Raw genomic sequence first — 924,840 nt, forward strand, 5'->3', positions numbered from 1 at the left:
GTTAAACTTTTACACAATCTTGATCAAAAACAAAATTCGTATTTTTTTTTCAATAATTTGTGCAAAGGATCTAATAACATAGACATATTTGGCACAAAGGATCGGTAAATAAATACCATTCCTAAAAAACTGCGTAGCTCTGATAAATCTTTTGGTGGCGCGACTTTACTAATTGCGTTCGTTTTATCTTCCATAGGTTTAATCCCTTCCTCCGAGATTTCAAACCCTAACAAACATACCGATGGTGCGTTAAAAATGCACTTTTGAATATTTACACAAATCCGCAATCTTTTAACCTATTAAGAACTGCATTTAAATTAGCATTATGTTCTTCTATCGTTTCTCCCGTTACCATAATATCATCCAAGAAAACCGCTGTTCAAACCTTGTAGACATGAAGCTATATGTACGGGACGTGTTTGCCTGTACAAGAAAAGACTGTAAATAATAAGCACCGGCACACATCAGTCCTCAACTTGGGTAATGATTTGAATAAAACACCGTGAGGTGTTCATAAAAGAAAGACGATTCAAATCAAAATTCACATTTCAATTATAAGTATTGTACTGGTATACAGAACGTACAAAGGGGTGTAGCTTATAGGTACTTCCCATTTCTTACAGCCAACCCAATTCACAAGAAATAGTCATATGTATTTCAATACAACTGGGTTTTAATACACAGATAGAAACTGAGACAATCTTTTTAGCGATAATTTCAGATTGGAGCACATTGTGCATCATCGCGCCATAATATAATGATACAGCAAATGGCGTAGGCGACTGCTGCAGCAGTGGCCAGTTTAATTGGTAGCCAGCAGAAATTGGCCAGCCTTTAGGTGATCAGCATCATTGGCTAATTCAGTCGGTAGCCAGCAGGAATTGGCCAGCCTCTATGTTGTCAGCATCCGTGGTTAATTCAGTCGGTAGCCAGGAAAAATTGGCCAGCCTCTAGGTTGTCAGCATCAATGGCTAATTCAGTCGGTAGCCAGGAGGAATTGGCCAGTTTCTAGGTTTTCAGCATCAATGCAGCAGGGATTGGGCAGCCTTTAGGTTGTCAGCATCAGTGCTGATTCAGTCAGTAGCCTGGAGGAATTGAAGAGGCCTATAGGTTGTCGGCATCAATGGCTTATTCAGTCGGTAGCTAGGAAGAATTGGCCAGCCTCTAGGTTGTCAGCATCAGTGCTGGTTCAGTCGGTAGCCAGGAGGAATTGGCCAGCCTCTAGGTTGTCAGCATCAATGGCTAATTCAGTCGGTAGCCAGGAAGAAATGGCCAGTCTCTAGGTTGTCAGCATCAGTGCTGGTTCAGTTGGTAGCTAGGAGGAATTGGCCAGCCTCTAGGTTTTCAGCATCAGTGGCTAATTCAGTAGGTAGCCAGGAGGAATTGGCCAGCCTCTAGGCGATCAACAGCGGTGGCCAGTTCAGTAGGTAGCCTGCAGGAATTCAGCGGCGGCATGGTCATTTGATTATAAGGGCAGGCTCACGGAGACGCCCCATTATTGTAATGATGACAGATGCATCTGGCTCAGCAGATAGAGTGCTGGCAGTAAACAGCTCGTTGCACATAGTTATAATCTTTATGGATTGATGGAGGAACAAAAGCAAATATAGCTTTCAGTTGACACTCAGAAATTGTAAGAACAGATCGCGTTGTTACCGGCGTAGTTTTAAAACTTGAATCCACCAATATTTTGTTTTATTGAGCTATATATAATATCTTCTACAAGCGTTTGTGTGACGTCAGCTTGCAAAAACATGTTTACGTTTTTCAAATGCAGGAATTGTGGTGCGAATAATATTTCGCCCAGTAACAGCTTTTTGGCTTTGTCAATATTTTAATTTCGTTTTAGAAAATAGGGTTATCGAACTGTTTCATGTTCGATCCAGTCGTTTTGCCGCCTGGTAACAGATTGATGCATTTTTCAACTGGTAAATATTATGATTTGGAACAAGGGGTCATCAAACTTGCAGGTGTGCAACTTTAGCCGCAATTGATATTAAATGCAAAAAAAATCGTTTTTCATGTTCGATACACTATAGTTCTACAGAATATTGCCGCTGCACTGTTTATCTAGCCTAGTGAATTTAAATAACCCCAAATGCGTAGAAATCGTAGTAGGTATATTCCATACTTTCTTCGTCTAGTTCCAACTGTAAATAGGCTTGTCGTAAATCAATTTTCGAAAATATTATTCCGCCCGAAATTTGTGATAGTAAAACTTCTATCTTCGGCATAGAATATTTGTCAACTAAGATAGAAGATAGAGAATTAGCTGTGGATTCACAATACATTTAAAATCCCCGCTAATTCTAATGCTTCAAAACGAAAGGAATACTTCTCGGATTGCAGAATTTTGGTTGTGCATTTTTTTCAATTTTAAATGAACTTTTTATTTATTAAATCTACCTAATTAACTCGAAAATATCTCCGGATATTTACGCACTAACGTATCGACACTATTATTGTTTACGTCGTGAATATTATGCGTGAGTATTTCACTTCCCAACTGTGAAGAAACCGTATCGAAACCCGTAAAACCAATGTTAAATTCTTTTACGAAATCTCTACCCAGAACAGTGGGTGAACCATCTTTTACAACACAAAATTACATTACTTTAATGATACCATTGAAATAAATTGACAAAAATAAACATCCAAGTAACTGCAAATTAAAATTATTGTAACCCTTCAGGGTTAAATCCTTCGGCTTCTTTAAAGTGTTCCCAATAATCTTTATCCGATAGGATCGATATTCTTGCACATTATATATATTTCACTTGAATTCACAAACACAGATGAAACTTCCCCCCATTTTTTTCCACGACAATTAAATAATAAAACACGTCACGTTTTTTAATCTACAATTACTGGAATCATGATTATTTAAATTACAATATCTGCATTTCAACTGTTGTATAGGTTCTACAGATTTCCTTCTCGGAATTGTAACATTTTTGTCTTTCATCCGCGCCGGATTTCTCGGATTTAATACGCGTAATATTTTTATCAAATGAATCCATTCCTGATGCACATTCTAACGTACTTTTTAAATTTAGCTTCTCTGCATCTAAAAAGATTTTTCTTTAATACGACCTTCTAATAAACCAGTCACAAAAATATCTTTTAAGTTTTCTTCCAGTCTACTTTCAAATTTGCGGAATCTAGTTAGACAACGTAACTTAGCTATATAATCAATTATGGTTTCCCCAACTCTTTTTTTTTGCCGCAGAAAAGTTCCACGTTCCTTAAAAACATTCATTAAAACACCATCATGGTTTTCTAATAAAAAAAAATATTTTCTACCGATAAATATGTTATTTTATTTGAAAAAACATAAATCAATCAGTAGATTAATCGTGTCTGTGTCTAGGTGAGATATTAGAACCGCTCTCTTTTTTTCCTCTGATTTAAATTTCTCATCATTGACGAGGATCAACTGTTCGAACTGTAGCAAGAACGTCTCCAGCCCGTCCCTAAGGTGACAAAACCTGGGTAAACCCACTCCTTCCATTTCCACACAGATGAAACCAATAATCAGAAAAAAACAACAACAGCACTCAACTCACGAATCTGACGGCTGATGCTGCCTGCCGATCGCCGCCCTTCTGCGTCCGACCGTCTTCTGGCTCCGTCCGGATTCCTGGTCGTCCTTCTTGCCCGGTCACCACCGCCACGCCTTTCTGTGTCGGCTCCCGGTACAAGCTGCCTGGATCCGTTTTTCTCCCGTTTTCTCGGCTGCTGATTCCTTGAGCTCAGCGCCTTGAATCTCCTTGCCAGTTTCTTGCCTTGATGCTCCTTCAATGCCCGCTACTGTCCGTGAAGCTGCCCCAAATTTCTGCGACAATAATCCCTTCCGCGGTTCTCGGCGGGATTATAACCAAACTATGGTTTTTTCAGCTGCGCCTACTATGGTTCTTCCTCCAGGAAGAATTAAAGGCTATTCAGCTTCCTTTTTATTCTGCACCAACTGTGGTGATCTTTCGTGCTGATCATCCAGATTTCTTAGTAATTAAAGGATGTATGTACTCCGTCGCCATTTGGTTTTATTCAGGGTAGCTACAAGTATTGATACAATAGACAATATAAGAGTTTGCTAATGAAGAGAGGACGAGTTACAACAGACATGCCTTTTTATAAGTCTCTGTCATGCTGTCCCACTCAGATATGCCTGTCTCTTTTATACCGACAGATATACGTTCACCACAATAAGTATAATGTACTTCGAGGATAAGCTGCAATACAGGCGTGAATACATTATGGTTCAGTCAACATTTTATAAGTCAGTGCGTGTTTTAACCCTTTCACACCCGCATTATTGTTTCCACATATATAAAATATGTAATGCTTGATAATATACCTCAGAAAATTATTTGAAAATTTTTTGTATTTAATTTTTTTTTTGTTCTAATTTGGATTAACGTTGGACGTCAGAGGGTATTTTTTAAATAGTAAGGTAAAATAAACATAACCCAAAAGTAATACAAATAACTGTTTCATGTCAAAAGTGCACATTTTCAATGAAGTGATAATCTCTAAGGAACAAACAAATAACATTCTAACTCAAATTCATTCAGAAATAAAGAAATAATCAAGGATAATAAATTAAAAATTCGCCGTACTAGTCGAAAACATGTTCGTCACTAGCATGATTTATTTGAATGAACATTGAAATTCATTTACAATACTCTGGCAAATTACTGTGAACAGTGAATTGAACTGATGTTATTATTATAGAACACATCTTAACGCGTTAAAATATTTGTAATTCGAGTAGAAAATATTTATATCTCACCTTAAATTAAGTAATCAATGACGGCAGAAATTCTATGAAACTCACAATCAGCAGATGTCAAAATATTTATAGAAACGCCACAGAAAAGATTACAAGCTATAAGAAAATAAAAACATAGCTTTTCTAATTCGCTACCGTTACAGTAAAACATTCACAAAGTTCATAAAAAGTTATTTGAATTAACACTGGGGCTGAAAGGGTTAATAAACTAATCATGACTTTATTTTTTGTTCTTTGGTACGTAATATAATTTTTTTTTAATTACTTATAATATTTTAATTTATTTGTATATATATTATAACTAAAGGCGAATAGAAGTAAACACATTAAATGGTTGATTCATTACAAATTACAATATGACTAATATTGTTCCATTCGTAAAGTGGGGACAACACTCTGATTAAAAAAATAAAATAAAACTATTTAGCTGTTGAGAGCCGCTGGACAGAAATGGGCCGATATTTATTTATTGTTTTCTTCTCCCATTTTTAGGCTTATAATTTCTTTTTGTTGGGTGATTTGAAAAAATCACTTTAAAAACTTAATTGAAAAAACCACAGTTGATATAAGTATTATGGGTGAACTGAATTACTTACACTTTTTTCTTTTGCTCTTTTCTACTCTTCGAGGTTGGCTCGTTAGTAAGAGTTAGTTCAAGTCAGGTTATTTAGTCAATATTTTTCCTTAAGGCTTTAATTAAGCACAAATTTATTTTTTTGAACTGTTACTATTGTACTTCTTTATTATCAATTTAGATTAGTGTTTTAGAAAATGAGGGCTACTGTAAAATTTTTAATAGCGTGTCATGTAGCCGTTATTTTTGTTGTACGGTGTATCAGTTTTTCAAAAAAGGGCTGATGTTAATATTGCATTAATATTCCGAATCAGAATCAGAATGTTTTTTCAGGGTTCAGCTAGTGAAAGCACACTGATTTGATTACTCGCCGCCAAGGAGAGAATTGTCACTCGACTGACACGAATGATATAAGAACAAAACTCGTCGCCTACACATCTGAGAACTCGAATGTCTCGGTTGAAAAGGCTGGACTCTTGGGAACAGTTCCAATGCGCCTAACGAAGACTGCAGGCTGTGGGGTGAAGCCCTCGAGAAAGCAATTTCCGAAGACAAGAAGAAAGGACTTATTCCTTGCTACTTGGTTCCCACTCTAGGAACCACTGGAACCTGCGCATTCGACCGTCTTGACGAACTCGGAGCCATTTGCCAGAGGGAAGGAATGTGGATGCACCTCGATGCTGCCTATGCGGGTGCTGCCTTTATTTGTCCTGAATACAGATATCTTATGGAAGGAGTTCACTACGCAGATTCATTCAACTTTAACCCCCACAAGTGGATGCTGGTGAACGCAGATTGCTCGGCCTTTTAGGTCAAAGATTCACACGACCTGATTAACACTTTCGACGTCCAACGAGCTTATTTTGAAGACATCGAATCGGAGAAGACCCCCGACTACAGACACTGGCAATTTTCTCTAGGCCGTCGGTTCCCGGCTTTAAAGCTCTGGGCGGTTCTCTGACTCTATGGAGCCTCCGGTATCAGGAAGCACATTCGGAAGCACTGTTCCCTGGCTGATCATTTCAAGTCCTTGGTTAAAGCTGATAACAGATTTGAAATAGTCTCTAACCCTATTTTAGGAGTGGTGTGCTTCAGAATTAAAGGCAAAAATACATTGACCAAGACACTTCTTTGCCGGCTCATGGAACGGAAAAATATTTTCTTAGTATCGTGTTCCTATAAGAATAACTTCATTCTCAGATTTGTTGTGTGCGGCCGATTGTCAGAGATACATGACATAGATTTTTCTTGGAAGGAAATACAAAGTCAAGCTACAACAATTTTAGATATCGCCAATGACATGGAGGTGCTCGGTACAAATTTGGAGAAAATTATACTTTGTGACAAAGCAAGCCCCATCAACGAATTTGTCATAGCATCGGCTCTAGAAGAGAGGTCTAAGTAACATCCAAAGCAAATAAACAAATCAAAACTGTACATATTGCGACATCCAATAGATAGTGAAATATTTATAATAAGTATTAGCGTTTATGATCAAATAAGTAAAATGTATATAGAATGTATGTGTACCTACATAAATGAGTTGAATGAATGGTGATGTGGGTAAGTATGTACGCAACAATTTCTGATAATTATTAGCACACTTAAAGCGGTAACTAGTAAATATCCTGATATAAATTGAAAAATATTGTTTTCATACGTTAATTTTTTTATTGTTTTTGCACAATTTAAGCAGAAGGATCTTCATAAATCCCATACCATGTGAGAAAAATCATAATGGTATCATAACGAGTATCTGTAACTAATATATTATGTAATATTAACTTAATGGTTTCAATATTCGAAAAATATTGGGTCATGAAATATTTTCGTTATTATATTTTATTTAAAAAAATATATATTATTGAAATATGCAGTAAGGTTCTTATGCGAAAGGAACGAAGCGAGACTTATAGAGTCGTGGTTTAGCCCGGCAGTTTGGCTCGCGTGTTTATACGCCCACTTATACTAAGGTTTATTGCAAATTCTTCGAAGGGCGTTGACCACTGATTGTCAAATGAGTCATCATATTCACTGCATTATGCACACACTATATACAAAGTATATCGAATGATGTATTTATGGCCAAATAATAAAAAAAATTCAGTGTTTATGTTATTTTACCACAATTACCACATCCATATTATTTTTTGTCAACGTAACTTGCCACAAAAACCTATGTCGTGTGCTAAGAAGAAATTAATTTTATGTTTAAACTAGCGGTAACCATATTTTTGCTTTTAAATACAGATCCACAATTGAATAACAATAAAGATGGTTCGGTTTAGAAACTTTATGACCTTTACCACACATAAAAAAGTCACTATTCCTTTTATCACTTATTTTAAATAATAGTTACTGCCCACGGCTCATGACAAGACATGTGGAAAAGCAATTTTCTGCTAGGTTATGTATGATAAAAAAAACCTTACTGTGCGCAGACCACTATACCAAGTAAAGTGTTTAGGAATTTTCTTATAGAAGACACTTTTTTAAGAATAATCTTATTAATGACATAGGAAAAATTCTTTATAACCTCATTTCGAGTGAAGTTTAAAATGTAACATTTTTTTAACATTTAAGTGCATATCATTGACAGTACGCCAGTTATTTAGTGTATCGAGATCCTTTTGAAGCAGTAGATGATCGGTAACAGACTTAATTTAACGAAAAAATTTAAGATCATCGGCGAAAAAGGCATCAAGGTTTAATTTCGAGCCAAGGTCGTTTATGAATATAGAAAAAGCAGGGGGTTAAGATTTGACCCCTGTGCTACTCCAGAAGTTATAACTATAGGGAATGATTTGTATCCGTTAATAAGTACTAGTTGTGTTCTATTATATAAATATGATTTCATTCAGCGCATTAAGTCTCCATGTATTCCTATTTTTTTTAGTTTCTTTAGTAGGATGGAATGGTGAACTTTTTCAAAAGCTTTTGGAAATCAGTATAAATTACTTTTACATGTAATCTTTCATTAAAATAAGTACACACATAATTACAAAATTCCAAAAGATTTGAGTAGATCTACGAAGAACAAACCCATGTTGCCTAGTGCAGAGAATATAGGCTTAAAATGTGAAAAAATATTTTTGTAAATCAACGTTTCAAAAACCTTGGCAAATCATGACAGTATACTAATTGGTCTGTAGTTTTTTTATCAAAGATTGGTCACCTGATTTGAAAATTGGTAACACATGTGCTTCTTTCTTCAAGCCAGGAAAAATTCCCGTAGTTAAAGATGCATTAAATGAACAGCGGTAAACATAAAGAATCTGCACAGAAACTGACAAAGAATGAAGGAATTTTATCAGGTCCAGGACCTTTACTCAAGTCTATTTTACTCAAAAAACATTTTATTTCATCTGCACTAATATGCATTATACCTAGGTTGCTTTGGTTGTGCTCAGTAATGTTTGGCATTGAATCAGTAGATGATTTTGAGTGTAAATAGATAAAAAAATATTTATAGAATATGTTTGTTATGTGGTCTCCATCATTTGCACAAATATCATCAAGATGCATTACTTTAGTAATGCAATTGGTTTTATGCTATCTTGCAGACCACTTTCAACAGAGTTAATGTATGATTTATAACATTCACTTTACATATATTTTTTGCCATTTTTCTTAAATTAGAGAATTTTCTATAATCTAATGCATTATTATGTTTTTACCTTAAGTCTAACCTTGTTTTTTTTCTTAGTAGAGCAATGAATTGCTAATTAAACCACACATTATATTGATTTTTTTGATTTGATAACATTTTTTATAAAAATTTCGTCAATTATTTCCCACAACTTTTGATGAAACAAGAGAACCATGTTATTCACATTTTTATTTTTAGTGTTATCCAATTAAACGATAATGTATCTTGTTGACATTTATTATAGTTTCCTTTCCTGAATTTAAACTTAGAATCATTTTTGTTATTTTCTAAGAAATGATTTTTTATTTTGTTTTACCTTAATTTCAAATGAAGGGTGAAAGTGATCTAATTTGGTTAAGCCTGGTGCTATATGTATATCTATGTTAACTTTATCAGACAAAATAAGGTCTAATAAATTTTCATTTCTACTGAATACATCGATACAAATTGATAAAAGGTTGACAAGACTGTGTGCTTTCTGGCTTTTATAATTAGAAGGAGAAAGTACATTATTTTTAAATGAAGTATCAGGTAACCATTTAATTTCTGGCAAATTGAAATCACCAATAATAATAAACTGTGAATTGGAATTTGAATGCTTTAAATATAGATCCTGTAATTTTACGATCTGACTGCAATAATTATCAACAGTTACATTAGGAGGAATGTAGACGACACAAATAAAAATTAACGAGTTTGAATGAGTATTGGACTTGATCAGGAGCCACAAATCTTCATTGTCACTTTCCCATTCAGTTTTTCTTGAAACAAGAAGTTTTTTAGAAACGGCGGCTAGAACTCCACCACCTTCTCTAGACACAGATTTGGTGGACTCGCGATCTCTTCTTAATACTATATATCTTTCATCAAACAATTCTTCACTGAATACTGTTGAGTTCAACCATGTTTCGGTAAAACAAATGATATCGTAGTTATTAATTAAAATTTCATTACGTACAGTCTTTGTTCGAACACCCCTCTTATTTTGATAAAATATATTGAATGCACCAACAGTATCTTTTTCTGTATGATTAGACGCCATGGTGGAGAGGTCCTTTAATAGCGCAGCCTTGTAGGCCGGGCAATCCTTAGGTATCTGGTGGGATGGGCACGGGAAGCTGCGGGCTTTCCGAAACGGGCGCACGTGGCACAACTGGGTGTTGCTGCAGCAGCGGGACAGGCCTCGCGTACGTGTCCTTCTACACCGCAGTGGGAACATCTCTTTGTATCTTTGCAGAACTTGTGCGAGTGTCCAATCATTTGGCAATTCAGACACGCGGTAAGTCCCACAAAGTCACGCACACCGCAAACGATCCAATCCACGAATACCCGTCCTTGTTGCACCAGCTCATGACGAATGTTAGCGGGCACCGAGTACACTCTGTGGCAAGACGGTCCGGTTAGATCTTCAGCCATTTGACTTAATTTGCCCTTGGATGCACACTCATTAAGGTCATCACCTACAGAAATTCCGGAGAGGGCCTTCTTCAGGAAGTTATCATCTGATAGCTCACGCGGCAAGTTAAAAAATTTTATCCTACGGAGTCTCTTAACTGGAAGTCGAGCACTCAATATTGCGGAGCTGGTCAGAATAGGGGCATTTAGGAGCATCTCCTGCTCTTGACTGCTGGCAGTATAGATGATGACTCCCTTGTTTTTTTTATATTTTTTAGTCCCGTTATTCTAACTCCTAACTACGATAATTATTATTTATTTTGCGTAAATACTGTTTCCTGATACTAGCTTTTTTCAAAATTATATTATATTTCTTAATTAACCTCATTACGATAAAGTTTGGGAACACTATAGCTTTCCACAAATTTATGAATTGATGGTTTAGAATTAAAACAAATAATGCGAAAATTGAAAAATATGTGTTTATTTTACTTACAATAAAACTGATTAAAACTGACAGTCTGACATTTAATAGTAGACAAAAATAGATGGCGCTGCGGTCGCTTAGATAGATGTAAATGATATGTATATTATATATGATATGTATATTTATGTATATCACCACGACGAAATTATTTTTTTTTGCCCAAAAATTGTTCCGAAATTATTTGTACTTTCCGAAAGAAGGTTATTCATCATTGCAGTGTCCATCATCAGGGCAGATGTGTCCAGACACATCTGCATATAATACCTGCATAATACCCAAAAAAACAAATCACTATAATCATATTATAAGATAATTTTACATATTATGTATTATTTAACTCTTCTCAATGAAGACCTGCACGAAAATCGATTTTTGTAATATCTAAAGTGTTTGTATCAAAATAACAAAACAAAAAACTAATTCACCGATTCAAAATTATAAATTAATAAAAAGTTTAAAAAATCGAGTTATGTTGTTTCCCCTTGTTTGCTTCCGTTTTTTTAATAGGAGTAGCTAGGTGTTGCCATAGTAATAAAAAAATTGTACCAATTGAATAAAATTTAAAAATTTATTTTTTTTATTTTAATAATATAATAAAATAATACATAACAATCTTTATTAACTAATTACAATTCCCGGTTAGTGGAGAATTAATTATGCCAAGCTGTACAATAGAAAAATTGGAATGTAATATTTTTTAAATGATTAAGTACGGCTTAAACGTTTGTTTTTATACTTAACACCTTAGAAATTTTAGCCATATTCAAACCGACAAAAAACCTTGAATGTGGCAAGAAAAATCTAAATAAGTATAATTACCTCAGAAACTTCAATTTCACATTGTAAATAACTAAACGTATTAACAAAATATTTTTTGTAAACTTTTAACGTCAATTAATTCAAATTCTCCAGTCCTAAAGAGTACTAAATTCTCCATCCTTTTAATTAGAAATATCAACTCTTGCCACTAATCTTCTAATAAATGTAATATCAATAGTAATTTAGGGTAAAATAGCAAATGCTAAATCAATGTCCAGTGTTTTTACTAGTGTCCTCTGCGAGCAGAATGTTTTTCTGTATCTGCTAGTAATTATTAAGTAACTAACATAAAGACATTCCGTCAAATTTAAACATTACAGTATTGGGGAAACTTTACTGGGGTAATAACCATTAATAATTTCTAACATTTTACTCAGAAATCAATTAAGAAATCAGTAATTGAAATTAAAATACCTACCTAGAAATAATATAAATGTATCGTCTGTAAGTGGGCTACCCACAGTTTGATAATGCCTTCAGAGGGCGAAACAGCTGTCACGCGTAATAATAATTACACAGCAGAACTTGTTTAAAAATAAACTGTTTTTATAAACCCAATAACAATATTATTGATATAAAAAAAAATTAAATTAAAATGGAGTTCTACAAATTAAACTTAATAACAATAAATAATATTAAGTATTTTTCTCTGAATCTGTTTGCAAATAATAAAATTAGATATTTACTAGGAATTCGTAATAAGGTCTTGAGTGATTTTTCACCAAAACGGCTTCCAATCAAAGATTATAATATTCCAAAAAATAAAAATATTATAAGAATATAATCAAGCCATTACCGCTCTGAACATCTAAAAGACATAATAAATTATCAGCATTTTAACAATTTACTAGCTTTTTAACTAATGGGTAAAAAATATTTGATTAAATGGATGTAAAAAAAATATAAATATATATATATATTTGTGTTGAATGTGAATGAAGTAAAGATTGTGTTTCAACCATTGATGTATCAGTCTATGGTTTCAACACTATGCTATGCCCGAAACTAATGGGTAAAAATGTGGTGTGTGATGAAATATTTGAATGTGGATGAAGCAAGATGTCTGTGCAGGCAAAGAAAAAAGAAGGTAAAGAAAATTTTTTATGCAATGTATGAATGTGGATGAAGCAAGATGTGTGTGTGCCAAATTTCATATTTATGATTTGGTGTTTGAATGTAGATGAAGCATGAAGTTCATACTTGTAAATAATCTGTTTTGCCCGTTGCAGACAACTAATTGGTAAAAGTGCTAAGCGATTTGATGTTTGAATGTGAATGAAGCAAGGAGTGTGGGACTACAAAATTTAAAAAAATAAATTAATATTTGGTGAAAAAAGGGTGCCAAGGAGCTTACTGATCATTTTTTCACCGAGCCATTCGCGTTGTGTTCGTTGAGACGCGTAGTTTGATACCCATATCGTATGTACGGTTTTTGTCACCGACATTCTTGATAAGTCCCAGGGAGCTTACCGCTTTATTCAGCACACTTTCTGCTGATCAAAGCTTTCAGTTTTATTTTGGAAAAACGTTACTTTATAAACACGCAAAATGTAATCACTTTTAATAAAAAAATGTATATTTAAAAAAAATCCAATTAAATAATTCGTTTTTAATGATAAAATTACTTTCTCAAACCTCTGTGCTCCTGATAGATTACAGCGTCCTCGAGTTAATTTTTCGCAGAAATGGATTTACAAAAATTATCATTATGGAGGAAAAAAATGTTATTTCAAACTTAATTTATTTTCATAAAAAAAATTACCGAAAAAATATATACAAAATGCAATTAGTTTAAACTACTCGTTAAAAAATAAAGGTATTATAGTAAATATGAATGGCTCCCGGGGCGACAGTACCCATGCCCGCCTCCCAAATTTAATGATTATTATAATCACAAAAATTTTATTGTTCAAAAGCATTATCGATATTAAATAGATGAAGTTCCTAAGTAAGTACCCACACAGATTTTATCGTCTCTTTAATTTTACATTCCTATGTTATTTCACATAACCACGGCCAGCCTGTGATTACAAAAAGCCCTCCAAGTGGTTCAGATTAGCACTAAACTTTTTAAACCAATTAAAAATATAAACCATTTTTTTAAATCGTCTTTTTTTAAATTATTTTTCTGAAAATGACATCAATCAAGCGACCATCTTTTGAATTCACGAACGACGCTACTATTTTTGTAATAAATCTTTATTCATAACGATAAATGTATCGAAAAACCCAATATTTCTACGCTTCGCAATTTGAGAAATATTTCATACAAATTTCAAACGTTTGCCGAAACTGACAGACGTGATTTTCGGAAAAAAAAAATTAAATGTCGTTAATAATAGCAATAAATTAATTCATATTTTTTTAACGGTGTCTTTTCAACCACCCCTCACCCGCATACGAATTATTAATTTTGAAGGTAAAGAAGAACAAGGTTTGACGGCCGGCATAGTCCAGTGGTAACGCATTGGACTGCCATTCCGAAGGTCGCGGGTTCGAACCCGGCGTGCGCAAATAAATTTTATTTGATTAATTTGTGTTATTTCACAATTAATTAATTAAAATAATATATAGTATATTTGCGGCACGTTCCAGAGTGGAAGATACTACCAGTATCGCCCTGGTGTAAGATCACCATTCAGAATTGAAACGTTGCTCCAAATGGCTTTAGCCGTGTTTAGTGACTAGATCTGAATAGCCAGGTACTTCCCCACCTTCCTCTTTCCCTTCCCCACTTACCTTCAGCCTAACAACATCCCCCAATTGGGGATGCCATAGTCTCACTGGCTCCAGACGGGAGCAGTTGGGACTCTTGTGAGGTATTCACTATAAAAAAAAAGTAAGAAGGTTTTTTTGCATTTGGTAGGTACCCACAAAGTTTTGTTTCACTATGGTACAAAATGTAGGACGCGGTCAATATGTTTTTACGTATCAAAAAGAGTATTTAAACCAGTTCCGATCACAGACGAGACTTACATAAATGTTTGAAGATCATCTACAAAGCTTTCGACATCATTTTATAAAGTGAATAATCTAAGACAAGGGTAGCCAACCCGCGGCCCGCTGGGTGTCTACTTGTGGCCCGTGTAGCATATCAAGTTCATATTTTATGCACTAGCATTGGATGAAAGCACAGACCTAACAGATTTTTATCAGAGGTGTTGATGTCCATTTGAACAAAATGGAAGAATTAGCGACACTTTATCCACTTAAGGACACTACTTGCTTACGAGATTTGTTAGGAGCTGTTACAACGACATTGAATAGCTTTTCGTTACAACTCAACAACCGCTCCAGGAATGGTTGGGAAACACGAAGGTTAAGTAAAATTGATTGAAAATGAGGCCTGCAAAGTTGGTAATACATTTTCATTGCATTATTCATCAGGATAATTTATATTCCAAGTCCCTTAAAATGGATCATGATATGAAGGTGGTCATCAAAACAGTGAACTTTATTAAATCGAAGGGTCAACCCCTTCACCGTCAGTTCCAAGAGTTTCTCAAGTCTTTGGATTAACAGTATAATGATATGTTACATTTTATGCAGAAATAAGATGGCTAACCCGTGCCAAAGTTTGAAAAGAGTGTTTGATTTGAAGCAAAAAATACAATCATTTTTCGCAAGAAAGCCAAAACGTATCCCAGAATTGAAGACAAAGAGTGGGTTAGCGACTTTGCATTTCTGGTCGTTATAGTTAGCCATCTAAATGTTGTTAATACCCGTCTACAGGGAAAGATCAATTTATTTATGTATGATCTTATTTCCGCATTTCAAATGAAACTCGGGCTTTGGGAAAAACAGTTAAGGACAAAAATCTTCACTCACTTTCCTACATTGTTATTACAGCCAGACGTCATGCGATAAATGCACTTCGATGAAATCCGACTTGAACCTTGAATTTGAAAACCGATTTCAAGATTTTAAAAAGCATCGTGTGCTTTTTGCTGCATTTGCAACGCCATTCTCCGTAGACGTGAATTTATTGCCAGGAATTTTACAAAATTCGCTGTCCTAGTTCTTGTATGTTCAATAGACCTTTTTTTGCAAAACTGAGTTATGAATGCCAATATGTTCATTAGCCTATTGCGCATTAATGAAGCTCAAAAAAAACAAATTTTTTGGTTTTTATGTGACATTTTAAGCATTTTTCGAGTGCCAATATCCACTCACGGAATAATGTTTCAGTTCTTATTTGTTCAATCTCCTGGATATTGAACATTCAAACACTCAAAGTTATAATTATAATATTTTTTAAAAGTTCATAGATATTTGTTCAACATCCCGCCGAACGTCGAGGTCTTGAATGTTCAATCTCCACTGTCAACCAATCAGGAGCCGGCTAGTTAAAATGTACGGCCATGTTGATTTTTAATTGTTTTCTAACAACGAAATTGTTCCACTAAAAATACGTTTAATTGCGAATATATACTGTTATTGAACTAAAAAATGACTTCACCGACTCCAGAATCAATAAACCTAAGAACAGTAGCTCAAATAGAAAGGTAAGTCTTAAAATTATGTCATTTATAGGCTTTTTCACCATATTTTACATGTACTTCTTGAATTTGCTAGGCAAATATACAGGATGCTTCATTTATTATTTATTTATTCAATTATTTATTTACAAACTTAGGACTTTTACCTAAAATGAGTATTAATAAATTACATTAGTGCATTAAAACTTATTTTTATTCAAGAAATACAACAAAATAGCCAGGACATGGAAATGTGCAAAAAGTCGACTGTCCTCATAGTCTGATTGAAAGACATCTACGACACATATTTAGTCCGTTATCACTGCTGAGATCACTGATGAAAACGAAGTCCAAATATTACAATTTTGAATTCATTCAATTAAAAGTTTCTGATTTTGTTTTTTTTAGTCACATAAAAAACAATAAACATATTCTTATGTATGAACTACAATAAAAGCAACTAGGTCCGCTACTAACAACAATAAATTTAATAACCTAAATCGCGGGATATTATAATTTTAGGATTTTAAGAGCTGAAAGTATTTAAAAAAATAATATTTTAGACACGATAATCAACATAGATAAAAAGCTCACGGCAAATAAGACCTTCCGAAAGAAAAAAAATATCTTTCTAAAGTAAGTAAACTTTAAAAATTACATTTATCAAATGTAGATATCGAAACAATAAAAATAACAAATTTTCAAGTGAAAATTGAACTTCAATAATTTTACGCATCACTCGGAATTTTTTTTATGGAACACCGCACCCAGTCTCAACTGCTCCCAACCATCTGGAGCCAGTGAGACTATGGAATCCCCAATTGGGATATATTAGTATATTGTGAGGCTGAAGGTAGTGTGGAGGGGAAGGAGATGGAGAGGAGAAAGAGAGGAAGAAGGATGAAGGAGAAGAGAGATGGTATGTGATTCAGATCTGATCACCAAACACGGCTAAAGCCATTTCAATTCTTATGGTGTTCTTTACACCATATCTTCCTCTCTGGAACATGCCGCAAATAGACTATATGTTTTTTAAATGAATAATTTGTGAAAATAACATAAATGAGTAAAATAAAATTTACTTGCGCACGCCGGGATTTGAATCCGCGACCTCCGGATTTCTAGTCAAGAGTACCCCTAGACCACGGAGGCCGTAATACGTATGATGTGAGAATATTTCACATCACGCATGCACCGACAACCGATAGTGGTATATTAGCGGTAGGTACCTTTGTACTCGTGCATTGTTTTCAAATTTCCAAAATATTGGATGATTTATATAGAGAAGTTGTTGTGAAAAATCAACTCAAGGACTCTGTTTGTATATTTTAAAGTAATACTTTAAGTCAACTACTAACTAAGATAAAAGTAAAGTATTCGAAATCTGAAGATCACCCTGTATATGCAATTTACCACTAATTGGCTGATTGAACAAAAAATACCTCAAACTTATGGGAGCCGAATTGTTCAATCTCCAGACAATATGTTCAATATCCAAAATAATCATTTATCATTTTCAAGCAATGTTCAACGTCCACCTTTAAAGTCATAATATGGGCATATTATAGCTTCAATCTTCGAAAAATAATCTTTAATAATTTCCTGTTACACATATGTATTAAACAAAATGTAAAAACCAAAATCGAGAATTTTTTAGAATTTGCCTGTAAAAACAAAAAAAAAAGTCTCCTGTAAAATTTGCTAAATGGTCTATTGAACATACAAGAACTAAAGCAGCGAAATGGAACATTGTGATATGTGTTGTGATGCACAGTTAAAGGAGAAGTTCACTCAGGTTGGTTTGGAAGAGTTTTACAAATTATATTTGGACAAGGAGAATATAACCTGCATTTTACAAACATGCTCTACCGATTATTTCGCTATTTGGAAACACTTATGAAGCATATTAAATTTCAAATGAGAACACGAATATTTATATATTATTTTTTGTATTGCCTAGCTCTAATCTAATAAAGATGTTTGATTCTAATTTTTATTATATCTTCTAATCATAAAAACTCATGCATATTACCGTTATGATAAATATTATTATGTAATAGCTACGTACCGTATAATGAGAATGTACAGAAATAATAAATTAATAATAATATAAAAGAGCCTTATGACCTCCGGAGCAACAAGTTGCATATTTTTTTGTTGGTTAATAAATTATTAATAAGGAATCGACTTCAATAATATGAAACATTGTACTATGAAATTTATATCGGTAACAATCGCTACATAATACAGTATTTATTTATCTACGGCAAATATATGGTTTTCAATTACGTAGACGAGTATCTACATAGAAGGCAGAAATGAAGTAAGAATGCCAAAAATTAAACAAAAAACATTATATATATATATATATGTGTGTGTCGTATATATTTCTTCCAAAGCATAAGTTAAGTTGAACGTTAGAAGTAATTAGCATAATTAGTAATTACAAGGAGGCATCGAGAAAGTATTATTATGTATCGATGCAAGGGGGTGTATCCTTCAAGACTATCACAATTATCGTCAAAAGTCTTTTTAGCAAGATTGTGAGCAAACAAATTATCCATTTCTGAGATAAGTAATAGCATAAACATACTTATACATATCAAATTCTTTTTTTTTTCAAATCATTTTATTTCAGTTCAAGGAACTAGTTTTCCTCCATATAATATTAGTATTATCTAGGACGCAAACCGCTCGTACCACAACGCAGTATGCATTTGATTTGGATTAGGTTTCATAGGTGGCAGTATATAATTACATAAATCTGTTGAAATCAACAACAACAAAAAATCACAACATCGATTCATCTGAAATTTATGAAACACCTAATATTATACCTAACTAACCCACAAACTATAAAAAAGCCTATATGTATTATATATATAAATCGTACCGACGCAAGAGGAATCAGATACCAGTGACATCTTTGTTTTGATGCTTACACTGCTAGTATAAAGTTATTCGTTAGCGAGATGAAGTTTTGAAATAATACTAATGTGTGGCGCAGGAGAACATTTGAATGGATTTTTTTTAAAGTTTTGTTTGACCTATCTATATAATTAAATTATTTAAAACAAAAAATAATTTTAAAAAAACATGTGTATTCCGAAACGGAAGACCTTCTAACCTTTTGAATAAATCTTAATACAAATAATAAATATTGCAAAAAAAAATGCCGTACTTTTTTTCAAAATGTCTTAAATGCAATAATTCAATTTATGTGTAATACAAAATAATAGGATGTGCGTATATCGCTTTTTTTATGGCATGAGTACCTACATACTTCCAGATGACACAAAATGAGCAACTTTATTTATTGTTTAGGCTTTTAAAACAACAACAAGTTTTTGAAAATATTTTGTTTTGAACAGCTGCTTTAATAATCAAGCATCTTTATTCAGCAAATCTTCGAAAACTAATCGCACATAAACATTTCCCTATATCATTAACATATATTATTAAGTACTTATATATTTTTTGCAAAAAAGTACAAATCATCCAAATGTTATTAATTTAAGTAATCACTATCTAGGCGTCGGTTAACCACTATGTCTCAAGGTGCCTATTATTTTTATTTATTGATATTAATTTTATTTTGCAATAATAAATATTATTATAAAAAATACAGTTTCGTTAGATTAAGCACGAATTAAAACTTAGTGCACGATACCTCACTCGACCTTCTATGTAAACGTGTATTTTTCTAATATTCTCCCCCTCTCCCTCCCCCTCCCCCTAGAGGGTTGTTTCGTCAATTTTTTGGGCGGATGATGTACGTGTAAAGTTTACTGAATTCACGAAATTTGTTATTTTTATCTAACCCTGTTTCACCTGCACTAGTTGCAGAGATTTTAAATGCCATGAGCTCAAAAATAAACGATTCCATGACTGTTGATCCTCCGATAGTAAGCCTCCCAATAGTTGGCCCGCCGCGCCGACAGTTGATCCCCCGAACAGTTTACCTCCCGGATAGTTGATTCCCGGACAGTAGATCCCTCTGCCAGTTGATTACTCGGACCAAGGATTATATTTTCTGCATTTCCTTACCGGTGAAGTAAGTATGCAGAGAGGATATACGGCCATAAGGCGTATTGAGTGGAAATCCGCTGTACAAATAGTTTTACTAACTGTGTACCCGAAGGAGTATGCAGGGAGGATTTACGGCTGTATAACAAAATACGATCTCTTTATATATGCAGTCTTTTTATGGAAATATACTGCCGTCTAAGAAATTTGTATTTTTACTTTACCAATGAAGAAGTACAGAAGAAATAATCCTTCAGGGGATCAACTGTCCGAGGGATCAACTGGCAGAGGGATCAACTGGCAGAGGGATCAACTTTCTGGGGGTCAACAGTCGGGGGAGCCAACTGTCGAGGAATCAACTGTAAGGCCACCGAATAAACATTTTCAATCATCTATAAATCGTGGAGTACTCTACAATCACTATAAGGACATAAATGTACGGATCTGTCAGTGCGGATTTAGTTAATTTCTAAGAGGAAACCTGATAAAAACGGGTGGTTAGCAATGATGAAATTTTTTTATATTATTAGCTACATGCGATTTCATAAAGGGTACACAAATGAAGGGATTATCATTCAGTTTAAAAACGTCACCACTGGTAAAAACTAGGGTCCATGTGGTAAGCTAAAGAATGTATTATTACAATAATTACACAATAAACTATTTTGAAAGAACATTGGATTGAAAAATTAATCCCATATTTGATAAGTTGTTATTTTTTTAAAGAAAAAAATATTTTTTTAAACGTTTGGTGAAAAGTAACTATGACAAGGGGAGCCAAAATCTTGCCTGCACCAGGCGCCGTTTGGCTCAGATCAAGGAGTCGAAGAAAATAATCAAAAATAAACAATTCATGAAAGTAGCTCATTTAAATAATAACCTTAACTAGTGTTAATTAGCAACCTTATAAGTAGGTACCTACTTCTTATATTATATGATTCCAGTTTTTTTACACAGTTGCGTAGAGTGAAGTGTGCAAAACATAACCCACCAAAATACCATAATTACTGTGATGGTTTCAATGTTTTTTAGATAAAAATAAATTTACTTTTAACTGAGAAATGAAATGATTTAAAGGATGTGTGGGGTAGGTAGGTAAAGCGGGTGACAACTAAAAGTGTGTGTTTGACATTAATTTTACCTTGAAAGAAACTCGCTCTAATGGTATGATGTTTGCACTACTGAGGGATGTATCCCTGATTCAGTATGTTGAGAAAGCAAGAATCCCATATGCTCTATACTCTTTATCATAAGTTCCCTCAAATGGGGCCGCGAAGGGCCTTTGTTTGGTCGCTGACCGAAACAGAAGAGTATGATAATTTTTAATCTAATATTCGGTTAGAGCCTGCTATTTACGAAAAATTTTACTCTCCCTCCTCCCCTCCCCCACCCTATAACTTCAATGATGACAGATCCAATGATCGGATATGGAGAATACTCTGAGCATCACCCTGTCGAAATACCACTATTTGAAATCGAAACGTTTCTGGAAATGGCTTTAGCCGTGTTTTGTGACGACATCTGAATATCCCCTTCTCACTACTTTCAGCAATACCCCATACCGCGATTATTGGGTATGATGTAGGCTGTAGGGTGCAGTTGGGACTATTCATATTTTTGTTGGAGTACGAGGCACTTGCCTATTTTAGATCAAATAAAATAATGTTAACTTTGAAGATTGTTGGTATCTTATTTTGAAGTCGCTGTAGTAGTAAATACATTTTATAACAAATGGAAAAAATCACGGATTTGAGATCAATCACTAACATAATCAAATATTCTGAAGCCGGTTTAATCATAAACTTGCCTGGAGAACACAACATACCCTGTAATGTACCTGTATTTGTGTCGTAGTGTTTTTTATTATTTTCCTTTGTGGTGTGCAAGTATCATTACGCTATGACAGTGGTATAACAAGTAAGTGCTACAACACCGAAATATCCCATGCGGCCGGAACGATTACGTGAAAGTTACATGAAAGCGACCTGATATAACGTGGTCGGAACCAAATAAACCTTCATTCGCTTTTACGGGCGCGCTGTGACATCTCATATCCCGCTTGGTAGCTCCTTCCTCTGTAGTCTTGTGACCATCCATATCGATATGGATAGCGAACAGTTCCGGGAATTCGGGAAGGCCGCCGTGGATTTTATTATCGATTACATGGACAATATTCGTGAACAGTGAGTACAGTGATCGATTCAGTCATTTTATTATTTAAACGGAATCAGAAATTAATTTTGAATGATTTCGAACGTTAGCTATACGATGGAGATTTTTAATTCACACAAATACCATATATATATATAATAGGTCTAAAACTTAGCTCCTGAGTGTAATAATTGATAGGTTCAGGCAAATATTTTTGCACACCGATAATACCGAATATATCAAAGAAATTCAATCCACTTTGGAAAACTCTCCCACAAGCCCATGAAGATGCGTAGCGACTTTATTCGATTCAATTCGACAATTTAACTTTTATGTTTTTTCAATTCTTCAGCATCCTAACAAAACATAAACAAAAAATTAAAATAAAATCTGGTACACCAGAGTACAAAAGCAGGAGTATTTTATAATGATGTACCTGAAAAAAATAGTAACGCTTGTAGAATAGATGATGAAACTCTTCGTCCTGAAACACAACCGTTATAATAAACATTAATTATATCCTTCTGTTAGGACTTTAGATATGACCTTACTAAAGCATATTATTTATTATATTTTTCTGAGGACATCCACGGTCTGCTGTTCATATTTAAAAATATGAATTCATTCGTAAGTAAATAAGAGTTTAACGAACTAAGTTGCAATATAAAAAGACATCAAAAAGAAAAAAGGTGACCAGTAAAATTCAATATTAAAGAAATTTTTTATCAATATTATTTTACTATTATTTAGAATATCACGAGCAATATACAATAGGTTTCTTACGTTACTTTTCAATACAATAAATTTACTCCAAAAAATTCCATGAATAAACTTACATAATATTACAAAACAATTTTTTAGTAAATGTTTTTTGTATGCCTAATGAAAGTGTTCTTAAAAAATGTTGTACTAATCGTACCGCAATACAAGAGAATCTAAAGCAATTTTTATTTATTTTAACTGCAATTAATTATCATACACACGTGTATACAACAAGCTACAATAAATTATTATAATAAATGAACATAATTATTTTTCGTACTCGCACGAATAACACTAAATAGAAAGGAAAGCGGTAATCGAAATTTTTAAAAGCAAATATTTATTTTATCACTGTCTACGCTTACTTGATCATACCAGCATTGAGTTTCATGGGCAATTTTGTTGCTAACGCTTCCACATGGATGTTTTTTACCATTAGATAAATGTGAAAATGTTGTTGTGTTTAAAAAGTGGTGAATTAATCAAGGAAAATAAACTTGCAGGCCTGTGCTACCATCAGTTCAGCCAGGATACATGAGAGAGCTAATTCCCGGAGAGGCTCCTGAGGAACCCGAGACCTGGCAGGAGTTCATGAAGGACATGGAAACCATCATCATGCCTGGGGTAAGTTCATCAACATCTTTTTAAACCAATCTTACTTCTTATAAAAATAGGTAACCCAGATAGAGAGGTGAAACATACCTGCCTTTATTAACATAATATAGATTTGAAATTGGCATACTTACTCGTATATGTAAATATTTGATTGCCATATTCAATCATTTACTAGGCAGGAAGGCAAGTACCTGATCTTCCACCGACACAGACCGGTTTTTCCTGCCGGCATGATGTTATACAATAACTCTTAATACGGGATTAAGTAATGCCTTCAATGGTGCAACTCTCAGTTACGGATTGAGAATGTTAATTGATGTATTGTTTATTTCAGATGACCCACTGGCATTCACCTCAATTCCATGCTTTCTACCCTACGGCCAACAGTTACCCCGCAGTTATTGGGGAACTGCTCAGCGCTGGCCTGGGCTGTGTTGGCTTTAGCTGGGTTCGTTGACCTTACTTTATTTATTTCCTATTAATATTTCGACCGTCTATCTTTTGCGCATATACTCTAAAAATCTTTCCATCAACTCCGGTACAAAATCTTCTCTAAAGCTCTTCAATTTTACTTTCACTGTATTGTGTACTAAAGTTTTTTAAACACGGTGTGCGTGTACGAGTCCACGTAAAATTCATTCAACTGCTTTGGAAGTATTAAAATTAACTATAAATGAAATAATCACGATTCTTTTGCTTGAAGATATTATAGAATAATGTAAAAAATAAAGATGGTAAACTCTTCGAATTCCGTGGCATGCGAGGGTTCTTTAAAAAAACATCACTTGATTTCAACTTATATTGAATGGAGACAACTATTTAAGTCGGGGGATTAAGTAAACATTCACAAAATATGTTTTTAGGGTCTATTTTGACAGTACAATTCTATTTCTGACCATACTTATTATACTAAAAAATTTAAAAAAGTAAAAATTGGATAAATATATATTAAAATCCGTCAAAACAAAGAAGAACAAATTTTATTTTCTTTTATTTCAACCAAAAAATATATTATCTGTGCTGTTCGAAGTGTGTCAATGTTATGTTTTCGACCGGCGAAGTGATTTAAGGTTTCTTAATGATGGTATATTTTCTCTTCGGTCTAACACATTATTATTTGATTGACTTTCTTAAGTGATGCAATTTACGGTTGTATTTCATTCACCTGTTGCGCAGTCGGTAAAGGCGCTCATCTCGAGTTCAGCATAAATAACCGATTAACAAACACTCTTATTCAGCCCGCTTCTTTCCTCTTTCACTTCCTTCGGACGAAGCAACACGTAATACAGTGATAACCTTACATCAATAATTGAATCATTAACGTGACACAGTTTAAAGCCCAGATTGATTACATAATATCCGCCCCATTGCAAGTTACTGCTCTTTAAGCACGTACCCAAAACCAATAAATATAACGGATTTAGTTTGTTTTTTTCTAATTCACACATTCGGAATAGATTTTATACTGTACATAACTTTTATGACGCAATAAACAATGGCATCAGTTGAGTAATAATTGAGATAAATTGAACGTATTACACTCGTAATAATCAATATCTCCCCAAGGCCGGCCCTATGCGGGCGCAATTGGAGCAGTCCGCTCCGGGACCCTAATATCGCCCTTTATATTATTTTTTATGAAAATGGCGCTACACAAAAATCGTCCGAATATTGTTGATTACGGTGATCACCCCCTAGGCATCTACTAGTTTTGAAAAAGGGCGTCAAAATTTTACTCCCGTCAGGTGCCGTTTAGCTCAAGGACGACCCTGTATCTATCCATCTATTTATATAAAGAAGAGTGTACCTACCTATGTATCAGCGGGCTTGATATCTATACAAATCTACAGTTTTATTCCGAGACTGATGAAATTTTGTACATACGACCTTCAAAACAGGAAGAAGATCAATGTTTACACAACATTTCGAAAAACCACCCCCACCCGTTGTCCCACCCCCTTGAGGCCCAATTTACCTCATGATGAAATTTTGCACATTCGACGTTTAAAATAAAAATTCCTGCCTAAATCTTATTTCGAAAAACTAATAGGTCATAAAAGTAAGGTTTTTTTTTAAATTATCATTTATTTATGAAACATTAAGCCGTTTGCATATAAATTAAACAACTAGAGAATAGCAACTAGAGTGAACACTTGAAAATTGTTTATAAAAGTATATGGATAAAATAATATTAAGAAAAATAATTGCATTTTTAAATAAAGATTAAGAATGTAAAAAAATGTTGGATTTACCACTATCCAGTATTTTATGCAGAAACATTACAGCGGTTAGTTACATGTAAGCAGAGATGTGCAAAATGGGTACCCAAAACCATTTGAAATGCAAAATGGAAATGGGTCAAAACTTTTTCATTTGAAAATGCAAAATGCAAAATGGTTTTTAGAAAAGCATTTCAAATGCAAAATGCAAAATACCTATTTTCAAAATGCATTGAAAATGCAAAATGGTTTCTCAGTTCAAACAATTAAAATAATTATAGAATTTTTAAATAATTTTGTCATTTAATAATGGACATCAATGTAGAACAAACATATTACATGATGGTAAATCCAAAAACACCACGACTACAGATTATGAAACCACAAAAAATTTGCGCGGGACTAATGTTGCCAACGTAAAAACATAGAAACTGCTATCTAACATTTAATATTACAGCGTCATGGCCCCGTGTTCAGTATTTCTTGTAATGGTATCACTCAATTGCCAGGGCTCCTACCAGGGAGCAACTTGACAAATGTAAATTATCTCTCATAGCGAGGTCGAGGACCGACTGATATTTGGGACTTATGAAAAAAAGATGAGTGGAGATAGTAGGAAGAATGTTGCAAAAAAGCATTTAAAATGGAAAATGCATTGAGAAAAGCATTTAAAATGCAAAATGCAAAATGGTTTTTAGAAAAGCATTTAAAATGCAAAATGGAAAATACCCATTTTGCATTTTGCATTTCCATTTGAAATGGATTTATTTGAAATAAAGCACATCTCTGCATGTAAGTAACACTTCATAATTTATAGATGAAATTATCGCGATTGCAATAAAATAAATTCGAATATTTCAACCGTTTTGTATTTCGTCTGTATTAATTTTTTAGTACGTTCAGTGAAGATTATTTTGTCAAATGTGAAATTGTTGTGTTTATTTAGACTTACTTATTCGCATTTTTTTTAAATAGTATGGTACCTACCAGCCTGAAGAAATTATGAAAAAAGGATTGTCATTGAGATAGTGACGTTTTTTTGTCAAAGTAAATAATTCCTTATTTGAAATTAAAAAAAAATCTTTTGCGAAATAAATGTTATATAGAAGCAAGTGTGTATTTCAGAAAGTACTTACAAATCTTATGATTTCGGAGCAAATTTTGGTTCTGATTTATTAAATAAGAGAAAATTAGAAACATTATTTTTTGGACTTCACGGAACGACTGGTTTATCTAAATAGATGGCAAAATATTACATACTGTTATATTGCATTGAATCCAGATACTTTTCTTGTGTTAGCCACTATTTATTACCTGTAATTTTTTACACAAAACACATATCTACAGAAAATGCTTAATAAAATGTAAAATTCGTCGTAAAACCTTCGTCATAAAATATAGCTTCGCCTTTATAAAAAAAAAAAGATTACAAATAAATTATATTTAATTGTAATTTATTTTTAACTACATTCAATAATAATATCTAATATTGCACATCGATTCTTATAACAGTGCATGAATTGACGGGTATAACCATTATCTCATTATTACAGGGTAATAAGTCCTCCGCGATCGAGGGTTAAGGCTCTTGACTACAGATCAGAAGGTCGCAGGTTCAAATCCTAGCGTGCGCAAGAAAATTTTATTCAATTTATTCGTGTTGTTTTACAATAAAATAATTACATGCTAATATACAGTGGAATATACTCTCAGTATCGCCCTGGTGAAAGACCATCATTTAGAATTGAAACGTTACTTTCCAGATACTTTTCCACCTTCTTATTCCCCATCTCCTACCCTTCCCCACAACATACCCTTATGCGGGATGCCATAGTCTCATTATCTGCAAATGTTTGAGAGCGCTCAGGTCTCTTTTGTGGAATTCACAAAAAATATAATAAAGTAGGATGTAATGTTTCAAAATGAGTACTTTATCTTGTAGAGGGAAAGTTTAGTACAATCCTAATTGAAATTCCATAACCAAAATCAATCACCGGGGAGATGGGATGTGAAATGAGATTGTATCGGCCGGTAACATAATGAGCCAATTCAGTTATCCCTAAACTTTGTACGAATAATAAAAATATGTCATATTCATTAAGTATTTGTTAGGTTTCCATACCTCGTGTGTAAGCGTTCAAAGATGGTATGAAAGGGAGATAGTAAATACGAATGTTAGAGGGAGCGCGCTAATATTAAAAAACGAAAATGATGAAAATATTAAATAAAACACGACTCGTTTGAAATATAGCTAAAAATTTACATATTAAATATTAGGCCAAATAATGCATACATGGATATTGGATATATTATGCACAACGATATGTAATAAGTACAGTGTACTTCGAGGATAAGCTGCCATACAGGCGTGAATACATTATGGTTCAGTTAACATTTTCTAAGGCAGTGCGTGTTTTAAGAAACTAATCATGACTTTAATTTTTGTTGTTTGGTACTTAATATAAAATTGTAATATTTTTATTATCTTATATTAATTTATTTGCATAGATATTATAACTAAATGCGAATAGAAGTAAATATATTAAATAGTTGATTCATTAAAAATTACAATATTACTAATACTGTTCCATTCATAAAGTGGGTACAACATTATGATTAAAAAATAAAATAAAACTATTTAGCTGTTGAGAGCCGCTGGACAGAAATGGGCCGATAAAGACAGGCTTTATGATATGCCTTGTCAGTCCAACACCGGAACTTTCCTTCGCTCGATGCAATCGTGCCCCCCGGCGAGCACGTCGCATCGCCCCAAAACTCTCATTCAAATGTGATTCTCGGCAATATTATATAACCACTCTTATTATATAAAATAAGCATAGCTCAAGGCGTAGTGCGATTAAGAACAAAAAATTTGTTTTTTGATTCGTTTAATGTTTAAATATTGTGGGTACACAAATAATTAATTAATGTAAGAATAATTATTGTGGAATGTTGACAAATCTTTTTTTGTTTCCAGCTTTCAAGCCCCGCTTGTACGGAGCTTGAGGTTGAAATGATGAACTGGTTGGGCAAATTGCTGCATTTACCAGAAGAGTTCCTGAACTCTTCGACAGGCCGTGGCGGAGGAATTATACAGGTACACACATCTAATCCCACTGCTCCCATTTTTAGGCTAATAATTATTTTTGTTGGTTGTTTTTCAAAAATAATGTTGAAAACTTAATTGAAAAACCACAGTTTATATTAGTATTGTGGGTGAACTGAGTTACTTCCACTTTTTTCTTTTGCTCTTTTCTACTCTTCGGGGTTGGCTCGCTGGTAAGAGTTAGTTCAAGTCAAGGTGTTATTTTTTTGAACTATCACTATTGTACTTCTTTACTATCAATTGATAGGGTTTTAGAACTGTCAAAATAACGGCCACGTTACAATAATTTTTAGCAACGTGTCATGTATCTTTTATTTTTGTTGTAGGTACGGTATGTCAGTTTTTTTTAAAAGGCTCATGTTAATATTCCGTTTATTAGAAGTTTCTCTCTATTTAATCAGAAAATCATCTTTACCGTAGAAAAATCCATGGCACACATTCGAGTTACATAATTCGCTCCTCATCTATTTGAAAACATTAACATACCTTTAATCAGAATATTCTTTCAGGGCTCAGCTAGTGAGAGCACACTGATTGGATTACTCGCCGCCAAGGAAAGAATTGTCACTCGACTGACGACCGCCAATCCAGAAATGGACGTGAATGATATAAGAACAAAACTCGTCGCCTACACATCTGAGGACTCGAATTCCTCTGTTGAAAAGGCTGGACTCTTAGGAACAGTTCCAATGCGCCTCCTTCCTTCTGACGAAGACTGTAGGCTGCGGGGCGAAACCCTCGAGAAAGCAATTTCTGAAGACAAGAAGAAAGGACTTATTCCTTGCTACTTGGTTGCCACTCTAGGAACCACTGGAACCTGCGCATTCGACCGTCTTGACGAACTCGGAGCCATTTGCCAGAGGGAAGGAATGTGGATGCACATCGATGCTGCCTATGCAGGTGCTGCCTTTATTTGTCCTGAATACAGATATCTTATGGAAGGAGTTCACTACGCAGATTCATTCAACTTTAACCCCCACAAGTGGATGCTGGTGAACGCAGATTGCTCGGCCTTTTGGGTCAAAGATTCACACGACCTGATTAACACTTTCGACGTCCAACGAGCTTATTTGAAAGACAACGAATCGGAGAAGACCCCCGACTACAGACACTGGCAAATTTCTTTAGGCCGTCGGTTCCGGGCTTTAAAGCTCTGGGCGGTTCTCCGACTCTATGGAGCCTCCGGTATCAGGAAGCACATTAGGAAGCACTGTTCCCTGGCTGATCATTTCAAGTCCTTGGTTAAAGCTGATAACAGATTTGAAATAGTCTCTAACCCTATTTTAGGAGTGGTGTGCTTCAGAATTAAAGGCAAAAATACATTGACCAAGACACTTCTTAGCCGGCTCATGGAACGGAAAAATATTTTCTTAGTATCGTGCTCCTATAAGAATAACTTCATTCTCAGATTCGTTGTGTGCAGCCGATTGTCAGAGATACATGACATAGATTTTGCTTGGAAGGAAATACAAAGTCAAGCTACAACAATTTTAGATATCGCCAATGACATGGAGGTGCTCGGTACAAATTTGGAGAAAATTATACTTTGTGACAAAGCAAGCCCCATCAACGAATTTGTTATAGCATCAGCTCTAGAAGAGAGGTCTAAGTAACATCCAAAGCAAATAAACAAATCAAAACTGTACATATTGCGACATCCAATAGATAGTGAAATATTTATAATAAGTATTAGCGTTTATGATCAAATAAGTAAAATGTATATAGAATGTATGTGTTCCTACATAAATGAGTTGAATGAATGGTGATGTGGGTAAGTATGTACGCAACAATTTCTGATAATTATTAGCACACTTAAAGCGGTAACTAGTAAATATCCTGATATAAATTGAAAAATATTGTTTTCATACGATAATTTTGTTATTGTTTTGCACAATTTAAGCAGAAGGATCTTCATAAATCCCATACCATGTGAGAAAAATCATAATGGTATCATAACGACTATCTGTAACTTATATATTATGTAATATTAACTTAATGGTTTCAATATTCGAAAAATATTGGGTCATGAAATATTTTCGTTATTTTCAAAAATAAATATCAAAATATGCAGAAGGTAATATGTATTAAATTAAAAGAAATAAAGAATAATATCTACTTATTTTCTTATAATATAAAGAATATCACTCTATGGCAGACACTATTTTTTTGAATTGTAATTGTGAAAAGCGGCATTTCGCGCCTTTTGCGGTTGCTTCTTCCTTGCCCGGCAGTTTGGCTCGCGTGTTTATGCGCACACTTATATTAAAGTTTATTGCAATTTCTTCGAAGGGCGTTGACCACTGCTTGTCAAAGGAGTCATCATATTCACTTCGGTGTAATAAAATTGATGTGAATTATGCACACTACATATATCGAATGATGTATCTAATGATGTATTTATGACCAAATAATAAAATGTTTTCAATATTTATGTTATTTTACCACAATTACCACATTCCACATAATATTAATTTTTGACAACGTAACTTGACACAACAAACCTATGTCGTGTGGTAAGAAGTAACTAGTTTTATGTTTAAACTAGCGGTAACCACATTTTTGCTTTTAAATGCAGAGCGACAATTAACTACGCACTTTCTCATTTAATTTAACGGCATGAATAACGCGTCCCGTAACGATGATTTTGCATAAAGATGGTTCGGTTAATAAACTTTATGTTCTCAACCACACATAAAAAAACTCACTTTTTCTTTTGACACTTATTATAAATAATGTCATGTCATGACAAGACATGCGGAAAAACAATTTTCTGCTTAGATAAAAAAATTGTATGATAAAAAAAACTTATTTTGCGCAGACCATTATCTGAAGTGTTAAGGAAAGGTGGCTAAGAAGTCACAAAGAGGTCACAAATGAGACACGAAGGGAAATCCGCAAGGACAGTGCGATCTTGAAAAATGTACAGAAAAGAAAAACTCGATCTGGAACACATGCTACGGAGCAACAAGTGGTCGATACCACAATTGGCCATTAGAGAGTTTTTATTTTATTTTTTTTTTTTAATTATTTTTTTTTTTAAAGAAATACAATCATTTCCGGGTTCTGGAGGAGGCCCACCACTTCCCCGCCCTGTTTTAGGTACTGATGGTACCCCTTCAGAGCTCTCGCAAGGACGCTAATTTTTTTTGATATAGCGAGTCTACATTTAAAATTTCAAAACAAGACCTCCAAAATGTCCATGCATACAATGTTATTCGCAGTATGCAAGTGCTGCGTATTAGTAACTTGTTAGTAAGATCTATTCTATTTTGTTAGTTTAAACAAATCATATGTACAAAGTATCAACAAATGAAATAATAATTCACAGCCACCTGCAACATTGGTAAAGTGTGCGCCTATTTGTGTGGTGGGGGGTGTCGTCGCCCGCTCACAGGCAGACCTAGGGAGAGAAAACAGGGCATTGGATAGGTTTCACGGGGACCAGGTTCCGCGCCCTTGAGCCAGGAAACCGGTTGTGCCTCGACGAAAAGTGTGAGTTGAGGTTAGGAAAAATCCCGAAGACCATGAGGAGAAAGCGTCGGAATACCTGGAAGCAGGGCGGAAGGTCACCAATCGACGTTCAGCCCATCCTCAGTCCAGTTCCTGTCCCCAGGGGAGGCGCAGCGAGCAGACGACGACACTAGTCCCTCATCGTGATTTGGTCATCCAAGATGTGTATACACGGACGAGGTCTTATGCCACCCCAGAGTTGGGGTAAACCGGGACAGAACAAAAAGAAAACAGTTCAGTACTGCTACCAGCAAGCACGTCACTCTGTGAAACATAGAAACAGAAAAAGAAAAGAAAGAAAATTGCAAAGAAATTTATAATAATCCGGTTTGTACATGTCGACCTAGAAGAGAGATGGATCAATAAAGCATAGGATCAATAACTATATACATGAGAAAATTTACAACATCCAATAAAATACTACGCAAATATATACAGGAAGATTAAAACAATAACTATATACATGAAAAAGAAAGAAAAAAAAATTACAGCCAGCGACATATAAAATGAGGTAATCTCGTCGTCCGTTAAGACCAGGAGCAACACCTGGCATTATAAAGCTATTGAGTTTAATCTAATTCTCGACTCTAAGATCAGACCATCTCTCAACCCAGATCTTTGTGTACTTCCTCAGACACTCGAAATTCACCTTATTCGAAACGAGATCCGAATTACAAACCGGTCTCGTTGGTACATTTAAACCAGCCAATAATTCATCTCTTGCATCCGTCATTATCTCACAGTGCCACAGAATGTGCTCGGCTGTTTGGTCAGAATTGCCACAAGCGCAGTTTGGATGTGGTGACAAGGAGAGTCTATGTAATCTCCCTCTGAACTCTCCGTGTCCTGAGAGTAGTTGTGTCATATGGTGATCCAAATTGATGTGAGCCCCTTCCATTCTGATCTTAACTGATGGGAAGAAGGAGAAAGTCCATCTTCCCATATTCGATCTATCCCACCGAGTTTGCCACTCCTTGAGTGATAACTCACGCATTTGTTTAAGTAGACCAGGTAGAGTCCCGGCTCCACCCGGCGTAAGAGTTACACCAAGATGGGTGGCAAGAAGTCCCCTGGTCATCTTCTTTTTAGTTAAAACCTCCCTGATCTCTAGATCGATTGGCAATATGCCGGCCAAAACAGGCAAAGCGTCCGAAGCTACGGTTCTATAAGCGCCGGAGAGCGCCAACAAGGGGGTTCGCTGACCCCTCTTGAGTGCCGAGAGTATGAGTGAATTCCCCAGACGGTGCTCCCACACAGAGGCAGCATATGAGACTTGAGCCACGTATACTCCCTTGTAAAGTAGTCGCAGCGCAGGGGAACGCAAACCCCACTCGACTGTTGAGATTCTTCTCAACTTCAAGAAAAGGGCCTGGGCCTTGTTGGAGACCTCTTTAACATGTGTTAAAAAACTGGACGATCGATCTAGTGTTACACCAAGATATTTAACGGATTCAGCAAATCGAATGGTGGAAACTCCCATTTTGATGGATGGGTTTCTTGCTCTACTGAGGTAACCCTTCATTAAGAGTCCCACGGTCTTTTGGGGGGCGAAGTTCATCTTATTTCTCTCTCCCCAGCTGAGTATTACTCGTAAACCTTCTTCAGCCTTCCTTTCCACTTCCCTTCTGCTGTCCCCCGAGACCAAATACAATTTGTCATCAGCGTAGTCCACCGATGTGCATCCTTCAGGCAAGGGCAACCTGGAGGAATCATCAAAGTTAATGTTCCAATATTTAGGTGCCAAAATGGAGCCTTGTGGGCATCCCTTGTCCACCTTACGGACTATTTTTTGATCTCCAAAAGAGATTTCAATTGTCCTTTCATTTAGATAGTCACAGTTGATTTTGAAAAGATTAGCTGGACATCCTCTATTTTTAACTTTGGTGAGCAACATCGGCCACCACGCATGATCGAAGGCACCAGTGATATCTAAAAAGATTCCGATGACATACCTCTTGGGACAGACCTTCACCCACTCAAGCGCATACATGATGGCGTGCTCCGTAGATTTCCCAGGGACGAAGCCAAATTGCCGCTCAGACGCCGGAGATAGAGTTTGCTGCAGTCTATTACTAATCAAAGCCTCTAAAATTTTGCTGAAAACAGGTAACAATGTTATTGGACGAAAAGCCTTTACATCCGTCTTTGGTTTGTCGTTTCCCTTTGGGATTATCTTGAGCACGCCTCTCTTCCATTCTGTGGGGAAAATTCCTCTACGCAAGCATGTCTCCATAACCTGGAACAACTCTTCCTTGGCATGGATCCAGACATTCTTCGCTATTATTCCATTAAGCCGATCGTGCCCTGGTGCCTTCTTTGGACCTAAACCCTTAATTATAACATCAATTTCAGCTTTGGTTACAGTTAATATGCTATCCTCCTGGTCAAGGATTCTAGGTGGGAGCCGTGACAGAGCTGGTTTGATGGCTTCTTGAAGCGGCTGCATGTAGCACAGACAGGTGCCTTAGCCTTGTTAGGGCAGGCGTCATACTCGTGTCCGGTAGCGGCACAGTGTCTGCAAATAATTATTTCTTGGGTGCATACCTTGGAAATATGTCCATATAAGTGGCATTTAAAACATCTGGTAGCACCTATGAAGTCTCTTACTCTACAGGCATTCCAGCCCAGGAAGCAGTGACCGTTGTCGATCAAGATTTTCCTAGCTTGCGGATGGCACGTGATTATCATGTTCATCGAGGAGCCTTCCCTCTTTCCGAAGAGCGATACCCTTCTCATGGTGCGCAGATGATCTTCTTTAGTAAGGATTTCCTTGTCTGCTAAGTTGTTCGTGTAAATCTCTTCAAATAGGGCTGCGTCCGAATTTGCATCTCCTCTAGGGACATCGTACAGAACTATTTTAGGTAATCTGCCTAATGGGGCAATCATTTTTATCCCCTGTGCTGTTAGTTTTTCCTCCGCCTTTTTAATGTTGTCTAGGCCTCCAGATGTTGTTGTCTGTAGAGCAAGGCCTGCTCCTTTAATTTTTCTGGTGCGGACCACCTGAAAACCATCCTTTTTTGGGTCAAGAATTTCAACCAGGGTCTTTTGTATCTGTTCAGATGTCTTTCCTTCGGCATTGGTTGGATAAAATAACACAGTTGGTTGTTTGAGGGGCGTGGGCCGTTCAAAACCGTTGAGTATGATATTATTGGACGCAGGAGCTCCCGCGGCTATTTATAATCATTTCCGGGTATTATTATCCATTATTTATAATCATTTCCGGGTTAGAAATAACCTGACAATATTTGAAAATCTCCTACTACCACCACAGTAAACGGAAAATGTTGCTTGTGTTGTGATGGAGGACTTAGCCGGCCGAGGAATTGAACATACTACTACTATGGGTGAGACCCAAGCGCGATGTCAACTCGGCCAACACCATTGTTTGTCAATTAAGTTTAAGTAAGTTTATTTACTTATTCTTCTATAAAGAAACCAAAGCTTAACTTATCTAAATTAATAATTATTATCAGAGGATTGTCTGAAAAAAATGAAAAATTTTCATTCTGCCCTACCCCCAGGGGTTCAATTGGAAATGAACTTGGGGCACAATGGGATACTAAATATTGGTACAGGTCACGTAAGAGAATACTAACTGTCATCCTCATCACATTCTGGACCAGCACATCCATGTGGTGTGGTACTTCCCTGGCGTTGTATCACAAGCAGCTTCTGGATTTTCTCGTTTAATATACCTCTCAAAAATTGTTTATTCGTACCGATTAGATACCGCCACGTAACCCATATCTCCACATACGACTACTTCAATAGCTTGTTTCGAAGCATCCGTAGTAGGGTGGATCGATTTTTTGTTTTTATGTTCTTCTTAGCAGCGGGGTGTGGAATGGATGCTCTATGGGGATACTTTTAAAAATCAATATGACAGCATTAAGATATTTTGTGTGCAAGTACTGCCCCAAGTCAATTCAAATTTAAAAAAACAGCGTGAAACTAGAAAAAGAAGGGTTTAATCTTTGCTCAATAAAAGTAGTTAAAATATTTAAAAAAAAACTTTTCATTTACTTATAATATTATCTACTAATCAAAAAACAATAAAAGTACCATTGCTTTACAAAAAATCACAAACACTGTTAAAAAATATAGTCAAAAATCATAAAAGTTATTGTATTTTATAGTCCTTCTTCGAAGTCGATACTGGCATTATACGACAAGATTCTAGCTTGTTTTGTATCCACCCTTCACGTCTTTCAGGGCCGCAAACAGCAGAGCATGATGCCGTTACCACTTTGATGCGTCTTTCCGTGGCTTATGTGTGACAGGGCATCAATCGGATTTTACACAAAATGTTGGATTCGATAATTTCGTGGTCTGCAATGGCATCAATTATTGTCTCGCTAGATATCAGTTTTGTAAGAGGTGCTTCTGATGGTTTTTTTCCAATAGATCAAGTCAATATAGTCTTCCGCGTTGAAATTAAAAGTAGGTAGCTTAAATACTTTTATTGGAGAGAACCCCAACGTAAGTTCTCGGATACTTAGAATCTGTCTGAGAGCCAACTCTCTAATCTGTCTTCGTTCGTCGTTTAACATAGTAATAAGTATATTTTCGCTTGGCCAAAATACCCGTTGCGTTGAATTACGGGATCTACCACCTTTTTTAAATGCTCTGGAAGGTAACGAGACAATTTTATTGTTTTGTGGAGGTGTCTCGCCGGTTGAAGTCTGCTCTTGGTTGTCTCGAAGATTGTGTTTTTATTTTAAACCACATCGGAGCATACACTCTTAGCACAAATTCAGTCAATATCACCTGATTTCTGTCGGATTCTTGGTTGATGTGTAAAGTCGGAGAAGAGTAATGGCTGTCGTTAACCAACGCGAATGACATATTTTACCCGGGTTTCTTTTCGCTAAGTTTTCATTACATTATCTTTTGGCGATTGCTCGGCACATTTCCAATAAATAAAGCTGGTTTGTGCTAAGTTCGTCACGGGATTTTGTAATTTCATAAGTAAGGTTCATAGGTAAGTTGCATTCTGTTGCTTGAAATTCTATCACAGGAAGATGTTCACAGTTCTTGAGTAACTTTCCGAGTTGGCCGCTAAAGCTTCTAGGACCTGTTGTCAATCCATCAAGGTATTCGAAAAGGTGTCTCAAACTTAACTCTTTAGCATAACTGACAAACCAACCACTGAAGTGGATGATGGAGCTTTCCTTCAAGAAGTCGAATAATGCCAGACTTAGTTCCAGTATTGACTGCTGTTCCGTCACATCCGATAGCCACGAAGCAAGCATAATCAATGGATTTTGCCACAAAATATGCAAACAATTTGTGAGCTATTGTTTTAGCATCGCCGAACTTAACGCCCATGTGGCAAATGTATTGTGAGTCATCAAAAGACTGAAATGTTCTTCTATCACAACTTTTCTGCGTCCATCCTCCATGATTAATGTTTTATCCTTTGACCGTCGAACGATATGCAAATGCACAAATCCAAATGGGGCTGGTTGATGGCAGTCAGTGTGGTTCTAGTTTTGGCACGAGCACGTCGAGTCTTATTACGATCGATCACGTTTGTTAGATTGTCTGTTGTCACTAATCCAATATCTTGCAATGTAGCGCAGACGATGGCAGCACCTACCTGATCAGAAATACTGTATCGATCCAATGTTCTGGATACAACAGATAGTCCACTGTCTGTTGGATTTATTACATAAGAAGAAGGAGTAGATGAAGCAAAGTAATGTTGATCAGTTGGAAGATCAACGTTAGTAAAACTTGAAACTGTACTGCGAGATGTGGACGGTTGATCTAAAGATGCGCGATGCGCGAGCGAGGCGCGAGGAATTGAACTCGGCAATTTGTCAAATTTTCGCGGGAAAATAAATATTATCACATTTTTTTATTATTATTATTTAAGGCGTGACAATTTTTATTCATTATGAAATGTTAAAGTTAAAATTAAAGTATTAATATTGACACAAAACTGTTTTATAAAGGGACAATTTTTTACCAGATTTTTGATAATTCAACTGCTTTGGCGCAGTACTTGCTATCAAAATTTTAAATTGATATTTTGTATGCTTAATTGTATGTACCTAGAGCATCTATTCCGAACCCCGCGAAAACTAATTTATAAAAAAAAAATTCCATACAATTGCGATCCACCCTAATCCGTAGACCATATTTACGCACTATCTGCAGATGTAATAAAAGTGCATATGAACGAGGTATATCCCACTGTGCTCCACTCATTGTGCCCTGATTTAACTTTACTTAAAACACCAGTATTATGACCGTTATATTTCCTGGCCTAGAGATATCACCAGATTTTTCTCAAGTCAAAAGTAAAATAACCTGTAATGTTAATTTCCAAATGAATAAAAGTGTATAGTGTAATAACCTTTATGTAGCGAAACAAAAATTAGTATTTGCGAGCTTTTTCTCCAACCTTCGGTAAAATACAAACTAAGCGCACTCTTATAATAACAGCAGCACTCCATACTAAACGTTGTGGTCGAAGGTCACTAGTCTGTCGCGTCGCCATAGTGCCCATTTCCCATCCCACCCCGGTACCCCGTTCCGCCTCAGGTTCCCCTACTTCATTGTTTTTTTACGTATATCTTGTTCCAATTTTCTTTTTCTGAGCTTTTTCGCTCTTCCTTTGCAATAGCTTAAAATAAATAATAACCGTCTTATTAAGACTTAAGAGTCTCAACTGCTCCTAACCGTCTGTAGCCAGTCAGATTATGGCATACCCAACTGGGGTATGTTTTGAGGCTGAAGGTAGTGGGGTGGGGAAGGAGATGGAGAAATGAAGGTGGGGAAGGAGATGGGGTAGAGAAAGCTGGGGAAGTACCTGGCTATTCAGATCTGGTCACCAAACACGTCCAAAGTTATTTCAAGCATCGTTTCAAGGTTCTGAATTGTGGTCTTGGGCGACACTGAGAGTATCTCCCACTCTGAAACGTGCCGCAAATATACTATATATTATTTTTAATTAGTAATTTTTGAAATATAGAAATAAAAAATCAAGTAAAATTTACTTGCGCACGTTTGGATTTTTACCCGCAACCTCCGCGGCCTGCTAGTCGAGTACCTCACGGGGGCCCTCATAATAATAATTCTCAAGACTAAAAAGTTCCAAAGGAGTAAAAAGGCACAAAATATCCACCAGAGTCACATCGGGAAAATTTAGTACCATCCTTTGGAAAACGAAAATTTAAGGCCTTTCCGGGAAGGAATACTTTGCAATTGTTGACAATGACAAAGTTATATTTAGTACCGAGATATACTATCGTTATTTGTCTATCTGAATTTCAATAATTATTTATTTTGCGTAAATACTGTGTCGTGATACTACCTTTTTCTAAATTTTTTTTTCTTGCTAGAGCAATCCCGGTGAATTACAAAACTCATTGAAGGACGAGAGGAACTTACAATACATGGGTGAGAGTTAATAGGTACAATTTAAAATTGGTATTTTGATATCAAAATTATAAGTTTCACTTACAAAACAGTACACAAATAGAAATAGGGAGGTTAAGAAGAACAAACAAGAAGAAACAAAAGAGGAAACAGACAGGGATATACACATAAGCACACAATTACAACTCGACAATAATTACGTATTTTCGTTTTTATATGTCGTATTTCTCAATTAATCTCATTGTTTTGCGAACACTATAGTGAGTATAGCTTTCCATAAAATTATCAGAGATGTACTTTATTTCAAATAAATCCATTTCAAATGGAAATGCAAAATGCAAAATGGGTATTTTCCATTTTGCATTTTAAATGCTTTTCTAAAAACCATTTTGCATTTTGCATTTTAAATGCTTTTCTCAATGCATTTTCCATTTTAAATGCTTTTTTGCAACATTCTTCCTACTATCTCCACTCATCTTTTTTTCATAAACCCCAAATATCAGTCGGTCCTCAACCACGCTATGAGAGATAATTTACATTTGTCAAGTTGCTCCCTGGTAGAAGCCCTGGCAATTGGGTGATACCATTACAAAAAATACTGATTCAAATACTGAACATGGGGCCATGACGCTGTAATATTAAATGTTAGATAGCAGTTTCTATGTTTTTACGTTGGCAACATTTGTCCCGCGCAATTTTTTTTTGGTTCATAATCCGTAGTCGTGGCATTTTTTGATTTACCATCATGTAATATGTTTGTTCTAAATTGATGTCCATTATTAAATGACAAAACTGTTTAAAATTCTATATTTATTTTAATTGTTTGACCTGAGAAACCATTTTGCATTTTCAATGCATTTTGAAAATGGGTATTTTGCATTTTGCATTTGAAATGCTTTTCTAAAAACCATTTTGCATTTTGCATTTTCAAATGGAAAAGTTTTGACCCATTTCCATTTTGCATTTCAAATGGTTTTGGGTACCCATTTTGCACATCTCTGAAAATTATATATATCGACGATTTAGAATTAAAACAAATAATGTGAAAATTAAAAAATGTGTATTTATTTTAGTTAAAATAAAACTGATTTTTCAAAATTTTGGGTATGATTAATTTGCAAAATTATATACCCGTGAAAAAAATACCGTCAATGACATCTATCAACCGAAACATCGAAGTCTCGAACGTAAAGAAATGGTTTGGTTCCCAACTTAGTACGTGAAGAAATTGCCTTTATGTTATTCTAATTTAATAAAATAGTTTTCGTACACATACGAGATAGCTGGTATTAGTTGATAGTTCACTGAAAACAATTTTATTTATTACTGGCGCAACAGACCCGTTAAAAATTATGGGATATTATAAATCCAATTGTGAAAAAGACAAATAAAACATTAAATTATAGGTAGGTAATTTATTGCTTTATTTAATTTGTTCAAACGAAAAGTTTCAAGACTCTTTTTTGTAAATAAATCAAAGCTACATTTATATCTTATGAACGACTCTAGACCCTCCAGTGTCCCTGTATGTTAGTTGGTTTTTTGTCCTTGCGACAATTAAAATCTCTATTTTATTTTGATTGTGAAAAATCCAAATTTGAATTTCACAGGTACAGTCTGACATTATTTAATAGTACACAAAAATAGATGGCGCTGCGATCGTTTAAATAGTCGTATATCACTGAGATGAAAAAAGTTTTTTGCTTAAACGTTGTTCCGAAATTAGTGATCCTTTCCGAATGAAGGTTATTCTACATACGTCATATTCTACATGCATCATATTCTAAGATGATTTTACATATTTATTATTTAACTCTTCACAAGGAAGATAATTAATTACCTGCACGAAAATACTATTTTTATAATGTCTAAAATGTTTGTATCAAAAACACAAAACAAAAAAATCATTCACTTATTCAAAATTATAAATTAATTAAACGTTGTTTACCTTTGTTTGCTCCTGTTTTTTGAAAAGGAGTAGCTAAGTGTTGCCATAGTAATGGTGAAAATTGTACCAATTGAATACATTTTTAAAATATTATGCCAAGCTGTACAATACAAAAATTTGGAATGTAATATTTTTTTAATTTTTGTGTTTTAATACCGCTCAAAGGTTTTTTTTAATACTGCAAACCTTAGAAATTATAGCCATTTTCAAACCGACAACAAACCTTGAAATTGACCTTGTAAAATCTAAACAAGTATTGCCTCAGAAAATTTTCACCTTCACAGTCCACGACATTGTAAATAACTAAACGTGAAAAAAAAAATTTTTTGTAAACTTTTTAACGTCATTTAATTAAAATTCTCCTGTCCTAAGGAGTATTCTCCAGTCTTTTAAAAAGAAATATCAACTCTACTTTTGCCACTAATCTTCTAATAAATGTAATATCAAAAGTAATGCAGGGTAAAATAGCAAATGCAAAATTAATGATCAGTATTTCTACCAGTGTCCTCTGCATGCAAAGTCGTAAACTTTTTAATACAAGTGTTTTCCTCTTACTGAAGTGACCAGCCAGGTAAGTATGTTTTTTTGTATCTGTTTGTAAATAATACTTGTTTCTCTGAATCTGTTTGCAAATAGATGAGATGAGATATGATGAGATATTTACTACGAATTCATAATAAATTGTACAGCGCCCTTTTTCACAAAAACGGATTCCAATCAAATATTTATCAGAAATATAATCAAGCTAGTACCGCTCTGAACATCTAAAAGACATTATTAATTATAAGTATTTTAACAATTTATAGGGTGATCTTTTCGTGCCTTAAACTTATTTAATTAATAATTTGGTGTGTACATCGAATTCATATTTTTATTCGACAAATTAGTCAAACAGATAATTATTTTATTTGATGTATTATGATACAAACCTACACGATACTTGCAACTACCTCCAGATATACCTACGCACATAACATATATGTTTTTTTTGTAAAGTGTAAGAAGGACTGGTAAGGTTTATTGTTTGGCACCGGCAACGGCTGCCAACACTTCGTCCGCGCTGGCGGCGACCTCCTTCCAGGAAATAGTCAAGTCTTCAGCTTCACTAAACCTAGAGCACACGGCCATGCGGAGGAAGTATGTGTCGTTGATTTTGGAAGGCACTAGATGAATAAAACCGCGCGCATTTATTTTTTTATACAAGGCTTCATTATTTTCATTAGATCCCTTCAGTCTAAAGCAAACCAGTCCCATTAAAACCTCATCAAAAATTTCAAAACGTTCGTCAGCTTTGCAGTCTGCTTCAAACTGGTGGGCGAGAGCGATCTGCTTGCGAATATGGTTCTGGAGGTTGGTGACCCCATACAGCCTGAGGACGAACCACAACTTCAGGGCACGGAATCGTCTACCGAAAGGAATCTGCAAGTGGCGTAAGACGGGAATAGATGCTTGCAAGTCTTGCTTCAGGTACAACGGGTCCACATTATACGCGTCGACTAACCAGCTAGGGTCTTTAAGCCACATAGCTGAGCAGTCGAAGTTGACCAGCATCCACTTGTGAGGGTTGAAGTTAAAGGAGTCAACGGTCTCTATTCCCTTCATCAGGTAGCGGTACTCGGGGCAGATAAAGGCAGAGCCGGCGTAGGCGGCGTCCACGTGGAGCCACAGACCCTCGCGGTTGCATATGGATCCCAACTCATCCAGGAGATCGAAGGCGCAAGAACTTGTAGTCCCTAGGGTTGCGACCACCTGATAAAAAAGAAGGTGGACTTAAAAATACTAAATTTATAAACTCTCCGTTCACAATTCGAATTTAAAGAAAATCGATGAAGGCTGAAGGCAATATGTAATGACGTTTTTAAAATATGGACTAAGTACACCCTTAATGACATGTTTTTCATTCACATAATAGATTAAACGTATCATATCTAATCTGATATTCAACTTACGTAGCATGGGATTAGGCCGGCCTCTTTATCTTTACGGATGGCTTGGTCGAGCACTGCACCTCCCATCCTATTCTTGTCATCCGTGTCCAAAAGACGAAGCTTGACTCCTCCCAGAAGTCCAGCACGTTCTACGGATGAATGGGCTTGCTCTGTGAACAGAATGTTAAGAGTGATGTCTTTGTGCGGTACAAAAGTTCTTAAAAACAATTCAACGTTATCGAAGACGCAAAATTTTTTATTGTTTATTTTTTATATCATTTTCCATGAAAATAAACATTACATGAAGGTAGTCTTACACATATCTACTCTTAATTTTAACAAAAAAGTGGCTCTTTATTTTGGTTGACTCAAAATACTACCTAAACACAAGAATTTTTATCATGTAGCACCAAGATTTTTTTTATTGAACTGACGGAAGATTGAGAAAAATCATATCCCGAAATAAATTAACGTTGCTGCACCCTCCAGCTCTCGACTCCAAATCGTTTGAATCCTGATCTACCATACAATAAAAGCAAGACTACCATACCTAAACACAGTAAATTCAGAAAGTAGCTGTGGTAGAGAATCTCTTACTCACTAGAGCAGTACCCAACCAGTTTAGGGGTGATGTCTCCGTCCACCAAGGTGGGTGTTTGTTCCTTGAGCTGCTTAAGCATCTTGGCTTTGGCTCCCAGCAGCGCAACCAGCGTGGCCTCGCTGGCCGTGCCCTGGATAACACCGCCGCCCTTGCCGCCCGAGCACGCCAAGAATTCTGCGGGTAGGTCCAGCATCTTTCCGAGCCAATCCATCATGACGACTTCCAGCTCCGTGCAGGCGGGGCCGGCACTCTAAGACATAAATATTGTTTTGTGTGATAACTGCTTCTAATTGTGGTTAACTTTGATTTGAATGTGTGCAAGTCTATTTCTTCGCTAGTTAGCGAAGATCCTTACCATCCATCACTGGACGTTGAATTTCTATATTTGAAAAAAAAATTAACCAGTTAATGATAATAATAAATTTGTGAGTAATATGCACGGGTGAAAATTCGAAAATGTCAATTTTAAACAGATTTATAATAAAATTACTTAAGGTGCCTGTAAACGATCAAATTTGTTTGTCAAATTTACGTGTTTGTCAAATTATTTGAACGTCTGCGGCCTTGTTTGATGTGCTTGTCAAACAAACTACGTGTTTGACGTGTTTGTCAGAAATTCTGATTGACGGAAAGTTTGAACGATATTTGACAACATGTTTGAACGTTTGCGGGGGTGTTTATCAAACAAACGTCAGTTTCGTGTTGCCATCACTATGGAGAGTGCTGCGTCATCGAATGTTATAAGTGAAAGATACTTTTTATTACATTTTATATCCATATATCGCGATCTACCGCAACTGTGGAAAGTAAAATGCAGGGACTATATGGACAAGAATAAAAGAAACATAGGAATAAAAACAATAACGGATTTATTAAAAGTATTTCGCGCCAATATTACGGAAGAAGACGTGAAAAAAATATATATTGGTATATTTAGCTCTTAATTTTAGCCATTCTCTAGACCAACACCTTCTTTTTTTTCTTTTTAAGACACAGAGCTGATGTCAACGCAAGAAATGCTTTGGCCGCATCCGTCATTTTTAACAACACAAAATATTTCGCTATTCACCCCACTTCAGACCGGATACAATAAACGTCAAAAGACAATTCCCGGCGAAAGCTGTAAATAAATGAACTAATATTTGACAAACTTCATTTGAACGTTTGCGGCCTTCCCAGGCCTTGCTCATCAAACACGTGACGAGCAAACGTTAAATTTGACAAACAAATTTGATCGTTTACAGGCACCTTTACAATCGCGCGATTGGCAACTTTTGATGAATTTTTCATAACGTTAATTTAGCCATTGACTATTTCTATTCTACTATTTATAATAACTTCGATATGTGCTTCAAAAGGAAACCCATTCCGAAGAATGAAAAAAATATTCTCAATGGTTTTCCAATGAAATTATTGGCAATATAAAGCTAAAGTTCAGACATTTTAGTAAATGGAAGAAAACTGGACTAGTAAGAGAACGTGAAATGTTTTGTTGTCTTAGAGCTAAAGTTAAACGCAGTATGCAATTGGCCCATACAAATTGGCCCATACAATCCATTCACAGACGTAATCAAATACATAAAAATGCTAAAAGACAACCAGATAATATTCTAGTTCAAGAACAATATAAGAAATATAGAAACTTATATAAAAAACTAATTATTTCCACCAAAGAAAATTTCTATAAAAAACATATATACGAAAACACCATAACTCCAAAACGTTTCTGGGAAATATTTCGTAATATTACCAAAACAAAACACAACAAATCGTCTTTCATACAATCATTGGATATTAAAAACACAAGTACTACTAACCCCAAATTGATGGCTAATTTTGCTAATCACTATTTCACTTCAGTAGGAGCCTCTCTCGCAAATAAAATCCTTGAAAAATGTAAGAAAACTGAATCTGAACTAGCCAACATACCTACAACTGATCTTAATCTTAAAACAGAAGAGATTCAAACAACGATTAATGAAGTCATGAAAATGATAGATGCGCTGAATTCATCGAATGCCTGTGGGCCAGACAAAATTTCCTCAAATCTGCTGAAAGTATTTAAACCACTTATAGCGAGTCCCATTGCATACATTTGTAATCTTAGTTTCAAGACAGGCACATTCCCAAACCACTTAAAACAATCAGTTGTTATATTGATTCATAAAAATGGAAACAAATCGGATATACCTAATTATCGGCCAATATCTCTACTCAACTCATTCTCAAAAATTATCGAGAAAATCGTCTCACCCTCTATCTTGAAAGAAATAAAATCTTATCTAATAACCAGTTCGGCTTTCGACCAGGTCTAGGAACAGAAAATGCTATTGCTAAGCTGGCGGATATTATTTCCAATAATATTGACTGGTAATAAATCCATCGCTTTCTTTTTAGATCTTGCCAAAGCTTTTAGATACCATCTCGCATAAAATACTTCTAAAAAAACTTAAGGCTAAAGGTATTCAGGGACTGCTATACAAATGGATGGATAATTACTTAACTAACAGATACCAAAAAGTTAAAATTAATGATACTGTTAGCGATCCGGCCCTTGTAGAATTTGGTGTACCCCAAGGGAGTACCTTAGGACCTATTTTGTTCAGTATTTATATCAATGATCAGTGTAACAGCAATTTTTCCAATCATATTATAACATTTGCAGATGATACTGTCTTAATATTTGAAGGGAAAACATGGAACGATGTACACTGCAAAGCAGAATGTGGAATAAAACAACTAAAACTTTGGTTAGACTATAATCTGTTGACACTCAATTCGGAAAAAACTAAATTTATACGATTTAGTGCGACAGAAGCGGGCCAACCCGAGGAAGCGTATAATATTTTTATACATAAATGCATTGACTCCACTACCTGTAATTGCTATAAATTGGAATGCGTAGACAGTATAAAATACCTTGGTGTTATATTAGACAAATATCTTAGATGGGACGGACACATAGATCTAGTTGCCACAAAGGTTAGAAAGCTTACGTACATGTTAATGACAATCAGAAATATCTTACGTAAAAAAGAATTGAAACTTATCTATGATGCTATGTGTGGGTCACTTCTAGACTATGCATCCTTAGGTTGGGGTGGGTGTGCAAAAACTGTTTTGGACAAATTAGCAAAAGCTCAAAAATCACTACTAAGGTTAATCCTCAAAAAACAATTAAGATATCATAGCGATGCACTATTTGAAGAGTTCCGAGTTATGGATGTTAGACAACTATACATGAGAAAAAATAATTTTAAACACCCATCAACAACGCCACCTCTACCCATCTATTAACCAATGAAATCCAATTGTACCACTCACAACTAAAACATCTCTCGCTCAAAGACACTTCTCATTCTTAGGTCCAAAACTATACAACTTCATGCCTGATGCTTGGAAAAAGGAAAACACAGCTATTCTTCATAAATTGATCACTAATTGGTTTCATCAATTAGGTAGAAAGGAGAGTGAATTTTTACTACACAAAAAATTAAATCAAACACAAACCAAAAACAACAACAAAAACTCCAACAAAAAAACCATGTAAAAGATACCTTTATGTTCTAATCGATCTTTATGTTCTAATCGACCGGTCAGTGGTTGAGTGGGCATAGCGCTTGGGTCTCACCCGAGCGTCGCGTGTTCGATTCCTCGGCTGGCTAAGTCCTCCATCACAACACAAGCAACATTTTCGGCTTTCTGTGGTGGTAGTAGGAGATTTTCAAACATTGTTGGGTTATTCGTAACCTGGGAATGTTTGTCTTTCTTTTTAAAAAAATAAAAATAAAAAAATTTAATCTTTATCATTATGTGTATATATGTACCTACCTAGTACTTTTAAATTAGAATGCTACCCAAGCAGCAGTTAATCTTATGTTTAATTGGATATTTTATTTTATTCTTTTTCTTCTCTTTGTTATTCATATTTATAAAAAATATGTTAGAAGGCTAAAGCACCAGTTAAAAGTACATATACCTATTATTTCATTATTATTTTAATACTATACTTATCAAACAACTTATCAAAATGTTAATAATACTCATCCTAATTTGACTGTCTTAAAACGGGAATCCTCCTAGTTGGGCAGTCAAAACATTTCTTAAATAATGTATATAAATGTATAATCTTTTACTAAATAAAAAAATCTTTAAAAAATTAAAAAAATATAAAAATTACATTAACATCATTGAAAAAAACATCAAATCTGATCCCAGGTCGTTCTGGAAATATGTCTCATCCAAAAGAAGTGATGGTGGGTTTGTCGACCATGTCACTTGGAATGGACAATCACACTCGGGAATTGATATTCCCAAAGCATTCGCGGACTATTTTAAGTCGGTTTACAGTCAGCAAGTTACGGATTTGAATTCATTTATACCGAGGAATTATACATCATCAGCAGCGCAGAATGTTGATATTCCTAACATCACAAAATCTGATATGTTAGCTACAGTTAAAAAACTCAAAGCGAAAACATCATCTGAACCTGATTTTATTCCGTCATTTTTATTAAAGGGTTGTATAGAGCCTTTATTAATACCCTTACTTTACATTTTAATTTTTCTCTTAGCACGGGAACATTTCCTAATTTGTGGAAGATCTCTAAAGTTACACCACTGTACAAGGATGGGGATAAATATTTGGTCTCTAACTACAGACCAGTAGCGATCCTCTGCTCTCCGGCTAAATTGTTCGAACTAATAATTCATAAATATATCTACGCCCAAGTAGAACCTTATTTAATAGACGAACAACATGGTTTTAGATCTTCAGATCGACTGTGTCAAATCAGATGTATCTCAAGCTCTTGACGGTAACAACCATGTAGACGTATCATACAACGACTTCGCAAATGTTTTTGATAGACATGAAATAGACAGCAATACGTAACGTATGGTTTTTCTAACTCGACGTACTTTCCCACAAACTTTGGGGTTCATCAAGTGTCTAATCTCGGTCCTTTACTTTTTTCCTTTTTATTAATGACATTCATCATGACATAAAATATGCGAAATTTTTGTTATTTGCAGATGACTTGAAGCTATTTTTAAGAATCCGGACCTTAGAAAACTGCGCACAGCTCCAGAGAGACATAAATACTATCGTGGTATGGAGTCAAATGAACAAATTAGGTTTTAACTTTAAGAAATGCGCCATAATGTGCTATACTAGAGCAAACATTGTGATTTATTTCAACTATAGGATGCCCCAATGTTCTCTTAAACATATTTCTGAATCGAAAGATCTGGGAATAACCTTTGACCCACACTTAACATTTCACGTTCATATTGAAACGATATGCAGCAGAGATTTGAGAATGCTTGGATTTGTGCTATGTAACTCCAGGCATTTCTGCAGCTCTGCCGTGGTTTGCTTGCTATATTTTAGCTTAGTACGTAGTATTTTGGAAAGTGGCTCAATAATATGGGGACCCGGGGATGCTACGTACACTACAATGGTGGAGAAAGTACAAAAGAAGTTTCTACTTTATCTTTATCTTAGAGACTTCGGGTACTATCCCTGGTTGTACCCATCAGCCATCCTTTCCGGAATGCTGGGTATCGATAGTCTTGTCAACAGGTGGAAAGCTGCGTTGCTGATGATGGCCTATAACTTGTTGAACGGTCACATCAACTATCCAGAAATTTTGAATAAAATTTTATTTTACGTTCCTGATAACTTCGCAAGAGCGCGTAGGCACAAACCATTAATTATTCCGAGATGTAGGACTAACTTACCATTAGCAATGCCTCTCGGAAGAATGATAGTCCTTCTAAACACACTAGCCTCTGACATCGACATTTTCCACCTGAGCATTAATAAATTTAAATCGCTAATTAGGCAATTATGATTGTGTATTTGTATAATGTTTCTTTGTTATTGGAATTTTTTATTCTGTAAATATGCATTTAAATTATTCATATAAATAAAATAAATAAATATCCGTGATCCCTGGGATTTCTGCCAACCACTGATATTAACTATTTTACTCTGTATTATTTAGCCATTAATGATTTAAAAAAAAAAAATAATATTAGATTGTCTGCGAATTATAATATTCTATACGTCTCCGAACACAAGTATTAAATCATCCATAAAAATAGAAAACTAAATTATAATGGTCCTAATTGAGAGCCCTGAGGAACTCGTGATTATTATGTTCGATGGGGTCATGTTTATTTTAACTCAGTTTTGGCTTGATACCGTAATAAAGTTACTTAAAAACTACCGTTCAATTTCCCAACTTCCTATTTTAAGCAAAGTTCCAGAAAAAATTGTCTTTGATCAATTATACTTCCACAATCATTACACAGAATCAGCACGGATTCATGAGAGGTCTGTCTACGACTTCCAACCTGGCCATTTTCATTAACTTCTTGCATAGCAAGATGGACGACAAAGGGCTAGTTGATACTATGTATACAGACTTCTCTAAGGATTTCGATCGCGAAATACACTCAATTCTTTTGACAAAGCTCGTCCTACTTGGTATATACGGTGACCTGTTTAGATGGATTAAATCTTACATTAGTAACCGTAATCAGGTAATTTTAATCAACAGTGTCTTCTCAAAATCTATCAAGGTAAAATCTGGTGTCCTCCAAGGGTCCCACCTAGATCCGCCAATGTTCAAAATGTATATAAATGACATTGGATCATGTTTTCAAAATTCAAAATATGAACTTTATGCCGATGACATGAAAATATTCAAAGTTATTCGTTCTCTTTCTGGCTGCAAAGCGTTACAAAGTGACCTAGATAGGCTTTTCAAGAATCGCAAAGTTAACTGTCTAGATATCAACGTTTCTAAAAGTCACACACAAACACTAACACATACATTACACACACGCACACCTATATACTACACACGTCACCTGGTAATTAAGAAATCAATATACCGCTTAGCAGACATTATAAGGAAACATATCATAGGTACCCAACAAAGTATCTTATTCCTGTATATTGTTTCATCTCTGTAAATCATGTACTGTTTGTTTCTATTATATAAAATTTAAAAAAAAAAACAAAATTTCAGTATGAACATCTGGAGAAGTAATTGCACTTCCCAATACGACTACCACTGATAAAGGCTCGCGGGTTTGATATGTATAAAATGTATTTGTCGAGGGTTCTATTTCACTGGTTTTAGTCAATTGGGTCGGTGGACATTGGTGAAGCATAGTTAAAACATGAAAAACACAAGCATGTTGTAATTACCCAGGTGATTCCGGTGCAAGCGATGGCTCCACTGAGCATATCAGCGACGATGGAAGGGTAGCTACTGGCCGTGGGGAAGTAGGCATGGAATTGAGGTGATTGCCAGTGGGTGTAGCCGGGCATGATGACGCGCTCCAGGTCTGCCATGACATCCTGCCAAGTCTCGGGCTGCTCGGGAGCTGTCTCAGGCACCAGCGGCCGCAGGTAGCCGGGCTGCACTGTGGGCAGCACCCGCCTGAATAAAAATATCAAACAATTAGTAATTGGTTTTTTAAATATTTTTTACATACTAACAAATAAGAAAACTAATTTGCGTAGTAGTTAAAATAATAATATTTTCAGTCAGAATTTTTTCGAATCCATATAAACGGTTCCATGATAACTCTTCAAAATGAAATTTAAGACACCTTCAAAAAGTGCTATAAAGTTATGCGTAATGAAACAAAAACTATGTTAAATAGTTACATATATAACATATTTAACCTAGTTTTTATGTCATCAATTTTTAAAACATTATGGCACTTTTTATAGTTGTGTCGAATTATCATTTTGAGGAGTTATCCGGTCACCATTTTAAATGTACTTACCTTATTTCTTTAACAAATAATAAATTTAAAAATGCCTAACTTTGGGTTTTAAAATAAAATTATTTTTTGTCATGTACTCGTATTTAGGTTTCTGTCTCACACCATGTTGTCATTTCTTGCCACATCTGATTTTAAATGACAATTTTAATATAAGTATGTAAAAGGTACTTAGTCCTTTAAATAGGAATTCACTATCAATTTCCAATTTACATGATCTAACAAATTTCAAGATTCTTGATATGGAGTATAACTTTGTTAAAACTATTAATTCTAGACTTCTTATCCAGGGCCGGTTCTATGTGGGCACAATTGGAGCAGTCCGCTCTGCAAGGCGCTGATAATACCTAATACCTAATAATCCTAACTAGGGAATGCAATCCCGCAAGAAAATGTCAATCCAGGTATTTGCGGGGCTGATCAATCTTAGTCCCGCTGGATCCAGGTATTTGCGGGATCCAGCAGAGTGGACTTAGATATATAATCAATCGTATAATAAACCTAATACCTCGATCTACCAACCTTGTTTTTAGACTTTATTATTATATTATTATACCTCTTATTATTACTACTATTATTTAAACAAGTTCTTTGGGACATTTTAAATGATTTATTAATAGGTATACCTTTAGTTAGACATAGGTAAAGTTTAAGTCATAAATTGGCAAAGAATAAGATAAGACATAAATTTACATAACATACCCGCCTCGGAACAGACTTTGTCTAGTGAGGTGGGTAAAAGAAATCTATTTACACAGATGAAAATAAAATAAACGCCCGGATTGCCGGCACTGAAACTGAAACTTAAATTTAAATAATAATGTTCACACGATAAACAATATTCTTGAAAACACTAAACATTATTTTGGAAATAGCTTCGTAAAAAAGTTAAAGTATTAATTGTGTCATCTGATAAACAGCTTCTGATATTGGACACAAGGTAGCCAGCGGCTGATAAAGCTCGTTCAGCTTCCACGCTGGTTAGCACAATAGTCATTAGCGCATTGTAAGTGAATTGAAGGTATGTGCTTTTCAATCCACCGGACTCGAAGTAATTCAGAGTAAGTGAGGGTAAATCTGTAGTTGTTCTCTTTCAGCTTTAAAAGATCTTGAATAACCATCATTTTTAGTGACTTGCCGTAATTCAGAACCATTAATTTGATTGAATTAGACGATGTTGGTAAGTTAAAACCCCCGGCTTTAAAAAGATCTCGCAAATCCGACGAGGTACAGAAAACTCGGAATGGTAAACCATCTTTAGACACCATTCGTGATACCCTCTTTTCGACGGTATTGTTTTCGCTTGAAAAATGGACAATGATTTTATGTTTTTTTATTTTTTTTTATTTGTTTTTGGGGTATTATGCCGTGTTGCGCTAACTCCTTCTTTAGCCAACGTTTCGGACAGCATTGCAGTGTCCATCATCAGGGCAGATGTGTCAAAATAACACATCTGCCCTGATGATGGACACTGCAATGCTGTCCGAAACGTTGGCTAAAGAAGGAGTTAGCGCAACACGGCATAATACCCCAAAAACAAATAACAAAAATACTTTTGGCCGTGAAAATCTTAAATCATAATGATTTTATGCTTCTTTGACAAAGTTGATGGTTGAGGTTCACAATGAGCCGATGTGGAAGAACTGGACGTCGATGCAGTTGTAGAAGCTTCTCTGTAATCCCGCCAGTCCAGCGGGATCCCGCAAAATTTTCGACCGAGATTAGTCCCGCAAAATGTCTGCGGGATCTCGGTATACCGGGATTGCATTCCCTAATCCTAACACATCACGCTTGAGATTATTTTAAAATTCGAATCATTTAAATGACATACAAATTTCCATATATTATTACACAGCAAATTAATATATTAAGAGTAATCTTCAGCATCTGACGTCCAGTACTCATAAGCTGGAATCCATTATAAGCCAAGATAGTGGCTATATTTCTTACAAAGTCAGTGTAAAATGAAGGGGGGTGTGGCGGCTACCGATGTCACCCGAATTTTATCGGCGATTCAATCCAATATTCTATTTGTATGCCTTTCTTGAAAGAATTGAGTTTTTATACGGACAAAACTATTTATTCATATTCATATTGCATGTACGCAAACAAATAAGTCGTCTTAACATTTAAAAAGTGTACTCTCGTAAAATAATTAAATTTACACCATCTATGAACGCGTAGAGTGTAACTTACGTTACGCTAATTTAATATTAAATTCCGTGATTTTAGATTGTTTATAATATTTTATAGCCAAATTATATGCGGGGAACCGACTAACTAAATTATCGCTATCAGTTTGGTGACCAGAAATACCGTTTTCACTGAACTATCTTTGAACTGAAAACTGGAAAAACTATGGAGGATAGTACTAATGATAGGAATAAATTATAATATATTCATCGCATACGGATTTAACTTTTATCTCATTTTATCTCAACTGCGCAAACTTTAAGTGCCTACGGCTTAATTTTCTATTACTCAACGACTGACCTACATTTACAAACAATATAAGGGGGCCTTAGTAGGGGTAAAGCATCCAGTGAGGATCACATTACAAAATCATATTTTATAAAAAAAATCTTCTAATATATCAATAAAAAACAATAATATAAAAACAAATATATTTATATTATATAAATATCTACATTATCAGTCACCTTGGCAGAGTAAAATTTTTTTTATGTGTGATTAGTGTTGTTTTGTCCACTGATAGCGAAGATATAGGTATGTGTTGTATAGTATATGATATCATACATTTGTTCAGTGGTCAGGAGTTTCTAAACATGTTGAGTGTTAATTCAATAATAATAATGTAACGTACCGTTAATTCGTAAAATTAAACGACTAATAATAATAATAATAATTCATCGCTTAGCAACGCTAGTTTAGGCATATACTTTGCATTTGCTCTCTGATTATTTTTAGTAATATCAGATAGAAAAGAATTAGCTTTGATCCCAAAAAATATAAATATTTAAAGAAGAGTATATCAGATAACGCATTAAATAAACTGCCAGTAAGCCATAGGATATTTAGGTAAATAAATAGGATTTAAAAATAAAAAAATTTTGAGGACCCCAGTAACCAAGGTAAACAACAATATTTGACATTCATTTGAAAAAAATAAAAATATATTTTAATGGTATATTTTTATGTTGATAACGTTTTTCTGGAATATAATATATCATAGATTCGTAATGTTGAAAGGTAGTTGAATTGGAAATTATAGATTTGTTATGTCGAAAGGTAGTTTGATTAGAATATTTAATTTAGTCACATTGAAAATTATTTATTGATTTGGTTACTGGAATGTAGTAGTAAAGATACAATCATCTCCAAGTTGTTTTGCAAAATGACAATGTCATTTGCAACCAACGTAGATGAACAGGGGATTATAATGTCATCTGTACAGATGAACATGGATAGTCTAAGACCCCAAAAAACAAAAGCAGGTATTCCTAGACAGCGTATGAAATGGACGAACGATGTCAATATGTTCATTGTTCGTTCATATTTTTATGTAACCAAAGTAGAAACAGATATGTTGTTATACAGGAAAAAATTACATTTACTTTTCTCACAAAATTATCCGATTGCCCAAGTAAGCGAACAAAGATTAGCAGACCAAAAGCGAGCTATTTTCAAAAATAATTTAATTTCTGTAGTCACATTAGAACAGATTAAAAGAGAAGTAGCAGATAGATTGCAAAGAGGAAATAATTTAGAACAAATTAACACAAGTAATGTCATATCAGATGCATTGAATGTAGATAGTTTGGATAATATTCTAGTCGAAATGTCCAATGATATTACAGTAGATTCAAATAACTTAGACGTTATTTATAATCTTAGGGAAATCAACATTGCAAATTTAAACTTTGTTGATGAAAATTTAGTAGAATTAGCTAACTTACTTCATAATAATATAAACAGATATATAGATGTAGAGCCAACAGTTAGACCAAAATTACCGAAATTGCATACGTCAAAGAAATTATCTAAATTAATTTTTGAATTAAATAACATAATTTTACCAAAAATCATATTTGACGAAATTAGTTTTTTAGATCTTCATACAATAGTATACGCTAGTGCGATTACTGTTTGTAATAAGTTAGGAATTAAATTATCATCCTCTGACGATAGATCATATAGTTATAGTAAACCAGAATGGCAGATCAGATTAGAAAATGATGTAGTATTTTTAAGAAGTAACATAGCTAGAGTAATAGAATATAAAAATGGAAATAGAAGTAGGAAAATTTTGAAACATGTAGATGAAATTGGTAGAAAATTTGGTTATAACATTGATAGTCATAATAATGAAAATATAATCAATGATTTATTGGATTTATTAAAACAAAAATTAGGGGTAAAAGCTAGTAGATTAAAAAGATATAATTATACGTATAATAAAAAAAATAATAATAGATTATTCCAGAAAAATGAAAAAATATTTTATTCCAAACTTGACGATAAACAAAATATTATTTCGAATTAATATTCCATTGCCATCTGAATCAGATATGCGCGATTTTTGGACTAAAATTTGGAGTAAAGATATAAAACATAACGAGTCAACTCCCTGGATAGAAAATGAAGAACTCAATTTTTCAGGCATTGAACAAATGAGTTTTTCTAATATATCGGTTGAATTGTTAACCAAAATTATTAAAAATACTCATAATTGGAAAGCCACGGGTTGCGATTGGATACATAATTTTTGGTACAAACGTCTGACTACTTTACATCCTCTTTTGGCAAAAAATCTTTCAAAATTTGTCAGTCAACCACAAAATTTTCCAAATTTTCTAACTAAGGGCATTACTTATATGTTACCCAAAAGCGAAAATATTAATAATCCCTCTCAGTACAGACCCATTACATGTTTACCGACAATATACAAAATTTTGACCTCTTGTTTAACAGATTTAATATATACTCATTTAGATGAAAAAAATATTTTATCTGAACAACAAAAAGGTTGTCGCAGAAAACATATGGGATGTAAAGAACAATTAGTTATTGATTCTGTAATTCTAAAACAGATTCAAACTCGAAAACGTAATTTACATACTTGCTATATAGACTACCAAAAGGCTTTCGATAGTGTCCCGCACTCGTGGCTGATCAAAGTATTAAATATATATAAAATTAACCCCATTATTATTAGCTTTTTGGAAAATATTATGTCCTTTTGGAATACGAATTTACTTATCAATTTAAAAGGTAAGAAAATAGTAATACCGGGCATTTCAATTAAAAGAGGAATTTTTCAAGGAGACTCATTGAGTCCTCTTTAGTTTTGTTTAGCATTGAATCCTCTATCTAAAATGTTAATTAAAAGCAATTTTGGAATAAAAGTTAAGGGTAATACAAGGGAGAGTAGTACAATTTCGCATTTATTATATATGGATGACATAAAATTATTTTCGAATTCTGAACAAAATTTAGAGAAAATGATCGAGGTAGTTAAAAACTTTTCAGATGATATCAAAATGACTTTTGGTTTAGATAAATGTAGAACGATCCATATAGAGAAAGGCAAAATTGTAGATGGGGACGAGAGTATATTTAGAAATTTCAAAATTACTATTATGAAAAGGGATGAGGTTTATAAGTATTTAGGATACCCACAATCAAATAGATTAGACCATAGTAGTATTAAAAATGATATTAGGATTAAATTTCACAATAGGATCAGGAAAATTTTAAAATGCAATCTATCTGCTAAAAATTTAGTAAAAGCAATAAATACTTGGGCAATACCTCTATTAACGTACTCATTTGGCATAATTAAATGGTCTGATACAGATTTAGATAACTTAGAAAGATTAATTAGAACTACGCTAACAAAGTTTAATTGCCATCATCCAAATTCAGCTATAGAACGAGTTAATTTACCTAGAAATTTAGGAGGTAGAGGTATAGTCAAAATAACTTCTTTGAAACATAATCAGGTAGAAATGCTAAGAACTTTTTTCCATAGGAAAGCTCATAGCTCAGAAATGCACAAAATAATTTGCAAGGCAGATAGAAATATTACACCTTTAAATTTATACGATGAGAATGCCAACATTTTTATAAATCCCAACCAGGAATTATTAGATTCCTGGTCAAATAAAATTTTACACGCAAAACACTTCAATTATCTCAACCAAACGTATGTTGACAAAATTTCGTCAAACAAATGGTTGAGTATTGGAGAGTTGAGCGCAGAAATAGAAGGATTTATGCTTGCCATTCAGGATAGAGTCATTAATACTAAAAATTATAGAAAGCATATAATCAAAGATACAAATCAAATTGATGATTTGTGTAGAAAATGTTTGGCTTTTCCGGAAACTATAGAACATATTATATCTGGATGTTCTATATTAGCACCGTCCGAGTATACATTTAGGCACAGTCAAGTTTTAAAAATAAACACCAAAATTTGGTAATTAAACATAACTTGATTGACTGCCGTAATATAGTACCATACTATGAATACGAACCAAATTCATTTTTAGAAAACGAATTTTATAAAATATATTATGATAAAACTATACTAACAGACCGAGCGATTAGTCATAATAGACCCGATATAGTTTTACATGACAAAATTAAAAAAATAACTTATATCATTGATGTCGCTATTCCAAATTCCTGTAACATTCAAAAATCTGTTAATGAAAAAATTAGAAAATACACAGATTTAGGAAACGAAATAAAAAGAATTTGGCATTCTCAGACTATAAAAATATTACCATTCGTTATTTCGGCTACTGGCATTATACCTAGCTCTCTCATTAAAAATTTAGGTGTATTAGATCTATCAAAAAATTTATATATAAAGATGCAAAAGTCGGTCATTTTGAATACATGTAGGATAACGAAAGATTTTTTAAATATTTATGTTGAGGGATCAGTAGGATTTATAGGCCCTGTTAGAAGTACTACCGAGCCGAACCCTCTGATATGAAAATATCTGGAGACGGTGAATTTTTTTTTCCCATTTGATCTCTGATGAGTTGACGTGTTGTTGTTCTTGTATTGTTTTGTATTTATTTTGCTTATATAATGCACTTACATAATGTTGATTGACTAGATGATCATTTGTGGAAAAGTGAGTGGAAGGGTTAAGTTTTTCCTTTGGGGAAGATTTAACCCGGACAACTAAATCGGAAGTTTAAAAGAAAAAAAAATAAAAACGTTTATTTGACAATAATTTTTTACATGTTTGCATATAGTTTGTACACATACATTTAGATGATTATATTGCCAAAAGGGCAACTGCTCAGCTGTACATTCCGGATTTCTCCGGGAATGTAGCTGGTTTTCAGCAGTGCCTTTAATATAATGTGTTATAAATCGATAAATACAAATTTCTTTAAAATAAAATAAAATATAAATTCAGGATTAAATTTACATAAAATACATAGATAAAATAAAAATAAAATAATAATCACAAGTAGGTGTCCCTTTCATTTTAAATTCGATCAATTATGATGTTGTGCGGTTGACTGTGCTGTCAGCAACCATTCGCTGCAGAGCTTCTTAAAGCACTGCAACTATGTTGTTGTTCGAATAGGCAGTGGTATTTTATTCCAAAGTTTTGACGATGAGTAGCTAAAACTACCCTCAAAAACAGCAGTTTTATGTTTGGGGAGAACAAGTAAATGGTCTCTTTGGCGTGTACTATGTGCATGTGAGTCACGGGACCACTGCAGTCTGTCAAACAGATAGGAAGGAACCTTTGAATTCATCAAGTTGAACAGTTGACACATTTGATGTAACTTCCTTCTGTTCGACATATTCAGTATTCGATGCCGATAGAGGTAAGGCGAGATATGCTCGCGTCTCGGGACATTATAGCAATATCGGACACATGCATTTTGGACTCGTTGTACTTGTTTTTGGGTTTTTTTCAATAAAGATGGACCGTAAACTGAGTCTCCATAGTCCAATATTGAGAGAACAAGACTTTCAGTAATAATCTTGCGTAGTTTTACTGATATGTTATCTCTTATATTGTACAATAGACGAAGCCTCGAGTAGCACCACTGTGACCTGTTTTTAACATGTTCATCATACCTCAATCTACCGTCCACCATTATTCCAAGGTTGCGCGCAGCATCAACAAAGGGAACGGTGGTTTCATGTATTTTTACAACATGTCCTCCATTTTTTACGCATGATATTTTTTGCTTAGTTCCCATTAATAAAGCAACAGTTTTTTGAGGATTGAGAAGTAACGCGTGCTCCTTTGCCCAACTGCAAACTCTACGTAGGTCACCATTTACCATATCCACTGCCACATGAGTTTTACTTACGTCAAACGATAAATATAGTTGTGTGTCATCAGCATACATGTGCGAACCACAGTGTTCAATAGATTGCATCATGTCAGCGGTATATATAGCAAAAAGCAATGGCCCTAGTATCGATCCCTGGGGTACCCCTCTTGTTATTATAATGTCAGATGAATATTTTAGAGTCCCATTACTATCCTTGCAAACTGTGCGCTGAGTTCTATCTTTGAAGTAATTTTGAAACCATTTTATTGCTTCATCGTCAAAACCAAAGTAACGCAACTTTGCAATAAGTAATGGAATGCTCAGTAAGTCAAATGCCTTAGAGAAGTCCAGCAGAACTAGTATCGAGGCTTTGCCTGCATCAGTGGAGGCAAGAATATCATCTGTAATACATTGCAGAGCTGTTGTAGTGCTGTGGCCTTTACGAAACCCCGATTGATGACGAGGTATAATCCCGCATGTTTCAGCGTAGACTACTGTTTGCTCAAACACAACTTTTTCGAGTACCTTGGATAATGCTGGTAATATGCTAATCGGTCTGAGATCACTAATACTTGAAATTGGTTTCTTTTTCGGAATTGGTGTGACTAAACCATTTTTCCACAGTGCTGGAACTATACCTGTCCGTAATGATTGGTTAATAATGGTTGTTATAGTGCTGAGTGCATACGGAAGTATGAGTTTAATCATTGAGATACTTATTTTATCGCAACCGATAGCGTTTGATTTGATAGTATGAATGTGTTTTGATATTGTAGTTTCATCAACTATTTGAAGTGAAAATGATTTTGCTATAGAGTGATTTTGTGTATTATAATGGTTGACTAAAATTGGACTATGTTCTAGATTTTGACTGTGATTAATAAAATGATTATTTATGGCTTCTGGGTCATTTAAATGTGTTGGTATATCTCCGACTTTGTCTTTAACATGAAGGCAATTTTCTAAAGATTTCCAGAGTTTTTTTGAGTCAAGTACATTATTATTGATGTTATATTCAAAAAATGCTTTTTTTTCTCTTTTCATGGAAGAGGTTACTAGATTTCGTAATTGTTTATAATAAGTGTAGTGTGAGTCTAATTTTGATTTTAAATACCTGATATACGCGCGATCTCGAATTTTCATCATATATTTAATGACATCTGTTATCCAAGGTTTGTGTTTGTCTTTAATGGTTATTGTCTGTTTTGGTGCATGCGTATCGTAGATATTCAATACGTACGCATTGAAGTGTGTGACCATACTGTCAACATCATTCAAAGCGCTTATGTGTTGCCATGGCCCGTTAGCCAAATCGGCATTTAGCCTATTCATGTCTATGTCTATGTCTTTAGTGTTTCTGTAAGTTATTGTTTTTGGTATATATTTTGGTTTTGAAAATTTTAAGTCGCATATAACTAAACCATGGTCGCTTATAGTTTTATAATGGTAAATTTGTGTACGTGTAACTATTTCAGGTTTATTAGTGAATACCACATCTATAAGTGTCGAGGAGGTACCTGTTACTCTTGTTGGTTCGTTTACAGTTGGCGACATATTAAATGCTTGCAATGCATCTATTAACTTTTTTGCATCCGGTTCCTGTTTGTTTAATAAGTTTATATTTAAATCGCCAAGTAAAAAAAGTGTTTCACACTGAAACATGTGGTCAGATAAGTTATCACTGATACAATCGATTGCGTCATTGACGAGGTTTTTACTAGTTCTGTATGCTGTGCCTAAACATATATCGATATTCGGAGCCTTAATTTTAAGCCACATTTGTTCCAAGTACTTGTTTTCGTGTGGTAGTATAACTGTAACGTATTGATGTTTACAGGTTATAGAATACTGGGCCCTCAATCTCCAGTATTCTATCGAGGATAGGGATCTGGTATTATCTCTATTAAAAGTCGTAGATTCTGATATACGGAGGTTGTTTTAATCGTAATATAATATACTGACAATACAAGTAACAAGTAGCCTAACGGCCGTCTAGCGAGAGAATGACTTCGCGCCAGCCGACGATGTCATACAAGGCCTGTAGTAGCGTTCGGTTATCTTCGGTAGAACCCGAAGCTAAACGAGCGCAAACACCAAACACTACACCTTCCCTCCTTCAATTCTGAAGCTACTTACAAACCAACATAAATATTTCACATATATATAAATCACAACATAGATATTCATTTTATATTACATTTGGTTTTAACAATGATTCTTAAAGATAGACAACTTAGAAATTTAAAATATTAAGCACCAAACACGATTAAATCATCAATTGAAGTTATTACATTTGCTAACAAATAATCCTAAGACTAATAACCGCGGTGCCTGGGTCAAGTTGCCCCGTTTCCTCTGGAAGATGTAGGTGTCTCGCGTCTTGGCCGCAATCTCCCCGACCATGGTCTCTGTTGCCGGGCCTGTGTCTGCTCCGACACCACCTCCTCTGCCGCCAACCTGAAATCAGGAGGAAAACCAGTGAATCCACGCAATAAGGTTGAAGTCTCTAACTCATGAGGCTCATTCCTCGAAATTTCAGACGCGGGATGCTGTGCACTATTGCCATCTTCCTTCCGGCTCTCTGACACTTCCCTCATTTGATCAACATGTCTCTTCCATGTCACATCTGTGTTCCCTATCTTAATAATATAAACTTTTTTACCTAGCTTCCTAGAGACTACTCCCTTAGCCCAAACTACTTTATTATCCTGACGATAATCTTTTGTTAAACACTTTTGTCCAACTTTAAAAACCCTGGTTTTAACCCCTTTGTAAAACTTAACCTGATCAGATTGAGCTTTAGAAATGTTAACGTTTGCTTGCTTGACTTTTTCCAAGTCTTTGTTCAGAGCTGTCCACCAAAAATATGCTCTAGCTATTCCCTTCATTTTAACAATACCAAGATGTGACCTGTGTAATGAATCTAACACTTGCTTTTGGAGAGAAAAAGGTATAACTATTCTGTGTTGCAAAAACAAACAATCTCCTACGATAGAAAGTTCGTTCCTTTTTAGCCAATATTTCCATATACTGCTATCACGATTTACTCGTTTAGGCCAGCCCTGCCGCAAATACCTAAATACCAGCTGTAATTCGCTGTCCGCTGCGGTGGCTACCACAACTGCTTGAAAATTTACATGCTCACAATTTTTAATAAAACAAATTTTGTCCTTGATTGATGAAACCGAATTATTCATCACAGGAACTATCTTCAGATTAAAAATCTCCATAAAATCCCTACCCACTATCAATTCCGTGCCATTAACCACAACAGTAAATAATAAATTATTTTTAAGATTATTGTATTCTACGGTAAAACAGGCACTACCTACAATATTAAGTGGTTTGCCATCGTATCCTGATAAAGTACGCTTATCTGGTGACAATGTTACATTTCTAAAATAACGATTGAAAATAAAATCCGGCATGACCGACATGCTTGCCCCTGAATCAATCATAGCAGCACATTTCACTTCGTTAATTACCACATTAGCCCTAAACGGATTAATGTATGAAATACTATTATTCTGGGATTGTTCAAAAATCGGATTAACCTTGTTATTCCTACAAAATTTCTTCAAATGCCCTACCTTGTGACAATTAAAACATTTTGCGTTCTTGAATTTACAATATTTTTCTACATGATATTCACCGCAAATCGTACATTTTTTATTCCTCGGTTCGGGGCTCTTTGAACGAGATAACCTTGAAAAACCTTGAGTTTCTCCCAAACGCGACGAATGTCTCCCGGGCGAATTTGAACGATTCGAAATGGCATTCACATCCGAATTCCCTGCGGAAAATTCAGATTTAATTTCTGGAACCAGATTGTCTAAAACTGAAACCGTTATTGCTAACTCTTCCATCTTGTTAAATGTTAATTTAGTTCCCTCTAGAAAAATTTTCTCCTTAGCCCGGCCTGGTAAAATACCGATTGCAAAGGCATCCGCTAAGCTTTCTGGCAAGCGCGTTCCAAATTCGCAAAAAGAAGATAAACCCCTTAGACGGACCGCGAAATCTCTAACCGATTCCCCATGCGATTGCTTGGCTTGATAAAATTTTTCTCGTTCCTTGAATACCGATCGCGGTCTGGAACAATGTTTCTCAATTAATTCTATTAACTGATCAAATGCCACGTCTGTAACTTTAGCAGGGAAACATAAGTTGATCAAAAGAGTTAATGTCTCCGCTTCCAGAAGATTCAGCAAATAAGCGCGTTTCTGTGAAGCATCTAACTTAGTCGTTTTAATGTCATCACGAATTAGAAGGAACTGTTCTAACCTCAAGCGGAATAGACTCCAATCTCCATTAACGTGGGAGAACCTGGAAATTCCGCCCGATTCCATGATTGCAACGACAACAACACAAAAAAAAAAAACCCACCCGGCAACAATAACACCTTCCAGAAACAAACAAGAAACAAGACAACCTGACTCCAGGAACCGGCGCCGATGCAGTCCAGCGCCCAGCCGCTTCCCGGAATTCGAAATCTTCTTCTTCTGTAAAACTTGTCTGGTCTTTGTTACCCAGGGCCACCGATCTGGTCTTTGTTACCCAGGACCACCGATCTGGTCTTTGTTACCCAGGACCACGTGGTTATTTATTCTTCGCTGGATTCTTCGTCTGGTCTTTGTTACCCAGAACCACGAAATTATTGATTCTTCGCTGGATTCTTCGTCTGGTCTTTGTTACCCAGAGCCACGTTATTTACTTCCAATTGTCCTTATTATGCCCAGTTTATCTCCATTTATTGTCACCTCGACAATAAAATCCCGGAGATTTTTTTTCTGCAAGTCACTGGTGTGAAATAATCCGACTTGCCGGCAATCCGAAAAACTGTTTCCGTATACTCCTTTTTAAGCTGCGCCACTGTAACGTATTGATGTTTACAGGTTATAGAATACTGGGCCCTCAATCTCCAGTATTCTATCGAGGATAGGGATCTGGTATTATCTCTATTAAAAGTCGTAGATTCTGATATACGGAGGTTGTTTTAATCGTAATATAATATACTGACAATACAAGTAACAAGTAGCCTAACGGCCGTCTAGCGAGAGAATGACTTCGCGCCAGCCGACGATGTCATACAAGGCCTGTAGTAGCGTTCGGTTATCTTCGGTAGAACCCGAAGCTAAACGAGCGCAAACACCAAACACTACAATAACGCTTGATAATTCACGACGTACATAGAAACCAACACCTCCCCCACGTTTAGGACGAGGGGAAAGATATAAGTTATAACCCGGAATTGCTCTATCAGTTGTACCTCTGCTTGCATCAATCCAAGTTTCGTTCAAGGCTAATGCATCGATTTCGTGTTCTCTAATATAGATACATAGATCATCAAAGCCTGTACCAAGCGATTGTGCATTTAGAAAACCAATAGTCAGTCTACGTTTTTTATTATTATTTGGAGCCATTTATGTAATATGCAATCATCTTGAATGGTAAAGACAAGATATTGTAATATACAGTATTTGAACATAGAGAAGTTGAATGAAATAACAACATGGATAATTTAAGCAAACACAGCACAAGATTTAAATAATCTGGAGGTAATAAATAAAACATAAGGTTTTTAGCGCATGAGAAGTTAATGTAATGAACGTGTAGGAATTGTAAGATAAAGAGACATAAGAATAGAACAGAAAAAATAAAGTTGGAACTCAATACCACTGCCCGTCCGGTAAAATTAATAATATAATATGGTTGCCATAATGTCGCACTACGCGCATAACAACAGCAATATAATAAATCGAGATCATCAATATTGGTAATACTTCGTATATTCTGGTGTACAATTTTTAGACTGTACGATTCCCAACAGTATTTATTTATGTCTTTAGGATTATCAACTACATAATTGTTGCATGTGAGCATAGATTCATCGGGAATCCCAAAAGAATGTTGGATCATTTTTAAAGTAAGTTATTTGTAAGTAAACCCACACGGTAATATTAATTTGGGATGGTAAATTTATGTTTTTGATGTGTGAACAAAGAGTACATAAGTTTGGTTGCTCAGTTATTGACATAAAATAATATACATAAATTATTGTAATACATAAATTGTGAGAAAACATTAGCCATTTCATGTTCTTCGAATGGTACAAATAAAAATTGCAATTGGTATTAGTGGTGAATTGAGGGTTAGCTAGTAATTTCTTATAATAAGGAAGTAAAGTAGCGGGGTCAGAGAGACACAATGATATAGTTGTAAATTTGTCATATAAGAATTTCCTGATAATGTGTGGGTAATATAAATGCACCACGATGTTAATAATTAAATTATTAATTGAAATGTCTGACATCGTGCTTATTTGGGGATTGAACAATGCAATATTGTAGTATTTTTTTGAAAGGAATAGAAATATCATGAAATATAGGAACACTCTGATTAACATTTTGAAAAGGGATACAGGTAGTATGGGTATGATTGCATTTGTGAGTCATAGTGCAAGTAAGATATTCTCAGAGGTGATATGTATAGCTCTCGATTCCGTGGTTTGGCGTATATATACTCGTCCCGCTTTTACCCATACGAATGCAAATTTTTTATCAATAGCCGTCTTCTTCGCTAGGTAAAGTAGGCGTTTATTTGTTGAAGTCAGGCGTTCCGATATATATACCGGCGTGCGCGGTCCGGAGAGTCCTATTGAGGTCGTGTTGAGTTTGTCTTCCTTAGTCACAGCATTCATATTGTACCTTTTTACATCGTTTAAAAAGACATCTCTTACGTGAACGTGCTTAAACCGCACAATTATGGGTCTGGTTTTTTGGGGGATTGTCTTACCCGGAGACCTATAGCTGGTCTCAATGTCATTTTTCGTAGTGTTTGTTTTTATTTCTTGATTTATGTTAAATAAAATATTTGCCAAATTCTCACCTTCAACCTCCGGTATACCTCTTATTTCGGCGGCAAAATATTTTTGTTGCCGATCTTGATCGTCGATCTTTAATTCGAGCATAGTTAGTTTTGCCTCGAGTTCTGTGTTTTTTTTTTGAACGGAGTCTATGCTTTGTAGTTTTATCAGAGATTTTTTAAAGTCTTCTTCAAATCCCTCCATTTTGCTATTAAAGAATGTTAGCGAGGCCTTGAAGTCCTTGAATTCATCGAACATTTCGTATAATTTCGTCTGGACATTCTTGAATCCCTGTAGCTCAGTCTTGATTTGACGTAATTCATGTGTGATTAGGTCGAGCTGTGTTTCTCCTACTTTAGTGGTGCTGGCCGCTGGGGTCTCCTTCCTGGAAATGGAAGTAGAACGCGCCGTACTGCGCGTTTCCGTCTTGCAGCCAGTGCATTTGGTATTATTGCGTTTTTCTTGGGAGAGTTTTCGGTAATGACCTTCACTTACGCCACCGCAGGCGAAATGTAGACTCTCCTTGCAGGAGGAGCACCAGAACATTGATTCCCTCGTGAGTATGGGTTCCGGGCACTTGCTGCAGGTGGTGCTCTCCATATTGCAGGGAGTTATTATGTATTACACTGAACAATCGACACAGAAACTGAGTTGTAAAAAAAATTATATTTTAGTATTACAGTTTTGAAGGATTTGTATTAGACTATTATATTTAGTTTATTTTGTTGTTGGATTTAATATCACATTTATTTTTAAAATTACAGTATATATTTGATTTAGTATTGGATTTATTTTGTTTGATTTATTGGATTGCCATCTGTTGGACAAAATGTAAATCAAACTTCACAACGTAAAAAATAAAAAATAAATGTCTACTCTGGGTTTCGAACTCACGTCCCAGGATGGTAGATCGGAATGTGTCGGCGCCTCTCACCACGCTGCCAAGTACCGATACACAATTAGCGTGATTTAATCCAATATAACTGGTAGACTTGCGAAATAGTCGTACAAAAGGTCTAAATTGTGGTTTAGTTGTTTGACACTTAGGTATATAACGACTGTTTTTTTTTTAAATAAATCATGAAATTCACGTTCGCGCACAACGGGTTCACTGGTTTAGTAGTAATTATTTTTAATGTTTGTTATTTAGATTCACTTTTCACTATGTTTATTACGATTGTTTGTTACCTTCTTTTGTATGTCAGAAGGTGTTGATATAAAACACAAATTTAATGTCGGTTTGTCGTTTTTTAGAATAGCGCAGCTCACAGATAGTGCGCAAACGCAAAAATGATTATATTCACTTGAATTCTAACTTTAATTCTAACTTTAAGATTGTTTTATTTTTAAATTAGTTTATAGTAAAATGAAATGCGACTGGTCGGTAGGTAGTTTTTGTAGTATGTGTTTTTGACTAATATCAACTGTTTGTGTATTTACCTTTCGCGAATGTTCTCCAAATAGTTGGAGATATAATCCAACATCTCCTTGGCAAACAATTTGAATTCTGGTGCCTCCATGACTTCTGAAAATTGCACAAAATCTTGTTGATGTTTTCATAAATGTGTTATTTTCTATGAAAAATAGTTTAAATAGTTTCTATGAAAAACTCTCCCTACCAACATTTTCCAAATATCAGTTTTTTATGTGTATACCGCACATGAGTCCCACCTCCTCCCGATCTTCTGAAGCCAGTGAGTCTACGGCATCCCATACGGGTAGTGTGGAGGGGAAGCAGATGAGGAACAGAAATGTGGGGAAGTACCTGGCTATTCAGATCCAAACACGGCTAAAGCCATTTCATGCAATATTTCAATTCTGAATGCTGATATTTCTCCTACATGTTATTTTCATTTAATTGCTTATAAAAAATAGTTAATTAAATGGATTTTACTTTACGGGATTCGAACCCGCAACCTCCAGATTGCTTCGAAAGTCTTACTCTTCGACCACGGAGGATTTCATCAGAATTGAATGAAATGACAAAAAATTAAAACTACAAAGAGTTAGGCAGATATGTAAAACTAAAATTAACACAAGGAAAAGCTATTTGACTTCGACGGCTGTCGAACTATGTTTTCCGACTGTAGTGTTGGGTAGAACACGATATCAGAATGGGTTTGTATGAGGTACTCAAATACTGAAATGCGGTGTTGAGGTGTCAAATGAGAAGAGGTGTAGCAACATTTAATTTCCGAGAGGGTGGCTAGAGAATTTCATATACCAGTTAGGACTAGTAACGATATATTTTTACAGTCACATATATTCAAAGTAGCATGGTGATGTGGCGGCACGCCACTGGTAACACGCGGGACATGAGCAGTGTTATTTTAGTCACCCAGTCAGTTAGTCCTTAGCACTCAGTGTACACCGCGGGAGTTGCACCTAGGCTTGGAGACCACTTCGCCGGCCTGCGCCCCCTTGCATGTTGGCCCCACGACATCAACAACAGCCAAACTTCTCGGTGTCAATTTAGATTCGGACTTTTCGTTTAAAAGTCAAATATATAGGACTGTAAGCACCGTTTTTTTCACCTAAGACAACTCAAGTCTGTTCGAAGAAACCTTCCTACAGAAGCAACAAAACTACTTATCAACTCTTACGTAGTCTCACATCTCGATTACTGCAACGGCATTTATGCCAGCCTTCCAAAATATCAAATTGACAAACTTCAATCATTGTTTAATGCAGCAACACAGCTCATAACCTGGGTTTCTAAATATTCGCACATTTCAGAACACCTTCGTAACCTTCACTGGCTCAAGTGCCCTGAATGAATCCTGTACAAATTGTGCTGGATGGTGTTTAAATCCATCAAAGAAATGGCCCCACCCTACATCTCTTACCAGCAACATTATCAGCTGTAAGAGAAATACTAAGTTTGGTGATCGCGCCTTCGGAGCATCTGGGCCAAAGGCTTGGAAAAAACTGCATCCGGAACCAAGATCCATAACAAGTCCAACACATACCCTTATTAAATATAACATTCCTGAGAGAAAGTCCAATTATATCCAATTTTCCAATTATGTCCTAAATCCTGTATCTAAATTTTGCTAATAAACAATTAGTTAATGTTAATTAAGTGTTACTCTTAAATGACCTATCAGGTAAGTATGGTACTGTATATTACCTCCATATATAGATGTAATAACATAGATCATTGTAGAGATGTATTATATATTTGTACAACGCCCTTCGGGTGATTTTGCACAAAAACGACGCTATACAAATCACCCAAATATTATTATTGTTTATAATTAAATGATTAAGTAGGTACCTTCCTATAAGGTAATTTTTTTTACGGAATATTATGTTGATTTTCATTTTTAAACGTGGAACTTATTTGTTAAGAATGCAGACTATTCCGTGATTTTTTCTCCTTAGAGTTATTTGAAGAGATAAATAATAATAATAAATAGCTCTGAACTTTAATTTATAAATACAATGACAAATATAATTTATTAATTCGTAAATGTTTTCGGTTTAATAATCTATAAAATAAGTGAGGTCAATTGGGGCAAATACATTATATTTTAAGACATGTCTTTTCAGATATCCTGATGCTTTTTGTTATTTTGCGTGTAAAATTTTTATCATTAGTATAAATTCGTTGACAAATTTATTTTCGGAAACTGTTTACCTTTATAAAAAAAGCCTACCAATTTCCAAAACAATATGATGTATATACATATATTTAAAACTATGTTTGTTCAATCTAACGTTTTAAAAAGATTTGGAAATAATATTGAAATAAACAGATTTGTTAAGAAGTTCCGTCAAAATTAATATAATAAACCGAATTTATAAAACTAATTTATAACACCTACCTAGTGAATTTATAACCATTTCTTTTGCAGATCACCACTTCAATATTTTTACAGAAATAATATACCAGTTAATTTAACTAAAGCAATAATTTATTCATGTTTTCTAATCTGTGCCTCAAAATTATTTTTTATAAATACGGTATGTAAAGTATAACTATTTTTAAATAAGTAATATAAAATGAGTTACCAAAATAATATGGACATACCTACTTGAGGGTTTCACCAACAACTGTTTAAAGTGTCCAAGCTGGAGCTAGCTTCTGCGTCCACTGAGTGTAGGTAACAACTGAAAGGTTGTACGGGAAATCACAAATCAGCAGCGGACAACGCGAACTTTTATCACCATGTTCGGGACCGTATTTGGGCGCAGGCAACTTTGGCAGCTGCCTAGGGCGGCAAATTCTAGGGGTTCACTAATAATAATAATTGGATAATTTATATAGCGCCGTTTCTGTGAAAAATCAGCTCAAGGGCGCTGAACTGTTTAAAGGGTCAAATAAAGGTTGGAAGCATTGAAGAAGATTATGAGATAAAAAAAATAGTCACAAATTTGTGGAAAAAAATATTTCATAAAAAGATGAAAAATTATTTTATTTCCTTCAATGGTTCGTGTTTCTCACTGGTGATTGCTATTTTCCATGAAATTAAGTAAAAATTTAAAACAAAATATTTAAAAGAGGATTATCCAAAACTTAAATTTAATTTAACTAATTCGGTCAATTTTAACCATCTGTACAGAGAATATGTAAATCTTTAACAATTTTGGCCGCTTTTTACCATCATATTCACACATATTTTGTGTTTTTTTTTGCATTTGATAGGTACCCACAAAGTTTTGTTTCACTATAGTAAAAAATGTAGGGCGCGATGGAGATGTTTTTACCCATGAAAAAGAGTATTTAAGGCGATGCTTAATGCCAAAGTACTATTTTGATTAATCTTTATAACGAATTGGTGAACATCATGAATACCAAAAAAAATGCTTTAGATAAATTGAAGGTTTTTCAATCGCTTCGCTTGAGTAGAATACAAATAAAAAAATAAAGTACTTAATAAAAATATAAATGTAAAATACTTAAATATATATTTTTTTATATAAATGTATGAACGCGTAAAGGAACTTTTAAAAAATACAGTATTATAGCCAAGATTATCTGTGACAGTTTCACTTGATTAACTTTTTTGCTTTCTTATAAAATTATTTACAAAATAAATAAAAACCAGTTTTTTTGCTTGAAATCGAACGTTTCTAGACTCCTTTTGTCAAGCGATTTTAATGCCTATTACCTACGATATAAGGTATACCAAGAATATACACATTTTCGGCTTGTAGCTTCCTCTTAAACCAGTTCTGATCACATACGAGACTTACAAAAATGTTTGAAGAGAATCTACAAAGCTATCGACATCATTTTATGAGGTGAATAATCTAAGATGTACCTATGTATTATATCGGGAATATATAAATAGTGCTGAGCTCAAATTTAATCATCCATATTTCATATTAGTATAAGTAGTAATAAAACCAAAATTAACATGCTGACGACTTTATTATTAATAAATATCAGGAGGAGTATAAAGCTTAACAATTTTCAAAAGCCTTGCTAAAAAACTTTTATTAAATGTACAAACCTTTGACCTGTAAATGGAGACATTTAATTTTTTTATGGATTGACTAAATGGATTATGTATTTTATGGATTTAATTTTTTAAGTAACTTGGGATTTAAAGTTTTTCTTTTATATATTCAATAAGTAAGCTAATAAATAAAATTGTTTTTTTTTTATTTTAATGACATGAATTATAATATTATTAAATATATTTTTTTTTTAAACTTAAAATTAAAATGGAGTTTTTCAAATGAAACTTTATAACAATATTCTTCCATAAGCATATACATGCAATTTTCATCATTTTAACAGTTTACACGGAGATTCATTTGCATTTCAAATGCAAAAAAATATATATATTTTAATTATAATGAGTATTAATAAATAAACTAATATACCTACGCATTTTGCCTAGCAATGCATGTTATAGTATTGCATTTCATACAATTTTTATATTAATACAAGTGAGCCTAAAAGCAGATTATTATAAATCTAGATTCGTTTGCAATAAAGATTTCTTAGCGATCATTAAAATGAAAGCACCGAAAGGAAACTTTACATAAATATATTTAATAAATAATAAATGTTCATTCAACGCGCCACCGAAATTGGATCTACACAACGATAATAATAATTTACATAATATTCGCAACTGTCTTAAAATATACCTACATCTAATTTGGTCGTTATCAAGTGTAAGAAGGACTGATAAGGTTTATTGATTGGCACCGGCAACGGCTGCCAACACTTCGTCCGCGCTGGCGGCGACCTCCTTCCAAGAAATAGTCAAGTCTTCAGCTTCACTAAACCTAGAGCACACGGCCATGCGGAGGAAGTATGTGTCGTTGATTTTGGAAGGCACGAGATGAATCAAACCGCGCGCATTTATTTTTTTGTACAAGGCTTCATTATTTTCATTAGATCCCTTCAGTCTAAAGCAAACCAGTCCCATTAAAACCTCATCAAAAATTTCAAAACGTTCGTCAGCTTTGCAGTCTGCTTCGAACTGGTGGGCGAGAGCGATCTGCTTGCGAATATGGTTCTGGAGATTGGTGACCCCATACAGCCTGAGGACGAACCACAGCTTTAGGGCACGGAATCGTCTGCCGAGAGGAATCTGCCAGTGACGGTAGTCGGGAGCTGATCCTTGCATGTCGTGCTTCAGGTATAGCGGGTCCACATTGAATGCGTTAACCACCCAGCTGGGGTCTTTCAGCCACATGGCGGAGCAGTCGAAGTTCACCAGCATCCACTTGTGGGGGTTGAAATTGAAGGAGTCAGCGGTCTCTATTCCCTTCATGAGGTAGCGGTACTCGGGGCAGATAAAGGCTGAACCTGCATAGGCGGCGTCTACGTGGAGCCATAAACCCTCTCGGTTGCACACGACTCCCACCTCTTCCAAGAGATCAAAGGCGCAAGAAGCCGTAGTTCCCAAAGTTGCGACCACCTGGTTATCAAAATATTCAATTATTTAAGAAACGTGTATTCGTATGAAATTACTTCAACAACTAAATTTTAAATTTTCCTTTCTCGGATCCATGATAAAGAAAACCGAAGACGGGTAAAGTCAAATACAATATTTTTAAATTGACATAAGTACTCGTCTTTAAATATGACATTCGCAACACAGATATGTATAGGTATAACATGTTTGGCTTACATAGAATGGTATTAGGCCGGCTTCCTTATCTTTGCGAATTGCTTCTTCGAGTACTTCACCTCCCATCCTGTTCTTGTCATCTGTTGCCAGAAGACGAAGTTTTACTCCTCCAAGAAGGCCAGCACGTTCTACAGACGAATGGGCTTGTTCTGTGAACAGAAAAGTAACATAAATGTCTTGGTACTAAGAAGAGCATTGTGACAAAAATGTTTGCATTGCGATTGACATTAGCCACTAAGAAAATGAAATAGAATAAGTGTCCAATAGGATGATACCACTCACGTAAATAGTATTTTATTGTAAAACCAATAACAAAAACCGAATAACTGATTTATTTTAGAAACTGCATGAATTGGGATTTCAAGTTATCGAAAGCATATTGCTGACTGTTTGCAGACAAGGCATGCACTTTTTATTCATATCATTTTTATAATCTTACTACAACAACGACGACGTTTTAGGTGAATTGGAGTACAATAAATACTATTAAATGATACTTTTTTTCGTTTCAACAGAATGCAATTATTATGACACGAAAACGTTCTAAATTACCTTCAACGGCTTAGTCATAGCGATCTCTCGAGTTTGGAGCGCGAGCGATTCAACTTTAATCCGTAGGTACCTTGTTGAGAAACAGTAATGTGTTTAGCAGCGCGCTTTGATTCAATTAGATGTAAAGCGAGGCCCCCCGGCCGGCTGAGCAGCGTTGTAGCTAGTATATCTAACAAGTGTAGTTTATACATAGATGAGCAAGTACCAATACTACAGTGTACAGTTAAACTGCGTTTTTAACATTCCTAAATTCCTTCTTGCATATTTGTTTATCCATTTTCGCTAGAACACGATAGTTTGAAACAGGAGAAGATTATTTACACATAAGCAGATTTGCGAAAATCGTTATTCTAATTCCATAAGTTTCAAAGGTAAAATCATTGAGTACCTCCAATATACATATCCATTGGGAGTATTTCATAACCTATTTATATTTGTGCTTACTGTGTACACATATGAATACTTTGTGGTACACGTACGTACATTTGACTAAAGTTTCACCTGCTTTTTTCTTTTCATTTATCGCTATGCCTTTTTGTCAAACTGAATTTAATTACTTCAAAATTATTCTCGCTTCGTCTTAATCTTCTAAATTCGTACTTGAATTGTATATTTAAAAAAATAATATTGATTGTATTTTATCTCCCATTTTCATAATATTGTCTAACCAAAACCTAGCTAACAAACCATTGATATAACAACCACTCTGTAAACCGCCAAGATCTCAACACATAGTTTCACACCTAGTGAGATGGGCATACGTCATGACTGTGATAAAATATAAAATTATAATAATAAAAAAATAATAATAACATAGATGTATGATAAATTACTAAAGAAGTTGTTTCGAAAGTTCAAATTGAAATAATATGTAGAAAACTACAGAGTGATGGAGGATAGATTTAATGAATAGCAGTAAGTTTGAGAAAATTTAATAGCAGATTCATTTTCGTCGATAGACGATAGACGTACACTACAACAAGTTTTTTTAATTATATTTTACACACATTACAAATATAAGGCAAAAAAGTTCCGATAAACTGCTTTTTAGCAGTTTGTCTTCAAAAATAATGCTTCAACCTAATTACCCCAGCTAGCATGTTCATACGAATGTAGTAGCAAAATGTCCTAAGATCTTTTGGAACTCAGTTTATAATTGGGACGATTAGTATCAAGAATACCTTTTGAAACGCTAGCAAAAAACAGAAATGACGTCTTGAGCATGTTTTCTGTAGGATTTTTTACCAGTTTTGAAAGCAACAGACTTAATGTGGATATTTCAACAAAGGATAAATTTTTTTTAAATTTTAAAATTTTGCTTATAATCGTCAAAATTAACTAATTATTTTTAATTTGAATAGTTATTTGCAAAAACATGGATACTGCCAAGGATAGGCCAAAATACGACCCTGCCTAAACGGGTTCCAGATACCAATTAAATAAGCTTAGATTTTCTTTAAAACTTACTAGAGCAGTATCCGACCAGCTTGGGGATGATGTCGTCGTCCACCAAGGTGGGTGTTTGTTCCTTGAGCTGCTTGAGCACACGCGCCTTGGCTCCCAGCAACGCGACCAACGTGGCCTCACTGGCCGTTCCCTGGATTACTCCGCCGCCCTTACCGCCCGAGCACGCAAGGAACTCGGCGGGCAACTCCAGCATCTTGCCGAGCCAGTCCAACATGACGACCTCCAGCTCGGTGCAGGCGGGGCTGGCAATCTAAGAAAAATAAATAATGCAACAAAATTACAAAAAATACTTCAATATTATTGGTCAACAGACGACGGGAGTCTTTAGAATCTCCTGCTCGTATTGACTATGTATTTGATGTATTTATGTGATCACGCGCACGCGGTGAGATGGGCTGACGCGACGACTTGTAAATAATTTCGCGTAAATGTAAGAAATGTGTCTATATGCAAGAATAATCGTGACGAAGAAGAATATCAACTCCGAGGCAGTGGATCAATTTAGGGAATATGGAGTCAAAATAAAGAGAATAAAGTCAAAACATTAAGACTGCACTCCGAATAACCCAGATGTTAAAATAATTTTGTAAAAGTACCTACACCATTTTCACGTATTTAACTTTTGACAGTGATGAAAAAAAAAACAAATGCCTAAAATTAACAGTCCAACTGTCAACGAGCATTTTAGTAAATTTATTTTTTAAAATCCTTAATTTCTAAATAAATGAAAATTGATTTTGTCGATAACGTATAACTTTATCCCTACCGACGATACGTAACGAGAAAATTCACTATCCCAAGGGAGAAGAGATTTCCTATGTCAATCCTATTAAATTATTAATCAAGAATTCAGAGATGAGAGAAGGCAAAGAAGTTCATCAAATATATATAGCTTTATCGATTTCGTGGTATCCTTTTAAAATTGGTACTTGGGAAAAGAAAGATATAAGGAAAAGTGTAAAGAATAATACATTATGCCTTTGTTGTCCTGATTCCGAAAATGGTTATAATATCATTTTTCAAGTAACATCTCTAAATAAACAATAATAAAATGCCCAAATTTAAAAGTGGCATCATGTTAGTAATATTATAAAAATATACACCTACGCTCTACATACACATACACACGCACCCTCACCCTCACCCTCCCTCACACACACACACACACACCCTCACTTTGAAATATGTAATATCTGCATATTGTTTCATCACTGTAACCAATCTACTTTTTTTATATAAATAAAAATGTTAATTTTTGTTCGTTCAAAATCTTAAGGTAGACGACAAACTGTTTGGTATATTTCAGCATATCGCTCGTCATACACTACCAATGGGAATGTATGGTGAGCGATATGCTGAAATAGGCCAAGCCACGAAAAAATAGCGTGGTCTGTCACATGCTTAAATTTCCTAAAGTTCTTCAGCGATTGCTTTGATATTTTTTCACACCAGTAAAAACATGCATTTTTTTGACAATCAGCACCATTTGTTGGACAAAAATACTTTTTTGAAAAACAGAGCCATCTTTTGGTCGTAAAAGCAACATGCGCTATTGTTTCTCTATCTGACAGACAGACTAAGATACAGCAATACGTGGCGGGGTACAGCTAATATAAAATAAATACGTAAAACCCAGGAAAAGAAAACAATAATATTAATGCACCAAATTGTGTGTTGACTTGTGTAATTAATGTACTGTATGAGAATATATACAGAAAGAGAAAGCTAAAAGAGGGATAGAATAAGAATATTTTTGTTTCCTTAGGCATTTATTTTTACCCTGTAATTCTGTATCAGATTCACTATTCATGGCGTCCGCGTATAAATTACTTGCATTGTTTCGTATAATGTATAGTTTAGCGATACCGATAACATCAGCATTTTGATAACTTCAGCAAGTATTACATTCATACGTGTCAATTGGTTAGGTAAGCAGTTATCGATGGGTTAATTAATAATTTATTCTTATTCTAATTGGAAAAGTTCTAATCTACGAATATGAGCCGTTTGACTTAAATTCTGGATTTCTAATGTTATGTTTTATAATGGGAAACCAAAAATGTACGCATTTAATAAAGACACGAGAATAAAAACTTGCTGCTTTGACCGGGAATTTAATTCCAAATGTATTTAGAGGCTAAACCGGAATATCGAATATCGATACTAAATGCCTAGGTACCTAGATTATGGTTTTTTTTTCTGATTACATTCTTATTTTTTAAAAACAAAAAAATAAATAATTATACCACTTTTTTAATCCTAGCCTTCAAACATTAAAAAATATATCAGCCTTAAATTAGTGTGGGTAGTTCAAATTTTAAGGCTATGTAATAAGTTCTCGTATTTATTATAAAATATGTACATTTTTTTAAATACATTTATTCGTCTATTTATCCATGTTTCAAATAACCTAAACGAAAATGAACCTTGGGAGGTATTTAGAACATTTTTTACACGTCCAGGTTATAAAGTATTCGAATTTAATAAAAAGGGTTCCCACAAACGAATCAGCTTTTCAAAAGTGTAATACAGAAAAAATTAGACTGTGCTGTAGTACTGAGTCGTTCATGAACGAGCCGCACAATTGAGCTACCTCTTTTTGATGACTCGTATTCGTACGACACGTACGAATACCACGGTTCAATTGAACGATTACTCTTTTATTATCAGGAAATACTTTAGGAAAATAGCGCAATTCAAATTATCCAAGTATGAATTGTTATTAAATACTCGGAGAGGTGAACGGCTTCTGACATTCCGACATCTGGACTTCGTCGTGTGTACCAACACCTACTACCTAGCATCTTATCATCTTACCAAGAGTCGTACGATAGTTCATACGCTTACGCTGGGAACCGTATCGGGGGAGCCGTATCAGGGGAGTCGTAGCGGGGGAGCCGTAGCGGGGGAGCGCAGTATTCTCATTGCTATGAGTTCACAGCTCCCGTTCAATTGAGTCAAGTCTTTGAGTCGTACGAAAATATTGAGCTAGTAGCTAGTACCATGGCTCCCGCTCTAAGTAAAATGAGTCATACTCATAACCCATCGCTACTTTACAGGACAGGTGGTACGGCTAAAAACCATTTTGATATCTGATAATATTGAATGGCCTCTTTGGTTGTCAAAATGAAACAGAGGTCGTAGATTTTAAAGCTCGACCACAAAGTAAACGTGTGACAAAAGTATTATTTTGTTATTATAGTTACCCAGGTAAATCCGATACAGGCGATGGCTCCACTGAGCATATCAGCAACGATGGAGGGGTAGCTGTTGGCCGTGGGGAAGTAGGAATGGAAGCGGGGCGAGTGCCAGTGGGTGACGCCGGGCATGATGACGCGCTCCAGGTCTGCCATGACGTCCTGCCAGGTCTCGGGCTGCTCTGGGGCAGTCTCGGGAACCAACGGCCGCAGGTAGCCGGGCTGCACGGTGGGAAGCACTCGCCTGAACAATAAGGAACAGTCATTTTTTACAATGTTCTAAAGCTAAAATATTTTTTTTTCGTTTTCAGTTTCAAATTTATTTACACCCTTTAAAATTACTATGAATATTTTACATTCCAGAGTGTTGGATACTTTCAGTATCGCCCTGGTGTAAGACCACTATTCAGAATAATTTTTTTTATTGAAATGGATTTAGTAGTATTTGGTGACCAGATTTTAATAGCCAGGTAATTTCCCACCTTATTCCCCATCTCCTTCCGCTCTCCACTACTTTCAGCCTCATAATAAACCTCAATTATTGGGGATGCCATAGTCTCACTGGATCAGAGGGCTGGGAACAGTTGGGACTCTTGTGCGGTTGTGTGAAAAATTTAAAATGTGGGTTTTATATGAATTCCATAATGTGTAGTTTTTAAGTATATTTCACTTTATAAAAACTCATGCAAATTACCATAAATATTATTGTGTAATAACTACGTAAAATGATTACCGTATAATGAATGTACAGAAATAAAAAAATAAAAAAAATAATACAAAAGAGCCTTATGAGCATAATAATGTTTTTCTTTTATAATTTTTTTTTTGTAAAAACCATAGACATATGAATTTTAGTAGACCTGCCCTAAGTGATTAAAAGCGTATTATCCCCACTCCCCATACCGGTTCCATTGGAGCCGGCTGTGCTCGCGTATGGCCTCAAGTGAAATTTGAAAACGTGACGTCATCATTCTTGTGCGAACTATGGTCGAGGCATCATCGGTTCATTTTACGAAATAACACGGCAAAATGTTGACTTGTACTATGAAAACTTGTAAAAATAGATGTGAAAAAGAGAATAAACCCAATTGTCGTATTACATTCCATATATAAGCATTATTTTACTTTATTTTAAGCATATTCACATCGTATAATATGAATCAGTTGTTACTATCACATCGAGAAACGTCTGGACGCGAAACACAAAGCTGGTTGGTTGCTGGGAAGTAAATTATGAACATTTATAAAAGTGTCTTAACTAAATACTTAAACGAAATATTCGACTCTGAAAATAGAACCGAATTTTTTTGCCGAATTTGGACTTCGCAAATTTGTTCATAACGTGGCGAGTAATTTGCGCTCCCATGTAAAAATGTCTATTCATTCAAAAACAGATTTTACTTTTAAGAAGTAAATTGTGATACTATAATGCGAGATGCCTTTTTACTGTCAGATTGATTTATTGACGAATCACAGTCAGTTTCACTCCCTTCGTTCTTCAACAGTTGATTTTACCCCTCGCCATTATCTTCTCGTCTATTAATTCCTATGTCTGTGGTAAAAACGTATTTTGTGCGGAAACTGTACCGGTTTAGGCAACACAGTAAACATGTAATTTTATATAAAATATGTTTATAGAACTGTCCGTTTCTAAATTAAATTAAAATAAATTATGAAAAAGACTAAGAAAGAGCCACTTAGATGATTTGAAAAATTAAAGCAGAAGAGCGTCAGGATAATATAATATTATATGACGCGAAAGTGGTTGGTAGAACAAGTCGAGAAGGAGACGTCCGAACATGACAAGTGAATCGGGTCATGTCAAGAGTCAGAATAACAAAAGAATATGCATGAGTCGATGTATGAATTTCGAATGAAGCAGTGTTTTTCAAGACAGAATTGTGTATCTGTCTATTCTCTCTGTCTACCCCTCCGGAGCAACAAGTTTAGATATTTTCTTTAAAAAAGATCTCAATTCTGTTCTTACGACTGATCTGATAATATTTTAGTTGTTGCTACTTCCATCATTACAGTAAAGTTGCTTTTGCATTGGTGGGGGAATTAACTAACAGATGATTAAACCCTCAACCCATTGAACCTGAGGCATTTTTCCACTCGGCTAATAATGATGTAGATATATTAAATACCTAGCGTTTAATAAATAACGTTTGCTTTCAAATCCACCCGATTTTGAATAATGGAACGGGCGCACTATCCACATTACGAAATTTTCTCAATGTCTTATAACTTTCAAAAACGACAATGCTATCCGGTGTTCACTCTCACTTCCACACGTTCAAATGGAAGTACCCAATTTGCAGTTTTATAATTATCAAGGTCGCTATATTACATCACAATATAAGTCCACACAATTTGTAGCTAGTTCAATGTGAATTCCTTGATACACTTTTTTGTTGCTTAATAAATTATAAATAAGAAATCGACTTCAATAATATGACACATTGTACTGTGAAACGTATTTAGGTAACAATCGCTAGATAATACAGTATGTATTTATCTACAGCAAATATATGGTTTCCAATTACGTAGAATATTACGAGTATCTATGTACATAGAAGGCAGAAATGAAGTAAGAATGCCAAAAATTAAACAACAAACATTATAGGTATATATATTTCTTCCAAAGCATAAGTTAGATGTTTCTGCTAGAAACGACGGCTTTTCAAAAATATATTTTAAATTCTTTCGTCGACGTTATTTTGTATCCTGAATGTTAGAAGTAATTAGCATAATTAGTAATTACAAGGAGGCATCGACCAAGTATTATTATGTATCGATGCAAGGAGGTGTATCCTCCAAGAGTAACTAATCACAATTATTACCCAAGAACGCTTAGTAATATTCTTAAAAACCAAAAAAAAAATTAGAAATGACATATTTATGTTAATTGTCGTTGGTAAACAAATAACCAGTTTACAATTTCAAAGGAACGTGGCTTGAAACAAAGGTTGGTAATGGAACGTTTTGCAATATTACTTATAGAATTTGAATTTGTCGCACAACTTACACTATATAAAATATTTACTTACTATATGTAATAACAATTCAGAGCTACTGCTTTAATTAATCCTACAAATAACTTAACTTATAATAATAATTAATGTAAACTATGCTTATTTTCTTATACGTAAGTGTAAATAATTACCTCAGTTGGCAATATATTGATTACGTAAACATTTACTGATATGTAATTCAGAATGCATTGCCAGTACGTTTACTTCAAGTATATTTATAGGTAAGTATGTATATTCAAGCAACAAACCAAGATGCCAATTTAATAAAATTGAATCTAATCTCAAGGACACCAATTGTTTAAAACATGTATCGATATCTGAAATCTGACAGGATTCAATATTAATTATAAAATGTTACATGAATTAAATCGCGAAAGCGTTCCACCTCTTAGCTCTTGGTCATACCAGCGGAGTACCATGACCCAGTTATATATTTTGTAAATCGTTGCAGTTTGAATTTACGTGCTACAGCGAACCTGCACACGTTGATGTTGATATTAATTCTTACACCCAAATCACCTTCTAATCAAATACCTATTTTTATTACACTATGTTAATTCTGTTATGTAGAAAATATTTTTTCTTGTTTCAAAAACAACTCACTGAAATTTGATAAGCATAATTCATTCTTCAAAAAATCAAACAATCAACCGCAATATTCCATGCACCTGGTCAGTTAGCCTTGGGAGCAATGTGGAAACTGGACTTTTACCGACTGTAGAAATTCCTTCAAATGATTTGTTTACGTATTAATATTTGATAAAGACCTTATATAATAATCAATATAATCTTGTTTCGGTATAGTTTTTAACAGCAAGGTTTATTAATAATTCGTGAAATTCTGCGGCCGTGAGCTTAGTGTTTTCGAAAAGGAATGAAATCGATTAATAAAAACACATAACTAGGTAATATTCAGTATTCTGGATGCAACTTTAATCAATATCAATATGAACAATAGGAATTTAATGTTGACTCATGATTCACTGATTTCAGATACAGACCGCACCTACCTCAAAACTAAAATATAACATAACTTTTTGCACTATTTGCAAACTATAATATGTGAAAAGTTGTAAGGTTAAGATTTTTTAAAGATATTATACTATATGATAGTTTATCGCTTAGGACGGGTTGTTTCGGAGAATTTGAAAAATTCATCAAATTTCAACGTTCATTTTCGGGTTCTGTGAAAGTTCTATTGAAGTTCTGTTACTATATCATTGTAGGTTAGTTGCTTGACAAAACTGAAATAAAAACAGAACTTGAAAAAATCTTTCACAGAGCTTGAAAATGAACGTTGAAATTTGATGAATTGTTCAAATTCTCCGAAACAACCCGTCCTTAGTATTTCCAAAATCGTCGCCCTAAAAATATAGTGCCTAAGAACTATTCAAACTAAAACTGTTTCGTAATACCTAATATGGCAATATAATATAGTGTACACTTCAAATTTGACTTAACATAGATACGTTAACTTTTTGTTTTTATTCATAGAATATAAATAATGGATATATAAAAAATTATAAAATAAAAATGAAAGAATCTCAGCCTTGTAATGTCCTTAAAGAAACCATTCATCTGTTCTGAATGCAATTACTAATTTTATCCAAATTGACCCTTGTAATAAATTACATCTTTGCGATTCATTCTAGGATAAAGAAACCATCCTGTCACTTCGAATGCAATCAACAATGTTCTCAAAATTTGTTTTTACAGCATCGCCATTCCATTATACGAATATTATGTACTAAATACACAATTTGGCTGTCCTGAAACGGGAATCCTTCCAGTTGGACAGACAAAGGTTCATTTTGTTTTATATTGTTTGTAATTTATATATATTATAAAAAATAAAATAAAATAACAATGCACAAAATAAGAACCAGTTTTCTAGAACCAATTGAATAAAACCGTACCTACTACATACTATTCTGTGTTACTATCACTAAACAATTTTAAATTTAAAACCGTTCAAATAATATAAGTTTGATGATATATTTACCTTTCGCGAATGTTCTCCAAATAGTTAGAGATATAATCCACCATCTCCTTAGCAAACAGTGTAAATTCTGGAGCCTCCATAGCGTCTGAAAATTTCAGAAAACATGTATTTTTTTCCTGCACTATTAGCCATTAAAACAATAGTTTTATAATTACAAACATAAAACAAAGCTCAACACAACACAAAAAAATATAATTTTAAAATCCTGATACACTGAACATCACAAGCACATGTACGGTATAAGAAAATTAGTATATAGTTCTTTAAAATCGCGATTATTTGCAACATATAAATAATAATAAATAAAAATAATAGCAATGTATTATTAAACACATAGGGGGCATATGAAAATCACATAACATTTACACACATAAGCATAATCAGTAAAAAGAATGTAAATCAAAGTAGTAAGAATTGTCACTGATTATTTTTGAGAACTTTTGCAAACATTACTAATCAATTTAAAAATTATGGTTCTAAATTGAATGCTCGAAGATTTTGGTATCAACAGTCCATGGAAATAGTAATGTTTGCAAAAAGTTCTGAAAAATAATCAGTGACAATTTTTACTACTTTGATTTACATTACAAAAATCACATAACATTTACACACATAAGCATAATCAGTAAAAATAATGTAAATCAAAGTAGTAAAAATTTTCACAAAATAGTCAAAATAACGTAACGATCGATAATACGATAACCCAAACTCATGGAGCACGTAGGTACGTTAATAAATAAGGTAAAGTTTTTTTTCCCTTCCCGTGATTTGAAGCTCATCCTCCCTATTCAAATGGTGTGATGGAATCACTTTCATACTGTTCCCCATCATCAAACTGAAACTTACTTCTTTTGAATCAAACTTAAGGAGATAAAATAACAATAAATATTTAATTTGCATGATTTCATATAAAAATCTAAAGTGGCGCTCGGAGGGTTGTACCCGACTGTGGACGGTTGTCACGACCTTATGAGAACCTTCATACATACATCACTAATACATTTCTATGAAGGCTCTGTCATGAACACGTAGTTCCGGTCTGAGATAGAGGAGCTTTTGTCAAAGCTCTTTGACCTAAAGTTCGTGATTACATCAAGAAATATACTTCAGGAAGCAATTAAAAAGCTTTACTTTAATTTCCACACAATATTTTTCTGAATTTGTTAAATATTATTTTATTGAAACTTTATATCGCATTGCTTGCAATGCCGGATCTAACCAGGGGGGAAACGCCTCTGGCGATACATTTTAGGTGGCATAAATGAGTTTGCAATTAAAATTAATTATTTCAAACCCTTCGTTAAAATTCACAACAATATTACAGGGGTCAAAGTCAACTTCGCAGACCAAAAAAATATCTAGATCATTTACTGAAAGAAATCAACTACATTAATTGAAGTTTTCAGTGTACTAATAAATAAATAAAATCGTAATTGATTCGTAAATAAATAATTACTAATAAACAATGAGATGAGGTTAGTATCTTCTTTCTTTTTCAAGCATGCATGTCTTTAAAGCAGTTCTCATATTAATATTGGACGTTATACAAAACTATTTGCAATGAGTGATAAATAACTTTGTAGGGGGTATTTGGGTACCTTTCATTTTTATTTACTAAAAGCTTATTTATTTACTAAAAGCGCTTATTTAAAGATGGTGAAATTCCCTCTGAGTACAAGGAGTTAACTTGATAATGTGAATTGTAAACGAGTTTTTACATTATGCCCACTTAAGATTTCGTAGTAAGCATTTCAAAAGAAGAAGAAAATGGTTTGAAAGGGAGATATGTAAATACGAATGTTAGAGGGAGCGCGCTAATATTTAAACTATCATAATTAGGCGTACGAGAAAATATTTAATAAAGCATGACTTATTTAAAATAGACCAAAAAACTCTCCACAATTGTCTAAATTAGCATTTAAAGAAGCACTGTGAATTTTTCCATTCCTATAACAGGTTAAATAACAAAACCAGATGTATTTTTATAATTTTCTTAGCCCTCTTTGCAATGTTTTTTTTTTCTATCGAAGGAGTTTCGCGTTAATACTTCTTCAACTAGGCAAATATATAGAGATTATCTTAGAAAGTAACACACTTTTTGTAAGCTTAAAAACTTATGTTCAAGAGAAGTATGTTTTTTCAAAAACATTTATAAACACGTTAATCATGTTTATTCTTTTAATTCAAAACATCAAACGAACTGAATGAATGAATTACATTACACAAAACAGTTCTGAAACCAACATATACACAAAAAGTAGATCAGGGAAAACGACAAATAAATGTCATATACGATTAATTAACGCGTGCTTTAAATGACTACAGCAAAGTTACATAAATTAGGTAGGTACGACAGAATGTTCTTTAAGCTTGAGGTACTTACTTTATAATAGCGTGCCTACTTTTGGCAGCAAAACTAAATCAAGTTTATCACTTTACAGCTTTTGATTATTCAAAGTGATCAATATTTTACAATCCGCTGCGGAAAACGAATAGCACATGCTATTCAAATGCCAATAGAGCGCTACAAAAATTAACCGCTTTAAAATTAAGTTTACATAACAAAGCGCACAACGATGTAATTTAATGTTAGAATAATAAATAAATAAAACAAATGAATTAATGATATAGCCCTTTTTAGAATTCAACGATTATAATAATATAAAAAAAAGCTGAAAACACTTTCTACGGGTTGTTTGACGGAATTTAAACAATTTATCAAATTTCAACGTTGATTTTCAAGTTCTGTGAAGGTTCTATTCAAGCTCTATTATTGTAAAATTATTGGCCTGTAGCTTTAAAAAACTTAAATAATAACATAACTTGAATATAACCTTCACAGAATTTGAAAATCATCTTTGTAATTTGATGAATTGTTCAAATTCTACGAAACAACCCGTCCTTAGTAACTCAATGCGTTATGTACGAGTATTAAGGCTAAGACACATTGCATCATGGCATATATGTATTATATGTTGTGGTGACACACTACGTTATAATCTTCCTCAGGAGAGGGCGTCAGATCGATTGGGAAACTGCCGTTGAATATCATTTCTTTGCATAGGATCTGTCACTTTGACGGATGACAGCCGCTTAATTACTGCACTCCGTAAATTTTTCTGACCTAGAAATATAGCCTGGCTAGCAGATCACAGCGCATATCCTCGCCATGCCCACACTTATAGAACATCATCTTTTTAGGTGTGACAGGTCTGTATAGGATTGTATGGCTAGCAATATGGAGTTACATAAAACGCTTTGAACTTATAACGTAATCTGTCACCCCCTTTATATCACATATTATAAAAACGTACCAAAATTTAAATACACGTGTTCTGCTTTTGACATGCTGAAAATTAAACAAATACACGAATATACATATTAATATATATATACCTTTACAACATAACGAAATACAGGGTGTTAAAGGACTTGTTGACTTACTTTAACCAGTTATTCCTTTTTTGATTGGTTAAAATTTCGCTTACATTTTTTAATCACTATTTAATAAAGTAAGTCTAGTAAATTGTATATAGTATAAATACTATTATACATTCGGAGTAGATGTAATAAGATTAAATAAGTTGGTACTACCAATTATCTATTACTTATTAATAATTACAATGCCCTGTGACCCAAAATAAATTAAATATAATATAATTTGAATAACCATTAAAAACATTATCAGAACTATCTTTCATTAAATTATTATACACGGTAATAGTAAAGGTACAATTTATGTAATCACGATTACTTTCGGGCTTAGTTAAAATATTGTTTGTATGCTGATTAGAGTGATTACTGATTACTAAAGTATTAATTTTGTAATTCTACCAATGGGTATTAAATATTTCGCTTGATAAATAACATTACGGTGTAGTAAATTATTTTAAATCAATTAATAGTATATACTTCATAGTAATTTTTTAAAGAAGAATATTTTAATAATATTTTAGGTGTTAATTACGATATCCCATCCCGTGAGAGACAACATGCTGAGTTACGTACATGGAGAAAAATGAGTATTGCTAATTTATTAACAATCTCTTCAAATTATTGCTAATCAGGTTAAAAACCCTGATGAACTCGTTTTCCGATTTATTAAGAATTTACTAAACGCTAATCAGGAAACTACCTTACAAATTTAGGAGGAGAAGCAGTTATTTTTAAATATTGAAACTGGTTTTTAGGGTTCTGATATAAAAGCAGCTGCTACATAATATGCACCAGTAGTCTCACAAAAAACTACCTGCATAAAATGTTCGACCAATCTTGCCCAATGAGTTTGAAATTCAAATGTGGTTTTTACTTGCAAAGTTCCCCACTAGTAAAATTATACGCCAAACGTGTTCCGTACAGCGTCATAGCTGATATTGGTATGAGGTAAACCCGAAATTGACTAGAATCGGAATGGGAAATTCCCGTAATTTCCTTTCAGTCCGTGCCAATTCCTTGTACTTTCCTTATTAAATTCAACCGAATCATTAAAAATTCGCAGAAAATTTACATACGGAGTGTTTCCAACCAAAAGAACACGCATTAATTGTTATAAAGAATGGCCTTTGACTGACTGTTAAGATATAATATTTATCCGAGATTAGATATTATTGCTTGTTGAAAAGAAAAAATATAATATTTAACGGCGATGAAATTGTATAATAAATCGACCTTAATCAAAGATTTGTTATTAATTTTAAAGCATTATAATTAAATACATAATTGTGAATGTTTAATTTATAAAAATTTAAATGTACATACACACGTGTACCTACGTATTATAGAAGATATGTATTTTTCGTATCAATCAATCGTGGTGTGTTGTGAAAGCTATTTGGTATAAGTTTAATATTAAAAGTAATAATATTTAATGTACTATTCTACTAGTTAACAACCTACTCTACTCATAACCAATTTTAACCTATATTATATTGTATCAATGTAAAATAAAATCTTAATTGAAATATATTTTTCTGAACGGTAATTTTTGTAAAATCTGAGTATTTATTTTTGGTTTATTAGTGCTTTGTAGAAATATCTTTTAATTTGTTCAATATGTTATATAAGCACTAATAATTTAATAAAAAATATTACTTTGAAAACTAACCCATACAATTAATTAACTATTTAAATGCCTACAAAATTACGATTTTAAGTATAAGTACGTTTCAGAAAGTTTCTATGGTAAATTTTATACTGTCGATGTTATTAAATTAATAAAATAGTTTGTACATACCTGAGTGTTTCACTAACGACTTTGTGAAAGTGTCAAATAAAGGCAGATAGTTTCTGCGTCCACTGAGTTTAAGTGTCAACTGAAAGGTTGTATCGGGAGATCAGAAATCAGCGGCGGACACGAGCGCTCTCTGCCACTATCGCCGTGCAATAAACCCGCTTTGATTCGGTTCAGCTTCACTTCGGTACCTAGCAGTCATTTTCCAGAGGCGTGTGTGGGGGTGGGGGCAAGGACGAGTGAGGGGCCGGACAGAATCAATGTCCTGCCACTGACACCAGCAGGAATCGGACATGAATAGTGAAATATACACGATATTAATTGGTAGCGTATTTATCGTTTAACGTTATTGTTCTAATTCCTTAGCAAAAAAAAACATGTCAAAAGTTTTGCAATTTGTTATATTTTTAATTAAATAATAATTGCGCATATATTATTCGAGTAGCTACCCAAAAGAATTAGGCACGTATATTATAATTTTAGCCATTTTCATCTCATAAGTTCATGTCCAATATGAGCTGTGGATCGTTGATAACCGTTGATAACGCTCCGTATATTTTAACCGTTTAATACGTTAAAAAAATTCCAAAATGATTGGAAAACTACTGAAATTATAAATTCAATAGCCCAGAGCAGTCGATCGTTTGTTTTGAAAATTACTTATATATCTTGTAAAAATCGTAAAAGCTTGTGAAAACAGCACTCGTTTAGAATGTTTAAAATTATGTATAACCTACATAAAATATCGCTGCTGTAATTGTAAAATTTATAAATTTAATATTTTAAATTAATCATTAAGTAGGTCAATTATGATATCAATATTTTTGCCAGGTAATCAGCATGCTGATAACTATTCTGAACTTCAGTTTGAAGCAATGTACCAAGAGATAATCAATGAGAGATAGACAGAATCCAATCCGAATCCGAAAATATATTTTATTTAAATTTCGTGTCAATTCAAGATTCTCGGGATTCTTTCAATTTGAGGATGAACAGCATCCCAAAGAAGAAAAATATTTATCATTAATGTCGAATTTTCAATCTTACCACTCTAGTTTACCGAAAAGTCATGGTCCGCTACTGATATCTACCTTCCTCTTCCCAGTCTCATTCCCCTCCCCCCAATTAAGGATGTCATAGCCCCACTGGCTTAGGGCAGTTGTGACTCTTATGCCGTGTTTACTTTTTTTGAATTATTTAATTTCCGCCTTCCCTAGTTTATAAAGCTATTTAATGAGTTAACAGTTCAATTATTTAGTCAGTTAATAATTTGTTACGTGCGCTTTATTTTGTAATAATACAGAGTCGTAAATACTGTCAGAATCACCCCGATCATTCTAAAATAGTTTAGGCCGTGTTTGGTACCAGATCTGAATAGCCAGGTACTTCCCCACCTCACTTCCCTATCACCTCCCCATCCTCACTACTACCTTCAGCTTCTCAACATACCCCAATTGAAGACGCCATTGATAGTCTGATTGGCTCTGAAATTTTGGGAGCAGTTGGGACTCGTGTGTGGTACTCGCATAAAAAAGCAGGTCAGTCTAATAATCTAACCAGCTGATTCTTTGAACAAAATTAATAAACATGTTTCAATGTATTATAATGATATAATCATTTTCAGAATTAGGTACATTTACTTAAGCATGACAATTCAAAATAAAGTTTAAAAAAATATAGCCATGCATTCTCGTTCAGTGCACAGTGAAATTAATATATATTTTTTTAAGTGACGTTATCATTCTGGTGCCTTTGGTCTTTTTCGTTCGAACATTAGAAGGATGAGGACAAATTTCGATGACGTCCGTACGAGCTCTCGTTGGGACTAGTTTAGGTATGTACCTGTACTACCTACCTACTTTCTACCCAGTAACTGCTACGAATGACGACTTCTGCTTCATTTCGTAGCGAACCGCCTAGCATCATAGCTTGCGTAGTAGGTTCCCCGCTACGGCCAAAGATGGGATGAAAATCTGCCCTGATTTCAGCTTTCAACTGAAGCCTCAATAAATGTCTATTGAATTGCGTGCCGAGTACCCGCTCACTGTCAGTTATGATTAAGTGGCTAAAATCTAGGGTGAATTGTGGCTTCATAGAGTAGAGGATAGGTCAGAGTGATGTTTTATTAAATTAAATGATAATCTCCATAATACTCAATTTATCAATATTAAACTTATTGAAGCTTATAGACACTTAGCTCACTCAATAGTTAACGCAGAGAAATTATAAATCCAATTAAAATTATATTCTGAAAATATTACATCGTAGAAAGAATGAAGAAGAAAACTAGAGGCGCTTCCATATAAAATTTGAATGAAAATAAATGTTCCTTTTAGAACAGGCTAACAGGGCGTTTGTTGTGATCTTCTTTATTCTGTGTATTATGGTAGGTACCTAAATACTTCACATCACAATCAGTTCCAATTTTATTCCAACTTAAATTCATAGCAAATTTGAGATTTTACGGGGACGCACAGTCAACCGAATTTAGTATGTTGAGTGATTATTTGGTGTAGGTATTTTACCGTTTAGATTTCAAATGAATCTCACCTCCAATTTATTTATTTCATTGTGGTTTGTTGCAGCCTCTGTGGTCTCTTGAACTAATTGTAGTGTTTACGAAATACTTATTTACACAGTACTTATTAAGATCAACTTTACTTTCAGAATCAGTATTTTAATTTTTAAAGTGGAAGGTCGTGGACGTCGGCAGGGGGCGGTGGCAAGAGGGGCATGGGGGGGCAGCCAGGGGCGGCCCTATTCGGGCGCAATTGGAGCAGCTCCGGACGCTGAATTTCCAAGGCGCCAATAATACCTAACACCTAACAGTCCTAACACATCAGTGATATCACCTACCCACTGTTGACACCGTTACCTTTTTTTATATTTTTTCTGTGTTGTTTAGATTTATTAGTATTATCTTCTTCTTCTAAGATATATTATATTGATGGGTATAACATACAAAAGTTATCAAAGTTATTATGTTATTCTAATAAAAAACGAAGTACCTACAGTTAAAAATGATGCATGTTGGTATGGTCGAATTAGCTCATTAGGATAGAGCACTTCTCGGAAAGTAAGAGGTCTTTGGTTCATTTCCTAGATGCGACAGAATCTTTTTCTATTTTTCCTTTTCACATTTTTCATTTGAGAGTCGTAAATATTGTCTTCAATAATTAAATAAGATTAACATACACGTAAAAGATGGATTTCACAAATTAAATCAAGAAATGAGTGATAAAAGAAAATAATATTTAAAAAAAAAACAATTAATTTTTTTTCCATAAGTACTATCGTCATAAACAAAAAGGCTGTTAGGATTTTGCAACACATTCTGATATATGTCAGCTTTCATGTTTATCAACTTATTATGATAAAAAAGTACATTATAATGTGATGGAATTCAGTAGAAACTTATGAGAATTCAAATAGCGCCCTTGCTTCGAAGTGTGGAGATAATTGTATTAGAACAGTCATAATCAACCTGCGGCCCGCAAAGCTATATTGTGCGGCCCTCAATACATTTAATATCAGGAACATGATTTACAAAATCTGGCATTCTATATCACGTTAATTTGAGATTGATTTCGACTTTGAGGTACAGACATTAAAACCCGAAGAGGATAGTCGTTGTCGTGTCAACATCAGATCTGGTATAAGAGTGTTGCTACTATACACGCTAGATCTATCTCCAAAAAACAAAGATTTGTCAGACAAATATGACAATACATAAATTTTTGACAGCTCCAAAGTTAAATGCGCCACAGGCACAATGTTGGGGCTTTATTTAAAGTAAACATTACGCGGAACACGGATACGATAGCTTTTTTGATGTCTTATAAAATATTGTATTGTTATAATTTAATTACCCACCCATAATGGCGGAAGTGTCTTCGAAATGCAATCGAAAAATATCCGAAAAAAAAGAGTGTTTCAAGACAAATGGAAAGAAAAATATTTCGTTGTGTCAAATAAACGTGGTTCGACCACATGCTTGATATGTTGTGAGAGTGTTATATTGAAAAAATATAACATTCTTCGTCATTATACCACGAAGCACAAAACATTTGGTGATACCTATCCTCGTGGCTCTTTAATAAGACGTGAAAAGTTAACATTCTTCAAGAAGTCCTTTCAACATCAACAAAATATCATATCAATGGCGGTATCACAACACGCAGTAGTGACAAGAGCGTCGTATGAAATTTGTTACGTACTTGGTAAATATATGTAACCATTTACCGACGCAGAGGTTGTGAAAGAATGTTTCCTCAGTGCTTCCAACGTATTATTTGATACATTTAGTAATAAAATCAAATAATATCTCAGATCAAAAGTATGCAGCTCTCTGATTCTACCTTTGCTAGACGCATTGAAAATATTGCAAATCACATATTTAATCGCATCATAGAAGATCTGAAAAAATGCAAATATTTTAGTTTAGCTTTTGATTCTAGCACCGATATTTCAGCAACATCACAATCTTTCGTTTTTGTTAGATATTGTACAGGACACAATTCAGTTCATGAAGATTTTTTGAAACTTATTCCTATGAAAAATCAAACCAGAGGCACGGACTCTCAATACTATCAGTACATTTCTGGAATACAATGATATTGATATTAAAAAATTGGTTTGTGTATGCACGGATGGATGCCCTTCAATGATCGGATACAAAAAAAGATTTGTTGCTTTATTGAAAGAGAAATATAAATTAACAAATCTCTTATCTTTCCACTGTATCATACACCAAGAGAACTTATCAGCACGTATCTCCATTTCCGAAATAGACGCCGTGATGAAGACTGCAATAAGTATAGTTAATTATATTAGAGCCCAAGAACTGAACCACAGGAAGTTTAAAAGTCTTTTGAAAGAATTAAACAGTAACTATACTGACATTCTTTTACATACCTCGGTGAGATGGCTAAGCCGAAGTAAAGTTCTGGAACGGTTTTATTCTTAAGTGGTGTCTTTTAGCTCTTCCGTGTGATATCACAGAAAAACTTAATGAACTCAATCGCGGCCTACAGGGCGAAAATAAAATCATTTCTTAGATGGCGAATAAAGTGTTTGCTTTTGAAGAGAAATTGAACATCTACCACGAAGAAATAGAGAACCAAGTATTGCATAACTTTCCAACTGTAATAAAAGCTAAACAAGATGGTATACGTGTTTCTGAAGAAAACTATAAGATATTTTTAAATTATTTAGCTGCCTTATCTAAGGAATTTAAGAGCAGATTTCAGGACTTACGTAGTATCAAGAATTTTTTGTTACTTATAAAAAATCCCTGGCACCTAGAAACAGCAACTTTAACACACTTAGCCACATTGGGATATGATTATGCAGTGATTGTTGATGAATTTATCGAATTTAAGAACGATACTAATCTAAAAGCAATTTTTGAAGAAAAAATAGAGGGGAAGGAGTACATCCATTTTTGGGAATTAGTTCCTGAAAAATACAAGACTGTCAAAAATTGTGCCTTGTTTGCATCAACATATCTTTGTGAGTCATCATATTCCAAAATGAAATATGCAAAAAACGTATACAGGAATCGACCCTCTGATTCTCACCTTGATGACGTATTGAGGGTAGCATGCAACAATTATAAACTTGATATGTCTAAAATTGTTGAAAATTTATCCCAATGTCAAAAATAACACTAATTTCAAAATAAAAGCTCGGATACATGTTACTTTTGAGTTTTATTTTTTTCACTATTGTAATTTTTAACGATGGGTATGCTGATAAGTGATATGTACTATTATTATTCTGTTTTGGTTATATTTTTATAAATCTCAAATGGTTTTCCAAAAAAACGGGGGTGGTGGGTTTCATGATATTTTTTGTCATACCAGAATAGTGTTGCGGCCCGCGTAGCTTTACAAACATATGAATGTGGCCCGCAGAAGAAAAAGGTTGAGGATCATTGTATTAGAACATAGGCTCTGTCACACGTACACTTCGGTGCGGCGGTACCACGCGCCACTCCTGGCCGCCGCGCAGAAAAGTAATGTCCGAAAGCTAGGTAACGGTTAACAGCGCAGTCCATTGTGAGACATTCGTAGACGCCCTCAGGCCCTATGTACATGCGCAATAAAGGTGAGTGCATAATATCGATAGGTAGCATAATATAGCAGTATGACAATATATGGTTGATATCTATAGTAGGTCATAATATGATTAATAGCTTTCTACAAGAAGTAGCAATACATTTATTACGCTTATAAGAGTTTATACAGAGTGTCCGGAAACTCGTAGTACAAGCGGAAAACTGGTGAAGTAACATGACATTTGGAGTCGATTTTGTTATATAACTTTTTTTTTTTTTTTAACAGTCCAAGTTTTTTTAGTAAATCAAGTCCAAATTTGACATTTTTATGCCATTTTTGAAAAAAAAAATCCGTCACTAGGGATTTAATGTCAGCTCTCTAACACATTCACTGCCAGGAGCTTCATTAAAATTACATATGATTGGTCCGCCCATGAGAATGATTGGCACTGAACCGGATAATATATTTCAAATGCGTCGAAGCGTAGACCTGGCTCCAAAAGATCTGTTACCCCTTTTACTGCCGAAAAAAGGTGAAAAGTTTTAAAAAATAATAATAAAAAACATCGAAATGATCAGATCGATAAATAAATATATTTTTTGGTTTTTCCATGTAATGTAAATTCATCAGTTTCTCGCTTGTATTGCGAGTTTCCGTACACCGAGTATATTTCAATATTTATTTAAGAACTTATATTGAGAATGATTGAGAAATGGCTAGTTATTATGAACTCGAAAGTGGAGGAAGTAGTTCAAACAATCATAAATTAATTGCAAAACCAATTCTTAAGCCGGAAGGTTTTATTTCGCATAAAATTAAACAAACTGTTTAATGGTCTACATACTAGTACAATACCTACTTAAGGCGATGCACTACATCGTGTAAAATTTTAAATTGAGCCGCTATCAATAACAACCCTTACGTGGATGGCGATAAGGTTTAAATTCCCGCTTAACACCAGCCGCCTGTTTTGATTTATGCAAGAAAAAAACATGGCCAAAAAGTGCCTTTTATTTTATTTTGTGGATGTTCAGGCATAAATATTTAATTTTTTTTCGATCATTTTATAAATAACTTAATTTTCCACACTAAACAATAAAATTATAACCGAAAATGGGTTCGTAAGTAGGAGATTTTGAACGGTCTTGGTACACACTACTTGCTTCAGTCATATTCATGCATTGTCTCATACGCACTCTTATGTTATTCTGACTATGACCCGACACAAGTATTTGGTTCATTTGATCGGGCGTCACACACCAAACGCGCGCCCAGCATTTGTACACAGTTGACATTTGTCACATGAGGACGGGTCGTTTATTCGATTCGTTCTTGAGTTTAACATCTCAGCTGTGGAACGATTTTCCGGCATCCGTGTTTCCTCCTTAGTACAACATCTTCTAGAACCAGGTTCACTACTTCCTTTCTACAAAAGACCCTCCACATAGCATCCCCAAAGATGAAATAACCATTTTCCTTAGTGTGGAGTTCACGTAAAATATATATATATATATATGTATATATTGGATTTATGACCTGACAATATTAGATTTTCAAATATTGTCAGGTTATTCGTAACATGGGAATCTTTTGTTGGCTTTTTTATTATTTTGCTGTGTCTTGTTCTGATTCATGTTTCGTTCAGATTTATTAAAATTATCTTCGCCTTCCATGATATATTATATTGATGGGCATAACCTTCAAAAGTTATTAAAGTTAATAAGTTATTCCAATAAAAAATTATGTACAGTTAAAAATTACGCATGTTGATATGGTCGAATTAGCTCATTGAGTCAGAGCACTTCCCCGGCAAGGAAGAGGTCCTGGGTTAATTTCCTAGTTGTTGTAAAAAAATTTATATAAATATAGATATTCATCCGCTAAACGTGCCCAAACCACATAAGACTCCCTTTCTTAATCTTACTCATTACGCTTACATCAGCCTTGCATTCTTTTCGGATATACCCATTTTCCACAAGGTCATACCTACATGGTTTTACCGCACGTACACCTTAGGGATCTCATTTCTACATATTTATCCTTCCACTGCCAGTTCCACCCAAGAAATGGCAACAGTTTATTCAGAAAGGTTAAATTCTATGTTGGCAACAATATATCAATTATTGCGAGTCACTTCAGCCGAGAGAGCACAAAAGCAAGGTAGGTATGTAACTAGGTATGACCACGAAATAATAGAGTTGCGTCACCGACTCTTAAAATCACACCATAAATCATTGAAACAACGACTACGAGAGATTCGCCTTTAGAACCAGCCTGCACTGAAACGGGATCGATAGGGGGTGGCTGTATGCCGTCACCATGGAAACCACCCTCCATCTCCGGCAACAAGTAGCAGCACTCAGCACTTGAGTTAAGTGGACCCCTTCCCACCCTCTCCCAACCACCCACTTCCTTCCTCCTGTACAATCGCCTTTATCGCCCGTGAAAGCTTCTGCATTATTAGCTCTATTTGTTAAGAATGGCGTTCCATCGCATTAACAGCGGCATCACAAATAATTCTACATTTATATTACGGAAGAAATTTCGATTTTTAGAAGATTTTTCCATTTATTTATTGATCTTCAATCGCGTTCCGAGTACGGAGGGTCATTACATCAATATGAGGGACGCGTCGCGATATTTTTTATTTGTGTTCAGTTTGGTACGGTTAGTACAATGAGAAAACTTACTGATATAAAATATTGCAAAGTTATTAAAAATTTGGTCAAATTGAATCGACAGATTTCCTAAAAAAATTATCAGTAAAACGAGAATGTGTCATGAGGACGGCGGAAACATGTTATTATACTCGTATTTATCTGAAAAAGAACACCTGTTAGAATATGTGTTAAGAATACGTGTTCCGATATTTGTAGCAAAAATCAGTAGCTTTTCTTTTGTTCTAGGCACCTATGTATAAGTATACTCAATGATAAAATATGGAAAAGTTTTTTGGGGAAACTCAGTAAACGCCAAAGATGTTTTTATCATCCAAAAGTGGTGCCTACGAAAAATTACAAACTCTGATCACCTGTATTCATGTAGACCAATTTTTAAAAATCTCATACTATATACATACATAATATAACTCATACAGTGACGGACATATATATAATGGAGTTATGCCTGTTAGTTCGATCATCTCCAGAAAAGTTCTCACAAAAAAACTCAACACATAAACACGCTACAATGTACACAGAAGACTTATTAATCCCAAAAGCAAACAAAGCTATATTGCAAAAAGGACCACACTACATGGCCATTAATGAATATTCGTATAAACTTTCCACGTAGCATCAAACAAAATAACCGACATACTCAAATTTAAATCATCACTAAAAACATTTATTTTAAACAAATGTCACTACACTTTAAATGAATACCTTTCATAAATTAAATACCTCTGTTTTTCATTTTTTATTTACATACATTTGTTAACATGTAATTGCTGGGTTATGTACTATAATGTGTTTTTGTTGGGTTAGCTGGAAGAAATAGGATGTAACCTATAAGCTATAGGTACCCTTTGTACTCTGTATTTTTGTGCAATAAATGTTTTTTAATTTTGAATTTTGATGTATTCTGAATGGGCCAATATTTTACTAGGAAATGGATTGCCATCACGATTTTAACAGGAGTTCAATAAATCAGCCATACTCATTTTTCTACGTGTATACCTACTTCTACTAAAAAAAAATGGCCTTTTAGGTTCATGGCATTGAAGTGCATTTGACGGAACTTCAGTCGACCCTTCAATATTTTCACCCTAGTTACTTTGTTGACATCTGCGGAAACAGTACCTAAAGTGCGCGAATATAGTGATAATCTTTTAATTTTACTTTCCATAACTCTGGACAATCGTGATATAATCCAATTATAATTTTTTTTAAATCCAATTTCTCGGTGAAACTGAATTCCACAGAGCTCAATAGATAGAAGCAATAGAACCAACGATTGCCAATCGCATAGCGAAACGGTCACGCTTGTCTATGGAGTCTAAATTGTCAATCGCTTCAATTGCCTCAGTAAACGACCATCAATGACGTACCTAATCATTGCCAACGTCAAAATTCACTAGCTTGTCATTTTGGCGGCAAATCAAAAATGACACATTTTAATGATCAAAAAATCAAAAATGACACATTTTAAATCGTTATAGGAAATTTATTCGTCAACATAAAAATACCATCAGTACCGCAATAAATTTTTTAATCTTTTTTCGACACTAAAAAAAGTGAGAATTTTCCCTTTTCACAAAATATAACATTTTGATGTAAACTAAACTGCTAATTGCGAAGCCGGACGAATCTAATGAAAGTTAATTGAAGATTGAAGTACGTATCAATTACAAATCTAAATAACTCAATTTTTAAATGCCTATAGCTCCTACATACGAGTATATACTACCAACTACACCGATAAGGGCTAGGGCGAATAGGTGACCCTTTTAGATCGAATGAATGAAGTAATAAAGGTTGTATTCCCAAGTAAATTTCCTGAAATTGGTTTCTTGGCGATTTATTTTCTCTAAATTTATTTTATCAGGTTCCTAAAGCCTTCTCCTTCTATAATGGACATTAGGTACCCACCTACAATAAAATCATCGCAGATATTTTTTTATTAGATAACTAGCTATACCCCATCACGCGTTGCTGTGGCTCAGCCAGTCTGTGCAGACAGAGAAACAATAGCGCGAGTCACTTTTACGTCCAACAGATCGCATTGTTTTTCAAAAAGTATAATTTTCCAACAGATGTTTAAAGAAAAGCATGTTTTTACCTGTCGTGGGTGACATCTATAAAATATAGGTATATAAAAACTCACGCGTATTCGAATGCAACTTTGTGTCAAAATTTCAAAGCAATCGGTAAAAAACTTTCGGAGATTTAAGATTTTGAACAAACAAATTAACATTTTTATTTATATGGATTTACATAAGTAAGAGACACGTCATTATTGATAGCGTAGTGTCGTAGTGGAATACGGTATAGACCAAGGCTGCCCAACCTTTTTAACAGTTGGGCCAAATTGACGATTTTGAATCACTGGCGGGCCACTGAATACCTGACGGCAAAAAAATCAAAATGAGTGCTCCCCACCAAATATTTTTAATCCATGGGGGAGGGGGGGGGGGGTTGTTACGGAACTTCGCTGAGAAAAAATTCCGCGCACCCAAAAACATCATATGTGATACCCCACGACAATTTTTCGAATTCCATGGGGGGGGGGGGGTGGCTAAAAGATTCCATTTCGGACGCAACAGATACTATATTAAAACCGGTGTATTTTTGTTTAAAAAGTAAGTTCAACAGGTTAGATTTTTTCGTCGCTGATTCTCGGTCTGAGTAGACCAAATGGCGATATATCGCCTTCGTTGGCAACACTGGTGACCGCGCGCAAGCGGCATTGTTTGTTTTACAGCAGGCCCGCGACACTTTTTCAAATTGGCGGATTGGCGGGTTTTTTGAAAATGGTTCACGCGGGCCACTTATAATTCGTTCGCGGGCCACATTATGGCCCGCGGGCCTGGGGTTGGGCAGCCTTGGTATAGACTTTGTGTGAGGAGTTTAGTTAGCATTCCTTAAATATTCAATTATATTCGACCGTTATCAAATAGCTAGGTAACCAGGTACTACGAAACCTGCTTTTAAAAATATCCTAAAATTTAAAAATAGATTTAAAATGAATCATTTGTTCGGCTTCCAACAAATTTCGCTAGTCCCTAAGTAAAGATTTGTGTAAAAATTTTGGTGGATTCTGAAGAGAAACAATGAAGTTTGAATGGCTGTCTATAGTGAGCGCGGGCTTGTTGACGCATGTGTTGCAAATTTGCGTCGCAGGGTTGTGTTTAGAGACTCCTAAGCCAGATGGACCCTCGATGTTTTTCTGCTTTGCTCTTTGCATTCTCATTGCAGACTTCAACTGGTGGCCCGCATCACTCCGAAAACGCCCGAAGATGGCCACAAAAGTGTTCAGAGTAAATACTTTCAGTAGACTTGTCGAATTCCGTTGCATGCAGACTCTTTAAAAAAATACTTGATTTCAACATAAATATCTAACGAAGACAACTATTTAAGTCAATTAAATTTAATTAGTTTTAGGGTTTTAGTTTGGGTTATTTTAATAATCTATGCGTATTTCCAAACCCTCAAACTTAACTTCGATTGAGAAAAGTGAAACTTTTATGCGTCGTTTACCATCCCTTATGAATAGTTATTTGTTGTAGTAATTAAATTGAAACCAAGTGTAATTTATATATATTTGCGTATTAACCGTGCAGCGGAATTCGACAAGTTTATCATACTCCCTTATTTATACATATTTTTAATTAACTCGACGCCCTGAGAGAAATAAATTTATCAAATTTATCTTTGGGAATGTGGTGTAAAATTTTAGTCGTGCCAGACGCCGTTTGACTTGGGCCGGCCCTGACTTGCAGTAAAAGACTTGATAAACCATTAACGTGAAAAAACTATATTTTTCCGGAACTTTTGAATTTTTTGCTACGTATCTCGATAAGTATTAGGTATGTATAACGATCTTTAATTATAAATTGTAGCAAACTTAGCGCTCATCTAGTTTTTGTTTCATATCACTCTTAAGGAGTGTTGAATATTCATTTTGATAGTATTTGATTTATCCTGTCACAATAGTTTTTAACCCGTCTTGACGGGACTAAAAAAATCCCTTGATCTCCGGTGCCGTGTACTCAGTCGTTCTCAATGTTTGCACAATTGATAAACAACCATTAACCTATGTATGATACAGGGTTGTGTAAAATTTAAAACACGTTTATTAGTAAGAGAGTTAGAATTAAGTCATTTTTAGTTGGATTTTTTTTTTAAATTGTATTAGTAATAGAAAACTAGGAAAAAAGGCCACACATGAAACGCATGATTCGTCTATTATAGCTGGCAGACCGCCGCACAGTGGGCTAAAAATCGCCTTTCATAGACATAGAGACTTGAATTTTCAAGGGTATTTTTTTGACTAGAAATGGATTCTGCTGATCATTAAAATGAATCTTCAACATAAAAAAGTTTTTTTTCAACTTTGAGGATTTAAAAAAAAAACCACAAGTTTCGCTACAATATGAAGTATGTCGAAAAAAATACAAAAAAATAGTAGTATATTTGTGTGTAAGGATATAATGGTCAACCTTATGATTCCAGGGATAGCTTCATTTTTAATGTGAGTTCCATACAAATTTTTCTTAAAAAAATGATGACTCCTTCATTTGTACACGCAATTGCTTCATACAAAATTTTATAGCATATTAATGATCAACAGAATCCATTTCTAGCCAAAAAAAATACACTTGAAAATTCAAGTCTCTATGTCTATGAAAGGCGATTTTCAGCCCACTGTGCACAGTGTTTTGGCTTGCAGTGTAAATAAAATATTGTAAACTAGACAAAGCATACTCATATGTAAAGCATTTAAGCATTAAAATGAATCATCAACAAAAAAAAGATTTTTTTTTCCACTTTAGGATTTAAAAAAAAAAAATCGCACCTTGCGCCACAATATGAAGTATGTCAAAAAAATACAAATAAATAGTAGTATTATCTGTGTGTAAGGATAGAACGGCCAACCTTATGATTCCAGAGATAGCCTCATTTTTAATGTCGGCGCCATACAAATTTTTCTTAAAAAAATTATAACTCCTTCATTTGTACACGCAATTGCTTCGTACGACATTTATAGCATAGTAATGATCAGCAGAATCCATTTCTAGCCAAAAAAAATACCCTTGAAAATTCAAGTCTCTATGTCTATGAAAGGCGATTTTCAGCCCACTGTGCGCCGGCTACTACTGACAACCGCGCTCAGTGTTGCCAAGTTAGCACATTATATGCTAAATTTGGCATAATTACTCCATGTTTAGCATAACTATTATGCTTTTAGCATATAGCATATTTATTTGGCTTATTTTTACAGAAACGTGAAAATAATAAAAACCAATTTTTTAACTAACAAAAATGATATCGATTGAAAAACTGGTGTCTCAATGGAGAAAAATAGTTCACATTAAATGGGAATCCTTGACTTCCACTGTAGAGTTTTGGAATGAAGTCATGCAATATAAAGATGCAGCTAATAATAACCCCTTCGGTGATTTATGTCAGTTTGCAATGTCTATTTTAACATTGCCGCATTCAAGTGCGGACATTGAATGTGTATTTAGCCAAATGAGTCTGGTCAAAACAAAACTCCGAAATCGTTTGGCGGTGAGAACCCTGAATGCCATTTTGTACGTGAGATTTGGCCTAAAGAGAGCAGGAAAGTGCTGTTATTCTTACACTGTTCCTGACGAAGTACTACGCTGCATTGGGACCAAAGAAAGTTACGACTCCGTCTCTCAGCCTTCCACATCAGCTACTGTTAATGAAGAAGAAGAAGATGAAGATAAAGATATTTTATTTCACTCATTTTATTTCTAAGTAAAATTTATGTTAGCTTTTTTTTGGCATTTTTTAAAGGAATTTAGCATATTTCTGGCATATTTTTCCCATCATTCTAGCATATTTTGAAGTAGTTGAGTTGGCAACACTGACCGCGCTTTGTGGCATGTGATTGGTGAGTGAAACACCAAACACCGTACCCTATCGTTCACTACCGCACCATGACCGCACCACTCGGAAAGATCATTTTTCCACGATTTTTCGACAAAACACTTCTGCTTGCAATCGATATATAATTATACATTTTAATTATGTTATCCGATACATAAATGTATTGCTAAGCAAACCCTAAAATATTAACTCGGTGTTTAGTATACATATTTACAAAGATATAGAAATAATAATTATAAATGTGTCAAATCAGCACACAGCAACGGGAAGGAGTGGCAGAATGAACCGGAATATATTTCAATAATATCTACCAAATTAAATAATTTCTTTTATACCTTTTTTATAGGTAGTGGTACCAGCCATTCTCGTCGATATCATAATGCGAACTGTTTACATAGCGTTCAAAGATGGACTGAAATGGCTAATGGAGTATCCATTAACGGTAATGACAAACAATAAATGTTAACTAATGTAAGGCAAGTTTATTAGAAAACACCTTTGAATTTAAGAAGATTAACATCAATGAAATTTATCCATGTGTCGTGTGGGGGACCCATCGCTTTGGCAAGGCTTCTGCAGACTCCAGGCCAGGCCGTAATCTCATTTCCTTCTAGTACCTATAGCCTCTGCAGCTCTGCTTTCCCCAGCTTAGTCTGGGGAAACTAACTGAACGTCTTCCCTCTGAAATTTCTGCAAAAAATCCTGGGAATCAATGTCGAGTATTAAAATATTCTTAGCTTTTTTTATAGAATTTTATTTTACTAAAAGAAATGCTAATATTGGAACTTTTATTTTTCAGCTTAAAGTGGATTTTCCAGATTTAGCGGGTGTTTTTGACGCCATGGCATCACCAGATACAATTTTAGTAACTTCTACTCTAGTCTCTTTGGGCCTCATTATGTTTGTGACCTACATAACAGGGCATAGTGCAGACATAATGGCACTAAGGAAAATCAGGAGGTAAACGTATAACAAAATAAAATATTTAAAGCAGATTTTTGAATCGCACACCACCTACTTAAATACAGCAGTGAACCAAAATTTACAGGAATGCTAGAAAATAGTTTCACACTATATTAATTCGCTTTTTGTTAAAATAATTTTAGTAACAAATAGGTTTTACTGAATTAATTATATTTAATTTTAAGATTGTTTTTATTTTCAGTACATTTGTGTAATTCACAGCATGCGTGAAACACTGCAATATTCTTCTGTTAAGGTTAAACGCAACGCTCGTTGTATTCTACGTGTTCACAGATGGCGTTAATTAATTAATTTTGTTTAAATACGCTTTTGCAAGGTATTGCTTTACAGTATAACGTGCAAGCAGTGGTGGTCGCAAGTATCCGAAGTGGTTCTCGAGAGAAGTCATCTCGAATATAGAGATCAAACACGCCCATCATAAGCGCTGGAAAGCTGGACGCCTTCAGAGTGAATACGATCTGTTTAGTTTTTACCGAGCGTTAGTTAGGCGCGAGATTCGAGTGGCCTATCGAGCCTACGTGTCTGAAATTGAGGAAAACATCATGCATGATCCCAAGATGTTTTGGCACTATATAAAATCTCTTCGGAAGGATGGTGGTCTCGAAGACACCATGATGAAAGGTAATCAGGAATTTCGTGGCTTGGGTGTGGCAAACGCATTTGCTGATCATTTTCAATCGGTCTACAATAAAGACCCTCCACTTCTAGACATTAATAATACGGTCACATTTAATACCAAAGGAGCTTCAAACGTCGATTTATGTATACTTACGGAATCTGACGTTATGAGTGCCATAAGACTCATGAAGAACTCGCACTCTATCGGACCAGACTTCGTTCCCGTATTTTTTATTAAAGGGTGTGCCGAGTTCCTAAAAACACCACTATGTCTTATCTTTAACTTAGCTATAAATACTTCAACTTTTCCCGAAGTATGGAAAACTTCAAAAATATGTCCTATTTTTAAGAATGGTTCGAAAAACTTAATCGAAAACTATAGACAGTTGCTATACTATCAGCTCCTGCTAAAGTATTTGAAAAATTAATTCATAAATTCATTATGCCTCAGATAGACGCATACATTATCCCAGAACAGCATGGTTTCCGGAAAGGAAGATCCACTGAAACCAACCTGATGGTTTTCACCGACTATGTTGCTAGGTCCCTAGTCAGAGGTTACCAAGTAGACTGTTCGTACAACGACTTCTCCAAAGCTTTTGACACCGTGAATCACGATATCTTACTCATAAAACTTGCCCAGATGGGTTTTTCACTTCGGATGTTAGAGTTTTTTAAAAGTTACCTCAAGAACAGAAAACAATTTGTCACTCACGGAATCTTCCAATCTGCCGAATTTCTTGTTTTTTCTGGGGTTCCCCAAGGATCGATCCAAGGGCCTCTTCTTTTTTCCATTTTCATTAATGACATTGCTGAAGTCATTCGTTTTTCTCGCTTTCTGCTGTTCGCTGACGATCTAAAATTATTTCTTCTAATAAGAAATCTTGAGGACTGCCTGCACCTTCAAGCTGATGTTGATAACATTTCAGAATGGAGTCAACGAAACAAGCTTCATTTCAATGTCATGAAATGCGTAGTTCTGACTTTCACCAGAGCATTTAGTCTCACATACCACAGGTACACTATGCTCGGTCATAATCTCAAACGAGTTTCAAACATAAAGGATCTTGGGATTATGTATGAGAATAAGTTGACATTTCGTCCTCATATCGAAGGGGTGTGCCAGTCGGCCTTAAAAATGTTAGTGTTTGTTCTCCGAACCGTCAGAGTATTTCGGGATACCCGTGCTCTGAAGATTTTATACTTCTCCCTGGTCCGCAGTAGGCTGGAGAGTGGTTCGCTTATCTGGAATCCTCATGAGGCGGGGTGCTCCCTCATGTTGGAGAGGGTTCAAAAAAAGTTTCTAAGATTTCTTTACATGAGGGAGTACGGCCACTATCCATGGCTCTACCCGACGAACTTTCTTCTGGGCATGCTGGGACTTCACTCCCTGCAGCTCAGAAGGGAGGGGTATGCCGCTACCCACTTATTCAGACTGCTGCGAGGCTATATTGAGAACTCAGCCATTTTGGAGCGCGTGAGTCTCTATGTTCCAGATGACTATCTTAGACAACGTCATCATAGATTATTCTATCTTCCTGCCTGCAGAACTAACCTGCCAATGGTTCTCCCGGTAGGGAGGAGTATATTGCTCCTGAACCAAATCTCCTCCGAGATTGATATATTTGGCGTCAGTGAGGAGAGATTCAGAAGGGAAATTCTTCTGATTCTTGAAAGAGTCTCTCCACATTGACGAGATCTTTCACCACTGCCTGAATTTTTTTTTGGAAATTCCACATTTCTTGAAATTACTTTTTCTATGTATAAATACTTAAAACCATCTTTTGTAAAATTTATATAACCTAATTTCTTATATGTATTAAATCCTAATTTGTAATTGTGTAAGAAATTAATAAAAAAATTATTATTATTAAAGTATTAAGACAAATTATTTGTTTGCGCCCTCATATACGCAATATGAATATGAATAAATAGTTTTGTCCATATAAAAACTCAATTCTATCGAGAAAGGCATACAAATGCAATATTGGATTGAATCATCGGTAAAATATTGTATTTGTGTGCCTTTCTCGAAAGAATTAAGTCTTTAAACGAACAAAACTATTGATTCATATTCATATTGCGTATATACGGGCGCAAACAAATGATTTGTCTTAATATTGTAAAGCAATACCTTGCAAAAGCGTATTTAAACAAAATTAATTAATTAACGCCATCTGTGAACACGTAGAATACAACGAGCGTTGCGTTTAACCTTAAGAATGCGGGTTGGTTGCAGGAAGTTACCACCAGGCAATGGGCCCGACTATAATATTATGTAATTGAATGTTCATCTAGAAGTTGTTGTGTAAAGGCATTTCCGTTAACGTATCTGAATTTATATTGCAGCCTGAAACAATTGCAGGAATAATCACTAGGAGGTGGAACATACAAAAAAACATTTATGCATTATTGATACACCAGGAAAATAAGGAATTAAACTGCTGACATATCCCTTTTCAGAAGGGATAGTTTAATATCAATTGATATGTTACTATGTATTTATTTGTGACTGATTTAAACAAAATAATGCAATATTGTAAATATACATTGCATATACGTTAATTTAAAATGTGAAACCCTTCTAGACAAATTAAATTAATTGTACGAACATCACATTTAATGATTTTTCCTTTTCAATTTGGTTTATCTGCGATTGGTAAAATAGAAACAATACAACTGATACTAGCACCTGTCAAGGCCGGGTATACTTTGTTATTTTTTTATTTTTTTTTTAAGAAAGATAAATATTCCCGAGTTAAGGATAACCTACAATATTTGAAAATCTCCTACTACCGCCACAGTAAGCGGAAAATGTTACTTGTGTTGTGATGGAGGACCAACCGAGGAATTGAACACACTACGCCTGGGTGGGGTCCAAACGCAATGTCAACTCAGCCACTGATCGATTAAATTATAATTAATTTATCTGAATGACAATTATATTATTAAGTACAATATGTAGATGTGAGAAACAGTAGACAGTAGATAAGGGTAAGGTGAACAAACCATGTTGTGCGGGGGGAAGCGACGTTGGCGTCACCCTTTCAATGAATGGTCAATAAACGAATCCAACAGTTTTGAGGCAACTCACATCCTATCACTATATTAAGACTTCGAAAATAAAATCTGCTTACGAATTACTAGTCCTTTTTACAATAGCGCGCGAATTGCTAGCAGCAGTATCAAACGTTAATGCAAATTCCAAATCCCACAAAAAAATTCTACTTGTTTTCGAAATCGAATATTTTGTTATAGTATTTAGTTAAGACACTTTTACAAATTAGTTGTAATTTACTTACCGCAATACCAAACAAGTGGACACCGATTAAACGCTCATGATATCATATATTTAGGGTTGTCACACAAAAGCTCATACTATAAAAATATACAGTCATCTCATTGAATTTGAATTATTTGATGTCAATTATTTCACGCATAAATATTTTAACTAAAATAATACATAGCAGGTCCATTATTATTTGCGCCAAAGTGTAGTAGATACTCTCAGAATTACTCTGGTTGCTTGAAATGACTTTAGTCGTGTTTAGTGACCAGATCTTCTTAGCCAGGTACTTGTCATCACTACCTCCAGTCACACAACATAGCCGGGAGTGGTGAGGTTGCCGACTATAGAAACCTCTTAAATATTAACACCCAAGTGCTTACTCATAATTTTATACAAGAATAAATTGATATGTATTTTTGAATAGACTTGAAAAAAGTTATATTTCTTGAAGGGTACATTAATTTTTCCGTGAATAATTAAATAAATATGAACATAAAATATATAATACCATGGAGGAATACATAACATTAAGAAAGAAAAAGGAAGAATTATCTGTATATTTTATTAAAGATCACAAGGCACATCCCTGAATCTCTAGTAATATAGCAAGCCACCCAGTGAGCCCTACATTACTGGAAAACATAAATTGTAAAAAATAATGTACCAAATAAATACCAAAATATGTTAATCTCAATTGAGTTGGGCATTTTCGTTAATTTCGTTATATATTTTTTTTAAATTGAGGGTTTTATGCTTTTATTTGTTCTTCTTTTGTTGTGAAATTATTTCTTATACAGGTAAATAAATTAATAGCTATAATAAGTTAATAAATTCTTTATTATTTCAGACTTCTCATCAAAAAATACACACAACCACAAATTTTAACTTCCCTACATAGACGGCGGTCTGTGGCAGGACAACGTCTTATATTATAAAATGCATTCCAAATGGTTGAGTTAAATTCTAACTGGTTTCTAATCTTCTCTAAATAAAGTCGCTATCCGCATCTGTCTGATTGTGCGCTTAGTTCTTCTAAACTACACAATGGATTTTGATAGGGTCTTCACTATCATGTAGAGAATTTCTTCCGGAAGGTTTATATGTATAATACATGCATATTATATAAAGTCGATGGTTTGTAATCAAATCGTAAAAATAATATTTTCAGGCGCTTACTTTGCTAACCCTGGCTAAACCTTATGAGATACATCAAAATAATATACTACGGAATTGTATATCTTAAAAAGGTCTACAGAATAGTCTCCAATAGTACATGTCCGCTAGAAATATATAAAAATTCAGCCTCCGTATGTTTGTGCTCGCAAAACTCGAAAAGTAGTTGACTGATATCGCTAAAAATTTCAAAGCTTGTTGTTATTAGTGCCAGGAGTGTTTAGAGGTGTTTAAATAGTAGAAGAAGTTGGGGATGCCCGAGGAATACTTAGCGCAATATCTCTGCTCCGTAATGAGATACGGAGTCATATTGGAGACTTTGTAATGTAGTTTTTTAACAGTAACCTTGTGGTATACAGTAGTGAATGATGGAAGAAGTTGGAGGTGCCCGAGAAATACATTAGCAATAGCGAATCATTGCGGGTGATCCACTTGTATAGATATATTATATAAATGTGACAGGTCACCTGTATACCTGTGACAGGTCAAAACATGTTTTTTTTTTTAAACAGCGCCATTGTTTTTGTTTCTCTATCGGCACCGACAGACTGCTGCAGCGAGGTACAGATAGTTAGCAATAAATTAATATTGCATTAAAAGCTATTAATTCTTAAATAATAATAAAAACTAATAATTTGGCCACCCACTGTACATAACAAAATACAATGAATAACAAATAGAACATAATGACAGCAGCATTCAGAAGTCCCTTGCCCTTGCCTGTGCCTTGTTCTTTAGCTGTGTCATTACAGATAGATCTATAGTTAGGGCAGGCTGTAGTTTCCAAGCCTCATCTTCCCTGTTTCCTTCCCTTCCAAAACCTCCTTCAGCCTTACTACATTCTTCCCAAATAGTTCCGTCCAATAGGGGTACTTATGGCTGTGGTTCAATATCACATTTAAATAAAAATTTATCTTTAGAGCAAGGTAAATAATAATAGCATAAGTTGATAAAATAAGTAATTTAATTAAGTCTGTTCAGGTATAAAAAATAAATATACATAAACTATTGGTTAGAGTTAAAAGAACCAAGCGTTAAAAAAAAAAATTAAAAGGATTCACCAATTATCACTTTACAGAAAAATAACTAATACATAGTTGCATTTTAAAACATAAAGCTAATAAATTATTTTCATTGACATTTAGGTAACATTGATGATATTGGTGATTAATAACCGTGTCTTAAAATAGCATAATAACAGCCGCAAAATGACTACAATACACCTCTGGCATCGAATTCTCACAACATTAGTGTTCATCGTAACCAACTTTATACGTAACAAAAAAAAATCACATTATTGCATTGAGCATTATTGTCACAAAAGTGTTCATTTGGTCAGCTGCATCAAAATGTGCAATTTGGTTACATGCTTGTGAATGTTGCATTATTGTTATTATTTAACATTACATAATTTGTTCAATTTCTGTAACTGTGAATAATACAATAACTTCTATAATGTAATGTTTCTTGCTTACAAACTTTCTGTCCCCAGATGCTAAATTTTCAAATGTTTACAAATATGGTTCTATCTCAGTAATTCGCCATTCGACTCTCCGCCACATACTATATTTCATTATTTTTACTACTTGAAAGCACAAAATCAAGCTCTATAATTCACCGGTATTAGCATTTCAAATTCAGTAGTCTGCTGCAAGCGTTTTTTTCTTTGAATAATTGTACAAAATGGAGTATTCTTGCAAGTGTAAACATGACAACTTAATTTTAAAACAAAATATGGAAATTTTTGGAAAGATCGATAGCGGTGTTTATTTGTTTGCTTTACAAAATACCTGGGTTAATTTTGAGAATATTTAGATGTATGGATTATAATTGGCTGCTTTCACTAATTGGACACTTGCCCGGTTTATGGGGTGGCGGGTTAGTGACATAGTAATGTAAATACTAGCAGATAAAAACCCGCTACAGAGGTTTCAAAACATCAACGGTTCTTTTCGAAAATAACAGAGGGCGCCACTTCCATTTACAATAATCCTAAACGGTTCAGTCATTAAGTAAATAATATTATCAGATTTTGTGACGAGATAATCGAGTTGTTTAATTTTAACATATGCAAGTTTTTTAAATGTTCAAATATTTTAATAATTTTTAAATTCATGAAAGTAAAATATTATGCGGTCCTTTTGAGAAAGATTTTAGTATGGTTGCTTTTTTTAGAAGGATTTTTTTTTCCACTCACTACAACTAACAGCATAAATATTATTATTTTTGTAAATTGTATTAGTATAAAGCATTGGCAAAACAAATTATTATCATGGTTAAATATTTATTGCAAAGTCATAAAACTTAACTAAGAAAAATAATAATTATCATTGGTTTCTAAATAAATATGTACCTTAAAATACATGTATATATTACAGTAAAAAATAAATTACTTACAAAAAAGAGGCAAGGTAATATGCAGAAATAAATTACTCTTTTTAAGATTAAATTGAAGGATGTTCCAATATTTGGCTTAGTTCCTTACAACATTTATTCATGTTTTCTAAGAGAGGCAAAATTCGGCAATCAGAGTATTTTTTGTGACACAAACTTTTCAAGCCTTGTAAAGATTTATTAATTTGCTGTAAGTGTAAAACAGATTCATTTTCACCATCATTATCATCAAGAGTGTGATCTACGTTACTATTTGGGACATTTAAAATATTCTGTAAGTTTTCAAAAAAATTACTTTCAAAAACAGGAACATCTTCACATTTCATTTTCTTCAAGAACTCGTCTTTCTGAGATTCTAATTCGTTTTTCCTTTTCTCTGCAGCTTCTAAATTCATCCCTATCCTAGACAGTTCTGTTTGCAATTCCTCTTCCACGGCTTTTTGTTTAATTTCTATGTTCATTAAAACATTCTCATATTTAATTCTTTCAGCTTTGATTAGGAACTTCTTTGATTCACTGGTTTTATCATTTTTTTGGGGTTCATTCTTCTCGTGATCTTCTCGTAACGACTTGAGACGCTCCACCTGTGGGCAAATACATATCCATATAAATTAGTACTTTATTAATGTAGTAATGTATAAACAAGTCCATACTTCCATGGGCTGGGGATCTCATACATGAAACATTCAACACCGCATAATATTAAATACGACGTAGCAGACGCAGCTGCCATGGGCTGGGGACCTCATACGACTTAGCAGAGGAAGACCCGCAGTTCATGGCTTCAAAATGCACAAGTACATTTCCACAGAGTTGTATTATTAGCTACAGCCTTTTGGGTGAAGATCGTCCCGATGATAGCCAACCCCCGATAGGAGAGGACAAAAGAAGAAGAATCAAAAATAAAGTACGGGGGGATACACGAATTAAAATAAGGTTTCCCTAGGAACTTTTTAAAAACCAAAAATCCATTAATATTACCCTGATCATGACCCAAACATATTGCCGATAATAACAATGTACATACGTAGCTCATGCCGCGGCAGGACGGCGGGTTCTGGCCAGTGGGGTTATTGCTTTTTCGTAAATCTGAAATGAGTTTCTACTGACTCACTTTTACAAAAACGTTAAATTGGCATGTAGGTGATTTTAGCCACGGTCACGCAAGTTGTTTGAGTTGTATTATATTGTGAAACAGCTTCAATTTTACCACTTTGAATTTAACGAAACCTTCTAAAATGTCAGGAGATACTATGATGTAAGTCAGGGGTTCCCAACTCCCTGCCCGCCGGCGCCATGGTGCCCGCGAACGATTCGCATGTGCCCGCCACTATTCGACAGTGAAAGAATTTTTTCATAAACATTGATTAAAAATGTGAATTATTTTTATTTATTTGTTAGAGTTATAATGTTTTTGAGTGCCTAGGTTTATTAAATACGTTTGTATGTTTGCGATATTGCATGTATGAGTGGTTCTTTGGCTGACAGTACTTGTCGCAACTTGTCTAGCGGACTGGCTAGCCAGACTGCACTCTTCACGCTAGCCTGGAACGGGGAGTTCTATTTGCACATCACTCCTTGTACACGCAGAAAACCCGAAGTGATTGAACGCCACGAACTGAGCCGATGAACGCCGAAGGCGCCAAAACACATGGCACATGACTCTGACAGCTCTGTCTGTCAGTAAAAGCAATAAGCATGGCCCCGACAGCCAAACTGACAGTAGTTACGTTCTCGTACGGTCCCGATTGCTTCGGCGATTATCGGCTCACTTCGGGTTTTCGGCGTGTACAAGGAGTGATGTGCAAATAGTATTCCCCGCCTGGAACCGTGTTCTTGTCATAGTGATTGCGATTGCTGCCCCGTTCGAGTCATTATTAAGCAATAATCTATTATGATTGTACATGATTTATACATGTTTGCATATAATGTAGAACAGACGTGCACTTTAACGTTGCTATTATATTGTAGTTTAATTACTATAATATTTTTAATTTTTTTAGTCCTAAAATGAGTGGACCGAGTAAAAAAACAACGAACATATTTTAACATTGACTGTGAGGAATCATATTGTTTTGTTAATTTGAAAAATAAATGCGTTTGTATGTTGTGTGGTAGTAGTATTGCAGTGCCGAAAATACATAATGTTGAACGACACTTTCAGACAATTCATACCACTTTTAATGTGAATTATCCACTTAGAAAAAAATATGTCAACTAAAACCAAGTCTAACTGTACAACAGACTGTTTTCACTAGACATGTGGAAAATTCTAAAAAGGCCACCATTGCTTCTTTCAAAGTTTCTCGCATGCTCGCAAAAAAGAAGAAACCTTTCATTGATGGTGAGTTGTTTAAAGAACTATTTTTGACTGGTGACGATTGTTTGTTTGATGGATTTTCTAACAAATGTGAGATTGTCTCAGCAATACAAGACTTACATTTGTCAAATAACACCATCACCAGAAGAATACATGCAATAGACATACAAACTCAGTTAAAGACTGACTTGGAAATATGTGACTGGTTCTCGCTACAATTTGACGAGTCAACAGATATACGTATCAGACACCGCACAGTTAGCAGTTATGGGGAGTTAGTAACATCACAGTAAAAGGGGATATGTTGCAAATATTACCTATGAAAGGACAGACAAGGGGTGAGGATAATATTTATAATACATTCAGAACATATGCCAAGTCAATAAATATGCCTTTGCACAAGCTGTCTGCGATAACCACCGATGGGGCACCAGCAATGGTAGGTAAAAACAAAGGATTTATTGTCCTCTGCAAGAAGGATGATTCATTTTCAAACTTTATGTCCTACCACTGTATTATCCACCAGGAAGCTCTGTGTTGTAAAATATTGCCATTTGAACACGTTATGAAAATAGTTACAAAAATAATCAATTCTATTCGAGCAGCTCCTTTGCAACACCGACTTTTCAAGGCCTTGTTAGAAGATAATGAAGATAAAGAACATGATCTTATTTTGCATACTGAAGTATGTTGGCTCAGTAAAGGAAAGGTTCTTACAAGATTTGTGAGTTTAATTAAAGAAATATAAACGATAAAGAGGAAAATTATGATGAACTAGCTGACTCTCGCTGGCTGATTGATTTGGGATTTATCACAGACATCATGGAAAAATTGAATTCTTTAAATTTGGAGTTGCAGGGGAAAGACAAAAACATAGCTGAAATGATAAGCTCTGTAAAGTCATTTAAAGCTAAATTGGATTTGTTGATCACATCTGCAGATCAATTCTCTCATGCATTTCCCAAATATAAAGAAAATGCTAGGTAACAATGAATTAAACGGGTCATAATTTATTAAGCATCTTTAAGTGTTGTAAAAACAGTTTGAAAAGAGATTTTTGCAGTTTACACATATCGAGCCAATTGGTTCCTTCTGTATCAATCCTTTTACTTGCCAAATAAATGTAATGGAAATGGCCGCATGTATTGCAGATTTTGTTCAAGGTAAGATAGAAGAACTAGAGTTAGAAATTTTGGACCTTAAGAATGATATTTTGCTAAAATCCTTAATGTCAGAGGACTTTTGGAATACAGTGGACAGAGAAAATTTCCCCCTTTTGAAAAAAGTGGCAAATAAAATTGAATCATTTTTCGGCTCGACATATTTACGCGAATCATTGTTTTTAAACATGAACTTAATAAAATCAAGGTATAGATCTCGACTCACCGATGAGCATCTTTATGATTGTTTGCTAACAGGATTATCGTCATACTCTCCTAATTATGAGGCACTGCCCAATGATATGCAATGCCAAGATTATATTGACATTTTGATATTATATTTTTTTATAAAATGTTTTCTTTGTGTTTTTGTGTTATTTGTGTTATTTGTGTTATTTGTGTTATTTGTGTTTTTTGTTTACTCTTTTTACGTTTTGTAAATAGATTTCTCTGTGTGTATGCAAAATTCAAAATTCTAAAGCGGCCGCTACACTACTCGCTTCGACGCTTCGACGAAGTCCTCGACGAAGTTAGCCGAAGTTGTACGTGCCCACACACTCGTGCAACTTCGCGAGTAACTCAGTCCAACCAGTCAGTGATTGGTTTATTTATGCCGTGACGCTTCGAGTCCTTTGACTCGGGCGCATTTACCGACAACAATCGGAAGTCGGGCGAAGCGAAGCGAAGTTGCCCGAAGCGAAGCGAAGTTCGTGCCCACACTATCGTATTCGGTCAACTTCGATCAACTTCGCGAGTAGTGTAGCTGGGCTAAAAAATATTTATTGCACAAAAAGAGTACAAAGGGTATAGCTTATAGGTTACATCCTATTTCTTCCAGCTAACCCAACAAATACACATTATATTACATAACCCAACAATTACATGTTAACAAATAAATAAAAATAAATAACAGTAAATAAAAATAAAAAAAAAACAGAGGTATTTAATTCATGTAAGGTATTCATTTAAGGTGTGGTGACATTTGTTTAAAAGAAATGTTTTTAGTGTTGATTTAAATTTAAGTGTGTCGGTTATTTGTTTGAACTACGTGGAAGGTTGTTATATACTTTAATGGCCATGTAGTGTGGTCCTTTTTGAAAAATAGTTTTGTTTTCTATTGGGATTAATAGGTTTTCTGTGAACCTTGTAGCGTGTTTATGTGTTGAGTTTGTTTGTGGGAACTTTTCTGGAGATGATCGTACTAACAGGCATAACTCCATTATATATATGTCCGTCACTGTCAGAAGTTAAAGATTTTTATAAATTGGTCTACATGAATCCCGGTGATCAGAGTTTGTAATTTTTCGTAGGCACCGCTTTTGGATGATAAAAACATCTTTGGCGTTTACTGAGTTTCCCCAAAAAACTATTCCGTATTTTATCATTGAGTATACGTATCCATAGTATGCAGTGATTACTGACTCGATGTTTGAGATATTTTTAAGGGTGCCTAGAACAAAAGAAAAGCTACCAATTTTTGCTACAATTTTAGATACATGTTCTTTCCAGTTTATATTTGCATCTAGTTGTATTCCCAGCAGTGAACAAGTTTGGGAAGGTTCGATATGATTGTTATTAAAGTGAACATTTATGTTTATAGGTGAAGCTTGTACTGGACAAAATTTTAGAAGTTCAGTTGTTTGTGTTAAGCGACAGATTTTGTGATAACAGCCAGTTTGCTATCGATTGACAAGTCTCGTTAACATGTTTATTAAACTCGTCAACATCTCCAGTACATTCAAATAACAGAGCAGTGTCATCAGCAAACATTGAACATTCTGTGCCAGTAATTATTGGAAGTTCGTTTATGTACACAGGGAAGAGGAGAGGCCCAAGAATGCTTCCTTGTGGCACGCCCTTGTTTATGGTTCTCCATTGTGATTCTACCATGTGTTGCATCATTTTTTTGTCAATATTTGAAATTTGAACTTTCTGCTTACGATTGTTGAGGTACGATTCAAACCATTTTAAGGCTAAGCCCCTTATACCAATGTGTTCAAGTTTAATTAGAAGAAGCTTATGGTCAACATTATCAAATGCTTTTGAGAGGTCGAGAAAAATGCCTACGGTTTTTTGCTAACATTTATACTATCTAGAATTTTGTTTATGAAGTTTAAGACTGCCTGTGTTGTTGAACGACCTTTACGAAATCCAAATTGTTGTGGACAAATTGTCTCGAATGTTTCGAGGAAGTTATAAATGCGAGTGTACATGGCTCTTTCAAATGTTTTAGAAAAATTTTGTAATAAGGATATTGGCCTATAGTTTGAAATTTCTTGTTTAGGGCCCTTTTTATGTAGCGGCACAATAACGGATTGTTTTAAGTGTTCTGGGAAAGTTCCAGATTCAAATGATTTATTTATTAGTATTTCTAATGGGTAACTTAAAGCTTCTGCACATGTTTTTATAATTTTTATAGGGATTTTGTCAGTGCCAACACTGCTTTTATTTTTCAATTTTTCGATAATTCTGACAATTTCCTCTTTGCTTACAGGTGTTATAAAAAATTATCGAGAATGTTTATTTGTGACTTTTTTAGCAGATTTTGGACGTTGTGATGTATTTTGTGGTGGTGGCGATGGTGCAAAGAAAGTGTTAAATTCATTTGCAATGTTTTCTGGTTCTGATACCATGTTATCATTTATTTTAAGACAGATTTTTGGTTTAATTTTAGATTTTGAATTGCTTAAGTTTTGTTTTATTATGTTCCATGATACTTTGGTTTTATTCTGCGCATTCTGAATACGTTGACTATTGTAATTTCGTTTAGCTAAATGTTTTACTTTACTAAGAATTTTTTTGTATTGTTTGTAGTGGTTTATGATTGACATGTCATTTGTTTGTTTTTGTTTTGTGTGCAGTTGCCTTTTTTGTTATAATAGATATTTTAATACCTGGTATTATCCAATGCAATTTGAATAGTAATTTTATTATTTTTAACCATTTTTGTTAATTATTTATTAATAAATTATGAATATAAGAAAATAAATTATAAGAAGTTATGGAAGGAGTTTGTCGATTAAAAATAGGTGGTGCCCGCCACCCTACCGATATTTTAGAATATGCTCTAGAGTACAAAAAGGTTGGGAACCCCTGATGTAAGTTAAAACAATCGATAAAACTAAAAAGACAACCACAAATCATCTTAAAAACTCAGATCAACATACACACAATACAAAACTGTACAGCGATCTCAACCTCTTATTATCAAAGGAAGCAAGTTACAAAAAGAGATGTTTAATTATTACGTTGTACAAACTTAACATGGATTTTTGACATCAGATTACGTTTGACTAATCATGGTGTGTATACACAGTAAAGCTTTTAACCATTTTTCAAGAACAATTTATTAATTCTAAAAGAGTAAAAATATATAAGTACAGTAGAACCCCGTTAATTCGAACCCCGATAATTCGATAAATAAGCTTAATTCAAAATTTTCACCAAAAAATAATCCCAAAAAAAATTTTTTCATACAAATTGATTTATAATTCGAAATTTATTTTTGTCTGTGCACGAAAATTTGTTGACGTAATTCGAAAAAATTCGATTTTTGCGAATATAAATCATAAAATTTCGTAAATCTGAATCTAAAAGACAGCCTAGCGGTAAAACGGCGAAAAATGTATTTTTGCGTGGTTATACATCGTCCTAATTAGTATTATTAGTTTGTAAATCTGAATCGATTTACACTGGAATGTCATATTTTTCCAATTTGTTTCGAATATCCATGTTTGAAGGGCTGACAAAATTCGTTTTACGCATAAATATGTCTCATTTTTAAGAATTTTCACCAATTATCTGAATTTAAAGGGCCGGCCGCGACATTAATCGGCCGCGAATCCTATATTTACGCAGAAATATATCGTATTTTTACAAATTTACGTTGAATTTCCGAATTTAGGGCCGGCCGCGACAGAAATCCACCACGAAATTTCAATTTACGCGAAAATGTATCGTATTTTTACGAATTTATTTTGAATATCCGAATTTGTAGGGGCGGCCGAGGGACTCGATTTTCGGCAACTTATTTAATTTTTTTTTTCCTAAAATTTCGAATTACGTGGGAATTTGTTAATTCGAAATTTGATTTTTGATGTCCTGTGGATTTCGAATCAACGAGGTTCTACTGTATATTCAATAACAATGTTTTTTTATCTGCGTGAATATCTTTTTTGAAAGTCGATATATTTTTTTCTCAAATTCCTTATTCCTAATTCAAACAAATTCCCTGATAAAACTTAGCCCAACCATATTGCTGATAATTCCTGGTTCAAATACACCCCCTGATAACTCTTGGCCCAAACATATTCCCGATAATTTCCAGTTCAAAGAAATTCTCAGTTAATTCAAGGTTCCTAGTCCCTAACAAACTCCGGTTATCCAGAAGAAAACAAATAATATCTTAATTTCAAAAAACCTTTGTAAACCATAAATAATGAATAAAAATAAATTACCTCTTGACGTAATTCGCGTATTAGTTTAAGTTGAGGATCTTCATTGACCGCAACCCGGTTGAGTATATGGCGAGCTTGGCAGGCGTACCTCAGGGTTGACAGGGTCTCCTCCGTGGCCAGCCCACTGGGAGACACTGTGGCCAGCATCACCGTGCGGGAGTTGCCTCCCAAACTCTCCTGGGAAATTACATCGGAAAATATTACTTTATTGATTTTGAACTGTACATTTATAAGAAGATACGATTAAAAAAACAATATGGACATTTTAATGATGAAAGATTACATTAGGGAAGATCGTAAATTAAAATACTATAATGATTCACTTGAAAACACTGAATGAGGGATGTACTTTATTTATATTTTTATATGAGTTAATTGATTTCGAATAGTTACCTTAAGCAGCCAAGTCAACACAGCCTCTCTGTATGGAATAAAGGTTCCTCGTTTTATATCTGATAAGGCGGTGATGACTTTTCCCAAAGTGAGCAGAGACTTGTTAATACTAAGACCTTCCTTGAAGCGCTCTTCGCTGACAAAGGTACTGGCCACCCTCTCACTGCCCGCCAGGTCCACGAGGCTAACTTTGGAGAGAACTGCCACTCCGCTACGGGCAGAAGTGATGCAAACCTCTAAGATAGCGTGGGAGCGGGAAGAATGATTGTGGTGCACAGTAGCACTGGTTGCCCGTCGACTGTTTCCGTGTGATAGTAATACATTTAGTTCATTCAAAGAATCCACTCTGTGCCGGCTTAGATTTTCAACATAAGGACCACTTGCAGGATGTTCCCTGACTCTTAAGCATTCTTTGCTTTCCACTGTTCTGGAGATACTCAATAAGTCGTGGATCTTTTCATTATAAATTTCATAATAGCTCATGGATACTTGGAAGTCTTTTTTCTGTTTCTGGATCAAAAGTTCATTACAGAATCTTGGAATTATTCCAGAGCCTTCTCCACATAAAGTGTAATCGCAGCCCATCATGCTGTATGTTTTGCCGGAACCAGTTTGTCCATAAGAGAACAAACACGCATTATATCCTTCTAGCGCCGCATCTAATAGTGGCAGCGCTAACTCCTCAAAAACTTGCTTTTGAGTTGAAAATTTATGAACGCCATCTTCCGACGACCAGAACACGTGATCATAAGCATAAGTTGTAGCCAAAGCACCAGCGATATCTGTAGAGGAGCCGTTATTGACAATAATTTCATTATCTGTAACTTTTAATGGACACGCACTTCCAGATATAATTTCTTTAGAATTCATGGGACGTATCCTAACAGCAACACAAATTTTTCTAACGTCAGTAGAACTGTCGACGTTTTTTAATCGTTGGCGGGTCGGGGTACATAAGTCCTTCTTATTTATATTGTTGATATTTTCCAACTTGGCAAACGATTTATCTTTTGGGGTGTTCCGTATTACACTTGGAGTTATATTTTTTGAATTTGAAGGAGTTCCCTTTAAAGTTTTCACAGGTGTCAAGTATTCACTTCGACATTTTTCACGTAAATTGTGCATTTCAAAAACTGGTCGTTTCTTTGATAAAACATTTTCCTCGACGTTCTGATTCATCTTATGTTGTGTATAAAAATCGTACTTGATCGTACTATTGACATGTATTGACAGTTGGGATTTTTTGAATAAATTCATAGATTCAACAGTTTTCCGACCATGGATAAAATTGCAGAACACAGACGACAGTATACAGTATCGAAATATTTAAGTCGAAACTAGTGCTGGGCAGGATCGCAACATTTACATGATCGAAATATTTTAATAGAAACATAAAACATCCAAACAACAATACCGAAAATAATATATAAATTTGTACATCGGGCCATACATAACCTTAAAATACATTCTACCTTACATTCTTTATGAAGCGCCCTCGAGGTGATTCTTTTCAAAAACGGCGCCATAAAACTATGTATTTTTTTTTAATAAACTTCTAAATTTATTATAAGTCAGAATTCAATACTTACTCACACTTAATGTTCAGACGTAGCAAATCCCAACCTGTAATATTGATTAATTGTTAAAATTCTCGTAGCTTCTTGGGTTAGTAAATAAATTTCTAAATGAACAACTAATATCTAACAATCCAAAATATCACAAATTGCAAAGACTAATTGCATAATCCCAAATGCATATCAAATCAAGTTATGTAGTACGTAACACAATGTACTCACGGGCATAATATTTCGTTTGTCAAGCACTCTAAGATATTTTAGACGTGTCTCTGAGTTGGGATTCGATTTACGAATGAATGACCTGGAATGACCAATGACTTGACTGCTTTGATATTGATTAATAGTGACAGAATCGATTCCTTGTTCGGTTGCGTTTCTTAAAGCTCGGTCCAGACATGTTCTTTTGTCCGTACCGTACCTCCGTTTCGTACCAGCGTCGCGATCAAGAACGCTAGTTTGGACGCCCGTTCGGTACGGTACGGTGGTACGGCATCTCGATACGGATAAGAGGTACGCTCCGATCCATCGCGAGTCGGTTTTTCGGCCCGTTCAAAGGCGATACGGTACGGGTCTGCGCCAGTCTGGACGTGTTCGCGGCGTCTTACATCTTTCTCTGTTTTTGAACAATTCTAACTCCCACCAACGTCGCCTTTTTTGTTTTTTTTTCGTTATATTATTGTGAATAACAATGAAGGACGCGCAAGCAATCGTCAAATTCTCAAACACTTCCGCAGTCGACGACATGGTGGGAGGAAATGGACACGCGATGATCGCAGCGACGTTACGGAGATACGGGCTCTTGATCGCGACGCGGATACGAAACGGAGGTACGGTACGGACAAAAGATGATGCGTCCAGAGTTTTTGGATCGCGACGCTGGTACGAAACGGAGGTACGGTACGGACAAAAGAACATGTCTGGACCCAGCTTAACGATTGTCTCTGACTTTGGTTTTTGACAGAATTGATTTGTCCAAAACAATGAATCGAAATATTACGATGGTCAAAAATATCGAGTAAATCATTGATGATTTATTGATTTAAAGCCGCGGCGTGAGGGGGAAGATGTATGAAAAATGCCAAAACCTATTTAAATTTCTTTATGACGTATCCATTCCTTATCTTCTCAAATACCAAAAAAATCAAAAGCCGTTAAAACTGCATTAACAACGCAAAAATAAAAATAACAATAATAGTTCATCATGCACCACTTTGCACACAAATCAGTTAAAAGTTAGTCATACAACATCTCAAAAGCTGCCAGGCAATTTCCCATGGACCTAAAAAGCCCTGGACGGAACAATTCGATAATAATTTGAAGCCGCGGGGTGTGGGGAAAGGTGTATGAAAAATGCAAAACCAACAAATTTTTTTAATGACTTATCCCATTCCTTGTCTCATCAAATATGTCAAAAAATCATAAGCCTTGAGTTATAACTGCATTACAAATATGAAATAAAATAATAAGAGTTATTTATGAACCACTTTGCATTCAAATCCGTTCAAAAGTTAGTCATACAAGATGGCTGCCAGGCAATTTCCCCGCACCCTATGGCGTCAGTGCCATTCATACAAAATCTCAAAAATGCTCTGTTTAAGGCTTTTTAGGTCCATGCAATTTCCCCTCAACCTATAATTGGCTTCAATGCCATTCATACAACCGTACTAATGCTCTTTCCGTGGTTTATTGTGTCCATGTGGTAGATCCACCATCGAAGAAGAAGAGTTTTAAAAAATGATGCTATTTTTGTGATTTGTCTTCTTTTTAGATTTCTCAATCATATTTGGTTTTTTGATGTTTTCTATGGTACACATCTGTCAATGTCAGTGTGCTTTAAGTATAAATTTTTATTGAAGAAATTTCATAATCATTATTATCTAATCAAAATGTTCAGGAGAAGTTTTTTCGCTATAAAGAAGATGAAAGACTTATTCAAGTATTCATCTGCATGTGCTGCATCTCATATCAAGTACTCTGCTCATACTCTCAGTGCGAATTTTATGCGTCTAACTTACAATAAAAACTCTCCATTCATCAAGGGCGCAATAACCTGGTCATTATTCAGCTTTTATCCGTTGGAAGAAGAAACATCTATCGAAAATGAACTTATTCTGGATATAAAGCGGTCAATTCTTCTTATCCAGAGAAAAGAGTTTGCCAAGGCACGTACAAAACATGATCTACTCTTGCAATCTTAAACCAAATGATAAAATAAAACGAAGATACAGGTAGCGAATTTTCAAGAAACGAATTTATGATGCTCTCCATCGATTACACATGCTTTTTCATTTCAACTAAGGGCATTCATTCAAACATTTAAATTACTTTATTTTTGTCATGACTTTTTTCCTAATATTATTTCAGGCTGAGCAAATGTTACATCTGGCTCTTCGCACAGCTCAGCAAATTCAAAATGAGGATGGAATAGTATATATCTTCGATGTGATGGCCAATCTAGCATTTTCTTTGGGGCAGTTTGACAAAGCTGAGAAGCTATTTGTTGACGTTATGCAAAGACTTCTATCAAAAGGCGTTCCTGAGACTGACATCAAGGTTGTCAAATTTATTTATTTAAGGAAAATAATATATTATACAGTCAAAATGGCAATAGCGAGTTCACGTTGAGCAATAAATTACCTGAAGATATTTTATTTCGAGTTCAGTTAGAGCAGTAAATTACCCGAAGATATTTTATTTCTGGCTTCTTTTCGTACAGTTGTTTGTTGTTGTAACGAAAATGCTTCATTGATATTACTGACAAATAATTTTGTCTTCATAATTTTTAATTACATCAGAATCTGCATGTTTAATCTACAGTTTGTTTAAATTGTCGGTTCTAAAAAAACACAAATCTCGAAATTAGCAATAAATGAAATTCCCTCGATAGAAAAAAATCACAAAGCTCAGAAAATTATTAAAAACACGTTTTTTTCTGTCATTTAATATTTTATAGGCATGAAAAAATTCACAGTGTGTCTTTAAATGCAACTAAAGCATTTTTCGAGAGGTTTTTGCTCTATTTCAAACGAGACGTGTTTTATTGAATATTTTCACCATTTTCGCTTAATTGTTATCGTTTTTTAATATTCGTACATATATCCCTTTCAAACCATCTTTGAATGTTTACTACGGGGCCTTAATCTTAGGAACAGATTAATATTTTTACACTACCTGAGCCGTCCGCTCTGTGAAACATTCCTTTCTAATACTTTCGGGCACCATGTGAAAGTGCATTGTAAAATCATACTCAAATTGGACTTTGCAATTTTGTTCCCTTTTTACAATTTCTTTTGTATCTACTCATTGTCAATTTAATACTTATGTTTTAGAATATCCACATAAGCATCAAACTAGCTCGGATTTGTCACATGAAAGGAGATAAGGAGAAAGCTGGAATTGGTTACAGGTGGTCTATTGAGCATTTACAAAAATTTATTGACGGCGATGTAGAATCAGAATACAATGTTCTTCTCGCCATTGCCACTGACTGGTAAGCCTACATAAGTATTGTGGATAACATAATATTTTATCTTAAAATTATATTCCAAACCTATGATTTTTCTTCTCGTGTGCAAAAAGTATTATTATTTATTTCCAGGTACGCACGTATAAGTATGGAAGCCGGTAATTATGCTGAAGCACTCAGAATGATGCAGATTTCACATGAGATTTTAGAGAAATTTCCAGAAGGCAACGAGGAGCAGAGTGCCATTTTATTAAATGATATGGCAATAATGTATGAAAAGGTAATTTGATACAAATTTTGAATTAAAATTATAACTGCTATTATCTTTTTCTACTTGTCTAAACTACCTAAGGGTCCTTTCCTTAATCTTGTTCAGTATGCTTACATCTTTGGATTTCCTCATTAATAATATTTTTTGGTTATGCAGGGTTTTACCACTTTTATTGTATGCTTTCGTCCTTCCTCTGCCAATTCCTCACCCGGGGGTAGATCCGATCTCTTTTTATACTGTTAGCTTCTTCATCTCATGACAACTTATTATATTCAGTCCTCCATTAATTGAATTTTCTGTATTCACACTTCTGCCAATGTCAGCCTTCCCGTATCTCGCGAACATAATAAATATGTGCTGGATCTCCCCCATGAATCATTGTGCTGTGTATATGACAATCTCTGAGGCAGAGTGGTGAGCTCCTTTGCTCTGGACTCAAAATTGAAGAAGTAGTCAGGTACTTCCCAGCCTTCTTTTCCTTTCCCACAACCTTATTTAACGGTGTCAAAATAATATTTATATGGCTAGGTACCCTACTAATTAATTATTTATTTTATTTCACAGCTAGACGATATTGAAAATGCTGAAATATTTTTAAAAAAAGCGATTAAGTACGGAAATTTACTCAAAGACATGGAGGAACTGGGAGCTATGTACGTGAACTTGGGACGAATCTATTTAAGAAAAGAATTGCTTGACAACGCAAGAAAGTGTTGTGGTTATGGATGGAAATTATCCATAGATCGTGGGAATGATGCCTTGAAGAGTGAAGCTCAATTATGTTTAGATGACGCTGTAGCACTCCATATTAAACAAAAGAATAAAAGATGAAAAAATATTGAAGAGCATTATTTTTGTACATATTTAATATGAAAATACATTATACGTGTTGTGTAATACATAGTATTTATTGTTTGTTTTAATTATTTATAAGGCAGACCTGAATAAATAACCAAATTTTATGCAGGTGTATTTTTACCGACTTTATGTAACTAAAGTTACCCTAGCAACAAAAACATTGTGACTCTGACCCAATGTTTTGAAAACATTTTGCAGCATGAGACGCGGCTTAAAAACAACGACTGTTCTTTCATAATGTTTAGTTGGTTCCGTTCAAGTGCAAACATATTTAAGGACTTCTATACCGTAGTGGATTTTGATTCAGTGACATAAATGTTGCCCACATCGCATAAGGTTTAGCCAGCGTTAGCAATGTAAGTGCTAGAATCTTTATTTTTTACAACTTAATAACAAAATATCGAATGGAGTTTGAGGCAACGAGATCATGGCTTGAGGTGTTTCGTCGACCTGGTTTTTTGGTGAATAACTGTGTTAGATTACGTTCAATCAAGCTAAAAAAAATGTCAGAATGCACATTTCAATAAATAGATTCATTTTTCAATCTTGAAATTATTGTTTTTTTGTGTAATTAACATCTCAGAACAATGTGATCTTATAATATTTTGTTCAAATCTCCATATATAGTTAGTAATAACATAAATCATTGTAGATATGTATTATATATTTGTACAGCGCCCTTGAAGTGATTTTGCACAAAAACGGCGCTATACAAATCATCCAAATATTATTATTATTAAATATTGAAGAGTTTTAAGTGACACCAAAAGAAATGCATCTTTGGATACCTGCTCCACGCAGTGAGGGGTATACCACTTGAACGCTTGTGATTAATGGTTATTAGTGTTGAAGGATAAAACCACTTCAAACAGAGCAGATTCCCTGTTTCAGTATTTTTCACTTATTGTTATCCAAATAAACGTCTATTTCTTTCAGCTTTGGTTTAGAAAACCAACTCACAATAATATTGAGATCGGTGTTCCATAACCATTGGCAAAGGAAGAATTACTGCATTCATTGTTGCATTATTTGGTTGGTTGATTTTTAAGTATTTTAGGAAAGATTGTGGACCGATGAGCTCTGATAAATATTATGAATCTGTTGAGTGACATAGATTAGACTATTTGGACGACTAATCTCACATTTCAAGTTTACTAGGTTAGGTTTTATTTTAGTAGGTAATTCACGAAAGCGCCGTGGCGGTCGACGGAACACTGAAAGAAGAAACCTTGATATCTGGAGAGAACTCACTTTGAAATAGTTAAATAAAAATGTAATACATCTACTATAATTATTTTAAAAATAAATAATCTAAAAATACCTAGTTGCATTGTGTGTATATCTTTCTCATAACAGCGGTACAAACACACAAGTCACATTTAAACCAAAATATTTGACGTGGAAATTGTGACATTTTTATTGTAAAATTGGATGATAAAAATCACAGCTACATGAATGGGATAAAATGTAAAAAAAAATGTATTTAGTAGAAACTATATTTAATTTTAAGTAAAACTCTTCAAAATAATTAATTATACTACATTATTCAAATTTAGCTATAAACACCATCATTAAAACACCGCACAACAATGCAACGATTTCTTTTAATGACTGAAGATATTTAGTATTTGAATCCTCCAACAACTCGGGGATGACTGAAACTGTGGCGATGTAGATGAAGCCCCCGGCAGTGAAGGGCAGCACCCAGGAGGAAGTGAAGGAATCAGAGGTCCCTTGGAGAAACAGGGAAAGGGCCGTCCCTGCCACGGCTCCCAACGCCGTCAGCAACTGCAGATACATGGCCTTCTTTCTTGAACATCCAGATTGTAATAGAATGGCAAAGTCTCCAATTTCATGAGGAACTTCGTGTAAAAGAATTGTTATAGTTGTAATAATGCCAATATTTTTCCCAGCAATGTATGAAGCTCCGATGGCCAGTCCATCTGTGAAGTTGTGGGTAAAGTCAGCTGCTAAATTTAAGTAACCGGCCACCTTGATTTGATCATTTTTTGCTTCTTTCTTATTTTTCTTCCCATGACTGTGCCCGTGGCCGGCGTTGAGCAGCCGAACAATCTTTTCCACTACTAGAAAAGTGATTATGCCAGCCAAAACAGCTAATCCAACACCCATATCATGTGAATGAGGGTCGCCGGTGGCGTCATGTGAATGACTGTGTGAATGATCTCCATGGCTGTGTGGTGTAAGGGCATGAGGGATTAAGTGTAAGAATGCATCTCCGAGAAGTCCACCAGAGGCGAACGCAAGCAAAACTTTCAAGAGTGGTTGCCTTTCAGCAGATCCGTCCACTGGGACCAGGTACAAAATAAAGTAGGGCGCTGCGCTAATCAATAGTGTTGACCCCATTGCCTGAATCCACAGGTCATACACGTCTGTTTTTGGGGGGGCTTCGTGGTCGTGGTCATCATGTTCATGACTACCTTTTTCATGTTTGTGACTGCCATGTTCATGACCATGGTGGTCGTGTTTGGTGGGCTCGTTAGCCTGCTTTGAGTATTTAAAACTTGGTGCTTCATCGTGAGAGTGACCATGGGAGTCAGCATGAGAGTGACCGTGCGAATAACAAGCTAACACCGAAATCAGAATCAATGAGCAACAAATTATTTTGATATTCGCCATGATAACTGTCCGCAAATATAACCGAAATCTGATCTAATGTTTTCAGACGTTTGAAATACCTAAATTTAATTCATCACAGTAACCGGTAAACTGTGCGCATAAATAAACCACTAACACTGTCCGCTTGTCTGCTACACAGGCAGAATGCCACGTCTAGAAATATGTTTATCACTGACAACCGCTCTGACAACAGATAACCAGAAATTAGTGCATAGATATACCCATAAATAAACCATTCACTAGTAGTGATGGGCAGTATCGAAACATCAAAAGAATCGAGTGATTAATCGATTTTATCGCTCGTAGTTTAGCGGGAGCAGTAAATGCGGACGGAGCCCCATAAATAAACCACTCACTAGTAGTGATGGGCAGTATCGAAACATACGAATATAAATATAAAACGTTTTTTTGTCTGGGGGGAGGGTGTATATAAATATGGTACATTCGTATGGCAACATTTTGGTGGGTAAGTACTTCATTAATTTGCAATAAATGGGCAAAACCAATGTTTTAATGTCAATACTGGCCCATTTTTTTTAATACGAATTTGAATGTTCGTACTTAAGTGGTGTTTTTCTTCGATAGAAGAAATAATAAAATATTTCATCCGCATGAACATTAAAAAATTGTACACTAAACGAAAACCAAATATTAAATTAATAGGTCGGGCTGATTGTTTTTTTTACAAATATTACATACATAACCTTAAAAGACATGTCAACCCTAGATTCTTAAATTTTTTTAGGTTTTTCAAAAAAACGCCGCCAAAAAAATTAAGGTTTTTTTTATATAAAATTTCGATATACTGTCATGGACAAATCGATTCTGTCGAAAATCATCACACAGTCCGAGATAATCGTTTTGAAACGTCATCGAACAAGGAATCGATTCTGCCAAAAATCATTCGAAATCACGGTCATCACGTCATTGGCCAGAATTAATCGATATAAAATCAGTCACGTCATCAGAATCAAATCGATTCCCAAATCCGATATACGTCAAAAATATATCGGACTATGATCGGACTTGAATTGCTCGACAAACGAGATATTCTTCCCGCGGGTGCATTCACACAGGGCGATTTTAGTTGATGAAGTCTGTGTTGAATGACACTTCAAAGCTAAGCGACAAGTGTGAACAGCCTTTCAACAGAGTTGATCAAGTTTTTAGTTGAACGACGAAAATTGAAAGCCCGTCTACTTTTGTTGTTCAAGTATGAGTCATTGTACGATTTTCCCGCCGAATTGAAACGTGTGGACATATATTATGTTTCACGTCGCTTGCGATTTTTAGTTCCCTGCGGTCGAAAGTAGACGTTAGACATGATTGGTATATTTATGCGTTAGACGTCTCTACTGAGTGATTTATTTAAGCGTACCTACTTCCTTACCAACATAGCATCTACTTCAATGAAAAATGTATTAAGTGGACGGATGATATGATGTTTAGCTTTATGGATCTATACCAAAGCCATCCTTATCTTTGGGATCAGAATCAAGAAGTTTACAAAAATAAGAATGCCCGTGACACTGCAATTAATAATATTATTTTTTAAATTTTACTGTAACTTAGTAGTTATTATTATTAAATAATACGTCTCTGAATCTTTAAAAAAAATATATCTTCATAACAAATTTTAGGGCATCAACTATTGCAACGAACACTTTTTTTTATAAACAATGATATTGCATTTTTTTGAAACTCTGCATATAAGCCAGACTTGAAAAAGAATCACCCGTGTTTGGATTTTTTCTTAAATCTTAGACAAGAGGAGTATCTAGGTACATCAAATTGTTTTTCCGAAATTCGTAAATGATTACGATAACATTCGGTATCTTCTAACGCCATCTCTCTCAATATAGTGTTAGAAGCACCCAATTCTTCTCTACTTATAATCCATTTTCTAGCTCACGTACGAAGTTTTTTTGCGCTTTTTCATATTCTAAAGTTCGTTCCGTAAAAGGTCCAAAATCATAGGGACGCATGCAGCGATAACTTCACTTGAAGCCATTTTGATTAATAATATCGGTTGAAGTTAAATTGAAACGTCTCAAGATATCTTGTTCAATTTTTGTCGTTTAGTAAAAGTCATTCAATTAAAATCGCTCTGTCCGAATGGGGCATACAGAAAGAGATGCACCATAAACAGAGTTCCGGGTTCCAGTCGTAAATAAACCACTCACTGGCCTCACTGCGCCACTCATGGTATTACATCGTACAAACTTGAGTGGTTTATTTATGGTACAAACCGACACCGGCGTACAGTTGACGTCGGAGTTCTTTCGACCAATCATGAAGCGTTATTATTTTATAGCCTTTTAACCATAGACATATGAATATTAGTAGACCTGCCCTAAGTGATTAAAAGCGTATTATCCCCACTCCCCATACCGGTTCCATTGAGCCGGCTGGGCTCGCATATGGCCTCAAGTGAAATTTGAAAACGTGACGTCATCATTCTCGTGCGAACTATGGTCGAGGCATCATCGGTTCATTTTACGAAATAACACGGCAAAATGTTGACTTGTACTATGAAAACTTGTAAAAATAGATTTGAAAAAGAGAATAAACCCAATTGTCGTATTACATTCCATATATAAGCATTATTTTACTTTATTTTAAGCATATTCACATCGTATAATATAGATCAGTTTTAGAAACATATACTATCACATCGAGAAACGTCTGGACGCGAAACACAAAGCTGGTTGGTTGCTGGGAAGTAAATTATGAACATTTATAAAAGTTTCTTAACTAAATACTTAAACGAAATATTCGACTCTGAAAATGCAACCGAATTTTTTTGCCGAATTTGGACTTCGCAAATTCGTTCATAACGTGGCGAGTAATTTGCGCTCCCATGTAAAAATGTCTATTCATTCTAAAGCAGATTTTACTTTTAAGAAGTAAATGGTGATATTATAATGCGAGATGCCTATTTACTGACAGATTGATTTATTGACGAATCACAGTCAGCCTTACTCCCTTCGTTCTTCAACAGTTGATTTTACCCCTCGCCATTATCTTCTCGTCTATTAATTCCTATGCAGTGGCGTAGCTACCTAGGGGCTAGGCGGGGCAGTGCCCCGGGGCCCTCAAGCTCAGGGGGCCCTCGAATCTTTACCAGAAATCTCGATCGAACTGAACTTTTGGAAATTTCTCCAATTTTCAAAATAAATATGACAGGTTACAACTTGCAACTCCACTTTAATCATGACAACTCAGTTGAGAGAAATTCAAAAGTTATGCCTAGGGAATTCCCCTAAATTCTTTCTGTAGGTTGGCAGTGTTGTCAATTTGACGGAAAGTGATATGTGCCTCATTCCCCAACGACACTTATAGCGTATTAAAATATAGATAAAAAGAAGAAACCCAGTGGTGCATTTAAACGCAAACAACGCCAAGAAAGAGAAGATAGTAAACGAAAATTGCCCAAAATTGACAAGTTTTTTAGTCAGCCTTCTGCAAGTACATCTGGTCAAAATATTTCTATTGATAGTGACTCAAATAATGTGGTAACTGCAGTGTTGGTTGAGAAGCCTACTGAAGAAGATTAGACAATTATTGCAGTTGGAGATACCTCCGCCGCCGAACATGTGAACGTGGATGATGTTTGCATGACACACATAAGAGCGGAGGGTTTGGAGGAACCACATTTCATATTTTTATTTGAAAATACCTAATCAGTTTACATAGAAGTGGGGCCCCATTTTTTAATTTGCCCCAGGGCCCTTGGTTACCTAGCTACGCCACTGTTCCTATGTCTGTGCTTTTAACCAATTTTAAGATGAGTAATTAATTTTAAGAATAAAAAATATATATTTTTTATTATTATTTGCTCTTGGCCATACACAATTTACATTTTTTCTAATAAACAAATAGAGCAAAAGATAGAATGAAATATGCAGATGATTATTGTTATATCTGCCTTACTTAGCAGATTTTAGGAACTCTTTGTAAAAATTAAAAGGTTCTACTTATAATTGGGTTTATTTACGTTACAATAAATAGGTCTGGATTTAGCTACACTGTTCATTACCCGAGGGTTGGTAATTCTCTCATTCGAGAAGCTTGTTTCCTGTCAATATCATCTCACAAGTATTTGTTACACTCTAGCGACATCTGACGGACACTGGAGTAAGCTTTATGACTAGCGCCATTTATCGCTTAAATACTCAACCTTATTACCATACATGACAATTATACAACATATACATAACGTAACATAAACATAACACAACATGTTTAACATAAACGGTATAGAGTTGGTAACAGTAGGTTATTATAAAAATATGAACCAGTGTACAATAATAGTGGGGGTTTTTCGTTCTTTAACCAAACAGATTTTTACAAAATTAGTAGCATTTTTTTATTTTTTTAAACAGCTCTATGAAATAGACAAACTCATAAACAAATACATCAAATGGGGGTTTATAAATATGATTATAAAACATAAAGATAAACATAACATAAACATAACACAAACATACCATAAAAATAACATAAACATAATACACTAAATAAAAACAATACAGAGCTGGTAAAAATAGGTAAAAAATTATAAAAATAGTAACCTGTGTACAATATGTGGGCGTTTTTCAATATTTAAAAGAACATATTTTTCCAAAATTAGTAGCCTTTTTTTTTAAACAGAACTATGAAATAGATAAACTTATAAACAAATACAACAAATGAGTGAAGTAAAATATACAGATGATTATAGATAGTGATTTAATTCAAACAGTCAAAATATACAAAGATGGGATTAGTAATTAAATGAAAATAGTAACCTGAAAAACTGAACAAATGAATACAAACGAAAGTGAAGGAAATGTGATTTAATAGTCAGATATAAAGGCCATTTTCATAAGTAAAAAAAAAATGCCAACAAATGGTAAATTTCAGGAGTATTTAGACTAAGAAGGCAGTTTTACCAATTCATGCATGAAGTTTGGAAATTGGTCATTGATAGGACACTCAAAAAAAATAGGGCCCAGAGTATCCTCTGACCCACAATCACAGTACGGCGAACTGACTATGTGGAACCTGGCAAGATGGCTACGACAACAAGTGTGACCCAGCCGCATTCGGGTTATGGAAGAAATATATATTTTTAGGCATGGCAGTGTATTTATGAAACCAAGGCTTAACAGGAATAGAAGGTTGAATTAAAGAGTAGGTACTGGAGACCTTTTATTAGAGAGGATGTTTTCCAATAAGAGGACCATTGGAGTACCAACTCCAATGGTCTTAGTTAAACATAATTTTTAGAATAGGGAAATGGTCTCTAACCGGAATAGGGATATCACTTAACGGACGATGGGCAGTGGCTTCCTAAGCAATATAATCAGACATGTCGTTTCCAGTAATACTGAGGTGTCCTGGAATCCAGACCAGGACCACTGATGCATGAGCCAGCGACATGGAATGCAGTAGGTCCCCGATCAAGCAGATTAGAGAGTGGCTACTGGAATAGAGTGGGGATACGCTTATTTTTTGTAGTGAGCTAAACGAGTCTGAAAGGATGAGTGCATTTTTAATATTTAATGATTTGACGAGTTGAAGAGCTTCTATGATAGCTATGCAATCAGCATAGAAAATGGAGCTCTTTTGGGAAGTTTGTGTGGGAAACAAAAGTTTCTGTGAGGCACATAGACACTGTATAATGGGAGTCCTGACTGAGTTTGATACCATCTGTGAAAATTTTTATTTAATTTGGCCAGTTATTTTCAATAATTTTGTTAAATTCTACATTATTTTATTGAGCTGAGTTTTTAATGTTTTTTTTTACTTATGATGATGTTTATATGTATATATTATGTTTATAACTGATGTTTCAGTTTTGAGAAGCAACTGGTCAATAATGATATAATAATAGATCTTGAATAGAACCTTCACAGAACTTGAAAATCTACTTTGAAATCCAATAAATTTGTTCAAATTCCGTGAAACCACCCATCCTAAGTGATTTGCACTAAGGACGGGTTGTTTCAGAGAATTTGAACAATTCTTCAAATATCAAAGTTATTTTTTTTATGTTCTGTGAATGATTTTTTGAAGTTCTGTTATTATTTCAGTTCTGTTATTGTTTCAGTTCTGTCGAACTAGCCTATAATAATAACATGGCATTTATATAGCACAGTTTAGTGTCATTTCACTTCAAGTCCGCTTAACTACTTAAAAAATGGTAATTCAGTATTAGTGGTTCTTAAAATTATTCCTACAGTGTGCCTTACCCAATACAGATCTAATATTATAACATTGAATACACTGTTTATACAAAGTGATGACAAAACTTAGAATAACAATAGCAGCAGGACAGGATAAAACAAGAATATTAAAACTAAAACATAATATAAAACAGGAGGCAGTTTGTGCTCAGAAATGAGAATTTTCTGAGCAGACACTTTAAAAAGGTACAATAAGGAGATAACCGAAACCAAACAATTACCGGAAGTTTTAGAATATGGCTTATTATAAAATATTGAAAAGAGTGATATAATATATAATAACTATAATGATATAATAACAGAACTTGAATAGGACTTTCTCAGAACCCGTAAATGAATGGTGAAATTTAATGAATTGTTCAAATTTTGTGAAACAACCCATCCTAAATGTCATTAATATGCACATAAAATATGAATTAAGAATCGAGTGATTCCTTAATCGTTTATGGAAGACACTTTTTAAGAATAAAATTATAACTGTGTAACGGCTGTGGAACGAACTGCCGGCCTCTGTGTTTCCTCCCTCCTACAACATGGGACTCTTCAAGACCCATGTTCACTCCTTCCTCTCCACAAAAAGACCCTCCACACAGCATCCCCAAAGATGACATAGGCCCTGAGGGAAATTATTTTCTTCAGGGCCTCCTGTGTGGAGTAAATATAAAAAAATATAAAAATAAACATAGGAAAAATCAGTTTAAAGTGTAACATTTAAGTGCATATCATTGAGAGTATACTAATTATTGAGTGCTCTTAGGGTATTTTCTTTAGTTATTTATTGAGGATGACGAGGTCATTTTGAAGCAGTTGATTATCAGAAAAGACCTAATTTTACGAAAAATTTGAAGATCATCGGCAAAACAAGCATAATCACAGTTTAATTTTGAACCAAGGTCACTATAACAGATGCTATAACAGCAGGTCACAGCGTGACACTACGTACTCTTCAATGAGTCCTGCTTAGCACTGAGTTGGCACGAGAGCAAGACCCGATACTAGCGCAAATGTTTGAAATAAAGGATTTCGGGCGGCTTCCCAGGCGATCATTAGTATTCTAGGGTTAAACAGTATTAGGAACTCTTGGAATCTTAAAAAGAAGCTTGCCCCTTTTAAATATTCTATGCTGAACAAGGATAGTGTTATTTATTTATAGAGCGGAGACGGTTTACATGTAGTTTTCGTGAGCACTTAGGCCGTAGGTCCATTGTGCTATCTCCCATTTTACCTCATTCCTCTAACAGTCACTCGGTCCCTTTTATAAAGTTCACCAGGGTTGTCATTGTATTTGTGGCTATGTCTTCTGGTTCCACAATGTGTCTTAGGTACCCTGAAGGCCCCACAAGGGAAGAGAACCTCATCTCTCCTCTACATTCCCCTTTGGTTCCCTGAAGGCCCCACGATGTAAGAGAACTTCGTGTCTCCTCTCCACTGTTCCTTGGTTCCCTAAAGGCCCCACAATGGAAGAGGGTCTCGTCTCTTTTCTCCACTCCTCCTTGGTTCCCTGAAGGCCCCACAAGGGAAGAGGGAGTTTTCAAATGGTCCAATTTTCGTCGCACGAGTATCTAGGGAAATAGAAGGTCTACTCCAGCAGAGTCCCAAGTGCTGGGATAAGGTCTAAATACTTTCTGTATTTTTTTTGTAATATTATTTGTAAAATAAAAATGTAAGTAAAATAATATGAGGAAAGGGAGTACACATAGATATTAAAACCAACAATATGTTTCAAGGGGTTTAATTAAATAACGTTAAAAGTTCTATTATGTTGGCAGGCATGTCAATCAAAATAATCTTCAATATCTATATCTGGATTTAAAATATCGTCTCCATAAGGAGACAAATCCAACTGATTCAGAATCAGGTTTTCGCAGGTTTCCTCTAGACCTGTTTCGCCAATGAGAATAGCTCCTTGCAATTTGTTATCCACTAGAACAAACTTAATATATTCAACATTAGGAGTTGATCGAATTAAAATCTCATAATTAGTACCAAGACCTTGGCCATTAAAATTACCTAGCAGTACAATTTGATATCCAAATAGTTTTGTAGTGTGGGAAAAGAGTTCAAAACAAAAATCTTGCAAAATGGTCTCCCTTGTCAAGTAAGCGTGCATACTCTTGGCAGCCATAGCGCCCATGTGGTACGCTTGCGTCCACAGCCTCATCTGGAACCAGTGCGGAGCTGGATTCCATTCAGCAGATGCAACATCTCCCGCTGCAAACACGTTCCTAATGGACGTCTCCATGCGCCAGTCCACGGCTATTCCTCCATCGGTTCCTAGCTTAAGATCAACGTCGCTTTCAAATTGTGTCTGAGGTTTTACACCTGTTGCAGAAATAACCAAATCACAATTGCACATGTTTCCGTTAGAGAGCTCCACTCTCAAAGGCCACTCTCCTTCAGTATCAATTATATTTGCGATTTGTGCTTCATATATAATTTGAAGAGAGAATTTACTATCTCCAGACACATGTTTATCCTTTAGCCAATCAGGTCCAAGTGCTGCGGCCCTGCACTCCGTAGTCGAATGTGTTGGATTTATGTGGTCTTCTGTATATTTAATTCTTTTAAGACTTCCTTTGATCTTTTCATCGACATCATTTTTGGAAAAATTTGAACTCGTTCTAAAAAATTCAGCTGCTCCGGTGTCGATAAAAGTGGAGGATATATAATTATCTTTTATTACCCAAATTATCTCTACATCTTCAGTAGCGTATACCAACTCTGATGCAATGCCTCCATTCCCAACAATTAGTATTCTTTTAGATTGTTTCAGTTTCTCTCGATAATTTTCTACTGAATCAGTATCTCTTATTCCTAAAACTTTCGAATTATTAAAGGCTTGTGGTATAATATTTGGTACTCCACCGGTACAGATGCAAAGGTATTTGTATTCAATTGAGAGCCCACTTTCTGTTAATATTATGTTCTTTGTTGAAATAACTTTCTTTAATTTATCATACACTATGTTTAAATTTAAATGTTTTTTTCTAAGTGACTCAACATCACATTCAGTAACAGAAAACGAAGTAACCATTCTGCTTATTGGAACTAACTCTGTTATTGTTTTAATTAAAGGTGAGGCAGTTAACAAAATAACCTTTTCACTGGGGGCATAGTAACTTAGATTTTCAATACATGTTACTCCAGCAATTCCACCGCCCACTACTACAAAAGTAGCTGACATAGTAATCTATGTTGTGTTATCTCTCAATGAAGGCAATATTACCAAATTCTCATGTTCCACCTCTGTGTAATTAAATCCAAATCGAGCTGATATCCTGAAACAATGTAATGTATTTGTGAATGGAAATTATAAAAGGGGTAAAATTTCTATACTCCGCTTACTTCTCAATATATACACAAATTATTTAAATAACTGTTTTTATAAACATAATTACTAGAAACAACTATTTAAACCACAAGAAACAACTATTTACGTTGGGGGAGATGGTAAAAGATGCAGTAAAGATTCATTTTTTCCAAGTTCAAAATTTACAAATAAGATAAAACGATATTGGCCATGTTTGATTTTATTAGCTATGATATGGCTATGATGTGACGTTTTCTTTAAGGTTCCGCGTTCTAAATACGCACAAATTATTTAAATAACCGGAAAATATTGACCTAACCCCGCACTTTTAATAAGCTCAAATTAACCCGAACTAAGAACCTAATTATCTATTTTGTGTGGTAAATATTTACCTACGACTACCGTTTTTACTACTACAAAAAATTGCCCCTTTAATAACGCCTGCTCGCGTCCCCTTTAGAGTTATATCCCAGTTTTCAAGTAGTTTGTGGGCTACGCTAGGTTTGTATAGACTGGTTTGTGATTTAATTCTACCTAATCCAACCTAACCTAACATGTACGGAATATTTTCTCAAACGGTAGTCGTAGGTAAATAATTACCTTTTGTGTATGTAAATAGTAAAGAACTAAAAACGAAATATCCATAATCTGTTCCTAAGAGGGCAGTGTAAATAATGATTATTATTTTACTATTATTATCATAATTACGAGACTAGAATATTATTCAAATTTTAGAGAGGCGTAGGAAAGTCTTAGTAAACAATTCTCGAAATATTTACCTAAAATCGTAGATAAAAAATACTCACCATTTGTTTCGGTAAAAATTAACAAAAAATAAATATCACGGGAACCGAACTGTCAATGTGTCAAGTGTCAGTTTCAATCATAGATACGATACGTACATAAATAAACCATAAATCAAACCACTCTCGTTACGTATAGATACATATCAGTGATGGGCATGATCGATACATTTACATGATCGAAATATTTGAATCGAAACATAAAAATAATCGAAATAATCTCTCGGGAGTTCATTGGGAGCCAAATCTGAAGACAGACGCAGCGTCTTTTTATCACACGAAAAAATTTATTACGAGGATTCAAAAGATTACCTCAATGGGTTTTTAAAGTAATTTGTAAACTTTAAGGAAATTTTTTTCAGATTTCGTTTTGCGAAGCAAGTAATTTATTTTTCCATGCGTATTCACGGCGACGCATTCTCACGATGTCTGACCATTGAAGGTCATGGTGACGATAAACATTTAAATGTTTGTTTTTTTAGTGTGAAACCGTACAAGTGTCCCAATTTCTTGCAACCATTTGGGGCTAGTGAGACTATGGCATCCCTAATTGGGTATGTTGTGAGGCTGAAGGTAGTGGGGAGGGGAAGGAGATGGGAAATAGGAAGGTAGGAAAGTACCTGGCTATTCAGATCAGGTCACTAAACAAGGCCAAAGCCATTTCAAGCGAAGTTTACAATCTGAATGGTGGTCTTACCCCAGGGCGGCGATACTACCAGTATCTTTCACTCTGGAATGTGCCGTTAATAGACTACATCTTATTTTAAAGGAGTAAATTGTGAAATAACACAAATTAATCAAATAAAAATTTCTTGCGCACGCCGGGATTTGAACCCGCGACCTTCGACTTGCTAGTCGAGAACCTTCGGTCAGAGAGTCAGTGGCCGTCAGTGAAATAATACATTTGGGACATGTGATAGTTTTTTTTCATTTATTTATTACAAAATAGTAAATATTATTACTATGTACGATGATTACATAAATGTTTGTTCTAATATAAGAACCAAATCAAGAAATAATTATCAGTTATAGTTTAGAAAAAACTTGCACTTCGTATAAATATGCATTTCCTAATTTCTTCCAATTTTTTTTTTTTTTACATCGGTAAATCTTGAAAGATATTAAAGGAAATGATAGGAATGATTCCTAAGATTTTAATTTCTTTCGGGAATGGAAGTCTTATTTTCCTTAATGTGTAATATTCTGGAATTTAGCCAAAGCCTCCTTCCAGGTTGAGGCACTTGAAAAAAATGACAAATTATTTTTCGGGTTGCGTCCTCAATATGTACCATTTTGGCTCCTAAACGGAGAGCTCCATTTGGGCCCCCTCCAAAGTGGGGACCCTAAAAATAATTCCTGTCGCCCTCCCTCTGACTTGAGGGCGTAGACCCAGGTCTTTTAGGCCTATGGCGGAGGTCAGGCTCTGAATGTATTTCATCAGGCTATTGATATGTCCCTAGGTATATACATGACTTGAATTCACAGAAAGACCAAAGCGAACACGTGCTCCAGCATTTGTCTCTGTGATTTTACACGCAGATGGAGGCGGCAGTCGGATATTATTAGACCTTAAATATTTTGTCAATAGTTTCACCGGTCCCTCAATAAAAAAATAGAAAGCCAACTTGGAAATACACCCATCAAGTCGTAATCCGAAATGGGTGTATTGTTAAACCAGCGACCCGGCAATAAAAAAAACCTCCGTCCAAGGATCTGCTATATTGTAATTGTTTGAAGGTCTTTTGCACAAATTAAATATTAACATCTTTTAAAATAATAACAACTCTAGCGGTGAGAATGTCGATGCCAGCGCCACGGATTCAGACAACTTACCGAAGTGGGGTAAAGCGGAACCACTTTAGTTCCAGCACCCCACGACAGGCGCGCTACGGTCGCCAGATTGCGCGGGTGAATACAACCAGGGCCGCCGAGAGGGCACGTTAGCCAAGTCCGAAACTTGGGGCCCGGGCCTAAGGGGGGCCCGGGACGGGGCCCGGATATTTTACTAAAAAATGCCAATGACACTAGGAACGGACGTGGGCCGGGCGCCCAGGCCCGCACGCTCCGTAGGCCCAACTGTCAGAGCGTGTTCACACACAGCACACAGCTATAATATGCGAGGGATAGCGTATTTCGGCATAACGTTCGCCGTACATTCCAAATTGGAATATATGGCGAGCGATATGCTGAATTACGTCATCCCACGCATGTGTGTGAACACGCTCTCAGAGCGTGCCACTCACAGCTCAAGCTACAAGCACGCCATGCCGGCCGGCCCGCTGTGGGAGGGGCGATGCAGCCGCCCGCCGCGCCCCCGCTCATACTCACCCCCGGGCCCTACCGACCCGATCGGCAGACCGTCGGGTCGGCAATCCGTCGGCGACAGTCATAGCGGAATCGCTGCGCGCTGAGTTTGGTATGGTTTTATGGTTTAGTCAGGTTAAGTAGTGTTTCGTTTGAACTGTTTGAAGTAAAGTGATCGTTGTGGCGTTGTGTCATTGTGAAGTTTTAAGTGAAGAACGAAGCGACTCATTCATATAACACTAATAATGAGCTATCGCTATCAGCACAAGTCAGGGGCCTTGAAAAGAAAGGAGATGGAGAAACGAGAAACGTTGTCAAGAAAAGGTCAGAAAACATGTGATAATTTTTTATTAAAAGTTCTTCCTGTTCTAGTTCTAGCACAAGCCAATCGTTTACAAATTCTAACGCCCAGCTGGAGCCTGATAACATACTCAGTTGTGTTTTAGACGAAACTCTCCCATCTTCTTGCCATGAAAATTTAATTATTGATAAATCTGATGTAGATGAATTTGAACTGAATATCTCACAAAACCCTGACAACGACAAGCCTTCGCCTCTATTGTATGACATTGGCGTAAACGAAAATTTGAATTTTCAAATACAAGATGTGAATGAAGCTATTCTCAATGGCACATTTTTTAAACTCCCAATCTGTTTTCCTACTGACTTTGATGGGAACTATTTCCCTCCCTCAGCTTTATATTGCACATTAAAGAATGGGGAACAAGTAAAAAGAGATTGGTTGGCTTGGAGTGAAATTAAAAATGCTTTGTATTGCTTTCCATGCCGTTTATTTAGTAAGTTGCCATTGGCAATGAGATCTGTATTGGCATGCCCTAAGGGATATAGTGGAGATAAATACTCTTGGAAGAGGGTTCATAACAAACTGAACCCCCACGAAAAAAGTGCAAATCACAAATCATGCTACATTCAGTGGCGAAACTTAGAAAATAGCTTACTTAAGAACAAACCAGATGTAAAAACTCACCTCACAGAAGCTATTGAAAAAGAAGCTGCCCGCTGGCGGGCTATTTTAAAAAGGATTCTGCATGTAATTTTATTTCTGGGCTAAAGAGGGCTGCCTTTAAGAGGAGACTCAAATTTGGTTGGTGACCCTAGAAATGGAAACTTTCTAGGAATATTAGAGCTTATCTCCCACTACGATTCTATTTTGCACGATCATTTGACAAAAGTACAACAATCGCAGGCAGAAAAAAACGACTACAAGTTCATTACCTTTCAATGGAAATTCAAAATGAGTTTATTTTGAGCTGTGCAAACAAAGTTGTCCAGACAATTGTAAAAGAAATCAATGAGGCAAAATACTTCTCTGTCATAGTTGACTCAACTCCTGACTCGGCACATATTGAACAAACCGTGTTTATTTTCCGATATGTTACTTGTTACCTTGAAGGAGAAGAAAACGTTCACAAAATTAACGAGAGGTTTTTCAAGTTTGTCGACTGCAGTAAGAAGACAGGAGAAGCAATCGCAGATTTAATACAGTCTACACTTAAAGAGCACGATATTCTACTTAAGAACTGCAGGGGACAAGGATACGACAATGCGTCTAATATGAGTGGGATATACAAAGGTGTGCAGAGCAGAATCTTAGCTGATAACCCACTAGCATTATATTCGCCATGTGCTGCGCATAGTCTCAACTTATGCGGAGAAGAGGCGGCTCAATCTTGTGTAGAGGTTATCACGTTCTTCGGAATCGTCCAAAAGTGCTACAATGTATTCAGTTCAAGTCCACAAAGGTGGGAAATTCTCCAAGAAAACATTGGGTGTTCGCTTCATTCTCATTCTAAAACAAGATGGTCTGCAAGAGTTGATAGCGTGCGGCCTTTTGCTGCTCATATTCCTGGACTGAAAGTTGCTCTTAGTAAGATTAAAGAGCTTTATCTCACTCCTCAAACTTTGGCTGAAATTAAGGGCATTGAACAGTATATGAATACATTTGAATGTCTACGACATGGTTTAAAGTGTTGTCTGAAATAAACTCCTGGAGTGAAAATTAATAGGAACATTTTCAGTAGACGGGACATTTTCATGTAGTGACGACACGAGCCCAAATAATGGATTTATTTATTTAAAAATAAAAATTAATGTACATTTCTACAAAATTTTACTAACATTTTCGTAATCTTAGTAAAAAGATCTATCCACACGATTTTTTGCAAGTCGTTATGAAATCCATGCAAGTGGCCTATTGAATTGTAAATGGTGATGGCGATTTTTCTGGAAATTTTAGGCCGGATTCTTCCCAAAAAAGATATCTTTTTGCCAATTTTCTTTTGGGTATATTCGGCATGTCTATTGAAGTTTAGTTTGGAATCTAATATAACTCCTAAGTATTTGATTTCAGTAACATTTTCAATAATTTCACCATCAATTTTAATTTTGCTTTCACTGAATGTCTTCTTATTTCCAATCACCATACATTTTGTTTTTAATTTAAGCTTATTTATTTTTAGCCATCTTGATACATCATCTAGTTCATTATTTAAAATATTTATTAGTTCTTTATAGTTATCTCCAATTAAGTATATAAGTGTATCATCGGCAAATAGTCGTACTTTGCATTTTGAAAATATTTTCATCATGTCATTAATATAGACTTATAGAGTATGAACAATAGGGGTCCAAGGATCGATCACTGCGGTACTCCTAATTTATTTTCCATTGGTTTTGAAAATTGATTATTTATTTTTGTTACCTGTTTTCTGTCTTTCAAATATAATAATTTAATTTAGCCTCAAGATATCTTGATTAACGAAGAATATGTAAATAAACACAAACAAGAAACACAAGTATTTTATTTTGAGTATTCACCATAACTTTTTAAACATTTCCATTGAATAATTATGCTAAATTCGAATGATTGGTATAATGGTATAAGAAAAGGTAATGAAGTAGTATTCCTAGCAGTAGCAGGTAAGCATGAACTTATTAATTGTTATCTCACCCCCCCCCCCCGGTAAGTTGTGGGGAGGGGGCCCGGTATAGTCTACTAGACTTGGGGCCCAGATTAGCTGTCGGCGGCCCTGAATACAACTGATTCAGCTCTCAACAGTCACGCTCTCGCCTCTCAGGAGTCATCATCTCGCCTCCCCCTGGGGCGGCCGCCGAGGCGCCTCCGCTCAGGAGGCTGCCCTCTCGGCGGTCACGATCTCGCCTAGTTCTCGACAGTTCACATTTTCGCACTCGACAGTCATCATCTTGGGAGTCATCATCCTGCTCTCCCCCCTTGGAGCGGCGCCGAGGCAGCTGCCGACCAGGGAACTGCCCTAGCAGAAGTTACCGTCTCGCCTCCGCCGAGAAACTTCCTGCTCTCCCCCTTTGGAGCGGCACCGAGGCTCTTCCGACCAGGGAGCTGCCTTAGCAGAAGTTACCGTCTCGCCTCCGCCGAGAAACTTCCTGCTCTCCCCCTTGGAGCGGCGCTGAGGATATCCCTACGAGGAAGCTGCCCTCTCAGGAGTCGCTGCCTGCCGACTCCGCCCTTCGGAGCCTTGGCCCAGGCCGAACTAATTCCGCCCTTCGGATTTAACCCAAGTTGCCGCTTGTGTGATGTCGGTGATAAGTGCGAACGTGGAGATCCGCGGTTCAAGATAAGAACTATAATTAAGCTAGATTAAGACTAACCCTTCTTTATACATTTTTTAAAATAAATTTTAATCGTGTTCGAACTTAAGTAACTTCTTTTTTTTGTACTCGTTCCTCCTTATCTTTTACATGAATAATATTAATTATTAACTTCCCTTAAGTAGAGTTATAACACTCTAAATGATTGTAAGCCATCCGAGATATTTTTGACGTGGGTATCTAGAAATTATACCTCTCGGATTTTTCGAATGAAATTCGTTGAAAGTTTCGATGAATTTTGACGTTTCAGAACGATTATTTCGATTCCACTTTCGATGACGTGTCAAAACTATCTATAAATCTTGTACAATTTTTTTCGTTCAATAAAATTTGATTAAAAGCTAAAGCGTCAGAACGCAGCATGTTTGTCAAATGAATCGTAATGTTTCGATTGTTAAAAAGATCGATGATCGATTGTGGATAATAATGAAAACACCACAAAAATACTTTTTTGTGAAGTTTAATTTCAGTTTGGTTTGGTCAGTTATATGCCGAAATAAAGTATTTAAATGTTTTTTCTTACTTAACGTCAAATCTAAAGTAGAAAATAGAAACAATGCCTTTTAAATATAATCACTGCTTGACTATTATTATGTGCTCTTCCAGATTGGCACTCTTTGCCCTTGGTAAAATTATTATTTTTTTGTTGGAAATTTTTTATAATAATTTCATGTACATGCACATAAATTTTTGCCTTCTCATTATTCTCTCTGGTATGATCAAATATCTATGGATATTTCTGGTTCCGCAAAATTGTGCGAACTTCCGGAAACCTTACGGGGCGATAAGACGTGTTGTAAAAACGCAAGAAAACGTGAAGACCACATTTCTGCAAATTGGGACATACTGCTACATATATATTAATTATTTAGGTCTTTTCAAAGGCTATTCAAATCGTAGTCCTTATTTTATAATTTTGAGAAAAGGTATTATACTTTTGAATGGCAACAAAATAATATGAAACATATCATCGAGGCTTGTCCCGCCCTAGTTTCTTTATTGTGTTTTTTTTTTATCCAAAATTATTGACTCAGTGACACTAAGATTGTACTTTTCCTTCTCACTGAGAAGATATTAAATCGCAATATTATCAACGTGTTAGTGAACTATTACAGCGATTTTTCGTGTTCTGTTGTAAAAACTATTCGCCAAGAACCGCCATTTTGTTACGAGGCCATCGTCGTCCACTCTCCAGGCTTCGGTCATCGGTCTTATTTATGTGGAAGCTAAATACATGGAAATTGCAGCGTGAATTATGAACTTGAATTCCGCTAACTCTTCGTAATTTTTATCAGGACAGACATCTGCTCGGTAAAATGGTAAGTTCGTAGTCATACGTTAAACGATTTTCATAAACATTCTTTTATATAATATTTTGTGTGCGTCACGTGATTTAGAAAATCCGAAACAATAGATGTGTCATCTATTGTTATACTTGTGGCTGGTTGGCAACAGCCGAGAACGGACGAATCGGTGGCTAGAACGACGTTCTATTCCCTCTACCGAGTTGCTTCCCTCGCAACTTCCACATTCGTGCATTGGGTATAAAACCAATCAAATTATTCATCGTGTTTCCTGTCCCGTTGTCTACTTCTTCGCCATGATGATTTTTTTGCTCAAAACTCCGGAACCAAGAAATTAGGAAAGCAGGGATCTTTTGTAGGAAAATAATAGAGAAATCATTCTAAATAAATATTTGACTTTGACAAACCGCGCTACAAGAGCACCATATTCTCGTGGCTTGGCCTATTTCAGCATATCGCTCGCCATACATTCCCTTTGGGATTGTATGGCGAGCGATATGCTGAAGTAGGCCAAGCTACGATGCGTATAGCGTTATCTGTCAGCCCCCCTCTCCCCCATAATGGTGTGTTCAGTGGCTACGTCAAGCAAGTGGTGCAAACCGGTTTACAACATGTTCACCAATTGTCCAATGTATGCAGACTTGCTCGTTTAGGTACATATAGTTTTTAAGTGACAGAATGTGAGAACCATTATAATTATCTACTATACAGAAAATAGGGACACGCTTAATACGCAAATTTTATTTTAAAAATACTTTGTAGTAGTTTCAGTTCTGTCGAGCAACTAGCCTATAATGATATAATAACAGAACTTGAATAGGACTTTCACAGAACCCGAAAATGAACATTGAAATTTGGTCGAATTGTTCAAATTCTCCTAAACAACTTGTCCTAAGTATTTCAGTTTCCGGAAATGGAAAATGATGCATTTTAATAGATATTTCGTTCAAATTAAAACCGATTGTTATTTGGCGGTCATCGTTATCGAAGTCAAAGTCTAAAGGTTAATTTTTTTTTATTCTCTTATTACCAAAATATGAACCTACGACCCTAAAATAGGTTCTAGAGTTGTCTGTTTGTGTTTAATTAAAACATAAATAAATATGCCAAAAAAAAAAACAATTTAAAATCACATTATGTCAAAACATGACATGAAGAAAAAACGTTTCTTTTTTACGAAATAGCTACTAGAATGTTTTATTTTCCATTTTCAGAAAATGAAATATTTACTTCTCATCATTGTTGTAGTGGTTTTTCTATTAAAAGTTCTTATTAATTGTGTGTCTATTTTCTGTATATTTACAAATTTTGGTAAATATCCAGATACGTTGAACAACCAATATGAACAAATTATTTTAAAATACAATGATAAGATTTATTTATTTTTTTAATTTAAGATTAAACAATAACTTTGTAAATATCACTTATAGGTAAATACTTAATGCCGACCGGGTTTCGCTACAACCGTAGCTTCATCAGGACAGTATAATAGTACAGTATTATACTGTCCTGATGAAGCTACGGTTGTAGCGAAACCCGGTCGGCATTAAGTATTTACCTATAAGTGATGTTTACAAAGTTATTGTTTAATTTTAAATTATAATGTCACATCACAAAGTAACCGCTTCATATGAAGAATTTTTTTTATTTTTATTTATTATTGTCTAAAGGAGCAGCAAAATAAATGCATTTTAATAGCTTTTCGTTAACATTGACAAATTTGCCGAGTTGATTTAATGTTAGTTGGTTTAATGTTATAAACGAAAATAAGTTTTAGGGTTAGTTTTATATTCAGGATAACGGAAAGTATCCGGAGAATCTTAACCAGCGATTCCTGAGCATATTTGAAGTGACAAGTGAAGATGTTATCTTGCTGTCTGATGATATTTTTTCTATTACAATTGCCACAGCACGTTGCCACACTTCGCAATACATGCTCTGGCTCATCTTTTACGGTACTTCGAAGAAACGGAGCGCGTATCACACAACCCGCTAGGCTGTACCCAACTACCCAGAGGTGACATGTAGAGTAAAAATATTTTTTTTATTGAAAAAAATATCATAGGACAGCAAAATAACATGTAGTTTTTAACTCATATGTATCTCAAAACATGGTGTAAACAAAAGATGTTAAATTATCCATATATGAATGAAATAGCTATTTTAATTCATTATTTTGCTTCTCCCGAGACTAAAATAGATACACATTGTTATTAAACTAATAGTGTTTTAAAAATATTTTTTGCATATCAAGGATGTCCACGATTTCTGGATACTTACCCAGATTTTATCCAGCGATTCCTGAGCATATTTGGAGTAATTAAATTTAAATTGTGTTTTTAATTTAATTTCAATACAGTCCTATTTTATTTATGTACATAATATGTACGTAAATAAAATATATTACATGGTATCTTATAAAATTGAAAAATGGAGGCCTCAGAGTGGTAAACACTAGAGATGTGCCGATTATGACTTTCGCCGACTAGCCGACTAGCCGATTAGCCGATTAGTCGGTTGTAATAAGACCGACTAGTCGGCTAAGCCGATTACGGTTTCGGGGATAGTTCTAGGTACCCTGAAATGTCGCGCATGGCCAAAGTGTACCTCTGCTGTCCCGCAGTCCCTGCTGTTTACAGTGAGAAGCTGTTCTCAGAGGCCGGAAACATATATTAAACAAAAAGAAATCGATTGCTACCAGAAAGGGCAGAAGCTTTAGTCTTCTTACATCATAATTTACCCTTAATTAAAAAATATAAGTAAGTTATAAAAAATATAAGGAGATTATGATATTTTTGGTTGTCACAACTGTGACTTTGATTTGATTAGATTATGTAGGTATGGTTATAAGAAATATGTTTTTTTCATTTTTTTTGTTTTTATCAAACAGTTCATGTTTAGAATTTTTGGAAATATATATAATATATAAATATATTACTGTGCATCTTGTACATACAATCTTGCTTTAATACATATAACTGAGTTTGTTAATTTAAAAAATCTACTTTTTATTTTAATAATAAGAAATACTTATAAATGTTCATTGAAGATAAGAAGATATCATGTTGTTTTTTTATGTTAATTAGGATAGGTACTAATTTTGTTGAATAAATGTCATAATTATGTTTTCTTTACAAGCAAGTAATTTTAAAAACTGATTACCAAAGGAAAGATTGCTTTACATTTTTTAATGTATAAGTCTGATTATAAAAAAAAATATATATGTATAATCAAGGTTTTTATTTCATGTAGTTCCCCTGCATTCATATTATTGAGAAATACATACAATGTAAGAAGCCGAATAGTCGGCGCTCTTTGCCGATTAGTCGCCGACTAATCGACGACTACAATAGTGGCCGGATAGTCGGCTTTACCGACTAGTCGGAACATCTCTAGTAAACACCCAGTGAGGCCCACATTACCAAAGAATGTTTTTTTTGTTTTTAAATACTAATAAATGTATCAATCAAAAAATCAGGATTTAGCTGTCTGATGATATTTTATTTCAATTAGAAACAAAAGAAAAATGTAAATATTTCTCTAACTGCCTCACGTTTAATAGGCACTGTTTGAGGAAATTCACTTTGTTTCAACTTAATAACTACGAGAAACAGTGATTTACGTCGGGATAGATGGTAAAAGATGCATTATAAATCCATTTTTATTGAAACATCAAAATTTACGTATAATAATAATTTGGATGATTTGTATAGTGCCGTTTTTGTGCAAAATCACCTCAAGGGCTCTGTAATTTGCTTCCATTTTGGACTTTTTTTGTATGTAGTTTCGTTTCAATCTAAATATGCATAAATTACCTAATTAACCCAAAATAAGAACCTAATAAACTATTCTATGTATGTAAATAGTTTTTTCTTGTAGTAATTTTTGAAACAAACTGTAATTTCCATAATCAGTGCCTAAAAGTGCGGCGGTTAGGGAAAAAATTACCCAATAAAATATTTTTCTATCACGCGTCGCCATTGTATACAACCTAGCGCATCACTCCATCTCGTTCCAGCAGCACTGCACAGAGGAGACAGAGCATGTATCACATTATATGTTGCGACGTGTGGCTGTGCGATCAGTTAAATAGCATAATATTAAATTGTACCAAAATTAGTTTTACAAAACAAAATTTACCTCCATTTTTAATTGTAATGAATGACTGACTATTTTATGACGCGTAGAGCGAATGAACGAAGAAAGGTAAGGAGAATACTTGACGCGAATGTGAATGGTAGAAGTCGGGGACGTCCGAGGAAGAAAAGGCATGATCAAGTTAAGCTTCTTGATTCTGGCCATGTCAAAAGTCAGAATAACAGAAGGGTATGTATGAGACGATAAATACTTTTTAATGGAAGTGATTTTTCACTCAACATAAGATTGTGCTATTATCTAAATGTCGTTCAATCATGATTAAGTATTGTACCTAAGTGATGAAAATATTCCCAAATCAATTGGAAGTCCAATGCACAAACACAAGAGCCAGTCTCTTTTGGTGAGGTTACAGTGACAAACTACGAAATTTGTTTCATAAAGTAGTCACTAGAGAGAGATCCTACATCCGTCATCAACCATCTTCCTCGTCCTTCTCACATGTCTTGTATGAAAACGGAAAAGACAGAAGATACTAGGATGATGAACGACACCTCTCTAGGACTATTATGCCTATTCGATTCTGAAACTAATATAGTGGTTTTGTTTTATTTCTTAATTTTTATCCCTAACTGGCCACTGTCACCAATATTAATTTAGTTTTCACATATTATAAATGTGGCGCAATAATTAAATTCTTGCAAGAAATCTTTTTTTCTTCTTTTTTAATAATAATAATAATAATAATAATTGGATAATTTGTAGAGCGCCGTTTTTGTGAAAAATCACCTCAAGGGCGCTGTACAATTTATTTCCTAGGATCTACATTTGTTATTTAGAAATGATACCAAAACATACTTACCTGGCAAGTCACTTCCAACAAACACACTTATATTAAAAAGTTTATGCTTATAAAAGATAGAACTGCACGCAGAGGACACTATATCAAAAAACACTGGTCGTCGCATGATCTTAAGTCTGCTATAGTTTTTATTTTAATTTAAATGTATTTTAACTGTCTTAAAAGCCTACAAATTGTTAGTTGTTATCATTTTTATTTATTTATTTTTAATTATTATTTTTATTTATTTTATTTTATTTTTAGTATTTTTTACATTTTGTTAATTTAAATTTAAATTGCCGTCAACTGTGAAAGTGGAGGTTTCTGAAATTATGGATACGACTGTCTGAAAAGGTGCGTTTTAAGTTTAGACCTAAATTCTGTCGAGTCTGCGATCATTCTCAAATCATGTGGCAGTCCATTCCAGGCTTTAGGTCCTGACACGGCAAAAGCACGCTCACCGAACTTAGTATCTGGTGTGCGCTTTGGTTCCTTCAACCTTCCGATAGCTGATGACGTTGCTGACCTAAGGGTTGACTGTCGGGAGTTGGAATCTTCTGGAATACACAATTCTGATAAATAAGCTGGAGCCATTCCGTTAAGTGACTTAAATACCATCCAGCATACCTTGAACTGGATTCTTTCAGGACATTTGAGCCAGTGCAGATTTTTGAGATGCTCTGAAATGTGGGAGTATTTAGATACTCCGGTGATAAGCCTTGCCGCGGCGTTGAAAACGGATTACTAATTACCCATCGGCATACTAATTTTTATTTGTGACATCTGTGCATACTTGAGAAGGATTATTATTGTGCAGTATTGCACCCCATATTTACCCAAATTAAACACTGTTAATGCTTTTACATAGATTATAATTTTATTGTGAACTATCTAGGTATGTGGGAAAAGTTTTAGTCGCCCCAATGGGGCGGGCAATATGCCGATACGAAAAAAGTGCAGCCCCCTAATCTTAGCGGCAGGTATGCCGATCGGTTAAATGGCAATTTGCCTTATTTAGATAATCAAAATACAAAATAGATGTCTTTTGTCCACAAACTATATTTTTATATTCATTGGTGATAAGAATTATTTATAACACTACTTCTTGAAAAAAATGTACATGTCCTTAACTACAACAATTACGACAATACCTTTACTTTGTATATTTCTTATGTTCTACAGAATGGGTAAGTATCATTATAAAATGCATAAAAGAATGCAGTGCTTCGTTCATACTCATGTTGCATCTCAAGTGTTGCACTCGAGTTCTATTTCTTGTTGGTGAAATCCTGAAAATGTATAACCCTTTTCTTTTCTCAATCCCACCGTCAAGATGAGCAACTATCTTATCTATTTGCTTGTCTTGTTTCAGCCTCGCATAGATCCAATCCAGCTGCTCCGGTGCCTTAGTGTGTTGTTATCTCCTAATGGCGGAATTCGGAGCACAGATGAAGTAAAACGTCTAGCAACGTAAGTGACTTTATTTACATTTGTCATTAACATCATGTTTTGTTGCTATCATCACCATCAAGATGTGTTGGGTCTAGAGCTGAACAAGGGTTCTTCTTTGTGGACCAATAATTCTTGTCTGAGGCAATCTTAATTCCATGCTGTACCGGCCGCATGTCTCATATTGTTTTCTTCTATATTTGCTTATCTGTCCCATTTGTTTTCTTCGATTAGCGGATTTTATCCAACCCATGACCACTTAATTAATTTTACTTCTACCTTTATAAATTCCCTGGAATTTAGTTTTGGGGAATATTCCTGAAATAGGGAATTTTCATCTAAGTGATGAAATCCCCAGACTAATCAATGAGGTTTTCTCCTCTTAACGAAATTTCATGTTTTTTTAATTTTTTTATTATTGAATTTTTTTTATACATGCGTGGATAGTTACATAAAATATGAAAACTGTATAAAAAATATTGTAATAAATGTACGTAATTAAAAAAAAATGTGGGTATTATAAGTATTTTTATCTTATTTCTATGGTTAAGTGGAGATACAATATCAAATATAAATTTAAGTTATTTTAAAAGAGTTACTGTAGAGATGCAATACAAGAAACTAAAGCATGAAATATGTAAGAGTTTTAAAATAACACATAAAATGTTATTTACACTGCCATTCGGCGGATTATGAATTGTGTCTCGTGTGACACAATTTACTTGAGTAACAAAAACATTTTTGAAGATATCGAAGTAATAATTTTACTCTCTGCATTTTTAAACTTTTAAAATATTTTATTAAATATTCATCATCAAAAAAAGGAGACAACCTCATTTAGAATAAATTTCTTAATAAATAAACCTGACTTTAGGAAATTTATTTTAGGTCGCAGAATATTACCGGGTTTATATTACGATATTACTTCTGCCACTTCGAAATTCTGTAGCTTTTAGACATATAGACATTTCTTTATGTATTTTTGGCATTGAATTGCTACATGACATTAAGAAATCTAGTTAATAGTTTACAGGTGATTCGTTTTTTTTTATTTACAAGTTCACCCTTTTCTCATGTACTTTATATTGTACTGCCCATGTATTTGAATGTCAAATTGTGTTTATTAGGAGTTTTTTTGTAACAATTTTTTTTATTGCAGGTTAATGTTAAGATTCTCCAAGAAATTAGTATCCAAATGCATCTATATTCAAATATTAAAAAACACAGACACAGATGTGCTGGGTTCATTTATGGGGGCCGGAGGATGGTCCTTGACTCTAGGATGGATAGATGAAAGCATTGTAGCCAAAAACTGGGCTCTTGTTCAAGAAATTCTTGAGCTCTTATTTCTGTGCCCTGTCGATGTGGAGAGATTGAAAACTAATACATTTCCCAAAAGGGTAAAAGGTCTCTCCAAAGAGGGTAATCATCAAGGTATGCTAATAAATACTTATTTATATTTTAAGTCCTTAACCAGTTATGAAAAATTGTGTATTGTATTTAAAAAAAAAAAGTTTAGTGACAATATATACAAATAATGATAATTTTGCAGAAATAAATGCTAATACAAATATGTGTTTTGCAGGTGTTCAATTCTTAGCTTCTAAATTGGTAGAACGTTGGTTGAAAGTGGTTAAGGGTGAAGAGGTCCCTCCTTTAGTAGCTTCCCAAATACCTGCTCTACCCGTGTTTGCAGAGGAAGTTCTCATTTCTGATATCATATCTGATTTAGTTGAAGTCCACAGTGAAACTTCAATAACAGATGGAATAGAAAATAGTTCCAAGTATTTATCTAAACAATTAAGTGAAGAATTAATAGATGAAGTAGTGGATGAAATGCCAGAAATCGAGAGCGAAGTAAAAAATGGACTGATTCCTCCTTTAAAAATTTGTTTTAGGAATGGTAAACAAGTTGTATCGAAAATTGAAAGTAAATATGTGAATAAAGATAACAAAATTGTTGATATTGAAAAACAGTCTTCTGATTCAGACTTAGTAGAAGCCGATGAAAAATCTTCAGACTCTTCCAAACACCTTTCGAAATCGGTGAAGAAATCAGACAAGAAATCAAACTCTGACAAAAGTCACGATGGTCTGAAAGATGTAAAAGATAAAGATTCCAGCAAAAGCAGAAGCGGCAGTTCTAGCAGGTCTAGTTCAAGTAAAAGTTCTTCACACTCTAGAAGTTCTTCTAAATCCAGTGAACACCACAGGCGAGATAGTGATTCTAAAAGAGATGATAAGGATTCATCAAGAAAACACAGAGAGAAGGACAGGCACAGATCTAGTGAAAACAAGAGTAAATCTTCTAGCAGTAGGGACAAATCTAAGGATAGCCGAGATAGTGATAAAAGTAAAGATATTGCTAACAAAAGTAAAGATTCAAAAGATATTATTGTAAAAAGTAGTTCGCCATCAATTAGTAAACTTGGAAAAATTCCAAAAAAATCTTCATCAGAGCATAATGATAAAGGTGAGAAAAAAGACAAACCATCCATTTCAATTGAAGTTAGGAAACCCAACGATCCCAATAGGCCAAAGACTGTGAAGATGTTCCACTCCAAGTTTAGGTCTCACGGCTTGGAAGAAGAAGCGAGACCTCCTCCACCTCGAGGGTCTGTAAAGAAGTCAACTTCGCCAGTAATCCAACCATCTACCACTAAGAGACCTTCCCCCACACGAAGCCTTGATGCACCACCAGAGAAGAAAGCTAAAGTGCTAGAGGCTATTGAAAAACCCGGAGCTATTAAACTAATTCCCGCTAAACCAAAACGTAAGTATATTCAAATATGTTATCACACTTTGTGGACGAGACTAACTTATTATTTGGTTTCAGATGATCTTCAAAATCAGTCTGCCAAACATTATTGGAACAGTAAATCCTCAATGCTAATTGAGAGTCGGTAAGTCTAATGAAATAGTACGAAAGCAATAACATTACTCAATATAACTTTGCCCCTACTGTGTATTTTTTGTCCTAATAATCTTTTTCCACAGTATGAAGGAATGGAGATTTCTTGTAGACACACAAGATGCAGCGCTAAGTCATGTTGAACATATAAAAAGAAAACCAGTGGTAAACATTTTTTTACACTTACGATGTTAGGTGAACATATTGGAATTCAAAGTCTACAATAAGAAATACAATATTTTTAACATTCAAATGTATAATATGTATTTATAAATATTCAATTATTCAGGGAAAATAAATGTAGGCTAACTGTCATAAGATAGTATAGTTAGCCTATGCATTATTTTTATTACTTGAATGGGCGTGGGGTCAAGCATTTCACCATCTACCAAGTGAGTAAATTGTCTATGAATGAATATTAGAGTGCGTTGGAAATTTTACTGAATGAGCAAAACTTACAATATTATCTTATCATTCCCAGAATGAAAAAAAGTTATTTTTTCTAGATTAGAGTTATTCTATTTGACAGGCTCATTGCAGAACTCCATTGAGATTAATAAATAAAATAACAAAATTACAGAAAAAAACTCTGTTCATGCCAGTCTTACGAGTCAGAAGTTAAATTTTTAATGTTCTTGGTGAAATCAGCATTACATCTGCTAAGTTTACAAGAAAAACAACAATCTAAGCCATCATTATTATTTTGAACTTATATTCTTTAAAAACATCATGATAGCTACCCCAATATCAGATATAAAATTAATTAACACTGATTACTGTAATCTACCTCAAAATTGATGCAAATTAGGTAAACATTGTTTTTTTCTGTTTATTTACAAATGATAAGTTTGTTTTATTAAATTTCCTTTATTGAATGCATATGAGTACTAAATACTTTCTCACTAATCCTGCCACCCTAAAAACCGGGCAAGTGAAAGCGTTGGATTGTGGTGCGTATAAGATATGCTAAAAATTAACATAGATATTTCGTAAAAATGCAGACAGCTATTAAAATCATTCAAGTCAAAGATGTCATGTTTATGTCTTTATTTTGTAAACTTAAACAAAAAGCACATGTGGTGGTCTTCTTAATTACAGAACTTGATTCCGTGCTTCCAACTAGTAAAATAAGGGCAGATTATACTAGTTATCGGATAATTGAGCGGCGGGTTATTGAGAGAGTACTGTATACTTATTATTAATATGAATGCTAAAGATATGGGTTTCGACTGAATGATGGGAGTGATTTTGAGATTTTAATATTGATTTATTGTGCAAAGTAGGATTTACTATTTTTATTGAAATTTAAATAACTTTGGTTGGGCTTAGAATAAATTATTTGAAAGCCTAGTTGATGGTGAACAATCTCGAATGATTGAATTAGTAATATTATGAACCAACCAAAAGTTACAGTGAATAAGTTATTGATATTAAGTTAAATCTGGATGGAATAATGTGTTTTTTTGTTTTGTTTTACCAAGAGTTTTACTGGCTGCATTTGGAGTGTCGATGGAGAGTAGTATTTCACTCTACTCTATGTAAAATGTGAAGAGTTGGATATGGATAAAATATTTATTTCCTGCCACCCATATCCTCCCACAGTATCTTAAGGGCCGGGCTTTTATTTTTTTATTTTACTACATTTACCTCTATCAGTGGGTTTTCTTTTTATCAGTCATCTTTCTAATGAACTTCTTTATTCGAGGGATTTAATTTATTTCATGAAAAATAATAATGTGGGTCGGTTTTCTAGATGCTCCACCCCCCCTCCCGTCTTAACATCATTCACTTGAACACCTATCCCACCATTTCTGCAACTGAATCATCAAAGCGGAGTTAAACCTTGAACTATGATATTTGACACTTGCTGCTATGAGCCCGAGACCAATGTCCTGGCTGAAACGTATGACGATCTTATGAGACTCCGTTACAATCGAGCGTGTGTCAAAAGATTTTACTGTGATTTTTTTCTCGATGAATGCATGGCGCTCAGACTACAATCCCTAGATACACTGGGTGGTTGTGACGTATTTATGAAGAAATATTTATAAATAATGAATATTAAAACTCTTGACATATAAAAGAGTTAGTTAGTTATTTTTATATCTTGCAAACAGGGTGGTTCCGAAATGACTTACTAAAGATATAGGAGCTTTTTAAAAATCAAATTTAATTCCTATGATTGTGAACTTTTCTGAACAGTTTTGGTCAAAAAGTTAATTTGATATAAATGCATAAAAAATATGGCAGGCAACTAAATGATTAATTTCATTGTATGTTCAGATCAAGTGGTCGTTTATTATTCGATTATCAAAAGTATAAACACTTAAAAAAAAAAAATAGTTTCACCGATTAATGGAGAAAGAATTTAAAATATTGATATGTCTTATTTTGTTTCTACTACATATCCTCCTGTTCCCGGCTTTTTAGCTGGTCATTTTTAAACACCCTGTTCAAAATTATTAAAGTTTGGTAGATAATTATACCTAGGAGACAGTCAAACCCAACGTTTTCTGTTAAGAACCAACAATGGCATTCCTTTTCACGATTGCATAAGAATTAGAGAAAGTTATTTTAATCGGGCCGCAAAGAAAGTTTTGTTATTTGTACATATTGTACTCTCGTTTTGTCAATTTTGGCCCAAAATGTTATATTCGAGAATATTCAAGCTTGTAGACATGAAGGGTAGGTTTAGGAATATGATAGTAATCGTTTACTAAATTCATGTTGGAAGGCGCGGTTGTGAGCTCTATTATGGTTGGCATTCTCCTGTCAGGCTCACGTTATATCTGATCATTGCCCACCTGATTAACGTGTGTAATCTTGGTCCCATTAGAGGACGAAATGATTTATTTTTTTGTTCGTATACATCAAATAGAAACTGAACTACGGCACGTAGTACATTCCACGAATACGCCGTGATAACGGTTTACAGGGCCTGGCGCTAGTGAAAACCTCGAATGCGCTGTTTTATGGTACGTATACATTTGCGGACCGAAACGCGAGCCGAGTCACGAATTACGGGAAGGGACAAAGCAACTGCAAGCGGCGTTTCGCGCCATTCGCTCTTGCTTTGTTCCTTTCCCATAAGTTGAAGTTCGGCTCGCGTAATATATACGTAGCACTATATAATCTGTTCTGATTTTCCATATGCGGAACGGTCTGTGTATAGTGGGGATAACTGCAATTCCGATTGTGTTCGTACACATGATACGTCAGACCTTTTTTCGATCTTGCCTTCGCAAACATGCATTATTAGGCCGCACCAAGAATAAACCCACGTTGTAGGTAGAATAATAACTTGGCATCGATGTGGAATTATGATTCTAATTACGTTTTTGCTCTGCTGGCATGAATTCGAATTAGGGTAGATCAAATCATTCATATAAACTAAATTTAACTGGGAAACGTTTACGTAGCTAGCTAAAATAATTAAAAATGATTGTTCCAAGTTCGATAATATGATAATTCCGTTATCTTATTGTCATATCGTCGTTTATGAGAAAGAGGGAGTGGTTATAACAGAGCTGTCATTGGTATGCCTTTGTCATCGTTCCTACTGTGCGATAAGCCAATTCATGGAATTCTTCATTGATACAGCGTATATACGTGGCAAACAAATGCGAAGTGGTGCCAACGAAAACATTTTAAATTATTACCTGCGTTGGAGAGTACTCGTAATCTAAGGAATCCCATGCAAAAAGAGAATCGGAATATCATCGCACAGTGTAGGCCGAACGCCATAAAATTATCGATTTTGCGATGCACCACCGCCATCTTTTATTAATACAGGCCGTGATCAACCCTTCAGGTGTCATATTGACCGTTACGTTTCCTAAAGTTGCTGTCTGAAAATAGGAGAATTTGTGCGTATTTCCGATTCTCAATAAAATCCAAATAAATGTGATATTTCTGAACGCATCCGAAAACGAATAGCTGTTTTTGACAGGTGATGAAATTTGATTTCTGATTTAATTATTAGAAATAAACTCATCATTTTTTAATATTAAAATCTAACATAAAAAGTTTTAAAAATGGCTCACCTTACGTTTTTCTTCTAAAGACCAAAATAAAATTTAAAAAAAATAAATTCATTACACAAATGTATTATAAACATTACTGTCATCCACTTTTTGTCGTTTATAAAAATATGAAACGAAAGAAGGTTGGATGACAGTTTTATAATTTTTGTCTCAAATTTTGGTCGGAACATTGGGTTTCATGTAAGTGTACATTTTAATTATTCTGCGGTTAACGTCTACATTTGAATGTTAACCTTGATATTGTTTCTTTCCAACACTTTTAGTTCATATTTCTAACTATGACGGTAAGGGAGACAGCGATTTCTATGATACCATATGAGCTGTTCCGAAAAGCGAACAAATTGACTACGGATAATAGCTGTTTGTTGAGCCTGAGGAGTTAATAAAGATGGCGATGGATGCACAAATGCGCTTACGCGCATGCGCATTCGACGTCAAATAAATTGCGTGACTAGATAGTTTTTCGGATTTGGGAGATTACCCATACCCAAAATTCGAAATACATACGTATTCGTACCCACATTGCCTTAAACCATTATTGCCCAAATTATTTTTCATTGAATCTAGATATTCCTTTATTTTTTGGTTTACCAAAGTGAAAATATTAATTTTATTATTTTTTATTGATAGTTATTTTTCACTGAAATAATGGGATACCATACGGTATCTGCGGGCGATAGTGGGTTAATACATTATCGTCTGCGATGGGATAGAAAATAAATTTGGCCCCAAAGTTGAATCTGAACCCAAGTAAATGCTAGTTTTCTTTTTATTTCGTACATTCAACCTGATGTGACACTTTAATTGTGGTATTATTTCCTTCTTGATTAGTAAATAGTTATTTTTATTTGGATGTAAAATAGTTTCGTAATAACGCAGTTCAATATTACGGATATAATACTGTACACTCTTATAATACGCATGTAGCTGCCAACAAATGAACTTGGTGTGTAATTGCAGTTAATTTGCCAGCTCTTCACAAATTAACTTCGCGGTCATCATGATTCTCAAACTTTCGGTATAGTCTCATTAGGCTATTGTGATAGATATGTACTATTCACTTCGCCCACCTGTTGAACCTTTCCCTCACGGTACTAAAAATTTTATGTTAAGACTCTTAGCGATTTCGCGCTACCTTTTGAGGAGTTGAGACGAAATAGATTTGTGTAATACCGGTACTCGCTGTGAGTAACTCAATTAGTAGCTGATAAACGTAGCGGGGACTTAGTTAGAACGCATTCAATTCTGGTCGCTAGAAATGCGCGGCTTTGGCGGTACTGTCGCCTCGCTTGGCATCTCAAATAAGTAGTCACTTTAATAAGTTGTTATCAGTATTCAGTATAGACCGTAGCGTTATATACTCGCAGTTTCAGTACCTATATGTGACCTTTTACTAGCGGATACAAATCACTCGCCGCAGCAACAAAATCGCCCTGTGTTGCTGATCCTTGAAGGAGCTTTTATTGTTTCGATTAAACGTGGTTATGCAAAATGAAGGCCGACCTCTTTGATAAGTTAATTTTTGGAAACGATATCTCCAGATTGTGCCAACAGAGCTTTCTTTTTGTTTTAGACATTTGCACGATCGAAACTTAACCTACCGGAAAATCGCTTCCTGACTTCCATGATAATGCTAAGATTAATGAAAAATGCGTTCGAAATTGTGCACATAATCGCGCAGTGTACAGCTACGAAATTTGGTAACTTGTCAATCAATCGCTGAGTGAATCTTACTTACCATCTGGGCGTTGCCCTTAATTCACCCGAGAAATAAAAACAAATACATTTTAACTACTCGCGAATCCGGCCCTGACCGACTCACTCGCGCACCGCTTCTCGGGTCGTTTTGTACAAGGTTATGCCAGTTAAACTCCAAAATAGAGTGTGTGAAAAACACAACGAATTTCAAGCTTTCATAGAATTTAAGTAATTTATACTGCATAACACCGTCCAAACTTATCATCTTAAAGACAAAGATTGGCAATAGTAAAGTACATGGTGATTTATGAAGAGCATGCACGGCAGAAAATGTAGAAATTATTTCACACCAGGTGGGGATATGGGTAAATAGTCCATGTTAAGGCCATTGGCGACACCTAATGCTACGTATACATACGCGGGTCGAACTGCCGAACTGAACCTCAACTTATGGGAAAAGAACTAACAATCGCAAATGGTGCGAAACGCCGCTTGCAGTTGCTTTTGTTCCTTTCCTGTAATTCGAGGCTCGGTTCGCAAATGTATACGTACCATAATAAGTGTCATTGCACAGTATAAACTCGCTGGGAGGTTTTCACTCCCAATATGACATCCATCGTCAAACAACGTCTTCCCAAAAGCAAAAGGGTGCGATTTTGGTGGCCCTGGGCCGGTACTTCACTTAGAGATATTCGAATTCGACAATTTGTTATCGGGTATGACTCCTGATAACCCAATCCGACTCATAACATCTAAGTATATTGCAAAACCGGCCGTTAGAGTAGTAAATTACGGTTTGGTCGTGATAGTGCACTAAGAATATAAAATTGGCATTTGTTACTCAGGGCCGATCCCGAGCAAAACGGCGCTTGCTGCTAGTAAAATTTCAAGGGCGCTATATTGTATTAGGTATTGTCAACGCCTTGGCAAGTTGGCGTCCGAAGCGGACTGCTCCAATTGCGCCTGCACAGGTCCGGCCCTGTTACTCAAAAACATTTAATAACCGGATAAAGGTATCATCTGCCTTATTATTTACTTATTATGGCAGTTTGTGTAAAGCTTTCGAAAATAATATAATGTTCATCCAATTTGTTTGAATAGTTTTTTTAAAACTTATTTATCGATTTTTGCTTTTTTGCACAGACATATGAATATTAATAGACGAGAAGTTAAGGACGAGGGGTTAAAACAAGAGTTGCGGGACGCAGAGAGGAAAGCTGACTGCGATTCGTCAATAAATCAATCTGACAGTAAATAGGCATCTCGCATTATAATATCACCATTTAGTTCTTAAAAGTAAAATCTGCTTTTGAATGAATAGACATTTTTACATGGGAGCGCAAATTACTCGCCACGTTATGAACAAATTTGCGAAGTCCAAATTCGGCAAAATAAATTTCTTCTATTTTCAGAGTCGAATATTTCGTTTATGTATTTAGTTAAGACACTTTTATAAATGTTCATAATTTACTTCCCAGCAACCAACCAGCTTTGTGTTTCGCGTCCAGACGTATCTCGATGTGATAGTATATGTTTCTACAACTGATCCATATTATACGATGTGAATATGCTTAAAATAATGCTTATATATGGAATGTAATACGACAATTGGGTTTATTCTCTTTTTCACATCTATTTTTACAAGTTTTCAGAGCACAAGTCACCATTTTGCCGTGTTATTTCGTAAAATGAACCTATGATGCCTCGACCATAGTTCGTACAAGAAGGATGACGTCACGTTTTCTAAATTCACTTGAGGCCATACGCGAGCACAGCCGGCTCCAATGGAACCGGTATGGGGAGTGGGGAATAATACGCTTTTAATCACTTAGGGCAGGTCTACTAATATTCATATGTCTATGCTTTTTTGGTATAAAAAGCGCGGAGATCGTTCGCTAAATTTGATGCCGAAATTTCCAAAATAAAATATTAGGATTATTACCTGGTCACCGTGTACATTCAAACAAGTCAAGTTACTGGCTGCGTGGCCTTTTTTCGTGCAAAACTTAAATTTCGATTTGAGGCCAAACTAGCCAACCGAACTGAATAAATTTTTTTCAATCAAAGAAAGAAAATATCTACTATGTGTATATCTGCCTTTTTATTATTTATTTTGTTGTAAATTATAAAATGTGAGCCATTAAAGAATTCTATTTTTCACAAATTTAGAGGTAATTTTGGAAATTATTCGTGAGTTAATAAATGATAATTTAAAAAAAAAATTACTGCTCTACATCCACAAATCGTGAAAAATTGAATTCTTTAATGGTCTATATTTTATAATTTAAAACACAAATAAATATATCCGTCCATAAGGTATTTGCTATACCTAGTGATTAAAAAAGTATTTTTCAGTTTGGTCGAGTATTTTGGCCCCTTGTCCAAATTTAGGTTTTGTATGAAAAAAAATGCAAATCGTGTGTGTTTTTCGTTTGAAAATATATTTTAGTTGCTTTTATTAAATACGTATTAATGGCAAATTAAATTCTTTCGAAAATTACCAAAAAACATTTAAATATTTGTGCCTGAAATTCGCAAAATAAAATAAAAGCACGCTTTTTGGCGATGTTTTTTCTTTGCATAAATTAAAAGAGGCGGCTGTTGCTTTAATAATTTAAACCTTTTCGCCGTCTACATAAGGAGTTCAGGACCCGATTTCCAATGTTACACTTCGTGTGATACACGAGGTGATTTTGTACAAAAACGGCGCTATACAAGTCATCCAATTATTATTTATTATTATTCGAGGTGCATTGCTTTAATACAAAGATAAACATCGTCTGAAGATGAAGAATTTTTTCTTCGTTGATCAGTGATTTAAACTTCAATCACGATCAATGACTACCATAATATGGCCATGAGCCTACTATGGTAGTTGAAAAAAAATTGGTAATCTTTTAAAATTAAATAATATTTATGGTTTTAAATAGATAAATAGTTGCCCATGTCCTGATACAATCTGAAGTGATTTTCTCACGAAAACGGCGCTATGTAAATTATCCAATCATTATTTTATTATTATTATTAATCCTTATATAAAGTAGGTATCATTGAAATTCGAAAAAATCTGGATGATCTCGGAATAAAAAAATAGCAGGAAGTTAAGAATGGGATTCTTATTTTTTTAGAGCTTCCGGGTGACATTCGGTTACCATAAAATCGTCGTTTTAAGAATCAAATCATTTCAAACTAAACATCATGCCATTTCGCGCATGGGTGGGCAGAGAGGACGGTCCGCCAAACTCGGTCTAGGCACACTCCTTGCCTCATTCACATTCATACATACACTTCTGATTGCCCGACTCAAGTATCTGGTTCACTTGATCGAGCTATGTCTTCGTTGGGCGTCCCCGACTTCTGTCATTCACATCCGTGTCATACATTCTACCTGCACGCCTTTCTTCATACATTCGTTCTACATGTCCAAATCATCTTAGCGTCCCATTTCTTAATCTTACTCATTACGCTTACACCAGCCTTGGGGCCTTGCATTCTTTGCGAATCTCCACATTTCTCGCACGATCATACACGGTTTTACCATAAATACGCCTCAGCGATCTCATTTCTACAACATCCAGTCAAGGATAAATGTAGGAAACTCCATTAATGGTGGTCTGAATGCGGTCGGCGCTAGTGAAAATCATTTCGATTGCTAAAATAATGCGGATCTTAATTTGCATGTTGATTCAATGCCCGTTACTACAATACATTTTACTAGGTCAGTGAAATACCGCTCAATTCTGCAATAAAACAGTGGACGCGGTTAGTTTTTATTTTATTTTTATTGATATTTTTTAGTTACATACGTTCGTTTCTAAATTATAAAGCCTCAACATAATACAGAGAAAAATAAATGTATGTATAAAAACTGGTGAATCTAAATCAAAGGGGACCCCAAATAAACTTTCGATCTGAGCAATCCATTTTTTTTTTAATAAACTTGCTGGCGACTAAAGGTTTAAAAATAACTTTAGAGCCGAGTCTTGGCTTTTATTTGTTTGATGCATTTTAAAACGCAAAACAGCTGATATTAACCCCGTAGCGACCGTTTATTTTTTCAAATTCGACTTTAATAAATCCAGTTTCGGACTCAATTTACTTGAAAACAAAGCTCGAATAAATCAAAAGTAATGCCACAAAATCGACAAATGTGATGTAGATTCACCAGTTTCCCGCTTGTAGTACGAGTTTCCGGACACCGTGTATAATTTACATGTATGTAAAACCCTAAGTACATGTTGGCCCAACGACATTCACACGTTGGCGCTAACGTTTACGAGTATCAGGCCTCTGGCATATTGAATGTTACATTTCTTAACCCCTCCAGCGTTTTAGGGTCATATATGACCGTGTGTCCATATCTTATAAAAGTATTTTTTATCTTTTTTCTATCATGCGGTAATAACGTAACGTTTTTGACGTTAGAAAGAGAAATAATAATTCTTTTCAGTTTGCCTCAAATATTTATACGGGATGCCATTAATAAAATCCTAAAAATAGCCAAAATCAATTATTCATAATATTTCGTGCCGCTATCGTAACAATCGGTTTAACTTTAACATTTATTTGTATTAAATTTTCGAGAAGAAAGTGAATTTACAGGTTTCTTACAAATTCCCTAATGTTTTCGAAACATCGAGTTCTCAAAAATTTTCTACGATTGGGGTAAAAAATGAAGTAAAAATGTGGTTACCGTTTTAGACAACATTTTTCACGTTTGATATTAAAATTGTATTATTTAGAAATAGTAATGTTTATTTTAAATGCGTACACTGGAAAGATACTTTTATCTAGTTTTTGAAACAGTATTTAATTTTACGGAAAATTAAAAAATAAAATGTATATAGTGCATTTGAAATACGCAGAAAACGGTTCCATGATAACTCCTCAAAATTACAATTCAACACACCTATAAAAAGTGCTATAAAGTTCTGAAAAGTTATGAAAAAACTTGGTTAAATAGGTTACATATGTAACTATTTAACCTAGTTTTTGTTTTATCACTTTTCATAATTTTATAGTACTTTTTATAGGTGTGTTGAATTGTCATTTTGATGAGTTATCCGCTCACCACAGAAAACATTGCAAACTGAACAAAAGTCTTGAAAGTACTGATGAGTTACCCCTTCGGGGTAATTTAGAAATCGTTGTCTCCTTTTCTATTGTGGTGAGTAATATGAGCTAAGCTGTGTTAGAAAGAGAAAACACCACGCTTTATATTAAAATCTAGAAGTCAACTACAGCTGTTGAAAGTACTGATGAGTTACCCCTTCGGGATAATTTAGAAATCGTTGTCTCCTTTTCTATTGTGGTGAGAAATATGAGCTAAGCTGTGTTAGAAAGTGAAAACACCGGGCTTTATATTAAAATCTAGAAGTCAACTACAGCAGCATTAAAATGTGCTCCTTTATGAAACCCAAGATTCCGACCGTAATTTGAAAAAACTTGTGCGAGTTTATATGAAACCTCACGAGAGTGGGTGACATTAACGTTGGTTTAACATTTATCTAATAAAATAAGGGTTTTTTAAATATATTTTTTCGTTATCTACTGATAACGTTTTAGTTTCAAAGAACGTAAAGTGAGCCACTTTTTAATTTATTTATTTTTTAAATATTAATATTTCAAACAATAATATTTCAAAATATTAATATTTAGCAAAATATTAATATTTCAAACAATATATATGTATTTCTAATAACAGTTTTTAGTTTTCGGATACGTTCAGAAATATTCCATTGATTTTGATTTTAATTCAAAGCGGAAATACTCCGACGACAGAATATGGCTAAGGCCTGAGGAGTTAAAGATGCTGTCCGAAACTCGGATAATTTCTGTGTACTTCTGCTTCTCAATAAATTCTAAATAAATGGAATATTTATGAATATATCGGAAAACTGAAAAAACTTTTGAAAGGTTATGAAATACGCCTTCAAATATTATTATTAGAAATAAAAATATAATTTTTTCAAATATTGAACTTTTGAAATCAAACAAAAAAGTTTTCAAAATGGCCTACTGAAGTAAAATTACTGATAATTTAATTACGAAAAAATACACATATTTTATTAGATAAATTTACTATAAACGTTACCGCCACCTCACTTTTTGTTTTTTTTTTTTTTATATAAAAATAATTGAAAAAAGTTCCATAATTTTTTCTCAAATTGCGGTCGGAACCTTTGGTTTCATAGAGGTGTACATTTGGATTATTATGTGGTTAACTTCTATATTTGAATGTAAAACTTAGAATTGTTTCTTTACAACATTTTTAGTTCATATTTATAACTGTAAGGTAGACCCAACGATTTTTATGAGAACATATGTGCTGTTCCAAAAAGCGAACAAATTGACTACGGATAGCTGTTCAAAAAACGAACAAATTAGCCTGAGGAGTTAACAAAAATCCTACGTAGGTGCAAGGCCCAGTGCGTGGGTTAGTTCAAGGCATTATAAATTTAGAATATTTTGCGATGGATTGATTATCCATCCCTTTCACCATTTTTTTTTAAACTTTGTGCTCTATTCTTATCTAAAAGATATCAAAGTTAAACTTTGAATTGGTTGATTGGCTGAGCGAAATCTACGCTCACCCGCACTGTTGACGTCATTTATTTTACACGCTTTATTTATTGATACAGAATACAGGTTTATCTTAAATTTGCTGCATACCGTGTACCAAATTATTATGGAGCCGTTATATTATGAGCCATTTTCCTATCATATTTCGCATTGAAATGATGGAATGTTAAAGTAATGCCCGTGTCGGAATGAATACAAAATTCACCGGTTTTTGCGACGCAAATTCTCAGAGACCCGTCTCTTTGATTGGGTGTCCGCCTGCGATGGTGCTAGTCAAAGATATCAGTGCTAGTTGTAGGTACTAAAACGATATATTATAGTAAAAATAGAAAAGTTTAATTATAAGTGGACAAAATCAAATGCAAAGATACATTTTTAAGTGCGAATTTGCTTTCTCCGTACGGAACAAGAGAATGCGTCAATTTTGCGACGCACATTATTTTATCAAATCGTTGATTTCGAGGTTTTTTTAATACCCAAAAAAAACCTTGTAACATTGTTGGTCGCATCATTTTTCCTAATTTGTAAAACGATTCATAGCGGTCGCAACTGATTTTCACAAATTTACAAATGCAGTGAAAATCTTTTAAATGAAAAGTTTTAACACAAAAATATCGATAAACACGAAAAAATTCTAATTCGACAAAGTACGTCTTTGATTTTAATACTTTATTTTATTTTGACACGATACAAAAAACCCTAACGATGTAATATATTCCCTCTCTAAACATGAGCTCTCAATTAACTAACATCAAGAAAAAGTATATTATACATTTACCATTAGTTTAACTTAAAAATCGCTAACTTTTTTTAAAGTTAATATATATAAATAAAAATACATGCCTATATTTTTCTTGATAATAAAAAAATAGTAATTGGTATATTGGCTCAAAAAATAATATCACCATTCAGCGCCCTCGAGGTGATATTTCACAAAAACGGCGCTATACAAATTATTGTTATTACAAGTAAAAGTACAGGTACTATTATTCAATAAAAAAAGCAGATTGTAATTTATTTTCTTTTATGTTTCTACTAATAACCAATTGTAGTTGCCATGATTTATTGAATTATAGGTCGTATAGGTATATATTTATTATCGTATAGGTATATATTTATTTTTATCATGTAAACAATATTTAAAGTGATAGCTTTCGAGTCACTAGTAAATATGGGTGACCAACGAGCCACTAAAACCACCCCTAGCGCCCCTACGGCATAATATGCACCTGAATATTATCAGTCAAGCCCGCCCGCCTTTGGCTCATTCCAAATGTGCAACGAAACTCCCGATGAAATCAATCTTGCATCGATGCCCGCTTCCGATTTATGGGTTGATAATCCACATAACGCACTACTGCGATTTAACCAACGCCTTTATTAAATTGAATACTTAAATTATTCCCTCTTCCGCTTCGGAAACGATTCTGGAGACAATTATCTGATTTTTTTTTAAAGAAAAACATTCCTGGGTTACGAATAACCTGACAATATTTGAAAATCTACTATCACTGCAGCAAGCGAAAAATGTTGCTTGTGTTGTCATGAAGGACTTGGCCAGCCGAGGAATTGAACACACTACGCCTGGGTGGGACCCAAACGCGATACCAACTCAGTCACGGATCGGTCATTTGGTACCACCATCATTAGTCTCGCGGGATGACCGTGTCAATTTCGACATCTGTAGCATTCTGAATAATATTATTTATATTATTGCGATTGTTTGTATGTACACGGGATACCTGGAGAGATGAAATATGCTGAAGGCACAGTGACGCTTTGTTCAGACTGGGAAAAAAAACGCAGTTGGCGTCTTTTTCTCACGACACTGTGTAAATGCAGCGTTCAGAAAGGCGATAAAAGGTCCAAATGCTGAAGGTTTGTGATGCGGGATCTGCATCCAGCCGTTTGTACGAAGTGCTATTTGATACTGTAATTCTCGATGCATATTGGGAGTAATAAAGATCAGACAAAATTCCCACATGGAAAGTGATTTTGATGGAACACTTCACAGATTTAATAAAAAATCAAGTTAGCCAAAATTGCATCGCATAAATGTACCTACTTATTAATTTTTAGAATGAGACTCCGCGGTGGAAAACATGAGCACATATTCAATACAAACTTGTTAAGTGTGTTCAGGTTTATTATTACACCTTATCAGAAATACAATAATTATTATTAACTTGATTTCTATTATATACCAATATAAGCAGCGCGTGTGTTAAATTTGTTTTCAATCTCCCTTACGATAATGTGCAATCTTCAATTTGTTATGATTAGGATTTTATCTCATTTGTTGATATTAGTATCCCACACGACGCAAGGCATTTGATTTATAAATTAATCATATCACCGATCTGAAAAAAAAATACAGACACATAATATTCTAGTCGTATACAATATGAGATAACCGAGAAGATTTTTGTTGTAATCAAAATACCTTTTTATTATCACCAAAGCGTTCGATCTCTATCTAGACTTCAGGTGAACATAATTATCATAACAACATTGTAGATTGCGTATCGTTTTTTTTTATTAGAACTTAAATTTCTCTTTAGATTATTTGTTCGAATGAATACACGTAGTTTCACCCTGTCCCACCGCTTTGGAACGAACCTTTTGACATAATGGTCATTCTTCATCGTCGATGTCTCATATCTAATAGCTGACATGTACCCGGCGTCGCTTGACTTTTCTCTTCTTTCTATAAATATAATATGCACGTATTATATACATAAACCTTGCGGAAGAAATTCTCTATATGATAGTGAAAACGCTATCAAAATCCGTTGCGTAGCTAAGAAAAACTAAGCGCACAAACAGACAGACGCGGATAGCGACTTTATTTCAGTATAATAGATATAGAGAAGAAGTTATTCATGAAAATGAAACCAAATGAGAAACCAGAATATAATTGATTTTTATTTATTGTTATCGAGTTTAATTTGTAGAACTCCATTGTAGATTTTCTTAATATTATTACTCTATTTATAAAAAAAAGTTTATTTGTAAACAAATTCTGCTGTGTTTATATTACGCGTGACAGCTTTGACAATGCCTTCAGAAGGCAAAACAGTTGTCACGCGTAATAAATATGAATAAAAAATGAAGAAATTGAAACATTTAAATAAAAGGCTGTGAAATAACAGCATATTAAAAAAACACTCGGTTAGCATTTGCATTTTTTTTCGGTAATCCCTATTGTGCTTGTATTTTTTGTATATTAAATTTGTAACATGCGTAACACAGTCCCAGTATCCAACGGTCTGTTTGATTTTATTTTATCAGTAAATTTTTATAGGTACTTAAAATGATGCATCAAATAGGAACCAGGAACAGATTATTAGTAATACTATTTATTTATGTTATAACTACAAATTTTATTGCTTTCGTACTTGGTAATTAGACTTAACCTATTTTTGTAAATTGTTGTGTAACGGTAATTTCCTATGAATTAATTAGAATGTGTTCCTAATTGAATATTTTGTTGTTTGTTTCAGCAGCTGTTCTATTAGAAAGCGATATGTTTATGGATGCGTTAACAGCTTCTGCCACAAATAAAAAAGATAGTAGAAAACGTAAAAGAAGAACGAGTACGTCCAAAGATCCAACACCGAATGATGGGTCGCCACCCACTTCTCCACCGGCTAATAGAGATCAACCAACAACTCCCCCCGCCTCCGAATCAAAGCCGACTCCTCCCAGATTTTACCAAGATACTTTAGATACCGTTGAAGAGGAAGATAAAGAGAAAGATAAAGATAAACCTATTCCCCTAAAACCAATTCCGGAAAAAGTTGCTAACACAAAAGATAAGGAAGATGACTCTGACTCTTTGCACATGAAAAGTCCTCTTCTGTCTCCTCCTAGAAGGCTGTCTTTCAGTGAAGATGAACCTACAACTGCAGATACTTTACTGGATGATATAAAAATGGATGTAATACCCCCCTTTGTCGGTCTGAAGGGGGTCCTTTGCGTGCATAAGAAAAAGGGCCCCAAGAAATCATTAAGATGGCGTGAAAGCAATTTGGAAGAAATCCAGTATTTCGAATTGGATGAAACCGAACGGGTCAATGTTACCAAGACATTCCTTGATATGAAGCACATGGAACGAGTTAGCGAAAGAGAGTCCTTTCAAAAGGCTAGAAATCTGCCTAATGATGATATTATGGAAGAACGAACGTCCTGGCGTCCGTTAATACCTATCGAAAGTCCTTTTATAGAATATGGCAAAAATAGCACAGAGAAAGATATTCAATTAGCCCGCGAAAAGTCTGTTTTACAATCCCTTTATTTCAATAAATCTATGATTCCCGATACCGCCACAGAACCAGATACTGAAAATCATCCTACTACCGATCCCATCGTTATACCTTTAGAAGACGTCAATGCTGGCAGCGACAATGTTGTGGACTATCAACACACGCCTTGGCCGGAACCTAAACTCACCCCAGTGCCGATAATCAACCCTGGAATGAACGCCGTGCCGCACATGTTCAATCCCTTGCCGCCATTCGGGGCAGGCTTTGGAAATCCTCCAAAGGGGATGGCAGTATTCCCCCCTGGGCCGGGAGTGATGCCTCCAGAATGGCCTATGAATGGTCCTAATATGATGATGCCAGAAGGCATGAATATGCCTCCCGACATGTTTATGAACCCCGGGCCCGGTCCGGGTCCCATGTTCCCAGGACAAATGCCCGAATTCCAAATGTTGGATAACATGAATGGTCCTATGTTTCCGCCGGGATTTCCAGGACAAATGGGTCCAATACCCCCCAACGTACAAGGTCTAGGGGCAATGGGCCAATCTGGTCCAATGGGCCAATCTGGTCCAATGGGACAATCTGGGCCAATGGGCCCGTCAGGACCAATGGGCCCATCAGGACCGATGGGCGCTTCTGGCGGTGGTCCTCCAGGTTCTTTCAATAACTTTAATGGGAATAGAGGAGGTGTGCGACCAAGTCATAGAGGTGGATCCCACTGGCGCGGTAAAGGGCCTAATAATAATTGGAATGGTCCACCAAGAGGAGGTAGCAATCACAGAGGCAACGGCAGACTCTGCATCCATTTCCAAAAAAAGGGTTTCTGTCGTCAAGCTGAAAAATGTTTATTCATGCACCCTGGTGTAAACTGTCCCTATTAGTGATAATGTGATTTATTTTTAGTACCATAATAAAAATACCTGTGATAATGGATTTTTGTAAATTAAGTAGTTTTTAATGTTGAGATATGTAAGCTAATTGAGAACTCTGCTAATGTATGTATGTCTGTATATATAGGGTATTTTTTTTATTATAATTCTTGCGTCGATTTAACTTTTGTACATTGATTTGTAGTGTAAATATTGAAATTAAAAATATGAAGAATATAAAGATTTTTTACTTTCTAGTTAAACCTCAACTTGCCACATAGTATAAATATATTACGCGATTAAATTTATATGAAGCAAGCCATTGGATACTTAGATACTTAACTAATAATTCTGAGAAAATCTATAATTCGCAGAGATGAACCACAAAATTCATATAATCGACAAATACTTGATTATTGAAACAAACAATGTGATATGAAAACATGTGGCGCGATTTTTTAAAAATATTAAAGATGCATCGAAACTTTCTTCGATATTGTATTAATTCAAACTAACTAATATTATAATGCAAACGTGGGTTTGTTCGTTCTTCTTTACGTCGCAACGGAGCGACCGATCGACGTGATTTTTTGCATGGGGATAGTTGGACTGGGAGTGACGTGGGCTACTTTTCATCCCGGAAAAATATTCATTCCTATGGGAAAATTCTTTGTACAGTTTTTTTTCACTAATAATATTTAATAATAATAGGTAACTGAATTGAAAAAGAAAGACTATGAAAAAAAAATAACACCAACCATCATTGAATTATGTTTTCCATTGATTTTTTTAAACCTAGAATTAGTTAAATAAACTCTTCTTTTCTCTAAATAGTATAAAATAAAGTCGCTTTCCGCGTCGGTCGGTTTGTGCGTTAGTTCTTCTAAACTACGCAACGGATTTTGATAGGGTTTACACTATCATTTAGAGATTTTTTTCCGGAAGGATTTTATATATAAATGCATATTATATTTACAGAAAGTAGAGAAAAGTCTCCGAGCAACCCCGGGAATACGTCAGCTAGTTAACAAATAATGGAAACCGTAACTTTAAAAGCCACTGAAGACATAAACACACTAAAGACTTTCTTCGACATTAACTTACTATCTCTAAAATAGTGAAAAAAACATTTGTAGTTCCATTTGCAATACACACAAACGATAAACCTAAAAACTTTGACATTATCATACATAAAAATTCCAAAACTCCACAATATAAAACACAACAAACAAAATCAAATATCTAGGAGTAATTTTTAATGAAAATCTGAAATAGAAGAACCAAATAGGCCAAGTTATAAGTAATAGGCCAAAAAAAAAATAGAAAATTAATTTTCATATTTTTAAGAATCTTTTGTCGAAAAAACCTATATTTAATATACCACTCCTTAGTCCAATCAACTTATCAATACGATATCATTAGTTTGGGTTCCGAATATAAAACTAACCTTCTCCCAATAGGAGTTGTACCGAGAACAATAATTAAAATCATATTACAAAAAAAACCCAGCCACTACCCACCCAACAAAGCTTTTATTTTAAGTACCTGAAAAATTCAAATCACAAAATAAAGGATACCAATTTTGAACTGAAAACCGAACTCTACTTATATATATTTTTCCATGCCCAAAATTTTATACTTCATTTGCCCAAAACTATTATACTTACCAAGGAAAAGCTTTTTTAATTTTTTTTTTTTTTTATATTGTAATATTTATTTTATTAGGTTTACGCCCAGCCATTACGCATTGACAACAATCCAAAGGCACCCAAAGCATGCCCAAGGCGTGCGGCGGCGTGCGGCGGCGTGCGGTCATGCCATAAATAAACCACTACATGGGTCATGCACTATGGCATGTCTATTGTCCATTGGCGACATTGAAGCCAAATCTAGGGTGAGGGCAAATTACCTGGCAGATCTTGTATGACGAATTTTTGAAATGATATGTATGCAAAGTAGTATACATTACACTATTTTTATTTTATTTTTGTATTGCTAATGCATTTATGACGTCTGATTTTTGTTTGGGTATTTGATGAGACGAGGAATGGGATATGTCATTAAAAAAATTAAGCACTTTCTGATATTTTTCATACATCTTTCCCCTCTGCGGATTTATCTATTGTGAGTGGTTTACTTATTATTCATCTATTATTTGCCAAAATATTATGTGGGTATTTACCTACTTCCAACAAATAATATTTTTACTCGTGAACCTAAATTTACGTTTTACTTTCCTTTTTTTCTATGACATTAAAAGAAAACAAATGTTGGATGTTTTCGGTGCGTCTGGATATTTGTTTATATAATGTACTTGTGCAAACTGATTTGGAAAATTTTCCATTTGTAATATTTCGAGAAACAAATTGTTACGAAGGTGCTTACTGCAACAAATTTATTTTTTGGTCTTGAATGTAAATTTTAAAGGTAGATAAAATTCATTTTTAAACATTTATTTTATTTTATTGGTAATAAAGCATTTAAACTATTTATTTTGCCGTCCTTTATTTCAAGTCCACCACCCTCCCCCCGGGGAAAATAATTTTTCAGCACTATCCAACACCATCACAGAACCAAAATGACAGATGACAGCTAAACGTCACACAACGTCACAGGACCAGTCTAATTTCTAATTGCATCGTTCTCGTTTATTAAATAATACTATATTGCCATGTTTATCACAAGTTGCTAGATGTGCTAGATAAACTAACGAAAAAAGTGGAGCTTAAAAACTACTAATAGATTTGTCTGTTTTTGCGGTCGAGTGTAATTACTTTCTTTTCTGATATCAAGTGATGTCCAAGATCTGATAAGGTTTTTTGGTGTTTCGTGATTTCTTATAAAAATAACTCTCTTTACTATTACAATACAATGGAAGGACCCGATGAAAACATGAAGCATTGCTCCGATTCAACCAGAAACTTGTCCAAGCAAACTGTTCGTCAAAGAATTTGGAAGTTTATGGTTTCCGTGCCTAACTTCCATAAATTTGAATCTGTTTGCGTAACTGGTGATTGCGTTGAGCTAGGAAATTGGAACCAAGATAAGCTTATGCATTTAAAACAAGAGGAAAACACCCCTTATTGGTCAGTTACACTAAAAATACCTTTTAAATCGAATGTTCACTATCGCTACTGTATCTGTATGCGAACTGGTGATAATACTCAAGTACTCATTCGTCGGTGGGAAACACATGTTATTCCGCGCAGAATAGTGAAGGAAAACTTACAGCTTTCAGAAGAATTTGACATTTTTGGAAAATATAATGGTAAAGAAAAGATAGAAAAGGGCTGGTTGACAACAGGTTCAGTTGTACAATTCAAATTTTCTAAGAACTCTATTAGCTTTAAAGCAAGAAGACCAGATGATACATTTTCTGTTAAATTAACTCAATTGAACACTCAATGTCCAATTTTGACTGAGGAACAGAATGACTCACAGTCCCCTGATACAATTATTGAGGTGGCCGCGGTGAACAGTCTTGATTCTGAATTCAAAGCGCAAATCCAATTTGGTATTATAGCTACAACAGATGAATTCTTTATTTTCAATGTTACCTTGCCTCGCGAGAACAAAGTTTCTTACTTGGTTGACCTGTACAAACATAGTAATCCAAATGAAGCTATACACGTTGGGTATAGTTATATTTTATCAAGTTTCATACATAATTCAGAGGGATGTCTTCAGCTCCCAATAACATGTAGCTCTAGACACCAGCCCCTAGGGGTGATGGATGTAGAGTATTTGGTAGTGCGTCCCATGGCGGTCTCCTTTTGTGACATGAAGGGCTCTAATGCAAGCTACTGGAGGGAATCATGGACTGGACTGGATGTTGGTCATCGAGGTTCGGGATCCAGCTTCAAAACTAAAGAGTATGTTTTTTAATGATAATGTACTATAGTTTGTAAGTGAAAATCTAAACTACACCCCTAAATTTTAGTTTGCCAAGACATTCATCATGGATTCCCTAGTAGCTCACTGCACTTGCCTCGATTTTATGGTATTTTGAATCCTTAAAAATGCTCCTAGCATACAATTTTATTTTATTCGCTTGGAAATTAAGTATTTTGAAAAATAATATCGTATTGAAAAATTTGTGAAAAACGTTAAGATATATGCCCCGGGTGTTAATGGTAGAACTAGGGGCGCATGAGGAAGACATGGCATGATTATGTTCAAATACTTGAGTCCAATCAAGAGTTAGAATAACCAAAGACGTTTGTATGAGACTCTGTATGATGTATGTGAAGCAAGGAGTGTGTTCAAGGCAAAGTTGTGTGGCGATCTATCCTCTCTTCCTATCCCTGTGTTAAATGGCTAAAAATATTTATGTGTAAAACAATGTAAAACTCCTTTTATAAGAAACCATTTTTTTAATCTTAAATAATAGAACTACATAAATTTTCCATTAAAAATAAAAACTTTTAAAAGGAGTTTTACAAATTAAACTTAAAACCATATAAAAGGTATCCGTAGGTAAAGTGCGCTAACTTTGGTAGGTGATTCTACATGACGGTAGAAGTAAAAAAGAAAAATTAAAAACAAACAATAAATTATAATGTTTATTTTCCAACAATTCAACTTTTTTTTTTTTTTACTAAAAACAACCTTAAAAAGTTTGGATTTTCGAAAAAAGTTATAAATCTTTTTAACTTCTACTATCATGTAGAATCACCCCCCGAATAAGTAAAACTTAAAATTGTAATATTTAATTATTGAAGACAATATTAGCGACTTCCAAATGAAAATTTGAAACAGAAAAATCAGAAAAATATTTGGCAGCATCTAGTAGCGCAAAACCCCGACAAGGCTGAGGTCCTGGGTTCACAAAGTTGCGACCGAACCTATTTCGGTTTCAAAATTTCGTTGTGAATCGCAAATATTGTCTTCAATGATTAAAAACAAATTGTTTTTAAAGAACTTACTCAAATGTAACTTCATTTTAATTTAAAAATAAACGTTTAAGAACTTCAGAATAAAACATGTGTGCTCTCCAAAAAAATTAGTAACTGACCGACTGCCTGTATCGAAAGATCGGAATTCCGAGCAACAAATGCAACATAAAACTATCTCGGTCCTTTGTATCTGTGCTACCGGCTATCCCGCGTGGTAATCCGGCTATGTTAGACTGAATCAAGTAACATGACACAAGAACATAAAGTGAAGACAAGAAGAATGGGTTCGAAACCCGTTAAGCGGGTGACACGATTGTACAAATATTTATCAAATGCAACATAAAACTATCTCGGTCCTTTGTATCTGTGCTACCGGCTATCCCGCGTGGTAATCCGGCTATGTTAGACTGAAACAAGTAACATGACACAAGAACATAAAGTGAAGACAAGAAGGGTTCGAAACCCGTTAAGCGGGTAACACGATTTGTACAAATATTTATCAAAAACAATATTACATCCTTGAATATTGGAAAACAAAAACTGGCAAATTTTTCGTTAGTTTTTCTTAAGAGTAAAACTCCGCATGCGGCGCCAACAAGCTGTTTTCGATGCAAAGTTTAAACAATTTCTATTTTGTTTATCACAAAATAAAATTAGGTTTTTAAATAAATAACATGTTATAGTGATTTATTTTTGGGGTGTTATGCCATTTTGCGCTACCTCTTTCTTTAGCCAACGTTTCGGACAGCATTACAGTGTCCATCATCAGGTCAGATGTGTAAAGATTGTGGTGAAGTGTGTGCTTATGTATGTATATGTGATACCTTGTTACCAACTCCAATGCTCTAAGAGCTGGCATTATGGTAAAATTAAAAAAAAATCTTTTGTTTAAGATGGTTTTCTGCATTTAGTTTTGGTGTAGCTGTCAATTACCGGATACCAAGAACTATTGAGCTAATAATTTAATTAATAATAATGAAATTTTTATGAATTTCGATCGCCTCTCTAATTAGGCATGCTCTATGTATTTTGGGTCTTCCCAGCACTTCAGGAACAAATCGAAAGTAATGGTTGGTTTCAATTAAATGCTCGGCAATTGCCGATTTGTCCTGGTGGCCGAGTTTACATGCTCGAAAGTGTTCTGATAACCTTTCGGAGATCGTCATTTCTCTCTGGCCTACACAAACCTTCCAGGATGAACTTTTTCCAGGGTGAACTCTTTGAGCAAGTGGAAGGAACGGTGTCTCTGTTCGGTAAATATTTTGTCAACTTTACATCGATTTATCGTATTATTTATTATCTGAGTAAGTAGTTGAGTAAAGCGAAGAGTAGTTCATGAACGCGTCGCACAATTGAGCTAGCTCTTTTTGACGAACCGTATTCGTACGACTCCCGGTAAAACGTACCACGGCTCAATTGAACTGTTAATATTTTTTATCACCAGTTATTTTAGAAAAATAGCACTATTAAAATTATCAAGTACTTATTATTTTCTTAGAGACGTGAACGGTCTGTGAGAGTCCGACATCTGGACTTGGACATATTTACCTACACTTACTAATTACCTAACATCATATTTTTCTTGTACAAGGTGGCGTACCGATATATTCAATATATATACAAGAGTCGTATGATCATTTAAACACTTACGCTGGGAACCGTATTGGGGGAGCCGTAGCGGTGAAGCCGTAGCGGTGAAGCCGTACCGGGGAAGCCGTATAGAGCGAGCCATAACGAGCTAGCACAGTATTCTCATTGCTCATAGGCTCCGAACTGACGGCTCTCGTTGAACCTTCGTTTAATTGAGTCAACTTTTTGAGCCGTACAAAAAAATTGAATTGGTACAATGGCTCCCGCTCTTGCGGATAAACCTTTTTTTTTGGTGAATTAAATAAATTAAAAGAATGAATTAAATTAATACGTTCACAAGAAGAAAGGAATTTTTTAAATACAGGGAATCGTTGTCGATTTCTCCGTTGCAAACAAAAAATTTAATGGTGTATCTTTGTCTCTGCTTGGCTACATAATTTCCTTCCAAAACTCAAATCTTAAAAGTTATGGAAACCTTAATTAGTTTAATAAATAAATCAGCTTCTTGTTCTTCTTCTTGCACCACCCTCCTCAAGATCTGGAATAAACAAGAAAAAATATATTACTTGACTGCTGCAGGTACAAATTCAGTAAAAATGTCAATTGTGTAAATTAAAGGTTTATTTTTATTTTATTTTATAGAAGTGCTGCAATAAGAGAAAACACAATTGCCTCTCTCAGGCAGGCAGGAGAAAGTGGGGCAGACATGGTGGAGTTTGATGTTCAGCTCAGTAAGGATCTCATTCCCATTATTTATCATGACTTCCATGTGTGTGTTGAACCTAGAGGCAAACAGGGCGATGATTCTTCTGACATGCTACAAATACCCTTGATGGACCTCACTCTGGAACAATTACAAAAATTAAAGGTTTTCTTTGCTTTTCTTTATACCTATATTTCTGCCTTTAAAAATGTAGATTTACTCTACCAGTACATAATATATTATTATCATCCATTTGAATTGTTTTTGAATGCTAATTTAAATTAAATTCACAGCAGTTCTTCGCCATTAGTCTTAGGTATTTGAGTATTACAGTATACCCATTCCTCAATTTAAGCGAAACATAGGTTCTACAAAAGCAGTTATTTAGGATTTTATAATTTTCTTGTTGACTTGCTAAACAATTACTACTATAATAGTAATCATAGAAAAAGGTTGTATGTACATTATGGATAAAAAAATCTTCCTTCTCGCATGAATTGTATGAAAACGAAAAAGACCAAATAGTAGAATGATGACGTGACATACGACCTCCCTCTAGGACTTCTAAATGTTAGCAAAGGCACATGCTCATTAAGTTACTTAAATGCAAGACAGCAATAATAAAATTATTGCACATGTTTCTATACCCCCTCCCCTCTGTTCTGACCTTAAATTTCTTTCAATTGTATAATTTACTGGACATAAATCAGGTATTGCATTTTAAGTATTGCGCATAAAAAACAACATGGGTTAATTATATGCATGTTTTTAATACTGATGGTAAACATTTTAGGTTTATCATGTAATGGAGGGCCGTGAAAAGCAGCAGAGATTCTTCGATGAAGATTTAGCGGATCACCAGCCCTTTCCTTTGTTATCAGAAGCATTCAAAGCTATAGACCCGAGTGTAGGTTTCAATATTGAAATCAAATGGAGCCTTAAACAGGAGGATGGAACAGCAGATCTCAAGGATCCTATAGATATGAACATTTATATTGATAAGGTGAGATTTGTATTTAGTGTTTATCTAAAGCCAGTCACAGACAACGGATATAACCCCATAATATATGTGGGCTTGACCTAAATCACCATATCGCCATACATTCTCAATAGGAATGTGAGGCAGGTTAAGGCAAGGACCCTAGAAAGAGATCTATTATTTGCAGGTTTGAAGAGTCCCGAATTATAAGAAGGAAATACAAATGCCAGTAGCACTTTCCACGTACGAGCCGATTTACAAAAACGCGTTGAAGAATGACCCTTTCTCATCAAGTCAACGTCATGAACGAGTATTCCACAAATCTACTCAACTCTACACAGATTTTTTTTTGTGGTGTCAAACTGGGTCGGCCTTTAAATTTGATGTGCTGTATTTAAAACTCTCAGTTTTAGCTAGCACACACTTATCCCTAGTGGTTCATTGAAAATACTGTGTACGATCTAGATAACAAAACTCAAAGAAAGGTTTGAATGTGAGCAAGTCAATGGGCAAGGGACCAATGTTATTTTAGAATTTTCCACATAGGAAAAAAAGTAGCGTTTTGAAGATAAAATAAAATAATGGGGTACGTTTTTATTTCAGATTTTAGAAGTAGTCTTGAAATCAGATCAGCGAAGGATTGTTTTCTCATGCTTCCACCCCGATGTGTGCACAATGTTACGGTTGAAGCAGAACAAGTATCCGACCATGTTCCTGACGCAAGGAGTTACGCGGCGCTACCCAAAGCTGCTGGACCCGAGGTGTAACACCATTCAGGATGCTGCATTCCACGCTATCAACGCTGGTCTCCTGGGGGTAGTGGTGCACTCTGAAGATTTGCTGAGAGATCCCACACAGGTTGTATTATTTATACAACACATTGTATCGTCAGCCGTCCTGACCTAAAAATTAGAATGGTAGGTAGGTATCTACACCAAGTATCACCCTGGTGAGAAGCTACCGTACACTATCGAAACATGACTAGAAATGCATTTGTATTATTTAGTGATGAGATACTGTTACGAAACACTTTCTACCCTGATACGCATTACAAATTAAAGTACCTAAACAGTAGAAGCTTCCCCCTCCCCACTCTACACTGATATATGTCGACACTCGGCCAAGCGCCCGGCAGTTGAAATCAGGCCTCGGCCTTGGACACTCCGCGTCCTTCACGGAGATCGCAAAACAACGCGGTCAAGCCGCGTCGTAATTAAACTCTGTTGTTTGAAACGATATACCGCCGGTACCTTTTTAAATCATGAACCAGGACCGCTATAATCGGCTCCTTGAAGTTAATTTACCACTGAAATCGCGTGTGCACCACTTCAACGTCCGCCTTGACAACAAGTGCGACAACCTACATCATCCGTAAGCAACTTCAACCTAAACCCCTTTTATTTTGTGTTCACTTCGTAAACTCAGTAGTACCAATTCACCCTGTTGAAGAGAGAGATCGATACTGTTTTTATAGTTAGGATGTACCCCCGTGTAATACTACGGTAATAAACCTTTTGTTCACCATGTTTTGGCTTGTGATATTGAAATAACCTTTCCCCATGTACTGACCGATGAGAGTGGCGAATAGAACAAAGGAGTCCCCCACGCCCTGTAAACAAAAGAATCTCACCGCCTCTGACCACTAAGCTATTCTGTTGCCCCCTGGTTCGACTCCAGCGGGCCCTTGCCTATCTGGGCCACTTTATAACCTAACAACTGGTGCCCTATTATGATGGGGCCTACCTCTAAACCTCGTAACCATTACAATACCTATAGCCAGATACTTCCAAACCTTTCTCTTCTTCTTTACCTCTCCACTTTTTTCAGCTTCTCTATACTCCCTAAGTTGAGGATACTCTTGATGTGAGGTGCAATTTGCCTCTTGTACCCCTTAATGTAGGAAGGTAATTATTTTTTAATTGATCAATGTAAGTTGCAACACCTTTCAATGAATTTTTGTTATGGATCAAAATTAAACTTGTTAATAGATTTATTTTGTTGGAACTTTATAGAATAAGTTTTTATTTAACACGGGCTTCCCAACACGAGCGGCGGAACAAATTTCGCACCATTTTTTAATTATAAGGTTGGCAGCTCTAAAAATTTCATGAGTCGTCATCTGTGAACCTTGCGATTAGTAAATTTGGAATGCTACGTGTTAGAACAATGCGTTAATATTGATAAAACTCATTATAAAAATGGAGAAAGTTGTGCTGAAACACTTTGTAAACTTCGTGAATTTGAGTCATCAATTCGATGGTTTATTAAAAAAATTGAGGAAATTAGTTCGATTGCTGAGCTGTCATTTTTATAATAAAAAAATGGCACATATTTGAAACCGGTGCTCTTATTGGGGCACCCTATATTAAAATACATGACCATCAAGTTTTTCAGAGCCTCTTAAATTAAATTAGTTATTCAGTGTCCCAGACAGCAGCTCTTTGCGTAAGCGTTTATGGCTAATCAAACATTAACTCAAATTTCACCTCCATTTAACCAGTTTTATAATAATAATAATAAGAATTTATTCCAGAATGTGTCCAGGGGTAGTGTGATGCAATACATTCCATATTTTGACTAATATATAAAAATAGAATAAATAAAATAATAATACATAGATAGGCACAAAAACTGCGGAGTTTAAGTGAAAATGATTAAAAAAAGATAAATACAAAAATGTGAGTAAGCAGCCGTTTATGGAGGATATTTGGACATCTCCCGTCTCCAGAGAGCCATCAGGGGGGACCCCATCCAGGCAACCATGGCAGTGATGATTGTGTTATTTGATTGGTGTAGTCTGCTATAAGCTTCCCATGTGGTGGTGGAGAAGCTTATGACATGGAGCCACCAAAAGAACTGACTCCAACAGTAGCAGTGTTGCCAACTCATCTCGATTTTTGCAGATATGGAGATCTAGCTTTAGGAACTGGTTATCTCTGTGATGAAAGCTTTGTTTTTATCACAGAATTTCTCTAACCACACCACCGCCCACACATTATATGGCCTTCTGAGATCCATGTTTACTAACATAATATGTTTTTCCATTTATAGGTAAAGTGGGTAATTGATGCAGGATTAATAATCTTTTGTTGGGGCGATGATAACAATAGCAAAGACAATATTCGTCATCTGAAACAATTTGGACTGCACGGAGTCATCTTTGATAAAATGGATCAGTATTCAACCAAAGAAGTAAAGGTAATTTTTATAATATCTTTTTATCATAATACTTAACACATTCACTGTTAAAAATATATAATGTTTTATGGAAATCTCTTCTCCCTTGTGTATTGTTTTATATGTACATATATATTTTTGCTCTTTCAAAACAGGAAAGCATCTTTAAGATTGAAGCTCGAGATAACCAGAACAAATTACTAGACAATGAAGACAATATTGAATGTGGCCAGGGAGACAGACTGTGATAATTTACAAAACCGTTGCACCCTATTCTAAACAAGTAGGTAATATGTAATAGAAGATATTATAAAACTTGTTCAAATGTTTATGGCCACAAACATTAAAAGGAAGTGACACTGACAATGAAGTTAATATCCTATTTATTTTATTTTTATTAATTTATTGAATCTAGACAATAATGTACAAAAATTGTGTTTTTTATGATAGAAGGTACCTACCTGTTTTAAAGATTTTATATTTTTAATGTGCGTAAATGTATCGTTCTTTTAGATTTACGATTTTGAACTTTTGATGTGTGTAAGAGTTTATCTTGATGCTTATTTATAAATCTAATAAAGTTAGTATATTTCTTCAATCAATGTAATCAATGAAAAGAAAAATTTATTGTACCGGGTCTGTCACGGGAATTGCAAGGTTTTCAAATAAGATGTACTCGGTCAGGTTTGTTTAAAAAATATTTTTATTTATGACAAAACATAGTGTAAGTTGGGAATTTTTGTTGGCAGTTTATTTGTGTTTTGAATATCACATCGCCGTCGCTCAGATGTTGGCCATTTACATTAATTTATGTGTAGTAGCAGGCGGTCCTGAAAACTTTCAGTAGCTTTAATTAACCTTTTTAATGGCAGTATTAGTATGGCTGTGCACGGCTGGCAGTGAAATTTTTAGCAAAAATAACCTTAATAATTCATTTTTTTGTATATATTTAAAGACTTACCAAATATGTACCATACATCGTTTATTCTGCCGTTCACTTAGAAAAACACAAGTCAAATTTTATTAAAATATCAGGGTTGTCATAACTTATCACAGAAAAATATGTGAACGTGCTTTTGCTTTTGCTCTTCATCACCATCTTCAAAATCAATATCACTTGTCATCCGATTCAACAGTATGGCCAGCTTCATCCATGAAATCTTCCTCCAGTTGGCCATCATCAGATATATTTTGTTCACTACTCTCCATTGTCGGTCAAAGAAATTTTACAATAATTTTCATAAATAAAAAATCAAAAATACTCAAAAATCTTACAACAACAAACAGTAAACACACTCTGTAATCTAAAAATAACGACTTATTTGCACAAGTATCAGAATTTATAACTTATAAATCACGAAAAGTAAAAAAATGCCCATAAAATTATAATATTTCAACGATGAAATGTGACAACCCCACAGGCTAGACACATACCAGGCTCAGCCACACGTACACTTCGGAGTGGCAGTACCACGCGCCACTCCAGAACGCCGCACAGAAAATTAAAATCTGAAAGTAAGGTAACGGTTTACAGCGCAGTCCATTGTGAGATGTTTCTGCGCAGCGGCCTGGAGTGGCCCTTGGTACCTCCGCTCCGAAGTGTACATGTGGCAGAGCCTAATGACTGTCATGTGAAACTTTTGGGTAGTTAACTTGAAAGTCAGTAATATTAATAAACTGTAACATTAAAGTGTTTCTCGATCATCCAAATAGATGTCTCTATGCATGATATAACCAAGCAACGAAGGCATAAAGAAGGGCAAGTAAACGCGCTAATCTTGTATGGCCGGCCTGCCGTACATGGCAGCGGCAACATCTGACGTGGAATCTGAATGATTTCCTCCTGGATTTTCATCTTGAAATCTTCAAGGCACTCTGGCTTATCAACATATACTCAGGAGATATCCCCAAAAAATAAGTCACTAAAGTTTAGATGCGAGGAGAGGAGGCCATTGAATATTGCCATATCTGGAGATAAAAACTGATCCCGCAAGACAGCCATTGAATTACGAGCTGTGTGCAGTTACACCATCTTGTTGAAGCGAATAATGTCCTTCTCCTCAATAGCACACCATGCTGTTACTTTTGGGATGTCTAGAGGGGACTCGTGTAACTCAAGCAACATTTTTTACGCTCACTGTGGTGGTGCATAGTAGGAGATTTTCAAATATTGTCAGGTTATTCGTAACCCGAGAATGTTTGTGTTCCTTTAAAAAATTGCAGTTTCCGTCAGACCCTGTACAACAAGATAATGTTAATCTTATCATGTGTTATTTATTTAGTGGCGGACTTATTCGTTCTACTGTAAGTGAAACTGGTATGTAAGTACATAATACATACACATGTATAAATTTAATTTTTGTAAGCAGGGCCGTGTTTAGGTTTCCAGCCGGACCAGGCAGTAAAATTCTGCCGCTCCCCGCTACAGAATGAAATTTTCTTGATTCAAGGTCAAATGTTAATCGAATGTTACATGTTTCCAGAGCTTTTCAAATGTTTGTCCTCATTCATACCCTACACGCAAGATGATCTGCCTAATGGCCGACTATAGTAGCATACCTCTTTAATAAATTCCAATGTAAACATTTTCTACTACAAATATCATTCATTGGTTCTGTTCGTATGAGCCAATCCATATTTACTCCCGTTTCACTATTATAATATTTATGTTTCATCATAAAATATGAGTGCCATTAAAAAATAAATAAAAAATATATGGAGTGAACTTCTTTGCATTAATTAACTTTTTTTTATGTGACACTTCACAAGAGCATCCCTGTCTGTACAAAGGCAGGGGAGCTATGTCGCCACCCGGTTAGGCAGCGTTGTGAGGCGGTTTAAGGTAGGGCCTGTAGGAAGAAATTTATTAATACGGGCCTTGCGGATCATATGAAGGAGGAAAAACAGATGCCGGTAAGCTCGTACCACATACAAATTGTCTTACACAAAAACGAGTCTAAGATGCGGCCCGTTCTCACGAAGTCAACATCAACTGTGAATGGGTGTCCCGCTTTTGTACGTCGAGTTTCATGCAAGTGCACCGGGATCAATGCTGCTAGCCCTTCGAGCAGGCTGCGTTAAAATACCTGTAGAACAGACGTAGCATGCCCACATTGGGTCTTTGAATTGGAGATGGCAATCGGCACAAGTATTGTGAGGCTCCAGCCCAGAGGTGGCTCCCAAATTCAATTGTTGGACTTACTTGAGACATGTATAGGGTTAGCCTCTGGTTACTATTGAAGAATCTATGGTTTTTAAAAAAAAAAAATTAATGTATATTTTATTTAGCTATAAAATTTTACACCTTATAACTAATATATTATTTTCTAGGACTACTATAATATTATTTACTTACATACTAAAATTTGGACTTCACAACATAATCCACGAAAAACTGCAAGACTTTTAGCTTCCTTAACAATTACCGGGAGTTCATTGAACATTTTAAAACCATTATAATAAATATTGTTTTGTGTTCCCGATAAATTTGTTTTAGGAAGCCTAAAATCGTTGCAGTTTCTTGTAGGATATAAATGAACTGTACTATTAATTCTAACCTTCTTCGACACATAGTCAGGTAACATTTTATTTTTTAACTTATAAATAAACACAAAGGTATTATAAACCAATCGTTGCCACACACTTAAAAGATTGAGTTAACGTTGCATGGTTTTTACCCTGGTGTACCTGCTACAACACAGTATTGACCGCATGCCTCTGTTCTGGATTATTTCCATTCTCTTAATTTGGGTTTTGTTACTCAGAAAGATTACACTTGTGCAGTAATTCAGATGGGATGCTACAGTGGTATTGTAGACCAATATCCTTGTTTTAATGTCCAATTTTCCCTTTATCCTACTTAAGAAATTAACCTTTTTCGCAATTTTTTTATTTAAAATTTTAAAGTTAAATTTTAACTTGTTATCGATTATGATTCCCAAGTATTTAATTTCTTTTACTTCTTCAATATTTTGGTTGTCTATATTTAGGACAGTATGTACGTATTTATTTTATTATATTTCAATTTATTTATGTTTAAACACTTAGATCAATTTTTTTCAATCTGTGGGTCGCGACCCTTAGGGGGGTCGCGAAGCCTTCCTCGGGGGTCTCCGGCAAAAGGAAAAATAGGTTCTAACTACAATAAAAAACTATTTTAGTGAGAAGGATGGGCTTGTTTATTTTTCAAATCGTTGTGTTATTTTTCATATGTTAATAATCAAATCATTTTCTAAGTTTAGTCTGTTTCTCTTTTTAGTTATGTCCACCATTGAAGAGAAGGTCAGTTCACATAATTATGAAGTGGCAAATGGCACTAATAATTCACGTCAACACTTTGGGGCGTTCAAGTCAAAGTCGCACACAGCCTTACTTACCAACTTACCTCGTATTTAATTTCAAAGCTCTCGTGGCTTCCTTGCAGAGTGTAGGCCGTAATAATGAATATAGGTACCAAAATATAGAAAATAATGAACTTATTTAAATTACTAACTTTTTGTCTGTATCTATGGTCAAATGGGGTTGCCAGATTTTTTCAACCTGTAAAGGGGTCGCATATTCAAAAAGATTGAAAAACACTGACTTAGATAATTCATTAAGTTCATTTTGTATTTTTGACAATGCATCTTCCATATTATTTGCTATAATATATAAAAGTGTGTCATCTGCAAAACTTTGATGGAACAGTACTTTAGGCACTTCACTATATCATTAATATATAGAATAAATAGGAGCGGTCCCAAAACAGATCCTTGAGGAACTCCAAGGTTGATTTCTTGTTCTTCAGAGATAGCCTCTCCAATTTTGGTTCTTTGTTTTCTATTTTTTAAGTAATTAAAAACCACTGCAATTCATTAGCACAAATTCCTATGTCCTTCAATTTCATTATTAGTCTTTCTCTGTCTATCGTTTCAAAAGCATGTCTAAAATCCAAGAACACTGCTATTGTGATTTTCTTCTGATCCATAGCTGTTTTCCATTCATTTATCTCATAATTTATTCCTGTTTCACAGGAATATTTATTTCTAAACCCAGATTGTTCTTTTACTAGAATGTTATTTTTTTCTATAAATTTACTCATCTGTTCTTTTACAATGCATTCTAGTAATTGTTCATATTTAGGTAATCCATTTATTGGTCTGAAGTCTTCGAAATTTTTAGCATTTATTATTTTGGGCACTGGTGTTATTATGGAGGTTTTCCATGACTGCGGAAAAATTCCCTTAGTCAGAGATTCATTTATTAGTGCAACTAATCTGTCTCCCATAGCTGGCAGTGCATCTTGATTATGCCTATAGTAATTCCATCCGGTTGGAGTGGTTCATCCCTGGTTGATTTAATTATTCTCATTGAAATGCCATTTGATCCTGAAGTGAGTGTTGATTTCATTGAATCTATAATGCTTTTAAGGCAGTGCCATACGTAGTAATGCAAAATCATGTGTTTTTGGTTTGAAAATTTGGTCGCCTAGAAATGTTTCAGATGCTTTAATTAAATACTGCGAGTAGAATACATCTTGGCCTTTGAAATAATCGAGTATTTTTTAGATAAGTTTTTTTATAAGCCCAGAAAAAAATAATGTAAAGGCCTATGAAAACTGCTTTAAAGTTCAAAATCTCCTACTTACAAACCCATTTTCGGTTATGATTTTATTGTATAATGTGGAAAATTAATTTATTTATAAAATGATCGAAAAAAAAAAAATATTTATGCCTGAACATCCACAAAATAAAATAAAAGGCACTTTTTGGCCATGTTTTTTTCTTGCATAATCAAAACAGGCGGATGGTGTTAAGCGGGAATTTGAACCTTATCGCCATCTATGTAAGGGTTGTTATTGATAGCGGCTCAATTTAAAATATTACACGACGTAGTGCATCGCCTTAATGTCATCTGCCGAGATTGTATTTAATTTAAATGTGATATTATTAGGAAGTGCGTTGTTATTCTCATTATCAGTACAAAGAGTTTTCTCCCTCTTTGCCGACATCAAACACACTTGGGTTTTTGAAATGTTGAAACTGACCAGGTTGGCCCCAGTCACGAACCTTCTCGAGATGGTAGTCAACTTTTTGTCACAAAACTTCCCGAGCTGTTCGGACATCATAAGTAGAAGGGGGCTTGTTAAAAAGATAACCTGTGTAGAACGGTGCTGTCGTCAGCGTAGCAACGAATTGGTGCACATTCAACGAGATTTTTGATGTGCAACAAAAAGAGCGTCGGCGACTGCACAGATCCTTGCGGCACCCCCCCATCGATTTGGTTTGGAGAGGAAGAAGAGCCATCAACTACAGTTTGAAATGTTCTTCCTTTGAGAAAGTCCGCAATCCAACTATGCAGGGTTGGATGGATCCTATACAATGGTAACTTCCCGACGAGCACCCGGTGCCAGACCATATCAAGTCTTTGTAGATATCCAACCCGAAGGTTTGAGTTTTTCCAAAATGTTTCAAGCACAGTCGGTTTCGTCAAAATCCATATTGCCGATCGCTTAGGGTGTTGTTATCCTCGAGGTAAGTGACCAACTTATTATTATTTTCTTCTACCTATTTCTTTGGTCTATTTCATCCCTGGGGATGCCTTGTGGAGGGACTTTTTAGGGAAAGGAAGGAAAAACGTATGATCTATCCCTCCCGCTGCGGCGCAAGGTGACAGGTCAAGAGAAATCAGCTGGGTTATTAACCACCCTTTCCAATACCTTTGAGAGTAGGGAATTAATGGTTTTGGGGGCAATTGGAAGGACCAGAGCGGTCCCCCTTAGGGATTTTGTGGACGATCGCCTTTTTCCAAAGATCTGGCACCTTTCCTTACATGAGTGAGATCTTCAATAATTTTGAGAGCACCAGAGTTAATTCTGCAGAACACCTCAGAATACCAGGGCAGGTATTCCATCTGTCCACTGACTTTATTCATTTTCAATTCGTTCAAGACCCGGAGAACCTCCTTGTTCCGGATCTTTGGTTCCTTTATTTGGAAACCGCAGTGTGGAATGAAAGGGGGAGTCTCTCCGCTATCTTGAAGAATCGAGTTTTCCGCAAATGCCGATCATCGGGCTTGGTCAGAGGTGGAAAAGTGATTTTGCAGAAATTTCTCACAATTCAACCAGCGAGTGACCAGAAAAAATGGCTACCATTGAGGCAGTCTGTCACCTTTTGGCAATTTTTTACTTGTGGTCGCTCTTAGCTCTATTTAAAGTTCTCTTGCAATCCTTTGCCCATTTTCGGTAATCCGGAAGTTTGTCCAAGGAGCCAATTTTTCAGAGTGCATTATAAGCCTTGGTTTTGAGTCTGACCGCTTCAGCACAGCGATGGTCAAGCCAAGGCTTTTTGCTCGCTCCGAGATTTGATGGAGAAGGGAATGTAGCAATCCATCGCAGATGTGATTACCTCTTAAGCTAAAACAGACCGCACTCCAAGGAAAGGAGCAGAAGAAAGACCGCATGCACATTGCTAGTCAATCCAAGGGAGCCTGCTATGCCTCAATACAAAGGACTATTCCATCAAAACATTAACATAGGGATGATGTCTAAGGAACTGAAAAGAAAAATAAATTACAATAACGAGATACACGGACACGGGACGAGAAATTCTAAGCAAATTAGATTGCCAACAAGAAAAAAAACAAGCACCCAAAAATCTCTGATGTACCAGGCCGTTCAACTCTATAACAAAATCCCGAAGGAAATTGCTGTGATAGAAAATATTAATAAGTTCAAAAATGAATTAAGAAAATATGTCTATCTCAATTATTAATGTTTCTTTTTTTGTGACTTTATTGAAATATTTAAAGAATGATTATGTTTGCCAAACAATGTACATGTTTATATGTTTATAAAACTATTAGCACACACGAAGATGTGAGCTAACTTAAGATTAATAAATAAAACCGTGGTTTCAACAATTCCCCCATTTTTCCTAAAACGAAATTTCTTCACTTATTCGAATGAGGATCGGACATTGTTCTGTTCCTTCAAATAATTCCTTTCTTTAAATAATTTTGTGCAAAATATGAAAACTATTAAGTTTTTAGAATTTGGGAAAAATGCCATCCTAGGCCTAAATATTGAGCAGTTTGTTTGTTCTTATGAAATAAAATAATGCATACGTATTTAAAATATATTTATTTTATGTATATACACAACATGATTATATATTATATGAATAACAATTTAAGTACATTTCATTCATGGACGGATCATTTATATTCGGATAAGTACAAGTCAAACCGCTACTATATTCACGCTAAGGCACAAATAGCCAAAGGCGCAAATTGTGCTAAACTACTCTTGATAAATATTGGAATTTCCGATTTGGTAAGTTAACCACCGGCTCAATACATTCATTATCAAAAAAAAAAAAAACACTAAAAGCTGCGTTTACAATTATTTTTATTGTAAATTGTTTAAAACATCACAAACAATTTGAATAACATTACAGTCTATTGCAGACACTAGAAAATAAATAATAAAATATCTAAGTTAAAAATTAAAATCTGAAATCAAGGAGAGATTCAATGCTTTTAAATAATATTACCACAGTAAAGGATCCAATTCATTTAAATTAATTCAATGTTTTGTTTTGAGTTACAAGGCAATAGGAAAAAAACACAATGTCTTCATAAAAAAATACAATGGGGTCATTAAATGCTGATAAAAAAATGCACGTAGAATACAGTCTTTTATAGTTCCATCGTGCTGTTAACCAATAGGTATTAAGTCTTAGGTATTTCATTAACATACATCATAATATTCGGGTGAAAATCTCCCTGAACACAAACAAAATGAATTGAATCATGTTTTTCCAAAACTAATCCCAATTACTCAAAAGGAGTTTTTTTTAAATTGGGTTAAGTACATAAATTCTATTGATCTCATAAACATAACTAGACATGGAACTTACGATTAAAAAATATATTATTGGTGTTAAACCGGTTTTTATACTTTTCTGCTACATTTTTTTCTAGTGCTAATGTGACTATTTTACAAACTGACACCATGGGTGATCACTGATCACGTTAACCCTTGAGACGTTGTTGATTTGCACGGATCGAACCTTCTACAAGCTTCCATTTTTTCAAAGACAATAACAAGCACTATTTCGTTCTCTTTCTGACATAAAAGAAATAATTAATTTTTAGATGAGAGGAAGAGAGATATAAGCATTTTAATAATGTGCGGTCGTTCTGGGACAAATATGGTTTTAGGAGAGTATAATGCGCGCACGGCATTTGGGACTGTTTGGGTCTTAGAAGGTCCCAAGGGTTAAATAATAATGTGTGTTTTTCTTTGTACCCGTGAAAAACTTTCAAAATAATGATTACAAAATATTCCTTCCTTTTTCGTTTCAAATGTAAAGATTTTGAACACGTAGTTGATATGTTACATCACTAACACATATTTCATGAATGGATTTTGGATAGTTCAGTTTAACATTAAAAGTTGAGAGTATTAAAATTTTCTTGAGATTCTCTCATTAAAACATGGTAAAATATTTTATTTTTAGATTCAAGGTATCTTGTGTTTGAATACAATTGCGAGCCGAACCACGAATTCTGGAAAAGGAACGAACAAGCTGCTCAAATTGGTTCGTTCCTTTTCCATGATTCGGCTCGTAAGTGTATACGCATAATTACATGGCTATGTGCATGTTTATATTATGGTCCCAGTTCTGGCAGAAAACTTAAAAAACATAATTTAAAAACCACTTACCTTAAGCACTACGAACTATGATGCAGGTATATGCATTTCATAAATAAATTAATGGATATGTACAATAAATATTCGAATGTATGTTTAAATGGTAAATACATATTAGTAAATACATAAAATAATAATAAAATAGAAATATTATTTGTGGACGGAGTACACATCAAAGTGCTAAAAATGATAAAATATGGCATGGCCTAAAAATAATATTAATGTTAAGTACAGTATAATAAGTTTCATAGAATAAGGCACTATGTAAATGATTAGTATATATATCCAGGAATGTTTTGGTCAGTCGGACAGAAGTTTAAGATGCCTCCTGGAGGCTTGCAGAGGAGATGCTCCTGTATGAACTGGCAGGGACACACGAAGGGCTCGCAGTGGAGGCCGGGCCGCAGGGGGGTGACGTGCAGCTTGCCGCTTTGCACCCGGTTTCCCCAGCGAGCCGCATACCTCAGGTACAGGTGCGCCGCCCTCTCCTGTAAGCAGGTAGCAGGCGCAAGTCAGTCCACTCCGCGGCGCTTCAGCCAATTGGTGCAGTGGGGGAAGCAGGCGCGGGGGTCTCGGCGCGGCTTGTTGCGCAGCAGCTCCTCCATGTACTGGCACGGGCACAGCGCCTGCGACAGATGGCGCGGCGAGGCGGGGTTGCCGCCCTCTTCGTCCAGCGTCCAGTCCAGGCGGTGGCGCAGGAAGTCTTTGCCCCAGCGCTGCAAGTATCGTAGGAATGCCTGCTCCGCTAACCCCTGCATATGCAAACCACCCACTACATCAATTCGCTTTTCCACATACCACAACATTATTTTATTACTGACCCAATTACAATATTATTTGTTTAAAAATAGTCTAAATAAATTGGTGAAAGTTACTTTGTGCATTTTGTTATTATATTGTATCTACAATCATACATTACTCACATTAATCAAAATCAAAAGCACTAAGGTAATGAATAATAATAAAAGAAATTAGAAGCATACCTGTTTCTGTGAAAGTCTGGTTGTTTGGCTACCTTGAATGACAATATCGTTAGCTGTAACATCGAGCCTCCGCTCCCAACCAACGGGAATGGTTCCACCCTCATCTCTTTCAATGACTTGCTTTAGCTGCGTAACACACGGCGTAGAATCAAAATACATGAAGCAAAGGTTCACTTTATGACAGGACATTTTACCCCTATCATCCAGGGCCAGCAGAAGTTTGTGCTTCATTAGTTGTTTATTGACTCTTCCCAGGCATTTTTCTAAGCCCTTTGATAGTTGTAGTTTAAGCCACATGCAAATGAAGATTGCAGCAGCATTAAGGAGCAGCCAAACCACACCCAACGAGAACAGAGTCAGCCCTGTCAAGCCAGAGAATAATAATGCCATGAGAACAATAAATGCCAACAGGATCCAGCAAACGAGGACACGTTTATAACACACATTGTAAAGGGTGAATCTATAATCATTCACTAACAGCTCCATTGCTTGAACATATTCTTCCACCGTGAGCTGGAAAATAATAACATTTTTATTAATTCATTATTTAATTAACCCATATTTTGAATAAATAGCTCATAAAATGATTTTTCACAAAAACGGAGCTGTACAAATCATCCAAATACATTATTAAATTCAATTTAATTTATTGTACCTACACCATGAAGTATTAAAAATAGTTATTGAAATGATAACAAGAGTACTTATGGTGGGTTTTATTTTGACAGTGAAAGCATTGGTATGATTATTTTCAGCATAGAACATTGATAGAAAAATAATATTTATAAAATTATTACCGTCAAACCCTGGGCCATTAATTCCTCTGGCACTAATTCGGGTCGAAACTGAGCTGCAGTAATCCATGGCCAGTTGGCATTGACAGGGAGTAGTGTGACCACCACATCACCATTGGCTAAAATAAAAGTACAATTAATTACCATTGTTGTAAGGTGGGCAGAACAAAATGGGGCCAATTTCTATAGCATTTATAGAAATAGGTACCTACCTAGTAAACAAAATCGACAATTTGCTAATGAACGATAAACTTAACATATGCTTGGAATTTTCCAGCGAAACCGAAAACTGTAACAAATATGACTGTATTTATCAAGATAACTAATTAATCATTCGTTTACATTTTGACAGCTCACCGCAGATGACAGGTAAACACTAGAAATTACAGGTAAAAAATGGGTAGTGGTAGTTATTTCAATCCCAATTTTACAAGGATTAATAATTTGTAAATATGAAATGAATACATACCGAAACCTTGTCGCGTTGCCACTAGATTGACACTTCTCTGAGGAGTAGTGGTGGGTTCACTAGTTGATATTTCGACTGATCTTTCAATGTTGACATTTACCGTCTCAGTTTTTAACACGGCAGGTCGCTGAGATTCCGGTTGATCATCATCAAACTGTACCCAGGCCGGACTCTTCGTTGAAATTGATTTGGAAATATCAGGTGAGGTTGGAGTTGATGTCTGAGGTGTTCGATTTGAGGAAAGCGGATCTGGAGTTACAGCGGCCCTGAGGGGATCTGGCCCCGTACCATTTGATGTTGGCACACTCATATTTATTTCGTATATCCGATAGTTTATTTTTATGAAAAGCCGCCCTCAGAAAACATGTTAAAAACCACTTGCGTACGTGTTATAAACATAACGACGACAGGTAACTTTTTGACACGCCCACAACCTACCACACCTGACTCAGGTGAATAATCCGCAACGAGTATTTTGATTGGTCGAACGAGCAGTTATACCAGTGATTGTGGCGCCTGTTGCGGGCACTACGGCAGTGGCGGTGGTCAAATAGTAATAAAATAACAATGTAAAGAAACGAGCATACTTTACGTTAAAAATGTTATATAATGTAAATGTAATATATAATACGGACATGTGTCTAGTGTGGTAGTTGAAAAGCATGTAAAAAACCTGTATCCAAATATATTTTTATAAATAAAGAAAAAAAAAAAAACAAAAAAAACCCTTTTGATTCTCTTCGGTATGAATGATATTTTTTATGGTGGGTTTATTTCTACCACCAATCTAAGATTCAAAAGGAAGTCAGCAAACATAACTAAAAATAACAAAAAAATTATACTCAAGAGTAGGGCCGGCCGCCGACTTGCCAGGGCCCGAGCTAAGGCCAAGGCGCTGATATCAGAAGCTACAAGCAAAAATGTGTATATTCTTTGTATACCTTATATCGAAGGTAATAGGCATTAAAATCGGCTGACAAACGGAGTCTAGAAACGTTGGATTTCAAGCAAAAAACTGGTTTTTATTTATTTTGTTTATAATTTTTAAGAAAGCAAAAATGTTAATCAAGTGAAACTGTCACAGATAATCTTAGCTATAATACTGTATTTTTTAACAGTTGTTTCCTTTATGCGTTCATACATTTCTATTGAAAAATATTTTTTTTAGTAGTTTACATTTATATTTTTTACTGAGTAATTTATATATTTATTTGTATTCTACTCAAGCGAAGCGGTAGGAAAACCTTCAATTTATCTAAAGCATATTTTTTTGTATTCATAATGTACACCAATTCGTTATAAATATTAATCAAAATAGTGATTTGGCATTAAGCTTCGCCTTAAAACAGCTCAGAACCTTGGAAACAGAAGCCTCAGAAGTTTGGCTCAGAACCGTAGAAAAGTAAAAAAATTGTACTTTTGTCCATTGGTCGTTACACTGTGGGCCAGTTCGGATTACTGGAACGTTCGAATTACGGAGGTTCGGATTACGGATATTGCACTGTACATACTTCTCCATATTAAAATTAAAATTTTGTATTATGGCTAAAGTGGAACCAGTGAACTTTTACACATGACAGTCGTAGAGATAAATCGCATAAAAATGTGTTATTATTATTCGTTGTATAATATTTTATTTTTAACATTTTTTGTCATGTTACTTTCAAATTTCCTTAAAGTTCCATCATACCAAAACCTTAGGTAACATTCATAACATTCCCCTTCTCACATTAATTTATAATGGCTGTACGCCTATGCCTGCCATAAAATCTAAGACCATAAGCGGCCGCTACACTACTCGCTTCGACGCTTCGACGAAGTCCTCGACGAAGTTAGCCGAAGTTCGAAGTGCGTGCCCACACACTCGTGCAACTTCGCGAGTAACTCAGTCCAACCAGTCAGTGATTGGTTTATTTATGCCGTGACGCTTCGAGTCCTTTGACTCGGGCGCATTTACCGACAACAATCGGAAGTCGGGCGAAGCGAAGCGAAGTTGCCCGAAGCGAAGCGAAGTTCGTGCCCACACTATCGTATTCGGTCAACTTAGATCAACTTCGCGAGTAGTGTAGCTGGGCTATTACAGTTTAAATTTGACTTTGATTTTTTAATATACAGCTGCTGGACTTTATGTCTTATTTAAATAGATTAATTTTGCCCACAGATGATTGATGCCATGTTCGAATCTAAAAAGAAATGTAGACAGTACAATGTTGATTATTTGAAGCTTGGCTTTATTCCATCATTGTCGGATAAACAATTGCCTATGTGCCTTTTATGCAACAAAGTTTTGGGCAATGACGCTATGAAACCATCTAAGCTGCAGGATCATTTGAGAAGATGTCACCCTGATAAAACAGATACAGATTTGAAATACTTTCAAACACTCAAAGATAAACTTCAGAAGAGACCTACGCTGGACAGAATGTTCGCTTCGACGTCACAAAGAAACGATGATGGTTTGCTGGCGTCTTACAATATCTCGCTACTTATAGCAAAATCCGGAAAACCGCATACTATCGGAGAGAAGTTAATTTTGCCAGCCGTTGAAGAGGTTTTAAAAACTGTTTTACACAAACCTGCATCTGATATCATTAAAAGAATTCCCTTAAGCAACAATACTGTTGTAAGACGTATTGATGAAATGAGTTCTGATATTGAAAGGTTCTTGTGTAATTATTTGCAAACCACCCATTTCTCTATACAACTGGACGAGTCAACTTTACCTGGTAATGAAGCATTATTATTGGCATATGTTCGTTTTATTGTGAATCAAGAAATCTACGAAGAACTGTTCTTCGCAAGAACTTTGACAACCGACAATAAAGGTGAAACAATATTTCATGTTTTGAAGGATTATTGAAAAAGCAATCCCTTTATCAAATATAATGTCAGAAGCTACAGATGGAGCACCTGCCATGGTTGGACGTTATCGTGGATTTATATGCTATTTAAAACAAAATGTGCCAGGGGTGTTAGCAATACATTGTGTCATCCATCGACAACATTTAGTTGCTAAAAATTTGAGTGTTAGATTACATGAATCTCTTCAATTAGTCATTGATGCAAAAAACCGAATCCGAAGCAACGCGTTGAATACGCGGTTATTTGCGCAGTTGTGTGAAGAAAATGACGAACACTTTCATCAATTACTCCTTCACACTGAACTACGCTGGCTGTCGAAAGGCTTATGTTTGACAAGATTTTTTGCACTTTTTGAGACTATTTTAGAATTTCTGGATACTAAAGATAAAATTTTAAAAGACAATTTAATGAAGTGGAAAACAGACATCGCATATTTAACAGATTTGTTTACAAAATTTAATATGGTTAATTTGCAGTTTCAAGGCGACAGTCTAAATTTGATTAAAACAAAGTCCATCTTATCAGCGTTTCTTGCCAGAGTTGAACTAATGAAGCAAAATATTGGACGGGGCGAATTTTCCCAGTTCCCCAATTTGTCACAGACAAACTGCCAGGAAGACGACGTTTCAACCTACGTTCAACATTTAAATGCCCTCTATTCAGATTTTGAAACTAGGTTTGAGGATGTTTTGACTATGTTAATACCGCCGTGGATAATTAACCCATATGTTGACATAGAAGAAACGAATGTCATAAAACAAGAGGAACTGACTGAAATAAGTACAAACGAAGAACTTAAGGTTCAGTTTAAGCACGGATATTTGACGGCCGGCATAGTCCAGTGGTAACGCATTGGACTGCCATTCCGAAGGTCGCGGGTTCGAACCCGGCGTGCGCAAATAAATTTTATTTGATTAATTTGTGTTATTTCACAATTAATTAATTAAAAATTAATTAAAATAATATATAGTATATTTGCGGCACGTTCCAGAGTGGAAGATACTACCAGTATCGCCCTGGTGTAAGACCACCATTCAGAATTGAAACGTTGCTCCAAATGGCTTTAGCCGTGTTTAGTGACTAGATCTGAATAGTCAGGTACTTCCCCACCTTCCTCTTTCCCTTCCCTACTTACCTTCAGCCTCACAACATCCCCCAATTGGGGATGCCATAGTCTCACTGGCTCCAGACGGGAGCAGTTGGGACTCTTGTGAGGTATTCACTATAAAAAAAATATAAAAAAAAACTTCTGGCTGCAAAAAAACATACCCGTTACTTATCCCGTATTATGGAATATAGCGAGGAAATTTTTAATTTCCTTTCCATCGTCATACCTAGTGGAAAGGGGGTTCAGCGCTGTTACCAATCTCCTAACGAAACAAAAAAACAGACTGGACATCATTAGCCGAGGAGACTGAAGATTAAACCTTACAAAATTGACGCCAAATGTGGATAATTTATTATTAAAGCATCAGGTTCATTCTTCCCACTAAAACATGTACTAATTGCTTAATTTATTTTATGTTACGTTTATTTTATATAACAGATACAAAATTTTATTTTGAGTAGTTTTAATTTAAATTCAATTAATAAATGTATAAAACTGAACATGTGTTTTTACTTTAAGTTTTTAACACTAAACTTCACCACAGTTAGAAATTTACAAAAAATCAATATCAGGTAAGTAGGGGGTCTACCAAAAAGAAAACATGGCAAGGGGTCTACGACACAAAAAAGTTTGGGAACCTCTGGTCTAGGTCTTGGCAACGGACGATTCTGCCCACCTACTGTGTATCGGGTCGGATTTGGAGAGACTAGTTCGGGGATACCCTTTTACCTCAAACCCACCGTATTGCACCGAAGTGGGAGGGATAGATTCAAACGTCCGTCACGCCTGGACACACTGACCCCAGATCTCAAACCTCCCCCTCATACCTTTTCTCTTCCCAGATCTTCCTCTCCTTCGTTTCCTTAAAAAACCCTCCACAAATCATTCCCAAAGATGACAGAGGCCCTGAGGGAAAATACTTTTCTCTGGGCCTCCTATGTGGAGCCCAAAAAAAAAAAGTCTAAAAGAAAAAAAGTCAGGACTTTTTTTTATAACACACATAATTTATTTATATGAAAAACCCAGGGTAATTTGATAATAATAAATAATTTGTTTAATGTATTTATATCATCCGGTTCTTTTATTTACAAAAAGGAAAAGTATATAATAATGTACCAACAGTTGCCGAATTCCGCTGCACGCATAATACGCATTTATTTATAAATAAAATTATTTGAGCCAGTGATCCCGAATATTTAACCAACTTTAAACTAGATCAACTTTGTTGAAAGGTGTTCACACTTGTCGATTAGCTTTCAAGTGCTATTCAACTAGCAATGGGCACAATTGAAGAATCATCGATGATTTACTCTATCTTTTTGACTATCGAAGTATTTCGATTCATTGTCATACACAACTCGATTCTGTCACAAATCATCACACAGTCCGAGACATAAATATACCACTCTCTAGATCGATATCTTCCGGCTTTTTGTATCCAACAGAATTATACAGTACTTAACCACAGATATACAAGCAGTACCTACCGTGCGGAGCAGAGCAGTAGACAAGGTAGAGGAAACTCAAGGCCATTTAAAAAAAGATGCGACCATAGACAGCATAATTGCTCTCAGCCTACTCTATTCACTCACTAGCCCAAAAAAACTATTATAAAAATAAAAATGTCCTTGAAGCAGAAAAATTTCGAAATGTTTTCCAAGGGCAAGGTTCATCTGACTAAGAAAATAAACTTTTACAGTGCATTTCCTTAAGATGAAACTTGTTAATCTGAGAAGAAGACACCCAAAATGACAAGAAATTTGCAAAAACACTGAAGAAAATTTCCAAAACATGATTGTCCGACAGTACGACGAAAAATTCCGACATTTTTCAGCCTCATGAACTCATGGTTACATATGTTTAAAAATCTTTAATTTCACCAAAACAATAAGATAATACAGGATAACACTAATCAATAACATGAATAAGTTTATCGATATAATAAATAACATTTATACGTTGTGGAGGAAGACATATGTCAAGTATCAAGCATTGTTCAAAAAACCGAACGAATAACCTAAAACTGTTAATTCACTTTAAACATGAAGTTACGTAGGTAGGTTGAATATAATATGTTTATAACTCGCTAACACTATACTGGCTTATATTGTATTTTTATCACGAACAACTTTAACACGCAATATTTTCGACGGAAATGATAGTATTTCGGCAGCAAATGACAACCCGCGTGTATAAATAAACCACTGTCATTTTGTTTGAATGATTTGAAAACTGTCAAACGGCATAATTTCGTCATCTCTTTCTGTTACACGAGTCATTATGGTAGAGAGCGAGAGATCAAACCAATCCTTCTGTTCTCACCAATGAGATCTGAGCTTTTAGCCATATTATTCGTTTTCTATAAGAATTTTGAGGTGGGCGTGGCGGTTTCAAATGAGTTTCATGGCCAAAGCTTAGTTAAATGCCCCTGGTCCGAGACAATCGTTTTGAAACTTCATCGAACAAGGAATCGAATCTGTCAATAATCATCACACAGCCCGAGACAATGGACGAACATGGAATAATTCGAAACCACAGCCGTGAGTGGTTCATTTGGATTAAAGCAGTCACGTTATTGGTCAGAATTAACCGACGTAAAGCAGTCACGTCATTGGTCATAATTCATCGATTTCAAAATTTGAGATACGTCAAAAATTCTTTCAAAAGTTCTCGGATTGTTTGACTAACTAGATATTCACGTGGGTACATTATGTTACGTACTACCTAATGTGATTTGTTATGCATTTGGATTACGTAATTATTCTTTGGTAATTGTCAAATGTTGGAATGTTAGGTATTAGATATTTGATGTTTAATTACGATATTATCTACTAACAGAAGAAGCTACGAGTATGTGAACAATTCATTGATTTTAGGTTACTATTTGCTACGCCAGTACATTATTTATTAGTGTGTGAAAAAAATGGTATTCTGAATTATAATAAGTTGGGAAGGTTGAGAGTAAATTGATAATATTTTGGCGCTGTTTTTGAGAAAAAGCTGGCGCTGTATTAATAATCTAAGGTTGACACATAAATATACCACTCTCTAGATCGATATCTTCGGGCTTTTTGTATCCAACAGAATTATACAGTACTTAACCACAGATATACAAGCAGTACCTACCGTGCGGAGCAGAGCAGTAGACAAGGTAGAGGAAACTCAAGGCCATTTAAAAAAGATGCGACCATAGACAACATAATTGCTCTCAGCTACTCTATTCATTCACTAGCCCAAAAAAACTATTATAAAAATAAAAATGTCCTTGAAGCAGAAAAATGTCGAAATGTTTTCCGAGGGCAAGGTTCATCTGACTAAGAAAATAAACTTTTACAGTGCATTTCCTTAAGATGAAACTTGTTAATCTGAGAAGAAGAAACCCAAAATGACAAGAAATTTGCAAAAACACTGAAGAAAATTTCCAAAACATGATTATCCGACAGTACGACGAAGAATTCCGACATTTTTCAGCCTCATGAAGTCATGGTTACATATGTTTAAAAATCTTTAATTTCACCAAAACAATAAGATAATACAGGATAACACTAATCAATAACATGAATAAGTTTATCGATTTAATAAATAACATTTATACGTTGTGGAGGAAGACACTATGCAAAGTATGAAGCATTGTTCAAAAAACCGAACGAATAACCTAAAAATTGTCAATTCACTTTAAACTTGAACTTACGTAGGTAGGTTGAATATATGTTTGTAACTCGCTAACACTATACTGGCTTATATCGTATTTTTAACACGAACAACTTTAACACGCAATATTTTCGACGGAAATTATAGTATTTCGGCAGCAAATGACAACCCGCGTGTATAAATAAACCACTGTCATTTTGTTTGAATGATTTGAAAACTGTCAAACGGCAAAATTCCGTCATCTCTTTCTGTTACACGAGTCATTATGGTAGAGAGCAAGAGATCAAACCAATCCTTCTGCTCTCACCAATGAGATCTGAGCTTTTAGCCATATTATTCGTTTTCTATAAGAATTTTGAGGTGGGCGTGGCGGTTTCAAATGAGTTTCAAGGCCAAAGCTTAGTTAAATGCCCCTGGGTTGACATGTATTTTAAGGTTATGCATATATATTTGTTGGGAATCATTGCCAGTATGAAGACATTGGTTTGGCCTATTTATTGCAAATACTTACCTACCAAAATGTTGCCTTACCGAATTACCCCCTCCACCCCCCGGGACAAAAAATGCTACCTCTGTCCGCAGCTATGTTCCCGATGAACTCCGAGCGATTAAATCGATTAATTATTCAATCAATTTTGATGTTTCAATTCAAATATTTCGATGCTGCCCAACACAATATTCAACTAAAATCGCAACGTCTGAATCGCTAAAATGTTGAACGAGAAATTCTGAAGTGCGCCTATGAAATAAAATCAAGTTAAATCTTCCTCAATTTGTTACGTCTGCTTTACTATTTGTCTTTGATTCTGGTCGAGTTGTCAAATGACTATCTTCAGACTGGATTGCACGTAAAAATACATTTAGTTGCCGATTCCTGGTTCTATTATTTAATTTCTCTTTAATTAAGCAATCTTTCTTCGATTTAGACAGTATTTTACTTTCTATAACCCCCCTTATTCTACATGTTCTTGTTCCTGTAGAGTATACTTTTTGGTATAAGTGATAATTCTACTTCAGCAAGATGTGGAGTGACACTCTTTTGATCGTATTCATATCTATTTGCACTGCATTTTTAGGCGAGGGTAAGTCGAGAATCTGTTTTAATGATAAAAAAGTCAATAAATATCAAAATATCTACGGTTTGATTTGCAAAATATAAACTTCCCAATGAAATAATTCATAATTTGGTACTCGAATTATTAATACTCGAGTCTTGGTATTATCTCCTCTATGAATTTCGTAAGACTCAACTGATCAAATGAATTTAAACGTTACCAACTGAAGTTTTTACTAATGATTACCGAAATTTGAAAACCTAACGTAGAAGCACACACCAAAGCTTCCTGAACAGGGTTGTTATTGTCTGTCTCACGTATGGCTTCCAATTGAATGTATCTATATGATATAAAAGTTTTATCATTAGTCAATTACACAATTAAGTAGAGGAACTACAGTAGAAAGATATTTGGTAAAATTTCGATCGCGCTGGCCTCGCTTATTATGAATATTTTTTAGATAAAACCTTTAGATTCACCTTAATTACTGTATGACACAACTTTTTGCGTTCGGGGCGGTGGAAAATATTGCAATAAAAATTTCAATTACGTAAAATTAAAATTAGCTTTCGTTTTGTGAAACGAGACCGTCCATTTTCAAACTTTATTGTCAAATGTCATTTTGTTTTGTTGGTATTTCTGTTACTATAGGACGAAACGAACGGCTAGAAGTGGCTAGAAACATAATCGCGCGGGTGTTTTTTTAATGTTAAAATATCCGTCAAATTAGTATTTACCTAATATGCATGCATTGTGTGCGTTGTGATTGAATTTTATTCGCTGGATAATATTTTTTTACGTTCAAATTTTATTTAAGTTAACTATTTCTGCGATGTTGAGCGGCTACGCTAAGTTTGTGTAACATGGTTTATGATGAAAAAGAAAATGCCCCCTTTATACCGCCTGCTCACGTCAAGGCAAGAAAAACATCCCAGTTTTCAAACAGTTTAGCGGCTACGCTAGGTTTGTGTAACATGGTATATATATATATATATATATATCTCAAAAACCATGTTACACAAACCTAGCGTAGCCGCTAAACTATTTGAAAACTGGGATGTTTTTCTTGCCTTGACGTGAGCAGGCGGTATAAAAGGGACACTTTCTTTTGAATCACAAACCTAGCGTAGCCGCTAAACTAATTGAAAACTGGGATGTTTTTCTTGCCTTGACGCGAGCAGGCGGTATAAAGGGGGCATTTTCTTTTTCATCATAAACCATGTTACACAAACTTAGCGTAGCCGCTCAACATCGCAGAAATAGTTAACTTAAATAAAATTTGAACGTAAAAAAATATTATCCAGCGAATAAAATTCAATCACAACGCACACAATGCATGCATATTAGGTAAATACTAATTTGACGGATATTTTAACATTAAAAAAACGCCCGCGCGATTATGTTTCTAGCCACTTCTAGCCGTTCGTTTCGTCCTATAGTAACAGAAATACCAACAAAACAAAATGACATTTGACAATAAAGTTTGAAAATGGACGGTCTCGTTTCACAAAACGAAAGCTAATTTTAATTTTACGTAATTGAAATTTTTATTGCAATATTTTCCACCGCCCCGAACGCAAAAAGTTGTGTCATACAGTAATTAAGGTGAATCTAAAGGTTTTATCTAAAAAATATTCATAATAAGCGAGGCCAGCGCGATCGAAATTTTACCAGATATTTTCAGCCTTCTGTAGTGGTAGTCTGAAATCTGTCCAACTTTAAAGGTTATTCTAAAATATTTATTCTTTTATAGGTCTAACATGGATTATGGTATATAGAACAGAAAAATACCAAAAACTTAAATCAGAAGTAGAGAGACAAAGCAAAAGATGTAAGTTTACAGTACCTACCTACACTTTTCTCATGCTTCATTCCAAATTTGAATGGAATTTTTACACCATGAAAATGTCTGCTCCTGTCCATATTACAAATAGGCCATCATCAATGCATCATCCCTTTTACTACTTCACTTGGAAAATCATCTTTTAATGCTATTTGTTTCGGAATTCATTCAATTTTATTACATCTCAGCAGCAGGCGCGGTCCGTCCATACATGCTGTGGATGCTCCGCATCCCTTGCATTTTAGAGTAAAAAGATTTGGACTTCTATCCTTAAACAGCAATACTGCAATTTAAATATTTTTATATTTCTACAGCGACCTTAATGTGATTTTTTTTTTACAAAAACGGCGCTGTAACAAATCTTACAAATATTATAATTTTTTAAGACATTGTGCATATTATCGTCCCATTTCTGTGTACGCACAACGAACGATACGATACAAACAGCGCAGGCGAGTCTAAATACACATACATTCTCAAATACTGTGTAACGCATAAAACACACGTATACAAGCAATAATACTGTGGTGTGGAAGCGATCTGTAAACCGTATCCAAAATGATAGAACATATGTTCTTTCTGCGCATGCGCACTGAGACCCGCAAGCCAATATCTTCATCAACTTTATCCGATATTAATGACAGCATCCAACGTACAAAAACTGTCTTTAATGTTCATATGTATAATGGACAGAATCATATACTCTATTACTAATCCATTGGATTGTATGCGCGCGCTGCTTTGACAGTTTGCTTTGAGCTTGAATACTGAAGTCGAATTCTTATTGAATATTATTAACCTGCGATTTACTTTTTCATCATAATTTAAATAAATAAAAATGAATACCCAAAATAAGATGGATACTTCGCCAACGAGTTCTAAATGATAATAGTGAATTGTATAATTGAATCATTAATGCGAAAATGTTTTGTGTCTCGGCCATTTGCGGAAAAAACTTATTCTGAATACTGGAAATATTGAGTTATGGAGCTTATTTGTATCTTGTTCGTGGGCTAGCATCTAGATGTGCATATTTGATATCAAGTACATAGTAAGTACGAGTATAAACATTTGATGTCCACCATCCCTTCTACAAAAAGTCACCGACCTCCACTGCTCCGCAGGTCTCTCTTGGAAAGTACCAAAATATGACTTACATGTAGGCAAATTTGCCTTGATACTATGTTGTGTTATTTGTAGTCATAGAATGAAAAATATTTAAAAACACTCTTTAATTGCCCTCGTACGCTTGTATTTGAACAGCTGCATCATGGCAGAGACAGCACAGGTAATATATATCGCCAACTGGAATTCATAGACAAACTTTTGTGATAATGCATTTTAAAAGTTTAGAATGTGTAAGGGTAAAATCATATTTCCACATTATAAGATTTACTTACACTTACATAACATTTCACAAATCAAAGTTCATCTCCAAATTTGAAATTGTTACATAATAAAACTTTGTTTCAAGGTTGGAGACTTTTACCTATACTTTGAACCTCTATAAGTAAGGAATATTATTTTGACTTTTACCTCTATTATTTGTTTGCAGTGGAAAGACGTAAAGAGGCACACGGCGACTCCTTAGATAAGCAACATAAGAAAAAAATAGAAAGGGAAGAAGAAAGATTAAAAAATAATAACAGGGATCTTTCTCTAGTCAAGATGAAATCCATGTTTGCTATTGGATTTGCATTTACTGCTCTGCTGAGCATGTTCAACAATATGTAAGTAAATTAATAGATATTTTTATTTTTACATTAGTTCCACACAGTAGGCCCCGAGGAAAATAATTCCCCTCAGGGCCGATGTCATCTTTGGGGATGCTAAGTGTGGGGTCTTTTTAGGAAAGGAAGGATAGAAAGTTCTGGAAAGGAAAGAGGTACGAGGGATGGATAGGAATGCGGGGGTCAGTGTGTCCAGGAGTGACGGACGTATGAATCTATCTATCCCTCCCATTGCGGCGCGAGGATATTTTCCGAGAGAGTCCTGCTGTAGAGGTCAAAAGGTCTCCTGGAGTCAGAACCTCCCAATCCGGCCTGTCAAGCAGTAAGAGGGCAGACACAATCGCCGCCCACCAAGCCCCGAGCAAATGTCGCCCCATAAACCTGGGCACCTCTGCTAAGTCACCAAACGTAGCGAACCACTTGGGGTGACCTATGGCAGTGATGTTGGTTATCAAATAAATGGTCCCCGGGGCGGCGGTACCCATACACAAAAAAAACAGGATATTATAATTGTAGGATTAGAAGTATTTATATACTTCTAATTTATATTTTAATATGCCTATCAGAAACAAACATTGTCAATTTTATAAACAGTCAGACTTACCTTTCGAATGAACATTAGTAAACTTAAAAAATTACGACTTACGTCAAAATTTAAACAAAAGAAATACCAATATCAAGTATAGAATTATTACTTCTTCAATAATTGCAAAATCACTTTGCGGCGTCGTTTTAATTTAAATAAACTAAATTACTTTGTAAATTGTTATTTATACCATTTATCCTGACGAAGAAACCATTGGTTTTGAAACATGTCGATCCTTTTTATTTAAATAGTGGTGCTTACAAAGTAATATACTTTTATTTAAAATAGAATTATTGATTCAAATAAAATAATTTTTGATAACTACCTACTTTAATACTTGCCTGAGTTGTTTCCAGTCAGTCTCAATTTTGAAAATAAAACAAATCCAAGTTCTATAGTTCATTGAACTGGAGTTACAACGGAGTTAATAACTTTCGACTATAAGTCTAGTGGTCTATTCATTGCCTTCAAGTCGAGTGGGGGTTTGTGGGTTCCATTCCCGGGCAGCGCAAAACTATATTAACTACACATTTGAATACATAATAAGTAAGCGCTACTACTAGATCTGCATGTTCTGATGTTCAGAGTGATGAACTTATGATACAATGGTGGTGTTAAAGCTGTGGTCACAAATTGTTAAATTTTAATAATTGTCATTTCATACTTTGCAACTGAACTCACAATTTATTATGAAATAAGATTATAAGCAGAGATGTGCAAAGCGGGTATCCAAAACCATTTGAAATGCAAAATGGAAATGGGTCAAAACTTTTCCATTTGAAAATGCAAAATGGTTTTTAGAAAAGCATTTCAAATGCAAAATGCAAAATACCTGTTTTCAAAATGCATTGAAAATGCAAAATGGTTTCTCAGGTCAAACAATCAAAATAATTATAGAATTTTTCAACAATTTTGTCCTTTAATAATGGACATCAATGTAGATTACATGATGGTAAATCCAAAAACACCACTACAGATTATGAAATCACAAAACATTTGCGCGGGACTAATGTTGCCAACGTAAAAACATAGAGACTGCTATCTAACATTTAATATTACAGCGTCATGGCCCCATGTTCAGTATTTTTTGTAATGGTATCACTCAATTGTCAGGGCTCCTACCAGGGAGCAACTTGACAAATGTAAATTATCTCTCATAGCGAGGTTGAGGACCGACTGATATTTGGGGCTTATGAAAAAAAGATGAGTGGAGATAGTAGGAAGAATGTTGCAAAAAAGCATTTAATATGGAAAATGCATTGAGAAAAGCATTTAAAATGCAAAATGGTTTTTAGAAAAGCATTTAAAATGCAAAATGGAAAATACCCATTTTGCATTTCCATTTGAAATGGATTTATTTGAAATAAAGCACATCTCTGATTATAAGTATGACTTTTATTTGGCAGATTTGACGGTCGTGTAGTAGCAAAACTTCCCTTTTCCCCGATCTCCTGGATCCAGGGTCTCAGCCACCGCAACTTGCCTGGAGACGACTACACTGAGTGCTCCTTCATCTTCCTCTACATCTTGTGCACCATGTCCATTAGGTAATACCAAACATCTTCATTGCAATATTATAACATGCTTTTAACACCTCCCATGAGGCCCTAAGGTTTTCCTAATGTTGTAGGAAGGAGGAAAGAAGCCCGTACTTCATTCCATAGCTGAACTGTTAAACGTAAGAACGAATTGAAGCATTGGGTAGAAAAGAGGCATTATCAGCATAACACCCTTTTTCTATTATTAGCCCAAACGGTAGTTTGTGTCTAGTTTCTATTACTTACATTGCTTACATTGGTTGGACAAGGTTCTAACTTCACTTTACCTTATTCTGAGATGTGAGAAATTGTCTTTTTGAAACTTTGACATCTCAGAACATGGTTCGGCGAAGTTAGAACCTTAACCAACTAAAGTAACAAACTACACTGAAAGATCAACTGTCAGATATAAACAAAATAGCAATTGCAAAAGGTTCAGAGTAATTTAGAACCTTGTAAAATAAATGGAAACTTTAAAAACTTGATGTTAGAACTTTGTCTTACAAATATCTACGGAAATACAACGCAGATGGCTCTGAAAGTTATTTTGGATATAGAAATGAGCAAAAAAAAAGGGTTTGCAACTAAGGTGATGATGTGTCAAATGTCAACCGTGCACAAATGCTGTGTCCACCAGCACCGAGAGTTTCAATGATGTAATTCTTCGGATAACCTTTCATTAAAATACTGGTAGAACAGCACAGCATTCCTACTTTACGTCTGTATTACACAGGGTGTTAAGGGACGTACTTGACATACTGTAACTTGCTGATATTATTTGGAGTAAAAAAAGTAAATTAAATTTTGGTCTGAGGGGTTGGAAGGTTATTCGCCTGAGTGACCACTGATTTGTTTGGTTTGAAGAAAAAAAAACATGAAAAAAGTCACCGGAGGCCAAAATTTAATTAACATTTTTACTCCAAATGATGTCGAGAATCACTGATTACAGTAAGTCAAGTACGTCCCTTAACACCTTGTATAGACTGCAATCTATCAATCAGATTCCCTGTTTCTGCAGAGTTTTAATAGGTTCCAATTAGCAATATTGTTCTCTACCAAATTTCTGTTGCATTTCTTCAGCTTCCATTAACGCTGTCTGGCGCTTTAATGATACAAAATTATTCTGAACAATTCTCATGTGTGAAAATTTTTAAGAGAAAATAAAGATGATGAAGAATTGTCTCCATATATATATATATAATTTTTTTTTTACCATAGATGAATTGAATAAAATTACTAATACTTCTTCAAAAAAATTTATTTTCAGGCAAAATATCCAGAAGTTATTAGGATTCGCTCCGTCTCGTGCAGCGTCCAAGCAGGGAGGGGCCTTGTTCGGCACTTCACCGGGAGCATTCAAATAAACCCTAATCGATCTTTGCAAGGTTGTCTTTATTAAAACTACATTTTTAAACTATTTTAGACAATTTTGTTAAAAACTATAATTTATTATTATGTTTTAATATATATTTGTTTCATACATGGGAAGTTTCATTACAAATCTGTCGAATCCCAATCTTGTTAGGTCAGTGGTGTGGTACGCGCCCAGGATGATCAATTCCGCTATTGCCAGGCCGACGGCGGGCGCTTGTTGGATACCTGGAAACATTTATAATTATTCATTTGCTACTTAATTTGTACACCCTCCATCGAGACAAACTGAGTTTCGTCAATTTAAAACAATTAATGCCTAGTTGTTTGAACCCCTACCACATTTGACGTCATCAAAATCGGCAATCAACGTCATTTCGAATTTACCCTAAAAAAGGTCTTTGTTAATTGCCTATTCTCTGTTTAATCTACTATAATTTTGTTGTCAGTTTTCATGCTTTAACCTTTGGAACACCAGATTCTTTTTGAGGGAAATCAAAAATGGAATAAAAAATGAACTGTAAAGTGTTTCAAGCAACATAAATTTTTTTATGCACTTTCTCATGGCATACAAGTTTAAATCGCTTATCAAAAAAATTCCAGCTAGGGCGTAATTCCAATGCCAGTAGCGCATGAACGGTTTGTCGGCGGGAAAAAATTCTTGTCACTGGTGCACGAACGGTTTCCAGTGGTTAAGGCTGATCGAACAACCTGATTAAAATTTGATCAAACACTGAAGGGCCGAACCCCCCCTCCCCCCATTTACATTTCTTCGAGGGTAATCTCGGAAAACTGGCTAAGGGACGCGGGTGCTTGGGATCGTTGTGGCCAGGCCGCGTGCCACGCTCATTCTTGCCGGGACTGCCCCGTGATAGTGGGGTAAACTGCCCTCGATACGCGGCTTGTATATTTTTATGTTACTAACAATCATGCATGCAGGGACATTGGAGGGTCTAGAATCGTTTTAAAATAAATTTAGCTTCTTTTTACAAAAAAATTAGAGTCCTGACGTGTGCGGCTAAGGAGGTTAAACAATCAGTTTCCTCACACAGCCGTCGGGAAAGGGTGGGTCCCCTCCAATGAAGGGCCGAAGATCGGTAGTTAATGGGGACTAATCAAAATGTCAAATATAACAGGGCTTCCAACAACTATGCCTAAGTAAAGTCATGATAATATTTTTTATGTACTTGGGGGAAACATGAGAAGGTAAGAGGTACAAACCATGCCCACTGAAACCAGTTGCGAAGAAGATATTTCCGTGGTAGGGGTGAGCTCCAATAATTCCATTTTCATCAAATGTGTTGTAGTCGTAATATCCAGCCCACGATCCGGTTACCTTTGAAAACCAATAATGCAAGACATTATTCACAGATATGTACATTGTGCGCTAGGAAGTGATGAAATAAGATCCCTGAGACCAGAAGTGGTTCTTTGGTATGTGCATTTGTGCATTGCACTGCTCGTCTTCAGTCTTCACATAACTTACAACCACATCTGTGCCCCACTCATCAATATATGAAAGTAAGCCCCAGTCATAATTCCCGCCAGGCTATTCATCTAGCTCAAGATTCTCGCGCAAGCGCAAATCAGTCATGCATAAAATGAGTTATTAAAATGAGTCGTGCACAAAACTTTGTTTTACCATACAACGCGGGGACAAAGTCGGGCAGTATCGAGACAGCTCGGTACACTGAAACGGTGACATGAGCGAGACAAATTACGCTCATAATGGAACATGTTGAAGTAGTGCAGGTATATAACTCATCCTGTGCACTATCGACGCATGCGCCAAACATTCTAAAGGCAACTGAATTTTACGCCACTTTGGTCATGCGTAATCCAATGATTCAGGAAGAAATTCGTTTAGGAATACTAATTTACAATGTTAGCACTATTCATTCACAAATTGTTTCATATTCATTCACACTCGTGTGCAGTTTTGCGAGATTTTCAGTAATGAATTGCGTGTTCTTTACTATCGAGATGATTTTGCAAACGCTGATGGACCAGTATTATTATTTAAATATTTTACAAATAATTTAACTTATTGGAGTGAATGAATTGCATTACCTCCATTAATTAATTCGCTACGCCTATATTAAATACTAAGTACATTTTAAAAATATATTAAAACCATGTATGACCATGGTAAGAAAAAATGCAATGCTGATGTATGAATATTGGATAAAAATAATAAAGGGACGCTTAGATGGTTTTGATATGGTAGAACGGATGCAAAAAGGAAGAGTGTAAGGAGAATATATGTCGCGTAAGTGAATGGTAGAAAAAGTCGCGGGCACCCGACAAAGACATAGCACGATCAAGGAGGATGACCGATCGGTGGCCGAGTTGACATCGCGTTTGGGTCCCACCCAGGCGTAGTGTGTTCAATTCCTCGGCTGACTAAGTCCTCCATCACAACACAAGCACATTTTCAGCTTACTGTGGTGGTAGTAGGAGATTTTCAAATATTGTCAGGTTATTCGTAACCCGGGAATGTTTGTCTTTCTTTTAAAAAAAAAGAAAAAGTGAATCAAATACTTGAGTCAGGCTATGTCAAGAGTCAAAATAACAGAACAGTATGTATGAATGTGAATGAAGCAAGGAGTGTGTGCTGAGACAAAGTTGTATGGCGGTCAATACTCTCTGCCTACTCCTGCATCGAAACGGCGTGATGGTTAGTTAGTTTAAAGTGCGTTTGATTCTTCTTTCTTTTAATTAATTAACAAATGACAGTGTTATTATCTGTATCAGCTGTACCCTGCCACGCGTTGCTGTGACTCAGTCTGTCTGTGCACATAGAGAAACAATAGCGCAAGTTGCTTTTACGTCCAACAGATGGCGCTGTTTAAAAAAAAAAAAAAAATACATGTTTTAGCTGTCACAGGTGACATCTATATAATATAGGTATATAAAAACACACACATTCGAATACAACGTTGTGTCGACATTTCTAAAACAACTTTCGGTGAATTAAGATTTTGAATGAACAAACATTAAAATTATTATTTATATAGAAATAGATAGATTAAAGTTATGAACTACAATGCAAATAAACTCATACCTTAACTCCTTCAAAGGCTGGTACTCGAAACCCTAATTGAGGCCAAACATCAGTGTGGAAAAACTCATGATCCACCTCCAAGTTGTCAATGGGGGGCTCATTTTCTAGCAAAGGACATCTTCCTGCAATAAAACTAGTGCCGAGTCCCTCTCGACGGAAATATGTCCCAGACGGATCGATGACCATCGGTGTGTTCAAGCCGGGAATGTTCGGATCTTGGCTGTTGAAGCAGTACACAAATCTTTTTCTGAAATCAAATTTTATACTATGCAAAATATCTGTTCAATGGCGAGTTAATCACAAAATAATATGCAGTGCCTTTTCTGTCTGGAATTTATGACTGGCAACATTATTTCCACCACGAAATGTGGAACTTATTCATCAACCAATTAGTGACTGAGTTGATAACAGCGCCTGGTTCTCACCCAGGGGTCGTGGATTCAATTCCTCAACTGGCTAAGCCCTCCATCATTGCACAAGCAACATCTTCTGTTTATTATGGTATTACACAATTGATAAACAACCATTTACCATTTTTACAGCATTCTCCTCTTGTGATCCCGGCATAAGTATTTACATAATTTATGTTTAGAAAATTTTATGAGTTATGAATAATTTAATTTAATTTTCAGTTGTTTGATGATATAAAATGAAATAATGTGTTAAAAAAATACTTTAAATTACAAATGAAGTAGATACATATCTATTTTTATATTATAATTAAGAGTGTCTGTGGCAGGCACACGGGTGGGTGATTTTTGATTTTTATACATATCTACAATTTTATTTATTCTGAGATTGATGAAATTTTTCACAGTTCCCCTTCAAAACAAGAGGAAGGTCACTGTCTACATGAAATTTCTAAAAACTATCCCTATACCCTTTTCCCACCCCTTAAAGCAGAATTTTGATACATGATGAAATTTTGCACACTTGACTTTATGATTTCGAAAAACTCTGCGTAAAGCCCGGGCAACGCCGCTAGTTATGTATAAAGATTAGATTTAATTTTTGAGAAAGTGTATAACATTAAGCACAAACTGAATGAAGTTCCATAAGTTCCATACTAGCACTTAATATAATTGACGAAGAATAGATATATCAATTTGGTAGGCGGGAATGGGTACCGCCGCCCTGGGAACCATTTATTGGATGACCAACACCTCTGCCACAGGTCACCCCAAGTGGTTCGCTACGTTTGGTGACTTAGCAGGGGTGCCCGGGTTCATGGGTTAAGGTTTGCCCAGGTCTTGGTGGCGGGTGCGTCGGCCCACCTTCTGCGTGGCGGGCCGGTTGGGAGATGCTGGTTGAGGGAGACCCTTTACAACCGGTTACCGCTGTCCGGGCCGCTCGATAGTACAGGGGCCCGACCCTCAGGCTCACGACTAAGGGTGGGCTGCCCCATCAGCGAGTGTAAAAACCCCGCCACTGCTGTTGTGCCGGTTCGTGACCGGAGGGGACCCAGCAGCAGCGTTTGGGGCGCATTGGATGCCCTCTCCAGCCGGACTCTCCCAGCCTATCGCCTAGCACCGCAGTGGGTGGGCTGGAACCAAACGCTCATCACTCCTGGACAGCCTGAACCCCATATTCCTACCCACCCCTCACACCTTTCCATTCCAGACCTTCCTTTCACTTCATACCCTTAAAAAAAAAAAAAAAAAAAAAAAAAAAAAAAAAAAAAAAAAAAAATTAAAATCATGAATATACATAAAAACAAACATAACATCTTTACAGCGGCGAGTAGCAGGCGTCCCCGGTGCGGGCCAAAACTGTTGGTAAATTTTGCCAACATTCGCGGCCTGCACACAAATTTAAATTCCGTCCATCACCATCTTTTGTCCCAACGTCCCAACCTTCTTTTCCTATCCGAAACTCAGATAGCCGAGCCGCCAGACTCCTCCTATCTGGACTGCCCGGGCTTTACCCTCGCAAGCAGATTCCGACTGAAAGGAGGAGTCTGCCTCTATAGTCGAGCTGACGTCAACTGTGTGCGACTATTGAGTCTGGAAAACTCCAGATTCGACGTAATGTGGGTGCGCGTCAATCTTGCCAGTACGGCAAGATTCTACGCATGTCTATACCGCTCACCGAACCATAGCGAATCAGACACTTCCGAGCTCTTCAAACATTTGAGCGATACTATTGATGATCTCTTGCCCCGCTACCCTTCGGCCGAGTTTGTTGTTCTGGGGGACTTCAACGTTCATAACGAACCATGGTTGAAGTTCTCAGGCCCAACGGACTCGGCTGGCCGACAGGCGGAATCCTTTGCCATTTGCTACGGATTAGAGCAATTGGTTCAGGAGCCTACAAGGGTTCCTGATGTCCAGACTCACCGCTCCAATCTGTTAGACCTATTCTTAACTACTGTGCCACACGGTTATAAGATTGACGTCACAGCGCCTCTGGGATCATCTGACCACTGCCTAGTGACGACATCAATCCCCGTTAGCCTCAGACCAACCAATGAGAGGCTGAGGAGAAAAGTGTGGCACTATAGGTCAGCAGATTGGTTCGGTATGCGGGCCCATTTCAATGCTTTTCCGTGGTCAGCTGTTTGTTTTCGGACTTCGGACCCTTCAAGATGTGCCCAGGAGATTGGTGAAGTCATCAAATCGGCGATGGATGGCTTCATACAATCGACTACTAAAGAAACTGGTGTGGGCTCAAAGCCGTGGTTCAGTCGACAATGCTCCGAAGCAGTTCGACGAAAAAACGCGGCTTACCGAGCCTACAACACATCTCGAACGCCCGAAAGCAGATCAGCATACAACAAATCGGCAAAGGAATGCAAGAGAATCATCAATAGGTCAAAATTCGAACACGACCTGCAGATCAGCAAAAAGCTGGCTGCCTGCCCGCATGGCAGCAGAGCGTTCTGGTCGCTTGCGGGCTCAATAGGTCGAAATTTTTGCAAACCCAGTTTGCCACCTCTTACCAGACCTGACGGCTCACTAGCAAACACCGCCACCGAAAAGGCAAACCTTTTAGGGAAAATGTTTACGGAAAACTCGACCCTCGACGACGGGGGTGCTGTTCCGCCGTCGGTTCCTCACTGCGGCTTCTATATGAAAAAGCTGAGGATCCGGCATCGGGATGTACTCCACGTCATACGGGGGCTCGATGTTAACAAAGCTAGTGGACCTGATGGAATACCTGCCCTGGTATTGCAGAGTAGAGGTGGGTGAGTTCTGCATTTTTCCGGAGGCATCCGAGGACTGCTTCCTTTTAAAAGAACTCGAGTTCTTGGAGTGGGTCCCGGGTCCGAGTTCTTGGGTGCGGACTGGGTACTGGGCGACTACCGGGACGCACGGGTCCGGCCAAGGACTCGGCACTCGGACTCGGATAGAACCCGCGAAAGAACTCGGACCCGTAGCAGGACAAGGACCCGCACAAGAACTCGGACCCACACGAGAACACGGAGTCAATCCCGTCACCCATCGCACCCGAGTCGCGAGTTGTGCAGTTTACATTTTGGCGAAGTTCAACGAAATCCATTCGTGTCTTGTCGTGTTCCAGCTGATTGGGCTACGGCTAATGCGAGGCCGTAACGGATGTAGTATTAGGTTCCAAGTTCCAGATGATAATTTTAGCACACGCGTAAGCAGTAATAAATCAAATGTAGTAACATAAATTTCGGTTGTCGTTGAGAATTTGTCGTTTTCATAATCTCTGTCCATCGATATAGATAAAGGTACTTGGTCGAAGCCTCTATCAAATTAAACTCAGTAAAGGCGAGATGTTTTAAAAACAAAGTCAGGAAGTAGTTAGGTACAGCATTGAACTATTAAAATTTTAACAATTAACAACATGTTTTAATATCTATTTATTCCAGTCCATTTTTTTTTACTTTTACAATACATACACACTTTGTTCAATATATTATTGTAGGATTTGTGTATATTATATACTTGATTTGTATATTTTTCCTTTTGGTTTCACAAATATATACATATATATGTCTCAGGATCATTAAAAATAAACATTTGCCAGAAATTTGCCTTTCGAATGAACACTATTACGACATAGCTAAAAAATTTTTAGAAGATAAATAAAAACATCCACTGGAGCGCTTTTTGTCAAATTTTTGCAAGTATTGCAATATCTTAGTAGCACCTCTAGGTACATCCTAGAGTACTTAGTGAGTCTAAAAATATTGGAAAAATGGTAAAATCTAGGTGAATTCATTGGCTATAAGCCGCAATAATCATTTCTTATTGTTTCAATACTAATATTTTGAGGAATGCTGTTAATTGTATCGAATGGCAGAATTGATTGCTGAAACAGAATTGATTGATAAAACTATCGACAATACTAGGGTAAGAATCATTTTTTTTAAAGTGTAAACCCCAGTCACAGCCTAATTTTTATACACCTAATTAAATTAAATATTACTTAACTTATTTTTTTTTACATCACTCAAATAATTTATTGCTATTATTGATTTATTAGTACATGTCAGTCGATATTATTATTTAACTAATTAGCTCATCAGTTTAGAAGAGCAACTCATAACCCCAAATAACTCCAATAAGTACTAGATATTAAACAATAAACAAAACATCCACTTACTGTAAAGCAGGTAAACAGAAGATGTCTTCACCACCAGAACTTACCACTCACTGCAGGACTCGCGAGGCCGGTGGTGGAGGGAGGCATTCGGGTTCGAGACCCCGAGTCCGAGTTTTCTGGGAGTTGTTGATTAGAGGCATTCGGGTCCGAGTCCAAGTCCTTAGAGGCATTCTCGGGTCCGGGTTCTCTGGGAGTCGTTGATTGGAGGCATTCGGGTCCGAGTCCCAGACCGAGTTCTCTGGGAGTGGTTGATTACGAAAAGGAGTGGGAGTAGGACCCGCTTCCCGCAAAGGACTCGGGCTCAAGGACTCAATCCGGCTGAACCTACACATCGCTATTGCAGAGGTGTGCTGCGGAAATAGTTCCAGTTTTGACAAAGCTCTTCAAAATGTCCCTGAAGTGTGGCACTGTGCCCTCTGGTTGGAAAAAAGCGGTAATTCACCCTATTCCCAAGAAAGGTGACCGCTCCAACCCGGCCAACTACCGCCCCATAGCGATCACATCAGTTCTGTCCAAAGTGATGGAACGTGTGATCAACGACAAACTGCTCACATACCTCGAGAAGAACAAAATTATCAACGACCGTCAATACGGATTCCGGCGGAACCGCTCGTGCGGTGATCTTCTCGCGTATGTGACGCATGTTTGGGGGCGGTGCCTGGAACGTCACGGTGAGACCCAAACGGTCGCACTAGACATATCCAAGGCCTTTGACCGGGTCTGGCACCGAGGACTTGTCAACAAATTGCATTCTTACGGACTTCCCGCATCCCTGTGTACGTGGATTGCTGACTTTTTAAGGGATAGGTCGATTCAGGCGGTTGCTGACGGTTTCACCTCTTCCTCGCACTCCATAAATGCTGGCGTCCCACAGGGATCGGTTCTGTCTCCGACTTTGTTTTTGTTGCACATCAATGACCTTTTGACATGTGCACCGATTCATTGTTACGCGGATGACAGTACAGTTCATGATAGCTTTTTGTTTGACAAGCCCCCAAAGGGCACACAAACTCCAACGGCTCGGAGGGCTTTGAAGCAGAGAATGGACGGTTATCTCGAGAGTATTTCCTCCTGGGGTAAAAATAATCTCGTCGAATTTAATGTTTCAAAGACCCAATCCTGTCTGATTACGTCTAAAAGGGATCCAAATGATAATCTTGTCTCCTTCAACGGAAGCAATCTTCCGAACAGGCCTTCCATTGATATGCTTGGTGTAACTATAAGTGACCAGCTCAGGTACGGGGGCTCCATCGAAGCTAGAGTAAAGTTGGCCTCTCAGAAGCTGGGCGTACTGTACAGGGCCCGCAGATACTTTAATAGTACACAACTGCTCACCCTGTACAAATCGCAAGTGCGCCCTACTGTCGAATTTGGCAGCCATCTCTGGTCTGGAGCCCCAAAATACCTGAAAAAAACCCTTGACTCTGTGCAGAAACGGGCGGTCCGTTTGATAGATTCCCCAATCTTAACAAACGGACTGCAATCTTTAGAGCACAGGCGTCAGGTAGGTATGCTGTCCTTGTTCTATCGGTATTACAATGGAAGATGCTCTGAGGAACTAGCGTCATTGATCCCTTCGGCACCGGTGCGTAGTCGGGATACACGCCAAACGCGCGCCCAACATTTGTACACAGTTGACACTTGTCACATGAGAACGGGTCGCTTCTATGATTCGTTCTTAAGTTCAACAGCTCGGCTGTGGAACGAACTGCCGGCCTCTGTGTTTCCTCCCTCCTACAACATGGGACTCTTCAAGACCCATGTTCACTCCTTCCTCTCCACAAAAAGACCCTCCACACAGCATCCCCAAAGATGACATAGGCCCTGAGGGAAATTATTTTCTTCAGGGCCTCCTGTGTGGAGTAAATATAAAAAAAAAAAAAAAAACATAGAATAAAGAATAACACAAGAAGTTCCTTGTGGGCGTGTTTCGTGATCCAAATATCAGTCCAATTTGGGCCTTTATTTCCATACAAAATTTTATTTCACCGTGATTACGAAATTCAAATGGGATGGCGATATACAATGTCAGGCAACTGTAAGAGAGACAGACCGCATGGTAGCATGATCTAGAACCAGATCATGCTACCAGTCAGTGGCACATTAGTTTCCATTCAAACTAATACAGAAGAGATAAATTACCTTGGTTCAACTGGTAGCGCAATACTTAGGAGACCTTGACCTGTTCCGATATCAGCCATTTGTGCAACTTTACCCGACTGAGCGCCAGCCGCAATGACACAAATAGAGAAGGTTATTGGTCTGACTCTTCCGTCTTTGGTTTTAACGTACAATGTTTTGGCTCTTTTGAAAGTGCCTTCAACTCCTGGTACTAGGACGTTACGATTTTCTTCAAATTCAAAGCGATTAGCTTCAGCTTCCACATAATTAGCGCCTAGTCTGACAGCCTTTTGTTTGAAGCCAGCCAACAATGACCAGGGATCAAACCAACCTTCATTTTCTAGCCCGAGGCAACCTGAAATGAAAAGGTAATAAAATGATTTGAAAAAGTTTATCATAAAACAGAAACTTGCTAAACTTGGGACAACATTTAATTATCTATGAATATTTTATAATGCTATTAAAAAAAAAAACAAACAAGTAGACCCTGTTTATAAACACTTTGATACAGTTTCCCATAAAATTCTTATTTGGAAATTAAAAAAGCTTGGTATACGGGGCAACAAAATAGTGGGTTATGCCTAAATACTATAAAGAATAAGTTTTAGATGTACATATTATAAAGTGTCCTTAATGTCATATAAATAAGTTGTTAAAAGGTTTATACTAGATATAAAAATGTTATTTTTTTATAACTAAATAAAAACATACAAAAAAATAAGGTTTAAGAGCTATCTTACTGGTAGACAATAAATTGATAAAATAAAATGCTTCAGTCAGAGAAAAAAATGTAACAAGTGGAGTCCCACAGTGTTCATGATATTACAAAAATATTTCATGATGTCTTTTTGCTGATGACCTTAATTTTTTTAGAATAGTTCAAAATATTTATCTTTGTAATAGTCTTCAAGATAACTTCAACAAATTGTTAATTTAGTGCAATGAAAACTGACTTTACTTAAATATGTCAAATAGTCAGTTTCTTCATCAATTTTAAAATATTAATAACAATGCTCTTGAGATATCGCTTTTCAATCGAGTTTCTTTTGTTAACCACATAACGGAAATATCTAACAAGGGCATACAAAGGTTGGAATTTGTAACTAGGTTAACTAGAAATTTCAACAATATTAAGTGCATTAAACTGTTTAATATATATGTAATATTTTGCCTTTGTTAGAAGTAACTTGAGTACAATTCTCCCGTCTGGAACCCACACTACTATTATTCATGTATAAGCTATTGAAAGAATACAAAATAAATTCTTACGTTTTCTAAGTTTTAAAATGGATATTTCAGCAATTTTGTTGAATTAACAACGCTTTTTTTAAATGAAATGAATATGCTCAAATTGTCGGAAGGATTTTCACTGACTGAGTATTTCTATATAAAATTCTAAATGATGCATTTGATAGTCTAGAATTGCTTACATTGGTAAGCTTTTGGATTCCACTACGTAATACTAGAAGTTGGGATTTATTTAAGTGCAGAAATTCTGGGACTAACTATCATATGTATTCGTCATTGCCCAGAACACTTATGGAGGGAAATAATTATACAGAGTCAGTGGACATATTAAATTTAACACTTAACAAATACAAAAGATTGATACTGAGGCAGTTTAGTTATGTATAATAAATATGTACTGTATTAATATATAATTTTTACTATTCATGTATAAAAGCCCATAAAAAGGGAGTTAATAAATCAATAATTAAAAAAATAAATAAAACTGGCAATTTCTTCCAACTAACCGAGAACAAAGCCAGGTTCTCATGAGGCGTGAAAACAAGTGTATGCTATGCTTTTAGTGCATCTACTGGAGAGACCCCACTAGTCATAGGTCGTGGACAGTTCACACGGACTAAAGTGTTAATGAAAACGTGATTCAATTGATAATAGGTACAGCGCCCTCGAGGTGATTTTTCACAAAAAAGGCACTGTACAAATCATCCAATTTATTACTTAATTTAATATGTAATTATTATTATTATTTTTTTTATTACAATAAAACACCAACCGCTACTCCTAAAGCAGAGAAAATGGTAAAGATTTTGAAAAATTAGGTAAGTCTGTAACATCACTATTGGTATCGCACATCACTAGTGCTAGACGTGATTGTAACACATTGTATTGTCGTCTGTGGTCATGCTAACAAGCTCTCTGTATAACCGTCACAAGAATAAAAGTCTATCTCATAAAATACAATCAGTGTTTTAATATAAAGTCATCCACATTAAACAGAACAAAACATGGTGTCAGAAGTGGGATATCGATGATCAATAGTAATAATATAATAATACTGGAAGTTGGATGTTAATAATATAAATTGAAAAATATTAAGTATAATTCAAAATGGCGAAGGACGCGCAAAAGTCACACATACAACATGATTTTCATGCCCTGTCAAATCTGCAAGTGTTGTCAAATAATATAAATAATGATTCAAAATGGAAAAATTGGTGGCAAGACTACGAAATATACCTGGTGGCGTCAGGTTTGGAAGAAGCTACAGAACAAAGAAAAATTGCAATTCTACTTCATTCAATTGGCTCCAAAGGTATGGAAATTTTCAAATCATTTAACATGAATATGGAATCAAGCACGCTACAACAAGTCAAGAAAAAGTTTGATGAATATTTTGCACCTCACAAAAACTTAACAATGATAAGAAATTCATTTTTTACACGAAAACAAAATAATTCAGAAGACATCAATAATTTTCTATTGGACTTAGAAAATTTAAGTTTGGATTGTGAATTTGGAAATTTAAGAGAATCTCTGGTAAGAGACATATTTATTGCAAATATGTGTGCAAATTTAAATCATATCCGTCAACGCTTATTACAAGATTCTTCATTGTCATTACAAAAAACGATTGAAATTGCAAAAACCATCTTAATGTCACAAAGTAATGCAGAGAAAATTAACCAACAAACACACACAGAAAATATTCTTCAAATCAGTCATAATAAAAATACTTCAAGACAGTCGAGAGCATCATCTCAGTCAAGTCTAAGAGGGTCAACTTCAAAAAGATCAAGTCAGTTTGGATCTTCAAGTCGTCATGGTTCACCGTCATTCTCATCATCACAGTCAAGATCAAGTCAGTATGGATCTTCAAGTCGTCATGGGTCACCATCATCATCATCACAGCCAAGGTCAAGTGGTCATATCAATCCATGTGGAAGATGTGGTCAGCATCATCGCTACAAGTGCCCAGCAGTCAATGTCAAATGCAGGTCATGTAATTCTTTTGGTCATTTTGCTAAATATTGTTTTAAAAATAATTGTCACAATAAAGTCAGAAATTTAAACTTAGAGTCATCAAAACCCAATGATGACAGTGCTAATTTCACTGAGGGTCATTTTATTGCAACAATCAGAAATATTAATAATAACAATTATTCAAGTCAAGCATGGCACATAGATATAATAATTAATAATAAAACATTAGACTGTATCTTAGATACAGGAGCTGATATAAATGTAATGTCATTGACAAACTTTAAAAAGTTAAATTTATGTAATACAATTTTACAAAAAGTTTTTACAAAAGTGTCAGGATTTGGAGGTAATAAAATACCTATTATTGGTCATTGTGATATTGTATGTCAAATCAATGGAAATGTCATAAGTAATATAATATTTTTTGTCACAAATATAGAATGTCAATCAGTCTTAGGTCTTCCAACTATTCAGAAATTTGGAATTATAAAAAGAATATTTAATGTTCAATATGATCATAACACCCTATTTACTGAATATAATGACATTTTTCAGGGTCTCGGATGTTTACCACCTGTCGTTCATCTCAAACTTCGTCAAGATGCCGTTCCGTGCGTTGATCCTCCGAGGAAAGTCCCATTTGCCTTACAAAACAGACTTCGTGAGGAATTAGATCGCATGGACAAGATGAAGGTCATTGAAAAGGTCACTAAACCTACTTCTTGGGTAAATTCTGTTGTCATAACTGTCAAGGAGTCAGGTAAATTAAGAATTTGTCTTGATCCTAGAAAATTAAATAACTGCATAATGAGAGAATATTTTCCATTAAAAAATATTGATGAAATTAGATCAAAACTTATAGGTGCTGCATATTTTTCACATCTAGATGCTTATTCTGGATTTTGGTCATTGAAGTTAGATGAAGAAAGTAGTGATTTATGTACTTTTCAAACTCCATTTGGAAGGTACAGGTATTTAAGACTACCGTTTGGAATAAACGCAGCAACGGAAATTTTTTATAGGATTATGGTAGATTTGTTTGGAGATCTGGAAGGTATATTAATTTTTGTCGACGATTTTTTAATTTATGGGGAAACTGAAGAAATTCATAATTTTAGGTTAAGAAAAGTCTTGGAAAGGGCTAGAGAAGTCAACTTAAAATTAAATAAGTCGAAATGTAAATTTTTAGTCAAGGAAGTATGTTTCCTAGGTTATATTTTTAGTAAGGAAGGAGTAAAAGTTGACAAAGAGAAAGTCAAAGCTATTTTAGAGTTGCCGTCTCCTAAAAATGTCAAAGATTTACAAAGATTTTTGGGAATGGTAAATTATTTGGGTCCATTCATTGAAAACTTATCAAATAAGTCACAAATTTTGAGAAATTTATTAAAAAATAATGTTATATGGTCATGGGATGAAAATTGTGAAAAATGTTTTAAAATTTTGAAAGAGGCTATTTCAAATGCAACAGTTTTAAGTCATTATGATCCAAAAATACCACTAACTTTATCAGTCGATGCATCAAAATCAGCTATAGGTGCAGTTATTATGCAAAATAACCGTCCAATTGCATATAGTTCAAAAACAATGACACAGTCGCAGGAAAATTATGCTCAAATTGAAAAAGAATTATTTGCCATACAATTTGGTTGTAATAAGTTTCATCAGTATATTTATGGTAACAAAGTGACAGTACAAACTGATCACAAACCTTTAGTCTATTTATTTAAAAAACCTTTATATGATGTACCAGCTAGATTGCAACGTATGATGTTAGCTCTTCAATCTTATGATTTAAATGTTATACATGTCCCAGGTAAAGAAATGTATATATCAGATACTTTATCTAGAGCAGCTTTAAAAGATCATTATATACCCGATTATGAGTCTGATCTACATTGTCATGTAAATTCAATATATATGAACTTAGCTATTAGTGAAGAATATCGTAAAAAATTGAGTAATGCTACTGCTTTGGATGAAACTATGCAAATATTAAAAAAATATTATTATGAAGGTTGGCCGAATAGCAAAGATAAAGTCCATTACACTTTAAAATGTTATTATAATATTCAAGACGAAATTCATGTCATTAATGAGTTAATATTTAAGGGTAATAAATTGCTAGTACCTCAAACTATGAGAAAAGAAATGTTAAACAAAATACATGAAGGACATCAAGGAATAAACAAATGTCTAAGATTAGCTAGAGATACTTTATATTGGCCTAGTATCACTGTAGATATAAAAAATTTAATTGAGCAATGTCAAATATGTAATAAATTTAAAGTTTCTAATCAGAAGGAACCACTGATAAATTATGAAATTAATAAGTTTCCATGGCAACAAGTAGGTATTGATTTAATGTATTTTGATAATCAAACGTACCTCATTGTAACAGATTACTATTCAAAGTTTATTGAAACTGCTTTCCTAAATAATAATTCTACTGCAAAAAATGTCATAATTCACTTAAAATCTATTTTTGCACGTCATGGTATACCAATGTCTTTAGTCTCTGATGGAGGTCCGCCTTTTCAAGCTATTGAATTCAAATCATTTTTATATGATTGGGATATAGAACATGTAGTTACTAGTCCATATCATTCTCAATCTAATGGTCAGGCAGAAAGTTCTGTTAAAATTATAAAAAATATTCTAAAAAAGTCAAAAGAAACAAATACAGATCCTTATATAGCTCTATTACATTATAGAAACACACCTAAAGCCAATTTACCGTCACCTGCTCAATTATTAATGTCTAGAACTTTAAGAATGAATATTCCTTTAACTCAAATTAAATTAAAACCAAAGGTTGTAAGATTCTCAGATTACAAAAACTGCGTTGAAAAAAATAATTCGAAAAATTCTAAATATTATAATGTCAATGCAAAACCTATGTCTATATTTAAAACAGGAGATTATGTGTATTTTAAGAAAAACCCTAAAAGTAATTGGTTACCAGCTGTGGTCAAGGAAAAATTAAAATGTAACAGGTCTTATATTGTTGAAGATTATTATGGTAACACGTACAGACGAAATAGAATTCACTTAAAAATGAGATATAATACAAATGTTAATAATGACCATCTGTCCATGCGATCTGATCCGGCACTTGAAGAGGCAGAAGCTGGAGATGAGGGACAGGTGGGAGAAAATAATAATATGAACAACCCTTACATCACCAGATATGGTAGAGTGGTCAAACAACCGGATAGGTATAATGTCTAATGTCAATGTATTTAAATTGTTATTGTTTTTATAAATAAAGAAAGGGGATGTAACATCACTATTGGTATCGCACATCACTAGTGCTAGACGTGATTGTAACACATTGTATTGTCGTCTGTGGTCATGCTAACAAGCTCTCTGTATAACCGTCACAAGAATAAAAGTCTATCTCATAAAATACAATCAGTGTTTTAATATAAAGTCATCCACATTAAACAGAACAAAACAGTCCAACTACGAAAATAGGAAATATCCGGCAGAATTTTTTATTTTATTTTGAATTGCTTTTATCACCTCATCTCAGAACCACACAACTAAAACACCAACCCCCAAACCAGAGAACGGGTTTTGAAAAATGAAGAGGGTCCAACTTTGAGAATAGGGCAAACTTTTTATTATTATTAAAATTCTACTGGATATTATTTTATTCTATTATATTCTACCATATAAATATGGGAAATTAAAAAATAAAATTAATAAATACATCAATAACAGCAAAAAATTCTAGAAACCACACTTTCACTGTCTCGTTGACATCAATCTTGCAACGGTAGAGGTGAACTCATGGTAAAAATGAACATGTTTGATCTGAGGCGTGAGCCACCACGCTGATTGTAACGACAACGGAAAACCCACGACACAACACAACATGGGTAGTGTTCCATGAAGGCCTCAAGCTAGTGTTTCACGCCTCGTGGGAACCCGGCTTAGTGAAGTGTTTACTCCATGGTGCAAATGCAAATAAACATTTGAAATTAAAAACAGTAATCTTACAAAAAAAGTCTTCACATAGGAATAAAAGTTTTATATCACAACAACTGTGTTTCAATATTTGCACTTTATTTATGTATTTAGATATTTTCAAAAAATCTACATACCTCCAACAATATCGTCTAAATTCAACCAAGGAAACTTTTCTTTTATTTTTTCTTTACTTAGCATTTCATTCTTAACATTGTATTTCTTCTGGGTCTTAAAGTTTTCCTCTAAAATGGAAATACTGTTTTCATTGGCAAGCAACAAATAACCTCTTGGAGTGAATTGTATGTCGATGCCCAATCGTTTTTTTATTGTTCTAAAAAATTCTGCACCATACTGCGACATTTCAATGTTTTCCGGAAGAGAGAATTGCTGTCTTATTCCCCCAACCGACAAGACAGTAGATGATTCGCAGTACTGGAAAACAAGATGAAAATTAAAACAGAATTCAATTCTTAAGGCAATTAGTTAAAATTTTGTTTTTACACGTGGATACTTTCCATAGAAAATTGTGTTTAAAATTTTCAGTACATTAAGGAAAATGGAAGATTTCTAATAAGAATGGATATCTCCATTAGGTTTTGTTGACCATGTTATGTCAAAACTGTGTAAAAACAGAATTGGCTGTAATTAGAATAGTTCAGCCCCTGGACAGCATTCGTAAGGTTTAGGCAGAATTTCGAGGTTGTTCACATTGAGCTATATAAATTAGGAGCAACCATGAGCATTTGAAATATGGGCAACATTGTTGGAGATAATTGCCATCTTTGAGATATCACGGGCTTGAGTTGGTTTTGAGCGCTCGCCGGGTGCGAAATTCTAGCGATAACTGCTATCTTTGCTGTGCTTAATTAACCGAATGTAAAATAAGCCCGTTGTCTCATTGGGTCCATAAGGGTAAGGAATCGACATAAAACAAAGTCCCATCTTTGGACATGTTCACATTCACCGTCTGTTCTATCTCCTACCCCAATCTTCACTAATCCTTAGTCACGCCTCCACCCCTACTTCAACACTTAATAATACAGGTGTCCGGGGGTAAAGTGCGCTTTACCTTGGGAGGTGATTCTACATGATGGTAGAAGTAAAACAGATAGATAACTTTTTTGAAATTGTACTAATAACATGAAAGGGTGTAAGTAGGACAATTGGAATAACACAAGTCGTATTTTGTATACTCACGGTTGGGTCTTTTTCAATGACAGCCACATCCAGAACTCCAGAAGACATCTCTCTCAGCCAGTAGGCTATGGAGGACCCCATGACCCCCCCTCCAATAACAACCACATCCGTATGAGTTGGGAAGTTATCCAAATCTGTATTGCCGTGTTCGTAGTGTTCAAGATTGGGTTCCTTGTTTGTCAGTTTGCCTGCGGCCTTCTTTAAATCATTTCCCAATATTCTAAAGACTCTCGACACCGGATTTTCTGGAGGGTAATCTGAGAAACATCTTTGACAACTTCTGGTCTGCTTTAGTAATTTTCTTAACATTGTCCTTTAGAAATAGAAAAAAAAACATCCACATTACTTTGATCAAAAACGGAAATAAAAGGTTTAAAATCCATAATTTTCATTTCGATTATCTTATAAAAATATGTAAATCTACGAACATCACTACTAATGAGTGTTAAAAATAGTGTAATTAAGGCTTCTTAACCAGCGGCCGAGAATTCAAATTTCGTCAAAAGACAGTCTTGCAATCGGACGTTATTTTAGAACGAGATAGAAATACCAAATTTATTCCACTACGGGCCGTACACCTCGCGCAGCTGAAGAAGCCTACAGCATGGTTCCGATGAAATAACAATTGTTGTTGTTGAATTCTCGGTTGTAGCTTTCTTCCTAATAAGTGGTTACATACATATTCGTAAATTATATGTCGGAGTGCGTAAACATAAATAAATACAAATGCAGTGCGTTGACATAGTAGATATTAAAAGGGAGGTATATAAATTTACATTTATTTTTTTATTTTTCAAATATTGTTATTCATTTGTTTTTTTTTTAAATTTATTTTACATAGGTTTTACAAAAGTGAGTAAAAAAAACTCGCGTTTTACATATTTATTCATTTGTATGATAGGTATTACCAGTAAGTTTTATTTCTAATACTTATCTTTTAAGTATTACTTGGTTTGATAAGTATGATATTGAAAATAGGTTTTATTCCTTACAACTGAAGTAGCATATGTGTTAAAACTAGGTTTTATTTCCAACTATTTTCTAACATATGTAGTTAAGTGATTGCATAATATTGTATCACTTTCATGTATTTGTTTTCATGGTTAACGGAGGTAGAAAGACCTCACTATTGTTTAATTTTCGAAATGTTATTAAATTCACAAGGTAAATATCAATTGAAAAATCATAGGTAATATAATGTCAAAAATAACCTCGTTTTTTTCCCTAAAACAAGAGGCTCAATTCACAATATGACATTATGAAACTGACAAAAAGTAACACAAAAAATATTAAATTAGTTGAATTATACCAATGTAATAGTGAATTGGACAATATAATAGAAATTATGAACAAAAACATGATTTGAATCGCACATCACGAATCAAAATTCATTTGGTTCGTGGCACTTTTTGACCACCAATCACAAACAGTTTTATGTACTTTGGCATAAGTTTTAACATTTATGCATGGAACATCGATGACAGACATAAACTCATGATAGCCCATAGTTCATTCTTTTCCCTGGAAATTAAACAACACAAAATTATCGCTAAATTTTATAAAAAATATATCCATATTCTGACTGATTCGTTCGAAAAACCCTGTAGCGTATAAAGTACGTACAATGTACACGTATAATAAAATTTCACTAACCTTTGTTTTTTCTGAAAATATATCTCCCACGTACGTTTTTGATTTCGTAATTTGTGTTTTCTATTAAACCTTTTTTCGAAGGGTATTTTCCTCCCCATTTTTAAGTGAGGAATTTCTTTAAAATGTTATTAACTAGACTGGCACAGATGAAACGTCCGCTCGCCGCCCAGTCGCCGAGGGGACTTGCGCCGAGTTAATAAAAATGCACAAACGCGAATCGAAATTAATTACTGTTATATACTTTAAAAATATATTTTTTGGTCATAAATTATTTCTAATGCTTCAATAATGTCTTGAACTATACCAATTTGTAAGACCATAAATAAATAGTCAAATTAAGGGATTTTTGTCACAAAATGCGTGTTCGGTTCTTTATTAGTAATTTTATTTGAAGTAAAAACAAAATTATTATACGTACGATACGTAGATAATTTATCGATTGTTCATACTGTATCATTTTATGATTTGAAATATTTGTTGTATACAAATTCACCTTTGAAAATGTTACAAATCTGCGCATCGACCAACGGTAACCCTTTATTATGATAAGAAAATAATATTAATTTTCAAAATTTAACGTCTTGCTTTAGTCGATAAAATAACGATCTTTCGAAATCAATGTATGTTTATTTGTAGAAAAGTGTCCATACGTCTAAAATTAAGTAGCTTAAACAGACTTATTACAGTTTTAAAATTGCCAAAATAATCCCGGAAAAATCTAGATGACAAAAAAATATTGTAATTTTATAAAGAAAAGTGAATCAACTTATAAAAATAAAACAGTAAGATATAATTCAAATGGTGATATTATTTGTACACGGTTTTCTCTAAAGTGCATTTTTGTGCAGTGAACCCTCATTAAAAAGATGAGAAAATAAGACAATCTTACAAAAAATATGGTCGTAGAGCACCCCGATATTCCCGTCTTGTGCGTTATAGAATTAGCAAAATATACTTCATACAAAAAACCAAAACAACACAATCCAATAACTAATGCTAAAATAAGACTATCTTTGCGCTTCGCGATCGGTATATCAATGGCAGTGATAGTAGAATGTTTGATGCCACGTGGCTTCCAGAGATTGACGAGTGTCACCGAGACTGGCCGAGACCTACGCCCGCGCTGGCAGCTGAACCTTGCAACTCACGTTATGCAATATTGTGTTGCGCTTTCCCTAGTTTGGTTTCGGCTTTCGACTAGAAAGCAGTTGCATTTATTGATTTGTCAGTTATTCTTGTTAGGTATACCTACCTACTATTTGTAAAATGGCGAAATTAGTGTCTTGTTTACCGTGAAACTAATAAGCCCTTTTAGGTCCATGGTTGTTTACTTAAAAAAATAATGTGTGTTTGCATGAAAAGGACTTGAAAATAAAAACGAGGGAACTCATGATGGAAAATGGAAAAGAGGGAAATTTTTTATGAAATAGGTATATAAATATAATACCTTCCCTCGAATTCTGAAACCCCAGTGAAAAAGAGCATGAACGGCCATTGTTTGTACAATTTTTCACATTTAAATTTTTTTATTAATTATTTTTATTATAAAAACTTTCAAATTACTAGAATTTTATTAATAATAAGTCATGCCAAGTCACGCCATAAGAAATTTAAAAACAGAATCTAACAATTGAAAGCAATTGATAACAGTCAATTGGCGCAAAATTCAAATTCCGGTTTCGCCAAAACCTTTTTTCACACTTGTTTTGCTAATGCATTATCATAATTATTACTGTTTTAACATTAAATACCTATTCGTACAGATTGGTATGTAAGCAGTGAGAATATGTGCACTTGATATATTTCAGAAAACTATTGTTGATTTTGTAAACAGAGAACTCTTGAGAGAAGAGAGAGAGAAGTTGAATTTCGAAAATGCGTTGCTGATTTATGATTTTATCAGTAGGTAAACATTACGTAGTGCTTACGATTATATATTTATCTTTATGTTGTACATTATCACTATCAGTTCTCATCACAATGATTGCTGTACAAACAAACATGAGTAAAGATAAACAATGAACTTAATTAGGCTTATTATTGTTAATATTTCTGAGAAAGTTATAATGCTGGTACCACAATAATTACAATATGTTATAAATTGAGGTAAACGGAAAGGGCCAGGCAAGTTAACCATGTAGATCATGTTGACAGTGCAATAATTTAATAGAAGAGAATGTCGCTCTCCGAGTTTTCAATAGGTTTGATTGAGTGTCAATATTATAACTATTGCTACTCTCCGGAGACATTGGAGTATTAGCATAAATATTCAATCTCAGTTTATCCTTAGGCCTGGTTCCCACTATGCCGGACCGGCAGATCTGCCGGGCCGGTAAAACTGCCGGAAGGGCTAGTGGCTGTACAATTTATATGTAGCTATTCACATTATCCCGGGTCCGGCATTTTTGCCGAGCCCGGCATTTTTACCGAGCGTTTTGTCACTGCGAAAGTGCCGGTAGAACCACCGGACCGGAGTAATGTGAACGAGTTTGTGCCGGTATCCGGCTGTCCCAGCTCGCCGCGCCCGCGCTCCGGGCTCCCCTCTCGTCATCGGCTCGCATTTTTTGAAGAAAGTATACGTGTTCGCCCTGCTCGTTTAAATCTTTTTATCAGTATTCAAATGTGTACCTCCATACGGACGTAGGAGATTAGGTGTTAAAGCAAAGCCTTCATCGCCAACTAGTATAAACGGTAATTCCTCGTGCAAGTTTTCATGAAGCGGTCTAGGCTTTGGTACATTTAAAGTACCATCATTGATCTTTTGCCAAAATTTCCAAAATTATCCTTTAATATAGTAGAATCGCATTCCTTGCCATATGAGCCCACACTAATAAAAATAAATCGGTACTCTGAATCAACAACTTCCATTAATACAAAAGTATAATATTCCTTGTAATTGAAGAACATAGAACCACTCTCGGCTGGTTTAAAAATTCTAATATGTTTGCCATCTACTGCTCCAACACAGTGAGGAAAGTTGGCCTTTCTTTCGAATCCTGAAGCGATGTTCTCCCATTATCTCTCCGGCTCCGGTGTAATGTGAACACTCTTGTCCGGTGTCCGGTTTCTGGCAGATCTGCAGGTCCGGCGTAGTGGGAACCCGGCCTTAGACTTAGGACGGGTTGTTTCGGAGAATTTGAAAAATTCATCAAATGTCAACGTTCATTTCCAGGTTCTGTGAAAGTCTTATTCAAGTTCTGTTATGATATCATTATAGGCTAGGTGCTTGACATAACTGAAATTAAAACAGAACTTTAAAAAATCTTTCACAGAACTTGAAAATGAACGTTGAAATTTGATGAATTGTTCAAATTCTCCGAAACAACCCGTCTTTAATACTACATTTTTATTTGAATTGAATAAATACAATTTGCAGGCACACTTTCTATAAATATATATATAGTTAGAATGTGGGTTAAAACTATGAGTTTATGCGCCCCTGAGGTGATATTTCACAAAAGCGGCACTATACAAATTATCCAATAAATAATAATAATTATATATACATATAATACTCATAGTTTTAACCCATATTCTAACTTATAAGCACAGGTTAAATATTCCAGACAGAGAAAAATAAGAGGCTTAAATTATAGGCAAGAGGAAAAACAAAATTTGGCTAGATCAAGACTTTAGGATGAAACAGCTGGGCCTTAGTAGTGTTTTTAAAAGTAAAAAAACATAATTTTAAAAAGACATTCGCAGGTCCTCGAAAATTTACTAAATTTAAAAGTATCTTTGATAAAATATAAATAGCATTTGGTTTCAACTTAATTACTACAAGAAATAACTATTTATGTCATGGGAGATGGTAAAAGGTGCATTAAGTTCAATTTTTCTCAATCAAAGTTAAGTTTGAAGGTTAGGAAATACGCATAAATTATTAAAATAACCCAAACTAACACCCTAAAACCTATTTTGTGCATGTTTACTCGAACACCCGACTTAAAGAGTTGTCTCCATTAGATATTTATGTTGAAATCAAGTATAGTTTTTTAGAGAGCCTTTTCATGCAGCGGTATTCGACTAGTTTACAGTATATATTAATAAATCATTAAAGATTCTGTACAAAATTTATTTTAAGATAAAGCACTCACTTACTGAAGATGTGAACGTATCCGGTATTTAAAATACGTCCTATGTTTAGCAAGGAATAGACGAATCTGATCTGATACGGTGGTCTTATTAGTTTATTGTTTTATTAACGTGATATCAACTTCATTTTTCTTATCAGTATTTTCCGTGTTTTCTATTTGGTTCTGTACTTTGCAGAAGAACCGCCAGTTATCAGTTTATTTTGACAGCTTGCGATCTATCTCTATTATTTATATAACACGTATCTCACTTCACATTGAAGAAAGGTCTTTTATGCCAAATCGAACATCACGACAATTTAGCCCAAGTTCACAGATAAATAGTGTATCTCTGTTTGGTGTGAGATTAGTAACAATTTGCGAAGAACGAAGAGGAAGAACAAGCATGGCAAGCATGGTCGAGAAAAATTACTTGTCAAAAGCTTAACGTCAAACGTCAGATACGCGAAAAAGCCTTTCCTCACGTGCTCTGTATAAAACTTGAGCTTCTGTGTTTATTGATATTTTTCAAATTTAACGTGAGTGAACACTTGTCATCTTATAAAAGTGATTATAGAACGTTACATCCCAGCAGACAAATCTTAATGTTTTCAGATGTGTTTTGAAGATGGATTCAAAATACGCTTCCGTTGACAACAACAGCAATAAAAGAAAATTTGAACCTAAAAAAGCAGAAAAAGCACTATTTTTTCAAACTAAACGGGTGAAGTTGGATAAAACCTCTAATTCCAATACAAAACAAAAATGTTTACCCAACAATAATACCACTACCGTATCACTTCTCGACCACAGGCGAAGTCTTCCAGTTTATGCTGTACGAGGAAGGTAAGATAATATATTTTTTAACCTTTACCTGTTTGGAATTATTCAGAAGCCAACGCAAACTAAGTCTAATTAAAATATATTGACAGTCCAGATGTTCAAATTGACAGCTTTACATAAGAGGTGTTCACAGTTGTGGTCCATATTTTTGAATAAATTTTAATCAAAACAACATATTTCTTTCTCTCTAAAACACTCGAAATGAATACCTACACGAAAATTCTGCCACATAGAAACAAAGCTTTAAACAGCTCCAACACAAAGTTACCAATTTGCACATCTGATATTGTTGGTTGGAACTGTTGATATACTTGTGTGTGATGGTGATGCCATCACATGTTATGAGTATTGTTAAGGTTCTGTAGTAAGCGTCAAAGATGGTTTGAAAGGGAGATATGTAAATACAAATCTTAGAAGGAGCGCACTAATATTGAAAAACGATAACTATCATTTAGAGAATTTCTTCCGGAAAGTTTATATATACTTAAAACATGGATATTGTATTTATTGAAAGTAGAGAAGCAACGCCGGGTACAGATCAGCTAGTATTTAATAAAACATGACTCGTTCGAAATAGAGTAAAAATCTCTCGACAAATGCTTAAGTTGCTTTTAAAGATATACTGTAAATTTTTTCATACTTATAAAATATCAAATCATGGAACAAAATGTGTGAGTAATAATTTTAGTAGCTTACTTTCCAATTTTTTTCGTATAAAATAATATTATCGTAAAAAATAACGCATTTTTTTAGGAACTTAAAAACAAGTTGTAAAGAGAAATATGTTATAAATCGTTAGAAATTCGGAATGCGGGGGCTTAAATCAGGCCACCCTGATGGGGTCCTGAGCTAACAGGGCTGCACCCAGTGGCGGATTAACCCTAAGGCAAAGTAGGCACGTGCCTAGGGGCGCCAGTTACAAAGGGGCGCCGGCGGGCGCCCCTAGAATTAAAAAAAAAATATATATAAACTTAATTTTGTAAGTAAGTATGCACCTGCTTACACAATATAAAAGATTATTTACTTCTGTAGAGATGCAGAGCTTCCAAAGCATACTCGCCTTCTTGATTATTCCTCCATGCCTCCATCGCATGATTTTTTAATAGAAGACCACTCGCTCGTGGATTCGTTCGCGGGCGTTGCTAGATTGCAGGGCAAAGGGCGCAGCGGGGGCAGGGGCTAAGCGGCCGGCACCGGACTTCCGAACGGATGACGGGGTGACAGTCACACTCATCACTTTCAGCTTGGATGTCGCTGGTTACGCGCGCTTCTATTGATTACGTACTCGCAGCGGTATTTGTGTGAATTAATTAGTACATTGCGTTTTAGTTCATTACCCAAATAATGAGTGAATTGAAGAAGAAACCTAGTGGTGCAGCTTATAAAAGGAAGGCTAAGGAAAAAGAAGAAAAAAATCAAAATATTATAAAGCATACGAAACATATTGAGACATTTTTTTCTAAATTAAAAAGTGATGATTCGGAATTTTCTAACGCAATTCACAGTGCGTCTTCTACCGAGTCTATTCACTTATTCTACCTTTGTAATACTTACTTTTTATACTATGTTTTTTTAAGTCTATTTTATACTTTGGATACTTGGAAATATAATATTTTGTTTTAATATTACCCACACTCAGGCAGTGCCTTAGTGGGTTTTCATTTCTTGTTTTCTTATTATGTTATTACATACAATTTGTTATTTTATATTATGTTATTATATACTATTTTCTATTATACATTATATGTACAAAGAAATGTGAATAAGTAAGGTTAAAAAAATATATACATATATATACATATTAAAGTTCCTAATAGACATACCTAATTTAAGGAGTCAAAATATATTCCATATTGAAATAATTAATAACAATATTGCATACTTCAATCCACTGTTTCGAATGTGTCGTCTGTACAACACAGTTGAATGCGACCTTATAAATATATTCGCAAACAGTCTCGCACATTTTAAAAAACAAATTAACAATCTTCTACCATAATATGTCATGGAGAACAGTTATAATTTGTTTATAACAGTTATTAGCTTTATTATTCTCCTTTTTTTCTTCCTCATCTTTCTCTGTACACTCACTATATTTTATATTTCATGTTTTATATTCGTGTTTTATATTCATGTTTTATATTTCTTTTTGATTATTATTATTTCTGTTTTTTCTCACTACTAGCATCTTCGCCTAGTAACAACTGAACCTTGTTTACGCATGCTGTGAACATTTTTAATTGGAGTGTTAATATCTGTGCACATTCCCACGCAATAATATTAATGTAATAATTTAATAAGTTAACACTCTGTAAGTGTTTCAAACAATAAATAAATAAATCATTGAACCATTGGTTAACACTTGATGTTTTTCCTGAAAACTTTTCGAGTAAAAATCTTTCTGCTGTTTTTCCTAGATTTTTATTTTCACTACCCTTACTATTATTATTTTCAGAAAGTCTCGTATCATGTTTAATTTCGTCCAGGTATTGTTCACCAAATTGTAAATTCCCACCTTCGTCTAAGTAAATTTTCCTCAAATTTAGTTAAAATTAAAACTTAAAGTTAAAACTCAAAAGTTAAGGTAATTCCTATATTTTTTTTACATTAACCCAACACAAGAGGCTCTGAGGAAAATAATTTCCCTCAGGGCCTCTGTCATTTTTGAAGATGCTGTGTGGAGGGTCTTTTTGAGGAGAGGAAGGAGTGAACGTGGGTCTTGAAGAGACCCATGTTGTAGGAAGGAGGAAACACAGAGCCCGGCAAATCGTTCCACAGCCGAGCTGTTGAACACAATAACGAGTCGTAGAAGCATTTGTCACATGACAAATGTCAACCCTGTACATATGTTGGGCGCGCGTTTGGTGTGTTTCCCGACTATGCACCGGTGCCGAGGGGATCAATGATGCTAGTTCCTTGGAGCATCTTCCATTGAAATACCGGTTAATAAATATTTTCCGTGTTTGATGTTTTTTTCTTTAGAGAATTCTGAATTTTAGTAAAAACGTCCGTAGTTGTTATGGCGGTGTGTTTTCTTGCAAGTTTCAAATCATCAGGAATATCAAATAAATGTTCATCGGGTGACTCGATTGAAGTTATGCAGTTCACACCGGTTTTTCCACCCAATGCTGCTAACACTGTAGATAAATGTGAATCGTAACTTTTCCATTTTTCTTCACTAAAAATATCGTTTTATAAGACAAATAAAACAATGCGTTGCTCTGAAGTACAAAGAAACGACATTTAAAGTTTATTTGTCGTCCTTTTTTATATAAAAAAATTACATTATTTTTATTAGTCACTCAGTCAGCCACATAGCGAGTACACAATGCTGTTCATAAATAAATGCTGTTTAAGTGTAACCAAGACAACACATAAGTGACATTTGAAAAGTGCATAAAATAAAATTCGTAATTTAAACACAAAGGGATCCTAGGCATTTCTAGGTAGGTACTTATTAGTGAGTACTTATTCCTTTACATAAATAATTGATCATTTAAATTTTTTATGTTTTATTAATTATCCCTATTAATATTATAACTGCGAAAGTGTATATGTGTGTGTTTGTATAGGTATATGTTACTTCTTCATGCAAAAAAACTACTGAACCGATTGTGATGAAACTTGGTATGTAAAAAAAAAGATAGCTGGCAGTGTTGCCAACGAGGGCGATATATCGCCATTTAGGCTACTCAGAACGAGAATCGGCGCTGAAAAAATCTAAAAGGCGACTGGTCGGACTACTTCAGAGTAGTTATTAATAATTTTCACGTAAAAACATCAATTTTAAACAATTCTCTAGCCACCCCCCCCCCCCCATGAATTAATTTTTTTTTTCGGGACAAATTTTATTTTCCTGAAATTCTCTAGCCACCCCCCCCCCCCCTCCCACGAAATTTTTATTTTCACGTAAAACCCACCTAACTACAAATTCGGCTACTTTAGGTACTTGTTAAAATTTATAATATGTGGTCGCTAGAGGGGTGCCGATGAGGTGCTTGCCTAGGGCGCTCTCAACAGTTAATCCGCCTCTGGCTGCACCAGAAAACATGATACAAATACTTGTGTTTTGCTTACTTGCCTATACCATAATGTGCCCGTGTATTATTTCTTTTGTGCAAAAGGTCACTATTTCTGTATCTATCGTTGTTATTTCAGGTTATTAGAAGAAATAAAGAAAAATGACACGGTAATTATAATTGGGGAGACGGGTAGCGGCAAGACTACCCAGATCCCGCAGTTGATCCACGAGGCCCGCATGGAGGGCCCCGGCATGGTGGGCATCACGCAGCCCCGCCGGGTGGCCGCCATCACTGTGGCCATGAGGGTGGCCCAGGAGATGAAAACCACCCTTGGAGAATTTGTTGGGTATATAATATATTCTACACATTTTTAGAATTTAAGTTTTTCTGTGTAAGTATTTACAAACTGGGAGTGTTAGGTACATACCCTAACCACTCAGGCCTCTGGCATATTGATCGTTATATTTCTCATGGACACTTCAGAAGGTCGGATAATTTGTATATATTTCTGCTTTGCAATAAAACCCAAATAAATGGAATATTTATAAATTTATCCACAAACTAAAATCAGTTTTGGAAAGGTGATGAATTGTCAAAAATACAAAGATGCGGTATGTTCATACTAATTGAAAAAAAAAAATAGTGCGTTGCTGTTTCCAGATTGAAATCAAATAACGAAATGCATAAGAAAAGAATAGGCACAATGAAAATGTGTGAAAGAGTGAAATGGCTACAAATAACATCATTCATAGCTAAATAGAAAGGAACGTATTAGAAATAGACCGCAATTCAAAGAATATCTGCATGGGTGAAACAGCTATATTATTATGAACGCTCTTCATTTGTATATCGTGACACCAGTTGCGAACACACTGACGGGGAGCACGTCCGCTAGGGCGGAGTGAAAAAACTTTTTTTCAAATTTTGTGTTTCCTATATTACCAATGGGTGCCTTGGTAGTACCCTATAAAGTACACAAAATATCATCAAATTCCAACTTCATCTTCAGGTGGCGCACTGACCCTAAAGTTCTACAAAAAATTGTGTTTTTCAGATTTTGTTAGTAAACAAGCACATCATCTAATCCAGCTTAAACGTCACAAAATGTATTTGAGTTTAAGCCATCTAACTTACCCCTCTTCCCCCCACCCTTCGACACTATTTTGCGTAACAACAGCTGCAGTCAATCAGTAATTAACTGACATTAGCGCGGAGTGCACTTTCGTTGGAACTGCTGCGAAAACTTGATTGTGATTTCTTTGTAATATGCCTAAAACAAGAAAAAAATCAATGTGTTCTATGTTTGGTGGCCCAGAAAAATTAAAAGACAATGTGTTGCCAACTTATTCGGATGTAATAAAGTATTATTTGTTTATTAGAAATGACTTGCAGTGGTTATCAAATGGTAAAGATCCTTCTGTGGAAGATATATGTGAAATAATTGCAATTGATCTAATTACGTTGTGGAATAAAGCGTCTATTCCTATTGTAACTGAACCTCAAATTGTAACTAAACTAACCCAGTATTATCACAAGTACGAATGCTTAAAGAAATGTCGAGTACCTAAAAAGAAAACTGAATTTTATGAAGATGCAACAAAAAAACTCTTTGATATTGCTGTTCGCAAGTGCATTTGTGTCGATTTTTGTAAATGTTTAGTGAAAATACCCAAGAAGGAGCTAGAATTCCTGCAAGATCAGAGAAGTAGCCGCAAAATGTATATCGGCTCAAAAGATATAGTGGCAACCAAGGCTTTGGAGCGTAGGCAATTACGACTGATGAGGCAAAATAAATTCCTTCAAAAACAGACTGTTGAGAAACCTCTGAGCACCTCGCCAGAGACTTCAGAGACCTCAGATGATAGTGTAAGATTATCAGACAGCAATCAAGATCCAGAATTTTATACACTTTTTCCGGCATACTCCACGTCATCCACATCTAAATCACAAACAAATCAGATGAGGCATCGATTAAAAAATCTTGCCACTGCCTGTGACAGGACTGGTGTCTCCGACAGATCAGCATCAACCATCGCAGGTGCAGTTCTTCAAGATATTGGTTTTATTTCTAAACAAGATTTCTCAAAAGTAATAGATAGAAGTAAATTACGACGCGAGTGCCGAAAAGTTCGAGAAGAGTTGCAAAGAAGGCAGATTTCGAGCTTCGGGAGTTCTGACGGTAAAATAAGTGGTTATATTTTGATGGTCGGAAAGACAAGACGATGGAACGGCTGTAAACACGGGCTTCAAGAATGGAGCAATTGCATTGATTGAAAGACATTTAAATAGACCATTACACTGCTTTATATGTTTGTTGCATGCCAACGAATTACCACTGCGTCATCTTTTTAATACTTCGGATGGCAGTACTTCAGGTCCCAATACGTTCGCAGGAGTCATTGGCAAGATGTTACAGCACTGTGAAGACCTCTCTGTGGTGAAATTTGATAAAATTACGACAGTCTTACCCGATATTGACGTGAAAATTCTAAGCAATGATCAAAAATGTCTGTATGAAATTTGTCAAGCTGTAACACAAGGCAGCGTAAAAACTGATTTGGCTAATAAGCAACCAGGAAAGCTGGTAAACTCTCGTTGGCTAACCTGTGCAAATAGAATATTGATGTAGCAACAAAGTTTCCAACTCATAGTCTGGTTGAGATTGCTACGTTTGTGATAAAAGTGTATGCGCCAATATGGTTCACCATAAAAACAAAACCTTCATGTAAAGATGGTCCGAAACATGTCCTTAGTATGATAAAAAGATGCTCCTATTTAAAATATGAGCTGAAAACAATTGTTTTTCGAATAATCGAGCGGAACTCTTTCTTCGCTCATTCTGAAAATATTTTATTAGCGATGCTACAAGACGAAAGACAGCATATAAAAGAATTAGCAGTAAGAAGAATTCGTAAAGGCCGACAAAATGAAAAGGAGAAAAAAGTAAGGACATTCTTGACTCAAAAACTAAACTTCGAAGCCAACGATTATTATGATTTGATAAACTGGAAGACCGAAAAAATATTCGAGCCACCATTCACAAAAAAATACGGTGACAGTGAATTATGGGACAAAATTATGAGCGAAGATATAAATATCCGGATTGAAAATTTACCCTGTCACACACAGGCTGTGGAGAGAGGTGTGAAGCTGGTCACTGAAGCTAGCTTGGCTGTTTGCGGAAGTACAGCACGCGATAGATATATTCGAACAAGAATAAAATCGAGAAAAGAAATGCCGAAATTCTAAACAAAATTACGCTTTTCCTCTGGAATTCAGGGAGCTACCCCATACGCATATGACACGACTGAAGGCTGAAATGATTAAAAAAAATATATATTCTTAATGTTCCTTATGCAAATAATAAAGTTAAATATGATAATAATTTTGATTTAAATTTTTAAAAAATTTCTAGAATCGATCATTTTTTCAAAATTTCAGGTCCTCTGCGCCACCTGAAGATCATATGTCAAAAAAAAATAAAAAATATTTTTCAACAGCTATTTATCTACAGCAACATTACATGATATAGGGTTTTTGAAATTCGAAGAAATTTTTTTTTCGACCTCTTTCACTCCGGGCTAACGTCCGCGGCAAGCATAATGTCAGACGAGCGACGAGCATTTATGAATGTCCGCCGGATAAATCGCGTGACGTCATGCTCAGACTGCTCACTGCGGATATGTTCGCTGTCAGTGGGCCGCTTTTCCTCTACTTCACGACGAACAAACAAGCGAGCAGCGTAGTAGAATACAATGTATGTACTGCCACTAGGTTGTCCTTCATTCACTTATGTGTTTCTGCGTTCGCCGTCTCACTATATTGTTTTTAACGTTCATTTTCGGGTAGCAAAAAGCATTGTGAGTAATTGTATATATTGAAATAATAAGTGATTTTTGAGTACTTGCGAATATAAAGAAAGTACATCAGATATGGTTTTTGCTCGAGAATGATTTGTGCACATCTCAAAAGCACAGGAAGAATTTTTTTTTCACAAAAAAGAGTCTAGAGCATTCATAAAGTTTCCTAATTTTTTTCACAAATGGAACCTTTGATTTCATTAAGGTGTACATTTTAATTCTTCTGTGGTTAACTTCTAGATTTGAATATAAAGCGTGGTAATTTTTCTTTCTAACATTGTTTAGATCATATTTCTCACCATGACAGTAAGGGTGACACGATTTCTATGAGATTATATTATGAGTTGCAAACAAATTGACTAGTTAGAGTTTAGAGGTAGTTTGTTCGCAAAACCACAACAATTTGTTTGGTTAAAATGGTCTTAAACCAGGCTCAAGGCCGGCTTTACCACACCAATGTTGAACGAACATGTAAGAATCTAATTAGGAAGACGGTATGAATGTAGTTTATGCATTTGTTTATATTTCCAGATACACGGTGCGTTTTGAAGATTTGACTTCGCAGAGAACTAAAGTAAAATACATGACGGATGGTATGTTGCTAAGGGAGGCCATGCTGGATCCTCTCCTTATGAAATATTCCATTCTGATATTGGACGAGGCTCACGAGCGCACTGTTTGCACCGATGTTTTATTTGGCATTATTAAACAGGCACAGAAAGATAGAAAGATGAAGAAAACTAATACTTTAAAGGTAAATCACCTAATTTTATAAATGTTTGAGCAGTCCAAAGCGACGGGTTCCCACCTCCCAGGGGTTTCAGGTTCAATACTATAGCCAAATTTTCTGCTTATTATGATTTTTACTAGCAGGAGGAATCACAGGTTATCTTATCATAGGAATGTTTGTCTTACTATAAAATATTTATTTTTTGTAATACTTGCTGACATGTATCTGATTTTTGGTGTGTTTTTTGTGTAAGTAATTTAATTTTAGTATGTACAATGTAATGAAAAACACAATTGAAGACCACAATGGAAAAAACAAGGAATTTCAAGTCAAGACTTAGTTAGGAAGGGTGGTTTCATAGAATTTGAACAATTCATCTAATTTCAACATTCATTTTCGGGTTCTGTGAAAGTCCTATTCAAGTTCTGATATTACATCATTATAGGCCAGTTACTTGACAGAACTGAAATAATAGCAGAACTTGAAAATAACTGTCACAGAACTTGAAAATTAACTTTGAAATTTGAAGATTTGTTCATACTCTCTGAAACAACCCATCCTTAATTTATTTAAAAATGTTTTTTTTTTTTTTTTTTTTTTTTTTAAATTAAAAGAAAGACAAACATTCCCGGGTTACGAATAACCCAACAATGTTTGAAAATCTCCTACTACCACCACAGATGGTTCCTGACACCAGGCTATCATGCCACCGGACCGGAGCAGCCCTTGTACCTAAAGGTATAAGATGAATCTTCATCATTCATCATCAACATCAACATCAACAGTTACCACCAAGGACCCACATTCCACCTTCATCACCCTCCGGCAGGAGGCAAAACATGTCATTATTTCATCTGTCGCTGAGCGATATTCAATTCATTTCTGGAGGTGTTGGGATTGGACCATCAACTTGGCTGCTCTCGAGCTGGTCACGTTGATGGATGGGATTTGGACGGAGACCAATCGAAAGCAACACATGTTTTGTCTCTAGCTATTCCCGAAAATACCTACTCATAGAAATAACTCACAAAACTAACAACCCATAGTCAAATCATTAACTTAGAATTTTGTGCATCTTGAATCGAATTGTCTATAGTGAATTTCATGTACTTAATTTGTAATTAATTGTCTCATTATATTAGCACATTATCGACTGCAGCATCCTGAAACGTTTGGGCGAGCAAACAAGGTAGGAAAAGGTAGTTAAAATCAGGGTAGTCGGTCATTGTCTTATTTTCAAACCATACAGAATGTAACACGCCTCATCTAAAAAGAACCAAAGTTACCACAACCAATTAAAAGGATCCTTCAATGAATTAATCCCTGTCGAAACAAAAAATTGACACAACGTGACATATTAATTCGTTAAGATTGAAGGGTTGATAAACCGCGAGAAGTTGAAAATCAAACCTAACAAAAGATTAATCCGTTAATAAGAACTTAGGGGAGACATTAAAAACATTACAGTGATGCCGTTGGACCAGGAGGTGGGGTTTTAAAATGTTTTACATTCTGTTTGGTTCAAGACAATGGAAAAAAAAAATATATAAAAAAGCCAGGGCAAACAGTTCAGTATTTTAAATACAAAACTGCGGAAGGTAGTGAATTTCTACAATAATAGTTGAGCTATACGTGAATTTATCAGTAGGGTAAAAATCAGTTTATTTAAATTCCAAATAAAAATATACGACCGAAATTTAATGATGTTATCCAACCTCCGATAGGACATAGTGAGTAAAGGTATTACATTGTGGAGGGAGAAAATAGTTCCGTCAGTAGTAGACCTAAACCAGCGCATTAGTTTATTTGCTTTAAATGCTAAATATCCGAAATAAAAATATCCGTGAATTATAAGCCGAGAATAAATTAGGTTATTTAAACTCCAAATAAAATTGTATCCGTAATAAAAATATCCGTGAATTTATCAGTAGGGAATAAAGTAGATTATTTAAATTTTAAATAAAATTGTAAAAGAAAAAATTTTGTATTGTCATCCAACCTCCGATAAGACATAGTTATTAAAGGTATTACATTGTGGAGGGAGAAAATAGTTTCTTCAAGTAGTAGACACAAACCCAGTTCATTCTAGAGGCTGATGTCCAACCTCCGATAAGGACTGAATTAACAGATAAAACTTTTTTTATGTTTCTTTATTCATTGAAATTATTTAGTACATGCATTTAGGATTTTTTCGACCACCATGCTAGGCACATACCCGTTTTACTTTGGGGAGAGAAAAAAACAACAAAAAAAAGGGAGACGGAAGGGAGAGTGCAATTTAAACAAAACATTTTAAAGTCAATAATAGACGTACGGTGAGAAAGACCCTAGGGCCTAAGACGGTTGTAAAATCTAAACAAAGATGTATTGTACTACTAGACCGGAGCCTCTTCCCGGGGGCAGAGCAAATAATAGCTTATTACGTCACTTACTATGAACTTGACCATTTATAAGTGGGTCGACGGAACAAGTTTATATTATCTTGAAATGTTAGTAAAAATTCAGTGAACAATAAAAGTGCGCACTGGTAGAGTATTTATGTTTCGTTACCTAACGGGTATTCTTCCATGAAAAGAAGGCCGTGTCCTTGTGCAGTGAATATCTACAATAAATTGATTCAATTTTGATATAACCTAACTTGCTAATTGAATAAAGTGATGATGAGGACATTACGGCGTGAATCAGTGATTAAGTTTTGTAAATAAAACAATAATATTCCTTTCAAATTAAACAATATATATGTACTACAATAATAAACGGAGGGATCAACATAATTAATAAAAATAATAATCTAACTCATCTTAATCAGATTTCGAATGTAAAATCCAGAGTCGATCGGGGCCTTCAATTCAAAACGGTTGAATAATAATAGGATTCCTGAAACGTAATAGAAACACGAGTGTTAATATTCTAATAAAAGTTGCGTATTGAATAAAGAGTTCGTGATAAAAAAAAAAAAATATGGTTACATATAAACATATTTATACCTAGGGTTTCCCTGATGCTTTTCAGTTGTTCAACAAAACTCTTATCAAAATATTAGTAGCTACTACAATATTAGGTTCCTTGAGTTAGCTTTTCACGAAAACGGCGCTATATAAATTATTCAATAATAATAATTATTATTATCAGGCGTCCTGTAAGGAGGAATAGGAAATAAGGCACACGGTTTTACGAGAAATAATTTATCAATTAAATTGGTAAAGAGATTATCCACTCTAATTAGACGGAACTGAATTACCGCAAAACATATAGGTACACTAATAGATTGTTCATATAGAAGGAGTCCTATTCACATGAATTAAAACATCAAAACAAATTACCCAACGCTTAAAAATGCAAATAATTAGTGCGAAATAACTCTCAAGATCTTGGTTACTGTATGCTCAGTCATAAAACAATTAACAACGGCAGGAACACACAAAAAGTTAACAAAAAGGGCCCCATAACGGACCTACCAGAGGTTTAACTGATAGCGTTCGGCCAAGGAAAAAAAAGATAAGAACGTCGAGCGAGACAGGGGCGGATTGGGAAATCTTTCGTAGAAAAAAAAAATATATATAAAAAAATAAAATAAAAAGTAAAAGGGATTAGGAGTTTTAACAATTTTAAAACATTAACAACAGGGCAGTGGGGAGCAAGTGAAACCTAGGAAGGTTTGGAAAAAAAAATGTATTATCGGCGAGTTCAAACGTGTTCTGCTGCTAGGGTGATGGAACAATAATAGCTGACAATAGCTTATCTCCGTATCTACTCCCACTATTATTTTTCCAGAAGGGAGCTGTGATGGACTCGCCCTGGGATAATTTTTTTTTATTGTTGATTTATTATGGTTAGAAAGAATTTTTCAGTTGATTTCACGAAGTAGGGGTTTACCAGATGTTGGCCTTAAAGCTGCTTTAGAAACAAGTGTTTAGATTTATTAGGGTAGAGAAAAAAATAGGAACATGCACTGTATCGTCACAGACCTCCGTGATGGTCGTTTGAATTCTTAGATTTTATTCAGTGGGGTAGTAATGGATTTGCCAGAGTAGGGGGGGGATAGGAAAAAAAAACCTAACGAGATCGATAAGAAACAATTCAACTAGGTTGAGCAATGCTACTAAGTGGCTTTCTAAGTATGAAATACGCCGTTAAATATAGTTACGTAATTTTCTAAGGATTCAGACGAATTATAATTATGAATAGCGAGGTAAATAACATTTTAACAGGACGAGTTTGGAATTTGCCTAATTAAATTAAAATCTCGCAAGAAGATTTAAAAAATAAAACTATCACATCATAATTATTTACTACATTCTAGAATTAGGTTGGTAATTTGAAAAGAGGCTAAAAACTGGTGGGCCAACACGCCACTGGACTGGAAGAGTCTTGTTACATTCTTTTGAACAAAGAATTGGACATTTTACTTGAGAAGTAACAATTTATTGGTTTTGAAACGATTTAAATTAATGTGATGGGTTCTAGAGCACATAATTGATGAGGGTTTTTAGTGCGTTTCTGCCCTTGGATACACGAAATTTCGAGAATTCAGGAGACATAAATTAGAAATCGCATATGGTGATTTGGGGGGGTTGGTTTGGGGAGGGGGAGTCTGGATTTGAAAGCGCGGGGAGACGGTCGAGACAGTCAGCGTTGAAGAACGGAAGAAGAAAGTCGATAGTCGAGGGTGAAAAAAGCGGTTCAAGAGAGTCAGGTTTTGAAAACGTTGGGAGGCGGGAAATAGAGTCAAGGGGGTCAGAGTTTCAAGGTCTGGGAGACGGTCAGGAATAATCAGGATCGGTCAGCGTTTTAGGATAGTCGAGTCGGTAAAAACTAGGAAGCGCGTCAACAAGAATTAATCGTCGGGACGCGAACGCAGCTAAAGTCATTTATTGTAGAAGGTGTGGTTTTCTAACAGCATGAGTATTTTACTGCATGTGACTGTGTTTGTTCTTTATAATTATTTGGATTGTTGACACTAAGATGTATCGGTAAGTCTATTATAATCTAATTATTAACACTTATTTCCCTAATGTAAACCAAATAATTCAATTGTATTTTGAAGTAAGGGTATTTAACTTGAGCACTATAGGTACCCGTTAGCAAAGGAGGCCATAAATTACGAGACCTGGCCATTAAAAAAAAGGACGACGAACGGTTACCCTGAAACCGCTTTAGATCATCCAACAATAGACATTGTTTATGAGTTAGACTATTTTATGCAATTTAAAATGATTTAATAATTCTCCAGTAGTTATATTTAGCGCCAAAATTTATAGAACACAAACCATTGTATTTATGCAGTGTTTTTATAGTCCGGCGAACGGTTATTAGTCGAAACAATCAGATACCTATGGGCGGAATAGTAACGGATAGAACGGTTATTAGTCGAAACAATCAGATACCTATGGGCGGAATAGTAACGGATAGAACGGTTAATTAAATGCTTCAATGCCTGTTATTTGACAATGAGTTGTCGTATCCTCCTTGGGAATTCAACTTATTCTATACGGAATTCATAAAATATATTTAATTACATATAACTTATTCAAACATCACTCTTTTCATTCATTTTTGAACCGGGATAACGCAGCGGGTTGAAGCTAGCCGCCGAGAGAATTCATCTGTCTGGCATTCCTATTCTATCAAGTGAGATTTTCATTTTTCATAAGTTTGGCGGGGACGGAGTGTACGAATTTTCCGTAGGCTGTCCTATCTTACCAAAGCGACAAAAGCGAAGGGAACGAAATTTGTAATTGGCTTGCCTAATAGGGACTTTTGTGTTAGCAAAGTCGATAACCCTGGATACCGAGATAAAGTCTATTTTCAGTAGAGTAGCGCCGGTTTTTACCCTGCTCAGGTGTGGTTGAGTTATTCCCGTAAAAGGCACCGGTTTCTGTCGAAGGTGTTGGCGGACCAGCCTTAGATAGTCACCCTGAATAGACCCCTGTTTCGAGTATTTTCAGCTGGTGAGAGGACGCTTTCACTGAGTTCAAATCGAAGGGAACGAAAATTGCTAATGGGCTTTCCTACTTGAGTTAGCTGGTAGACGAAGGAACAAAGCGGATAAGGGCTATGCTATTCTTGTCTGGCGTATGGGGAGGATTTTCTCGCTGACAGAACGAAGGGATCGTGACGAATATGAAGTTGTTTCGGCGATTCCTGACGTCCTTCCTGTTAAATTCAATAAGTACTTACCCCACTATAGGAGGAGAAGTCATCCAGAATTAGGTTGGAAATTGACTCCGACTGAAACCGTTTGAGCTGACGGAGATCGGATGATTTCAGATTCACGACCTGATGATTCCAGTATCCCCGATCCTTAGCGCCGGAAGTCGAGGATATCATTTTCTACCATTCTTTGATATTTGAAGCGAGCGGAGGGTGACAAACGATAGAGCGAGTGACCATGACTTTGAAGTGGGGTAAAATCTCCCGTCTCGGAAACACTCGTTATGTCGGATGGACGCCCCATTCAAATTAAATATTGACATGACTATTTTGAGTGTGGACGAAAGACTTGAAGTATGTTCTGTATTGTACATATGATAAATATGTGTCATTACCTCTACTGGAACGAGAAGCTGTATAAACTGGAGCCAGGAGCTATTTGGAGTAGCGTGACTGCAGAGGCGAAGCCGAACAAACTGAAGCTGAATTCATCATTATTCTTACGAGCGTAAACCAGAGGGGTGTTCACGGGACTCCCGAACTCCTGACGTTGCTGATGCAAACCACTTCAGTATATGTTTATGTTTGAGGTTAGTAGAGTGGACTCCTAATTTTCGACATGCTGGCGAAGCTTAACTCATCATCGATTTGGGGGAGGTTGACGCGACCTAGACCTCGCGCTACCCACGTGACCCAAATGGTTCCTGACACCAGGCTATCATGCCACCGGACCGGAGCAGCCCTTGTACCTAACGGTATAAGATGAATCTTCATCATTCATCATCAACATCAACATCAACAGTTACCACCAAGGACCCACATTCCACCTTCATCACCCTCCGGCAGGAGGCAAAACATGTCATTATTTCATCTGTCGCTGAGCGATATTCAATTCATTTCTGGAGGTGTTGGGATTGGACCATCAACTTGGCTGCTCTCGAGCTGGTCACGTTGATGGATGGGATTTGGACGGAGACCAATCGAAAGCAACACATGTTTTGTCTCTAGCTATTCCCGAAAATACCTACTCATAGAAATAACTCACAAAACTAACAACCCATAGTCAAATCATTAACTTAGAATTTTGTGCATCTTGAATCGAATTGTCTATAGTGAATTTCATGTACTTAATTTGTAATTAATTGTCTCATTATATTAGCACATTATCGACTGCAGCATCCTGAAACGTTTGGGCGAGCAAACAAGGTAGGAAAAGGTAGTTAAAATCAGGGTAGTCGGTCATTGTCTTATTTTCAAACCATACAGAATGTAACACGCCTCATCTAAAAAGAACCAAAGTTACCACAACCAATTAAAAGGATCCTTCAATGAATTAATCCCTGTCGAAACAAAAAATTGACACAACGTGACATATTAATTCGTTAAGATTGAAGGGTTGATAAACCGCGAGAAATTCCAAATAAAAACCAAACGAGCAAAATATTAATTCGTTAAGAAGCTACGGTAGACGGTAAAAACATTACACAATGTATTGTCCAGCTCCGGCACGCTTAACCTCCCGGTTAATTTACAGTTTTTTGTGTTACAATTATTAAAGAAACGCAATATATATGCAGTTACTCTCTTTAGCTTGTTGAGAGAGGAAACTTTTGAAAAGATGTCCCACTCCGTGACATTAGTAGACACGCATACCGCCTTGGTTTTTATCTCTGGAGGATTTATACAGGAATTTTCTGGCTTCGGCCAGTGATCGGCCTCTCTTATTAGCCAATCTGGACCCTTCCACCAAATATCTGCTTGTAATAGTTTGTTTGCTGTAACTCCTCTTGATAAAATATCAGCGGCGTTTTCCTGCGATGAAACATGTCGCCAATGGGCGGGATCGCCGGCCTCTTGTATCTCGGCAACCCTGTTGGCCACAAAGGTATTCCATCTAGCTGGCTGTCCTCTTATCCAGCATAGTGCGATGGTAGAGTCACACCAGTAGTATGTATCCACCTCAACCATGTTGAGCGCTTCTTTGATGTTTTTTAATAATTTCGTTAACAGCACCGCACCACAAAGTTCCAATTTTGGCAGGGATATGTTTTTTAATGGCGCTATCCTGGACCTGGAAGATATTAACTGAGAGTGCATCTTACCCTCGGCGTCCCTGGATACTAGATACGCACAGGCTCCGTAGGCCTTTTCCGATGCGTCGCAAAAACCATGGATTTGTAGGCCGTTTTGACCCCACAAGATTCTTCTCTTTATTTTCAACAGGTTTATTTGAGATAAATTTTTCATGTAATTTTCCCAATCTTTTAATATTCCCTCGGGTATTTCTTCGTCCCAGGAAGTCTTAGATATCCATAATCTCTGCATAATTAGTTTTGCTACAACCGTTACTGGTCCTAGCAGTCCTAAAGGATCGAACGTTGAGGCGATACTTGACAATATCCGCCGTTTGCTTTGTACGGTACATACTGGTTTTTTCACTCCGTATGAAAAGTAATCAAACTCACTGTTCCAGATTAATCCTAGTATTTTTTCTTCTTGGGGTTCTTTAGATATCAATCCTTGCATATCTTGACCTGGTTCGGAAGATAATTCTGCCACGTTCGATCTCCATTTTCTTAGATTCATCCCTGCAGATTTTAGTAAACTGATTACCTGTTGTTTTAGAAGGTGGCACGATTCAACGTCATTTCCTCCCGTTAATAGGTCGTCCATGTAAAAGTCGTTTTCAATGACATTGCTTGCTATAGGAAATGAAAGTCTATTTTCAATACCTATTTGCTTCAGGCATCTTGTCGCCAGGAAAGATGACGGTCCTAATCCATAAGTCACCGTCCTTAGCTTGTAATGCTTCAAATCCTCATCCTGTGAAAAGCGCCAAACAATTTTCTGTAGATCGCGGTCGCTTTCCTGCACGTTTATCTGACGGTACATTTTCTCTATGTCCGCAGTTATGACTACAGGATGTTTTCTGAAATGTAAAATTTGCATATTTAAATCCTTTTGTATGTTAGGTCCGACCATCAGAGCATCATTAAGGGAAATACCAGAAGATGTTTTTGCCGATCCATCGAACACCACGCGAACTTTAGTAGTGGTGCTTGACTCCTTCATCACCGCATGATGTGGTAAAAAATATGATCTCGCATCGCATTCGGATTTTCGGCACTCTTCCATATGACCCAATTGTAAATATTCTCTCATAAACATGCTATATTGACATTTCAATTCTTTATTGGTGGAAAATTTTCTTTCCAATGTATGAAACCTTTTTTCAGCCATTGACAAAGAACTCCCTAGTTGGTCTATACAAGGGCGGGTTGGTAAGGCTACCGTAAATCTGCCCTCCGTGTCTCTACTATGACACTCTGTAAAGTTGACTTCGCAAGCCTTTTCTTCAAAATTCTGAGGTTTCATGGCATCCACCTCCTCTAGTTTCCAGAATCTTTCCATCTGGTTACCTATTTTATTAATGGCTAGATTACAATTAATTGATACTGGCCTTGTTTTAGTGATGATGTCGATCGCTCCGGAAACAATCCAACCGAGTTCAGTCCTTTGAATAGTTGGCCCGCCCTCCGTTAAGCGTATTCGATCATTATTCATTATTTCCCAAAAAACTTCCGCACCCAACAGGATGTCAATTGGAGACGTGACATTGAAATCCTTATCCGCTAGTTGCAAGCCAGATGGGATCTTCAACTCTTGTTTCCTGAAGGTCATTTGGGGTAGGTCGGTTGTTATAGCCTGCAATACTAAACAAGAAATTTTCTTATTATAATCACTATTCACTGCTAACATGTCAATTGTAACTCTTCGATTGATATGTGTGATGCGATTTTGTATTCCAGACACCGGCGTATTTATTTTTTCTGTTTTTAATTTTAATTTTTTTGCAAAACTCTCTCTTATGAAATTCGATTGGGCGCCTGAATCCAATAATACCCTCGCTTTGTGTAAACGGTTGTCGCTACCTACGATATTCACGATCGCTGTAGATAATAAAATTATCTTTTCATTTTTATTTAACACCGTATGATTTGCCACTGATGTCGAGCTGTGTGCCTCTTCATTTGTGTTTTCACTATTTAATTCATTAACATGTATCAAAGTATTATGTTGATCACTTGCACAGATTTTACATTTGAATTTATTTTTGCAATCTTGTGTAAAATGTCCTACCCTCAAACATTTGAAACAGGCTCGGGCCTTTCTTAAAAATTCTAATCTTCCCTGGATATTTAATTTGAGAAATTTTTTACAATAATACACTGGATGATTTTCTTTACATAGGATGCATCCGTGTTTGGTTGCTATCAATGAGACAGACAAATCTTTCTTGCGATCATCACGTGTTGTAACATTCTTGTAGGTAGGCCTTTTTTCTTGCAAATTTGTGAACTCCAGTACCTCAACACGTTTGGTTAGACATGTAATAAATTCTTTCAACGTTGGGAGTGCACCATCTATTGGCTGCTCTTCCCAAAATCTACGAGTTGATCCATCCAATTTATTAGATATTAAATATATCATAATCGCGTCCCAGGAATCAACATGTAATCCTAGATTTTTTAACGCTTCTAAATTTATATTAGCCTGATCAATAATATGCCTTAACGCGACTGGACATTCTTGTTTCATATCTTTTAACTGAAATAAAGATGCAACATGCCTATGAACTATTATTTTTTTATTCGCGTAACGTTCCTGCAGTATCTGCCACGCAGATTCGTAATTGTCGTGCGATATGGTCAAGGAGACAATCAATTTAGCTGCCTCTTTTTTAAGGCACGATTGTAAATAAAAGAATTTTTGAGAATTGTTTAATGTATTATTTTCATGAACCAATGCTTTAAAGGTCTCAGCGAATTTAGCATAGTCAGTAATTTTACCATAAAATTCAATAAGTTTCAAAGTTGGTAATTTAATTTCACATTTTTCATGATTTACTGAATTCAATAAACCTTTTGCTAATGCAAGTACAGAGAAATATTGATTTTCAAAGGATTCACGTTGACTTACGTGTTCTGCCTCGTCATCCGAAAGTTCTTCGATTTGAGATTGAATTTTTTCAAAGTCATCTAACAATTTTTCGACCTTTTGATAACGTAATTCTAGTTCCGTTTTATCGAGTGTCTTTAAAATATCATTAAACCTTGTCAATTTCGCTTTCAAAACTCCACGCTTGTTGATTAACTGCTTTAACTTTTCCATCTTTAATGGTAAATAATAAACAATTTAACTTTTAACCTCAAACAACTGACAGTTTACGAATGAAAACACGGCGGTGTTAGTAAAAATGCTTGTCAGTGCCAGGGCTGACAACCCTTTAAATCAGAACAACCACTCACCACTGACAACTTTTTAAATCAGAAATTCGCTGAAATTATTTTGTAGCGAGATTTTACCCGGTAATTTTGAATATTCGCGTGAATTATTTTTAATTAAATAAATCCAATGACAAAACTCTTACAATTGAGATGCTCATTTAACAATAATCGTATCAATTTGCAATGTAGGTAGCTATTAAAATTTTATACAACTGAAAAATCAGAAACAACAATAATTTTTTTCAATCTTTGTTGCATATTTAAATATTTCATTTGGGATAATTTGAAATAGGAAGGATTCGGGATTCGGTCACAGTTTTGATAGGATGGCATTGGGATACTTATCTGATGATGATCTGCATCTTCTTGGTTTTTTGCTGGTTCATATTTCGGCTCTTTCTGGTGCACGATGCGGCTCGATTGGACCATATGTTACAGTAATGGCCTCGTTAAATTAATGATACCAAGAAAAATAATTGATAAGTTTTATTCTTTAGAACACACATCACTGGTAACAAAAAACAACGACCCTCGAATTCCTTAATTATTTCATGGTTGTTATTGATCCGTTATTTAGAGAGAGAAGAGGAAGAAAATGGGCTTGCAAACCTATTTATAAACTAATTCATTTGAATGTATTGGTATATATAATCACAATTATTGCCCTTAGGGGAGACATCTGTCGGATATTTCAATTACTCAATACAGATACAAGTGGCATTTTCGTTGGTTTGATTCTTGGCTAAAGTCTGAACAGGTTACTTATGGAATGTGGGGATCATAGGGCTATTAGCCTCCTGAGTCCAGTTGGCAAGCTGTATGGTAGAATTTTGATTGAAATGGTAAGGGCTTTCATTAGTTGAAGGGGGTGCATGGACCAGATTTTCTAATTACATACGCTCACTTAGAAGTTTCTTGCAAAAAACCAGGAACTTTTCTGTGCCTTTGTAGATATACAATAAGCACCTACTTACCTACTGCTGATACCAACCTTGATGTGAGGTATGATTATTGGCAGAGGAAGGTTTAAAGGTGACTGAATCCTGAGGAAATGAGATCCCTGAGGCGTATGAGTGGTAAAACCATGTATGACCGTATGAGAAATACGTAGATTCGCAAAAAATGCATGGCTGATGTAAGCGTAATGAGTAAGATTAAGAAAGGGACGCTTAGATGGTTTGGGCAAATAGAGCGAAAGAACACAGAAAGGAGGAGAATATATGACGCGAATGTGAATGGTAGAAGAAGTTAGGGATGCCGGAGGAATACATGGCACAATCAAGTGAACCAAATGAAAAGGAAAGAACAGATATTCAAAATATTCTAAATAAATAACATTTCTTACAATTTATCACGAAATTATATAATATTCAAATAAAACAAATGCGAGAAACTGCAATTTTGCAATACTAATTATCATGTAACCGCTATATCTATATTCAATTGTCACAAAATTTAATTTACTTTTATCTATGTTACATAGGCAATCTTCTCATGGAATGTAACTAATAAAAAAAATAATAAAAAAGTATGTATGTAAATATTTAATATACCACCACATAATTGTATCTTTTTGTCTTTTTACATACATATATATATATTTTTTTTTAAATACATACATTTCTTTTGGAACAAATATAATATGTGATTTACCCGCCTCGGAACAGACTTTGTCTAGTGAGGCGGGTAAAAGAAAAGAAAACAATGTAAACAACCATGAAATTAAATAAACGCCCGGGTTGCCGGCACTGAAACTGAAAAAAAAAAAAATACTTGAGTAGGGCCATGTAAGAGTCAGAATAACAGAAGAGTATATATATGAATGTGAATGAGGTAAAGAGAATGTGCCAAGACCGAGTTGTTTGGCGGTCCTTCCTCCCTACCCCTGCGTTGAAACGGCGTGATGGTTAGTTAGTTAGTTTGCATGCTATTAAAGAAATTGTCATATAACAATGAGTGTTAACCTTTTCAACGCAGGAAATTTCCATGAAGGCAATGATAAATCTGCATTTTTTCAATATATAATATGAATTGAGTGTTTTGTTATTGAATAAGATAATACATTACAAATCTTTCTGCTCTTCAAATTTTTTAGATAAATTATGATATAATGAAGTACATATTAACATAATATACATACAGACATCCAGAGCAGCCTTCTGATCATGGCAATTATTGCACCATTGTAAAAAATTCACTTCATCATATTACAATAATGATAAAGTATTTTATTATTTTTTTTTTTGTAACAAATTGATATAATGATATCCTCACTGGGATCTCCCGTGTTGAGGATTTCATTTACATATGATCAAAATTTAGTACTATGGATAATAAAAAATAATAATAAATATATTGAATAGTATTTTTTCTCAAATAATTATAAATATAGGTATAACAAGATGTTTTTTTGTTCAGTTGTGTGGTTTCAGTTTCAGTCTGTATTGCAAGCACAATATTTGCAGAGTTGCTAAATTAAAACATTTTATTTATTTATTTACAGATAATAGTAATGTCAGCCACGATGGATGTGGATGTATTCAGTAAATATCTGAATGGTTGCCCTGTCATTTACCTCGAGGGTCGCACATTCCCTGTAACCATTTATCATACCAAGAATCAACCAAATGACTACCAACAAGCTGCCTTATGTACTGTTTTTCAACTTCATAAAGATTCCCCAATTAAGTAAGCATATATTCATAAATCTATTTTTTGGCCGTGTTAACAACCTCTAGTTTTTAAATATGCGTGCTGAACACTATCAGCTATAAAGTTATCGTATCAAGGATTGATACGACTGCGTACCAATGCTGATTTCTTGCTATATCATCTATTGTTTATCGCTTACAAAAGGTTAAATGTTTAAGTAATTATTGTATGTATGTATGTATGTACATACTTATTTTTTATTGTTCTTTGTTACAGTGAAGACATTTTAGTATTTTTGACTGGACAAGAGGAAATTGAAACACTCGCATACAATATAAGACAAATAGCTAAGGTAAGTTTCAACCAATAAATCTGAAATCTATATAAATAAAAATGTAAATGTTTGTTTGTTCAAAATGTTAAATCTCCGAAAGTTCTTCACCAATTGCTTTGAAATTTTGACATAATGTTGCATTAGAATATGTGTGTTTTTTTATATATGTACCTATATTATACAGATGTACCTGTGACAGGTAAAAACATGCCTTTTTTTAAAAACAGCGCTCTCTGTGGGACGTAAACGCAACAAACGCTATTGTTTCTCTATGAGCCACAGAAATGCGTGGTGGGATACAGCTAGTATCAAATAAAAATAAAAATTGTAGTGTGGAAAAGCGTGTCAAAATGTATCTTTTTTTTTATAAGAAATAGTAGCATGCATAGAGAGACTGTTTTTATACACCGTGGTTTTGACCCTCTGCTTGCAGATGAATTTAATAATGTTCATACATTCTAAACAAATTTAAATGCGTTATGTGAAGTTCACTCTCCAAATACGTTACTTTCAAGTGTAACACTTGGTATCTATTTTGCAGGAGAATATAAATCTGTATATGACTGTTTATTGATGATTATAATATAAGTTGAGTAACTAGCAGTTCTGTATACGTTTTCTGCCTCAATGGATAGGCGGAAGTAGTGTTGCCATTGCAACCGGAAACTCTTCCTCCTCTTATATTTCTGCTAAGCTGCTATTGCACCTCATTGCTTGCCATGTAAAAATAAACGGGCATTATACTCGTCAATCCTGACCAGTAGTCGTGTCCTCGCAGTTTTCCCTCTCTTTACCATCATAATTCTAGAAGCATACAAACACAACGACGGCCTCCATGTTTAGGGGAAAGGCTCTCGACCAGCAAAGGTGGTAAAGTCATATTATATTCATAAACCGTTTACATTTTTTGCCTCATAAAATTGTGGTCATTGGGACCTGAAGCTGCAATGACGTTTACCTACCATATCTTCACCATATCTTCACCATATCTTCACCATATCTTCACCATATCTTCACCATATCTTCACCATATCTTTACCATATCAAGCACAGTAGGCTTCTCTACAAACTCCTCAGGAGTGGTGAACCATTTACTCCTATTTATCGTGTTCATTATCGGTACGGTTTAAAAGTAATTTAACGTAAAAGTAAATTTGGAAATAATTCTCCCATCTTTCTATAATACCCGTCTTTCCTGCCAGCAAATTTCCATTGCCATCTCTACAAGCACTCAGTCTGGGTTGATTAGATTTTGTTAGGTTCCGCAAGTTCTTATAAAATTTACTTAATTCATTGTGGCGTCTCTTGCATATATTTTCTTCGTCTGTATGTTTTTAATTTTTCTTAGAATTTCAATTCATCTATGGCCATTAATTATTTTGCAGATTAAAATAAAGCATTCAAGTTAATAATTTGCTTAAATGACAGGATATTTAACTCCTTCAACATTTCATTCATTTTGGTTTCTATTTCTTTTCAGCATAATTATCACAGATCCATTTTGTAGTATTGTCATTTGTTTCATTAATTTATCTATCATTGGCAAAGAATATATGTAATGCTGCTACAGTAATTAAGGTGTGGTACAATGATTGCATTGTATACCTTTTTTTCTGGATACAGTGTTTAGGAATCTTCTTATTCTTCCAAACAGTGTGACTTTTTGGCAATTTAAAATTTTTCTTGTTTTTGTTTTGTGTTTTGAGATAAAGTCTGCTTGGAGTCCTCCAGTATTAGTCCAAAATATTTAAATCCAATCACTTCTTTCAAAACTTCACCGTCTATCAATATTTCTCATGGATATTTGCAATGGAAGTAGTACTGTCATTGCAGCCAAAAAACCCTTCCTCGTCTTGATTTCTGCTAGGCTTCTAATTGCGCCCCATTGCTAGCAAAGAAAAAATAAATGGGCGTTACACAAGATTTAAAAAATCTGTGGAAAAAGTGGAAACAATCGAATGACAATCCTATTTTTGAGATGTTTCAAGCAACTTCTCAACTCTTTGAAGGCTATGTTGCATATTTTATCTACACTGATATGTGTACATGGAATGATAATTTTGAATGTGGTATGATGCTATCCCTAAATCCTTCAAAAGCATGGCATTTTTAAACTAATAGCTGCTATGCGCGTAATAATTCATATCTGGACCTCTACAATAAAGAAAGTGGTTGACAGTAAAATAAAGCTGCGCATTCCCATTTTTGATTTACGCCATACAGACTTGTAGTTAGGTACAATACAAAGATTAACTAATTTTTAATTAGTGTATGTTGTAAAGTTGTCTTTTAGAATTTTTTTCTTTTACAGTTTCTTTGAATTAAATTTTAGGAAATAGGCGGAGGTGCCATTCGAGTATGCCCTCTGTTTGCAAGTCTGCCGCAGAACCAGCAGTTGGAAGTCTGGCAGCCGCTCCCCCCCACCATCCGCAAGGTTATCCTCGCTACCAACATCGCTGAAACCTCTGTCACTATTCCTAACATCAAGTTCGTCATTGACACAGGAGTTGTTAAAACACGGTAAATTACCTTTATCTTTTTGTTTATTTACATTTGAATGACTTACTGTGCACTAATAATTTCTGATATGAAATATGTAAAGCACAAAAAAGGCACCAGCTACTGTAAGAAGATGTTTGAATGTTGATGTGTACCAGGAGTCAGGACAGAGGTCTGTGATGTTCAATCAGTGTTGCCTCATTTATGGAGAAATCCCTAGAATGTGAAAATGTGCTAAATTATTATTATTTTATATAGGTAAAACATTATTTATGTTTATATTAACCCCATTATTAGAATAGTTGTCCTCATGATTTTTGTGTAATGTAATGTTCGTTTGAATTAATTTTAATTATGTCTTAGATTGGGGTCTTTCACAGAAATTCAAATTAATGTAACATTGTCATGAAATCACCAATCAGCGCCATTTTGTTTTCTTTAAACCTGGATTAAACGCCGATTCTAGGTCTGTCTCAGTTGTCTATCAAATTAGGATCAGCTTACAAGTATAGCAATACTTTTTTGCTGAGCACATTCAAAAGTTGAAATGAAGAGTCAAAAAATAAAATGGCTTTGATTGGCTATGTTACAGTTGAATTTCTGTGACACCAATCCTAAGTAATTAATTTCACATTTAAAAATGAACAGATGGTGCATCGGGTGTGCCGAAGTGCTCCGCGTGGAGAAGTGCTCGCAAGCGGCATGCTGGCAGCGCGCAGGGAGGGCGGGCCGCGTGGGCCCTGGCAGCTGCTATCGCCTGTACAGCGCGGCCAGCCTCAAGGCGCGCCCAGCTCATACCTCTCCACCCATCCTGCGCTCCCCCCTCGCCCCCACTGTACTGCACCTGCTCACCCTCGGGGCGGACCCACTCACCTTCGATCTGATTGATAGGCCGCCTGTGGAAGCGGTGCAGGAAGCACTGAGACTGCTTAAACAATTAGGTAACTATTTGAAAATGTTTAATACTAACAAGGGAGTTGGACCATGAGCCATTGTTTGTATGAAACCACATTGCAATATCGTTCACCCATACTACCTCAAATCACGTCTAAACACAGCGGTAACTCGCTTTTTTTTTTTTTTTTTTTTTTTTTTTTTTTTTTTGTTTCTACCTACATACTAATAGCATAAATTTCCTCGGATCCGCATAGATAGTCTATGTAATTTGGTTGTAACTTGGCGATAGTAGGCATCCTTTCACGAATGAAGCATGTAACCAACACAGAGAGGTCACAAGGTGCTTAAACTTGTTGTATTTGTATTTTCAATATGTAAACAATAATGTAACCTAAAATAATGGATTGCTGTATGGGAACCCATATTAAACATTTACATATAAACAAACCATCGACAAAATGGAGAAATAATTAACTAAAAATTCTGCCTCAATACAGGTTCGCCTAGTGAGGCAGGTTATGCACAACCTAAAATATAGTATATTATGCCATTTCTATATAACACTCTTACATTCATATCTACTTTTTTCTTATATTAGAAACTGCTGTATTATTGTAACATTATTCTTTAAACAATTTCATTGTTTCTAACTGACACATATAATTATACAACTTACTAATGATATATTCTGTAATTTTTTTTGATGAAATGAAATAAAAAAAATAAAAAAAAATAAAAAAAAAATATTTATATTCTTTCATACAGGTCACAGAGAGAGAGAGAGAAAACGATAGATGTAACAGAAACAAAGGTTTCAATGGACAATGTCTCCGCTCTTTATTTGTTACATGTATTTTATATGAGACATATGGGGAGTTTATAACGAAGTTATCAGCTGCTGTAATATATATGATTTATGTCATAGGTGTTCATAATACGAATTCAGTTACTGCCACTCAAACAACTAGGAATCCTCCTGGTCTGTTTCATAAGCACACTAAATCTAAAGCCGTTTCAAGCAATTCAATTCAATTATGATTGGTAGATTCTACAAGAAGGCTATACTGAGAAAGATAAAAGAGATTTGTCTAATTTTAATGTTTTTTTAAAGAAATCTAGCTGGCGTAGAAATGTTGCCAGGGTTACTGGTTACTGATGCAGCGGTGCTTTTACCACCAAAGTGGCATTATTTCGTTATTAGGTTTTGTTTCTTGACCACAAATAATGACAAATTGAGGTAAATAAAACATCTCTTTTATTAGAACAAATTAAAATATTTTCAGGAGCAATATCGACAACAGAGAATCCGTCCCTGACACCAGTTGGAAAGAAAATGGCTGCTTTTCCTATAGACCCTCGACTCTCCAAAGTCATTTTGAGTGCTAATGAATTTGGCTGTCTAGATGAGGTCAGTAAAGTTATTAGTTTTTCTCAATGAACCCATGTGCATCGTGGCGTCTATCAAAATCTAAATTATAATTCAAACTCTACTTCTTCTTTCAGGTTTTGACTATTGTTGCTTTGTTGTCTACCGATGGAATATTTCATTCTTCCCTGAGCAAACGCGAGGAAGCACTGAGAGCTAAAACCAAGTTCATTTCTCCACACGGAGATCACATAACTCTTCTTAATGTGTATAAAGAATTCATGAATTCACAATCACAAAAGGTAACATGTTTATCTTTATTGCCTGACTTATTAAAAAAAACATTTATCATTTAAAAATATATATACATATATGGTTTTTCATTGGTATGATTTGATTTTTTAATCTTATCTTTAACCTCTCGGAGAGTGAGCTTTTTTGAAGCAAACTGTATCCCAGGAGTGAGCATTTTTGAAGTATACGAATTAAAAAAAAATAAATGCAAAACCATAGTTTTCTCAATATCTAGCAATGTAAAAATATTTAAAAAAAAATTAATACTTGTACACACAAGTTAGAGACAAAACTAATTTTGCCTATTGAAGGGATCGTAAACCATTGGAGGTGAACCTACCATAACATGATTACAACGTATATATATTTATATCAACACCTACTAAAAAATATTACTCACCACAGGATGTCGGGAGAAGATTGAAGTAAATTGTATCCAAGTTTGTTGTTTTTGTTGTTGTTGTTGTTTTTTTTTTGTTTTTTTTGTTTTTTTTTTTTTTTTTTTTTTTTCAGTATTGCTTTTTAGTGTGGTAGTTTTCAAAGCATGGGTATATGCATAAAGCCACATTACATTCAATGCACATAAACCTCGTATCTTTTCTCTTTTTTGGCTGATTTTTTGTGTGGCTACACACATGACATTTCCTTTGAGTTCTATTACTCTGGGCTGTCGTTTGTGGTACAGGTCTCATAAAGTGTTTTTCTGAGAGGCGAGTGGGAATGTCAAATACTCTTTGACCTCCGGATGATACTGGTCGTGATGTGTGGTATTTTTCCACTAACTGGGTTATGAGGTTTTCTCGAAAATCGCTGAACGACAATGTTTTTTGCGATTTTAGGCGGTGCAGAAAGAATGCATTGAGTGTGCCAATATCGATCAACCGGAAAAATATTTTCTTGTACCACTTCATGGTTTTCCTTGAACTATCCACGAAACCAAGAATCCTATCCACCTTATCGACAGCTCCCATGTTTTGACTATAATCTACTACGGCCTCGGGCTTTATTTTGTTTTCTCCTGTGGTGTAATCCATTTTATTCGTTACAGTCATTTTATTACTATGTATATTTGTCAACATAGTAACATCTCTCTTGTCGTGCCACTTCAGAGCCATCAAATTATTAGAATGATAGAATTCTTCTTCCCCTTTTTTCATTTTGCCTATTCTGAATTTGGGCATTTGTTTCCGATTACTTCTCACAGTCCCACAAGCATTTGTTTTGTGTTTTTCAAGATAATCAAAGAGAGTGGGGCTTGTATACCAGTTGTCTAAAAATATTCTGTGACCTTTTCCCAAATAGTCCTTCAACATTGTAGTTACAACAGAACCAGATATACCAATATTTGGATCCAGATTTATGTCCGTTTCTGAACCAGTATACACTATTATATCTAATACATAACCGGTAAGTGTATCACAGTGAACAAATAACTTGATTCCAAAGCGATGGCGTTTGGAGGGAATGTAAATTTTGAAAGACAGTCTTCCTTTCCACAATAAAAGACTTTCATCTATGCACAAATTTTGGAAGGGATAAAATGTGCCTTTGAATATTTTTACCATCGGATCTAAGAGATTCCTTATTTTATGCAATTTTTCAGTATTCCGTATTTCGTTGTCAGAAAAATGAAGGCACCGTAGTAAAGTGAGAAATCTATCCTGAGAAAACATAACTTTGAAGAAAGGTGTTTCGATAATGGGTTTGTTGGTCCAGTACTTCTTCAAGCTATTTTTTCCGACGAGGCTCATAAGCATAATGGTAGCTAAAAAAATATAAACCTCAGCTACCGTAGTGTCTACCCATTTTCGCATTTTCGATTTTTCTGCCGTAAATCGTATTTGGCCAGCATATCTGTTCGTTTCTGAGACAATTGTCTCCACAATTTCTTGTGTAAAAAACAACTCGAAAAACTCAATTTCAGTAGAATTCTCTGTCAGGGTAACATGGGGCATTATACCCGAATTTCTGCCATCGAAATCGTGCAAAATTGGAGTAAATTCTCCCTGATCCCACACTCGGCAATCGCCTTTTTTACGTTTAGGAGCTGATGCTGATGCAGTATCTTCCTCAATTACTTGATCCTCAAAATCATCATCATCAGATTCATCCGAAGAGTTTTCACAATTTAAATCTCCCACGTCTTCCAAAATGTCCTCATCTTCACTTACATTCAAAAAGTCTGCTATGTCTTGATCATTCATGAAATTTGGTTTAGACATTTTTAGAAAAAATAACGGTATCGAACACAAATATTATAGTTGAAAATAAAACGACCAAATCAAAATATAAACAAACAAGAAAAATAACACACGTGGTATTATAAACACGTGTCACTATCACTTCACAATATTTAGTCAAACACTCTATAAATTATTGAACAGAACGATATTATTACATAACGAAACCATTAACAATACGCAAAACCTCGTAGTAATACGTAAAATTCCGATTCGTAGCGAAAATAACGAGAAAACCGCATAAAAACAATGTTAAAACTTAGCAAACTCGCACGCTCTCAAATCAAATGTTGTCAACCGAAGACAGTAGAGCAATGGCGGTTGATGACGTCACGTATTTTTTTAAATTTCAAATAATAACGTCGGTAAATGAGACAACTGTTCAAAATGTTTGACACATTATTGTAAACTGTCCATAGATGGCAGTACACTTCACATTTCGTGAATAAATCGCGTATGTGTTGAGTTATACACGCGGCCGTAATAGTACGGCCATACTCCTTAGAGGGTTTTTTGTTCTGGCCGTACTTGTACGGCCATACTCCCCGAGAGGTTAATAAGGTTCTGCTTTCATGACTTTGTATATATTATTGAAGTAATGATACAGCACAATTTGTAATAATAAGTCGTAAATTGATAAACTGATATTGTATTGTTTTAATTTTATTTATAGAAATGGTGCCGTGAACATTACTTAAAATATAACAACTTAGGATATGCTCAAAATGTGAGGCAACAACTGGTAGAACTTTGTCAAAAGTACAAAATGCAAATGCAGTCTTGCGGGCAGGCCGTTGAAAAGGTACTTATAACGTCTTCTACACCTATTTAATGTTGTTTGCTGATGACTACTGGAATTTAGGCACAATGAAACCTCAATTTATCTTTTTTTAAAGAATCCATGGAAAAAAAAAACCATGAATGGGGGAAAACAATGGATGCGGGAATATGGAAAAAATCTACATTCATAAAAATGTGATAACACTTGGGTGTCCTGAACAGTCTACAAAACAATCATTAATTAATAAGTCTAAAAAATGCCTTTTTTGTTAGTGTAATATTAGATTTCACAGGCAAAGTTTTAATATTCTTAAAACAATTCTTCAGAGATTTGCCAATGACGAGGGACTCACGTATGTCAGTTCCATCACTGTTGAAGCAAAACAACATGGAGATTCTCTCTTTTGACCCTTTACTACCATGACAGGATTTTAAAGTCAATGTGTCTTTCTAGTTATTGAAGATTTTCCGCATAATAAAAAGATCAAACGCTGTGTTTGAATGTCTAACGATAACAAATGGCTAATTGACTCATGTCAGAAATTTCGAACGTTGCGCTCATTGTTTACGAGTACCGAGTACCGTTAATCAAAACCAAGATATTATATTTTGGATGTTCATATTTTGAAGAACGATTGATCGAGTAAAACGTGTAGTTCAAAAACTCCAAATCTTTAAACGATAAATGCAGTTAAATTTTTAAGACTGGAAGAAATATATGACAAATGCTGGAAAATGACTATTTGAGGATTGTTCGATTGAGATTTCACTGTACTCTGTTTTTTTTTTTTTTTAATGTTTGTACCTTAACTTTATAATCTTTTTTGTTTATGTGAGTACCGCACAAGAGTCTCAACTGCTTTTAATTGTCTGGAGCTAGAGGGACCATGGCGTCCCCCCAATTGGGGTATGTTATTAGGCTGAATTAGTGGGGAGGGTAGGAGATTTATTGTTCTTCAAAAGTACTATCGTGTTAAACTCCAATTAGGGGCAGAGGAAGGTGGAGAAGTACCTGGCTATTCAGATCTGGTCACCAAACACGGCTAAAAACAATTCAAGCAAAGTTTCTATTCAAAATGGTTGTTTTTAGAGGGACCATGGCGTCCCCCCAATTGGGGTCTGTTATTAGGCTGAATTAGTGGGGAGGGTAGGAGATTTACTGTTCTTCAAAAGTACTATCGTGTTAAACTCCAATTAGGGGCAGAGGAAGGTGGGGAAGTACCTGGCTATTCAGATCTGGTCACCAAACACGGCTAAAAACAATTCAAGCTAAGTTTCTATTCCGAATGGTTGTTTTTTATATACTGAAAGTATCTATAGTAGAACCCTGTTACTTCGAACCCCGATCATTCGATATTCTCATGAAATTTTTTTTTCTTAAATTGTTTTTTAATTAGAATTTCGTTAATTCGTAATTCGAAATTTATTTTTGTCCACGCACGAAATTTTGTTGGTGTAATTCGAAAATATTCGGTTCTTGCGAAAATAAATCATAAAATTTCGTAATTCTGAATCTAAAATCAGCCATGGCGGTAAAACGCCGAAATATTTATCATCCTAATTAGTATTATTATTTTGTAAATCTGAATTGATTTACACTGGAAAGTCATATTTTTTCCAATTTATTTTGAATATCCGAGTTTGAAGGGCGAGTTTGAATATCCGAGTTTGAGAAAATTCGTTTCACCTGGAAATATATCATATTTTTACAAATTAACACCAAATATTTAAATTTAAAGGGTCGACCGCGACGGAAATCGACCGCGAAATTTCAATTTTTACGAATTTTTTCGAAATATTGCATTTTTACGAATTTATTTCGAATATCTGAAATTAACACCAAATATCTGAAATTAAAAGCCCGGCCGCGATGGAAATCACCCGCGAAATCTCGATTTATGCAGAAATATATAATATTTTTACGAATTTACGTCGAATATCCGAATTTAAAGCCGCGAAAAATTCGTATTATTACGAATTTACTCCAAAGATAATACCCGTATTTGAAGGGGAGGCCGAGGAACTCGATTTTCGGCATCCTTTTTTTTCATAAAATTTCGAATTACGTGGGAATTCGTGAATTCGAAATTAGATTTTTGATGTGTCGTGGATTTCGAATTAACGAGGTTCCACTGTACCACACTTTGTGAATTTATTCCAAGTTCCTTAAGTGTCTGTCCTCCTCTGATGATGCAGTTTTCCACTTTGACCTCCTTCATAAGAAGAGGAAGAAAATTGACATAAATTTATTTGCAGGTTCTAAAGTGTCTCATATCGGGTCTGTTTGTGAACACGGCGTGGGTGCGCAACGGTAGCACGTCTGGTGGTGGCGGGCGCTACATGACTGCCTCGGGCACCACGGCCGCGATACATCCCTCCTCGGTGCTCCACGGACATTCCCCGCTCCACCAGTGCTTGCTCTACACGGAACTCATCAGTACACAGAGAACATACATCAGTGTTATCTCTGTCATACAGGCCGATTGGCTGCATGAAATTGTTCCTGATTTTGCGAGGAAATGTAGAATTACGCATTGATAATAATTTATTCCAAAGAATAAATTGTTATAAATATTGATATATAGGTAGATCAGTTTACATTCAAAAGAAACTCTCTTGGATATTATGGTATTTCAACATACTTCTTAACTTTACTAAATAAAACAATCACAATGTTATTTCTAATTTTAAATATTTTTATGGTGGATAATATCTTGAAAACTTGTTTATGTAAACAAGCGGAAATGTTATAATGGTTTTTAATTTAAAAAATATATATATTAAACTCAATATTTTCATAGTAGAGCAATGCTGCTATAAACGCCTTATAAATTCTCTATCTACAATTTAAAAAAAATATTTTTCTAGCTGTTCTCAGTTTCTCCTGAGTTTCAACACTCTTACTTATTACAATTGAAAATACACAATATGACATCTTGTCTTATTAAATACATCTATTTGAATTTCACTTTTGTTTTCGTATATGAATGAATGAATGAATGCTGATCTTGGAACCGGAAATTAACCCAACATTCAATCGAGCTGAAACCCGGCAGAGGGAAATGGACAGTTTACATTTTGATCTAATAAGACTAACATACAAAAAATAAAACTCATCAAATTTATAAGAAAATTATATAAAACAAAAGAAGCTCCATGCTAGTAAGAAAAATCTGTATAGATCTTATTCTGGTGATGATTGAAATATAACCATAAAAGTTTTGTTCAGAATTAAATAAAACAACAAAAAACGACAGTAATATTCAGAAAACCCTTTTTTATAGAATATACATAGATTACAGTTGACATTTTTATTGGTAACCAAAGTAAGCGAGTTAAATCTTAGTTGGTTACCGTAATGTATATGTCATAATGTGTGATACTTTGTTTATGCGTAACGAAAGATTCATAAAATATTTATTATCAGGCGGAATACATGAGATATGTACAATGTTTTGTTTTTTTTTTTACCAGGAAGTGAAATGGTTACCTATACATCCTCCGCTTCAGAACCCCATTCTATGTTTTGTTCCAAAATTAATTTATTTTGTCAGCAATACGAACTCCACCACTGTAATTCTGATTGAGGTTAGAATAATCAATATCTCGTCTATAAATATGGTATAGTGGATCGAAAAGTTCCTCATTAACTATTGAGTTGTTGAGCTATGTTTCATTGAGACATATTTATATATGTCAGAGTAATTTAATAGAACATTTTGCAGAAAGGTATTTTAGTTCTGAGACCTCTTAAGTTCTGATAGTATAATATTAAAGATTCCATCTTAAAATATTATGTTGTTATATAAAAAGTTACTTCCTATTATGTTCTAAGCTTAGTCGATAGAAGTATTGTATTTATTTAGTTTTACAAGATCGTTATAAGAGTTTATGCAAAACTGTTTTGAGTTCTCACATAGATTTTGACACCCAGCAAAATTACTATTTAAATTCAAAATTTTATTTTTTAGATCTTCTATTTCTTATTTGTACTCGTTTCTGACGATTTCCGGAAATTGTATTTTGAATTCTTGTTGAGCAATTGGAGGAGTAGATTATCTGTATCGACTGCAGTCTTAGCAGCACGTGTAGTCATATTGGTATGGAATGAATTATAATAACACTCAACTTAATCACTTGATAAACTTATTAAATTACAGATATTTAGATTAATTTTTTATTTTATTTTATAAAATTCAAGAGTGAAATAAAAACTCCACTGCTGTCAATGCTCGTTGACATTTTATCAACTTTTGTGGCAATCGCGCACACACACGCAGACATATTCGCATTTCTCTGAAATCGGATGACATTACAGTAGTTAATATACAAAATAAATGTCGGTCCTATCCAATCAGAATTTGGCGAGGTAGAGTTGTTGACTCCATTTCCTGGGTAAAAAGGTACAATCCTCAGTTAACTGGTTTGAACCATTTTTTTAAAATTTATGCTAAAAAAACTTTGTTGATGTTTTTCCAAAGTTGAATGGATATTTCAGTGTTCCATAGCTGTAAGTTGAATGTAACGTTTGGTTGAAAATAGTTTTGTTGACCTAGAAATTTTCTCATATAAAAAGCTTTGCCCATTTCTTAACGCCACCGTTCTAGCGTTTCTGCCGCTTCAGAACGTACAAACTGGTTTAATATTATTATTTTCATTTATTTAAATAAGTTTAAGATTTTACAGATTGTTTTTATCTCTTTCATCTTAATCTTGTGATTCTATAAATATAGACTATTTAATAGTTATTTTTAATAATTTCAATTATGTATGTATATTCTTGTCTGATGTAAGTAAATAAAAAAAATATAATTAGCAAAAGTAGAATTGCTTTTCTCCAGCAAGTTGTCATCAAAAATTTCTTTGGAATTCTCTCTAAAGTGCCTTATGTACATAATATAATCTTGTTGTGTAGGTATAAGTGAAAATACATATTGTAAATTATCGAATTATTGCCTTCAGTGCTTCTTCAACTATAATATTATGTAGGTACATAAAAATATTATATTGAAATGTTTTATTTATTTTTAATGTGCACTTTGCTTTTATAAAGTAGTGTGAAAATTTCAAATTCACTGATATCTTCTAATGTCAAGTAATCTGAAACGCTCGAATCAGCCATTGGCGGTAAAAGTTTTTTTTACAAAAGTAAAAAGTAATTAAAATGTCTCAATGTTGTATTGTGCCTTTATTCTCCTTGAGAATGTCTGTACATAGGTTTCTAAGTGATGAAAAAGTGGATTGTGACTTTAAAAAAAAATAATTTATTTAATTTGAATGAAAAGCTATTTAACAGTGATATAAATCAGCACCATTTTACAACTTGACTGAGTTAACCTCACTTTTCAACATCTTAGTTTAGAAAATCGTGTGAAAATTGTTATTTCTGTCAATCTGAAAAAAACAGCAAAGCTTTTCTGTTTGTGTAGATACGTATGTTCGTGTTCAATACAATCTGAAAACAATCTGAAATAGGTTGCAGTTATAAACCAATCAAGTCTTCCTTTTTCCAATTACTTTTGCTTTTATATTTTTTAATAACTCCTTGACACTTCAACCACCGTATTTATCAATACTTGAAAACAAAATGTCTTTAAATCCAACAATAAAACAATACCTTTTACCATATATCACACAGCTGTTATCTCGCAAATGATATCCAACCACACCGGCGCTATCTGCTTCGAGCTTTCTAGATTAACCGCCATTTTAATATTCAGTTTGATATGCTTTATATACTAGAAAATACAAAGCGGAAATTTATTAGCGTTTTAAAATATTAACTGTTAACAAATTTGTTCTCAAAAACTATTTAACCTTTAACTGCTTCACTCATTAATTTTGAATCATTTCTGAGAAATTATCCCTTGTCATCATAATCCAGAGTGAGGGGGTCAGTGTTCTCCTAGTACACCTTCTGTAAAATCATTATATTGGGAGAAATCACAATTCATCCACTGTTATTGTGTAATCGATGATTGAAAAACGTATAATGATTAATAAAATAACCCTACGGAGTGCCAATGTATGCTGCTCGAGCCACTATAGTGCCATGTCTAGTTCCGGCATGTGAAGGACATTAGACTGTTGTACTTTTGCATTGACAAAGTACAAACATACTTATTTATTTGTTTTATTGGATATGTTTTGTTTGTGAAAGTATTTACTTGATTACTGCATACTTCAAAAAGATGAGAATTTATTTTATTCCACAACAGAGGGATTTATAGAAATATTAAAGTGAACAATATTGGACACTGTGAAGTAATATTGAATAAAATATTTTAATAAAACAAATATTTTTTAAATGAATCCTTTTTTTCTCCTGTTGATCGGTCCTGACATTAAACCCATTTGTATTGCAGGAATGTAGGAATCTGGTAAAAGGTAAGTAAATATAGGATAAAATAATTAAAGATTATATTAACAATAGAAATGTGAAACAGAAATTGACATTTAACCGTTTGGGTGCCAATCGTCGATTTTCGTTGATTCGTGTTGTAACGAAGATTGCCGATCGTCGATTTTCGTCGATTGCGTCAGTCGTGTTCTGATTCGCGCGTACGTCTGTACGTAAAATTCTCATTTTTTCGAAACGCCTGGACTTCGGGATCCTCCTCCGCGTGATTCTAAACCAATATTCTTTAATAAAACACCTAAAATCATCGAAATCCTTGAAAATTCAAAGAATTTATGGGGTTTTAAAAAAAAATATAGTTTCATAAAAAATAATGTTTTTTTGGTGGCATTTTACAAGCAACTGTATGAATTTTTTTGGCACTCAAACGGTTAACAGCCATAAAATAGTTTCATGGAAAGATACAAATGGTTAACCAAAAGAAACCGAATTGATGTTGTGGGGGACTTTTTATTTATTTTTTACATTAACCCCGCACACGAGGCCCCGAAGAAAATGATATCCGTCAGGGCCTCTTTGAAGGTACACCCACCCTGTCCCACCCCGGTATAGGTGACTTATGGTCACCCCTTCGGAGCTCTCGCATGAATCTAATTTTTTTGAATAAAAGGCTCTACAATTTATATAAATGAAGCTAGGCCTTCAAAGTCCCCGCATACGGTGTTATGAAGCGGTATGCAAGCGCTTACAAGTACTAAACTAAGGACAACACAGAAAAATAAACAACAAAACAATCAAGATTAAGTGTCAGGCAGATAGTTGGTGGAGGGGACCCACACTCCAGTACCTGTAAACACATAAAAGTAAAGTAAACAATAGAGTGAAGGGGGAGTTTCGCCGAACCACGACTGGCAGTCCTGTTGAGAAATTGGTGGTGGTTGGGGCGACTGGTGCAGGTCAGGACTTCCACACCCCTTAGCCGACCACCCGGTGGTGCCCTGAAGATAAGTATTGGAAAAAGAGGGATAAAACCCTAAAGAACCTAGGGGAAAGAAGCGTCAGGAGGTCGGAGGCAGGGTGGAGGTTACCCCAGCCCGCACAGTCACCCCTCTGACCACCAACGCTCATCAGGGGTGGCGCAGGTGATTGGCGGAGTACCCCGGTAAGAAAGAATAATAAGAAGCTCCAGTCGTGCATGCGGGGACGAGGCCCGTTATCCAACCCCTAATGGGGAAAATAGGTATAATATAAGGTAATAAAAATAAATTTCCGTCAGGGCCTCTGTCATCTTTGGGGTTGCTGTGATGTGGAGGGTATGCGAGGGTCAGCGCCCTTGAGGTGATCACGAAAACGGCGCTATATAAATTAGCCAAATAATATTATTATTATTTATAAGGAAAGGAAGGAGAGGAAGTTCTGGAAAGGAAAAAAATATGAGGAGTGGGTAGGAATCTAGGGATCAGTGTATCCAGGAGTAATGGACAAATGATCTATCCCTCCCACTGCGGCGCAAGGCGATGGGTCGAGAGAGACCAGTTAGAGAGGTCAAAGGGTCTCCCCAAACCAGTCTCCCCATTCGAGAGACAACGCAGCTGGTGGGCATCCTGAACACACCTCACCCGATCAACCCAGACACGCCTGCTAAATAACCAAATGTAGAGAACCATTTGGGGTGACCTATGGCAGAGGTGTTATAAATGGTTCCCGGGGCGGCGGTACCCAAACCCGCTGCACAAATTGAGTTTTTGTATTACCGGGTTCTGCCGGTAAAACCGTGTACAGCTACCTTTCCCCAATGCAAAGCACTGTGCTGGTGACTGTTGTTTGCGCTTGTCGTTTTTGAGTTAACTGATTTTCGTGAACAGAGTTCAAAATGACCCAAACATTTTATCCAAGGTCCGTCACAGATGGCGAATCATGGTGCTATGGATAAGACCCTGAAACAAAGCGACAATCCAATGGAATACTCCAAATTCACCTCCCACCAAAAAAGCTCGTCAAGTGAGATCAAACATCAAGACAATACTGATTTGTTTTTTTCTATGTGAGAGGAGTCGTCCATTCAGAGTTTGTTCTTCATTTAAGTTTTCCCCATGCATCATCACTGTAGGTCGTTTTTAACATTTCAAGAGTTTCTGTGCCAGTTTTCAAACCTTCACAATCGCCATTCACGAAAATCAGCCATTGCAAAACGACGAGCACACAAAACAACTATCACCAAAAAATTCACTCCAGCCGAAAGGACGACTTCTCCAGCGCAGTGCCTAGCGCCTAGCATACTGACTGAGGAAAGGTAGCCGTACACAGTTCAACCGGCAGAACCCGGTACTTCAAAAACCAAGACCCGCGCAACATCAATTCGGTTTCTTTTGAGTACCCCCTCGTATAAACAATGTATATTCGAGCCAAAGAGGGTTGTTTATCTGCTGAATGAACTTAAAATTTCTCATCGTATTTCGGAACATTTCCAAGGTATTTTAAATGTGTATTTCTTCTTTTTGAAGATGTCATAAAAACAATTACCATTTAAAAAAAAACAGATTACCGCTTAGCTTTTGACATTTGAAGTAACGTTTATATATTGGAATATTTTAATTTCAAACATTAAAAAAGTTGAATAATTAAACCATGTATTAATTTTTACTCCAAGCGTCGAAAAATTTGTAATATTTATTATATTTAAGGAATCTGCTAGAAAACTATCTCTTTACTTTTTATCTCGATTATACAATAAAAATATATTATAATAATTCCCAGAGAATAACCAAATAAAATTAACGTTTTGGATTCATTGTTTGCACAAATATGTACACGTTTATTTCTTGGATTTATATTTACCTACACATGCATAAGGCATTTGTTTTATTAAAAAACGTCACTATAAAATTATTATTTATAAATTCACGCAGCAACAGTCAATCAAAGAATGATATGTCTGAAAACCTCACTTTTTGAATACATCTATTTGAATTTCTGACCTGATCGAGCTGAAACTCGGCAGATAGCCCGTTGTCGATGACAATGCATTTTATCAACTTTTAGATGCAGAAATTATACTAATCATTATTGACTAGTTTCCATTGTCAATCGCGTATAAAAAAAATATCATTTTTATAATAACGTTGTGCCGGTAATATCTGAAGCAGAATGTATTAAAATGCAAACACTGTAATAAATTAGAAAACATATAAAAAATACTCGCTTATTAAATGAAAATACAACTACGCGGTTTAGATTTTTTATTGTTTTTGCTGCAACAAGAAATCACTGAACACAATATAACTTTTCACTTAAAAGAATAAAATAACGAAGACAACTTGAGAATCATGTAAAGAGGAAGGTATTGCGCTACAAAGCAGCAAAATGGGACGGCACGCAGTCATTCTTCAGCGCCTTTCCTTGGAATGCGGTCTGCTTTAGTTCAGAGGATCCATCAATCTGTGCACGCGAGGTAGGAGAGGTAATCACATCTGAGATGGATTGCTACATTCCATCCTCCATTATCCTCTGGAGCGGGCACAAGGACGTGGTTTGACCATCGCTGTGCTGAAGCGGTCAGATTCAAAAACACGGCTTATAACGCAACTTTCGGATTACCGAAAATGGGCAAAGGATTGCTAGAGAATTTCGTCTGCCAGGTACTTTAACTTGTAAAAGTTGGAAAACTTTTTGTTTTCATAACTCATTAGCCGTGAACTTTTGACGTTAGTTTTAGTAAAGTGGCGCGTCAGATATTATCTATCCAAAAGTGACACCGGAAGTCGTCCGTTTCCAGGATTCCTCGCAAGTAGAAATCTGGCAGAACGCTTTTATTTTACTAATCTTATTTTGTGTACATTCCCAGCCCTCACTTGGTGGTGTATCGGATAGAATTTTTACTGTCTAATAATCGGACTAATATTTCATAGAAAATGAAGCATATTTTTTATATCATAATTTTAGTAAGTCTATATTGTATATTATTTATTTTAACACAGATAACGTAGATAGGTAATGTAATAATTATCTTGATGAATGTATCTTTATTTGTTTTTAAATATTATTTTAACTCACCATAGTTTGAGCTAACAGCTCGTGATTATGGGAGGAGCATTTACATAAAAGCGAAAATACAATAAATAATAATATTTGGATGATTTATACAGCGCCGTTTTTGTGCAAAATCACCACAAGGGCGCTGTACAAATATATTATACACTTTTGCAATGATCTACTAAATATACATATATGGAGTTAATATACAGTCCATACTTACCTGGTAGGTCACTTGAGATTAACACTTAATTAACATTAACTAATAGTTTATTAGCGAAATTTAGATACAGGATTTAGGACATAATTGGAAAATTGGATGTAATTGGACATTCTCTCAGGAATGGTGTATTTAATTTGAGGATATGACAGCTTAAAAAGGTAAGTTTTTTTTGTTTAGACCTGAATTCTGTTGGACTTCTTATGGATCTTAGTTCCGGAGGGAGTTTATTCCAAGCCTTCGGCCCAGATGCTCCGAAAGCGCGATCACCAAACTTAGTATTTGGCTTGCGCTTAGGTTCCATCAGTCTGCCTACAGCTGATGATGTTGCTGATCTAAGAGTTGACTGCCTCAGACTAGTGTTTTCCGGGACGCACAGTTCAGAGATGTAGGGTGGGGCCATTTCATTGATGGATTTAAACACCATCCAGCACAATTTGTACTGTATTCTTTCAGGGCACTTCAGCCAGTGAAGGTTACGAAGGTGTTCTGAAATGTGCGAATATTTAGAAACCCCGGTTATGAGCCGTGCTGCTGCATTAAACTATGATTGAAATTTGTCAATTTGATATTTTGCTAGGCTGGCATAAATACCGTTGCAGTAATCGAGACGTAAGACTTGATAAGTAGTTTAGTTGCTTCTGTAGGAAGGTTTCTTCGGACAGACTTGAGTTTTCTTAGGTGAAAAAAACGAACCTATTTATTTGACTTTTAAACAAAAAATCCGAATCTAAATTGACACCGAGAAATTTGACTGTTGTTTTTGTTTGACTGTTGAAATAGAATTAGGTGAATCGTCTATGAAATGTTGACGTTTGTTTGTGGCCGCCCAGAAAAGCTCAGTCCTAGATGGATTCAGATTCAGCTGGTTTGAAGACGTCCAACGAGTTATTGCTTCTAGACATTCAGCTATACGGATCTTGAGACTGTTGATTTCGCTTGGAGCGCAGTAAAAATAAACTTGCTGATCGTCAGCGTAGCAGTGAGACAAGAGACTCGATTATTTTGGCGACATCATTTATTATAATAATGAAAATAGTAAGTTATGACTTATGAACTATAAAATAATATTATAAGAGTTATAAAAATAAAAATATTAATTTTACAAATTTTCTAACAAAGGGCATAATTATATGTTGTTAAATGTTTACCGACAATATACAAATTTTTAACCTCTTGCTTGACAGATTTAATATAACATTTAGATGAAAAGAATTATTTTATCTGAACAGCAAAAAGGTTGTCGCAGAAAACATATGGGATGTACAGAAAATTAGTTATTGATTCCGTAATTTTAAAACAGATTCAAAATCGAAAGCGTAATTTACATACTTGCTATATAGACTACCAAAAGGTTTTCGATAGTGTCCCGCACTCGTGGATGATCAAAGTATTAAATTTATATAAAATTAACCCCATTATTATTAGCTTTTTGGAAAATATTATATGCTTTTGGAAAACCAATTTACTTATCAATTTAAAAGGAAAGAAAATAGTAGTACCAGGCATTTCATTTAAAAGAGGGATTTTTCAAGGAGACTCATTGAGTCCTCTTTGGTTTTGCTTAGCATTGAATCCTCTATCTAAAATAATAATTAAAAGCAAGTTTGGAATAAAAATTATGGGTAATATAAAGGAGAGTAGTACAATTTCGCATTTATTATTTATGGATGATATAAAATTATTTTCGAATTCTGAACAAAATTTAAAGAACATGATCAAGGTAGTTAAAAACTTTTCAGATGATATTAAAATGACTTTTGGTTTAGATAAATTTAGAACGGTCCATATACAGAAAGACAAAATTGTAGATGGAGACGAGAGTATATTTAGAAATTTCCAAATTACTAGTATGAAAAGGGATAAGGTTTATATTTATTTAGCATACCCACAATCAAATAGATTAGACCATAATAGTATTCAAACTGATTAAATTTGAAACTAGGATCAGAAATTTTTTTAAATGCAATCTATCTGCTAAAAATTTTGTAAAGGCAATAAATACTTGGGCAATACCTCTACTAACGTACTTATTTGGCATAATAAAATGGTCCAATATAGATTTAGATAAATTAGAACGATTAATTAGAACTACGCTAGCAAAGTTTAATTGCCATCATACAAATTCAGCTATAGAACGAATTAATTTACTTAGAAATTTAGGAGGTAGAGGTATGGTCAAAATAACTTTTTTGAAACACGATCAGGTAGAAATGCTAAGAAATTTTTTCCATAGGAAAGCTAATAGTTCAGAAATGCACAAAAAATTTTGAATGCCAAAATTTTTATAAATCCCAACCAGAAATTATTAGATTCCTGGTCAAATAAATTTATTCACGTAAAACACTTGAGTTGAGTATTGGAGAGTTGAGCGCAGAAATAGAAGGATTTATGCTTGCCATTCAGGATAGAGTCATTAAAAATAAAACTTATAGGAAGCATATAATCAAAGATACAAATCAAATTGATGATTAGTGTAGAAAATGTTTGGCTTTTCCGGAAACTATAGAACATATTATCTCGGGATGTTCTGTATTTGCGCCGTCCGAGTATTCATTTAAGCACAATCAAGTTTTAAAAATAATTCACCAAAGTTTAGTAACTAAGCATATCTTGCCTGCCGTAATATAATACCATATTATGAATACGAACAAAATTCATTTTTAGAAAATATATTATGATAAAACTATGCTAACAGACCGAACGATTAGTCATAATAGACCAGATATAGTTTTACATCAAAAATTAAAATAAAAAACTTATTTCATTGATGTCGCTATTACAAATTCCTGTAATATTCAAAAATCTGTTTCTGAAAAAAATAGAAAATACACAGATTTAGGAAATGAGATAAAAAGAATTAAGGATTCTCAGACTTTAAAAATATTATCATTTGTTATTTTGGCTACTGGCATTATACCTAGCTCTCTCATTCAAAATTTCAGCGTATTAGATCTGTCAAAGAACTTATATATAAAAATGCAAATATCAGTCATTTTAAATACATGTAGGATTAAAAAAGATTTTTAAAATATTTATATTGAGGGATCAGTAGGACAGGTCCAGTTAGGAGTTCTACCAAGCCGAACCCTCTGATATGAAAATATCTGCAGTCGGTGAATTATTTTCCCATTTGATCTCTGGTGAGTTGACGAGTTGTTTTTGTATTGTTTTGTATTTATAATACTTATATAATTTACTTGCATAATGTGGATTGACTAGATAATCATTTGTGCAAAAGTGTATGGAAGGGTTTAGTTTTTCCTATGGGGAAGATTTAACCCGGACAAAAAGTCGGAAAAAATAATTTAAACCAATCAATGATTTTTTATTACTTTTATTTTTATTTAATATATATAATAGGGTGTCCCGAAAAAACAAGTTGTTATTTTTCAACGCATACCCTCTAAATTTGTTTCAATAATGACAAAACACTTATAAATAAAATTTAGTTTACTTGGGACCACTGCAACCAGTGGCGTAGCTAGGTAACCAAAGGCCCTGGGGCAAATTAAAAAATGAGGCCCCACTGCTATTGTAAACTGATTAGGTTTTATCAAATAAAAATATGAAATATACAAATACTTTAAAAATTCTAAGCTACTTAAGCTCTTTTTTGTGCACTGCAGACTGCAGGGCATGTAATAAAAATATTAAAGAGTAACAACATAAATTACAATTAATACTTGGTGTAGGTTTGGCTATTAAAACGAAATAGAGAAGATTCAAGGGTTTATTATATAAAGGTCGGGCCTACCAACTGACTAAATAACAATTATATTTACAATTTTTTGCTAACTTTAGTTTCCGCAAAAGCAATGACTTCGTTTAAATCCAGGCTTGATGCGGTTTTGTTTTCAATTGCTATTAGCGATAAATGTCGGAGTCGAGTTTGGCCCATCTTATTTCTTAAATATTTTTTTATTATTTTTAATTTGCTAAATGACCTTTCAGCTGCTGCAGAAGTGACAGGAATTTTAAAGAATAATAACATTGCTGTAAATACTTCCGTCAGGTCGCATTCTAGCACTCCATATTTGCTCATTATTTCCTTACATAATTGGTGAACAGTCCATGCTTGAGTTAGTTGAGGTAAAACTAGATGGTAAATATAAATTGAAGTGAAAAACTAGGGCCTATTATATCTGAATATTTTCTTTGGAATTCGTCACACTTTTGTTATAAAGTTGTTTCATCAACATGTAATAAAAATGTTGGTGTTAGAAAATCGAATATATGACAGACTGCACTCATACCAATAAAACGTGTATCTAATTGAGATATTAATGTGTCTAGTACATTGTTGAAAATCTCATTTTTAAATATTTTTTCTCGGTTTGGAAATCGGTGATCAGCAGCTAATTCATCAAAATGTTTTTAAACTTTTCTTTGCCTTTTTTCTTGAAAATGTGTATCAATACCATGTAGTTTCATTGGCTTTGCACTCGAATAATTCGAAATCATTTCTATAAATTTGAAACTTTGCTTTGGTCTCTGCTAAAACTTTACTCGCCTCGCCCAAATTGATGTCGCATTTTTGTAAAGTTTTGGATGCATAATTGATGTCGTTCAATACACTGTGCATGAATTCGCAAAGCAACACGAACTCGAAATTTAGTGTTTTTGTTTTAATACTCTCTGCTTCACTACGCTTATCTTTATTAGGAATCTCTTTTCTGATAATGCTCTGATAATATCAAAATAACGAAGTTTTATTGCAGATATCGAATTTACCCTACTGGACCATCTAGTCGGATTTAGTTTTTTTTGAGTGGTGTCCGATTCGCCAGTGAATTTTGACAGTAGATCCCAACGTTTGATGCTCTTTCCGAAAAAGTTATACAAATCTTGAAAAGTTGCGAAAAAAATCTGTATTTCCACACAACTGCTTACGGAATCATTTATCACCAAATTTAAATAATGAGTGGCACAATGTTAGTACTCTGCCTTAGGCTGGATATCCTTAATGTGTTTACATTATACACACCACTCATCACACTGGACACTTTTTTTACTTCTATATCAATTGGTTGTCCATTTTCCGATCTGGTTATTACTGCATACCTCACAACAATGCTTAGCTGATCTACTTTCGATATGTCCTGTGTCGTATCCATTATGATGGCAAAAAACGGTGACGCTCTAATTTGTTCTAGTAGATGGGTTTCGAGTTTGGTCCCCAAGCTCTCAATCATTTCATTTTGAATTGTTGCACTCAGATATCTTGTAGATCCTAAAAACATAAAAAAACACAATTTCAAAAAAGTCAAGTCAAGTTAAACAGTTAATATTTATAAACAAAATAAAACGATAAAAAAACTTAGGAATAATTATTATTACCTTTGGGCATATCCAAAACTTGCCTCAAAATGTGATCATATCGGGCGACAAGCTCTACAAAGGACAGAAAATTTCCGTGGTATCCTTCCTGACTTAAGTCTTCTTGATGTCCTCTCAAAGCCAAAGAACTATTTGCTAGGGTAAGTATGATACCGCATAACCTCAAAATATTAGCATAGTCAAAAGAGCCGCACAAGACAGGGAAGAATGGAAGAGGAGATTAGATGAAATTGCTGCAAACCAATCCCAGGATTGAAACCAGAGAGAGAGAACCTTTGAAGAACCATTTTCCAAAATGATGCTTCTTTGCGAATTTCATCTTCAAGTTCCTTATCGATAGTATTAGTATCGTTTTTTTCCAAAATTCATACACAGCACATGCTTCCGAATGGCCACTCGAACAACTGTGTTGTTTAATTCTTTCTGATAAATGCTTCCAATCTCGAATTCCCGTACACCAAACATTATTCCTTTGTGAAGCAAATAACCAGCAGGGTTGACAATAGGCAGCGTCTCCAGCGTCTAGTATTTTGGAATAACACAACCAAAAACGATTAACTGGCCCATATTTCTAAAAACACCTATTGTTCTGGTTGATGTCTGTTGGAAAAGGTCCTGAAGGCTGTAAAGGCCCCATATCAAGAATTTGACGTTTTTCGTTATCATTTAATATTTTGTTCGTGAAGTTTCCCAAGTCATAAGAAGATTTGTCATACACATTTCCGAAAAATGTAGAGGTCTGTGGTTCCTCCAAACCCTTCGCTCTTATGTGTGTCATGCAAACATCATCCACGTTCACATGTTCGGCGGCGGAGGTATCTCCAACGCTTCTCAACCAACATTGCAGTTACCACATTATTTGAGTCACTATCAATAGAAATATTTTGGCCATATGTACTTGCAGAAGGCTGACTAAAAAACTTGTCAATTTTTGTTTACTATCTTCTCTTTCTTGGCGTTGTTTGCGTTTAAATGCACCACTGGGTTTCTTTTTTTTATCCATATTTTAATACGCTACAAGTGTCGTTGGGGAATGACGCACATATCACTATCACTGCCAACCTACAGAAAAAAATTAGGGGAATTCCCTAGGCATAACTTTTGAATTTCTCTCAACTGAGTTGTCATGATTAAAGTGGGGTTGCAAGTTGCAACCTGTCATATTTATTTTGAAAATGGGAGAAATTTCCAAAAGTTCAGTTCGATCGAGATTTCTGGTAAGGATTCGTAGGGCCCCCTGAGCTTGAGGGCCCCGGGGCACTGCACCGCGTAGCCCCTAGGTAGCTACGCCGCTGACTGCAACCCGTGCCGACTTACACCGAAATATGTTAGAACTTTTACATTTAGACGCCCGCGAGGAAACGTGTTGATGAGCTTGTAGTAACTCGCTTTTTTGTTAGTAAACGAATATCACTCATTCAGGCAAGATTTCGTTAGATTTACGCAGTTCTAAAAAGAGTATATTTTTAATAGGAGTCGTAAAATACCAAATATCGGGTAGCTACCAGCTAATGGATAAGTTCTTGAAGTTTTGTTCTACAATATCCGGGAAATGAACTTAACTGTCAATCAAAGTGCTAATCTCACTATTCGCGAGTGTGTTATCTATTGGGAAAAGGCGCGTATACCAACCAAATCTTTACCTAATAGTGTGAAAAAACTTGTAAACTTAAATCAAGTTTGGAGGGACTTGCAAAAAAACGCGCAGAAAACGCAAGACATATTTGAACAACGTCGTCAAGAGTTTGATAAAAACTTAAATAATTTATTTGACATTGCACATGCCGATGCTCTTGAATTAATAAAAATAATTGAAGATAGAATCTTCTTGCAGCGGCAAAGAGAGCCTGGTCGTCCTGGCTACTTAAAGGGGGTTGACAAAAAACTGACAGATAAAGAGGAGAGAGCTCGTCTTAGAACAATCGAGGAAGAAAAGCGGCGTACTAAATTTTTATCTGCGCCAACTCCTTCAAAATCGTCTTACGAACCGTTACAAAATGACTCATCTTCTGATTCTAACGAAGACACAAATTTAGAAGATTTTCCAAAACCGCTACAGAAAACTCAACCTGAAACCAGTAAAACGTCGATGCGAAAAGGCTAAATAACTCCAAAGTTAGTCGCAGAGCTATACAGGTGCCAGTTAAGTATGAGAGATTCTGTTTTCATTCTTGAAGCTACTATTGAGGCGCTTGGATACTACTTAATAAAAATACTTGGAGATGACTATTGAGAGTTGTTAGAGGTCACTGTGATATTTTTAAGCGGAGATACAGCGAGAAAATTAAAGATTCGGTCTCCAGGTGCTCGATGAATAGCAAGGGCGATTTATTTGTTAATTACCGGTAGTATTCATAGTAACATCCTATGTCAAGCCATAGCTATAATGTATTATAGCAGTTAAAGCACTTTACCAGGACTTGTGCTTTTTTAAATCGATGAAGGCTTACGAACAAATTGATGAAAACATCTCAATCGCAGCTTTACAGAAGTTCAGTAAGCATTTATGGTATTTGACCGATGAAGTATCTATTTTATCGCTGTTTGTCGACGCTGTGCATCAAACAATTAAAATAACAATGTTCGAAAATATTTAAAAAAAATTATCAACCCATAACTGACATTACATCCTATCGAAGGAAGATCTTGATGGTTAATCGTATGGTAAGTTTAATAAGTAGTTACATTTATCTTTTGTATTGAGGTTTTTGTTCATATCATAATTTAGTGAATTTTTTTTCAGAGTAAAATATTTACGACTTCATTTCAGTCAAAAGGAAGTCTTTGTTTGATCGTCTGAAAATAAATGCCAGTTTTCTTAACGAATGCCCTACGATTTGGTCAAATAATGCTTCGTATCAAGAAGCCCGAAAGAAGGTGTCGTCGCTGAGGGTAGTGAATGATACAGCTAAAAGAGCTGTTAAGTTGATGCAAGATTTTCATAGCTTAATCACGGTCGAAAAGGAACAAAAACTCTTTATGTTACGATGCGTTCAGGAACACCGGAAAATTTATCCTGACTGTAAAAAACAAACTTTGAAGAGAAAATTTAATCAATCAACCATTTTTAAATATAAAATACTACATAATTGAACATTTGTGCATTTTTAAATTTATTTATCTATCAAAAATGAAAGTTTAAAATTCTTCCATATTAACTCTGTACAAATTTTTGTACCATATGTTTGGCATCAAGTCGGCACGGGTTGCTGGTGTCTAATCAAAATAATATTTATTATATGAGTTGTTGGGATCAAATGGAATAAAATAAGAGGGTATGCGTATTTAAATTCATGAAAAAAAATTCTTCCTTATGTCCTGGGACACCCTAATATATATAGTGTGTATAGGATGTTATATAAGTACATATGGTTACAAAATATATTTATGTTCACAATCTCACCAATGAAGAAACTGGTTTTTGTGCTTGGTGAGCGAGTTACACTAATTATCAGAAAAATAGAATATCATTATGCTATAGTTAAGTATATATATTAATATTTCAATAAAAATACACAAAATGATACTTATTTTCAATAATACTTTAATACGAAATTATAATAATAAAGCAATTTTTATCTTATTAGTACGATTAATTTTCAAGAATCATTTACTGTTCAAATAGGTGTAAAAATTTGTTAATTATTTAAAAAACTTTACCTTAAAACTTTAGAAGGTTAATATCAACCATCAACGTAATATATCATTGAAGAAGAAAATAATAATAAATCTAAACGAAACATGAAACAGAACAAGACAAATAAAAAAAAGGAATAATCTCAACTAATCGAACCCGGGATCTTTGTCTCACTAGGACATGCCTCTAACCACTCGGCCATTGGGATCTAATTGGTGTATGTCATTTTTGTCGATCTGATATTTCAAATTCAGAATTATCAATATTATCCTCAACTAATTTTTCCATTATTTGTGGCTGATTTCTTTTTGAATTATTACAAAATTCTAAAGAATTAGAAAATGTCATGGATAAACTTTTCCGATTTTTATTTATATGTTACGTTACCTTTATTTTTCTGTAAGCACAAATAGACATAGAAAAAAATAACGATTATGATTGTAAAAAAACAGGATACATGATTTTAAGCTCAACCCGTAAAATCATCCCTACTCATGTATCCCTGAAAATTAAAAAAAAACAACTTGCAAATCCTGATACAGGAAAAATATCTTGGGACTGTGCATTGATAAGCACTTAAAATTTAAACAACATATTCAAGATATTAAAGATAACATCACCCTCATCTTCATTAGGGTATTTAGCTTGTTATCTGTTATATACGTTACCAAATAAAATTAAAAAAGTCTACATTATGGCCTCGTACATTCATATTTAAATTACTTGATTGAAATCTGGGGAAACGTATATGAAACATACATACATGAACTACAGGTAACACAAAACAAAGTAACCAAAAAGCTATTTCACTTTAAACTCAGAACATTAAAAAAAATTATATTTGGAAAGAAAACTGTTAACATTAAGAAAACCATATGAATATAATACATTTCTCCTTATATACAAAATAAATAATAAACGCACACATAAAAATACAGAATTAATTAAAAAGTCCCAAGTAACATACACACACACGGCAATACGATTATACACATTTAAACGCCATACATACTCACTATGGCAAACAATCCATAAGTTACGAGGGAGGCAACATATAAAATTGCCTTCCAGACAACATTAAAAATGAAAAGTTTGGCTACATTTAAAAAAAAAAGTTTAATTTTATGCTCAGTCAGCAAAACACTAAAAGTGAATAATATTGTTATATTATGTATTTACGTATAATGTAATTAAAAAAAGGTATCCATTTTAATTATTTCTAGTTAAATAAGTGAAAATGTAATTTTCTTTTATCTGAAACAAAGACTTAAAAAAAACGTCTCAAAAACCTAAGCGTGTCTGATTTCGGCAAAAAGGGATATCAATGGTTGTCTGTTGAAATTCGTTGGAAGCACCCTCCCCAATAAAGACTCCATTGAAATGCATGGAGTAAGTACGAGACGTATATCAGACTGGCTCAAGTATCGGCGCTCTATAGAAGCCCGAGTAAATCTGGCTTCCGAGAAACTGGGCGTCTTATATAGGGCCAGCAGATTCTTCAATAGTAACCAACTGCTAACCCTGTACATGTCTAAAGTCTAAACATTGAATTTGGGAGCCACCTCTGGGCTGGAGCCCCACAATACTTGTGCCGATTGCCATCTCCAATGCAAATACGCAATGTGGGCATGCTGCGTCTGTTCTACAGGTATTTTAATGGAGCCTGCTGTAAGGAGCTAGCAGCATTGATCCCCGGTGCAACCGTGCACGTGTAAGACGGTTCGTATGTTATTATTATTATTTTCCTCCTTCATATAATCCGGGCCTCTTCAATACCCACATTAATACAGCCCCTACTTTAACCCGCCTCACAACGCTGCCCAACCGGTTGGCGACACAGCTCCTCTGCCTTTACACTGTTCATACAGAGGCGCTCTTGTGAGGTATCCCATAGAAAAAAGTAATAGCATTAAAGCTTTATTTATTTATAACTTTTTTCGACATAACATTTCACATAGATAATATACAAAACATAAAATTAACTGCATGTGAATGTCATTCTATTGTTGCCTCTATTGTTTCCTAACTATATATATTAGCCTGTTCTATGTTCGTTTTATCACTTATTTGAATTTTAGCTTACGTCTAAGTTATTCACATAATTATTTTAAATTCATAAGTTTTCCACACTTACCTTTGCTTCTCGATATAAAATAATATTTCCATGGTTTCTCAAACTACGTTTCTGGTTTCCCAATAAACTAAAAAAAAACAATTCTCATATTGTGAATCATATTATATTCAATTGAATCATTCCTAGGCGATATAAATATGTGATGATGTTTATGAAATATACACATAGAAAAAGTGAAACCAAAGAAATAGGCGTAGAATATGACAAGGTATGGGATAGAATCAAACGTCATAATACATTCCACGCTCCCCGGGGCCTCCAGGAAAACTCTCCAATATACCAAAATTCTCTTGGAGGTTGGATGGGGCATGGGAGGGTGGTTGGAGTGGCGGAGAAGGGAGAGGGGGGGGGGGGGGGGGTGAAGCGACTTGCGATGCTAAAACATTTCATTATCGGCTCTTGTGTGACACTTTTATTGGTGTAATCCATCCACGAGAGGAAACATCCCCCTCACCTCCGCTCAAATAGAACTTTAGTAAACGTGTCGAAATATCACGGAAATTTTGATCCAGAGGTGTGGGGAAATGTGGTAGCACCAAAAGTAAACTTTCCCAGTCGCAAATCGCATGTATTGACGTATTATATTTAGATGAGTGATGAAGTGAAATAAAAATAGGTTATAATTTTGTTATTAAATTAGTTCGATTTGGCCTCCAACGTTCCCAAAGCTCTAACGCAGACCGGCCGAAAAGTACAAACTACGGTCTTCGCGCAGTGCGCACCAACTATCGCACTATAGTAGAACGCATTTCGATGTGATATTAGTAAACAATGTTGCCTCAAATTGTATAGCTTCATGATCGCATGTCAGATTGATTCACGAATCCATCGAAATTAAAGTATTCACAAATCACAACCATTTAAACAAATTATATATTTTTATAATGTAAAGAAAGATTGAGTCCTACTTGAAGGAATTAGTGACAACACCTACAATACTTAATGTATTTGTTTATTATTATTATGGGAAGAAAAGGGATAGTTAGATAAAAGAGGGTTGCGACCAACGGGCCACTTAATTATTTCAGTAACTAACCGTTTTTTTTTAAATCCAAGGCCACGCCAAAATGCAAGCAATACCTCGTCCTATCTCGTTTCTCCACTCTCAGTGTCTACGCGTCTTTCACAAATTCCATCAGAGTGTGACATATATCAGTATGTCGCCAGAGCTCCGGATACAAAATTTAGGCTGTAAATTTTTACAACTAAATATTATAATATAATAATATTCTATTTTATTATTTATTACATTACCTTGCTTGCATTTTTCTTGTGGGCATTTTGTATTTATTACTGTTTTTTTATTTAATAACAAAGATTTTTTTGAAATACCACCTAGTCGCGATGAATGGACCGTCATACTGGCCCCACTATTGAACCGGTCCAGTGATGGATTTTTTGTGTTTTTAATATTTTTAGGATTGCAAAAAGAAGGTGCCCTTCTTATGAATTAAATGAAACCAGCATGCGCCTGAAATTGCAAGCTTTGCCTTATAACCAAGTTAGTCTGAAGGCATCAGAAGGATGTACAGAGTACCAACGGCGAATCAACAATGAAGACTCGACGAAGAAACAACCAAAAAGCGATAGAGGAGCGGAAACTAATTGGATCTGCAAAATTTGTTTCCATTGTTTCATTGAAGATATTTATTATTACAGTGTCTAATAAATGTGCAAATTATAGGTTCATGAAGAGTGCGCCAGTGTTAAAAATGAGTCTAAGAAAAATTGTGCCCTGCCTGCAAAAAGTGAAATATGTACGAAAATGATTTTTTTTATTTCGTTCTAGTTTTAAGATTGACGCATTAATGCACAAATCACACAAATTAAATTTTTTTAATTAGCTGTAAGACGTCAGAAACTGATAATAATTATACAAAAATAAGTTACAAATTAAAATTGTATAACTAATGTTCATTGTGTTTCTATGTTTAATGTTTATTTTGTTTCTTGTTTTGTTTCTCAAACTAGGCAACCCAAAATTTTCACTTTAGTCGTGTTAATGATTACTTCTAAAATTAGTTGTTCCCGTTATTGTATGAAAAAAAACGGTGGTTTTAATGAGTAAATTGATTTTATTTTATGTACCACGGCAAAAAGATAAACGTGTACAAAGTTAGGTAGTCTAATTATAGATCTAATATTAAATCTCTTTTTCATGTAACGTTTTAATACTGAATTGTATTTGTCATCAGGACCGTAGTAGACATATGGACATTTCACTAGGGTAGGGTAAGACGTAGGGACATTTCACTAGGGTAGGGTAAGACGTAGGGACATTTCACTAGGGTAGGGTAAGACGTAGGGACATTTCACTCTAGGTCTCAATTAAAATGATTGGATTATTTATTAATTTTAAAGATCGCATATCAATTAAAACAGATTTATGATGTCCAAAATTATGTAAACTCTGTAGCTGAGGGTGATTTTCAATATGATATTTTTATTTCCGCAACAATGATTTTATTAGAAACTTCCCAGAAACTCTCTTTAAATAAAACACGAGTAGTAATGAAATAAACGATTTGGTGTTTCTTCGTGTATTGTTTTTCAAGCTACATGACAAAATATATTTCATATAATTAATTCCCCAGAAATTCCCAAGCAGCGCTGATTAAAAAACCCACCCTCGGAGGGAGTGTGGTCCCGGTTTGGGATCTTCCCACTTTTGTCCCGATTTTAATACCACGCTCTCGCGGATTCGCATTTATTCTTGTCTCAAATGAGACTTATGCTCGGCGCTGTTCTAGATATTTCTCGTTGTCTGTTCTACAGTCTACACCCAGTGTAGAGTTAGAGTGTAGCACATGTGAATAAAAATCATCCCACATGGGTAAAGAGACATATGTACACACATATTATGTGCTTCCCCGAAAACCTTTCTCAGAAAATCCAGAAATTTATGTGCAATGCTAAAATATAACGACACACTTGGGCTGTGCGGAATACATTTCAGGTTTGCTACAAACCTTTTTTAATAAAATATTTCATTCAATATGGCATGTTCCTAAATGCTGGGCTTTGTCTTATTGAGACACTAGAATAGCTTCGACACCCATCACGGCGATGTTACAGCTTCACAGGACAACCAGGTGAAATTTCACTTCTAGTAAGGATTTCATGTGTTGTTTATTATATTACCAGAAAGGCTATGTTAACTTTAGGTCGGTTATCATATTTAAAGAATTATTTATTTATTTTACGCCTATTAAGGCTTTTAAATACATATGTAAAAATATTTACTAAATTATACTCGTAAATAGTGCAGGAAATGACTGTTTAAAACACATATATAAATAAAAATATTGTTGAATTTGATCCACACAGTATATAGGTACAAAATAAAAAAATCAAAATAATTTTTGTCTTTCAGCCGACAAAATACTGTTAACGTGCAAAATACTGTAATACTTTATATAATGATATACAGGTGCTATTATTTACTACTCGGTTTTGCACGACATTTCCGCACTCTTTTTTTCTAAGTCACGAACAATGAGAAGGAAATGAAATGTCTTTTTTATCGCTTAAAGGGTTTTTTCGAAGCTCCATAGCACTTGGTGAAAATTTCCCTGCAAGCTGGAAATAGTAACGGTTAAATAGAAATTCTTCAGAAAAACGTGAGTATTTAAGGTTCACGAATTCGAAGGATAAATATGGAGTTTGTGAGGTTCCTTCTGATTTGACCACAGATTAACCAATATGAGTGTGTCGTGGGAAAGTCTGTATGCCCTAAGTAGGGAAAATTTTATCTTACTTCGGGTGAAATTTATCCAACATTTTCTAATTCTTTCTTGAGTCGATATGAATTGGTCTGTTTGAGCATAAATGCGTCTTATGGAAGCTGGCGATATCAGTTTCCTTTCAAATAGATATTTACTTCATTAGTTTTTTGGGGAAATTTCCAACATGCATGTATTATGATAACCAAATTGTAAATTATGATAAATATAACTTAGCAAATTAAATAGGGTGAATTATAATTATTAATTTCATAAGATAGCTATTTGCTATTAATTTTAAATATTTATGTTATAAAATGTGGGGAAGGGTGAACATTTGAACAAAAGATAGGATAAAGGGATAAAAGATGGAAATAAATGAGAAGTAGATTGAGTGATTAAGACTGTGCAATGGATGTCCTGTAAAGGCGAGTTAAAAATGCCAATGAGGAATATTATGTGGATCTATAGATAAAGGAGTTTTGTATTTTTTTGTTTTGTTTTTTTTTTGTCTTTGTTTTAGTTTTGTTTTTTAATTTTTTTGAGGTCGAAGGAGAACGAAGGAGATGAAACTTAAGCGACTGTCTGTTGTTGCGATTTTGAATATGTAAACTTAGGAGTTCAAGAAGGCTATCAACCAGGTTGTGTGCAATTTTAAATAACATTACTGAATCCGCTACATTTCTTTGGAAAGTTAATATTGTTATATTGAAGCACCGCGCGGAATCTTCATTGCTAACCTATTTTACGCTTTTAATTTATTTTTATACATTTATGTTTTTGTGTACACACTGCATAGCCAAAATATGGACCACACTTCTTGGATTATAATTTTATGTTCGGTAAGTTTAACCCTTAACCGACGTCTTGGGTTCATGGGACCCACATCGATACTTTCCCCTCTGTCTCTGTCATCATAATTACTACTGAGATCCGCGCGTCTTGATACCTTCCTGACTGAATACATTCTGACTGAGATCGCGCAGGAGGATAGATAATATAGACAGCTCCCTCACGTAAGTACAAAGACTAATCATGAGAGTTATTTGACCCACGAAGTCACGTTATTGTTGTTTTGTGTACACAGTTTTAAAAATGTGTCATTTATTATGCGGAAAAATCAGTTTTTAGTAACTAAGATACCGTATTTTTGTAGATGTTGATAATTTTAAGTGGATTTGTTTTCGTGGAAGGAATTTTAGCGACTTAAATTCAACAGTGAAAAAAACCACTGTTTATTTAATTATGCACTGTCTCTGATTTGTCTTAAAGAATTGTAATTGAAATCTTAAAGTTTAAAAAAGTATATATAACAAATAACATTTATTTTAAGTAGTTTTTGAAAATTGTGGGTTCCCGGACCCAATACGTCACTTACGTAAGTTTTGTTCACCACTTCGCCTAATGGTTAGCATTATTTTAGGTGTTACCATTTGTTGAATGACGTTATATTTTATCTAACAGGTGAATTAGTAAATTTAATAGTTTATTAATAGACGGACACGTGATTTTTGTTCATTAGACAGTGGAGAAAATCATCCGTACGTTAGATTTGGTAAACGAGTACCCATACAAAAATAAAAGCTGATGTCGAGAATTTAATAACTCCTATATTTGTTTGAGGACACACAAAATTTAAAAAAAAAAATCCAGATAAATATTAATAATTTTTTTCCCATAGATTTTCTACTACGTTTAAAAATTGGGGAATCTACCCTTATCACCTTATTATGCAGGTTTCACTCGGGATCCCAATGTAAATAATACAATATATGACCACTAGATACACGATAATTATTTATCTGCAATGTTTGAAGTGTGTCATTTTAAAACTTTAAATTCAAACCAGATCATGCCGGCTTGTGCAAAGGACTGAAATATTGCTGAAATTCACAATAAGCGGTGTTCATTATTTCAAGGATTAGTCTAATTTAAATAATTAAAAGGAGAGTATTTAAGAGAGTTGAAGATATCTTTGATTAAAGATTTAAATTATATATATCTGTAAGCATCATTCATAATTACATATTATATAAACGATTTATAAGTCGGTGCACGATGTCTGTTTCGAACGCGATACGTCTGACTGCTAACCGACTGGGATATCTCCCACCTCTACCATACAGAACTAAAGCGTTAGGACTTGGCAGCTATTTTCATCTTTGGTGGATATTTTCTAAATATTCGTAGATTATTTTGAGCACAATTTCGGGGTGTTATCACCACAGGAATTATTTTGGGTGTCGGGGTTTAACGCTTTCTTCGCCAGGTGGGTGGAATCTGATGTAATTCTAATCGGATAAAACGGTCCTGATCCAACGGATAAATAAAATCTAAAGTTTGGGCCTCGGCGGAGATCCGCCCGCTGGGAAATTTCCGGTGACTCGCGGGGACAGTCCGGCCCTGAATAATGTACCCACATGCAGGGGTGGACTTAACCATTTTTAGGCCTTAACCCATCTCCAATACATCGAGTGCTTAAACAATAACGTTTTCACATATGCGAAGGTCTAGTATTTTCAACATTTAAATTGATTTACTATATTTGAGGATATTAGATTTTTCGCCTTCTCAATTTGCCATAGACGTCCCAAATTCATATTTATATGTACACAACTATTGACATGCTCTTCATTATGTTATGTCATCATTACCCAGTAATTCAGTAATAAAAGTGATTAATAGTTAAATAAAAGAAAATAGGTTGGCATGGGGCAATACGTCTTTTTAAACGGACGTAGATGAAACCTTGAGAAAAGAAAAAATAATACATCATTTGTCAATTTTATTTTGGGAGATCCACCCCTGACTTATACGACTTATTGAAATAATGAATTTGACAATGTTTACCCCCAGTGTAAACTTAATAACATTAATCGTCAAAATACTAACAACGGTTGCAAGTCTGATACAGTTGAATGAAATCTAGAACTTTTGATTCGAATTTAAGTTTCATTTTCAAAATTGGAACTGATTGTTTGGGCAAGCGATAGAGTAAAAAAAACATTTTTATGAATAAGAATAATAATAATACCATTTTAAATGCGTATTTCTTTTGTTATAATTTTGACGAAATGTTATTTTAACTAGACTTATATAGTAGAGATGTGAAGGTTTCTGTCCAATTGTCTTCTTCTTTGTAAGAAATTTTCCGTATAACTTTTGAAGAATCGACAGTAGATATTCCTAATACTCTGAATCAGGCTGACAAATTTTCGGGTGTCTTAGAGTCTATTGACGATTGCTCAAGCATCTTCGGAAATTAAATATTTGGCCGTACTTCCATATTTCTCATCTTCCATTCGATTAATTGTTTTCGGCAAGCTATTTTTAAGGATCGATCCTGCATTGTGATTTAGTTATAACATATTTTACACTTGCGCCTCTTATGGAAATTTTCTATTTTATAAGCAAATGTTTTATAAATCACATTTACAAATCCTTCAATTAGAATATCCCGTGATTTTTCACCGGTCTGCGCAAGTATAAAAATATTGTTGTTGGAAATAGTGGCATGTAGTCTTTTCCCAAATGAACCATTAACATAGTTTTTCAATTAACAGTCTACATGAATTGCTAATTATTTATCGATTACAAACATTTGACGCAATGCAATTGACTTTGTTAATTTATGCATCGTGTGTATTCGATCTGAATTGCAACAGCCTTCTCTATGCTGGGATTTCTATATGAAGTCACTTAACATGTGCAATGTAGAATCATTAAGCTCCGTTCACTCACTGCGGTAAAATTTATCGTGTATGATTAATGACAATGTTAAAAATTATATAATATTGAGGTAAGATAAATGACTGTTTTTTTTTAAAATAAAAAAATGTATCTTATTGAAATCCTGCAATATTATGGTGTTCTGATTATTTAAAAATTAGTTTCTGAAATTATAATGTAGTCCTGATGAAATCTTGATAGTTGTTGATTTTTTTACAATTTAGGTATATACATATATATCCCTAGAGCAATAAACTGAAACCGGGCTTTAATCGTTTGTCGAGCCCTGTTGGAGCATAATAGAGGTTGATGTTGACAAACTAGGAGTCATCAGAGATTCTCTTAAGGCCTTCTATAGAATTGGTATGGGGGAGGACTCTGAACCATGCAGACTTTCATTCAAACCTTTCATGTGCACCAAGTAAACACAGAACAATTAACAACATCTTTCTTTTCGTAATAGAGTCATTTATTATTGACGTGTTCTTTAGTCCGGCTGTTTTGGAAAAAAAGGAAATAAAGCTTCGGCGGTAACAGGTTTGTTTATTCGTCCGAGTGAGGCATTTCTTTCAATACCAACTTTGCAAAGAAGGGAGAATAGAAGTTCATTATCCCGGTGAAAGGGGAAGCATTTCCCGCGCTTTCTGGCGGAGCATATTCAATGACGGTGAAATGAGACAGTCGTTTGTTTCAATTCACATCGAGTGGCGGTGTACCGTAAGGCTCTGTTTACATTAATTTACGATTCATAGGCAATCGGGATAAGGTCGTCCGGGAGTCGCGATTTAAGTTTTGAAGCGCCCGTATCCGAAAGGCTTTCAATCACGGCGCCCCCGCGGATGCGCGCGTCGCCGATCGACCGGCGCGGGCGGCGCCTCGACGCTCGGCTGACGCGCGGCGGCGCCCGACGCGGCCCGAGCGCCGTCAGCCCGTCGTCCCGTCAGTCGAGTGCTCGCCCGACCGCCGCTCCGACAGCACGCCGCAAGCACACCCGCTCCACTCCTCACTCCGTCAAGTCCTCAGTCAAGCACGCCCGCTCCGACAGCAGCTCCACGCGTAGCGTGACCTGAGCGCTGAGAGCCGCGAACCCCGCACTAAACACGTCACACGATAAACGTTCTGACATGTCACGTTTTAAAAAAAAACATAATTTATTTTCATAATAATATTTACGATCCAAAACATTAAATAAATGATTTCGTACTACTGACAGTGATAATTTTATTTATATACAAACAACTGTGATGTTTCATTTTACTCCTATAAAAATAAACATTCATAAAAATATGGAATTTATACGGTGGTTCTCTATAAAATATCTTAAACGGAATTGAACTGTATCACTATATAAAATAACCCGAAAATGAATTGAACCTAATAACGGCAATTATTAGTGCGATTTTTTGCCGGTTGATGCATACAATGTTATTTGTTTTTAGGTAGGTACTTTGGAAATAAACATATACGTAGGTGTAACCAACGATCTATTTAATTTTTATATTTACACCCACTTACAATACATATTTAATATGTATTTTTAAAATAGTCTAAAGTAAATATATATTATATATCTTGTTAGAAATTTAATTAATGTATCATAAAATCATCGTTCAATAAAGTGTATAACCTAAAAAATAGTTATTGTTTTGAAGCAGAACACAAAAGTTAATGCTCCCAGTAGTGTATGTTATGCGGAGTTGTGTAAAGTTCTGTTTACTTCGGAAAAGTTCATGACGGCAGTGAAAATTTTGTGAACTGTTCAGCAGTGAACCGATCGGAACACGTCGCTAGTGAAAGTTTTACAATATTCCCATCACTGGTTATAATACGGTAAAGACCCGCAAACTTGGGCTTCGATTGCAAACCATAACAGAGGATAAACCTGCGCGACCTGAACATTTGTGCTGGTGCGGATATTAAATAAAAGGTAGGATGTTTATAATTTTGAATTGCGCATTTTTTCATTCCGATATTATTGTGTGCACTATTTTCAGATTCACAACGAACTTAATGATTTAACATTCTTCTTATTTCTTCATTAAGGGTCACTCCAAAAACATCTGTTGTAAGGCTTCATTGTTTTGAGTCATTCGGGAGTTTGAAAATCCACGCGGGGAATCCCTGAAACACAAGGTTCTACTTTTACAATAAAGTCACTATGCTCTGAAATTTCAGCTGATCTTTAAGCTCGCTGAGAGTGTTAAAGTTATCTTTTAAAATTGCTCTGTAGTAGGAGCCCTGACAAGATAAACCGACTGATACCATATTGGCCCCATCAATTGGGAATAAAATTCAGGAGAGAGTTAACAAAAACCAAGTATTATTATATTTGACAACGTTCTCTTTCAAAAATTTTTTTGAAGGAAAATTGTTTAAAATTTTTCGTTATGGTTATAAAGTCAGCTTTTTTCTAGTGTAAGGTCTTGATCGTATAATTGTAGGATCGATGCGATGCCTATCCAAATTTTAAATCATATCAATTTATCTATTAATCTAATTGTCGAATACACATATAGGGGAAAATTTTGTCCAACATATACATAATACTGTTAATATTAGTAACGATGATTATGATCGCAGTCAGTTTTAATATTTTAATTAAAAACTTTAAAAGCTTATTTCACTTATTTATTTAGACCGGACCGCTATCACCCCGACTTACCATGACTATGGACATCTTCAGACTGGTGATTATCAACTCCTTAGATAGCATAGCATATCGGCATTTCAATTGAAGGCAGTACGAGTAACTTGTCATTGATTTCCCCAGTGTAGCTGCACGGCAGGGAAATACCTATCGCCACAAGAGAACCGGTCGCTTCTGTGACTCGGTTTTGTGTTCGATAGCTCGGCTGTAGAAATATTTGACGGTATTGTGTTGCCTCCCTTATAAAACATGGTTTATTTCATTCTTTCCTCAAAATATCATCCACACAGCATTCCCAAAGATGTCAAGGTGTTTGACTCTTCTGGATAGAGTTAATACAAGGTGACTTCACTCGATTTCAGGCAGTAACTTTGTTTATAAATAAAAATGAATTATTCCACGTTCTTGAGGAGTATCTACCTATAACGATTCATGATTTGTCAATATGTATTCTGCTTCTGTTTACTTCACAAATGTCAAAGTCGGAACGAAAAGTTTATTTGCAAAAATGAGAGCATGTTCCGATAGGGTGATCACTTTTCCGCCACCTGGTATGAAAAAGGATGAAAGCTAAAAATTAAATAAATTTGAACAATGTCATCTAATCGATGGTATAAAACACACTTATTGTATGTCCGTAGTGGTTGGTTTTAAGAAAAGTGCATTTGAATGTTTGAATCAGTTTCAGTTTTGAAATATGTAATAATTATGAATATAGGGTTAGGCCATACAGGGCCGTCCGCATGTGGGCGCAATTGGAGCAGTCCGCTCCGGGCGCCGAATTCAATCAGTCAGAACAGTCCTAATACATCGCCCCTGATTTATTTTTCATAAAAACGGCGCTACACAAAAATACAAATCACATGAATATTATTGATTACAGTGATCATCTACCTATGCATCTACTGATTTTGAAAAGGGGCGCCATAATTTTGTCGCGCCAGGCGCCGTTTGGCTCAGGGCCGGCCCTGAGGACACACCATACATGAGTATCTGTGTAGTAAAAAGCACAACGAAGATGAACATTGTAAACTACGCTCACACACACAACTCAACTTTGTACAGAAGGGAACCCACTTTAGAGTTTTAGGAATTTGCTAGAACATCTCCGCTTACCTTCATCGGAGATATTCTAGTTTTCTAAATAATCAGTCACGGAACTTAGCTTATAAATCATAACGCTGATTGATTGGTAGAGTTATATTTTATTTAACACAAGAAGGTGAGATAATACAAGGATTCTATCCGCGACAATAATTTGCGTAATTACAATAAATAGCTTGCTGGCGAGAGGAGCGCTTGAGACGGAATGCTCATCGAAGTTTTTTCCACTCGCGAGCTCAGTTAGGTATGTCGTCCGCGCATCTCGCTGCGCAGGCAAGTGTTGCCAGACTCAAGTTGACACTTCGCTCAAAAAACAATAATAATCGCGGTGCCTACACCACAATACACAAGGAAATATGAATCATAATAAATTGAAATACGAGAGAGCATATTTGAATACTATTTGTGCACATCGGTTGTACCGTAACGTGATTGAAGCGAGACTGGTGTGAATCAGTTTGGAACACTCGCCTCTAAGTCCCCTTTTATCCATTAGTAACCATACTATACTGTGTGGGTAAGGACGTCTTTTTCATAATATTTGAATATCGTCGTTGTAATTTGATTATGTCTAGGTAGTTAGTATTTTCTAAATGAAATTAGGTTGTGATAAAATGGAGTAAAAAATAAAATCTGGTCATGGTAAATCATTACCCAGCCAAACAAAAGAAGTTTTATAAACCCGTCCCAGCCAGAGCTAGTAGGAATGTCATCGACGTTCGTCGTCTTCCTTCTCACCCGTCTTGTATGAAAACGAAAAAGACAAAAGATACTAGAATGACGACGATCCATGTACTACGATCTACGTACGATCTCTCGCTGGGACTCGTATAAAATCTTTATAGATGCTTTGAGTCTTAAAAAAGGGCACAATTTCTTCTCAAGCGCAGTCATATTCCAAATCAACTATCATTTTAAAGGAACTGCTCGGAGTAGTGTCAAATTTAAAAAAAATCCGGAAGGACATACAATATAAAATTAATTTAAATACGGTGGTTAGTTATTTTATACTTATAGTTAGTTAAAATAAAAATAAATTAAATTGTTATCGAAGCGCCAAGAATCAAAAAAGGAAGGAAATAATTGTTTTTGATAAATCCATTCACCACTAAGCAAGCAAGAATCTCTTTATTCTGATTTACCTACACATTGGAAAATGATCACGAAACGAAATAAAACAAATTGAACTTTTTCAACCAAACTTAAATGTGAATTTGTGGCCAAAATACGCAACCTAACTGAAATTATTAATCCAAAGGAATAGCAAATATCTTGTACGAATACGGTCTACTTAATTTATTTGTCTTTCAAATACACGCCATTGGGAAATTAATGAAAAAAAAAAAATTAGTAAATTAATAATAATTATTTATGAAATTACTTTTACGACCGATTTACGTTGCAACACAAATTTGTATAAATTAAGTATAAATATATCTGAAATACATAAATTAAAATTTCTATGAATAAAATAAATTTTTGAAAAAAACCCCTTTACGATGTTTTATTTTATTTTTTATTACATTTGAACAGTAGGTAGGTGGAGATTATTTTTTAATAATTACAATAAAAAATACCAAAGTTGGCCCAAAAATAGAGCAAAATTGAATTCTTTTATGGCCTATGTATCATAATTTAAAACACAAGTATACAAAACAGCCCATAACCGAACGAGATAATTGCTATACCCTTGAATATAGAATATATAATAAAATAAAATAAGATATTCAGTTTGGTAGGGCATTTTGGCCGCAAATCCAAATTTAAGTTTTTTACGAAAAGGCCGCGCGGCGGGAATAAATTGATGAAAACTGCAACAATATAAACCTTTTCGCTAATACAACTGGCTCAAATGTATCAAGATTTTTCAAGTGGAGTTGTTATTAATAGTTATAACGTTATTTTACTATCAAATCCACCTTTCTTGTTGCGACGGAAAAGAAAATCTTTCAATTGGAATAGAATCAAAACGATGACAAAAGCCGCATTGGAAAAGTAAAAAAGAATCCCTTCGAAAAATAATTTATTTATTTGTCGTTCTTGAGGTTCACGTAATAGAAAGGCAACTTCGAGCTTCGGATAAAAGTAAGCGCCCTCAAGGATTCCTAAAGGACCCGATTTGTGGCGGAGACGTAAAAAATATTGTGTAGTTTGAATATGTCAGAAGTCATTTCATCTCGCATTCATGTATTCATTGGAGTCCCCAAATATTATTGATACGTATTAAATTCTATAGAAAAGGCAAAAGCAAATTTTTTCCCAATATTTTTTCGTTTTTTTTTTAAGAAAACCATGAAGATATAACAAATTGTGTGATTTTTAATACAAATCGTGCCAATAGATTTATATTTTTTATGGATATTATTTAAATTTCTCTTAAACTAATAGTTTGTTACCCACTATTTTAAAATTGTTCCGGTGTAACAAAAATAAAATCAGTTAAATGAAAAATTTGTTCTTTTATTTATGTGTGTAATTATATTTTTTTTCCTTTTTTTTTATAATTAATCAATTTACAAACTATAATAATGTATGTTAGTTCAGATAATCCATAAAACTAGTTTTCACTGCTTTTGTTTTTTTTTATGTTTCTCTTCTAAAGAATCTGGCGCTTGTGTTTAAAAGAGTGTTGAGTATCAGGATGAAGAATATTTAATGTTTATAATCATGATTCAAAGAAATTTGAATATTAAATAATATATGTAAATAAAAAAAATAATAATTAAGAAGATAGTTTCATCATTGTGTTATTTTTACACTGAAATTCTCTTTAATCGCTTTTAGTAGGTGTTTATCGTATTCGATTAAACTAATGTTTCCAGGTAGGCTGTTGAAGTATTTTCCCCCTGGATAGCTTTCTTTGGGATGTGTGTAATTGCGCTTACCTGCCCACATTCCAGAATATGACGTTATTATTATCATAATAAAGGATAATTAAAAATCATCTTTTACAATTCTTTTTACGAAATGTTGGAAAACATTGAAAACAGTTCATATTAATTAAGGAATTTATGTACTGTTTTTTTGTCTGCTACTGAAATGAATGATGGCTTTAGTTTTGTTTTTAATACCCCTCCAACAGCTCCGTGCAACCCCAACTAATACATAAATAATTTTCAGTCATTCCAAAAAGGGTGCGAAAAAACTTTTCAAATTTAACGAGGCGAATTATTAAAAGTCAATTTATTTTTATTTTTAAAACCTTCGAGTACCTAATCAGGGTTCAGGTCTATATAACGACAATAATAGAGAAAGTTAATAAACTGTATGTCAGCGCTTCTCTGATTGAATATAACCAAATACAGTTTTAAAGTATTAGTTTATCCGGGATTTATTGTAAATTAATTGTTTATATATTTATATATACACATTGTTGCATTGTATTTATAATAACCATTTCTATTGTACTCTTTTATGTATTTTGTATTTATATATTTTTTTATCTATGTATATTCTGTATTTATAATAAGTAAAACAATTGTTATTCTTTTGTAAAAGCCGCTATAATCGGCGTTAATAAATAAAAAAAAAAAAAAAAATAAAGTTGCCGTAAAAAATCGCAATAAAAATAAGGTTTTTCATATGAAGCATATACTTTGTGATATGACATTATAATTTAAAACTTAACAATAATTTTGTTTAAATCACTTTATTTGGATTATTTTGAGTATTTTACTACACTTGCCCTAACATGAAATTCGGGAATCATTTCGATGAAAAAACCAACAAACCAACCACAAAAGCAGATTTTAATTTCGCACACTAAATGGTGATATTACAATGCGAGGTGCCTGTATACTATCAGATTCATTTATTGTCAAATCACTGAGAGGAACACGTCCACGCCATTCCCCTTGCTCCTTGCAAATTGGTTTGTTACCTTCGCCCCTTTGAGCAGCTCTGTTTATTCCTTACCTTGTTGCCTTGAAGGAGCTCAAGTATACAAAAATCAAAGAGAAATAAAATTTGAAAAAATGGTTTATTAATATTGGATGGTTGGCGTAAGTATTTAAAAAAAAGATAGCAATACAAATAAATAAATTCAATTATATTATAGGAAAAACGTACATAGTTAAAAAGAGTAATTAATCAATTGTGGAAATATATATATATATTGATAAAATTCATTATTATAATTATGTATATTCAGTTGAGTAATTACTCTTAAAATTATAATTGAATTATTAGAATTAATGAATTTTTGGTTGCTTATCAGCTATCGATTTTTTTTTCGTCCGCTGCGTAAGAATTTTCCTGTACCATCTGAATATTTTATTTATACGGAATGATAATAACTATTACCAAAATGAAATATTGTTGATATTAAAATCTAAATGTTCATTACAAACCACTGCATTACAAGAGCTGCTCGTAGCCGATTGATTAAAAGCGGCCGGTGTCGAGGTATTAGCCATCGTCCATCTGAAACTATATAAAAAAATGCTTTTGTTTTTTAAATTGTTATGATATTTGCATCATTCGGTATTATTGTTTACAAATTCTTTTTGAATTTTGTTGCTATAGCTTAAATGCAAAGCATAAATAGATGGTTTTCTAGCATGTAGAATTTACATAAGTTAAAATCATTCTATCTCTCCTGCAAAGTGCCAGAAGCAAAAATTTGTTCCACCTCCTTAAATAAGTTTGAACGAAATTTTCGAGAAAAAGCAGTGTTTTTGATAAAGATTATTCTTCAATATCAATATCATTCTTATACCTTGTCAGAGATAATGAAAACAACGAATGAAAATTTCAATACCGTTTTACTGAAAACCGTCTTCAATGTATTTGAAGATTTGTAAAGAACCAGTCTATGGAAAGATTCATGAAGGTTGGCTAGTAAATGAAATGATTCTCCTCTCGTTTGTAAATAGGATGTTAAATAATTCTACCCTTGTCCCCCATTCGGCGGACTCCCGAGTGGGAAAAAGATAGAAGGTTTTCTTGATTCAGCGGAGGCGGGCTGGGAGGGTGGGGGTAAGGAGGGGGTCGAGGGCCGCTTGAATTATCACCGAGGACCCCGCTTACGTAATTCTCCCTACTAATGCACTCAGCACAGGAATTCAATCAAATCGATGGGCACTGAAGACCCAAGCACTGGGAATGGGATGGCCAATACATCTTGCGGTTGTAAAGAAAATGGGTGAAATATTCATGTACTAGAACGGTGTACACGTGACTTCAAATGAATTTGCGCGTTTATGTACTGGAAAAGCGTACATAGTTGAGTTATGTTGGACAATCAGTCAAGAGAAATTGTGGGCAATTGCGAATTATTCTTAATCTTTTAGAAATATTTGGATCAGGGCACGTATTAAGGTTTATAGTCGCACGTATCAGGAAACATATTGAAAAGTTCAGTTCGGGTTCAATGACATACTAAAAAACGTCTGCCATTGAATCTAACCTATGCATTTGAACATGATTTCCGATTGTGATTATAGTCGCGTATTAGTACCAGTTAATTCAAGTTGTTTTACGACGAAACAATACCATAAAATAAAGCCAAAATCTTAATGACGTAAGTGAAGCAGCCGTGCACAAAAATATGTGACGCGCGGCCCTGATGTATTGGAAAGACCTGTGGTTGAATTTGCCCTTAAAATCTCTAAAATAAAGTGGGAATCTTGGCAATGAACCTTAATGATGAAGTCGTGTAAAAACAATTTTCGGTGCGCGGCCCGGCGTAATGGACGGACCTATGGTCGACTTTGCCTTAGCAGGACTAGAAAATCGATCGATCGATAGATCATTCTTTTCGTAGGGTTTATTTTAATTATTTCTTATGAAAATTTTACTAAAATCTCACATGTTTCTGAAGAGATCCCTCAGGAAGTTACTTATTCACCGCCCAGAAAAATAAAATCAGGTGCTTACCGCGAATTTTATGATTGAAAAACGTTTTATAAAACTTTAAAACCATTTTATATAAAATATTTTAATGGTAAGGTCCTGTTTTTATTGATTTCAAATACAAATAACTTACATCCGTAGAGATCCCTCTAGAAAAATTTGAGATTTTAGTAATACGTTCATCAGAATTTATTAAAATCTGACCGTCGAGCAAACCCCCGTTATTAGAGTCTTATGTCGCCTAAATGAAAGACGCAACTCAGAAGAATGCATTTGAAGAGTTCGTTATCCCTACGGGTAGATTCGGTAGTAATCTGTCGGATTAAATTTGGTACTTCCAGCAGTTGCCGATCCAAACATTTTTCAACACGAGTTGTGCTTAGTGAAAAGTTCTGTATTATCTTACGGCATAGCATTTCTTAAAGAAACTTTTAACTTTATTCTACTTCATAAGTAAATAACAATGTAATGTGTAGACCTAAGGTATAAATGTAACTTTGAACCTTCACGGAGAATGTTTCTCGAGACGGTAAGAAATTGTTATTCAGAGGGAAACTGGTGGTTTTAAATATAATTACATTTGCGGTATTCTTCTTTACTCTAAGTTCGCCCAATGACGAGCATGGCCATTTTCCTGTACTTCCAGTGATCCCTGTTTTTGCCTAAGTATAGGTATCATTTTAACTCGTCGTTTCTTTTAAGGTCATTGTTTCTTCCCTATTGCTGGTTTCTTGTAGTTTTTAGTCGCCCTTAAGCAAATTATTATGTTTATAATTTATTGCTTAAGAAAAATGATAATAGTCAAATTAGTAAAGAATAACAGAATAAAACTTTACTAGTTATACTCTGTTGAAGCACTTTAATTTCTTGAAAGTTCGCGTCTAACGAGATGAAGGTCAAATAAGTTTAACCTTGTATCTTATACTGAAGCTGTTTTTACTTTAAAATTTTGCTTCTTTGCAATAAATTTTAAACCATAACACGATTCCTCAACTTCGCTTCGCAAAGGAAATTCATGAATCATATAATTAAGTTTTCGAATTATACTTTACATTCTTGATGAATAAATTAGGATAAACGTAAACTATATTTTAAAATGTTGACGGTTTGTAACATATCTATGCCATATGATAAATAGCAGAAACTTTTCGTTTTTGTTACTATTTTTAAGCCGTAAGAAATAAATAAAATTATGATGGCTATAATAAAAAATATCTCATTGGATATAGCCAAATATGTTCGCAATATCCTCGAAGCTTCAAACAATCGGCGTACTGTTGGGTTTGGCAGCCACCTCTAAATACCTTAAAAAATCTTCACATGCCAAAAGATAATTGAGAATGCCATGGTACAAATAGCTTTTGTAGTTGTAACTCTTGTGCTGAAATCACATAGAAAACACGTGCGCTACATTAGTACATGGTTGAGAACTACCACACGGGTATGGATCGTACTTAGTATCACAGTTTTCAGGACTTGATCTTGTGAACTGTAGTAACGGTATAGAATAATTGAAGATCATCCAAGAAAAACCGATCAATGTAAAAGAAGAAGAAAATTAATTAAATGCCTACAGTACTTAGTTTAACTTTATTGCTATATAATATTGTGATTTTATATTAGCACACATTTAAGTAACCACTCTAACTTATGTCTAATATGTACTCCTTTATATTAAATAGTAATTATATACTAGGACATATTTATGTAACCACTGTACATGTTCAGGTTTTTTTCCTCTCTTCAACATAGAAATCTTTGTTTTTCTCTAAAATACCTTCCAGATTGTAAATATATAGTTATATCCAGATATATAGATATAGTTATATATATCCAGATAGATCAAGTATTATAAAAGAAAAAAAATGATACCAATATGTACTCTTTTTTGTTAAATAAAAATTTCATATTAGAAAATATTTATGTAACCACTGTACCTACATATTCAGGTTTCTTCCTCTCTTCAACATAGATATCTTTTTTTTTTTTTCTAAAATACCTTCCAGATAGTATATATATATAGTTATATCCAGATATATATATATAAACTTAATCCTTCTTATATATATATTCTTATTATCTTATATATAAGAAGGATTAAGTTTTATTTGAGAAATAATATCTGATATCGGAGGGCAGATTTTTACATGCGTCAATTGGAAAAGCAGATAAATGATAGTATGCCACAATTATTCAGTTTTTAAGCCGAAATAAATTATTGACGATATAATATTCGTAAATGTAGGGCTGGGGCAGCGCTCAATTATTATTAAAATTTGGGGGTAGTGAGTTATTATGTAGATAGGCGCTTTGTCGTTCTCGGGAAGCGGTCAAGCGCAGTTATTACAGGCTTTGAATAAATCAATTACTTCCTCCATGGCGGATGTAAGCGGGTTCCCCAGTTGCCCAGTATTTCACGGGAAACTGAAAGCTGAAATATGTGTTCCGTGGAGTTAAAATCTGCGAATGTATAAATACCTAACTAAGTGAAGGATTGTAGTTAAATATCTGATATAAATACATATCCACACCTTTCACTTAAAGATTAAATAATTTTCTTTTTTAATGAAAGTGACTTTTTATGAAAAACTGTCGAAGTGAAAGGAAAATGAAAATTAATTTTAAAATAATTCTCCAGACGTATTACATAATTACCAGTTAAATTATCTGAATATCTTATCAATTGAATATATTTTGACAGCAGACTAACAAAAATATATTGTCTTAAGTTTCACTTCTGGACACCTGCAAAATTAACTATGTCAAGCTGTAGCTAAAACTTTAAATATAATATGAAAAGTGTCAAAGTGAAAGGAAAACCACTTATAATTCTATTTTCGAATTTTTTATCCTTCTTTGTTCGCTGCTGAGGCTTAACTTTGAAGATCAAGAATTTAAACAAAAAATGTACCTAAAATTTGGATCGGTAAAATGTAAGTAAATTTCCCTTGACAACTACGTTTTTTGTTTTACGTCTTGTCCCTAGATTAGGTTGCCATACTTTCCAGCGATTTAGTGGTTAAACGCTCTGATCGCTAGCTAAGCTGTTTTTTATGACTAAGCATTTTCCCATACACTACGCGATCGCGAACAAACTCAACTATTAGAAATATACACAAAAGGAATTTAAAATGCCTTAGAATATGTTAATTTTTTCGCTATCGATAAAAAAGCTCTGATCACGCTTGCAAGCGTTAAACGAGAGCGTTAGCTTTTAAACGTGACTTGATGTGATGATGGCGAACTGTAATCTCGCGGTGATTAGGAAGATACGGGTAGATATATTATGTTAATTAGTTAATATATTATATTATATTATGTTAATTGTTAATTAGTTAATATTATGTTTGTATTTATTTCAAAAGTTTTTGATTATTGTTTAAAAAATCATTAGAACTAAATGTAAAGACTCCTCCCATAAACACGAGCTCCTGGAGCTCAACTTATGGAGAAATAGAATAATAATGAACAAATTATTTATAAGTCTGCATATTGTTATCATTTATAATGTTTTATATAATAAAATAAAAAAAAAAAATATATCTGCAAATATGAAAAAAAACAGGTAGAAAAATGTACCTATATTTATGTTTTTAAATTTTCTTTCTCTTATTGAATTTGGCCTGGAACTAATTGCTTCGAGCGCATCCAAGCACATCTAGGAAAACCAATTATTATCATTTATCTTATTGTGGTTTTAGTGTATAACCATAGCATTAAGACCATTTATAAATAAAGAAATGAGGAAGCAGAAGAAATGGTCTCGATATATTTTAGATCCTGTCTCTCGTATAGCTTCTGCGTTTGTTTTCCGGAGCTTTGTATTCCCTCCTGAATTGCTAAAAGAATTTTGTTTGGTCGCCATTCTGTTAACAATCTGAGCACAGGTTCAAACTGTGGTATTCCCATAGGATTTTCTATTAAAAATTGTAGGAGATCGCGTATTTCAAGTAGTAGAGCTTTAAATTCGCCAATACAACGGTTTTATCCACTCGCCTCAAGCATCACATTTTGGGCTTGGACCCTAAAACGACCTCTCTTTAATTTGTCACCAATCGAATTCAACATCAATACTTACACTGATCCTTGCTGGTTACACTGGTAGCTACTTACACTCTATTTGATCTTATTTTTAACCATTATATCCATTTTAATAGTGATTAGCCTCATTCTGCCTCTGTATACTCTTCGTTTGAGCGGTTTATCCGCTGGTTGGAGGTAGTTTTGAATATACCTTACTAAATATCAACCCGTATGCCAAAATTTGTTATTTTGGTTGATTTGCTGCAAGAGATAGGACATCCCTTGAGACCGACTTTATTCTGAAATCTTACAATCAATACATCCCCTACTACTATTTTTTCATAAAGGGATTAAAGATTTATTAACTATCTACTTTGAACTCTGTATTTTTTCAGCACACCCCACATTTAGTAGCTGGCGACGTACCAACTCGTTTGCCTTCGCTAGGTCGATAAAACCAGCAAACAGAGTCTTACGTTAGATTAACGTGTTTTATTTATAAAATATAAGCTAGAAGCTAGACGATAATACCAATATTTGTTTCAGCAAATATACAAGCCGCATGTTCTGTTTAAACTTGCCATGTACTTGTACTTGTGTGTTTATCGGAACATGAAAAGTAAATGAAAAATTAAAGGAATGTGAGAATAAGAATTTAAAGAAGTGGAAAGATACTAAAGCATATTATTATATTTGAATACCTTTAACAGTGGATACATGGGGATGGAGGTACCGGTAGTTTTTAATCGCGCTAACAGAAAAAACTTTATTGGAAGGTTTTAAGGGGTTGTTCTTGTAATTTAAGTCTGCTCGTGCGCAGGATCGAATTGCATATGCTGCCGCCACTTACGAAAACAATATGATCATTACGAAAAAAGTGATAAATTAATAATTAATGAACTTCTAACGTTTCTTCAAAACAAAATCGATGTCTAAGACGAACTAACCGCGATCCAAATATGCTCGAATAATTTCTCAGAAGACGAAGTGGAGGCTGCGAAAGAAATTCTGTGCAGTGAAATTATGCTGAATTATGAGGAAAGGCGAAGGTAGGAAGTGTAAGAATTTATATTATATCATTAAAATACTGAAGGAAACAGAGAATGAAGCTCTACCGACATTTGTGGCTCAGAATTTACACAAATTACCGCCTGTCAATTTCGATCACTCCTAAAAGATATCATGGCATTAAAGGGTGAACTAACCACAATTCAGTCACAAATGTCCAAACAAAGCGATCTGGAAGTGTTGCGCTCTGGAATGGCTCTCCTAAGGAATTAACTCAAAATAAATAAACATAACCGTATTCCAAATCAAGACGTAAACACATCGCCGTCCTTGAACACATTGAAGGTCACCATACCGGTAGCGGTAGATAAGAACCGCTCGAACTCACGGTCGCCAATTAATGAATTACATTTGGACAACAATGCGCATTGCAATAATGTGATAACCCCGCCCGCCCCCCTCGCATTAGCTGCCCCACCTGTCATGCACTCTCCTCAATCATGGAATAAAGTAGCGGCGTCTAGCTCTCTCACACAACAGCAACAAGTCATACTACAGACATCACAGGTACATCAACCGGGTATGGATGAATCAGCCAAAGTCGCACGCACACAATCTCACAAAAATACATTTAAACCAAAGACAACTTATTTTTAATACGGATGATTATAAAACCGTTACAAGAAAACTAAGGAGATCGATAAATATTATTGCAACTGGAACAGCGATCAAGAACTCCCTCAAAATAGCTGAGTTAAAAACAACTCTCTATGTGTCGAGGTTCGACAATAGTGTAACTGAGGACAAAATTCGAAACTTTATAAATTGTAAAATAAAATGAAGTACTTAATATCCAAATAGAAAAAATAATACAACGAAATCCCACGCAGTTTGGATCTTTCAAGTTGACTATACCGAATACAGATTTCAAAACCTATACGAACAAAGAATTTTGGCCGACTGGTACTGTTTTCCGAAAATTTATTGAAAAAAATATAATGGAAAAGAACAAAATTAAGATAATTTCAATAAACTGTAAAAGTTTTAAACGAAACGCCAACTTCGTTATAGATATGTGCGATATCTACGATATAATACTTTTGCAAGAAACGTGGTTATTACAAAACGAAACATCGAATCTATCAAAAATTCATCCGAACCTCCAGGGATGGGGTACCTCTGCTGTAGATTTATCAAACGGACCGCTACGAGGTCGACCCTACGGAAGAGTCGCAGTACTTTGGAGGAACGAGCTGCAAGCTTCAATAATACCGTGTGGGGATGACCGCATCGCTTGTATTCAGATAAACACCAACGGAGGAACGATAAGCATACTGACTGTCTACATGCCGGTATGTCATGCGGACAACCTTACCGACTTCACCAACTACCTTTCCAAAATACATACGATCACTCAAGATAACGAACACTCTGAAACCATTGTTATGAAAGATTTCAACGCTGACCCATCCTCCATATTCGGGAAAGAACTCTCTCATTTCTACACCAAAAATAACTACAATTGTATCGATATAGAAAGACTACCGAATGACACATATACATATATTAGCAATGCACACAATACCACTTCCTGGCTCAATCACTGTATATGCACTAATAATCTTAAGAACAAAATAGATAGTCCGAAAATACACTATGATACCAACTGGTCCGATCACCGGCTGACATCTTGCGTAATCGCTGCTGAAAAATTACCTGCAACTATTTTTAATATTCCACAACAGCCTAATAAAATAATATGGAGAAGGAATAATAATAAGAAAATCAGTGAATATACGTATGTAGTAGAAGCATTAATTGGTGTAATTTATCAAAGACACTTCGAATCCATTTGTAATTCGGATTCTATATGTGACAGATGCAACCATATACAAAGATGGACAATATATATATAGACATCGTTGAAGCCTTAAGTAAGGCTGCCAATATTATATTTCATCGGGAGAGCGATCAAAGCAAACCAAAAACACATCGTGACATTGCTGGGTGGAATCAACAAGTTAAGGAACACTACGAAAATTACAGATCGGCGTTGATGGAGTGGATTAAAATTGGGAGACAATTACATGGTCCCATTACGGATGAAAGAAAACGAAAAAGGAAGGAAGGAAGTTCAAAATAGCTCTTAAACACTGCCAAAGCTCTTTTGAACAAACAAAAATGGATGATATCGTAAAATCACTTGACACAAAGCAGTTTGCCCAGTTCTGGAAGAAAAGCAATAACCTGATCAAACCAAAAAATCGAATCGCCAGCCAAATCGATGGGTCCACAATCACGGAGAAAATTGTTAATACTTTTAAAAGAACCTTTGCAGATATTTCCGGAAATGAAGTACCGTCTGTCCCTGATATTATGGAATATGATGGACAAAACGTTTACCTCTCTGAAAGTAGTATAATGAAGGCCATAAAAGGCACTAAGGCTGGTAAGTCTCCGGGACATGATAATCTATGTATTGAACACATAAAATACGGAGGTAGATACATACCCAAACTACTAAACATACTGTTCAACGCAATACTTAAACACAACCATATACCGGGTGCAATGACGAAAACGATTATAACTCCAATCCTGAAATCGGGACAGCCTGACATGACCAAATCCAGCAATTACCGGTGAATATCTTTTGCAACTATAATTGCAAGATTATTTGAAAGGGTAATATTAAATAAGATACATGATAAACTAATGTTTAAAGATAACCAGATGGGATTTAAATATAGATTATCCACTAATATGGCAATATATACTGCAAAGCAAATAATAGAATTCTACAAGAAACAAAAAACTACCGTATACGGGTGCTTGTTATACCTAAGTAAAGCCTTCGACAGGGTCTGTCATAAAACACTATGGGATAAATTGAAAGCTAGGAATATAACTACCTTATTTATAAACACACGGTGGGCAAGTACATTCTTCCAGCCGATATATTTGCGGTCAGGAGTAAGGCAAGGAGGGTGTATGTCCCCCATTATATTTAATGTATACATGGACGAGTTGTCAAGTCGCCTGGACATCAGAGCGGGCTGCCGTGTTAATAGTATATGTATGAAACATATAAGCTACGCAGACGACACGATCCTCCTAGCTCCGTTGATCAAGGGATTAAGATCACTGCGGAAAACAGCATAATATGATGTACAACCCGAAGAAGACGGAATTGATTGCATTCCACCACGGAAAAAGTCAAGATATAAGTAAGATGCTCCCGTATACCTTAACGAGGCAAAAATAAATACATGTTCGAACGTGAAATACTTGGGGCACATTATTAATCAAGACCTATCGGACGATGTCGATATTGATCGACAAAGGAGATGCCTAAGCACAGTGTCTAATATGATTGCCCGCAGATTTTGCAAATGAAGCAATACCGTTCAAAAATACTGTTCAACGCATTCTGTACTGGCATGTATACCTACGTGTGAGACATGGTGTCACTACCGAACTTACTCTATGGAACGACTCCGAATTCAATATAATGACGCCCGTAGAATAATATTTGGTTACCGAAGATAGTGCAGCGCATCGAAAATGTTCACGGAACTAGGACTGAATGGATTTGCCGGCCTGATGAGACACCGGGTCACTTGAGCCAGGATGCGGCTAATGGCCTCCGTCAACACGTTGGTGACCGCAGCCTACCAGCACCAAGCGCCACTCCTGAGTGAGAGCTGGGCCCAAGCGCACTCAAGACCACACCCTGCATAGTTTTCATTATTTGTTAATGTATTATATCTATTATACAAAAAAGCATATCCATATGGGACGTATGAGATTGCACTAACCTCCCCACATTCTGAAATAAAATTATTATTATTATATTATTATAATTATTAACCTGTTAACCGGGGAATTCCGTTTTGAATTACGCAGCATATAACCAGCGCGAACCCCTTCACTAGGACGTATCAGTACGTCACGCCCGGAGGACGTAATTTCAAATTATTATTTTTTTTTCATTTATGCATTATAAAAATGAAAACTTCGAATTAAAAAAATAGAAACTTTACAAACAATTATAAAGATCACAAAAAATATAAAAAAGGTTATAGCTACAGAACAATAAACAAAAGCACACAGATAAAAGAGAAACATTGAGTTTAAAAAAATAAAATATGTAAAAATTACAAACTCAATTTCCGTGTGATATGATAGGAAATATACGTCCTGCTCGTTCCAGGGCGCAACATATATTTCAAGGACGTATTTATATGTCCTACCCGTACCCGATACTGTTTACCTTTGACGTATTTATACGTCCCGCCCGGTTAACAGGTTAATTAAAAAATTGTTTTGCTTGTAAATAAGAAGAGATAAAAAAAAATTCTCTAAGTTTTCTTAAAGAAACCTAAACTTCACGCTCATTGGTGATATATTGTGTACTAAGTTATTGACTGATGAGCTGGAGGATGCAATTTGTTTATCTTAAGTAATAAGCCCTTAAGGTGATTTTTCGCGCTTGAGGTGATTTTTCACAAAAACGGCGCTCTACAAATTATCCAATTATTATTATTATTATTATTATTATTAATAATAAGTTGTTAGATTATCTATAGTTTGTATTAGGATAGAGTCCAATAACTAATAATCCGAATATAATTATAATCATGGAACTTAAAATACATTTTTTTAGTTTTATTTTCACTTCTTAATAGTAAAACGTTTTACATGGGGAAAGTCAAAGTTGTTATTTTCTTTTTATATTTTTAAAAATATTTTGAGAGTAATTTTCGTACTCCGAAGATGGAAGAAATCTACCTCAAAATTTACAGGTTTAATAATTTTTTTAATTTAACAAAACATGTATATATTGACAGGGAAAAATATAAAGTACTTGCTTATTCATGTGAACTAAAAATACTTTTTAGTGAGCAATATATATTCCAAGAATTCATCTGGGCTCATTGGGCAGACAATCCCTTCGTATTGAGCGAAGCAAAAGTTAGTTTGCTAAGTAATACTTAGATACAGATTACAAAACAAAAGTCTCGAGGGTTTTGCAGCCAATATTTGAGATACCTAGAATGGTTGAAGAGGGGGGGGGGGAAGAATTGCTAATGGCTAATATTTCGGATACCCGAGCAGATATTTTAATAGGTTCCTTGGTAGAACAGAAACATTAAGCGAATCAGATCGTGTCAGAAAAATACATTTGTTACCGCATTTTCATTTTAAGAATATTATTCTTATTCAAATTATACCCGGCTTTGCCCGAGTTTTAGAACTCTTTTTTCTTGTCGGCCAATTAATGAGGCATCCAGTATTATGGTCTTAACCTTACTTTTTGACAGAAAAAAAGAAGTTGCTAAAGTTGAAATGCTCTGATGATTTAGAAGTTCCGCACAAAAATGTGCTAATTTCATGACGTCACAGCTCGCCGCTAGAGAGTTCTTCTTTCAAACAAAGTTATAGGTATTATGATATCAAAATTAGCGTAACCGGACAGATCAGAACACTTTGAAAAATGAAATAAAGTCACGAAAAGTGCCAAATGAAGTAAGGTTTTTTTTCACTTTTAATGACTTTGTATCATTTTTCAAAAGTGTTCTGATTTGTCACTGTTCCGAGTTGTCACGGAATAAAAATAAAGCTAGGAAATGAATACTTCTAAAGATAATACTTTTTTCGTGTTATGCCTACGCAAAGCTAACAATGAGTTCATATCTTACATACTCTGACCAAATGTAAAATTCTTTGTAAAAGCTCAATAGGGTGTTAACAAATAAATTAAATTTCATAAAGATATTTGTTTTTGAAATAAACAAAAACAAACATTACGTTTTACGAAATAAAATAATAAACGTGAGAAAAAATCTCTGATTAGGTTGACTCATTTGCAATTTCAAAAAATTTCCTTTGTGCAAACGTTTGACTTGTACGTCAGTCCCTATAAGTATTCTGGGATTCAAGGCGCGAGGTTGATAGAACAAGGACAAGTAGAAACGTGAAAGTAGGTAGAACAAATATAAGTACATAGGTAGAAGTACAAATATAAGTACAGAACAAGCCACGTTTTCCCCAAATATCGTGGGAGTCGTAATGAAATTATTCCTTCGCACGTTTAGGCAATATGTCATCAGTCCTATAATTCCCTCTTGTTGAGTTTCAGTCTACCTTCGTTAACTTCGCGCTAATGCGGTGAATTTGATTTATTCCGACAATTTACAATGTATATAAATTGATAACGAAATATAAATATATTGTTTCAAACTTGAGAAAATAATATTTGCATAGAATACATTTCTTAGTCTTGATTGTTTATGTGATTAGTAATTCAGATGGCATTTGTTTTACTTAGTTACGTTAAAATAATTATTATTCTGTATTAATGTTACGTACCGGAATCATCATTTTCACTATGACATTTAAATATATCTTATTTAGGATATTGAAATAAGACGAGATTGGAATGTTTAGTAGTTTTATTTAAAATTTCTACGTTTTAAAGTTTCATTTAGGTAACTTTAAAATCTACAAATTCGATTTCATCTCCAAACCTTTTAATTTATAATTGTAATATCAACCCTGGCCTTCGCTCCCCACGCGCCTTGGCCCTGCGACATCTTCGCCGTCCTGCATCTCCCGCACAGCGAGCTCATCCGCGCAGTCATCTGCCGATCAGGTCGACCTTACCTTCGGCTCTCTTATTTCACACTGGAGTATCAGGAAGACTCAACGTAATTCCTAGTGCTGAACGTCATCTACAAGTCCGGTCTCCACTAACGTAGTGTCGAGCCACCGATATCATCGCCTTGACCACTCCACTGCGTTCATCTCCGCTTACAGCTGGTGTCGATCTTTGGCCTGGGGAATTTACTGTTTCACAACATCCACCAACTGCGTGAACATCGGCCCGGAGTCATCTTTCAACTATACTGACTCAATAAACGCTGTAACTTCACAACCTCTTTCATTCGTTTCTTTACCACACACCGAAAATTAAAAAAAATTCCACAAAATGCTTGTTTTGCACGGAAATGAAAAATAAAACTGTGCAATGTGTATTAAAACTGAAGAACAACTTCACAATGTAAAGAACTTTGTAAAATAATGACATAAAATTAATCTTGAAACGTTCTTTCATCAAAAAGCTTATATTGAGTTTATACTAAGTCAGGTTCCAGGAGTTGCATAAAGTACATACCTTTGTCGCGTATCTCGGTGAGGAAATAACCAAGTAGCTACTTACTTCCTAATATAAGACCGTTTGAAAGAAAACAGCGCAGCTATCTAGTGTTGTGGCGTCGAGAGCAAAATTTATAATTTTATTTTCGTATATTCTCTACTTACGGGAACTCGTTCCTTAAAATGACTTTTGAAGAACACTTATGGGTACATAATGCAATGGCTTATCTGTGTTCATAAAACTTTTAATGAACAGTGGAGCTATTGCGGTTCGCTTAAAATACATTGTCGAAATCGAAAAATATATTCCTTTGTGTTTTCTACAGAATTTGCACAGTGTAGACATTCCTATAAGTTCCTTCATACTATTATTCTTACCATACTATTGTTTTTCAGCGACAAATGAATGTTATCATTTTGATATTATGTAAATTACTAACTAAGGAAAGAGTTTTGAAATAGTCTTAATATATATTTTGATTTTTTTTTAATATTTGCTCTGCACAGGATGCCTTAAGGAAAAAAAATCCCTCAGGGCCTATATCATCTTTGAGGATGCTGTGTGGGGTGTTTTTTTTTGGAAAGGAAGAAGAGGAAGTTCTGGAAAGGAAAAATGAGGGGTGGGTAGGAATTTGGGGTCAATGTGTCTAGGAGTGACATCCCTCCCACTGAGTGATGAGGATGAGTCCGGCTGGGAAGGTGAAAAGTTCTCCCTCAACCAGTCGCTCCTGATCTGACCCGCCACGCAGTAAGTGGGGAAACGGAAGATCTAGACAAACCTCACCCCATGCACCCGGGCACCCCTGCTAAGTCACCAAATTTAGCGAACCACTTGGGGTGACCTAAGAGAAAATTGAATAAGAGTAAATGGAATTACAGAATGAATTTATTGAAATACAGTCGGCTGTGTGACAACATTGTATTTTATTTGTAGTTGTAAAATGAAATAACAATCTAGATAATTTCTTACCACGTCCAATCGTTACTAGAACATGACAACCACATTGTGGTTGATCGAATACCGTCAATGACCTCTAACCAGAGGTCTCGGCAACAATTTATTATTGCGTCTTTGATTTTGGGAGTGGTATCGTAGGAAGGTATTTAAAATATTTATTCCTACATTAACCGTAAACTTGCTATTTAAGAACACAGGTTACGGTTAATGCAATGTTTTGATAGGTTGGGATATATTGTGATAGGTTGTTACCCGTTGGGTAGGTCTACCTAGTGAGCTGGTAGTCGGATCGATTTAGTTTTATATTCACAGTAGATACGGACTTATTTAATTTTCAGAATAAGTTATGCTTATCTTTAAATTTTTGATGGTCAAACCAAGGTTCCGTTTCATAAAAAAACAAGCAGTTTTCCCCTTTAATGAAATTTTCATAAAAATTTAGATGTAAAACCATAAGTAAATAATTCTCTAATGCAACCTCGTTTTGCAGACGGTGCCAGGAAACTTTGTATGAATCCTTCCCCTCTCCTCTGATCATTAATGCCAACCACTTCCACCACCGCCAGCCCCCACCCTGGAGTGACCCTCGCAATAGCCTGCAAACTGTAGATGCAACAGTCACTCAGCATACTCTGTCATCTCTTTAAAACATCCTTTGAAACAACTGCATGCTGAATACTATCGCTGCCTGTTAGGGCGAAACCGTATGTAGGAATTTATCAAAGAGAATAGACAACCAACTGAGAATTTCGTAAAATAGATTCAAATAATTTCAATACTATGAAGGGTGGATATGGAGTTTTGCGACTAGCCTTTGTTTGCCTATGAATAGAATATATGTTATAAATTCAGAGCAATGATATTCAAAGCTAAACCGAAAAACTCACGAGTAACTAAAAATAATTAAAACTCTTTGAGGTCTCGAAAGTGCATTTTATACACCTCGTTATAAATCTCCAAGAAAGTGCAGCTACGTTCAGAGATAAAGACACAACATTTTAAATTGTTTTCCCGGAAAATAAAAATCCAAAGCATTTTATTTCTCTTGTTCTACCTTACGAGTACACTGTAGTGAAGTTTTTAAGATTTGGCAACCATTACACTGTCACGGAGATTGAAAAATACAATTCAACGCAGCGGTAGAAAACCTCCTTATCATTAATGAAAAGATGACAACTGCGGCAGTTATGATGTGGTAATTATATAATATTCATTTGTATTAATTGCGTACTGAAACGTTGGGCTGAGGCTTAAAATGACTGAGCCTTTGTCACTTGAATAACGTACATCTGTCTTCCCATATCCGTAGGCTTATTGCGCGGCACATATCATTCCGTTGTGTCCATCGTATCACACCTAATGGGCCATAACTAATCACCACTTTTGCTAATTGCTTCCACCAACATTTAGACTAATGTATATCCTACATCAGATTCCGTTTTCCATTCCGCATCAAAGTAAATGGGCGGATCGTTACTCTACGTACTGTCTGGTACTCAGCTTCCACTCGGCGCCTAAGAACAATACGCCTCGGCCGGCCGTGGAGGTGCTGGGCTGTTGCCGAGATAGGAAATAAGAAACGATGGCAGGTGTCCGTCTAAGATCCTGGCAAACCTAAACCTGCACAAACATCCAACGGCTAGCAAACACCATGTAGCGGAAATATATATTTTTTGCCGGGCTTTTTACCGCCAAGATGCCATAAAAATGTGCCCCTTTTATATCTTCACTTTGTTTTACCGTAGCGTGTTCGTATTCAATCTACTGGGGTTGTTTCTAAGGCGAGATGCTAGCAGACAGTAGGCTGTTAAGTGGGTGGAGGGAAGGGAAGGCGCAGTACCACGGTGATGATCAAAGAAATGAAAGTAATGGAAATCAAAATATCAAACCTTCGAACTTTCCAGTTAATTAAATGCATTGTGAAAGCTTCTTGATCTGCGGAAACCCAAAACAGACTCGCTGCGGAAATACTTTACTGATATCAGATGCGGCAGTAGTTAGATCGTTTCTGTTTCAATTCCCTTTGTTATCTAATCAGTAGTCGATTTCAAATAATACTTCAGATATCAATATTCTATTTGATTTATTTGTAAATTATATTAGAATACTGTTCAATCACAACTGATGTTTAGACTAAGGACGGGTTGTTTCGGAAAACTTGAACAATTCTTCAAATTTCAAAGTTAATTTTCAAGTTCTGTGAAAGATATTTTTAAGTTCTATTTTTATTTCAGTTCTATCAAGCAACTAGCCTATAATGATATAAAAACAGAATTTGAGCAGGACTTTCACAGAACCCGTAAATGAACGTTGAAATTTGATGAATTGTTCAAATTCTCCGAAACAACCTGTCCTAAAATTTCATTGATGAAAATTTAATTTATTTTTGATTTTCGCGCCCAGCATATTTTTACATATTTTTTTACACAAAGAACATCTGAACATCACGAAAACAAAATACTCTACTACGCAAGATGGAAAATAGTAAATCGGGAACACACGTTAAAAAAAATAGATAGGTATACGTACACAATAGTATAGATAGAAATAAGTCGAAGTAGAGCAGTTAGGCAGTTTATATAATCGTAATTAGATTTTGTTCTGCTTTCCGATATAAATTCTACATATTGCGAAAAAAGTTAAGCATTTTTTTATAAAAATAATGCGATAGTCAGAGAGGCGTTATTGCATTCTAATATCTCATATCTCTATATCTCTATCACAGCATCCCCAAAGATGACATAGGCCCTGAGGGAAATTATTTTCTTCAGGGCCTCCTGTGTGGAGTAAATATAAAAAAAAAAAAAAAATCTCGTCGAAACGTGTTCCATTATTATTATTTTGTAATAAGTAAGTAATTTTGTGTTAAAATTTCATATTAAAAGAAGATAATTTATCATTTGTCTGCATTTTCTAAACAAACACTTTAAATTTTGAAAATTAAATAAAATCTAAAGCAAAGTTCTAGGTTTATTGAACCGGAGTTACAGACAGAGGCTTAACCGAAATTGGTATTTCTATAATTATTCCATATGACTTCATTCATTCAACATTCATTCCGTGATGGATAAAATTTTAAATTGAGAAGAAAACATATTATTACAAAGGCATACAAAATTGAAACATAAGGTACAGAAACAGCCTACAAAAGAAAAGGTACATTATTTTTTTGGTTTTTATTCTAGATAGAAGAAAATTGCATTTTCACTTATTTAACTAGTATATAAAAACTAATACATTACACATAGAAACATTAAATAACGATATTATTCACTTTCATTGTTTTTTTTTGATAGAGCATAAAAGTGAATTATTTTTTTTAAATGTACCTACACTTTATTAATATTTAATTTTCTCTTGGAGGCAATTATATATGTTGCTCCCCTCGTAAAAACATAAATATTCATTTACATTTAGAAAGAGACCCTTAGGCGTAGAGATAGTATGATAAAAATATACGAAATTAATTGAAATCATTAAATGTTACCTTGTCGTACATTGAAATTGTAATTGATTTCTGAAATTTTGCTAAGCAGTGAACTTTTGGTCAATGTTGTAAAGCCATGTATGAGTTGGGATTGGAAATTGTGTAATGATCAATAAACAAATAAATATCTTAGTATTTATTATTGTATAATCGTGACAATTAGAAGTAAAAAATCTTATGCGTCTGAATCGTCACAATGAACCCCGACTATATTACAGAAAAGTCAATCGTGGGCGGATTAGCTTTGTTTTTCATTCAGAAAGATTTGAATAAATAGATGCAAATGGAATTTCAACGTTTCCTCTCTGATGAAATATGCAAAGCTTAACATTGAAACTTACAAAAAGAAAACATAGATGAATAAATTATTTCCGCAACTTAAAATAAGCACAATAGTATATAGGGCAGAGAAAGCGTTCAAACATTCAGCTGTTCGAGTATCAACATTAGCATTTATAGGTTTTAAATTTGTTTGGTCTGCGATAAAGCACTTTACTATGGAATATATATCATTCGCCCCGGGTATAAAATAAGTAACAAGCTGTGTTCTCATTACTTCTCAAAGATAATGTATTTTATAACTTATTCATGAGTTTTCCTCTTCAACATTTTCCATCTAGCGACACAATCCCAACTGCCAACTTAGGTTTAGGTATTTTAATTACTTGTGTTTGTTTCGCCATTAATATGGAAAACGAAACCTGAAAGGAACCGTTAATTTTCCGCTCAACCGATTTCATTAATTTCGAGAATCTCAACAAATGTTGAAAGGTAAATACAAGACCCCATACCAACCGCAGATTTAGGCGAATATAATTTAATTCGAACATAGCATGTTAACGAACAGCATAGGTTGTTACTTTTTTGGTTGGATATCAGTTGGATTAAAGATATTTTAAACACAATTGTTGGGAAGTTAGAGTTTCATAGATGCACGCACAGATGACAGTGTATAGAGCTTGCGTGGAAGTCCGCAAGATGGAGCGAGTGGCCAGTAGTCACCAGGGCCATTGGGAAGACTCTCGGAGAAACTTACTGTTTCAGATTCCAATTAGCCAGCTTCTAGTTAGGTCGACTATCGAGTCACCTTTATAATACGCGGGCATTAATAAATCGCTGATTAATCTAAAAAAACTATTTATTTATTAACTCCTTCCAAAACGAGTTGGAGACCTGTTTGTACGAAAACAACACACAATATAACAGATCTGTTATAGTTTTCACCAGTTTCAAAGTTTAAAAAAAATAAAGCTATTTACTATTTTACGGGAATTACTCCTAGTTGGGCAGTCAAAATATTTTAGAAATGTATAAATATGTGAATTATCCTGTACTAAATGGACGTTGTAAACAACCTTCCCTAATCAACCCAATTTACTTAATTTAATAACGCGACCAATTTTGATTTCCAAGACTTCAATTGTTCCTGGTTTATCAATATAATCCAAACGTTTCACTTAACCTCGAAGAAAATAATCGAGAAATGTCAAACAGCCTTCTTGGAGGCCAATGTTGACAGACCCATTTCTCGAAATTAACTTTGATTTCAAAAAGTCGATGGTTGCGGCTGATGGTTGATGTCATGTAAAAACAATTTTGCTGAAACCAAATCCGGATGAATTCATCCATATATTCAAATAATAAAAAAAAATAATCATGATCTGGTAACGCTCTCTATTGTCCGTAACGCGATCGCCAGCCTCACTTTTGAAGAAATAACATGGCCTCCGTGGTCGAGGGGTAAGGCTCTCGACTAATAAACCGAAGGTCGCGAGTTCATGTCCCGGCGTGCGCAGGTAAATTTTAATTGACTAATTTGTGTTATTTCACAATTAAGTAATTAAAAATATATATATAGTAAACTTGCGGCACGTTCCGGAGTAAAAGATACTCTCAGTATCGCCCTGGTGTAAGACCACCATTCAGAACATTACTTGAAATGGATTTAGCCGTGTTTGGTTAGCCAGGTACTCCCCCACTTTCCTTTTCTCCATCTCCTAACCCTCTCCACTACCTTCAACCTAACACCATAACCCCAATTAGGGTGCCATAGTCTTACTGGCTCCAGCAGTTGGGACTTAAGACCAAATGGTGCCACGAGCGTGTAAAACGCACCAAACTGTGAATATTTGTGCATGGGATGGATGGTGGGCCTTTTGAGAGGTCTCACTTCATATGTAGATGGCAAATCTGTTTTTTATGTTACAAAAATGTACCTCGTTTGTGAACAAAGTTATGGGATAAAACAACATTATAATTTTCGCAAATTTTCAACCGATTTTCACAACAAATTTTGATGATTTGGTAGCAATGTGCAAAGGTGTATCTATTTATGACGATTTGATAGACAATACTGATCATAATTGTCAAAATGTGAGCGCAGTTTAACAGTAAAGTGACACATTACGCTAAACGTATTATGGCTTAGCCTATTTCAGCATATCGTTCGACATACAATCCCAATGAGAATATATAGCGAGCAATATGCTGCGATATGCAATATGCAAGCCACAAGAATATGGCGCGCTTATAGAGTGGTTTGTCACAGGCTTTAGGTTGCAATCACGTTCACACACATGAGTAGTTAATATACGAAATAAATGTCGGTTCTACCCGATCGATATTTAGTGAAGTTAGTAGAGTTGATGACTCCAGTTCCTGGGAAGGAAGGTTCAACACTTAATCAAGCCAAAATTATTGGTTATTCACCCAATATATACATGAGAACAGGTCGTTTCTAGGACTCGTTATTGAGTTCAACAGCTCAGCTGTGGAACGATTTGTCGGCCTCTATGTTTCCTCCCTCCTACAACGGGGGTCTCTTCAAGATCCATGTTCACTCCTTCCTCTCCTCAAAAACACCCTCTACACAGCATCCCCACAGATGACATAGGCCCTAAGGAAAATTGTTTTCCTCAGAACCTCCTGTGTGGAGTTAATAAAACGGATGTACTATGGTAAAAAACTATTTTTTTAATAAAAATAATCAAATGTTTAAAAACCATTTTATACTTTCCTATAATCATTATCATTGATTTGGAGGATTTTGGCAGATTCTCTATTTTTCTTCAATTATTTGTACCTATATTTTGTTAACTCGGATATTTTTTTATATAACCTATATTTATCATACCTATAAGATATAAGATCTATATAATTAAAAAAAATAAAATATATATAAATAAATAAAAATGTACATTACTATCTGTAAAAGCCCTATGGGCGTTTAAATAAATAAAACCAAAGTTTTGCATTAAGAGAGCGCGCGTAAATTTGATTGTATGTTCCTTGTCCGGTAAATACTGTAAAGATGGTAGCCGTGTTTTAAAATGCCTTTTCATTTCGCCAGAGCGCATGAGTCGGAGTAATAAATAATACGCGAAGTCTACTATTTGTTCACAGAACTAATGGTTAATTTATTAATTTATCATGTTCTCAATAAGACGATTGTTCGACAAATTTTTAAATGCATTAAAAGAGTAGAGCATAAATACAGAAAAAAAGACAAAGACATAAGTATTTGTTACCATGGTAAGATATGCATAAACAAGTAGTATAAATAAAATCTATAGCTCATGATGCCAACGGCGTTGCGAGCTGATAATAATTGCGTGGATCTATACATTCGAGAGCGGTGAGCTGTGCAAATTTTAAAATACAAAAGCCCACCGTTTAGGAAATTATGCTGCTCCGTACAAACAGATTCCTGTTGTGAAAATTATATGACTTGAATTTTTGATTTTTCTCAACGTCATTAGTGATTGAAAGCTAAAATTAATTGCCCTCTCTTATAATTTATTCGTTTTCGTCATTTTCACCACTCACCCAGTGCAGGTGGAATAAAATCTTAACTAAAAATAAATATCGAACACTCTGTACCTTGTCATTATATAACTGACCTTTTACCTTGACATGTATATTCGACCTGTATAACTCAAATAAAGTGGTGTTGAAACAAGAACTTTTTTATTTGTAAAAATAAATAAACGTGAAAGAACTGACATAGTTTTGAAAGAATAACAGGTTTTTTTCCACAAATACAAATACATGGAACGTTCCCATTTATTTTGTTAGGTGCAAAGGATATTAGAGTCGTAAATCGTAAAACACACATAACTCCAAGCAAAATCCGAATCGTATAATAGGGTAAAAATAATACTCACAATCAATACCAGTAATTAGGCTGATATAAAATTATTATCGTACAAAAAGGTTTTAGAGTTACAATATGTAAAACGAGCACCGGCAATAAAACAAAACTCATTTTCCAAATACTGTATTTTACGTATCGGAATAATGTGGTACGAAGGTATTAGAATCATATTGTGTAAACAATTTAACAGCCAGACAGTGGGATAGTTAGCAAGCTGTGCCATTGCGAAGTCAGCACCTTCTGTCCGGGCTAATATGGTTGGTTTGCTTACACTGACCAACCCCCTGAGGGATGGTACGGGGTGTATCCCTAAATACCCCGGTCCCCCGTGTTTAACAAATGAGTTTATGTTAATTTCCGTTCGAGACTCTGCATTGCTAACTTCTGCAAGGCGTGCCCCGAACAGAAACTTGGGCGAGCAGACAAGGTTGAAGATCAAGCGGTCCTATCCCTAACTTGTAGAAGTAATTATACGTTGGAATATCCTTAATTTTAGGTAGGTATTGAAATTATGTTTCAATTTTAGTTGATTGAGGTTTCAGTATAAACTAGAATAAACATACATTGTTTTCTTAACATTAAATAAATTTAATAAAACCCAAAAATCTGTGATATATATTTATATTTCCCTGATATATGTATTTATATACATTTCGTGAACGTCGTTTCTATCATAAGCTATGGAGCTTTTAAATATATTTTAAACTTTCAAATAATAGGACAAAAAATACCATTCCGTTTGTTGAATATTTATATAAAACCCGGCGTGAAAATACATTTTGTAATTGTGTTTTAGGGAACTTTTGACTATATGTTGGTATCCCTTGAGGTGATTTCTCACGAAAACGGCGCTATATAAATTAGCCAAATATTATTATTATTGTATGTATATATATATTATACCATTGAAGAAAGAATCCTGTCCATTAAAAGAATAAAGACACTTTCAGAAAATACGTGCATACATTTCGTCTTCGAAAAATGGCTGTCGCATAAAAAATATACAATTTTAGGAACTTTCAACTAGTTCAAGTTGATTGTCACGGGCGGGCGGTGTCGATTTGATATGTATAAAAATCTAAAGTTTTATTCCGAGGTTGATGAAAATTTGCACACTTGACCTTCAAAACAAGAGAAAGGTCACTGTATTAGTCTGATTATGAAAAAAATCTGTGTGAAGCCAGAGCAACGCCGGGGAGGTCTGCTTTAAGACTTTTAACAGTGAAAATAGATTCCGGGTTAAAGTAAGTCGGTGTTCCGAATTTTCTTGTTGCTACGCTAAAATTTTCTTGTAGTTTTGTCGCAATACGGAACAACGTATTGTGAGTGGATCTTACACCTGTATATAAATGTGCTCCCCCTTCAGCCATCGTATCTGCGAAGTGATTTGATTATTCTGGGCAAACTTTCTGCGTGTTGAGGATCAAAGCCGAAAGTTAATGAGCATCTCAGTTAAGCCTTCAAAATATATATCACGTAGTTTAATTAACTAAGAACAATCTTTTAATTGCTTTTATGTTTCAGGACATCCAATGATGGTGGAAACATTTCAAATAGACGTGTTAAAGTAATGAAGAACATTGAAAATGTAATGAGTTTCTGTATTTTATGGAAAATCGATCGAGTCTTACTTAAAAGGTATTAATTTTCTCGGAGTTGCTAAATTATTAAGCAATATTTGTTGAGAGTACTATTAATTTTATTTAGTTACGTTATGACCAATGAATAGGACGAACCCCTGCAAAATAGTACAAATATATCATGTTTTATGGTTTGACCAATTCATTAAGAACTCTCTCAGGTTTTGAGATGAATATTGGAACGTGAATAAAGTACAGGGTTTTCCAATAAGAGGTGTTATTTTGATATTTAATCGTAAAAGATCAATAGTTTCGTTGCTTGTGTGGCACGTAGCACCGTTTTGTTGACAGTAAACATTGTTTATATCAATACCATCCAATTCCGGCCATAAAAAATCATTAATCATCTCTCGATAGCGCAATCCATTCACCGTAACTGTTGCTCCAGCCTCATTTTCGAAAAAGTAAGGTCCAATGATTCCGCTGGACCATAAACCGCACCAAACAGTCACATGTTGAGGATAAAGATTTTTAATAATAATTCTTGGGTTTTCCGAGCCCCAGATGCGACAATTTTGCTTGTTGACGAAGCCACCTGACGTGGAAATGGGCCTCATCACTCAAGATGATTTGCATTTGATTCACTCAAGTGAATTTTAATAATGTCAATACGTTGTTGAAGCATGTATCGTTCAATTTTTATTGATGACGTAGTTTTTACTTGTCAAATGTTAAAAAATGACAGCTTCAAAAGTAACATCTACCGAAATAGCGGGCTATTCAAAATAGCACCTCTTATTGGAAAACCCTGTACTTAAAACAATGGGAAATGAAGTGGATTACAATTTTTCCTAAAAGAAAAAAAAGCTAAACGCTGCCATCAACAAAATGCGTACTTAGTCATGATCGTGTAAAAACTTAAATGGAGTATGATTCGTTTTAATTCAATATGCTACCGTAATATATTTTTATAGAATCATTAACGGAGGTGGAAAGCCAAGTCGCAGAACGAACGTTTTTTGTTGTTGTATCGCTACTTAGTGAAAGTGTACATATTAGTTGCTAAGACCTTCCGTGGAAACGACAAGGTGGTCCTCTCTTGCTACCTAAGACCTCGTACTAGAGACTTAAGGGCTTTGCATTTGATGACGCCTCGTAGAAGCTTAAAGTTTTACCTGCCCTCCTGGGAGAGGGCTTTAAGTTTTTATTGCTAACAATTCTATCTGAGGAAATCGTTTCGTCGCCTGGAACGGCTCCGTGTAGAGCGCTACACCTGATTGATAATATTAGTTTCGAGGAACGGTTCATTTTAAAGGGATAATAATAGCTTCTTCAAATTAAAACTGCCCGTTCAATGTTTAATAAGATACTAAGGGCTTACCGAAACATCTCTTAATATCCCGAATCTTCTAATAGTATACATGCATGTCTACCATAGGATAAAGAATATAAGAAAATGCGATTGGAGTGGGTGCATTTCGTGATCCAGAAGTCAGACCATTCTTTGCTTAAATTTATAAAAAAACTACGCACCATCATCATATTTTTTAAATTTTCGTTTCGATCTAATGAGATGGCGATATACGACGGTGATTAAATGTTAGTCTACGTTGTCTTCAGTGCCAGACGGTAATCTTCTTGGATCAGAGGTTCCTCTATTGAAAATGGATTAATCCCTAAATGGGTTATTAAATTTTTTATAAATATAATGATGACTCATAGAGTAGATAAGCCATAGAAATTTGCTCCTCGTTTCATAGTGGAAGATATGGGTAATGGGTACTAACTGAGTTACTTGGCCATGGTGAGAGATCGCTATTTCAAATAGGGACGTTGTTGCTTGAAATTACCATACCGGTTAGTAGCTGAGTTGACATCGCGTTTGAGTCCCACACGGAGAAAAAAAAGTAGTACTGATTTATTAAAATCCTGTTAAAAAGGTGATAGCAGGCCATTTCCTAATAAACTATTAGTACTTTCATAATATATCGGAACATGTGTTAATGCAGCTGCATTTATCCTGTTATTATATAATGACGAAATGCGAAAATATTATAATTTTTATGAACACGTATACCGACATCGCCGTCAACACATTCGTGTTTTACTGATAGTTTATTAGGAAATCACTCAATTCAATCGATAAAAGCCTGCAGTCCCGCTTTTAACAGATTTGCGATATTTAGTTTTCTCCGTGTACCCAGCCATTGGGAGTTCAATGCCTTGGCTAGCTATTTCCTACAAGGACTTTCTCCATCACAACACAAGTAAAATTTTACGCCTACTGTGGAGGTATTAGGAGATTTTAAAATATGGTCAGTTTATTCGTGACCCGGGAACGTTCTGTCTCTAAAATAAAATAAATAAATAAATGTAAATATTGCATACAGCGTTCAGCAAACATATAGCACATAACGATATAATTATATGTATATTTATATTTTTTTGGTAAATTGAACTGCTTTGTTTAAAAAATCTATATAATAATTGGTCTCATACTCTTCAGTACCTACTACTAATTAGTATAAAAACTATTTAAGTTCCTTAAATAAATGAATGTCATTATTTTTTCAAATTAATTTTTTAACATAGATTTATTTGTATTGCAGTAATGTTTTAAATATTAGACTGTTTATACCTATAATATTATTAATTTAAATCTTCCTGTAAAATTCATCGACTTACACTTGCAAAATGTTCTCTACACCATAGGTGAACAGGTAAACTTTTTCTTTTATACACTCAAATATGTTTGGTTGAAATAAAAAAAAGTCTAATTATCTGACCCGAGTCACAAGGTATCCGCACTTGATCCCTTCCTTCCTGTGATCGCTGTAGATTTATTGACTATGAGCAGATGGAACACTTAAGCAGTATCAGTTAAAATAATTCAAGAAAAGACTGAAATTTGTCAATAATTACAAAGTTTTTATTGTTCGTAATTAGAATAGTTAAGGAAGTTAAGTCACGAAGTAATAAAGCAAGGTCATTTATAATCGTGATTAGGTCTTTTAAAGGGATTGAAATATGCCCACAATAAATCTTTCCCAACGTAAGGGTCGTTAACGTTGAGAAGAAATAAAAGGCTGTTGTACCTGCCTTTTTCCGAAGACCTTTATACGATATCATTATAGTTAGACCACCTCATGGTAATCAACAAACTGGATTTATATATTTGGTACTCCAAACATTTTTTAAATCTTTGAATTTGAACGGGTTCAAATAATTTAAATAGTCAGCATAATATTGAGCTTTTGGTCAGCTCTAAAATGTTTTCTGCCGGCAAATATATTGAGTTAAGCAGCCACTCATAGTCAGCAATATGGACAAGATTGATCAGCAAATAATGTCAACCCCTAACCTAGCCTAACCACGTTTTGAACGTGATATTTTTTCACTGCTGATAAAAACGTATTACGATGTCCAAATGATTTAATTGATGTGTCTTCTTGCTAACTCAATATTAAATGGCCAACCATTTAATTATTTTTCTAGAATTTCTAGGTAAAAGCAAATATTTTCAGTTAAGAACGTCACTTTCATCAAAACAATAAGCAACTAAAAATAGTTTGTTATATCAACGTCTTGTGATCGAAGATCAATCACCTTTGATGTAATGCTACGAATGCCGGGTTTTTGGTCACACCCAATGTTTTTGTAGATATAAGATACATGTCGTAACAAGGTGAAAGAACCAACGTGTTAAAATTGAAGTGGAGGTACGAGAAACCATCGGGCAACAAATTCGGGTTGCTCACTCTGGAAGCTCATGGATGAAGCTTCAGAGAAAGGGTGGACAACGTTAAAAAGCAAATTAAAGGACAAAATGTTTCAAAATACAAAAATACACCACAAAAATTGAAAACATTAGAGAAAAAGTACATATTCTCGTGATTACGAAAACCTTGTTTACTACTCGGGAATTTTTGCTTCCCGTGAGATGGACATAGGAGAAAAAGTCGCTATCTACATGCACAATACACTCAACAATAATAAAATCGAAAAATGCTGCAATATACCTTCCTATGAGTTAAGATTACGGCAAAAAATAAACAAAATTTAGAGGTTTATTATTTTTTAATTTCTCTAACTCTTTGGAATTGATAGTAAATAAAGCAAGATAGGCTAATTTTTGGAGATTTCTACATCGATATCTCAAAAGACACTGATACAGAGGTATATTCACATCTTGAAATTGTAAAACTTTTATTATGTAACACAATGTTTTCCACAAGGGTAACTAACGGCACCAGCTTGTTGATAGATCACATTATTACAAATATACCAACTTTTTTCGGCAAATTCTCAAATATTGATGTTCCCCTTAGCGACCATAACAAACTCATATTGGATTATAAAAATTCCCAGAAAAACCTCCCCAGTAACAGATCCGCAAGGAACATCTTAAATGCTTACAAAATAAATTATAACATAATAAATACATCACTTAAAACTTGAAAATTTACCCATTAATCTGAAGATGTAAAATGAATTATAATAATTTTGCACACTAACGTTATAAATGATATAAATTCTCGAAAAACAAGTAAAAACTAATGAAGGAGACAAAATACTGATCAATACTAGTTAGACGCCTAAATTTGATGCACTCATTAAAAAAAGGAGATAGCATATTTAAACATTAGAAACAAAATTAAGGAAGTATTCCGTTGACAACAGAAAAAAGAAAGTTTGGAATACTGTAACCAATTATAGAATATATATTAAATCTAAATATTTTACCAAAGTACCTAAAAAAAACATTAATAAGCCACAACGAACCGGGAAAACAAAAAAATAATTAGTTCCTAAGTTATGCTAATGAAACAACAAAGTGGGGTATTGTAGAAACTCTATAGCTTTATGCGGACAATTCCGATTTTTTTATAACAAACTGAATCTAACGGAGCTTCAAACGGAAATGAATGTTGATGTTTTCAATCTCACAAGCTGGTTAAGAATAAAAAACTGACCCTTGATGTAAATGAATTACATACTTTACGGAAACAAGAAAAAATCCAGCCTCAAAATCGAAATTGGTAACAACTGTTTCGAGAAGAAAACGAGAACAAAATATGTGGGTTTGATTGTAGATTCCAAGCCATCGTGGGACCTCCACATAAATTGCCATGGTGCATTCACACCTATCTTATCTCCGCTGTATCTGGGGAAGTGCCTCAAAGATACTGATAGCGGACCTACGGGTGGTCCTAAACCGAGCTCTCAGAAATATTCTTGGTCTTCCATGGGACACACATGTCAATGAAATCTATTCAGGTTCCGATATCCTTTCAATTACAATCCTTCCCAAACATAAAATCATGAGCACCATCCGACAAATTATCCAACAATCAATCCACAATAACATCAAGTCACTTCACAATCAAAACATCCACAACCACAGTACTCGCAATGACAATATTTCCGCATTCCACTAATACACACTACAAAGTTTGGGAAAAATCTCTGAACTATATTGCCTACAGACTCTATTAATCTCTTCCAGATATTTAAATTTTTATTTTTTATTAATAAAACGTTTGAACATAACATAAAAATGAGGTTTTACAAGAGGTTAATTTGTATCTTAAGATTTGTACGGCTCTTCCATTAAAAGCATTTGCTTGTCGTTGGAAGAAGAGTTTACATTTGGAAAAAATATAAGTTTAATAATATATTACGATGCAAGCATAATTTTGTGACATAGTATACATTTAGTAAAAATTTCTGCTCCTATTAAATTTTTATAAAAATGTATATAGTTATAGTTACATCATAATCATTATTGTGAAATTAATAGACAAATATGTTTAGGTATTTAGAAAGTAAAAAAAATATCGTGAAGGATTAATGGACAAACAATTACAGGATTTTTTATTAATGTTTTCTCTAAAATATTTTTAGATTATTTGTATTTTATCAAATATACTGCTGATTTCATCAGGTAATATACTAAAGAACCATTTTTCTAAGTGTGTATAATGGTGTTTATTTATTTACTACACGCCATAGTGGGCATTTCTTTTAAAAAAATACAAGCATTTTGTATCAGAGTAAACACTTAAAAATTAATACAATAAAGAAGAATGTAAACATAATGGCAAAAATGAATCCCCACGCATACAATTGAATTTAAAAGATTCAACAAAACAAAATAGTAGAAGCGGAGAAGTCATATGGGTACATAGGTCTATTTGTGTCTAGAAGAATAAATGTGATAGAATATACAAAATTTATACTGATTAGTTTTCAAATGAAATATATCACCCAGATCAGAATATTTGTTTCCGAGATTGTGAAGTCTCGGAATCGGAGAATTTTGGTAAGCTAGTGTCCTGGTGTTATTGAAGTAAAAGGGTAAGAAATGTCGGCATGATTTTTTGGGAACATGGATATTGATACATTGAAGTAATTCGGGACAGTCAATTTTAAAATGTAGTATTCTTTGTAACAGTATTAAATCCGTGCTTATTCTTCTTTCTGAAAGTTTCAATAGAGGCATTTTATCCAAGAGGTAATTGTAATTTATGTTTTGTATAGGAATATGCAATTTATAATTTATAAACCTTAGAAACTTCCGTTGAATCTTTTCAATATTATCTGAATGAATATTGAAAAATGGAGACCATAACGTAGAGTTATACTCAAGTTGGCATCTGACAAGGGTTTTATATAACATAATAAATGTTCCTAAATTATTGAAATCTTTTGCAGCTCTCAAAAAAAGCCAAGTGTTGGACAAAAGAAGTGTTTAGTTTAAGGTGTTCAAATATATGTTTATAACTATAACTAGTCTATAACGATTTTCATTAATGAATGAGTTTTATCTTTTATAATTTGATTAATTAATATTTCACAAATTATTTTTTTAAATGTAAGAATTTTAAATTCTTCGAATACGCGTTCAGTGGTGAAATCTGGAGTTTTTTTTGAATAATTTTTAATACGGATTTTTGGACAATTTCCATGATGACTAGTTTTGTAAATTGCTCCCCAACTGATAATGGCACATTGTAGAATAGACTGTTAACGCGTAATATTTTTAATTTTTCGGTGATAAGAAATTTTTAATTCGTATGTATATAAACATTAATTTCCTACTTTTCTTTATTGTATGGTAGATGTGATCTTTCCATTTTAGGTTTTTATCAATGATTATTCCAAGAAATGTAATTTTATCCACTGTTTTCGGAATTGAACATTTTGATCGACAGTGATTAGGATTGTATATTGTGTGAGAGAATGATCATGTAAGATTACTTGAAGATTTTGAGGTATATTATTAGTATTAATTTAGGATGGGATTTAATATGTTTTATTATTATTTAATGACAGGAGGTTATCGTCAAACTATATTTTTAGATTATTTGTATCTTCTGTGGCTTTAAAATATTTTTTTCCAATGTTTTATCTTTTACTTTAAGAACTGTGTCATCAGCATAAGAAATAATTTGTCCATGAGACGATGAAACAAATATGTTAAATACATATAAATGAATAATATTGGTTCTAGTGCAGTGCCTTGTGGAATATCAAAATTTGATGTTTTTGGGTCGCTAGTTTCGTCATTGATTTTAACAAATTGTGGGTACTAATTCAATTAACTTTCTCTCCATTGGACGGCTTTATCGTTGATATAATTTGCTTTTAGTTATTTAATAAGCGAGAGATACTATCAAATGTCTTTCTTAGGTCTATGAATATTCCTGTGCATTTATTGCCTTCATCGAGTGCTGAGTATATAAGTGATGTTATGTTTGCCATTTTTGTTTTTATGAAGCTGAATTGATTGCAGTATAATATTTTACTGTATTCAAGAAAATCTACAACTCGTTTTTTCACAATCTTTTTTTTTGCTACATTAGAGATATTGGTCGATTATTCGATTTTTTGACTAGATATTAGAGATATTGGTCGATTATTTGAGAATTTTGTAGGCCACTGGCTTAAAGACAGGTGATATGACAGATTTTTATAATTTTTTGGAAAAATAACTTTAGTCAGACAGAAATTAATAACGTGGCTAAGTGGTGTTAGTAAATGTATTTTCACTGTTTTGAATATTTTTACAGGAATGTGGTCAACACCTGGAGAAGAACCGCTTTTCATGTTTTCTATTATATATTTAACTGTCAATAAAAAAGGAAAAAAAGTCATGATACTGGTACATTATTTTTTTAATTGGTTTAACCGGGCGGCGCCGGGTATTTGAATAGAAACTAATATATTTGTGAGACCTTTGCATCAGTGTAAATGTATCTACGGTCAATATTTGGGATTTAACTATCCAAAAATTTAGAAAAGCAGTAAAAACATTTTCTATGCGCATTGTAGCGATATGATGTGTTTTTGTAAGCTCTACAGTTTTTTTCGCTGTTATTGGCTAAAGTTAAAAATAGTGACAATATGTTGCATACGTGAATTCATTTATGGATTGTGTCACAATTGTTAAAAGCTTTGTGATTTATTGCTGTTTTGGTGGAAAACAATTTTTCAAATAATGCTTACTGTCTCAATTCAGTTACAGAGTACCAAAGTAAAGCAGATAAATAAGCAAAAGAATTATACAATTATTGAGGTTATGTTTATACTAAATAGCACTAAAAAATCCATAAAACTATTATAATAACAGCACGAACCCTTGAAACATCACGGGATGTTAGTTGTAGGATTCATAAAGCTAAAACGTTTGCCTCGGGATCATTGTCTATCAAAAACGATTATTGTCAATTTCCTGTACAAAAGGAGCATATTTTTTTGTTGACAAATAATAAGAGAGACGACCAGAATTACCTTTCAAATGAACACCGTTAGTAAATATAATATAACATTAGTGGTCCAGATTTAGATCTAAACTAAACAACACTTAAACAAAAGAAATGCACATTTTAAATAAAGAATTAAAGTTCATAAAATAATTACGGTTCCTACTTTATCGCTTGACTGATATGATTAATTATTATCAATTCTAATTTTGAAAATTAAGTCCATTAATCTTGAATAATTTTACGAATTACGCTGGAATAAGATTCTAAATCACACATCCACCCATCCATCTACGACCAAAATTAGTATATTTAATTATTTTGTTATAAAAAGATTTTCCTAAAATCAAATAAGATACAATATTTCAAGGATGCAGAAAGTACACGACTTTTAATAAATCGAAAAATATATTATCTGTATTGCTTGTGTATATCGATCAGATACACGAGCAACGCCTGCCTATTATAGCACCAGCTGGAAAATAATTGAGCCATTGTTCGTGGATATACCAATTTCTTAGATTAAAAAAACATTGTGGTGGCTTTTTTCAGGTATTTTTTCCAACATAAAAATAACAAGAAAAGTCCTGAAAATTTAAAATTTGACAAAGCCTTTCAGAAGCTGGGCTTAATCTTTATTGCATTATATACTTAACTGAAATAAGTTTGACTAGCAGAATAACAGCACAACTTAATAACAGCAGTTTTAATTGAATAGCATAACATTCGTAATAGTTAACCTAATTGCAATTATTGATACCCACTCCAAGTTTAAAAAACCTAGAAGATATTAAAAAAATATATATCTTTAAGTAGTTGTACTTTATCAGAACTGATTATCTCTAAATAGTATATAACAAAGTCCCTATCTTCGTCTGTCTGTTTATGCGCTTAGTTCTTCTAAACTATGCCATGGATATTAATAGGGTTTTCACTATCATTTAGAGAATTTTCTCTCGGAAGATTTATATACATAAAAAATTCATATTATATTTATAGAAAGTAGAGAAAACTCGATGTATTGTAATCATGTCGAAAAAAATATTTTTTCCGACGCTTCCATTGCTAACGCTGGCTAAACCGTATAAGATACATATAAATAATAAACTACGAAATTGTATATCTTAAAAAGGCGTACAGAAAAGTTCGAGATGGTATATGTCTATGTTTTAGACAGCTAGTATATTATGTTTTTTTTATATGCTCTTAAATTTATTTTATTGGTCAATGATATAAATAATATTAATAGAAAAATACTATTAAAAGACTGTTAATAAATAAATAAAAAATTGTAATTAATGTAACATTAAATTTTTTTTCTGAAAATAAACTCTGCAGTACCCGCAGATAGTATAATATATGTTTTTATTTTATTTATTATTTCTATACATACATTAAAGTGTCTACCAAATTATTTACATTTGTATATAACACATAAATTTAGAACTGTTGTTTTTTTTTTTTTTTTTTTTTTTTATTTATTATAAATTTTTAAAGATACAGGTATATGCAGTCCCACAAAGCTGTCACACATGACGGCTTGTCTGTAGGTTCTACAAATAATATATATAAAACATTTTTAATTTTTAATACATGTATGACACAAAATTATACAATAAACAATATCACAAAATAATATATATCAAAGTACCTACCTATATACAAATTATTTAGGCAGGTACGTTGAGATGTTCAGGAATACATCAATAATAATGTTCAGAGATACATTGATTCATCGCTTATTAGCCAACGCTTAGTGTTTTTGGGGCAGGGTCTCTCATTATTCTGAGGTTTAAAATAATTATTAAATTTATTGAAAATCTCTGGTATTAAATATTTAAGCGTTCGGCTTCCATACTTATTTGTTACTCTTGGAATAATGAGGCCCTTATTTTCAGTGGATCTTGTTGTGTGATTATGCACCGGTTGCTTTTTATATTTGCTATCTCCCTCATTATCCATTATAATAATGTACCAAAGAAGACCCTTTATTGGAAGTAGGCCCTCAGAACCATACAGTAGTTTTAGATTACTTCTTTGTCTGTAGATATTCGGTGGTACAATTTTTTTTATTATAGCAATTTGTAAGTTTTGTATATATTTAATATAAATATTGCTTGAGTGCCCCCAAGTTCGTATGCCATATCTGAGTATGGATTCGACCATAGAAAAATAAATTATTTTAAGAGTACAATGAGGCAAAACAAATTTCAGTTTATAAAAATTACTTGCAAAAGATCGGAGCTGGTTACAGATTTTAGCCACTTGTTTATCCCATTTAAATTTATTGTCTACTATTAGTCCCAGATAAGTATATTCGTTAGTAAAGTCAATTGTTTCACAGTGGCAAATATTTTCCATTTTTCTATGAATACATTCAGAATTATGAGCAATTATTTTGGGTATATTCCATATTCCCAGGCTTGGTGATTTTACATACATACATTTTGTTTTTTTAACATTAATAATTAAACCAACATCATGAGCCCATTTAAGTAGCTCGTTAAAGTCACTTTGCAATTGTTGAATAGCTATGATAGGATTTTCATTGGATACTACAAGTGCAGTATCGTCAGCAAAAATGAATCTAAAGGCCTTTTTAAAGAGTTTTGACATAACAATAACATATATAATGTACAATTTTGGACCTAAAATTGATCCTTGCGGTACTCCTGATTTAATATGTCTTCCTTTACTCATATCATTTAAAATCTTTACGTTCATTTTTCTATTAGTTAAGTAGTTTTTAAAGAATGAGAGGAGTTTACCCCGGATTCCAATGTTTTCAAGAACCTTAATTAATTGTATATGGCTGAGAGTGTCAAAAGCTTTTGAGTAGTCAATAAAAAGCACCAGTACATGTTTTTTAGAATTAAGTTGAGAATTTATAAAATCAGAAAATTTTTCCAGCAATTTATCACAACTTTTTTTTTCTGGAACCCGTACTGGCATTCATCTATAATATTCAAATTATTCAAATATTTATCTAAATTTATCGAAATATATTTTTCTAAAATTTTTTCTAGTGCCGGGAGAATAGAAATTGGCCTGTAATTGTTAATTTCGGAGTGATCTCCATTTTTGAAAATAGGTCTTACAATGCTATTTTTTAATTCATCGGGGATGAGGCTGGTATCGATTATTCTGTTGATAAAGTGAGCAATAACAGGGCTAAGTAATTTGACATGTTTTTTTAAATCAAACATACGAATTAGATCTATGCCCGGTGACTTTGAATTTTTCATACCTCCGATAATATATTCAATTTGCTTAGCATTAGCTCTAGGTAAGTACATTGAATGCGGTAGGGATTCTTGCAAGTGATTAGACGCTCGGAAATATGGTGTTTGTTGCTGGGTGTGAGGTAGGTTTGAGTAGGTGACAATGTGGTGGGTAATGTTATATGTTTCGTGAACACCTCACTGGGAGAACTAGTGCTGAGGTGTTTACGTGGTTATGATTAAATGGTACATGTATTTATGTGTATTGGTTTAATTTTCTTATATAAATGTAATTAGGGTTTTTAAATTTTTTTAATGGTTATTGTACATTGTTATTTAAAGATATGCCACATTATCAATGTGTAGTACACCGAAGAACGCGACTACATGTATTTGCGAGTGTTACATATGCGAGAAAGATAAGAAGTCGGGCGATCGCTTCGTACTTCAGAGAAAAGCATGTACGTATTCTACCAATAGAACGTTTTGTCCCTTGGCGACGCCTAATTAATGCAGATTAGAGAACGCTTTCGTATTATGCTTTTTATGTTTAAAATTAATGATATATACGTAGGTAGGTAGATATGTTTATTTTAAATCTAGCGAAAATATGGACTGCAATTGTTCAATGCCATGACTAAAAATATAAACCAGTTCTGACCACGTAGTGAGTCACAAAATATCGACAATCAGTGGAGCCACGCAGTACTATTTATGCAACCAATTGACACGTCCTCATAAAAGTCGTTATATTTCTTTTTCTATTATGCTAAGAAATATGATCTCTAGTTTTAGAAAGACAGAACATCAGTCTATATGTTTGCAATTCAAGTTTTACCTTAGACGCTCCTGAACAATTTGAAATAATTCTAGTAAAAAGAAAACAAAAAACCGTCAAACGCCACCCGGTCGAGGTTTGCCAATTTTTGTAAGTTATATTTATTTTAAATAAAACGACAAAACAGAGGTGACCATAAAATTTATAGTACGTTTGTCTATTAAATGTGTTTTTCAGTTTCATTTAAATTGGTAAATAAAGTTAACAAAAAAACACAGGAAAGCGATTTTAAAACTTTAGCTATGTTGAAAAAATATATTTTTAAAAATTGTGTACGAGTATGTCCGTTTGTAAATTAACTTAAAATTGAAAAGAGTCAATAATCTGATTTAAAAAAGTATTTAATACGTTCAAAAATACCAATTTTATTTTGCCCTGAGTGTCAGCGGGAAATAAATCTTCGAAATAAATCTTTAATATAATGTATATAACTGACATGATACTGACACGATGCCTGGAACCGAGTGGTTAATAATAATAATGTTTGTTTATTTCAGATTAACAGAGCGGTGAGTTCAATACTGTCTCTGCCATATAAAATTTCAGTATAACTGTTATGGTTCAGGAATTTTGAGAATTTTTTATATATAATTAATTAATTTATCCCAAGGATACATTACTAAATTTCTGCTGAAACTCATTTGAGAAGCAATAGAGTAAGAAGATCTAAACTGTAAAATAAGCTTAAATATAAGTGAGCTAGTAAAATCGCTAAATGTATTCATATCCGAAAGCACAGGTGGTGTTGATGGGTGTGGTTGGGAGGGGGTGGGGGGGGGGGTGCAACATCTCGACGAGTAGTATAACCACGCTTGGAGTGAAACGTCAACTGGAATATCTCAGTGCTCACTTAAGAATCAGTTCTTTCTGTTCAACTTTATTTTCCACCATTTTATTATGTAAATAATCGTTAAAACTAGTCTCACTTTAAGTCCAACTATGTTTAATTTTTATTACCTAGTTTCGCAAATTTTTATTTTATTTTATTTTTATTAAAACTTTAATTAATAATCATAAGAAACTTTTTAATTACTGCAATCTTTTACAAAGTCTTTCGTCTTATTTTCTTGTCTAATTTAGTGTGGTTAAACACTGACATATTCGAAAAAAACATTATTTCATACATACGAGTGAAGAAAAAGAGTTAAATGTTTATGTCGCGATCGGGTTTTTATCTTAGCATCTTCTGCTACATCCGGTCAAATAACTGAGAACGTTGGAGCGCTTTTAGTTATAAAATTTCATTTTATTACATTAAGTTTTCGATAAAAAACCAAAAAAGTGTATAAATGTATAAAAAAACAGATCTTGATTTATCTGTGGATAGCGGTTCAAAATCATTTGGTTTTATTTCGTAACATCCATATTTTGACGGTAGGAGGTTTTTTTTAATAAGGTTCACACGTTCGTTATACCTCAAACAGGGTTATTCAAAATGATGGACTGAGTAAGCCATATTGTAAAAAGAAATGTATACTTTTGCTTCAAAAGATTTCATAAAGAAATTTAGAAGAGGCTTTTATAATTTGTGGCCAAAAAATGTGGTTAAATTCTAGAAATTAGATATTTGAATAAGCCGCCTTTTAAAAAGAAATGTGTACTCAAGCTTCGAAAGATTTTATAGGGTATATGAAAATCAAAAGCATCCAAAAATTAGACTGTCCGATAAAAGGGTTTGCTTAGAATATTAATATGGTGTGATACCGACTGCTTCTTGAAGCGTAGTTGAAGAACAGCGTAGCAGGCAACAATGAAAAATCAAATAATGTTAGATTTAACGAGTTGTCGGATCCGTCGTCTGTCAGTACTGAGGTGGCCAAGCTCTCGGATATCGATCAAAAAATGGTCAGGTGTTGTCTTCAGGGTGCAGTTGTGGCAACCGAAATATCAAAAATATTACAGGCTTGACAATCTAACCAACAGACCATGGTTAATTGAGTAAATACTGGAGGTACCACACACCGAAACAATAAGAAGGAACAACACACCTTGTTACTAATCCTTTATGTAACATCGTTGCGAAAATATGGTTGAATACTAGAAAATAGATATTTGGTCGAGGAAAACCGAGATGGCCAGCACGCGGAGTAATTTGAGCAAAAAATGGTAAAGTAAAACTGGAAACATTACGTGCCTTTATTTGTTTTCATCCAGTTCTGTCGGTTCTGCAAAATGAAATAAAATGCTCCTTCTGTTTACTTAGATGAAGGAAGCCCCCACGCGAAATAATATCAGTGTTATTTCACAAGTGAATTAAATTGTTTCAAAACATTTCTTGTTGTTTTTTAATAATACCATTGGGGTCGTTTTCATCGGATGAAAATGGAGGGAGATTATGATGAAGACTGATGAAAGAATAATCTATTCTTTCGGGAGCAGCTGAAAATTTTAAGAGTCCAACAAGTCATCTAATTTCATAACTTCAAGCTTTATAATAAATACAGTATTATTAAAGGAAACTCAAACAACGCAAGTCCCACTTTATTCCAGGATTTTAATTTCGCTTGTGCATTAACTGATGGCTGTAAAACACTTAGTAGTAGAAGCACTAAGTTATAGAGATTTATGTATTGGTTTATGAATACGTTTACACTAATTTATCATTGTTAGCCATAATTTATGATCTTATCCGTCTATAAGTCTTACTAAATAGATTCTTACATGTCCGTTTAACGTTGGTGCGGTAAAGCCGGCTCTGAGCCTGGTTTAAGACCGTTTTAACCAAACAAACGCCTTGGTAATGAGTCAAACATTAAAATTGTGTGCACTGACTACAGTTTATAAATAATCGATTTATTTATTGAAGTAAATTATGTAATTTTTTAAAAATTTTATTTTACAAAAAATTGGCCTTGTTTTCATTAAACGAGATGGTGTTATTTATTGGTGAACGGATAACTAATCAAAATGACAAATCAACACACCTTTAAAAAGTGATATAAAGTCATGAAAAGTAATGAAACAGAAACCAAGTTAAATAGATCACGTGGAAAACTATTATACTACTACTTTATATTATTTTTTAAGGTGTGGAGAATTGTCATTGCGGGGTTTTAGTACATTTTTTTTCGTCAAATTTAAGATCCAAATTAAAAAGAAGTTTAGCCTAATTCTAAGTAATAACTCTATTTCGGACTCACCTTTGAACGTGGGTAATATGAAAATCATGACAAACAGATAATAGACAAAAAACTTTTTCTCAACTGAAGGTTAAAAGGTTAAAAACTTCGTACGAAAATAACGAAAGTTTTCTGAGATACTCAGTGAGCCGTTCCAATAAAAGCTTTCTCACAAATAATAAGTTGGTGTAATAAATAAAGATTGGCCCTCAAAAATGTATGGAACCTTTCCACAAGGAATAAGAGCTCGTTAAGCTGACGATTTTTTGGGGGTAATCAAGTAACCCCATTAATTGGGATGGTCAGAAATCGACAAATCTAATTAGGCAAAATTTCCTTTCGAGGCATTTACCGCAGACCCAGGACCGGTCGTAACCATAAATAAATTACTTGATTTGCGTGATATGAAAATGTTTTGAAATTTAATGAATTTGAATACTAAACCATTTCTAACTTCATTGAGATTACACATATTTTAAAAAACAAATAGTTTATGTTATAGTTTCTCCTTTGTTAGGATGTTGTACTGATGTGTGTAATAATAATAATAATACGTGTTTGATTTTCTTCTTTTTTGTAACAAATATATAATGATATCCTCACTGGGCTCTCCCGTGCCGAGGATTTAATTTATACATTATTAAAAGTTAGTATTATGGAGAATATTAAGTTAGTTATTTTAATTCTAAGATATTTATAAATATATTAAATGGTGCTTTTTTTCAATTGAGTTTTTTTTGCTTCAGTTTTTTAAATTATAAAATACATTATATGTATACTTATGTATATACTCCATGTTTCAAGAACGTATCGCGGAAAATTGAAAGGTGGGGGGGGGGAGTTGGTTATTCATGACAATCTGAAAAAAAAATTACTATTAACAAAAGCAATTCTGAAGAAAATGACTACCCTCACCCGCGCGAATAGATAATATTTAAAAAGTTTTAGATACTTTTAGTATAACCCTGGTGAAAGACAACCATTCATAATCAAAGTATGACCTGAATTGGCTCTAGCCGTGTTTTGTGACCAGATTCGATTCTGGGGAAGACCCCATTTCCCTCCTCATCCCTCTATCTTAAGTCTCACAACATATCCCAATTGGGTATGCCATATAGAGAAGTTGGGACTCTTGTGCGGTATTTACAATAAAAAACCTATTGTCAGTTCAGAACGTCATTTCCACGATGGAGTTTTTTGGTGATTTGGTTTTGAAATATACGAAATAATATATCACCCCTTTTTACTTAGATTTTTTATTTATATTCATTCAAGTTTTTTTGTACTCTTAATAATTTTTATTCAGCTTTAATGTAACAAAAAATTATAACTCGACAGCAAAATAAAAAAGGGTCCCTATAAACTACTTTCATCAAGTTGTCTACAGTAATATGATAACTCGTGCAAAGCCGGGCAGTAGAATTGATAATTTTTTGTTTTTTTATTACATTACCCACTCGGATGCAGTGCTTGAGTAGGTTCCATTACTTATCTTTGTTTATTTTATTTTTTAAATCATTATATTTCACACGCGTGTAAAAAAAAACAATGTTTATCTTTTGTTAAAATAAAGAATTAAAAAAAAGGTATTTAATAACATATGATATTTTCTCATCATAGGATATAACCCTGTTATTAATCTGGGCCAATTTTCTGCGCGTTGCGCCATATCTATCGATAAAATGTGTTTTATTTAAAGCCTTAGTAATAATTCTGGGATAATCAATGAGGCTTTATCCTACAGAAAGATTTCACATCGTTTTTTACGGTGACAGATTGATTAAAGAATTCTTAGCCCAACGTGTTACATTATGTTACGTATCTATTGTTGACATAAATAATTGGCAAGGTTAAAAATATATTGAGAAGTTTGCACTGGGTTGCTGACTGGCAAGGCCGACTAGAGTACAGTCCTGGCGCGCGACCACCAAATTACTAAGTCTATGCTGTCGCTAAGTCAATTTCACCTTTTAAAATAGTCTAATGACTCTGTATATTTAATATACTTATATTAAATCAACACTATTACCACGATTATTAACTACAATCCCCGCCATTTTTAAACCGTCGTTGCTCGAAGGCCTGCACTTTTCAGGACTTCTTGACTGGGGTATGACATCACGCTATCCATACATTATTAGGCTCACATCGTCTTGCATTGGGGTTGGTAACATAACTAAATTATAAACTGATTCGCTTTCTTCTACAATATTTACTAATAATTGATTTTCATACTTTCACCCCTCGATCAGAATTCTTAAAGCTTTCCCGTATCTTAAGAAGATAATATATGTACCTACTTAAACTAACTAACCAACCATCGCGCCGTTTCCTCGCAGGGGTAGGCAGAGAGCACGGACCGCAAACAACCCGGTCTTGGCATACACTCCTTGCCTCATTCAAATTCATACATTGTCTCGTACATACTCTTCTATTATTCTGACTCTTGAAATGGCCCGACTCAAGTATCTGATTCATATTTATACCTCACTACTTTAAATTATACAAACTTGTGTACGTACTTCAAGGATTTACTTTTAACTTTTCATTAACAATGAAAGAAAACAACAATTTGCACGGAAATTCTAGAAGCTTAGCTAATATTCCTTTCCTTTCCATTTTCCTGTTATTATTTAAAAGCTTTAGTCTGTGCGAATGAGAATCCTTTTCACATAAGGGCAAATTTGCATGCATCCCTTACTCTGTAATAATTATTATGTAAATGGTTTTGAGAAAACAAATTGACTTCGGCTAGACTGCACAACTTTCGACTTCTGCACATTTGCATATAAATCGTAATTTTTTAGTTTTGCAAGGTACCATATAAATAATATAGAAATATGCATTTCCCGCCCTGGCCGCCTTTCATGCGCGCGGGCGGAAGGCGGGAATATTTGCCGCCCTGAATGCCGCCCGCCCGTAAATGTATGCCGAGATAATCCTTTGATTGTGGAACTGCTAGATGCAGAAATATGATGTTTCAAAATTTTCATTTCAAATGCTTCAATAAAACGTATCTATTCTTTTGGTGAGAGTTGATTCTTTAATTAAAGAGAAACCTGGAATCTGATAATAATAATACCAAAAAATTTAAAAGAAGAGAAAACTGTATTCAAATTTAAGAACGAAATAACGAAATCTATGTCAAATATTCGCCTGAAATTCACTAATTGTTTTGTTTATATTAGCACATATATAACAATAAAATTGTACATACCTACTATTTTAGATTAAATAAAAAAAAAACACTTTTAAAAAAAATAAATTATTCTTTGCTCCACCCAAGAGATTCCGAGAAAATTGGCATACCATCTTATGTTACTCTGAATATATCATAGTTTTTTATATTTTTTTATTTAGGAGAAAAAACAGATACAGATATCAATTGACAAGAATATACAAAACATCAACTAGAGAATTCACCTGCATCCAAACTATTTCTCACGAATTGACTTAAACAGCAGTTAAAAACATTTACAAATATTTTGACTTCTAAATAGGGGAAAAATATATACATTAGAATATTATTTTACAAATAGAGATATGAAAGAAATGCGCAATATCCTTATTATAAATTTACAAATTATTTTTGAAAAAATTTAGAGGGTAAAACAAAAAAATATATATATAAATAGAAAAACATAAATTTAAAAAAATATATATATATTTAAACGAAGTATGTCTAAGTTGTTTACTTTGAACTTTGTAGGAAAACAGTGTTCATTTTTCTACTAAAAGTAGTGCGTGTATCAAAAAGTAAGTCAGAGTCCTTGAGGTTTTGATTCTGATTACGTGATTCGCACATTCTTCTAATTGGATCCCTGACACCAGCATTTGTACGCGTCTTGCTAATGTGGAATAAGTCGTTAAGCCTTGTTACTCTGGGTGGTACTTTGAAGTTTATTAATTTCAGTAAGTCGGGACAGTCAATAACGTTGTTACAGATTTTATACAGAGTTATGAGATCAAGGTATGTTCGCCGGTTAGATAGAGTGGAGACGTTATAACTCGAAAGCATATTTATGTACCCGCGTTTGGATGCGCTCATTCTGTAATTGAGGCATCGCAGAAATTTCTTTTGAATACTTTCAATATTTTCTTTATAGATATCGTAAAGTGGATTCTATATGGAGGTGCAGTATTCAAGTTGAGAACGGACCAGAGTGTGGTAAAGAAGAAGATATGTTTCAGGTTTTCGAAATTCACGGCTGTTTCTGATGACAAATCCTAGCTTGCTGTAAGCTTTATTCACAATATTATCAATGTGCGCATCGAAGTGGAGTTTGGAATCAAAAAGTACGCTTAGATCTCTTATACAGTAAACGCGCTCGAGTAAATAATTACCAATACAATAATTGTATTTGATAGCGTTGTGATTTTTAGTAAAACTTATTTGTTTACATTTATTGTAACTAAGGTAAATTTTGTTCTCATTGCAAAACGTTTCGAACCTTACTAAGTCGCTTTGTATGAGCAGACAATCGTTTAAATTCCGAACAATGGCAAATATTTTTATGTCATCAGCGTACAAAAGATATAAACAATGCACGAAACATTTAGCAACAGTGTTAATAAAAAGAATAAACAACAGCGGACCCAGGATTGACCCCTGAGGCACGCCAGAAGTAACTTGTTCCCATGTAGAAGTGTGTCCTCGTAATGATACGGCTTGTTGTCTTTTTATTAAATATGAGATAAACCAACGTAATAAATTTCCTTTAATTCCGTTGTACATAATTTTTTTAATAAGAATAAGGTGGTCAACCTTGTCAAAAGCTTTTTTGAAATCGCAATATATTGCATCTACCTGGTGGCCTCGATCCATACTAGTAAATAAGAAATTTGAGTAAATAAGTAAATTTCTCATGGTAGATTTGCCTTTTACAAACCCGTGTTGTTGTTCAGTAATTTTGGCAGCAAGCTGGGGATATATATTGTCATGGACAAGTCTTTACAATAGTTTAGGGATCGCCGAGAGAATGGATATTGGCCTATAGTTTTTCACTCTTTGACGCGAGTCACCCTTGTGGACCGGTATAATATAGGCCAACTTCCACCTATCAGGGAAAACCCCATCACTCAGGCATTTATTAAATATTATGGTAAGTGGCACACACAGTGACGACGCAGCAGATCTAAGAAAAAACGCCGGTATTCCATCGTGACCCGCACCTTTGTTTATGTCTATTGATTTTAAACTCGATTGCACTTCTTTTTCCGTTAGTTTAATTGTGTGAATGTGCGCAAGTCCTGAATTTCCTCAAGTTGGTCAATGTTAATAATTGGGTCATTGATAGAGGAAGGTTCAAATGTTGACTTAAAGAATTCAGAGAACAGATCACAAATTTCCTGGGCATCGTTAGATTTGCGCCCTTCGAAGGACATTGCAGCAGGGTATCCATCGGACGATTTTAATGAGGATATGTATGACCAAAAGCTTTTCATATTATTTTGCAATGAACTTTCGATGTTGTCAAAAAATAACCTTTGGGTTTCATTAGTCAATTTTTTGTATGTAGCACGTAAGAAGGAAAATTCACGATAATCAGAAAGACCTTTATATGTCTTCCATTTGAGCCTGACTTTATCTTTTTTCCTTGATAACCTAATAAGTTCTGGAGTAAACCATATGGGGAATTTGTCATTTCGTCGTGCCAATACTGGAATAAGCTTATCAATTACATTGTTTATGTTTAAATAGAATCGATCTACTTCTTTTTCGGCTGATAAATTTACGATTTCAGATAACCAATCAATACAATTAATGTCCTCATTAATCTGAGCATAATTAGCATTCCTGAAATTGCGCCTACGCTGCATTTTGTTTTTGATTTTTGGTTGAATTACGAAGGATATATCAAATTCAAGGGCTGGGTGGTGTCTATCCTCTGAGAGGAGAGGGTTGTTGCTACGTGTAACATTTGTTTCGCTACTGTAGAATACGAGGTCTAAGTATTTTTCATTATGGTTAGGTATACAGTTATATTGGAGTAAGTCCATCAATGACATTGCTTGAAGCGCAAAGTTTTTTATGCAGCCGTATTTGAGGAGGCGAGACCTTGACTACTGTCTTCGGAAAATGACCAAGTCAAAGTTGGTATATTCATATCTCCTAGTACACAAAGTATTATTTGGTTGTGATGAATATACAGATTCCAGGTTTTTGGAGAACGTATCATAGACCGTAGGTTATGAGGCAGGAGGTATGTATACTGCACATATGATGAGATTGAAAGACCTTACCGGAATAAAAATGAAGATTTGTTCGATTTGACCATTTTCCCAGTCATCGAGCCGGAAAGATGCAAGCTCCTCGCGCACTGCTACCAACACACCGCCTCCATCCATTTTACCAGTGAGGGTACGGTCTCTATCACGTCGGAATACCGTGTAACGCGAATCTATGAATTCAGCCGTATTTATACTTGCTACAATCCATGTTTCAACTAGAACTATAAATACTATGTCGTAGTTATTCGATAATACATGAATTAGTAGCTCCTGGGTTTTGGTTCTAATACCACCACAGTTCTGGTAATAAACGGATATAGATGATGATGAGATCATTTCACCAGAGTAAGGGTGCCGTTTGACATATTCCACAATCGCACGAGTGATACATTATGCAGGGCATATGAGGCTTCGAAATTACATAAAAAACATAGACTACTTATTAGATCAAGGAATGTGAAATATGATGACATTTTAGAATGTGAATGAATATGTGAGAAACATGGTATTGGTTTAAAGTTATAGAGATATTGCGCGGTAAACAAAAATATAAAGTAGCTTTGAAAGAAACAAATTACAGGAAACAGAATACTGTGAAAAAGCGGATACCGAAGACAGCAGTAACATGTTTGTAGTAAAATGTTTTGCTGATCATGTGTGATTATCTTTTGAAGGTCTCCCTCACGGCGAATGGTGAAAACCCGAGAGAGATCGTTCCTCTTCGCCAGAATACTGCCGTTCCGCACCCATATGTATTTAAAGCGGTTAGCTTTTCCGGAGTCTCGTGTTTTAGCAAATAGGATTTTATTTTTCAATGTAAGGTGCTCGTTTATATAAAAATTGGTGGTGGGAGTACCAAATCCTAATTGTTCCGTGGTAAGGCCGCGGCGAGTCCTTGCTGCAGCGATGACATCATCACGGAGTCGCTTTGTGGAGAGCTGGACGACTATATTGCGTGGACGGTTGGAGGGCGAGGAGTGGCCGCGAGCGACGCGATGCGCAGAAACCACACAGCTACTTGGAAGTCGTATCGTCCTGGTTAGATACAACCGTTGAAAATTGAAACAGTACCTCAAATAGTTCATGCTATATTAAGTGTCCAGTGAACATAGGGTTAATTCTCAACCTACCTCATTCTCTTCGCATTCCTCTCTAAAACTCTCATAGGCAATGTTCCGCAAACACGCGGATTACAAATATGGTTCACTTGCTCCGGGACTCATTTATGACAAAAGTTTCTTTAAAAATGCATATGAATGCTTTTGATGAACCAATTTTTAACACTGTTTAAGTTTTTACTAGAAATAAGTTCATAATTTTTTTATAAATTTAATTTAGATTAAATTTGATAATATTATTATTAAGTTCTGCAAGTGTTTTAGTTTTTTATTATTGTGACAGCTGTTTCGGCTTACAAGGCCAGTTTGAAAATGGCCTTGTAAGCCGAAACAGCTGTCACAATAATAAAAAACTAAAACACTTGCAGAACTTAATAATAATATTATCAAATTTAATCTAAATTAAATTTATAAAAAAATTAAATGGAGTTCTACGAATTAAACACAAAAACAATAAATAAGTTCATAATTGTTTTATCTAACCGTTACAAGATTACAAACAAATTCTTTCAAGAATTATTAGTTTCAAATAAAACTCAAAGCATATTTTGAGAAAATAAATCATTTAAATTCTGACAAACTTTTTGTTTTTTTTTTTTTTAAATTTGATTTAGTAAAATAGAATTCCGATTAATTAGAAATAGAATTAAACTTATTACTATTTAATTGTAGTTATTTGATTTGAGTTAAATTATATTAAAAAAACAACATATTAAAAATATTGAGAAGGAACACTTTATTTTCTTGACGCCATAGCGGCGGCACTCGAGTAATACGGCAAACCATGCATGCTGTTCCTATGGCGGCACTAGTCCTAAGGGTATATGCTACCACCTTCATGTTTTGTACATTTACAAAATTATTCCAAATGAAGTCCCACATACATCAATTTATTAATAGAATACTCCCACTAAAATTACGTTTCACCAATTGAGGATATATTCGACGTATCGTTTCAATTTTTACTTTCAATTAAAGAAAAACACGTACGCTTGAATTTAATTTTAAAAAAAATTTCGTTTACGTGCTAAGAAAACATCCAAATGAATTATCTGAAACAGAAATACGAGATTAACCTTTATGATATAAGGGCACCCACAAAGGTATTCAAATTTCATTTTTGCTGTCTAATTCTTTAAAAAAAATCACTTGAGTTATCTCACATAAAATAAGCATTATATAGGAAAATAGAAACGTTTTTAGGAGCAGCCTTCTTTGGTATTAATAAGATTAATAAAAATCTCGTGACTAATATTTTAATTTTTCAAAAAGCGTTTTATTTTGTAATATTTGACAAAGATTTATTAAAAAATTATGTTAAATAAATCTTAATTTTACTGTTTTTTAGGAATCAATAATCCCCTAAAGTTTCGAGGAAGGAAGGAGTAAGAATATCCGCACCTTTAAAATAAACAACGCAAGTAAAAATAAAAGTTACAACGGTTCTCCCATTGGCAAGACCTTAAAATAACCTCTACATTTCTTCCATCATTGAGATAATCCTACTGTGATGATTCGTTTCGCTCAATAATTATGGCGGCCTTAGCTCCTCGCCTAGTCAAGGGACGAGTGGAGACCCAGCCCCCATGGGCCGTAGGAGCCTCCAGCCCCGAGCCCACACTCCCGGGCTACTCAGCGCAGAATGCGATAAAAAACCTTATCGTAGGACGTTATCTCGTAACAAATTGGAATTTTACGCCGAATGGGCGAATTCACACATAAAAATTTACATCCCATCTTAAATTCAATCATTACTTCTAATTTATGAAAGGCTGAATGATTTTGTAAGGCCACCATTAGTTTCGTATCCTTGTGTTATTCCAAGGGAATAAATAAAATGTGAAATTGAAAGTGTATAGCCCAATTAATTTCCTTGTTGGTGTATCGCTAGCAAAATAGCGTGGAATAGAACGAGTATTGAATAATTTCGGAAAACATTGCTTCGATGAGAATCAATCTCCGCTAGGAGAAGGCACCACCCAAGTCGAAGCGAATGAACGTGAAAGTGTATATGCATGTATATACCACTTAATTAAGACATAATAAACACGAGATATAAAATACATATTATTCTAATTTTAAGACCGCATACGTTATCAGCCGTTTATTTTAGTACTTTCTTACATTGCCGCTTTGTACTAAAGTAGTGTTGCAGTTCGATTTGCATGCCAAGTTCCAAAGTACGGCGGTGACAACCCCTAAATAAACAAATCCGAACCCAGAAAGAGTGCTTTCCGCAAAGTATTTACTATTTATAGGGGACTTCGTGGGACATATGCAACCCTTCCCCTTATGGCGTGGTGCCAGACAAGAATGTTTATCTGCCCGTTTTGGCCAAAGTACCATAGATAAGGATTAAATAATTTTCAAAGAGTCATTTGATTTTATTTGAAAATGTGTTTTTCAATATATACGAAATAGCAGAAATCGCCATCGGAAGAATTGGAACAATTTCAGATTAAATACATTTTACCTCTTCATTCAGTTCATTGACCAAAAGCTAAAAGGGCAATCTATTTTAATTTCCTACCTGTAAGTGATTTGATTTAACTTATTGTTAGGAAATTATTCCAGTGCTGAAAATGTTCAAATTGTTAATTGAATCAACATAATTTTCAGAACATCAATAAAAATTACGACTGCCAACCCAATTTATGGAAATAATTTTCCTCGGGTGGGTATTTAATCTATCCCAATTCTAGAGAGATAGTAACTATGATTCGAATATTTTTTTATCAAAAGGAACATTAAACTCATTAAAGTTTTGTTACAAACTAATTATAGGAAGCCCCGGAATGAATTAAAACTTTTAATATGATTTAAACGGTTATTTTGAAGTACGCTTTATTTCCGCGTGTACGTTTTATAAATCTGTCCTTATACCAAAGCCTCTTATCTTCTTTTGGGGTCATTCCTTTGAGCTATATTTCAATTCTATTTTACAAAATGCCGAAAAAATCTCATTTAAATATCACGAGCTTTCAAGGGGATATGGGCGAGATCTAACGGAATAAAGACGGTCAAAAGGCATTTCTATATAGAGCTGTGCTCTGCATGGTAAGGGGTGGTTTGGTGGTGGAGGGGGAGAAGAGGGTGGGCGAGAGATCTGAATAGTCATGGGGTGGATGGGGTGCGTTTAATACACATCTTTAATTGCTACAAAGATACTTTATTTTCACTCAAATTACATCGCCAACCAACTGGTAGACATTTTTATGCAGTATATCTGGGTAATATATAAAAATTTAGCCGGTGTATGTTAGCGCTCACAAAATTCGAAAAGTAGTCGACCGATATCGCTGAAAATTTCAAAGTTTTTTCTTACCAGTACCATGAGTGTTTAGAGAGAGGTTTGAATGGTAGAAAGAGTCGGGGACGACCGAAGAATACTCAACGCAATATCTCTGCATCGGAATAAGACACGTAGTAAAATTAAAGTCGATGAAATGTAGTTTTTGAACAGTAACATTGTAGAATGCAGTAGTTAAAGGTGAAAAAAGTCGGAGACGTCCAACAAATAGATTAACAATAGCGAAGCATTACGGTGTCCACTAGTTAAATATAATATCTAACTGGATTTCTGGAAACTAGGAATGAATTCAGGCATTTATGTTTATTTTTGAGACAGACCTTATAAAGTCCCTACTATGTTAAGAAAGAGGATATATGTAGACAGGAATTTTCTAACAAGGGTCTTAATTAAACGAAGAATGTAAGATGGGTGCACATAGCTCATTCTACGTGCGTACCATTTTGCATAAGAACGGGTCTGAATAACAACCAATTTCTGAAGCCAGCGTCGACTACGAACGGGTGTTCCACTCTTGTCCGCTTGCCAACAATGGATATTTGAAATAAAAGTAATGAAATATTTGTGAGAAAATACGAATTATGCAAATCAAATAGTAACGTACGTCTTGAGTCTCAACGGGGGATCTGAATCTTGAATGTTAAATTGTTAATTAAGTAAAAATTTGCATGAGTGCTTTTTTTAAGTATCCTTAATTACTTTGCCCATTGTTGTCATTTTTTCGTTAAAAACGTTCACATTTTTAGTTTTTCTTGGTTTGTCTAGGGTCTAGGTGTATCAAAAATAGGTAAATGTATTACTGTTTTAATAATAATAATTATTATTTAAATCGCTTTAACCGTGTGTTCATTGTGCAACCCCAGCATCGTTATCAAACTTCAGTATGTAAACCAACCCCTATTAATACAATGGTTGTGTTTAGGTAATAATTTCGTAGCACCTTGGAAGAGCCTTTAAATCCCTTATTTTTTTATACATAATGTGTAGCATAACACGATATAATATAAGTTTTATAAACTGTTCCTATTACCACTATAAACACTATGAGCATCGAAACTACATAATATGGATGCTTGATAAAAAAGTGTTAAAATGGCACAAAACTGTTATTTTCTTCTAAAAAACTTTTTTGAGAAATCAGTACCATACATACCCATACAAAGTATAATGCAAAGTAACCTTTCACCTTTTTCCGAGTGAATTGTAAAATACGTAGTGACGTTTACAGATAACCTCAAAATACCCATTGTACCCACTCGTATTATTTTAATTCTTTGTTAGCTTACTGTAAAAAAATGCCATTAATATTTAGGAACATATTTTGAAAATAATAAGGCAAGCACTGATTTGAGATATGTTTGAAATTAGAGGTAAACGAAAATTTTACACATAGTTGTGATAAATTATTGTGGTACCTACTTACTAGAAATGTTTTTTATAAATTAATGTATGCAAATATTCATTTGAATAGATTATGGTTTTGGTTTTGACGGAGCTTTGCAACCTCAAAGGCATTCAAAATAAATTCGGAAAGGTAGTTTTCCCAAAAGGTACGCACGAAAATGAGCTTTAAAGGTCAAATACGGTGGACATGCAGCAATACGAGCTGCGTGCTTTTATAATACAAAAATCTGTTAATATATTTATTTTTATTGAAAAATAAATATAAATTTCTTGTGATAGTTAGATGAACCAAATGACAATTTATTTATTGTAATGGTTGAAATAATTATATTTTAAAAGAAAGAATATTATTCCTTACTCACGAGTAACCTGACAATATTTGACAATCTCCAACCATCACATTAAGATGGCTGTGTAATGTTGCCTGTATCGTGATGGAGGACGTCTACACGGAGAAAACTTACTAATATAAAATATTTCTAATTTATTTAAAAATATGTTCAATTTATTCGTATTTCTGTTAAAAATGTTATGAGGATGTCCGAACAAGTGTTCATAAAAAACAGGGAATCAGGAAAAGCGTAGCTGCATGAACGTTCCGATATATTCTGAATGGACTAATATTTTATTAAGAAATGGCTTGCCATCACGGTTTTAACAGGAATTTAATAAATCAGCCTACTCATTTTTGCCAACTCAGCCACTGATCAATAGACGGAAATCACCCCAATAATGATTATTCTCTCCTATCGGATTCCGTTCGAATTTTAAAATAAAGTGTTATTCCATACAGAAAATGGCTTATTCTAAACATCACAACATTTAGTAGTATTGATGTTATAATTATTTTTATGCGAGATCGCTTGAGGCTGAGAGGGTGAAAGAAATAATAATGCGAACTAGTAATAGAAGTCCAGTGTTTATGTGGCTGCATTTTTTTGTTTTGTTTTATTGGTGGTTCCAATGACACTTATCACAGTGATCACCCTGTAAACATTAATCGTCTTGCTATTATTTAAAAATACGCCAATTTTTCTAAAGGCGTAGGTTGAATAATAATAAAACATTCATTTTTAATAGTATTTCAGTCTAAAAAAAATGTAAATGACGAGATAAATTGAGTAAGAATATATTTTTCTACAGAAAAATAAATGCTGGCCTCGAAATATAAAGATACAGAGTATGTTTATATTTATGAGAAAACTTTTCTCACAGCTCATATCCTTAGATTCAAAGCTATCAATTTTGTGATACCTCGTTCTAGCGATACCGAAAAAATACTCTAACTCTCTCGCGAAATAAAATATCGGCTAAAAATAGTGACATTCTCAGTAGATATATTATGTAGATTGGACGAGTTATGTCCCTTCTTTATAAGTTTACAAGGAAATATGAAACTGCCAGTGGCGCTGCGATAAACTCACAGCCCCCGGTGAGCACCTAAATGGTGCCCACGTGAATCGTAATTTGCCATAAATTAGATATCCTACAAAATTCCTACCTATTATTAATATGTAATTTATTAGCGATAAATTATTTATTGAAGCTTATAAACATCGTTGTAATATTTAATCATCGAAGAAGATAATAATATAGACAACTTGAATATTAAAATAAAAAGGCAACAGTCGCAACTGAAACTCGAATCCAGAACATCCTGGATTCCTCGAGTCTGAGTATCTAGCGCGGTAGATCGATAATGTTTTTTTTCAATTAACTTGGCATTGTTCCCGGGCATTACTAAATAAATAAGTGTTCTTAATTTATTCGATTGATCTGTTGTTTTTACGTTAGCAATCTGGAGTCGTGCTCGCAAAAGATGACAAGTTATCGACATGATCGATAAATTCTTTATCGCTCGACCATGCTGGATACCCAGGCATCTCTACAATTTTTTTCTATTGAGATCTATAAAACCGTTTTTTACCTTTTTATTTTCTGTGTCTTCAATTCGATTCATATTTTCATTGGCAGTAATTGATATAATTTTTGTTCTTTAATTACTTACCGTCTTACTAATAAGGAGTCTTACACGCTCGTTCAACATAGGTGCGGTTAAGCCGGCCTCGAGCATGGTTTAAGACCGTTTTAATTAACCAAATAAACGCAATGGTAATTTTGTAATTACGCCGCGTAATATTTATACAACTTTTTTTAGCAAGGCTGTAAGTGCTTATACCAGCGAAATTACTAGAAAGAGTTCATTATCAAGAAATTGATGTTATTTATTTTAAACATTTAAAACCACGCACATATTATAATAGTACCTGAAGGTTCTCATTTATGCCCATTATTACTTAATGTGTATATACGATATTCACAAATGTTTTTTACATGCTAATTACCTAGCATATGCAGATGATAAAAATATATACTTAGTTACTAAATCAATCAACGACTGCATTAAACTTCAAGAGGACCTCAATCGTCTTTTTGTCTATTACAAATTAAACAAACTTGTTATTAACATTGCAAAATGCATTAAATTAACATTTACACGTAATAAAAATAAAATATCCTTTTATACACACTAAATGGCACACGCATCAATGAAGTAAAATATATCAGGGACCTTGGGGTAACACTGGATGTTAAATTAAACTTTATCCAACACACTGATAACATCATTAACAAAGCTAAGAAAATGATGGGATTTATAATTGGCGTAGCAAAACCCTTCCAAAACATAAACACTCTATATTCCCTTTACACCTCATATATTTGCCCGCACCTGGAACACTGTACACCGATCTGGACTACTTTATACCAAGCCCATATCGAAAGAATAGAAAGAATTAAAAAAAAATTAAACACATAAATTATAAACTAAACTTACACTTCTCAATTTATACTGAATCCATTAAATTTCATAATTTTAACTCCCTCCAAACACGACGTCTAATTTTTGATCGATTCTTTTTGTTTAAAATCTTAAATAATGGTCTGGACTCACCAGAACTTACCAATTTAATAAATCTTCATATTCCATCTAGATCAACCCGACAATCTGATTTATTTTATCCAACCTCGTGTAGAACAAACGTCGAAAAAATTCCCCAATTCCTCCTATATGTGCACAATATAATACAAAATTTTAAAGCATTGACATTTTTGGTAATAACCTAAAGAAATATTGATATAAAGTAATGCGTACGATCGATTATTAATATGAGAGTATGGAATGTATCGGGTGTATCTCCTATCCTCTTCCTCTCCCCTTCCTTTAACACCAAATTAATTTTAAGTTATCAAAACTTCATTTCCAATGACATTTAACATAAGAAACTTCTGTGGCTTGACTTCAGTTAACTTGTATATTTATATCTATCATTGTATATTATATAAAAGCTATTTGTTTCTTACAAAATAAATAAATAGTAGTAAATGAATTCAGTGTAGAAAAAAAAGATTTCTAAAAACTTAATAATTATTACAATTGCATCACATTAATATTTAAAAAACTTGAATTGTAACTATGTGCAGAAATAACTTTAAATGTAAAAATTTATTTTATTTTTATTCTTAGGTTTTTCAATAATAATTATAACGTCGAAGCAAAACTGAAAAAATCATGAAACAAAACATTTCAAGAATACGTTCGTCAGTCGTAAAATGAAGAGAGGTAGGTTATCTAGTTACTTAATAGTCAGATATTTTATGCGTAATTCGTCTACGAAATATATTCAAGCACCGGTGCATCTTATATTCCAGCTAAGCGACTGAGAAAGTTAGCCCCAAAGCTAGAAATTAAAGATTGAGGCTAGTGAATTTGAATATCCCAGGCCAGCCCTCGCGAGGTCTGAGCCCCTAGACAGCTGCCCAAACTACCCTAATGGTCGCCAAGCCACTGCATAATACATTGCACAACATAATATCTTCCCAAGAAAATCGTTAAATGGAAAAACCAAAAGAAGTTACAAAGATATTTTCTGATATACTCATCTGATTTACCGAAGTGCTGCGTAAAATATTTGACAGTTCGAGTAAATTTTCAGATTCTCATGACTCATGACTTTGAAGAATAATAACATAAAATTATAGGATAGACAATATTGAAGATTTGACATCTGTTAACGTTGTAGAAATGCTTTCATTCTTAATTTTTTTTTTCTTATTTAACATCTCATTGTTTAAATCTCAATAGAGATCTTAATCTCAAATAAAAGTTGTATTTAATTAAAGAACATAAAATTATAAAAAAACTTTGAGAATTCCTCCCTTAACTTTTGAGGGGGAAAAGCTCATTATATTTTGCTCAAACTAACGATATTTAAATTTCACTTGATAAATTCCGACTTATAAAATTGGAATTTATTAAAAATTCATAATTTTTTCAAGTTTGATGTCTAAACGTGATTGATGCTTCCACCAGATCAGTTTTAGCGCCAATTTATCATTATCAGAGTTGGACGCCGAGCAAAAATAAGGAAAACAATTACTATAAAAGTATCTACCTAAACTGGATTTTAAACAGATTTCTCGGTAAACGTAGATACTGTTTTAGAAACTATATTGTTATCTTTTTTCGCCAGCTTGTGGATAAATATAATTTTCTTGTAGATTTATTTTGATCCACATTTAGCGTACTAATTTCATTATATTACTTTATTGTGTGAAGTCACTGACAGACACAATGACTTGAAAATGCCCTTTTAAAGGCTATTAAATGACTTAGTGGTGATTTTTTGCAAGCGATTTTTTTATTTTTATTATTTATTTATTTTATTTTTTATTATCATTTGAGAAAAGGCTTTGAATGACGGGTTGTGAATTGTTCATAATCGAGGTGAATTTTGAAGTTCTGTTATTATTTCAGTTCTGTGAATCAACTGGCCCACGATGATATAATATCAGGCCTTGAATAGAACTTTCAAAAAACTTGAAAATTAACTTAATAAAAATTTGAAGAATTGTTCAAATTCTGTGAAACAACCCATCCTTATTTTGATATCCCTACTTGATCGTGCTATGTCTTTATCGGGCGTCCCCGACTTCTGCTACCATTACATTTGCGTAATATATTCTCTTCACACATTTTGTTCGCTCATTCGCTCTACATGCCAAAACCATTTAAGCGTCCCTTTCTTAATCTTATCATTACGCTTACATCAGTCTTGCATTTTTATCGGATCTCCACATTTCTGACACGATCATAAATGGTTTTACCACTCATTCGCCCAGAGATCTCATTTCTACAGCATTCAGTCTACTTTCATCCTTCCTCTGCCAGTTCCACGCCTCACTGCCACACATCAGGGTAGGTACCAGCACTTCATTGAGAACTGCTACCTTCGCTTCTTCGAACATTTTTTTGTTAGCGCCAACTGCGTTCAGTCATCCATTCATGAAGTTATCTGCATTTACCTTTCTTTCAATCTCTGTCAGCTATTCCATCTATCGTAAACATAATTCCTAAATACACAAAATCACTAGGTAGATACCTACGTAAAACAAAAATTGTTGTTTGATTCAACTGATTAACGAACTACTCTTTAAGTATACTTATTTAATTGTTTTATTATGTTTCCTCCGGCTGATAAAATGTTATTTTTCCAAGATTCATTAAAATTAACATTCATGATCCAGACCTGTTAGAACCTAAAATAGTATATTATTATTCTTTTTTTGCTGCGCCCCATTTGAAATCACAACCTCTCGACTCAAAAATTAACTGCGTTAGATAATACGCTACGGGATCATTGAATTATCAACCAACGTCAGAAGCCAGAGCTTCTTTTCATTTTAGAGAGGACTTTTTTTGTATTTTAAGTGCCAGCAAATTGTAACTAAAATACCATTAATTCTCCAGCTTCATAGCAAGATGACTATCATTATAGTCTAATCCGCTTTTATAACAGTTCATCGACCGACCCGGAGTCCGCACCCCACCGGATATACGAGTACTGTACAAAGTACAACGTGCATTGCTTCTGTCTCCGCTCGTTGGGAGCAAGCGGGCTGCCTTATTCATTGCTCTCCACGGTACTCGTACTATTCGCTTTGTTCTATAATATTATGCCCTTTTCTACTTTTTATTGGGCTACACATGAGGCAAAGACGTAAAAAAATTAAGAGACTTAAAAATAAACGAAATTTAAAAGATCCTGAATTTTTTATTTTGATTTTGGATTGAAAGGGTAATTAACAATCGTCTTGATATCTTAACCATAAGATAACATATATTTTCGATTTAATTATTTATAAAGTCCTTGTTTACTATTCTGTACTCGAACTTACGAGTAGTGGCTGTGTATTTGATAAGGATAGCCGATTTTTCTAGATATTTCCGAATAATTTAGTAGTTAATTTATTAATATTTGTTATTTGATAGTCACTTCCTCATTAGACCGATAGACTAAATTTCTACAATGTATGTTCCTTGAACAGAGAATACTTAATGTCGATCTAAATTTTCTTTTCAAAATTGTTAATGCTTTAATAAACTGCCCTTTTCTACTCCATCAAATCAGGTTCAACGTTCGTAGAATTGGTTCCTGAATTTTAAATTATATTCCGTTAAATATTAAAAAAAATATCAAACTAAGCTGGGGTATGACTCAGTTTTACCGAGAATGTACCCTAATTTTAACGAGACGTATAAAATTCATTCCATTGATTTGACAATGTCATCATTGGCCACCTTCAAATCATCTTCATCTTCAAGACTTAAAGCTCCCTATCGTGTTGTTCTAAAAACTTATTACTGTTATATAATGTATATGTAAGTGTATGTATTAATGTAATGCATATGTGAGTGTGGGTATGTATATGTATGTGTGTGTGCATGTATGTGTGTATGCATGTATGTATGTAGATGCATGCATGTACATTATTCTTTACTTACAGTGTTCTTGTTGTGATATACTGTGAATCATATTATCCATTATGTCATCAATTTTGTGTTTGTCTGTAATTAGTGATATTATCAACCATGTTAAATGTAATTGTATTTGCGATAGCTTTGATATGAATCACTGTTGACAAACATAAAAAAAGCTAAAAAAAGCTGTCAGGAGAATCTTGAAATACCCCCCGAGTGAATTAAAATATAAATATTGCATTTATCTACCTATGAATATGGTGAATATATACGCAAATAATATATGATTTTAAGTTATTGTGTACAGAGTAACGAGAACTTGAGAAAATTTGAAATAAAGCTTTTACGTCGTTTCTAGGACGTATTGCCCCATTCCATGTTTTAAATATATATATATATATATATATATATACAAAATATATATATATATATATATTTTGTGTTTAGTGGGTGTACAAGTTATTTTGAACTATTGTTGTGGTAAAATTGTATGATTTAATGGTATTGATGTAAGTTTTTGATTACATTTATGAATTATTAAAAACGGTGAACGCTCTCAAACAACAATTACTTAAAAAAGCTTATTTGAAGACTATTAAACAACTTATGTGTGATGTTTTGCATGTAATCTTTAATTTCTTATTTGAGAAAAGGATTATTGGTTGTCATGCCTGGTGAAGGACTACCAATCAAAATCGAAAAATTGCTTGAAATATGTATTTGAGCGTAAGAATCTGATATAGTTTTTCACGAGAACAACTTGTGCTTAATTATTTATTTCACCAATTATCTACCCTACCAATTAATTTGTAAAATAAAAACGCTTTTTCAAGGAACCAACTTTAGTTAAAGTAAGTTCAGAAGATTTAAAAATTTCGCCCTTAACAAGTATATCTTAAATTAATCGAAGAGTAATGTACTCCACTGTACATTTTGTAGTTGCACGACCTTGAAATAAAACGGCAGCAAAAAGTTTCTGTGAAATAAAATCTGACGGTGGCTAGGAAAAGAAGAACACCTTTCATTCCATATAATTTCAATTAAGCTTTAGAAAAATGAACGTAAAACTAAACTACCGGTAAACGTGTACCATACTTTCATGTTTTCTGTTCACTGGAAAGCGCAGAGCATTTAAGCCAAATATTTTCAATGCATCATTAAATTCCGTAAAATACCCATCTTTTAAAGATATCTCGAATACAGACGCTGTAGGCAGAACGTACAATATTTACGAGCGGTTTTTCAAGCTTCCAGCGGCAATAAGTTGTGATTCATATTTAACGATGTAAAGTTGGGACATTTACGACTAACTTTAGACGAATGAAAATTTTCGGGCGAATATTTGAGGCCTCGGGGGACGTAGGCGTTTCCCTGACGCGCGCCCGTCAAATAGAAATATGACAAATCCACCCTCTTCATCTTCCCCAGCATCTTCCACAAAACCAACTTCACAAATAGAGTACAGATAATGGCAACCTGAGCGATACACTTTTTAATTAATCTTGAATGTTTGCCGAACTTATCGAGCAGCCTAGGAGGGGATTTGGAATAATTTTGGTGTTCAAAATTCGTTACAAAAGTTGAGTTTGACACGTGATTTGAAATACGTAATTTAACTCGCCCGAATCGTAGTGTAATATAATTTAGCCATTCTCGTATGTTGGTACATATGTAAGAACATGTAGCTACCTACAATGCCGGTATATCTTCACTTCGCCACGCGGTTAAGAACTCTGAGATATACTGATTTCATGTTTAAAATAGCTGTAGTTTAAATTAATTAATAAAAAATAATACATAATTTTCTTGAACATTTCATATGTATAGTACCTAAAGCTGATGTAAAAAACATATGTTGTGTGTTAATACGAGTTCCGTAGAACGAAAATTGAAAAAAATAAAGGTTTCACATTTTATGGTAGATAAATAAAGTATATTTTTCAGCTCCTGTATAGCTCAAAGTCGAAAACACACTATATCAAATAAGCTTTGTTTTAGTAAAAATCTAATCCATTCTATTTTCAATATAATGCTATTTTAAATCTCACGGTGTCCAATAAAATCAAAGTTCTGGTATACAAAAGTATTTATGAAAATCGAAGTCACTCGCAAAATGAAGGATTTCAAAGTTAATGAAGGGTGACGTATCAATGGAAGTACTCATTTCAAAAAATCACTCCAAAGCTGTCAAAATATCAAACAAGGTGCGAAGTAATTATCACAGTGTAAAATCGTGTCGCGCTGCACAATGCGTGGCTGTCGTCATTTCTACATCGGAAAAATTATCAGAATTCAAATTAGGAACGGAGAAATTTTTTCAGCTCGATACACTTGAGAGTTGTAGTATTGTAAAAATAGATTGAACGTTACAGAAATTTCAGTCGAAAATATTTGTTACGGAGAATTTCTGAAAAAATATAATGACACGCCATTGCGTGCTACTATACACTCACACGAAAACAAGGACCGTTATCAGGAAGTATAAGTCACGTGACGACCAGTGCTAACAGGAAGAGGAAGGGAAGAGGAAGCGGCAGTGAAAGCGGGAAGATGCCCTTCTTTGAGGAAGCTGCAGCGAGAGCACTCGGCCGGCAAATGGTGGCCATTATACGCGCAAGACGCCGAACAATCGCGGGAAGCTGAAACCATATACCATATTGTTCTTCTATACTATTCTATCCATTCTACACCCTACACCCTACTCTCTACACACTGGACACGAGCGGGGATAGTGAATACACTACCCACACAACACACAACACACGTATATCCGCCACTTGTCGATGTGGACGTCACTTTCAGCCCTTGCTTGCCATCTTCCTCGAGCTGTAATTATTATGTTCTATTATGCTTCGTCTATAATAGACTTCTTTACAAAAGGAACTAATTATCGTCCAAGTGAATGATGGCAATTCAAATATTTATTTTGAATACACATTTTATCAATTCATTCCGATAGAAAACTTATAACAATATTGATTTTTATTCATCAACGGTAGGTAAGCGTGGTTGTTAAATCTTCACATAGTCCATGGCTCGCCCAGGAACAGGACTGGGAACCTACTCACTAAGGTTATATAATATTTACGGCCTGATGAAAAGATAAAGGCAAGGGACATAAAATATTAATTTTCCGAATAAACCCTTCATAGAGATACTTACAGCCTTCGGCAAATGGTCGACCCGGCATTATACAATATATACGTACTTCGGAGGTAAACCGAACACCCTTTTTTATACCTTATTTATTATTTGGGGCTTCAATGAATTGGCTTTGTTTTCCTTGATGAATAAAATCCGCCTGTGAATTGCTAAACAAAGGTACGAGGATCTGCGCAACTTGCCAGTCAAGTTGCTAGTTGGTCACTAAACTTCCTGAAGAAACAACACAATCGCCGGCGGTTGAAACATCTTGGAAATATTATTCCTCGCTGCTAACAAAGGCAGACGCTTCAGGGAAGAGTGTTTTTATAAACTGAAAGTAAACTGTAAGACAAGTTTCGTTTAGCTGTTACATGGACAAATAACATTCTTACTTCGGATTTTTTAAAAGCTCTTACTCGTATTTTTGAATTGATTTAGTTCATACTTTTGAATGATACAGTCGTATTATTAAAGTTTCGAGCATCTTCGCGTGAAACAAGTAACCGGCGTGTCTCGGTACCGGTCCCGTACTGACAGAGAAGGTGTTAACAACTAGACTTGCAGCTGATAAACACACCGCAGTCTGTTTACGACTCGTATAGAATTTATGGTTCGCAACCCGACTAGAGGGGAGTGGCCACTATTTCATCTATCGCATATCGGATCAATCTCCCGGGCGAGTTCTAGTGATTTGTCGTGAATAAGTAATACGCCAGATCAGTTCTAGTATACTTCGCTTGTAACGCTCGCGCTATTGGAATGGACGAAATTGTTTCTTGGCAATAAACTTCCTTTGAATCATGAACATTTTATTACTCTGAGGATATGCAGCAAGAGGTTGGGCTTTTTCGTGAAAAAAAAGAAAATACACCATCTTTTTGTTGGGTGTGAAAATGCAATTTATTTTAGAAAACGAGTAAACTGCGACTTGGCACGTCTTGAAGTAACAAAATGATATATTTTCTGTTCCGTTTTATGTGTGCACGGAACATTTTCCAATGTAAAAATGTCATAGCACTTACGACGTACAAACATCTTCCTTCTTCGAAGATGTGCCTTTTCTCTTTTTCCCATACTCGGGTGAATAAATCTAGTTCGCTTTTGAATACCCCGTCTGACAAAGCATCCGGCTTTTATATTTGCATAGAAGACACATTCTGCCTCTCTTCCTTTAAATTTAAGTGGAGACGTCTCAGAAAAAACATTTCGTATGCGAAAATATAAATCCATCACTGAGTGTTTTCATGATCAGGAAATTAAAAATATGAATCCATTACTGAGTGTTTTCATGATCAGGAAATTAAAAATATGAAGATAGTCCTCGGGTGAAGAAGCAACTTTTCCAAACATATTGTATGAGCTTCTACACTAGCGAGCTATGGACGACATACACACAAGGCGTCATGAACACACTCCGAGTACAGTACAACCACGCATACAGAGCCCTATTTGGCCTCCCCTGGCGATGCAGCGCCTCACAGATGTTCACCGAAGGAAGGGTGCATGGGTTCGCTGCTTTAATGCGCCACAGAATAGCCGGGACGAGTCCGCGCTACCAGAAATTGGACAACACTCTTGTCCAGGCCGTTGCCCAGTGGCAGGGAGCGCCTCTACACCAAAGATGGAGAATTTCACTCAAGCCACCATAAAGTCTTAATGTGCTCATCAATGTATTCATTTTATATTATTTTTATTTTTATTTATTTCTTTATTGATTTTCTTTTTATGTATTAACTTAAATGTAAAATTTTATGGCAGGCAGAGCATGGCACACACCGCTCTGTCCAGCTGAAATAAACATTATTATTATTAATGAGTGTTTTCATGATCAGGACCTAGAAAAATATCCACAACGTTATATCAAATATTCATTGAAATGTAAAATGGTGGCTGGGAAAATATTTCCACAACCTCGTATTTTTGTAAGGAATCCTCGAAGAATTTTATTCATGGGTGGTAAGAATGTTTTTTTCTTGAATTGATTCACTGGGTGCATTTTTGTAATTAATTCATTTCTAATTTAGATTCACGCTGTGCATTGTTTATATTTCTCAATTATCTCTGCCATAGGTCACCCCAAGTGGTTTGCTGGCTTATCAGGGGTGCCCGGGTTCACGGGGTGAAGATTGATCAGGTCTTGGTGGCACATGCGTCTGGACACCAACTGCGTGGGGGTTGGATTGGGAGAGACCGATTGAGGGACACCCTTTGACTTCTCCAGCCGGACTCAATCGAGTCAACGCCGCGCACCGTAGTAGATAGATTCATACGTCTCTCACTCCTGGACCCATCGAACACTTTTTCATACCTCCTTTCTTCCCAGAACTTCCTCTCTTCCTTTAACTAAAAAGACCCTCCATACACTATCCCCAAAGATGACATAGACCCCGAGCGAAATTATTTTACTCAGTACTTCCTGTGTGGTCTTACTGTAAAAAACAATCAATTAACTGTGACGCAAAAAGCCATAAAAACGCTGGTTCTAACTATAATGTATCGAATACACGTAGTAAGAGATCAAGCATAAAGCTTACAGGTAGATAAGATATTTTTAAGGTTGGTTTTTTTGCAATTTTTTTTGAGAAGTTGAGTAAAGTCATACATATTTTTGGTTTTAGACAGAGTCAGAAGTAACGAGTCCCAAGCTGAATTATTTGGAGCTGATAACTCTGGTGGGCGGTGCGGCATCCTCTAGAATTAAAATTCAAGCAAGAACACATGTTTTTGAAATATTCACCGATGTTTCCTCTGAAGTGAGCCGCAGTAACGTACACAGTGCGGTCGGGCACATATTTGTTTGGAACTTTCGTGGTGAGAACGGACCTTTCCTGGTGCAAACCGCCCCCCGCCCGTGTAAAGCCCGATGGAAGCCGGCGGAGTGTGATTTACATTTCTCTCACTTCTCTCGTCAAATGAAATGTTTGTCATGGATTTTCACTTCTCTGTTCATCAAGAATTGAACAAGTTTTTAAATATGCACTCTGCTTGCTTCCGCTTCCTTCCAAGATACAATCAACAGATATTGCATATTTTAAGCACTCAAAAGAACAATTTCACAAGGAAAATAAACAGTACATTTGTAAATCTACTTGTCAAAGTGCTAAAGTTTTATTATTTTAAGTATGAATACAATTTGGCTTATCCGCGAATCTGGCTAACTGACAAAATCTGTTTTGGTAGAGTTCAAGCGAAACATGAAATCCTTTTTTAGCATTGAGGCAATGAAAAATGCACAATATCAATCTCACCAAATACTTCCACGTCAAACAATATGATATACACTTTGTATCTACTTACACGCTCGAGCATTACACTGAAGCAAACGTTACAAGAATTCGTGCAGCATCCGAAAGCATCGCTTAACCAAATCGCGTGCTCGCAATTCACTGCGGAACTAGTTGCGAAAAGTGTTTTCACTATCAAATGTATTACACAAACAAATGCAACGCTCGCTCGGGCAAGCTTTGTTGTTCTTCGAAATTGGACGCAAATTGTTTCAGCCTCTAATAGTCGGCGTGGAATTGATGTTCCACTTTAGATTGAAATAAAATATTTTTCAATTCAATTCAAGGAAAAATACACCATTGATGATCTTTGCCCACTGAAAGCCGCTTGCATTAGCTTTAGCGTTCAGAAATAAGAATTAAATTACTGAAGATAGTTTGAAAGTGAGATGTAAATACGAATGTTAGAGGGAGCGCGCTAATATAAAAAATAACAATTATAATTAATGGACGCAAGCGAAAATATGTGATAAAGCATGACTTATTAAAAATAGAGCAAAAATTTGTAAACAAACTAGCATTTAAAAAAACATCGTGAATTTTTTCATATCTATAAAATGTTAAAATACAAACTCAAATGGGAGCTTTTAAAATTCTCACAGCGACGGCACGGCGATGGCACGGCGATGGCACGGCGATGGCACGGCGATGGCACGGCTACGTCACGGCAATGCCGTGGACGGCATGCAGTTTGGTCGCTTTTATAATTCCTTCGACGAAGACAGCGGGAAAGGCGTTTCATTTATTTTCACCGTTCCAAAATCATGTTTAAATGTAACAATACCAGGTCTGAGCATTTAAAACTTGTACCGAGATTAGCTCGGTTGTACCCAGATCACATGAAGTTACTAATAGATACGGAGATGTAGCGGATCTATTTAACATCTTGGAATGTAAGTACAAGAAGGCATACTATCATATCTTTTCATTCAATATTAATTTATTTACTAATGAGTTTTGCACGTACTGGTATCTCTTACTTTTATATACGACTTTCTACGAGTTCCTGTTCATTTTATACTTTTTGATATCATTGTTCAGGATTTTCCAATAAGAGGTGTTATTTTGATATTCAATCGTAAAAGATCAATAGTTTCGTTGTTTGTGTGGCATATAACGCCGTTTTGTTGAAAGAAAACGTTGTCCAGATCAATACCATTCAATTTCGACATTAAAAAAATCATTAATCATCTCTCGATAGCGCAATCCATTCACCTTAACTGTTGCTCCAGCCTCATTTTAGAAAAAGTAAAGTCCAATGACTCCGCCGGACCATAAACCGCACCAAACAGTTACACGTTGAGAATAGAGAGGCTTTTCAACAATAACTCTTGGGTTTTCTGAGCCCCAGATGTGACAGTTTTGCTTGTTGATGAAGCCACCGAGGTAGAAATGGGCCTCATCACTCAAGATGATTTGCATTTGATTCACTCAAGTGAATTTTAATGCGTTGATGAAGCATGTGTCGTTCCATTTTTATCAATGGCGTAGTTTCTACTTGTCAAATGTCAAAAAATGACAGCTTCAAACGTAAAATCTACCGAAATAGCGAGCTATTCAAAATAACACCTTTTATTGGAAAACCCTGTATATGATTTATGGTATATTTATACCGTTGTTATTAAATAAATGATAACATATTTACTTTGGGGGGAGCAGACGATGCTACGTACATTATTTGGTTGATTTTCAACTACTGTCATTTAGTAGGTATGTAAGAAAGAGTTGCAGCATTAACGGTCTGACTAGTAAAAAAATCAATTCACAACCGTTAAACGGTGTTTTTGCTATACATTGTACAAAGATCGTACACTGTTTGTACAGAATTATTACCTACTAGTAAAAATGTTACTTTAACGCACACGCCATGCACGTCAGTTTTCCCGCGTGTTTGTCATGTGTGACGAAAATCATGTTTATAATGATAATTTCTATTCTAATAAACAACTCACTATTATATTAGTATAATTCAATATATTTACCATCATTTGGGTTACTTTTGTCAGGTTTAATCCATTAATAGTGTCATATTGGGAATAATATAATTTCATCTTATAGGAAAAAGTCAGGTTATTTCCTACTTGTTATTTCTTAAGTGATATTATTAAACTTTGCATAAAAGTGATCCTTTTTAATAAGATGAAAGCCTTATGCATGTTTAGGTTGATACAAAGTAAAAAAAACTTTTAAATGGATGAATAAAATGATTTAATTGACAAAATGGATCCAAAATGAAAGATTTTTTGGTACTTCGATTACTTAGGGAATTATAATAATAATTTTATTATATCATTTTAAATTGTATGAACCAGATACGATAAAAAGACTGTATTCTTTGAATTTCTTATTCCCTGAAATTTACGATATTTTGATTAAAAATGTTTGTGTTTTTTTTTCAAGCTGGAATTTTTTTTATCTAGTTTCTAAAAGAGTATTTTTACGACATTTTTAAAACAAAGAAAAATAAAGATATTAAATAAATTGATAATATAATATATTGAAATTGATATTGGAAAAATTCCGAAATTTATTGAGAAATTATATTTTTTTTTTTTTTTTTTACAGTATTACCGCACAAGAGTCCCAACTGCTCCCGTCTGGAGCCAGTGAGACTATGGCATCCCCAATTGGGGTATGTTGTGAGGCTGAGGGTATTGGGGAGGGGAGGGAGATGGGGAAGAGGAAGGTGGGGAAGTACCTGGCTATTCAGATCTGGTCACCAAACACGGCTAAAGCCATTTCAAGCAACGTTTCAATTCTGAATGGTGGTCTTACACCAGGGCGATACTGAGAGTATCTTCCACTCTGGAACGTGCCGCAAATATACTATATATTATTTTTAATTAATTAAATGTGAAATAACACAAATTAATCAAATAAAATTTATTTGCGCACGCCGGGTTCGAACCCGCGACCTTCGGATCTGTAGTCAAAAGCGTATACCACTAGACCACGCCGGCCGTCAAATGATATAAATTTAAATTTTCAAGTTTATTTAACATATAAACAACCTACTTTGACTGGATAAGCAAGTAAATATTTTAATAATATTTGCATGAACTATTTTATGTCAGTTTCTATTTCACGTTTCAATTAGATTTTCATATACACGGTCGTATATCAATTGAATAAAATTTTCAGGACGTTTTTTAGTAAGACCGTATATACTTAAGAATTTACGTTTAACGTAAATATGTTGACCTTAAAGCGTTACATCTGAGATTTGTTGTATATGTTGCAGTCAAATCGGTTTTTAGTTAGAACGCGTTTTCTCCAGTTAAAACTAGTTTATACTGAATGCCTTTGTTACAACTAGAATTCCCTAGCTATAACTAAAATTTTCTGCCAAGCACGTTTCAATTTTAGATAAAAAAAGTTTAAACTTTTAGAGAAAACTAGTCAGCGTTTTGTCTAGTTATAACCAGTTTTAACTGACATTCATTTTTGACCAGCAGTGAATTCTAGTTGTAATAGGTTCAGAATAATAATAATAATCTCGTTATTACTAGTAACAACGCGTTCTAACTAAATCGGGTGTTTAACTGTAACATATATGATACGCAAAAAAAGACAAATGTTAAGAAGATATTGGCAACATCCGCTCCTAAAAGATAATTTCACAAAATGATCAGTTTATATATTATTATTTGATTAGCCACTCGCATGTCTTTATATTCGTTAGTAGAATTTTATATTACGTAAAATACTCAAAATAAGCATCAAAACACACCATTAGTGCGCCAGAAGTTTGGCGTTTCGCGAGAGAGGTGGAGGAAGCAGACATTTTTATTTATTTTTTTAATAAAAGAAAGACAAACATTCCCGGGTTACGAATAACCTAAAAATATTTGAAAATCTCCTACTACCACCACAGTAAGCTGAAAATGTTGCTTGTATTGTGATGGAAAACTTAGCCAGCCGAGGAATTGAACACACTACGCCTGGTTGGGACCCAAACGCGATGTAAACTCGCCACCGACCAGTGTATATGCGTACATTGTTTGTCTCACTATTATTTAGTGTATAAAAAAGAACTGCAGTATTTTTTGTGAAAAAAAACGTATATTTTGCCGTCGCATTGGGAATATTAAAAGCGCCCAAAGTATTTTTAATAATCTTTGGAACATGTTTTGCGATTTTTTTCATTTAATTACTATTTCAACATGGTTAGTGAATAGAGATTATCTTTAAAATGAATATATATTTTATTTTTTAAGAGTTTGAAAACTAAGGATGGGTTGTTTAACTAAATATAAACAATTTATCAAATTTCAAAGTTAAGGCCAAATTTTATGAAGGTGCTATTCGAGTTCTGCTTTTGTTTCAGTTCTGCCAAACAATTGACCCATGATGATATAATAATAGATTCACAGAGCTTAAAAATTAACTCAACTAAACTAATTTGTTTAAATTTTGTAAAACAACCCGTCCTAAGTGTTCAAGGGAAGTCTTGACTCCTTCGCATTTCTGTAGTCCTCAATACTGCGTAGATACGATTAGGTTTCACATAATTAGCTTCAACCGTAATGGAGATGTCAGCTGTTATGAGATCACGGATAACCCTTCACCTCTGTAGGGAAATGAGCGTGATGGCAAACAAACTGACCATATTAATTCGTGATAATGAAATAATCCAGTACCGCTCATATTCAGGAAACGGTAAGCTTGCACGAAAATGAGAATATGAATAATAATATGTAAGTGGAACACGGATTGCTCACCTTCCAGGAAAAAAATAAGAGTAATATAGATGGTAAAAAAACCCTACCGGTAACCTGGCATGACGGATGGCGTAACTCCTTCAAAGCTCGAAGAAGGATGTGTAAAGAAAGAGATGGATAGGCAGAATCAGATCGTAGGTACATTTAATAAATGCTCGCACCCTAAACCCAATAGCTAATAATAGAAAGTTAGGATGTACCTACAGAAACATTATCGCCTATAAAATAATATGGCAAATTATTTATGATGACCGGTCCCCACGCACACGTACTATGTACATAAAGGAGAAAGGGGCAAGTACCAAGTACCCTTGACGCGGAGGGTGAACACAAGATATCATATAGTTGTAGGTACGAGTACTAGATATCCCATCTCACCGCGGGGCCATATTGGATGGAAGCTCTCACCGTATATCATATTTTTGCGACGCTCGTTGATAACGCTCTCATGCATTCGATTTTTCATGATTTGTAATCGGCAGAGCATCGTACGCCATTGCGGCTGGACGATTTATTTTTTAAGCTTTTTTAAGCAAATGGCAATTTATGACGCCATTACGTGTTTATACTTCTACACGCGAACCGAGCAATTACATTCTTTGTCAACGATATATTTTTATTTGGACCGTTATTACAGCAATGTAGATCACAATTAATATTTTTTAATCGGTATTTTTAGAGAAGATTTATTTTTATAAATAAATGTTTTTTAATGTAATACAATATTTTTATAAAACACATTAAAATAAAGTCTCATGTTTCGCAGAAATTTCTACCCAATAAAGCTTGAAATAACACAATAATTATATAAACGACTTAATTTTTCTCAAGGAAAGTACCTACTTATTTCATGTTGCCAAGGTAACCCAAATCAATGTTGTTGAAAGTTGACATAATGTATATTATCTTTATAATTTAAATAAGCTTGTTGGAATTTAATTTGTATAATTTATAACATAGTAGCAAAGCTAACTGGAAAATAATATTGAAACTTCTATAAACATTATTAATTTATGGGATGATTACATAAAGTTTCAGGGTTGTGTGGTAAAGGTATTTTATTGAAATTACACCAAATGTAATATCAAGGCCGTTAGATTCTCTTGAGTTATTATCACCGATTATGATTTGTGTCACTTTTATCGTAACGGCTATTGTTTATGATTTATAACCTTGGGAGATAAGACTCTTTAAGTAAAGTGAAAAGGCGTTAACTAAATCCTCGGGTATAAACAGTGTAGTATCACGTCAGTTATAAACATATGTCAGGTTATAGATTTAGCTGGACATGAAATTTAAAATAGAATTTTAGTTTTGAAAGTAACCCAATATGAAATCGCCGGACATGAAATTTCAAAGAGAATTGCAGTTTTGAACGTATCCCAACATGAAATATTTCCGCTGGACATGAAATTTCAAATAGAATTGTAGTTTTGAACGTATCCCAACATGAAATTTCATCACAACCTTTCTGTCACCTCCCTTTTTTGTTGTTTCATATAATTTTTTTTTTTTTAATGAAGTGTCATTTTTTTAAAATTGCGTTTGGAATTTTTGGTTCAAAGCTGACACTCTTAATTAGACGAACGTATTATGAAAGATTAACGTCACGTAACTTTTTAAATTTTTTTTATATCCAAATAATTTAAAAAATGGCAAACCTTGACCTTGGGAGAACTGTTCGGCGGTTTTTGGTTTTATAAAATTATTTCAAATAATTAGAGATCGTTCAAGATAAAACTTCGTACGCAAACAGAAAGCTCGGTGTTCTCTCTTTCTAAAACTATTTAAATTATATTTCTGAGCCCGATAGAAATTGAAATAGAATGTCATTTGGTGACAGAAATAGCACTATGTTAGTTTGCTGATTTTTTTTTCGTGACGAATAAAGCACTTCGTGGCTCAAGTGGTTATACAGATTTCCCAGCGGAACGGTATTATCGTAAAGATGGAAGGTTAGGTATTCGATTCTTATAGCAGTAAAAAAAAATTGTATTGTGACGGTGATTATAGTTTATATATTGCTTAAACCTTCTTTAATCTATTTTATACATTTTTAAATCCCATATAATGTTCAGTGTAATTCTTTAAATCCAAATAAACACTACAACTTCCAAAGTAAAGCCACGCTCTTAATTTCGCAGAAGTTTATACACGAGTTTATACAACCGATAACAAGTGTACGTAGGTTTTAAGTAACATCGGATGTTGACTAAACCAGGCATGTAAAGCATGTCATAAAAACACATGGAGCCGTAAAAGAAGCGCTTGAAAAGTAGTACCCGAATACAAAAAAATAAAGGGATACAATAAAACGCTTGAAATATTGTCAGTATCTCCGACATTGAGAGAGGCGAGAGAGGGTTCAGTGTACAGTCGGGTCCGCGCAATCAAATCTAGACTGGCCTCGATTCTATAGATTTTCCCGATTCTAGTACAGGCTGTATTGAGAATGTATTGTGTAGATTTCCCGATACAGGCCGTACTGAGCGTATATGTATTGTATTGTGATCTGTAGACCCTTTTCCTTAAGTCGGGCTCGCCATTGGCTACCCGAGGTATCAGTTGGGATTAGTGAAGATTTTAAAGGTCCCGGGAGACGTGGGCGGTCTACAGACCAGATTGCCACTGTATCGGGGATATTCAAGTTTCCGCTGTTAACTTTTGCCTCAGTTTTTAATCAAGTGCTCGAATCCAATGCATGCTAAACTATTTTATCTTAAATGTATTATTTTATTATCTGAGTTATACAACACATTTTAGATGGTTGTCGTAGGTGGATAAAATAAATTATATATGTGTTATTATAAATAGTACTTTGGTACATATTTTTATTAGCTGTTTTTGATTTTACGCACAGTTAGGCTTTTACATAGATTATAATGAGCTGTCGAAAATTATACAGACACGTTTTTAAAGCATACGGTAATTGATAACATACATTACATAATTCAATTACAATATTACGGTTCTATTTTCAGGAAAGCATGTATAAACGTTTATTAAATAAAACAACAGCGAGTAATTTATTACTAGCGTCTGCCTGTAGACAATGTTAAATAATACATCATCCGTCTACAGTTCTTCTTCCCATTGTCATATTCGGGTAGGAAACCAATCGCATTGACAAGACGCATCCAGGCGCCCTTGTCCTGCGCTACTTCAGTTGCCTGAATTCAAAGTAGGTCCGGCCTCTCCTTGCGCAGTCTCTGGAGATATTTCTCCCAACTGTGTCTGGGGCGACAAACTGAACGTCATCCTTTTGGAATAGCACTCAAAATTTTCAGCGGAGTTCGTTCTTTGGGCATTCTCAATACACGATCAAGCCAGCTACCTCAATTGCGAATTTTCTATCAAGATTAGGTATATATCAGGGGTTGTTATGATTAGGATGTAAATTGATTGTTATAATGATTAATTCATTAAACTCCATTTTGCTCCAGCTGAATGTAAATCAAATTTAATGACACTTAGATTAAGTAACTCTTATCATTCCACTTAGATTTTTTACAAAATTGTTTATTTTTAAATAAATAGAAATGTTTACCTCCAAATAATATTTCGATCTCAACTTTCAGAGAATATAAGTAGTTTTCCCGGGTTTTGTTCACGGGTTCAAACACATAAATATTATATTTTCGAGTCTAGCATGTTCCAGGAAAGCCCATTAGTCCTGTTGTCTAAAACATTTCCTCTGAAAACACTGGTTTACAGTAGCCTCCCCGTGTCGGGCGACTATCTCTTAACGCCAAGGTCGTTTTTTACTCTGAGTATTTTTCAGGGAGTACGTGCTCCGAACCCTTTGTCCGGTCGTGAGACCGAGGACCGTTGTCTGTAAGTGATGTTTAGCGGGCCTACCCAACTACCCACTGCCCAGCCTACACTCGGTACCTACCTAGTATCTATCCAGTACCTATCTACCCAGTACAGAATGCCAACAAAATGTAGAAATGTAATAAATTGTAACCAATTTTTTCAACATTCAGGGTTGCCATAGTAATAAAAAACATATCTACTGGATGAAAAAAATGGCATAACTCAATTTCGATTGAAGTTTTTATTTAAAATATATATATTTTTTTCATTTTGAGTTAATATTTAATAAATGTCTTATTTGATAATTTCATAATATCAGAATAATGAAGAAAACTAGAAGTGCCTTTCATTCAGTATTGAATGGAAACAAATGTTCCATTTAGCTCAATAACCCAGCTCTCACTTAAACTCATCTATCATTGTAGATCTCCATCTGATTTTAATTTCGTAAACAAAGTTTTGTTTTGAAAATTTAAGCCTCGATTGGGAAAATATTTGGATCATGAAACACGCCTAAAATGCATTTTGTGTGTTGTACTTTAATTTGTGAATAATATGTACATTTCAAAAATACAAAGATCCACACAATTGTCGGTAAGTGTTAAAAATACAAAGATCCACACAATTCTCGGTAAGTGTTAAAAATACAAAGATCCACACAATTTTCGGTAAGTGTTAAAATTACAAAGATCCACACAATTCTCGGTAAGTGTTAAAAATACAAAGATCCACACAATTCTCGGTAAGTGTTAAAAATAAAAAGTTTGAATATAATATTTTTTAAGAATTTTCCTTTCAAGAAGGATCACTAATTTTTGAACCACGTGACCGTTTGATATTGATGGGCAAAACATTTACTGGTACCACAGTGCTTTTTAAAGTTACATTATTTTTCTTTTCAACCATCTTGGTGTTCACCATTTTCCATCTCAGTGCCTTCCATTTTCGTCTACTATTATTTGACGCACTGTACCTAGTTTGCTCAGCACCCATCACCTACCTCCCAGCGAATTCCCAGGGCCTTCTGCGTGTATTTGTCTACCACTGCCCTGCATACCTTGTACAGAGCTGAGATAGTCTATAATAAAGTTTCTCAAACTTATTTGTCAAATTTTTAAATACATTTTTTTGCCCTTGAAATTACGACCTCTTTCCAGAAACCTCGTGAATTTGGGCTAGTTAAAAGCATTGACTGTGTTATCTATATTAAAAATGTAAATGTTCGTTTATTTAAAATCTTAAATCTCCGAACGTTCTTCAACGATTGTTTTGAAATTTTGACACAACGTTACATTCGAATATGCTTGTGACAGGAACACGCTTTTTTGAAAATCTGTTGGACAGACACGCCTTTTCTGAAAAACAGTACCATCTGTTGGACGTAAAAACAACACGCTCTTTTTTTTATTTATCTGCACAGACTGAGCCATAGCAACTCGTGTGGGGGGGGGGGGGTACAGCTTTTTATCAATAAACTGTAATGGAGATGATATTTTAAATAAATAAATCTAACATTGCATAAACTGGCACATAATCGAACGAGTTTTCAAGACTTACTTTCATGTGTATCTAAGCTAATATGAACTTTCAACACAAATCTTTATATGAAGAAAATCTTTCGCTAATAGAAAATACTGACAGTGTTATTATTAGTTAGACTTAGATATTAGAGATTTTAAACAATCAATCCTTACATCAATTGGCGAACGTAGATTTATGAAGACTTACCATCTCGAAAATCAATCGGTTGTAATGGGCATATGTTAATTCCTTTGGAAGATAAATAATCATGTTGAGGCATATAAGGTTTATGACCAGTTAATTGACCTGAAGATGTACGATTTATGTATAGTGAATATTGAAATATTTTACCTTTACAACTTTTTTACCTCCACTTAATGCATTTAATAATAGCGTTACATTGGTTTTGCGTCATTAGTAATATAACACCTCAAGTGCACTTTAAACGCCCGCTTGTTATCCCTGAGGCTACCACCGCCCCACTGGATCTTTGGTGACCTCAGGGGGCGATAACGACAACTTTTAGAATCTTTGGTCTCCCAGGTCCATAAGACGACAAATAAAAAGTGGCTAAGCATAGTGTACAAATTTCCCTTTTGTATCGCAATCCCTTTCTTCTTTAATACAATTCCGGTATGCCAAAGTGTCATTATATATTCGACCTTTTCGAAAATTCATATTGGCAAACTAGTAATTTACTAACAACTCCCGAGTCTAAAACAAGGTTTGTTATTTTTCCGTTCGTTAGAAATTTTGCCGAGAAAATAGGATTTTTGCGTATTTCAGCCATTTGAGTCATTTTGTAAAACAGTATTTAGTTATTTAGGATGTGTCCTAATTTACCGTAATTCTGAATTAATTTTAGTACGTATTTGTACAAATAGCTCTAGGTAAGATTCAGGCTGAATCAAAACCGGTTGGTATTTTATCTACCGAAATTATATAAAAATTGTATTTTATACAACAATTATTTTTAGAATGTTTTGATAATTATTCGAAAAACAGTTTAAAACAAACACAATTGTTGATCAAGCACTTAACATTTATTATAATAATATTTTCACAAGAACAAGTAAAATAAACTATTATAATATATAAATAAAACCAAACGAAAATATAAGCATTCGAATTTCTACACGCATGGACTTATGTACGTTTCCAACACGGTAACTCATTATTTACGGATAAGAGCATTATGTCTTATGAATCTTCACGAACGAAATACTTTCATGAATGCGTAATAAAATGTATTCATGAGATGATTTTAAAGTGAACGTTTGTGACGCAAATGTTTAAATTTGAAATAATAGGAAAAAGAGGGGATTAGGGAGGCTTTTGGACCACCTGACCCTAAATACATTTTTAGTCGGACAAATTTTGCAAGTCACATTTCACCGTGTAAGAAAATATTACTCGCTAATCCAGGAACTATAGAAAAAATTATGTGATTTTTCTCAGTAAATTATTGATTTATATCTTATCTCTGGACAAAGACACTACCAATACCATGCTATAAAAGCTTTCAACAGTGTAAAACTTGATATTAAAATTGAGGAAAATAAAAATAAATTCACACACAAAATTACAAAATGGATTAAAGAACAAAAAAGACAATATTACCAAAATGTCATAGCATAAAATAAAAATAAAACCTACTCGTAACACACAAAACCAATATAAACACACATCACTCACAAACACACAAGATTATTTTCATTGTATTATTTTTTAATTTTAAATGTATTATTATGTATTTCGTATTTTTAATTTTAAATTTATTATTTTCTTTTCAAATTTATTATTTTCTCTTTAAATGTAATATGTAGATTAGATTTTCATATTATAAAATGAAGGTCTCAGCACGGGCAAGCCACCCAGTGAGGCCTACTATACTGGAAAACATAAATTGTAACAAAATAATGTACCAAATAAAATAAAATAAATAAATATCACATTATTTTTATTTTTGCTTAGTATTTATAAAAAAATAATTGCCTCATGATCGCCAATCAGAAAAATAATAGGAGACGATCAGAAATTTACCAATCGAATGAATACCGTTCGTGAACTTTAAAAATCATTATTCAGATTTACATGGGTCAAAGATTTACATCCGTCAAAGATTTAGATCCGTCAAAGATTTCGATCCGTCAAAGATTTCGATCCGTCAAAGATATCGATCCGTCGAAGATTTCGATCCGTCAAAAATTTCGATCCTTCAAAGATTTAGATCCGTCAAAGATTTAGTTCTATCAAAATATTGACAGAAGAAATACTCATTTGAAATAATGAACTATTTTTATAATTTATCATAAAAAATGGTGCATACTTTTTCGCTTATCTGATATGATTTTACTGCACGCATTAATTCCAATTTTGAAAATTAAAAAGCTCATTGAATTTGAATAATTCACAACACGCATGCATGCGCCGACAACCTAAATTAGAAGTTTAATTATTTTACGAATTGAATTTGAAAATCCAACGCAATTTTGAAAATAATTTACGCAAGGTCATTGGCAATTAAGATAGATATAGAATGAACAAAACAATACGATCTAATTTGAGCCATCTGCTCCCATTTTTCCACAATTTCGAGTTGAGATTTGCATGAAGCGTATAACCAAATCCACTCTTTCCCAGGTACATATTGCCTATTGGCCTGTCATCCTGACTGATCTGGCGAAGGAGAGGTTGTTTGGGGGAAGTGGGGAGGGGATTCGGAATGGGCGGTTAATAAATTGAGGCGATTTCCTCCGCCCGTCGCGCCTTGCGTCGGTTGCTTCAGTAGTTTACATCAGGTGGGACAGCAAAGCTTTAGTTTATATGTTTGTAACATTCCTGAAACGTTATTTAACTTGACATGAGGTAATAGATCACCCGATTAGCAATGTGCGGAAGCATTGTACAAATTAATCGTCGCTAATGGTTTTATCCGTAATGATTTCAGCTTTACATTCTATAAAATATACATTAAATGTACCGTTAAACTTACCAATGTGAGAGTATATCATTTCAATTGAAACTCATTTCTCGAAATAGCTTTCGTAATTTAAATAAATTAATGTTTAAGTAAGCCGATGAACAATTTGAAAAGGTTATAAATAATGTTTTAGAAAAAGCATAGTTTTTGCCATCCTCTAATTATCTGTGTAAGATTTTAAAAGCAAATATCTATTTGGTTAATAAATTAAATAATGTAAGTTTGTTTGAACTACCACATGACGGTTTCGGAACAACTGTTCCCTCCTCAAGGCAAAAAGTATATTATTAATGCCAAAGTATATTTTGCCCTTAGGAAGAAAAGGTTGTTCAAACCAGACAAAACCACATACTAAACATACCTCATTGTAATACTAATTCAAAACAAAATACATTCATTCACCGGGCTTCCCGTACTTTCAACAATTCGTACAACACATTTGACTTACTTATCACAACACCTCGCATTTTTAAATCTAAAATCATAAAATAACATTTACATTAGTATGTTACTCATCACATCGACTAGATCCATCCCATACCCCTTTCCCCCTCCCTTCCTCCATCCCATCCCATCCCCATAGGCCAATGTAACTTTTTTCTCTTATATTCACTAAATAATTAAGATCCATCAATGGAAACCCATTATTGATTGTATTTTATATTACTTATACTGCTACACTTTATGAATATTATAACTGTTGGTTTTCCAAATAAAACAAAAAAAAATAAATATTAGTATATATGTGTAGCGGCATGCTACTATATAGTTCGAAAATATCAGTATGGGCAGCGCGCAATTACACCTGGAAGTTTTTGGAAGAGCGAAGAAGGCGCGCCAGTCCATCTACGACCACTGGAACATTCCCGGCTCTAGTAGACCCGTATATTTCTATATAAACGCTGCGCTATAGTCTCTGCGGTTAGTCTTAGAACTCAGTCTAACAACTCACCGACTTCACGCAGGGCCACGGGCACACCGCGCACGCCGCGCTCGCCATGTCCGCCGTCGAGGTCCATAGCATCTCCAGCTCTTTCATCACACTGGAGCATCACGGAGACCCGTGGTTTTGTCCACCGGTGATTGTACATCTCCACTCAGTCTGGTCTCCGCCTGCAGCGCTTCAAGCCACCGCCGCGCCGTGACCACAATCTTATGATTATCTCCACTACCGCGGTGTCGAGCAGTCAGCCTGGAGGGTTCGCCACCAATCATTTCCACTAAACCGTAGAGCGTCGGTCTGGAGGAATGCATAATCAGCAACAAACAACAACAACACTGACTACTCAATAAAGTCATACCACTCATATCTTTCATTCGTATCTGCCTACCTTCACCCACATATTAAAAAAAATATAGTGGTTCAACAAAGTATATCATTTTAAATATTTAAAAAGGATAACCACACAGTTATAGCTACAGTCAAAAGTATCCTATTTTATTGTCCACTATTGTCCACATTGCAAAAATAAATCAAACCATGCTTACATCTTGACTGAAATACAGGTAATTGGAAACAATTTTCTTGGTACATATTCAAAATGAATGTTTTTTTCATGCACAATATTAATATTTAATTTTCTTAAGGGATCACATAACCCTGCGCGATCTGAAAACTGGATAAAATTGTTGATTTCACTTTTTTTTATTAACTTTTTGACTATAAGAAATGTTTTCCTTTTAATATTAATATTATTTTTACGGGTATAAATAGAATACTGATAAAAATCATGGCACCTCCTTGTAGGCATTATAAATACCACAAATATCAAAAGATTCTTGGAAAATAATGTGGTAGTTTTAGTATACACAGTTTTACATCTTTTACGTACCGGAAACCACTAGAACAATAATTTATATTCGGAACCGTGAAAAATAACCTTGTGCACGGTTACATAAAACATTTGTAACACAGACATTCAAACATGGCTTGACGGTGCACGCTTAAGCTGTTGCTATTTTCCAAACAGCCAAATGTAAGAATGTGGCCGGTAATGCGCCTATTTGTCCTGGAAAAACACACAAAATGATCTAGGGTGAACCATATTAATACGTGTGCTTTACGTATGATCCTGTTGTACCCGCAGGTCTTGGTGGAGGTGGCCAGGCTAGGCTGTCTGGTGGTAGGCGGCTGGTGGAAAGCGGATGGTATGTTGCGGATAACTAGGGGCGCGTGACAGCCGCCCTGGCTACCTTCTATCTCTGGTGGCACGTGATCCGCCTTACGCCGCATATCCGCTTTTCGTATTTAAATTATTCTATGGTAAATTTCGCGTTGGAATTGTAAATTATGCGGCTCAAGGTCAGCGATGGTCCGCGAAAATAATTATCTCGGTGGATTGGTGTTTTATAATTTTGTTTAGGATAAAAAAGAGAATTTATATCGTAGGTAATCGATGTTTCAGAGTAATTTATTGAAAATCTCAAAATCAGTTCATGGAGCGTAAGGTCAAACATCAGGCAGTGTTTTTAACACCACTGCCTGTGGGGGTGGTACTATATCACATTAAAAAAAGCGAGACACAAAACCAAGATGGTACAAATTTCTTTCATGTTGATTTATTTTATATTTAATATCACTGTTACTATTACATAGGCATGAATATTTAAAAAAGCTAGTTAGTTAGTTAGCTGACCTTTTTCAATGGCTTCATTTGTTGTACCTCGAGAGTGGCGACCGCTTTGAGGCAGCAAGTACATTAGGGAGGGGAAGGAGCTAAGGGCTGATATTAGTTTGGAAAAGTTCCCCAGATCTACTTACTAAACAAACCTAAATTTATTTCTTGGAACATTTTCATAAAGGTAAAAATATATTGATTTATCTACCTGAAATTTGCTCATTTAAAAAAATTGAATAAAAAATTCAATACCTGCCCACTGTATTTGAAAAGTATTCATTAGTAAGCTTCTTATGAACGTACGGCGGTGGGGAAGTCTAGAAACTTTTTGCGTCTGTACGTACACACATACAATAAGTTTAAATGTTATCTGCCAAATAATCACTTTATTTGCTGAAAAGAACACGTATTGCTATATTTATCCGTTCTTAAATTCTTTCGGTTGCTTAATGGTATAACTGCTTGATTGCCTAGTCGCTTGAGAAGCCTTACTCAATGGTGTTAAATTTAATGCTGGGCTGATTCGAGCGAGTTACTCAATAAAATGTACAACTTTGTAATCATTTATAAAGTAAAAGCTTTTAAGCTGAGGTAGCTTATATAACCTTTTCAAAGCCCTAAGTTCATTGTCGAAATAACTAACAAAGAAACAGTAGAAATCGTAATGATATAATTGTACATGTAAACTAAAGGTATATTAAGAAAGAATAAGTCGCAAACAGTTACAGGACCATATTTTAGTTTAAAATAGTAAGGGTTTAAACAGGGGTTAAACGGCTAATCGCTAACCTATGCAATTTTTATTCGATTTGCCTCAAATTTGTAAATTCCCATAGACCGTGTTCTAATATAAATTGATTAGATTCGCCTCGTGTTCCGAAAGTGGTCTCTTAGGACGACCTTATAATACAGTAGCCGATGTTCCACCATCGACCGCTTCCCGGAATAACTATTCGGAAGATAATACTATCATTCTCAGAATAATATTCCGTTCCAAATTAATTTAAAAATGGAGAATCAAAATGAGCATAAAACAAGTTTAAGTGGCTTGTTCATTTAACCTCCTTTAATCACGATTTATCTAAACATTTTCACTAAAAAGTCACATTCATGCAATAGCCCAGCTGGGCGTAGAACAAAATAAAATAAAATAAGTGAATTGAGGTTTTGGAGGTATTGTCCACAAACATTTCTTTCCCCATGTTTTCAGTTTATTATTATTCCATAAATTTTGTCTACATTTATGGTTCTTAATTTATAATTCAGCATATTTGTCTCCTTGAAAAAAAAAAGTTTCCAAAAGCAAGAGAGATAGACTCAAAAGACGGAAAACAGATGAAAAATGCCGTGATTCATTTTTCATTCACTTGCGTCACCCAAAAGGGCTAGTAGGGTCCAAGGACGTCCTAAAATTCTACGAATCGACGTGATAATCATGTTAGGAGGGACACGTGGCAGAGCTAAGCATGGATCCAAGGAGAGTGACCTTTACACAGCAGTGGATAGACAATAGCTTATCATCTAATTAACTAATCATCAAGCCGTTTCCCCGCAGAGAAAAGCAGAGAAGGTAGACCGCCACACAAGACTACTTGCTTTCCCAGTTCTATACATATTTATAGTTCTGTTATTCTGACCCTTGACACGGTCCGACTAGTATTTGACTGACTCGATCATGCCTTATCTTTACTGCATGTATTTTCATAACAACTCTTTCATCGTTTATCCGCTCCACAATCTCCACGTGCTCAAACCATCTGATCGTCCTTTTCATTATTATCGATAAGCTTACATGAGGTTTGCATCCTTTTTCTTTTCATGCAAACGCCTCAGGGATCTCATTTCTAGAGTATGCAGTTTATTTTCATTCTTCCTTTACCAGTTCCAAAAAAATATAGAATCACTGCCATGCATTATACTTCTTATAGTATAACTAATTAATAACATTATTACGTGATAAAAGGGAAATTAATATTTTTTCTGTTATTTTAGTTTATTTATCACTGTAAGCTCTAGGCCAGTGTTTCGGTTCGGTCGACGTGTCTACATACAAGTAATCACTACGCAAGGTTTGTACCTGTTTTAAAGGATTACGTCTACTTGTAAATACGGTACTGCGGTCGAAGGATCGCACAGGAATCTCGGTTTTCAAGCCACACGAAAGAGTGCTATAGCATTAAGGTAAGACCCTTTTTACACAGATTTAGGTTACAGCATTTCTAGACATGCTTTGAGTGTTATTATCAAAGTGTATATGTTAGGTCGCGAAACAAACGTACCTGCTCAAATACTATACATTTTCCTACTCGCAATACATTATGTTTGTGTGTTGTTTTAATATACTTCCATATTTTTGCTGTGCATGTGCCCTTCACCTCTTAAAACACTTCAATCTCTTGGTTAGAAAAAATAATCAACTCTTAAACTGAATAAAGCGCTACCGTATTTTCTGAGACAAATCTCCGAACAATAAATGTAATTTTCGTTAAAGTCAGAATATACGTGGTGTCTGATCAATATACTTTAGCATACCTCAATTTAAGAGAATACGTTCATAGTTAATTGTATATGACAAGGAACTATACACATTGATTCCTTCGGCAACGGTGCATCTTTGGGAAACACGCCAAACACGCGCCCAACATTTGTACTGTTGAAATTTATGACATGAGAACGGTTTGTTCGTTTACCTGCCGCTGTTTTTCCTCCTTCCTACAACGGTCTCTTCAAGACCCATGTTCACTCCTTTCTCTCCTTGCAAAGACCTTCGACACAGGATCCCCAAAGATGATATATGTCAAATTGAAAAAAAAAGTAAAAATGTGTAGTTGAAGTAAAGAATAGAATAAGAGAGAATATCAAAGATATTTCGATATAGTTACAAGTTACAGAGGTAGGTGGGACAGTTCCTGATTATTCTTTTTATACCATTCCAAAAGCGTAGTATAACGCAGGTTGGATGTATATCAGAACGATGTTTTGCGTCGATTCAGATTATTACCCATCACTTAACAGCAGTGGTGTTTATCCGAATATTTCGTGTTTCCATAACATAGTGATTTTGATTAGTGTGTTTTACAGGCAATAAAGCAGTTTTTCAAAATCCAAATTATTGAATAAACTGCAAACGCTGACAAGTAATTTTTGAAAAAAAATCAACCATCAACATGAAGCCTTCAAATATTCGTCTTGAAAATTGATGTCATAAAAATAAATAGTGTCATCGCCCGTTTTTGCTGAATAGTATGTTTTGGCAGTCCGAAATGTAATCGGTTTCATCCGTCATTTTGTTCAACGTATTGACAACGGTAAGTAAATTCAGGTACGATCGAAACAGTGATCACCAAATTACCAGGTCGGCGAATTTTGAAATTGTTTCTTCACGTTTAATATGTTTTTGAAAGTTCTGGAATTGTTTTTAATCCGTCAATTATTATTAAATTTATTGCTGGTGAAACTATTTAACGTCTGAAAAGCCATTCGACATTCGAAAATTAATTCGACGTTAGAAGGTGAAATATTCGACAATCTGTTCCCATAAATTTAATCTTGGAAATCTAGGAATTGTTTCATTTAACAATCTGACGTAATAAGGCATCCGTCTATTGTCCATTTGCAAAGGCACCTACATAAAACAGACGATTTTTTAAATAGAACAATCATCCAAGTACGTAGGTACTTAATACGAACCACCTTATAATTATTATAGGTACGATCAACCTTTTTGTTAGGTACAATTTGAGATTTTCACGGCATATTTTGGGTTATTATACCGTGTTGCATGCATATATGCCTGTACGCATCTGCCCTGTTGGGCTCTGTTCGAAACGTAGGCTTATGCAGGTCCAATACTGTCATGTACCCGCTCCGTACCCATTGTCCTAGGATGAACAGTAGTTTGGAGTATAGGACAATGGACAAGGACATTGTTCCAGAGATAGACGGAAGAGCTATCTTCGCAAGATAGGGTCTTACCACATCACCACGTCCGGCCGTGTTGTCCAAGTGTAAACGCGTTTTGACGAGACAGTAGGACAATAGCTAGTTGCTTCACGCGTACGTATCTCGGCTCTCCGCGCTCGGATCTCGTATTTCGCCTTAAAAATATCGCGTAAATAGAACACCACAGCACATCTTGCTATAAAAGACCTAATATTTTTCGTTTGTAACGCGCGTCGTCATGAATCCATTTCGCAGGGTTCCGCGTTTGAACTGGGGCACAATTGTTGTATTGTCCCATTTTTCTACCCTACGCGGTCAAGGCTGTTAACGGAGCTGGGACAGGACAATATTGTATTGTATCATGTATTGTTCTCGTGTGATACCGGCACAAAGAAGGAGTAAGCGCAAAACACCATAATTAATTATGATTATCCTTTTTGTTATCGTTCCAAAAGAATACGGATGACCTTTTAAAATAGGCTTTCTTTCATAATTTTTTCTTATCCGTAAAGGACAATTTTTGAAAAAAATCCCCAAAATCGCCTGGAAAACAACTTTTAATCAAAGTTACAAATAATCAAACCAAACCAAATAACTGGTATACCAAAATATGTATCAAATAACCACTAGCTAAAAACGAACAACGAAAACCAATTACTTATTATATTAACATAATTTCTTATAACGATAATGTTGCTATAACTTTTATGAACACCTCAATTAAATCAACTCAGAAACAGTGATCGTGCGGTTCATGTTCATAAGCTTATTAAGTAGGTATAATTTATTATTAAATTTAAGAAATTTACAGCTTGTAGAAAATGTAGATTGAACAATATTAATTCAATGTTCTGTACAGGTTGTCTAGCACGGTCGATCGATAAGGGTTTTATCGACAGTGTCGGTAACATGTAATCGTTTATGAACGTAACTGCAGATAGCCAAAGAACGAAAAATGGTTCACAACGACTAAGGGTTCTTAATTTATTCGACATAAACAATTGTTTGTACGTTAGCAATTTGGAGTAGTGCTCGTGAACGATGAAAAGTTATCGACATTAACGATACATCCATTATCGATCAACCGTGCTAGATATTGAAAGAGGGGTAAATGCGAGTAACTCCTTTAATGGAGGACTTAACGAAGCAAGAAGTCCACAATGGAGTGCTGGTACCTACCCTGATGTATGTCAGTGAGGCATGGTACTGGCAGAGGAAGGATGAAAGTAGACTAAATGCTGTAGAAATGAGATTTCTGAGGCGTAAGTATGGTAAAGCCATGTATTATCGCGTGAGAATGTGGAGATCCGCAAATAACTCAGGGAGGCTGTGGAAGACATGGACGATCAAGTGGATCAGATGCTAGCGTTGGGCCACGTCAGGAGCATGCATGAATGAGGCAAGGAGTGTGTGCCAAGACAGAGTTGTTTGGCGGTCTTCTTGAAGTCTTCTCTGCCTACCTCTGCGAGGAAACGGCGTGATGGTTGGTTAGTTAGTTACAAACATCAATAACAGTTACACATTACCATAGTACATACAACAGGGAGAATAAAATACGAAAGGAAATTATAGATACCTATTGCAAATTCGTCGTTTCTGTTACCCGCTATAGGAGCAGCGAGTACGTACATACGAATAGTTGACTACGGTGCACACGGTGAAAACTTGCTGATATAAAATAATGCTAATTTATTAAAAATGTGGTCAAATTATTAGTATTTTTATAACACGTGTTTATAAAAATACTAATATTGTGGCTTTTCATCATTATATTTATCAGGAAAAGATTACATGTATGAACACGTGTTCCGATATTTTTTAATGGACCAATTTTCTTAACTTAAAATGGATTGCCATCACGTTTTTAACAGGATTTCAATAAATCACCCATACTAATTATTTTCTGTGCTATTTAAGATACGAGTATATCCAAGACATTGATATACTCGTATCTATATAGAAGAAATGGAGTTCAGTTGAAGTATGAGTATCTGAGAAAACATAATTGCTAATGTATTTTGTATTATGCAGTAAAGACCGACTATCTATATGAAATCAGAAGTTATAGCCACTGAAGAAATTGTAAAAACCTATGTTTATGTAAATGACAACTTAGTTAAAACATAGTAAGAGTTTTCGACATAGAAACTCGAGATCTATTTTTCTTGCTCATTACAAGAAATTTTCTGTTTTCAATGCATTAAATTACAGAATTCTGTCTATAACAGCAGGAATGCATATTTCAAGATTCTCAGATGAAGAAATAATACAACCGACATCAAGAAATTCATTCTAATACCTCAAAAATCTACAGTTTCTTCCAAGGTATACATTCCAGGGATAAATAATAGTTAAATATAATTGCAGAAATATATACTTAAAATATAAAGTTACATAGATTCATAGAATATTATGTATTGTAAAAACTCACGTGTTTGGAACTATAAGTTTAATCCGAAAGGTTTCTTCGATAAAGGGAATAAAACGAAATGATGTCTTCAAAAGTGAATACAGAATGCTTAGCATAGTAACTCAACAGTGATTTGCTGGGTACAAATTTAATCCATGAACAACCGAAAACAATTCTAGGAATACGGTAGACGCATAAAGTTTTCGGAACACATTGAATTGTAGTCAGATTTCTCTTGTACTCTGTACTCTTCCCGAATTCAGGACTTCTTGTTTCTCAATTTACGTACTTGAACATTTTCATTTCATCAGCATTGCCGTGATTCGACTCAATTTAAATGTATATACCTACATATACATAACAGTGGCAGTTCGTGAGCTAGAGCGTAAAATACAAAAAAAATACTGCATTAACAATGTTGTTGTAGCTGAAATTTTTTTTTTCAAAATTTCAGATATTTGTATGAAGATTTTTCCATTTTCCGGATGCTGCGCTTCAGGAATCTTGAACATTTTAATAGAAAAAATATAATTTTAATACAAATACTAAAATTTTAATACAAAAAATTGTATTTTCAGTTGCGAAATGATAAATCTCATTTTTTTCAATCTTACCATTATAGCTCACTGAAAAATCACAGATCGAAAATTTATATCTACTTTGAAAAGTTTGTACATGTCTATAAAATATTGTTATTGCTTATTATTTATTGATTGCTACTTTAATGACATTTAAAAAAATTCTTAAATTATATTAAAATTATTAATTAAAGTAAAATATTTAGAACAGCCAGATGTGACAGATGTTTCCTGCAATTTATATCAAACAGATAAAATAGGAGTATGAAATGGAATGAGCCATCTTTATAAGTTCCACAAACTCTCTGTACTTCAAATTTCAGGGTATAATTTCAACACCCCTCGGGTATAATTTCGGTAAATGAATTCATTCAGGAATAAAAATAATTACTCTAAGATATGTCTTTATTATTCTTAATTGGCGTTAAAACAGAATTTAGCGGATCAAAATAGGGATGGAATATTACAAAAAAAAACATTAATTATAAAAGTTCGTTAACTTTGATAAAAAAAATAACTTTGAGATGCTGGTACATTTTGTCTTGTGATTTTTTTCAGCTTTTACTGTGCTGAGAAGAAGCGAAGCTTAAAAAAAACCAACCAAAGTATCTCTATTTTCTTTACCTTTTTTAGCAAGGGTTTTGTTGGCAATCCATTAATATGTAAATGGAAATTAATTTAATATAATTAAAGCAAAGGCCGGATTCTTCCTAGGGAGTTGGAGTTATTTGAGTTTGCTGCAAGAAGTTTAGACGGAATTCGCTGACAGTAGTCAAGTAAAGTCTAGCTTTGGGAGTAAGAAAACACGATTCTCTAAGACTAATTCATTTCATTTCTTTGCGTATAAATTAGAAGTATTTCCATCTCTGAAACGTTTATATGACTATATTCCCGCACGCTAAACGAGAAATTCCACGAGTTTCTGTCGTAGTAACAAGGTAATAATTATATTAGCCCGAAACAAAAGATTCATTGAATTTCATCCCCAAAACAGTATCAATTTACGAATTTCTTCCTGGCATGACTTTGATTTTGGACAGGCTTATTATACGCCACATTGTCAGCGCCCTAAATAAGTCGCTATTCGCTGATCGATCTTTAATGTGCATCAAATATGCGTTCAATATTACACGCGGATGTTTTGTTCCCGATCTATTGTACTTATTAACTAACTAAAGGACAATGGAAACATTTCAAAACTGTTTGAAGTGGGACGTGAAGATGGTGTTCGGTTATCGCAGAATTTCGGAGTGTGGAATGCGGGGAAGAGGGGAGACGGGAGAGGGGAGAGAGGAGAGGTGGGATCCATCACGCCGGCGGTTGGTTGGGGGAGAGTGACGGTACGAAGGGCGAAGAGGAGACTGGGGTGAGATGGTCCGGGAAGCGCTGGGAGCAATCTTGATAGGGCAGAAAAAGTTGTCGCCAGCTTCGTGTGCCAGAGGCAAATTTATCGAGAGCATGCGATCGTTCCGCTTTTCCTAACTGCTTCTTAAAACTTTTAGGCAGGTTTTCAGTTTTATGTGATTTTTTGCGCCAGTTGTTGTTATTGGGCGGTTTGCTCGACATTTGCGCCTGAACGCTTTTTCTCGAGTGTTTGAATTGGGGGCTTTGCGGGATTTTATAGCGGGCATAAACGTTTTTCGGCTTTTGTATTTTACGGCCATCAAATTGGTAAGGAATCGGCAAAGTTTAATGGGATTTTTGATCATGTTTAAGGCTAACATATATCTGGCATTACATTATGGAATAGTCCCGAAGACAGGTACATTTACTTGTGACGTGCGGGATTACATACATTTTTATTGTTTTAATTAAGATTTTTCATCACATTTTAACGAATACATAAATAAAAATACTCGGTAAAAAGAAAAAAATACCAAATAAATTTCTTTCAAGAAATTTTGCATTCCACCGATACAACTGTTGGCTAAAGAGTCTTAGTGCAGGTTTCAGTTTGATTTTATTTGAAGAATAAAATAGAAACGTATTCTTGAAAAAGCCACACTTGATGGAAAATACCACACCGAGAGGTTTATAACTTCTCTATTCAACATTGACGTAAAAATCATTTTTTTCGTAAAATCCAGCGTAAACAAAAACGGTGCGAGTTGGAACGCGCTTATATGACGCTACGTGAAAATTAAATAAATAACAAATCTGCGGGGAAAAAAAAGTCATATCATGCCCCCATGCACTTCACGCCGTGTGGTGATGTCATGACACATCGATACAGCAATTTCACAAAAAAATGGTGGAAATATATTTTATTATTATTGATGCGAATGCGATGGAAAAGAGCAGAAACTAAAATAACAAAAAAAAGTTAAATTAATCCAGTGACACTTTATCGGGAATTTCCAAAATATATTTATGTGAAGTGTTCCGTGAGAGAAGACATCGTCATGATTGTAAACTTTTTGTGAAAATCTTTCAGTACATACTTGTGGTAGAGTTAATAAAAGCGAAGCGACATTCACAGGGAGGAAAGAGGGGAGAGGACGCTCCACGCGGACTGACCCACGTCACGTTGATGAGGGTTTTGCAAGAGACTTTGGACGGAGGGGTGAGGGGGTCCACCTAGCCGCGGCCCCTAGCCTCTAGCACTGGCTCTAGCACCTGGGGTGTGGGGCAACTTTGTCCATCCGTGGATATCAACGTCCAGCGGACGGTCTGCCAAAACTTCCCCCGCGCGCCTGTTTTGACACTGATATGCCCCATTCTCCTCACGATACAATCATCACTCTTCGAGACCACCATTGGACTCAACTTTTCCAATCTTCTCATACAATGAAAGTGCGCTGCTCTTAATGCTGTTGGAAATCTAATACAAACATGAGAAGACGGAAAGCCCAAATGCGTACACCGTTGACAGTAACAAATAAAATAAGTACTACTTTTTCAGGTACATTCAACGCTTTAAAAAAAATAATATTATAAAATATATTATAAACGCATAAAAGTGATATTAGCCGTGAAATCTACAGTATTATAACTTGCTATGAAAATGAAATATGCGGCTACCCACTCCCAGTATCAAAATCAATTTGTCCGACTCCTAGTCTAGCTTCATATCCACAGGACCATCGAAGACCTTCTGATTATGCTTACTTGTACTATATCATGGATTAAAAATTCTTAAATGAGTTGTAAATTAAATATCGTATGATGTTATTTTGGTTAGTCATAAATAGAATGAGCAAATATCTGAGAGAGAAAGAGAGGGCGGTGAGTCGGTCTTAGATCTACTATCGAATAATATCCGCCTTAAATTTATAGTATCGAATCCTTATTGATAGGTACCATTTAATAAAACTTAAAAAGTTTCTTTAAAAAAAATAATAATTATCAATTAGATTCGAACCCATTCGTGATCATCTTGGTTCCACAACTATGCATACTAAACTTCTGTACAGATTCTTAATTTATAGATTTAAAACACGTTTCGTTAATTTTTTAAACTTTTTAATTTTTGTTTTAACTAAATCGATTCACGAAAAGTCTTGTTCTATTATGTTTACTTTACTTTTACAATTAATGAAAAATGACAGACAAATACAAAATTATGATCTAAAATTGAAATTGAAAATTATGAACTTTGAATTCGATTGAAATTAGAACTCATAAAGTTTTGACTTCATTCTCACAAAAAGTCGACAAAAACTACTATTCCACTCAACCCAAAGACAACTAAATAATATTTTACCCCACACTATTAAATGTATCGATTGGAGAATAAATATATTTCAGATGAATTTATAATAATTTGGCACGTTTTTTTGGCGTCATTCATATAGTGTATCTATAAAATATTGAGTAATTCGTTAAATGGAAAAGAAAAAAAATCTGTGTTGTAGTAGTAGTCTATATTTATTTGTTTAACTTCGATGTTTTCTGTAAACGACCTTTCAGGCGTTAAAATATGAAGCTAAACTTAATAAAATGAATTAATTAGTATACAAGATCGGCATCCAGCGGGCTTGACGAACTACGAACTAGAATAATGGAAGCTCTCGCTCTCTGTGGCATTATAATAATATAATCTCAGGTTATGGCGGATTCAGCGGATATGCGATATACAGCCTCTAAGTGTTTCACTACCACCACTTTACGAGTGGCACGTACGAGATGAAGAAATATATTTGAATAATCCTTATATACTGCGTGTCACACGCCGGGTAGGTGTCTACCAGATTCATATGAATCAACTCTCAAGCCCTAGTACTGTTTTATTTCGCATATAAAATATTTCGGAATATAAAGATGAGCCATGCGACAGTTTAAGCATAAAGTAAAGCAGATGTATCATAATATATTATACAACAGGGCGTTCTCCGTCTTGGCGAGTTGGTGTATTTATTCAGAGTACAGAAAATCTTGCATTTTCCGCTACACTTTCTTTTCGGAGATTACTCGAGGTTATATGTTTTTGAGGATTTGTTTTCTTTTTCTTTTTTGTTTTGATTGTGTCGTTATTTCATTTGGTTTTACCCTCAGCCGGGTTTTACATTATTTTTTTCATTTCTAATATCTAAATTGAGTTTTTCATACATGTTAAATGCAGAAGTTAGGATACCATATTTATTGCGGCCTGTAGAGCGCTTGGATGGTGTGGAAATGAGTACATGGAAATAGTGTTCAGTAAATTGAATGGAAGAAGAAATGGAGAAATACTTAAGTAAGATAAGTTACTTGAAGAGTCAGTGTGAAGGGTGAATGAGAATGAAACAGAGAGTGTGTACTAATATGGTGTTCTATGAGGAATCCCATCGTATCTGCCTATTGACGTGGAGAAATAATGGCGTAATGCCTAGTTAGCCTTTTTAGATATAAGATTAATGCTAATCTAAGGATTTTGTGGCATTTTTAGAATGAAATAAAAAAATACCTACCCTCGAATAATTCCTCCGCATTTCATATAAACATTTCGCAAGTTGGCAAATTTCCACAAACAAATTGAATAACAGGAAAAAGGTTCTTCAGTAAAGTGCTTAACATAAAGAAGCTGGAGCGAATATAATAAATTTGGAACATTGAGCGAGAGTAAAGTATGTGGTTCTGTTGCCGTAAATATATTCCACGCACATCGGTGACATATTTTTCAGGAGAAAATAGCTAATATAAGAAGCATGGAGAGTCGACCTTGAAACTGAGCTTAACGACTTTTAAATATCCATCCGGCAGTAAAATCCCTCGTCTCGAACCGGCGTTACTTTCGTATCGGGAGAGAACGGCAGCGGGGCCCGGGGCGGCGCGTAGACAGGAGGGCGCAGGGGTGGACACGCGCTCGAGGCCGGGGCGTGGGATGGATCCTAACTTCACCGTAGGGATTGTATTTTAACTTAGCCCAATTCCTATGACACATTTTACGGGCCGATTTTTTTTCTTTTATTGCCCCTTCCAATCGCTCCACGCCCCGCTCTTATAAATATAAAACACATAAACGCCGTAACGATTTCCCCCGTATAATGTGTATTTGACCTGATGAGATGCATTTAGGGAAAATCTTCAGGGTACGCGGTGTGTTCGGACTTTTACTGTAAGTATTACATATTATGTAGGCCGACCTACTCAGGACAGATGGATGAGATGTTTTACGCGAAAAGAGGGTGTGTTATAGGTTTTATCTTTAGGCTCCTCCTTTGGAAGTGTCGAGGTTTTATAAAAAGAAAACATTTCATATTTTACAAGTAGGGTAAGAATTGAAGTGGTTTACTAATCGTTTTAATCGCTAATCGTCGAAATCATTGATTCATTATGACAACCTTCATTATTGGTACAATAAAGAGAAGCCCGTTATAGAGTGAAACCGGTTGGAACGTAAATAAATAAGTGGAACTATATTATAAAGTTTTTTTCATCGTTTTATACTCATTGTAATCAAAATGTTGATGATGAAATAATTTTATTGTATAATTTTGTATTAAGAAATAGTGTTTCAACCTAATTTAATATCATTCAATATAGGTATAATGTATTCAATAAGTTTATCACTACTTTAATTAATAACTGTCCTTAGATGAGAATTGAGTGCCAGAATTGGAACAGTACACGTGTCAATATGATCTGCAAGATTTCATATTGTATTAATATATTGATTTATACAAATTAAGTAGTCACGAGTTTTAAGACGTTCAGAAACAGTTTTTCATTCAACTAGTATTTTCCTAAAAGTCACGTTTATTAGGAATGAATAGTCATTCCGAAAAACACGGGTACTAAAGTTTTCGTCACGTAACATAACAATGTAACGTCACAATCAGGTGTCGCCGGCGTTTAAAGGCGAGGAGGGTGGAGGCGGTGGGTGGCGGTGCGATTTCCACCAATTGCGAATCTTGAACAGAGCAAGACTTCAAATGGATTTTATAAAATTGAGTACCCGTATTTAGTAAAATCATGTCAGCATAAATATAATAAGATTCAATTTATGATAAATTCTGCTTTGCAAAATCTTATTTGTGATGGTATAATTTTCTACGTATAATCACAACGATTATTATATGTGTAATGTTTGTATAACAAATATGTTTTAGTGTTTGTGTAACAAATATGTTCAACAGTGAATTTATATCGACCTCTTTTTTTTACGATGAATCGAATAAGAGTTGAACGAAAATGAAATATTTGACGAAAAAATGCTTGATGATCCAATTTGGAGTGTATTTTTAATTAAAAAACCGCAAATAAATAATGCAGAAAATACTTGTGTCTCACATCTTTGGAAAACGAGCAAGGTTTTTTCCTCAAAGAAAGGACAGAAAACTTCAAGCTGTAGCGCAATTTGCTAATTAATGATGTCTAGAGAACACTCGTAGCCAATGTGCATTCATTGAATAATCATTTTTTAGAAAATATCACTTATTTACTATTTTATAATCACTTTTTATACAATTTTTATTATATATATTAGTATTCAAAGTGAAATGAAACAAAGTTTATTCAAAATTTTTCTTAATTTCATTACATAAAAGTCTATTTTTACAAATAAAGCCAATTTTTAAACTAAAAATATTTAACTTTTAATTTTATCTTCCTATTTTTTGTATTAAAATTGAAATAAACGCGTTATTAAAAAAAAGAGTATCTCATATGTATATTATGTAAGAAGATATATATTATTTTGTTAACACAAAAATTCATTCGTTTTGTTTAATGAAAAATATCCATTTAGCCTATTTGCTTCCTGCAAAATTTCGCTCCACGTCTGGAATAAAAGTATACAGGGTGTATCGGCACGTACCCGACAAACTTTAACCAGCTATTCCTTATCATATTTGGAGTAAAAAATCTTATGTGCACTTTGCTGTCCGGTAACGTTTTTTTTTAATAAAAAATTTATTATTCATATTTTCACCACATGTCACCACTGTTTTATCCTTTGATAAAGTTTGAAAACCCATCTGGCAAATATTTTATTCGAATTCCGTTGAATAATGCACGTGTGTACCTATATTGGCGCACGTTTACAGTCACAACGAAATAGCACGGCACCATTCGTCTCATTTTTAACTATTATTATTTAGTGTGTGCGAAAGAGCGAAGACGCTTTTTGACACACTTGCTTATAACAGCTGTTTAACACGAAACGCAATGCCAATGACAGTGATGTAGTGCGGAAATTAAAAAAAAAATTGTTTTTAATTGAAAAAAAAATGCTACCGGACAGCAAAGTGCCCATAACATTTTTTACTCCAAATGTGCTAAGGAATAGCTGGTTAAAGTTTGTCGGGTTAGTGCCGATACACCCTGTATATATTAGATACACGGATAACGTGTAACTTACTTATATCATAAGGACTCTATATGTTTAATATCCTTTTTTTATCTCAATAATACAAATTCATGCTATGGAAATAATTTGCGTTAAGCCTCTTTCATAATTGAACATTCGTATTCGGACGCAAAGGGGAAATGTAAAAGCGGATAATCGTAAAGAGAATATTCGGCCTTTTTTTGGTTCGGCAGCCGACAGATATTCTTTTGATTCACCCGCAGAAGTAGTCTAAGAAGAATAATAGTATGACGCGGTCGCAAAATGGAATGTAAATTATCTCGTGGCACCATCTGCCCGCCGATTACCGAAGCAGCCGCCCAAGAGGCGCTGCGGAAGAGAGCAGTGGGGGCGGGGGCGGGGGCTGGTTTGCTTAGGACCGGGGCTCCGCACTGACACAAAGGCATAAAATGCTCTTTGTTGACTTTTGCAAAGTGAACACTGTCGTACACACACTAGAATCTTTGCATTTCTTGTTCTCTAGCTCCGGGCTTCAGCTCGCTGCTTCTCGCCGTCGTGAAATGCTTCTCGATGGTTTGGTAATACTTCTTCTTGTTCTTTCAAACAAACTTCCCTACGAAGCGGTCAATAAATTATGATTTGAATAATTTCCCTGAATGCTTGGGCTGAGGGTCGTCTATTATATTATTAGTTGTCGAAATACCTTTAACTTTTCTTAACATCAAATAAAACCTTTTAGAAAGTTCTATTCTCTTTTGTATCTACCTATTTACGTTATCTATATTGGATTACGTAAAATATTTTATATATTATTGCGAAGCAACCCTATCCGTTTTTATCGAGATCTCAAAGAACTCGGTTGAAAAACGCGGAGAAAATAATATTTCATTTTGATGAATAGCCGTACTTAATCTTTTATTTAATATATATGATAACAAGGAGATATCGATTTTTTAAAACGGTTACAGTAGCTACCCAACTAAAGTGGTAGGATTTCAGAGTAAAGTGGCGAATTTTTCAAATAAAGATAAATATACATGCTAACGGAAAAAATTCTAAGGGCGTTACTGACAAACGTGTTTTAAAATTTACACAATTTGGTAAACAGTACATGGTAAATGATTCTTTATCAGTTGCCTAAAATTGACAACAAGTTTATTGTACGGGGTAAGAATTTGTAAAATTTTCGCAGTAAGTTAAGTTTGAAAAAGTTTGGCGTTCGAATTTCTGAGACTTCATAATAATTGAATAAAGTAAATCCTTGGCAGTAAGTACGGCAAAAGGGTAGAAATTAGTTAAGGTCACGTTATATTATGAGGCCGGCCGTCTCTCAGGTTAATTACCGCCGTTAATAACGGAAAGGCCCCGGCGCCGGCGTGTGAACCTTCCGGCCGGGAAGTCGGGATGGGAGACGGGACGCCCGTGCGGGGCGCCGCGCCGGCCGCTGGGACGTCGTACAGGGACGCCAGGGATCAACTCACGTCACGGAACCCGCGAGGGACAACGATATCTATCTGGGTGCACTTCATCACGGATCTTCTGTCCCAAACAATCCGTAATTCAAGATAAATCACCGGTGATAAGCCCGCCCGCCGTTCTTCCGTAGGAGGCCCTAACTAGCCAATGTGATATGTGCCCAGATCCCATTTCTCCTTCTCAGTTCCCGGTGGAGAAGGACAAGAAACGGCGGAACATAAAATAATTGAAACGACATGTTTTTATTGTTTCATTCCATTGTGTCAGGGTGGAGGACGTAAAAGAATAAGACTTTTATTGTAGGCACTCGCTAATGTTCTCAAACATTCGTTTTGTTTCACGAAAAAATATCCACTTAACACGTATCAAGCCTGCCATGCTTTCTGCAATATCTCGCTCCATGTCTGGAATAAAAGAATCCAATCTGCACACTAATCGCTTATTCATCATTTTAACACCATTACACCAGCCGTTATTGTTGACGTTATCTCTCTTCAAATGATGAATTGATCAATCCAAAACATCAAGTGGAGGTGGAGGGGTAATTGGTAACCCAATAATAGCTACCTATACACCCACCGTATCGCGTATAAAAGTGGTATTATTGTACTTAATTCCTCTGAGCTTTAAACCTCATGCATAAATCACTTCTGAAGTTATGTGGATAAGAGGAATTGTAATGTGTCACTGATTCCTAATACTGATACCGTAACACGCATTATTTTGGTTAATATAACTCAACTGATTTTAGTGTAAACACACAATGCTTAATTGTAACTTATTACGAGAGCTGTGCAAAAACACATCCATTTCATAACGCTCTGATAGTTGATTGTAGTGCATCGTGTTTCGCCAAGGCGCGCGCGGCAAGGCTAGTCTCCCAACGAACAACTTTCCACGAAATCCTTATTTAGCCAACAGAAAGCTCAGTTTACGTACGATTTCAGTAACGAGTATAAAATTAAAATTTTACTCTGGTTTTGTAGTAAATTTGAAACGAAGTACTTGACAAGCACATTTGATTAACTGCATTCAACTGTTAGCTCATGTAAACTGCTTATTTTGAATATGCAGTCCAACTCGCGTTATTCGATAAGCTTTTTGTATGTTTTTTTACAATTATTGAATAGAATGTGACCTTACTGGGGTATCATGTTCTAAGGTCAAATTGTACATGGTAATTTGGGTGAATTATAAATTGTTAATTTGGTCAAGTTTTTTATAGCACCTTAATTTTTAAGTGAGTAATTTTGTAAACGTTCAAAATATACAAGAGGTAAATTATAAAGCGAAATAATAGAAGAAAAACATAAAATTATACAAGAAAAATGTATAGTGGAATAATATAACATAATGTTACTTTTTATCAGGTTGCAATATTTTATGTATATTTTTCCTTCCCGTGTCCATAATCCATCAATTAATACTTTTTTTAATTAATTTTTAATACTTTTATAGAGAAATATTGCATTTTTTCCCCATAAGTCGTTTTAGTTATAGGTTGGTAAAATGTATGTTGTAAAGAGGATCTTGTAAATTAACTCGAGTTTGTATGTGCAAAGTTATCCTGGTTTTTGAATGCATAAATTAAAAGTATATAAGTGTTTCAGAGAAATTAAATTCAGGGAGTTAAAAACATAGTATGTAGGGGTTCCGATGGGGACTCTAAGTATAATTTTCAAATTATAATTAAATTTACTTTTATAATTATACTTTTGGATTACCTATTCACGGCTATGAGGGAAAATAATAATTTATTCAGTGGGGATCTCCGGGGAAGTATAACAATAACTAACAATGTAAGAAAATAAGGAAATGACAAATTAACACAAACAAAAAAGAAGGAGGAAGAATGAAACAAGAGAAAAATATCATTGGAGATAAAAGAAAATGACAAAATAAATTTAATGTTATTGAATCAGTTTACGAGTACATCCTAGTATTTGATTATCCCAACGATAGTAATAATAATTTCCAGGACTTTTGGCGCTTGCTACAAATAAAAAAATGGATGTATGACAAACCTGTCACCGGTAAATCTGGCATGCGGTAGAATACTCTACTACTCTGAGGTGTACAACCGAGCAGGTGTAGAGTATTCAGTATTCAGCATTCAACATTCAGCGTTCAGCGTTCACTGGTAGGTGGAGTCCATAGGCTGTAGCTGTAGTCTGCAGTCTGTAGGCGGCAAGCAGTTAAGTGCTTCACTAAACGCTCTTCACACACGGGACACATTCTGCCGCTAATTAATGGTGCAGCCATTGTACAAAGATAGAATCGCTTGTCGATAAGAGCCTGGGACAATGGCGGCAGTAATGCGCCCCTGATGGCACGGGCTAATGTAATTATAATTTCTGAAATTTGCTCACGAGGGACGGAGGTAAATTTGTAATTGAATATTGTATAAGTAATATGGTTTATATATGGGGCTAAAAGGGATGCTCTGGACCCTGGGAGGGGACGTGGTACGAATCTCACTCTTATTGGGTATGATAATAGGTGATAATTAAGCCTTCATTAGGCTTCGAGAATACATGCAAAATCTTTTACATCCGTCTCGTGGATGGCGCCGCTCCTTGCATGATATCACTTTACGTAAATCACACACGTTTTCCAGCGCTACTCAGTGCGTATGATACCAATTATATCAATTCTGTGAAATGCTTTTAAATAAGCAAATGTCAGTTTTTAAAATTTCATGAGGTTTGTATTATATAAAATTTGCTCTTTTTAGTAATTCTTAATTTAAGAAGCAAACCACAAAATTATTGTAACTATTTATTGGATCTTTGCAGGGCGTCAAGGGGTAAAGTGCACTAACTTCGGAGGGTGATTCTACATGAATTGAGAAGTAGAAAAGATGAAGAAAAATTTTCAAATTCCAATATTTTGATGTGGTTTTTTTAGTAAAAAGTTGAATTGTTTGTATGGGAGAATAAGTATTCTTATAAGGAAAAATATTTTTTTGGGAAAAAAACTTTAGAATTTCGAAAAAAGTTTATTTTATTTTATTTCTATCATCATGTAGAATCACCTACCAAAGTTAGTTCACTTTACCCACTGACACCCTGTATAATGAACCGGTCGTCTATCTTGGGTTTCGGACGATTGCCGCAAAAGCCTCACTCTTGAACTAGCCACATTTTTTTCTCTCAAGCATGTACGCAGTAATAAATCATTGCGATCATTTCAACGACTGGTGTGAAACCATTCGAAAGGAAACTATAATGTTCAAACGGTTTTCTAGCCTCTTCGTCATCTGGCTTCATCCAAGAGAACACAGGATTTAGAGCAAAATTACTAACCATACTTATGTCATGGTTATCGCATTATGGTGGGCGTGTGATGTTTTGGAACCTACCACAAAAATATAACTTAAGCCTATAACTAACTTGGGGCACATAATCCATGCTATATGAGCGTTAACGCGGGATCCTACCTGATCTATTCTATGACATGTTTATTATTTTTATAGATGGAATAGATACTCGATTTCAACTATCGTTCTATAAATCAACCATACATTCTCATATAATAGATCAGGTGGGAAACCACCATTACAGTGATATTGATTACGTAAATATTGACAGTTCTAATGGGTGAGGAATCATGGTCTCATGAGTCGGTAAGTAATCGACATAAACCAATTGCTGTAAGATTCAAGCTCATTTCTTTATCGACCCATTAGATGACTAAACAGCCAGAAAAAATCTCTAATGAATCAGGTTTATTTCTACGGCCAACAGTCAAAATTTTATTTGGTATTTTCAATGAACTTTTTCTTTTATAAAAGCATTGTTTTTAAATTTAAGAAATTTTCAACTAGATTCTTTTATTTTTGAATATCGTTAAAACAGGTACAAGTAGAAAATAAATAATTTTAATATTTAGCGCCATTCTGATCCTTGCCATGTTCATAATACGAGTATAATTGAATATCCGAAACGAGTGAGACATTTTAAATAGACCGTTTCCCAGTTTTGGTAGCGGCTACGGACCGTTTCCTCCCACTCCAATGGCACATTCATCTTACACCTACTGGAACGTTTTTACACCTAGCGGACCGCGGCTCTCCAACTCTCCACACCCCGCGAGCAGTGGCGAATGTCGGCCATTGATATACTTTGTCCGGGGGTAGGGGGTGGCGGTCTGACACGCCACTATACAGTATACCACGCCCACGATATTCGCAGTATATTCAGCTGTATTTACTACATTATCAGATAATTAATGTAAATGCTCATATCGCCCTATCGAATCTTTATTGAAATGACTTTAACTATGTTTGGTAACCAGATCCGGGTACTTCCCAATCTTTGTCTTCCTCATCTCCTCTCCTTCCCCCCCTTCCCTTAAGCTATACATCTCCTTCCTTAACACCCCAATTGTGGATGATTTAGTACCATTGTCTCTGGAAAGTTGGGAGCAATTGACTCTTGTGCAGTATTCACATAAAAATACATCCGATATATTTAGAATTTTGAAGGCTCAAAGGTGTAATTCTATTTAAATTTTACTTTTGATGGATTAAAACAAATTTATAAGCCTTTACCTTTTTAATATTAAACATATGTTTTAATCCATAATGGTAGGTATACATTTGTGAAACTTAACGCGAACCGAGCCACAAATTACGGGAAAGGAACGAAGCAACTGCAAGCTGCGTTTCGCGTCCTTTGCGGTTACTGTGTTCCTTTTCCATAAGTTGAGTTTCAGTTCGGCAGTTTGGCTCGCGGTATGTATACGTAGCTTAAGAAAGTCATACTACACGCGTTATATTTGAGTGTAATGGGAATATTTGTAAGAGCGTTAAAATACGTACACAGGGTGTTCGGGGATCTTCTGGAGGTGATTCCACATGTCAATTAAAGAAAAAAATATATGAATAACTTTTATCGAAATCCCGTTGTTTTTCCCATAAGAAAATCTTTTTTTACAGAAGATTTTTTTATTGACTTAAAACAATTCAACTGTCTAACCTGAAAACTATTATAAAACAATGGAATTTCTGAAAAGCAATATATCTTTTTTACTTTTCGAAACACCTCACGAAGTAAGTGCACTTTACCTCTGCACACCTTGTGTATTTAAAAGAATAAAGCTTAAGATTATTAGCAGGCAGAGCCTCTCACCAAGGACAGGTTGTTTTCCAGAAATTGATCATTTCATCAAATTTCAATGTAAAAATTCAAGTTCATAATCTCATCTTTTTATGAGGGGTTCACTGCACAAACGAACTTTAGAAAAAACCGCCATCGGTTATTATTAAGGTGCTCATCGGAGCATAACACTCGTACAAGAATATTACAACACTTTACATAAAATGGAATATGTTGATAATTTCAATGACTTTATAAAAATAAAAGACATGTTATATTTAAACTAATCGAACAAAATATAGTATAGCCATTCAAAGAACGTGTGTACTAATGAACTAAATATGTAAACGGACCGTTAAAGTTTGTCCACTGGACCTAATTTACTGAAACCACGCCCGATGTCTAAGTATGATATAGTAGTATAGTGCTTGGGGAATTTAGGTAAATTATGTAAAAATGAATCGTTCGATAGTTTAAATTCGTGTCTAATGCTTAACTTTACAAGTACGCAATATATACATGCTGCGAACACTCCAAAATAAACATAAAATATAGTGATTAGAAAAAAGCTAGTATTTTTAATGTGTATACCGCACAAGAGTCCCAATCGCTCCCATCCGTCTTGAGTCAGTGAGAATATGTCATCCCCAATTAAGTATGTTGTGAGGCTGAGTGGAGAGGAGGAGGAGACGGGAAGGAGGAAGGCAGGAAAGTATCTGTAAATAAGTCACTAAACACGGCTAAAGCCATTTCAAGCAATTTTTCAATTCTGTATGGTGTAGGGAGATACTGAGAGTATCCTTTACTTTGGAGCGTGCTGTAAGTATAACTACATAATATTTATAATTTATTTATATTTTTAAATGTTATTTTTATATTAAATTAGTTTTGTTTGTCTTGATAGACCTAACATCCAGTTTCAATAACAGAATCATTACAAGGACGAAGTTGCAATGAAAGTGATATATATGTTTCAATTCAAAAATCAATATGACTGGAGATTTAGTTTTAAGAGCGGAACCATTGTTGAGATGTAGCGGGGTTCTTGTTATTTCTACTGAGAACTGTGTGGTTGGAATACAATGCAGTTGCGATGTGTTTTTTGGCGTCAGCGAACTGAACCTCAGCGAACTGAACATCAGCACGTTCTGAACTCTTGCATCTCGGAAGTCGGAAGGATACGTTATTATATGATTCCCTAATTTGCATAATTGAACGATGTTGTTGCTTCGAAACATTACTGAATTATTCCGTCTCAACAATGTGCTATTATTCGACGTACACATTAGATAGAAGACGTTAATTTGTGAAGACTATTATATTGCCCTTATAAATGAAAATGCAACAAGTATTTCATGTTTGTTGACTCGCTATTTAAAGTGCTCCGAAGGTCTTTTATTGATCTCTTTGGGGTCAGCATTATCGAGATAGAATAACGTAATAATGTACGACTTTTATAACTTACATTTGTGTTTCCATTATCTATAATATGTATCTCTTCAAGGCCCAGGTTCATCGTTTTCTTTAAAAGATTATCCGCAGAATATCCCCAAATATGAGATTTTACTCATGGATTGTTCGCAATGTTTCCGCTGCATTCAGGAACGAAGTTTCCACAGTTGATACACAGATAGTCCAAGCAATTATGGTATTCGTGCATACATACAGATATACACAAATGTATACTTAATTTTTTTTTTTAAATTGGAAAGGGAACACAAAGAATAATTGTGTTGAAAATAAATATTGAACATAAATACACGGATAAAGGGCGGAATCATATAACATACAAGATCCGAGATAACTTTCTGCTTTGTTTAACTGCCGCGAATGATTTAGTAAACCGAAGGTGTCATAACACACCCGCTATGTTCCAATTATCAATGAGTTAGATTCGCCCTCGCCAGGAGGGCTGCGAAAAATATAACCACGGCCAAATTGTTAATTGGGAAACGCTACCGGATACATAAAACCACATCAAACTCCTAAATTTGATTGGCGAAGGCCCTGGAGAGGGTTGAACGCGAGGTACCGCTGTCGGGAGGTAGGGCTGTCGGGAGCTAGGGCTGTCGGGAGGTAGGGTTGTCGGGAGGAAGGGCTGTCGGGAGGAAGGGCTGTCGGGAGGAAGGGCTGTAGGGAGAAACGGGTTGTTGGGAGAAATGGACATTCAAATTAATGCGTGGGATGAACAAATTCATCCTTGGAACAATCGCTTTATGACAAGTTTGCTTACAGATTTATTCCGGATTCAGTAATCATACATTTCGTGTAACTTATCATTCAGAATTGGTATTTTTATACTGTCAATATTATTCTGCTTTTAAGGCCAACATTATTTTTACAGCTTGGCTTAGTTTATTTTTGACTAAGCTAGTGATATTTAAAGCCTTGAAATAATAATTTTTGTAAGTATTCTGGAATTATGAGAAAGCTTATCATACTGCCAGAAAAGATAAACTATTTTTCACAAGTGAACCATTTTTAAAAAATATTTTAAAGACAATATTTATAAGTTTCTATCAATATATCACTCGGAAACGTAGTCACAAGACTGAAAATCTGTGCACGCACCACGAAAACAATTTACGCTAAGTGAACATCTTTTTTTCAAAATTTTAGAAATTTGTTTTCCTTCTTCGTTTTAGGGGCGTACAACCTCCAAGGGCTAAACAGTGTACACCCTTGCTACAGCCACCACTCCGAAGAAAATACATTAAATTACTGTCGCATTTATGAAAATATACTGCATTTCTTTGGTATTTTGTAGGTAACATAGGAGAGAATTTTCCATTCGGGAAATTCGTTGTTAAATTTTTCTTATTTGAATTACGCTTTAATGTGTTTCATAATATTTTAAATAAAACTTCATATAAAAAATAAACACTCAAAAATATTTTTTTTTGTACTGCAATAATTCGTAAACTTAATAATTTATTATGAACTAATAATTTGTACCATATTTAACGCTAATTTAAATTTATTAAATTTAAATTTATTCTTTATTATAAGCACCCGCTAAGCTGCCCAAGCAGTTAGTCAGCAAGTCAATTTCACAATATTAATTATAACGAGTAGCCATAATTTAGAAGAATGAGAATATACAAGAAGATTAACATTTTTAAATGAGTACAATACAAAGGCATAAAATACATACATAGATAGATATAATACAGTCAACATTCTCATAGGATTGTAGAGCTCGTGGGATTGCACCACCCTCCCCGATATCTGGAATAAAAAAATAGGCAAACACACACTCAAAAGGTACATTACATAATTAAACACACTCATAGGAATATATAACATGCACACAATAAATGGAGACTAATTGATAACAAAAATGGACCCAACTTTCTTTTCCTTTTCGAAAACCAGATAGCCGAGCCATTAGACGCTCTGGCCCGCATGAATAAAAATTCAAATTATTCGTATTTAGGCTATTAACGAATAAATTGATAGGTATCCTGATAAACTTTAAGTAAAATACCAATGTTTTGTCACGATGTCCGAACACGTGTTCATAAAAGTCAGTTCAAACATTAGTGCAGTTCGTCATGATATATTATTAAGATAAACGCAGGTGCGTTGACACGTGTTATTATGAATTCCAATGAATACGTAATCAAGAAGCAGCTTGCTGTCCCGTTTTTAATAGGATTAAGTAATTAAGTAATTTAAACAGATTTTTAATAAATCAGCATTACTCCGTGCGGGCTGATTCGCTAAAGTTCGGTGAGCGGTATAGACACGCGAATAATCTTGCTCTACTGGCAAGACTGACGCGCACCCACATTACATCATGTTCGACTGTTGAATCTGGAAAACTCCAGGTTCAACAGTCGAACACAGTTGACGTCAGCTAGGCCGTAGAGACCTACACCTTTTTCGGGTCTGAACTTGCCGACGAGGGTGAAGCGTCGAAGATAACGAAGATGTTAGCGAATCACCCTAATTATTATATATCACCCTAATTATTCGTAGTGGACATGGGTCTCTTCAAGGTATGTGACCTGATCAGATCATGAATTTGCACTGGTTTTATGTCTTCAAAACCTATTTATTCAATGTATCAAATCGTGAGGTTTCTATTTTTTTTTTTTTTATTTGAGACACAAACAGGAGATTTAAAGTAAATTCTCGTGGTTAGTATAAAATAAATTTACGTACAAATATAAATGTCCCTAGACTAATGTGTCACATTCACTATCACAAAAGTATCAGTATTTTTTTAAACAAAGCTTAAAATTACAAAAATTACAAGACATATAATTTAAAAAATATGTTTAAATTAGGTAAATAATAGAAAATATCAAACCATCAAAAATCAATATTAGTTTTTTATTATTTAGGTACAGAAATCGTGGAGATATCTCTTGGAACAAGTTATATTATTAAAGAAAATATCTATGCAAGCATGTGTTTTAGCAATATCGTTATATGATCGAGACATTCTAGACATATGATTAAAATAACCAAAGTTATTGGTAAAAAATTCGGTCCAAAATAAATATTAATATTCGAAACAAAACTAACTTGAACAGTAATATTTTTTAATTCAGCCCCTTTTGCTCCATTAAAATACCGCACATTTGTTACGTAAACAATACCAAACACGATTTAGTTGAAGAACCTGGGTTAACATAGTTTGCGGTGACCTCTAGGTCCAGAAGATACTTTCAGAGTTATGCGATCCTCGAACGAAATAACACCTTTTCCTGAACGCAAGAACACCTTTGAGTTCATTTTCATTACTCTGTCTCTAATGAAAGAATGGGTGTAATATTTACTAACAGTAAAAAAATAAAATTTCTACCGAATCTAATTTAAGAAATATTAAATAAGACTTGTTCCTTCTGACATAATAACTGTTCAGTATTTAATATTTGATACGTTTCTTAGAATGACTTTTTGGTTCCTACGCGCACTTATTGTTTTCAAACCATTCCAAAAAACCTGTTTTTGAAGATATTCTCTTGTGATTGTGCTCTTTAAAACAAAAGCAAAGACAAGTTGTTTCATAGAATTCGAACAATTCATCAAATAAAAAAGTTGATTCTTCAAGTCATGTGAAAGTCCTATTCAAGTTCTGTTATAATCCAAGTATTGTAAAACAACCAGCCCATGATGAAATATTAACAGAACTTCAATAAAATTTTCACAGAAATTAAATTTTATCTTTGAAATTTGTTGGTAACAGTTATTCTAACACAAAACAAACATTTATCTCACAAAGACTTCAGTTTGTATCGTGAAATCAGTCAATATCTCTGAATATGTCAGAGCTTTACGATACTCCGAGAAAATTGAATCTTTACGGCCAATGCGTTATCAGTTTTGTTCAATCAAAGTGTGGCTAGCGTATAGTTCCTAGAAAATATTTTTTAGCAGGCAAAAGATTAGTCAAGGTATCCCACCACTTTCTCAACGACGGTGGAAGAAAACAGTTTGTTAATTTGTTTTGTCAAAAGATCAAAGTAAAGTTTATAATTGAATATTCTGACATTTCCATTAATGTTCAACCATTGCTTGATGCTTGTTCAAGCTGTTGCAAAACACACATAAAGCAAAAACGAATCCTTACAATTCGTAACTTATACTCGAAGTACAAAAAGTAAGCTTAAGTTTTTTTATGTAAAAAATATTAATTGCCCAGTCCACACAACTTCGCACCTAGCATTCGAAGCAGTTCTCAACAAAACAAATATAACAGCCAAAGGGCAAATGGAATCAATAAACTGCATTTTTACAAAGCAATTCATTTGTGGTTTGCCATAATTACAACAAAAGCAAATACGTTTGTTATAACGCATTGATCGACCGGTTTCGATGGTACCCTTGCATCATCAGTGCGATATTAAAACATTTTATAGTAAAATTTTCTTGATGACGAAAGGGTAGGCACTTTCAAAATCGGTCGATCAATATGTTGAAGTGGTTTAAAATATATTTACGTCCCTATATTGATACTATTCATTGTGACGTGATTTGTAATGTGATTTACGTGTTGAATAAATTCTATTGTTTCATCAAATAAAACTCCTCGGTCTCTAGCATTGAAGATTTGTTCCGATGTAAAGTTATTAATTTACACTTGTTCAAAGGAATAAATCATTAGTTCACTAATTACACAATTGATTTAAATTTGAGTAAAGCTCTCGGTATTCATGAATATGTGTAATTTATTTGCAAATTTTGATGTCATCAGAAAATAGCATAAATTAAACATCGTTGAATCACGATGTTTTGTCATTAATAAAAAGTAAGAATAGTGCAAGAGGAAGTTAATATCTAAAATATGGTTTGGAAATGCAGTGTACATTGTACAATACAGTTTGTAAAACTATTTGATCACCAGCTAAAACAAAACAATTAAATTAGACTAGCAGTTAACAACCCGCTCCGCGGGTTTTTTGCTGCTAGGCCCTGCGGGCGGCACTTTGTTGGGCTTCGCCCAGTTTAAGTGATACTAACAACAGTTACATTTAATTGGTACATATTAGGTCATTCACAGAAAGAGGGTGAGTATATATAGTAAATAGATTATTACAATATAGCGCCCCTGAGGTGATATCTCACAAAAGCGGCGCTATACAAATTGTCCAATAAATAAATAAATATAATGTTAACATTTTATTGCTTACATATGCATTGATATACAACGGAAATAGATAATATAATGTAATCTTATTAATCTTTATTTCAATCACAAATAACTTTGTTTACATCACTTTATTATATACAACCACCACATGTTTCATGAACGAAGTTCACCTCATCAGGAGTAAGTATACTCCGAAGTCAAAAATTAAATATAGATTACAATTGGAAAGAAGAAGTGGAAGGCGGGGGGGAGAGGTTAGAGTAGGCGGGGTTTATCAGAATTAGGAACTACAATATCGTTAGACGGAAAAAAAACCAGTTGAGTTGGAACATATTTAAAAGAGAGTTTATTAAAAAAAAAATCTTGTTTATTATATCTGCTTTTATATTAGCATGTTTTCTAATTTCTAAAAATATAAATTATTTATTTGCAATGTTTTATATCCTGTGTGAAGTATTTTAAGACCCGAAAAAACAAATAACATATAACTATAAAACAATATATTCATAAAACAAATAGCATTTTATAACGGTTATTCTAATAAATTGATAGTTGAAATACTAAATAAAAAAATTAAACATGATCTCTACAAATGGTAAATTTACCCTATTTCTAAAGATAGATATAAACAATTCTATTTGTGGATAACGATATTACCAAAATTATAAATAAAAACTCTCGTGGTACTATTCAACTGGCGTTTTACACTAATAACAGAATGAAGAAATATATTCTTGATAATAAAGATATCGATAATCAAAAAAAAATCGGGAGTTTATAAACTCAATTGGGATGATTGTAATTTATTTTACAAATGTAGAACCAATAGAAACTTTGAAGTCAGAACTAAAGAATATCTCGAAGCTCTAAATGGAAATAGTGAATCTGAGTTTGATCATCTTTTAAATAATGATCACACTTGATAAAAATTCAGGTCTTAAAATACTTCACACAGGATATAGCATTGCAAATAAATAATTTTTAAATTTTAGAAATAAGAAAACATGTCAATATAAAATCAGATATAATTAAAAGCAAAAAAAAATAGAAACCCTATTTTAAATATTTTCCCACTCACCTGGTCTTTCCGGTCTAACGATATTGTAATTCCTAATTCTGTCCACTCTTACCGCCCACTCTTACCCCTCCCCCTTACTTCCATTTCTTCTTTTCAATTGTAATTTATATTTAATTTTTGACTTCAATGTATACTTACTCCTGATGAGGTGAACTTCGTTCATGTAACATGTACAGGTTGTATGTAATTAAGTGATGTAAACAAAGTTATTAATGTTTTAATAAAATAAATAATGCTATTACAAAGTTATATTAATAAATAAGATGTATTATAATAATAATATGTATTGATAAGCTTCCAGGAGAAATCTTCATATTAAACGCTTGTTAATGGTCCAGTAATCTTGCGTATTGTTAGATGCATATTTAAATATACGCGCCAGTTATTTGGTTCGTTCTTATACCGCCAGAGGGGCAGAGTGGTCGAATTTTGCCTGCCGACCCCCTTTAGGGATTTAAGCGAAACAGTAATTTGAATTCGACCAATCAGAGGGCCTACATCGTCCAGATGCAAGGGTATTAATACTATCAGATTGTGGCTGAACGAATTTAACCCAACAATATTTGTACGAATAGGTAAACAGGATAAATTTAAAATTTAAAATTGATTTTTTGTTTGTTTCTTTATTCGCTTTCACAGAATTGATTAACATCAGGAAAACAGTGTGTGAGGAAATATAAATGTATGTTTATTTTTCGGAATAACTTTATTGAGTAAAACCTCGTTTTTTTTGGAATATAACAGAAACGCAAGTTTTTGAGCTCGTATCGTGGCGTTATCAAATTGTTCTGCCAAAAGACAAGACACAACGCCATATAGTTTTCGATTGTTTGGTAAAAAAAAGATTTCACAAAAAAGTGATGAGTTTGAACAAAGCCGGATAATAACTAGTCGTTTTCCAATAAGAGGTGTTATTTTGATATTCAATCGTAAGTGATCAATGGTTTCGTTGCTTGTGTGGCACGTAGAGCCGTCTTGTTGAAAGTAAACGTTGTCCAGATCAATACCATCCAATTCCGGCCATAAAAAATCATTAATCATCTCTCGATAGCGCAATCCATTCACCGTAACTGTTGCTCCAGCCTCATTTTCGAAAAAGTAAGGTCCAATGACTCCACCGGACCATAAACCGCACAAAACAGTCACACGTTGAGGATAGAAAATCTTTTCAACAATAATTCTTGGATTTTCCGAGCCCCAGATGCGACAATTTTGCTTCTTGTCGAAGCCACCGAGGTGGAAATGGGCCTCATCACTCAAGATGATTTGCATTTGATTCACTCAATTGAATTTTAATAATTTCAATGCGTTGTTGAAGCGTGTATCGTTCCATTTATATTAATAGTTTCTACTTGTCAAATGTCAAAAAAATGACAGCTTCAAAAGTAACATCTACCGAAATAGCGGGCTATTCAAAATAACACCTCTTATTGGAAAACCCTGTATATAATATTTACGACGCTTGGCGAAATGGTTTCTGGTAAAGCTCGTTCGGATTTTCTATACATTAATGAATTGCTACCAGCTAACTCTCTGGAGATAGCTAAAGCATAACTCACTTTTATAGTTTTGTGAAGGCGTTTGGTTGTTTCGATGTTTTTATTGTTTCTAGTTTTCATTTCGTGGTCGGATCATGCTTCATCATTTGAGTTCAGAGAAATATATTTTACATAAATCCACTTGCCATATAATTTTCGTGCTAACGACGGAAAGGAGCTCAGGAATTATGGGTGAAGTTTTGGGTTCTAAGTTTTAGAGTTTTGTTAAAGATAATTTATCTTAATAACGCACGATATAATACAACACTCGCACTTATTGTATTGTTCTTGAAGGAGCTCTTTTGTGAAAGTGCGTAAGCAGATACTGAAAGTTGATACCAAAAGTTAGTTGAAAACTAGTAAACTTATTACATCTTTAAATTACGTAGAAGCAGGATGGTTCGTTGTTTTGTTTTCTCTATTCTTTTTGTAAGGCACAAAAACCGGTATACTGACCAAGCTAGATATCCCAACTTTAGAAATAAAGATCTCAAAGTACCCAACTGGCAACTATGCTTTTTCCTTTTCATCTTTATTCTTGAAATATTTTGTTTTCATGTGTGTAGTAATTAATTTATATTGCTTCACTCAAATATGTAAACTGTTAACTTTGATACAGGCTATTCTTTACATTCTGTGAGAAGCAATAAATAAATAAAGATATATGAGCGCTTTCTCCAGGCGCATTGAACATTTATTAATAATTTTAGAAGTTCATGTCAAAAGATACAAAATTATGCTCAACTTAAAAAGATAACTTCCAATATTTGATGAGGAGCGACAAATACAATATATATTTTTTAAATACGTTCAATAACATTATTATTCAATTGTTAAAAAAAAAACACTAAAATGTTAATGGCATTATTAAACAATTGGAGTATGACTTCAGAAGGCGAAATAGCTGTCACGCTTGGTAATAATTAAACAGTAGAACTTAAGATAATTAAACTGTTTTTTTAATAAATTGAACAATAATATCATTGAATTTATAAAAGAAAAACTTTAAATTACTTAACAACACACACTCAACCGATAATTTAAGATAAAAAATAATTTAAGGTGGAAGATACATTAGCGGAAACGGTCATAACTGTTGGATTTGAAACGCACTAGACTGACAGGTGAAATTCCGCTCAGAAAGTTATTGTGAAGTGAGCTCTGATGGATGAAGAATCCCCCGATGATTGCCAATATACTAAAGAAGAGGAAATATATAAAGCAGAAGAACAAATGTTTGTCCCAAAATTGCAACCCCACTGTATAAGTTGGTGTTTGAAGGCGTTGCTGGAATAAGTCATTTGAAACAAACTCGAAGGAACAGTCCCAAAATAAATCAAATGTATTTATAATTAATGTGAAAATTATTTACTACGCATCCGAAAAACTCGATGGACAGTATTCCTGAATTTATTAAATCTGGTCTTCTGGAACATAAAATGAGCCCAGATTGGAATATAGAAGAAAAAGGACTCACCGGTTGCAGTTTGGCCACAGTCTTGGTGCTCCAACCTTTTTACTGGTATGATGAATGTGAAGAATACTGAAGTCTCCTTTATATTACACATCAATCTGTCCCATCAGAGGTCTCGGTTAACACTATGGGTTTGAAAGGTAGTTTTAGACATCTCCTTGTAACAATTATTCCGGTCATGGTGACATTGGGTAGGTAGGAAAAATGGAGGATTTAATACTGACGCTTTCTATACATCAAGACTTTGCGAATAAATACAGACTCACTCCCATATACAGAGCGCGAACAGAAGTTACACAGCAGAGTTAATACAAATTTCACCTAATGTACACCTACTTAATACAATTTATCACTAACCACAACCAGTTTAAAAGTTCATACATTTTATAACGCATTTTATGAGAATAATAACAATTTCAAAGGGACTGACACAATATACTAAAAAACCAATCTTTCACAGTTGGATTACCGGAAGAAATATATCTGTTAGATTCACAGAATTCGGCTAAATATATTTACCCATGAAACATTGGAAAAGGGGATATTTGTAATTGAGTAATACGAGAAGGGTAAACGATACATGAATCATTTAAGTGAATTTTTTTGGTCAACATCTGATGTTTCCTTATTTGTTCGGAACTGGTGAAAATTGTATTCCGTGCAAATATCATGAAATTTCTCGTAAAATCAAGAAGTAGTTTGCCGAGTAAATAAAAAGTTGTTAATATTATAGATATTAATAAATATACGCAATTTTTTGTGAACTTTCTGCTCTCTTTTTCAGACACGAAAAAGTCTTTTTATTAAGACGACAAATAGTATGAAATAATTTAAGTAGTGATGGGTTGTGCTCATGGGTAAATAAAAGTTTTTTCGACATTTCTGAATATTCGATTAATATTAAGCAGACGAGACAGATCACAAGGGTGTGATCTCGGGCCATTGTTTTTAATTTTATATATTAATGATTTGGTCAGTATTGTAAAATATTCTCAAACATAATTATTTTCTGATGACTTTAAGTTATACACAACACACACAATTATAAACGATTGTGTCAATTTACAACATGATTTGAACTATTATAAAAAATAACAATGATTTCAAAATGTAATTTTCAAGAAATCAAAATATAATATTATTTAATTATTCTTTAAATAACAACAACATTGCAACAGATCTACGTGATCTTGGAACAACTCTTGACAGTAAATTAGAATATAACCATTGATGTATTATATTTAGATGAGACATGAAGCAAAAAAAAATCTTATAAATGACCTCCAACTCTCCTAACTAAAAGTAACGAAACCGATCTACGCACACCGGATATCGCGTTCTAATAGTGGAACAACTTTTGACGAGATATTAGTACTCAGTAGCGACTCTAACTATAGTTCTATGAACGTAACAAACAAAAAATCGTTTTCATCATACACGAGTACATATAATTTCTCATAATGGAATAAATATTATTAAGCGACTTTACTTTATCTACGTACGGAGTCATCTAGAGTTTGCATCAGTTTTTTGGTCTTCATTTTATAAAATTCACATTAATTCATAGTATATATTTGTTACAGCTTATTTGTAAGATTTAATATCTATACCGAGGCAGCTTCATCCTTTAAAACTGATCCACTGAGAGTACGAAGGCACAGCCTATATATATTGTTCCTGTATAATAATAATATTATTCCCCAGAATTGCTAAATAAGATTCAATTTAATGTACCTGCGCGCTACACACGCTTTTCTGTGAAAGTGGATCGATGCAAAACAAAATACATGCAAAATTCTTGTTTGAGCAGCCTATGTAATACTTACAGTAACATAAATCAAAAGCGTAAATTTTCAATTGTGAGCTTAACAAATGTAAAAAAGTCTATTAAAGTGTTTTTCTCTGATATTTCAAGAGTAAACTGTAACTTTTCTGTTATTTATGTTTATAATTCTGTTATGAATTGAATTTGTTTTATGTACATCCCGTCTTTTTATGGCAACCAAGAAGTGACAACCGCCACACTGAAAAAATGTTTTTCTGAATTATTATTATCACGAGTGAGTTTATGTTGTTCATGTTATATCCCATCTTATTTTTATTTTTTTTAAAGAAAGACATACGTTTCTGGCTTACGAATAACGTGACAATTTTTGAAAAATCTCCTACTCCACCACAGTAAGCGGAAAATGTAACTTGTGTTGTGATAGAAGACTTAGCCAGCTCAGGAATTGAACACATGACGCCAGGGTGGGATCAGAATGCGATGCTTAATCAGACCGGTAATACCGATAATATGATATGTTGTCTTAATATAACATCTTACACACATATACACCAAATAAGTTCCATCAAATATTTTTTGTCTTACTTTTCATGAAATTTTTTTTGTTTTTATATAATTTTTTTTAAAATGTCTGTATTTTTTATTATGTTGTCGTATAAGAGGTAAAGGCACAAGGAGGAAATCCATTTGGTTTTCTTTTGACTATTTTACACATGTAAAAACTGATAAAAAGTGAATTTCCCGAAAAATGAAAAAATAAATATTATAAATTTGGAAACGAAATTATGAAAATGCCAGAGAGCACGGATTGAACAAAGGCTTTTGCGAACAAACACGAAGATTCAAGTTTTATAAGCAAACAAGTTCACTTTTAGTCAACGTTGCTTCAATAAGAATGCCGTTCTTAACACATTTTTGTATTAAAAAATATGTAGTTAGGTTATTTAAACAGGTAAATTGCACACCCTTGTTTAAAACGTAAAACAAGAAACTCGCGCCACGATGATTGTAAGATATTTTTCACTAAAAAAAGTGTCGAATCTACGGATGGGACCGCCAAATTAATACCGTGAATACCAAACTTGTAAGAAGAAAACTTGCCTTTGGAGTTCATCAATTGAAAAAAAGCCGAATGTTAAAATTTTCTCTTTACTACAACGGGATTTAACATAAATGAAACCCATCTTTGCATTATTAATAATATATAAATTCGAGATCCTTATGAGAGACTTAATTTAATTGTTTTTCCATCCCTTTAGAGCAATAGTAATTTGTTTAATCCATAATGTAGTTTATAAATCGATCGTTACACGGAGGTGTTCCTACACCCCTGTAGAATAATTGTGTACAATATTAGAAGCCGCCCTAACGAGACGGTGAGTCTGCCGAAAGGGTAAACGCCCGATTTGACCCAAAACTGTTCAACAGCACACATGCAAATAACTTCAGAACTTTCCAAGAAAGGATAACTTTGAAGGAAGGATATTCTAAGAAAAAATTTAAACTTTCAGTGATCATTAGCATTTTTTTCATGCAACATTTAACGAACGTTATCGTCATGTAATATGATTTCTCCGTACCTCAAGTAACACAGAGAGAAAGGTGAACTGTGATAATTGTATGGCAAATGAAATAAGAGACTTTTTGGGAAAATATATACAAGGTGCATTGAGAAAAATAAGTATTGCTGATTTATCAAAATCCAGTTAAAAAAGGGATTTCAGGCCGTTCCCTGTTAAACTTTTAGTACATTCCTAATAAATCAAACATTCCTAATGAACACATGTTCATGCAAAACAAATATTGGAATGTTTATGAACACGTGTATTTTTATGAATATCGCGATAAAACATTCATGTTTTACTCAAAGTTTTTAGGAAACCTATCATTACATTCGTTAAAGGCCTGCAATCCCGTTTTTCACCGGATTACGAATAATTTGAAGAGATTCTTAATAAAACAGCAATATCTTATATCAATAAGTTTTATCAGTGTGTTAACAGTCTCTAAGAATAGCTGCCGACTTCAGATCGCGCGTGTTTAGTGATTATTTAGTGAAGAGTGCTTGATCGGAGTTCATAAAAAAGGAAGCGAACCATATTTTCAATACAACCCTACCAATCAGTATTGCCCAGTGAACAAGGATATACAAATATACATAACGTTTTTATTAAATCGGTATCTATCTCCTTTGCCGAATCAGAAGTGAACAAGAAGAAACATGAGTATTATTTTGTTCAACAACTATTATAATATATTTTTTTAAATTTGTTTTTGGGATGTTATGCCGTGTTGCGCTTACTCCTTCTTTAGCCAACTTTACAATGTCCATCATCAGGGCAGATGTTAATTGATAGTGGAAACGTTGTCTAAATAAGGAGTTAACGCAAAACGCCATAACACCCCAAAAACAAATAACAAAAATACTTTTGGCCGTGAAAATCTTAAATCATTATTATTATATTCATGAAATTGTTATCGATCAATTTATATTGCTTAAAACAATCAGAGGAAAAAGTATTTTTAAGGCATTTCAGCCTTGAGATATTTTGCTTTGTTATTCGAATTTCTATTTTTATTAGGACTGACTGAAACAAAATAAAGTCTCGATTAAATAGAAATAGACCGCACATTTACAACAATGACAAGTTCTCCGTAATAAATATTCCCGCGTCGGTTATTCGTATAACGTAATTGGATGATTGTATCTCCTATGCAAACGTATTTACATAATATTATGGTGGAAAGTGGATATGAGGGAGCCCAGAAACTCACCAGGTAATGGGATTAGAGCATTTCTTGGGCTATCAACAATGTTGCATACAATCCAAAAGCTAATACACTTAAATTCCAATTAATTTAGGAATTATGCTTAGCCAAGCTGGTTACTAACGCGATGTGGCTACTTCATCACCATTCGTTAAAGAAAAGAGCATTATTCAAATTCATTTTAATATGTCATAGTATAATAAAAAGATTACTTTGAAATTATTGAAAAAACCTATTTATGAGTATTATTTGAGTTAATTTTCCTATTCACAGGTAAGAACTGATTCCGTAGGTAATAATTATTTTTATTCTTTTTCAGGTACGTTTTGCTGTGATTATACCGCATCCTTCTACAGAGATATTCAAAACTAGGTGTTGAAATCACCCCTCGAAAAATGACAAGGATATCGATAAAGGTACGTTCCCATTACATCTATGGTAGCACATTGTATCTTGAGAATTTGTCTGTTTAAATCAAACCTTTATCTTTTTTTAAAAATAAAAATACAATATCATTTGCTAAATAATAAATTAAACAGAGATGTAAAGCTGCTTCATGGTCGTATTTAAAAATTAAAGCATACCTCTCAGAGAAAAGAAAGCATGGTTAATAGTTGTGTCTGTTAGCGACTGGCAGAAAATCTTACTAAGTGAGGGCAGTGTACGGAGGCGATGTAAGAATGTGAGTGAAGAAGGAAGTTTGAGCCTAGACCGAATTATATAGCCTCTCTGCCTACCCCTGCGGAGAAGCGGCGTAGTGGTTAGTAAGTTGGCTACAATTTTCATTGGTAAAATAAAGTAAAAAAATATAGAAATATTTATTGTAAATTAGAAATAGGGTAAATAATTTACAATTACGTGTACGAATTATTATCTCAGTTTATCCCTCGGTAATTGAATAAAGAATTACATTAAATTTGACGATTTTAAACAAATCGCTTATTGATTTGGGCTAACATATTAAATTCAAGATTATCAGGTTAATTTAAATATTTGTCGAAAAAAATAAGACGATTGCTTTAGAAGAGATTTGTTTATGAATTCTGTGTTGCATCCCTCGTTACACTATTAACGTTATCAAACTGGAGACAAACGTTGCTTGCTTGTTAGCATAAAGATCAACAAAGGTTTGGTCTAAACTGTAAACGACAGTTCACTAAGTAGAGTATTAGGGACATGTACAACTGAACACTGAATAGTGAACAGTGAACATGTACGGTGTATAGGATGGTGTATACCAACTTTGCGTTATACACGCCCCAAGTTCCCAAACACTCGTGTTATTGCTCCGAAGCGATCAAACTTTGGCGTGACTCGATCGAGAGCTTCCGACGCGCCGTTTAAATATTTGAACTTTGATAATCCTTCATTATCGGCGTTGTTTTAATCATTTGACTAGACGTGAGGAACATGCAGATGTGCCAACTTTTATATTAAACTTTCAAACAGCCTGCTTCTTTTCACGATTTTTTAAATTTATTTGTTATTGCAAATATTTTAGAGTTTACACTCAAATTTATGTATTCTTTTATTTATTTATTTATTTATGTCTATTCTTGAATACACATTTTACAAATGATTACAGTGGTTTGTATTGTAGTACAGAGAAAAAAGAACAGAAAAAATTTATAAAAAATAAAGAAGATAGGTTGATATAGGTAAAACTGTGTGTGGGTGATATTGTTTGTTACGTGAACACCTCACTAGGAGAACCTGTGCTGAGATGTTTACGTGTTTGTGATTAAGTGTGACAGGTATTTATGTGTTGTAGTAGAAAGTTTTTTTTTTTCACAGACATATATTGAAACATGAAAACACACATTTATATGTGCGTGTATGTATTTTTGGATAATTCTTGGAGAACGTGTATAATATTTAATTATACTTATCATATTTTGGTTATGTTTGGTTTATAATAATAATCTTTTGAATAAAGTGAATATCTTGATTTTTTATATATATTTTTTGAGAAAGTTTGTAGATGTAGATTCTGCATGTATAGATTGTCTAGGTATGTTTTGTGGGACCTTCCAAAAAAATCTTTCTTATACTTTTTCGTGGACTCGAATCTGATTTATTCAACAGATCGAAATGACAAATAATTTTCTGCTTTACTATTTTGCTATGCGAAAATAAGTAGTTAATTTATTTATTCATTTTAAGGAAATTAAGAGTATACATTTAATATTTTTTTATATGTGCACCAACAATATAATAAATGACATTTATGGATTTCCTCCTTGTGAATTTACCTTGACTAATTTATCGTTTGACTAATAATAAAATTAGTTATCATATTGCTATTGTCGAATATTAAAAAATAATGATGCTGATTTGTTTGCTATAGTAAGTGGTTCCTAGACTTATTATATATTTTTTAATTCTTTTAAATCTAATATATCTATAGGGTATATTAAAGAATTGTTACAAGTAAACCAATTTAATCGTTAAATTGATGCCACTGTATCTGACACCAACTTTAACTATCTCTAAAAAGTTGAACAGTAAAAACGCCTTCGGGATTAACATACCATTAATGCATGGTAAATAGTTGTTTATCAGTTGTGTAAAATTTTAAACATATTTATTAGTAAGGGGACAGCGTCTTGTTAAAAAAATTTCGTTTCGGATTCGGCTGAAACTAGAACAGGAGCCGAAATTCGGTTTCGGTTTCAGCGGAAAATCTGTTTCATTCGGCGTTGCTCGGGGTAATATATGGTTCGGGGTACAGTTTTAAGTTTGTGAATTCTCGTAAGCTGGGTGTAAATTGTAACACGGAAAAAATGTAAAGAATTTTTATTATTATTTTTTTTAATACAGCCAACACGCGTTCAGTTCTTTGTTAATGAAGTTAACTGCATTCATAATTTATTCCAGCCTTTCCGCGCCTTGCAAACATACTTCTTAAATATATAAACTCACCCACTTGCTTCAAGAATTTATAAGTAGGGGAGGGCGGGGCTGGTACTAACAAATTTTGTAAAATTGTTTATATTTTCAATGATAATGAACTTTTTTGTTTTTTTTTTTATTCATAGCATGCTTTGGTTATTCAGCTATGATATTAGTAACAAAAATCATCAGTCAGGTAAGTCCTTTCAGAAACAAAGTCATCAAAACCAATAAAATAATTTGTTAATACATACCCCGTATGTGGGGTAAATATTAACGGAGCTGGGGTAAGTATTAACGCAAGGGGCAATTATTAACAGAAAGTAAAATTCTATGATATAATTAAATAAAAGTCATTCATATTAAAGATATATTTATTTGAAATGAAACAGTAATTTTTAAGATAGGAACTATGATAGGAACTATGTTAGGAACTTTGATAGTATATTTTTATGGTAGGCAATAGTTATTCGGAATACGATCCCTCATCATCCGAGAAACAATTGAGGCATATGTATTTTCTGGTGTCACCTCTAACACAGGTGATATGAGCCGATCTTTTGCATAAAATACATTGTATCCAGTCAAGTCCAGATGTCTCTTCGTTATAAGACTCAGCGCAAACTAAGAGGCTTCTTCGTAACTGTCATCCTGCAGGATATGTTTCTTTACCTTTTTCACTTCTGCTCTCCGGGTTTCTTTGCCTTTACCTTTCCCCTTTCCTTTGCCTTTGACTTTGTTTTTTCGCTTCCATCTGACTATTTTTTATCTTTTTGGTTAACTTTAATTTGGCATCATCCTCTAAGGCCAATTTTTCTGGAGTATCGGTGAGGATCTTTGATTTTCTTGAACGTTTGCATTTGGAGTCAAGACGTGGTGATGCTTTTGGAAGCTGTCGTATGCTTTCAATATTAAACTTTTCTGTAGGCTTTGTATTAGATGGTCCTGGAAAATTTGAATGTCCTGGCTCGTTTGAAGGTCCTGGCTCATTTGATGGTCCGGGCTTGTTATTAGTAGATGGTCTTGATTCGTTTGAAAATTCCGGCTCATTTGATGGTACGCGTGATATTTGACCAATAACCTCCGAAATACTTATGTAAATGTCAGGCATGTTAATAATAATTTCATGAATGGGGTAAGTATTAACACGTTAATACTTACTCCACTCAACTTGTTAATTTTAGCCCCAAGGTCACTTTTTTTACTTCATCATTTACAGAAAACAAACTAGTTTAAATAATTACAAACATTAATATAGTGTAACTGTCAATAAAATAGAGCTCGATTCATGATAAAACTATAATTTGATTCAGCGAATGAATAAATCTTAAATCAATTTATTGTAAAGAACAAAAAGTTCGCTTACCTGTCAATCTGAGGTCACTGCGCACAACCACTACAAGCGACGGCCGGTTGGCATCTGAAAAGTCAGGACACGTTCGGCTGTGTATATACTGTTTCTAAACCGAGTATCATATTTTTGACACTTCACGTTTCGCGGGAATCAGCTTGTTAATTCTTACCTCCGTTGAAACCAACCCCGCCCTCCCCTACTCACACTGATTTAATTTTCACGAACTAGTAGTTTTGTAAAAAGTAGACTTAGCGTAATGTTGATTGCTCCGATTTGACAACAAGCAACGGTAATGCGCTTTGGAAGAATAAAATGGTACTATAAAACACTGCTACCATCTTGACAAGACTGACCGGACCCGGAACGCACAAAAAAATTTACAGAAAATCGAAATGCAAAGTGAACAATTATTTTTTAGAAAATATGCAATTTATGCGGCCTCGAAAATGAATTTTTAAAAAATAATCGACAAATAATCTCTAACTGTCGATTTTTTGGAACGTGCGTAGTAAAAAAAAAACAAAATAGCATCTATATTAGAAATTTGTAAGACAGAGATCGAAGTTTGAACCTTTTCTGACTGAAGTTAAATGTTCAATTTTTATTCGTAGTTCTTTTCACGCAGTTTTTTTCGTTTTGCGGCATCCATTTTTTTACTGTTGTAAAAAACTACAGTGCTGAGATAATGCGTAATAATGATACATACATTCATACTTCCTAATTTTTAAATTGAATTATAATAAAACAAAAAAAAAACATATTTTATGGAGTTTTTTTCGCACGGTAACAAGGGTTATACTGTATAGAGGCGCAACTGCGTACTTATATCTCGTCGAAACTTATTCTACTATTAGAACGCGATAAACGGTGCGCATAGACCGGAATCAGTGGTTTTAGGTAGAGCGTTGGGAAAGTTGGAGGTCAAAAAGAATAACATATTTTTCGCTTCATGTCTCATCTAAATATAATACACGTTAATTGAAGGTCGGCGAAATATAATGTTAAGACTCGGTATCGTAAAATGAATAATAATAAGACAGGAAATAAGTAATATTACATTCCTATCAGAATTACATAAAACAATAACAAAACAGTTACTTATGACCTGAAATAAAACATCATTTAATCGAGTTCTAACATGAGTATTTATTCAGCTCGAAAATGAAATTTGTCTAAGTTGATATCACACAATGATGAAAGAATGTACAAGATTGTATATTCGCGCACATAGACATGTAATTCTCCTTAAATTTTAATCAAAAAAAAATAACTAAATTCCGTTTTTCATTCTGTGACAAAACTGAACTTAAAGTTGAATTAAATAACGACTAGATTACACCCAATAAATCACGCACTGAACCAATTAACTAACTTCTTCTAACAAAAGGATAACAAATTTTATTCCCTTGGAAAAATTTAACAAATAAAGCGTTAACCGACGCCCACTTTATCATGCCCTGGAAAGTTAGCATCACATCTGCTATAAAACAACCCTGTAACATGCAAGAACGTGTAATCCCATGAATCTACGCTACTTGCGTTCCAGTATTGCAGCTAGTTACAGTGATACATTGTACCGAGCTGGAGAGCTAACACGTGCCCAGTTGAAGGCTAATTATTCCAGTAAAACTCTACTAGTCAAAATTATTCATTATTTCTGTTATATGTATCTCAGTAATCTGACTTAGTAAATATAATGTTTGAAAATTGGACCGTAAATATTGTAATTTTATTGCGAAAAAAAATAATTAAATGCTAAATTTGATAGAAAATTAAATAAAAAGTACCTACACCTTTATTTACATTTTCTGACCAGAAATCTCAAAGGGAATTTAAATTCTCAATAAACTGATTTCCATAATGAATATTCTCGTTTTTGAGGAAAATATTACAAATCTTCTTTACCCACTGAAAGAATTTTTTTCTGTGTTTTATTTATTTTATTTTTTATTGAATGAATAGTTAATACATATCAACAGTCCTGCTAAGCCAATTGAATTGGTTTGTCTACAGGTGTTTAAAGTTAAGTTACATATACATTTAAGAAGTTATAATTTACATCTTATATCTACAGATTCAACATTTTTTCATACACATTAAAGTAAAAAAAAAATTCCGATAACCAATTTTTCACCATATATTTGACCTTATTCAAAGACTTACATTGCTTTATAGTGTCAGGTAATAAATTAAATATCTTCGGTATGTTGTATTCAAACGTTCTCTGTCCGTATTTATTATTAGATTTCGGAACTATTAACCCGTCATTGCGCGTGAATCTAGTGCTGTATTTATGTTTTAATTTCTCTTTCTGTTTACTTCTTGTACGTATACTAAAGCGTATTAAATTTAGTAAGATTTTTATTATTAAACCATTAATGCGTGTAAATTACCAACAATTATAGTGGTATAAACGATAATATAAACTAACAACAATCAACAGCCATGAAGGTTAAGATAGGTTTGTCTATATCCATTTACATAATTAGCAGTTTTTATTCCCGGTCACGTCGCCGCCATAATACGTTTGGAAAAGCTACCCTTATTAGGTAAAACCGAAATAACCGTGCCACACACATAGTTTGCATTAAATGTCCATTACGCTTTACGGATTGCCACAATTAAGCGCAAACGTTTAAATACTATGCTATGTACTTTTGTACTTGTTATCTTGTACGACTGTTTGTATTCTGGGTTCGTATGTCAACCCCTTGATTTTTTTGAGCTTACGTTTTTGTAAAGTAATACTATTTAAATACATCTTTTAGAATTTCAATTTTGTTGCACTAGTATGTATGGTTTTCACAATTTACTCACTAAAAATAGTATATAGTTTATTTTCAGATCGTTCCAGAGTGCAAGATACTCTCAGTATCGCTCTGGTATAAGATCACCATTAAGAATTGAAACGTTACTTAAAATGGATTTGACCGTGTTTGGTGACCGGATATGAATAGCCAGGTAATTCTCCAACTTTTTCTTTTTCATATTCTACCCCTCCCCGCTACCTTTAACCTCACAACTTGAGACACACAACTCAATTTGAGATGCCATAGTCGCACTGGTTCCAGATAAAAAAGTTTCACATAAAAAAATGAATTAATGTAAATTTCGGAAGCTGAAATGAAAACACCAACATTCGATCGACAGATAATAAATGAAATAAATGTAAGTCCTATATGATCGACATCTGGAAAGGTCTAACCCGTTTGACTCCTGTCGCTCGGAAGGAACGTTCAATACTCGACCAAATGAAATTAAATATTATTATTTTTTTTACGTTTTAAAAGACATTTTAAAAAGGTTGTATTGTAGTAAAAAACTTTATTTTTTATGGGTCAATTTTTTTATCATCAAATTTATTCGAATTAAGGACCGGTTTTAGAGGGACATTGGGGAGTATGTCAGGAAAATTGTCAAAATAAAAGAAAAAAAAACAAATAAACATAAACATAAAAAAAAACATAAACACAGACTTTCGGTATATCTCACCCAGGCGTAGTGTATTCAATTCCTCGGCTGGCTTAGTCCTCCATCACAACACTAGCAACATTTTCCGCTTACTGTGGTGGTAGTAAGAGATTTTAAAATATTGTCATGTTATTCGTAACCCGGGAATATTTTCTATCCAAATAAAAGAATCCACTGCCACCTATTTTCCACAAATTTCAAGATTTTTGATATTGCATAAAATATAGAACATAGTTAAAGATTACATTTTGAATTTCCGATAGATTGAGGTCAACTAAATCGTCAATCTCTGTTGTTCATATTTAACGCACTTAGGACGGGTTGATTCACCGAATTTGAACAATTGATCAAATTTCAAAATTGATTTTCAAGTTCTGTGAAGGTTCTACTCAAGTTCTGTTATTATTTAATTATTGGCCAGTTGGTACACAAAACTGAAATAATTACAGAACTTGAAAATTCACAGAACTTGAAAATATACTTTGAAATTTGATGAATTGTTCAAATTCTATGAAACAACCCGTTCTTAGGATGTGTTGTTTCATAGAATTTGAACAATTCATCAAATTTTAACGTTCATTTTCGGGTTCCGTTAGATATCTTCAATTTCTTCACGTCATTTTTTTTTTATTTTTTTAAAAAGAAAGACAAACATTCCCAGGTTACGAATAACCCAACAATGTTTGAAAATCTCCTACTACCACCACAGAAAGCCGAAAATGTTGCTTGTGTTGTGATGGAGGACTTAGCCAGCCGAGGAATCGAACACGCGACGCTCGGGTGAGACCCAAGCGCTATGCCCACTCAACCACTGACCGGTCAAAAGTATATTTGAAAATCGAATAAAGTTACGGAACCCGTTAATCGAAATGTATCACAAAACAGCCATTTGTCCATAAAGCCTGAACAGTAATCCTCGGATTAGTTTGGTGTGAGTCGGTGTTCTGCCTACTTAATTATATTTATTTTTATCATTAAACTGATGAAAATAATTTCTTATGTCATGGGATTCTATTTGGAGGGTATTTTTTAAGGAAATGAAGGAAGGGAAGTTATGGGAAGGTAAAATATATGAAGGATGGGTAGGAATCTAGGGATAAGTATGTCCAGGAGTGACGGACATCTGAATATATCCCTTTACCTGAGGCCCAAGGCGATGGCTCGGGAGACCAGTTGGAAAGGTTAAAGGGTGTCCCCAAACCAGCCTCTCCCCAAACCAGTCTTTTCCGATCTAGCACGCCACGAAGCTGGTGGTCAGTACATCTTGAACGCACCTCACTCGATAAACCCGGGTACCCCTTCTAAATCACCAAATGAAGCGATCCACTTGGGATGACCTACGGCAGAGGTTTTGGTTATCAAATAAATGGTTGCAAATAAGTAGAGCAATGGTGCTCAAACCCGCCTCCCAAATTGAAAATATTTGCTTTGCAATTTCATTGGTAGGTTTCAAAATTGTATTAAGTTACAGTTTTTTAAGGTAAAACCAGTCGATCAACACTTTAGTTTTGTTCGTTCTTTGATAATAATTAAACTTTTTTGTGTAAAATATTAAGCGGAAAGTACTTTTCAAAAAAGTACAATGTGATATATATTTTCCCGGTAAAATCTAGAAGCGGAAAAAAAATAATGCGAAGGCTGAGATTTTGTTATATCAACGAAATGTTTATTAATGTAATTCTTAATTTATTTGGGAAAACGATTAATCTTTTAATTAAATTAGATATTGTAAAAATTGAATAACGGCGGAGAATTTTGTTATATTAATCGATTTAAGAATGTTATAAAAAATAATAATTAGTACCAAAACGTAGATTTTTTGGGAATCGCCATCGGTATTAGACTAGTCGCTGTGGACTTCGATGTGGGAGGTAAAATGAAACTACCACTTGACGCATCCTAATAATCACCGTGGCAAATATAGCACTACTGATAGCTAACCTCCGATGAAAAGGGCACTATATAAGATAACATGTCAAGTTCTACGAATTCGTAGCTCTTGGAATATTTGTTCCAATGAAAGCACACATAACGCTTTCAGGATTATAATCCTGAAAGTGGATGTTACCAAAATTATTAAAAACGATAGCTGAAATAACGAAATATGTAATCGAAATATCGTGCGAAAGAATTTTTGTATAAACCCGCCGATATTGAATTTCAGGTTTAACTTGGAAATATAAACGTACGATTTGGGAATAACAAAAATGGTTCTTGAAAGAGGGTGACCACGGGGGGTGGGAGAGGAGATCAATTTACCCCTCCCTGTTCCCAGGCCTTTCACTAAGTCCGTAGGGTGACCTATTAAGGGCTCAAATAAGTTAAAACCATTTAGGCCGCATTTCTCAGATCAAATGTATTGGAGAAAAAAACACTTGGCATACAGCGGAAATTGACTGAGTTGTGTCCATTTATGTCATTATTAGGACGTTACCTTGAGTGATTTAATTGCACACATAATTGATTTAATCTAACGGTCAGCAATTTTTGCAAGGTTCAAGACAGATGTGTTACTAAAATATTTAAGAAATTAGAACGTTTGATCCATCCTATTTATTCTACCCTTTTCATTAGTAATTTATTTCAAAAATTATGTATGGTATTTAGAACACACAATGGTGTAATACAACTATGTATTTATGTACTACCTATTAGATATTTTTCTCAGCAGTTTTATGAATTGTTAATGTTAAGTTGTTAATGTTATATCCCGTCTTCTTTTTATTTCTTAAAAAGTGAGACCGTGGAAATTGGAAGATATGTGGCAGTGGATTCTTTTGTTTGGAAAAACAAACATTCCCGGGTTACAAATAACTTGACAATGTTTGAAAATCTCCTAATACCACCACAGTAAGCGGAAAATGGAGGACTAGCTAGCTGAGGAGAGCTAGCCGAAGAATTAAACACACTACGCCTCGGTGGGACCCAAAAGCGATGTCATCTCAGCCACTCATGTTGTCACTCATTGGAAATAATATACCATAATATTGTAATATATTTACACTAATTTATATTTTTGCTATTTATTGATCTTAACACTCAGATTAATACAATTTTCATACTATAAATGAATGGGTAGTGTTAAAAGTGTAGGCGTATGTATTTAATTAAATTTTTTAGTGACTATTCATCAAAGAGTTTGGGTTTCCCTTCAATGAAAGTATCATTATACGTGCAAATTTATTATATAGCAATTCTAAATGTCAACACTTTGTGCCATTTTAAATAAATCCCCAAAATCTTACACAAGGTGTCCAGAAATAAAGTGCGCTAACTTCGAGAGTTGATTCTACATGTTGGAAGAAGTAAAGAAGATTAATAACTTTATCAGAAATTCCATTGTTCATTTTCCTATTCAAACATATTTTTCCATAGAAGAAAAATTATTTTCTCATTAAAAAAAATTCAACTTTTTTGTTTCAACGTTGGAATTTCGAAAAAAATTATTTTTCTTTTTTACTTGTACTATCGTGTAGAATCATTCCTCGAAGTTAGCGCACTTTACACCCAGACACCCTGTATAGACATTTTATATTTAAAGCTCAGTGGCCCGCGCCGTCAGCCCATTGCATATTAAATGGACCAAATCTTAATTGAGATTTCCCCTTGTGATACGAAATTCTTTTTAACCGCAAATTAAATTTTGTACCCTTTTCGATAACTTCTTCTTCCCCATTAATTCCGTTTGCTCATACTTGACTCAGCGATTTGATTGATTGTAAATTCGGCTTAATGACGTCTCTGTCTTTCGGCCGCTTGAATTCTGTTTTTCATTGTAATTCTTGGCATTAAAGTCCATCTACACCGGTTATACGGTAACCGTATAAAATAATATGAAAAAACCTTCATAAAACAGTATTATAGTATATAAATTTGAAGAAGTGTTTTTTTTAAGTTTTCACTTCATCTGTGTAGTAGATTCCTTCAGTATCACCCTGGTGAAATAACACTATTCTGAATCGAACCGTTGCTTGAAATGGCTTTGGCCGTGTTTTGTGAATAACCAGGTACTTCACACATTCCCCTTTCTCATCTCCTTCTCCTCACCATTACCACTAGTCTCACAACATAATCCAATCAAGGTTGCCATAGTCCCACTGGCTCCAGACAGTTGGGATTCTTGGAACATGGAAGTCATTACGCTTCAAAACGAATACTTCTAATATTCCTGAAATGGATAATGGGAACCTTTTTATAACGAATTTCCCCAAATATTATCCCCTGGTAAATTCATTGTGATTTGGCAACAAATTCGGCAATTTCTACATAGGTAACTTATCATTTTGAATCGATAACCTCCATATTTTATAAGCATGAAATAAAGGCATGTGTAAGAAATGTAAACCACTTTCAAATCATGCCAAACGGAACTGATACGGGAATATTATTTATTGAACGGTAGTTACATCGAGTTACCCTAAAAATGCGTTTAAACTGTTAGATTTATGAACCTTAAAATGTTATTTGGCGGTTTACCTGTAATAAACCGACAAAGAAAGCGGCGACAGTAAATAGCAGAAATGGCAGGAGGTCATAAAAGTTGAAAGGTTGTAAGCCGTTAGTTTGCTTGGTGATCCAAACTGTAATCATAATGGGTGAATGGTAATTCGGGTCAACCTACAACTTTGCGAGTAATTTGCCTACATCTTTGTCTAAAACACATAAAATTATGTTACCTCGGAGATTAAAACGTAGCATGGCTCAGCAGTTTCAATACCCTTAATAATACTACTGCCCCTGAAAATTTTGAACATGTGTTCTGTAAATGTACGTATTTATAATTAAAATAACATCTCTTATCATCATTCTTTTGTTGTTCAAGAATCCATTAGTAACTCGCATTCTCTATCGTAAATGTAGTACATTTGCTGCACGTTCCAGAGTGGAAGATACTGCCAGTATCGCCCTGGTGTAAGATCACTATTCAGAATTGAAACGTTGCTTCAGATGGCATTAGTCGTGTTTGTTGACCAGATCTGAATAGCTAAATAATAATAATATAACAATTTGTATAGCGCCACTTTTGTGAGATATCACCTCAGGGGCGCTTGGATAGGGATACTTCCTCACCTTCATTTTTCCCATCTCTTTCCCCTTCTCACTACCTTCGGCTCCATAACATACCCCACTTGGCGATATCATAATCTCACTGGCTCTAGATGGTTAAGAACAGTTGGGACTCTTGTGTGGAATAAACATAAACAGTCTAGGTCATTTAAAAAGACATTAAAAAAAAAAAATGAAAAATAAATATATTCAGACAAACCTACCAAGAGGTTTATTATTTTTACATTATTTTCATAGAGGTTAGTTAAAAATTAAACAATTTAAAGTGTAAAGAGTAGAAATTAGCAACATAATAACTATCAGCCAATTTCAACCTAATAGCTAGCAGCCAATTTAAACATAATAGTTAGCAGCCAATTTCAACTTAAAAGCTAACAGCCAGTTTTAACATAATAGCTAGCAGCCAATTTCAACATAATAGTAAGCAGCCAATTTCAGCACAGAGCTTCTCAGTAACTAACGTGGATAGTGAGGAATAGACAACCTTAAACGAGAATATTTTAAAATGGTTAATTAACCAACACTATTGGCTTTTCAACTAGTGATTATGTTTGTATGTTTCAAGAAGGAGATTGTTATTTTCAGTTTTTCTTTAACATAAAAACGAAGTTTTAAAAAAAACTACCTTAAAAATATCAACATTTTTGGATCAGAAAATACGTGAATTTTGGGGAAAAAAGTCATCGTTCGTTATGGGTATACATTGAATATACTCGTATCTGGCTGGCAAGTGTTTAAGTGCTCATATCCTGTTTCCTCTTAGGTTCTTCTCAGACCTCTGCAGCACTTTCTTCCGCAGCTGGATTTAGTGCTTACTTCCGACTGGTGTAAACCATTATGTGCAGGTTTGAAATATTTGTCAGATGAAAAAAAGCGTAAAAAAACATTGGAAAGGCTAACAAATCCACTGTAGACCAAAAACAAAAAAAAATAAACATCTGGAGCCAGTGAGACTATGGCATCCCTGATTGAGGAACGTTATGAGGCTGAAGGTAGTGGGTACGGTAAGGAGATGGGTAAGAGAAAGGTGGGGAAGTACCTGGATATTCAGATCTTGTCAAAAAATACTGCCAAAGCCATTTCAAGCAACATTTCAATTATGAACGTTGGTCTTACAAAAGGGCGATACTGAGAGTGTCTTCGACTCCAGAACGAGCCGCAAATAATCTGTACATTATTTTGATTAGTAAATTAATCAAATACAAATTACTTGCGCATGCCGGGATTTGAACCCGTGACCTCCGGCTTGCTAGTCGAGAGCCTTATCCCTCGACCACGGAGGCTGGTTTACTATTTTACTAAAAAGCAAAAAATTCGCATTGAACAGTATGAGCAATTATAATACGTATGCTTTATATAGTGAAACTAATATCATTTGAAAATATTTATAGGTGCGTATAATATCGCAGCACTTGAAAATCTGACTCAAGAAGTTAATTTGGCTGAGTGCAATCGTGTTTACAAAGCAGTTCGCACTGTTATTATTACATTATTTACAAAGAGTATTCGCGCATTTTGGAGTGTCCGTAGTCGTCCATAGAGTATTCATATTAAGTGGATTCATCAGCCAGTAACCAGAAAACTTGTCAGCGGGCTAAACAATAGCAGGGGACAATATAAATTAACTATACCATACATAATATTGTAAAAAGTTATAAAGATGAATACGTCAACGAAAACTATCGCTGAAGGAAGTACAAATGACGGAACATCTGCTAGTACTAAAAGTAGGAAGCGCTCAAGGTTAGTTTTATAAGTGAAAGTTATCATGCCCAATCATGCCGTTTAAATCATGCTATTATGTTAATGTCAAATCTTGCTTCCATTTTCAAAGTTATGCAATACGTACAGTCTGATAAATACTGTCATAGTTTTCTTATCATGCGTAAAAGTATTTGTGTTATGTAAAAATATAAAACGAAAATTGGGTAAACTTGTCGCATTCCGCCGCATGCAAAGGCTCTTTAAAAAAACAACACTTGACTTCAACTTAAATACCTAATGGAGACAACTATTTTAGTCGGGGGTTTATGTCGCACATGCACAAAATAGGTTTTTAGGGTTTTGTTTGGGTTATTTTAAAATTTTATGCGGTTTTCCTAACCTTCAAACTTACATTCTTTTACCATCTCGCACCACATTAATAGTTATTTTTTGTAGTAAATAAGTTGAAACCAAGTGCTATTTATATTTTTATTGCGAATTAAATTTATAAATTATTATTTTTTGTCAACCAAAAACAACTTATTGGAAACCTTTTCAAACCGCAGACATCAGAGGTTAATTTCAAGCAACAGATTGCTATTAGATATAAAGCATCTCACCGCATTTCATGAACACAAGGTGGTACTTGGTTCTAGGTGTCACAACTGTCAGGACAACAACTGTGACATGTGTGAAATGAAAGGGAACCATTTTGTCACGTCAGGTTTACAAAATGTACTCAACTGACATAGCCGCTTTGCGTAAATAATATTTAGGTAAATTGCAGTAATAACATATAATTTGAATGAAATGCAAATCTTTGTTTAAGCCATATTTTAACCAGTATTTTAATAAAACTTATTTAAATGTTAAAAATAACGGTGAAATTATTAATATTATTTAAATATTTATTGTTTTTATGGTTTAAAAAATATATTCCTTCTCAGTTGTTATGAAAGCGAATAATAACATTTAAATTTTTAATATTATTTTAATAATTATTTTTTTTTGGTTTACATTATAGCACACCACGACATAATCTAACACTTAAGTTTAATAAATAAATCGACGTTTCCAAATAACAATGTCGGATGTGCACATTCGTACTTTTTCAGTTGAGCTGTTTACAGTTTCGTTACCGCATTTTTACTGTGTTGGAAAATGTATTTCTCCAATTAAATATTATTAATTATATTATTGCAAAATATCACACATAAAAATTTAATTTTTTGAAATCAAAAACAGTAAAAATTCAGAAACGAAACTTTAAACCGCTGTACTGCAAAACTAAAAATTTGCACATCCGAAATTGTTCTTCGGAACGGTCGCGTCGCAAAGAACTCTTTGTTGACTATTATATTAGTTCTAATAAAATAAATCTTTTTTAGGAAACGCAAGTTCAACCAATCAATTGAAGATTCGTTCAAGTGCTCAGATTTTGAAGAACCATTACCTGATTTAGTCGTGGAACCAGTCCAGAGTGCAAAGGTTATTCACAATTTTCACAATTATTGGAAATTTATTAAAAGTGAGCCATTACCACCGTGGATTGAAGACATTGTTTTAAAAAATATAAACACACCTTCAACTGAATCTTCGATTTTAATTGACTGAATCGACAGATATAATTAAAAATGTATTAACTCATTTAACATCATGTAATTAATAAATGGCTAAGTACGTAAATAGTTAAATCCCAAAAAAGTTATGAAAAAATATTATTTATCTCAAAATTTAGAACCGGTAGAATAATAATCTTTTGTTATTTAAGGATAAAAGCGACGTTCGTTATATTATACGTATTTATAGATGGCGTTAATTAATTAATTATATTAAAATACGCTTTTTGCAAGGTATTGCTTTAAAATATTAAAATAAATTATTTGTTTGCGCCCGTACATACATAATATGAATATGAATAAATAGTTTTTTTTTTTTTTAACACAATTCTTTCGAGAAAGGCATACAAATAAAATATTGTAGAGATTGTATTGTAAAAATCGCAACACAGCGTATTTTAATAAAATAAATTAATAAACGCCATCTATGAAGAAGTATAACGAACCTCGCGTTTAACCTTACGATTGGGATTACAACAGTAATATGCTTCTGTGGTATTAATGTTTGAATAAAGTTTAATTATGTCTTACTTCAATGTATCATAATTTTTTTTCTGTATTGAGATGTACGCTTATGATTAGTTTCAGGTAGATTAGTATGATTAGAAATAGTTTATTATGTTATGTTTCATCAATCAAAACAAATAAGAATTGAAATAAGAATTTGTAGAACCAATTTAAGGTTAAAACTACCATTTCAGTTTCAGGTAATTACAATAATTTTAACAGCCTGTATTTGCCTTCAAATCCTGTATTTACTTCAAAAGCTAGCAAAATTTCCAAGCAAACCTTTTAAGAAGATCTGTTTCAAAAGTGTCCGGTTCTCCCTAATTCGGTGACGCACCCGTACTTTATTTGTTTCATGTATAATTCAAATCCCTTTGAACTGATCGCGTATTAACGTAATATATTTTTATTAATTGATTTATCTCGTAGATTAAATTTCTTTCTCTAGCTGTAAATAACGTAATATTTCAACTCACGTTATGAGTCCGTAGGGAGAGCTAATAAATTAAAGCTAATGCTATGGAAGGTAAGATAGGATATAGCGGAACGATAAAAGGCATACCTAAGTTGAAATGAAAATCACCACTTCAGCCCATAAATTCAAGCCGCGCCTCGGGCTGATGAAATGGTGGAACGGCAATGAGGATTTCAAACATTTTGCTATAATATATTGTAAAAAATGCGCTGGACCTGCCAAATTATACCAATATTTAGTATTTTGTCAATATTTATACAGTTAAGCAATTCAATCTATTCACTGTGTTGTATTCAATAATTTAATAACTTCACTGCAATGCACCACTAATGTTCCTCAAGTCTTTGTATGTAGGACTGTATGGATTTAATGTGTCACTATAAGTTTTTCAAACATGTCGAAAGCAAATTTTTTGCACTTTAGTGATTGACCGGTCAGTGGCCGAGTTGACATCGCGTTTGGGTCCCACCCAGGCGTAGTGTGTTCAATTCCTCGGCTGGCTAAGTCCTCCATCACAACACAAGCAACATTTTCAGCTTACTGTTGTGGTAGTAAGAGATTTTCAAATATTGTCAGGTTATTTGTAACCCGGGAATGATTGTCTTTCTTTAAAAAAAAAAATAATAATAAATGTTAAATCAAACAAACCGTTTTTTATTAAACCATGAAATAATTATATATATTTAACGTTAACTAGTTTCGCTTGGACAAAGCTTTATAAAAATTATTAATTATATAATAATTAGTACATTAATATTATAATAACTGTCCTGATGAAGCTTGGTCCAAGAGAAACCGGTTGATATTAAACACAATAAATTTTATGATTTAGTAAAAAGTGTATGTTTGATTAATTATATAATGTACAAACACGAAGTGATTGCTTTTCATGAGAAAATGTGTTAAGCGCCGCCTTAGCAGAAAAATGTTTTCAACTTTTCTTTTTACACTCAATGTTTTAACTTTCTAACATTTTACTTGAAATATTCATGTAAAAGTTAGAGTGCGGCTTAAACCAGTTTTTCCTTCTTCAGGTGATGTCTAAGTAAAAAATAATTTCAGGAATATGTCATGTACCTACCTGAATATTTAAGGTACATTCCAAAATAGGCATTTTCCCAACCAATGCTAATAAAACATGTACCGTTTTAAAAGCCAATCTATTTTTGATATGTGTCCGTCCCTTAGAATTGACTTTTGATGGAATTTATTTATTTTCTTTTTGATACTTATTTATTTTCTTAATATTACTTCTACTATTGAAATGATTTACAATATTTACATGACTGATCTACGTGGTACTAAACTCTTGAATCTGTCAATATTATTTAGTCATTTGTTTGATGGAAAACTTTCTTTTATGAATCGTATAACAGATGTAGGTACCAAAAATGGTTAATATGCTTGTTTTGTGTTAAAAGCCATAAAAACTTTAAAAATTATTTCTACGTTTGGCAGTCAAAAACTAAATACATACATTACTTAACATGAATCCCCCACAACAACTGTCATATTGAAACCATTGTTAAAATGTTCTCAAATGTCTCAATTTGTTGTACCAACCTGTATTCCAATGAAAGAAAAAACCCAATTATAATTAAAATTCTCCGTTTAATTCGCTTAAAATAAACATGTATTTAAATTGCTTACTTGTTTTGTCATCAGCGTGACATCATCAGGATGAATTAAGAATAAAATTATAAAAAATCTTTAATTCTCTAATATTTTTACTAAAAAAAGGAATTTAACAAAATATTGCAATTATAATTATAATGTAAGTAAAAAAGAAAAAAGTTTTTTCACACTATAATAAATTAATCTAATAAATTGAATGAACTATTCCGTTTAATTAATGTCACAGTCAATTACCAATACTTTTGGCATAATTACATGAGAATAATATAGGATTTAAATCAAATGATCATTTTTGATAGGTATTTCGGAAATTCTGTATTTATAACCAGAAAAAAGCTCTTGAATGCCTACATTCCTCAGTCTATTTTGTTTATTTGTTGAAATTTGTTATATTTTACATTTCACACAAATACATACAAATTGACTATTACATAAAATTTGCACTCGGTTTTGCTGGAAAGCATCTTTCACGTTTTGTGGTTGCATGGTAGGTATGATGCAACCGCAAAATCCCAATTCTTTTAATGAGAATTCTACTTAATGTTATGAAAACATATATTTTTTACTTGTTTATTTGTGCCTACTGTATTTATTGCGTTATTTAATATCCATGTAAAGTATGAAATACATATTGCTGTATAAATCATCCAATATAGGACTTTTTTGCTTGAAATTTTGATTTTCCCTCTTCATTTTTAATAAAACATATTTACAAAACTTCCACCTCATATTTTATTTTCACTTAAAACATTTTTACAAATAACAAAGGTTTTTATTACGGGATCGTATAATATGTAAATGATACTATTTTGACTTCAGTCAGTTAGAGTGTTTTACTAGAAACAAAACTCGCGATATGTTTGCCCTCTTGCCTAAAATGAAATCTGAAACACGCTTTGACGTTCAAACGAACATAATTATCGGGCCCTAATATATAAAAAATAAAGTATTGAATAGGTTAATTGATTTAAGCATGTTTGAAATGCTTCGCCGTACATTTAAAAAATATCTTCTATGGAAGGCAGAAACACATTATGTTTAGGCACATAGGCAAACAGCTTCTGGAACTGACACTAACAAGCCTACCTTGGAAAAGGTTAAAGTGAGGTGGATACTGTCAATTTCTATTAGTTTTGAAGAAATCATGTCATTTTGTAGTACTATACTATAGACTTTATTATGTAACTACCTAGAACATTCTTAATACCTTTTACGTTTGTTGGAATACCTACCCACAATATATTTAACGCCTCTCTCGTAATATTATTGTGAGAGACGTCACTAAATGTTGCGAATAAACGCCGATGCATGAGCACTGAAACAAAATTCAATTTAAAGCTTAAAATAAACTAGAAACACTAAAGTTAAGCGCAGTAAAGATCACAGACTAGATTCCTAACACTAGTTTTACATATGCTAAAACTCCTCGATTGGGTACCTCAGCTCTCCGTGATCTTGTTTCGGATTGGTTGAGATAATATTATAATAACTTATATTGGTAGAACTTATGTCTTTATTTATTTTTATATTCGGGCTTCTTCAAACATTTGATATAGTTTAGTGCTTCAGTAATCAAGAAATTAAAGTTTGCAATTAAGTATATGTATAGAAATTCCATGCAGAATAATAGTATGCTAGGTATTAATATTATTATTGATGTTTCTAAATTCTTCTTTAACTATATTCCGTGAAGTTGAACACATCTTAAGATTCTGCGAAATTATTGCCAACTGTATGTAATCTAGTTGTAGTTCAGATGTTGAAGGTGATTAGGCTCAATTAATCAGGGTTGTATATAATTCCATTAACAATCTAAACAATAAAAGTCAAGTCGGTAACGAGTCTTCAATCAGAGAGTTTTAATAATTTTAATTCTTTCATAAGAATAATTTACAGTTTCTATTGGTAGACTGAGTCAATAGTTAATATATCTTAGAAATTTTGCTGAATTTTTTTAACGTACAGTTTATTTTTACAGGACAATCTCTTAAATATATGTACTTATTGCATTTGGCTATGAAGTTGAAAGTACATATAAAATTGTCGGATTCCTCTGTAAATACTTTTGGCCCTCCCGGTGCCCGAAGGTATTGCTAAAACAAGGCCCGAAATTCCAGTTTTGATATAAAATACCCATGAAAAGGTGGAATAGCACACAAGCATGGTACCGAATATACACAACCCACTCCTTCTTAATCTGAAAGGCGATCGTTCTCAGGTGTTTTAAGTTATTTTATCCATCAATCCACCTTTTATATCCTGAGTTTCCTCGGAGGTATTGCGTATAATACGAGATAAAATTCCAGTTTAAAAATTTTACCTCATTTACCACGGAACACAACGGTTCATTACTGGCGGAAGAACACGGAGAAAAATGAGTACGTTTTTTTATCACAATACTGTTATAAATGTGACTGCGTGATCATTTCCCAATAAAATATAAGTCATTCAGAATATATCTGAACACGTGTTCAGAATTGTCCGAATACATATAATGGACGAGATGCGAAACTATTAATATTTTGATGAACACGTGTTCCGACTTCCACACGAAATATTCGTGCTTTAATGATAATTGGTTATGAAATTTGTCAAATCATTCGTAATATGCATCCAGTCTAACTTTTAAAAGGAAAACGAATAATTTGAACTGATTTTTAATAAATTAACAATATTTCATATCGTTAAGTTTTCTTCGTGTAGTCAAGACGTTCGCAGACTTGCCTAAATGAACATCGCGACGCGCGACGTGGGTACTAGATAAATGGGTGGACGCTAGAGGGGGTCGTTGGGGGGTGGGGCGGTCTAGTTAGACCATCCACCCAGTCACGTCAGCTATGCGGTTACTGTTGAGGGGTGAACGAAACGATAGTGTTGCACTGAGCACGCTCTTGGCTCAGCATCAGTCAACTGCCAATGAGCGATATGTTCTGCTTCGTATTTCGCCTCGGTACATAAAACTTTTTCTCAGTAACTTATTCCAGTTTGACATTTTCAAATGAAATTTTTAATGAAATCAAGATCTAATATTATGGTTCTACCAGCACTTATAAAATACCGTAGGAAACACAAATTTTCTTAATATTTAATAATATTCTGATTAAATCATTAAAAATGAAACCTTAAATTTATAATTTTGTCTATTTTGACAGTTAAATCTAATATTTTTATGCTCTTTTGCTCAATTCAAGATGGACGCATATCATGCCGTTAGGATTTTTGCTGCCTCATAAATTGATTTCTGCTCTAAAATCGGTATAAATTGGTAAGGGCCGTCTGTTTCAACGCTAGCTATAGTAAAAGTAAGAATAAAAGTAAATGCTAAAGTTAAATTTCACCAAAATGCATTTTTCAATCAATTTAACTCCTGGTTTTACGTCACTTTCAACTTTTGTTTTAACTTCCCGAAATCCGAGAGTTACTCGCGAGTTATTCGCGATTCTCGAGTTACTCCGCCATTTTGACATATTTGACAGTTCTATACGTAAGGTTCTTCTGTTGAGTGTTACGAAACGATTATTAATCATGATTAATATTATCGAAGATGACAGTAGTGAAGATGAATTCGTCATGCAATATGTTTTACAGCGAAAGCCAAAAAAAATTCGACCCCGTGTTAATAATATGGTCATTTGGGATGATTCCGAATTTTTGGCACGGTATCGCATGTCGAAAGAGCTTGCAAAATTTGTGACGGATCAAATTGAGGGAGATATTACGACTACTGGAGGGTAAATTATATTTTTTCCGTGTAATATCGCATATATTATAACAGGTCGTCATTTATTTTTAAATACCCACAGAAATATTTTTCTAGGAACAAAACAATGTAATAAAAGTATATCTTTTTTCATAAACTTTGGTATAAAACTTATTATTATATTAAACCCTGTATATAATGTTTGGAAAAAATTCGGTTTATGGGTGAAATTCCTAAAAATTAAAACTAGTTATTTTTATACTAACTTTAGGCCGGGGAATCCGAATCTGGAAGAATTAGGTGGCGGCAAGCAATATTAACTGAATTACACGACTTTAAAATTTCGACGCACAAAGAATTTAACTGGCCATTTTGAACGCTTTCTGACAATAAAACTAGTTATCTTTATACTAACTTTGGGCCGGTGAATCCGAATCCGAAAGAATTAGGTTGGGGCAAGCAATATAAACTGAAATACACGACTTAAAAATTTTAGATGCAAACAATATACAACGCCATTGTCGATGCGTTTTTTTGACAATAAATCCATAGAAAAATAACCAAAGATATTACATACAGTGTTATCAACTCTCAAAAATATTTATCCCTAAAACTAAATTTAAAAACTAAAGAAAAGAAAGTGCCCCCTTCGTAGCGCCTACTCGCGTCAAGGCAAGAAAACATCCCAGTTTTCAAGTAGTTTAGCAGCTACGCTAGGTTTGTGTAATATGGTTTGTGATAGAAAAGAAAGTGCCCCCTTCGTAGCGCCTACTCGCGTCAAGGCAAGAAAACATCCCAGTTTTCAAGTAGTTTAGCGGCTACGCTAGGTTTGTGTAACATGGTTTGTGATAGAAAAGAAAGTGCCCCCTTCGTAGCGCCTACTCGCGTCAAGGCAGGAAAACATCCCAGTTTTCAAGTAGTTTAGCGGCTACGCTAGGTTTGTGTAACATGGTTTGTGATAGAAAAGAAAGTGCCCCCTTCGTAGCGCCTACTCGCGTCAAGGCAAGAAAACATCCAAGTTTTCAAGTAGTTTAGCGGCTACGCTAGGTTTGTGTAACATGGTTTGTGATACAAAAGTGAATAAAATGTATCTGAATACTTTACGTAAATGAAATAATGTTAGCAAAATTAAAATATAAAATGCATATTTTTTCGTCTCCCCCGACATAAAAACTCACCTTTCGTGATAATAAACCTAAATCTAACTGTTTGAATATGAAATATTACTGAAATTATAAACATGTTATTTTACGTTATTGATATTATTGCTTACTAGCAACACTTAATTTTATATATCTTTGGTTATTTTTCTATGGATTTATTGTCAAAAAAACGCATCGACAATGGCGTTGTATATTGTTTGCATCTAAAATTTTTAAGTCGTGTATTTCAGTTTATATTGCTTGCCCCAACTTAATTCTTTCGGATTCGGATTCCCCGGCCCAAAGTTAGTATAAAGATGTATAAAGATAACTAGTTTTATTGTCAGAAAGCGTTCAAAATGGCCAGTTAAATTCTTTGTGCGTCGAAATTTTAAAGTCGTGTAATTCAGTTAATATTGCTTGCCGCCACCTAATTCTTCCAGAATCGGATTCCCCGGCCCAAAGTTAGTATAAAAATAACTAGTTTTAATTTTTAGGAATTTCACCCATAAACCGAAGCTTACCCTAATGTTTCAATATACATATTATAATTGAAAATAAACTATGTAATAAATATATAACTTTTTTTACAAAGTTTGGTTGGAATTATTAATCAAAGGAAACTAGCCCCTCCAATACTCTCAAGAAATTATTCCTAAAACTATAAATCGATCTTCATCATGTAAGTAAAAATTAAATTCTGAAATAAAAAATTCGAACACAATAACAAACAAGAAGTCAGAAGAGGTTATAATGACGCACAACAAACTTCTTGCTTCTGTATTTTGACAGTCACTTAACCAGAGATCATATTTAAACTTCGGTGTGGCCGTACCAAAAAATAATGCCGTGCGTTTTTCCACGTAATTTCGAGGAATATTCTGCTTTTTAGACTGGCCACACTAGTAACTGTTACTTTTGCATAAAGGCACTTGAAACAGCGCGCGGTCCGATTTAACATCCTTGTTACTTTAACTGACAGTTAAATTTTTAACTTAGCTCACGATTTAGCGTTCTGTTGAAACAGACGGCCCTAAAGAAACTAGTTTACTAAAAATTAATTGTTATTTTTTGCATGATTTTACATTTACACAAAGAAGTAGAATTGTTATTAATATTTATGTATTTGCGACGGCCTCCGTGGTCGAGGGGTAACTAGCAAGCTGAAAGTCGCGGGTTTAAATCCAGGCGTGCGCAAGTAAATTTTATTTTGATTAATTTGTGTTATTTCACAATGTATTCATTCAAAATAACTTGCGCCACGTTCCAGAGTGGAAGATAGTCTTAGTATCGCCCTTGTGTAAAACCACAATTCAGAATTGAAACATTGCTTGAAATGGCTTTCACCGTATTTGATGACCAGATCTGAATAGCCAGGTACTCTCCACCTTCCTCTCCCCCATCACCTTCTCCTCTCCACAATCTTCGCTTCACAACATACCACAATTGGGGATGCCATAGTCTCACTGGCTCTAGACGGTTGGGAGCAGTTGTGACTCTTGTGCGAAATTCATATTAAAAATATTTTAGATGTTAGATGTTAGAAAATACAATAATACATTTATTTCGGAAATACAGTATTGCCCTGAAGTAGGAATTATATTTAAAATAGTAAACACACAATATTACTGTACACGTTATAGATACTTACGAATTTTTCATTTTATATGTAAATGACATAGTTGTTTAACTCTTACATGGAAAATTGTCTCTTATGCTGATGATACAGTCCTTATAGTTAAAGAAAAAACTTGAGAAAATATTAATTTAAAAGCCACCGAAAATATAAATAATCTAAAAATATGGTTTTTTTTTTTGGTTTTAGGCATTTCACCCTGAAAAGAGTGCTTTGTGCAAAAATATGGTTTGACGATAACCTTCTGTCGTTAAATAGTGAAAAAACATTATGCCATACCCTTTGAAAAAAATACCAACAGTATATCTCCAAATCGTCAAATAATCCTACATGATCATTCTCTCACACAAAACGACGTTAACCACTGTCGACAAACATGCTCATTTCTGAAAACAACGGATAAAATTACATATCTAGGAATAATCATTGATAAAAACCTAAAATGGAAAGATCACATCTGCCATACAATAAAGAAAATTAGGAAATTAATTTATATATTCTTACGAATCAGAAATTTCTTATCACTGAAAAATCTATACTCAATATATTATGCATTAGTACAGTCTGTTCTGCAATATGCCATTATAAGTTGGGGAGCAGCTTATGAAACTAGCCTGACGCCCATAGAAATTGTTAAAAAAGTCATAATACTAAAAAAAACCTCCAGACTTCCCCACTGAACGCGTATTCGAAGAATTCAAAGTTCTTACATTAAAAAACTTATTTATGAAAAATTCAATTATTCCAATTATAAAAGAAAAAGATAAATACTCATTCATAGCTGAAAATTGAACCAGACTTAAATATATATTTGCATGCCGTAAACTACACACTTCTTTTGCCCAGCACCATTATACCCACAAGGGAAAACATTTCTTTAATAAATTACCACAAGAAATTAGAAGCAATAATGATAAAAAACAAATATTGAACCATATGAAAAAAGTTAGTTCTTCCTAGTTTCACTTGAAAATCTTACAAATTATCCCACTATACTCTATTTATCCTCCATAATATACATTTTTTCATCCTTCCAAATAAAATAATTTGTATGGATTTTAATTTTGTATTTTTTTTCCATCTCTCCTCTTCCATCCACAAGCAAATGCTTTTAATGGAAGCGTAGTATAAATTAATACAGTATGACTTGTAAACATTGTATATTTATTGTAAAAAATACAATTAATAAACGCTTGTTCGCATTGGTGAAAAAAAAATGACTGCTTTTTTTGTATTATTTTGAAGTGAATGTTTTTCAGCTCCGTGTAAAAGTAATTTAAGCTTCAGGCGCTAGCCTTATTATTACCAACACAAATTTTAGGTTTGGTTGGAATGTATAAACTCCACGAAAATGGTTTATTGGCTGAATTTGTATTTATGTAGTTATCTAATTGGAATTTACAACCCAGTTTTCCCACTATTTGCAAAGGAGCAGTAAAATATCCAAGGTAAGCTTTGGCAATGAGCTTTCTTTCAACAAAAACACTACAAAGGGAAAATTATACAAAATGAGAAATAATATTGAAAGCCAGAATCTTGTTGGTACACCGTCCCAGGCTTAAAAATAATAAAACGTGATTAAAATTGTGGTCGGAGAAAGGCCGGTCCTTCGCAACAAGGTTGTTCGACCCCGCCCACAGCAAGTCTCTCGACTATTAGATGTAAGCGAATAAAAGATACAGAGAAAAAGATATCTCGCAGCCATGCCAATGAATGTATTTGTTTCCCAGCACTATTTGTCTAGGCCGTAGAGCTCGCCCGCGAAGCGTTCGCGTTGAAATATGGGAATTTAACGGTACAGGAGGTGTGTCGCACTTTTTATAAAATTGTAAAACATTTTTAGTTGTATCATTCATCAAAGGATCCGGAGAAATATAACACACCATTAGAGAACGGGTGGAATGGAGGATGAAAAAAGGGAAAGGTTTTGCTGTATCTCTTGCCTAGGCTATAACGAGGATACACAGGAAACCCGTTCATTCAATATGCGTATACGTTTAAAATTTGTTAAGAACTGATTGTGAATGAAAGTGGTTCCATCTTTATCATTACTAAAACTTATTTTTATTGCTATTAAATAATCGATTTACTCATTTTAATAACTATTTATTATTGTTATCACGTTTAATTTGTAGAACTCAATTTTTATTTTGTATTTTTAATATTTAATAACAATAAAAATTATTTAATAATAAAACAGTTTATTTCACAAGTTCTGCTGTGTAATTGTGGAACTATGGTATCTCCTACTGGATGGTGTAAGTGAAAAATGTGTTATAACTCTGTTAATAATGCTTTACACATTTTTTTACATGGTCAGTGAGCATTTGCTGAAATGCTGTTGTACATGATTTTGCATTATACATCAAAATATAATAATAATGTCACTTTTGAATTTGGTCTCAAGTTGTCTTTACATTGTCTCATGTTGATTATTACTTTGATCTCTCAGACATTTTTTTAAACTTTAGTTTAAAAGTAATTAATTTTGTTTAGCTTGGTAGAGCATTATTTTGTGGTACGAAATTTAATATTTCTCTTTACAAAAGATGTATTCAAACTGGGAATAACCAATATATTTTGGTTTTTTTAATTTAATTTTTTTATTTATTAAATTTAATATAATTACATTTAATACAATATAAGATATGGGTAGTCCCACAAAGCTGTGACAATCAGCTTGTCTGTAGGTTCTACCATTTAATGTTATAACATAATACACATTAGCTTAAGTTTAAATATTAATACCAAATATAATGTTTAGGATAGATAAACGTCTTGTTCATTTATTAACCACTTTTTTGTCAGTTTAGGGCAGGGTTCCTCATTATTTTTCAAGTTAAAGTTTTCAAGTTAATTGGTCTAGTTGAGTATTTATGTTGGGCAGTGGAGTATTCAGATATGCCCTTTTCAAAATTAAAATAAATCCTTTTTTAGTACAGTTTTTGTACGTTCAAAACTTAAAAGTTTGTAAATACAACCAGACCTTTCAAATTAGTCTCAAGTACTACTTTTTGGGCTACGTTGAGCTGCTCTGTGTTATCCATTTATCCCGTACTCTGTGATTGACATAAAGTCATAGTACGTATATAAACAGAGTCATTTATTCTGAGGATATTACTATATTACGAATGTTTCTAAAGATGTACATGTACCTTCCGAGGTTTTTGTAATTACGTCAGAAAAAAATCCCTAAATGATATGGAAAACCCTATCTGTTGCGTTGTTTAGAAGAACTTAGCTTAAAATGAGACAGATGCGGATAGAGACTTTATTTTATATAATTTAGAGATAAGATAAACTTTTGTAAAAAATATTTTTAGTAATAAACAAAGATTGACAGCTAGCATAACCGCCAGCTCACTAGCCCTTATGTCTGATAATTTGTAGTAATAAACAAATACAGACAGCTAGAATGACCGCCAGCTCACTAGCTCTAACGGCTGATTATTTGTAGAAATAGGCAAAAATTGACCGCTAGCATGACCGCCAGCTCACTGGCCATAACAGCTAATTATTTGTAGGAATAAACAAATATGGACAGCTAGCATAACTACCAGCTCACTAGCTCTAACGGCTGATTATTTGTAGTAATAAACAAAGATTGATAGCTAGCATGACCGCCAGCTCACTAGCTCTAACGGATGATTATTTGTAGTAATAGACAAAGATTGACCGCTAGCATGACCGCCAGCTAACTAGCCCTGATGGCTAATTATTTGTAGTAATAATCAAAAACTAGCAGTTAAAAACCCGCTCCGCGGGTTTTTTTCTGCTAGGCCCTGCCGGCGGCTCTTGGTTGGGCTTCGCCCATTTTAAGTGATACTAACAACAGTTACATTTAATAGATAGATATTAGGACATTCACAGAGAGAGGGTGAGTATGTATATTGTTAAAACACGGAACAGGAAGGAGTTAATTAATAATAACATGCTAAATTTACGCATAATAAGAATGACAGTTGTTTGAATAAATGGAATTTTACGTATTTGTGATGGACAATTTCAAATTAAACACTATTATTGACTACATGTCTACAACTGATATTAACTGTTATCTTAGGTACCTAATATAATTAGCTCATAGGAGACTTGCAGTGCTTAAATATGTGTTACAACCGTCAATGTCTATAAATTGAATCAATATCGTTTAGTTTGTTACAATTAAAGATAGTTATAACAAAGTTGACTTAAATAATAGATTATTACATATTGATTAATTGTACCCGTGTTTATGAATAAAATGAGGGTAATTGTGCGATGAGATTAGCAGTCGGTTTAATTAAAAGGTGTTAATTTTACTCCAACTGGTGGTAATTCTTTACCTACAACTGTTACTGTATCTAATAAAGTTTAAAGTTAGATTATATATACAACATCATCAGGAGAGTAAAAATCTATATGTAAAGGTAGATTATTACAATATAGCACCCCTGAGGTGATATCTCACAAAAGCGGCGCTATGCAAATTGTCCAATAAATAAATAAATATAATGTTTACATTTTATTGTGTATACACCGAAGTCAAAAATTAAATATAGATTGCAATTGGGAAAGAAGAAGTGGAAGGAGGGGGGAGGGGTAAGAGTAGGCTGGGTTTATAATAATTAGGAATTACAATATCGTTAGACGGGAAAGACCAGTTGAGTGGGAAAATATTTAAAAGAGAGTTTAAAAAAAAATTCTTGTTAATTATATCTGCTTTTAGATTAACATGTTTCCTCATTTCTAAAATTTCCAAACTATTTATAGTGAAGTATTTTAAGACCTGAAAAAAACAAATAGCATATAACCATAAAACGATATATTTATAAGACAAATAGCATTTAATAACGGTTATTCTAATAAATTGATAGTTGAAATACTAAATAAAAAAATTAAACATATTCTCTTCAAACCGTCTTTCTAAAGATAGAAATAAACAATCGCGTAGAATTCTGTTTGTGGATAACGATACTTCTAAAATTATATATAAAAACAATCCTGGTACTATTCAACTGGCGTTTTACACTAATAACAATGAAGAAATATATTCTTAAAAATAAAGATAGCAAAATTCAAACAAAAAAAATCAGGAGTTTAATAACTCAATTGGGATGATCGTAATTTCTTTAACAAAGGTAGAACCAATAGAAACTTTGAAGTCAGAACTAAAGAATATCGCAGGGCTCTAAATAGAAATATTGAATCTGAGTTTGAATAATGATCACACTTTCGATAAAAATTCAGGTCTTAAAATATTTAGGATTAAAGCATCGCAAATAAATAATTTTGAAATTTTAGAAATTAGAAAACATGTCAATATAAAATCAGATATAATTTAATAAGCAAAATAAATTATAAATAATAATGAAAAATGCCATTGCAAAGTTGAAATAAACTTCCAGAAGTAATCTCATTATTAAACGCTTGATGTTCAAATAATTTTGCATATTTAAATATACGCGCCAGTCATTTGGTTCGTGCTTACACCGCCAGAGGTGCGCTCTGTCGTCCACCTACTGCTGCGGTGCGTATCGGCCATATTGAATTGACGCGTGCTTTTTTCGTCAAACGTCAAACGTAATCACGTAATTGTGGATAATTTTCACTGTAATGTAATTAATCCAATGGATTATGAACTTTCTAAAACATATTTTCTTCGATATTATCCAAAAATTGTATGAGCAGAAACGATATTTTTGAAGAAATATCGTATTACATGTGGCGATTCTATTTCAGTATGAAATCGTGTCTTAATTTTTAATGTCTTATTTAAACACAATTTGAATTTGACCAATCACAGGGCCTACATCGTCCAGACGCTGGGACAATAATACTATCAGATTGAGAGCCAAACATTATAATGTGCGAGATTAAGTAATGTAATAATGTAAGGCTGTTAAAAAAAAGATAATTTGTTATTTCATCATTAAGTTCAAGGGAATGGAGTAAGTAATTACTGCTCTCAGTAATTACCTCTGAGAGATAGACAATGACCATTTGAAAGGGACTGTAACAAATAAAGGCTCTTTGACTTAACTCATTCTTAGGGGAATTAAATATTGAATCTTAGAAGGTAGAGTCTAGTCTACAGTCTTAGTCTACCTGAAATGCTGAGATCTCACCGCGACATCTGCAAACCAACCGAACTCGAATCAATATTAATTTGTTTGTAGAGTTTGAATTCTATTCAGATTTTTATTTGAATCACTTTAAAATAAAATGAAAGTTTTCTCTCAGTTCCTGCGGTGTATAAACAAAAACAATAATTACTCCGTATTCTGCTCTCATTGAATTTTCTTAAAATTTTATAATTTATCCTTTTGAAATATAATTGAAAAACACAAGCTGATTTGTTTTTTACAATGAATTAGATATATTTTAATCAAAACCAAAGCATTTGAAAAATTGTGTTAAACCAAAGCGAAATTTATTCTAGTTGAATTTTTAAGATAAAACTGCTTCCCGGTTCTTCACGATCTCATAGCATTTCTTGCTTTCTTCTTTAAACCATGATCTCAAGTAACTTGTTATTTGGAGAAACTAGATCACCCCCTTATAGTGGAACTATCGAGACGAATCTCAATATCCGATATATCAGTTTCATCATTTTCACGAACTTTCTTATGGCGTATCACAAAACTCCTACCAAAAGGTTTATACCCACTAGTATATTGCACTTAGCCGTTACAGTATTTTTATTCGATTTTGGATTCATCTCAAAAGTTGTGCGTTGTCATACTGAATATTATAATTTTTTTTTTAATCCACAATTACTGTTTTTAATCCTGTGAAAGAGGCTAAGGCCTTTCAAATAATAGTTTTTGTCATTAGACTACCTATAATTCAATAACTATTAAATGACAAAACTGCATTTATAACTATGTTACAGTAACATATTATGAAAAATTCTACACAACCAGCAATAACCTCTCATTCGTTCTTAGTTCTTTGTATTTTTGAGAATATTTCAACGAGTTTTTAATTGTGACTTTTGAAAGAAGATTCAAGTCATCATACAGGTAAAACATGAATATTATGGATATATATCTACTTAAAATTAGTCATTCGTTAATGAGTGTATTACTTATATTAATTAATATAAGTTAATTACCCTATTGTCCCATGTTAATGCTTCGGTTCAGGATCAAAGGGATTGTTGAACGATATCCCTAAAAATAATCCTATACACCATACACTGACGGCCTAGACCATTACATAGCTTCTATTTGGGTCTAAAACCGTAACTTTACAGTGCTTTAATTAATTTTATTATAAACTTTGTAATGTATGTTGATTGAACGCGTTGATTCTATGGATGTTTGACCAAAGCTCCCTGGGTACATGCACAAATAACACTTCCCAGGGGATTGTAGGGGGTAAGGTGGGTAGGTTAAAGGCCAGTCCTAATTTACTCAAATTATACGCAATGTGAGTTTATGTAAAGCAGTAAACCACGTTCGTGTTTTGTCAAGAGATTGTTTAGGCCGAACCTGATATGAAAAAGTTGGTACGCAGCTATAAAAACAGTAAATCCATTTTTTACCTTTGTTTATTACGAAAAAATACGGTCAACCATTAATGTTCACGAAGTCGTATTTATTGGACCGTGCTTAGGTAGGTACTTTAAAATGTAATGCAGAAATCTATGTGTCTCATTAAAAATTGCGAATGGTGAGCTCTAGCGTCATGGAAATTGCACCTGTTTACACGCCTTAAATTTATAGGTAAACGCACTCGTGAAATTTTTGAATGTCAATTTAAAAGTAAAAAAATAAGTCAAAATGCCACAATATTGGCATTATTGGCAATATTGTTTCATAGTAAAAATACAATTTCTTATTAAATACTCTAAAAATACATGCATTAGAAGATAGACGTAAAATAAACGATTTAACGTTCTTATTCAAAATATTTAACTCTAAATTCGACTGTTGTGAACTCCTGCAACTTATAAACATACATACACCCACAGTAACAACACGACAAAATACAATATTCTACAGCAGCACACATAAGCGTAACTACATTGCCCACTCTCCGATACCATGACTTCACACCATGGGAAATCATTACTTGGGTGATGTTGACATATTCAATACCAACTTCAACAATACTCCTAAACACATCATGCAAACCTACAAATAGCTGTAATTTTCTGTTTTTGTTTCTTGTGTTTGTATGACTTGTTGCATAGCTTTTATCAAATGTAATTTTATTCTTATTTTGTATGTTTCAAAATATCTGTCAAATTAAAATTATACTACCAACCATGTAAAAGCCCTCTGGGCGTTAAATAAATAAATAAATAGTGCTTTCACACAAACGAAGTATTGAATTCCGTAAGTCTAAACTTAAATGTATTACTATTGACAGCATGATATATTTTTCGGTGGCTTCAGGAGAATATTGTGAGATAAATTCTGGTAGGTAAATAAATCACGTAACGGATGAAGCCGGGTAACTACACCTGGTATGTATATTGATTATAAATAAAAGTAAATATTTTTAAAGGGAATATAATTAAACCTCTTCTTGACCATTTCCCATTCTTACATTGTTATATGAATTGCAGTTTTTTACTTGTACGGCATGATGTAATCGTTTGTGCGTAGAATTTAAATGTGTGTTCATTTCACGTCCTAAAAACCTCTCTCAATGGCTTTTTGTAATGGAAATTCTGATAAAATTTCCTGAAAGATTTTTTCATCCGATTCAATTTTAATGAACCTCATTAAAACATTCATTTATACTTTTGAAATTCAAGCGCATAACGGAAAATGTTATACTTTTGTTACGTCGTGAAGGCAAACAAACTCGTACGTGGTTTATTTTACTAATTGAATTTTATGATAGTACCTACCAGAAGTTTCTGGGTTTCCCATAAGTTCTCACCTATTTTCTTAACAATTGAATAAATTATAAAGACAGACAAGATGGTGAGTCATATAATTTTTGGTCTGTTAAATGGATATTTCAGAGTGGTGGAATTTACAGAATGAGCTAAAAATTCTTACATTGACCGAGAAGTTCTAGACCCTAAAAGCGTTGCAAATTTCACGCCGCCAGCCTACTAAGTTACTGTTAGAGAGATTAAGTAGAGAGTGAGAGTTTTTGCTCTTGGGAAAACTTAAAATCATTCATAAAGCGCTCATTCATAGATGGCGCTAATTTAATTATTTTAGGATAGAACACTTTCAGCAAGTTATAAAATATATAATATTATATTTTAAAATATTAAGATTCATTATTTTCTGTGTGCGCCTGAATGTGTACGGTATACCAATAAATAGTTTTGTCCCTATAAAAACAAAACTATTTATTCATGTTCATATACCGTTCGTACAGGCGCAAAAAAATAATTCGTCGTAATATTTTAAAGCATAACTATTACGAGTATTAGCGCCATCTAATTATAAATAATTTCATGTTTACCAAGTGCTATTTTTCTTATAATTTACTTTTTTACAAGTATTTTACCGACAAATAGAGCATTAAATTTTGCACCATTTTAAAAACAAATATATTTATGAGCATTTGAAATAACAAGCATTCACGAAAAATAACAAAAATTTACGAACATTAACGAAAATTTATAAAAATTAACACACATTTACAATTTTTTTCAAATATTCACAAACTTTAAGGGTATTATAAAAATTACAAAATGTTAAAAACGTTTTACAAAAACTCTTATTTCTCCAGTATATTGGAATGTCGTTAAGTGTAATAGAGCAGACGTATGTAACGGGATAACAATAGCAATCGGATTCAATATGGTGCGCGCAGAGATGAAGAGCAACTTAGTCCAGTTAGGTTGTTAGATCTAAAAGTAAAACCCCTCTGGCTGCAAAGGCAACACCACTTCCAGCTAGTGCTTGGAACTTCCTGAATAGCCTCGTACACTTTTACGTTTCTAATGGACTTTGTTAGAAAAAGTTCTCCGGCTGCATATCTGGCCGGGCGTTGCTAAACCCCCCTCCGATTTGGTCCCCATCTAAAGGCACATAGATTCTAACACTAACTTTCAGGATAGTTAAAATAATAAACCCAACTAAAACGAATTCAAACGTTCTTAAAATTTGAACAATAAAATGTATATATTACTAACACTGCAAAGAAATATAATTTCTTAATTCAAATGGATTTAGCTACTATATTTGAATGGCCAAATACTGCACAACTTTCCGCTGCCCCTTTCCCTTCCGTATTTCTTTTATAATTATGATATTACCTCATTAGTAAAGTTATGGTTAAACATGGCAGTTGGAACTGGTGTAATTTCAAAGTAATTATCAACATTAAAAAAGAATGCCAACAATGATCTGACACTATTGAAGTAGGTTACAATATAAGTTATCTTTGTCTGACTTAAACCGACATATCGAATCGCTTGAATTAGAGAACCAACTGCAACCAAGGGACTTAAGTATGTTTTAATCTGAGATGCACTTCCCAGATTTCTCGACTCCTTTTAGTTATCTGGTCTTCCGAAAGTTTCCGAGCAGAAAGAGTTTGTGCTAACTCGCTGTACTATGTAATGTGTAGCAAGTTTCATAACAATACTACTGCGCACAGGGACCGGTGATGTTCTATGGATGCAACATTAGAATTCTTATTTGAACGTTGCAGCAAATCTGAAAATGGATACCCCGATATTGTTGGTCTTTGTTCATAATTCTCGAACTGAATCCTTAGAAAACGTTATATCTTGGTCTATGAGAATCTGCTTCTCGATGTTTGAAACTCAATCCTATGTTTAAGATCAAGAATTAATTTCAGAGATATTAAGTAAAGAAATGGAGTTTATCCAAAGTTGAGGGCTACAATTACAATCTTTCAAAAACGTATAATCTCAGAACAGATAAATAACAGTGCCCGTGACGGGAAACGTGACTTTTCTTTCAGCAAAACTTCTTGTGTTTAAGAGATGAATTTCTTTGTAAGGAGTTTTTCCTCGGTGCAAAAGTTTATCAAATGCGGAAAACACATTTCTTATTATGATTCTCCATTACCTACCATCTTTTATCTTACTCATCTTATTTGGGGATATCTGAAAAGTAAGCATTGATGATTGCCAACTTCTTTCTCAAGTGAGATATTCAAATTATTAATATTGTAGTGGGGTTTGTTCACGTAGAAGAAGTTAATAAGTTTTTTAATTGGATGGAAGACAAGAACTACAATCATTATTATAGCAATTGAAGGGTTCATGGTATTTTTCTAGGCAGAATTCTGATGAGTATTCACTTTCTTGCCTATTTAGTACTTGGTAGTAGATACGAAACTGCTTTCATTTAGTAATAAAAGTAATTTCCTACCAATCTCTTTACGAGTGGTGTTATCAAATGGAATAAACGAATTGATAGCGGAACGTCTAAAATACACAGATTTGGAAAGAGTACAAACACGAAATATACTAAATATTTTCCACAAAAAGAGTAAAAAATTACCCCTCCGATTCAGAACTCTGGTGGTTGTTAAATCTGACCGTGTTCGTTAAAGTATATTGATATAGGCTACTAATTTATTCGCGATTAAATGAATACGGTTTAAAAAATTTCATTTGAATTTTGTAATGTAGAAAATTAAACCGTAAATTAGATTTATTTTTAAATCAATTTTATGCACGATGGATGAGAGGATTTCACCCCTGACCTATTAGGCTGTAAAAATTAACCGAGTTTTCTGAAAGCGCCGCTAAAACAAGCATTGTACATTTTAGCCATATATAGCTGTTTTAATAAAATATTCATAGTACACAAATAATAATACACATTTATTCGAAAGCAAATAATCACAATGGGACGAAAGAACCGCACTCCATTACTATTATTAAAACCATCCCAACGGGATTATCCGTCAATAATACAAAATACATTTTTTGAATTTGCTATGAATACGACAATAATATGGCAGCATTTAATTTGTACAGGCATAATACATTTGTTAAACAAATAATTCCCCAAGTACTTGGTCAATAAAATTATGTATTTTATTTGCCTGTAAATTATTATCGCTGGAGGAAAATATATACGAAAATTAAAAAAAAATGTAACTGTCCCGCAGTTCAATAATATTATTTGTTTCGGAAAGTAGTATCTGATAAAAATTAAACTAACACCGAACTAGAAATGTTATAGAACAATAGAGATAATATCAAAACATAGAACCTTATACATTTCAAAATTAGTATATTTGAAAGGTTTGGGTTTGAAGGTTTAAATACGATTTATTGATACATTATTTTGTTAGGTTAGGTTTAAAGGTATAAATACGATTTATTGATGAATTGTTTGGTTAGGTTGGGTTTAGGGGTAAAAATGCGATTTATTAATGAATTTTTTGGTTAGGTTAGGTTTAAAGGTGTAAATACGATTTATTGATGAATTGTTTGGTCAGGTTAGGTTTAAAGGTAACTAGCTTTTTGCCTGTTGCAGGCAACTAATGGGTAAAAATGTGGTGCGTGGTGTAGTATTTGAATGTAGATGAGGCGAGGGTGTGGGACTACAAAATTAAAGAAAAAAATGGATATTTTAAGAAAAAATAAAGGTAATTTACGATTTATTGATGAATTGTTTGGTTACGTAAAATTTAAATGCATAAATACGACTTATTGATGAAATTTTTGGTTAGGTTAGGTTTAATGGCCTAAAAACGATTTATTGATGAATTGTTTGGTTAGGTTAGGTTTAAAGGTCTAAAAACGATTTATCGATGAATTGTTTGGTTAGGTTAGGTTTAATGGACTAAATACGATTTATGGATTAATTGTTTGGTTAGGTTAGGTTTAATGGACTAAATACGATTTATGGATTAATTGTTTGGTTAGGTGCTTAGCAGTGTCATGCAGTCCGTTAAGGCTAAAATTTGATTAAATTTTTTTTAAAAGAAAGAGAAATATTCCCGGGATAGGAATAACCTGACACCTTTTTTTCAAAATCTCCTGCTACCACCACAGTAAGTGGAAAATGTTGCTTGTGTTGCGATGAATTACTTAAACAGCCGAGGCATTGAACACACTACGCCTGGTTGGGACCCAAACGCGATATCTACTCAGCCACCGACCGGTCAGTTTAGTTATCGCAATAATAGTTCTTCACAATAAAAGTTAATCACAATAATCGGTGGAAGATGATAATAAATGTAATGGCCAATTGCAATATTCAATGCACAATATTACTCGAAATTGAAAAAACTTGAAAAAATACCATTGGTCACATAGTAATTCACACCACATATTACCAGTACAGATTGTTATTTAGATGTTATATAAATTTTATGTAAAATAACATTGATGCTGTGAATGTTAGTCTAACCCTTGCGAGGAGTGAGGAAATTCTGCAAAATGTGCTTACAGTAATTGTAATTAATAAAAAAAAATCAAATTTGCCGAGAGAGAAATTTCCATCCTTGTAGTCAAGAGGAAGGTATTTAATTCAATATTTGTTTGGCCAAAGTTAAGGTGGGAGCCAGGGAGTGTATTCCGTAGGTGTCGGCGTCGCTTGAATTATTCAAACATTCTCGGGCATAAGAATCAGCGTATGTCAACCCTCATGTGGCCCTGGAACTTTTACTCAACTTAAATATGAAATATTTCGCTTTGTGATTCGACTTTTACTGTGCTAGCCCGATTCAAACTATTCATCAACGAATTATTAAGTTTGGAAGTTAAAATCAAGTGTTGGCCTTCTGTTTGTCATATGAGAAAGTACATTTTTGACTAGTTAACATGAAATATGAAAAAAATATCACTATAACTAATTTTTAAACATATTCAAAATATTTATTTTTAAAACATTAATTTTACAACAATATTGTTTACAGGTAATTAGGCTTCGATTTATCTACTTGAAAAAGAGAGTGTTTTTTAGTGTTTGTTTACGTAAAATAACTTTTTGTTTTTTGTTGTTGTTGTTTGAAGTTTTAAACTGAAAAATTAATTGAGATAACAAATACTACAATATATGGGCAGCCTGTTGGAATTTACACATACCTACCAACCAAACATATTACATTTAAAATAATTAAGAAAATTTATACCTATCCGTTCACAAACATTCTTTTGACGACGTTTTTTTCTCATTTGTTTATATAAAATCACCAAGCACGTGTGTTGTAGACTGTTGAGATTGAGCACTTAATGTTTGACCCCATTACGAATTTAAATGTATTTATTCCTCCAGACTATCATGCATTTCTGTTAAGAGATAAGAATTATAATTTACCATTTAAAGAAACTGTAAACTTTTCGCACAATAAATAGGTAAGCGACTGGCCTAATTCATTTGAAAATTCTTTCCCAAGAATAAGAAACCCCTACCATACGTAGAGGAAGCCGGCGATTTACTGTCAATGTGACTGGCGCGAGTAACTAGTACAACATCATTTTGATAAAAATGACAAAGAAATTTTTGGTATTTTTTAAAAAATTCAATATAAAAACTCGCTAAACTGACAAAGCAGTTTGTCAGCAGGTCATGATCACAATATTAATTATAAAACAAATGAACACATATAACGAGAAGCCACAAAATAGAAATTAGACACAGAAGAATATAATACATATAATACAAATGCAAAAAATACATCGGCAGACAGATATAACACAGTCAAAATACTCATAGGAATACACACACACACACACCCTCACACACACACACACACACACACACACACACACACACACACTCCCTTGTTTGTCCAATCCCGATTTCGAGGACTTCAACTGGCTACCCGAATTCGAGGTCCTGTTATATTATATAAAGTAGACATGTATTCTACACTTATACGTATACTCAAGTTAATCGTGATCGTTGCTGTCTATTTGGTTTCATCATACACCCAGTAAGCACCTAGAAAACGGTCCTCAAAAAACCGGAATACACAGCCGGTAACTGAGGACTTCCCATATCCGAGGCCTGTCCACGTATTCAGGATTACACATACGTAAAATACACGGATCTCGGAAGGTCCTCGATTTAGTGGTCTATAGTTTTTGGAGGTCTTGGGTCCTCGAAATAGTGTGGAACGAATTTCTTACACGTATCTTGGAAGCGTCGCGGCTCGTCCTAACGTTCGCTCGTTCGGTGAACAGGCAACAAAAGTATACGCCTCATCGTATTGCCAAATATTTTATTGAAAAGAGGTCGTCTGTGGGAATTTTAGACAGAAACGTATACCTATTTGCTAAATAAATTCACTTATGTTCTTGAGATCAGACACATCATTACGACAATTCGCTTTGGAATGTGGTGCTAAAGATCCCAAAGCTCTGACATCCACAAAATTACGGAAGCAAGTGGCAACTGCATCTCAGCTATTGAACCTCAAAAATAACGAAATGGACCAACTGGCAACATACATGGGCCATGACATTCGGGTTCATAGAGAGTTTTACCGTCTTCCTGAAAGTACCATACAATTGAGCAAGGTGAGTAAACTCCTGCTGGCCATGGATGGCGGAAAGTTGGCCGAAAATAAAGGCAGAAATCTAGATACTATTGACCTTCAAGAAAAATCCGTGTCCGCGACAATATTACCATCTTCGGTATCCATTCCTCCGATTCCTAATGGTACAAACGTGGAAAATGAAGATTGGGATTCAGATGACCACGGAGTAGGTACGGATGAGATTCCAACAATAAATGCACATGTCACAAGGAAAAAGAAAATAACAGCAAGGAAAATGTGGACTTCTGCTGAGAAGGATGCCGTATCAAGGCAAATGGCTGTCTTCTGGATAAGAAAAACAATTCCAAACAAAAAAGAGTGCGAAGAATGATTGACCAATGAACCAGATTTAAGACAGAAAACATGGAAAAACATTAAATTTTATGTACACAACATCATACAAAAGAACGCCAAGAAATAAAATATAAAGAATCATGCCTGGAAGGAAAGAATTATAATTTTTTTAAATTTTTATTTTAACTTTACGAGTAAAACCTCAAATTGTAACATTTAATTAAATGAAGACAATGTAAGCGAAACTCAATCAAAAATCTGGAAACAGAAAAATCAGAAAAAGATATTGGCACCTCTAGGACTCGAGCCCAGGACAAACAACGACGAATTTGATATCGACACCTTGGCGCAGTGGTTAGCGCGTTCGCCCGGAAGAGCGAGAGGTCCTGGGTTCGAGTCCTAGAGGTGCCAATATCTTTTTCTGATTTTTCTGTTTCCAGATTTTTGATTGAGTTTCACTTACATTGTCTTCATTTAATAAATTTTATAATTTTAAATTTTTTTTTATTAGTGACTATTTAATTACAGGTTTGATGAGAATTACAAGATATGATAGTGTATATAAATATAAATGTTTCATCTATTTGTTCTTAGTCCTCCTCACGAGGTGGTCCTGTGCTGAGGCGGACTGGTAGGTTTATGTTTTTAATACATTCTATAGTACGTCTGTATTAATTTCTACTCATGTTTTGATTTTTTCCTTAAACTTATTTATCTTTTCTATCTTTTTCAAACTTGGATGAAGGATGTTGTAGAGTTTGGTTGCCAGATATATGTGGTTTCTTTGGCCAAAACTTGAATTTTGGAACATCTCGTATATCGATATAGCCCGATTTCACTTCTCTCGAATATATCAAAAATATAAGAAAAAATTGTAAAAAAACAAATTTGGACATTCTTAGGAGAAAATAAAATAATTAATTATAACCAATTCGGATTTAAAAAAATACAAGTACTCACGACGCGATAGCAAAAATAACCAACTATTTATATACGGCCCTAGATTCCGATAAAAAATGTCTTGGCATAGTTATAGACCTCAAAAAAGCTTTCGACAGCATATCACATAAAAAATTAATAAGTAAATTAAAATCAGTAGGGATTAGTGGAAAAGTCTTAGCATGGATAACTAGTTATTTACATAAAAGACCTCAACAAGTAAAATTACTCAATCAAGTCAGTGATTCAAAATATAGCGACTTTTCAATACCCCAAGGCACGGTTTTGGGACCATTGTTATTTATTATATATGTCAATGATATATTCAATATTTCCAAATATGGAGACATTGTCTCTTACGCTGACGACACAGTCCTACTACTAAAAGCAAACACCTGGTCAGAATTAAATAACATGGTAAATACAGATATCAATGAACTAAAATTATGGTTTGATGAAAACCTGTTGACTTTAAATTCTAAAAAAACTTATTATTTACCATTTTTCATTAAAAAACAAGAAACACCTAAAGAAATAAACATAATTATTCACTCTGTGAAAAATACAGAAAACCACAAATGCAATATGTTATGCACAAACATAGAAAGCAAGACCGATATTAAGTACCTAGGCATAACAATAGACCAGCGTTTAAAATGGTCCCCACATATAAATATTCTGAACAACAGAATAAGGAAACTAATATATATATTTAGATGTTTAAGAGATATTTTAAACGAAAAATTACTTAGAACCACATACTTTGCTTTCTGTCAATCTATTATACAATACGGCATTATAGGCTGGGGCGGTACATATAAAAATCAAACTCAAACAATTTACATATCACAAAAACTAATAATAAAAACCATATTAAAAAAACCCTATTCATATTCGTCCGAACTTTTATTCAAACAATTTAAGGTCAGAAAATTAAGTGCATTATACTTCTACCATGCAACATTACAAATTTATAAAAACTATATTCAAAATAAAATTGCACCCTTTAAAAATAACAGAAATCTTAGACAAACGTCAATACTTCCTACTCCTAAATGTAAAAAAACAATAGGGCAGTTCAACCATGAATATCTCGGAGTTAAATTTTATAACTCATTACCAGAAAAAATGAGAAACATGAATGCAAATATAAACGAATTCAAAAGCCACCTTAAAAAGTATTCCGAACAGTTGAACTGAATCGTACCAAATATAAACCAATATAACAACACCCCCATACACACAAGCCCTGCTTATTTATGTGGGTACATCAAATACTAATATTATGTAATTAATAACTGTACTATATTGTGTAATTATATTATGTAATTGTTATATTATGTAATTGTTATATTATGTAATTCGTGTATCTTTTTTTACTAATTAAAAAAAAATTTAAAAAAAAAAAAAAAATCCTTTTTGAGGCTCTTGTGTCATGTATCCGAGTTTCATTGGGAGATTTTCTGTGTTTAAAATGATGTATAAGAATATTCTTGACATACATTTGTTTTAAATCATTATTATACTGGTTCAATAATTTTAATTATAAACGACTTTGTTGTCTTGATTTTTTTGTCAGACTACCTAAAAAACCATAAAATTTTTTTTAACGATTTTATATGTTTTATTTGATGATAATTTTACTCTGCGTTTGGTAATTTTTTTCCGACTCTTCAAGATCCGCATTAATAAAACCCTTCCTACAGCTCCTCCTTAACCCGCTTGATAACATCACCCATCCAGGTGGCGATATTCTTCCCTTGTCCTTAATTCAGACAGAGGCGTTTTTGTGAGGTGTAGGTAATAGGGTCATAGAGCGGATTAACGAAGAATGGAGTGAAAGAAGAATATATGACGCGGATTAATCAAATACTTGATCAGGTGTCCTAATTTCTTATTAAATATTACAATACCGTACATCGAATTAAACAGTATTACAGAACATAGTTCACAATACGAACTAAACGCAATATTGAATTTTGTTTCAACAGTCAAAAACTGAATTCCTTGTCGGCACAATCTTAATAGTGCAATACTTATTATATACACATGCACGTAGAAATTTCGAACGACGGGTCCTTGGTTTAGGGCGTAGGTGAGATTTCTTGACACTCGAGCTTGCAGCGCCTCCTGGTGTTCACATTCCGGCAATCGGCACCTTTTAACACGAAACCGAGGACTTTGAGAGAGTCCTCGGTTTAGGGTCTGTGTGTGATTTCCAGCATTAGCGGCGCCGCCCTGGTGGTCACACATCCGTACTAATGAAACACTAGCCAAATTAAACACGATATTTTTCGCCACGAAAATGAGGACTCTCTCCGATCAGCCCAAAATTTCGACAGTTGACCAATCAGAACGCATAGATTATAGGTACATATTCAGTTTTTCGCATTTTGAATCCGAGGACGTCCTCGGATTCGTGTGAGTCCTCGGATTCTGGGTCTAAAGGCCTGTGAAGGTCCTCGAATAAAGGTGCATACAAACTCACACACACACACACAGACACACACACACACACACACACACACAAAGGCACACAGCACAATTAAAATACTCTTATAGGCATATTTATACAATTACATGCATACAATAAACAATATCAGTATATGATAATGATAATATTATTAATAATACATTACATTTACACAAGGCTCTAGGGGTCCAGAAGTGAAAAGACAATTAAACACAAAAATGAATATGAAATGTTAATACGGTTCCATGATAACTCAACACAGTGACAATTCAACGCACTTTTCAAAAGTGATATAAAGTCATTAGAAACGAATAATTTTTTTTTAACCTAACCTACATAACCCAGTTAATAAAGTTTTTGTTTCATCACTTTCCATGACTTTATATAACTTTTTAAAGATGTGATGAATTATCATTGTGATGATTTATCTGGTTACCGTTAATACATATTGTTAATGCGTAGTGAATATTATAAGAACGCCAATGTATATAATTCATTTTCCTGTACCCACTTATTCTGAAGCATGTAGTAGAATATTGTTTAATTTAAGATTATTTACCCAATTATTGTTTTTTTTTAAGATTAAAGATAAATAGGAAAAGTATTAAAAGTTTTTTAATCACTAACTCCCAAATCAGGCCATTGTTTTTCCGTCGTACCTATACGTTAATTTTATTGCACCGGCAAATGCACTGATAAAAATTAAAACTTTTATTCTTAACCTCTTCATTTTATCTCTTGTAACATAAACTAATTGTCAGATTAATATGTTTGAATGTGTTTATGAATTTTTTGTCATGATTCAATGAATTGTTTGCGGTTTCTTTCGTTATGATATTCACACAATTTGACATTTTAAATTGTTCCATAAAAATTACGTCAGCAATGATAAACATAAATCGGGAACTAATAATCAAGTTCAAGATAGCTATAATTTATCACACAAAAAAACTTGTTTCACATCTCCCCCTAATACCTTAATGATCTAAGTTCGTAGATAATTCTATATCACCGCGGTCATGTCCTTTTAAAATATATTTTGTATGATGCTAAGCACACGTCAGACATGATAGTGCTTACCTTCTTTTTCTGTGTGGCATAAAGAAAGAAAGGAGATAGCTTTGGGGCAAAACTTAAAGTGACCCACGGTAGGTACATAGTACAGTAGTTTCTTATTTGGATTTAGATGGCACTGGAATCCGTTATTACCGTACGAATATTTATTTATTTTATTTATTATTTATTAACGCCCTATCGGGCTTTTACATAGTAAGTTGACAGTATATGCAAGAATATTTAAAAAAATCGGGTAGTTTGTAAATATATTTTTTTATTAATACTATTACAGCATATTTTGGGAGGTCATTGACCAAAAGACCCCCGTAGAAGAGCTGCCACTGTTCTTACAAATTTTAATCTATCTGGCTTTTGTTGACTATTTAAGGGCAACATTTTTAACTGGTTGCTTATCACTTGTCCGAAGCGAAAAGCTTTTAGGTCAATGTACTAAATGGTTCCATGATAACTCAACACAGTGACAATTCAACACAATTTTAAAAAGTGATATAAAGTAATTAGAAACGATGAAAAAATTTTTTTTTTCACCTAACCTAACCTACATAACCCAGTTAATAAAGTTTTTGTTTCATCACTTTCCATGACTTAATATAACTTTTTAAGGATGTGATGAATTATCATTGTGATGATTTATCCGGTTACCGTACTAAATACAAAATCTGTAACCTGATGTATCAACAAATATATTTATATACATTATACATATAACAAAACGACAAGCGTAAATGTTAACAATCGAAAGAGAGGTTGTAAATTAGACTTTGTATAATAAGATTTGGGATGGAGAGAGGTAAACACGGCACTAAAATATAATTTATATCCTTGTTTTATGAGTCATATGAAAACTCAATAGACATTATCCTTTATGAGGATACAGTTTATAGAGTAAAACTAGCCCAAACGGCCAAACCGGTAGTTTCGTGAAACGAAAACGATTCATATTAGAATTGTATGGCGGTTAATTACTTATTTCAATTTAACAGAGTTGTTAATATTAAAAAAAAAAACTGAAAAAACATTAACGGCCCTCCACATAAATGACCACATTTTTCCAAAATGATCAGCTATAACATTGCAACAAAATCGAAAAAAACAACCCTGTAACCTGAACATAAATTGATTTCTGTCATTTAATTTCCAAGGTATTCTTTCTAAATACCTTAGATCAAACTAACTCTTTCAGTCGGCTCTTCGAGATAGTTAGGTACAAATCGCAGGTAGTTACACTCGAGATAGCAGTACTGGATTCTTACAGCGTAGATCTTCAAATGAATGATAGATTTTGTAATCATTTTTGACTGAGGGCCCGTTCCCACTTCCGTTTTCAAATCGGAGGCGGGTCCCGTTTTAAAAACGGACGGCCAATGGCCCTGTTCACACTACCGTTTTAAAAACGGATCCGTTTTAAAAACGGACCATACTCTACGAAAAAAAATAATTGTCGATTCAACAAAAACATGTTATTTGCTCATTATTCAGTAATGGTGCGCAATGGACGACGATGAAGCTCTTGTTGTCATGTGGTACTTATTAAATAGAAGGAAAAAAGTGAAAAGAAAATTTTGAGTACACCCAATCATAGCCGAATGATTTTCTGTAGGAATTTTCCAAGTGTTAATTGGTGAGTTAAGAAGTGATGAACTAAAGTTCTTTAATTATTTTAGAATAATAATGAATGGATTATTTATATTGCGCCGTTTTCACCATGAAAAATCACCTCAAGGGCGCTTAATGGCTTAAGAGAATGTCTATCACTTCCTTTAACCATCTACTGGAATGAGTTTCAGAGAGCTTAACATATCAAAATACAAAATTGAGAAAGTGCATTTGTCCTGAAGAAAGGCTATCGATATTTTAAAGTAAGAAAACAATAAACACTCAAATATTTTTTATTATGTGTTTATTTAACTAATACGCTCTTCCGTGCATCTCATTAAAGCTTTAAAATTTTAAAAAAAGTAAACTTAAATAAAATAAAATAAAAATTTTGATGTACAAAAGTTGTGTACACCAAGTGTTTTGTTTTTATTTAGTTAAAGATAAAATATTACCATACTCTTTCTTCGACCAGTGGTATTAAATTTTCGGGATTTATTTCCTTATCCATTATTGTAGTTTTGATTTATTTACTTAACAAAATAACCAAATACAAGCACGCAGCGTGCCTGCTTCCTTGCGACAGGGAGCGGGCGGGGAGGGGTCGGGGTTTGGCGGGGACTCTGCCGGAACGACTGGACGACAAGTGTGAACAGCTCCATACAACACTATGAGCGAGCGTGTGCCGACACGATTTGAAAACGGACGCGCTGCGTAGGCGAGCCATCCGACAAAAAATGTCGGATCCGTTTTCAAATCGTGTCGGACAAGTGTGAACAGCTCCATACATCCACTACAGCCACTAGGGCATCCGATTTTAAAACGGGACCCGCCCCCGATTTGAAAACGGAAGTGGGAACGGGCCCTGAGTGTAATGCAGTCCAGTTTTAATTTTCGCTTTGGATTTTCGTCTGTCTGTAAATTTATTTGTACGTTCCGTTTGTGGTTCAATATGGTGAGCGTCTTAATGGTTCAGTAAAGATAATTTTTCAATTGTGATATCGTCGTGTTTATTTGGACTTATTCTTATTCGATTTTTTTTCAATATTATAGTACCTACCTGCCTGAAGAAAGTTTGAAAAAACATTGTCTTTGGATAAATTGTATAAATACTTATTTGAAATTTGAACAAAGGTTACATAAAACACATGTTTATTAAAGTAGATAGCAATTTAAGTACCTACCCACTTTACACAGGATTATTTTTGTTTAGTTTTACTTAATTAGGTAAAATAATAAACATACTTTTTTGGACCTGAGTTCTAATGTTCTCAGAACTACTAGTGGTAGCTAGTGTGGATTTAAAACATAAAATGAGAACGGATATTGCTACTACCGGGATTTTAAATAGGAACCTTCTCCATTCGGACGTATACTCTATCAACTGAGCTATCGCATCTTCCTCCAAATACGATTATCTTTATCTGCAAAACGTGCAAGCCCTTCACTAATAAAACGCTTCTATTCTATGGTATAATACCTTCTTCTTGGTTGTTAATATACACGGCGGTATTGGCACGTGAGAGTAACACCCGCTCTGGATCTTTTTGAGGATCATTAAGTGTGTTCTGATTCCTTTCGTGTCATTTACCTTACTGCCGGCAACTTTTCTCGGGGACATTTCACGCATGCTCCTCGCACATTATCCGGAGAAAAAACGACTGTGTTTCCTGATCATTACATAAACGACAAAAACCCTCATTGTAAAGAGTATATTTATGGCTATTTCTGAGTACCGACTGTTGATGTTAAATAGAATTTTTACTTATGCACTACGAACCATAAAAATAAATATGTATATATTGCAGTAGTTTTGCAAAAATACGTGATTTTGCATTACTTTGTAATGTTAAGGCATTTCCAGATTGTTTTTTTTTATGTGAATACCGCACAAGAGTCCAAATTGCTCCCAACAATCTGGAACCAGTGAGACTATAGCATCCTTAATTGGGTATGTTATGAGGCTGAAGGAAGTGAAGAGGGGAAGGAGATGTAGAAGAGTTAACAAGTTGATTCAAAAACGTCAATAAAGAAAGTCAAATATTTGCCAAATATTATTACCCAGAATAAAACTGTCTAATCAAAAATCCGCATGTTAAAATCAGGTTAAATAAACATTTAAACACAAAGTGATTTTAATCATATGTCATAAAATTTTTCACTTCGTATTTGTTCACGGAAAACAGTTTCAAATACATAAATACGGTATGTTGAAACGTGAATTATGATCGATGACATTGACAAAACGTCTAAGAAATAGAAACATCAATATTTTCATCCAGAGGACAGCCTTTTAAGAATGTTAACTACTATCTGTCGTATTACGTAATAATTAACTAGAAGTTGGTACTTTCTAACGATAAAACTGGGATGAAACAGTTTTTGATATCGAGCACAAGACAGAAAATCGAAACACGATTATATTGAATTGGGTTTGAGCAAAATTTTACTGGATTAAAATTCCGTCAAATAGCTTTCAGCTGAAAAATGTTATCCATTTAAACCGGTTCTTTTGCGTTCATCAAATGCCCTGATTGAATCACAGCACCAATGAAATAGGGATCAAGGGGTGTTCTCTTTCTTAGGGATGGGCGAGAAAGTAGGGCAGGGGAGGCGGGAACAGGGTGGCGGGATGGGGAGGAGGCGGGGGAAGGGCATCATTATCCCTGACAAGTGGGGCAATACTTGAAAAGGGGTGACGTCTGCGCCCAACTGAAAAATTCCCAACAAAAATAAGGACAAAGACGACATCGGATCATTTTTCGGAATTCGTTTTCACCTGAAGGCACTCAAGATGGTTCACGCAATGTATTTTCTGTGCGGGAAGGCAAAGGCGGTGGAATTAAAAAGAGATTTGAGGGAATTAAATAAGGTACACCTCATAAATCAGTTCTCATTTTCCCCAAAAATGCTTTTGGTAAAATAATTAATCCGGTGGCGCGTTTTTTTTCATGTTGTAACCAGTTATTTAATAAATAATTATCATAGCGTGTTTGAAACCAGAGAAATGATATTGAAAAGCGCCAGGAAAAGGTTTTAGTAAAACTTTATGATACGTTGACGCAAGTACAGATACATATGAATCACGTAGGAAGCAGTGGTATGCAGTACTCTTTAACCAAATATTAGCGTTGTCTTTCAAGTGACTGGCATGAATTAGAAATTTATTTTGCAGTCAATAACTGGGCTGTTTTAATTAGTTGCGAAAAAACATTATAAACCTGATATATTTGTGAACAATCAAATTGCACCGCAAATTTTGTATTTGTTTAAAATGATCGATTTTAGTAATATCACAGTAGAACTAAATTGACTAGATTATCTCTTTTTGCAAAGGCAGGACATCTGTTATATGTTTGTTCAGATTACTCAACTAGTCTCAAAGTTGGAGAGTAACGAAAACCACTCTATATAAATTTACCTTTAAATTATCACATTTAAAAGTAAATTTATTTTTCTTTTGGCTAGCGGAGGTTGTAATTTTTTGGTTAAATTCGTTGAAATCAATTAATTAATTAAAAATCAATTAGTATTAAATTGTTCCAGTATGCAAATCAGTTATTGTTAATGTGAGAGCCTGTTCGACATCATCAAAATGAACTGCACGTCACTGGTAAGTACAGAATTTTCCAATAAGAGGTTTTATTTTTGAACTACCTACAGTGTAGTAGGTACACGAGTTTAATGTATTGCTATTCGTACTATTACGTAGGTATGGACGAACGAGATGAAGATCGTCTTAAGCTCAAAACACAACACCATGAAATTAGAACGCATTTACATAATTTAAAATGAAACAGCATTTTCTGTTTACTGCAATCTAAGAGATGAATGTTCCGTCTTTATTTTTTCGGAACCTCCTAAAAAGGATACGCTTTTTGCTCTCAGCAGAAGGAACTCTAATTACAAACGCAATTTAGCCTTACTGGAAAAGGTTCCTTCTATAAATACGGTGCTATCTTGGGTGGTATATAACAATGTTATACTTATATACATGGCTAATAAAAAGTTATTAAGGTCCGTGGGTTGCCATGGCTACATTGAGTACTTACTACTAGCTGCTATATTGCTTTTTTATTCAATATGAAATGAGATTATTGTATAATATCATTGGAAGTGGCCTAAAAGTGATATTTAAAAAAAAATAGCAGAATTTAAACAAGTCTGGTATTATATCATGCGTGCTATCTAATTACTTGATTATAAAACAAAAATAATTAGATTTTTTAAATTATCTTTGTTAGTGTAATACTTTATTGATTGAAATAATTGTGTTTAGTGTGAAAAATTAAGGGCTAGCTGTTTCACAGAACTTGAAAAATTCACCAAATTTTTAAGTTAATTTATAAGTTCAGTGAATGTTCTAATCAATTCTGTTATTTCAAGAAACTATCCCATAATAATGTAATAACAAAACTCGAATAAAACACTCACAAAACTTGGAAATTAACTTTGAAATATTAAGAAATGTTCAAATTCTATGAAACAATCCGTTCTTAGTGTGTTTTTAAATTGTTTTAGTTTTTTTATTATTAAGTGTAAAACCCACGAAACGTCCGTGAAATTGTAAATAAATACATGCATAAAAAATGCGATATAGCTGTCACGCGTAATAATAATTACACAACAGAACTTTGAAATGAACTATGATCATTGTTCATTTCATAAAAAAACATATGTTTAATATGCAAACAACAAATTACAATATATAAATTTGAGGTAGAAGAATAATTATACAATTTAATAATAAATATAATAACATAGGCATACTTCTCTCAATCTTGATATACTCGTAGGCATATACAGACTTAGACATATTCACAGGCCTATACAATATATATATATATATATATATATATGGGCATTCTCAAATAATAAATTAGAACACAAATATATAGCATACATAACATAAAACGTTGAACATTAGGTTGGATGAAAAAACATAAAGTATAAATATATATTCAATGAACAGAATTTTGTAATATTATCGATCTATAAAAATGTGATAACCTTGGAGGAAATATACATAAGGAGAGATTCCTAATGAAGCCATTTTAAAGGTAATATTTGATACTGGGCAGGGAATGGTCGTGGCTTGTACAAGCTCGTGTGTGTTGTATATTTCCTTCATGAAGTTATATTACATAATCAGATTATAAATTACATTTATTGAAATGAACAGAACAAATAATGTTTTAAATACATTAACATTTACAGGTCTAATTTTAATAAAAAAATGTATACGCTATGACTTAAGTAACAAAGTTTCAAGTTGAACTGTTTTAACGACTGTCTTATTGTCGTGACTGTTTTTATGTAAACATTTTAAATGTTTAAAAAGCACCTATCTTTGGAGATGCTGTCATCTCCAAAGATAAAGTAATCCTTGCAGGAAATTATCTTTCTTGGCCTCCTGTGTGGAGCTAATGTAAAAAAATAATTGGAGAGAAATAAATTTCATCAATTTGCATTAATGATAATATTTTAGCTATCTCTCCTTACATATTATTATGCTTAAAATTATAATTATTAAGGTACCTACAATAATGTAGCAAAACGTTCAACAGTATCTAAAATGCTTATATTTTATGATCAATTTTACAAATAAGAACATCAAATTTCATAAACTATATGCAATAATTGTCGCAAAATAAAGTAACCAAAATTCGCAAAACAAAACCTATAATTATTGTTTTTAAACCTTCTTGAACGCTGACTCAGAAAATGGGTAGGTCGGTTGATTGTAGGTAGATTGCTCCATATAAAAAAAAACTTGCTTTCAAATAAAATTTACAATTTATTTTACGAGTTTTTTGGAAAACTAAACTATCAAATTAGTTCAATTAATATTAGTTGCAATATTAACTATTTTTAATATCTTCAGCCTGATTAAATTATCCTGGAACTACGGAGGAGACTATTAGGAAATTAGGCATTTAAGTGATGTATAAGAGAACCTAATTTATTGTAATAACATAATTTTACAAGGCCTTTGAGAATTTCATTACGGTGAACGATTTGGTGGTGATGGTTTTCATAATAGCCACTGGAGAAAATGGTTTGTTCATTCTTTTAACTAATTACTTCATGAAAACAAAGGCTGCCGAAAATCTTTTTTTTTACACCAGCTGGAACTAGTGGTGTTATAGCACACCAATTGGGGAATTTGTGAAGCCTGGGAAAAAAGGGGAGGGAAAGGAGTAAAAAAGAGAAGGTTAAGAAGACATTCAGAAAGTACTTGAGCTTTCAGAACTTAGTAATAATAATACTTGGCTAATTTCCATTAAGCAATTTTTGCGAAATATCAGTCAAAGGGCACTTAGTTTTTTAAAAATAAATATTAACTCTTATAATAATATGATCTTTAATTTACAAAGAGTTTTAATTTATAAATTAAGCAAAGGAAAACATTATAAAATAAATACAAAGGGATAGCAAAGTCTAATTAAAATAAATTTAATTTATCAGTCTGTAACTAAGTAAGTTTATATAACTTAATAAAAAAAAAATCAACCCATATTTTTTTTACGATGGTACATCTATTTTTATTAATATAAGTATTTAGAAAAACCAAATATTTTTTGATTTGACTGAGGATTGAACTCTCCTCCCCAGGGACTGGCTCTTGGCTGCTGTGACCTTTAAAACTAAAAAAAAACATTGTTTTGGTTTGACTGAGAACTGAACCTACCTCACCAAAGACTGGAGTCAACCGCGCTAACAACTTAGTCAAATCCCGATCGGGTAGGATCGACATTTATTTCTTATATTAACTGCTGTAAAGTCATCCAAATTCAGAGAAATGCGTGCATGTCCGCGTGGGTATGCGCCATCAAAATGATATAATGCATTGTCATCAATAAGATCTATCTGCCGAGTTTAAGCGCGATCGGAAGTTAATTTTCACTTTGTGCGTTGTGTGGCACATATGCGTACTAAAATTATAAATAGTGACGAATAAATATTTTTTGTTCGATCTCAAACATTCAATTTGGAATGTGTATTTTTTTGCGAGCTAAATTTTTATTTTACAGATCGACTAACATGTAGGTGGGTACGAATAACGTGAAAATATTGGTAAACCTCCTCATTATTTCGGAACCTTCGCCTTTCGACGACCTCCGTGGTCGAGGTGTTAGGCTCTTGACTAGCAAATCCGGAAGTCGCAGGTTCAATTTCCGGCGTGCGCAAGTAAATTTTATTTGATTGATTTGTATTATTTCACAAGTTAATTATTTAAAATAATATAATTTAAATTTGCAACACGTTTCATTGTGAAAGGTACTTTCAGTATCGCCTTTATGTAAGATCACCATTTAGAATTTAAATTTTTTTTGAATTGGCTTTAGCCGAGTTTTGTGACCCAGTCAGAATTATCAGGTACTTCCCTGCATTCATCTTTCTCTCCTCTCTCCTCCCCTTCACTGCCTTACATCAACCTCACAACATTGGGGATGCCATAGTCTCACTGCCTCCAGGCGGTTAGGAGTAGTTAGGACTAGAGTAGGAAACCTTTAGTATTAGTGGAAATATTACTTCCTCTTCCTTTTCAGGCGTCTTGTATGCAAACGAAAAAGATAGTTGGTATTAGAACGATGACGTTACACACAACCTCTCTCTGGGACTACTACAGTGACATAAGATTGGACTACGCGCGCGACTAACTAACCGGTACCTAATTGCTACTTGAGCATCCGCATACCCAATTTCTACCGATTTATATCAAGTTCCAAAAAAATATATGTTGTTTTTGAAGATAATATCTATACGTTTGTTATGCCGAAACGTTAATTATGTGAAATTCCCTCGTTCGCAAAAAAAAATCGCAAAGTAAGCTACGAAAATTATTAAAAACACGTTTTATTCTGTTGTCTAATATGTTATAGGCATAGAAAAATTCACAGTGTATCTTTAAATGCTACTTAAGCATATGTCGAGAGATTTTGCTCAATTTCAAGTGAGTCGTGTTTTATTAAATATTTGAGGATCTTGTGAGGAGGTACGAAATGAAAGACGTGTCGTGAAGGTCACAGTGTTTTATTGGTGAGTCAGTTTGCCGTGATGTGAGTTGACTTAGGACTGATGTTGTATTCTTCGGATTAAATTTTATATTCAAAATAAAATAAAATTAAAAAATAAAAGAACATCCAAGAAGCTTGTTTGGAAAAAGCCGAAACTTCTAGAATGCCGTTCAAATCAAGTAGTGGCGTACCACTACAAATATTTTCTTCATTTTCCCTTAATTATTATCGCTTTTAAATATTAGCGCGCTTCTTCCAACGTTCGTATTTACATATATCGCTTTCAAACCATCTTTGAACGCTTATTACGGGGCCTTAAAGTTATAAATAATAAGAACTTCATACAATAAAAAAATCTATACCTGCATTAACCCCCAGCAAAAGCGTGTCACTTGACAGACTAATTAAACATGCCAAATTAACTTTTCTAAAGTACCCCATACATCAAGAAGACATCTCCCGAAAAGAACGGGGAAATTAAAAACTTAATTACCATGACTTTTACACGGCGCGCTGGGAGGAAGGCACCCGGCGAACATAACCTTTTGAAGATATTTTCGAGTGAATCCCCAATTACTAACCACGGCGGTACGGACGTCGCAATTTGAATGAAAAAGAATTTTCATATCCCTTAAATAAAATTGAAGGTCCTCCGGGGTGAGGTGGAGTCACCTTTTAATTAGATTTCATAGGCCGTGTGCTCCCAGTCACCCTTTGCCGAGATGTCACTTTCCAAGTTAAAAAAACCCGTACATTTAATGTAGGACGATATAGTCACGGCCGGGGCGACACGCGCCTTGGGAATGTTCTGAAGAGTAATCCCGTCATATTTACCAACTCATAAAACCGGAATGCTATGGAAATTTGTGACATCAAATTGAAATTGAGTGAATATTAATATTTTCTCACAAACGAGTAGAAACATTATCACACGTCTCACATTTGACAATTTTATATGAAAGAGAATCTTCGAATAAATTAATGAATACATGTGTACTTTTTTAAGCTGGGAAAATAGCATAAATAGCGAATTCAAATAAATACCTTTGGGGAGAAGGTAATTAACATGATGTTATGTTCACATGTGAAATTAATTGGAACTTTTCTAAAAAAAACTATGCTGAATAAAATTTTCTCTTCCTCGAAACGAAGTTTCTTAAGCGATTAAACGTTGTTTAACTTAATATTTGATTTCGTTAAAAAAAAAAACAAGATCGGTAAAGGTTATTATTATGTATCTACTCAAGCACTGGTGCTATGTGATAATTTCAATTTACAATCATTTTGAAAAAAACAGATTTAATTTGAGCAGACATTGATTTTCCTTTTCAGTCGCCGTTGCTTTGCAGTAAACTATGTTTCAGCATCTAAAACTAGCGCGATATGTTTATTGCATATTAAGCGCACCGGAAAAATTATGTTAGTTAGTAAATAAACAAATATTAAAAATTTTCACGGGTTCTTAAAAGTAGTGAAACATTTCAGAAATAGGTCGTATAAATGAGCCGCCATCTGCCTGTTTTTTAGTTCACTAATAAAGAGGCAGAATCAGCTTCGAACACGTTCCGCTTTCAATTAGAATTCAAGCCGCCTCGCACCGCCGAGCAGCCGAAATGCTCTGTAACGCTGAATTACATGGAGCCTCCAGCCTCCGTGGTCCATACTCCACGTGCGATCTTGCGCCCATATAAATGGGAACGTTTCTCCGCACCACTGCCGAGTCGTTCGCCACGCCCGCTGGGACTTCCTTTGTGCAAAGAAGGGTGCTCTGCTATCTGCCATCTGATAAGTGACGTGGATGTTATTTATGAGCTGAAATAAAAACATTAAACTAATATGCAACAAACAAGCGATGGCCTACTGAGATCAATGATAAAAAGCAGAATTTTCATATTATGAACATAAATATGAAATAAGTATTTTACGAAATATTTTTTATTTTACACAAACATAACATACGTATTTATAAAATAAAACATTTTATTGGGTTGCAAAAGCAGGTTTGCAAGGTACTTACGTATACACACGGATTATGATTTTTTTTTGGTTAGTTTAGGTTAGGTTAAGCTAGCTAGTTATGCTCTATTAGATTAGGCTAGCTCACGTGGTACTACAGAGCCCAAACTAACTACTTTACAACATATAAGAACCTTACGTGAACTTTTAGAAATATTTGCTGGCAATAAACTTTATTGACTAGTTATTGAACTTTATATGATCTCTAGAAATCGCTCATGTGTCGGGCTATGTCAATAGTCAGAATAACTGAAGAGTATGTATAAGGTTATGTATGAATGTGAATGAGGCAAAGGGTGTGTGCCAAGATAAAGACAGAGTTATTTGGGGGAAACGGCGAGATGTTTAGATAGTTAATTGCTGGTAATATGTAACTATTGTTTGTAAATTTAGAAAGATTGAAAGAGTGATTATTGAATTTTTTTTCTTATTTGGCACAAAATTAATGGAAGAGCAGTGTTTGAATACATTTTTTAATTATGGTGAAAAACCAAAATTTAAGTAATAAATTTAAAACTTCTTCGATAAAACCGGATTCAAATATTCTTCAGCTTCTGCGTGCGGAAGGAAGAACGACAAGAAAGTCGCAACATCACATACATTTCCCATTCCGCGGTTAACATGCCTTTCAGTATTGAAATAATAAAGTTACATGGCGTTTTCTGTAAACACAAGACTGGTTGTCTCTTTTTGGCTCGCGCGACTATTTGTACATCTTTGTCACGCCGGCCCTGCGCACCCCTTCCTGTCCCCGCCCTGTGCGCCACCCCGCGGGCCCACCCCAGCTACCCTGACTTCTCATTTGCATGAGATATGTGATGATAGTGTGTTGAGTGAATTCCGTGTTATACTGTTATACACGTAAGCCTTCCCTGGAACCTTTATGACACGCATCCTGATATGAAAAACTTACTCCGATTTGTAATGTATTTTGCCTACTTTGAATTAAATTGTGAAATGGTCGGTGTCATCACATAAACAATAAATTACTAAAAAACTTTTAGTGAATAAACAATGTATCTGTAATGCTTGAGATTGCGTAGATATATTTACTTGAACTTACCCAGTGTGATATTCAATATAACCGGTTTATTTGAACACAATGTATAAATATTACAAATACGATCAATAAGTATTCAGTAAATATTTTTTAAAAACAGAAGTGTAAAATCGTAATTTTCAAGTTCTGTTATTTCAGTTATGTGAAGAAACAAGCCCATAATGATATAATAACAGAACTTGAATAGAATTTGCAAATGAACTTAGGACTGGTTGTTTCACACAATTCTAAAAATTCATATTCAAGTTCTGTGAAAGTCCTATTCAAGTTGGTTTATTTTACCATTATGGGTCAGTTGCTTCACAAAACTGAAAGAATTACATAACTCAAATAGAACTTCCACAGAACTTTGATGATTTGTTTAAATTCCGTGAAACAACTGGCCCGTAATATATCATTGAAGAACATTATCTTCATAAATATAAATGAAACATTAAACAGAACAAATAACAGAAAAAATAAAAGTTTATGGTCTCAATTGGGAATCGAACCCAGAAAATGAAGATAATGTTGGTAGTTATTAGTCGAAGTATGATGATACAGTTAAATATGACTGAATGGAATAGGGTTGAATTAGCTCAGTGGTAGAGCAAAGCCCCAGCAAGGTTGAGGTCGTGCGATCAATTTCTGTAGGCGACTGAATCTTTATCTGATTTTCGTTTGAGAGTCGCTAATATTTCTTCGACGATAAAATATATTTTGTATTTTTGGCACTTTGTTAGTAGGTTTACTACCCTTCAACTACTCTGAGGGAAAAAGCCGTAAGGGGAGCCGTAAGTAAATGGTTCAATCAGGAACACGAATAATAATAGTTATAAAGGCAAATATAAATAATTGATGAATGCGAAGCTTGATTTTAACCTACGATAGATAGATGCTTATGATGACATATACGTGCTTCAGAATTTCCAGCCATTGCCGCCACGAACAATGATCCACGCTTTCAAATTCGGCTCACGATATTTTGACTCTTTGTAGATTGTGAACAAAATACACTTAACTGACTAATCAACTGAGCGATATGGCACAGATATTTCAAAATGAACTTTATTGTGGATAAATTGAATTTCCTGAATATTACTTATCTCAGCAAACATTTTAAAATAACACTTTGACTACACCACTTTTAATTAATAATAATCTACGTGTTTCAAAGTCAATGGCTTCTTCGTCAGGATAATTGAAATGGACGAACTTAGAAATAGATAAGTATGGATAAATAAGAACATATAAACAAAAATATTATTATGAAAGCTTATTAATTAGTTATTATTATATATAACCAAAATGACGCCACAATTTTTTTAGAACTATTGAAGAATATTGATTGATAAACTTAATATGACATGCTAGACATTTAATTATATATTAGAAGGAATCAATAGTGTACCAACAAGTGTTTTTTGTGTCGGTACTAAAATTTTGGGTACCCGCACTTGGAATTTATTTGAACGCATTCAATGTTAAATTCAAGAAAATAGCAAGATAGGAATCAATAAAAAAATAATAGTAAGTCGTTCAATGTTTTCATATTATGCTTCAATTATTACCCCATCAAAAATGCTACTCCAGCTGATATATATTTTTTTCTACACACGAAAAATTGCTTTAAAGCTGACATTGTAAAGAACGAGATAATAAGGTGCCTGAGGCATAAATTTAAAAGTACACCACACCAATGAAGGGATTATTTTAGGAATACATCCCTGAGAGCTGAAAATGCTGGTAATATGTGTGATTTAATTAAAAAGAAACGCGATTTTTCTAATGACAAAAAACACCAACACCACCCGTATTTGATATGTTATTTATGGTATTTTTTATGGGTATTCTAATATTGCTGCAGCAATCGTTGCATGGTAAACTTTTCTCCCGCCGCTCGGCGGAGTTTATCGAATTTCATCAACATTCGTTTAGTCATCAAGTTTTATCACTTAGTACGATGATCTGTTAAATAATTAAAACTCATAATAAATAAATCAATAAATAAATTATAATCATTCATCACGAGCACCGAAGAGATTAACCAAATAAGTATGTTGTGAAAGTTAGAATTTTCCTGACTTTCGTTGTAATTCAAATTGATCGACTATTTTATTTTAAAATGTTGAAATTCTTTCTTGAGCAGATTATGCATCAATTTCATTAGCCTTTATTTTTTAATGTGCGTTTAATTAAAAAAAAAACATCCCACCCAATAAATCACTAGCTGAAACAATAGATACAAAACATCTATTAACAGAGGAATGACGAACTTTATTGTACTTTTTGTGAATGCCTCAAAAGAGTTCTAACTACTCCCAATCGTTTAGAGCCAGTGAGACAATGACATTACTAATTGGTATACCTCGTGAGGCTGAAGGTAGTGAGGCGAGGAAAAGAAAGGTGAGGAACGTTTCGGTTTTGGTGGTTTTTCACCGGGGCGATAGTGAAAAGATATGGAACTCACTCTGAACCTAATAGTGGAATGTAAATTGGCATCAGTTCTTAACTTGAAAATCGATATTATGTAAACAATGCTTCGTTCAGTTATAACAATAACACGTAATTCAAATATAATTATTGTAATTGAATGTGGCAAATTTTTAATGCAGAGATAATAATGAATAAAGAAGCTATTAAAATAAGGTAACTAATAATATTTAATTAATCGACGCTGTTCAGCGCTTGGCCCGAAAACCGCATCGGTCCCGCGGGTTGGTTTTATGCAGCCCACCTGTGATTCGGTCTTTAGAAATATGTTACCGTAAAGCCGAAACAACTATATCGGGCGTTTAACGTTGCTTAACGTGCAGTTTAGCACGTAATGTATTGAAAAGAGTGCGGTCCGTTTATTTAGCAATTTAGAATATTAAAATAGTATTTATATTTCTGTATATAACAACTGTAGTTGCAAAATTTAGCGCCTATCTCCTATTTCCTACGGATTTTCATAAAAAAATATCGAACAGAGACTTTAGGTAACTGAAAGATCACGCTCTAAAAATTTATTTACTGATGATAAGCATAACGTTTTCAGCGATAAAATTAATTATTTCACAATACAAACGTTAATTGGTTAGGGATATTAAAAACAAATTAAAGACATACATACCCATTTTTTTCTTTTCCCCGTGAACACCGGGACAGATCTCGGTGTATAGTTAAATCAATAATTTTTTTAAACATGTATCTATGTAAAAATATAACGAAAATATATGTTCAGCTAACTAAGGACGAGTTTACCATGGCTTTTTGCCACTAAATAATTTAACTAATAAAAGATCCACATTCTTGAGAATTAGTTGGTAAGAATTTTAAACTCAATTATGTGATTCATTACATCTACCAATAACCTTTATATTTTTAAAAATATGCAAAACATCTAGCAACCTTGCGAAAATTTCATAAACTCAACATCAATTTCCTAATTACGCCATTATACGTAACTCAGCGATTGCAAAACATGTAATCCAGATTATAACCGATTGGCTGCTTGCGAATAACGAATATTATTATTGAAACGTAGGGAAGTTTTAGAATAAATTCCTTTGGGATATTATTGGTATCTTCCGTCGTGGAAGGAACACTGGAGCGGATTTTATTAAAATTAGCAAATTGAGTGAAGCTGGGAATTGTTTTAGCTTCTTTTGAATTTATAAACTGACTGCCGAAGTTCATGAGTTTAACACCGTGAACTTTATATAGTCAGAGAAAGACGAGGTCAGATCGGAAAATTCATTCAAATTTCAAATTTAAATGGGTCAAATCTTCGTACGACTTGTCAGATATTAACATCTTCAAATGATTCTTCACATTTTGGTCTTCCTGTGAAATTTTACTGTCTGAATTAAACATAAAATATTTTGAGAAATGTTTCTCGTATCTCAGCCATGTTTTCAGTCAGTTTGTCTCCAATGTTGTACACAAAAATATTATGTTTGTATTTTTCTGGTAATTTTATAACCTTAAATTTTAAAGGTTATAAATCAATGTACACCATAATATGTATGTTTTTTTATTTTATTTTATTTTTTTTTTATTTTTTTTTTTTTATTTAAAATATTTGTATTTTTTTTATTTATTTATTTTTTATTTTTTTATTTATTAGTAAAAAAAAAGATACACGAATTACATAATATAACAATTACATAATATAATAACACAATATAGTAGGTTATTAATTACATAATATAAGTATTCGATGTACCCCCATAAATAAGCAGGGCTTGTGTGTATGGGGGTGTTGTTATATTTGTTTATATTTGGTACGATTCAGTTCAACTGTTCGGAATACTTTTTAAGGTGGCTTTTGAATTCGTTTATATTTGCATTCATGTTTCTAATTTTTTCTGGTAATGAGTTAAAAAATTTAACTCCGAGATATTCATGGTTGAACTGTCCTATTGTTTTTTTACATTTAGGAGTAGGAAGTATTGACGTTTGTCTAAGATTTCTGTTATTTTTAAAGGGTGCAATTTTATTTAGAATATAGTTTTTATAAATTTGTAATGTTGCATGGTAGAAGTATAATGCACTTAATTTTCTGACCTTAAATTGTTTGAATAAAAGTTCGGACGAATATGAATAGGGTTTTTTTAATATGGTTTTTATTATTAGTTTTTGTGATATGTAAATTGTTTGAGTTTGATTTTTATATGTACCGCCCCAGCCTATAATGCCGTATTGTATAATTGATTGACAGAAAGCAAAGTATGTGGTTCTGTATAGTTGTAATGTGTAAACTTTCCTAAATAAAGATATTATTACTATTATTATTAATTGCCGAATATGTCATGCATCTGTTATTGTGTTGTTATATTGCCACGAGAGGAAAATCGGAAGAATATGGTCAGTAGCTATTAAGATGTGGTTTCTAAATATTTAATAAAGAGCCTATGCTACCTTAAAAGCTATAAGTTGTTCATACCGAACAACTACTGCCAATGGCGGCACCGTGATCTGCCATGTATTCCACTTGGCAGAATCGATGTACTGGCACGGAATAGCATGACACGAGGTATGGCGATGTTAATTAACGTTTCCAAGACTGTTGACATTTTACGCCTTTTACGGATTCAAGGGGCATGTAAAGGCAACACGTTATACGTTATAGAATGTATTTTACGTCACTTTTCATTATTTCTTTTCTTCATTTCCAAAGAATGTATCTAAAAATATCTAGTTTATGTTGTGTAAATGGAAACAAACGGTCTGTTGTATACAAAAAATATATTTAGGGAATTCAAGCATCGCATTCGTCTCAATTTTGATTAGAGGTGTCTCAACAGGTAACGCAAAAATACCTAACACCATGTGAAATATCCTTGCTCGCCGGACGTTGTCGTACTCGCTGGTCGTCGACAGTAAAATTGCGTACGCGCATTTTAAGGCGACATTAGACTCTAATAACAATGGTTTGCTCGATGCGCACATTCATATTATTTAAATTGATTAATTATTCTCGGTGAACGTATTACTAAAATCTCAAATATTTCTAAGGTATCCCTATGAACATAGGTTACTTATATTTAAGATTAATAAAAACAGGACCTTACCATTAAAATATTTTATGTAAAACGATATGAAAATTTTATAAAATGTTTTTCAATACAATTAGCGGTGAGCACCAGATTTTATATTTCTAGACAATTAATTAGTAACTTCCTGAGGGATCACTTTAGAAACATTTCAGATTTAAGTTCATCAAAAATGATTCAAATAAACCACACGGAAAGATCGATTTTCTAGGCCTGCTAGGGCAAAGTCGACCGTAGGTCCGTTTAATACGCCGGGCTGCTCTCCGAATATTATTTTTACTCGACTTCATCACTTACGTCGTTAAGAATCCCACATTATTTTAGAGATTTAATAGGGAAAATTTAACTGCGGGTCTCTCAGGTACATCAGGGCCGCGCGTCGCATATTTTTGTTCACGGCTGCTCCACTTACGTTGTTAAGATTCTGGCTTTATTCTAGGGTATTGTCTCGTCTTAACCTGAATCTGCACACAATCCGATACAAATTAAATGATTGGTTATATAAAATCACTAACGTCACTCGTCCGAAGTCATTCCTTGAACTACTGAGCTCCACGGTGTACACCTTCAATAGTGCGGTGAATAGGTACGAAACTAACCACCTTAGGCTGGCCGCATACATACGTTTTCCGTATTCGATTTCCGAATTCGTTTTCCGTATTTGGAATTCCGTGAGACTAGCGCAAACGTTCGTTTTTCTTCACTCGGAATGTATAAACGTCAGAACCAGTGTTGCCAACAAGGGCGATATATCGCCATTTAGGCTACTCAGAGCGAGAATCGGCGCCGAAAAAATCTAAAAGGCGACTGGTCGCCAATTAAGCTACTTCAAAAAAAACAATTTTAAACATGTTCCGAAATTCTCCAGCCACCCCCCCCCATGAAATTTATTTTTTTGGGGACAAATTTTATATTTTCTTGAAATTCTCTAGCCAACCCCCATGATTTTTTTTATTTTCTGGGGACAAATTTTATTTTTTTGAAATTCTCTAGCCACCCCCCCACGAAATTTTTATTTTCACGTAAAAAAATCAATTTTAAACATGTCCCACCTAACAGCAAATTCGGCTACTTTACGCTACCTTATGTATGAGAAACGGCGATATTAGGTCAAGACCCGTTGGCAACACTGAATTACTGACGGGAAATTTCCGAACGTTTTTGTCGACACAAACAAAATGTATGCAAGAGCTGCGTTCCACATGACGTCATTAGGTTTTTTCCATTCGGTTTCTCCGAACGCGCCGGCTTGCATTCGGAACGTGCGTAAGGAATTTGTTCCGTTCGGAACTAAAACGAACGTGTGCGGCAGTTAATGTATTTTCTACTGATTCCGTGCATTCGGATGTCCGAATACGGAAAACGAATTCGGAAATCGAATACGGAAAACGTATGTATGCGGCCAGCCTAAGTCATGTTTTGTGGAAACACAGAATTATTACCGAGCTAATAAATAATAACAAACTACGGACTGAACCCAACTTCACACCTTGTGTCAACACCTGTAATGGAAATTTATTTGTCGCGATTTGCCCTCGTCGAAATAATTTAACCTAGAATTACCCTTACCTTCCAAATAACATAACATGTATTTAATGAAGTATGTACGTAGGCATCTCAAAATATTATAATTCATTCAAGTTTTTCATATTTCTTTGGGTTACATATTTCATAAGTAAAAATGAGAAATAAATAAAACCCGTTCTCTGAGGACTAAATAACCAAATAAGTTTGGTTTGGTGAGAGATGACTCAGTGAAAATAATGGGATAAATAAAGTCTTAAGAAAAATAGGGTCAAAGAATTTGGCGGTAGTAAAACGCTACGAAAAAATTCAGATAAGTTACTTCTTCATGAAAAATAATGTTGAATAAAGAAATAAATTCTGTAATAATAATGTCAGTAACTTCTCGCGTTTAATGAAATAATTAATCTAGAGCCACATTTGATAGGATGTCGGTCCGTTTAATAGTTTCTTCTATCTTAACATACGGATTGCAATCTTTAGTACACAGGTGTCAGGTGGGAATTCTGTTCTTGTTCTACCGGAATTTCAATCGAAGATGCTCCCATAAACAAGCGTCATCGATCCCTTCGGCACCGGTGCATAGTCGTGAAGCATACGAAATGTGCACACAATTGAAATGTACCGTATGTGTATAGTTCGTTTCTACTTCCTCTCCTCAAAACGACCCTCCACACAGTGTCTCCAAAGATGACATTCTCTGAGAGAAATTTTAATTTTGAACAATTTAGGAAGAGTTTTCTGAAACAAGAGCTCTAGTTTATTGCAATCCATAGTCAGTTTGTGATTAATTTTTCATATTGGAACATTTTTTCATGAAAAAAAATTAAACGGTAGATTATTTATTTTAAAGTCGGGGCCACGAGCCGGGCTGTAATAAAAACATCGATTATTAATATTATCTACTCTTTTACCCCATATATTGCCACCGACGTTATATCAATTTCTGAAAAATTGTTTCTTGCTCACTCATGAAGGGTTTAAAACTCGTATCTCTTTAACGTTACAAAATATTTTTTTTCCATAAAGCAAATAGGTTTTTTTGTTTGCAACGGCTCACTCTGATGGAACGATTAACTAATGATGTTTTTTTGCAGACAGCTCGTCAAATATAATTGAAACCTAAATTACTTGAAGACTATTTTTATAAACTCGGAAGTTGGTACTTCAGTTTATGTAATTCTGTTTGAGAAATTGCAAAAACTTTGCAAGGGATTCGGTATCCCCTTTAACCGGAGTCTTTCGGAAATTTCATTTGAAATAATAAATTCAAATATTGAAGCTAAGCTTGTTTTATGCCTGAAAATTTTTGAAATAATATTTTGTTGAATTACTATAAAATCATGAATTGGAAAGGTGAATCGTATTGCGTCACAGCTCGAGAGATTTTCGATTTGCTTCTACCAAGTAAAATCCGATTTGATATGCATCAGAGTAATATTAATATAAAACGCTACTGAACATCTCCTGAAGCATTCCTTGTGAAGAGTAGAGAATCCGAATCCCATCGGAACGCTTTCGACGCCGGAGATTTGTTCACATCTTGTGCCACGCAGCGGAGCGGAATTCTCTATTGGGAAGCTTCGCTCCAGAATCCGACAAAATGAAAGGTGGGACGAGGGTTCGCCACGCTTTAATGAATTTCAAAGGACGGTTCAGCTCAGGACAGGCTGTAAATTGTCCCGTGCGACTCCTTATATAGAATCTGATGTACATAGTTTTTTCGCACACTTGAATAGCATCCCGATCAGTGATTATATTTGTTGAAATGTTCACCATTACTGTTCCTAGAGCTAATTAGAGCCTTGCGCCAAGGTCCGGCGGCCAGCGCCATTGTCAGCGTCTAGCACCGGCACGGTCAGCATCTAGCGCCAGGCGAATTCAGGGCATGGGGCCTGACTGGTGTTTGACATATCACGCTAACAAAACTTGGCAACTGATCAAAACCGTGAAACTCAAGTAAAAATTTTCCACACAATCGGCGGATTTTTTTCTCAGTGCTAAATAAAAAATATATATCTAAAAACTGCGGACAGTACCCGCAGTTACCATACAGTATACACGCTCTTTGTGTTTGGAAATCAACTGCGCCATACCACTCTACGATTAAGAAATTAATTAATTCGATATTCGGATGGATTTATCGGTTTGGACTTCAATCAATTTGCTAATGTAACGAAGTAATTGGATCGTTACAGCATACTAGGCCAAAATTAATTATTCTGGTTACAATGATAGGTTCATACTTCGTGCGCTCTTTCCCCCATTCACGAAAAAACTCAAAAACATATTATTTTCATGGAAAAATCCAAATACCTACTTAATATTTTATTGAGTTACTTATATTATTTAAAACATCTTATTTAAACATGCCAAACGTTCTTTTCACTATTAATTTTTTTATCTTTTAATATGAAAATAATTAAATAATGTATGTACCTAGGAGTAAAACTAAAAAAACAGTTTTAAAAAAAAAGGTTTTAAATTTCTTGAAAACTTTATACAGGTACCTAATCAATATATTCTACTACTCCAGTTCTCCTACTTCAATAAAATGTGGATTAGATACCACCTTTTGGAAACTCTACGGATTTTGCTAATAACCAGTTGCATCTTACCTTCCATCCCCATCCTCATCTCTTTCTCTGTAAAACTTCCTTCCGCCTCATAACATTCCCCTTTATTTAGGTATAATTTAGTTCCGCTGGCACTTGTGTTATATAATATATAATAACCATTTTCTTTCGTGAAAGGTAGCATACACTAATTACGAACAATACAAATGCGTTTTTTATATAGACCACAAACATATCGTATTTTTTTAAATGTGAGTACGGCACAAGAGTCCAAACTGTTCTTAACCGTTTGGAGCAAGTGAGACTATGGCATCTCCAATTGGGGTAATGAGACGGGTAGAAGGAAGGTGGGGAAGTATCTGGCTATTCAGCTCTGGTCACCAAACACGGCTAAAGCCATTTCAAGCAATGTTTCAATTCTGAATGGTGGTCTTACACCAGGGCGATACTGAGAGTATATCTTCCATTCTGGAATGTGCACCAAGTATACTTTATATTATTGTTATTGAATAAATGGGAAAATAACACCAGTTAATCAAACAAAATTTACTTACTGGGAATGGAACCTGCGTCCTTCGGCTTGCGTGCTTGCCGGTCGACCTCGAAGGCCGTCATAGTATAAAGTTACGTAACTTCCTTCTGTAACGGCAACAGCATACATCACATTTAAGATTATGTCCATATTGCGTTGGTTATATGGTTGTGTTGGGTGTCCAATGTCCACCCTAAGTGCGGTGCAAAGGAATCATATTGGGTGTTAGGGATAATAGCGACATGGCGTGCACTTTATACCTGTTTTCTGTACATAGATCTAGCATTAGCAGCTTCATTCAATCGGAATTCTGGAAACAGATGCTCGCTTAATAACCTTTGACATGTGACTCTCAGATCCTTGTGTTTGATACAATAACTATCCGATAGGATATACGATCTAGCTCCACTAATTTTCCTTATGTAAATATAATACAATACTATGTTAAAATAGAGAAGAAACCTTAAGAATAAAAATTGTATATTGTGACATCTCAATTTATGAAATAAATAATGTGAGCATGAATAGGATATACTTTATTTATCAAGAATACATTTTATTTTAGGCCCACAAATATTAGGTAAGCGTTCAATGATAACATTTGAAAATTTTGGAACGGACGAAATGATCCCTACTCTTATGTGATCACTGTTAAACGAAAATATTTGCAAAAAAATAATTTTGATGTAACACTTTTATGGTAAAGAGATGAAAAAACTCTATATGTTTTTGAAACTACTTTGCTGCAAACAACGTTTGGTGGCGGTTAACATTTTACCCCGATGAAGCCAGATCGGTAAAAACTAGTTGGCATAGTTTAAAGTAAATTAGTTTTAAACCAAGTTTTTCTTTAATTTAAAACGTCAAACTAAAAAGTAATTGCGTTTTACGAAAATATAAATTATGTTTGTCGGCGCAAGCCTTGGCAAGCTTTTCATGCCAGAGGGCAAAAATATAATATAAATGTAATAGGTATATTATTACTGCTTGAAACAGATAGTGATTTGAGGCATTTAAGTACCGTATAAGACTCATGAAAATTTTTGTAAAAAACTTATATCTGTTGAAGGAAAACATATATTAGGTAGGACGCCTAACTAGCAATCAGAATGGTAGAATTATATACTCATAGCGGGTAAACGGCTAATTATGTAAAAAACAAGTGGAAAGATCTGTACTATAAATCTAAGGTTGCAGATTCTTAAAACATCTGTAGATAAGCAGTGTCGGACACTGTCGCAGCTATTTTCGTGAAACCGTCAATCGTGCGTACTGTAATTCAATAGAAAAATTACAAAAATAAATTACTTTCTACACACCACTATTTAATTAAAATTATCGAAATGTTTAGATACCAATAGTTTTTTCGTCGGGTTAAAAGTAAACTAATAACTTATCATACTTTATCCTGACGAAGAAACCGTTGGTTTCTAAACGCGTCGATGTATACAAAATTGTTTATTTTTATTAATTTGAAATGACGCCACGAAGTGGATATGCGATTATTGAAGATTATATAAAATGTTTCATTTTTAATTGTTATACTTTATCCTCTCACACATCGCGACATTTTAAGGAATCCGCGATATTTTTAAACTTTTTCAAATTCACACCCTCGTATATTTTGACTTTTTAATAAACACACTCAAAACTCAATCAGAGTTGAAATATAAAAAATCACTCTTCTTCAAAATAACACTTGAATTACTGCGATCGGATAGAATTAATCTCTGAGATAAGGTCCCATTTATGGATACGTGTCGAATCCGGCAGTTAAAAAAATCGTGGGTTCACTTTGCGCGAGCGCAGTCCGCGCATTCCAGCCGCCACAAAGGTCGGAGCTATACTCCAACAAATTTTCATCCTTCTTCATTAAATGTGGCGTCAATACTTACCGAAGTTTGAAATTTCCCCAACAGCAACTATTGTCCATTCAAGCACAATATTCTTCTTCGATTTTTTAAACGTTTTCAGGTCGAAACTAATGTATTTATTTTGTAGCAGATAAATAATAAGGATAAATGAAATTAAATCTTAACTCGAAATTATCATTTGTTGCCACTGGTTAGGTCCATTTGCGTTATAATATTTTGCATACGCTCTCCCGGTTTCCCTACCCAACGTTCATCTCTCTCGGGACCGTGTCTCGCTGGAAATCAGATGTTGTTTGTAAGACGCAAAACTAATCCGTGCCCAGCGAGTTTCCGGGATTAATAGATAATGTTTATCGATTATTTATTAGAATTTGGAAGTACATGTCGTCTCTGCTATAATTGAAAACATTAACTTGTTTGAGTTTCGACTTTCTTGCATAACATGGTCAACATTTTAATGCCATCTGTGTTATTATTTAGACGTTGTTTTGACCAGCAGAGTGGAAAAAAATTAAGTTGTTAGTCTATGTATTCAAAAATATACCATACTGATTAAAGAGTACATCCATTAGAGCTGGTGCAGTTTTTTGATATCACTAATAATTTTTATTACTTTAATCTTGTTTTTATTATTCAATAATTTTTAAACATAATTTTGATGTATATATTTAAAAAAAACTGACACTCAGATATGATTTGAGATTTTCTATGCCAAAATTATTATCTTGATTAATTTTGGGTTATTAAGTCGCGTATTCTTTGGTGCATCGTATTTTTTTTAATAACTTACAAACCTTTAATTTTATTTTTTTTTAATTACTTACAAATATATTACATAAAAGAATTTTTAATCATTTTTGTTTTTTTGGTGGTAGATTCGCCTCATCCGCCTCATCTGCTAGTACGCATTCGCTCAGCCGCAATAGCGATGTGCTACAACAGCTGCTGGCGATACGCGCGTCGACACCGCGTCACCGCGTTTGCAAAGTCCACAGAATCTTTGGCTCTTCCATCCAGCCTCCGCCCGCATGACGTCGAAGCTCGAAAATCGTCTCACTGGAGCCTCAGTAAAACCCGTGATCTTCACCACCATTGTTGAACATTACCACTTATCCTGGACTCCGCCCCCTAGGCGTCAAGCTACCGACTCGTTGCCATTGCCTTAAAAAAATCTTAAAAGGCATTTTTCCTTAAAAAATGATTCGTTCTTGATTTTGCATTTGTAACTAAAATTTGTATTTTCTTCTCTACTAAAAAGTATAATCAATTATTTATTTTTTATCCAATACTCAACTCACGATGAGAACATTTTGTAAATTTACCAACACTTATCGATCAAACTAAAAAAACAATATAGATACTAGAATATTTGTAACACAAAATTTCTTCTTTTTTCTTACATGCACACTTTATATTTACACAATTTTTTTCTATGTTCCATAAAACACCTAATCGGGAGTAATAAATATGTGTTCATTTACAATAAACCGGTATTGTTTATTCCTGTACTAATTTAAGCTAAGTTCTGTATGATAATACCCAATCTGGCATTATTAGGTTTGCTAAATATTAACACGCTTAACAATAAACATTTCATATTTATTTGACTAACATCAACATGGTTATTAAATATTGTTCCGCTACTACTTGCATAGTACCTTAAGTACCTACCTTGTACTGTTATTACTATATTTATTTATTGAACAATTATTACTTGAATGTACAACAACTCTCAACTATAACTAGTATTGTAACTCCTTATATTGTCCGTACTTGGCCTATTATGTTTTGTAATATACACACATTATTGTACTCCTGACCAGCTTACCTTGAACGTTGTATAAATGTAAAAGCCTCCATGGCGTGAATAAATAAATCGATTTATTACCTTTACTTTTATCAACAGTTATGTATTAGTTGTTAAATCACTATATCTTCCTAATAAAAAATAAACATAATTTAGTAAATTACCCCATTGAACATTATGTGTAAAATCTAAGATTAAGAAATATTATCTATATTCAGTAGCGAGCAGTGTCCCAGTTTCAGATCAAGTGTCTTCTAGAGACGCCGACGCTTGGTGAGCTTCCGCCTCTGCAGTATGAGTCTTATCTCAATATGGCAGACAGAATCAATTCTTTGTTAACGTTTACATTGTTGCCTACAAAATATTTAAAGAAATGGAATAATCTAGGTAAGGGAGTATTTACTCTGCTAAAATACTGGAATACTCCCCTTTCTGTTGATGTTCAAAAAAGCTGTAGTTCTTTTCGCCGGAGGTTTCAAAGATTGACAAATAATTTTCTCGTTAATTACTTTCTTAGCGTTGGATCTACACGAACGACAGTAAACAGCGCAAAGTGGAAACCTAATATTATTTGATAAGTGCTGTATAAATAAAAAGTGAATTTGATTGGAGGAAATTGTATAAAATTTTTGCCTTAGAGCACTATTTTCCTAATTAACTCTTCAAAGTTCCTCCGTTAAGTTAAGTGTGAAAGTAATTTCCAAGTTTTAGAAATATTTTTGATTTGTAAATACCTAAGACATTTCTTAGTTACTCTTGAAGAAATCCGGATACATTTGATAAAATTGATTGATTTTCTAAGTAGATGAATTACTGGATTATTTTTATGTACCGATTTTCTTTACAGTTGTAAAGAAATTTTTGAGAATTTTAGAATTGTTAGAAAAATGTAATAAATATTGTTATTGTTAGCGGGGTGCATTAGTTCGGTCAATATATACCTAATAATATAGGAATAAAATTTAAAAATTTTGTAACGTTACATTACAAAGAAATAGCCTTGAATAACCGTATGAAAATAGTTTATTTTCACGAAAGACACTAATCAGAGAAGCTCTTACAAAAAAGGAACACGTTTTAAAAACAATATGAGTACTTGCGCTTGCCTTGCTAAACATCACACGAATTCGGTAATTTTATGTATCTATTCCCCTTTTAATGTTGTTTCGGATAACACAAAACACCTAAAACTTTAAATATTGTATGATGAAAATTTTCCTTTCCAAAGCTTCCGGAAGAAAATGTATTTTGGAATTTAAAGAACATATCTTTCGCTTGCAAGGAAGCAACGTACGACAAACGAGATATATTTTGTAAGGAAATATTTTCCCCGAACTTTCTAGTATATTTAAAAATAAAAAGTCTTATTTTAGATCCGTGCATTTTGCTGATACATCAAAGGAGATATATTACGAAAACTCGTCTCTTAATTCGTCATTTTATCAAAATTGGTTTCTGAATAATATTCAGATATAAACGTTATGAATTCTTGGAATATATGTGTTCGTGTAGAAATCATAATATGAATGTTAACCATAGATATATGTTTTAAAGCCACAGAAAATGAATTTGTATGTTATCTCAATAGGAAAACGAAAATGTTACTGGATTTGGTTTCCAAGCGAAACGTGTATTTTCTTTTGCCAAAGGAAATTAAATTGGAATATTACTTTGAATTAACCTAAAATATAGAAACGAGTATTTAATTTCGAACGAGTATTAGAGATAATTAATTATTTCGGAAGTACTTTTGGTCTTATATACATTTGGAAATTTCTAAAAAGGGACACAAAAACGTAAAATTCCTGCTACATGAGTAAAAAGAATATAGTATGTTTTATTTAGACACACACATGTAATGACCAAACTTACAGTTATAAGGCTGCTTTACCTTAGCTTAGTGCTTAGCATTCTCGAGGGTGGATCTCAGATATCTCAGGGGCCAGAGGACACCATCTATGTACTAATGGTCGATTAAATAAAAAAATATTTTTTACGATACTTCTACATGAGAAAGTTCGGTTTTTACCCAAGGATCCTTTCAAAAGCATTTATCTCGAATGAATGCTGCGTATCTGCAGCTTTAGTTCCAGGAGGGACGTCGCATTACTACTGATGACTTTTAAGCTTCTGAACGGTTTTTTTATCAATGGCAGACAATCTGGCTAAAATATAATTCTATGTGCCGGATAATTTCACGCCAGGCCGCCAACACAGGCTTCTGATACTTCCCAGGTGCAGAACTTACTTACCAATGTTGATGCTCCTGGGAAGACTTACTGGGTTAATTAACTACCTCGCAGGAAATGTAGATATTTTACACGTGTCTTTCAGCAACTTTAAGCAAGAAGTATCCTTTAACTATTAAATAAAAGATACTTCGTGTTTAAAGTTGCTAATTACATGTAACCCCCTTTTATGTACATTTTTGTTATATATACATATATATACATATATTAGTTATTTTATTTATTTTAGTACTGTTTGTGCAAAAAAAGGTAATATTTGGTTTAACGTTGATCTATATTTTTGATTGATGATTTTATCTTTTTAATATCTTAATAGTCCCAACTGTACAGAGTTAGTGAGACTACGTCAACACTACTTTGGGGAATATTGTGAATCTAAAAGAATATCTTAACAGTCCCAACTCTACAGAGTTAGTGAGACTACGTCAACACTACTTTGGGGAATATTGTGAATCTAAAAGAATATCTTAACAGTCCCAACTCTACAGAGTTAGTGAGACTACGTCAACACTACTTTGGGGAACATTGTGAATCTAAAAGAATATCTTAATAGTCCCAACTCTACAGAGTTAGTGAGACTACGTCAACACTACTTTGGGGAACATTGTGAATCTAAAAAAATATCTTAATAGTCCCAACTCTACAGAGTTAGTGAGACTACGTCAACACTACTTTGGGGAACATTGTGAATCTAAAAGAATATCTTAATAGTCCCAACTCTACAGAGTTAGTGAGGCTACGTCAACACTACTTTGGGGAACATTGTGAATCTAAAAGAATATCTTAATAGTCCCAGCTCTACAGAGTTAGTGAGACTACGTCAACACTACTTTGGGGAATATTGTGAATCTAAAAGAAGCAGGGGAGGGGAATGAGACGCGAAGGAGAAAGTAAGGATAGATTAGTTTAAAACGTATTGCATATGCATTACAACGAAATATGTATCAATACATTTTCAATAAACATGGATAGCTGAAGCTATTTAAGCATAATAGTATGTTGTTTCAAATCTGATACTGAAACCATCTGATACTAAAACCATGTATATTAAAATCATAGAAGTACTTATTGATTATATTCACTTGATTATATTCATTTGTTCATATTTAATTCAATGTGCTTGTTTTTGTTATATGAGGCTTATACTGCTTCTTACATATTTATATTTATAAAATTCTGTAATTTAACCAACTTATCATTTATTGTTAATTTATCATCAACATTATACATACCTACCTACATACTGTTTACCATTGTAACATGTTATTGCAAAAATGTTGTCATTATGTACCTGCTGACAAACTACATAAGTAGTTTAGCAGGTTTAAATGTAAATAAAAAAAAATAAAAAAAAAAAAAATTTAAAAAAAAAAAAGCTTTCACTTTGGTATTGGTACTAAATTAACTGTTATTCCAATTTAAACAAAACGTACGATAAATAACACTTTTATTTGTGCACGCTATTTTTTTATATCTGGGTCAAGGCCCAAGGAGCTTACCGCACCGTAATATAATATCTATTTATAATTCAGGAAGAATATTACAGATACACAACACAAATGATTGTAGGATTAATAACTCCTCCAGCGGCCGCGCAGCAAGGGTGTAATCCCCTTATTTCTATTTGGCGCATGTCGTCCAACTACCTCGATAAATTATTCAATAATTCTTTTCCCTGAGCAAAGAGATGATGTGTTGGTAGGATGGTCGGGTGGCAGGGTGGTCTGACGGTCTGATGGTCGGATGGCCCGATTCCTGTACCAAGTCCCCAGTGTACATAAATCTGCGGCCAGACAATGATGAATGATTCCGTATTAGCGCTCCGTCCGTATTGTTTGCCGGACCGGAGAACGTGACAGAAATATTTTCAACAACTTTCAAATTGACTTAAAGGATATTATACTTCTAAACTTGGGTGTAATAGGGTTGGAAATAAATAAAAGTTGTAGCTTAAATTAAGTTTTACATAATATTTTGTAAGTGATTAAGCATTTCAGATTTTCATATAAAAAGGATTGGTAATATGAATTTTGGTAATAATAATATGACGCATACATTAATTATTAATTACGGGAAATGCATTCTGCTATCTTGATGGCCGCTATTATCAAAAGAAATTGAAAATAAATAATATGTTTATTAAGTAACAATATACCCTGAGCTGAAGACTTAGTGAAGGATTAGTCAAGGAAAAAGGAAGCAGATTAAGGGAAAAAAATTTTCGGGCCTCTTGGGATACGCCCGCCGCCATCTTGAAAAAAGTTGCTGCTTAGTCGGTTTTTTGTAAATTTCTCGACAAATGTGACTTGTATCTTTTTGAAAAATTATAATTTTGTGAGTTAAAACATTAAAAGGAGGCCGTTTTATCATAAAAAATAATAATTTCTAGATATATTTTTATACCTCTCTGTACAAAAAAATAACGATATACTTTATTGTACCTACACATAATTTTCTGTTATGCGTTTATCTTTTCAAATTGCCTTTCGAAAAATTTTATGACCTCAAGTTACTAATTTCAGATTCAGAGAGCCGTACCTTCAAAATGGTGCATTTTGTTAAGAGGAAAACAAATCAATTATTGAACTGTTTTACGGTAAACTTAAATATTGATATTTGTAGTCTTCCTAGAATTAAAACGCGATAACCTGTAAAGCTTATTTATTTATTTTATTTTATGAGCTAACTCCAGGATCTGGATTGTTTAAAATATAATAAATTTTAATTCAGTTGTTACTAACAAAACTGAAAAAGAACTTCACGATATTTTTTTTTGTATTGCAAGTTTTTCACGATGCCGGCGTTTCATCAGAATCCTATTTTTTGTAATATTTTCATCCATATTACACATAAACCAACCACGGAAAGTAATTACTGTGCGCTTTAATCAAATATATTGATAAAGTTTATGACAAATATGGAATTATATTCATAGAACAAGTGATGTTTCATTCTGTTAGTGAACTAGTTGATTGCGTAGATGACATTTGAATGATTGGTCTTGTCAGGACAAGATACAGCACGAAGCATAGCGAGTTATCACCGGCACTCATGGTTACTGACAAGGCGTGCCTTAAGATGACTAAATCAATTCACTCGTGTGTCTGACTACTGCCTACCGTACCACATGCATTAATACGTACCACGGTATCTGTATTGCTTTGCCTTAAATGCAGCAGTTTGCTCTTCAGTTCAAGTCTCACACCTGTGCGCCGTAATATCTCTATTTTCAGACGTTTGATATTGCATGATATTATCACAATAATTTATGTGCTACTGTCTTTACTGCCCGCCTTCGACCGAGAATTGGATTTGAACAAAATATAATAAAGAATATGGTGGCTCATCCTATTTCAAAAAACTTTTAAATGGATTTTTCAAGGATTTACAGAATAAGAAATTTCAAACACCAAAGCTTTGCTGATGTCGTATTTTTACTACATCGTATAAGTAATCATATAAACATTTTTTTACTAAATTACCCCAATGCGCATTACTTAATTGAAAATTTGAGATTAATATTTAATGCATTCCCATGTTTTTTTACGGGCAACAGCCAATGTGACCATTCAAATTTTATTACATTGTCAAGATACAGTGATTCCAACTTTTTGGTTTGATTTATTCCAACATGTGAGCGTTTTGCATTGATTATCGAATTGCAATAATGTTCCAAAGTTATGGAAAGAAATATCATATTTAAACTTGTAACTTGTAACCACAAAAAACGTGTGACCACTTAACACACTTACAAAACATGTGGTTTTCAATTTAAATGTCGATTTCATTATAAATTCAAAATATTATCTTTGACGCAGCAGCAACGACGGCAAAAGAAAATTGTTTTTCACCGAAACAATAGAGAATCAAATAAAAAACAGAGTCATAAAAGAAATTTAAAGGGCTTTGACGAGAAAAAAAAATTCAATGCCATTTTTTTGCAACTTTTGAACAAAGTGTTTTGAAATTATTTTCTAGATAAGATACTTGAAAAACTGAAGAAAACCTTTACGGCCATTGAATGGAATATTAATCGTGTACCTCTTTGTGAAACTTTAAAAAATCTGGTTTTATCGTGAAAAATTGTAAGAACATCTGAAAGTAGAGAACACACGAGATACTTATCAGTTATGATAGGAGCTTTTTAAAATAATTTAAATATTATAAAGCATACTTAAAATGGGTCTTTTCACATAACTTGAATCAAATTTCAAAGATATAATTCAAGTTTGTTATTTTTTCATCACGGGCCGGTTGCTTCACAGTTCTGGAATAATAAAAAAACTTGAATAGAACTTCCACGGAACTTGGTTTTTAACTTTGAACTTTGATGAATTGATAAAATTGTGTGAGACAATCCGTCCATAGTAATGTCAAGTAATTATTTATTAAGATAAGTTAACGAAACATTGTAAAGACTAATGAAGGGTTGTTTCAGAGAAATTGATAAATTCTTCAAATTTTAAAGTTAATTTCCAAGTTCTTTTAAATTTCTGTCATATCTTCAGTTCTATCAAATAATTGGCCTATAAAGATATAATAACAAAACTTGAATAGGGCATTTGATGAATTGTTAAATTTCTATCAAATAACCCATCCTTAGGACGGTTTTGTTTCGGAGAATTTGAAGAATTGTTCAAATTCTCCGAAAGTTAATTTTCAAGTTCTGTGAAATATTTTTTTATGTTCTGTTATTATTTATTTCTTAACTAGCCTATAATGATAAAATAATAGAACTTGAAAAAGACTTACACAGAACCCGAAAATGAACGTTGAACTTTGATGAATTGTTCAAATTCAACCCGTCCTTAACCCTATTTCTGATTCTGTTCAAACGCGTTTTAAATAAAATGTTTTAACATCTTATAAAGATAGATATCTACACTTATTTCAGAATACTGTTTAATTTACTCATTCGTTTTCATGGTAGGTTTTTTGTCCATTATGAAAATATAATACGTGCTTAGTACATTGTAGAATATGTTTTCGCATTCTGTCAGATTATGTACGGGTGAAATCTTTGTTAATCTTCCGTACAATGACACGGAAAAACACATCATTGTAGGGGTTATTTTAGGGGCGAATCAAGGTATGATACTGGGGCGGTTTTACTGCTCGGCCTATTATCGCCTGGGGATTTTTTCAGTAGAAGCGGATACATTATTCATGGGCTGCAGGTGAAAGGACCCCCGCCCTCGATTGCTCACCCGCTCCCGCGGATAGGCGGCAGACATCCCGCCGCTAATCTCTGATGCGGATTCTACTCGCGCTAAGTGACACATTGTGGGACGGTAAATTTTAAACGACGTGTTAATGTATTGTAGGCAAATTGGATGAGTGTTTCGTTGATGTGACGCTTACACGTTCGAATATTTTTCGATTGGCGATATTCCTACTTCTTTTTAATGATTCATAATATAATTCAAACTCGGGCTTAGGAAACAATACGTTATATTGGAATGTTTTTTTATTTATTTGAAGTCTGGAAAATATTTTTTTTTACTTCTGTTCATAAAAAAACATCGATTTAGGGCTAAACCATTATGATAAAAAAATCCTAAATCAGCAATATTTTAACGATCAAGTTGGGAAAAATATTTTTCTAAAAAGAACTTCTGAAAGCTTGCTTTGTTATATACTGGTACATATCGGTTACCTTAAGTTAAAAGGGCCATCATTGTGTATATTTTCTACATGACTTGCATGTAGGTACATTTTACATTGCCCAGTCTCAGAATTGCAAGCGATGTGTTACTCCAAAAGATCGTTCACAAGGGGGTAATGAATGGCAGTTTATTGTGTGCTACCGGTTTCCTTTCTGCGGCCCATGTAAAACGTGACTTCGCTCCTCCCTTCAGGCAACTTTCATTTTATAAATCTTGCATTTGACATTTACAAAGTAAAATCCCACCTTTGGTAGCGTTCGCCACACATCAATTTAAAATATGTAGTGAAGTGAAATTTAAATCGAAACCACAGAATAAATCATTTTGATAATGCACACAGAAGTTAAAGCGTTCCTTCAAGCTGCAAGTGAGTAGCAAAACAACTTAAACAGGTGATATAAGTTAACTTGTTAAAAAGGCCACAAGCGCTTTATAAAATACCCTGTTAAAGCGAACGTTATATTACCCACTCTGTACCATCGATTAAGCGTGGTTTAATTAAAAACTCGCGTTCACTCATTACTCATTTTCAAATTATACATAACTTGAAAACTTTTAACATTACCTGTAGATAGGTGTACCCATGATATAATTGACCTATTAAAGTATAAATTCTCAACTTTCAATTAAAGCGCAACGAATTTGAACTGTCTATCAAAGTAAATCCGGCCAAAAAAGATAGCCCGATGATTTTGTCATCCCGTGAAATTAAATTGGAATTCGTTTAAATTAATTATCTTGTTTCATGATGTCTCAGTAAAGGAGGAACCACCTAAATATATATCATATATTTAATACCTACCGTCATTGATTACACAGATAGTGAATACGCTCCACATTAAAACTTCCAAAACATTAGAAAATTGCAAGTAAACACAACATAAAGTGTCGAAGTAGTTAAATCACTTCATCTTCGAAATATTCAATCAGTTAGATTTTTAAATTATCGTGTGTGCTGTGCAGTGCTGTGTTTTAAAAATATTAAAATAACAATTTTCAACTGGTAAACATACCAAACGCGCAGGCGCATTATCAGTCCGTCATTACTATCGCCATTGGTCGAAAGTGTCGTCACTTTTGAATAGTGCTAAACAGTTTGCGGGAAACAGGCGTTTGTGTATAAACTAATTACGAATAAAGTTAACATATTTTTAACTCTTTTTAAATAAATTTTAATATGGATTTAAACGAGAACTCTCTTAACTATATGACCAAGGCCAAGGATCTACTCTGTTCGCTGATAAAAATTATTAATGACCCCGGCAACAAATTTACGAAGGAGCAAATGGGTAAAATTACCCCGATAACAACGGATCTGTTAGGAACCACAGGATTGATGGCTGTTCGTATGGGAATGTTGGAAGGAGAATTGTCAACATTAAAAAGTGTAACGGATACTCAGTCTATTGTTACTAACCCGACAAATACTTCATCTTCAATAAATGATTTGCTCGCAGAGGCCGAGGAAAGAAAAACCCGGTCAAAGAACATTATTTTATTTAATGTTCCCGAAAGTATTTCAGAATCAACAACAACAATTATTAAAATGGACAGCGATAAAGTAGTTTCAGCGATTAGTGATATAAATAATGAATTAATACCGAGTGTGGTTAAGTCGTACAGACTTGGTGTAAAAAAGTCCAACAAAATTAGACCGATTAAGGTCGAATTCAATGACTCTGTCTCGGCTCGTGAGGTTTTGACCAGGAACGCAAAACTGAAAAACGGTATAAAGGCCAGTAACGACCAAACACCATTGCAGAGGACTCAACTTCTAGATTTACGCCAACAACTCGAGACGAGGAAGAACAACGGTGAAACCAATATAACTATCAAATATGTGAACTCTGTACCTAAAATTATTGAATGTGCGCCAAAAAACTGAAACAACAAAAAATAAAATGCTACTACCAAAATGTGAGAGGGATCCGCACTAAACTTCCCATGTTGCTGACTTCGGCGGCAACTATCTGCAGTGATATCTTCATTTTAACCGAAACATGGCTCGACTCAGGAATCAATTCCGCCGAATTAGGCTTCCCTAATTTCAACATCTACCGTATGGATAGGAATTCTAAAACAAGTGCCAAAACGAGAGGAGGTGGTGTAGCCATTGCTATCTCAAAAAATCTCAGTTCTTCAAAAATATCCACAAAAAACACATCCATCGAGCAACTATTTGTCAATGTGAACACTTCTAGAGGTAAAATAATAGTGGGATGTGCATACTTACCTCCGAATTCTGATGTCCAAAGCTACAGCAATCACTGCGACGAGGTTGAATCAATTTGTGCTAAATATCCTAATACTAAACTACTTCTAGTTGGTGATTACAATCTGCCACATTATGATTGGTGTAATATGAATTCTGTCAATTCTTGTTCTAATGTTAATATTCGTGTTATTAGAGATATGGCACTGTTCTTAGGTCTAACACAGTGTAATAATGTTCTTAATATAGGAGGTCGTACGTTGGATTTGGCACTGTCAAATGTGTCTGACATCTGTGTTGTGAGAAGTACCGAAATTCTATTACCTGTCGATGTTTACCATCCACCACTAGAAATATGCATGTCCAATCTTAAACCAATTCCTATCGTAAAAAAGGTAGTAGAAACTCGAAATTTCAAAAAAGCTGACTATGTTAAAATTTCAAATTTCCTTAAACAGACTGACTGGTCATTCTTTGATAGCGACGATGATATTAATGTACACCTTAAAAAATTTTACTTCATCGTTAATTCTGCAATTGAACAATTTGTTCCTTTAACGACTTACAGAGAAACTCTATACCCAAAATGGTTCTCAAAAGACCTGATAGACTTAATTTACCTCAAAAAATTATCTCATAAGAGATTCAAACAAAGTCGCCTGGCCATCGATTATACTGCGTTTCAAAAATTGAGGGCAGAGTGCAATAAGCTCTCCGCAAAATGTTACAAAAATTACATTAGTGATGTCGAAGGCTCTATCATGGACGACTCAAATTTCTTTTGGAAATATGTTAAATCCCAAAAAGAAAATGGTACTTACATACCTAGTAGTGTGTCATTCGATTCTAAATTATCCCAAAATCTTCAGGAAACTGTTAATCTTTTTGCTGATTTTTTTAGCGGCGTTTACATTAATGCAAGTGAAGACAGCAATATTTCGTGCTTTGATTTGGTTGAAACTCTTGATATATCTGACTGTAATGTAACCATAGACGATATTATATCTAAGCTGAAGAGTCTTGATTCCCGAAAATCCGCAGGACCTGATAATGTTCCGCCCAGGTTTTTAGTAAATTGTATGCATACATTGTCATATCCTATTCATAAGTTATTTACAAAGTCACTCTCATCAGGTGTATTCCCGGACCTTTGGAAGTTTAGTCTTTTAACGCCCATTTTCAAAAAAGGTAATAAGAGCGAAGTAACAAATTATAGGCCAATATGTATAATGTCTACTTTACCCAAACTTTTTGAAAGCCTAGTACTAGATAAGTTGATATCCCGAATCAATCGAACCATCTCTCCCCTTCAACATGGATTCATTAAAGGTAGATCTACTCTTACCAATTTGATATTGTACACGAATGATATTGTTAATGCCCTTAATGCATCACATCAAACTGATTCCATATATACTGACTTCAGTAAGGCATTTGATAAAGTAAACCACAAAATATTATTACGTAAACTAAAATTGTTGGGAATAAGAGGGAGCATGTTGGAATGGTTTAAGAGTTATCTATTAGGAAGGTACTTAGCAGTCAAGATAGATTCGTTTACTTCTTATACATTTGCTGCCTCGAGCGGAGTACCACAGGGATCTCACTTGGGCCCAATATTATTTTGTTTGTTTATCAATGATATTGTTAATATTTTTACTAATGTTAAAGTCCTGTTATTTGCCGACGATCTGAAGATATACAGAATAATCAAAGACGATGACGATCGCGCAATTTTGCAGTTGAACCTTAATAAACTATGTGCGTGGTGTTCTGTCAATGATTTGCAACTAAATTTAGGTAAATGCCAGATTATCAGTTTTTACAAAGGCAAAAATCCACTTAATTTTTCCTATTTTATGAATGGTGCTAATCTTCTTCGTGTATCACAGATTCGTGATCTTGGTGTTATATTCCACGAGAGTCTACAGTTTAACGAACACATCGATGAAATAACAAGCGATGCGATGAGAATACTAGGTTTTATTTTGAGAATGGGAGCAAATTTTAAAAGTATGTCAACATTAAAACATCTGTATTGCTCGTTAGTACGAAGCAAATTAGAATACAATTCCACCGTATGGTCACCGTACTACAAGGTCCATTCTCAATCATTAGAAAAGGTACAAAATAAATTCCTTCGGTACATTAATTTTAAAATGAAAATTCCAATCGAATTTATAAATTACAATAACTTGCTTGCTGAAACTAAACTTCTTAAATTATCTGATAGAAGAGTGTTAATTGATTTGCTATTTTTATTCAAAATTATTAAATCTTTAATTGACAGCCCTAATTTGTTGGAACTTATTTGCATTAATGTTCCTGCTAGGCAAACTCGCAGTAAAGATACTTTTAAATTTAACAAGAACCTCAACACTAATTATTCTATTTTTTCACCAATTCCTAGAATTCACAACCTTGCGAATAAATACTGTGAACTTATAGATATGTTTGGTTTTGACAATTTTGTGAGCTTTAAAAGGCAACTTATTTCGATTCTATCGGCTAATAATTAACTTTTATAGCTTTAATAATTTTATTACATCTTCTCCCATTCGAAACCTTTCAAGTAAATTATATCCATATTTGTTTGTTTTTTATTTGCTCTACTATACACTTATAATTGTATGCATATACCTACTAACTACTTTTTATACATAACACTATGTTCCATCTCAGATCTTATTATTTCTTATTCATGTCGATATTGCTAAATTCTATTAGTTTTTGCTTTTTACAGGTGCAACTCTTATTTTGTTATTTTTTTTTTTTAAATCTCTGTTATAATGTTCTTTACCTCACGAGTAAGTTACACTCTAATTTATATTGGTTTATCGATTTGTTAAACTCACAATTAATACTGGGTTTAAACACACCCACTTACTTACTTTTTATGTTGAACTTTCTTTTACTTACTATTTCATGCTTGGGTATATTTTATATTGAATCCATCTTATTAGTGTTTTGCTAATTTGCACAAAATTTTATTATATGTGTTGCTTTCTTACAATTAACTCCATTTATCTTCTTATGTTCAATTATTGTAATCAATGTAAATGTATATTTTCATGTAAAAGCCCATTAGGGCGTAAATAAAATAATAAATAAAAATAAATAAATAAATATAATATAACATAATGGTTTGACAAATTCTCTCAATGGAACCTTTTGTCGATGGCAATACGACTGTGAGACTGCGAGGGAAAGGTTTGCAGGTCGGCACGCGGCGCACCTGATCCGGGCTTTCGCAGGTAATAAAGCTCGTCGTGACTTGCCCGACTGTCTGAATGCCTGACTGCCTGTCCGCCAGACCGCCTGACCGCCTTACCACCTCAATGCTTCCGTGCCTGGTACTGGCGCACAGTGGATCGTCTAGAACAAGCCAACGTGACAAAAGTATTATTTTTCTTTTATAACATACAAGTGGAGCCCAAAATGCTTCGCTATTGCTAAAGTCTCTGACTTCTTCCATCATTCTCTACTGTATCCCACAATTTTACTGTTGAAAAACATTAAATACATCAAATTAAATCAACTTTAATTCGACTCCTTATATCATTCTGGTACAGATATATAGCGTTAAGTACTCATCGGGCGTCCCCGATTTATTCTACTATTCAAACCACTCCTGGCACTTATGAAGATCATATGGCGATGGGTCGAGAGGTCAAAAGGTCTCCATACGTAGGTGGGCAAATGCATCCTCCGCCAAGACCTAGACAAACCTCACCCCATGAACCCCTGCTAAGTTATCAAACGTAGCGAACGGCTTTGAGTAACCTATGGCAGGGTTGTTGGTTATCCAATACATGGTTCCCGATGCGGCAGTTCCTCTCCCGTCTCCCAAATCAACATGCATACGCACTAATTTACTTCGTTCATAACGGTATCCATCTGAAATATTCAATATTAATCTATTATTATTGCACTTACATATAAATTGAATTTAAAAAAAAAATATCAACAATAGATTTCCACATTTAACATTTGCACATTATTAGGAATTAGTTGAAACGCAAAAGAGCGGGAATAAGAACATTTAAAATATTATAATTTAATATATTAAAACATATTAAACTTATACAAAACTCATGAGTGCATTCGGGTGCAACTCGCGGTATATGAATAATAGTAAACGATAAGGTATTCTTTCATTCGAACACAAAATTCAGCTGGGATCTACTGGTGTAAATATAGTAAATGTCTATTTAATTAATATATTTTTTTTGATTTTCAAGATAAATGCCATATTATTTTATAAAGTTGAATATTTCATTTTCTAAATAAAATATCAAGATTAATGACAGGTTATCTTATAAAGATGAATATTTAATTTACTAAATAAATTATCAAGATAAATACCATTTTATCCTATAAAGTTGAATATTTAATATAATAAATAAATTATCAAGATAAATGCCATGTTATCTTATAAAATTGAATATTTATTTACTAAATAAATTATCAAGATAAATGCCATGTCATCTTATAAAGTTGAATATTTAATATTCTAAAAAAAATCACTACCAAGATTGTCCTTAAAAATAGGTTCATTAACATTGTAATAATATCCATAACAACATTTTGATTCACGGTACTATACAAAGAAAAATATGTAATTTAATTTTTTCCCTGTTCCAATAATAAAACAGGGAAAAAATATCGAATGAATATCGTGTATGACTTTTGTCGAGCTGGTTTGTTCGACACAGTCTTCTGTGTGGCGGGCGGGACAAACTGGATTTTAAGAAAATATCACGCTTTCACTGACGCTGAATGCTTTACTTTATATTTGTCCAGAATAAAATTGTGCATATGTTACGAAGCACGTTAATAATGTTATTAACAGTTTCTGCCTTTCTTCTAAGGCTCAATGTAGTCTAAAGCCACTAAATATAATGTATTTACAAGTTGATGATTGTTTTCAAAACTTACTATTTCTTACACGGCCGTTTTAAATGCTTAACATTCACATAATGAGATTTTTAAAATAATTAATGATTTTTAATGACCACATTTACTACCATAAACTGACTTGATGTGTGTGTAAAAACTAAGTATATACATTTAATCCAGATCCCAAATATATTTTATCCATATTTTCCTTACTATTTTACTATTCTTGATTCTCGGTCCCTTTTGGAATATGTTTTCGCGATTCAAGCTCTTGAAATTCTTAAGAAGGGTTCTTTAAGTTCGAGCAAAAAATTGTAATAGAAACGTCAGAAATACGAGAAACCGAAAAATACGCTGACCTGTCAACCCCTCAAAATAGTAACTCAAGAGCCAGTTGACTAGCAGAGATTGGTCATATATTCCGCAAGCGGAGGAAATCGTCGTTAATATCTCGTGCGAACCTAAACCTCTTCTCACCTCTTACATGTTTGTTTGATAAGATCGGATTATTGTCTCTAGTATTGTTTTAAATCAGTAATATATCTACACATGTTATATACCAAAGTTCACTAATTGCTATTACTAATACTTGTTTATATATATTATTTTACCATTTCTCATTTACTCTACTTTTATGTGTTCTACATCTGTAATCTCTGTAATACTCAAATATGGAACTTTTTTATGGAGGCTATGAAAAATAAATACAGTATCAGTCCATCAGACAAACCGAGAGAATGTTTCACAGACAATTGGCTGACTCACCTTGAGAAGTGTAAAAGGATCGCTGAAAGCAAATTATCATTATTAGAATTTCATCGTTGCGCAGGCTAAAGCTTTTTAAGCAATAAAAGGGCCATTGGAAGTATACCCTTATTGAAGAATTCGAGTTAAAATGTGTGTCAGGGGACATGTAAGGGATGCAATAGACGTTCAAGTTACTTTATTTTTGTTTTGACGTTCAAATAGTTTTTATGGCGGTCTATGTACTTAATATTATCATCATCAAACCAGTGTGTTATTTTGTATACGGCAGAAATGGTTCATTTGAATTTGTTATTATTTATCTCTAAGGTTTTATTTCTGAGTAAACAATGTTACATAATAAACATCAATGTTTTTGAAATAATGCAGCACCGGATAAGTGTTTCTTTCTCGGGATAAATCATTTGGTCCGTTTCAATTCCATAGACTTGTACACAATCATGAATACGTCATCGGTTGTAGGAAAACCGTGTCAGCCCGAAGCTAAGCAGCCATTAGTTGTCGTTTCTAGTAGAACGGAAGCCAGAAGTTTTATTTCCAAGAGTCTGTGCTCTCGGCGGTAACAATGAAACTTTATCGTAAAGAATATATTCGGGCTGCAAACTGGAATAGGTTTATGGGACGCCAGCACCACTGGGAATGGATGTATAAAAATGCACGCGGTACAAAAACGGCCAATTTGTGATAGGGTGGACCGGCAACTCGCTGAGGATTTTTTTGAGGTTTTAGTTCCCTCAGGGATTTTAAATGCCTAATTTTTAATAATATATGATAGTTAAATTAAAACTTTAGTCCCTGGTAGTGAACTCAAATAAAATGGAGCATTATCGAACGTTATCAACATTCGAATTCACAACTATTGAGTTGGTAGTATTTGGATTTGAAAAAAGCGTTGACGGCCCACCCTAGTGGACATTGTGGACAATGCACTTAGGCAGAATCTAATTATTATGAATTTGCATTTATCCGACTCGGCTAATTGCAACAACCCGAGAATAATTTCCGTATACATTGCTTTTAATTAAAACTTTTATTTAAACTCCTATAAAGTGTGAAAGCCTAATGTGTTGAATAAATGTAATTGTTTTGAACAAATTCAGTTCGAATTAGGGAAAGAGGGTTGTTACTTTGTTTAACTTGGATTGGGACAGATGTGCTTCCGTTTATATATTTCCCCGAAATGGCGGTAATTTTGAAATAAAACATGAATACCTGCGGCTTTGATGTGAAGTTGATGGAAATAAAATGTCAGAAACAGGAATAAGAAAAAAAACCGAATGGAAAATTTACTGAATTTCCCTTGGCGTTTATAAAAAAAAATTGCCTTTTGGGGGTTTTTACGTTTCACATATTCATAAAATGCAGGGAATTTATAACTTTTTGTTTCTTGTGAATGTTATAGAAGAATATTAAGAAGCAAGAGCACGGTTACGGCACAATTCTTACCTTTGAAACAAAAAAGGTAATTTCTGATTGGGGAAAATTCACATCGAAAACGGTGTCATGGAATTTGTCAGTTTTTTTGGGTGAAATTTCTGGACCGATCGCAACATAATTTCCTTCATCTTTGAAGCTTTGTACGATTAGACAAGCCGATAAATTGTTTGTTCCATAATTTATCAAATTGTTCAAATAGAAAAAGATTAAAAAAGTGTATTGATCGTTCAAAGCCGGGTAGCCAGAAGGTTTGTCATTAAATAAAGTTGAGCCGTTTCACTGAACTGTAATTGATTCTCGATTTTTGTGGATAAGTACTTCTTACGATTTTTATCTACAGAGCGAAAGATGAAACGGGGAAAAGGCATCATTAAGTCTTCATCGGAACGATTTATTAAATTCATCGTTATTTATTTGAAGCCTAAACGACGGCCAGAGAGGTACCAAGTACATGCTTAGCCTGATCTAAAAGCTCAGCTAAAACTGGCAATTATGGGGATTTTGTGTTAGGCATGTAATGTTAGGATTAATACTTATGCTCGAATGCATTAAATACTTCTAGAATTTTGCCTAAATAGGAAAAAAAATTCTTTATTCTAACTGGTAAGAGTCAATTAATTTTCTTACTTTTTATAAGTTTTCGAGAAGTCGATGATTTCAACGAAAAATGTGCAAATTGGAAACTTTACATTATAACTGTTTAAAGCTTCGTATCTATAATCAACGCGATTGAAGACTGAAGAAACGTTATTAGATATTTTGTAAAAACCGTGATTAATTATTAATTATTATGGCAACTTTAAACAGTTCTTATGCAAAGTTATCAATTTGCACATTGGACATTGTTCATTGGAGCCATCGAAGTGCATTTAAATAAATGAACGAATAAACTGACGTACGAATGTTAAGTTGAGTCGAGTCGAATTGGGCTTTTCCAGTCGAACCGTTCGCGATCCGGTCGTGAAACATTTGATGAAATCTAACGGACTTCCAGCAATTCATGGAAAAGGAAGAAACCAAAGACAAACCCCGGTAGTCATCTATCAGTGTCCTATTCGACTGTTCTTATACTTGCAATCATGTTTTTCATATGCCCGGTTAGAAGCCAGCAATATTTATTACATTTTTCTTACATTGATCCACAGATATATTCATCTCAGCACCTATAGCTCTCTAGGCATCATCTTTATTGTTTTACTAGGTCTTTATGTGTGGGATCCCAGAGCAAAGATTTGGTTTTATAAATATCAATCAGATTCACTCAATTTGACCACTCCATGATTAAATAAAAATAAAGTAGACAATAAAGCTTGGAGGTTAGCAAACAGAATCAACAACAACAAACCACGCACAAAGACGACCCAATGTGAACTGAAAATTCCTTTATGTTCGTCGAAAAAACGTCGAGCTGTTGTTCATATGCAGGTCGTTCGGTGCACAAAACTCCGTCGCAATCTTGAAAACTAGAGACTCCATCCAATAATTACGTTTGGGTAAATAAGTTATGTCATCAAGTTTAGATATTAAAAAAAATATATCTGAAAACAACTGCTCCCAACCGCCTGGAGCCAGCGAGGCTATGGCATATCCAATTGGGGTATATTGTGAGGCTGAAGGTAATAAGAAAGAGAAAGAGATGGGGAAGAGGAAGGCGGGGAAGAGCTTAGCTATTCAGATCTGGTCACCAAACAGGTCAAAGCCATAGCAAGCAAAACTTTAATTCTGGATAGTGTTCCTACACGAGGGCTATAGTTTTTTGAATATTTTTTTTATCTGAAACAACACAAGAGTCTTAACAGCTCCAAACCGTATGAAGACAGTGAGAATATAGTATTCCCATTCAGGGTATGTTGTGATTCTGAAGGTAGAAAAGTGGGAAAAAAGAAAGGTGGGGAAGTACCTGGCTATTCAGATCTGGTCACCAAATACGGCTAAAGGCATTTCAAGCAACCTTTCAATTCTGAATAGTGATATTACACCAGGGTAATACTTTTTGTATAACTGGCATACAGAGCCTCAGGCCAAAAGGGCCCCTTTCTCTTTCATAATGAGTTTAAATTGGTTGTTGGAGAATTATTTTTGGTAAAAAAATTGAAATTGAAAGAACTGAAAGTATCTTTTACTCCCGAAAGTGCCGCAAATATACGATATGTTATTTTAAATTAATTATTTGTGAAATAACAAAAATTAATCAATTAAAATTTCTTTGCGCAAACTGGGATTTGAACCCTAGACCTCCAGCTTGCTAGTCGAGAGCCCTACCCCTCGACCACGGAGGCCGTCTGAAAGTATCTTTCACCAAATAATTTAATTTGAAACCTTCTTTACCTAATTACGATGAAATGTAATCGATATTATTAATGAAGTATTTGCAAATTTAATTAAGTAAAAACTGAGTAGAAAAGGTTAAAAAAAGAACGGATCGGACTTCGGAGAATGAAAGCTTTAGAAGAAATGAGGGAACAAATGAAATATCAATAAGTCCACAGCAGCTTGAGTGTTGTTAACTTGGCGAAATTCTCTTCTCAGCTCACAGTGTGCACTGTGTACACTGCGGGTTTTAGTAACTTCGCTGGGAAACTTTTATAGGAAATAAACTTGGTATATCTTGGTGCAAGTTGTAAAAATCATGGAGTCAGCGATAAACTTTTACCCCGTGTCGTATGATGCAACATAACATGATAAGTAAATCTTTTAATAAACCTTGATGACATCATAAAGAAAGCTAGGTGAATTACAAAGTAGAAGCAAGGTTACACCATATTGAAATTAAGGTTATTTTTTAATGCAAATTATTTTCACACGCATACCAAATACTGCGCTTGGGAACTTCATGATTTTATTTGAGTTCGCAATAAGCAACACACGTTTTTAATATGAAAAGAGGTTTTTAAAACATTTTTGTTGTTGTTATTTTATGTCAGATGAAAAGGATATTTGGATGCATTTGTGTATGATACATGGCTTTACGGAAACGGAAAATTAATATCAAGTCTACGTAACCCTCCGTAACTTTAATGGTACTCTAAATTAAGATTTGCCAAAGGATACTATTATGAAAATTCCACACAAGAGGCATTTAGGAAAAGTTTTTCTCTCAGATCCTCCCAAAAAGGAGTGAACCTGAGTATTGAAGAGACCTACGAAAAGTCCGGTGAAATACAGAAGAAGCAAAACATTTCAGAGCCAAGCAATTGAGCATGAGAACGAGTCGAACAAACAATCCGTTCTCATGTCGCTACTGTATGATAGATTCAGAAAATGTTACATTGTTTTATGATTCTATCTTGAAAAGCGTTAATAGTGTTATAAAGTTTCATATCTTTGCCATTAAGTGTCGATTTAACGCCTCACAGTCAAGGCGATAATGTAATGTTGCAGTTCAGCGATGCTGACGGTTCATTCTCCGCCCTTTGATGGACCTTTGTGTGGCCTTCTTAAATAAAATAGTGCCACCGAGGAATTAATGCCGCTATTTATGGTGCCGTAAATTATTGTGAATTGGCTGCACTCTCCAGCCATAGAGCCTCAGAGCCGATATAGCGGGGAAGAGGGTGAAGCTGTGAGGTGAGGGCGCAGCGAGGGCTTTTAAACTTTGTCGGCTGCCACGGGAATATTTAAAAGCATTTAGCGCAGAATTTCGCCCGCGAACTTTAAATACAAAATCTACACCGAGATAAATACCTTCCCCACTTGAGAGATAACTGAGTGTTTTTTTCCGTTTATTTTAGCAAGTTTAGTATGTGGAACATCGTTGGATGCGATGCTTACATTAAACATATGCAGGTATATTTGTTATATGCAAACAATATTAATATAAAATATAAAATTATTTGTGTTCACTTACTTTATACTTTGAAGGGCAAATTAATTGAAAAAAACCACAGAATACAAATTTATACACCCAAAGACAAGACTAACAGACAAAGGAAAATTTTTGCACTGCATACAAATCCATCTAGAGTGGCAAAGAGCCAAGAGCTGGAAAATTTTATAAATAACGTTCTACTTGTTTTAAGATTTAATTGTTAAAATTTCGCTATGATTGTGCATTTTTAGATACATATTTTGCCAAAAGAGAGAAATAGATTTCGGTAGGTACCTACTTATGTAGAAATAATAGAAAACAACAAATAACTGAAAAAAGCGGTGGGGACAAGGTAGTGTTTCAGATTTAAAAATGTATTTCATATATATATATATGAATATATATATATATATATATATATATATTTTTTTTTTTTTTAATGATTTCATTAAGTTATAAAAAATTACATTTTTATATCTAGTATGATCCTTTAGAAACTTATTTCTATGATATTAAGGACACTTAAAACTGCATATAAAACTTATTGTTTATAGTATTTAGGCATAATCCACGAAAAGCAGCATCTAGCTTCTTTAACATTTGTCGGTAGCTCATTAAAAATCTTAAATCATTTAAAATAGAGATTATTTTGGGTATTATTTATAGAATAAGGCATATAATTGTAAGGCATTTTTAAGACTGTGGTGAGTCGTACAAAAAACAACTAAGTACACTTAAGTTTATATAACATATTTTCAGGTAGCTACATGGAAATAAATTATACCATTCCTGTTTCTATCCGGAGGAAGCTATTTTAGTACAAAAATAATTCAAGGCTTGAAATAAACAACACTTGATAATTCAAAGGAACATAAACATATCTACATATAGATAATATTTTTCATATTTTATTTCCGTGAACGTATTTTTTGTTGGCAAAAAACGCATATAATCTTTACACCATCACACCCGGGGGCATAAAGCATGCAGCATTTTTGGTGATTTATAAAAGCAAACAGAGGAAAATATCCCCACGAGAATATTATAATACCTGTTTACGACCATTTTATGCTTTTTTGGATTTGCCGTTCATGGAAGAGGTCGCGCTATGTACCTTAACAACCTTTGAGAAAGTAAAGATATCAAGGGAAATTGGTGTTCCTTATAGATTTAAGATTCAAGCAACCCGCTTTACACATACTGACTTATACACATAATTCCATTATTTAGTTAATGTAATATTCAATATAAAACTCTTTATGTATTTTCTGAATAGTTTCCACAATTGATATTAAATTTTAAATGAGGGAGATGTTAAATTATACCCATAGATAATTTAGAAATCACTTTGATGTTCGCATTATATTAACTCTGATTAACTGTAATGTATCTGCTAACTGTTTTTCTCGGATAAATGCAATTTGGACAGCTTTGTAAATGCCACTATTTGTAACTCGCAGCGTCATTTCAATCATGAGCTATTAAAATTTGAGAAATCCAATATGTGTAAAAAATGAATGTTAGATTGCTCCGTTCCATATTTCTAAATCTTGAAAAGGTTCTTTTTTTCTAATTTCAACTTAAGCTAACCAGTTTAAAACTACTATCATACAGAGCTAAAATGATTTTTTTTAAATATAAAGAGTCGCCGCAGAATTTATTGTTTTCGTAAATTTTCAATTATATGAAATTAACCCAATTTATTATTTTTCGGAAAGCTTTCATTTTAAACCGATAACGAAAAAAAGAAGAAAAATAATCTTTCGAAAGCTAATTTCACTTTTCGTTTGGGTTGAGAGATTATTTTTTTAGCAAGCTGCGAGTAGGTAAAGATTTTATTTCATTAAAAGTGCTGTTTGAGCATGAAGTTCAATTAAGCAAGTTCTTAATGGAAACGAAGGCGCCTTGAAACAGAATTTCAAGGACCTGCTATCGAAATTAAATCTTTGAAAATGCAATACATAAACATTTCCACGATATTTTGGTGATGGTGGTGAATTTTGTACAAAAATCATGAAATATTAATCGAATTCGATAAATCTACCCACATCAAATATTATATTTTTAACTTATCCGTCTCTATCTATTTCACATCCAAGTTCTTTATATAAACTCAAGTTATTATAAGTAGCACCGATTTCATTCTTCGGCAGAATGATCTTGATTCTCTTATCAAATTTTAATGGTCGGAACTCTACAACTTACCAATCAGCAACCAGAAAGGCAGTATCGTCACACATCAAGATCAAAATAATCATCCATGTTTCATTACCACAGTAAAAAAATATCTAATTACGCAAAAATTAGATTCAAGACATTGGCGTGAATTTTAAAGCAAATTTTTCTTTCAAATCACACATATCGGACATGTCTCTCGAGCCAACAGAACGCTAGAAATTTTTCTTCATAAATCGAGATCATTACTAACGGAATCGCAATATGAAAAATAAAACTCCATTATTTGAGTCCCTTCTGAACAAAATAGAAATAGAAAAGTACAAAAAGGTTTATGAAATTTTTTTGATTGATTGATTTGAGTTGATTTCAGAAAGTATACTTAAAATAAATCTACTTATATTGAAATAAAATTAATAATGCGTTAACAAGTATACCCGTGGGAGATTCCATTCACTTTTATACTCTCCGAATGTGGGGACTTCCGCCTATCAGAACATGCCAATCAACAGAGCGACTCAACTGCTGAACGATTCTGCATTGACTATGGACATTTTTAACGTCACTCACAGACAGTTCAGCTACTGTCTTTTCAAATGTGTCACAAAAAACTGTCCCATAACCTATTACTGTTTTACGCTTTTACATTTACATGTACCTCAAATTTTATGAAGAAACCTTTTATGAAGAATACCAATAAATAAATAAACATTCCACCAGAATGCTTTAACGGCTATTTACATTTTCAGAAAAAATCTCTCTTTAAACATTTCAATGAAGTCGTCGAGTATAATTCCTAAAACCTCAAATTTGATTTAGAAAATCTAAGAACTGTTTTGAAAGTCTTCTGCTTCTGAGAATCACAGTCACAACATAATTTTTTTTTTCTAAGTTCTACAAAGTTGGTATTACGAGTTCTTGGTAGTGTGCTGTTGTTTGTATGCGTATTGAAAAGTTTAATACTCTTTCATTATCAGAAAAGGGAAATTGTTATACAACTTATTTCTAATTAAATTCCTTTACTTAATTTTTCAATTAAATTCCTCACATCGCAGGTGTACTAAGAGTATTCATATTTCAGTATTTTATCAATGACTATATTTTATTTTGAATAGGTAAGCAGGTACTTACTTAATAATTCAAGAAGCAAATTATTGGAAAAATAGCTACTGTTACATAATTTTATTTTTAGAATACCAAAAAACTAGATCTAGAAATATAATCCTTTGTTACTTCCGAGTGTAACTACCTATGATGAAAAGCTTACTTTTAGAAGAGCAATACAAAACTGAACGGATTATTTAAGTATCGTGATTGTCCATTATTATATATAATAATTATATTTTTGTACTATCTGCCATCTACACATTGTTAATCTATTGCAGTAGTTTAACAGTATTTATAGATAAACACAATCAGTTCTAATTTTGAGAATCAAAGCAAATGCTAGAAAAATATAATATAAATAAAAAGTGAACCATAAATATTGAATGCTCTGCTTATTACTCCAAAAGGGTCATAGTAAGCGTAGATAATTATATCAATTGACACATGTTTTGTTCGAGAGATAAATTATTTAATATTTATGAGTGCTCCTTAGCACGTTAGAAATAAGCTTTGTATATTTATTTTAAATATAGTAGAATCTACTGAAATAATAGCGCCAATTACATAAAAATTGCTAATATGTGAAAATGTAGCCTAAATCTGTTTACTTAAAATAATATAAAATGATGAAAATATGAAAAAGAATAAAAAAAAGATCGAGGTAATCAGACCATAATTTTATATAGTGACAATTTGTCAATTGTAAGAAAATACATACAATAAATTATTTATGCAGCTTTTGAAAAATCTATGTAAAACGTATTTCTACAAATCAGTAAATGATAGTAATGTTTTGGGAAACCTAAAGGAAGATGCCGAAAAAAAATTCTTCAATTGATGCAGATTTTGGGAGCACGTACATTATTCAATTCAATCCACTTCACGCCCTCAAATGTGGAACGAGGAGAAACCGCAACCACTTACCCTTAATTCTGTTCGCAAACTGTTGTCACCTTCGGGCGGTAATTGCGTCTTGTTTGTGAATAATTAATCTTACCAGTCGCTCCAACCAACGGGTAGCCCTTGTATTGAGGTAGTCATGATTGTTTTAAAATAAAAAAGCAATGTAATGGAAATAATAAACAATAAACATATTCTTCGTTTTTATTTACTTTCAATATATTTTTATTAAATGAATCACTTATTGCTTTTTACCAGCTAAATGAAAAAAATAAAAATCGATTGGAATCCAACTTTACGGAAAACTATAGATAAGTTTTATTTTTGCGAACTATGTCTGCACCTTTGTATACGCGAATACTACACGAAGGCGCCCCTAGTCATTAGGTCTACGCCATCCCCTATTGGGATAGCGTATTCGTACATACATAACGTTATCCCCTAGAAATACCTTCGTAAGTACGTGTCAGACTACAATTTCAGTTGTTTACGAAACAGCGTATGCATTATAACAAATTAGATATTTCAAATGCTTAAGATACGTTAAGAAGAAAATCGAATTGTTATTGGAGCTATATAGTCCACTAAAAGAATTGTTATTGGAGCTGAACGGCACTTTAAATGAATTTTTATTGGAGCTAAACAGCACATTAAAAGAATTGTTTTTGGAGCTAAACAGCACACTAAAATAATTATTATTGGAGCTCAATAGCACATTAAATGAATTTTTATTGGAGCTAAACATCACATTAAAAGAATTGTTACTGTAGCTAAACAGTACATTAAATTAATTAATATTTCTCAGGGACGGTTTGTGATAGTTTTGAGGTTGTCAGGCTTTTTTAAAATATACAATTCCGTAGTACATTATTTTGATATATCTCATAAGGTTTAGTCAGCGTAAGCAATGTACTGGTAAGCGCCCGAAAATATATTTTTCACGATTTGTTCACAAAACATCGACTTTTATCTACTTTACACAAATATATAATGCATGTATTAGAAACATAAACCTTTCGGAAGAAATTTTCTAAATGATAATGAAAACCCTATCAAAATCCGTTGATTAGTTTGGAAGAACTAAGCGCACAAACAGACAGACGCGGATAGCCACTTTATTTTATACTTTAGACGAGGACATTTTATACTATTTAGGGATTAAGCTTTATTATACAATATACAGTAACGTTACTTACAGTGGTAGTTCTATAAAATTGAGGGTAGGTAATATATTTTAGAATACAACATAAGATAATATACAACATAATAGGTTGCTCGTTTGATAGGTAAGTGACTGCGGTCAATCTACGAAAATAAGTGATTAACGTAGATACATTCATTAAAACATATTATTTATATTAAAACAAATATTCAAATATGATTGCCCAAAAACAAATAACAAAAATAACAACAAAAAAAAAACAAATATTCAATTTAATAATAGGCAAATAATAAATAATTTTTATTTACTTTTTCCGTTAAAAACAATGCACGACCTTTGAACTTGAATATAATGCTAATTGAGAGAGAGGTAAAAGCTGTAGTTTAGTTTCACGAGACGTCAGTTATAAAACCCAGCGCTCGAGCGCTGCCGAAATATCCCGAATGGATAACACGTCGGGTATTTACGAATATGCACTGGGGTATGTCGAGAAATTAAAGGGAGTGGTAGAAATAGGACGAATAAAAGGAAGGTCTTGTCACTAACTACGGCTAAATCCGTTTTACGAAACGTTTTCAATGATTCTAAATGGTGGTCTTTCACCAGGAAAAAAAATTATGATTGGCATTACTTGATGAAAATTACATATAATTTAGAAAAGTGTCTTCTTATCTCTCTAATTCGCAGAACGAAATGAACGCGTCAAAGTCCCGCAGTAACACTGTATTAAGATCGGTATTTTTCCCCAGTAAATATTGTTTTATGAATATGACTAGATGGAATATATGTTTTTTCCGTATTTTTGAATAAGAAAATAATTGCGCCGCTTAAAGGGGTGCTTTTTGTACTGTCGCTTTGCCGGTTGGTGGTGATAATTGTTTCCTGTGCCGAGATATACGTTGAGATAATTGAAAGCCATTTGCAAGGTCTGTTGAATATTGCAAACAATGAGATAAAAGAGAAAACGCTACATTTTAATTATCAATAGCTTTTAAAATATCGGAAATGAGTGTAAAATAATCATTCCTCGTTAAACTATTTAATAAAATTTCCAATACGTTTTAACCGCACAAAGTTATTTTTGGAATTATTCAAAAGCAAATTAAGATTTTTCTCAAGAACTAAATATATTTTCAAATTCCTTCATGGTTTTAATTTGAAAGCGAATGCTTAAATAGGTTTAACATTCATTTCCAACGACACGTAATCACTTTTCCTAAAAACACCTTTAAAGAATTGTGTTTAAATTTCCAATGATTTTTTTCGCATTCTCTAGACATTTAATATTATACGTGATCGAAACAAGATAAAAAATGCTTTCTGAACTTACAGTATAGATAAATTCACTAGAAATATAGCAAATTCTCGGTAAGCAAACATTGATGTATCTTTGATTTTAAAATTGCATTTTACACAAAGTGCGGAAGTACGTAGTTTTACATTTGCATCAGATGTTCATTCGAGATATTTAAATTCATTCGGCGAATAGAGGTGCATAATCTAGGCTGAGGGAATGGAAGAAATTCAATATCTTGGCTGGATATAGAATTCCTAAACTAAAAATCTTGTACTCCAAAAAGTAGTCGATTGGAAGAGTCGCTCCGTGGGTAGGTGCTCTATTTCATAAGACGGCTTCCATGTTTCATGTTTTATGAGGCATTCAATTTTGTGGAGATATTAAATTTTATCTGAGGTGATGTGCACATGGTATGTCATTTTACTTTTTTACTAGAAAACCGAAAAGTATGGTTAATTGGTTTTTGCCTTTGAAAGGTATAAGTTTTTTCGCTTCAAGTGGCTTTAACAATTTTTGTGAAAAAACACGGGGAAAGCAAAAGAGAATACCTGAGAATTGAAGGGATGAGTATTATCTGGTTGTATAAATCTGTCCACTACATCTAAACATCCAGATAAATTAACACCAACAATTTATCGAATCTGAACTTGTAATGATCTTCCCTTTTCTTCAAACTTTTCCTTCTCTTCTTTCTACGATAAATTTTCTTTAAGTCCCATAGGTAACTTTTCCATAAGGCTTTGGTTATGTATCTATCCGGGGTAGGAATGTCCTCCCTGCCGTCTTTCAAGCCTTTGCCCCTCTCTTTATTACACACCCCTTCAAGTGTGTACATCCTAGTTTGTCTACGTGACGTACGACCTTGAACGTACTCATTTTACGTGATGGTTCAGTATAAAAAGGCTTCACCGAACGTTGTGTTGGTTTTTTTTGTTTCTCGGTATAGAAACCTAGTTATCTATGTATGTGTGGTATCCCTCGGTTCTTTTGAGATAGAGTGAGTTGAATCCATTACCGCTGTGTTTTAAAGCTATTTCATAAACCTTATCTTCTAAGTCGCCTGCTCCCCAACTAGCTACGCGATTCTATCTATCGTAGGGTAATGTGAATATGATAAAATGTTAGATTTTATATATGTGATATACATACGATAAATTTATGGTGTTAGTTGTCGGCGCCATCCCTGTATATATTTTGGGAGGGAAAGGAGAGGAAAGGAAATGAATTTTTTTCAAGCTAAGATTGGCTCCTCCTCTTTACCAAACAAAACCGATGGATGATAATTTGAACAAAGCGATCGATATCTGCGTGTCTGGATATCACAACCGGCCGGGTCTCCCCTTGTTCCAAATCGGCAACCGTCACGCCAGAATAAAGAAAACCAGGTCTCATCACCAATTTCAGAATTGCCCCAACCTCATGCACCTCCAGGAAAATCTACTTTACTGAGTGTAGAAGGGGAAAACCATGACATCCCTTGTCACGAATCTAGTCGCGAAAATGTGACACGTAAGGTCCTAAGTTACGTGCCACCTCTAGAAAACGTTGTAACTCCCTCGTTGTCGGGGATTTACATCCCTTTCTAGGTCAATAACATAGATAACACACGACGATCTTGTCGACATTTAGCCTGCTTTTAGCGATAGGTTGTGTGCCTACTCATTCAGCCAATTATCATGTGAGATATATGTAAGGTCTACTCGAAATGCCAAATTTAGGATGAGGACTGTCTGTATTTTAATATTTGGTTCCAGTAATTATTTTATGAGGTTACTAGCATCCTCGTGTATTAGGTATGGGTAACTTCTACTGAATACCTATCCTCTCAGGTAGGTATAAACGGATAATTGGTTTGATTTTTGCATTTAATTTAAAGAGGATGCCTACCTCTCGAAAGGTACCTGTTGAGAAAAGTTGTTCGGTTGGTAGTTTTATTTCGGAGATTACCATCTCCCTCTTTTGACTCTAGATTTGTTTTGTGCATCCCAATTCGTAGCTTAGAAAGTCAAACAATAGATGAAAAGTATTAAATTAGAAAGTCAAATAACAGAAGAAAAGTATTCATTTTGTTCTGTCTGGTTGCATCCGATCGCTTTCTATTCGGGCGGTCATACGCTAGCAAAACTTCCCCTTTGACTGACTGTACCTGCGTCTTGTCCTATATATGAAAAGGTCATTGGCCCGTCTCTCGCTCACAGCTGTTTGACAGTTCGACTAGCACGTTCCTTTTAATGACAACATTATTTGGGCGGCAGGTGTCGTAAACTTAGTTCCTGTACCTCGGTTGTATCCGTCTTTTAAAAGGGTCCTCTGGAATTTAATAAATAATATTAAAAAAACTCACCCAGTAAGTCATCTCTCATTCTCAGCGTGAAGCTTACCTGGTTACACTATATAGCTAAATCAGTTTAATTTTCGATCTCCTCCCTATCGGCTTCTTTCCTCCTTTTAGCGAAATCCTTGCAATTTGTTCAAATTTTGGTGCCCTCCCTACGCCTATAAAAGGGTAATTAAGTAATTCTGTAAATACAATTGTACTTCCCTAATCTCTGTCAGGATTCGAACCCGAGTTTATGATTTGTTTGATTCTCTGGTTTTCGGTCTCCGTGGATAGATCTCGCCAAATCGATTCCTCCCTAGCCCGATTAAAAACTTCCTGCCTTTATATACGTTCACTCTGTTTTAAAACGCAATCATTATTATTATTATTTTCATGTTTTTAAGACAAGTAATTTAGTTTGAACTACACATTTACGAAATCACGTTTAATTTAACACATTTTATATTATAATCGCAATCGCCCAACCCTTAGCGCCCCTGGGGTGATTTTTCACAAAACGGCGCTCTACAAATTATCCAATTATTATTATTGTCATTATTATAAATTGTATTCTCACTGAGTCCAACCACATTCACTTCACACAAACACCGGTTCAATAATATTTCACTTTAATTCAAAAACCAACAAAGCTTTCTAACACCATCTGAATTCACTAATTAACTGTAATCTCACACATCACTTCTGATTTGTATCGATTTCTCGGAGCTGTCAACGTACCCAAGTTCAAGACTCGACTGCCCGTATTTTATCCCTTCCTGTGGGAATGTGTTTACTTAAGGCCTGTAATCTATCCCATGTTGCTAGTCTAGACAAAAATTTTTGGAGCACGTTCGTTTATTATTTATCGTTTATTTATGTGGTTATTCAAAACATCACAAACTTCACCACACCGAGTATCCCTGATTATAGAAATAAAAAAATAATTAAAGAGTGAGCGGTGCTCTCAGTATTGCCACAATGGCTAGTATATAATATAATAATAATAAGCCTTTTATTCTGAACTTCTGTTAGGTATATTAATATTAGAAATGTTTTGTTTGTTATAATATATCCCGAAGCTCAGTTTGCCTCTTGGCATAGGCCTCCTCTAACAATTTCCATTGGGACCTGTCACGCGCTACTCTTCTCCACTAGGCTTTCTTCGGTTCTAAGGGTTCTTGTATTTAAAGTTGCAATATTGAGTATTTTGTTTCTTCTTATTGTTAGAGGGTTGTGGTCTATAACTCCCGTGGGGACCAGCCGAATTGGGAGACTTTTTGTTGGTTGGTTTTGGTTGTTAATTTTGGTTGGTGTTAATATTCCTTGTTTCCGATCTTCCGAGACAGTAATTAGTTTTTTGGAGCATTTAGTTGTGGGTCAGAACTTGCCCGGTTGACATAGTTCAGTATGTTAGGTCTGTTTGTCTCTTTCATGCTAGTTTTGGGTAGAGGTTGTGAAGGATTGCTTGATATTTTGTTTGTATTTACTTTCTTCTGTGCTGATGACTTAGGAGAATTGGAAGTTCCTCTTTAATTGTTTTTATTTAATTTAATTTCTAATGTTGTCCTTCGGTTTTAACACTATCAGTTTGTCATATTTTATGTAAGCAATTTTTCCTTTCTTTTTCTCTTCTTCTAGTTAAGGTTGTAGCTGTTTTCGTTTTTCCAGGATTTCCTTCGAGTAGTCTTCTTTCACGATGGCTAGTAGTCAGAATTAAAGATTCATTCATTTGATTTATAGAAATCACTTTTCCATAATCTTCTCATTCCCAACTTCCTTCGGCTGCACAGTATTCCCTAAATTGGGATGCCGTAGTTCCGGCACTGGCTCCGGGTAGTTAAAAAAACAGCTACAGTTCACATTGAGACGTGCGAATTTTTATTTAAAACTTTAAATGGTAATGTTTTCTATTGAATGCCAAATAATAATAATAAGTAAACATAAATTTCAGTATTTTGTAAATATCACTGGAAACACCTAGGTAAAAGGTTAAAATCGAAAACTAAATTATTTTGAAGTCAATAAAGGACAACCAATGCATTACTGAGCTGTCCAGATGATATATTGCATCCATAATTCATACCGTAACAGAATTAAATTGAATTTCAAAGAGATTATCTAATCATGTAATCATAAAATTTGCCATAAATCTGTCAGAGCCAATAGCTTCTGTAATGCTTCGTGCCAATAATTCAATTAATATAGTACAGTGATGGGATTAACAAGCGGTTATTATTCATTGAATCTGGAAGTAAATAATTGGTCAAAGTAATCAGACACTTAAAATAAATAATTAGTACATTTAAAAAAACATATATTAAAAAAACGGTTCCATGCTAACTCAACACAGTGACTATTCAACACACTTTTAAAAAGTGATATAATATATTAAAAACGATGAAAAAAAAATTAACATAACCTAACCTAACCTACTTAACCCAGTTAATAAAGTTTTTGTTTCATCACTTTCCATGACTTTATATAACTTTTTAAAGATGTGATGAATCATTTTGATGATTTATCCGGTCACCGAAAAAAATATTACACGAATAATTACTTGGAAATATTACGTTTCATCCTTTATTTATGAAACTTATTAATATCACCAAAACAACAACAGACAATAATTATTTTAAAGGGTTCGTCTGTTTATCATAAACAAAATAAAAAATAAAAACAAGTAGGGGAGTTCAAGGATCTGCCTTAGGGTTGTTTACCCGCTGGCTTGCTTCAAAACACAGGCAGACATTTCCCAAGGAAAAGACGATTTATTGCTTACATCTGAGATTAAAGTATCTTTTGGCTTTCTCTATACATGTTTAATCTTAATCGTGATCACATTAATATTATGTTTTTATAAAAAATAAGTTTTTTTGATCGTCGCAAAATTTCTCTCAGAAGAGTATGTATGAGACGATGTATGAATGTGAATGAGGCAAGAAGTGTGTGCCAAGACCGAGTTGTTTGGCGGTCCGTCCTCTCTGCCTACTCTACCTACTCTTGCGGGGAAACGGCGTGATGGTTAGTTAGTGAGCAAACTTTCAAACAAACTAAATATTTCAATCAAACGAAAGATTCCATGAAAACGATCAGTGAGAACCGATAGAAATAGAACCCCAACTATCATTCTATTTTACATTGATTACATAATGGAACCACAGTGTTTATCGTTATTGTTTAAATGACTTTTATAGTTATCGTTAAAATAATGTTAATAGTAAAATAGTTATTGATAACAATACTAATTTCAATTGTGACTTCGTCTATCTGCAACTCTGGCTCAATGAACTTTTGCTTTGAATTTAAGTATCATTTTAAGTATAGGTTGAAAATGTTTGTTTGAAGAATTAAGACAAGCGATAAAGTACCTGTAATAATATTTTAAACATAAAATTACTTTAATTGCCTTAGGTTCATATAAACGTAAACGCACAGAAACAAAATATTTGGAACACAGTATTTAATCAAAATAATTGACAAGTAATTTTAATTATTGACATAATTTAAATTAATATTCATTATACCTATATCGCGATGAAGAAAATATTAGCTTCGAAACATGTCGATTATTTTGATTACGAAATTTCGTGGTTACATAGAAAGTATTTTTTTTATTTTCATCGATATGTCAAACCACTTAGTTACTGCTTTCTACCAAACATCCAAGTTTTTAAGTTTAAAAAAAGTTATTTTTTGAGAAAAAGGTCGGTACATTGCCAAGTTCCCTTGATAGAAAAAATCTAAATAAATAAATCATAATCATTAAAAACACATCAGGTTCTGTTATTTAACATCTTTTATAGATGAAAAAAGTATTAATTTAAATGCTACTTAAGGTATGTTTTTGCTCTATTTTAAATAAGTCAATCTGTTAAATATTTTCGCTAAATTCTATTAATTATATATTTTTTTAAATAAGCGAGCTCTCTAACGTTTGTTTTTACATATTCCCTTTTTAAACCATCTTTTTAGACTTTTTGAAAGTTTAATACGGAGCCTTAAAATGACGCCACAAAGTAAGGGTTTTAAAAATGTACAAAAAATATTAGATAATTTTTGTAGATAATATTAGTGATTTCTAAACGTAAATTTGAAACAGAAAAATCAGAAAAGGATACGGTCACATCTAGGACCTAGATGTGACCGTATCCTTTTCTGATTTTCGTTTAGAAATCGCTAATATTGTCTTCAATAATTAAATATTACAATTTGAGGTTTTCCTCAATAAAGTTATTCCAAAAAATAAAAATATTAGAATACGCACAGCAGCCTCCCAACCGTTTGAAGCCAGTGAGACAATAGCATCATTAATTGGGATATGTTATGAGGTTGGAGGAAGTGGGGAGGGGAAGGAAATGGGGAAGACAAAGGTGGGGAGTACCTAGATATTCAAAGCTGGTCATCAAACACGTTTCAATACAGATTGGTGGTCTTACATTAGGGCGATGTTGAGAGTATGTATTGCACTATGACTAAGTTGTGAAATAATACAAATAAAACCAAATAAATATACTTGCACACGCCTGAATTTTGAACCCGCGGAATTTCTTCAACCTCTGGATTGCTGGTCGAGAGGCTTTCCCCTCTACCTTAAACTTAAAGAATTAAATAACTAAGTTTAATGAACCAGAAGTGCTGCTAGGTTTTTTTTACATGGTTCGTGGTCATGAGTCTCACCCGGTGTACTTTCCTACAATATGAAGACACACAAATTTACACATCTTAGTTGTAAAGACAAATAAAGTATAGCTTTTAATCTTTTAGTGATAGATTTTTTTTGTGACAAAGAACCACATTGAAGAGGAACGAGACATGGTAGAAACGATTCTTACAGCTTTTTTGGGCTGCTGTTGACCAGTGGAACGTATCATTCGATATACCTATATGACGTGGCAAAGTTAATTTCGCTACAAAAAGGACTATTCACCGCTTTTCGTTATAATAAAGCTCTTCTTTTGCTTGGCATTCAGTGGTGTAGGCTATCACAGTTTCCGAAACTTTTTTGTTTTCTTTTGTAACGTGAAACATACTTTCCAGAGGAGAATGTTTTCGTCTTTTGTCCTACGCTTGTCTTTGTGAGGCGGTACAGGGCTGGCTCGGTAGTAGGAGGGTGGAGGGAGCTCTTAAAGAAAGACCATTCTAATATTTCTCGCGAAAAAAGTTCAAAAGGCTTCTGATACAAAATATGTATCTCCATTCGCGGGAAAAAATTGCTCCACTTTGGTAACTTTCCGTTGAGATTTTAGTTGTAAAAACGTCTGTGTGTTCTTGAAATTCGTATTTATTTAACAACATTACCCACTGAAGCCGAGCCTTGTGAAGATTTTTTGTATTTAAAATCCAACAGTTTCATTACTGACGCCAGGGAACAAAATATTTTTCCAGCTTTTATGAAAACTACATTCAAAAACCTCATTGAAAACTGAGTGAAACTTACAGTAAATATCGTGGAGTAGTTATGATGCAACGTGGATTGAGTTAGTTAATCAGCAAACATGTTTTAAATTCCTATTTTTTATCCAAATCAACTTTATAAGTTTCAAGATAATTCGGTCTCGAAATAAAGGTTGTAATAAAATATATTTATAAATAGATTGCGTATTTGTATTTATGTAAAGATCCAAAAAACAAATAGTAAGACATGGTAATTAAGTACAATATAATATTTGAGAATAGGGAAACAACAAAGGCATAAAAATTAAAACAAGTTGTTTGGTAAGTAATTTGAAGTAGTGCGATTGCTTTGGGTTATGTGAGGTTAGATTAGGCAAGGTTAAGTTAGGTTATGTTAAAGTAGGTAAGATTAACATAGGTTTGGTTATGTCAGGTTAGGTTTTGATAGATTATGTTAATGTGCAAGTCTCTCTGTATAAACAGAATACCTCAGAGTAATAAATTATCACGTTAATGCTTTCACACATTATCGTTGAAAAGGTGGAACGCTGAGAAGATTTCCACATTATTACATATTACGTAATCTATAGCCATCCGATAGTGGCATCTTGCATGCAAATGGACCACGATGAGATTAAGAAAGCTTAATTATACCGGCAGCAAGCTGGCCTGAGACTAGTTTATTACTTTATGCGCCGTTTCATTGAGATATTTTCACATTTTCTCACGGGACACATTTCCTGAACCAGCTAAATTACGGAATATATGACGCCATGCTACACAGGAATGAACAACTTTCTCAAACTAATGGATATTTTTTTACGCCTAAAAATTATTTGAAAAATGTGAAGAATTCCAATACCAACGTTATTTTAATCATTATCAAAAATTGTACCTGTTGAAATTAACCTTACATGTACCTTAATAACACAATTGTAAACTAGCCTCTTTAAAATAATTTATTATGTATAATATTACATATTATGTACATTATGTATTATTTGAACATAACACCATAAGAACACGTCAACGTATAGACACCAACAACTCTAGAAAATTTGACCAGATAAAATATCTAGGAATCATAATGAATCGTTATAGACCATAGACAAAGGCATCATATTAAATACATAACAAATAATAAAAAAAATACAGTGTGTGGCAAGCCTACGCACGATGGAAGTGAAACTTTTAGTATTCTTCTCTCTCTCTTTTCATTTCATATTTTTATTATTCAGAATGCTGTACATTATAGTTTTAAAAAGCATAAATTTATTTATAGGCGTGTTGTTAACAAATGAACGTTTAACTAGATTCATAATATTGACATATTTATAAAGAGAATGTGATAAAAAAAATTAAAAGTTATAAAAATATGGGATTCGAACCCGGGTCCTGCATAGCGAGTGTTGAACGCTCTGCCTCTAGACCGCGAGGAGGGGTATCTCGCGCGACGAGAACCGCGTATACAACGTGTACTCCTCAATTGACTTGTCCCTCGCGAATTTTCGTTTTCAAACACGGCAAATGAATAATATCACATAACGTCTCGTTAACGCTTTATATAGGGTCGAATCGAAGATATATCGGCAGTGTGAAGTCATATCTGTCGTTTTTTCAAAATATTTCCGTATATTTGTCCGTTTTGGAAAAGATCTATCGTGTTTTAACAGTCTCATACCCGTATGGAGTCTGAATTTGAAAAACATTTCTAAATTTTGAAAAACTCACTTACGGCTGTGTTTTTTACTAAAAATACTTGTCACGCACGTCTGCGAGGGTAATTAGTCGCGTTATCGGCCTTGATTAGTAATTTTAATGATTCAAAATAAAAATAATTAATCAAAATACCAAGCGACTCTACTGGCTCGATTTGTAAGCTATATTTTGACCAAAATATATAGGTACCGACCGTTACTTCTAGCCAATTACTTGAGTGAACACTTGCCGGTCTAGAGTCTCACTAAATGGATTTAGATATTTCGAGAGACTCTCGGTTAAAATTAACAAATTTATGTAATTTTTTACTAAATTATTACAAATCATGTAGATAAAGCGGGGATCGAACCTCGGTTCTTCACGACGACAGTTGGGCGCTCTGCCTCTAGACCGCGAAGCTGAGTTTGAAGAGTGGCCTAAACTAGGTATATAATATGAGCTAGGCTCCTATAGCGAAATGATCACGGTTTTTCGTGATGGTCATGAGTCGGCTTTACTCCGGTCCTCGAAAATGCATAACGCGCGTAAAAAAGTTTCTTTTCAAAAATTACACACATTTTCCTGAACACAAGGAACATATTTTAACTAAAATAAATGAAAACAATATATTATGAAATTCGCCGATCCATTATAGAATACGGTATAATTGATTGGTGAAGAGCCAATTTCCAACCAACTCAGTTTTCGGTCATATGGAAATTACACAAAAACAATAATAAATATAATTCTGAAAAAACAGAATGATTGACATTGACCAAATATTCAAAAACTTTATAACATTCCAATTAAATATGCAGACGATGAAAAAGCCAAGACCGTTCTCAGAAAATATAGAAATAAATGAACTTAATTAATTTTAAAAAGTAAAGATGACTTAAAAAATGTACCACTTCCGAAAACAATCATTACACAATATAATACAGTTATTAATTACATAATATATGTGTTTGATGTACCCCCATAAATAAGCAGGGCCTGTGTGTACGGGGGTATATCATATTTGGAAAACGGAAATTTTGCAATAGAAAACAAAAAAATAATATTATAAAATACACAAAACATGTAAATAATATTTTTGATGTATTCAAAGACTTTAAAATAACAGAAAACAATTTTAATTCTTATTTCTGTAAAGTAGGAAGGAACTTAACTGAAAAAATCTCTAAGCCTTTACACAAGCCAAAACCTGCGACCAGTTTAAAAAAAAAAACTAAAATACACTATCCATTAAAAAAAACTACGAATTGCGAATTTCAACTTACATATAATAGAGAACATGATGGGCGGTTCTTCTCCAGGTTTTTACCACATTCCTGTAAAAATTTCTCAAAACAATGAAAATGTACTCACTAACACCACTTTGCCACCTTATCAATCTCAGTCTGACTAAAGGCTTTTTTCAAAAATTTATAAAAAATCTAAAATATCACCTATCTTTAAAACTGGTAACCAACAAAGGTCTAAAAACTATCGACCAATAGCCTTAAAATCTAATATTGTAAAAATACGGATTCTGTTTTTTTAGACGACAGTACAATATTACACTGTAATCAATTTGGCCTCGTACAAACAAAAAGCATACAAGACGCAATAGCAAATGAAACATTTCTTATATAATCTGCAATTGATGAAGGCAATAAATGCGCAGTATTCATAGACCTTAGAAAGGCATTTGATAGTATCTTTCACGTAAAGCCTATTAAAAAAACTAAAATCTAAAAACATCAACGATAAAACCATCCAATGGATAGAAAGCTGTTTTTTTTGTTTTTTTTTTATTTTTTTTTTAATTTTTTTTTTTATTAGGAACAATATTTTTTACAATTCAGGTTTTCCAGTAATGTAGGCCTCACTGGGTGGCTTGCCCGTGCTGAGGCCTTCATTTTATAATATGAAATATAAACTACATTATACATTTAATGAGAAAAATTATACATTTAAAATTAAAAAAAATAATAATATATTTAAAATTTAAAAAAAATAGTACATTGAAAATAATCTTGTGTGTTTGTGAGTGATGTGTGTTTATATTGGTTTTGTGTTTTACGTGAAGGTTTTATTTGTATTTTATGCTATGAAATTTTGGTAATATTGTCTTTTTTGTTCTTTAATCCATTTTGTAATTTTGTGTGTGAATTTATTTTTATTTTCCTAATTTTAATTTCAAGTTTTACACTGTTGAAAGCTTTTATAGCATGGTATTGGTAGTGTCTTTGTCCAAAGCTTGAATTTAATGTCGGAGTTTTAATGTTTTCATTGTACGCTTGTCTAACTGGTCTGTTAGTGTTATTTTGTGTATGTTGAAATTTATTTTTTTTGTCAAAAATGTAGTTTAGAAGTGTTTTAACGTATAATTGGCGTATATCTAGTATGTCACAGCATACTCAATCTAAGTTTTTTTAGTATTACCTTTAAGATCGTTTTTATGTAAGGTTTCTATGTAATTGATAGCCGAGTTTGTTGCTCCTCCCCAAGCAATAATTCCATATTCTATTATTGATTGGCAAAGTGCAAAATATATTGTTTTCAATTGTTTTATTTTATATATGTTTCTTATGTTAAGGAAAATGTGTATTGTTTTGAGAAGTTTATTTGTGATTTGTTTGATGTGAGGTATCCATCTAAGGTTATGGTCAATTACGATTCCTAGATACTTTATTTGTTCTGTTTTTTCTAGAGGAGGGCAATCGCAGATGTTGGTGTTTAAACATTCGTGTATTTTTATGGTGTTTGTGTTGTAATTTGGATTTAAGCATTCACGATTTGTTAAAATAATTAAAAAAAAACTAGAAAAAAACATAAAATTTCGGTATTCAACAAGGCGCCGTACTAGGACCAATATTATTTATTTGTATGTAAATGACATAATTGTTCAGCTGTTATATTGACAAAATATCGCTTATGCCGATGATACAGTCCATATGGTAAAAGATAAAACATCGGAAAAAATAATTTAAAAGCCACAAAAGACATAAATAATCTAAAATTATGGTTTGACGATAATCTCCTTTCGTTAAATAGTGATGAAACATAAGTTATCCCATTCTAAATTAATACTAACAATATACCTCCAAATCTTCAAATAATTTTACATGATCATTCTCTCGCACAAAACTATACTAATCACTGTCGAACAAAGTGTTCAATTCTGAAAACAGCGGGTAAAATTAGACATGTAGGAATAATCATTCACAACAATCTAAAATGGAAAGATTACATCTGCCATACACTTATGAAAATTAGTAAATTTATTTATAGATTCTTACAAATTAGAAATTTCTTTTCAATAAAAAATCGATTCTCAATATATTACGAATTAATACAGTCTATTTTACAATTAGCCATTATTAGTTGGAGAACTGCTAAAAAACAAGTCTGATCCCTACAGAATTTGTGCAAAAACACAAAAAAATCGAACCAAAAAATATGCAGACATTCTCACTGCACGCAAATTCGAAAAATTCAAAGTTCATCCTTAATTCAAACAGTAATTTTCACTTAATTTACAACGAGCAAATTTACGCTTACACCATAATATATTATTAAACTGATATTTTTTCCAAACAAACACTCTTTTTTCATCCACAACAAACGATTTTAATGGAAAAGAAGTATAAATTGTAAGATATAAAAAAACCCATCGTAAAACCTTATAATAAATAATGTTATCTGCAACATATTTATAAATAAATAGCATTTAAAAAAAATGGCAACGAGCCCGCTTCGACACAGGATATACCTAGTGAAAATATGTGTAAACCTCATTTATATAGGTGTGCCTAGTAAATAAATAAATTAGATTAAATATTGAATATACCAGTTGAAGTGTGAAAAAAGGTGTACGAACAGTATTTTGGAAAGCGTATTGGTAATACACATTAAAACAAAAATAATCTTTATTGCATTAGAAAATCACATAAAAAGGATTCATAAAAAAAATAAAAAAATAAATGTAAAAGAGGTATTTATTTTTAATTTCATTCTTTTTTTAACATGACTTCTCACAAGAGTGTCTGTGAAAAGACGGGAACTATATCACGGTAGGGGTTGTAAGAAGGAATTTATTAATGCGGGTCTTGAAAAGGTCCGGATTATATAATGATATAAAAAACAGATGTCGGTGGCTCGTTCCACATACGAGCCGACTTACACAAAAAGGAGCAGAGGACATGACCAGTAGTCACTTCTTCTTCTACAATGGCGCTACAGCCCATTTCGAGCCTTGGCCTCCTTTAACATGAGCCTCCACCGCCCTCTGTCCTCGGCCGTCGTCTTCCAATCTGCAACATGGAGTAGTCCTCTGGCATCTTTCCTGACATCGTCCTCCCATCTCAGCCTACGTCTGCCCGCCTTTCGTTTGCCTCCCGGGTGTCCTGTTAGAACCTTCTTTGGTACACGTGTGCTTTGCATTCGGTGCACATGTCCGGCCCATCTTAGTCTTTGGAGCCGTAAATGAGTAAAGAGTCTGGGAGCTTGGTAGATGTCATATAGCTCCTTATTGTGGCGGATTCTCCATGCCTCTCCCTCTCGCACCGCTCCTAAGATTCTTCGAAGTACCTTTCTTTCGAAGGTGTCCAGCCGTTCCGCAGACTTTGCTGTCAGTGTTCCCGCCTCACATCCATAGGCCAAGACCAGTAGTCACTTAGCCAACATCAACTGTGTACGGGTGTTCCGTTCGTGTCCGTCGAGATACGGGCACGTGCACCAGTGCACCAGGGATCAATGCTGATAGCTCTTTAGAGTAGGCTCCATTCGAATACCTGTAGAACAGACTCAATATGCCTACATTGCATCTGTTATAAAGGTATGAATTCATACACTAAGATTGGAGGAACGCGGCGGGTCTGAAGATTGCCAATTTGAGTTAAATAGTGCCTAAAGAAAAACATTTTTCCATGTGTGTTTTTATAATTCACATTATGAAATGAAATCATGATTAAATATTGTTTAAAAAAATGTGTTTATGTGTTTATAGTTATTTTTAATGATAAACTAATTTTTAGATCAGCTGATTGGCAATAAGCAGGCTGCGGGCTTAATTCCCGTAAGCGGCAGGCGGGTTTATTCAATTTGTATGGGTGTTAATATAATAAAATATTTATAGGTTTATTCGTTAAATTTAAATAACGGTATTGTTTTTTTTCTTTTAGTATTTATAACCGTTATTATGTTGTAGGACTTCATAATAAAAATGCGCTCTGAAAAGTACTAATCCTTATTGCTGACACTAAGACAGGTCGTAATATCTGAAATCAAGTCGAAATACTCGTATATATTGTAGTAGCGACATATCTATTGGCATTTTGAAACAATTAGTAACTTCCCACGTATTTTTAACCGTATTACGTCGACAGTAAAACCTCCCCGTCACGTTGGTCAGACCGTCAATCCAATATAACGAGCGGCTCCAGTAATGAAGGTGTTTTGACTCGAGTGGATGGCTGAAGGACGCCTCCCCGCGGCAGGGGCTGCAGGCTGAAGGTAGTGTCCTTAGGTAGGGGGTGATGGGGAATGCTCCACTCCTCCACACGTGATACGGAATAATGACCAATGAATGGGTTTCTAACATCGTCGTAATTTACTGGATGCTAGAAAATAATTTGTGTTTTACATCCTTATTTTACTGTCACTTCATGGGAAGACGTGAAATGTAGAAAAAAAAAAGTGGGTGTGTCAAGCCTACGCAAGACAGAAGTGAAACTTCTAGTTTCAGCTGATGCTTGGCGTGGCGCAGTTCGCTGGTGTCTGAGAGAGAGGAAAGAAGAGAAGAGAGAGAACGTTCGTGAGCGGCTCCCCCACCTCAACAAGGTTTCACTTCAAAAATGCCACAGCCGAGAATCGAACCTCGCTTAACTGATTGAAAGCCAACCACGCTGAGCACCAACTGTAAGCAAAGCCGCATAAATTGATTATATTATGTAGGTTCTGAAAATATGAGAGCTTGTTATGTTTTATAATGTTACCTACATCACACCCAAAATATAATATATTTTTAAAAATAATGTACAATGTACAGAAATAGAATCCCACACAAGATCGCGTAGTGCGCTCTAGCGAACGGATATTTTATCAGAGGGAGATAGTTTTAATTTTTTTTTCTGTAAATTATTACATATTATCAAAATAAATAAATTAATTAAATAAATGTAATACAATTATCATAATATACGGATTAGATAATAATTTTAATCCAACACAATAACGCAAAGCGCGCTCTAGCGGAGTAATGTTTTATCACAGTGAGATAAGTGTTTTTATTATTTTGCAATATTATTTTCTTTTAAAAAATGTTCTGACCTACTAAAAAATAAGATATTGAATGAAAAAGGCGTTAAAAACAAAAAAATAATGTGCGATGGCCGAGAATCGAACTCGGATCAACTGCTTGGAAGGCAACTATGCTGACCATTACACCACCAACGCCAGTTGTCGGGATGAGCTAAGAAGCATTTATATGTTACTTCAAAACTTTGACTAGATCAAATGAACTTTAATCGGTGGTGGGGGTACCCGCATTTTCGTTTCGGTCATGAGTCGGTTTTACTCCGGTCCTCGAAATTGCATGACGCGCGTAAAGAAGTTTCACTTCAATAACAAATTAAAAACATATTTAAATCTACTCTACGCATTTATGATAAAAAGCGTAAATTTTTACAGCAAGACCCGAAACACACATTTGAACAATAAAACAGTCAAATCCCATTCACTTAAATTTAGGAGAGTTATTATAATATACAAGCGTAGGTCAGTGAAAAATCACGGGTTATTATATCTGTAGGATTTGTGAAGCTGAAGTGAAATAGTACAAAACTGCTCTGTACAAATTTAGTTATGAAAAAAATTGAAAAAAAATATTTGTCGAACACTAAAAAACTTGAAAAATTATGACAAGCATATGTGAAGAATTTGAACAAAATGAATACATATTTCGAATAAAGAATTATTAATAAATCAAATAATTTTATTACCTTCTTTATTGCTTATCTGATATGATTCATACTTATCGGTTCCGATTTTGAAATAAAAAACTTAATTGAAATAGAATAAGCATTACGCATTACCCAGGAATACTGAGGAACATTTTTCATATTACCCGTGCACCGATAATCGAAATTCGTATATTGTGAGCTTTGCTTCATGAAATTTGCAAATTTATTCTATCAGAATCTTACATATGAGCTCAATGGCCTCGGTGGTCGAGGGATAAGGCTCTCCAGTAGTAAGCCGGAAGTCGTGGGTTCAAAGTTCTAAGGAAAATTTTATTTGATTATTTTTTATAATAATATATAATATATTTGCGGCACGTTCCAGAATAGAAGACATTCCCAGTATCGACCTGGCGTAAGAACACCATTCAGAATTGAAACGTTGCTTGAAGTAACTTTGGCCGTTTTGGTGACCAAATCTTTCCCCAACTTCCTCTTCAGCATCTCCTTCCCCTACCCACCACCTTCAGCCTCACATCTATACCCCTATCGGGGTTGCCATAGTCTCACGGGCTCCAGACGGTCGGGAGCAGTTGTGACCCTTTTGCGGTTTCACATTGAAAAAAATGAAGACGTTAAAACATATGATGAAAAAATTATAACATACTTTCTTTTTCTACCTAAATATGTCTTTTATTTTATTTAAAAGAAGGGTTTGCCAAAATAAATAATCATTTTTATTTCTCAGTTATTTTTTGTCAAGGATGTCCTTTACAAAAAGTATAAAGACGCACGTGCCTAATGTAATAATATTCAATATGAGCCACATTTTTTGCTTGTCCTCGAACTGAAAATATCATAAAATGGTCCAAATAACATCGCTCCTTTTATCAAATCTTATTAAAAAGATATTTTAATCAATTATTTTTGAAGAGAAAATAGTTACTCTTCGCAGTATTTCCTTGTGTAACTCTTTGTAGAAGACAACTTATGAATAATGAGTTTCCTCCAGTTACATAAATATATTTTATGTTCGTCCTTTTAAATATCATCAAAAGTTTTTATTTAAAATCGCTCATTAATAGCCTCATTGTTTTAAATGATATCAAAACATGTATTTTTAAACTAATTTAATAGAAAAGTTGCCTCTTTGAAATAATATTCAATTACCCTTTATAATAGGAAATATTGTATTGTTAAAGAATATCACGAGAAAGTTTCAAAATAACTTTGTTTTCTTGTGCGTGTTGTGTATAATAGTTTGAAATTAAGTCCCATTGTGGACCTGTTTAAAACGGAACACAAAACACATTTGTCTTAACAGGGATTATTCTCGACAGTCTTATTTCTACTAAAAAGGGATTCTCGATAGTCTTATTTATCTTAAAAATGATTATTCTCTACAGTCTTATTTTTACTAAAAGGGATTCTCGATAGTGTTATTTATCTTAAAAATGATTATTCTCGAAAGTCTTATTTCTAGTAAAAATGATTCTCGACAATCTTTTTTCTACTAAAAGTGATTCTCAATAGTCTTATTTATCTTAAAAATGATTATTCTCCACAGTCTTATTTTTACTAAAAGGGATTCTCGATAGTGTTATTTATCTTAAAAATGATTATTCTTGAAAGTCTTATTTCTACTAAAAGGGATTCTCGACAATCTTTTTTCTACTAAAAATGATTCTCGATAGTCTTATTTATCTTAAAAATGATTATTCTCGACAGTATTCTTTCTTTTAAAAGGGATTCTTGACTGTCGCATTTTTATTAAAAATGATTATTTTCGACATCTACATAATCACTTTTTTCTGTTGATCCTTCTATTTGGAAGGTATTTTTTTAAAGAAGACTAAGGACGGGTTGTTTCGGAGAATTTGAAATATTCATCAAATTTCAACGTTCATTTTCGGGTTCTGTGAAAGTCCTATTCAATTCTGTTATTATATTATTATAGGTTAGACAGAACTGATATAATAACAGAACTTGAAAAAATCTTTCACAGAACTTGAAAATTAACTTTAAAATTTGAAAAATTGTTTAAATTCCCGAAACAACTCGCCCTAAGAATCATTTTGCGCGTGTCTCTGAAGAATTCTTTTTTTAAGGAACTACTACAGTTTATATTATTTAATATTTGGTAGATTTTCAACTATTTCTAACATATTCACTTATAATAGACTTTTTCCAACATTTGGACAACCTACCATTAACTCTTCCGAAAGTATGGATGTTACTTAAACGTCAACTGACGTCTAGCACTGTAGACGGATAACCAACATTTAATCCACTGGCCTTATCTTTCAACTCTTATGTGGTCATCGCAGTAAATACACGTATTTTACCGGTTGAACTTAACACATTCCTGGCAACGAATGTGTTCAGTTTAAAAGCAAAAATAATTACATAGTATTTAAATCTTTAAAAATTAATACGTTAAAAAATGATAAATGATTGCTGACAAACTACGTCAGTAGTTTAGTAGGTTTAAATGTTAACAAAAAATAAATTAAAACATTTGAAAGTGACGCATGCTACTATTACTATTAGTGATAACGCTAGGAACAGATAAAAAAAAAGTTCGTTAAAAATCGGTTAAAGAAATGAAACATTAATTTCTAAATAGTTACTTATTGCCTAATATTACCCATTCAAATTGAATTTTAGAAAATCGGAATGAGTGATAATTGAATTTATGTAGGTACAACCTTCAATACAACACGGGCACGTGCCTAGCTTGGTGGTCTAAATATTCTTATTGATATGAGTATGCTAATGCTTAGCAAATTGAGTTCGTGAATCAAATATATGCTACCTTTCCTTTTAGTATTAAAGCGTTAATCTATAGACGGTAGAGAATTTAATAAAGGTAGCTCTTTGAAATACTAAAAATGTAAAGTTGAGAAAGTTTCTCCTTAGCAGTCCCTACGCGGTTTCATTTTGAAATGGAAACGAGCACTAGAAGAAAGATAAAGATATTGTGTGAAATGCAAGTTCTCCATACCAGTTGTGTGGTACTGTTCACAAATTCAATGTTCTTATTTGAGATACTAGGAACTTGCTTCTGTATAGTTTCGTTATATGTTACGTCCATGATCCAATCTAGTCTTGTTTTATTCGCTCTGAAAATGTACTATAAAAATAATATATTTTTGGCCAATGAATAAGTGAATTAAATTATTAAAGTTAGAAACTAATAATTATGAATGAACGAAAAATCGGTAATAATCAATTTTTCTGTTTTCTCACCAAAATCACAATTTTCTGACGCCAGACGATTTATGGCATCCCAATTTGGTAAATGTTGTGTGACTGAAGGCAGTGAGGAGGGAAAGAAGAGAAGACATTTTGAAAAATACTTGGCGATTCAAAACATAACTCACGTCACTTAATAACGAACGGTGGTAGCTCTACGACTATAATACTATGAAACAATGCCTTTTTAGAAATGTAAAAATATCACATTCACGAAGTTCGGTATCTTTAATACATGTTTCAAGAACATCACCGCTGGAAACGTATTAATTTACCATAATAATGCTTTATTTTTCTCGGATAAAATTATGTGAGTATGAAAAGGACAAAGTATTTTTCTTATACGCATAAATATTTTCGTTTCATAAGCCGCACGCACAGATGGACAATGAATAAAGATAGAAAAAAATATTTGTATTGTATCTACTCTTATACGGGGAACACGGTTTGTAAACAATGTAAGGATACCTACCTACAAAATGGAAAATATCTCTACAAAATACGTGTTTCATTCTATCCACGTATTTCAAAAACGTTTAAAGATTTTTCCAATACAAAAAGAAATAAAATAAAGTAAATGCGGTGCGGCGTCCGAAACCTTTCTGGTTTTTGTAATAATTCTGGAATCGATTGAAAGTAAGTGAGAAAGTGGTTTGATGTGAGAATTGGAGAATGTTTGGGGTAAATTGGTATATTGTGTTCAAATATTATTTTATTAAACATAAAATGAAATATTACATTAAATCTTCACATGCAGAATCTTTACTTATTAATATTCATTATACGTACTTACCCACCCACTTTAAATCCACAAACATACTGATGTATGATTTAGTTTGCGAAACTAGAGAAAACCCGATTAAGCAAAATTTTGGTCTTTGTACACACTTCTTGTCTCATTCACAATTCATACATCGTTTAGAAAAAATCACTTAGGAAAGTTGTGATTTTATGCTGAATATCGGGTATAACAGATTTTTTCAACAAAAATCGTTTTTAATTTTCGAGATACTATACTTAGGCAGTTTGATTAAATAAAATCTATAATAATAAATAAATAATGTATTTAAGGAATCTAGCAATCACCTTGATCGAATATCGGGCTTTTATTTTTTCTGTTCATCTCTTGAACATATAAAAAAACCCAAGGGTATAAAAGGCCGAGCGAAAAATCTTTATTTGCACGATTAAAAGATTAATTAAAAGTTCATTATGAATTCCACCCGCGTTATTTCTTAGTGAGAAACGGAAGCGTCCTTAGAATTTCCTTTCCAATATCGGATACGAATAAAAAAATACTTTCCCGAAGAAATGCTCAACATGAAGTCACGCAATTATAGGAAAACAACGATCCCCATCACGAGGGAAAACAAAGTATTCAATTTGGTCACCAACGAGTAGTTGGCGGAAACATATTCTCTTCAATAATGTCACCAAACCCGTTTTTGCCCGATATACCACCACTATCTAACTGTCCTCTAACTTGGCCAATAATATGAAAGGAATTAAGAAGAGATGAGCTCACATCTACGACAGTGCCAATCAACTCCCTCAAAGTAACTCTGGGAAACTTTTACGTTTTGTGGACGGAAAGATTCGACCTTTCGATTCAAATATCATCCACATGTTTTATAAAATGACACACAAAACACTTAAGTGCTATCTTAAATAATTTTTAAGTTTTCGGGATGGTATTAAGTTCCTTTTTTTTAATTAAGAGCAGTAAATATAATTTACATTGAAAGCAAATTTTCTGTTGCATTATAAAAGCTTTTCTATATCATTTAAGAACATGCTTGTTAGAAATAAGTTTGTATTTTTGTAAAAAGCAGTCATTTTGTGGTTTGACATATTATTAAATAAAATAAGTGTGATCCTTATCTATTAGGTGATTGGTAAATTCAGAAAAGCCATTATTGTTTAACTTATGACAAATTTAGTCATTCGGGAACATATAAATTAAATTGTAATGATTGTTCAGCATTCTATATTTTTAAAACAACTCAAAATGTTCGAATTAGCATTAAGATGCTTAAACAATAGTGGCTTTTCTAAATTTATCTCTCACTTTTTCAATCAAAACACCGGTGCTAATATTTTACACAAAAACGGACATGGCAACAGGCTAAATAATTTAGAATCCAAATTATAAATAATCAGTTAAATGTGTCTAATAGCTCAATATTAGGGATTTTCCCCATAAACTCATAAATGTCCTATTATACCTTAATCACCTGTTCAGTTGACGCTTTATTAATATGTTTAATTTTAAGTCAATGCTATATCATTGCTCTATTATTATAATTTTTTGACTCACTCAATGATATATATATATATATACAAAAAAATATCTATATTATAAACACACCTATTGTGTTTTTCATTAGTTAAATTTTGAACCCTGAAGATGTTTCTACCAAGCGAAACCGGTCGGTCTTACAGTAACATTTACAATTATTCGTGGTTTTTTTTATTTTTATTTAAAAAAGAAGTTTGTTTTTTGCAAACTAAAATGTCTCAATAAATGACCGCCTTAAGCAAGCAGCAAGGAAAAACGTTTCTAAACCTTTTAACTATTTTCTAGCGTCGGAATAGAAACCGCTGTGAATTCATAACGACGAATTAAAGCGTAGAATTTAATTGAACCTTCATTAATTGGATGTTCATTAATTGAAATGAGGAATGAAGTTAACCTCTGTAGAATAAACATAACTTTTCCAGATCGTTATTACTTTGGATAGACTCGATGATACGAGTAGCTGTTAAAAGCACCGAATGATAATAAAACCAATAGACATTCTGATAAAAGTTTCTTATCCAGACTCGTAACGTTACCCAACTTTCCCGTAAGGCTGTGCCTTGCGATCGTAGTATTCTATTTAATACGAAATATTTCATCTTTAAGTTTTATTTCGCTTGAATTTTAACCTTAACGTGTGCGTGAGATGTCGTGCGTATTTATTTCACAACAAACATTGCAGGTGGAAACACGCCGCGTCGTGTGGGTCTGGCTCATACGTTCCAAACAAAGACCAGATGTCGCAGTCTCCGAGGGGAGAGGGTGTGACAATATTCGAGATAAGGGCTGAAGGCTGGAGGTACAGGACCTGTGCAACGAAGCCATGTAGAACGTTTCACGTTTTAAATATGGTATAATATATAGGGTTTTCCAATAAGAGGTGTTATTTTAAATAGCCCGCTATTTCAGTAGATGTTACTTTTGTAACATTGTAACTAAGTCATTCATAAAAATGGAACAATACACGCTTCAACAACGCATTGAAATCATAAAAAATCACTTGAGTGAATCAAATGCAAATCATCTTGAGTGATGAGGCCCAATTCCACATCGGTGGCTTCGTTAACAAGCAAAATTGTCGCATCTGGGGCTCGAAAAACCCAAGAGTTATTGTTGAAAAGCCTCTTTATTCTCAACGTGTGACTGTTTAGTGCGGTTTATGGTCCGGCGGAGTCATTTGACCTTACTTTTTCGAAAATGAAGCTGGAGCAACAGTTACGGTGAATGGATTGCGCTATCGAGAGATGATTAATGATTTTTTATTGCCGGAATTGGATGGTATTGATCTGGACAGCGTTTACTTTCAACAAAACGGCTCTACGTGCCACATAAGCAACGAAACCATTGATCTTTTGCGATGGAATATCAAAATAACACCTCTTATTGGAAAACCCTGTATTTATTATAATATTAACCTAAGTCGGCTAAGTTCACCCGGCTATTAGCCGTTAATAGTAAAAAGACTTCTCTATAAGTTTTTAAAAAATTAAATTTGGAACAATGAAGATACCAAACGAAGGTTAATACTTTTCTTTAATCAATTAGGGATACAGTTTTGGGTACCGCCGCCCCGTAAATCATTGATTGGATAACCAACACCTCTGCCCAAAGATATTAAAAGAACGAGATATGCTATGTTGGCCGCCGGACCGTAGGCGGAGTACTACCTAATTAGGGTACTTTGAACGGTATCGGGACGTGTACGCACAGAAATCTGTTCTATGTATTAGTGCGGATACCTTAGCGCAAGCGAAGGTGTGCAGTAGTATTGGTGAACAAAACCGGCGACACTCGGAAAAACAATTCCACTCAGTACGAACTGCTCATAGCACATCTCGTTCTTCTAATATCTTTGCCTCTGCCATAAGTCACCTCAAGTAGTCCACTACATTTGCTGATTGTATCCGGGTCCATCGGGTGAAGTGTGTTCAGGATGTGTCTGCCCACGACTTGCGTTACGTGATAGATCGAAAGAGACTGGTTTGGAGAGACCATTTGACCTCTCCAACTGGTCTCTCGACTCATCGCCTTGTGCTGCAGTGCAATCATTAATTTCCTTAAGAAGACCGTCCACACAGCATCCCCAAAGATGACATAGGCCCTAAGTAAAATTATTTTCCTCACGTCCTTCTGTGTGGGGTGTTAATGTAAAAAAATTAGAATAATAAAACATTCATGCCATGACTGTCTTATAAACCAATGTATCGTAGACATTGATTAAAATTTTGCACCAATTATTTACCCGAGCGCGTTTTTCAACTTTTCTTTGGACGTACGCATATTTATTTACAAATATAAAATTTTATCCTATGCTATGTATGACTTCATTTATATTTAAAAGTTATTTGTTTTTATAAAGACTTTTTAACTAAGCAATTATTATTTGTATTAATCAAAATACTTCTGAAGCATGAGTTGAAAATAAATAAATGACAAAGAAAAAAAACACAAAAATGATGAACATTTTTGTAAATTAACAGTAAATAGTTTACATTTGGAATTTGTGTTTTTACACTGAACTTTGTTTATTACATTTAATTTCATAAAAAAACATTTCATTTAAAAAACTTATGTTTGGCAAACGGATTTCACAATACAAATGGTTTTTTCTCGAAAGACTAATATACATTGTTTCATTAAACAAAATGCTAAGAGAAATGTGAATATTGTTTTTTTGTTCTGATCCAATTCAAAATTTAATTTTATGAAGGGCATCTATTAATACCTTTTGTAAGAAAAGAGACCTATTCTACTTGAGAGTTCTCGGAAAGTAAACTCTACGCAATGAAACTTATAGGTATAATAATACGCAGAGTAGGTACATTTAAGTTTATTTCCAATAAATTTTATTCTTGATTCAACAAAAAGTTACTTCAATCCAGAAAAGTTTACAATTAAGAAGTAGAATAAGGATTTTAATATATACTTTATTTAATAAAGTTAATATACACAACATTTATTGCGTCAGTTAATATACGTAATATTTAATATACACAACATTTATTGCGTCCGTGCGTAAATCCGTCTTTGGGCGTCCAGCACTTCTAGTTCTTTTTTTTAGATTGTTTTTGTGAATATTGCACTATCTTTTACTCACGATAATCGCTAGTATCATATTTTTTTAATATTCATAATAATGCAGGTTTTGATGTTTATTACACTCTCATACATTTCTAGCGTCACGTACATACTCACGTCCGGGTGTATATTTTTTGTATATTGAAGGTTCCTTTTAATATAGGTTTCACGTCCGTTCACTCTAATTTAATTGTTACGTCTGCCGTATATTGCTGACTATTCTAATAAAGGTTTCACGTCCATACTGAATAATATATTCTTGCGTCCGAGTGTATATTATTTGTTTGTTACATGGCGTTTTGAAGGTCGATTTAATTTTTACGTCTTCCGTATATACGGCCCTTAAGACTCTTGGATTTGTTTTGAGAGTTTCAAAAGGTAAATTTAGGCCGTTGTTATGCCCCTTATATTATTAAACTCCTTAGGATTACATGATTTATTCTGATATGGGAGATATATTTCACCTTAAAAATAATCAATATAAATATTGTTTATTTTAATTCTTTTATATATCGAGACAAATAGACATCTATAATTTTTGCAATCTTTTGTTTATTTTGAATATCTACTTATGTGAGACTTCTTATCATTTTTACCAATGTATCTTATTTTATTATACGCTTTTGTTGTAACATTTTATTTTTTTCATTGTATTTTGTTTTCTCTATTGTTTTAATTTTGAAGAATTTATAACTGCGATACTCAACTATTAAACTAGAATGTAAACGTCTATTAGGTGTAATAAATAAATTAACAAATAAATAAACAACACAAAATATTTATTACTTTTCTAGTGAAGTTTTCACGTTCATAGTGAATTAATTAATTAATTACAGCATCTGTGGTTGAGAGGTAAGACTCTCGACTCGTAATCCGAAGCCCGTAAATCTGACGGTCAGACCCGGCGTGCGCAAATAATTTTTTTATTTGTTTGTGTTATTTCACAATTAATACATTAAACATAATATAAAGAGTGTTTGCAGCACGTTCCAGAGTGAAATATACTATCAGTATCGCCCTGATGTGAGACCACCATTCCGAATGGAAACGTTATATCAAAGCTTTTGCCGTGTTTGGTGACCAGATATAAATAACCAGGTACTTTTCTACATTTCTCTTCCCCATCTTCTTCCCCCCCCCTAATACCTTCACCCTTGTACTCAGATTGGGGATGCCACAGTCTCGCTGTTCCAGCCGGGAGCGGTTGAGACTCTTGTGCGGTATATAAAAAATATATGTATATATATATATATGTTTTATTTTTTTTACATCCAGAAACACACCAGACCTGACAAAAAACTGTCTATTGATAGTGAGAATTTTGAATGAATATCTTGTTGCATCTTGTATACAAAAGTATCTACTGGGCGCAGGCGTGCGAAAATCATTTTTACAACGATATCTTGAATAAAAATGTATCATTTCATAATTCGCCAGTTCGCTCCATTGCAGAAGGCGGTCGGACCTTTTTAGGTCGGGACATCAATTTACCGTCTACTGTAAACCATCTTACAAAAATGTCCACCCGCGCAGGGTTATTTTTAATTCTGAGTGCTACGTGGCATCGTTGTAAATGAACTGAATGTTGCCAAATCTACCGTTTTGCTTCACCAAAGGCTCAAACAATACATAACAATGTATATATTCACAAACTGACACGAGGACGCAATACTATCGACGTAATGCATGGACGCAGCACGGCCGTCGTTATGTATACAAAATAATATCTACTCGTGATCGGTCACGAGGATACAATACCATCGACGAAGCACTTCCGTCGTTACGTATTCAATAGAATAATATCTGTTTTTTATATCTAACTTAATTAGTTCAACCTCAAATTGTAATATTTTAATTAATGAGTTAAACTTATTACTATCATTAAGTTAGAAATAAAAATATTTATTTATTTTTATCTCTTAACATCTTTAGTGTTACAATATTTACTACATAATATTATGTAATATTTCAATCACTTTTCTGATAAATAAGATGCTTGTGCTTAGGAGAGGACAACTATATATTTTTACATATATTTATATTGCAAATATTATTACAAAAACTCTTTATAACCTTACAAGAAAATACAATAAAAGTAATAAAAACAGGTTAGATATAAATAATACCAAGAAATGATAAGCAGAAACATAATATGTGGAGTTTATTAAGCAGAATTGATTTTAAAGTACCTACACGGCACACACGCTCATGTAATCTATTTAAAGAAAAACACTGTAAAACCAATTCAAATAAAAATGCTTGTCTTAGAAGAATATGTTCAACATATGTATAATAACATTCTCTCTGATTCTATCTTCAATGTAACCAAAATAAATTTATAAACTCAATTTAAAATGTATTAAACGTGTACCAAACAGCATAAAATGTAATTATATTATGTAATGACTAATGACATATATTATGTTATAATAACCTCGTGTTATAATAAACTCCCTCTTGAATAACGTTTAATTTTTTACAAAATAAAACCGTACTTTGTTTTAAACCACTTTATATTTATTTATCTCAATATTTGTGTTCAATCCAAACCGGTCAACGAAATATAAATTAAAATAAAGTCTTTTAAAACAAAGTATTTGTTTCATTTTGTATAATGTCAAGCTACAAAGTGTTTGTTTTCTTCGATAAAATTAGTATTTTTTAGTTCTTGTTAGTATAGTGTTTAAATTTTTAGATACATAATAGAATAGTATATTGAGGAAATCTGTAATTGGTTTCTTAGTTAGGTAAATTACACATGTATTAATGAACCACATTGTAAACTGTTGATTTCCCTGAAATAAAATAAATAATATCAAACAATAAGAAAAGTTATGAGGTGGTATTAGAGAATTTTAAATCGATTTTCTTTGCAATTGAATAATAATTTAACAAGAACTTTGTAAACACCACTTTTATTTTTTATATTTTGTTTCGACCGGGTTTCGCTACCACCGAATGTTCTTCAAAAAACAATATTGTTTCGTTCTTCGTTCGATAATGATTTCAATGTAAAATAGTGTGTTTGTGTAAACTCCGCTCATACGAGTTTTGAAAACATAGTGTAGAGATATAATATAAAATAATAATCATCCTAGACATGAAGAAAAGTCAATAGGTGTTGCATATTAAGTAAAAATTGATAAATGTATCCAAGACACTATCCAGATAGCATTTAGTTCGAGTTGAATCCTGCAATGATACATAAAGATAGCAGCCAATAAAAATATGCTTTAAGAAAATTAAGATTAAGTATGTTTTATTTTTATAGTGAATATTTCACAAGATTCCCAACTGCTCCCGTCTGGAGCTAGTGAGACTATGGCATCCCCAATCGGGGTATATTGAAGGGGAAGAGATGGGGAAGAGAAAGGTGGGGAAGTACCTGGCTATTCAGATCTAGTTACTAAACACGGCTAAAGCCACTTGGAGCAACGTTTCAATTCTGAATGGTGGTCTTACACCAGGGCGATACTGGGAGTAACTTCCACTCTGTTGGTAATTCTTAGTCGAAGTATATTACAGTAAATATGACCGAATCAGACAGGGACACATTATCTCAGTTGGTAGGGTCACGGCTCAGAAACCCAAAGGTCCTGGGTTCGAGTCCCAAATGTGACAGTGCCTTTTTCAGATTTTTTCGTTTCAGATGTTCGATTGAGTTTCGCTAATATTGTCTTCATTAATTAAAAATAATACCTAATCTAGATCGGCCACGGGTACGCAATACTATCGATGTAATGCGTGGATAGAGCACTACCATCGATATGTATTAAAAATAATATCTATTCGTAAACGGACGCAATACTACCAACGTAATGCGTAGACGCAGCACGATCGTCGTTATGCATTAAAAACCACGCAGGATGCTTCTTAGTTCTGAGCATCAAGCGGCATCGTTGTAAATTAACCCAATGTTGCCAAATCTGATGACTTACCCAACCAAACGCTCAAATAATATTCAACAATGTACTCGCGAATGGCCACGGGACGCAGTACTATCGAAGTAATGCGTGGACGCAGCACGATCGTCGTTATGCATTAAAAACCACGCAGGACGCTTCTTAGTTCTGAATGTCAAGCGGCATCGTTGTAAATTAACCCAATGTTGCCAAATCTGATGATTTACTCAACCAAACGCTCAAATAATACATAACAATGCACGCGTGAATGGCCACGGGACGCAGTACAATCGAAATAATGTGTGGACGCAGCAAAACCGTCGTTATATATTCATAATAATATTTCAGCGTGATCGGCCATGGGGACGCAATACTATCAAAGTAATGTGTGGATGCAGCACGACCGTCGTTATGTATATTAAATAATATCTACTCGTATCGGTCTCGAGGACGCAATACTATCGACGTAATGCGTAGACGCAGTACGTTCGTCGTTATGTATTGAAAATTATTTCGACCGTCGTCGTATATTCAAAATAATATCTACTCGTGATCGTTCACTGGGACGCAATACTATCGACGTGATGCATGGAAGCAGCACGATTGTCATTATGTGCTAAAAATAGTATTTTCACATGAGCGGCTACGGGGACGCAGTACTATCGACGTAATGCGTGGACGCAGCAAGACTGTCGTAATGTATTCAAAATAATATCTACTCGCGAACGGCCATGGGGACGCAATACTATCGACGTAATGTGTGGATGCAGTACGACCGTCGATATGTATATAAAATAATATCTACTCGTAATCGGTCTCGCGGACGCAATACTATCGACGTAATGCGTAGACGCAGCAAGATCGTCGTTATGTATCGAAAATTATATTACTTCGTGGACGCGGCAAGATCGTAGAAATGAATAAAAACATACACTGCTCGATATATACATTGTGAAGCGAACCTGTCGGCAAAATGTCAAACGTTCAATATTCGTTTCCAGACACTCCGAGAGATTTTTTGCTTCCACAAAAATTTTTGCCATACGATTCTACATGGGGTAAGCATCGTTCTGGCCAATTTTGACGTCAAAACATTGCAGCGTCCGTATATCGGACGCTGTAAGTCGGTGGACGCTACAATGCTATGGAGTTTTTAGGGGTCGGACGCAACAAATGTAGCGGGATATATATATATATATATATATATATATATATCCCGCTACATTTGTTGCGTCCGACCCCTAAAAACTCCATAGCATTGGAATTTATATATATATATATATATATATATATATATATTTGTATAAAGCATACTTTGAGCCACATTATATACACTTTTTTTTTAATGCCATTTTGTTTAATCAACCCTTAAAAACTACCCCCTCACAGCTATATACGTCTATGATGTACCGTTTAAAATATATATCGATACATACATCTATAGCATACTTTGAAGACATATTTTTATTCTGTACAGACGATAGTTTGAAGACAGTCCTCAATGTATGCGTTATATACAATTTCCCGTCGTGGTCTCAAATAATGCTTTTCACAGGGAGGTGTTTCGTGTACATATAGCATACTTTCGACCTTATGGTAAGTAGGAAACTTCCATTGGAAAAATGAGTAATTATTAATATTTTTGACGCCAGATGGCACAAATAATAATATCAAATATGTAGATATTTACGCGCTGTGAATTTGGTACATTACGATAAAGTAATGTTTCGTCTTCAAGTCAAATCCTTTGTGAAACTTTTTCGCTGGGTTTTTCGAAAGATAAGAGTGAAAATTTAATTCATCTCGAAAAAAATACATATTTAATACTTTGTTGTTAATTTTTGCTTTTTTATAGGTAACAACAAACTTTTACCCATAGATAATAGAAACAAAGCGGATATGGCATTGAAGCGTGCCAACTGTCATCGAGCATAGACCACACTGCACGGGTTGTACGTTTGGTGACTATGTAGGAGTGTAGATGCAGGGCATTGTTAGGTTGTATGATGTTGGCGACACTGCACACAAACTAACAACAATCAATGGCCTATCTTCCCTGTTCCGGTACACATTTTAACTTATATGTTAGGTAGGTACCTAGATGGTTTTACCCATAGATAATAGAAACAAAGCGGATATGGCATGGAAGCTTGCCAACTGTCATCGAGCTTAGACCATACTGCACGGGTTGTACGTTTGGTGACTATGTAGGAGTGTAGATGCGGGGCATTGTTAGGTTATATGATGTTGGCGACACTGCACACAAACTAACAACAATCAATGGCCTATCTTCCCTGTTCCGGTACACATTTTAACTTATGTGTTAGGTAGGTACCTAGATGGTTTTACTCATGGATAATAGAAACAAAGCAGATATGGCATGGAAGCTTGCCAAATTTCATCGAGCTTAGACCATACTGCACGGGTTGTACGTTTGGTGACTATGTAGGAGTGTAGATGCAGGGCATTGTGAAGTTATATGATGTTGGCGACACTGCACACAAACTAACAACAATCAATGGCCTATCTTCCTTGTTCCGGTACACATTTTAACTTATGTGTTAGGTAGGTACCTAGATGGTTTTACCCATAGATAATAGAAACAAAGCGGATATGGCATGGAAGCTTGCCAACTGTCATCGAGCTTAGACCATACTGCACGGGTTGTACGTTTGGTGACTATGTAGGAGTGTAGATGCAGGGCATTGTTAGGTTATATGATGTTGGCGACACTACACACAAACTAACAACAATCAATGGCCTATCTTCCCTGTTCCGGTACACATTTTAACTTATGTGTTAGGTAGGTACCTAGATGGTTTTACCCATAGATAATAGAAACAAAGCAGATATGGCATGGAAGCTTGCCAACTGTCATCGAGCTTAGACCATACTGCACGGGTGGTACGTTTGGTGACTATTTAGGAGTGTAGATGCAGGGCATTGTTAGTTTGTATGATGTTGGCGACACTACACACAAACTAACAACGATTAATGGCATATCTTCCTTGTTCCATTACACATTTTAACTTTTGTGTTAGGTAGGCACCTAGATGGTTTTACCCATAGATAAAAGTAACAAAGCAGATATGGCATTGTATTATTTCACAATTTATCTTTAAAAATAATATAAGGTATATTTGCGATACGTTCCAGATTGGAGGGTACTCTCAGTATTGCCCTAGTGTAATACCATCATTCAGAATTGAAAATTTGATTGAAATGGCCGTGTTTGGTGACCAGGTACTTCCCCACCTTTCTCTCCCACATCTCCTTCCTCTCTCCAATACTTTTAGCTTATCAACGAGCAATTTTGAGCTACCGGCATCTGTTTGTCCTCCCTCCTATAATGCGAGCCTCTTCAAGGCCCGCATTAATGAATACCTTCCTACAGCCCCTACCTTAATCCGCCTCACAACGCCGCCCAACCGGGTGGTGACATAGTTCCCCTGTCTGTACACTGCACAGGCAGGGACGCTCTTGTGAGGTGTCACATATATGTAGCCGTCTGAGCTTCTCTGATGCCCCATGACACGGAATGAACACATACAAACGCATTAAGTCGTCAACAATTTAGGCTCAAATCAAATTTACTTGCGCACGCCGGAATTCGAATCCGCGACCTAAAAATGCATAGCCAAGGATCGTAATCTCAACCTCAAACACTATACTATTGACAACTATTTTGTAGTTTTTAAAATATTGCATTATTAATTTAACATGGCGATACTGAAAGTACCTATTTTCATTCTTGAACGTGCCGCAAATATACGATATAGTTATTAACGTATTATTTTAAACTAATAAATATTGTGAAATTATACAAATTTATCAATTCACATTCGCACTCCGTAATTTGAACCCGCGACCTCCGAATTCATAGCCAAGGATTGTTATCTCAATCTCAAAGTAGAAACTGGTAACAGTCATTTTTGTATTTTCTGTTTCGTTCGGGCTTTAATAATAGACATTTGTTTCAAATAATTGCCGCAAAAGAAACCCAAATGAGATAATATTACTTTTTGAATAATAATACAATAGTAAACGAGGCTGGTCAGTATATACACTGCCGATGCGCGACGACCGGATGTGCAGATGTTTTTTTTACTGTTTTTTTTGTTGTTCACATTTTTTGTCTACAATTATTATTAGTTCTCAAACTGTGAAGATATGTTCGTGTGTGTGTTTTTTTTAAATATTATTTTTTTATACTTTTAAATACACCTTCTTGAATTTCACTTGCGTTTTCTTAAATGAATGTATGAATGAAGTGGAAATTCACCCATTTTCCAACATCCAATAAAGCTGAAATTCGGCATATAGACTCGTTGTTGATTACAATGAACTGGCGGCAATCACGTCAATACACGCGGACATATTTGCATTTCTCTGAAATTGAATGACATTATAGCAGTTAATATAAAAAATAAATGCCGGTAATGCCAAATCAGGATTTAGCTCAGTTAGTTAGCGCGGTTGATTCCAGTCTTTGGAGAGGAAGATTCAATCCTTAATCAAACCAAAAAAATAAATATTTTCAAAAACATCTTTTGATAAAAATAGATGCTTCATATATTTAGTAGACGAACTTTTTACGGGTTGATTTTTCTATTTCAAAATACCGGAACCGTTAGGTTTATTGCTTATTAGCTATTTAATGATTTATTTCTTATAGAAAATATACCTTACGTTTGCATTTATGGTCTAATAATGAGTTTTTATAGTATAATGAGATAGATAGTAAAACAAAAACAAATATCCATGTAAGCAAGAAAGAAAACGATAAAATTAACGATAAAATAACGATTCGAAGGAATAGTAGAACCGCGTTAAATGCGTGTAATCAAATTTTTGGTTTTGTTTTGTTTTTAATAACTAGTTCATTTAATTTGATGAAAGTTTGCTGACCACATTTATTTAAATATTGTTGTTGCGCCCGCACTACGCAAATAATATATTATATTGCATTTTTTTTTAATTTCCAGAAGCCACACTATACTTACCAAAGATATAAGAATTTCTAATATATTTGGTAAGAATAATTTCTAATATCTTTGGTAAATATAATTTCAAATAGTAGAATTTCTAATATCTTTGTAAGTATAAGTTCTAATAGTAGAGTTTCTAATATCTTTGATACCTACCTACCTCCGTTTTCATTTTTTACCTGATTTTGGTTCATAAGTCCAACCTCGGTAAAAATAACATAAAAAAATTAAGTTCTACTTAATTAGTTTCAAATTTTTGCAAATTTTACGGACACCGTGTTCACGGGTAATTTAAACATGTATCTAAATTAATAAGTTATATTTTAATATAGTATGTATATATTTTTTTTTACACGCCCATAGGTCTTTTATATACAACGCAGTATATCTTTTTATGAAAAGTTACAATGAAAATAGAATATAAAAAATATAAGTTTTGATATGAGGCTGTATTTTATATTCCTTTGTAAATAACGCGCAATTTAATTTATAAATAATTATCTAATTTTTACACGCCCATAGGTCTTTTACATGCAACGCAGTATATCTTTTTATGAAAAGTTACAATGAAAATAGAATATAAAAAATATAAGTAATGAAATGAGGCTGTATTTTATATTCCTTTGTAAATAATAATAATAAAATATTGTGATGATTTTTATAGCGCCTTTTTTGTGCAAAATCACCTTAAGGGCACTATAAAACATGTAAAAATATCTCTTCTAAAAAATACAAATATTAAATAATAAAATAATATTATATAGTTGGCATCGCGGCTGGCGTCGTAAATTCAATTCCTCGGCTGGCCAAGACTCCAACATGACACAAGCAACCTTTTCCGCTTACTACGGGGGTAGTGGGAGAATTTCAAACATTGTCGGGTTATTCGTATTTGGTGTTTGACTTTCTTTTAAATTAAACATAAATAAATAAAATTGTAACCGTTGTAAAGTTCAAAAAGATAAGAGATTATTTCAAAAATTTAGAAAACATAATATATATCCGAAGATAAGATAAAAAAGAGCTATTATAAGATTGATGCCAATTGCGGTATTTTCGTTCCTTTCCCTAATTCGTGGGTCGACTCGATAAAACTTTGCCTGCTTATACGCACCCTTTTACTATACATTGTAAAATATAATAAATGTTGGCTGTCCATATTAAAATAAATTACAAAAATTTAATTTGATAAAAAAAAGTTTGTAATTATATTAATCAGTAATCCTTAAAGTTGGAGAATTATCGGTAGGCGCGTTCTCGACCGCGAGTTGTCAAAAACCACCAGTAGTTAAAAAGTCCACCTGTTAAAAAGATTTAGTTTCGGTTATTGTTCGACAGGAGATCCCGCCTGGCGCTTTTTACTTATTGCAGATGAGATTATTTTAAAATTAGGTACTTGCCCCGCGCAGACTAGACAAACCATGCGCACGGAAACAGAAGTTGCTTGATTTTTAATACGGAAGAGATTTTAAAATAATGATGAAAGAGAAAGTGGCCTGTTTGGCATGGAGCTCGTATGTCACTATATCAAAAAAATACGGAAAAGGTAAGAACGAAAATATTTTTAGCGTCCATTCCAGGCAATTTTTTGAAGAATCAACTATACTTTCCAGGACCGAAAAGCACCTTGCTTGGAAACATATAAGCAACGTATAAAATGTTTAGTATTCATATTTTGATGTTTTGCTTTTCTATTGCCAAACTAACTTATCAACCATCTCCCCGTTCCACCGCAGGGGTAGGCAGAGAGGACGGACCGCAAAAAAACTCGGTCTTGGCACACACTTCTTGCCTCATTCACATTCATACATACTCTTCTATTATTCTGAATCTTTACATGGCCCGACTCTAGTATCTGATTCACTCGATCGTGCCACATTTTCCTCGGGCGTCCCCGACTTCTGCTACCATTCACATTTGTATTATATATTCTCCTTACACTCCTTTCTTCGCTCATTCGCTCTATATAATGCCCAAACCATCTAAGCGTCCATTTCTTGATTTTACTCACTACACTTACATCAGCTTTGCACTATTTGCGGATCTCCACATTTCTCACACGAGCATACATGGTTTTATCACACAAACGCCTCGGGGATCTCATTTCAACAGCATTCAGTCTACTTTAATCCTTTCTCTGCTAGTTCCATGCCTCACTGCCACACATCAGGGTAGGTACCCATTGTGGACTGCTAGCTTTGCTTCTTTGGACAGTTCTCCATTTGAATGGAGTTACCTGCACTTACCCTTCTTTGCCTGCACTTAACCCATATTTCTGTTGCAGCAGCATTAGCTTCCAAGCATTCGTTTTTTTTTTAATTTATCTTTTGTAGTAATTACCACTTACTTCTGTAAACTGCAGATCGAAACATTTTTTCTTGGTGTAATGTAAATAATTTTTTCATTAATTTTTAACGTTTTTCAAATTCTTGAAATGACCTGCCATTTAATTTATTTTTTATTTATGTTAATATTAACCCGCATAAGTGCCCCAACTGCTCCAAGCCATCTGTAGCCGGTGAGACTATGAAATCCCCAATTGGGGTATGTTGCGAAGCTGATAATAGTGAGGAGGGGAAGAGGAAGGTGGGGAAGTACTTGGCTATTCAGAACTGGTAACCAAATACAGTTAAAGTCATTTCAAGCCGTTTCAAGACTGGTGGTCTTACACAAGGGTGATACTGAGAGTATTTTCCACTCTGGAAAGTTCAGAAGCCATCTGGTTTGAAAAAGATAATAAAAGTACTAGAAGAGGCTACCAATAAATAATACTGTAAGCGCCATTGAGGTGATTGAATCACAGAGCGGCTCTGTATTCACTGGCGAACTGTAATAATTACCACTAAATAATGAGTTTGTTTTGTTATATTTTGAATTATAATGTCACATCACAAAGTATCTGCTTCCTATTCAAATATTTTCATTAATTACTCTTTGTAGACCTACTTATACAAATAGAAGACTATTAAAATAATGTCCGTTCTTCTCCGTCACAAAATGTTCAGGCATATAATTCAAACTGACCATAATAATGATAGATATTGGTAATTCACAAATTGGTTAGCATCTTATCAGAATCCGATTGGTGACATTTCAAAGCACACTATATGCGCAGTTGTATTGTACATACGTTATTGAAATGTATCTTTACAAATAAAATATGCAGAATATATTTTTTTAAATTGGGTTTATTTGCATTGGATAAACTTTCATAAAGAAACTGAAATCTTGACATAAACTTTTTAATTCAAGATTTCTTGCCATTATATTTTGTGAAATATGTGGCAATATTTCACAAAATATGATATTTTTTATTTATTTAAAATGCGATAAAAATTATTTCCTTGTCTGTCAAATCATTTTTATTTTATTTTATTTGCGTTGTAAACAATAATAATAGTAACCATAAATATGAAGACATGAAAGTATAGGCCAGTAATTTTCAAAATAAAATCACTGTGCGCCCGTGAGCGCCTTCTGTAGCAAAAAATTATCACGCGTATTTTGCGTGTCAGTTGGTGCTATTATCACGTGTATTTTGCGTGTCAGTTTTCAAAATAAAATAATTTTATCATAGATGAGCTTGGAACATCTTTTACGTTCTCATACTTCCGATGGCTGAATTAGAAAGTATCTTAACAGTAGCGTTTGTAATTTCGCTTCGAAAACTTACTGTGTCATTTCTTGTGAACATTATTTTTATAGCGCCGATTTTGCGTACACCACTCTAAGGATGCTTTATATCTGACTGAGATATATAACATAAACATAATATTTTTATAAATACAAATTTTGGCGACACTACACACAAACGAAAAAACAGTTTGTGGCCTATCTTCATTATTTCCGTCCATGTTTAATTTAGCTTTATTATAGGTACCTACATGGTTTTATTCATATATATTAGAAACATTAGAATAACTGTCATCGAGTATAGGCTATACTGCACAGGTTATAAGTTTGGTATATAGGGGCGAAGATGCGATTTGCATAGAATTAATATATAAGTGAACTATGTTGGCGTCACTACATACACACTAAAAACGGTTCATGCCATGTATCTTCCTTGTTTACGTTCATATATATACACACATATAAATAAATATATTTTTATGTATCTTTATGGTTTTATCATAGAAGCAATGGAGATATGGCGTGGAAGTGTGTCGACCGTCGTCGAGCTTGGTCCTTACTGCTCAGGTTATAAGTTTGGCATGTATGGGCGTATATACAATTGGCATCAAATTAATGTATAGGTGAACTATGTTGGCGACACGACTAGTACTGTATCAAAATATAACTAGCCGTCGGAAACAATAGTTTTATTGTTTCAACATCCAACTCTGTTGATAATAATTAGCGCCAATAGTTGAAATATAATAACTACTTGCGAATATTACTTAACGCAGTCAACGATTCAACTGTCTAATAAATAAAAAGATTTAGAGTTTGCACTTCGTGAACAACATTACTCGATATTTCAAATGGTCTTTTGGTTACGTAACTCCTGCTAGACGTTTTACTTTTATTTTTCCATCCAATATGGCCGATACGCATCGCAAAGGGACAGTCAAATTTATCAACGACAAGCAAAATATATCTTCAATGTCTTTAATATTTCAACAGGGTAATGTTTTCAACACCGAAATGAACGTCTTCCAACAGTTTCAACTTTCAACTTTATTATAGAATTATTATTACGTGTGTGGGGCATAGAAATAATCGTAATACATCAATTATCTGGGGAACAACCCGTTAATAGGGATTCTAATACGATTTTGATCTATTTTTTGTTTGTTTTTTTGTTAGTATCGTTTCGATCTCCTATACGTTTAGTTTGATTGTACTGGCTTGTCGCGCGTCTATTTAATCTGTTTTTGTTAATTGTTTTACTTAGGAAGTAAAAATACATAGGTGTTTGATATAAATTTTATGACTAAACTAATTTCTAAGTGAAGAATAATTATTAGTGTTAGTGTCGTAGTGTGATTGAACTTTGAACTGATGATAAATATTAAACAGTTGAAGTGCTTTCCTAAATAGATATCAAATATCAATGGCGAACAATAATCAGAGTGATTTGTGGAAGTATTTATAATCTGATGGAAAGACAAAAACTGCAAAATGTAATGTTTGTAAGCGTGCACTCTCACACAAATCAACAATTTCCAATCTAAAATACCATTTAAAGCACAACCACCCGATTGAATTTTCTTTGCTTGGAGCTCATATATCCAGCGAATGTGGTCAACACGGAACCGTTTCTAAATTAAAATAATTTAAAAACCGTAATTACTAAATTATCTAAAAAAAGATAATAACATATGTGATGAATGAGGTTTCATCGAGTATGGAGAATTAAGCACTGAAAACAGACCTGAGCTAATAAATCATTACAAATAATCAATTATAGTTGCGTTAACGTCGGCGTTATTTTCAACAGTTGAAAATCGCTAACGATAACAACGTTGGCGTTGGATGGAATTATCGTCAACGCCCAGTACTAGACACGACCCACAAACTATTCATCGACTTTTCAACGGTTCATGGCCTATCTTTCTTGTTTCCATTTATGTGTAATTTAGCCGTTTTATAGGTAATTATACAATAGAAGCAATGGAGGTATGGCATGGAAGCGTGCCGACCGTCGACGAGCTTATATCATATGCATACTGCGCGTATACTTCGCAGGTTTGGTATGTAATTTTAATAATAATAATGAAAAATATTAATTATTATTTTTATTTGCAAAATTTGAAGAAGTTAATAATAATATTTGGAAAATTTCTATAAGGCCCTTTTTATGGGCAATGACCTTTGTGCACGCACAACATGAACCTAAAAAGGCCATGTTGGCATAATAGCACATAATACTTTGTGCAGGGTTGCCGATGCAAATGCATTAAAAACCCACAATATTAGTTCAAATGTTTAAATAAAATAATTTTACAAACAAAATTAAACAAAATTCTACGAAATTAGTTTTTTTTATTATCTAGTCATTTTCGGCTTTTTTCTTTCGTTCAGACTTTAAAAGTAGAAATTTCGTTGAATATTTACTCCTAAAGAAAACCAAATTATAGTACATTCTCACAATTGTTGTATATATTATTTTTAATGTTGTTGGATAATCGATAAATGTCTAGACCCCCGCATTCTATACACAGAATATAAGTTCTTCCCGCAAAATAACCAATTCAGAAAAAAACTTGAGTTGAGTTGAGAAACCCAAGAGTTTGCAACCCAGGATGTGTTTGCAATCCTTTCTACATCGGCACTGTTGCACTGGGTGTTTCCAAACATACAAAGAGATCTTCAATATGTCATTTTATTAGATTTTTTCTGTATTTATTTTAATATTAAAATTAATTATTTAGTTAGTATTTAAAAATGTTTACTAAACTTTTACTAATCAAATGTTTTGAAATGAAATGTAATGAAATTATTATAAAAGCCTCATTTTATATTTTTTAGTACACAATATTTACTTTTCTTTAAAATAAAAAATAAATATTTTTAATCTAATAAGAAACTAGCATCGAGTCAAGTTCAGATTTGGCCGAAGCCGAAAAGTGAACAGTAAAAAAGGTTTACATGGCTAAATAATAAAAATTCAAACATCAGAACAAAAGGGCCGAATAGAACACATTCTGTATCCATCTAAAATGTTCAGAAATGCACTGGTTTAGCAGGAATTCTTATTTTTTGTTCCAAATTTAAATAAAACAAGATTTAAAATATTTTTCTTTCTTACGAACCTCGGGGTTAGGCCTATTACCAAAAGTGGTCGCATCCATTTCATTATTAATTTATTTTTTATATTTTTAGTATTAGCTATATTAAAAACACAAGCCAAAGAATTTTATTCAAAGACCTCCTCACTGGGTATTCTTGTTCCGAGGCGGATTGTAGTATGTTGTAAGGGTGTTATGTCATGATTTAATCTAATTTGATCTAATGTGTCTACAGGTATGTTGATGTTTTAGACCACAACAATAACAATAACTATACTTAGAATGTTTCCATTTACCCCCCAACTTACACAAACTCCATAAATACAAAGTATAGAAAGATGGGGAATTTCGAGAAATACCAAAAAGTACCTATGTTATATACTAAATTTGTACGGACCAAACAAATACACAATCTGTATCGTATCTGAATGCAAAAAATACTTAACCCTCGCTCTAACACTACGGGGGGTATGGTAAAGTTAGTAGATAGGATATTAGAAGCAATGAATTATTTTTAAATACTTTAATAGAATCAGATGATGTTTCATATCAATAAATTTAAATATATCTAGAAATAATTGTTGGTGAAATAGTGATCTTTTTTTATTTTTCGAAACTTTACCATGGCATTCAAGTTATGTGAGAAAGGAAAAAAGATAACATTTTAAATTTATTTTAATGTAATTCCTGAAATCAAAAGGGTTCAATTCCCTCGCGATCTTTATGTGGCTAAAATTAGAATTTTCGAAAATTATGTTGAAAGTTCCCAAAAGAAATCAGCTCATAGTATGATTGTTGTAGGTACCTAATCCTACATGTTGGGTTCTGGTTTGGTCTAAAATAAATGCACACATTTTTATTATTTGTGAGCTAGGTTAATATGTGAACCATCCTATAACACGTTTTAGGCGCGTGATCGCTAGGCCTGGCTGAAAGTACCTATCTACATGTACCTACATATTTGGTTGGGACACAAGTTCATGCTAAACAAATTCGGGATCGGACATTTTTACCAAATTATAAAAATGATAATATTATATTACCATAGGTACCTATTGATAGGTGCATATCTCATGGTCCGATTGTTTCATGATTTAGATTATTGATTTTACGACAATTTGTAGGAATGTAGTTATGTTACGAACGTTTACTAGTACCAGGTACGGGGAGGGGAAGGAGATGAGAAAGAGGAAGGTAAAGAAGTACCTGACTCTTCAGATCTGGCACTATTATATTTTTAATTATAATGTCAAAACACAAAGTATCTGCTTCTTATTAAAATAGATCTATTTATATATTATGTAATAATTACCCTTTAGGTATTACGGTTTTACGCGAAAATCTATATTTAATTGCTTTGTGTGAATATTTTAGATTACCTGGAGTCCCCAGCGTTGCCCGGGTATTAGTTTCCGAAATCTTATATATACTCTTGTTTTGAAGGCCAAGTATTAACTGTAGAGATGCCCCCGCCACAGCATCTGTAGAGTCACTGCCATCTGTACACAGGCCGTGCTGTAGAAAACCAACTGACATTCAAAGAGTCCTGTTTTTCGGCCTTCGTGGTAGCTTTTTTCTATGCGCCAGTATGGATTTTGTAGGCGTCTGGAAAGTGTGTGCAACTGATTTAAGCAGTTATTTTACATTTTACATCACGTTTCTGCAATATTTATACTTCATTTTTGTAAAACAATAGGTTGGTGGTTATATACGATCGTCAAGGTAAGAAATTTTAAATATATTTACAATTTTAACGTAGTAAATAATGTTTTCAACAACTTACATAATGGCGGATGACGCTTAGCTTTGGATCTGTACAGATTATCATTAGAAATGGTGTAATTTACTAGATAATATAATATAATCTACATAATATAATATAATCTTCATAATAGTACTATGTAATAACATGTGTAGAGCTTTCTGAGAGAAAAATAGGGTAATTCATAAGCCGCCACGTTTTTAGTAGGCACTTGGAATTGATACTTCGTTTCAACTCGATTGTTGATTTGTTTTCAAAGTGAAATTTGATTTGTTTTGAAAATACGTAATATATTTATTAGTGGATATTATTTTCAGATGCCTCATAAGTGCTGTGTTCCCGGATGGAAAGCAAATTACACCATTTCTCTGAAGAAGGAAGGAGCGGTTACCATCTTCAAATTTCCAGCGGAGGAAGAACGCAGACAGTCATGGATCAGGGCCATTCCTCGCAAAAATTGGATTCCAGGTGCTTTCGCTGCCGTTTGCATCAATCATTTTGACAAAAAGGATATTATATCGCACCCTAAAAAACCAAAATTGGCCATCGGAGCTACACCAAGTATTTTTAAAGGTTTGCCAAGTTATTTAACAAAGAAAAAGGCACTGGATAGAGTGAATCCCGAAAATAGGAAGTTAAAAATAAAACACCGACACGAGGAACAAGTTGAACTTTTCTTTCAAAGTGACACAATAGTGAATTATAGTGATTTTGTTAGAAATATGCAAATAAAAATTAAACTCGGTGAGTGGAATGTAAAAACTATAAATGACATAACATATTTATACACCACAAACTTTGACAATGTAGATAAACATTTATATTTAAGTTCTCAAGTTGTAGTTGACCATAATCTGAATATCAAAGTATTTGTCGGAACAAATGAACTTTCTCATAGTGAATTGAAGTGGTTATTCCCCAAAACTATGATATTGAGTTTATGGTCACAATTAGAAAATTTGTTGGTACGATATCATAATATTAATATAGATGACAATGTTAATTATGAAGACAAGAGTCAGAATACTGTAAATAATCATTTATTAAAAGCTCATATTTATTTAAAGTCCGCACTAGACGCTGCCAGTAGTCTTGAATATGAATTTAAAAACTCTTTAGAACTACTTTTAGATCAGGTTAGTTTATTAACATCAAAAAGGAGACGATATAGTACTACCACTTTAATCTTTGCTTTCATGATTTACTCGAGGTCTCCTACATGTTACAGATTAATTAAAGATTTTTTTATTTTGCCACATAAAAGGTATTTACAAAGCATTTCTTCGTCGTTTGATGTTTCACCTGATTCTTCAAATAATTTATATTTTAAAAATATAGTAAAGGAGCTTTCGGAGCGTGAAAAGTTTGTTTCCTTATTGATTGATGAAATTTACATAAGTAGTTGTATTACTTATAAATCCAATAAACTTACAGGTTATGCATCAAATGATTCCTCAAAAATAGCAAAAACAGTGCAATGTTTTATGATCACTTCATGTTTTGGTGGTTTAAAAGAAGTCGTTCGACTGATGCCAGTTAGTTCTATTTCTGGCAGTGATTTTAAAACAATCACCTTAAATGTTTTAAATTTTGTTCAAAAACTTGGTTTTACGGTCACTTGCATTATTACTGACAATAATCGGGTGAACCAAAATATGTTCAAACAAATATCTCCCTTGGATAATTTTGTTAATCCTTTACACACTAATCTGCCAATTTTTATGTTTTATGATTTTGTGCACATATTTAAAAATATTAGAAATAATTGGATCAATTTAAAAGATTTTAAGAAATCATTCTCATATCCAGATTTTGACGACAACTCCATAATAAGACATGCCCAATTTCAAGATCTGAGAGATATATATACCATAGAAAGCAACAGTACAATTAAAAAGGCATTCAAATTAAATTATAAATCTCTTTATCCAACATGCTTCGAAAGGCAGAAGGTGATTTTAGTTGATAATATATTTCATTGTACCACTATTGCTGCTTTGCATAATATTGACGAATTTAAAGAAACGGCTATGTTTTTACAAATAATAAGAAATTGGTGGGATATTTTGAATGTTAAAACTACAATGAAGGGTAATAAAATAAAACGAAATGAATTTTGTACACCCATACTGGGGGTAAATGATGAGAAACTGTTGCATTTAAAAAAATTTGCTGTTTGGTTAGATAAATGGAACAATTTGCCAGGTGGTACTTTATTTTCAAGGGACACTTTTAATGCCTTATATGGCAGTGTTTTAACTTTCATAAAATTAATAGAATTTTCGTTTGCCAATTTTCCAATTTCCTATGTTTTGTCAGGAAAATTTCAAACCGACAAGCTCGAAGAGCGATTTAGTTTGTATAGAAGATTATCGGGTACAAATTACCATATTTCATATTCACAAATTGTAGAGTCAGAGAAAAAAATTAGAGTCAGAAAATTGTTTAGGTTTAAAAATATATCTGAGACGTTATAGGCCAGTGCAATTAGCGATTCGCGATCGAAGTAATTCCGGTAGTCCCAATTTTTTTATATGTTATATAAACTGATCTCCTGATGTAAAATCTGAGTTTCCGACCTTGGCGCACCTGTGCTCGCGCCGCCATTTTGAAAAAACTGGCCGAAATCGGGCCAAAATCTTGTTTTTCCCAAATATCTCATTTTCAATGCAAATTTTGGCTAAAGTATTTTAACAAGTATAATAGAACATAAAATAACCTACAATTTTTGTCAAACCAAATTTCTTCTATCTCTAATAGGTACCGAGGTAGAAAGTCGTAAAGGTGCGTATATTTTTGAAAAAACAAGTTTTTTGCGCGACTAGGTTTGGTTTTTTATAAATACCTTGTTTCCAGTACAATTTTGTGAAAAATTTATTGATAATAATTTTGTAGAAAATAAAATTTCGTTAAAGAAATAGGTATATAATTTATATTTTTTATCTCTATTACGTATCCAAACTCTAATCCACCAAAACCAGGCCAAAAATTGAAACAGAGGTTAAGTGTTTTAAACTTGGCATTCCTTGATTTTATTTTTCTTTAACAATTATTGTTCTAAGAACATATACGTTGACAACAATCGTCATGCCTGTGTCAGACCTAGCTATAAATATAGTAGGTAGACTATTTCAGCATATCGGTCGCCATACATTCCCAATGGGAAGATTACTAAAATTGGCCAAGCCACTACATTTGTACTCGCAGCTTGGTATGACATGCCTATCAACGTAATCACAACATACATTTAAGATTATTAATACAATTAAGATGATAAGGTACCTACATAAAAAAAGATAAAAAATTGGTATTTTCGTAAAATTAACATTTATTAACACTCTTTTCTTTATTAGTTAAGTTGTCAGCATAACAAAAAATAAAATTAATGGTAGATCAGTTTAGACAGAAGTACGAGCCCTTGACTATAGTTTCTTACTTCTGGCCCTGAATAGCTTCTTCATTTGTCTCATCACCCAAATTTGTGGCGACTGGGTCATCATATTTCTCGTCATCGTCATCAACGAAGGCTTCTACAGCATTCTTGCAGGAGTTGCCATTGCAATGAATGCAGAGTAGGGAACATTTCAAACCCGACTTTCTGCAGGTGCACTTTCCAGCGCAACCTTTTTTGCATTGACATGATATGAAGTTCAGCAAGGCCTGAGGTGCAGCTTCCTTCAACATTGTTACTGGAGTAAGTAACCCAACAGCATCCTTTTTCCACCCCCATTCAGTCGGATCTTTATCGTGACCAAGCCAAGTCTGCACTTGCAAGTATGTTCTTGAAGCGTGTTGTTGGACTGCATCTTTGGTGGGTGGTAGCCTGGATAAATTGAATTTGTTCTTTTTTACTCCCTTGACAAAAATGATGTACCTTAAATTTTCCAAATTTGATTTCTCGTTGCCGCCATACAAAAGTGCAAATAGTTGTTCGACAGCCAAAGTGATTGTTTCTGTCTTTGCTTTTGGGTCTTGAAATACACGAACAAGTTCATTCACTGAGTGGTTCTTGAGAAGAATATTACAAAATTTGTGTTTGCCTTGACCGAACGGAGCTCCAGTTGTATCGCAACCACTTATGGCATGAAGGAATAAAATGTTTTCAACTATTTCAATGTGTTTAAAACATTTGCTCGAGTACAACGCGTTAGGTGATTTACCTTTTCCAACTTTTTGTTAATATACGTTGGGAGGTGAAAGAGCTGTGAGGAGTACCAGCAGATCAATATGCTGACCAACGATTATGACTACATCATGTTGAGATGACAACGAATTTGCTGTGTTCACTATGAGAACGTCAGCATCCTCTTCAGCTTGTACTGTCGTTATGTGGGATCGTGCAAATGAGGTTCTGAGTAGGGATCTCATTTCCCAGAAACTTTTCCTGTGGCACTTGTGGGTGCATGCTTTCAAAAAACAAAACTTCAGCAGAAGTTGTAACTCTGGCACGCCGTGTTCTTTCCACCCCTTTAGTGCTTTTCTTTTCCATAGAATCTGGGTATCCATCGAATACCACTACTGCATTGGATCCATAATGATTTTGTACATACCTGACATATTGCTGGAAAATTACTGAAAAAGGTTGAGCACGACTCCATACAACTTTGTGCAGTAAATATCCTCCATCAATTACGTGTATTTTACTGCTTCCCAGTTCTGTATTATTTGATAGAGGGTTGAATGATGGATAAAATATAGACTTCGTTCCTTTGCGCATGCCTTCCTCTGATAAAAGAGACAATGGTACAGGAGAGAGTTCATATTGAATAGCATTAATGGATCTATAGCCATAGTCACACCCTGATTTTTGACACTGCTGGTCACCGCCGCAAGAGAAACTATCGCATCATTACGTTTTAAGTTTAGGTTTCCAAAGTTCTGGTTGATAACTTTAGACATAGCTAATTTCCCCATCTTTTCAGCCATGTGACAAGTGACTTTGCTATCCCCGATTGTGCCGCTGCTAATAGACATAATCACGTTTGTTTTAGGAAATGGTTCATGGCAAGCAAATCAATCAATGAGAGTTTGGAACGTCTCGATCATCCCTCTTAATTCTTGTAGGCCTTATCTCTACATGTTGCTCTGACGTTCCTGATTCAATCCCACAGAATGACTCGATACCCCCACAAATGTTATGCAGATAAACGATTCGAGCAGTCCAACGAAGGATGGAACAGTCTGTGATGGGAACCGGAGGGGAGGAGTAGAAGGGTGGGGGGTAGCCCCCCCCATACCGAAGTGCCCTCTAGTAAATTTATAGATGTATGTATTTAAAAATGCAAACAAAAATCTACTAACGTGATAATAAACCGTGATAGATTTTCTGTGCGTACCTACCTAGATTTGTTTATTCTTTATATCGGTAAAAAAAACTATATAAACATAAAAACTGCACAGCTTTTTTGAAATTTTATGTTCTACATAATTGGTATCAATAAAATTTTCATGAAATTCCACTGGAAACGAGGAATTTATAAAAAACCAAACCTAGTCGCGCAAAAAACTTGTTTTTTCAAAAATATACGCACCTTTAAGACTTTCTACCTCGGTACCTATTAGAGATAGAAGAAATTTGTTTTCACAAAAGTTGTAGGTTATTTTATGTTCTATTATACTTGTTAAGATACTTTAGCCGAAATTTGCATTGGAAATGAGATATTTGGGAAAAACTAGATTTTTGCCCAATTTTGGTCAGTTTTTTCAAAATGGCGGCGCGAGCACAGGTGTGCCAAGGTCGGAAATTCAGATTTTACATCAGGGGATCAGTTTATATAACATATAAAAAAATTGGGACTACCGAAATTACTTCGATCGCGACCCCCTTTTTGGCGCTAATTGCACTGGCCTATTAACCGATATTAAAAACTCGCTTACACCTTTGGAAAAAGAAACTAATTTAGAAATAGATGTAACTGAATTTATACATATATTGAAATCTAATTACCTTGAAACATACGAAAATGACGAATCGTCACAGATTTATGTTTGTGGTTATGCAGCCCTTGGTGTTAGAAAAAAGATAGCGAGTAATTGTAACGCATGTATGAATTTGGTGTCCGATAGCAAAGGAACTAAAATTAACGATAAATATTTTGATTTTTTACAAAGAGGAGGTTTGATTGTCCCATCTGAGTCTGTAAGGTTTGTATATTTTCATTTATGTTCCATATTTGAATTCATTGTCAATGAAAAAGAGTTACATCATAAATTTTTGGAACATGGACACCAAAAGGACATATTATTAACATTAACATTTTTAAGCCTAAGATCTGGTTCTTTTTATGTAGATTTAGATTCAAAATGTATTTGTGGGATGACAAATCACAGAATTTACACTATGATTGTGAAAACTCTATCAAATATTTTGCTTAATAATTATAGCAAAATGCAAAACAATCGTATCTCTTCAAATAAAAAAAGTAATACAAGAAAACTTAAAACATATTGTAATTAGTTTCATCTTTATTTTTTATCAATATTATTGTTGATTTGAAGGATATTAGCAGTTTATCTATCTTACTTAATAAGTTATATTCTACGTTGCCTACTTTTGTAACATTTTATGTAACCTGTGTTTTGTTTCTTTATTTTTATGGACTCGGATATTTGTATGATGGGTCCCCTCCAATGTTCCTATCCATATATTATAATACAAATATTGAAAATAATTGTATTGTGTATAGTGTAATAAAATATATACTTGTACGAAAAATTCTTTTCCTATTTATCCATGAAAAATTGTATTGTATTATGTATAATGTAATAAAATATATACTTGTACGAAAAATTCTTTTCCTATTTATCCATGAAAAATTGTATTGTATTATGTATAATGTAATAAAATATATACTTGTACAAAAAATTATTTTCCTATTTATCCATGAAAAATTGTATTGTATTGTGTATAATGTAATAAAATATATACTTGTACAAAAAATTCTTTTACTATTTATCCATGAAAAATTGTATTGTATTGTGTATAATGTAATAAAATATATACTTGTACAAAAAATTCTTTTACTATTTATCCATCAAAAATTGTATTGTATTGTGTATAATGTAATAAAATATATACTTGTACAAAAAAATCTTTTACTATTTATCCATGAAATTCTAAAATATCTACTTCCCACAAAAAAAAAATATTTTTTTACCCATAGGATTTAGGTGAGTATGTATTCATTAATATGAATCAAAACGATTTGCATAGGTAAAATAGGTAAGTATTTATAAATATGAAATATCCATGCCTTCACTTTAAATTAAATTCATTAGAACCTTTAAAATCAGAGCTGGAATGATGTTTTTGCTTCTTGGGGAAATAGGCCTCTTTACTTTGAAATTTGACTTCCCGCCAAATCTACAGCACGGCTTGTAATAGAGACGGCAGTGGTAGAGTCAAGCCAACTTGGGATTTGGGAGGTGGGTATGGGTACCGGGAACCATTTATTGGATAACCAACACCTCTGCCATAGGTTACGTGGTTCGCTAAGTTTGGTGACTTAGCAGAGACACCATTGTTTAGGTCTTGGCGGCGGATGCATCTGTCGTTCTGTGTGAGGGGCCGGATTTAGAGAGACCGGTTGAAAAAGATCTATTTACCTCTATGTTTAACTCTCTCGACCCATTGCCTTGTACCGAATTGGGAGTAATGAGTTTAAACATCTGTCACTCCTGGACACACTGACCCCCAGATTACTACCAAACAAACCCTCATACCTTTTTTCGTCCTAGATCTTCCTCTCCTAAAACGATTCATTATGAATCAACAAAAAGTTAGGTGGCAGAAATTTTTATAATACATTTGTCTATTACAATATTATTTTTATTCGTAACGAGTCATTTAAGACCGGTCAGTGGCTGAGTTGGCATCGCGTCTGGTTCCCATCCCGGCTTTGTGAATTCAATTCCTCGGCTGGCTAAGTCCTCCATCATGACACAAGCAACATTTTCCGCTTACTGTGATAGTAGTGGGATATATTTAAAGATTGTCAGGTTATTCGTCACCTGGGTATGTTTGCCCCACTGTTGTACAAATCGCTAGCCAAATAGCCAAGAGAGTGTGCAGAAAACTATCTTTAGAGCACAGCCGTGAAGTATGTGTGCTCTTATTGATCTACCGGTATTACAATGAAAGATGCTCTGAAGAACCAGCATCATTGATCTCTTTGGTACCTTCTCGTTTCGTATCTACGACTGGTTCTTGAGTTCAACAGTTCGGCTGTGGAAAGATTTGCCGGCCTCTGTGTTTCCTCCCTCCTACAACATGGGTATCTTCCAGTGCCTTGTTCAATCCTTCCTCTCATCCAAAAGACCCTTCATACAGTATCCCCAAAGATGTCATAAACCATGAGAGAAAACATTTTTCCTCGGGGCCTCCTATGTGATATTAATGTTAAAAACAAGTCTGAGCGGAGCGCATCATAGTAATAAAATATGAATCATTATAGTATAGGTACCAACGTATTAAGTAAACATAATAAACTGTTAATTACACCTATTTATCAAATATTTTTTTCTTGCGCACGCCGTAATTTGAACCCGCGACCTCCGAATTCGTAGCCAAGGATCGTAATCTCAATCTCAACGGTGAAACAATGAACAACTATTTTGTAGTTATTTAAAATATTGCATTATTCACGTAACATGGCGATACTGAAAGTACCTATCTACCATTCTTGAACTTGCCGCAAATATACCATATAGGTACGAACGAATTATTTCGTATAATTTATCAAATAAAATTTACTTGCGCACGCCCTAATTTGAACCTGCGACCTCCTAATTCGTAGTCAAGGATCGTAATCTCAATCTCAACGGCGAAAAATTTAACTACTATTTTGTGGTTATTTAAAATATTGCATTTTTACGTAACATGGCGATACTGAAAGTACCTATCTACCATTCTTGAACTTGCCGCAAATATACCATATAGGTACGAACGAATTATTTCGTATAATTTACTTATCAAATAAAATTTACTTGCGCACGCCCTAATTTGAACCTGCGACCTCCAAATTCGTAGTCAAGGATCGTAATCTCAATCTCAACGGCGAAAAATTTAATAACTATTTTGTAGTTCTTTAAAATATTGCATTATTCACGTAACATGGCGATACTGAAAGTACCTATCTACCATTCTTGAACTTGCCGCAAATATACCATATAGGTAGGAACGAATTATTTAAAACAAATAAGTATTGTGAAATTATAGAAATTTATCAAATAAAATTTACTTGCGCACGCCCTAATTTGAACCCGCGACCTCCTAATTCGTAGTCAAGGATCGTAATCTCAATCTCAACCGCGAAAAATTTAACAACTATTTTGTAGTTCTTTAAAATATTGCATTATTCACGTAACATGGCGACACTGAAAGTACCTATCTACCATTCTTGAACTTGCCGCAAATATACCATATAGGTACGAACGAATTATTTAAAACTAATAAGTATTGTGAAATTATAGAAATTTATCAAATAAAATTTACTTGCGCACGCCCTAATTTGAACCTGCGACCTCCTAATTCGTAGTCAAGGATCGTAATCTCAATCTCAACGGCAATGCATTTAACAACTATTTTGTAGTTATTTAAAATATTGCATTTTTTACGTAACATGGCGATACTGAAAGTATCTATCTACCATTCTTGAACATGCCGCAAATATACCATATAGGTACGAACGAATTATTTCGTTTAATTTATCAAATAAAATTTACTTGCGCACGCCCTAATTTGAACCCGCGACCTCCTAATTCGTAGTCAAGGATCGTAATCTCAATCTCAACGGCGAAAAAGTTAACAACTATTTTGTAGTAATTTAAAATATTGCATTTTTTACGTAACATGGCGATACCGAAAGTACCTATCTACCATTCTTGAACTTGCCGCAAATATACCATATAGGTAGGAACGAATTATTTAAAACTAATAAGTATTGTGAAATTATAGAAATTTATCAAATAAAATTTACTTGCGCACGCCCTAATTTGAACCCGCGACCTCCTAATTCGTAGTCAAGGATCGTAATCTCAATCTCAACGGCAATACATTTAACAACTATTTTGTAGTTATTTAAAATATTGCATTTTTTACGTAACATGGCGATACTGAAAGTACCTATCTACCATTCTTGAACTTGCCGCAAATATACCATATAGGTACGAACGATTTTTTTTAAACTAGTAAATATTGTGAAATTATAGAAATATATCAAATAAAATTTACTTGCGCACGCCCTAATTTGAACCCGCGACCTCCTAATTCGTAGTCTAGGATCGTAATCTCAATCTCAACGGCGAAAAATTTAACAACTATTTTGTAGTTCTTTAAAATATTGCATTATTCACGTAACATGGCGATACTGAAAGTACCTATCTACCATTCTTGAACTTGCCGCAAATATACCATATAGGTACGAACGAATTATTTAAAACTAATAAGTATTGTGAAATTATAGAAATTTATCAAATAAAATTTACTTGCGCACGCCCTAATTTGAACCTGCGACCTCCTAATTCGTAGTCAAGGAGCGTAATCTCAATCTCAACGGCAATAAATTTAACAACTATTTTGTAGTTCTTTAAAATATTGCATTATTCACGTAACATGGCGATACTGAAAGTACCTATCTACCATTCTTGAACTTGCCGCAAATAAACCATATAGGTACGAACGAATTATTTAAAACTAATAAGTATTGTGAAATTATAGAAATTTATCAAATAAAATTTACTTGCGCACGCCCTAATTTGAACCTGCGACCTCCTAATTCGTAGTCAAGGAGCGTAATCTCAATCTCAACGGCAATAAATTTAACAACTATTTTGTAGTTATTTAAAATATTGCATTTTTTACGTAACATGGCGATACTGAAAGTACCTATCTACCATTCTTGAACTTGCCGCAAATATACCATATAGGTACGAACGATTTTTTTAAAACTAGTAAATATTGTGAAATTATAGAAATTTATCAAATAAAATTTACTTGCGCACGCCCTAATTTGAACCCGCGACCTCCTAATTCGTAGTCAAGGATCGTAATCTCAATCTCAACGGCGAAACAATGAACAACTATTTTGTAGTTATTTAAAATATTGCATTATTATATTACGTAATTTGAACCCGCGATTTCTGAATTATTTTTTTATGGTTATATTATTATTGCATTATTCACGTAACATGAGAGTAGGAAGTATGTACCTCTCATTATTATTTTACATACATTTATACTTTTGAATAGGTAACTAGAAAAAAAAACTATAAAAATAAAAAGTATAAAACTCAGTACGGGTAGTGAAGCCCACATTGTCAAAGTATGAAAATAAATTTATTTTGAAAATACATGTATACATCTGTAATATGATTAAAAATTATGGAAGTATTTTTTTTTCACAAAGCACTCATTTCAGGGTGGAATGCCTAAAACCAAAAAAAAAAAGTTTTTTTTTTTAATGTTTGCACAAACGTAATATGTGTAATTATTTTTATTAGATTATTTTAAAATCAGTTTTTAATACACCATCATATTATGTACGAGCATATTAATTTTATTATTATCTAATGAGAAAAAAAAATACCAACAATTAAATAAAAAAAATATTTGCGGACACCGGGTTTAAAAATGCGACATTCTCCGACAAAAGCAAGCGAAAAAGAATACAAACATAAATTAGGTAAATAGGTACCGAGCCTTTGCTAATTCGAAAATTCTCAATAGAAAATTTCAAAAATCTGAGAATGATACGATAGTGGCATCTATGGATATTTTAGTAATGTATGGCTCAAAGCATGCCTTCTGCATAATTTTAAAATTGGCTTCAATCTATGCGTTGCGTATATAATGCAAAGTGTTAGTTTGGGGACAGATACTTTGGGCCTGTCCCCAAACTATACAAATGTCCCCGAAGTATGGGCGCGCTCGAAAAACTGTCCTCATTCTATGCTTCCCACACATATATATATATATATATATATAAATTCCTAAAAAATGATTTCGAAAAGCATATGGACTGCACCCTAAAAGAAAAAAAAATAAGAAAACATCAAATCTACATTAAAGGTAGTTTTATTATCTTGCTCCTGTTGGCGTAACTATTCGGGGATGAAATGATTCAGAAAAGCATATTACAGATGTAAAAAGATTAGGTACTTAAGATCTTATTAAATTATTAACTTAAAATTGGTATATTTTGGAGTTGTAAAGAGGAGATGGATATACAAAATTAATTTAAACAACAGGCAATCGGTAAGTCTACAGAATTTGTCCATCGTAGTAGTCAAATCAGATTACCAAATAAATCTCGTTTACGTTATAAATTTCTCCTGCTAAATAAGCTCTTTGTTTCTCCTCTGAACATTGGAAACTTAATTAAAAGTAAATAGTGATTGCCTTCGAAGTGGTAACGGTGCAAGATAAAGCTTTAATGCTGAAACAGAAATGAAAAAGTCTTTGAATTAAGCCCAGGCCATTCATCGACTGCTGAAATAAAGTTCTCCGTAAAAACATATATCATGGACGTGACTCTCTTCCCAAAAACACGAGATTCTTCAGCCACTTTTTTTTCGCCCAACAAACCGGTTTTCTCACCAAACGTATCTAATAAATCTGGTGTGTATTAGTTTGAATATGTACAGCGGATAGGTGGAGAAAGCAGAGCACAGGGAGCATAATATGTAATTCAAGTCAATGGTAGAATAAGTCAGGGATATGGCACAAATAATTGAATCGGTATATAACTGAAGAATATTTAGAAAATGATAAATCAATGATAGAGTTATGTGACTACATATCTTCTCTGATTACCCTGCGGGAAGTCGCTAAATGGTTAGTTATGTTTTATACAAAAGAACGCCTCTACCAGGGCAAATACAATTCCAATTTTGAAATTTCTGTTAAAGAATTTCAGGTTCAAATAGAAAAAAAAAATCAATATCAGGTAGAAATGTATGTGAGGGGCTATAGATACGTTAAGTTTAATTGATTATTGATTCTATAGTTATTATTGCGGGATTTCTTCATTTCAAGTGCTCAGAGAATTCGAAATCTTTTTGCTTTGTTATTGGTTTGTATAATAATGACCCTTGTGTTTTTAACGAAGTTGAGGTTTTACCTGAGTAAGTTGCTGCAAAGTTATTTGCGATCTCAGATATAAGTATTGATTTTAATGGTCTTTTCTTTATTTGACTGTGTGATCGAAATTTCTACTTCAATAAAATGTTGTATTCAATGTTCATTATTATTTTTATAATACCCACTACAAAGAAAAAATAAGAAATTATAATGCAGTATACAATTACTGTCGACAAAAAGCGTGAATACGATATTGCAAATTAATTAAATGTTAAATAACAAATTTATTTGCATTCACGTGAAACTGTTGAATTACAATAACAATAACTTTTGCCGTAATATGCTTAAAATTGTATATTAAAGTTAATCAGAAGCAAATTATTTAAGCCGAAGTTTAATACTCTGGTGATATTAATACTGAATAAAATGTTATAATGATATCATTAGTTTGGTAGAAGTTTACTTTTAGTTTTGAACAGAGAGGATAATATTATGTAAATGCGGGCATGAACTGAACTAGGCTTGTTAGAGGGACCTTAGCATCCTTATTCTCGTATGCTGGTCGCAGTATGGTTGGATTAATTGAATCTGGTAATAAATTGATGCCAAGCGAGCTTTTTGCCCTGGCTGACTAAATTACAGTTAATACGGTGGCTATAAGAATAACCTACACATTGGAAAACTTTCAGATTAAATAATAATATATAAAAAATAAAAGACGAACATTCTCGGGTTACGAATAACCTGGAAAACTTTCAGATTAAATAAAAATATATAAAAAAATAAAAGACAAACTTTCTCGGGTAACGAATATTTAAAAATCTTCTAGAAACACCACAGTTTGCTTGTATTGTGATTGGAGGATTTAGCCAGCCGAGGAATTAAACACACTACGCCCAAACGCGATGCCTACTCAGCCACCGACCAACAAACTTTCCATGGGGTTAAACTGTGTGTGCTATATTATATTTATTATACTTGATTTATACGCAGAGTGTGTTTTGGATGTAAAAATTTACTACCATAAAATTTCTGGTATTTTCTACATAGATATTATAGTATTTTAGTATATCATAGTATTTATTGATTTATTTATTTATTTTATTATATCATAGTATTTTCTACATTCCTGTTTCCGCACAGCGCATTTCATTATTTCTTATGTTTAGTTTAACTGTCTTCAATAAAATCTTTTTGTTAATTTTTTTTAACAACACATAATAAATATTCGTTTTTTTGTTTATTTCAGAAACGTCAAATGAGTTTGAAAGTACCAACGCTGAAATGATTCAGCCTCGATGTGCAGTTTGGGCCAGGAGTGGAGGCGAGCATGGGGCCTGCAGGAGAGCGCTGCTCTAGGGCTGCGGCCCCCACCGCGCGTGTCTCGACATGCGCGCCCATCCACTCCAGCCGCCAAAGCCGCGCGCGCCCTCGACCCCATGGAGTCAGGGGCCAGTCCGGGCCCCCTCGCAGCCTCTCAAGCCCTCGCATGGTGGGACACTACTCCCGGACACTCCTCCCTTTGCATCAAATGGAACCCGCTACTCTATAGACAGGCATGGAGAGTACACACGCCAGCGCACGATCATCCACAAAAGCGGAAAACGTTCGCAACAAAAGAATCGAATCCCTAAAACAGGTCGGGCAAACGCTTTCATTCATTCTCCATACAATAGAACGAGATATCCACCAATAGTGCACAGACGAGTACGTAGAGTTGTCAAGGTCTTTTCAAACGATCGCTCTATTTCTCCAATAAATTACTCCCGCAGCCAACTAACTCCCAATAAAATAGAACATCCAAAAAATCAATCACTGTATTCCGCTAATAAAGTTTCTGATATCTTCGAGGAGTGGGAAGAAGTTATAACGCTAGTATTTCATAATCGCATCATAAATACACCGAATGCCAAATTTGTGTGCCATACAAACTCTTCGCGAAACCCGGTATTTCAAATTTTCGATCGGAAATTCAGATACCTCAATTCCGATAGATACATCAAACATTCTAGGAAAAATATAAGTTTCACAGTGAATCATCTTCAAATCCTTTCTTTATTCCCGCCTCACGAACACAATAGCAGGATCGATGGTAAAATTTTACGTGATTGCCATAATTACGGAGCGTTTTCGAAGAGCAGTAACAATACTAACGAAGGCGGAAAGTGTATTCTTTCTTTAAATTTCTGTGATACGGAAAATCGGTTCGTACATAAAAGGCGCATGAAAAATTCCGAGCACGACTTTCAAATAACATATTTGAATAGTGAGAACGTTATTTCAAGAACTAGAAATGTGTTTGTGTGTTGGTTCCAACGTAAACTTCAAACAAACGAAAACAACTATTTGAACATATCTAAAAACAGTTGCACCCGTATTTTCTCTTATGGAGACATTCACGCAAACATAGCCGTAAACTTGCTCAGTGATATTGCGAGGCAAGATGATAGAGATATACTGCCTAAACTATCAGAGGGGACCGTTGGAAGTATTCAAAGTAGTTGTGATATATCTGACAGGCTGGCAGGATATAGCAGAGTTGGAAGATATGGAAATTCGGAATTGCACGTTGGAGTCAAAAACAATGAAAGCATGGATGAGTGGAGGAAGGATCATAGAAGAAGATACCACCAGGATGGCAGAAAGAAGGATCGGGGCCATCGAAGACCATGGTACCGCCGCTGGTCGGGGTGGTGGGCTCTCTTGCTATCGCTGTCGATGACTGCCTGCGCAGGAGGCACCTCGCTGCCCCTGCACAAGTACTCCACGCGCGTCGTGCGCACCAAGTACGGCCCACTGCGTGGTATCATAGTCCACGCGCACCCGCCTGTCGAGGCCTTCCTTGGCGTGCCGTATGCCACCCCGCCACTGGGAAGTCTCAGGTTTGTTGATAAATTACTATGCTTTTTTTTTCAATACACGCTGAATTTAATAAGCGACGAAAACCGCACATATTTCACATAAATCTTGAAAAATACCATTTTATCACAAAAGGAAAACTTTTATTGAATTTTAAAATTTAATCATTGGAGATAAGATTAACAGCTCCCAAATGAAAAATGTGAATCAGAAAAAGATTCAATGATTCAATTTTGTTTTTTACCCAATAAGTTATTCTAATATAAAATATTGAAATTTTAAATGTTCGAAGAATTTTCTATTCAGAAGAATTTCATGCACCATATCCCAAATCATAATACAACATCTAGATAATATTATGCACTATATCTTAAATCCCAATAGGTACTATAGATGATATTATAATAATTCAATTTCAGCTCATGTAAAATCTCAAGTTGTTCCATTGAGTGGTGGGATTATTCTCGACATTTTTTAGATGTAACCAACCCAGAATAATATTAAACCCAAATCATGGAATTACTATTTTAGTGTTAAAGGAATCGAATCGCCTTGAGAAAAATTATAAGCTTCCGAGGAAATATAGAAATGGATGTAGGGCTTACAAAAATCGTTTGGATGCCGGCACCACGGATACGAAATAACGTCGGAATATAACAACAGATTTTATAGTTTTTAATTCACCAAATTCCAAGAGTTTTATAATATTTCACTGGGATGAAATAACGCCACATATTTATGACGCATTTGCTGTTAAAAATATATAGCTTTACTCGGGGCTCATTCTTTCTCAGCCTTTTTCGTGAATACAAGACAAGTTTTCGGCTTTATTCACCGCCCACTTTTCGGATAAAACCGGCTTTTTGTGAAGAATGTCATAAATTATACCAAGACATGTATTCTGCAGTTATAATGGAAATTCTACGGCGTGTAAAAATTCGGAAGGATAATTTATTCACGTGATAAGATTAATTTAATAGGCTACCGCGGCTGCGCTGGGCCAAGGGTGATGCGTTGTCCCCAATATTAAATCCACGGCGTTATTGCAACCCCCTGGGATATATATTATGATGGACAGCGTTCATTTCAGGAAAATCACCGAGTCTTGGTTTTAACGTTTAAGGCGATGCCATACGTAGTAATGCAAAATCATGTGGTTTTGGTTTGAAAATTTGGTCGCCCAGAAATGTTTCAGATGCTTTAATTAAATACTGCGAGTAGAATACATCTTGGCCTTTGAGATAATCGAGTATTTTTTAGATAAGTCTTTTTATAAGCCCAGAAAAAAATAATGTATAAGGCCTATGAATACTGCTTTAATGTTCAAAATCTCCTACTTACAAACCCATTTTCGGTTATAATTTTATTGTATAATGTGGCAAATTAAGTCATTTATAAAATGATCGGGAAAAAATTAAATATTTATGCCTGCACATCCACAAAATAAAATAAAAGGCACTTTTTGGCCATGTTTTTTTCTTGCATAAATCAAAACAGGCGGATGGTGTTAGGCGGGAATTTAAACCTTATCGCCATCTACGTAAGGGTTGTTTTTGATAGCGGCTCAATTGAAAATATTACACGACGTAGTGCATTGCATTAATCGGATCATCCTTCGCTAGATACGAGTAGCGGTGGTTCATTTATGAAAATGCCATTTGTGGGTTTTTAAGTGTAAAATTATATAATAGAAACATGTTACGATAGGAAAATTATAGCTACCGGTGAGTACTAGTAGGACAAATTGACCATTTAAAAAAAATTATTGATACATTATAAATGTTTAAAAAAAAATATTATTTGGTAATGTGAGCCTTACTGGGCATCAACAATATAACAATGAAACAAAACCGAGATAACTGTGAAAGGATATATAAAATTTGGATGATTTGTGTAGCGCCATTTTTCTACAAAATTACCTCAAGGGTACAAATACGTACAAATATACAATGTTATGTGTACAATGCATTTGAATGATGAACGTGATGCTAGAATGTACATACGTTATAATTATTATTTATTTATATTTTTATACAGGCATACATATAGTACAATACTTACCTGGTAGGTCACTTGGGATTAATGGTGTTGATTGTTTATTTGAGAAATTTAGATACGGTTCGCACGCATAGGACATAATTCGGCTTTCCGGTAGTTATTTTATTAATATTTATTCATGTTATTAAATGAGCGTGTTTAGGAAAGGAAAAGAAAATTTTATGCTGGGCGGTACAAGGTTTTGAATAAAATTCTCGGTATAATAACAGATTTCAAATAGTGTAAATCCAATAAGAAAAGTGTGATTAGGATGTATTATAGGCTATACAAGGATGATACTCTCAGGAATATATATTTAGTTTAAGGGTATGAGAGCTTAAAAAGGTAAGTTTTTTTATTTAGACCTGAATTCTGTTGGACTTGTTATGCATTTTAGTTTCAGAGAGAGTTTATTCCAAGCCTTCGGCCCGGATGCTCCGAAAGCGCGATCAAAAAAAAATAGTATTGGCTTGCGCTTAGGTTCCATCAGTCTGCCTATAGCTGATGATGTTTCTGATCTAAGAGTCGACTGACTCAGACCAGTGTTTTCCAGGATGCATAGATGTAGGGTGGGGCCATTTCATTGATGGATTTAAACACCATCAGTACGATTTGAACTAGGTTCTTTCAGGGCGCTAACACAATGAAACATAGATCAAGACTGCACTGCTTATTAAGCGAGCTTGAAATGATTTTTTAACTTTTTTCAGCGTTCTGGGGTTGAAAGAAGACAAAATTCTTAAAGAATTAACGGTGAATATTGGCGGAGGGGCGTGAGATGTGGAGGCACGAAGGGATTCAATTTTTTGCCAAAAAAAAATGAAGAAGTCATCCGTGGTAGTATCTATCTTCGTTGGAATAGTGACTTCGGAAATAAGCAACAGCAATAACAAAAATGTTAATGTAAAACACAATTCGAAACATGTATTCTTGCTCAAAACAAAATGCACATAAGGATCTGGTTGCAATTCTTCTAATTACATATTTCTTTCCATATTATTTTTTAACAAAAAAAATATTTTGTGTCGAAATTATAATACTTTTAAATTAATTCTTCGCACGAAATTAATTAACTTAACCCTAATTAAATGTGATCCGTAGGTGCAATGGGTGTGCAGGTAAACTCCTTGTGTTAAGGACATCATACAATACAAAAATGTTTTGTTGAAATGAAAAAAAAGGTTTTAATATTGCGTAATATTACACATTATTTGAAGTGAATAGTGATTTGTTGGTGGAAAGAAGATTTGATATCTAATGGGAATATTTTTCTTTGTTTTTTACTAAAAATTGTAGTTTTCGTTTTTGGTAAATTCTCTAAGGTATGTCTTTCTAACTACGTGTGGCAGGATAGTCAGTCGGTCTAATATTGAAAAATTGTTTTGTGTATTGATTTTTTTTTCTTTCCGATAGTTTATAAATATTTATTTAACAGGAGGGGTAATTGTAGTAGATACGTAATTTAATTTTAAAAGCGCCTAAAATAACTCAGTCCAGAAAACAAATTTTGTACGCTCTCAAGAACAGTAAATGTTGTTTTAACGAACATTCTCGAGTGTTTAAATTACTCGACTTTACCACTATAAGCCCTATTTAGAACCCCCCTAATAGTCAACATCGGAATAATATTCCGTTGGCAAATATTCATTTCATGAAGACCTCCGTAAATATATTTTTATTGGCCTTCCATTTTATATTCACAATAAAACGTATTTTTTTAATCCCTCAAACATTTCAACTTTCATATCGTTCGGGTATATGAAAAGGCATTGTGGTATTTCCAATCGATACTACAATAATTCATCTCCATGGAAGATTTTATCGAGGTTTTTATAATGGTAAATGGAAGAGAGCTATTGTGCTTATTAATAAAAACTATTTCGGGAAATTAATATTTAAAGTTATGTTTCATTGTTGAAATATAGTTACCTGAAATGGATCTTACAGCAAACGACTTAAGTATGTCATGGAACTAGAAGAACGACATACTAACCTCTGTTTCACCCATGGATATGTAGAATGGGCATTTTGTTCTAACTACTAGTATATTAAATATAAACTGTTTAAAATCTCCACAACTACTACTTACCTTCCTGAGTAATTAGATAAAATGTCAAGACTCATAATAAAGAGTGTGTACCTAAGATACGATGCACGGATATGAATTAAGCATGGAGCTTACGTCACGGACAGAGCTTAGTGGCGGTCTAACCTCTCTGCCTACCCCTTCAGAGAAACGGCATGTTGATTAGTTAGTTATTTAGTTTAATAGTTATTTAGATAATTAGAAATCATTTGTTTTATTGAATAAATTAGTTACAAAAAATATAATGAAAAATATTTGTTAAAATTTTATGACGCCAGAGCACATTCTTTTATATTTTTTCTGCTTCATATAATCTTCACTATCAAAATTATTTCTTGCTCCCAATTCATTAAAGTATAAGACCATTTTACGTGGGTACTTTTGTATCGATGAACAGAGATAACAAAGATTATGAGAAATGACTCGCACCAAATTGACTGTCCAGATACTAGTCCCCTTTGACGCCACACGCTCGGTCAGTGGCGCAGCATGCGGCTAAGATTCACTCGAAATTGTCCCAATGTAACTGCATATTTGAAATTACTTTCTGATAACTAGACCAGCTGCCCGAATTCATTATTTTATAGCTACGCCCTTTGTACTATTCCAATACTTAAGAGTTATGTAAATATACAGTGTTTCGTACAAAAAAAAAACTCAACGGAAAAGTTGTTACAACGGACCAGTTAGGTTTAGGACCCTAGGCGAGTACGTTAAGGCCTCCCATACGTTACACGAGCTAAAAAGATTCCCGCTCATAACACAAGTTAGCAAATAATATAGGTACATAGCCATTGAGCTACAATTAGAGGCGCTCCTGCAGACTAATATCTCGTCGAAACTTGTTCCACCATTAGAACGCGATTAGCGGTGCGCGTAAACTGGATTCAGTAGTTTTACTTATAGCGTTGCGAGAGTTGGAGATAAAAAAATTAAACTTATTTTTTTCACTTCATGTTTCCTCTATATATAATACATCAATGCACATAGCTGCGCAAGGTGTAACTAGAATTTTTCAACAAAATTAAATGTTTTATGTAGGTTGTAAAAACGATGAGTTTTCACCATTGATGTTTCGCAGTATGAGTATGAAATACCGTTATAATTTACATTATGTATTGGTGTGAGTATAAACAAGGTAAATAACTTTTTTCATAGTTTCCATCAAACAGATGTATTCAAATTATTATTACAGTTGTATTATTACACAGATTACAGATTTAGAACACACAAAGTTACAGTAAATGAGTAAAAAATAAGATGCAGTAATAACAACTAATATAAGACATAAAATGTAAAAATTGACATAACAGAAAATGAGAATATAAATAAGTAGTAGTAATATACAAGTTACATAAAATGATAAAATTTACATTACAGTAAATGAGTACATAAACAAGTAGTAGTAATATAGAAGTTACATAAAATGAGAACATTTTTACCCGCCTCAGAACAGAAATCTTCTAGTGAGGCGGGTTATTTACTTGTTTGTATATGATTATGTTATTGCAATAACCGCCCGGGTTGCCGGCAATTAAAAAAAGATATGAAATTACAGTAAATAATAATATAAATAAGTAGTACCTAGTAATACAGAAGTTATATAAAATGAGAACGTTAACATTGCAGTAAATGAGTAGATAAATAAAGTGAGATAAAAAGTGAAAATAGACGATTAAAAGATTTAAATCAATACTACAGAATACAATCTGCATAAAAAAACACGCAAGAGGTGACATTAGTGGTGTTAAATTTCGATGGTACAAGTAGAAAAGGTTTTTTTTTTTAAAAAACAGAGATATAGACAGCAATAAACATTACAGTAAAAAAACATTAATTGCAGGACTTGCCTGCATCCTAACTATTTCTAACATATTAACATGGCAGCATTTAAAAATAAAAATAATAAGCCTTTACAAATTTAATATTACATGGTAAGTTATATTAACATTTGTTAATTAAAAAATAGGAGAAAGTGCACAATATCCATTAAAAAATATTTACAAATAGTTTTTAGAGAATAGAGAGTATCAGTTAATTATAAAATCATCAGTTTTTTGCTTAAGGTACTGCATGTATCAACAAATATTATTTTATTTTCATTTCAAATTGTATTGGTGAATAACCGTTTTTACGGAGAACATGAAAATAAATAAATAAATAAATACGTCGGAATCCTTCAGGTTTTGATTTTGATTAAACAATTCACACGTTCTTCTGATTAGATCCCTGATACCAGCATTTGTGCGCGACCGGCTAATGTGGAATAAGTCGTAAAACCTAGTTTTTCTGGGTGGTATTTTAAAGTTTATTAGTTTGAGTAAGTGAGGACAGTCGATAACGTTATTGCAAACTTTATAGAGGTCATGAGATCAAGGTATGTTCGCCGGTTAGAGAGAGTGAAGACATTATATTTCAATAGCATATTATTTATCGCTCACTGTGAAATTGAGGCACTGCAGTAATTTATTTTTGATGCTTTCAATACTGTCTTTATAAATACCGTAAAGTGGAGTCCATATAGAAGAGCAATATTCACGTTGAGAACGGACCGGCATGTAATAAAGGGGAAGGTAGGTTTCAGGATTTCGAAATATTTTTCGGCTGTTTCTGATAACAAAGCCTAGCATGCAAGGTGATTTGAACGTAGATTTTGACACCTCTGAAATCGCTTATGAACGCACACAAAGTTTTGAGAACTGGATTATCAAAAAACATGTTTCGGGAAATAATAATTTAACTGCAATCAACTTAAACATTCGATCCTTATCAAAATATTGGGATACGTTTCTTGTCGTTATCTCTAGCTCTCTAACTAATATTGATATAATCACGCTTTGTGAAACGTCGATTAATGAAAATAATATACATCTATACAAAATATTGGGTTTTACTTCTCATTACTTTTGTCGAAAAAACAAATCGGGAGGCGGGATTATTTTATATGTGAAAGATCACCTAACGTTTGAACAAATTAACATAATGCCAACTAAATTTGAATGTGTCTACGGAACTATTTCGGTCAAAAAACATAAACGTCTACATATATTGGCAATATACAGACCACCTAATTCAAATAAAAAAATATTTCTCGAAGAGCTAGATGTAATATTGGGAAATATTGAAATTAAAGAATCCGTTATGGTACTTGGGGATACGAACATAAACTTATTAAATTATCAGGAACCAATTGTAATGCAATATGAAAACATTATGGCTAAATTTGGATTTTTAAAATGTATTAATGACGTTACCCGTGAAGCCATACTGACTAACTATGTAACGGCTACATGTCTAGACCATATCTATGTAAGAGAGAGAGAGACAAATGAAATCAGCTCATGTGTATGTGAAACTATAATAGCGGATCACTACCTTATTGCAACAACGATGCGTTTCTCTACCTATGAGGCAGGTACCACCAATAAATCGCACCATACAAAATATACTGTAATATCGGAAAAAAAAGTCGACCTACTTATTGAAATCACTGATTGGAATGAAATACTAAACATAACGGAACCTTACTTAATTTATGAAGAAATTAAATCGAAATTCAAATATATTTACGAAAAAAGTACTGAAACAAAATCAAATACAAATAAACAGCGTAATAACCAAAAGGGCTGGATAAATTATAATCTCATTGAAAATATACAACTACGTGACACATTATGGAGGAAATGGAAAAACACGCCTAACAATAAAATATATGAAATCGAATTCAAGAAATACAGAAATAAACTAAATAAAAAAATATTAAACACAAAAAAAATATACTATAATAACAAATTTAAACATTGTTTCAAGGACATTAAAAAAACATGGAATGAAGTAAATCAAGTATTGGGTAGGAAAAATAAATCCGATTGTGATGAAGTAATATCTAAATATTTCTTAAATTCCCAAACTGCGGATGTGGTGGCAGAAAACTTTGCAAAATTCTTTGACGAAGGTGTAAATCAGTTATTGCACGAATGCAATGTTCGAGCGTCTGAGTTGAAGCAAGAACATTTGCAACATTCAATGTACCTACCAAGAGCTAATACAGAACAAACTGAATGCATTATCGGAAGAATGAAAAATTCAAAGACACCGGGCGTCGATCTAATTCGCATGTATGATCTAAAAAAACATGTTAAATTATTTAGTCCTATAATTACTCACCTAATTAACAGAATTATTGACACAAGTCACATTCCAGCTGAACTAAAATGCAGCATCATAAGGCCCATTTTTAAAAATGGAGATCACACCGTAATAAATAATTATAGGCCTATTTCCTTATTACCCGCATTAGAAAAAATATTAGAAAAATATATATCTATAAATTTGGATAAATATTTAAATAATTTGGGCATTATTGATGAATGTCAGTATGGCTTCCAAAAACAAAAAAGCTGTGATAAACTGCTCGAAAAATTTTCCAATTATATAAATTCAGAGCTTAACTCAAAAAAACATGTACTAGTATTATTTATTGATTTCTCAAAAGCTTTCGATACACTCAGCCACACACAATTAATCAAGGTACTCGAAATCATAGGAATCCGTGGTAAACTCCTATCATTTTTCAAAAACTATTTAACAAATAGAAAAATGTATGTAAAGATTTTGAATGTAATGAGTAATTTTAGATTTATTAAATCAGGGGTGCCACAAGGGTCAATTTTAGGACCAAAATTATACATTATATATGTAATTGCCATGTCTAAACTTTTTAAAATAGCCCGTAGATTTATTTTTGCTGATGATACTGCACTAGTTGTCTCTAATGAAAACCCTGAAATAGCTATTCAAGAATTACAAATTGACTTTAACGAGCTACTTAAATGGTCTCATGATGTAGGATTAATTATTAATGTCAAAAAAACTAAATGCATGTATATAAGATCACCGAGCTTGAAAATGTGGAACTTACCTAAAATAACTGCACATAATTTTGATTGTATACATAAAAAAATGGATAATATTTGCTGCTGTGAAAAAATTGATTTTGCAAACGAATATACTTACCTTGGCATAATCGTAGACAATAACTTTAAATGGGACAAAAGTGTGATCAAAATTTGTAACCAGCTCCGATGTTTGGCGAGTAATTTTTATAAATTAATATTTGTATTGCCTCGATGTACTCTCAAACTTATATATCATTCTATGGTCGAATCAATACTTAGATATGGAATTCGAACTTGGGGACACTCGAGTAATATTAATATTAAATACATTCAAAATCTACAAACTGCTATAATTAAAAAAATTGTTAAACCTAGCATTTACAAACAAAGAAACAACTTAAAATTACTGTATGGCTCTGAGGGCCTACTCCCAATTAAAGGGCTTCTCTGGTTTATTATAATTATGGATAATGCGGGAGAAAATGCGTACAAAAAGCCATTGGTGCATAGTCACAAAACAAGATTTACTGAAAAAAAAGGCCTAAAAATTCCACTAATATCAAATAAGTATGGTAGCAGAACACTTGACTATTTGATACCTGTGATTTATAACAAATTTAACGAAAACTTTAACTTGAAAAATAATGAGGAACCTTGCCCTAAACTGACAAAAAAGTGGTTAATAAATGAACAAAACGTTTATCTATCCTAAACATTATATTTGGTATTTATATTTAAACTTAAGCTAATGTGTATTATGTTATAACATTAAATGGTAGAACCTACAGACAAGCTGATTGTCACAGCTTTGTGGGACTACCCATATCTTATATTGTATAAAATGTAACTATATTAAATTTAATAAATAAAAAAAAATAAAAAATAATAAAAAAAATGCAATAAGCTTTATTCACAATATTCTCAATATGCGCATCGAAATGATGTTTGGAATCAAAAAGTACGCCTAGGTCTCTTATACAGTATCCGCATTCGAGTGAATAGTTTCCAATATAATAATTGTATATAACGGCTTTGTAATTTTTGGTAAACCTTATTTGTTTTCGTTTATTGTGACGTAGGTAGATTTTATTTTCATTTCAAATTGCTTCAAACCTGACTAAATCTCTTTAGATTAGCTGACAATCATTTAAGTTCTTAACAATGGCATATTGTTTTATATCGTCAGCGTACAAGAGAAACAAACAGTGCATAAAACATTTAGTATTGGTATTAATAAAATAATAATAACAGCGGACCCAGAAGATCCCTGTGGCACGCTAGAGGAAACTGGTTGCCACATAGAAGTATGTTCTCGTAATGAAACAGCTTGTTGTCGTTTTGTTAAGTACGATACAAACTAATGTAATAAGTTACCCCTAATTCCTTCATTAATATTTTTTTTGGTAAATGATCTCGCATTACCAAAAACGAATCTAAGCATTTTGTTGAATTTGTTCTCCGTATTAAATTTAACTTATATTTAACTACATGGTGGAGTATGGCTACAGCCCGTGGTTTTGTCCTATAGACATTATTTTAGGTATGTTGAGATTGAACCATCTACGAGTCAAACGGAATATACAATAGACACATTGCTACTGACTGATTCGTGGATGGTTTGAAATCTCGTCTATTATGGAGAGCATTAATTTTGATGTTCAACCTGCAGATCTAACTTTCTTATGGTCATGCCGGTGGGGAGAGAAACCTTGCTGTTTCATATTTCAATGAAGCTGCCTTTAGAAGCCAAGCTCTATTACTATTAGCATAGTTGATGCCTACTGTTTATGTTAATTTAAAAAAAACATTTTAATGTAACATTTTGTAATGTGTATAAGATAATAAACTGAATTGAATCAAATTGCGTGTTCAGGTACATGCCTCCTGTGACGCCCAGCCAGTGGCGTAACACGCGGTTGGCAGACCGTTTCGCGCCCGCGTGCCCGCAGCTGCCGCCCACGCTGCCTACCCACCAGGAGGCGCTACTGCAGCACCCGCGGGCACGTGTCGCGCACCTCGAGAAGCTGCTGCCCCTGCTCAAGAACTTCAGCGAGGACTGCCTATATCTAAATCTCTACGTGCCGAAGATCGGTGAGTTACTACATGATAATATTATTATATTGCGAAGTGTTTACAAATATAACTTGACTCCATAAAGAAGCCAATTAGGTTTCTCTCAGAGCTCCTATGTCATCAGAGGATGATGTGTACTATATCGGTACCTAGACCAATTTGTGGTAGTTTGTCATACTCAAATAACTAAAATTAAATATTAATTGTGTAATTAGCTCAAACGGACATTATTTGAGATTTTCACGGAAAAAAGTATGAGCGGGTAATTTTATGCCGTGTAGCGCTTCCACCATCTTTAGCCAATGTTCCGGACAGAGTTACTGTTTCCACATCTGCCCTGATGAATTGTAACGCTATCCTGAAGCGTTGCTTTAAGAAAATGATTTAAGTGCAACCTGTGCAAATACCACCTTTGGGAATGAAGTACGAAAAGTACGTGTATTAATTGTAAGAGATGGAGTTTGAAAAGATCTATGTTGTGAATGTTGGAAAAAATATTAAATTGAAAATTATTCTGATCAAGCCGATGTTTTCTTAAGCGGAAAATGTCAACGGTGTACAGATCACACGTCCCTAGTCACTTTCTCAGCACTTTATTAAAATATCCGTAGAAAAAATACTATCCATAATGGGCTCAAATAATCTTTGCAAGTAAAACAGAATTGTAAATGATTTCCTTTGGTTAAGACAGTCGAATCTATAAAGAGATAAAAATATAAATTTTCAATATCGTACACCATTACGGTAAACACTATTGCGATGTACTTTATAAGATAAAGCTTTATAACCGGGGAGTCTAGCACAATTCATGAGATCAACTGAGAAAAAAAAATCGAACACCGAAAAGCCAACTTTCTGAAACTGCAGTTCTGAACTGTATTTCTATCAGATTCTCAACGCTGCTTATAATTCCTTTGTAATTTCCTTACTCTCCAAAAATAATTTTTTATTAGAAAACTTATTTTGTGTTCCCCAGTAGTCTTTATTGGAACTTCTGATTTTGCGTACTGGTAAATAGATTTGTTTTCATCATAATGATGTCACTGATATTGTCTGGATTGTATCAACTTTTTCTTTAATGGTACATACCTACTCAATCTATTGGAAAAGTTAAGGCGTCTCGAATCTTTTTCCATTTTCCTTGCTATATCACACAGCTTATGAATATTAGGGTTAACTTATGTGATAATCAAACGACCCGTACCAAAACTCTAACACGTACATTTTTAATGTATTTTACAATGAAGATGTTACAATTTTTTCCTTTTCGGGAATCAACACCGGAATTAGAAGAACCGTATGACAAGGCAGTCTGAAAATATCCTTTCATATCTATAGACAAGAAAAAATACATATATTTCAATCTTATATAATTAAATCTGTTTTTTCCTTTGAAGAAAGAAATCTATTTTAGCCACAACAAGATGAATTTAAAAAAATCTTCATTATTACCTCTCTAGAACTGAGAAATCGTCGACTGCCAATGGCTGTTGGCAGCAATGCCCTTATTTATCCGGTCAGTGGCTGAGTTGGCACCGCGTTTAGGTCCCACCTAGGCGTAATGCCTTCAATTCCTCGGCTGGCTAAGTCCAACATCACATCACAAGCAATATTTTCCGCTCAGTGTGATTTAGATTCTCAAATATTGTTAGGTTATTCGTAAAACGGGATTTTTTTTTCTTTAAAAAAAAATCATCACATCAAGGCAGATGAGTCATCACATGTCTTTCTTAAGAAAAAACAAACAAATAGTTAAGTAGGTATGATCCCACACGCCAAGATATTCATTGAATCTTATTCTATTACATGCGCCATTTATCAGAGATAAACTGTTAAACACCGGTATACCTTTTCCAATAGAACAAGAAAAGTGCCATAATAATTTTTATTTATTTTCAAAACTTCAAATTAGACATGATAACACGCATTTCGTAAAAATAAAAAAAACTTATCAAATTTTTTTTATTTATCCCAATGTGAGATTTGAAGCCGGGATAAAATATTAAAAAGAACACGCTGAGAATATTTTAAAAGTGAGCAATGAATTCATATTTAGCAAACGGATCGTGTGTCAAGAAAGGAGATTTGTTGGGGCTTCCCATCTCTCGTGGATGATATGTTAGTGTTCTTAGTTGAGAGACATATAATTTAACAAACAAAATGAAAGTTATCAGAGTAGCTAGATGAAATCCCAGTGAGATGCTGGGTAATGCTAATGTTATCTCCTGCGTCTATTCAACGGCGGACTGAATTTATCTAAAGGATGTTTAATGCTAAAAGTAATTCAAAACTATATTTCACTTTCACTGCCAATAAATCAGCATTTATTGAAATATTTATTTTTTACAGTTTCACTCAAAAAGAATAAAGTACAATGGTTAATTTGCTACAAATTTAATTTCGACGGCCGGCATAGTCCAGTGGTAAGGCATTGGACTGCCATTCCGAAGGTCGCGGGTTCGAACCCGGCGTGCGCAAATAAATTTTATTTGATTAATTTGTGTTATTTCACAATTAATTAATTAAAATAATATATAGTATATTTGCGGCACGTTCCAGAGTGGAAGATACTACCAGTATCGCCCTGGTGTAAGACCACCATTCAGAATTGAAACGTTGCTCCAAATGGCTTTAGCCGTGTTTAGTGACTAGATCTGAATAGCCAGGTACTTCCCCACCTTCCTCTTTCCCTTCCCCACTTACCTTCAGCCTCACAACATCCCCCAATTGGGGATGCCATAGTCTCACTGGCTCCAGACGGGAGCAGTTGGGACTCTTGTGAGGTATTCACTATAAAAAAAAAAAAATTACATGTTTTACATTACCTACCTCATTGGTGTAACCTGTTTTGAAGTAAGTGACGGGAATTTACAGTGCTATTGACAGTTTAGGAAGTGTTAAAATTAAATAGAAATATGAAGGAGAAGAACTAATAAAGTAAGAAGTTTGTAAAAGAATAAGAAAAAGCTAACATTTAAAGAAAAAAATTAGAAAAATATGAGATGTATTTAAATAAAATGTTGTGAAAAAACAGGACACTTGTGATCTTTTCTCCTTAGTCATTCGGTGATGTTTTTGTCGAAGGAATTAGTTATTTCTATGGTTTGTTTGTAGAGTCGTTGTATATATATTTATAAAGAATTAAAACAAACGTTTTCGTGTATTTCGGTACCAAAAGTTCCCTTGTGTTTTTTCTCTTACTTAATTACTTGGTAAAAAATATATGTGATTCTAATGTATGGATTATTGTTAGGATTCATCTTGGTGTATAATTATATGACATATGAACGCAACTTGCTAACCGTTAAATTTATATCATTGCAATTTTGTTGCAGTCATTTTGTTTCTATAAAATGATTACTTCATAATTTGGAGTTATTATCTAAACATGTTGTGGTGGCCATAAAAAACTTCTCAAACTCAAGCTTACAATCGCCAGTAATAATGTCAAGAAACAAATAAAAAAAAACTGTTAAAAGATGAAATAAAACTGTTATGTTTAAATGCCCGTAAAATAGAAAAATAACCGGTGCTTAATATTTTTTATGGTACGAGAAGGAAATTATTTGTCGGTACACTTTGTTGAAATCCTTAAAATATGTGCTTATTCCAGGCTATAACACGGATCATTAATATGAAACTGTTGATAAAATAATTTTCGCATTATTCAAGACTTAAATTATGTAACCAATGAAATCGTACAGTACACCTCTTAAAGCAGATTTTGTTCGCTCATTATTATATCTTAGATTTTCAATATTTAACGGAATTTGTAAGAAAATTATTTTTTCTATAATTTGTGTGAATTTTACAATATACTAGCTGACGTGTAACCAGCGTTGCTTGACTTTTCTCTACTTTATATAAATATAATATGCATGTGTTATGTATATTACCCTTTCGGGAGAAATTTTCCAAGTGATGGTGAAAACCCCATCAAAATCCGTTTCGTTGTTTAGAAGAAGTAAGCGTACAAACAGACAGACGCGGATAGCGAATTTATTTTAGTATAATATAGATTATGACGAAGAATTGAACTATAAATTTTTATAATCATAATTACAATGATATTACAAATAGATAATTGGATTTAATTATTTATCGATACGAAGGACACAACTGAAAAGCTTTCCCAAACACTATTACTTTTGTAAAACTACTACTTTTGCATGTGAAAACGCCAATTCCCTTTTCATTTTATATCAATTTTCGAGAAAATTTCACAACATGAACTTTAAATATTATATCATGCATGATGAACTGTGATAAATTCAACACTTAACGTTATAAATCTTCTATGGAAAACCATGAATAGATAGTTTATCAAAATGAAACTAAAGAGAGTTTTAAATAAATAGAAAGAAAACCTTTTGAAACCGTCTCTGTATTTCTAAGTCAGACACATCTTTCCACAGCTATTCTAATGTCTTTTGAAAGTCTACTTAGTTGATGAAAAGATCATTGGATTGTCGGAGTGTTGGCGCTGTGTCTCCTCCCTCTCCCCTTTACACCCCGGGGGTCTGGCGACCTCCGAGCCTTGTCTTAATGAAGCCCTGAAAATGCTACTGCATTTTCCCTCGTTTCAAGCTGCTTGCTGATTAAAAAATAGAGAAAGTGAACACCGCAAACAAAGGGTGAATTAATTTTTCGCTGATTACAAATTTCCGTAAGGAGGTGATTTCACGCGTAATGCGGTGGACAAACATCCGAGGGTTAATTATTTATGGTTTCATTACGTCTTGCAAACCTAACATTTTAAGTGTTTGCTTTCATATTCTAGATATCGGAGCATTTTTTGCACACTGTGCTTATTTATGGCTCAATTATTTTAATACTAAAAGAGGAATGTGGCCGAAAAACTTGTTAGCAATCTTCGTCACGAAATGTTTAAGGCCCCTTAGTAAGCGTTCAAATATGGTTTGAAAGGGAGATATTTAAATACAAATGTTAGAGGGAGCTGGCTCATATTAAAATACGATAATAATATTTAATAAAACACAACTCATTTGAAATATAGCAAAAATCTCTCGACAAATGGTTTAGTTTAACTTAAAGATACACTGTGAATTTTTCTTGCGTATAACATATTAAATAACATAACAAAACGTGTTTTAAATAATTGTCGGAGCATACTTTGAGATTTTTTTTATCTAGGGAATTTCAAATGATTAACGTTTCAGCACAACAAATGAATATATTTTATTTTCAAAAATAATACATACTATTACGAAACTTAAAAACTTAAAGAGTTAATGAGAAACTTGTTAGAAATTGGGTATGCGACGACTTAGGTGTCGGTCACACGGAGCGATTTCGATGCAATTATTAAAAAATAGTCTCTTTAATATCGCTACGAGTGACAAGATATTCGCTGCGAGTACTAGCTATCACTAGAAATAATAGCGGCAACATTGCAGCGTCAAAATCGCTCGATGTGACTCAGGCTTTAGAGTTTTAGGTAGTTGCCAAAGCTAATGTAATTAATTCATATATAAGGTGCATAATTATCAAAAAAATACTAATTTCGGTTGTACGTGCGTTAACCCTTTGTGAAACTTGGTGCAATGAACTCTAATTTGCTTTAAATATAGAAACTGATTGTGTGAAGAATTTAGACAAGCGATAAATAAATATGTTTCATTTAATTTTCAAAATCGGATCTCATTCGTTAAGAAATCAGAAATTCCCGTGAATTTTCACGGGTCTGCGCTATTATTTACGAAAATAGCCACACATTTTTAGTTAATTATTTAAAATAATATCATCTGATGATCGAAAACTCTTCAAACTTATAATAATATCAAAAAACGTTGATTTTATACTATAGGAGGGCCGGCCCTGAACCAAACAGCGCCTGGCGCTAGCAAAAACCTCAAGGGCGCTTTGATAGGTGTCAGGTATTATCGGCGCCATAGCTCAATGGCTTATTTGCGCCTTACTAAGTCGGCGCCCGGAGCGGACCGCTCCAATAGGGCATGCACCTGATACACGGAAACATCCTTACTCTTTCCCATGTAGCAGCCTTTTCTATTTAGATTTTAAATTCAAAAATCTGTTTACCAGATACATAACGGGCGATGATGGTATAAAAATGCTGCATAATAAATTTGGTACTTTACAGTTTGGATATAAAAGCGACAACACAACACGAGTGTAACTACTATATATTTATGTATGTTGGAAAATACATATAAGTACAGTGTGGACAGACAGTGCAGCGAGTATGGCAGAGTTGTGTAGGAGGGCGGAGTGCAAAAACGGAAATCCAGCGGAGCGGTTGATTTCCGTGGGGTGGGGTCGGGTTTCAAGGGGTGAGGCTCTTCGGGTGGGATGGGGGAGTCTTGTTCATGCGGATGAAACCCGAATGTAGTACCAATCGAGCAAATAATAGATTTCCACTATCCACATCTACAATTATTGGCTGATGAAAAATTTTCCACATTCAATGATTCAGGACTAAATATCGGGCATTTCATCAATAGTTCAAAGGGATATTACATTTTCAAATTAAATCGAAATTTTCCTCATTCTCGCCTATCAATTTTGGATTATTTATAAATATTATTGTTAAAGAAAATTCAAATTTATGAAAATATTATAAAGAGAGAAGGAATTAGTAAAATTCTGTAAATTTCTTTGAAAATCGTGTTTGTAAGAAACAATAGGTTTGATTCTGTCAGAACAGAAAATAAATAATGGTACAGAAATCATCTTTGACGTCAAATAGCTAACATTAACAAAAGAGGTAGGGAGGCTTATGGAATTTTGAAATTCGTAACTTCCTCAGCTCCGGATTTGAATTTGCCATAAATTTTATGACTTTCGTTCTCAGTCCTTTGATGTCAAATTATTTGCGAATCCATTTACTTAAAATCAGCTTAAATTATTTCATCGGTACGCACTGCGAAGAAGTAGAGTTGATATTAAACCGACCGCAAGGGAGGCGGTTTTCTTTTCGAAAGTCAATACATTTTGTTCGTAACCATAACCAAATAGAGTTTTATCTCGTTCCAGCTGGAACAGGGCTAAAGTTTCGTCAGGTGTAAAGGCATGCGGAAGCAAATAAAGTTATATTTATAGTGATAGAGGTAAGCGTTTCCGTATTATGGCGAGCGATCCCAGGCGGCTCGCTATCGGCAGCGTAATATCCCGGAGCGCGCTGCTCCTGGCTCCTCGCTCCTCGCTCCTTGCTCGTTACTCTGTACCCAGAATCTGCTCGACTGTATTCGTCTCTGCTTGGTTATCTGTACTCTGCTATGCTTGTCTTTGCTCCGGGTAGTGTTGCATGACTAAGCGTTTTAGATCGAGGGAAATTTAAGGTTTTATGGATTACCTCTTTATATCACAAATTATGAAATAAATCTGTGTCATAATGTAATCCCTATTCTTATAAAGAATGCTTAAATTGTCAATTTTAGGGAAGGCCTTTTACTGTTACAATCATCTTAAGGACGATTTAAACTTATTGATAAACTTAAAAACAGGGTGTTATAAAATTTGTTTTAGATTAGTGAAAACTAGTTTCAGTTTTAAGAATTATGTGCCCTTAGAATAATTAAAATAATTATTTTATATTATTTCGTGTGTATATTTTATGCGATACCCCACCAGTTTTACTAACTGCCTGGAGTTAATTACTATTAACCTGTAGTTTATTATTACAGTTATGTTATTTAACCTGGAGTTAGTTATTAGAGAATATTGGAAGGGGAGGTCGAGGAGAAGAGGTAGAAAATGGTTGAGAAATATTGGGGTATTCAGATCTGTTCAATAGCTAATTCAATTTGGTAAAATCTGTGATTAGTTATTACTTAAGCGTTTCCGCAAATATACATATGTGAACAAACCCGTTTAATTAATTTTCAATCTATTATCGCACGTCTTGATTTGAATCCATAATCTTAGTGTTTGGACCTATGAAACTTACTGCTCTGCCGAAAACCTCGGTTTTTTTATTGAAAGTTTTCTTACATAATTACATAATGAACAGTTATGCAGATACAATTACAATATATTCTGTAGCAGAAAATCCCACAAAGCCTGTGCGTGGGTATCATAATTATTATCACAATTCTATTAATTTTAATCTAAAAATAAAACGTAAAAATAAGGTGTACAGTTTTTTGATGATAAATAATATAAAATTAAGTTATGAAAAGAGAAATAATAGATGAAATGAAAACAAAAAATAAAATAAAATCTGACATTATCAGTAGAAGTTTTAATCCGGACATACTAAGGTACTAAAATTTATTTTCAAAAAGAAGAATTTTTGTAAAAGTAAATTGTGCTATTTGTACAATTAAAAACAAAACTGATTTAAGTAAATACTAATACAGATGAGTTTTAATATATTTCTTTCGGTGATTTTAGCCAAGATTTGATGTGTTTTTTTTTTAATAAAAATAATTATTAATGTTTTGACGTAATGTAATGTAATGTCTTATCGAAAGTTGTAATTAGTGTGTTGAACATTTTAGAGGCAATAAAATTGATATGTCGTTGCACTGGTCTAGTTATGCATCAGGGTACTGCAAATATACCAGTGCCATGTATATATGGATAGAACAGTTATAATTTTTTTGTGTAATTTTAAGATCGCATGTGAATAAATTTTAGACTTATTTTAGGTCCAAAATATCACTATCCTGGAACAATTGTTTGGAGGAGTAAGTTTGGATTTTATTATACATAATCTTGATATTGATTTTTGGGCCATTTCTAAGGGTTTTATGTGATTATTGGGAGTGGATGTGTGAAATGGTGCACTTTTTACAAGTGTCATAGTTTTTTTTTAAATTTACTTGGTTACTCATTTATTTTGTACATTTATAATGTAACTTTTAGGTTGCAAAAAGGTGAGGAAACATTCTTTATTCTGTCATTCACATATTTTATTTTGCTATCACAATAAACAGAGGAAAAACCCCTAAACGATACTTGTTTATATTTTGACACGTTTTGGTACAAAAGAAATTATTCAGTATATCGACATCGTAAACAGTAAACATCCTTAACACGAAAAAACCGTCAAAGACTTCTCCGCAGACCCATTTATCACCTTATCTCGTGACATATCAAATTAAAAGACGTTTCCAGAGGACAGTCTCCCTTTTGTCAAGGCAATATTTACAGGAAGCTAGTCACAAGATTCATAACCTATAAGAGATACGAGATAATAATATTTCGGCCTTTAGCGTCTTCACTGCTTACGACCTTTATTTACCCATTGTGAACATCGTCCTCCTCTTTGTGACAGTTTAAGATCCTATCCCCAGCATTCAAGCATTTTAAATTCTCTACTTACTATCCTCTATCCCCCCAGGATGGGAAAAAGGCAAGGATCAAAGGGAAGTTCAAGATAGGACTATGTGGGGATGTTCAATTCTTTTTTGTTTCTTGGCTTGCCGGAATTTTGTCAAGTCATTGTGGCATGGTCCTTTTGGCGGTTGCATGACCTAATTATTCCGCCCCCATTATTCTCGGGTAAGGTTGCGCGGACAATCTGGTGCTCCCCCTTTGCAGCGCCCGCCTTATGAAATCATTAAGCTTACCATACGATTAGCGAATATCCTATGTGATATTGTTAACATAATAACGGTCACGATGTTCGAGTGAACCAATCATAAATCAACTTGTTCATCGCACGATAAATATAGGAATACAAATTGTTGATGGTACTCAAATGATTACATACAAACACGAATCACCCTCATATAAAATAACAATAGAATTTAAATTGATTCCGCACAGGAGTCCCAACTGCTATGGCAAGGGCAAGACTAAGGGCCAGTTTTTTCACGGAATTCGAACAATTCATCGAACTTCAAAGTTAGTATTCCAGTTCTATTCAAGTTCTGATATTATTTCGTTTCTCTGATATAATAACAGGATGATACAATAAAAAACTTTCACAGAACTGGATTGAAATTAGATGGTTAGTTCAAATTTTGTGAAACAACTCGTCCTAAGAATATCATCTAATGTATCATAATGATATGAATGAAAAACCGTAAACGTTCTAATCATATTACTATCCATTTACAAGCTAAAGCTTATGGTTTATTTTGACTGTGGCCTAATTTAGAAATAAAACGGTCGATTTGTGAATAAAAGTTCCAAAATAACAAATGCAAAAATCTTACAAGTGTCACAGAGCATTACCGATGTCGTTGGACAAAGCATTGAATAAAGTTGGGCCATTTCCGCTGCAACTTCCATACCAAAATTATATCACCTTTACGAAAATTGACCGCGAAATTTTATATCACAGTGAATGTAGTATGCGGAATAACATGACCGAAAAGATGTGGGTATTACTTAAGTCTTCATGGAGTAGAATTTGTTCCTCATATGTCACACAGAAAGGTTACTAATATATTAGACATGGGTACCAATGCGACGAGAGGTCGGCACACCATTGGCTGTATAGTAAAAAAGAAGGATTAAAAAAAAAACGGAGAAGCACTGTCACGAAGGTGTTTATACTTGTGGGTAAAAGCTTTTTTCAAATGATAAAAAAACAAAACTCTGCTCAACAGGACTTTCAGGCTGTAGAATTTAAAACAAAAGACGCTTGTAGAATCTTAGGGGTCCAAGGGTTTATTGTGAAGGTAAGGTAAACGACTACTTTGAGAAAATAAATCTAGCGTGTGATTTCCCACATTTGTTTTAGAACCATTTTATATGATAGTCCAATTAAAGAGAATAAATTGCTTCTCAAAATTATTTTTCGACGGCTCTTTTTTTTAAGCACTATTTTCAAATAGCACGCAATTTTCTGTTTTAAGTTTGTACGTATATATTGTGTAGAATTAAACGTAATTTTATGGTACGTTAAAATTAAGGTTAGCGAATAGTCGTATTTTTGTGGGTCATATTAAGAATTAAGACCTTCTAAGTACGAAATCTCAAAGTTTGTCCGTGTTCAGCTTGATCATTTATCTGCCGTAAAATCTACCAAACTTCCCCAGCAAGCTGACGGGCTTGACAATATTTTGCGCTTAACTGGAAGACTTTGATGTTGGTTAGATGTTATAATTTAACTTAGTAGTTACTCTATTATGATGTAGTTTAGACGGAGTAGCTTTGTCGTGAACTTAATGAATCTGTTTATAATTTTAATTGAGATAAATACGCAGAACTGAAACCGAAAGACACTTATTACCTAGGTACTTCATGTTAACGGGTTTTCAAAGTGCCATATGACTTAATTATCATCAATTTTCATTACAGCCACTGAAGCATTACGGCGAGTATTAATCAATGCCCTGTGTAGTTAATTGGTCAATTTTTCATGAAAGAAATACGTGACATCATTTATTTTCACAAAAAGATTTCAATTTTCTCACTTTACCGTTGGATCGAGCTTCCAGTTTCCCCACATGACGACACGAATAAAACATTAAATTCTTATCAATTGTAATTCGTAGGTAATCAATTAATTTGTATATTATATTTCATTATAAGAAGATTCCATCAACGAAATAGGTTTTCCAGATGAATAATGAAGGTACCTACCGACTACTGAGAGCCGTTTGTCAAGGGCAATTAATTTTGATAAGCATTAAAACTATCAAAGGCAGAAGGATCAAGCTATACATTATAATCTGCCCCCTGCCTACTATATTTCTCAGTAAACTTCCAATCAACGTGAAATTATTGAATTATGACCACAGCGAAAGTTTAAAGTAAAAATGATCAAAATGTTCCAAACGTAATTTATCTTCACAATTCTCTGTCATTTGAATATCGTATTATAATGGAGAGATGATTCGACAAAATATATGTTTCATTACCTTGAAATTGTATTAAGTTTATATAAATATCTCATTTAGACCATAATTTGACAGGGATTATTCGTTATTAAAAGTAAAATCTTGTTTAGAATTTTGAATGTTTGTACTATTTAGTTGCTTGGTTAATAATATTTGTAAATTTGATGATTTTTCTGCCCTTATAAGATGGTTATGTATTTGTGGTCCAAGTATTCGTGATTTTAAAGGTAAATGTCGATAAAATTTGTTTTAATTCCAATTCATGTGGTTTAATTTGAAAACGTTACGTTGGCAGTCATCATTCACCGCGTGAGAATATTCTATGAGCTTGCCATCGTTTTCAAATTATTTATTGAAGCGCTTAAATTTTTAATTTAAATTTGTTAAAAAATTTTCTTAGCGTGAAATATGCGTATTTTTGAGTAAAATAACACTTACAACAATTTGATTTGTACTATTTAACTCCAATGTACTGAAAATCGAAAAAAAAAATTCTTTTTGACAACCTGTTTTTTTAAAAACAATTACGTCCAGTCAGCTAGCACTCGAGAGAAGATGTTTTACAAAGCGACAATTTTATGATACTTTTCTATAGTGCCTTGAATGTGCCATTCATGGACTTTTGAATACGGTTTATTCAAAAGAGGCCACAGTCTACGGTAGTGTCAAAATAAATGAAGACATCTGGATGTTGAAAAATCTAATTAAATTAAATGTATGTAATAAGCAACGTGCTGTTCGTAGCTCTTCTCGTTGTTCATGGTAAAGGTTAAGTTAATTACTGATTCTGTTCGTCTGCCCTGTAAGACCCGAATTCGATTTCAACAAAAAGTAGGGTATTAAACTTAATACCACTGCACTGGATGATGAGGCGAAATACTGACCGTTTTACTAAGTACATTTTCACGGGCTGGGTATTGTTAGTATAGTTACGCCGGTCTTATGGTAGTTTTAACCATACCTTCGCCGTCGTAATAAGTCAAGTTATTGAATATTACGATCTTAACGCGCCTCGTAATATTTACTCCGTGATTAAATTGAAGTAAGAGGAGAAATAGATTAACCGGTAAAAGAACTCGAAGTAACCTTTTTTCTCTCACTTCAGATGAAATTGCTAAAAATGTTCAAATACCGAAATTTTTTCAGGAGAAAATTAATAATTTCAATACCATGTTTAGGGCTTAGGAGCCGAAAGGTGTTGTGTAATTTGTTGACCTCAGTTTTCTTGCAAATCGATATAGATGGATCTTTTGTTGAGTAGGCTTTCAGTTCATAGTACAATTTTATTTCCAAATAAAGGCAGAATCTTACGTAGTTGGGTGCTATTGTCTTTTAAACTCCAGTATAAAACATCAAACATGAGCAAGAATTCATCTTAAATAAAGGGAAGGAGATGTAAAGCGTATTTTGGGTAAACACTAAATAATACAATCTTAACTTTCGTATTTTCTTTGAAACCTTACTTAATTCCCCAACTAAAACAGCAAAGTTTTGCCTTTAAAACTTTTGTGTGTGTGTTTTTTAAAAACTTTTATGAGGCACCTTTGTCAAAGAATATAGAGCACTTAGGAACCTTTATAGCCACTTCCTGCCTAAAGGTTTTTGTAAATTAAAATTCTTGGTTGAAACATACCTCTAAAAAGAAGTATTTCCTCTTTGGATTTTAGGCCAAAAATACTGAACCAAACTGAAAAATTATTATTTACTAAAAATGTATGGCAAATATCTAGAACGAATATGCGCTATTTTTTAAATTTATTTATGTTTTTAATTCTGAAACACAGGCATAATTTTTTTTTAATGAGGCAACTTTGTCACTTTTTGTGAGTGGTAAATATTAAACAGTAATCTTGCCTAACCTACTATAACAATATAATTTAATGAAGAAAAAAAAAACTTTTTTAAAGAATTTTTCGGGTCTAATATTTTAGTTTATATTTGAAAAAATTATGTTAGTACAAAAATTGGCTATTTGTAAATTAAATTTAAGCCCATCAAAATGCTGTTTTTTTAATAATATTTTATGTTATCAGCTCACAATAATTACCAAAGTTTCCTCTAAAATCATTAAAAATCGGCTTTTTAAGGGGCTCTACGTAAAAATTTGAAACCCAAATAAATAAACTAGAACATATCCGTATTATATACTTGCTAAACCTTTTGATTAAAAACATATATTTTCAAAAAATCTAGTCCTTTGTAAATAAAAATAAAATAACATGTTCTTGGGTAATTTTTAGTCATATTTCTCATGTACGTCTGGTCCAATCAAAATTAGCTTTGTGAAAAGAAAAATTATTGAAAGTACCAGATCATTGTAATTAAAAGATTATTTCAAAAAGAATTTCATTAAACGATTGAAAACAAAAATGGATTTTTTTCATATTATTGTTTCATGTAATATACGTTTCATGAAATATGGATTACATCGGAAAATGACCACGACTTTCAGAAAGGTTTTAAAGAGGTTTCGAGTTGTTTCTTAAAGTATTATGAATATAATTTCTAGTAAAAAAATTGTCTAGAAAAGAAATATTTTTTAAAAACGTATTATTTTTATTAATCAATAAGATTTAGACCTCATAAATTTTGACTTGCTTACTATGTGAACCAAATCTTGTAAACAAAGTTAGATGATTTTTTCGCGAAATTTGTGAGGTGGGTTTGTGTACCACCGACCCAGAAACTATTTATTGGATAATCATCACCTCTGCCATAGGTCACACCAAGTGGTTCGCTACGTTTAGCAATTTGGCAGGGGTGCCCGAGTTCATCGGGTGATAAATGTTCGGAATGCGCCTATCCACCAGCTGCGTGGCGTGCCAGGTCGGGTGAGGCTAGTTTGAGGAGACCCTTTGACCTCCCCAACTGGTCTCTCGACCCATCGCTTTACGCGGCAGTGGGAGAGATATATTCGTAGGTCTGTCACTCCTGGACACACTGATCCCTAGATTCATACCCAACCCTCATACCTTTTACCTTCCCACAACTTTTTCTCCTTCCTTTCATTAGAAAGACCCTCCACACAGAATCGCAAAAGATGTCATATTCCATAGGAGAAATTATTTTCTCTAGGGCCTCCGGGTGGGGCTAACGTAAAAAAAACCCATAACTAATCGTAACTATAAATATAATTTATGTGCCCAAACGGTAAGCGTCACAAAAAGTGCTGAGATTTTTCTGTCCGTATTTTCATGAATTATACAGTCATATAATTGTACAGGAATAATAGAAATTGAAAAGAGAGCCTAAAAACTTGGTCAAAGTGTATTTATCAAATAAAAATAAATGTTATATGTGGATATATTATGTGCATGAAATAAGTATAGCTACAGGCATAACAATAGTAGGTAATTAATTTAAGTTCTGAAATTCTCATTGAATATCAACTTTCAATACCGTCGATTCTATCACACTCCCCGCCGCGCCATATTGATATCTATTAGGTTGCAAAGGGCAGGTTTACAGGAGCACTTCACTGTATTACTTCAAATTAATTGTTTAATGTGTGACAGGCTAAACAGAGCAGCCATTCACCAGCGACCGCCATGGGCCACTGTTCCCGAACAATAAAGCCAACTAATTGTGATGATTGTCTGAAAATCGGTACAAATTTTAACGTCGTCGCCCAAATTGACTAAGCTCCGCGTGAAGCCTGAATTAAATTGCTTTTTGGCAAATAAATAATATTCTTTTCGTTATTTTTTATTTAAGAAATTATATACAGTACTTGATTTTTCAATTACTTGTTTGTACGTTGCAAAAACATGTATCAATATCAAATTTAAATAATAATATTTTGCCAGATTAATTCCGCGAAGGAATATTCGTTTAAAAAAATAAATTGTGAAAGGAGTCTTTGAGGAGCACACATTTTGTTATTTGAAAACTGATGTTATAAATTATAACCACAAAGATTAATAAATTATTTGTTTTCACTAAGCACGATTTTTTAGAAGTGTAAGTATGTAGGCCATCCACTGTGCGAATTGCACTGGAACCATCTGACTGTAGCCAAATGTCCTACTCTCTAAGATATGGCTCACAATAAAAAATTGCAAAGTATTCCTCGTATTTATAACTTAGTACTGTGTCACTTATTAGTATTATTATAGATTATACAGTGTACAATATGTTCATGTTTTAGTAGGTGTACACCTACGTAGGGCACCCAGTATTCATACTGAGAGAGATTTGGGAAACACTATCAACTGTTAGACAACCAATATCCACACACCCTATTTTAAATCGAATTCGCAAATAGTAAATTTCACGGATTTTCATTTTTCAAGAACCGTGACCCACTTTGAAGATCATAAAAGTTTTGAATTCCAACCCACCTGGATTTAATGAACGTAATAAAGGAGTAAAATATTCTTTATCTTCGTAATCATTTTCTTCATATAACGCTGAAGAAATAAGTACAGTTTATAAACATATTTAAGCGTTGCACACATTTATAATAAGTCACCTATCTACGAGTATACTTGATTAAAAAAAGACAAGTAAGAATTTGCAAAATAATTATTTTTCATAATATTATTTTTTGTAAAATCTTATTCTTTGAGAATACAATTACTTTTAGTTTGCAAACAAATCGGTTTCTTCGCTTTCAAAAGTTGTAAATACAAGTTCAGTCAATTTCAAATAATATAAGTAAGTTAAAAAGTATTTCTTTTCAAATTTCACAAAGTTTTGGCGACCAACCAAAATGGAGAAACTCCGTTCTATGGGAAATTGTAGAAACTGGCACATTTCATTTTAAACTTTAAACCCACATGGCTGGCGGTGATGTGTAATTTTTCGAGTGTTGATTACAACAACAGAGGGGCGATTTTGGTTCTACTCAAGGATAAGGAATTGTCCTTAACCTTAAAATTAACAACTTTTTCACTGGTATCCGAGAGAAATGGAATCGAAGTTAGCAAAAAATCTTTAACTTTAAGGTTAATGACAATTCTACTGTCATACAAGAGAACTGGGATCACAGTTAAAGTAAGAGTTGTTAATAATTTTAATGTTAAGGACAATTCTTATCCTTTAGTTGAACCAGAATCTCCCACAGGTAATCCCGCTGAGAGTATTGTCATTACCATTAAATAAGTTTCTACTTGTTGTCTTAACTTATTTCTTATCTTTTCTTAACGCAAATTTTGATGAATTTTATCAACCTTATTTAGTTACAATATACTGTATTCCTTCACACCCTAAATGAAAATGGACCAAATATTGTTCAGAAACACATTTTTTAGATTTGAAATTAGTTTTAACAAAATTCAAAGAAAATTAACTTACTGTCCGGTGTCGAAGTAGGTACATCGGAGTGCGCTTGTTATAGCGTTATAATTTTTGCAACACGTTTTTGTCTTGAATTGAGTTTTTGATTCGACTTCCATAATACGGACATGTGTCTAGTGTGGTAGTCGAAAACCGTGTAAAAAACTGTATAAAAATATGTTTTACGAATAAGGGAAAAAAAAATTCGGATTCGATTTCTGTCAAACGCATATTTTTTAACTCTGTTTTTTTTTTGTGTTTCGGGTGAGTGACTATAATTCAATGAAAAATAGTCTACATCGAAGTTAACATCGCCTCAGTGTGCAAATGTTAATGGATTGATTTATTTAACGGTGAAACCAACATAACCGATTGATTTTGCTGGTTTCTTCACGCACTTCAAACAATAAAAAAGAACTGAATTTCAAGAATAAAATCTTTGCTGACAAATTTCGCAAATCATTAAGATCAACTCCATATGTATTTTAAAAAAATCGCCAAGAGAAAAAAATTACATTTCAATTTTCGAAAACGTTACTCAAAAAATATCTGAAAATTTGTTTCAATGAAAAACATGTTTAAAATTATATATTTTTTAAATAATGATATATTGAACTAGAAATAAGTCAGATTTTCTTTGATTTTAAGCGTCGTTTTCAAAATTGGAATCTTTTGTTTTAACAAATTCAGATAAGCGATAAATTACCTACCTTTTACTTTATATTTTAAATTTATTTTAATTGTCACTTTCAAAACTGTGCTGTAATAAAAAAAATTCTACATTTTTTAAATTATTCTTCACCCGAAAACATGAGGCGAATGAAGTACCTGATTAAAAATAGCATAAAAGTGCTTCATAAGTCTTGTAATTTAATATGTACATATTTCGCTTTGTAATAAAAACAATGTTCACCAAGAGCAAATGCAAAGTAAAATAAAATGTTTAATGTCTCCAACAAAGACAAAGGGTTGAAACTTGAAACATCAAACGCCTAATCGTTCCCGGCTTCACATATTATACCCGTCTGTACAATGTAGGATTTCACTCACAATATAGGTATGTTTATGTGAAGAAGGTACCCTATGTAGATAACATATAGCTGGCTTCAGGGCGGCGGGCGCCGGCGATTAAAGGGTGGTTAGAGTTCTGCATGATGTGGATTGCTACCGGATTTCCGCCTTGCTTTGCGGTGATCAGATCAACGATTAATAAAAAAACCAAAATCAAATATGACTAGGCCTTTTGGAAATAACGTTTTTCATATTATTTAAACGCAGCGAAACGTAGAAACGATATTAGAAAAACGTTAATTAAATACGCGGTTGTCTCATTTTTTCAAATTAAATTCGATGACAGCATTATTATCAATACCTAAATTTACGGAAGCGCAAAAATAACGAGATTTTTATTACATGCAAATAAAATATCTGTTTGTTTTGTCTAAGGCTGCATGCACTATCGAACGGCGACTGTGGTATCACGAAATTTGCAGTCAAAACACCACTATACAATATACCAGTGAATCCGTGCGCCTCTGACTCTTCCACCATTACAACTGCATACCACTATAGTACTGTTAAAAAACTACATTGCATCGACTTTAAGCGCAGAGATATTGCGTTAAGTATTCCTCGGGTGTCCCCAATATCTTCTACTATTTAAATATCTCTAAACACTCCTGGCACTAATAACAACACACATTGAAATTGTCAGCGATATCAGTCGACTACTTTTAGAGTTTTGCGAGCACAAAAATACGCAGGTTGAATTTTTATATTTTAAAATTAAAAACCAGTTAGAATGAAACTCAACCACTTGGAATGCCTTTTGTAGTATAAGAAGTTGTCTTTCCACAGACCGCTTTCTATGTAGGGAAATTAAAATTTATGGTTGATGAGAAATCTGAATAGTATAAATGTTCTTTTTTTTAGGTATTTACAAAAGCGCCACCTATCGGGTCCAAAACTATCCTTTATTTTAAATTGGAACCAACCATACACATTCGCAAAATTTTATTGAAATCAGTTTGGCGGTTTCGGAGATTAGGGTGTACAAACACAGTGACATGTGATTTTTATAAATTAAGACGAAGATATTTATTTGTTTGTACACGCCCAATTAGGGCTTTTACATATTCCATGTGATTCAAATGAAACTTCGAGTGACGCAGACTCCTTATTAAACATTTAAACAGCCGTCAAAAGATGGATTTTAAATTTTTTTTTTTTAAATATGAATATAAATACAAGCGTCCCAACTGCTACCAACCGTCTTTAGCTAGTGGAACTATGGCACCCAATGGGGTATGTTGTGAGGCTGAAAGGTAGCTGCGAAGGGAACGAGATGAGAAAGAGGAAGGTGGGCGAGTACGAGTACCTGGCAGATATGGTCACTAAACACGGCTGAGGCCATATCAAGCAAAGTTTCAATTCTGAATACACCATTTAGCAAACAAAATAAAGCTAAAATTTAGGCTTAATGAAGTATTCGTTTAGCAGCCATAGTTGGGACACTTACAACGAAAGTGCAACACTAATGACGTTTACCGACATGAAACCAATTCAATAAGAGAAGCAATTATGCCAGGGCTATGTGAGGATGCAACGCTGTCAGTGGTCGGCACCGCGACGCCCGCAAGTCGGCACCGAGGCCGTGACATGTCTGTGACCGGGGACATTAGGGGAGCGCCGTGACACATTATTCATACGCCTCTCAATCTGCCGCCGCGAGGTCGAGTTATTTATTTATTGTATGTTTGCTTTCGACAAAGAATTTGAAATGTCGGCGATAATGACACTTCGCATTTTTTTACATGAGGCAACGTCGTCTATGAGGTAGTAAAAGGTTAGAGATGCTGTTTTATGACATTCAAGTTTCAGAAAATATTCTCCAAAGGCAGATATATAACCAATTGTCATTTACTAGAACTAGTATCAGAATCTTGGCTCTACAAGTATGCTAATCATTGAAAAAGTTTTTTAATCATTTATGCAGGCGTTGTAGATTTAAAAGTGAGCGTGTGTAAATGAGTTGTAAAATTAAATTACTAATAAATCAAATAACAAAAAAAGTATAGTAAATTGAATTTTCTTCACAAGTTCATGAATGAATGGCGATTATGCTGACGACACAGCATCCCAACCACTGCGCGCCCAGAGGAGCGCCGCGCTGCCTGAAGGGGGAGACGAACGTGCGCAGTCAGCTTTATTCCACTTTTAGCCCTCCCCCTTCCCTCGCCTCACGATCACCCCTTTCCTCAAGTTAAAAGCTTTGGTATTCACAAGTATAAGCAAATGTAATGTATGCCCGCTTTGACATGAATCCACTCAGAGATTCGTCAAAAGTTGTAAGGCATACGAGAGGTCGAAATGAATCAACGGTTTAAGTATTCGGTAAACCCAAAATCCTTTAACGAGACGGTGACATTTCAATAAAACTTTTGATGGACCCACTTTTGGGATCGAACGAAACTATTGTGTTATTAAAAAAGGTAACAGGAAAGCGAATTTTGTCGTGTTTATATGTTGAAATAGAAATCTATATTCCATATGTGCGCCTAATATTACATACCTCGCTCCGTGACAAAAGATCTTGGATTTCACAGGGCTTATTTTTGGTGAATTCTGTGCTGAAAAAATAATCCTTTTCATCGGCAAGCAACGGGCAATAGTTCATCCCTTTGACGTATTAAATGTGTTTATAGAAGTATCCACGTGCCAATATATATTATGAAAGAAGTATTGGTAATATTTCTATTCAGACAGGTGGCAGTTATGAATGTCTAGGAAATAAAACTGACTCTCATAAATCCACATATATCCAATCCGATCCAATAAAAGTCATTATTTATTGGTTTGTGGAGTGCTATCTAAAAAGGGGAAAACATTAATCTACTTTCCACCTCTCGCCAAATAAAGACCACAACTCTAAGTAAATTGCTTGTTATTTCTTGATCCTTTTTACTAAAACCAAAATGAAATAAAATTTCAAAGAATGGATTAAAATTCGCCAATCATGCCTTTTGAGAAAAGCATGTTTTTACGCGGTCAAACTACGTTAGGAAATTTACTAACTTAGAATATCCGATTAATACAAGTCAATTTTGTTGTTCGTAGCTTTTAACGAGGTTTTTGAAACGAAGAAACTGGTTTTTCATCTTTTTAATTCAGTTTGCTTTCAAGTTTAGAGCAACTTCTCCAGAATCTCTGTTATCCTTTGTTAGATTTCTAAGTGTTAAACCCGATATAGGTTATGAAATTGAAGTTGTATGAAGAAATAAAACCAGTTAATTCACCTTTAGATTAATTTTTAGAAATATGTAAGGTTTTTCAATTCCGTACTTTGGTTTTAAATCGACCAAACTTTGTAATAAACGCATTCGATAATATTCAATTCAATATGCTGGTCATTACAGAATATCACGACTTTCTGAAGAAATATCTTAAGACTACCGGAAAGCCTTGTATTAGATTTTTTAAAATAATTAGGTTAACCATTTTTTGGTATTTCGAAGATTTATTTTTACTATGATCTTGTCTTTTAGTTGTGTTTTCTGAACTTTATGCATAAAATACTCGTATAAAAAAGTCTCAAAAATATATGCAAAGTATATGGAACAGAAATGGTATGAAATGGAAAGAATATGGTAAGTTTTAAAAGTATGATAAAATATTTTTCTATTCAGCCGTGAAGTGAGAAAATCTTATATGTTTATTCAAATAGCCTGGATTTTGCAAAGAAAGCCTTGCACAATCTCCTTTACATTCGCAGTCGATAAATTTTTACCGCCCGGTGAATGTGTCCAAATGTACAAATCTCGCGTAGGGATTGACCGCCGCCTCTACGAGTCTACGAGTCTTCGTAGCCGTAGCCTCCCGTAAAGGTCACTCGAAGTATAGTCATTCCTATTCAAATGGTGGGTCATGCAATTTGTATCACGGCTTCTTCGCAGTGACTTCGCATTGGCGTGGAATATCCGAGCTTCTCTTGGTCTGAGCTGGCTTCTTGACTAGATGGTATATTTTTGGTTGTGTGGCAGTAAGAAATGGAGGGTCTATTCTATTTTGAAAAAATGTAAATTTATAACTTGTTTTTTCATTTAATCATAAGGCGTTACTTTTTTGATTCTTTATTTAGCTAGCCATTTGGCAGTTTGTTCTTCAGGCGTGGGCTGGGAGGTCGAAAGCTATATAAATTAATAGGCTTGGTACTTCTTATTTTTTTTGCATCCCTCTGCATCTTTGGTAATACTGTAGGTATGGAGGGTATTTTTAAAAGTCGTAAAAAGGAGTGAGCCAGAGTTTTAAAGATTTCCAAAAGAAATAACAATCATCGGTGTTGAAGAGATCAGTAATGATAGATCTTGGATAGATATTGAAATACTGGTAGAAAAAAAATACAGCAATCTCACCTGACATATACTTTTAAAAAACACATTATCGATCCTAGCTTAATTATTCTTACAATATTTTATCAACACTGTTTGGTTATTCTGACTCTTGAATTGAGCGGACTCAAGTATTTGCATCATATAATGATACAATGCCCTTAACAATTGCCAAAAAAGTTTTTCAGAATGAAATGATGAAACATGGATGTTGAAAGCACAAAAAGGTGATCAGGTTATTACACATTCTACAAAATCTTCTTTAAAAAAAATTGTAGTAGAGTTAAGTCACCAGATAATGTGTTTTGAAAAAATTGCATTGTTTGGTAAAGAGTCGTTAAATATTCTTGTCCCACAAAAAATATCATTGGTTCAATGTTTACCCGGAAGCCATTGTCACAAAGGTCACACAAATCTAGATCCAAAACTAAATGAAAATATAGCTGCTTTCGTCTTTAGGAATGTAAACATACGATGCAAAATATCACAATGAGAACGATTTTATACCAATAAAGACTGCAGAAAAGTTTTGTGGAAAAAACGAAAACCCATTCTATAAAAGAAACGTTGTAGCATATCTCCATTTTTTATTGTTATATCAGGATGTTACCCTTAAATTACGCTAGCAGGCTCAAACCACTATATTATGAAGTACTGTTTGGGACGATATTCTCAATTAAAAAAAACCTATATTTTACCTTAAATTTGTACCAAGTCACTTTTTCTAAAATGCTGGCAATCGAAAAAATGTTTATTTTAATGAATTATTTGAGATAAACGGCGGTGATTGTATAATAATTCGTTTAGCAGAATAGTCCTAAACCGGCAGCCCCCAGGCCCGGGACGTGGGGCGCGGGGCGGGGCTTAGTAATCGCGGTCCACTAAGTTGCAGAGCCGCCCGGAGGCCTTATCGGTCCCCGGACACACTTATTCCGCAATGATAATCCCACGGGCTTTGGAGGCGAGTAATTACAACTTATAATTTAAAGTTAATTCCTTTGATTGCGATACAACTTCCAGTTAACGCGAGATTTCACTCGTCAGGGGTGTCTGCGGCTGAAACCGCAAGCCTCATTCCAAGGACAATTTATTCACCGCTATTAGTTTTTACTAGTAGTTCTGTGAACAGTAGATCCAAAAGAGTATTTTTATACTTTTCTCTTATTTAATAAATCGAAATCATAATTTCTTCTGAAATCATAAGATTTTCAAGTAGGTACCTACTAAATACCTACGTACTTAAGTTATAATCCATATAAAATAAAATTTACATATACATTATCCAAAGAAACGTTACTATCTCAATGACAATTCATTTTAAAACTTTCTTCAGATAGGTAGGTACCAACACATTGAAAAATTGCGTATGGAAAATCCAAATAACTTGATAACGCACGTTTGAAATTAAAAAAATTACCCAACCGTTTGAAAGGCCACCACCTTGGGATGGAAAAGGAAGGAAAAAAATTTTTACAGACAGACGAAATGCAAAATCATCGAGTTTCTACGCTCATTCAATTATTATTTCCTTTCCAAAACGATTTTATTTGAAAATAAAATCTTTGCTTTCTGATGCTGACATTTGGAAGCACTTTCCACAAAACATGTAAATTAATATCATTTTTTTATTACTAAAATTTAAAATTCGTAACTTTTTAATTAACTTTTTTACAAATATGGTTGCTATTTACACAAATAATAACATACAAAATTATATAAGAAGCTGAAGAGAGGTAAGAATGTTAACATATACAAACAGAACGAGAGACAAAAATATTGATTTCTGTTTCTAAATCTGATTGAATATAGGTAGATACATTTAAATTAATCAAGGCTAATAAATCAGAAAAGTCAATTTTTAAATTTGAAAATTTTTTCCTACGGTCATATTTCGTAACGTGCAATGGAAATCACATAGAAATAAGTAGAATAGCATGATTCCTCATTGGCATGCAGTTGAAGATCTTTCGTGAGAATTCACTGTAAGGTGCTTGTAGGAATGTTCAATAGGTAGCTTGGAATAATGGCGAATCAATGTTTCTGAAATATTACACACTGAAACTGCGGCAATAATGACAAAAAAGCAGGAAAGTATGAAAAGACGATGTTAATCAACTGTTTTCCCATTTCCTCAATATTATTTATTTATTTATATATAATTTGTACATTTATTTATAACAATTACAGGTAATATAGCTTAAGACGTTATAATTGTACCATTTGTGCAGTGTATATGCAATGCCAAAAATCTCGCAAATGCGCTATAGGACACAAAAAATAAATCTATATTTTTATCTACCGCATTCAAAAAGCACGAAGCTCTCCCCACAGGCGAGTTCATAAATAAATTAGTGTGGCTTGCTCTACTATATAGAAGATTGTGATGACGTCCTCGAGAGTGAGACTCTGGTATAAAAAAAATTAATTGTGCCAGTATCTCATTATTAGATAAGTGACCGTTTATTAGTTGAAAAAAATATTTAAGCAAAGCAATACCTCTACGTGTCTCTCTCTCTCTGGTTTCAATCCTGGGATTGGTTTGCAGCAATTTCATCTAATCTCCTCTTCCATTCTTCCCTGTCTTGTGCGGCTCTTTTGACTTCTGCATATGATGAGCAGCGCACGTCCACTTATAAGACGTGTCTCTAGGGAGTGGTAATTGGTCACGCCTAATATATAAATCGATGGGTAAAGCCAAGGGTAACGTCCATAGAGCCGCGAGAATAAAAACCTTAAAATTTTTTTATGGACTCTATTATCGATTACTCCTTTGAGCTTATACAACTTACAAGCTTTTTTCTACAAAATGCACGCTATTTTTGTGCACTTTATCCAATCACTCTACAACAAACTTTGCGAAATATTTCCGCGTATTTGATATGAATTTCCAGAACAATAACGCGGTGTTACTTTGTGTCACATTCCATGAATACTAATTGTAAACAAAAGTAGATGAAATTTTTAGTGTCCTCGACCTGACGGACTAACAAAGTAGCACAGTTTTAATCAAAACTTAATATTATTTGTTCAATAATTGCAAATTCATTTTGTGGACTTAATTTAGTTTATTTAAATAAATAACTTTGATGACACCGCTATTTAATCAAAAAAGTTCTACATGTTTCAAAACAAATGTTTTCTTCACCAGGATAAATGTATATCTAGCTAAATATTATGACTTTTTTATGAAGTACACATTCGTATTCTTCTTCCTTTTTTATTTGTGCAATCACAGACTGCTCAGCGTGAAACCTCTTCAATGAGAGGTTTCACGTTCAGCAGTCTGAAGATGCCAGTTATAAAGATGAAGATGTGAAACCGGTCAGGTGGTAAATAAGAAAAAAGTGTAAGACAGTTAAATGGTATTTTAGTCCATAAAAAAGTCATATTAAAATGGAATTCCACCGTAAAAATTGAGGGTTTCAAAATTTAAAAAAAAATTAAATTTAAAGTGAATCTCTTCTTTTATAAGAAGGACTTATTATTTACTTTAATTATTCAGATTTTGCGTATATCTTTGATTAAAACACATTTAAAAATAGAGATTTAATGCCTGCACAAAACTTACCCGCTTTTATTTTTAGTTGGTACAGTAGTTGTTTTAAATTTGGTAAGTTAAAATCAATAATATTTCTGCTTCCCTTCTCGTCATTGATGCCATATTGATTTACTAAAGAAAATAGTAATTTTAAGAGTAAAATGTTAACTATTCTAGATCAACCTCCAGGTTAATTATTTTAAATAGCACGCTTTGGATATATCTGTGAACACCGATAGTTTAAAGAACTACACCGCAGTTCCCGCTTTAATAGAAGCAAGAATCTCTTTAGAACAATTTTAATTTACTTGAGACTAATGGATAGATTAATCAGGTCATTTAATCAGGATTAGTCCAGGATCAGGTCCATTATGTTATAAATTTACCAAATCAGATTTGCTATTCGACAAGTGACGTTTTGAACGAACCGTTTCAGGGCAAAAATTACAATATAAAATTTCATTATCATTCGGATTAAACTGTGCCTATAGTATTTGGAATCAACCACTCTATATTTCGTCTCTATTTTGATTATCTTAGTAAAAATGCCATTTTAACTAACAAAATCCGTTAAAGACATCACATTAACGACGGCATTGCGGCAAGCGACGACGAACCCGCCAAGTTAGTACTAATAAATCTGGTTTTAAATTGGTTGGTAGATAAATACATACATCGACGAGGAAATTAAAGTTTATATAAAAGCCGTGTGAAGATGTGTGCAGATGTGACCCCTTTAACCCCGCTTGATTATAAACACACAGGGGGATATTTTGGAGGAAGAGACGCGACCTTTCAACTCTGTCGAGAATTTATGGTATTTTTTCATTTAATCATAAGGCGTTACTTTTTTGATTCTTTATTTAGCTAGCCATTTGGCAGTTTGTTCTTCAGGCGTGGGCTGGGAGGTCGAAAGCTATATAAATTAATAGGCTTGGTACTTCTTATTTTTTTTGCATCCCTCTGCATCTTTGGTAATACTGTAGGTATGGAGGGTATTTTTAAAAGTCGTAAAAAGGAGTGAGCCAGAGTTTTAAAGATTTCCAAAAGAAATAACAATCATCGGTGTTGAAGAGATCAGTAATGATAGATCTTGGATAGATATTGAAATACTGGTAGAAAAAAAATACAGCAATCTCACCTGACATATACTTTTAAAAAACACATTATCGATCCTAGCTTAATTATTCTTACAATATTTTATCAACACTGTTTGGTTATTCTGACTCTTGAATTGAGCGGACTCAAGTATTTGCATCATATAATGATACAATGCCCTTAACAATTGCCAAAAAAGTTTTTCAGAATGAAATGATGAAACATGGATGTTGAAAGCACAAAAAGGTGATCAGGTTATTACACATTCTACAAAATCTTCTTTAAAAAAAATTGTAGTAGAGTTAAGTCACCAGATAATGTGTTTTGAAAAAATTGCATTGTTTGGTAAAGAGTCGTTAAATATTCTTGTCCCACAAAAAATATCATTGGTTCAATGTTTACCCGGAAGCCATTGTCACAAAGGTCACACAAATCTAGATCCAAAACTAAATGAAAATATAGCTGCTTTCGTCTTTAGGAATGTAAACATACGATGCAAAATATCACAATGAGAACGATTTTATACCAATAAAGACTGCAGAAAAGTTTTGTGGAAAAAACGAAAACCCATTCTATAAAAGAAACGTTGTAGCATATCTCCATTTTTTATTGTTATATCAGGATGTTACCCTTAAATTACGCTAGCAGGCTCAAACCACTATATTATGAAGTACTGTTTGGGACGATATTCTCAATTAAAAAAAACCTATATTTTACCTTAAATTTGTACCAAGTCACTTTTTCTAAAATGCTGGCAATCGAAAAAATGTTTATTTTAATGAATTATTTGAGATAAACGGCGGTGATTGTATAATAATTCGTTTAGCAGAATAGTCCTAAACCGGCAGCCCCCAGGCCCGGGACGTGGGGCGCGGGGCGGGGCTTAGTAATCGCGGTCCACTAAGTTGCAGAGCCGCCCGGAGGCCTTATCGGTCCCCGGACACACTTATTCCGCAATGATAATCCCACGGGCTTTGGAGGCGAGTAATTACAACTTATAATTTAAAGTTAATTCCTTTGATTGCGATACAACTTCCAGTTAACGCGAGATTTCACTCGTCAGGGGTGTCTGCGGCTGAAACCGCAAGCCTCATTCCAAGGACAATTTATTCACCGCTATTAGTTTTTACTAGTAGTTCTGTGAACAGTAGATCCAAAAGAGTATTTTTATACTTTTCTCTTATTTAATAAATCGAAATCATAATTTCTTCTGAAATCATAAGATTTTCAAGTAGGTACCTACTAAATACCTACGTACTTAAGTTATAATCCATATAAAATAAAATTTACATATACATTATCCAAAGAAACGTTACTATCTCAATGACAATTCATTTTAAAACTTTCTTCAGATAGGTAGGTACCAACACATTGAAAAATTGCGTATGGAAAATCCAAATAACTTGATAACGCACGTTTGAAATTAAAAAAATTACCCAACCGTTTGAAAGGCCACCACCTTGGGATGGAAAAGGAAGGAAAAAAATTTTTACAGACAGACGAAATGCAAAATCATCGAGTTTCTACGCTCATTCAATTATTATTTCCTTTCCAAAACGATTTTATTTGAAAATAAAATCTTTGCTTTCTGATGCTGACATTTGGAAGCACTTTCCACAAAACATGTAAATTAATATCATTTTTTTATTACTAAAATTTAAAATTCGTAACTTTTTAATTAACTTTTTTACAAATATGGTTGCTATTTACACAAATAATAACATACAAAATTATATAAGAAGCTGAAGAGAGGTAAGAATGTTAACATATACAAACAGAACGAGAAACAAAAATATTGATTTCTGTTTCTAAATCTGATTGAATATAGGTAGATACATTTAAATTAATCAAGGCTAATAAATCAGAAAAGTCAATTTTTAAATTTGAAAATTTTTTCCTACGGTCATATTTCGTAACGTGCAATGGAAATCACATAGAAATAAGTAGAATAGCATGATTCCTCATTGGCATGCAGTTGAAGATCTTTCGTGAGAATTCACTGTAAGGTGCTTGTAGGAATGTTCAATAGGTAGCTTGGAATAATGGCGAATCAATGTTTCTGAAATATTACACACTGAAACTGCGGCAATAATGACAAAAAAGCAGGAAAGTATGAAAAGACGATGTTAATCAACTGTTTTCCCATTTCCTCAATATTATTTATTTATTTATATATAATTTGTACATTTATTTATAACAATTACAGGTAATATAGCTTAAGACGTTATAATTGTACCATTTGTGCAGTGTATATGCAATGCCAAAAATCTCGCAAATGCGCTATAGGACACAAAAAATAAATCTATATTTTTATCTACCGCATTCAAAAAGCACGAAGCTCTCCCCACAGGCGAGTTCATAAATAAATTAGTGTGGCTTGCTCTACTATATAGAAGATTGTGATGACGTCCTCGAGAGTGAGACTCTGGTATAAAAAAAATTAATTGTGCCAGTATCTCATTATTAGATAAGTGACCGTTTATTAGTTGAAAAAAATATTTAAGCAAAGCAATACCTCTACGTGTCTCTCTCTCTCTGGTTTCAATCCTGGGATTGGTTTGCAGCAATTTCATCTAATCTCCTCTTCCATTCTTCCCTGTCTTGTGCGGCTCTTTTGACTTCTGCATATGATGAGCAGCGCACGTCCACTTATAAGACGTGTCTCTAGGGAGTGGTAATTGGTCACGCCTAATATATAAATCGATGGGTAAAGCCAAGGGTAACGTCCATAGAGCCGCGAGAATAAAAACCTTAAAATTTTTTTATGGACTCTATTATCGATTACTCCTTTGAGCTTATACAACTTACAAGCTTTTTTCTACAAAATGCACGCTATTTTTGTGCACTTTATCCAATCACTCTACAACAAACTTTGCGAAATATTTCCGCGTATTTGATATGAATTTCCAGAACAATAACGCGGTGTTACTTTGTGTCACATTCCATGAATACTAATTGTAAACAATAGTAGATGAAATTTTTAGTGTCCTCGACCTGACGGACTAACAAAGTAGCACAGTTTTAATCAAAACTTAATATTATTTGTTCAATAATTGCAAATTCATTTTGTGGACTTAATTTAGTTTATTTAAATAAATAACTTTGATGACACCGCTATTTAATCAAAAAAGTTCTACATGTTTCAAAACAAATGTTTTCTTCACCAGGATAAATGTATATCTAGCTAAATATTATGACTTTTTTATGAAGTACACATTCGTATTCTTCTTCCTTTTTTATTTGTGCAATCACAGACTGCTCAGCGTGAAACCTCTTCAATGAGAGGTTTCACGTTCAGCAGTCTGAAGATGCCAGTTATAAAGATGAAGATGTGAAACCGGTCAGGTGGTAAATAAGAAAAAAGTGTAAGACAGTTAAATGGTATTTTAGTCCATAAAAAAGTCATATTAAAATGGAATTCCACCGTAAAAATTGAGGGTTTCAAAATTTAAAAAAAAATTAAATTTAAAGTGAATCTCTTCTTTTATAAGAAGGACTTATTATTTACTTTAATTATTCAGATTTTGCGTATATCTTTGATTAAAACACATTTAAAAATAGAGATTTAATGCCTGCACAAAACTTACCCGCTTTTATTTTTAGTTGGTACAGTAGTTGTTTTAAATTTGGTAAGTTAAAATCAATAATATTTCTGCTTCCCTTCTCGTCATTGATGCCATATTGATTTACTAAAGAAAATAGTAATTTTAAGAGTAAAATGTTAACTATTCTAGATCAACCTCCAGGTTAATTATTTTAAATAGCACGCTTTGGATATATCTGTGAACACCGATAGTTTAAAGAACTACACCGCAGTTCCCGCTTTAATAGAAGCAAGAATCTCTTTAGAACAATTTTAATTTACTTGAGACTAATGGATAGATTAATCAGGTCATTTAATCAGGATTAGTCCAGGATCAGGTCCATTATGTTATAAATTTACCAAATCAGATTTGCTATTCGACAAGTGACGTTTTGAACGAACCGTTTCAGGGCAAAAATTACAATATAAAATTTCATTATCATTCGGATTAAACTGTGCCTATAGTATTTGGAATCAACCACTCTATATTTCGTCTCTATTTTGATTATCTTAGTAAAAATGCCATTTTAACTAACAAAATCCGTTAAAGACATCACATTAACGACGGCATTGCGGCAAGCGACGACGAACCCGCCAAGTTAGTACTAATAAATCTGGTTTTAAATTGGTTGGTAGATAAATACATACATCGACGAGGAAATTAAAGTTTATATAAAAGCCGTGTGAAGATGTGTGCAGATGTGACCCCTTTAACCCCGCTTGATTATAAACACACAGGGGGATATTTTGGAGGAAGAGACGCGACCTTTCAACTCTGTCGAGAATTTATGGTGGGGAGCTCCGGGTCGCGGCATTCTACAGCGGAGTCAATTCGTATCCGTATATACTTCTATTTGTAGACGGTGCCTCCTACTCCCTTCTGGGTTGTGGCAAACATATGTAATAGTATCAACATATGTAATAGTATCAACTAAGCTTCTAATATATAATAGTATCAATTAAGCTTCTGAAATACAAAAAAAATATATATATATATATATATATTGTCCTCTTCCCGTAGTATGTTGATCCAGTAAGAAGTTGTTAGACTAAGTTGATCCACCTTTAACACCAAATAACTTGGCTATTATGGAATACATCTGTATGAACTGACAACAGTGGTACAATAATTATCAATGTTGCCAGTTTGCCAGAAAAACCATTTTATATACTGTTAATAAAATTTTCAAATTTTGTATGGAAATCGGATGCATAATTTATGTTGATCTACCCAAATTGGCATACTTATGTTGATCTCATATATATTGATCTATTCCCGTAGTATGTTGATTCAGGTAAGAAGTTATTAGACAAAGTTGATCTGTGTCCCTATATATGGTTTTACTAAATGAACCAATCAAGGGGCAATCGGTGGACTGTTCATCACAAGGTTTTATGTGATTCCGTAATCTTTTGTGATATTGAACCCAAAGTATTAGTCTCTAGAGTCGAATATCGCATGAAATGACTGTGAGATGGTACCGTTTCAAATCAAAATGACGTGTGTTGCTTGAATTGTTTATAAGAAATGTATGCGTATTTAGATTGAAACGAAAATTTCGCAAAAACAAATCCATAAAAAAATCATAACTTAGCAGGGGTACACGGGTTCATAGGGTGAGGTTTGTCTAAGTCCTGGCGGCGGATGCGTTTGCCCATCTACTGCGTGGCAGGCCAGATCGAAAAAGAAACTGGTTGAGGGATACCTTTCGACCATAAAAATCCAAAATGGCGGCAAAAGGAATAATGTTACGTAGGAAACTTTGAACCTGTATCTTTTACCATCTCTCCTGATTACGCTTCGTGACTTAGTAGGGTAGGCCGGGTTCTTGGTTATAATGGGTAATTAATGGGTGATTGGACGCGGTTGGAGCTAACTAAAAACTGTCCAAAGAAGAGAAGCTAGCAGTCCACAATGGAGTGCTGGTACCTACCCTAATATATGGAAATGAGGCATGGAATTGGCAGAAGAAGGCTGAAAGTAGACAGAATACTGTAGAAATGAGATCCCTGAGGCATATGTGCGGTAAAATCATGTATGACGAAATGTGCGTATGCTGTGTCTATTCTACAGGTATTTTATTAGAGCCTGTTAAAAGGAGAAGCAGCATTGATCCCCGGTGCACCGTGCACGTGCTTTATACCCGACGGACACGAGCGGAACACAGGTTCACAGTAAAGTTGATGTTATCTATATATGAACGGGTCGTTTCTCCGACTCGTTTTACCGTAAGTCGGCTCGCATGTGGAACGAGCTATCAGCATCTGTTTTTCCTCCTCCATATAATTCGCGCCTCTTTAAGACCAGCATTAATAAATTCATTCCTACAGCCCCTACCTTAACCCGCCTCATAACGCTGCCCAACAATGATCATTTTGTATGTCTTTATATTCAAATTCGCAAATATGATTTTTTATGTGACACCTATCACAAGAGCGCCCCTGTCTTTACACTCTAAATACAGAGAAACTATGTCGCCACCCAGTTGGGCAGCGTTATAAGGCGGGTTAAAGTAGGGGCTGTAGGGATGAATTTATTAATGCGGATCTGAAAGAGGCGCGAATTATATGGAGGAGTAAAAACAGATGCTGATAGCTCGTTCCACATGCGAGCCGACTTACGGTAAAACGAGTCGGAGAAACGACCCGTTCATATATAGATAACATCAACTTTACTGTGAACCTGTGTTCCGCTCATGTCCGCCAAGTATCAAACAGGTGCACGGTATTATATGGAGGAAAAAACACACACACGAGCGGACTTACGCAAAAACGATTTGTAAAAACGACCCGTTCTCATAAAGACAACATCAACTTTATTGTGAACGTGCGTTCCGCTCGTGACCGCCGAGTATCACGCACGTGCACCGGGGATCAATGCTGCTAGCTCCTTTTAACAGGCTCTAATAAAATACCTGTAGAATAGATTTCGTCATACATGATTTTACCGCACATATGCCTCAGGGATCTCATTTCTAGAGTATTCAGTGTACTTTCAGCCTTCTTCTGCCAGTTCCATGCCTCACTTCCATATATTAGGGTAGGTACCAGCACTCCATCGTGGAGTTTCGCTTCTTTGGACAGTTTTTTGCTATCTCCAACCGCGTTCAATCATCCATTGATTACCCATTTTAAATAATTACCCATTATAATCAAGAACCCGGCCACCCCTACTAAGTCACGAAGCGTAATCAGGAGAGGTGGCAAGAAGTTCAAAATATACCATATAACATTATTCCTTTTGCCGCCATTTTAGATTTTTATGGCCAAAAGGTATCCCTCAACCAGTCTCTTTCGATCCGGCAAGTCCACAATGGAGTGCTGGTACCTACCCTAATATATGGAAATGAGCATGAAACTGGCAGAAGAAGGCTGAAAGTAGACTGAATACTGTAGAAATGAGATCCCTGAGGCATATGTGCGGTAAAATCATGTATGACGAAATGTGCGTATGCTGTGTCTATTCTAGGGGTATTTTATTAGAGCCTGTTTATATATGAACGGGTCGTTTCTCCAACTCGTTTTATCGTAAGTCGGCTCGCATGTGGAACGAGCTATCGGCATCTGTTTTTCCTCCTCCATATAATCCGGGCCTCTTTAAGACCCGCATTAATAAATTCATTCCTACAGACCCTACCTTAACCCGCCCCATAACGCTGCCCAACTAGGTGGCGACATAGTTTCTCTGTATTTAACGTGTAAAGACAGGGGCGCTCTAGTGAGATATGTCACATAAAAAAGTCATACCTCCGAATTTGAATATGGAGACATACAAAATGATCTATATTATAAGTTATAACCAATGAATTCACCCAATTTTTATCGATTATCACTTTTTATTAGGATTTAAAAAAAATCGTAAACTTTATAATCACATAACTCTTGAAAAGAAAGTCCCAATGATTGGCATAAATCATTCAAATCGAATAAACATTATTTTTTAAATATTAATATTCTGTATAAATTATTGTCACATCTTACCGGAAATCGTTATATTTTAAAGTTCTCTAAATAAAATTAAATCTTCTTATTTAAAAGAATTATCTCACATTTAATATTATTTAAACAATATGACCGGAAGTCGGCATCTTTCAGTGAAAAAACACCACAAGGTGGTTACAAATGCAATTATATTTAATCAATTTTTTCGATTATATTTTATGTGAAGAATTTTTCACAGAGGCCCAATGAATATTATACAATGAAATCACTTGCTTCATCGGTAGAGGAGACCAAAGCCAATTGAACCAATTTGACTTTAACATTTTCTACGTCTTGCATATAAAGTTTACGATAAAAATACTTATAATCAACGTCAGACAATTTAACTGCCCACCAAATTCGTATACGATTTTTTTTCAATCTCATATAAATTAAGCTATATACTCATAAACCAATTGAGTGAAATGCTGCAATGACCCCGACCCCGGGGTCATTGCAGCATTAACGGAATGTTGATTGAAATGTAGAATTTAGGCACATAGTTGTCCAATTTCAATAACTTCGATGACGAAAAGCAGTTTTTATAATTAGTTTAAACTTACTCTTCAAAATTTCAATTATTTTTAACGTAATACACTATATATCCTCAAGAAAATCTGTTTAATCACGAACCGTAACTACTTGATGTAATAAAAAAAGAAAAACAAATATATTTTAATATCATAGTTTGCTTTAATCTCGATAAAAACAGAAGAAGAAAAAGTTTTTTTTATGAATGAGATAAAACTTTACCCCAAACAACGTGTAAATATATTAATTAAAATCAAAATATAAACTTCACATTAGGAAAGAGGACAACGAACAAATAAGTACATTGACTAAGTGTTACGGACGGACATGAACTTGAGCAAGACTTGGGAGCTGTACTCACAGAAACTTAAAAAAAACTTGGGTTTATTTGTAGTACGGGGTCAATTATTATTATTATTATTATTATGTAATGAGCAGGCAGCATTCTGCTGATGCGCTCATATCTGATTTCACAACAAGTTTGACAGTAATTGAGTTGTACTGGTATAATTATCCCCCGAAAACATTAAAACGGAAACAATATAAACTACTTTTTTAAAAGAAAGACATACATTCCCGGGTTTTGAATAACCTGGCAATATTTGAAAATCTCCTACTACCACCACAGTCAGCTGAAAATGTTGCTTGTGTTGTGATGGAGGACTTAGCCAGCCCAGGAATTGAACACACTACGCCGCGCCTGGGTGGGACCCAAACGCGATGTCAACTCGGCCACCGACCGGTCTAAAATATGACAGAGATCGCTCCAGTGGATAAGTAATAAAACGTAGTTTATAGGCAGTTTATAAAAAAAAAAATGTCTAAAGAAACAGATACATTTTTAAAACAGTAATAAATAAAGTACATTCTGGAATCGTTAATAAGTCGTTTTGAAATATTTAGCCGTGTTAAGTAATCAATAGTAAACGGAAACGCGGTGGCAAAACGTGGAATTCCATAGCCGTTTTTAATTTATTAAAAATATTTATAAAATCAAAGACAAAACAATTAAATGTATTCTAATCAGGGTGTTGTTATAACAAAAGAACGCCGGCCGGGATATATCCGCGGGCGGCCACGCAGCTGCATTATCTTAACAACGAAGTTTAGGTCTGGTAAGTTTTTAGATTCTCACGGCCAAAAGCATTTTTGTTGTTTGTTTTTGGGGTGTTATGCCGTGTTGCGCTAACTCCTTCTTTAGCCGACGTTTCGGACAGCGTTGCAGTGTCCATCATCAGGGCAGATCCGGTAGATCCGAAGATGTGTGGATCTTAAAAAAAATTTTTTGAATACCACACCAGAGTCCCAACTGCTCCCGTCTGGAGCCAGTGAGACTATGGCATCCCCAATTGGGGTTGTTGTGAGACTGAAGGTATTGTGGACCTCGAAGGAGATGACGTAGAGGAAGGTGGGAAAGTACCTGGCTATTCAGATCTGGTTACCAAACACTAATTGTAAAATAGTACAAATTAATTTTAGTAAAATTTATTTGAGCCCGCGACCTTCGGATTGCTAGTCGATAGCCTTACCCCTCGATAACGGAGGCCGTCATTTAGGTACGTTTTAAATTATGTTTTACATTTAAAAGTAGAAGTTTATCACAATTTGGGAGGAGGGTATGTGTACCGCCGCCCCGGGAACCATTTATTTGATAACCCACACTTCTGCCATAGGTCTCCCCAAGTTGTTTGATATGTTTGGTGACTTATCAGGTGTGCCCGAGTTTATGGGGTGAGGTATGTGAGGGGCTTGGCGGCGGATGCGCTTGCCTACCAAATGCGTGGTGGGCCGGATCGATTAATCCTCTTTCAACGCATCGCCTTGCAACGCAGTAGGAGAGTTGGATTCTTATGTTTATCACTCGAACACACTGACCCCCAGATTACTACCCACCAATCCATACCTATTTCCTTCCCAGAACTCACTGTCCTTCCTTTCTTTCAAAATACCCCCAACACAGCATTCACAAAGATGACTTAGGCCTTGAGGGTTACGATTTTCCTTAGGGCCTCCTGTGTGGAGACGATGTAAAAAAATACAAAAAATAAACAACTATCTCGCTAAATCGTTGGCGGTGAGTAATGGTAGGGGTATTGGTTATCTAATAAATGGCTCCCGGGGCGGCGGTACATGTAATTGTAATAATTCTCGAGGGCTCTGATGTACCTACAGACATTATGGCTCCTGTTGATTGACGAACATATACTAAAACATCGTTGGTTGGAATCGGTGCTTGAAATGACTTTAGCCATGTTTAGTAAAAAACAAATTGGAATAAATTTTTCAGCAATTTCAATTTAAAATTTGAAAAATTAAATTCTCACCAATCTAATCACCGCAATTTTAATAGGCACATATTATGGATATTACGCTTTGTTTCAACTTAATCATTACAAGAAACTTACGTCGGGAGAGATGGTAAAAGATACATTAAAATAAAATTTTATTCAATCAATGTTCAAAATCTCTCTTATAAAATGACTTAGACAAATCTCACCCCATGAACCCGGGCACCCCTGCTAAGTCACGAAACGTAGTAAATGATGCATTAAAATTACATTTTGTTTAATCAAGTTCAAAAGATTTTTTAAGCATGGATTTGACGTTTGCGAAAGTTCCATTTCCATATAAATACGCGTGAGGCAGTCTATCCTCTTTAAGTACAAAGTCATTTTCATAGAATATGGATGTTCTAACAGAATCTAAAAAGTACCACGACGCGCGCGGAATCGGCGGTTTTCAATTTACAACGCATGCAAGCCGTCAAGTTTGACAGAAATATATAGATCAACAAAATAAATCGTGTAAAATGTATATGCGACCGAAAAATGGGCGTGGCTTACAGCAAAATCTCGATGACACAAGTTGATCTGTACGGATTTACATATGTATGCCAGCTTGGGTAGTGGATCAACATATCCGGGGTGGATCAACAAATGCAAACGGATCAACATATACCTGGCGTACCGTCGCGCGAGATCAACATAGTACGAGAGGGGATAAATATATATATATATATATATATATATATATCAATATTATGGTGTCAAATTACGTATTTAGAGATGGGACTAATCTTACAATAAGTTGTTAAATATAATTGTTGTTGCGGCGTGAATGGACTGTAATTTGCGATATTTTGTGAATTTGTTTGATTTGACTTACCAATATCTCCAAGCTGTCGGCACCTTTCCACTTTGCTCTGCGGTAATCACCGGTAGGGTAATTGTTAGTATTGGAAGAGAGTTCAGGAAAGGGAAATGGTGATATTTGGTTTGCGAAATGGTCAATGCGTTAGAGATTGCTATTTTTATGCACTTTGTCACGGCGTTCTTTTGCGGTATAACATTTGCTGTTTACAGCGCGGCGCGGTGGTTTTAATACCTCAAGATAGGTTATGCGGAAGCGGTAGGTCAGTTGAACCTTGCGGGCGGCGCGATAATTTTAACACAATTGACTGATGTAGGTAAAAAGACGCGGGCGGGAGACAACCGAACCAAAATACTATGCAACAATTATAACTGGCCCGAGCATTGTATTTAAAATTAGTAGTTGTATTAAGATTTATATAAATGTTCAAAAATCCAATAGAGATAGTAATGTTCCTCTTTTTTGTGAAAAAATTCTACTTTAAATCTGCGAAGAGTAGTAGGCTTTTGAAATCTCATGTAAATAGTAACATAAAGTCTTAAAGATCAAGCGTGCAACATTTCCTTAATATCGGAATAAAACAAAAACTTTGTTTAAAAAACAAACCCACCAACCCTCACCGGGACACTTTTCTTTATAAATATATATGTTAATTATTCGATGGATCATCTAATTTTTTCCTTGTACAGTTAATCATTATATTGGCAGCATAAGATGAGTAATGTCGACCTTAGGTAGAATGTGTTTCTAAAAAGAGTTGCCTGAATTCGTATTCCTTAGGTACTTAAAAAAGAGTCAATAGACATTAACAATACAAAAAAAACCCTAAGAACTCTAAACAACCAATAATAAAAAACATTCCAATTACGCACCTTGTGTATTTAAATTTTTCGAATAACTAAACTTTTTTTTCCGAACACATTTCCAACATTTTTGCAGTGAGCGCAGCCTTTTTTATTTAAGAAACTTGAATTCTATCCAACCTGGAAAATCACTTTAAATTATTTTTAAGATGGAGAACAAAGGACTGCCTTATTATTAAAAATATCTCTTGTTTGATTTTGTTGATTTTAAGTCTAACGAAATCTCTGAGATTTTTATAAAAAATGTAAAGGTTTATTCTAAATATTATTTTTCGAATAAAAACACAAGCAGGAAAAAAACATGTTAAGAGAATACCCAGGAACAGATAAACAGAATCTTTTCTGATTGTTCCTATTGAATTAATGTACGAGCACTTGAGTATTTTAAGCAGGAACAAACGCAATTATCCTGTATGAAGAATGTAGGCATGGTCTTGCGCAAGTTCTTTTTTGTGTTACATGCGTCGCTTTTACATAGGTCTCATATCAGGTTGTTATAATTGCACATCCGAGGTAGTGTTATCATCTATACGTGTGAAAAAAACTATACTTTTATGAAAACACCTAGTAGAGTATACACTATATTATTGTCCAATTTATTTACATAATCACATAGGTATGCGTGCAATTGGACTATGCAATAGACAGCATAGACTGGGAGGCCGAGTCGACTGCATAGGTACATTATCTGATTCTCAGCTTCAGTGCCGACTCTGTTTTTGGTATTGGTCGCATTTGTGCCTGTGCTATATTCAACGATGTTATTATGTATCTACATTGCGATTTTTTTTAACCATTCAAAAAATAATCTCAGTTCTAATGTATCGTCGTTACTTTTGTGGACTTTCCAATAAAACAAATTTTGAATTTTTCAGAGGCAATAAGGCTAGATATCGAGTGAATTATGGTGTACAATGAATGATATTGCTTGAAACAGTATTATGTAGTAATATAGAAAGCTCTGATTTACTTAACCTTATTGAATTGTGTTTACTTACGAGTGCTACTCGTTCCAAAATCCTTTTATAAATGTAACAGTTCCAGAAGTGAGCATTTCAAATACTGGCTTCCTCGAATATACTAAAATTACAGTTAGTAAAAGTTACGCAGATGCGGTGGTATTTAACCGCACGGAAGGTAAGTACAAGAATGCTATACTTTTATCTTTTCAATTAATATTAATTTAACCATAGTCTACTTATGTATTTTGTATTTATTTGTATCGCGTTCTTTTACATCCATGAGCTTGTATTCATTTTATACTTTCTAATGCCACATTTAACTGTAAAAAAATTCTATTATTTTCTTATGCTTTTATTAACTGTTATGTGCAATTAGTGTTTATGGTATATTTATACCTTGGATATAAAATAAATAAGTAGAACGTTGAATCGCGTTGTCTCTCAACAGCTATTGTATAACTACGGGTATATTAATTTTCTGATTCATAGTCTTTGTCTGGGTCATAATTGAAAGCATCTCGAAGCTACGATGAAGTCACCATCTGACCCTTTGCTGTGGTGCCTTGACATTGTTTTATTGTATTTGTCGTCTTTGTAAAACTTTCCAGGTTGTTTACTCAGCGTGCGGTTTTCTTTGCTGATATATACTGTCGTGATACTTAATTTTTTCTTCCTTACTATTTTAATCACTTTTATTACAAAAAAATAACATTATTATTAACAGCATAAATAACAGGAAAAATGTTACATATTTTCACATCAACAATTATGTGAAGTTTGTTGTCTTTGGGTGCATGGCTATGTTTTGTTTTCTCCTTCGTTAGGAAATCAATGTTAAATATTATTATTATTAGGTGCATCTATATAATTAATATAATTTTTCATTTAGGTTTTGTAGGAACGGGGTTATATTGTGGTAGGAGGGAGATCTATACATTGCTAGTATGCATGTGTCACCGTACGATATTTGTAGACAATTTGCACCCGTGATTATTAAATCCAAAGTCTGAACATTCAGTAAATTATTTACGTATATAATAATGCCGTCATTTGGTTGTGATGGGTTTCTGTGGAGAAGTGAGTATATTCAGGAAGGTGTTTTGGTACATATAGTTCGTCAATCTAACATTCTGACCATCAAATTTAACCTTATTATTGAGAAACGTGAGAATTTCTTCACAATTTTTATTTATGGATCGAACATTATGGTGAAAAATTTTTAGGTTCGTGTAGTCTTGTTCGTGTAGAAGATACATAATTATTAATTTTAGAAGAAGATACTGTTTTATCATCTAAGTCTAGCCATTTTTAATTTAATTTAATTTATAATAGTTAGTGATGGTGTACTATTAAGGATTGAATCACATAATTTCGCATCAGCAGTAGTGTAATGGTGGTGCGAGTTATTAAGATTCATTTTCAGTAGATCAGCCATATTAATATGTTAGTTAGGAAATGTAAATTTGAAGCTTTAGTGATTTACGAATGTGTGTCCATTTTTTTAGATCGTTTTCGTGTTTAATTTGCATTATTCTTTCCGCGGGTCCTTTGCGTACAAGTAGTCTCTTGGCTTTAAACCACACAAGAGAGATTTAGAGTATTATTGTAGAGCATTTTTTTGGCCGTTTGCTTTGTTTTCAACAGTTGTTCTTTATAATTGGGTGTGAGCAGTTCACTAATGTATATTGGCAAGTTCGAGTTTTGGGTTTTAGCCGCATTTTTTAGTGAGAGAATCGACTCCCTAGATTTTGGATTGTTAAAAGAGATGTGCAATTTATCCGGGGTGTTCCGCCTGCGGTCTTGAGTCCTGGTCACCTGGCGAAAGTCCTGTTGTAGCAAGAGCAGTCCCAGCAAGCTGGCTACCTGAAGTGCAGCTTCCTTAGGATGTTCGCCCAGCTGCAGCCCCACACCCACCATCTCCACACTGTCGGACAACTTATCCTGTTCCTGTTCTGCATGTCTGGATTCAAGGCTCGAGATTTTTATGTTTTTCTTGTCACTCTCCTCACGTAAGAATTTAGTTTCTTTGTGAAGATCCTACATTTGTTTGAAGCTTGAGACCAGGTCTTCATATTGGTTACCGATGAATTCACTACTTCACTTTAAATCGCTTATTTCTTCTTCACACATTTTTTTTTCATTTCAGTTATTTTTCTGTCAAAATGTTTGATGATTCGTTCAAATAAGACCTCAGTATCTGTACCGGAATATGAAGAGGGTGAGCTCGGTCGACTTTTGCATTTCGTACAGTTCCAAGATAATTGATTTTTAACTGCCATTCGTTTGAAATTTGAGTCCGAGATGTTGACGCAGTGATTGTGGAACAAGATGTTACAGTTGGCACAGGTGAGTGCATTTTCGTTTTTAGATAGCGTGATAAGACAGCCTTCACAGTTCATTTTGTTTTTATGTTTCACACTGTTTATATGTAAGGAGTCACAACTCTGTTTCACTGTTTCAGGTTTATAAACTTATGATGTATTAAATCACAGAACTAGAGTACTAGTAGCTAATTGCACAGTGTTCTCTGACAATTTGTATACTGCAACGGTGTTTTTTGGTCACTTTTGAAACTTAGAATGCAAAAACTATAACAGAGCAATTTCTCGAGGTTGTTTTCAGGATGACATAGTATTGTTACAATCAAGATTAATGATACCTTATCTCCAAAATATGCTATGTTTTTCACTTATTATTTATTTATTTATTCAATTGCGTACGGTATTCACCATTATTAGCAGTTAAACAAGGATATTAGAAGTTATTATCTGTATGAGTTAGTCGGAGGGTTTTGTGAAAACCTCACTAGGAGAACCTGTGCTGAGGTGTTCGCATGTTTTAGGAAAGTGTTATTATGCCATCATAAGTAAAAACACATCATCGTCCTTGAGATATTTAAGGAGTATATTGTGGTTCCACCCATGGCTGCAGTATTGTATATATAATAGTTTTTACATCATTATAATACATATTACGTAGGCATAATTTAGTGAAAAGAAAAGGATACTACATTAATTTCATCTATTTTTGTTTTGTTTTAATAGAACAAAACAAAAGTAGATGAAATTAATGCAAGTATTTAAAACATTAAGAAATAATTATACAACAATAATATATTTAGTAAAAATTTAAAAAATGTACGTTTTTATTAAATTGTGTTGTTTGGTTTGGGGTGAGTATGTCTTACGTTTTGGAAAAATTATGTACCTACCTTTCATTTTTATCCATTCTGTAATCTGTTTTCTCAATTTATCTATCGGTGAATTATCAGCAGATTGTTTTAGATTAGATGGCAAGCAGTTATACAGTTTAATGGAACAGTACTTTGGAATCGAACGATCTTTGTCAATAGGTGGAGTGTTTTATTAGTGAAGACCTGGACTTATTATTATTCAGGACTTAAATTGTAAGAGAATATGTAGTTTGTATTTCAAGAGTTGAAGAATCGACCCTTTGGCATCAGGTTGTCTAATTGACAAAACGTTTAGTCCAGTCAGTGGGGAGTTTTACCTTGCAAAAGGTTAGGTAGTAGCGATTTTGATATATGTTGTTAAGATTGGGACTCTAAGGAAAAAAAAAAGTTTTCGACCTTGGGAGGGTCGAGCTCGACCCGCCATCTTGGATTGAAGGTGCCAAAATTTGTTTTTTTCAAAATAATTGTGAAGTGGTCGTTTTTACAACCAAATTGTTGAAGGCAAACTAAAAGACAACTAAATTACCTACATTTTTTGTAGAAAGTTTTTTTTTGTAAGTCTAATAGATAACGAGTTACAGTGGCGGAAATGTGAATATTTTTCTAAAAAATGATGAAATTCCCAACATTGTAAATTTTTCGGGTTATTCATTACATAATTATAATAATTTTGCTAACTCATTTCCACACCACCATGAGGTAGAGAACATGTCGAATTTTTTTATTGTGGTATCCCCAGTAGGTCTACTTCACAGATTATTATTACTATGAATTATGTTACTATAAATTATGTTACTTAATAACAGTCTTCGTCATCAATGTCATCATTTAACTCATTGCCTGTGATACTGAGATTCTGGGCTTCCATTGACAAAATCTCTTCTTCTTCGTCCTCGACATCGATGTGAACCTCTGGCGAATTTCGGCATGTTTGACCATTACAGCACCCACATACAATAGAACACTTCAATCCAGCTTTCCTGCAGCTACATGCAACGCCGCATCCTTTTTTACAATTGCATGAAATAAATTTTAATAAAGTCTCGGGTGCTGGTTTCTTTGTCATTCTTACTGGAACAAGCCCGTTGGTGTCACGTTTCCAGCCCCAGTTTTCTGGATTTTTTTGGATTCCATACCATTTTTGGACTTGATGGTACGTTCTAAATGCATGGTACCGTGCAGCGTCGTTCGTTGGTGGTAAAGAGGCAAGATTGAATTTGCTTTTTGTTGTTGACTTTGCTAAACGTTTGTAGCGGACTTCTTCCAAGGTTTCCTTATTCATGTCACCCCCGTACAAAGCAACAAGAAAGCGTGTTCCTGCAACTGCTATGTCTTTTGGTGTTGCATCATGTTGTTTGAAGATTCCTATCATGGCATTGAGTCTTGTGTCGTTTTGCACAAGCGAACAAAATTTTGTTTTTCCTTGGTTGAAGAAGGACGATGTTGTATCGCAGCCGCTAAAGGCACGAAGAAACAGAATATTCTCAGCCGCCTCTTTGTATTTCACACTATTCGCGGAATACAGTCTTTCAAAAGTTTTGCCTCTCCCAGGTTTGCGAAGATATATACTAATTTTGGGTGGTACATATGCTGTCAGCAGAACTAGGAGATCAACGTCTTCGCCAATAATGAAAACAGCGTCATATGATGAACACAAGGAAATCGCAGTACTGACAATCAACTCATCAGCATCTTCTTCAGCCTGCTTAACTGTAAAATCATCCTGTATAATATTGCTTTGTAAGCATCGAAATCAGACGGACTTTGTTATTTTCATTGGCTAAAAATCGTTCTTGTGAAACTTGAACTGGCATTGTTTCATCGAAAAGAACATCTGCAGACATGAGCATCCAGGCAACGTCCTGTAACCAGGACTCAATCAGTGTTGCCAAGTCAGCTGTAGACTAGGATCCCACTATAACAAATCAACGTCATCGAGCAACACGGATGATGCTATATAAGTATATTGTAACGTAGAAATACGTTAAAATGATACGTTAATATGATGTAATATGTTAGTACAAAATTTATCAAGAAAACTGGAGTTTTACAATTTTTTGTCAAAATTTTCTTCTTTCAACCGCTGTAACTCGTTACCTATTAGACTTACAAAAAAAACTTTCTACAAAAAATGTAGGTAATTTAGTTGTTTTTAAGTTTGTCTTCAGCAATTTGTTTGTTAAATCAACGTCTTCATAATTATTTTGAAAAAACCAAATTTTGGCACCTTCAATCCAAGATGGCGGATCGAGCTCGACCCCCCCAAGGTCGAAAACTTTTTTTTTTCTTTAGAGTCCCAATCTTAACAACATATGTGAAAATCGCTACTACCTAACCTTTTGCAAGGTGGAGCCCTTTTTTTATCCCCCACTGACTGGACTAGTTGTGCAGCTTATACATTTTGTGAGAGTTTGTGTCGTATGGTACTATATTGTGGTGTTATATTGTGTGATAAATGTTGTTTTTTTGTTGTTAATTCAGGGTTAGTCTGTTACATTGAGATATTGTTTGATAAAAGCAAGAATTTTCTCAGCTTTAAAGAATGTCTTGAGTCACGTATCAGCGTGACAAAGTATTAAGGTATAGTCAGGATATATCGCAATGTTGCCTTCAATAAGTAGATCGCGAAGATAATTGATATAGATAATAATCACTATTTCCAACTTTAAAGAAAAAATTACATTAAAGGTTTCCCAATTTCACGGACTGTTTCGAAATTTAAATATTATTTTACAAGTTGACTACAAAATTTTAGATTTTCCAATTTTTAGAAGTCCGTATCTACTATCAAAAAGGAAAAAAAGTTTTCCGATATGGATGAGAAGATATATTCATGTTATAAATAATAATTTTATCATCATCTGTACTAAATACTCGTATATAAATTTTCCGTTAGAACTTTCGAAATACGGTTTTTGGATTAAAGTTGTCTGAGATAAGAATTCTTCGTTATTTTGAAAAGGCATTTCTAGGCTCTTGGATAAAGCAGTGAATCATTGCCTGACATGCTTTATTTTGCCTGGAAGGCGTACCTCTCTGTTTTCATACTAAGCATTTTTTATACATACTCATGGGTCGGAAAAATTACTTAAGCTCTGTAATTATTTGAAGTCTTCTCGCCCAAAATTTTCTCAAAAATAATACCTATTCTTCAAGGGTTTTAAAGGTGTAGTTTTAAAACTTTTTGTGTTTGGATTGTGGCAATTTAAGAAGATGGTTATCAATATACACCATCAAACCAGTACAAATTTTTCAAGCTTCACTTTATGGTTAATTGTACGAATAATTATTGAATTCATTAAATTTTAAAAATTTAACGTTTCTCAGTAATACTTATGCAATTGTTTGAATCCTATTTTTAAATGTAAATCGTATGTTTAAACCAGTAAAAGTTTTGGTATTTTTTGAACAAAATAGGATATACAAAAAAAGATAAGTTGATAATAATATCGACCTTTTTCTTTCACGTATTTGGAAGATTTGCGCGATTTTTCCTTCCTTTTTCTCCGCACTTTACACCTTTGAAGGGTAAAAGTCAATAACCATAATGAAAAAGTGTGAAGATTGTTATGGTTGGTAGCACGAACTTAATATTGATAAATTTCGATCGCTAGTATAATGAAGTACATATTGCATCAAAACCACAGAAAAACATAAAAATAAAAAAAGAGTCACGATTAAACGATAGCTTATTGGTTCCGCACCGAGATTCAATGAGAAGTTGTGTTTATCTCTATCGCAAGAAGTATCACCTAACTCAGCACATACAGACTGTGGAAAACGTACACCCAAACAGAATATAAACTCAACAACTCTTAATTGGATTTGATTGCAAACAAATAAACAACGTGCCTATAAATACGGATAACACTACGCAGTTAGAATAATAAACATACATTGTGGAAAAACATGAACTGGAAATCGTCACCCAGAGCTTATTTGGTTTTAACTTTTTGTTTCCGTCCTTGTTTAGGGAGACACAAATAATGCACAAACAAACGCATATTCTCATAACGAGATTTGGAAGAACAAAGCTTTTTCTTTCGGAAGAATTAATTTATTGAATTTGGATAGAGTTCTTGAAAAATATAGTTCCACGATAATAAGACACAATGGCAATTAAACACACCTTTTAAAAGCGATGAAAAAACTAATCTATATCATCTATTTAACCAAGTTTTTATTTCACTACTTTTAATGACTTTACATCACTTCTAAAAAGGTGTGTTGAATTGTTATTTTGATGAGTTATCCAGTCACCGAAAAATTTTAAGATTTTTCTTCTTTCTATTTTTAAAAGACACTTAAGCATTGTAGTTTTTGTTTTAACAAAATTATATCACACACAATACAAAGAATCAGAGATTCCTACCGATATTACTTTTAATTTACACTATAAAAGTGATACAATTATTTTACGTGTGATTTTTTGAAAATCTATTTATTTTTGTGCAAAAAGAGAAACTAAAAATGCTCTAACAAAAGTTCATTTCAATAAAATATATCAGTATAATTGTGCCATTATTAGGAGTTAAATAATTGGAACATAATTAATTTGATGCGTACGGAGATATACATTTTGGTTTAACTTGATTTAAATCAACGCAAAATGATAATAAAGTTAGTACAGTTTCATACATTTGAAGTTTATAGTGTAAAAAATTCGTTATTGTCTTCCCTACAGACTTTTAAAGGTTCCAAAACTTTTCATGAAATCTACCTTTGTAAATATACTAGTACACACCTGCTGACAAGTTTTAAAAATATTGCGTGTATCAGGGGTTTAATTATGCACATAGCTGTTGTTAGCGAACAAAATTCTTTTTTTTGGTTTGAAAGCTTTGCAGAGTATGAAAAAAAACGTTTATTTTCTCTTTTTTCCAAAATCATATATTTAAGTGAGCCTTTTTATTTAATAGCTCTCGAATAACTGCTGATAATATGAATGGTAAAAAAATATGTTTGGAGTAATAAGCGTTTATAACTTTTTTTATGTTCTCGGAGGACAATCCTATTTTAATAATTCGAGGGTTAATGAACATTTCCATTAAACTTTATACTCAATTTTACCGCGGCTTATCAAGCGGATGCTTTTTTATCATAAATTTTATAAAACACTTTATAGCTGAAAAAAAACACTCTTGCAACGCGATCACCCCTGATACTCACGGATACGGGTAGCTTTTTCACTTTTATCGTATGGACGTTTTAACGATGATTCCCGTTAATGAAAGCATCCCAGATGGATACTAAAATGCCCAATTGGTTTTATTTACACACAAAAATTATAATTAATTTAAAATTCTACCATTTGGTGAATATTTTATCAAAAGCAGTGACGCTGGCTGATATAAATTGTATTCGCGGTGCTTGAAAAAGCTCGAAACGTTGCACATACAACCGATGATTTAGTTCCCGATGTAGTGATGAAACGCATTCAGAGTTGGACTTTAAATCTGTACGACCAATCACCACAGGTTGCGAATTTTCATTTATTCTGCCAATCCTCTCTACCATCCACCGCATTGCAGGCTTGAATAAACTGATATAACCGTAGTGATTTTATACACTTTTTGTTACAGCCGAAAACATTTTACCAACTTGATTTCTGTAGGCCATTGTAGCTGACATTTAAAATTCAAAGTGATTTAATTTTTCAAATGGAACATTCAACTAAATTCTTATTGACAAATGAGAAAACTTCTAATGTGGATTTCTGTGTAATATAGTTTTTTTAATACACTAAATGTTTACAATCTACTCATGTCAAAACAATCAGATATTTTTTTCAAAGTCTTTACTCATAAAACTTAAATACGAATAATTTAACCATGAAGTAAAAAATCTGAATGATTTTCAAGTAACTGTTATAACTTTAATTGTAATATTTATGTGCACACTAGTATTTTAGCATCATTTTACTATCATATCGTTTTGATACGTACAGCAAATAAACCTTAAGATCTTTTCTTGGAATTATCGGGCGCAGTCTTATTAAAGCTTATAAAAAATGATAATCTCTTGGAATCCATAAGACTCGATGTACTCGAAGAAGAAATAATGAGAAGAACATTTTGCGGCCTTGGAAAGTAAGGGAAAAAGTGAATTGTTGACGTAATCGGCCTAAATCCCGCAGAATCCCTTTCAAGCACGCGGTCGCCGGGACTGGGAAGGATTTCTTAATTGACCTGATTAAAATGGCGATAATATTTTTCTCTATATTTTCAGTAACTCATTTCCCCTTTCTTAGAGTAGGGGTGAGATTTTTCGAATATAATACTCTTAAAAATCAATGTAGTAACTATGATTTAAGATTTTCACGGCGAAAAGTATTTTTGTTATTTGTTTTTGGGGTGTTATGCCGTGTTGCGCTAACTCCTTCTTTAGCCAACGTTTCGGACATAATACATCTGCCCTGATGATGGACACTGCAATGCTGTCCGAAACGTTGGCTAAAGAAGGAGTTAGCGCAACACGGCATAACACCCCAAAAACAAACAACAAAAATGTAGTAACTATTTTTAATAGGTTCTTCTGAGTTTTGAGATCCGATTTAGTATGTTGTTATATTTATACAAAAGTTCACAACCGGTATAATAGGTAAAACTTAAAGCTTCAGGTTTAAAAATAATTTAACTCCCAACGACATAGTTTAATTTCACGAAATTTCGGAATGCTTGCGAGTTATTTAAAATGTGCTATATATTGCTTATTTTTGAAGTTATCGTTAAAAGAAATACCATTTTAGAAACTGGATACAATTATATTGTAATTTTTTTATTTAAAATAATCATTGATGGTTATAAAAAATATTTTTTTCTATCAAACATGAAAATATTAACAAAAAAGCTTACCGAAACATATTGACTCGCAACGTCCATAATTTTGTATGCATTCAATATTTATAGAACACATTCCTTTTGTGTGGTAATTAGTAAAAACACTGTCACTTCATTTTTTATGCCGTTTATATAATAAGAAAAATATGTATAAACTTTCAACTGTCAGTTAAAAAATTCTGCCATCGTAAGCATGCATTTTGGCATTTTTCATTTATTTTGTCCATGTAATTCGGTATAAATATTTGATATAAACTGAAAATAATAATTATTTATCTTTACAATAACGAACAAATCACTTATCTACACATTATGGAAAAAAATAGTACTTTTATAATGTATGGACTCCCCGGTCAGATCTCTCCTTCAGAGGCTCTAATGGAATATGATGTTTGTGGCTAGTAATGTCCTTCCGAGGCCTGCAGGGGTTAAGGCTTTCTTTCTATAAATTCAACGTACTACTCACAAATAAATATGTGAATGGGTTAAATTTTTTTCTGGACTTCCTTCTCCGAATCAATGATGTCCAATTCCGTGTACTAGAGAATTTTAATTCAAGTAAAAGGAGTGGGGAGCAAGTGTCTAAGATGGATTTCTCGACTGCCAACCGCTACCATAATATGAGCGTACCGCGTCCCTCGTCTCCTTGTCAGCAGGCAAGCCTAGACGCCTGGTTCCGCAGCTTTGCACCAATGCGACGTCTAATATTTTTAGCAAGCAACTTACTACGATTTAACTTTATAATTGGCTGGCGGGCGCCTGTTTGACTTCGCAAATTGGGTTAAGGAAGACGTAGCTCCAAGAGAGGCCTTATTTCTGACTCCAACTTCACGTTCCAGTCTTTATGTTATAAGTTTCACCTCGTTTTAGGCAACTCAAGTGACAGATATGGAAAAGTACGATGGCGTATGCGGAAGTAAGGTTCAGAAGAGGAGCACTCTTAATTAATTTAAATTATGATTCTGTGATGTGAGTTAGGATCGTACATAGTTCAGTTTATCATAAACAGCGTGTAACTATGTGCACATCACTTTGATAGATTCAACGGTCTTCAGTAAAGTACGATAAGTTACGGTTCGTAGTATAATGATCCATCCCAAACATATTAACGTTTCATATATGTCATATAAATATGTAGAATAAATCAACGTTACAAAACAATCAAATTGTTAGCTGTTTACGAAAAAAGCTTTCATTCCTATATATTCTTTTTCAAAATGCTTCCCTTGTAAATTGCAATGTGTCATGTAATTGAAAGATTGATCCATGATAAAATATCGATGGAGCTAAAATGTAGATAAAAACAGAATGATTTACAACGTATCACGGAGAATCCCATCACCCCTGTAAATAGTATGCCAGAAAATGCGAACATTGTTGCCTAAACACATTATTTATTCCCTAAAAGAAATCAGTGAATGAAGATATTTCATCTTTTGAGCATTTGGGAGAATAACGATCATCTGAAAGTTCTGCATAAGAACTAAGAACATCTCTACATGGCGACAGTCAGAACAACCCAACTTAGAAACATAATAAATCATGTAAAATGACAGTTGATGTATCAAAATAAGCTTTTCCAAGGAAACATAAAGAATATCACTGAGCTTCGCTTTCTGCGCTGTTGTGGGTAATAATTGTGTTTAGGTGCTAGTAATGAATTATGATAAATTGAATTTTAACATTAGCTAAGTACTTATTTAAAATGCGTTTAATATGACAATTATAAAATAACACGTTTATTAAAGTGTGTGAATGAGAAGTGAAAAATGAATCAATTGAAGCTGTAAACAAACTGTTCCCGAATAAAGTGATTTCGCGTAGAGGAACCATCGACTGGCCACTCAGGAGCCCTGAACCCAGTCGACTGGATTATGTTTATGGGGATACCTGGAGAGTAAGGTAGACGAGAATAAACCGAAGAATTAAGCAAAAATTCAGATCAGAAATGGAAGCCACCTCAAGAGCGATGTGTCAACGCGCTGTTGCCAATCTTTGTTCTTCATTAGAGGAGTGCCAGCAGTGCAAAGAGTGACATCTGGACAGCATAATCTTTGCTAAATAATTTTTCAGACCAGTTTCTATAAATAAAGAAAAAACAAAGAATTTTTGTATTAAATATTGTTTGTTTTATCCAAGAATAAAATACACGCTACCCTTTTTAGTATTAAAACAACCGAATAAATTTAAATGTTTTCATAAAACACACAAAATGATAGTAAAAATTTCTGCTGGTTCTGCTTAAAGTAAATTAAAATAAGTATTTTTTGTTGTTGATATTTAGCATAAATGGTATATACTTTTTATATTCAAAGTGTACCAAGCAGTTTTTAGAAAAATTCCATAGTGGGTTTTGCAAGTCGACGACTCAATTACATACTTATTAGTTAAATAATTAATTTTGATTTTACCATAAAAATAAAATGATTTTATCGTCACAAATCTATGAAGTTTATACAGGATGTATTGGAACTAACCCGACAAACTTTAACCAGCTATTCCTTAGCACATTTGGAGTAAAAAATGTTATGGGCACTTTGCTGTCCGGCAGCATTTTTTTTCAATTAAAAACAAAAAAAAAAAAAATTTCCACACTACATCACTGTCATTGGCATTGCGTTTCGTGTTCAACAGCTGTTATAAGCAAGTATGTCAAAAAGCGTCTTCGCTCTTTCGCACACACTAAATAATAATAGTTAAAAATGAGACGAATGGTGCCGTGCCATTTCGTTGTGATTGTAAAAGTGCGCCAATATAGGTACACACGTGCATTATTCAACGGAATTCGAATAAAATATTTGTCAAATGGGTTTTAAAACTTTGACAAAGGATAAAACAGTGGTGACATGTGGTGAAAATATGAATAGTAAATTTTTTATTAAAAAAAACGTTACCGGACAGCAAAGTGCTCATAAGATTTTTTAATCCAAATATGCTAAGGAATAGCTGGTTAAAGTTTGTCGGGTACGTGCCGATACACCCTGTATAGTAAATTCTTGTCCAGGAAGGCTTATTTGTAGTTTATTAACACTTGGAGTTCAAATTAATTACAATTACAATTTGGGAGGCGGGTATGGGTACCGCCGCAGGGGAAGCATTTATTGGATAATCAACACCCCTGTTGTAGGCCACACCAAGTGGTTCGCTACGTTTGGTGATGTAGCAGGGGTGCCCGGGTTTATGGAACGAAGTTTTTCTAGTTCTTGTGTTTGCCCAACTACTGCGTAGCCAGACTGGTATTGGGAGACCATTCGACCTTTTCACCCTGACTCTCTCTCGACTCATCACCTTGCACCGCTGTTGGAGAGATGAATTACGTCCGTCACTCCAAATACATTGATCCAGATTACTACCCACCCTTCTTATCTTCTCTTCTCCCTTTCCCTAAAAAGACACAGCATCCCCAAAGATGTAGGCATGTAACCATATAGGGCCTCCTGTGTGGAGCTAATGTATTAAAATGTCCTCTTAAGAAATGGTAAGGTAACCACTGAAATTTGAATTTTTAGAACCAAACTTCATAATTTTAAATTAAAAATTATTTTTTATAATTGATGTGGCTGGTTTGAATGAATAATAACCGTATCTTTCACCTGTCATAATATAAGACCCCCAATATTATCCTGGCTTAACGCACCCCTCGGGAGCTAAAATCTTCTGTAAACGGTAATTTTCAGGATTCTTTCAGATAGGTGGGGTGCTGCCCCACATAAATGACAAATCGTCATACAGTTAAAGAGTAATTTTGGAAAAAAAATAATTTTCTAGTACAAAAATGTCCAGAAAGTCGAAGTTTTAAATGTTACCACTCCAGCTCGCTGAAAGGGTCACGAGCCGCCCTTGGGCATACCTAAATATAATACCAGCACTTGTTCTACTGGTATTACAATGGAAGGTGCTCCAAAGAACTACCGTCATTGATACTTTGTGTATAATTTTCGATAGCTTACTAGGTAAATTTTCTTTTTAAAATCCATGTAAAAGCCCGGCTGGACGTAAAACCATATAAAAATTAAAAAAAATATATATTTTCGGTACCAGTGCGTTGTCGGGTAACACGCCAAACTCGCACCCAACGTGTTTGCGTTTTAAATCTGTCACATAAGGACGGGTCGTTTCTGCGACTCGTTCTTGAGTTTGACAGCTCGGCTGTAGAACCATTAGCCAGCCTATGCCTTTCTTCCCTGTTTTGAAGAGATCCAAGTTGTAGGAACAACTTGGGTCTCTCAAAAACCAATGTTCACTCCTTCCTCTCCTATTAGACGATTAAGAAATAAACTAAATGGAAAAACTCCAGAGCTCATTTATAAAACTATAATTGCTCCACAATTAGATTATTGCTCTACTGTATTATATTTAGCCAATGAATGAAATTTGAACAAACTAGATGCTATACAGAAAAGAGCTATGAGATGTATACTGGGAAAAGGCAAATACGCAAGCATTAATCAAATGAGAGAGCAGCTAAATTGGATTCCAATAAAAAATACTATAATTTAATGGGTTAATTTTTGTGCATAAAGTCATGAACAACCAAACGCCAAAATATTTTAAGGATGAAATTGTTTTTATAAGATGTTCATAATTACGTAACCAGAAATGAAAAATAGAATTAGATTGCCACATATGAAGAAATCAAAATCAAAGAACTGCCTAATGTACAAAGGACTAAAGATGTATGATGAAATGCCTGAAAGTCCGAAGAATGAATGTATTTAAAAATAAAGAAATTTTGAAATGTTATCTTTATTGTAAAAATATTTAAAGTTTCAAAATGAAATATTATCTTGTTTATATTCAAATGTTGTATAAACTTACTCAATAAATAATAAAAAAAATAAAAAAGACGCCCTTCACAGCATCTCCAAAGATGGCATTGCCCTCTGTCCTAATTGACATTAGAGAAACTAATTTCCTCAGGGCCATTTGTGTGGAGTTAGTGAAAAAAAAACACGTCAATCTAAAGTCCGCCTCGAAACAGAAATCCGTATTGAGGAGGATTCAGAATATATATTTTTTATTATACTATACTTACTATACAATAATATTTACGTAATAAATATCTTTTAAATAGTCGTTGATAAATAAAATATATGCTTAAGAATAAATCTGGACAGTAAGTTTCTCAGACGATCTCCGTGGCATTGCGCTAATATTTGTTTTGCTTTGTTCCACAGCATAAGAAGATTAAAACAAATTTACTTTGCATGACGCTGATAAAGCAAACTGTATTGCGATCGCAGTGGTAAAATAGCCAGATGTATCACAACTTTCCATTTTCCCAACTCCTTCCTCTCTCTAATTATAAGCAATTTCTAAATATTGAAGCTGCCACAATCCCACCAGTTCTGGGCAGTTCCGACTTTTGCTCGATATTTAAAAAAAATATTAAAAAATCGTTTTAGATTTATGTAAGATATAAGAATATATTATTTTATTTACTTAACTTGGAATTAATTAGTGTAAGGACTGTTTAGAAAGTCCATTGTGAAGTCTATCATTTACCGCAGAGTTTGCATTTGGCCAACCGGAGTGTGTTACAGTCACACCTGAAGCAGACACTCGAAGTTCTGTTGTTCATTTATTCTGCATCTATTCGATCATATATGTCCAAATGTTTTCGAAAACGGATACGTATTCCAAATACGTCGTTTGCTGACAAAAACGTATGTCGTGAAATGACGTATACGTAATTTTTCACGATACCTAGGCGCGTGTGAACATGCTCATAGAAGTTCTAACGCCACTAAAAAATATGTTTCTTTATAACATTAGAAAACAACTTTCTAATGCCATGGAAACGGGCTCTTACAGTCACACCTAAAATAGATACCCATAGTTCTGTTTTTCAGTTATTCTGAATTCTTAAACAAATGATTATCTTCACAGTTTTACACTTCAACGTACTAGACTTTGTACTTCACTTGGAAATTATTAGTGTCGGGACTGTTTAGAAAGTCCATTGTGTAGGCTACCATTTACCGCAGAGCTTGCATTTGGCCGACCGGAGTGTGTTACAGTCATACCTGAAGTAGACACCTACAGTTCTGTTGCCCACATCGGGGCCGTGGTGCCCAAGATGTGTGTGCATATTAATTAATTGCGACAATTTGTCGTCAGCGCACCGCACCGCACCGCACCGGGTCCCGTTTAGTTGGCTGCCGGCAATCAACCGCGTCCAGGACTGTGTACTGTATAACTGTGTAGACGGGAGGGGTGTAAAGTTGCAACTCAACGTGATGACTTAGTACACTGGATAGACTGTTTATCACAATTTTTCTTAAATATTGAAATAAAAACCAATGTTTAAAAATTACATTCGTTACGAAAACACTCTACAAAACAACACTATAAAAAAAATGATCGGCTGGGGATTCGAACTCGGAATCTTCACTTGCCGGAAGGATGCTTTAACTACACTATTTATCAGATTTTTTTTCTTAATAGCTGTATTTCCACCAAATTTTGTTGTCCGTAAGACTTAGAAATTCCCAAATGGGCTTTATTAGGCTGAAGGAAATGGGGTTGGGAAGGAGATAATAAAGATTAAAGTTGAGAAATACCTGGATCTGGTCCCTGGATTCCCAGCTAGATGTCATCTCCATTTGATAACGTTGCAATAATGAAGAGTATGGCGAGGGGAAGAAATCGTGGCAGATGATAGGTTCATAGATAAAAAAAATAGAAAAAAATGATATCAAAGGCAAGGAGCTCCAATTAATGAAAAAGTTATATGAGTAACAGAAGTGAAAAAGTCAATATTAATCACCATACTAGCAAACCACTGATAATTACATATTATGGAGTTCCACAAGGAGGCATACTAGGGTCCATTCTCTGGACTATTTGGATTTTTTTTTAAACACTGTTTTATGGAATAGACGGAGAAATAGTTAGTTATGCGGACGATACCATTTTACTTCTTAAATGTAAAGACTGGAATAATGTGTATTATATAGCAGAATTAGACATACACGTATTTAAATTAAATATATCGAAAAAAATTCTCTACGTATAGTATAATTAGCAAGGAGCAGACAAAAACAATACAAACACCATAAAAATACACCAACATCTGCGGTTCCCCTTCAAAGACCAAATAAAATAATTACGAATTATAATTGACCATAACCTCAGATGGACACATCATATCAAACAAATCGCGAATATACTTCTCAAAACAATAAACATTTTCTCAAACATGAGAAATATATACAAACTTAAATAAATGAAAACAATATATTTTTAATTTTTTCGATCCACAATAGAATATGGAATTATTGTTTCGAGAGGGTCATCAAACTCAGCTATCGGTCATACGGAAATCGCACAGAAAAACCTTTATCGTCCCCGATGGGTTAGGTAATACGTAAAAAACATATTATTTACTATTAATTGTGTTATTTTTCGTCAGTTTTAACTCATTAATAATGTCTTACTGTGAATTTAGTTTCATGTTATCGGAAAAGCGAAGTTATTTCGTAAACATTTTTTTATAAAATTAATTTTAACTCCTTGAAAATAATATTTTTAATAACTTAAATGCCTTAAAAAGTTTATTTTAAAATCAACGTTTATATAATGCCAAAGTGTTTGATTTTCTGGCTCGATAAGCAATGTATTTATCTTTCGGTGAACTATTGAACGTCAGTTTCAAAATTAACATTGACATTATCAAAGATGCGTTACGTTCATACTAATCGAACAAAAAATATAGCGCGTTCCAGTTTTTAGATGCGGAGTGAAATAACGAAACGCGTAAAAAAAGAAGAGCAAATAACGATGTGTGAATAGATGAAATATCTACATATAAAAACCTGCATAGCATGCAACGGAACGCATTAGAAAGGGATAGCCATTCAGAGAGTATGTGTGTATGGGTGAAACAGCTATATTATTAAGAACGACCGTCATTTCTGTATGTGGCGGCCCACTAATGGACGAGCATGTAATAAAAATCTGTGTGAATAATTGTATTTATTGAAATAATAATAGATTTTTGAGAGATTTGGTTTTTGCTCGAGAATGATTTGTGCACCTCTCAAGAGCACATGTATGCATTCTTTTCACAAAAAAGAGCCTAGAGCGACGTTTTCATGGCAACTGGTGACTGCTTATCTGGCCAACAAACTTGTGTGTGATACTAAACGGAGTAAATCTCAAGTATGTCCACTGGACCTAGTTCAGTGAAATCACGCGCGTTGCGTCAGTAACCTACCCTCTCTTTTAATTCATCTAAGTATATTAGTAAGGTTTTCAGCTACACGGTTTTTCAATTGAATACAATTGCCACTATGTTTATCAGTAAGGCTGTAAATATTTAAACAACGCAACGAAATAATGCGATTCTGGTCGGCGGTGAGAGCATCAGAACGATACCGAGATAATGTTTTACTATTTTCGATGGATGAAAGATGAACATGAACCTTTAGCCATATTTTTATTTTTCTCGTGGCTGAGAGTCGTGATTATCCCGGACTGATATCTGCCGGGAAAACATTTTATCCGTTTAGGTCCGTCTCGTGCTGCCCTCGTAGCTAAGTGAGTAGTATTTACCATGACTTACTTGAGTGTCAGTCAACCGTGGAAATAGGGTGGGAATCTCAGGTGACGCCGGCTCAACGTCGCAATAATAACAACTTGACGTCGCTTTTTATCACATAACATCGTATTATTATTTTGTTTACAAAAGTAACATCTAACGAAATAGCGGGCTATTCAAAGTAACACCTCTTATTGGAAAACCCTGTATTATTATTTAACTTAGAGGAGTGTCTTGAAACTCGGGTCATTCCGGGTACTACCTAACTTCTAAGTACTTTAAATGCTAAAATAATCTCAATACATCTTATGAAAAAAATATTAGATTGTTGATGTAAAAAGATTCAAAATTCAAGTTTGACCGTTGTATTTAACATCCTTACACAACACTTTCTATTGAATTACCAGTCCTCTCGATTCTCGCTTACCTGTTCCCAATTACCGGCTACCTGGAAGCTGGGTATTCCCGGCTAGCTGGAACACTCCTTACCGATACACTGACCCAGGGCCGGCCTTGAGCCAAACGGCGCCTGGCGCAAGTAAAATTTTGGCTCCCATTGTCAAAACCTGTAGACACCTAGGTAGGTGATCAAATAAGTAATCAATAATATTATGACGATTTGTATTTTTGTGTAGCTCCGTTTTTAATGAAAAATTATCTGAATCGTGATGTGTTAGGACTGTTAGTCGTTATATGTTAGGTATAATCAGTTCCGTGGCAATTTGGTGCCCGGAGCGGACTACTGCAATTTCGCCTGTATAGGGCCGGCCCTGCACTGACCTTCCCGGAAGTGGGAATTTGGCTTTACATCACTCAATTACAAACTGTGCATTAGTACCCGTCGAAGATTATTATCGTGAAATCTACGGATGATTTGTTGGTCTCCTATTTCTGACTGCTGCGTTGGACCATGTATAGAGAATGTGAAAATTGAAAACAATGCAACCGTAGTGCTAATTGATAAATTGTGATGGTTATTGATAAATCGTGGAAATAATAAAATATAATAATTATGATTTGATTGAAATTTCTGGTAGAAACGTAGTATAATAAATATATAAAATAGTGCTGTTCGCGTGTTTATTAAAAAAGAAGGACAAAAATTCTCGTAACGAATAACCTGACAATATTTGAATAGCTCCTATTACCATCATGATGAGTTCAAAAATTGATGGTGGATGACTTAGCTAGGAGAGGATTGAAGCCGCAACGCAGCCTGTGGTGTGAACTCAAACGATCACTTGAACTAATGAAAAAGTTATCACTTGAATTATCTTATAAAATGAATTAAGGTACATACATGAGATTTGGGCAAAGTGAGTAGATTAAGTTTTGGATAGAGAAAATCTACCTTTATTTAATAACCACATTTTATTAGCCATTCATTAAATATAATATAATACAAAAATAAGAAAAAAATAGTTATAACATATTAAGTACGCGGGGAAAAGAAGGAAATCACTGTTTTCGGGTATGCCGGGCGTAGTGTGTTTTCTATTCGGGCAAAATGACTTAAGAAACTAATTGAAAAATTTGTTGCGATAGAACTTATCTTTCATTTCATTGAACAAAGACGTTCATTATAGTCGATCATTTTGTTTTGTGACATTTTCTCCGCGATGGTAGACGAATGTTATTAAAATAACTAATAAAAGAAAATTATTTTATTTAATACGTAATAAAACCGATTAATTATTTTGGTGTATTTCTTTAAAACGTAATACGATTATTCTTTGCATTTGTATGTAGTAAATGGATTTATTTCTGATGTTATTACTATGCTGAAGACCGAACAAAAATATGTATTTGTCACTAGAAAAACAACACAAGAAAATTGTCTAAAGAAATTTATAAAGGTACAAAAAACGTGTATTGTTGTAGTGGCATAAAATAAATCATAATAACTTATAAATAATATTCTTTCTAAAACAAATAGCTACGTTCTTTGCTTTTGAAATTTACGTTGGTTATTATGAATCTAAAGAAGAACAAATGCACAAAACGAATTATGGCCAATAATCATACAATATGATTTATAAAAAAATGACAAAAAAGTAAATGACAATCATTGCAATCTTTACTTGAAAAATATTCTAATTATATCCGTTCGCAAAACTATAAAAGTATAAAACTATAATACTCTGCAAATTATATCGCGTATCGACTAAACAAGCGTTACGTATTTTCTGTAAGTGGTAAACTATAACATTTTACACTGTGTTAACTATTTTCATAATGAGTACTTACACTTTTCCCAACTTTGGAAATTAAGAAACTATGGAAAGTTGAAATAGTTACAGGAAAACTTTATAACTTTAGTGCCCACAGTAACGGAGAAGGTCGAAATAGATTAAAATGTAAAGCATTTTAGAAATGTTTAGCGTAATACAAGCTAGTAGGGGCATTTTCTAGAAATAGTTTGATGAAAAAAACACCCACGCCATGTTTTAGCATTTAGTTATTTGCATAAATTGTATATATATCACAAATGTTTTCTCTGCCTTTTTCAATTGAAATCTAACAACCCAACTCTCTCAATATGTTTTGATTCCACAACCTACATAAAAATCGGCTTATTTACATTTATTCTGCACTTTGGGAAACTCCAATAAAAATCTTGATATCAATCGAAACCATTAAAAAAAATCCACTTTGGTAGGCAGCCATGACAGTGCCTACATTTAAGCGATTATTTTTTTTTGAGATTTTATTTAGAAGGTTTATTGAATAAAATTATAAGACCTAATCTTTCATGTTCGACCTATTTCCAATGCGTTATTAAAATGTCGCGACTTTTAGACAAATGTGGCCTTTCCAAAACAACTAATCTGTCAATTGAAAACGAACGAAAATTAACAAGTTTTTCATCAACAATACCTACGCACACATACGTATTATAATTTTTGTATCATTATTAGTACCATTCTCCCATGATAAAGTAAAAATGTTATTTTCTGTCTGGTAAAGGTGTACGTGTAGATCTCGACAACTATGTACGTAGACGTTTGGCAAGTATTTCCGCAGATCGTGTTTATCAAAGTATCCGGTTACGCGCTGGGACCATTGTCGTAAATCAATGGCGGGTATGATGACGTTGTAATGGTTCCTCTGTCATTGTCCATCTTCCCACCCTAACACAAAGGGGTGGGAGCCCGTGTGGGGTAACCAGTTAATTGGCAGGTTGTGTAATTAATTCACGCTCTCGCTGATTTTACGCCGGGCCGCCTGAACATGAAGTGATACCTTCCGTTAGTCGATAACTGGTGTGCTGCTAGCCGCAGGTAAACACTCGGGCAGATGGGATGTAAGAGAATTTGGCACACACCGCAGCCGTATAGGCACAGCCTTTATTATAGAACCTAATACACTGCCGTAGATACTATCCACACACTCTGCAAACGGGATTAAGTCTCTAAACCTATATTCGTCAAAATTTTCAGATATTGTAAGTTAATTCATTTATGGGTAATAACGGTCGGTGGCCAAGTTGACATCGCGTTTGGGTCTCACCCAAGCGTAGTGTGTTCAATTTCTCGGCTGGCTAAGTCTTCCATCACAACACATGCAACATTTTTAGCTTACTGTGGTAGTAGTAGGATATTTTCAAATATTGTCAGGTTTTTCGTAACCGGGTAATGTTTGTTTTTCTTTTTTAAAAAAAATGGTCATTTCTAATCTCGAAATCGTATAAAACAAAGACGCTATTTGTGCCTGTCTGTTTGCGCACTTAGTTTATTCCAAACTTCGAAACAGATGTTGATAGGGTTTTTACTATCATTTGGAGAAGGTTTATATTTATATTTATATATATATATATTTTTTTATTAAAGGAAAAAGTACATATAAGTAATCATGCTAACAATTTACAATGACAATATTTAATACTACTCTTTCAGAGAAGAATTAGCTTGTGGTTGGAAGAGGAGTGTACATTATATTATTGTAGATATATAAATATATAGAATCAAGAGAAGTAGGAAAAAAATATTGTGAGTAAAATGTACTACTAGTAGCTATAATATTTATTTAAACATGATGTAATTAGTTTCTGGAATAAAGACCATTATTATTATTATTATTTGTTTTAATATGTATACTATATTTGGAGAAGAAGCTGCTTCTTAAGTAGAATATTTATTTTAAAATTAAACAATAACTTTGTAAACATCACTTATAGGTAAATACTTAATGCCGACCGGGTTTCGCTACAACCGTAGCTTCATCAGGGCAGTATTCTACAACTGTAGCTTCATCAGGGCAGTATAATAGGCAGTATAACGGGCAGAAAACCCGGTCGGCATTAAGTATTTACCTATAAGTGATGTTTACAAAGTTATTGTTTAATTTTAAATTATAATGTCACATCACAAAGTAACCGCTTCATATGAAGAAAGAATATTTATTATTAATTTTTTTCATAATTAATCTTTAAAATATTTTTTCAAAATGCTCAAAGTTTGGCTTTTTTCGTTTATGATTCTGATTTCCTGAGCAAGTTGATTGAAAAAGGTTCTTCCTTGGTGTGTATAGTAATTTTGTGCAAAGGAAGTGTTTAATTTTGGACATGGAAAAATGTATTTAAGTCGAGTACGGTTTTCAGTTAGAAATTGTTACTTTTCTTTTTCTTTTATGATTTGAAATAATTAATTTTTGATGGAGAGATCTTTAAAAGGAAGTACATGAAATTTTTTGAATAAGCGGTCTGTTGGGTAGTCCGAAGGTTTTAATAATCTGATTTTAATAATTATTCTCTGTACGACTTCTATTGGAAGGAGGTTAGTTTTATATGCGGATCCCCATCTAATGATGGCATATTGTAAAGTTGATTGAACCAAAGCATAATATATTAAATATAGGTTTTTTATCGACAAAAAAATCTGATTCTTAAGAATATATATATTAGTTTTCTAATCTTTTTTACAACTTGACATATTTAACTATACATATTACATAACAGAAAGTATAGGTACACGTCGGTTAGTAATAACAATGATATAATGAATTTTAATCGCCTCAAGTATGTAATATTTCGCCTTTTTCACCATTTTCTTTTACTTGTTTAAAACAATATAAAATTTTCTTCTCTCTTGGCTATGACCGATATTTAAATTTTTTTTCTAAGGCTTTGCATATGTGTTCGCAGGGATGGAAAATTCCTCCCCTACAACACATAAGCCTCCATGAAAATTGGACCCTTTTCCTTGATATCTACAGAAAGCTACTTAGCTCTCCTGTACTATATATCTTTATAGACATATGTACTTAACTAATTAATACGTTATTTACGAACTTGAACGCAAATATTTCCGTATTTATATTGTAATTAAATTCCATCAAACGTTGTGTAATTTTTTTGATTTATGATATAGGATTTTAATTACCTTCATTTTTGTGGTAACCCCCTTGGTTCTGATCGAGGTGTTGAGTTTCACAATTTAATTGGTCTTTCCATTGCAAACCTAGACTTAAATGAATTCCCTGAATGAGCTAACTTTCCTATTGTAATTTTTCTGATTCCCTGCACCGTAACAAAATCGTAGTTAAACGCTGATAAAAGATATTATACATGTTTATTTGAACAGGTGATTAAATATAAACTCAAATGGTTAATTGTTAGTAAATTTGATTTTGGTAAACTCTTGTGTCTGTTTGGCGCCACTCCTTTATGATTCTGCTGCTATAAGCTACATGTAGAGATTGATTTAGTAGGTTAATGTAATTAGTTAATTGCATATTTGACGAACTCGGAATAGCCCATTTGCTGGCATAATTTGGCTCCAAATCCTCCTGCAAGTAAACGAGATGATCTTGAGTCAACGAGAAATTCGCACAATCCTTTGACACGGCTCTTTGATTGATACCTAAGTTATCGCGTCCCAAAAAGCCTTCCACGTCATCATGCACTGCCTTCAAGTTTCCCCTCGAGTCCCGATACCCCCAAATTCCGACTCCTCCTTGGACTACAATTTACTTAGGGCGAACCGGTTTCGTCCTATATATAATCATATACTCACGGTTGGTGTGGACTTACGGGTCGTGAATCCTCATTCCACGTTTAAAAGAAGATGCGAGAGTGGTCCAGAAGACCTAAAATGCAAGCTGTATGCAGGTCCGCATCCTCCAGTAAACAGTACATACGAATAAATATATGTATACATACAGTTTGGGAAAGGTTTATAACTCGCAATACGAGGCTATCTACCTCGCATTCCGAGCTCGGATCTCGCACGAAGAGTTCTGCGAAACTCTAGGATTGGTAACCGAATATATACGTAAGAATAAGGTTATACTAATAAATACTAGTAGAATAAGGTCTTATTTGATAGTTTGTTTTGGAGAGCTATCGAACTCCAGGCTTTTGTTTGTTTGGTTTTGACGTTTTTATTTAAGAGAATCGCCATCTCTATTTGATTTGGTTAATGGTCTTGTTATAGGAGCGACCACTGCCTCCTATTGATGAACTGTATTTGTTTTAAATTTTACCTCCAGGGTTCAACATTAATTTTTGTTCATCCTATCCCGTGATTTTCCAATTGTTTCAAGTAGTTGGTTGCCACATTAGAGAGTACTCGACTCTCAAATGTCTCAGGCAACTGATGGGGTTTTGTATGAGCACCCAATCAATAATATTCAAATGTTTCGTATAATTATTCGATATAATCCTACTAACCCGTGATTTTCCAATTGTCGATTGTGAATGATAAGTATTTGTAAGCACGCATCTTCCAGCTGTTTCAGGTAACTAATAAAAACTATGCGATTATCTAATCAATGGTATTCAAATGTTTTATGTAATTTTTCGATATAAATCTGGCTAACCCGTGATTTTTCAATTGTCGTTTGTGATTGATAGGTATTTGAGAACACGCATCTTCCAGCTGTTTCGGGTAATTAATAAAATCCTTTGTGACTAACTAATTATGGCCAAGGTCGTTTCCAAACCATGCGGTTGACCCAATTCTCCAGTGTATGCTTTGTTTTATCAACAAATTGAACAATGTAAACATCTCATCTGACCCACTAACCCAGATGTGAGATTGTTTATTTTAAAATATCTCGCGCTCTCCTTGTGATTCAGTTTCGCTACCCTCTATTGTGCGTAGTTAATTTAAATATTTTTAATTCCTTTATTGAAGTTAAACTATTTTTCATTTTCCGAATTTAGTAAATTTACTAGGTTAAATGAAGAATAAATATACATATATAAGTACACACATCTCGATTATCAAAATATGTTAACTAAGAGTACATATATTAATAAATAAATATAAAATATATGATTCTACATAGTCTGGAATATTAATAAATACATATTTTCTTTTTCAATAATATAGATATGTCCTCGGGTAGGTATTAAAAATCGCTACCATTTCGATGCTTCGATTAAATGATAAATTACATATATATAATTACATTACTCATATATATATTCTTTATATACAATATATTATTTTATTTTTTATATAGATAAATACAAATATTACATCTATTAGTGTGTAATTCCTTTTTGTTGTTTTTTCTTTAATATTCAATTGATATACTTCCATTTCACAGCCCTTCTGTGTCTCCTGGAACCTGAAAATTATTTATAAAAGGAAAACTTACCCAATCAAGGTATTTCCGGTTGGGTGTACACAACAACCTTGATGAAGAAAAACTACCTAATTAATTGTATTTTTCAACTAATTTCCAAATAAATCTTTTCGACTATTTATTCCTATATAATATTTTATTCTCGCTTGAATCATATAAATTAGCTGATATTTAATTTTTCTTCCGAACGAAATCCTAATCCAGAAAACCCGTTGATTTAATAACACTTTTCTAGTTTAGGCTTTTGAATGATAGCTGTTTCAAATACTTTTTTCGAAATGGTAGACTGATGTTTAGAATTCCGGTTAAAACGACAAACACTTTTAACACTGTCGCTATACGCACGATGGATTTTAATTGATCAATTTATTGATTCTAAAATTTCTTTTTATTTATTTTTATAAGAAAATTTTTTCCGAATTGCGCAGACTTTTAATTATCTCGATTCTTAATAAATTAATTTCTTTTCCGAACTGTTACTTTTAGAACAAAGGTTTGAGCATTTGTTGTTATTTCTTTTCGAACTGTCTAGATTGTGTTTATTTTAAACTAAGACGTAAATATTTATTACTATTATTATTATTTTTTTAACCAAATTGATGTTAAATTATAATCTTTTTTTAAATATCAATTCACGAGCACATCCACTCTAGATGAACGACAAAACTCTCAATCGAATTTTAATTTTCACTTTGAATGAAATAATTATTTTTAAATTTTGATTTAATTTTTTAATTCCGTAATCACTTTTTGCACTTCACTTAACACTTTTTAAGCACTGAGTTTAAATTATATTTATTTTTCACTGTTTAACCAAATTAAACTGACTCAACAAAACTTCACTGATGGGATTTTCAAAGGAATTTAAACTGAATTTAAAATTTCTAACTTTTCACAAAATTTCAGGGACTCCAGGGACTTGTTCAGAATTTAAACTTAGACTTTTTCAAAATTTAACACTTAGATTATTTCACTAGAATTTTACCAATAGACGTAGTACTGCGACGTAAACTCCGTTTTCAAAATCTCGACTGACTCCCTGAAAACTGGTCTGCACCGTCATTTTATACCCTTCTCAGATTCCAAAAGACGTATCTGAATTTCCTCTGATGATCGATTCCATCTTTTACCAACTCGCAAATCCGAACATCCCTGCCATCAATATCGATTGTGCTTCCATAAGATGTTCTGCTTTCCGGCTCTGGGCGGTGGTCAATTTCCATCTCACAACTCTAAATCGATAGGGTCCGAATCGGGTAAGTCTGTGTTAATCGCCCAAGCTCCCTTTGTCCTCTGTTCATACAAAATGTAGTTAAAATCTCATGATTTTGCGTTCCTTTTTTTTCTCAATTCGCGATAGGTCCGTCCTCAATAACATATATATAGATCCCAATTTTATGCATCTCGTGCGAAAATTGTTTAAATCCATGTCGAAGTCTTTACTACGCATTTTTGAATTTCGATTTGTCTAAATTCTACTTAATTTTATTGTCACTTATATGAGCTTTTCCATTTCCACCCGTACTTTCTCTTCTTTATGTCGCAGATTCGAATTTTCCCTTTTTCTTCGAATTTTATATTATTCGCGACGTTTTCTTCCACAAATTTCTTCTTTATTCTTATGTTATTTCTCATAACTCTACAGCTACTTATTCTCCAAGTCGTATTTATTTATTTCACGGATAAATTTGAATTGTATCACTTTTCTCCACTTGGATTATTCTTTATCTCCGTTCTTTACCCTTCCTTTTATCTTTCTCTCACTTTTCCCGATGTGTGTGGTCTCCAGGAAAATTTCATACTTCATTTATTATTAATTAATATATAGTTTTCCACACTTCTATGGGAGATATACCTAATTTGACTCTGGGATATCTGTCACTTTTATTGCCTGATCCAATCTCCGCCCATTCTCCATCCCTCACTTACAAGATTTCACATAAATTATACGTCTGGACAAATGTTTACGTCTCAGATTTTATGTACTATGGTCGTAAATTTTATTTAACTTCAAACCTATTAATTTTAATCTCTTTTGCCTAATCTAAATACTTCATAAGCTCCACGTTAAAGTTAATCGTCTCTCCAATCGTTTTTTACCTTAACGTAAATAAAAATCATGTTCGGATTTCGATTGTTTATATTCCAAAATACACATGAGACTGTCAACCTTTTATCTTGTTTCGATCCCTCTGTAATCTTGTGTAACTTTAATATCTATCTACCCTGATAATCATGTAAAATGCCTACTTTTCCTGAATCTAATCTATCGCTATATGTTTAGTTTTACTGTTTTCTTCTGATACTCAATTTTCATGTCCCTAGGACCTTTGTAGCAGCTAAAATCTCTGTATTATCCTTCCATTCGGTCGCCGCACTTTTCTAAAATGTCTATTTTTTTTTCTGAGATTTTCATTCAAAATTGATTTACCAATATGTCCGCTTCATCTTAAATTGATAACGATTTATTTCCATTGTTTCCAAAACTCACTCCTCTCTTTAGTACGATTTTTTCGAACTCGACACCCTACTTCTATCATAAATAATTGCACTACAGTTGAAAATTCCGCCAGTAACTTTCCTTCGCTTTTCCCGTCCTTTTTTATACTATCACGTTTATAATTTTTTCATTGCATTTTTGTGTGTGCGCTTTACAACTTGTAAAACTTCCAAAGCCCTCGATTTCAATGGTTCGATACCCCATAAATGTCTCAGTCATTGTAAACATTCCCAGGAGTTTGTCACCTTGAAAGTCGACGCTTACCCTAAAGTGCGTTCACCTCTAATTTCTGTGGGAATCGAAATGTCGTTAATTATCTATTTTAATGTCGGGTCCATAGTTCATTCCTTTGTCTTTCGTAGACACGGTTCATTAAATTCTTTATATCAATTTCTTTACTGCTGTTTATAAAAAAGCGTGTTTTTGATAAACCTATAATATATATTATTGAAGTGATCAATCTAAAAATTAATTATTTTAAAAAGAAAAAAAATGCTTCGCTAGTACCTACTTATGTAGCTCTTGGCCACTAACCAATATTTGAAATTACTTGTTACGAAAAGAAAACTTATATTGCTTTTTGAACATCTTCCGTTTTATATAAAATGTCGTCCACATTGAAAATAGCGCTCGCTCTCGAGGCGAGACGGATGCTCTTAGTGAAAACCATACGATGACAGATTGTCAGATGGCAGCATTGTCAATAAATCACAGCAAATAAATAAATTTCATTCGTGACGTGATACTGGTACCCGAATAAGGGATGAATTTATATTTTTAATGTCGCGGCAAGTGTCCTGTATCTGAAGCTTTCGAATCAATCGGGCGTACAATATTTAGCATTTCAGTAGATCTTGGAGTAGTTCTCAAGCCCCCTCCACCTCTCTACAGTGGTATTGTGCACACACCAACCCTCACGGCATGTATAATTTTATATTGTAGGTACTTGTATCGTACACCACCACCGTTTGACCGGAACTCTGTTCTCGGCCCACGTTTCGCCGTACTTGTGTGCAAATACGAGTATGTACCTTGTACGTCTGTGTGAATTCTTGCCCAGAGCTTTCAAAGTTAGACGCCAGTCAGCAGGATTTCTTATGTCTATGGCAACACCATTCAAAATCTGACATGGAAAATATTCGGCATATTATTGTGTGTTAAGTTGTGGCTGACGTTGAGATGATGGTGTAGTTACGATAAACAAATTAACTGTTGACCAGTCAGTGGCTGAGTTGGCATCGCGTTCCACCCAGGCGTAGTGAGTTCAATTCCTCGACTGGTTATGTCCTCCATCACGACACAAGCAACATTTTCCTCTTACCGTGGTAGTAGTAGGATATTTTCAAATATTATCGGGTTATTCATAACAAGGGAATATTTGAAAAATAAACAAAAAATTTAAAAAAAATTGTATATGATCTTAATAAATATCAATGAATATGAAACAAAAGAAGACACGTTAAAAACTACGGTCTTGACAGACTGTAACACTTATCATGGATTTGTGTTCATAACTGATGTACTATTACCAAGGATTACTACCGATTCATTTACTAACTTCGTTTTATTTGCCACGAGACATTCACACCTATCCTATCTCTGCTGTATCTGGGGCTTTGCCTCAATGTTACTGATAGTTGATCTGCAGGTGGTCCAAAACCGAGCTCTCGGAAATGTTCTTGGTTTTCCATGGGACACACATGTTAAGGAAATCTATTCCATTTCCGGTATCCTTCCAATCACAGTCCTTCCCAAACATGAAATCACGAGCATAATTCTACAAATCACCCAACAATCAACCCACACTAACATCAAGCTACTTTACAATCAAGACATTTACAATCACAATACACGGAATAGCAATAAAATCGGCATTTCTCTAACACGCACTAAAAATATGGGATAAAATCTCTTAACCATATTGCCTACACACTCTACAACTCTCTTCCAGATATGTATAAAAACAGCCAGCGTATAAAAAATTCAAAGTAATGCTTTAAAAGAATATTTTTTAAAAACATTTAAAAACGAAAAGACGTAATTCTTGTCGTGTTGTATTTTTTCTTGGTTCTTTTTCTCCTTTTTTATCCCCTGTACCTATTTGTAATCGAGCGTAATCTATTTTTACGTGGGTAAGTATATTTTTGTAAATGTCTACTTTAGCTTTGTGCTTACATGTACATCCCTGTCTGTTTGCTTTTTGGTTTATTCTTGTTCATTCTACTTAGCCCCCATTTTTATATTTTTGTACTGTTTTGTATGTGAAACTAATAATTTTCATTATTTTTCTATTTTCGTACTGTTTCGTATATTAAACTAATAATTTTTATAACAAAATACCGATGTAAAATTGTATCAAATAACTCCCACCTCTCTTTTGTAAGTTTCCCTTTTCCTACAAGGAGTTTTGTTACTCATCGGGATTGTTCTAGCAAAAATTAAAATGAATATATTTATGTTTTTTAAATCGTTAATATAAAAAGAAAGGAGCACATAACATAATAACAAAATTTGTTGGAAAAGGAAGAAGCTACCAGTTTTAAAGTTTCATATTTTTAATTCTAGATTGAATGACTCTGAATTTGATTGAATAGATATCTCAGAGTGTAGATGAGACTTGACGAGTTCACAACATATTGAAATAAGTTTACAAGTAAATTCACCTGCGTGATTATTACGATATACATGTAGGTAAGTTAATTAAACCTCTTTAAATACAAATCATTGTGTAGAACGCCATATCATTTTAAAACATGATGATAAAAATGATATGGATTAAAACAAGAGGTAAACCACGCGAAAAATTATAAAATAAAACCAGCAAAGTCCGCATATTCTGTTACGGTCGCCATTTCGCCCACTCCCGGAAAACCCACTCGCTAAACCTTCCTTTGTTACCGTGCGTTCAAGACTGAAGTCATGGATAATGTCCCGCTCTCATCAATGCTGACAGCTGTAGTATCGATATTTATTGTGTATCGATGCGTAGCGTAGCGATCACCGTGGTTTGGTGTTCCTATGCGTGATAAGACTCAAACTCAGATCATTGACTTGAGATTGTGTGGAGGCAATGTTGAAAATGTCAAAGTAGTATTCTTTAGCTGCATTATTTGATAGAATACCTCAACCAATAATGCTGTGACGTGTCTCTGTAATAATTGTAATTATGCATGTGCTTGCTTTTAATTAATTAATAAATCCTATTAATTATTTAAACTAAGTGATGTTTGTTTAAGTATATCTGACGCCGCGTTTCGGACGTTAGTAAAAAAGGAGATTAATGGCAATGAAAAAATATTCATGAGTTATTCAACATATATTATTAAATGTTTTAAAAAATATTCTGAAAGATCACGGCCATTCAGTTTTGATTGTATTTATGCTTGTGTACTGTGACGTGCAATTATTGTGTATATTTATACCACGGATAATATATATTTCGTCAGTGAAGCTGTATTAATTAATAGAGGTACCGACAGATGGCACTGATATATTTTGTAGCCGTGGCAATTTGTTCTAAATAACTCACTATTTAGACACAAACAATAACGAGTAATCTTTTGAATACGCACAAAGCACACATGTATATATTTTGAATAGTTTATATATACTATTATTTTATATATATAAAATAATACTCTGACAAGACAGTTATTTGGCAAACTTAGTTTCGGATTTTGACACGTTATAATGTGCAGTCTGCAATTCGTAGATGGAGCTTATACATACAGTAAGTTTATATATTTTAATATTATTTATTTAGTTAGTTTTTATGCAAGTGTGGTAGGGTAGGCACTGTAGGCAGTGCTTAAATATCTACAAGAAATGCACATCTCTCATCTGAGACTGATAGGTGACTTAACAATATTACAGCATCGGAGATATTTAAAACAGAGGATATCAAAAAGACCGTTGTCTGCGTTTTAAATTTGTGAACATATGGACTAAAGACCCCTTTTAAACCCTTTATCCACAGAGGAATCCAACCTGACTTGGGTCGTTAATTTTATTTCCAGCGCTCCGCTAAATACTCACTGTGGTGATATTAGTAGATATTTAAATGTTAATATTATGATATTAGTAGCATGTTTTCTTCGGTGTAGCTTTGCAATACACAATCAGTCATTTTAAAATAGAACCATTGTACATAATATTCTAGAATATGACTACATCGTAACCTTCCTTACTTATAGATCCATCTTATTAGATAATGTTCAAACTTTGAAATTGTTATTCGAGAGGTTTTCAATGAGACCGATCTGAATCTACGGTGACCCGATGCTTCAAAAGAAAGGTGAAGCTCTGAATGTGGCTTTCGGCAAATATCCTGTGAAGCGTTCAGTGCGGAAGTTCAGACAGTTTTCCACGTGGGTTATTGGAGGGTACTCTTTAATAGAAATAAATTTATTATAAATGATCAAAATAAGGTACTTTTAACTTGCGTACGTCATCGAAAAAATGTCTGGAAAGCATGTATACACGAATCTTAAACTTTTTATGCTTCCCAATGTCGTTGACATATTGTCCGTTTTCTCTAAAGTTACGGCCATAGGATTGCCTAACCTAGTTTTGTTATCCTAGTAACTGACCGTTTTACCATAGAGGGAATCATGGCAGTACCTTTTCAGGACATAAGTCTTCAGTTGCACATTGGATTTATGGGCACTTTGTACTACTTATAATTTCAGCATATTCCTCCCAGAACTTAAAAACTCATAAATTCTGGTTGATGTTAGGACGCCATTGTTTGCGTAATTTAGATAAATGTTAAAATCTTAAGGATGATAAAATAAGCATGACTAAGTTGACATCCAACTTATTTTTACATATTTCATTATTATCTTCTTCTCAAAAAGGTTATATTTTTTTGCAGATGTTTAAAATATTTTTAATTTTTTTATTGTTGTTCATATTAATTCATTTCATTACATTTTCAATAATATTATTATTCAATTTATAAAAAAACAAGTACTGCTAACTGTTTTTAAAAATAATAATTTAATGAACATATATGTAAACCAAAAAGTTTGCATTAAAATAGGGTTCTGCATATTAAACTTGATAACAATAAATAATCATGTATAATAAGTTAGATTTTACGAAAGTTATACGCAAAAGTATCAACTATAGAGACGTAATTAAACAAAATAATATACATTGTTGACCCATGTCAGATTTATGATGATTCACACTTGTCAGATTCACGATGTCATGCTAGAATATTTATATCCCAAAAAGGCAAGGAAGCCTTACGCACGGGTAACCTAACCTAACTTACTCTCCTCGTCATGTTTACGTCCGACAAAACACTAACTTTGTATTCAAGGGTTGAACGAAAGCTAGGTCAGTGCGCTTCTTCTCACAATGGATCAAGGTTCAAAGAAAAGGAGGTAAAACAAAATAGGTATGTTGAAATGAAAACTTGGTTTTGGAAAAAGTATTTAATTTCTTCTTGGAATGAGAAAGAATGAATAATCGATTTTTTTAATCAACATTATTCCTCGACTAATACAGGATTAAGTACCGGTACTACTTTTGCCCGCTCCTATGGCCAGCTAAGGCCTTACCTACGTAGGCGGTATCCTTAGGTCAGAGTTCAATTTCATTGTTAGGGACGAATATTTAAGCTGTCACAAAGTTTGTAATGTATAGCGCTACATAACTAAGAGGGAGCGATTATTAATTTTGCTAAATTATTCTGTCGTCTGCTTTGGACAGCGTCGCAGAGTGCCTCGAAAAGGTGTTTTAAAAAAACCACTAATAATATTTTTATGCATCAAGTGGTAGTAAATATTGTCCCCGAAATCAAAGTTTAGATGCTGAAAAAATCCCGAAACACTGAATTTCTGAAATTTTTCATTTTGTGTATTTTTTTAGAAGGCCTCCGTGGTCGAGGGGTAAGACTCTTGACTAGCAAGCCGGAGGTCGCGGGTTTAAATCACGGCATGCTCAAGAAAATTTTATTTGTTTGATTTGTGTTATTTCAAAAATTACTAATTTAAAATAATATAAAGTATATTTGCACAACGTTGCAGAGTAGCAGAAATTCTCATTAAATGTAAGACCACTATTCAGAATTGAAACCTTGCTTGAAATGGCTTTTGCCGTTTTTGGTGACCAAATCTGAAAAGAAGGTACTTCCCCACCTTCCTCTTCCCAATAGCCTTCACCATTCTACTACCTTCCACCTCAAAACTACCCCAATGGGGAACGCCACAGTTCGCTGCCTCCAGACGGCTGGGAAAAGTTGGAACTCTTGTTTTACGCCAAACGTAGATCATCTCATACAAACTCTTCTATTATTCTGACTCTTGACATGGGCCTACTTAAGTATCTGGTTTACTTCTTCTAAAATTCACATTTGCGTCATACATTCACTCTACATGTACAAACCATCTGAGCGTCCCTTTCTTAATCTTACTCATCACGCTTACACCAAAATTACATTCACTCATTCGCCTGACGAATCTTATTACTGCAGCATTCGGTATGTTATTACATTATATTATATATTTATTTGGTGTTATCATTGTGTTACTTTCATTCGTTATCTTAACTCATCTGTTTAAAAATAAAACACATACATTTTATGAAAATACCCAAAATATTGTAAACACGAGTCACCAAACCAAAGAACTTATACAAAATAAAAAATACGAAATCCTGATCAAACAATGTATCATCGAAAAAGGTCGTGCAATAATTAGTCACCTCACCCAAATATAATCCTCTATCTCATTATTGTTACCACTACCTACCAACCTGAAAATTTTTGTCAAAAATTATTGCTTTATTGAAAAATGTACTTTATTTTAATATTATAAAGTATTTTTAAACTACTCTGTCTCGGCACAGAATTTCCTAGTGAGACAGGCAAAGCCAAAAAAATGTATGCAAACCTTTTTATATAGATGTACATAATAAATAAAGTATGGGGATTCACCAATAACGAAAATAAGATTTTGTATTGAACATTTTAAAAATGTTGAAAAAATGCCACAGCTGATAATATGTGTTGGTTTATAAAGAGTACAAGATTGGCCAAATTAACTTCCCACACCGACTCAAACATGAAATTTAGCCGACTCTCACAAAAATGGTTAAAACATCGTTTGTGAAATATTGCTGGATCATTTATAACAAAGATCTACATACCAGTGAAAATATATACTGTTACATTTTTGCTAATCATTTTTAAAACTAAAAAACCATTCAGTACCTACCTACTAAAATTTTTATTTTTGAAGTAATGAAAAAACCTAGCCTATAAACTTAACTTAGTAACGTCGGGCCATATCAAGAGACAGAAGGTCAGCAGTCCTATATCGATTTATTATTGTTTTTGTAAATTATTCTCAAAAAACATGAATGAAAAGACCAAACACAAATAACCTGAATGCCATATGTTGTGGCTAGAGTATTTTAAAGTCCAAGCGAGCAAGCGTAATTACTAGTGCCACGTGATTATGATGCACGTGTGAGTCAACGCTCATAAAGGCAACTCAAACAAACCTCATCTCTCAAAAAGTGTCGCTACGTTTGAATATATGGGTATAGGTTTTCAATTTACAACATAAATATGTTTTGTACCATAGAGGGAATCATGGCAGTACCTTTTCAGGACATAAGTCTTCAGTTGCACATTGGATTTATGGGCACTTTGTACTACTTATAATTTCAGCATATTCCTCCCAGAACTTAAAAACTCATAAATTCTGGTTGATGTTAGGACGCCATTGTTTGCGTAATTTAGATAAATGTTAAAATCTTAAGGATGATAAAATAAGCATGACTAAGTTGACATCCAACTTATTTTTACATATTTCATTATTATCTTCTTCTCACAAAGGTTATAATTTTTTGCAGATGTTTAAAATATTTTTAATTTTTTTATTGTTGTTCATATTAATTCATTTCATTACATTTTCAATAATATTATTATTCAATTTATAAAAAAACAAGTACTGCTAACTGTTTTTAAAAATAATAATTTAATGAACATATATGTAAACCAAAAAGTTTGCATTAAAATAGGGTTCTGCATATTAAACTTGATAACAATAAATAATCATGTATAATAAGTTAGATTTTACGAAAGTTATACGCAAAAGTATCAACTATAGAGACGTAATTAAACAAAATAATATACATTGTTGACCCATGTCAGATTTATGATGATTCACACTTGTCAGATTCACGATGTCATGCTAGAATATTTATATCCCAAAAAGGCAAGGAAGCCTTACGCACGGGTAACCTAACCTAACTTACTCTCCTCGTCATGTTTACGTCCGACAAAACACTAACTTTGTATTCAAGGGTTGAACGAAAGCTAGGTCAGTGCGCTTCTTCTCACAATGGATCAAGGTTCAAAGAAAAGGAGGTAAAACAAAATAGGTATGTTGAAATGAAAACTTGGTTTTGGAAAAAGTATTTAATTTCTTCTTGGAATGAGAAAGAATGAATAATCGATTTTTTTAATCAACATTATTCCTCGACTAATACAGGATTAAGTACCGGTACTACTTTTGCCCGCTCCTATGGCCAGCTAAGGCCTTACCTACGTAGGCGGTATCCTTAGGTCAGAGTTCAATTTCATTGTTAGGGACGAATATTTAAGCTGTCACAAAGTTTGTAATGTATAGCGCTACATAACTAAGAGGGAGCGATTATTAATTTTGCTAAATTATTCTGTCGTCTGCTTTGGACAGCGTCGCAGAGTGCCTCGAAAAGGTGTTTTAAAAAAACCACTAATAATATTTTTATGCATCAAGTGGTAGTAAATATTGTCCCCGAAATCAAAGTTTAGATGCTGAAAAAATCCCGAAACACTGAATTTCTGAAATTTTTCATTTTGTGTATTTTTTTAGAAGGCCTCCGTGGTCGAGGGGTAAGACTCTTGACTAGCAAGCCGGAGGTCGCGGGTTTAAATCACGGCATGCTCAAGAAAATTTTATTTGTTTGATTTGTGTTATTTCAAAAATTACTAATTTAAAATAATATAAAGTATATTTGCACAACGTTGCAGAGTAGCAGAAATTCTCATTAAATGTAAGACCACTATTCAGAATTGAAACCTTGCTTGAAATGGCTTTTGCCGTTTTTGGTGACCAAATCTGAAAAGAAGGTACTTCCCCACCTTCCTCTTCCCAATAGCCTTCACCATTCTACTACCTTCCACCTCAAAACTACCCCAATGGGGAACGCCACAGTTCGCTGCCTCCAGACGGCTGGGAAAAGTTGGAACTCTTGTTTTACGCCAAACGTAGATCATCTCATACAAACTTTTCTATTATTCTGACTCTTGACATGGGCCTACTTAAGTATCTGGTTTACTTCTTCTAAAATTCACATTTGCGTCATACATTCACTCTACATGTACAAACCATCTGAGCGTCCCTTTCTTAATCTTACTCATCACGCTTACACCAAAATTACATTCACTCATTCGCCTGACGAATCTTATTACTGCAGCATTCGGTATGTTATTACATTATATTATATATTTATTTGGTGTTATCATTGTGTTACTTTCATTCGTTATCTTAACTCATCTGTTTAAAAATAAAACACATACATTTTATGAAAATACCCAAAATATTGTAAACACGAGTCACCAAACCAAAGAACTTATACAAAATAAAAAATACGAAATCCTGATCAAACAATGCATCATCGAAAAAGGTCGTGCAATAATTAGTCACCTCACCCAAATATAATCCTCTATCTCATTATTGTTACCACTACCTACCAACCTGAAAATTTTTGTCAAAAATTATTGCTTTATTGAAAAATGTACTTTATTTTAATATTATAAAGTATTTTTAAACTACTCTGTCTCGGCACAGAATTTCCTAGTGAGACAGGCAAAGCCAAAAAAATGTATGCAAACCTTTTTATATAGATGTACATAATAAATAAAGTATGGGGATTCACCAATAACGAAAATAAGATTTTGTATTGAACATTTTAAAAATGTTGAAAAAATGCCACAGCTGATAATATGTGTTGGTTTATAAAGAGTACAAGATTGGCCAAATTAACTTCCCACACCGACTCAAACATGAAATTTAGCCGACTCTCACAAAAATGGTTAAAACATCGTTTGTGAAATATTGCTGGATCATTTATAACAAAGATCTACATACCAGTGAAAATATATACTGTTACATTTTTGCTAATCATTTTTAAAACTAAAAAACCATTCAGTACCTACCTACTAAAATTTTTATTTTTGAAGTAATGAAAAAACCTAGCCTATAAACTTAACTTAGTAACGTCGGGCCATATCAAGAGACAGAAGGTCAGCGGTCCTATATCGATTTATTATTGTTTTTGTAAATTATTCTCAAAAAACATGAATGAAAAGACCAAACACAAATAACCTGAATGCCATATGTTGTGGCTAGAGTATTTTAAAGTCCAAGCGAGCAAGCGTAATTACTAGTGCCACGTGATTATGATGCACGTGTGAGTCAACGCTCATAAAGGCAACTCAAACAAACCTCATCTCTCCAAAAGTGTCGCTACGTTTGAATATATGGGTATAGGTTTTCAAGTTACAACATAAATATGTTTTGTCAAAAAAATAATGCTTTTTCGAGGACCGGAGTAAAACCGACTCATGACCGTCAAGTGACTCAAGGCCGATAACGCGACTAATTACCCTCGCAGACGTGCGTGACAAGTTTTTTTAGTAAAAAACACAGCCGTAAGTGAGTTTTTCAAAATTTAAAATTGCGCGGGACTAGTCAATTGAGGAGTACACGTCGTATACGCGGTTCTCGTCGCGCAAGATACCTCTCTTCGCGGTCTAGAGGCTGAGCGTTCGACACTCGTTATGCAGGACCCGGGTTCGAATCCCATATTTTTATAATTTTTAATTTTTTTTTATCACATGCTACTTATAAATATGTGAATTTATAAGTAGCAATTTAGTAGTAATTTATTTTTACTTGTGTCATGACATTGTTTTTAATAAAGCATTACATATTATTTACTTAGGCACCGTTGTTTTCTTCTATGATCCTTAAAAAAAGCTGACAAAAAGCATGTTTTTTTTGTTATCCTTCAAAACATGCATTTTTTACTCTTGAATAGTCTTCAAGCACGTTTTTTTATTACGGTCAGAGCGCATTGATGTACCTACCTAGGTACCTACCTCTTGTATTTTTTATGTCAGCGCGGAGCCTTCTGCAGTGGGAAAGTGTTTTAAAAAATCAAATATTGACATACAATATAAGTCAGTTATAATTAGTGACATCTTACGAATTTCAACAAAACTTTTTTAGTACAGAACTGTCTTTAAATGGCTAGTAAAACCTAGTTCCTCCGCTGGGGGGCATTGTTGTTGTTTCGTTCTGAACAGGGTACCTATTATACTTGGCCTTAACCCAGTTTTTTTATGACTTTTAATATTAATTGTGTGGAATTACTACTGCCCAGTTACGGATTGAAATAACTATAGGTATACAGGTTTAAACGTGGTTACTGTAACAGTTATTATACCACGTCATTAATCGGGGTTTCGTAAAGGCCTCAGCACTATGACAGCTCTGCAATGCATTTTAGACGATATTCTTGCCTCTACTGATGCAGGCAAAGCCACGATATTAGTTCTTCTGGATTTCTCTAAAGCATTTGACTTACTGAGCATTCCATTGCTTGTTTCAGAGTTACGATACTTCGGTTTCAATAATGAAGCAATAAAATGGTTTCAGAGTTATTTCAAAGATATAACTCAGCGTACAGTCTGCAGGAATATCAATGGGGCTCTAAAATATTCATCAGATCTTAAAATAACGCGAGGGGTACCACAGGGATCGATACTAGAGTCATTGCTTTTTGCCATATATACCGCTGACATGATGCAATCTATTAGACACTGTATGTCGCACATGTATGCAGATGATACACAACTATATTTATCATTTGAAGTATGTAACGCTCATCTAGCGGTGGAAATGATAAATAGTGATCTACGTAGAGTTTGCGATTGGGCACAAGAGCATGCAATACTTCTCAATCCCCAAAAAACTGTTGCTTTGTTAATGAGAACTAAACAAAAAATATCATGTGTAAAGAATAGAGGACATGATGTAAAAATAGGTGAAACCACTCTTCCCTTTGTTAAATCTGCGCGCAACCTTGGAATAGTGGTGGACGGTAAATTGAGGTATGAGGAACATATTAAAAACAAGTCACAGTTTTGCTATTTGAGACTTCGTCTACTGTATAATATAAGATATCATATATCATTGAAATTACGAAAGATTATTACTGATAGTCTTGTTCTCTCAATATTGGACTATGGAGAAACAGTATATGGTCCCTTTTTAGTGAAAAAAACCCAAAAACAAGTACAAAGAGTCCAAAATGCATGCGTCCGATATTGTTATAATGTCCCGAGACAGGATCATATCTCGCCTTACCTATATCGGAATCAGATTCTAAATATGTCGAACAGAAGGAAATTACACCAATTGTGTCAAATGTTCAATTTGATAAATTCAAAGGTTCCTGTTTGACAGATTGCAGTGGTCCCGTGACTCTTATACACATAATACGCGTCAAAGAAACCACTTACTCGTTCTCCCCAAACATAAAACTATTGTGTTTGAGGGTAGTTATAGCTATTCTTCGTCAAAGCTTTGGAACGAAGTACCACTGTCAATTTGAATATCGACATCGTTGAATTGCTTCAAAAAGCTTTGCTGCGGATGGTTGCTATCGTTACAATGATGGGGATACTTAGGTACATGTGGTTGCGATTATTGTTTATTTTAAATTTTTGTTGACTGTATTATTAATTTGCACTGATTTGTATACCTACTATTTCTATTTTTATTTTTATTTGTTTGTGTTGATTTGATTTTTTATTGTTAATATTATTTTATTGTTCATTATTATACCTAAATATGTATAAATTATTATTATTATTTATTTATTTATTTATTGGTAAAGGTAAGAGACAAACAGCTTATACATAAAATACAAATATAAATATATACATGTTAAAAACAGTCAAGCCAAAAGAGTCTCCTATATTAATATTGATTGGAGATGGAGTTTTATTGCATAAAAAAAAAAATAATAAAAAAAAAAAATATATATATATATATATTTTAGGTGAGGAGGGGAGGAATAGGAATTTAGGATGAGGATAGGAGATGCTCTGGATACATTCCATACTATAGTATTAATTTTCGATCGTACGAGTTACTTCTATTCGATATTTGTGAAGTGTATTGCTAAAAATATCTAGGTTTTGAAATTTAGTATTATATTGGGCACATATACGTGGAATTGGTGAATTTTTTCTAAAGTTAGTTCTACATGTAGGTAAATGAAACAAATGGGATTGCCGTGTTGATCTTGTTGGAATATGAATATTTATTAAATTCATTAGCTCTGGTGAGTCGAGGCCATTGTTAAGAATTTTAAATAATAAAATTTGGTCAAAAACCAAACGTCGTGTATGAAGTGAGTTGAATTTGTGGTAATTAATAGAATCGGCGTAATTTGAGAAATGTAAGTTTTGTTTATAATTAATGTGTTTAAAAAATTTTTTTTGAATTCTTTCGATTCTTTCAATGTGGGCTTGGTAAAAAGGAGTCCAGATCGGTGTGCAGTGTTCTAGGTGGGGACGGATGAACGCTGTGTAAAGGGAATATAGAGTCTTAAGGTTGCGGAAAGGTTTCGTTAAACGTATTATAAATCCTAGCATTTTGTTGGCTTTGTTGATGATTGCATCAGTGTGTTGAATGAAGTTTAATTTCACATCCAGTATTACCCCAAGGTCTCTGATAGAATCTACTTCTTTGATTTGTGTCCCGTTTAATGTATAATCAAAGGAAATTTTATTTTTGTTACGTGTAAATGATAATTTATTGCACTTTGAGGTATTTACTACAAGTTTATTTGATTCACAGTAGTTAAAAAGACGATTGAGATCCTCTTGAAGTTTAATGCAATCTTCGATTGATTTGATAACTAAGTAGATTTTTTTATCGTCTGCATATGCTAGGTAATTGGCATGTAAAAAACATTTGTGAATATCATAAATATACACATTAAATAATAATGGCCCTAAATGAGAACCTTGAGGTACACCGGAGGGCACGGAAAAGAAACTGGACTTAGTTCCCGCAACTGATACACATTGAAGTCTGCACCGAAGGTATGAAGTGAGCCACCGAAGTAAATCACCATGGATGCCTATTTGACTTAATTTTTTTAATTAAAATGAAATGGTTTACTTTATCGAAGGCCTTAGAGTAATCAGTGTAGATTACATCTACTTGGTTTCTATTGTCCATATTGCTCGTTAAATATTCCGTGAAATTTACCAAATTTGTTAGTACCGATCTTTTTTGTAGAAATCCGTGTTGTTGGTTTTGTATGTTGCGAACAATTGTTGTATAAATTTGATCGTATACAATTTTTTCAAAGAGTTTACTAAATACAGTTAGAATTGAGATTGGGCGGTAGTTTACAATGTTGCTTTTAGAACCTGTTTTATGAATAGGGATTATAGTTGCTTCTTTAAACTTTGTAGGAAATTTTCCTGCTTTTAGTGACATTCTAAATATATTAGTTAGGGGGTATGAAAGATTTTTTGCACATTTTGAGATAAAGTATGGCGATATACCATCACTGCCAGCACCCTTACTAATGTCTAAATTCTTCAGGTATTTATTGATCAAAAAATTGTTTATTTGTACGTTCCCAATCGGGTTATGATTATTCATATAGGTAAAACTATCGACTATACTGGGATCATTCGTGTCCTTATCATTAACGTAGGTGGACTGAAAGTGTTTAGAGAAAAGTTGACACACTTGTTGAGCACCGGTGCCTGACTCATCTTTAAGGTGCATGATTTGTGGGATGCCATTTGTTTTACTTTTGCTTTTAGCATAGTTCCAAAGTTGTTTATTATTTATAAGAATATTAGATTCAACTGAATTTATGTACTGAATAAAGCAATGCTTCTGTAAGTTTTTTTGTTGGGTACGTTTGATTGAAAACTCTATGTAGTCTACTGGATTATTATTGGATTTCCATTTTTGATGGAGTTTTTGTTTATCTTTAATGATTTTAATTAGAGAAGCTGAATACCAGTTTGGAAATTTTCTCTTTTTGATGATACGTTTAGGGACAAACTGGTTGATGGTACTGTTTAAAATGTTGTAGAAAGAATCGACTACTACGTCAATATCCGAATTATCCTGAGTAAATGACCAGTCTGTCATTGACAGATGTTGGTTGATTAGCTCGTAATTGGCTTTTGTAAACTGATACATTTCTTTAGGTGGGGCGTGAATAATAGGAAGTATATCGATTTTTAGCATAATTTTGAGTGATGGGTGGTGCGAGTCTTCGTTGACAAGAGGATCGCATGCACGATATACTTGGCATTCCTCATTACAGATAACTAAATCCAGGATTCTGTTATTTGCATTTTTTATGTAATTATATTGTTTTAATTCAGAATAATGGATTGTGTCAGCAAGTGAGGAACTAGTTGAGTTCAAGTTTTCAGGTGTCAAGTGTAAATCATTGTTATGTATATTCCATGTTACGGTGGGCATATTAAAATCTCCAATTACAAGTAAAATGTCATCGGGATGTTGATCTTTTACGTTAGCAAGTAAGCAAAGGAATGAATTGAGTGCAGTTTCATACCCTTGTCCCTGTGGGAGATAAACACAGGCTACATGGATAGTGCGTTTGGAGGTATAGTTAGAAGGGGGAATAGTTACCCAGATACATTCAGCATTGCAGACCAATTCTTCGCGAGGGTAAGTGTTAAGATTGTTATGTGTTATGATCATCACTCCACCACCTCGACGAGAATCTTCTTGGTTGTTTATGCTATTAATTGTAATGTTATTTGATCTATCCCGTCTGAAAACGCTGTAAAATTCTGTTGGTGCCAGTTCCGGATCTAAAATAGAATTAATTAGCCAAGTTTCAGAAATACCGAATATGTAACAATCGTCATTCAATAAAATATTATTGTGAAATATGTCTGTTTTAGTGCGTAGTCCTCTACAGTTTTGATACATAATAGTAATCATCGTGAATTATGTAAGTTTTTCTATAAGTGTAAATAATTTTGGTAAAGATAAGAGATAAAAAAACAAATAATAAATGCAGAGTTTTATGAAGGACACGCATGATGTTAAACTAAACTGGTGAAATAGTGAAATATAAATGTGAGCAGCAAGTACGGAGAGCATGTAAGGAAAGAGGGGGGGAGTGAGAGTGGAATGGGGGAATGGTGTAAGGTTGTGGATAAATAATACGTCGATTACACGACGAATTATAGAATTACAAAACATATGATTATAAACAATATAAGAAGATAACAAAATATAAGGAAATAGAAAAAACTAATTAAAAAAAAAAACATATAAATTACTATATTCAACGGAAGGTTAAATAAAAATAAAAATGCAAGAAGTGCGCGATGATCTTAATAGTACGGTTGTATGTTAAAAGAAATATTTTTAGCATAAACAAAATATTAATTTATAAGATATATAGGATATATAAACATGTCTAAAATTACATCATAGATACCTAAGTGAATTGTTGGTATATGTGAGTCGTGAGTTACTTGTGAAATACACGTAAATATTATACATATACATACACATACACACATATGTTTATATATTTTTTAATCATTGGTGAAATATTATAATATTTTTAATATACGCAAAGTTCAATACGTCATATACCTACATACTTTTTTTTCAAATCAATTAAAAATTACAACGACATCTATGAAGTTAATAGAAGGTGACAATATGATTAAAAAAATTATAATGGTACAGGTATATATAAAACTTCAAATCATAAAAAAAAAGTTAGAGCAGATAAAGGCAAACTAAATTTATCAATAAAAACTGTTTACGTGCGTAAAATAGAGTTGAAAGATAGACTTACATTTATATAATAACATCATAATATGAAAAATAGAGTAGAAAGACTTACATTCACATAATAATATCACAATACGAATGTAAATCTTCATAATATCATATTGTGAACGAAATGTAGGTACCGAGACGCTAAGTTAAAAGTTTGTGTGTATAGTTCGCGGTGGAGTTCACTTATTTATAAAAGTACGTAAATTAATATATGTTTTGTGTGTCTGTTGCGCTGAGTAAATAATAAACAGGTAAGAGATACGTACATATACATTTATATATGAACATATTTTTTAAATTATTTTTTATTTCTATGGATAGTGAAATATAATAATATTTCGAGTAGGTATGTGCAGTGTTCAATACGTCACATACCTATATAAATTTTTCAAAGCAATAACAAATTACAAAGGTATATATGAAGTTAATTGGAGGCGACAATATGTTTAAAAATATATAATGGTATAGGTATATATAAAACTTCAAATCATAAAAAGAAGTCACAGCAGATAGAGGCAATCTTAATTTTAATGCTAAATGTATCAATAAAAACTGTACACGTGCGTTAAAAAGAGTACAAAGATAGATTTACATTCAATTTATAACATCATAATATGAATGAAAATCTTCATATCATATTATAAATTACAAATGAAATGTAGGTACCGAGACGCCGCGAACTATAGTTCACGTCTGTGGGTGCAGTCACTACTATTTTGTTGATATATTAATATAGGTATGTGTCTCTAATTATTGCGCACAGTAAATAATAAAGAGGTAAGTAAATAGATTATGGCCACAAGTGCATAATAATATACAATTGATACTATAGGTTTGTGTAGAACATAAGGGATAAATACCCGTGTTATAGAAGAAACAGGATAATAAATAATAAAATATAATGAGTTTAAGAAAATTTTATCGAAATAAGAATAATAAGCAGGCCAAATTCCTAGTATCGAAATACCCACCCAAATGCAATATAATTAGTTGTTATTAATTACAATGGGTTATACATACCTCAATGACTTAATGTGGTTATGGAAGTAGCATTTGGATAAGTTATTTTGCAATAAAATTAATTATCTGCCTACCCAACACAATTTATTATTATTTCCTTGGGAGAAAATTATTTCCAATTAGCCATTAATTAGCCAAATAGATAATAATGCATGAAAGCAACTCATTGGTAGAAATAAATGCTTTGCGAATATAAACATATTTTTTTTTATACACTTATTTTTTAGTATTTGTTCTGGGGCGCAGGCCAATAGACTTGGAGCCATCGTGTTGAGGATGGGGACCGGGTGTGATGGATGAGGTGTTGGATGAGTTGGTGCTGGTGCTGGTGCTGGTGTTGGTGCTGGCGCTGGAGCCGGTGTAGGTGCTGGTGCTGGTGCTGGTGCTGGCTGATAGTTTGGTCACAAGGGCGGCAGCGACATCCAGCTGCTTTTGGGTACTGATGGCGTGCTTGCTGCCATCAGGGAGCAGAACCACAATTGTGCCGTCGCTGGTCCAACACTTGTTGTTTGAAAAGATTGAACGTGCAGAGGAAAAGAGTTTTTGTCGTGTTTTTGTTAGGGATTCAGTTAGTAGACGAGAGGAGTTTTTCAGCCCTTTCTTCCTCTCCCATACAGATCGACGGTCGATTTGGCGCTGGAATTCAATAAGAATGGGTCGATTCTTATTTGGTTTCATGCGACCAAGTCTTCTGGTGGAGACGATACCCCTGATGGCGTCTTCGTGGCACCCTAGGCCGGTCAACGCCGCAGTCACAAGGGATCTCGTGTCTTCTGGTCCATCTTCTTTCACGCCATGTAGAAGTAACAGATTTTTTCTAGAAGCAGCGTCGATGGCATCCACACGAAGCTCAAGTTGCGCAATACTCTCTTGAAGAGCCGTCATCTCCGATGTCATTTTCAATTTAAATGCATTGAAGTCCCCACGGAGATTTGTGAGGTCACAATTCGGGTTGCCGGGTTTTTTGTTGACTTTATCGAGCCGATTTTCAAATTCATTCATCGTTACCACGAATTTTTGGTTAAGTTCTTCGAGCGACATGTTGATTTAGTATTGTGGGTATGTTTGAATTTAGTAACTGTCACTATCTGGAATTTAAATATCACTGGATAATACGATTTATGAAAGTGTTTTTAATTTATGTGTGTTATTTATAGTTTATGTGTGTTATTTATAGTTTGAGATCGCGCACTTTATGATATTACATTTTATTTAAAACATGTTATATTTAAACTATAAAACATATATTTTGCTTGAGCGGTATGAAGAGTAACTCGTTGAGGAACTATGTAAGAAAAGAAGAAAAAAAAAGAATGGCGGCTTCAACATAACTTGTTTTTGCAGAAATTTTTAACACAATATGGTTCTTTTTCATTCTATGGCTAAACAAGCTGAGATAATTTGTGAAATTAAATAATAAAAACTTGAGTTGTGCCGTGAGAGAAGCTCGACAGCCAGTTTGCAACCGACAGTTGCCAACCAGTTTCAGTTGCCCCGTGAGCGGATGGTCTTACTTGAAAGAAATAGACAAATAATAGAACCGGTGTTTGTGCAGTGTACAGTCCGTCTGAAGGAAACAGTGCTCGCCTGTCAGTAGTTGGTACAGTAGTAGTTGGTATTATATTGGAGGCACTGCTGAAAACCAGCTGCATTCCCAGAGAGATCCGGAATGCATAGCTGAGCAGTGACCTTTTTGTCAATAGAATTTATGTTAAAAAATATGTAAAATTTATTTATTGGCAAATAAATGTTTTTATTGTTATTATTATCTGCTTAAGTATTAAAATAAACGTATCCATTGCTGTAAAATTTCCAAGCATGTTCATTGCTGTGGATTGTAAAGTGTTTTTTGCAGCAAAACTTCACTCGAAAAAAACTGGACGGAGACGTTAAAAGTGTTAACTTGTGTGCTATAAAAAAACCCACGGTCGGGTTGTTTCATCTTTTAGCCAGGGTTTGGCCAAACTGTGAAACTATTATTTGCATTGTTTAGAAGTTTCAGCTTATGGCAGTATTAAATATTAGAAGAATGTTCAAAATATTATGTTTTGGCTGAACTGTGTGACTAACTATAAAAGATGAAGCCACACGACCTTAATATTTAATTTGCTAGACAGGAGTCATTTAATTTTAAAAAGTTGATAACACCGTAAAAAATGTGATTCGTCTAAGTAAAAGCATCTTGGGTTTTTGTAAGGTGGTGATCCTTTTGACTTTGAAAAGAGTAAATTCATATCACTCCACCTCAAATTGAATTGGAAAATTTACATTATTTTACACGAAATACTTTTTCTTTGAAATAAATTGAAAGTCCCGAAGCGGTTCGGGTAATCACTTCGATGAAAGCTTTGGACTTTTTTCACCGCCTGTATTTTTACTCTGCTGTTTTACGGACTATTTGTTCGCCCCCCCGCGAGAAATATCGGTTTTTGTAAAATCGTTACGAAAATATTATTTTGTAAAATTGATGGAAAATGTGACCAACAACTGCCGAAACGGATTATTTAATTAAAAAAAATGTATTTTTGGTTTTGTTTTAAACTCACCAAAGAGGTAAAATTTGTAAATCAATATAAATATTTATGTTGTTCTTCCAATGTCAACACTTAACTTCAAGCTTAATATTCGCTAAGCGTGTAATTTATCCGATTAGAATGTACCTACTGTGACCAATCAACTATCGAAGTAAAGAGATTTCATATGAAGCTATTAAAAGCTTTAATGTAGACGAAATTATTTTTAAATGACAATTAATAATCAAAGCTTCTTATAATTTACGATAATTTTAATAGAAAATTACTAAAAACTCCAATTACGGGTTGTGGAATTGAGAAAACTGGAAACACGTGCACCAAAATAAACTAAAATATAACAGAAAGTATAGTCATTTTTGAACGCCTCGTGGTCATACCTCTTAAAGTTTAAATTAAATTTTCACTCTTTATTGAAAACGTAATTTTAAATCCTATTTTTTTGGAACAACAAGCGAACTAAAATTCATACCGTGTCCTACTTCACTCGTACTGAAATCTTTCTCCATCCCCTAAATTAAAGCGCTCCATCCTGATATAGGTAGCGCTTTTTCTTTCGCAAAAAGCTCCCAGTAATTACGGAACCAAATAAATGTCGAAAATGGTAACGCGAACATTTAGTTTAAAAGCATTGTTACGTTTTATAGCACTTTTGATGACGTGTGAGAAATGTTGACACATTTTCTTTTGGGATTCGAAATGTTCCCTCACAGTGGGCTGAAAATTTAAGTGATTTATAGTACCATATATATAATATATGAAACTGTACATCAGTCAAAAGAATTTTATATAGCTTTTTTATCTGATTTCTGTGGAGATGTGACGATTTGTCAACGTTTCACTTATGCCACGTGTAAATTATTTGTGCTGTACTTTATTTGGAAAAGAAATTACACTGAAGCTTTCAATCAAAATAATTTGTGAAAATAAGAACGATAAATGACAACATAACGCAAGTTAAAACGATATTCAAGGAAAACTATTTACATTATTTTAAGTGATAAATTTAAGTGTAAATAAGTGATGTTTACAAAGTTACTGTTTAATTTTAAAAGAAAACTATTTACTTTTAGACACATAAAATAACCGCCAAAGTTACGGCTAATGGCTTAAGTAGTGAGTTAACAAGAATTATTGCTCTCTATTATTCAAAATATAGTGATGTTACGTATGACTAGCAGAATATTTATTTATAATTGACAGATATGATGGTAAAAAAAAGAAAGAAAACACTGAATGATAAAACCACTACCAAAAATAGCGCGTGAGAATTCGAAAGAGTGTTGAAAAGGCAAAACTGTTAATGTTAACGATTTTTCAGTAGGATATTAAAGTAAAAATATTTTTTATCTCAAATACATTGTTCGTGTTCAAATAATGTTTTCGAAAGAGCACAGTTTTTTTCCAATAAAATTCTTAAAACAAGAAGCGGATCAATTTACAACGGTGTTTTCAGTACAGTTGCGCGTACTTTTAAGATCTAAGCTATGGTGAATGTGCTTCAACGCAAAGGAAACTTTTACACTAACTGTCAGGGAGGAACAAATCTTATAATCCCGTGGAAGACAGAGGTGCGAAGTTTTAAAGGAAAAAGGCAAAAAAGGTTATCTACCCCGTCAAATCAATGTTATCTTGTAGCAAACAATCGAAAGCAGTTTGCTAGAATTCTTTCTGTCGAACATTTCACTCAAAACTTCTCATCCAAATGTTCAATTTCTTAGATTAAGCTTCTGGAAGATTTGCCAATATTTTTTGCTAGGAAATTGATTTTACGTCACGGTTTTTTTCATAAGTATGGATCAGACAGCCTTATATAATATAATTTGATTGTGCGGTTAAAGAATCTGACGTCGGATGGTCTGAGTGTGACTCACGCAATATGAAGAACGGCGATTGCAAAACAATTATGTAAAATTTGTTTTGGCTAATGTGATACATCTTTAAGTCCGTTAATAATTTGTTAAAGAAACCTTGTATTTCACGTAACGGCCATTGGATTATTATGTTAATACACATTGAAAAAGATAATCCAGTATAAGTGGGTTTTGGACATATCTAGTGTACCCAAAAGTAAAAGAATTTGTCTCTTATTTGCTTGCAAACGATCGAAATATAGAAATTAATTCTTAATCGATTTAATTTTCTTGACCGGTGCACGGTATTGAATGAAGTAAATTGGTGACATCAGTCTTCTTTAAACTCGGTAGATAGTGGTATTCATAATACAGGTATTTGAAAAAGTTTGGAAAAAATCTTAGAAATTATGTAAAACTAATTACATAATAATTTCCGGAGGTAAGCAGGTAAAACAAAGAATCAACAAAATGCAAATGTAACGGTAGTCAAAACAATTTCCGCAAACTGCAAATTGAAGGTGGATGTATGTTTTTTCACTCCTATAAAGAATCGTCAATTATGGAAGCAAGTGGGTCAGTCTTTAGCCTCTTCGTTACGACGCTTTTGTAAAGTATGATGCCTGGAATAGAAATTAAGCGGTGTGAAAATTAATGGAATTCTCTTTCTCCCTCTGCCTCGTTATTCCGCTTCTGAATACCTCTCTCGCCACCTGCAGCGAGATCCCTAATAGAATATCATCTTGGTAAGGAGAAGTAGTTTGGACCGTGGTACGTACGAGCCCCTGTTGGAGAAGGAACCGTATTAGGCAGCTACCTACTGGGTTAGCTAGATATTAGGTACGTACTATGTACATACTAGTTCTAGGTTATAGACCTAGGTAGGACGTAGATCCTTCATGGTAGTTGTAGAGTTGCTCCGCGGCTGGAGGGGACCGTAGCTTTGCGGCGTGTTGGGGCAGGTACATTGCACAATGCGAAACTTGAATTACATCTTGGATCTTCGTTAAAACTTTCACATCGACCAGAATCTTTACCCGAAGACTTAATAATAATAATACGTCCACGTATATTCTCAGCCATGGTCTTGAATATATTACAACTTTAGCATACCTTTAATATTGCTATTCATTGTTCCATGTGGTCCAGAACAACAAAAAAATGAAATGATTAAATAGGTACTTCAATTTTGAAATCGATTTTAACATAAGAGCGATAAGTTCATTAGCATTTGAAGGAGTTGTTGGAGGTTCAAATATCTTATTATTATACATTATAATCTTAATTAATAATGCTTTGGGTTGTTGTCTATAGAATAAATAAAAATATTTAAATAATTTCAAGTTTCGCAGAATCGAAATTGATTATCTGATTATCTACGTTTTTTCATAAGATCTGAATTATTTAGTGTTTCATAACATTCTTTACGTGCTTTTAATTTTCCTTCCTCTTTCCAACTTCGTTTAGCCTTACGTTATACTAGAGATGACATAGTTCAACTGACTTTGGGAAGTTGAAATTCCACTTGATCGGGATAAACAATAAATTACTACTGAAGATTATAAAAGATGTCCGGGGGTAAAATGCACTGATTAGGGAGGTGATTCTACTTAATGGCAGAAATAAAAAAGACAAATTACTTTTTTCGAAAGTCGAATGTTTATTTTCCGACACAAATAATTGAAAATTTTAATTAATTCCATAATTTATTCCAGTATCTTCTCTTTTTGTCAACCTTCCAATTGATATAAGAATAAAAAAGTGAATTCAATTTCACAAAGAGCTTGGTATCAACGAACCTACTTAAACACTGTGAACTGGAAAACTTACTGGCATAATTGAGAAAGAAAATGGTGAATTTCAGGAGTTGAACGTATTAACTTTTATAAGGTTGAAAGCGCAAAGTTACTCCGTAAACGTTTTGCATATATTTATTTGAAAAATATTTTTCTTCACACTGAATTTAATATGGTGGGAAAAAGCTTAAAAAGTTGCTAACAAAATTTCTACCTGTACATTTATTGTATTCAATTCTTTAACAAACTCTTTCCCATTTATTAGGTAAAACCCCCTTTAATATAAATAAAATATGTAAAGACTAAAAAAACTTAAAGGTTTTCCGGAAATGCCAGAAAAATAGCATAAATGTACTTCAGTAGTGGCGCACAGTAATATTTTTTGCCGATTTTCGCTTTTTATAACATTAATTTTCATTTTTTTATGTCTCTTTTTTTATAATGAAAAGTTTTTCGATTTTGAATAATTATTCTTTGTTTTGGTTATAAAAACGCATGCAAAATAAGCATTTGTTTACACGTGAGAAATTATCCGAAAAAAGTGTCTCAAATGCACAATTTAATAAAAAATGTTAGTAAAAAAATAAATAAAACATAAAACCACCGCCATTAAGTATCTGCATATTATAATAACAATGTTCAATAATTTAAGTTAAATTTCACTTGACTACTTTATTATGTATACAAATACATAGGAGACAAAATATTATATAAAATGAATGTTAGAATTCTTATTTAAAACATTCTCATGAGATCCTTTCAATTTCGGTTTTAAATCCAGCACAGTTTTTTAAGAATAGAAATTTTATCTTTCAATATTGGAGTGGCAAAGGATATTGCCCCGTGAAGCATTTTTCTTTCAAAGTTTTCATACTGTTTCAATATCAAAAATAATCTTTCGACATCAGTTTTAAACAGTGCCCGAATGATTATATATGTGCGTAATAATTTAAAATACATCACACAGTAAATATCATAAATTAATGGGCTAAAAAATGATTGATATAAGAATGTTTTTACAAATCCAGTGATATTGACATGGAAAATATTATTGTGTAAAGAGATTTATTTTATTTGTAAAGAGATTTATTTTATTTCAAGGTAATATAGATATCAGAATGCCTAAGGCCGTTACATCAGACAAGTAATGTTAAATAACACTATCATCAACTTTTACAAAAAATCCTTTCACTAAACAAAGTTCAATATTTTGTAAGAACAGAAAAATACCTGTTGTGTAGTGGAGAAAAATTTAATCTAGGAAAACGAACGATGAGCCCATGCAAGTTCTAGTATAATCATGAAACAGAGGCGGATCAACACGCCCGCCCGAGACTGATTGAGGATTTCGGTATACTATTCATCTTGAATCAAGGAAAGAAATATGCTTGTTTTCTTGCAAAAATATATACTTAGCGATATACCTACTGTTAATAAAAGGTCTAAAAAAAGGCACATCAATACGTTTTGCTTTGCAAAATTGAGAAAAATTAGTATTTTTTTCTATTTTTATTACTGATCCGGTTAAAAACAGGATTACTGGTTGTTTTCTATTAATCTTTTAGTAAATTCCGAATAAAAAGTATACACGTAGTATGCCATTATATTAATTAATCTAATATTGTGTTTTTCTTATATATCTTTTTGTTATATTAACAATATTTTACTGTATACTAATTTGATTTTTTTATAATTGAGCTAGAATTCCCTCACCAAACACAAGCGCCTTGTCTCTTTGTGGCGAAGAAAGGCAGTTTTTTGTTTTATATTATAATACTTTACAACATATAAACGTTGTATATTTATTGCAAAAAATACAATAATTTATATAAAATTGTGACGAGCCTGCAGACCCGTTTTTAGCTGGATTACAAGTATTCTTAAATAAATAGCAATATTTTATATCAGTTAGTTTACTCCGCGTTTGTTCTATAGTAACCAGCGATTTATAAGTTTTTAAAAAGTATTTTTGAAATTTGATCAAATCAACATTTCATTTATTAAATAACAGTTAACTTATGAACAAGTTCTGCCATGTAATTATTATTAGATGTGACAGTAGTTTCACCTTCCATTTCCCGCTTTACAGTTTGATAATGCCTTCAGAATTTTTTAATAGTTACTGAAACACATTATTAAAGGAACATGTAAAAAATATGACTTACTATATAAGCATACTATAATAATGAAAATGACGTTGCAAGCTAAAATTATCTGTAAAAAATAGATGGAAAAGCTGTTATAATTTTATGATGGCAGAGCTCTCTGTTTTTGCTTTAGCTGCTTCATACATACAAATTACACTCTTTATTACAGATTTAAAAAATGGGTACAACGCTTTAGTATTAACCGAAGCACCTATAATCATTTATATTAGAAGATAGCAAGTACATATTTAACTAAGCCCAAATAGCTAATATTTGCCTAAACTATTAGGTCGTTGGTGAAATGGCCATTCTCAACCTACACGAGTGCCTATGTACGTGCCATTTTGAAGCAATAACAATGGCTTTTATTATAACACGCGGAGCCGAGGACAATAATTTAACGGCGTAATTTTATTACTTCTCACATGATTTTGTGTTTGCGTGGTGTGTTATCCATTAGAGTAAGTGCATTTGCACATGGTATCCCGCCAGAACTTTCATTTCACTGCAATATGCAATGGCTGCCGGTAGACGGCTGGATGGGATGGTGCTTGAAAACTGTCGCATTATAACGAAAACTAATACCAACATACGCCCATCGCCCATCTTATATTTTACATTATATGACAGTGGTAGGGGACGTAGGGGTGTGACAGTTTAAATTTCTATTATTTAGAAACGGAATAAAACCAATTACTTTCTTTGAAAAATTTTGCAAACAGTGGTTTGATTGAAAATTTTCGTTTGTTTTTAAAAAGGTGATATTTTCATTATTTCTCAAAGTTTTGTAATTTATCAAATCTCTTTAAAGATTCTAGTGAAGACATGAATTGTTAATTTGACAAAAGAACGAAAGACGTCGTATATTTTACGAGACAAAACAAATGTCCACGAAAAAATTTTAAAGGAAGAATGAATTAACAAAACAAAGCGATTGATAAATGTATGGGATGTTTGAGATTGAGATGTACAAGAGTCCCAACCGTCTACAACCAGTGAGACTATGGCATCCCCAAATGAGGAACGTTGTGACGCTGAAGGCAATCGGGAGAGAAAAGAGATGGGGGGAGGAAGGTGTGGAACCAAACATGGCTAAAGCAATTTCATGTTTTGAACGGTGGTCTTCCTCCAAAGCGATACTGAGATTATCTTCCACTCCAGAAACGTGCCAAAATATACTGTATATTATTGTTAATAAATAAATTTTTAAGTAATACAATGTAATTAATTAAAATTAACTTGTGCACGCGGGGATTTGAACACGTTGTAACATTAATTTAAAGGAAAGAATAATTTTGTAAATCTTAAATAAAAGATTCATAAAATAGAAATGTAATTTATTTTATAACTATATAGCATGAGACTCAAGATTAACAAATCGCAATAATCCCCAGGGTGTGACTAACCTCTGAAAAGAAATAGTGGGTCGGTTTTATTTTTATATTAAATATAAGATTGGATGTTATGTTAAAAATTGTAGCTAGAAAAACAATGAATTCTAAAATTGCACATCATTATAAGATTATTAATTTGGGTACAGTTGTATATAATACAGTTGTATATAATAACGATGAAACAAAATTTATAAATTATAGTAAACCAGTATTTAAAATGAATCTAAAGGAATTATGAAATGCATGATGAAAGACTCTCACTAATTTGTGTCGACGCCAACCGGCTGAGTTTCTCTTCCCGTCCATCTGACTGCAACCGCCGCTACCCGAATACCATGCCGAATACTGAAACGAAGACTCGTGTCGTTTCGTAGCCAATTCCGAACCACTGTTCAACAGTGTCGCCAGATGTAAGAAGTCCACACCAAATTATAAGATTAACGGGGTACTTGATTTATCCCGTTACAAAGGCGGAAGTTGGCCTATATTATACCGGTCCACAAGGGTGACTCGCGTCAAAGAGTGGAAAACTATAGGCCAATATCCATTCTCTCGGCGATCCCTAAACTATTGGAAAGACTTGTCTATGACAATATATATCCCCAGCTTGCTGCCAAAATTACTGAACAACAACACGGGTTTGTAAAAGGCAAATCTACCACGAGTAATTTACTTATTTACTCAAATTTCTTATTTACTAGCATGGATCGAGGCCACCAGGTAGATGCAATATATTGCGATTTCAAAAAAGCTTTCGACAAGGTTGACCACCTTATTCTTATTAAAAAAATTATGTACAACGGAATTAGAGGAAATTTATTACGTTGGTTTATCTCATATTTAACAAAAAGACAACAAGCCGTATCATTACGAGGACAGACTTCTACATGGGAACCAGTTACTTCTGGCGTGCCACAGGGGTCAATCCTGGGTCCGCTGTTGTTTATTATTTTTATTAACACTGTTACTAAATGTTTCGTGCATTGTTTATATCTTTTGTACGCTGACGACATAAAAATATTTGCCATTGTTCGGAATTTAAACGATTGTCTTCTCATACAAAGCGACTTAGTAAGGTTCGAAACGTTTAGCAATGAAAACAAAATTTACCTAAGTTACAATAAATGTAAACAAATAAGTTTTACTAAAAATCACAACGCTATCAAACACAATTATTGTATTGGTAATTATTTTCTCGAGCGCGTTTACTGTATAAGAGATCTAGGCGTACTTTTTGATTCCAAATTCCACTTCGATGCGCACATAGATAATATTGTGAATAAAGCTTACAGTATGCTAGGATTTGTCATCAGAAACAGCCGTGAATTTCGAAAACCTGAAACATATCTTCTTCTTTACCACACTCTGGTCCGTTCTCAACTTGAATACTGCACCTCCATATGGAATCCACTTTACGATATCTATAAAGAAAATATTGAAAGTATTCAAAAGAAATTTCTGCGATGCCTCAATTACAGAATGAGCGCACCCAAACGCGGGTACATAAATATGCTCTCGAGTTATAACGTCTCCACTCTATCTAACCGGCGAACATACCTTGATCTCATGACTCTGTATAAAATCTGTAACAACGTTATTGACTGTCCCGACTTACTGAAATTGATAAACTTCAAAGTACCACCCAGAGTAACAAGGCTTAACGACTTATTCCACATTAGCAGGACGCGTACAAATGCTGGTGTCAGGGATCCAATCAGAAGAATGTGCGAATCACTTAATCAGAATCAAAACCTCAAGGACTTATTTTTTGATACACGCACTACTTTTAGTAGAAAAATGAAGACTGTTTTCCTACAAAGTTCAAAGTAAACAACTTAGACATACTTCGTTTAAATATATTTATATATTTTTTTTTAATTTCTGTTTAACATTGTTTATCTATTTATATATATATATTTTTTTGTTTTACCCTCTAAATTTTTTCAAAAATAATTTGTAAATTCTTAAAAGGATATTGCGCATTTCTTTCATATCTCTATTTGTAAAATAATATTCTTATGTATATATTTTTCCCCTATTTATAAGTGAAAATATTCGTAAATGTTTTTAACTGCTGTTTAAGTTAATTCGTGAGAAATAGTTTGGATGCAGGTGAATTCTCTAGTTGATGTTTCGTATATATTTTTGTCAATTGATATCTGTATCTGTTTTTTCTCCATAATAAAAAAATAAATAAATAAATAAAAAAAAACAATGTGACCTCCGGATTGCTAGTCCATAGCTTTTATCCTCGCCCACGGAGACCGTCAAATGGTTTCTAATATGAATGGACTTAACGATTTGATTAATGTAATAAAATATTAAGCAGTTCATCTAGATTCTAGAAATCACTGTTCGAATTGGCAGGAATACACTTAAAAGGACACTATCATGATTGCCATTTTGATTTGCATTTCGAGCTTTAATTTGTCACGCATGACTGATGAACTGCTGGATTAATTATTTTATCAAAGCAACCAATCTAGCGAAACTAATCAGATAATTTAAAACAAATTTGCAGTGGTTCCATTATTGTATCAGTGATGAAATTATCTACATGCGTTAGTAGTTTTTTTTTGCCAATCCACAAACACCAATCATGTTTGTGTTTATTTTAGGTTTTATTACTTATAAATTGTGTAATGTAATAATCGAGTTCGTAAAGTACGTACGTTTTAAACTATAATGTACTTTTAAATATATATCCCGAAATTAAAAACGGTTCAAAAAATATACCTACATATGCTACAAAAATATTACATAAATATCTTTTATAGACGGCATAACCCGGCATCACGGCATCCACCAAGAAAAAGTTATTTTTTTCATTCGATTGCCTCCGACATTCATTTTTAAATAGAATTGAAAATGTTCACGTTACTCAAAATAACATTCTGTATAAAAATCTCAGAGCAAGAGAATACTCACTTCATTCATGAGTTTTAAGTTAAACAAACCAAATACAAAAACATCATGAAAAAAGTCTGAAAAAAAAATTTAAAAAACTGTGCAATTTGTTGCCATGAGGCACAAAAAATAAGAGAATAATCAATCGAAACACATTGTCGTTTTTTTACGCCCGTAAAATAGTTAAAATGTAGAACTGTTTAAGCTGATCATCCTCTCGCACTCTGCCGACGTTTGTTTAAACGTCCTTTCTTTTAAGCCAGCGAATTAACTGTGTAGCTTTTGGGGATGTTTTTCAGCGGCAGAACCTTTGTTAGGGCGGTAATGAAGGGTACAGATCCGTCCGCACCCGTCTGGTGTTGGGTCCGTCGGTGTCCCCTGGAATTAGGAAGTCTGTATTTTTTGCGGTCAGAGGGATTGGACTCGCACACAGCCCGCAGAATGCCATGCATGTAAATATCCAGATAATCGCTTCTATGACATGTTATTTGATAAATACAATAGGTCCTTTATTCCAATATTTGCGAGTGTTTGTTTTGTTGCGTTTGTATAAGTCAGATTTAAAATTGAAATCATAATAAGTCAATAAGAGAGGAAGGCAATAATATTATAATAAAACATGTGAACATACAAAATATTATGGTGAATTTAAGTAAAACAATGGCATTTCTTAGTCCTGACTCCTCACTAGGGGGTCCGGTGCTGAGGTGGACTAAAGTTATTTATTTACATTTATTTAGGTGCGTCTTCTGTGTCGTTTTTAGTGCTCCTTTTGAGTTTTTTCATTGACTTAAGTGATCAATTGAATGATATGCACTTCATATTCTATGTACCGTTAGAAAATTTATTTAATTTAATAGCAAACTATCTTTGTGTCACTTGGTTTACTGTAGGAAAAGGCAGAAATGATTGAACGCTACGTACCTAGGAATAATGTACACTGCATATTTCATTCTAAACATACAAACATAATTCAGATCCTTGACGCGCGCCAGTTAAAGTTTTTTATTCATTATCACGCCATATCTTTGAAGAACGAACCTGACCTCTTTTTCTACCTACATGTGCATCCCACATTTTCCTGACACCCCTTTGTTAGTCCATCCACTCTCAATTTGCAAACCACACCAGCGTCTCTTTCTTTAATTCGTTCTGTATAAAAATGGAAGATCAATGAATGTTTGTTATTGTAATGATGCGTAATAAGAATCGAACGTAGGTAAATTGATATAAAGTGACATTCACTAGATTATATATATATATATCTTTGGGAGTATTTAAAAAAAAAACCGAAATCGCAATATATGTTTAGAAATAAATAGACGCCGTAACCATTTGACCTTTTACTCGTTAATGTGTAAATTGTGTCATCATCACATCTTCATTTCAACTTTAGCCGCCAAAATATGAGCAGACATACTAATGTATAACTTGATAATCTTCTCACGGAACGTATTCCATGTTTCGAAAAGTGGTGTAATGCTATCAGCATAATATCTACTACCAAAATACCTCATCTGTAGACCTCTTCCACTCGTATAGGTGTAGTATAGTTGTATAAATGTACTTATACTCGTATAAGTGGTACTTCTTGCATATGGAACGCCACAATAAGATTAATTTTGACGTAGCGGAACAACCTTTCTACCAATAATTCAAAACACAAGTATCTTGATGTGAATAATTGTGGAATAAGATACTCCGATTCTCCGGGGCATGTTGGTTTATGGCTGTCATCTTACTATGTGATATGATATGGCCTGTTCAGACATTTCATTACTCAGTCAGCAATTATAATATATTTTACCACTATTTATAACTAATCCCCATTTATATTTATTTATTCATTCATTCACTCATTTACATCCGTCTGGTTTTTACATTAAACAAATATAAATTGATTAAACAACATAGTGCACTCAAATTAACATAATAATAATGAAATAAATAATATGTTTTAAAGCATCGTGATGTTTATGTATAGCATAAGAGAAGTAAATGAAAAAGTAAATTATAAGTTAAAAATTTCCATAAAAAAGTAAGTTACAGATTATTTAATGTAATAAGCTTAGCGAAACAAAATGTTAGAAAGTCTGATTTAAGTTTTAATATGGAATAAATGAAAATATTAACCGAACTGATTTTATTTCCAAGTCTGTGTAGCCTGTAGACTACGCAATCAATAAAATAGTTGGTTTTAGATGAATGAACAAAGAACAACCCAGGAAGTCTTCTGTTATGATTTGGTACTCGGAACGTTAAAAGACTTTTTTAAACGTTTTAATATTTTTTTATTATTATTTCATAGAACTGGCTAACTAACTAACAGGCGCGCCGCATTCCCGTAGGGGTGGGCTGAGAGGGCCGCCACACAACTTTTGGAAAACACGTATGAACGAAAAGTAAGTTGATGATATCATACACTATTTTTGGTAAAAGAAAAAAACAAAAAAAAATGTGCAAAAGTTACGTGAGTTCTGAGTTTTTTCTGTTTATCCACAAGGTAAGAACTACTTATTTCTCTCTTTCCCTTTCGTCATCATGTATAATGCGCTTTTAAATGATGTACTTCGAACCTACATTATTATTATTTATGCCACCTGCAGTCCAAAGTTTTTCTTTTCTTTCTCTTTTTAGTATACAATAAAATAGATAATTACCATGTATTAAGTCCATTTAAAAAATCTACCTTAAAAAAAAATTGTCCTATGGATGCACTAAATCAAATAAACTGTAAACACATGTAAAATCCCATTAGGGCGTTGATGACTTATTAATAAATAAATAAAAAACACACACCAAACAAACAAGCTAAGATTAATTATTTGGGTACATTATTTATATATATTACATACATTGTAACACATTTTCTTATAAATAATATATTTTTTAAATAAATTAAAAAAAAAAATTAAATTAAAAATTTACACGTATTTGTAATGTACGAGAAATTAAAAAAAAATGTATTACTAAATTAATATTATTAATAATCACATAAAATGTATGTAGGTACTTAACATAAATTAATTAGCTCTAGTTACGTTTCACTATAATCACATATCGTTTTGGTTATAAGTAGGTACTAATTCATTGGGTATTTAAATTCTCATTCTTATCGCGTAAAGCGCCGTAACTGCGTTGTTATAAGAGAATATAATCTGCTGCACGTCATCAAGGTGGGGAGGCTCGTTTACTATTTTCCAACTCACTGATTAGTTGTCCGAAGAAGCGTCGCAAGGGATTTTGTTTAGGGATTGCGGAAGCATTAAATAACCAAGTGGAAACACGGTGATAACTTATTTAAAAATGTTGGTCAACGGTTTAGTTACACAAATATTTAACAACTGATATCAAAATATGAGTTGTTTCGAGTCATCGTAGATACACTCAGTTATTTCACTGGTAAATGATGACCATTCATAATTTTCTGTAAATGGTTTCATTCATGTTTAGTGAGTCAGAGTCGGATACTTTTCTACTATCCACTCTCATCTCTTTCTTCTCCCCCCTCCCTTCAGCCTCATAATAGTTTTCATTTCACATTATGTAGCTCCAAACTGGAGACCCTGAGAAAAAAATCCCTTTTGGCCTATGTCATCTTAGGGGAAGCTGGGTGGTGGGTATTTTTATGAAAAGGAAGGTGAGAAAATTCTGGTAAGGAAAAATATATGGGTGGTGGGTGACTATGGGGGTCAAAGTGTCCAAGACTGACGGATGTATGAATTTTTATATTATTTTTATTAAAGTGACTATTTTAACATTGTACATACAAAATATGATATGTACGAGTACAGTAATTAAATAATTGTATTTCTTAGTCGTCCTCACTAGGGTGACCTGTACTGAGGCGGACTAAAGTTATGCATTTCTATTTTTTTGTTTTCTACGTAGTTTTTAATGTCTGTCAGTCAGATTTTTATTCTAAATTTGTAATCATTAAACATTTCTATTAGCTTTATATCTAGGGGAAGGATATTGTGGAGTTTTGTCGAAAAATATATGTAGTTTATTTGTCCGCATGTGGTTTTATAAATTGGAATATTTTTTGTGCCATTGTGATTCGAACTAGTGTGATGTAGATACGCAGTATAATAGTAGAGGATTCAGTATTTTTGAATGGTTTCAATAGTATATTTTTTTTAGATTTGGTATGAAATTTTATTCTATTCTATTTTAATATGATTTTGGTTTAAAAATTCATTCGAAGGCGTTCTTATGGGTTCTTACACTATGGTCTTTATGATTCCTTTATGGACTGTATTCAGGTTATATATATATATACTTAGATATAGCAGATCCCCATCTTATAATCCATCCCTTTCATTTCGATGCAAGGCGATAGGTCAAGAGAGTCCGGCTGGAGAGGTCAAAAGTTCCCCTGACATTGAGAATGTCGTAGTCCTACTTAGAGCTTCTGGGCAGTTGAAATGCATAAGAGACAATTTGCACAGAAAGAAAACTTTTCACCCATGTTAAATTTGGATTTCGAAATACCGTTCTGTTACATAAAAATAATTGTCTATTGAAATCAGAATGATCCGACTTATTTCGTCCAAAACTCGAAATTTGAATTTGAATTCCGAAATAGCGTCTAGTTAATCACAGATTCCCTTACATCCTTCATTTGTCAGATCTAAATTTAGAATTTTCAAAGACAATTAGATTTTTCAGATTATTGCGCTAGGAGCGATATAGATTTGGATTTATATTGGATATGGGAATAAGGCTAGGGATGGGGCGGGTTCGAAATTGAAGACGATTTGTGTCGGTTAACAAGCCCCGGGCGGCAGCACTGCGGTGTTCCGACATTTTATGAATATTCGATACTCAGATTTGTAAAGCCAGCATCGGGGGACTAGGACCCAACAGTCAACATCATCTTCTTGTTATCCTGGCTTAGCTTTGTGGAAGCGCTCGCAATTCTGGCGTTATACACGCAAGCAATGTATTATTATATCGATACAAAAGGAATTCAATCTAAAGGGAATTATTAACATAGATGACCACTACTTATACACGATGGTTCTTTACATATTCAAGAACACACACTTGAATACCCCTTTCCTAGGGATATGTCACAAAGTAAACTACCCACAACTTAATACATATAAAGTGACCCTTCAAAATATTCCAGCGTGGTAGAATCTCTTAGTATCGCCCTGGTAGAACAACCACAATTCAGAAGCGAAACATTGATTGAAATATCCTTAGCTATTTTGGTGACCTTCTGAATAATTTTATAGTAGGAAAATCAACAGTTTACAAAATGGTTGGTTTATACGTGATCAATTTACATTGTGAAAAAAAAATAAACAGAATATTTATAAAATTAACCGATATTACATATGAAATAAATACTGAAAACAAGAGATACTCCATAACAAATGTTATTACATATATTTTTATTGCAATTTGAAGATATCTACATCAGAGAGAATTTTATTATATGTTGAACACAGTCCCTTAAGGCAAACATTCTGATTTGAATTAATTTTACAGTATTTCGCCTTAAAAATATTGTACGAACGTGTGAGACGTGTAGGTACTTTCAATTCAATTCTGTTAAATAAATCAGGACAGTCGGTAATGTTGATAACAATTTTATATAGCAACATCGCATCTAAAAATTGTCTACGTACACTTTATGAATCAATTTTGAAAAATACATTTGCGTCCAGGTACCTAAATATTAAATCGATTGTGCTATTTGTAAGAAATGTTTTTCAATTCAATTTTGTTAAATGTAATACATAAAGTAGAGACCACACATTTGACGCAAACTATAGATAGCTTCGTACGTACGTAAAGTACAGTTTTTTTTAAATTGAAAATATTTGTGAAATCTTTTGTACTTCTTATTTTGAAACCAAGCACTTTAGCTGCTTTGTTTGTGATTTGATTAGTATTTAATTTATATTGTAACTATCAACGAGAATCACACAAAGATCACCCATGTCAGGGCTGGTTACAATTTTATTTTCATTTACATGTAATAATTAAGTATTTTTAATAAATTCCTTTTACAATAGAACTAGAAATTAATACATATTATAAGAACTTACATCTTACATTTGCTAAAAGAGAGATTAAAAGACAAAACCAAAAAGAAAATTCAGGCACTGTCGAATATTACGTCAACGAGACTCTTACAAGAATCAATACGATTTTCCTTTTTGAATATTTCCTCACTGACGATATATCGATATCCAAAGAGATTTGGTTTAGAAGCAACATCCTCCCCCCCACCGAAAGAACCGTTATTGGCAAGTTAGTCCTTCAGGTAGGAAGAAGAAATAGCCAGGTACTTCCTAACCTTCTTCTTACCCATCTCGTTACCTTCTTCCTTCACCAGCACAATATACCCCAATTGGGGATGCCATAGTCCCACTGGCTCTAGATAGAAGAGACTCATACGCGGTATCCACAATCAACGGTTTCACGGTAGGTAAAGACATGATATATACCTATTATATAATTTTATTGGTACGAAGAAGTTTAGTAAATTTGCCACAGTTTGGCAGGACAGCTAACTGACTTTCTAAGTTGAACCCTCTCATCGAAAGAGGATTTAAGTTTAAAAGAGGGATTCAAAGTTTATTGGAGCTCTATGAAGAAGTGCGAAAAGACCTTGAAAGAAAGAGAAAACGAAGCTCTATAAGTTTTTCCACGATAACCGTTGCTAAACGTGGTTCAATAAATTCTTGTTAAACTTAATTGGAAATTTCCCAAAAGTTTTACTATACTTTTTACAGTATTTCATTATACACTTTGAAAAGGAAATTTTAAATAGCTATGTGTAGAGTCCGTGGAGTGACCGCGTGCAGTGGCTAAGTATACGCGGCGATGTTCGCGACAAATTGGTGCATGATTCCCACGCTCTTATTCCTCATTTCTATAGTGCTTTGGGAATTTCTTGAATTTGGTTCTGTGTTTGTATACATCGTACAATGAGCCCTACCTTGCAAAAAGCCTTTTAAATGACTGTTTTATCACGTTTTCTTATTCGTTTTGCCTCTGTTACCGATTTGCGCTATTGTGTAACCAATTTTTATTGAAACATGTTAATTACATGACAATTTTTAGTAAAATATTGGTAGTTATTCGGAGGTAATGTGGAATTTCTCATACATACAACAATTCACCTATTTTTTTTAGTTTGTTTTATTTTTGTGTGGTGTGGTAAATGTGAGGGTGTAGTGTGCGCAGTTATTTTGGTGCGTACACTTAAACTTTTCTGTAAAAACGATTTTAAAGCGTATACATATTTTATTTCCTGTATAATTCTCATACTGAAATATTCTACAAGTGAGAAAGCATCCGGATAGGTCAATTTGCACCCATGGGCAAATTGAAAGTGGATTGCGAACACTTACTCTGCGGTACGCGCATGTGAACTTATTGAGACAACTGTTTAACATGTGAACCGTATGAGATTTAGTGGTATTAGATATCAATAATCAAACATTATTAATATAAAATAAGTGGATTGAAATATATAAGTGAATTAATTTTTAATACAAAAATCCTAATGTAAAAATTCATCTGGTTGTTACCCAACTCTTCGGCTAATGTGAACTGAGCCCATAATTATATTTAAAATTGACTTCTAGTGTCACTATCCGCGGATCCGTTATCCAAGACACAGCAGCACCCAAACCTTGGGTATAAGAAATATATTACGAAATATTTACGTTTGTCTTGTAACTCCCTACACGAGTATCGTTTGTTTATTTAAGAACTACCTTCAAAGATCTCTTTGATTTGAATTACGTATTCCATTAGTCAGGTACGTAGAAATAATTTGTATCAAAAAGATAGGCTTATGTAAAAAAACCTTTCTTACTTGAGAAAACAAGGTATAATTTGTTTTCTCTGTTTCGACAAAGGAAGAGTTTCTTCAGATATAAAAAATTTCGGTCTCCTTCCTTTTATTATTTGAACAATACAAACATTATTTGAAGTCACACATAATATTTTAAGCCACCCCTGTTTCTCATTCTGTTTTTAAACTTGTATTCTGAATTCTATACGATGGTTTTCAGTTACTAAATATTTACAAGAGGTAAAGAGTTAACGTATTTAAATATTTACTTGCTAAATATACGTGGTTACGTAAATCTATTTAATGGGAATATGAAGTGTCAAATAACCCATTCAAGCTGAATTATGTGTGGTTCAAAATGAAGTATTACCTAAACATTAGTGTTAGGCTTAATACACACGATAAGAGATATAAGCCCACGCAATGTAAAGATTCCAACACGCCAATACAAGGGTTAGATGATTTTATGTGTTCCATTCTTGGTTTAGTTTGGTAGGCTTAATAAATTCAGTCAGAAGGTGCTTTGTTCCAAGGCTATTCTGTAATTTAAATTAGTTTGATCTATAGACAAACGCTTCAGTTTGGTTAACGTTATCAAGTTTGTAGTTTACCAACTCAAGTTCGGCGACGATAAAGATGACCTGCTTTGCATGTACACATTGCTTTGAAGAACGGGCTGGCCTCAAACTTGTTCAAAAGGGTAAAATTACTCATTAGAAACTTAGCTACCAGGAACTCAATAAATGAAGGTAATAATATCATGGCTTTATGGTTATGGATACTAAAGTAATACAGTAAAGATTAATGAAGCATAACATCTGTTTACATTTCCCTCTTTATGAAATGGTTATAGTTGTCTTATACTTAATGACTTAGAGATAATTATCAAGAAATGCAGGCTGGGAACTAAATATAGAGCCTGCCGCAGTAGTAATACAAATGCAGTAAAGTGACAACTATTAAAATAGACCCAAACCTATGAAATTGTTTTTTAGTCAACGTAACGATTAGAATTCTATACTGTGGATCGTCTCGTTAAGAACATGAATAGACTAATAGGGTTGGGGAATACAATATGCATACGTTATTTTGTAAATAATGTTTAAGAACAAGAATAAACTAATAGGGTTGGGGAATACAATATGCATACATTATTTTGTAAATAATGTTTGAGAACATGAATAAACTAATAGAAACGGGGAATACAATATGCATACATTATTTTGCTTAATGTTTTATAGTTGTTAGGAACGTGCTCGAAATTTATCAGTATAAATATATATTTATACTGATAAACTAATATATATTAGTTATTGTACAAGAAAGTTCTAAGTCTGTACAGATACTGTATACGTTAGGGGGCTGGAAACAACTTGTCACGAAATCAGCCTCGGGAAGCGTGGTAAAAAATGGAGTGAAGTACTCAATCAAACACTTGAATAGGTTACTTGGAGACTTGGTTTTGGTTTTTCAGATGAGTTGTTTCTTCTCCAGAAGTAGTTGTTGAACTGACTTGACACCAAATCTATCTATTCACTGATGTGAACTTACCCTTTCATGGGAAGTGAATTAGTTGGGTATTTTCCCTTTCGGTTGTTGGTCCTCTAACTAGATCAGTTTAACTCACCTAAACCATCACCCCAAATCTCGTTTATTTATTTTACAATAAAATATACCCTTTTACATACTGGCTTTGATGCTTGACATTTTTTCAAAGTGCAAAAAATACAGTTAGGTGTAAGTGTTCAGGTTATTATTTTAGCGTATTTTTTGATGTTGATATTTATTTCCCGGTGAAAATTACGACCAGTGTCCCGTAATTTAGTCCAACATTATCAGAAATGGTTATTATGAACTCATGCTACTTTGCTGTAATTGGCCGTAGATTTCGTCCATTGAAAGTTCAAATTCCATCCGGTGAACAGTGAACGGGGACAACGTAAATACCGAGGCAGTTCCTTGCCGGCGGTCATTTCCTCGTCTGGTAGCTCCGGGTGAAGAGATAGATGTTTATTTTGATGTGTTTCAGGATCTGTTACTATATCAGCATGTAATTCTCTTTACTAATTACAGATGGCATATTATTTGATAGAATTATTTGAATTAATTTTTTTTTGTGTCGGCGACACGGTATCAAAAGATTTCGAAGTGAGAGTGTACTTTCAATTTTACGTAATAATGTAACGTAAAATCAGTCAAGTAAATACAACCATCAGATTGTAACAGTAATAAGGCAAAATGAGCCGCAGTACTAGTCAGTTAGAAACAGGAAAGGGTATTGCTATAAGCCCTAGCTAGTTATTGAAAATGATGGCATAATTCTGGACACGTGTGATACAGTTATACTAGGTAAGCACTCAGCAAAATATAATTTATAACATATGTACAATGTCTTACCAGTTTTCCATGTACAATGTAAATTTACATATTTTTTTATATTTTAACTACACGATTAATAATCGATTTTTGACCTCACGGGAAATCGATAGTCCTTATTAGTAATAATATTTGGATGATTTTTATAGCGCAGTTTTTGTGCAAAATCACTTCAAGGACGCTGGCTAATAAAAGATCTATTTAAGAATGTTTTATCGATTTGCCTTGGTAATATGTTTTGACGAGACAAAGAATTTTCGTGGTAATGCATAAATATTTGGATTTTCATGAACACGTGTTCCGACAAACCTGTTAAATCATTCTTAAGGCCTGCAATCCCGTTTTAACCGGAATTACCAATTATTATTACGAGATTTTAAATAAATTAGCAATTTTCATTTTTCTCTGTGTAGATCCCAAATAATAACTGTCTAATAAAACGCAAGGCTTATTTCTTATAATATAGAAATACAAAAATATTCCTTTTTTTTCGAATATCAATAACGTTACTGAAAGACAAATCTATTCTTAGCGGAACTATTTATTTTGTTATGTTCAATACTTTATATCCACATGTTGACAGTTCCACATAAAATGGGAAATATTCCGTGCAATTGACAGGAAAGCGTCATTCCGAAACCATTTCCGTGACGTTATCGGTCCAATATCTTACCATAGAGATCTTATATTGCAAGTAATGATTGTTCAATTTATCGTTAGACCATTATCAAACTGTTCGAATGAAAGTATTGCGAACTGTTCCAAAATAATAACATTTTCCCTTTTTTCATTTTCACCACTCGTATATTTTTAGTCAGCCAATCGCGATGATTTTAATAACGGAGAAAATTTGAAGTTTTGTTTTCAAGGACTGAATTAAAATAGATAAACAAAAATGTTTTCACCAACACTGAAATTGACTAATTTAATTACCAGAATAACTTACAATCACGCCATTTCTGTGCAGAGGTAGGCAAACAGGATATAGTGTCATGTAACTTTTTTTTGGCATAATATACTTCTTGTTTTATTCGCATTCAATAATTGTCTCACCCTGTTAACTCGACTCACCCTAATGATAAAATAAAATAAATGTGTAACCCGACCAAATTTGATTGATTTCTTTGTGGGTTATCATCCTCAGGCATTCCATACTCCAGATAAGACTGTTACATTAGCCAAGCATTTTTTTTAATCTCTACATAGTCATTGATATTATTATGTTCGAAAGAAGTTCTATCTCAAATAAACCTTGGAGATCTCGATTCTACAAATTATGTGTAGATTCTTCTTATCCGCCTTTATAAAATAATGGTAAGTCAAAATCCTTCTCGTATTATGTTAAATAATTAAAATTATTTTGAACCAACTTTATCACGCCAAAAAACATGTCATATACAAGTAAATCTTGTGCGCAAACGATAAATCATTTCCTCTTCAGTTCCTTATTATTTGTCCTTCACAATAAATAACTTCTCGGGAAAAATCCCCACCACACAGAGCTTATCCTTCACGTTCTGCTTGCCTACGTTATAAAAAATATCATTGAAAAATATTATGTTTTTCTTTATGAAAAGCCATGGAAACGGCATTATCATAATCATCATTCATTTATTTACTAACGCCTTTGGGAAGATTAATTACATCTCAGAAGTAGAACACACACCTTCTTACTGATGGAAAGTGGCTGTGATGCCATTACATTTAATTATGGAGCAATCTTCAGGTGCTGTCATCTAGGAATATTCCTGTGCTTGCCTTTTGAAATGTCAATTAGGAACTACATACGATCTTCCTTAGTCTGGGAAGACTTACCTGTTATTTTCGCGTACACAAAGCAATTAATTTGTCAATCAAATTTGATTGACAAATTAATTGCTTTTTATGCAGAGCGCAATGTAAATACATGCTGTAGGTACAGAGGCAATAAGGCATCTCGTTTAATGCACGCATTATTTTATCACGAAATTTAAAAATTAGAACAATGCATAGCTGTAAATGACTTTTCATAGCGAATGCTTTTAGACGACACTACGTGACACTGGGAAGACCCTGGCATCCCCATTCAGAGAATTTTGTGAAGCTGAAGGTAGTGAAGAGCGATAGGAGATGGAGGAGAGGAAGGCAAAGAAGTACCCGGCTATTCAGATCATATCACCAATTAATGCCAAAGCCATTTCAAGCAACGTTTCGATTCTAAACGGTCTTCTTTCACCAAGACTACTGAAAGTATCTACCACTCCGGAACATGCCGCAAATAAACTTAATATTTTTTTTATGAATAACACAAATTAATTAAATAAAATTTAATTGAACCGCAACCTCCGGAATCGTAGCGAGGATCGTAACCACTTGACAATGGAGGACGTATTATGTTTCTATAAAGGAAGACAATACCAGATATATACTTAGAAATAATAATTTGTCTAAATATATTTTTTTCGAACGCCGTCTTCTATTGGAGGTTTATTCATTTATTTATTCGTTAAGTTTTGTTTATTTATTTACATGTTTATTTAATTAATTTGCTTATTTAATTATTTATAATTACTTTCTTACTTATTTACTGTTTCATTTTTGGGATAGTTGAAACAAAATCTTCAAATTAATATGAAGTGTAACAAAGTAGTTTCTTTTAGTTGCGATATGTTCAAGGTAGATTAAAATTTTATTTTTATTTTTTTTATATATCAATTTGGTGATAATTTGTGGATCTGTAGATAATGGAGTTTTGTTTAGAATTGGTATGAGGGAGATGAAAAGTAAATGACTGTCTGCTGTTGCGATTTAGAAAATGGAATGGTTAACATGAAGAAAATCAGGACATCAACTAGTTAATGTGCTATTTTTAACAACATTGCTGAATCCGCTATATTTCTTCGGAAAATTAATATTTTCCTATTAAAGAACTATTAACACCCGTAACAGTATTCAAACGTTGCAAATCATCAAGTTTATGGATGAAAAAGTTTATGTCATCTGCGTACAGGGTGGTTTGTGATTAAAAAAATAGTTTGTTACCAATATTTTTTGAAAAAAATTAAACAAAAATAAGGGTCCAAACAAGCTGCCTTGTGGAACTCCAGATGTGACGGAAACGGTGTCGGATTTAAATTCAGCAACCACTACTATTTGCCTACGGTTGGCGATATGAGTTGCCATGAATACCTGTCTTCACAAATCACCCTTTTATGGTAAATTGCCTAATTGAAAAAAACTAGCAGTCTTTAAAAACTTACTTAACAAGCTTGAGTTATCAATCTTGTCAAACGATTTATTAATAACCTCATCATTTAATTTGTATTTTGATGCTATGCTAGATGATTCATTGGGCTTGGGAGACAAAATTTAAGAGAGGTGATTTTTACCAAAGTTACCAAATACATACAGTCCATATTTTATTTTATGTTTAGTATTTTCTTACATCATAGAAACACTCTTCCCGGAAATTAATAATTAAATTCAAAAATTCAAGAAAGGGATTATTTTTTCATCTTCACCTTGAATTACAATAAATGAATTGGTATTTGGAACCTTTGTTGCATATTTTTTTGTAAGCATACTTAAAATATACGCTGTTTATATTAAAACTGCTTCGCAAATTTAATTCATTATTTTCAATCTAAAGAAGTTTCTATGTACAAGGCTTTTACATTTCCTATATTCTTTTAATTTATTTGATTTTAATTCTTCAACTTATATTCTCAAGTATTCTGTTTACATTCTCGCAAAATATTAAACGCAGCGCATTTCGACGCAACAGGATAAAATAATTCTTTTCCAGTTCAAATAATATCTTTGCTCCGTTTCAAGATTTATGGAATAATAATGCTCTGGAGTTGCTATTAGCAACTTACTAATGTATAAATTCCGCTTGTTTTCGTTCGTGTTCCACTTCTACTGTGTATTCATGAATCTGTACATCGGTAACTCCAGTTTGTCAGCATCTACTAGCTGCGGTTTATAAGTGTATCTTGCTACACGAACTTCATCTTGTCGGCAACTATTCGGACTACTGATTTACAATTTGCCCGAAAAATGTGCGGATCTTGCAATTAGGTAAGCAGAAACCTTTTAAATACGTTTGGTAAATAAATGAAGCATTTCAGTGCTAAGAAAGCGTGTATTTTTTTTAATATAAAAATCAGTTTTGAGAGCGTCTTCTCGACCTCCTGACCAGCACTCTTGAGCGTAATGCTTTAATGGCGGCGTAATAATTAAGTGCGTGTCTCTTGTTAACTTCCCCAGTATTTTATGAAGATTTTTGAATGACGGGAAGTGTCCCAAGAAGGGTTCTTATAATTACAGCGGAGGCATTTGGCAAAGCACCCCTTCGCTGGATAATCAGCTGAAAAAGGCGGCAAAAATATTCCCAGCGAGAAAGTTTTCTTAATTTTCCCTTAATGAAAATAAGTTATGACAACGTAATTAAGCATTCCCCGCTGTGTTTCGGAGATGGTTTAAACTCCACTCCTATGAATAAGTCCCGAATGAAGAATTTGGTTTCGGAACTCTTGGTTTCTTGATTCGTCAAATAATGGTATTTTTACTGGTGTCTAACTTTTCAAATTTTTCAGCCATTTCACACTTTGATGTGTCTAAATTATGCGAACCGCGACCTGTTGCCAGTATAATGTAATATAATATTACTAGTAAAGGACGATGCATGATTGAAACTGATATTTACAAGGTCAAAGGCGAATTATCTTTTCTGTAAAAATTGACTTTAACATATATTTAATATTTAAACGTATATACATTGAGTGGAGCGAATGAGGAAATGATCGCTCTAAGAGCAACGGCCTCCGTGGCTGAGGGTTAAGGCTCTTGACTAGTGAGCCGAACGTCACGTGTTCAAATAAACTTTATTTGAAGAATTTGTGCTATTACACAATTTATTATTTAAATATAAAACATAGTATACTTTCGGCATATTCCAACAGGGGATATATATTGTCATGGACAAGTCTTTCCGAGAGTTTAGGGATCGCCGAGAGAATGGATATCGGTCCATAGTTTTCCACTTTTTGACGCGAATTACCCTTGCGGACATAGAACACAGTAGAAGTATAAAAAGGTCATGGGCGCATTTTTACTGTTTGGTGACATTCGTCAAAAGTGTAAAATACTCTCAGTATCGCCCTCGTGAAGAATTGAAACGTTTCTTGAAATGGTTAAGCCGTGTCTAGTGACCAGATCTGAATAGCCAAGTACTCCCCCACCTTCCTTTTTCCCATCTTCTTTCCACCGCACTACCTTCAGCCTCATAACATACACTAATTGGGGATGCCATTGTCTCACTGGTTCAGTATTAAAATAAATAAAGTGGATCGTCGAGATAAGAAGCCCGAAGCAATTGACCGAGAAGTTCGGCAACAGGTATTGATGATGATGTTTTTTAAATAAACTAAATAATTGTCATAATATCATGGTCAATCGCATCGATCATTAATTTCGCAGACAGTGTTAACACACTTGCATATATTATGATCAAACGTATCGATCATTTAATTCGCAAACAGTTTTAACACACTTGCAAATATCATGATCAAACGTATCGATCATTTAATTCGCAGACAATGTTAACACACTTTCACATATTATGATCAAACGTATCGATCATTTAATTCGCAGACAGTGTTAACACACTTCCAAATATCATGATCAAACGTATCGATCATTCAATTCGCAAACAATGTTAATTCACTTGCAAATAAAAATGAGATAGGAATATCTCTTTTTTTATTTCAAGTAAGAAAACAATTCAAAACAAATAATTTTAGTGTTTATTTTTGCGCATTTCCGAGTTTAATCGAATGCCATAATTGACCAAACTAACTCTAACCGTAAAAATAAGTTGCAAACTAAAATTTGAAATCCCTGCAAAAGTTAGTCGATCTGCAAAACGTGCTGCTTTCGCACGTGTGCGAACAATAGTGCACCATAATTGGATTAAGTTGTATCAAAAATAAGCTAATGCAATGGTTCTTTGAAACAGCTACTTTTATAAATAAAGTGGCTTGGAATCTCACTGCCAAAGCGGCCATAATCTCGTGGGATGGATGCTGAGCGCGTTATTATATGAGCGTGTTGAGCTAATATTTTTATGTGGGTTTACCGGTTTACTTTGTGAAACCCTGTGATATTTAACATGGTTCAGACCTAATTTAAAGTATAATCTCACTGTTGAAATATAACTCTAATGCATTGTGCCACATTTCTTTTCATAATAATTTATTTTGCCGAATTCTAGCGAAGGTTTTTAAAATTTTTATAAAAGTAATCCTTCAAACTATGTAAGTGCAAATTGAAATTGATCTTCGAATGCCTTAAATTTTCTGTAAACGATGAATTATCACATTTCGGAATTTCCAAATCGAACGGAACATTTGAATATTTATTGAATTTATTTTGCTCAATTGGGACTATATAAATTTTCCGTTCATCTGACAGCTTTTTGTTTATCCTTGTTTATTGCCATGGTACATCAAAATACACGAACTACGAATAGACACAAATTATAATTGTGGAATAATCCAAACAAGACCAAAATCGATATAGAAATGCCAACATTGACTGCTAAAACAATAACAGTATGTGGTATGAATTTCGACTTTGAATCGTGTAACTGTTAGTATCAGGTGACCCAAAAGTCATCGACCCAATCAGAAGATGTTCCCATTTTTACAGATGTTCTTACGTCATAACGTCTTCGACACTTGTGAAGTAAACAGAAGCAAAATACAGGATGTTCGAGGGTAATGTATGTTTTAAGGTAGTTTTTAGGTAAAAAAATTGAATTGTTTGTATGGGAATATAAATATTCTTCTATGGAAAAATATTTTAGTAAAGGAAAAAAAAGGTTGGAATTTCGAAAAAAAATATTTGTTTTTTGTTTTTACTTCTAGCATCGTGTAGAATCACCTACTGAAGTTAGTGCACCTAACTCCCGAACATCCTGTATACTTCTAAAAAATGCGGAACATTTTTTTAAAAATATTTTTTTTATTTAAAAAAAAAATGCTGCCTTAGAAAATAAGGAGTGAGGACTTTTTGAGAAGTTAAACGGTATTGCAGATAAGAGTTCAGATTTTTAAGGGGTGTTTGTAGAGTAAGTCAATACTGGAAACAATTGGAACTTTCCTTTAAAACTTTGTACTGTATTATCCTGAACAGTTCTATAATACAGGGTTTTCCAATAAGATGTGTTATTTTAAATAGCCCGCTATTTCAGTAGATGTTACTTTTGAAGCTGTCATTTTTTGACATTTGACAAGTAGAAACTACGTCATTAATAAAAATGGAACGATACACGCTTCAACAACGCATTGAAATTATTAAAATTCACTTTAGTGAATCAAATGCAAATCATTTTGAGTGATGAGGCCCATTTCCACCTCGGTGGCTTCGTCAACAAGCAAAATTGTCGCATCTAGGGCTCGGAAAACCCAAGAGTTATTGTTGAAAAGCCTCTCTATTCTCAACGTGTGACTGTTTGGTGCGGTTTATGGTTCGGCGGAGTAATTGTACCTAACTTTTTCGAAAATGAGGCTGGAGCAATAGTTACGGTGAATAGATTGCGCTATCGAGAGATGATTAATGATTTTTTATGGCTAGAATTGGATGGTATTAATCTGGACAACGTTGACTTTCGACAAAACGGCGCTACGCGCCACACAAGTAACGAAACCATTGATCTTTTACGATTGAATATAAAAATAACACCTCTTATTGGAAAACCCTGTGTTAACTGTGAAGTTATTGTTTTTTTTTTAAATGTAAATAACTTTTAGAAAACACGTGATACGTAAAACAACTAAAAATAATAAATACATAGTTTTAATTCGAGATATTTTAATCCGTGTTTAGTGACAAGAATTTTCTAGCATTTTTCTTTCATGTGTCCTTCCTCTCCCCTCTATTTTAATTTGTAGCCCCACCGGCAGCGAGGACTTGAGAACGTTGTACGGTAATCGCATTAAAAAGAATATTTAAGAAATTTTCCGTAATATTGCAATCATATTTTCACTCCCATACGACCACAGCATAAAGCTCAGTTGTTTATCAAATTTCCGCAAAGAAGCCGAGGATTGTGCTTGTGCATCACATTGTTCCGTCGGGCTTTAAAACCAACAAATCAACATTACTTTGAGTTGGGATTTTCCTTTGAAATATTACAGCAAACCTCCAGCCGGACATGCGCTTGCCCGGGGGGATTGGGAGCGGAAGCGTTCTTTTTTTATATTTTATAAATCAATTACTTTTTCTCGAGGATTTGAATTCTTAGTATGTAAGTTAACCCTTTTATTTTGTTCATGAATTTTATAACATTCACGTTGCTCTTTTATTTTAATTTGAATAGTTAGAATTCTTATTTTGTTCTCCCTTTCTTTTATTTGTTTAAAAATTACTGTCCAACCTTGCCCTTTGTTTTTATATGTGATTTCTCAATAAACTGTTACATCTTGCTATTATTTTGCGTAATACACAATTTTTTTATGAATCTGTTGCATTTTTTAATGTGAATTGTTAATAAAATTGAAATATAGAATTTTGATTTTTGTTGTAAAAAAGTAGTAGTAGGTACTAGAGGTGAGCGTTTCTGTTTTCTTTTTCAAAAAATCTCAAGCGTTCCATTTTCCCAAAATATACGGTTACTAGAAACCGCTTGAACATTATAAAATTAAAAATGAATATGGATTAAATGGATTTAACTGTGTCCATCTTGATCCCTTGCACCGCAGTGGGAGACGTGAATTCATACGTCTGTCACTTCTGGAAACACTGTCTCATAAATTTCTACCCACCTCTCTCCTCAGTAACTCCTGTGGGAAAAGAAAAAAATGGAGATGACTACTCGACACATTGACCCCAGATACCTACCTACCCCTCATACCCTTTTCTTTCCCAGAGCTTCCTCTACTTCTTTTCCTTAAAAAATTCCCCCCCACACAGAATCCCCATAGATTTTTTCAGTCCTGTGTGGAGAAAATGTTTTAAAAAAATGTGGATGGCGTACTCCCATTGGCTCCAGGAAGTTTTAATCGACAGTTTGCATGGTTTGACCTGCCAGCGGAAAAATCACGGTTTGCCCACCGAAAGTTTTAGATATGAACAACGTTAAAGATGCAACTAGGTATTTTTATTTAAGTGCGTTTTCAAATGTGTTACAGTACATTCAGTACCGGTCCTGTGCGGGCGCAGTTGGAGCAGTTTACTCCGGGAGCTGACCTCGAAGGCGCCAAGGAGCCAAGGCGCTGATAATACTTAAATTTAACACAGCACCCTTAAGGGTTTTGATAATAAGAATAACAACAACATTATAATACGGAACGAAAAACGAAGACACTGGCTAATGTTAAGAAAAAATCTTCGCAAAACACTGAAATATTATATCGCCTCAAACAATAATATTCTTTATGACTGCAAGTAGTTAGGTACATATTAAAAAATGAATCTTCCCGAATGATCCTTCTTACTAATAATAATTCTAAAAGCAATTATTGTTCTTGTGTATCCATTATTCTCAAGGTGGCGCTGAAAAAACTAAAAGATTTTTTGTTTGCACTGTGGTAAATTTTTATAACCTAATTGATTGAACCCTTTTCGGAGAGATAATAAATATTGGTGACATTTTATTATTATTATCTTACTTGAGTCTTGAGACGAGTCATAAAATAAATCCAACATTTATGTAAACATTGTATTTTGAATTATCAGCGTAAAGAAACGTACTAAAAATAGGAACTTTTTGATTCACGGGTTACAATTCACTACGGTAAAGGGTTCACCCTTATTTATACGTTTCAAAAATTAGGTGTAGTATGTTGTATTTCAGAGATGTATTGAACTCGACTGATGTTTGCTTTAGTATATTTTTGTAATCGCTGGTAGGCCTACCATTTGTATACATCAAACTGATTTTCTATCTTCTAAACCAAAGCCTCTATATTCTTATAGTCAGAATATTCGGGCAGATATTATTACGCTTGCAATAAAAAATGCCGTGTATTTCGTGCGTTTCTGAATAAAACTCTACGCAGAACGTTAGTTGACAATTTACAATATTGAATGAACCACACACAAAATAAAGAGGAATAAAAATGATATTATTTGTAAACAATATTATTTGAACTCACTTCTGTTTTATGATTTTTGGCGGTTTGTTCAACATTTTTGCGTTTTCGAGGAATTCTGTTAACACTTCAAGATTAGGTATTCAATCATTGTCGATCTCAATAATTTAGGAATGTGAATTTTGAAAATAATTAATATTTCCACTTTATACATTTTCTTTCAAGGGTGATAGACATAAAATCCTTGTTGTAGGACAAATCAGTTTTGCTAGATTCGTCCTTATCTGAATGAATCGATTTGTTGATCAAAATCCGAAGAACTGATAAAAACAACAGTAAAAATTCTTACAAGATTGTTATTGTAACTCAATCCCTGTGAAAATTAAGGTAAAATGTATATCTGTGCATCAGTTTACAGGCAGCCAATACTAATAGGACGTGTGGAAGCGTTTCGGCAACGAACGGTTTCTGAGGCGCTAATCGCGGACGGGATCGAGAAAGCGTTTAATAAATAAGCGTTTCTTTGCATCGGTTTACGGCCGGTCTATCGCGGGCGGGTGGAAGCGTTTCTTTGAACGTTTTACGGGCGGCCAATAGAGAACGGGCGGATGACAGTTTAGTGAGAAAGCGTTTAGTGAGATAATGTGTCTTTACATTGGTTTACGGGCAAATAAGGGTTCAATGTGGAAGCGTTTAACGAGTAAGCGTTGCATTGCAATCGTATTGTGCTCTATTGAAATCATTTTGCGCAGGTTTATTGCAGCCCTAGTTAAACTTTTTTTTAAACGGTTCTCTCAAAATCCACAAAACCGTGGCAACCGTTTTTTGTACTTAAATGTAAACGTTTATGTTCAAAAAACTTTTTCTCGTTATTTTACTCACCTCTAGTAGGTACCCATATATGTATTATAAACCGCAAACTACTTACAATGTTAAGAATTAGTGTGAGAATCGAAATATCAAAAATATAATCAGCAGAAAATATGTTTTCAGAATTCAAAATTATCGAACGAAGAGCCATTATGCCAGTTAAATATGGGCGTGTTATTCAGTTGCTCAAAAATATTTAAAAGAAAATTATCGAACCTCGGATGAAGCCGAGCAGTAATAACAACAACTGTGTTTTTTCCACACAGGAAACCCCTTAGGGTCTATGTCTGTGTGGAGGGTATTTTTTATAAAGGAAGGAGAAAAAGTCGTGGGAAGAAAAAAGGTATGAGGGGTGGGTAGGAATCTGGGGTCCATCCCTCCCACTTCGGTGCAAGGCGGTGGATCGAAAGAGTCCGGCTGAAGAGGTCAAAAGGTCTCCCTCAACCAGTATCTCCTGATCCGACCCGCCACAAAGTAGATGGGTAAACGCATCCACTGTCAAGACGTAGACAAAACTCACCATGAAACCCGGGCACCCCCCTCACCAAAGGTAGCGGAGCACTTGGGGTAACCTATGGTTATCCTACATAAAATGGTTCCCAGGGCAGCGGTACCTATACCCGCCTTCTTAATTGAATAATTAAGGCGGGTCTCCAGCAATTTTACCACTAACATTGAACAAAATTCTTGTGCAAACATGAAACACTGATAGAGGACCGCAATATTTTTTTGTTTTCCGTGGCCGATGGAAAAACAAAAAAAGTGTTGCCCCAACCATTTTTGTTTTTGTCCGATGTATTGAAAAGATTTGGTTGCTGGAGACTCGATTTTTCTATCACAATGCGGGTTTAACTATTGTTAGTACCTAATTGGTGTCGCGAAACTGCGACTCCACTGTATGTGTTGGTGTTAGGTGCTGTTGGAATAAGCCCTACGCAACACACTCGAAGGACCAGTCCCGAAACTGTGTTAATTGCAATGTTAAATGGGACAATTTACTTTTAATGCATCCGCTAAACTTGAAAGACTGTATTCCTCAATGTTTAAACCTGGGCTTCTGGAATACAAGACAAACCTAGATTGGAGTATCGGATAAAAGGAACTCAACCTTTGTAGTTGTTGGGGCCGCAGTCTGCCAAATTCTGGATGCACTCGAAATATGATTATTAAAATATAATTCACAATATTTTTTTAGCATAATGTCACTTTATTGACATCTTGCAACAATTAAACTGGTCATGGTGACATTTCAGCAAAGGTACATTGGGTTGGTAGGACAATTGCAGGATTTGAGATTTCCTATCCACAAGTCTGTTCGAATGCATACCTACCACTCATGTTTGTGTCCAGTTAAACAAATCTAATGATATTTATTCATTATGATGCTAGCATGATTTATTCATTAAATTGAGATGTACTAACCGTAAAATTATGGTAAATTAATGGTATTTGTAAATTCGTGTAGGTGTTAATTAAGGGCACATTATGCTTTATTTGTAATAAAATTTATTAAGCCTACATAAATATTAGTTCAACAAAGATGTAAATTTTTTTTGGACGTCAATAATTTACTACAAATTTTATTTAAACAGCTCCGTTTATGCACCTCGTGGTTTTGTGTACCCACCTACCTAGTAAGGTTTATTCGCCCACTTTAATTAATAACGGATTAAATGCTTTAAAATTCGTGTCAAAATAATACAAGAAAAATAATAATTTCCGATATAATGGTAAACTCCTCGGCTTTAGATACCGAGGTCAGGGGTTCAAAGCCTGGCGTGGATATTTTAGGACCAATATTTTAGGTTATAGGTATCACATATATAATTAATAGATATATATAAGTGGTTACTCGTACATAAATTAAATCTAAATGCATGCAAATGCTAAACGATCAGTTTCCACAGATCAAAAACCTCATTATTATTCTACTACTCAATTAATAATATCAATCTTAAAAGAGTCTATGAATTCAACGACCTTGGCTTTATTTTCGACTAAAAATTATGCTTATTTATCATATAACAACAACTATAACAGTAAATGATAAAACATGCTTATATTTATTCTCAGAATCGCAAAAGTCTTTAATAACTTAATAACTTAAAAAAACACAAAATTATTATGCGGTTCTCTGGTTAGAAGTCAGGTAGAATATAATTCATGCACTTGGTCTCCTCATTGCTTACAAATCAAAAAAAATAAAAATGTTTTTACGCTTAATGTATTTTAAAAATAGTATTCTTATAAATGCAATCAAAGTTATCTGAAAATCTAAAAATATTTGATTTGTAAATTTGAAAAACTTTTTTGAATTTCGCCTCACGTTTAATATGCAAAAATATATATACAGCACAAGGTTTCAACTTAATTACTACAAGAAACAACTATTTTTATTGTGGTAGATGGTAAAGGACGCATTAAAGTTCTATTTTTTCAATCAAAGTTATGTTTAATGAATAACCCAAACTAACAACCTAAAAACTATTTTGTGCATGTTTACCCACCCACATCTCTTCCGTCATAAATAGTTGTCTCCAATAGACATTTAAGTTGAAATCAAGTGTTGTTTTTTATCGAACTTTGGCATGAGGTGGAATGCGATAAATTTAGACCTCCTTTTAATATATACGATTGTCAATTAAAGATTTTTTTATTTATTTATTAAGTTAAAAGAAATTTACATTTCACTTTCTTAACTTAAATATATAACATTAAATAAGTAGTTTTCTAATATTGTTCTAATAACTTAAGATAATTTTTTTTAAATACATTTATACTCTCCGTTTTAAGTTTATCTGGAAGGAGATTGTATATTTGTACACCCTCGTGGCCAATGCCTCTTTTGCCACTTTCAGTCCTTACAGCATGTGTGTACAATTTGTTATGCTGCCTAGTATAATGTTCGTGTACTTGTGACGTTTGTTTAAATGTTATGTTTGTGTATAAGTCCATTTTGAATTTTGTAGATTAGGAGGCATATGTTGTATTCGTACAATTTTCTTATTTTCAAAAGTTTCATTTCCTGATACAGTTTTTTTGTGGGAGTGTCCGGGTTATAATTGAAGAGTTTTTTAATAACTTTGTTCTGTATTGCTTGTAACTCCTAACACTTTAAATTTGCTGTCACTACATATAATTCTGAAACATTATTTCACAATAATAACTTCGTGTTCATATTCATAATTCCGATATAGAAAGAATACATAGACTGGGCAATGAACTAATGTTGCTGATATTTTCAATTTAAATTTGAACACATTCAGAGCCAAATTGGTTCAGCACTTTTTATTTTTTTATTACTCATATATAAATTCAAGGGTTCTTCAAAGTTAGTGTGACAAATAAATATGTACTTAACAAGTTCTTATTTATATTGAATTTTACACATTATTTTTAAATCTTTTTAATTATGTTAATACTGCAGTTTTCAATTAAATTTATAACTGTTTTGTAAAATACGAATAGATCAGTAAATAAATAATGCTACGGAAATATTCCTGGATGGACAAGTATACTCATTTAGAGCACTTCTGGGAACAGTCAAATATCCTCCATAAACGGCTATTTGCATAAATTTTTGAATATAATTATTTTTACTTATTTTGTACTTTTATTCTGTGTGTATTGTTATTTTGTATGATTTTTTCATTATTGTTCGTAATGTGGAATGCATTGCATTGCACTACCCCTACATACATTCTGGAATAACCTATAATTATTGTAAGCCAAGCATTGCTTGAAATGATTGTACTTAAGTTCAGTGACCAGATTAGAGTACCGAGTTACTTCCCTAAAAATCAATGTCGCCTTCAAACTTATATATATTTATTATTTAGCTTTGAACACATTTTTTGTCGTAATGTCTTCACTAGGATATCTCATGTTGAGGTATTGGACAGCATTCTAAAATTTGATGATGACAATCACAAAAAAAAAATCTCCCCCTCACTCAGGCCATAACGAAAACATATGTCTTGGGTGGGTGGTGGGTGGTTCTAGGTGGCAATGAGAGAATGTCTTTTGCCAGTCAGTTGTTCAGAACAATTATAATTTTATTTTTGTTGGTGAAAGTTCATTACTTAAATGATTTTCAGACAGAATGAAGTATTGTGATCGAATTTTCTTTTTCTCAGATGTTTGTCTCTGCTATCCATTCGTTTTCGTTTTCATGAATTTATTCTTCAGAGAAAAACTACTCTATTTTTAGAGTTTGTGCACATTGGTAAACATTGGAACGATTGAATTGCTGTAGACTCTAGATGAAAAGAAAACATTTATAAAATTAGAACCTTTTTTGTGATGAAACATTAATTAAAAAAAAAACAATGCGCGGGCAACGAATATCGACAAAAGTGTGATTTTTCAAGGAGCACCGCAGCTAGATTACTATCGATATATTTTTTGATAACTTCGTTTACGTAACTATTTTTAATAGTAAATATTAAACGATTGATTTGGGTTCATCACTCTTTTAAACATACTCTAAATTTAAAAAAAACGTAAAACGTTAACTTATCACCTATATACTACTAGTTTTTGTTTCGTTTTTAAACCTTACTTGTATCCAGTCCATTTTTTTACTTAACCTTATATACTGGAATTTAAGTTAGAACCTTTTAATAATAGGACTAACTTTAATAATAGAATAGGACTCGAGACTTTTTTTTATTCATAAGATTATCCGCTTTAACATTAAAGAACACTAAGTGAAATGTTGGCATCTCGCCACTAATGTTATTTGAACCAATGTGCCAAAATTCACCCATGACCTCACCTGATAAACAATTTACCGGCATTTAAGAACCTGAATTTCAACATTTCATCGGTTCTAATGTGAATGTGGACTAGGATTGCCAATACATTCATTATATTTGGCTAATTTCTATATCGCCGTTTTCGTAAAAAAATCACCTCATGGTTCAATATACCCATAAGATACAAAGATATGTTAAACTAATCTACAATATTCTTCACTGGAGTATCTTACATTTGTATAAACAAAATACTGTTACATTTAGTAAACTATTTTTGCACTTCTCAATAGTCCTGCTTCTCCCCAAAGGGTTCAAGATTCGGTGCGCTTTGCGGAGGTCGTACTTCTGTTACAGGTCGAGTTACTATTAGATAAGTTCGTGTCGGCTTCTACTCTCAGAAGGCTGCAAGTGTACACGTGCAGAAAGTGTACAATTATATGCAGTGTGTTGAAGACCATCCTGTTCATATTGGTCTGCACCATTTTTTTTAAATTTTTAAATTTTTATTATTGATACATTATTTTACAGTATTTCATATCTTAATTCAGTAATGTTGGCCTCACTGGGTTATTTACCCGTGCTGAGGCCCCCATTTTAAAATATACGAATTTATACATTTAAACAAAAAACAACATTAAAATAAAGATAAATTTAAACTAAAAATAAAGATTAGAAATTAAAATTTAATTTTCACACTAAAATAAAAATATTAAAAGAGAATGGAAATCGGCATTTATAATGATTTATGTGTTTGTGCGTGTTGCAAGCAAGTTACATTATCAAGCATTATTACATTATTATTACATTATTTGTTACATTATCAAGCCTGTGTTGTTTATTCAATAATTTAAAGCCTTTTTCGCTGAGATAATGCTATTAATCTATGAAGCTTAACTAAAAAAGGAAGATTTTCTAAAAATAATATTTGACCTTTATCCTTGTCAGCAAATGGCCAACGATTTTTTTTTAAATATTTAAACGCCGATTCTAGGTCCGTTATATCAGTCTGTCATAATAATATGAAAGTTTTGCTTAACTGTAAATTAAAAATCTAAAACGGGGACCCTTTAAACTTCTGCCGCTGATGACACGTTTGTCAGACACCGCAACATCTATGTGCCGTTGCTACGTTGCCATATCGCGGCGAATTGTTGCAACGCTCAGTCCTCCATGAGTCAGCTTCGCCACCAAACAGCACGGCGACGGCAGCCGCGGATATCGCACGGAGAAGTTAGCAGCCCTTAGGTGTCCAAAATAAGTTATAAATATGGGAGACGTACTGCCCATCAAATTTAAAACTGCTCCGTGAATATTTTTAAGCCAGGTGAAAGCAAAGTTGTTTATTTTGTTATATTTTTAAATATAGTTGTTCCAAAATGTTCATAATTGTGTAAACTTTAATAAATAACTTTTTCTGGAATAATTAATCTAAAACATATAAAATTTTATTGGGCCTGGCAGACGTTGTCCTGCCACAGACCGCCTTCTATGTGGACCGCATTTTATATGGACCTCATTTCATGTAGACCGCCTTTTGTCTGTTATCGGTTATTTTGTACATTTGGCATACATAGAATACATGCGCAAGTCACATTCATCGTAGATATTGTTTTGACGTTTCATTTGATATCGATCATTTCAGCAGATTGTGATTATTGTTCAGTATGATAAAGAATAAGTAAAAATGCGAGCGGTACCGTTATATACTCTTAAAAATGGCTTGAAGTATATGTCTTTAACAATGTGACAGATTGCCGTACGAATACGATCCAGAAAAAATACTTTCGATATACATTTTTTTTTCATTTTTTATTCATCACATATTCAAGTAAAATAAATCAAATGAAAATTCTGAATTGATAATGGATAAAAATTTAATGATTTAATTGAGGAAAATAAGATTGATTTTTAAGTCTAAACAATATCGTTATAGTCTTGAATTTTATTTAAATGTAGTGCGATTTGGTGAACAATATTTTTTGTCAATCCGTCTTTTACCAATATGAAAAAATAAAGCTTACACAACTTAAAAATAAATAACGACCCTTTTTCCTATAAAAAAAATCACATTTAAAATATAAAGGTGGGGGGGGAGGAGAGAAGTTAACATGTATGGTTGTATCTATTTTTAGGTGATAAAGCTAAAAAAAAGAATTTGATCTCGACAACAGCGCCACCTATCGGGTCCAAAACTATCCTATGTTTAATCTGAAACCAATCATACACAATCACAAAATTTCATTGAAATCGGTTTGGCGGTTTCGGAGATTAGCGTGTATCGGGAATTTTATATATATTATTAAGGATAAGATTTATAAAAAAAAACTACAATTCAACAACAAAAAACTCACACTTTCTAAAATAATATTATATTAAAAACCGAATTCAATATAATGACGCCTGTAGAATAATATTTGGATACCGAAGATACAGCAGCGCATCGACAATGTTCACGGAACTAGGACGAATGGATTTGCCGGCCTGATGAGACACCGGGTCACTGGAGCCAGGATGCGGCTAATGGCCTCCGCCAACACGTTGGTGACCGCAGCCTACCAGCACCAAGCGCCACTCCTGAGTGAGCGCTGGGCCCAAGCGCACTCAAGACCACACCCTGCATAGTTGTCCTTATTTGTTAATTTATTATATCTATTAAAAAAAAAAAAATGTATATCTATATGGGACGTGTGGGATTGCACTAACCTCCCCATATTCTGGAATAATATATTATTATTATTAAATTCATGTCTGTCAGACAGTAGTCATAGCAGAATGAAAAAAACAATAAAAAAGTCATCCCAGTGGCAGAGGATCGAATTTTTGAAAAAATTGCGCTCTTTGGGCATTTGACGTCAATGTTATATTATTTGAATTTTTGTGAAACACCCTAGCACTCTGTAATAGTTCAAAGGATACCTGCTTCACAATTCCGCAGAATAAATTTGGCGTTTCCATAAACATAATTACAATGACATACAAATTTAAGACAAAAAAACACAAACAAACGAATTCTGCAACAACTAACTTTTATCGTATTGCTGTGTTCTATTGAAAACACCCACATTAATTTAGACGACATTGATGGAGTAACTATTGCTGAAGTAGTTATTATTTATAGTTTTATCCAACAATGCTCAAACTGAGCACAAAAGCTTAAAAAAGTGAAAATAATGGTTGGGAAGTAAATACCGCCGTGAATACGTCACTGATATCGCCAAAGTTTATCCACATGACACGTGTGATCAATCATACCCTAGAATACGTTATTGCCAACATTCTTTCCTCTCTTTCACAATATCTTCTCGCGCTTCCCTTTGTCCTCCGGTTCATCACCTGAGCTATGATAACGTATCTTTGAACAAGGTATCTCCGTATTTTTCATACGGAGATACTATTTATTTTCAGATGATTTGTGGCTATAACAAAACATGATTTCTTTGTGTTAGATCAAAGAGTAATATTTAATAATAAAAATGGATCATAGACTAAATGTGAAGGCACTGAAAGGCATTGAAATGAAAAATAAACATCGAAGTTCATGGAAATTACATTTAGCCTTCTCCATTTCTTTCAGTCTCTCCATTTTTTATTGGGTAACATAATCTCAACCAATCAATCCGGTGCCTTGGAGATTCAAGAACCGAAGATTAAAGACGAATAGATTTTTCTTTAGCGTTCCAGTATTTTATTACGAATCTAAATTTATTATTTTTTCTGCCTCCAGTTTAATAAACCAGAAAATATCATCCTTAAATAATATTGCTTTTCGTTTTAAACGAAGAGTTTTAACGAGTTCCAACGGAGAATATCGTTCTTTGAACTACCCCTCTTTGAAATAACTAATAACAAATTTACTTCGTAAACATAAAAGCGACTGTCGATGTTTTACGAAAATAAAATGTAGTTCTTGTAATTTTACTGAAATTGATGAGCCTTTTTAGTGTGAATTATTTATGAAAATATTTTTTAAAAAAAATTCTGTTTTGAGATAAAATAAGCTGGCACAAATAAATAGAATATTGGGAAAAGTAGATGTTCTTTAGGTAGAAATGATTGAATTGATTCAAAAGAGAATATTCAGTTTCTAAATTAGTTGGCATCGCATTACCGGTTCTTTCTAAAAAATGTTTCATAACGTTTTATAATTCAGTGGAACTTAGTCAAGGTAACATAAAATTAGTTTTGAAGGTAAAATTATTTATATTACATTTCATTATTTGAGCACAAGAGAGGAATTAAGAAAGTTTTGAAGCCACCTGTCATTTTGTGACAGACTTTCGATTCCGTTTCAGAACTGTAAAAAGGTAGGTAGGTGTAAAGGTAGGTACTTTTCTATATCTGCGTCAGAGGAAACTTGAAAGGAAGGTGTAATAGAACCACAGAAATTCCGTAATATATTTACTTTTTATTTAAGCATAAAAAGGAAACGAAAGGATTTATCGTACATAAAATTTCTTCAGATTTTGTAATTAAAAAATACCAGCATTTCTTCTCACCCAAAATATGTCATATTGACATTCATTGCGTCACATCCTGACTAGCTTTACTTAAACAGTGGAAAAACAGCATTTTAATTAAAATTGTAATATTACTTGGTATTAACCAAAACTAACCCTAATCTGATATCGAAGAATTTTTTTAATGTGGAGGTTTTTTTATAGCTGTATACACATGTTATTTTGTTTTTGGCGATTTCCAGAAGTAAATAAGTTTTAAATAAAATTATTGCTATATTTATATTATTTCAGCTGTCAAAGCAGGTGACGTTTTTCGATCACAAACACATGATAATTGTTTAAAATATGTTTTATTCGATGTGGGGAGGTTAGTGCAATCCCACACATCCCATACAGATATAAACATTGGTTGTACAGCAATTTTCAAGAAATACAAGAGGATCTATACATTTTCATAATAAAATAAAAAAATTCGAATTTTTAACACATTGGTACGCATGACGACCTGTTGGCATTTAAACGATAAATTTTTTCTCTCGTTTTATACAGTATATATCCCTTTTCAAGTAAATATGTAAAGGGATATATATTTTTAACCATTTTATCTTCACCCCGGATAACCAAGTTGACTTAAAGAGTGCTTTCTCAACCGATATGGCCATTTCAGGAGTTACACAAGCGATAGCATACAACGAAAAAAGAAAACCACCTTTTATGAGTGTTTTCTCGACCTTAGCAATACTTTTTATCGTGTTTCCCAACGCGTATTATGGGAATAACTCATAAAACAAGATGTCCCAACAGCAGTCGTCAATACGCAGGAGATTTGCTAAGAGAAACAGAAAAATTACATACAATGGCAGGAGCTTCTTTTAGACCTTATTCGATTCACGGATTGGTTGCCATATCTGCCGATACAGAAGTAACATCATCAAATATCCAGATTACAATATGCTGCTTCTGACACAACGCTGACTTATGTGAATATACGAAGAGTACGCAATCTCACACAACTTGTTGCACAATTCTTTAAAAAATCAGTCATAATCGTATTCAAGCACAACACGGAGCCACTAAGTATCACACCAGTCGAACTAAGAGAACTACGGACTAAAAATTGTGACCTCATAAGTTAAATACTTGTGGCGTATCCTTACGTACAGAAGATGCAATATGAAAGATGTAGAAGACATGACGGAATGCTCTAACGGCGGTTATATTATCAGAAAACTGCCTTTTAAAATATTCTGCGATGCCCTATACACATGAGAGTTGTGGACACAATACCCAGTAGCGTAATGGGACAAGCTAAGGCTTTCAGGCAATTTTCAATGTTACTGCCTCTACGATGTTCACCGAGTGGAGGGTGCACTCATTCAATGCCTTAATTCGCCACCGACTAGCTAGCTTTTGGAGCAGGACACGGAATTCAACCAACATCATTATCGTGGCTGCATCTGAATGGTTCAGCATTCTACTCAATGCGATGTATGCAGATAATGCGGCGACCTTCCTGATTTATTTTACATATTTTATTATTGTTATGTTTCTTTTCGTTTCATTTTTATTTTTTCTATAAATATTTTCGTGCAAAATATATAACACATAGGGTTTACACTATGCACCCTATTCTGCTGGTATATAATTAAATAAATTATTTTTAAATATTTGGAAATAATTTGATTCGGGATGAATACCACTGTTTAATACATAAATGGTAGTAAATACATGTAAATAACTAATCCTGATAAAACACCAGAATCAATATTCTTCCTCTTCATAAAATGAACAATCACAAAATTAATTTAATTATAACGATTTCCATTATTTCCGAATTCCCAGAGGTACGAATAATTAACACACACGGAATCGGTAATTAAAGGTCTGCTGGAATGCTTTTCACGAAGGCTTCCGAGGATAAAATTACGTACGGAAACCAATTCATTTCCGCTTAATATCTGAAATACCATCAACGCGAGTAAGAATACGAGTGTTCTGTGAACCAGAAATCAATAATATACCGACACGTAGTCCTTACCCTAGAAATTTTCCCCATATTATTGGTAAAAACACAATGAAGTTGATTTTGCTATCGAAGTAAAGTTAATCTTTGATTTAAAGGATGCATATATTTTGACATGATATGATAAGATGGCTTATTGCAATGTATTTTCGTTTGAGTTTAACTAAAGCGAAGGCACCAGACGTTACCAGAATAATTCTATGTGCTGTCTACGAGATGATATTACCTCATTTTTCTTCATCAGATTTTCATATTTTTCGATATACGAGTACATCTCCTAGGCATATCATTTAAACACAGCGCTGCTCTTCCATGGCCTGAATTTTTCGCAGTAATTATTACGGAACCAAAACAGAGCAACAATGAATGGAATGTAATTAACGTATTTTTTATGCATTTTAATTAAAAACAACAAACTTATAATATGCATCAACCCAGCGCTGGCCCTATGCGAGCGCAATGGAGCAGTCTACTCCGGGCGCCGATTTGCTAAGATGCCGATAATACTTAACATCTAACAGTTTAACACATCACCCCTGAGATTATTTTTTATAAGAAACAGCGCTACACAAAAATACAAATCATCCTAATACTATTGATTACAGTGATTACCTACTTAGGCATCTACTGGTTTTAACTTGAAAATTTTACTCGAGCTAGGCGCCGTTTGGCTCAAGGCTGACCCTGACCAACCCCATGAAACAACCTGACTTTTAAATTGACTTTTAAATTTAATAAACTTAATCAATAACTTATTTAGAGCTTTCATTTCCCTCCACATAGCATCCCCAAAATGACAAGGCCACGAAGGAATTTGTTTCCTCTGAGTTTCCTGTGTGGAGAAAATGTTAAAAACGTAAATTATTAGAAACCTCTGCTTATATTAATTTTATTTTAAAATACTCTTTGACTGACTTTTGACTATTTATTGGCCATCTTATTTGTCATGCAACAGTTAGAATGGTTATTAATTGAAATGTATTTATTTTTTAGCAAATAAATTATGTCCGCACATCAAAGTAAATTAAATAATGTAGCGTTCTAGTCAAAGTCAACAAAGTGATATAAGTAACCTTCATATACAAAAGTTAACAGAAGTTATTTTATTACTGCGGTAATCGCGTTGCTTGTCGAAATTTTCTAATTGCAAACATACGACGAATACTGATCTGGGAAGCTGAGTTTGCTAAGCCGGTTTTGCATCTCTGCACAATTCTAGTAGTAATATTTCATCCCGTGTACCGCCGGGGGCTTAGTGTCTGCGGCGGGTAGCAAGGAATGTTAGCTGATAAATTATTGTTTTAATTAACGTGTATGACGATTAGAATGTGCGGTGGTTCAACACTATGTTACACATCGGAAAACTTCCCAGAGCTACCCTTGGGTGGGAGTTGGGAGTTACTACCTACCAGCTGGTAGCGTATTGTCACCATTAAGGTTGCTATTTTGTGCCCCTGGGACAACAAGGTTCTATCTGACATTTTGGTCAAAATTGAATTTTTCGCACCAAGTTTTTTACAATTGTTTTCTCTTTAAAACCCCATCTAAAATATGTCCAACTTAAACGAGAGTTTTTTTCCTTATAAAGTTTTTATATTTAATATTTTATATTAAACTTCATATTTATTTTTTAAGGATAACCGGGCTCATTTGCAATTTAAAATATACTAAATCTTGCACACGGGTAACATACTTATTTCTGCCGTAGATAAAATATCTTTGTTATTCTTGAGACGAGGTTTCATTTGCCAGTAGCGAGAAATTGGGAAAATAAATGATAAATCAAAGTTGATGAAAAAATAAGTATACAGAAAGTATTGTAATTTTATAATCTTTAGGTTTCAGAAGGGGCTAAGTAATTTAACAACAAAAAAAACTAATTAAAATAATAATATAATATGATAGAACTCTGTCGCTCTGAGTTCAGCTGATTTTCAGAGAAATAAGATTCTTGTTTATTTGTTTGTCTAAATGCAACAATTATAATACATACGTTCTGCATATTAATATTTCACAAATTTCAAGGGTTAATATTTTATTCGGGATTAAAACATTGACATATCTCACTTTCATACCAATGCAGGCGGAAATTTTTTGTTCTAAGGGTTCGTTTTGCTGAATTCTCAATACATTAGTTTTGCAACGCTGATAAATTTAGGGCGGGTTGTTTCACAGAATTTGAACGATTCGTTAAATTTCAAAGTTGATTTTCAAGTACTGCAAAGGTTCTATTCAAGTTCTGTTAATATTTCAGTTTTGGGAACAATTGACGAATTATATAATAAAACTCGAATGGAACTCTAATAAAATTCGACTTTGAAATTTGATGAAATGTTCGAATTCTGTCCAGCAACCCGTACTTAGTCTCAGCTATTCCGTATTCGACAATAGATTTACGTAAAAGTTCGATGGTAAAAATTGAATTTGTATTTTTAATTTCTTCGTAAATAAAAAAAAAATAATGTAATCCCTTTGTAGAATACTGAAAAGCTTTGAGCTTAGATAGCAAACAAAAAGTGTGGACAGAAGGAGGAATTGAATTGAATAAATAAAACGATTTCCCTGTTATGCTTTCGGTACACGGAATTTTTAATATAGCCGACCCAAATGCTTAAAATGCAAATTGAGCTGAAAATGTGCTAACGTGACACTAAATATATTTTGCATTGAATATTCCTCGTCGGGGATACATTTTTGTATGCAGAGGCGATTAGCTTATCTGGATAAGCTCGTCATAAAATAATTAAGCGAAAAAGTATCCGTAAAATTTCCGTGTAACCTGACTGAAGATTCTTTACAACGGCTTTTTCCAGTAACTAACTTAGTCGTGAGGCTAAGGGCAAAGTGGGTGAGTTGATGTACCGTGGATAATGAAATGCTGAACGGATGAGTGATATTAAACTGTTCCTTATTAATACTGAACGCAAACTGAGCCAGAGATTTTGTTTTAACTTTACACGGCACTATTATTTCTTTTCTCCCCATTTCATGTGATTTCTAGCTGTTGTCAATGGTGTTGAAAATCAAGAATCTCAGAAATGCTACATAAAATGTGATTTAGTTGCGTTATAGTCGAAGGATTTTGCTTTGAGTTTTTGAGCAGTTTACAGCATAAAATAATATAGGTCTTAATAATAAACATGTGTTATTTTAGACTGATTGTTAAAAATGTACGAACCATTAGCAAAGTTCATCACCAGTTACTTTACAGGCTCCTGCCTAGCACCTAGCGGTCAGAGGTAAAACTAGAGGTAACAGATAAAACAGATGTTTTGCTTTATCAATTGTTTACGATTAGGTTGTCAATGTTTGTTACATGGTTAGATTATAAAAAGTCTCGCCTACTGGATTTTTGACTTCTTCTCTACTATAAAATAGTAACAAGCAGTCATTATGGTCTTACCGACCATTAGTAAAAGTGTTTTGTCCGGGTCGGGAATAATTTAACTCTTTGTAACATTAAATAAAGTGAAATGCAGTTTTGTGCAGTAAAAACAAAAAAACCATGCGTCTGTTATTGAAGACTTCATCAAGCCCAAACAAATCTTAACACTGATAAATAACCGTTTACCATAAATTCATCAGTTGGATAAAATTTAAAACGTGTTTATTAGTAAGTCCGTTAGATAAATATGTAAAACAATTCATAAGACTTGTGCATGTTTTACCATTTTGCAAAAACGTTTTGAGAGATCGCTTGGCATAATGTGCCATATTTATAGAGGCGAAATGAAGGTGAATTCATTGGCTGCCGCAGCAAGCACTTTTGTATGTTTTCATATTAATATTTTAAAGAATGGTATTAAATTAGTAACATAGTCAATGTATGTATATATGACATCAATCACTCCAGTGGATAATGAATGCTGCCAAAGAGGTTGAGTTGACGGTTAATACTGTTATTGGGCACTTTAAAAAGGTCATATGCGTTCGAAAAACATCTCGATGTAGGATATTGTTTAGTAATAAAATACTATTTTTTTATGTTTCCTTCTACAGGAATACCGCACAATGCGCTTAGTCGTTCCTAACAAGCAAAAGGACAAAATATAGTGTAAGGACCCCTTACTTCAATGTTCAAGTATTTATTAGTTTTCTTGCAAGTTGGGAGAAGTTCAGCGGTGAGAAGTGCGGGTGTCGTTTCGATACAATCAAATTCAAATTCAAATTCAAATTAAAAAATATATTTATTGCACAAAAAGAGTACAAAGGGTATAGCTTATAGGTTACATCCTATTTCTTCCAACTAACCCAACAAATACACATTATATTACATAACCCAACAATTACATGCTAACAAATGCATGTAAATAAAAAATAAAAAAGCAGAGGTATTTAATTTATGTAAGGTATTCATTTAAGGTGTAGTGACATTTGTTTAAAAGAAATGTTTTTAGTTTTGATTTAAACTTAAGCATGTCGGTTATTTGTTTGATGCTACGTGGAAGGTTGTTATATACTGTAATGGCCATGTAGTGTGATCCTTTTTGAAAAATAGTTTTGTTTGCTTTTGGGATTAATAAGTTTTTTGTGAACCTTGTAGCGTGTTTATGTGTTGAGTTTTTTTGTGGGAACTTTTCTGGAGATGATCGTACTAACAGGCATAACTCCATTATATATATATGTCCGTCACTGTCAGAAGTTTAAGATTTTTATAAATTGGTCTACATGAATCCCGGTGATCAGAGTTTGTAATTTTTCGTAGGCACCTCTTTTGGATGATAAAAACATCTTTGGCGTTTACTGAGTTTCAACAAAAAACTATTCCGTATTTTATCATTGAGTATACGTATCCATAGTATGCGGTGATTACTGACTCGATGTTTAAGATATTTTTAAGGGTCCCTAGAACAAAAGAAAAGCTACTGATTTTTGCAACAACTTTAGATACATGTTCTTTCCATTTCATATTTGCATCAAGGATTGCATGCAGAGTTTTTCTTATGTGTTCATATATTTCAATTCTGGAGGCCAGTTTGGTTACCGCCACCCTACCTCTCTACCTACATCTCTGCCATAGGTTACCCTAAGTTGTTGGTTACGTATGGTGATTTAGTAAAGTTTCCCGGATTCATCAGGTGAGATGTGTTCAGAATGCGCCTGCCCATCAGTTTCAAGGGGTGCCAGATCAGGAGTGACACACTGATCCCTGAATTCCTACCCAAATCTCAGGTCTTTTACCTTCCCAGAACTATTCTTCTTCCTTTCTTTAATAAAGACCTTTCACACAGCATCATAAAAGATGACATATGCACTGAGTGAAATTAGGGGAGGGGTTAATTTAAATAATAATAAAAATAATATTACATTTTTTATGTGCTTTAAGTTTTTTTTCACGAGATTAAACACACTAAAACTCTTTTAGTCTTGGATGAATACAAATTCACCACCTGTCGAATTGTTATACATAACTTATATTTCATTATCTTACTCACTACATACTTCTTAGTGATTCATAGAAAGCACATAACATCCCATTTAACGGTTTAGGTAGGAACTGTGTTAAAATAAATAATGAAAGATGTTATCGACACCCCAAACGATACGAAAAACGGTGAGTTATTAATAAATGGCCTTTTTTATTAATTATATAAATATAATATTATTTGATTGCTTACAAGCGGAGGACAAATCCAGACTTTTCAATATCAATGGTTTCACGTGATGAAATAGAGAAGAACAAGTTTTACGCGTCGACTTAATACCATTTCGTTCCGCGTAAATCAGTGTTAGTAATTTGAATATACGCTAAAACGAAGGGGTGGCACAGGAAAAATATGATTACACGGATCTGGTTTATCACATGCAAATTGTATCAAATGTGTGTTGTTTTCCGCGTAAAGTTTATCTTATTAACGAACAAACAAACAAATAAACCAAACGGAGCGCCGAGATGAAACAAGTCACCTGAGATCATTAGAGATATCTGTTCCGCGCAGAGTGTGTGGGCTCAACTTATCTCAAGCATTGAGCTGTTAATCTTAATTTGAACTGAGATTACTTAAGTTTACCTAGACTTGCGAGGGCCTAAGTGTGGGCTAAGCCCGCCAATGTTTTAATAGAATACACTGGCAAGGTTTAGAATATTAATTTGAATTTAACAAAAGCCGCCTTTGGTTGTACCGCTGGAGCACACTCTCGCGATCTTATTTTTAAGTGTTACGTTTGTGTGATTCCCACTAGTCCCAGGTGGACGGTTAAGCTGTGTTCTCAGTTTTTGTTTCGCTTTTCATTGTTAGTCTGTGTTTTCTTGGAAATGCAATAAAACAACTTTACTGCTTTATTGCGGAAGCTTTTCTTTATGGGTTAATCCTGGATTAGGGTTTTATTGATCGGATGATTGCTTGTTTAGCAAGCTGTTTTCTGAGACCAATATTAATCATATTGTTGTATACGATATTCTATCTTTTTGGAGAACAAAATGGCTATTTTCCATATTTTTAGAAAGGAAAGGCACTTGATTTTTTAATCATCGATTTCAAAAAATGCCATGACGCAACGTGTAAATATAGAGGGTGCAACAGCACGAACCCGAAGGATTAATCAGTGCTGAGCAAATTTGGAGTAAAACATGTAGATATCATTTTGCTGTCCGATTATATATTTTTTCAATTAAAACCGTTTTTTTCTTTTATACGTCGCCACTGATCACACTGTTACATGTCGCGACGAGATCATGTGAGACTCCATCTCGCCCCTTACTTATTGCTGGAATTAGACAAAATTCGCACCATCTGACCGGCTAGGCTGTACCCAACTATTCAGTTGCCATGTGTGATGGAAACGTATTTCTGTTTGTTTTTACGTTTTTTTACTCATAATTTGCTCAGTAATCGCTGGTTAGAATCTTTCGGGCACTTGTACATGTTTTTCAAAATAATAACAACTGGAACAGAAGCGACTATGTGCAGAGTCAGCGCCTTCGACAATCTTCATTGCCAGGAGAGTATACAATTAAGACGTAACGAGTAGACTTGGGATCAGTGGGTAGTCGTCAATTCCGTAGTGCATTGCAGTGTGTATTGTCTACTGCAAGCAGTGCGGGAGTGAGGGCTACCTTGCTGTCAAACTTCACTTCGTCCGCTGCATCTTCTCCTCGCCTGGTCGTCCCGGGAAACTGCTTTTGAAATCAGGAAAATTAAGAGCGTGAAATTAATTAAAAAATTTGTCTGTTCAGTTTGTTTAATACGAGTCAATTAGGTTTTACGAATCAACCTGCAAGGTTATTCAACATTATTTAATTGTTTTTTTATAATGGTTTAAGTTATCTCGTGATTGTGAAGTATAAGCAGGTAGCTACTCGTTTGAGTACTGTGCAAGACGAGAAAGGCTTGCATACAAGGATTAATTAAATACAAAAATGTACTGTAGCCTTATAATAAAATTCCCATACATAATAATATAATTTATAAATTAAAAAAAAATAAATTAGATAGCTTATGCACAAAAACTTAAATTTATGAAACTGCACGTTTTAATAATACCTACATTACAGATTATGTGCGTTTTTTGTTACTTTTGCACTCCTGGAAAACTCCGAGTGTACCGAGAAAACGTAATACCAATATCGCAGAAGATTCGTAAGTACGAGGTAGGAAGTAGATATTACATAAGTCCTTACATGTCATACCATCTTCGACTAAAGACGAATACGAAGAAAAATAAAGCTAAAATCAACAAACTACGTTAGGACATTATAAACTTTCGAATTCTAAGAGTTGTTTTTGTGTTACCAAGGCTAGATATTCAATAGCGGCCAATGTATTTTGTTTCTGTTTCCGACGAAAATATACAGTTGTTTACAAAGCGCTTTGTTTGTTGCGACATTTATTTTTCAAGTCAATTCGTCAAAGCAAGGTTCAACCGTCTACATAATATAACCCACAGTCGACAAATATTACTATGTTACATCAATTTCACCGGTTGTGACAAAGTTGGTTTGTCTTAAAATAAATAAAAAAAAAATCAAATAATTACCCTTTTCATTTTTATTTCCAAAAAATATATGGTTTAACCACAAATCTGAAAAGAGCTTTGTTTGATCACTCCGAATACACCGAACTTCTGTAAAGCTTTTAACAAACCTTTAACTTACAAATCGGTCCTGTAATGGTTGCGTGATTGGTTTGTTCGGGCATATAGCCGATTGTTATCTCTAATAGTTTACTCCTTACCTTCCCGTCCTATTAGCTTTGTCACCAGGAGACGGAATGTACCAAAACAGTACCTTTATCACAGGTCGCTAGTTCAATTCTCTGTTACGTGTAATTCGCCGTGGAGTTTTTGTACTGCCAGAGAGATGGAACACTGAGGACACCAAATACAAGGTAAGGCTTTCAATGTTATGGTGGCATCCTCTCAGAGTTCCATTCCGTTCCCCTTTCTATATTTCGTACACAAGAAACTCACGGCTAATAATCCAAGAGCTATCAAAACACTTGTCCTTGTAACAATTGTAAATTGTACTCACTGGATAGATTCAATAGTTTTCAATAATAATTATTAAAAAAATATAATAATAGATTATTTTCGATTTTTAGGCAGGTACATAGTTGATTTAGTAGATACATACATTTCAAATAGGTAAATATACAATAATCAGTAATTAGTAAATTGCAGTGAATAAAATAGCTACTAAGATTAGTTTTGTTAAAGTAAGAACGGCAAGGATTGTTCGCAATAATGGAAAAAAATCGAATATTCATATAAAGAATTTGAACAATTCGATGTGAATTATCAGGTTTGGTTTCACTTCCAGAATTCGAGTCAAAGAACGAAATTTTGGAGATATCTCGCGAGTTTGAGGAATTATATTTTGAGGTTACGTCAGCGCGATATACTAACACTGCAAGTCCAAATGATCATCAAACTCGTATATTAGACGAAGGGTACATAGAGCTGTTAATAGTTTTTTGGCTCCTAAAATATTTGTGGTTCTGTGTATTGTGTATTCCTATAATTAATAGTGTAAGAAATGTTTATATATGAATTTGGGGTGATAAACTTTGAATGAATTGGGAATTGGAAACTAAAGAATACTTCACTCGTTTTCCCTTACTTGCAGTTGCTATCAAATAATCTGTGATCATTTATAATTAACATTGCTGAAGTGTTTTTGTGATATTGCTAACTAAACTAAATTATTCATTGCTTCATGAAAACCAATAAATACTTACGTAGGTAGTAAAAAACGTTATTAGTTTTAATAGCAAGACGTACTCGCATTTTTTAACGTTACTCTTATATTTATTAGAATATGGTTTATAAATAGTAGTTTCACTTAATTACCTTGGCATCAGAATAAAACATAGCTTTCGGAAATTGAACGGGCTTAAAAGTTAATAATGGTGAATAACTGAAGTGAACCACAGTGCAACGCAGCAAGAGATGGATGCATTCTCATCAAAAAGTATATCAAATATATGATAACATCTGTTTATAGTGTAGAAAGGCAATTTACTATTATGATGCAATATTATAAATGATGGCAAACAAAACAATGTTGTGGAATGTAACAAAGATGAATTTATGCTATTAAGTGTAAGAATAAAAAGGATGATTATCTTAAATAAAAGATTCATATTATAAAAATGTAATTTATTGTATTACAATATTGCAAGACTCCGTGATTTAATAAAATATAAATAATCCCAGGGTGTGACTTAACTCAAAGAAGCGTTAGTTGGTTGGTCTTATTTTACGTCAGAATAATTAACATGGTGGTTTGTAGAATTGTGGTTAGTTAAATAATAAGTCCTAATTTTAAATACGATTAATAATTAGGGCGCCAGTTCCATGTACAAAATGAAGAATGAAACAAAAAAATGAAAGATGAAACAAAATTTATAAACTATAGTAAACCAATATTTAAAATAGAAAGATAAACTAAAGATTGAATATGGATATGCATGTTGATAAAAACTTAAGCTTCTCTGTTCCATGTTGAACGCCATCCGCAAAGAATAATTTCTCTCCCGTACGTCTGATTGTAGCTCCTCCACCCGAATCCTCACTACTCCTTCATCCGAATACAGAGTCGAAGCTCTTGTCGTTCCGTCAGACAACTCCGAACAGCTCTTCTAATAGTGTCGCCAGTTGTAGGACGTCCACACCAAATAATAAATTAACGGGGTACTTGATTTATCCTGTTACAAGTTGACCCATTGATATGAAACAACTATCCCAACTTATATCAATGTTAAATTTGAGTTGTGAAAACTCCCCTACAACTAGCTTTAGTTTAACAAGCACAAAGCTCTAACTCCTACTTGTGTAGCGGTTCAAAAAGTGGTTTTATATAACTCCACCTGAGTAAGCGTTATGGTTTGTATAACTTGCAATGTATTCAAACAATTTTGTTGTAAGCTTTCATATGTTCCATTAACGTTGTTCGGGCAACTATAACTTTTCCTTTATCTAGCAGTGTTTGGACAAGACCGTATGAGCTACAGCGGAGGCAAAGACACTTCTTTGGTGCGGCAATGCTGTTTTTGTTTATTTATGTCACGAGCTGTATAAGGTTGGAAATAACTCTATGAATTTATCTCATAAAACACAGCACAAAGGTGTGGTGTGTTGCTTTACCTTAGAGCTTCATATTTTCTTACAGAAAGAATTGGAACTAATTAACACTCATTCTGTAGACTACACGTGGTATTTTCTTTTCATTTATTTAATTAATCTATGTTTACTATACTTTTACAATGAAATAAGGGAAAATCGCAAAAAATACTTGTCAATATGACATTGAACATACATTAAATAATTTTTTTGAAATATTAACATATATTTGGCTGGTATTATAAACAGAAGTTTCAAAAACCTTTAACGACCCGTTCCCACTTTTCAAGTAATTTTTGCTATTAAAATCCTCCCTCTCCTCTTAATCTTTCTCATTCACTTCCTCCTTCTTTATTTATTATATAAACCACATTTTATCATTATACCTATAAAACGGAATGCATTCAAAAAAATTATGATACCGCCTTCAAAAAAGCGCCACAGGCGAACATTTTACTCGGCTCAGGGAGAAACCAATTAAAAGTAATCGTTCTTATCGTTTGGAAAGTCACAATGCAAAAAACTGCTGAATTATCTTTAGTGTTCATAGTATGCTTATCGCCTAAAATCATATTAACACGTCGACTCCGGTGGGTTAATAATAATATTTGGTTGATTCATATAGCGCAGTTTTTGTGCAAAATCACCTTAAGGGCGCTAACAAAATACAACCAACGGTGATGGGTACAAATATACTAACCTAAAAAATAAAAATGCCTTTAAATTATTTTTTTATGAATATATTTCAGTTAAAATATGATGTTCCCATTTGAATGCCATATGTTTCCTGTAAGGAATTATTAAGTTGTAAAAAATAAATATATTTTGATTGAATTATCGGAAAAATGTTTCGATGGCCAGGTCTGGTTTGTTCGAATTCAACTGGTAATGGCGTGCGTTTCTGCAGATTATAAATTATAATAAAAACTCACTTAAATCTTGTTAGATTATATTCATTTTTATCTCAAATTGCGGCTAAATATTTTTATAAAATGAAATTGGCCTCATCGAAGTATTTATGGTGTGAGAATTATTTTGGCAAACACCAAAATAAATACCCATTAAAACACGAATTCGGTCAATGTTTATATTATATAAGGAAGCTAGCTATAGGAGAGAGTGGGCAGGAATATTAATACATTATAATGTACTACTTTTCATCGCATCTCGAAGAATGTGATTTAATTAAAGTTTTGAACAAACCAACCCCATCATTTCACGTACGAACATGGACGAAACAATTTAAATCATCTGGCACGCAATCGCACAAAAATACCAAGCATCTAGAATAAGCTGATTTTCATACGATAAAAGGCCGCGAGCGTTAACGCTATCCGTTCAGAAATAAAATTGTTTTTCATACTTCATCGCGGCAGAATTGATATCGCGCTCGGCACTCCGCAGAATCGTTTTACGGTTTATCCGCATTATTTCACACACTACCGGCTGGAACTGGAACTGGGAGCTGGAACTGGGAGTTGGAACTACTCAGTCTTTGTGAACGGAAGCTGTGCGAATTCAAAGTCTCCCGCAAAAAAATCCCGACTAATCCACGAAACGAATGGAAAATATTCATGTGCATTTCAGGCTATTTTCAGGCTCTATCTCGTCTTGTGATGTATTGTATTCAGGAGTGGTGATTTGATACCGGCCCCATGGGAGTACTACACAACACGGGTAAAAACGATGCTTATTCCACTTTTTGCTTGTAAAATTTGCGGTTTCATAAATATTTTGTTCTTTGTGAATGCATTCGCGCAATATTCAGCAAAATTTCAATAATATAATATTTAGGTTTTGTTTTGGGGAGTTTTTACGCCTAGGTTACTGATACCGTTATGTCGATATATTGAAAGCTTTTATTTGTATTCGTGCTCTCAAGTAGAACTCTTGCTCAATTTGGAAAAAATGGAAAATTACAGATTGAAATTGTTACAAAGTGATAACATGATTCGGAAATATCAGGAGTATTAAAACATTCGCAGTTATTTATAACCAAATGTTTAGAAAGATTATTCATGAGTTTCAAATTCACGTTTATACGATCTTTGCATCAACAAGAAAACGGTATCTGTAACAATAATTGTGTAAAATATCATGTAATTCTTTAACTTTCTTTGCTCTGAATCCAGGGGTGGCTGTGTTTTTTTTAACTTTTATTTTTTAAGTGAAACTTCTTTACGCGCGTCATGCAATTTCGAGGACCGGAGTAAAACCGACTCATGACCGAAACGAAAATGCGGGTACCCCCACCACCGATTAAAGTTCATTTGATCTAGTCAAAGTTTTGAAGTAACATATAAATGCTTCTTAGCTCATCCCGACAACTGGCGTTGGTGGTGTAATGGTCAGCATAGTTGCCTTCCAAGCAGTTGATCCGAGTTCGATTCTCGGCCATCGCACATTATTTTTTTGTTTTTAACGCCTTTTTCATTCAATATCTTATTTTTTAGTAGGTCAGAACATTTTTTAAAAGAAAATAATATTGCAAAATAATAAAAACACTTATCTCACTGTGATAAAACATTACTCCGCTAGAGCGCGCTTTGCGTTATTGTGTTGGATTAAAATTATTATCTAATCCGTATATTATGATAATTGTATTACATTTATTTAATTAATTTATTTATTTTGATAATATGTAATAATTTACAGAAAAAAAAATTAAAACTATCTCCCTCTGATAAAATATCCGTTCGCTAGAGCGCACTACGCGATCTTGTGTGGGATTCTATTTCTGTACATTGTACATTATTTTTAAAAATATATTATATTTTGGGTGTGATGTAGGTAACATTATAAAACATAACAAGCTCTCATATTTTCAGAACCTACATAATATAATCAATTTATGCGGCTTTGCTTACAGTTGGTGCTCAGCGTGGTTGGCTTTCAATCAGTTAAGCGAGGTTCGATTCTCGGCTGTGGCATTTTTGAAGTGAAACCTTGTTGAGGTGGGGGAGCCGCTCACGAACGTTCTCTCTCTTCTCTTCTTTCCTCTCTCTCAGACACCAGCGAACTGCGCCACGCCAAGCATCAGCTGAAACTAGAAGTTTCACTTCTGTCTTGCGTAGGCTTGACACACCCACTTTTTTTTTTCAGCAACCGAAGGGTTAGGTTAGGAGGTTAGGTTAGATAAGGTTAGGTTAAGTTAGGTTTTAAGCTTTTGGAGCCGGTTCTACGCTTCGACTCATTTCACATTAGATGTATAGCTAATATTAACCCATTTGCGACTGATTTTTTTTCTTCATATTTGACCTTTCGGACTAAATATACTCGAAAAAGAAAGCTAAAATCAAAAAAGTTATAAAACAAAATCGACTCCAAATGTGATGTGGATTCATCAGTTTCCCGCTTGCATAAAGAGTTTTCGAACACCGTCTAATAATTGATACTGCGGCATTGATTGGGAATCTTTTGTGGAATCATAAAAAAGCTTATCATTCGAAAAGTCACATTCCAAAATCTTTTGTAAATATATAAAAACGAAATCTAAATTGCATTAAACATAGATCTCAACAACAATAAAAAACTCCGCTGAATTTCTATCTGAATCTAGTGGTTATAATAAATTCGCACAAGTATACCCATCGCCCAAAATCTGGTCGAATCCGATAGATAAGAACAAATTACGAAAAGTGGTACAAATAGACCCAGCTAAAAAACCGAATGTGCTTTTCGTGCAATTTTAGCCAAAAACCTTTAAAATAGCTTTACATTTATCGTCAGAAGATGGAGTTCTAATATATATAGTTTTTAAAATGATCGCTAAACGCTACTTAACAGAGGTTTATCAAAGATCAGCAAGAACGTGTACCGATCAGGCGGGATTAGCCAACAATGGATCTCTCGCCACTCTGAATACAGAGTACTTCACTTTACTTAATTATATAACGGGCCAAGCCGAGTATGTTGTGCGAGCGGGCTGACAGTCTTCCAGTACCTCCCGGCCGGGCCCTTTTGTTCAGACGCCCAATTGTTTGTTGGAAATACAAAAGGTTCCACTGTTCTGTTAGGGGATGAGACGATTTTAGAAACCCAAATGGCTCCGTGGTTCACCCCGTAGAAAACGCGAGAAAGTTTTAATTATTACTTAACTATGACGTCGTTTGCGCCGCCGCTCTTGGAACAAGTAAGACGAGTTTCACACCAAAATTATAAAGATATAAACACGTATCGTATATCTGAAAAGGTGTGTATTATGTTTATGTATAAATATTAAATAACGTTACAAAGATGACACATAATGGCAAATAAAAGCTTTAGTGCCAAATATTGATATATATATATTTTTAAGAATAATTTATCTGTTTTTTTATGCATATATTTATTACTTCACTAGCGCCCTTTTTACAGGCTTTTACATATGAACAGTAAAATTTCATATATATATATAGATATATTATGTAACTAAACTGCCTCAGTAACAATCCTTTGAATTTGTTAAGTGATAAATTAAAGATATCCACTGACTCTGTATAATCATTTCCCTCTATGAGAGTTCTGCCCAATGAGGAATACAGTTTCGAATAAAATTAAATTAAACTCACCACTTGATTGAGTAGAAAGTAATAGAATTTGTTAAGTGATAAATTAAAGATCTCCACTGAATCGGTATAATTATTTCCCTCCATAAGTGTTCTGCCCAATGAGGAATACAATTTCGAATAAAATAAAATTTAACTTACCACTTGATTGAGTGGTAAGTACCAGAATTTCAGCACTGAAATAAATCCCCACTTATATTTCGTATTACGTAGTGGAATCCGAAAGCTTACCAACGCAAGCAATTCAGGACTATCAAATGCATAATTTAGAATTTTATATAGAAATACTAAGTCAGTGAAAATCCTTCTGCCAGAAAATTTAAGCATAATCATTTAATTTAAAAGAGTATTGTATTTCAACAGAATTGCTGGAATACCCATTTAAAACATAGAAAACGTAAGAATTTATTTTCTATTCTTTCAATAGCTTGTACACGAATATTGTAATGTGCGTTCCAGACGGGAGAACTGTACTATAGTTGGCTTCTAACAAAGGCAAAATATAATAGTTAACTACACTTAATTTTGTTGAAATTTCTAGTTAACCTAGTTATAAATTTATCTTTATACAAGTATGTAAAGAAATACATACATGTTTTTAAAAATACTTTTTTTTGGTCTGACTGAGGATTGAACCTTCCTCCCCAGGGCTCTAAACTGTGGTGAATTTTTAAAATGTCTTTTAAACCATAATTTTTTGTTTTACTGAGGATAGTGTTTAAAAACAGTCTAATGGTCGCAAAATGTGCGTGTAAAGGTTACAACATGTTTGTATTTACCAGTTATATACATACACAAAGGATGGGTTGTTTCATAGAATTTGAACTATTCATCAAATTTCAACGTTCAATTTCGGGTTCCGTGAAAGTTCTATTCAAGTTCTGTTATTATATCATTATATGCCCGGTTACTTGACAGAACTGAAATAATAACATAGCCTGAAAAGAACTTTCACAGAACTTGAAAATTAACTTTAAACAATTATTCACATTTCAAAGTTAATTTTTAAGTTCTCTGAACATTTTTTTCAAGTTCTGTTATTATTTTTATCATATATATATAATAACAGAACTCGAATAGGACTTTCACAGAACCCGAAAATGAACGTTTAAATTTGATAAATTTTTCAAATTCTGTGAAGCAACCCATCCTTACTCAAACTTAAAAACTATTTTTTTTAATAAAAATTTATTCGATAGATATTCAAGGTTGCTCGGCGGACTACAAGCTAATCTAAAATCTCGCCCTGGAAATGAATTTCCTAAAGGATAGGGTGTTATTTCAGTATTTTTTCCTTTTAACAGTTTCCGCAATTGTTAAGATTTCAGAGTATAAATAAATATTAGTAAATACCTACATGAAAATTTTCTCATCACTAAGCCCCGCGTGTCACTATTGTCTCCATTTTACGGGTTAGTTATAATTACTTTCCGATTTCATATACGTGTTATGTGTTTTTTATGATTACGGCCACGTTGTTACATCTTTCAGTCGTAGCTTATCTAAAACTTAATCTTTTGAAATCCGTTCTAACATTTAAAACTATTTTTTCAAACACAATGTATCTTTTGTCGAGATGTTTAACATAATAATATGCTTCATTTGCGTTGTTAAAATAGCGAGATGAGTATTATTACTTCGATATTACTATAAATTCTGCTTTCACGCCCCTTCATGTTCTGAAATCCAGTGGATATAGAAAAAGATTTATTTGCCATTTCAATGGTCTCAAAGCTAAAATTTTCATCCCACACAGTGCAAGTTGATAACAAAACCATTGCAGTAATGCCAGAAAGGCAATAAAATATACGAAAAACAGAAAAACGGTTAATTTAATAAGAAGATATGTAATAAGTACACAACCTATCTTTATTATTTAACCTCTGAACAACGTACTAAAATAATATTCTAAGTTGATTTTCCAAATATAAAGTATTGCACGATTTATGATTTTTGTAGAATTTATTTTTCTTTGTGTTTCTATTCTTTGAGCCATTGTACGGATTACTCATTACTCACTGAATCAAGGTAATTGTAGTAATGTATAGTTTGTTGAACGTTTATTCGGGTAGCACAGATATTGTGTCAAAGACAATTCTTCAATAGTCGCTTCTTTGAAAAGGCTTACATCCCCGGTTACGAAAGTTAACCCGACACTTGTTAATATCTGACTAAATTGTACTCACCTCTGTAAATTGCTCGAAAGGTTTTGGTTTTGGCCTGTCCAGGTCAAGACATTTTTTATTATTCTTTCAGTTTGTCCTATATACCCTTCAAATATTTTTTATCCGGAGTAGCTGAATGAACCTAAACCCTTGCACATAGAAAGAAAGAGACTTAGATTAAATTTACTTGAACAATTAAAAATCAATAAAAAACCAATGAACCTAATATAACATTAATTTACAAAGTAAGGAAAATTATTTATTCCCCGCTTCTAAATATGATTACAAAACCTAAACAATATAACACATTTAAATAAATTAATAACTGCTACATCATTATTAAACAATTAAGATAACATTAATGTGGGGAACACAGACTTCAAAATACCCCCACAGAATATGAAATCTATTGTCACAATTATTTTATCAGTAAATTGGTTACACCGATAATAAATCATTTTAAATTGAGAGGGGGTAAAATAGAATCATATTAATAAGTCGTCTAAACGTGGCTAAAACCACAGTTTGAAAATGGCCTTGAAAACCGAAACAGCTGTAACAATAACAAAAATGAAAAAATACTTGCAGAACTTAATAATTATATTATTAAATTTGATTTTAATTAAATTTAAAAAAAAATTAAATGGAGTTCTACGAATTAAAAACAAAAACAATAAATAATATCTTCTGTTGTTTCCACAAAAAAAAATATGTTACTGAGAATTTTTTCATGCAAACGTTATTTAAAGGCGCATTTTATTATTGACTGTATTGCTTTCATTTTTACTACCAATTTGTTTCAAAATATTGCGTATAATTCGACGATAGCTATTATTTTACATCTCGTTTTAAAGCTTACGGTGATGTATCTGTATTGTAAGCAGGTGTGGCTGAAAATTTGTCCGAAGAGAAAAGATTGGGAAGAACTAGGGGGAGATTGATGGGAGTCAGTTTTCAGATTTGATGGCTGAAGGGGGTGGCTCAGGGGGTAGAAAATAACACTGAGATGATACGGAAAAGAAAAATAAAAACGTACCTGCAGATCCACATTTGTATCAATTTCATCCCTAATTTTCGTTTGTGTTTTTTTTCTTTCTTTATGGGACTCGTCCCTTGCATCAGAGTGAAAATATGGCCGTATTGTGTTTTATGCTCACGTCACACGTTGTTTACACACATTTTCGACACTAAGCGAGGGCAAAACTAGTCAAACATAACAGTAAATTCTCATTCAATGTATTGTTAGAGTCAGCATAAAACGTTCATTTTGATTAATAAATCGGTAGGAATTCAAACAAGTTGCTTTTTTCTGGAGCCTTCGTCGTGACCTCTGAACCCAAAATCAAGTATTTTAACGCTCTTAGTATTTTGTCCATCTTAAAATCACACCCAAGTCATTACGTGCCTCCTTTCACTCCGCATTAACATAACTTGATTGATAATATAATGAAAACAAAAACATAAATTGCTGAAGACGCGAAATTATACTAGCAGTAATTTGTTGAAACATGCTTTCTTTTTCTATCACCGTCTGACCACATTTGTTGTATCATTATTTGCACGTGTTCGTTAAATTGAATGTTTTTAATATGCAGCTTTCTTTCCTTCCAGTCACTTGCGGTCCGCCTGTTCGCCATCGTATAATAATCGTATGATAATGTAATACGGGACATGGGCGCGCTCAAATTTTCCAGAATTACTCATTCTCAGAACCCTTCCCCGTCTACGTCTTCTTATATCACATTTCCTTGGCGCTTTCATCCGTCAGGTCACGTAAGAACGCGCGCTGTTATGACTCGCCATTTTCCGTTTGTGAAAAATATTCTGCTGCCGTTATAAATGGTCGTTCCCTTTCTCCTGACGCTTCTAGAAAACCAGCTTTTAATTTACTTTCCACGGTCCTGAAATATAAACCCAAATCTCCATTCCCTTGAATATGATCTGACAAATTAATATTTTCACTTGTAAAGATGAAGTTGTGGAAATGTATTTATGAGTCACTTGATAAATAACACAAAACATTTCAAAAAAAATAATTGCGTACGCAACAAATCCTTACGGCGAGACATAAAATATAGCTTTTATTCCATTGCGTAGATTTAAGGCTTATTTTTCTCCGGGAAATTCTTATTTATACATTTTACTTCTAGTTTCTTTTCGCTGGAAAAATAAACTTCCAAAGCGTTCTAAATGAAAATTGGTTTCCTTGAAAATACTATGAATAATCATTGTTTTTTGGCATTTTTCTGTTGAAAACATCAAATAATATTTGCATTATGTATTCATGAGTGTATTCTGTATTTTAAATTTTAGTAGAAGGAGCAAAAGAGGAATTACATGTCTTTGGTGAAAGTAGTCAATACAATGTTAATAATGTGTAGGTACTAGAAACCAACACAAAACTTCATTCAACTTATTTATTTCGTACCTAGCCGTTTTCAAATCATAACGATTGATAAACACACGTGAACTCCCAGCGTTGAGGACATTATATTCTATCTTTTACTTACAGTACATGCACGTTTAGTGGAAATAAATAAAAAAACAACAAATAATAAAAATAAAAATTCTAGCTACCGCTTCGCTTTTATGTTGGATTCATACCAACGCTCCCCCTCAGGTCAGTATAATATTATCAACTGACAAATAATAAAATAAAAAAATTCTTTACTGAATACAATAAAACAAGTAATAAGAAGGCCTTTAATAATAATAATAATATAATAAAAAATTAATAACGAACCTGCAGCCCTTATTTCATTTCTTCCCGGAAACCCCTCTGAATTTCCTTTCCGTTACTAACCAACCCTCCAAACACCCCCGTCCATTGGTGTTCTGTCTCATTCTTTTATTAAAGTAAATATATTCTGTATAAATATTTACAACATCTGTGATATTTATATGTTGCAAATATACTGTCCTAAGAAAACTTGTATATAAACATAATGAAAATACTAAGATGACGAATATATTAATAAATTCACGATTCGTATAAAGTTTTACTTCTAAAAACATTTCATAGCCGTCCAGAAGATAACGTAATGAGTTTGATCATAAAAGAAAACTAGTACCTTTTTTTATGTGACATCCAAGAGAATTCCCAAATGATGGCATGTGCGGGATAAAAGAATGTTTGCGAGTTGTATGGCTATTTGGATGTGTTAGTAAATACAACTAATCGATTGTGAATGGCGGTCTCTCATCGGGACAATACGCAAATTATCTTCTTATCTAGAACGACTTGCTAATAAACTGTACGTTGACTTATTTAGATTATTCTATGTATGAACAAAAAAAACCCGACAAGTTATGAATCCGCGAATTCTGGGTCCAGAGCAAGAATCTTACCGCACTGACACGGAGTTAAGGTCGTGGCAGTGCGGGTAGCCAGGTGTTTTTTAATTTATTTTTATTTGATACCTCACAAGAGCGTTCCTGTCTAAATAGTGTGTAGACAGGGGGACTATATGTGAGGCGGTCTAAGGTAGAAACTTCAGATATCTAGAATCTATAGATCACCCTTGAGGTGATTTTGTACCAAAACGGCGCTATACCATGCAATTATTATTATTATTAAAGGAGCCATAGAGAGGCATTTATTAATGCGGATTTTGAAGACGACAGGATTAGATGAAGGAGTAAACAGATGCCGGACTTACACAAAACATGAGTCGAAGAAATAACCCGTTATTATGAAGCCAACGTCAACTATGAACGGGTGTTCCGCTCGTGTCCGTAACATTGTTGTTCAGATGACATATCAATTCAAAACCCATTGCTACTCGTACATACATTTTTTTTATGTTTTTTTAAATTAACTCCACACAGGAGGCCCTGAAGAAAATAATTTCCCTCCCGTTCTCATGTGACAAATGTCAACCGTGTACAAATGTTGGGCGCGCGTTTGGCGTGTATCCCGACTACGCACCGGTGCCGAAGGGATCAATGACGCTAGTTCCTCAGAGCATCTTCCATTGTAATACCGATAGAACAAGGACAGCATACCTACCTGACGCCTGTGCTCTAAAGATTGCAGTCCGTTGGTTAAGATTGGGGAATCTATCAAACGGACCGCCAGTTTCTGCACAGAGTCAATATATACATTGTCATATACATCAACACTAGGCAGTGAAATGCAAAAACCTATTTGTAATTGTCTTAAATTGGGTGAATTGTCAAAACAGATTATCATTGTTAATATTTCTACATACATTCACACTTTTTACTTAAGTGTGTGTAATATTAGGCAAGAAATTACCTTAACATTTTGCGAAATGCCACGCGAGGCGCGGCGCCTGAAATTTGTGAATTGGGGCCGGGCTTAAAGTTACTGCTGGGCCTGTAGGTAGACGGTAAAATATTTTTGAAAATAAATACGTTCCCTTAACAGCTTTACAGGTCTCGGCAATTTAACGTTTCTGTATTTTGTTTTTCATTTTACCACTCTTAACTTAAGTTGAGTCGCATTTTTGTGACAAACTTATTATGCATTCAATATTAAAATTCATTTTCACCAGACAGAATTCGTGCAAAAACAATTTTCAAATGAATTTGTTGTTTTGTGAAAGAAAAAAATACGGTTTAAGTTGATTTATTTTAAGATTTCACCAGCTGCAGGTCGTACGACGGCATTTAACAATAAACTCTATATAAACCAACATTAAAAAATTATTATAAGCAGTCGCCTGAAATATCAATACAAATTGAAAATATCTCCCGATTAAAAATATAGTCGGCGGCATTTATTTTCACTCGGGTGATATTTTCAATTTGTATTGATATTTCAGGTTCACTAATTATTGCTTATAATTTTTTTTTTCTTTGTGCTATGCATAAAAACATTGTCTTATCTCATAAACATTAGTTTATCATTTAAAAAAATAATGTTAAAAGTTATTAATAAATAGCAAAAAATATGTACCACCTCACGGCTTCAATATTGCAAAACTGGTAAGAGAATTTCGGCGGATATGAAGATATTTAGTCTGCAAGAGGAGACAGCTATAATTATGGCCAGTTTTTGATGGTGCAGGGTACAAAAATAAATAAAAAATTGAATTAATTAAAAATCTATATAAACGTTACACACAAAGCTAAATAAGATGATGTTCTCATGCGTTTTCTTCTCTATATTAGAATCGAATAACTGGAATTGCCCATGGTATCTGATAGTATTATTGTCCCAGCGTCTGGACGGTGTAGGCCCTCTGATTGGTCAAATTTAAATTGTCTGTTTCGGGTAACTTGAATATTAAGACACAATTCCATACTAAAATAGGATCGCCTCATAATAATACGAGATTTCTTCATAAGCATCGTTTCTGCTCATATAATTTTTGGATAATATCGAAGAAAATATGTTTTAGAACGTTCATAATCCATTGGATTAATTACATTACAATGAAAATTCTCCACAGTTACGTGATTATGTTTGACGTTTATAAAAATTCACGCGTTTCTTCAAGATGGCCGACAGAGCGCACCTCTGGCGGTTTAAAAACGAACCAAATGCCTGGCGCGAATATTTAAATATGCAGCTAACAATACTTGACTACTTACCATTAACAAGCGTTTTATAAGAAGATTTCTTCTGGAAGCTTATCACTTTGTAATGGCATTTATCATTATTTTTTATATTTTTTTTTCTTATTAATTATATCTGATTTTATATTGGCATGTTTTCTAATTTCTAAAATTTCAAAATTATTTATTTGCGATGCTTTATATCCTGAGTGAAGTATTTTAAGACCTGAATTTTTATCGAAAGTGTGATCATTATTTAAAAGATTATTTGCAAACTCAGATTCACTATTTCCATTTATAGCCCTGCGATATTCTTTAGTTCTGACTTCAAAGTTTCTATTGGTTCTACCTTTGTAAAAGAAATTACAATCATCTCAATTGAGTTTTTAAACTCCTGTTTTTTTTTTGTTTGAATTTTGCTATCATTATTATTAAGAATATATTTCTTCATTGTTATTAGTGTAAAACGCCAGTTGAATGGTACCAGGATTGTTTATATATATAATTTTAGAAGTATCGTTATCCACAAACAGAATTCTACGCCATTGTTTATTTCTATCTTTAGAAAGACCGTTTGAAGAGAATGTGTTTAATTTTTTTATTTAGTATTTCAACTATCAATTTATTAGAATAACCGTTTTTAAATGCTATTTGTCCCTTGAGGTGATTTTTCACAAAAACGGCGCTCTACAAATTATCCAATTATTATTGTCTTATGAATATATTGTTTTATGGCTATATGCTATTTGTTTTTTTCAGGTCTTAAAATACTTCACTATAAATAATTTTGAAATTTTAGAAATGAGGAAACATATTAATATAAAAGCAGATATAATTAACAAGAATTTTTTTATAAACTCTCTTTTAAATATTTTCCCACTCTACTGGTCTTTCCCGTCTAACGATATTGTAATTCCTAATTATTATAAACCCAGCCTACTCTTACTCCTCCCCCCTCCTTCCACTTCTTCTTTCCCAATTGCAATCTATATTTAATTTTTGACTTCGGTGTATACACAATAAAATGTAAACATTATATTTATTTATTTATTGGACAATTTGCATAGCGCCGCTTTTGTGAGATATCACCTCAGGGGCGCTATATTGTAATAATCTACCTTTATATATAGATTTTTACTCTCCTGATGAAGGTGTATATATAATCTAGCTTTAAACTTTATTAGATACAGTAACAGTTGTAGGTAAAGAATTACCACCAGTTGGAGTAAAATTAACACCTTTTAATTAAACCGACTGCTAATGTCATCGCACAATTACCCTCTTTTTATTCATAAACACGGGTACAATTAATCAATATGTAATAATCTATTATTTAAGTCAACTTTGTTATAACTATCTTTAATTGTGACAAACTAAACGATATTGATTCAACTTATAGACATTGACGGTTGTAACACATATTTAAGCACTGCAAGTCTCCTATGAGCTAATTATATTAGGTACGATAACAGTTAATATCAGTTGTAGACATGTAGTCAATAATAGTGTTTCATTTGAAATAATCCATCACAAATACGTAAAATTTCATTTATTCAAACAACTGTCATTCTTATTATGCGTAAATTTAGAATGTTATTATTAATTAACTCCTTCCTGTTCCGTGTTTTAACAATATATATACTCACCCTCTCTCTGTGAATGTTCTAATATCTATCTATTAAATGTAACTGTTGTTAATATCACTTAAAATGGGCGAAGCCCAAGGAAGAGCCGCCCGCAGGGCCTAGCAGAAAAAAACCCGCGGAGCGGGTTTTTAACTGCTAGTTATTTTTATTCTCTAAGCAGAATTTAACACATATTTTCGGTATTTTGTTTTTCATGTTGCCCTATTAAACAGTAGTTCTCAGCAGAATACAATCATGTTTTCATATTGCCCTATTGACGAATAGTTCTAAGCGGGCTAAGATCTGGTTTTCGTATTGCCCTGTTGACGAGTAGTTCTCAGCGGGATACAATCATGTTTTCATATTGCCCTATTGATGAGTAGTTCTAAGCGGGATACGATCAGGTTTTCAAACTGCCCTATTGAAGAGTAGTTCTAAGCGGGATACGATTAGGTTTTCATATTGCCCTATTGATGAGTAGTTCTAAGCGGTATACGATCAGGTTTTCAAACTGCCCTATTGACGAGTAGTTCTAAGCGGGATACGATTAGGTTTTCATATTGCCCTATTGATGAGTAGTTCTAAGCGGGATACGATCAGGTTTTCAAACTGCCCTATTGACGATTAGTTCTATGCGGGATACGATTAGGTTTTCATATTACCCTATTGATGAGTAGTTCTAAGCGGGATACAATCAGGTTTTCAAACTGCCCTATTGACGTGTAGTTCTAAGCGGGATACGATTAAGATTTCATATTGCCCAATTGATGAGTATTTCTCAGCGGGATACGATCAGGTTTTCAAACTGCCCTATTGACGAGTAGCTAAGCGGGATACGATCAGGTTTTCATATTGCTCTATTGATGAGTAGTTCTGAGCGGGATACGATCAGGTTTGATAATTTGTTGATTTACTTACGTCAAATATTTGCCGTATTATGTTATAAATGAATATGTTCCTTGTAGGTAAATGATATAAAAGTTACAGCAAGAATCAATTTGAACTCGTCGAGTAAAAAAAATAAATGGATTTTCTACTCGTGGTCTGTTATTTACATACTTTTACATAATTATGTTTATTTCCTACGTGTGGTCTGTTGTATCCGTATTCTAAAATAATTAAGTTGATTTCCTACTCGTGGTCTGTTGTATCCATATTCTAAAATAATTAAGATGATTTTCTACTCGTGGTCTGTTGTATACATACTTTAACATAATTAAGTTTATTTCCTGCGTGTGGTCTGTTGTATCCATATTCTAAAATAATTAAGTTGATTTCCTACTCGTGGTCTGTTGTATCCATATTCTAAAATAATTGACTTCATATAGTTAAATAATTAATTTGACATAGAAAACTAATAAAACAGAAATGAATAAACTCCTCACCCTGGTGAGGAGGACTAAGAAATACAATTTACTTTACATATATTTAACATCATATTTTCTATGTACGATGTTTAAATAGTCGCCATAATAAAAAAAAAATAATAAATGAGTTAATTATTATCTATATAAACGAATGGAGAAATATTTAGTTTTTTATGTATTGCAACATAAAACGTATTCCTTGTGCTTCACGTTCCTTAAAAGACGTGTACAGGGTGCCTGGGCGTAAAGTGCACAACTTCAGGAGGTTACTTCAATGTAAAAAAGTATATAACTTTTACAGAAATTTCATTTTTTTTCAATACAAAAAATATTTTTCCATTTCTTTTCAACACAAACAAAACAACTTTTTTTACATAAATCCAACCTTAAAACATCGAAATTTAAAAAAAAATCATCTTTACTTGTACTGTCATGTAGAATTACCTCCCAAGTTAGTGGAATTTATCCCCGGAAAACTTTTATGTACTTGATATACAGAAAACGATGTGGATGTATAGAAAAACTAAAACTGTACGTTTCACTTCACGTATTCTGTTGAAATATCCTGCTCTCCGTGCTTTGAAAGCAATGATCTACCATGATTCAATGTTTATCAGGAGTTGTAGAAATATTTTACTCCACCGTGTTCTTTTGATGTCGCCTTTCCGGTTTCAGTGGCACAGTCAATGTAAGTCCGGGAGCCACCTTCTATAGCACATAACGAATGGGGTGAAACTTTCTAAGCCGAGGCATGTGAACACGAATTCAATTTCCCATACATGATTTCAGCGTTGGGGCGCTTTAAAGAATGCGACGAGTATCACGGGAAGAATTCACTTCGGAAAGTGCCCAGTTGTGTGCAGGATGGAGTAGACTTGAGACTAGACTATGGCAGGGTATAGATTGAAGTGTAGAATTGAGTATGGCAAACGGTATAGACAGATGTGTTATGCCGGAGAGTAGCATAAAATAGTGGAAAGCGCTGATGTAAATGAGATGTCAGGGTTGAAGCTTCAGTAATTGATGAATATTTTTTTTATTCAGTGCATTTTTTATAAAAGACATTGAGATTCAAATTAATTTAATACTTTAGTCAGAATCAGTCAGAATTTTCAGTGCAGAAATTTTGGGACTAACTACCATATGTATTCCTTTTTGCCTAGAATACTAATAGAGGGAAACAATTATACTAAGTGGACATCTTCAATTTATCTTTAAACAAATATAAAACGTTGTTAATGAAGCAACTCAGATATGTAAAAGCCCTGAAAAGGGCAGTAATTAATAAATAAATAATTAATAAATACATTTTTGACACGCATGGCAGTGTTACGGTGGTCGTGTTGATGAACGTATATAAAAAAATGCCAATTAAATTACCTGGTAATTGATAAACGAGAAAGAAAACATATTACGAAAGAATGGTCAAACAATCTTATTAATTTTATTTACTTGTTTCTTGATGTAGGCTTAGTCCCAGTAAGGTTAGAATATATTTTATTAATTTTACTCACTTGTTCCATTATGCTGGCGTAGTCTTAGTGAGGTTAGCATATATTTTATTAATTTTACTAACTTGTTCCATTATGCTGGCTTAGTCTTAGTGAGGTAAGCATATATTTTACTAATTTCACTCACTTTTTCTATTATGCTGGCTTAGTCTTAGTGAGGATAGCATATATTGTATTAATTTCACTCACTTGTTCCATTATGCTGGCTTAGTCTTAGTGAGGTTAGCATATATTTTATTACGTAATTGTAAAAAGCATTCACTTTGTGGCTCATCATAATTTACAAAAAAACACATAAATTTGTTTTTGACCACTATTGTTTTATTTTCACTCTACCGGTTTCGGAAGAACCCTTCCTTCGTCAGGAGAATATTAAAAACTGCAGTAAGTTTTCAGTTTTTAATATTCTCCTGACGAAGGAAGGGTCCTTCCGAAACCGGTAGAGTGAAAATAAAACACTAGTGGTCAAAAACAAATTTATGTGTTTTTTTGTATATTTTATTAATTTCACTCACTTATTCCATGATACAGGCTTAGTCCCAGTGAGGTTAATATATATTTAATTTTGTTTTTTAAATAATTTGACACATCTTTATTAACATCATTTGATAATGTGGGCCTCACTGGGTGATTTACCCGTGCTGAGACCCCCCTCAAATTCAATTGTGACACAAAAATGTGAATCGTGACGGCTTTCATGGTCTAGGGGTAATGCTCTCGACTAGCAATCCGGACGTCACGGGTTTAAATCCCGGCTTACTCATGTCAATTTCATTTGATTAAATTATGTCATTTAGCAATGCAATTATTTTTTACATTAGATCCACAAAGGAGGAAATAACGAAGGAAAATAATTTCCCTTAGGGCCTGTGTCATGTTTAGGGATAGTAGGTGGAAAAATTTTTAAAGAAAGAAAGAAGAGAAAAGAGAGGAAGATCTTGGAAAGAAAAATGTATTAGGTATTATTAAATACAAGTGGGTAGGAATCTGGGGGTCAATGTGCCCAGGAGTGACGGATGAATAATGTACCTATCGTATATATATTTACGGCACGTTCCAGCGTGAAAGACGCACCCTGGTGTGAGACCACCTTTAGGAATTGAAAATTTACTTGAAATGGTCATTGCTGTGTTTGGTGACCAGATATAAATATCTAGCTACTTTCCCACCTCCCTCTTCCCTATCTCCTCACAACATATCCCGATTGGGGATACCATAGTCTCACTGGCTCCACACGGCTGGGAACAAATGGTAATTGTGTGCGGTATTTCCATAAAAAAAAAACAATTAATTTAAATACCTACATGAAGAAAGAAATTACCTTAACATTACCAAAAACTCTATTCAATATTTTCTTTTTAGTATACACATGTTTGCATTTTTCTCACCCTTTCGTTGTTTTGCCACTAATGCAAATGTTGATTGAGGGTCTAAAACGTTGTTTCGAACATTCCAAATGAATTGAAAATAACGAATAAATGTTCTCTGATGAACAACATCATCTTTCTTTTTTCATGGGTTGCGATAAATGGTGCAACAAGGTCTGTGGAATCTTTACACATAATTTAATTGCTATAAAAAATATTATTAGTATTTAGTATCTATGAGATATGTGGTTTTATTTCGAATACTTACCAGAACATTGAAAACAGCCAAAGCTTGTTTGACATGCGCATACAAAACATTGGATTGGTGGCCCGTTCTTCCATTTCGGGCCAGTGCGGCTATGATCAAACGTCTCTTGTCAGTCTTCCGCTTAGAACTGTCAAACTAAACTCAATTAAATTTTATTTGCTACCAAAAAAACTACCTCCAAAACACGTTCCAACAAGCATCCAATAAAGAGAACACACACCAACCTGCAAAATATTTGTTAGGTCTGAACAGACCTTGTAGTGTTTTCATTATGAAATATACTAAATCTGTCTGTTTCTGCAACAAGCCAGAAAAAAAGTTATAATACAACTTTTAGTATCGAAAAGGTCTGGCAAGACCTTGTTGCTCTTCGAATGGTTCAGCATAAAGCGGAATATCTGCTGTTTGTGCTTTCTAGGCCAATGCAACCGTCTTCAACTCGCAGCATCATTTTCATCTATGATGTGATCTCATGATCTCATGCAAGCGGAAAAAATACTAGACGCCATTCAAATATTTTCAAAAGTTCAATAATAACAATATAATACTAAAAAATGGTACTGAAACTCTGGAAAAGCAGTATGGCTAAATACTAGTATTTTCTAAAATTGATAACTTTTTATAAACGTATCGGACCTTGTATTTACGTAGTGTATAAATCGTGGTGTTTTGGTCGGAACGCTCACGTTTGCTTCGCTGGGTTTTTACAGGAAGTCAAGGGGCGAATATTTTTCTTTTGTTTGTGTTTTGACTGCTAAAAACATATTTTTTTTGCTTACAATAGTGGTGATGCGCCTATTGATCTCAAAACTATTGAAAAAAATATGTATCTATTTTTTAATGTAATGTGGAACATCATTATGGCATTCCAGTGAAATGATTTAATATCAAACAGATCAGTTTCAGCCTGTCATGACCATTTTCAAACTAAACGTGATGTGTTATTTGTGATTTTTTTTTCAATTATAAGATCATATTTTGTCGTACATACTATCGATGCACAACATCCTTATAAAATCGAATTCATCTTCAGAAAAAAATTACGAATAAATTCATCATTTGTTTGCTTTTTTACATGCAGAAGAAAAAGCCTATAAAAATTTAATATCTCAATATACCTAAAAGCAAAGGTGAGGGGGGAGAACTTCCCACAGATCTCAGGTTAAGTGGGTCATAACGTTTTATTGTCATATTTATCTATTTGATCGAGTTCTAGGCACGAATGACATGAGGCCCTTGAATAATAACCTCTATTCCCTCTATCCCCTCTATTGAAATTATTTTGTACTGTTTCTAAAGCGATTTTTTAAAATTAAACATAAACGAATCCAACCGTTAAACCGGTGTTTTAGATGCACGTTGAATATTTATTTATTTATAAAGCGGAGACGGATTATATATAGTTCCCGTGAGCACTTAGACCATAGGCCCGTTGTGCAATCTCGCATTTTACCTCTTTCCTTTAACAGTCACCCGGTCCCTTTTATAAAGTTCACAAGGGTTGTCATTAGATGTGTGGCTTTGTCTTCTGGTTCCACAATGCGTCTTCCCAGGTCTCATCTCTTCTCTCCACTCCCCTTTGGTTCCCTGAAGGCCCCAAAAGGGAAGAGTTTACGGAGGCGGCCTCCTCTCTCCTCTCCTCTCCTTATTGATTCTCTAAAGGTTCCACCAGGGAAGAGGGTCTCATTTCTCCTCTCCACTTCTCCTTGGTTCCCTGTAGGCCCCGCGACGGAAGAATCAACTCTTCCTTGGTTCTTTAAAGGCCCCACGGTGAAAAAGGACTTCGTTTCTTCTCTCCACTCCTCCTTGGTTCCCTAAAGACCCAGCGACGGAGGAGTCTACTCCTTCTTGATTGCCTGAAGGCCCCATGACGGAAGAGTCCACTCCTCCTCGGTTCCCTGAAGGCCCTACGAGGGAATAAAGACTATTCATACCCAGACTCGATTTGATGCTACTAAAAATATCTTTAACTGTGTTCTGAAAGAGCTGGCAATGTTGCATTTCAGCAAACTGACACCTGAAATTTGCGTCTTGAAAAAATGAGGTAATTTCACACATTTTATTTTACAATTGACTTTTACCACTTGAATTTAATGAAAATTCTATGTAAATGATGTTTTTTTAGTGGCATAAATGTCTTATGCAAGGGTGGGTAATGAACGTGAATAGTGCGCTAACAAGAGTTTTCTTGCAGATTTCCTAAATAAAAGGAAAGTGTTTTCTAAATTACGTATTTTCGTACATTTTTAAACGTTCGGAGTAAAAATAGATGTGGTTTTTTTAAAACTTTTTTAGATTTTGAAATAAAATAAAATATTTCTGTTTTATAAAAACTTAAGTGCATTCAAAATACAACAATCTAATTTGGGAGGCGGGTTTGGGTACCGCTGCCCCTTGAACCATTTATTGGGTAACCAACACCTCTGCCATAAGTCATCCGAAGTGGTGATTTAGTAGTGGGGGTGGGTTAATCGGGTGAGGTCTGTTCAAATGCGCCTGCCTACTAGACGCGTGACGTGCCAGATCGGGAGGGGCTGGTTTGAGGAGACCCTTTGACATTTCCTACTGGTCTCTCGATCCATCGCATTGCGCTGCAGTGGGAGGGATATATTCATATGTCCTTCATTCTTGGACATGCTGATTCCTAGATTCCTACCCAACCCTCATACCCTTTACCTTCCAGAAACTTCATCTGCTTCTATATATTACAAAAGCCTTCCACATAGAATCTCAAAAAGTGACATAGGCTCTGAAGGAAATTATTTTCCTCAGGGCCTTTTGTGTGGGATTAATGTATAAAAAATCTGAACACTAATATTATCTAGTTTAGATAAGTTTGATGAATTCCGCTGCAAGCTTACGCAAAAAGTATATAATTAGCACTTGATTTCAACTTAATTACTAAAAGAAATGGTAAAAGATGTATTAAAATTCCATTTTTTTCAAAGTTAAGTTTAAAGGTTATGAAATACGAATAAATTATTGAAATAACCCTAACTAAACCTTATAAACCTATTTAATGTATGTTTATTGATGCTGAAGGTATTAGGGGGGAGGAGGAGATAAGAAAGGTTGGGAAGTACCTAGCTATTATATATAGTCACCAAACACTGTCAAAGCCATTTCAAGCAACGTTTCAATTCTGAATGGTAGTCTTACACCAGGGTGATACTGAGAGTATCTTCCACTCTAGAACGTGCCGCAAATATACTATATGTTATTTTATATGAGTAAAATGTGAATTAACAAAAATAAATCAAATAAAATAATAAGATTTTATATAAGTCCCATTTACTAAAAACTGAATGTCACCCTATCTGTCTTTATTATCTACTTTGCTTCTTCTTTTGAATAATGATTAGTTATGGTTCAAATATTGTTACAATATACTGTCAAATTACCCATCTGGTAACACATCTAATACTTATTTTTTTCTTTAATTTTGAAATATTTTGTGTTTGTATGTAGAATTAATTTATGTTTGTGATTACTCTTATGTTTGCTTCACTATAGTGTAAATTGTTAACCTCGATACAGGCTCAGTCCTAGTGAGGTTGATTTTTATGCGAAAAAAAAAGTGTTTTATGGATAGTAAGAAAAAAAAAAAAAAAAAAAAAAAAAAAATTACTTGCGCACACCGAGATTCCAGAGAACCCGCGACCTCCTGCTTGCTAGTCGAAAGCCTTAACCCTCGATCACGGAGGCCAATAGATAAATAACCCTCTTTGGGTATACAAACAATGTATATATCTTTCCATGAACTATTTTTTGTCAGATATGATTTGAGATTTTCATGGCCAAAAGTAATATAAGGCGTGTTGCACTTCCTCCTTCTTCAACACGGCGTAATACCCCAAAAATAAATGAGTATAATATTTTATTTCATTCGATACTAAAGTAGTATTCGTAATAAAGCCACAGAAAATCCCTTAGTGAATCGCTGAAGGAGTTTCGGGGTAATGCTCCACTCGCAAGTCTCGGCACGTCCGAAGATGATATAATGCGGGTGTCTGTGTATTTATGTTTAGGATTATTGCTACACTGTTATTAAAATGTTTTGCGAATCATATCAGATAATAGTTTTAAATTGTGTTCTTTTACAAAATTAACACCTTTCGAAGAAAATTTCATGTTCATTACCGTACATAAATACATGTTATAATCATTTAATCCTCCTTACTCATAGAACGCAATGTATATATTATGCGATTCGCAATATGACTTTTTAACACGGCGTATATGTATAGGAAAAAACGACATTAAATCGGGCGAAATGCCGACTTAACTATACCAATGCTAAACCGGGGTATAAAAATCTACGGCAGTAAGACGGTTGTGTTGTACCAAGATACCAAATATTTTATTTAACATTTTTTATTATTAGTCATACACTCTCTGTAGCAGCAACTTTTCATTCAATATTTTTACCATTTCCAGGGAGATGAAAATTTTCATTTTTGATTTTCGTATCGAAATAATATGTGAATTTCTCATGGATAAAAAGGCTTATTCACACGTAAGCGATATTCGCTGCCGCTGTGCTTACGCGGTATTCTCGCTGTTCTAACCTAGGCGGATTTCGCATCTGGAATGGAAACGTTGTTGATTTTCACTTGTCTAGTCAGTCACAGTCGTGACGTCCGTCACGGCGGCCATGAAATTCATCCCGCTGACCTCGTTTTGAAACGGTAGTTTACAACGCGCTGTAAGCTTCTCGTGGCCTTTCCTTTCGCCATTGACTCCATTCCTTTTGACATTAAATAACATTATTTCGGGATGTACATAGTTATGTTTGTACATATTAGAGATAAAGGCGAAATGATTAGCAATGATTCAAAAAATATAAACGGTAGGTATTTTGATACTTCTTAACTTTATGGGGTACGAGCACCGTCAATGTTGACTTTCTATTGAAATAAAAACACACAATAATCAGTTATTTTATATTTTATTTTACCGAATTAGCCCTTTTGAATTTTTAAGTTCTATTAAAATCGTAATCTTTCAAATAGTTTTTTTGTTTTGCTGTGATGTTGATAACCTCATTATAATAATAAAATATACTAGACGTCTGAAGTTGATCCGCCGCACATAGCAGTATTTATTTTGATAAATAATATCATTTTTTAATTTATTGTTATTAAGTGTAATTTGTAGAACTCCATTTTATTTTTTTATATATACAATAATACTAGGTTCAAAGAACATATAAGATCTTTTAAAAATAATAATAAAATGCAATCTCAATTTGCCAAACATCTCCTAGATGAAAATCACTCACTTAATGATAATAATAAACAAACTCCGGTACATGTACAAAATAAAGGCCGTAAACTGAATCTTTTAGAGCAGTTAGAAATTAACAAAAATTCTAATAATCCGAAAGCTATTCTAATTAATGAACAAACCAATATAATTCGTTCACCCCTACTAGATATCTTCAAACCTAGTGCAAATACGAGTGCACATTGAAGTACTTAATTATACTATTAAAATAACCCTATGAGTCATCGTTTGGGAATAACTAACATTAAGACATTCAGTCAAATTTAAACATTACACTAATTGGGGAAACTTTACTAGGGTAATAACCATCAATAATTTCTAACATTTTTACTCAGAAATCAATTAAGAAATCAGTAATTGAAATTAAAATACCTACATAGAAATAATATAAATGTATCGTCTGTAAGTGGGCTACCCACAGTTTGATAATGCCTTTAGAGAGCGAAACAGCTGTCACGCGTAATAATAATTACATAGCAGAACTTGTTTCAATATAAACTGTTTTTATAAACCCAATAATAATATTATTGTATATATAAAAAAATAAAATGGAGTTCTACAAATTACACTTAATAACAATAAATTAAAAAATGATATTATTTATCAAAATAAATACTGCTATGTGCGGCGGATCAACTTCAGACGTCTAGTATATTTTATTATTATAATGAGGTTATCAACATCACAGCAAAACAAAAAATTGTACATTGGCACAAAAATTAGGTACAGGTTTCAAAAGTATTTGTACAAAAGTAGCCGTTAATTTAGGCGCGCTACGATAGCGTCTTGGTTGATTGCAAAACACACATGTTGACAAGGCCAAGGTTAGATTTTGAGTCGCGGGCCGTTGGTGATTTCGTCCAGCCCGGCATGTGTCGAGCATGAGCAGTTTACCAACCTAACCGTGCACGCATGCGCACAGCGAACAATGGTAAACTGCTGACAGCTAACTAATTTGAATTCGCGGGAGTTTTGAACGTGTCCGATTCGTTACGTGACAATATATTAAAAATACTACATATGTAAATACTACTACATATTAATAATGGTAACCGGATAAATCATCATAATGATAATTCATCACATGTTTAAAAAGTTATATAAAGTCATGGAAAGTGATGAAACAAAAACTTTATTAACTGGGTTATGTAGGTTAGGTTAAAAAAAAAATTCATCTTTCTAATGACTTATATCACTTTTTAGTGTGTTGAATTGTCACTGTGTTGAGTTATCATGGAATCATTAATAATACGAGTATATAAGTGAAAACCTCAGCACAAGAGATCCCAGTGAGGATATCATAATCATGTTTGTTGATAAAAAAGGAAGATAGTAAAACACTTATTGATAAAATAAAAAATATACAAAAAATTGAGTACATCTCACACTGTTTTTTTTTAACAGAATAAAAATTTATCAAATATTTTGCCGAAAATCCAGGTAGGTAACCGACATCAAAGAGAAAAAATAACATTGAATACGAAGATAATACTAATAAATCTAAACGAAAAATGAAACAGAATTTAATATTTTGAATTCGTTTACTTTACCATTATCTTCTTCTTACATTCATTTATATATACGCCTAAAAAGGCTTTTAAATAGAAGTGATACATGATGCAGTGTACATAGGAGAATATCTGTATTATACAGGATATACTGACAGTAAATAGATGTTATCCATTGCAAAGAAGATACAAAATACACAATTGTAAAATTGTGATTGCAAGTATAATGAGAAAATATTAAAAAATATTTAAAAAAAAACTAAATATGAAGCAATGTAAGAGCGTAAAATGTAAGAGTAACATAAAGTAAAAAAAGAAATTACAACAACACTACATATAAGACAAATCATTAAAACTAATTTACCAACGCTATTTTAATTTGTAGGATTCGACAAAGTGTTGGTATAGATTATGCTTAATTCTATAAATGGAGTCAATCAATAATTCAAGAGCACCCCCTACTTGTTGCCCAGATCATACATTCTATTGATCAATGAGTGTGTCTGATAGTTGGTCGTGAGTATTGCAGAAGAATGTTATATTTTTTCTTGTATTCCTAGTCGGCACATGGAGTTTAATAGTGGCAAGGATGGCAGGACTATCAATTAAGTTGTTAATGACTCTGTGTAACACAACCAAGACTGAAATAATTCTCCTGTCAGACAGTGTTATTAGATGCAATTGATTCATCAAACTGACATAATTAATTTAATCAATAGGAATTCTGACTTAAAATTTACGCACTTAAGAAATTTGTGCTGAACTCTTTCTTTATTATTGGAGTGAACTTTATATAAAGGGGACCAAATAGGTGAATTATACTCCAATTGACTTCTGACTAATGAAATATAGAGGGTTCTCATACAATCTATGGACTTAAAATCAGTTAAAGTTCTTCAAAAGAAGCCAAGCATCTTTAAAACCTTATTAGTTATATACTTGATGTGTACAATGAATGACACGTTTTCATCGAATATTACACCCAAGTCATGAATTTGTGACACTGGTATTAATTTAATATTATTTAATGTATATTCACGTAAGATATTATAACGAGTTTTGGAAAATCGTATTACTTGACATTTCTGAAAGTTCAAAAATAAAGCATTTTGTTCACACCATTGATGAAGCTGTTCTAAGTTAGTCTGTAAAATTTGACAATCGTATACATTTCGTATTCTTTTATATATATTTTAAGTCGTCAGCAAATAGCAGAAGTTCTATATCGGTCAACAATGTCATTGATGAATAATAAGTAAAATATTGGGCCGAGGCGGGACCCTTGAGGAACCCCACTTGTGACCTCGAATATATAAGATTGTAGAGAAATAATCTTTACACTAAGCACCCTATGGCTAAGATAACTAACAATCCAACTCAATAATTTACCTTTGATGCCCAACAATCTAAGTTTATATATAAGTATGTGATGTCGAACCTTATCAAAAGCTTTACCAAAATCAGTGAAATCAGATATGTAATTTTCATAAATCATTAAATTACAGAGCGACCTGTGATGAAGCCATGTTGGTTAGGAACAATAATGTTGTTGATAGGTTTTACAATGATATCTAGGACTAATTTCTCAAAAACATTCGGTAAAGCAGATACTATACAAATTGGTCTATAGTTTGATATATCGCTTTTTTCGCCTTTTTATGAATAGGGGTTAAATAACTCTTTTTCCACTGAGCTGGAAAAGACCCAGCACTTAAAGAATTGTTAAAGAGTTTATAAAGAGAATATATCAGACTACTAACACAGGTTTTGAAAAATATTGGAGGAATACCATCCGGTCTAGCAGATTTATTGCTATCTAATTCTTTGATGACTATATAGATTCTTTTTTGATGAAACATTGGCTTAGATTTTTCCACTGAAATATCGAGAATCGTATTGGCACGAATATTGGTGTCATAAACATCATCAAAGAGATTAACTATACCTTCGATACTGTCGGCACATTTTTCTTTTAAGTACATGTTATTGGGAAATCCAAAATCATTTTTTTGTTGAATTTAGAAAAACTCCATAATTTTTTTAACATTTTGGTGTATTTCTTTTTCTATTAGGCTTACATAATCACTAGAGCATTTTATTGATAATTCTTTACACTGCTTTCATAATATAGTAAAAGTTATGTAATCATCAGGATTTCTAGTATGTTTATATATTCTACGAATATGTTTTTTATAATTAATATATTTTTTTAATTCCCTCGTTAACCATTTGGGATAGTTAGATGGTGTGAAGTTGATCTAACATTAGATTATTAGAATTAGACACATTGTTTGATTGAGTTAGTCCTATGAATATGGACATTTCACGAATTTCACTGGATTTAGCGCACTGTAATTCAACTGGTGGGTACGACCTTAAAAAAACTTAAAGAAAAAAGTTGTTCAAAAAGAATATATATTTTAAAAAATTCAAAGCATACTACATTACACTGAAATACTTGTATACTTATGATAGAAGCTAAGGAGAGTTCATGGGTGAACTTTATCTCAATTAATTTCTTAAAATTCAAATAGATATAATATAACGACGATGAAAATGTCTGCAAACAATCGAAAGTAATTAATTACTTAATATTTATAAGTATTCAATTAATAATAACTAAATTATATTAGTACCGTTCATCGCAAACCCTGGAATTATTTTTAACGGGAAACTTACCTTTGATCTTCGTTGCGAAACAATTTTCAATAAGGCCACGCAAATTTTAGATTTTGTAATACGTAACACGAGGGCTTTTCATAACGTTGAGTTAATGAATCTACTTTACTGCTCCCTTGTAAGATCGCAGCTAGAGTAGGTATATATCTCCTTTATGGTACTCTATTTATACTTGTAACTTACACCGATTGGAGAAAGTAAGTACAAAGGAGTTTCTTAGATATGTTCAATATAAGTTGAGACAACCTGTGATTGATATAAAAAATGGCTGCTATAAAAAAAACATTTTATTTTATTTGTTTTTACGCCCATCCCGGCTTTTACTTGGATTTTAATAACAGAATATACCTAGGGAGCTATCGAATATTATACACAAGCTTTTAAAGCATGAAATAACGTTTAACTGATAAACTGAATATGAAACAATATTAGAAAAGCATGTCGCAGTAACATGAAATAATATAAAACTAGAACAATACTACATATAAGACAAATAACTAAAACTATATTAGTAACACTATTAAAATTTGTAGGAATCAACAAATTGCTGATATAGATTTATTCTATCAATGGATTCAGTAAATATATGAATAGTATTGTATATTTTTTTTGTTCTGTGCAAAATAGACGAAGGTCATTTACAATGCACATATTGCACATATAACATAAACAACATATTTAAACAAAAAAGAAGAAACATAAAAAAACATGGGGCATGTAAAAATCCTTCAAGGCAATTGTTAAAAATATGTTAAAAATATATTCATACTAGGCCGAGCCAGTACGTGCCGTCTCTGGCTGTAGTTATTTGGCACAAATAACGAACTCTCATTCCAGGTGGTATGAGCTATCTATTAAATTATTCATACGCCGTTACTGCTAGGGACCCAGTCTTCCTCAACTGGACACTTTGGTAGCGCGTTTTATCGAGCACATCTTCGTGATGTGTGAATCGCTAGTACTCTCCGTGCATTCTCATATACCGGTATCTAGGGAACCTTTTTGAATCCTTTTTAATTTGTTGATCAATGTATTTTTGCTGGTTTGGGGCCCATACATCTGAAGTGTATCAATTTTAGACCTCACAATGCAATTATACTTAGCCATCTTTGCTTCGGGATTAGAAAAGACCTTATTAAAAATCCTAGAAGCTTGTAGCATGATGAAGTCATCTGCAATATATGGTCTGAAAACATAAGTTTGGGATCAAAGACCAACCATAGGTCTTTGTTGGTTTTTACTGGTGACAATATATCCTTTTTACCACAATAATCAAACATGATGGGGTTTCTCGAACGTGTATATGATATATTTCTTTTTATTAAAAATAATTTATTTTCATCGGCCCATGATGAAATTGAATCCAGATCGATTTGTAATTTGACACAATCTTGCCGGTCACAAATCTTCATAAGTAATTTGAAATCATCAGCAAAAACAGGCAAGTGGCATATTTTATGCATTCTTGAATGTCATCAATTAAAATTATAAATAGAAGTGGCCTGAGATTTGACCCCTATTGTACTCCAGATAATGCAGAGAATTCCTTAGACTAGAATGTTTAATAAACTTAAATTATAATGCATGCGTATTGTCTCATATTCCTCAAATAGTTGGCAAAAAATCAGAAGAGGCTTGTCAAAACATATTCTTTGCAGTTTTTGTAATAGTACGTCGCGATTAACTCGGTCAAACGCCTTGGAGAAGTCCGTGTAGATCACATCGGTTTAATGTTGCGCGTCTAATCCTCTTGCCAATCCTCTGTAAGAATTCTAGAAGATTAGAGACGGTGGACTTCTTCTGTAAAAATCCATGTTGATTCTCCCAGAGATACGGTTTAATTATTTTGTTCAGATTTTCACAAATTATTGTTTGAAATATTTTTGTAAGTATTATTAGTTCTGGACACCCATCTTACTCCCAAATTTGTGAATAAGGCTTACTAGTTACTTAGTATATATTACTATAATAAAAATAGTAATATAATTTTATTTTTTTTATATATTCAATAATATTATTGAATATATAAAAAAATAAAATTAAAATGGAGTTCTAAAAATTAAACTTAATAACAATAAATAGTAATATAAGTATATATTACTTATTTCTCTCAATCATTTTTCGGAAATAAACATTGAAAACAAAATTTTGGTTTTTCTTTTACATATTCAATAATATTTTATTTTATTGATAAAAATCATTTATGTATAAACAAACTCTGTTGGTTAATTATTATTACTATGCGTGACAGATGTTTCACCTTCTGAAGACATTATCAAACATTTCGATAATGCCTTCAAAAGGCTAAACCGCTGTCACGGGTAGTAATGATTACACCGCAGAACTTATCTATATTATACTAAAAATAGCTGACGTGTACCCAGCGTTGCCGAGAGTTATTCTTAGCAGATATACATATAACGTCGCGGACTTTTCAATTATACTATACAATTACGTAGTATTTTATTTAGATGCATCTCATAAGGTTTATCCAGGGTTAGCAATGTAAGCGCGCGAACATATTTTATTTACGACTTGATTTTACTTTCTATAAATATAATATGCATGTATTATATACATAAAACTTCCGGAAAAAAACATCCAAATGATAGTGAAAACCCTATCAAAATTCGTTCCGTAGTTTAGAGCGCACAAACAGACAGACGCGGATAGGGACTTTATTTATACTATTTTATTACTAAAATAAATTCGCTATCCGCGTCTGTTTTTTTCTACGCTTAATTCTTCTAAACTACGAAACGGATTTGATAGGGTTTTCACCATCATTTAGAAATTTATTTCCAAAAGGTTTATATATATAATGCATATATATATATATACCTGTCACACTTAATCACAAACACGTTAACGCCTCAGCACAGGTTCTCTTAGTGAGGTGTTCACGTAACATACAATATCACCCACACACAGTTTTACCTAAATCAACCTATGTTCATAATTTTTTATACCTTTTTCTGTACTTTTTTCTCTGCACTACAATATTAACTACTGTAATCATTTGTAAAATGTGTATTCAAGAATATACATAAATAAATAAATATATATATATATATATATATATAATACTACGATAAAACTAATATATAATACTACCATATATAATACTACGTTTATAAAAAGTAGTGAAAAGTCGAGCAATGCCGGGTAAACGTCAGCTAGTTGATAAATAAAAAATGTATTATTTGAATAAAAGCTTTGGTAAATATTCAAAAGAAAATCCTAAAGTTGAAATGAAATATAAAAAAATTAAACTATGTGTTTCTTCATCCATTATTGAAAACAGTATAAACGTCAAATATGCTAAGGATAAACTGTATAATTGAAATTTGTACACAATTTGTTAATTAGCTCTGCCACTACTCTGTCAATAAACATACATATTATATACAGTCAGTGAACTGTATATATTATATATTATTTACGTACTTAGTGGTATAGAACATAATGTGCATAAAATACATGCTTTCATTTTCGAAAACAATTAACAAATTACCAGAAAATAGGAAACGAATTGCCAGAACTGTCTGTCTCATCTTTCCTGAATTTAAATAAGCGCGTGTCAAAAATACGGATATATCTACATCGTATTCAATAACCATTACCTGTTTCAGCTGTCTGTTCTTTAGTTAGACCATTGTTTTTCGAAATATTGGTCCGTAAATTTGATAGGGATTTATTTAATTTGTGAAAAGAATTTACTTTAACAGATTGTGTGTTAATTTTTTTAAAGGTATTTGTTCGATATTTTGTATTATATGAGATATATTAAAGAGCAACCGAGGAGAGTGTTTTGAAATGTAAATAATAAGAGTTTGTTTCTAAAAATATAGGTGACTTACGATTGAATGAATGTATAAGTGAGTATGATGAGGAATGAAATATTATAAAGGTTACTTTAAGATACCAGAAAACCAATATATCATCTCATTGTCTGCCAAAAATATATTATATACCGCAGACACTGTCACCGTCGTCCTTTGGGGAAATGGTGTTATAAAATATATTTTTTTTTGTGAAAAGCAAAACAGGGGAAGTGACACCCGTGGACCGCGGACGTAATTTATATTTATCGCACGTGGCCACCCTTCCTTGCCTTCTACCCAACCATCCCCCAGTCGCATCTCCCTTCCCCACTCCCTTGTTGGTATAGCACCCCAGGGTACGCTTACTTCTGGAGCCCTTATAAGAAGATTCACGGATATTTTCACCTGACGAGTTTGTTTTCGTAATTCGATATTATTTTCATACGGTCAAGAAGAATTTTCTTGGAATTAACAATTATGAAACAAGTTTTGTTTTGCTAATATATATAAAGGTATTTTTTGTACTCACAATCATTACAACAACAGAGAAATCCAATGAAGGCTAACAACAAACACCGCCACATATTATTTAAAATGAGATATTAAACGGTACTTGCGGCCCAACGAAGACGTGCCACGCATTTTTGGCAACATTTAAAGCGTACGTGATGTTGCCCCATCGTTAAACATCTTCCTCTGTTATACACATTAGCACAAAGGTTCAATGTGAAAATATTCATTTCTAAGTTATTCATCTGAGAGAACATCATATTCCCACTAAAACATCAAGAAGATAATATTCCATATTTACCCTCAAAACAGATCGAGATCTAGTCAAATAAACTCGTATCTCAAATAATTCATATCTTTAACAAATCTGCCAAAAAATACCGGTTTTTTATCGAAATATGTTTTTTTAATTAGTGGGGCATTAACCGGCTGGAAATTGTTCCATGAAATAATTCTGTCCCAAATAATCTCTCCGGTTCTCAGATAATCTTAATGGAAGGTCAAACGCAGATAGAGCCTGAGAATATTTAGCAGCGGAAAATCTGCCATATCAACACGAACCTTTTCCGTGCAAGGCAGGAGTATTCATAATTAATATTTGTAGAGGTGGGCTGAGGAAAATTAAATTTAATAGTTTACTTAATCCTTACGCAACAAAAGATTTCCGAGAAAAGCAAATGATGTACAAACTATTTCTGCCGTACAGAACACCGAACGCTGGCAATATTAATTTCTCTAAATACCTGAAATAATAACACTATTTGCTCAGTTACGGTTTATGGTTTCCGTTTGATATACACAGCAACGGATGGTGCCTCAAGTACATTAATAATCGCCAAACCTTTTTCTGTTTACTCTTGAAAAACAACATAACGGTTTTGATTACCTTCTTGCTCTCTACATTATAATGGAATTTTAGTTAATAACGTGTTGGGTGTGGGTATTTTACGATGGCTTATTATCAATACTCGTTCTCCCGCAATATCTAATATCGTAAGACCTCTTCACAGCAAATCTAGCTTATTGAACCAATCAGCCCCCAGATATAACCCTCCAACCTACAAGTGCCAATATATGGATATACCATTAGTGAGCGTGAGCAACAATTCATGATATTAAGCTTACAGATTTTGAAATAATTCAACTTCGAAATTATGCATTGGTATTGGTTGGAAATTATTTTATAAATTTTCAGTCATGTTACTATAACAGCAATAATTTATCATGCAACTGGTACCTAGGTATGTAAGTACTAGTTTTCCTTCTCGGTTTTTTCAAAGCTTCTACATTATTTTAGAAATATTATTAAAAATGATGAGATCTTATTTTACGGTGAAGTTGCTGTAGATAGTTGCCCTGAAAACATTAAAAAAAACCGTGCAAGTTTCATGACTCCAGTTTTCACAGTTCCACAGTTTTTTGTTTGCTCCGGCATACGTAAATTTTGTTCGTAAAAGGCAGTTAAATTGTGGCTTGCCATTATTTGAATAAAAGAAACTACAACATCTATTTCCACCCTCTAGTCTACCGGTTTTCAAAGAACTAACTCGGTTTACCTTCATGAATTATGTGGTTTTATCACCACCATTGCTCAATATACAAGTCGTTTCACTAGATTGACTAGATCTATTCAATTAAAGAAGGTTAATTTAAAAGTGCTCTTATTAAAAATTGTTGCGTTTAAATGACGTTGTAGGATAATATACAAATCACGTTTCCTTAGCTTAAATGAAAATTTAATGTGTATTTATTTTGAATGATTCGTGCCCCATCATAGTCAAAAAGAGGCCAAAGAATAATAAACAATGCATGTTTCTTTAATTCCTGTAATAATTAAGGTCAATATTTACAAGAAATGTGTACTATTCGACTTGTTGCTGAGTCTTGACCCTGGTTTGCCACACCGTCCGGGCCGCAGCAAGGGACGATATTCCAGACCCGGGACATGTGTCTTCGTGCCCCGTGGTAGGTGCCTATTCGGCGTAAGTAAATACAGAAGGCCGAAGAAATGCCCTCTAGTAGAGAGGCTCACGGCTCCACTCCAGATATAATCTTGCCCGGCCAGGGGCGTGACTTGGCAGCGATACCCGCTACTTATCTGGCACCGTGGGGAGAGCATGCGGCAGAAAATTTCACGTTAAAATTATTGCTTTTAGTGTTACGATTGTTTGTTTTTAGCCCTGAGTTTTTCTACTAAACAAGATATTCTGAAAAAAATAAAGTCAGTTTTCTCTCTTCCGCAAGTAAATCAACTCATTTCAAGATGCAAGAAACCTGCGAAATTTATGTCACTCGGAAAATATACTTTCTTCGTGTGAACTGTAATATTAAATTGAACTGAAATTTCAGAATACGACACGTGCCTCATCAGCTGAGAAAGTTTACATGAACCCACACAAGATTGGTGTTTTTTGTTTTTGTTTTTGTTCAGAAGGCGCTGAAATAATATAGCGATATTCCAGGATACTGCGAACAAGGGCTTCATATATTCTCCGTATTGCGATTCCGTTAGTAAATGATTTCTCATTACGAATAACAAATCCAAGCATTTATTTGGCGCGGGAGACAATCTTAGATATGTGGGATTTGAAATTGAGATTTGCTTCGAAAATCACGCCAAGGTTTCGAATCTTATTTTTTTTGCCTCTATTTTTTTAATATGGTTGGGAAACATGAATGTATCATTCGATTTTTTAAATGTGACGACGCTGCATTTCTGGATGTTGAAGTGTAAGTTGTTCGGTTCCGACCATTTGATAAGAGAATCAAGATCATTCTGATAATAGTACATTAAGATAAATAATTTTAAATTTTTGACTAAAACCGCACATTCCGAAACGGTTCCAACTATGATATTATTTATATATATATATTTATAACGTCAATATGACGTAAAAAACGTTACTGGCTGGTAAGACGGCTGTCACCATCGTTGACAAGTGTGACGTCAACAACACCGTATTCACGAACAAAGACGATCAAATTGTTTGGGCGACAAATCAAAAGTGGCACATTTTAAATCGTTATAGAAAATTTGTTGGCCAAAATATAAAAATAAAAAAAATTTTCATAATATCGTTATTTTTTTAATATTTTTGAGAATAAAAAAAAACAATTATAAAACCGTATGAAAAGGGGGTTGATTCAACTTTACCTGCATAGCAAAGACTATATACCTGTCTGTTTTGTTGTAGAAAGTTTATTAAAAAAAAATCTTAATGTTTTCTAGCTTCGTGGAAATCGTATCTGTAAATAAAGTGAGAAACGTTCTTAACTTTTGTTGTATAGAAACCACCTTGGAGAAAATGAACAAACCTGTACAGAAACCACTCAAAACCACTGAAGAGACATCCCGATGGAAGTTTGTTGTAGGCATGTCTTTTATCTTGCTTCCGTTGAAATTTAAGAAATATCTTCAAATATCTATTCTTTCCTAAACAAATAATCTATTTATTTGTCCTGTCTGGGGTCTGGGGGTGGAAGGGTCTTATGTAAATAAGCGACATCAGTTTTTTGTCAATCGGTATGAATCTCTCATTTCATTGCGCTTATATTAGCCGTACACCAAATCTTCACATTTTTAACAGGGTCATTTAATATGGTTTCAGCACACTTACGCGTCAGGGGTCGCTTTTGGTTTACTTTATCCTTGCTAAACTTAAAAGTTTAAAAAAATATTTATGTAAATGTTTTTATTCTTGTTTAGTAAATTTTTCACAATTTTTGAGCGCTAAATATTATTTACTTATAAACGTTGTTTTGTTATTTAACCCCTAAAGCCTATGACATTTTCCTCTCTCTAAAATGTACATCTCACAAGAGAACTGTCAGAATGCAATGCGCGAAAAGTATTTGCACATTACATTCGATTTCAGATAAATTTGAAATTTTGAACGTATTTCAATATAAAATTCTGTGTTTGAAAGCAGATGAAAGATTCTATTAGATTTTAGTGTAACAAATCATCGTTTGCAATTAAAAAAAAATCTGAACGCTATGAAGTTGCTTACCGATGGTTTTTATCGGGTTAAAAGTACGTTTATTAAACATATGTATTTAATTACAGAAAGGTACTGTAATGTTAACTGCAACTTTTTTAGTTTAGCTGAAAAATATTTACTAAAAAAATTGTAAGCCTTGACAAATATTTTTTACATGTTAAATGTTGTTTTATGGATTTTTTTTTGGGAGTGTTTCGGTTTTTTCAATAAAAACTGTCTCCTTCTAACAACACTGTTTAAATCGTATTTCTCAATGTGATATAAAATGATGAGATAGCATAACTTATATGAGACCGCTGGTATATATATATATATCTCAAAAAGACTCAACAAACGACGGCTTGTTGCATGTGAATAATATCTCTCAAAATTGCCCAAGCGGTTAAATTTTTATTGTTTTACCCCTTAAACATGTTTTTTTTTACTTTTTCCATACACCAGGGTTGGTATCAACCACCTATTGTACTTTAAAATTACATTCAAAACCACTTTTAAAATGACAATAGAGTTTCTGCTGGAAAAATATTAAATTCTTTGGTCACCTTCTCACCGGGAATTACTTGTGTGCGGTGCCTTGTGAACTCCGGCTTTCTCCTAACATTAAAAAGGTTTGGAAGACTTGACCTAGTATTCTATCTTTATCATTGCGAGAGAATGCAGGAACACGAGTCGACCGCCGTGCCCCGTAGATAGGTAGGTATATCTAAACTGCCGCAGGTCTACTTACAATGGCGCAATTCTTGTTCAGAAGGGTAGTTTTCATTTTATTTTCACAAAACATACACAAGCATTTACATTACACGAACAAATAAATTATTCCAAAGTCTTCAACATCATCAAACATTCTAGTTTACATTACATGAACAAATAAATTATTCCAAAGTCTTCAACATCATCACACATTCTAATTTTATTTATGGTAGTATGCGTGATATGAAATAATGTATAATTATTTTCGATCAATGATCTCATGAATAACAAATATTGAAAATTGGAACTGATTGAGGAAACCAAGCGATAAAATAGGTACGAAATTTTTTATTTTAATATAAATTTCAAATTTATGTAAAAAGTGCATTTTTATATTTAAATTTTTGATAGACTATATCTGTTAAAAATTCACAAATCTAAATCTGAATCGCTAATAATTTTTAAAGTTTAACAACGGTGTTCATTCGAAAGGTAATTAATTATTTTTTTGCCAGGCAATGATTCTGAGACAATTACGATATAACATCCCATGTTTTAACAGGTTTTAGTAGTAAGTGTAAAATATTTTTTAATAATGTTTACGGTTACAACAAAGCTTCTTAAATGGAAATTGAAAGATTCGGTTCGATTGAAAAAAAAATTCAGGGTAAGATTTCCAAAACCTATTTAATGGGTTTTTGAGAATAAATGTGTACTTAAGTTAAGAAAACGAAATTGGTAGAAGTGTTTCTTTTAACTTAATAAATTACAATAAAAAGTGAAAAGGTATTAAGTGTTGTTTGAACCCTAGTCATATTTGATCAACGATCAAATCTTGAATGGTGTCATTTCGATTATATTTACAATTTAATTGTTGTTACAACTTGTTTACATCTGATCGGATTCTTGACCTCTTTTAGCGTTTAATCAAATTGTATTCAAATTCGATTAAATTCTGAAACGGACCAAAAATCAGAGTATAAGAGTGAATGATTTTTTTTATTTGAATGGGAAATTTAACATTTAACGCCCGTTAAATTTGTTGATAGTGTCTGACATATTATTATAATATATATAACTGTGTGTAAAATGTTTGAAATAGAGTTTTAACTGAAATGGAGTATCATTATGTGAGTATTTATTATATTTTCTGGATAATATTTTCGCACAGTACCAGTAAACTTTATAATTTATTCAACTGTTGTGGCTGCTGGTAATACGAACAGCCGAATTATAAATTGTACTAACTTGGAGTATAAGTGTCCGTGGTTGCTTTAATTAATTAATTTGTTCACTGCCTTACATTCACTGAACATATTTACAATTTCAAAACCATACGGGCTATCTTAACTGCAATATCAGTCACAGAGAGATGTATCACGTGACGTCATCATTCTAGTATCATCTGTCTTTTTGGTTTTCACACAAGACGCTTAAAAAGAAAGTGGACGATCATCGATGACGTACCTGGGATCTCTCGCTGGGACTAGTATAAACAGTCTATATATTTGTATGGTCGGAAAAATTTAATTTATGATTGAAAAATGTTGCGAGCTGAACAATCAGACAGCAAAAGCTGGGAAGGATACATATACATAACGCCAGACGTTCATTAGTTTTGTTTATGGTATCAGTTATCAAATTATTAGATTTTTGCTCTATGGTTAAGATGATTGGCCATTTGTTCTTACACAATCTACTTATATGATTTTCAATTGAAATGTGTTCACTGTTTTGAATTATCTTTGATTCAGATTTATGACACATTGCTTTGAAGAACACATTAACAATTATATTCACATTTTAAGGCTAAAGTTTCAAAACTTTTTATCAATACACAATTTATGTATACTTTAATTATGAGTAACTCGCGGCGCGACATGCACATTACGCGTGAGCTTTTATTTTGTTTTTCAACAAACTTTAGTAATGAAATTATTTCAGAGAAAATAATCTTATTTCACGTACAAGAATCAAAGAGTAGTCGGCAAAATGAAAATATTTTTCTAAAATAATGTACATACTGAAAACAAAAAAATCGAATAGGCAGGCAGAGATTTAGATTTTTTATAATCGAGCCTAGAAATTACCTTCAAACGATTCTTATGTCAACCCAAATATTAAAGGTGGGAATTTGTGGGATTCGGGGCTATATTCTATATTATATCAACACAATTATTTAGATAATTTTGTGAAATGTTAAAGGTCGTAGCCTAGTAACCAATATAAAATTTTCCAAAATCCGATAAAATTAATTTACACTAGAGATAAGGTTGACTAAATTTCTGCTTTCATCAGTATAATCACAAAATAACACGCGGCAATTACACCCCTCTAATATCTTTCACTCTGTCCTCCAATTGAACAATAAAAAAAATTAAAAATGCGGTGTTTTGACATTTTTCCATCGTGAAGCTCTACAGTTGACGATGGAAATAGTATTGCCGGATGTATTTATCAATTGAGTTTGTTTCTTGAGAAACACATGAGTGAATCAAGTTACAAAAACTCAGTTTAGTGATATATAATCTCTTTACGCAAGAGATACAAGTTACTACTTACATGTATATCACAAAGATGACTACTTACATTATTACTCACCACTTACATGATTTTTATAAAAGATAAACAATTAAACAAACTGAAAGACCAACAGAAAAATTTGTGCCAATTTTATGTTTGGAAGTTCTTTGCTAGACATTAGACTCCTTTTTTCAGTAAAGATAATCACACAAAAATCTCACAATCATAAAGACCAATCGATATCTCTATCGACAACGAGGGAATGAGTAATCCTTTGATATGTATGATATTATCAGATTGTGGCTATTCCCACCTGGAGTAATCGTATTTAAGCCATCTGTTTGGCCAAGCCAAGCGAAGCACAGTTTGCCGGCGCTTACCGGACACCGTGGTAAGCGGTTTACTTATTTGTAAAGTCTCCCGGGGACAATAGTAAATAGTCGATTTCTTATTGGGGATTTACCTTCACTAAATGAAGTCAGATTAGATAACGTCGTCAGTTATGAAATTATGACTAACATTTAGATGATATCTCCAAACAATAGCGCTATGTAAACAATCTAAATTTTATAAAGTGTAAATTCGTAATAATATCGGAACACGTGTTGTTGGCGTTGTTGCGTACTGAATCGATTGGTACTCGACGAATGCACTGTAATTTTTAACAAGACAATAAGAATGAACAATCGTGTTTATCTAGGAGTGGGAAGGAGGCCTTTACCATGCAAATGTTGTGGCTTCAAGTTCTGATGTTGGTCTTGAATGTTCTGTGGGCACTATGTTTTACAAATGTACATCTAATGTTGTTTCACCACATGAACGGTTTTTGTATCACAAATATTTATTTTTTCATAACATGAAGGGTTTTTGATCACTCTCGATAATTTACAATATTTATTTAATGTAATGTGGGACTGATAAACTATACTGTTTTCCGACAATTGTTAAGAGGGGGTAACAAATATGCAATGATATGCAACGACGAAAATAACATCAATTTACAAAAGACACTTGCTTTTGGCCTTCTATTTTTCAAATCTTCTTGCTTCTTTTTTCGAAGGAAGGACTTTTAGGAAAATGGAATAAAAACAAGGGAGAGGGAAATTTAAGTAGGAACCTGTTGTTGGAGTAACCATATAAATGTGTTTCAATATTAAACACGTATTCATCCACCTGCGTTGGTCTTAATAATATATTAGGACGAAATGCAAAAATGTTAGGACTTGTATGAACACGTGTTTGGACATCATTGGTATTTTTCTTAAAGTTTTTTAGGATACCTATTATATCATCTTTAGTTGCCTACAATCCTGTTTTAGACAGGAATACGAATAATTTGAAGAGATTTTTGATTAAATTAGCAATATTTTTTATCAAGAAGTTTTCTCCGTGCAGATGCGTTTTGCAGTAATATGCGTGAACGATGTTTGACTATCCTTTTTTGTCGCGCGTGTAAACGTAAATATGTATGTAAATACTAATAATGATTCATGGCACATGTCTCTTGCTTCTATTGTCTGTGATTACAAACGTTGGTTATGTCAAAATCAATACATTTTTTTCTTTTAAATCGGGGTAATGATAACAACCCCCAGTCAATAAAGGAGACTGTTTAACCTACTGACCCTCTTCTTTTTCGGATGTAAAGTATACTGTCTAAATTTTGTTTTAAAACTTGATTAAAAAAATAATGAGACTTTTAAAAATACTAATTGTTTCGGAAATTTTTTTCTTTCAAAGTGTCCTTCCCGTTAATTACAAAAAAAAGATCAAGCGATAGGTAGAGAAAAAAAAACAATTTGTGCTTTTAGTAATTCAATACACTTCAGTTAATAATTGGAAAAGTTTGTGAAATTAATGGGATATACCATTGAGAAGTAAATTATTAAGCCATATTTTTTATCAAAGCATATTCAACCGGTTATTTTCGTGTAAATTTTTTAGTTTGGCTTGTAATTATAAAACTACAAATTTCTTTCTGTAAAGAATATAATGGCTTTTAATAAATACTATAATGAGATTTTACAACCTACAACATGTCGATTATTTTTTTTATTCCTTAGAATGCTTAACATACTGAAAAGTTTTAACAATAAAGTTCATGGAAATAATAACGGATTTTTAAACGTGACATGCTTAACTTCAAAAAAAGGAAGAAAAACATTACATTAATATAAAGATTAATCATAAAACAGTTCCATGAGATATTGTTTATAAAATTAAAAATTACACCTTTCATAAACAGGTGTTTTTTTTGTAAATAAAATAATAATTTAAAAGTATAATTAAATTAATTAACACAACCTCCATTTTAATACGTCAATGAATGACTCGAAACCTGACCTCAAACGACCAAAGTAGATAGGTGAATAGATATGTGGTTTTTCCTTTCACACATAAGCTGTCAACTCGATGCTAATTGAATAATTGAGCACAAAATTTTTTTAAGCCTCATAAATATTTGTACTGAATTCCCCATAAAATCTTTGTATTAAGTTCAGCAGAAAATGAAACAAAAAGTCACAATAGTTATTGATGTGACAGTAACTTGAACTCGACTACTATTTGCTAACTAGCCCAAATGAGGCGTGACTAATTAGATATACTCGACTATTCTAAACTAGCTCCTTATAATTTTGAATGAAACGATATAACTACTTTGATTAAACCACTTTTTTTTTATTATCGCTGGCTAGTTTCGGAACAACCATTTGTTCCTCAGGGTAAAATATATATCATTATAGGTAGTAAAAAATATGTGTTCTTCCCTGAGAAAGTAGTAGTTGTTCCGAAACCGGCTGGCGTTAGTAACAATAGATAACAAGCGATAGCTATATCCAATGGGCGCTTGGAAGCTCTGGACGGAGCAATTCGAGAAAAATTTGAAGCCCGCAGGGTCGGGGGAAGATGTATGAAAAATGTCAAAACCTACATAAATTTTTTAATCCCATTCCTCGTCTCATCAAATACTTGAAAGCAAAAGCCATTATAACTGCATTAACAATATAAAAATAAAATAGTAATAGTTCATTATGCACCACTTTGCATACAAACCAGTTCAAAAGTTAATCATTCAAGATGGCTAAAAGGCAATTTCCCCCCAACTTGGATTTGGCTTCAATGCCATTCATACAAAATAGCACTAATGCTCTGTCCAAGATTTTTTAGTTCCATGTATGGAAACGACACAAAAAAGCATAAAACATACGTTCTTTATCTTTCTTACACTCTTTATGATAAAAAGACAAATGATGTACATATGTCTGCTTTCCCCATAGGAAAAATGTAATCATTATCACACATCTCCCTCACTAGTATTAAATAAATGAAACACCGTTGCAGTCACCATGACGTTTTGTTGCCGTGGGAATTTTAAAAGCGCCCAATAGTACTTTTAAATCAGAATTCACAATAACATTAGTATTTTGGTTTGTTGCCTGGCCACGTCATTAATCCATTTTTTCGAGCATTTTTTTTTGGTGTAAAATCCTGCTTTATGAATGTCAAAACCTCTCTAAGTAAATTTGTAGGTATCCGGGTGATATAAATATATAATAATTCCTAATAATGTTTTTGTCTGGTTGGCAAAAGAGCTATTGATCGTTTTGAAAACCACATTTGCCCGTTTTCCATTTAGATTTCATTTACCATTTTGAGGTTTACTTAAACTTTCGTAAAGTCCATTAAAAACCCTCTGGGTATATTATATTATGTAACTATATACAGAGCTAGAATTCCAACATGACGGGTGAAATGCGGTTTATTCTGCTGGATACTCAAGTTGATGACGAACAATTCAACCAAACTGGGCACATTTTCACTTTTAAATTCGGCAGCAATTAGGAATCTCGGTAAAATATTTGCATATCATGTTTATCGTATTATGTTATCTTATTTTAAATGTGATTTTATAGCAAAATATACGATAGTGATCAACAGATCCAATTGAACCGATGATTGATTAAATTTAAATTATTTAGTTATTATTTAATTAATTAATTAAGTATATTAATGAATTAATTAATTATATTAATTAATTAATTAATTATATTAATTAATTAATTAAGTATATAAATTAATTAATTTATTATTAATTAATTAATTACAATTATAGGTAGTTATTAGGTGTATGTAAGTGTGTCCAAGTTGAGATGTCGGACTGTTAGACGCCGTTCACATCCGTTGCACGTTCTAAGTATGTAATAAAAATGAAAACTAGGATCATTTTAATAACGCTATTTTTCTAAAATATCTCTTGATAAAAAGAGTTACCGTTCAATTGAGCTGTGGCACGGTTTTGCCGAGAGTCGTACGAATGCGGCTCATCAGAAAGAGCGGCTCGTTTATGAACGACTACATAATTACCATAATTTACCTACAGTACATGTTCCATATTCTAAATTTATTCTAACTATGTCATGTTTAGACTGGTTCAACTCAATGAATTATTGATACTGTTTCTCACAATCCTATATATAAGACTTTTTTTTGGTATTTTAAGAAACTAAATTGAATTTGATCTTTATGTCGCTATTGGGTAAGGTGAATTACGTCTCATTGCGCCATTATTTGAATAACATGGATTGTTTACATTTTGTTGGAAATACTGAATCTTGACTAATATTAATTTAATGTTATCAGAAAGTTTGTTTAAATTAGTTTAAAATATTCATAGAGAATTCGAGGTTCATTAAATAATATAGTTACTGAAAATTGAAGAGCTCATATAATTTTTAAATAGAAGAAAAATATTTGTGATTATTCAAATTTTACAAAGAAAAGAAAATTATTACACAAAATAACCTGGAATTTATTTGTAAAAAGATATATATTGAATGCGAAACATGTCACGTTTTACCGATATTTTTAACTTGATACCCGTCTAATCATACAAGATTTTTTTATATCAAGTGAAAATATTTTTGCTTATTTATTTTCTGAGTTGCCTTCTGACTAGGAAAAATCACTTAGTTGTAAAACCTTCAGTACTCTCATCACATTTGTTCAGTTTGTAATATTTTCTATGTATTTTAAATAAATACACAAAAAACTATACATTATATAATATATTAAAAACTAGATAAAATTATCTTTCCTTTTATTTAAAATATTACTATTTCTACATAATAAAATTTTAATATCAAACGTGAAAAATGTTGTCAAAAACGCTAGCCACATTTTGACTTAATTTTTTACTACAATCGTAGAAAAATGGACAAAACTTGATTCATAAGAAAACTGAACCTTCACATTTATCTCGTTCATATAACCTGAGCGGCGCGAAACATGAATTATTCACTATGGCTATTTTTAGGATTTTATGCATTCCAGTATAAATATTTGAGGCAAACTGGAAAGAATTATTATTTTTATTTCTAAGGTAAAAAAATATGTATTTTCGTCTGATACAAAAAAGATAAGAAATACATTTATAAAATATGGACGCCCGGTCATGCATGACCTTAAAACACTGGAAGGGTTAAACCGAATATACAAAAAAAAGAAATATTTTGTGGACATGAATTAAATAATGTCATGAAGAAAATGGATTCGTACTTAGTGTAGTTATTATAAAATGAACCGTTTTTTACACTTTTGTTTAAAATATGCAAGAATTGCTGACGAGTTTCGTTTGTTTATCGAAACATTGAATATATTAGGGCACGAATTTAAATTAAATATCTCTTCAAAAACAGATGATCGCCCTATAGAATTCAGAATGATTATAATATTGAACCTATTTATACTATATTTTTTCTACACAACAATAATTATATTTACAAATGGATAAAATATTTTAATAATCGTCATGAAGAAATAAAAAAAAACAGATTTTGTATTATTCAAAAAACAAATTATTTTTATAAAACTGATCCCCGTAACAACCACAATAATGCAGTAACTTCATTAAAAAAAAAATAAATATAACATTCCAGTACCTACTTAAGAATTATTTTTTTACACTATACTATATTATTTTTACATAAATCCTATGGCAAGATGTAATTCTCTTAATTGACGTAGAAATACATTGAAATGTATATTCCACTATTTTTTTACGTCATTGAATAATGATGCTTATTGGAGGAATGTAATAATTTAAATAAATAAATTTTTATTAACTAATCAGAAAATAATAATTTTATTTATTTATTTATTTATTGGTAAAGTTAAGAGACAAACAGCTTATACATAAAATACAAATATAAATATATACATGTTAAAAACAGTCAAGCCAAAAAAGTCTCCTATATTAATATTGATTGGAGATGGAGTTTTATTGCATAAAAAAAAAAATATATATATATATATATTTTAGGTGAGGAGGGGAGGAATGGGAATTTAGGATGAGGATAGGAGATGCTCTGGATACATTCCATACTATAGTATTAATTTTCGATCGTACGAGTTACTTCTATTCGATATTTGTGAAGTGTATTGCTAAAAATATCTATGTTTTGAAATTTAGTATTATATTGGGCACATATACGTGGAATTGGTGAATTTTTTCTAAAGTTAGTTCTACATGTAGGTAAATGAAACAAATGGGATTGCCGTGTTGATCTTGTTGGAATATGAATATTTATTAAATTCATTAGCTCTGGTGAGTCGAGGCCATTGTTAAGAATTTTAAATAATAAAATTTGGTCAAAAACCAAATAATAACCACTAATCTGTTAACGTTGGTAAACTATCACACACCAAGTACTATATAGCTTATCTATTCAACGCAAAATACCTTACCAGTGCAACGATACGAAAACGAACGTAGAATTACATTTAGGAATAAATCGTCTGCATAGATTTGAATGCACACTCACGTTTCATTATTATAGAGAACGCTGCCGTTATTCGGAGTTTGTAAGCGCACAGCTCTATCTCAATAAGGTATTATCTGTTCAAGGTAGATTTTGGTATTTTGCTTTGTTCACTTTTGCATAGTATTTTTATCCACAATTAAGCATGCTCATATTGTACATTTTTTTACATATTATGCATATTTATGCAAGTTGTATAACATCACTCATTTTGTATAATATGCATTACGTTAGAAAGTAATTAAATGAAAATCAATTAACTACACATAAGCACACATATAAGTCAGCAACTAATAACTGGACAGCTACATAAAAAATAATGGAACGGAAATATTGAATAATAATAATTTAAGTATTTATTATTATCGCTATTTTTAGTATGTTATTGTTATGTTTCCCCACCATAATACGGGCATTGGCATAAATTATTGGAATCAACGAATTGTAGCGACATTCTCATTCAAAACAAGTTCAGATCTCTGAGATGCAACGACAATTTGACATTCTCTCTTAGTTCTGACTTAATGAAAATTGTTCATGCAATTTTGTTACTGAAATTCCTTAACCATGGTCGGGGACGTAAAAACTTTTTTCTGATAAAGATATTCACGTAAGGATATACAATTAATCGCCACTCAATTTACATATTTAATATTTGAGCTTGCGAACTTTTGGCAGTAACACCGCGATTTTATGTAGTCTCCGAGATTTCGCGAAAGTGTTATGAGAAAACTGTGAACCAAAAATTGTTCTACAAAGTATATTTGTGTCGCAGAGAAGAGTAAAATGCAAATTTTTTAGATATTGGCAAAGTTGCCATCGGGTGTGTTCAGGGCAAACGCTCCCTTCCCGGATTGCGTCGTCTTCATTTACAGAGGGAGGACAACGGCATTTTGTACGGTCTACAAATCGTTACAAAAAAACTTTCAAAAAACACGTCTTTATGAAATGGTAAAAGGTCAAAAAGTTAAGCCACCAATATTAACACTGTAACACACTCAACACACTCGGATTTTGTAACTTTCATGTTATTCCTATTTCACATTTCTTTCGGCTTAATATATTTCAATACTGAATATGCCAGCTATGCCATGTTATGTTGTTATTTACAAAATGTATTATTTTTACTATTGAGTTTTGAATCATTTTCAATAATTTTCCATTAATCAAACCTGCCAATTTAAAAAAAAAACCCAAAAAAAACTAGATTCAATAATTTTTAGCAAAAAAATATTTTTTTCTTTCAAATCGTATTCACGCCGTGGCATGTGTACAACTCATATGGTAATATTCGATTATTTTTTCCGTATTATTTATATGTATAATATTTAGATGAAACATGAAAAAATATGTTCCACTTTTATCCGTCCAATTTGGCCTCCAACGCTCCCAACGCTTTACCGACCGAAAGGTAACTACAAAATCCCGTCTACGTGCAGTGCGTACCGATTATTGTTAGTGGAACACGTTAAGATAAGATATTATTATGCAATAGTGCCTCTAATTGCACAGCTCTATGCTTCCAGGTAAAGATTTAATAGAGAATGTGTTTTAAAAGATTGGTATGGTAAGTGTGTCATCATAGGTATATTTTTATTTGTGTTTTTTTTATCACTTAGATAAACATTTATTGTCGTAGAGAGATTTCAAGAATATATTTTTTTATTTCCCATGGTTTTCATGGCAATTTCTAAACCATAACACAAAAGATAAATTTTGCATTCAATTTAATAATTTGGCGAAGTTTGCGCATAGACATAAATATATGGGTTTAGATAGTTTTCCGAGCGTGAACATCTGCTTAGAGTTTTGTTCAACCACATGCTGTCGAAACGTAGAAGCTCGTGTTCTTGCAAAGTTGTAATAATTTCATAAATTAAATTTTACAAAAGACCGCTAAAATTTTCAGATCGCGTCAAAAGGAGAGATGAAAACTTTTGCATTTGATTGATGGAATCAAGAAAATGTAATTATACTTTCTACAAATCTTGTTAACATCACAAAATAATTCCATGACATAGGTCGAATAACGTATTCATTTTTTTACGCTCAACAGAAATTCTCTTTTTACCAGATGATAATTTAAATTTTAAAAATGATATATTTATATTGAAAATACCGAAAGTATATAAAATTGGTGTTATTATTTAGTTACCAATTGATGTTAAATATTTGGTTAAAGATGGAAAAGATTTGTGAATGGCATATAAATGATCATGTTAATAGAGTTACAAATAAAAGTATTTTTCCAACAACAATAATTAGTCGATTAAAACTTTTGGCAATTTAAAAAATTACAATACTTTTTTAATTGAATAATAAATAGTATTTAATATTGATTACTAATAATAACATTCGATCCGGAACCTATCCAATAGTAAAGTCCCAAATTACCGCAGAATTCCTGCCGATTGGTATTATTAATGTCGCATGAAATTTTAGAGTCGTTAAATTACAATATTGAGGCATATCGCAACAAGCTTAGTCGTAATGATATTGGCTTTATAAAGTTGGTCGACGACACGATACGACGGGGATCTATTTAAGTTAACAAGAATCCCTCGGATCGCGGGATGGCCCGTAGTTAGTAGTTAGTCTATCTTTAGCTATAACCGTATTGAGTTTGTTTTCTTTTAGTCCCAGTTACCCTGAAGCCAATTGTAAAGTTTTGATGGTAGAATGAAAACGGACAAAGATACTTAATTACCTTTAAAATTATTATTTGTTCTATTACATTTCTAAGTTGTTTTCTCGACGTTAAGTCGACAGTTAGATTGGGCAAATCTTCATTAAATCAAAATTGAATTGTAGGCGGAGTTGTATAAAATCACCAACTGCCCTATTTATCCGAACCGAATAATTTATATGAACTAGCAAAAAAGGTATAATTAATGATTTAATAATTTATGTGTAGTAACTTTGAGACTATGGCAACCCGAATTTGGTGATGGTTGTGAGACTACACAAAGGGGTGTCAGAAGGGGAAGGTTGAGAGGTATTTAGAAGGCTTTTAGAGCTAGACACTAAACTCTTTCGATGAGCGGTCTTTCATCAGGGAAGCAACTGACCATATTTCCCATTATGAAGTGATCTGAAAATACTTGCATGCTATGTTTTATAGCATAGTGTTTCTAATAAATGAAAAAAAAAACAATATACTTAATTGAAATATATTATGATTCTCTAACACTGCCACGTCTCTCCCCTGGAGGGAGTCAAAAAACTTATATTATCTAGGTTAACTATTTAGTATAATAGTATCTACTCAACCCTAGTTTGGTCACGTGCTCTTGCCCAGTGCTCAATTTTCAGAAATTCATCATATACCTATAAGACTGTAGCAAATCATCGTCAATCGGCAATAAATCGGGTTCTATCGCAGACGACTCCGTCGAAGTAGAAAACGTTGTCTATTCATACAAAGGTATCTTCCCGGAAGGTTCTTGGTTCTGTAGATACGCCCAGTGCCCAGTGCTCAGTGGGTATTCTCCCTGGTTCTGGGTCTGTCTCCGTCGCCCTTGGCTCGGTATGTCACGCACCATAAACAGCCCTGGCCCCTACCCTCTACCGCCTTCCCACCTCCGTCTCATCCCCTGTCAGTTTAGTGATATAGCTCCTGCCAGAAACACCCCGGAACTTTATCACCCCGAACGACAACTATCAGAGATGACCGTTTCGTTCCCGTAATCACGTTTTTGAACATTCCGAAAGGGAAATGTTTCCCAAACACGGTCATTATATAGGGCGAAACGTATTGTACGTAATAGTTTCATGAATTCTTTATTGCGAACAGAAACATTAATTTATATTGGACATCGCAGGATTTTATGATTGTTTGTTTCCTATTTTGTCAGGATAATTTGGAAACTTGTAGGAACAAATCGAATAAGAGATTTTTTAACGAAAGCGATAAAACAAGTGTTTTAAAAATTGTTTTAAAGTAATAATGTTGACAATCTGTCTTTACATGTCTATTGACGGCGTTATTAATTAGAAACTCCTTTAATTTTAGAAAGGTCATGTTGAATTAAATTAATAATTAAGTTCCGATGAACTACTTATAAAAACTAGTTAAACTTAAAAAAAACAACCGAAAATGATTATTGAATAAAAAATTATTATTTTACCTGAAAGATATTTAAATTCTGCACTGTTTATCTTGTCATAACGTTTATCTATTAAGGCGATGCCCTACGTAGTAATGCAAAATCATGTGTTTTTGGTTTGAAAATTTGGTCGCCTAGAAATGTATCAGATGCTTTAATTAAATACTGCGAGTAGAATACATCTTGGCCTTTTAAATAATCGAAATTTTTTAGATAAGTCTTTTTATAAGCCCAGAAAAAAATAATGTATAAAGCCTATGAAAATTGCTTTAAAGTTCAAAATCTCCTACTTACGAACCCATTTTTGGTTATGATTTTATTGTATAGTGTGGCGAATAAAGTTATTTATAAAATGATTGGAAAAAAATTAAATATTTATGCCTAAACATCCACAAAATAAAATAAAAGGCACTTTTTGGCCATGATTTTTTCTTGCATAAATCTAAACAGGTGGATGGTGTTAAGCGGGAATTTAAACCATATCGCCATCTACGTAAGGGTTGTTATTGATAGCGACTCAATTTAAAATATTACACGACGTAGTGCATCGCCTTAAGAATATTGTTTAAAAATAAAGTGTCGGGATTTGAAAGAATTATTATTTAAAATTTTGTTTCCACCTTAAATTAGTTATGTGACGACAACTCTATAAAATACGAGTACTATTCTCTCTTTTGTAGCACCCTTATTCAAGAACCCAATCCCCAAATCTTTACCAAGATTTCTCCCAAGAAAATAGGCGAGAATTGTCTACATTGAGTCCAATTACGTTCTGCATCGCGGGTCACCGTATTTATTTCCCCCAAATAACATATATCACGTGACACAAAACCTCGTGTCCGGCAGATTTTCACGGGCGTTTAGAAACCGTGACAGTCTCTGGGACCGCCGCAGTCCCTGGGACCGCCGCATTCCCCAACAAAGGAGCGCACCGTTCACGCCTCAACGCGTCTCGCAGACTCACAAAAGGACATTCCGACTTACAAGTGCAACTGTGGAAATGTAACGGCGACGAGGCAGATGTGATTTTAACGACATGGAAAAAGGCGCGACGTTTTGGCAAATATTTTATATATTATTTTGAGTTGAATATCGGAAATCGCAAAACTCGAAAGAAAATTTGTGATAATATTGGGGTATACACACATTACACAAAAGCTTAAAATTGTTCACGTCATCGTAATTGAACTCGCCAGACGAGAATAAACTACAAAATATTAGATTAAAAATGCAATTTCCGCAACTATTGATACAAATTCCGATCGGCTTACAGCACGATCGATTTCTGTTGAAAAATACTAAGGTCGGGTTGTTTCACAGAATTTGAAAAATTTCATTATATTTCAACGTTAATTTTCAGGTTTTGTGAAAATCCTATTCAAGTTCTTTTATTAATCATTATTGGCTAGTTGCTTGACAGAACTGAAATAATAACAGAACCATAATAACAAAAAACTTTCAAAGAACTTTTTGATTTTTAACTTTGCAATTAAAATAATTGTTCAAATTCTCCCAAACAATCCATCCTAATGTTATTATTTATAAACAACACGCTCAAATAACCCAAGATTTAATTGCATTCAAACTAACCGATTCCATCAGAGTTTGGAATCATTAATGCGTTGATTTAGATGTTACCTTTTTTTATTCTTACAATATAATATTTTATAACGTATTAATACAAAAATAATGTTACAAAGGGGTAGTGAAAGTAGTTTAGTGGTTATAATTCAGAAAAAAATGCTCTTTGTTAACACTAAATTTACAATGGACAACATGTCATTATTATCACAATATCACATAATAATAATGGCGATATAAGATATATTTGCTAACTGAAAGTGATATTCTCCGGAAGACTTTTATTCTAAGATAATGTTTGTGGATAGAGGTTGCTTCGATCCAATATTTTTCAATTTTATGACATCACGTCTAACCATACAAAATAAACAAAATAAACTGCTTAGTTGAGGGTAAAAAAGTCTTCGTTACTGAAGTCACGGTCCTCTGTTGGGTCGTTGTGCTCTGGGCTTAATGTTGCGAAACGTATTTTACAAAAGAAACTTCCTTATAATTATACTCGGCCAATTCTGATGTTACTTCTTCTAAGTGCTTCTTTGAGCAGAATTAAATTGTTGGAAATAGAATGCCTCTTTATAAAATACGGAGTGTGACTGGAGATCAACTCGTACACAGAAGGGTATTAAAATAAATAAAATCTTCTCCGAAATAAGAGTAGTTACAAATGCAATGAACGATCGTACTTTTGTGAAGGTTTTGAAATTCTTGTAAAATCTAAAATAATGCTAAGGAAATATTAACATTTAGAACAAAAGTTGCGTAACATATAGGAATTTAATATTTTTTTTGTTTTAATTTGGGAACGATATTTTTGATAATTTTTATTTATAATAACAAGCTTTATTTATAAACGGTAAAAAAACACATAATTATATATAATCAATAAAAATATATAATTATTGAAGACAATATTAGCGATTTCTAAACGAAAATCTGAAACAGAAAAATCAGAAAAGGATACGGTCACATCTAGGACTCGAACCCAGGACCCTTGTGTCCCGGAAAGACAATGGTCCTGGGTTCGAGTCCTAGATGTGACCGTATCCTTTTCTAATTTTTCTGTTTCATATTTTCGTTTAGAAATCGCTAATATTGTCTTCAATAATTAAATATTACAATTTGAGGTTTTACTCAATTAAGTTATTCCGATAAATAAATAAAAATATAGATTAACTAAGAAAGAAAGAGATGAAAAAATTATACATAATTATATGTAAGCAAAATATGTATTATTACGAAAAAACACACAGGCCAGGCAGATACGTGAGTATACTTGAGTTAAGTTATACGTTATAAGTCATACTATATACTCGAGTATTATAGTTAGTAGGATATTTAAAATTTACTTCTATACGAGAATTTTACATTTGTTCGGAAGTGATCCCAATCATCTGGAGCCAGTGAGACTAAGGAGTTCCCAATTTGGGTAAGTTGTGAGGCTGAAGGTAGTGGGGAGAGGAAGGAGATGGGGAATCGGAAGGTTAGGAAGTACATGGTTAGGCAGATTTGGATTAAAGCCATTTCAAGCAACGTTTCAATTCTGAATGTAGGGTTTACAACAATTTGGGAACAATTTATTGGATAAAAACACTTCAATGTTGTTGTTCGTGTATTCACGATGCGCCTGCCTACTGCGTGGCGTGCCAGATCGGGAGAGGCCGGTTCGAGAAGACCCTTTGACCTCTCCAACTAGTCTGTCGACCAACCGCCTTGCGCCGCAGTGGGCCAAAATCTCCAAACTGAAAATATTTTTTTTTATCAAAAGGTATCTAGTGCTAGTATTAATAAATACTAAAATAATAACGATTAAAGAACTACATTTTCCGTAATTTCAGAAGTAAATTTGGTTTTAATAACGAAAATTAAAATTTAAAATGATTGAAAAAAGCATTTTGATAAGCGGATATTTAAATTGCAAACGACCAATTAAGGTTGAAACACAAATAATTTGTGGATAAATTAATATTTCTGCCCAAAACAGCCCTTTTACATTGCTTTATGTTTCATTATATTGTCACAGTGGACAGTGCATGATTATTTTTTAATAATAATTACAAATTACTCACAAAAAAATTATTTATTTATTTATTAATTAATTGTCAAAGTTACCTCTAAAATCATTCAAATTTTAATTTATTAATGGCCTATTTATGTCTTAAAACACCAATATATATATTTACACAGATTATTACTAAGTCCCTATTTTTTGATAAAAAAATAATAATGCGGTTTGAGAGGGTATTTTGGATTCAAATCCAAATTTAAAATTTGCATGAAAATGGACGCATAGTCGTTCTTCTTAAGAGTGGAAGATACTAACTATAAGGTAAGTGATCACTTTTTCGTATGCAAACATTACTTGAAATGGTTTTACCTAGGTTTAGTCTAAATCTGAAAAGTCTGGTACAGACAAATTATCCGCTATCTCCTGGATTTTGCTCTACGTTATACAAGTAGGTTTAAACACCCACTATTTTGAATTCACGAACAACAACGTTTTTATTACTTAAGCAACGTGTTTGCACAAGATAAAATCCTGTAGGAGTTTTATTTATGCATTTGATATTTCGAAAATTTATCAAATTGAACAGAAAATAACTACCCTTATTTTTATTTTAGTACCATAGCGTAACGAACATACCTAACATTTTATTGGCTTGAATGAGAGTAGTAGATGTTATTGGGTTAGTTTATTTTTAGTCCCTGTTGATTTTAATTTGTTTGCCTCCTACCTGTTGGACTTGTAGACATTCATTCCCTCGATACACCTAAGGCTTTTATGTAACTTAATGTACACCTGCCTACAGTAAATTATTTTTACTCAAACTCAACTCAACTCACTCAACTTTATCATGAATTATTTTGCTGAATGTAATAATTTATTGTGCCTCTTTGATTTGTCACTCGATTCAGCACGTTTCAATACTTTTCATTTGTTCGCGCTCCAAAGGAGTTATTAAATTTCTTAATTAATTTCCGAACGCCGATATAAAACGTTTGATTGAAAAGGGTTAAAAAAACATTCCCTTATTTCAGACACAGCGTGGAGTTGTAAAGTTTTAAATTGCTTGTGCACTAGTTTGTTTTGTCAATAATAAAAAGTTTTTTTAACATAAGTCGACGTTTTTTGAATTCAATAATTTTTTGTGAATTGCTCAGAAGAATCCTATCCTCAATCGAGTTTTGTCATGAGGTTGGAGTGTATGGGGAATGGAAGATGATGGCAAAGAGAAAGGTTTTCATTTATCTGGCTATTTAGATCTGATCACCAAACATAGTTAAATCCATTTCAAGCAACGTTTCGATTCTGAATGATGGTATTTGACCAGGGCGATGGGAGGGTATATACAACTCAATTTGTTACAATAACACTAAATCGTCAGAAATGGTACATTTCGACAGTAATGGCATATGAAACAATAATCCGGCTAGGTATAGCTATAGTGTTTGCTGAGTTACTATAAAATACTCGGTGTGTCATTGCGGCATTGCGGGCAACCCAGTGAACATTTGTGTCTTATTAAATTTGAATAAAAACATTGAAATGCCACACCCAGTTCACAACTGCCAACATTTGGAATAAAGGCGTCGAGTGTTATCCGCAACGAATTTCTGTTCGTAGAAAGGGAGTGGAATCATGGTTGGCAAAAACATCATGCTTAATGAGGTCCTGAATTAAACATCGCAACCTTTCCTTTGTCTCATATTAATGTGTTGGCTCACTAAGAGTTGAGCTTTTAATCACCCCTTCTTCCATTTGCGCACTTTAGCGACTATTGAAAATACCCGAGTAGTCGGTGGGTAGTTGGTAGTCACCTACTTTGGGATGCGCGCCTACCTATATATGTATTTACGGTTATACAGTCTGTTGGTTTTTATTCTCAACAAGGGGGATATAAGTTTTCTTGTAAAGGTTTGCAGAGTTAATCCAACAGAAAGGCCTCGAGTAAATAATGATGTAAGATAAAGTTTCCACGTAGAGGACCAATATACTTAAAAAATACTAGCTTAAATTAATCGAATATCTTAAAAAAAATATTGCAAAACACAAAAAAATTATTTTCAAATGAAACAATTGTTTATTTTCGTATCGGTTCTGAGAAACAACTGGCCCATAGTGAAAAAATTACAGAACTTGAATAGAACCTTCACAAACCATGAAAATTTACTTGAAATTTGATGAACTGTTCAAATATTGCGAAACGACCCGTCCTTAAATTTAGTTTAAATCACTTCAATTACAACAAGATACAAACTGCTTTCGGCAAAAACATTTTATTTTTTAATATGTAGCCATAATTTTTCTCAAACCAGTTGGAATTTTGTTAATTAATTAATAACACATAATATCTGTTGACTTTCTGCTTTGGAAATAGTATAACATTCAATATTTTGAGTATGAAGTCTATACAGATAACAAATTAAACAGTTTGTTTGTGTTAAAGAAACTGAACCTTTTATGAGAGTTTCTATTTATTGCCTCTATCGTCACATTAACGTTTACTACACTATAACTACCCCTCAGCGTTTACTTGGAATATTTACTTACTGTTATTCAATTGGAATAATAATCTGATTCAGTGTTCGAAGTAATAGTCTGATAAAGAGAGCTGATTGATATATAATAGTTTGTTATACCTATTTTTCTTTTCCCGTTTAACAGTGATAATGCTTTATTTTGAACATTAAAAAAAATTTAATCACTTGGATTACAAAATATTGTGTAAACTATATTATTCATCCGATATCGGTTTGTTTGCGCGAAGCCGCAAAAGTTCAAAAAGACGTCAATAAATTTCCACAATTTTTTTCGTCAGGAATTTCTTGGTGATGGCAACAATTTTCAACTGGCAACGTTATTTCGTTATTTCAACGAAATTTCACATAACGTTTGTCGCACAAAATTTAATATTAATTAAAGCTCAAAAATTGATAATGCGGACTATTTACAAAGTACACTATATTCACCCCACGAAGGACTTATTTAACGACTTCAAAGTACTCAACATAAAATCCTTATACGTCAAAAACATATCCTCCTACTATAAATTCAAACATACGAAAAAAAATATTTTTGAATCGACCCATAATACAAGATATTCCAACAAATCGAATTATACTATTCCCCCAATAAAAACCTCAATGGCACAAAGACAATTTAACTTTCTTGCTCCAAAAATATTCAATAATTTAACGTTAGAAATAAAATCAATAGCCAAATACGACAGTTTCAGGAAAGCGCTCGGGGATTTTTTGATGTGTGATTGTTATAGTGTTAGTAGCCTATTCCAAGTACTCAGATAGAGGTGTATATATTGTTTATATGCGTGAGGATGCGTCATATGGGTGTATGTATACATGTGCTGTTATATGTATATAGGTATGTCTGCTGCTATATACACATGTGTGCTTGCATGCACACATATTAAAAATTATATATATAATTATGTACATTTTTACAATCTAATGCTAATTTACTTCTTTCTCCTTTCTAATTTCTATCTTCTACTTTTTATTACAATTTTTCCAAAATTTTAGCTTCATCTATAGTTACTAATTTCATATGTTTACACTAGATTTCATATTTCATACAAATTAATTACACTCAATAGGTCACCATGAAACAGGCAGCCGCCTAGTATGGTGATTCATTATATCTACTTTATGTAAATTTCATAATAATGTAACATGTATTAAATAAATAAAAAATAAATAAATAAATAAAAATAGTGTTGGCTCTGTAATAGTTATCAGTATATTTCAATTTTAAATAAAACCGGGAAAAAAAATATGTTCTAACTCACGAAAGCAATTACTGACCGAAAATCTTTTATCTTAAATTAAAAAAAATTATATCTACGATGACATTTCTTTATTCCAGGTGAAAACGTGTCCTTGCCCTGCCTGGTATACGTGCATGGCGAGTCTTACGAGTGGAACTCGGGCAACCCTTACGATGGCACGGTCCTGGCTTCTCAAGGACATCTCATCGTGGTCACCATCAACTTCAGGCTCGGAATTTTAGGTGAGTCGGTTTTAATGATTCTTAAGGTATCTTCCCTGTTTTATTTTGGGCTATGATGTTTCATTTTATTCAATATTATATCTTGAAAATTTGAATTACATCGCAAAGTACTGAAATTTAAAACGAAATTCAACGTGAAAACATTTCAAATTGTGCTTATGTTTTTCCTTAAAATTTATATTGGAAAATTTTACAGTATCACGAACTGAGAAGTATGGGATAAATTCAGCCGAGAATAAATCAATAACATCGACTTTTTATGTAGAGGTCCATTATAAAGCAGCCATTCAATTTCCATTTCCCAGATACCTAAACGAAAATTCTTTCGTAATTTTTCATTTTCCTCCTGGCGTGTCATCACGTCCTGCAGCGTTTACCTGAGCCCTCGAACCCTCCTCGCCGTGTTCCGACGTCTTGGATACACAGATCACGTTTATTGACCTAAAAGTATTTGCTTTTCAGCAATTAAGGTCAATGTTTTTCCTGTCACTCCACTTTTGCCCCTTTTCAAATACCTGAGCTGACTTCCTGATGCTCGAGTTTCCGCAAATAACTGACTTGCGGAATACTGCTCATTTTGCTAAAAACATTTCCACCAGCCGTAGAACAGGTAAGAAATTCTTACTGAAGACGATTATTTCAATTATCATTAAGAGTAAAAGCCAATAATGGAATGGAAAAGTACGGGAGTGCTAATTTAATTGAATAAAATTACTTTCATCAAATTCAAAATATTTTTTGTGGGTATTGTGATTTGCGTTTCAACTTAGGTACGTGAGTAAGTGACATTCTTCACAACTTACATTTAAAGAAATCTTAGTAATATGTTTTCTTCTTGGTTATGATGTCTGCTATATTATCTATAATGCTTGTTCATTTAAAAAGTAAAGTAAAAAAGATATTTCAATAAAGTTCAATGTTGGTTACCGAAAACTTTTTTGTATTTACATTAGCCCCAGACAGGTTTTAAGTGCTTCGCTACGTTTGGTGATATACCAGGGATGCCCGGGTTCATCGGGTGATGTGTGGTCTAGTTGCGCCTGTCTACCAGTTCATCGGGTAATTTGTGGTCTAGTTGCGCCTGTCTACCAGTTCATCGGGTAATGTGTGGTCTAGATGCGCCTGTCTACCAGTTCATCGGGTGATGTGTGGTCTAGATGCGCCTCTCTACCAGTTCATCGGGTAATGTGTGGTCTAGTTGCGCCTGTCTACCAGTTCATCGGGTGATGTGTGGTCTAGATGCGCCTGTCTACCAGTTCATCGGGTAATGTGTGTTCTAGATGCGCCTGTCTACCAGTTCATCGGGTGATGTGTGGTCTAGATGCGCCTGTCTACCAGTTCATCGGGTGATGTGTGGTCTAGATGCGCCTGTCTACCAGTTCATCGGGTAATGTGTGTTCTAGATGCGCCTGTCTACCAGTTCATCGGGTGATGTGTGGTCTAGATGCGCCTGTCTACCAGTTCATCGGGTAATGTGTGGTCTAGATGCGCCTGTCTACCAGTTGTGTGGCTTGCTAGATCGGGAGAGGCTGGTTTGGGGAGACCATTTGACCTCTCCAGCTGGTCTCTCGACCCATCATCTTGGGCAGCAGAGGGAGGGATATATTCATATGTGTGTTAGTCCTGGAAACACTGATCTCTAATTCCTATCCAACACTCATACATTTTACCTACCTAGAATTTCCCCTTCTTTCTTTTCCTAAAAAGACCCTCCACAAAGCATCTCCAAAAATGACATTCGACTTGAGCGAAATTATTTTCCTTTAGGCCTCCTTTTTGTGGTTAAACGCATAACTTTTTTGTATTATATAGAAGCGAACCCACCAAAATACTAATACTGAAGTCCTCTCTAAAAACACTTATTTTTCATGAAAATACTGCGAATCTCTCAGTAAAAGTTGTTGAAAAAGAGATTGTCAATTATAATAATAAATTTTAATGAAAGGGCTATTCCGAGGGTAAACATCGCTCACGATTATCTGCCCTGGGGCTCAGGGAACGGAATTACCTTACCTTTCAATAAATATCCCTGACAGAAAACCAACACTCGCGCATAAATTTATTTGATTTATTTTGAAAACGGTGAGGAAATAGCACTTTAAAATTTTTTAACTGAACATGTTTTTTGTGATCGACAAATCGAAATCAGATAGTGGTGGAATACAAAGAACTAAATTGTTTTAAGAAAACCCTACAAACATGAAATGTTGACAAATGTAACAAGACATTGAAGACATATTAAATACATTGTTTCTGTTTACAAAATGTTTTAAAAATCCGTTTATATTGAAAAATTTCAACAAAATACCTAAAATATTACAGACATAGCATGTGATATATATTTCTAAGAAAAGATTAACACCTATTTCAAAACAATTTTTTATGGTTACCTACTAAATTTATGGCAGTAAATTCCATAAATATATAACCATACATTTCAATTCGTTACATACTACCTACTCTTCATATATTATTATTTTATATGGTTAAAATTATTTACTTACCAAATTTGTAAATAAATGTAGACTTAATGTATATTTTTAGTTATAATTTTCAAATTTCTTACATTTTAGATTAACTATTAATTATTTTCTAATATCGTATTTGTCTATGTGGGCAATAAAAATACTTGAAGGTCTGAATTCCAGTGATATGAAAGTATGAGCAAACTTTATAGTAGGGAATTTTAGGCCAACGCAATAAATTTTAAACTTCAGTGTGATTGAATTCTATCTTCAAACAAATCTTCACAAAACAAATATTCACTGAAAAAAGTAGTACGTACTCCAATCGAACACTGAACACAATGCACAATTTTGAATTAATATATTTTCTTCTGTACAAAGGATACCCTTTAGCATAATCAATTAGAAGCTGACAGCGCCTAAAAGCCCCGATGAAAAAGATTTCCCCACACTCGGAAACGTTAGAGTTTTATAACGCTCCTAATTTCTGCTACATACCGGCAACAAAAGGGTTTCCGGCTATAATTAATTGAATATCTCCCAAGTTTTCCACATTTTCCCTTGTTCATCAGTGTGTGCACATTCTTCATATTTTTCAACCACAAATTTTAACCCTTTTTGCAAAAATGACAATAATAAATTTCGTAAATTTTCTACCCTGCTTCGTAAATTTTCTTTTTTTTTCATTTTTGCAGACGATTGAATAATAATAATATTTTCAAATTTTCTTTTCACCTTTCATTCTAAAACGGTCCAAGACCTTTCACGTGCTTTTACAAGCCTCCTGTTTTTCTCTTCCGCTGTTCTTTTTCGGAATTTAAAGCTCGTATAACTTAGAAACTTAATTATTGTTGCCTGCTTACCTGATTGTATTATTGAAATGATCATATGTATAAATAAATGAAATAGACATTCGTGTATAAAAGGGACAGCATAATTTAGCCGATTAGTATAAACTTGTAGGTCTAATTTTCTTCTGCGTTTTGTAGTCGCACATCGCATGCGAATCAATTTTGTAGACTGTAATCAATATGTTTTGGTAACCTTTGAAGTGGACTCAACTATTTGAGAAGTGGATTAACATTTAGTTACAATTGGGAACTGACTTAACTCTGGTCATTTGTAACACGTCTTGTGTGAGCACATATGTAAACTTTCCAGGTTCTTTTAGCAGACTCGATATGAATACACTCCGAGGGTCACTTAAAAGTGAACACTGCACCACTTGTCTTTAGAGCACATATAAACCTTATTCGTTTCTTAGCAAACTCGATATTAGTACACTCCAAGGGTCACCTAAAGGTGGATAATGCACGGCAAAATGATAAATTGTCACTAAGGTAAGTATCCTACAGTTTTTAGATTTTTGTTGTCAGAACAGGATAAGGTGAGTGGTTTATTTATGAAGATAGTTAATTGGGCAGGGGAATGAGTGGAGGGAATGCAGGAACATATGTTAGTGGGATATGCGTAGTTGCGTCAACATTTATTTTTACCAGTGACTTCCTTCTTTGTAACATACACCGACAATAAAGTGTTAAACGTTAATGCGATAATAAAGTGTTAATGCGACAATAAAGTGTTAAACGTGTACCTACTTACTCCATACCACTCGAGTATTATTAAAAACCTACCATTACTTTATTACTGAGATCATCACTGATCTCTACCAGGAGAGTTCTAAGCATATACAAAGAGAACCCAGTCCTCTACAAGTTAGTGCAGCAGATTACTACAAAATTGGCACAGTCGGAACATCACAACCATGTTGTTCTATCAGTTCAAAGCTGTATTGGTAAAAAAAACAGGAGAGTTGCATGTGCACTTCGTACCCGCCCGTTAATTTAATTAAAGGTCAAATTGAAAAGCGATTGATGCACCGTCTTGGTGAGGATTAACTTCCAAGTTAATGTTTTACACTTTTGACTTTGAGTCAAGAGGTATTGGTTTTTAATTCCGTCGTAGAAATCAAAAATATATAAGACAGCCAGTGACGGAGTCATAAAGTTCAATATTACAATAATTTTTTGCATTAAAGCCCTGCTAAATAAATGTTTTCCAAATATTTTCAAAACGCATCAAAGTAATTATTTTGTTTTTGTGACAGAAGTTCATAATGTTAGATATTGTCGTCTTTTTGGATTTTTTTCTTTAACAATTTTTCCTACTTTTTTAAACATTGTCATAAATAGTTCATTCTTGTTGACAAACTTGCCATTATGTACTTTTTTATGGATGTTTTCATGGACTATTAAAGAAAATATTGTTTGTCCGTAATCCCTTTTATACGTAATCATGTCTGATGACGTTTAAAAGGAATCGAAATAACAATCTACTCCCTCTTACAACACGGAACTCTTCAAGATCCATTTTCACTACTTCCTCTCGTCAAAAAGACAGTCCAAAAATCATCCTCAAAGATGACATAGGCCCTGAGAGAAAATATTTTTTTTCTCAGGGCCTCGTGTGTGGAGTTAGTATAAAAAATAAAATATTAATTTATTATAATGCCTTGTCCCACGCTGTGACGCCTTGTGCCATCTTATGCATTAAATATTGTTATACATCACTCCCTCTTTAATTTGTTAACTGAGGCCCATCCATGAACCCTTTACAGCAAAGGTGGTCCAGAATATAAGTCCGTGTACAACCCACGCCCGGAAATATGCTGTCCCACTATACTGGTTGATGAGCTAGCCCAGGTAAAGTGTACGTTCTGTACTTCCCAAACTCAACACTGGCGCCCTACGTAGAACTCAAAAATATATGTGTATATTGTTTAGTTCTGATATTATTCGGCAAATTCGTCATACAACCTCTCTGCGCATAAATAAACCACTCACAAGATCAATATTTTCGGGCTTTTTGTATGAAACGAATTGGTCTTAAAAATCCATAGTTATGCAAATATAAAGAAAGTACAATTCCCATTCGGAGCCTACTTATTATACTATACGCCAATGAAAAACTCTGAAAGTTTATTCCATAGACTTTCAGAGTTTTTCATTGGTGGATATGGTTATGCAACAATATGACGTGACAATATTCAAAGTACCAATTTTCGATCAGAGTTATAACCCCCCCTGTCTCTGCGTGTCTGCTTGACGTGAACTGCCCGCCAGAGATCTTGAACGGCCCTCAGCAATGCTGGCAGCCAATCTATAGCTATAAACAATCTTTTTCTGTTTCTTAGGTTTCCTGAAGACCGGCGCTAAGAGTTCCGCCCAGGGTAATTTCGGACTCATGGACCTCGTGGCAGGTCTCCACTGGCTGCGGGAGAACCTGCCAGCCTTCGGGGGAGACCCTGACCGCGTCACGCTCATGGGTCACGGCACCGGGGCGGCGCTCACCAATTTCATCGCTGTGTCACCTGTAGCTAGAGGTGAGAATCGCAAATCTGTATAATCGTGAACCTCGCAGGGACCTCACAGGACGTCATGTTTCCATATATTTCATGGTTTGTCCAGTACCTACTGGCTATGATAGAACCAGCCTGTGTTGGATGTCCCTGTCATGGTATTAGGTTAACAGGGTCATGATAATATAGACCACGCCACAAGGCTAGAGTGTTTTTTTTACGGAATGTTTATCACGTAACCCCTTTCACAGCTCGAAGCTAGAAATCTGTATGGAATCCCTCTATTGGGAAAGTGGTGGGGATGGAGGAAACAAGAAACTTTTAACCTAACCTAACAAGAGTGATGCGGATATTTTTACTGTTGTACAAGGTAGATATAAATAATTCTTAAAAATATTTCTGTGTTGACGGATTCCGTGATTAAGTTTTTTTTTCACAATGTATAACATATTTAAGCATATTTTATACACTCTCCTACAAAAGCTGACGCTTGGGGTTAGGAAAGGACAACTTATTAATAACTTAAAAAACTTAAGAATTTAACATATTAGAGATTTAGACATAATATTTTTTAAGATTATAAAGGTACTCGTAATTAAAACAAAAAATGTATATGGGATGTACATAAAACATTAGGAATAACAAAACAGTAAAGAATATATCTAAGAGGAAGCTAAAATTATATATATATTTTTTTTTATATTTGTCGTATTTATTTTTTCTGTTCAGACAAAAAGACAAAAAATTACAATGGAAATTTTTGTCTTTGATCTTCTAAGCACCTCCCCTTTTCGCCTCTCACCCCTCCCCTCAACCCCCCACCCCCCACACTACTTCCTTTTCTACCCACACCTGTCTCTATATACTTGACAATTTAGTTTTTAGTACATTAATTGTCCTGATGAAGAGAATATCGTTCTCGAAACATGTTGACTTTATATAAAAAATAAAGATTATCGTAGTAAAAACAAAGTGTTTTAATTATTTTATTAATAAAATGGTGCCACAAAGTGAAATTGCAAAATTTGAAGAAGTTTAATGTTTAAATTTATATTTGAAATATTCTTTGTTAGGCTCAGAGGTAGAAAATGAGTTTTTTCAACATTTAAAGAGAGTAAGTTTTTGTCAAACCATTGTTTAGTGATATTTATTGCATTATTTGCCGATATTTCGGCCTCTTTCCAAGAGTTTTCTTCAATCGTTAATACTGTATCATCCGAAAAAGATATAATCTTTCCGATGGTTGGGAGTTCAAAAAGTTCATTTACATATAATATGAAAAGAATTGGGCCCAACACAGCTTGTGGGATTCCAAAATTATTTTTTTCTACATCATTTAACTCGTTGTTTACTTTCATTTGCTGGGTTATTTGATATAGATAACTATTTATCCACGATTTAACTTTGTCAGTTATTCCTAAATTATTTAGTTTGTTGATTAATTTTGAGTGTAAAACACTGTCAAAGGCTTTACAGAGGTCAATGAATATACTAAAGCATTTTTCCCTTTATCCGATGCTTTATAAGTAACTCTAGTTTATTCCGCTATTGCGTCTTGCGTGCTCAATTTTTCTCTGAAATCGTATTGACTTTGGTATAAGTGGTTCGATATTTGGCTACAAATCCGGAGGTCGCGGGTTCAAATCCTGGCGTTAGCAAATAATTAAAAAAAATAAGTATTATTTTGAAATTTATTAGTTCAAAATTTCTGCAATTTCCAGAGTGGTAAAAACTTTCAGTGTCGTCCTGGTGAAAGACACCATTCAGAATCAAAACGTTGCTTTAAATATTTTTAGCAGTGTTTGGTGACGAGATATGAATAGCCAGGTACTTCTCCACCTTCCTCTTTCCCGTTTACTTCCTCTCTCCACTACTTTCAGCCTCACAACGTAACCAATTAAGGATGTAATAGTCCCACTGGCTCCAGACGTTTGGAAGTAGGTGGGTAACTCTTATGCAGCACTTGCATAAAAAAACGGTCATTCCTAGTATCGGAACCGTGACCTCCGGGTCCAGAGCCAAGGGACCTTTGAATTGTTAAAGTAGATAAACTATGTTGAATATATTCTGAAAATGACCTAGACGAATTTCCCTCCTTCCTCGACCCATTAATTAAGAGTAATTTCATTTTTTTAGTGAAACTCGAATTTTCTTTAATCTCTCTTGTTGGATATGATCTTTGCACAACGATTTGTTCTTTAATTTATTAATTATCAGAATTCACAAAGACAGAAAGCGCAACGTTAAAAAAATGGCAATTTCTTGGCAGTGACGAATATTTTTTTAACTAATTACCACGGACATTAGCAGAGCAGTTAATAAAACGTTAATTTGAGGAACTTAACATAAAGAGAGCTAATTTTAATATTGCCTGCGGTACTTCCAAAAGCGTAATAAATTTAATATTAGAACAGCAAAAATTGCGGGTAACAAACATTTATTTAAGGAGGGAATTACGTTTTGTCATCTTCTACTACATACATACTAAGAGAGTTTGTTTATTTGAAAGTCTTGAAAAAATATTTTAATGTCCGTCCTTTTACAGAGACAAAAAATCTTGGAGGATATTTTTAAATTGTAAACTTTGATTAAGCCATAGAACTAAACATTGCACATTTTCATAAAAAGAAGAGTTGAACCGATACCCAAACATGTCATGGCAAATAGAATTGGGAAGCATGTTGTCACTGCATTAATTTTTATTAAAAACCGTTATTGTGTCATAGCCCTAAAAAATCTCTGACCTCTGAAGTTTATCACCAAAATCGCTATCAAAAAAGCCAATAACCGTTATCATTTGGGATATGTGTACACATTGAAGTCAGATTCGAATGGGGTAGTAAGGGATTTGTTCACCCGTTTTTAACCCGCTTTTATTTTAACTGATCCGGAAAAGGAATGATTTTTTTGTAATGGTGTATTAAGGCCATATTATTCGCTGTTTATACATTTTCAAAGGATTCTGACAGCGTTGCGTGTCGAAAATCATATCTACGTAATAAATTCAAACTCCTCTCAAAATAACGTGTTTGCATAATATCTAACATAAAATACTGTACAATGTTACGACGTAACTTCACAGTAAATGATCCAATACAAATAGAGTACGACTTATTTATTTCTCATAATAGGTTTCAGAAATTATGTTTAAGTACGTGCGTATCAAGGCAAAGTAATTTAAACAAAGAAATTTTCCCACAGCATAAAGGAGTGGGGGGAGGGATTTTGGACTAATTCTTAAATCGAATAAAAACGAAAAAATACTTTAAGAAGGATTACTTAATGAAGAAATACAGTAAGACATTTTAATTACCGAGTGTAAATTAAATTAAATAAAACAAACGACAGGCTGTAACAGCCTATGGTTGTAAAAAAACAATAATGCGTTTTCAGATTGTTTTTAATACCTGTTTTGCTAAGCAGTATTGTTTTGTTTCATTCGTTTCTTGTAAAGTATTATTTTCTTAAAATGTTTATCTAAATATAGATATGCCATTTTGTTTTTTCTCCAACGAAAGCTCGCATTTCAGCTACCGCCGTATAATGCTTTATTCCGACAATCCGGAATACGCTGGGACATTTTTGCCAGGGCACATTAATTTACACTCATAAAACTCTGTTTGTATTGCATTACGGAAGATCTAAGTGGTTCGGGATGCTGGTTCTGTTTTTGAGACTAAGCACACCCATGAGTACCTATAAAGTGAGTATAAAGTGAGTTTAACGATTCATTATATTATATACACACCATGAAACAAAAGTAATCTCGGGTCTCATTTCTATAGCTAATCGAACTAACAATCTAGAAATATTTTATTATATTGAACCATCTATTATAATATTGTATTACCATTGTAGTTAGTGAGAAGGCAGATTTTAATATAAAAAAAATTAAACTTACAATATTTTAACATTTTTTTTGCTTTATTCTTCTAAGGAGACTTTGTTCAGAAGATAGGGTTATACTTATAAAAACAACACAATTAATTTTACAGAATAAATTTTTAACAATAGGAACTAATATCGACCTACAATTCATAAAACACTTGTACTTATTTTTAATATACTTGTACAGTTATTTCAATATTATTATCTCGTAATTTTTGCTATATACGTGTATCTTGTATATAGCAAAAATGTATGTAATGTAATAAACAAATAAAATAAAAAACTTAATTATAAATAAAGTTTCAATAAACATATCGATCACTCAATCACCAATCTATGCTTAGTTTTGTCATCCGTGTCAACATTGTAAACATTGCATATATCTTAGCACTTTCGTAACGCTATATTTCTCGTATGTTCGCAGTATTTTCGAATTTGCATCTCATGTGTGGAACCCAGGCTATTCAGTTTACAAAAACAGAATTGAAAGCGTCAAAAAAAAATTAAGATACCCTAACGTCCGCTCTTTTCTTTCTTATGTTAGCTTGAAGACTCTCCAAAGTTCTTCAACATTCAGATACTTACCGAAGAAATAAAGTGGATTTATTAATGTTATTTAAAATCTAAAATAACTTAGTTGATTGTCCTGATCTTCTGCAACGCTTATCATTTCATGTTCCAAATCGCAACAGCAGACAATCTTAATCTCCCTCGAAGCAATATCAACTCTAAGCAGAATTCCCTTTTCTTCCGATCTACAAATTCATTTAACAAATTAGATTACGATGTAATGAAGAGTTATGCACTCTTCAGGTATACCAAATACATAATACATAATTCATGAATATATTCTGAAATTCTTCTTTTTGATGCGTAAATTTAAGATAAAGTGTTGCCTTTTCCGTCTGGGTATCTGAAACACAATACATTATAATCCCTATACCGGCTTCTTCGCGGCCTAATAGAATCCCCCCTGGAAGAAAAATACTAACAAGTTCTTTAAGTGAATGCTAATGTCTTTTCTTTTTACATAACTACCCGACAGATTGGTTCCTTTATCGTTTGAGAACACAAGAAGGCAATTCTGATGATTTTTTTAAAGGAAAATTGTCCTTTGGCCATGAAAGCGATGTATTTGTACTGAAGGTTTTATTACTTTTTCACACTATGAACACATTTTTTTTCAAAGTCGATACATATATATTTTTAAAGTAATTTACTTTCGTTAGTTTTTCTTTTTTCCATCAAATAGTAATCGACTGCCAAAACATTTTCCCAATATTTAAATTTCAACAGTTTTATTGGAACTACGGAAATACAAATAAACATGGAATGTTTGTACCTTCCTCGCGCATAAAGGTATGTTAAATTTGTTTTTCCTTAAAATAACAATACTCGTTTAAGAGAAGCAAAATTCGTAAAATATAACTCGTTTAGCAACGGTTTCAGATATGTATACTTATTTAACGGCCTCCGTGGTCGAGGGGTACGGCACTTGGCTAACAATGCGAAGTTCCCGGATTCAAATCGTGGCGTGCGCAAGTAAAATTTATATTACTAAGCAAGATTAATTTGTATTATTTAAGAAAATATTCATTTAAAATAATGTACAGTATACTTGCGGCACGTTCTTTAGTGGAAGATAATTTCAGTATCGACCACCATTCGAATTGAATGAATGCTTGAAATGACTTTAGCCGTGTTTAGTGACCAGATCTGAACAGTCAGGTTCTCCCTCACCTTCCTCTTCCCCATATCCTTCACCTCCCCACTACCTTTATCCTCACATACCCCAATTGGAGATGCAACAGTCTCACTGGCTCCAGACGGTTGGGAGTAGTTAGGACTCTTGTGTGAAATTCAAGTAAAAAGGGTATCTAGCACGGTAGATCGGAAAGACTCTATATATATATGTACAACATTGACGAAATCCGTCATCTATGGTCAGTCAGCGATTTTTGCGAGCAGGGACAGAATGTGATTCCGACGGTCGGTAGTCAAAAGTCACTGCATTTAGCCCTGCCTCCAAGGAGTTAGATAAGCTGTCAATATGCAGACCTTTATGAATGTGTCGTTCGCTTTGCAAAATAACCAGCTTATTAATAAATGAAGTATTAGTTCTTATAATTTAAAGAAATCGTATACACGATCCATAGACTTAATTACTTCATCTAAGATGTTATCAATTGATTCTGTTTAACATAGGAGAAACAAAAGTTGTTATTTATGACTTAAGACGTCATGAACTAATTACCTCTTTACTTGATTTGTTTGCCTGTACAAGAAAAGACTGTAAATAATAAGCACCAGCACACATCAGTTCTCAACCTGGATAATGATTTAAGAAAAATACCGTGAGGTGTTCTTTCTAAGCCATCATAAAAAAAAGACGATTCAAATCAAAATTCACATTTTAATTATAAGTATTGTGCTGGTATACAGAACGTACAAAGGGGTGTAGCTTATAGGTACTTCCTATTTTTTACAGCCAACCCAATTCACAATAAATAGTTATATTTATTTCAATACAACTGGGTTTTAATACATACATAGAAACTGAGACAATTGGAATTCTTTCAGCGATAATTTCAGATTGGAGCACATTGTGCATCATCGCGCCATTCGATACAGCAAATAGCGTAGGCGACTGTTGTAGCAGTGGCCAGTTCAATTGGTAGCCAGCATAAATTGGCCAGCCTTTAGGTGATCAGCATCATTGGCTAATTCAGTCGGTAGCCAGGAATAATTGGCCAGCCTCTAGGTTGTCAGCATCAGTGCTCAGCATCAGTGCCTAATTCAGTTGGTAGCCAGGAAGAATTGGCCAGCCTCTAGGTTGTCAGCATCAATGCTAATTCAGTTGGTAGCCAGGAAGAATTGGCCGGCCTCTAGGTTGTCAGCATCAATGGTTAATTCAGTCGGTAGCCAGCGGGTATTAGTCAGCCTTTAGGTTGTCAGAATCTGTGGCTGGTTCAGTTGGTAGCCAGGATGAATTCATCAGCCTCCAGGTTGTCAGCATCAATGCAGCAGGGATTGGCCAGCCTCTAAGTGATCAGCGGCACTGGCTAATTCGGTCGGTAGCCAGCAGGTATTCGTCAGCCTTTAGGTTGTCAGAATCTGTGGCTGGTTCAGTTGGTAGCCAGGATGAATTCACCAGCCTCCAGGTTGTCAGCATCAATGCAGCAGGGATTGGCCAGCCTCTAAGTGATCAGCGGCACTGGCTAATTCGGTCGGTAGCCAGCAGGTATTCGTCAGCCTTTAGGTTGTCAGCATCTGTGGCTGGTTCAGTCGCAAGAATTCAGCGGCAGCACAGTCATTTGATTATAAGGGCCGGCACACGGAGACGCCCCATTATTGCAATGATGACAGATGTGTCTGGCTCAGCTGATAAAGTGCCGGCAGTAAACAGCTCGTTGCACATAGTTGTAATCTTTAAAATGATTGTGCCGTAATGGAGGAACAGAAGCGAATACAGATTTCAGTTGACACTCAGAAATTGCAAGAACAGATTTCGTTGTTACCGGGGTTGTCGCTACTCCAAGTTTTATAACTTGAATCCGCCAATATTTTGTTTTAATCGGCTTTTTATAATATCTCCTACAAGCGTTTGTGTTACGTCAGCTTGCAAACCATGTTTACGTTTTCAAAAGGCAGGTATTGTGGTGCGAATAATATTTCGCCCAGCAACTGGCTTTGTCAATATTTTAATTTCGTTTTAGAAAATAGGGATATCGAACTGTTTCATGTTCGATCCAGTCTTTTTGCCGCCTGGTAACAGATTGATGAATTTTTCAACAGGTGAATATTACAATTTGGAAAAAGGGGTCATCAAACTTGCAGGTGTGCAACTTTAGCCGGAATTGATATTAAATGCAATAAAATAATTTTTCATGTTCGATTCAACCTCCCTTTTAGTGTCAAAAAGTACATGTTGTCTGCAAATGTTTATAAGTTATTACTTTAGTTCGACATTGTCAATTTATTATTATATTTAACTTTTCCGTAGCCGCCTGAAGTTTAGGAATGGCAATTCTGGCTATCTAAAATCATCGGTAGTTACGCCTATTTATCCGATATTGTAAAGTTATCGATTTAACTGCGTTGCACCCCCAGTTTAAGAATAATCAATATTGTTAGTGAACAATCTGCTCTGTTATTTCATTTTTTTCTAAATAAAGTAGGTACCAAAAGTCTTTGGTGAAAACATAAATACGTAATCCACAGAGTTTCATAGTAAACAACGAAATATAACACTATTCAAAAATATCCAGCTTCTTAGGACGGGTTGTTTCGGAGAATTTGAACAATTCATCAAATTTCAATGTTCATTTTCAAGGTCTGTGAAATATTTTTTCAAGTTTTGTTTTGATTTCAGTTTTGTCAAGCAACTCACCTATAATGATATAATAACAGAACTTGAATAGGTCTTTCACAGAACCCGGAAATGAAGGTTGAAATTTGATGAATTGTTCAAATTCTCCGAAACAACCCGTCCTTAGTCTTGAGGCTGCTTCTTGAAAATTTTCAAATATTCATTGAAAGGGGTGGCCAAACTTTTTACCTGTTCAGTCTACTTGCGTTAAAAATTATTTCTTGCGGTCGACTGCAAGGTAGAGTTTAAAAGTGACTAAATTAAACTATTTTGTGATAAATTTGTAAGAATTTATTAATGTAACATATAATTTTTTTTTCATTCAGCTTTACGTTTTAGGGTGGATGTTTGACACTGCATATTCTCCACAAGCTTATCATATTGGGGAGTGTACGAAGTAATTGCGATTCGCAAACACGAAGTTAAGTGGGCACCTGTTATGCGGGAACGATGTTTGGTTTTTATTGCATTCATCGTTGAAAATGTCGATTTGCAAAGATAGGTAGAACGGAAAAACGATGTCAATTATAAAGCTACCTTTCTTAGGCATGGAAATTTTTTTTCGCAAATCAGTTTCCAAAATTCGGTACTACCAGATGGCCTAGCTTTCAAAAATATGTCGCTTCTCATTTTAATTATTTCTTCTTCGTCTACAACAGATTAAGTATCGGTTAAGTTACTGATTTTAACGGTTAAGCTGTCAATATCAATATTTTCATTAAATGGGAATACCATGAAACTTAATACTTCTTCGAGAGCGGCAAATTCCGCAAACCTTCTTTCAAACTCCAGGTGCAAATTTTCCAACTGTTCAGCGAAAGTTTTAAAATCTCGATTTGAAGTGTGCATACATACTTCTTCCATGTTTTTTAATTTTTTTTAGTTCGCTCGTTTAAATCGAGATGCATGTACTTGAATTAGATTTTTAAAAGTTTTTATCGAAGTTATCATGTCAATGACGGTTCTGTCTTTCCCTTGAAGATTGAGGTTTAAGTCGTTGAGTTTTTCTGTCATGTTACAAAGGAAGGCCAGCTTCATAAGCCATTTTTTATCTTCAAGCTCGGGTATATTTTCTCCTTTTGAATGTATAAATGTTTGATTTCGTAATTGTCGATTGCTAAAATAATTTCTTTCTTATTTTTATTGTCATTAAAAATCGTTTCTTCAGCTCTCTGCATGGCTTCCTTAATCATTTCTCCATCTTTGAAAGGTTTCTTACGTCGTATCAATATTTTTGTAACAGTGAATGACGCCAGTGTTGCAGCTTTTGATTTCGAGTCTGGTTTCGTAAAATAAGATTGTTGTGTACTTAACTTTCTTTTTAATTCGCGTACTTTTATCTTCCGGTTTTCACTGCCAAATGGAAAATCAGTGGTGTATTTGGAATGTGTAGTTTTAAAATGCTTTTCAACATTTGATCTTTTTGGTAACGCTACACTTGAGTTGCAAATTAGACACACACATTTGTCCTCGACCATAACGAAAAAAAAATCCTCTTCCCACTCACTGTGATAATAGTAAGTCTTACTTTTTTTAGAACTCGAACTAGATGGCCCACTCATTCTGATATTTATAATAGTTTATAATCAATAAAAAATAATGTCACAATTTCAGTCAAGTCCCTACGTTATTTTTATTATCGCCACATAACAAGTTCAATGTGATCCGTGCGCACTCAAGTCGACACTTGTAGGTACTGGCCATAAATATACCACTCTCTAGATCGATATCTTCGGGCTTTTTGTATACAACAGAATTATACAGTACTTAACCACAGATATACAAGCAGTACCTACCGTGCGGAAAAGAGCAGTAGACAAGATAGAAAAAACTCAAGGTCATCTAAAAGTAAGATGCAACCATAGACAATATAATTGCTCTCGGCCTACTCCATTCATTCACTAGCCCAAAAAAATATTTTAAAAATAAAAATGTCCTTGAAGCAGAAAAATGTCGAAATGTTTTCCAAGGGCAAGGTTCATCTGAAAATAAACTTTTACAGTGCATTTCCTTAAGATGAAACTTGTTAATCTGAGAAGAAGAAACCCAAAATGACAAGAAATTTGCAACAACACTGAAGAAAATTTCCAAAACATGATTGTCCGACAGTACGACGAAGAATTCCGACATTTTTTAGCCTCATGAACTCATAGTTACATATGTTTAAAAATCTTTAATTTCACCAAAACAATAAGATAATACAGGATAACACTAATCAATAACATGAATAAGTTGGTCGATATAATAAATAACATTTATACGTTGTGGAGGAAGACATATGCCAAGTATGTTACGTAATAACCTAAAAACTGTCAATTCACTTTAAACTTGAACTTACGTAGGTAGGTTGAATATATGTTTGTAACTCGCTAACACTATACTGGCTTATATTGTATTTTTATCACGAACAACTTTAAAACGACGGAAATGATAGTATTTCGGCAGCAAATGACAACCCGCGTGTATAAATAAACCATTCACGGCAAAATTCCGTCATCTCTTTCTGTTACACGAGTCATTATGGTAGAGAGCGAGAGATCAAACCAATCCTTCTGCTCTCACCAATGAGATCTGAGATTTTAGCCATATTATTCGTTTTCTATAAGAATTTTGAGGTGGGCGTGGCGGTTTCAAATGAGTTTCAAGGCCAAAGCTGAGAGAAATGCCCCTGGTACTGGCTAGGCTAGCTACCCACGAAAAAAAGCCACGAGAAAACAATGCAAAATAAAAAGAAAAGAGACAGAGATATACCTCACCCACGCGCGGAGCGAGGCGAGCCGCATTTAGTTGACTGACTCACGCACACGCATGCAACGATACTGCCATTGCGTTGTTGCGATGCGACCGAAGCGTTTGAGTAGGTACCTTATTCAGTCCTTCGCGCGAATACATCTCAAAATAATGTTATTCTGTTACATTTTCCTATTCACTTTATTTTACTCTCGCGGGCTACCTAAATCAGTTTCTCGGTCGACCGTTAGACCGCGGTTGACCTGTTGGCCATCCCTGTTCCTTGAGATAATATATTATGGCTGGTTCCCACTGAAGCTGAGCGTAGTGCATTCTAACTTGATTAAATTGAATTGCTTTCAAGAAAGTGAACGACCTTACTTTAATAATTGTCCCCTTTATTTCAGCTATAACTCGATACATTTCTGAATTGTGCATGAATTTGAATTACAACCATCCGGAGCGTGTATTTTATACATTCCTCGAGTCTAATCTGTTTCTCATCGGGTTTTGGTTTTCTTTTAAAATTCATAACTACAGCAGAATTATTTATACGCGAAGTTGAATTTACGGTTCAAGTTAAGATGATTTTGCGAGAACTTTTGCAATGTATATCCAAATTTTATTTTACAACAAAAGAATAAAGCGGACAAAAGTTTATTCATGAGAATTCTTAATGTCTAGACGAACCCTAATCACCAGTCACTCCCATGTTATTAATTTTAGGATTATTCAGCTGAGTTATACGGGTTGTGTACATATGTCGTATAATTTTAATATCCATAATTTAATATGAATCTCACTGATGTCCAACGGGTCTTGAATCTGAATAAGTTTAGCAATTTTTCTCTTGAAAATTTTACGATAAATAAGATAATGTTATTTTACGGTCACTACTCATATTTGAGATGGTACAAAGAAAGTTTCTTTCAACATTAGGGCAACGCGGTTTTCATGATATGATTACGAATTTTTATTTTTAAATTATCTTTAATAATTCTAAGGTTTAAGGTTCTTAACCTTTATGTTTAATAATAATACTGGTAGCTCGAGTCCTCGAAAAACTCTCTCGACTAATGTGTGATTTTCTTTGTTACAGAATTACTTCAACGAGTTATTTTATTTAGTGGATCCGGACTTAGTTCGTGGGCGTTGCAGAGAGAGCCACTGACAGTTAAAAAAAAGGTAAATTCCATATTAAATATTTAAATTGTTCCCCAGTGAATCATTAATTTCAACATGACGTAGGTATTCAGTTCGTCCACACATACATTAAATTTCTTTAGTATCTTCTCATATTGCGAGCCAATCCAAGAACTAAATATGCTTATCTGAATTGTATTCTATTAATCAGATTTTTACGGGCTTCTTTGTTGTGTACTCTTCTAAATCATCGTGTTTTAATGATGCTTTTAGATTTTTGTTGTATGAATCAGATAAAATTTAAAAATTTAGATATTTGTTCTTTAAATCAGATAAACTGTAAAAAATTTGATTTGTGTTCTATTAATCAGATAAACTGTAAAAATTTTGATTTTTGTTCTATAAATCAGATAAACTGTAAAATTTTTGAATTTTGTTCTATAAATCAGATAAACTGTAAAAATTTTGATTTTTGTTCTATTAATCAGATGAAGTGTAAAAATTTAGATTTTTATTCTATAAATCAGATTTTTTTTTTTTTTATAGTGAATACCTCACAAGAGTCCCAACTGCTCCCGTCTGGAGCCAGTGAGACTATGGCATCCCCAATTGGGGGATGTTGTGAGGCTGAAGGTAAGTGGGGAAGGGAAAGAGGAAGGTGGGGAAGTACCTGGCTATTCAGATCTAGTCACTAAACACGGCTAAAGCCATTTGGAGCAACGTTTCAATTCTGAATGGTGGTCTTACACCAGGGCGATACTGGTAGTATCTTCCGCTCTGGAACGTGCCGCAAATATACTATATATTATTTTAATTAATTAATTGTGAAATAACACAAATTAATCAAATAAAATTTATTTGCGCACGCCGGGTTCGAACCCGCGACCTTCGGAATGGCAGTCCAATGCGTTACCACTGGACTATGCCGGCCGTCAAACCATAAACTGTAAAAAAAATGATTTTTGTTCCATAAATCAGAGAAACTTTACGAAACTCTTATTAATCCACAAAATCTAAAATGGATTTTTAATCAAGGAACACAACATTTATAAAAACATCACAAGTACATGAACACTACACAAGACAACATAATAAACTATACACACATTCAACAAATACTGAAAGTGGTAAAAGAAACATAGGCCACGAGGATGTCTTAATAGCCTAACATCAGTAAATAGAATGAATATATTTAAGAAAAAACTGTTGTTGTACTTATGTAAGTAACATGTAGTTAAGGAGATGTAGTAGACAATTGTTTATAGATTTTTATTTTTAATCTTTGATTTAATTTAAGAAAGTGAAATGTGTGTATTTCTTTTAACTTAAAATAAAAAAAGAATGTTTCTATGAAGCATATTTTATAAATTACCGTGTATAATTAAGTGTGTACGGTGTTGTTTGTTTTGTTTAATAGCAATAAAAAATTAGGTTAAGGAAGAATTCAGGGAGTTATTAAGTTAACGTAAAATTAATTATTTGTTTCCGGTGGTCTCAATAACGTACCTCACTTCCCGCATCGACTGGTCTCAATTTGGGGTGAAAATAAAGCACAAAGCACACGACGGATTTACGTGATTATGAAATTAAGCGTAAATAAAACTGAAAAATGAACCTTTTGCGCATTCGTCGCGCGGTCGTTTGTCATTTTAATATACGTAAATAAGCTTGCGATATTGTGAGCTTAAAAAGTTCGTTTCTCCCTTACCACACGAGGGGAATAACAACTCCACAATTGCGCGAATCCTTTGATAAATTGATGAAATCACTCAGTCGGAAATTTGGAAGGAACATCTTGGGTTGTCTTACGTTGTTCAGTAATCCTTATGTGTTCGAAGTTGTTCGCAGGATGAATCGATTGGTAAATTAGATTTATCAAACCGAGATATAGTATCTCATTTTGAAAGCTGCAATTTTAAATGACATGTTAATAGATGTGTTTGAGATTTTGACGGCCAAAAGGATTAAAGTGGTTTGTTTTTGGGATATTATGCCGAGCTATCCAAAGTTTCGAATAGCATTACAGTGTCCATCAGGTCAGATGTGTGATATAATGCTGTCCCGAACATTGGCTAAAGAAGTAGGTAGCGCAACGCGACATTTAGAAAGTCAAAAATTTCAAAGGCATATTATAAAAAGCAATCAACAAATATGTATTTATTTATGTTAATTATTTTATTTATTTTTTATTTTATTATTTTTATTTATATTATTTAAGTACCTACATGTTACATGATTAATTAATTTATTTAGAAAAGATACATTAGAGCACCATACTAGGCAGCTGCCTGTTTCATGGTGCCCAATGGAGGAATGGTTAGTTTGAATTTAAGTCTAGTGTAAACATATTTTGGTAGAATTATAAAAAAATTGTTAAAAAGATGTTTTCAATAACAAAAATTGCCAAAGTTTTCTATAAAATAAACACAAACATGTGAAGTAGTACACATACGTACATACATACATACACACATACAAATATATATATATATATAATGACATAGATGCATATATGCATATACGCATATACATATACATACATACACACATCATACATATTCTTACATACATGTATCTTCTTCCTCACACATGTAAACAATATATACACCTCTATCTGAGTACGAGAAGCAGGTTACCGACACTATCCCTCTCACTCATCAAGAATATGTAAAATACAGGGAAGTAAATTATCAATGAGATAGCAGAAATTGTAATAAACCTTCTGTTTTGAAATTTGCAGGTAGCGGAACAAACGGGATGTCACGGTGACCTCTTGGAAGATGACATAGCGCCTTGTCTCAGGACCAAATCTCTTAACGAGCTGCTGGCTGTGCGCATAGACCCCCCGCGCTTCCTGCCCGGCTTCGCCCCCTTTGTGGACGGCACCGTCCTTCTCAACCCTTCACAGGTAACACATTTCTCAACTGGTCGAAGTCATTCGCCAGAATCAAGAATCTCCATTTAGCATTTCACACAAAGTATTGATTTTATGCGAACAAGCTTAAATACTTACCCGAAATTAAAATAACATATTAAAAAACATTATTTTGACCTACAATTTAATACTTAAAAAGTTGCAATTGCAACTCTTTTACTAACAGCGAGTATCGTCTTTTAACACAAAAAATACATCTTGCTGTGATTTATGTTTCAACCAACTATTTTTGATTTATTGTTGACCTCTCAGGCCTCTGGCATATTGACCTTTATATTTCTTCAAGACGCTGTCAGAAAGTGTGGGAATTTGGGTGTATTTCCGCTTCGCAAAAATATCAAAATAAATAGATTATTTCTGTTTAATTTTTGTTTAATTTTGGGTTAATTTCTTTATTTATTATGATTGTGACAGCGGTTCCAAAGCCATTATGAAACCGTTGTCACTATAAAAATTCTTAGTTTGTTATTTTTACTAACTAAACAGTTGAAAAAGCATCTTTATTCAACACCTAAGACTCAAATGTAACATTTTCTACAATTTGGCAATTTAATTTGTCCTTTTCGGGTTCGTTTCTTTTGTAGAAGCCACTGTCCCCATTAACCCCTAGCTGGAAGTGATTTGTAACCAATTTCCGGTCTTGGACTCAATCAAATTAAGGCTTTGCAAATTTTGATGAAATCTTTGGTAATGAATGTGACCTTTTGATTTTCAAACAATATTTTTTAAAAGTTTGTTATTTTTCATCAACATTTTTGCTGTTTCACTGTTTAGTAACATTTGGCTTCGTTTTTTAACTTGGTTGAATACGTCAATTTTCAAATATGTCTTTATGAATATATTTTAGTTTGGCTCAAAGTTTTTTTTACCATGTGTAAAAAAAACCTGTAATTTTCAGCTTCATCTTTCATTCAAATTCCTTAAATCAATGATTTAAAATAAAAATTTGAATTATTAATATTAATTTGGTTAAGAAGAAAGAATTATTTATTTTTTAATTAAAATAATATACACGTACAAAAATACACCGGCAAAACTAAGAACGATGTTTTTTTTCTTTTTTAAACAGCCTCCTTCTCTTCTATTATATTACCATTTTGCGAAAAACCATTTCAGGAGATGACGGATCTTCATACAACAGCAAATTAAAAACCCAGTTCTTTTGATTTAAAGTCTTTTTTCATGATTTTTATTTCAAAATCTGGCGATCTGGCTAGTTACCGCGTTTCAGAATATAATGGTTTCGAGATGTTGCTTGGAGAAAACTTACGTAATCCTGTTAAAAACGGGACTGCAGGCCATAATCTAATGAATTGATAGGTTTCATGTTGAACTTTTAACAAAAAAGAAATTTATTAAAGCGACGCGACATCGAAACAAGTGTAGATAAAAATCATTATATTTTAATATTTCGTCATTATACTTGTTGTGTCTAAATGTGAATAAACCTGTTTTATTTTATGAGTAGCACTAAAAAAAGGTTTTTTTTTCTTGTAAAGGTTCAACCCCCGAGCTTTAACGTGGCCCAGAATCCATCGAGCGCCAGTACCGTGGCCACTGCGGCGGGATACGAACTGGCGGACTTTCCCGATAGAACTTTATTATTCGGCCTCACATCGACAGGTAAGAAATCTCTCGAGAAATAAATGTAAAGCGACTTCGGACAAAAGAGTGCTTCAAATGCTTTTGGGCCAGAGTTCACAGATATCTTTTATCTTACTTCAAAACAGACTTAACTTTCATAGATGAGTTTAGAAAATATAAATATTTAAAATAAATGTGTTCCATTGGAAGATACTCTCAGTGCCGATCTGGCTAGTTACCGCGTTTCAGAATATAATGGTTTCGAGATGTTGCTTGGAGAAAACTTACGTAATCCTGTTAAAAACGGGACTGCAGGCCATAATCTAATGAATTGATAGGTTTCATGTTGAACTTTTAACAAAAAAGAAATTTATTAAAGCGACGCGACATCGAAACAAGTGTAGATAAAAATCATTATATTTTAATATTTCGTCATTATATATTAACAGGGCAAACATTTATTAGGACACAGCATACTGTTCCGCTTTAGACAAGATTTTAATACATCACAAATGCTCATTTTTCTCCGTGTGCCTTTCTTGTAATAGCTTTAGCTAAAGGTATAGTTGAAAAACGGTTTAGTACGATTAAAAATACTAAAATAATATACACAGAAAAAAACGTAAAAATTCAAAATCTATGCTCGTATAAAATACATTTTATAAGTTACATGTAAAAAAATAATCATAAAAGAAAAATCAAAAAAACTCTATTGACCTTAATGCCTAATGTTTTGGTGCCTTAATCCCAGTGGCCCGGCTGTGTGCTCTTGCGTTGTATCACACATAATTTTAACATCGTATCAATAAAAATAATAATATTTAAAGTTAATCCGATATCGCAACAAAGCTCCAATGGTTTGTTTCATCTGAATTAATTTCATATTGGTATTCAGTTAGTTTTCAATTTAATAATCTTCCCTCTGGCATTACCATTTTCAATAATTGATACAAATATTGAGGCGTTGTGGGCGCATTATCACACATTTTCAATTCAATTTTGGGAATTCGTTATAATTTCTATCCCATAAATTACTACTATTAAGCCACAAAACAATTCCCAAATGATGTAAAAAGTAAAATATAACTTCGTAATGAAGTAAAAGCATTAATTTTAACTCTTTATATTATGATGGGCGTGTGCTTAAAATCATGTGGTCGCAAGTTCAAAATATAACTTTTAAATTGCATTTTGAATAAAGAAACTTCTAATTCCTCCATTTATAAACCAGTTTTTAAAAAATCAACGGCTTATGCCATATTATCCATCATTTACACATATTTTTTTTACATTAACCGCACACATGAGGACCCGAGGAAAATAATTTTTCTAAGGGCCTATGTCATCTTTGGGGATGTAGTATGGACGTGCCAGATCGAGAGAAGCTAATTTGGGGAGACCAGTTGACCTCTCCAACTGTTCTCTCGACCCATCGCCTTATGCAGTAGTGGGATGGATATATTTATATGTGTTTCACTCCTGGACACACTGATTCCTAAATTCCTACCCAACCCTCATACCTTTTACAAACCCAGAACTTCCTCTACATCCTTTCTCTAAAAAAACCCTCCACACAGCATCTCCAAAAATTATATAGACCCTGAGAGAACTTATATTCCTAAGGGCCTTCTGTGTGGAGCTAATTAAAAATTAAACTAATTTAAAATTATTTTCAATTTCCGATTACAGAGGTAGCATCATATTAAATGTTTCAAAATTCAATTCAAATTCAAAATTCAAATAATATTTACTGCACAAAAATAGTACAAAGGGTATAGCTTATAGGTTAAATTCTTTTCAATACAAGATTGTAGTTATATTAATAGATTTCAATTTTATTAGTACATTAACGAGCGGCCCTTAGTCGACTTATCAACATCATTGCCACCTATTTATATTAAGGCATTCAGGGGCGGATCTAACGGTCAGCATTTCAGCAAATGACTGACCCCCCTGCTGGTCCCTCTGGGCCCCCATGCAGTTCCGCCCTTACCCTATGGGCATGCGGGACACGAGCCCAGAGCCCCTGGCCTGGAGGGGGGACGAAATTCGTACCCCTAGACAAGGCCCAGAGTAGCCCGGGGCCCTAGCAATCGTACTATTTTACTAATATTTTAAAGCACCCTGAAGACGATTTTCAAATCGTCCATAGGGCAGTAACCTCGGAGGAGGCCCTGGTTAGGTACCTAAATTATAGAAATTGAGGAGACAGAACTAAAAAAAAATATTTCACGTTTCTAAATGAGCGGATGTTGCTTGTGCGCTGATAGAGGATTCATAGTTAGTATTGGATTGAACTCACGACGCTTGGGTTGCAATCCATCGAATTTATCCACTCGGCTACTAGCCGGCTAAGCTGGTACATTTTAAAGGTTTCGGTTTACAAAAATATTCCATTTAATAAAATACTCGAAGGTTTCTGTCTAAATATTGCTGGGATTCTGATTTTCCGAAAAAAAGCATTTGTTTGCCCTCGACTTAAAAAAATTTTCGCCTGTCGTACTTTTTTCTTGTCCTTGTGAATGTAATAATTCATATTCTACTCCCTTCACCCGCCCCATATAGGTACTCCAATTGGGATACCGTGTAATAAAATACGATGTGGCCACAGACATAGGAATTAATAGACGAGAAGATAATGGCGAGGGGTAAAATCAACTGTTGAAGAACGAAGGGAGTGAAGCTGACTGTGATTCGTCAATAAATCAATCTGACAGTAAATAGGCATCTCGCATTATAATATCACCATTTACTTCTTAAAAGTAAAATCTGCTTTTGAATGAATAGACATTTTTACATGGGAGCGCAAATTACTCGCCACGTTATGAACAAATTTGCGAAGTCCAAATTCGGCAAAAAAATTCGGTTCTATTTTCAGAGTCGAATATTTCGTTTAAGTATTTAGTTAAGACACTTTTATAAATGTTCATAATTTACTTCCCAGCAACCAACTAGCTTTGTGTTTCGTGTCCAGACGTTTCTCGATGTGATAGTAACAACTGATTCATATTATACGATGTGAATATGCTTAAAATAAAGTAAAATAATGCTTATATATGGAATGTAATACGACAATTGGGTTTATTCTCTTTTTCACATCTATTTTTACAAGTTTTCATAGTACAAGTCAACATTTTGCCGTGTTATTTCGTAAAATGAACCGATGATGCATCGACCATAGTTCGCACAAGAATGATGACGTCACGTTTTCAAATTTCACTTGAGGCCATACGCGAGCACAGCCGGCTCCAATGGAACCGGTATGGGGAGTGGGGATAATACGCTTTTAATCACTTAGGGCAGGTCTACTAATATTCATATGTCTATGGATGTGGCGATTTCCCGTGTCTTTGTGAGACGTACAACAAATTTTCAACTTCCTGTCGCTTCACTTCACGCACCGCGCACAAATAAATAGTAAACTCAACCCATGTACTGCCAATGGATAATGTGCCCTACTAAATTACCCAATATCGATGCATTACATAAAATGCAATGCGTTTAGCAAAATGCGTGACTACGACACGGTTAAAATTGACAGCAAGCAAAAGATTATTTCTATTTATTTATTTATTTTATCAATACAAGACTTAGAGGGTACATTTTTTGTGATATTTCACCCTCCATGCTAGGGATGACCCTGTGTTTTGGCGGATTAGTGAATTTCTATACTTTTGATTTTTTCAAAGCTGTTGTTTTCAAAGGTTTTGTTATGTATTTTGGTCTTAAAACCAAAATTACGTTTTATATGAAAAAGGCCACGCAGGCGTTCCTCTTGATTTTTTTTCTGTAGAACTCTAGACGCTAGTCTTTCCTGAACAATTGTGATGATTATAATAGAGTAATCAAAACGAATCGCGGATTTGTTAATTTGGCTAAAATTGAGATTTTAGTAAAATCGTTCTGCTAACTGTTTGGTTATGATTGTAAAAGCTCCGTTTTCAACATATACTGGTGCCAAACTCTTATACATCTTTGCGGATATTTTTCCAGGGTTATTTCATCTTACTTCAAAGTATAGGATGTGAGGTCCATGGGAATGAGGGCTTTCTTGGGGTCAGGAATGTTTATTACCACTAGGGTCCGTGCGTGAACTGAATTTGATGGTTCCAAATAAAAAACCGGCATTCCGACCAGCTCATTAAGGAGAGAAATAAACTTTTACTCTTAGATAGGAATCAAACCTTCTGACCGTGTCCTTGTGTGGTTTAGAAAAGAGAATTATAGGTTGGCTTCTTGGGTCCGGACCAAAAGATCGTGTGTTCCAATCCAGTTGATATATTTTATCTTGTATGTATTTATTATTATAATTTTTTTTTACAAAATAGAATGATATGTTGGCTTCTTTTTCCGTACCAAAAAATCGTTTGTTCCAATCCATTTGATATATTTTATCTTGTATGTATTTATTATTATTTATTTATTATTATTTTTTCAGACAAAATAAAATTAAATAATGCATCATACAGAATATTGATAAAGCAAAAAATTTCAGTTATGAATAAGTTTTCTATTACATTAAATTAAATCAATTTGATTAATTACAGTTAAACCACATTAAAAAATAATAACAATCCCAATAAAAAAAATGTTCCATTATGATTAGGTAACTACCATCAAATCATTAAAAGTAATGTGCATTTCATACTTTGATTTGATATTGTTTTGTTAAAATAAAACTTTGTAGAAATACGAAAAGATAAAAAGTTATGTTTTTTATTCGGTGAGGCATAACAATGACTAAAATATCCCAATTCTTAAATAAATAAATATCAGCAAACACAATTTAATATTTTTTTAGACCATAGCACGCTTTCGTGTCACAAATTCGTAGCAAAAGAGTCATGATCCTGTCATGTGCCTACCGATAAGAAGAAATCTCTAAACGCCACCGCGAATTGTCCACAAAATTAATAAGTTTAACTGATAGTATGCGGTAATTTAGTTCTGAGCTATATAGGTATTTTATGATGATCCTTAGAGCCGGTAGTTGGTCCTTTGGACGCAGTAATCCAAGCTTTCCGGGGAATCGCCCGGAGCATCATTATTGGCAGGTTAATTCTTGCTTATACAACCGCAGTTTGCCTAACGGATTTCAACCTACCATCTAAGTTTTGATCCAAAGATCAAAACTTAGAGCGACAATTATTCAGGAACAATTCAATCATTGAACAGGATTCTTGTAAATGAGGCAAACTATGTATTTCAGCATATAAAGATAAAACCACCATTGACAGAAAAAATCATTTAAACTATGTTTACAGACTAACTTGCTTATTAGATTCTTACACGCATATTCAACGTTGGTGGCTTATTTTAACGTAATATTATCTTTGGTTTTAACCAAACAAACGCCATAGTAATAAGGTAAGTTTTCATTGTTCTGATTTTACGCGCCGTTTTTTAGTAAAACTGTAATACGTTTATAAAACAACAATATTTTGGTTAATTTCGTGGAGCAGAACTGAACTTTCTAGTATTTATTTTCTTTGAAGAAAAAAATTTTTCTTTTCTTTTTCTTTTCTTTTTTTTTCTGGGTGAACACTTCGGGGAGGCATTTTAAGATTTCTTCTTCTCAGTCAACCACATGACAGGATTATGAAGCCTCGGCTAGGAATTTGTAACGCGAAAGCTTGTCATGGTCTAAGAAAATTTTACATCAAGTTTGCCGACTAAGAATTATTACGCCCCACTGAGTAAAAAAAGGAATCTTAAAACAGTAATCTCTAGATACCAAAGAAAAATCTTTTCCGGGAAAAAAATACCAACCTGAAAAACATCCTGTTATTATATTGGGAAATTCAAGGAAAAATTCATTGCATCCACTGCCTGCGTAAAATGTGTGTAGGTACCTACTCATTAAATAGATTTCCAAAAACCATGAAATAATTTTCCCGGAATTAACCAAGGCGTTCCACTATGGTTAATATATTTTTCATCGTCGTGTTTTAATGGTTCATTAATCAGAAATCTCAAGTTGAAATTTGTGAGCTGTCTGCTTATATTACCGACGAACTTAGTCTTAAAATGCTCTAAGAATGCGCACGAGTAAAACAATTTGCGGCGGTGGATATAATATTATGAACAGCCCAAGAAAACCATTAACGGAGAAATATTTGCCTGCGAAGAATTTCTATATCGAAACCGAAATTATTTAATCAACAGAATTCCTATTTCCAGCAATTTGTTTCCATTAATTTATATTGTATCGCAAGTCAATGTAGTTTTTATACTTCAGGTCTATGGTGCAGGGGTTAGAGTAATTTATGAGGATCCGAAATTTAGAGTTAAAGGTATTAAACGACGTACTTAGCATACTTTTATTTTGGAGTAAAAATTTATGGTTTCTGGTGTCATTTTCGATGATTTTTTTTTAAATAAAAACAATAATCTTCATCGAGAATTACGATATCTCGCCAGATTGACACATGAGTATTTTAAACAGTGCTCATATACTGTCGATAATTTGTTACGTTTATATCTCTTTCCGAAAACACCGATATACATTTTAAATATCTTCAAATTATTATGCTCCCGGACACTCTGGATTTTGAACCCTCGACGACTACCATGGCCGCGGGCTCTAAGTTGAGGATCTTGCCTCTAATGCCGTACTAACGACTCGAGATTTGAATTCATACTGAACGGATTTTGGCTCGGGGATCTTACACACACGGAGGAGCCGGCTAGCCATCGGCGCGGGATTTGACACGTACGGCCGAGCAAATCCACGGCTTTTTGGCTCTGCTCGGTGCGTTTTGTGCTGGCTGTATATCAAGCGGAGGCGGCCGAGCCACGCCAAGTCTTCTGAGTTTCGCACATACGATTAATTTTTTCGCCGCACTAGGCCATTTCGCTCATTGGCTCTTCTGTGTGTCTAGCTTAAGAACGCCAAAAATCTCGAGTAGTGTTAATCTAATCCATGGGTCCTCGAGTTTTAGACCAAATATCTTTGTGCATCGAAAAAAATCATCAGTAATCACCAGCTACCATTTAAAGCTAGTATCGCACAATGGTTTCAAGTACTCCCAACCATCTGAAGCCAGCAAGATTACGGCAATAATGAGATTAGGAAGAGGAATGTAGGAATGATGAATTCCAGTAATTGTTTATATTTTTTATTCTAACTTTAATGCTATAGTTAAAATAAATTTTAAAGATTGACGTTTTTCAAAAACCATCGAAATCTGACGGGATGCACGTGACGTCATACGTACCTCGATTTTGTAGGTAAACAGTATGGTAATTCCTACTCGGAAGGTATGAAGTCAAAAAGACTCAATGAAATATTTAGGAACATTTCTAAAAAACATGAATTTTTTAAAAATAATTTGTAAACCAAAGTAAATCCATGTGCGAATATACGCAGCGCAAGTTAGTACAAAATTGTCCACATTCTTAAGCCTCATCATACGCTGTTTGGAATTGCGATTTGGGTAACACCCTCCTTTTTTAGTTTTCACAACTGCGCATAGGGTTTTGATTGTCGCTAAGATAGCAATTTTATATATTTCATTTCTTGCGTTTGCTACATCTGTTGATAATATTGAGAACTAAAATTAATTTTACCAAAAGTTGGACATACTCTCCAAATTCGCCGTGCATTTAACGGCAACACGTAGTAAGGGTCGACAAGAGTCCGCCGGTCGTTAGGTATTTGGTACTTGATAAATAAACTTTTATTTCGGTGGACAAATACTAGCGAAGTTACTTGAACTGGACGCGCGCGGGACTTAAAACGTCTACAATTCTCAAACTAAGGATATTACAGATTTAATTAATTAAATCTTTTTTATATTAAATTAAAATGTAACTTATGTATATAAAATTATATACATAAGTAAATAATTACATATTTATATACTTTTATAAAAGTATATACATAAGTAAATAATTACATATTTAAAAAATACTTTTAATTGTTTTAAGCTTTTTTATATCAACAGGGTTTGAACTCTAGGTTCCTCCTAAGGACTTGTAAAACAGAAGACTTTTTGTAATTATATATTTATTCATTTAAACAGTACAATAATTTTAAATAGTTATCTAATAAGTTTGCATTATAACATTATGAACTACAATCTACCATATTTTACCCCATTACGACGTATATGTGCTGACGGAAAATCGGCTCTACTCGGAAATAATATCAACAGAACTCAGACTTAAGGCGAAGCTCAATTAGTGCTAAATAGTGATTTTCCATTAATCTTTATAACGAATTTGTTTACATTATGAGTACCAAATAAAATGCTTTATATAAATTGATGCTTTTCTTATCTTTTCTCTTGAGGAGAATTCAAATGAAAAAATTATTTACTTCATATAAAATATAAATGTAACCTACTAAAAAATGTATTTATTCAATAAAAATGAATAAATGCACAAATGAATCAACTTTTAAAAAATAACATATTATGGGTAAGATCATTTGTGACAGTTTCCTTTGATTAATTTTTTGCGTACTTATAAATTTTAATACAAAATAAATAAAAACCACTTTTGCGCATGAAATCGAGTGTTTGAATCCATTTTCCAAGCGATTTTAATGCCTATTACCTGTGTATTCGTCACGAAATAAGGCAAACAAAGAATATACATATTTTTGGCTTGTAGCTTCCTCTTAAGACGCGGCATTCTGCATTTCGAATCGTAGATGGGCGACGCCCACCACTTTTACTTGTCATAGAGTTCGTATAGGGTTAACAATCCATTGTGTTTTTTCCTATAGAACAATATTTTTCCATAGAAAAATATTTATTTATCCTTTAGTTTATTAACTTACTTACCTGAAATCGACCTTAAAGCGTTGGAATTTCGAAAAATTAACATTTTATTTTTTACTTGTATAATCACGCAGAATTACCTGCATTCTGTGTGGAGTTACGTAACAAAAACATCATCATAATTTAATGGCCAAAACAAAACAAACTTACTCGGTTTTTACAGTTATCAATGCATTAAATATGTCTAAATGGACGCAATCTAAAAAATAATATAAAGTATAAAATTATAAAAACAACTTGAAATAGTTGAATATGTTTTGTAATACAGAGTTGTCCCTTGAGGATAATTTCTAATACTCTATTTTTTGCTTTACTTCACTTTTTTCTTTTTTAAATAAAAATTGAATTTCATAAAGATATTTGTAAATTTTATAAAAGTATACGTGATAGATACATTTTAATTAAATATGTTATTCAAAATATTTTTTGTTGTTGTTTTAAACCACTTTATTTTGCTATACACGTCGACCGGTTTCGTTTGATCTCAATCTACTACTATTTCTAATGCTTCTATATTATTAAGGCGTATTCCTATTTTATTTTTATGTACAATTTTGACTCCTGTATTTTTATCAAAAGTATGGTTAGTATTAATTAAATGTTCGGCAAAGTCTGAATAACCAGTATTTGTTAAACACCTGACGTGTTTTACTCTAATATTTCCAGAGTGGCAAAAAACGACTGCGGAATTCATTCAAGAAATAATCTCACAGTTTTAGAACAATCAGCTTACATCGCCTTGTGGCAAACGAATTTTTGGCGAATAGTACTTTTGTACACAAGCCGCGGCCTTGGGACATTTAATTTATGTTTGTTAATTATTTTTCAATTTTGAAAAACAATATTATTTAACCGATAAATGCAATATTCACGTTAAATAAGCTATTCAAATATTTTAAATTAAATATTATTTACAGTAAATCACGTAATTTTAGATGCCAAAAATTCTGACACACGTCCACTATGCCTGCCGACTGCGCGGGACTGATGAATGTTTGAAATGGTCTTATGTAAATCAGAATGTTAGAGAGAGCGCGCTAATATTTAAAAGGATTGGAACGAACAGACGTAAGCGACTGCTGTGAAAATATTTTATGAAACACGACTCATTTGAAATAAAGCAAAAATCTCTCTCCAATGTCTTTAGTTGCATTTTAACATACACTCAATAACATATTAAATAACAGAACAAAACGTATTTTTAATAATTTTCGGAGCTTACTTTGCGATTTTTTTCTATCGAGGGAATTTCAAATAATTAACGTTTCGGCAAAACAAATGTATGGATATTATCTTCCAAAACAACATTTTTTTTTTGGAACTCCAAGACTTAAGGAGTTAGCGAGAAACTTGATATAAAATCGGTAGAAATTGAAAATGCCGGGTCTTAATGCACGCGGCCAGCCAACCCACGAGGAGTGCTGTCAGAACCCGCCGACCAATCATAGGGGGTTTTAGTGTCTCACGGTTTTAATCATTTTTAAAAGACAATTTGTTAATTGTGTAAATATATTAAATCTTATCATATTTTTCACTCAAGCTCCTTATTATCTAGTTATTCTGATCTAGCCACCAACCACGGCTAAAGCCATTTCAAGCAACGTTTCGATTCAGAATGGTGGTCTTTCACCAGGACGATAGTAAAAGTATCTATTGTACCCAGTATGATTTAAAATTGCCAGTCAGTGGAATGAGGAAAAACATTGTGACCAATAAATATAAATACATTCTGCTGAAATTGTAGATACAAAAAAAATAGATTCCGAAAAGGCACAAAGTTAATTTTTAATCGAGATATTCCGGCTCTGACGTCACAGAATTTGCCTGAGACCCCATGGCAATCGAGATCGGCAACTATTTTACGTTTTCTGATGGGAAACTGTATGGCCTCTCCACCTTGGACTATTTTAATGAGTTACACAACGCTTTGAAAATTCTTTTTTTTGTACTGAGCTTTAGTAAAAAAACCTCGACGAATCGAGTTCCACTAGCGATAATCGTATCGTAGATCGAATTTTGTAGTTTTCGGTCGGTCTGCGTTGGGAGAGCTGGAGGCCAAATTGAACTGATTATATTCCTCCGAGAATTGTACGGACAAAATTGGAACTATTTTTTTCACTTCATGTCTCATCTAAATATGTTGTTGGAGTCGAACGGTGAATATTGGAGAAAAACATTTAATTATTCATTATGTGGTAGAACTTTTATGGTAATTGTTTTACATGCTCTATTTTTTCTTATTTATTTATGTTTTGTTGTTGTTTTCAACTGATTTTATTATATTATTGAGAATTCCCAATATGGCGTTCATAAATCAACCTACAAAAAATAAGAGGAACGGCTGCGCGACATTTTTCATGCAAAACTATAATTTTGATTTAGGGGCAAAATATTTGACCAAACTGAAAAATTGTTTTTTTTAACCAAAAGGTATAGATAATTTCAAGTTCGGATATTTTCTACTTTATAAGAAAAATAATTACCAAAGTTTCCACTAAAATCATGAAAACTTGATTTCGATTATGGCATATATTTTGTAATTTGAAATACAAATAAATAATGTAGTACATATCCGTACAAGAAAATCGCTATACCCTTTGATTAAAAAAATAAATATTCAGTTATGTCAAGTATTTTGACCTCAAATCCAAATTTAAAGTTTGCATGAAAAAGGCCGCGCAGCCGTTCCCCTAAAGACAAAACACAAGCTGTCCTGTCTGTTTCAAGAAGCAGGTCAAAGTGCAATATTCCAAAGTCAAACAGCATCATGGCTGATATCTCTTTCCACTTATGCTCACCTATCTTTTTATTTTTATTACTCAGAATCGTATTTGGACCTCAGCGCTCAGGATCTGGAGTTTGGCTTCAACGAAACGAGGCGAGATCGCATCCTTCGCACCTACGTCCGCAACGCCTACTACTTCCACCTTAATGAGATCTTCTCCACGCTGAAGAACGAATACACAGATTGGGATCGACCTGTGCAGAATCCACTCAATGTCAGAGACGCCACGTTAGAGGTAAAACATCAATTCGCTACACTATTAAACAATTATAGTTTTATTATTTTTTTTTACAATAATAAACTAATGTTTATAAGATAAGGTTTTATGCATAGCACAAAGGATAATAAATTATTATAAGCAATAATTAGCCGCCCGAAATAACAAAGCCTTTCCTACAAAAATAAAAAGTTGGTTGTTTACAGGTAAAAAATAAAAATAAGCTGTAATTTGGCGTGTTGTGTTAAAATAAGCCGACGTAGCTCAGTGGTCCAGAGCAACTGACCGGACATCAGAAGGTTCAATTCCCGTCGGCGGCATTTATTTTTACTTGGGAGATATTTTCAATTTGTGTTGATATTTCGGGCGACTAATTATTGCTTAAAATAATTAATTAAGTTTTGTTGAGTAGACTTAAACAGAGCTGTTTGGTAATTAAATGATCTCAAAGACACTATCACTGTGCAACCATTTTTAAATTAATATATTTCTAGGTGTAATATGGATTTCAAGGTGGACAAAATTTGTAAATTGCTCACATTTGCTAATCGTTTGTATATTCTATTCCATTGGGCAACGTCTCTCACACGGAGATCAGTTATGTGCGATTGTGCACTTCGTCAATGCTTTATGTTAAGACAAATCGACTCGAAACCAATGTAAGCAATCAAGTAAGAGTAAGAGGCAATGCTTAACACCCATTGAATTCTGTTCAAATGGACATTAGACATATTATGGACTGGTTCTGTCTGAAGATAGCAAGATAATTTATTAAGGTATTTTAAGACACTATTCAGAGACATTCCCCAAATGTATTTTGATTGTCTTAGATATAACTTATGTTACTATTAACGTATTTTTAAGTATACTGGTGTTGAATATAAACAAATAATGTCAAGTAAGTTTTTAGATTTTCACGGCCAAAAGCATTTTTGTTGTTTGTTTTTGGGGTGTTATGCCGTGTTGCGCTAACTCCTTCTTTAGCCGACGTTTCGGACAGCGTTGCAGGATTGAAGCTGGCGGCACGGTATCGCATCCAAGTAAATAAGCACAAACTCGACAACCAACAATTACACAGATAGATTGATCATAGGAGATAGAGGAGATAGACGATAGATAGATGAGAGAGTTTTTGTGGTTTGTGACACAACCACAGAATCGTTTTTGTCTGGCTTGTGTACTCAGCCAGGCCCCGCTACTTTTGCCGGCCGGAGGAATCCCGCCGGCCCACTGAGCAGGCGCTCGCGCCCCCCAACTGCCTTTCTCAAGGCAACACTTCTTCACGCAAAGTATTACTCAACATAAAAATCCACGCTGGCCCCTACAAACCGCCCGCAAGCACCCGAGACGTGCTCTCTTTTTAAGAGGAGACACAGACTTCCGCATGTCAAGATGTTCCCGACGAGGATGCTACCTGAAGACCACGAGGACTCCCCGGTCGTGGTACCGCACGGCGCTCATCAAATCGCGCTGCGTAAGAAGACCGGGACCGTGCGCTATACGGTCCCCGCACCACAGCCCCGCCCCGAGGACCCAAGGACCCGGAGACCATCCACCACCACGGCTTCCACGACGCCCGACGCCACCGAGATGACGGAGCCCGCAGCAGGCCCCTCTTGGGCAGCAGGACCCAGTCCTGCCCCCACGCGCCCCCCGATAGGCCCAGCGTCGGCCTACGTGGCGCCCCCGAGACCGCAGCAGCCGATGGAGACGGCTGCCCCCCAGGATGGAGGCTGGACGAGGCCGTCCAACCCCGTGAAGAGGCCCATGTCCCCACGGGGACCACAACCGCTCCAGTGTGGCAACCGTTTTGAAGAGTTGCCCGAGGTAAGCGAAGGCGCTGGCGCGCCGCGTATAAAGCGTGCCAACACTAATACATCTTTCTCTCCCGCAGGTACCGGCAGGAGAGACCGCGTTCCCCCGGTTGTGATGACCCTGGGGAACATGGCGCACGCGCAGATCACAGCTGCGGTGCAAGGACATCTGGGAGCTGGTAAGCTCTTCACTTTCAGATACAACAGGGGCGGCACGGCTAACATCTTCGTGCGCACGATGGAGGACCACCGCGCCCTTACCAACGGGCTGCGAGCGGAGGCTCGCGGCTTCCACACGTTCACGGCCGAAGCGGAAAAGATGAAAAAGGCAGTCATCAAGGGCCTGCCGCTCGTCGAAGTGGAAGACATCGCGGCGGATCTGGAATCGCAGGGATTCCCAGCAGTGAAGGTGGTCAAGATGACCGCCTCAATTGAATATCCTATATACTTAGCGCACTTCAATAAGGAAGTCAACATGGGACAGCTGCGCGCGGCCGTCAAATACCTGTGCCACTGCCGAATTCGACTCCAGAAGCACAGGAGCAACCATTTACAGCACGGCACCCAGTGCTACAGGTGCCAAGACTTCGGGCATGGGTCCCGAAACTGCTCGCACACAGCAAGGTGCGTAAAATGCTTACTGGAGCATGCTTCGGCAGAATGCCCCAAGAAGACAAGAGATGAGCCCGCCGCATGCTGCAACTGCTCAGGCCCGCATCCCGCCAACTACAGAGGCTGCCCCAAGCGGGTAGCGTACGTCGCCTCAATACAGCAGCGACCTGCCAGAAGGGCCCAACGACCGCCGGCAGAACAGAACCCGAGCAGGCCACCTCCTCAGCCGAGGACGGATGGACGCACATGGGCCAACGTAGCCGGAGGCACCGCCCCCGCCCAACAGCAGCGCGAGCCCGTGCCGCCCCCACAGCCCCGACCTCAGCCCCGCCCACAGCAGGAGCACGTGCGCGCGCCCGACTCCTCAGAGGACAACCTGGATTTGATGGCCCTGCTCCAAGGACTCCTGAGGATGCGATCACAGCTCGCCCGCTGCACAACAACAGCAGACAAGCTCGTCATACTGATAGAGCTCCTAGACACCCTCGATGCCTAATACCGAGACGGTGAAAGTCCTCGTATGGAACGCATTTAGCGTGCGCAACAAGACAGACGAACTGCTCGCTTTGGCAAACGAATTACACACCGACATTATTCTCCTATCAGAATCTCACTTGAATCCAAGCGTACCGCTGAGAGTGCAAGGTTTCGAGATTTATCGTGACGATCGACAAGGAAGATCAGGCGGAGGAACCGCAATATTCGTTCGGCAATCTATGACGTCCACAAGAATACCTACTCCGAAGTTGAAGCACGCTGAAGCCACGATTATCGAAGTCACCATAGAGGGTAGAGCGCATACCATCATCTCCGTATACTGCACCCAAAGTAACCTAGTGAGAGAAGATCTCAATAAATTGCTCAATCTGGGACCGATTGTTGTGATGGGAGGCGACTTGAACGCCAAACACAACTACTGGAATAACTACAGAGGAAATGCGAACGGAAATACGTTCTTTACACACATGCAGACAAATACCTATTCGATAATGGCGCCCGACAGACCTACGTACTACTCGCAACGATCTAGATATCCGAGTACACTGGACATAGTACTCGAGAAAAATGTCAAGACAATATCTCCACTGCGCACACTAGACGAACTGTCTTCGGACCACCTGCCCGTGAGCTTTACTATAGGCGGCACAACTTCAAGGACCCCCAGAAAACAGCGCAATTACAAGGATGCGAACTGGGAAGGATTCAAAAAAGAAGTCAACGAACGAATTCATCTCACTTCGGGAACTCTGCGCACGCCACAAGAAATCGACGCAGCTACAAGCACTCTCACAGAGATTCTTCAAACAGCACAAGATACACACATTCCTCTCAAAGAAATACACCCATACACGATCAAGCTTCCCGAGTACGTTCTATCGCTCATCAAGGAGAAAAATCGCCTGCGACGCATGTTTCACCGCACACGCGACGAATATTTCAAGACAGCGTATAACTGCCTGCAGAGGGAAATCAAGACCGAAATCGCAGAACTCAAGCGCGAACTTTGGGACAAAAAAGTCGCATCACTCACGCCGAAGGATAATTCCCTATGGAAAATGGCAAGCGCGCTGCGACATAAAGACTTCACAATCCCCCCGCTACAGAAATTGAACGGCCCCGGGACGGCGCTTTCGCTACAAGAAAAAGCTGAAACACTCGCCGACGGGTTCGAGAGAGCCTACGCCGCTACAGACGGCCTTTCCGACCCGGCTACAGACCGGATCGTAGAAGACTCTCTACGAGACTTGAGGGAAGCAGAGCAAACAAACGCTGAAGATATTCACTTTGCTACGCCAAGCGAGATTGCAGTCACAATCAGGCGATTGAGAACAAACAAGGCGCCGGGAAGCGATCAAATTCATAACATTTTACTCAAACATCTCCCTCAAAAAGCCATCATCTACACAACAAAATTGTTCAATGCCTGCCTCATGACCGGGCATTTCCCCCAGATTTGGAAATCGGCGACCGTGCTGCCTTTCGCAAAGCCGAATAAAGATAGAACGCAGCCGACAAGTTACCGGCCGATTAGCCTATTATCTACGCTGAGCAAGGTATTTGAACAAATTATACTCAACAGGCTTGTACCACACCACGACGACAACAAAACGTTGCCAGACGAGCAGTTCGGCTTCAGAAAGAGGCACTCCACGACCCATCAACTCACCAGAGTAGCGGAATTTATCGCAAGAAAATTTAACGAACATCGCTTCACCGCCGCTGCGCTCATCGACCTAGAGAAGGCATTCGACACAGTATGGATTGACGGGCTCGTGCATAAACTGCACCGCACTAACACGCCCATATACCTAACGAGACTGATACAGGAATACCTAAAGAATAGATCGTTCAGAGTGTTCATAAGGAACGTGCTATCTTCAATGCGTGAGATTCCAAAAGGCGTGCCGCAAGGAAGTTTACTTGGACCATTTCTCTTCATTCTGTTTACCTTCGACATCCCCCGAGACGAGAGATGCAATCTGTCTATCTACGCTGATGACGTCAAACTATACGTTTCCTCGCTGAAAGCGAATATGGCCGCTATTTACCTACAGAGGGCGCTCGACGCGCTCGTAGAATACTACAAAAAATGGCGCCTGAAACTGAACGAGGCGAAAACTGAAGCCATCATGTTCACGAGAAAACGTGTAAACAGAACACCTGACTTTAACATCGAAATGGGAGGACACAGCATAGAATGGAAAGATGAAGTGACATATCTGGGCCTGACCATGGACTCCCGCCTCAACTGGAAATCTCACCAAGCGAAGATACACACGCGCACGCGACAAGCGATCGGCATGATGAAGCCAATTTTCAATAGACGGAGTCCGCTACTTCCCAAAACCAAACTCCTCGTCTACTACTCGCTCATTCGTCCAGTACTCTCGTATGCGATTCCCGTATGGAGCAGCATCTCACACTCAGACCACAAGAATCTACAGACACTTCAAAATCTCTGCATTAAAATCACATACAACACGAGACTCAGAACAAACTTGAAGAGATTACACGAACGAGAACAAATTCCAACTCTATACGAATTCACACACAGACTGACTGAACGCTTTTACAAATCACTCACACTTAGTAAAAATCAACTAATACGAGACATAGGACAATACAATGCTCCGAGCGACCTGACATTCAGATACACACATAGACTACCAAAACACATCCTCATGGACCATGACCACATATGGCACATACCGGAACTAGACGCGGACGAATAGCGAGCAGTAGGTATTTCCTAAACTCCCGACCTTCTTCCCAAATATATAATGTTTATATATCTACTTATATATTTATATAATATTTTATAATTTGTATGTATATGTATGTTTATTTTCTATCTTCCCATAAGTATATATTAACATCAAAACAGACACACACACACACATCCCAAAAATGCAGGACATCATATACCGATGTTACTGAAGGCCGCAAACGTTTCAAGTTGACGTTCGGCCGCTCCTTCCTGGGTAAGGTTTTCTGCGATTTTCCTTACTCCCAACGGCAAATGCGGAAGGACTCCAACAAAAGGGCGCAGCCAAAATTTCCTCCCCATTCCCAACACAACACAAACAGACACGTATGTAGTATATGGCCGCTGTAGGTCGCCGCTGGTGCTGATGCTGGATGATGATACATGCAATTTTAGTAGGGTTTTTAGGTAACAAATTTTTTCCCTACCGAGAAAATACAAGGCCTCTAAGTCTATAAAAGCCAGGTAATATTTGAATAAACCCATATGAGGTAAAAATTGTGAGGCGCATATGACGCCGTTCTATTTGTATAAAGAACATTAACTTTAAATTCAGTAAATTTAAATGATTCACCACTTCATGGAATATAAGAATCTAGAAAATGAAAAAAAAAAAAAAAAAATCAACAATTACACATCTTCGGATCTACCGGATCTGCCCCGATGATGGACACTGCAACGCTGTCCGAAACGTCGGCTAAAGAAGGAGTTAGCGCAACACGGCATAACACCTCAAAAACAAACAACAACAAAAAAATAATAGTCAACGCTACATTCTGAAATCATCATGTGATTCAGCCCAAAATAATTATTTCAACCTGCACTTTTTGACATACCCAGCTAGAGGCCATATCGACATCGCTGACAGCGAATTTTCTTTATACTACAAAAGTATAAAGCAAAACAAAGTTTATTATTTATTTTATATACAGGGTTTTACAATAAGAGGTGTTATTTTGAATAGCCCGCTATTTCGGTAGATTTTACTTTTGAAGCTGTCATTTTTTAACATTTGACAAGTAGAAACTACGCCATTAATAAAAATGGAACGATACATGTTTCAACAATGCATTGAAATTATTAAAATTCACTTGAGGGAATCAAATGCAAATCATCTTGAGTGATAAGGCCCATTTCCACCTCGGTGGCTTCGTCAACAAGCAAAATTGTAACATCTGCGGCTCGGAAGACCCAAGAGTTATTGTTGAATACCATCTTTATCCTCAACGTGTGACTTTTTGGTGCGGTTTATGGTCCAGCGGAGTCATTAGACCTTACTTTTTCGAAAATGTGACTGGAGCAACAGTTACGATGAATGTATTGCGCTATAGAGAGATGATTAATGATTTTAATTTTAATGAAAACATATATTTGAGTACTCTTATTCACTCAACAATAAACATGTAATCCCTGTAAACGGAATGTAAAGACCTCGGCGTTTACCTTGATAGCAAACTTATATTTAATAAGCACATTGACTCAATCGTTAATAGGTCCTATAAAGTGCTTGGTTTCGTGCTACATTTAAGTAAAGTATTCAGTAATCCGCGTACAATCGAAATGTTATATTTCGCATTAGTCAGAAGTTCACTGGAATATTTATTTATTTATTTAATTCAAAAAACAGTTTTTACATAAAAGCATACTCTGCACATCTCACTAGGGCATTCCTGTATCAAGATGTGCAGCTTTACAATAATATCATTTAAAAAAATACATATATGTAAATTTAAAATAATAACAACATTAAATTAAATTTAAACAAAAAAAGAAAAGTTTATGACACGGACGTTTCGAGACCGGTAGACAAAAATAAACAAAATTTTAGTAACAAATGTATGAAAAAAATAAAAACAAAAAACAAAAAAGTCAACAAAAGAAGAAAATAATATGAAAATAATATTTAATATAAAATAATATTTCAATAATATGCATCACCAATTTGAAATCCACAACATATACTTTACATAGATAGTATAGAACGTATCCAAAACAAATTGTAAAAATATATTACTTCCAAATTCAAAAATAACTTTGAATGTACATTTGAAACTTTGCAGAAAACACGAGTAGTAGCTGACTCAATATTTATACACAGAATTTTAAACAATAACATCGACTGTACCTAACTTCTCTCCCTATTAACTTTGAGACGTACACGACGTACAGTGCTATTCGACACGCTTAATGATAAAACAAATGCAGAATCTAATTCTCCAATTAACCGAGCTCTTCATACTCTAAATAATATTTGTCATAACTCTAAGATTGACATTTTTTCGTATTCACACACACACACACACCCTCTCACACACCCTCACACACACACACACACACACACACACACACGCACCCTCACATTAAAAATCACACATACATTACACAAACACACACCTATATACTACACACGTCACCTGGTAATTAAGGAATAAACATACCACTTAGCAGACATTACAAGGAAACATATCATAGCTACACAACATGATGTATCTTATTCTTGCATATTGTTTCATCTCTGTAAATTATGTACTGTTTGTTTCTATAATATAAAAAAATATTTTTAAAAAATCACGATAATTAATAAATATAATACATTATTCAATTTTTTTACATTGGCTCCACACAGGAGACATAGGGAAAATGATTCTCCTCAGGGCCTATGTCATCTTTGGGGTAGCTGTGTGGAGGGTTTTTTAGGAAAGGAAAGGAATGAAGTTCTGGGAAGGAAAAAGGTATGAGAGGTGGATTGGAATCTGTGAGTCAGTGTATCCAGGAGTGACGGACGTATCCAATCCATCCCTCCCAATGCGATGCAACGCGATGCTCTGAAAGAGTACTGCTGGAGAGGTCACAATGTCTTACCCAACCAGATTGGCTAGATCCGACCTTATTCGATTCGATGTTTACTTTAACCTTAATACATAAACTAGCTTTTGATTCGTTTTTGAAGTGAAACTTCTTTAGGCGCGTAATTCGGGGACGGAGTAAAACCGAGTCAGGATCGACACGAAAATGCGGGTACCCCCACCACCGCTCACCGTTCACTGTCCCTCTCTCACCATATGCGCTTGTTGAGGTGGGGGAGCCGCTCACGAACGTTCTCTCCCGACACGGGACAACAATCGATGCAGTTTTTGCACGATTCATTAAGGATTTAAGTGCTCATGTATATATCTCGCACTTTAGTTACCATAACCCAATTATCACGACATTAGGAAATGATATTCATGAAATTGACAATGAAAATGGCACATGATTGGTAAATTGTCATTGTAATTTCTTTGTAATTTTTAATTGTAATATTGTTATTTATGTAATATTGTATACTTGTGAATAAATTGAAAATTTTTGGAACTATACATTAATCGAACGTCATTCATCTATAAGAAAATATTAGAAAAAGCAAATCCATGCTTCGTCGTTGAATTATTTAACCTCTAATTTTCAAACTAACCTAAGAGAGAAAATAGAGATGATGAAATGAAAATAGAGAGAGAGGAATACTAGAAGTTTCACTTCTGTCTTGCGTAGGCTTGACACACCCACTTTTTTTTTTTCTAAGAATTAATGTAATGCGATATCATAAGTTAATCATTCATCAAATTCAGAATAATGCGAATATATAATAAGTCGTATTCTAAAGAAAGGTCCACCCTTCGCCGAAACATGGATGTTTATGTTGTTTTTAGATCACTTACCATAAACAAACAAAAATTAAAGGTTAACCATGTAATATCAAGTTAAAACGATCCTAAACCGAAGCAAGCATTGTATTCGAGTTTCGTATCCGGACGTTGGTTACGCATCAATTGATTAACAATGCCTTCATTTAGATGGCCTGAAAAAAGGTTACCTTTTGCCAATTTAACTGTCGGGTCAATTCGTTACTTTTAGATCACTCACAGAGAGTTTAGCTAGTTTAACTTAACAATATAAAACTTTTCCCCGTTGCCTTTGCCTTTCTTAAAAGGTATTCAATCTCCTCGTTTTTATAACATTATTGAAGGGAAAAGATTTTGACGATTTTCGTCCTTGTGTCACTCCTGTCAATTGCCCCTAAAATGTTCGCATTTTATATTCTGTAAATAAGTCGTTGTTTAATAAGAGCATTTTAGTATCGAATACCATCCCGGGCCATCAAACAGTTTTATGGATGTCGTCATACCAGAGTCTTATAATATTTTAAGGAGGTCGAAATAAAATGTTTAATAATAAGAAACAAACCTTTCCTACCGCGTACAGGGGATTTTTTTTACATGGATCATTGTTTTATATGTTTTTTAAAAGAAACCATACAAATCGTGTCAAACCATAAATAACTATTAATTAGGATTTTTAGGAGTGTTTTGACGTGCAAATCACAAACCCTCCAATAATAACATAACCTTAAATTTAAAGCGTAGAGTAAATTTAGAACCAACACCTCTGCCAAGTCACTCCAAGTGGTTAGCTGCGTTTGGTGATTTAGCAGGGGTGCCAGGGTTCACTGGATGAGGTGTGTTCATCATGCGCCCGCCCAATAGCTGCGTGGCGTGCCAGATCAGGAGAGGCTGGTTTGGGGAGATTATTTCACCTTTCCAACTGGTATCTAGATTCATAAGTCCGTCACCCCTGGACATACTGATCCCTAGATTCCCAATCACCCCTAATGTGTTTATCCTTAACTTCCTCTCCTTCCTTTTATTAAAAAGATCTTAAAGCATCCCCAAAGATGACACAGTGGGGTAAATGTAAAAAAAAAAACACTGCTATATGACAGGCGGAATATACACTAACTGAAAATTTTTCTATTGAATATACACTAACTGAGAAATTTTCTGTGTCACCAGGTGCTCAGTGACGGACACACGGCCGCCCCCCTCATTCGTCTGGGTTACTTGCATGCCATGCGGGGAGGAAAGACTTTCTTCGCACACTTCCAACATCTGTCCAGTGACAGAGATTTCCCACAGGTAAGAATAATGACCTTATGACTTATTTTTGAAGCACCAACTGAAATTGAAACATCGTAACATTGTCTACATACATTCCTTTTATTTGTGATATGTCAACGCAACAGATAGTTACTACGTTTTTACCTCCAAGGAAGGCACGTAACTACACATTTATTAGTGATGTTTAAACTGTTCAAAAAGGGTTCGTGAATCAAAAAGAATTTTAAAAAATGTCTCGGGATTTGCCTTTCATTATTGATATTCTAGTGCAGATCCGTTAAAAAATTATAGGATCTATAAAGCTAAAAGCAATTCTAAAAAAACTACTGCTTAATGTTATTAAACTTAAAATTACGACATCTATCTAATTGAATTATAAAAATACAAGACACGTAACATTCACGAAAGAAAATATTATCACCGCTTGCAAAAAGTATAGCCATTCAAATAATATGTGTTTGTGAATGATATAGCCATATGAATGGCCCGCTAAAGTACGTCCATTTGTTGCCGATTCAATGAAAATACGCGCATTGTTTTAGTAACGTATATTTACGTGATTGATAATTCATCTACGCAACTGTTAAACATTAAAACAAAGCCACTTTTCGAATGAAGAATTATTAATTTATTATTTTAATAAATGCCTACTTTATCGCTTGTCTGAAAAGATTTTGTAGTTATCAGATTCAATTTTAAAAATAAAAAATTAACTAAACATGAATAATTTTTACACATTACGCGGGCACACGTAAGAATTTTTCAGGTTAAGCACGCGTGTACCAAATACCAAAATTAGTATATTTTAAAGTAAATCATACCCAAAGTTACAGTATAATTTGCAGATGTGATCCACTAAAAGGTTACATTTTTCCAAATTACATTATAAAAGGTCTAATATTTTGTGGAACAAAAATAAAACATACATTTTTTTATTGCTCGTTAAATTCTATTAATAATATAATATATATTCATTGTCACTGACACTTAAACTTTAAACAATCTATATTATAATAAATTATGTTTCACACATTTGAAAAGCTTTCAAGTGTACTGATTTGATATAAGACATATTAAAAGTTCATATTAAGGACGCGCAGGCAAATAATAATATATAACAAGAGCTATAATCATGAATTTTGCGATGGAGATAAGTAAAAAATAAATTATCACGTAAATTATCGGAAATCAATTTATCTTCCTTTTCGACTTAAATTGGCAATATATGCAAATGATTGGATTTGTGCTAAGGAATATTTAAATTACTTACTGCGAAAAATAGTAAATTGTACAAGATAGACCTGAAAAACGAGTGAGACATCCCAGGATAAAGTTGAAAGTAGAAGAGGGCGACTTAAGTAATGAATAAAGTTACTTGGAGTACATTTGTTTGATTCGCTAAAATAACAAATGCATTGAAAAAAGTTTTGGAACAATTTTGAAAGTTTATGTATAAAATTTAAGAATAAAAAGTTAAAATAAAAAGTCTCGCAACGCTCAAAGATAAAAGACCTCCAGCTTAAAGTCAGTAGTCAATATCTCGGGTTTCTTGAAGCGAATTCTAGCTAAATTACTTTTGTGCGCTGAAATAAACTCCAGAATTTCCTCCGTGCCTGGCGGAACTATACAGAAGCTTTATTTATCTTTTTAAAATTCTTTCCTTCTTCTTTGAATCTAGTTCTGACCAAACATGGGAATAATGAAGAGAAAATATTTTTTTAGGTTGAAAGATAAAATTTATTTTATTCCGTCACAGATTTTGCAGGAAGTATAAAAACAGTAATTATTGATTTAAAAAAATATATATTTTGATCAAAACGCGTTTATTTCAGGAATGTGTCAAAACAGATTATTTTATTATGTATGTAAAGAAATTGTACTGTGTTATTTGCCCATCTTTAATCGTAATGAAATTTTACAATTAATTTTGCTATTCGTCCTTAAAACATTGTTTGCCTTTCTTAAGTCTGTGAACACATTCCTCGTGCCATTGTGAAAGTTGAAAGTCCGAGGCTTCTTAGCGACTGCCGTATTAAGGATTCATTAAATTTCCACTAATGTACGGTTAAACCAAAGTGAGTTTTATTGTTCTTAAGAGAAGTTTAGAACAATTTAATTTTAAATGGTTTCTTATCTCCGTCTTATCTCCCTCCTCCCTTCTTTAATTATGGAACGTCGGACTTTGTCAAACGAATTAACAAATTAAACTAATTATCGCTGCCTTTTGTTTTGCTGCTCACGAAAAAAATGTTGTTTGGCAATACACCAAATAAAATCAGACGGTGTATAAATTATTAAATTTCACGTTTTTTTACAATAATTCGTTTTAAAGAATATTCTCTATTTAGATACATCAATTTCAATTTCAATTTTGTTTTCGTGAAGAATGGATAGAAATCTTGAAAGCGGAAACTAACCCACTTCCCGATATCGGATCAAGCTGAAACTAGGCAGATATACTTGATGTCGTGTGCATCGATGGTAATCACGAATACACACGCGGACATATACACATTTCTCTGAAATTGGATGATATTACAGCAGTCAATATACGAAATAAATATCCGTCATATCCAATCGTGTTTTGACGAAGTTGTTATCGCGGTTGACTTCAGTCTTTCGGAGGAAGGTTTAATCCTTAGACGAACCAAAAAAAAACTTTGAAATAGGCCATTAGCCGGCCCAAGAGATGGCCGACATGGAAAATTCGTCAACAAAAAACAATGACATAAGTCAGTAGTTTTTTTTTTATTTTACGATGTTGAGGAAAAAAATATTGATTTTGGGTAGATATAAAAAAATGTTATCGGTTTATTACTATGTTTCTTCGTGGTAATGATGACTTAACCTTCCAGCGGGCGCGCTGTCGTAAAATTTACGACAGACGCGCCTTATCGCTTCCCCCACTCTTACAACTTAGTCGTAAGCATCGAGCTTCGAGCTATGCTAGAGTCAAATCAAATGTCAAACATTTACCGCAAGATATAAATGTTTTTCTCAAAGTGAGTTACGGTAGGGCTATTGAACCGATGACAGAAGAAGAAAACATAAGCTTTCCAAAATTCGGTGTTTGTCGGTTATGTGCACTGGATAAGAAAAGATCCTCAGCATCAATGAAGTGTTGCCGTTGCCAGTCCTTTACATGCAAGAACCATTCTTCAGTTGAGGTGGTTTGTAACAATTGTAAGGATGGGAATATTGATTCTGACTAAATAGGTCGATAACAAATTTTGTTTTGAAATATTAAAATGTTTTGAGTGTTGCTTCGTTTTTTTAAGAAAGTCAATTTGTTTTTGTTTTAAGTACTGCCTATTATCATTCTTCATATCCTTAAAAAAACTCCCTAACATTTGTATAAAGAAAACACCACTTACATGGAGAAAACTTGATGACGTAAAATTTACGACAAGCGCCCGCTCAAGGGAAATTCCTCAACGCGCCCGCTGGAAGGTTAAGTAATGCATCGCTTTATGTATTTAATAGATAATTAGATCCAGGTTTTCATTCGTCAAAGTATAAAAGTTACTATTAACATGTGGCTAATAAATGTAATAACAATATGTATTTCACTCTAATGTTCTTATTAGCATGCAGTCTTATTGGAGTTCACAGCTCCCACTTCTCACCATTGATGGCGACGTGAGTCGATGATAAATCAAACAAGTTGCAGACTTCCCATTTCAGTAGTTTCTAACACTCAAAATCGCTCCGATTTCTATGAGCTTCAATTGTGTCCTGATGACCATAATAAAGTGGACATGCCCGTACTCTTCCCCTGTCCATGAAGTAACACCATCGACTATCTCCAACTCCCTCCCCCCACCCCCCTTCCATCCCTAGCCGGACTGGCGGCCAGTCAGCTCCTCTGTCGAGTGCTATTATTGTAATGGCCAAAGGACTTATCCAATCTTAATTTATTGTGCCATTTGGCTGTAATAGGAAATTACAACGGAATTTCCTTAGAAAATGGAGTGTCTTTGCAATCTTTTTTTTCACTTCACGAGTCTCCTTGAAAAAGCTTTAGATTTTGTCTTTATACCGTTTGACTATATAACCCAAATTATTTGAAAATAAAAACGAAATAAAACGTACACAGTTGTTATAGTACAGTGCTGTTTGCCTTTATTCCAAAATAGTAAAGTAACAATATAAAACAAAATAGTAAAATAGCAAGAACTCGTAGAAATGAGAAATTGGAACAGAGGTTGACGTTGAAATTTGATAGCTTCGATAAATTTTCCAAAACTAACTCCAAGTTTGTTTTGCTAGACATTGGCAAGGGTGTAAACTTTTCTAGACCTTACACACAGATGGCCTGTCAATATTGTATTAAATTTGGTTACATAATAAACATAACTTACCGGTTTTATTAGGATAAATGTTTACTGCTTGGATGAAATGAATCCAGTTAGGTATGTACGAGGGTATCTCAAAATATAGTTTGTAAGGAATATCAAACCGCTCACCTATTTTCCTTGCCTGATTGACAATTATAGAATTTCATTGAAACTTCAGTTTAATCTTTTTTAATAATCAATGGCTAAAAAATATTATTCCTTGCAAAGAACCATGCATATAAAATATTAAAAATTTTCACAGATTTCTAAGAGTATTTTAACCTTTTCATTCAATGCCAGATGCTCAAGTATTCTCATTTGCAGTTTAATAGATTTCATATTATATTCATCGAAAAATACAGGAAAGTTACCCGGCTGCCATTAGAAACGAGCATATTATAACCCTCTTAAAATCTTAATGGTGAACTCAATAATACGTAATATATGGCATGCCAGAATGCCTTACCAAAACCCAATAACTACCTATATACTTACGTTGTGCTTTCATTCTCTCAAGATTCTCAGAGAGCTTCTGTTTACTTTGGAAGGCATAATTATTCCATTTATTTTAAGGGTTCTCGTTAAATTGTAGATATACTTATTCAGTAAATAGTTGCGTATGTGAAAGCAAACGAACTGTAATTCAAGCTCAACGGAGTATACTAGAACAATATTACTTTCTAAGAGTGTGAATAGATGAGCTCTCGCATTGTGCCAAGTTTAGATGGTTTTATTTGTTTTAGCGGAATATCTAGCTATGCCGCATTTAAAGATGATAGTGATGAGTTACGCTAATTAAAAAGTACGTGATGTTGTTTTGTATATATTTTGATCACTTAATGCAAGTTTTTTTCAATCGATAATGCTAAAAGCCTACATGAATCACTTATTTGAAAAAAATTACTTTCTTATTTTATTTTATTCCTCTAGCCACATAATATTACAACATCACCGGATGTATAAATGACATTTCTAAATTGTTATAAAAGTGCTGTTCATATATTTAGTGTATAGTGATAAAAATCTTTTACAATCTTGAATACACTTAAAATTAGAAGGCAACTGACTGATCCAATATGCTTCGACAAAATAATTAACGGCAATCTTAATACTGCATTATGACTAAGCAATATTGAAATAAATGCTTCCAATTCTCATTGCTTAGGACGCCATAGCATGTTTCACCTGAATACATTAAAAAATAATATCGCTTATTTTAGCCCTCTGACCTTAATGTGTCGACTACATAATAAGATAGAGTGTGTTAAAGTAGACACTTTCGTCGATAATTTGTACGGATTCAGAAAAAAAACTGTTATTGCTAAAAAAATATGTAGCGCTGATTATATTATGTATTACTTGCGTCTCTATTTGTTTCTTTTTTGTCTCTTACTTTTTTGTACTATTTGTCATTTGAGTGAGCTTTCATCTAATTTTATATTTTTTATTTTAATTAGTTTCTATAACTGGATTGTTCTTACCTAAGTGAGATCGTCTGTAAAAACCCAGTAAAAATAAATTAATGAATAAACAATCCCTTCGATAGTAGGTTTCAAAGAATACGTCGAATTTTTCATCACCTAAATACTGATCCGATAGCGGATCGCTCTTCCCATGTGTGAATTCTGATACAGATTTGAACGACTCGTTTGTCTTTGGCTGAAGACTTCTGACTGGGTTACTTTGTAATTGACTGGTTCCGAAATAACAGAATCATTCCTTTAATTTTTTATTTGTATTATTTAAATTTGGTGAGCACAATCTAACCATTATGACATTGAGTCTATGATGACTAAAAAATAATTATTGCATATCGGACCGAAGAGGCCTATGTGAATTCTACTCCAAACTTCCTCACTTATAGGCCATGGTGTTAATTGAATTTTCGGTTGAGATAGTTGAAATGTTTTGTTTTTTTCATTTTTTATCTATACCTGGCCACTTAACATAGCCCCTACTAATGTGTTCTAAGTAATAAATTTAAAACCTTATCTCCTAAACTTAACTGTACAATTAATTTACGAGTCTAAAAATACATTCATTTGCAATTTATAATTCGTTTCACTTTATCCAATTTTAATAAATTAACTGTGTCAGGGTGTAAATGTTAAATCAATAGTGAGCTTTCTTCTCAATTGTGTTATCAGTTATTATCATTGCTGATACAACGACGAGTTGTTCAGACTAAAGAGCAAACGTCTCTAACTTGTCTGCTAAATGACAAAACATTGGCAATGCCATGGATTTCATTTCCACAAAGATACAACTAGAAATCATCGCTTTAATCTTGACTTGCTGGCTTGTCACGAGGACCGTCTCCTGGCTCTGGTCTGCTCTTTTTTCGTCCTTCTTGGATATGGCTCTATTTTAATGTCTTTCCGCTAAGGTGGCTCCCGGTTCCACGATCGTCTCCTTGGATGACCTTGGCTCGATGACTTCAGGATACCACGATTTTGGTGATAAGCTTTTTTGGCTGCTAATTTGTAGTCTTAAGCTAGCTCCTTGATTTTCTTCTACGGTTGCCCAATGTGGTGTTTTGACGGTCCTATTCCTTGTTTACGGCTCCAATCTTGTAAATTTGGAGCCTCGGTAACTTTTTATTTACCCTTTTTTGCAATGCCAATTTTTGGTGACTACTGACTCCATCACTTTGTGATGGACTGGTTTCTCATTTATACTCGATGTGATTTTTCTTGTAGAGATTCAGTTGATAAACTCGTGTGTTATAATGATGGAAAGATTTGGATACTACTGAAGTGTAGGTACACCCATTACACGCTTATTGTCGAACTACTGGATCATGTTACTTAGAAAGAAGCTACTGGTAAAAATATCAGAAATAACAAAAGACATACCCATTTATGACTTTTTAAGGGATAGGTCGATTCAGGCGGTTGCTGACGGTTTCACCTCTTCCTCGCACTCCATAAATGCTGGCGTCCCACAGGGATCGGTTCTGTCTCCGACTTTGTTTTTGTTGCACATCAATGACCTTTTGACATGTGCACCGATTCATTGTTACGCGGATGACAGTACAGTTCATGATAGCTTTTTTTTTGACAAGCCCCCAAAGGGCACACAAACTCCAACCGCTCGGAGGGCTTTGAAGCAGAGAATGGACGGTTATCTCGAGAGTATTTCCTCCTGGGGTAAAAATAATCTCGTCGAATTTAATGTTTCAAAGACCCAATCCTGTCTGATTACGTCTAAAAGGGATCCAAATAATAATCTAGTCTCCTTCAACGGAAGCAATCTTCCGAACAGGCCTTCCATTGATATGCTTGGTATAACTATAAGTGACCAGCTCAGGTACGGGGGCTCCATCGAAGCCAGAGTAAAGTTGGCCTCTCAGAAGCTGGGCGTACTGTACAGGGCCCGCAGATACTTTAATAATACACAACTGCTGACCCTGTACAAATCGCAAGTGCGCCCTAGTGTCGAATTTGGCAGCCATCTCTGGTCCGGAGCCCCTAAATACCTGAAAAAAACCCTTGACTCTTGCAAAAACGGGCGGTCCGTTTAATAGATTCCCCAATCTTAACAAACGGACTGCAATCTTTAGAGCACAGGCGTCAGGTAGGTATGCTGTCATTTTTTTATCGGTATTACAATGGAAGATGCTCTGAGGAACTAGCGTCATTGATCCCTTCGGCACCGGTGCGTAGTCGGGATACACGCCAAACGCGCGCCCAATATTTGTACACAGTTGACACTTGTCACATGAGAACGGGTCGCTTCTACGATTCGTTCTTAAGTTCAACAGCTCGGCTGTGGAACGAACTGCCGGCCTCTGTGTTTCCTCCCTCCTACAACATGGGACTCTTCAAGACCCATGTTCACTCCTTCCTCTCCACAAAAAGACCTTCCACACAGCATCCCCAAAGATGACATATGCTCTGAGGGAAATTATTTTCTTCAGGGCCTCCTGTGTGGAGTTAATATAAAAAAATTTAAAAAATTTAAACCAGTCTGCCTAGGCATGCTATCTATTTCACACACGAATGTCTCTTTCATTCATTTAAAATGTATGAACATATCATCGGTATTCTTTCAAAAACAGTCAAAGTTAGAGGTTTTAAACATTAATGTTTTGAAACTCTTTATTATAATATATATGTAATAAAAAGTTTTAAATGATTCACATGACGTGCTTGAATCAAATACAACACGGAAATAACAAATACATATCGTCCTGTTCATTGTTTTCTACATAAAATATCCGAACCAAACGCAGTAAACAATGCAGGTACAAATTAATACATCCTAATGAAAATTACCAAATCATAAAAATAACTAAAACTAATTTTATTGCAGTTATATCCCGCTTTTACATACCGAGCAAAACTATAAAATCGTTACGAATTATTCATAAAGTGTTCATTCACAAAATTCTGAATCTATTACTAAACCATACCATAAAGTTGTCATTCTCCTCCCCTTCAGCGTTCCGGATCAGTACATGGTGAAGACATCCCCTATTGCTTCGGCCTGCCGCTTGTTGGCGGTCAACCCTTTTTCCCCCACAACTACACGACGCAGGATCAGGGCACTTCCAAGACGCTCATCGAGTACATCACCAACTTCGCCAAGTCAGGGTGAGTAAACCACCAGTATTACTTACCGAATTTCAGCTGGCGAATCGGTGCGATGCTACTAGAAAATTTATTGTTACCCTGGATTGTGTACTGAATGGATTTTAAAGGTGTAAATTCTATTTAGTTAGAATAAAGATGTTAATTCTAACTGAATAGAATTTACACCTTTAATATCCATTCCGTATACATTACACAATCCAAGGTAATAATAAATCGGTGCGATGCTACCAGAGAATTAGTAATAATAAATCGGTGCGAATTCTCAAGTAGCATCACACCGATTTATTATTACCCTGGATTGGGTACTGAATGGATTTTAAAGATGTAAATTATATTCAGTTAATCATATATAGTAGAAACAACGGAGATAGGTGATTAACCATTGGTAGTATGAAGACAGATACAAAAGTATCGCCAACATTGGTCACCCGCACTACTGCAAATCACATCCTCGTACAAGGACGCAGCGCCCCGCCTTTTTTCCTTCACACACGACAAAAACATAATTTTCATTGGCCCACCGGCGCCATGCCATTTTGATAGTCTTTACAGTTTGGTCGTAGCACAACAACAATTGGCACACTTTCATGCCCCACTCGAGCATGGGGTGTCATATATATATATACAATTACCATATTACCGTATTATTACGATTCCTCAAAATGTTAATATGAAAATAGGTGAAACTGCTTATTGCAGTTTAAAACCAATTGATCCACCTAGATTAACCGCTCATGTAATATTTTTGTGTCTTATGAATTTGGAACATTGTGGCAGGCTATCGCGCAAAACGTTTTTGCAAACCTGCCTAACATGCCAACAATCATTCGAGTGGATACCTTCTGTTGTTTCTAGATAATTAAAAAGATATATTAGATAACCCGATGGCCTCCGCGATCGAGAGGTAAGCCTCTCAACTAGAAATCGGCTGGTTCAAATCCCGGCATGCGCAAGTAAATTATATTTATTTTTTGCATTTTCTTACAACTAACTGAATTACAATAATATATGCGTATATTCTGTGTCGAAAATACTCTCAGTATCGCCCTGGTAAAATATATCGTTCGTAATAACTTTTTCGGTGTTTGATGATCAGATCTGAATAGCCAGATACTTTCACACACTCCCCTTTCCCAAGAGTTCCCCTCCTCACTAATTTAAGCATCACAACATCTCAATTGGGGAAGCAATAGTCTAAGTGTTACAGGCGGTTGGGGACAGTTGTAACACGGGATTCACATAAAAATACATTTTAAAAACACAGTATTTATAATGTGGGGCTTAATGTCGGAATAATGGGTAGTTAGTTAACTATATAGCAAATGGGTCGAAATGTTATAGTTTTTCGTGAACACCTCTCTAGGAGAACCTGTGCTGACGTGTTTTAATTCAACTGTTTGGTATCTGTACATTCTTCAGATTCTTCACGCAATTTGTATGGGAGGAGTAGGGTTGGTGGAGATCGTATTGGGATGCTGGGATAATTCAGCTAATCACAAAATCAGCAGTCATGAAACATGATTCCGCAGAGACGTGCCTCCGCTCTCCAGGAAACTGGTGTAGTGAACATTCTTCTATGATGAGTCCTCAAGGCCCCACTCGTTCATCATAATTAAAATAACATGTCAGACGTGTACATACGTCGGATTGATTGTGTAAGATGCATTTATAAATTTTAAATGTATTGACTAAAAAATAAAAATTTTACAAGACCGATTTTGAACTAAATGTAGGAAAATACGCCGAGTCCCACTAAAAAAATAACGTTTGGAACCTTCGATATATTTCCTCTGCGTATATATAAGTAAACGTAGCCTTAAAATAAGTAAGTTTGAATTTTAATAAGCGTTGTGATATAAAAATAAGGCATTTATGCGGACCATAAAAACATCAAAGTAAAAAATCTGAGTTGGTGTTATAAGTTTCCCATATCCTTCATTAATCTAGCATCTCCACGACTACAAATCATCGAGAATACACCACCATTACATCAATCACGTAACAATATATTGTAAAACATGCCTTATAAGGTGATTGACGGATAGGCAATAAGCGCTAATGCAAAAATCATGCCCATAAAAGGAATGGTTAACTACGGACGAGGGAAAAATAAGAGGGGGAGAGACAAACGGGAGGAGAATCCGGAACACACATAACGGCGGGACGGAGACTTCAGTTCAGAAAACCCGTCACTTCAGTTCAGAGAGCCGTGGACTTCAGTTGTGAGAGTCGGGAGATGACCCAGGGAATACCCACGCATAGCCGCGAGGCCGAATGCATTTTTACATTAAACTATGTAGGGTTGAACCACGCGATGGGGACCAGAGAAGCAGCTCAAACGCCCCACTTCGGGTCATAGCCGTAAACGCTTAAAATTTATGTCACATTTAACAAACTTGATGACACAGAGTCAGTAACTTCCAGCATACAGTTTTTCCTTGCAAAAGATTTTAGATAATTTCGGTATTTTATACATAACTTTTCCATATAAATGGTATATCAGTATAACTGTATAAAGTGTTTTCATTTTGATGGTTCCTTGCGAGATGGCCTGAACTAGAGATCTCTGAGATTTTTTATTAATAAATCAGGTTGTAGTGTTAAATTTCATAACGTATAAATTATAATATTCATATAACATGACCTATAAAAATATGCTTTTTTTTTTTAGAATTTTAAGAACAATGAAGGTTCAATGTCGCAATCGGATTTTATTGATCCAACTATATAAGTTCACCATCCAAGTGAAATTATTAATGCAATGATATTGTTTGAAACAAAGCTAGTATTATTTAAAGTTAAAAGGATGAAAATTAAAAGTCAACATTCCGCAACATAAAGTTGAGACAATTGTGGGTTAAATTGCTTCCGGGAAACGAACGGTGTTCCATGATGATCCTTTAGCACACTGAATATAAAAAATATCGAAATACTTTCGATATATGAAATAAAAATAAAAGCTTTGAAAATAAAAAAAGTCAAGTGGGTAATAATCAGGTACGACAAGGCACGGTCAGTATCGTTTCTCTTAAAATCGGTTAAAATAAAATTTCTGAAGTAGATTCATCTGGAGTTTTCGCATTAACATGCACCCTTCCCAATTTGTCATCTTGTCCTTATTGATAGTGACTCTGAAAGCTGTTGCCAAAGCAGCCTTCTCCATATCTGTATCGCTATAAAAGCTTCATATAGTATAAGTTCGGCTGCGGGATCGAATAGAAGATTAAGTTATTACGGAAAATGTTCATTCGGCTTGGAGCAATGATCTCAGATTCGTGGAAAATCTGCTTCGTTTGTACGGAAAATTTATTTTTTTACTAGTGCCTACTAATTAATTATTTTTCGTTTCTAATAACTAAAATTACGTTATTTTAAAAGATCGGAGATATTAATATTAATATCTCGAGATATTAATATTAACATAATAAAATAAATTAATCACTTTTAATATTTTTTTCCATAATCTCTATAAAAAAGTAATTTAAAGTTGTTTATAAAATTAATCGTTTTTGAATTAACTGTAGAATAGGTACATGTAGTAGCACGGTTTCATAGTGTATAAAATCAATACTTAAATTTATTATGTTAAGAAGTGAATTTTAAGTAGGTACGAACCGCAGAAATAATAATATCCACATATCCAGCTGAACAGAAGTTGTCATAGTATCGTCATACTAAAGGGTTCTTTACTGTTACGATAGGTATTATGTTTTCAAATATGTAGTTATATTAATAATACACCTACCAAATAAATACATTTTATTTCTATATATTGTTTAATCTTTTATGATTTCCTGATTAAATTAGTCTAGGTGCTAACCAAGGTTAGAAGAAAATATACAAAAGAGAGGAAAAGAGTGTCCGAAAGTATAGTGCACTAACTTCGGGAGGTGATTCTACGTGATAGTGTAAGTAAAAAATTAAATTTAATTTTTTGGAAATTCCAACTTTTAGGAGTGCTTTTCATGTAAAAAGGAAAATTTGTTCAACTTATGCGTTATTATTTTGCGTCGTTGCCAAAATACCGTCCCGCTCCTACTGCTGATTTCCCACAGTCAGGATTGAATTCAATGAATTCCGTGTGTTGTGTCAATAAAAATATCTAAGTGATCCGATAATTTTTATTTACCGTTAAATAAAATTTAACACTTATCCCTGTTTTACTAATAAAAATATCAGGGATCTCGAGTACAGGCCGTCTCTCAAGGAACCATCAAAATGAAAATACTTTATGAAGTTTTACTTATATACAATTTATTTGGCAACAAAATTATCCATATTATTATTAAATAATCAACTATTGCATGGAACAATTGTACGCTGGAAGTTACTGGATTTGTTTAATTACGTTTGTTACGTTACCATATATTTAAAAGCGCTTTCTGCTGTGCACCGTATACTTAAAAGCGCTTACTGCTGTGAGACGTTTGGGTTTCTTCTCTCGGGATTCAAGTTTAGAATAAAATCGCATTCGCCCTTGCCGCTATGTACGAGTGACCAATGGGCTGTCTCCCGACTCCCACAACTGAAGTTCACGGCTCTTTGTACTGAAGTGAGGAGTTCTCCGTCTCAAGTGCAGTCCCGCTGTGTGTTCCCACTTCCCCTACTGTATCGTTTCTCCCTCTTTTATTTCCGCCTTGTCCGTGGTTTAGCATTCCTTTTATGGGCATGATTTTGACGTTAGCATTTGCTGTTGTTTATCGTCAATTAGAATATAAGGTGATCTTTCTGATTGCACGTGACCAAGGCATTTTTACACTATATTGATGCGTGTTGGATGTGATGGTGTATCCTCTATGATTTGTAGTCGTAGGGATGCTTGATTAATGGAGGATATAGGTAATTTATAACAGTATCTAGCGGCGTTTGACTTTAAAAAATTGATTGTCACAATCAAAACTTGTAATCGTAGTATCTAGTGTTTATTTATTAAGAATTACTTAAAAACATCTTTATTCAGTGCGTGTTTTCTACAGACTTAATTTATTTTTAAGATTGTATTAATTTAGTTTCAGACTACCTGACTGTTAAAATTGTGATTTTTTAGCGTAATTTTGTTATTTAATTAGTGCGACAATGCCTGGATTTACCAACGAAGAAAGGGCGGACATTCATTATGTGTACGGGCTTCCTGATGGAAACGCAAAAACGCCTCCCGCCGGGAATATGCACGTCGTTTTCCACATCAAAATTTGCCCAACACTCGTGTTTTATTGGTAAACAAGGCTATACAAATTGTCCAATATTATATTATTTATATTATATAGGCCGAAAATCTCAAAATAACTTTGCTGCTAATTTACCACTGGTGGACGAAAACTTCATCTTGGCTACGATTTTGAATGACCCTACATTGTCACTTCGCAGAATTTCTGCAATGACTGGTGTTCCGAAAATTTCTATCTGGGATCTCTTCAAGAAATAGAACCAGCACCCGTTCCATTATCGTTGCGTGCAGGGCCTTGTGGAATGCGACCCCATGCAAGGATTGCAAATTGTCAGTGGCTACTCAGTATGCAACTTCTTTGAACTTCTTTGGGAGCATCATTTGGATGGACGAGACCCAGTTCAACAGAACTGAAAAACCTGCTGTGTGAATTTAAGGTATTACCTCCATTTCTTGATGAACGACCTCCGCGTACTTTTGGAAGAAGTTAATTTACGTAGAAGACATGAAATGTGGTTTCAACAAGATGGAGCTCAACCATATTTCGGTCTTTTGTCGATACGTAAACGAGCAACTTCCTGATCGTTGGATTGGACGTGGGGGTCATTCTCCATGGCCGGCGAGGTCTCCAGACTTGACGCTGTTAGATTTTTGTTTTTTGGGGTACGATGAAAGACAAAGTTTACCCCAAATAAGTTACCATCGAAGAACTTCGTCAGATAAGAGATAGAGATACGCCACAACGTACGAATTGTAAATAGTATTACTTTACGTTTACATTCTTGCCTACAAGCCGGAGGTGTACATTTGTTAAATAGTCAAAAGCAATAACATTGCATAGTGAAGTGATTAATAATTATAAATAATTTTACGTTAAAAGTGTCACTACATTTTGTTATTTTAGTGCAGTTCTCTTTTTTAATTTGGTTTATAATAAACAAAAATTTTGTAGCTTATTGTACATGTCAAAATCTCGGTTTTGTTGTATTTTTTACAAGCGGTTTCCATGCATATGGGCTAATCACAAATATGCGACGTTGCCACGGTGAGCTCAAAGAAAATTTATCGGGTAGGTTTGTACCTCACACTAAGGATTTTTAGTAGGTTTGTCTTTTTGTTTGGAAAAAAAAGTTGTAATTTCGGAAAAGTTACTTTTTATTCCTACCATCATGTAGAATCACCTCCCGAAGTTAGTGCACTTTACCCTCGTACACTCTGTATACTAAAAAATTTGTTCATCGAGAGGGAAGAGCGGTGATTGGTTAGAAAGTCGTGACGTGGTTGCAGTTCGTTTTCCACCGGGAAATATGAAATTACTCCAATACAAGTGGCGTCAAGAGACTCTTAATGCAAATGATTTATTTATAATACGTAAGTAATATTATGTTAAAACTAATGTTCAGAATGAAAAAAACAATCACAGGAATATTTTCAATGTTACTTTTACACTGATGATGCAGAATCGAGGTTTTTAGCGCCCTGCTTATGTCGACTTTGTAGATATTCGAATTGAAAGTCTCATTTAGCAAACCATCATGAAAAGGAAATGACAGGAAAGTGTTGAGAATAATTTTATTCATCCAACGAATCGCACAGGGTGGTAGATACTCTCAGTATCACCTAGGTGAAGGTCGTGAAAGATCAACATTTGGAATCGAAACGTTGCCTGAAATTTCTTTAGCCATGTTGATAACCGTATATAAATAAATCTTCCCCACTTTATTTTCACCACATCCTTCCCCTCCCCTTACCGAAAGAGCCCAAATTGTTTCCATCACAGCATGAAAAAATTAAATTTATTTATGATACAATATAATTATATCGAAACAAGCCAAATTTTAACAAGGATAAAGATAGATAAATAAAGTTTTTTAAAGCTTAACTCCGCACAGGAGGCCCCGAGAAAAATAATTTTCCTCTAGACCTATGTCATCTTTGATGATGCTGTTTAGATGGGTTTTTTGAAAGTATGAAGTTGTGAACACGGGTCTTAAAGATACCCATGTTGTAGGAGACAGGAAACACGAAAATCTTTCCACGGCCGAACTGTTAAACTCAAGAAAGCGTCGTAGAAATTACCCGTTATCATAAGATAAATATCAAATATAAACGTTAAGCGCGCATATAGCGTTTTTATCGACTACGTACCGGTGCCAAATAAATACCGATAGAATATGGTTATCATTTCTACTTGACGCCAGGTGAGATTCTGCGATTCTAAGACACATTGTTAGGAGAATAACCAAAAACATTGAAAACCGAAAGTATGTCAGATTTTAAAACAACGATAAAGTTCGATCTTGAAAGCCCCGTAGTAAACGTTCTAAGAGGGTTTGAAAGGGAGATGTAAATACGAATGCGCGCTAATTTAAAAAAACGATAACAATCGAGCGAAAATGGTAAAAATATTTAATAAAACACGACTCGTTTGAAATAGAGCAAAAATCTCTCTAAAAATTCTTTGGTTACATTTAAAGATACACTGTGAATTTTTTCATGCCAATAATATATTAAATAACAGAACAAAACGTGTTTTTAATAATTACGGAGCTTACTTTGCGATTATTTTCTATCGAGGGAATAACATATTATTAACCTTTCGGCATAACAAATGTATAGATATTATCTTATTTTTTTTTTTTGTAACTCAAAAACTTAAAACGAGAAAATTGTTACAAATCGGTAGAGATTATGTATGTGGGTGCTTAAGAATTTATGGTTTTTATCTTTTTAATCAGGCTTAGCAATTATGTAAAAATTGTTCGATTTATTTTGCATTAACGGCTTTTCATTTATATTATTTAAGTTATTTAATTCGAAGATAAAATCCACGTGAGGATGCAATCCCAAATAAGACTTGAGCAGTCTCAATTTTTTTACGTATTTTAGCTGTAAGGCATGTAATCTATTTTCCAGCGAACTGTGAATAATAATCATGAATATGCATAGCATTTTCTGTCTGGAATTTTAAGGTCAACGCTTCTACTATCAGCTTTAGATTTTGTTTATTATCTCGAAAATGACTCGGAGATAAAAGTGTTGAAATCTTGAGCCGGTAGCAAACTCTGTCACCCTTTTATTGGGCATTGGCTGAGCAATTTTATTTTGTGCATACTACTTTGTTTTATATCCAGTTTAGGCACAACTGAACCTTCAACAAGACAAATTATAATTGTCTTGAATACTTGACATTAAAATACGGCAATTTATACCATGTTCATTATTTAAAGTAACAACATATCATAAAACAAAATATGATCTCAGGAACTTTTGTAAGCTTTTCAAAAGCTTGTTATTTTTTCAATGAGAAGCCAATGGTTTTAGAGTAGTATGACCAATACTTGAATGAAACACGAAATGAAAATACAAATCATATTATATTCTCTGTATAATCGTATGTATAACAAAATTAACAAATATATCAGCTGAGTCTTAAACATTAGCTTAAGGACAAACATAATAAATTTGACGTTCGAAATTTAACTACAATATTATCAGTAAAAACAGGAAAGGTAAAAGTAAAAATTTTAGTCGGCTTAAAACTTGAAAATCCGATAATGTAAAAAAGGATTGTAAAATATTTTTTTGGCTCGCAAGAGCCACGTTAGGCGCTGCGTTTATAGACTTCCAGCCCGTGGCCAGCGATTTATGATAATAAATGAGCATAGTTAGATCCCCTGGTTAACGTATTTACATTGTATACAACATGTATTGTCGACATAGCCTACACGCTAAGGCCTAGCCAGCGAATAAAGGCCCGTAGGTCGTACAGGGATATAGGTCAAATCGTGTGGCAGGTGGCAGGGTATTGCAATCTCTATGTAACATTATCGAAAATTTATTTTATTTTTAAATACAGGGCAGATAAAATAACTTAATAATGTGTAAAAGGATAATACGAGGTTTTACTATTATGAACTTTTCTGTTCAGCGTTCCCCGAAATTTCACAGGTTATTGGAAAATATGAATCGAACAATATAGCGTCTAGTATATTTTTTTTCATTCACTACCCAAGTAATTGGAAGGGTACACAATGTTTTATTATGTACTAGGGCAGACCCGTGAAAAATCACACGATATTATAATTCCAATTTAAAAAAAGGCAATTTAAATCATTTTCTGTAAAAATATTTTAAAATTTAGTCAGGTTTAGTTACCTGACTAAATTTACTACTGTATCGCTTGTCTGAATTATTTTTAACACAACCATTTTCTATTTTTAAAATGACACTTCAACTAAATTTGAATTTATTGAACGTGATGCATTTATTTAATGCAGAAAAAATGCACAATACAGATAACCGAAAGCACTATGTTTGATTATTTATTTCTAATAATTTTGTAACCTTAAATTCATGGTGGGATTTGATTTTAATACGACTTTTAATGGATAAAACAACTTATTTACATTTTTCCACTTGTTGAATGCAATGTGTGAAATATAACATGTGGAATTCAATATGTGAAATGTAATATTTGGAATACAACATGAGAAATGTAGTATGTGGAATACAATATGTGTTATGCAATATATTTTTATTTATTAATTTTATTTTAGTGATTTGTACATTAAAGTTTACAAATGACTAATTAATTTTTACATTTTAATATTCTATGTTTTTTCTTGTTTTATATGGCTTCTACACAACATCTTGAATTTTTCAATTGGGGCAGTCTTTAGGTTTTCCGGCAGCGCGTTATAGTATTTCATCCCTTTATAGAATATACTGTTCTGTGTATTCGCCTTGTCCTTTTTTGGTAGCCTGATTTCATTGCACGTCCTAGTTTTATGTTTGTGTATGTCCTTGTTGTATAGAATTTTATTTGAAAAATATTTCGGTAGCAGGTTGTTTACTATTCTGTGTACAAATATCATCGTGTTCAAGGTCAACATCTGTTTCACCGTTAGCCAATTTAGTTCGTTTAACATTTTATTTACTTTTGAATATCTATTTCGTCTGAGTATTATTCTCACTGCCCTATTTTGGAGAATTTGAAATTTATTTTGTTCTCGGTCGTTACACAGAAAAAGGATAGTTGAGCAGTAATTAAAATGTGGAGCAATAATGGAGTTATAAATGGTAATTGCAGTTTTTTCGGACAGTTTTTGGCGAATTCTTCCCAAAAAAGATATCTTTTTTCCAATTTTCTTTTGGGTATATTCAGCATGTTTGTTAAAGTTGAGTTTGGAATCTATTATAACTCCTAAGTATTTTATATCGGTAACATTTTCAATAATTTCACCATCAATTTTGATTTTGCTTTCACTGGATGTCTTTTTATAACCAATTACCATACATTTTGGTTTTTTTGTATTTAATTTAAGCTTATTTATTTTTAGCCATCTTGATACATTATCTAGTTCATTATTTAAAATATTTATTAGTTCTTCATAGTTTTCTCCAATTATATATATTTTTTTTTATTTTTTTTATTTGGTACATTATTTTGTTACAATTTATGTTTTCCAGTAATGTAGGCCTCACTGGGTGGCTTGCCCGTGCTGAGGCCTTCATTTTATAATATGAAAATCTTATCTACATATTACATTTAAAGAGAAGATAGTAAATTTGAAAAGAAAATAATAAATTTAAAATTAAAAATAAAAATACATGATAATACATTTAAAATTAAAAAAATAATACAATGAAAATAATCTTGTGTGTTTGTGAGTGATGTGTGTTTATGTTGGTTTTGTGTGTTACGTGTAGGTTTTATTTTTATTTTATGCTATGACATTTTGGTAATATTGTCTTTTTTGTTGTTTAATCCATTTTGTAATTTTGTGTGTGAATTTATTTTTATTTTCCTCAATTTTAATTTCAATTTTTAGACTGTTGAAAGCTTTTATAGCATGGTATTGGTAGTGTCTTTGTCCAAATGTTGAATTTACTGTTGGAGTTTTAATGTTTTCTTTGTACGAAAAATTTTCTTTTTACTTTCTTTTTCTTTTTCTTTTCTTTTTCTTTTTTTTTTTTCTTTTTACTTTTTTCTTTTTTTCTTTTATATTAGTGTATCATCGGCAAATAGTCGTACTTTGCATTTTGAAAATATTTTCACTATGTCATTAATATAGAGTATGAATAGTAGAGGTCCAAGGACTGATCCCTGTGGTACTCCTAATTTATTTTCCATTGGTTTTGAAAATTGATTATTAATTTTTGTTACCTGTATTCGGTCTTTCAAATACTCTTTTATTAATTTTATGGCTACAGTTGAGAAACCAATTTCTTTAAGCTTTCTTATCAATATTTCTCGATCTATAGTTTCGAATGCCCTTTGAAAATCCAAGAATATTGCTAAGATAAATTTATTATTATTCATTCCTTCTTTCCACTCTTCAACAATTACATTTAACGCTGTTTCACAAGAATTTTTACATCTGAATCCCGATTGTTCTTGGTATAAAAAATATGAAATGTTATATTATGTGGAATACAATAAGTGGAAAACAATATGTGAAATATAATATGCCGAATGCAATACGTGAAATATAGTATCCACTTGAAATATAAATATATGTGGAATACAATATGTTAAATATAATATTTATAATATTGTGGAATATATGTGCAATGTGGAATACAATATGTGAAATATAATGTGTGAAATATAATATGTGAAATATAGTATATGGAATATAATATGTGAATTATGATATGTAGAATACATTATGAGAAATCATATTATGTGTGAAAAAACATGTGGAGTAAAAAAGGGTAAGAAAGATAGAAAGGATTCAAAGTTGAAAATCCACAAAAAAAGTAAATTAAGGTATAAGCATTATTTGTACGCATTCAAAAAAAACTTTTGGTGAAATCTAATCGATATTCCTGCCTTAACGTTGTTTACTGTAGGAACGATTACAAGCTATCTACCGACCAACCGTTAGTGAGAGCGCGCCAAAAATGAACAAATGAAAATGAAAGAACCCTCGATTAATAAATAGCAACTCACAAAAAGTTAAACAATGGGCAAAAACAATAAAATCCTATCTTCACCTACGTACTACCCCCATTTTCTGAGAAATAATCCCGTGCATTGCCTAAAATGAAGAAAATTTTGTAAATAATTTGTTTAAATCCGAACGTTGGCTATGTGAATGTTGAAACGTACCTCTAGACATATTGGGGATAAGTTAATATTTATCACAGCTTGCCGTATGTTTTTTGTATTTACCTATGTTAATTTACCTTTACCCATTTAGGAAATTATTATGGAAAGGGAAAGTTTTACCCGAACAACTGTCATTCTTATTATGCCTAAACTCCTTCCAGATCCGTGTTTTAACAATATATACTCACCCTCTCTCTGTGAATGACCTAATATCTACCTTTTAAATGTTAGTATCACTTAAACTGGGTGAAGCCCAAACAAGTGCCGCCCGCAGGGCCTAGCAGCAAAAAAAACCCGTTTTTAACTGCTAGTTATTATTATTATCATTATTATACACAATCGCCCATTATCATGGGCCATCCCTAATTATAATATGGAGATTATACGACACGAATATAAGTGATCGAAGAAGTCGGGGACGGTTGAGGAAGACATGTCACGATCAAGTAAACCAAATACTTGAGTCAGGCAATGTCAAGGATCAGATTAACAGAAGAGTATGTAAGATAGGATATATGAATGTGAATGAAGCAAGAAGTGTGTGCCAAAATTTGTTTGGCGTTATATCCTCTCTGCCTACCCCATCGGAGAAACGGCATGATAGTTATTTAGTAATTATTCTCGTATGTTCAGTGGCTAGAGCAAATATTCAAAAAAAATTAAACGAGAAATTGAAAATCCTTTTGAATTCTGTTTTTTGAGTTTCGTAAAAAATGTTTATTTAACAGTAAAAGTTAATGAATTTTGACTACTAATTATGTTTGTTTGCAAACCAAAGTGACCAGTGGCCGGCCCTACAGCAAAGGAATATTATATATATGTATGGGCCTGGACAGCGGCCCGCGTCATGTTACTGTAATGTTAAGCCAACATGTGGGCGCGCAATAAACTAAACAAAGATTTATTGCCGTGGTAGTTTATAAAGGCGCCTCTGAACACGGAGTACGCCACTGGGATACAAAACCATCATATTATATCAACAAATAAACGCTATAGTACTATAACGCACGCATCATGGCGCAGCTTATAATAAAATGTTGGATTAAAGGTTGTGGCAGGAGTTTTATATGTGCGTAAAAAGCGGTTACATTGCGGTTTGGCATTATTAGTTTTATTTAAACTAAGACTTTATGTGGTTTCATCACGACATTTATTTTTTTAGGTGGATATCTACCAATTTAATACGTGCTCTCGTTTCTCATTCACTTTTCATTTTCTCATTTTTTCTTTTGTCTTTCAGTGACCCTAACAGTCCCACAGCCCCCTCGGCCTCCGCACCCGCCCCCGCTCCCGCCCCAGCACCCTCCGCCAACGAGCAGGAGGAGCCCCCTTCAGCCCCCTTGCCCTTCTGGGACACATATGACACCATCAACCAACTGTATCTTGAAATAGGTGAGTTGACAACAACCGACCGGTACCTACTATGAATTCAATATAATTTTTGGTTTTACTATATGAATTTATTGGTATAAATTTCTTATTAACGAGATTGTTATTTAAGTACTGATTTTTAGCATTATCTTAACTGATCAAAAACCTTAAAGGAGTGATATTCAATTTGTGACCCACGGGAAGTATTCGGTCAACAATCCTTCAGACTGGCCCGTGTGAATATCATCCTTATCATTTACATAAAGGGCTAATCTAAATGATAAGACCATACCCATATTCTATAATGTCCACAGAGTAGATAATACAAATATCAATTATTATTGGTGACTATCTAATTCTAGTCTATGAACTCAGTTAGTCTACGATTGGCTAGGAACTATGATTTCAACTCAATAAGTACCTAGTTGAACTTCTCGTGTCAATAGTTGAAAATGGCCATAGATACTAATAGCCGAATACTATTACCGAATACTCTCATCATCCGACCACGCAATTTGAGTGTAATGCGATTAGATCGGTTATCTCGTTTACCCCAAACCTATAATTAAACCATAAAAGAGCAACTATTACCATATTCAACATGCAGGTACCGACAACCATTTACATCCATACTGTTTCTCGGCCAATATTAAATACAAGTAGCACCCCTTGAAATAAGTACTTTGGGTACGTAGGAGTATAGGTACGTAGGAGTACTTGTAGGTAGCTTCCTAGAAACTAGATGAGAGCAAATCTCAGAGATTACAATGACAAGAGGAATATTACTATCGGAATGCCAACCGTATCTAAGTGACGCACACACCCAGCCTGAGGGGACATGGAATATAGGTCATTTTATATGACAAATAGTTTCCTAGGAAATTGCATAAAATTATCTAGACTTCACACGTTTTGAAAAATATACATTTGTGAAACTTGACACGCTACGCGTAACATTGCGTTATTTTCTTACGGTATATTGCAGCTTTGTGGAAGCTTGATTGAAGTTCTATGATAGTAAAATTAATCTTGAAATGAATAACACTTTAATTCTACAAGTAAGAAAGTGGACTAATTTGTTCATAAATATGTCCGATATATAGTCACAAGTTTTAAGCCTTTTTCCGAAATAAATAAATTAAAAATTTCTTCAAAAGAGTGAAATGTCTTTGTGGAACCATTTTGAACGAAAAAATTAAAAACTCTTATTGCTTTCAAGATTGTATTCAATGGTAAATAATGTATTGTAGATAGTTCCTTAATAGCTTACTGAGTTTGTCATTAAACGTTAAAGATGATTCTATTTATGGATATGTCAATATTCGTGGTGATATATAATTGTTTTTGTATCATGATATACTTACAAGTATTGTGTTTTATTCATAAAATTCCAAGCTCTGTTTAAGAATGGTAAAACTGGTCCGGCCACAAATAAAATAGGATAATTAAAAAAAAACATGTTTTTTTTATCGAATAAAAAATTTAAATAATAGAAAAACGTAAAGAAAATAGGATGATTTTCAGGTTCCACCAGGCCGGGTGGTTGTCACCAATAAATTGCTCTCTGTTTTATTGTTCAACCATATGCTTTCTGTTTTATTGTCCTACAATTGGAATGTGTAACCATTAAGCTTTTTTAGTTATTTTGTCTTGAAAATTAGTAAACGGTGATAATGTTTATTTTTTTCACTATTACAATATTAATGGGGAATTATATTTTAAACTAAAATGTTATATGAAAATACATTTAATTTTCATATAATTAAAATGATGCCACAAACTAATGTTAACTATAGAAGAAGTAAAATATTATGTTTAAATTTGAAAAATGTTTTTTAGTTTTTCATTTGCAAATCCCAATTTTAGTATTAAAAAATGTAAGCTATGTGTGAATAAACCAATTTCACAAACGCAAATTTGGTATTTTCCCACAAAACAGTGTTTCCTAGAAAACACGTTACATATTTTATTCAAATAAATGCCTAGTACATAAATTGTTTGATTTATATTATCGCGAATGTAAAACTACATCATTTCGAAGATCGTAAACAAAACAAGGGTTAGCGTAATTGGTTAATATAGGCAGGTATTTATTAATATATTCTAGGTCGTATCTTGTAACTTCCCAGGGTGAAATACATGGATGGCCGTGTTCGTTAACGGGTGTACAACACGTTTGACGGAAGTTTATTAAATGTCAGTTACAGAGACACGCGTAAAGTGCGTAACTGAATGGGGTGACTTGAATGTAATATTTTTTTAAATACTTAGGTGGTGACAGATACCAAAAAACGTTGATGAACTGTTGATTACAAAGATATTAGAAGAACGTTGATTATGTACTTTGGACCCTCGATTGATAGACATTATTTTTTTTAATTCGTAACATTCTGATTAGTTTGATTTTAGTTTTAATGGGAAATGATGATTTTTATTTTATGTAATGTCATATCTTTAAAGCGTTTTTATTAGCGAAAATTAGTTATTTGTTAGTTATTTCGTGTTTAATTTCAGGATCCAAGCCGGAGATGCGTAGTCATTATCGCGGCCACAAAATGTCGCTTTGGCTTTCTCTCATCCCACAACTTCATAGGCCTGGAGAACCAGGACTTCAAGACACGTCCATGCGTCACCACCATTTCCTGGAAGAGGGCGCCCATTATTATGAAGGTATTGAATAACTTTAAATGGAATGCGCTCAACTCTCGTAATTTATTACCATTCGGCTAATGTTACCTTTGTCTGGTTTCAGGGTCCGTCCGACCACAGTCCATGCAGCGGCCTAACCTCCCCCACTTGGTGGCCCCGTCGGCGCCCCCGGCCAAGCCTGTGACCACCGCTCCCGCCCCTCCAGCCCCCTCTGCCCCGCCGCAACCCGTCCTGGCCCCCACCACGGACTGCCCGCCCAACGCTACCCTCAACAACAGGAACATCCACAAGGACAATAATAACCTCCTCCGAAAATTGGCGTCCAGCCATTATCAAAGCTACACCACTGCTCTAACCGTCACCATTGCAGTAGGCTGTTTCCTTCTTTTGCTCAATATTCTCATATTTGCCGGAATCTATCACCAGCGAGACAGAAACAACGGAAGCTTCGGAGACAAGAAGAAAGAAGAGTTAGCGGAAGCGGGAAGTTGCAGCACCTCTTCCGGCGGGGACAATTACGATGCCAAGACGTTGAACTTTGAAACGCAGGGACAAAGCTACGAAGGAAATAAGAGCGGGTATAACTTTGATTGTAAAGCTGGATCGTATCAAATGAAATCAGGATCAAAATACGACTTGAGAACATTTCCACCCGAATGTGGAAAGACTGCATTTGGGGAGTACAGCTGCTACGACGAAAAGAACCTAGCAGCACAATACGAGAAAAGAAGCCTAGCAGATATTACCCTCTGCTCGGTACCCGATAGTGTTGATATTCCTATGCAAGAATTCAGAAATTCTCCCTCCAAAAGGTGTGACAACGGTAGTAGCATCGTTAAAATAGATACTCAGAAACCCGACATTCAGCGCATCAATAATCAGGGTATAAGAAGTTTGGAAAATCAGACAAGTAGTTTTCACGAAAATGGAAGTAGGCTAAGCCTAACGAGTGTTCACGATAGACATTCCAGAACAACGACGTTTGGTGAGCCGGTGAAAGTGACGGACAGTTCGACGCAAGTGAAGTTCTCCAGCTCCGGGCAGGGGGAGGGCAAGCAGACCACCTTCGGGCCGGACGGGCCTTGCGAGGAGGACCTAGCCAGCAGCACGTGTTCCGACGAGAGCGCCTTCAAAGCCAAGGAGAACACCGTCAGCGTGGGGAACCAGTCCGACCCCACGACTTGTGACGTGGGCACGGGTATAGACCGGAGCCCCTCCATCCCGGAGGCACCCCCTCCGCCCAAGGGAGGCCCTCCCGCCCCCGGAATCCTCCGGCAGACTAATCCCACCAACCCCACGACGGGCATTATGAAGAAAAGGGTTCAGATACAAGAAATATCTGTATGATTATATTTATATCACTATATTAAGAAGTGTATGTGCATTGATTTCTAAAAGACTGTTTACATTGAAAAATGTTTTATTAAATATTAAGATCCCTTTTTAATGTTAGATTATATTTATCCAAAATTGAACGTTGTGAAAATGTGAAATCATAATCTAATTATTGTCAAAAAGTGCATAAAGTGTACGTGACAATTTAATAACTCATTCGTTAGAATGCGTTTATATACCAACTTATACCAACGTATAATATTTAACGTTTGTGTACCAACTTACACTAACGTATAATACTTTACGTTTGCACACCAACTTACACTAACGTATAATACTTTACGTTTGTATACCAACTTATATCTTATAGGAAACTTTTACATTGATGTACAAAATTATTAATAACAATTATTAATTAACAATTAATTACGGCCGGCGTGGTCTAGTGGTATACGCTTTCGACTACAGATCCGAAGGTCGCGGGTTCGAACCCGGCGTGCGCAAATAAATTTTATTTGATTAATTTGTGTTATTTCACAATTAATTCATTTAAAATAATATATAGTATATTTGCGGCACGTTCCAGAGTGGAAGATACTCTCAGTATCGCCCTGGTGTAAGACCACCATTCAGAATTGAAACGTTGCTTGAAATGGCTTTAGCCGTGTTTGGTGACCAGATCTGAATAGCCAGGTACTTCCCCACCTTCCTCTTCCCCATCTCCCTCCCCTCCCCAATACCCTCAGCCTCACAACATACCCCAATTGGGGATGCCATAGTCTCACTGGCTCCAGACGGGAGCAGTTGGGACTCTTGTGCGGTAATACTGTAAAAAAAAAAAAAAAAAAAAAAAAAATTTATTTATCAGGAATTTTACCAAATAAATGCTTTTACCATATGAATGTACATAATATGAAGAAACGAATCCATCTAATGTTATTTAAAGAAGTGAAATTTATGATCTATTCATAATAACCACTACTTGTTATGGAATTGATAATAACACAATTAATAGTTAAAGTTTGTGAACTTCATAATCTATATGTGAACATATTACCTGTAAAGTATTTCCTTATATTATTTTATAGGGATATACTCGTACATACCCAATACTGAATTGATAAATTTAATAATACTTTTTTTATTTAGTAAATTCAGTCCACCAACTTACTTCACATTAATTGAAGACCAAAATCAATGAAACCAACTTTATTGAGATAAAAATAAATATACAATCATCATCATAAAATAATTTGAAATCTTTCTTTTCAATAACTGTAGATAGTAAACCTAAAAAAATGAATGATTTGGTGAGAAAGATTTTTACTTTTATCATTTGAATGACGATCCATGTAAGTAAAAAGTCAGAGTGAAACATTGTGCTATAGTACATGTACGTTAGTGTGTACATTGTACATAATATATGTTTTTCAATGTAAAGTAAAATAAAAATGTTAACAATTGTATTATCTCAAACAGGAATTGAATTCAATAATTTTATCTTAAATCCTAAAAAGATATATGAAATGTGTCATATGTTATATTTATTTATAAAAATTCCAATGATTTTTGTCTATTGAATTTTTAAGAAACTTTATCCAACAAATGTTTGGAATTTTAAGGTTAAACGCAACGTTCTTTATGATATACGCGTTCATAGATGGCGTTAGTTTTTTTAATTTTATTAAAATACACTTTTCGCAAGGTATGCTTTACAATATTAATACGAATTATTTGTTTGCGCCCGTACACACGCACTATGAATATGAATAAATAGTTTTGTCACTTAAGTTCTTCAAGAAAGACATACAAATACAATATTGGATTGAATCATCGGTTCAATATTGTATTTATGTGCCTTTCTTGAAAGAATTCAGTTTTTATATGAACAAAAGTATTGCGTATTTACGGGCGTAAACAAATAATTCGTTTTAATATTGTAAAGCATAACTTGCGAAAAGCCTATTTTAATATAATAATTAAATTACCGCCACCTATTAACACGTAGATTATAATGAACGTTGCGTTTAACTTTAAGTGATATTATTGATATTTCGTTTTAGAAGATTAATTGTATTATGTTTGTAGAATTGTGCATTTCATTTCTTCAATATTTGAAAGATGATGTGTATGCCGATGCGAATTGTCGTTAAAAAATTGAATAATAAATGTGATAAAGCTTATTTGCTACAAGCAGTGCTTCTTTGCTATAAAAGAAAGACGTTAATAATTATAGTTTGTTTATTTACGAATGTTTTATAGGTATACCTTTTCCGTGCATTTATTTCTTCGGTCATATTCGAGTTTACACACAGAATATTATTATACCCCATTAGCATTATTGAAAAATGTAATGTGCCAAATTCAAGGCCAAATGTGTTGTATCCAAAATTTAATGAGTAAATCCTTCCATTCTTTCATAGATAAATGATTGTTCTACCCATTTTCATTAAAATATATTTACTAATATATTGTAAGAGAAAATTAAGTCTTAATTATTTAAAAATGAATATTTAATAAATCAAATGTTGCGCACGCGACAAAAATAAACCTGTTCTTTTTAATTGCATTGAGATATGAAATCCCATACCCATCACTATTTCCTTTTTTTCTTAAATCTCATTTGAATCACATTGTAAAGTCAGATTAGGCTTCAACTACTTTTGGAGGATCGATCAGAAAAGCTAGGACTGCTTATTTCCCTTTTATTTCCTTTTTTACACTTCCTCCAGTCACACAACACGAAAAAAATTAAAATGAACTAAATTATAATGAAGAACCGTTGAAAAATCAGTGAAAAGTGATTAGTGATGACTAATTCATAAGATCCTAAAAAGCTACTTAAATATATAAAACACAAGTTCATCAAATGTATTCAAATTACTATGTGTGGGAATGTACGTCCTTTATTTGCCAGAATTTAATAAAACGTTCTTGCTTTGTATTGAAATAATTGCTACGTCGTAAATTTGTGTTAGTATTCACAATGTGTAGCGGAAGAACGATTCAATCATTAATTTAATTAATTATTGTTCTGAGAAATGTAGAAATATATTATTCATCCGTAAGAAACAGTTCTGCGGTATATAAATATTAATAAAATAAAATACTTTTTTGTTTTAAAACCACGATATTTATTAATTTAAGAACCGACCGGTTTCGCTTTACTTAAGCATCATCAGGGTACAAATTAATACTAAACAAGAAGTACATAATGTGTGTATATACATAACAAAATATAGAGGGAGACAACATGATACAAATATAAGTAACACAAAGACGGTCATAAAATACATTAACATAAGTGCACAAGTAATGGAAAAACCGCTAGATAATTATGTAGACTAATGGGTTATATCAATAAATCGGGAGAAACAAAGCATCAACTGGCATGGTGGTAAGGAGGTAAGGAGAACTGGGATTTTTTTATGGGTTTATTGGAAACAGACCTAATATTGGACTACTTGATATGGACCATGGTCCATCGTTTAGTCACAATTCCAATGTCCGATAGTAATTTTGATAGTGAACTAAAACTAATTAAAAACATAGCAGTAAATAATGGATATAAATCGAATTTTATAGATTTAATCTTAAATAAAAAGCTAAAACAAATAGCCATTAATCGCTTCCTCTTTGCTAGTCCTTGTCCTCAAATCAATGATAATAATATTAATTATCAATGGCGGCGAATTTTATTTATTAATCACTTTTCTACCTTAAGTGTAAAAAACCTTCCTTCTGAAGTCAAACCGGCCTTTTATACTAATAACAATATAGGTAAATTTCTAATTAATTCTAAAGATAAGGACGATAAATTAAGTCATTCGGGGATTTATAAATTAAATTGCAATAATTGTTCGGCTTTCTATATCGGTAAGACATCACGTAATGTTAATATTAGGATAAAGGAGCATCTTCGTTGCCTCAATAATAACGGGTTTTCCGAATTCGCAAATCATTTGATCGATAAAGATCATACATTCTGTCATAGCACCGGTGCTAACATCTTACATAAAAACGGGCATGGTAACAGACTAAACAACTTAGAGGCACTAGAAATTAAAAAAAGCTGTAAAAACCAAAAGTCAGATACTTAATAATCAAGTAGTCCAATATTAGGTCTGTTTCCAATAAACCCATAAAAAAATCCCAGTTCTCCTTACCTCCTTACCACCATGCCAGTTGATGCTTTGTTTCTCCCGATTTATTGATATAACCCATTAGTCTACATAATTATCTAGCGGTTTTTCCATTACTTGTGCACTTATGTTAATGTATTTTATGACCGTCTTTGTGTTACTTATATTTGTATCATGTTGTCTCCCTCTATATTTTGTTATGTATATACACACATTATGTACTTCTTGTTTAGTATTAATTTGTACCCTGATGATGCTTAAGTAAAGCGAAACCGGTCGGTTCTTAAATTAATAAATATCGTGGTTTTAAAACAAAAAAGTATTTTATTTTATTAAATATGTCAAACCACAAAGTGATTGCTTTCTACAATAATATAAATATTAAATACAAGCCAATGTACCCAATTCACAGACGGCAGAATGTATTGATCAACCATCAAAAAATAATGATATACCATTAGAAGGTGGTAATCAAGACATTTGCCTATTTGCATAATACACTACACAGGTTTACCCTATTAACGAGACCGGAAGAAAATTATCACGGAAGTGTTAATAATTTTGCGAAACTAGAGTTGATTGAAAGTAAAGTTTTTGTACTTCTACATAAAAGGAAGAGTTAATATTTATTTTTATCAACATCAAAGAGCGACACAATATCAAGGTAAGTAGGACTAATAGATACCCGAAAAATAAATTTTAGAAATGAGGCGGCCAAACAAAAATGGACAAAAATTTTGGAAAAAAAGGAAGCAAATGAAATATTCGAAAGTGTTTCAACTAATTCAATGATTATAGTTTAAAAAAATATTCACATGAAATTTTTTTTAATTGATATGTTCGGTTTTTATTTCATTTTATTTGTTTGCTTTTTGTATGATAGTTAGTTATAAACTATAAAACACCGCACGGAATATCCGGGGAGCAGAGAGCGGCGCAGGTTAAACAAAATTGATATTTTAAAAAGAATGTTCGGCAAAGTTGTTTCTGGCTTTCACTTTTAATAGATATTCTAGGCCATAATTTCAAATTATGGAGAGAGGAAAGGTGAATTTATATTTTAATTGTGTTTTAAATGGAAAATTTCAAAATTATGTGGAATATTCCAGTCAAACTCATATCAAAAGAGATGACATTTTGAATGGAGGGGAGGCAATTTTAGATTAGGCTTGATAGAAGAGAGGATATTTGTTTAAAGAGGGACAATTAAAAAATATGTGATCTAAAGTTTCGACTTCTAGACCACAGAATGCACAATCGTAGGAGTCAAGCACGTGAATTTTAAGAAGGTGAGAAGGAACCGAACAAAGTTCAATCCTCATTCGAATAAGTGAGGAAATTTTCGGAGAAATGGGGGAATTGTTCAAACTGCGGTTTTTATGGGATAGTCCTTTGTTTTGAGGTATAGCAGACTATCTATTGACTAGCAATGTGCCAATACTTTGACAAAACATTGTGGATCTATTTTAATTTTAATTTTTTATATATTCAATAATATTGTTATTGGGTTTATAAAAACAGTTTATTTTTAAACAAGTTCTGCTGTGTAATTATTATTACGCGTGACAGCTGTTTCGCCCTCTGAAGGCATTATCAAACTGTTTGATAAAACAGTTTGATAATGCCTTCAGAGGGCGAAACAACTGTCACGCGTAATAATAATTACACAGCAGAACTTGTTTAAAAATAAACTGTTTGTATAAACCCAATAACAATATTATTGAATATATAAAAAATTAAAATTAAAATGGAGTTCTACAAATTAAACTTAATAACAATAAATAAATTGTGGATCTATCTTTGAGGATGGAAAAAATGTCAAATAGATTTACGACGGTAACAATAGGATTGGATATTCCCAGAGAGACAGAGCACATTATACATGAATAGATAAAAGACAAACATATAATATGAAAATTAACTTAAATTAGATAATTTTAAGTCAAAGCCAGAACAAGGTTTCTAAAAGGTCTAATAATGGAGCCTTATTTAAAGAAAATATTAAAACAAGTTATTATTAGCCATAATTATTGGCCTGAAAAAATCTTCCGAGAAAAAATACATGCCACCGACGGAAATTGAACCCGCAGCCTTCTGACTGCCGGCCAGCCATTTTTTTATTATTTAGATTATCCGCTTTTAAAATTGAAGAACATTAAATAAAATACAAAATGAAACAAACACTTAGTTTTAAACCACTTTATTTTGAGGTATATATTTTGACGAATATACCTCAAAATAAATTGGTTTAAAACTAAGTGTTTGTTTCATTTTGTATAATGTCAAGCCACAAAGTGTTTGCTTTCCTCGATAATTAAATTAAATGTTAGCATCTAGTCACCAATGTCATTGGATTGAACCAGTACAAAAACACATTCATGACCACGAACGCACATGATAAACAATTTGTGAATTCGGACCAACGTTGCCAGTCCTAAAAAACCAACAAAAGATGAAGAGATATTAAAAATGTTTACGAAATTCCCACAAGTTCCTTTAACTCCAAAATTAAACAAGATTCTTATGAAACGAGGATTTTTTTAAATTATCTGGTAATTTTTTGATGTTCTCTTTCGTTCCGGCTTTAAAAATAGACTTTTTTCGAAAATTTCCTGCTAAAGAAAACGAAATGTAGTGCGTTCTCACCATTATAGTAAATATTATTTTTCAATAAGGTTGGATAATCTAGAAATGCCCAGAATCCCCGCATTTTTCGTATAAAAAGGTCTCCTATGCAAAATACCCAATTCTTTAAAAACGTAGAGATTCCCGGCAATTTGTGGAATTCTCCACGAGTTGACAACCTGGTTTAAACAATAATAATAATAATTTTTGGCTTATTTATACAGCGCCGTTTTCGCGAAAAGTCAGCTGAAGGGGGCTGTATATTAATAGATATATTATTCACGTAGACTGGTTGTGATGAATCACCCGATTCAGTCGTACCAACCAAACGGTGTATTTTAATGCGATGGTGTTTTTTTTACTTATAATAATATAATATAACTTAAAAGTTTAGAATCAACGTTTGTTGATCTTTAATAATTATTTTATATCTGATAGTATTATTGTCCTAGCGTCTGGACGATGTAGGCCCTCTGATTGGTCAAATTCAAATTGTGTGATTCGGATAAATTCTGCATAGGGGGTCTGCAGACAAAAAATATCACTCTGCCCCTAAATTTTAAGCAACCGTAAGGTTCATTTCGGTTTGCAGGCGACCGGATACAAAAAAAATATAAGACATTAAAAATTAAGACACGATTTCATACTGAAATAGAATCGCCATATGTAATACGATATTTCTTCAAAAATATCGTTTCTGCTCATACAATTTTTGGATAATATCGAAGAATATATGTTTTAGAAAGTTAATAATCCATTGGATTAATTACATTACAGTGAAAATTATCCATAATTACGTGATAACGTTTGACGAAAAAAGCACGCGTTCATTCAATATGGCCGATATGCACCGCGGCAATAGATGGCCGACAGAGCGCACCTCTGGCGGTGTAAGAATGAACCAAATGACTGGCGCGAATATTTAAATATGCAAAATTACTTGACCATCAAGCGTTTAATAGGAAGATTTCTTCTGAAAGTTTATTTATACTTTACAATGGCATTTTTCATTATTATTTATAATTTATTTTTGCTTATTAATTAAATCTGATTTTATATTGACATGTTTTCTAATTTCTAAAATTTCAAAATTATTTATTTGCGATACTTTAATCCTGAGTGAAGTATTTTAAGACCTGAATTTTTATCGAAAGTGTGATTCAAAAGATGATTTGTAAACTCAGATGCACTATTTCCATTTAGTTCCCTGATATGTTTTTTAGTTCTGACTTCAAAGTTTCTATTGGTTCTACCTTTGTAAAAGAAATTACAATAATCCCAATTGAGTTTATAAACTCCTGATTTTTTTGTTTGAATTTTGCTATCTTTATTATTAAGAATATATTTCTTCATCGTTATTAGTGTAAAACGCCAGTTGAATAGTACCAGGATTGTTTTTATATATAATTTTAGAAGTATCGTTATTCACAAACAGAATTCTACGCCATTGTTTATTTCTATCTTTAGAAAGACCGTTTGAAGAGAATATGTTTAATTTTTTTATTTAGTATTTAAACTATCAATTTATTAGAATAACCGTTATTAAATTCTATTTGTCTTATGGATATATTGTTTTATGGTTAGATGCTATTTGTTTTTTTTCAGGTCTTAAAATACTTCACTATAAATAATTTTTAAATTTTAGAAACGAGGAAACATGTTAATATAAAAGCATATATAATTAATGTTAGTGATGGTTAGTTATTTAGTTAGTTATTTTAAGCAGTTGGCATTGGGGAGAGAAATTTCCTCAACAGTTACCTGAATGTTTTGCTTTATATAGATAGCTACTCCATCATTTTGCAAATAGTTCATCTTTGTTTTGTAGACTACATACTCGGGAATGATAGGCATATTAATCAAACTGCCCAGCCAAGCTTCTGTGAAGACTAGTACTTCTAGTCTTCTAGACGATGATTAATGCAATCAAGCACAGAAACAGTTTCATCAAAATGTTTGCTTAAACTTCTAATATTCATGCACAATAAAGAAAATTTTGAATCCCTCAAAAAAATTTTGCAAGAATGTGAATCTTCTAATGTTACGTTAGGTTCATTATTGTCAGCCAAATCAATTATGTTGTAAATATCATCCATTTACGGAAAGAAGAGCGGACGTGTTTTAACTGCTCCGGTTTGTTTAATCCTTTCAAAAGGTTTCCCTTGTTAAGAGATTGCTGAAAAATGTTCAGCATCCGTGTTTTATATAGTGCTTACCTTCTTATTTCACGAAATGTGCGTAACTGTTACAGTTTAGCCGGAATTTGCAATTATTATAGATTTTCTGACCACGGATGCGGTGGATCACGGCTGGGGAGCCCTGATCGACGATGTACCTCTGTCGGGTTGTTGGACAGACAGTCAGAGGGGGGGACATTGCAACATGTCAGCGCTATATTAGCGGCGGACACATGCCTGAACGGATGACGAGCCTCGTGCTGGCACAGTTGGTGGACGGGGTAGTCTCTCTCCCTGCAGCAGCTGGTACAGTTCCTTCGCTACCTAGGACTCTTGCAGCAGAGTCTCCATCTTCTGTCTTCGTCGAGCGTCACAGCGGTGCTGCCAAGGTTTGTTGTCTATGTGAGGATGTTGTGTCAGCGCTCTTTATTGGCAGCAGACACATGTCAGCGCTATATTGGCGGCAGACACATGCCTGAACAGATGACGAACCTCGTGCTGGCACAGTTGGTCTAAATAACAAATGCATATCCTAGGAAATAAATTGTACAGCGCCCTTGAGGTGATTTTTCACAAAAACGGCGCTATACAAATTATCCAATTATTATTATTATTATTATTAATTAACAAGAATTTTTTTATAAAATCTCTTTTAAATATTTTCCCACTCAACTGGTCTTTCCCGTCTAACGATATTGTTTTTCCTAATTATTATAAACCCAGCCTACTCTTACCCCTCCCCCTCCTTCCGCTTCTTCTTTCCCAATTGCAATCTATATTTAATTTTTAACTTCGGTGTATACACAATAAAATATAAACATTATATTTATTTATTTATTGGACAATTTGCATAGCGCCGCTTTTGTGAGATATCACCTCAGAGGCGCTATATTGTAATAATCTACCTTTATGTATAGATTTTTACTCTCCTGATGATGTTGTATATATAATCTAACTTTAAACTTTATTAGATGCAGTAACAGCTGTAGGTAAAGAATTACCACCAGTTGGAGTAAAATTAACACCTTTTAATTAAACCGACTGCTAATCTCATCGCACAATTACCTTCCTTTTATTCAGAAACACGGGTACAATTAATCAATATGTAATAATCTATTATTTAAGTCAACTTTGTTATAACTATCTTTAACAAACTAAACAATATTGATTCAACTTATAGACATTGACGGTTGTAACACATATTTAAGCACTGCAAGTCTCTTATGAGCTAATTATATTAGGTACCTAAGATAACAGTTAATTAATATCAGTTGTAGACATGTAGTCAATAAGAGTGTTTCATTTGAAATAATCCATCACAAATACGTAAAATTTCATTTATTCAAACAACTGTCATTCTTATTATGCGTAAATTTAGCATGTTATTATTAATTAACTCCTTCCTGTTCCGTGTTTTAACAATATATATATAGAAAAAAACCCACGGAGCGGGTTTTTAAATGCTAGTTTTTATTTACTGTTATTTGTTTTTATTTATTTGTTAACATGTAATTGTTGGGTTATGTAATATAATGTTGTACCGCGCGGCATTTCGACCGACGCACGGATCCAAATACTTTCTCCCTCAAACGCATAGCGCTGTCTCGCGCGGCCACTCACATCCCATTCCCCGTACAGGAAGACACCCCATTGGCCGAGCTACCCCCAACCCTCCGTCAGCGGCCGGTACTGCACTGCCCAAAGGGTATATAACGCTATGCAGCCCATTTTTAAGGCAGAGTATCCAGTCTCCTGGTTAACTAAGCAACAGAATTCTAGTGGTCATTGCCCAGTTAAACACTCCCCAGTACCAAGTCGAGAGAACCCTCCGGGTCCTCCTTAGGAATTCAAGTAACGGCTCTCTCGGGGACATTACTTGTCGGGAGAATCTCCACCCAACTAAGAGACCCCCGGGTCCTCTATTGTGGCTATTACGCTGTGTTTATGTGTTATTGAGAACTTTAAGTGATCATTGTTTTTTTACTATAAGCTGTGAACCCTGTATGTAAGATAAATAAACTGACCGACGATAAAAAGCTATTTTCTTACAAATACCTTGACACAAGTGGCGCCCAACGTGACAGCTTTGTAAAAGTGAAAGACAAAGAAAAAAAACGGAACCTACACGGTTAAGTGCGCCGAGAGTGGTGCCCAACGTGACAGCTTTGTAAAAGTGAAAGACAAGGTGAAAAACGGAACCTACACGGTAAAGTGCGCCGAGAGTGACGACCAACGTGACAGCTTTTTTAAGTGAAATACAAAGAAAAAAAAACGGAACCTACTCGGAAGAGTGCGCGGATGGTGGCTAAATCAAAAATGGCGATTTCCCAGGACCAACTCCGCGAGTTATTCCAGAGCGCAAGGATAAAAAACCTCGCTCACTGTTCATCCCGGTTCAATGGATGTACCAACCCACAGAAGGTGGAAGAATTCATCTTGACGGCAACGCTGTACAAGACATCTGAGGAAATACCAGATGACAACGCCTTGGAAGGACTACCCCTACTCCTCCAAGAAGTGGCTTCGCCGTGGTGGCAAGGAGTCAAAACCGGCGTCAAAACATGGCAGGCCGCCATGGATCTGCTCAGGCAGACATTCGCGTCGAGACGACAAGCGTACAAGGTGTACATGGACTTGTTTGAAACCAAGCAAGAAAGACCACGAGCCACGGGCTTGTTCATTACCAAGAAAAGGTCCCTCCTGGCGGAGCTGGTAACCAAACACCCGGAAACCCAGGAGATCGACTTTATATACGGTCTCCTGCACCGAGAAATAAGGGAACGGATGCCAAAAGAGGACATCCAGACCTTCTCAGATGTGCTCAATAAAGCACGATGCATCGAGGAGATGATTGCCGAGCGTGAGGCGATGCCTAGATCTCACGATGCGGAGAAAACTCGCTGGAATGAGGACAATAATGTCAGATATGACAATAATAATCAGAGCAATAATCTCCGCAGAACACGACCGAGGTGTGCGAACTGCAAAATATTCGGTCATACCACAGATGCCTGCCGGAAGCAGCCTCGAGAGCGGAGTGCGACCCGGAACCTCACTCCAACGAAAGGACATGGCCAAGCAGAGGGGCCAAGCAGAGGACCAAATACACTGGCATGCTACGGTTGTAATCGACCTGGGGTCATACGCAGCAGATGCCCGACCTGCAACCCCAACCAAGGAGAAATGAGGAACGCTCAGTTCTGCTCCCTCAACACCCGTACGACCTAGGCAGTCCAGCGACACCGGCCTGCGGTGTACATTGAAGTGAGAGGAAACGTCGGAACGGCTTTCTTGGATACCGGCGCTAAGGCCAGCGTCGCAAGCCAGGAACTATACGTGCTGCTAAGCCCACAGGGCTACCATTTCACATCGGAGAGGCTCACCATCATACTTGCTGACGGACATACCCAGGACCAGCTAGTCCTCCGTAGCAGAGTAGAAGTGAAAATACAGAACCGGTCAGTCTCTACCGAGTTCTTAGTGCTACAGAACGCATCAAAAAACCATACCCTCCTGGAGATAGGCTTCCTCGAGGATGCAGCAATGGTGCTGAACCTGCCTACCAAAGAATGGTACTTTTCAGACATGCCGGGAAGAGCCCATAGGTTCATTGTGCCCACACATGAAGGGGTGAAACAAAGTGAACAGCCACAGGCGGCTGAGCAGATAACCCCTACCAGCATCAAGGGTGAGCTGGATGTAAGGGCGTACGGCCCTTCACCACCAGGACACGCCGGAGATATGACGCTTACCAGAGAAATCGGGTCAATGATGATAATGCCCACGCCAATCAGTCCCTTGCCTCCAACCCCAGATAAAGGCATAATAGGCTTGGCGGACCCGTTTATTATAAAGACCTACGCCAGCGGCTACGCCGTCGGTGCAGTCCTACTCCAGGGGGAGGGTACGGAAGAACGTCCAGTGGGAATACGACAGAGCTTGACACCCCTCTACCACCCCGCTGATAATCCGGTAGAACGGAAGAACAGAGACTTGAAACCTCAACTAGCAATTCAAGTTGGGAAGAAATACGATCAGTGGCCGGAGAAACTACCGACCATTCAATTCGCCATGAACACGGCAAAGTGCCAGATTACGGGATACAGTGCCGCCTATCTGACCTTCGGTAGAGAACTCCGAACCCCAGATGACGCAAACCGGGACTTACGCAGCATCATCCAGGCTGAAAACTTTATCCCGGAAGTTACTCCTCGCCTACTACGCCTAGAAAACGATCTACGGCAGGCCCGCAAGATCAACGAAGTACAGCAGGACCGGCGCAAGGAAACCACCGATTCCCACCGCCGACCGGATCAACGTTTCCAAGAAGGAGATCTAGTCTGGATCACCACCCATGTGTTGAGCAACACAAACAAAGGGGTCAGCTGCAAGTTAGCCCCTCGACGGGACGGCCCTCACATCATACTGAGACGCAAGAGCCCCACCAGTTATGAAGTCGCAACTCAGGAAGCCCCGACAGTCCCAATTGGGACCTATCATTCCTCAACATTACGGCCTTCAAGAGCTCCTCTGGTGCAGTCCCAGAGCCCCTGGTGCCCCTAAGAAGACGCGGAAGACCCAGGGAGACACCACTCATCCAACAGCAGAACCAATAAAAGGATCCCAAAGCGGGGCGCTTTTTGGAATCCTAGGGGGAGGATGTAGCGCGCGGCATTTCGACCGACGCACGGATCCGAATATTTTCTCCCTCACACGCATAGCGCTGTCTCGCGCGGCCACTCACAGCCCATTCCCCGTACAGGAAGACACCCCATTGGCCGAGCTACCCCCACCCCTCCGTCAGCGGCCGGTACTGCACTGCCCAAAGGGTATATAACGCCATGCAGCCCATTTTGAAGACAGAGTATCCAGTCTCCTGGTTAAATAAGCAACAGAATCCTAGTGGTCATTGCCCAGTTAAACACTCCCCAGTACCAAGTCGAGAGAACCCTCCGGGTCCTCCTTGGGAATTCAAGTAACAGCTCTCTCGGGGACATTACTTGTCGGGAGAATCTCCACCCAACTAAGAGACCCCCGGGTCCTCTATTGTGGCTATTACGCTGTGTTTATGTGCTATTGAGAACGTTAAGTGATCATTGTTTTTTTACTATAAGCTGTGAACCCTGTATGTAAGATAAATAAACTGACCGACGATAAAAAGCTATTTTCTTACAAATACCCTGACACAATGTGTATTTGTTGAGTTAGCTGGAAGAAATAGGATGTAACCTATAAGCTATACCCTTTGTACTCTTTTTGTGCAATAAAATTTTTTGAATTTTTTAATTTTGAATTTTGCATACACACAGAGAAATCTATTTACAAAACGTAAACAGAGTAAACAAAAAACACAAATAACACAAAAACACAAAGAAAACATTTTATAAAAAAATATAATATCAAAATGTCAATATAATCTTGGCATTGCATATCATTGGCCAGTGCCTCATAATTAGGAGAGTATGACGATAATCCTGTTAGCAAACAATCATAAAGATGCTCATCGGTGAGTCGAGATCTATACCTTGATTTTATTAAGTTCATGTTTAAAAACAATGATTCGCATAAATATGTCGATCCGAAAAATGATTCAATTTTATATGCCACTTTTTTCAAAAGTGGGAATTTTTCTCTGTCCACTGTATTCCAAAAGTCCTCTGACATTAAGGATTTTAGCAACATATCATTCTTAAGGTCCGAAATTTCTAACTCTAGTTCTTCTATCTTCCCTTGAACAAAATCTGCAATACATGCGGCCATTTCCATTACATTTATTTGGCAAGTAAAAGGATTGATACAGAAGGAACCAATTGGCTCGATATGTGTAAACTGCAAAAATCTCTTTTCAAACTGTTTTTATAACACTTAGGACGGGTTGTTTCGGAGAATTTGAACAATTCATCAAATTTCAACATTCATTTACGGGTTCAGTGAAAGTCCTATTCAAATTCTGTTATTATATCATTATAGGCTAGTTGCTTGACAGAACTGAAATAAAAACAGAACTTGAAAAAATCTTTCACAGAACCTGAAAATGAACGTTGAAATTTGATGAATTGTTCAAATTCTCCGACACAACCCGTCCTTAAAGATGCTTAATAAATTATGACCCGTTTAATTCATTGCTACCTAGCATTTTCTTTATATTTGGGAAATGCACCAGAGAATTGATCTGCAGATGTGATCAACAAATCCAATTTAGCTTTAAATGACTTTACAGAGCTTATCATTTCAGCTATGTTTTTGTCTTTCCCCTGCAACTCCAAATTTAAAAAATTCAATTTTTCCATGATGTCTGTGATAAATCCCAAATCAATCAGCCAGCGAGAGTCAGCTAGTTCATTATAATTTTCCTCTTTATCGTTTATATTTCTTTAATTAAACTCACAAATCTTGTAAGAACCTTTCCTTTACTGAGCCAACATACTTCAGTATGCAAAATAAGATCATGTTCTTTATCTTCATTATCTTCTAACATGGCCTTGAAAAGTCGGTGTTGCAAAGGAGCTGCTCGTATAGAATTGATTTTTGTAACTATTTTCATAACGTGTTCAAATGGCAATATTTTACAACACAGAGCTTCCTGGTGGATAATACAGTGGTAGGACATAAAGTTTGAAAATGAATCATCCTTCTTGCAGAGGACAATAAATCCTTTGTTTTTACCTACCATTGCTGGTGCCCCATCGGTGGTTATCGCAGACAGCTTGTGCAAAGGCATATTTATTGACTTGGCATATGTTCTGAATGTATTATAAATATTATCCTCACCCCTTGTCTGTCCTTTCATAGGTAATATTTGCAACATATCCCCTTTTACTGTGATGTTACTAACTCCCCATAACTGCTAACTATGCGGTGTCTGATATGTATATCTGTTGACTCGTCAAATTGTAGCGAGAACCAGTCACATATTTCCAAGTCAGTCTTTAACTGAGTTTGTATGTCTATTGCATGTATTCTTCTGGTGATGGTGTTATTTGACAAATGTAAGTCTTGTATTGCTGAGACAATCTCACATTTGTTAGAAAATCCATCAAACAAACAATCGTCACCAGTCAAAAATAGTTCTTTAAACAACTCACCATCAATGAAAGGTTTCTTCTTTTTTGCGAGCATGCGAGAAACTTTGAAAGAAGCAATGGTGGCCTTTTTAGAATTTTCCACATGTCTAGTGAAAACAGTCTGTTGTACAGTTAGAATCTCAGTACGCCGCGAACCTTTGTGGTGAGCAGTCCGAGCCGCGCTCGAATTTCCGTATTTTGACGTAATCAGAAATTACTACCAGTGGACGCGCATTGGTGACAATAAATCTACAAAACGTTGTTTTCGAAAAACTACTCATGCTTGAAATATAAATAAAGGGGAGACCAGGGCCAGAAGGCTCTGGATCCATCCAGTAATATGGTGTACCCGCTATCGCCTAAAATAGTGATTAATGATGTAATGGAAACATCAAATAATAAAAGTGATGAGATTTCTGGAGAGTGGCAAACCGTGACACGGTCCGGTAAAAGGTCAAGGCTGAACTCCGAAACTAGTGAAACAGGGAAAAAAGAATTGAATGAAAAGAAAGGAATCATTGTGGTACAAGGAGAAAACCTACCTGGAAAATTAGGAATGGCGAAACTACTTTTTAAGGCTGGAATGAAAATGGAGAAATTGAAAATAATTTCCGGAACAAAAATGGAAATTACGTTCCCAAACGATCTGGAAGCCGAAAAAGCCATCAAAAATTCAATTTTCAATTTTAAGAAATGGGAAGTGGCAAAAAAAAATAATAATGAATTTTCTTTCGGTGTAATACGAAGGGTAGACCTTGATGTGACAGACGAAGAAATCATGGAAGTCGTCAAATCTGATAAAAGTGTGGTTAGCATAAAGCGTTTCTCTAAAAAGGGGAAAGAGGGTCAACTGACGACAACTGTGAGCCTGAAATTCGTGGGGAAAGAGATCCCATCACACGTCTTTATGTACGGGGTCAAATTCGGAGTAGAACCTTATGTGTTCAGGGTAATGCAATGCTATTGTTGTTGGAGGTACGGACATATTGCAAATAACTGTAGCAAGAAAGATATTAAGCTGTGCCCGAAATGTAATGGAGAGCACGAGACCTGTGACCAGGTAGCCAAATGTGTTAACTGCGGAGGAGACCATCCGGCAAATGACATTAACTGTCCAAAGTGGAAGAACGAGAAAGAGATTACACAAAAAATGGCAAAAAAAAATGTTACGCATAAACAGGCGAAAAAACTCATAGAAAAGAAGATATCCAACTCAAAAGAAAAAGTAAATATTCCAAATAACATGTTTAATAAAGAAAATGTGTACAAATCAAGCGGAAAAACTACTTATGCTGAGAAACTTAAACGAAATAAGACAAACACAGCTGAAATGCATATAAATTCAAAAAACAACAGTAATGTCAACATTGCTCGTGAAATATTGACAGCAATTATAAATGGGGAAAACTGTGAAAATCTCGTAAAAATAGCAATTAATAGATTCATAGACACCATAATGGGTATGATTAAGGATGGAGGCTTAAATGATATATTGAAATCACTTGTTACGGCGAATAATGGATAAGAATAACCTTAACATATTACAATGGAATGCTCGAAGCTTACATTTTAAGAAACCTGATTTAGAAATATATTTACAGAGGCAACACATTAAAATTGCCCTAATATCAGAAACTTGGCTACAATTTCCTTACATTTTGACATTTAAAGACTATACAACATACAGACGAGACAGAGCCGATGGCTATGGAGGAGTTGCAATCTTAATCCATAAAAGTTTACAGTCAATTGAACGAACCCTAGATATCATCGAATCCTGTGAATTAGAATTATGCAGTGTTAACTTACTCAATGCTGGAAATCTGAAATCCGTCAACGTGATATATTGTCCTAGTAATATAAATGTTACAATTCAAACATGGAGGAAAGCTTTTGATCAGATGGGATCAGGTGCACTAGTAGGCGGTGATTTCAATGCCCACAATCCACTATGGGATAGAGCTATACGAGATACAAGGGGAGATCTCATTGCAGAAGCCTGCCAAGATTCAAACCTTATTATTGTCAATAACGGAGATATAACAAGATTAGGACATCCCGGACAAAGGAGTTCGAGCCCGGATATTACCCTGGTATCATCAGAGCTCCTACTGACTTTTAACTGGAGGGTAGATTCAGATACGATGGGTAGTGATCATTTACCAATAATTATCACTTTAGAAGAAAATTGTTGTAACTATGAACCAATTTTGAAAAGAAATTTCAAAAAAGCAGATTGGAACAAATATAAATCCACGGTGGAAAAATTAATACAAAATCTTCCAGAACAAGCATTGTCAATCCAAGAGTACTATGATAAATTAGAAGAAGTTCTAAACAAAGGTGCAGATGAAAGTATTCCATTCTTTAAGAAGTCTAAAAATAAAGAATTCAAACCGAAGTCATGGTAGAATCAAGAAGTCTCGAAAGCTATAGCTGAAAGAAGATTAGCTCTGACTCGTTTACGGAAAAAATGTTAATATTGACAATTACATAGAATTAAAGCGCAAGGAGTCGAGTACTAGGCGGATAGTAAGAAAAGCAAAAAGGGATGGATGGAGAAAGTTCTGTGATTCTGTTGACGCTAATACAACCTACTCTGATATGTGGAAGAAAATGAAATGGTATAAGGGAATAGGAACCTCCCGTCCAAATATCTTTGAGAATAGCAAATCAGCGTTAGAGTATCTAAAATATCTGGCCCCAAACGAAGATCTAATTGAACATGTGTGGACAGAAGAAGAAACCTCGGATACTTCTGGCATTCACAAACCGATAACAGCTTCTGAACTAAAATCAGTATTAAAAATGAAAGATACATCCCCAGGAAAAGATATGATATCTTATTCTATGATAACTAATTTACCTACTTCTTGTCATTTGCTTATTATTGATTTATTCAATTCAATTTTACGAACTTCCATATTACCTATGCAATGGAAACAGGTAAAAATTGTGCCTATAATTAAACCCGGAAGAGATCCGAAACTTATGACCTCTATAAGGCCAATTTCGTTAATTTCATGTCTTTGTAAAACTTTCAACACTATAATTACAAGACGATTAGAGTGGTATTTAGAAAGTAATTTTTTATTCGATAAGTCTACAATAGGATCTAGAAGAAAACTATCAACCATGGATAATCTGGGAAGAATGGTTACAGAAATACAAGTTGCCCAAACAACCAATGCCGTTACAATTGCTGCTTTTGTAGACATTAAAGATGCATACAATAATATAAAGATCGAAGAGGTCATTAAGGTTCTCATCTCTAAAGGTATAAAAGGAAAAGTTATAAAGTATATCTGGGAATATTTTAAACAAAGAATGATCATTATTAAAGAATCTAACATATTTGCTACACAAAGGTGCTCGAGAGGACTACCGCAAGGAGATCCCATGTCTGCCCTCCTATTCAATATTGGAACTTCTGGTATAGGAAACCATCCCCAAGTGAAACGCGTACAGTACATTGATGATTTTGGTATTTATTATTCAAGTAAGAAAGTAAAAACATGTGAAGACATTATTCAACAAGCTTTGTTAGAACTACAGAATGCTCTTCAAATAAAAGGTCTTGAAATATCGGAACATAAAACGAAAATATGTCTATTTGCAAGGGGAAAGAGACGAAACATCCTAAATATTAAAATAAATGATATACTTATAGAAAGAGTGGATGAACATAAGTTCCTTGGGGTGTGGTTGGATTACAGACTCGCTTGGAATAAACATATAAATAATACCTGTCTAAAATTGAACCAGCCGATGAATATTTTGAAAGTGTTGTCAGGCAAAAGCTGGGGAATTCATCCACTTCATATGAGAAGATTGTACACGTCCCTTATAAGAAGTCGATTAGATTATGGTAGTATACTCTTTCATAATTCTGCCAAAAGCAATATTGAAAAATTAGAGAGAATACAATCACGAGCTTTAAGAATATGTGGAGGCTTCCTGAACTCAACTCCGGTGCATGTCTTACAAAGTGAAATGTGTGCCCCTCCTTTGCATATAAGAACTTGGAAACTAGCTGCAAGATTTTGGCTAAGAGCTGTATCAATTGAAAATAATCCACTTGTTTTAGAAATTTTCAAACTAAAATCCTTGATACAAAACAGATTCTGGAATAATAAAAAATTACCTATGTTGATAAAAATTTGTACAGAAACCATTGATTGGAAAACAAATAGAAACAAATGTCTCGATATGTACTCCTTCGAAACCTGGGTTGGAGCAATTAATTTAGAATGTATTGCAGTTGATATTCATGATTTCAATTACCCCAAAAGACATCTTTCATTGAGAGAAATTAGTAATGTCGTAAGCGATATGCTAATTAAGAAATATTCAGGATTCTACCAGATCTACACCGACGGATCGAAAAAACCGGATCAAGTTGGAGCTGCCTTCATTTCAATACAAAACAATTTTACACATAAAATAAAACTGAATAAAAATTGCACTATTATAAATGCAAAATTGATAGCAATCAAAGAAGCTGTGGAGTATTCAATTAAAAATAACTGGAATCAAATTGTAATATTAAGCGATTCTAAAAGCGCGCTTCAACATATCAAAAGTGTTTCAAAAGGAATTGCCTGCAGAAAAATAGCCTACAATATTGCAGATCAAATAATGCGGCTACAGCAGAAAGGTATGCAAATATGCTTGCAATGGATTCCATCTCACGTAGGAATACATGGGAATGAAGAAGCGGATTTGTTAGCAAACGAAGCATGTGTGAATGGACACATGTATGACTGGAAACCAGATGCCGAAGATTACTGCCAAAAAATTAATTTAACATGTAATATGATGTGGAATCAACATTTTGAGACTTTATCTACTAATAAGGGTATATGGTATAGAAAACTCCAAAAGGAACCGTTTAAAGAACCCTGGTTCACTGAGGTTAATCTGAAAAGATCAGAAATGAGAATAATTTTTAGATTAAGATCCGGACATGCACTAATGAGAAGAGTATTGTGTTTGATAGGCCTCTCTGATTCTCCAATGTGCTCAATATGTGAAGAAATTGAAGATGTCCAACATACATTAACAAAGTGCATTAAGTATGAACAACAGAGAGTGACAATATTGATGACCTCGGACCCATCGGAAGTTCAGAATTTAATAGCCTCAACAGAGTTCTATGCCATATCAAGAATCATGAAATTTATTCGATCATGTAAATTGGGAAATATTTGAAAGTGTAATCTTGGACAAAAGGCACCTTTTAAAGAACTTATAAATTATAATTAAAATATTTTAATATTGTAATTTTAAAAACAGATGAGGCAAAAAATGACAGCATTATGTGAGTCAGAAGCCTCGTTAATAAATTTAAAAAAAAAAAAAAATACAGTTAGAATCGGTTTTAGTTGATATATTTTTTTCTAAGTGGATAATTCACATTAAAAGTGGTATGAATTGTCTGAAAGTGTCGTTCAACATTATGTTTTTTCGGCACTGCAATACTACTACCACACAACAAACAAACGCATTTATTTTTCAAATTAACAAAACAATATGATTCCTCACCCTCAATGTTAAAATATGTTCGTTGTTTTTTACTCGGTCCACTCATTTTAGGACTAAAAAAATTAAAAATATTATAGTAATTAAACTACAGTATAATAGCAACGTTATAGCGCACGTCTGTTCTACATTATATGCAATCATGTATAAATCATGTACAATCATAATAGATTATCGCTTAATAATGACTCGAACGGGGCAGCAATCGCAATCACTATGACAAGAACACGGTTCCAGGCGGGGAATGCTATTTGCACATCACTCCTTGTACACGCCGAAAACCCGAAGTGAGCCGATAATCGCCGAAGCAATCGGGACCGTACGAGAACATAACTACTGTCAGTTTGGCTGTCGGGGCCATGCTTATTGCTTTCACTGACAGAAAGAGCTGTCAAAGTCATGTGCCATGTGTTTTGGCGACTTTGGCGTTCATCGGCTCAGTTCGTGGCGTTCAATCACTTCGGGTTTTCTGCGTGTACAAGGAGTGATGTGCAAATAGAACTCCCCGTTCCAGGCTAGCGTGAAGAGTGCAGTCTGGCTAACCAGTCCGCTAGACAAGTTGCGACAAGTACTGTCAGCAAAAGAACCACTCATACATGCAATATCGCAAACATACAAACGTATTTTTGTAAGACGGCCGGCATAGTCCAGTGGTACCGCATTGGACTGCCATTCCGAAGGTCGCGGGTTCGAACCCGGCGTGCGCAAATAAATTTTATTTGATTAATTTGTGTTATTTCACAATTAATTAATTAAAGTTAATTAAAATAATATAAAGTATATTTGCGGCACGTTCCAGAGTGGAAGATACTACCAGTATCGCCCTGGTGTAAGACCACCATTCAGAATTGAAACGTTGCTCCAAATGGCTTTAGCCGTGTTTAGTGACTAGATCTGAATAGCCAGGTACTTCCCCACCTTCCTCTTTCCCTTCCCCACTTACCTTCAGCCTCACAACATCCCCCAATTGGGGATGCCATAGTCTCACTGGCTCCAGACGGGAGCAGTTGGGACTCTTGTGAGGTTTTCACTATAAAAAAAATAAAAATAAAGTATTTAATAAACCTAGGCACTCAAAAACATTATAACTCTAACAAATAAATAAAAATAATTCACATTTTTAATTAATGTTTATGAAAAAATTCTTTCACTGTCGAATAGTGGCGGGCACATGCGAATCGTTCGCGGGCTCCATGGCGCCCGCGGGCAGGGAGTTGGGAACCCCTGACTTACATCATAGTATCTCCTGACATTTTAGAAGGTTTTGTTAAATTCAAAGTGGTAAAGTTGAAGCCGTTCCACAATATAATACAACTCAAACAACTAGCGTGACCGTGGCTAAAATCACCTACATGCCAATTTAACGTTTTGGTAAAAGTGAGTCAGTAGAAACTCATTTCAAATTTACGTAAAAGCAATAACCCCACTGGCCAGAACCCGCCGTCCTGCCGCGGCATGAGCTACGTATGTACATTGTTATTATCGGCAATATGTTTGGGTCATGATCAGGGTAATATTAATGGATTTTTGGTTCTTAAAAAGTTCCTAGGGAAACCTTATTTTAATTTGTGTATCCCCCCGTACTTTATTTTTGATTCTTCTTCTTTTGTCCTCTCCTATCGGGGGTTGGCTATCATCGGGACGATCTTCACCCAAAAGGCTGTAGCTAATAATACAACTATGTGGAAATGTACTTGTGTATTTTGAAGCCATGAACTGCGGGTCTTCCTCTGCTAAGTCGTATGAGGTCCCCAGCCCATGGCAGCTGCCTCTGCTACGTCGTATTTTATATTATGCGGTGTTGAATGTTTCATGTATGAGATCCCCAGCCCATGGAAATATGGGCTTGTTTATACATTATTACATTAATAAAGTTCTAATTTATATGGATATGTATTTGCCCACAGGTGGAGCGTCTCAAGTCGTTACGAGAAGATCACGATAAGAATGAACCCCAAAAAAATGATAAAACCAGTGAATCAAAGAAGTTCGTAATCAAAGCTGAAAGGATTAACTATGAGAATGTTTTAATGAACATAGAAATTAAACAAAAAGCCGTGGAAGAGGAATTGCAAACAGAACTGTCTAGGATAGGGATGAATTTAGAAGCTGCAGAGAAAAGGAAAAACGAATTAGAATCTCAGAAAGACGAGTTCTTGAAGAAAATGAAATGTGAAGATGTTCCTGTTTTTGAAAGTAATTTTTTTGAAAATTTACAGAATATTTTAAATGTCCCAAATAGTAACGTAGATCACACTCTTCATGATAATGATGGTGAAAATGAATCTGTTTTACACTTACAGCAAATTAATAAATCTTTACAAGGCTTGAAAAGTTTGTGTCACAAAAAATACTCTAATTGCCGAATTTTGCCTCTCTTAGAAAACATGAATAAATGTTGTAAAGAACTAAGCCAAATATTGGAACATCCTTCAATTTAATCTTAAAAAGAGTAATTTATTTCTGCATAATATTACCTTGCCTCTTTTTTGTAAGTAATTTATTTTTTACTGTAATATATACATGTATTTTAAGGTACATATTTATTTAGAAACCAATGATAATTATTATTTTTCTTAGTTAAGTTTTATGACTTCGCAATAAATATTTAACCATGATAATAATTAGTTTTGCCAATGCTTTATATTAATACAATTTACAAAAATAATAATATTTATGCTGTTAGTTGTAGAAAGTGGAAAAAAAATCCTTCTAAAAAAAGCAACCATACTAAAATCTTTCTCAAAAGGACCGCATAATATTTTACTTTCATGAATTTAAAAATTATTAAAATATTTGAACATTTAAAAAACTTGAATATGTTAAAATTAAACAACTCGATTATCTCGTCACAAAATCTGATAATATTATTTACTTAATGACTGAACCGTTTAGGATTATTGTAAATGAAAGTGGCGCCCTCTGTTATTTTCGAAAAGAACCGTTTATGTTTTGAAACCTCTGTAGCGGGTTTTTATCTGCTAGTATTTACATTACTATGTCACTAACCCGCCACCCCATAAACCGGGCAAGTGTCCAATTAGTGAAAGCAGCTAATTATAATACATACATCTAAATATGCTCAAAATTAACCCAGGTATTTTGTAAAGCAAACAAATAACCACCGCTATCGATCTTTCCAAAAATTTCCATATACATATTATTGTTTTAAAATGAAGTTGTCATGTTAACGCTTGCAAGAAGACTCCATTTTGTACAATTATTCAAAGAAAAAAACGCTTGCAGCAGACTACTGAATTTGAAATGCTAATACCGGTGAATTATAGAGATTGATTTTGTGCTTTCAAGTAGTAAAAATAATGAAATATAGTATGTGGCGGAGAGTCGAATGGCGAATTACTGAGATAGAACCATATTTGTAAATATTTGAAAATTTAGCATCTGGGGACAGAAAGTTTGTAAGCAAGAAACATTACATTATAGAAGTTATTGTATTATTCACAGTTACAGAAATTGAACAAATTATGTAATGTTAAATAATAACAATAATGCAACATTCACAAGCATGTAACCAAATTGCACATTTTGACGCAGCTGACCAAATGAACACTTTTGTGACAATAATGCTCAATGCAATAATGTGATTTTTTTTGTTCTCGTATAAAGTTGGTTACGATGAACACTAATGTTGTGTGAATTCGATGCCAGAGGTGTATTGTAGTCATTTTGCGGCTGTTATTATGCTATTTTAAGACACGGTTATTAATCACCAATATCATCAATGTTACCTAAATGTCAATGAAAATAATTTATTAGCTTTATGTTTTAAAATGCAACTATGTATTAGTTATTTTTCTGTAAAGTGATAATTGGTGAATCCTTTTTATACCACTAGTTTATGTCTACTTATTTTTTATACCTGAACAGACTTAATTAAATTACTTATTTTATCAACTTATGCTATGAGTGCTCTGTGTTTGACGGCTGACTGACGGCGGCGCGGCGTACAGATAAGATTTATTTATTGTTACATTTTCGTATTCATTATTTTTGTTTCTATTATTGGTTTGCGACGCAGTTGCGTGTATTATTTCTATCATTTATTATTTCTTAAATAGTATTTATTGTTTCATTTTTTTTTTAATTTGTTGAAATGGAGGAGGATGAAAATCGACCTCCTGACCCTGAGTCCATTTCTAATATTGCAGACGTCTACGATTCTGATGATTCCCAAGCTTCTGTAACCATTCCTTCCTGAAAACGACGACCTCCGCTTTGTCTTAATGTACCTCCTAAAATTAAATCTCTTTCACAAACAAACGAATCCCCAATATCTCATGGAAGTTATAATGATACCATTCCTACAGAAGCAAAAGCCATTGAGCTTATGTATTCTATTTCATCTTCAGCTCCATTTATTGTTAATGTCCAAAGGACTGAACAGGGGAAAATAATTCATCCCCTGGATTTCGGTAAATTTATTTTTAGCTCAAAACTCAATAACCTCGGTATTATAAATGGATCAATAAAACCGGAAGGTCGATACAAACTATCCATAGAATTTAAATCCGCCACATTGGCTAATGATTTTGTTAAAAAAATAGGTTTTCTTTCAAATAATAAATTTAAATCTTTCATACCTACTTTCAATTTAACCAGAATGGGCAGAGTAAGAGGTATCCCAACCGATCTATCAGAAACAGAAATAGAAGACGCTCTTAATGACTCTCAATTAACTCCAAAAGTTTTAAAAGCACGTCGTTTGAATTTCAAGGATACCTCCACCGGCACCACTATATGGAAACCTTCCCAATCCGTTGTTATCACTTTTGAAGGTCAAACATTACCATCCCGTGTATTTATTTATTATAACGCTCTTCCCGTTGAAGTATACAGATTCCCGACGATCCGATGTTTCAACTGTTGCCGTTTTGGCCATTCAAAACCTATTTGTCGTTCCCCTCCTCGTTGTTTCCATTGCGGAGAGGATCATCTCTTTGAACAGTGTCAAAATACAACGAATAACCCTATTTGTATTAATTGTAAGGGCAACCATACTGCTGTTAGTGTGGCCTGTCCAGAGTTATCTAGACAGAGAAATATCAAACAGTCAATGGCTGCAGACAACATTTCCTACTTTCAGGCTTCTAAATTATTCTCTCCTACGAAAAAATCTTTTGCAGAGATAACGTCTAACGCTTCAATCTTTCATTTTTCTTCCCCTAAATCCCCTCTATCATCTTCCCACAAAGAAACAATTTTCAAACCGATAAAATCTAATCCAAAATTTATTCCTTCTTTCGATAAAAAACTACATAATGATCTTTTACTTAACCCGAATGGGAATAATAAATCCCAGGCTCCCAATGGGACTGCCTTAAAAAACTGTTCCACTTCCGATATCTTACCTAAAGTCATGATTGAAAATACTTCTTTTATTCAAACTTTAATTACCCTATTAATTACGATCCTTTCAAATAACAATAAAGTACCGTCCAACGCTGCCGATTATATGAAATCTTTACTCTCTAGCCTTCCCGATGTATCCGCAACTGAGCAAAATACTTCAATGGAATAGTAGAAGTCTATTCGCCAACAAAATTGATCTTGTACAGTTACTTGATGAACATAATATTTCAGTTGCTGCCATCTCCGAAACGTGGTTAAAACCCACATACCAATTTAAGATTCCTGGATATCATTGTCTAAGACATGATAGACTGGATGGCAAAGGTGGCACTGCTCTTATTATACATAATTCTATCCCTTTTAAACAAATTATTTTCAACACTCTCCCCAATAATTTTCAGATAGTAGCAGCTGTTGTATCTGATATTACATTACTATCAATATATATTCGTCCCTCTACAATTTTTGTTGAAAACGAATGGTCAACATTTATATCCCAGATTCGTCCCCCGTATATGATACTTGGGGACTTAAATGCTCATTCTCCTTCTTGGGGCAGTGAGTTAACAAACCGTTCTGGCCATAATCTATTAGAATTTATGGATACCTATAATTTATGTATTCTAAATGATGGATCTCCAACTCGTTTCACTGCCCCTCAACATCGGAAAAGTGCAGTCGATTTATCTCTTTGCTCATCTTCGGTGATTCCCATATGTTCTTGGAACATTCTTAAAGATCCACTTTCCAGTGACCATTTTCCTATAATAATTACCTTCCACCATCTATCTTCCACGCATTCCTTTTCGATAAACAATAGTTTTAAATTTAAAACGAAAGACGCAAATTGGAGAAATTTTTCTTCAGAATTAGACTCCATTTTTCAAGCATCTAAGTCTTCCCTTGTCAACACTAGTTTACAATGTGAATTATTTCCTAACATGATAATAAAAGCTGCAGAAAAAACACTTAAAAAACGTAATGTAAACATTAAGATAAAACATTCCACCCCATGGTGGGATGAAGAATGCACTAGTGTCGTTAAATCCAGAAGAGAAGCAATTTCCATTTTCCGTAAATGTATGTCTTTCGAAAATTACCTTTCTGTGAAAAGCGCCCAGGCAGAAGCGAAACGCGTTTTGAAAAAAAAAAAGCGGTCTGGATGGCGAAAATTCTGTGAACGCTTGTCTCCTAAATCTCCCCAGTCATCCGTATGGTCCAATTTAAAAAAATTCGGTTCGTCATATACTCCCCAGCGTTCCAAACATATTCCAGAAGAAATTATTATAGGTTTTGCTGATAAGATAGCTCCTCCGTCAGTTGCCAGATATGAGGAAATGCTTTCCTTTATTTCTTATCCATCTCACTCTAGCTGGCTGGACTCTCCTTTCTCAGTAAGTGAATTAAATCGAGTAATCAATTCCCTTCCAGACTCTTCTCCTGGCCCTGATGGAATCTTATATTGTTTCATTAAAGCATTTTCAGATATGTCGGTTGAATATTTTTTGTCCCTAATTAATTACATGTTCGAAACAGGATTTATACCGGAAGTCTGGAAAGTTCAAAAAATCCTTCCGATTTTAAAACCAGGCAAAAATCCATCTGAAATCTCATCCTATCGTCCTATTGCTCTTTCGTCATGTTTAATGAAAGTAGCAGAACACTTGATATAGAACAGATTGGAATGGTTTGTTGAAAATCACAGAATTATCTCTCCTAATCAATATAGCTTCCGGAAAAAGAAATCAACCATAGATAATTTAAGTGTGTTAACAACAGACATCCGTATATCTCAGTCCCTTAATTCTTGCACTCTGGCCACATTTCTTGATCTTTCGTCAGCTTACGACGATGTATTAATTAACACTTTGAAAGAAAAATTAATTAAAATAAAAATTCCCTTAAAATTAGTTCAATTTATTATTAATTTACTAACAGACAGATCCATTATTATCCACTTTTCCTCAAAAACGATAAATCGCAAACTATGGAAGGGATTACCTCAGGGGTCCGTAATCAGTCCATTATTATTTAATATATATATAAGTGATTTAGACAGTGTAATTCCTTCATCTATCAAGCGACTTTATTTTGCTGATGATTTCCTTATATATTTACCACACAAAAATCTATCGCGCGCTGCGAAGGAATTGAATTTGGCTTTACATAATATTAAAGTTTGGTTGTTGACAAATGGGATGAATTTAGCTACGTCTAAAACCAAAGTAGTGGCTTTTACGCGCAAAAGAAAAATACCCCCCTTTTCTGTCTGCTTTGATAATGTCCCTCTTCAAATCGTTAAGCAAATTAAATTTCTTGGACTACTTTTGGATCATAAACTTTCCTGGCTCCCGCATATTCAGAACATTTCGGCTAAGTGTGAAAAGGGGCTAAATATTATGCGAGCTGTTTCCAGAGTGTGGTGGGGATCTCATCCTACTACTCTTAAATTAATGTATGGTGCTCTAGTGCGAAGCCATTTGGATTATGGAACATTTCTTTTCGATCCTCTTCCTAAATATTTGGACAAAAAACTTGAAAGAATTAAGTAGAAAGCGCTCAGAATAATTATTGGAGCGATGAAATCTTCTCCAATTAATTCTCTCCAGGTAGAATGTTTTGATCCCCCCTTAATTTTGAGGAGACAATTCCTGGCTGGTAAATATATTTTTAAATCTTTTTCTGTATCGCGTCACCCTTTAGAACAAAGCCTTGATTATTTGTTCAATAACTTAAATAACGAAAAAAGATCGACAGATAAAAATCGACTTCCTCTCCTTCTAAAAAGTTTTCTTTCATTCAAATCTCTGTCCTCTTCCCTCCAAAATCTACAAAAAGATCCTATCCTTCCTATTTTCATTATCCCATTTGATTCTATCAATTATATCCCCAATGTTATAACTTCAGACTTCCGAACTGATATTTTAACCTCATCTAATCAAAATGTTGAGGAAAAATTTAAAAACATTACATCTTCTAAGTTTCCAGAATTTTCACTCATTTACACAGATGGTTCTAAGTCTGATAACAAAGATTGTGAAGCTGCGGTACACATTCCCGAATTCGATTTAGATTTGTCTTATAAATTGCCTAAAGAAATTTCTATATTTACTGCAGAATGCTTCGCAATTGAACAAGCTTTGAGCCAAATCCAGCTTTTCAATATTCGACGAGCCTTACTGTGCACTGACTCACTAAGCGCAGTGTTGAAAATTTCCTCAAATATCCATAAACCAGAAGACTATATTATTTATAATATCAGAAACACCCTTAAATCTTTAAATGAATTAAATTTCGAGACAATATTGGTTTGGGTCCCTGGCCATTTGGGAATTGAGGGTAACAAGAAAGCCGATTCTCTAGCTAAACTTGGAACAATTTCTGGCTCTAATCCTTTAGATTTTAGAATTCCTATCTCTGACGTCATCCCAATTCTTAAATCCAATATGATTCGCTCCTGGGAAGAAAATTGGTCTAATACAAAAACCCGAACTGGTGCTTTTTATGCTGGAATACAAAATCAAATACCAAGTAAACCTTGGTTCCACGGCAAGAAAAAATCCAAAAGATTTATTTCCTGTATCTCGAGAATGGGAATTGGTCATTGCTCCATTGCATCCCATTTATTTAAAATCCGGGTCCTAGATAGTCCACTCTGCCAGTGCGGCATGGAAAATGAGACTCTTGATCATGTTTTCTTTAATTGTAAAAATCATTCATCTTTCAAAGGCATTTATCGTTTACTTATAAAAATCACCCACCAATCTCCCCTTAGTATTTCTTATTTACTTTCTCTTAACAATTCTCGCATTTTCTCAGTTCTATACAAGTTCATAGACTTGAATGACTTCAATATTTGAGATTTCCTATTCCCGTATAGATTTCCCATAAAATTATAACCATCTCCCCTAACTTTAACGGCACATAGCACTCTTTTTAGGGTGAATTGCCTAATACAAAAAAAAAACTTATGCTATTATTATTTACCTTGCTCTAAAGATAAATTTTCATTTAAATGTGATATTTAACTACAGCCCCAAGTACCCGTATTGAACGGAACTATTTGGGAAGAATGTAGTAAGGCTGAAGGAGGTTTTGGAAGGGAAGGAAACAGGTAAGATGAGGCTTGGAAACTACAGCCTGCCCTAACTATAGATCTATCTGTAATGACACAGCTAAAGAACAAGGCACAGGCAAGGGCAAGGGACTTCTGAATGCTGCTGTCATTATGTTCTATTTGTTATTCATTGTATTTTGTTATGTACAGTGGGTGGCCAAATTATTAGTTTTTTAAGAATTAATAGATTTTAATGCAATATTATTTTTTGCTAACTATATGTACTCCGCTGCAGCAGACTGTCGGTGCAGATAGAGAAACAATAACAATGGCGCTGTTTTTAAAAAAAAACATCTTTTGACCTATCACAGGTATACAGATGACCTGTCACATCTATATAATATAGCTATACTAGTGGATCACCCGCAATGATTCGCTATTGCTAATGTATTTCTCAGGCACCTCCAACTTCTTCCATCATCCACTACTGTATACCACAAGGTTACTGTTAACAAACTACATTACAAAGACTTTAATATGACTCCGTATCTCATTCCTATGCAGAGATATTGCGTTAAGTATTCCTCGGGCATCCCCAACTAATTCTACCATTTAAACATCTCTAAACACTCCTGGCACTAATAACAATAAGCTTTGAAATTTTTAGCGATATCAGTCAACTACTTTTCGAGTTTTGCGAGCACAAACATACGGAGGTTGAATTTTTATATATTACTAGCGGACATGTACTATTGGAGACTAATTTGTAGGCCTTTTTAAGATATACAATTCCGTAGTATATTATTTTGATGTATCTCATAAGGTTTAGCCACGGTTAGCAATGTAAGCGCCTGAAAATATTATTTTTACGACTTGATTAAAAAACATCCACTTTACATAATATGCATGTATTATATGTACATATAAACCTTCCGGAAGAAATTCTCTAAATGATAGTGAAGACCCTATCAAAATCCATTGTGTAGTTTAGAAGAACTAAGCGCACAATCAGACAGATGCGGATAGTGACTTTATTTAGAGAAGATTAGAAACCAGTTAGAATTTAACTCAACCATTTGGAATGCATTTTATAATATAAGACGTTGTTCTGCCACAGACCGCCGTCTATGTAGGGAAGTTAAATTTTTTTTTCTCTTTTTTTTGATCAGAAGTCTGAAATAATAAAGAATTTACTAACTTATTATAGCTATTAATTTATTTACCTGTATAAGAAATAATTTCACAACAAAAGAAGAACAAATAAAAGCATAAAACCCTCAATTTAAAAAAAATATATAACGAAATTAACGAAAATGCCCAACTCAATAATTGAGATTAACATATTTTGGTATTTATTTGGTACATTATTTTTTACAATTTATGTTTTCCAGTAATGTAGGGCTCACTGGGTGGCTTGCTATATTACTAGAGATTCAGGGATGTGCCTTGAGATCTTTAATAAAATATACAGATAATTCTTTCTTTTTCTTTCGTAATGTTATGTATTCCTCCATGGTATTATATATTTTATGTTAATATTTATTTAATTATTCACGGAAAAATTAATGTACCCTTCAAGAAATATAACTTTTTTCAAATCTATTCAAAAATACATATCAATTTATTCTTGTATAAAATTATGAGTAAGCACTTGGGTGTTTATATTTAAGAGGTTGCTATAGTCGGCAATCTCACCACTCCCGGCTATGTTGCGTGACTGGAGGTAGTGATGACAAGTACCTGGCTAAGCAGATCTGGTCACTAAACACGACTAAAGTCATTTCAAGCAACCAGAGCAATTCTGAGAGTATCTACTACACCTTGGCGCAAATAATAATGGACCTGCTATGTATTTTTTTAGTTAAAATATTTATGCGTGAAATAATTAACATCAAATAATTCAAATTCAATGAGATGACTGTATCATTTTTATTGTATGAGCTTTTGTGTGACAACCCTAAATATATGATATCATGAGCGTTTAATCGGTGTCCACTTGTTTGGTATTGCGGTAAGTAAATTACAACTAATTTGTAAAAGTGTCTTAACTAAATACTATAACAAAATATTCGATTTCGAAAACAAGTAGATTTTTTTTGTGGGATTTGGAATTTGCATTAACGTTTGATACTGCTGCTAACAATTCGCGCGCTATTGTAAAAAGGACTAGTAATTCGTAAGCAGATTTTATTTTCGAAGTCTTAATATAGTGATAGGATGTGAGTTGCCTCAAAACTGTTGGATTCGTTTATTGACCATTCATTGAAAGGGTGACGCCAACGTCGCTTCCCCCCGCACAACATGGTTTGTTCTCCTCACCATTATCTACTGTCTACTGTTTCTCACATCTACATATTGTACTTAATAATATAATTGTCATTCAGATAAATTAATTATAATTTAATCGATCAGTGGCTGAGTTGACATCGCGTTTGGACACCACCCAGGCGTAGTGTGTTCAATTCCTCGGCTGGCTAAGTCCTCCATCACAACACAAGCAACATTTTCCGCTTACTGTGGTGGAAGTAGGAGATTTTCAAATATTGTAGGTTATCATTAACTCGGGAATATTTATCTTTCTTAAAAAAAAAAATAAAGAAAAAAAACTATTAATTAAATAATTAAAAAATACTTTGTTTTTACCACGATAATCTTTATTTAAAAAAAATCAACATGTTTCGAGAACGATGTTCTCTTCATCAGGACATTAAATGTTGAATACATAATTGAATACATTTAATGTCCTGATGAAGAGACAATCGTTCTGGAAACCTGTTGATTTTTTAAAAATAAAGATTATCGTGGTAAATTTTTTTTTTAAAATTATTACATTAGTAAAATGGTGCCACAAAGTGAATTTTAAGAAAAAAACTATACCCGGCCTTGACAGGTGCTGCTAACAGTTGTATGGTTTCCATTTGACCAATCGCAGATAAATCAAATCGAAAAGGAAAAATCATTAAATGTGATGCTTGTACAATTAATTTAATTTGTCTACAATATTGTATACGCAATGCATGTATAAAATATTGCATTATTTTGTTTAAATCAGATAAAAATAAATAGTAACATATCAATTGATATTTAAAAAGGGATATGTCAGCAGTTTAATTCCTTATTTTCCTGGTGTATCAATAATGCATAAATGTTTTTTTGTATGTTCCACCTCTTAGTGATTATTCCTGCAATTGTTTCAGGCTGCAATATAAATTTAGATACGTTAACGGAAATGCCTTTACACAACAACTTCTAGATGAACATTCAATTACATAATATTATATTCGGGCCCATTGCCTGGTGGTAACTTCCTGCAACCAACCCGCATTCTTAACAGAAGAATATTGCAGTGTTTCACGCATGCTGTGAATTACACAAATGTACTTATAAATGTATGAAAATAAAAACAATCTTAAAATTAAATATAATTAATTCAGTAAAACCTAATTGTTACTAAAATTATTTTAACAAAAAGCGAATTAATATAGTGTGAAACTATTTTCTAGCATTCCTGTAAATTTTGGTTCACTGCTGTATTTAAGTAGGTGGTGTGCGATTCAAAAATCTGCTTTAAATATTTTATTTTGTGATACGTTTACCTCCTGATTTTCCTTAGTGCCATTATGTCTGCACTATGCCCTGTTATGTAGGTCACAAACATAATGAGGCCCAAAGAGACTAGAGTAGAAATTACTAAAATTGTATCTGGTGATGCCATGGCGTCAAAAACACCCGCTAAATCTGGAAAATCCACTTTAAGCTGAAAAATAAAAGTACCAAGATTAGCATTTCTTTTAGTAAAATTCTATAAAAAAAGCAATGAATATGTATAGACATTGATTCCCAGGATTTTGGCAGAAATTCCAGTGGGAAGACGTTCAGTTAGTTTCCCCAGACTAAGCTGGGGAAAGCAGAGCTGCAGAGGCTATAGGTACTAGAAGGAAATGAGATTACGGCCTGGCCTGGAGTCTGCAGAAGCCTTGCCAAAGCGATGGGCCCCCCACACGACACATGGATAAATTTCTTTGATGTTAAACTTCTTAAATTCAAAGGTGTTTTCTAATAAACTTGCCTTACATTAGTTAACATTTATTGTTTGTCATTACCGTTAATGGATACTCCATTAGCCATTTCAGTCCATCTTTGAACGCTATGTAAACAGTTCGCATTATGATATCGACGAGAATGGCTGGTACCACTACCTACAAAAAAGGTATAAAAGATATTATTTAATTTGGTAGATATTATTGAAATATATTCCGGCTCATTTTGCCACTCCTTCCCGTTGCTGTGTGCTGATTTGACATATCTATAATTATTATTTCTATATCTTTGTAAATATACTAAACACAGAGTTAATATTTTAGGGTTTGCTTAGCAATATATTTATGTATCGCATAACATAATTAAAATATATAATTATTTATCGATTGCAAGTAGAAAAAATGTTTTGTCGAAAAATCGGGGAAAAAATGATGTCTGCGTGTGTTTAACTTTCCGAGTGGTGCGGTCATGGTGCGGTAGTGAACGATAGAGGTACGGTGTTTCACTTACCAATCACCATGCCACAAAGCGCTGTTGTCAGTAGTAGCCGGCGGGGTTTATTTATGGCCGGCGGTCTGCCAGCTGTAAAAGGCGTATCATGTGTGGCCTTATTTTCCTAGTTTATGAAGTGAAACTTCTTTACGCGCGTTATGCATTTTCGAGGACCGGAGTAAAACCGACTCATGACCGTCACGTAAAACCGTGATCATTTCGCTATAGGAACCTAGCTAATATTATATACCTAGTTTAGGTCACTCTCCAAACTCAGCTTCGCGGTCTAGAGGCAGAGCGCCCGACTGTCGTCGTGAAGAACCGAGGGTTGATCCCCGCTTTAACTAATTTTTTTTTTCTTTTTGTGATTTTTTTAATACGAGGAAAAGTGATAAAATGCTCTCATGCTGCGACTTTTAGATATTTTTACTATATGATATTTTGGTCGAAATATAGCTTACAAATCGAGCCGGTAGAGTCGCTCGGTATTTTAATTAATTATTTTTTATTTTGAATCATTAAAATTACTAATCAAGGCCGATAACGCGACTTATTACCCTCGCAGACGTGCGTGACAAGATTTTTTAGTAAAAAACACAGCCATAAGTGAGTTTTTCAAAATTAGAAATGTTTTTCAAATTCAGACTCCATACGGGTATGAGACTGTTAAAACACGATAGATCTTTTCCAAAACGGACAAATATACGGAAATATTTTGAAAAACGACAGATATGACTTCACACTGCCGATATATCTTCGATTCGACCCTATATAAAGCGTTAACGAGACGTTATGTGCAGAGGCGGTCCCTGCCTTAGTGCATTTGTGCACTGCACTGCCAAACATCGATATACGTTAGAAATGTAAATTCGTATATCCACTCACGAAGAATTCACGCCAGATCATTATAATATTCTTACCAATCAAAGTTTGTACTAGACTGCCGCGCATGCGAAAAACAGTGTAATATATCAACCCGTGCATTTTCGGCTTTGCCCGAGACATGCCATGTACCTTCTATAGGCACTGTCTCTAGAGGTCGGAACCGTGAAATGAGCGAGACAGGTAGAGACCCATAACGGCTGATGATGTGTTAGAGCAGTGGAGATAGAAGCAGGTCTGTGCATTATCGGCGCATGCGCAGAAACATCCTGATATGTATCAAAACCTTAAACATGCGTAAAACGTTTGGAATGCATTAGTTAGGATTGACAGATTTCGAACTAATTAACAATGTTATAATATTCTAGCGTTACCGGCGCGATCTACATATCTGCAAACTTGACAGTATTCATTATTGGCGATTGACGCGACGTTTTAACGGTTTTTACGAGTTTTGCTCTGCAAAAAGCTTTTTAAAAATGAGTGCTAATGAAAACACTGCGGTTTTATCAAAAGTAACCGAAGTTCATTTAATCCCAACAAACTAGAGATGATTTTGCGAATGCTGACGGAGCAATATCAATTTTACAAGTGTAACTTGGTGGAGTGTTGTGAAATAGTGAAACTGTTCAAAATAATTTGTACTATTCCGATGACAACTGTCGAGTGCGAAAGGTGTTTTTCTACGTTGAAACGTGTAAAAACATTTTTGTCCCAAGATCGTCTCAATGTTTTATCAATGATGAGCATCGAAAAAAGTTTGATCTCGTCTATACCAGTCTTTAATAATCTTGTAATTGAAGAATTTTCTCAAATGAAAGAGCGACGAATGGATTTTCACTACAAATGAATTATTTGTACTGGGTATGTAGTTCCCTTTAAATCACTTTATTTTCCTATTTTACATTTTACCATTATTTGTGAAATGCACTGCTGGCAAATTCTGTCACGAGCCGCCTCTGGTTATGTGATATTATTCATTTGCCGTGTTTGAAAACGAAAATTTCCGCGGGACAAGTCAATTGAGGAGTACACGTTGTATACGCGGTTCTCGACGCGCGAGATACCTCTCCTCGCGGTCTAGAGGCAGAGCGTTCGACACTCGTTATGCAGGACTCGGGTTCAAATCCCATATGTTTATAACTTTTAATTTTTTTTGTCACATTCTACTTATAAATATGTCAATAGACAGAAAAAAAGAGAATGAAATGAAAAGAGAGAGAGAAGAATAATAAAAGTTTCACTTCCGTCGTGCGTAGGCTTGCCACACACTGTATTTTATTACTAATACAATTTAAAAATGACAAAATTCTAACTCTCTTACTAATAAACGTGTTTTAAATTTTACACAACCATTTATCATACATAGGTTAATGGTTGTTTATCAGTTGTGCAAAAATTGAGAACGTATCTATCCCGTGTACTAAGTAGGTACACGGCACCGGAGACGAAGGGATTTTTTTTAGTCCCGTCAAGACGGGTTAAAAATTATGGTGACCGGATAACTCATCAAAATTAATATTCAACACAAAAGGGAAGGAGGGGGGGGGGGTAGATAAGTCATTTTATGAACCCAGAAAAATATAATGTATAAGGCCTATGAAAACTGCTTTAAAGTTCAAAATCTCCTACTTACGAACCCATTTTCGGTTATGATTTTATTGTATAACGTGGCAAATTAAGTTGTTTATAAAATGATCGAAAAACCTGAACATCAAAGATATTAATATCTTTGCTGAACATCCACAAAATAAAATAAAAGGCAATTTTTTGCCATGTTTTTTTCTTGCATAAATCAAAACAGGCGGATGGTGTTAAGCGGTAATTTAAACCTTATCGCCATCTACGTAAAGGTTGTTATTGATAGTGGCTCAATTTAAAATATTACACGACGTAGTGCATCGCCTTAATGGTTTATCAAGTCTTTTACTACAAGTCAGGGCCGGCCCTAAGTCAAAAGGCGTCTGGCGCGACTAAAATTTTACACCTCATTCCCAAAGATAAATTTGATAAATTTATTTCCCTCAGGGCGTCGAGTTAATTAAAAATATGTAAAAATAAGGAATTATGATAAACTTGTCGAATTCCGCTGCACGCTACGCAAAAATATATATATAACACTTGGTTTCAACTTAATTACTACAACTAATAAAACTATTTATCAGGTAGGAAATGGTAAAAGATGCATTAAAGTTCCATTTTTCTCAATCAAAGTTAAGTTTGAAGGTTTGGAAATATGCATAGATTATTAAAATAACCCAAATTAAAACCATAAAACTAATTAAATTAAAAGGACTTAAATAGTTGTCACCTTCGATATTTAAGTTGATTTTTTTTAAAGCAGCGTAAGTGCAGCGGAATTTGACAAGTCTACTGAAAGTATTTACTCTGAACACTTTTGTGGCCATCTTCGGGCGTTTTCGGAGTGATGCGGGCCACCAGTTGAAGTCTGCAATGAGAATGCAAAGAGCAAAGCAGAAAAACATCGAGGGTCCATCTGGCTTAGGAGTCTCTAAACATAACCCTGCGACGCAAATTTGCAACACATGTGTCAACAAGCCCGCGCTCACTATAGATAGCCATTCAAACTTCATTGTTTCTCTTCAGAATCCACCAAAATTTTTACACAAATCTTTACTTAGCGACTAGCAAAATCTTTACTTAGCGAAAAAAGTCGGAAGCCGAACAAATGATTCACTTTAAATCTATTTTTAAATTTTAGGATATTTTTAAGAACAGGTTTCGTAGTACCTGGTTACTAAGCTATTTGATAACGAATAAAATTGAATATTTTAGGAATGCTAACTAAACTCCCCACACAAAGTCTATACCAGAGGTTCCCAAACTTTTTTGCCCCGTAGACCACTTGCCAAATATTTTTTTTTCCGTAGACCCCCTGCCTGCCGAATATTGAATTTTCCTAAAACTATTAACGTCCCATGTGATAATCATTTATTTTTCTAGTAAAAAGATTCCCTTTCCTTGCCTGTCCAACAACCGTATGGCGGTATAGTTGCTCTGTCTTTACATTGTGCAGATAGGGGCACCCTTGTGAGGTATTACACCAAATGAAAATGAAGCAGGATAAGCAACGGGAATTTCTTTCTGTAGCTGGCCCTACAGAACTGCCCCTTAAGTTCTTTGTCAGTGCTTATTCCGGTCAGTTCTTCTTGTCACATGATATCCGATTCTTCAACGTTCCATTTCCATAGTCAAAATGTCCTCAAACTTAGTTTTGAAGTCTGTGCAAAGTACATTTAAATGTTGAACGTCATTATTACCTGGAAATCTTTCAAAAACAAGTTGGGGAACTAGGAAAATTCGCGGCTTCCAATGTGCAATGTTCCGCTTGAATATATTAATTCCGACGAGAAAAAGAACGTAGACTCTATTTATATACCTCAATTAACAACTTTACGAAATATAAAAATGCAAATATAAAATAAGTAATTTCTCAGTCTATTATATTTGTGTTAGATTGTGTCATTTACGGAACTACTAAATGTTGACTTGAGGTAAATGGGGGGCCCGCTTGTATGTACCCCCATTTGAATCTCGTGGACCCTCAAATTTTTTTCTCGCTTACCAACTTACACTAACGTAAAATACTTTACGTTTGCATACCAACTTACACTTACGTATAATACGTTTGTATACCAACTTATATCTTATAGGAAACTTTTACATTGATGTATAAAATTATTATTAACAATTATTTTATTTATCAGGAATTTTACCAAATAAATGCTTTTACCATATGAATGTACATAATATGAAGAAACGAATCCATCTAATCTTATTAAATGAAGTGAAATTTATTATTTATATAGTTATTCATAATAACCACTACTTGTTATGGACTTGATAATAACACAATTAATAGTTAAAGTTTGTGAACTACATAATCTATATGTGAACATATTACCTGTATAGTATTTCCTTATATTATTTTATAGGGATATACTCGTACATACCCAATACTGAATTGATAAATTTAATAATACTTTTTTATTTAGTAAATTCAGTCCACCAACTTATTTTACATTAATTGAAGACCAAAATCAATGAAACAAACTTTATTGAGCTAAAAATAAATATACAATCATCATCATAAAATAATTTGAAATCTTTCTTTTCAATAACTGTAGATAGTAAACCTAAAAAAATGAATGATTTGGTGAGAAAGATTTTTACTTTTATCATTTGAATGACGATCCATGTAAGTAAAAAGTCAGAGTGAAACATTGTGCTATAGTACATGTACGTTAGTGTGTACATTGTACATAATATATGTTTTTCAATGTAAAGTAAAATAAAAATGTTAACAGTTGTATTATCTCAAACAGGAATTGAATTCAATAATTTGATCTTAAATCCTATAAAGATATATGAAATGTGTCATATGTTATAATTATTTATAAAAATTCCAATGATTTTTGTCTATTGAATTTTTAAGAAACTTTATCCAACAAATGTTTGGAATTTTAAGGTTAAACGCAACGTTCTTTATGATATACGCGTTCATAGATGGCGTTAGTTTTTTTTTAATTTTATTAAAATACACTTTTCGCAAGGTATGCTTTACAATATTAATACGAATTATTTGTTTGCGCCCGTACACACGCACTATGAATATGAATAAATAGTTTTGTCTCTTTAATTCTTCAAGAAAGGCATACAAATACAATATTGGATTGAATCATCGGTACAATATTGTATTTATGTGCCTTTCTTGAAAGAATTTAGTTTTTATATGAACAAAAGTATTGCGTATTTACGGGCGTAAACAAATAATTCGTTTTAATATTGTAAAGCATACCTTGCGAAAAGCCTCTTTTAATATAATAATTAAATTACCGCCATCTATTAACACGTAGATTATAATGAACGTTTCGTTTAACTTTAAATGATATTATTGATATTTCGTTTTAGAAGATTAATTGTGTTATGTTTGTAGAATTGTGCATTTCATTTATTCAATATTTGAAAGATGATGTGTATGCCGATGCGAATTGTCGTTAAAATTGAATAATAAATGTGATAAAGCTTATTTGCTACAAGCAGTGCTTCTTTGCTATAAAAGAAAGACGTTAATAATTATAGTTTGTTTATTTACGAATGTTTTATAGGTATACCTTTTCCGTGCATTTATTTCTTCGGTCATATTCGAGTTTACACACAGAATATTATTATACCCCGTTAGCATTATTGAAAAATGTAATGTGCCAAATTCAAGGCCAAATATGTTGTATCCAAAATTTAATGAGTAAATCCTTCCATTCTTTCATAGATAAATGATTGTTCTACCCATTTTCATTAAAATATATCTACTAATATATTTTAAGAGAAAATTAAGTCTTAATTATTTAAAAGTGAATATTTAATAAATCAAATGGTGCGCACGCGACAAAAATAAACTTGTTCTTTTTAATTGCATTGAGATATGAAATCCCATACCCATCACTATTACCTTTTTTTGTTAAATCACATTTGAATCACATTGTAAAGTCAGATTAGGATTCAACTACTTTTGGAGGATCGATCAGAAAAGCTAGGTACTGACTGCTCCCAGACTGCATATTTACCTTTTATTTCCTTTTTTACACTTCCTCTAGTCACACAAGAACGAAAAAAATTAAAATGAACTAAAATATAATGAAGAACCGTTGAAAAATCAGTCAAAAGTGGTAAGTGATGACTAATTCATAAGATCCTAAAAAGCTACTTAAATATATAAAACACTAGTTCATCAAATGTATTCAAATTACTATGTGTGGGAATGTACGTCATTTATTTACCAGAATTTAATAAAACGTTCTTGCTCTGTATTGAAATAATTGCTACTTTGTAAATTTGTGTTAGTATTCACAGTGTGTAACGGAAGAACGATTCAATCATTAATTTAATTAATTATTGTTCTGAGAAATGTAGAAATATATTATTCATCCGTAAGAAACAGTTCTGCGGTATATAAATATTAAATACAAGCCAATGTACCTAATTCACAGACGGCAGAATGTATTGATCAATCATCAAAAAATAATGATAAAGCATTAGAAGGTGGTAATCAAGACATTTGCGTATTTGCATAATACACTACACAGGTTTACCCTATTAACGAGACCGGAAGAAAATTATCACGGAAGTGTTAATAATTTCGCGAAACTAGAGTTGATTGAGAGTAAAGTTTTTGTACTTTTACATAAAAGGAAGGGTTAGTATTTATTTTTATCATCATCAAAGAGTGACACAACATCAAGGTAAGTAGGACTAATAGATACCCGAAAAATAAATTTTAGAAATGAGGGGCCAAACAAAAATGGACAAAAATTTTGTAAAAAAAGGAAGCAAATGAAACATTCGAAAGTGTTTCACTGATTCAATGATTATAGTTTAAAACAATATTCACATGAAATTTTTTTTAATTGATATATACGGTTTTTATTTCATTTTATTTGTTTGCTTTTTGTATGATAGTTATAAACTATAAAACACCGCACGGAATATCCGGGGAGCAGAGAGCGGCGCAGGTAAAACCAAATTGATATTTTCAAAAGAATGTTCGGCAACGTTGTTTCTGGCTTTCACGTTTAATAGATATTCTAGGCCATAATTTCAAATTATGGAGAGAGGGAAGGTGAATTTATATTTTAATTGTGTTTTAACTGGAAAATTTCAAAATTATATGGAATATTCCAGTCAAACTCAGAAGAGATGACATTTTGAATGGAGGGGAGGGAATTTTAGATTAGGCTTGATAGAAGAGAGGATATTTGTTTAAAAAGGGACAATTAAAAAATATGTGATCTAAAGTTTCGACTTCTAGACCACAGAATGCACAATCGTAGGAGTCAAGCACGTGAATTTTAAGAAGGTGAGAAGGAACCGAACAAAGTTCAATGCTCATTCGAATGGGTGAGGAAATTTTTAGAGAAATGGGGGAATTGTTCAAACTGCGGTTTTTATGGGATAGTCCTTTTTTTGAGGTAAAGCAGGCTATCTATTGACTAGCAATGTGCCAATACTTTGAAAAAACATTGTGGATCTAAGTTTTTAGATTTTCACGGCCAAAAGCATTTTTGTTGTTTATTTTGGGGGTGTTATGCCGTGTTGCGCTAACTCCTTTAGCCGACGTTTCGGACAGCGTTGCAGTGTCCATCATCAGGGCAGATCCGGTAGATCGGATCACACATCTTCGGATCTACCGGATCTGCCCTGATGATGGACACTGCAACGCTGTCCGAAACGTCGGCTAAAGAAGGAGTTAGCGCAACACGGCATAACACCCCAAAAACAAACAACAAAAATTGTGGATCTATCTTTGAGTATAGAAAATATGTCAAATAGAGAAATGTGATTTACGACGGTAATAATAGGATTGCATATTCCCAGAGAGACAGAGCACATTATACATGAATAGATAAAAGACAAACATATAATATGAAAATGAACTTAAATAAGATAATTTTAAGTAAAAGCCAGAACAAGGTTTCTAAAAGGTCTAATAATGGAGCCTTATTTAAAGAAAATATTATAACAAGTTATTATTAGCCATAATTATTGGCCTGAAAAAATCTTCCGAGAAAAAATACATGCCACCGACGGAAATTGAACCCGCAGCCTTCTGACTGCCGGTCAGCCATTTTTTTAATTATTATTTAGATTATCCGCTTTAAACATTGAAGAACATTAAATAAAATACAAAATGAAACAAACACTTAGTTTTAAACCACTTTATTTTGAAGTATATATTTTGACGAATATACCTCAAAATAAAGTGGTTTAAAACGTGTTTGTTTCATTTTGTATAATGTCAAGCCACAAAGTGTTTGCTTTCTTCGATAATTAAATAGAATGTTAGCATCTAGTCACCAATGTCATTGAATTGAACCAGTGCAAAAACACATTCATGACCGCGAACGCACCTGATAAACAATTTGTGAATTTGGACCAACGTTGCCAGTCCTAAAAAACCAACAAAAGATGAAGAGATATTAAAAATGTTTACGAAATTCCCACAAGTTCCTTTAACTCCAAAATTAAACAAGATTCTTATGAAACGAGGATTTTTAAAAATTATCTGGTAATTTTTGGATGTTCTCTTTCGTTCCGGCTTTAAAAATAGACTTTTTTCGAAACTTTCCTGCTAAAAAAAAACGAAATGTAGTGCGTTCTCACCATTATAGTAAATATCATTTTTCAATAAGGTTGGATAATCTAGAAATGTCCAGAATCCCCGCATTTTTTGTATAAAAAGGTCTCCTCTGCAAAATACCCTATTCTTTAAAAACGTAGAGATTCCCGGCAATTGCAATGGAATTCTTCACGAGTTGGCAACCTGGTTTAAACAATAATAATAATTATTTTTGGCTTATTTATACAGCGCCGTTTTCGTGAAAAATCACCTGAAGGGGGCTGTATATTAATAGATATATTACTCACGTAGACTGGTTGTGATGAATCACCCGATTCAGTCGTGCCAACCAAACGGTGTGTTTTAATGCGATGGTGTTGTTTACTTATAATAATATAATATAACTTAAGTGTTTAGAATCAACGTTTGTTGATCTTTAATAATTATTTTTTATCTATTATTATTATTCTAAGTGAGTGTCAATAAGGAACAGCAATATTCAGAATTAGGGATTCCACGAGAAGCGATGTTGATTTTTGGTCTCTACGTGGGCCGTGTTCCCTCCTTCCTCTCTCCTAGATAAACTGGATTAGTCGTAATAAAGAAGTTGAGGCAATAATACTGCGGATAATTTTGAAAATTCAAATTAGATTCAAGTCTTTTCTACGTTTTTCTAAAAAAGGAAGATAAAATTTATTAAGTTTCATCATATTAGTATTCGCCTCTTTTAGGTCCTCATCTCCAAACAATATCGGCTAATGCACCTCTACACAGGATGAAGGAGAAATGTTCCCTGGCACTGTATACAAAAATGAATGTCACATTACGGTAACGTTAATTATTTGATATTTATATGAGTAGTACTGGTAGCTAACTACCAGTATTTTATAATTCTAATTCAAAATTCAAAAAAATAATAACTGCACAAAAAGAGTACAAAGGGTATGGCTTATAGGTTACATCCTATTTCTTCCAGCTAACCCAACAAAAACACATTATATTACATAACCCAATAATTACATGTTAACAAATGCATGTAAATAAAAAATAAAAAAACAGAGGTATTTAATTTATGTAAGGTATTCATTTAAGGTGTAGTGACATTTGTTTAAAAGAAATGCTTTTAGTGTTGATTCAAATTTAAGTATGTCGGTTATTTGTTTGATGCTACGTGGAAGGTTGTTATATACTTTAATGGCCATGTAGTGTGGTCCTTTTTGAAAAATAGTTTTGTTTGCTTTTGGAATTAATAAGTTTTCTGTGAACCTTGTAGCGTGTTTATGTGTTGAGTTTATTTGTGGGAACTTTTCTGGAGATGATCGTACTAACAGGCATAACTCCATTATATATATGTCCGTCACTGTCAGAAGTTTAAGATTTTTAAAAATTGGTCTACATGAATCCCGGTGATCAAAGTTTGTAATTTTTAAATTCATAAATAATTTTATAAATTCATTTTAGTGTTTTTAAAATATCAATAGCAAAAACATCTGTTTTTTGATACTGTCTGATAATAATATATTGAAAAAATTAATAACTTTGTTCCACTTATTTTATTTTTTAAGCGTTACCGGTTTCAGCTTATAATGGCCATCTTCAGATTCAGACTTGTACAAGAATTGCTAACCCCCCTCCCTTAAATTTTGTGTATTTTAACCATAGCTTAAGGAATAATTATACCAGTTTTAAGATGGCTGTAATAAGCTGAAACCGGTAACGGTCAAAAAATAAAATAAGTGGAAAAAAATTGTAAATTCTTTCAATATATCACTTTTTTCATATTTCTGAGCTGTTGTAAAAAAACAATGAATCCGGATGAAAGCACCCACGGCAAGTTCTTGGTGCATTGTCTGTAAGGTGATTTTGGATTATATTCAAAGCTGAAACATAACGAAATCCGATTATTTCAGCTGAGTGCTTTTCAATGCATGTTAAATGAAGCTTTCTCGATCCGGCCTACGGCTGCGGCAGATGCTCCGCTGCCGGGAAATGGTGAAGAGGGGAAGCAGAGAAGTGGGGAAATTGGAGGGAGGTTTCCCCGTAAATCCCACGAAAAAATATGTAATCACTTAATGTGGGAAACGAAGTTCGACGCTTAACATCCTCGTATTTTTTGATAACTTATTTATATTTAACCTTAAATAAAAAATTATAATACTTTTTTTGAGATCTCTTATGTAGAAGCTGCTGCTAAATAATTAAAATTTGATTTATAGCATATTTCCAGTAAGAATTATTAAATATACAAATTTATAACTTTAATTGTTTTTTTTATGTACTTGGTTCACTGCTATAGGTAGAATTGATGAACAACAAATTATGGATGAAGTGAGGATCAAGTATCAGTCGTCGAGTCAAATCTGATGCATGCGCAAATTAATCAAGTTTCTCCGAACGGCGTGAGACATCATATATCAGCAATGACCATTGAACAAATAAGAGGCGGTACTAGCAAGCGCCTAAGCGCTTTTTGTGTTTTTCAATTTCACAAATAAACTAACAGACGCATGAATACTACTATTTGAAATGACGCAACGCAGAAAAAACACAAAAAGTTCTGAAAATAGGCAAATGTTTGTCTTTTATTGTATGTTTTCCAAACTATCACTGGTAAAACCTCTCAAGGATTCACATAGAAAAAACACGGATTCACTTAAATTTTTATTTATTTATTTATTTCAATAGGCGCCAAGATACAAGCCGCTGCAGGCTACAGGCGCCGTTCAGGCCAGGGTTGGGCCTGTTATCTGTCTATCCTTTCAAAAAGGGACCACAGATTTTGATGTTTTTTGGAGTCCTGTAATAGTTTACCCACCTATAATATTTAGTTACTTAAATGAAATTTATAGCTTCAACGTTGTATTGAGAAACACGACGAAAAAAGTCTCTATTTTTTTCTGTAGAATTATTTCCTGTAAAGAAACCCCTCGATCGAAAAACATACATATGAATTTAAATGTGAAGGTTCTTCTGGGAATACGCATTTGAGAAATAATAAAAGCGATCGCTTCAGGGTTAAACGAGCATAAAGTGAACATCGTTAGCGGGAGAAGGAAGAGACTAAAGCACAGTTGTGGAAAAAATAAAGTGATAGAACAAAGACAAATTGGACAGAAGAAACGCGGAACAAATGGAAAAGAACAGCTTAAAAAAACGGTAACAAGAAATCTGCCAACGAAATTCCTATTTCCTAAGGATATTGTGACTACAATCTGAATAAACAAAATTATAGCCAGTAAACCCCGAATAACATATATATATATATATATATATATATTAGGGTGTCCCAAAAAAATTAAAGTTGTTATTTTTGAACGCATACCCTCTAATTTTGTTTTAATAATGACAAAACACTTATAAAAAAAATTTCGTTTACTTTGGACAACTGCCACCCGTGCCGACTTGCATCGAAAGATGTCAGTACTTGTACATTAAGACGCCAGCGAGCAAACGTGTTGATGAGCTTGTAGTAACTTGCTATTTTGTTAACGAAAGTTGTAGTAAACGAAAATCACTCGTTCAGGCAAGATGTTGTTAGATTTACGCATTTCTAAAAAGAGTATATTTTTAATAGGAGTCGTAAAACACCAAATATCGGGTTCTAAAATGCCATCTAATGGACAAGTTCTTGAAGTTTTGTTCAACAATATCTGGAAAGTGAATTTAACTGTCAATATATACCAAATATAGCCATAGTTGGTTTTTTAAAGCTCTGTTTGAAGTAAAAATCAGTCAAATGACTACAAGCCCTGATATACCACTCTTCAAAAAGTTTCAAGATAACTGTAAAAATGTTGATCCCGATAAAATTCAATGCTACAGAGAAAATCTCACATTGCACCTAACCGCTTCCGAAATCAATGATTTGCTTGACTTTTACCGTACTGCACTGACAACAAAAATACTTTTAGATGACTATTGAGAGTTTTTAGAGCTCTGTGTGATATTTTAGAAAATTTAAGATTCGGCCAAGGATGGATGGCAAAGGCGCTTTATTCCTTGAAAATATCATTAATTTGTGCGCAATTTAAAATTACCGGTAAGGATAAGGCGGCACTTTTAGACGTTTGCCTGTTCATAGTAACATCCTATGTCAAGCCATGGTTACAGTGTAATATAGCAGTTAAAGCACCTAACCGGGACTTGTGCTTTTTGAAATCGACGAAGGCTTAAGAAAAAATTGATGAAAACATCTCAATGGTAGCTTTATTTCTGTTCAGTAAGCAGTATTTGGCTGTGTTTGGTGACCAGATCTGAATAGTTAGTTACTTCCCTACCTTCCTCTTCCCGATCTCCTTCCCCTCCCGGCTGCTTTCAGCCTCACAACACACCCCAAATGGGGATGCCACAGTCTTACTGTCTCCAGGCAGACTCTTGGCCGGTTTCACATAAAAACTTACTCGTGGGCGTGTTTCATGATACTTAATGTTTCAAGATACTTAATTTTTCTTGATACTTAATGTTTCATGATACTTAAACTTTCATGGATTAAATTTCCAATATAGAACTAATGGATATCTACGATGTCAGGCAAGTGTAAGTGAGAAAGATCGCTGTGCTATCGAGCTAAAAGAAATATTTTTATATTCAAATTTGTATGGAACGTACTTCTGGTGTTATATTCTTTATTCACCAATTTAACTAATTAAATTATTTGATGTATAACATGATAGTCTAATTACCCACTTTGTTCTCTCGGCCAAATGAGCAACAATATGAAAGTCAAGCTAGGCCTTGCAAAAATATTAAGAAAGAAAGATTCAGTTTTAAAGCATGTTTATTTTAAAATCAACAATTTTTAAGGTTACTTTTTTGCAGGTAGATTCATTAATATTGTGCCGTGTTTGGTGACCAGATCTGAATAGCCAGGTACTTCCCCACCTTCCTCTTCCCAATATCCTTCCCCTCCACATTACTTTCAGCCTAAGGTCATACCCTGATTGGGGATGCCATAGTCTGATCTTGTACGGTTTCACATTTAAAAAAAATTCTCTTTAAAGTTTATTTAAAGCAAAATGTTCCAAGTGTATATTTTTACTTTAATCAATGGTGTTGAAATTATTGGTCTTTTCCGAAAAGAGATGGATCTAGATTCTCTATCAAATTCTTAATCAATTTATATTAATTCATTTCATTCTTACACTATGCACGAAGGATAATAACATGAAAATGTGATTTTTTGGTGTTGCTGAAATTTATTTACTAACGAAATAGGTCTTCATTAGACGTTAAATAAAAATAAAACAAATTCGCAGATTGAAATTATTCATTGAAGAAAAACATCAAAATTGTCTGTTTGCAAAAAAAAACTAGAATGTGACGCATAAACATAAATATTAATGTAGATCGACATAAATCTACAAAAATAATGATAAAATAGGCTCGAAATTAATAATATTTGTTGACAAACCATGACAACGTTAGTGCGAGTAATTATTTCATTTATTACATTTTCTAAATTGGACACAAGCTTCCTCGATCGAAATACTGCAAAACACCGCTGAAATACGCAGTAAATCACTTCCCACGTTACACTGTGTAGTGGTTAAATAATTTTCAATAAATTGTAACGATGAACTAATATATTAATTAAAAATTTTGATCCCAAAACAACTTCGAGAATTTCTGACCAAAAAAATTGGAATTGGCATAGTAATGAATATTTTTAGTTCCATTTGAATAAATTAATCGAATATTTTTTCGCACTGTGGATCAATTGATTGGAGTAATAATATTCGTATTATATTGTATTCATGTAAACATACATTCTTTACTTAGGGTTTTAGTGTGAGTACCTACAGCGGTATAGTTTGTCATGTAAATTCCATTAAAATGTGCATTTATAAAGTACGTTAACTTATTATTAATAAATTAGTACAAAAATTACTTAAAATATAGATTATTTACCACGGTGTATACAAACACCATTACTAATAAATGTGTTTTATATTTTACACAACTCATAAACAACTGAAATTTTAAACAGGTTTATTAGTAACCCCTTGACGTTTAAGCTACTAACATCTATCAAAGACATTCTACTAATACGTCATTTGTACACGGAGAAAAATAAGTATGGCTGATTTATTAAAATTCTTTTAAAAATGTGAAGGCAGGTCATTTCTCATGATACATTCAGAATATATCGGAACATGTGTTCATGCTGCTGCGCTTATTCTGATATACATAATAACGAACTGCGAAAAAATTACAATCATCATGTACATGAGTTCCGACATCCTTATAACACCTAACGTGTTTTACTGACAGTTTGTTAGGAAATCTGTCTATTTATTAAAGATCCTGCAGTCCCGTTTTGAACAGGAATACGAATAATTTTATCAGAGATTTAATAAATTAGCATTATTTTATATGAATTTTTCTCCATGTAATGATGTAGACAAACATTACAAGCTTACCTCAAGTACGCATATATTCAAATTATCGAATATTCCATAATATTTAATATTATATCAGGATTCATTTCGTTATACAGAGTATTGTATACCTTTTATAGCGTATTGCTTAGGTTGAGAATGAGGCTAACGATGGTTTTATTTATTTATCGTCTCTCAGCAAACTATGTAACGGCAGATCCCTTCCGGACCATTTCATTCAAACAAGAAATTTAGGGGGATATGATTCATAGATTAGCAACATTCAATAAGTTTTCACAGGAAGCGAATAATATTCTCGACAGATTTATTGAAATTTATTCAACTTATCTTTTGTATTCGAAGTTTCCCCTGAATACACACATTTAAAATTCAACAGTTGTTCCTTTCTTTTAAATAATACGGGGATGATTTTAAACAAACTGATCTCGCTCTTATTTTACGAATTCTTAGAAAAATTCAATTTTTGTCGAAATAACTTTTGAAACTTGTACTCATCAATATAATACATCGTTGAAGAAGAAGATAACCCTAACAAGAAGATTGAAAATTTTTATTGGTATATTATAGAAAAAAAAATAAACGAAAAAAATATATATTATTTAAAAGTTTTATGGCTCATAATGTAATATAAGGTACCTATGGTCTTGACTTTTAAAAAGGTAAGTTAACATCATGCTTTATTATTGAGTTTTTTTATTGGTCACCTTAATTATTATTTATATTCTTCTAAATTGCATCTCCGAGTTTCCGCAGAAATGAAAATGTCGACCAATAGCGTTTATTTCACTAAAAAAATTTTAAAGGCAATCTTATTTTTACTTTTTTTTTTTTTTTTGGAAAATTTTGTCCTACAGTGTTTATTTCAATTAAAATGTTTCAATGAAAACGTAGACTTAGAGTGTTTATTTCAATTAAAAAATTGATGGCATTCTTATTTTCAAAGTGCATGAAATTTTTGGCATTAGTTATAATTGCTAATGTATTGTTTGTAATATTTTTCGTTACGTTTGTCGATTTGAGTACATTGTTTTATATATTTATTGGAACACTGCAATTTTCAGAACATCACTTTATTTACACAAACATATCGATCAGCCATGGTACTGTACGAATCAGCAATACCGGGCAAACCTAGATTAGACGGTAGATACTTTCAGAAACGCCCTGATGAAAGACGACCATTAACAATTAAAGGTTTTGCGCGGTGCTTGAAATGGCTTTAGCGGTGTTTGGTGTCCAGGTCTGCCGAATAGCTAGGTACTTCTTAACCTTCCTCTCCCATATCTTACTCCCTTCCCAACGACCTTCAGTCCAACAACACAGTCCTAATAGGAATGCTAAAGACACACTGGCTCCAGCCGTCGGGACCTTTATGCAGTATCCACATAAAAATTACGTCGGAGCCGATAATAAAACGTTTATCACGATGCAACGGTTATTCCTAAACCGGTAAGTATGTATTAATAATCTGATGTACACAAAGTCCCAGTGTTTTTCGATTAACTATGTATATTCCATCGACACATTCGCAAATTTACGTTTATTCCAAACATTTGATTTTATGACGTTCCCGAAAACATTGCTACACAAATAGGGGTTCCATGACAAAACATATGTATAGTGACAAAATAGAACAATGAAAAAATATAACAATGAAAAAATAGAACAGTGAGTAAAAAAAATGTGAGAAAACAGAGCATTGCTGAAAAGTTATTATTTATTTTATTTTTGTTTACTTGGTAGTTTTATTTTTTATTTATTACATATTTTAATTGAATAACAGTTCATCATTTATCAATATTATTATTGTCTAATATATTTTTTTGACAAACAATGGCATTGTTATTGATAAAACATATCCAGGAAAATATTCCAGAATCATATATTAACAGAAATTGAGAGGAAGTTATTCTGAGTACAGAATATTCAAACCCCTTTCGCATAGATCAAAAACAAACCAATAAGTTGACTGATTAATTATACGTATATTATCTTTTCAAAGTAATGGCTCTCCGAAACATTCGATTCTACAGAACTCGCAATATATACGTAGATAATAAGTTAAAAAATGAATTCTAAAACCATCTTGCATGCATTGAAGAACAACAGTTTTATATACATAAAGCAAACAAAAAAAAACACTATGGAAATATGGTAATTTGAACTCAGGAAATGTATTCCTACCGGATGCAAATTAATGCAAAAAAAATATCATAACTGATGCACTACGGAAATTGTTATTATATTCGTTTAGGTGCATTGAAACTAATAAAATGTAATACATTATTTATTCTCTCCATTGTTTTATTACATTTTATTATTTTTCTTCTCTGCGCTATCCGAGTTTAAAAAATAATTTTAGAAAACTTTTTTCAGCACAGGCGGTTCGTGACTGAAGTTTTCAGTTAGTTTGGGAGGTTGGTATGGGTACCGCCGCCTTGGGAACCATTTATTAGATAACTAACAGCTCTGTCATTGGTCGCCAGAAGTGGTTCACTAAGTTTGTTGACTAAGCATGGATTCATTGATTGAGGTTTGTCTAGGTCTTGGCGGGGGATGTGTCTGACCATTTTTTTGTGACTATTTAAACTGCCTTGAGGTGATTTTGCACAAAAACGGCGCTATAAAAATCATCCAAATATTATTGTACGTACGTAATATGCTAGTGAACAGTAATTTAGTAATTTCTTTGCAATTTAGTAATTTCTATAAAAATCATCCAAATATTATTGTACGTACGAAATATGCTAGTGAACAGTAATTTAGTAAATTATCGAAGAAAGCAAACACTTTGTGGCTTGACATTATACAAAACGAAACAAACACTTAGTTTTAAACCACTTTATTTAAATAAACTTATTTAAATAAAGTGGTTTAAAACTAAGTGTTTGTTTCATTTTGTAGTAATTTAGTAATTTCTTTGCCCTCCTCATCCTCACAAGGGTGATCTATGGTAAGGCGGACTAAAGTTATTTGTTTTCTATTTCATTTTTAATGTTTTTTTCAAAGTTTTTTCATTGATCTCTTTCAGCCAGATTTGTATTCTTAATTTGTAATCATTTAACTTTTCTATTCGCTTTATACCTGGGGAAGGATGTTGTAGAGTTTTGACGGAAAATATATGTAGTTTCTTTTTCCGAATGTCTTTTTATGACTTGGAATGTTTTTTTCTGTCATTATTATTTGATCTTGTGTAATGAATACGCGGTATTGAGAGGATTCAGTATTTTTGAATAGTTTCAATGGTATATTTATAACATATATATGTTGTACATTTGGTACATAAAAAAATTGAAAATTTCAATCGAAGGCGTTTTTAAGGGTACTTTCAGTATGGTCTTTATTATTCTTTTTTAAATTGTATTCTGGTTATGTACGAGTATATACTTATATATAGCAGATCCACTCCTAAAATTCCATTTTGAATTCGAAAATAACATAAAGCGTAATATATTTTTTTCTTGTCCTTTTTATTTGCCACATTGCTTTTTAAAAGAAATATTTATTATTTTTTATTAAAACACAAATAACATTGTTTACATCACTTTATTTCGATACAAAATCTCAACATGTTTCATGAACCAAGTTCACTTCATCAGGAGCACAAGTATACTGATGAAGTGAACTGCTCCTGATGAAGTGAACTTGGTTCATGAAACATGTTGAGATTTTGTATCGAAATAAAGTGATGTTTACATCACTTTATTTCGATACAAAATCTCAACATGTTTCATGAACCAAGTTCACTTCATCAGGAGCACAAGTATACTGATGAAGTGAACTGCTCCTGATGAAGTGAACTTGGTTCATGAAACATGTTGAGATTTTGTATCGAAATAAAGTGATGTAAACAATGTTATTTGTGTTTTAATAAAAAATAAATAATGCCATCACAAAGTGAAAAGCAGTTAGAAGAAGTTTTCTTCGAAAAATTATTAAATATTTATTTATTTATTTACGCTCCAGTGTCTTTAACATGAAGTAAATATAAATGTAAGTTGAAAAAACCGTTGTGTTAACACTGTAACAATGATAACGCAAGTAAATGGTATTGATTTATAAAATAATAATGTCTCACAATTAAGTTTAATACATTTGAAATAATATAGACAACTCACTTCTTTAAAATAAGAAATAAAATTAACTAATTTAATTAAATAGTGTAAATGAAAAACAAACATAATTATGAACCTTCATTTCTACTAAACTAACATAAAAATTATAACAGTTTTTACAATTATATGCATTGCCTTCTTAAGTTAGTGAAAATAGAATAATGGTTAACATTTCTAGATTGCTTATATACCCAGCTTATATACCCCATTTCTAGATTGCTTATATATAAATAAATTCTTAGTAAAACATATAGGATAAAGAGATCCATTAAAATTAATTCTAGGAACGCAAAGTTCTATCGAAAATGTAGTAAAATAGTTGTACTCGATTAGTTAAATTGTTTTTACCTACTAAAAATGACCAATCTAACTGGTCAAAATTATCAATTATACTTGGGTAGTTTTAGTAAAATTGTAAGACGATTGTTTGTTCTGCAAATTTTTAGACTGATTTGTAATAATAAAGTCTAACGATGGATGACGTTGATCTAGAGGTAATAACAATTCGCCGGATTGTTCCACTACTGTCTTTGAGGCACTAGAAAATACAAGGTCAAGCATTCGATTATTAGAGTTATGCACTTTATTTAGCTGTTTTAGCCCAAGAAAGAAAGTCATGTCCAGCATTTCCTTAGATTTGTCACACTAAACTTCTGCCTCGTTAACAACCACTTCATTCTCAGTATCGAAGGATTGGTCGATTTTCGGTAGATTATGATCACCAACAATTATAAATTTGACTTTAGGATATTTAAATTTCATTATTTCTACTTTCTGGTTGTGGTTCTTGTATTTGCAAATCTGGCGTTGGTAGAATATAAGTAGAAGCGATAATATATTTTTTTGGTTCAAATTTTTAGCATAACTCAACGTTTTTGTGCTTAACTGATTTAACTTAGTTAACTGAATGATATGTTTTTAAATATGCACACCATTAGACCTCCTCCTATTGATGTATTACTTGTAATTGCGGTCAAGACGATAAATGTTGTATTGATTGAGACCTAATTCCGATGAACTGATATCCTCATTTAGCCAAGTTTCCGTTGATAAAATAATATATTAGTCGTGTGAGTTTTTCCATCACGTCTTTGATTGTAGGTCCCAAAGATTTTCATCAATTACTACTCCGAGATATTTGATGATTTTTCTAAAACTAGGCAGTGACATTGAACATTATTTTTATAGCAATCGTGTAATTTTAGTTCTAGTCATATTGGCCTACTACTATTGGCCCCTTGAGTTTATGGCAAATGTTATGTATTTAGTTTTGCTCATATTAAGGGTAAGCGAGTTAATTTTCAGCCAATTTTGATGTGTAATAAACCCTTGTTCAGCCACATAAAATGTTCTCGTTCAGTTTTCTTCTTTGAATGGTTTGACGGTATTACAAGCAAAACAGATTATGTTTCCTTTAATGTCAAGGTTAGTGATATCATTTATATAGATAATAAATATAATCGGTCACAGTACGCTTACGGTATTTATTGCGTGACGGGCCATATCGAGAGAGACTGGTTGAGGCTGACCATTTTACCTCTCCAACAGGACTCTTTCTCCAACGACCTATAGATTTGCACCGCAGGATTCATACGTCCGTCACTCCTGGGCACAAACAAAATCCTAGCTACTTTTAAAAAGAATGTGCGTTTTACTTTTAAAAAGTACCTAGTGTGTAATATAGGTGTTGCTGAAAATTTCGCAAAACCGTTTAAATTTACCGCACACGAGTGCCGATGTGTGAATGTATCAGCGATGTGTGAATGTATGTAAACGAATCAATTTCAGACTAATTGGATTGCGCGTGATTAGGCGTGCAAAATTCAATTGCCTTTTAAGGCGCTTCGCGCATGCGCCGTAGTGCACGGGATGAGTTATACATCTGCACTACTCCAACACAAGATTTTCCATTAGGAGTAATCCGACTCACTCTTGTCACCGTTTCAACGGGCCGAGTTGGCTCGATACCGTCCGATGCTATAAAATTTTGTGCTCAACGATATATGCACGACTCGTTTGCGCATGCGCAGGAGTCTTGTATTAAAAGATGCTGGAATAATGAACTGGCGGAAATAATAACTGTAGTGTACTTTTGCGTAACGATGACTAAGGCATAGATGTCGTTGTAAGTTATGTGAAGACTGAAGACGAACAGTACAATGCACAAATACACGTATCAAAAAACCGCCTGTTGTTGTGTGCGTATTCGCGAGCTCGAGTTTGATATTGCGTGATGAAAAGAAAGACCTTAAATAAATAATATCTTCCAGCACGCAAATTTTGCAATACCCGGCCGCTTAAGGATCAGGGATTCAAGAATTGTCCACTGTAAATTTGAGGTTTTTGTAAAACGCATTACATTAGACATTTTTACAAACCGAAAATGTTTAGTAGAATATTATGCGTGTCGATCACATTCAATAAATTGTTGAGAAAAAATAGATTTAAAAAAAATGTTTTGATGATTTTTTAAAAATATATAATAAAATCGTTGGTCCATAGATAACAATCATTATTGTTTGACCAGTGTTTATAGTTTGGGGATCTCTCGACAAAGCAACAAATAAATCTACGTGTGTCAACAAGAGACAAATTATTCTAACTACCATATCTCTCTTAATTAAAGCATTTAGCTGTTTAGCATTCATTACAGATACTGCCGGATTTAATTTGACTGTCCGGGCTGACGAATTTAATTGTGATTGTGGCCTGCAGTACGGGGCATGGGTATGCGTTTCGCTTGACACATATAACTTCCAAGTATAGTCATACAGGACAGTCGACCCATGGTTCAAACAATACAAGCTTAACAAGACGTTTGGTATAAACTTGAATATTTTTTTACAGTTAATATTTTGCGTCGATTCAAATTCCAGACATCACAAAAAATAAAACTTTCAAAACATTTCATTGAAAGTTTAACAGATAAGTTTTCTAGTGGTGATAATTTTTTGCGCAGCCTGTTAGTGAAAGTTTTCACCGTCTTAACTAAGAATTAATTATTTTGCAGCGTAGTGGTAGATAAATTTGATGACAAGTCTGCTAAGGTTTAATTTTCATAAAAAAATTTAACATTTTTATTAGTTAACTCTTCAAACGCCAATGGCGTGCATTCACGCTCACGCTCTCGCCGTGAATCAAATCGTGCAGGCACGCAAACGCTATTAAGCGGACATACTAACTGAAGTCCCAGGTATGCCCAGCAAAACACGGAGTTTTTTAAACCAGAAGAACAGTAATTTTCTTCTTATTTTGAAGGTTATATGTCCAAAATTTCATCAATCTTTGAAGAGAAAACTAAAAACAATCATTTTTTATGTAATAAGATACATTTATTTTTTTAAACACTAAATTATTTTACATATAAAATGGAATGTGTCCTTTGCTTTTATGACTAAGTAACTAACCATCACACGCCGTTTCACACGAGGATGGACCACGAAATAACTTGGCACACACTCCTTACTTCGTTCACATTCATAAGTCGTATCATACGTACTATTTTGTTATTCTGACTCTTGACATGGCCTGACTCAAGTATTTGGTCATTTGAATATTCCATGTCTTCTTCGGGCGTCCCTGACTTTTTCTACCATTCAAATTTGGGTCAAATATTCTCCTTACACTCCGTTCTTTGCTCATTCGTACTACATTATTTATTATTTGTAATCTAACAAAAGGAGCCAAAACAACATTGTTTCTAATATCGTCCAAAAATGGTAGCGTACAACCAAAGTTCGTCGAAATATGTAGGCGTTCGAATGGTTAAGAAAGATAATAATTTTAATTAAAATTATTATCTTTCTTAACTTTTGGTTGAAATTATTAATTTTAACAAAAATAGTGTTAGATTATTTATTAGGTCGGCAATATAATTTTAAGATGGTGACCATAATGATGATGCCAAGTCATGGTTATTTTTGTATTTTCTAGAAAAATAGAATGAGAGCAACTGCCAAGAAAACCGTAAAATATATCTGGAGAATTGGATGGATTAGATCCAGTGGTGCTAAAAAATTATTTGCCCATAATTAGCCATTGCTCTGTCGTATTATTTATTTATCTTTCTAAACAATAATGACGGAACGATGGAAAGTGGGAGACGACGGATTACAAAGAACAATCTAGATTTTTCATTGTTTTCTGAATACGGTATGTTAGACAAATGTAAAACAGATTATGTAATTATTATCCGCGTGAATGCTTTCTGAATACGGTATGACAAGTAATTATCTTCGTTTTTACTTAAAATTCATTCGAAAATCTCAAACCACGGTGTCTTTAATGGAATTGTAAAGCATAACTCGTGTTGAATAGTGAATAAGTCGGCAAGCGCTTGGGATTTGAACTCAATCCTTCCGACTACAGTCGAGAGTCCTAACGAAACTTTCTCAAGTAAACGTCTATAGACAGAGAGCGCCCAAGCGATAAACGCCTTTCAAACATTTCTTGTTAAAATTTATTTATTTGAATTTCTTCACCCATAAAATTAGTTCTTTTCCAGGATTTTCGTACTCAGGGATAAGAACCTTGACTATCAATGGCTAGGCTTTTTTTATAAATTAAGGTTTTGGTACTTCCAACCAGGCTATCAATCATCTCAGATATCGTATTAATATTAAAACCTCGTGATGTGTGTGTATAAAATGTTAGTAAAAACTCGTTTAGAAACATATTTTTTTACGTTTCTTACTCATATGGTTGGTATTTAATAATGGAGACAAAACAAGACGGGGAAAGAGATTAATTTAGAACTTTTAAATATTTAAATAGGAAATACTTGTGTTCCTACCCCTTCAATTTTATTTTTTAAAATAAGTTTTAAATGCGTGTTTTTTTACCCTTGAAATTTTTCACACGCAGATTTTAGAGATCTCAATAGTCAGATAACGATATAAAGAAAAATACGAGCAAAAAATACATTCTTTTTTAAATTTTGCTAACCTAACTTAAGAGAAACACTGCGTGACCTTTTTCATACAAAACTTAATTTTGGATTTGACGTCAAAATACTAAAATAAAATAAACTCAATCATTTAAAAAAAAATCAAAATTTATAGCAAATATTTTAAAATGAATATTGGTTA

At 34.0% G+C, this 924,840-nt stretch overlaps 14 protein-coding genes, 1 long non-coding RNA gene and 1 pseudogene across 25 annotated transcripts; 9 read left to right on the forward strand and 7 right to left on the reverse strand.

Annotated features, from left to right (window-relative positions):
* The first annotated feature begins 5,687 nt into the window (after positions 1-5,687).
* Positions 5,688-6,771, forward strand: LOC149424312 (aromatic-L-amino-acid decarboxylase pseudogene; annotated as a pseudogene).
* Positions 6,772-27,089: 20,318 nt separating this feature from the next.
* On the forward strand, positions 27,090-32,091 carry LOC149424313 (aromatic-L-amino-acid decarboxylase-like). The gene is made up of 2 exons (XM_089651436.1): positions 27,090-29,064; positions 29,583-32,091. Exons 1-2 carry the CDS (start codon positions 28,981-28,983, stop codon positions 30,684-30,686), a joined length of 1,188 nt encoding a protein of 395 aa, XP_089507562.1. The 5' UTR covers positions 27,090-28,980; the 3' UTR covers positions 30,687-32,091.
* Positions 32,092-41,012: 8,921 nt separating this feature from the next.
* On the reverse strand, positions 41,013-71,510 carry LOC149424314 (aromatic-L-amino-acid decarboxylase-like). 3 transcript variants are annotated; one of them, XM_089651437.1, is made up of 6 exons: positions 71,434-71,510; positions 68,837-68,921; positions 51,669-51,903; positions 44,447-44,696; positions 43,867-44,015; positions 41,013-43,666 (listed from the first exon to the last, which is right to left on the reverse strand). In XM_089651437.1, exons 2-6 carry the CDS (start codon positions 68,914-68,916, stop codon positions 42,935-42,937), a joined length of 1,446 nt encoding a protein of 481 aa, XP_089507563.1. In that variant the 5' UTR covers positions 68,917-68,921; positions 71,434-71,510; the 3' UTR covers positions 41,013-42,934. The 3 variants fall into 3 exon arrangements, with proteins under 3 accessions (XP_089507563.1, XP_089507565.1, XP_089507566.1); XM_089651439.1 differs by having other exon boundaries at positions 71,430-71,503; XM_089651440.1 differs by lacking the exon at positions 68,837-68,921.
* A 1,348-nt stretch (positions 71,511-72,858) lies between these two features.
* On the reverse strand, positions 72,859-90,036 carry LOC149424315 (aromatic-L-amino-acid decarboxylase-like). Its single transcript, XM_089651441.1, has 6 exons — positions 89,980-90,036; positions 84,747-84,831; positions 79,719-79,953; positions 76,513-76,762; positions 74,494-74,642; positions 72,859-74,280 (listed from the first exon to the last, which is right to left on the reverse strand). The coding sequence occupies exons 2-6, from the start codon at positions 84,824-84,826 to the stop codon at positions 73,549-73,551; spliced, it is 1,446 nt and encodes a 481-aa protein (XP_089507567.1). The 5' UTR covers positions 84,827-84,831; positions 89,980-90,036; the 3' UTR covers positions 72,859-73,548.
* Positions 90,037-90,241: 205 nt separating this feature from the next.
* On the forward strand, positions 90,242-108,723 carry LOC149424316 (uncharacterized). Its single transcript, XR_016302107.1, has 4 exons — positions 90,242-90,300; positions 104,958-105,053; positions 105,411-105,571; positions 108,563-108,723. It is a non-coding gene; the product is annotated as an uncharacterized LOC149424316 (long non-coding RNA).
* Positions 108,724-113,095: 4,372 nt separating this feature from the next.
* neb (kinesin family member nebbish) lies at positions 113,096-122,603 on the reverse strand. Its single transcript, XM_089631275.1, has 3 exons — positions 121,400-122,603; positions 121,007-121,183; positions 113,096-113,653 (listed from the first exon to the last, which is right to left on the reverse strand). The coding sequence occupies exons 1-3, from the start codon at positions 122,576-122,578 to the stop codon at positions 113,120-113,122; spliced, it is 1,890 nt and encodes a 629-aa protein (XP_089487401.1). The 5' UTR covers positions 122,579-122,603; the 3' UTR covers positions 113,096-113,119.
* Positions 122,604-124,791: 2,188 nt separating this feature from the next.
* Positions 124,792-127,675, forward strand: Ttc19 (tetratricopeptide repeat domain 19). The gene is made up of 5 exons (XM_089631276.1): positions 124,792-125,138; positions 125,341-125,529; positions 126,306-126,466; positions 126,575-126,722; positions 127,278-127,675. Exons 1-5 carry the CDS (start codon positions 124,797-124,799, stop codon positions 127,542-127,544), a joined length of 1,107 nt encoding a protein of 368 aa, XP_089487402.1. The 5' UTR covers positions 124,792-124,796; the 3' UTR covers positions 127,545-127,675.
* Positions 127,676-128,169: 494 nt separating this feature from the next.
* On the reverse strand, positions 128,170-130,430 carry Catsup (zinc transporter catecholamines up). Its single transcript, XM_089631277.1, has one exon. It carries the CDS (start codon positions 130,206-130,208, stop codon positions 129,114-129,116), a length of 1,095 nt encoding a protein of 364 aa, XP_089487403.1. The 5' UTR covers positions 130,209-130,430; the 3' UTR covers positions 128,170-129,113.
* Positions 130,431-138,163: 7,733 nt separating this feature from the next.
* On the reverse strand, positions 138,164-140,672 carry Pyroxd1 (pyridine nucleotide-disulfide oxidoreductase domain 1). The gene is made up of 2 exons (XM_089631278.1): positions 140,555-140,672; positions 138,164-139,716 (listed from the first exon to the last, which is right to left on the reverse strand). Exon 2 carries the CDS (start codon positions 139,620-139,622, stop codon positions 138,213-138,215), a length of 1,410 nt encoding a protein of 469 aa, XP_089487404.1. The 5' UTR covers positions 139,623-139,716; positions 140,555-140,672; the 3' UTR covers positions 138,164-138,212.
* A 6,599-nt stretch (positions 140,673-147,271) lies between these two features.
* On the forward strand, positions 147,272-174,782 carry PNUTS (Phosphatase 1 nuclear targeting subunit). 2 transcript variants are annotated; one of them, XM_089651442.1, is made up of 5 exons: positions 147,272-147,822; positions 154,116-154,213; positions 155,352-155,626; positions 155,778-156,965; positions 172,930-174,782. In XM_089651442.1, the coding sequence occupies exons 1-5, from the start codon at positions 147,820-147,822 to the stop codon at positions 174,570-174,572; spliced, it is 3,207 nt and encodes a 1,068-aa protein (XP_089507568.1). In that variant the 5' UTR covers positions 147,272-147,819; the 3' UTR covers positions 174,573-174,782. The 2 variants fall into 2 exon arrangements, with proteins under 2 accessions (XP_089507568.1, XP_089507569.1); XM_089651443.1 differs by having other exon boundaries at positions 172,933-174,781.
* Positions 174,783-177,170: 2,388 nt separating this feature from the next.
* LOC149424322 (glycerophosphocholine phosphodiesterase GPCPD1-like) lies at positions 177,171-188,524 on the forward strand. Of its 5 annotated transcripts, none has more exons than XM_089651444.1 (6): positions 177,171-178,432; positions 181,688-181,913; positions 182,542-182,751; positions 183,331-183,585; positions 185,779-185,925; positions 186,060-188,524. In XM_089651444.1, exons 1-6 carry the CDS (start codon positions 177,432-177,434, stop codon positions 186,150-186,152), a joined length of 1,932 nt encoding a protein of 643 aa, XP_089507570.1. In that variant the 5' UTR covers positions 177,171-177,431; the 3' UTR covers positions 186,153-188,524. The 5 variants fall into 5 exon arrangements, with proteins under 5 accessions (XP_089507570.1, XP_089507571.1, XP_089507572.1 ...); XM_089651446.1 differs by having other exon boundaries at positions 177,515-177,646; XM_089651447.1 differs by having other exon boundaries at positions 177,515-177,646; positions 181,688-181,776.
* Positions 188,525-193,989: 5,465 nt separating this feature from the next.
* LOC149424323 (uncharacterized) lies at positions 193,990-198,553 on the reverse strand. Of its 2 annotated transcripts, none has more exons than XM_089651451.1 (4): positions 197,845-198,553; positions 197,379-197,494; positions 196,582-197,094; positions 193,990-196,086 (listed from the first exon to the last, which is right to left on the reverse strand). In XM_089651451.1, the coding sequence occupies exons 1-4, from the start codon at positions 198,152-198,154 to the stop codon at positions 195,871-195,873; spliced, it is 1,155 nt and encodes a 384-aa protein (XP_089507577.1). In that variant the 5' UTR covers positions 198,155-198,553; the 3' UTR covers positions 193,990-195,870. The 2 variants fall into 2 exon arrangements, with proteins under 2 accessions (XP_089507577.1, XP_089507576.1); XM_089651450.1 differs by having other exon boundaries at positions 195,955-196,350; positions 197,845-198,550.
* Positions 198,554-206,279: 7,726 nt separating this feature from the next.
* Positions 206,280-213,665, forward strand: LOC149424324 (calcium load-activated calcium channel). The gene is made up of 5 exons (XM_089651454.1): positions 206,280-206,547; positions 208,274-208,351; positions 209,919-210,093; positions 212,086-212,226; positions 213,485-213,665. Exons 1-5 carry the CDS (start codon positions 206,487-206,489, stop codon positions 213,579-213,581), a joined length of 552 nt encoding a protein of 183 aa, XP_089507580.1. The 5' UTR covers positions 206,280-206,486; the 3' UTR covers positions 213,582-213,665.
* Positions 213,558-237,725, reverse strand: l(2)37Bb (FAD-dependent oxidoreductase domain containing lethal (2) 37Bb). Of its 2 annotated transcripts, none has more exons than XM_089651453.1 (7): positions 237,497-237,725; positions 231,743-232,055; positions 230,680-230,977; positions 223,367-223,700; positions 216,653-216,899; positions 214,810-214,924; positions 213,558-213,816 (listed from the first exon to the last, which is right to left on the reverse strand). In XM_089651453.1, the coding sequence occupies exons 2-7, from the start codon at positions 232,049-232,051 to the stop codon at positions 213,677-213,679; spliced, it is 1,443 nt and encodes a 480-aa protein (XP_089507579.1). In that variant the 5' UTR covers positions 232,052-232,055; positions 237,497-237,725; the 3' UTR covers positions 213,558-213,676. The 2 variants fall into 2 exon arrangements, with proteins under 2 accessions (XP_089507579.1, XP_089507578.1); XM_089651452.1 differs by having other exon boundaries at positions 237,493-237,725.
* A 149-nt stretch (positions 237,726-237,874) lies between these two features.
* ath (ATP-dependent RNA helicase DHX33) lies at positions 237,875-273,180 on the forward strand. 2 transcript variants are annotated; one of them, XM_089651456.1, is made up of 12 exons: positions 237,875-238,007; positions 238,084-238,314; positions 242,470-242,679; positions 246,725-246,947; positions 260,868-261,052; positions 261,293-261,368; positions 263,683-263,870; positions 264,498-264,790; positions 266,030-266,154; positions 266,250-266,414; positions 269,320-269,448; positions 271,683-273,180. In XM_089651456.1, exons 2-12 carry the CDS (start codon positions 238,097-238,099, stop codon positions 271,962-271,964), a joined length of 2,094 nt encoding a protein of 697 aa, XP_089507582.1. In that variant the 5' UTR covers positions 237,875-238,007; positions 238,084-238,096; the 3' UTR covers positions 271,965-273,180. The 2 variants fall into 2 exon arrangements, with proteins under 2 accessions (XP_089507582.1, XP_089507581.1); XM_089651455.1 differs by having other exon boundaries at positions 237,907-238,314.
* Positions 273,181-299,572: 26,392 nt separating this feature from the next.
* On the forward strand, positions 299,573-865,122 carry LOC149424327 (uncharacterized). Its single transcript, XM_089651458.1, has 14 exons — positions 299,573-300,525; positions 580,289-581,921; positions 592,793-593,010; positions 793,116-793,259; positions 798,918-799,106; positions 811,169-811,254; positions 813,953-814,120; positions 815,647-815,770; positions 827,341-827,537; positions 838,040-838,162; positions 846,925-847,076; positions 860,601-860,752; positions 863,246-863,401; positions 863,484-865,122. The coding sequence occupies exons 2-14, from the start codon at positions 580,429-580,431 to the stop codon at positions 864,725-864,727; spliced, it is 4,446 nt and encodes a 1,481-aa protein (XP_089507584.1). The 5' UTR covers positions 299,573-300,525; positions 580,289-580,428; the 3' UTR covers positions 864,728-865,122.
* The last annotated feature ends 59,718 nt before the right edge of the window (positions 865,123-924,840 follow it).

The sequence above is a fragment of the Hesperophylax consimilis genome, chromosome 4 (assembly GCF_061612785.1).
Source record: "Hesperophylax consimilis isolate HC1 chromosome 4, BYU_Hcon_1.0, whole genome shotgun sequence".
NCBI classification, from domain to species: Eukaryota; Metazoa; Arthropoda; class Insecta; order Trichoptera; family Limnephilidae; genus Hesperophylax; species Hesperophylax consimilis.

What these genes read in the sequence shown, in the direction of transcription:
- LOC149424313 (XM_089651436.1), top strand. Translation starts at nt 28,981, where the DNA reads ATGATGAACTGGTTGGGCAAATTGCTGCATTTACCAGAAGAGTTCCTG. An exon ending in GTGGCGGAGGAATTATACAG is followed by an intron (nt 29,065 to 29,582) that starts GTACACACATCT and finishes ATATTCTTTCAG; the next exon opens with GGCTCAGCTAGTGAGAGCAC.
- LOC149424314 (XM_089651437.1), bottom strand. Translation starts at nt 68,916, where the DNA reads ATGGAGGCACCAGAATTCAAATTGTTTGCCAAGGAGATGTTGGATTAT. An exon ending in TTGGAGAACATTCGCGAAAG is followed by an intron (nt 51,904 to 68,836) that starts GTAAATACACAA and finishes ATTTTTATTCAG; the next exon opens with GCGGGTGCTGCCCACAGTGC. An exon ending in ACTGGTTGGGTACTGCTCTA is followed by an intron (nt 44,016 to 44,446) that starts GTGAGTAAGAGA and finishes TTCTGTTCACAG; the next exon opens with AGCAAGCCCATTCATCCGTA.
- LOC149424315 (XM_089651441.1), bottom strand. Translation starts at nt 84,826, where the DNA reads ATGGAGGCTCCAGAATTTACACTGTTTGCTAAGGAGATGGTGGATTAT. An exon ending in CCTGTATCGGATTTACCTGG is followed by an intron (nt 76,763 to 79,718) that starts GTAACTATAATA and finishes TATTTTTCTTAG; the next exon opens with ATTGCCAGCCCCGCCTGCAC. An exon ending in CCGGCCTAATACCATTCTAT is followed by an intron (nt 74,281 to 74,493) that starts GTAAGCCAAACA and finishes TTTGATAACCAG; the next exon opens with GTGGTCGCAACTTTGGGAAC.
- neb (XM_089631275.1), bottom strand. Translation starts at nt 122,578, where the DNA reads ATGAATCAGAACGTCGAGGAAAATGTTTTATCAAAGAAACGACCAGTT. An exon ending in TGTTGACTTGGCTGCTTAAG is followed by an intron (nt 121,184 to 121,399) that starts GTAACTATTCGA and finishes GTAATTTCCCAG; the next exon opens with GAGAGTTTGGGAGGCAACTC. An exon ending in TACGCGAATTACGTCAAGAG is followed by an intron (nt 113,654 to 121,006) that starts GTAATTTATTTT and finishes ATTTGCCCACAG; the next exon opens with GTGGAGCGTCTCAAGTCGTT.
- Ttc19 (XM_089631276.1), top strand. Translation starts at nt 124,797, where the DNA reads ATGTCAGTGTGCTTTAAGTATAAATTTTTATTGAAGAAATTTCATAAT. An exon ending in AGAGAAAAGAGTTTGCCAAG is followed by an intron (nt 125,139 to 125,340) that starts GCACGTACAAAA and finishes ATATTATTTCAG; the next exon opens with GCTGAGCAAATGTTACATCT. An exon ending in TGGCAATAATGTATGAAAAG is followed by an intron (nt 126,723 to 127,277) that starts GTAATTTGATAC and finishes TTTATTTCACAG; the next exon opens with CTAGACGATATTGAAAATGC.
- Catsup (XM_089631277.1), bottom strand. Translation starts at nt 130,208, where the DNA reads ATGGCGAATATCAAAATAATTTGTTGCTCATTGATTCTGATTTCGGTG.
- Pyroxd1 (XM_089631278.1), bottom strand. Translation starts at nt 139,622, where the DNA reads ATGTCAGCTACTTTTGTAGTAGTGGGCGGTGGAATTGCTGGAGTAACA.
- PNUTS (XM_089651442.1), top strand. An exon ending in GAAGTAAAACGTCTAGCAAC is followed by an intron (nt 154,214 to 155,351) that starts GTAAGTGACTTT and finishes TTTTTATTGCAG; the next exon opens with GTTAATGTTAAGATTCTCCA. An exon ending in AATTCCCGCTAAACCAAAAC is followed by an intron (nt 156,966 to 172,929) that starts GTAAGTATATTC and finishes TGTTTGTTTCAG; the next exon opens with CAGCTGTTCTATTAGAAAGC.
- LOC149424322 (XM_089651444.1), top strand. Translation starts at nt 177,432, where the DNA reads ATGGAAGGACCCGATGAAAACATGAAGCATTGCTCCGATTCAACCAGA. An exon ending in TCCAGCTTCAAAACTAAAGA is followed by an intron (nt 178,433 to 181,687) that starts GTATGTTTTTTA and finishes TTTATTTTATAG; the next exon opens with AAGTGCTGCAATAAGAGAAA. An exon ending in TGAACATTTATATTGATAAG is followed by an intron (nt 182,752 to 183,330) that starts GTGAGATTTGTA and finishes TTTTTATTTCAG; the next exon opens with ATTTTAGAAGTAGTCTTGAA.
- LOC149424323 (XM_089651450.1), bottom strand. Translation starts at nt 198,154, where the DNA reads ATGAGTGTGCCAACATCAAATGGTACGGGGCCAGATCCCCTCAGGGCC. An exon ending in GGCAACGCGACAAGGTTTCG is followed by an intron (nt 197,495 to 197,844) that starts GTATGTATTCAT and finishes CTTTTATTTTAG; the next exon opens with CCAATGGTGATGTGGTGGTC. An exon ending in TAATGGCCCAGGGTTTGACG is followed by an intron (nt 197,095 to 197,378) that starts GTAATAATTTTA and finishes ATTATTTTCCAG; the next exon opens with CTCACGGTGGAAGAATATGT.
- LOC149424324 (XM_089651454.1), top strand. Translation starts at nt 206,487, where the DNA reads ATGTGGAGTGACACTCTTTTGATCGTATTCATATCTATTTGCACTGCA. An exon ending in CACTGCATTTTTAGGCGAGG is followed by an intron (nt 206,548 to 208,273) that starts GTAAGTCGAGAA and finishes ATTCTTTTATAG; the next exon opens with GTCTAACATGGATTATGGTA. An exon ending in TTGTGCACCATGTCCATTAG is followed by an intron (nt 212,227 to 213,484) that starts GTAATACCAAAC and finishes ATTTATTTTCAG; the next exon opens with GCAAAATATCCAGAAGTTAT.
- ath (XM_089651456.1), top strand. Translation starts at nt 238,097, where the DNA reads ATGGATTCAAAATACGCTTCCGTTGACAACAACAGCAATAAAAGAAAA. An exon ending in ACCCTTGGAGAATTTGTTGG is followed by an intron (nt 242,680 to 246,724) that starts GTATATAATATA and finishes TTATATTTCCAG; the next exon opens with ATACACGGTGCGTTTTGAAG. An exon ending in CATAAAGATTCCCCAATTAA is followed by an intron (nt 261,053 to 261,292) that starts GTAAGCATATAT and finishes TCTTTGTTACAG; the next exon opens with TGAAGACATTTTAGTATTTT.
- LOC149424327 (XM_089651458.1), top strand. Translation starts at nt 580,429, where the DNA reads ATGCGCGCCCATCCACTCCAGCCGCCAAAGCCGCGCGCGCCCTCGACC. An exon ending in CCGCCACTGGGAAGTCTCAG is followed by an intron (nt 581,922 to 592,792) that starts GTTTGTTGATAA and finishes TTGCGTGTTCAG; the next exon opens with GTACATGCCTCCTGTGACGC. An exon ending in GTGACAGAGATTTCCCACAG is followed by an intron (nt 838,163 to 846,924) that starts GTAAGAATAATG and finishes CCTCCCCTTCAG; the next exon opens with CGTTCCGGATCAGTACATGG.